Source organism: Ranitomeya imitator, chromosome 5, assembly GCF_032444005.1.
Source record: "Ranitomeya imitator isolate aRanImi1 chromosome 5, aRanImi1.pri, whole genome shotgun sequence".
Classification (NCBI taxonomy): domain Eukaryota; kingdom Metazoa; phylum Chordata; class Amphibia; order Anura; family Dendrobatidae; genus Ranitomeya; species Ranitomeya imitator.
In genome coordinates, this window is record NC_091286.1 from 379,421,725 (window position 1) to 380,575,157 (window position 1,153,433).

At 43.9% G+C, this 1,153,433-nt stretch overlaps 6 protein-coding genes and 1 long non-coding RNA gene across 17 annotated transcripts; 3 read left to right on the top strand and 4 right to left on the bottom strand.

Moving 5' to 3' along the window:
* The first annotated feature begins 22,029 nt into the window (after positions 1–22,029).
* LOC138637764 (uncharacterized) lies at positions 22,030–57,701 on the top strand. Its single transcript, XM_069726681.1, has 5 exons — positions 22,030–22,138; positions 22,599–22,775; positions 22,987–23,097; positions 23,279–23,718; positions 57,696–57,701. Exons 1-5 carry the CDS (start codon positions 22,036–22,038, stop codon positions 57,699–57,701), a joined length of 837 nt encoding a protein of 278 aa, XP_069582782.1. The 5' UTR covers positions 22,030–22,035.
* A 2,351-nt stretch (positions 57,702–60,052) lies between these two features.
* Positions 60,053–180,601, bottom strand: ZNF451 (zinc finger protein 451). Of its 7 annotated transcripts, none has more exons than XM_069726734.1 (16): positions 180,540–180,601; positions 177,817–177,917; positions 176,573–176,641; positions 176,124–176,243; positions 175,761–175,872; positions 149,696–149,846; positions 108,416–108,542; positions 104,319–104,472; positions 101,643–101,790; positions 98,831–100,467; positions 94,742–94,846; positions 86,985–87,128; positions 83,800–83,930; positions 75,760–75,946; positions 60,735–60,776; positions 60,053–60,296 (listed from the first exon to the last, which is right to left on the bottom strand). In XM_069726734.1, the coding sequence occupies exons 2-16, from the start codon at positions 177,892–177,894 to the stop codon at positions 60,250–60,252; spliced, it is 3,252 nt and encodes a 1,083-aa protein (XP_069582835.1). In that variant the 5' UTR covers positions 177,895–177,917; positions 180,540–180,601; the 3' UTR covers positions 60,053–60,249. The 7 variants fall into 7 exon arrangements, with proteins under 7 accessions (XP_069582835.1, XP_069582837.1, XP_069582836.1 ...); XM_069726736.1 differs by having other exon boundaries at positions 94,742–94,828; positions 180,354–180,601; XM_069726735.1 differs by having other exon boundaries at positions 94,742–94,828; positions 180,467–180,597.
* Positions 172,097–174,781, bottom strand: LOC138637810 (uncharacterized). The gene is made up of 2 exons (XM_069726739.1): positions 174,529–174,781; positions 172,097–173,737 (listed from the first exon to the last, which is right to left on the bottom strand). Exons 1-2 carry the CDS (start codon positions 174,764–174,766, stop codon positions 172,236–172,238), a joined length of 1,740 nt encoding a protein of 579 aa, XP_069582840.1. The 5' UTR covers positions 174,767–174,781; the 3' UTR covers positions 172,097–172,235.
* A 21,625-nt stretch (positions 180,602–202,226) lies between the features above and the next one.
* On the top strand, positions 202,227–952,248 carry DST (dystonin). Of its 5 annotated transcripts, XM_069726742.1 has the most exons (104): positions 202,263–202,617; positions 202,885–202,919; positions 291,203–291,394; positions 354,967–355,174; positions 495,611–495,672; positions 508,768–508,857; positions 510,487–510,585; positions 516,534–516,611; positions 532,246–532,338; positions 578,519–578,685; positions 628,171–628,283; positions 628,803–628,909; positions 634,739–634,858; positions 641,444–641,539; positions 641,622–641,749; positions 644,647–644,740; positions 644,940–645,094; positions 645,181–645,709; positions 645,914–646,042; positions 647,330–647,407; positions 649,221–649,382; positions 649,787–649,891; positions 652,509–652,604; positions 653,592–653,717; positions 654,764–654,916; positions 657,513–657,667; positions 660,659–660,785; positions 662,058–662,241; positions 670,798–670,955; positions 673,430–673,608; positions 677,777–677,915; positions 678,580–678,773; positions 678,957–679,116; positions 679,570–679,653; positions 680,306–680,413; positions 689,808–689,906; positions 705,225–705,365; positions 719,071–719,159; positions 719,344–719,479; positions 720,178–724,878; positions 725,500–725,634; positions 728,543–728,749; positions 753,819–753,962; positions 770,790–771,023; positions 772,924–773,076; positions 776,276–776,509; positions 777,010–777,291; positions 777,642–778,184; positions 779,453–779,629; positions 780,540–780,657; positions 781,374–781,582; positions 782,678–782,995; positions 783,843–784,009; positions 785,528–785,684; positions 786,353–786,479; positions 786,806–786,865; positions 790,733–790,965; positions 793,585–793,714; positions 799,837–800,036; positions 812,302–812,797; positions 814,509–815,977; positions 875,778–875,939; positions 877,186–877,356; positions 884,110–884,276; positions 889,593–889,752; positions 891,224–891,550; positions 893,557–893,641; positions 894,046–894,287; positions 894,403–894,609; positions 900,131–900,250; positions 900,333–900,440; positions 901,593–901,811; positions 907,550–907,753; positions 909,199–909,430; positions 909,731–909,957; positions 912,273–912,395; positions 912,612–912,713; positions 913,597–913,698; positions 913,831–914,004; positions 914,970–915,125; positions 915,291–915,488; positions 916,474–916,602; positions 917,220–917,390; positions 919,821–919,976; positions 920,785–920,991; positions 921,072–921,191; positions 923,850–924,019; positions 925,201–925,360; positions 925,477–925,671; positions 926,427–926,555; positions 928,486–928,629; positions 928,854–929,042; positions 929,124–929,253; positions 929,936–930,099; positions 933,784–933,946; positions 935,774–935,928; positions 936,007–936,081; positions 937,252–937,269; positions 941,845–941,962; positions 943,388–943,456; positions 947,737–947,930; positions 948,783–948,893; positions 950,763–950,886; positions 951,858–952,248. In XM_069726742.1, the coding sequence occupies exons 1-104, from the start codon at positions 202,437–202,439 to the stop codon at positions 952,112–952,114; spliced, it is 22,677 nt and encodes a 7,558-aa protein (XP_069582843.1). In that variant the 5' UTR covers positions 202,263–202,436; the 3' UTR covers positions 952,115–952,248. The 5 variants fall into 5 exon arrangements, with proteins under 5 accessions (XP_069582841.1, XP_069582844.1, XP_069582843.1 ...); XM_069726743.1 differs by lacking the exons at positions 510,487–510,585; positions 720,178–724,878; positions 725,500–725,634; ... (2 more) ...; positions 770,790–771,023; positions 943,388–943,456 and having other exon boundaries at positions 202,238–202,617; positions 719,344–719,488; XM_069726744.1 differs by lacking the exons at positions 202,263–202,617; positions 202,885–202,919; positions 291,203–291,394; ... (16 more) ...; positions 770,790–771,023; positions 943,388–943,456 and adding an exon at positions 643,922–644,179 and having other exon boundaries at positions 719,344–719,488.
* A 12,894-nt stretch (positions 952,249–965,142) lies between these two features.
* On the bottom strand, positions 965,143–972,104 carry LOC138680746 (uncharacterized). Its single transcript, XR_011321757.1, has 3 exons — positions 971,971–972,104; positions 966,648–966,675; positions 965,143–965,198 (listed from the first exon to the last, which is right to left on the bottom strand). It is a non-coding gene; the product is annotated as an uncharacterized lncRNA (long non-coding RNA).
* A 31,353-nt stretch (positions 972,105–1,003,457) lies between these two features.
* On the bottom strand, positions 1,003,458–1,011,627 carry LOC138637765 (zinc finger BED domain-containing protein 5-like). Its single transcript, XM_069726682.1, has 2 exons — positions 1,011,532–1,011,627; positions 1,003,458–1,005,254 (listed from the first exon to the last, which is right to left on the bottom strand). Exons 1-2 carry the CDS (start codon positions 1,011,625–1,011,627, stop codon positions 1,003,458–1,003,460), a joined length of 1,893 nt encoding a protein of 630 aa, XP_069582783.1.
* Positions 1,011,628–1,102,002: 90,375 nt separating this feature from the next.
* LOC138637813 (collagen alpha-1(IX) chain-like) lies at positions 1,102,003–1,146,656 on the top strand. Its single transcript, XM_069726745.1, has 18 exons — positions 1,102,003–1,102,217; positions 1,105,190–1,105,243; positions 1,113,479–1,113,532; positions 1,114,102–1,114,155; positions 1,114,742–1,114,795; positions 1,116,802–1,116,846; positions 1,118,752–1,118,805; positions 1,121,006–1,121,059; positions 1,121,293–1,121,346; positions 1,124,270–1,124,341; positions 1,124,459–1,124,494; positions 1,128,576–1,128,620; positions 1,132,820–1,132,852; positions 1,132,949–1,133,095; positions 1,133,397–1,133,573; positions 1,145,274–1,145,364; positions 1,145,543–1,145,620; positions 1,145,763–1,146,656. Exons 1-18 carry the CDS (start codon positions 1,102,110–1,102,112, stop codon positions 1,145,939–1,145,941), a joined length of 1,389 nt encoding a protein of 462 aa, XP_069582846.1. The 5' UTR covers positions 1,102,003–1,102,109; the 3' UTR covers positions 1,145,942–1,146,656.
* The last annotated feature ends 6,777 nt before the right edge of the window (positions 1,146,657–1,153,433 follow it).

Consider the following 1,153,433-nt stretch of genomic DNA (forward strand, 5'->3'; position numbering starts at 1 on the left):
AGAATAAAGCGTGCTGCACCCCAATAATAAACGCTAGGATAAAGCGTGCTTCACCCCAATAATAAACGCTAGAATAAAGCGTGCTGCAACCCAATAATAAACGCTAGAATAAAGCGTGCTGCACCCCAATAATAATTGCTAGAATAAAGCGTGCTGCACCCCAATAATAAACGCTAGAATAAAGCGCGCTGCACCCCAATACTCGCTGGAATAAAGCGTGCTGCACCCCAATAATAAATGCTAGAATAAAGCGTGCTGCACCCCAATAATAACAGCTGGAATAAAGGGTGCTGCACCCCAATAATGACTGTAATAAAAGGTGCTGCACCACAATAATAATTGCTGGAATAAAGGGTGCTGCACCCTAATAATAATGGCTGGAATAAAGCTTGCTGTACCCTAATAATAATTGCTGGAATAAAGGGTGCTGCACCCCAATAATAATTGCTGGAATAAAGCGTGCTGCACCCCAATAATAATCGCTAGAATAAAGCGTGCTGCACCCCAACAATAAAAGCTAGAATGAAGCGTGCTGCACCCCAACAATAAAAGCTAGAATGAAGCGTGCTGCACCCCAACAATAAAAGCTAGAATAAAGCGTGCTGCACCCCAATAATAATCGCTGGAATAAAGCGTGCTGCACCCCAATAATAAACGCTAGAATAAAGCGTGCTGCACCCGAATAATCAATGGAATAAAGCGTGCTGCACCCCAATAATAGCAGCTTGAATAAAGCGTGCTGCACCCCAATAATCACTGGAATGAAACGTGCTGCACCCCAATAATAATCACTGGAATAAAGGGTGCTGCACCCCAATAAGCACTGGAATAAAAGGTGCTGTACCCCAATAATAATCACTGGACTAAAGCACACTGCACCCCAATAATTGCTGGAATAAGGCGTAGTGTACCCCAATAATAATCGCTGGATTAAAGCGTCCTGCACCCCAATAATAATCTCTGGAATAAAGTGTCCTGCACTCCAATAATAATTGCTGGAATAAAGGGTACTGCACCCCATTAATAATAGCTGGAATAAAGGGTGCTGCACCCCAATAATAATTGCTGGAATAAAGGGTGCTGTACCCCAATAATGACTGCAATAAAAGGTGCTGCACCCCAATAATAATTGCTGGAATAAAGCGTGCTGCACCCCAATAATAATTGATAGAATAAAGCGTCCTGCACCCCAATAATAAACGCTAGAATAAAGCGTGCTGCACCCCAATACTCGCTGGAATAAAGAGTGCTGCACCCCAATAATAAACGCTAGAATAAAGCGTGCTGCACCCCAATAATAATCGCTAGAATAAAGCGTGCTGCACCCCAATAATAAACGCTAGAATAAAGCGTGCTGCACCCCAATAATAAACGCTATAATAAAGCGTGCTGCACCCCAACAATAAAAGCTAGAATAAAGCGTGCTGCACCCCAATAATAAACGCTAGAATAAAGCGTGCTGCACCCCAATAATAAACGCTAGAATAAAGCGTGCTGCACCCCAATACTCGCTGGAATAAAGCGTGCTGCACCCCAATAATAAATGCTAGAATAAAGCGTGCTGCACCCCGATAATAAACGCTAGAATAAAGCGTGCTGCACCCCAATAATCGCTGGAAAAAAGTATGCTGCACCCCAATAACAGCTGGAATAAAGCGTGCTGCACCCCAATAATAATCCTAGAATAAAGCGTGCTGCACCCCAATACTCGCTGGAATAAAGCGTGCTGCACCCCTATAAGAATCTCTGGAATAAAGCGTGATTCACCTCAATAATTGCTAGAATAAAGCGTGCTGCACCCCAATAATAAACGCTAGAACAAAGCGTGCTGCACCCCAATAATAAACGCTAGAATAAAGCGTGCTGCACCCCAATACTCACTGGAATAAAGCGTGCTGCACTCCAATAATAATCGCTAGAATAAAGCGTGCTGCACCCCAATAATAAACGCTAGAATAAAGCGTGCTGCACCCCAATAATAATATCTGGAATAAAGTGTCCTGCACCCCAATAATAATCTCTGGAATAAAGTGTCCTGCACCCCAATAATAAACGCTAGAATAAAGCGTGCTGCAACCCAATAATAAACGCTAGAATAAAGCGTGCTGCACCCCAATAATAAACACTAGAATAAAGCGTGCTGCACCCCAATAATAAACACTAGAATAAAGCGTGCTGCACCCCAATAATAAACGCTGGAATAAAGCGTGCTGCAACCCAATAATAAACGCTAGAATAAATCGTGCTGCACCCCAATAATAAACACTAGAATAAAGCGTGCTGCACCCCAATAATAAACACTAGAATAAAGCGTGCTGCACCCCAATAATAAACACTAGAATAAAGCGTGCTGCACCCCAATAATAAACGCTAGAATAAAGCGTGCTGCACCCCAATAATAAACGCTAGAATAAAGCGTGCTACACCCCAATAATAAACGCTAGAATAAAGCGTGCTGCAACCCAATAATAAACGCTGGAATAAAGCATGCTGCACCCCAATAATAAACACTAGAATAAAGCGTGCTGCACCCCAATAATAAACGCTAGAATAAAGCGTGCTGCACCCCAATAATAAACGCTAGAATAAAGCGTGCTGCACCCCAATAATAAACGCTAGAATAAAGCGTGCTGCACCCCAATAATAAACGCTAGAATAAAGCGTGCTGCAACCCAATAATAAACGCTAGAATAAAGCGTGCTGCACCCCAATAATAAACGCTGGAATAAAGCGTGCTACACCCCAATAATAAACGCTGGAATAAAGCGTGCTGCACCCCAATAATAAACGCTGGAATAAAGCGTGCTGCACCCCAATAATAAACGCTAGAATAAAGCGTGCTGCAACCCAATAATAAACGCTGGAATAAAGCGTGCTGCACCCCAATAATAAACGCTGGAATAAAGCGTGCTGCACCCCAATAATAAACGCTAGAATAAAGCGTGCTGCACCCCAATAATAAACACTAGAATAAAGCGTGCTGCAACCCAATAATAAACGCTAGAATAAAGCGTGCTGCACCGCAATAATAAACGCTGGAATAAAGCGTGCTGCAACCCAATAATAAACGCTAGAATAAAGCGTGCTGCACCGCAATAATAAACGCTGGAATAAAGCGTGCTGCACCCCAATAATAAACACTAGAATAAAGCGTGCTGCACCCCAATAATAAACACTAGAATAAAGCGTGCTGCAACCCAATTATAAATGCTAGAATAAAGCGTGCTGCACGCCAATAATAAACGCTGGAATAAAGCATGTTGCACCCCAATAATAAACACTAGAATTAAGCGTGCTGCACCCCAATAATAAACGCTAGAATAAAGCGTGCTGCACCCCAATAATAATCGCTAGAATAAAGCGTGCTGCACCCCAATAATAAACGCTAGAATAAAGCGTGCTACACCCCAATAATAAACGCTAGAATAAAGCGTGCTGCACCCCAATAATAAACGCTAGAATAAAGCGTGCTGCACCCCAATAATAAACGCTAGAATAAAGCGTGCTGCACCCCAATAATAAACACTAGAATAAAGCGTGCTGCACCCCAATAATAAACGCTAGAATAAAGCGTGCTGCACCCCAATAATAAACACTAGAATAAAGCGTGCTGCACCCCAATAATAAACGCTAGAATAAAGCGTGCTGCACCCCAATAATAAACACTAGAATAAAGCGTGCTGCACCCCAATAATAAACGCTAGAATAAAGCGTGCTGCAACCCAATAATAAGCGCTAGAATAAAGCGTGCTGCACCCCAATAATAAACGCTGGAATAAAGCGTGCTGCAACCCAATAATAAGCGCTAGAATAAAGCGTGCTGCACCCCAACAATAAACGCTAGAATAAAGCGTGCTGCACCCCAATAATAAACGCTAGAATAAAGCGTGCTGCACCCCAATAATAATCGCTAGAATAAAGCGTGCTGCACCCCAATAATAAACGCTAGAATAAAGCGTGCTGCACCCCAATAATAAACGCTGGAATAAAGCGTGCTGCACCCCAATACTCGCTGGAATAAAGCGTGCTGCACCCCAATAATAAATGCTAGAATAAAGCGTGCTGCACCCCAACAATAAAAGCTAGAATAAAGCATGCTGCACCCCAATACTCGCTGAAATAAAGCGTGCTGCACCCCAATAATCACTGGAATAAAGCGTGCTGCACCCCAATAATAATCGCTATGATAAAGCGTGATGCACCCCAATAATAAACGCTAGAATAAAGCATGCTGCACCCCAATAATAAACGCTAGAATAAAGCGTGCTGCTCCCACAATACTCGCTGGAATAAAGCGTGCTGCACCCCAATAATAAACGCTGGAATAAAACGTGCTGTACCCCAATAATAAACGCTAGAATAATGCGTACTGCACCCCAATAATAAACGCTGGAATAAAGCATGTTTCACCTCAATAATTGCTAGAATAAAGCGTGCTCCACCCCAATAATAAACGCTAGAATAAAGCGTGCTGCACCCCAATAATAAACGCTAGAATAAAGCGTGCTGCACCCCAATAATAAACGCTAGAATAAAGCTTGCAGCACACCAATAATAAACGCTAGAATAAAGCGTGCTGCACCCCAATAATAAACGCTAGAATAAAGCGTGCTACACCCCAATAATAAACGCTAGAATAAAGCGTGCTGCACCCCAATAATAAACGCTAGAATAAAGCGTGCTGCACCCCAATAATAAACGCTAGAATAAAGCGTGCTGCAACCCAATAATAAGCGCTAGAATAAAGCGTGCTGCACCCCAATAATAAACGCTGGAATAAAGCGTGCTGCAACCCAATAATAAGCGCTAGAATAAAGCGTGCTGCACCCCAACAATAAACGCTAGAATAAAGCGTGCTGCACCCCAATAATTAACGCTGGAATAAAGCGTGCTGCACCCCAATAATAAACGCTGGAATAAAGCGTGCTGCACCCCAATAATAAACGCTAGAATAAAGCGTGCTGCACCCCAATAATAAACGCTGGAATAAAGCGTGCTGCACCCCAATACTCGCTGGAATAAAGCGTGCTGCACCCCAATAATAAATGCTAGAATAAAGCGTGCTGCACCCCAACAATAAAAGCTAGAATAAAGCGTGCTGCACCCCAATACTCGCTGAAATAAAGCGTGTTGCACCCCAATAATAAACGCTAGAATAAAGCGTGCTGCACCCCAATACTCGCTGGAATAAAGCGTGCTGCACCCCAATAATCACTGGAATAAAGCGTGCTGCACCCCAATAATAATCACTATAATAAAGCGTGATGCACCCCAATAATAAACGCTAGAATAAAGCATGCTGCACCCCAATAATAAACGCTAGAATAAAGCGTGCTGCTCCCCCAATACTCGCTGGAATAAAGCGTGCTGCACCCCAATAATAAACGCTAGAATAAAGCGTGCTGCACCCCAATAATAAACGCTAGAATAAAGCTTGCAGCACACCAATAATAAACGCTAGAATAAAGCGTGCTGCACCCCAATAATAAACGCTAGGATAAAGCGTGCTTCACCCCAATAATAAACGCTAGAATAAAGAGTGCTGCACCCCAATAATAAACGCTAGAATAAAGCGTGCTGCACCCCAATAATAAACACTAGAATAAAGCGTGCTGCACCCCAATAATAAACGCTAGAATAAAGCGTGCTGCACCCCAATAATAAACACTAGAATAAAGCGTGCTGCACCCCAATAATAAACGCTAGAATAAAGCGTGCTGCAACCCAATAATAAACGCTAGAAAAAAGCGTGCTGCACCCCAATAATAAACGCTGGAATAAAGCGTGCTGCACCCCAATAATAAACGCTGGAATAAAGCGTGCTGCACCCCAATAATAAACGCTAGAATAAAGCGTGCTGCACCCCAATAATAATCGCTAGAATAAAGCGTGCTGCACCCCAATAATAAACGCTAGAATAAAGCGTGCTGCACCCCAATAATAAACGCTGGAATAAAGCGTGCTGCACCCCAATACTCTCTGGAATAAAGCGTGCTGCACCCCAACAATAAAAGCTAGAATAAAGCGTGCTGCACCCCAATAATAAACGCTAGAATAAAGCGTGCTGCACCCCAATAATAAACGCTGGAATAAAGCGTGCTGCACCCCAATAATAATCGCTAGAATAAAGCGTGCTGCACCCCAATAATAATCGCTAGAATAAAGCGTGCTGCACCCCAATAATAAACGCTAGAATAAAGCGTGCTGCACCCCAATACGCGCTGAAATAAAGCGTGTTGCACCCCAATAATAAACGCTAGAATAAAGCGTGCTGCACCCCAATACTCGCTGGAATAAAGCGTGCTGCACCCCAATAATCACTGGAATAAAGCGTGCTGCACCCCAATAATAATGGCTAGAATAAAGCGTGATGCACCCCAATAATAAACGCTAGAATAAAGCATGCTGCACCCCAATAATAAACGCTAGAATAAAGCGTGCTGCACCCCAATACTCGCTGGAATAAAGCGTGCTGCACCCCAATAATAAACGCTGGAATAAAACGTGCTGTACCCCAATAATAAACGCTAGAATAATGCGTACTGCACCCCAATAATAAACGCTGGAATAAAGCATGTTTCACCTCAATAATTGCTAGAATAAAGCGTGCTCCACCCCAATAATAAACGCTAGAATAAAGCGTGCTGCACCCCAATAATAAACGCTAGAATAAAGCGTGCTGCACCCCAATAATAAACGCTAGAATAAAGCATGCTGCACCCCAATAATAAACACTAGAATAAAGCGTGCTGCACCCCAATAATAAACGCTAGAATAAAGAGTGCTGCACCCCAATAATAATTGCTAGAATAAAGCGTGCTGCACCCCAATAATAAACGCTAGAATAAAGCGCGCTGCACCCCAATACTCGCTGGAATAAAGCGTGCTGCACCCCAATAATAAATGCTAGAATAAAGCGTGCTGCACCCTAATAATAACAGCTGGAATAAAGGGTGCTGCACCCCAATAATGACTGTAATAAAAGGTGCTGCACCACAATAATAATTGCTGGAATAAAGGGTGCTGCACCCTAATAATAATGGCTGGAATAAAGCTTGCTGTACCCTAATAATAATTGCTGGAATAAAGGGTGCTGCACCCCAATAATAATTGCTGGAATAAAGCGTGCTGCACCCCAATAATAATCGCTAGAATAAAGCGTGATGCACCCCAATAATAAATGCTAGAATAAAGCGTGCTGCACCCCAACAATAAAAGCTAGAATGAAGCGTGCAGCACCCCAACAATAAAAGCTAGAATGAAGCGTGCTGCACCCCAACAATAAAAGCTAGAATAAAGCGTGCTGTACCCCAATAATAAACGCTAGAATAAAGCGTGCTGCACCCCAATAATCAATGGAATAAAGCGTGCTGCACCCCAATAATAATCGCTAGAATAAAATGTGCTGCACCCAATAATAAACGCTAGAATAAAGCGTGCTGCACCCCAATAATAAACGCTAGAATAAAGCGTGCTGCACCCCAATAATCGCTGGAAAAAAGCGTGCTGCACCCCAATAATAGCAGCTTGAATAAAGCGTGCTGCACCCCAATAATCACTGGAATGAAACGTGCTGCACCCCAATAATAATCACTGGAATAAAGGGTGCTGCACCCCAATAAGCACTGGAATAAAAGGTGCTGTACCCCAATAATAATCACTGGACTAAAGCACACTGCACCCCAATAATTGCTGGAATAAGGCGTAGTGTACCCCAATAATAATCGCTGGATTAAAGCGTCCTGCACCCCAATAATAATCTCTGGAATAAAGTGTCCTGCACTCCAATAATAATTGCTGGAATAAAGGGTACTGCACCCCATTAATAATAGCTGGAATAAAGGGTGCTGCACCCCAATAATAATTGCTGGAATAAAGGGTGCTGTACCCCAATAATGACTGGAATAAAAGGTGCTGCACCCCAATAATAATTGCTGGAATAAAGCGTGCTGCACCCCAATAATAATTGATAGAATAAAGCGTCCTGCACCCCAATAATAAACGCTAGAATAAAGCGTGCTGCACCCCAATACTCGCTGGAATAAAGAGTGCTGCACCCCAATAATAAACGCTAGAATAAAGCGTGCTGCACCCCAATAATAATCGCTAGAATAAAGCGTGCTGCACCCCAATAATAAACGCTAGAATAAAGCGTGCTGCACCCCAATACTCACTGGAATAAAGCGTGCTGCACTCCAATAATAATCGCTAGAATAAAGCGTGCTGCACCCCAATAATAAACGCTAGAATAAAGCGTGCTGCACCCCAATAATAACATCTGGAATAAAGTGTCCTGCACCCCAATAATAATCTCTGGAATAAAGTGTCCTGCACCCCAATAATAATCTCTGGAATAAAGTGTCCTGCACCCCAATAATAATCTCTGGAATAAAGTGTCCTGCACCCCATTAATAATCTCTGGAATAAAGGGTGCTGCACCCCAATAATAACAGCTGGAATAAAGGGTGCTGCACCCCAATAATGACTGTAATAAAATGTGCTGCACCCCAATAATAATTGCTAGAATAAAGGGTGCTGTACCCCAATAATCACTGGAATAAAGCGTGCTGCACCCCAATAATGACTGAAATAAAAGGTGCTGCTCCCCAATAATAATTGCTGGAATAAAGGGTGCTGCACCCTAATAATAATCGCTAGAATAAAGGGTGCTGTACCCCAATAATAATTGCTAGAATAAAGTGTGCTGCACCCCAATAATAATCGCTAGAATAAAGCGTGCTGCACCCCAATAATAAACGCTAGAATAAAGCGTGCTGCACCCCAATAATAAACGCTATAATAAAGCGTGCTGCACCCCAACAATAAAAGCTAGAATAAAGCATGCTGCACCCCAATAATAAACGCTAGAATAAAGCGTGCTGCACCCCAATAATAAACGCTAGAATAAAGCGTGCTGCACCCCAATACTCGCTGGAATAAAGCGTGCTGCACCCCAATAATAAATGCTAGAATAAAGCGTGCTGCACCCCGATAATACACGCTAGAATAAAGCGTGCTGCACCCCAATAATCGCTGGAAAAAAGTATGGTGCACCCCAATAACAGCTGGAATAAAGCGTGCTGCACCCCAATAATAATCGCTAGAATAAAATGTGCTGCACCCAATAATAAACGCTAGAATAAAGCGTGCTGCACCCCAATAATAAACGCTAGAATAAAGCGTGCTGCACCCCAATAATAAACGCTAGAATAAAGCGTGCTGCACCCCAATAATAAACGCTAGAATAAAGCGTGCTGCACCCCAATAATCGCTGGAAAAAAGCGTGCTGCACCCCAATAATCGCTGGAAAAAAAGCGTGCTGCACCCCAATAATCGCTAGAATAAAGCGTGCTGCACCCCAATAATAAACGCTAGAATAAAGCGTGCTGCACCCCAATAATAAACGCTAGAATAAAGCATGCTGCACCCCAATAACAGCTGGAATAAAGCGTGCTGCACCCCAATAATCACTGGAATGAAACGTGCTGCACCCTAATAATAATCGCTGGAATAAAGGGTGCTGCACCCCAATAATCACTGGAATAAAGCGTGCTGCACCCCAATAATAAACGCTGGAATAAAGTGTGCTGTACCCCAATGATAACAGCTGGGATAAAGGGTGCTGCACCCCAATAATCACTGGAATAAAGCGTGCTGCACCCTAATAATAATTGCTGGAATAAAGTGTGCTGTACCCCAATGATAACAGCTGGGATAAAGGGTGCTGCACCCCAATAATCACTGGAATGAAACGTGTTGCACCCCAATAATAATCACTGGAATAAAAGGTGCTGCACCCCAATAATCACTGAAATAAAGGGTGCTGCACCCCAATAATTGCTGGAATAAAGGATGCTGCACCCCAATAATCACTGGAATAATGGGTGCTGCACCCCATAATAATTGCTGGAATAAAGGATGCTGCACCCCACTAATTGCTGGAATGAAGGGTGCTGCACCCCAATAATAATCTCTGGAATAAAGGGTGCTGCACCCCAATAATCACTGAAATAAAGGGTGCTGCACCACAATAATAATTGCTGGAATAAAGGACGCTGCACCCCACTAATCGCTGGAATAAAGGATGCTGCATCCCCCAAATTGCTGGAATGAAGGGTGCTGCACCCCAATTATAATCGCTGGAATAAAGGGTGCGGTGCTGTACCCACTACTAACTGAGGAGAAAGAAGCAGAAGTTAATGGAAGAGGGCAAAGATTCTACAAGTCAAAAATGGCTATTAACCCCTTGCTACCCAGGGACATTTTCTCTTTTCTGCATTTGTTTCTTTCCTCCCCTTGTGAGGTGCCATATCTTTGCTCTTCCATAGACCAGGCCATTCATCGGCTCCTTTTCTGCAGGACAACTTGTAGCTTTGAATCACACCATTAATTTTACCATATAATGATACAATGTACTGAAAAACAGAAAAAAAAAGTTTCTGAATGAAGTAATCTTTAAAAATAAAAAAAGCTATTCCATTTTTCTTTTCGTTTTTAGGGCTTTCTATGGCAATACCAAATTTCAGTATTTTTTATTATAATTATTATTGTTATTTAAATGTTGGGAAAAAAAAAGGAAAACAAAAGTTTAAAAGATTGTAACAAAAATGTTTTAAAAAGTCACAAGATAAAGAACAAAAAAATGAAAGAAAAAAGCAAAAAAAAAACCAAAACAATAAATAGGTATATTTCTATAGAAAAAATAAAAGGCATATATGTCTGGTATTGCCCCATCCGGAACAAGTCGATCTATGAAACTATCACATTATTTAACCCCTTTAGTGACCTCTGTAAAAAGAGAAGTTGAATGTAAATAAAATTATAATTGTTGAAAATGTCATCTTGTCCCACAAGAAACAAGCCGCCATACAGCTCCAGCAGTGGAGAAATAAAAAAGTTATATCTCTCAGAATACAGAGATGCAAAAACAATTTTTTTTAATTAAATAGTGTTTATTATGTAAAAACAGCAAAACATAAAAAATTATATAAATGTGGCATCGATGTAATCATACTGACTCAAAGAATAAAACTGCCCTATCAATTTTACCACACACGGAACAACATAGAAAAACAAATAAAAAACAAAACAATTCCCAAATTTCTTTTTTTTATTCATTCTGCCTCTAAAAATGTATTTTGCCTGAAACTGACACTTATAAAAATGTCAACTTGTCCCGCAAAAAAACAAGTCCTCACATGAGTGTCAGTAGAAATATAGGAAAATTATAGCTCTCAAACTATGGCGATATAAAAACTTGTTTTTGCAAAAAAAAAAGCGTCTTTTAGTCTGTGACAGCAGCCAAAGACTCGACATAAATCTGGTATCGCTGTAATCACACTGACCCCAAGAATAAAGTCGACTAATTACTTATACCGCACAAGGAATGGCATAAAAAATAAATAAAACCAATTTTTAACCTGCTGTTGATTAGTTCATTCTATCTCCTAAAGATAGCAGTAAGGCTCAGCGCACATTTATCCTGCACTCTAAGCTGAGCTCTTACACTGGGGTTTCTGTGTACATTTTTGAAATACTTGAATCAGACGGAACCTTCGGCAGAAGATTCCCTATAATGAGGCAGATGGAGGCATCTCTGAAAAGGACACCGCTGAACAGAGGCCAGACGGAGTCCAGAGTAACTCCGCTGCCTTATTATAGTGAATGGATCCCTCGGGGGGGGAGGTGTAATTTCCAAAATGGGATCACTTGAGGGGGATTCTTCTATTCTGGTAATTAGGGGCTCTGTATATGGAGTCCGCAAAGCATCCCAAGAAAATCTGCACTCCAGTAGGCAAATAGCGCTCCATCCCTCCCAAGTCTCGACGTGTGTGGAGCAGTACTGTACAGCCACATATGGGGTATTTCCACGTTCAGTCGAAATTGTGTGACAAATTTTGGTGCCATTTTTACCCATTTCCCAATGTGAAAACGTAAAGTTTTTGTGGTAAAAATTATTTTTCCTTCGCTGCTCAATGATATAAAATTTTGTGACACACCTGTGGTGTCAATATGATCACTCTACCCTTAGATTAATTCATTGAGAAGTGACAATAAAATCTGTATTCCCACCTACAAATAACAGAGAGGTCTGTAATTTTTATCATAGGTACATTTAAACTGTGATAGACAGAATCTAAAAATAAAAAGCAGAAAATCACATTGTACGATTTCAACATAATTAAACTACATTACAAATTAATTTACTGTATGAAATAAGTATTTGATCACCTACCAACCAGCAAGAATTCTGGCTCTCACAGACCTGTTAGTTTTTCTTTTAGGCTATGTGCACACTTTGCAGATTCCACTGCGGATTTTTCCGCAGCGAAATTGCAAAATCCGCAGTGAAAACCCATCGCGGTTTTTACTGCGGATTGATCGCGGTTTTTACTGCGTTTTCTTCTGCGGATTTTCAACTGCAGTTTTCTATTGGAGCAGCTGAAAATCCGCAGAAAAGAAGTGACATGCTGCGGAATGTAATCCGCAGCGTTTCCGCGCGGATTTTTCTGCAGCATGTGCACAGCGTTTTTTGTTTCCCATAGGTTTACATTGAAATGTAAACTCATGGGAAACTGCTGCAGATCCGCAGCGGTCAAATCCGCTGCGGATCCGCAGCAAAATCCGCAAAGTGTGAATATAGCCTAAGAAGCCCATCTACTCTGCACTCATTACCTGTATTAATTGCACCTGTTTGAACTCCTTACTTGTATAAAACACAACTGACCAAACAATCAATCACACTCCAACCTCTCCACCGTGGCCAAAGTCGTTTCAAATGTGATATGGTACCAAAAAAAATTGGTTTTGTAAATTTTGTTAGCAAAATTCATATGAAACCCAAAATATCAGAACAAGTCTTGTGTGATGATTGTACCGCGCCTCCTGTTTATCAACATGCTTGGTTATCACCACTTTTTGCTAATTGAAAGGGACAGAATCCTTAAAGGGAATCTGTCACCCCAAAATTGGCCTATAAACTAAAGGTCCCTTCACACATAACGATATCGTTAACGATATCGTTGCACCGTCACGCTTTTTGTGACGTAGCAACGATCCCGCTAACGATCTCGTTATGTGTGACAGCGACCAACGATCAGGCCCCTGCTGGGAGATCGTTGGTCGTTGGGGAATGATCAGGACCTTTTTTTGGTCGCTGATCACCCGCTGTCATCGTTGGATCGGCGTGTGTGACGCCGATCCAGCGATGTGTTCACTTTTAACCAGGGTAAACATCGTGTTACTAAGCGCAGGGCCACGATTAGTAACCCGATTTTTACCCTGGTTACCATTGTAAAAGTAAAAAAAACACTACATACTCACATTCCGATGTCTGTCACGTCCTCCGCCGTCAGCTTCCCTGCACTGACTGTCAGCACCGGCCGTAAAGCAGAGCACAGCGGTGAAGTCACCGCTGTGCTCTGCTTTACGGCCGGCGCTGACACAGTCAGTGCGGGAAGCTGATGGCGGGGACATGACAGACATCGGAATGTGAGTATGTACTGTTTTTTTTTTTTTTACTTTTACAATGGTAACCAGGGTAAATATCGGGTTACTAAGTGCGGCCGGCCCTGCACTTAGTAACCCGATGTTTACCCTGGTTACCCGGGGACTTCGGCATCGTTGAAGACAATTTCAACAATGCCGAAGTCTTTCCCCTGATCATTGGTCGCTGGAGAGAGCTGTCTGTGTGACAGCTCCCCAGCGACCACACAACGACTTACCAACGATCACGGCCAGGTCGTATCGCTGGTCGTGATTGTTGGTAAGTCGTTTAGTGTAACGGTACCTTAAGGCCAACGGCATCAGGGGCTTATCTACAGCATTCTATAATGTTGTAGATAAGCCCCCGATGTATCCTAAAAGATAAGAAAAACAGGTTATATTATACTCACCCAGGGGTGGTCCTGCTGCGGTGCGGTCCGATCGGCGTCGCGGTCTGGGTCCGGCGCCTCCCATCTTCATACGATGACGTCCTCTTCTTGTCTTCCTGCCGAGGCTCCTGCGCAGACGTACTTTGTCTGCCCTCTTGTGGCTATGATTATCTATAATTAAAAAATTGAGCTGTTTTAAAAATTTTGTTCAATTTTCTCTAGAATGGAGAGTCCTCAGTGGTTGCTACCTTTTAATGGCTAACTGAAAAGATGGTAACAAATTGCAAGCTTTCGAGACTACTCCGGTCCCTTCATCTGGCATAGACTAATAGAAATTTTGAAGAATCACATATTTATGCACAACACAGCACAGAAAAATGCCATAGGTAAGACAGGTGATGTGAAGCAGAACTACCATTATGTGAGTGATAAACAGTTATGTCCATAAATATTGGAACAGTTCATAGATAAGGAGTGTGAATGTTTTATTGTCCTCTGGTTCTATGTTATGATACCCCCACACGGTCTGAGGAGCAAATTCCTTAATTGATGTAAAAAGACATAAATCCATGCAACGCATTCATTCCTGCACTGAGAGTGTCAAAGGTCATCATCAGCTTATATTCCCAGACTCTTCTGTCTCTCTGAGATTTGAAGTTACCTTTTAATACAAGTAATTTCATGTCCATAATGCTATGATCAGGGAGACAAAAATCTATTTCCACAGGCAGATCCATTCTTTTTTCTCATATTGTATTCTCTAATTGCCAAACAATAAGAGGAAAAAAAAAGAATGGTAGGCACGGTAGGCAGCAGGTTGACACCTACAGGATGGCATAATTGAACCAGTTTTCAGGGGTAAAACAGCATATTTATTTAATAAAGTGAGTTTTAGACTAATTATTTTGCATCTTAACAAATGAAATCAAGATATTTGAATATAAATATACAGTAACCATTTACATAAGGATTACCAATCCATACATTTATGCCATAGCCACAGTAATCACACCTCCAAAACCCATATCAATGTAAGAACGGTCATCTCCAAACCTTTTGTCACGGGGCTACCGCGACAGAGAGGTTCCAGAGAACTGCAGTGCTCTGGGCCTCGTTCACACACGATGAACAGAAGCTCTTCTCCTGAATTCTGACCTGGCTGTCTTGTGCCAGCGGGGCAGGAGTTAAACCTTGTTACTGAAGTTACTGAGAGATATGTCTCTCAGCTGATTTGGTTTTGGTAATCTCCGCTCCTATATTGACTCAGCTTTGTCTACAACTGTTGTCAGTGATCAGTTGTGCTGCCTGGCTTGGAGTGAGAAGGAGTGTGGTATTAGGAGCTTGGAGGTTTATTTACAGAGATTGGTGTCTACTGTTTTGGTTGCATGTTAAACCTCTTTTCCATCCTAGTTTTTTCCTTCTCTTCACTTCTCTGTGTTTCCTTTGTGGTTGTGTGAGCATTTGGTGAGTTTGAGACATTTAGTTACCTTGTCTGTATACCCTGTTTAATTGTCGTATTTATACACTGGTGCAGTCCACCTCCCTTGGGGGGAGAGGGGGCCACTGATAGGGTCTGCACAGGAGACAGGGATACGCTGGCGGCTCAGGCCTCCTAACCATTATAGGTACCCCTGAGATAAGGGAAAGCCAGGGCCCCATTATAGTGGCAGGGACAGGTGTGGGTCCCAGTACGCCGTCCTGCCCCTTTATCGCCGTTAACGGCGTGACTGTATCACTGACCCTAAAAATTTTCTTGGTCCAATATGGACCCCATTGCTGCTTTAGCTGGTCAATTGCAGCAACTCAGTCTAGAGGTGGCTGACCTCCGCTCGGCGGTTGTACAGCGCACTCCAGTGGCCACTGCAGGGGTTGCTACACCTCCACAAGCTTCGCTGGAGCCTAAAATTGCGTTACCTGACAGGTTCTCTGGGGGGCGCAACAAATTTGTTACATTCAGGGAGCCCTGTAATTTGTATTTTAGGTTGCGTCCTCACACTTCAGGTTCAGAGGAGCAGAGGGTTGGAATTGTAGTATCGCTCCTACAAGGTGATCCTCAGTCCTGGGCTTTTTCACTTCCCGCTGACGCTTTGCCGTTACGGACTGTGGAGGAGTTTTTTCGAGCCTTAGGTCAATTGTATGATGATCCTGACCGCGTTTCCCTTGCTGAGTCCACAATACGCCATCTTACACAGGGAGACCGGCCAGTAGAGGAGCACTGCTCTGAGTTTCGGAGATGGGCTACTGACACAATGTGGAACGACCCTGCACTCCGCAGTCAATTTATCATAATTTATCAGGACCTATCTGATAAAATAAAAGATGCCTTCGCCCTACAGGAGACACCAACCACACTGGAGGCAGCTATGTCTCTTACAATCCGTGTGGACCGCCGCCTGCGCCAGAGACTTAATGAATCGCCGCTATTCAAGGGTAATTCAGATTTGGACTCACCAGAATCTGAGTCTCTAGGAGAACCTTTGCAGTTGGGTGGCGCTTCTCGTTCTAAGGGGGCTGCAGTAGTAAGGCTACTTTCACACTGGCGTTTTTTTTAATACGTCGCAATGCGTCGTTTAGGGGAAAAAACGCATCCTGCAAAGTTGTTTGCAGGATGCGTTTTTGCCCCATAGAGTTACATTACCGACGCATTGCGACGTATTGACACACGTCGCAACAGTCGTGCGACGGTTGCGCCGTGTTGTGTCGGACCTCCGGGAGCAAAAAACGTTAAATGTAACGTTTTTTGCAGCCGACTGACCGCTTTTTCCGACCGCACATGCGCGGCCGGAACTCCGCCCCCACCTCCCCGCACCTTACAATGAGGCAGCGGATGCGCCGGAGAAATGCATCCGCTGCACCCGTTGTGCGGCACAACAAACGCTAGCGTCGGAATCTCGGCCCGACGCAATGCGACGGGCCGAATCTGACACTAGTGTGAAAGTAGCCTAAGGCGTAAGGGAGGTGCATGTTTTTTTTTTTTGTGGCAGATGGTGTCATTATGTGAATGAGTGTCCTTCTAGAAGACAACCGCCGGAAAACTATTGAGCCCAGGTTGCGGGGAGGTTGGCAACTCAGGTGTACTAGTTTCCTCCTTAGGTAAACCACAATTTTTCCTACCAGCCGAGATTCGTCTTGGTGAAAGTAGGCTCAATATCTCTGCCTTTCTGGACTCTGGGGCAGGGTTTAATTTGATTGATGCTGGGTTTGTTCAGGCACATGGGCTTAAAACTCAAGAGTTGTCTAGACCCATACTTATTAGGGTATGTGCACACGTTCAGGTTTTTTGCTTTTTTTTGTGTTTTTTCATGGTAAAAACGCTATAAAAACTCATTAAAAACACATACATTATGCATCCTCTCATTTATAATGCATTCTGCATGTTTTGTGCACATGATGCGTTTTTTTCCACGAAAAAAAACGCATCGCGGTAAAAAAAGAAGCATGTTCATTAATTTTGCGGATTTTCTGCGTTTTTCCTGCTATTCTATGCATTTGGGATAAAACGCACAAAAAACGCACCAAAAACACGTCAAAAACGCATGAAAAAAACGTGAAAAAACGCATGCGGATTTCTGGCAGAAATGTCCAGTTTTTGTCAGGAAAATTTCTGCAAGAAATCCTGACGTGTGCACATACCCTTATTGCTATTGATTCTGCACCTTTGAGTCAGGGGACTTTCACTCAGATCGTCGGTGGGGTGAGCCTACAAATAGGGGGGTTGCACTCTGAGTCAATAGATTGTTATTTGTTGGGGGGTTTGCCGTCGCCTGTAGTTCTCGATTTACCATGGCTCACGTTACACAACCCGGTGTTAGACTACCAGACTCGGGAGATTACTTGATGGAGTGAGTTTTGTCAGGAACATTGCCTGGTCACTCGGCTGGCTGGGTTGAGTTCTCAGGTTTTGCCAGAGTTCATCTCGGATTTTGAGGATGTATTCTCTGAGGAGGGGAGTCAAGAGCCACCTTATGATTGCACCATACGTCTCATTCCTGGTGCTAAACCGCCTAAGAGTAAGCTATACAACATCTCTGCCCCAGAGAGACAGGCCATGAAGGACTTTATCACGGAGAGTCTGGCCAAGGGTCATATCAGACCCTCGTCATCACCCATTGCTGCCGGGTTCTTCTTTGTAAAGAAGAAGGATGGGGGTTTACGCCCATGCTTAGACTTCCATGAATTAAACCAAATTACGGTCCGGGATTCTTTCCCGCTCCCTCTTATTCTGGACCTCTTTAATAAAATTGTGGGGGCTAAATGGTTCTCCAAATTAGATCTCAGGGGGGCATATAATCTCATTCGGATGGAGGGGGATGAATGGAAGACGGCGTTTAATACTCCAGAGGGACATTACGAGAACTTGGTTATGCCTTTTGGGTTAAAGGGCCTCTGTCACCCCCTCCAGCCGTTATAAACTAAAAGAGCCACCTTGTGCAGCAGTAATGCTGCATTCTAACAAGGTGGCTCTTTTAGTTTTTGGTGCAGTTATTGCCAAAATAAAGCGTTTTATAATTTCGCCAAAATACCTTTCTTTAGACAAGGAGGCAGGTCTTAACCCCCCTGCTGGAAACGCCACACTGCCATCACTCAAATCTTCATGGGCGCCGGGTGCCGCCCCCTCCGCACTGTTTTCCCATGAAATCCGGCGCCTGCGCTGTTTAGTACTGGCTGGTGCAGGTGCAGTGAGCTCTGGCCGTCTGACCTCACATGCAGTCTTGCAGACTGCGCCCGTGCGGCCACCCACCTTGGGAATCCCAGCCCCGCAGTGTGCATAATGCATAACACACTGCAAAGCTGGGATTCCTAAGGTGGGTGGCCGCACTGGCCGCAGTCTGCAAGACTGCATGTGAGGTCATACGGCCAGAGCTCACTGTGCCTGCACCAGCCAGTACTAAACAGCGGTGGCACTGGATTTCATGGGAAAACAGCGCGGAGGCGGCGGCACCTCTGAAGATTTGAGTGACGGCAGTGTGGCATTTCCAGCAGGGGGGTTAAGACCTGCCTCCCTGTCTAAAGAAAGGTATTTTGGCAAAATTATAAAACGCTTTATTTTGGCAATAGCTGCACCAAAAACTGCCAACTTGTTATAATGCAGCATTACTGCTGCACAAGGTGGCTCTTTTAGTTTATAACGGCTGGAGGGGGTGACAGAGGCCCTTTAAAGAGACACTGTCACCTGAATTTGGAGGGAACAATCTTCAGCCATAGGGGCGGGGTTTTGGGGTTTTTGATTCACCCTTTCCTTACCCGCTGGCTGCAATATTGGATTGAAGTTCATTCTCTGTCCTCCATAGTACACGCCTGCACAAGGCAAGATTGCTTTGCGCAGGCGTGTACTATGGAGGACAGGAATGAACTTCAATCCAATATTGCAGCCGGCATGCAGCCAGCGGGTAAGGAAAGGGTGAATCAAACACCCGAAAACTCCGCCCATATGACCCAAAACCAGTCCCGCCAAATTCAGGTGACAGAGTCCCTTTAATAAATACCCCCACACACACTGAATAAATCCCCCCCCCCAACACACTGATTAAATCCTGACTCCCCCAAACACTGAATATTCCCCATAAACCCGCCCCACACTGAATCTTCGGTGTCTTCAGCTCCACAACTACAGGAGCACTTACCACCAAGTCTCTTCTTTCTCCTGCGCGCCGGATAGTGACGTCAGCAGTGTGATCACATGACTTGATCACGCTGCTGGCGTCGCTCTGACCCAGCGGTCAGAGCCTCAATTGTACTCGCAGCTGGTAGATGTCTGTGAGTACAATTGATCTCCGGGAGCCGGCGCGCTGCAGCTTCTCTGTGCCGGCTGTCAGCTTGACAGTCGGCACAGAGAACAGCTGACTCCCAGTGCGGGGGCGGCAGAATGCAGCCGCCGGGGGAGACACTTTGGACCGCCGCATTAGGCGGCGGCATTCCGCGCGGCACACCCGACCATGTGTCGCGTCACACTAGTGTGCCGCGGAACACTGGTTGAAAATCACTGCATTAGGTAACGTGATGTATATACAGCAGTCTCGGCGTCTCCTATGTGATGTATATACAGCAGTTTCTGTGTCTTCCATTTCATTTATAGACAGCAGTCTCGGTGTCTCTCATGTGATCTATATACTGCAGTCTCAGAGTCACCCATGTTATGTATATACGGCAGTCACGGTGTCACCCATGTGATGTGTACAGCCTTGCGCAGGCGTATACTACGGAGGACAGAGAATGACCTTCAATCCAATATTGCGGCCAGCATGCAGCCAGCGGGTAAGGAAAGGGTGAATCAAACACCCGAAAACTCCGCCTATATGACCCAAAACCAGTCCCGCCAAATTCAGGTGACAGGTTCCCTTTAAATCTTCATTTATAATACCATGCCCCTCTTTTTTTGTTGTTTATTTGTGCATATATTTGTGTTTCTTCAGAAACTTTGTTATACTATGCCCTGAGTAAGGGACCTAAGAAGTCCCAAAAGCACAAGGCAATCTTGCCTTGCGCAGGCGTGTACTATGGAGGACAGAGAATGAACTTCAATCCAATATTGCAGCCAGCATGCTGCCAGCGGGTAAGGAAAGGATGAATCAAAAACCCCAAAACCCCGCCTCCGTGGCTGAAGATTGTTCCCTCCAAATTCAGGTGACAGTGTCCCTTTAAGAGACAATTCAAATAAAGTCTATTCTCCAATAATACCGCTCTAAACTGCATAGATAATTTAAAATGTGCAAGGCGTGCGGTAAAGGGTGGGCAGGCTGCTGAATGTGCACGCAAAGGCCGTGCTCCAGGTGAAGCTGTGCCTACTGCAGGAGCACATCAAACACGCTCATCCACAAGACCTAGCTTCCTGTCCCACTTTTCAGGGAGGGCGCAGGACACCACAGTTGAAGACAGAACACCGCAGTTGAAGACAGAACAGTTATGGGTTGGATGGCAGATATTGCTTCCAGTCTGTTTCCCAACACCATCCTGTCTTCCACACAGTCCAGTCTCACTAGTCAAGAGTCTGGACCACATGATCCTCACCATGATCCCCTTTCCTCCCACTATCTTCTCAGAAGACAAGTAACTCCATACTTGGACATAGTGGTTAAGGAGAGCCTGAAAAATAGAATGTTACAGCAGTATGTACTGACACTCATGGTCAGTGGTGGGCTCAGTGGTTAGCACTGCAGCCTTGCAGCTCAGGAGTCCTAGGTTCTAATCCCACCAAGGACAACATCTGCAAGGAGTTTGTATGTTCTCCCCATGTTTGCGTGGGTTTCCTCCAGGTTCTCCGGTTTCCTCCCACATTCCAAAGACATACTGATAGGGAATTTAGATTGTGAGACCAATCGGGGACAGGGTTGATAATGTGTGCCAACAGTAAAGCCCTGCGGAATAGGATATCGCTATATAAAAATAAAGATTATTATTAGTGGTGTAGTGCTTAACTGGGGTACTATGTAGGAACATCGTAATAGAGATCACAAGGGGTAGAATGTCACAGCAGTGTGACCAGAAATACCGGAAATAGTGCAGACGGTGGTTGAAAGAGGTGACCCTAATGCGGCCATGTCCATGGAAGATTTAAAGGGAATCTGTCACATTTTAGGATTATCCTCTAAAAATATCATTGGACTGAGTGTCAGCTTTGCATTTCCCAACTACTTTTGAAACCCCCATGTATCTCCTATAAATACCTTTTTTATTTTTTTAATTTCACCAGCGCTGTATGTTAACGGGTTGGGTCCGGTCCGACGGGCGTTGTCTTTTGTCTTTCACTCCACCCCTCGGCTGCTGTACACAATATTTCTCGTAAATTTCGTAGTTTGCGGCCACATATGAAACATGAACTGCATTATTGCACTAGAAATATGAAAAATTGAGATGTAGATTTTTAGTTTAAGAGACAGTTTAATTATAGCCTAGTCGTGTATTTATTTTACACGTGGTTTATAACACCTTTCTCATTTGTTTTATATTAGATTTTATACGTAGCCCCGAGTTTGATTCTGTAAGCTTTGTTTTATTCACAGTGTATTCATATAGTCCAGAACTTAAAGCTGTTTATATGTGTCTCTACTGAACACTAGTACTAAATGTGCAGAGTATTGACTCATTCTGATTGAGTCATTATATTATAAGTAATTTATATTAATTATATATTCACGCATTCTTTCTTATTTAAGAGCCGTGTATGTCGCCCGATTGGCGCAATAATTTCATAACGCAGAATTATGAGCGCATTGAAGCCGTGGAGCCGCTAACCGATAATGGCCCTGCTCTTCACCTCATCATGGGTAATTAGGCGCGCCTTTTTGCTTTTAGATAGGGAAAAATTTCATTGTAACACGGTACAAAGATATTTATCTTTCATGTATCACATGTAAGAAAGCTAAATATATATATTATTAATATTATTTATTTATTTATATAGCACCACTGATTCCATGGTGCTGTACATGAGACGGGGTTACATACACGTTACAAATATCACATACAGTAAACAAACTAACAATGACGGACTGATACAGAGGACCCAGGCCTTGCGGGCTAACATTCTACATTCTAATCTGTGTAATACAATAGATAATAGCGGTAGCCACCAATATAATACTGAATTATTAATATATAGCGGCATAAGTCTTGCTATATTAATTTACACCGCAAATATGTTTATGCCGTAAAACTATATTATACTACGTCAGTTGCTTTAATCCTTTGTATGTAAACACGAACTACGCGCAATTTCTCATACAGATACTGACACGGAGACATCGCACGATATGCCTGAAAACTGGTGTGTTCCCGAACCATGCGATACGCTGGGTTCCGACGTGGAGATCATAGATGTCAAGAACCCTGCAATTTCATCGCCACCCGATGCGCCTAAAAGACGCGGCAGCTCGTTACGCAGGTGTTTCAAGAATAGAAAAGGTATCTGTTCACCTGGAATACAGGCGATTCTCACTTTTGTGTAATGCTCTTATTTACTTACAGCTGCTAGCTAACTGTCAGAAAATTCATTTTTGAAAATATATATATATATATTTATATATATATAACCGTCTCAATGCTGCAGTTTTGTGTAGAAAATCAATTCTATGTTCGCTAATCGTTATATTTTTACTTACACCCGCTAATCTAGTTGCCCGGAAAATACAGCTTGAAAAAGAGAATATTCCCGCCTCTGCGAGTTTGAGCATTGCGCCGCCCGTTAAATCAGGAGCTGTTGTGGAACAATTCCCGCTTCATACTTGTAAGTATATATCTGGTCTGCTCTATACATGTTTATGTAAATATTGTTACAATGATTTCATGGGTAGCTGACCCCGTTAACTTTTCAAATATTACGCAGTATCATAGCTATGCGTCGCCGTTTAGCTTTTCCAATTTTGATCCATTTCGCGGCTAACCGCCACTTGTATCTTTTCTTTTAGATACGTCGCCTCTTCAGCAACGAGTTTTGCAACGGCGTAATTACGGCGCTGCAGAGAATCAACCACAAAGAGCTAATACGGCGGTGCGCGCAACATCTCTTTCGCCCATCTGTGTTGTGGATCGTGATGAATGCTCCGCGGCACCAAAACAACCCGGGAATCCAAGCCCCAAGATTTCACATCAGAAATATACGCGCGTTTCAAGAGAGAAACGGGCAGCGCAGAACGCTAGGACCCGCATAACACGGCCCTCCAATAGCCCAGACGCCATACCACAAGTTACTCCTGAAAACAGAGAAATTGAACAGCTCTCCGAGGGTATGTGGTCACCCATAGAGCCCCTCAATATACCTGTGTGCCAGACTGTGCAATCTGCAGATACTGCTCTTGCAGGCTCTTCTAGCGTTTTTGCCCCTGTATTACCTCTAAAGAAACACGCCGTACCCCGGCGCCGTGTAGATAGAAAGCAGAAAGTTGCTGTACATACACCTTACACATGTCGTCCTTCGTGGGATGCTGCCCATGTCAAAATGTTTACTGACATGTCTGCGCAGTACGCTCAAAGCAAACTCGCACAGATGGGACTAAAATCTTTCTGCGATACATATGAAAGACTGTTAAATGCATGTCCAACACCTGCCATTACCGCGGAATTGCGGGCTTTCAAACTAAATCACACCTGATAAATCTAACTAAAGTCTTTTAAATCACATACAATGATTGTCATTTTTCATATGTGCGTGTTGTGTGTGTGTGTGTGAGTTCTGTATGTGATGCGTGTTCTTCACAAACCATAAACTTATAATAGCAAAATGTTGCTGCAGCCAGCCGCACACAGCTGTATTTTTGCATTATTTCACAGTGCCTGATGAGTACCGGATGCCTGTTTGGCTGAGAAGCGCCCGTGGGTGCAGAAGTGTTATTTCTATAAAGATATATTGCACGGTTTGCAAATACAGAAAGGGGATCAGCAAACAGCCTGAATTTGTACAAAAATAAGCCAGTCGCAGTATAGTACTGCCAGTAAACCATTTTTATATTCTGTAAGAATTTTTATAGTATTGAAATGTCTTTGTAAGCCATCAACGAGATTTTACACCAGGGAAATAAGAGATATCAAAAATACTATATGTGAACAGCATATTAATAAAGTGCAAAAAATCATGTGTATTTGTTGTGTGTGTTGTGTGTGTGTCGCATGTGTTGTATGTGTTCTGTATGTTGTGTGTGTATGCTTGTCGTCTGTGTTGTATGTGATGTGTGTGTTTTGTATGTTATGTGTGTTTGTTGTGTGTGTCGCATGTGTTGTATGTGCTCTGCATGTTGTGTGTGTATGCTTGTCGTGTGTGTTGTATGTGTTGTGTTCAGATTCCGCAAAGATGCATTTGTCGGCATCATGCTGTTAGCTAACTTAAAGTGTGTTTCATTTTTTGTGATTGTGTAAAGTGAGTGCGGTTAGCTTAAAATGTGTTCTTTATTTCAAATTAGTTCTGACAATAAAACATTTTTGTACTATTTAATGTTTTTACTTTTTATATTCTGTATTTGCCTAAGCAATAATGGTTTAAAAATTTCCAATGAATTTGTAAGTTTTCAAAAGTATACCCCAATGTATAATTAATATGATATTATGCCATCTAGTGGCCGTGATAAGTAATTGATTATGCCACACATTTCTCAAAATGCCATACACTGTAGAATATATCTGCAATTCACTACGCTTGTAACACATATTTCATCGCCCCAACTCCTGACTGCTATACATATAGTTCAAATTTACGCCTAAAATAGCACAAATAGTTAATATTGGTGTATTTTCATACACTTATCAAAACTTTGGGTTTCTACATAATTTTCTATTTATATGGTCTAATTAGCAATACTATTCAGTTGCATTCTGAGATATATATATTAATGTACACTCTGCACGCCATCATGCCTGAACAAAACAGAAATGTAGATTTTTTGCGAATTTATTAAAAAGAAAACTGAAATATCACACGGTCACAAGTATTCAGGCCCTTTGCACAGTATTGAGTGCAATATTACACGCAGTCATGCCGCCTGTTACTGTATACAGGCTGTAATCCACATATAGTCTGTAAAAGTGCGAATTACAGGGCCATGTAAATACACGCCTAAGGTATAAGCATAATTATAGGAATTTGTAAGTTTCCAAAAGTAAACCCCAATGTAATAAAGATATATTGCCCGGTTTCTTATGTATGTCCAGTTATTTTCAACAAAACAAGGATAGAGTAAAATTATAGACAGCCCAGGCAACGTGCATAAAGATAATAACATAAATAAGTCCTAAATGTCTATTTCTTGTGTGTGTTGTATGTGTTGTGTGTGTGTGGGTTCTGTGTGTTTGTTGTGTGTGGGTTCTGTGTTGTGTGTGTGTGTGTGTTCGTGCCTGTGTGACCGCGATTTTACACAAAAACATTAAAAGTCTGTATATGTTAGATGTCTTTGAATAAAAAGGAGTCAAATTATAGACAGCACAGGCACCTGTAAAATTAATATGTGCTAAAATAATGTAGAATTAAAGAACGCTGGAATAATATATGCGAATGTGTCACACCCTTTTGAGATATCAAAAATACTATATGTGTACAGCATATTAATAAAGTGCAAAAATCACTGACCTATTTGGACCGCATATTAATAAATTGCAAAAAATCCCTGACCTATGTGATCAGCATATTAATAAAGTGCAAAAACATGATAACTAGTGTTGAGCGATACCTTCCGATATCGGAAAGTATCGGTATCGGTTTGGATCGGCCGATATTCAAAAAATATCGGATATCGCCGATACCGATACCCGATCCCAATGCAAGTCAATGGGACCAAAATATCGGAATTAAAATAAACCCTTTCTTTCCTTGTAGGTTCATTCTACATGAAGGAAAACAACTAAGAATAATGTAGGATGTATTGTGGGAGGTGGCGGAGACATTAAAGGCAATGAGGTTTAGCCCAATCAAATAGAATAGCATGTTTTTTGTTTTTTTTAAGACGTTCGGAGTGAAAAAGATATTGAGTATGTAAATTTTTTTTTATTTTGTCAGATATTGATGTTTCACTATTCCACGCCCTTCCCCTTCTTTTTTTTTCTTTTTTTTTTTTTACTTTTCCCACACTTTCATCTTCATCATCATCAGCATCTTTGACATCAACTTCTTCTTCACCTTATTCATCTTCTTCTTCATCTTCTACCTATTTTTTTTTTATTACATTCTTCATATTCATTTTATTCAACTATTATTATTCTTCCTATTCTACATATTCTTTTTATTCCACTGTTATTATTCTTCCTATTCTACTTCTTCATCATATTCTCATTTGTGACAGGCATTCCCGTAGTTGTTATCTATAAAAGTTGGAAGATTACACCTTCCGTTCTGCCAGTCACAAAAGTTACATTTGTCCGCGTTCAGTTTGGCCTGCAGCATCAGGCTTTATCCAGGGGCACCACGAGGAGGAACGGACTCACCCCCATACACTGCTTAGTCTTCTTCTGCATATAATTTAGATAATATCTTTTGCTCTGATATTAAGTCTTATGCTTAATGTTCTTCTGCTCTTTGTTCTGCAGCCTCTTGTTCTTCTGCTTCTCGGTCTTCCATGTCGTCGTCTCCAGGGTCGTCGTCTCCAGTGTCGTCATCTCCGCCGTCGTCGTCTCAGCCGTCGTCGTCTCCGCCGTCGTCGTCGTCGTCATCGGGGTGGTCTTCCGGGTCGTCGTCATCGTGGTGGTCTTCCGGGTTGTCGACGTTAGGGTCTTCAACTTGGAAATGTAGCAGAAGGTACAAGAAGGCTGAGAAAATGCCAAGAACCAGCTGATGGAACTGGAACTTGAATGGCTACCCGAAGGTTCAAGAGCCTATGGAACTACCGAGGACCAGCTGACGTTACTGGAACCCGGTTACTAAGCAGGAGGTACCCGTGCTAAAAAGCACTACCAAGGACCGCCTGACGTTGGCGGAACTCGGATACCCAGAAGGAGGCACCTAAGCCAAAGGCTCTGCCCGGAACCAGCTGACGTTACTGGAACCAGGATGGGGAGCAGAAGGTACAAGAGCAAAAGACACTGCCGAGAACCAGCTGACGGTACTGGAACCCGGATGGGTAGCCGAAGGTCCAAGAGCCAATGGAACTACCAAGGACCAGCTGAGTTACTGGAACCTGGTTACTAAGCAGGAGGTACCCGTGCCTGAAAGCACTACCAAGGACCACCTGACGTTGGTGGAACTTGGATACCCAGAAGGAGGCACCTAAGCCAAAGGCTCTGCCCGGAACCAGCTGACGGTACTGGAACCAGGATGGGGAGCAGAAGGTACAAGAGCAAAAGACACTGCCGAGAACCAGCTGACGGTGCTGGAACCAGGTGGTGGACCCGAAGGCCCACAGGAGAGGAGAGAACAGCTAGGCCGCGAGGCAGCCGCAGTTACCGAACCCCAACAGTCCTACAGGGGGAGCTGGGCCTACTGGCACTACAGAACCAGCCTTGACTACCAGTTCACGCAGCCCACATAGGAAGCTCCTAAACTGGAGGCACCCTGGAGTTGGCTAACCCGACCGCACCACGACGAGGCAAGCATAGGTGTCTCAGTGAGCTTGACACAACCCGGAAACAGCTGACGGTGCTGAAACCAGGCTTGGCATGAGGGAGTACCTGTGACAAGAACACTGCCGAGAACCAGCTGGCGGTGCTGGAACCCGGATGCGTTGCCCCAGTGTGCAAGAGCCAATGGCACGACCGAGGACCAGCTGACGGTGCTGGAACCCGGTTACTAAGCTGTAGGTGCCCGCGCTTAAAAGCACTACCAAGGACCGCCTGGCGTTGGCGGAACTCGGATACCCAGGAGGAGGCACCTAAGCCAAAGGCTCTGCCCGGAACCAGCTGACGGTGCTGGAACCAGGTGGTGGACCCCAAGGCCCACAGGAGAGGAGAGAACAGCTAGGCCGCGAGGCAGCCGCAGTTACCGAACCCCAACAGTCCTACAGGGGGAGCTGGGCCTACTGGCACTACAGAACCAGCCTTGACTACCAGTTCACGCAGCCCACATAGGAAGCTCCTAAACTGGAGGCACCCTGGAGTTGGCTAACCCGACCGCACCACGACGAGGCAAGCATAGGTGTCTCAGTGAGCTTGACACAACCCGGAAACAGCTGACGGTGCTGAAACCAGGCTTGGCACGAGGGAGTACCTGTGACAAGAACACTGCCGAGAACCAGCTGGCGGTGCTGGAACCCGGATGCGTTGCCCCAGTGTGCAAGAGCCAATGGCACGACCGAGGACCAGCTGACGGTGCTGGAACCCGGTTACTAAGCTGTAGGTGCCCGCGCTTAAAAGCACTACCAAGGACCGCCTGGCGTTGGCGGAACTCGGATACCCAGGAGGAGGCACCTAAGCCAAAGGCTCTGCCCGGAACCAGCTGACGGTGCTGGAACCAGGTGGTGGACCCCAAGGCCCACAGGAGAGGAGAGAACAGCTAGGCCGCGAGGCAGCCGCAGTTACCGAACCCCAACAGTCCTACAGGGGGAGCTGGGCCTACTGGCACTACAGAACCAGCCTTGACTACCAGTTCACGCAGCCCACATAGGAAGCTCCTAAACTGGAGGCACCCTGGAGTTGGCTAACCCGACCGCACCACGACGAGGCAAGCATAGGTGTCTCAGTGAGCTTGACACAACCCGGAAACAGCTGACGGTGCTGAAACCAGGCTTGGCACGAGGGAGTACCTGTGCCAAGAACACTGCCGAGAACCAGCTGGCGGTGCTGGAACCCGGATGCGTTGCCCCAGTGTGCAAGAGCCAATGGCACGACCGAGGACCAGCTGACGGTGCTGGAACCCGGTTACTAAGCTGTAGGTGCCCGCGCTTAAAAGCACTACCAAGGACCGACTGGCGTTGGTGGAACTCGGATACCCAGGAGGAGGCACCTAAGCCAAAGGCTCTGCCCGGAACCAGCTGACGGTGCTGGAACCAGGTGGTGGACCCCAAGGCCCACAGGAGAGGAGAGAACAGCTAGGCCGCGAGGCAGCCGCAGTTACCGAACCCCAACAGTCCTACAGGGGGAGCTGGGCCTACTGGCACTACAGAACCAGCCTTGACTACCAGTTCACGCAGCCCACATAGGAAGCTCCTAAACTGGAGGCACCCTGGAGTTGGCTAACCCGACCGCACCACGACGAGGCAAGCATAGGTGTCTCAGTGAGCTTGACACAACCCGGAAACAGCTGACGGTGCTGAAACCAGGCTTGGCACGAGGGAGTACCTGTGACAAGAACACTGCCGAGAACCAGCTGGCGGTGCTGGAACCCGGATGCGTTGCCCCAGTGTGCAAGAGCCAATGGCACGACCGAGGACCAGCTGACGGTGCTGGAACCCGGTTACTAAGCTGTAGGTGCCCGCGCTTAAAAGCACTACCAAGGACCACCTGGCGTTGGCAGAACTCGGATACCCAGGAGGAGGCACCTAAGCCAAAGGCTCGGCCCGGAACCAGCTGACGGTGCTGGAACCAGGTGGTGGACCCCAAGGCCCACAGGAGAGGAGAGAACAGCTAGGCCGCGAGGCAGCCGCAGTTACCGAACCCCAACAGTCCTACAGGGGGAGCTGGGCCTACTGGCACTACAGAACCAGCCTTGACTACCAGTTCACGCAGCCCACATAGGAAGCTCCTAAACTGGAGGCACCCTGGAGTTGGCTAACCCGACCGCACCACGACGAGGCAAGCATAGGTGTCTCAGTGAGCTTGACACAACCCGGAAACAGCTGACGGTGCTGAAACCAGGCTTGGCACGAGGGAGTACCTGTGACAAGAACACTGCCGAGAACCAGCTGGCGGTGCTGGAACCCGGATGCGTTGCCCCAGTGTGCAAGAGCCAATGGCACGACCGAGGACCAGCTGACGGTGCTGGAACCCGGTTACTAAGCTGTAGGTGCCCGCGCTTAAAAGCACTACCAAGGACCGCCTGGCGTTGGCGGAACTCGGATACCCAGGAGGAGGCACCTAAGCCAAAGGCTCGGCCCGGAACCAGCTGACGGTGCTGGAACCAGGTGGTGGACCCCAAGGCCCACAGGAGAGGAGAGAACAGCTAGGCCGCGAGGCAGCCGCAGTTACCGAACCCCAACAGTCCTACAGGGGGAGCTGGGCCTACTGGCACTACAGAACCAGCCTTGACTACCAGTTCACGCAGCCCACATAGGAAGCTCCTAAACTGGAGGCACCCTGGAGTTGGCTAACCCGACCGCACCACGACGAGGCAAGCATAGGTGTCTCAGTGAGCTTGACACAACCCGGAAACAGCTGACGGTGCTGAAACCAGGCTTGGCACGAGGGAGTACCTGTGACAAGAACACTGCCGAGAACCAGCTGGCGGTGCTGGAACCCAGATGCGTTGCCTTGCCTATTAAAGATTGTCTTCCTAGAGCCCCAACTAGCGGTGTTGGAGCAAAGGGTAAGCAGGGGGAGATGAGTGTAGGCCGAAGCCTGCACTGGAGGCAGCTTTGTGTCTGCGTTGCGTTTGCAGGACACTTTGCCGGCTACACACTGGGGGAACAGCTGGCGTTGCTGAACCCCACTAACACAATGGCGTGTGTTTTTCTCTGTGCAGCTAGCACTTGCGGGCAAAAACTAGCGATGTTAGAGCCCGTGTTGAAGCAGGAGGAGGAGGAGAGGAGCAGAGTGTAGGCCGAAGCCTAGTTGAACCAATTTCAAAGGAAACCTTTAACCCCCCCCCTCAGGTGTTACAAAGTACAAGAGACACACCTTGTGCAGTATTAATGCTGCACAAGTGAAAGGTTGCTCTATTAATTTGTCTACTTGCACACGCTGAATGAAAGACATACACAATTTACCCCATTCTACAGTCAAACTGTAGTGGATGCGTGACTTGGTTTTTTGGTGCTTGGCGCAGCTTCCTGAGCGTTGTTATTTGCTGTACAGGAGTCTGCGCTCTTGTGTTATCCCTTGGCAATGCCCTGTTAGCGCTGCCCATCTTATGACATCATTTCATGTTGGCCGGTGCGGTTAACGATGGCCATAAATCCCAGACCCACAGTGTCTTTTCATAAAGCCACACTGCGGTGCTGGGATTCGTGGCCTTGAGCAGTAAATATTTTGGCCGCTCACACACGTCCTTACACCTGCTTCAGACTGGGCGGCCTCTGCTGATCCCTTCTCGCATGCCGCGGCCATGAGGCTGCACAGTCTGAAGAAGGCGGAAGGAGATGAGTTAAGACAGGCGAACATATGCACTGCTCGTGCCCATCAATCACACCCTCGCAGTCAAAATAATTAAGACAACGAGGAGCATTTTATTCAGGCAGGGCGGACGAACAGGCGCAAGTAGCCAACCAATGATGTCAGAAGACGGGAAGCGCTACCAAGGGGGGTGCTGCGTATCATTAGAAAGGAAAGTCACACCTCAGGGACAGTGGAATGGTCTCAAAGAGACACATTTTGTACGTGTTGAGTTCCACGTGGGCAAGGAGAAAACATCAGCCACCTTGTACAAATGCAGCAGTACTGCTGTACAAGGTGGCTGTTATACATAGAAACACCTGGGGGTGGGGGCCAGGCTCCCTTCAATTTCAGTTCATGTGCCTGCGTGGCGTTTGCAGGTCACGTTGCAAGCTGCACAGCAGGGGAACAGCTGGCGGTGCTGAACCCCACTAACACATTGGCTGGTGTTTTTCTCTGTGCAGCTAGCATTTCCGGGCAAAAACTAGCGGTGTTTGAGCCCAGGGTCAGCAGGAGGAGGAGGAGAGGAGCAAAGTGTAGGCCATAGCCTGCACTGGTGGCAGCTTTTGGTCGGTTGTGCCAGCGTGGCTTGTGCTGGACACGATGCCGGCTACACAGCGGGGGAACAGCTGGCGTTGCTGAACCCCACTAACACATTGGCTGGTGTTTTTCTCTGTGCAGCTAGCATTTCCGGGCAAAAACTAGCGGTGTTTGAGCCCAGGGTCAGCAGGAGGAGGAGGAGAGGAGCAAAGTGTAGGCCGAAGCCTGCACTGGTGGCAGCTTTTGGTCGGTTGTGCCAGCGTGGCTTGTGCTGGACACGATGCCGGCTACACAGCGGGGGAACAGCTGGCGTTGCTGAACCCCACTAACACATTGGCTGGTGTTTTTCTCTGTGCAGCTAGCATTTCCGGGCAAAAACTAGCGTTGTTAGAGCCCAGGGTCAGCAGGAGGAGGAGAGGAGCAGAGTGTAGGCCGAAGCCTAGTTGAACCAATTTCAAAGGTTACCTTTAACCCCCCCTCAGGTGTTACAAAGTACAAGAGCCACTCCTTCTGCAGCATTAATGCTGCACAAGTAAAAGGTTGCTCTATTAATTTGTCTACTTGCACAAGCTGAATGCAACACGTACACTATTTAGCCCATTATACTGTTAAACAGTAGTGGAGGCGTGACTTGTCTTTTTAAAGAAAAGCAGCACAGGTGTCGAAAACAACACCTTTTTGCATGGGCGAAGCTTCCTGAGCGTTGTTAGTTGCTGTACAGGAGTCTGCGCTCTTGTGATCCTTTGGCCATGCGCTGTGAGCGCTTCCTGTCTTATGACCTCATTTCATGTTGGCCGTTGCGGTTAGCGATGGACATGAATCCCAGACCCACAGTGTGTTTTTAAAAAATCACACTGCGGTGCTGGGATTCGTGCCCTGGTGCACTAAATATGTTTGCCGCTCACACATGTCCTTACACCTGCTTCAGACTGGGCGGCCTCATCTGATCCCTTATCGCCTGCCGCGGCCATGAGGACACCCAGTCTGAAGAAGGCGGAAGGAGATGAGTGAACACAGGCAAACATATGCACTGCACATGCCCATCAATCACACCCTCGCTGTCCAAAAAAATAAGACACCGAGGGGCGTTGTTTCGAGCAGGGGAGATGCACAGGCGCAGCCAGCTAACCAATGATGTCAAAAGACGGGCAGCGCTAACAAAGGGTGGTGCTGCGTGTCATTACAAAGGAAAGTCACACCTCAGGGACATTGTAATGGTCTCTAATGAGACACATTTTGTACGTGTTGAGTTCCACGTGGGCAAGGAGAAAAAGTCAGCCACCTTGTACAAATGCAGCAGTACTGCTGTACAAGGTGGCTGTTATACATAGAAACACCTGTGGGTGGGGGGCAGGCTCCCTTCAATTTCAGTTCATGTGCCTGCGTGGCGTTTGCAGGTCACGTTGCAAGCTACACAGCAGGGGAACAGCTGGCGTTGCTGAACCCCACTGACACATTGACTGGTGTTTTTCTCTGTGCAGATTGCATGTCCGGGCAAAAACTAGCGGTGTTAGAGCCCAGGGTCAGCAGGAGGAGGAGGAGAGGAGCAAAGTGTAGGCCGAAGCCTGCACTGGTGGCAGCTTTTGGTCGGTTGTGCCAGCGTGGCTTGTGCTGGACACGATGCCGGCTACACAGCGGGGGAACAGCTGGCGGTGCTGAACCCCACTAACACATTGGCTGGTGTTTTTCTCTGTGCAGCTAGCATTTCCGGGCAAAAACTAGCGGTGTTTGAGCCCAGGGTCAGCAGGAGGAGGAGGAGAGGAGCAAAGTGTAGGCCGAAGCCTGCACTGGTGGCAGCTTTTGGTCGGTTGTGCCAGCGTGGCTTGTGCTGGACACGATGCCGGCTACACAGCGGGGGAACAGCTGGCGGTGCTGAACCCCACTAACACATTGGCTGGTGTTTTTCTCTGTGCAGCTAGCATTTCCGGGCAAAAACTAGCGGTGTTTGAGCCCAGGGTCAGCAGGAGGAGTAGAGGAGCAGAGTGTAGGCCGAAGCCTAGTTGAACCAATTTCAAAGGTTACCTTTAACCCCCCCCTCAGGTGTTGCAAGGTACAAGAGCCACACCTTGAACAGCATTAATGATGCACAAGTCAAAGGTTGCTCTATTTAATTTTGCTCCTTGCACACGCTGAATTAAACACGTACACTATTTAGCCCATTATACTGTCAAACAGTAGTGGAGGCGTGACTACTAGTCTTTTTAAGGTGACGCAGCACAGGTGTACAAATTTACACCTAGGTGCTGTGCGCAGATTCCTTACCGTTGTTGTTTGCAGTACAGGAAACTGCGCTCTTGTGTTATCCCTTGGCAATACCCTGTTAGTGCAGGCCGTCTCATGACCTCATTTCATGTTGGCCGGTGCGGTTAACGATGGCCATAAATCCCAGACCCACAGTGGCTTTTCCTAAAGTCACACTGCGGTGCTGGGATTCGTGGCCTTGTGCAGTAAATATGTTCGCCGCTCACACGTCCTTACACCTGCTTCAGACTGGGCGGCCTCAGCTGATCCCTTATCGCATGCCGCGGCCATGAGGCCGCACAGTCAGAAGAAGGCGGAAGGAGGGGAGTGAAGACAGGGGAACATATGCACTGCTCGTGCCCATCAATCACACCCTCGCAGTCAAAATATATGAGACAACGGGGGGCGTTGTGTCGGGCAGGGGGGACGCACAGGCACAGCCAGCCAACCAATGATGTCAGGAGACGGGCAGCGCTAACAATGGGGGTGCTGCGTGTCATTAAAAAGGAAAGTCATACCTCAGGGACATTGTAATGGTCTGTAATGAGACACATTTTGTACTTGTTGAGTTCCACGTGTGCAAGGAGAAAAAGTCAGCCACCTTGTACAAATGCAGCAGTACTGCTGTACAAGGTGGCTGTTATACATAAAAACACCTGGGGGGGTGGGGGGCAGGCTCCCTTCAATTTCAGTTCATGTGCCTACGTGGCGTTTGCAGGACACGTTGCCAGCTACACAGCAGGGGAACAGCTGGCGGTGCTGAACCCCACTAACACATTGGCTGGTGTTTTTCTCTGTGCAGCTAGCATGTCCGGGCAGAAACTGGCGTTGTTTGAGCCCAGGGTCAGCAGGAGGAGGAGAGGAGCAAAGTGTAGGCCGAAGCCTGCACTGGTGGCAGCTTTTGTTCTGTTGTGCCAGCGTGGCTTGTGCTGGACACGTTGCCGACTACACAGCAGGGGAACAGCTGGCGTTGCTCAACCCCACTAACACATTGGCTGGTGTTTTTCTCTGTGCAGCTAGCATTTCCGGGCAAAAACTAGCGGTGTTTGAGCCCAGGGTCAGCAGGAGGAGGAGGAGAGGAGCAAAGTGTAGGCCGAAGCCTGCACTGGTGGCAGCTTTTGTTCTGTTGTGCCAGCGTGGCTTGTGCTGGACACGTTGCCGACTACACAGCAGGGGAACAGCTGGCGTTGCTGAACCCCACTAACACATTGGCTGGTGTTTTTCTCTGTGCAGCTAGCATTTCCGTGCAAAAACTAGCGGTGTTTGAGCCCAGGGTCAGCAGGAGGAGTAGAGGAGCAGAGTGTAGGCCGAAGCCTAGTTGAACCAATTTCAAAGGTTACCTTTAACCCCCCCCTCAGGTGTTGCAAGGTACAAGAGCCACACCTTGAACAGCATTAATGATGCACAAGTCAAAGGTTGCTCTATTTAATTTTGCTCCTTGCACACGCTGAATTAAACACGTACACTATTTAGCCCATTATACTGTCAAACAGTAGTGGAGGCGTGACTACTAGTCTTTTTAAGGAGACGCAGCACAGGTGTACAAATTTACACCTAGGTGCTGTGCGCAGATTCCTTACCGTTGTTATTTGCAGTACAGGAAACTGCGCTCTTGTGTTATCCCTTGGCAATACCCTGTTAGTGCAGGCCGTCTCATGACCTCATTTCATGTTGGCCGGTGCGGTTAACGATGGCCATAAATCCCAGACCCACAGTGGCTTTTCCTAATGTCACACTGCGGTGCTGGGATTCGTGGCCTTGTGCAGTAAATATGTTCGCCGCTCACACATGTCCTTACACCTGCTTCAGACTGGGCGGCCTCAGCTGATCCCTTATCGCATGCCGCGGCCATGAGGCCGCACAGTCAGAAGAAGGCGGAAGGAGGGGAGTGAAAACAGGGGAACATATGCACTGCTCGTGCCCATCAATCACACCCTCGCAGTCAAAATATATGAGACAACGGGGGGCGTTGTGTCGGGCAGGGGGGATGCACAGGCACAGCCAGCCAACCAATGATGTCAGGAGACGGGCAGCGCTAACAATGGGGGTGCTGCGTGTCATTAAAAAGGAAAGTCACACCTCAGGGACATTGTAATGGTCTGTAATGAGACACATTTTGTACTTGTTGAGTTCCACGTGTGCAAGGAGAAAACGTCAGCCACCTTGTACAAATGCAGCAGTACTGCTGTACAAGGTGGCTGTTATACATAGAAACACCTGGGGGGGTGGGGGGCAGGCTCCCTTCAATTTCAGTTCATGTTCCTGCGTGGCGTTTGCAATAAACGTTGCAAGCTACACAGCAGGGGAACAGCTGGCGGTGCTGAACCCCACTAACACATTGGCTGGTGTTTTTCTCTGTGCAGCTAGCATGTCCGGGCAGAAACTGGCGTTGTTTTAGCCCAGGGTCAGCAGGAGGAGGAGAGGAGCAAAGTGTAGGCCGAAGCCTGCACTGGTGGCAGCTTTTGGTCAGTTGTGCCAGCGTGGCTTGTGCTGGACACGATGCCGACTACACAGCAGAGGAACAGCTGGCGGTGCTGAACCCCACTAACACATTGGCTGGTGTTTTTCTCTGTGCAGCTAGCATGTCCGGGCAGAAACTGGCGTTGTTTTAGCCCAGGGTCAGCAGGAGGAGGAGAGGAGCAAAGTGTAGGCCGAAGCCTGCACTGGTGGCAGCTTTTGGTCAGTTGTGCCAGCGTGGCTTGTGCTGGACACGATGCCGACTACACAGCAGAGGAACAGCTGGCGGTGCTGAACCCCACTAACACATTGGCTGGTGTTTTTCTCTGTGCAGCTAGCATGTCCGGGCAGAAACTGGCGTTGTTTTAGCCCAGGGTCAGCAGGAGGAGGAGAGGAGCAGAGTGTAGGCCGAAGCCTAGTTGAACCAATTTCAAAGGTTACCTTTAACCCCCCCTCAGGTGTTACAAAGTACAAGAGCCACTCCTTCTGCAGCATTAATGCTGCACAAGTAAAAGGTTGCTCTATTAATTTTTCTACTTGCACAAGCTGAATGCAACACGTAGACTATTTAGCCCATTATACTGTTAATCAGTAGTGGAGGCGTGACTTGTCTTTTTAAAGAAAAGCAGCACAGGTGTCGAAAACAACACCTTTTTGCATGGGCGCAGCTTCCTGAGCGTTGTTAGTTGCTGTACAGGAGTCTGCGCTCTTGTGATCCTTTGGCCATGCGCTGTGAGCGCTTCCTGTCTTATGACCTCATTTCATGTTGGCCGTTGCGGTTAGCGATGGACATGAATCCCAGACCCACAGTGTGTTTTTAAAAAATCACACTGCGGTGCTGGGATTCGTGCCCTGGTGCACTAAATATGTTTGCCGCTCACACATGTCCTTACACCTGCTTCAGACTGGGCGGCCTCATCTGATCCCTTATCGCCTGCCGCGGCCATGAGGACACCCAGTCTGAAGAAGGCGGAAGGAGATGAGTGAACACAGGCAAACATATGCACTGCACATGCCCATCAATCACACCCTCGCTGTCCAAAAAAAAAAGACACCGAGGGCCGTTGTTTCGAGCAGGGGAGATGCACAGGCGCAGCCAGCTAACCAATGATGTCAAAAGACGGGCAGCGCTAACAAGGGTGGTGCTGCGTGTCATTACAAAGGAAAGTCACACCTCAGGGACATTGTAATGGTCTCTAATGAGACACATTTTGTACGTGTTGAGTTCCACGTGGGCAAGGAGAAAAAGTCAGCCACCTTGTACAAATGCAGCAGTACTGCTGTACAAGGTGACTGATATACATAGAAACACCTGTGGGTGGGGGGCAGGCTCCCTTCAATTTCAGTTCATGTGCCTGTGTGGCGTTTGCAGGTCACGTTGCAAGCTACACAGCAGGGGAACAGCTGGCGTTGCTGAACCCCACTGACACATTGACTGGTGTTTTTCTCTGTGCAGATTGCATGTCCGGGCAAAAACTAGCGGTGTTAGAGCCCAGGGTCAGCAGGAGGAGGAGGAGAGGAGCAAAGTGTAGGCCGAAGCCTGCACTGGTGGCAGCTTTTGGTCAGTTGTGCCAGCGTGGCTTGTGCTGGACACGATGCCGACTACACAGCAGAGGAACAGCTGGCGGTGCTGAACCCCACTAACACATTGACTGGTGTTTTTCTCTGTGCAGATTGCATGTCCGGGCAAAAACTAGCGGTGTTAGAGCCCAGGGTCAGCAGGAGGAGGAGGAGAGGAGCAAAGTGTAGGCCGAAGCCTGCACTGGTGGCAGCTTTTGGTCGTTTGTGCCAGCGTGGTTTGTGCTGGACACGATGCCGGCTACACAGCGGGGGAACAGCTGGCGGTGCTGAACCCCACTAACACATTGGCTGGTGTTTTTCTCTGTGCAGCTAGCATGTCCGGGCAAAAACTAGCGGTGTTTGAGCCCAGGGTCAGCAGGAGGAGTAGAGGAGCAGAGTGTAGGCCGAAGCCTAGTTGAACCAATTTCAAAGGTTACCTTTAACCCCCCCCTCAGGTGTTGCAAGGTACAAGAGCCACACCTTGTGCAGCATTAATGCTGCACAAGTAAAAGGTTGCTCTATTTGTTTTGCTCCTTGCACACGCTGACTAAAACACGTACACTATTTAGCCCATTATACTGTCAAACAGTTGTGGAGGCGTGACTTGTCTTTTTAACGAGACGCAGCACAGGTGTCAAAATTTGCACCTAGGTACTGGGCGCAGATTCCTGAGCGTTGTTATTTGCTGTACAGGAGTCTGCGCTATTGTGATCCCTTGGCCATGCGCTGTGAGCGCTTCCTGTCTTCTGACCTCATTTCATGTCGGCCGTTGCGGTTAGCGATGGACATGAATCCCAGACCCACAGTGTGTTTTCAAAAAATCACACTGCGTGGCTGGGATTCGTGGCCTTGTGCAGTAAATAGGTTTGCCGCTTACACATGTCCTTACACCTGCTCCAGACTGGGCGGCCTCAGCTGATCCCTTATCGCCTACCACGGCCAGGAGGCCGCACAGTCTGAAGAAGGCGGAAGGAGATGAGTTAAGACAGGCGAACATATGCACTGCTCGTGCCCATAAACCACACCCTCGCTGACAAAATAAATATGACAACGAGGGGCGTTGTTTCTAGCAGGGCGGATGCACAGGCGCAGCCAGCTAACCATGATGACAAAAGACGGGAAACGCTACCAAGGGGGGTGCTGCGTATCATTACAAAGGAAAGTCACACCTCAGGGACAGTGGAATGGTCTCAATGAGACACATTTTGTACGTGTTGAGTTCCACGTGGGCAAGGAGAAAAAGTCAGCCACCTTGTACAAATGCAGCAGTACTGCTGTACTAGGTGGCTGTTATACATAGAAACACCTGGGGGGGTGGGGCCAGGTTCCCTTTTAATTTCAGTTCCTGTGCCTGCATGGCGTTTGCAGGTCACGTTGCCGGCTACACAGCAGGGGAACAGCTGGCGTTGCTGAACCCCACTAACACATTGGCTGGTGTTTTTCTCTGTGCAGCTAGCACTTCCGGGCAAAAACTAGCGGTGTTTGAGCCCAGGGTCAGCAGGAGGAGAGGAGCAGAGTGTAGGCCGAAGCCTGCACTGGTGGCAGCTTTTGTTCTGTTGTGCCAGCGTGGCTTGTGCTGGACACGTTGCCGACTACACAGCAGGGGAACAGCTGGCGGTGCTGAACCCCACTGACACATCACCTAGTGTTTTTTCTGTGTAGACAACACTTCCAGGTGGCAACTGACAGTGTTGAAACCCAGGGAATCAAAGAGGAGCAGAGTGTAGGCCGAAGCCTGCAGTGGAGCAAGTTGAAAGGGAACCTTTAACCCCCCCCCCCCAGGCATTTGTTGCTGAAAGAGCCATCTTGTACAGCAGTAATACTGCACATGGAAAATGGTGGCTCCGAAAATTATGCTCCTTGCAAACGCTGAAGTACACACTCATATAATGTGTCCCCTCACACCGTCAAACCATCCCGGAAGTGGGACTTTCCTTTGTAATGTGACACAGCACAGCCGTCATTCCAACCCCCTTGGTGCCGGGCGCCACCTCCTCAACGTTGTTTGGTTCTGTCACAGAGCCCGCGCTGTAATGTTATCCCTTGGCCATGCACAGTTAGCGGTGCCCGTCTTCTGACATCATGTAGGTGTCAGGCTGGCAGTGCCTGTGCGTCCAAGCTGCCCGAGATCCAACCTTGCAGTGTCATCTAATGTAGTCCCACTGCGGGCCAGGGATCCATGGGCATGCGCAGTGCATATCATCGCCTCTCACTCACCTCCTTCCTGCTTCTTCAGACAGTGCGGCGTCACGGCCGTGGCATGCTATTAGGGATCAGCTGACGCCGCCTAGTCTGAAGAAGCGTGAAGAAGGGGAGTGAGAGGCTAGTATATGCACTGCGCATGGCCATGGATACCAGGCCCACTGTGGGATCACATTAGACGACACTGCGAGGTGTGATTTCGGGCAGCGTGGACGCACAGGCGCAGCCAGGACGACAACAAATGATGTCAGAGGACGGGCAGCGCAAACTGTGCATGGCCAAGGGATAACATAACAGCGCAGGGTCCATGACGGAATCAAACAACGCTAAGGAGGCAGCGCACGGTGCCAAGGGGGTAGCAATGACGGCTGTGCTGCGTCACATTACAAAGGAAAGTCCCACCTCCGGGACGGTTGGACGGTGTGAGGGGACACATTACATGAGTGTGTAGTTCAGCGTTTGCAAGGAGCATAATTTCAAGAGCGACCTTTCCCTTGTGCAGTATTAGTGCTGCACATGGTGGCTCTTTCAGTAACAAACGCCTGGGGGGGGGGGGACAGGTCCCCTTACATTTTAGTTGTGCCAGCGTGGCGGTCGCATGACACGTTGCCGGATACACAGCTGGGGATCAGCTGACGTTACTGAACCCCAATAACAGAGGAGCGACTGTTGACTGTGCACACAGCACTTCCAGGCACCAACTGGCGGTGTTAGAGCCCAGGGACAGCAGGAGGAGCAGATTGGAGGTATTGCCGCACACACAGCTGGGGATCAGCTGACGTTACTGAACCCCAATAACAGAGGAGCGACTGTTGACTGTGCACACAGCACTTCCAGGCACCAACTGGCGGTGTTAGAGCCCAGGGACAGCAGGAGGAGCAGATTGGAGGTATTGCCGCACACACAGCTGGGGATCAGCTGACGTTACTGAACCCCAATAACAGAGGAGCGACTGTTGACTGTGCACACAGCACTTCCAGGCACCAACTGGCGGTGTTAGAGCCCAAGGACAGCAGGAGGAGCAGATTGGAGGTATTGCCGCACACACAGCTGGGGATCAGCTGACGTTACTGAACCCCAATAACAGAGGAGCGACTGTTGACTGTGCACACAGCACTTCCAGGCACCAACTGGCGGTGTTAGAGCCCAGGGACAGCAGGAGGAGCAGAGGAACAGAGTGTAGGCCGAAGCCTGATTGGAGCAAGTTGAAAGGAAACCTTTAACCCCCCCCCCCCAAGACGTTTGTAGCTGAAAGAGCCATGTTGTGCAGCACTAAGGATGCAAAAGGAAAAGGTTGCTCTTTTAATTATGCTCCTTGCAAACACCGAAGTAAACACTAAAAATGTGTCCCTTTATACCGTTAAACCGTTCCGGAGGTGCGAATTTCCTTCGTAATGGGACACAGCACAGCTGTCATTCCTATCCCCTTGATGCCGTGCGCTGCCTCCTCAGCGTTGTTTTAAGCTGTCACGGAGCCTGCGCTGTTCTGTTAGCCCTTGGCCATGCCCAATTAGCGCTGCCTGTCTTCTGACATAATTTGGTGTCAGGCTGTCAGTGCCTGTGCGTCCACGCTGCTCCAGATCCCACCTCGCAGTCTCATCTAACGTAATCCCACTGCGGGCCTTGGAACCATGGGCATGCACAGTGCATAACCTCGACTCTCACTCCCTTCCTTCCCTCTTCTTCAGACTGTGCGGTGTCACGGCCGTGGCATGCTAGGGATCAGCTGACGGCGCACAGTCTAAAGAAGGCGGAGGGAAATGAGCGAGAGCCCGAGGGGAAGATATGCACTGCGCATGCCCATGGATCCCAGGCCCGCAGTGTGACTCAATCAGAAGACACTGCGAGGCGGGATCTCGGGCACCGCGGCCGCACAGGCGCAGCCAGCCTGACACCAAATTATGTCAGAAGACAGGCAGCGCAAATAGGGCATGCCCAAGGGATAACAGAACAGCGCAGGCTCCGTGACAGCTTAAAACAACGCTGAGGAGGCAGCGCATGGCACCAAGGGGGTAGGAATGACGGCTGTGCTGCGTCACATTACGAAGGAAAGTCCCAGCTCCGGGACGGTATAACGGTATCAGTGAACACATTTTATAAGTGTTAAGTTCTGCGTGTGCAAAGAGCTAAAAAAAAAGAGCTACCTTTTCCTTGTGCAGCATTACTGCTGCACAAGATGGCTCTTTCAGTAACAAACGACGGGGGGGGGGGGGGGGGACAGGTTCCCTTACATTTAGGTTGTTGTGCCAGCGTGGCGGTCGCAGGACACATTGCCGGCTACACAGCTGGGGATCAGCTGACGTTACTGAAACCCAATAACACTGGGTCGTATGTTTTTACTGTGCAGCCTGCACTTCTGAGCCGCAACTGGCGGTGTTGGAGCCCAGGAATAGCAGTTCAGGTGGTAGAAAGATGAACACAGCAGGAGACCTGGATGACACCCAATTACTTAATCAGGCAGAGGAGTGGCAAATTCCTGCGAGATCCAGGCCTGGTTCATTTTCAGGAAAGTAAGCCGGTCAACGTTATCGGAGGATAGTCGCATGCGACGGTCTGTTAGTACACCACCTGCGGCACTAAAGACACGTTCCGATAAGACACTAGCCGCAGGGCAAGCCAGCACCTCCAATGCATACTGGCTTAGCTCTGGCCATGTATCCAGCTTAGAGACCCAAAACTTGAACGGGGAAGAGCCGTCTGGGAGTACAGTAAGAGGGCAAGCCATGTAGTCTGTCACCATCTGACGGAACCGTTGCCTCCTGCTGACTGGAGCCGCCGGTGATGGTGTAGACATTTGGGGCGGGCACACAAAAGTGTGCCAGAGTTGTGCCATACTGGGCTTGCCTTGGGCAGAGGCACTGCTTCTGCTCCCTCTTTGGGCAGAGCCTCCCCCACTGCCTCGACGCACTGAGCTGCTTTGTAAAGCACTAGCAGCACTCCTCTCAGTTGGACAGGAGAAGATGATAGAATTCACCAGTGTGTCGTGGTACTCCCGCAATTTACGCTCCCGGGTCAACGCAGGGATGAGGTTTTGGACGTTGTCCCGGTAGCGAGGATCGAGGAGGGTGAACACCCAATAATCAGGCATGTTGAGAATGTGGTCGATGCGGCGGTCGTTTCTCAGGCACTGCAGCATGAAATCCACCATGTGCTGCAGAGTGCCAACTGGCCCAGAAACGCTGTCCCCTGCTTGAGACATGATCTCTGCCCGCTCGCCATCACCCCACCCTCGCTGTACACACTGACCACTGGACAATTGTGTCGCTCCCTCCTCTGGACGGAGCTCTTCCTCCTCCATTGACTCCTCCTCATCCTCCTCACAAATTGGCCCCTGCGTACCACTTTGTGAGGAACCACGTGGCGCTGACTCTCCAGAAGCTGATGGAAAAGGTGACTCCTCATCCTCCACCTCTTCCACCACATCATCCCTTAACCCTTGCAAAGTTTGCTGAAGCAGGCAGATAAGGGGGACAGTCATGCTGACTAGTGCATCATCTGCACTTGCCATCCGCGTGGAATAATCAAAAGGACGCAAAACCTGGCAGACGTCCTTCATAGTGGCCCACTCTGTGGTTGTGAAGTCTGATCGGCGCTGACTGCGACTTCTTTGCGCCTGATGCAGCTGGTACTCCATAACTGCTTGCTGCTGCTCACACAACCGCTCCAACATATGTAACGTGGAATTCCACCGGGTAGGTAGGTCACATATGATGCGGTGTTCCGGAAGGCGGAATCGGCGCTGCAGAGCAGCAATGCGGGATCTGGCCAAGCTGGAACGCCGCAAGTGAGCACACTCTAGGCGGACCTTGTGCAGCAGGGCATCAAGATCCGGATAGTCCCTCAGAAAACTCTGCACAACCAAATTGAGCACATGTGCCAGACATGGGATGTGAGTGAGGTTGCCAAGGGCCAAAGCTGCCACCAGATTTCGGCCATTGTCACACACTACCATGCCTGGCTGGAGATTCGCTGGCAGTAACCACACATCGCTCTCCTGCTTTATGGCATTCCAGAGCTCCTGCGCTGTGTGGCTTCGATGCCCCAATGAAACTAGTTTCAAGACGGCCTGCTGACGTTTGGCCATGGCTGTGCTCATGTCGGTCATAGGTAAACGTTCACGGGTCCATGTGGGGGTGGACTGTGACGGATCCTGCAGAGAGGAATCAGAGGAACTGGTGTAAGAGGAGGAGTCGATGCGTACAGACTGGATTCCTGCAATCCTTGGAGTGGGCAGGACACGTCCTGCGCCACTCGCACGATCTGTACCTGGCTCAACAACATTAACCCAATGGGCAGTGAGGGAAACATATCGCCCCTGTCCATGCTGACTGGTCCACGCATCGGTGGTGAGGTGGACCTTGCTACTGACGGCGTTCAGTAGCGCATGTTTTATGTTTGCCTCAACATGCCTGTGCAGGGCAGGGACAGCCTGCCTGCTGAAGTAAAAGCGGCTGGGCACCTTGTACTGTGGGACTGCCAATGCCATCAAGTCACGGAAGCTGTCAGTCTCCACCAGCCTGAACGAGAGCATTTCCAGGGACAACAGTTTGGCAATGCCTGCATTCAGAGCCTGTGCTCGGGGGTGGTTGGCCGAGAATGCCCGCCTTTTCTCCCATGCCTGTACTACCGATGGCTGTAGAGTAGACTGGGAGTGTGAGGATGACTGGGAAGGTGGTGCTGTGGGTGGAATTACACAAGGTCTCTGGGAGGAAGCCAAACCAGCTGTGCGTGAGCTGGAGGAAGAGGCAACACGAGCTGAAGAGGTGGTAGCTGCCGCTGTTGGTTGGCCTACATCTTCAGTGTGTTTCTGTAACTCCACCGCGTGCCTGGTCCGCACATGTTTCCACATATTTGTGGTATTGAGGTTGCTGACATTTTTCCCTCTTTTTACTTTATGATGACACAGCTTGCATTTGACAAAACAAATGTCATCTGCAACTGTGTCAAAAAAGGACCAGGCACTGCAAGTCTTGGGAGCGCCCTTTTTGGCTTTGGAAAGAGACAGGCTCCTAACGGGTGCCAAAGTGGAGGCTACAGGCTCCGCAGTCTTCCCCCTCCCTCTCCCTCTTTGGCCCGTAAGAGGAAGCTCTTCCTCTGAGCTGCTCCCACCACCTTCCTGTTCCTCACGCCACGATGGGTCAAGGACCTCATCATCTCCACTACCCTCTGCCACCAACTGCTCCTCCTGGGTAGTCTCAGCAGCACAGAACGCACGAGAAAGCGGCACCTGAGTTTCATCATCAGATGCGTACTGCGCTGTGGTCACCGGAGGCACTGGCCCACCTGCCTCTTCAGAGTCAGAGAGAAAAAGGTGTTGGGCATCACTGCACACTGCCTCTTCTTCCATTTCTCCAATGCTGCTTGGCTGGCCCCCTGTTTCCAAGCCAAGAGATTCAGAGAACAGAAGTAGAGACGGCTCCTGTCCTGGGCTCTCTGACTGCCTGGCCAATTTGGCAGGTGGTGAAGAGACAGATGGCTGCTCTCCAGTGCTCTGTGCCTGAGAGGATGTGGCACTAACTGAAGTCGATGCCGAGGCGTTAGCTGCCATCCACCCGACAACGGCTTCAATTTGGTCTTCACGCAGCAGCGGTGCACGGCGCTCTCCGACAAAGCTGCGCATGAAGGACTGTTCCCTGCTGAAACTGAGTGACGACGAGTCACCGGCGCCCGCAGCAGGCACAGAATCACCACGTCCTCTCCCTGCTCCTCTCCCTGCTCCGCGCCCACGTGCCTTACTCCCTGCCCTCTTCATCTTGGTTGACAGATAAAGATAAGCAGAAAAGTACTAAGGCCTTAGTGTGCTTATTCCTGTAATGCTCCTCCTAACAGGTGTAAGAAACACTAATGTTGTAAATTGTGGACTAAACTTTATTATTTTTCAAATGTGGCCTACACAAGTGTTAAGTTGTGTTTGGTGAACTTAACCTTTTTTTTGGTGCAGATCGGGCTACAGAGCTAGTTTAAATCACACGGAGACCGTGCAGACAGCCGTAAACGGCGCTGCAAGGCCAAAAAACCCTCCTCTAGGTTATCCTATATAGTGTTTTTCCACTATTTAGCTGGATACAAGTGGAAAGACACTAATAGGAATTTTTTTTTTTCAAATTTTAAACTGGCTGCACTATTTGAAAAAAAGGAAATTGTTTTTCAAGGTATGAGGCAGTAACGCACCCTGAGCTGAATCCAACCGGCTATGGCTGCACACAGACTACAGGGCGAGCTGCGCTCACACAGAGACCGTGCAGACAGCCGTAAACGGCGCTGCAAGGCCCCAAAAAAACCCTCTAGGTTATCCTATGTAGTGTTTTTCCACAATTGAGCTGGAGACTGGTGGAAAGACACTAATAGGAATTTTTTTTTTTTCAAATTTTAAACAGGCTGCACTATTTGAAAAAAAGGAAAATTTTTCTCAAGGTATGAGCCAGTAACGAACCCTGAGCTGAATCCAACCGGCTATGGCTGCACACAGACTACAGGGCGAGCTGGGCTCACACGGAGACCGTGCAGACAGCCGTAAACGGCGCTGCAAGGCCAAAAAACCCTCCTCTAGGTTATCCTATATAGTGTTTTTCCACTATTTAGCTGGATACGAGTGGAAAGACACTAATAGGAATTTTTTTTTTTCAAATTTTAAACAGGCTGCACTATTTGAAAAAAAGGAAAATTTTTCTCAAGGTATGAGCCAGTAACGAACCCTGAGCTGAATCCAACCGGCTATGGCTGCACACAGACTACAGGGCGAGCTGGGCTCACACGGAGACCGTGCAGACAGCCGTAAACGGCGCTGCAAGGCCCAAAAACCCCCCTCTAGGTTATCCTATGTAGTGTTTTTCCACAATAGAGCTGGAGACTGGTGGAAAAACACTAATAGGAAATTTGAGAAAAAATGTGCAGCAGGCTGCACTAAGAGCAAAAAAGAACAACTGTGTGAGGCAGTGTGAACCCCCCCTGAGCTGAATACAACCGGGTATATGGCTGCACACAGACTACAGAGTGAGCTGCACACACACACAGAGACCTTGCAGAACGCTGTTAAAACAGCGCTGCAAGGCAAGAGCAAGGTGAACAGTGAAGAACACACAGCGTTTTGCTAAATTAGCCTTTGGAAAGGAAAATAAAGCAATTAGCAAGCTCAACTGGCCCTCAGTTAGAACACAGCGTCCTGTCCCTAACTGAAATCACAGCAGAGTGAGCGCAAAATGGCGGCAGCGCTTTTTTATAGTGCAGAGTGACATCATTTCAGCAGCCAATCCCAGCCTTGCCAGTACTTACATGCCCACCATGCTAAACAGGATGTGCCCACACTTTCATTCATTCCTCATTGGCTGCTGCGTTCAATTTGAATTCTGGGAACTTCCGATTCCGGTATCCGATACGCGGGAAGTATCGGAATTCAGTATCGGAATTCCGATACCGCAAATATCGGCCGATACCCGATACTTGCGGTATCGGAATGCTCAACACTAATGATAACATAAGGCCTAAATGACTAATACCCGCATATTAATAAAGTGCAAAAAATCCCTGACCTATGAAGTGCAAAAATCACTGACCTATGTGGCCTGCATATTAATAAAGTGCAAAAAATCCCTGACCTATGTGGTCAGCATATTAATAAAGTGCAAAAAATCATGTGTATTTGTTGTGTGTGTGTTGTTTGTGTGTGTGTGTCGCATGTGTTGTATGTGTTCTGTATGTTGTGTGTGTGTGTGTATGTTTGTCGTATGTGTTGTATGTGTTGTGTGTGTTTTGTATGTTATGTGTGTTTGTTGTGTGTGAGTTCTGTGTTGTGTGTGTGTGTTCGTGCCTGACCTATGTGGTCAGCATATTAATAAAGTGCAAAAACATGATAACATAAGTCCTAAATGACTAATAATCGCATATTAATCATAAATAAGTCCTAAATGTCTATTTCTTGTGTGTGTTGTATGTGTTGTGTGTGTGGGTTCTGTGTGTTTGTTGTGTGTGTGTGTGTTCGTGCCTGTCTGACCGCGATTTTACACAAAAACATTAAAAGTATGTATATGTTAGATGTCTTTGAATAAAAAGGAGTTTCCATTTAAGAAGATTTTACAAAATTTCACGTCTGACATGCAGAATAATGATCAAGCCGTATCAGATTTTGTGACATCAAGATTTTCAGGCCCAGTCCTTTGTTCATCGTGTCATTATCAGATACCGCAAAGGTGCATTTGCCAGCATCATGCTGTTAGCTAACTTAAAATTTGAGCTGTTGTTTTATTGTGAGAAATAAATCTTTTTTAATTTTTACAATATCGTGTCTTTGGTTTATATTCGTATAAAACACGCCGCTTCTTACTTGCTTGTGTTGTAACATTGGGTCATATTATATATATCAGATCCTAGGATATAATTATATACCATAACACCTCCAAGCAGCTGCCCCGCAGATAACACCGCTGGCCCACAGATAACATCTACAGGCACAAATGTGTTATAAAACAAAGTTCTGCTTCACAAAGATCAGCAAACAGCATGAATTTGTACAAAAATATGACCCTCAGAAAACACAGATGACCCTCAGATAACACCTACATGCACAAAGATCACCAAAACAGCATTGCTTTGTACAAAAAAAATATGACCCTCAGATAACACAGCTGACCCCAATTTAGTTAATGCGTAGTAGAGGTACAAATAACTTCTCAGATGCCATCTTCAGGACACAAAAAAAGAGAAAGCAAATATCAAACATTCTGCGTTCTAAAAACCAATGCCTGGGCACATGACCCGCAATAACCTTCAGGTACAATACATGTACAAACAGAAAAGCTGCCTCTTCTGCTTGTGAAAATAAACATTTATTGGGTACCAGCAATTGACCTAGGTGTTATAAACCTCTGAACCGCAGCAGATTCTCTGTTTGTGAAAATAAACATTTAGTTAATGTTCACCATTTAGTACTAGTGTTCAGTAGAGACACATATAAACAGCTTTAAGTTCTGGACTATATGAATACACTGTGAATAAAACAAAGCTTACAGAATCAAACTCGGGGCTACGTATAAAATCTAATATAAAACAAATGAGAAAGGTGTTATAAACCACGTGCAAAATAAATACACGACTAGGCTATAATTATAAACATGTGTTATTCCACAAAATACGGGAATAATATCAAAACTACAACAAATTAAACTATATTAAACGATATCAAAAGGGGGAATCAAACAAGGAGGGACAGCTGGATACCAGCCGTCAGACAAGGGGAGGGGAGGGGTTACACACTTTGATACACTTTGATAGGGGGCGGGGCACCTGTCAGATTGAGTTTGACGAAACATCTGAATTATACACTACTCCTTTTGTTTCCACCTACCACCCCAATACTTAAAATTCATACAGGTATCCATAAACATTGGCCTCTCCTTACAAGAGCTTATCCCAACAAGGAAGCTTTCAAATCCACGGCCCTCATGTGCATTAACAGACCCCATAACATCAAGGACCAGCTGATAAGAGCTGACATTGGCAGTCTACAAAAATTACCTACCCAACTGTTCCTTAATACCAGAAGTACAGGTACATTTCCTTGCCTCAACTATGCATCCGGCTCTAATGTTATCAAAGCCAGTGAAGTCACTCACCGAAGGACAGGCCAAACATTTCAAAAACTACTTCACATGTGACCCGAATTTTCTTATAGATGTAGTCAAATGCCCCTGTAGCCTATTATATGTCAGCAAGACAATACAACACGTAAGGGACCGTATTGCAAGCCACAAATCAAAACATCCATTGTGGGAACACCTGGCTCCCACTAGCACACCACTTTACCAAGACTAGACACTCCGTTTCACAACTGTGACTCCAGATCTTGGAACAGATTCCAAGTCCTAGATGTGGAGGTAATCACATACAATTACTGAAACGAGAAACTTACTAAATCTATACACTTTAAACTCTAGCTCACAAAGGCCTGAACAGGAAATTCGATAGGTTAACCTAACATATATTATTCCCACTAGACACGCTGACATCTCTCCTTGGGCCTTTAGAACCCTCCATTCTCCCTTTGGCCTCATCCGGTAAGTACCAATTGCTTCTACATGAAATCCCAGTTTAAATTCAACAACAAAAATTTTCCTATAATTCCTTTTTTTATTCTTTTTTCCCTTGGGGGTGGTTGGGGGGTGGATCTGCCTTCCATTCTGTAATGCTGTAAGAATCTGGCTGCACTCAGATGTCACCCGAGTGCAGTCCTATTAGAGCATGTAGATTCAAACAGTGAAAAACGGAGAGTGGACCCACTGGACCGTGATGACGAACCCCTCTCGGACGAGCTGACCAGGTGGACCGCCCCCTATACAGGGAGAGTTAGAGGCAGGCCCGTGAGGGACTATCGCCACGGAAGCTGGAGGGTCGACTGAGATCAGATGGGTACACAGCAGGTACAAAGGGAAAGAGGGAACAGAAAGGAACTACTGAGACAAGGGAGAAGATGGGAACGCTACGGAGGCACGGAGGCTGGCAGGACAATATGGAGACACCGAGGCTGACGGGAGCAAGGAAAAGATATAGGAGTCGGGCAGGTACCGCAGAGGAAAAGGAACTGAAGGAACAAGGCAGGAACACAGGAAACAGGCAGGCACTGCAGAGGGCGGAGGAGACCCAAAGTCAGAGAGCTAGGAACGCACAGAGACCACAGGTGGCCAGAAGCACTTGTAAACACAAAGGAACATCAGGCACAGAGAAGCAGCAGGAAGCAGTTTACATAGCAGCATGGGAGCTACTTCCGGGTTACAGTCCTCCAGGATGACGGAGAGGACAGGAAAGAGCGCCAACAGAGGAATCAGATGTGCGCACGCGCAGAGCTGAATGCGACGCGCGCGCGCACCCGGCGAGCTGCAGTGGGGAGAGGCGGCGGCAGCAACGGCATGACAGTACCCCCATCTTTACGCCCCTCCGTTTTAAGACTAGAAATAAACCGGGACAAAATGCGAGGAGCCCGAATGTTCTCTCGAGGCTCCCAGGACCTCTCCTCAGGACCAAAACCCTTCCAGTCAACCAAAAACAAAGTTATCCCTCTAAGTTTTTTCATGGCTAAAATGTCCCTAACTTCAAAGACATCATCCTCGGAAACAGGCGAAGGAGAACAAAGGTTAGAAGAATGAAACTGATTAAAAACTACAGGTTTAAGGAGAGACACATGAAAAGAATTAGAAATACGCAGAGAGGCAGGCAACTTACGTTTGTAAGAAACGTCATTAATACGAGACAAAACTTCGAATGGACCGATATAGCGAGGACCCAGCTTATGTGAAGGGATTTTAAGACGGATAAATTTAGAAGAAACCCAAACCTTGTCCCCAGGATGGAATATAGGAGAATCAAGACGTCTTTTGTCCGCATGTCTCTTCATCCTAACTTGAGCCAACTCAAGGGCGGACTTGGTCTCCTGCCAGACCCTGGAGAACTCTCTAGACAGAAGATCAGCCGCTGGTACAGTAGAGACAGGAGGAACCAGAAGAGGAAGACCAGGATGTTGACCGTAGATGATAAAAAATGGAGATTTGTTAGTGGCTTCGCTGGGATGGTTATTGTAAGAAAACTCAGCCCATGGCAGTAAGTCAGACCAATCATTCTGATGAGAATTGGAAAAATGACGGAGATAAGTTACCAAGGTCTGATTAGTACGTTCCACCTGGCCATTGGACTGTGGATGGTAGGCCGAAGAAAAATCAAGCGAAATGTTCATAGATTTGCAGAGGGATCTCCAGAAGCGGGCGGTGAATTGAACACCTCGGTCAGAAACAATATGTAAAGGAAGACCATGAAGACGAAAAATATGGTGAACAAAAATCTTTGCCAATTCGGGAGCAGAAGGTAAACCTGGGAGAGCGATGAAATGAGCCATCTTGGAGAAACGGTCCATGACCACGAAGATGATGGTGGAACCAGAAGAGTGAGGCAGATCAGTGATGAAATCCATAGATAAATGTTGCCACGGAGTGGAAGGTACTGGCAAAGGATGTAGAAGCCCAGAAGGTAGTTGCCTGGGAATCTTATTCTTGGCACAGGAAGGACAATAGGCGACAAAACTTTGGACATCCTTAGACAACGTTGGCCACCAGTAAAAACGAGAGATCAAACGAAAGTTTTTTTTGAAACCAACATGTCCAGCCAGTTTGGAGGCGTGACCCCAAAGTAAGACACGTCTCCTGTTCCCTTCAGCGACAAAGGTCTTACCCGGAGGCAACGAAGTGAGAGAGACTGGAGCAACTGTGATGACTCTGGCAGGATCAATGATGTGTGCAGGCTCGTCCTCCAAATCCACCACCTGGAATGACCTAGACAGAGCGTCGGCTTTGGAGTTTTTATTTCCTGGCAAGAAACGAAGTTCGAAGTCAAACCTGGCGAAAAACAAGGCCCACCTGGCCTGCCGAGGATTAAGTCTTTGCGCAGAACGAATATACGCCAGATTTTTGTGATCGCTGTAGATTATAAAACGATGTAAAGCCACTTCTAAGAGGTACCGCCACTCCTCTAATGCCAACTTGATTGCCAAAAGTTCTTTATCACCGATGGAATAATTTTTTTCTGAGAAGATCTTTGAGAAAAAACCACAGGGCACAAGACGACCAGAAGAGGATTTCAGCGAGAGCACAGCTCCAGCTCCAATTGCAGAAGCATCTACTTCAAGGATGAAGGGTTTATTGTCCACTGGACGATGAAGAATAGGAGCTGAGGCAAAGGCTTGCTTGATGGACCGGAAAGCCTCTTCGGCCTCAGACGACCACAGATGAGGATTGGCACCCTTCCGAATCATGGAGGAGATTGGAGCTGAAAGAGAGGAAGTGTGAGGTATAAACTGCCGATAGTAGTTAGCAAATCCAAGAAATCGCTGAATTGCTTTCACTCCAAGAGGACGCGGCCAGTTGAGCACGGCAGAAACTTTTCCCGGATCCATACACAAACCAGCGTCGGAAATGATGAAACCCAAGAAGGGTAGAGATGACTGTTCGAAGACACATTTTTCCAGTTTTGCGTACAGCCGATTCTCTCTCAAACGCTGAAGTACTTGCCGTACATCTCTTCTGTGAGTAGACAGATCTGGAGAGAACACAAGGATATCGTCCAAGTACACTACAACACAGGTGTAAAGTAGATCCCGAAAAACATCATTTACGAACTCCTGGAAGACTGCGGGTGCATTGCATAAACCGAATGGCATAACCAGATATTCATAATGACCATCTCTGGTATTAAACGCAGTCTTCCACTCGTCACCAGAACGGATACGGATCAAATTATAAGATCCTCTGAGATCCAATTTGGTAAAGATTCGTGCTCCACGTAGACGATCAAAGAGTTCTGGTATGAGAGGAAGTGGGTACTTGTTTTTGATCGTGATGGTGTTAAGACCCCGGTAGTCTATACATGGGCGAAGAGAACCGTCCTTTTTAACGAAGAAGAACCCAGCTCCTGCAGGTGAGGAAGACTTTCGAATGAAGCCTCTGGCCAGATTCTCTTGAATATATTCAGACATGGCTTGAGTCTCGGTAGGAGACAATGGGTAAATACGACCCCTAGGTGGAGTAGAACGAGGAACAAGGTCTATCGGGCAGTCATAAGAGCGGTGCGGCGGCAAAATCTCCGCTTCCTTCTTGTTAAAGACGTCCGAGAACGCGCAATAGGCTGGAGGAATTCCCACGGATTCCGAAGCAGACCGAGAGGAGGACGCAGGCTTGACGGGAAGCAGGCACCTGTTCAGACAAGACTGTCCCCACCGTAGAACATCTCCAGTACGCCAGTCCAGCGTGGCTTCGTGATCTCTCAACCAAGGAAGACCCAAAAGGAAAGAATGAGACAAAGAAGGTAAAACATAAAAGGCCAGTTTCTCACGATGAAGAGCTCCAATCTGAAGTTCGACTTCCTCCGTAACCAAGTTGACGGTCTCCCGCAAAGGCTGACCATCGACGGAAGCTATTTGTCTAGGAGTCTCCAAGGGTCTAACAGGTATCCCAAGCCTGTTTACAACCTCGAGCTGAACAAAGTTCCCAGCCGCTCCTGAATCAACATAAGCCTCCAGAGAAAAGTGACGGGAACCTAAATGTAGAATAACAGACAAAACCTGAGGCGGAGAGGAATCATAACCACCTAGCAAGGCCTCTCTTACCTGTCCTAGGCGGATGCGTTTCCCGGCTTCTGAGGACAAGCGCGTAAGAGATGAGAGGCACTGCCGCAGTAAAAACAAAGACCTTGTGCGAGTCTCTCCTTGCGGCATTGCTCAGAAGACTTAAGGCGATCGACCTGCATGGGTTCAGGAGAAGATGAAGAAGCCACCGGGGCTGCTTGAGAAAAAGAAGTCCCTCGAGCAACAGTGGTCTGGCGAAGAGGTCTCCTCTCTCTGGCAAGCTCACGAGTGCGCTCCTGAAAGCGCAGATCAATGCGTATGGCCAAGGAGATAAGATCATCCAAAGAGGTGGGAGTGTCATGTCCCGCCAACTCATCCTTAATCCGTGAAGACAAACCACGCCAAAACGCTCCAACCAAAGCCTCATTATTCCACCCAAGGTCTGAGGACAGAGTCCGGAAACGGATGGCGTACTGGGCTACTGAGAGAGTACCCTGGTAAAGGTTAAAGAGGGACTCAGTGGTAGAGACCAGACGACCAGGTTCATCAAAAACCTTACGGAAGGTATCCAGGAACGGATTGAGTTGGGAGACCAAAGGATCATCACGCTCCCAGAGGGGATTAACCCACGCCAAAGCCTCACCCTCCAAATGGGATACTATAAAAGCAACCTTAGCTCGGTCGGTAGGATAAAGTAGCGGAGACAATTCAAAATGCAACTGGCATTGATTAAGAAAGCCGCGGCACGCTTTAGAATCCCCACCATACCGAGGAGGTCTAGCAAGTCGGGGCGAGGGTTGTGGCGCAGAGACAGGAGTGGAAACAGAGGCCACATTCTGGAGGGAGAGAAGCCGATCATTAATGGAGGCCATAAAATTCAAAATATGGGACCGAGTGTCCCGTTGTTGACCTAGCTCCTGCTGAAGGGCAACCAACTGCGGAGCAATACCAGGATCAGAAGGCTGTAAAGCCGCTAGGCGAGACTCCATATTCTTTAAAAATGACATGATCCTAGTCTGGTTTTCACGCAAAAAGAGTAACTCCTTTTGAGTGGCGGAGACTCCAGCGGGGTCCATGGCCTGATGTTACTGTGACGCTGTAAGAATCTGGCTGCACTCGGATGTCACCCGAGTGCAGTCCTATTAGAGCATGTAGATTCAAACAGTGAAAAACGGAGAGTGGACCCACTGGACCGTGATGACGAACCCCTCTCGGACGAGCTGACCAGGTGGACCGCCCCCTATACAGGGAGAGTTATGGGCAGGCCCGTGAGGGACTATCGCCACGGAAGCTGGAGGGTCGACTGAGATCAGATGGGTACACAGCAGGCACAAAGGGAAAGAGGGAACAGAAAGGAACTACTGAGACAAGGGAGAAGATGGGAACGCTACGGAGGCACGGAGGCTGGCAGGACAATATGGAGACACCGAGGCTGACGGGAGCAAGGAAAAGATATAGGAGCCGGGCAGGTACCGCAGAGGAAAAGGAACTGAAGGAACAAGGCAGGAACACAGGAACAGGCAGGCACTGCAGAGGGCGGAGGAGACCCAAAGTCAGAGAGCTAGGAATGCACAGAGACCACAGGTGGCCAGAAGCACTTGTAAACACAAATGAACATCAGGCACAGAGAAGCAGCAGGAAGCAGTTTACATAGCAGCATGTGAGCTACTTCCGGGTTACAGTCCTCCAGGATGACGGAGAGGACAGGAAAGAGCGCCAACAGAGGAATCAGATGTGCGCACGCGCAGAGCTGAATGCGACGCGCGCACCCGGCGAGCTGCAGTGGGGAGAGGCGGCGGCAGCAACGGCATGACACATTCCTTTTCTTCAGTCATTTTTCCAGCCAGATAGAAACCCTCCCTTTGCCCTAACATTATACTCCATGTTCAACTCTGTCCATCCACTCTGTCAATCTCCGCTGCCGCAGCCTCACATGCTCTACTTTACCTTTCCAAAAAGAACCCTCCCCCTTCTTACCCTTCACTTGTGCAGTACACCCCTTTGTTAATAAAATTGTTATCAAACCCTCCTTGCCTAAACACTACATTGTGCTATACCTTGCTTTCCCCATTTGAAATTGAAAAATTTTATATTTTCAGTGGCATTAGTCCATGCACCTTAAGTGTCTATTTCTATTTATCTACAAATAAATCTTCAACTGCATTTTGAAACCAGTGTGCGGGGATTTTCCCTTACATTCCTTCTAATTTTTGGCATCCCAAGCACATAGTACATCAGCTTTGCAAGTCTAGGAGTCCCTCTCTTTCCACGCACTAAAAAAAAGTGTTATGAGGACCCTATCTATGTCTGTTCCAGGGTGTATTGCAGTGCCTCCTAGTTTTTGGAAGCCATTGCATAAAGCATAAGCTTTACTTTAGAGGTAGAAATGGGCCCCTTTACCTCTTGTGCCACTGTGCGGCTGCACCAATCTGTCGTCCAAGCGGAATTTTCCCAAGGATCTTCGGTGACTGAACAACAGTGGGTGTCTCTCATACCCGCCAGACTGAGGGCTGCGTTCCGGGTCTTAATTCGGCAGGCCAAGACCGGCAGCATCTGGTTTATAGAACTAATCTTGCGCCATCTGGGTGCTGCTTCCAGGGGCACCCCAACCTGCTAGTTCTCGCTTACTGTTGTGTCCAGGTACTCCAGCGACTGCTTCTTCTTTAACATGTCCTGACCGTCCTTTCTCTTGGTACCAAATCTCCTCCTGTTTGGAACACTGAACTTTTATGAGTTTCTACCAGGAAACTGCATCACCAAGGTCAGCTGACCAGGTGCTTCATCAAAACCTGTCCCTCCTGAAACTCTTCTGGTCGGTTCCACAGGGCCCCGTATGGACAGTGTAGGTTAGTCCTCATGCACAAATTCTGCATAGTGCTGGGGATTATCATTGTTTATGTCACATCCTGTTACAAAAGGAGCAAAGTAAACCTTCGGCCATCTGTGCCCAAAAACAAGTGCCGGATTCAAGGCCACTCGGTAAAATAGGCAGAACAAGGAGCTTCAGGCATCAGACACAAGAGATGCATTTGGGCCTTTCATAACGGTTTTCTTTGTCTTATTCACAGAGATGAGACAAATTTGAAGCTCGCGAGCAGCAGTCACTACTTTCTTCCTCCTTAAGTTGAGTCAGGGGGCAACCTGGGCTCCAATGAGGGCAAGATGTTCTACCTGCAGATACCCACTGATTGTTTTCGACAGAAGTCCCACTCCTTCTAAACATGTTTCTGAAGCCCTACTCTACTCATGTTCCAGGGTGTATTACAGTGCCTCCTAATTTTGGAAGCCCTTTGCACATAGTGCATATGCTTTACCAGTCTAGGAGGCCCACTGGTTCCAAATGGGGGTAAAATGCTTGAGGCCATTCTCTACGTGTATTCCAGGGTGTATTGCAATCCCTCCTTTCAATTTTTGATAGACATCGCAATTACTGCATAGGCTTCACCAGTCAGAGTCCCACATCTTACAATTGGGAGAAATTTTCAGAAATCTCATACACAATTCCTTGTTCTTTTCAGTTTCCTTACTGAAATGGAAAACTGCTGCATTTTTTTATTAGTTTCAATAAGTTTTATTAAGGCATATGGTGTTATGTCTTGATGATGAAAAAATGCTGAAGGAACTGACCTGCAGCATTTTTGCACCATTTTTTCACTATTGAAAGCAATGAGAATGCAAAATGCAGTAAACAAAATGCTGTGTGGTAACATAACCTAAGGGGTAGAGGAGGCAGTTTATGTCTCTTTTCTAATATACCTTATATAAGTCACTATATTTGAAAAGAATGTTGCTTAACCTTTTTTTTACTGTAAAGTCAATTGTATCTTCTGTTTGGTGTGTTTTATTGTCAGTCCGTAAAAGTGGCATAATACTGACAGCATTGTTCCCAGGAGCGACCAGGGAATCAGATGAGTCCAAGCATTATCTTCCTCCTGCTGTTCTTATTCCTTTTCATTGAGGCTTCCATTAATTTTAGCTATTTTCCTGCCCCACAGACATCCTGGGAGGGTCTGTTGGAAAAATGCTTAAGAGTTTCCCCTCTGACTTCCATTATGCTCATTACTCGACATGGGCATCACAATAAATCTTATTACAAGTAACTAGCATCTGAGCAGGTTAGTGCTCGCCCATCACTATTAAAGACACATTTCTCACTTGGCTGGTTTCATACCTGCATTCAGGTGGGATGCAGATGGCTGCATTCTTCCACCCTGAAGCTCCGCATACTTCTGCATGCGTTCTGTATTTCCCTGCGAACCTATCTTTAACATTCGGTACGCAGGGACACACATTGTATGCGGATGCGTCCGCATGCAGAGATTTGATGTGTGCGGCGACCACGCGGAAACGCAAAATTTACGCAGGAAAACGCAGGACGCATGCTGAAGTAGGCGGAGCTTAGGTAGAGCTTCAGGAAGGAAGAGAGGAAGTACGCAGCCATCCACTGCCCTCCTGAACGCAACTATGAAACCAGCCTCATCGTGGAGTGGCGGTGGAGGAAGTTTTGTTGCATCCACAAATGCCACAGCATCCAACTGTACATAATACAATGTCCTGCACAAAAGAACAACACCTATCGTCCATTCAGCAATAACCATGCTCCCATAAAGCTTGTTGCCTTAGAGATAGTATGACCGCTTCCAGTACTAGTTTTACAGCAATGCAGATTGTCAACGCTGATCCCAAAACAATGTACCAAGTCCACCTGCCGCTCTTCTCCACAAGAATTTGAAGGGCTGATGCAAGGGTTGTCCAGATTAGAAAATCCAACTACATTTACCTTGAAAACACTAAAATTTACATTGTTTGGAGTGGAAAGTGGTTATAAAGAGCATGTCTAACTCTAGAGAACTCATTGACTTTTCCTATGTGATGGCGACACAGTTTCCCTACAGCGGACATCAAATGACAGGCGGTCTGTAATGCTGATGTTCATCCAGCAGCCACTTCATGACCCTTCCCTTTAGCTCTGGAGTGACAGCGGCAGTGTTCCTTGATTGGACTCAACAGAAGTAGGGGGTGAGGGTGGTGTAATGGTTTGCCAACTACAGAGACCATTTCCACATCAGGGAAATGCTGCGTGCCATTTTTACATTTTCTTTCCTCATTCAAGCTGCTCCTAAAAAACTATGAAAAGGTAGCATTTTAGCATCTCTATAACCATTGCTTATATCCTTTCTATATACTCAACGTTTGAGAAATCATTTTATTTTATTTTAGTTTTTTTTTTAACACAAAGTTGCTTAATAAATTTATTTAATAACGCAGTGTTACTAAGACCACTCAAATGTTTAATATATATACATTTTCACATTAGATAACATTTATAAAACAAAACTATCATACAGCAAGCTGCATAAAGTTAAAATAAAAGTATAAGAAAATCAACAAAAAAAACGAGAAAACAAGAATTCCAAGACAGATGATCTTGGTGTATACATATTTAATTTTCCAGAACTGTGATCTTTATCTTACAACAAAAGAACCCAAAACAGAGCATAGGTAAGCCTTGTGTGGTTTCTGAAGGAATGTATATTCAGAAATGCAAGTGACAAGTAAACCATTGATATGAATAACAGGAGGAAGAGGAATGTATGTATAAAATGTTGATTTCCCCACTTTTCAAATTTCCACCAAACTTCTTCTGATTGCTTCTTCAATGTTGGCTTCTGTGAAAAAACATTAGAAATCCAATAGTTATATATGACTCATGTTACCGTACGTGAGGCTGAATGGCTACCATAGGTGTGGTTGGGGAAAAAAACAAAAAAAAAAAAAAACAAACGTTTGTTTTTCTCTATTTTTAAAGCATTGAAGCTCCTTCATGTGACCATAAAGTCTCCCTGTTATAATGAGTGGTAAGATGGCACCTCGTGAAGTCAACGACGAACTACTGTCTCCTAGTGGGCATATTCACTAATCTGGAACCTTGCAGGGCTGCACAAAAGTATCAGGAGATGCCAACAACGGGAGAGCTACTTCTTACTCCTGAGTCCCTGGGTGGGGAATACTGCTGGAGGGCAAAGCGGGAATGAATCCAACATGCAAGGGATCCGTGAATGACAGATGCTAAAGATGGAAGCTGATGGAAAATGATGATGACAAACCTTCATCCAGCTCAGCTTTGCCGATTTCCATCTCATCAGGGTCTGAAACAAGAAAACAGTTTCTATATTACAGTTACAAATATAAAAAATACAATATATATTTTTTACAGAATCTGTGCTGCTCTATAAACATCTGTCACATCAGATTGTGTATCTGTATTGATAGCCATATCCCAGCACCTATCATATAGTGAAGAAAAGCAGGGTAGTAAGTCACATTGTCGGCTATACTGCATGGTACTGTAGAATAGCGGAGACGCAGAATACGAGATGTTGGACACAACATTCATGCATCATCTCCACTGTGGAGAACATGTTTATATTTTCTAGTGTATGAGTACAACCTCTGGAGATAAGGTTCACCAAGGGCAATTTGTCCATTGACTAGAAGTTTGATGTTCCCACTTATTCTGTAAGGAACGTAAAAAGAATTGGACTAAGACTTTTTTTTTTTACTATAATGAAGACACCAATGATGTCTTGATGGCCAAAGATTCGGAATGTGTCCCCTACTGCCAGAAAGTGGTCTTCATAATGCTTCTCCTGTAGAGTGTAATGGACAGATCATTTCTACCAATCTCCTGGCAGACGGCAAAGTAGATTCCTAGATATAATTTTTACCTAACCCATAAATTGATTTTTTCATTTTTCCTCCTTAATATGGTATAGGAGACCGCCTATGCTATCTGCCCCTTGAAGCTGACACAATAAAAATTTTCTATTACCTTACTTACTACCCACTACCTCAGCTCATGACCAGAACAGACACTATACTGATGATACTTCTATAACTCTTGTCGGCTCCGCTGTATAGATTGGGAGAGAAAAAGCAATTATCTTATCATTAGTGGGCTAGCCAAATTGTAGTGCAGAGGTCTTCAAAATACAGTATAGTATACGCAGACAAGTGTCACAGGTGCACAGTTCAGGGTAGACTCGCAGATGTTAACCCCTTAATCCCATATGACGTACTATCCCGTCAAGGTGATCTGGGACTTAATTCCCAGGGACGGAATAGTACATCATAGCGATCGGCCGCGCTCACGGGGGGAGCACGACCGATCGCCAGCTGACTATCGCAGCTAACATCCGGCACTATGTGCCAGGAGCGGTCACGGACCGCCCCCGGCACATTAACCCTCGGCACACTGCGATCAAACATGATCGCAGCGTTCCGGGGGCATAGGGAAGCATCGCAGAGGGAGGGGGCTCCCTGCGTGCTTCCCTGAGACCCTCGATACAAGGCGATGTGCTCACCTTGTACCGTGCGTCGTCTCCCTGCAGGCCCCGTATCCAAAATGGCCGCGGGGCTGCATCCGGGTCCTGCAGGGAGGTGGCTATACCAAGCGCCTGTTCAGAGCAGGCGCTGGTAAGCCAGGAGCAGTGCACGTCAGATTGCTGATCTGACATAGTGCATTGCAAAATGACAGATCAGCGATCTGACCTTATAACATGATAGCCCCCCCGCCGGGGCAATGTTCTAAAGTTAAAAAAAAAAAAAAAAAACTATTTAGATGTGTAAAAAAAAAAAAAAATTCCTAAATAAAGAAAAAATATATATATTGTTCCCAAATACATTCCTTTATCTAAATAAAAAAATAATAAATGTACACATATTTAGTATCGCTGCGTCTGTAACAACCCGACCTATAAAACTGTCCCACTAGTTAACCCCTTCAGTGAACACTGCAAAAATCAACGCTTTATTATCATGCCGCCGAACAAAAAGTGGAATAGCACGTGATCATAAACACAGATATAAATATCCATGGTACCGCTGAAAATGTCATCTTGTCCCGCAAAAAACATGCCGCCATACAGCATCATCAGCGAAAAAATAAAAAAGTTACAGTCCTCAGAATAAAGCGATGCAAAAATAATTCTTTTTTCAATAAAATAGTTTTTTCCGTATAAAAGCGCCAAAACATAAAAAAATGATATAAATGAGGTATCGCTGTAAACGTACTGACCCGAAGAATAAAACTGCTTTATCCATTTTACCAAACGCGGAACAGTATAAACGCGAAATCAAGATTTTCTATATGGTTCAAGTCAGGCAACTATGATGGCCACTCCAAAATATTCCAGCACTACTTCAGAATTCAAGTCTTGGTCAACACCATGAGGTATGCTTCTAATCACGTCCTGTTGGAAGGTCCAATGATAGCTTCAGTTTCCTCACAGAAGACATGAGGTCTCCTTTTAGGATTACCTGGTGCCTACTTGTATCCACACTCTGCAGGTTAACAGTGTCCGAAGAAACAAAGGAACACTCAGAGCATCATCGAGCCACCACCATGCTTCACTGGAAGGTTTTCTTTTCACCACATGCCAAATTCTTCCTCCTCCAGCCACGCCACTGTTCTATAAGCCCCTACAAAAGTTCCAGTTGTGTTTTAATGCTACACAGAGCAAAATCACACTTGTATGTGACAGCAGGCTATGTTTCATTATGCAAAGTAAGGCACATACTAAATGTCTCCAAGACACACACATCTAACCCTAAAACACAGATAAAGTCAGATCCAATAAGATCAAACCATAAGACTAACAACAATTTGGGGATCCTTCTCCGTGGAGTAATTAAACAAAACTGGAACTTTCCGAGACTATAGATCCCCAGGATGTCTGGAGGAGGAAAAAATGAAGAATCCACAAAGAAGGACACCACTTTCAGAGAATCGTGGTAGTGGCTTGATGCTCTGGGGTTGCTTTGCTTTCCCTGACATTGAAAACCTGCAGAATGTGGAGGACAAGATAAATTGAATCAACTATCAGTAAATCATAAAAAAACAAACAAAAAACAAACCAACCTTAATTTCAAGGATCTGAAGCTTCGGCATCATAAAACATTCCAACAGGACAATGACAAGGCTTGGCTTCAAAAGGAATCCTGAAAGGTTCTGAATTTGGGTATCACATTTGCCTGGCATGAACCCCATAGAAAATGTTTGGCATGAGTGGGCGTGTCTGACAGCCATGTGAATAGGACGCATTGAACTTTACTCCGCTCTGCATCCTGTCATTTCCACAAGTATTAGTGAAAGGCTGATTTATTCGCACCAGAGGCTAGAGGAAAGTCCCTGGAATGTACAGGGAAGCATTGAAATCCACTCAGGAATGACGAGAAGCAAGCATCAGAAGGAGTAGAGTCAATATAGATGCCTTCCAACATGGCGCCTCCTCTACCCCACAACAGCCAGAGTGAGAGTCTGAGACTGCTGCAGATAAACAGATTTGCTAGGTTGATCTTAGACCCCAATGACCCTTCAGATGATTTACAACCTGATGAGGTATTCTCCCTGGAAGAAAGAGAGAGAGATACTGGAGTATGTGCAGGAGAGGCAATATGGCCCCGCTCACAGTAACCGTTAAACAGAGAAGTGCAGGAAATACAGAACATAACACCTATGGAGAAGCTAATCCAGCCAATAATTCTGGGCAAGATCCTACACTAAAAGATGTTTTCTCTTTAAAATCCAGCAGCTTCATTACAAACTATCAACAAACATGGGAGGGCTTAGAGAGAACATTAACCTCATCACACAAGACATGTACAAAATAAACAGCATTGAGTTGGAGGAAAGTTCTGTTGAGGATCAAATGCCTGTTATACATAAAGATCTCAGGAGAGATCTTCAAAATATCTATGACCTAGAGAATAGGCTTATGCGAAATAACATACGTTTAGTCGGGGTTCCTGAAAAAGCAGAGGGTCGTAATTCATTTGATTTTTTTAAAACCTGGCCGACTACAAATTTTAAGCAAAGACCAACTCAATTTTTTGCAATTGAAAGAGCTCACAGAGTTCCTACACATCCTTTGCCACTGATGGCTGCACCGAGGCCTGTACTCATCAAATTACTAAATTTTGACAATAGGGACCACACTCTTCACTTACAATTGATGGAATAATAATATCCATTTAACCTGACTTTTCAACAGAAGTTTAGAAGAGGAGGACCAAGTTCTGGGATATAAAAAGGAAGTTCAGTGAAAAGCAAATTTCCAATTCTATGATCTACCCTGCTTGGCTCAGAGTGGTTGCCCTGGGTGGAGTTCATATGTTTGACTCTCCTCCAGATGCTTTATCATGGTTGGATGGGCATGGTTGGGCAGCACAGTGGCACAGTGGATAGCACAGCAGCCTTGCAACACTGGAGTCCTGGGTTCAAGCCCCCCTAAGGACAACATCTGCAAAGAGTTTGTATGTTCTCTCCGTGTTTGCGTGGGTTTCCTCCAGGTACTCCAGTTTCCTCCCACATTCCAAAGACATACTGATAGGGAATTCAGATTGTGAGCCCCAACGGGGACAGCGACGATAATGTGTGTAACCTGTAAAGCTATGTTAGCGCTATATAAAAAAAAAGAAAGAAGAAAGAAAGAAGAAGGATGCCAATAAGAGATCTCTGCAAAATGAAGCTAGATAAGAGGACTTCTAGGAGGCTTTGTCCAAGTACTTTTCATATAACATTATGAAACAGTCTATACTATGCTTGTTTTGCAAATCGGTTCTATTCCTCTACTCCACTATTAGCGGGAAATGTTGAGTCATGACAATATATTTACCTGCGTTATTGTACATATAAACTGAACTTCTTTTAAGGGCAGACAGGTGGGTAATTAGTCCTAATTCTCAGAGGAATGTGTCAATATTTTTATTTGGATGGTTTCTGGTTTTATGAAGCGAAATCTTCCAGAGTCGTTTTCTATACTATACTATGCGAGAAAATAGGGATTTTTGTGTACTCACTGTAAAATCCTTTTCTCCGAGCCATTCGTTGGGGGACACAGATCGTGGGTGTATGCTGCTGCCACTAGGAGGCTGACACTAAGTGATACAAAGAAAGTTAGCTCCTCCCCTGCAGTATACACCCTCCTGCTGGCTCTCAGCTAACCAGTTCGGTGCAAAAGCAGTAGGAGATCAATCATATATGAGCGGATAGCATGTATCATTATATATGAGAGTATAGCATGTCAAATTATAAAACAAGCACAAGCTAATAATAGGGTCGGAGCTGTGTCCCCCAATGAATGGCTCAGAGAAAAGGATTTTACGGTGAGTACACAAAAAATCCCTATTTCTCCTTCGCCTTATTGGGGGACACAGACCGTGGGACGTCCCAAAGTAGTCCCTGGATGGGGACAACATCAGATCAGGCCTTGTGAAACTGCTACTTACAAGTGCGCCACCGCGGCCTGCGAGTCCGCCTGCCCAGACTCACATCTATGGAAGTCTGGGAATTATAGTGCTTCAAGAATGCATGCAGACCAGACAAACCCGCAAGCTTGCAGGCGTGCTTTGCCGATGCCTGGTGCCTAGAACCCAATAAACCTTGATAGACAGGGAGATAGGCTGACATCTAACATGGAAGGACTCCTGGATGGTGTAAAGAATCCACCAGGCTAACATGGCCGATGAAACGGCTAAACCCTTCCTGTAACTGTCAGGAAGCCATCCTCTTACCGTGAGGTAGCCCAAATAAAGTGTCCAACCTTCGGAAGGATGCCGTCCTCGAGATGTACCTACTCAGAGCACTCACCACGTCCAGAATATGGGGAACACATTCCGTTTTGTGGACTGGTGCAGAAAGAGATGAGGGAAGAACGATGCCCTCATAACTGTGGGAATACAATACCACCTTGGTAGCAAGGGACAGGGATGGCCTGAGGGCAACCTTGCCTTGATGGTAATAAGGGAAAAAAGTCTGAAAGAACAGAGCGGCTAGCTCCGAAGACTCGTCAGGATGAGGAGATCGCAGAGAAAAAAAGGTCACCTTCCCTGACAGTAAAGTCTGTCTGGATCAAAAGGAGTCTACTGTAAGACTCCCAGGACCATTAAGGTCCCAAAGATCTAACAGTATGCGATAGGGAAGAACCACATGTGAAGACTCCTTGTGAGGAAGTCCATATTTTCAGTTTTGTTGCAGTAAGATGGAAAAATACAAGTTCCGCAAACGAGAAAACCTGACATGGTCAGTGCGGATCTCCCAGGATCCATGGGGCCCTTCCTGCTTCCGAAAAGCTCTCGGAAGTTGTGGAAGAGGGGTTATGGAAACTGGTACCATGGAAGAACCAGAGCATGCACTGCGATGGCTTTTTGGATCTGGAGGCCGAACCATGAACTTTAGAGTACATTGGCGTTCAGTCTGGACACCATCCGACCTACATCTGGAGTGCTCCAGACAATACAGATCTGATGGAAGATTTCAGGGTGAAGTTCCCACTCACATGAGGCGGGACCCTGAGTGCGTCTGCAGCCCAGAGTTCTACTCTGAGATGTGTAGTGCCAAGATCACCGAATGATAGATCGTGGTCCAACAGAGAATGTGAGGTACCTCGGCCATGACGCATGACCGTGGGTACCTGCTAGATGATTGACTTATGGCACAGACGTGGGATTGTCCGATTGAATCGGGTGAGGTGACCCGCCAGAAGGCAGTGGACCTGCTGTAGAACTAGCCGTACCGTTTGGATCCCCAGAACAATGATCAGGAGAAGAGGACTGGCATTGGTAGTGACTAATAACCATTAAACCGGGAGAAATTATCTCCCCTGGATGAGGAAGGAGCTCAGAGACTACCCTCTGAAAGCCTGTTTGACCTGCAGAAAAGGAGAGGAGTGAAGGAAACCGCTTCCATTGTCATCACCAATTTTCCTCAGAACCCTCCTAGCAAATCAAATGGAATGAGGGGATGAGTGAACAAGTGCGCAAGCTCATTGTTGAAGGGCCATGGCCTTGTCTCAAGGGAGAATCACTAACCTTCTGGAAGATTCCAGGATCATCCTCAAAAAGGATATCTGCTGGGCTGGAAATGAGGAAAAACTTGTCTAAGTTTAGCTGCCAGCCCAGGAGAGAGGGTATCGCAAGAGATATAGACGCAGTTCAGGGCTGGAAGAGCAGCTATAAAGTCGACCAGATAGGGCAGGACGACCACGCCTCTAGGGTGCAAGAGGGATATGACAGCCGCCATAACCCTTGCGAACACTCTGGGTGCTGTAGCAAGGCCGGACAAGGTCGAGATTTGAAAATGCTGTTCGCGAAAGGGAAAGCGAAGGAATTTTTGAAGAGGGGAAAACATAGGAATGTGAAGGTAAGCATCCCGAATGTCGGATGCCAGAAACTCCACCTTTTTCCGTTGAAGTAATGGCTGAGCGGAGGAACTCCATCCGAAGAAGGGGGACCTTGTCAAGCTTGGTAGAAGTCTTACTTTTCGGTCCCCTTTTTGGAACCAAGATCCCTTAGATCTAGACCATCCTGGACAACTGATCCACTGCTGGTTGGGTCTATAGGAAACATGCAATCCTTTGTTCATGCGTGGGGAATACTCCCAACTTCTCACCGAATAACCGATCACTCTGGTAAGGGAGTGATATCAGAGGCCTTTTGAACGCAGAGTATGCTTCCATTCTCTGAGCTATAATGTCCTTCTGAGTGTAATGGCATTTGCTCCTGACAGGGCTGCTCAAGTAGACGCATCCGAGAGGCCTGAAGCAGCTAGTGTCCTCGCTCAAGAAATTTGATTGACCAGCTGTACAGTCGTCGGGAAAAGGTTACTGTTGGAAATCAAAATAGTTAAGGTTTCTGACCAGGAGACCATTGCTCTAGCAACACATGCTGCAGCTAAGAAAGGGTAGCGCGCTGAACCGGGGGCCGCAAGAGGGAATGAACCAGATTTGTAATCTGACAGTCCATTGTATTTTTAGTTGATGACCCATCGGGCAGGGATACTGGTAGGTATACCACAGGAGATTCTACCCAGTTAATATGCCAAGTGGCAGAATGCGCGGCTGCATGCAGAAGATCAGGAAAAACTGTCTCTTACTATCGCCGCTCTCTTTTGATGGTGCGGAGTTAAAATGATGAACCCTCGATCCACCATCCTCTTAACAGGGAAGTGGAGAGGAATCGTCCACCTTCTTGCATCATCTGCTAAATAGTGGAGATGCAAAAGGGTGTTCGGATGCCAAAAAGGGAGCCTCTGTACATCCACAGAGTTAAAGGGACACTGTCACCTGAATTTGGAGGGAACAATCTTCAGCCATGGAGGCGGGGTTTTTGATTCACCCTTTCCTTACCCGCTGGCTGCATGCTGGCTGCAATATTGGATTGAAGTTCATTCTCTGTCCTCCATAGTACACGGCTGAGCAAGGCAAGATTACCTTGCGCAGGCATGTACTACGGAGGACAGAGAATGAACTTCAATCCAATATTGCAGCCAGCATGCAGCCAGCGGGTAAGGAAAGGGTGAATCAAACACCCAAAAACCCCGCCTCCATGGCTGAAGATTGTTCCCTCCGAATTCAGGTGACAGTGGCCCTTTAAGGGCCCCGGGTGGTTGTCAGGCATTAGGCCTGGCTGTAGAAGAGGATACATGGAGGCGACACTCCATGTGCTCGTCTACTGATGGTGTGGGGAGATCGGTGCCCTTTAAAAGGACCCATTGCCCTTAAGAATCAGACCAGGCATGGCATCTCACGTCTTTGGTGGGTATACGTGGAGGGGACACCCCACGTGTTTGCATATTGGCTGGAAAAAGGATACCGCGCTTGCAGAGGTTTCTGTCCAGTGGATCGCTTATCCGGACGCTTCCTGAGCATAGTAGAACCAAAAACACTCAGTTTCAAAAAATCACAGTAATCCGCAAATGCTAGTAAAAAGATGTAAAAAACAGGGCATTTGGTCGATACGTTTTTTGCAAAAAATGTATACTAAGCTGACCCACCAAACGTCAAGGTATACCCATATCAGAGCAGTTCTAACTGATGTGTGCAATCCCTGTCTGATGTATTTAAAAACCTGATCATCTGTATATTACCTGTGTGAACAGGGTTCAGAGAGGAAAAATCCATGTGGACATGCTGAGTGGAACAGCTTTTGTGCAGATAGCCCAAGAGGAGTGGTGGGTAACTCCCTAGTCTTATAGACACAAGAGAACAATTATAGAAACAGGAACACATGGGCTACTTGCACAGTGAACAAGTCTGTAGGAAAATGTTCACACACCACCAAGAAACTTGATGACACAAAGAGCATAGTAGAACCAAAACCACAGTAATACGCAAGTGCTAGTAAAAAGATGTAAAAAACAGGGTATTTGGTTGATAAGTTTTTTGCAAAAAATGTATACTAAGCTGCTCCACCAAACGTCAAGGTATACCCATATCAGAGCAGTCCTAACTGATGTATGCAATTTTTGCAAAAAACGTATCAACCAAATACCCTGATTTTTTACATCTTTTTACTAGCACTTGCGGATTACTGTGATTTTTTGAAACTGAGTTTTTTTGGTTCTACTATGCTCTTTTGTGTCTTCAAGTTTCTTGGTGGTGTGTGAACATTTTCCTACAGACTTGTTCACTGTGCAAGTAGTCAATGTGTTCCTGTTCCTAGCTAAGGTTTAAGCCAATACACTGATTAAAGTTATCAGATAAGTAGTACATGAAGATAAATCTGGATTTATGGCAAATGCATCTAGTGCTATAAATCTGAGATGTCTATTCCTCAACCTCCAAATGAGCTCAAAGGGAAATGGCACAAGAGCGGTAATGTCCTTGGACCCTGCCAAATCATTTGACAGTGTAGAATGGAGTTACCTGTGGGCAGTTTTGAAAAAGGTTTGCTTTGGTCCTTACTACACGGCTTTAACTTGGCTGATATACCTCTCCCCAGTTGCTAACATTCGAGTGAATGGCAAACTCAAGATTTTTAAATTACAGAGGGGCACTAGTAAGATGTCAGTTGTCGCTCTCTCTCTTTGTCATGGCCATTGAACCCTCGATGTGTCGCCTAAAAGTCAAGAAAGGCTGAACTGAATGGACAAATGTCTTTTTTCGGCCTTACTAACTATGTTACTATGAAACTTTACTGAGAGTGTAAATGTGGAGAAGTAGACAAGCGATTGAGTCTACGCAGATGATATGCTTTTTTTTTTTTTTTTTTTTTTTTTAACAAATAATGGAATTTCCTCAGTCCAATAATGTCAATCATAACAGATTTCGGAAGTTTGGCAGGTTTATCAATTAATTGGAATAAATCTGTCCTGATAGGAATAACTGTTAGTACCTAGCGTAAAGAATATGTAACCGTAAACGTAGAACCATTGTTAGATAAATTTAGAACTAAGGTTAACGCATGGTCCAAACTCCCGCTATCAGTTATAGGTAGAAATCTTATCAAGATGATCCTTATGCCACAATTGTTATATTTGCTACATAACGCTGGTTTCCTCCCGCCATATTTTGTGAAGTACAAGCCATGTTCAATGAATTAATATGGCGTAAACAGAATAATTGAATAAAACTACATACTGTCCAACGTAAATAAGCTTGAAGGTGGACTGGCCATTCCTGATCCATGGCTGTATTTTATTGCTTCCCAATTACAACACCTCCATGGATGGGGAAGTAGAGATGACGAGAGCAAGTCAGGTTTACAAAATATGAAATTGGGCCTCACCCTTGTGTCTTCTAGAGTCTAGAACTTTTGCCGGAGGGTATCCTCTTACCCCAACATTGGCGTTTGTGTATAAAGTGTGGGACAGAGGAAAGAAACTTTTGTTTTGGGTATTAAGGGATTCACCAAAGATTTTCTGATTGCGAGTAAAAAGGGATCTGGTCAATAGAACAATTATTTATATACTCCGTCCTTAAAAGTTTTCAACAGCTCCAAGAGGAATTCAATATATTGCAACACTTTTTAGGCTAAGTGCACACGTTGCAGAATTGCCACGGAAATTTCCGCGGCAATTCTGCGCCTCCTGCCGCGGGTATATCGCATACGGAATTGGCATGCATATTCCCGCAGAAAACTAGCATTTTACAAGCATAATTAGCTTGCAGAATGCTAGCGTTTTCCAAGCGATCTGTAGCATCGCTTGGAAAACTGATTGACAGGTCGGTCACACTTGTCAAACAGTGTTTGACAAGTGTGACCAACTTTTTACTATTGATGCAGCCTATGCCGCATCAATAGTAAAAGATAGAATGTTAAAAATGATTAAAAAAAAATAAAAAATGGTTATACTCACCTACCGCGAACAGTCGATCTCCTCAGCGGCTTCCGTTCCTATAGATGGTGTGTGTGCAGGACCTTCGATGACGTCGCAGGTCCTTCACACACCATCTACAGGAACGGAAGTGGCCGTGTGCAGCGCTGAGGGGCAGGAAGACTCCGGGGGCCATCGAAGGTGAGTATATCACGATTTTTTTATTTTAATTTTTTTTTTAAACAATTATATGGTGCCAAGTCCGTGGAGGAGAGTCTCCTCTCCTCCACCCTGGGTACCAACCGCACATGATCTGCTTACTTCCCGCATGGTGGGCATAGCCCCACGCTTGAAGTAAGCAGATCAATGCATTCCTAGGTGTGCGGAATCCCCGCGATTCCGCAAATTTAATGAACATGCTGCGTTTTTTTTCTGGAATGCGAATCCTCTCAGGAACAAAATGCAGCATGTGCACAAAAAATGCGGATTGCATTCTATTAAATAGGATGCTTAATGTGAGCGTTTTTTTCACAGTTTTATAGCGTTTTTATAGCGAAAAAACCGTGAAAAATTTGCTATGTGTGCACACAGCCTTACCAATACCTACAAATCCAACAGTTTTCAAGTGACAGTGCAAAATTACTGCTACACATATATTCATGAATATTTATTAAGAATATTCGGTCACCGGGCTAAAATTCCTTGCAGCATATACTCCAAGTTTTAAGGTGATGTATTTGGCTGTCCCACTCTGATTAATTGATGGTGGGGTCTGGCTTTGGGCATTGGGAATATCTTTTTTCTCGGTCAATGAATTGTTTTTTGACTATTTATAATTACCGTACATACTCGAGTATAAGCCGAGATTTTCAGCCCAAATTTTTGGGCTGAAAGTGCCCCTCTCGGCTTATACTCGAGTCACGGTAGCGGTGGGGTCGGCGGGTGAGGGGGAGAGGGCGCTGAGGTATACTTACCTAGTCCCAGCGATCCTGGCGCTCCCCCTGCCCTCCCACGGTCTTCTGTGCTGCAGCTTCTTCCCCTCTTCAGCGGTCACGTGGGACCGCTCATTAGAGAAATTAATAAGCGGCTCCACCTCCCATAGGGGTGGAGCCGCCTATTCATTTCTCTAATCAGCAGTGTCGGTGACCGCTGATAGAGGAAGAGGCTGCGGCACAGAAGACCGTGGGACGGCAGGGGGAGCCGGACGTCGGGACCAGGTAAGTATGTAATATTCACCTGTCCACGTTCCAGCCGCCGGGCGCCGCTCCATCTTCCCGGCGTAGCTCCGCTCTGACTGTTCAGGTCACAGGGCGCGATGACGTATATAGTGTGCGCGGCGCCCTCTGCCTGATCAGTCAGAGCGGGGAGACGCTGGGAGCTGCAATCAAGAAAGGTGAGTATGGCTTTTTTTTTTATTGCAGCAGCAACAGTGGCGGCACAGATTTATACCGAGCATCTATGAACGGTGCAGAGCACTATATGGGGAAGATATGGGGCAATATGAACAGTGCAGAGCACTATATGGGGCAGATATGGAGCAATATGAACAGTGCAGAGCACTATATGGGGCAGATATGGGGCAATATGAACAGTGCAGAGCACTATATGGGGCAGATATGGGGCAATATGAACAGTGCAGAGCACTATATGGGGCAGATATGGGGCAATATGAACGGTGCAGAGCACTATATGGGGCAGATATGGAGCAATATGAACAGTGCAGAGCACTATATGGGGCAGATATGGGGCAATATGAACAGTGCAGAGCACTATATGGGGCAGATATGGGGCAATATGAACAGTGCAGAGCACTATATGGGGCAGATATGGGGCAATATGAACAGTGCAGAGCACTATATGGGGCAGATATGGGGCAATATGAACAGTGCAGAGCACGATATGGGGCAATATGAACAGTGCAGAGCACTATATGGGGCAATATGAACGGTGCAGAGCACTATATGGGGCAGATATGGGGCAATATGAACGGTGCAGAGCACTATATGGGGCAGATATGGGGCAATATGAACGGTGCAGAGCACTATATAGCAGAGCTATGGGGAAATATGAACGGTGCAGAGCACTATATGGCAGAGCTATGGGGAAATATGAACGGTGCAGAGCACTATATGGCACAGCTATGGGGCAATAATGATCTATTTTTATTTTTGAAATTCACCGGTAAATGCTGCATTTCCACCCTAGGCTTATACTCGAGTCAATAAGTTTTCCCAGTTTTTTGTGGCAAAATTAGGGGGGGTCGGCTTATACTCGGGCCGGCTTATACTCGAGTATATACGGTATCTTGCAACTGGCACTTGTATGGGATTTGACCCAATAAGGATCATTTTGCACTGTCATTTTTTGACCCAATATGAACTACTTTGCACTGTCACCTTAAAACTTGGAGTATATGCTGCAAGGAATTTTTGCCTGGTGACCGAATATTCTTTATAAACATTCATGAATATATGTGTAGCAGCAATTTTGCACTGTCACTTGAACACTGATATTTGCTGCAAGGAATTTTCTTCCAGTGATTAATGAATTTTCATGGATGTATGTGTAGCAGCAATTTTGGGTAATCTTATCTGGATACCTGCGGTTCCCTTCGTCTACCTTTGCTATGAAATTTTGTTCTGATTTTGAGGCACTGATTTTAATTGTGTGTATTGTTTATATGTGAATAAAGGTTTCTTTTTAATTACTAAACACTTCGTGACTGAGTACAGTTTAATAACTTTACGGTCAATATGTTTATATCAAGTTTGGAGTGTTGCCCATCCGTAACTTAAGGAAATGGGTTGGTGCGTTATGTTTATTATATGTGGGAATGTGGACAGACAGGCCCATTTTAGAATCAGTTCAATTCCTTGACAGAAAGGGTGTATGGAGTGAAATTGTTACCAGATCTCCGTATATGAATATTGGCATTAATGGAAGATTGAGTGGATCCCTTCTTGCCCCTATTCATAGGTATCTCTCCTATTTTAATTTCAAGCACAAATACATCTTGCATTTCATTAGACAAACAACCTCCATCTATGGGAAAATGTTTGTTATCATGTTTACAGTAGCTCATAACAGCCAGAAGGTGCTCTACGAAGTACTAAAGATGCTTGTAAAGAAGGGGTTGAATATCACATCATCTCAGGAGAACCTCCTCACAGAATGGAAAACTCGGTCCTCCAGAATGGTCTATGCTCCCAATCACTCTATTACTAGAACATCCCGATTACTCTATACTTTGTAATACCTGATTGGCTCACTGACGTCACTGTATGTATAAAGGAATAGCTCCTTAAAATTGAATAGCAGTTGCTCTCGGGTACCTCAGCTCAGCTCCTAACTGATGCAGCACCCAGGAATGGCAACTACACAGTGTACCGAGCCTCGCTGTCCCACCAGCATCCATCTGGCCGTTAATAGAGTCGATAGATGATCGGTGGGGTGTTGGACCTCCAACAATCTGATATTAATGAGAATGGAAGGCCTAAATTAAATTTACCGTTAAGTAAACGCATCCGGAAAAATAAAACAACAGCAGTGAGACAAAGCCATACTGTCTAATAGTTAGACAATGATCTCAGTCTTGGTTGGCACACTTTGTACCAGAAGTTTTCACCAAAATGGATACATTTTTTTCAGCAAGGTATCGCTTGTTTGGTCCCACCCAGTTCACCATACTTTTCAGTGATGCCACGCCCCCTTGCCAGACCAGGCGTAAAAATTGTTTAAAAAGCATACATTTGGTGCAAGTCCTTTTTGGAAGAAATTACAGCAAAATTCCAGCATATTGGCTTAATAAGCAAGTCCCTGTATTTCTTCTGATTAGTTTAGGATTCAGAATTTTCAGCCACTTACTAACTGTGCAGTTTGGACCACCCGTTCAACACAAATCAAATACGCACCACCGCACAACGCTAATATTATTTACAATGAAACAGTCAAGAAGAGCAGCTTTATTAATGATGCAGTTAAAAGGTCTCCTTTTTCTTGGATAACTGATGCCTTTTGCACATGCAATGATTTCATACCTTGTGTTGTTTCCGCTATGCTGTTCAGGATGGCACACATTACATCTCCTCCCAAATGGTGTGGGTTAAGGACATGAGCAAGCCGCTGGGTTTTATTGAATTGGTTTTGCAACTCCAGAAAACCTTTATCACCTGATAGAATAGTGAAAGGGATTTGCTTGGGTAGTTTCTCATCTAGGCGACCTGCCTAAAAGCAAACACAAACATAAGTGTTTCCACAATGTCATGTGTGATGCCCATTACATATCAAGTATAGCAAGATGAAAACGCAGGTATCACTCATGCACTGCTGATAGCGAATTGTTGGTAAAATAAAATTTTTATCTAAACAGGTTTAAAAGTCAACGCGTTTCGAGGTCACCCAGGATCTCTTCATCAAGACAAATCCTGGTGAGACTGTATGGTTAAGCTGTCCTTTATGCTGTGTCTACTGAAAAAAAGCCACCATCCAAGCAAAGTTTGGCGGCTATTTTTCAGTAGACAGCATAAAGGACAGCTTAACCAGTCTCACCAGGTTTTGTCCTGATGAAGAGGTCATGCGTGACCTCGAAATGCGTTGCCTTTTAGGCTATGTGCACACGATGCGGATTTGCTGCGGATCCGCAGCGGATTTTTCTGCGCAGAAACGCTGCAGATCCGCACTGTGATGTACAGAACAATGTAAATCAATGGGATAAAAAAAAAGCTGTGCAGATGGTGCGGAAAAATCAGTGCGGAATTGCTGCGGATTTGAAAGAAGTGCATGTCACTTTTTTTGTGCGGATCTGCAGCGTTTCTGCACCCTTCCATTATAGTAATCCGCAGTGGGAAAAAACGCAGAAAATCCGCACAAAATCTGCATCAATTCCGCATAAAAATCGCACAAACTCCGCATAAAAACCGTGGCAAATCCGCAGCTGCGGATTCTGCCAGCAGATGCGGATATTGTGAAGAAAATTCTGTACCACTTTTCCTACGTATGCACATAGCCTTAAACCTGTTTAAATAGAAGAATTTCATTTTACCGACAATTCGCCATCAGCAGCACATGAGTGATACCTCCGTTTTAATCTCTATATCCATGGTCGTTTCCTTAACCCCTTAAGCCCCGAGGGTGGTTTGCACGTTAATGACCGGGCCAATTTTTACAATTCTGACCACTGTCCCTTTATGAGGTTATAACTCTGGAACGCTTCAACGGATCTTGGCGATTCTGACATTGTTTTCTCGTGACATATTGTACTTCATTTTAGTGGTAACATTTATTCGATATAACTTGCGTTTATTTGTGAAAAAAACGGAAATTTGGCGAAAATTTTGCAATTTTCCAACTTTAAATTTTTATGCCCTTAAATCACAGAGATATGTCATGCAAAATACTTAAGTAACATTTCCCACATGTCTACTTTACATCAGCACAATTTTGGAACCAAAATTTTTTGTTGTTAGGGAGTTATAAGGGTTAAAAGTTGACCAGCAATTTCTCATTTTTACAACACCATTTTTTTTTTAGGGACCACATCTCATTTGAAGTCATTTTGAGGGGTCTATATGATAGAAAATACCCAAGTGTGACACCATTCTAAAAACTGCACCCCTCAAGGTGCTCAAAACCACATTCAAGAAGTTTATTAACCCTTCAGGGGTTTCACAGGAATTTTTGGAATGTTTAAATAAAAATGAATATTTAACTTTTTTTCACACAAAATTTATTTCAGCTCCAATTTGTTTTATTTTACCAAGGGTAACAGGATAAAATGGATGCCAAACGTTGTTGTACAATCTGTACTGAGTACGCTGATACCCCATATGTGGGGGTAAACCACTGTTTGGGCGCATGGCAGAGCTCGGAAGGAAAGGAGCGCCATTTGACTTTTCAATGCAAAATTGACAGGAATTGAGATGGGACGCCATGTTGCGTTTGGAGAGCCCCTCATGTGCCTAAACATTGAAACCCCCCACAAGTGACACCATTTTGGAAAGTAGACACCCTAAGGAACTTATCTAGATGTGTGGTGACCACTTTGACCCACCAATTGCTTCACAGAAGTTTATAATGCAGAGCCGTAAAAATAAAAAATCATATTTTTTCACAAAAATGATCTTTTCGCCCCTAATTTTTTATTTTCCCAAGAGTAAGAGAAGAAATTGGACCTCAAAAATTGTTGTCCAATTTGTCCTGAGTGCGACGATACCCCATATGTGGGGGTAAACCACTGTTTGGGCGCATGGCAGAGCTCGGAAGGAAAGGAGCGCCATTTGACTTTTCAATGCAAAATTGACTGGAATTGAGATGGGACGCCATGTTGCGTTTGGAGAGCCCCTGATGTGCCTAAACATTGGAACCCCTCACAAGTGACACCATTTTGAAAAGTAGACCCCTTAAGGAACTTATCTAGATGTGTGGTGAGCATTTTGACCCAACAAGTGCTTCACAGAAGTTTATAATGCAGAGCCGTAAAAATAAAAAATCTTATTTTTTCACAAAAATGATCTTTTCGCCCCCAATTTTTTATTTTCCCAAGGGTAAGAGAAGAAATTAGACCACAAAAGTTGTTGTGCAATTTGTCCTGAGTGCGACGATACCCCATATGTGGGGGTAAACCACTTTTTGGGCACATAGCAGAGCTCGGAAGGGAAGGAGCGCCATTTGACTTTTCAATGCAAAATTGACTGGAATTAAGATGGGACGCCATGTTGCGTTTGGAGAGCCCCTGATGTGCCTAAACATTAAAACCCCCCACAAGTGACACCATTTTGGAAACTAGACCCCCTAAGGAACTTATCTAGATGTGTTTTGAGAGCTTTGAACCTCCAAGTGTTTCACTACAGTTTATAACGCAGTGCCGTGAAAATAAAAAAAAAAATTTTTTTTTCACAAAAATGATTTTTTAGCCCCCAGCTTGTATTTTTACAAGGATAACAGAATAAATTGGACCCCTAAAGTTGTGGTCTAATTTGTCCTCATGAACGCTGATACCCCATATGTGAAGGGGAACCACTGTTTGGGCGCATGGCAGAGCTCGGAAGGGAAGGAGCGCCATTTGGAATGCAGACTTAGATGGATTGGTCTGCAGGAGTCACGTTGCATTTGCGGAGCCCCTGATGTACCCAAACAGTACAAACCCCCCACAAGTGACCCCATATTAGAAACTAGACCTCACAAGGAACTTCTCTAGATGTGTTGTGAGAACTTTGAACCCCTAAGTGTTTCACTACAGTTTACAACGCAGAGCCGTGAAAATAAAAAATCCTTTTTTATTTCCACAAAAATGATTTTTAGCCCCCCAAATTTTTATTTTCCCAAGGATAACAAGAGAACTTGGACCCAAAAAGTTGTTGTCCAATTTGTCTCGAGTACGATGATACCCCATATGTTGGGGTAAACCCCTGTTTGGGCGCACGGGAGAGCTCGGAAATGAAGAGCACTGTTTTACTTTTTCAATGCAGAATTGGCTGGAATTGAGATCGGACGCCATGTCGCGTTTGGAGAGCCCCTGATGTGCCTAAACAGAGGAAACCCCCCAATTATAAATGAAACCCTAATCCAAACGCACCCCTAACCCTAATCCCAACTGTAACCCTAACCACACACCTAACCCTGACACACCCCTAATTCTAATCCCAACCCTAATCCCAACCGTAAATGTAATCCAAACCCTAACCCTAGCCCTAACCCTAACCCTAATGGGAAAATGGAAATAAATACATTTTTTTTAATTTTATTATTTTTCCCTAAGGCTAGGTTCACATTGCGTTAGGGAAATCCGTTTAGCGCTAGCGGATTGCGCTAACGCAATGTCTTTTTAGGTGTCGTGTTTAGTGGTCGCGTTAACGTCCCCGCTCTGGAAGATCGGGGATCGGACCTCGGGCGCGCCGCGGACGCTGCAAGCAGCGTCCGAGGCGCGCCACAGAAGAACGGCACCTTGCTAGCGCGAGCCGAAAATGGCACGCTCTAGCGATGCGCTACACCCGAAAATCACATTGCTGTCAATGGGTGTGCTAACGGACCCGTTGCACGGCGTTAATTGTGACATTTTCGCCGTCCAACGCTGTCCGTTAGCGTTAACCCATTAACGCAATGTGAACCTAGCCTAACTAAGGGGGTGATGAAGGGCGGTTTGATTTACCTTTATAGCGTTTTTTATATCGGATTTTTATGATTGGCAGCCGTCACACACTAAAAGACGCTTTTTATAGCAAAAAAGTTTTTGCGTCTCCACATTTTGAGACCTATAATTTTTCCATATTTTGGTCCACAGAGTCATCTGAGGTCTTGTTTTTTGCGGGACGAGTTGACGTTTTTATCGGTTACATTTTCGGACACGTGACAGTTGTTGATCGCTTTTTATTCCGATTTTTTGTGAGGCAGAATGACTAAAAACCAGCTATTCATGAATTTCTTTTGGGGGAGGCGTTTATACCGTTCCGCGTTTGGTAAAATTGATGAAGCAGTTTTATTCTTCGGGTCAGTACGATTACAGCGATACCTCATTTATATCATTTTTTTAATGTTTTGGCGCTTTTATACGATAAAAGCTATTTTATAGAAAAAATAATTATTTTGGCATCGCTTTATTCTGAGGACTATAACTTTTTTATTTTTTTGGTTATGATGCTATATGGCGGCTCGTTTTTTGCGGGACAAGATGACGCTTTCAGCGGTACCATGGTTATTTATATACGTCTTTTTGATCGCGTGTTATTCCACTTTTTGTTCAGCGTTATGATAATAAAGCGTTGTTTTTTGGCTCTTTTTTTTTTTTTCTTACGGTGTTCACTGAAGGGGTTAACTAGTGGGCCAGTTTTATAGGTCGGGTCGTTACGGACGCGGCGATACTAAATATGTGTACTTTTATTGGTTTTTTTTTTTTAGATAAAGAAATGTATTTATGGGAATAATATTTTTTTTTCTTCTTCTTTATTTAGCAATTTTTTTTTTTTATTTTTTTTTTACACGTGTGGAAATTTTTTTTTTTTACTTTTTCACTTTGTCCCAGGGGGGGACATCACAGATCACCGATCTGACAGTGTGCACAGCACTCTGTTAGATCGGTGATCTGACATACAGCCGGGCAGGATTAGAGCTGCAGCTGCAGCCTGATCCTGACCCGGAAGTGCTCCCTGCAGGACCCGGATGCAGCCCGGTGGCCATTTTGGATCCGGGGACTGCAGGGAGAAGACGCTCGGTACACGGTGAGCACATCACCGTGTACCGATCGTCTCAGGGAAGCCCGCAGGGAGCCCCCTCCCTGCGCGATGCTTCCCTGCACCGCCGCACACCGCGATCATCTTTGATCGCGGTGTGCCGGGGGTTAATGTGCCGGGAGCGGTCCGTGACCGCTCCTGGCACATAGTGCCGGATGTCAGCTGCGATAGGCAGCTGACACCCGGCCGCGATCGGCCGCGCTCCCCCCGTGAGCGCGGCCGATCGCATATGACGTACTATCCCGTCACTGGGAATTAAGTCCCAGGTCACCTGGACGGGATAGTGCGTCATATGGGATTAAGGGGTTAACTGGTATCTGTGCAGCAGCTGTTACATGCCCGTTATGTGTTGCCATTCACCAACCAACAAGGTGAGTTTATCTCCGCTTTTTCAGACACCCCATTGTCACCAGATAAAATCTTATTACGTTTTTTTTCTTTCCCAATTTCTCCCTTCCGTGTGTAATTAAAAGGTTATAGTCCTAAAACCTATAAATGTAGAAATGAAATGTCATTTTATTTATACATATTTATTTTACACTAGCTGAAGAGCCCGGCGTTGCCTGGGCATAGTAAATATCTGTGGTTAGTTATGGCACCTCACGCCTCTCATTTTCCCCCTCACATCTCTTATTTTCTCCCTTTCACCTCTCATTTTCCCCCTCACTCCTCTCATTCCCCCCTAACACTTGTCATTTCGACCTCACATCTGTCATTTTCCGATCACTCCACTATTTTCCCTCACTCCTCTCATTTTGCACTCACACCTTTTCATTTTCACCTCACACCCCTCATTTCTACCTCACACCTCTCATTTTCCCCTCAGTATATACATGTTTGTCATCTCCCTTATATATAGTATACACCTGTATGTCATCTCCTGTATATAGTATATACCTGTATGTCATCTCCCCTGTAAATAGTATATACCTGCTGTATGTCATCTCCTCTTGTATATTGTATATACCGGTGTCATCTCCTCCTGTATGTAGAATATACATGTATGTCATCCTGTATATACTATAGACCTGTATGTCATCTCCTGTATATAGTATATACCTGTATGTCATCTCCCCTGTTTATAGTATATACCTGCTGTATGTCATCTCCTCCTCTATATACCTATGTGTCATCTCCTCTTTTATATAGTATATACCTGTAAGTCATCTCCTCCTGTATATAGTATATACCTGTGTGTCATCTGCTCCTGTATATAGTATATACCTGTGTGTCATCTCCTCCTGTATATAGTATATACCTGGGTGTCATCTCCTCCTGTATATAGTATATACCTGGGTGTCATCTCCTCCTGTATATGGTATGTACCTGTGTGTCATCTCCTCCTGTATATAGTATGTACCTGTGTGTCATCTCCTCCTGTATATAGTATGTACCTGTGTGTCATCTCCTCCTGTATATAGTATATACCTGTGTGTCATCTCCTCCTGTATATAGTATATACCTGTGTGTCGTCTCTCCTGTATATAGTATATTACTGTGTGTCATATCCTCCTGTATATAGAATATATCTGTGTGTCATCTCCCCTGTATATAGAATATATCTGTGTCATCTCCCCTGTATATAGAATATATCTGTAGGTCATCTCCTCCTGTATTAAACCGCGTTCACATGTTATTTGGTCAGTATTTTTACCTCAGTATTGTAAGCTAAATTGGCAGCCTGATAAATCTCCAGCCAACAGGAAGCCCTCCACCCTGGCAGTATATATTAGCTCACACATACACATAATAGACAGGTCATGTGACTGACAGCTGCCGTATATCTTATATGGTACATTTGTTGCTCTTGTAGTTTGTCTGCTTATTAATCAGAATTTGATTTTTGAAGGATAATACCAGACTTGTGTGTTTTAGGGTGAGTTTCATGTGTCAAGTTGTGTGTGTTGAGTTGCATGTGGTGACATGCATGTAGCGAACTTTATGAGATGAGTTTTGTGTAGCGACATGCGTGTAGCAACTTTTTGTGTGTCGAGTTGCATGAGACAGGTTAGTGTAACAAGTTGTGTGCAGCAAGTTATGCGTGTGGCGAATTTTATGTGTGGTGCGTTTTGAGTATGTGCAAGTTTTGTGTGAGGCAACTTTTGCATGTGTTGCAACTTTTGTGCATGTGTGCAAGTTTTTCATGAGGTGAGTTTTGCATGTGGCGAGTTTTGCGTGTGGCGAGTTTTGCGCGTGGCGAGTTTTGCGCGTGGCGAGTTTTGCGCGTGGCGAGTTTTGTGTTTTGACTTTTATGTGGCGAGGTTGGTGTATGTGTGGTGAAAAGTGTGCTGAGGGTGGTATATGTGTTCAAGCACGTGGTAGTGTGTGACACATTTTGTGTGTGTGTTCATATCCCCATGTGTGGTGAGTATCCCATGTCGGGGCCCCACCTTAGCAACTGTACGGTATATACTCTTTGGCGCCGAACTTTTGTTGATTGTGAAGTGACGTTCACTCCTGGGAAGATATTCAACTATCTAGAATGTTTTTAGCTTGTAAAAAATCTCTCTCACCGTAGAATGATGAGCTCCAAAATGACTTCACAACACTTCCTAAATTGATGGTTAGCAACAATTGCTTCTCTAACATCATCGCCTTTAGCTCCTTTGCATAGTGTAACACATGAATGAATACTCCAGACCAGCAATTGCCAAAACTTCTCTTATCAAAGTGGTCACACTTGCTGATGAATAAATAATCAAGAGGATTGATTAGCAGCACTTGACTGCTACGTTCCCTCTTAATTCCTATGGAAGCAGTTAGGGTGTATTTCATTTTTTCGCATTCTGCTTCTGCATTTCAATAACCATTGGTTAATAACAACATGGTGTAGAAACACTAAACGGAACTTACGTGCATGCAAATAGCAAAGTCAGCTGCATTTTTCAATCTGCTGCAGTGAGGATGAAGGAAAAAACAGCCAATGTTCACAAGATATTTATAAATCTTGCAGGTCACAGGGGGCTTCCAATTGCTTCCTCCACCTTCAAACAAATTAAATAATATATAGTTAATTGGATACATTTTAACAAGCTCATGACCAGCTACATTTGATATTTTCCATATTTTCGGAATTAGAATCCTTACATAGGTATTCTCATCCCCAAGATCCTGTCTTGATATGTAATAGGGATTATAATGATTATAATTACGGTATGTCTCCGATTAGAAATGTAGTATCGTTCTTTTGATTCACCATGTTGCTTATCCCATGCATTGCAGTAGCTTAGGTATCCACGGTTACGACCACTCATAGAGACAGTTCAGAGTGGTCATAACCATGGATACGTAAAAGGGGAATAGCCATATAGCGAATCAAACAAACTATACTACATTTCTAATTGGAGGTATTTGCCATTACTACACCTACTACACATTGGGATGGGATTTTGGAGATGGGAATACTACTTTAACCTTCTCATTCGGACATTCAAATAATATTTGCATTTTTTTTCCTTAATCCTTTAAATCACATTTTTATTCCGTAGCCCTTTTCCTTTATATTGTTGTCAGATATAAGAAATGTAAATGTGTCTGTTTTTCACGTTTTAGCCATTTTACTCTACTTTCTATTACAATTATTTTATGGATGAAATATTCACCCCCTATTGTCAGCAGAGTAGGTACCAACAGCTAATCAGACTGGTGATAGCTTTTTCTTTCACATTATGCCCTTTCCATAAGGTCATAAAAAACACTATAAACAGTGAAACATTTTCTTTTTCCCTTTAAATGCCAATATCCCCTATAACTGGGGCTGATATTTTAACCATAGTTACAGGGCAAATTCAGTCTCCTGCCAGCAGTGTAGATCTGAGCTGGGTGCATTGCCGTTATTTGATGCAAATTACTTTTACAAATGAATACGGTCATTTTATTATTATTTCTGAAACAAGATGCGTACAGCTGCGGACATCTGCGGTCACCTCATGTATTTCATGGAAAAAGCCAACACAATTTTGATACTTTTTGACTGAAAATATCCAAATAGAGTTCCCCTTATTGAACCGTTTCTTAGCTTCAATTTGACTTTTAGGTAAAAAAGAACTGATGCCAGCAAAGTGAATGAGAATCGTGAAGTCCAAAGCACATGTTGCTTATTTGTAAATAGCAGATTTGGTCTATTCTTTCAGTGTTTTTGCTGCAGATTTTACCCATACTAATGATTGGAGAAAAATTAGTACCAAAAACTCATGTGGAATAATGTAGCAAAAATGTGCCTATTTTAAGCAGCGCTTTTCCTGCTAAGAGATGTAGAAATGGTGCAGAAATTTACCCTACTGTAGAATCCCAGGTAAAAACGCCCTGCGCTTTACCTGCGGATTTTGTGCGGAATTCGCCTGTGTTTTTACACCTGCAGATTTCTATTATGGAATAGGTGTAAAACGCTGCGGAATCCGCACAAAGAATTGACATGCTATGGAAAATAAACCGCTGCGTTTCTGCGGATTTGGTTTTCCATAGGTTTACATGGTACTGTACACCGCATGGAAAACTGCTGCGGATCTGCAGGGCCAAATCCTCAATATGTTCACATACCCCAAGAGTGACAGCACACAGACAAAAAACTCTTAACTGGCCATTCTCTCTCGCGATCCCGCGTACACAGCATACCGAGTCTGGCTATGTGCACATGTGTTCTCAGTAGAGGGGAGTAAATTACAGTCAGACTCCTCTTCCTAAGCGCAAAATAATAATAAATGTCTATTGCTTCACACTGACATCGTTGGGTCAAGGCCTCCACTTATTTTAGATTTTTGCAGTTGAACCCGCCAATTCCAGTATTATCTAAACTACAGGACCAACTTAAAGAAGCTTTCCCTAAACCCAACAAATTATGTATGTGATGTAGTGTAGATGTGACTTACCAATTTAAGTCACTCTGATCCGCTTCTTGGTCACGTGACATGAAAACGGACTAGCCAGCTCACCCGGGGTCTGTGTGTGGTGCGGCAGTCGCTTTCTTAATGTAAGTCTATGGAGACTCGTTTTGGTTCTCATACACTTACATCGGAAAAGAAACACCCCTGTACACAATATAATCCGGCAAGGCTAAAGAGCAGTCACGTGGGCCACAAGAGGACCGCGGCCATGCTGGAAACCGGGGGAAGACGACAATCGGTATTTAAATTACACTAGCACTACAACAAATAAATAGGACACTTTAGGAAGAAAAGGTACTGAGATTTCTACTTTAAAAGGGGTTCTCGGAGAAATTTTCTAAAATAAATTAAATACATTTCAATATTACAAATTTTACTAAATACCTTTATATAGCAAAAAGGGATGTTTTATATAATGCACAGTCAGGATTTTAACTATGTCAGCTACCAGCAGTTTACCAGATGAAATGTAGTAGGGCGGGTTACATAAAAACATTTGCTCTAGACAGATGTCGGATGAGAGCAGCATTCTGTGAGATATCGTGGTCGCGCACTGAACCTGACAGGACAGGAGATACCGGGATAAACAATGCAAACGGTCTTCAGCCGGCCGGGCATTTCTGCTCGGTAACTGACAGAATCCTTTCAGTATCGGGTAAACCCAAAGTAAAAATGTAGGCACTCTTTATTCCAGCAACTCCGTGCTGTCCTGCCCGCCACTAAACCTGTCAGTTTGCCTGAGATAAATGTTCAATCTCAGTCAGCTAAAGAAAGGTTATCTAATGCTGTAGTCCGCTCCTCCATGGTGTCCTGTCAGGTTCAGAGCAATGCGCCTTCATGTTCCTGACAGGAATGTGCTCTCACCGTCTGTCTCGAGCCGATTTAAGCAGCCTGTCCTTCTACATGTCAGCTGGGAAACCGCTATGGCAGCTTCAAAGCTCGACTAAATAAAGCTAACATTTTTGGTAAAGTATTTAGCTAAATTTCTAATATTTAAATGCATTTTATTTATTTACTTTATTACATTTCTCAGAGAAACCCTTTAAGTCACCAGCTTTCCAATGTGCGCAGTGTTTATTGATGCCTGGGTATTCGTTTTATAGAGATTTTAGTAGAGAATTTCATTATATGCCAGTATAGATAGAAAAGGTTTACCTTGAAATCCCCAGACAAACGTTCCCTGGCTCAATTGTCCCGGCAGGTGAGTAAAAAAATGTGCCCAGTTGTCCAAGTCCACGAACACTATGTGGGTCATGGTTTGCAGAAATTCCAAATCGGGTAATTCACCTTCCTCAATATCTAGTGGAGGACAGAGCACCTGTACATCAGAGGCTAGGAGTGCTTTCAGCAAGTCAGAGCTTTTTACACAAGTTAATGGTTACATTGAGTTAGAAAATGCTGCTTTAAAGGGAACCTGTCACCCCGTTTTTTCAGATTGAGATAAAAATACTGTTAAATAGGGCCTGCGCTGTGCGTTACAATAGTGTATGTAGTGTACCCTGATTCCCCACCTATGCTGCGAAATACATTACCAAAGTCGCCGTTTTCGCCTGTCAATCAGGCTGGTCAGGTCGGGTGGGCGTGGTGACATCACTGTTTCTTCCCCAGCTTTCCGTTGGTGGCGTAGTGGTGTGCGCATATCCAAGTGCCGAATCCACTACGCGCAGGTGAAGAAAAAGCGCGCGATCTGCGCGATTACCCTTGTCATCGGTGGGGGCGGCCATCTTCCTGAGGCCGCGCGTGCGCAGATGGAGTGCTCTGCTGCATGGGGCTTCAGGAAAATGGCCGCGGGATGCCGCGCGTGCGCAGATGGAGATCGCGGCGGCCATTTTCCCAAAGCCGAGTTTGCATCTCGGCTTCAGGAAAATGGCCGCCGCGATCTCCAATTTGAAAAAACGGGGTGACAGGTTCCCTTTAAAGAGGATCTTTCACCAGGTTGAGCATGTTAAACCGATAGCGACAAACTTGATTAAAGGGAACTTATCACTTGAAAAAAAATGCTATTAATCTGCAGGTTAATAGCCTTCGGAACCTGCCCAGAGCCGACACTTTGAGCCACGCTGCTGGGGGGAAATTAACTGTATTCCTCCTGGCAGCATTCTGCGTTCAGTCACCGGGTCAGCGCCAGTTCAGTCATTGCTCTGTGTATAGTGAGCTGCGGATTGAACGGCGCCCCTTGCACTGACTGACTGCCAGCCCAAATGATGAGCTAACAGAAGAAGTCGTTAAAGCAGTTTATATACAGAGCGGTGACTAAATCCACATCGGCGTCACCTCCATAACTGACCGCTGGCGGGAGGAAAAAGCTAGCCAAGAACCTGGAGAACACGATCATGGCCGTGTTTTTTCCGGGCACTGATCATAGTTAATGAATAACGGCGATTATGTAAAAGGAAAAAAAAAAAAAAAGTGTGCCAGAAATTAAAAAACATTTTTCTCTCTGACAAGAATATACAGTGGGGTATTTGATCAGTTGCTGATTTTATACGTTTTTATACGTTTGTCAACTGACAAAGATATGAACACTCATTTTAAGGGCAGGTTAATTTTAACATTGAGAGATAGAATATCAAAAATAAAATCCAGAAAATCACATTGTATAAATTATATAAATGTATTTGCATTTTGCAGTGAGAAATAAGTATTTGATCCCCTCCCAATCATGAAGAGTTCTGGCTCCTACAGACCAGTTAGACGTTCCTAATCAACTCGCTACCTGCATTACAGACAGCTGTCTTACATAGTCACCTTTATAAAAGACTCCTGTCCACAGACTCAGCCAGACTAACCTCTACAACATGGGCAAGGCCAAATAGCTTTTTTTTTTTATAAGGGATGTCAGGCACAAGATCAACACTTCCTGTACAGATTTAAAAAAAAAAAAAAAAAAAAGCGGGCGCATGTGCAGTGCACCCGTTGAAATCTGCCAGCCAGCAACATAGGGGATTTTTCTTGTTGGCTCATTTTAATCACTATGATAGACCCTATGAAAGTGATCAAAAGCCAATAATTAGTATGTAATCAACCCATGCATCATCCCCTTAGTCATTACTTCTTTTTTTTTATTGAAATAATTTTTACTTCTTTCATTAATTGCCTTTAGGATTAGGCTAGGTCTATAGTGGTTTCAAATGTTAAAACAAAATAAAAAACACAATGACAATATGAAGACTAGTGTTGAGTGCAAGTACTCGCTACTCGAGTTTGTATCGGGGTCGCTCGAGCACCAGCGATACTTGGTGCACCCCGATACAATCCTTGAGGGGTATAATTTCCAAAATGGGGTCACTCGTGGGGTGGTTTCCACTGTTTAGACACATCAAGGGCTCTACAAATGCAACATCGCGTACACTCGATTCCAGCCATTTTTGCATTCAAGAAGTCAAAAACGTGCTGCTTCCCTTTCGAGCCCTGCCGTGCACCCAAACAGTTTTCTCCAAAAAATTGGTTATCTGCACACTCTGGATAAACGGCACAACAAATTTTGAGCTCCGCTTTCTCCTGTTACTCCTCTAAAAGTTAATAAAAAAAAATATTGGGGCTAAACCAACATTTTTGTGAGAAAAAAAGTAAAAACAAATGTTCATTTTTTTTTCTTACACATTCTATTAATTCCTAAGAAGAACCTGAAGGGTTAATAAACTTCTTGAATTGCAAATCTTGGAGTGGGAAATAGAACGCACAATAGAGTGATACCCTATGGAGGGAGAGTGCTGGTTATCCGGTGGTGTTGTGACCGGCACAACTCCTATGTAGACATGAAGAAACATTGTGGCTGGGGAATCCGTCCTCCAGGACACATTGGATACAGTTGGATAAACACGTACTGTAACATAGTAACATAGTTAGTAAGGCCGAAAAAAGACATTTGTCCATCCAGTTCAGCCTATATTCCATCATAATAAATCCCCAGATCTACGTCCTTCTACAGAACCTAATTGTATGATACAATATTGTTCTGCTCCAGGAAGACATCCAGGCCTCTCTTGAACCCCCCGACTGAGTTCGCCATCACCACCTCCTCAGGCAAGCAATTCCAGATTCTCACTGCCCTAACAGTAAAGAATCCTCTTCTATGTTGGTGGAAAAACCTTCTCTCCTCCAGACGCAAAGAATGCCCCCTTGTGCCCGTCACCTTCCTTGGTATAAACAGATCCTCAGCGAGATATTTGTATTGTCCCCTTATATACTTATACATGGTTATTAGATCGCCCCTCAGTCGTCTTTTTTCTAGACTAAATAATCCTAATTTCGCTAATCTATCTGGGTATTGTAGTTCTCCCATCCCCTTTATTAATTTTGTTGCCCTCCTTTGTACTCTCTCTAGTTCCATTATATCCTTCCTGAGCACCGGTGCCCAAAACTGGACACAGTACTCCATGTGCGGTCTAACTAAGGATTTGTACAGAGGCAGTATAATGCTCTCATCATGTGTATCCAGACCTCTTTTAATGCACCCCATGATCCTGTTTGCCTTGGCAGCTGCTGCCTGGCACTGGCTGCTCCAGGTAAGTTTATCATTAACTAGGATCCCCAAGTCCTTCTCACTGTCAGATTTACCCAGTGGTTTCCCATTCAGTGTGTAATGGTGACATTGATTCCTTCTTCCCATGTGTATAACCTTACATTTATCATTGTTAAACCTCATCTGCCACCTTTCAGCCCAAGTTTCCAACTTATCCAGATCCATCTGTAGCAGAATACTATCATCTCTTGTATTAACTGCTTTACATAGTTTTGTATCATCTGCAAATCTCGATATTTTACTGTGTAAACCTTCTACCAGATCATTAATGAATATGTTGAAGAGAACAGGTCCCAATACCGACCCCTGCGGTACCCCACTGGTCACAGCGACCCAGTTAGAGACTATACCATTTATAACCACCCTCTGCTTTCTATCACTAAGCCAGTTACTAACCCATTTACACACATTTTCCCCCAGACCAAGCATTCTCATTTTGTGTACCAACCTCTTGTGCGGCACGGTATCAAACGCTTTGGAAAAATCGAGATATACCACGTCCAATGACTCACCATGGTCCAGCCTATAGCTTACCTCTTCATAAAAACTGATTAGATTGGTTTGACAGGAGCGATTTCAAACTGTAGGTGGGATGCACTGCTGAAGTGAACCAATTCTTCAGAAAAGATGAGCAAAACGTTTTTGACTCACAACACATTTCAACGCAGTACCTGCATGTTTTTCAAGTGAAAAAACCAAAGCAAAGCCTTTTGCTCATCATCTTTTCTGGAGAACTGATTCACTTCAGCAGCGCAGCCCACCTACGTGTTTATCCAACTGGATCCTAAACGTCTTGAATGTAGTTTTGAACACCTTGAGGGGTGCCGTTTCAGAATGATGTCACTTTGGGGTATTTTCTATCATATAGACCCCTGAAGGTCACTTCAAATGTGAGGTGGTCCCTAAAAAAATGGTTTTGTGAATTTTGGTGGAAAAAATGAGAAATCGCTGGTCAACTTTTAAAAGTTGTGCTGATGTAAAGTAGACATGGGGGAAATGTTCCTTTTTAACTATTTTGAGTGGTGTAACTATCTGATTTAAGGCCGTTAAGTTTAAAAATTGTAAAATGTTCAATTTTTTGTCAAATTTTAGATTTTTTTATGACTATAAAACAACCATAGAGCCCAAAATTTACAGTTAAGATGAAGTACAATATGTCACGAGAAAAACTCTCAGAATCAATGGGCTCCATTCAAGCGTTATTACCGCAAAGTGACACTAGTCAGATTTTCAAAATTTTGGCTTGGTCATTAAGGTCAAAATTAGGTTCCGTCACGAAGGTGTTAAAGGCGTTTTTTCACATGACAGGTTCCCTTTAACCCCTTAGTAACAGTAATTTTTCCATTTCTGACCACTGTGTTTATGTGGTAATATCTCTGGAATGCTTTGACGGATCCCACTGATTCGGAGATAATTTTTTCGTGACATACTGTACTTTATGATGATGGTAAATTTCTTCTATATGACTTGGAGAGCCCTTGATGAGGGGGTTCCACTGTTTAGGCACAAGTGAGCCCATTTTGGAAATCACACCCCTCAAGGATTTTATTCAGGGGTATAATGAGCATTTTGAACCCCAGGTGCTACACAGAATTTGATAACATTAGGTCATCATTGAATAGGTCGACATTGATTATGCCGTCATTAGTGTTGAGCGCAAATGCTCACTACTCCGGTTTGCATCAGGAGCTCAGATATGCACTGAATATTGTGGGTGCTTGAGTGACATGCTCGAGACCCTGTCCCGCATGTTTTGTTGCTGTTGGACACACACACACACACCAAAAAAAAAAAAAAAAACATGCGGGGATCTGCAATACTCGATGCAAAGTCGAGTAGCAAGCACTTGCACGCAACACTAGTCTTCGTAGTCTTTTTTTTCCCTACTTTTGAAAAAAAAAAAAAAAACCTAACGCCAACCCCAATACAACCCTAAAGCCAATCCTAACACTAACAACCTCAACCCAAACCACAGCCCTAACTGAGAAGAATGGAAAAAAATGACAATTATTTTATCATCATTATTATGTAACTAAGGGGGAGACAGGGGGGGCGGGGGGGGGGGATGTCAATTTACAATTTTTTTTTATTTTGATAACTGTGATAGGATCTCTCTCAGTGATCAAAATGAGCCAATAGTAAAACTGTCCTATTATTGCTGGGTACCAGCCGACAGATCTTTGTGGGTGCACTGCGCATACACCCACCATTTTCTTCCAGGAAGAGGACGCGGAGGGCTGGGGGACAGAGAAGAAGGGTCTGAGGCTGGCGGAGGTACCCGGGTAGGGAGTGAGTCAGGAGACCTCATTTCTTTCTCCTTTAATATTCTAGATCAGAGGAGAGAGAGAAGTGAACTGTAAATCGGTCCCTTTTTTTGTGGTCACCGTTACTTGGTGAATAACGGCGATCACAAGACGGGACTGTAAAAAAAACGCCCCTGGTCATATTCGGGGGTAGCAGAGACCCCAAAGATTTTCCAACGCTGGGGGGTGCTATACCCTTATTTCTCAGCGCTCAGGAATAAGTATCCTTAACTGCCGCCGTTAAAAAGCCCATCGGCGGTCATTAAGGGATTAAAACATCTTTTGTTTGTTTTTGTTTGACAATCATTGATGGGGTGCGGTTACAGCAGCAATTCTCCATACACATAGTGGTGACTGTACCCGTGCCGGCACCGCCCCGTGACTGAAACCCCAACGCTGCGGTGGTAATAAAATTAATTTCCTCCCAGCAGCGGAGATCTAAGTGTCAGACGCGGGCGGATGAAGCTCATATCTGCAGATTAATAGCCTTTTTTTTTTCTTCAGGTGACAGGTTCCCTTTAAAAGAATCAACTGCCATCTCCTATCTCACTAATGTGAAAATCTCTGTTCACTGAACACAGATTTTACCCTGGGAGTTGTGAATGATCCATTAGTCCAGGGGGAGAAAGAAGCGGATTTCAATGATAAAATACATTACAAAGTTGCTTATTTTCAGGTGTGTCATTGATTTATTGAAAAACATTTAATATGATTACTCTTTAAATTTTAAGCTGCAATTTCCATTTATTATCCCCAAAATGCAATTTGCAGCCTACTCCTAGTTTTAGACTATTCTCATATACTCACATCTCTTCCAGCAGCACACGCGATGTCATGCAGTCAGTATACAAACACTAAAGCCCAGAACAAGATGATGGCGATGTTCACGCTGGTCTTGAAGAGGAGGTGCATAGAGTCAGACGCCGGATATAGGCGGATGCTTCTTAATGAATTTAGAGCGCCTGACAAGTGGCGAGCAGGAAAGTCAAAGACTGGAGTAAGATGTTTGGGCTAAGGTTATGAATTAGACAAACGGTGGAGTCCGTTATCCGTTGTGGCAGAGCTGGGTTAAAGTGGCATGACAATGCCAAAAGTCACAACATTTTATTGTAAATCAGCTTTCCTCTTCTACAACCTATGGAAGGACTACTTTCCAACGTGCTAACTTATACTGAGGAGTATGCAATATTCTCTCCTATTGAGGAGATTGCGGCACGTGCTCCGCTTTGCGCTTTACTTGTAAACAGCGCATCCAATCCAGCCCCTCCCCAGCGCTTTCCTCCCTTTCCACAGTCTTTATCATCAGTTCTCCCTGAAAATTTTGAAGCTGAGCCTTTCTCCTTCCTCTCTTGTCTGCCATGTACAACTGTCTTCCTCTGCTGCTATGTCTAACATAAAGGCTATGTGCACACGTTCAGGATTTCTTGCAGAAAATTCCTGAGAAAAACTTGAAATTTTCTGCAAGAAAGCTGCATGCGTTTTTTGCGCGTTTTTGGTGCTTTTTTTTGCGGACATTTCCCAATGCATTTTATAGTGGGAAATCCGCAAAAAACCTGCAAAATTAATGAGCATGCTGCGTTTTTTACTGCAATGTGTTTTTTTCCGTGGAAAAAAACGCATCATGTGCACAAAACATGCGGAATTCATTCTAAATGATGGGATGCATATTGTATGCTGTTTTTTTGCGGTTTTATATCGTTTTTATCGTGAAAAATCAGCAAAGTGTGCACACAGCCTAAAGGTATCTATACACATGGGTTATCTGTTGATCCTCTGGATCAGGCAATTAAACGCAAACGCTGGCTCGTTATTTACCTTGTATCGCTCATGACGCCAATCAGGGGACTGCAGTACCTATAAAGGGGATATTCACACCCAGCAGATTTGTTACAGAAACATGGGCAAATGTAAAGTGTATGTGAATGCAGTGTGCAGTAACAACCACATTTATAAGTATGGAGCCTTTTTCAGCATCAAATTTGCCAAGTATGAACATTCCTTAAGCCTTACACGATATTTTACAACATATATGACTGGAAAACAATTAAGTCTATTATAAAAATAAAATAAAAAAAATGCAATACCTATTTCCATAGGTTGTAGGTTTTCATTATTTTCTGGTCTGCAATTACCAGTAGTGGATACAGGTTCTGGTACCAAAGAGGGCCTTCCTGAAAAAGTTTCAAGCGCTTAAATAAAAACAAAATTGAAAAAATTACAGGAATAAAATGATGAAGCGCATCCCTGCTTATTTCCGTACCCATGGTCATAGCGCGGATATTGAATCTCTGACTTGACTGACTTCTCACTGGACTACAGAGTCCAGAGGGAGCAGGTTTTCCTACCACATCAAAGTACAACAAGCTGCACATTCAAATGACAAGGGAAGAAAAAAAAAGAGTTGTAGTTGTTGTTTAAATCTCCATAATCACCGACTCCCATGGTCCCTATCTGTGAGAGGGAGTGCGCTCATAGGAACTGTACTCTTACATTAGTCATCCTGCCTAGAACAAGTCCTGGCAGCATTAAAACAACTGGACTGCACAAAGCTGGACAAGATAAAGAAAAATGGCTACCGTATATACTCGTGTATAAGCCGAGATTTTCAGCACAAATGTTTGTGCTGAAAACGCCCCCCTCGGCTTATACACGAGTCAATTGTCCAGAAGGCAGCTGTGGGAGCTGGGGAGGCGGCAGCTGTGGCACAGTGACTGCTGAAGCCGCCGGCTAACAGAAGACGTCATACTTACCCTCCATCTCCTCTCCTGTGCCGAGTGGTCACGTGTTACCACTCATTAAGGTAATATGGACGCATCTCCACTCCCATAGGCGAGGAGCACATATTCATTACCTTAATGAGCGGCAAAACGTGACCACTCAGCACAGGAGATGCGCCGGAACAATGGAGATGCAGGTGTGAGGAGGGTGAGTATGATGGGGAGGGGGTGGGGGCGCAATGTGAGCCATGCATACAATCAGGGGAAGAGGGGGAGCCAAGCAATGCAGGACTGGGGGGCACACATCAGGACAGGGGCAGACATACCAGGACAGGACAGGTGCAGACACATACCAGGACAGGATGGGGCAGCCACATGCCAGGACAGGACAGGGGCAGCCACATGCCAGGACAGGACAGGGGCAGCCACATGCCAGGACAGGACAGGGGCAGCCACATGCCAGGACAGGACAGGGGCAGCCACATGCCAGGACAGGACAGGGGCAGCCACATGCCAGGACAGGACAGGGGCAGCCACATGCCAGGACAGGACAGGGGCAGCCACATGCCAGGACAGGACAGGGGCAGCCACATGCCAGGACAGGGGCAGCGACAGGGGCAGACACATACCAAGGACAGGACAGGGGCAGCCACATACCAGGACAGGACAGGTGCAGACACATACCAGGACAGGATGGGGCAGCCACATACCAGGACAGGACAGGGGCAGCCACATACCAGGACAGGACAGGGCCAGTCACATACCAGGACAGGGGCAGCCACATGCCAGGACAGGACAGGGGCAGCCACATGCCAGGACAGGACAGGGGCAGCCACATACCAGGACAGGGGCAGCGACAGGGGCAGACACATACCAAGGACAGGACAGGGGCAGCCACATACCAGGACAGGACAGGGGCAGCCACATACCAGGACAGGACAGGGGCAGCCACATACCAGGACAGGACAGGGGCAGACACATACCAGGACAGGACAGGGCCAGTCACATACCAGGACAGGGGCATCCACATGCCAGGACAGGGGCAGCCACATGCCAGGACAGGACAGGGGCAGCCACATGCCAGGACAGGGGCAGCCACATACCAGGACAGGGGCAGCGACAGGGGCAGACACATACCAAGGACAGGACAGGGGCAGCCACATACCAGGACAGGACAGGGGCAGCCACATGCCAGGACAGGACAGGGGCAGCCACATGCCAGGACAGGACAGGGGCAGCCACATGCCAGGACAGGACAGGGGCAGCCACATGCCAGGACAGGGGCAGCGACAGGGGCAGACACATACCAAGGACAGGACAGGGGCAGCCACATACCAGGACAGGACAGGTGCAGACACATACCAGGACAGGATGGGGCAGCCACATACCAGGACAGGACAGGGGCAGCCACATACCAGGACAGGACAGGGCCAGTCACATACCAGGACAGGGGCAGCCACATGCCAGGACAGGACAGGGGCAGCCACATGCCAGGACAGGACAGGGGCAGCCACATGCCAGGACAGGGGCAGCCACATACCAGGACAGGGGCAGCGACAGGGGCAGACACATACCAAGGACAGGACAGGGGCAGCCACATACCAGGACAGGACAGGGGCAGCCACATACCAGGACAGGACAGGGGCAGCCACATACCAGGACAGGACAGGGGCAGACACATACCAGGACAGGACAGGGCCAGTCACATACCAGGACAGGGGCATCCACATGCCAGGACAGGGGCAGCCACATGCCAGGACAGGACAGGGGCAGCCACATGCCAGGACAGGGGCAGCCACATACCAGGACAGGGGCAGCGACAGGGGCAGACACATACCAAGGACAGGACAGGGGCAGCCACATACCAGGACAGGACAGGGGCAGCCACATACCAGGACAGGACAGGGGCAGCCACATACCAGGACAGGACAGGGGCAGACACATACCAAGGACAGGACAGGGGCAGACACATACCAAGGACAGGGCAGGGGCAGCCACATACCAGGACAGGACAGGGGCAGACACATACCAGGACAGGACAGGGGCAGACACATACCAGGACAGGGCAGGGGCAGACACATACCAGGACAGGACAGGGGCAGCCACATACCAGGACAGGACAGGGGCAGCCACATACCAGGACAGGGGAAGCCACATACCAGGACAGGACGAGCCACATACCAGGACAGGACAGGGGGAGCCACATACCAGGACAGGAAAGGGGGAGCCACATACCAGGACAGGAAAGGGGGAGCCACATACCAAAACAGGACAGGGGGAGCCACATACCAGGACAGGACAGGGGGAGCCACATACCTCGGCTTATACTCGAGTATATACAGTATTTTTGATGTATGGAAAAAGAAGGCATTAAAGTGGCAGGCAGAAATCCTCGACAATAATGCAACGGCAAATAGACAAAATAATGAAGCAATGCCAATGGTGGCTAAGATATACACAAACATGTAACACTTAATATTAAAAAGAGAACATGATAGCTGATACATGCTACCAATGGACCAGACAGCATGCATCTGCCACTAACTGTATGCTCCTAGCTAGGTATGATTGAATTCGAAACGCTGAGGAGTTTCAGAGAACATACTTGAAAAGGTGCTGGGGACCAAGGCACACGGGTGACTGGTAGGAAAGGAGGGTTTCCGGCAACTTCTCCTCCCTGCCCGCTACCCAGGATTTATACGTCTCTCCCCCATACATAAGTAGACTTAAAGTAGGCATCTCTCTAAAACATCATAGCGTTTCAGAGTCAAACTAACCTGGTGGCGATCATAAAGCAAATGTCTGATACATGCTGCCTGTGGATTGGGCAGCAGGTATCAGCTGTTAGGGTCCCTTTTCATTGCATTACAGCTTATAATTACTATTGCTAGCAAATATGGTTCTTCTCTGTGAGGGGGAAGGTAATACGAGAACTGCAGCCTCCGACAGTCAATCTAACTAGAACAAGCAATTACAGCATCAAAATAACTGTGCTATACAGCTGGATAAGATACAGAAAGATAGCATTTCCTATTTGCAAAGGTCAAAATATGGCCACAAAGTGGCAGGCAGACGTCCCTGACAGCAATAGAAAAGCACCAAAAAAAAGCTGCAGCACCTTATGGTGGCTAAAATATTCGCATGTAACACTTTAAATATGTTATACCGCATCACTGCTTATATTGTTGTAAATGTAAGACCTCTTGGTGCCAATTCCTGAGCTATGAAGACATCATCTGGTGTGCATTCACAAGTACTTTTATTAGTAATTTTTATCAACTTAAATAAAAAAAAGTATACACTTTAAATTGATGTTATGGAGCTTGAAAACCTAAAATGTACTGCAAGCTATATTAAATCTTTTCCCAGAAAACACTCATATCTGATAATTTTTCAACATGATACAATTAAAAAATATATATATATTTTTATGTAATAAAATGAAACGTAAAATACCTTTTTCTGCAGGGATAAAATCCATAAACTCTGTGCCATTTTCAATGCTTGCAGAGGGTGACCCTGGCAGATCTTCATGGACCTCTCGAGATCTACCAAGCGCTTGATAACGTAGCTTTTTGGTATGCACAGCCTCCATCTTCAAAGCCTTCTTAGGAACAGGAGCACTCGCTGTGAACTCAAACACCTCGTTCTTGGATTCCCAAGGCTTAATACTAATGTGAGGCTTCTCAAGGAAACAATGCTTTTTGTGAAAATGGCTTTGGGCACCATCAGCATCGGAGAAGAACTTTGAACAAATGCTGCACTTTATAACAAAATTGTCGCTAGATTGTTTCTCTTTGTCGCAAAAATGGCTACTTATGCCTTCAAGTGTCTGGCGAGTTGCCGAGCAGGAATTGCAGCGGTACCAGAGTTTTCCATTCTTGAAGAGCTGAGCCAAGCATTGGCGGGAGTCCCCTCTCTTCTTTGCTTTATCACTATATTCTGGAAGACAGCCACATGTCAGGCGGTTCTCCGCCTCTGCAGTGCTGGAAGAAGGCTCTTCAAGACCTTTTAAAGGAGACTGGACCTGATTGGGAACATACCCATAATCTAAGCCATGGAAGGTCTCATAGTGGGCAAGAAAATCACTTTCTTCATCAAAGTAGAGATCTTCGCAGAGGCCACAGAAATACTTCATGGCGACATCTCCATCGTGTTGGGCTTGACAGTGGCGGAGTAACGTTTCTAGCTTATGAAACTTCTTTTTACAGGTGTCACAGATGTACTTGTGGAATTGGTGTATGGTGAGAGATTTGCAATGTTGTAGAACCGTCTCCTCAGAATCAAACATTTCTTCACATATCTGGCACTGCCAGGTGCCTTCAGCAGACTGCTGGGGTGGCGCTGCTGGGATGTCTTCTTCCAGTGCCCTTGGAGTCGTCGGTGGCTTAGTAGATGTAGATGGCTGCTCCAAAACATCATCTTCATAATAAAATGAATGTCCTCCATGACAATCGGAAAGGTGCATCATGACATCTTCAATTCTTACCAGTTCTATGTGACATATTTGGCACCAGAAGCGGAAATTACTCAGATGTGCCCCACCATGGAATCGGCTCATATGAAGGTGAATAATGCCCAAGTCTTCGGCCATCTTGCCACACACCATGCATCTGTGAAAAATTCTGTTGGCGGTCATGATATGCTTTTTAGCAGCTTGCTCAGATGGGAACTGTGCCACACATTCACAGAACCAGGCCTTTACCAGTACATCCTGCTCACGCTTCACCCGGCTGGCGCCAACTGTGGCCTTTGAGCTTTCTTCTTTGTACTTTTCTGATCGATAAGTATCAATCTCAGGTAAAGTCCTTTTAAGCATGCAGGGTTTAAGGCTAGCGTTTGCTGCGGACAAACAGATCTCAGCGGGGGTCTTGGTTCCTTGATTGATGTAACAGAAGGCCAGGATAGATTCTTCTATGGAAGTTATACATTTTATATTATGAGCATTTTTTGCCACGTGCTTTGCAATGTGAGAGTCAGTACTGAGGGCTTGTCTACAATATGGACAATAGGCCTTCAGGCGGAATATTGCGGCCACATCCGCTATGCTTTTATCAGAAAGGGAGACGGGACCAGATTTTCTGCACCGGGTTCTAAATTGAACAGAATGAATAGTATAAAAAATAAACATGATGACAGGTTGCCAATACACTTTTACAAAGGAGGTATACAAAATAGTTCGGCATATTAAAAGGGAATGTAAAGCTTCGATAAAGTGGTCCCTTAAGTCTTTAAGTGTGTAAAGTACCGTACATAAAAAAACTCATCTGCCGTGACCCCAGTGCTGGGATCAGAGGGGTGTAATCACAAGAACAGTGCGCACTCAGTGCTTGTGAATTACTTGACAGTGCGCAATGCTGAGCTCAGTAACTGCCTAGGACAGAGACACTGATTCCAGCATTGCTACTGGTCTGCTTAGTGTAGGTTTTATAAAATCAATGTTTTATCAGCAGATTATCACTGAAGGGCTAGAAGGCCTGCTGCCCCACCAAAGTGATTGGCAGCTTTCTGCCTATGCACAATGAACATAGAAAGCTGTCAGTGTGGTGTGTGTGGTTATACAGAACTCAGCATTCAGAAAACTGGTAGATCTGCAACAGATACAATCCATTTTCACGTTACTGCAGTTTTGATTAAGTGATCCATCACTGGATGCAGGGTCTCTGTCCCCACAGATGGGGTAGCAGTAACCTGGTGATAGATTGCCTCTGAGGTGCATTAACACTGCACACTTACTAGGAACAAGCTTTCCAAGAAACACTTTTTTACAGATAATTAAGCAGTGTAAAGAAGCTGTGGATCACCCAGCAAACAAACAAAACACTCAGTTGCCAGGTACAATGATCTTTTGGCTTTCTTAAAAGATCATCGTTCTTAGCAGCATATTGCTCTTTGTAAACAGGAACGGAGCTGCCGAGATCATCATCATCATCAATAAGGCTGGAGATGGATGCAGGCAGAGCAAGGCAGGGATGCAGGCAGAGCAAGGCAGGGAAGCAGGCAGAGCAAGGCAGGGAAGCAAGCAGAGCAAGGCAGGGAAGCAAGCAGAGCAAGGCAGGGAAGCAGGCAGAGCAAGGCAGGGAAGCAGGCAGAGCAAGGCAGGGCAGCAAGCAGAGCAAGGCAGGGAAGCAGGCAGAGCAAGGCAGGGAAGCAGGCAGAGCAAGGCAGGGAAGCAGGCAGAGCAAGACCACCATTTTTGCCTCCAGTACAGCACATAGACGTCATTGGCTTTTGCATTACTAATGTTCGATAGGAATAAGACACACACCTAAAATGAGCAGTGAGCTCGGTGTAAGAGCGCAGCTCCAGATGACAAGCTGTACAAACAGTCTGAAAGTGAACATCCTTACATAAGCCAATCAGGACATTTCTCGCATATGCTGGCATAGGTATAGGACACGGGGAGCCCTTCTGGTCTGAAACAAACACAGGAAACAATGAACATATTGGCTTATAGCGCTATACACTTCAGACAAATGGTGCCATAGATTGGTAATTGAGAGGGTTATTTTAATGAAGATATTGGAATTGTTCAAGTCAGTTTGGGGCATTATGTGAAGAAAAAAAAATACATAAAGTGACAACCATCATGTTGCGCTTTTTTTGTGTCTTTTAAAGGTCTCTATCCAGCCATCTGACTTTTTGGCACTGGCACCATGTTGTTCTAGCAGTGACTGGTAAAAAAGTAGCATAACTGGTGCAGTTTTGATAGCAGTCAAAGGGGTTTTCCCAAGAACAAAGTACCCTTTAAACCATAGATTTGGGAATAATCACTTCCACAATTGGATGTGTTACAAATAAAGTGTTCTTGTGCTGAGAGAATCTTAACAATGTGTCCCTGCTGTGTATTGTATAATGGCTGTGTCTGACTGTACAAGGACATGGTCTGATCATATCACAGCTCCTGGGCAGGAGGGGAGAGGAAAAAAAGCATAGAGACATTATAGCAGAGGATCACAGCTGATTCTTTCAGTGAGGCAAAACATCTTCTGCTTGACTTTAACTCACAGAAAGCAGCAGCTGTAAAATAAGCAATCAACTACGTTCTCTATGCACTCACCCCTGATCTCCTAAAAGGAATTCCACAGCACATCAACTTTTAGAAACCAACTCCCATCATGATGTGACAGCTGCAGGCTGTCAGTGCATGCTAGGACTTAGTAGTTTAATAACAGCTAGTGTGTGTGTGCGTGCGTGCGTGTACGTATGTATAAATACGTTACACATAGGTGCTTCTCACAAACTTAGAATATCATCAAAAAGTGAATTTATTTCAGGAAGATGAGTGACACCAGACACAAGAATGCAGACGAGCTGAATGCTGCTATCAAAGCAACCTGGGCTTCCATAACACCTCAGCAGTGCAACAGGCTGATCGCCTCCAGGCCACGCTGCATTGATGCAAAAGGAGCCCCGACCAAGTATTGAGTGGCTTTACTGAACATACATTTCAGTAAGCCAACATGTCGGATTTTAAAATCATTTTTCAAGCTGGTGTTATAAAGTATTCTAATTTAGTGAGATAATGACTTTTGGGTTTTCATTGGCTGTAAGCCATAATCAGCAACATAAACAGAAATAAACACTTGAAATACATCACTCTGTAATGACTATATATGAGTTTCACTTTTTGTGTTGAAGAACTGAAAAATTAACTTTTTGATGATATTCTAATTTTGTGTAAAGCACCTGTATATACATACATATATAGCAACAAGGGAAGTGAATAACGAGCAAATCTGAAAAACATCAGATAATGAAACAGATTAATTGCAATTTAAAGATATACCGTCTAAAGGGCCCTGTAAGTTCCACTGTAAAGTCTGTTTTTCGTCGAAATATTTGGGACCAAAATTAAATCTGTAAATCACCATTCTTCTTATTAAAGGGGCACATCACTACTCGGCCTGATATTATCTAGTTAGTGCCGACAGTATCAGAGTGTTTAAGAACACCCCTCAACTGGTAGCATCTATGCCCAGGAGGAACAACACAATGCACTGCTAAAAGGGGTTGTGCCACCAAAAAAAAATACATTTAACTAAGCAGAAAAAGTCAAAATAAATGTAATTTTTCAAACAGAGCATCATTTTCAATAATTGTAAATTACAAAACCAAGCTTTCATCTTCTGAAGTATGCCCCTTGGCGTTATTCCATTCCGCCCTCCTGGCTGACGAGCTGGCCGAGCATGTGCGGTACCGGTTTCCCAACCTCTCCACCCCCAGTGTGCACAGCGTATGCGAGACGCTCACACAGCTCTGCCAGCGCGCGCAGGATGCAGATTGCTCAGAAGCGCGTGCAGTGATCTTTTCCCTGTGCGCACACACAGCTCTGACATCAGGGCGAGATCGCTCTGCTTCACATGAGCGCAGTCATAGAGGTGCGAGTGCGACTGCATACAGTGTGCTCTCACCCAGATGTCAGACCGTCTCGCATACGCTGTGCACACTGGGGTGGAGAATTGGGAAACGCTTATGATGACAGGTACCGCACATGCTCGGCCAGCTGATCAGCCACTGGGAGGACGGAATGGAGCAACGCCAGGGAGCATACTTCAGAAGATGAAAGATTGTTATTTTTTTAACAAAGCATAATTTTTCATAACTGCATATGATAAAACCATTTATTTCCACCTTTTATGCTTTGTTAAATGTATTCTTTATGGTGGCACAACTCCTTTAAGAAAAATAATCTAGAAATGGAGAATATAAGCATTTGCACCCACAGAAGTGTCTGGAGATCCGACAGATCCTCAACTGATCTGACCTTTGTGAACCCCACCTATATGGATATATGAAAGGGTGCGTCCCATGGGGCAGCCTCTGCCTTGTAATCTTATTCCTTTCACAGACAATGAGCTTTACATTGAACATTACAAAACAATATGACCATTTCTATGGGCGTCCAGCAGTGATGGTGGAATGTGACATCTCGGCATCACACCTTTTATGACAATTGCTTGCTTGAAGTGATTCTTCGCAGACATGTGTTTCAGACATTCATCCCTTTGGTAAAACAGCAGAAAACAGCTCGGACAGGCAAAACTTTGGATATGCAGCGAGGGTATGCGTGCTTCATGGCCATCAGCCAGCTTTGCCTAGAAGAAAGGAAACGTGAAAACAGCACTTCAAGAACTAAACCCACACACGAGTTATCAATGGAAAGGTACAATGATCATTAATGCGCACACTGTCCGGTTAAGGCTTCTTATCCAGCACAGGTCGGAGGTCACAAGCTAGATTCTCATTCATCTCCCTTAAAGGGAACTTGTCACCCCACAAATCGAAGGTGAGCTAAGCCCACCAGCATCAGGGGCTTATCTACAGCATTCTGTAATACTGTAGATAAGGCCCCGATGTATCCTGAAAGATGAGAAAAAGAGGTTAGATTATACTCACCCAGGGGCGGTTCCGGTCCGGTTCTGGTCCGATGGGTGTCGCGGTCCGGGGCCTCCCATCTTCTTACGATGACGTCCTCTTCATGTCTTCACGCCGCGGCTCCGGCGCATGCGTACTTTGTCTGCCCTGTTGAGGACAGAGCAAAGTAATGCAGTGCACAGGTGTCTGGCCTCTCTCACCTTTCCCGAGGCCTGCGCACTGCAGTACTTTGCTCTGCCCTCAACAGGGCAGGCAAAGTACGCCTGCGCCGGAGCGTGAAGACCAGAAGAGGACGTCATGGTAGGAAGATGGGAGGCCCCGGACCGCGACACCCATCGGACTGAAACCACCCCTGGGTGAGTATAATAAAACCTCTTTTACTCATCTTTCAGGATACATCGGGGCCTTATCGACAGCATTCCAGAATGCTGTAGACAAGCCCCTGATGCTGGTGGGCTTAGCTCACCATCGATTTTGGGGGTGACAGGTTCCCTTTAACACTATTCCCTTCTATCTTCAGAACAAGTGAGTGGTCACTCAGGGCATAGATGTCGCCAACTAGACTTCAGCTTCTCTCAATAGTGCTACTACTGAAAAAAAGAGGCAGAGAATGGAGGAAAATCCCAACAGTGTGTGCACACTGTCACGATTGGGCAGTCTGCAGTCTTTTAACCCCTTCATGACCCTAGCTTTTTTCTGTTTTGCATTTTCGTTTTTCGCTCCCCTCCTTCCCAGAGCCATAACTTTTTTTATTTTTCCGTCAATATAGACATGTGAGGTCTTATTTTTTGCGGGACAAGTTCTACTTTTGAACGACATCATTGATTTTAGCATGTCGTGTATTAGAAAACGGGAAAAAAATTTGAAGTGCGGTGAAATTGAAAATAAAGTGCAATCCCACACTTGTTTTTTGTTTGGCTTTTTTGCAAGATTCACTAAATGCTAAAACTAACCTGCCATTATGATTCTTCAGGTCATTACGAGTTCATAGACACAAAACATGTCCAGGTTATTTTTTATCTACGTGGTGAAAACAATATTCCAAACTTTGTTTAAAAAACAAACAAACAAACAAACATTGTGCCATTTTCCGATACCCGTAGCGTCTCCATTTTTCGTGATCTGGGGTTGGGTTAGGGCTCATTTTTTGCATGCCGAGCTGACGTTTTTAATTATACCATTTTGGCACAGATACGTTCCTTTGATCGCCCGTTACTGCATTTTAATGCATAAAACTTAATTCTGGAGTTTTGAGGGGTTTTTTTTTTCGCTACGCCGTTTAGCGATCAGGTTAATCCTTTTTTATTGATAGATCGGGCGATTCTGAACGCGGAAATACCAAATATGTGTAGGTTTGATTTTTTTATTGCTTTATTTTGAATGGGGCGAAAGGGGGGCTATTTAAACTTATATTTTTTAATTTTTTTTTTAAACTTTTTTTTTTTTTTTTAACCCCTTCATGACCAGGGGATTTTTCGTTTTTCCGTGTTCGTTTTTCGCTCCCCTCCTTCCCAGAGCCATAACTTTTTTATTTTTCCGTCAATTTGGCCATGTGAGGGCTTATTTTTTGCGGGACGAGTTGTACTTTTGAACGACATCATTGGTTTTAGCATGTCGTGTACTAGAAAACGGGAAAAAAATTCCAAGTGCGGTGAAATTGCAAAAAAAGTGCAATCCCACATTGGTTTTTTGTTTGGCTTTTTTGCTAGGTTCACTAAATGCTAAAAATGACCTGCCATTATGATTCTCCAGGTCATTACGAGTTCATAGACACCAAACATGACTAGGTTATTTTTTATCTAAGTGGTGAAAAAAAATTCCAAACTTTGCTAAAAAAAAAAAAATAAAAATTGCGCCATTTTCCGATACTCGTAGCGTCTCCATTTTTCGTGATCTGGGGTCGGTTGAGGGCTTATTTTTTGCGTGCCGAGATGACGTTTTTAATGATAGCATTTCGGTGCAGATACGTTCTTTTGATCGCCCGTTATTGCATTTTAATGCAATGTCGCGGCGACCAAAAAAACGTAATTCTGGCGTTTCGAGTTTTTTTCCCACTACGCTGTTTAGCGATCAGGTTAATACTTTTTTTTATTTGATAGATCGGGCAATTCTGAGCGCGGCGATACCAAATATGCGTAGATTTGATATTTTTTTTATTGATTTATTTTGATTGGGGCGAAAGGGGGGTGATTTAAACTTTTATGTTTTTTTTATTTTTTTCACATTTTTTTAAACTTTTTTTTTTAACTTTTGCCATGCTTCAATAGCCTCCATGAGAGGCTAGAAGCAGGCACAAGCCGATCGGCTCTGCTACATAGCAGCGATCTGCTGATCGCTGCTATGTAGCAGAATTGCACGTGTGCTGTGAGCGCCGACCACAGGGTGGCGCTCACAGCGACGGGCAATCAGTAACCATAGAGGTCTCAAGGACCTCTATGGCTACAATGGAGACGCATCGCCGACCCCCGGACATGTGACGGGGGTCGGCGATGACGTCATTTCCGGCCGCCCGGCCGGAAGCGGTAGTTAAATGCCGCTGTCTGCGTTTGACAGCGGCATTTAACTAGTTAATAGGTGCGGGCAGATCGCGATTCTGCCCGCGCCTATTACGGGCACATGTCAGCTGTTCAAAACAGCTGACATGTCCCGGCTTTGGTGCGGGCTCACCGCGGAGCCCTGCATCAAAGCAGGGGAGCCGGCATCGGACGGTATAGTACGTCCGATGCCGGTAAGGGGTTAAACTTTTTCCATGCTTCAATAGCCTTTATGGGAGGCTAGAAGCTTACAACTTGATCGGCTCAGCTACATAGGAGCAATGCATAGATCGCTCCTATGTAGCAGAATTACTGCATTGCTATGAGTGCCGCCCACAGGGTGGCGCTCACAGCAAGCCGGCATCAACAACCATAGAGGTCTCAAGGAGACATCTGGTTGTCATGCCGACGCATCGCTGACCCCAGATCACGTGACGGGGGTCAGCGATGCGCTCATTTCCGGCCCGATGGCCAGAAGCGGTAGTTAAATGCTGCTGCCAGCGTTTGACAAAAAAATAAATAAATAAATAATATGAATGCTCTCATTTTTATTTTTCTCATTATGCAGTTTACAGATTAATTATTTTTATCTTGACAGATCGGGCATTTGTGAACACAAATCCACAATATCAAGCACAATGCACTCCCCCAGTTGTCATGCCAACCAATCAGCACCCCACCATAATGTGACACGGGGACCGATGGGCGGGATAGACAGTGGAATTTAACTAGTTAACAGCTGTGGGTGGCTCGCGATTACACCCACAGCTGTTAGGGGCACACGAAAGATAATCAAATCAGCTGTCATGTGCTGGGCATGGCGCATGAGTCCGAACCAAAGGGGAAACACACGATCTATGACGTGTATATACAGGTCACAGGTCATAAAGGGGGTTACACTGCAGAAATTTCTGTTGAGCCTTCAAAATCCTGGTTAATGATCTGTCCTAATCACAGTTCATAGAACAAGAAGGAGAAACCCTGTATCTGTGCCACATCACTAATACTTGTCAAAATATGGTTTATATTACTTTGTTTAGGGGCACAGGTTTTGTTTGTTAATCACCAAAAAGAAAACGTTAGTCCAATCCACAAAGCTGAGAATTTCCATTTGTGTGATACAACGAACCTTTTCTGCAATATGATCATCATACGCTTTTATGCTTCCAAATCGCTTGAGACACAGAAGACAGGCATAAGAGTTGTCACACACACCATGAAGAGCAATGGAGGGGTCACAGGGGGAATGGTCGAACCTTGGGAAAAAGATCAGAATGGTTAATGAACAACGTATAGCAAATTACACCCAATTCCCTTATAATTGGGCTACATTCACATTGCGTGTGAGGTTCATTTAGAAACAAAAAGTTACTAAACGGGAAGAGCCCCTTTAATATTTTACCCCTCAACACAATTAGTTGATTTTTTATCCATATTGATGTTTTGTAACGGATTTAAGGATTGTAAACAAAATAGGGACTTTAGTGTACTCACCGTAAAATCCTTTTCTCCGAGCCAATCATTGGGGGACACAGGACCATGGGTGTTATGCTGCTGCTGCCACTAGGAGGACACTAAGGGAACACAAAGATTAACTCCTCCTCTGCGGTATACACCCTCCCGCAGGCCGAAATTCAACCAGTTTGGTCACAAAGAAGAAGGAGTATTAAACAAAGAACAATAAACGATGTCAAAAACTAAAGAACTAAACAAGCCAATAGGCTAAGGCTGTGTGCACACGATGCGGAATTTGTGCGGATCCGCAGCGGATTTTTCCGCGCAGAAACGCTGCAGTTCCGCACAGTGATTTACAGTACAATGTAAATTATTTGGACAAAAAAAAAAAAAGCTGTGCTAATGGTGCGGAAAAATCCGCATGAAAACCGCTGCGGAACAAAAGAAGTAGCATGCTACTTCATTTGTGCGGAACTGCAGGGTTTCCATAATAGAAATCCGCAGGGGTAAAAACCGCAGAAAATCCGCACAAAATCCACGGCAAATCAGCACCTGTTTCTGCCAGGAGATGCGGATTTTGCGCGGAAAATTCTGCACCCCAATCCGCAACGTGTGCACATAGCCTAACAGGGTGGGTGCTGTGTCGCCAATGATTGGCTCGGAGAAAAGGATTTTATGGCGAATACACAAAAATCCCTATTTCTCCTACGCCTCATTGGGGGACACAGGACCATGGGACGAACTAAAGCAGTCGCTGGGTGGGGAGCAACACAACTGCTAATACCCCATGTACCACTGGCTTACAGCTGTGGTACTGCAGATTGCAGAATGCGCCTGCCAAGAGCAGCATCTGCAGAGGCCTGATAATTAATGCAGTAGTGTTTTGTAAAAGTATCCAAGCGAATCCACTTGGCTGGCATGGCCTTTGATGCGACTAGACCCTTCCTATGCCTCTCTGGAAGCATGAACAGGACATCTGACTTGCGGAAGGGAGCCGTCCGCAAGATGTACCGTCTAAGAGCCCTAACCACATCCAGAGTGTGAAGAGCTTTCTCGATACGATGGACTGGTGCCGGTCAGAATGAAGGCAAAACAATCTCTTCATTGAGGTGAAGGGAAGAAACAACTTTGGGCAGGAAGGAGGGGGACGTCCTCAAGACTGCCTTGTCTTGATGAAATAAATCAGAAACGGAGGTTGGCAGGATAGGGCCGCCAACTCCGAGACTCGTCTGATTGACGTAATCGCCACAAGGAAAACCACCTTCCAGGAAAGAAAGGTTAGAGATACGTCCTGCAGTGGTTCGAAAGGGGCCTCCTGTAGTACTCAGAGGACCAAACTAAGATCCCATGAATCCAATGGTATTTTATAGGGAGGTGCCACACGGGAAACTCCCTGAATGAACGTCTTCACCTGTAATCTGGTGGCAATCTTGCATTGCAATAGAACTGACAAGGCTGAAACTTGTCCTTTGAGCGAACTAAGCGGGAGACCTGACTAATCCAGATTGCAGGAATTCCAACATGGAAGGGAAAGAGAACACCAGAGCAGCTCGTCCATGGGCTTTGCACCATGAGAAGAAGGTTCTCCAGGTGCAATGATAAATGCACATTGACGCTGGCTTTCTAGCACTAATCATGGTGGAGATCACTTATTTTTATTATTTATTATTATTATACATTTTTATATCACCATTTATTCCATGGCATTTTACATATGAATACAGGGCAAATATAGACAAATACATTAAAGATAAGCAAAAAAACCAAGGCACACAGGTACATAAGGAGGGAAGACCCTGCCCGCGAGGGCTCACACAGTCTGCAGGGGATGGGTGAGGACTGAGGATACACTAGGAGAGGGTAGAGCTGGTTGTGTGGCGGTTCAGTAGGTTGAGGATCACCGTAGGCTGTAGGCTTGTCAGAAAAGGTGAGTCTTCAGGTTCTTTTTGAAGGTTTCTATGGTAGGCGAGAGTCTGATGTGTTGGGGTAGAGAGTTCAAGAGTATGGGGGAAGCACGGGAGAAGTCTTGGATGCGGTTGTGGGAAGAAGAGATGAGATGGGAGTAGAGAAGGAGGTCTTGAGAGGATCGGAGGTTGTGTGTAGGTAGGTAAAGGGAGACCATGTTGCAGATGTATGGAGGAGATAGGTTGTGGATGGCTTTGTATGTCATTGTGAGGGTTTTGAATTGGAGTGTCTGGGCGATAGGAAGCCAGTGAAGGGCTTGGCATAGGGGAGAGGCTGGGGAATAGTGGGGAGACATGTAGATTAGTCGGGCAGCAGAGTGTAGGATGGATTGGAGTTGTGCCAGAGTGCTAGAGGGGAGTCCAGAGAGTAGGAGGTTGCAGTAGTCAAGTCGGGAGATAAGGGCATGCACTAATGTTTTTGTGGTGTCGCGGTCAAGGAATGTGCGGATCCAGGAAATATTTTTGAGTTTGAGACGGCAGGAGAGAATCCAGCTTGGGCTAAAATCCAGGATTCAACGGCCACGCCGTCAAAGACAGGGCCCCGGAGGTCTGGTGGTAAATCAGGCCCTGCGAAAGTAGATCCATGTGATCTGGTAGTCGCCAGGAAACGTCTGCGACCAGTTGAACTAGTTCCGTGTACCACGTCCGGCGCGGCCAGCCCGGCACGACTAGGATCACTAGTACCCACTCTGCTCGGATTTTCTTTTTGACCCTTGGGAGCAAGGGGAGAGGGGGAAAAATGTACGGAATTCGAAACCGATGCCACAGCAGAACCAAGGTGTCTGCTCCAACGGCACATGGATAGTATGATCAGGCAATGAACTGGGGAACCTTGTTGTTTAGCCATGAGATCCACATCTGGAGTCCCCCAGTGACGACAAATCTGCTGAAAGACTTCCAGATGAAGAGACCATTCTCCCGAGGCGAGGCCCTGGCGACTGAAAGTCCGCCACCCAATTCTCTACACCTGGGATGTGGATTGCAGCGAATGGTTGCTCTCGGCAAAACGGTGGATGCGACTCACTTTGTGCATGGCCATCCGCCTGCAGGTTCCCCCTTGACGGTTGATATAAGCCACAGCCGTGGCGTTGTCGGATTGGATCCTGATGGGGTGACCTGAGAGGAGATGGTGAAAACTCAGTAGGGCTGGCCTGATCGCTCGTATCTCCAAGATGTTGATGGGGAGACGCGACTCTCGAATGGACCAACGACTGTGCCATGTGGTAGCTGAAAACTGCAGAAAAAAAACACATGTTCCAGCTTCTTAGAAATAAAATTGCAGATTTATTGAAAAATTCTTATATTGGCTGAAAACTGCACCACAGCCGAGAAGACTGGCATCAGTGGTCACCACTAAGCAACGTACTGGGAGAAAATACTTTCCTTGGTTCAGGGAGGACTTCAGTGTCCACCACCTGAGGGTCTGCCTGACCCGCAGAGACAGATGGAAAAGACAGTCGAGAGAGAACTGGTTCCTGTCCCAGGCCAACAGCAGTGCATGTTGCAACAGGCGAATATGGAACTGTGCAAACGGGACAGCTTCCATCGCTGCTACCATTTTTCCAAGAATGCCCATGCTGAAACGTATGTAGTGAGGGGCCGGGTGGGAAAGACTCCGTGTTCCCTGTTGTATGGCCAAGGCCTTTTCTGGAGGGAGAATGACCAACTTGCGGGAAGTGTCCAAGATCATTCCCAAGAAGGAAATTTGCTGAGCCGGTACTGGAGAAGACTTTCAGAAGTTTATTTTCCAGGCCAGGTGAGAAAGTGTATCCACCGTGATTACCTGCAAACTTCTCGCAGGCTGGAAGGGACAGGCCTTTGATCTGTAGGTCATCCAGATACAGAAGTACCACCACTCCCCGAGCATGAAGAATGGCCATGACAGCTGCCATGACCTTGGTGAAGACTCTGGGGGCGGTGGCGAGGCAGAATGGCAAGGCAACGAACTGGAAGTGTTCCTCATGAAATGCGAAGTGTAGGAACTGTTGATCGGAAGGAAAAATTGGGATGTGAAGGTAAGCATCCTTGATGTCTATGGATGCTAGGAACTCTCCTTTTTCCATGGAGGCAACGACTGAATGGAGAGATTCTAATCTGAACCGCCGTACTTTGACAAACGTGTTTAACAGTTTTAGGTCCAGTATGGGCCACAGCGATCCGTCCTTCTTTGGAACCACAAATAGATTTGAGTAAGAACCCTTGAACCTTTCATCCTGAGGGACTGGAATAATGACTCTGTCCCTTCGTAGCGCATGTACGGCCTGGAGAAAAGCTGTTGTCCTTGTTTTGGGAGGGAAAAGACCGGAAAAAAAACTATTTTGTATCCGGAGGACACCAGCTCTCTGTCCCACTCGTCGTGGATGACCAAGAGCCAGGCTTGACGGAAAGAAAGTAAACAGCCGCCTACTTTGTCGGTGCCCCCCGAATGCCGCAACGAGTCCAGTTCCCGACGTTCTAGGCCTGGATTTCCAGGTACATTTAGGTCTGTACGAGACCTGGGAACCTCTGCCTCCACGAGGAGACCGTCCTGATCAAGAAGAGAAGGTTGTAGAGGACCAACTGGAATTGTTGCAAAAAAGTCGGGACCGAGGCTGTTGTAGATTCCAAAACGACCGGATGAGCCTTTGTTGAGGAAGAAATTTACTCTTCCCTCCGGTAGCATCAGAAATGAGGTGGTCCAGTTTCTCTCTCCAAATAAGCGACCAGTTTGGTAAGGCAGAGAGGTTAACGATCTTTTGGAAGCAGAATCTGCCTGCCAATCTCGAAGCTATAGGGCCCTTCTGATGGAGACTGCATTTGCAGCTGCCTCTGCAGTGCAACTGGCCGCATCTATCAAAGCGTTAACTATGAAGTCCCCGGCTTGAGCTATCTGACTAGCGAGGTTGGCCGCCTCCGGGGGAAGTTTGCTGTTGTGAATGGTTGTGGTTAACACCTCTGCCCAAGCGACCATTGACTGAGCCACCCGGGTCGCGGCGAAGGATGTAAAGAGTGCCGCTCCTGAAGCCTCAAAGAGAGCGAGCAAGGTAGTCAATTTGACGGTCAGTGGCATTTTTGACTGAGGAACAATCAAGCAAGGATAGGAGTGTTCTGGATGCAAGACGCGATACGGCAGGATCCACTGAAGGGGACTATAGCCAATCATTCATTAGATCTGGAGCAAAAGGATATTTGGACTCAATAGGCTTTTGACCCGTGAACCATTTATCTGGCCGGTCCCTGTGTTTCTGGACAATGTCCTTAAACTCAGGATGATTGGCAAATAATTTGTGGGACACGTTTAGTCTTCTTAAAGGACACTATGTGTTCCGGAGCGGATATATTTTCTCCGTCCACCCTCAGGGTCTTGTTGACAGACTCAAAAAGGGAATCAAGCGTCTCTTGATAAGTCGAGGAATCCTGGACTAAAGACGAATCAGACTCGTATTCGCAGTCATGTGAGCTGCGAACCTCAGGAGAGGGGGAGCGAGAAATGGAGCTTGTAGATGCCGAAGCACGAACGTGATCGGGGGACACGTCATGGGTCCTTTTTCTAGAGACCTGAGCCCCCTTTGACTGAGTACGACCCCTGCTGGTGGATGGCTCCCTACAGTCGCCAGAGTCCACCGCGGCCGCCAAAGTGACGTTCTGACTTAAAGAGGTCCCCCGGAAAGAGTCTATTGCTTTGGCCAGGGAAGCCATAGACCATGACAGTGAAGCAGCCCACTCAGGGGGACTAGACTCAGCAGGGTCGGTGGCGGAGGGTGGCGTCTGGGCACAGGCCGGGTCACAATCCGTGCATAATGGAGTATTGTGAGCACGGAGCAAGGCAGTACTGCAAGTGGCACATGAGGTAAAAAAAACACTTTTTTGTTAGCCCGTTGGGCCTCCTTAGATTGAGACAGTGTGTCCCTAAGGGTTAAAGGCAGAGTATGGGCTGCAGGTGCAGAGAAGGCGTATAACTTGTGCAGAGAAGGGGTTAAGCTCTCTTCCAGAGGCTGAATACAGCTTACCCAAGGTCCTGCTCTTTTGTCCCCAAGGGAGAAGTCGAATCCACAGAAAGTTTTTTCGGCGGTCCCTACAGCGTTGCTAGCGGCGCTGTCAGTCAGCGTGCCCCCACAGCCATCACAAAACAGGCTGCCTAAAACATCATGGTCCCCGAGACTAGCAGAGCACTTCTCGTTTAGGACAAGATGCGCCAGGAACGTGGGCAGCAGTACCAGCGGTGGGCAGCGCCAAGCAAATTGCAGCCTAGACCGGCTGAAAGAAGGGGGCTGCGACGGGACACAGCTTGACTGCCGCTGGCACCAGGCTAGCGCTTCCTCCCCCCAGGGACCAGTATCTGCACCCTCCGTGGCAGAGAATCATGCAGGGATGCGCTGTCAGCAGGCCTCATACTCACAGAGGTGATGAAGCAGAGCCGGAGTTGTGCAGCTCTTAAAGATATATACCTCGATCCATCCTCCTATAGACAGGGGATGGAGAGGACTCTGTTCGTCTTTCGCCTGAGGCCGTGGGGCTGTAGTGATGCCATTAGGTGGGGGCCTCTGTCCAGGTCCAGCTATGGGTTTGGGCCTCAGAGAGGAACATGAAGGGACACTCCATGTGCTCGCCCTTTTGTAGGTGTGGGGAGATCGGGACCATGAAGGAACCGTCGCCCCAAAGTGAGGTTAGGTATGCCCCAGTCGTCACAGGAGAGGGTACGGGGAGATATACTCCGCGATCTCACCTGTTGATAGTTCAGGGGAGAACGGACCCTTGAAAGGGATGTCACCCCTTCACTCCGTTAATTGGGAAATAAAAATTTACAGAAAAAAAAAAAAAATTGAAAATAAAAACGTTGGGGTCTGAAACCAGACCCAAGTGCCTCCTACAGACAGTAAGAAAGAACTGGTTGAATCTCAGCCAGCAGGAGGGTTTATACTGCAGAGGAGGAGTTAATCTTTCTGTGTTCACTAAGTGTCCTCCTAGTGGCAGCAGCAGCATAACACCCATGGTCCTGTGTCCTCCAATGAGGCATAGGAGAAAGCTGAATTTACTTAATAAAAGATAATAAATAAACAGTCACTCAAACAACACATAAGCAATAAAGTAAAATACATACATGTGCATCATATTTTTCATACATTACATTATTATGGTAGAAGTCATCAGGCTGTCTATCTCCCATCTCTGATGCATGCGAGTCCCCTTCTGCTGTGTGTGTCCCCTTCTTATATGTTAAAACTGTCCAATGTATCTCAGTTAAAACCTTTTGATCCACCATGGTATGCCAGTGTGAAACCAACCAAATAGATAAGATTTCACCACATGACATCCCTGGGGTCTTAACCTCCAATTAACATACAGTGGGGCAAAAAAGTATTTAGTCAGTCAGCAATAGTGCAAGTTCCACCACTTAAAAAGATGAGAGGCGTCTGTAATTTACATCATAGGTAGACCTCAACTATGGGAGACAAACTGAGAAAAAAAAATCCAGAAAATCACATTGTCTGTTTTTTTAACATTTTATTTGCATATTATGGTGGAAAATAAGTATTTGGTCAGAAACAAAATTTCATCTCAATACTTTGTAATATATCCTTTGTTGGCAATGACAGAGGTCAAACGTTTTCTGTAAGTCTTCACAAGGTTGCAACACACTGTTGTTGGTATGTTGGCCCATTCCTCCATGCAGATCTCCTCTAGAGCAGTGATGTTTTTGGCTTTTCGCTTGGCAACACGGACTTTCAACTCCCTCCAAAGGTTTTCTATAGGGTTGAGATCTGGAGACTGGCTAGGCCACTCCAGGACCTTGAAATGCTTCTTACGAAGCCACTCCTTCGTTGCCCTGGCGGTGTGCTTTGGATCATTGTCATGTTGAAAGACCCAGCCACGTTTCATCTTCAATGCCCTTGCTGATGGAAGGAGGTTTGCACTCAAAATCTCACGATACATGGCCCCATTCATTCTTTCATGTACCCGGATCAGTCGTCCTGGCCCCTTTGCAGAGAAACAGCCCCAAAGCATGATGTTTCCACCACCATGCTTTACAGTAGGTATGGTGTTTGATGGATGCAACTCAGTATTCTTTTTCCTCCAAACACGACAAGTTGTGTTTCTACCAAACAGTTCCAGTTTGGTTTCATCAGACCATAGGACATTCTCCCAAAACTCCTCTGGATCATCCAAATGCTCTCTAGCAAACTTCAGACGGACCCGGACATGTACTGGCTTAAGCAGTGGGACACGTCTGGCACTGCAGGATCTGAGTCCATGGTGGCGTAGTGTGTTACTTATGGTAGGCCTTGTTACATTGGTCCCAGTTCTCTGCAGTTCATTCACTAGGTCCCCCCGCGTGGTTCTGGGATTTTTGCTCACCGTTCTTGTGATCATTCTGACCCCATGGGGTGGGATTTTGCGTGGAGCCCCAGATCGAGGGAGATCATCAGTGGTCTTGTATGTCTTCCATTTTCTAATTATTGCTCCCACTGTTGATTTCTTCACTCCAAGCTGGTTGGCTATTGCAGATTCAGTCTTCCCAGCCGGGTGCAGGGCTACAATTTTGTTTCTGGTGTCCTTTGACAGCTCTTTGGTCTTCACCATAGTGGAGTTTGGAGTCAGACTGTTTGAGGGTGTGCACAGGTGTCTTTTTATACTGATAACAAGTTTAAACAGGTGCCATTACTACAGGTAATGAGTGGAGGAAAGAGGAGACTCTTAAAGAAGAAGTTACAGGTCTGTGAGAGCCAGAAATCTTGATTGTTTGTTTCTGACCAAATACTTATTTTCCACCATAATATGCAAATAAATTGTTAAAAAAAACAGACAATGTGATTTTCTGGATTTTTTTTTCTCAGTTTGTCTCCCATAGTTGAGGTCTACCTATGATGTAAATTACAGACGCCTCTCATCTTTTTAAGTGGTGGAACTTGCACTATTGCTGACTGACTAAATACTTTTTTGCCCCACTGTATATAGGATAAACATCTCCTGGGAAAGGTCTAATCAGGTAACTCATCTTAGAAGATAAGTGTAAATGACTGGGTCATTTACATTCCTTTGTTAGATGGGACATCTGAATGACATTTAAGGTACCGTCACACTTAGCGACGCTGCAGCGATACCGACAACGATCCGGATCGCTGCAGCGTCGCTATTTGGTCGCTGGAGAGCTGTCACACAGACCGCTCTCCAGCGACCAACGATCCCGAGGTCCCCGGTAACCAGGGTAAACATCGGGTAACTAAGCGCAGGGCCGCGCTTAGTAACCCGATGTTTACCCTGGTTACCATCCTAAAAGTAAAAAAACAAACGCTACATACTTACCTACCGCTGTGCTCTGCTTCTCTGCTCTCCTCCTGTACTGGCTGTGAGCCGGAAAGCAGAGCGTTCCGGCTCACAGCCAGTACAGGAGGAGTGCAGAGCACAGCGCTGGAGGACAGACGGCTGTAGGTAAGTATGTAGTGTTTGGTTTTTTTTTACTTTTAGGATGGTAACCAGGGTAAACATCGGGTTACTAAGCGCGGACCTGCGCTTAGTTACCCGATGTTTACCCTGGTTACCAGTGAAGACATCGCTGGATCGGTGTCACACACGCCGATCCAGCGATGTCAGCAGGAGTCCAGCGACGAAATAAAGTTCTGGACTTTATTCAGCGACCAACGATCTCCCAGCAGGGGCCTGATCGTTGGTCGCTGTCACACATAACATAGTAACATAGTAACATAGTAACATAGTAACATAGTTAGTAAGGCCGAAAAAAGACATTTGTCCATCCAGTTCAGCCTATATTCCATCATAATAAATACCCAGATCTACGTCCTTCTACAGAACCTAATAATTGTATGATACAATATTGTTCTGCTCCAGGAAGACATCCAGGCCTCTCTTGAACCCCTCGACTGAGTTCGCCATCACCACCTCCTCCGGCAAGCAATTCCAGATTCTCACTGCCCTAACAGTAAAGAATCCTCTTCTATGTTGGTGGAAAAACCTTCTCTCCTCCAGACGCAAAGAATGCCCCCTTGTGCCCGTCACCTTCCTTGGTATAAACAGATCCTCAGCGAGATATTTGTATTGTCCCCTTATATACTTATACATGGTTATTAGATCGCCCCTCAGTCGTCTCTTTTCTAGACTAAATAATCCTAATTTCGCTAATCTATCTGGGTATTGTAGTTCTCCCATCCCCTTTATTAATTTTGTTGCCCTCCTTTGTACTCTCTCTACGTCACAAATAGCAACGATATCGTTAACAATATCGTTATGTGTGAAGGTACCTTAAGGGATATAGAGACTATACAGAGATAGATAGATAGATATATATATCTATCTATCTATCTCTGTATAGTCTCTATATCCCTTACTTTCATGGAGTTAGCAGAAGGTCGTTGAAGTTTAAATGTCATTCAGATGACATATATACATATATATATACATATACACACCGACCCGAGTATAAGCCGACCCCCTAATTTTGCATCAAAAGACTGGGAAAACTTATTGACTCGAGTATAAGCCTAGGGTTCTAGGGTGGAACATGCAGCATCTACCGGTAAATGTCAAAAATAAAAATCCACATGTGGAAAAAATAAGAAGGCACTCACAATCTCAGAAAGTCAACACTTTATTAAATCTTCAGATAAAATTCATGGCCGGGGGAGTGAAAGCCGGAGCTTGTGTGAGCAGGGGAGGACGACGGCCGTTTCGCGCTGTGCTTGCGCTTCTACGGGTCAGTTTTTGCAACGACAGAGCGGCGGAAATAATGTGCTGGCCATAACACCCCCCCAACCGAACCCCTCCCACAAACCAATAAATACACCGTATAAAAAGCACATATTAAAAACAAAATTACACATATTTACACATAATCGGCAATATTCAACAAACAAATTTAGCTGGAGTATTAAACCCTTAAGTTTCTGTCACAAAAATAAAGCGATTAATTATTCACGAAAAGCACCACCTACCATTTCCTAAACCAAAGGGCCTAATACAACTATGTATCCGCCACTGCAGATACTATAGGAACACCGACATATCTATCCTATCATTGAAGCCTAACGGCCCCATTGCGCCCGTGCACAGGATCCATCTCGCCTCACATCTTAAGAGCAAGTTCCCCAAATTTCCCCCTTGCGAGGGCAAACAGACTTTCTCGATCCCAGCAAAAGTTAAGTACCCCTGGATTACCATTATGTTTCTCCTTCACATGGGAGATCAGACGCGGCACACCTTTTCCTGACAAGACAGACTTAGGCTGGTTTCACATTTGCGTTTTTTGCCGCTGCGTTTTTTTCCCTATATTTAACATTAAAAACGCATGCGTTTTTTTTATGCGTTTTGCCGGGTTTTACAACGCATGCGTCGTTTCTATGCTTGCGTTTTATTGCGGAAATGCAACATGTAGTAATTTCTAGAGGCGTTTTTTTGCGCCAAAAAAAACGTATTGCTGTCTATGTAAACGCATGCGTTTTTAAGCACATGCGTTTGGTTGCGTTTTTTAACACATGCGTTTCCATAGAGAAAAACAAGTCTACACACTGATAAGCCACCCCCCACCATCAAGGTGATAAAGGGATCCTAACCCTAACCCTAGGGATCCTAACCCTAACCCTAGGGATCCAAACCCTAACCCTAGGGATCCAAACCCTAACCCTAGGGATCCAAACCCTAACCCTAGGGATCCAAACCCTAACCCTAGGGATCCAAACCCTAACCCTAGGGATCCAAACCCTAACTTTAACCCTAACCCTAGGGATCAAAACCCTAACCCTAGCCATTTCTATTTATAGTGGGTTTTCTAGTTGATTTTTATGATTGGCAGCTGTCACTAAAGACGCTTTTTATTCCAAAAAATATTTTTTGCGTTACCACATTTTGAGAGCTACAATTTTTCCATATTTTGGTCCACAGAGTCATGTCACACGCCCTCTGTAGTCCCATTGGCGGTGTCTGGATCTTGATTTTTCTCTTGTGAAATTTCTCATCATGCGTACCAAAAACGCAAACGCAGGAAAAACGTATGTAAACGCATAAAAATGCCGCTTTTTTTTCACCGCATGCGAAAACGCATGCGTCTAAAAAACGCAGCGTTTGTACGCGTTTTTCTCACCACCTGCGTTTGCGTTTTAAACGCAAATGTGAAACTAGCCTTACAATGTTCACGAAAACGGACATACATCGGCCTGATAGTTTTCCCTCTATAGTAATACCTACACGGGCAGAAGACTACATACACAACATGGTATGTTTTACAGGTTATAAACTCATTAACCATATGATCTACTGCTCCCATATGCAAAACCCTCTCGGTAACATGCTGGCTGCAAAAGGGGCAGTGTCCACACCTGAAGTTACCCTTCGGGATGCTAGTATTCAACCAATTTTTATTAGATTTCACAACACGATTCCTCACCAATTTATCCCTTAGTCTCATGCTGCATTTGTTAGCTATCAGGGGGCCTCTCGTAATATCAGACCATGTTGTGTATGTAATCTTCTGCCCGTGTAGGTATTACTATATAGGGGGAAAAAAAAACAAAACACAAAATTGAGCTTAAAGGGAAGGTGCCATCAAAAAAAAATTTTTTTCAGAAATTGTAAAAATGTAAAGAATTAATGATTACATTTTCTTAAAAAATATTATCATTTGTTTATAATTTAGTAAAATATGAAAAATAATTTGAAAAGTTTTGGAATTTCCACTTTTCAACACTAGGGGGAGCAGCTGCTGAAATTTCAGAAAAACCTAGTGTAGAAATAGCTCACATTACTGCACTGCAGTAATTATGGGCGGAGTCTGCTGACCTGTGTGATGTCTCCTCTCCTCTCCTTCTGGGTGTTTGCTAAGGGATTAGAGAGGATGATATTCAGGAACCCAGTGAGCAGCCATTTTGTTGGTGACTGCAGAGTATGGCTGCCGTCACACTAGCAGTATTTGGTCAGTATTTTACCTCAGTATTTGTAAGCCAAAACCAGGAGTGGAACAATTAGAGGAAAAGTATAATAGAAACATATGCACCACTTCTGCATTTATCACCCGCTCCTGGATTTGGCTTACAAATACTGAGGTAAAATACTGACCAAATACTGATAGTGGACGGCAGCCTTAGGCTACTTTCACACTAGCGTTGTTGGCTGTACGTTGCAATGCGTCATTCAGAAGAAAAAACACATCCTGCAAAGTTGTCTGCAGAATGCGTTTTTTCCCCATAGACTAACATTACCGACGCATTGCGACGTATTGCCACACGTCACAACTGTCGTGCGACGGTTGCGTCATGTTTTGGTGGACCGCCGCCACAAAAAAAGTTACATGTAACGTTTGTGCGTCGAGTCCACCATTTTCGACTGCGTATGCACGGCCGAAACTCCGCCCCCTCATGCCCAGACCTAACAATGGGGCAGCGGAAGCGTCGTAAGACTGCTTCTGCTGCCCACATCGGACATTTCTTTCACAGCATACGTCGGTACGACGCACTGCGAAAGGCTCGTACCGACGCTAGTGTGAAAGCAGCCTTATACTGACAAGTAGACAGTCACCGAGGATGGCAGGCAGCAAAGATTCTGGGAGATATGTGGTGGAGGGAGCAGGGTGACAGCAGCACAGAGTATTTCAGGAGAGCAGTGTGCTGGTCTATGGGGGCCCCCTGTTTGGTGTGCGGAGCAGCCAGGGATTGTACATAGAGCGCTATCTTTTATACACATGGATGGACCGTCTGCTCCACAGAAATCCAGGAAACATTTCTGCGGATTGATGGCCTGGTCTGATCCAGACTTTGCATACAGACCCCATTCCCCTCCTCAGATCCCGTCTTCTCCATCCTGTCCTGGCAATATGTGAAAGCGAGGTGACAGGCGAAGTCCGGGGTGACGCTGGGAAGGAAATGTAGCCATATAGTAACAATAAAAATGAGACCCCTCTCTTCAGCTGCCTCACCAGCCTTCCCCTGACTACACCTAACTGGAGGTCATGCTGCCCCCTCCGTTACCCCAGACCCGCATGCAGGTGCTCAGCCAGAACCACCATAGAATGGGTCCGCTTTCTGAAGATAATACTGCCATAGTGTTCTCACATAATACCGCCATATAGATCACACACAATACTATCAAATAGATCACACAATACTGTCATACAGTTCTCACATAATACCACCATATAGATCACACATAATACCGCCAGTGTTCTCACATACCGCCATATAGATCACACATAATACCGCCAGTGTTCTCACATACCGCCATATAGATCACACATAATACTGCCATAGTGTTCTCACATAATACCGCCATATAGATCACACACAATACTATCAAATAGATCACACAATACTGTCATACAGTTCTCACATAATACCACCATATAGATCACACATAATACCGCCAGTGTTCTCACATACCGCCATATAGATCACACATAATACCGCCAGTGTTCTCACATACCGCCATATAGATCATACATAATACTGCCATAGTGTTCTCACATAATACCGCCATATAGATCACACATACCGCCAGTGTTCTCACATACCACCATATAGATCACACATAATACTGCCAGTGTTCTCACATAATACCGCCATATAGATCACACATAATGCTGCCAGTGTTCTCACATAATACCGCCATATAGATCACACACAATACCACCATATAATTCTCACAATACTGATCAAGCATAATACCACCATACAGATCACATAATACCGTCATATAGATCTCACATAATGCCATAATACAGCATGACGCTCGCACTCCTGTTATCGTACACATTGAGTTGCGTGTGCAATGGGGAAAGATATGCAGGGGGGAGAGGAGTGCATAGAAGTGGATTAGATACACGGTTCACCAGACAGTATCACACAGGAGAGGATTAGATACACGGCTCAGCAGTCAGTATTTCACAGGATTAGGCTATGTGCACACGTCAGGATTTTTTCCTGACATCCTGAGAATTCTGCCAGAAATCCGCGTGCTTTTTTTGCGCGGATTTCTTGCGGAATTTGCGCGTTTTTTTGTGCGGATTTTTTGCGGTTTTTTTGCTTTTTTTTTTTTATTTTCCGGAATGTCCTTTTTGATAGGAAATCCGCAAAAAGATAGAGCATGTCCGGATTTTTTGCGGTATGCGTTTTTTTTGCGGAAAAAAACGCTAACATCTGCACAAAAAATGCGGAATGCATTCTAAATGATAGGATGCATAATGTTAGCGTTTTTTTAGTGGATTTATAGCGTTTTTATGGCGAAATTCCGCAAAAAAAAAAAACGCTAAAAATCCTGACGTGTGCACATAGCCTTAGATACACAGGTCAGCACAGGATAGGATTAGATACACGGTTCACCAGACAGTATCACACAGGAGAGGATTAGATACACGGCTCAGCAGACAGTATCACACAGGAGAGGATTAGATACACGGCTCAGCAGACAGTATCACACAGGAGAGGATTAGATACATGGCTCACCAGACAGTATCACACTGGAGAGGATTAGATACACGGCTCAGCAGACAGTATCACACAGGAGAGGATTAGATACATGGCTCACCAGACAGTATCACACAGGAGAGGATTAGATACATGGCTCACCAGACAGTATCACACAGGAGAGGATTAGATACACGGCTCAGCAGTCAGTATTCCACAGGAGGATTAGATACACGGCTCAGCACAGGATAGGATTAGATACACAGCTCAGCAGACAGTATTACACAGGAGGATTAGATACACGGCTCAGCACAGGATAGGATTAGATACACAGCTCAGCAGACAGTATTACACAGGAGAGGATTACATACACGGCTCAGCAGACAGTATCACACAGGAGGATTAGATACACAGGTCAGCACAGGATAGGATTAGATACATGGCTCACCAGACAGTATCACACAGGAGAGGATTAGATACACGGCTCAGCAGTCAGTATTCCACAGGAGGATTAGATACACAGGTCAGCACAGGATAGGATTAGATACACGGCTCAGCACACAGTATAGGATTAGATACACGGCTCAGCAGACAGCATCACACAGGAGAGGATTAGATACACAGGTCAGCACAGGAGAGGATTAGATACTTGGCTCAGCACAGTATAGTGATAGATGCAGGGTCTGATGTCCTGTGAGGAGCTACAGTGAGAGGTCGAGCAGCACAGAGATTCTCCCCCTCCCCCTCTGTTACCTCTCTGCAGCTCCTGATAAGAGGACATCAGACCACAGCACTTCACCCTCTCTAGTGATTCTAGAGATTACAGGCAGCAGAGGACAGGGAACGGCCGCTGAGTGTGAGAGGAGACAGCTGGAGCTGCCCCTCCAACAGCACGGCTCTACAGTGGAGCTCACAGGTACACTCCACTGTGGGCTGAAGCAAGATGACGCCGACCTCCTGCCTCTGCTGTGATGTGGAGACCGCCCAGGGGGCGTGGCCACATCAGAGCAGAGAGAAGCTTATAATGGTAGCTATGGGGTCGGACGCCGACTGCTGAGTCCTATGCCCAGGGCAGCCGTATGTGAAGACTGTAAGTGTCGTGCAGCTACACTTACAGTCCTGCAAATCAAAATGGCGGCGCCCAGTGGCAGAAAAAAAAATGAATAAAAAAAAAAACAATAAATACTATGCACTTGAAAATAACTTATGAAAATAAGGAATTAAAGAGGTTTTTTTTTTTTTACAATATTAAAACGCGGCACCTTCCCTTTAACTTGAGTTGGTACACATGCAGAGGATAAACGCATGTTCACATTGGCCACAAAACATTAAAACCTACAAGAGAAAAAAGTAAACGAAAACCCTGATGTAACTAAGTAAAAAAGCAAAAGTGCATTTAACCCCTTCATGACCAGGGGATTTTTCGTTTTTCCGTGTTCGTTTTTCGCTCCCCTCCTTCCCAGAGCCATAACTTTTTTATTTTTCCGTCAATTTGGCCATGTGAGGGCTTATTTTTTGCGGGACGAGTTGTACTTTTGAACGACATCATTGGTTTTAGCATGTCGTGTACTAGAAAACGGGAAAAAAATTCCAAGTGCGGTGAAATTGCAAAAAAAGTGCAATCCCACACTTGTTTTTTGTTTGGCTTTTTTGCTAGGTTCACTAAATGCTAAAACTGACCTGCCATTATGATTCTCCAGGTCATTACGAGTTCATAGACACCAAACATGACTAGGTTATTTTTTATCTAAGTGTTGAAAAAAAATTCCAAACTTTGCTAAAAAAAAAAAAAAAAATTGCGCCATTTTCCGATACTCGTAGCGTCTCCATTTTTCATCATCTGGGGTCGGTTGAGGGCTTATTTTTTGCGTGCCGAGATGACGTTTTTAATGATAGCATTTTGGTGCAGATACGTTCTTTTGATCGCCCGTTATTGCATTTTAATGCAATGTCGCGGCGACCAAAAAAACGTAATTCTGGCGTTTCGAATTTTTTTCCCGCTACGCTGTTCAGCGATCAGGTTAATACTTTTTTTTAATTGATAGATCGGGCGATTCTGAGCGCGGCGATACCAAATATGCGTAGATTTGATATTTTTTTTATTGATTTATTTTGATTGGGGCGAAAAGGGGGTGATTTAAACTTTTATGTTTTTTTTATTTTTTTCACATTTTTTTAAACTTTTTTTTTTTTACTTTTGCCATGCTTCAATAGCCTCCATGAGAGGCTAGAAGCAGGCATAGCACGATCGGCTCTGCTACATAGCAGCGATCTGCTGATCGCTGCTATGTAGCAGAATTGCACGTCTGCTGTGAGCGCCGACCACAGGGTGGCGCTCACAGCGACGGGCAATCAGTAACCATAGAGGTCTCAAGGACCTCTATGGTTACCATTCACAAGCATCGCCGACGCCCGATCATGTGACGGGGGTCGGCGATGACGTCATTTCCGGCCGCCCAGCCGGAAGCGGTAGTTAAATGCCGCTGTCTGCGTTTGACAGCGGCATTTAACTAGTTAATAGGTGCGGGCAGATCGCGATTCTGCCCGCGCCTATTACGGGCACATGTCAGCTGTTCAAAACAGCTGACATGTCCCGGCTTTGGTGCGGGCTCACCGCGGAGCCCTGCATCAAAGCAGGGGAGCCGGCATCGGACGGTATAGTACGTCCGATGCCGGTAAGGGGTTAAACAACACAGAGTTTTTAGTAATACTGTTTTTTGATAAAAAAATAGCACAAAAACCATCCCACCTCGTCACGGTAACTCTGATCGGGACAGTCCTACACTGTCTAATATTAAAACCTTACATTGTGTCAATGTTGACCTCAGTGTGAATAAGGGCAGACGAAAGGACTGGGCCCAACCAGTGAAACACTAGACTGGGGAAGCCTTATATCAGGGGTGTCAAACTGCATTCCTGGAGGGCTGCAAACAGGTCATGTTTTCAGGATTTCCTTGTACTGCACAGGTGATAATTTAATCACCAACTCATTATTTGTGTAGGTGATTAAATTATCACCTGTGCAGTACAAGGAAATCCTGAAAACATGACCTGTTTGCAGCCCTCCAAGAATGCAGTTTGACACCCTTGCCTTATATAGTCTCTAGCTCAGAAACAGGGAGACCACACCCCAGCTTGCACAGAATACAACAATACAGAGAAAAAAAACAAAAAACACAAAACTGAAAATAACAAGTTGGTACACATGCAGAGGTTAAACGCATGTTCACATTGGCCACAAAACATTAAAACCTACAAGAGAAATGGAAAACTATCAGGCCGATGTATGTCCGTTTTCGTGAACATTGTAAGTATGTCTTGTCAGGAAAAGGTGTGCCGCGTCTGATCTCCCACGTGAAGGAGAAACATAATGGTAATCCAGGAGTACTTACTTTTGCTGGGGTCCGGGGATCCAGGTCCGCCTCCTACAGACACTAAGCAAAAACTGAGTTGCCTGGTGCCTGTCGGAGGGTGTATACTGCCAGGGAGGAGTTACTACTTCTTTATTCGCATAGTGTCAGCCTCCTAGTGACAGCAGCATACACCCATGGTTACCTGTGTTCCCCAATGAGGTGAGAAAGAAAAGAGGTTAGATTATACTCACTGAGGGGCGGTCCCAGTCCGGTTCTGGTCCGATGGGTGTCGCGGTCCGGTCCGGGGCCTCCTATCTTCTTACGATGACGTCCTCTTCTGGTCTTCACGCTGCGGCTCCGGCGTACTTTCCCTGCCCTGTTGAGGGCAGAGCAAAGTACTGCAGTGCACCAGGAAAAGTCAAAAAGGCCCGACGCCTGAGCACTGCAGTACTTTACTCTGCCCTCAACAGGGCAGGCAAAGTACGCCTGCGCCGGAGCCGCAGCGTGAAGACAAGAGGACGTCATCGTATGCAGATGGGAGGCCCCGGACCGCGACCGGGTGAGCATAATCTAACCCCTTTTTCTCATCTTTCAGGATACATCGGGGGCTTATCTACAGCACTCCAGAATGCTGTAGATAAGCCCCTGATGCTGGTGGGCTTAGCTCACCTTCGATTTTGGGGGTGACAGGTTCCCTTTAAATCTTAGTAATGAATCACTCATTACAACATCATACGGCAGAGAGTTCCATAGTCTCACTGCTCTTACAGTAAAGAATCAGCGCCTGTTATTATGCTTAAACCTTCTTTCCTTCAGACGTAGAGGATGCCCCCTTGTCCCTGTCTCAGGTCTATGAATAAAAAGGGTCATTAGAAAGGACTTTGTCCCCTCATATATTTATACATTAACATAAGATTACCCCTTAGCCTTCGCTTTTCCAATCTAAATAGCCCCAAGTGTAATAACCTATCTTGGTATTGCAGACCCCCCCAGTCCTCTAATAACCTTTATTTATTTATTTATTTTTTATTTTTATTTTTTTTTTAATCTTTTTGCAGCCCACATATATATATTGTTTCGTAGCCCATATGCCTTTTTTTCCCCTCCTCTTTGTGAGGGTGGGTTTTATTATGAGCCCCTTTTTGTATACTGGCACTTATATATACATCGTTGCCACGGACGCATTAGTCCTCACGTCCCTATTCTAGTATATGGCATGTTGCCATATCTGCTATTCCTTTGTGGTCTTTGCGCATGTGTGGTCTATTCTGGGTCGCTATTCATCGGCGCAGGCGCCATGCGCCTTGGTTATTTTTCCTCTGTTATCCCTTTGGGGCTCTTTGCGCACGCGCGGCTCACTCCGGCTCGCTAGTCATCGGCGCAGGCGCTTTGCGCCTTGGTTACCATCTCTTGGACGCTTGCTGACGTTATGCGCTGTGGCGCTCTATGCGAGTCATTTCGGCGGCTTGTTTCCTATGTGCTTATGTTTACCTGCTAATTGCACGCCTGCTGATGTTGAGTGTTGGCGCTCTATCCTTACCTCTCCTGCAACTTGTTTCCCAGTTGTTTATGGTCCTCCTACCTCATGTCGCCGGCCCACACCGGAACTGGATTAGGTTAATCTGTTAATAGTATTTAAGGCTGATAGACAGCTCAACTGGCACCTTCCCTGACGAAGCCTGGTCTGCCAGGCGATACGCGTGGGGACATCGTACCACCAGGTTGTATTACTATGGGGGGTTTCCTCCTATTTATGCTTTAAATATCTAGTGATATTATTGTATATTGGTGGTTTCTCAGCCCTTTCTTTGGCTCATATCTTGCCTATTTTTATTGTTATAGATTAAATCCTTGTGCCTTTTTTTTTTTTGTTTTTTTTTTGTTTTGATTGGTTCTTTAGGGACCTATATGGCACGATTTTTTGATTTTTTCTAGGCATTACTAGCGCATATACCCCATGAGCCAATTGGTCTGTGTTTAGTCGCCTTATTACATCTAGGTATGGTCTTTATCACCTGTGTTGTTGTGATGTTGTCTACTTGTTTTTAATTGTGTTTTTATCGTTTTGTAGTGTTTTTTTGATCTGTTAATAAAATCAGTCTATTTATCTTATTTATTTTGTTTGTATTCTTTGATGGAGTGCGTATTTTTGCAGTAATGCTTTTCTTTCTTTTTTGTTACATAGTTTATGTTTATTGCTGCTTCCGCACCCTCATAGTTTTGTATCTATTGGCATTTGTTATTAGCAGTGCGCTCGACTCTTGCTTATTGACCTCTAATAACCTTGGTCGCTATTCTCTGCACCCGCTCTAGTTCAGCTATGTCTTTCTTATACACCGGAGACCAGAACTGTACACAGTATTCTAAGTGTGGTCGAACTAGTGACTTGTATAGAGGTAAAATTATGTTTTCCTCATGAGCATCTATGCCTCTTAACTCCTTCAAGACCCAGCCTGTTTTCACCTTTCTGACCCAGCCAATTTTTACAATTCTGACCACTTTCCCTTTATAAAGCTAATAACTCTGGAACGCATCAACGGATCCCACTGATTATGACATTGTTTTCTCGTGACATATTTTACTTTATGATAGCAGTAAAATCTACTTGATATGACTTGCGGTTTTTTTTTGGGGGGGGGAATGAAAATTTCACAGTTTTCCCAAATTTTAATTTTTATGCCCTTAAATCAGAAAGTTATATCGCACAAAATAGTTAACAAATAACATTTCCCACATGTCTACTTTACATCAGCACAATTTTGGAACCAAATTTTTTTTTTGTTAGGAAGTTATAAGGGTTAAAAGTTGACCAGCGATTTCTCATTTTTTCAACAAATTTTACAAAACCATTTTTTAGGGACCACATCACATTTGAAGTCACTTTGAGGGGTCTATATGATAGAAAATACCCAAAAGATGACACCATTCTAAAAACTGCACCCCTGAAGGTGCTCAAAACCACATTCAAGAAGTTTATTAAGCCTTCAGGTGCTTCTCAGGAATTTTTGGAATGTTTAAAAAAATAAAAAAACATTTAACTTTTTTCACAAAAAATTTACTTAAGATCCAATTTGTTCTATTTTACCAAGGGTAATATGAGAAATTGGACCCCAAAACGTGTTGTACAATTTGTCCTGAGTACACTGATACCCCATATGTGCAGGTAAACCACTGTTTGGGCACACGGGAGAGCTCGAAAGGGAAGGAGCACCATTTGATCTCAATTCCAGCCAATTTTGCTTTGAAAAAGTCAAATGCCATGTAGTGTTTGGAGAGCCCCTGATGTGCCTAAGCAGTGGAAACGCCCCACAAGTGACACCATTTTGGAAAGTAGACCCCCTAAGGAACTTATCTAGATGTGTGGTGAGCACTTTGAACCCCCAAGTGCATCACAGAAGTTTTATAATGTAGAGCCGAAAAAATAAAAATCATTGTTTTCATAAAAATGATCTTTTCGCCCCCTATTTTTTATTTTCCCAAGGTTAACAGGAGAAATTGGGCAACAAAGGTTGTTGTACAATTTGTTCTGAGTACGCCGATATCCCATATGTGGGGAGGAACCACAGTTTGGGCTTATAACAGAGCTCAGAAGGGAAGGAGCTCCATTTGGAATACAGACTTTGATGGAATGGTCTGCGGGTGTAACGTTGCATTTGCAGAGCCCCTGATGTACCTGAACAGTAGAAACCCCCCACAAGTGACCACATATTGGAAACTAGACCCCACCCAAGGAACTTATCTAGATGTGTGGTGAGAACTTTGAACCCCCAAGTGTTTCACTAAAGTTTATGACGCAGAGCCGTGAAAATAAAAAAAAAATTTTTTCCCACAAAAATGATTTTTTACCCCAAAATTTTTATTTTACTAAGGGTAACAGGAGAAATTTGACTGCAAAACTTGTTGTTCAATTTGTCCTGAGTACAATGATACCCCATATGTGGGGGTATACCACCGTTTGAATAATGGAAGAGTGGAGGGCACCATCCAGCCAAATAGCAGTAGTAAAGGGATCAACCCAAAGTGTGACCTATAAGGATTACAACGAAGACAAGAAAATTGACGTCACACTATATGTGATGGGGATCACCAGACCAATAGTATATAGATCACTTTTAAATTCTTTATTTTGTCGGCCAAAAACACAAAACAGCACACAACACTTAAAAACATTTAAAAGTCAAGTAAGACATCAAAGGTTTCCTAATAAGGACCCCCCCCCCCTTGGACATGCAAAGGATTAGAAGGTATCCAGAATAATTGTCATTGCTGTAACTACCACAAATGTAATGATACACATATGAAGGGTAAAATATAATTTAACTGGCCTATCATGACATGGATAATCCAAAAATACAATTTACATCTGCCCCAGCTCACAGTATCGGAGGGGAAACAATTATCCTAAATATGTGTGCACACACCTGCTATATTAATAGGAGCGGAATTAGGGTTGTACAAGCAGTGTGATGATGATAACAATAACAAAAATTACACAAAATAAATACAATATATACAGATGTCACATCAGCTTATTCAAAATAAGCCCCCCAAGGTGTCAGAAGATGTAATATTGCGCTGAAGGTGATCAGCCTCCAGTAATCAAGACATATTAAATTAGCATGCACAAAATAGAGCGCTCAACATATTATATTAAATATTTAAGGGGGAACAAATAGTGAAGACAACCTCTAAACCATAAATAACTCTAGGAACAAATAATGTTCCCTGCATATCCCAGAGATATAACAAAGCACAGCAAGTGTGTGTACCGCCCCCCCAGAACCAAGTACATATCAGTATAAGAAGCTGAAGGAGTATGGCAATAGTAGGAAAAACCCTCCCGACTGTGCCAGGCACAATACCCCCAACACTGAAAGATAGAGATGATGCCACAAATAAAACATGACCAGGATACCTATCCCTACATGAGACCAAGGGGCTGAAGCCCAACGCGTGTCGCCACCGAAGTGGCTTCGTCAGGAGCAGGTGCCGCTATGTGCGGCCGACCGCACTTTATATGTATCTAGCGCTTACCCCAGATTACGGATTCACCGCAGCTGTGGGGCGGCATCATAAGTTCAATAGAGCGGAGGAGCGGCGTTCCTCATGCCGGATATGGTAAGAGTCCACCCATACATCCGGGTGTACAAAGATGGACGAGTAGGCTCTTAGTGCGCATGCGCGAGCCCTACGTCCATAAGTGCAGGGACGAAGCCACTTCGGTGGTGACACGCGTTGGGCTTCAGCCCCTTGGTCTCATGTAGGGATAGGTATCCTGGTCATGTTTTATTTGTGGCATCATCTCTATCTTTCAGTGTTGGGGGTATTGTGCCTGGCACAGTCGGGAGGGTTTTTCCTACTATTGCCAGACTCCTTCAGCTTCTTATACTGATATGTACTTGGTTCTGGGGGGGGCGGTACACACACTTGCTGTGCTTTGTTATATCTCTGGGATATGCAGGGAACATTATTTGTTCCTAGAGTTATTTATGGTTTAGAGGTTGTCTTCACTATTTGTTCCCCCTTAAATATTTAATATAATATGTTGAGCGCTCTATTTTGTGCATGCTAATTTAATATGTCTTGATTACTGGAGGCTGATCACCTTCAGCGCAATATTACATCTTCTGACACCTTGGGGGGCTTATTTTGAATAAGCTGATGTGACATCTGTATATATTGTATTTATTTTGTGTAATTTTTGTTATTGTTATCATCATCACACTGCTTGTACAACCCTAATTCCGCTCCTATTAATATAGCAGGTGTGTGCACACATATTTAGGATAATTGTTTCCCCTCCGATACTGTGAGCTGGGCCAGATGTAAATTGTATTTTTGGGTTACCCATGTCATGATAGGCCAGTTAAATTATATTTTACCCTTCATATGTGTATCATTACATTTGTGGTAGTTACAGCAATGACAATTATTCTGGATACCTTCTAATCCTTTGCATGTCCAAGGGGGGGTTCCTTATTAGGAAACCTTTGATGTCTTACTTGACTTTTAAATGTTTTTAAGTGTTGTGTGCTGTTTTGTGTTTTTGGCCGACAAAATAAAGAATTTAAAAGTGATCTATATACTATTGGTCTGGTGATCCCCATCACATATAGTGTGACGTCTCTTTTCTTGTCTTCGTTGTAATCCTTATAGGTCACACCTTGGGTTGATCCCTTTACTACTGCTATTTGGCTGGATGGTGCCCTCCACTCTTCCATTATTCAGCTGCTTTGTTGGGAGGCTCTTGTTCCTCCTTTTCTGGAGTAGTGGCACGTCATAATTGACTATTATAGTCTTTATTGTATTATTAGTATCATTTATTACGATTACTTTATTGGTTATTGTATCTAGCGGCCCAATATGGATTTATCTAGCAGAGAGACGGCATGGAGTAACAGAGCTTTAGGATTGTCTGATAGTGACTCTAACACTATATCTGGAGAGATGAGTAAGGATGCGGATTTTCATAACCTTTCTTCACAAAATTCTGAATTTACACAAATCTTTGACTAAAACATGGTGGAATATCAGGAGTTTGGAAGAACATAAAAAAGCCAATTTTATACCACGTGGCTTACGGGTACAGATTTTCCCGGCTTGGGAAACTACCCCTGATTTTCGTCACAAGTGGGAGGCTGGTTTAGCTAAATGTTCTACTATTTTGATAGACATGCTTATAGAACATGACCAGATCCTGTTGAACAAAATTAAGAGTGAAATTAAGACTTGTGAGAATAAGCTTTTGGATTTTGACAAGGAGACTTTAGTTAACCCCTTTCAATTAAAATTGAAAAACTTAATTGACACCTTCGAGAAGGAGATTATTGCCCGTAAGAGAAATAAATTCAACAGGGATAAATCGGACTTTGTTAATGGAAGAGCCTATAGATGGACCCATCGGGGGAATAAAAGATCTCTCTTTGATGACCTTAATAGAGTGGCCGAGAGTCACATTGGCCCAGAAATGTCTTCCAGCGATTTTTTTATCCTCAGACCCCAGCGACGGGGAAGGCGCAGTCGGAGAGGTCGCAGGAAAGCAAGGAGTGAATACAAGAAGAGGCAGAGGATACAGGAAGTGGTCGCCCACGTACAGGAGAGAAACCAGGTTCAACAAGAGACAATGAGGAAGGACACAGGAGGGATGGTCCAGTCAGGTAATTTACAGATAGTGAATTTATCGACACATGTACTATCAGAGCCAGAAACCAGGGTCCTCTCTAGGGGCCTATCATTTTCACCCATGAATACTCTAAACAAATTTGTACTGGTAAAAGATCTCTATCTCTTTTGCCGTCAACTTACTTTTAGGCTGCTCTATCATCAGCCCTCCTTGTTGGACACTTTTCCTGACAATGAGAGACAGGTTTTTCAGGACCTTTTGGAACTTCTGCAGGAAAATGAGACTTCACCATCTAGGGGTAGATTTACCAGGCGACTCCCATCACAAGCAACTCCATCTTTTGCTCTGTTTCCTGCGGTCCAGATATTTTTTGATAAAACTTGTCGTGACATTGAGAATCTGAGATTGGACCCACATAGGGCAAACAACCTCAGCAGGGAAGAATTAGGGGCACTACGGGACCTAAAGAGGAACAATCAGTTTGTGGTACGTGAGGCGGACAAAGGGGGAAATGTTGTCTTGTGGCCACATGATCAATATCTTAGGGAAGTCACAAGACAACTTAACAATAACACCTGTTATACCATCTTACCCTCAGATCCGACAAGTTTCTTTAAAGACCAGCTTGACTGCATCATCAATGGGGCTTTCCGGGACCATATTGTGACCAAGAAAGAAGTGGACTTTCTTATAACACCGATACCAACTGTACCCACCTTCTATGCTCTACCAAAAATTCACAAGTCTCTTGTAGAGCCCCCAGGTAGGCCTATTGTCTCAGGGATTGGGAGCATATTCGAACGCCCCTGTATTTATGTGGACCATTTCTTGCAGCCACTAGTCACCTCCCTGAAATCATTCACCAGAGACTCTACCCACTTATTACAACTCCTTGAAGAACGTGAGATTCCTGATAACACCTTGCTAATCAGTATGGATGTGGAGTCTTTGTACACCAGTATTGCACATCATTCAGGTATGCAGGCAGTCACCTACTTTTTAGAAAAAACTATTGACAGATCTATTGAGCATGACAATTTTATTCTGAGATTACTACACTTTATATTGGACAAGAACTATTTGGTCTTTGACAGGAAGTTCTTTAGACAAATATCCGGCACCGCCATGGGGGCTCGTTGTGCCCCCGCCTACGCCAACCTTTTTTTAGGTTGGTGGGAGGAGACAGTGGTGTACCAACATAATTTGTTTAGCTCTGGGGTGCATACCTGGCAACGTTATATCGACGATATCCTGCTGATTTGGACGGGACCTGTGGAGGACTGTAACCAATTTATTGGGGATCTTAACGTTAAGAACCTTAACATTAAACTCACATCTGTGATTTCAGAGACTAACATCGATTTCCTGGATCTGAGACTTTCGATTATGGATTCCAGAATTGTGAGTGGCCTACATCGTAAGACTACGGCTACGAATAGCCTTCTCCACTTTACGAGCTTTCATCCCTTCCATCTCAGAAAGGGCATCCCGAAGGGGCAATTCTTACGTGTAAGAAGAAATTGCAGCACGGTTGATGAATTTAGGCATCAAGCAAAAGACCTCTCTGACCGCTTCAAGAAAAGAGGATATCCACAGAGACTTGTTTCCGGGGCCTTCCAACATGCCCTCCAACAGGATCGGAAACATCTTTTTGAAAAAAAGGTACGTGCCTCTACACGCCCTCTGGCAATTATTACCACTTTCAACAACCAGTGGGCAGACATACGGGACCTTTTAAGTAGGAACTGGGATATTCTCATGACTGACAAAAAGATTCCATCAATAGTCTCCACTGCACCCTGTATGGTGGCAAGAAGGGCAAAAAATCTTAGGGATGACCTTTGCCATAGCCATTACCAACGTCTGGCTGTGAGATTAAATCGAGGGACCCGAATTTTTGGGTCGTATCCCTGTGTGGGGTGTAACGTTTGTCCTTTTATGATTTCTCAGGATGGTTTTTCTATTTCTACAGTTCCATACCGGATTCAACCAAAAGAATACTTTAACTGCAGATCTAGGAACGTGGTATATGCCATTTTTTGTGACTGTCCAAAGGTGTATGTGGGGCAGACCACACAGGAGTTAAGGAGGAGAATGCAACAGCACCTCTCGAGCATTTCAACAGCACCAAGAGATCGGGCGAAAAATAAGACTCTTTCTTCCGTGGCTGCACACTTCCTGGACTATCACCGTTGTAACACCTCCAACTTTAAGGTTATGGGACTGGAAGGAGTTCGCCTAAATATTAGGGGCGGAGATATAACTAACCGGCTTCTATGTTGTGAAACCAAATGGATCTACAGTCTACAGAGTATGGCCCCGAGGGGCCTCAATGAAGAATTTCTCTTCACTGGTTTCTACAAACAACTATGATACAATCTATTTGGACATTTGTCTCCTCTAACCCCTTGGTATGAGTTTTTGGACTTTGAGTTTTTTGGACTTTTTCTTTGCAACTTTATCAATCTTGTATATACCCCTGGGCTGCCATGATATCTTAAGTCCCGGTTACTCTTAGCTTGGTACCAGCTCGCATGTCTCATTTTCACTGTAAGTGCTATTTAATTGGCTATTTAGCATAGGTCCCCTGTAGGGACTTCTCTGGAAATCCATTACGTTATGTGGTCCCTCTTCTGGTTGAATCTTGCCCAATCCAGAATGAATAATCGGTCATCTATCAGACACTGTGCGTCGTCTCATGAATATGAGTAATAGTGTGGTTTGATCACTCCTTTTGGAAAACGGGGAAAAGTGGTGTACTCTTGATGTCACCTGTATGTAATATCCACCTATTAAATGATGGACATTCGTTATAAGCTTATCCGTATTGCATAATTCACTGACATATACCTTCCCTAAATGGGTATTTGAATATGTTAGGACTCTTAATGGTATTTCGGCGAGGTCATATGTCTTGGGATTTTGATATGCGTCATTACACGAGATATTTATATATACCGTATTCATCATTAGGTCCACATCTATATAGCTGGCTGTGGGTTTTGCTTTATCATCGTTTATTATCCCGTATGACTTTTCCTCTTTTTACTTGGATTGAGTCTTCTTATATGATACCAGACCTTAGTACCATGTGTACTTTAGTGGTCATCAATTTGATATATTTCATCTATTTTTATAGAATACTCACTAACTGTATATGGTACGGAATATTTACTGCATGCCTACTGTAGTCATCTTTTGTGGGGGCATGGTTTTTTTGGGTGGTTATGTAAAATCTTTTGTATCTATTGATGCGTTCATCTTATGATATCCACCTGCTAACTATGCGTTCATCCTACGATATTTACCCGTAAAACATGCGGGCTATTATAGAAAACATCAATATGTTGTGTGCACTCCCCTCCCCCCGTCGGAGATGGAGGTTGTTTCTTTTCTTTTTTTGTGTCTCCTCTCATACCTAAGGATTTTTGACCTTTGTATGAACATTGGGAATGCAGCTGATTTCAATTTTTCATTTATTTTATTTTTTGGTTTATTTTCTATTCCTTATGTGAGGACTTAGTCTGTTTATCATCGGCGCAGCACGACTCTTTATTGTCCACTTGCTAGGTTTTCGTATGCGCTGTAAGCATTTATTCCACTCCTTTGGCATTCCGGGCTCTATGGGGATATTTGTGATCATATGAATATGCCGCCTCTTTGCAGTAATTATATGACGCCGATTTCTAACTAACGGGTGTACGTATTCACTTAAGTAGTAGCCTGTGGAGGGGCGTGTCCTAGCTGGCCATGTGAGTGGAAGCAGGGAAGAGTGCTCCTGCTGCCATAAGGACAAAAATCCTGCTTTAACCCCGATTTTCGGGTAAACTCACCTAAATCCGGCTGGCTGAAGGTCCGGAGAGTGCAGCGGTGCGGAGCAGCAGGTCCGGAGTCGGCAGCGATGACCAGGAGGCGGCAGAAAGACGCTGGCACCAGCGATGCAGGAGCCAGCCAAGATGGCTCCGATGCTAGGGAGGACGCCGAGAAGGAGAACGCCGCATGTCAGCGGTGCATGGAGGTGGCCGCAAAGCTGCAGCAGTATGCCAGAGTGGAGGCTGCTGAGGAGGCAGAACCAGGATCTGGAGCTGGAGCTGACCAGGAGGAGGAGGAAGCAAGCAAGGCTGAGCAGCATGAGGTACAGAGGGGGAAGGAGAGAGGCAGCATGGCTGGGGCTAGTGGGGGACCTGGAGGCATATCACAGGGAGAGGAGCCGACTCTTAGAGATGTTATCACACTGATCTCTTCATGTCAGCAATCCCTGAACTCCTTGGCCCAGCAGATGCAGGAAGTTAAAGGGGACACGGCACAGATTAATGCGGCTCTGCAGAAAATGGACAAACGTATAGGAGTGGTGGAGGAGAGGGTGAGCACGGCAGAAGATCACATAGTTAAGCTACAAAAAGCTGAAAAGAAGTTCGCCCAAGCAATAGCCGAGCTCGCTGCCAAAAATGAGGATCTGGAAAATAGATCCAGAAGAAATAATATACATATAGTGGGGCTGCCTGAAAAGACTGAGGGGAGAAATCCCACTGAGTTTGTGGAGAACTGGCTGCTGGAGAAGATTGGGAACACAGTGTTGACAAAAGTCTTTGCTGTTGAACGGGCTCATAGGGTCCCGCCGCAGCCCCCTGCCCCAGGAGCAAATCCCCGTACCATGCTTGCTAAAATACTGAACTACAGGGACAGAGACATTATCCTTAGAAAGGCTAGAGAGATGGAGGATCTGACGGCTGGAGGTCAGAAAATCGCCATTTATCCGGATTATTCCGCTGCGGTTCAGAAACAGCGGATGAAGTTTACTGGAGTCAAGCGGCGACTGAGGGAGCTGGGAGTGCAGTACTCAGTGATGTTTCCCGCCAAGCTGAGACTGGTGGCTTTTAATAAGACCCACTTTTTCTTGACACCGGAGGACGCTACCCAGTGGCTTGATACTCATGAGAAAAAACTTAAGGGAATGGGCGACTGACATTTCGGCAAGATCCAGTTGGGATTTGTTTTCTCTGTCGATGGAGGAGAGTTCTGCGCTCGTTAGCAATGGTTAAAGAGTTGAGCAACTGTTGGGGGTTTTGCTGGGCCATATTGAAGGAATGGCCGGAGGGGACAGTACCGACTACTAAGTACGGGGGAGGAGGGTTATGCTAAGTACTGTGAACTGGTTTGGTACTTTTTCTATATGTTAATATAAGTTGAAATGTTAAGATACAATAAAGTGAAAGTTGGGGGGGAAATTGTGATTGCTATGGCAGCGGGACGCGAATGGAGAGGGTTAAGTAAGGGAGAGTGTTCGCAGTGGGCAGTGGAGCCCCACTCTTGATGAGAGGAAGAATGCGTTATATTGGGGGGATTAGGGGGGTAAGTTGGGAGGGGGCAGGGGGGGTGGGAGGGTTGGGGCAGCTCATACTTGGGAAATTGGATACTTTAAGAAATGATGAGCCACATGATGGGAGATTGTATTAAAATATTGAGTTGGAATGTGAGAGGTCTGGCGGATAAAACACGGCGGGCGGCAAGTCTGCAGTATGTCCGAGAACAGAAAGTCTCAATGATATGCCTGCTGGAGACACATTTAGTGCGGGAGAGGGTGAACATATTGAATAGGCGCTGGATACAGAGGGCGTATCATTCTACTTTCTCGACGTATTCTAGGGGTGTGTCTGTGTTAGTACCTGCGGGGGTGCAGTATGAGGAGGTAATGGTAAAAGAGGATGTCGATGGTCAGTATGTGGTGGTGAAATGTAAAATGAATGGAGTTTTGATGTGTATAGTGGCAATGTATATTCCGCCCCCATACTCAAGCAAGAAGATAAGAGAGGTGCTGGAGAGGGTAGAGCGCTGGGGACCGTTACCATTACTAATTATCGGCGACCTTAATAATATATGTGATGACTTTTGGGATAAGAACAAAAACCCCCAGAATAGGACGGCGGGACATATCACTACGTTTGGGACTTATGTCGGGGAAGTGGGCATGGTTGATTTATGGAGAGTTAGGCATATCGGGGAAAGGGCGTATTCATGCTACTCACCAGCTCATGGTACGCTGTCTAGGATTGATCTGGCACTGGGTAACCGATTACTAGATACGATGGTAGGGGAGGTGAGATATTTACCTAGGGCTCTCTCAGACCATAGTCCAGTTGAAGTGGAATTTCGATCAGTGGGGACACGGAACGGGAGCAGAAGGGAGTGGAAAATTCACCCTAATTGGCTACACAGTATAGACTTGGAGAAGATTAAGAAGGAATTGGTGGAATTTTTTGAGATAAATGAGGGTAGCGTAGATGTGCTTACTGTGTGGGAAACCATGAAAGCGTACTTGAGAGGGCTGTTGTTTAGGGATATTAGCAGGTGTAAGCGGAAATCGAGAGAGGCAGAGAGGCTGGCGATAGATGGGCTGAGGGTGGCTGAAGATGAGATGGTAATAATGGGTACTTTGGAGGCTGGGAGGAGGTTAAAGGCAGCTCAAAGCCAGCTAGAGGCGGTCTTGCTGAGTAAGGCTGAAAGGAAGAGGGAATTCATGAATTTTTGCCTATTACCAGGAGGGTGAATCAGTGGGTCATTTGCTGTCGCTGGTGGCATCTGCCCAGAGAAATACTTCCTTTGTCCACTCTTTGGTGACTGGGAGTGGTGTTGCTGTTTCTGAGACTTCAGAGATTTTGGAGACTTTTGCAGATTTTTACGCAGACTTATACTCCTCTCGGGTAGATGGGTCAATGGAGGACACGGTGGCGTTCCTTGAGGAGTTGGAGCTCCCGAGGCTGAGTGACACAGCTAGGGAGGATTTGGAGGCTCCCATTACGGAGGAGGAACTGGGACGGGCATTGCAGTCGATGGCTAATGGGAAGGCGCCTGGCGTAGACGGATTTCCTGCCGAAATTTATAAAAGCTTGGGGGAAGTGTTGATCCCTAAATTGAAGGCGGTCTTGGAAGAGGCTACGAATGGTGGAAGGCTACCGGCATCTATGCGGGAGGCCACAATAGTGGTGATTCCAAAGGAGGGGAAAGACCCGACACAGCCGGATTCATATCGGCCAACTTCTTTGCTTACTATCGACGTTAAACTCCTGGCTAAGGTGTTGGCGATGAGGTTGACAAGTGTTACTTCTGGCCTGATACACTCAGACCAGTCTGGCTTTATGCCTGATAGGTCAACTGCGATTAATCTACGAAGGCTGTATATGAACTTGCAACTCAAAGCCGATAACTGTGGCCAGAGAGTTATTGCATCTTTAGACGCTCACAAGGCGTTTGATAGTGTGGAGTGGGGGTATCTCTGGCAGGTGTTGCGAAGAATGGGGTTTGGACTGCAGTTCATATCATGGATTCAATTAATGTACTCGATGCCGATGGCCAGGGTTAGGGTAAACGGGGAGTTGTCACGGACCATACAATTGGCTAGAGGGACGAGACAGGGGTGTCCGCTTTCCCCCCTTTTGTTTGCTCTGGCGGTGGAACCACTGGCCGCTACGCTTCGACAGTCTGATGAGATGACGGGGTTTAAATATGGGGTGATTGAAGAAAGGGTGGCGTTGTATGCGGATGATATTTTGTTGTTTCTGGCTGACCCAGTTGCATCCTTGGAGGGAGCCATTGGGATTATTGAACGATTCGGATCAGTGTCGGGACTTAGGATAAATTGGAGTAAGTCTATCTTGTTTAAGGTGGACGATGTGGATGGGGAGCCATTGGAGGACGGGCGACTGGAGGTGACGAGTAAATTTAAGTACCTGGGAATATGGGTATCTATGCCGGTCACTGACTATATACATGAGAATCTGACTCCAATCTTGGGTGCCCTCAAGGCAAAAGCGGATGCATGGCTTAAGCTACATTTGTCTGTGGTAGGCAGGGTGAATATTATCAAAATGATTCTGATGCCGAAAATATTGTATATTCTTCACAATGCGCCGGTTTGGATACCACGTGGGAAATTTAGACAGATCAACTCTGTTTAGGAATCTGATTTGGGGGAGGCAGCATCCGCGTATCAAACTGGAGACACTTCAGCGACCCAAGGATGATGGGGGTCTGGCATTGCCTAACCCTGAGTTGTACTTTCTTGCAGCCCAGAGTCAGCATTTAAGGGGCTGGGCGCATGGGGGGGTCATCTGGGGCAGTACAGCGGTTGATGGAGGTGGTGACAAAAAGAAGGCCAGTGGTACAATGTTTGGAGGATGGATCCTTGGAGAGTTTGGGGAAGCTATATCCGACTTTGCTGTTGATACGCAAGCTGTGGAGTAGATTGAGGCACATACGTGGGATCACGGACTTGACTAGATACTCGCCGCTATGGCATAACAATCTGAAAGAATTTGAGGCATTGGGGGTACTGATAGAGTGGTTGGGCAAAGGGATTCAGTATGTGTATCAAATAATTGAACAAGGTGAACTGAAATCATTTTCCCAATTGCAGGCGGAATTTGGTCTTGGGTCTGCAGGGGAGTATCAATATTTGCGGATGAGGCATGCCTTTGGAGCTCAGAGTAGGAACGGAGGTATTAGGATTCAAAGGGATACAGTACTGGAGTATGTGTGTAATGATGGGACGACTGGAGGAGTCATATCCACTCTGTACAGGGATCTGTTGCACACTTTTCTATTGGGGTTTCCAATAATGGCAAGAGCTAAATGGGAAAGGGATTTGGGCCCAATAGATAACGAGACTTGGGAGTCGGTGTTGGAATGGATCCCAAGACTGTCGCTGAGTGAACCGTATAGACTGTCACAGCTCTATGTGATACACAGAGTTTATAGGTCTCCGATGGTGCTATATAAGGCAGGATTGCGTAATGATTCTGAATGTCCAAGGTGTAAGTCTACGGATGCAGACATTTTCCATATGATGTGGACATGTCCGAGGTTGGCTGCCTTCTGGGTGGTAGTTTTGAGTCGTATGGAAGGTGCGTATGGATGCACGGTGCCAAGGGATCCAGTTGTCTGTTTGTTGGGATGCGTGGATGAGATTGGAGTGGATAAACACCTAAAGATAGCTATAGCCAGATTGTTGTATATGGCTAGGAAGGTGATAGCTAGAAACTGGATTAGGGAAGAGCCGCCGTCAAGAGGAGAGTTCCTCCAGTATGTGAAACAGGGCCTGACACTAGAAAAAGGGATTTATAAGAAGAAAGGGAAAACTGAAACGTTCAATAAAATGTGGTCTCCATGGATTGCTATGGGATAGTAATGTGAAGTGTGGCTTATACGAATGGTTGAGGGATTAGATACTCTATTGTTTTAATGATGGTAGTAATTAACAAGATGAGCTGCTTTGTGGGGTGGGGGTGGGGGGCTTTGGGATCGAAGGGGGCTGTTTGAAGGGGGAGGGGGGGGGGAAATACTCTATATTGAAAATGTAAATGTAACATGTTAATTGCCTTGTTATTCTTAATAAAAATTTATTTGAATTAAAAAAAAAAGTAGTAGCCTGTGGCACTACACTTGGTATTATGACGTCACTCCTATGGCCCCCCCTCCTCCTTGAGGGGGTTGGAGCACCTTGGCACCTGCGTAGTACGATCCTAGTGTGGCCATCCCTGCACTTATGGACGTAGGGCTCGCGCATGCGCACTAAGAGCCTACTCGTCCATCTTTGTACACCCGGATGTATGGGTGGACTCTTACCATATCCGGCATGAGGAACGCCGCTCCTCCGCTCTATTGAACTTATGATGCCGCCCCACAGCTGCGGTGAATCCGTAATCTGGGGTAAGCGCTAGATACATATAAAGTGCGGTCGGCCGCACATAGCGGCACCTGCTCCTGACGAAGCCACTTCGGTGGCGACACGCGTTGGGCTTCAGCCCCTTGGTCTCATGTAGGGATAGGTATCCTGGTCATGTTTTATTTGTGGCATCATCTCTATCTTTCAGTGTGGGGGTATTGTGCCTGGCACAGTCGGGAGGGTTTTTCCTACTATTGCCAGACTCCTTCAGCTTCTTATACTGATATGTACTTGGTTCTGGGGGGGCGGTACACACACTTGCTGTGCTTTGTTATATCTCTGGGATATGCAGGGAACATTATTTGTTCCTAGAGTTATTTATGGTTTAGAGGTTGTCTTCACTATTTGTTCCCCCTTAAAGATTTAATATAATATGTTGAGCGCTCTATTTTGTGCATGCTAATTTAATGTCTTGATTACTGGAGGCTGATCACCTTCAGCGCAATATTACATCTTCTGACACCTTGGGGGGCTTATTTTGAATAAGCTGATGTGACATCTGTATATATTGTATTTATTTTGTGTAATTTTTGTTATTGTTATCATCATCACACTGCTTGTACAACCCTAATTCCGCTCCTATTAATATAGCAGGTGTGTGCACACATATTTAGGATAATTGTTTCCCCTCCGATACTGTGAGCTGGGCCAGATGTAAATTGTGTTTTTGGATTACCCATGTCATGATAGGCCAGTTAAATTATATTTTACCCTTCATATGTGTATCATTACATTTGTGGTAGTTACAGCAATGACAATTATTCTGGATACCTTCTAATCCTTTGCATGTCCAAGGGGGGGGTTCCTTATTAGGAAACCTTTGATGTCTTACTTGACTTTTAAATGTTTTTAAGTGTTGTGTGCTGTTTTGTGTTTTTGGCCGACAAAATAAAGAATTTAAAAGTGATCTATATACTATTGGTCTGGTGATCCCCATCACATATAGTGTGATGTCTCTTTTCTTGTCTTCGTGGTATACCACCGTTTGGGCGCATGGCAGAGCTCGTAAGGGAAGGAGCACTGTTTTACTTATTCAATGCAGAATTGTCTGGAATTGAGATTGGAAGCCATGTCGTGGGCGTTGCTGCAGGGTGTCAGCTGTCACATACAGCTGACACCCCCTACCGATCACCGCGGCGCTCATCGCGAGGCCGCGTGATCGTGCCGCCGTATTAGTACTGCTCCAGGCAGAAATGCAGTTCCCGCAGAGCAGTACTAGTACGGTGGAGGTCGGGAAGGGGTTAATGCATCCCATTATTTTATTTGCCTTTGTAGCAGCTGCCTGACACTGGCCACTAAATGTGAGTTTGTCATCCACCCAGGTCTTTTCATTGACGGTTTTGCCCAGCGTTTTACAATTAAGCACATAATTATACATCTTATCACTTCTACCCAAGTGCATGACCTTACATTTATCCCCATTAAAGCTCATTTGCCATTTATCAGCCCAAGCTTCTAGTTTACATAAATCATCCTGTAATATAAAATTGTCCTCCTCTGTATTGATTACCCTGCAGAGTTTAGTGTCATCTGCAAATATTGAAATTCTACTCTGAATGCCCCCTCCAAGGTCATTAATATGTTAAAAAGAAGAGGGCCCAACACCGACCCCTGCGGTACCCCACTGCTAACCGCGACCCAGTCCGAGTGTGCTCCATTGATAACCACCCTTTGTTTCCTATCCCTGAGCCAGTTCTTCACCCACCCACACAATTTCCCCTATCCCCATTGTTCTCATTTTATGTATCAACCTTTTGTGTGGCACCGTATCAAAAGCTTTTGTAAAGTCCATATACACTACGTCCACTGGGTTCCCTTCGTCCAGTCCAGAATTTACCTCTTCATAGAAGCTGATCAGATTAGTCTGACATGAACGGTCCCTAGTAAACCCATGCTGATACTGGGTCATGAGGTTATTCCTCTTCAGAAACTCCAGCATAGCATCCCTTAGAATGCCCTCCAGGATTTTACCCACAGTAGAGGTTAAGCTTAATGGCCTATAATTACCGAGTTCAGTTTTTGTTCCCTTTTTGAATATTGGCACCACATTTGCTATACGCCAGTCCTGTGGTACAGACCCTGTTATTATATAGTCTTTAAAGATTAAAAATAATGGTCTATTAATGACTGTACTTAATTCCTGCAGTACTCGGGGGTGTATCCCATCCGGGTCCGGAGATTTGGTTGGCTACATGAAGTGCATTGATGTGATCACTGAAACCTGGCTCACCCCCTCTGACTCGGCCTCTCCAGCTGCGCTCTCCTATGGCGGATTCCACCTCTCTCACACCCCTCGCCCCAGCAACAAACGCGGTGGAGGAGTTGGCTTGCTCCTGTCCGACACCTGCTCCTTCACTCCAATCCCGCTATCACCCTCCACTACTCTTCCCTCGTTCGAGGTGCACTCTGTCCGCATCTATTCCCCCTCCAACCTCCAGCTGGCTGTCATCTACCGCCCCCCAGAACTAGCCATCTCCACCTTTCTCGACCACTTCACCACCTGGCTACTTCATTTCCTCTCTGTTGACATCCCCACTATCATCATGGGTGATTTCAATGTCCCCATTGACACTTTCACCTCAGCTACCTCTAAACTTTTATCACTGACTGCCTCCTTTGGCCTCACTCAATGGTCCTCTGAGGCCACTCACAAAGATGGCCACACGCTGGACCTCATCTTCACCCGCCTCTGCTCCCTTACTAACCTCACTAACACACCCCTCCCCCTGTCTGACCACAACCTACTGACATTCTCGTCCCTCTCCTCTCCTAGTGTGCAACCCCCACTCCACAAACTCACTCACCCTCGCAGAAATCTCAAACATCTCAACTTACAATCACTCTCTGAGTCCCTTCTCCCTCTCACAGACATAGCTTCCCTTCATGACACAGATGCTGCTGCCACTTTTTATAACACCACAATAACAGCAACACTCGATTCGGCCGCCCCACTCATGCATAGTAAAACTCGTACAATTAACAGGCAGCCCTGGCTGACCAGCCTGACCAAAGAATTGAGACGGGCTTCCAGGATTGCTGAGCGGAGATGGAAGCGATCCCACTCTGCCGACCACTTCACTGCATACAAGCAGTCCCTCGCCAGCTTCAAGTCTGCGCTCACTGCCGCAAAACAAACTTACTTCTCATCCCTCATATCCTCCCTGTCCCACAACCCTAAACAGCTTTTCAACACTTTCAATTCTCTACTCCGTCCCCCCGCACCTCCTCCCTCCCCCCTCATTTCTGCTGATGACTTCGCCTCTTTCTTTAAACAGAAGATCGATACGATCAGAGAAAGCTTTGGCCCACAGCGCCCACTGCCCCTCTTAGCTGCTCAACCCTGCTCCTCCAAAACCAGCTTCTCCACCATGACAGAAGATCAGCTCTCCACCCTCCTGTCAAGATCACACCTCACCACCTGCACGCTTGACCCGCTCCCATCCCACCTCATCCCTAACCTTTCCACGGTCTTCATCCCAACCCTAACGCACCTCTTCAACCTCTCACTCACAACAGGTGTCTTTCCCTCATCCTTCAAGCATGCCAAGATCACACCCATCCTCAAAAAGCCCTCCCTCGACCCATCCTCTGTGTCTAGCTATCGCCCAATATCTCTTCTCCCTTATGCCTCCAAATTGCTGGAGCAACACGTCCATCTTGAACTGTCCTCCCACTTCTCCTCCTGCTCCCTCTTTGATCGGTTACAATCAGGCTTCCGTTCCCATCACTCAACTGAAACTGCCCTAACTAAAGTCACCAATGACCTACTAACTGCCAGGAGCAAGCGACACTACTCTGTCCTCCTTCTCCTGGACTTGTCTTCTGCCTTTGACACTGTAGACCACTCCCTTTTGCTACAAATCCTCTCATCCCTTGGCATCACAGACTTGGCCCTTTCCTGGATCTCGTCATATCTGACAGACCGAACATTCAGCGTCTCCCTCCCCCACACCACCTCCTCACTTCGCCCCTTGTCAGTCGGTGTTCCTCAAGGCTCTGTTCTAGGACCCCTACTCTTCTCCATCTACACTTTCGGCTTGGGACAGCTCATAGAATCCCACGGTATGCAGTACCATCTCTACACTGACGACGCGCAGATCTACCTCTCCGGACCTGACCTCTCCTCCTTACTTACCAAAATCCCGCACTGTCTGTCTGCCATTTCAGCCTTCTTTTCTGCTCGCTTTCTACAACTGAACATGGACAAAACAGAATTCATCATCTTTCCCTCATCTCACTCTACCCCTCCACCAGACCTATCCATCAATGTCAATGGCTGCTCACTATCCCCAGTCCCACACGCCCGGTGCCTCGGGGTGATCCTCGACTCTGCCCTCTCTTTCAAGCCACATATCCAAGCCCTTGCCTCCTCCTGTCGTCTCAAACTCAAAAAAATTTCCCGGATCCGTGCTTTCCTTGACCGCAACACTGCAAAAACGCTAGTGCATGCCCTTATCATCTCCCGCCTCGACTACTGCAACCTCCTACTCTCTGGACTCCCCTCTAGCACTCTGGCACCACTCCAATCCATCCTACACTCTGCTGCCCGACTAATCCACCTGTCCCCCCGCTATTCCCCAGCCTCTCCCCTGTGTCAAGCCCTTCACTGGCTTCCTATCGCCCAGAGACTCCAGTTCAAAACCCTCACACTGACATACAAAGCCATCCACAACCTGTCTCCTCCATACATCTGTGACATGGTCTCCCGGTACCTACCTACACGCGACCTCCGGTCCTCCCAAGACCTCCTTCTCTACTCCCCTCTCATCTCTTCTTCCCATAACCGCATCCAAGACTTCTCCCGTGCTTCCCCCATACTCTGGAACTCTCTACCCCAACACATCAGACTTGCGCCTACCATAGAAACCTTCAAAAAGAACCTGAAGACTCATCTCTTCCGACAAGCCTACAGCCTGCAGTGATCCTCAACCTACTGAACAGCCGCACAGCCAGCTCTTCCCTCTCCTAGTGTATCCTCACCCACCCCCTGCAGACTGTGAGCCCTCGCGGGCAGGGTCCTCCCTCCTTATGTACTCGTGTGCCTTGTTATCTGCTCATGTTTAATGTATTTGTCTATATTTGCCCCGTATTCACATGTAAAGCGCCATGGAATAAATGGCGCTATAAAAATGTATAATAATAATAATAATAATCAGAAAGAGTATGTTGTTCTTGCAGTTGTTTCTGCATTATAAGTTCTGATATTTTACAAACCTTATTCAGAGGCCTGGAAGTGTCACATAAATTGCTGCAACATCTGAACACTGCCTAATAATAGCAACCAGAATGAAAATATCCATGGTTTCCTTCACCAGAGCAAACAAGGACTATGACAAACTGACTAAGTAACCCTGTGTATAAATGAAGAAATTATAGATGTCATGCTGGAGGACATCTTGTGGCCATCTTACCGTTTCAGGTGACCTAACAGCAGTTGTCCATTGTCAAACCTCCGTTCACAGTTCATAACAGGACAGGTGATTGGCTGACTCCTCACGGGGTTGGTTTCATGGGATCTAGAGAGCTGTCGGCGGCTGGCGGAAACGCTGCCGGGTTTAAGGCCTGGAGTGTAAACATATAAAATATGTCAAATGCATCACACAAACAGAAAAACTGGTGAAAAGAAGTGAGCAATACAGTTTGTGCTGCCTGGTCCAGTCCAGTTGTCCTGGCAGTCTGTCTTCACTTCTGCACTGGGCTCCTGGGCAGCTCAGGCACCAACTACAAAGACTACAACTTACATGGCATCACCGGCTCACAAGAGACAGTCAAAATGCCCAGCACAGAAGTGAAGTGGAACAGACTGGACACCGGTCCAATTGCTTATCACAATGATCACCTTTGCTTTTCTATTGCTTGTAAACCTTTTTCCTGACAATACTTAAATACTCTTCTGTTGTAACGCCTTATGCTAGTCAGTAACCAGTCACCCGGATTTGTTTCCTCTGTTACGCACTCGTTCTTCAAAGCAACCAGTCCACACCCCACAAGTGAATCCCACCGGCACTAGTAACCTTATGGAGGGAGCCGCAATATTCTGTAAACCCACGGAGATCCTCACATCTTTAGGATAAAAATCTCCATGGGCCAAATGGCAATACACTGGAGTCACAGAAGTGACAAAGGTTGAGGCTAAAAGAGGAATTTGATTATATATGCATGTGTTAATCATCTAACCATAGAAGCCAGAGGCTGCACAGGTCCAGAGCCTAGTATGACCGGCCCTGGAGGTCCAGAGCCTAGTATGACCGGCCCTGGAGGTCCAGAGCCTAGAATGACCGGCCCTGGAGGTCCAGAGCCTAGAATGACCGGCCCTGGAGGTCCAGAGCCTAGTATGACCGGCCCTGGAGGTCCAGAGCCTAGTATGACCGGCCCTGGAGGTCCAGAGCCTAGTATGACCGGCCCTGGAGGTCCAGAGCCTAGTATGACCGGCCCTGGAGGTCCAGAGCCTAGAATGACCGGCCCTGGAGGTCCAGAGCTTAGAATGACCGGCCCTGGAGGTCCAGAGCCTAGTATGACCGGCCCTGGAGGTCCAGAGCCTAGTATGACCGGCCCTGGAGGTCCAGAGCCTAGAATGACCGGCCCTGGAGGTCCAGAGCCTAGTATGACCGGCCCTGGAGGTCCAGAGCCTAGTATGACCGGCCCTGGAGGTCCAGAGCCTAGTATGACCGGCCCTGGAGGTCCAGAGCCTAGAATGACCGGCCCTGGAGGTCCAGAGCTTAGAATGACCGGCCCTGGAGGTCCAGAGCCTAGTATGACCGGCCCTGGAGGTCCAGAGCCTAGTATGACCGGCCCTGGAGGTCCAGAGCCTAGTATGACCGGCCCTGGAGGTCCAGAGCCTAGTATGACCGGCCCTGGAGGTCCAGAGCCTAGTATGACCGGCCCTGGAGGTCCAGAGCCTAGTATGACCGGCCCTGGAGGTCCAGAGCCTAGAATGACCGGCCCTGGAGGTCCAGAGCCTAGTATGACCGGCCCTGGAGGTCCAGAGCCTAGTATGACCGGCCCTGGAGGTCCAGAGCCTAGTATGACCGGCCCTGGAGGTCCAGAGCCTAGTATGACCGGCCCTGGAGGTCCAGAGCCTAGTATGACCGGCCCTGGAGGTCCAGAGCCTAGTATGACCGGCCCTGGAGGTCCAGAGCCTAGTATGACCGGCCCTGGAGGTCCAGAGCCTAGTATGACCGGCCCTGGAGGTCCAGAGCCTAGTATGACCGGCCCTGGAGGTCCAGAGCCTAGTATGACCGGCCCTGGAGGTCCAGAGCCTAGTATGACCGGCCCTGGAGGTCCAGAGCCTAGTATGACCGGCCCTGGAGGTCCAGAGCCTAGTATGACCGGCCCTGGAGGTCCAGAGCCTAGTATGACCGGCCCTGGAGGTCCAGAGCCTAGTATGACCGGCCCTGGAGGTCCAGAGCCTAGTATGACCGGCCCTGGAGGTCCAGAGCCTAGTATGACCGGCCCTGGAGGTCCAGAGCCTAGTATGACCGGCCCTGGAGGTCCAGAGCCTAGTATGACCAGCCCTGGAGGTCCAGAGCCTAGTATGACCGGCCCTGGAGGTCCAGAGCCTAGTATGACCGGCCCTGGAGGTCCAGAGCCTAGTATGACCGGCCCTGGAGGTCCAGAGCCTAGTATGACCGGCCCTGGAGGTCCAGAGCCTAGTATGACCGGCCCTGGAGGTCCAGAGCCTAGTATGACAGGCCCTGGAGGTCCAGAGCCTAGTATGACCGGCCCTGGAGGTCCAGAGCCTAGTATGACCGGCCCTGGAGGTCCAGAGCCTAGTATGACCGGCCCTGGAGGTCCAGAGCCTAGTATGACCGGCCCTGGAGGTCCAGAGCCTAGTATGACCGGCCCGGAAGGTCCAGAGCCTAGTATGACAGGCCCTGGAGGTCCAGAGCCTAGTATGACCGGCCCTGGAGGTCCAGAGCCTAGTATGACCGGCCCTGGAGGTCCAGAGCCTAGTATGACCGGCCCTGGAGGTCCAGAGCCTAGTATGACCGGCCCTGGAGGTCCAGAGCCTAGTATGACCGGCCCTGGAGGTCCAGAGCCTAGTATGACCGGCCCTGGAGGTCCAGAGCCTAGTATGACCGGCCCTGGAGGTCCAGAGCCTAGTATGACCGGCCCTGGAGGTCCAGAGCCTAGTATGACCGGCCCTGGAGGTCCAGAGCCTAGTATGACCGGCCCTGGAGGTCCAGAGCCTAGTATGACCGGCCCTGGAGGTCCAGAGCCTAGTATGACCGGCCCTGGAGGTCCAGAGCCTAGTATGACCGGCCCTGGAGGTCCAGAGCCTAGTATGACCGGCCCTGGAGGTCCAGAGCCTAGTATGACCGGCCCTGGAGGTCCAGAGCCTAGTATGACCGGCCCTGGAGGTCCAGAGCCTAGTATGACCGGCCCTGGAGGTCCAGAGCCTAGTATGACCGGCCCTGGAGGTCCAGAGCCTAGTATGACCGGCCCTGGAGGTCCAGAGCCTAGTATGACCGGCCCTGGAGGTCCAGAGCCTAGTATGACCGGCCCTGGAGGTCCAGAGCCTAGTATGACCGGCCCTGGAGGTCCAGAGCCTAGTATGACCGGCCCTGGAGGTCCAGAGCCTAGTATGACCGGCCCTGGAGGTCCAGAGCCTAGTATGACCGGCCCTGGAGGTCCAGAGTCTAGTATGACCGGCCCTGGAGGTCCAGAGTCTAGTATGACCGGCCCTGGAGGTCCAGAGCCTAATATGACCGGCCCTGGAGGTCTAGAGCCTAATATGACCGGCCCTGGAGGTCCAGAGTCTAGTATGACCGGCCCTGGAGGTCCAGAGTCTAGTATGACCGGCCCTGGAGGTCCAGAGTCTAGTATGACCGGCCCTGGAGGTCCAGAGTCTAGTGTAACCGGCCCTGGAGGTCCAGAGTCTAGTGTAACCGGCCCTGGAGGTCCAGAGTAATATAACCGCCCTGGAGGTCAGAGTCTAGTATAACGGGTCCTTTAGGTCAGAGGCTGCACAGGGTCAGGGATGATGAAACAAGCTGTGCTTTTTCCTCATATCATCCGTAACCCCTCTCTTACACAAAGCAACAAGAAGTAAAACTGTTGATGCTACTCTTTAAACCCTTAAGCCCCGAGGGTGGTTTGCACGTTAATGACCGGGCCAAGTTTTACAATTCTGACCACTGTCCCTTTATGAGGTTATAACTCTGGAACGCTTCAACGGATCCTGGTGATTCTGACAATATTTTCTCGAGACATATTGTACTTCATGATAGTGGTAAAATTTCTTTGATATTACCTGCATTTATTTGTGAAAAAAAATGGAAATTTGGCGAAAATTTTGAAAATTTTGCAGTTTTCCAACTTTGAATTTTTATGCCCTTAAAATCACAGAGATATGTCACACAAAATACTTACATTTCCCACATGTCTACTTTACATCAGCACAATTTTGGAAACAATTTTTTTTTTTGTTAGGGAGTTATAAGGGTTAAAAGTTGACCAGCAATTTCTCATTTTTACAACACCTTTTTTTTATGGACCACATCACATTTGAAGTCATTTTGAGGGGGTCTATATGATAGAAAATAACTAAGTGTAACACCATTCTAAAAACTGCACCCCTCAAGATGCTCAAAACCACATTCAAGAAGTTTATTAACGCTTCAGGTGTTTCACAGGAACTTTTTTAATGTTTAAAAAAAAAATGAACATTTATTTTTTTTTTTTTCACAAAAAAAATTACTTCAGCTCCAATTTGTTTTATTTTACCAAGGGTAACAGGAGAGAATGGACCCCAAAAGTTGAACAATTTGTCCCAGGTACCCAGATACACCATATGTGGGGGTAAACCACTGTTTGGGCGCATGGCAGAGCTCGGAAGGGAAGGAGCGCCATTTGACTTTTCAATGCAAAATTGACTGGAATTGAGATGGGACGCCATGTTGCGTTTGGAGAGCCACTGATGTGCCAAAACATTGAAACCCCCCACAAGTGACACCATTTTGGAAAGTAGACCCCCCCAAGAACTTATCTAGATATGTTGTGAGAACATTGAACCCCCAAGTGTTTCACTACAGTTAATGCAGAGCCGTGAAAATAAAAAATATTTTTTTTTCCACAAAAATTATCTTTAACACCCCGTTTTGTATTTTCCCAAGGGTAACAGGAGAAATTGGTCCCCAAAAGTTGTTGTCCAATTTGTCCTGAGTACGCTGATACCCCATATGTGGGGGGAACCACCGTTTGGGCGCATGGCAGAGCTCGGAAGGGAAGGAGCGCCATTTGGAATGCAGACTTAGATGGATTGGTCTGCAGGCGTCAGGTTGGATTTGCAGAGCCCCTGATGTACCTAAAAAGTAGAGACCCCCCACAAGTGACCCCATATTGGAACCTAGACCCCCTCCAAGGAACTTATCTAGATGTGTTGTAACAAGGGTAACAAGAGAAATTGGACCCCAGAAGTTTTTGTCCAATTTGTCCTGAGTACACCGAAACCCCATATGTTGGGGTAAACCCCTGTTTGGGCACACGGGAGAGCTCGGAAGGGAAGGAGCCCAGTTTTACTTTTTAAATGCAGAATTGGCTGGAATGGAGATCGGATGCCATGTCGCGTTTGGAGAGCCCTGATCTGCCTAAACAGTGGAAACCCTCAATTCTAACTGAAACCCTACCCTAGCCCAACCACACCCCTAACCACACCCCTAACCCTAAGGCTGGGTTCACATTGAGTTGAACCCGTCCGTTAGACGGACTACGTTACACCGTGGCACCGTGTAACGCAGTCCGTTAACGCCGCCATTGAATCCAATGTCGGACGCATCGAGTGACGTCATTGACGCATCGAGTGACGGACCCAGAGACGCGGGCTGCAGCGTTTCCGGGTCCGTCACCGCCAGCGTAGATAGAGCTAGCAGATGCTCTATGTGCGCTAGCGCGATGCCATACCGGTACTTGCGTTAACAGCAGCCCGTTAACGTATGTGTTGAACGAGCTGCTTTTAACGCAATGTGAACCCGGCCTAATCCCAACCGTAAATGTAATCTAATCCCTAACCATAACCCCAACACTAGCCCTAATGGGAAAATGGAAATAAATACATTTTTTTAATTTTTCCCTAACTAAGGGGGTGATGAAGGGGGTTTGATTTACTATTTATAGCGGGTTTTCTAGCGGATTTTTATGATTGGCAGCCGTCACACTCTAAAAGACGCTTTTTATTGCAAAAAATATTTTTGGGCGTTACCACATTTTGAGAGCTATAATTTTTCCATATTTTGGTCCACAGAGTCATGTGAGGTCTTGTTTTTTTGCGGGACGAGTTGACGTTTTTATTCGTAACATTTTCGGGCACGTGACATTTTTTGATCGCTTTTTATTCCGATTTTTGTGAGGCAGAAATTACCAAAACCAGCTATTCATGAATTTCTTTTGGGGGGGGGGCGGTTTATACCGTTCCGCGTTTAATAAAATGGATAAAGCAGTTTTATTCTTCTAGTCAGTACAATTACAGCGATACCTCATTTATATCATTTTTTTATGTTTTGGCGCTCTTATACGATAAAAACTATTTTATAGAAAAAATAATTATTTTTGCATCGCTTTATTCTGAAGACTATAACTTCTTTATTTTTTCGCTGATGATGCTGTATGGCGGCTCGTTTTTTGCGGGACAAGATGACGTTTTCAGCGGTACCATGGTTATTTACATCCGTCTTTTTGATCGTGTGTTATTCCACTTTTTGTTCGTCGGTATGATAATAAAGCGTTGTTTTTTGCCTCGGGTTTTTTTTTTTTTTTTACGGTGTTCACTGAAGGGGTTAACTAGTGGGACAGTTTTATAGGTCGGGTTGTTACGGACGCGGCAATACTAAATATGCGTACTTTTTTTATTGCTGCAGGGAGGAGGAGGTAAGAGACCCTCGGAGCAACGCGATCACATCGCATTGCTCAGAGGGTCTCAGGAAAGCACGCAGAGAGCCCCCTCCCTGCGCGATGCGTCCCTGTACCGCCGGAACACTGCGATTGATCACAGTATGCCGGGGGTTAATGTGCCAGAGGCGGTCCGTGACCACTCCTGGCACATAGTGCCGGATGTCAGCTGTAATAATCAGCCGACACCCGGCGGCGATCGGCTGATCGCGCTGGACGTACTATTCCGTCCTTGGGAAGTAGGGTCCACCCCACATGGACGGAATAGTACTTCCAATGGCAGAAAGGGGTTAATAAAGTAACAATCCAGATATCACATGTGAGAATTTTTTATTTTTTTTTATATTTTAAGTAAGTGCAACCCCCACGTGAATAGGGAGGGAACTAAGGGTGCCGTCATGAGCCCACGAAAAATGCAGCTACCGGTAAGTAGCTTAATGCTTTATTCGGACTCCCATGACAGCACCACGAGAGATTTACAGAGATGTAAGCAACCTTAGGGAGGGACCATACCCTGCAGCACCCTTAACCCGAAGGTGAGATCTGAGGAGAACCCCAAGTCCAACCGATAGTGTTTGAAAAAGGTGGAAGGGGATGACCACGTGGCCGCCTTACATAGCTGGTCGATTGACACTCCTGACCTTTCCGCCCAGGATGCCATGGCTCGGGTGGAATGCGCTCTCAGATTCTGCGGAGCCGCACCCCCACCTGCTGTATAAGCCAGAGAGATAGCCTCCCTAATCCATTTAGCTAGCGTGCATTTTTATGCTCTAAAGGTACCTTCACACATAACGATATTGTTAACGATATCGTTGCTATTTGTGACGTAGCAACGAGATCGTTAATTAAATCGTTATGTGTGACAGCGACCAACGATCAGGCCCCTGCTGGGAGATCGCTGGTCGCTGAATAAAGTCCAGAACTTTATTTCGTCGCTGGACTCCCTGGAGACATCGCTGGATCGGCGTGTGTGACACCGATCCAGCGATGTCTTCACTGGTAACCAGGGTAAACATCGGGTAACTAAGCGCAGGGCCACGCTTAGTAACCCGATGTTTACCCTGGTTACCATGCTAAAAGTAAAAAAAAAAAAAACACTACATACTTACCTACAGCCGTCTGTCCTCCAGCGCTGTGCTCTGCACTCCTCCTGTACTGGCTGTGAGCCGGAAAGCAGAGCGGTGACGTCACCGCTCTGCTTTCCGGCTCACAGACAGTACAGGAGGAGAGCAGAGAAGCAGAGCGCAGCGCTGGAGGACAGACAGCGGTAGGTAAGTATCTAGTGTTTGTTTTTTTTTTACTTTTAGCATGGTAACCAGGGTAAACATCGGGTTACTAAGCGCGGCCCTGCGCTTAGTTACCTGATATTTACCCTGGTTACCGGCATCGTTGGTCGCTGGAGAGCGGTCTGTGTGACAGCTCTCCAGCGACCAAACAGCGACGCTGCAGCGATCCGGATCGTTGTCGGTATCGCTGCAGCGTCGCTTAATGTGAAGGGGCCTTAAGGGTACCGTCACACTATACGATTTACCTACGATCACGACCAGCGATACGACCTGGTAAGTGGTAAGTTGGTAAGTCGTAGTGTGGTCGCTGGAGAACTGTCACACAGACAGCTCTCCAGCGACCAACGATGCCGAGGTCCCCGGGTAACCAGGGTAAATATCGGGTTACTAAGCGCAGGACCGCGCTCAGAAACCCGATGTTTACCCTGGTTACCAGCGTAAAAAAAACCAAACAGTACATATTTACATTCCGGTGTCTGTCCCTTGCCGTCTGCTTCCCGCACTCACTGACTGACGGCCGTAAAGTGAAAGCACAGCACAGCGGTGACGTCACCGCTGTGCTCTGCTTTCACTTTACGGCCGGCAGTCAGTGAGTGCGGGAAGCAGACGGCAAGGGACCTGACGGACACCGGAATGTAAGTATGTACTGTTTGTTTTTTTTTTACATTTACGCTGGTAACCAGGGTAAACATCGGGTTACTAAGCGCGGTCCTGCGCTTAGTAACCTGATGTTTACCCTGGTTACAAGCGAACGCATCGCTAGATCGGTGTCACACACACACACCGATCTAGCGATGACAGCGGGAGATCCAGCGACGAAAGAAAGTTCCAAACGATCTGCTACGACGTACGATTCTCAGCAGGATCCCTGATCGCTGCTGCGTGTCAGACACAGCGATATCGTATGGATATCGCTGGAACGTCACGAATCATACCGTCGTAGCGACAAAAGTACCACTGTGTGACGGTACCCTAACCCCTTTCCTAGGACCTTGGAAGGATAAAGGTACCTTCACACTGATCAACTTTCCAACGATCACGACCAGCGATATGACCTGGCCGTGATCGTTGGAAAGTCCTTGTGTGGTCGCTGGGGAGCTGTCACACAGACAGCTCTCCAGCGACCAACGATGCCGAAGTCCCCGGGTAACCAGGGTAAACATCGGGTTACTAAGCGCAGGGCCGCGCTTAGTAACCCGATGTTTACCCTGGTTACCATTGTAAAAGTTAAAAAAAAAAAAAACACTACATACTCACATTCCAGTGTCTGTCACGTCCCTCGCCGTCAGCTTCCCGCACTGACTGTGAGCGCCGGCCGTAAAGCAGAGCACAGCGGTGACGTCACCGCTGTGCTTTACGGCCGGTGCTCACAGTCAGTGCGGGAAGCTGACGGCGAGGGACGTGACAGACACTGGAATGTGAGTATGTAGTGTTTTTTTTTTTTTAACTTTTACAATGGTAACCAGGGTAAACATCGGGTTACTAAGTGCGGCCCTGCGCTTAGTAACCCGATGTTTACCCTGGTTACCCGGGGACTCATCGCTGTATCGGCGTCACACACGCCGATCCAGAGATGACAGCAGGTGACCCGACGACAAAATAAAGTTCTGGCCTTCTAGCTCCAACCAGCGATGTCACAGCAGGATCCTGATCGCTGCTGCGTGTCAAACACAACGAGATCGCTATCCAGGACGCTGCAACGTCACGGATCGCTATCGTTCAAAAGTTGCTCAGTGTGACGTTACCTTTAGAATAGTGCATTATGTTTCTTCCAATCATTAGTGACAGACATATTGTAGAAGGCATCTCCTAACATCCAATGTTTGGAGTTCTTTTTCTTTAGGGTTAGAAGGATTAGGGATAAAGGATGGTAGAACTATCTCCTGTGATCTGTGAAATTGGGATGCTACTTATGGTTAATAAGCTGGGTCCGATCTGAGAATCACCCTATCCTGTAAGAACTCTGTATACGGGGGAAGTCTGGAAAGTGCCTGGATGTCTCCTATTCTGCGAGCTGATGTTATAGCTACCAGAAAAGCTGTTTTAAGGGACAACATTTTGATAGAGGCTTCTTGTAAGGGCTCAAACGGGTCTTTCATTAGAGATGAAAGGACTAGATTTAGGTCCCATGGTACCGCCTTGTTTTTATACAAAGGTCTAGCTCTACCGACTGCCTTAATGAACCTCGACACCCAGTAATTATTGGCAATATTACAAGAAAACAGGGCAACAAGGGCTGATACCTGTACTCTCAGTGTACTTGCAGAAAGATTTAATTCTAATCCCTTTTGCAGAAATTCTAATATCTGGCGTATTGGTACCCCTTCTTCGATGTTAAAATCTGAGAAGGCCAAGACCTTTCTCCAGGTTCTCGAGTAGATTTTTGTTGTTATTTGTTTTCTACTTTTTAGAAGGGTGTCTACCAAATTTGGGGAGAAGCCTTTGTTTTTAATATTGACCGCTCAAACTCAAGCTGTTAAATGGAGTCCCTTCACCTGTGGATGGCATATAAGCCCCTGGAAAAGCAAATTCGGGATATCTGGTAGTACCCAGGGATCGCCTACCAACATTGTCCTGAGCCATGCAAACCAGGTTCTCCTGGGCCAGAAAGGAGCAATCAGAATGACCTTTGCACGATTTTCCCTTATTTTCCTCACCACTAGAGGTAACAGGTTCAATGGTGGGAAGGCGTAAGCCAAAGGAAAATACCGGATTACGTACCGGTAATGCTCTTTTATAGAGCCCACGACAGCACCCACTAGAGAGAGGGGATCCGCCCCTAGGAACAGGAAACCTACAGAGAGATAAAAGGGGCGGCCCCCCCTCGCTCCTCAGTTGTTTTACAGAGAATAGGAGGAACCGCCGCCAAGTTTTAGTTAACAGGTTCAGGTATATACATATTTACAACCTCATATCATATCTTTCTAATATTTACACCTCACCAAACAAGCACCATGTGCAACTATATACAGAAAAGGGAGGGATGTGAACGGGTGCTGTCGTGGGCTCTATAAAAGAGCATTACCGGTACGTAATCCGGTATTTTCTATTCGCCACGACAGCACCCACTAGAGAGAATTGCAGAGACTATAGACTGGGTGGGTTTACTGAGTCAAGGACCGATACACCAAAAGTTAGATCAGAAGTAGAGGATAGATCTAATCTATAATGTTTATAAAAGGTATTTGGTGAAGACCAAGTTGCAGCCTTACATATAAGGTCTATTGGCACATTTGCCCTTTCTGCCCAGGAAGTCGACAAGGCTCTTGTAGAGTGCACTCCGACATGCATTGGAGGATCTCTCCCTCCAGCTTTATACGCCAAGATTATGGCCTCTCTGATCCAGCGAGATAATGTGTTCTTTGTGACTCCGGCACCCTTGGTTTTACCCTGGAAAGACACAAAGAGAGCCCTACTCTTCCTCCAGTCCCTAGTTCTCTCTAAATAGGCTAGGACAGACCTTTTTACATCTAGGGTGTGAAGTCTTTCTTCTGGAGTTGAGTGGTTCTCATAAAAGGTGGGTAAGAAGATCTCCTGGGATCTATGAAAGGTAGAAGCCACCTTAGGGAGATAACAAGGATCTGTTTTTAAAAGTATCCTATCTGATGTTACCGTTAAAAAGGGAGGATCTATAGATAATGCATGGAGATCGCTCACTCTTCTGGCAGAGACTAAACGCCACTAACAAAACCGTCTTCAAAGAAATATTCTTTAGTGAGGCTGTATGGAGAGGCTCAAAAGGTGGTTGTGTTAATGCATTTAAAACTATCGAAAGATCCTACTGAGGAACCCGAGGAATGTTAATTGGTTTTGATCTTTCACAAGCGGATATAAACTGGGATATCCATTTATTTCCTGCAATGTTATGATTAAAAAGAGCTCCTAATGCTGAAACCTGCACCTTCAGAGTGCTCACGGAGAGCCCTAATTCCAGCCCTTTTTGTAGAAATTCTAACATTGCAAATATAGGAATCTCAGAGGAAAATTGTGTAGTATGAAATTGAAGGAATTTCCTCCAAATTCTAACATAAATCCTGGTAGTTGAAGGTTTTCTGCTCTTCATAAGAGTATCGATTAATCCATTAGAAAACCCCCTGAGATTTAGTAACCGCCTCTCAAACGCCAGGCAGTTAAGTTCATGCCCTTTGCCTGAGGATGGAGGAATGGACCTTGAGAGAGTAGGTCCTTGGACTGAGGCAGAATCCATGGATCTGACACTGACATCGCCCTCAGCCATGAGAACCATGGCCTCTTGGGCCAATCAACAGAACTTTTGCGCCCTCCTCCCTTATTTTTCTTATTACTATAGGTAATAGATTCCATGGAGGGAAAGCATAGGCCAGATCGAATGTCCATGGCGTCTGGAGGGCATCGAGTATGTCTGGCTTGTCCTCCCTGTTTAGAGAGGCAAACATCTTGACTTGACGGTTGGCTCTTGTGGCAAACAAGTCTATTTGAGGAACACCCCATCGAGCTGTTATTGCTTTGAAAATTTTCCTGCTCAGCATCCATTCCCCTTGATGAAGAGTATGACGGCTCAGGAAATCGGCACGAAAGTTGTCTGTGCCTCTGATGTGTACTGCCGATAGTGATAGTAGATGATCTTCGGCTAACTCCATGATGTCTGATGCCACCTCCCTGAGTTTGTCCGACCTTGTACCTCCCTGATGGTTCAGATAAGCCACCGCAGTGGTGTTGTCGGAGAATACTCTTGTATGAGAGCCGCTGAGCTGGGGAAGAAAGTGGAGAAGGGAGTAATATACCGCCCTCAACTCCTTGACATTCGAGGAATTATTAAGATCTGAGCTGGACCAAAGATCCTGAACCCATTGATCCTGAAAATGAGCCCCCCAGCCTTCAGGACTAGCATCTGTGGTCACAACACTAGAAGGAGTGATTACCCATAGAACCCCCTTTGAAAGATTATTCTGATCCAACCACCACCTAAGGGAGTGTAATACTTCCGATGTTAGGAAAACTGTTCTATCCAGACATCCTCTATTCTTAATGTCCTCCTCCAATACAAATTTTTGTAGCTGCCTAGTATGGAACTGTGCCCACTGTACCGCAGGAATGCACGATGTTAGAGAGCCTAGCAATGACATGACCTGTCTTAGTGACATACTACGTCTTTTTATTGCTGAGGACACCTTATCAACTATGGAGAATTTCTTATCCTCAGGCAGTTTACAAATCTGGTCGACCAAATCTAGAAGGAGCCCAAGGAATTTCTGACACGTTACAGGCTGAAGTCTAGATTTTTCCCAATTAACTAGCCAACCCAGGGATTGTAAGGATATCACTACTTCCTGTAATCTCTGCTCACACTGTAGGGGGCTCTTTCCTACAATCAACAGGTCATCTAGATATGGGATGACCAAAGTATCCTTTACCCGTAAAAAAGACATTACTTCTGATAGTAACTTAGTAAAAATCCTTGGGGCCATAGATAACCCGAAGGGCATTGCTCTATATTGTAGATGACGAATTTGCCCCTCTATACAAACTGCTACCCGAAGAAATTGTTGGTGTGAATTATGAATGGGAATATGGTAGTAAGCATCTTTAAGATCCAATACTACCATGTAACAATTTGGAAATAGATTTTTTTATAGCTGAACGAATGGATTCCATTTTGAATGTTTTAGGTTTTATAAAGGAATTCAGCTTCCTCAAATTGATTATAGTTCTGAAAGAGCCATCCGGCTTACTAATCAGAAACAAGGGAGAGTAAAAGCCTCTCCCTATCTGGGAAGATGGAACCTCTACTAGGACATGTTTGCGTAGGAGGGATTTAACCTCGGTTTCAAGTGCCTCTTGCTGAGGCTTGGATCTTAAGGTGGTAAGAAGGAAAGAATCCGGAGGAATTTTAATAAAGTCTAGTGTGAGGCCTGAGGATGTTAATTTAATAGCCCATTGATTAGTTGTTATTTCTTTCCATTGATGACTGAATTGTTTTAGTCTTCCACCCACCGGAGAAATATCACTGATGGAATTTATCGGTTGGCTTGAAGGGGCGTTTATTAAACAGATTTCCTTTTTGTTTGAAATCTTTATTATTCCACCTGTCTCTGAAGCCTCCCTTTCTTCCGAATGGTGGCTTCCTGAACGCCCTTCTGTAAGACGGAAAAAAGGGATTAGGGAATCCTTTCTTCCTCTCGCCCGCCTTAGTGAGAATATCATCAAGGACTGTTCCAAACAGGTACTCACCCTGACAGGGTATGGAACATAATTTGGATCTTGACTGGGCATCCCCCTTCCAGTTTTTTAACCATAAAACCCGCCGAGCTGTATTAGCGAGATTAGCTGTTCTGGCCGCCAGGCGGAGGGAATCAATTGAGGCATCTGATATAAAAGCCGCAGCACCTTTAATCAAAGGGATAGATGCCCTTAATTTTTCTCTGGATACGCCACTCTTAATCTTTTGATCCAGCTGATCCAGCCATACTAGCATTGATCTGCCAGTACATGTGGCTGAAATAGCCGGCTTGAATGCCGTGACACAGGCCTCCCACGATTTTTTAAGGAGTGCATCTGATTTCCGGTCCATAGGATCCGATAAGGAACCTGCATCCTCCACTGGTAAAGAGAAACGGCGAGATGTAGATGCAACTGCCGCATCGACTTTTGGTATCTTGGCCCAGGTATTCAAATCCTCATCGTCAAAGGGGTAGCGTCTCTTACAGGATATTGGGACCAACCCCTTTTGACCTCTACTCCATTCTTTTTTAACGAGATCTTTTATGGCCTGATTTATTGGAAATACGTGGCCTTTCTTCTGAGAAAGACCAGCGAACATAACTTCTTGTGGCGTCTGTGGTTCTTTTGATTCAGACACCCCCATCGTATTTCTCACTGATTTTACTAGGTTGTTTATGCCCTCAGTTGGAAAACAGACGAAGTCCTCTTCCTCTGAGGAATTAGATTGCTGAGAAATATCAGAGTCGACCTCCCCACTCTCTGCTGATGTGTCAGCTCTAGGAGAGGATGTTTTTCTCCTTCGTTTCTCCATATTTACTGAAGAAGTAGAACCACCTCCCAACGACTGAAGTTCTTCCCGAATTATGAGCCGTATCTCATTCATTTTAACCGATTCCTCCTGCCGTAAGGTGTTGTCTATATATGCCTGACACAGATATTTAAGATAGGAGTCAGGCAGGGGTTCGGTACATATGGCACATTGTTTGTGCTTACTCTTCCCCGTCCTCTTTGCCTAGAAATAATATAAGCAAAGGAATCAATATAAGCTTCAGTGAAGCTATATACGCACTCACCCAGCGTAATATTTATACCGGCTGCGGAGATGTCTTAGCCTGGGGTGTGGACCGGGAGGATTTTCTTCCTGACTTATCAGTGGAGTCACTTATTTTAGAGTGTCCACTATTCCTTTTCCTGGCTTCACCACTAGGGACTAATGGCTCTTCCATAGGGTGCACCCTGACCTCCTCATGGGATGACATAATGGCACACTGACTGCACTTACTGACTACACTTTATAGTGTAGCAATGTACACACCCCTTGCTGTTTTTTTTTTTTTTTTTTTTTTTTTCTTACTTACAAATCCGGCGTTCAGAGTAATGGCACCGCATGGGGGAATCCAATATGGCGGTTCCCCCCGGAAATGATCTCCAACACCGTGCCCCGGAAGTTCATCTCCATTTCCGGGACGCCGACGCTACTGCGCATGCGCCCGCGTCCTGTATGCCGGGAGACGCCGCTGCCTGCTGCATCCCACCATGTCACCTCTTACCTTGGAGGGACAGGAGGGCCTCGGATCGCGGAACCGTCTCACCGCTGCTCAGACGCACACCGGAGGACGTCCTCTATTACCGGCCGCAGCAGGTACCCGCACTGTCGGCGTCTCCACAACGGTGTCCCAGCAGGGAGACCGTTGGATATCTTCAGGCTGCCTGTCAGCCACACCAGATGAGGGGGGAGCCCGCAGGATCCTTCCCCCGACTCTGTCTACCTGCTCTGGAACCCCTGCCGCTCAGCAGAGTCGTACAGGCGGTAGTCCAGGCAGGTCTTCCTCTTCCTAAATCCATAGAGTCTTCTCTGTGGGTCTCCATCTAGGAACAGGAAACCAACTGAGGAGCGAGGGGGGGCCGCCCCTTTTATCTCTCTGTAGGTTTCCTGTTCCTAGGGGCGGATCCCCTCTCTCTAGTGGGTGCTGTCGTGGCGAATAGAAAATCCCATTTTATTAGGAATGCATCGACCACTAGAGGATTCTCCCTGGGATTTAAAGAAAATTTTTTCACTTTTTTGTTGTCTCTTGTGGCAAATAGGTCCACCACTGGTTGACCTCATCGGCGGACAATCTGATTGAACACGTCTCCATTTAGAGACCATTCCCCTTGTATTAGGCCGGGTTCACACTGCGTCCAGGCAGTCCGTTAGATGGACTACGTTACACCGCGGCATAAACGCGGTGTAACGTAGTCCATTACGGCCGCCATTGACTGCAATGTCAGACGCATCGCTAGCGCACGCCCACAATTGGCGTGCGCTAGGGATGTGCCGTCATTGAGTGACGGACCCGGAGACGCGGGCTGCAGCGTTTCCGGGTCCATCACTGCTAGCGCAGATAGAGCTAGCAGATGCTCTATCTGCGCTAGCGCGATGTAAACGCCGGCACTTGCGCTAACAGTAGCCCGTTAGCGTATGTGCTGAACGGGCTGCTGCTAACGCAGTGTGAACCCGGCCTTAGTATATTGCGGCTGAGAAAGTCTGCCTTTACGTTTTCTTTCCCCTTGATGTGAAGAGCAGTCAAAGATTGAAAATTTGTCTCCGCCGTATGGAATAAGCGATTTGTGACCTGCATCAGAGCCTCGTAACAAGTTCCACCTTGATGATTTATAAAGGCCACTGCCACCTGGTTGTTCAAGAGGATCCTGATGTGGTGTCCCTGCAGATATATGAGGAGTTTTTTAAACTGCTAATTCAATCGCCATTAATTCCCTCTGGTTGGATGAAGACGTTGTATATGGTTCCCATTGTCCCTGAACCACATTGTCACCCATGTGGGACCCCCACCCTGAGGGGCTGGCATCCGTAGTTATTACCCGGGTTATGTCTGTCATCCAGGGAACCCGTCGATAAATTATCTCTATCTTGCCACCACCTTAGGGATTCAAGAGTTACCGGCCTCAAGGTTATTTTTTCCCCGTAAGGCTCCCCTCAAGATTTTATCATTAATCAAAACATCCTTCTGTAAGGTTCTAGTATGAAATTGAGCCCATCTGACCGCCGGGATGCATGATGTGAGGGATCCTAGCAGGGATTAGCCTGTCGAAGGGTCATGGAGGGTGTATTAATTGCCCTTAATACCTGGCGCTGAATTTGATCTAATTTCTCAGTAGGGAGAAGACACTTGTGTAGCTGAATCTAATAATAATCCTAAAAACTTTTGAATTTTTAGGTGCTGCAACCGAGACTTCTCATAATTAATTATCCAACCCAGATGTTCCAATCTAACTCTAGCTGTTTCTAATTGATTTTTTCCAATTCACAATCCACCCCAGATCTTGTAGAATGGAGAGTGTGAAGCTGCAGTCTATTTTGAGAAGTTTCTCTGATCTCGCCATTATCAGAAAGTCCTCCAGATATGGCACTATGGCAATATTTTGGTTCCTTAGATAGGCTAGTACCTCTGACATTAGTTTGGTAAATACTCTGGGTGCTGAAGCAAGGCCGAAGGGGAGACACGTGGCCGAAGGGAAGACACGTGAACTGGAAGTGATACATTACTCTTCTGTTCATCAGGGCGAACCTCAGAAACTTTTGGTAGGAAGCGTGTTTTGGGACATGGTAGTATGCATTGCTTACATCCAAGGTGCACATTACCATGTCTTTGTCTATTATAGATTCCATCCTGAATCTTTTGTACCTGATCCACCTGTTCAAGGGTTTTAAGTTTATGATAGTTCGGGAGTCTCCCAAAGGTTTTTTTTATTGAGAAAAAGTGAAAATAATGGCCTTTGCCTCTTTCCGAGATGGGTACCGGGATGATTGCCTCTAACTCTAACAACTCCTGGATGTTTGCCCACATAGAGGAGTCTAAGAGCGGACAGGGTCTGGTTACTACAAATCTTTCTTGGGGATGGCTGGAGAATTTTAGTTTGTACCCCTGAGCAATTACCTGCAGAATCCAAGGATTTTGGGAAATTTTCTGCCAACCCCCTAGAAATGTCTGTAACCAACCTCCCACCTTGATGTCATTTATTTGGCTTTCCTGCACCTGTATTTGGAAAAATGGAGTCTCTACCCTTTCCACCCTTGGGATAAGATAAGAGTCTTCCCTTTCCCTTTGTAGTCTGTCTTCTGACTAGGTCGGGATCTACGCAAGGGCTGGAACTTTGTGTTCTCTTCAGGGAACCCTTTCTTTTTATCTGAGGCTTTTTCTAAAAGGTCATCTAGAATAGGCCCAAATACTTTACTCCCTGAGAATGGGATTCCACTCAGTTTTATTTTTGATTGGATATCCCCTGACCAAGTCTTTAGCCAGATAGCTCTTCTGGCAGCGTTGGACAAAGACTCACTTCTGGCAGCGAAGCGTACAGACTCTGCTGAAGCGTCCGCCATAAAGCCTGTTGCGAGTTTTAGCAACGGAAGGGATTTGAGGATAACATCTCTGGAAGTCTTAGCTTTGAGATGTTCCTCCAAATCGTCTATCCACAAATGCATGGACCGGGCTACCGATGTTGCCTCTATATTGGCCCGTATTATTGCCGCCGAGTATTCCCAAGTTCTCTTGAGCAGTCCATCTGCTTTGCAATCCATTGGATCCTTTAAGGCGGAGGAGTCTTCAAATGGAATTGAAGTCTTCTTTGCCACCTTTGCTAGTGGCACATCAATCTTGGGAACTTCAACCCAAACTTTAATATCCTCTGCATTATACGGTAAACGAAGTCTGAAGTCTCTAGGTACTACTAGTCTCTTTTCCACTTCCTGCCACGCCTCCAAAATCATGGAACGAATATGATTGTTAACTGGAAACACTTTTGTGACTTGACTTGAGCATGTAAACCACCAAACATTTCATCTTGAATTGAGGTTTCCTCTGGCGTGTCCTGTAACTGCATGGTGCTACGTACAGCATGTAGGAGTTCATCCGTATCTGCCGCCGAGAAGAGATACCTCTTTCCTCTTCCTAATGGTTTCCCTCTTCCTTCTTTGTCCGATTCCTCCGAATTCTCTTCCTCCGAAGAAGGACTAGAGTCTCTGGGTCTTTTCCGCGATATTTGCGGTTCTGACTGGCTGGCGTGGGGAAGATTCAGGCTCGAGATAGATGCCTGATCTTCCTGACGTATCATTGGTCTCATATTGGTTAACAAAATAGTTTGTTCTTCCCCAATTGTCTTAGATGTGCACGTCTTGCATAGTGGCTTTCGCCAATTCTCCGGGAATCTAGCTGCACAAATAGGGCATTTACTTTTTCCGAATTTCTTCTTTTCAGGCGCAGGGATGGGAGGCTTAGCCTAAAATACATAAGAGATCCTAGTATGTAGGGGAGTAGGGAAATACAGGGTGGAGCGCGGTAATTTGCTGATTTGGGAATGAAATAAAAAAATTATGATCATTAGAAAAATTTATTTTATATTTTAATTATACTGAACAGTAATGGAATTTTTAAATTACATGGTTTTAAATAGTGTATCTGGCAAATGTCGACCTTCGCTATCCACACACTGCTGCATACGTTTTCTGAAGTTTTCATGAACTCTAACAAGCATGTCCACTGGTATTCTGCCAATTTCAGCTTCAATATTGTTCCTTAGGTCTTCCAAGGTGTTGGGATGGTTGATATACACCTTAGACTTCAGGTAACCCCAAAGGAAAAAATCGCATGGGGCTAAATCTGGTGAGCGTGCTGGCCAGTTCACATCTCCCCTCAAAGAGATAAGCCGTCCAGGAAACATTTGCCTCAAACAATTCATGGTAACCCTCGCTGTGTGTGCAGTGACACCATCCTGTTGGAACCATGTATCCTCTAGTTCCATTGCCTCAAGAGCCGGCTGAAAATAATCCTGTATCATAGACAAGTACCGTTCGGAGTTCACAGTTATGGCACGACCATTATCCTGAAAAAAGTAAGGACCAATGATGCCTACTCGTGATATGGCGCACCACACAGTGAAAATGAGGTGAAAATGTGCCTCATCAGAAAAAAACACAATTGCGTCACGGGGTATCGTTGCTAACATGTCTTCACAAGAGGTCCGCCGTGTCAAATAGTCCCATGCTGACAAATGTTGGACCACGCACATTTTATACGGGTGAAAATTCAGTTCATCATGAAGAATCCGGTGGAGAGAACGTCTTGAAATGCCAAGAGCAAATGATTGCTTCCGAGCAGAGCGTTTCGGAGATTGCAGTACTGCTGCTCTAACTCTCTCGATGTTTTGTGGTGTTGTAATCCTTCTCTCAGGTCCCCTTCGTACACATGACACATTCCCTGCTGTTCTGAATGCATTCACCCAATTTACAATTGATTGCCGTCCAGGAACACGTCCGCGTGGAGGAACAGCGAATTGTAAACGAAAAGCACGCTGCACTGCAATGATCGAGTGTGCATTTGAAAAATACGCTTCAACACAAAATGACCTCTCCTCACGTGTCCACTGCATGATGGCAACTGAAAGGCAGAGGAATACAAATCTCCCATCAGCCACTGTAAGCCACACCCACTCTCCCCTCTCTTCGACCGACAGTGCCGCCACAGCATGCAGTGCAAAAAAGCAAATTACCGCGCTCCACCCTGTAGATAAGAAGCATTGTGGTATGGCTTTGATTAGCCCACTCACGTGCCCCTGTGGCTGATCTGGCCCCTCGGGTCTGGTTGCCTCCTCCATTGTGGTACTCCCTATCAGGATGGCTGGCGGCATATAGACCCCCATACATGTTTATATATGTTTTACCTGTTTGATCCTGCCCTCCTTACCGCGTCCACACGGCTGAATGGCATCTCCTGAGGCCGGCACTGCCGCTGGTGTCCCGCTCTCCGGCGCTCGCCGTGGCCAGAAGTGACGCGGCCGCTGTACCTGGAGGCGGCCGCCGCTGATGGTGGTGGCCTCATGCTGGAATCGGCCGCTGCTGGAAGCAGTCGTCGCACTTACCCCCCAGCAGTCATACACCCAGACTGAGAGCCCCCTGCACGGAGGAAGCGGATCCGACCCCAGGAGCAGCGCTACACTTGGGAGGCTGAGGGACCCCTCATGGCAGGTATCGGCCGCAGATAACTTGCAGTGTGGAAGGGAAAGGCTGGGCCCCCCGATCCCCACCATCTGCACAGCACCTTCCGAGGAAAAGCTTGCCGTTCCTATCCACAGTGGGACAGGAAAAACACTAGTGGGTGGAGTGGGGAGGGTCCTTTTAACCGCTTGTTATTCCTGTCCCACCTAGGGTAAGAAGGACGTCCTTTAATGGTGCTGTCAGGTGGTGAACTGGAAAGCAGTTTTATTCGTCGGATTAGTACGATTACAGCGATACCTCATTTACATTTTTTTTTAATGTTTTGGCGCTTTTATACAATAAAAAAATATTTTATATAAAAAAAATAATTATTTTTGCATCGCTTCATTCTGAGGGCTATAACTTTTTTTGCAGGACAAGATGACATTTTCAGCGGTACCATGTTTATTTATATCCGTCTTTTTGATTGCGTGTTATTCAACTTTTTGTTCGGCAGTAAGGTAATAAAGCTTTGTTTTTTGCCTTGTTTTTTATTTTATTTTTACGGTGTTCACCAAATGGGTTAACTAGTGGGACAGTTTTATAGGTCGGGTCGTTACGGACGCAGCGATACTAAATGTGTACTTTTATTTTGGTTTTTTATTTACATAAAGAAATGTATTTCTTGGAACAATATATATTTTTTCTTTATTTAGGAATTTTTTTAAAAATATTTTTACACAGCATATTTTTTTAAACTTTTTTATATTGTCCCAGGGTGGGACATCACTGTTTAAAGTCAGATCGCTGATCTGACACTTTGCGCAGCACTGTGTCAGATCAGCGATCTAACAGGCAGTGAAGGAGGCTTCTCAGGTGCTGGTCTCAGCAGGCACTGACAAGCCAACTCCCTGCAGGACCCGGAAGGACACCGCGGCCATCTTGAATCAGGGGACCTGCAGGGAGGAAACCCTCGGAACAACACTATCACATCTCGTTGTTCTGAGGGTCTCAGGGAAACATGTAGGGAGTCCCCTCCCTGCGCGATGCTTCTCTACGCCACCGGAACACTTAGTCCCAGGTGTCAGCTGTGATAATCAGCTGACACCCGGCCGCGATTGGCCACGCTCCCCCCGTGAGAGCGGCTGATTGCGTATGACGTACTATCCCGTCCATGGGATTTAAGTCCCAGGTCACATGGACGGGATAGTACATCCGATGGCAGAAATGGGTTAAAACCTATGGGTCAGCGTAGCGTTTGTTTTTAAAAACAGAAGCAGGGTGGATAAAAATCTTGATTTTTTAAAAAAAATCAAAAAAAAAAATCAGATTTTTTTATTTAAATCAGATTTTTTTGATTTAAATCATTTGATTTAAATCAGATTTTTTAATCAAGTTGTACACAAGCAAAACTTTGTCTTTTTGCAAATCTAATTGTTTTACACAAATAAAAATATTAAAACAGTTGATTATGAAACCTAATAATTTTTATTTGCACTATTAAACACTCAGAATTGAACTACAGAGAGTAAGTACTTTTTAACAATAGCTTATCTCTAACGTTTGAAGTAAGCAAACATCTTCAGTGAATACATCAGTCCTTTAAGCCTACTGTTTATTTAGGACTTTTAATAGGAAAACCAGTTGTCCTGCTTTAGCAGTTCCTAAGCGGTTTCGGACTGTTGTGTGCACAAAACCAAATGAAGAAAACAATCTCTCTACTCCTGCGGATGAAGCCGATGCAGTCAGTAGCTGAGTAGCTAGATTTATTATCTTTGCTGGAAGAACAAGTGATTGCGACTTCCACCAGTCCAGTGGTTTTAGTTCATTAACGACGTTATCTGCAAACATGTATTTTTGAAATGGTGCAGATTCACACTTCAATTTCAGCACAGTTGCCACAATGTCATGGTTAGTATTGGCGAGCCATTCCATTGCAGAGTTGATTTCCGCCTCAGATAATTTTTTCCCTCTGTAGATGGGATGCAAGATATTGGCTAAATAGTGTTCTTCTTTTAATGCTTGGTCCTTGCGGTGCTGTATTGCAACCTTTACATTGTTTGAGAGGTTCAAGCAATCTAGAGAACCTTCTAAATCTTTCCAAACTTCTGTGGCATCAGCTATGGTTGCAGTATCTTTCTGCATTTTATCCAACGCAATCGATATTGGCTTTAACCTTTCCAAAAGGTCCTCGGCATTTCTCTTCACACCAAGATTTAATACTTTGCTTCGTATATTAGCATCAATTTTATCCCGATGTGTTTCGCAAATGGACAGTAATTTTGACCAGTTGTTAATAAACATTTCCAAGCAGTCAGCCAAGGTATTCCATCTAACATCTTGTGGTAGAACCAACTTCAGTCCTCCCATTTCCTTGTAGGTTGCATGTGCAAAATGATTATTGCGGAAATATTTAACAATTTCTACATGTTCCTTGACACCCGAAATATGCAGGTCTTTTGCCAAAAGATGCAACAAATGGGCAGAACAACCGTATGTAATGACATTTGTGTCATCCTCATGTGCCAGTTCCGCTCGCATTTTTGCCACATTGCTTGCGTTATCAGTAACTAAGCTCCTTACTTTACATCCAAACTGTTCTTGGCATTGGTGAATTGAGTTCTTAGCAATTTCAAGTAAATATTCAGCAGTATGTGAATTTCCAGATGTGTCGATTGTGTCTGTAAGGTAAGTTTCACCATCTTCTGTTGTGACACAAGTGCAAATTATGGGGTCGTTGTGGATGTTGCTCCAACCATCCAAGCTCATGTTAACAACCTTGTCTTTCAAATATTTTGTACAAGCCGCTCTTTCTATGTCGTATACAGCCTGAAGATGTTTTCCTGAGATATCAAATCTACTTGGTGGTTTGTAGCCTGGTCTAATTCCTTCGATCATTTGTACAAACAATGGGTGCTCAACTAGTCGGAAAGAAGAATTGGTTGCAAATATGAATTTAGCAATTAATTCATCAAAATGTTCTTTCTGGCTCGTCGTAGTCTTGAAGATGAATTTTTCTACACTTTGCATGCAAAGTTTTTTTTTGGGCTGCTTTGTTGAAGTTGTACCCAGATATTGATTGTCACGTGCAGCACAAGCCATATTTGACCCTGAAAGCACAGAAATTAAAAATATAAATCGACTGCGTATTTGAAGAAATATAACGAAAATATTTTGAAACAAACTTTTTGAACAATGTAATGGTCCTCGTCCTATAAGGGCTGTCTCAAAAGTTATGCTACTCAAGTTTTCCGGTGACGTTGCTGTAATACTGGTAACTAATATCAGAGCAACTGAAAAAAATTATGTCACAAAAGTTTTAAAAATGTTTTTTTTAAAAAATGGTCAATTTGGCAGACTTCAAAAGTGAATTGCAGCCTACAATAAAAAAAAAAATAAGCGTATACACACTTTATTTTTACTTAAAGGACATGTGCACCTTTATTTTTTAAGGTGCAGTGTGCACATGTCCTCCCCCCGCAGCTCTCTTACCTCCGATGTCAGCGCTGCGGGGATCCGTGGCTTCGTTCTGACCGTCCGCGAGCGCGCCTCCATTCATTTCAATGGAGCGTGCGGCCCGCTGACGTCACGCCGCTGGATCACTGCGAGTAGGCCGCAACCGGAGGACGGGAGGCGGACGGTCAAAACGAAGCCACGGATCTCAGCGCTGCGGGGATCGGAGGTAAGAGCGCTGCGGGGGGGGGGGGGGGGGACATGTGCACCTTAAAAAAAATAAAGGTGCACATGTCCTTTAGCGTTAATTTTCTGTGAAATATTGCCTTAACATAAATTTAAATTCTATACTCCAGAACTACTAGTGCTAGAAATTTCTCTTTTCATAGACTTTAACCATCCCAGTAAAATGTCTGTTAAAAAAATAGGTTGTAATTGCCAGACTTACTAGTACTAGGCTCCTGGTGCATAAGAAGCTGTGGGGGTTCATTGACATTAGTTGTATCACTATCAACATCTTCATTTCCCTTCTGGTTGCAGTTTTCATGTGATTTCAAACGGCAAACAAGTCCTTGGATATCCTGTTGACAGTATTTGCACTTTGCTCTTGCACCTTTCTTTCCAAGATCTGCTGCTGGCATCTCAACAAAATGAACCCAAATAGGGTCTCTCTTACGACCTGCCATGGCTCACACAGATCACTTATGAAGTTTGATTGTTACTACAGCCAAGTACTGCTGACTATCCAACAAGTTTGGGCATGTCAACTGAATGGAAAAAGAAACTAAACCAAAAGTGAAACCAAGCTAGAAGTGTGGAATTAAAGGGGCAGTATGAACAAAATGTGGAGGCTATTAATAGTTTATACAATTAAGACATGCTGCTTTTACACACCTACCTATTGCCATATAGTAAAACAAAAAAGATTTTTACTTACTTTGGGGTCCCCCCCTCACCCTGGCGTTAGATCGTTGCCCCTAGTTTCGTCCGTGTAACTATGGGCGCACATGCGCACTGCTCTCACTTCTCATTTTAATCGTGATTTATATTAAAAAAAAACCTTTTGATTTAAATCAGTGATTTAAATCATGATTAAAATCATGATTTAAATCGATCCGATTTAAATAGAAAAAAATCTTTTGATTTAAATCGTGATTTAAATCGGCGTGATTTAAATCAATCCACCCTGCTTCTCAGGTCCTGGTCTCAGCAGGCACTGACAAGCCAACTCCCTGCAGGACCCGGAAGGACCCCGCGGCCATCTTGAATCAGGGGACCTGCAGGGAGGAAACCCTCGGAACAACACGATCACATCTCGTTGTTCTGAGGGTCTCAGGGAAACATGTAGAGTCCCCTCCCTGCGCGATGCTTCTCTACGCCACTGGAACACTTAGTCCCAGGTGTCAGCTGTGATAATCAGCTGACACCCGGCCGCGATCGGCCACGCTCCCCCCGTGAGAGCGGCTGATTGCGTATGACGTACTATCCCGTCCATGGGATTTAAGTCCCAGGTCACATGGACGGGATAGTACATCCGATGGCAGAAATGGGTTAAAACCTATGGGTCAGCATAGCGTTCGTTTTTAAAAACAGAAGTGCAAATGCAGCCTAAGCCATATCCATCTGCTGTCTTCTGTGCACGGATAACATTTTGTTTATTAGTTTACTTGTTCTGCTTACCTGGCATTTTCAGCCACTCGTGGACACACACTTTTGCAGCATGTTTGCCTGAAAGATCACTGATAAACTCTAACTCCTGTAAACCATGAGCATGATGAAAGTTTAACTTTTCCTGCAAGAAAACAAAAACATACTAAGCAAAGAGGAATTGCAAAAGGAGCAGTCACGTGCAACATCTTCCCGCTTGACAGCATTTCCCGTCTCCTACTAACGCCCAGACTTTAATCACACAACTTCCCCCATTCTCTCGCCTTTATACATTTTACACTTGATAAATAACCATGCAACATTAACCAAAATTAGGCCCATCTACATTACAGAAAGTCACCGTCCAGGCACATCCAAAAACTGATCTTAACTCGCCTGGAACGCCTTGTTTTTTTCAGCCGTTTGCTTTTTTTGTACTTCAACGTGGCGTGAAAGACGATCAAGAGTTGAAGCCACCTGATCCTTCTGACGGTCAACATGGTCCTTTATGGGTCGCTAAGAAGCAGGAGAATTGCAGATTTCAAAATCATGAATAGAAAATATTAATTTATCCTGCAGAACACATGACAACTTCTTTTAGACTACTCAGTTATAGCATGCTGAAGAAACAGTCTACGTCCCCCCCCTGTGGGCCATGTCCACGCCAAGGGTGGCTGTCAGCAATGCAAGGCCTGCCAATGGTCATTAAACAATTCTGGGGTCCAGCAATACTGCAGATACACCGAGTGTTTACCCTGTTCCCCATAATATTAGTCTCCACAGATGAAAAGGATTTGCTCCACACCACTATCATATAAGCCCCCGCATAGTGTCCTTATACTTACATGTCCATATTCCTCATCATCACTACTAAGCAGGTCAACACATTCCAAGACAGGTCTTATGTGGCCTTCCTATACAGGAAAACATGGAAAATCAATTCTGCATGGCACCGACATCAGTACTATTCAATTCAGCCCCAGACTGGCGATATTACCAAATGTAGGGCATCAAGGTGGCTCGGTGGTTAGCACTGTCGCTATGCAGAGCAGGTCTCCAGGGTTTGTATGTTCTCCCTGTCTTTGCAACTGTTTTCTCCCCAGTCCAAAGTCAAACTGATCGGGGATTAGATTGTGAGCCCCAATGGGGACAGTAATGGTAACATATGCAAAGAGCGGTGGAATTAATGGCGCTATGCAACTAAAATAGATAAGTTATCGTCAAATGTGCTCTCAAGTTTTTTTATTGCAAAAGTTGGGCCTTAACTTTCAAATTGCGGGATCCTACATGCAGAGCGGTATCCACAATAGTCAGCGACCACGTGCTGTGACCCAGAGCTGCCACGTGTTTTAGCCACTGGTGATTGAATGGTAACTGCTCTAATGATGTTACTTATCAAATGTTGCGGCAGCGCTTGGTTAGTGAAAAAAAGACAGACCTTGGGAAACCACGCAAAGTTTAGTGAGGCCGTAACAGCGAACCACGCCACTTCATACCGGTGCCCAAGTGGGATCCTACCCCGTAATGTAGTGAGGGTAGCACTTGGCACTGACATGGAAAAGCGCTTTCCACCAGTCTGGAGCAGTGGAGAGCGCCTTCATGCCGCTGCACTGGTCTTCTCTGATACTTTTATATGGGCAATCCGTCTACTGATGGAGGTTAGTGTGTAGACAAACGCCTTCTACATTTTGGATTGCAGTCATTAATAAAGATCCAATCATCTATCTGGGTGCCAAGTTTAGTGGGGCAAACCGCAACAGGTTCCTTTTAAGTGGTCCCTTCTATTTTCGAGCTGGGGGCATCACAAGTGTCCTACTAACAAAACAAGCAGCCACTGACTGCTTCACCTGTGTCAGCCGTGTGGCATAGTAAGAAGGTAATATAGTGCCCTGTGACTCCATATAGCCGGGCAGAATGACAGGAAGGACCCTCTGTGGACTGTGCCCTCCATACATTTCTAGGGGAGCTCAGGGATTTTCTAGAAATAGCCGGTCAGACGTTTTTTTCTGTAACTCCAGTAGAAGTGAATGGAGAGAGCGGCCATAACCACGGACATCGGTCCTGTGTGCCCCTCACTGCCAACACTTACACTGACAAACTCAACGTCCTCTTCACTATTCCGGCTTCCTTCTGCCATTTCTTTGCCAGGCGTCTTCAAAGGATACATGGCTGTGGAGGAGGTTGTTCCTCCTGAATAAGAACAAAAACAGAACCTTTAAGACGTTCAAGGATTGCACGCAGTTTTCCTATTAGAATCAAGACAGGGTCCATGTAAACTAATCACTAGGCTATGGCTGCTCAGCGACCCTGCCATCACAGGACACACTGCAACATTCCTGTGGTGTGGTGACCGGCGATGAAGTCACAAATGTTTACAAATGTGCTGGATTTTATGTCCTCACACAGGACTCACGTGACATTTTACCAACAGCAAAACCTGAGCACTAAAATAGGCAGCAAGTCACAAAACACTTCCAAAAAGGCTCGTGTAACACCAGAGAACTGATGGTGCCTCAGCCTTCATGGTGCCATTCACTGACAGCTGTCAGCAACATGTACGGGACGGAAAACAAGAACATTATATATTTAGAGGTAAAATGACCCTGGGACACGTTTCTCTAGGCTGAAGATGGGACAGGCGGCCACAAGTTACTATGGATATAATACCATCATACGGCACACAAAGCCCTGAGGGGCTGAGGATGGCAGAGCAGGAACAGCGGCATTGTTTAAAGGAGTTTCAAATGCTCCAACACCTGCCCCTACGAGGCCACACCCCGCCCCCAACACCTGCCCCAACGAGGCCACGCCTCACCCCCAACACCTGCCCCTACGAGGCCACACCCTGCCCCCAACACCTGCCCCTACGAGGCCACGCCTCACCCCCAACACCTGCCCCTGCGAGGCCACACCACGCCCCCAACACCTGCCCCTACGAGGCCACACCCCACCCCCAACACCTGCCCCTACGAGGCCACACCCCGCCCCCAACACCTGCCCCTACGAGGCCACGCCTCACCCCCAACACCTGCCCCTACGAGGCCACACCCTGCCCCCAACACCTGCCCCTACGAGGCCACACCCCGCCCCCAACACCTGCCCCTACGAGGCCACGCCCCGCCCCCAACACCTGCCCCTACGAGGCCACGCCCCACCCCCAACACCTGCCCCTACGAGGCCACGCCCCACCCCCAACACCTGCCCCTACGAGGCCACGCCCCACCCCCAACACCTGCCCCTACGAGGCCACACCCCTCCCCCAACACCTGCCCCTACGAGGCCACACCCCACCCCCAACACCTGCCCCTACGAGGCCACACCCCGCCCCCAACACCTGCCCCTACGAGGCCACGCCTCACCCCCAACACCTGCCCCTACGAGGCCACACCACGCCCCCAACACCTGCCCCTACGAGGCCACACCCCACCCCCAACACCTGCCCCTACGAGGCCACACCCCTCCCCCAACACCTGCCCCTACGAGGCCACGCCTCACCCCCAACACCTGCCCCTACGAGGCCACACCCTGCCCCCAACACCTGCCCCTACGAGGCCACACCCCGCCCCCAACACCTGCCCCAACGAGGCCACGCCTCACCCCCAACACCTGCCCCTACGAGGCCACACCCTGCCCCCAACACCTGCCCCTACGAGGCCACACCCCACCCCCAACACCTGCCCCTACGAGGCCACGCCCCACCCCCAACACCTGCCCCTACGAGGCCACACCCCTCCCCCAACACCTGCCCCTACGAGGCCACACCCCGCCCCCAACACCTGCCCCTACGAGGCCACACCCCACCCCCAACACCTGCCCCTACGAGGCCACACCCCACCCCCAACACCTGCCCCTACTAGGCCACACCCCGCCCCCAACACCTGCCCCTACGAGGCCACACCCCTCCCCCAACACCTGCCCCTACGAGGCCACGCCCCACTCCCAACACCTGCCCCTACGAGGCCACACCTCACCCCAATACATGTCCTTACAAGGCCATTCATTGCGCCCAATATCTGTCCGCTTACAAGGTCATGATACAAGGGGGCTACCCTGACCACACTGTAGGGGACAGACAACGATATCTATGACACATGGGGGCTACCTTGGCCACGCCATGGGAGACATACACTGATAGCTGACACATGGGGGCTATCCTGACCACACCGTGGGGTGCAGACACATGAAGGCTACCCTGACCACATCATGGGGGACAGACACTGACATATGGGTGCTACCCTGACCACACAGTGGGGGGACAGACACTGACATATGGGTGCTACCCTGACCACACAGTAGGGGGACAGACACTGACATATGGGTGCTACCCTGACCACACAGTGGGGGACAGACACCGGCATCTGGGGGCTACCCTGACCACACCGTGGGGGACAGACACTGATATCTGATATGTGGGGCTACCCTGACCACACCGTGGGGGACAGACACTGATATCTGACATGTGGGGCTACCCTGACCACACCGTGGGGGACAGACACTGCTATCTGACATATGGGGGCTACCCTGACCACACCGTGGGGGACAGACACTGCTATCTGACATATGGGGGCTACCCTGACCACACCGTGGGGGACAGACACTGATATCTGATATGTGGGGGCTACCCACCAGGTGTCGGAGTAATGTGGGGCCACAAACATCATTCAGTACATTGTCTCTGACAATCCGGCACCTTTGGGCAGTGATTATCCCGGATCACAGGGAATAACTCCACATCTCACCAGTATGTGCATGGGGTGCAGAAATCACAGCACTGCGAACATGGGATATGGCCTCGCCCGGGGACTTTCTCACCCGTTACCGGGAACCGCTTCTTCCCGCGTTACCCGCACGCACGATGACAACACGAGCGCGACAAGCAGGGGATGTCGGGAAATGTAGTCCCGTGACAGTGTCAACGCCACGTGACGGCAAGGGGGGCGGGGACTCCGGGGCCGGCTGGTCAGTAGCGACTAGCTGGTTGGGCTCAGGACACCGCAGAGCAGTGATCTGCGGCTGTTACACGCGGGGGCAGAATGGAGACTGGGGGGAGACACGGGGGCAGGGTGGGAGAAACGGGCAGAATGGGAGATATGGGGGCAGGATGGAGACGGGGGCAGGGTGGGGGAGACAGCAGGATGGACACGATGGAGCCATATGTGGCAGGATGGGACATCACATGGAGGCAGGATGGGAGAACATATGGCTGGAGCCAGGAATGAGACACACGGGGGCCAGGATGGGGGATATTATTAATGCAGTGGACAGTAGTGTAGCTACCAGGGGGGCAGAGGGTGCGGGCACCCGGTGCTCTGAAGGTGCCCACCCGGAGCTACGCTACTGTAACTGTATCGACACGCGCATCACATTCTGCGGCAGAGCAGGGAGAATCGATCTCCCTGCTCTGCCGCTATGGGGCCCCTGAGCAGGCGGGGGGCCTGGTGCCAGCAGTGGGCCCCCCGCCGTCATCGGAAGATCAGCTGGACCGGCATTTAGCCGATACAGCTGATCACATTGATGGGAGAAGGAGCGCTACGCTCCTCCCATCATCCCCCTGTCAGTGTCGGCGTCTGACATCGCCAACACTGACAGCAGGCGCGATGACGTCACTGCTCGGCATCCGCTGTCAGGGGGGCAGCGCAGAAAGAAGAGAGGCGAGTTGTTTTTTTTTAAGGGAGCTGCTGTCTTATTACAGGGTCTGCCTATGGGGATCTGCCGCCTTATTACAGGGGCTTCCTGTGGGGGGCTGCCTTATTACAGGGTCTGCTTATGGGGGCTGCCTTATTACAGGGTCTTACTATGGGAGCTGCCTTATTAAAGGGTCTGACTATAGGGGCTGCCTCATTACAGGGTCTGCCTATAGGGGTGTTGCCTTATTGCAGGGTCTGACTCTGGGGGTGCTGCCTTATTACAGGGTCTTACTATGGAGGCTGCCATATGCTATAGAGTCTGCCTATGGGGAGTGGATTATACTATATTGTGGACTATTTGGTGCATTATACTATATGGAGGCTATCTAGGGGGCCATCATACAGTATGGAGCTTACAGTGTGGGGGGTTGTTATACAGTGTTGGAGCCATCAGTTTGGGGGCTACTAAAGAGTCAGTATACTGTGTGGGTGGTACTATACAGTGAGGAGGCATTATACTGTGTATAGGGGAGCTGTACATGGGGCAGACTCGGGACATTATTAAATGTAAAGTGGGCACTTATTGTTATAGGGGAACTCATGTTACTCTGGTTATCGAAGGGGCACGGAAATATTACTTTCTAGGGGGCAAAATATGGGCACTGTTTTCTAGGGCACTTGCACCTGGCATTACTATATTGTAGAGAGTTGCTTTAGAATCTAGAGGGCACAGAGAAACACACAGCAGGTGCAGTAATAGAGTCACGTACGGCAGCAGCGGCTCAGTATTGGGATATCAGGTGCAGTAATAGGGTCACATATGGCAGCAGCGGCTCAGTATTGCGGTATCAGGTGCAGTAATAGGGTCACATACGGCAGCAGCGGGTCAGTATTGGGGTATCAGGGGCAGTAATAGGGACACATACGGCAGCAGCGGCTCAGTATTGGGGTATCAGGGGCAGTAATAGGTTCACATACGGCAGCAGTGGTTTAGTATTGGGGTATCAGGTGCAGTAATAGGGACACATACGGCAGCAGCGGCTCAGTATTGGGGTATCAGGGGCAGTAATAGGGATGGACACATACGGCAGCAGCGGCTCAGTATTGCGGTATCAGGTGCATTAATAGGGTCACATACGGCAGCAGCGGGTCAGTATTGGGGTATCAGGGGCAGTAATAGGGACACATACGGCAGCAGCGGCTCAGTATTGGGGTATCAGGGGCAGTAATAGGTTCACATACGGCAGCAGTGGTTTAGTATTGGGGTATCAGGTGCAGTAATAAGAACACATACGGCAGCAGCAGCTCAGTATTGGGGTATCGGGCAGTAATAGGGACACAGCAGCAGCTGCTCAGTATCGGGGTATCAGGTGCAGTAATAGGGACACATACGGCAGATGCGGCTTAGTATTGGGGTATCAGGTGCAGCAATGGGGACACATGGCAGCAACGGCTCATTATTGGGGTATCAGGTGCAGTAATAGGGTCACATACAGCAGCAGCGGCTTAGTATTGGGGTATCAGGTGCAGTAATAGGGACACATACGGCAGCAGCAGCTCAGTATTGGGGTATCGGGCAGTAATAGGAACACATACGGCAGCAGCGGCTCAGTATTGGGGTATCAGGTGCAGTAATAGGGACACATGGCAGCAACGGCTCAGTATTGGGGTATCAGGTGTAGTAATAGGGACACATTGCAACAGCGGCTCAGTATTGGGGTATCAGGGGCAGTAATAGGGACACATACGGCAGAAGCGGCTCAGTATTGGGGTATCAGGTGCAGTAATAGGGACAGATACGGCAGCAGTGGCTCAGTATTTTGGTATCAGGGGTAGTAATACGGACACATACGGCAGCAGCGGCTCAGTATTGGGGTATCAGGGGCAGTAATAGGGACACATACGGCAGCAGCGGCTCAGTATTGGGGTATCGGGGCAGTAATAGGGACACATACAGCAGCAGCGGTTCAGTATTGAGGTATCAGGGGCAGTAATAGGGACAGATACGGCAGCAGCGGCTCAGTATTTTAGTATCAGGGGCAGGAATAGGGACACATACGGCAGCAGCGGCTCAGTATTGGGGTATCAGGGGCAGTAATTGGGACACATACGGCAGCAGCGGCTCAGTATTGGGGTATCAGTAGGATGAGGAGTTTGTGCAGGTTGGGGTTAGATGGTGATGGGGCTGGAATATGAGAAGAGAAATATGTCTTTGTGGTATTCTCTGCAGACGAGTCCTGGGTGAAAGAAGTTGTCATGTCGGTCTGGGCAAGATGGGAAAAATTAACAATTTCATCAGAAAGAATGTCAGCTGTTAGCCATTATCTGTAACTCTGCTGTGATCTCTTATATGTTCTGTAGTACCCACGAGTACTAAGAGAACTAAGTAATGTAATAGATAAACCATTATTTCTTATTTTTAGGGACTCTATAGCGACAGGGTCTGTTCCGCAGGACTGGCGCATAGCAAATGTGGTGCCAATATTCAAAAAGGGCTCTAAAAGTGAACCTGGAAATTATAGGCCAGTAAGTCTAACCTCTATTGTTGGTAAAATATTTGAAGGGTTTCTGAGGGATGTTATTCTGGATTATCTCAATGAGAATAACTGTTTAACTCCATATCAGCATGGGTTTATGAGAAATCGCTCCTGTCAAACCAATCTAATCAGTTTTTATGAAGAGGTAAGCTATAGGCTGGACCACGGTGAGTCATTGGACGTGGTATATCTCGATTTTTCCAAAGCGTTTGATAAGGTGCCGCACAAGAGGTTGGTACACAAAATGAGAATGCTTGGTCTGGGGGAAAATGTGTGTAAATGGGTTAGTAACTGGCTTAGTGATAGAAAGCAGAGGGTGGTTATAAATGGTATAGTCTCTAACTGGGTCGCTGTGACCAGTGGGGTACCGCAGGTCAGTATTGGCACCTGTTCTCTTCAACATATTCATTAATGATCTGGTAGAAGGTTTACACAGTAAAATATCGATATTTGCAGATGATACAAAACTATGTAAAGCAGTTAATACAAGAGAAGATAGTATTCTGCTACAGATGGATCTGGATAAGTTAGAAACTTGGGCTGAATGGTGGCAGATGAGGTTTAACAATGATAAATGTAAGGTTATACACATGGGAAGAAGGAATCAATATCACCATTACACACTGAATGGGAAACCACTGGGTAAATCTGACAGGGAGAAGGACTTGGGGATCCTAGTTAATGATAAACTTACCTGGAGCAGCCAGTGCCAGGCAGCAGCTGCCAAGGCAAACAGGATCATGGGGTGCATTAAAAGAGGTCTGGATACACATGATGAGAGCATTATACTGCCTCTGTACAAATCCCTAGTTAGACCGCACATGGAGTACTGTGTCCAGTTTTGGGCACCGGTGCTCAGGAAGGATATAATGGAACTAGAGAGAGTACAAAGGAGGGCAACAAAATTAATAAAGGGGATGGGAGAACTATAATACCCAGATAGATTAGCGAAATTAGGATTATTTAGTCTAGAAAAAAGACGACTGAGGGGCGATCTAATAACCATGTATAAGTATATAAGGGGACAATACAAATATCTCGCTGAGGATCTGTTTATACCAAGGAAGGTGACGGGCACAAGGGGGCATTCTTTGCGTCTGGAGGAGAGAAGGTTTTTCCACCAACATAGAAGAGGATTCTTTACTGTTAGGGCAGTGAGAATCTGGAATTGCTTGCCTGAGGAGGTGGTGATGGCGAACTCAGTCGAGGGGTTCAAGAGAGGCCTGGATGTCTTCCTGGAGCAGAACAATATTGTATCATACAATTATTAGGTTCTGTAGAAGGACGTAGATCTGGGGATTTATTATGATGGAATATAGGCTGAACTGGATGGACAAATGTCTTTTTTCGGCCTTACTATGTTACTATATCTACCACTGACCATATGGCGGTAATTTCCATGTTGGTCGTTATATAGAGATTATGTTCAGTGACAGCGCAGTCATCTGCTAAGGTTCTCCTCCACTATTAGGGGGCGTCACCGAGTTGTAATCAAGGTTACCTGCTTAGGGGCAAACTCAGAAGCTTCGGCCCCCCTGAACCAAAACCCTAGCTACGCCTCTGATGGATATGGATGAATATAGATGGATGGATGAATATGTATGGACTGATATATAGGCAGATAGATATAGATGGTGTGAGGAAAATGTCTATAATAAGTTTAGTTTCTCTGCCAGCACATACTCTGGGCGTTGACCCCCCTTCACTTCAGGGTTTAGCTTTTCTTTTCAATGTGTGTAGAAGAGCTTTTATTGCTTCTTGCTGCATTCCTGACTTTCAGCTCCCAAACCCCTCATGCCCCTCCTAAAGGAATTTTTATGATCAGTATAGATGCATAGACAGTTGTACCAGCTGAAACTGGTCGGATCTCCCTTTTAAAACTTGAGGTTCTTTGTCCTAATATTGCAAGATATTGGGCCAACGATTTAGGCTAGGAAAATAAAAAGTACATATTGTTAACGTCCATCGGCGGATCTGTCATCCGCTGTAAACATGAGCCTCTAACTCCATCAGATACAAAGTATGGATTTCTCGAACTGTGCGTCCCAAAGAGCACAAATTTGGTCTCATTAGAAAGCCAATTTTAAAATAAGGTGAATGCTGGGTGTGTTATGATTCTGACATGTTCTGGACCGAAAATGCACAAATTATAAGAATTGTTGGAGAAAACTAGAAGGCTGAGGAGAGAGGAGGGTCTGGGTAAGCCAGCCCTGCTGGTGATGTCACGGGCTGCGGTTTATACGTTTCTGCCAGGCCCCCAGCAGTCTGAGTTTTTGCCTGAGGAGCTGTACTATGCATTGGGATATTTGGGAGCACTGCCTATCAGCATGGTTTTGCCTGAAATGAACTGAGAACATGTGATAGCCGTCTGTTGGCCTAAAGTCACCCCGATCCGTGACGTGGGGGTGACGGTCACGGTGTGAATCGTGACATATTGGTGGCAGCGGTGGGATACCTAATATAAGCCCCTGCTGAAAACTAAGAGGTCAATAGCCTTGTGTGTGTTTTTTTCATCACATTGTAGCAGTGGAGGGATAACTAAGATAAGCCCCTGTGGAGATCAGACTGAACTAAAGGAATCCATCTTGTCTTCTTCCTGAGAAATCTCGCTTACAACAAGATACATTTCTACTGACTTGACATTTCCTTTTATGGAAGTAATCATGTGTGCATTCCTTCTTTCAATAGCAGCCTTTCATTCACCTTCCAGATGATGTAACTTTCTACTGATAAAGACTGGTATAGATTGTTTATGTAAGAGATAGTGAAATATGAGCGCTTGTGCGCATGTCTGTAAAAGAATAATTCTTTTCTATATAAAGGAAGGGCAAAGCCCAGAGAGAGAGATGTGCTCCTGGGCTTCCCCTGTATATGATCACACAATACCTTGTTTGCGTGTCATTTACTCAGGATCCCTACCTCTAGTAAGCCAGGGACTGAGAAGGACTTAACATTTCTTTGGCGCACCGAACAGGGACCCGAGATGAGAGTATTTGCTCGAGATTCACCTGCAGATACGGACAATGGAGATCTGGGATAATGGACGGCAAATGAACTGAAAAACCTGGCCAGGTAAGAGACATTATTAGTTCTCTTTTATTTGCCTTGTATTATCCGAAAGATCTCTATGAGCCGTGTCACGCTGGGTTAGTCTAGTAGTGAGTAGATACCTATAAAACTCGGGTTACTATATTGTATAGATTTATGAGTCCTGTCCCTGGCAGTGTGTGAACAGTGTGAAGGTTGTGGTATGTTGTGAAAGAAGAGCAAAAGTGCGTAGAAAAATAAGCCGAAATAGTTGGGGTATAAGCCTTATACACGGAAGTCAGCCTAACTGGGTCATGTGGTTGCGTCCTTTCGGGGAGACCTCCGCCCATGCTTGACTCTCATTTAAGTGCTTAACCTCCTTCATTTCTGGATAAGGTTTGATAGAATGAGCCCAGGACGCGGGTCCATGAGCCTGGGACAAGTATGCTAACTGACACAGAAAGTTTTGTGATCTGTATGGTGTTGCTGGGTCTGTTTGCGTGCATAATAGCACTTAAGTACATTCTGCACATTAGAAAGAATGGAGCAGATCAGCCCTTCAATATTTTAGCTCCCTAGGAGAGAAGGCAACGAGACATCACCTAGGATAAGTGATTGTCCAAACGTCACCTGGGGTAGAAATAGCTAATATTGAAAGAAAAAAAAAAAAAAAAAGAAAAATGGGAAATAAACAGACAAAAACCGTCTTAGGACAAGTGGAAGCAGCAGATATCATACAGGAAAGATGTGGGAAGACAGTCAGAAGTCAGATTAGAAGGGTAAGAGAAAAATTGGGAATTTCAGAAGCACTTATGTTCAGTACAGAATGGGAAAAACTGAGTAAAGAACGAGGTGGAATTATCAAAGACAATGGGTGGGAAGAAATCATACACTGTATGATAGAGGTCTCAAAAACAGCTAAAGAGGAGAATTGGAAGTATGATCCAGACACTTCCAAATGGATTATGGGGAAGGGAAAAAGTTGTGACATAATCCCACCACCTTACCTAGATCCAAAAGCCCAATCATTTGTACCATCTGGAGGAGCAGAAGGAGGAAAACAATTTCCAGCCTTGTATCCCAATCTTGGTGGGGTAGGAGGATGGGTATGTTCACACTGTGGACAACAAAATCCAGATTGGAGAAATGATTGCCTAGTCTGTGGTACACCTAGACATGGCGCTGTACTTGCCCCTGTTAGGGTAGTACCAAGACCCTTTAGGGAACCTGGTGCTGACGGGGTAATGGGAACTAGATATCACCAGACCCGACAGTATTTTCCTTGGTCCCCTGCTGAAGGTATGTCCCTCCTGCATAATGCGCCTGATCCCACTCAATATCCCATCCGATTTGCACAATACATACAACAAATCATGCAGACTCATGCTGGGGTCTGGGCGGACGGGGAAGAATTATGTAGAATGAAAATGTCCCCCGGACTTTTTCAGGAATTATTGACACACCTACAGCCCAATAGACCAGTGGCAGAAGGGGGTGCCTTACAGACAGAAGCATCAGGTACCCAGTTCACAGAGGCATTAATAATTTTCATGAGAGAAAAACAGAGGGAAAGGGGATCTACGGGTGTGATTATGCAGAAATTTGGGCAAAGTATTGAAGAATATAGTCAAGAATTAGAAAATAGCTTTAGGGATGAAGGATTGGATTTGACTGATGCTTCAGTAAGGAGACTTTTTACAAAACAATTAATAGAGGGGCTAGATCCGAAAATCAGAGAAAAATTTAAATCCTCTACTCCAGATTGGAGAACAATTGAACAACCAAATATTGTGAAACAACGATGTTTAGGAATAGTCATGGATATGAGAGAGAATCGTAAGCCTGTTAGAATAGCACAAGCTAATACAGGAGGAAGAGTGAGACACAACTTTCCTTGCCACTACTGTAAAAAGCCAGGTCATTTCCAAAGAGAGTGCAGGAAGAAGTTGGCAGATATAAAGTCAGGCAAATTTGTTCCCAGAAATAACCCTCCCCAAACGGACAACCAGCAGAAATCTACCATCATAGATGGTCCCATACCAGATTCAGATTGACTCGATGTGTTACAAACTTCCCTACCAGCTAGAAGACCTATGATACAGGTGAATGTGGGGGGGAGAGAGATTCCATTTTTGATAGATACAGGTGCAACTTCCTCAATTTTGAATCAAGATTTTCTTCCGAATCCGGAAGATATTTCAGAACAAACAACTTTTGCTGAGGGTTATGATGGGGTAATTCGAACACTGCCATATACTGTGCCCCTAGAGGTCTCATTAGGACCTAAATGTTTTGCATCCAGATTTTTGTATGCCAGAGGTGCCCCAACATGTTTGTTAGGAACTGATGTCCTAAAGAAATTAGAAGCTAACATCAATTTTAGGGAAGATGGCACAGTTATACTGACTATCCCTGATGATGCAGAAACATTAGAACAATATGTTAGAATTCAGGCTTTTGAGGATTATGCTGAAGAAAAAGAGTACACCACAGATCTAGACCTCTCAATGGTCCCAGAAACACTGTGGGCACAGGGTGACACCGATGTGGGACTATTGCATATCTCTCCTGTAAAACTATCTGTGCAACCAGGAACTGTTCTCCCACAGCTCAGACAATACCCTGTGAGTGCCCAGCAGGAACTAGCGATTACAAAACAGATAGAGGGATATAAAGAGAAAGGGGTTTTGGTAGAGATACAATCACCTGCTAACACTCCTCTGTATCCAGTCAAAAAAAGAACTCTTGATAAGAGTTCTATGCCCAAATATCGTATGGTACATGATTTAAGAGAAATAAACAAAGTTCTAGATCCAATCACCCCAGTTGTACCCAATCCTCATACGTTACTATCACAGATACCAGCCAGTTCTCAAGTATTTACTGTAATAGATCTTTCAAATGCATTTTTCTCGGTTCCTTTACACCAAGATAGTTGGCATTTGTTTGCATTTACATTTAAGGGCAAACAGTTGGCGTGGACACGCCTTCCACAGGGAATGATACACTCCCCTACTCTTTATTCAAATGCCCTACAAACAGTCCTTCAGAGGTTTGAACCCGAACCACAGGTAGTAATTTTGCAGTATGTGGATGACCTACTACTTTGCTGCCCAGATCTAGAAACTGCAGAAAGGTCCACTGTGAGTTTACTATGTTTTTTAGAAAAAGAAGGGTGTAAAGTGAATAGACAAAAGCTACAAGTTTGTCAGACCAAAGTGGTCTTTCTAGGTCATTGCATTTCTCAAGGTAAAAAGCATCTTACACCACAAAGAACTGAAGCAATAAGACAGATGAATGAGCCTAGAAATCATAAACAGCTACGAGCATTTTTAGGAATAGTGTCTCATTGTAGACAATGGATTATACATGCCAGTCAACTAATGCAACCACTGTATGACTGTGTAAAAAGTGAACCTTATTTGTTGACAAAAGAAGGTCAGATTTCGTTCCAACAATTAAAAGATGCCCTTGTTTCAGCTCCAGCGTTAGGGCTACCAGACTACACCAAACCGTTTCAGCTTATGGCTGCAGAAGTTGATTCCCATGCTACAGGAGTTCTTACCCAGAAGCATGCAGGGAAACAAAGACCAATTGCATATCTTTCAGCAAGGTTAGATCCCGTAGCTAGAGCAGCGCCAACCTGTGTACGTGTAGTTGTTGCTGTCTCACTATTGTTGGACAAAGCATCAGAAATTGTCCTAGAGTATCCACTCACAGTTCAAACTACACATGATGTTTATGGGATATTAAACCAGGTCCAACCAAAACACATTTCCATGGCCAGACATTTGCGGCTGCAGTGTTCTTTGTTGCTCCCCTCTACTATCACATTTGCTAGGCTTCAGACTCTCAATATAGCTACACTGCTACCTCTCGAGTCTGAAGGGGGGAATAAGGACACTGATCCACACGCAAATTTTTTCCCTACAGACACACATGATTGTACAGAGCTCATTTTACAAGAAACGGTAGGCTTACCCAATGTATCCGAAACACCACTTCAAAATCCAGATTTAGAGCTGTTTATAGATGGTAGTAGGTTTGCAGATGACACAGGTAACTTCCATACAGGGTATGCAGTTGTGTCAGAATCTGAAACTCTCAAAGCAGAACCACTTCCACCGAAACAGTCTGCACAAGAAGCAGAACTAACAGCATTGATTGAAGCTCTTAAAATAGCTGAGAACCAGACAGCTAATATATACACTGATTCTAGGTATGCACATGGTATTGTGTTTGATTTTGGAGTAATCTGGAGAGCTAGAGGTTACATGACAGCGTCAGGACAACCTGTAAAACATGCTTCTCTGATCAAACAGATCTTAGAGGCTGCACAAGAAACAAAAGAAGTAGCAGTAATCAAGGTAGCTGCACATGTGAGACTCGACACTAGGGAATCTAGGGGAAATGATAGGGCTGATAAAGCAGCCAAAGCAGCAGCTGTCAAACCCTTACAACAGGTTCATACTGTAAACCCCACAGAAAATACTGAAGATAGACTGAGACAAGCACAGGAAGATGCAGGAGAAGAGGAGAGGGACAGGTGGAAAAAGGAAGGGGCAGAAGAACAAGCGGGAATTTGGAAGAAAGATGGACTAATATGTCTACCTAGAGCCTGGTATCCGATTGTAGTTGGTGGACTGCACCACCCTACTCATGTGTCTGCAAATGCAATGACACTACTGGCAAAGCAAGTCTGGTTGGCTCCAGGTTTTGGCAACTATGCAAGAGACTATTGTGCTGCATGCGCTATATGCCTGGCACATAATCCCGGACAGACAACAAAGACCCCTATGAAGCACCACGTCCGACCTCTCTACCCGTTTCAGCGATTACAAATAGACTTTATCCAGCTGCCAAAAAGTAATGGGTATGAGTATGTGTTGGTATGTGTGGACATGTTCTCGGGGTGGCCAGAGGCCTATCCAGTTCGGAAGGCTTCAGCTAAAAACACTGCTGTAAAGCTAGTTGCCGAACTGATACCCCGTTACGGTCTCCCTGAAGTGATCGAGTCAGATAGGGGTACTCATTTCACTGGAGAAATATTTCAAAATGTACTGAAAATGTTGGGTGTTGAAAGTCAGTTACACACTCCGTACCATCCTCAAAGTTCTGGTAAGGTGGAACGCATGAATGGAACTTTAAAATTAAAAATACAGAAAGCCATGGCTGAAACAGGAAAGCCTTGGACAGAATGCCTTCCACTGGCCCTTTACTCAATACGCAATACCCCAAGGGGTAAGACTAAACTGTCTCCATATGAAATTTTGTTTGGCAGGACTGCCAATTTAGGATGTTATTTTCCACAGCAACTTGTGTTAAATATCGAGTCATTGACTTCTTATGTGCAAAATCTTCAGAAACAATTAACTAAGGTGCATGCACAAGTTTTTGCTTCCCTTCCAGATCCTGACAACACAGAAGGAAGTCACAAGTTGGAACCAGGTGATCAAGTCTATGTAAAAAGACACACCAGAAAGGCTCTAGAACCAAGGTTTGACGGACCCTTCCAAGTCCTGTTGACAACACCTACATCAGTCAAGCTTGAAGGAAAGGCATCATGGATACATGCAAGCCATTGCAAGAAAAGCAGTATAAACTCATGATATTGATGTTAATAATGATAACCTCAACGGAGGCGTGGGATAGACTGAATTCTCTAGCCCCTTTGAACAATAGATTCGTACAACATCATAGAAAATTAGTGCATGACTTGTTAAACAATACACAAACCCTGACAGATTGTTGGATCTGTACCCATTCGCCGGTATCAGCCACAAGTATACCTTTTCTAGCAGTTCCCGTATTAGCAGAAGAAATATTCGCTTGGCCTAATTGTTCAGACAACCTGGCCAACAACCAAATTGGTAATGCTAGGCTGTGGAATACTACAATCGCCATACCAATTGTGGGATGGGTAGAATTTCCTTGGTGGCAGGGTAATCTCTCAGAGAGTAACACACATCTACAATATTTAGCATTTAGGGGAGGAAAATGGGTACCTAGAAATAAGACTGGATTAACTAATTTAGGACAGGTCCCCACAGAAAATCTACAGCTTAGTTTCAGTACAACCGTCCCCCCCTCTGATGCTTTCAAACCTGTAGTATTGGAAAGATACATACATAATAGAAAATGGAAACATTCTAAATTGTTCCCCCAAGGTGATGCAAACAGTTGTACAAGTAAGCTGGGGAACCTGGTTTGTAATAAATCCGATGAGTATATCAAAGGAATGCCTGTATGTGGGAATCCCGCAGCCGGGTACTGTAGCCCCTTGGGACAAAAACCCTCTTGGTGTATGCTTCAGAATGTATCTAGATTTGTGGACTTGGCTCATAGATTGGTATTGCAGCACTCAGCTCTATGGGATCTGCCTGAAGGTACATTTTGGATATGCGGAGAAGGAGCATATAAATGGCTTCCCGTAGGTATAAAGGGTACTTGTACATTAGGACGCCTAACCCCGGCTACATTCATAATTTCAAATAAACAAGTGAATATGCAAGCCGTGCCCAAGCACACACTGTATAAAAGAGCTGCAGATAACTCACCACGTCCCTCGGGGAGGCCACATATAGTACAAATGGGAATTCCTAACAAAATTGCTAGTACCATTTTTATTTATCCTATGTTAACACAGATGTGGGATAAATTAGTTAGAGCCACGGATTATCTAGATGATCAGATCTGGGATATATTGGATATACTAAACACTAGTATAGCTGTACAGAATCAGCTTATAATAGTCACTAACCAACATACCCTGGTATTGGATTACCTAACTGCCTCACAAGGGGGTATGTGTCAAATCATCGGACCCACCTGCTGTCATTATATAGACCCGAATAGTACTATGAGTATGACATTTAAATTAAAGGACGTACAACGACTCAGAGATCAGTATGACAAAGACAATGACCAGAATAAGGATAGCTGGTGGTCAGATACCTTTTCTTTTCTTAACCCAGCCAACTGGTTCAGAGGAATCGGTGGGTGGGTTGCTGGGATTATGCAGAGCATAATACATATAGTTATGATTATTGTAGTCATATACGTACTATTCCAGATTGTGCTCAAGAGTATCTCAGTATGCACAGATAAACTTTGTGTAATAGATGCAAGAGTATAAAGTTTTTTTTTCCTTCTTCTCTTATGTTATCCTTTGCTAATACTGATTATTGCGCTCATTTTGCTATCCCTTTGTAATATCTGTACTTATTGCAAAACAAAGAAAAGGTTGCGAGAGTTAAACGGAAGAATTAATACTAGATTTGATTCTCTTATTGAATACAAGCATGTACATGTGTAATACCAAATAAAGGCTTTGTCTTTGGCCCTGTGGTAATAAAATAAATAAAAGAAAATGTCAAAGGGGGGAATTGTGGAGATCAGACTGAACTAAAGGAATCCATCTTGTCTTCTTCCTGAGAAATCTCGCTTACAACAAGATACATTTCTGCTGACTTGACATTTCCTTTTATGGAAGTAATCATGTGTGCATTCCTTCTTTCAATAGCAGCCTTTCATTCACCTTCCAGATGATGTAACTTTCTACTGATAAAGACTGGTATAGATTGTTTATGTAAGAGATAGTGAAATATGAGCGCTTGTGCGCATGTCTGTAAAAGAATAATTCTTTTCTATATAAAGGAAGGGCAAAGCCCAGAGAGAGAGATGTGCTCCTGGGCTTCCCCTGTATATGATCACACAATACCTTGTTTGCGTGTCATTTACTCAGGATCCCTACCTCTAGTAAGCCAGGGACTGAGAAGGACTTAACACCCCCCTGCACATGTGATAGCCATCTGTTGGCCTAAAGTCACCCCGATCCATACGTAGGGGTGACAGTCACGGTGTGAATCGTGACATATTGGTGGCGAGGCGGTGGGATCTTAGAGCATTAGTGATTTGGTTTGAGCAATCATTCCTCTAACTAAAAACTTGCAAAGTTCTTGCGAGGACTCTGCGCAAATTAATTGGGAGAACGAACTCAGTGTTTATTAGTCATGAGACAATTGTGTGTACTGGTAATTATCCCCTTCCCTTCTCTGTTTTTTGTACTATCTTTTATTTGGCAACCATGGTTGTGCTGGGGGAAACCTTTTATAAGCAGCAGACCAGAGACACCCTTATTGCCTTATGCAGGTCACAGCACATTGACTTTGCAGGCAAAAACAAAGCCCAACTGGTCTCAGATCTGGTGCAATGGGAAGCCGCTCAGGACCAAGCCAGGCCACAGAGCCCAGAGGCCGCAGAAGCCAGCACAAGCGAACATGGTGCTGCAGCAGAGGTCCAACCACTGAATGCCGGCCCTATTAGCAATCAGGGCGAATTGGACCCCCACCCGCTGGCGGTCTTGGAACTACTCCCCGCCGATGACCGTGTTGGATGTCTACAGCTGATCCAGCAATACCATGAGAGAGCCGAGCGCCAAGCCCAGCGAGAACATGAACGGGAGATGCTCCGGCAGGGGGTGATGCCCTCCACTGCCCGGAGCCGTGAGCCCAGCGGCGCTCAGATACCGAAGCCCCAGCCCGATCACTTTCCTGTTATGGGAAAGGACAGGGACTTGGACACTTTTCTGCGTGCCTTTGAGAAAGCCTGCAGACCGTACCAGCTGCCTGCAGAAGAATGGGCACGATGCCTGACCCCAGGGCTGAGAGGCAAAGCTCTGGAGGTGTTTGCTGCCCTCCCTCAAGAACAAGATGGTGACTATGAGGCCATCAAGCAGGCCCTGATAAAGTACCAGCTTACACCTGAGGTTTACCGTAGAAAGTTCTGGAACCTCCAACGTGGCCCACACGACAGTTACAGTGATGTGGTGCATGAACTCAGGACCCACTTTAAGCAGTGGATCCAAGGACTGTCAGTGACCACCTTTGCACAGCTGCGAGACCTGATGATCAAAGACCAGTTCTTACATCTTTGCCCAGCTGAGGTGCGACAGTTCGTGATGGACAGAGAACCCAAAGACGTGACAAAAGCAGCACAGATTGCCGATGCCTATGAGGCCAACCGTAGATCGGAAGTGCGGAAGCCAGTCACCACCAGCTGGAGAGGGGATAAGCCTGCAACCAACGCCAGTACCCCTGCCAGCCAACACACCAGAGGTCCTGTCCCCGTGGCCAACAGCACCAGACCTACCACCGAACCTCACCAGTGTTTCTTCTGCAAGCGGACTGGCCATATCAGTCCCTACTGCCCAGACAAGCATAAGAACCCCACAGCCAAGGCCCCAGGGCCTAACGCAGCAGTTCTTTTGGTGGGTAGGGTGGCTGGGAGGGTGTGTGACAACGTACAGCACGTCACTGTGGGAGGCCATGTTGCTACAGGCCTCAAGGACACCGGGGCTGAACGAACCCTCATCCGACCCGATCTGGCGGCCCCTGAAGAAATCATTGCGGGGAAAACCTTAACTGTCACTGGGATTGGGGGCATCAGCTGTCCCTTGCCAATGGCCCGGGTTTATATTGATTGGGGTGCCGGGAGCGGGGTGAAGGAAGTGGGGCTGTCTGATAATTTGCCCACTGATGCTTTGTTGGGGACTGATTTTGGGAGGATGGTTGCATACTACGTCCCTGACACCCCTCCCCAATCTGCTAATGAGGGTAACGTTAACCCTGATGATGATGGGAAATTGCATGTGTTACCTGACCATGCTTTATCTTGTAATGATGCATCTGATAATCATTTTTTCCCTAGGATTGATGGTGAAAATGTTGTACCTGTGCCAACTGAACCTGATAACCATTTTTGTGCAAAGGTTAATGTGTCCAAAGGTACAGGCGTGCTCAGCCACGTCGCTCTGCGGAGTGAGACGGCTGAGGAACCCCTAGAAGGGACAAGTGTCGGTGCTACCAGAAATGGGGAGATGCATGGGAACCGTGAGAAAGGTGATGCCATGAAATTGACCAGTGCCACCGAGGAAGGTAACTGGTACATAAGTAGCACTGCCCCTGAAGCGTTGGGGGTGGATGGGGAGGTAGAGCCCATAGCAGCGCCGGCTGATGGGTCTGTAGAAATCCCCGGGGAGACAGCCTACGTAGCTGCTGTCACCCGCAGTCAGAGTGCCCGGAACGCAGATAACTGCCTTCCGGACCCTCCTCAGTCATCGCTGTGACTGAACTAGAGGTGGACCCAGAGCAGGTCCCAGAGGGTTCCCGTGGGGAAGGGACCCTGACGTCACTTCTGGTTGTCCCTAGCCAGGAGTTTCAGGCCGCTCTGCGCACAGATGCGAGCCTAGAGAATTTGAGACAACTCGCCGAGACGCCCACCTCCGTGACTGGTAAGGAGAGGGTGTTCTGGGAACGAGGAAGATTATACCAGGAGACAGTACCCAGAGAATCGCAAAAGGAGTGGTTGAGGGAAAGACATCTGGTCGTCCCGCAACAATTCCGGGGTGAGTTGTTACGGATTGCCCATGAGATCCCGCTAGCTGGACACTTGGGGATCAGCAAAACTAAGGCCCGGCTGTCTCAACACTTCTATTGGCCTAAGATAGGGACAGATGTGTCAAACTACTACCGCTCCTGTATCACCTGTCAAAGAGTGGGGAAGGCGGGGCCTGCTCTTAAGGCTCCCCTGATCCCTTTGCCAGTGATAGAGGATCCTTTCCAGAGGATCGCGGTGGACATTGTGGGCCCGCTTGCCGTCCCCAGCAGCTCTGGAAAACAATACATCCTTACTATGGTAGACTACGCTACCCGGTACCCAGAGGCAGTAGCTCTGTCGTCAACTAGGGCAGATAAGGTGGCAGATGCCCTGTTGGCCATCTTTTCACGCATAGGATTTCTCAGGGAGATGCTTACTGATCAAAGGACCTAATTTATGTCTCACCTAATGGAGGCTCTCTGTAAGAGAATGCAGGTGAAGCACCTGGTATCAAGTGCGTATCACCCACAGACCAATGGCTTGTGTGAATGCTTCAATGGTACCCTCAAACAGATGCTACGCATGCTGGTTGAGACCCAAGGGCGCGACTGGGAGCGGTACCTCCCACACCTGCTATTCTCTTACCGAGAGGTTCTGCAGGCCTCGACGGGGTTCTCCCCCTTCAAGCTCCTGTATGGCAGGCGAGTCCGGGGACCCCTTGGGTTGATAAGGGAATCCTGGGAAGAGGAGCTGAACCCTTCTGAAGTGTCCATAGTGGAGTATGTCATGCGCTTCCGTGACAAGATGCAGACCTTGACACAGTTGGTGCATGACAACATGACGCAGGCTTAGGCTGACCAGAAGCACTGGTACGACCAGAACGCCCGGGAGCGGTCCTACCACGTGGGTCAAAAGGTGCGGGTGCTGGTCCCCGTACCAACGGATAAGCTTAAGGCAGCTTGGGAGGGCCCATACGTCATCCACCAACAGCTCAACCCGGTCACTTACGTGGTCACACTTGACCCCGCTCGGGGTAGGCGAAATGCCTTTCACGTCAACATAATGAAGGCTCATCACGAACTTGAACCTTTCGTCCTACCGGTCTGCAGCTTGCCCGAAGACGGGGAGGAAGACACCCTCCTGGACATGCTGGCCCAAGCAAAGGCCGGTGGGTCCATTGAGGATGTGGAGGTAAGCACCTGACTAACCGAACCGCAGCGGTCGCAGTTGTGGACCAAGCTGGAACCCTTCTGGGCCGTTTTCTCCAATCGACCTGGAAGGATTGAGTTAGCAGTTCACGAGGTGGACACTGGGAATCATGCCCCACTACGGCAAACACCCTATCGAATCACCGACCAGTTGCAGCAGGTTATGCGCCAGGAGATTGATGAGATGTTACCGCTGGGGGTGATTTGACGGTCAAAGAGTGTGTGGGCCTCACCTGTAGTTCTCGTGCCAAAGAAGGATCGGACCACCTGGTTCTGCGTGAACTACAGGGGGCTCAACGCCATCACAGCCTCTGATGCGCACCCAATGCCACGCATTGAGCTGCTTGAGAGGTTAGCTGGCGCAGATTACCTGACAATAATGGATCTGAGTCGAGGATACTGGCAGATTCCCCTGAGCCCCGAGGCGCAGGAGAAGTCTGCCTTTATCACACCCTTTGGACTGTACGAGTGCACGGTCATGCCCTTCGGCATGAAGAATGCCCCTGCCACTTTCCAGCGGATGGTCAACCTCCTGCTTCAGGGACTGGAGAAGTACGCCGTGGCATACTTGGATGACATTGCCATCTTCAGTTCCTCCTGGAAGGAACACCTGCAGCATCTCGAGGAGGTGCTCAGGCGAATTCACCGAGCTGGACTGACTATCAAGCCTGGAAAGTGCCAGATGGGCATGAGTGAGGTCCACTACCTGGGGCACCGGATAGGCGGGAGCACCATGAAGCCAGAGTATGGCAATTTTGATGGGTTGGCCCACCAGGGTGAACCTGTTGAGGTGCGCATGGAGGAGCACCATCAGGTCCTGCCTCCGTAGCGCACACCTGAAGGGGGAGGTGTGAAGAAAATGTATATAATAAGTTTAGTTTCTCTGCCAGCACATACTGTGAGCATTGACCCCCCTTCACTTCAGGGTTTAGCTTTTCTTTTCAATAGGTGTAGAAGAGCTTTTATTGTTTCTTGCTGCATTCCCGACTTTCAGCTCCCAAACCCCTCATGCCCCTCCTAAGGGAATTTTTACAATCAGTATAAATGCATAGACAGTTGTACCAGCTGAAACTGGTCGGATCTCCCTTTTAAAACATGAGGTTCTTTGTCCTAATATTGCAAGATATTGGGCCAACGATTTAGGCTAGGAAAATAAAAAGTACATATTGTTAACGTCCATCAGCGGATCTGTCAGCCGCTGTAAACATGAGCCTCTAACTCCATCAGGTACAAAGTATGTATTTCTCTGGAACTGTGCATCCCAAATAGCACAAATTTGGTCTCATTAGAAAGCCAATTTTAAAATAAGGTGAATGCTAGATGTGTTATGATTCTGACATGTTCTGGACCGAAAATACACAAATTATAAGAATTGTTGGAGAAAACTAGAAGGCTGAGGAGAGAGGAGGGTCTGGGTAAGCCAGCCCTGCTGGTGATGTCACGGGTTGCGGTTTATAAGTTTCTGCCAGGCCCCCAGCAGTCTGAGTTTTTGCCTGAGGAGCTGTACTATGCATTGGGATATTTGGGAGCACTGCCTATCAGCATGGTTTTGCCTGAAATGAACTGAGAACATGTGATAGCCGTCTGTTGGCCTAAAGTCACCCCGATCCGTGACGTGGGGGTGACGGTCACGGTGTGAATCGTGACAGATGGATGGATGGAGATGGATGGATGGAGATAGATGGATGGAGATAGATGGATGGTTATTAATAGATGAATATAGATGGATGGCTATAGATGGATAGATATGGATGGATGGATGGATATTCATAGATAGATGGCTATAGATAGATGGTTGGATAGCTGGATGGATATAGATAGACTAGATGGTGGCCCGATTCTAACGCATCGGGTATTCTAGAATATGTATTTATGTATGTATATAGCAGCCACATAGTATATAGCACAGGCCACGTAGTATATAGGAGCCATGTAGTATATATCAGACAAATACTACGTGGCCTGTACTATATACTATGTGGCTGCTATATACATACATATTGTAGAATACCCGATGTGTTAATACAGGCCACACAATATATAACACAGCCACGTACTATATAACACAGCCCACGCAGTATATAGCAGCCACACTGTATATAACACAGGTGACGTAGTATAAAAAAATAATTAAAATAAAAAATAGTTATATACTCACCCCTGGGATCCAGCGAAGCTCCGGCGATATGCACACAGCTGCCGCCATCTTCCGTTCCCAGGACGCATTGCAAAATTACCCGGATGACTTAGCGGTCTCGCGAGACCGCTAAGTCTTCTGGGTAATTTCGCAATGCATCGCCGGGAATGGAAGATTGCGGCAGGCGCGTGCGGCTCGGACTACGGAGGGTGAGAATAGCAGGTTTTTTGCTTTTTTATTATTTTTAACATTAGATATTTTTACTATTGATGCCGCATAGGCATGAGTATGCGGGTGCCGGGCACTGACTGCGGGGAGTAAGGAGCGGCCATTTTCTTCCGGACTGTGCCCGTCGCTGATTGGTCGTGGCTGTTTTGCCGCGACCAATCAGCGACTTGGATTTCCATGACAGACAGAGACCGCGACCAATGAATATGCGTGACAGACAGACAGAAGGACAGACGGAAGTGACCCTTAGGCTACGTTCACATTTGCGGTGCGTCGGGCACAACCGCGGCGACGCATGCGCCATGTGCCCCTATATTTAACATGGGGGGCGCATGGACATGTGTTGTGTTGCGTTTTGTGACGCATGCGTTTTTTGGGCGCAAGCGTCAGGGCGCAGAGGACGCTGCTTGTTGCATTTTTTTACGCTATAAAAATGAACGCATGCGTCACAAAACGCAGCGTTTTGCTGCGTTTTTGCGTGCGTTGTGCGTTGCGTCGCCGACGCAGCACACAACAACGCAAATGTGAACATAGCCTTAGACAATTATATAGTAGATGGATGGATATTAATAGATAGATGGATGGATAGTAATAGATAATGGATATGGATGACTGGATATTAATAGATAGATGGATGGATATACTGTAGATGGATGGATATAGATGAATATATATGGAAGGATGGATGGATATTAGTAGGTAGATGGATTATACATGGATGGATGGATATAGATAGATGGATGGATGCAGGGCCGGACTGGCAAATAGAATTGGGGTTCTCACGACACCCATACTGTTAGGAGTTGTGATGGAGCACAAAGTCGCTGACTCCGTCACTTACCCCAGCAGGCAACGGTTATCATTAGAAATATTGGTTTTGTAGTAAAACTTCCTTTCCTCCATCCAGGGTAATATTAGTAATATATCCCATCTGGTTCTTGGGGACGGAGACAACATGGGCCTGTGTGATGTCTAATGCCAGGGCTGAATGTCAGCCCCAGTCCATAGCTGGATGCATGGATATTGATAGATGGATACGGATGGATATAGATGGATGGATATTCATAGATAGATGGATATATAGACAGATGGACATAGATAGATGGATACGGACGGATATTGATAGATGGATGGATATAGATGGATGGATATTCATAGATATATGGATATATAGATAGATGGATATACGGATGGATATTGATAGATGGATGGATATAGATGGATGGATATAGATGGATGGTTGGCTAGATGGATGGCTACTAGGCAGAGGACGATCGGAGCGCCGGCAGGCTCACACACTCCACCATGCTGTGGCGGCTCCCAGGCTCTGCAGCACTGGGAGGAGGAGCGGACCGGAGGAGGAGGAGCTGGGCACAGCTGCTGATGCTGAGGTTACTAGTGAGCTGGGCACTCTGGGAGATAAAGTTTGATTCTGTGGCAGTCCCAGCTGATGCCATCCTGGCCGCAGAGCCCGGTGCGGTTCCTGTAGCGGCTGCGGAGTCACGGATCGCACTGGATCACACTGGATCGCGGCGCTGTAGGTGATCGCACAGCCCGCAGCCTCCACCATGATCGCCGCTGCCTTCCTGGTGCTGCTCCGGCCGTACAGCATCCAGTGCGCCCTGCTGCTCCTTCTGCTCCTGCTGGGCACCATCGCCACCATCTCCTTCCTGTGCTGCTGGCACCACAAGCTCCAGAAGGGCAGGCACCCGATGAGGACGGTGTTCAGCTACCGGCCCCGGAGCAGAGGTAGGACATGTAAGGCTCCATCTTGCACTATCTGTGTGGTGCTGTGCCCGGTGCCCTGTGGGGAGGGCACCCTGTACATGTGGCAGTCCGCAGGGATTTCTGACAGGACTGCGGCAGACTTGTCTCCACCCCTCCTATAGCCATCTAGAGATGGGGAAGTGAGGTCAGTGACAGCCCCTGCCACCTGGGTGCCCCCTCCGCCGCACTGAGGATTGTCTGATACTCCCCATTACTAGTGAAAGGTGACACTGTGCTTTCTCTCCACAGATGCCCTCCTGAGGTCCCATCATTTCCGCTCTGAGGTAACTGCACCCTGTCATGTCCTGTGCCCACCACCCTGCCCTCGGAGTGCCCACTTCTGCCATCAGACCATTCATTCATCACTTGTGACCTTTATCCCATCGCATTACATATGCCACAAGTCGCGGCAGCGTTACATTGCGCTGTGGGGAGAAAGTTATGGAAAATGTCGCCAGCAGCATCTAAGGAAAAGTCTGTCCAGGAACCTAAGGACTGGCTCTATAGCCAGCGCCTAGGGATGGAGACATACAGCTATAGACCTTCTTTACAGCAAACAATCCTGCCTAGATGAGGGCTGGCAGGCAGGAGGGAGTTCTGGAACGCATGTGGACAGTGTGGGGTTTGGGGTCTCTTATGTGCTTGTTGGTTTTGGGGTCCATTTTCACGGAGAGCAGCTTGCTATAAGTATGGCATCTTTTTCATAGACTCCAGTGTAGGAAAAGAAATCAAAGTATGAAACAATAATGTAAAGCAGAGACCCTGATTCCAGCCCTGTGTCACGGTGCTGTGAGTTGCTGCCAGTCCTGTGCAGTGTGAGAGAGCTGTCAGCAGTGCGAGGGGCGTAGAGAACTGCAGATGCCAGAATATCGAGGACACCCCAGCGCACAGATCTGCAGAGATGTTATTTATTATGCTTATATAACGCCATCATATTCCGCAGCGCTTTACATCATCATCACTGTCCCCGATGGGGCTCACAATCTAAATTCCCTATCAGTATGTCTTTGGAGTGTGGGAGGAAACCGGAGTACCCGGAGGAAACCCACGCAAATACAGGGAGAACACACAAACTCCTTGCAGATGTTGTCCTTGGTGGGATTTGTACCCAGGACCCCAAAGCTACTGCTAACCACTGAGCCGCCCTGATGTTAGAAAACCACTTTCTAATTGTTCAACTATATATTTTTTTTCATCCTATTTGCTTGTTTGTGTTAAAAATAAGAAAAACATATTTACTATCCCTCCCCAGGTCCAACAAAGCATGATGTTTGTTGAAAGACTGGGGATATCACAACTACTGTGAATATGACCGCTGCAGCCAATCGCCAGACTCAGATCCTTGTGCCAGCTACACTGACAGAGTCCCTGGGCCCAGTGATTGGCCGCAATGTCATGTGTGCTGTGGTCGCTATTGCAGCCTGTCTACAGTGACCAGTGCAACTGTAAAGATGCTCCACTGGACCTGAGGAGGAGAAGGGAAAGACTTTTTTTTTAATATAAGCAACCTGTTAGGGTAAATACTACGCCCCCCTTCTCCCAATGCGTTTTATTTTCCGTCCGTCATAGATAATTGATGGACATGACTGAGGAGGCACCCTGTCCACAGTAATAGGAGGGATCAAATGGACCTTTTCCCACACTTGGAAATTTGGATGAAATTGTTCCATAGATCTTTGAGTTGGCCTGAGTTATATGCCATCTTATGTATCTTTATTTCGAAGGTGAGTATTCCCCATCTTGTCCCTGAAACAGCGGTCACTGACACACATCATTCTGCGGCACAGAATCCCAGTTAGGCCGACAGTTTATTTCCAGTACTGGAAAAACTAGTACTGTAGATGTCCGTGTGTGTTGTATGTGCGGCACACATGTGGCAACTGTGTGCCGCATCAGTACCACACGGACGGACGGCAGGGAAGAAGCGCTACAGTAAGCGCTGTTCCCAGGCGGCTGGTGCTGAAGCCGACTCTCTTACCAGCCTGAGAATAGCAGCCCCCAGCTGTGAGCTTTAGAAAAGCTGGTTGTCAAAAATGGGGGGACCCCACGCTGTTTTGTTTTAAATATTTATTTAAATAATTAAAAAACAGCGTGGGGACCCCTCTATTCTTGATAACCAACCTTGCAGAAGCTGACAGCTGAGAGTTGCAGCCCCCAGCTGTGAGTTTTGCCTGGTTGGTTCAAGAAAATAGGGGGGGAACCCACATCGGGTTTATCATTCATTAATTTATTTAGTTAGATCGCAGGCGGCGGCTGTGGAATAACCCGATTATCCGCTCCTGCTGTCACTGTCATTAGCGGCAGCAGATGTCGTATGATGGGGTAAGAGTCCCAAAAGCCCCCACCTGCTGTCATCGTTCGGACATCATTCTCCTCTGCTCGTGCCGATCACCGGCAGAGCAGGGGAGAATGATGAGAGCCTGCTTCAGCACCAGCTGCCGGGGAACAGCGCTTACTGTAGCGCTTCTTCCCTGCCGGCCGGCCGTGTGGTATTGATGCATCACACGGATGGCATCCGTGTGCAGTACGTGTTTACACTGACCCATTGACTTGCATGGGTCCATGTCCGTTTTTGTGCAGCTGCACGGATCACATGTCTACATGTGGGTCAATTGGGCACACGGTCCGTGAAAAAACACAGATACAGTACAGACCAAAAGTTTGGATACACCTTCCCATTTAAAGATTTTTCTGTATTTTCATGACTATGAAAATTGTAAATCCACACTGAAGACCTCAAAACTATGAATTAACACATGTGGAATTACAGTATATACATAATTTCAGTTGTTTCACACTTTTTTGTTATGTCTTATATTCTAGGTTCTTCAAAGTAGCCACCTTTTGCTTTGATGACTGCTTTGCACACTCTTGGCATTCTCTTGATGAGCTTCAAGAGGTAGTCACCGGGAATGGTTTTCCAACAATCTTGAAGGAGTTCCCAGAGATGCTTAGCACTTGTTGGCCCTTTTGCCTTCACTCTGCGGTCCAGCTCACCCCAAACCATCTTGATTGGGTTCAGGTCTGGTGGGCTGTGGAGGCAAGGTCATCTGGCGTAGCACCCCATCACTCTCCTTCTTGGTCAAATAGCCCTTACACAGCCTGGAGGTGTGTTTGGGGTCATTGTCCTGTTGAAAAATAAATGATGGTCCAACTAACAGCAAACCGGATGGAATAGCATGCCGCTGCAAGATGCTGTAGTAGCCATGCTGGTTCAGTATGCCTTCAATTTTGAATAAATCCCCAACAGTGGCACCAGCAAAGCACCCCCACACCATCACACCTCCTCCTCCATGCTTCACGGTGGGAACCAGGCATGTAGAGTCCATCCGTTCACCTTTTCTGCGTCGCACAAAGACACGGTGGTTGGAACCAAAGTTCTCAAATTTGGACTCATCAGACCAAATCACAGATTTCCACTGGTCTAATGTCCATTCCTTGTGTTCTTTAGCCCAAACAAGTCTCTCCTGCTTGTTGCTTGTCCTTAGCAGTGGTTTCCTAGCAGCTATTTTACCATGAAGGCCTGCTGCACAAAGTCTCCTCTTAACAGTTGTTGTAGAGATGTGTCTGCTGCTAGAATTCTGTGTGGCATTGACCTGGTCTCTAATCTGAGCTGCTCTTAACCTGCGATTTCTGAGGCTGGTAACTCGGATAAACTTATCCTCAGAAGCAGAGGTGACTCTTGGTCTTCCTTTCCTGAGGCGGTCCTCATGTGAGCCAGTTTCTTTGTAGCGGTTGATGGTTTTTGCCACTGCACTTGGGGACACTTTCAAAGTTTTCCCAATTTTTCGGACTGACTGACCTTCATTTCTTAAAGTAATGATGGCCACTCGTTTTTCTTTACTTAGTTGTTTTTTTCTTGCCATAATACAGATTGTAACAGTCTATTCAGTAGGACTATCAGCTGTGTATCCACCAGACTTCTGCACAACACAACTGATGGTCTCAACCCCATTTATAAGGCAAGAAATCCCACTTATTAAACCTGACAGGGCACACCTGTGAAGTGAAAGAAATTCCCGGTGACTACCTCTTGAAGCTCATCAAGAGAATGCCAAGAGTGTGCAAAGCAGTCATCAAAGCAAAGGTGGCTACTTTGAAGAACCTAGAATATAAGAGACATTTTCAGTTGTTTCACACTTTTTTGTTAAGTATATAATTCCACATGTGTTAATTCATAGATTTGATGCCTTCAGTGTGAATTTACAATTTTCATAGTCATGAAAATACAGTAAAATCTTTAAATGGGAAGGTGTGTCCAAACTTTTGGTCTGTACTGTATGTGCACAGACCCATTCATTTGAATGGGTCTACGTGTGTCAGTGTCTCCAATACTTGTAAAAACTGTCACCACACATACTGGAGACACTGATGTATGAAAGAGACCTTACTGAGTGCCTGCTATTGCTCTGTATAGAAGATAAGTGGAATACTACTCAATCTCATGTGTAGCTAGTTACTATTGGTGTCTACATCTATAGGGATTCTGTACCCGGATCTGAATGTGCTGATAGGTTTGCACCTTGTGTTTTTCCATGTCCCTTTTGTTTAATGGTGTTTGGCTAATTGAATTCAATAAAAGTTAGTTTTTATACTATCCCACTAATTGCTATATAACCTTCTGACAAGTGGGTTACTCTTATCATCCTTTGGGTATGTTCCCACAGTCAGTAAACACTGCGGGTTGGACGCTGCATACATGCGCAGCGTCCAACCCGCAGCGCACAGTTATGACAGCATAGTGCATGGGATTTCAAGAAATCACATGCCCACTATGCGTGCGGGACGCCTCCAGCTTCCCTGCGGAGATGCACATGCGACGCGTCTTTCCAGACTGCAGCATGTCTATTTATCTTGTGGAAACACTCAGACTCCACAAGATAAATATCGCCCATACAATGTATTGGGTGCGGTGACTCCACAAGGTTCAATGAACATCTGCGGAATCACCTGCGTTCAAAAGCAGCGGTTTGGATGGAGCGGACATGGGCTACTTCCAAAGCGCTGCCTAATGCTGACTGTGTGGACATACCCTTTCCATTTAGATACCAAGCTGTCGTTAATGCACAAAAATCTATCTGTAGAACCCCTTTAATATATATATATATATATATATATATATATATATATATATATATATATATATATATATATATTTTTTTTTTTTATTCCTCACCATTTTCAGGACATTTATTTTGTATCCGAGAATAAAACGGTTACATTATAAGGCTACACTTATAATGTATCTAAAGCAGCACATTGTGTGTACTGTATACACCACAATAATATAATAGGTATCACAGCAGTAACATATGTCACTGAGTTTCATAATTGTGTACCATTTGACGCCAAAAGTATCTAGTGAAGGAGTGATCTGGCACAGCATCATGGCTTCATTATAAAATGGAGTGTGAACGTGGCCTAATACAAAAAAAAATGAGACACAACAAAAGAGAACCCTGCTCATGAATGCTTAATGGAAATCTGTCAGCAGGTTTTTGCTACGTAATCTGAGAGCATCATGAAGTAGGGGCAGATACCCTGATTCCAGCAATGTTTCACTTATTGGGCTGTATGTTTGTTTCCATACAATCAGTGTTCTCTTAACAGGAGTTTATCACTACAGGAGAAGTTGCCCTCGTGCCTCCTAGTCCAACCACGCCCCCGATTAGCCATTTTCAGACAATATGCAGTGTATACAGAAAGCTGCTAATCAGTGGTGTGTGCGAGTTTTCATAGTGATCTGCAGTTCAAGCTTTACTAGAAATACGGCAGAAAAAACTGTGATTCTATCACAACTGCTGCACTCAGTAAATTAAGTATACATCGCTGGAATTAGGGTCTCTGCCTCTATATCATGCTTCTTCAGATTACATAGTAAAAACCTGCTGACAGATTCAATTTAAATTGCACAAATCCCTATCTAATCCTGACTGTGGTTGATGATGCATATCTATATGGTGAACCTGTCAGGACGGCATTATTACTTAACCCCTTAAATACCGCCGATACGCCTTTTAACGGCGGCAGTTAAGGGTACTTAAACGGCGCTGTGGAAAAAGTGAATAGCGCCCCCCAGAGTCAGATTTTCTCTGGGGTCTCGGGGGTAGCAGAGACCCCAGAGAACATGATTCGGGGTTTTTTTTTACCGACCCCCGGGTTGTGATCGCCGGTAATTAACCGTTTACCAGCGGTCGCAAAAAAAACGTGATTCCCCATTTAATTTCCCTGTCCTCCGATTTGATAGCACATCAGAGCACAGAGAAATGGGGTCCCCAATCGCCCCCCAATACTCACCTGTGTTCCCCGGTGCTCCTTGTGGCTCCCGATGGGTGCCGCCATCTTGTTCTGGCCAAGAAATGGCGGGCGCATGCGCAGTGCGCCCGCCAGCCGGCACCCGGAAGATCTTTGGGTCTCGGCTGCCGGGAGCAGCCGAGACCCCAAAGAACATGATCGGGGTCGGTTTTTACCGACCCCTGTTTTGCGATCGCCGGTAATTAACTGTTTACTGGCGGCCGCAAAAGAAGAAAAAAAAAAAACGATGTGTCATTCTCTGTCCTCTGATGTGATCGCACACCAGAGGACAGAGAAATAGGGGGATTCGGGGACCCTGTTATACTTACCGGTGTCCTCCTGCGTCCCCTCCTAGCCGCCGGCTTCTTCATCCGGTAAGAAAATGGCGGGCGCATGTGCAGTGCGCCCGCCATGATCTGCCGGCCGGCAGCTAGAGGAGTTGGGCTAAAGCTAGCGTTAGGGTTTGGGCTAAATTTAGGGTTGAGGCTAAATTTAGGGTTAGGGCTAGGGTTAGGCTTCTTTCACACTTGCGTCTGTATGGGGCCGTCGCAATGCACCCGCTGCCCAGTCTATGTCCCGGGGAGGAGGGGGCGGAGTTACGACCACACATGCGCGGTTGGAAATGGCGGAGGCGACGTACAAAAAAACGTTACATTGAACGTTTAAATTTAGGGCTAGGGATAGGGTTAGGGTTGGGGCTAAAGTTAGGGTTAGGGTTAAGGTTGGGGCTAAAGTTAGGGCTAGGGTTGCGGCTAAAGTTAGGGTTAGAGTTGGGATTAGGGTTAGGGTTTGGATTAGGGCTCGTGTTAGGGTTGGCATTAGGGTTACGTTTGGATTAGGGATAGGTTTGGGATTAGGGTTAGGGGTGGATTGGGGTTAGGTTTGAGGTTAGGGTTGAGATTAGGATTGGGGGTGTGTTGGATTTAGGGTTTTGATTAGGGTTATGGTTAGGGTTGAGATTAGGGTTGTTTTGGGGTTAGGGTTGTGATTATGATTATGGATCGGGTTGGGATTACGGTTAGGGGTGTGTTGGGGTTAGGGTTGGAGTTAGAATTGGGGGGTTTCCACTGTTTAGATACATCAGGGGTCTCCAAACATGACAACTGAGAGGAGTGAGGGGGAAAATAGCGGAGTGAGGGGGGAAAATAGCGGAGTGAGGGGGGAAAATAGCGGAGTGAGGGGGGAAAATAGCGGAGTGAGGGGGGAAAATAGCGGAGTGAGGGGGGAAAATAGCGGAGTGAGGGGGGAAAATAGCGGAGTGAGGGGGGAAAATAGCGGAGTGAGGGGGGAAAATAGCGGAGTGAGGGGGGAAAATAGCGGAGTGAGGGGGGAAAATAGCGGAGTGAGGGGGGAAAATAGCGGAGTGAGGGGGAAAATAGCGGAGTGAGGGGGAAAATAGCGGAGTGAGGGGGAAAATAGCGGAGTGAGGGGGAAAATAGCGGCATGATGGGAACATGAGAGAAGTGAGGTGTTGTTGCAGTATGAGGCTGTGTATAGAAAAGAGTGAGGCGCTGCAGGTGGAGGCTGCGTATAAGGGTACATTCACACGTTCAGTATTTTACCTCAGTATTTATAAGCCAAAACCACAAGTGGGAGAAAAATACAGAAGTGGTGATGTGTTTTTAACCCCTTAGTGACGGACCCAAATTTTTGAAATTTGACCAGTGTTACTTTATGTAGTAATAATTCTGGAATGTTTCAACATATCCCAGTGATTTTGAGATTGTTTTTTTCGTGACACATTATACTTTATGAAAATGGTAAATTTAGGTCGATATGTTTTTGTGTTTATTTATAAAAAATATCAGAAATTTGAGAAAAATGTAAAAAAAATTGCAATTTTCAAACTTTGAATGATTATCCCTTTAATCCAGATAGAAAATACCAAAAAACAAAACCTTCACAAAAAAGGACCAAGAAATATATATAAAAGGTACAAACTTTATTGAATATACATACAAAGAATAAAACGGGGCAGTAGCCACCAGTGCAGCAGCAAAGGTGGGACTCACTCGGGGGCAACCTCAATACTAACAGCATACACGGTAATGGTAAAAAAAATTTACAGAAAAAAAATCTCCAAACGGTATAGAAGATGACAATAAATATAATATGAATAACTATGCATAAAGCAAGTGCATAAATATGTGCAATAGTAGGTACAAAGTAAAGTGCTAGTAAGCAATAATCCACTACACAAACATAAGAATATTACGCTAAACCATTAGGACACAGCACATGTAGCCGTAGTATAAATAAAGGGTATAGTTACCATGTAGGAGCACCCGGGGACCCACCACACCACACACCGACCACACCCGACGCGCGTTTCGCAATGAAATGCTTTGTCCAGGGGTGGTTGGGTACTGGCCAGAGGGTGATTATAAAGGGGTCATGACCAATGAGAACCGAGAAAAGATAATAATACCGGCACCTGAGTAAGAAGCGTCCTGATGAGATCTTGAGCAGTGCGAGCGCGTCAGCGCGAAAGGACCGGAACCGGAAGTGACAACGCCGACCAAACTCAAAGCTACAGCGCAGCCGCAGGCAACAGAGCAACCGTTGTCATAACAAATAAACAGCGCGCGGCCAAGAGTAGAGGGCAGGCCAGACACGGTTACTAGCGCAGGCGCATAGACCAAAGTAGTGGTTGTCAAGGAGGCGAAAAGCCAACAATGCAGATAGACTGCACAAGTAAGGGGAGAAAACCACGGGCGCACAGGCATACATTTTCTGTAAAAAATTTTTACCATTACCGTGTATGCTGTTAGTATTGAGTTTGCCCCCGAGTGAGTCCCACCTTTGCTGCTGCACTGGTAGCTACTGCCCTCTTTTATTCTTTTTATGGTCCAGTCAGGGATATTATTTGGTGTTTCTTTAATCCAGATAGTTATAACACACAAAAACATTAATACATAACATTTCCCACATGTCTGCTTTTACATCAGCATCATTTATAAAATGTTTTTATTTTGTTAGTATTTTAGTAGGTTTAATAATGTAGCAGTAATTTTTCCTTTTTTCAAGGAAATTTACAAAATTTATTTTTTTACGGGCTTACCATGTTTGAAGTGCCTTTAGGGGTCCCATATATTGGAAACCCCCAAAAGTGACACCATTTGAAAAACAGCACCCCATGACAAATTGAAAACTGCAGTCATGCAGTTTATTAACCCTTCAGGTGATTTTCAGGTATTAACCCCTTTCTGACATTTGACGTACTATCCCGTCGAGGTGGGGTGGGCCCGTATGACCATCAACGGGATGGTGCGTCTTGGCGATCGGCCGCGCTCACGGGGGGAGTGCGGCCGAGTGTCAGGTCAGCTGACTATCGTCGCTGATTGGCTGTTTTGCGGCGACCAATCAGCGACAGGCACAGTCCGGAAGAAAATGGCCGCTCCTTCCTCCCCGCAGTCGGTGTCCCCGACGCTCCGCTCCCCGCAGTCAGTGTCCCCGGCGCTCCGCTCCCCGCAGTCCCGCGAGATCGCTAAGTCATATGGGTAATTTCGCAAAGCATCCTGGGAACGCAAGATGGCGGCATCTGCACAGCACCGTTGGATCCCAGGAAGCGGAGAGACGGGATGCTGAGGAGCAGCGACCAGAATGGTAAGTATGGTAAGTATGTTCAACTACAAGGGGATCGTTGGGTGACTGTTTATTTTTTATTTTTTTTCACCTGTGACGTACGTGGCTCGGTAACATAGTATGTCACTGGGCAATATACTACGTGGCTCTGTGCTGTATACTACGTGGCTGAACAATATACTACGTGGCTCTGTGCTGTATACTACGTGGCTGGGCAATATACTATGTCGACATGAATACCCGATGCGTTCGAATCGGGCCACCATCTAGTGTGTATATATATATATACAGTGGGGCAAAAAAGTATTTAGTCAGTCAGCAATAGTGCAAGTTCCACCACTTAAAAAGATGAGAGGCGTCTATAATTTACATTATAGGTAGACCTCAACTATGGGAGACAAACTGAGAAAAAAAAATCCAGAAAATCATTGTCTGTTTTTTTTAACATTTTATTTGCATATTATGGTGGAAAATAAGTATTTGGTCAGAAACAAAATTTAATCTCAATACTTTGTAATATATCCTTTGTTGGCAATGACAGAGGTCAAACGTTTTCTGTAAGTCTTCACAAGGTTGCCACACACTGTTGTTGGTATGTTGGCCCATTCCACCATGCAAATCTCCTCTAGAGCAGTCATGTTTTTGGCTTTTTGCTTGGCAACACGGACTTTAAACTCCCTCCAAAGATTTTCTATAGGGTTGAGATCTGGAGACTGGCTAGGCCACTCCAGGACCTTGAAATGCTTCTTACGAAGCCACTCCTTCGTTGCCCTGGCGGTGTGCTTTGGATCATTGTCATGTTGAAAGACCCAGCCACGTTTCATCTTCAATGCCCTTGCTGATGGAAGGAGGTTTGCACTCAAAATCTCACGATACATGGCCCCATTCATTCTTTTATGTACCCGGATCAGTCGTCCTGGCCCCTTTGCAGAGAAACAGCCCCAAAGCATGATGTTTCCACCACCATGCTTTACAGTAGGTATGGTGTTTGATGGATGCAACTCAGTATTCTTTTTCCTCCAAACACGACAAGTTGTGTTTCTACCAAACAGTTCCAAATTGGTTTCATCAGACCATAGGACATTCTCCCAAAACTCCTCTGGATCATCCAAATGCTCTCTAGCAAACTTCAGAAGGGCCCGGACATGTACTGGCTTAAGCAGTGGGACACGTCTGGCACTGCAGGATCTGAGTCCATGGTGGCGTAGTGTGTTACTTATGGTAGGCCTTGTTACATTGGTCCCAGCTCTCTGCAGTTCATTCACTAGGTCCCCCCGCGTGGTTCTGGGATTTTTGCTCACCGTTCTTGTGATCATTCTGACCCCACGGGGTGGGATTTTGCGTGGAGCCCCAGATCGAGGGAGATTATCAGTGGTCTTGTATGTCTTCCATTTTCTAATTATTGCTCCCACTGTTGATTTCTTCACTCCAAGCTGGTTGGCTATTGCAGATTCAGTCTTCCCAGCCTGGTGCAGGGCTACAATTTTGTTTCTGGTGTCCTTTCACAGCTCTTTGGTCTTCACCATAGTGGAGTTTGGAGTCAGACTGTTTGAGGGTGTGCAAAGGTGTCTTTTTATACTGATAACAAGTTTAAACAGGTGCCATTACTACAGGTAATGAGTGGAGGGAAGAGGAGACTCTTAAAGAAGAAGTTACAGGTCTGTGAGAGCCAGAAATCTTGATTGTTTGTTTCTGACCAAATACTTATTTTCCACCATAATATGCAAATAAAATGATAAAAAAACAGACAATGTGATTTTCTGGATTTTTTTGTCTCAGTTTGTCTCCCATAGTTGAGGTCTACCTATGATGTAAATTACAGACGCCTCTCATCTTTTTAAGTGGTGGAACTTGCACTATTGCTGACTGACTAAATACTTTTTTGCCCCACTGTATATATATATATATATAATTGTCTATGTATATATATATATATATATATATATATATATATATATATATATATATATTTGTTCCCATAAATACATTTCTTTATCTAAATAAAAAAAAATCAATAAGTACACATATTTAGTATCGCCGCGTCTGTAACGACCCGACCTATATAACTGTCCCAGTAGTTAACCCCTTCAGTGAACACCGTAAAAAATAAAAATAAAAAGAGGCAAAAAACAATGCTTTATTATCATACCGCCAAACAAAAAGTGGAATAACACGCGATCAAAAAGACAGATATAAATAACCATGGTACCGCTGAAAACGTCATCTTGTCCCACAAAAAATGAGCCGCCATACAGCATCAGCGAAAAAATTAAAAAAGTTATAGTCCTCAGAATAAAGCGATGCAAAAATATTTTTTTCTATAAAAGTTTTTATCGTATAAAAGCGCCAAAACATAAAAAAAGATATAAATGAGGTATTGCTGTAATCGTACTGTCCCGAGGAATAAAACTGCTTTATCCATTTTACCAAACGCAGAACGGTATAACCGCCCCCCCAAAATAAATTCATGAACAGCTGGTTTTTGGTCATTCTGCCTCCCAAAAATCGGAATAAAAAGCGATTATAAAAAGTCATGTGCCCGAAAATGTTACCAATAAAAACGTCAACTCGTCACATGACTCTGTGGACCAAAATATGGAAAAATTATAGCTCTCAAAATGTGGTAACGCAAAAAAATATTTTTTGCAATAAAAAGCGTCTTTAGTGTATGACGGCTGCCAATCATAAAAATCCGCTAAAAAACCCGCTATAAAAGTAAATCAAACCCCCCTTCATCACCCCCTTAGTTAGGGAAAAATTAAAAAAATGTATTTATTTCCATTTTCCCGTTAGGGTTAGGGCTAGAGTTGGGGCTAGGGTTAGGGCTAAGGTTAATGCTACAGTTAGAGTTGGGGCTAAAATTAGGGTTTGGATTACATTTACGGTTGGGAATAGGGTTGGGATTAGGGTTAGGGGTGTTTCAGGGTTAGAGGTGTGGTTAGGGTTACCATTGAGATTAGGATTAGGGGTGTGTTTGGATTAGGGTTTCAGTTATAATTGGGGGTTTCCACTGTTTAGGCACATCAGGGGCTCTCCAAACGCGACATGGCGTCCGATCTCAATTCCAGCCAATTCTGCGTTGAAAAAGTAAAACAGTGCTCCTTCCCTTCCGAGCTCTCCCGTGTGCCCAAACAGGGGTTTACCCCAACATATGGGGTATCGGCGTACTCAGGACAAATTGGACAACAACTTTTGGGGTCCAATTTCTCCTGTTACCCTTGGGAAAATACAAAACTGGGGGCTAAAAAATAATTTTTGTGGGAAAAGAAAAAAAGATTTTTTTATTTTTACTGCTCTGCGTTATAAACTGTAGTGAAACACTTGGGGGTTCAAAGTTTTCACAACACATCTAGATAAGTTCCTTGGGGGTCTAGTTTCCAATATGAGGTCACTTGTGGGGGGTTTCTACTGTTTAGGTACATTAGGGGCTCTGCAAACGCAATGTGACGCCTGCAGACCAATCCATCTAAGTCTGCATTCCAAATGGCACTCCTTCCCTTCCGAGCTCTGCCATGCGCTCAAACGGTGGTTCCCCCCCCCCCCCACATATGGGGTATCAGCGTACTCAGGACAAATTGGACAACAACGTTTGGAGTCAAATTTCAACGGTTACCCTTGGTAAAATAAAAATTGTGGACAAAAAGATCATTTTTGTAAAAAAAAATATGATTTTTTATTTTTACGGCTCTGCATTATAAATGTCTGTGAATCACTTAATTGGTCAAAGTGATCACCACAAATCTAGATAAGTTCCTTTGGGGGTCTACTTTCCAAAATGGTGTCACTTGTGAGGGGTTTCAATGTTTAGGCACATCAGTGGCTCTCCAAACGCAACATGGCGTCCCATCTCAATTCCAGTAAATTTTGCATTGATAGTCAAATGGCACTCCTTCGCTTCTGAGCTCTGCCATGCACCCAAACAGTGGTTTACCCCCACATATGGGGTATCGGCGTACTCAGGACAAATTGTACAACAACTTTTGGTGTGCATTTTCTCCTGTTACCCTTGGTAAAATAAAACAAAAAGGAGCTGAAGTAAATTTTTTGTGAAAAAAAGTTAAATGTTCATTTTTATTTAAACATTCCAAAAATTCCTGTGAAACACCTGAAGAGTTAATAAACTTTTTGAATGTGGTTTTGAGCACCTTGAGGGGTGCAGTTTTTAGAATGGTGTCACACTTGGGTATTTTCTATCATATAGACCCCTCAAAATGACCTCAAATGAGATGTGGTCCCTAAAAAAAAAAAAAAATGGTGTTGTAAAAATTAGAAATTGCTGGTCAACTTTTAACCCTTATAACTCCCTAACAAAAAAAAAAAAATGGTTCCAAAATTGTGCTGATGTAAAGTAGACATGTAGGAAATGTTACTCATGAAGTACAATATATCATGAGAAAACAGTGTCAGAATCACCGGGATCCGTTGAAGTGTTCCAGAGTTATAACCTCATAATGGAACAGTGGTCAGAATTGTAAAAATTGGCCTGGTCATTAACGTGCTAACCACCCTTGGGGGTAAATGGGTTAATGCAAAGTGGCATGACAGAAATTAAAATGTGTATTTTTACCACTTAAATGCTGCTAACTTCTGAACAGATTACTATAGCCGTCAGACTCTAAAGGTACCTTCACACTAAACGATATCGCTAGCGATCCGTGACGTTGCAGCATCCTGGCTAGCGATATCGTTTAGTTTGACACGCAGCAGCGATCAGAATCCTGCTGTGATGTCGTTGGTCGGGGCTAGAGGGCCAGAACTTTATTTGGTCGCTGGATCTCCCGCTGACATCGCTGAATCGGCGTGTGTGACACCGATTCAGCGATGTCTTCGCTGGTAACCAGGGTAAACATTGGGTTACTAAGCGCAGGGCCACGCTTAGTAACCTGATGTTTACCCTGGTTACCATCCTAAAAGTAAAAAAAAAAAACGCTTCATACTTACCTTCCGCTGTCTGTCCTCCGGCGCTGTGCTTTCCTGCACTCACTGTGAGGACAGCGGCCGGAAAGCAGAGCAGTGACGTCACCGCTCTGCTTTCCGGCCGCTGTGCTCACAGCCAGTACAGAGAAGCAGAGCGCCGGGGACAGCGGCGGCCAAGAATACGTGTGCACATAGCCTTAGGCCACAATGTGGTCATGAACTGCCATGGCAAACATCAGGAAGGATCACACAATCATGATCTGAGGGCACCAATTGGGATAAAGAGGAAACCCCCACACTCTGTTAACCATTTATAATGACGTTGTCACTATTGACAGCAGCATCTAAGGGGTTAAACAGATTTGGGCGGCGCAAACACTGCTCGTGGCTTATGCAGCAAGTTCTCCGCTATAGTGGACAGCCGACAGCTGCTGGATTGTCACCTGTATGGGGAGGCTATTCTCTTATATCTCAGGTCAGTTAAAACGTATTGGCGGTCATTAAGGGGTTAATACACTTTTCCTCTGATTATTTTACTCCAAGTTTTAGCTTACAAATACGGAGGTAAAAATACTGACCAAGTGTGTGAACGAGGTCTAGCGGAGAAAAGTGTGGTGCTGCAGAAGAAGTAGGCAGTGTATACGATACGCTTTATTGCAATTAGTGCAGTGTCTCTCAGGAGCAAGTGTTTCCAATTGTATATGGAAGAGGAGTGTGAGGTGCTGCTAGTTATTTACTATGCTCTTCAGCTAGTACTCATTTATAAGTTCAGATTTAAAAAAAGCAAATGTTTATACCCAGAGACACCAATCCCTGTATGTATGGTCCAATTCTTTATGGCATTTGGGGGCTTTTCTTTTTCTAATGTTTTGCGTTTTCAGCCTGTTTGATACATATGCACAATTCTTCTATTTGCGTATTTTCTGAAGTCTGCGTCATATGAGTCGGTCGGAGTTTCCAGATGTTCTACGATGATTCATGATTTATGACTTTAAAAAAACGCTACATTTTAGCACAAATGTTCTCCAGCCTCTCTGGAATAATTTTACACTGTGCGCAGAATTATTAGGCAAGTTGTATTTTGATCACATGACACTTTTTATACATGTTGTCCTACTTCAAGCTGTTCAGGCTTGAGAGCCAACTACCAATTTAAGTAAATCAGGTGATGTGCATCTCTGTAATGAGGAGGGGTGCTGTCTAATGACATCAAAACCCTACATAAGGTGTGCTTAATTATTAGGCAACTTCCTTTCCTTTGGCAAAATGGGTCAGAAGAGAGATTTGAAGATCTCTGAAAAGTCCAAAATTGGGAGATGTTTTGCAGAGGGATGCAGCAGTCTTGAAATTGACAAACTTTTGAAGCGTGATCACCGAACAATCAAGCGTTTCATGGCAAATAGCCAACAGGGTCGCAAGAAGCGTGTTGGGCAAAAAAGGCACAAAATAACAGCCCACGAATTGAGGAAAATCAAGCGTGAAGCTGCCAAGATGCCATTTGCCACCAGTTTTGCCATATTTCAGAGCTGCAACGTTACTGGAGTAACAAAAAGCACAAGGTGTGCGATACTCGGGGACATGGCCAAGGTAAGGAAGGCTGAAAAACGGCCACCTTTGAACAAGAAACATAAGATAAAACGTCAAGACTGGGCCAAGAAATATCTTAAGACTGACTTTTCAAAGGTTTTATGGACTGATGAAATGAGAGTGACTCTTGATGGGCCAGATAGATGAGCCAGAGGTTGGATCAGTAAAGGGCAGAGAGCTCCTCTCCGACTCAGACACCAGCAAGGTGGAGGTGGGGTACTGGTATGGGCTGGTATCATCAAAGATCAACTTGTGGGACCTTTTCGGGTTGAAGATGGGGTGAAGCTCAACTCCCAGACCTACTGCCAGTTTCTGGAAGACAACTTCTTCAAGCAGTGGTACAGGAAGAAGTCGGTATCGTTCAAGAAAAACACGATTTTCATGCAGGACAATGCTCCATCACATGCCTCCAACTACTCGACAGCGTGGCTGGCCAGTAAAGGTCTCAAAGAAGAAAAAATAATGACATGGCCCCCTTGTTCACCTGATCTGAACCTCACAGAGAACCTGTGGTCCCTCATAAAATGTGAGATCTACAGAGAGGGAAAACAGTCCACCTCTCGGAACAGTGTCTGGGAGCCTGTGGTGGCTGCTGCACGCAATGTTGATCGTAAACAGATCAAGCAACTGTCAGAATCTATGGATGGGAGGCTGATGAGTGTCATCATATAGAAAGGTGGCTATATTGGTCACTAATTTTTTGTGGTTTTGTTTTTACATGTGAGAAATGTTTATTTCTAAATTTTGTGCAGCTATATTGGTTTACCTGGTGAAAATAAACAAGTGAGATGGGAATATATTTGGTTTTTATTAAGTTGCCTAATAATTCTGCACAGTAATAGTTACCTGCACAAACAGATATCCTCCTAAGATAGCCAAATCTAAAAAAAAACAAAAAAAAAAAAACACTCCAACTTCAAAAAATATTAAGCTTTGATATTTATAAGTCTTTTAGGTGGATTGAGAACATAGTTGTTGATCAATAATAAAAATAATTCTCTACAACTTGCTAACAATTCTGCACACAGTGTATGTGTCTGGAAATGTTCCTGGAACACACTACTGATCAGGGGAGGAGTAAGGAGGGGTGGTCCGGAGCAGCAGGGGACCAGCAGGTGATCGGGGGGGGGGGGGGGGGGGAGTCGGGAGATGTGGTCCAGAGCACTAGGGGATCAGCAGGTGATCGGAGGGGGGGGTGGGGGGGAGTAGAGAGAGGTGGTCCGTAGCAGCAAAGGACCAGCAGGTAACTAATGCTGAATTTGTTATTGTAAGGCTGCTTTCACACATCAGTTTTTTTGCCATCAGGCTCAATCTGGCAAATTTTGAAAAAAAACGGATCCGTCACAAATTGTGGAAAACTGATGCGACGGATCTGTTTTTTCGCCAAATTCGACTTGCTGGTCCAGCTAATTGGATCAATTTTTTGATGATGGGCTTATCTATATTTAGAAGGGATCTAGATGGCTACCATGCAGCATTTTTACATCTAACCTCCTGATGATCCGTCATGGAGAAATGCGTTGCGTTTTCATGACTATCAACAAATCTTAAGTAACTTATAGCTTGTTGTTATCAACATTAGTATATATCATGTGCTATATATGCCAGTTAAGTTTTTTTAATCTGTATTTCTGGCATTTTTGAATGTTTATTTGCCTTACTAATTGTTAAATGGCTACCCTTCTTTTTGCACATGCTTTCTATTTTTGACTACCTCAATATTAATCCTTGATTGGCAATCCGTATACACTCCTTTCCATGGTTGTTTAAATGGGTGACCATGTGATTCACCAATATAGGGACATCTAGGAGTTTTAGGGTCAGCCACCGAGGAGTGGGGGCGCCATTCTCGTTTTGTGTTTGGGGTGCCAACCTCCGCTGATAAGCGTGTGGTAATAGGTGTTAATCATATAGGGTGATGGTAGCCAGCACGGTTGTTCGGTTAATGCATGGTAATGTCTTAACTTTTATTATGCCTAAAAAAAAAAAAAAAAAGTTTTAAATTTTATCTTAAACTAGATGGATGCCCGATGCTATCACATTGGAGAGCGGTAATGTCTCGATGGGGGCTGGCATGCAGTGCTATTGTTACCTAATGGGATCCTGTGATACTCTAATGACTTTTGCATCAGGGGACTCATGTGCTTGACGCCTACACTTATATGCATTGTTTTTTTCCCATTGATACTGTTGCTCTTCAAAAGTCTCATTTGCCTTTTGTTGTCTTTGACGTTGTGTGTTTGCTGCTTTCCTTTCATTGTCATTGGCGTATTTTTTATAAAGAGCCATGTTGGCATTGATATTTGCTTTTTAAAGGGGTTTTCCCACGAACAAAAGTTCATTTTAAAAATTGTCTGTGTCTGACCGTGTACGGAGCATACCACAGCTCCTGGGCAGGGGAGGAAGCTAAAGACAATTCTGATATTACAGCAGGAGATCGCAGAGGATACATTTTGTGAGGTAGTAGGAGAGGGAGAGCCCACCCTACCATGAGCCAGGAAGGGAGGGGATTGTAAGGAGACTACATAGCTAGGAGCTGCTCAAGACTGCAGAGGTGTCAGTTAAACACCAAGTTAAAAAAGGTTTTGTATAGAGTCATAGACATATAAAATATCTCATTTACAAAAATATACAGTAGGAGCTGGTACTCTTTTCTCCCTTCAAAATCAATCTACTTACCAATATTTTGAATATTCAAAACTGGACTCTGGACCAGCAGGGTAAGCTCGGCCCCCAACCTTTTGTGGTTCAGACTGCAAGATTTCATGGCAAAATTGGGATTGTTGCCAAGTATGCAATTTGTTACTTCTATGAGAAGTTACCAGTGACTACTCATGTGTAATTGGTACATGATAATGTAGTTAAGAGAACCGGGAAATTAATATTGATCAAATTCTGTATTTTGGGGGTAATTGTATTTGGCCGTGGCTTGGGGGTGGCTAAAATGTTTTGCTGTATGGGGTATAGCCTGCAGAAGACACAAGACACCTGGGATCCGCTCTGCAAGACAGTGTACACCAAGCAGCTCATCATATAGTATCCCCCTTATGTCCCTCTTAACATTTACAAAGAATTATTGCCAATAAAATTGATTAGCTTGTCCATTTACTTAAAGGGACACTGTCACCTGAATTTGGAGGGAACAATCTTCAGCCATGGAGGCGTGGTTTTCGGATGTTTGATTCACCCTTTCCTTACCCGCTGGCTGCAATATTGGATTGAAGTTCATTCTCTGTCCTCCGTAGTACAATCTTGCCTTGCGCAGGCGTGTACTATGGAGGACCGAGAATGAACTTCAATCCAATATTGCAGCCAGCGGGTAAGGAAAGGGTGAATCAAACACCCGAAAACCACGCCTCCATGGCTGAAGATTGTTCCCTCCAAATTCAGGTGACAGTGTCCCTTTAATAGGAATCTGCCAGTAGGCTCAACCCTACTAAGCCGTCTAAATGGGCATGCAGATGATAAAAAAATGAATAAAAGCATACTTTGATTTCTGTTATTCGATGTTTTATTTCAGAGATATCCACGTTTTTCTTTATTGTAAATTAGCTCTTAAGAGCTATGGCCCAGATGTAGATCTCCCTGACAATCTGCCTCCATAGTTTATTTTCAATGAAAGGGGGCATTACCAGTGTAAGACATGTAGATCAGCAGAGTAGACTGTCAGTCATTACATATCACATTGCAAGTGTATTTCTGTAAGGTAAGCTGGTGTGACATCACAAGCGTATATCTGTAAGGTAAGCTGGTGTGACATCACAAACGTATATCTGTAAGGTAAGCTGCTGTGACATCACAAGCGTATTTCTGTAAGGTAAGCTGCTGTGACATCACAAGTGTATTTCTGTAAGGTAAGCTGCTGTGACATCACAAGTGTATTTCTGTAAGGTAAGCTGCTGTGACATCACAAGTGTATTTCTGTAAGGTAAGCTGCTGTGACATCACAAGTGTATTTCTGTAAGATAAGCTGCTGTGACATCACAAGTGTATTTCTGTAAGATAAGCTGCTGTGACATCACAAGCATCAACATCACCCTGTCAAATAGGTTCCTTTCACCCCTTCGTGACATGCACCGTACTAGTACGGCGCTGCGGGCCCTGCATTTGTGCCTGCCGCAGTACTAGTACGGTGCCGCCATTTTCCGGTCACAGCGTAGCATCGCGCGGTGATCTGGTCAATTCTGACCAGCCAATCACAGCGACATGACAATAAAGTAAAAAAAATAAAAATTTAAAAAAAAAAGCACGTGACAGGCTGTGACTGGTGCTGTGTGACGTCGCACCAATCACAGCTGTCACAGTAGGTGGGGTGATCACCACGTCACCTCACCTGATTAACCCCTATGGCGCTGATTAGCTGAACAATAGCTTCGAGCCAATCAGCGCCAAAGGGGTTAATTTAAAATACCGATCACCGCCCTGCACGCCATCTTTCTCTCAGATTTGTCGTGCAGAGCGGTTGTCCAAGCCCCTCTGTCTGACCTGAGTGAAGGAATCCATTGGTGGCCAATGTGATCAACCCGGCGATCTCCTGCCCTCCTGTGCTGTGCTGATCTCCAGCTCCGTGCTTGTGCTCTCTGCTGCCATCTGCCTGCTGTGTGAGGCCTGTGATCACAGCAGCATCACCTCCCCCACCCCTTTCCCATTCCCCATCCCTGCTCCAGTACCCCCTCCCCCACCCTCCAATTTAATTTTTTGTGCACTTGTTTGCGCTTTTTTTCCTGTGCGCGGCTTCCCGCGCAGAGCATTCGTGCTCTTCCTGTGTCCGCAGCGCTCTGATCAGTATCGCTGCTAATCAGAGATGGCGCCACAGGACTTTTTAGGTAGCGTAGCCGATGTCACTGTTTGGTGACGTCTCTCCATCCCTGTTCCAGTACCCCCCCTCAATTCAATTTTTAGCGCACTTTTTTGCGCTTTTTCTCCTGTGCGTGGCGTCCCGTGGAGAGCATTCGTGCTCTTCCTGTGTCCGCAGCTCTTTGATAATTAGTTGCGTCACCTAATTTTTAGTGAGTACATTTGGGGCTAGTACGTCACACTGTTAGTGGCATTCGCTTTTCTTTTGTAAAAAGATTTAGTTGCGTAGGGTAAATTCATACTTTTTTATACAAACTTATTTTTTTTACATCTGATTTTTCTTTTCATCTTTTTTTGTTGTTTCTTCTACATTTTTTCTCACTACTTGTTTTTTTCTCTCTGATTGGTGATAATAAAGAGTACCCTATACACAAGCCCCACACATTACACGTGTAAAAGCACCACTTTCACACACATCCCCAGGGTTTGGGAAAAAAAATTGGCCCATTCGTCAACAAGGCGCTATTCACCAGAGGAGGCTTACGCCATCCTTGCGTCCGAAAGGGATACAGCCAGTGAGGAAGATCCCACATTCCTCTATTCCTCCTCATCTGGTGAGGAAGGACCCCCAACAAGGCGCCCTAGGACCTAGGCAACTCCTACAGCAATCGATCCCTTATGGATAGCTGTTATGTTTGCTAATGACAGGTGTTATGAAGGCAATCCAGAAACACAGTGTGCTTAGCGATCAGAGCGCACACAGTGATCTGACAAATACCCAAAAATACAAGAACGAGCTCTGAGACGTGGAAACTCTGTAGACTGCACACCTGATCCTATCCTAAACACAACTAAAAGCGGCTGTGGATTGCGCCTAACAACTACCTAGGCAACTCGGCACAGCCTAAGAAACTAGCTAGCCTGAAGATAGAAAAATAGGCCTGACTTGCCCCAGAGAAATTCCCCAAAGGAAAAGGCAGCCCCCCACATATAATGACTGTGAGTAAGATGAAAAGACAAAACGTAGGGATGAAATAGATTCAGCAAAGTGGGGCCCGATATTCTAGGACAGAGCGAGGACAGTAAAGCGAACTTTGCAGTCTACAAAAAACCCTAAGGCAAAACCACGCAAAGGGGGCAAAAAAAAACCACCGTGCCGAACTAACGGCACGGCGGTACACCCTTTGCGTCTCAGAGCTTCCAGCAAAACAAAAGACAAGCTGGACAGAAAAAAAAGCAACAAAAAAGCAAAAAGCACTCAGCTATACAGAGCAGCAGGTCACAGGAACAATCAGGAGAAGCTCAGATCCAACATTGACAAGGAGCAAGGATAGCAGCATCAGGCGGAGTTAAGTAATGAAGCAGTTAACGAGCTCACCAGAACACCTGAGGGAGGAAGCTCAGAAGCTGCAGTACCACTTGTGACCACAGGAGTGAATTCAGCCACAGAATTCACAACAGTACCCCCCCCTTGATGAGGGGTCACCGAACCCTCACCAGAGCCCCCAGGCCGACCAGGATGAGCCGCATGAAAGGCACGAACAAGATCGGAAGCATGAACATCAGAGGCAAAAACCCAGGAATTATCTTCCTGAGCATAACCCTTCCATTTAACCAGATACTGGAGTTTCCGTCTAGAAACACGAGAATCCAAAATCTTCTCCACAATATACTCCAATTCCCCCTCCACCAAAACCGGGGCAGGAGGCTCAACAGATGGAACCATAGGTGCCACGTATCTCCGCAACAACGACCTATGGAATACATTATGTATGGAAAAGGAGTCTGGGAGGGTCAAACGAAAAGACACAGGATTGAGAACCTCAGAAATCCTATACGGACCAATAAAACGAGGTTTAAATTTAGGAGAGGAAACCTTCATAGGAATATGACGAGAAGATAACCAAACCAGATCCCCAACACGAAGTCGGGGACCCACACGGCGTCTGCGATTAGCGAAAAGTTGAGCTTTCTCCTGGGACAAGATCAAATTGTCCACTACCTGAGTCCAGATCTGCTGCAACCTATCCACCACAGAATCCACACCAGGACAGTCCGAAGACTCAACCTGTCCTGAAGAGAAACGAGGATGGAACCCAGAATTGCAAAAAAATGGAGAAACCAAGGTAGCCGAGCTGGCCCGATTATTAAGGGCGAACTCAGCCAACGGCAAAAAGGACACCCAATCATCCTGGTCTGCAGAAACAAAACATCTCAGATATGTTTCCAAGGTCTGATTGGTTCGTTCGGTCTGGCCATTAGTCTGAGGATGGAAAGCCGAGGAAAAGGATAGGTCAATGCCCATCCTACCACAAAAGGCTCGCCAGAACCTTGAAACAAACTGGGAACCTCTGTCAGAAACAATATTCTCAGGAATGCCATGCAACCGAACCACATGCTGAAAGAACAAAGGTACCAAATCAGAGGAGGAAGGCAATTTAGCCAAGGGCACCAGATGGACCATTTTAGAAAAGCGATCACAGACCACCCAAATGACTGACATCTTTTGAGAAACGGGAAGGTCAGAAATGAAATCCATCGAAATATGTGTCCAAGGCCTCTTTGGGACCGGCAAGGGCAAAAGCAACCCACTGGCACGAGAACAGCAGGGCTTAGCCCTAGCACAAATCCCACAGGACTGCACAAAAGTACGTACATCCCGTGACAGAGATGGCCACCAGAAGGATCTAGCCACTAACTCTCTGGTACCAAAGATTCCAGGATGACCAGCCAACACCGAACAATGAAGTTCAGAGATTTATTAGTCCACCTATCAGGGACGAACAGTTTCTCTGCTGGACAACGATCAGGTTTATTCGCCTGAAATTTTTGCAGCACCCGCCGCAAATCAGGGGAGATGGCAGACACAATGACTCCTTCCTTGAGGATACCCGCTGGCTCAGATAAACCCGGAGAGTCGGGCACAAAACTCCTAGACAGAGCATCCGCCTTCACATTTTTAGAGCCCGGAAGGTACGAAATCACAAAGTCGAAGCGGGCAAAAAATAACGACCAACGGGCCTGTCTAGGATTCAAGCGCTTGGCAGACTCGAGATAAGTCAAGTTCTTATGATCAGTCAATACCACCACGCGATGCTTAGCTCCTTCAAGCCAATGACGCCACTCCTCGAATGCCCACTTCATGGCCAGCAACTCTCGGTTGCCCACATCATAATTACGCTCAGCGGGCGAAAACTTCCTGGAAAAGAAAGCACATGGTTTCATCACTGAGCAATCAGAACCTCTCTGTGACAAAACCGCCCCTGCTCCAATCTCAGAAGCATCAACCTCGACCTGGAACGGAAGAGAAACATCTGGCTGACACAACACAGGGGCAGAACAAAAACGACGCTTCAACTCCTGAAAAGCTTCCACAGCAGCAGAAGACCAATTAACCAAATCAGCACCCTTCTTGGTCAAATCGGTCAATGGTTTGGCAATGCTAGAAAAATTACAGATGAAGCGACGATAAAAATTAGCAAAGCCCAGGAACTTTTGCAGACTTTTCAGAGATGTCGGCTGAATCCAATCCTGGATGGCTTGGACCTTAACTGGATCCATCTCGATAGTAGAAGGGGTAAAGATGAACCCCAAAAATGAAACCTTCTGCACACCGAAGAGACACTTTGATCCCTTCACAAACAAAGAGTTAGCACGCAGGACCTGAAAAATCATTCTGACCTGCTTCACATGAGACTCCCAATCATCTGAGAAGATCAAAATGTCATCCAAGTAAACAATCAGGAATTTATCCAGATACTCACGGAAGATGTCATGCATAAAAGACTGAAACACAGATGGAGCATTGGCAAGTCCGAACGGCATCACTAGATACTCAAAATGACCCTCGGGCGTATTGAATGCAGTTTTCCATTCATCTCCTTGCCTGATTCTCACCAGATTACACGCACCACGAAGATCTATCTTAGTGAACCAACTAGCCCCCTTAATCCGAGCAAACAAGTCAGATAACAATGGCAAGGGATACTGAAATTTAACAGTGATCTTATTAAGAAGGCGGTAATCAATACACGGTCTCAGCGAACCATCCTTCTTGGCTACAAAGAAGAACCCTGCTCCCAGTGGTGATGACGATGGGCGAATATGTCCCTTCTCCAGTGATTCCTTCACATAACTGCGCATAGCGGCGTGTTCGGGCACGGATAAATTAAATAATCGACCTTTAGGGAATTTACTACCAGGAATCAAATTGATAGCACAATCACAATCCCTATGCGGAGGTAGAGCATCGGACTTGGGCTCTTCAAATACATCCTGATAATCAGACAAGAACTCTGGGACCTCAGAAGGGGTGGATGACGAAATCGACAAAAATGGAACATCACCATGTACCCCCTGACAACCCCAGCTGGATACCGACATGGAATTCCAATCCAATACTGGATTATGGGTTTGTAGCCATGGCAACCCCAACACGACCACATCATGCAGATTATGCAACACCAGAAAGTGAATAACTTCCTGATGTGCAGGAGCCATGCACATGGTCAGCTGGGCCCAGTATTGAGGTTTATTCTTGGCCAAAGGTGTAGCATCAATTCCTCTCAATGGAATAGGACACCGCAAAGGCTCCAAGAAAAACCCACAACGTTTAGCATAATCCAAATCCATCAGATTCAGGGCAGCGCCCGAATCCACAAACGCTATGACAGAAAACGACGACAAAGAGCATATCAAGGTAATGGACAGAAGGAATTTGGACTGTACAGTACCAATGACGGCAGACCTAGCGGACCGCTTAGTGCGCTTAGGACAATCAGAAATAGCATGAGTGGAATCACCACAGTAGAAACACAGACCATTCAGACGTCTGTATTCCTGCCGTTCAACTCTAGTCATAGTCCTATCGCACTGCATAGGCTCAGGTTTAACCTCAGGCAGTACCGCCAAATGGTGCACAGATTTACGCTCGCGCAAGCGTCGACCGATCTGAATGGCCAAAGACAAAGACTCATTCAAACCAGCAGGCATAGGAAATCTCACCATGACATCCTTAAGAGCCTCAGAGAGACCCTTTCTGAACAAAGCTGCCAGCGCAGATTCATTCCACTGAGTGAGTACTGACCATTTCCTAAATTTCTGACAATATACTTCTATATCATCCTGACCCTGGCACAAAGCCAGCAAATTTTTCTCAGCCTGATCCACTGAATTAGGCTCATCGTACAGCAATCCGAGCGCCAGGAAAAACGCATCGATACTACTCAATGCAGGGTCTCCTGGCGCAAGAGAAAATGCCCAGTCTTGAGGGTCGCCGCGCAAAAAAGAAATAATAATCAAAACCTGTTGAATAGGATTACCAGAAGAATGAGGTTTCAAGGCCAGAAATAGCTTACAATTATTTTTGAAACTTAGAAACTTAGTTCTATCTCCAAAAAACAAATCAGGAATAGGAATTCTTGGTTCTAACATAGATTTCTGATCAATAGTATCTTGAATTTTTTGTACATTTATAATGAGATTATCCATTGAAGAGCACAGACCCTGAATATCCATGTCCACACCTGTGTCCAGAATCACCCAAATGTCTAGGGGAAAAAAAAAAAAGTGAACACAGAGCAGAAAAAAAAAAAAAAAATGATGTCAGAACTTTTTCTTTCCCTCTATTGAGAATCATTAGTTGGGCTCCTTGTACTGTTATGTTTGCTAATGACAGGTGTTATGAAGGCAATCCAGAAACACAGTGTGCTTAGCGATCAGAGCGCACACAGTGATCTGACAAATAGCCAAAAATACAAGAACGAGCTCTGAGACGTGGACACTCTGTAGACTGCACACCTGATCCTATCCTAAACACAACTCAAAGCGGCTGTGGATTGCGCCTAACAACTACCTAGGCAACTCGGCACAGCCTAAGAAACTAGCTAGCCTGAAGATAGAAAAATAGGCCTGACTTGCCCCAGAGAAATTCCCCAAAGGAAAAGGCAGCCCCCCACATATAATGACTGTGAGTAAGATGAAAAGACAAAACGTAGGGATGAAATAGATTCAGCAAAGTGGGGCCCGATATTCTAGGACAGAGCGAGGACAGTAAAGCGAACTTTGCAGTCTACAAAAAACCCTAAGGCAAAACCACGCAAAGGGGGCAAAAAAAAACCACCGTGCCGAACTAACGGCACGGCGGTACACCCTTTGCGTCTCAGAGCTTCCAGCAAAACAAAAGACAAGCTGGACAGAAAAAAAAGCAACAAAAAAGCAAAAAGCACTCAGCTATACAGAGCAGCAGGTCACAGGAACAATCAGGAGAAGCTCAGATCCAACATTGACAAGGAGCAAGGATAGCAGCATCAGGCGGAGTTAAGTAATGAAGCAGTTAACGAGCTCACCAGAACACCTGAGGGAGGAAGCTCAGAAGCTGCAGTACCACTTGTGACCACAGGAGTGAATTCAGCCACAGAATTCACAACCGATAGCACCCCCTGAAAATTTTCAGCCCGTCATTCCGGATTTCAGCAGCAGCTCAGGAATCCAGTTTGACACGACTGGCCTCACTGAAATTGACTTCTTCAAATTCTTTTTCAGTGATGAAATAATAAATCTTATGGTGGCCCAGACGAACCTGTATGCCCAACAATTTTTCACCCAAGATCCCACGTCATGGTACACTAGATGGACCCCCGTAATTGCAGCAGAGATGATGACATTTTGGGGATTTGTGCTGCATATGGGCATAATCAAAAAGCCAAAGCTTTGGCAATACTGGAGTACTGACATTCTCTACAGTACACCGGTATGCCGCATGACCATGAAAAGGACACGATTTGAAGGGATCCAAAAAATTTTGCATTTTAGTGATAATGCACAGTGTCCTCCTCGAGATGATCCAAACTTTGATTGTCTATATAAAATTCGGCCAGTGGTTGAACACTTCAGCAGAAATTTTGCTGAGGCGTACACACCCCAGAGGGACATCGCTATTGATGAATCTCTCGTTCACTTCAAAGGGAGGCTAAAATTCCGATAATACCTGCCCAGTAAGAGGTCCAGGTACGGAATAAAGCTGTACAAACTGTGCGAGAGTGCCTCAGGGTACACCCACAGATTTAGGGTCTACGAGGAGGACACCCAGATTAACCCCCCTGAATGCCTCGCTGTCCTGGGGGTGAGTGGGAAAATTGTGTGGGAATAGCTGCACCCACTGCTGGATAAGGGTCATCACCTCTACATTGACAACTTTTACACCAGCATCCCACTCTTCAAGGCCCTCTCTGCCAGAGCTACAGCTGCATGTGGCACCGTGCAAAAAAATCAGTGAGGCCTCCCTAAGCCGCTAATTGGGCAAATGCTGAGAAAAGGGGAAGCAGAGCCAAATGCAGCGACAACATGCTGGTGGTCAAGTATAAAAACAAAAGGGATGTCCTTATCCTGACCACCATACACCGTGACAACAGCACCCTTGTCACTGTTCGTGGGACCACAACACAAGTCCCAAAGCCAGATTGTATCCTGGATTACAATCGGTACATGGGGGGTGTGGATCTCTCAGATCAGGTCCTCCAACCATACAGTGCCATGCGAAAAGCTTACGTATGGTCCAAAAAATTGCCCTTGCACATTGTACAGATGGCAATGTACAATGCTTTTGTGCTGTTCCGATCTACAGGCAATATGGGGGGGGGGGGAACCTTCCTTCAGTTTCAGGAGGTAGTCATTAAAGGGAACCTGTCACCCCGTTTTTTTCAGATTGAGCTATAAATACTGTTAAATAGGGCCTGCGCTGTGCGTTACTATAGTGTATGTAGTGTACCCTGATTCCCCATGTATGCTGAGAAATACATTACCAAAGTCGCCGTTTTCGCCTGTCAATCAGGCTGGTCTGGTCAGGTGGGCGTGTTCACAGCGCTCTTTTCTTCCCCAGCTTTCCGTTGGTGGCGTGCGCATGTCCAAGGTCCGAATTCCCTGCGCCCACGTGAAGACACAGCGCGCGATCTGCGCTGTCATCCCTTTCATCGGTGGGGGCGGCCATCTTCCTGGGGCCGCGCGTGCGCAGATGGAGTGCTCTGCTGCACAGGGCTTCAGGAAAATGGCCGCGGGATGCCGCGCGTGCGCACAAGAGATCGCGACGGCCATTTTCCCAAAGCCGAGATGCAAACGGAAAGCTGGGGAAGAAAAGAGCGCTGTGAACACGTCCACCTGACCAGACCAGCCTGATTGACAGGCGAAAACGGCGACTTTGGTAATGTATTTCTCAGCATACATGGGGAATCAGGGTACACTACATACACTATAGTAACGCACAGCGCAGGCCCTATTTAACAGTATTTATAGCTCAATCTGAAAAAACGGGGTGACAGGTTCCCTTTAAGTATACAAAAAAGGTTGCACTCTATCGTGCAAAAGCATGTCTAATATGAAATATAAGAAAAATATGAATAGCAAAATGGCTTTTGAACATTAGGAAAATATTTAAGAGACGCTTTGCACAGAATTTGATATAATCAAATAGTGTGAGCCCATCAACCAATCGTCAAGGTGGTCTCATAAAACTGATGGGTCCCTGATCTCCCTGTCCAAATGTGAACACTTACCGAAGGCCAATGTCTGTATGCCTGGGTGAATGTGGACACCTCTGTTCAGCAAAGCCTACATATGGGTTGACCGGGACCAAGTGTGATGAGATGCAATTAAAAACCACATGGTGATGGGAGGAGTGCGCAGTCAGTCAGCTAACACAGAAATGACAGAAAAAAGACTCGCACATCCATTTTTTTCTGTCATTTCAGGTTCCCTTTAAGGCCCTAATGTTTGGCACTCAGGGAGGTGAGGGCCCCAGTACTTCTGAATCTGATAGTGCCGGTATTGTCCCAGGTCCACATTTCCCAGGACAGGTTCCCCAAACAGCGAGGACAGGACGATCACAAAAACGGTGCAGAGTATGTTCCAAGAGGGGAATCCGAAAGGACACAATTTACCATTGTGAAACCTGCCCTGAGAAACCTGGCCTTTGCATTAGGGCAGTCCCACACGTCCAGATAATTCCGGTACCGGAAAAATCGGTACCGGAATTATCCGTGTCCGTGTGCCCATGCGTTTCTGTGGCACATCAGTGTGGCACACGTGCGGCGCCTGTGTGCCCACTGGGTACCACACGCACCGTGCAGGAGACAGCGCTAAAGTTTAGCGCTGTCCCCTGCATCTGGTGCAGAAGCCGTGATTCATATCTTCTCTGCAGCAGCGTTTGCTGTAAAGAAGATATGAAAAATCTTTTTTTTTTTTTGTTTTGTTTCTCGTGTTTAAAATAAAGGTCCATGTCCCCACCCCCCTCCCACTCCCCTGTGCGCCCGCCCGCTGTTCTTAAAATACTCACCCGGCTCCCTCGCTGGCTGGCGCTGCTTCATGTCCTGGCCGCACCTTCTACTGTATGAGCGGTCACGTGGTGCCGCTCATTTACAGTGATGAATATGCGGCTCTACCTCCCATGATGCGCAAAAAAACCGCATTGTGGTAAAAAAAACGCAGCATGTTCATTAATTTTGCAGATTTTTTGCGGATTTCCCATTATATAATGCATTGGGAAATGTCCGGAAAAATCGGCAAAAAAAACGCATGCAGATATCTTGCAGAAAATTTCAGGTTGTTCTCAGGAAATTTCTGCAAGAAATCCTGAACGTGTGCACATAGCCTAAATCATATAGGCCCCTCAAAGTGACTTCAAATGTGATTTGGTCCCTAAAAAAAATGGTTTTGTAAAGTTTGTTGAAAAAATGAGAAATCACTGTTTAAATTTTAACCCTTATAACTCCCTAACAAAAAAAAATTTGGTTCCAAAATTGTGCTGATGTAAAGTAGACATGTGGGAAATGTTATTTATTAACTAATTTGTGCGATATGAGTCTGATGCAAGGGTATAAAAATTAAAAGTTTGAAAATTGCAAAATTTTCACCAAATTTCCGTTTTTTTTTTCCACAAATAAACGCAAGTAATATCAAATAAATTTTGCCACTATCATAAAAAACAATGTCAGAATCACCAGGATCCGTTGAAACGTTTCAGAGTTATTAACTCATAAAGTGACAATGGTCAGAATTGTAAAAATTGGCCCTATCACTTAGGTGAAAACAGGCTTCGGGGTGAAGGGGTTAACCCCTTAATGACCGCAAATATGCATTAAATGGCGGACGTTAAGGGGCCTTATTCCCTCATTGCCGCTTTAAAAAGTGCGATCAAGATTAAGGTTATAGCGCCCCCCAGCATCGGAAAATATCCAATCTCTAGCTGAAACCCTGTAGAACATGACCAGGGCAAGTTTTTCCAGTCTCCGATCATGTGCTGGCTGTTATTCAATGATTATTATTATTTTGGACCGGAGCGTGCAGCTGCATGTATTTGTATGCAGACTCGCAGGAGTTTCTCGCATTGAACTCGAAAGTGTGACCCTGGCCTTAAAGGGACACTGTCACCTGAATTTGGAGTGAACAATCTTCAGCCATGCAGGTGGGGTTTTCGGGTGTTTGATTCACCTTTTCCTTACCCGCTGGCTGCATGCTGGCTGCAATATTGGATTGAAGTTCATTCTCTGTCCACCATAGTACATGCCTGCACAAAGCAATCTTGCCTTGCGCAGGCGTGTACTACGGAGGACAGAGAATGAACTTCAATCCAATATTGCAGCCAGCATGCAGCCAGCGGGTAAGGAAAGGGTGAATCAAACACCCGAAAACCCCGCCTCCATGACTGAAGATTGTTCCCTCCAAATTCAGGTGACAGTGTCCCTTTAAGGTTAGGATTGGGTTTAGGGCTAGGGTTAGCGTTGGGATTAGGGTTTTTCAAAAGTTAAACAAAAAAATGACGATATGACGACTAGTGTTAAGCGCAAGTGCTCATTACCCAAGTTTGCATCTGGGTCGCCTCAAGCACTCGCAATACTTGGCGCTTGCTCAAGCACCCCAATGCTAAAGGGGGCTGGGGCTAAAGCTATTTTTTTTTTTTTGTTTTGTTTTGTTTTTTTTTTTTAAGTAAGATGTTCATTTTTTCCTTCCATATTCCATTAATAGCACCTGGAGAATTAATATTAATTTTGAATGTGGTTTTGGGGACTTTGAGGGGTGCTGTTTTTAGAATTATGTCATTTTGGGGTATTTTCTGTCATATAAGCCCCAAAGTCACTTAAAATGTGATGTGGTCCTTAACCCCTATCTGACCACCCTGTGGTCGGCGCTCACAGCACACCTCCATTTCTGCTACATAGCAGCGATCTGATGATCGCTGCTATGTAGCAGAGCTGATTGCGTTGTGCCTGCTTCTAGCCTCCCATGAAGGCTATTGAAGCATGGCAAAAGTAAAAAAAAAAAAGTAAAAAAAAATGTGAAAAAAATATAAAAGTTTAAATCACCCCCCTTTCGCCCCAATCAAAATAGATCAATAAAAAAAAAATCAAATCTACACATATTTGGTATCGCCCGATCTATCAGTTAAAAAAAAGCATTAACCTGATCGCTAAACGGCGTAGCGAGAAAAAAATTCGAAACACCAGAATTACGTTTTTTAGGTCGCTGCGACATTGCATTAAAATGCAATAACGGGCGATCAAAAGAACGTATCTGCACCAAAATGCTATAATTAAAAACGTCATCTCGGCACACAAAAAATAAGCCCTCAACCGACCCCAGATCACGAAAAATGGAGACGCTACGAGTATCAGAAAATGGCGCAAATTTTTTTTTTTTTTTTTTTTTTTAGCAAAGTTTGGAATTTTTTTTCGCCACTTAGATAAAAAATAACTGAGTCATGTTAGGTGTCTATGAACTCATACTGACCTGGAGAATCATAATGGCAGGTCAGTTTTAGCATTTAGTGAACCTAGCAAAAAAGCCAAACAAAAAACAAGTGTGGGATTGCACTTTTTTTGCAATTTCACCGCACTTGGAATTTTTTTCCCGTTTTCTAGTACACGACATGCTAAAACCAATGATGTCATTCAAAAGTACAACTCGTCCCGCAAAAAATAAGCCCTCACATGGCCAAATTGACGGAAAAATAAAAAAGTTATGGCTCTGGGAAGGAGGGGAGTGAAAAACGAACACGGAAAAACGAAAAATCCCAAGGTCATGAAGGGGTTAAAAAATGGTTTTGTAAATATTGTTGGAAAATTGAGAAATTGCTGGTCAACTTTAAACCCTTCTAACTTTTACTTTTCAAAAATTGTGCTGATGTAAAGTAGACATGTGGGAAATGTTATTACTTATGTTTCGTGGTATAACTAGCTGATGTAAGGGCATAATTTAAAGTTTGAAAATTGCAAACTTTTCTATCAAATTTTTGATATTTTTATAAGCATACGCAAATCATATCGACCAAAATTTACCCTAAGGCTATGTGCACACGTTTAGGACTTTTTTTTTCGCGTTTTTTCGCCCGTTTTCGCTTAAAAAATGCACACATAAGCATCCCATCATTTTTAATGCATTCTGCAATTTTTGTGCACATGATGCATTTTTTTTTCTGCGAAAAAAAAACGCCTCGTGGTAAAAAACACAGCATGTTCATTAATTTTGGAGTATGGAGTGTAGGCATGGAGGATGGACTGAAGGCATGAAGGATGGACTGAAGGCATGAAGGATGTACTTAGACATGGAGAATGGACTGTAGGCATGAAGTATGGAGTGTATGCATGAAGTATGGAGTGTAGGCATGGAGGATGGACTGAAGGCATGAAGGATGGACTGAAGGCATGAAGGATGGACTGAAGGCATGAAGGATGGACTGAAGGCATGAAGGATGGACTGAAGGCATGAAGGATGGACTGAAGGCATGGAGGATGGACTGAAGGCATGAAGGATGGACTGAAGGCATGGAGGATGGACTGAAGGCATGAAGGATGGACTGAAGGCATGGAGGATGGACTGAAGGCATGAAGGATGGACTGAAGGCATGAAGGCATGAAGGATGGACTTAGACATGGAGAATGGACTGTAGGCATGAAGTATGGAGTGTGTGCATGAAGTATGGAGTGTAGGCATGAAGGATGGACTGAAGGCATGAAGGATGGACTGAAGGCATGAAGGATGGACTGAAGGCATGAAGGATGGACTGAAGGCATGAAGGATGGACTGAAGGCATGAAGGATGGACTGAAGGCATGAAGGATGGACTTAGACATGGAGAATGGAGTGTAGGCTTTGAGGATGGAGTGTAGGCTTTGAGGATGGAGTGTAGGCTTTGAGGATGGAGTGTGTTGTGAATTCTGTTATCGAACCCCCTCCTGTGGTCATGAATGGTACTTCGGCGAGTTCTGTCCATGGACTCTCTCTGGTGGCTGTGAGTGGAGCTGCTGGTTCTGAGGTTCCTTCCACAGGTGACCTAGTTTATTCTTTGGCTGGCTGCTCTATTTAACTCCACTCAGATCGTTACTCCATGCCAGCTGTCAATGTTTTAGTACTGGTTCAGTTCGCTCTTGGATCTTTCTGGTGACCTGTCTACTCCAGCAGAAGCTAAGTCCCTGCTAGTTTATTTGTTGTTCTTTTGTTTTCTTGTCCAGCTTGCTATCATGATTTTGCCTTGCTAGCTGGAAGCTCTGGGATGCAGAGTGGCACCTCCGCACCGTGAGTCGGTGCGGGGGTCTTTTTGCACACTCTGCGTGGTCTTTTTGTAGTTTTTTGTGCTGACCGCAAAGTTACCTTTTCTATCCTCAGTCTGTTTAGTAAGTCTGGCCTCCCTTTGCTGAAACTTGTTTCATTCCTGTGTTTGTGACTTTCATCTTAACTCACAGTCAATATATGTGGGGGGCTGCCTTTTTCTTTGGGGAATTTCTCTGAGGCAAGGTAGGCTTTATTTCCTATCTCTAGGGGTAGTTAGCTCTTAGGCTGTGAAGAGGCATCTAGGCAGAGTTAGGTACGCTCCACGGCTATTTCTAGTGTGTGTGTGTGATAGGATTAGGGGTTGCGGTCAGCAGAGCTCCCACTTCCCAGAGCTTGTCCTGTGTTAGTTTAATCATCACCGTCATTCCAGGTGCTCCTAACCACCAGGTCCATAACAGGAGTGTAGGCTTTGAGGGTGGAGTGTAGGCTTTGAGGGTGGAGTGTGGGCTTTGAGGGTGGAGTGTGGGCTTTGAGGGTGGAGTGTGGGCTTTGAGGGTGGAGTGTGGGCTTTGAGGGTGGAGTGTGGGCTTTGAGGGTGGAGTGTGGGCTTTGAGGGTGGAGTGTGGGCTTTGAGGGTGGAGTGTGGGCTTTGAGGGTGGAGTGTGGGCTTTGAGGGTGGAGTGTGGGCTTTGAGGGTGGAGTGTGGGCTTTGAGGGTGGAGTGTGGGCTTTGAGGGTGGAGTGTGGGCTTTGAGGGTGGAGTGTGGGCATTGAGGGTGGAGTGTGGGCATTGAGGGTGGAGTGTGGGCATTGAGGGTGGAGTGTGGGCATTGAGGGTGGAGTGTAGGCTTTGAGGGTGGAGTGTAGGCTTTGAGGGTGGAGTGTAGGCTTTGAGGGTGGAGTGTAGGCTTTGAGGGTGGAGTGTAGGCTTTGAGGGTGGAGTGTAGGCTTTGAGGGTGGAGTGTAGGCTTTGAGGGTGGAGTGTAGGCTTTGAGGGTGGAGTGTAGGCTTTGAGGGTGGAGTGTAGGCTTTGAGGGTGGAGTGTAGGCTTTGAGGGTGGAGTGTAGGCTTTGAGGGTGGAGTGTAGGCTTTGAGGGTGGAGTGTAGGCTTTGAGGGTGGAGTGTAGGCTTTGAGGGTGGAGTGTAGGCTTTGAGGGTGGAGTGTAGGCTTTGAGGGTGGAGTGTAGGCTTTGAGGGTGGAGTGTAGGCTTTGAGGGTGGAGTGTAGGCTTTGAGGGTGGAGTGTAGGCTTTGAAGGGTGGAGTGTAGGCTTTGAAGGATGTACTTAGACATGAAGGATGTACTTAGACATGAAGGATGTACTTAGACATGAAGGATGTACTTAGACATGAAGGATGTACTTAGACATGAAAAGTGGACTGTATGCATGAAGGATGGACTATAGGCATGAAGGATGGACTATAGGCTTAGAGTTGTGTGCTGCTGATTAATGACATAGTAGAAGCTATAGAAATGTCTTGATACGCAGAGGTGACTAGCTTCAGTGGAGAGAGGTAAAATCCCTCAACAGTTCCATTACTTTTCTAGTACCTCAAGATTTCTGAATCCCATTGCCTGAAGGAAAGAAGTAAAGAAACTACTGTGGCCTTATAGGAAGGAACGATCCAAAGCTGCAGCCGCAATGCTTTTCTATGTTGCTGAGAATTAAGTGCCACAAGCAAAGCATAATGAATGAATCATTAAAAGTCCAAATCTGAAGTTCAGACTACATTATGTGAACTTTGGGATTCTATAGATGTTATTTGCACTTTTGTTTATAGGCCGTACATGATCGTGGCCGTGACAGCCGTATGTAGTGTTAACCATCAGTTCTCCACCGTTTTCCTTACAGGCACATTAGGGGGTTACAGAGCTCTCTAGGTGAGTACTCAATGGTGGGGATGTGTTACTGCCATGAGTCAGCAGATTTCAGCACCATGAAAAATGCATGAGTTTGTGGCTTGTGTCAGCTTGTTCTGAATGGAGACAGAAGGACAGGCACAGGGATCCTGGCGTATAGGTTACATGTTCATTATCCATAAAATCTTTGCTTTTGCCCCTTTTTCATAATTCCATAAATGTAAAATAAATCAGAACAATATTACCCTATAGAAAACTTTACGCATCAGAACTAGAATAGTGAAAAAGTAATTTTGTTGAAATAATAACAATTAAAATGATAGACAATATTAACAAATGGTGAACAGTACCAAATGAACAAGGCATCACAGACCAGAGGGAGATTATATCAAGAAAATGTGAACCACACCACCACAAATAGATACACCTTGTGGCCAATTGATAGGCAATGCCAATATGGACAAAATGGCTATATGAAAGCCACACAAGGATTAATGAGATGGCATGGTAACAATAAATATAAAAAGAGGATAGTTACCTCTGGGCCGTGGTCTACATTGTGTGTCAATAAATCAGAACAATTAGACACATGTAACGCTACAAGTAATGTACCAACAGAAAATTACTATTTAAAGTTTGTAAACCATTTCTTTTTACATTTTTATATTATTTTGGGGCACGTCTATCTCTTTGTCAGTGGTGGCTTCTACACATCTGTATGTATCATGTGAAAATGTCTGCCAGTTAACTAAAGCTACAAGTCACAGGCATGCTATCCGTAGGACAGGGCAGGAGCAAAGTCATGAGCAGGCTGAGGTAAGGGTAGGGGTGTAGAACTATAGGTATCAGCAGACAAAATCAAGGAGCTGAGCAGAATGGGGGAGAATGGGGTGTAGAGTCCTAGAGTGCATTGTCAGGGTGGTGCTCGGGCAGAGGCTACATAGTACATCTCAATAAAGTCCGGGCACTCATGTTCTAGAGAATTTCTTTACTTCAATCAGCAAATAGGATGCGTTCAGCCAATTCCTATATTTCATCAATAATTGTTAATGAATGCTTGAAACTGGCTGCTGCGCATCCTACAGTATTTGCTAATTGAATTAGCAAATAGTGAAGACAAATCCACTAGAACGTGAGCGCCCAGACTTTATTGAAATTTACAAGAAAAACCGTGAGCTCAAACATATCAATCAGGCAGGAACATAGTTGGCCTTAGCCAGAAATTGAACCGTACCAACTTAGCACAATTTACATGAACCAGCTCGGTTGTATTGGAGACCTTTAATGACATCACAATTAGGCTACATTTGCATGACCATATTTTCCGTCCAAGTGCTGTCTATAAAAAAAGACTTAAAAGGGATATTCCCATCTCCAAGACCCTATTTCAATATGTGTAACAACCCTGCCGGCATCATTGCATGGCTTTCCATCTCCCATCAGGTAGATACACCATCTTACTTACCCCTCCAGGCCATGCTGTGAGTTCTGCTCTCTGCCTGCTCCATGTTGTGAACCTCGTGTCTCCTGCCTGGTCATTGCACACTTCCTGGCTGTGTGCTTAGGGCGGCGGCGCCGGCACTTCCTGGTTCTTATATAGACAATGTGCACCTTCCTAAGGTGTCCCCAGCCAATTGCCAAGAAGCCTTAGGTACTTACAGCATCCCCACCAATGGGGATGCCTGAGCAATAATCTCAGTGCTTTGCTGCTGAGTTGCCTGGTCCTGTCGTGCTGTATCTCTCATTTCCGCCTCCCAGGGGGCTGCGTACCTTGGTCCGTACCTGTATCCTGTGTCTCTTGGTTCTGCCTCCCAAGGGGCTGCATACTCTGGTCTGAATCCTTGTTCCTGTACCTTATCCCGTACCTGACTCTTTTTGAACTAGGTCCTATACCTGTGTCCGTTTGTATCCCTGTCTGTAGCCTTCCATATCCCGCTGTGTTTCCTTGTGTTCACTCCTTCTGTTCTTTTGCTCCCCATCTTGCAGTTCTGTTCTGCTCCGCATCCTGTGGTTCTGCTCTGCTCTGCATCCTGTGGCTCTGCTCCGCACCCTGCGGTTCTACTTTGCTCCGCATCCTGCGATTTTGCTCGGCTCCCACTCCGCTCCTTGTCATGTCTGTCCCTTTAGTCTGTACTGGCTCCTGGTTCCTGTCCCTCCAGTCTGAACTGGTTCCTACCTGCTCCCTTTTCCCACTCGTACCTGCCTATGTTCCTGTTGTACCCGAACCTGTTACCAGTCCCGCTAGCCGTGCCCGCCTGCCAAGAGTGCCTGCCTGCCAACATGCCCGCCTGCCAAGAGTGCCAGCCGTGACTGCCAAGAGTGCCAGCCGTGCCCGCCTGCCTGCCAAGAGTAGAAGAAGGCTAGCATTCGATTTCTGTGGAGGTGACGGTGCTAGTGAACAGAGCCAGTAGTCCCATCAATAATAAAATACATAATCACTGCACTCGTACAGGATAAGGTTTGCTTCAAGTGAATAATTTATTGGTGAAAAGTGAGGCGACAGAAAAAATGTACGTTTCGGCCAATCAGTGGCGTCTTTTGGGCCCAATGCAATTTTTTCCCCTCAGTGTGGATTGTATGTATACACCCACATATTTATCTACCTCAACAATACTACATGTTCAAATTCTAGAAAACAACTTGCAAAGGGCGACATTGTGATCAAGGTCACTGATTGGCTGAAACATAAATTTTTTCTGTCGCCTCACTTTTCACCAATAAGTTATTCACTTGAAGCAAACCTTATCCTGTACAAGTGCAGTGATTATATATTTTATTATGCCGGCCAAGACTGCCAGCCGTGCCCAGCTGCATACCAAGAGTGTCAGCTGTGCCCGCCTGCCTGCCAAGAGTGCCAGCCGTGCCCGCCAGAGTACCAGTCATGCCTGTCTGTACTTGCCTGTACCTGTTATTAGTGTTCAGTCCCTCAGTGGGATCAGCTGCCACAGCCAGACACCGCCTGTCACGATTCCCCTGACCGCTGTCGCCAATTGGTCAGGATTCACACCGTGACCGTCACCCCTGCGTCACGGATTGAGGTGACTTTAGGCCAACAGACGGCTATCACATGTGCAGGGGGGCTTATCTTAGTTATCCCTCCACTCCACGATGTGATGAAAAACCACACACAAGGCTATTGACCTCTTAGTTTACAGCAGGGGCTTATATTAGGTATCCCACTGCTTTTCTATATACCACGAACTGCAGGGATTTATGTATATCCCGCTTACAGTTCCACTTAACACTTGCAGCTCTCTGGCGCCCCCCTTACTCTCAGGTCAGATTAGGTACTGCACCTAGGGTAATTAGTCACCAGACAGGCTGCCTGCTATGTACTGGCTATTGGGCACGCTGCAGCGACGCGATAAACTACTCCCACTTAGGCAGGAACAATAATTATCAACGCCGCAGTCGCTACAGCAGCACCCCAAAAGCCTGCAAACTGTATCGCCGCCACCAACTTCGATTAAACGGCTCTGAAGCTAACCCAACAAAACAGTAGCGTATTTTCCTTCAGAAGACTTAGGGTACGGTTTAGAACAGGAGAAAAGATAACACTCACATGTTCAAAGCATGACAGGCACCCAGGCTAGGGCAGTTTTCCATACGTCCCAGCTCATGGGATCTGCTCAGCTCTTCCAGGAAAATAGGACAAGAAGGAAGCTGGGGATGTGTGCAGACAGTTATAGCTTAAGCCTGTAACATCCCAGAAAGGGGTTGGATCACCTCGTCCCTCTTACCTCTCCAGTTAACTCATTTTATTCTAATCTATATCTAATTTCGATAACTCCGCTACAAAACATGTTATAGTCCTAACAAACCCATCAATCATCTCGGATTAATGTGAGCATTCTAATGAGATCAAATATGTCCTATCTGGGATACATATTTACAGAGAAAACCCTACTTCTTTACCAGACGGAGTTAGAAGCCCGTGTTTCGGGGGATGGGTCGATACACCGAGTGAGAATACAAATATATATTTTCGTGGTCTTAACGTAAACCTGGTACATACTATCGTACAAAACCCAAACAAAGAATCTTTCATGAATTTTGGAGCCATTTTTCCAGTTCTAGCTAGTGGGAGATTCTAACCTGGTCGTAAATACCGTTCGGTCATAAAACTTCTCTTCCCCCATACATTGGCAAAGCAGCTCTTGGCTGAGTGAAAGGGAAGGAATTTGAAGCTACAAACTGCTGCAGCATCACTCCAAGAAGGGGGGCTTAGCCCACGCAGGCTAGCAAGAAGACTATTTATGATATTTCATACCATATCGTGACACCGCCCTTGAGTGGTTCCTGGCAGCTACCTGCCGCACAAGCCTGACCTCACCATCCAAGGCTCCGGTGAACACCAAGGTAGCTGCTTAGTCACGCCCCTTCCAGGGTAGTCTGGTTTGTGGCACAGTGGGGCCACAATTCCTCTCTCGCGCCACCCAGTCAGGGTGCGAGCGTTGCAATATGTAGTAGATGTAACTATAATAATATTAGCACATACCTCCAATTAGATATGTAGTATAGTTCTTCTGATAAGCTATGTCACTTCCCATGTGCAGGGCATTACAGTAGCTTAGGTGTCACTGGTTATGACCACTAACAAGTAACTGTCACTACAGCATATGAGATAAGCACATTAGGTAAGTGACATAGCTTATCAGAAGAAATATGCTACATTTCTAATTAGAGGTATTTTCTATATTGCTAATATTATTACAATTACATCTACTACATTAAGGAACCTAAACTAATGTTCAGTAAGGCTGTTCAGATTACCTTTTTTATTTTGTCCGATTGAGAAAAAAAAAAAATCACAGCATGCACTAGACTATTAGACTATTTTTTTATACGATCTTATGAACCGAGCATGGACCTCAATGCACAGACTGGCTGTGGCTACCCCTGCACAAATGTCACGGTGGGGTCGGCAGACCTTTAGCCAGACTGAGCATTGTGGTCCGTGCTCAGACATACTGTATATGCTTTGGCTTCCGAACCAGCTGTTATCAGCAGCCACTGGATTAGCACAGAAAGAGTTAAACAGCGCAAGCTGCAGTAGGGGAGTCAGATGCCCACTAAGCCAAAATAACATGAGACTCAGCAAGGAGGCGCAGGGATCAAATGATGTCTTGTCAGTAAAAGCAAAGGACACGGTGGAATCGAGGTGCTGAATGTGGGGAGGTTAGTTACTTTTATCACTGCTGTTCACAGCAAGTTTCAACAGATCTAAAGATCTTTTTTTCCCCTGGAAAGCCCCTTTAAGCTCTCCCAATTATGTGCACCTAATGTATAATAGTCAGAGGGGAATGTGCTCAGAAATCCAGTGGGGGGGAAAAGTGTTTTCTGCGACCAATTGTGCAAGTTCTCCTACTTAAAAAGATGAGAGGCCTGTAACTGACATCATAGGTAGACCACAACTATGAGAGAAAAAAATGAGAAAACATCCAGAAAATCACCTTGTCTGATTTGGCAAGATTTATTTTGCAAAATATGGTGGAAAATAAGTATTTGGTCACCTAAAAACATGCAAGATTTCTGGCTCTCACAGACCTGTAACTTCTTCTTTAAGAGGATCCTCTGTCCTCCACTCATTACCTGTATTAATGACATCTGTTTGAACTTATCAGTATAAGGCTGCCGTCACACTAGCAGTAGTTGGTCAGTATTTTACATCAGTATTCCTCAGCCAAAACCAGGAGTGGGTGATAAATGCAGAAGTGGTGCATATGTTTCTATTATACTTTTCCTCTAATTGTTCCACTCCTGGTTTTGGCTGAGAAATACTGATGTAAAATACTGACCAAATACTGCTAGTGTGACGGCAGCCTAAAAGACACTTGTCCACAACCTCAAACAGTCACACTCCAAACTGCACTATGGTGCAGACCAAAGAGCTGTCGAAGGACACCAGAAACAAAATTGTAGCCCTGCACCATGCTGGGAAGACTGAATCTGCAATAGGCAAACAGCTTGGTGTGATGAAATCAACTGTGAGAGCAATAATAAGAAAATGGAAGACGTACAATACCACTGATAATCTCCCTCGATCTGGTGCTCCACGCAAGATCTCACCCTGTGGGGTCAAAATGATCACAAGAACGGTGAGCTAAAATCCCAGAAACACATGGGGGACCTAGTGAATGACCTGCTTAGAGCTGGGACCACTATAACAAAGGCTAACAGTAACACACTACGCCACCAGGGACTCAGATCTTACAGTGCCAAACATACCCCCCTGCTTAAGCCAGTACATGTCTGGGCCCGTCTGAAGTTTGCTAGAGAGCATTTAGATTATACAGAAGAGTATTGGGAAAGTGTCATATGGTCTGATGAAACCAAAGTAGAACTGCTTGGTAGAAACAAAACTCGTCGTGTTTGGAGGATAAGGGTATGTGCACACGATGCGGATTTTGCTGCTGATCCGCAGCGTTTCCGCAGCTGCGGGTCCGCAGAAGTTTCCCATGAGTTTACAGTTCAATGTAAACCTATGGGAAACCAAAAACGCTGTGCACATGCTGCGGAAAAAAGTGTGGAAACGCAGCAATTTTCATTCCGCAGCATGTCACTTCTTTCTGCGGATTCCGCAGCGGTTTTACAGCTGCCCCTATGGAAAACCGCAGTGAAAAAACGCAGTAAATCCATGGTAAATCCGCGATAAATCTGCAGCAAAAACGCAGCGTTTTTGCCCTGCAGATTTATCAAATCTGCTGCGGAAAAATCCGCAGTGGCTAAGAATACGTGTGCACATACCCGTAAGAATACTGACTTGCATCCAAAGAACACCATACCTACTGTGAAGCATGGGGGTGGCAACATCTTGTTTTGGAGCAGTTTTTCTGCAAAGGGACCAGGCCGACTGATCCGTGTACTTGAAATAATGAATGGGGCCATGTATTGTGAGTGCAAACCACCTTCCATCAGCAAGGGCATTGAATATGAAATGTGGATGGGTCTTTTAGCATGATAATGATCCCAAGCACACTGTCAGGGCAACGAAGGAGTGGCTACATAAGACGCATATAAAGGTCCTGGAGTGGCCTAGAAAGTCTCCAGATCTCAAAACATCACTGCTCTAGAGGAGATCTGCATGGAGGAATGGGCCAACACATCACCAACAGTGTGTGCTGTTGTGTTAGGCAATTCAGTAACACAATGTACATAGCGATCAGAGCACATACAGTGATCTGACAATAACCCAAAATAATAGAACGAGCTCTGAGACGTGGAAACTCTGTAGACCGCAATTCCTGATCCTCTCCAAACACAACTAGAGGCAGCTGTGGATTGCGCCTAACGCTCCCTATGCAACTCGGCACAGCCTGAGAAACTAACTAGCCTGAAGATAGAAAAATAAGCCTACCTTGCCTCAGAGAAATACCCCAAAGGAAAAGGCAGCCCCCCACATATAATGACTGTGAGTAAGATGAAAAGACAAACGTAGGGATGAAATAGATTCACCAAAGTGAGGCCCGATATTCTAGACAGAACGAGGATAGGAAAGATAACTTTGCGGTCTACACAAAACCCTAAAGAAAACCACGCAAAGGGGGCAAAAAGACCCTCCGTACCGAACTAACGGCACGGAGGTACACCCTTTGCGTCCCAGAGCTTCCAGCAAAACAAATAGACAAGCTGGACAGAAAAAATAGCAACAAATAGCAAAGAAGCACTTAGCTATGCAGAGCAGCAGGCCACAGGAATGATCCAGAGAAACACAAGTCCAACACTGGAACATTGACAGGAAGCATGGATCAAAGCATCAGGTGGAGTTAAGTAGAGAAGCAGCTAACGACCTCACCAGATCACCTGAGGGAGGAAACTCAGAAGCTGCAGTACCACTTTCCTCCACAAACGGAAGCTCCCAGAGAGAATCAGCCGAAGTACCACTTGTGACCACAGGAGTGAACTCTGCCACAGAATTCACAACAGTGTGCCAACCTCGTGAAGACTTACAGAAAACGTTTGCCCACTATCATTGCCAACAAAAGGATATATAACAAAATATTGAGAAGAACTTTTGTTAATGACCAAATACTTTTTACTCTTCGCCACGACAGCACCCCACTGGAGAGAGGGATCCGCCCCGCAGGAACAGGAAACCTACCGAGAAATAAAAGGGGGCAGTCCGCCTCTCCTCCTCAGTTTAGGTTTCCTGTTCCTGCGGGAACGTTCAGGAACGACAGGGCTACAGGACATACCTGGGCTAGCATGCCGCCTGCGTGGTATCCTTGAGAACGGCAGGGGCTGCAGCTCAGAAGCAGCGTCGGGGGAGTTCCATTAGACGGCTCCCTCCTCGTCAGGCAGATGGTCGGGTCCGGGGAGGGCCGCCCGGCATCTTCTGCAGTGGCGGTACGGCAGTGTGAGGAGGCTGGCTGGTGGGGTAAGAAAGCGCCTGCACTCTGTTTTGCGGTCCGATGTGTGAATCCCGGACCGCACATGCGCCGACCGCCACTATACAGGCTACCCCGGAGGTGGATAATTGACTTCCGGGGCGCCTAGGGCGGGGGAGCCGGCGCTGGTCCGCGCATGCGCACTACGTCGGGAAAAAAAAATGGGCGCACTATTTAAACTGCAAACCAACCGTAATACGGCGAAGCAGAGATGTCATCCCCAGGTGCCATGGACCCCACAGCTGGAGATCCAGTACCCCCCGCCAAAGATCACACCAGAGGATCCTCGGAGACCGCTCGTAAAAGCGACGGATCCAGAACAGGATCTCGGCCTTCTGATCCGGTACTATTCGCTTCACTGGTGAGTTTTTAAAACTCTGCCTATTAAGCTGACGTTGTCTCCCTACTTCTCTCTTTTCTCTCTCTCTCGCTACTTATTATGCCTAGTCTAAAAAGCGACAAAAAACGAAACATAAGGAATGTCCCTTGTGTAGCCAGCCCCTTCCGGACTCATACCCCAAGAAACTGTGCAAAGACTGTTTTAAGGAAACAACACAGGGAGCGACAGTGTCCGTTACGGACTTACGGGCCATTATTAGGGAGGAACTAAAAAATATGACCCAGGAAAAACCGCGTAAAGTTAAGTCCAAAACACCGACACCTGTGTCAGACTCCGATAGTGACCAGACTGTACTGTCAGAAGCCTCCCTATCATCATCATCATCATCATCCTCATCAGAGATCGAGGGACGCTCATGTTTTCCCTTAGACAGTGTGGACAATTTGGTAAAATCAATCCGAAATACCATGGGGTGTGAGGAGACAAAGGGTGCGCAAACCACGCAGGACATAATGTTCGCGGGTTTGGCAGAGAGAAAGAGGAGATGTTTTCCGGTTATACCAGCAGTGAAAGCATTAATTAAAAGAGAATGGGAGAAACAGGATCAAAGAAGTTTTTTACCCTCCGCATCAAAACGTAAATATCCGTTTAGTGACGAGGAGCTTCTTACATGGACCAAAGTCCCTAAGGTCGATGCAGCCATAGCCTCTACCTCTAAGCAATCCACTCTACCTGTGGAGGATGCGGGACTTCTGGTTGATCCATTGGATCGTAAGGCTGAATCATCCCTTAAGTGTTCTTGGGAAGCGGCTACAGGAATATTCAAACCTGCAGTAGCCAGCACTTGCGCTGCTCGGTCAATGATCATTTGGATTGATCAGTTAGACCAGCAAATTGAAAATAAAGTTTCAAGAGAGAAACTACGGGCGGCCATCCCCTTAATACGAGGAGCGGCAGCTTTTAGGCAGACGCATCTGCCGACACTCTTCGTTTAGCAGCAAGATCTGCAGGCCTCGTGAATAATGCAAGACGAGCGCTTTGGATGAAAAGCTGAAAAGGGGACGTGCAGTCTAAATCTAAAATATGCGCAATCCCATGTGAGGGTGAGTACCTCTATGGTAAAACCTTAGACGAGATACTCGAAAAAGGCAAAGGACAGGAAGAAAGCTTTTCCTGATTCCTCTATTCCCTTTTACAGGAGAGCCTTTAAGAGGAGACCGTTTGGCAAAAGGAGGCAAACGGATAGGTCTACAACATGGACCGCTAAAGAGGACAGACAAAGGGGTACCATGTTTAGAAGACCCAACCCCCCAAAAGACAACATTCTGAGGATATACCAGTAGGGGGCAGACTGAAGTTTTTTGCCACCCCATGGGAAAAAGTAACATCTAGCTCGTGGGTTTTAAATATAATCCGAGATGGAATTAAACTACAATTCTCTCGTGTTCCCCACGAGTCATATATTATAACATCCCTCAGCTTGCCTATACAACAACAGGCTCTAGAGCTTGAAATTCAAACCCTATTATCAAAACTGGTTTTAGTCCAGGTCCCTGAGGGACAGGAAGGTAAGGGATTCTACTCTCCCTTATTCCTGATTTCCAAACCCGACGGTTCTTTCAGGACCATCATAAACCTTAAAAAACTCAATTAATTTATTGAAAACCATACATTTAAGATGGAATCCATTCGATCCACTATAAAACTCCCCTTTCCAAACTGTATGATGGGGGGCATTGATTTAAATGATGCTTATTATCATCTCCCTATTCATGACAGATACCAAAAATTCCTCAGGGTAGCGGTGACAATCAACAGCGAGATTCGTCATTTCCAGTACGCGGCCATGCCCTTCGGCCTTTGTACAGCGCCGAGGATCTTCACCAAGATAATGCTAGAGGTGATGGCCTGCCTTCGCCAAAAGGAGACCTTAATTGTGCCCTATCTGGATGACTTTTTGGTCATAGGAAATTCAGTTACTCAATGTGCTGATCGTTTGGCTCACGCAGTTTCCTCTCTACAGGATCTAGGCTGGATAATCAATACCAACAAATCCAGACTCAATCTGCTTTCCTGTCAAGCGTTCTTGGGGTTCCATCTAGACTCCATATCTCAAAAGTGTCTTCTGCCTCAGGTAAAGATACTACTGATCAAACACAAAGTCCTAGCTGCAATAAATAATCCACGTATATCCCTAAGACAAGCTATGTCATTACTAGGATCCCTTATCTCTTGTATACCTGCAGTAAAATGGGCTCAACATCATACCCGAACACTGCAACACCAGATTTTACAAGAAGATAGACGGTTATTTGGTCACCTAAATGCAAAAATAACCTTGTCACAGGAGGTTTTATCTTCCTTAGCGTGGTGGCTAGATTCAAATAATTTGAGTGGTGTTCCATGGGTAATAACGCCATCTCATACCATAACCAGTGACGCCAGTCCTCATGGATGGGGCGCTCATATGGGGAATGATTTTTGCCAAGGGTTATGGAACATGGAGGAAAGCTGCAACTCCTCTAACGTTAAAGAGCTAAATGCAGTAAAATACACCCTATACCATTTTCTCCCACAGCTTCGGGGGAAAGACGTCAGAATCCTTTCCGACAACACCACCACAGTGGCGTATCTAAACAGGCAAGGAGCAGTGGCATAGGAAGAGGGGGCGTGGGGGGGGCCTCCCCGGGCGGCACAATGCGGGGGGGTGGGCATCTAGCCTGCTGGCACAAGCATCTTTTCATTCAGTGCAGGGCCAGGCAGTGCAGGCACATTGGGTGGCATTGTTTGTGGGCGGAGAGAGCACTTCTCCTGCTCTGCTCCTCCGCCCGCCCCTTGCTGGCTGCTGTGAAGTGAACACTTATTAGGACAGGCAGATTCTGGAGGAGCTCCTTCCTTGCCGCCCTGAGTGAGTGCGATGTATCTTTGTATTCTGACAGTCTGGGTGACCTGGGGCGGCCACAGCTGATATATATATATACAGTGGGGCAAAAAAGTATTTAGTCAGTCAGCAATAGTGCAAGTTCCACCACTTAAAAAGATGAGAGGCGTCTGTAATTTACATCATAGGTAGACCTCAACTATGGGAGACAAACTGAGAAAAAAAAATCCAGAAAATCACATTGTCTGTTTTTTTAACATTTTATTTGCATATTATGGTGGAAAATAAGTATTTGGTCAGAAACAAAATTTCATCTCAATACTTTGTAATATATCCTTTGTTGGCAATGACAGAGGTCAAACGTTTTCTGTAAGTCTTCACAAGGTTGCCACACACTGTTGTTGGTATGTTGGCCCATTCCTCTATGCAGATCTCCTCTAGAGCAGTGATGTTTTTGGCTTTTCGCTTGGCAACACGGACTTTCAACTCCCTCCAAAGGTTTTCTATAGGGTTGAGATCTGGAGACTGGCTAGGCCACTCCAGGACCTTGAAATGCTTCTTACGAAGCCACTCCTTCGTTGCCCTGGCGGTGTGCTTTGGATCATTGTCATGTTGAAAGACCCAGCCACGTTTCATCTTCAATGCCCTTGCTGATGGAAGGAGGTTTGCACTCAAAATCTCACGATACATGGCCCCATTCATTCTTTCATGTACCCGGATCAGTCGTCCTGGCCCCTTTGCAGAGAAACAGCCCCAAAGCATGATGTTTCCACCACCATGCTTTACAGTAGGTATGGTGTTTGATGGATGCAACTCAGTATTCTTTTTCCTCCAAACACGACAAGTTGTGTTTCTACCAAACAGTTCCAGTTTGGTTTCATCAGACCATAGGACATTCTCCCAAAACTCCTCTGGATCATACAAATGCTCTCTAGCAAACTTCAGACGGGCCCGGACATGTACTGGCTTAAGCGGTAGGACACGTCTGGCACTGCAGGATCTGAGTCCATGGTGGCGTAGTGTGTTACTTATGGTAGGCCTTGTTACATTGGTCCCAGCTCTCTGCAGTTCATTCACTAGGTCCCCCCGCGTGGTTCTGTGATCTTTGCTCACCGTTCTTGTGATCATTCTGACCCCACGGGGTGGGATTTTGCGTGGAGCCCCAGATCGAGGGAGATTATCAGTGGTCTTGTATGTCTTCCATTTTCTAATTATTGCTCCCACTGTTGATTTCTTCACTCCAAGCTGGTTGGCTATTGCAGATTCAGTCTTCCCAGCCTGGTGCAGGGCTACAATTTTGTTTCTGGTGTCCTTTGACAGCTCTTTGGTCTTCACCATAGTGGAGTTTGGAGTCAGACTGTTTGAGGGTGTGCACAGGTGTCTTTTTATACTGATAACAAGTTTAAACAGGTGCCATTACTACAGGTAATGAGTGGAGGAAAGAGGAGACTCTTAAAGAAGAAGTTACAGGTCTGTGAGAGCCAGAAAACTTGATTGTTTGTTTCTGACCAAATACTTATTTTCCACCATAATATGCAAATAAAATGTTAAAAAAACAGACAATGTGATTTTCTGGATTTTTTTTTCTTCGTTTGTCTCCCATAGTTGAGGTCTACCTATGATGTAAATTACAGACGCCTCTCATCTTTTTAAGTGGTGGAACTTGCACTATTGCTGACTGACTAAATACTTTTTTGCCCCACTGTATATATATATATATATATATATATATATATATATATATATATATATATATATATATATATATATACTTCAGCAGCCGCCCAGGCCCCCAGCACCTGTCCTGTATATGTATATACTGTATCTGTACAGCCTGCATGACAGTATATATAATATATATACAGGACAGGTGCTGGGGGCCTGGGCGGCTGCTGAAATATATACACTGCAAAGTACCATCACTCCCCTGTATATATACACTGCACAGTACCAATGCCCTGTATATATACACTGCACAGTACCACTGCCCTGTATATATACACTGCACAGGACCACTGCCCTGTATATATACACTGCACAGTACCACTGCCCTGTATATATACACTGCACAGGACCACTGCCCTGTATATATACACTGCACAGGACCACTGCCCTGTATATATACACTGCACTGTACCACTGCCCTGTATATATACACTGCACAGTACCACTGCCCTGTATATATACACTGCACAGGACCACTGCCCTGTATATATACACTGCACAGGACCACTGCCCTGTATATATACACTGCACAGGACCACTGCCCTGTATATATACACTGCACAGTACCACTGCCCTGTATATATACACTGCACAGTACCACTCCTCCTGTCCTGTATATATATACACTGCACAGTACCACTCCTCCTGTATATATACACTGCACAGTACCACTCCTCCTGTCCTGTATATATACACTGCACAGTACCACTCCTCCTGTCCTGTATATATACACTGCACAGTACCACTCCTCCTGTATATACACTGCACAGTACCACTCCTCCTGTCCTGTATATATACACTGCACAGTACCTCTCCCCTGTATATATACACTGCACAGTACCACTGCCCCTGTATATATACACTGCACAGTACCACTGCCCTGTATATATACACTGCACTGTACCACTGCTCTGTATATATACACTACACAGTACCACTGCCCTGTATATATACACTGCACAGGACCACTGCCCTGTATATATACACTGCACAGGACCACTGCCCTGTATATATACACTGCACAGTACCACTCCTCCTGTATATATACACCGCACAGTACCACTCCTCCTGTATATATACAATGCACAGGACCACTCCTCCTATCCTGTATATATACACTGTAGAATTTGCAATAGCTGTCACTCATGTAAGAAGTGAAATCTGGCATTGTACTATACCTAGATTTCTCTGCCGTATCTGGGCATCATGAATCGTGGTATGTGTTAAAGGGGGGACCCACTGAGACTCTTTTGCCCGGGGCCCTCAAAAACCTGGAGCCAGCCCTGGGGGTGGGTCACTGGGCCGGCGCTGCAGCTGTTTAACGCTATTGACGTGCGGGCCCGCGCCCGCACGTCAATAGTTAACAGCCGCCAGCCAATCTGAGGCTGGCAGCTGACGTCAGTCCCAGTGTGCATGTCGCCGGCGTCTGACATCATTGTCAGTCGCCGGCGAGTGCACGTTTCAGCTGCGTGGAAAGAGCAGGAGCGCGGTCAGGTAAGCAGAACTTGTTTTTTTTTTTGCAGTCCCGATCATGTGATGGTAACATTCACTGGCGAAACAATTTAACTTCTCCATCTGAGGTCTTATTCCTGCTGGGGGGGGAGAGGGGGCGCCAAGCTCGGGAACAGCCCCGGGCGGCAAAAGCTCTAGCTACGCCTCTGGCAAGGAGGCACGCGATCAGAGACTCTGATGTTTTCTGCTACAGAAATCTTGAATCTAGCAAAGTCACCTAACATCCCTTACTGCACTGCACATAAGAGGGGAAAACAACCAGCAGGCAGACTTCTTAAGTCGACACACCTTGAGACAGGGAGAGTAGTGCCTAAACCAGCAGATTTTTCAGGACATAGTATCCCCATGGGGTCGTCCTCAAGTAGATCTCTTCGCCACAAGAAGAAACAAAAAAGTCCGGAGATTTGCCTCCCTATCTCCAGCGGATCATCCGGACATTCTGGACGCTCTCCAAGCCCCTTGGCAGTTCAGTCTGGCATACGCTTTTCCGCCGATCATATTGCTACCCCAAGTCATACGCAAAATCAGAGACGAAGGAGCGAGAGTGATACTGATAGCTCCATTCTGGCCCAAGAGACCATGGTTCTCGTGGCTGCAAACCATGTCGGTCTCAGATCCTTGGGTCCTCCCCTCAACACCCAATCCTCTCTTCCAGGGTCCGTTTTTCCACCCTCAGGTGGACAATCTCCATCTGACGGCCTGCTAAAATCAAGGGGCTTCTCGGAGGGATTGATAGACACTCCTCCAGAGTAGAAAACCTTCCACTACAAAAATTTATACAAGAATATGGAAGAAATTCCTACAATTCCATACTGGGTTTAACTGTAAACACCTTAAAGGTTCATGTTTCAGCACTAGGAGCCCTCTATGGTCATAACATTGCGGGGGATAGATGGGTATCCTGATTTATTACAGCCTGCGAACTGATAAATCCAGTTATTATACCTAGAGTTCCTCCCTGGGATCTAAATTTAGTTTTACAAGCCCTAACAGACTCTCCATTCGAACCAATAGATTCAATACCAATCAAAAGCCTATCACTAAAGACGGCCCTCTTGGTAGCACTGACTTCAGCTAGGAGGATCAGTGACATCCAAGCTCTCTATAGATCCATCTTTCCTGTTAACTTTTCAGGATAAGTTGATCCTTAAACCAGACCCTTCCTACCTTCCCAAAGTAGCAAAGAAATTCCATAGGTCTCAGGAAATAATCTTGCCCACTTTCTTCAGTAATCCTTCCACTCCTGAGGAACAGAAGTACCACACTCTAGAGGTTAAAAGAGTAGTGTTAAAATACATTGAAAGAACCAGTAGCTGGCGACAGTGTAGGGCTCTGTTTATTTCCTTCCAGGGTCACAAGAAGGGTCATGGAGTAACAAAAAGCACCTTATCCCGGTGGATCAGAGAGTCTATCAGACTGGCCTATTCCGCGAGTAAAGAAAACCCTCCGGAAGGTATAACATCGCACTCTACCAGAGCTATGGCATCCTCCTGGGCAGAAAGGGGAGAGGTCCCAATTGAGACTATATGTAAGGCCGCAACTTGGTCAAATCCCTCTACCTTCTATAATCACTATAGGCTTGACCTATCGTCAACTTCTGACCTAGACTTTGGCAGGACTGTCCTCAGCACGGTGGTCCGCCCCCCTAGGTGATGGTCTCTGAAAGATCTCCAGTGGGGTGCTGTCGTGGTGAAGAGTAAAAAGCCGGATTACTCACCGGTAATGCTCTTTTAGTGAGTCCACGACAGCACCCTCTTAAATCCCTCCCTAGATTAATATAGTACTTACTATTGAGTAAAATTCTTTTAATCATACATAAGCAAATAAGTTTTAAATTTAAAAATAAATGATATTTTGCCTAATACTGGCGGTCCTCCGGGTACTCTGAAATCAAAACTGAGGAGGAGAGGCAGACCGCCCCCTTTTCTTTCTCGGTAGGTTTCCTGTTCCTGCGGGGCGGATCCCTCTCTCCAGTGGGGTGCTGTCGTGGACTCACTAAAAGAGCATTGCCTGTGAGTAATTCGGCTTATTTTCCACCATAATTTGCAAAATAAATGTTGCCAAATCAGACAAGGTGATTTTCTGGATTTGTTTTCTCATGTTGACTCTCATAGTACCTATGATGTTGATTACAGGAATCCGTCAACTTTTTAAGTGGGAGAAGTTGCACAATTGGTGGCTGACTAAATACTTTTTTTTTTCTCCACTGTAGTTACTGTTTGCTCCTTTTTTATATCATTTATTGAGAAACAGACTGTTAGTAAGTTTCCATCCTTTTTATTATTTCGTAACCAGGCCGCCTGCTCCTAATACTACAGAGCAGAAGTCACTAGTTTGGGTAAATCCTAGTGAAATACACTGTTTTCAAGAGATTGATGTGAGAGATACAGTATGAGGCAGAAATGCAGTTATCGGAGCCGGACCACGTCGTTACACTCTGGTCTCAGCAACGTTCATTACTCCTCAGTATGCTGCACAAGCACCACGGAGCTGAGTCACGCTGGAAAATAGAATTATAGCTTTTTATATTTGCAACTGTGTTTGCTGAGAAAAAAAAGGAAAAAGAGCTTCTAGTTTACTACATTATTCACAGTCACACATCCCTGCAGATACAATCTGGAGTCACTCCCCAGCTCAGATCAGGTATCCCAAGGCGGTTACTATTCACCCTATAAGGCCGGAGTCACACTAAATGTATGGAAAATGGTTTAACCCCTAAAGGCCCCGTCACACTAAGCGACGCTGCAGCGATACCGACAACGATCCGGATCGCTGCAGCGTCGCTGTTTGGTCGCTGGAGAGGTGTCACACAGACCGCTCTCCAGCGACCAACGATCCCGAGGTCCCCGGTAACCAGGGTAAACATCGGGTTACTAAGCGCAGGGCCGTGCTTAGTAACCCGATGTTTACCCTGGTTACCATCGTTAAAGTAAAAAAAAAAACCGCTACATACTTACCTACCGCTGTCTGTCCTCGGCGCTCTGCTTCTCTGGTCTGGCTGTGAGCGCCGGGCAGCCGGAAAGCAGAGCGGTGGCGTCACCGCTCTGCTTTCCGGCCGCTGTGCTCACAGCCAGACCAGAGAAGCAGAGCGCCGGGGACAGACAGCGGTAGGTAAGTATGTAGTGGTTGTTTTTTTTACTTTAACGCTGGTAACCAGGGTAAACATCGGGTTACTAAGCGCGGCCCTGCGCTTAGTAACCCGATGTTTACCCTGGTTACCAGCAAAGACATCGCTGAATCGGCGTGTGTGACACCGATTCAGCGATGTCTGCGGGGAGTCCAGCGACGAAACAAAGTTCTGGACTTTCTTCCCCGACCAGCGACAGCGCAGCAGGGGCCTGATCGCTGCTGCCTGTCACACTGGACGATATCGCTAGCGAGGACGCTGCAACGTCACGGATCGCTAGCGATATCGTCTAGTGTGACGGTACCTTTAGTGACAGAGCCAGTTTGGTACTTAATGACCGAGCCAATTTTTACAATTCTGACCACTGTCACTTTATGAGGTTATAACTCTGGAACGCTTCAACGGATCCCGCTGATTCTGATATTGTTTTTTCATGACATATTGTACTTCATGTTAGTGGTAACATTTCTTCGATATTACTTGCGATTATTTATGAAAAAAATGGAAATATGGCGAAAATTTTTAAAATTTAGCAATTTTCAAACTTTGTATTTTTATGCCCTTAAATCAGAGAGATATGTCATGAAAAATAGTTAATAAATAACATTTCCCACATGTCTACTTTACATCAGCACAATTTTGGAAACAAAATTTTTTTTTTTGTTAGGGAGTTATAAGGGTTAAAAGTTGACCAGCAATTTCTCATTTTTACAACACTTTTTTTTTTAGGGACCACATCACATTTGAAGTCATTTTGAGAGGTCTATATGATAGAAAATAACTAAGTGTGACACCATTCTAAAAACTACACCCCTCAAGGTTCTCAAAACCACATTCAAGAAGTTTATTAACCCTTTACGTGCTTCACAGGAACTGAAACAATGTGGAAGGAAAAAATGAACATTTAACTTTTTTTTGCAAACATTTTAATTCAGAACCATTTTTTTTATTTTCACATGTGTAAAAACAGAAATGTAACAATAAATTTTGTTATGCAATTTCTCCTGAATACGCCAATACCCCATATGTGGGGGTAAACTACTGTTTGGGCGCACCGCAGAGCTTGGAAGAGAAGGAGCGCCGTTTGACTTTTTCAATGCAGAATTGGCTGGAATTGAGATTGGACGCCATGTCGCGTTTGGAGAGCCCCTGGTGTGCCTAAACAGTGGAAACCCCCCACAAGTGACACCATTTTGGAAACTAGACCCCTTAAGGAACTTATCTAGATGTGTGGTGAACCCCCATGTGCTTCACAGACGTTTATAACGTAGAGCCGTGAAAAAAAAATCGTATTTTTTCTACAAAAATGATCTTTTTGCCCCCAAATTTTTATTTTCACAAGGGTAACAGGAGAAATTAGACCACAAAAGATGTTGTGCAATTTCTCCTGAGTACGTCGATACCCAATATGTGGGGGTAAACCACTGTTTGTGCGCACCGCAGAGCTTGGAAGAGAAGGAGTGCGGTTTTACTTTTTCAATGTAGAATTGTCTGGAATTGAGATCGGACGACATGTCGCGTTTGGAGAGCCCCTGATGTGCCTAAACAGTAGAAATCCCCCACAAGTGACCCCATTTTGGACCCCAAAAGTTGTTGTCCAATTTGTCCTGAGTATGCTCGTACCCCATATGTGGGGGTAAACCACTGTTTGGGCGCACGGCAGAGCTCGGAAGGAAGGAGCGCCGTTTTGGAATGCAGACTTTGATAGAATGGTCTGCGGGCGTTATGTTGCGTTTGCAGAGCCCCTGATGTACCTAACCAGTAGAAACCCTCCACAAGTGACCCCATTTTGGAAACTAGACCCCCCAAGGAACTTATCTAGATGTGTGGTGAGAACTTTGAATGCCCAAGTGCTTCACAGAAGTTTATAATGCAGAGTCATAAAAATAAAAAATATTTTTTTTCCACAAAAAAGATTTTGTAGCCCCCAAGTTTTTATTTTCACAAGGGTAACAAGAGAAATTGGACCCCAGAAGTTGTTGTCCAATTTATCCCGAGTACGCTGATGCCCCATATGTTGGGGTAACCCACTGTTTGGGCGCACGGCAGAGCTCAGAAGGGAGGGAGCACCATTTGACTTTTTGAGCGCAAAATTGGCTGTCGTGTTTGGAGACCCCCTGATGTACCTAAACAGTGGAAACCCCCCAATTCTAGCTCCAACCCTAACCCCAACACACCCCTAACCCTAATCCCAACCTGATCCATAGTCCTAATCACTAAACCTAACGATAATCACAACCCTTACCCCAAAATAACCCTAATGTCAACCCTAACCATAACCCTAATCAAAACCCTAAATCCAACACACCCCTAATCCTAATCTCAACCCTAACCTCAAACCTAACCCTAATCCCAATACACCCCTAATCACAACCCTAACCTTAACCCTAATGCCAACCCTAACCCTAATACCAACCCTAATCCAAACCCTAACCCTAATCCCAACTCTAACCCTAACCTTAGCCCGATCCCTAGCCCTAACTTTAGCCCCAACCCTAACCCTAGCCCTAAGGCTACTTTCACACTTGCGTCGTTTGGCATCCGTCACAATCCGTCGTTTTGGACAAGAAACGGATCCTGCAAATGTGCCCGCAGGATGCGTTTTTTGCCCATAGACTTGTATTGCCAACGGATCGTGACGGATGGCCACACGTCGCGTCCGTCGTGCACTGGATCAGTGTTTTGGTGGACCGTCAGCACAAAAAAACATTCAATGTAACTTTTTTTGTACGTCGCATCCGCCATTTCTGACTGTGCATGCGTGGCCGTAACTCCGCCCTTTCCTCCCCAGGACATAGATTGGGCAGCGGATGCGTTGAAAAACTACATCCGCTGCCCACGTTGTGCACAATTTTCACAACGTGCGTCGGTATGTCGGGCCGATGCATTGCGACGGCCCCGTACTGACGTAAGTGTGAAAGAAGCCTAACCCTAAATTTAGCGCCATCCCTAACCCTAAATTTAGCCCCAACCCTAACCCTAAATTTAGCCCTAACCCTAGCCCTAACCCTAGCCCTAACCCTAATCCTAACCCTAATTTTAGCCCCAACTGCTCTTCTCCTGCCGGCCGGCAGATGGAGACAGATGGTGGGCGCACTGCGCATGCGCCCGCCATTTTCTTTTCCCCAGAAGATGCCGGCGGCCAGGAGGAGCAGCAGGAGGACCCAGGGACACCGGTAAGTATAATAGGGTCCCCGAATCCCCTATTTCTCTGTCCTCTGATGTGCGATCACATCAGAGGACAGAGAATTACACTTTGCTTTTTTTTTTTGCGGTCGCCGGTAAACAGTTAATTACTGGCGATCGCAAAACAGGGGTCGGTAAAACCGACCCCGATCATGCTCTTTGGGGTCTCGGCTACTCCCGGTAGCCGAGACCCCAAAGATTCTCCCGTGGCCGGCCGGCGGGCGCACTGCGCATGCGCCTGCCATTTTGAAGATGGCGGCGCCCATCGGGAGCCACGAGGAGCACCGGGGGAGACAGGTGAGTATCGGGGGGCGATCGGGGACCCCTTCTCTCTGTCCTCTGATGTGCGATCACATCGGAGGACAGAGAAATTAAAAAGAAATCGCGTGGTTGTTTTCTTTTTGCGATCGCTGGTAAACTGTTAATTACCGGCGATCGCAAAAAACGGGGTCGGTAAAACCCCCCCCGAATCATGTTCTCCCCCGGCGCTGTGGTTTAAGTACCCTTAGCAGCCGCCGTTAAAAGGCGTATCGGCGATCGCTAAGGGGTTAAGAATCACCAAACTGTGGCATGGGAGTTTACAGGGACTCCACAAGGAGCAATTATTTTGAATAAATATTGGCTATCAGAGTTTTGTTGCTTTTGCCCTGCAGAATGTTTTTTTTTTAATAATTGTCATTTTTTTAAAAGATTTTCGTATTTAACAAGAAACAGACTAGAAAAAAGGAATAAAAAGTAGCAGATTGCAATAAAAACAAAGTAATTCAATTTTGTGGTATAGATGTAATATACTATGGGGATGTACAAATCTCATAAAATAAACTTAAAAACAAAGGGGGATACATTCAAGACATACAAATAGACAGAATGGAAAGGGAATGAGTAAAGGTATTAGGATCGAAGGGCAGAAGGAGATACAGTGGGTACGGAAAGTATTCAGACCCCTTTACATTTTTCAATCTTTGTTTCATTGCAGCCATTTGGTAAATTCAAAAAAAGATTATTTGTTTTCTCATTAATGTACACTATGCACATAATTGTGGCAAGGAGCAGATCTGGCCAAGATTACAAAAAATGTCTGTAGTACTCAAGGTTCCTCAGAGCACAGTGGCCTCTATAATCCTTAAATGGAAGATGTTTGGGACCACCAGAAGTCTTCCTAGACCTGGCCGTCCAGCCAAACTGAGCAATCGTGAGAGAGGTAAAGAGGAACCTCCCAGATTGCTGTGGCTGAGCTCCAGAGATGCAGTAGGGAGATAGGAGAAAGTTCCACAAAGTCAACTATCACTGCAGCCCTCCACCAGTCGGGCCTTTATGGCCCGACGGAAGCCTCTCCTCAGTGCAAGACATATGAAAGCCCATAGAGTTTGCTAAAAAACACATGAAGGACTCCCAGACTATGAGAAATAAGATTCTCTGGTCTGATGAGAGGAAGATAGACCCTTTTGGTGATAATTCTAAGCGGTATGTGTAGAGAAAACCAGGCAATGCTCATCACCTGCCCAATACAATCCCAACACGGAAACGTGGTGCCAGCTGCAGGGACATGACGACTGGTTGCCATTGAAGGAAGCATGAATGTGTCCAAGTACAGAGATATCCTGGATAAAAACCTCTTCAAGAGTGCTCTGGACCTCAGACTTGGCCAAAGGTTCACTTTCCAACAAGACAATAACCCTAAGCACACAGCTAAAATAAATGGCTTCAGGACAACTCTGTGACCATTCCTGACTGACCCAGCCAGAGCCCTGAACTAAACCCAATTGAGCATCTCTGGAGAGACCTAAAAATGGCTGTTGACCAACGTTCACCATCCAACCTGACGGAACTGGAGAGGATCTGCAAGGAAGAATGGCAGAGGATCACCAAATCCAGGTGTGAAAAACTTTTTGCATCGTTCCCAAGAAGGCTCATGGCTGTACTAGCTCAAAAGGATGTTTCCACTCAATACTGCGCAAAGGGTCTGACTACTTATGCCCATGTGATATTTAAGTTTTTCTTTTTTAATAAATTTGCAAAAATTACATGTATTTTTTTTCAGTCAAAATGTTGTGCAGAGTGTACATTAATGAGAAAAAATGAACTTTTTTGAATTTACTAAATGGCTGCAATGAAACAAAGAGTGAAAAATTTTAAAGGGGTCTGAATACTTCCGTACCCATTGTATATGACCTAGTGAATAAGATTCCTAAATATTTAGATGTACCCAAAACGTGGACCAAACAACTTTAATCTCCCAACCTTTTCATCATTCATAGCAGTTTGATATTCAACATTTCTGATGTCTTTGATTCTAGTGTATAAATAATACATAGACGGGGGAGGAGGTTTGTTTCCAATGAGAAGCTATCAAACATCTTTGGGCCATCAATATGTGTAGGAAAAGTCTAACAGGTTTTTTTTTCGATATCTTGCAGGAAAATATTAGTAAAAAGTGTTGAGGATTTAATAATAGGTCTAAATGAAAGACCTGTTTAATCAACATTTGTCCAAAATGGACTTGTCGGAGTAGTCCCAGAATAGATGGAATATAGATCCTGTCATCAAGGCACATCTCCAACACAAGGGGGGGAACAGATGGAGCTAATTTACGTAGAAGCTCAGGAGTGTGGTGCCAATAATGGATGCTGTTGTATTGGTTCTCTTTTTGTAAGTGATGCAAGATGCTGAAATGACTGCTCACGACCATGTAAATCTCCAGTCAGCATCACTTCTATTTCTACCAAAATAACTTTTCCATTTAAGCATATATGGATGTCTAGCCAAGGAACCTCCATTTGGGGGTTTTATATAATGTTACTGTAACAGGGATACCACGACAGGGGCCAGAACATTGCTGCATCTGGTTACACAAACCTATGCTTCACCTTCCTTTTAGTAGTGCATGTCTTCCTTGCTCTGTTATTGCAAGGGTTAATGAGGTCTATTTCCGGTTCTCTCCATCCTCTTCTCCCACACTTGACACACTGATAGCAACATCACAGAAGAAATGCTAGCACAGGCTTCCAGTATCCGTTGTTTCAGATTCTGCACATCTCGTATCTTTACAGCATAGACAATTGCCTTCAGATGACCCCAAAGCTAAAAGTCTAATGGGGTCAGATCGGGAGACCTTGGTGGCCATTCAACTGGCCCTCGACGACCAATCCACTTTCCAGGAAACTGCTCATGTAGGAATACTCAGACCTGACACCCAAGATGGTGCACTCATCTTTTTATGATCGCTGCCCTCCTGCTTGCGTCATGGCTCCACGGCTCCTCTCTGACCTTTCCAGGCACCTGCGCACTGCAGTACTTTGCTCTGCCCTCAACATGGCAGATAAGTACGCCTGCGCAGGAGCGCGATGCTGGGGAGCGATCTTATATTGGCCGAACCTGGAGACCGGTTCGCTTTAAAGATGAGCTAGTTGAACCTTTCTCAGTTGAAGATGGACTCCAAATCAACTCCCAAACCTACTGCTAATTTTAAGAGAAAACCTTCAAGCAGTGGTAGAGGAAAAAGTCTTCATGATTTTAATAAAGGGCATTAAAGCATCACATGTATCAAGGTCCTCCACTGCCTGGCTGCCAGTAAAGACCTTAACCCCCAAGGGTGGTTTGTATGTTAATGACCCGGCCAATTTTTACAATTTGAATTTCTGACCACTGTCCCTTTTATGAGGTTATAACTCTGGAACGCTTGCATGGATTCCGGTGATTCTGACACTGTTCTCTCATGACATATTGTACTTCATGTTAGTGGTAAAATTTCCTTGACATTACATGCGTTTATTTGTGAAAAAAACGGAAATTTGGCGAAAATTTAGAAAATTTTGCAATTTTCCAACTTTGAATTTTTATGCCCTTAAATCACAGATATGTCACACAAAATACTTAATAAGTAACATTTCCCACATGTCTACTTTACATCCGCACAATTTTGGAACTATTTTTTTTTTGTTAGGGAGTTGTAAGGGTTAAAAGTTGACCAGCAATTTCTCATTTTTACAACACCATTTTTTTTTAGGGACCACATCACATTTGAAGTTATTTTGAGGGTCTATATGATAGAAAATAACCAAGTGTGACACCATTCTAAAAGCTGCACCTCTCAAGGTGCTCAAAACCACATTCAAGAAGTTTATTAACCCTTCAGGTGTTTCACAGGAATTTTTGGAATATTAAGAAAAAATGAACATTTAACTTTTTTTGACAAAAAATTAATTCAGCTCCAATTTGTTTTATTTTACCAAGGGTAACAGGATAAATCGTACCCTAAAAGTTGTTGTGCAATTTGATCTGAGTACGCAGATACCCCATATGTGGGGGTAAACCACTGTTTGGGCGCATGGCAGAGCTTGGAAGGGGAGGAACGCCATTTGACTTTTCAATGCAAAATTGACTGGAATTGAGATGGGACGCCATGTTGCGTGGGGGAGCCCCTGATGTGCCTAAACATTGAAACCCCCCACAAATGACCATTTTGGAAAGTAGACCCCCTAAAGAAATTATCTAGATGTGTTGTGAGAGCTTTGAACCCCCAAGTGCTTCACTACAATTTATAACGCAGAGCCTTGAAAATAAAAATTCTTTTTTTTTTCCACAAAAATTATTTTTTAGCCCCCAGTTTTGTATTGTCCCAAGGGTAACAGGAGAAATTGGACCCCAAAAGTTGTCCGATTTGTCCTGAGTACGCGGATACCCTTTATGTGGGGGGAACCACCGTTTGTGCACATGGCAGAGCTCGGAAGGGAAAGAGCGCCATTTGGAATGCAGACTTAGATGGATTGGTCTGCAGGCGTCACGTTGCTTTTGCAGATCCCCTGATGTACCTAAACAGTAGAAACCCCCCACAAGTGACCCCATGTTGGAAACTAGACCCCCCCAAGGAACTTATCTAGATGTGTTGTGAGAACTTTGAACCCCCAAGTGTTTCACTATAGCTTATAACGCAGAGCCATGAAAATAAAAAATCTTTTTTTCCCACAAAAATGTTTTTTTTAGCCCCCCCAAATTTTTATTTTCCAAAGGGTAACAAGAGAAATTGGACCACAGAAGTTGTTGTCTAATTTGCCCTGAGTACGCTGATACCCCATATGTTGGGGTAAACCCCTGTTTGGGCGCACGGGAGAGCTCGGAAGGGAAGGAGCACTGTTTTACTTTTTCAACGCAGAATTGGCTGGAATTGAGATCGGATGCCATGTCACGTTTAGAGAGCTCTGATGTGCCTAAACAGTGGAAAGCCCCAATTGTAACTGAAACCCTAACCCAAACCCACCCCTAACCCTAATCCCAACCACACCCCTAACCCCAACACACCCCTAACCCTAGCCCTAACTGTAACCCTATCCCCAACCCTAGCCCTAACCCTAACCCTAACCTTAGCCCTAACCCTAACCCTAATGGGAAAATGGAAATAAATACATTTTTTTAATTTTATTATTTTTCTCTAACTAAGGGGGTGATGAAGGGGTGATGAAGGGGGGTTTGATTTACTTTTATAGCGTTTTTTTTAGCGGATTTTTGTGATCGGCAGCTGTCACACAGTAAAAGACGCTTTTTATTGCAAAAAATAGTTTTTGCGTCTCCGCATTTTGAGAGCTATAATTTTTCCATATTTTGGTCCACAGAGTCATGTGAGGTCTTGTTTTTTTGCGGGACGTGTTGACGTTTTTATTGGTAACATTTTCAGGCACGTGACATTTTTTGATCGCTTTTTATTCCAATTTTTGCAAGGCAGAATGACTAAAAACCAGCTATTCATGAATTTCTTTTGGGGGAGGCGTTTATACCGTTCCATGTTTTGTAAAATTGATAAAGCACTTTTATTCTGCGGGTCAGAACGATTACAGCGATACCTCATTTATATCATTTTTTTTATGTTTTGGCGCTTTTATACAATAAAAACTTTTATAGAAAAAATAATTATTTTTCCATCATACATGACGGCACCACGAGAGAGGGGATCCGCCCTTCAAGGACAGGAAACCTTCAAGATAAAAGGGGCGGCTCCTCTCTCCACATCAGTTGGTTTCCTGTCCTTGACGGGGAGCCCTCAAGATGGAAGTCGTCTGAAGACAGAAGAGGATGCCGGGGCCTGGGTCGGGTGGATTTGGGCGGACGCTGTCTGCTGCACCCGTCACCAGGTACCCGTAGTCGCCTCGGGGGTCAATGTATACCATGCCCCCCCTGAGCGAAGCATGGCCACAGCCCGCGAGGCGAACGCCCGGGTGAAGATACTCCACGGGGGCCGCAGGCGCGTTCCCCCCCTGTCGAATGGAAATCCTGCCTGTCCACGGGGGTCACTTTATGGTGCCCCCTCTGTTGACCAAAGGTGGCCATGCAGCCCGTGAGGCACATCGGTGCCCGGGCGAGGTAAGCTCCTCGGAGGTTTTGTGGCCCTCCCTGTCGAGTGCAGGTCTCCCCCTTCCCCCTCCTCCCTGACGGCACCTGAGGCTGCAGAGAGCGGCGTCCGGAGAGTGGTGAGCATCTTGACGCTGAGGCTGCCTGTCTGTGGCGTGGACAGGGGAAGCTCCTGGAGGTCTCCCTTCATCCGGGCGGGCAGGGGGGCCAGAATCTCCGGCGCGCATCGGAAATAAAGGCCTGGTGCGCGCCTGGAGGTAAACCGCGCATGGACGCTGAAGCGGCGGCAGCACTCGGAACCCTTGTGCAGGAGCCAAGGGGCGGGGGGACCGAAAGAGGCGGCGTGACCGGATTCGCGCCTGGAGCATGGTACAGCGGCGCACACCGGTAGTGAGGTCAGGGTGCGCGCGCGCTGCTCTGACAGAGGCAGACATATGTATATAGCGCGGGGTCGCGCTGACAGCTGACAGGCGCAGGATCAACCAGGTAGTTGATTGCTTCATGTGCACCGGAAGTGGTGCAGGCACGATCAACCAGGTAATCAATCATGACTAATGAAGCGACCAATGATAGCAGGATCAACCAGGTGATTCATAAAAAAAAAAAAAAAAGTGAATCTATTTAAACAAGCCAGCTGCGCTTCCCTGTGTCACTAAACCAGACCAGGTTGAAGGTGACTACTCTTGTTGTGTGCTGGTGTGTATAATGGAGAGTTTCTCGCCAGAGCATTTGATGCCACAGCAAGAGGTGCAGGAGAGGCGGTCTCGCTCAAGCGAAAAGAGCCAGACCCGCCATGGCAGCAGCAGAAGCCGCTCGGACAGTATACGGACGGATCAGCATACCAAGGAGGGGTCCCTAGTCTCATTGGGAGACACGGAGAAAACCAGCCAACCTCCGGATCCGGTACCCGTACTTTGAAAACGTCCGAGTGGTGAGTGAACTACGAGAAAGTCCAGCATGCTAATGTCTGTTCTTTTCTCTCATCTTCTCTCTCCCCTCTTTTCTTACATACATTGCGGGGTGGAGTAAAGAAGGTCACCAAAAAGTATAAGACGAAGACTAAAAATAGAGAATGTCCCTTATGTAAAAAGCCTTTAATATCTTGGGGTAAAAGACTGTGTCAGGACTGTATTAACCAGACTGTGGCGGAGGAAACACCCTCCTTTACGGACAGCCTAAGATCTCTGATTCAGTCTGAAGTCTCTAAGTCCGTAAGAGCATTACAGACAGCTGACACCGATGCCAGATCTAGGGACAGATCCAGCCCCTCTATAGCATCCCAAAGGGATTCCTCGGGGTCAGAGCAGGATTCAGATACGGCCCGCTGTTCTGATAGTAGCTCAGAGGAGGAAGACACTTTTCCAGCTGAGGCTACAGATAAACTTATTAAAGCCGTTCGCTCTACCATGGGGCTGGTAGATGAGAAGGCCAAAAAGACAGCCCAAGAACTCATGTTCAGTGGCCTACAAAAGAAAAAACGGAGGTCATTCCCTGTTAACGATCAACTACAAGAACTGATTAATAGGGAATAGCAAAAGCCAGAAAAAAGGTCCCAAATAACTACCTCCCTAAAAAGAAGGTATCCCTTTGAAGAGGAAGCATCCTCATCTTGGGACAGAGCCCCAAAAATCGATGTGGCGGTCTCAAAAGTGGCCAGGAAGTCCTTCCTGCCGTTCGAGGACCTAGGTTCTCTAAAAGAACCTCTGGACAGGAAGGTGGACAGTTCCCTGAAGACAGCTTGGGAAGCCTCAGCGGGAGCACTAAGGCCAGCTATCGCGGCCACTTGTGTCGCCAGATCCCTTAAAATCTGGATAGACAACCTGGAGGAACAGGTGGAGCAAAAAGTTCCCAGGGAAGCTATTCTAGAGTCACTTCCAACCATGAGGGCAGCGGCTATGTTTCTGGCTGAAGCATCTGCAGACTCTGCTAGGCTGGCAGCAAAATCAGCAGCGTTAGCTAACACTGGACGCCGTGCCGTATGGCTTAAATGCTGGCCGGGGGACACTCAGGCCAAAATGAAGCTTTGTTCTTTGCCTTGTGAGGGAAACTTCCTGTTCGGACTGGCATTAGACGAGGTATTGGAGAAAGCCGGTGATAATAAGAAGAACTTTCCAAGACAGCCATTTCAGCCCTTTCGTCGCTCCTTTCGGAGAGGCCAAAAGTTCCGAAGGCAGCAATACAGAGACCGGGACAGGAGCAACCTGGACAAGCGACCCAGGGGAGGAAAGGGCTTCTATTTTGGCAAGTCCCCCGGAGACACCAAAAAACCCTCCCAGTGACGGTCCTTCTCAGGTGGGAGGGAGGCTCTCTCACTTCCTTCCAGCCTGGGAGAGGATCTCCTCCAGCATATGGATCCGGCAGATCGTAGGATCAGGCCTAAAGCTAAAATTTCACCACTGGCCTCCAAGAAGATATATGCAGACCCCGGTACAGTCCTCCCAAGAAAAGCAAGACAGTCTGGAGGGGGAAGTAACATCACTCCTAGACAAGCACGTCTTAGAGGAAGTTCCTATAGAGGGAAGGATTTTATTCCCCTCTTTTTCTCATAAAAAAACCGGACAACTCTTGGAGGACAATTATAAATCTAAAAGGCCTCAACAAATTTCTTGTAGTACCATCATTCAAGATGGAAACCATAAAATCGGCGGTGAAACTTCTCTATCCCCAGTGCTACATGTCTGTCCTCGACCTCAAGGACGCTTATTATCATGTCCCAATCAGACAACAAGATCGTCAGTTCCTCAGAGTGGCAGTTCAGATGGGGTCCCAGCTGCGTCACTTCCAGTACAGGGCTCTGCCCTTTGGGATAGCAACCGCCCCACGCGTATTTACGAAGCTGATTGCAGAGGTCACAGCACATCTCAGGGAAAAAGACACTCTAATAATTCCCTACTTGGACGACTTCCTGATAGTGGGAAAGAACTTTTCTCACTGTTAGGAGCAGGTCAGGATAGTGATGGACACTCTTCAGACACTGGGATGGCAACTAAATCTCAAGAAGTTCAAGCTAGAGCCGGCAATGATCCAGAATTTCCTGGGAATAACGGTAGACTCCGTGGCACAGGAGTGTCGCCTCCCAGAAGAAAAAGAAGGAAAAATCAAACAGATGATTATGGCCACATTAAAAAAAACGGAGATGACTTTAAGAAGGGCCATGTCGGTGTTAGGGTCCCTAACCTCCTGCATACCGGCAGTAAAATGGGCCCAGTTCCATGCAAGAGAACTGCAATGGTGTGTGCTGCAGAACGACCGAGAACTTCAGGGACAGTTAGAGCAGAAGCTCACTCTCCCACTCTCTGTGCTCCAATCTCTCAGATGGTGGTTACAGATAGTCATCCCCCAGAGGAGTTCCCTGGACATTCACAGCCTCCATGATAATCACAACGGATGCCAGTCCATGGGGATGGGGAGCTCACTCAGACACACTATGGGTCCAAGACCCCTGGGCTCAAGAGGAGAAAGATCTATCCTCAAACGAGTGGGAGCTCCTAGCAATAGAAAGGGCGCTAGAGAGATTACTTCCACACTTGGCAGGGCATCATGTAAGAGTCCCATCGGACAACCGAACAGCGGTCGCATACGTGAACCACCAGGGAGGCACCCGCTCTCGGGCACTGATGCACATAACCACAAGACTCATGTCTCTAGCCGAAAAGCACTTCCTGTCATTATCGGCCCTGCATATCCGAGGTGTGGACAACATAAAGGCAGACTTTTTAAGCAGGAACCACTTGAGGCAAGGGGAATGGTCCCTAAAAAAGTCCGTTTTTCAATGGATAGTGCACATGTGGGGAAAATCCAGGGTGGACCTCTTTGCCTCAAAAGTCAACAAGAAAGTCCAAAAGTTCTGCTCCCTGAACCCTACAGACAGGCCGTTGGCAGTAGACGCCTTCAGCGTAGAATGGACGTCAGGACTCCTGTATGCCTTCCCACCGATATGTCTAATCCCAGCAGTTCTGAGGAAGATCAGGGAAGACAAGGCCAGAGTAATTATGATCGCTCCCTTCTGGCCGAAAAGACCGTGGTTTTACTGGCTGAGAGTGATGTCAGTGACGGACCCGTGGGTTCTCCCGGAAGACCAGGACCTTCTAACTCTGGGTCCCTTCAACCACCCGCAGAACTCCGGGCTTCATTTGACAGCCTGGCATTTGAGCGGTAGTTACTAGAGAAAGAGGGGTTCTCAGCTGGGTTAATATCCACCTTGCTCAGCAGCAGAAAACCAGTAACGACCAAGATCTATGGGAGGATATGGAAGAAATTCCTGTCCAGCTCAGGGCCAATACGGGAAGGGGAGGTCCCGATAGTGGCAATACTGGAGTTCCTGCAGAAGGGCTTAGATCTGGGGTTAGCTGTTAGTACCCTTAAAGTACACATTTCAACCTTAGCAGCCCTATTCAACTGTGACCTGGCAAGTAATAGGTGGGTGGTGAGGTTTATCCGAGCCTGTAGTAGAGCTGACTCTGTTCCATCTCCTACTCCTCCACCATGGGATCTAAATCTAGTGTTAACAGCTCTGACAGAAAGCCCCTTTGAGCCGTTAAATACAGCTTCAGATAAAATACTAACATTAAAAACAGCTTTGTTAGTGGCACTTACATCGGCCCGTAGGGTGGGGGATTTACACGCGTTGTCAGCTGACCCCCCTTACACACAAATTTTGGATGATAGGGTTGTATTAAAATTAGACCCGGCATATCTTCCCAAAGTGGTATCGAGATTCCATAGAGCTCAGGATATAACCCTACCCTCTTTTTGTCCCAACCCTAGTAACAAAAAAGAGGAGAGACTCCATTGCCTAGACGTTAGGAGATGTATCCTACAGTATCTAGAGAGTACAAAATCCTGGAGGAAACAGAGGGCTTTATTTGTTTCGTTCCAGGGGTCAAGGAAGGGCCTTAAAGCCTCAAAACAGACTATAGCTAGATGGGTGAGAGAGGCCATTATTCTAGCATATAGTAGTGCAGGCAGAGTTGTTCCACAGGGTCTGAAAGCCCACTCCACGAGGGCCATGGCGACGTCGTGGGCGGAGAGAGCTGATGCTACCATCGACCAAATCTGTAAGGCGGCCACTTGGTCCTCTCCGTCTACATTTTTTAAACATTATAGGCTAGACCTATCTGCTACCTCTGATCTCACATTTGGGAGAAGAGTGTTACAAGCAGTGATCCCTAAAGAGAATACAAATCTCTGTAACTCTCTCGTGGTGCAGTCATGTATGATGGAAAAACACGGGTATTACATACCTGGTAATGTGTTTTTTCATGAGACATGACGGCACCCTTATATTCCCACCCTTTTGATCATGTCATTAGTTGGGTGCATTATTAGCATTATTTGCATTATTAGCATTATTTGTATTATACACACCCTGGGGTATCGGTGAATAGAACCGTATAGGATGTATTATTTATGTGTACACTAACCAGCGGAGTTCCTCTCGTACTCTGTAAAACAACTGATGTGGAGAGAGGAGCCGCCCCTTTTTATCTTGAAGGTTTCCTGTCCTTGAAGGGCGGATCCCCTCTCTCGTGGTGCCGTCATGTCTCATGAAAAAACACATTACCAGGTATGTAATACCCGTGTTTTTGCATCGCTTTATTTTGAGGACTATAACTTTTTTATTTTTTAGCTGATGATGCTGTATGGCAGCTCATTTTTTGCGGGACAAGATGACGTTTTCAGCGGTACCATGTTTATTTTATATCCGTCTTTTTGATCGTGTGTAATGTTACTTTTTGTTCGGTGGTATGACAATAGCATTAAGCTACTTACTGGTAGCAGCATTTTTCGGAGGCCCATGACAGCACTACGAGAGAGAGGGGATCCGCCCTTCAGGAACAGGAAACCTACAGATACAAAAGGGCGGCACCTCTCCCCCTGCATCAGTTGTATATTAGAGCCTGAGAGGACTACCGCGGTTAGTAGCACACAAACATACATTATATACAGTTTATGTACAAAAATAATCCATCATATTGAACTATATACCACACGTGAGATCTATCTATCTCATTATATACATTATAGGAAGTGCAACCCCCACGTGAATAGGGAGGGAACTAAGGGTGCTGTCATGGGCCTCCGAAAAATGCTGCTACCAGTAAGTAGCTTAATGCTTTATTCGGACTCCCATGACAGCACTACGAGAGAATTACAGAGATGTAAACTACCTTAGGGAGGGACTATAGCCTGTAGCACCCTTAACCCGAAGGTGAGATCAGAAGAGAACCCCAAGTCCAACCTATAGTGCTTGAAAAAGGTGGAAGGGGATGACCACGTAGCCGCCTTACATATCTGGTCGATGGAAACTCCAGATCTTTCAGCCCAGGATGTAGCCATGGCCCGGGTGGAATGTGCCCTCAGATTCTGCGGAACAGGACCTCCACCTGCAGTATAAGCCAGAGAGATAGCCTCCCTAATCCACTTCGCTAACGTGCACTTTGACACTCTAAGACCTTTCCTGGGACCTTGGAAGGATAGAAACAAAGCCTCCTCTCTCTTCCAAGCATCAGTGACTGAAATATATTCTAAGAGACATCTCCTAACATCTAACGTATGGAGTAACTGTTCTTTGGAATTAGAAGGATTAGGGAGAAATGATGGTAGAACTATCTCCTGAGATCTATGAAAATCTGAGACCACTTTAGGTAAATAAGCTGGATCTGGTCTGAGGACTACTCTGTCCTGTAGAAACTCTGTATAGGGGGACAGCCTAGAAAGAGCCTGTATGTCTCCTACCCTACGAGCAGATGTAATTGCCACCAAAAATGCTGTTTTGAGGGATAGTAATTTAAGTGAGGCTGAATGTAAAGGCTCAAACGGTTCTTTAGTCAAAGCAGAGAGGACTAGATTGAGATCCCAAGGCATTGACCTATTCCTGTGTATAGGTCTGGACCTACTAGCTGCTTTGATGAACCTTGATACCCAATAATTACCAGCAATGTTACAAGAAAATAGGGCCCCTAGGGCTGAGACTTGTACTTTTAGCGTACTCGTGGATAGATTTAGCTCTAGCCCTCTCTGCAGGAATTCTAGAATCTGGTTAATTGGTAAACCCTCTTCGATATTAAAATTTGAAGAGGCCAGAAACTTCCTCCAAGTTCTAGAGTAGATCTTAGTTGTTATGAGTTTTCTACTCTTCATAAGGGTATCAATGAGATTTGGAGAAAATCCTCTGTTTTTTAACAGTGACCTCTCAAAGACCATGCCGTCAAATGGAGACCCTTCACTTGTGGATGGTTGATCGGACCTTGATGAAGTAGGTCCGGGATGTCCGGCAGTACCCAGGGGTCTTCCACCGACATGGTCCTGAGCCAGGAGAACCAAGCTCTTCGGGGCCAGAACGGAGCGATCAGTATGATTCTCGCTTGATCCTCCCTTATCTTTCTGACCACCAGAGGCAACAGGTTTAGCGGGGGGAACGCATATGCCAATCGGAAATCCCATCTGATCAGGAAGGCATCCACTGCCAGCGGATATTCCCTGGGATTCAAGGAACAGAATATTTTCGTTTTTCTGTTGTCCTTGCTGGCAAATAAGTCCACCTCTGGATGACCCCACCTGCGGACAATTTGGTTGAAGATTTTTGAGTTCAGAGACCATTCTCCTTGTCTTAAGGTGTTTCGACTTAGAAAGTCCGCCCTTATATTTTCCTTCCCTTTTATATGCACTGCTGTTAAAGATAGAAAATGGTCTTCCGCTATCCGGAGCAGGCGGTCCGCTATTTCCATCAGGAACTCGGAGCGTGTTCCACCTTGGTGATTCACGTAGGCCACTGCCACCTGGTTGTCGGAGAGGATTTTGACATGGTGACCCTGTAGATACACGAGGAGTTCCTTAATTGAGAATTCAATTGCCATCAACTCCTTCTGATTGGAAGAGGCTGACATTTGGGGGTCCCATAGACCCTGGACTACCACGTCACCCATGTGTGCCCCCCACCCCGTGGGGCTGGCGTCTGTTGTGATTACCCGAGTCACCTGAGTCACCCAGGGAACTCCTGCTGACAGATTGTCTTCCTCTAGCCACCATCTAAGAGATGTAAGAACCCCTGGACTCAATGTCATCTGACCCTGCAAGGAACCCTGTAAGACCCTATCATAATGTAGTACGTCAAACTGTAAAGGCCTGGAGTGGAACTGGGCCCAACGGACGGCGGGGATACAGGAAGTTAGGGAACCTAACAAAGACATAGCCTGTCTAAGGGTCATGGATGGTTTATTAATTGCTTTTAACACCTGTTGTTGGATATGAAGCAATTTATCAGGCGGAAGACAGCATTGTTGGGACTCGGAATTTAACAGCAGCCCTAGGAACCTCTGGGTCTTTAGGGGTTGCAATCGGGATTTATCATAATTTATGATCCAGCCCAGATTTTCCAGTTTAAATATAGCTGTTTTAACCTGAGCCAGGCAATGGTCTACTGAGTTCCCCACTATTAGGAAATCATCCAGATAAGGAACAATGAGAATATCGGATTCACGTAAGTGCGCCATAACCTCCGCAACTACTTTAGTAAATACCCGGGGAGACGTTGAGAGGCCGAAGGGAAGGGCTCTAAATTGAAAATGGCGAACAATACCTCCCATAGACACCGCCACACGTAGAAACTTCTGGAAGTTTTCGTGGATAGGAACATGATAGTATGCATCCTTTAAGTCCACAACTACCATGAAGCAGTGTTTAAACAACATCTTTATTGCAGAACTGATTGACTCCATTTTAAACGTGTTATTAACCAGGTATTCATTAAGGGATTTAAGATTGATAATAGTCCTGAACGACTTGTCTGGTTTTTGAATCAAAAAAAGAGGAGAGTAGAATCCTCTTCCTCTCTCTGACTCCGGAACCTCAATCAGTACATTTTTACGGCATAAAGTCATGACCTCTGACTCTAAGGCCGTCTGCTCAATAGTGGAGGAACGCAAGGGGGTTAACATAAACTTATCACGAGGCCAATGAACAAATTCCAATTTTAGGCCTTCCGATACAATACCTCGGACCCAGACACTATTCGTGATGTTAGTCCAAGCGGAAGAGAAGGTTGACAATCTCCCTCCCACAGGGATTGCTAGTCATTGGTCTGGTTTCTTACGTTCTTTTGAGGAACGGCGAAACATGTAACCCGTACCTCTCCTGCGTCTATCCTCCCATCTAAAATTTTCTCTAGAGGGTGAGGATGCGCGCTTCCTTCCACGACCAAATCTCCTTCTGTTAAATGGACGCCGGTAAGAAGCTGATGACAAATTAGGAAATTTCTTCTTATCATCTCCAGCCTTTTCGAGCAGCTCATCCAAGGTTGGCCCAAAGAGATATTCCCCTTTACATGGGATAGCGCATAATTTGGATCTTGACTGGATATCCCCCGACCAACACTTCAACCATAAGGCTCTACGAGCCGCGTTGGAGAGTCCTGCTGCTCTGGCCGCCATTCTGACCGAGTCCACAGACGCGTCCGACAAGAAAGCCGCAGCATCCTGAATCACTGGAAGCGCACCTAGAATAGAATTCCTGGAGGCGCCTTCTTTAAGCTGGGATTCCAACTGTTCCAACCAGACCATTAGGGATCTGGCTGTACAAGTCGCAGCCACTGCTGGCCTCAAGGATCCGGCTGCCATCTCCCACGTACCCTTAAGGAAGATCTCCGCCTTCCTGTCAAGAGGGTCTTTAAGGGACCCCATGTCCTCGAAAGGTAAAGCTGCTTTCTTAGATGCCTTCGCCACCGCCGCATCTAATTTAGGGGCCTTGTCCCAGGTATCCACATCCGTATCTTCAAAGGGATACCTGCGCTTTAAAGCCGGTGGCAAAGAACCTTTCTTCTCCGGTTTTTTCCATTCCCGGAGAATCAGGTCTTGAATCTTATCAATCACCGGGAAGGATCTGCGTTTCTTGTGTTCCAAGCCGCTGAACATTAGCTCCTGACGGGAAAGCTGAGTCTTAGGCTCTTCTAGGCCCATCGTACCTCTGACCGACTTGACTAACTTATCCACCCGGTCCAGAGGCAGACAGAATCGGCCAGATTCCTCTTCTGATGACGAGGAAGAGAGATTTGAGCGATAAGAACCTTCCTCTTTATCTTCCTCTGACGAATCAGAGATCACCGAGGCTCTCTGTTTTGAACTTCCCGCCTGGGACATAGACCGCAGGGATTCCCTTACTTCTGTACGGATCATCTCACGCAGATTAGCCGTAGAAGCAGATTCTTCCGCTACCTAGGGGAGGACAATAAGGGAGATACCATCTATCTAGCCTGATGTCACTCAACCCTTCCACTCCTGTAAACCTCACCGTCTGTTGTATACAGGAGGCACACAATTTTTTAGGGTAGGAATCTGGTAAGGGAACTTCACATAGGGCACACTCCTTATGTTTCGACTTTGCACTTCTCTTCCCCTAGAATGACAAAGTATAAGGGGCCCGCGTCACTGAGTGAACATTCACGTAGATCACTTACCAGTGTACGTGAAAGAGAAAGGTACCGGAACACGAGGGGGCTCCTTGCCAGTCGAAGCTCTAGATCCTTGCCTGGACGAGCTTTTACGGCTGGACTGGTCACTTCTGATATCCTTTCCCACGGCTTCCTGCCGTACTTTATCCAGAAGTTGAGGCTGCTGCTCACCATCATCTGCCATGATGAAGCTGTGGCCAAAAGCAGGGTTCTATCGCCAACACCTGCTTATATCCCCCTGTATTCCGGTCAGCAGGCCATCTGGCGTGTCCCCATTGGTTCCTGATGATCAGGCTGCAGCTGGGAGGTTAGCGGTGGTAGTACAGAAGAACCGGCGACCGGACCATGGGCGCCGCCATCTTGGAAAGACCGCGCATGCGCAGTCAACCCGCAAACCGGAAGCGCCTGCCGGCTCCACCCCCGGCGCCCCAGCGTTCCGGAAACGCTCAGTGAGCGATGCAGGACGCCGGGAATGCCCAGCAGTGCTCCGGACGGCGCCCACTTCCGACGCCGCAACCACACCACCGCACCTCACTGCCGCCATCTGCTCAGGGGGGGGAAATGAAACTTACCAACGCCGGCTTCCGGAGACAAGGAATCCTCCGGACCCTGCTCCCTGCTGCCAACGCCACTGACGTGCAGTCCAGCCTGGACCACCGTGGCGTCTCCAGGACTTTCCGCACCGGTCGAGGTAGGAGACCCCCCCGCTACCAGATTCGACCGGCCGGCCTGGGCTCCTTACGAGATGAAATCTGTAGGATCCTGTCCCTCCAGGAACAGGAAACCAACTGATGCAGGGGGAGAGGTGCCGCCCTTTTGTATCTGTAGGTTTCCTGTTCCTGAAGGGCGGATCCCCTCTCTCTCGTAGTGCTGTCATGGGAGTCCGAATAAAAAGCGTTTTTCTCCTCTTTTTTTTTTTTTTTTTTTTTACAGTGCTCACTGAAGGGGTTAACTAGTGGGACAGTTTGATCGCAGTGTGCCGGGGGTTAATGTGCCGGGGCGGTCCGTGACTGCTCCTGGCACATAGTGCCGGATGTCAGCTGCAATAGTCAGCTGACACCCGGCCGCGACCAGCCGCACTCCCCCTCCCCCCCCCGTCAGCGCGGCCGATTGCATATGACGTACTATCCCGTCACTGGGAATTAAGTCCCAGGTCACCTAGACGGGATATTACATCTTACGGGATTAAGGGGTTAATCCTATCTTGCTTTAATTATACTAAGTTAAGGTACCGTCACACTCAGCGACGCTACAGCGATATATACAACGAGCCGATCACTGCAGCGTCGCTGTTTAGGTCGCTGTAGAGACGTCAAACACCGCAGCTCCAGAACGATGCAGGAGCGATCCAGTGACGTAACGGCGACTCACTTATCGTTGTAGCTGGTTGTTAGCTCCATGTTAAAACATTGCTGGCATCGTTGCTTTTGCTATCAAACACGACGATACACGCCAACCTGACGACCAAATAAAGATCTTGACTTCTAGCTCCGACCAGCGATATCACAGTGGGATCCAGATCGCTGCTGCGTGTCAAACACAACGAGATCGCTATCCAGGACGATGCAACGTCACAGATCGTTGTCGTTCTCGTTGTAAAGTTGCTGAGTGTGACGATACCTTACCTTACCGGTTTGTAAGAATTGACATTCAGCAGATTTTAATCTTTCACAATTAAGCATGAGGTTATGTGCACATGTTGCAGATTCATGTGCGGATTTTTGTGTGCAGATTCTGAAAAATCCGCACTGCATTTTACCTGCGGATTTACCGCGGTTTTTGTGCGGTTTTCACATGCGTTTTAACACCTGCGGATTCCAATTATGGAGCAGGTGTAAAACACTGCGGAATCCACACAAAGAATTGACATGCGTAAAGTAAACCACTGCGTTTCCGCGCTGTATTTTCTGCAGCATGTGCACTGCGGATTTGGTTTTCCATAGGTTTACATGGTACTGTAAACTCATGGAAAACTACTGCGAATCCGCAGCCAAATCCGCAACGTGTGCACATAGCCTAAGACTTCAGGATCCTCATTCACTTTGTTGGCTTGAGGAAACTTCCGGTTTTGTGACAATCTGCACTGAAAAAAAATATGCAACTTGTACACACAGCCTTGGCTTCTTGAACCTGTGATCTATTGAACACTTGTATAATACACTGAAATAATGTAATATTGCCGTATATTGTAATTTACTAATCTCCAGGGCATCACAAGGCCCCAACTGGTATTTTAGCCCACTCCATGTATCTTGTGTGCTCATTCTCTATACATTAATGGTGGATGTCACCAGGGCCGAACTTGGACTAAAATTCAGCCCTGGCATTTGAAGTTACACAGGCCCACTTGTCACATGGTGACTGTACAATATCTTTGTACACTTGTAGGTTACAGGAAGTGAGGGGAGTGTAACACGACTATATAACACTAGATGGTGGCCCGATTCTAACACATCAGGTATTCTAGAATATGTATGTAGTTTATTTATGAAGTTTCCAGAATAATGCAATTTATACACAGGATTTGGCCGGCCGGGCGCGACCAATTAGCGAAGCGTGGTTCAATTTCCACGCCAATTCGCGGCCGCACTGCGCCTGTCGTTGATTGGTCACGACCGGCCGCGAACAATCAGTGAAGCCAGGGCGTGCTCCAGGTTTTTGAGGGCCCCGGGCGAAAGAGTCTCAGAGGGCCCTCCCTCTTTAACACATACCACAATTCATGATGCACAGATACAGCAGAGAAATATAGCACAGCCAAGCAGCATATAACACAGCCCACGTAGCATATAGCACAGCCACATAGCATATAGCACAGCCCACATAGCATATAGCACAGCCACATAGTATATAACAGCCCATTTAACATATAACACAGCCCACGTAGTATATAGCACAACCCATGTAGTATGTAACACAGGCCACATAGTATATAACACAGCCAAATAGTATATAGCACAGCCACGTAGTATATTGCCCAGCCTTGTATATTGCGCAGCTACGTAGTATATAACACAACCACGTAGTATACAACACAGCCCATGTAGTATATAGCACAGCTCACGTAGTATATAGCACAGCCCACATAGTATATAACACAGCCCACATAGCATATAGCACAGCCCACGTAGCATATAGCACAGCCACACGTAGTATATAGCACAGCCCACGTATATAGCACAGCCCATGTAGTACATAGCACAGCCCACACAATGTATAACACAGTTCACATAGTATATAACAGCCCAAGTAGTATATAGCACAGCCACGTAGTATATAGCACAGCCACATAGTATATTGCCCAGCCATGTATATTGCACAGCTACGTAGTATATAGCACAGCCCACGTAGTATATAGCACAGAGACGTAGTATATAACACAGCCCATGCAGTATCTAACACAGCCTACCTAGTATATAGCAATGTGGGCACCATATCCCTGTGAAAAAAATTAATTAAAACAAAAATTAGTTATATACTGTTAGAATCAGGCTGCACTCAGATGTCGTCCGAGTGCAGTCTGTAACGCCGAAGGCGATGGGAACAAAGAGTGGACTGTTAGAATCAGGCTGCACTCAGATGTTGTCCGAGTGCAGTCTGTTACGCCGAAGGCGACGAGAACAAAGAGTGGACCCACTGGACCGTGGCACCGAACCTCCCCTGAGCGAGCACTCCAGAGTGGAACCAGCCCCTATACAGGGACTGTTAGAAGGCAAGCACAGGGAAAACTAGTACCACGGAGGCCAGGACCAGGGATCGGCTCCAGAAAAAGGAAACAGGGAGAAAAACGGGGAAAAACAGAAAGGGAAGAAGGTGACGGAGGAAAACCTGGGTGAGAAGTAAAGGAGCTGAGGAACGGACTGAGGAAAGGGAAAACACAGGAACTGCGGAACACAGGAGCAGGAACTGAAAGAGAAAACAGGAGAACAAGAGGTTAAACAACACAGGGCTGGAAAGGCACAAGACTGGGAATGCACAGGACTGGTAAAGCACAGAAAACTATGCGGCCTAACTAAAGCAGGAAAACACAATAATCAGGCGCCTCCACAAAGGGAGGAGGGCCAGAAATACCTGAGGCCAGACTTTGATTGGCAGGAAGTACTTCCGGGTCAGGTCATGGAGGGATAGAAGAGCAGAAGGAGCGCGCGCGGTCAGAGCCTACTGTGCCTGCGCAACCCACAGGAGCGTGCAGCTGAGTGCAGAGAGGACGCGCGCCGGGATGCAAGCACCGAGCCCCGGAGTGAGGAGGACGCAACAAGGACATCAGCTGACCTGGACTCGGCAGCAGCAGGAGGAGTGCCAGGAACAGGAGCCGAGGTAACATATACTCACCTTCTGGCGGCCCCCGGATCCAGGCCAGACATTTAGTGATGCTCCTTGCGACGCTCTGGTCCCAAGAATGCATTGTGGTCTCACGAGATGATGTAGTGGTGTCGCGAGACCGCTACATCATCATCATCATCATCCTCATCATCATCATCTCGCTAGACCGCAATGCATGGACCGGAGCATCGCGAGGAGCGGGAAAGGCGCCGGAAGGTGAGAATATAATGATTTTTTATTATTTCTAACATTAGATCTTTTTACTATTGATGCTGCATAGGCAGCATCAATAGTAAAAAGTTGGTCGCACAGGGTTAATAACAGCGTGAGCGCTGACTGGAGGGAAGTATGGAGGGGGCACTGACGAAGAGTAGGAAGGGGCGAATTTGCGGCCGGACTGTGCCCATCGCTGATTGGTCACAGCCGGCAGGCCATGACCAATCAGCGACGCGGTATTTCAGGTACAGACAGACAGATGGAAGTACCCCTTAGGCGATTATATAGATATATATAATCACAGCTGTATCCAGCATTACAGCTCAGTCCTATTTATTGCTTTTAGTTGCAGTACCAAGAAAAGCCGCTACTTTACCTACATAACTGGATCTCGTAGATAAAGAAGGGATGAGACCAGGGGCGGACACTGACAGCTTGGGGCCCCTGTGCAAGAAATGTGTCTGGGCCCCCTCCTTTTATGGTGGCAAAGCTATATGTAGTGTGAGGCTGTGGCCTCTGATACAGCTAGGGGGCGCTGTTTGTTCTCCCCAGAATGTGCATGCAGACGGACGAAGTCCATAGGTGTGCATGAGAGTCACGGATCTTCGGTCCGGGTTTTCCAGGTGGCTGAAGGCCACAGGTTTGTGTGTGTTTAAAAACCCTGCAGTAAGGGGTATGGGTGTCAGGTGTCTGGCCAGGGGTGCGAGGTGCACGTCAGTGTCAGTCTGGTGTGTGCTGGTCTGCAGAGTGCATGGAGGCCAGCAGAGCCAGCACCTAGGGCAGCTGAATAGCGTGGCACCCGCAGCGTACACAGAGATGCAAGTCGTCCATGGTACTGGTCTCGGATGTGGACAGTTCTGTGCCCGGAGGTGGATGTCCTGTGCCCGAAGGAGTCGGATGTGGACAGTTCTGTGCCCAGAGGTGGATGTCCTGTACCCGAAAGAGGACTAGCATGTGTAACGATTGCCAGCAGGTGGATATGGTGCCCGGCTGCTATCCAGAGGATATCCTGAACTGTGTACGACTGTGTGAGTAAAGAGTCTGTAAAGAGACTGTAATACAGCGATACAGGACACCCACGAGAACTAGTCAGAGGAGGGCTGGCGTGTGTAGTGGCTGCAACATATGAGGCTGTGTGTATGGAGACGTATAGAGACTGTGAGATGGCGTGCGGTCGCCCAGGGAAACTGGACAAAGGAAGTCTGGCCTGTTTAGGGACCACAAAACTAAAGCCATGTGATATGTATTGCTTTGAACTGGTGTAAACTGGTCACTGATAATATCCACTGAAGTTATATGCATTTATGTGAATTGGACTTTAATGCTGTGAAGAAACACATTAAGAGAGACACTTGTGTTTGAATTTGTGGGTCACTGCTTCTTCACGTAGGATGCTACTGCAGCTTTACAATATATATATATATATATATATATATATATATATATATATATATATATATATATATATATATATATATATATATAGTACAGACCAACGTTTGGACACACCTCATTTAAAGATTTTTCTGTATTTTCATGACTATGAAAATTGTGCATTCACACTGAAGCCATAAAAACTATGAATTAACACATGTGGAATTATATACTTTAACAAAAAAAGTGTGAAACAACTGAAAATATGTTTTATATTCTAAGTTCTGCAAAGTAGCCACCATTTGTTTTGATGACTGCTTTGCATACTCTTGGCATTCTCTTGATGAGCTTCAAGAGGAAGTCACCGGGAATGGTCTTCCAACAATCTTGAAGGAGTTCCCAGAGATGCTTAGCACTTGGCCCTTTTGCCTTCACTCTACGGTCCAACTCACCCCAAACCATCTCGATTGAGATCAGGTCTGATGACTGTGGAGGCCAGGTCATCTAGTGTAGCACCACATCACTCTCCTTTTGGTCAAATAGCCCTTACACAGCCTGGAGGTGTGTTTGGGGTCATTGTCCTGTTGAAAAATAAATGATGGTCCAACTAAACGCAAACCGGATGGAATAGCATGCCGCTGCAAGATGTTGTGGTAGCCATGCTGGTTCAGTATGCCTTCAATTTTGAATAAATCCCCAACAGTGTCACCAGCAAAGCACCCCCACACCATCACACCTCCTCCATGCTCCACGGTGGGAACCAGGCATGTAGAGTCCATCCATTCACCTTTTCTGCGTCGCACAAAGACACGATGGTTGGAACCAAATATCTCAAATTTGGATTTATCAGACGAAAGCACAGATTTCCACTGGTCTAATGTCCATTCCTTGTGTTCTTTAGCACAAACAGATCTCTTCTGCTTGTTGCCTGTCCTTAGCAGTGGTTTCCTAGCAGCTATTTTACCATGAAGGCCTGCTGCACAAAGTCTCCTCTTAACAGTTGTTGTAGAGATGTGTCTGCTGCTAGAACTCTGTGTGGCATTGACCAGGTCTCTAATCTGAGCTGCTGTTAACCTGCAATTTCTGAGGCTGGTGACTGGATAAACTTATCCTCAGAAGCAGAGGTGACTCTTGGTCTTCCTTTCCTGTGGCGGTCCTCATGTGAGCCAGTTTCTTTGTAGCGCTTGATGGTTTTTGCCACTGCACTTGGGGACACTTTGAAAGTTTGCCCAATTTTTCAGACTGACTGACCTTCATTTCTTAAAGTAATGATGGCCACTCGTTTTTCTTTACTTAGCTGCTTTTTTCCTCCCACAAAACAAATTCTAACAGTATTCGGTAGGACTATCAGCTGTGTATCCACCAGACTTCTGCTCAACACAACTGATGGTCCCAACCATATTTATAAGGCAAGAAATCCCACTTATTAAACCTGACAGGTCACACCTGTGAAGTGAAAACCATTCCCGGTGACTACCTCTTGAAGCTCATCAAGAGAATGCCAAGAGTGTGCAAAGCAGTCATCAAAGCAAAAGGTGTATACTTTGAAGAACCTAGAATATAAGACATATTTTCAGTTGTTTCACATTTTTTTTGTTAAGCATATAATTTCACGTGTGTTAATTCATAGTTTTGTTGCCTTCAGTGTGAATGTACAATTTTCATAGTCATGAAAATACAGAAAAATCTCTAAATGAGAAGTTTGGTTGGTGTTCTGGGACCTGTAGTCCCACAAGTAATTGTGTAGTTCTAATGGGAGATTGGCAGGGCTAGTTATGAAAGATGGGAGGGTCAGACTAGCCACACACACCCACACTCCCACCTAAGGGAGTGGTTACGGGTATGTAATGTGACCAGGGTGTGGGTCACAGGGTTCCTGTGTTTGGATCTGAATGGTCCAAGTGCAAGGCCCTGGAAGCCTGTGTTGGAAATCCTGGGAATTCCTGAATAGTACATGGTTGGGCTTTGGCACTGAGTAGCCTGTGTGCTGTAGGTCCTGGACGGTCAGTGTTGGAGGCTGGGAATGGAGTCATCCTGGAAGCACTGTGAGACCATCAACCTGGACGGTCCTGTTGTGGACCTTGGACTGACGTGGAGTCAACCTGTGGAGCAGGAGCTCCTAAGAGGTAACCCCTGGTATGGGTAAAAGAACTGTGTGCGCTAATATAGGACAGTTGCTGAACTGTGCAGTCACCCTGTGACTGAAGAGATAACCGTGTGACCACTGAAGGATTTGTAAAGCCATATATGATGAACCAAAGGACTATGTGAGGTCTGTGATATGTAACATGGCCTACAGCGGGTTATGCTGAGAGTATAATAAACCACATGGACTGTTTATCTGAAAAAAGCGAGTGTCCCCCAAGACACGTAGTGGGTGAAACGCTATATATATATATATATATATATATATATATATATATATATATATATATATATATATATATATATATATATATATATATATATATATATATATATATATATATATATATATATATATATAGCCACACACACATACATGTATATGCAGCGCCCCAGAGATCTGGTCATTGCAGTATGACACTCTGCCGCTAAGGGGTGTGATGGTACGTATGATGGCACTAAAGGAGTTCTGACCAGGTATCACAAACACACATGGCACTTCACACTCCGGCCACCAGGGGGAGTGGTTCTATCTAGTAGGCCACTCTTCACACTCTGGTAAGACTGGGGGTTGGACAGGAAGTTAGACAGAAAGAGCCCGGGAGAGTTCGGGAGAGGACCTGTCAGGGGTGGGATCCTGACAGCGGTCTAGAAAGAGAACAACAGATCGTTACAGAGCCGCACCTGCACTACCTTGCGGCGGTATTCTAAGAAAGAACACGAAGCGAAGTTGATTGTGGAGAAGTGAGAAGCGGGATCACAGTGTAAAGGAGATAGAGCCAGTAGGAGTCATGCCGTGAGACCGAGGCAACATCCTTCTGAGGTGCATAGTGGTGGCCGGAGCACCGAGAAAGTAAGAGACTTTACGCATTACTTCAACACGGCAGGACAGTTAATTATAGGTTGGCTGTCTCACCTAAATCACCTAAGCAGACAAGGGAGGCAACTGTGGGAGAGGGGCATCTCTAGGGTCCCAGAATAACTCCAGGCCTACCCGTCATACGGGTGCGTCCTAACCATATCATCTGGGGGACGAGGAGAGAGAGAAAGAACAAGGAACACAGACACAGCAGTTGTGAGGACTATCCCGTGGTGCTCAGCAGGGAGGACTACAACACACAGGCGCTAGTGGTAGGCACTGATTTCCACCTGCAAAGGAAACTCTGGATGTGCCTTCGGACCGGCCGGTCTCAGCCAGCCCTGTTAGCCGTGCTCTGGATTGCGGATCCCAAAGCCTTCAGTAAAGAGGTAAAGAGACTGCAACCCTGTGTCCTTGTTATTCATCCTCGCACCACACCATCACTTTTCATTGGGTGCCCCTTAGCAGGGTCACGGACCAGGTCTAGCCACCGTGATGACCCCAATACTGAGGGGCCCGGTATCGAGAACCCGTGGCCCTGTGTCTGGGGGCGCTCCATATATGTATTACATAGTTTCCTTTATTATGTATATTGTCGTCCCTTGTTACACATTGTTCTCTCTTGTTATGCACAGTACTGTCCCTTACATATTGGATTATATAGAGCCCTGTTTTTTATTACATACCGTCCTGTCTTGCTAGCTGTATAATGTAATGATGGCCGATGGCGGATGGGAAAGCTTATTTTCTAATGGAGGAGCTGATAGACTGGTCTTCTGGTCACCGCCTCCTCCATCAGCAGTCACTTTATATCTAAAAAGAGAGGGGACTATGAAATAAAAGAGGGCACTGTGAATTAGAAAATTAACAAGAATACACTATGTAAGAGACAGTACTGTACATAACAGCAGAGGAAGCGATATAATAAGGGAGGGCATCATGTAACTAGAGAGGATGGTACGTAATAAGGGACAGTGTTATACATAAGAAAAGAGGAAACTATGTAACTAAGGATGGTGTTATACAGAATTAGTGAGTACACTATATACTAAGTTCATTATAAGTCCTCCTTCCACCCCAATCATTGCTTATTCCACCACCTTCATCATTTCCTCCTCCCCCACCATCCCCATCATTGCCTTTTCCACCATATCCATCATTTTGTCCTCCCTCACCATCCCCATCATTGCCCTTTCCACCACCATCATTGTCCTTTCCACCACAACCATTATTGCCCTTTCCACCACCTCCATCATTGCCTTCTCCCCCTCCACCACCATAATTGTCATTTCCACCACTATCATCCTTTCCCATTCTACCACCTCCATTATTTCCTCCCCCTCTACCCCCATTATTGCCCCTTCCACCACCCCCATCATTGCCCCTTCCACCACCTCAATCATTTCCTCTCCCCACCCCATCATTGCCCATTCCACCACATCCATCATTTCCTCCTCCCCCACCATCCCCATCATTGCCCTCTCCATCACCCCATCATTGCCTTCTCCCCATCATTGCCCTCTCCTCCCCTTACACAGACAGACACACACACGGCACCATTCACCTCTCTGCACATTCCCCCACAGCTCTAAGCATGCACGAACACACACAACACATGTACACACAGACACAGCACCCCTCACCTTTCCACACGCTCTGCCGCTGCATCACCATTGTCTTCCTCTCTCTGGCACAGCCGGCCGCTGAATGATGACATCATCCTGTGGCACTGCTGTCTATGTGAGAGGAAGCGTCGGCAGGAAGCAGGACAGATCACTGCAGCTCCGCTGCTATCTTGTAAGCAGCGGAGCTCCAGGGATCTCTCCCTGCCCACCGCATATGAGGGCAATCTGGCTAGGGACCAGATTACCCTCATTATTAGCCACCCTGCATGAGACAACCAAAGGCTATGAAACCTCAATCTGATGCCCCATAAACTTTTGCCTACAGCCACTTTTGGTTCTGCTGCACAGCATGAGACCCGGTGACTCTGAAAAGTGGTGACATCAGTAACGTCACCGCTCTTTAGATATTCTGGGTCTTGCGCTGAGCTCAGCAACTGTGAAGAGTGGTACTGTTACTACCGTCACCGCTCTTCAGAGTCTCTGGGTCTCGCCAGGTCTGGGCTAGTAGTGGGGGTGTCTGATAGACACCTCTCCATTACTTACACCAAGGATAGCAGCTGGCATTACGCAGCTGACATCAACCCTAAAAATCATTACACATACCAGAATTAAATGGTTTGGCGGCTGGGAAAAGCAGTAGAGTTAGCACTATTCCCAGGCGTCGGGTGCTAACTACAACTGTCATCATCCTTGCCTGGTCTCCCTGCGAAGCATTTCTGCTGTATTTACATGTGCTGATCTCAGGCCACTAAACGAGTGTGATCGATAATATTGAAGTCATTCACTTGTTTCCCGGTCTCTTTACACCAACTGGCGTCATAGACGCAGGTATAGTTGAATGTGGGGTGGGCGATTGGGGGGGGGGGGGGGGGGCGAGTCGGCGCTGGCGGGAGGAGTCGGCCCTGGCGCTGCTGATAGCGGCAGCGGCCACCTCCTGGCATTTGCCAGAAGTGCCCGATGGCCGGTCCGGCCATGGATGTCGCCAATGGATATCTGGGTTCCTAGGCCCAGTGGACCCGACTAGTGATGAGCGAGTGTACTCGTTGCTCGGGTTTTCCCGAACATGCTTGGGTGACCTCTGAGTAATTATGACTGCTCAGAGATTTAGTTTTCATCGCATCAGCTGAATGATTTACAGCTACTAGCCAGCTTGATTATATATGGGGATTCCATAGCAACCAGGCAACCCCCACATGTACTTAGGCTGGCTGCTAGCTGTAAATCATTCAGCTGCCACGATGAAAACAAAATCTCCGAACAGACATAAATACTCGGAGGTCACCCAAGCGTGCTCAGGAAAACCAGAGTAACGAGTATACTCGCTCATCACTAGACCCGTCCCTTTGCTCACATTTGCTGGATTCTGGATGGACAACCATTCAAGTCATTGCTTATTTTTTACCTGAATTCTCTGACCAATGGATTACTAGTAATTGATTTTGTAGATGGATTGCCTCTGTTCTAGAATTCATGGTATTTGTTGTGGTAGGTTGACTCACTCAGCTGCTTGCAGTAGTAGACACAGGAACACTTGGTGTTAAAGTCGGTGGCGGGTTTATTGCTTCAGAAACCACAAAGCAAAATAGTATCATAAAGCAGCCTTTTCTGGCACATGTGAAAATAAATAGTTCATCCCAAAGTCCTTTCTACCATGGCTCCAGCCTTCTGGAACACAACACACTTCAGCACCTACTGGAGCTCCAGCCTGGGGACCTCCTTGTCTCCAAACACACAGCAGAGAAAGCAACCAGTCACTGGGCACTAGAGGTGGAGATATGGTGATTAGGCGTCCCACCTATCTCTTACACCTACTCACAAAAAACCCAAACCCTTGAAATGGCTAGTTAACCCCCTCAGCACATAGCATGGTGGAGAGAACCTTATGGGTGTCACATCACGCATTCGTTGTGTCACGTTTCTCGCCTCACATACAGTGCCAGTGACCCCGTCACATTGTGTATTATGAATTAGTGAAGCTCTATTTTTGTATTGTCCATCATATGTGATAGTGGCAGGTAAGGTATCTGGAGTTATGCTGTTCTTATGACATTGCTTTTTATCTACCTTGTAAATGTTGACAATTCTATCTCACACCGGTACTAGATGCCTGGATGTTTATAATGTGCATTTAACAGTTATCTGTATAGATAACCGCATCGGGTAGATCATAAAGTGCAGAGGGAATTTATATAATCTAGATTTACTATACTATATCTTCTAGACTTGCTACAATTGAATGACTTCCTCATTCTTAACCACCCAAAGTCATTAGAATATGGGTCATTGTCACGTATTTCAGCCCGGACGTTCTACTGTCATGGGAAATTATTTGTACTGTTTTTATTGAAATATTCTGCAACATGCTTAACTATTAAGAAGTCTGCAAGGAGAATTTATCAGTTTCTATAAATGTCATGACATAGTTAGGTCGCACTGATTTTTGGAAAGGGAGAATATTTTAGGGCTACCAATCTTGTACTGTGATTTACTGCAAGGATACCCTTGGTCTCATGGTGGCTCAGTGGTTAGCACTGCAGTCTTGCAACACTGGGGTCCTGGCTTCAAATCCCACCAAGGACAACATCTGCAAGGAGTGTTCTCCCTGTGTTTGCGTGGGTTTCCTCCCGAGTACTCCGGTTTCCTCCCACATTCCAAAGACTTACTGATAGGGAATTTAGATTGCGAGCCCCAATGGGGACAGTGATTATGATGTCTGTAAAGTGCTGTGGAATTAATGGCGCTATATAAAAGAGTAATATAAATATATTTGTGTTAGAATAGGCTTGGTATTATTTTATGTCATATACCCAGATAAGTGTGACCCACTTCTATGCTTCTTATTCATGGGAAACAATTTTTAACAGGTATTTGTTTGTAATCCAAAACAAAATCTTTTTTGATAAATATTCAGCTTGTATAGCGTGAGGCATATAACAATAGTAACTCTGATCTTCAGCAGCCCAATATTAGAGAAGGAAAGTGCAGTAAGTACCATTCCTTGTGTCCTCCTTGTAGGCTGTCGGCTCGCAGTTTATGGATTGATTCGGTGGTGAGGAGCCGCTGCTGTTGTATTGCTCTATAATTGGGTTATTCCGAGAGGGGAAGGAAATTAGGGAATTTCTGTATCCACACATTTAATGTATTGGGTCAAATTTTAATGGTATTAGGTTTAAGATTCGTTTTAAGGGATTAGTCGAGGAGCACAAAGTAGCACAGCATGTTTTTCAGATCAGTCTCTGAGATGAAGTATTGCCCATTTTTAGTCCACCCTATTAGAGGGATTCGTGCTGATAAATGGGAGGATAAGTGAGAACTTCCATAGATAATGGGACACAACAGTCCATTTATTATAACCTATGAAAACTCCATTCTGATGTTTGCACACCTTTTACCTGGGTGAGGTGTGCATTCACTCCTCTACTGCGGGTTTCCAGTTACCTGTAAGCGGATTGTATTCTCTTTCACTATTCTAACGCTATAATCAAGACTTCCTATTTTCTGCCAGGGATTCAGGCCAAGCCCTCGTCACTTGCGAAGGTACGCCCGAGCCCGTGTGGAGGAGACAAAGCCCTTGGATGAAGTCCACCAGACTGACCATGATACATCTTCACCACTGAGGAAAAGAAGGATCAAGAGAAGCAGCCGGGTTCAGCCAGAATTTTATCAATCTGTACAAGTAACTCCCACTCGAAAACCGGTATGTACCAGGGCAACATTTAACACCAAGGCACAAGACTGTGCCCATATCATATGGGAAGCTTGGGTGCATGGCATCTCTAGCCAGATCTGTGACCGATACAGCTGCAGGCGGCATAGACGACCTGTCACTGTCGCACTGCAGACATCTTTTCTAGAATGTGCATTCTCTACTGTGACATGAAATACAAGAATAGTAAGGCCAGCACTCCTGGGCAATTACAGCGATGCTCGGAGGGAAGAATTACAGTCTGTTAATGCATTAGCGAAAATATCCAGGATTGACGAAAAGGAAATATACTGTTATTTATTAACGATCCTGTGAAATTTAATATGTACAAAATCAGTAAAATTGTTAATAAAATTCATGGGGTGTTCCTGATCTTTAGCGACTGTATCTGTGTGTAGAGGCAGAACACAATGATGCTATAAGGCCACAGCACTGCACTCCTCCTGATGTTTCCCTTCACACTGTCCTAACACTGTGCCGGCCATTACAATCAATGGGAGCTGTGTAGAACAATGCAAACAGAAAACAGGATTGTAACATAATATTCTTCTTTAAAGGGGTTTTCCAAAATGTATTTTTTTTTTATGATGTTTGGCTTGCATTTGTTGAAAAAAAAAAAAAAAGAAAAAAATCACTCACCCAACTCTTTCCCAGAAACGCCATCTCTCTTTTACACGTCTGGTCCTTGTTGACAAGCTGATAGCATCAGGACTACAGTGGATGTCACTGCTGCAGCCAATCACTGGGCTTAGTGGTGTTGCTGATGTAGACTGCACGAGCCCACTGAACCCAGTGATTGGCTGCAGTGGTCATGTGCACTTTTGTTGAAATGTCTCCACTAGTCATAAGCAAGCATTCTCTCCACGTAATAGTGCATCGGGGTGCTCGGGTTCGCATCGAGTATCGCAGGTGCTACTCAATGCATACTCGAGCATCCAGATGCAAGTTTGAGTGGCGAGCACACTCCCTCAACACTAGTTCCCACCGCAACCTGTCAACAAAGCCTAAAGCAGTGGTGGAAAGGCATTGTTGTAGGAGAGAATGTAAGTAATTGCTTTGTTTATTATTTTTTGATAGACCTAAAAATGTATTCCCGGAAAACCAATTTAAGAGCAGCATTGTATGAGGGCGGATCTGCTCTTTTATTAGCCAAACCAGGCATGAAAATAAAAAATTGTGTAAATTAGCTACTAGGAGCTATTGAAGACTACAGTAGACTCATAATCATATTTGACTGTTTTTGCAGTGTAATTTGAGTTTTAAAAGCATCTTAAACCCCTTCCTAACACTGGTATATCCAACGTTGGGTTCCCATTTATAATGCGGGTTCAGGAGGTGAGCCTGCATCACACCTCGCAGCTGCTGGCTGTGTTACACAACATTCATCTGCCGCTAATAGTAGGGAGTGGACCTGAGCTCTGCTTGAATCCACCCTCTTTTTTTAATTAAAAATAAAGAAATAGAGAAAAATAAATAAATAAACATTTATGATATCACCGCATCTATAAAAGTCTGATTTATCAAAACATAAAATTAATAGAACTGATTGGTGAAGCCAGAATTGCATTTTTCAGTCGTTGCAACTACACCAAAATGAGTGCACTAAGAAGCAATCAAAACATCCTATGTACCCCGAAAATGGTGTCAATAAAACAGCAACTTGCCACGCAAGATACAAGCTCCCCAAAACTGTAATAATGAAAACATTACAGATTTCATACACTGGTGATACAACCTATTTTTTTGTTGTTGCAAATTTCTCAATTATTTTCCACAACTTAAAGGGAACCTGTCAGTTGATTTTGCCACTATAAGATGCAGCCACTGCCTTTCAGGGCTTATCTACAGCATTCTATAATCTATAAGCCCCTGGTTCGACCTGTAAGTGAAGAAAAATAAGTTATATTATACTCACCCGGGGGGGCGGTCCACTGGGTGTCTGGATCCTCCCATCTTCTTGTTGCGACGACGCCCTCCCGCCCTCCGTCTTCATCGCTCCCTGATATCGCGCTCCTGCAGAGGCGTACTGATTTGCCCTGTTGAGGGCACCGTAAAGTACTGCAGTGCACAGGTGCTGGGAAAGGTCAGAGAGGCCCGGCGCCTGCGCACTGCAGTACTTTACGGTGCCATCAACAGGGCAAATCAGTACGCCTGTGCAGGAGCGCGATGCCAGGGAGCAGGAGGGCGGCGATCATAAGAAGATGGGAGGCGCCGGACCCGTCCCTGTGACACCCATCAGACCGGGGGCTTATCTATAGCATTATAGAATGCTGTAGATAAGCCCTGAAAGACAGTGGCCGCATCTTATAGCGGCAAAATATGCTGACGGGTTCCCTTTAAGAAAAGATATGGCACTTACGTGAATGTGAGAAAAAAAACGTGCAACAAGGGAAAAACATCCAGTTGGGCAGGGGTTAATGCTTGTTTATTACAGGCTGTTGGATTTTCTTTTAGCTACACTTTGGCCTACTTGATCTGTGACTGTGAACTATGCAAATTTCTGGTATTTTCCACTTTACATTCAGCATTCCAATAAGCTAAAAGGAGCTTTATGGGTAAAAAAATGCAAACAGACCTTTCATTGTTAACCTCTTCCATAGATTAGTGTACACCAGAAATTTTTTCAGTTCTATACGTGATAGATATATTGTCTATGGTGGAAAGCTGTAATCAGTAAGACTTGAATGCATTTTTAGCAATCTCTGCAGATTACATAGTAGTGCTAGGATTTACGCTCATTCATTAGAGCACATACAGTACCTACCATAAATAAACATATGGTCAAAATTGTTGCTACCCCTCGTTTTATAACAGAAAAACCCACAATGGTCACAGAAATACCTTGAATCTGACAAAAGTAATAATAAATAAAAGATCTATGAAAATGAACAAATGAAGGTCAGACATTGCTTTTCAACCATGCTTCCACAGAATTAAAAAAATAAATAAATAAAACTCACGAAATAGGCCTGGACAGAACAGAAATTATGGTACCCTTAATTGGCACCTCTCGACAGGTATTTTGGCCCACTCCTCAAGCGCAAACTGCTCCGGTTGTCTCGTGTTTGAAGGTTGCCTTTTCCAGACAGCATGTATCAGCTATTTCCAAATATACTCAATAGGATTTAGGTCAGGGCTCATAGAAGGCCACTTTAGAATAGTCCAATGTTTTCCTCTTAGCCGTTCTTGGGTGTTTTTAGCTCTGTTTTGGGTCATTATCTTGTTGCAAGATCCATGACCTGTGACTCAGGCCAAGCTTTCTGACACTGGGCAGCACATTTCTCTCTAGATTTCATTGTACCCTGCACAGATTCTTGACACCGTGTACCAGATGCAGCAAAGCAGCCCCAGAACATAACAGAGCCTCCTCGATGTTTCACCATAGGGACCATGTTCTTTGTTTGATATGCTTAATTTTTCCATCTGTGAACATAGAGCTGATGTGCCTTGCCAAAAAGTTTAATTTTTGTCTCATCTGTCCATAGGACATTCTCCCAGAAGCTCTGTGGCTTCCGGTATGGTTTTCTATGATTTTTTTTCAGCAATGGTGTCCTCCTTGGTCGTCTCCCATGAAGTTCACTTTGGCTTATACAACAGCGGAGGGTGCGATCTGACACTGATGTTCTATGAGCTTGAAGTTCACCTTTAATCTGCTTAGAAGTTTTTCTGGGCTCTTAAGTTACCATTCGTATTATCCGTCTCTTTGATTTGTCATACATTTTCCTTCTGCGGCCACGTTCAGGGAGGTTGGCTACAGTCCCATGGATCTTAAATTTCTGAATAATATGTGCAACTGTAGTCGCAGGAGCATCAAGCTGCTTGGAGATGGTCTTAGAACTTTTACCTTTAAGGCTGGAGTCACACACAACATATAAAAAAATCGGTCCGTTTTTCATGGCCAAGAATTGCAGAAATGTTCGCTGAACAGTGATCCATATGTCATCCGTGTGCAATGCGAGGACGCAATTTTTTCGCATCTAAGCATCCATGTGACATCCGTATGGCATCTGTATGGCAAGATTCTCTCTCCGGCTTGCAAAATGGACATATAATGGATCCCGGCCCACAAAATCATGAATAAATAATGTGGAAGCCTATTTATTGGCTCCACAAGTTCCATCCTACAAGCGAATAAAATTGTGTGGTCACCCGCGCAATTTTCTTCACCAGAGAGGGAAAGCCGACAGCCGGGGCCAATATTTGTAGCCTGCGAAGGGGTTAATACCCATGGATCTTCCCAGGCTATGAATATCAGCCCACAGCTGTATATTTAGCCTTTACTGGCTATTCTAATAAGGGACCCCCCCCAAAAAAAAAATGACGTGGGGTCCCCCTATAATTAATAGCCAGAAAGGCTACGCAGACAGCTGTGGGCTGATATTCATAGCCTAGGTAGGGGCCATGCATATTGACCCTCCCCTGGCTAAAAATACCAGCACCCAGCCGCCGCAGAAAAGGCGCATCAGTAAGATGCGCCAATTCTGGCACTTAGCCTCTCTCATCCCACTGCCCTGTAGCGGTGGCATATGGGGTAATAATGGGTTAATGTCACCTTGCTATTGTAAGGTGACATTAAGCCCGGTTAATAATCCATTACTAATCCTATAGTTTGAAAGAGTTAAAAAAATATACACACATTAAGAATAGTTTTTAATGAAAAAATTAAACACACAGGTTTTCCATCTTTATTGCACTCTCAGTCCAAGCGAAGCCCTCGTTCTCCTGTAAAAAATCCAACATAAAAAAGCAGCAATATCCCATACCTGTCCGCCGTACAGTCAAGTCCCACGCTGCAATCCATCTCAAGGGGTTAAATAGCTTACAACCGGGAGCTGTGCTAATGCTACCGTCCCGGCTGTAAACCGCTGTGTAATGAATGAAAAGCTGCCTGTGCAGCCTCCCCGCTTGACCAGACATGAACTCTGTAGCGTGGGAATGTTTCTGAACTTTTTCCCACGCTGCCGAGTTCACCTCAGGTCAGGCTGTGAGTCTGCGCATGTTCAGGGACATACAGTTCTGGCAAAAAGTAAGAGACCACCACATCAAAACCCTTTCATGGGCAGCCCAATCTCCTGACCTGAACTCCATTGAAAACCTCTGGAATGTAATCAAGATGATGATGGATAGTTACAAGCCATCAAACATAGAGCTTGCTAAATTTGTGCACCAGGAGCAGTGTGAAAGACTGGTGGAAAGCATGCCAAGACGCATGAAAGCTGTGATTAAAAATCTTGGTTATTCCACAAAATATTGATTTCTGAACTCTTCCTGAGTTAAAACATTAGTATTGTTGTTTCTAAATGATTATGAACTTGTTTTCTTTGCATTATTTAAGGTCTGAAGGCACTTGTTTGTTTTTTTTTTTTTATTTTGACCATTTTTCTTTACAAAATGTATTGCTTGGAAATTCGGAGACATGTTGTCAGAAGTTTATAGAATAAAAGAACAATTTACATTTTACTCAAAAATATACCTATAAATAGAAAAATCAGACAAACTGAACATTTTGCAGTGGTCTCTTAATTTTTGCCAGAGCTGTATATAAATCTAACCGATATGCAATGATTTTACAGAAGCCGACAATCGAATTATCGGCTATTCTGCTACCTAATGCTCTAAGAAGTATAAATACATATGTGTGTTTGTGTATGTATGCGTGTGTGTGTGTATATGTGTATGTGTGTGTATATATATATATATATATATATATATATATATACATATATATACACATACACACAGTACAGACCAAAAGTTTGGACACACCTCATTTAACCCACTTCATGACCTTGGGATTTTCCATTTTTCCGTGTTCCTTTTTCGCTCCCTTCCTTCCCAGAGCCATAACTTTATTTTTCCGTCAATTTGGCCATGTGAGGGCTTATTTTTTGCGGGACGAGTTGTACTTTTGAACGACATCATTAGTTTTACCATGTCGTGTACTAGAAAACGGGAAAAAAATTCCAAGTGCAGTGAAATTGCAAAAAAAGTGCAGTCCCACATTTGTTTTTTGTTTGGCTTTTTTGCTAGGTTCACTAAATGCTAAAACTGACCTGCCATTATGATTCTCCAGGTCACTACGAGTTCCTAGACACCTAACATGTCTAGGTTATTTTTTACCTAAGTGGTAAAAAAAAAATTCCAAACTTTGCTAAAAAAAAAAAAAAAAAATTGCGCCATTTTCCGATACTCGTAGCGTCTCCAATTTTCATGATCTACGGTCGGTTGAGGGCTTATTTTTTGCGTGCTGAGCTGGCATTTTTAATGATTCCAATTCGGTGCAGATACGTTCATTTGATCGCCCGTTATTGCATTTTAATGCAATGTTGCGACGACCAAAAAAACTTAATTCTGGCGTTTCGATTTTTTTCTCGTTACGCCGTTTAGCGATCAGGTTAATGCTTTTTTTTTATTGATAGATCAGGCGATTCTGAACGTGGTGATACCAAATATGTGTAGGTTTGATTTTTTTTTATTGATTTATTTTGATTGGGGCGAAAGGGGGGTGATTTAAACTTTCATATTTTTTTTATTTTTTTCACATTTTTTTACTTTTTTTTTAACCATTGCCATGCTTCAATAGCCTCCATGGGAGGCTAGAAGCAGGCACAACCCGATCGCCTCTGCTACATAGCAGCGATCTTATGTTCGCTGCTATGTAGCAGAAAATCAGGTGTGCTGTGAGCGCCGACCACAGGGTGGCGCTCACAGCCAGCGGCGATCAGTAACCATAGAGGTCTCAAGGACCTCTATGGTTACAATGGAGAAGCATCGCCGACACCTGATCATGTGACGGGGGTCGGCGATGCGCTCATATCCTGCCACCCGGCCGGATGCTGTAGTTAAATGCCGCTGTCTGCGTTTGACAGCGGCATTTAACTAGTTAATAGCGGCGGGTGAATCGCGATTTCACCCGCCGCTATTGCGGGCACATGTCAGCTGTTCAAAACAGCTGACATGTCCCAGCTTTGATGCGGGCTCACCGCGGAGCCCTGTGTTGTGAATTCTGTGGCTGAATTCACTCCTGTGGTCACAAGTGGTATTGCAGCCTCTGGGCTTCCTCCCTCAGGTGTTTTGGTGAGCTCGTTGGCTGCCTTGCTATTTAACTCCACCTGAGTCTGTCTTCCTTGCTCCTTGTCAATGTTCCAGTGTTGGATCTGAGCTACTGCATCTTTCCTGTGGCCTGCTAGATAAGTGTTACTTTGTTTTTGTTTCCGTTTTTTCTGTCCAGCTGTGCTATTCTCTTTTGCTGGAAGCTCTGAGACGCAAAGGGTGCACCGCTGTGCCGTTAGTTCGGCACGGTGGGTCTTTTTGCCCCCCTTTGCGTGGTTCTGCTTTAGGGTTTTTTGTAGACTGCATAGTTCTCTTTGCTATCCTCGCTCTGTCTAGAATATCGGGCCTCACTTTGCTGAATCTATTTCATTCCTACGTTTTGTCTTTTCATCTTGCTAACAGTCATTATATGTAGGGGGGCTGCCTATTCCTTTGGGGTATTTCTCTGAGGCAAGTCAGGCTTGTATTTCTATCTTCAGGCTAGTCAGCTCCTCAGGCAGTGCCGAGTTGCATAGGTAGTGTTAGGCGCAATCCACTGCTGCTTTTAGTTGTGTGAGGATAAGTTCAGGTTTGCAGTCTGCAGAGATTCCACGTCTCAGAGCTTGTTCTATTGTTTTTGGGTTATTGCCATATCACTGTATGTGCGCTGATTACTGCACACTGTGTTGCCTGATAGCACTGCATAACAGCCCTGCATCAAAGCAGGGGAGCTGACTTCGGACGTACTATCCCGTCCGAGGTCAGTAAGGGGTTAAAGATTCTTCTGTATTTTCACGACTATGAAAATTGTAAATTCACACTGAAGGCATCAAAACTATGAATTAACACATGTGGAATTGCATACTTAAAAAAAGTGTGAAACAACTGAAATTATGTCTTGTATTCTAGGTTCTTCAAAGTAGCCACCTTTTGCTTTGATGACTGCTTTGCACACTCCTGGCATTCTCTTGATGAGCTTCAAGAGGTAGTCACTGGAAATGGTCTTCCAACAATCTTGAAGGAGTTCCCAGAGATGCTTAGCACTTCTGGCCCTTTTGCCTTCACTCTGCGGTCCAGCTCACCCAAACCATCTCGATTGGGTTCAGGTCTGGTGACTGTTGAGACCAGGTCATCTGGCGTAGCACCCCATCACGCTCCTTCTTGGTCAAATAGCCCTTACATAGTCTGGATGTGTGCTTGGGGTCATTGTCCTGTTGAAAAATAAATGATGGTCCAACTAAACGTGAACCGGATGGAATAGCATGCCGCTGCAAGAAGCTGTGGTAGCCATGTTGGTTCAGTATGCCTTCAATTTTGGATAACTCCCCAACAGTGTCACCAGCAAAGCACCCCCACACCATCACACCTCCTCCTCCATGCTTCACGGTGGGAACCAGGCACGTAGATTCCATCCATTCACCTTTTCTGCATCGCACAAAGACACGGTGGTTGGAACCAAAGATCACAAATTTGGACTCATCAGATCAAAGCACAGATTTCCACTGGTCTGATGTCCATTCCATGTATTCTTTAGCCCAAACAAGTCTCTTCTGCTTGTTGCCTGTCTTTAGCAGTGGTTTCCTAGCAGCTATTTTACCATGAAGGCCTGCTGCACAAAGTCTCCACTTAACAGTTGTTGTAGAGATGGTCTCTAATCTGAGCTGCTGTTAACCTGTGATTTCTGAGGCTGGTGATTCGGATAAACTTATCCTCAGAAGCAGAGGTGACTCTTGGTCTTCCTTTCCTAGGGCGGTCCTTCTGTGAGCCAGTTTCTTTGTAGCGCTTGATGGTTTTTGCAACTGCTCTTGCAACTTTCAAAGTTTTCCTAATTTTTCGGACTGACTGACCTTCATTTCTTAAAGTAATGATGGCCACTCGTTTTTCTTTACTTAGAATTTGTATTATGGCAATAAAAAAGCAGCTAACAGTCTATTCAGTAGGATTATCAGCTGTGTATCCACCAGACTTCTGCTCAACACAACTGATGGTCCCAACCCCATTTATAAGGCAAGAAATCCCACTTATTAAACCTGACAGGGCACACCTGTGAAGTGAAAACCATTTCCGGTGGCTACCTCTTGAAGCTCATCTAGAGAATGCCAAGAGTGTTGTAGAGATGTGTCTGCTGCTAGAACTCTGTGTGGCATTGACCTGGTCTCTAATCTGAGCTGCTGTTAACCTGCGATTTCTGAGGCTGGTGACTCGGATAAACTTATCCTCAGAAGCAGAGGTGACTCTTGGTGTTCCTTTCCTGGGGCGATCCTCATGTGAGCCAGTTTCTTTGTAGCGCTTGATGGTTTTTGCCACTGCACTTGGGGACACTTTGAAAGTTTGCCCAATTTTTCGGACTGCTATATATATATATATATATAGATATATATATATATATATACTAGTATGTGTAAAGTTTCTTTCTCCCTGTAGAGGGTGGCATACCATCTCTGGCTTGTCAAGTTAAGGAGGCTTATTCGCCATGCAATGCTCCTCTGGGAAATTTAATATGCGAATTGCCTCTTCAGAGAAAAAGAGGACTTGAACTCTATAGCGCCACCTGTTGGAAGTAGCGATCCTACAAGTCACAATCAACCCTTTAAATAGGTGCTCAGGAGAAAGAATACAAGGAAAACCTTACCCCTTAGACCTCAGTCCAGAGCCTCTCACCTAGCCAAATTAGTTCTCATGCTTCGCACTGACGAGGGTCAACAGCCCGAAACACCGTGTCTGCGAATTGAGATACTGATTTGGCTTTTATCCTAAGTCATATTGCAAGACTCGTTAAAGGGTTGATTGTGACTTGTAGGCTCGCTACTTCCAACAGGTGGCGCTATAGAGTTCAAGTCCTCTTTTTCTCTGAAGAGGCAGTTTGCATATACTACAGTATGTGTAGACATTTATTTTATCTATTCTATTTTAACCTGTCAGTGTGATTTTACATTGCAGCGCCCTGAATTGCCAGCATTTCTAAAGGACACCGGTGCGTATTTCTCGCAAGTCACACTGATGGTCTGTGTGTAATTCGTTTTTTTCTTGCACACAGACTTGCATTGGTGAGTCTCGGCTGTAATACGGTGCAAATTGCAGCATGCTGAGATATCTCTCAAACATATAATACGGCCGAGAAAAAAACGGATGAAGGGAGCTGCCCCATAGATTAATATTGGGCCGAGTGCTAGGCGAGAGCCCTGGGTTAAGGCAGAGAGTGACATTTCATGATAACATGCGAGTTCCTGCACTTTTACTGTGAGTGGGGCTATAGAGGGTTGTGGGAGCTGATATTCATGTCGATATCCCATAACCTGGAAATTTGAACTTTACTTTTAGGAGGAAGTCAGACCCCGTTGGGGAAAATATATGGAGTATTCTAGACCAGGGGTCCCCAACTCCAGTCCTCAAGGCCCACCAACAGGTCATGTTTTCAGGATTTCCTTTGCATTGCACAGGTGATGCAATTATTACCTGGGCAAGACTAAGGAAACCCTGAAAACATGACATGTTGGTGGGCCTTGAGGACTGGAGTTGGGGACCCCTGTTCTAGACACTTAAAGGGGTAGTCCCATCTCCAAGATCCTATCCCAATATGTAGTAGGTGTACTACTACCACTACTACTACTGCTGCTGCTGCTACTACTACTACTACTACTACTACTACTACTACTACTACTACTACTACTACTACTACTACTACTACTACTACTACTACTACTACTACTACTACTACTACTACTACTACTACTACTACTACTACTACTACTACTACTACTACTACTACTACTACTACTACTACTACTTAATAATAGCAAATGCCTCCAATTAAAAATGTACAGGGTGGGTCATTTATATGGATACACCTGGGTGGAGTCATTTATAAAGTTGGAATCCAAAATGTCCGACTTCAAAATAGCCACCATGGTCACCACCCATCTTGAAAAGTTTTCCCCCTCCCATACACTAATGTGCCACAAACAGGAAGTTGATATCACCAACCATTCCCATTTTATTTTGGTGTTTCCATATACATGGCCCACCCTGTAGTATGCTGCTTATGATTTGCAATGTTGCTTTCATGCAGGACATTGTAGTAGTTTAGGTATCCATGGATCCATGGTTACGACCACTAGCAACTAACTTTCACTATATGAGTGGTTGTAACCATGGATACCTAAGCTGTGGCAATGCCCTGAGTCTTTCATGTTTCGCTCACTATATTATAGAAAGTAAAAAAAAAAAAGAAGCTATTAGCGGCAAAGCCATCGCAAATGGTGACAGCAGAAATGCCTAAGTAGATGCTTCATAATAAACTGGCTTTTTCCTGAAACGTATTTTGTTTGAACCACTTAACGGGTACACTGGTGTCTAAGAGGCGCCGTGTGCACCTACCCTTACTGTAGAGATCAGTGAATGCAGACACCAGCGGGCACAATTCTTCTTGTAGACCGCTTCTGTTTGGAACAGAGTTTTTGGCTTCACGGTTGTGGATTGTGAAGCATGTATCGCTTTAACAATTGCAATTTTTGCTTCAGCGTACTGTACACTCTTCTCTCTGTCTCAGCAGTTTGGCCACAGTCCTGCAGCCCCCCATCACGCTCCCCCAGTACCCCTTCACTGCAGCTTCCCAGTCCAGACACTTGGTGCTCTCGGTCCCACCTCTCTATTCCAGGGTGGCTCCTTCCAACCTATAGCGGCTCTTGGACTTCCCATGTCTTAGCTTCTCTGTCTCTCACACACCATGGACCTCTCAACTCCAATTCTTTTTTACATGGATTAAACTCCTCTCCATTTATAGAACTTTCTGTTTTTTTTAACTAAACCAATAATGCCCCCCTGCCTAGTTTGTAACATGAAGGAGGAACTGTCACCAGGTGAAATGCTCGCCTGAGTATTCCTTTTTTTTTTTCTTTAAATCTATTATACAGTACCAGTGATATGGGCCTTTTTACTTCGTACTAGTTTTATGTCCATTACCAAGGGGTGGTACTTACAGAGTAATTATGCAGAGCAACCTAAGGACACCCCCCCCGAGAGAATCCTGTGAACCAATGTGCTGAAAAATACAAATTCTAATTGTGGCGAGACTGTGAAAACCCCCACAATTCCGCCATTTGGCTTCTGTCTTTACCATGCTCATTCTGTGGTTAAAAAAAAAAAGAGGCGGCAGCATGAATTTTCATGTCAGTGTATACATATACAGGTGCTTCTCACAAAATTAGAATATCATCAAAAAGTTAATTTATTTCAGTTCTTTAATACAAAAAGTGAAACTCATTATATAGAGTCATTACAAACAGAGTGATCTATTTCAGGTGTTTATTTCCGTTAATGTTGATGATTATTGATTACAGCCAATTAACACCCAAAAGTCATTATCTCAGTAAATTAGAATGCTTTATAACACCAGCTTGAAAAATGATTTTAAAATCCAAAATGTTGGCCTACTGAAATGTATGTTCAGTAAATGCACTCAATACTTGGTCGGGGCTCCTTTTGCATCAATCACTGTATCAATGCGGCATGGTATGGAGGCGATCAACCTGTGGTTCTTCTGAGGTGCTATGGAAGCTCAGGTTGCTTTGATAGCAGCATTCAGCTCGTCTGCATTATTGGGTCTGGTGTCTCTCATCTTCCTCTTGACAATACCCATAGATTCTCTATGGGGTTAAGGTCAAGCGAGTTTGCTGGCCAGTCAAGCACAGTGATACGATTGTTGATAAACCAGGTATTGGTACTTTTGGCAGTGTGGACAGGTGCCAAGTCCTGTTGGAGAATTAAATTTCCTTCTCCAAAAAGCGTGTCTGCAGAGGGAATCATAAAGTACTCTAAAATTTCCTGGTAGACGGCTGCACTGACTTTGGTCTTGATAAAACACAGTGGACCTACACCAGCAGTAGACATGGCTCCCCCAACCATCACTGATTGTGGAAACTTCACACTAGAATTTAAGCAGCTTGGATTGTGGCCTCTCCATTCTTCCTCCAGACTCTGGGACCTTGATTTCCAAATGAAATGCAAAATTTACTTTCATCTGAAAATAACACCTTGGACCACTGAGCAACAGTCCAGTTTCTTTATCTACTTGGTCCAGGTAAGACGCTTTTTGCTTTGTTTATTGGTCATGAGTGGCTTGACACAAGGATTGTGACACTTGTAGCCCAAGTCCTAGATATGTCTGTGTGTGGTGGCTCTTGAAGCAATGACTCCAGCAGCAGTCCACTCCTTGTGAACCTCGCCCAAATTTTTGAATGGCCTTTTCTTAACAATCCTTTCAAGGCTGCGTTTATCCCGGTTGCTTGTGCACCTTTTTCTACCAAACTTTTTCCTTCCACTCAAACTTTCCATAAATATGCTTGGATACAGCACTCTGTGAACAGCCATCTTCTTTAGCAATGACCTTTTGTGGCTTACCCTTCTTGTGGCGTGTGTCAATGACTGCCTTCTGGGCATCTGTCAAGTCACAGTCTTCCCCATGATTGTGGAGCCTACTGACACAGACTATGGGACCTTTTTAAACGCTTAGGAAGCCTTTGCAGGTTTTTTTGTTGATTATTCTAATTTACTGAGATATTGACCTTTGGGTTTTGTGAGGCAGTGACCGGGGTCATATGCGAGGGTCGCTATGTGTCCCCCAAGATGCGCAAAGAAGCATATTGAGGCCGCGGGAGTGCATTGCAGTCACAGGCATAGCTGTGATTGCAATGCAAAATAAAAGTGAGTATTGGTCTTGGCCAAACTATGTGTCCAAGGCAGATTTAGGAAAACCTGCCATGGGCTTTTATTTTTTAAACAGACTACAGGAAGGTAGTGGGGTGGTCGGTTTCCTCCCCGGCCCGGGTTTTCCATGTTGCCGACGGCCACAGGTTCTTTGTTGCAGGGGTTTTTACCAAAGGGTTGGGTATGTCAGTTTGGTTTTTGCATGTGTACAGAGCAGAAGGCACTTTAGAGCTCCACGTGTGTGAGCCAATCCAATCCAAGCGAAGCTAAAAGGCCTAGTACCTCTCAGCATACATGACAGTGCAGTCGCCAATGGTAACCAGTCCTGGTTACGGACTATCCTGTTTCCCGACTGTGATCCGGAGGATCCTATTTACTTTGTTCTGTTTGTGAGTATGCTGACCATTAAAAAGAGACTTTGCTTTTGAACTTTTCCTGGGTCACTGCCTGTCTGTCACACTGCACCAACTTCGCTGCAGTACACATGGTTGGAGAATGTGTGCAGTGTGAACTGAGGCATACCCCAAAGCGTGTTGCATGTTAGTAATTAAGCCGGCAATGCTACAGCTCAAGCCTGCTGACAAGATGGAGAATCTTTTGAAGCAGTTGGTCTTCGCTCAGCAGCGGCAATAAGAGTAGCACCAGCAACAGCTGCAGCAGGAGCAGCAACAACAGCAGGAGCTATATAATCAGCAGCGGCAGCAGGAGCAGCACCAATTGCAGCAGACAAATAATCTGTTGATGCAGCAGATCGCAGCTATGCGAGAGGCGGTCCCACCAGCAACCACAATCCATTTGGAGGCTCGGTATAAAGTTCAGTCAGCCTTAAGGAAGATGAGTCCTGATTACTATATGGAGGCCTTCTTCACCGTGTTTGAACGCACAGCAGAGCGGGAGAGCTTGCCAATGACCCAGTGGGCTGAAGTGGTGGCTCCCTTCCTGCCAGGAGATGCCCAGAAGGCCTACCTGGACCTCAATCTGGATGATGCCCTGGACTATGAGAAGCTGAAAAGTGAGATCCTTGCCCAACTGGCGGCTAATACATATGTGCGGGCTCAACGGGTATTCCAGTGGCCCTTTGTGGAGTCTCGTCGCACCAGGTCTCAGGCATATGATTTGCTGTAGCTGGTAAAAAAATGGCTCCACCCTGAGACCTTAACTACTTTCCTGAAGGTAGAGAGGGTGGTGGTCAACCGGCTGGTAAGGGCTCTGCCCGCAGCCATTCAGCATTGAGTGGGACAAGGGGACACGGGCACTCTGGACAAAGTGGTTGGACTGGTTGTATACAGCCACTCAGGACTTTATACTGGACACTGCTCTACTTCGGTTGTGACGTTAGGCCCCGCCAGCCCAGGAGTCGGGGAAAAGTCCAAGACCCTCCACTAGAACCAATGCAGACCAAACCCGTACTGAGGGGGTGTCCAGAAGGGAGAGTGACAACAGACATGTATCCCCTAAATCGTCCCCAAGGGCCACTTATGCCACAGCTGTTAAGTGTTGGAGGTGCCAAGGGCCCGGAGATGTGGCTGCCAACTGCCCCCTAACAACTGAACCCATGGACTGTGGGTACACCCGCCGAGTGTCTATGTACTCCCAGTCTGTCTGCACCGCTACCACAGGCACCGCCAGCAGCGAGCCCCAACTGTGTCAGGGTACCAGACGGAGGCTCTTTTGGACTCGGGGAGCTTAGTGACTCTGGTTCATGGGTCCCTTGTTACTGGGGCCAACCCCAATGGGCGTAAAGTGGGGGTGGTATGTATCCATGGGGAACTCTGAGAGTTCCCAACCACGGGGGTTATTTTTTCCTCACCGTGTGGGGATATTAAACATGTCGTGGGAGTGGTGAAGACCCTTCCATATGGGACCGTGTTGGGAAGAGACTTACCCCTATTTTGGTCTTTGTAGGAGACCAGGGTTAACCCTCTCAAGGTAAATGTTATTTTGGGCGCAGACCCGGAAGATCCCAAGTCAGGGATACCTGCCATAGGGGTCGCCAACCTAGGGACAGAGTGTAACCCCGATAGGCTTCCCCTAGAGGTATTGGCAGGAGAGGGCAAGGAGACTACACCAATCCCCGAGGTAGAGGTGTGCCCTGGTAAGTTCGGGACAGCTCAGCTCCAGGATCCAACCCGGGCCCAGGCACGAGGAAGGGTGATTGAAATTAATTGACTAGCTCAACAACTCGGTGCTGAGACCATTGTTCCCCGCATGGCTATCCACCAGGAGCTGTTATACCGGGTGGATAATGTCCGGGATGAGGTGGTGGAACAGCTGTTGGTGCCCCAATCCTACCATCGAGTGGCGCTTGAGATGACTCACACCCACATGCTAGGAGAGCACTTCGGGCCAAAAAAATGCAGTAGCGCATTCTGCAGCGTTTTTTTGGCTTTGGGTCTACACAGAGGTCCAGAGGTACTGTGACACATGTCCAGAGTGGCAACTATTCTCACCCACCTCAAACTACTGGAGTCTATTGGTACCTCTTCCCTTCACAGAGGTACCATTTGAGCAGATAGCAATGGATCTAGTTGGCCCCATAGGGAAATCCGACTGGGACCACCAACATATTCTCGCTGTAGTGGATTATGCCACGCGGTACCCAGAGGAGATACCACTTTACTACACCTTGGCCAAATTAATCACCCATGAGCTGTTTGCAATGTTTTGTCGCCTTTGGCTACCAAAGGAGATCCTTACTGATCAGGGGACTCCTTTTATGTCCAAGGTGACCAGGGAGCTATGTAAGCTGCTCCAGATCAAACAGCTATGCACGTCGGTGTACCACCCACAAACCGACGGGTTGGTATAGAGGTTTAATAAGACTCTTAAGTCCATGCTAAAAAGGTGGTCACCAAGATCGGGAGGGATTAGTGCAGTAGCATGTCCCATCTAATGTTCGCTATCCGCGAGGTACCGCAGGCGTCCACCGGGTTTTTTCCATTTGAGCTATTGTATGGCAGGCACCCAAGGGGACTGCTCGATGTAGCCAAGGAGACGTGGGAACAGGAGCCCACTCCACATAAGTGTCATCGAGCATGTGGCAAGCATGCAGGGTCGGATTGCGGCAGTACGGCCCATATTAAAGGAGCATCTGATGGATGCTCGGGCCCCACAGACCTGCGGGTATAATAAAAGAGCCATGGTCAGGACCTTTAAAGAAGGGGACCGGGTGTTAGTGCTAGTGCCCAACACACAGAGTAAGCTCATGGCCAAGTGGCAAGGGCCATATGAGATACGGGGGAAGGCGGGAGAAGTAAATTATAGGGTGTACCAACCCGGAAAGAAGAAATCAGAACTGTACCGTGTCAACCTACTAAAAGCCTGGAAGGAGGCGGGGAATACTCTGTCATCAGGCAAGGACGTGGCCAGTGGTGAGGTTAAAGTAAATGACTTTCTCATGAAACAGCAGCGTCGGGAGGATCGGGCTCTGGTGCAGCGCGATATGGAATTAGTCACAGAGCTGCCTGAGCAAACCTCTGTGATACAGCATGACATTGTCACCGAGCCCCTGGTAAGGGTACGGATGAAACCATGCTGAGTACCAGAAGCCCGAAGGCAAGCCATCGCAGCAAAAGTGAAGCAAATGCTTCATTTGGGAGTCATTGAGGAGTCCCAGAGTGACTAATTGGCCTTATTTTCAAAACCAGGCGGGCCATTATGCTTTTGTAATGACTTCAGAAAATTAAATGAGGTGTCAAAATTTGACCTCTATCCCATGCCACGGGTGGACAAGCTAATTAAGAGACTGGTGGAGGCCCAGTACGTCACCACACTCGATCTCACAAAAGGCTACTGGCAAGAAAAGACCGGTTTTATAACACCAGCGGGTCGCTATCAATATGTCATCTTGCCTTTTGGGTTACATGGGGCTCTGGCTACATTCCAGAGGCTGATGGACATAGTTAGAGCTACATCGGAAAAACGCATCGACATATTTAGATGACATAGTCATCTTTAGTGCAGGTTGGAATGCCCACCTGTCCCAGGTACAAGCAGTGCTGGAGTCTCTCAGAATCACAGGGTTAACAGTGCACCCAAAGAAATGCGCGATAGAACTCACGGAAGCCGGGTACTGAGGTTGTGTGATCGGCCACAGGGTTATCAAACCCCAAGTAAACAAGATTGAGGCCATTCAAAACTGGCCCAGGCCGTTAAGTACCAAACCGGTGAGGGCATGCCTTGGAATCATTGGGTACTACCGCCGGTTTATACCCAATTTTGCTCGGAAATCAGCACCCCTAACTTACTAGTTAAAAGGTAAGAAGTCGGTGATGGCCTGGTAGAATCCTCAAACGGAAGAAGTATTCCAGTCCCTGAAGTCGGTGTTGTGTGGACAGCCAGTCCTCATCAGCCCCAACTTCAAAGAAATCTTCATCATGCAAACAGATACCTCAGAGATAGGCCTAGGAGCAGTGCTATTGCAAGAGGTGAACGGGGATGAGCATCTGGTCACCTACTTGAGCAGGAATCTGACCCCAGCAGAGAAATTATAGCGTAATTGAGAAGGAGTGCTTGGCGATTAAGTGGGCCTTGGAGTCCCTACGCTACTATTTGCTCAGGCGTCAGTTTTGCTCCGTAACTGACCATTCAACCCTTGCCTGGATGAGAAACATGAAGGAAAGGAATGCTCAAGTCACCAGATGGTTCCTGTCCCTACAAAACTTCAGGTTTTCAGTGGAACATTGGGCCGTGAAGTCACAGGGAAATGCGGATGCCCTGTCACAGGCCCCCTGTATGGTGACAAATGTTTAACCCCGCAAGTTTGAACAGAGAGGGGGGTATGTGAGGCAGTGACCGGGGTCATATGTGAGGGTCGCTATGAGTACCCCATGATGCGCAAAGAAACATATTGAGGCCGCGGGAGTACATTGTAGTCACAGGCATAGCTGTGATTGCAATGCAAAATAAGAGAGTATTGCTCTTGGGCTTTTATTTTTTAAATGGACGACAGGAAGGTAGCGGGTCGGTCCATTTCCGGCTCGGGTTTTCATGTGACCGATGGCCACAGATTCTTTGCTAAAAACCTCTGCAGCAGAGGATTGGGTGTGTCAGTTTGGTTTTTGCATGTGTGCAGAGCATATAGCTCTGCAGAAATCCACCTGTGTGAGGTAAGGCCAAGCGAAGCCAAAAGGCCTGGAAACCCTCAGCGTACACAGCAGTGCAGTCGCCCACGGTAACCGGTCCTGGTTACGGACTATCCTGTTTCCTGGCTGTGATCCAGAGGATCCTATTTACTCTGTTCGGTTTGTGAGTACGCTGACCATTAAAAAGAGACTTTGCTTTTGAACTTTTCCTGGGCCACAGCCTGTCTGTCACACTGCACCAACCCCGCTGCACTACAGTTTTCATTGGCTGTAAGCCATAATCCTCAAAATTAACAGAAATAAACACTTGAAACAGATCACTCTGTAATGACTCTATATAATATATAAGTTTCACTGTTCGTATTGAAGAACTGAAATAAATTAACTTTTTGATGATCTTCTAATTTTGTGAGAAGGACCTGTATATAAGCTCTCCTTCACATGTCGTGGTGATTCCTGTACAGGAAAAACCAGTACTGCCGAGATCCATGGTCTGTGTCCATGTGCCATCCATATGTACGTATGTGACATCAGTGTATCCATTTGCTCTCCGTGTCACATCCGTGTGCCGTCCATGTGACACGCATCGGCACCTGGGAAAAGCAGTACAGTTAGCTGTTTCCAAGTGACGGCTGCTGAAGGCAGCTCTCATCATTGTCGCCTGGTCTCCCTGAGTTTAGTGTGACCAGGCGACAATGATGGGAGTTGTAGGCAGCACCCAATATGTACCTCCTGTGTAAAATGAATAAGTAAATTTAAAAAATGGTGTGGGCTCCTGCATAATTTTCATAACCAGCAAACTCTGGAAAAGGGGACCATATCCCAAAAGGTCCCCAGGCTAATAATAACAGCTCACAGCTGTTTGCTTAGCCTTTACTGGTTAATTTATGGGGAACACCAGAAAAAATATGACATAGAGTCCCCTTATAATTCAAACCATCAAAGGCCAAACAGACAGCTGTGTGTTGATACTAATAACTCTGTTACTAATAGCCTGGGAACCTTTTGGGATATTGTCCCTTTTCCCAGATTATCAGCCCCCAGCCATGAATTTCCCTCTGCTGGGTATGAAAATTACGTGGGAGCCCATGCCAATTTTTTTTATTTAATTCTTCATTTTGCACAGGAGGGACATATCAGGTGCTGAATACAACTCCCATCATTGTCGCCTGGTCGCGCTAACGTCAGGGAGACCAGTGAGCAATGATGAGAGCTGCCTTCAGCAGCCGGTGCCTGGGATCAGTGCGAACTGTACCATTATATCCCAGACTGATGACACATGGATGGCATGATCTGTGTGTCATCACTGTGCACTTGTGCGGCAAACATGTTGCCTGTGTTGTGCGTAAAAAACTGACATATGTGTGGATTTTTTACACAGACAACACGGTCCGTGTGAAAAACCTGACATGTGTGCACCACCATTAAAAACAATGGGTGTGCGTATGTCCATATTTGCGGTCCTTAAAAACGGACGTGTGAAGGGGGCCTCAGCCTTATGTACGTAGAGCGCCCCCAGACACAGGGCCATGCGTTTCGGTACCGGGCCTCTCTGGTTCGGTTCTGAAACTGTCACGGTGGCTAGACCTGGTCTGCGACCCTGCTAAGGGGCGTCCAATGAAAGTAGTATTGCAGTCTGTCAAGGGTTCGTGACACCACCTGTGGTGTTCGGTCAGGGTGACCGACGCTACTATGGGGTCCACTGGGGTGATGGAATGGAAGCTGGATGGTATACCTTCCCACAGGTGAAGTATGTCCCCAGGGCTTCCCAGTAAGGTGGATGGTGATGGTGTGAGGTACAGTCAATTATGAGGACACAAGGTTGCAGTCTCTTTACCTCTTTACTGAAGGCTTCAAGATCCTCTATCCAGAGTACGTTTAACAGGGCTTTCAGAGACCGTCCGGTCCGATGGGCACATCCAGAGTTTCCGTCACAGATGGAAATTGTTGCCTACCACTAGCGCCTGTGTGTTGTAGTCCTATCCTGCTGAGCATTCGGAATAGTCCTCACAACTGCTGTTCTCGTTCGTTCGTTCGTTCTCTACAGCTCTCTCTCGTTCTTTGGTTCCAGATGTTGCTAGCTTCTAACGTCCCCCAGGTATGTTATGGCTAGGACGCTACCCGTATGACGGGAAGGCTTGGAGGTCTTCCGGGACCCTAGAGACGCCCCTCTCCCAATATTGCCCCCTTTGTCTTCGTAGGTGTAGAAGGTAGACAGCCAACCTATGACTGACTGTCCAGCGGAGTTTGAAGTAAGGCCTGAAGTCAGTTACTCCTACGGTGTTCCAGCCACCGACTACGCGCCTCAGTAAGATGTTGCCTTTCTCTCTCTCGGCACGACTCTTACTGGCTCTCCTTTGTGCTTGATCTCGTTTACACAGTTCCACAATATCCTTCCCTTCGTGTCTCTTTCTTAGGATACCGCCGCAGGGTGTGCAGGCGCGGTTCTGTCACGTTCTGTTCTGTTCGCTAGGCACCTGCCAGGTTCCCACGCCTGACAGGGACCCCCCTGTGCCTTCTCCCTGCAACACCCCCTGCCACGGGATGTTGCCTGGTTCCAACCCAGTCAGCTTCTGACTAACTTCCTCCCCAGCCCCTAGTTTTACCAGTGTGAGGAGTGGCCCAATAAATAAAGCCTTTTTCTCCCCCTAGTGGCCGGAGTGTGAAGTGTAATGTGTTCTGGTGATACCTGGTCAGGAGAACTCCTTAGTGCCATCAGACGTACCGCTGCTCTCCTTAGCGGCAGAGCGCCATACTGCAACGACCAGGTCTCTGGGGCGCTGCATACGTATGTCCATTCTGACGCAGCCAATGTTTAATTTTTGCTTTTTAATTTTTTTCCTCCCCTTACATATATGTTCTATGGTTCATAGCCTCCTCACCTTATTTTAATGCATTTGGAATAAAGTAAGAGATTTATACATAAATGTAAACTGCTCAGAATATGTTGGCGCTATAGAAATGAAAATAATAATTATTATTATTTTTATGCGTTTTGATGAATGCCACAATTTATCTGAAAATGTTTCTCACATAAATTTTTGTCACAGAATACCCAAACTATCAGCACTGCATTCCGTGAACAGCCTTATATAGAGAAAAACACAAAGCAGGTGTAAACAGCCAGCACACTATTTTGAATGTGCAAATCTTGAAAAACAAGAGCAAAATAAAAGTAATGTTATCTATATTTTAATCTGAACATATTCAATTTTGTGCAGAAACAAAATTAAATATGCAAATTGTCTCTTCAGGGAGGAAGAGGACTTGAAGTCTAGTGCCACCCATTGGAAGTAGCAATCCTAAAAGTCACTTTCAACCCTTTAACGAGCCTTGCAGTATAACTTAGGATAAAAACCAAATCAGAATTTCAATTTGCAGACACGGTGTTTCGGGGTATTGCCCCTCGTCAGTGCTAAGTATGAGATCTGATTTGGCTAGGTGAGGAGCATGCAAGGCTTTTAAGTCTGGCATGGTACTCTGCATAAGGATTGCCGATAGATGCTACTGTGCAGGCACCATTTTTATGGAGCCTAATTTTTTTTTTTCTCTAGCAAAATGGAGCCGGGACAGCAACATCAATCAGAACATTCTCATCTCTGTCACTGTAAACCCATGACTAGTGTTGAGCATTCCGATACCGCAAGTATCGGAATTCCGATACCGAGATCCGATACTTTTGTGGTATCGGGTATCGGATCAATAGGGATGTGTAAAATAAAGAATTAAAATAAAAAATATTGATATGCTCACCTCTCCGGCGGCCCCTGGACATCACGCTGGTAACCGGCCGGCTTCTTTGTTTAAAATGAGCGCGTTTAGGACCTGCGAATGACGTCGCGGCTTCTGATTGGTCGCATGCCGCTCATGTGACCGCCACGCGACCAATCAGAAGCCGCGACGTCATTCTCATTCACTAAACTCCTAATTCTAGGAATTAAGGACCTGCGAATGACGTCACGGCTTCAGATTGGTCGTGTGGCGGTCACATGAGCGGCACGCAACCAATCAGAAGCCGCGACGTCATTCGCAGGTCCTAAACGCGCTCATTTTAAACAAAGAAGCCGGCCGGTTACCAGCGTGATGTCCAGGGGCCGCCGGAGAGGTGAGCATATCAATATTTTTTATTTTAATTCTTTATTTTACACCTCACTATGGATTCCAGGGCCTGTAGGAGAGTTTCCTCTCCTTCAGACCCTGGGATCCATCAGGATACATTCCGATACTTGATGTCCCATTGACTTGTATTGGTATCGGATATCGGTATCGGCGATATCCGATATTTTTCGGGTATCGGCCGATACTATCCGATACCGATACTTTCAAGTATCGGACGGTATCGCTCAACACTACCCATGACACTTAGGCTATGGTCACACTATCAGTATTTGGTCAGTATGAGGAACAATCAAAGAAAAGGTATAAATGAAACAAGTGCACCAGTTCTGCATGTTTGACCCACTCCTGGTGTTGGCTGACAAATACTGATGTGAAATACTGACCAAATACTGACTGTAGCCTTAACCCTGCTGTTGTCTTCGGTCTGGGGAGACCGATTTTGAACTTTGGTATTTTTTGGGGTGTTCAAGATGCGGTTCTGAAACTTGTGGTTGATTGACTTAAATGAGGATGGGTCGGTCGGCCACGGGTTTCAGAGCCGCATCTTGAATATTTTAACGAATATTGAAGTTCGAGGTCGGTTGTTTTTGACTGAAGACAACAGCAGGGTTTTAAAGGAAATCTCTCAGTATTATTTCACCTCTCAAACTACGGTATATATATGCCCGACTGCTACTCAACACAAGGAACACAAAGAAATTGAATACTGCCAGGTAGGACCAGGACACATTCGAGATGGACGGCAACGAACTGGAAGTTGTAAAGGACTTCAACCTACTTGGATCAATGATGACTCAAGATGCAGTGATGACACCGGACATAATAGGAGACTAGCTATGGGCAAATCAATAATTACGTCACTGGACAAGGTCTTCAAATCAAGGGACATTTCAATGGTGACGAAAACAGGACTTGTTCAGTCTTTTTTTAGGATGCAAAACCTGGTGGATAAATAAACGGGACAGAAGAAAAATCAACATGTGATTCTGAGGAAGGATGTTATCAATACCATGGATAATGGCAGAGAAGACCCTGAAGGACCTATGTAGCCTTGCACAAGATCGATCTTCCTACAGATCGTACATCCATCAAACCGCCATGGATCAATATTGAGCTTAATAATATCTGTTTCAAAGACAAGTCCAGCAGTACCTTTACATGGTCAGCCCTTTCTTCCGCTACTGAGAAATTAGTGTTTGAAATGATATGCAAATGATGCTGCATTGTTGTTTTGAAGTTCTAAAGGCTCTGTCACTCCAGCTCTATTCCCTGCCCGGCGCTGCCTGTCAGTCAGGTATGGTATATGTCTCCCTGGTTTGTATGTTACCCATATGAACGTGCCTTGGCAGTCATAACACTTAGAATATCATGCAATGCTTATGAAACATAACTGTTGAAGATGTTTCGTATTAATCATAGGGTTACAATTACGGTTAAGTATAAAATTACATTTTGTACTAGCTGATAGAGAGATAGTTTAGAAAGTGTCCACAAGAGGGCAGACCAGACAGCAGAATAGATTTACAGTGATTTTTTTTTATTTAGGTGTAAAAAAAAATCTCAGTATGTAAGTTACCGCTAATTTGTTTTACATGACGATGGACATCTAAAAAGTGGCCCCCTGCGTATAGCTTTCAGGTTTGTGAGCGACACAAAATGAAACCAGCCTCTTAAATGGAGAACAATCTCTCTCTACCTTTCATTTTCTGTCATCCTAACAAATTATGTACAAAAGGGATAATATTAGTGTTGCCATTTTTTTCATTAAGAAAAAAACAAACAAAAAAAAGTATTCAGCTGACATTACTTTTAATTTTGATCTGTGGCAGGCAACCTTTTTTTTTTTTTTCAAAATATGCAACCATACAATATTCACACCCCAAATATATGGATACATTGATAATATATACTCTGGGGTTCCCCACATTCTGCCAACACACCTCTGACACATTATGATATGACTCCATAAGATCTCTGAGGGTGTTCTGGTGGTATCTGGCACCATTCTGTTCTGGTGGGGGCACCCACATTGACCAACCGTTCTCGGTGCCCGTGGTGGCCAGATGTTAGCAGTTGCGGAGCAGCCCTGCTCCATCACTGGTGTATTGGCCGCTCTTGTCTACTGCAGATCTGCTCTTATCTGCTAGCATTCAGCTCCCGCCAGCATCGAAGCCAGCTGATCAGTGGAAGACCTGGGTGCTGTACCCTCATCGAAATTATATAGATGAAAGGTATCAAACTCGGCTGAGTATATGGGCCACACATACCATTTTTAATTTGGGGGGCTGTATTCTTTATAGGACAGGGTGATATTTTTAATGATACCATTTTTTCTATATACCTTTTGATCATTTTTTTTGAACATTCTTGCACTGTTTTAGTTTTTTTTTAATGGCATTCATTGTATGGGTTATAGTAGTTTTATGTCTTGGGTCGTTATGGATGTAGCAATAATAAACATGCAGTCTATTATTTACTTGTTTAGTTTATATATAAAACAGCATTTTAGTGGCAAAATATTTTTTCATGGTTTATTTAGATTTTTTTTTTTACAATTTTGCTTCCCCCAATTGGCCATCTACAGTAATATTGTTTTGCAATTAGCACCATATAGTATTTCTGGCAAACATCTTAGTAATATTCTCCATGCTTTCCCCCATCTTGTAGTAATTAGTGATGAGCGAATGTACTCGTTACTTGAGATTTCCTGAGCATGCTCTGGCGTCCTCCAAATATTTTTTAGTGCTTGGAGATTTAGTTTTCATCTCCGCAGCTGAATGATTTACATCTGTTAGCCAGGCTAAGTACATGTGGGGGTTGCCTGGTTGCTAGGGAATCCCCACATGTACTTATGCTGCCTAACAGATGTAAATCATTCAGCCGCGGCAAAGAAAACTAAATCTCCGAGCACTAAAAATACTCGGAGGACACCCGAGTGTGCTCGAGAAATCTCGAGTAACAAGTATATTCGCTCATCGCTACCAGTAATGTCCCCCATCCTGGTCTCCATCTTGTAGTAATGCCCCATCCTGGAACCCATAATGTAGTAACTTTCCCCATCTTGTAGTAATGCCTCATCTTGGTGTATTGTCTCCATTCTGGTGCTCATTTGGTGTCATGCCCCATCTTGGTCCACATTTTGTAGTGATTTCCCCATTCTTGTAGCAATATCTCATCCTGATCATCATCTTGTAGTAATGTCCCCATCCAGGAGTAATGTACCTATCCAGGTCCCCTTCCAAGAATACTGCCCCATCCAGGAATAATGTCCCCATACGGTAGTAATGTTACCATCCAGGGCCCATGTCTTCAGCGAGGAGTAATGTCTCCATCGAAGATTAATGTCCCCATCCAGGAGTAATGTTCCCCTCCAGGTCGCCTTCCAGGATTACTGTCCCCATCCAGAAGTAATGTCATCATGCAGTTTCCCATCCAGGAGTAATATCCCCATCCAGTTTCACATCCACAAGTATTGTGGTATTGTCCCCATTCAGTTCTCCATCCAGGAGAAATGTCCCTGTCCAGGACTCATGTGCCCATCCAGGAGTAATGTCCCATCCCTTTCCCCATCCAGGAGTAATGTCCCCTATTGTGCATAGAAAAAAAAAAATCCGTTGCCTCAGCGACTTTTTTGCACATGTGACCTGCAGGCACTGCAGACCCCTTGACGATCGCAGCCCGTTCCAAGACAAGCTCTCTGCACAGCAATGACAATACCAGCTGCTGGCCATTCAGAGGCCAACAGCTTACATCAGCTTATAACATCACTGACATGTGCTGGCACACTGATGTCAGCTGCTGGCCTCTGATTGGCCGGCAGCTGGTATTGGCATTGCTGTGCAGAGAGCTTGTCTCTCCGCGGCAATATATTTCAATTGAATATGCATCCATGGATGAACATTCAATTTAAATATTCACTGCCATTGACGGTTTCCTACAACAGGCCGCGATCGGCAAGGGGTCTGCAGTGCCTGAGGGCCGCATAAAGCAGCAAGCGGGGGCCGCATGCGTCATGTGTTTAAGACCCCTGATACTGCTCAAAAGTTTACATACGCCGGAGAATTTTTGCTTTCTTGGCTTTTTTCAGAGAATATGAATGATAACAGCAAAACTTTTTCTCCACTCATGGTTAGTGGTTGGGTGAAACCAATAATTGTCAAACTACTGTGTTTTCTCTTTTTAAATCATAATGACAACCAAAACATCCAAATGACGCTGATCAAAAGTTCACATACCCCGGTGATTTTGGCCTGATAACATGCACAGAAGTTGACACAAATGGATTTGAATGGCTACTAAAGGTAACATCCTCACCTGTGACCTGTTTGCTTGTAATCAGTGTGTGTGCATAAAAGCTGGGTGAGTTTCTGGGATCCAGACAGACTCTTGCATCTTTCATCCAGCCACTGACGTTTCTGGGTTGAGAGTCATGGGGAAAGCAAAAGAATTGTTAACGAGTCTACAAGAAAAGGTAGCTGAACTGTGTAAAACAGTAAAGGGATACAAAAAGATATCCAAGGAATTGATCATGCCAGTCAGCAGCGTTCAAACTGTGATGAACAAATGGAAAATCAGGGGATCTGTAAAAAAAAAAAAATAATAAAAAATAAACCACGGTCAGGTAGACCAATAAAGATGTCGTCCACAACTGCCAGGAAAATTGTTCGGGAAGCAAAGAAAAACCCCACAAATAACATCAGCTGAAATACTGGACTCTCTGAAAACTAGCAATGTGGCTGTTTCAAGATGCACAATAAGGAAGCACTTGAAGAAAAATGGGCTGCATGGTCGAGTCGCCAGAAGAAAGCCATTACTGCACAAATGTAACATATTAAACCAAAAAATCCCTATACATGTATCCGGGACAAGAAGGCATAGGCAATAGTATTATTTATTTAAAAACCTATTATTTAATAATAATTTAAAATAAATACATTCAACAGGGGAATTCTCTGAGTACATATAGCTGGGAACAATAACAAAAGCCAGGGAATATCACAAATAGTGAAAAAAAGTGTTCGTAATATCACACTATAGCAGCAAAAACATTCATCCACATATGTGGGCCAACAACAGAATAATATTCTATGATATACCACTTAGACCCGTTCCATCTATATACATATATATATGAGGCATCGTGATTACTCGCTAATCCCGCCCCCTGCACAGTAGCTCCGCCCCCACCCCATTACCACACATAATCCCGTCCCCCCACATTACCAAACGAGGCTCCGTCCCCACACATTACCACACGATGCTCCGTCCTCACATTATCACACGAGGCTCCTCTCCCCACATTACCACGTGAGGCTCTGTCCCTACACATTACCACATGATGCTCCGTCCCCACACATTACCACACAATGCTCCGTCCTCACACATTACCATACGAGGCTCCACCCCCACACATTACCATACGAGGCTCCGCCCCCACACATTACCACACGAGGCTTCTTCCTCACACATTACCACACGAGGCTCCGTCCTTACACATTACCACACGAGGCTTCGTCCTCACACATTACCACACGAGTCTCCGTCCTCACACATTACCACATGAGGCTCTGCCCCCACACATTACCATACGATGCTCCGTCCCCACACATTACCACACAAGGCTCCGTCCCCACACATTACCACACGATGCTCCGTCCTCACACATTACCACACGAGGCTCCGTCCCCACACATTACCACACGAGGCTCCGTTCCCCCACATTACCACACAATGCTTCACCCCCCCCCCCCACCCACATTACCACACACAGCAATACCTTTCTATGTAATTCAGCCAAGGTAAACGTACATTTAATTGCATAATCACCAGCAGCGTTAATTAGATATCAATGAGCGTGCCAAGCGTTAGCTGGCTGGAAACAGCCAGTCTACAATATATTGCATAGTGCTTAATCAGAATGGAACATTTCTTCCCGTGGTGCCTTATTCATTAGAGGCCCTAGACCATATCATAGTTGTTATGGCTGGCAATCAGGCAACACAGCGTGCAGTAATCAGCGCACATACAGAGATCTGGCAATAACCAAAAACAATAGGACGAGCTCTGAGACGTGGAATCTCTGTAGACTGCAGTACCTGATCTATCCTCACACAACTATAAGCAGCAGTGGATTGCGCCTATCACTACCTATGCAACTCGGCACTGCCTGAGGAGCTGACTAGCCTGAAGATAGAAATACAAGCCTGACTTACCTCAGAGAAATACCCCAAAGGAATAGGCAGCCCCCCACATATAATGACTGTTAGCAAGATGAAAAGACAAACGTAGGAATGAAATAGATTCAGCAAAGTGAGGCCCGATATTCTAGACAGAGCGAGGATAGCAAAGAGAACTATGCAGTCTACAAAAAACCCTAAAACGAAAACCACGCAAAGGGGCAAAAAGACCCACCGTGCCGAACTAACAGCACGGCGGTGCACCCCTTTGCTTCTCAGAGCTTCCAGCAAAAGTTAATAGCAAGCTGGACAGAAAAAACAGAAAACAAACTAGAAGCACTTATCTAGCAGAGCAGCAGACCCAAGGAAAGATGCAGTAGCTCAGATCCAACACTGGAACATTGACAAGGAGCAAGGAAGACAGACTCAGGTGGAGCTAAATAGCAAGGCAGCCAACGAGCTCACCAAAACACCTGAGGGAGGAAGCCCAGAGACTGCAATACCACTTGTGACCACAGAAGTGAACTCAGCCACAGAATTCACAACAGTACCCCCCCCCCTTGAGGAGGGGTCACCGAACCCTCACCAGAACCCCCAGGCCGACCAGGATGAGCCACATGAAAGGCACGAACAAGATCTGGGGCATGGACATCAGAGGCAAAAACCCAGGAATTATCTTCCTGAGCATAACCCTTCCATTTGACCAGATACTGGAGTTTCCGTCTAGAGACACGAGAATCCAAAATCTTCTCCACAATATACTCCAATTCCCCCTCCACCAAAACAGGGGCAGGAGGCTCCACAGATGGAACCATAGGTGCCACGTATCTCCTCAACAACGACCTATGGAATACATTATGTATGGAAAAGGAGTCTGGGAGGGTCAGACGAAAAGACACCGGATTGAGAATCTCAGAAATCCTATACGGACCAATAAAACGAGGTTTAAATTTAGGAGAGGAAACCTTCATAGGAATATGACGAGAAGATAACCAAACCAGATCCCCAACACGAAGTCGGGGTCCCACACGGCGTCTGCGATTAGCGAAAAGCTGAGCCTTCTCCTGGGACAAGGTCAAATTGTCCACTACCTGAGTCCAGATCTGCTGCAACCTGTCCACCACAGAATCCACACCAGGACAGTCCGAAGACTCAACCTGTCCTGAAGAGAAACGAGGATGGAACCCAGAATTGCAGAAAAATGGAGAGACCAAGGTAGCCGAGCTGGCCCGATTTATTAAGGGCGAACTCAGCCAACGGCAAAAATGACACCCAATCATCCTGGTCAGTGGAAACAAAACATCTCAGATATGTTTCCAAGGTCTGATTGGTTCATTCGGTCTGGCCATTAGTCTGAGGATGGAAGGCCGAGGAGAAAGATAGGTCAATGCCCATCCTACCACAAAAGGCTCGCCAGAACCTCGAGACAAACTGGGAACCTCTGTCAGAAACAATATTCTCAGGAATGCCATGCAAACGAACCACATGCTGGAAGAACAAAGGCACCAAATCAGAGGAGGAAGGCAATTTAACCAAGGGCACCAGATGGACCATTTTAGAAAAGCGATCACAGACCACCCAAATGACCGACATTTTTTGAGAAACGGGAAGGTCAGAAATGAAATCCATCGAAATATGTGTCCAAGGCCTCTTCGGGACCGGCAAGGGCAAAAGCAACCCACTGGCACGTGAACAGCAGGGCTTAGCCCTAGCACAAATTCCACAGGACTGCACAAAAGCACGCACATCCTGTGACAGAGACGGCCACCAGAAGGATCTAGCAACCAACTCCCTGGTACCAAAGATTCCTGGATGACCGGCCAGCACCGAACAATGAAGTTCAGAGATAACTTTACTAGTCCACCTATCAGGGACGAACAGTTTCTCGGCCGGACAACGATCAGGTTTATTAGCCTGAAATTTCTGCAACACTCTCCGCAAATCAGGGGAGATGGCAGACACAATGACTCCTTCCTTGAGGATACTCGCCGGCTCAGATAACCCCGGAGAGTCGGGCACAAAACTCCTAGACAGAGCATCCGCCTTCACATTTTTAGAGCCCGGAAGGTATGAAATCACAAAATCAAAACGAGCAAAAAATAACGACCAACGGGCCTGTCTAGGATTCAAGCGCTTGGCAGACTCAAGATAAGTAAGGTTCTTATGATCAGTCAAAACCACCACGCGATGCTTAGCACCCTCAAGCCAATGACGCCACTCCTCGAATGCCCACTTCATGGCCAGCAACTCTCGGTTGCCCACATCATAATTACGCTCAGCAGCAGAAAATTTCCTGGAAAAGAAAGCACATGGTTTGAACACTGAGCAACCAGAACCTCTCTGTGACAAAACCGCCCCTGCACCAATCTCAGAAGCATCAACCTCGACCTGGAACGGAAGAGAAACATCAGGTTGACACAACACAGGGGCACAGCAAAAACGACGCTTCAACTCCTGAAAAGCTTCCACGGCAGCAGAAGACCAATTAACCAAATCAGCACCCTTCTTGGTCAAATCGGTCAATGGTCTGGCAATGCTAGAAAAATTACAGATGAAGCGACGATAAAAATTAGCAAAGCCCAGGAATTTCTGCAGACTTTTTAGAGATGTCGGCTGAGTCCAATCCTGGATGGCCTGAACCTTAACCGGATCCATCTCGATAGTAGAAGGGGAAAAGATGAACCCCAAAAATGAAACTTTCTGCACACCGAAGAGACACTTTGATCCCTTCACGAACAAGGAATTAGCACGCAGTACCTGGAAAACCATTCTGACTTGCTTCACATGAGACTCCCAATCATCCGAGAAGATCAAAATGTCATCCAAGTAAACAATCAGGAATTTATCCAGATACTCACGGAAAATGTCATGCATAAAAGACTGAAAAACAGATGGAGCATTGGCAAGTCCGAACGGCATCACCAGATACTCAAAATGACCCTCGGGCGTATTAAATGCCGTTTTCCATTCATCTCCCTGCCTGATTCTCACCAGATTATACGCACCACGAAGATCAATCTTAGTAAACCAACTAGCCCCCTTAATCCGAGCAAACAAGTCAGAAATCAATGGCAAGGGATACTGAAACTTAACAGTGATCTTATTAAGAAGGCGGTAATCAATACACGGTCTTAGCGAACCATCCTTCTTGGCTACAAAAAAGAACCCTGCTCCCAATGGTGACGACGATGGGCGAATATGTCCCTTCTCCAGGGACTCCTTCACATAACTGCGCATAGCGGTGTGTTCAGGTACGGACAAATTAAATAAACGACCCTTAGGGAATTTACTACCAGGAATCAAATCGATAGCACAATCACAATTCCTATGCGGAGGTAGGGCATCAGACTTGGACTCTTCAAATACATCCTGAAAGTCCGACAAGAACTCTGGGATGTCAGAAGGAATGGATGACGAAATAGACAAAAATGGAACATCACCATGTACTCCCTGACAACCCCAGCTGGTTACCGACATAGAGTTCCAATCCAATACTGGATTATGGGTTTGCAGCCATGGCAACCCCAACACGACCACATCATGCAAATTATGCAGTACCAGAAAGCGAATAACTTCCTGATGTGCAGGAGCCATGCACATGGTCAGCTGGGCCCAGTACTGAGGCTTATTCCTGGCCAAAGGTGTAGCATCAATTCCTCTCAACGGAATAGGACACCGCAAAGGCTCCAAGAAAAATCCACAACGTTTAGCATAATCCAAATCCATCAGATTCAGGGCAGCGCCTGAATCCACAAACGCCATGACAGAATACGATGACAAAGAGCACATTAAGGTAATGGACAAAAGGAATTTGGACTGTACAGTACCAATAACGGCAGAGCTATCGAACCGCCTAGTGCGTTTAGGACAATTAGAAATAGCATGAGTAGAATCACCACAATAGAAACACAGTCTGTTCAGACGTCTCTGTTCTTGCCGTTCTACTTTAGTCATAGTCCTGTCGCACTGCATAGGCTCAAATTTACTCTCAGACAATACCGCCAGATGGTGCACAGATTTACGCTCGCGCAAGCGATGACCGATCTGAATGGCCAAGGACATAGACTCATTCAAAACAGCAGGCATAGGAAATCCCACCATTACATCCTTAAGAGCTTCAGAGAGACCCTTTCTGAACAAAGCCGCTAGTGCAGATTCATTCCACAGAGTGAGTACTGACCACTTCCTAAATTTCTGACAATATACTTCTACATCATCCTGACCCTGGCATAAAGCCAGCAGATTTTTCTCAGCCTGATCCACTGAATTAGGCTCATCGTAAAGCAATCCCAGCGCCTGGAAAAATGCATCAACATTACTCAATGCAGAATCTCCTGGTGCAAGAGAAAACGCCCAGTCCTGTGGGTCGCCGCGCAAAAAAGAAATAATAATCAAAACCTGTTGAATAGGATTGCCAGAAGAATGAGGTTTCAAGGCCAAAAATAGCTTACAATTATTTCTGAAGCTCAGGAACTTAGTTCTGTCACCAAAAAACAAATCAGGAATCGGAATTCTTGGTTCTAGCATCGATTTCTGATCAATAGTATCTTGAATCTTTTGTACATTTACAACGAGATTATCCATTGAGGAGCACAGAGCCTGAATATCCATGTCCACAGCTGTGTCCTGAAGCACTCTAATGTCTAGGGGAAAAAAAAAGACTGAAGACAGAGCAAAGAAAAAAAAATGTCAGGATTTCTTTTTTCCCTCTATTGGGAATCATTGGTGTGGCTCCTTGTACTGTTATGGCTGGCAATCAGGCAACACAGCGTGCAGTAATCAGCGCACATACAGAGATCTGGCAATAACCAAAAACAATAGGACGAGCTCTGAGACGTGGAATCTCTGTAGACTGCAGTACCTGATCTATCCTCACACAACTATAAGCAGCAGTGGATTGCGCCTATCACTACCTATGCAACTCGGCACTGCCTGAGGAGCTGACTAGCCTGAAGATAGAAATACAAGCCTGACTTACCTCAGAGAAATACCCCAAAGGAATAGGCAGCCCCCCACATATAATGACTGTTAGCAAGATGAAAAGACAAACGTAGGAATGAAATAGATTCAGCAAAGTGAGGCCCGATATTCTAGACAGAGCGAGGATAGCAAAGAGAACTATGCAGTCTACAAAAAACCCTAAAACGAAAACCACGCAAAGGGGCAAAAAGACCCACCGTGCCGAACTAACAGCACGGCGGTGCACCCCTTTGCTTCTCAGAGCTTCCAGCAAAAGTTAATAGCAAGCTGGACAGAAAAAACAGAAAACAAACTAGAAGCACTTATCTAGCAGAGCAGCAGACCCAAGGAAAGATGCAGTAGCTCAGATCCAACACTGGAACATTGACAAGGAGCAAGGAAGACAGACTCAGGTGGAGCTAAATAGCAAGGCAGCCAACGAGCTCACCAAAACACCTGAGGGAGGAAGCCCAGAGACTGCAATACCACTTGTGACCACAGAAGTGAACTCAGCCACAGAATTCACAACACATAGTATTTTAAATATCTTTTTAAACATTCTAAAGTGTAAAGTGCTTTACTATAATCTGCTGCCAATAGCATCATTAAAAGAGTTAAACTTACATGAATATACCGTACTAGCTATTGAACCCATTCTACGCCCGGGTGGCGAGCATTTATATTGGTATATGGTCTCCATCCTGGTATGTGCTGCTCCATCCTGCGTCCCCATCCTGTCATGTGCTGCTCCATCCTGCGTCCCCATCCTGTCATGCGCTGCTCCATCCTGCGTCCCCATCCTGTCATGTGCTGCTCCATCCTGCGTCCCCATCCTATCATGCGCTGCTCCATCCTGCGTCCCCATCCTGTCATGTGCTGCTCCATCCTGCGTCCCCATCCTGTCATGCGCTGCTCCCATCCTGCGTCCCCATCCTGTCATGCCCTGCTCCCATCCTGCGTCCCCATCCTGTGATGCGCTGCTCCCATCCTGTGATGCGCTGCTCCCATCCTGCGTCCCCATCCTGTCATGTGCTGCTCCATCCTGCGTCCCCATCCTGTCATGTGCTGCTCCCATCCTGCATCCCCATCCTGTCATGCGCTGCTCCCATCCTGCATCCCCATCCTGTCATGCGCTGCTCCCATCCTGCGTCCCCATCCTGTCATGCGCTGCTCCCATCCTGCGTCCCCATCCTGTCATGCGCTGCTCCCATCCTGCGTCCCCATCCTGTCATGCGCTGCACCCATCCTGCGTCCCCATCCTTATGTGCTGCTCCATCCTGCGTCCCCATCCTGTCATGTGCTGCTCCATCCTGCGTCCCCATCCTGTCATGTGCTGCTCCATCCTGCGTCCCCATCCTGTCGTGTTGCTCCATCCTGCGTCCCCATCCTGTTATGTGCTGCTCCCATCCTGCGTCCCCATCCTTTTGTGCTGCTCCATCCTGCGTCCCCATCCTTATGTGATGCTCCATCCTGCGTCCCCATCCTTATGTGCTGCTCCATCCTGCGTCCCCATCCTTTCATGCGCTGCTCCCATCCTGCGTCCCCATCCTTATGTACTGCTCCATCCTGCGTCCCCATCCTTATGTGCTGCTCCATCCTGCGTCCCCATCCTTATGTGCTGCTCCATCCTGCGTCCCCATCCTGTCATGCGCTGCTCCATCCTGCGTCCCCATCCTGTCATGTGCTGCTCCATCCTGCGCCTCCATTCTGTCATGTGCTGCTCCCATCCTGCGTCCCCATCCTGTCATGCGCTGCTCCATCCTGCGTCCCCATCCTGTCATGCGCTGCTCCCAACTGGGGCGTCCCCATCCTGTCATGCGCTGCTCCCATCCTGCGTCCCCATCCTGTCATGCGCTGCTCCCATCCTGCGTCCCCATCCTGTCATGCGCTGCTCCCATCCTGCGTCCCTATCCTGTCATGCGCTGCTCCCATCCTGCGTCCCTATCCTGTCATGCGCTGCTCCCATCCTGCGTCCCCATCCTGTCATGCGCTGCTCCAATCCTGCATCCCCATCCTGTCATGCGCTGCACCCATCCTGCGTCCCCATCCTTATGTGCTGCTCCATCCTGCGTCCCCATCCTTATGTGCTGCTCCATCCTGCGTCCCCATCCTGTCATGTGCTGCTCCATCCTGCGTCCCCATCCTGTCATGTGCTGCTCCATCCTGCGTCCCCATCCTTATGTGCTGCTCCATCCTGCGTCCCCATCCTTTCATGTGCTGCTCCATCCTGCGTCCCCATCCTTATGTGCTGCTCCATCCTGCGTCCCCATCCTTTCATGCGCTGCTCCCATCCTGCGTCCCCATCCTTATGTGCTGCTCCATCCTACGTCCCCATCCTTATGTGCTGCTCCATCCTGCGTCCCCATCCTTATGTGCTGCTCCATCCTGCGTCCCCATCCTTATGTGCTGCTGCATCCTGCGTCCCCATCCTTATGTGCTGCTCCATCCTGCGTCCCCATACTGCCTCTGACCCGCTCGGCGCCGAGTGCTGGGGGGCCTGAGCAGGCGGGGACACCGGCATGCTGTGGGGGTCAGGTGCCGGTATCGCCGCCAGCTCAGGCCCCCCAGCACTTACTATATTCACCTGTCCTGCGTTCCAGCGCTGGACGCCGCCATCTTCCCGGTCTCCTGGCCGTGAATGTTCAGTCAGAGGGCGGCGCCTGCGCGCATTAAGCGCGTCATCGCACCCTCTGAACTGAAGGTCACAGGCCGAAGACCGGGAAGATGGCGGCGCTCAGTGGTGGAACGCAGGACAGGTGAATATGGCCGATACTCACCCTCCTGGCGGTCCCTGCTTCTCTGTTGGAGATCGCGGCACACCGCGATCTCCCGGAAGCGTCACTCTGTGAGGCCCAGACTGCGCCGGCGCTTGCGCCTGCGCAGTCTATAAAGGCTTCGGACAGAGTGACGCTCCCAGCGTTATATTATAGATATCCCGGCTAAAGACGTTCCACAGCAACCCCGACAGCGCAGTTTCGCCTCACTGGCTTCCTCAAGTAGGGGGCATATGCCCCCTATTAAGAAGTGAGAAATAAAGAATCTCATCCACAACTACAACAAAAAACTTCAAGCTGTCATTGATGTTAGAGGGGGCAGTACACCGTATTAAGAAATGGGGTATGTGAACTTTTAATCAGGGTCATTTGAATGTTTTGGGCTGTCAATATGATATAAAAAGAGAAACCACAGTAGTTTGACAATAAATGACTTCAACTAACCATAAGTGGAGAAAAAGTTTTGGTGTTATTATTCATATTCTCTGAAAAAATGTCAAGGAAGCAAAAATTCTGCTGGGGTATGTAAACTTTAGAGCACAACTGTAGATGAACTATCCTCAGGATAGGTCATCAACATAAAAGTAGTAGAGCATTTCTCTATGTCCTGCTGCAAGTTAGGCCTCCTTGGATCTCACTTATTTTCTACCACATACCACAGATGCTCAGTCTATTCTTCAGAATGTGGCAGGGCAGATTATTTTGCTGAAGGAGGCCATTGAAGAGACATGCTCTGTCTGTAACAATGTTCAAGTAGGTGGTGTTGGTGTGTATCAAAGTAATATCCACATAAATGCCTGGACCCAAGGTTTCCCAGAACATAGCCAAGAGCTTTACAGTGTCCTCACTGAACTACCTTTTTCCCAAAGTGCATACTGGTGCCATCTCTTCTCAGGTAAGCAATACACATGTACCCTTCTGTCTACATGAAGTAAAAGAAACGTCTTTCATCAGAGGAGGCCGCCTTTTTCTTTGATTAAAGGAAATCTGTCACCGGGTTTTTGCCACCTAATGTGAAAGCAGCATAAAGTAGTGACAGAGACCCTGATTCCAGTGATGTGTGACTTACTGGACTGCTTGCTATGGTTTTGATAAAATCACTGTTTTATCACCTGGAGATTATCACCAGAGGACCAGTAAACCTGCTGCCGTGTGATCCTCCATATTTATGAGATCTATATAACCCCGTACCGCCACTGATTAGCAGCTTTCTGCTTATACATGGTGTAGACAGAAAGCTGCTAATCAATGGTGTGGGTGGAGTTATACAGAGCTTAGCATTCAGAGAACTGCAGCTGCTAAAATAAGGATTTTATTAAAAAAAAATACGACATGCAGTCCAGTAAGTGGTCCATCCCTATAATCGGGGTCTCTCCCCCACTTCATGCTGCTCTTAGATGGGGTAGGCAGCAAAAACCTGGGTGACAGATTCTGTTTAATACTCCAGTTCTGAAGAGCACATTCCAATTATAGGCTCTGTTAACCCCTTCAAGACGCAGCCCTTTTTCGTTTTTGCGTTTTCATTTTTCGCTCCCCTCCTTCCCAGAGACATAACTTTTTTTATTTTTCCATCATTATGGCCATGTGAGAGCTTATTTTTTGCGGGACGAGTTGTACTTTTGGATGACATCATTGGTTCTACCATGTCTTGTACTAGAAAACGGGAAAAAAATTCCAAGTGCGGTGAAATTGAAAAACATGTGCAATCCCATGCGTGTTTTTTGTTTGACCTTTTTGCTAGGTTCACTAAATGCTAAAACTAACCTGCCATTATGATTCTCCAGGTCATTACGAGTTCATAGACACCAAATATGTCTAGTTTTTTTTTTGTCTAAGTGGTGAAAAAAAATTCCAAACTTTGCTTAAAAAAAAAAAAAAAGCGCTATTTTCCTATACCTGTAGCGCTTCCATTTTTCGTGATCTGGGGTCAGGTGAGGGCTTTTTTTTTGTGTGCCGAGCTGGCGTTTTTAATTATACCACTTTTATACAGATACGTTCTTTTGATGCCCTGTTATTGCATTTAAATGCAATGTCGCGGCGTTCAAAAAAAGTAATTCTGGTGTTTCGAATTTTTTGGTCTCTACGCCGTTTAGTGATCAGTTTAATCCTTTTTTTATTGATAGATAGGGCGATTCTGAACTCGGCGATATCAAATATGTGTAGATTTAATTTTTTTTTATTGTTTTATTTTGAATGGGGCGAAAGGAGGGTGATTTAAACTTTTATTTTTTTTTATTTTTTTCATATTTTTTAAAACTTTTTTTTTTTTTTTTTTTTACTTTTGCCATGCTTCAATAGCCTCCATAGGCTAGAAGCTGGCATAACCTAATCGGCTCTGCTACATAGGAGTGATCTCATGATCACTGAATTACAGGCTTGCTATGAGCACCGACCACAGGGTGGTCAAGGAGACCTCAGGTTGTCATGCTGACGCATCGCCGACCCCCGATCATGTGACGGGGGTCGGCGATGCGAGCATTTCCGGCCGCGCGTCCGGAAGCGGTAGTTAAATGCCACTGTCTGCGTTTGACAGCGGCATTTAGCTAGTTAATAGCGGCAGGTGGATCGCGATTCCACCTGCCGCTATTGCGCGCACGTGTCAGCTGTACAAAACAGCTGACATGTCGCAACTTTGATGTGGGCTCACCGCTGGAGCCCACATCAAAGGGGGGAGACACGAAATGTGCCGTACAAGTACGGTGCATGTAGTGAAGGGGTTAATGGTTGGACAACGGCCAGTGTGAGCGCTCTGACCATTATCTTTAACAACCAGTGAAAGGAACGTTTTATTAAACCATGGCATATTTTCATTGGTGGTCTATTGGCTAGGATTCGGTGCTCTCATTGCTGCCGCCTGTGTTTTATACCCGGTGAGATCAAATACTTGTGACCTTTTCCGCTAATGTCTGTCTTCTCCATGGCGGACTGGTGGTTAGGATTCGGAGCTGCCACAGCCCAGGTTCCAGTCCTGGTCGGGATAGTTGTGAGATTTCCCTCCAAATTCTATCTTTTCCTTGGTGGGCTAGTGGCTAGAATTTAGTACTGTCACTGCCACAAATCAGGATGTAATGAGGAGTGGGCCCCCTCTTTCAATTTGTGGCAAAACTCTTGTTTTTGCAGCTTTTTTCTTGTCCAGAGATGCAGAACTTTGACTCAACATGTGCACATGCTCTAAGCGTTCTGTGGATCTTTGTAATACATTGTCTTAATTGTACGATGGCCCAAACTGATAAATGACCCTGTTCCTTTATTATGTTTTGTGGCGCAGGTTCCTGTTTGCCATTGAGCTATTTCCTGTACATTGTATACACGTCCATCTGCACATTGCCCAAACCAGTGTAAGAAAATGACAGGTCAGGTTACAGAGTACAAAAAGCACAGTGGGCATGAGATTTCCATACATCCCATCAGGTTTGCTGTTTTGTTGCTGAATTGTAAGACATTGCGTTTTTGACAGCGAAAAAATGTAGCGTCAAAACTCACAAAAAGCTCATTGTGGGCACACAGGACAATCGGCACAATCCATGCCGTATTACAAGCCCTTGTAGACGAAGGCCGTGTGCACACGTTGCGGATTCGGGTGCGGATTTTTCCACCCAGAATCTGAAAAATCTGCAGGTAAAATGCAGGGCGTTTTACCTGCGGATTTACTGCGAATTCCACCTGCGTTTTTACACCTGCAGATTCCAATTATGGAGCAGGTGAAAAGCGCTGCAGAATCCGCACAAAGAATTGACATGCTGCAGAAAATAAACCGCTGCGTTTCAGCACGTTTTTTTCCACAGCATGGGTACTGCAGATTTTGTTTTCCAAAGGTTTACATGGTACTGTACAACGCATGGAAAACTGCTGCGAATTTGCAGCCAAATCCGCAACGTGTGCACATAGCCAAAAACAGCAAACTGAAATGTAATTTATCTATTTATTAAAACCCCTTTTTTGTAAATGATTCTAACAAATAACAGGATTAACAATAGTTTAATAATAAAATAAAAACACCTATAGTCAAAAGGAACATAATGAATAGAGGGTGCTGCATCGAAGTCTGTCATCCATGCAAATATCATGAACATAATGTCCATTTTTTCATAAAGGATAATTAGATGGGTTACCAACAATTACCAAAACGTGGATAAAGAACATATGGTTGTAAAGCGAGCAATGTCTGAATATCGGTCTGTGATCAACACAACAAAGCCACAAGACCTGGATGAGGTACCTAATATAATGTACTGCAAAGTAAGGAGGGCATCAAGGGTAAGGCATGAATCAGCCCAAAACTGAAGCCATGGCACCATATAGCATCACAACGACCCCTGTCTTTTAGAAAATGTTAAATTGGAACAGTGGGCTGTGCAGGGAAAAATGATAATGGAGCCGCATTGTTTCACAGATATCTGAGGGGTATGGATGGATACCCCACAGCAGAGACATTATAATCAGTGGAGATGACCAGCTAACAATGCTAGAAGTTGGCGAAGATTACTTTTTTGACAAGGTCTCAATGGGTACAACATGTTTTGAGGCTCATGGGCCTCAATATCAAGTTACAGAGATACCTACGTAGAGGCCCAAGAGCCTTGAAGCGTGTTATATGCATCGAGGCCTTGTCAGTAAAGGAATCTTTACCTATTTCTCACATTGTCAGTGGGTCATCTGTGCCAGTTATAGTGTCCCTATCCATCTGTAATGACCAGGCCGAGCGTTCCCTGTGTCCGCAGCCGAAGGAATTATTGCACAGTTGCTGATACTTCTGTGCACTTCAGTGCGACCTAATGCTGGAGAAGCACGGGTAAAGCCGGACAGTGCAAGACCTAGGGTTAAAAGAAAAATTAAAAGTCTTTAGCCATCTTGGCTGTAGAAGCCAAGGGAAAAATCCTAGGCATTAGGCCTGGCTGTAAGTCTTTAGGCGAATAATATGAAGAGAAGGATGCCTGGAGGGGGTGAGGAGACCCCTCAACTGAGGTCTGCTCTGGGTCACAGCCTGTACCAGACTCCCTGGGGGCTTTCCAGATCTCCGTCTTGTCTAGATAGAGACTGGAGGTAGCTCCTCCTACTGAATCTTGGTGACAGGGTCACTGACCAATAGGATCTATACCCAATTCTGTGTGAGACATAAATCATGCATTTCACCAGCAGATGGTGCTAGAACACACCAAATGAGAAATACTACTGAGGAACACCTTGAAATAAAACACACATGAGAGATGCATTGAGTTCAAAATGGAGGTAACTAGAAATGGATAATTACAGCTCACACATGCAGGGAATAAATGTAGAGGGACAGCTAGAGAGTGAGCTGTAGTGTACAGAAGTTACTCACAGTCCAGGGTTACTTAAAGGGATGGACACACTCTCGACCGTGTCACTACACATCCATACCCCGCCTGCATCTTAGAAGCTCCATTCTTCTCCACTGCAAGGTCTTGCACACCCAACTGAGGACTTTGTATATTCTCCCTTTTTGCTGGGGTTTTCTCTCACACTACAAAGACATACTAAGGGCTCATTTCCACTTGCGAGTAAAACGGACGAGTGCAATCCGATAAAAAATCGGATTGCACTCGGACCAATGTTATTCAATAGGTGTCTTTTCATTTGCGATTTTTTTCCTCAGCCGAAATCGGACTGAGAAAAAAATCGCAGCATGCTGCGATTTGCTGTAAGTCTCGGACGAGACTCGCCAATGCAAGTCAATGGGTGCGATAAAAAAAGCGCATGGCATACGGAACATCCGTATTCCATCCGTTTTTTACGGATACCTTACCATTCTGTGTCATAGAACACTGTAAATAGTCCTGTAAATGACTGTATAAAAATAGTTGCAGAGAAAAAAACCGGATTGCATACGGATGTAAAACGGATGGTGCGATTACAAAATCGCATTGAACTCGCATCACAAACGCATGACAAACGCATACTTTTCATCCCTTTTTTCGGTCCAGATTACGGACCGATTTGTCTATCACAAGTGGAAATGAGCCCTAATAGGGAATTTAGAGTGAGAGCCCAATATGGACAGTGATGATGTCTGTAAAGCAGAATATGATAGCGCTATGCATAATAAATAATATTAATTAATAAGAAAGTGACAGAATTGCCTATGGCTGGAAAATCCCTCTATTATGCACTTTCATCTATTTTACGGAACATCTTGGGTATGATAATATGGCACCCTTGTATTAAACAGGCTTTTGTACAAATGGTAAATTGCCAATGTACATATTTGTGCTTGCTTGACAGATAAAATCGCAAATAAAATGTTATGAGTCAGCTGTAATAAAAAAGCATTGCTTGTAAAGGAAAGATATGAAAGGAAATCATTTCCCTAGATGCAGAGTGTGAGGCGGTCTGGCATTAGTCAGCTGCGCTGATGGCATTTGTGTTTGGTTCCTGGACGGAGCTTCTCATAGGGAGTAATATTACTGTCATTCAGTACACCTCCGATCAGTGGCATAGCTTGTGGGCCTCAATGGAAACGCTCCAATGGGGTTCCCAGTTATTGCAATTATTTAATAGTAATGGTCTTAGGGTATGTGCACATGTCAGGATTTCTTGCAGAAATTTTCCTGACAAAAACCAGACATTTCTGCCAGAAATCCGCATGCGTTTTTACCGCGATTTTGACGCCTTTTTGGTGCGTTTTTTGTGCGTTTTTTCCAAATGCATAGAATTGCGGGAAAAACGCAGAAAATCCACAAAAATAATGAACATGCTCATTTTTTTACCGCGATGCGTTTTTTTCGCGGAAAAAAACGCATCCATGTGCACATAACATGAAGAATGCATTCTAAATGATAGAATGCATAATGTATGCATTTTTAATGAGTTTTTATAGCGTTTTTACCGCAAAAAAACGCGAAAAAACCTGAACGTGTGCACATAGCCTTATGGGTCAAACGGACCTTCTGGGCCGCCCGGGTGCGGTTGCAACACCTGCACCTATTATCTACTATATAATTGTCTAAGGGTCACTTCCGTCTGTCTGTCTTTCTGGCGCGGATATTCATTGGTCGCGGCCTCTGTCTGTCATGGAAATCCAAGTTGCTGATTGGTTGTGGCAAGACGCCCATGACCATTGCCACGACCAATCAGCGACGGGCACAGTCCGGCGGAATAATTGCCACTCCTTCCTCCCCGCAGTCGGTGCCCGCTCCATGCTCCCCTCCAGTCAGCCCTCACACAGGATTAATGCCAGCATTAATGGACCGCGGTGTAACGCACTCCATTAACGCAGCTATTAACCCTGTGTGACCAACTTTTTACTATTGATGCTGCATATGCAGCATCAATAGTAAAAATATCGAATGTTACAAATAATAATAATTAAAAAAAAAACACGTTATTCTCACCCTCCGACGTGGCGCCCTCTCCTCGGCAGTGCAAGCGGCAGGTTCCGGTGGCAAGGATGCTATGCGAGAAGGACCTGCCATGACGTCACAGTCATGTGACCGTGACGTTATCACAGGTCCTGCGCTCATACCAACCCTGGGACCGGAAGCTGCCGCTAGCAGAGCACACAGGCGATAGGACTACAAGAGAGCCCCTTGGAAGGTGAGTATATGTTTATTTTTTATTTTAAGTCTTTTTTTAACCTGTTACATACGTGGCTGGGTAATATACTATGTGGCTGGGCAATATACTACGTGACTGGGCAATATACTACGTGACTGGGCAATATACTATGTGGCTGGGCAATATACTACATGGCTGGGCAATATACTACATGGCTGGGCAATATACTACATGGCTGGGCAATATACTACGTGGCTGGGCAATATACTACGTGGCTGGGCAATATACTACGTGACTGGGCAATATACTACGTGACTGGGCAATATACTACATGGCTGGGCAATATACTATGTGGCTGGGCAATATACTACGTGGCTCTGCTATATACTACGTGGTTGGGCAATATACTACGTGGCTGGGCAATATACTATGTGGCTGGGCAATATACTATGTGGCTGGGCAATATACTATGTGGCTGGGCAATATACTATGTGGCTGGGCAATATACTACGTGGCTCTGCTATATACTACGTGGTTGGGCAATATACTATGTGGCTGGGCAATATACTATGTGGCTGGGCAATATACTATGTGGCTGGGCAATATACTATGTGGCTGGGCAATATACTACGTCGCTGGGCAATATTATATTGCCCAGCGACGTAGTATATTGCCAATATACTACGTAGCTGGGCAATATAGTACGTGGTTGGGCAATATACTACGTGGGCTGTGCAATATACTACGTGGGCTGTGCAATATACTTCGTGACTGGGCAATATACTTTGTGGCTGTGCAATATACTACGTGGTTGGGCAATATACTATGTGGGCTGTGCAATATACTACATGGACATGCATATTCTAGAATACCCGATGCGTTAGAATCGGGCCACCATCTAGTAGTTACATAATTGCATCCAATGTATTTTAATTATGAAGCCTTTGTTCAGTTTTCACGTATATCTTCTGGTTTTCACAGATGTCTATTTTTTTTGAAAAAAATCATAGAAACATGTCTTTTTTCACTGCCATCACAGATGAAAAGTACCATTGCAAGTGTATAAAGTCCATGAGTATCACAGAAAGCACCCAGCATAAATGTACAGTAGGTGTGCGGTCCGTAGTTAGCATTCCTATAAGGGAGAGAAGCTTTCTAATTCATGCATTTATTATCCATATGTCCAAAACACTTCTACCATTTTTTTGCGCTCGTGAAAAAAACCCAGACGTCTGAATGAATTCGTAGGGATTGTATAAAGGTAATGAACATTCCTAGCTTCTATGTTTTGGCCGAGAATGGGAGCAATTATCATATCAGTGCGATTACATTTGCTGTTTGATAAAATGATATCAGTTATGAACTTGTTTTATGCAGCAATTTGGAAACATTATCTGTTGGACAATTAGGGGTCAGTCCTCAGTTTTCTATCATTCTTTCTCCATATTACAATTATTTTGTCCTTGGATTTTACAAAGGATTAAGCTTTTGACCAGCAATAATGATTAATCCTATTTTCACTGGCAAGGTGACTTGTGAAATATTGCTTGGAAAGCTTTTCTTTTCCTATGGAAAAAGCATCAGTCCTTACACAAATTTACAAATTAGCTTTGACTCTTACGGGAGAGCAGCCGGCTGCACTGGATTACCTTGATGATATAATTAGCATCTATTTATTCTATCATCTTCTCCTATTGAATTCAACATGGAAAATTGATGCCGTCACCAGTGATGTCTTCTATACACTGCATATATATAGCACCAACATATTCCACAGCGCTGTCATCATTCACGTCAATCTTGGAAATTACATTTCCCTCTTTCCCTCAGGCATTATTAAGAAGTCTGTTTTTTAATTTTTTTTGTGCACATTAGAAGAAATGGACAATTTTTTTATCAGTCTGCTGGGTCCGATTTTCATCAACTTTTTGCCATCAGTATTTCATCCATTTATCTCATATGCAAAAAAAAAAAATCAAATTTGGACGTCTTTGTTTTGGATTTTTTTTACATGGACATCTGGTCGTCAAAAAAACACCCTATATATGAATAGCTCCATAACTCCATAGACTACACTGTGTGCATAGTTATTAGGCAAATGAGTATTTTGACCTTATAATTATTTTAGTGACACTTTCCAACTCCAAGCTTTATAGACATGAATGCTTATTGGATGAAACGGATCAAGTGATTTATATTTGGGTAATGAGGGAGATTGTGGCCTTAGGATGTCATCACTGTAATGCTGGTGAGTGTGGACCCATTGCCCCATGGGCTGAGCCTGCCCTGGAGGGGCATGACTTAGTGTCTATCAGATATTCAGTAGTGCCCCTGATGGTGAGGATAGGCTGGGCTGCTGATAGACGTCAGGTATAACTCCAGGGCAGTCCTCGGGACGGCAGCAGCGGGTACAGTGTACACGTAGGCAAAACAGAAGCATAGTCAGAATGTCCGAGGATGGGGCAAGCAGCACAGGTTCAAAATTTGTATCGGGAGCGGAGAGATCAGGATAAACGAGAAGGCAAGCCAGATCGATAAGGTGAGACAAAACAGGAATACAGTACGCAAAGACAGGAAGCTAGAAAATGAGCTACTAGAACTTACAGTCATGGCCAAAAGTATTGACAACCCTGCAATTCTGTCAGATAATACTCATTTTCTTCCTGAAATTGATTGCAAACACAAATTATTTGGTATTATTATCTTCATTTAATTTGTCTTAAATGAAAAAACACAAAAGAGAATGAAGGAAAAAGCAAAACATTGATCATTTCACACAAAACTCCAAAAATGGGCCAGGCAAAAGTATTGGTACCCTCAGCCTAATACTTGGTTGCACAACCTTTAGCCAAAATAACTGCGACCAACCGCTTCCGGTAACCATCAATGAGTTTCTTACAATGCTCCGCTGGAATTTTAGACCATTGTTCTTTGGCAAACTGCTCCAGGTCCCTGATATTTGAAGGGTGCCTTCTCCAAACTGCCATTTTAGATCTCTCCACAGGTGTTCTATGGGATTCAGGTCTGGACTCATTGCTGTCCACCTTACAATTCTCCAGTGCTTTCTCTCAAACCGTTTTCTAGTGCTTTTTGAAGTGTGTTTTGGGTCATTGTCCTGCTGGAAGACCCATGACCTCTGAGGGAGACCCAGCTTTCTCACACTGGGCCCTACATTATGCTGGAAAATTTGTTGGTAGTCTTCAGACTTCATAATGCCATGCACACGGTCAAGCAGTCCAGTGCCAGAGGCAGCAAAGCAACCCCAAAACATCAGGGAACCTCTGCCATGTTTGACTGTAGGGACCGTGTTCTTTTCTTTGAATGCCTCTTTTTTTCTCCTGTAAACTCTGTTGATGCCTTTTCCCAAAAAGCTCTACTTTTGTCTCATCTGACCAGAGAACATTCTTCCAAAACGTTTTAGGCTTTTTCAGGTAAGTTTTGGCAAACTCCAGCCAGGCTTTTTTATGTCTCGGGGTAAGAAGTGGGGTCTTCCTGGGTCTCCTACCATACAGTCCCTTTTCATTCAGACGCCGACGGATAGTACGGGTGGACACTTTGTACCCTCGGACTGCAGGGCAGCTTGAACTTATTTGGATGTTAGTCGAGGTTCTTTATCCAACATCTGCACAATCTTGTGTTGAAATCTCTTGCCAATTTTTCTTTTCCATCCACATCTAGGGAGGTTAGCCAAAGTGCCATGGGCTTTAAACTTCTTGATGACACTACGCACGGTAGACACAGGAACATTCAGGTCTTTGGAGATGGACTTGTAGCCTTGAGATTGCTCATGCTTCCTCACAATTTGGTTTCTCAAGTCCTCAGACAGTTCTTTGGTCTTCTTTCTTTTCTCCATGCTCAATGTGACACACCCTAGGACACAGGACAGAGGTTGAGTCAACTTTAATGTATGTCAACTGGCTGCAAGTGTGATTTAGGGTATGTGCACACGTCAGGATTGCAGAAATTTTCCTGACAAAAACCGGACATTTCTGCCAGAAATCCGCATGCGTTTTTACCGTGATTTTACCACGATTTTGATGCGTTTTTGTGCGTTTTTTCCCAAATGCATAGAATTGCGGGAAAAACGCAGAAAATCCGCAAAAATAATGAACATGCTCATTTTTTTACCGCGATGCGTTTTTTTTGCGGAAAAAAAACGCATCCATGTGCACAAAACATGCAGAATGCATTCTAAATGATAGAATGCATAATGTATACGTTTTTAATGAGTTTTTATAGCGTTTTTAGCGCGAAAAAAATGCAAAAAAAACCTGAACGTGTGCACATGGCCTTAGTTATTGCCAACACCTGTTAGGTGCCACAGGTAAGTTACAGATGCTGTTAATTACACAAATTAGAGAAGCATCACATGATTTTTCGCACAGTGTCAATACTTTTGTCCACCCTTTTTATGTTTGGTGTGGAATTATATCCAATTTGGCTTTAGGACAATTCTTTTTGTGTTTTTTTCATTCAAGATAAATTAAATTAAGATAATAATACCAAATAATTTGTGTTTGCAATCATTTTCAGGAAGAAAATGAGTATTATCTGACAGAATTGCAGGGGTGTCAATACTTTTGGCCATGATGGTAAGTTAAGGAGAGGAATGGGTGGAGTCGCCTGATATATCACCTGTTGGCATGTGATAGGCTGGGGAAGCAGATCTCTGCAGGACAGAATGGATTAAAATTCCTGCAGAGTTCCGCCGCTCCCCCCTATGACTCACAAACAGCAGAGCTGAAAGTGAAGTACAAACAGTGCGATGGTCAGGTACTTGATGGCGCAGACAAAAACACACGGTGCGTCAGGCAGCACTTAGAAGGCATGCGAGTGGCCGGCGTAACAATCCCCTATTATCAAAATGTGCAGAATTATTAGGCTGCTTGTTTTCTTCAAATATGGGCCAAAAAGAGATTTAACTGACAATGAAAAGTCAAAAATTGTTACAAGTCTTACAGATGGATGCAGCGCTGTTGAAATTGCTAAGATATTGAGGCATGATCACACAACCATCAAACGTTTTATTGCAAATAGTTAGTAGGGTCACAAAAAACGTGTTGAGAAAAAAATATGTACATTACCTGCCAAAGATTTGAGAAGAATCAAACATGAAGTGATCCAGAACCCATTATCCTCAGGTGCTGTTAGATTGCTATTGTTATTTTTAGCAATCTGGAGATTTAGTGATTTTTTTTAATCATGTTCACCAAATGCTAAAACTGATCTGCCATTATGATTCTCCAGGTCATTACGAGTTCATAGACACCAAACATGTCTAGGTTCTTTTTATTTAAGTGGTGAAACAAAAATCCAAAGTTTGTTTTAAAAAAGGGGGTCATTTTCCGAGACCTGCAGCGTCTCAATTTCTCGTGGTCTTAGGTTGGTTGAGAGCTTATTTTTTGCGCGCCGAGCTGATGTTTTCATTGATACCATTTTGGTGTAGATACGATCTTTTGATTGTCCATTATTGCATTTTATTGCAATGTAGCAGTGACCACAAAACGTAATTCTAATGTTTTTAATTTTTTTCTTGTTACGTCATTTAGCAATCGGGTTAATTCTTTTTTTATATTGATAAATTGGGCAATTCTGAACACAGCGATACCAAATATGTGTATTTTTTTATTGTTTTATTTTGAATGGGGCAAAAGGGGGGCAATTTAAACTTTTATTTTTTAATGTTTTTAATATTTTTTAAAAACTTTTTTTTACATGCTTCAATAGTCTTCTTGGGAGACTAGAAGCTGCAGTACTTCAATTGCCTCTGCTACACATAGGGGATGATCAGATCGCCTGTGTGTAGCAGAAATGCTCACTTGCTATGAGCGCCGTCCACGGGGTGGTGCTCATAGCAATCTGGCAATGACAACCATAGAGGTCTGCTGGCGACCTCGGGTTGTCATACCAACCCATCGGTGACCCGCAATCATGTGACTGGGTTACCAATGGGCGGGATTTACTGTAAGCATGCGTTAAATGCCCTTGTCAGAGATTGACAGGGACATTTAACTAGTTAACAGCCGCAGGTGGATCGCGATTCCACCACGACTGTTGCGGGAACATGTCAGCTACACAGATCAGCTGTCACTTTTGGTTTTTGTAAGCTCCACATTATGCCTTCTTAATCCAATAAGCAATTGTGCTCTTCGATGCTTTTTCCCCTTATTTTTCCCAAAGTGTGGTATGAAGACATTCTTGACCTTCTGAAGACAGTAAAGGACTGTTCTTCGTACATCCAGAGTATGAAACTCTTGTTTCTTTATCATTGGACAGGTTTTGACAAAAAGTAGGCAGTACGATTTCTTGGGACCTATAGAACTCTGAGGATAACTTAGGTAAAAAAGATGGATCTAGGCAGAAAATAATTCTGTCCTCTAAAGTTCTTAAGTAGGGTTCTCTGATTGAGAGGGCCTGTAGTTCACCCACTCTACTCGCTGTCGTGATGGCCACCAGGAATGCTGCTTTCCAAGACAGTTTATCCGAGTCTATAATCTCTATAGGTTCAAATGGAGGTATTGTGAGGCCTTTGAGAACCAATGTTCAGATACCAAGCTGGGATCAAATTGGGTTCCATAGGTTGTAGAGAAGAGGATTCAATCATAAATCTCCTCACCCAGCGATGGTCAGCTAGGGTCTCATGAAAGTACGAGTTGAGGGCTACAACTTGGACTTTTAAAGTCCTAATCTACAGACCTTTCTCAAGCCCTCCCTGTAAAAAAAATCGAGGATTTGCACATTCGGATGTAATACATTCGGTGGGTTAGATCCGAACCAGGATATGAAGGTTTTCCATATCTTGTCATAGATAGAATTGGTTACTGGCTTCCTTGAAGTATCTTTATCACCTTATCCAAGAGACCTCTAGCCTTTAGCATGATGGATTCAGAAGCCAGGCCGCAAGCTGTAAGGTTTGAGGATCTGGGTAACAAATAGGTCCTTGGTGGAGAAGGTTGCTGGTTTGTGAGAGAATCATTGGACTATCCACATTTAAATTGTTCAGAGCGCTGAAGTAGCTTCTTTTTGGCCAATGAGGCGCTACTAGTATGGTCTTTGTCTTGTCTCTCCTGACTTTCTGCAATGTCTTTGGGAGAGGAATCGGAGGGAAGGCATATGCCAACTTGAAGTTCCAGCGGTGGGCAAAAGCATCCACTGCTATGCATGTGTCGTTAGGGTCTAGAGAGAAGTATTTTTGCTCACTTTTGTATTTATGCGAGTAGCAAACAGGTCTACTTTCGGGTGACCCCATTTTTCTGTTAACACCTGAAATACTCCGCCACCTTGGCTCCATTCTCCTGGGTGTAATGTTTTCCTGCTAAGGACGTCTGCTTCAACGTCGGTAAACCCCTTTAGATGGAATGCAGACAGGGAGAATAAGTGTTGTTCAGCTCAAGCAAAGATCCTGCTTGAAATAACCTTCAGACTTTTGTGTCTCATGCTTCCTTGGTGTCGCATATGAGCCACTGTGGTTATATTGTCTGAATATATTTTTATATGCGTATTTTTCACTAAGTCCACTGCTGCTTTTAGTGCTTCCTCTACCGCCTTCAACTCTCTGAAGTTGGAAGAGCGAAGACTGACATCTTGGGACCATACCCCCTGGAATGTGGCATGGGACACCGTGGCTCCCCATCCTCTTCCACTGGCGTCTGTTTTGACGGTTGATAGGGGATTTTGATTCCAGGCTACTCCCCTGCTTAAGTTCTTAGGTTGAGCCACCAGCTGAGGGAGGCTCTTACTCAGCCTGTCAAGTGAATAGTTTTGCCCAGGGACCCGGGTCACCATCCCAGCATGACAGAATGTGGGATTGCAGACATCTTGTGTGGGCCTGGGTCCAAGTTACCTCTGGAATGCAGGAGGTTATGGACCCTAGTGCTGACATTGCCAATCTGAGAGGTACTTTTCTTTGATCCCGCAAGGCTGTTATCTTGGACTGTATCAGTATTTATTTCTCCTTTGGCAGTAGAGACATCTGGTCTTGTGAGTATCACATTATTCCCATTGCCATCTTCCTGGTGGATGCAACCAGATTGGATTTTTGATTGTTTCTGAAAAATCCTAAAGATGTAAGAAGACTGTAATGCAACTGCGGAGCAGTTGAGCTCAGCCACCACCAGGGGGTGATGCTACGGGAAAAAGGGTTGCACTTACTGTGTAGCACGTTGGTGTAGAAGTGCAGGCCACCACCAGGAGGCGGCAGAGTAGTCAGACAGGCCGAAGTCAGCAAAAAACACGGAGATGAAGTACCAGAGGTCACAGCAAAGCACAAGATCAAAGACGAGCCAAAAGTCAGACCCAGACACGAGCATGGTTGTTATGGACCTGGTGGTTAGGAGCACCCGGAACGACCTGATGGTTAAACTCACACAGGACAAGCTCTGGGAAGTGGGAGCTCTGCTGACCGCAACCCCTAATCCTATCACACAACTAGAAATAGCCGTGGAGCGTACCTAACACTGCCTAGACGCCTCTTCACAGCCTAAGAGCTAACTAGCCCTAAAGATAGAAAATAAAGCCTACATTGCCTCAGAGAAATTCCCCAAAGGAAAAGGCAGCCCCCCACGTATATTGACTGTGAGTAAAGATGAAAGTCACAAACACAGAAATGAAACAGGTTTCAGCAAAGGGAGGCCAGACTTACTAAACAGACTGAGGATAGGAAAGTTATCTTTGGGTTCAGCACAAAAAACTACAAAAGACCACGCAGAGTGTGCAAAAAGACCTCCGCACTGACTCACGGTGCGGAGGTGCCACTCTGCATCCCAGAGCTTCCAGCTAGCAAGGCAAAATCATGATAGCAAGCTGGACAAGGAAACAATGAACAAATAATAAACTAGCAGGGACTTCGCTTCTGCTGGAGTAGACAGGTCACCAGAAAGATCCAAGAGCGAACTGAACCAGTACAAGAACATTGACAGCTGGCATGGAGTAACGATCTGAGTGGAGTTAAATAGATCAGCCAGCCAAAGAATAAACTACGTCACCTGTGGAAGGAACCTCAGAAGCAGCAGCTCCACTCACAGCCACCAGAGGGAGTCCATGGACAGAACTCGCCGAAGTACCATTCATGACCACAGGAGGGAGTTCGATAACAGAATTCACAACACACGGTATCCAAAACGTGAGACGGAAAGAGGAGTCAAGGTACAACCCAGAGGGTCAAAAGCCATTCGGGGAACGCAGTACCAGAGACAGAAAAACGAAGGCGGAGTTCAAGCTGAGTCATACACTGTAGGGAAATCACCAAACGTACACGGAGTCAGGGAAAGGGAACGGGTCACACACGGGAAGTCAGAGGCAGAAGGATCATAAGGGTATACGGATCAGCTGCTCTAGCCTGGAAGCATGAACTATCACTGACAAAAGCTACCTAAAATAGCACCAATGAATAGCCACCCAAGAATCAAAGAGAGGCAGGAAAAGTTATCCACTCCATGACCAGGCCAAGGAAAGAGAAGAAAGAAGCAAAATCCGACCTGGATCATGACAAAGACCCAGAACGTCTTATACGTGGCACTAGAGGACAGCTTGTGATTGACCTAGGAGTAGCAGGTCATCTAGGTAAGGCATGATATAGATATTTCTGTTCCGGATAGCACCTCTGCCATTATTTTGGTGAACACCCGTGGTGCCGAAGAAATGCCGAACGGGAGAACATTGAACTGATGGTGACGGATTTTCCCCATTCCTGAGCTACTGCAAACCGCAGATATCTTCGATGCTTTGGGTGAATGGGTATGTGATAGTAAGCATCCTGGAGGTCTATGGTTGCTATTATGAAATCTTGGCCTACCAATGGAATGGTGCTTTTTAACGATCCCATATTGAACTTCCTGTACTTTATGCACATATTTAGAGGTCTTAAATTTATTATTATCTTGTGTTTTCCATTTGTTTTTTTATTAGGAACACGTGCAAATAATGTCCTGTCCGCACTCTGTTTTCGGAACTGGGGATACAACCCTGCCACAGAATAACTTTTAGAGACCAGTCATTAAAACGCTTTGTAACTCCTGAGATGGCAGGGAGCTTACTCTTAATCTTTGTGAAGGTCTGGAGGAGAACTCGATTTTTACCCCGGTTCGGACTGATTGTCTCACCCACTAATTGGGGGTAAGAAGTTCCCACTGGGAGAGGAAGCCGGAGATCCGACCCCCTACAGATTGGACATCATTTTTCTTGACGTTGTCCCTGGGAGAGTAAGATGTTTTTGCCTCTGCCTCCTTTGGGTTAGCTCCAGCATCTGGCTTTCCCCTTTCCCCTATATGATGGTTGATTCTGAGGGGGACAAAAGGACCGCTTCTTGGCCACTGTGGGTTGGCCTACCAATGGAATGGTGCTTTTTAACGATCCCATATTGAACTTCCTGTACTTTATGCACATATTTAGAGGTCTTAAATTTATTATTATCTTGTGTTTTCCATTTGTTTTTTTATTAGGAACACGTGCAAATAATGTCCTGTCCGCACTCTGTTTTCGGAACTGGGGATACAACCCTGCCACAGAATAACTTTTAGAGACCAGTCATTAAAACGCTTTGTAACTCCTGAGATGGCAGGGAGCTTACTCTTAATCTTTGTGAAGGTCTGGAGGAGAACTCGATTTTTACCCCGGTTCGGACTGATTGTCTCACCCACTAATTGGGGGTAAGAAGTTCCCACTGGGAGAGGAAGCCGGAGATCCGACCCCCTACAGATTGGACATCATTTTTCTTGACGTTGTCCCTGGGAGAGTAAGATGTTTTTGCCTCTGCCTCCTTTGGGTTAGCTCCAGCATCTGGCTTTCCCCTTTCCCCTATATGATGGTTGATTCTGAGGGGGACAAAAGGACCGCTTCTTGGCCACTGTGGGTTGTGGCAGCACTTTCCTTTTGTCTGTTGCCTTTTCCAACAATTTGTACAGGGCTGGACTGAACATATACTCCCTTTTGAAGGGAATAGAACAAAGTTTGACCTGAGGCAATATCTCCGATCCATAATTTCAGCCACAATGCCCTTCTGGCTGAATTTGATAAGACCGAAGGTCTAGTTGCCACCTTTACTGACTCTGTGGAGTCGTCGGCCAGGAACCTCTGGCTTTTTTAAGAGAGGTATAGATCCTTTTATCTCTTCTTTTGAACTACCCATGTTAAGGTGTTCCTCCAGCTGATTTAGCCACCGGAACATTGATCTGGATGAAAAAGGTGGATACCACGTTCGCATCCAACAAAGCCGTAGATGTTTCCCAAGATTTCTTCAGCAGAATATCTGTTTTGCGTTCCAAAGGTCTCATAATTGGGAGGAATTCTCAAAGGGCAAGGTTGTCTTTTTTGCCACCTTTGCTACTTGAATATCTACTTCTGGTACTTCTGTCCAGAATTTGGATATTTTCTCCTCCAGTGGGAATCTTCCTTTCAGCTCTGTAGGTGTTACTAAGTGCTTTTCCGGCAGTTCCCACTCATCCAGTATCAACTTTTGAACGTTCTCATGTACCGGAAATACCAACTTCTGAGTTCTTAGACCCCCAAACATTTTGTCCTGAACTGTGTTCTGGACAATTTCTTCCTCCTCCACATTCATAGCTGTTCTCACCACTGTCAGAAGCTCTTCCATATCTTCTGATGCAAAGTAATGTTTCTTAACTGATTTGGGACTGTTCTGCCTCTAAAACAGATTTGCCTTCTTCACACCACTCACTGGTGAAGGATTCCGAATCTCCCTGAGAGTCAGTCAGACAGCTCCTCCATGGATATCTTCCTCTTCTTTCCCCCCTGATGGCATTACTGGAAGGGGCTGGTAAAAAGTGGCAAGGGATGATTGGACCTCCTGGCGAACCATTCCTCTTAACTCCTCAATCAAAGAGGGCTGTTCCTCTTTAACAATTGTTTCTGTTCAATCCTGCCACAGGCATTTCTTGTATGAAAAAGGTAACTTTTTAAGACAGATGGCACATTTATGGGACAACTTGTCTTTCCTTTTTGGAGAGGATCCTTGACCAATAAGTACAACTCCCCAAGGACATTCCTGCTCCAAAGATAGAGACACCAAAGCCAGGTACTTACTGGGTTTAAGACAGCGCTGGGTTCTGCAGATGCAGTGCCTGAAGAAAGACCACCCTCCATCATAGCAAAGGTCCTACCTACCTTGTGGTGTCTTCAATCTGGGCTCCTTATATAGGAGCCAAGATCTCAGCGCAACACCCTGGTAGGATGAACCTCCCTCTTTCTGTCTCATTGGAATGTCTCCCAGGTTTGGATGAATCCAGTCATCAGTGGTGCTCCCAGGTCGTCAGGTGCATTCCACTATGCCAATGCAAGCGCACCTGCCCTCCCAAGCGCTTCTTCTGGCGGTGCGTTCTAATGCAACCGGAAGTAACACCACCTGACCATGACTCCTTGTCTGAAATCACTTCCGGTCACCACCCGAGGTGGAAAAGAGAAGGAGGAGAGCCCTGGAGCTCAGAGAGGACCCCGGCTTCTACCACCCTGCTTTACCCCAAAGGCACAGGAAGGGCAGAAGAGTCCCATGTCCAGAAGAGACGGGAGCAGCTTTCAGGAGGGGAAGGCCGGAGCGATTGCCTCAGCTGCCCGGCTTTGGAATCAAGGTATGCTATGTAGTCTCTGTTGCCGGCCACAGAGTCCTGCAGGAGGACCTCCTCGTGCCCCATAGGGACAGGAAAAAACACTGGAGAGAGGAAAAGGGGTGGTACTATTTGTGTTTCCTGTCCCTATTAGGGCGAGGAGTATATTCTTGTGGTGCTGTCATGGAGGGTGACTAGAGAAAACCATGATTTATATGCAGGACAATGCTCCATTACATGGATCGATGTCCTTGACTGCTTAGCTGTCAGTAAAGGTCTTAAATATGAAAGTATAATGACTGGCCCCCTTCCTCACTTGACTTAAGCCCTATTGAGAACTCCTTAAAGGGAACCTGTCACCCCGTTTTTTGAGATTGAGCTATAAATACTGTTAAATAGGGCCTGCGCTGTGTGTTCCTATAGTGTATGTAGTGTACCCCGATTCCCTATGTATGCTGAGAAATAACTTACCAAAGTCGCCGTTTTCGCCTGTCAATCAGGCTGGTCAGGTCGGGAGGGCGTGGTGACATCGGTGGTTCTTCCTCAGCTTTACGTTGGTGGCGTAGTGGTGTAGTGGTGAAGACATAGCGCGCGATCTGCGCTGTAATCCCTTGCATCGGTGGGGGCGGCCATCTTCCTGGGGCCGCGCGTGCGCAGATCGAGTGCTCTGCTGCACGGGGCTTCAGGAAAATGGCCGCGGGATGCCGCGCGTGCGCATTAGAGATCGCGGCGGCCATTTTCCCAAAGCCGAGTTTGCATCTCGGCTTTGGGAAAATGGCCGCCGCGATCTCTAATGCGCACGCGCGGCATCCCGCGGCCATTTTCCTGAAGCCCCGTGCAGCAGAGCACTCGATCTGCGCACGCGCGGCCCCAGGAAGATGGCCGCCCCCACCGATGCAAGGGATTACAGCGCAGATCGCGCGCTGTGTCTTCACCACTACACCACTACGCCACCAACGTAAAGCTGAGGAAGAACCACCGATGTCACCACGCCCTCCCGACCTGACCAGCCTGATTGACAGGCGAAAACGGCGACTTTGGTAAGTTATTTCTCAGCATACATAGGGAATCGGGGTACACTACATACACTATAGGAACACACAGCGCAGGCCCTATTTAACAGTATTTATAGCTCAATCTCAAAAAACGGGGTGACAGGTTCCCTTTAAACGTGACATTTACAGTGAAGACACCTCTCTTAACAGGGTATGTGATGCTTTGGCTGGTGCTGCCCAAAATGTAGACTGTCATTAGATTAAGAAACTGACAGATTCCATGGACAGAAGGCTTATATGGCTGTTATTCAAAGGAAGGGTATATTATTCACTGACATTTTTGATGAAATGTATGTTTGTACATTTTGCATTGTCTGGTTATTACTCTCACTTTAACAGATGAAAATAAACAACTGAGATTACATTTTTTTGTTTTTCATTTAGTTGCATAATAATTCTGCTCACTAATATTTGCCCAATAATTATGCACACATAGATATTCTCCTGAGAAAGACAAATCCTCACATTAACTTAATTAAGTATTCAGGTTTATTAAATTGTTGTATTGGCCAATGCCACTTTAGTTATTCAATAAGAAAATTATTCATTAAAAATACAACTTGCCTAGTAAATTTGCACACAGGGTATAATGGTTATGTATTCTATCTGTGAAAAACATGATTAGGACATGAAAAACGGAGGTCTAAATGAGGACTTAATGTGTTCTCCAGAACTAGAAAAACATGGCTGCTTTCTTTCAAAGACCGCACCACACCTTATCTTGGGTTGAGACTGGTATTGCAAACAAACCCCATTTAAGTGAATGGAGCTTAGCTGCAATACTATGCACAGCCGATAGTCATGGAAGGTGCTGGTCCTGAAAAGAACCTGCCATGGTTTTCTAAACCTGGATCATCCATGTATGCCATATAAAGTAGGGAACATGGAGCGTGCAAGGAAGTTAATTGAACATTTGTCCTTGTTTAATGAAGGTTTGATATAAAATCTTGCATCAGTTTCTATAAACTTATGTTTGTCAAGATATTGCAACTGATGGCAAACAATTGGTGATAAGAAGACCTCCGTATTTTGTTTTGCTTCTTACAATATTTATTGTAATACTGCAATGTAGCGAGTAATACTATATGATTACACTTTCCTAGTTAGGCCGGGATCACACATGCTAGAAATACGTCCGAGTCTCGCATGGTAATCCCCGGCCCTGCACCCGACACTCAGGAGCGGAGCGTGCGGCTCCATGTATTGCTATGCGGCGGCACGCTCGGCTCCGGAGTGCAGGCGGCAGGGCCGGGGATTATCATGCGAGACTCGGACGTATTTCTCGCATGTGTGATCCCGGCCTAAGGGATTGTTTGACATTGCTTGGAGACATCCATGACTCTTGACAAACAGTATCAGAAACAAGCCTTTGTCATGGGTATGAGAACAAACTGTGTGCACAAGATGTCATGGTAATGTGCTACAGAAGGAAGTAATGCATGCACGAATCTTCAGTTCCCATTACGAGTCCTATAATGTCATATGTTGCATTTTCTTTCAGCAGAGATATCTTAAGGTGTAGAATGCAGGATTTTTTGACCAAAGCCGTTTCCATATATCCTTTATGCTTGAATTAACCAGTTCTGTGAATTAAATTGGAAATGACAATTGAAAGTCCTATGATCCTTTGTTGTTTTATGATCTGGAGCCCTATAACAGCAATGCCAGGCACTTCCACATGATGATCCCATGGGAGTGGACCAAACATTTGGCGCATAGCCTTCTCTACAATCTGCGTAAAGCATGATAGTCATTTTTATAAATGAAACGTAACCTCATGTGTAGATGAGTATTGCAAGTACTAACTGGGCCCCGAAATAAACTCGTATCTCCAGCATATATTCCTATCCTTGGACAGTCACATCAGTAACACTAGATATTATTTAAAAGTGATAATATTGAAATCACTAGGGACAGAACAAGACATTAGTTATTTTAACGTCTATTATTCTTGCTGAAAAATGTTGGCGTTTGTGGAGATACAGTTTTTCCAAACCTTTGATATAGGGGTTTTCTGATAAAGCAGCATTGGGCACCCACCCACAGGAATATGAAGTCCCACCGAAAGCTAGTGTGGAGAAGTCATTTGTACCTCCTCACCAGCACATCCACAATGTAATGCGGCAAGCATGGGGTATGCACAACAAGAAATCGTAGTTTTAGGGATTATGAATTCTTAAAGGGAATATGTCAGCAGGTTTTTGCTATTTAATTTGAAAGTAGCATAAAATAGGCCAAGAGAGCCTGATTACAGGGATGTGTCACTTACTAGGCTATGTATTGTAGTTTTAAAACAATCAGTGTTTTACGAGCAGGAGATTATCACTGCAGGACTGGGTCTCCCGTCCACTGCAGTTAGGTTAATTTGTGTAACCCTGCCCCCACCACTGATTGGCAACTTGCTGACAATGTACAGAGGAAGCTGCCAATCAGGGGTGTGGGAGGGGTTATATACAGCACAACAGAGGAAATAAGGATTCTATCAAAACTGTGCTAAGCAGCCCAGTAAGTGACACACCGCTGGAATCAGGTGCTCAAACACTACATTATGCTCCTCTCAGATGACATAGCGAAAACCTGCTGACAGATTCTCTTTAAGCCTGGCAAAAGTTGTGCTTTTTCCCACAGGGAATCCCCAGGTTGCTAGCTATGGAATAGTTTAGCTAATATGTCAGCAGAAGTCACCAGATTACAAGTCACCAAGTAGCAAGGAAGCAGGCAGTAATAGTAGTCAGTACATGTGGTCTTGTCACATTTTGATCTTAAGTAGTGGAAAGAGGTCAGGAGGTGGCGGTCAAGAATGTCAAGACCCAGATCAAACCTAACCAGGTTGGAGAAAAGCAGACAAAGGCACCAAAAGCACCTTATGGCTTTGGTAGTGAGTAATAGGTAAAGGGTTCTTAATAAGCTTGGGCCCTATGGCATTAACTGAAATCAGAAGCGATAAGCGCAGAGTGGTCTCTTAAGGGGAATCTGTCACCAGGTTTGACAGATATGAAATAAGGCCATCACCTTTCAGGGCTGATATACAGCATCCTATAATGCTGCATATATGCCTCCAACCCAACCTGTAAGAGAAGAAAAATACTTATAGTCACCTGTGGGGCGGTCCGGTCTGAGTGGTGTTGCTGGTCTTGGTCCGCGCCTCCCTTCTTCCTGTGATGCCGTTCTCTTTCTTGTTACATGCGGGTGACGCGTCCTGCGCAGTTGTACTTCTCTGCCCTGTTAGGGTAGAGCAAAGTACTGCAGTGCGCAGGCACCGGGTAAGGTCAGAGATTCCTTGCGCATGCGCACTGCTCTCGTCAGGGCAGAGAAGTACGCCTGCACAGGAACGCGATATCAGGGAGACTGTGTGGATGACATAGGGACGCGTCATCCGCATGAAGCAAGAAGATGGGAGGCGCTGGACCAAGACCTGCGACACTCCTCAGACCAGGCCATTCCGCAGGTGACTATAATTAATCGTCTTTTTCTTGTCTAAGGGTATGTGCACACGTTGCGGATTTTGCTGCGGATTTTTCCGCAGCGGATTTGGAAAATCCGCAGTGCAAAACCACCGCGGTTTTCACTGTGGATTTTCACGCGGTTTCTTCTGCGGATTCCTCTGCGGGTTTTCAACTGCACTTTCCTATTGGTGCAGGTTGAAAACCGCTGCGGAATCCACAGAAAAAAGTGACATGCTACTTCTTTTTTTCCGCTGCGTTTCCACGTGGAATTTTCCGCAGCATGTGCACTGTGGTTTTTGTTTTCCATAGGTTAACATTGTACTGTACACCGGTCGGGTTGGGGCAGATATACAACATTATACGATGCTGCATATCAGCCCTAAAAGGTGGTGGCCGTATCTCATATCGGCCAAACCTGCTGACCGGTTCCCTTTAAGAAGCCTGGGGCCAATGTGTGTGCTCGATGCATGGACCAAGTGGCACGAAGCAGATGGAGGCTGGGGATGTAGGGTTGGGCGCTGGCCACAGGGATGGGTGAGCTGGGGAATTGTTTGGGTTGAGTTCGCCTGCTGCCACTCCATACATCTCTATGAGAATTGCAAAATCAGTCGCTAGTGCTGTCAAAGAATTGGAGCCGATTAACAGTTTCATCCACATTTATAGCTGTCACACGTCTGTTTTTTGTGACACATATCTGTATTCTGAGTACATTTTATTTGTTTGGAGGGTGGCCTAGGATATTGTTGAAGAACATATCTCAGTTGAGTTTATTTTCCATTTATCTTCATCAAAAAACTACGGTATGTATGACTACTTCATTAGTTTATGGTTATTCTTCCAGGTTCATGTAAACCTATATTAAAAATGTATTAAATAATGAAGACATCAATAGTTAAATGATACAAAAGTGACAGTGCTTGCTGATGACATATTGGGTATGATATTTGCTTCCAGTCTTCCTGGCCCCTTACTCACATTACCGGGTAATAATGACCGGATGACGTGTGATGACGGGAATCTTGTGCTGCTTTATGACCCTCAGTGAGGTCGGCCATTGTCTCACTATAGTCCATAGTTCTGCCCCGAACAAGCATGGTGGGCCGCACAAAGACAACTGATAGGGATTTAGATGGCGAGTCCCAATGGGGACAGCGATGATAATGTCCGTAAAGGGCTGCGGAATATGAGAGCGCTATATAATCAAAGCATAATAATACAGAAATATATGGAAAATGTCTACTAATAATAATGTCCGTTCCCTCTCTGTGTACTGCCCTATACACCCCATGTCCATATACAACGGACCGGACATCCTCCCCCCCCATTCACAACTGTGGCCCTCAAGATCAATGCTTGTAATTAGGGCTCTCCCCGCCTTTGTGTGATCCATAGTCACACAATATCATCCCAATATTCCGGATATGACACGTTAGCACCCTATTCCAACATTGCGGGCATTGCCCTTTATAGAAATGTCCTGTTTGCCCTGTTTCCATGGGGTCGGACACCACATCCCCAGCCCTGGGTCCTGTTAGTCCTAATCTAGCTAAACAGGTGTCAGAATAATCTGATAAAATAGTGACAGCTCCTGTGCAAGATCAAGTCCTTCCATGGCTTGTGCCAGGCTGCCCAGAAATGGCAGCACTCAGATGAGGAGCGATGCCAGGACAGGGGCTATAAAGGGAGATGAAGCATGTGTTTACTGTGCTGGCAGGGGCTCCTGTGTATAAAGCCTGTGGAGCCCCTGCTCCCCAGCCATTGTGTAGAGCTGCAGACAGGATACGGGGGGCTCCGGGAGCGGGGTCACAACAAAGGAAGCCGCCGGCCTCAGGGACGCAGCGATGTCAGCCTGCAGCGAGGAGGCTGGCCACCAGGGGGCGCCCGGTGCTGTGCTGTGGGCACGGTAGGCTTGGTGCAGCTGCCGGCTGTGCGGCGGGGCCGGTCACTACAGCACATCGCTAGATTGTTGGGATCATTTCCTGCTGCCCATCCTCTCCCTAAGAGCTAATGATTTCTCAGCAGCAGCAGCAGCAGCAGCCATCCCCCTCCTGAGGGTCGCACCATGGTGAGTGGCGATGGCTGCACAGTGGGCACATGCCAGGCTGGGCACTGGTGTAACGGGCTGCCTCTTCTCTCCCCAGAGCTCGGGCACCGCGTCTTATCGCTGCTCCATGTCCTCCTCGGCGGACTTCTCGGAGGATGAGGACTCCAGCCAGAAGTCGGGCTCTGCTTCCCCGGCCCCGGGAGACACCCTGCCCTGGAACCTGCCCCGCCATGAGAGGTGCAAGAGGAAGACGTCGGGGGTGGCAGTGCTGGACCCGGCGGAGAGGGCGGTGCTCAGGATCGCCGGTAAGGAGCATCACATGTCGGCCGATCACACCCCGGCGGGCACATCACCGTGCCCATGTATACACCCTGATATGCCCGCAGTGTACCACATGTGTCATCCCAGCGTGGCACCGGCAGCGGACTGGTTAATGGTGACAGCTCCTGCGGTGACTCAGCTGTTTGCAGTGTGATTGTGCCAGCAGTGTATGGGCAGCCTGTGTCCAGGTCCCCGGAGTGCCCGCTGTGTGCCCCAGTACTGCCAATAACATGCCTGGTAGAAATATTACTAGTGTCACAAGGGATAATATCCTCCTAGCCATCAGCAGCATGCAAAGGGTTACATGTAATACGTAGCAGATCTAGAAGGATTGGAATAGAGGAGATCTGATTCTCCCACTTACTAAGCTTATTGTACTGTGTCCATGGTTAAGATGACTTCATAGAAGAAGTTGTAAGCAAGTGTGTGTATATGTATATATCTGACCCGAGCAGAATGACACAAGTGTGAACAGGAGGAAACTGCACTCACTATTTCTTCTTTATATGTTCTGCTGCCTCCATGATTTTTGGAGTATATATACAGTACAGACCAAAAGTTTGGACACGCCTTCACATTTAAAGATTTTTCGGTATTTTCATGACTATGAAAATTGTAAATCCACACTGAAGGCATCAAAACTATGAATTAACACATGTGGAATTATATACTTAACAAAAAAGTGTGAAACAACTGAAAATATGTCTTATATTCTAGGTTCTTCAAACTAGCCACCTTTTGCTTTGATGACTGCTTTGCACACAGTAGAGTTATGGTACCGTCACACTAAGCGACGCTGCAGCGATATAGACAACGATGCCGATCGCTGCAGCGTCGCTGTTTGGTCGCTGGAGAGCTGTCACACAGACAGCTCTCCAGCGACCAACGATGCCGAAGTCCCCGGGTAACCAGGGTAAACATCGGGTTACTAAGCCGCACTTAGTAACCCGATGTTTACCCTGGTTACCATTGAAAATGTAAAAAAAAAAAACACTACATACTTACATTCCGGTGTCTGTCGCATCCCCCGGCGTCAGCTTCCCTGCACTATGTAAGCGCCGGCCGGCCGTAAAGCAGAGCGGTGACGTCACCGCTGTGCTCTGCTTTACGGCCGGCCGGCGCTGACACAGTGCAGGGAAGCTGACGCTGGGGGACGCGACAGACACCGGAATGTAAGTATGTACTGTTTTTTGTTTTTTTTTTACATTTACAATGGTAACCAGGGTAAATATCGGGTTACTAAGCGCGGCCCTGCGCTTAGTAACCCGATGTGTACCCTGGTTACAAGTGAACACATCGCTGGATCGGCGTCACACACGCCGATTCAGCGATGTCTGCGGGAGATCCAGCGACGAAATAGAGTTCCAGACTTTCAGCTCCAACCAACGATGTCACAGCAGGATCCTGATCGCTGCTGCGTGTCAAACACAACAATATCGCTATCCAGGACGCTGCAACGTCACGGATCGTTGTCGTTATCGTTCTAAAGTTGCTCAGTGTGAAGGTACATTTAGCGTTATTCCCTTGCGCCAGGTGCTAACTACAACTGTCATCATCCTTGCATTTCTGTTGTATTTATATGCACAGATCTCAGGCCACTAAACGAGTGTGATCGACAATAGTGAAGCCGTTTGCTTGTTTCCCTGCCTCGTTACACCAACTGAGAAAGAATGAAGGGAACAGACCAATCACAATTAGATCAATGTGTCCCCATACAGTATCATGTTATCAGCCGCACATCTACAGTTTACACTGGCGATGTGCTGCTGAGAACAAGGATTTCTGTTCACACATAAACAATCCAATCACTCGATGAATAGGCAGCATTTTGCTTGTTTAGTATAATACACCCCATAGTCCTCCATATACTGTATTAGGCCTCTTTCACACGTCCAGATAATTCCGGTACCGGAGAAATCGGTACCGGAGTTATCCGTATCTGTGTGCTCACGTGGCACATCAGTGTGGCACACATGCGGCAGCCATGTGCCACCTGAGGACCACAGGGACCGTGCAGGAGACAGCGCTACAGTTAAGCGCTGTCCCCTGGTTTTGGTGCTGAAGCCGGCATTCATTCCTTCTCCCCAGCAGCGTTCGCTGGAGAGAAGGAATGAAAAATAAAGGTTTTTTAATTTTTTTAGTTAAAAATAAAGTTAGTGGGTCACCTCCCGCCTCCCATCCCCTGTGCGCCCGCCGGTTTGCAGAAAAATACTCACCCAGCTCCAGCGATGTCTCCTCTCAGCGGCCTCTGGCAGCTTGTCCTGTGTGAGTGGTCACATGGTACCGCTCATTACAGTGATGAATATGCGCATATTCATCACTGTAATGAGCGGTACCACGTGACCACTCACACAGGACAAGCTGCCAGAGGCCGCTGAGAGGAGACATCGCTGGAGCTGGGTGAGTATTTTTCTGCAAACCGGCGGGCGCAGAGGGGATGGGAGGCGGGAGGTGACCCACTAACTTTATTTTTAAGAAAAAAAAAATTGACTTTTCATCTCCTCTCTCCTGCGGGGAGAAGAGATGAATGCCGCCTTCAGCACCACACGCAGTGGGGACAGAGCTTACTGTAGCGCTGTCTCTCCTGCGGGCGGTACGTGCACAAGGAGGAGAGTGCACACTGTTCTCCGTGTGCACGTGTGCGGGACGTATTGCGGTACGTGCTGCCAGAGAAAAGCGGACATGTCTCCATGTTTTGCACACGGACACACGGTCCGTGAAAACACGGAGACATGTGCATAGACCCATTCATTTGAATGGGTCTACGTGTGTCAGTGTCTCCGGTACGTGAGAAAACTGTCAGTACACGTACTGGAGACACTGACGTGTGAAAGAGGCCTTATAATGTGCACCTCAGTCCTCCATATAGTATAATACACTCCTCAGTCCTCCATATAGTATAATACACTCCTCAGTCCTCCATATAGTATAATATACTTCTCAGTCCTCCATATAGTATAATACACTCCTCATAGTCCTCCATATATTAAAATACACTGCAATTCCTCCATATAGTATAATACACTCCTCAGTCCTCCATATAGTATAATGTACTGCCACAGTCCTCCAAATAGTATAATACATTCCTCATAGTGCTCCATATAGTATAATGCCCTGCCGTTGTCATCCATATAGTACAATTCACTTCCCATTGTGTAATGCACCCCATAGTTCTTCATATAGTATAATGTATTCCCCATAGTCCTGGATACAGTATAATGCAACCCACATATAGTATAATGCAGCCATCCCAGAGTATAATGCAGCCATCCCACAGAATATATTGTAGCCCCGAGTATAATGTAACCCCCCAGAGAATATAATACAGCCCCCCCATAGAATGTAATACAGCCCCCCCATAGAATGTAATACAGCCCTCCCCATAGAATGTAATACAGCCCTCCCCATAGAATGTAATACAGCCCCCCCATAGAATGTAATACAGCCCTCCCCCATATAGAATGTAATACAGCCCCTCCATAGAATGTAATGCAGCCAGCCCCCATAGAATGTAATACAGCACAGCCCTCATAGAATGTAATACAGCCTCCCATAGAATGTAATGCAGCCAGCCCCCATAGAATGTAATGCAGCCAGCCCCCATAGAATGTAATGCAGCCAGCCCCCATAGAATGTAATGCAGCCAGACCCCATAGAATGTAATGCAGCCAGCCTCCATAGAATGTAATCCAGCCAGCCCACCATAGAATGTAATGCAACCAGCCCCCATAGAATGTAATGCAGCCAGCCCCAATAGAATGTAATAAATCCCCCTCATAGAATGCAATACAGCACAGCCCCCATAGAATGTAATGCAGCCACCCCCCATAGAATGTAATGCAGCCAGACCCCATAGAATATAATGCAGCCAGCCCCCATAGAATGTAATACAGCACAGCCTCCATAGAATGTAATACAGCCCCCCCCCCCCCATAGCCCCACAATCAAGTTATCACTCATTGATATATTAAAAAAAAAAAAATACTCTCACCTCTCCTCGTGCCCCGCGCTGCTCCCGTCTCCGGTCTCAGCAGCTGCAGTCTGCACGCCCAACACACAGCAGGCACACGATGATATGACGTCATCGTGCACCCGCAGTATCAGAGGCAGAGCGGGGAATTATGGGAGAGGGAGCGTCAGCAGTCGCTCTCTCCTCCATCATGGCATTCAACTGTACCGGCGTCATAGACGCCGATATAGTTGAATGCGGCGGCGCTGGCGGAAGGGTGAGTCGGTGCTGGGGGGGGGGGGGGTGTGGAGGGGGGGGAGTCGGCGCTGACGAGCGGCCCACTACTGCCACCGGCCCTTCTGGCATTTGCCAGAAGTGCCCTATGGCCTGTCCGGCCCTGGATAGATAGGTAAGGGATAGATAGATAGATAGATAGATATGGGATAGATAGATATGGGATAGATAGATATGGGATAGATAGATATGGGATAGATAGATATGGGATAGATAGATAGATAATAGACAGATGGATAGATAGATAAATAAATAGATATGGGAGATAGATAGATATGGGAGATAGATATGGGATAGATAGATATGGGATAGTTAGATAGGTAGATATGGGATAGATAGATAAATATGGGATAGATAGATAAATATGGGATAGTTAGATAGGTAGATATGGGGGATATATATATATATATATATATATAACGCTGGGAGCGTCACTCTGTCCGAAGCCTTTATAGACTGCGCAAGCGCCGGCGCAGTCTGGGCCTCACAGAGTGACGCTCTCAGGAGATCGCGGTATGCGTAAACACTGAACGCACATCGCGATCTCCACCGGAGAGTCAGGGACCGCCAGGAGGGTAAGTATATTCACCTGTCCCCCGTTCCAGCGCTGCGTGCGGCTCCGTCTCCCGGGTCCTCTGCTGTGACATTCCCAGTTCAGAGGGCGCGATGACGCGCTTAATGCGCGCCACCCTCTGACTGAACAGTCACAGCCAGAGGAGCCGGAAGATGGCGGCGCGCAGCGCTGGAACGGGACAGACAGGTGAGTATAGCAAGTGCTGGGGGCCTGAGCTAGCGGTGACTCCGGCACCTGACCCCCACAGCGCGCCGGTGTCCCCGCCTGTTCAGGCCCCCAGCACTCGGCGCCCAGCAACGATAGGTGAGTATGGTATTTTTTTTTTTTTTTTATATATATATATATATGGCAGCAGCATACGGGGCATATATAATGGAGCATCTTATGGGGGGCATATAATACAATGGTGGCGCAGGATGGGAGCAGCACATGACAGAACGGGCGCAGGATGGCAGCAGCACATGACAGAACTGGGGCGCAGGATGGGAGCAGCACATGACAGAACAGGGGCGCAGGATGGGAGCAGCACATCACAGAATGTGGGCGCAAGATGGGAGCATCACATGACAGAACGGGGGCACAGGATGGCAGCAGCACATGATAGAACGGGGGCGCAGGATGGCAGCAGCACATGACAGAACGGGCGCAGGATGGGAGCAGCACATGACATAACAGGGGCGCAGGATGGGAGCAGCACATGACAGAACGGGCGCAGGATGGGAGCAGCACATGACAGAACGGGCGCAGGATGGGAGCAGCACATGACAGAACAGGGGCGCAGGATGGGAGCAGCACATGAAAGAACGGGGGTGCAGGATGGGAGCAGCACATGACAGAACGGGGGCGCAGGATGGGAGCAGCACATGAAAGAACGGGGGCGCAGGATGGGAGCAGCACATGAAAGAACGGGGGCGCAGGATGGGAGCAGCACATGACAGAACGGGGGCGCAGGATGGGAACAGCACATGACAGAACGGGCGCACGATGGCAGCAGCACATGACAAAACGGGCGCAGGATAGGAGCAGCACATGACAGAACGGGGGCGCAGGATGGGAGCAGCACATGACAGAACGGGGGCGCAGGATGGGAGCAACACATGACAGAACGGGGGCGCAGGATGGGAGCAGCACATGACAGAACAGGGGCGCAGGATGGGAGCAGCACATGAAAGAACGGGGGCACAGGATGGGAGCAGCACATTACAGAACGGGGGCACAGGATGGGAGCAGCACATGACAGAACGGGGGCACAGGATGGGAGCAGCACATGACAGGATGGGAGCAGCAAATGACAGAATGGAGGCACAGGATGGGTGCAGAACATGTCAGAATGGAGGCACAGGATGGGTGCAGCACATGTCACAATGGGGGCGCAGGATGGGAGCAGCACATGACAGAATGGGGGCGCAGGATGGGTGCAACACATGACAGAATGGGGGCGCAGGATGGGTGCAGAACATATCAGAATGGAGGCGCAGGATGGGTGCAGAACATGTCAGAATGGGGGCGCAGGATGGGAGCAGCACATGTCACAATGGGGGCGCAGGATGGAAGCAGCACATGACAGAATGGGGGCGCAGGATGGGTGCAACACATGACAGAATGGGGGCGCAAGATGGGTGCAACACATGGCAGGATGGGGGCGCAGGATGGGTGCAGCACATGACAGGATGGGGACGCAGGATGGAGCAGCACATGTCAGAATGAGGGTGCAGGATGGGAGCAGCACATGTCAGAATGGGGGTGCAGGATGGGTGCAGCACATGTCAGGATGGGGACGCAGGATGGAGCAGCACATACCAGGATGGAGACAATATACCAATATAGATGCTAGCCACCCGGGCGTAGAACGGGTTCAATAGCTAGTGTGTGTGTGTGTGTGTATATATATATATATATATATATATATATATATATATATATATATATATATATATATATATATATTAGATAGATATGGGGTAGATAGATAGATAGACAGACAATAGATAGATGGATAGATAGATAGATGTGCGATAGATAGATAGATGGATAGGTAGATGGATGGATAGATAGATGAATACATAGGTAGGTGTATGGATGGATGGAGGGTACGGTTACTACTGAGGACATGCCGCCAGTGTTTGATTCATGCTGCCTGTGGCTCAGGCAGCATGAATCCCCTTTCACATTCCCTTTGAAGTCCATGGATATTTATGTATGCTCCGCTCCATCGGCCTCAAGGACACCGTTCTCTCCTGGTTCTCCTCCTATCTCTCTGACCGATCCTTCACTGTATCTTTTGCTGGTTCCTCCTCCTCTCACCTTCCCCTTACTGTTGGGGTTCCTCAAGGATCAGTCCTAGGCTCCCTCCTCTTCTCTTTGTATACTGCCCCTATTGGACAAACAATCAGTAGATTTGGTTTCCAGTACCATCTCTATGCTGACAACACCCAATTATACACTTCTCCTGTTATCACGCCAACCTTTTTAGTCAACACCAGTGATTGTCTTACGGCTGTCTCTAACATCATGTCCTCCCTCTATCTGAAACTGAACCTGTCAAAAACTGAACTCCTCGTGTTTTCTCCCTCTATTAACCTACCTTTGCCTGACATTGCCATATCCGTGTGCGGTTCCACCATTACTCCCAAGCAACATGCCCGCTGCCTTGGGGTCATACTTGATTCCGAGCTTTCATTCACCCCCCACATCCGGTCACTGGCTCGCTCTTCTTATCTGCATCTCAAAAACATTTCTAGAATTTGCCCTTTTCTTACTTTTGACTCTGCAGAAACTCTTACTGTTTCACTTATTCATTCTCGTCTGGACTATTGTAACTCTCTACTAATCGGCCTCCCTCTTACTCTCCCAGCTCCAATCTGTCCTGAATGCTGCAGCCAGGATCATATTCCTCACCAACTGTTACACCGATGCCTCTACCTTGTGCCAGTCATTACACTGGTTACCCATCCACTCCAGAATCCAGTACAAAACTACTACCCTCATCCACAAAGCACTCCATGGTTCAGCACCACCCTACATCTCCTCTCTGGTCTCAGTCTACCACCCTACCCGTGCCCTCCGCCCCGCTAATGACCTCAGGTTAGCATCCTCAATAATCAGAACCTCCCACTACCGTCTCCAAGACTTTACACGTGCTGCGCCGATTCTTTGGAATGCACTACCTAGGTTAATACGATTAATCCCCAATCCCCACAGTTTTAAGCGTGCCCTAAAAACTAATTTGTTCAGATTGGCCTACCACCTCAACGCATTAACCTAACTATCCCTGTGTGGCCCATTAAAAAACAAACAAACCATAATTGGGTTCCTCGCATCATGTTCTCATACACTTTATGCAGTTAATAGCCCTCTGTGTCTGTACTGCTACATACTTAGGCAGTGAACTGGTTCATGCAGCTTTACATGAACACCCGATCCTTACACTATGGCTGGTCCGAATAACTAAAGCAATTGTTACCCTCCACCTCTCGTGTCTCCCCTTTTCCTCATAGTTTGTAAGCTTGCGAGCAGGGCCCTCACTCCTCTTGGTATCTATTTTGAACTGTGATCTCTGTTATGCTGTAATGTCTATTGTCTGTACAAGTCCCCTCTATAATTTGTAAAGCGCTGCGGAATATGTTGGCGCTATATAAATAAAATTATTATTATTATTTTGTAATATGTTGACAGCCTGAGTCTGGCAGATGAAGCAACCCTGTTATAAAGTGCATATGCCCTAAGAGATTATATGGACAGGAGTTGTGATTGGACAATCTGATGTGTATCTGAAATGACATTTTCTTCTCCCATAAGGATACATCGCCAACGTTACAAAAACAGCTGTATCGATCAATTTTCTCTTAATTATTTATTCTTCTGCTCATATAGTGCCAACATATTCCGCAGTTCTTTACAGACATTCTTCTCACTGTCAGTGGGATCAACACTCTGATGCCATCTATATGGGCATGTAGATCGTAGAAAGATCATAGAAAATGGAGTAAAATGATACCTTGACATCTGCAAACTATGTTGTATTCCAGATTAATCAACATTTTTCATAATAATTAAATGAACTCTTAAGATCTACAGGCGTGACATAGAGCTCCCTGATAATCTGCCGCTGGACCTTATTTTAAATGAAAGTGGGTATTACCAGTGTGAGACATGTAATGGCTGACAGTCTGCTCCTCTGATCTACATGTCTCACACTGGTAAGTCCCTCTTTCATTTAAAACAAACTCTTGAGGAAGATTCTCAGGAAGATGTATGTCCGGCCTATTGATCTTAACAGCTCATTTACATATTACGAAAAACATGCCATTTCTCTGGAATAAGACTGCGGGTCAACAATATTAAGGTGTTACTTTATTCAGCTTCCTATGACCTGCATATCCATAAAGATGGCTTAGGAGGGTTGATCTTACTGACAGATTCCCTTTAAGCCCCCCATATACCTTAGATAGTTGTCAACATCTGCTGATCAAACAGCCAACAGTCATCGCACCCATCCCTCCCATATAATCCACTGACAGACATCTGTGCTGGTGGCAAATAGATGAACAGCGCTCCAGCCAGGTGTAGTAATATCCAAAAAGAGTATTAAGCCATGGTACAGCAACGTTTCGACCAAAATGGCTGGAGCGCTGTTCATCTATTTGCGGTCTGTTTGGAGTATCCGGGATGGTTCCCTGGACATGGAACGGGCGCCCCATTGAGTGAGTGCTGTCAGCCCTTCTTTTTTATTGCTTATAGACATCTGTGCTGGTGGCTTACCTCTGCAAGAACAAAGTGGTCCGAAATCGCACATGCCCGATTGACATCTACCCTGACAATCAGTTGGCCAACACGTCCATACACTTAGATTGTTGTCTGAATTCATCGATATAGGCGGATGCAGCCAACATAAGACTAATGTGCATGGAGGGGTGGTTTATTGTCCCCAAAGGGGATATGACTTTAAAATATAGGGAGGAAGGAAAACTGGAGAATGTATGAAACAACAGTTGCTGATGCTGCAAGGCCACTGGGATGTCCATATGCAAGTGTTACTGTGGTCTTAACCTTGTATAGTGAAGGTTTGGTGTTCTACGATTTCTGTGTCAGTTCTGTAGCATTCCAATGTTTCTTTTGACAGATTGCTACATTGTATTGCCAGAAATTAAATATATTGTCCTGATGTCCTTCATGAATTCCGTGGCCTAGATACAGTTGTACCCAATATTAGACTCTGTTCACACTTGTGCTGGTGTTGCATAAATGCACTGCTGGATCCTTAAAGGGTTTGTCCAGTGAAATTATCACCTATACACAGAATACACAGGGTAGGTGATAACTTGCTGACCCGACCTCACTGATAAGCAGAATGGGCAATTTTTATTCCCAGTGTGGCACATTTATCCCTGTTACATAATGGAGCGCGGGTCGGATGCCTGACCACCATTCATTCATTAAGGGGCTGCGTTCAGCGTTCATAGGGAATGACCAGAGCTGCAGTCAAGCATGTGCCCTGCTGCTCCATTCTAAGGCTCCATTCCCACCATCAGCTTTTGGTGCGTTTTTGATGTTGCAGATTTCCTACACCATTTCTGCACTTATTTAAACTTGGTCACGTGCATGTTTTTATTGTGTTTGTTTTTATCACATTTTTGACTCGTTTCCATTTAAAAAAACGCACTTACGAGGCATGTGTAATTGTTTTGCTGCGGATTCTCAGCATCTAAAGTAAGTCTATGGGGAAATTGTGCACGGAAAGCTCAGCCTACTCTCAACAGAAGTTGAGAGACTGCGGATCTGAAAGACGCACCACAGGTGAGTTTACGCACCGTTAAGAAGCACAGTGGGAATGAGATATCTGTAAATCCCATCCACTTTGCAAGAACTGTAAGACGCTGCATTTTTGACATAGCAAAAACAAGCAGCGTCAAAACCACACCAAAAGCTCATTGTGGGCATGTAGCATAAGGCCACATTCACACACTCAGTATTTCATCAGTATTTTACCTCAGTATTTGTAAGCTAAGATCAGGAGTGGAACACTCAGAGGAAAAGTATAATAGAAACACGTCACCTCTTCTGTATTTATCACCCACTCCTGGTTTTGGCTTACAGATACTGAGGTAAAAAAAACTCATCAATTTCTGAAAGTGTGACCATGGCCTTAGGGGATAAAAGTGCCCAATTCTGCTGCTCTGTGCAGGTCCCATTGGTTGGTCCCTCACTTTTATTATTATTATACATTTTTATAGCGCCAATTATTCCATGGCGCTTTACATGTGAATACGGGACAAATATAGACAAATACATTAAACATGAGCAAAAAACAAGGCACACAGGTACATAAGGAGGGAGGACCCTGCCCATGAGGGCTCACAGTCTGCAGCTCACTGATCAACAAGTTATCACCTATCCTCTGGATGGGTGATAATGGAGTGATCCTTGAAGACAAGGCTCATACAATGGCTGCTGGTGGAGGAACATGTGACCAGTGTAGTGCGATCAGCCTCCTCCAGTTGTAAAGACTGCACATGGGAAAGCTGCTTTTATATTGGAGGAGGCTGATGGACTGGTCTGGTCCCATGCTCCTCCACCAGCAGCCATTGTATGGACAGAAGTGCTGGTCAGTGTGGTCAGTGTGAGAAAAGCTGCAGTAACCAGAGAAAGTGGTCACCCTCTTTAATATGCCTATTAGGCCATGTTCCTACTTGTGGAAATGCTGGGTCCACACCAGAATACTAAGTAGTTTGTTGCGTTTTTGATGTTTTTTTTTATTCATTTATCCACTTTTGGATGCATTTTAACTGCAATGTTGATGTAATTTTTAGTCATTTTGTTAGTGCTGAAAGACTGATTCGTCACTTATAAAGACGTGATATTACATAGCGAGTCTGTGAAGAGAAAAATACAACAAAAAATGCATTCAGTATCTTTAGGCATACATTTTCATAAAATCACATTCACTTTGCTTGAACTGTTAAAACGGTTGTCCAGCCTAAGGCTACAAGTCTGCAGTCACTCTAGGTGACAGCAAACTTGTGAATCCTCATATTGTGAGTACTACGCACTGTGAGGGTTCTCCAGGGCCGGCGCTGGGAGCTTGGGTCATGTGACTGCAAGTATGTGATTTGCATGCTTATGGCCACATACCGACTAGACTGTGTCAGGGCTCGATCAGTACTCTTGTATCTAGCGAGGTCGGGCCCATCTAGGTGGCATGTGACTGCATGTACGCAAATCACATACTTGTGGTCATGTGCCTGCTGCTCCCAGCACTATCACCAGAGAATCCTCACAGCCCACTGTGCGCGAGCTATGAGGATACGCAGGTCTGCAGTCACCTAGAGTGACTGCAGACTTGTACCCTTAGGCCAGACAACCCCTTTAGATACAATTCATTTTTTTCATAAAAAAATGCATTGGGAAAACTAGCAGCATTTATACGTGAGAGCTTGGCCTAATCGGGTCTGTCGGGTTTCCATCACGCTGTCTTGTCCGTCATTTTACTTAGAGCAAATAACCCAGCATGCAGCTCTATTCTGTCCTGCTTTTTTGGGCAGAATCTGTGATGAATGCTTTAATGTGAACACAGCTTTTGTGAGCAATTTTACATCTGTTTTGGTTTTTAGAAAGTTTGCAAAATATCTCTTTACACAATAGTCGTAAAACTGAAGACCCATGTTATTTTTTTTTACACCAAAGTGATAATACTTCCTGCTTCTTTTAGGTTCATCTCAGGCTGAGGTCATGTTCCGATTATATGTAGTATCTGTTTAATTGGCGAATTCTGTAGATAAAGACAGGCTTTTATTTCACTGGGTGTTTACCGATCACATTGCAAATTTCTGTCTGCTTCGGTCAGTGGAGTCAGTGTGAATTAGTTATATCTTTAGAGTTTTTTTTTGCATAGAAATTAGAAAAGTCTTATACTGGGCGGCATACAGCTTCTTCTTCAGTGGTGGTCCGGGGCAGCTGTAGGCATACATTTCCATGCGTTACATAATTGTCTATATGTTTGGTTGCATGTAAACATGAAGAAATGTACATAGTGTGTGCCTGTCATTAGTCCGCCGACTTCTTATATTACTTCGTTAGGTAAAATGATGAATTATTTTGTATATTGTATCCAATGAAGGTTAATATACAGCATCCAAACAAAGTTTCTGGGGACATTATGTGCGTGTGATCAAGGCATCCACCCCTGTTATCTCTTCTGCTATCCTCCTACATTCCTAGTTGTAGCTCTTTATCTTCTAGATCATTTTTAGCCCACAAGACCTTGAGATTCATATAAAGTTATCTTATTATGTTGCTAAATTCTTGCTTTCAGCCTCACAGGGTGTTATATTGCTGAGAATTGAGAAGGTGTGGGAGTGAACAATTATCTCTGTACATGAGGAATGGACACGTGGGTCATGTGCGAAGGTTATCATTACTTAAAGCCCAACTAAACTTCCAAGCAAGAAAATGTTAAAAATTGTGATTGTTGCAGTCAGTGATGAAATAGGGATCTTGCCTATTTTCTGCAGTTCCGTGTATCGGGCTTTGTCCCTTCCACAATCCCCTGCATCTTAAAACACATACTTCCTGTGTCAAGCAGAGCTCGTTGGTCCTGACATTAAGCATCTGACCTATTCCATTAGATAAAGTCATTTTTCGATTTAGCAATACTACCCAGCATGCATTTATCGACTCTCCAGTACGCGCCAAACAGCATCAGTACTGGTCCCCCTTGGGACATCTAATATTCTGATCATAAATCCATTTTGGACAAGAAAAAGGCAAAATATGGTGATTAAATATTAAAATGAAGTAACATGTTCCTTCTTCAGGCTGCTTTGTTTGGATGCTGCCTGCTCTCTATAGTAGAAGATATAGAAAAATGACATTAGCCGTTAAAACGACCGCTGGTGTAAAAAGCACCAGAAACATCACTGTGCCACTGGCCCAAGACTGGGATTTTTGCTGCAGTGATTTCTGCCAAAGTCAAAAGTGGATCCAGCAGGAAAGAGGAGTATTAAAGGGATTGTGTCAGCCCAAAATGGTGAATGACCGAGCTGGCTGGCCCAAGCATTCTCTGCAAGTAGTGCTTGTTCCAGGCAAGCCCGCACGTCAATCTCCAGTAAGGGAGGCAGAACTAGTGAGTGGAAAATGGCACTGAGCCTCTTAGCCACACCAAGGGTACACCAAGCACTCTAATTAGCATATGTGATTAAACTTCACTTCTGCAGAATGGAGGAAGTGACTAGAACACTAAAGGTACCGTCACACTCAGCGACGCTGCAGCGATATAGACAACGAGCCGATCGCTGCACCGTCGCTGTTTAGGTCGCTGTAGAGACGTCAAACACAGCAACTCCAGAACGATGGAGGAGAGATCCAGTGACGTAACGGCGACTCACTTCTCGTTCTCGCTGGTTGTTAGCTCCATGTAAAACGTTGCTGGCGTCGTTGCTTTTGATGTCAAACATGACGATACACGCCGACCTGACGACCAAATAAAGTTCTGGACTTCTAGCTCCGACCAGCGATGGCACAGCGGGATCCAGATCGCTGCTGCGTGTCAAACACAACGAGATCGCTATCCAGGACGCTGCAACGTCACGGATCGTTGTCGTTCTCGTTGCAAAGTTGCTGAGTGTGACGGTACCTTAAGGCCACAATCACACTATCAGTATTTTACCTCAGTATCTGTAAGCCAAAACCAGGAGTGGGTGAGAAATACAGAAGTGGTGACGTGTTTCTGTTACACTTTTACTCTGATTGTTCCACTCCTGGTTTTGTCTTACAAATACTAAGGTAAAATACTGACCAAATACTGAACATGGCCTTAAGGTGTGATTTTTTTTTTTTTTATATGGTCTACATTATTTGCCTAGTTTATACTATCCGTTTGGGCTGACAGATTCCCTTCAATATTTCCTTTTTAATTGGATTTACTATCGGTGCAAAATTATGAAGTTATGAAGACCGTGAGAGGAACCTAGAGATAGCAATTAAGATGTCAAGATTTTTCTCTTCTTTATGCTCCTTGTTTCGTCTTAGAAATATTAACGCAAAACACTAATGAAAATGTTGCAAAAGGTTTTAAAAAATAAGGTATAAGTCTATTTAGTTCACTCTATACAAGTAATGTGTTGATCTAGAGGATGAACAAACAACTTCTATGAAGGAGCTGCTAATTTTGCCCATTTTAACCCCTTTACCCCCAAGGGTGGTTTGCACGTCAATGACCAGGCCAATTTTTACAATTCTGACCACTGTCCCTTTATGAGGTTATAACTCCGAAACGCTTCAACGGATCTTAGCGATTCTGAGATTGTTTTCTTGTAACATATTGTACTTCATGATAGTGCTAAAATTTCTTCGATATAACTTGCGTTTATTTGTGAAAAAAACGGAAATTTGGCGAAAATTTTGAAAATTTCACAATTTTCCAACTTTGAATTTTTATTCTGTTAAACCAGAGAGTTATGTGACACAGTATAGTTAATAAATAACATTTCCCACATGTCTACTTTACATCAGCACAATTTTTGAAACAAACTTTTTTTTTTCAAGGAAGTTATAAGGGTTAAAATTTGACCAGCAATTTCTCATTTTTACAACCAAATTTACAAAACCATTTTTTTTAGGGACCACCTCACATTTGAAGTCATTTTGAAGGGTCTATATGGCAGAAAATACCCAAAAGCGACACCATTCTAAAAACTGCACCCCTCAAGGTGCTCAAAACCACATTCAAGAAGTTTATTAACCCTTCAGGTGATTCACAGCAGCAGAAGCAACATGGAAGGAAAAAATTAACATTTTACTTTTTAGTCACAAAAATGATCTTTCAGCAATAATCTTTTTAATTTCCCAAGGGTAAAAAGAGAAAATGGACCTCAAAAGTTGTTGTCCAATTTATCCTGAGTACGCTGATACCCCACATGTGAGGGGGAACCACTTTTTGGGCGCATGGCAGGGCTCAGAAGGAAAGGAGCGCCGTTTGACTTTTTCAAGCTAAATTTGGCTGGAATTGAGATCGGACGCCATGTCGCGTTTGGCGACCCCCTGATGTGCCTAAACAGTGGAAACCCCCCACAAGTGACCCTATTTTGGAAACTAGACCCCCTAAGGAACTTATCTAGATGTGTCATGAGCACTTTTATCCCCCAAGTGCTTCACGAAAGTTTATAACGCCCGGGCGTGAAAAAAAAAAATCCTATTTTTTCCACAAACATGATCGTTTAGTCCCCAATTTTTTATTTTCTCAAGGGTAAAAGGAGAAATTGGACCCCAAAAGTTGTTGTCCAATTTGTCCTGAGTACGCTGATACCCCATATGTGGGGGGGACCACTGTTTGGGCGCATGGCAGGGCTCAGAAGGAAAGGAGCGCCGTTTGACTTTTTCAAGCTAAATTTGGCTGGAATTGAGATCGGACGCCATGTCGCGTTTGGCGACCCCCTGATGTGCCTAAACAGTGGAAACCCCCCACAAGTGACCCTATTTTGGAAACTAGACCCCCTAAGGAACTTATCTAGATGTGTCATGAGCACTTTTATCCCCCAAGTGCTTCACGAAAGTTTATAACGCCCAGGCGTGAAAATAAAAAATCCTATTTTTTCCTACAAAAATGATATTTTAGTCCCCAATTTTTAATTTTCCCAAGGGTAAAAGGAGAAATTGGACCCCAAAAGTTGTTGTCCAATTTGTCCTGAGTACGCTGATACCCCATATGTGGGGAGGAACTACTGTTTGGGCACACGTTGGGGCTCGAAAGGGAAGTAGTGACGTTTTGGAATGCAGACTTTGATAGAATGTTCTGCTGGCATCATGTTCCATTTGCAGAGCCCCTGATGTGACTAAACAGTAGAAACCCCCCACAAGTGACCCCATTTTGGAAACTGTACCCCCTAAGGAACTTATCTAGTTGTGTGGTGAGAATTTTGAACCCCCACGTGCTTCACTAAAGTTTATAATGCCCAGGCGTGAAAATAAAAAATCCTATTTTTTCCCACAAAAATGATATTTTAGTCCCCAATTTTTAATTTTCCCAAAGGTAACAGGAGAAATTGGACATCAAAAGTTGTTGTCCAAATTGTCCTGATTACGCTGGTACGCCATATGTGGGAAAAAACTGTTTAGGCACACGTTGGGGCTCGAAAGGGAAGTTGTGACGTTTTGGAATGCAGAAATTGTCTGCGGTCGTCATGTTCCGTTTGCAGAGCCCCTGATGTGCCTAAACAGTAAAAAAAACCCACAAGTGACATCATTTTGGAACCTAGACCCCCCCCCCAAGGAACTTATCTAGATGTGCCCCCTTTTTGGAACTAATGTACGCTTTCTTGTAAAGTAAATTAGTAGTGCATGGAGGTGTGGTACAATCTGAAGCAATCCTTCATACACAGGCCAGGTTTTTCGGGGCAGGTGTCGCATTGATAAATGGTGTCCTTGCGTATTCACCTTTTGTAACACACTCGGCACCTTTTTTGCGGCTTACCTTTTCTGCCGGTTGGCGGGACCACCCCCGGAAAATGCTGGCCTGGTACGATACGAGCACCTTCAGTTCCGGAAGTACTGGGGCCCTCTCCTTCCGGAGTACCAAATATCAGGGCCTTAACCACTACCTCCTGGAACTGAAGGTACGACGTATCGGTGTGGCGTGCACATCGTAACAGCAGGAAAGCGTTGAGCATTGCCATTTGTACGATGTGGACGGCCAACTTTTTGTACCACACCTTGGCCTTTCTCAAAGCACTGTATGGTTGGAGGAGTTGATCAGAGAGATCAACCCCCCCCCATGCTTTTGTTGTAGCCCAGTACACAGTCCGGTTTGCAGACCTGTGTAGAGGTACCCCGTACAGTGCTGAGGGCTCTGCCATCACCATGTATGGTGGTCAAGAGAAGGACATCCCTCTTGTCCTTGTACTTGACCACCAGCAGGTGGTCGCTACATTGGGCCTTGCTCTCACCTTTTCTGAGCATCTGCCGAAGTAGCGTCTTTGGGAGGCCTCTCTGATTTTTGCGCACAGTACCGCAGGCTGCGGTACCTCGCGCAGAGAGGGATTTGTAAAGTGGGATGCTGGTATAAAAGTTATCAGTATAGAGGTGATAACCTTTATCCAGCAGTGGGTGCACCAAATTCCACACGATCTTCCCACTCACTCCCAGGACAGGAGGACACTCAGGGGGTTCAATCCTGCTGTCCTTCCCTTCATACACTCTAAACCTGTGGATGTACCCTGAGGCACTCTCACACAGCTTGTAGAGTTTGATTCCGTACCTGGCCCTTTTGTTGGGCAGGTATTGACGGAATCCGAGCCGCCCCTTAAAATGGACCAAGGACTCATCCACGCAGATGTCCCTTTTGGGCACGTACACTTCAGAAAACTTTTTGTTGAAGTGTTCGATGACCGGCCGAACTTTGAACAGACGGTCAAAGTTGGGGTCATCTCGTGCGGGACACTGTGCATTATCGGAATAATGCAGGAATTTATGGATGGCCTCAAAACGTCTCCGAACCATGGCCATTCGGAATACTGGAGTGTTATATAAAACATCTACACTCCAATATTGCTGCATTTCTGGCTTCTTCACGATCCCCATGTGGAGGACCAGGCCCCAAAACTGCATCATTTCAACTGCGTCTACAGGAGACCAGTTGGAAAATGATGTACCGGGGTTTTGCTCCAAAAATTGACGAGCATACAAATTAGTTTGCTCCACCATGAGGTTAATAAAATCCTCAGAGAAAAAGACTTTGAAAAAGTCTGTTTCTGTGAGGCCCGTGGTGTCAAACTTGATTCCTGATTCTGCCACAAAATCAGGAATCAGTGGCTCGTAATTTTCGGGGGGCGAGGTCCATGTGGGTTCCGCAGTGGGGAGCGCTGGTTCAGGAGTGGTGGGGGCTGCCTCATCTTCTGTCCTGGGGCGTCTGCGTGGTGGTTCCGCAGGACCCGAGGAGGAAGAGGAGGAGGAGGAAGAGGATGAAGAATCAGAAAAGTGAAGAAAAGTGGGATCCTCTCCCTCGCTATCAGTGTCGGAGGCAAGGAAAGCATATGCCTCCTCCAATGAATAGCGCTGTTGGGACGAACGGGACGAGTGGGACATTTTTGTGTGAATATGGTGATTGGGTGCACTTTATTGATAACTGTATGTGTATGTGTGGGGGGATAGTGATTTGTGCAAACTTATCTGAAAAGAAAATGCTAAAAGGAGAAGAAAAACCTGTAAAAAAAAAAAAAAGGCAGGCACAAACTCTGATAAGAGAACTGCGTCACTTATCAAAGTTTGGCGGCTGCGGGATGTGTGTACGGAGGTTGCGCAAAAAGGCTGAAGGGAAAAAAGCGAGCGCGAGAGTTGATCGGTGAACTGCGTCACCAATCAACGCTCGGCGGCTGTTAAATGGGCGCACGGAAGGAGGTGCAAAGGGGGGTAAAAAGAGGGGGAAGGGAGATGGGGGTGGAAGTGGGGATAGGGCAGGGATCAGTGATCAAAACGTACGGTTGTAGTCAGGTGGCGCAAAAGGGGGGTGAAAAAAAAAAAGGAAAACGGCAGGCACAAACTCTGATAAGTGAACTGCGTCACTTATCAAACTTTGGCGGCTGCGGAATGTGTGTACGGAGTTGGCGCAACGGGGGTGAGGGAAAAAAAGCGAGCGCGAGCGTTGATCGGTGAACTGCGTCACCAATCAACGTTCGGCGGCTGTTAAATGGGCACACGGAAGGAGGTGCAAAGGGGGGTAAAAAGAGGGGGAAGGGAGATGGGGGTGGAAGTGGGGATTGGGCAGGGATCAGTGATCAAAACGTACGGTTGTAGTCAGGTGGCGCAAAAGGGGGGTGAAAAAAAAAAAAAAGGAAAACGGCAGGCACAAACTCTGATAAGTGAACTGCGTCACTTATCAAACTTTGGCGGCTGCGGAATGTGTGTACGGAGTTGGCGCAACGGGGGTGAGGGAAAAAAAGCGAGCGCGAGCGTTGATCGGTGAACTGCGTCACCAATCAACGTTCGGCGGCTGTTAAATGGGCGCACGGAGGAGGTGCAAAGGGGGGTAAAAAGAGGGGGAAGGGAGATGGGGGTGGAAGTGGGGATTGGGCAGGGATCAGTGATCAAAACGTACGGTTGTAGTCAGGTGGCGCAAAAGGGGGGTGAAAAAAAAAAAAAAAGGAAAACGGCAGGCACAAACTCTGATAAGTGAACTGCGTCACTTATCAAACTTTGGCGGCTGCGGAATGTGTGTACGGAGTTGGCGCAACGGGGGTGAGGGAAAAAAAGCGAGCGCGAGCGTTGATCGGTGAACTGCGTCACCAATCAACGTTCGGCGGCTGTTAAATGGGCGCACGGAAGGAGGTGCAAAGGGGGGTAAAAAGAGGGGGAAGGGAGATGGGGGTGGAAGTGGGGATTGGGCAGGGATCAGTGATCAAAACGTACGGTTGTAGTCAGGTGGTGCAAAAGGGGGGTGAAAAAAAAAAAAAAAGGAAAACGGCAGGCACAAACTCTAAGTGAACTGCGTCACTTATCAAACTTTGGCGGCTGCGGAATGTGTGTACGGAGTTGGCGCAACGGGGGCGAGGGAAAAAAAGCGAGCGAGCGTTGATCGGTGAACTGCGTCACCAATCAACGCTCGGCGGCTACTAAATGTGCGCACGGAGGCGGCACAAATGGGGGTGGAGGGGGTAAAAAGAGGGGGAAGGGGGGATTGGGGTGGATGAACGGGGATTGGGGTGGATGAACGGGGATTGGGGTGGATGAACGGGGATTGGGCAGGGATCAGGGATAAAACTTACGTTTAGTTGTCTTCTTTCTTTAGCAGGGATTGTGGTGCTACAGGCGGCTGTGGCACCACAATACCCAGCACGGCAGGGAGATCCAGGCACAAAATCCAGCAGGGAGATCCAGCAGTATGACCGCTCTGTAGGAATCCTCAGCTAGAATGAGGACCCTGCAGAGCGGTCATACACAGGTCAGGCAGGTGACACAGACAGGTCACAGAGCGGTCATGCTGCTGCTGTGACCTGTCATTGGTGGGATCGACCATAACATCGATCCCACCAATCAGAGCTTTCCTGGTGACCTGGCTGTGACCTGCCTAGGATCGGATCTGTTCGCGCCATCCTAGGCAGGTCACAGCCAGGTCACCTGCAGGGCACAGAGCGGTCACAGCGTGATCGCCGCTGCGCCCTGTGATTGGCGCGATCGATGTCATCTGCTGGGCCTGCACTGTGTCCTATCCTAGGATCGGTGCTATTAGAGCACCGATCCACGCAGGTTCCGGCAGGGCACAGCGCGGTAATACCGCGCGGTGCCCTGCGATTGGCGCGATCGATGCGATCGCGCCAATCCGGGGTGTTCTTGCCGGTGCCTGGCGTTGCCAGGCACCGGACCTAGGATCGAGTACATCGGTACTCGATCCTAGCCTGTGACCTCATTGTTTCAGCCGCTCCGATTGGCTGAAACAATGAGAATGGCTGTGATTGGCTGTTCAGAATTGAACAGCCAATCACAGCGATCGAGAGGGCGGGTGGGCGGCGACAATGCCCTGGATGCCGAGGCCATCTCACCCCAGGTGAGATGGCGTCGGAATTTTAATGCGATCACCGCGACTTAAGTCGCGGTATCGCATTAAAGGGCAGGACGTACTATCCCGCCAAGGGTCAGATAGGCCCAGGGCACCTCGACGGGATAGTACGTCCAAGGTCACAGAGGGGTTAAAAAGAAAATAAATCTTTGGATAATTGAACCATCTTCAGCAATCTACTACATGTAAAGTAATCCATTTTGAGTGAATGTAGTTAACTCGCCTCATGTCCATTCGATTCCCCTTATTCATAGGTAGCAGGTAAACGGGAGGAATAATATGCCTGGACAACCTATGGCCGCGAGGCCTTGAGAAAGCATATTCCCAGACACTGCAGCCGTGGGTAATTCTGGCAAACTACCTATTCCTCACAGGGACTTACTTTTCATAAATAGGACATTGAATGGACATTTGATGACTGCCGTCGATTTCCTTCTCTGGAATTGGAGAATGTGGAACTAAAACATGGAAGAAGTATTTCAGAATTTTTGTTTTTGTTGGTTCCCTTCCTGGGTTTGGCTTAAGGTCGGGGTCACACTTGTGAGTGCAGTGCGAGAAACTCGCGCATCAATACCCGGCACAGCTGCTGGCACTCGGGACCGGAGTGTTCGGCTACATAGAAATACATGCAGCTGCACGCTCCTGTCCCGAGTGCCGACGGCAGTGTCTGGTATTGATGCGCGAGTTTCTCGCACTGCACTCGCAAGTGTGACCCCGGCCTTAGACTCATTCAGAAATCTGTTTTTCTTCTATGTGTTTTCTCTGTTATTTTTTTCACAAGTAGAACATATAATTATTATTATAGTCTAAAGGCATATTCACAAAGCTGTTTTGAGGACCATTTGCAACCACCCCACCCTCCCCAAAAAACCACCTGAGATGTGTGTATTTTGAATTGGATTAACAGATCACACTTGCCTATTCAAGTGAATGGAAAAATAAATAATAGAAATTGGATTCCATCTGTGTGTCATCATAGTGCTTTGACTTATCAATCAGCAGCTCATAAGAGATGCTTTGAAAAAGCTATATTATTTTTTTCATACATGGAAAATGGGTTATAAAAACTAAGACACTGACTAAAAATGGATCAAGCACAATGATAAAAAAGCAGTTTTTTAACATGAGAAAAAACTCCAGACATCTGAATGAGGCTTTAAAAATACTGATGCAAGTAATAGTGTGAATAATGTCCCAATCCAAGGCCTTTTTAAGTTGTATAATAAATATATACTGTATATCCTAACAATATTAGTAATAATATAGAATATAACTGAAAAGCAAAAACATGCAAAGAATAAAGGCTGTAGGGAACCATCTTATGTAAAGCATATACCGCAGATCCCACAGTATATGAGTGTGAACTCTGCTCCATGAGGGATCTGTGAGTGCATCCTTTGCATACGCCGTAAGCATGCATGCAGTAATGCGCCGCCTGGCTCCACTGATTGGATCATGTCTTGCGATGCTCAGGTTTCCTCTGCTGTAGAAGGCAGAATAATATACCTAGATATATAGTATAGCAATCTAACAATTGCCCCCGGCATAGTAGGATTTTTAGAGCTAATGATTGTAATACTTGTGTGGGATTCAGAAACTGTTTGCCATTTATTGCACATGCTGATAATTTAACAACCCCCAGCCTACGTGAGAAGAAAGTGATTGAAGTCTTTTCATTTAGAAGAATATCAGTTGTTGGGCAAGGGGCCATAATAATCCCCGGAGGATATAAACACCATTTTCTGCCCAACCAGTGGCTAATGCAATCCAAATGTCCTTGGGATCAGAGGCTGTTGTATGGATCTGTGTTGCATTCATCTGGACACCACATGAATGTAAAAGTGTCAACCTCTACTGGTTTTAGTGAAAAGGATATATTTCACCCTGCTCTGCTGAATCTAATTATGTTGTTTGGTTCTGTACATTATTGACATTCTGGCAATGAAACCGTTAAACCCTGCAGCAGCTGGGATGCTATTACAGTGTAGACATATGACCATGCTGCCTAGGAAATACTCCTGAGACCTATGAATAAGCAGAAACAATAAGCAAGGAGAAACAGCTAATGATTGAGACAACACAAAAATCCTACTACACCAATGGTCACTGCAGATTTTAGAAAAAATGACTGATACGCCTACCATGTAGATACAGTCTTAGTCAAAAGTTTTGAGACGGACACAAATTTTGGTTTTCAGAAAGTTGGTTGCTTCGGTTTTAATGGTGGCAATTTGCATTAACTCTGGATTATTAAAAAAGAGATCAGATAAATTACCAACATTTGCAGAGTAATTCCTTGCCATGAAAATTAACTTACTAACTGAATTTCAGCACTGCAACAATATGGCATGTATTTCACTGATCTTCCATTCTCCATTAGGAGAAAGTGTTAACAAGGACAAGGCAGCTGATATTACTCTGTAATGATGATTGAATTATAAGAGCAGCCTCGTTGTTTTAAATGGGGGGCAGATGCTTGACATTATACTTTTCTTCTGTTAATCATGGTTTCCACCAAAGAAACACATGTAGTCATTACTGCATTGCATCAAAGGAGCTCGACGGGAAAATACATTGTTCTTCGTAAGATTATCCCTAAATCAGCCATTTATCAGATGTTCAAAGAGAGATTCAATTGCTGTGAAGATGACCATCAAGTGCCCAGGACCTTCTAAAGAGATAATTTTGGGTTTATTGCCAGAAAAGTCCCCATATCTCAATTCCAGTGAGAATGTGTGGTCAGTCCTTAAAAAGTGAGTGAATAAACAAAAACACAGATATTGTAATAAGCTCCAAGCACTGATTAGGGAAGAACGGGCTGTCATCGGTCAGGATTTGGCTCAGAAGCGGATATCCGGAATGCCTTTATATAAACTTGATCTTTGTGTCAATTAACACTTATGAAATACCATACCCATAATTCATCTAAAATAGCCAAAAATCACAGCAAACTCTGTGAATCCCCAAATTTGCATCAGTCTCAAAACTTTGAGCTACATCTGTACATTGGAGCAGATATAATAACACTTACCTTTCAAAGCTTGGAAGTAGATGTCACAATACTGTTGCAGGATTTCCCTCGGCAATGGGCTCCTTCCCTGTTCCTCAAGCAAGGGGGACCTTAGACTAAAACACAGTGTCGTGCACCCACTGTGAAATTTGGTGGAGTATTGGTGATGATCTGGGGATGCTTCAGCAAGGCTGGAATTGGGCAGGTTAATCTTTGTGAAGGACATATGAATCAAGCCACAGACAAGGTTATCCTGGAAAAACAGATGATTCCTTCTGCTCAGGCAATGTTCCCCAACTCTGAGGACCGTTTTTTCCAGCAGGACAATGCGCCATGCCACACAGCTAGGTCAATCAAGGTCTGGATGAAGGACCACCACATCAAATCCCTGTAATGGCCAGCCAAAGCTCCAGACCTGAACCCCATTGAAAACCTCTGGAATGTAATCAAGAGGAAGATGGATAGTCACAAGCCATCAAGCAAAGAACTGCTTACATTTTTGTACCAGGAGTGGCATAAGGTCACCCAAAAGCAGTGTGAAAGACTGGTGGAAAGCATGCTAAGACGCATGAAAGCTGTGATTAAAAATCATGGTTATTCCACAAAATATTAATTTCTGAACTCTTCCGGAGTTAAAACATTAGTATTGTTGTTTCTAAATGATTATGAACTTGTTTTTTTGCATTATTTGAGGTCTGCAAGCAATGCATTTTTTTTCTACCATTTCTCATGTTCAAAAAATAAATAAAAAATATAGTTCTTACCGATAACGGTATTTCTCTGAGCCCATGACGGCACCACGGAGAGAGGGGATCCGCCCACCAAGGACAGGAAACCTACGGATAAAAAGGCGGTACCACTCTCCTGCATCAGTTGTTTATATAGATAATGATGGGAGACTACTAAGACATTTGTAAAAATTTTAACTGTTTAGCATAACAAGATACCGCGTGACTTTAAATTATAATAGACTATGGCACTATTCCATGTGTGCACCCATAAGTGAAGGGAGGGAATGTACGGGTGCCGTCATGGGCTCAGAGAAATACCGTTATCGGTAAGAACTATATTTTTCTCTGATCGCCCATGACGGCACCACGGAGAGAATTACATAGATAGTACATTCAGGGAGGGACCACTGCCTCCAGAACCCTTTTACCAAAAGTAAGGTCTGAAGAGGAGATTAGATCCAATCTATAGTGCCTATAGAATGTGGATGGTGAGGACCAGGTAGCAGCTCTACATATCTGGTCTATGGAAGCTCCGGCCTTCTCCGCCCAGGAAGTTGCTACTGCCCTTGTTGAGTGAGCTTTAACCTCCCCGGGAACGGGCATCCCACTTGCTGAGTATGCTAGGCTGATGGCGTCCGTGATCCATCTTGCTATGGTGGCTTTAGATGCTTTTTTCCCCTTCCGGGGACCCTGGAAACACACAAACAGAGAGGAATCCTCCCTACTCTCTCTAGTGACTTCTAGGTAATGTAAGAGACATCTCCTTACATCTAGTGTATGTAGATTTTGTTCCTCCTTATTTTTAGGATTGGGACAGAAGGAGGGAAGAGATATCTCTTGAGACCTGTGAAATTTTGAAGCCACTTTCGGGAGATATGCTGGGTCTGTTTTTAAAACAACCCTATCCTCTAGAAATTGTGTGTGAGGAGGCCTGGCTGAAAGGGCCTGCAAGTCGCTGACCCTACGGGCAGAAGTAAGGGCGACTAAAAGAGCTGTCTTGAGGGATAGCGTTTTTATTGTAGATTCATGTAATGGTTCAAATGGAGGACTAGTCAGGGCTTTAAGGACCAAATTTAAGTCCCACTGAGGAACCACTTTTACTGGCAGAGGCCTAGATCTTCCTGCCGCCCTAATGAATCTAGAGACCCACCTATTTGAAGCCAAGTCAAAATTAAATAGAGCACCTAATGCTGCCACATGGACTTTTAGGGTACTGGTGGCTAACCCCATTTCCAACCCGTTTTGCAAGAACTCTAAAATGGCATTAATAGGAATTTCTTTCCCTATTTTAGCGCCTGAAACGGACAGGAACTTTTTCCATATTTTGCCGTACTGTTTTGTTGTAACCGGCTTCCTACTTTTCAACAGAGTTGAAATTAACCCTGAAGAGAACACTCTGCTTTCTAATATTTTCCTCTCAAGAGCCAGGCTGTCAAGTGTAAGTTCTTGACCCGCGGATGATAGATTGGGCCCTGTGACAACAGATCCTGTAGGTCTGGCAATACCCAAGGGTCGGATATCGACATCTTTCTCATCCATGAGAACCAAGGTCTCTTCGGCCAGAACGGGGCAATTAATATGACCAACGCCCCGTCCTCCCGAATCTTCCTCAGCACTGCTGGAATCAAAATGAGAGGAGGAAAGGCATAGACCAGATGGTGACCCCAAGAAATCAGGAAAGCATCCAGGGCTACTGGGTTCCCCATGGGAGATAGAGAGCAAAAGGCGGCTACTTTTTTGTTTAAATGGCTCGCGAAGAGATCTATTTTGGGAACCCCCCATTTCTGAGTGATCTGGGTAAATATGCCTGGATTTAGTTCCCATTCTCCCTGTTTTAGGCTGGAACGACTGAGGAAGTCTGCCTTGTAATTGTCTATCCCTTTTATGTGTAGACTTGTCAGGGATAGAAGGTTGTTTTCGGCTATCTGAAGGATCGAGTTGGCCACTTCCATTAGACTTTTGGAACGGGTACCCCCCTGATGGTTTATATACGATACTACCACCTGATTGTCCGACATCACCCTCACATGGTGAGATTGAAGGACCCCCAGGAATTCCTGAAGGGCAAATTTTACTGCCAGGAGTTCCTTCATATTGGAGGAATTGTTTGCAAGGGACGGGGACCAAATGCCCTGAGCTACAAGGTCGCCCAGATGAGCCCCCCACCCTGAGGGGCTTGCGTCCGTTGTTAGGACCTTTGATATCGGGATTACCCATGGAACTCCCTGGGAAAGATTTTCCTGCAATGTCCACCAAGTTAGAGAGAGATTGGTGCGAGGAGACAATGTTAACCGCCCGTCTAAATGCTCTCCTAGGCGGATTTGCTCGGACAGTAGCTGCCATTGGAGATCCCTGGAATGTAGTTGGGCCCACTGGACTGCCGGGATGCAAGAGGTCATAGAGCCTAACAGTGACATGCCCTGTCGGAGAGTTATAGAGGGGAGAGATTGTACTCTTGATGCTAAGCTTTTTATCTTTTGTAATTTGCCCTCTGGGAGCCGGCATTCCATTTTTCTGGAGTCTAGAGTGAGACCTAGGTACTCCTGAACCTGAGAAGGCACCAGTTTGGATTTCTCTAGGTTTATTAGCCAGCCCAGGTTTTTTAGAGATTGAATCACTAAATCTAGCTGATTCTTGCAATGTTGCTGGGAGGAGCCTATCACCAGGAAATCGTCCAGATATGGAACGATCAGGGTGTTTTCTTCCCTGAGGTGAGCCATTACCTCCGCGACCAGCTTTGTAAAAACCCTCGGGGCTATTGCTAGGCCGAATGGAAGAGCTGTAAACTGGAAGTGTCTTAGGACTCCCTTGATGTGGATTGCCATTCTGAGGAATCTCTGGTGATCCTTGTGTATTGGGACGTGATAATATGCGTCCTTCAAGTCCAGGACCACCATGAAACACTGAGGAAACAGCATTTTGATTGATGACTTTATCGTTTCCATTTTGAATGCTTGAACCTCTAAGTAATTGTTTAGATTCTTCAGATTGATAATGGTCCTGAAGGAACCATCTGGTTTTTTCCTCAGGAATAGAGGGGAATAGTACCCTTGCCCTCTTTCTTGAGGGGGAACTTCTAGGAGTACTCCTTTTTTTACTAACCCCACAATCTCGTTTTCTAGAGTTAACTGTTCTTCTGCTGAGGATCTGGTAGATGTTACCTTGAAGGAGGGACGAGGGTACCTCTTGAATGTTAACCTCAGTCCTGATTCTATGATGTTTAGGATCCAATGACTGGAGGTGATCTTTTTCCAGGCTGGGAGAAAGAGAGATAATCTCCCTCCCACCTGGGGTGAACCTTCATTGTGGAGGTTTCTTGCTGTCATTGAGGTTTTTATTGAAGATAAATCCTTTATTTTTATTTTTCTTATCGTCCCACTTCCCCTGGCCTTTCCCTGGGTTCTTACGGAAAAACCTCTTGTTCCGAAAGGGCTTCCGATAAGAGGGGAGACCCAGAGAGGGGAAGGACTTTTTCTTGTCCCCGGCTTTCTCTAAGATGTCGTCTAGAGTCGACCCAAACAGAAACTCCCCTTCACAGGGGATGGTACAGAGTTTCGTTTTCGTTTGTAGGTCGCCTGGCCAATTCTTAAGCCAGAGGGCGCGCCTGGCCGCATTAGCAAACACTGCTGCTCTGGCGGATAGCCTGATGGAGTCGGCCGAGGCATCGGCTAGGAAGGCCGCAGCCCCCCTCATTACGGGTAATGTATCCAGAATTGAGTCTCGGGAAGTTTTCCCCTTTAACTGACCCTCTAGCTGGTTCAGCCAGATCATCAGGGAGCGCGAAGTGCATGCAGCTGCAACTGCCGGCTTCAGGCCTCCTCCCGCTGCCTCCCAAGAGCCCTTGAGAAATGCATCTGCCTTTTTGTCCATTGGGTCCTTCAGAACCCCCATGTCCTCAAACGGGAGGGCGAATTTCTTTGAGGCTTTAGCAATTGCCACGTCTAATTTCGGGGCCTTCTCCCAAAAGGAGCACGATTCTTCCTCGAAGGGATATTTCCTTTTTGGAGTTAAGAGCGTCTTCCTCATGGGCTTTTTCCATTCCTTCTTAATTAGGGCTGCAATTGCTTCGTTAAGCGGAAAAGCTCTCCTCTTTTTCTGTTCTAGGCCTCCAAACATAATGTCTTGTACTGTTTTTTTAGGATGGGAGTCTACCAACCCCATGGTGCTTCTTACTGCCTTTATGAGGCCATCAGTATCCTCTAGTGGGAAACAGTTATGTCCCCCCGAGGAAGAAGTAGATGATGAGGATGAGTCGGAGGAGACGGAGGACGCTGAACTCTCACTACCACTTTCGGATTTTGAGGCTGGAGATGGAGACCTATGCCTGGTCTTTCTCCTTTTTTTTCCACTTTTTAGTGACCTAAAAGTGTCCTCTACTTGTTCTTTAATTAGGCTCTTAAGATCTGAAGCAAACCCTGGAAGGTTTTCAGACACAGTTTGTTGAATGCAAGTATTGCATAGTCTTTTATCACATGTAGGTGGAAGGTCCTCTCTACAGATGGCGCAACTTTTGTGTTTAGTTTTAGCTACGCTTTTCCTCCCCTAAAAAGAGACAAATAACAATCTTACTGTCTCTGACATTCACGAAGATCCACTTACCACCTCCAGGACCCATAAATACCGATTGGGGGTTCTCTGCCTCTGGCTTTCTCCCCGACGCCGTACTGGACTCCTTACTGTGTTGAGACCTTTGGCGTTCTTTGCTGGTGTCCTGGTGCACTTTCTGCTGCCGCCTTTTTTGCTGCTGCTGCTGCTGTGGCGATACTGCAGGTGGAGGTGATTCGGGCGGAGGTGATGCTGGGTCACTCATACTGCTGCTGGTCTGCGTGCCTTGAACTCGGCTGAGTTGTCGCTCCTATTCCCCTTGAAGCTCCTGCCTATTACTGCAGAGCCACCAAGAGGATGAGGGTTCTACTATTTGAACCCTCCCGCCGCTTCCCTGCACCTGCGCAGTAGCGACTGATCATATGAGGAGCGGTCGGCGCCTGCGCAGTAATCCGACTCAAAAACCACGCTCTAGCGGTAATCCGCGCCATCCGACCGGAAGACCCGCCGGCGCCTGCGCAGTGCGCATCAAGCGCCCCGCCGAAACATACCGGCGGCTTCAGAAGCACCCCCGGCGCCTGCGCAATGCACACCAAGCGCCCGGCTGGAGCCACGCCGGCGCCTGCGCAGAGCGCGCCCCGGCCAGAAGCCCCGCCGGCGCCCACGCAGTGTACACCAAGCGCCCGGCTGGAGCCACGCCGGCGCCTGCGCAGAGCGCACCAAGCGCCCGGCCGGAAGCACCGCCGGCGCCTGCGCATACCGGCGCTCTGCAGACCTCGCGAGACCCAGCTGGATACCGGGCCTGCGCAAAGCAGCGCCCGGAAGCAGATATGCGCTGCTGACCGGCACCCCCGGTCCTATGCAGCCCCAGTAGCACAATACCTGCACGCCTGATGGCGATGCAGTGTGCAGACTGACGCTTGATTTAGGGAGGGTCGTGCTGCACCTCCCGCAACCACAGAGGGACCCCCCTGGATGTTGCCGCTGCTGCATCTTACCTGGGGAGGTGACCGCGAACTCCTTGTCACCTCCCCCGCACACCCTGTCGGCCCACTGGCTCCCAGCGGTGGCGCTTCGGGTCACCACCCTAGCCGAGGCAGAGGGACCCCAGCTGCCTGAATCGGACTGGTTGGCCCCGGATCCAACGACGAACTGGTAAGTCCGTAGGTCTCCCATCAAGGACAGGAAACCAACTGATGCAGGAGAGTGGTACCGCCTTTTTATCCGTAGGTTTCCTGTCCTTGGTGGGCGGATCCCCTCTCTCCGTGGTGCCGTCATGGGCGATCAGAGAAAAATGAATTGCTTGGAACTTCGGAGACATGTTGTCACTAGTTTATAGTATAAAAGAACAATTTACATTTTACTCAAAAATATACGGTACCTATAAAGAAAAAGATCAGACAAACTGAACATTTTGCAGTGGTTTCTTAATTTTTGCCAGAGCTGTATACTTGAGAGGAGTGGCCAACACAGAACAGCTGAGAGATCCAGGAGACAGACAGAACTGATTAACTCATGCAACAACAGGGCAAAGAAGACCTGCACTACTAAATGGAAGGTGAAGCAAACCTAATAAGTGCAGGTGTTTGTTTAACCAGACGCCGCAATCATCTGGCCCCTCTCTGTCCATGTACCCACGTGACCGTAGACTAATATATGCACACAACATATACAAGGTGGTTTAAGCTGTATAATACATTGGAGCATCTTTAGACACTTGTTTAATTTCACACCCTCTCTTCATTAGTTGACTATAGACAATTTTTTTGTGCAATATTTTTTAGACCCCCACACAGTTTAGACCGAGACGGCATGGCAAACGATCGGTCACTGGTCCTAGGAAAAGTTGTTTATTAGCAGTAAAAAAAAAAAAAAAAAAAAAAAGCATCTCTGATTGCATCAGCCATGTTTTTTTTTTTTTTTTCAGGTGACAATACTTCCAGTGCTTGTGATTGGTGGCAACACAGGTGCAAAATACTGATGAGACAACTACTCGCAACAGTATTTTGCACTAGTGTTGCCGCCATCTTTACTACATGTGCAGGCAAACACTGCTGCCACTTTTTTTCCTGTATTACTTCATGTAAAGGTGCCTGAACGTTTCCGGGCAGCAAACCTGCCTCTAGAGGGAGACATGACTCTAGTTCTGACCTCCTGACTATTTCTAGCTTTGTGGAGCACCTGGTACCCATAGAAGTGAGTGCATAAGATCACGTTCTGTTCCTAGTGAAGTCTCCATATGATATTTGTGTTGATCTCGAAGATTACAGATCAACTGTCCATATGTTACAAAGTATATTCGCACCAGGGTCACTAGGGCTACATAATATATGCCCTGGAAAGTAATTATAGTTCAGAATACAGAGGACAGAATGATCTCAGAATATATGATATCATTCTGTGACTCACTGCTGCTGAGGACTTTGAGGAAATGGCACATGATAACTGATATCACTGCCATATAATGCAAGGCCGTTTTAGAAACGAGCAATTCAAACAATTGATATTGTATCTTATGTAAACATGGAATTTAGAAGAAGATACATAATAAAACATTATGTTAGATTTGATGGTCACAATGATCCTTGTGATCAAAGCTGAGGAAACAGTAAGGACGGTTGTTTTCTTCTTTGGAAATGTCTTGTGTGGAGGAGGCAATGGAGTGTGATTTTGGAAGACAGTGACCTGGACGTTAGATTGTGCCCACTGTGCAGGTGCTGTGGGAGGAGAGCGAGTGACAGCCGGGACCATCTGTTCCAATCATTGTAGAAAATAAGGCAGAAGTAAGAAGAGGCTTGTTGTGTCCTGCAGTCAGTAGAAATAAGAAAATGCCAATTGGGAGGTGCGAGTAATGTCACATGGATTACGGAGGCATTCACTGGCTCTCACATGCAGCCTTACTATCTTCATAAGCCACCATTATCAGTGCAATGGAGGGTATATAGGAGTTCAGTCATTAGATGGAGGTTGATCTGTGTGTCATCGTGGAGTGCAAACCTCATAGGCTATGTGCCCATCATGTGTATTTGGTGAGTTTTTGATGTTGCAGATTTTCTGCAGCGTTTCTGCACCTAAGGCTGGAGTCACACTTAACGTATGAAAAATCGGTCCGAGTCTCCCTGCCGAGAGTGGCACGAGTGTTCTCCGTGTGGTCATCTGTGTGTAATGCGTTTGCAATGCGATGATGGGATTTTCTCGCACCTATGTATCCGTATGACATCCGTATGGCTTTACATTTCTCACTGCTTTTCCCCATTGAATTTAATGGCTCAATGGGCTGAAATAAGGAAAATGTGTGCATATTTATTGCAAGCTAAACGAATGGTCCGTGTGGCGGCCGAGATTTTTTCGCACCCATAGGCTTGCATTGGCGAGTCTCGGACGGTTTACGCGTATAGTCGCAGCATGCTGTGATTTTACACGCACTTCAAATACGCCTGAGAAAAAATGCGGTGATGTGAGCTGCCCCATAGATTAACACTGGTCCGAGTCCTATGTGATGTTTTCTCAGATAGCACTCGTCTGTATTCTACGGTAGTGTGACCCCGGCCTAATAGGAAAAGTAGGTTACTTGCAGGTTTTTTTTTTTACATTCATTTTTATCTTCTTTTTGATCTTGCAGGTTTTGTATCATTTTGGTCATGTTTTAAATAAAGCCGCTTTCGTTTTGATTGTTTCTGAAATTTGGCTTTTGCAAAACTATTGCAGGCAGAGCTGGGGACAAGGAATTACAGCCGGTTCAGCACCAAACACGGGAACAGTGCTTATAGTAGCTCTACTTCCCCGGCGGCCGTCTGTGTGGTACTGATGCGGGACACGGGCGGCACGCGGTTGCCACACGTGTGCCGCATGTAGTACACACATGGACACTGATATCTCCGGTACCGTTTTAAGGGTATGTGCACACGTCAGGATTTCTTGCAGAAATTTCCTGAAGAAAACCGGAAATTTTCTGCAAGAAATCCGCATTTTTTTTTGCCTTTTTTCCCTTTTTTCGCTTTTTTTTTTTAGCATTTTGCAAGCGAAATTAGCTTGCAGAATACGAAAGTTTTCCAAGCGATCTGTAGCATCGCTTGGAAAACTGACAGGTTGGTCACACTTGTCAAACATAGTGTTTGACAAGTGTGACCAACTTTTTACTATAGATGCTGCCTATGCAGCATCAATAGTAAGATAGAATGTTTAAAAATAATAAAAAAAGTAAAAAAAATGGTTATACTCACCTGCAGACAGCCGATCTCCTCAACAGCGTCCGCTCCTATAGATGGTGTGTGTGTGCAGGACCTTCGATGACATCGCAGTCACGTGAGCGGTCACATGAGCGGTCACGCGACCAATCACAAGACGGCGACGTCATCGCAGGTCCTTCACACACACCATCTATAGGAACGGAAGCGGCAGCATGCACCGCTGAGAGGCGGGAAGACTCTGGGGCCATCGAAGGTGAGTATATCACTATTTTTTATTTTAATTCTTTTTTTTTTAACAATTATATGGTGCCCAGTCCGTGGAGGAAAGTCTCCTCTCCTCCACCCTGGGTACCAACCGCACATAATCTGCTTACTTCCCGCATGGTGTGCACAGCTTCATGCGGAAAGTAAGCAGATCAATGCATTCCTAGGTATGCGGAATCCCCGCAATTCCGCAAATTTAATGAACATGTTGCTTTTTTTTCCGCAATGCGATTTTTTTCGCGGAAAAAAATGCAACATTTGCACAAGAAATGCGGAATACACTGTAAATAATAGGAGGCATATGTAAGCGTTTTTTTCGCGGTTTTTATAGCGAAAAAACGCAAAAAACATGCGAAAAATACTGAACATGTGCACATGGCCTTACTGGTAACGGAAATATCAGGATGTATAAAACCGGCCTCAGCTACATGGCGGTCACAGAATGAAGCTGGCTAGTTCTGAAGCCTGCAGCATGTAATATCTCCTCGGTGAAGTGCTCACATCAGGTTATGAATTGGAAGCAATGTCAGCATAAAAAGCTGTTCATCATGAGTTTCATGGGTTGGGTTTCTATTGACACATCACATTTAACCCTAACTTTTCTAATCTTCAATAAGAATGTTGCAAAACATTTAATAATTGGATCCTGGAATTATGCTTTGATGGTGTGATTAAAAAATTCACAGTTGTCAAATCCTGTGAAAAAAGGTGGAGACCTCAGACCCATGAATCACTTATGAAATAGAGTACAATAATTACTGCAAGCCAGGACTTACTGGTCAAGATCAATGCCAGTACAGCAGTGGGAGAACTGGGAGTAGGAATAAAATGTTCAGCATGCACATATTGATGTCGTGTTTAGACATCCTTATATTTTTGCACATTTGGTGAATTCTTAAGAGTATGTGCACACGTAGAAGTGGTCCACTGTGGATTTTTCCACAGCGGATTTGATAAATCTGCAGTGCAAAAACACAGCTTTTTTACGGCGGATTTATTGCGGATTTACCACGGATTTTGTGCGGTTTTACACCTGCGTTTTTCAGTTATGGAGCAGGTGTAAAACTGCTGCGGATTCCGCACAAAAAATTGACATGCTGCGGAATGTAAACCGCTGCGTTTCTGCGCATTTTTTCCACAGCATGTGCACTGCGGATTGAGTTTCCCATAGGTTTACATTGTACTGTAAACTCATGGGAAACTGCTGCGGACCCGCAGCTACGGAAACGCTGCGGATCCGCAGCAAAATCCGCAGCATGTGAACATAGCCTTAATGTGGCCCACCACCATAACTTGTTTCTAGCACCATGTTCAGAAAAGGAAAATAGGTACAAACTGTAGGCCTGGCCTGACCTACTATAAGTGTCTTCTGCTTTTTAAGGCTGGCTTTATATGTCTGAATTTCACTAAAAGCTTTAATTGAATCAAATGATTGGTGTTGCCCCCTGTCCAGCTGCTACAACAGAAATCCATGGCTACTCGATTAGAGCCTTGTAAACAGGTCTGGGGAGTCGGAGTCGTGGAGTCGGTATAAAATGGATCGACTCATGTTTCTAAAATATATAATAAATTGGGTTCAGTAGTACAATGCAATATGTGCTGTAAATGTTTTCATAATAATTTGGGAAAGTTATTAAATCTATATATATAATTGCCTAAGGGTTTTTCCATCTGTCTGTCTGTCTTTCTGTCTGTCTGTCCTGGAAATCCCGCGTCTGATTGGTCGAGGCTGCCAGGCCTCGACCAATCAGCGACGGGCACGGTATCGACGTAGAAATCCCGCGTCTGATTGGTCGAGGCCGCCAGGCCTTGACCAATCAGCGACGGGCACAGCGACGATGATGTCATAAAGGACGTAGACATCCCGCGTCTCTGGTCGAGGCCGCCAGGCCTCGACCAATCAGCAACGGGCACAGCGACGATGATGTCATAAAGGACGTAGAAATCCCACGTTTCTGATTCAGGGACGGGCACGGTATCGACGTAGAAATCCCGCGTCTGATTGGTCGAGGCCGCCAGGCCTTGACCAATCAGCAACGGGCACAGCGACGATGATGTCATAAAGGACGTAGAAATCCCACGTTTCTGATTCAGGGACGGGCACAGTATCGACGTAGACATCATAATGGTTGCCATGGCGACGATGATGTCATAAAGATTGCCTCGACCAATCAGCGACGGGCACAGTCTGCTGCAAATTCTGGAATCATCATTGTCCATATACTACGGGGACATGCATATTCTAGAATACCCGATGCGTTAGAATCGGGCCACAATCTAGTGTCCTATAAATGTCTGTTCTGTTCCTGATCTAAGGATCTGGGCTTTTAGGCTATGTTCACACTTTGCAGATTCCACTGCGGATTTTTCCGCAGCAGAATTCCAAAATCCGCAGTGAAAACCGCAGCGCGTTTTCACTGCGGATTTATCGCGGTTTTTACTGCGTTTTCTTCTGCGGATTTTCAACTGCAGTTTTCTATTGGAGCAGCTGAAAATCCGCAGAAAAGAAGTGACATGCTGCGGAATGTAATCCGCAGCGTTTCCGCGCGGATTTTTCTGCAGCATGTGCACAGCGTTTTTTGTTTCCCATAGGTTTACATTGAAATGTAAACTCATGGGAAACTGCTGCGGATCCGCAGCGGTCAAATCCGCTGCGGATCCGCAGCAAAATCCGCAAAGTGTGAATATAGCCTAAGTTGAGATGAATCTGTGCTGCACTTTGTGTACATGCTCAGTAGTGAGGCAGCGCTGTGGAGTTGGAGTCGTTGTTATGAAATGTCCTATAAATGTTTGTTCTGTTCCTGATCTTTTAGTTGAGATGAATCTGTGCTGCACTTTATGTACATTCTCAGTCGTGAGGCAAGGCTGTGGAGTCGCAGTTGGGAGTCACGGAAATTGAGGAATAGGAGATTTGGCTTACTGACTTCACAGCCTTGCTTGTAAACCAGTCTCTACCTACCAGCATCCCTATCATCTAGACCTTGAACAACGTCATACATGCATTTGTCAATGATGTTGCGCCAAGCCTACTAATCAAAAAAAGGCATCAGCAGGTAAGAGGCGGTTCACAGGGCTCTGCTCCGGCAACTACAGACTAGCAATGCGTCTTACTGGACAAGGGTCTTGTGAGCATATTTGCGCAACTTTACTAAAATCTACCATATATATATATGTCTATGAAGCTGTTCAGGTCTATGTCAGGTCTGGAAACTGCAGTCCGCTCATAGACCATGAAACTCAAAAGTTTGACTCTAGCATTAGAAAACAAATTTCTGTCTTTAGCCATACTCAATGTATAAATGGTCACTAAGAAGATTAACCCAGCCATGCTTTTTTTTTTTTTTAAGATATGATTCAGTGACATAAATTATGTCAACAGTAGCAAAATTTTAGCCAACTTCTAAGTTGAGGCTAAATTACTCTATTGACTCAAGTTCTGGCACATTTATGACTGCAGGTTCCCTTTTTTGGCAAATCTGTCAGAATATACAGTACATCACAGCCCATAACTGGTTAAAAATACACCACCTTTCAGACTAGCAGCGCCCTAACTTCCCGATATAGATGGGTTTGGCTGACAGTCTAATGTGTATTGGTGCCCCCCAACACATGATATTTGGGAATACAAGGATCTGCTTTGTCCAATCTCTCACTGCCCGCCCTCTTGTTTTCCAAGAGATAAGCCATCACCAGACATGTCCAATGGCGGCTCTCTCGTAGAGAACACAGGAGTGTCCGGCAAAGCAAGAGCTCCTGTGTGTGGGAGAATCGGGCAAGATAGGCAAAGTATCAGCCGAGCCATTGTTCTTCCGACAGCTAATGAGTCTGTATGGGGGGCTTTATTCTGTTTGTGACTAAATCCTGACCGAGCACTATGCCACATCCACTCTTCTTTCCAGCTTTAAAAACTGATGTACATGGCACAAATTTTATTTTGTTTTTAATGGAAAATTGTTTGTAAATGTGTCGCACAGCAAAAGAGACAGTATTTTGGAATAAAACGTGCCCAAAAGGTACACAATGATAGATGCAGCAATCTGAAAATGTAGCTAAATTCACAGATATGCCTGCTCTAGGGAGGACACAACCTGCCGCAGCTATTACTGCTCTTGTGAGGATTGTCCTTCAATTTTCCTGGACTCCTGAATGGTAAATCTGCCTAGTCATATACTAATGTGAAAATATACGGTAGCTCCGGTAGTTATTATCCACCTAAGAAAGACTACAATGAAGAGCAAACAAGGGATCGATTTCTGAGGGAGATGCCAATAAGAGTGGCTGCAGCCGGTGCTGCCAAGGCATTACTAATCATGAGTTTGTGATCATGGACTCATTTCCAGTACATTTCTGAATGTGGTAGCTCTTTTTTATGTGACCTGATTCTCGACAAAGTTCTTATTTTCTGGCACTGAGTGTTGATGACAGATGTAATAAGTTCTTTATCCTCAATGCAAATTTTGTAATACCGTTGTCTTCTTTTGCCCCCCACCTCAAATACAGCGGACAGGTAGTGAATCCTTTTACACACCCCCAATAAATAATTCCTTGCTCTGCTCTTCATACAAGAATTGAAAATCTATGACACTGTAAACCATAGCACTGAAAACCATACAGCACTGTAATATGTGCACACGTTCAGGAATTCATGCAGAAAATTCCTGACAATTCCGGACATTTTCAGCATGAAATCCGCAAGAAAACCGCGTGCGTTTTTGCCGCGGTTTTGACGCGTTTTTGCCGCGGTTTTTTCCGGACACTTCCCAATGCATTTTGGAGTGGGAAATCCGCAAAAAAAACCGCAAAAAGATAGAGCATGTCCGGATTTTGTGCCTGATGTGTTTTTTTTGCGGAAAAAAACGCATCATGTGCACAAAACATGCGGAATTCATTCTAAACGATGGGATGCTTATTGTATGCGGTTTTTTGGGGTTTTATAGCGTTTTTATCGGGAAAAACCGCGAAAAAAACGCGAAAAAACCGGAACGTGTGAACACAGCCTCAACCATATATATGTAAACCATTATAGATAACAAAGAGCAGGCAGGCACCACCGCCAGGGATCACCTATAACATGCTACAAAACAACATGGCATATAAGCAAAAAAGAAAAGCGTAGCATGCAAAGAAAGGGATCACCACCAGGGATATATATCAAAGTATACCAGTTTTATTAAACCACACAAAAAAAACACTACACAAGCTAATTAAAAACACTTAAAATTGCAAAAACATAGCAAAAAAAACAATGAGAACCAGACCTATAATGAGGTCAAACCACAATGCCACCCATAGAGCTATCTCAGAGTACAAAATGAAAATCCCCCCAGTGGCTATAAAGTAGCCAGGACATAGGGCATCCTATACTACCTGCCAGAAATACATCAGGTCTCCAAGATAGTATCCCCACAGGGTCGGTAAGGGCAATAAAGATGGTAAAGTAAAGGGGTGGCACCGGGCACATCTGTATATATATGTGAACCATAGCACTGAAAACCATATAGCACTGTAAACCATATACGGTATATGTAAACCATAGCACTAAAAACCATATAGCACTGTAAACCATATATATGTAAACCATAGCACTGAAAACCATATAGCACTGTAAACCATATATATGTAAACCATAGCACTGAAAACCATATAGCACTGTAAACCATATACGGTATATGTAAACCATAGCACTAAAAACCATATAGCACTGTAAACCATAGCACTGAAAAATTAATTTACGATTTTAGAATTGTATACAAAAATAAAAGGACAGGTGTGAATTTATAGAAAAGAAACCTCCCGTGTCTACCTCCCATTTATCAGGGGAGCTTCAAAGTGATTTGAGGCCAACAGTGATGGTGGAAAAATTCTGCTGCTTTCACAAACTGTACTAGCTTTCTTCGTGAATGACATGCCGTATTTTTAATGACTGATAGTATTCTCATGTTCCTGGTGGGCAAAAGTAATTTGGTGGTAAAAGGGATGTGCCGGCTCTCCTCACAGGTCTGCATTGTTAAATTGTATACTTCGTGTCAGAGCGTCCTTTTTTTTTTTTTTAGAATTTCTTCTCATTTACTCCTCTTGGAAATCTATGAATTAGTTGGCAACTGGGTGTTGCAATATGAGCTACAATATTACTACTCCAGTTATTGAAAATGGATATTAAAAATATATGTCACCATTAAATATTATTATATAATTATCATATAATGTAGAGGTTGTAAAAATGAATAATGTGTGCATTTACATACTAAGTGAAAAGTTATGACATTTCCTTACCTGCTATGTGTTCAAAGTGTATGGTATTGGACACCTTCACATAGTGAGCGGAGCCCTGCTGCCCATGTATGCTCAGTCGCCCTGCCCATGTATGCTCAGTCGCCCTGCCCGTGCATGCTCAGTCGCCCTGCCCGTGCATGCTCAGTCACCCTGCCCGTGCATGCTCAGTCACCCTGCCCGTGCATGCTCAGTCACCCTGCCCGTGCATGCTCAGTCACCCTGCCCGTGCATGCTCAGTCACCCTGCCCGTGCATGCTCAGTCACCCTGCGGTCAGCATGCTCAGTCACCCTGCCGGGCCTGCCCATAGCTATTTTTCTGCAGAGCTTCCAACAAAAAGTGCTTACAGTAAAATGGCAGCATAGTTGAGCACTTCAGCAGGGGATGTAAGGAAGGCCTGTGTTGTCAGCTGCCAGAGGGGGAAGGACACTGATTCTGTCCATTCTCCCTCTTCAGCATAGACTAGCAGCAACATGAAAGGGGGCAAACAAATGAAGTAAAGGTATTTTTTATGCTAAATACATCAGAATTTAATTTAAAACACCTATTATCACCATTCTGAACACTTGTTATTTATTTATTCTAATCATGTATGTAGCACTATCATATTTCACAGCGCTTTACAGCCATTAAAAGGATTAGTCTTCATGACAATCAAAAACAGTGCAAGCAAATAAGCAGAATGTTTTTATGTATTTGTTATATTTATTTATTGTCCAACAGTTTTTAATTTCGTCTCGTGATGTTCGTGGCAATGAATCTGTGCAAATTTAAAGTGCATGTACAATATTTCTATTGACAAATCTGCTTGTCAGGTTTTATGGACCAAGATACAAGAGTCGTATTAGATGTGCTTTCTGGGATTTCAATATTAATAACTTGTCCTTAAAATAAGAAATCAACATCAGATTGCTCATCAGTATCAGATGGGCCCTCCACTGATCAGCTGTTATGAGCTCTGTATCAAAAAAACTTTTAAAATTGTTATATATTGTTATACATTAAAGCAGTGAAAAATTTGTGTCATTTGAAGCAGAATTGATCAAAATTGGTATCTTTTATATTGCAGTCATCATATTGTACAGCACTGTGTACTTGCAATTGCTCATTTTGTCTTTCAACTCAGCTAATTCTTCTCTTTTCCAATATGTCTATGTCATCACGTGATTAAAAACGGACTAGCTGAATCCTTCTAAGCTCTGTGTAGAAACAGGAGGTCAATTTTGTCTCTATGAGTCATAATTTACCTCAAAAGTCCCTGGCAGGAGGAGGAGGTCGCAGCTGGGTCAGGAGTTGTGAAGGGGAATAATTTCCGCAGGAACAAGAGACTTCCTGTTTCTACATAAAGCAGAGAAAACAGAATAATTTACTGGGTAGTAAGGGAAAATAAGCAATTGTAAGTACACAGTGTATAATACAATGACTGCAATATATTATAGGGGTTGTCTACTAGGACAACCCCTTCTCATACCTCGCTCTTGGCCCTGATAAAATAAAAAAGCTTATACTCTCCTCCTGTGCCAGCACCTGTGCGGTTGTTTGACACGTGACCCTGGCACCCAATCAACGCTAGCATCAATGTCCCCGAGTTCGGACAAATTAAACATGGAGAGGAAGTCAGAAATCAATTGCAGCCCTGACTTCCTCTTCATGGAGGTGGTGGTCGTTTTTCAGCCTTCCTTACCTTGGCCATGTCCCTGAGTATCGCACACCTTGTGCTTTTTGTTACTCCAGTAACGTTGCAGCTCTGAAATATGGCAAAACTTGTGGCAAATGGCATCTTGGCAGCTTCTCGCTTGTTTTTCCTCAATTCATGGGCAGTTATTTTGCGCATTTTTTGCCCAACACGATTCTTGCGACCCTGTTGGCTATTTGCCATGAAACGCTTGATCATGTTTCAAAAGTTTGGCAATTTCAAGACTGCTGCATCCCTCTGCAAGACATCTCCCAATTTTGGACTTTTCAGAGCCCGTCAAATCTCTCTTCTGACCCATTTTGCCAAAGGAAAGGAAGTTGCCTAATAATTAAGCACACCTTATATAGGGTTTTGAGGTCATTAGACAACACCCCTCCTCATTACAGAGATGCACATCACCTGATTTACTTAAATTGGTAGTTGGCGCTCAAGCCTGAACAGCTTGGAGTAGGACATGTATAAAAAGTATCATGTGATCAAAATACAACTTGCCTAATAATTCTGCACACAGTGTATGTATGGAACAATGTACCAGTAGGGTTGGTTGGCACCCCGCCCAGCAGTGCTGATCATTATTACAAGAACAGCTGCCTTGCCTTCAGGAAATGACAAGCAACCATACCATCTCAATGCCTTAGCAGTCTTCTCTTAGAATGGAAAACTTAGTGGCAAATACAAAAATGTAGAAATATGTAGCTGAAATTTTTAAAGCAAACAGGTTTTGGTTTATGAACAGAAATTCAACTTCTCAGTTGCAATAGATTATATACATAGTAAACTGGGTAGAGTGTGACATGGAAATTCAGTTTTATAGTTACGTATGCTGATATTGCTTGCTCCAGAGACATCGGCACCAGTTCTCATGATTGGTGGGAGCCTCAGTAATCAGACACCAATTGATATGGGATTCATTGTGATTATGAAAAAAAACCTTTAATTTTTTCCTTGATTTTGATATTTGTTAACCATTTAGATTTATCCCTGTGTATAAGGCTGTTTGGACCAGAAGTGATCTTGAGATCATGGCTTTGGGACACTGAGGATGGGGCTCTGCTGCCCTGTCTTCAGTGGAGCAGAGGTGTGCATGCTCGGCATCCACTGTCTATAGGACTGCTGAGTATAATGCCCATCCCGCAGACAATGAATGGAGCGGAGGCTGAGCGTGTGCAGCTCTACTCCACTCAAGATTGCAGAGCTCTATTCTTGGGGTCCCAAATCCCACAATCTATGCATTGCCAGGGGTTCTAGCTGTCAGACCCCCAATAATCAGCCAGTTATGCCCTATCCTTTGGACATGGGGAACTTGTATTTTGGAAATAACTTTTTAAAAACAAATTTATGCTCTTTATGGCCAGGCTTATTTAGTTTTTAATACATTTTTTAGTCAAAGCCAGGATTCTTAAGGACAGAAATCCAGTTTAGGATCCAATCCTTTGTTTTGGTTAAAAAAATAACATAAAAAATAACATATAAAAGCACAGTGTGAACCTGTTTTAGATTAAAGGGGTATTCCCATTTTAGGCATTTAGGGCGTATCCACAGAAAAAAACGTACATGTCTGTCAGATGTCGGACCATTTTCTACATTTTGTTTATTGCTTGGATTATTGTTGAATCACCTTGTGTAATTGCAACAATTCTACAAAACAGGCAACCGCTCACCTGGTCAGGGGACCAATCACACTGTGTTAATGGGTTTCAGCACTTATAACCCCTTGACGTCATGGGCTGTAAATGGCTTTGCGCTGGGAGCCAGGACTTAGATTGCATTTATAGTGCTGTGACTGCGGCACAGTAGCGGGTTGTTGTTTTTACCTTGGTAAGCCTGGGGAGTAAAAAATAATCACTGGAAACCCCCTTGAAGGAGTTAAATGACGATTTGTTACTTGCTGCTGGAGCTTAGCACAAATGCTGTGTAGGAATATGAGTAAGGCTGGTGGCTGCTACTGTACGGATTCATCCATTACGCCTCTAACTTTTCCTACTTGGTTTCTCCACTTTGTACTGTGTCCCACTGTCCAGACCACAGAATCGGGAATGCGGCCATGTGCTATTAATAATAGATGAGGGGCTTCTCTTGTCACTTGTGGCAGTGGATCTGCCCCCTGGCAGTGCACATGTGATGCTCATGCTTGGCATGGAGTTCCCTCTGTGTTTAGGAGGATGGGAGGTGTTTTCCATGGCTGCACTTCCCAGTATTTCCTTGGGTGAGGCTGACCAATTGTATCTGGAAACAAATCTGCAATGTGCTATTGTATTTCCCACGCCGTTATTCTTTGGGTATATTTTTATGGCCGCTATTTACTTTTCTGTGATTGTACGTTTTCACTAATAAAAGGACAATTCTTTAAGTTTTCCACTAATTTTAGGTATTTTTCGAATGCTTCAGAGACAACTTTTATGACTGACTTTTGGTTGGAGATCGGATTGGGAGTTGTTATACTGGCCATATTGGTTGTCACCCAGTTTTCTAGAACCAGAATTAATAAAGGGGTTCTGCAAGAGTTTAAGAACTGCCCCTTATTCTTCATACAGACATCGATTTTATTGGTGTGAGGGCATACAAGAGAAAGTATTGTTTTTCATCAGTGTGGTGGATCATCTTTTTATTATTATTTATTTTATAGCACCATTGAGTCCATGGTTCTGTGTGGGGTATATAGCATGGAGGGGCCGTGAACAGGTTACAGGCTGAGGTGTCAGTGAGGGGTATATAGCATGGAGTGGCCGTGGACAGGTTACAGGCTGAGGTGTCAGTGAGGGGTATATAGCATGGAGTGGCCGTGGACAGGTTACAGGCTGAGGTGTCAGTGTGGGGTATATAGCATGGAGTGGCCGTGGACAGGTTACAGGCTGAGGTGTCAGTGTGGGGTATATAGCATGGAGTGGCCGTGGACAGGTTACAGGCTGAGGTGTCAGTGTGGGGTATATAGCATGGAGTGGCCGTGGACAGGTTACAGGCTGAGGTGTCAGTGTGGGGTATATAGCATGGAGTGGCCGTGGACAGGTTACAGGCTGAGGTGTCAGTGTGGGGTATATAGCATGGAGTGGCCGTGGACAGGTTACAGGCTGAGGTGTCAGTGTGGGGTATATAGCATGGAGTGGCCGTGGACAGGTTACAGGCTGAGGTGTCAGTGTGGGGTATATAGCATGTGTGGCCGTGGACAGGTTACAGGCTGAGGTGTCAGTGTGGGGTATATAGCATGTGTGGCCGTGGACAGGTTACAGGCTGAGGTGTCAGTGTGGGGTATATAGCATGTGTGGCCGTGGACAGGTTACAGGCTGAGGTGTCAGTGTGGGGTATATAGCATGTGTGGCCGTGGACAGGTTACAGGCTGAGGTGTCAGTGTGGGGTATATAGCATGGAGTGGCCGTGGACAGGTTACAGGCTGAGGTGTCAGTGTGGGGTATATAGCATGGAGTGGCCGTGGACAGGTTACAGGCTGAGGTGTCAGTGTGGGGTATATAGCATGGAGTGGCCGTGGACAGGTTACAGGCTGAGGTGTCAGTGTGGGGTATATAGCATGTGTGGCCGTGGACAGGTTACAGGTTGAGGTATCAATGTGGGGTATATAGCATGTGTGGCCGTGGACAGGTTACAGGCTGAGGTGTCAGTGTGGGGTATATAGCATGGAGTGGCCGTGGACAGGTTACAGGCTGAGGTGTCAGTGTGGGGTATATAGCCTGAGTGGCCGTGGACAGGTTACAGGCTGAGGTGTCAGTGTGGGGTATATAGCACGTGTGGCCGTGAACAGGTTACAGGCTGAGGTGTCAGTGTGGGGTATATAGCATGTGTGGCCGTGGACAGGTTACAGGCTGAGGTGTCAGTGTGGGGTATATAGCATGTGTGGCCGTGGACAGGTTACAGGCTGAGGTGTCAGTGTGGGGTATATAGCATGTGTGGCCGTGGACAGGTTACAGGCTGAGGCGTCAGTGTGGGGTATATAGCATGGAGTGGCCGTGGACAGGTTACAGGCTGAGGTGTCAGTGTGGGGTATATAGCATGTGTGGCCGTGGACAGGTTACAGGCTGAGGTGTCAGTGTGGGGTATATAGCATGGAGTGGCCGTGGACAGGTTACAGGCTGAGGTGTCAATGTGGGGTATATAGCATGTGTGGCCGTGGACAGGTTACAGGCTGAGGTGTCAGTGTGGGGTATATAGCATGTGTGGCCGTGGACAGGTTACAGGCTGAGGTGTCAGTGTGGGGTATATAGCATGGAGTGGCCGTGGACAGGTTACAGGCTGAGGTGTCAGTGTGGGGTATATGGCCTGAGTGGCCGTGGACAGGTTACAGGCTGAGGTGTCAGTGTGGGGTATATAGCACGTGTGGCCGTGAACAGGTTACAGGCTGAGGTGTCAGTGTGGGGTATATAGCATGTGTGGCCGTGGACAGGTTACAGGCTGAGGTGTCAGTGTGGGGTATATAGCATGTGTGGCCGTGGACAGGTTACAGGCTGAGGTGTCAGTGTGGGGTATATAGCATGTGTGGCCGTGGACAGGTTACAGGCTGAGGCGTCAGTGAGGGGTATATAGCATGAGTGGCCGTGGACAGGTTACAGGCTGAGGTGTCAGTGTGGGGTATATAGCATGAGTGGCCGTGGACAGGTTACAGGCTGAGGTGTCAGTGAGGGGTATATAGCATGTGTGGCCGTGGACAGGTTACAGGCTGAGGTGTCAGTGTGGGGTATATAGCATGAGTGCCGTGGACAGGTTACAGGCTGAGGTGTCAGTGTGGGGTATATAGCATGGAGTGGCCGTGGACAGGTTACAGGCTGAGGTGTCAGTGAGGGGTATATAGCATGTGTGGCCGTGGACAGGTTACAAGCTGAGGTGTCAGTGTGGGGTATATAGCATGTGTGGCCGTGGACAGGTTACAGGCTGAGGTGTCAGTGAGGGGTATATAGCATGAGTGGCCGTGGACAGGTTACAGGCTGAGGTGTCAGTGTGGGGTATATAGCATGTGTGGCCGTGGACAGGTTACAGGCTGAGGTGTCAGTGAGGGGTATATAGCATGAGTGGCCGTGGACAGGTTACAGGCTGAGGTGTCAGTGTGGGGTATATAGCATGTGTGGCCGTGGACAGGTTACAGGCTGAGGTGTCAGTGTGGGGTATATAGCATGTGTGGCCGTGGACAGGTTACAGGCTGAGGTGTCAGTGAGGGGTATATAGCATGAGTGGCCGTGGACAGGTTACAGGCTGAGGTGTCAGTGTGGGGTATATAGCATGTGTGGCCGTGGACAGGTTACAGGCTGAGGTGTCAGTGTGGGGTATATAGCATGTGTGGCCGTGGACAGGTTACAGGCTGAGGGGTCAGTGTGGGGTATATAGCATGTGTGGCCGTGGACAGGTTACAGGCTGAGGGGTATATAGCACGAGTGGCCGTGGACAGGTTACAGGCTGAGGTGTCAGTGTGGGGTATATAGCATGTGTGGCCGTGGACAGGTTACAGGTTGAGGTATCAGTGTGGGGTATATAGCATGACTGGCCGTGGACAGGTTACAGGCTGAGGTATCAGTGTGGGGTATATAGCATGAGTGGCCGTGAACAGGTTACAGGCTGAGGTGTCAGTGAGGGGTATATAGCATGTGTGGCCGTGGACAGGTTACAGGTTGAGGTATCAGTGTGGGGTATATAGCATGAGTGGCCGTGAACAGGTTACAGGCTGAGGTGTCAGTGAGGGGTATATAGCATGAGTGGCCGTGGACAGGTTACAGGCTGAGGTGTCAGTGAGGGGTATATAGCATGTGTGGTCGTGAACAGGTTACAGGCTGAGGTGTCAGTGTGGGGTATATAGCATGTGTGGCCGTGGACAGGTTACAGGTTGAGGTATCAGTGTGGGGTATATAGCATGACTGGCCGTGGACAGGTTACAGGCTGAGGTATCAGTGTGGGGTATATAGCATGAGTGGCCGTGAACAGGTTACAGGCTGAGGTGTCAGTGAGGGGTATATAGCATGAGTGGCCGTGGACAGGTTACAGGCTGAGGTGTCAGTGTGGGGTATATAGCACGTGTGGTCGTGAACAGGTTACAGGCTGAGGTGTCAGTGTGGGGTATATAGCATGAGCGGCCGTGGACAGGTTACAGGCTGAGGTGTCAGTGTGGGGTATATAGCACGTGTGGTCGTGAACAGGTTACAGGCTGAGGTGTCAGTGTGGGGTATATAGCATGAGTGGCCGTGGACAGGTTACAGGCTGAGGTGTCAGTGTGGGGTATATAGCACGTGTGGTCGTGAACAGGTTACAGGCTGAGGTGTCAGTGAGGGGTATATAGCACGTGTGGTCGTGAACAGGTTACAGGCTGAGGTGTCAGTGTGGGGTATATAGCATGTGTGGCCGTGGACAGGTTACAGGCTGAGGTGTCAGTGTGGGGTATATAGCACGTGTGGTCGTGAACAGGTTACAGGCTGAGGTGTCAGTGAGGGGTATATAGCACGTGTGGCCGTGAACAGGTTACAGGCTGAGGTGTCAGTGTGGGGTATATAGCATGTGTGGCCGTGGACAGGTTACAGGCTGAGGTGTCAGTGTGGGGTATATAGCACGTGTGGTCGTGAACAGGTTACAGGCTGAGGTGTCAGTGTGGGGTATATAGCATGTGTGGCCGTGGACAGGTTACAGGCTGAGGTGTCAGTGTGGGGTATATAGCATGTGTGGCCGTGGACAGGTTACAGGCTGAGGTGTCAGTGTGGGGTATATAGCATGTGTGGCCGTGGACAGGTTACAGGCTGAGGTGTCAGTGTGGGGTATATAGCACGAGTGGCCGTGGACAGGTTACAGGCTGAGGTGTCAGTGTGGGGTATATAGCATGTGTGGCCGTGGACAGGTTACAGGCTGAGGTGTCAGTGTGGGGTATATAGCACGAGTGGCCGTGGACAGGTTACAGGCTGAGGTGTCAGTGTGGGGTATATAGCATGTGTGGCCGTGGACAGGTTACAGGCTGAGGTGTCAGTGTGGGGTATATAGCACGAGTGGCCGTGGACAGGTTACAGGCTGAGGTATCAGTGAGGGGTATATAGCACGAGTGGCCGTGGACAGGTTACAGGCTGAGGGGTATATAGCACGAGTGGCCGTGGACAGGTTACAGGCTGAGGGGTATATAGCACGAGTGGCCGTGGACAGGTTACAGGCTGAGGAGTATATAGCACGAGTGGCCGTGGACAGGTTACAGGCTGAGGGGTATATAGCACGAGTGGTCGTGGACAGGTTACAGGCTGAGGGGTATATAGCACGAGTGGTCGTGGACAGGTTACAGGCTGAGGGGTATATAGCACGAGTGGCCGTGGACAGGTTACAGGCTGAGGAGTATATAGCACGAGTGGCCGTGGACAGGTTACAGGCTGAGGGGTATATAGCACGAGTGGTCGTGGACAGGTTACAGGCTGAGGGGTATATAGCACGAGTGGTCGTGGACAGGTTACAGGCTGCTTTCTGCCTCCTCAGCATCCGTACACGAGCTTATTCCTCCCTGATACACCCGCAGTGATGGTGGTTGTCTCCCCTGAGAGGTGACAGCAGCGGAGAAGATGCTTCCAGTAGCACAAGTGACGGGTTTGGGTTCATCTCGCAGCGTTTTATAGCTGTGGGCGGTACTATCAGTCTCGCAGAAAGAGGGGGGTTTCTGAGAAGAGCTGTGTAATCCCCGGACACCGCCCTGTCCATGCACAGCCCGGACTGTCAGTGAGACCCCGGAGAAGTCCTGTGACAGCTGGGATCCTGGGCAGCGTGGGACGGGCGGAGGCCTGGCACAGACTGGGCGTTCCCGGTGCGCCCCCCCATCCCTGCCTCCGCCCCTCACCTCCCCGTTCTCTGTGCTGGTGGCCGGGTGTACATTGCACGGAGCCGGTGCGCAAAGTTCAGCTATGGCTTATTATATGGCGAGTGCCTCGTCGTCCCCGCGGCCCCGCACGGAGGAGCAGGAATACCTGCAGGCCTATGAGGACGTGCTGGAGAGATATAAAGGTACTGGGCGCGGGGGGCTGCACGGGGGGCGCGGGGAGAAGGGCACTCACCGAAAATAGCCGCAGCCAGCCAGTGTCAGTTACTGCAGATAAGCGGCACAGCTCAGCCTGGCATGCACACTGCTGGTATACTGCCTGAGGGATGGCACACACACTGGTACTGCTGGTATACTGCCTGAGGGCTGGCACACACACTGGCACTGCTGGTATACTGCCTGAGGGCTGGCACACACACTGGTACTGCTGGTATACTGCCTGAGGGATGGCACACACACTGGCACTGCTGGTATACTGCCTGAGGAATGGCACACACACTGGTACTGCTGGTATACTGCCTGAGGGCTGGCACACACACTGGTACTGCTGGTATACTGCCTGAGGGCTGGCACACACACTGGTACTGCTGGTATACTGCCTGAGGGCTGGCACACACACTGGTACTGCTGGTATACTGCCTGAGGAATGGCACACACACTGGTACTGCTGGTATACTGCCTGAGGGCTGGCACACACACTGGTACTGCTGGTATACTGCCTGAGGGCTGGCACACACACTGGCACTGCTGGTATACTGCCTGAGGGATGGCACATACACTGGCACTGCTGGTATACTGCCTGAGGGCTGGCACACACACTGGCACTGCTGGTATACTGCCTGAGGGATGGCACACACACTGGCACTGCTGGTATACTGCCTGAGGAATGGCACACACACTGGTACTGCTGGTATACTGCCTGAGGGCTGGCACACACACTGGCACTGCTGGTATACTGCCTGAGGGATGGCACACACACTGGCACTGCTGGTATACTGCCTGAGGGCTGGCACACACACTGGCACTGCTGGTATACTGCCTGAGGGCTGGCACACACACTGGTACTGCTGGTATACTGCCTGAGGGCTGGCACACACACTGGCACTGCTGGTATACTGCCTGAGGGATGGCACACACACTGGCACTGCTGATAAACTGCCTGGGGGATGGCACACACACTGGCACTGCTGGTATACTGCCTGAGGGATGGCACACACACTGGCACTGCTGGTATACTGCCTGAGGGCTGGCACACACACTGGCACTGCTGGTATACTGCCTGAGGGATGGCACACACACTGGCACTGCTGGTATACTGCCTGGGGGATGGCACACACACTGGCACTGCTGGTATACTGCCTGAGGGATGGCACACACACTGGCACTGCTGGTATACTGCCTGAGGGATGGCACATACACTGGCACTGCTGGTATACTGGCCTGAGGGATGGCACACACACTGGCACTGCTGGTATACTGCCTGAGGGATGGCACACACACTGGCACTGCTGGTATACTGCCTGAGGGATGGCACACACACTGGCACTGCTGGTATACTGCCTGGGGGATGGCACACACACTGGCACTGCTGGTATACTGCCTGAGGGATGGCACACACACTGGCACTGCTGGTATACTGCCTGGGGGATGGCACACACACTGGCACTGCTGGTATACTGCCTGAGGGCTGGCACACACACTGGCACTGCTGGTATACTGCCTGAGGGATGGCACATACACTGGCACTGCTGGTATACTGGCCTGAGGGATGGCACACACACTGGCACTGCTGGTATACTGCCTGAGGGATGGCACACACACTGGCACTGCTGGTATACTGCCTGAGGGATGGCACATACACTGGCACTGCTGGTATACTGCCTGAGGGATGGCACACACACTGGTACTGCTGGTAAACTGCCTGGGGGATGGCACACACACTGGCACTGCTGGTATACTGCCTGAGGGATGGCACACACACTGGCACTGCTGGTATACTGCCTGGGGGATGGCACACACACTGGCACTGCTGGTATACTGCCTGGGGGATGGCACACACACTGGCACTGCTGGTATACTGCCTGAGGGCTGGCACACACACTGGCACTGCTGGTATACTGCCTGAGGGATGGCACATACACTGGCACTGCTGGTATACTGGCCTGAGGGATGGCACACACACTGGCACTGCTGGTATACTGCCTGAGGGATGGCACACACACTGGCACTGCTGGTATACTGCCTGAGGGATGGCACATACACTGGCACTGCTGGTATACTGCCTGAGGGATGGCACACACACTGGTACTGCTGGTATACTGCCTGAGGGATGGCACACACACTGGCACGGCTGGTATACTGCCTGAGGGATGGCACACACACACTGGCACTGCTGGTACACTGGCCTGGGGGATGGCACACACACTGGCACTGCTGGTATACTGCCTGAGGGATGGCACACACACTGGCACTGCTGGTATACTGCCTGAGGGATGGCACACACACTGGCACTGCTGGTATACTGGCCTGGAAGATGGCACACACACTGGCACTGCTGGTATACTGCCTGGGGGATGGCACACACACTGGTACTGCTGGTATACTGCCTGAGGGATGGCACACTGGCACTGCTGGTATACTGCCTGAGGGATGGCACACACACTGGCACGGCTGGTATACTGCCTGGGGGATGGCACACACACTGGTACTGCTGGTAAACTGCCTGAGGGATGGCACACACACTGGCACTGCTGGTATACTGCCTGGGGGATGGCACACACACTGGCACTGCTGGTATACTGCCTGGGGGATGGCACACACACTGGCACTGCTGGTATACTGGCCTGAGGGCTGGCACACACACTGGCACTGCTGGTATACTGCCTGAGGGCTGGCACACACACTGGCACTGCTGGTAAACTGCCTGAGGGATGGCACACTGGCACTGCTGGTATACTGCCTGAGGGATGGCAAACACACTGGCACTGCTGGTATACTGGCCTGGAGGGATGGCACAGACACTGGCACTGCTGGTATACTGGCCTGGAGGGATGATACACACTGGCACTGCTGGTATACTGGCCTGAGGGATGGCACAGACACTGGCACTGCTGGTATACTGGCCTGGTGGGCTGGTACAGACACTGGCACTGCCATCAGCTGAGGGTGCCTCCAGTGCCCATGTGGCTGTAGGATAATGCCATTATAGGCTTAGGAGAGGCAGCATCCTGCTAATCTGCTGGCCGCTCAGTAAGACCCTGCCCTTTTATTGTTGCCAGTGTGGCTCCGGAGATTACGCCGAGTGTCTCATCTTCTTGCTCAGGATCAGCTTTCTACAATGGGATTTCAGCTGCAGATCTGTGTTGGGCTCTCCTGTCCTGGCACACGATCTGTCATCATTAATAAGTGGGCAGGTGTCACTGGTGGGTGCCCTCGTACCCCATACCACACCCTACAGCCCGGAGTGCAAGGGGCCGAGTATGATGGACAGATTGGGGCATCTGTGCCAGTGTGGAGTGCCCAGATAATACCTACTGATGTGTGCATGCAGAGAAGGGTTCGTTTTAACCCTTTTTTTCATCTTTTCCTTGCCCAGTTTGGTCTGAGGACCACCGCTAAGGGTGTAGGGTTTTTATGGTATAATTTAATTGGAAGAAGTGATATTCTGCAGTTTTACTGCTGCTTCTTACTGATTGGAATAATGGTAATAGAATTTTGCTACATTGTTGCAGACTAACAATACAGCTCCCTGGGTATAGAGAAGTGTGCGGCTGGCAGGGGCGGGCATACTGTACGTGTGTGGATTCCAACAGTCATCTTCTGTTTTACCAATGTCAAAATGATTATCAGAATTTTAGACATAAGATCACATACCCCCAAACTCTACAGTGTCGTCTCACGCTGGATGATATACCGTATTTGGTGCATCTTGTGTACATCACCTATTTGTTAGATTACTTTTCGACAAAAACAAAATGTAAGTGCACAATGTAAGATGGTGAAGGGGATCCATCAGGAAGATTCACCCCCATAACTGTTTATATAGTCATGTTACTCTCTATAAAATAATGTCATCCACACACTAGCTGATCTGTTTGCAATCTGTTTCTCCTTAGCTGAAAAATCTTTAAATTTACATGTAGATGAGGTTTAAGTGCTCTGGGAGTGTAGAAGCACTTCCCATGCCTGTGCATCCCTGGCTCTATTCCCTGCCCAGCCCCATCGCCCTCCTCTTGACTAACAGCTCATTGGATTGACTGTCAAGTGGAGGACGGTGGGGCTGGGCAGGCGAGGAAGTAGAGTCTTGGGAGGTGCTTTGACACGCCCAGAGCACATATGCCTCATTTGCATGTGAATTAAAACAGCAGTTTTTCATTAATTAAAACATCAGTTTGGGGGGGCTGATAGTTCTGACAGATTCTCGTTAATCCACACCCATTCTTACTAAAGCACACCCCAGATCCCCCCCTCTTGGCCATGTTAAACAAACCAAAAATGTGGATAATACTGAAGTCACCAACATAGTCATACACACCTACCAGGGGTATCTCTGTATTTATAATAGAGTGGGACAACAATATGGACCATAGTGGACAGCTGCAAAATTGTAACCATACACACCAGAAAGAAAGAAAGCAGCAAATTGTCCAGAATAATGAAAATATATACAAACTTTTATTTAGTGATACCAGATAAAAACATAACAGGGGGAGAAGATGATCCCTGCACTACACAAAGCATGTAAAACACGGACAGGCGATAGGTGTCCACATTGTAAACGTATGCATATAATTATACTTCAAGCACAGCTCATCTATAATACACGCCATACGAGAATGGCCAGCTATAATATGGTAAACGAAAAACAAATAATTATGTAGTATGAATAGTCATGGCCGCACCCTTGCATAACAGAACATATACACACCAGATCTTATGTATAAGTAGACACCACACTCCTGTCCCCCATATACATTTGTTTTTCGTTTACCATATTATAGCTGGCCATTCTCGTATGGCGTGTATTATAGATGAGCTGTGCTTGAAGTATAATTATATGCATACGTTTACAATGTGGACACCTATCGCCTGTCCGTGTTTTACATGCTTTGTGTAGTGCAGGGATCATCTTCTCCCCCTGTTATGTTTTTATCTGGTATCACTAAATAAAAGTTTGTATATATTTTCATTATTCTGGACAATTTGCTGCTTTCTTTCTTTCTGGTGCCTCTTGGCCATGTGCAGAAATGATCTAAAAGACATAATAACGTGGATAAGACGTAGCAGATTTTTTTCTCTAGCGGTAGCACGTTCTGGTACATGCAGCCTTGGTTACAATTACAGGTCAGTTGTTCCATTTCCTTTGTTGCGGCTGAGTGCATTTTCCTGGGAAGAGCGCTCTAATTGTAGCATGATATGTGAATGATTTATGCCGTGATAAAACATTCAGGACACTTATCTCCTCTGTGGTATCTGCTGGAGTAGCCGCCACGTTCCCCTCTGTGCAGCCAGTAATCCATTTACATGCAGCTGTGGTCCAACATGGGACGTATGGAAAGAGTGAAATGGGACAGCGGGAAAATACGGGTAACACAATTGCTCTTGATGGGCTCCAGAATTTGGCTTTCTGTCCTGTCAGACCCCTTGGCCAATGCACTGTCTATTGCCAGGTCCGGCCTTAGTGCATACCGCCCGTGCAGGGTCCTCACTTGTAACTACTGACTTGGACGCCATGAGCAGCGGTAGGCTTCCTACCTAGGGCTTCCACATTCACTCCCACCCCCATGGAAATGCACGCGTTCCCTAGTTTACTAATTGAGCAGTGTTATTTGGGGACTGGATCGTACAGACACAGGTCCGGCTCACCGTATAGACATCCTATGGTACACCATAGAGCAAACCTGCCCGGTCCCCAACATACCATAGCTGTATGCATTCTGACTCATGTATTCTGAAATGGTCGTTTTCTGGGTACTGTTGTTGCTGTTTTTTATAAATGCATTTTGATTTTTCCAGCTCTGCATATGCTAATGAGGCAGGAGTAGGACAACTGGGCGTCTCTTCCCCCCCAAACTAATTCTGCTTCAGATCCCCTGGTCTCGGATCCCTGGGCACGATTGACAGCTCCTTACAATCCCGGCCATGGTAGGACTGTTAGACATCTCACATGTGCCAGCGGTCCCGCTGTATTGGGTGTTTTACGGAGACTGTCAATCACGCCCAGGGAGGTGAGATTAGAGGATCCAAGGCAGGAACAATCTAGGTTACTCGTACCTCCTGAGATTATACAGAACTGCAAAATATCAATAGTATAGCACTATAGCAGCAAATGAGGGATGTGTGGGCGCTCAGTGGTTAATAGTGTCACTTTGCAACACTGGGGTCAAATCCCACCAAGGATAGCATCTGCAAGGAGTTTGTGTGTTCTCCCCGTGTTTGCGTGGGTTTCCTCCGGGTACTCTGGTTTCCTCCCACATTCCAAAGACATACTGATAGGGAATTACCGTAGATTGTGAGCCCCATCGGGACAGTGCCAATAATGTATGTAAAGGGCTGTGGAATATGATGGTGCTATATGAGCAATGCATAATAATAATAATAATGAATGGGAAGGTGGATAATAAGGGAGGGTGCATCCATAAAGAATACTGACAGTATAGCCACTGTATATCGGTCCTTGTACTGCACAGATGACCCTGCAGGAATAGATACAACTGGGCTGCATTTTCCACTAAGAAATAGAAAAATGTCTTTTTTTCTGGACAGGCAATCTTTTGTTCCTAGTGTGAGAGGAGTCTGAAATGAAGCACTGCCAGAGAAGGGCAGCCTTGGGAGGGCACTGTACAATAGGTTCTTTACTGTTCAGTATTAGAAGCCTGGATGGAAGGCATTGGGTTACCGATTCTGTTCCATGCCTATATGTGTCCAAAATAGCAGGCATTTTACCGCCACCTTGTATTTAATGTCGTATATGAACGGTACCTACTCACAACCCATCATGCATCTCTCATTAGTGGTAAAAGTGCTGCTAATACGGTCATAAATCTGTCCGCACTCACCCACCTCGTGCATGGAAAGCCGGGTAACCGGACCCCTTGTTGGTCTCTTGACATATATTAAGGCTGCTGGCGTACAAGGCACCGTCGTCTACGTGCCCATAAGAATTTATAGCAATATTGCACCTGGAAGGAGAGCGTGATGTCTGGGAAACACATTAGTTTGTCGAGATTTTCACAGCCTTTCTGGCTTTATATAAAGAAGTCCCTATAGTATGAGCTCACTGGGGTTTGTAGGGATGCGGACACTACATGGAGGTGATCTCATCAGCCAGCAATCTTACCGTTCATCACATACAGCATCCTTTTCAAGCTTTAAGCAGTCCCACACACAGACATTACTGGGCCGGCATGTAGACATCGAGGTGCCAGATGCACTGGTATTCCAGGCTACCGGGTGTGTATGATTCGTACACATCTTTCATTTATGGTCTTCATCCTCAACACAGGCCCTCTTTTGTAACCAACTTAATTTGTGTTCACTGCATTATTTGCAAATGTGCAAATAGCTGTATTTAAAAACGTTCTACTTTTTTGTGCCTACATCTCATATATAGATGCATACATACATACAGGACCGGCTCCATGTATTTGAGGGCCCGGGCGAAAGAGTTTCAGTGGGACCCCCCCTTTAACACATACCGCAATTCGTGATGCACAGATACAGCAGAGAAATATAGGTATGTTGCAATGCCAGATTTCACTTCTTACATGAGTGATAGCTATTGTAAACTCTACAATACTATACAGCAGAAGGGCTTTAGTCAACCTACTCCATCTTCCTCAGTTAGGCTGCCGTCACACTAGCAGTACTTGGTCAGTATTTTTCATCAGAATTTGTAAGCCAAAACCAGGAGTGGGTGATAAATGCAGAAGTGGTGCATATGTTTCTATTATACTTTTCCTCTATTTGTTTCACTCTTGGTTTTGGCTTACAAATACTGATGTAAAATACTGACCAAATACTGATAGTGTGACGGCAGCCTAACCAGTAGGCATTTTATTGTTAGCTGAACTTTCTGCCAAGAAAAAACTGCCTACATTGAATATGACATTTTTTTAATGGAAAACTTTTTAAAGTAAACATTAGAAAGTATTAATGTAGAACATTTGTAAAAGTGCAAAATGAGTAGCATATAGTGCAGCCACGTAGTATATAGCACAGCCACATAGTATATAACACGCCCACGTAGTATATAGCACAGCCACGTAGTATATAGCGCAGCCACGTAGCAAATAACAGCCCACATAGTATATAACACAGCCACGTAGTATATAGCACAGCCACGTAGTATATAGCGCAGCCCGCATCCCCCACGAGAATGGTCACACAGTCCAGTACTCACTGTTATAGTAAGAAAAAAAAACGCAAAAAAACCCTACACTCCTCACCTCTCCTTGTGCCCGTGCTGGTCGCTGCTCCTGTCTCAGCGGCTGCACTGCCTGGCACATAGTGAGTGCGCAATGACGTTATCACGCACCCGCAGTGTCAGAGGCAGAGCAGGGAATGATGGGAGAGGGAGCGTTAGCTGACGTTCTCTCCTCCATCATTGCTTTGAACTGTACCTGCAGACGCCGGAATAGTTCAACGCAGTGGGGAAGTCGGTGCTGGCGGCAGGCGGGCCCCCCTGCCTCACAGGGGCCCCATAGCGGATGCGTGATGTGCCGCTAGCAGAGAGCCCCTGGGGGAGCTGGGGCCCTAGGCGGCTGCCTTCCCCTAACGCCGGCCCTGCCTGCAGGGGCCCCCCGGAGCCTCAGTGTACCGTACCGTGAATGGGCCCCCCATCTTGCCATGGCCCCGGCACTTGCCCGGGTGCTGATGCCAGCCCTGCATGCATACATACAGACACACACGTATGTGTCTCTATGGTAACAGAGTGCAACAAACCATGTGCTCCTTTATGCTATTATACTGTGCATTCAGTATTATGTAACATGTAGGAGACAGGTGGAAGGGATAATGACGCAGTATTAGATGACATATCATAAAAGGGGTAAACTCGGCGCAGAAGGAGATGTAGGCTTGGTGCTTTTGCAAATACATTTATTAGGAGGCAGCATTTGTGAAAACAGATGAATTCCAACGTTTCGACCAATGCAGTGGTCTTTTTCTGTTTGAGGAAGGATCCGGGTATTTGATGATGTGTGATGTTATGCCAGACATTTGTGCAGTATTAGATGACACAGAAGCTGTTAAAACATGGACACATAGGTCTTCATAGGAATGCAAAAGAAAATTGGTTGTGAACTTAGCCTTTATGAATGAGTTTCCCCTGGCAACAGTAAAGTGCTAGTAAAATTACTTCAATGATAGGAATGAGCGAACCTGAATGGGAACGTGCCATTTCTGGGGTGGCAGAGAGCTGGTCTTATTAGGCTGAGAAGAGGGCTAGATCCATGGCCCTTCCCAGCCTATTCATATCATCCTCCAGCTGTGAACTTTGCCTTGGTTGGTTATTAAAATTAGTCATTTTGTTTTTAGGGTTCCCCCATTGTTAATAACCAGCAAAGGGAAAGCAGACAGCGGCTGGGAAGGTCCATAGATATTGGCACCTTCCCAGCATAATAAGACCAGCTCACAGCTGTTTCCCTTGGCTGGTTTTTAAGATAGGGGAGACCCCACGTAGTTTTTAAAAAAAATAAATTTGTTTATTTATTAAAAAGTACAGTAAACTACACATGCAAGGCATTACTCCTCCGTTTGGACCTCCGCCTCCTGGTTCAAGATTCATTTTTTTTTTAAGTATATTTTATTTTAAATAATTGTTACTTTCTACATTTGTTTACAAATTGTCCTGCTCTTACCCCAATTTTGCTTCCTTTTACAGTTCCCTAGCCCTTCCTAAGACCATTTTACAGTCATTTTACAGTACCAAAGTTCAGGACCCATTGACTTCTATTGGGTTTGGGTCCGGGGTCAAGTCCAAGTACCTGAACTGAACTCTGGACTCAAGTTCGTCTGAACCCGATTCTCCACGGGTCCGCACATCTCTATTTAATGGTCCTCATTTTTCTTACTAGACTATCTGTTCGTTTGCCAACATTGTATGGAAGTTCAGTATTTAAAAGTCTTCTGTAATCATCAATGAATTTGTATGCATATATACAGCTCTGACAAAAATTAAAGGGAACCTGTCACCCCCAAAATCGAAGTTGAGCTAAGCCCACCAGCATCAGGGGCTTATCTACAGCATTCTGGAATTCTGTAGATAAGCCCCCAATGTAACCTGAAAGATGAGAAAAAGAGGTTAGATTATACTCACCCAGGGGCGGTCCCGATCCGATGGGCGTCGCAGTCCGGTCCGGGGCCTCCCATCTTTTTACAATGACGTCCTCTTCTTGTATTCACACTGCGGCTCCGGCGCAGGCGTACTTTGTCTGCCCTGTTGAGCGCAGAGCAAAGTACTGCAGTGCGCAGGCGCCGGGAAAAGTCAGAAAGGACCAGAGAGGCTTCTGTATTCTAGAAGCAGAGTTTAAATTGCGCACCAATATCGCTGATTGGTGGCGGCCGGGCGCGACCAATCAGCGGAGCGGGGTTTAAATTCCGCTCCAATATCCCTGATTGGTGGCGGCCGGGCACGACCAATCAGCGAAGCGTGGTTCAAATCCCGCGCCAATTCGTGTCTGGACTGCGCCTGTCACTGACTGGTCGCGGGCGGCTGGCGCGACCAATCAGTGATGCGGGATAACCGTTACAGACACACAGACAGAATTAGATGGTTATATAGTAGATGTTATATCCATATAACGATGTCGAATGGCTATTTCCCAATATATGCCATGGGAAGTCGAGCACCCTCATTCCCACTAACGGGTTTGTTGATTCTGCCAAATTTGTGAAGTTTTGTGCTGTGGTGACCAATATTTTCACCTACTAATTTTTAAAGACATTTCTATAGGCTTACCTTATGTAAAGATGAAAATATGAGGCTTACAAAACCAAGCAACTTTGTAATTATCATTTTATTATAAATCATCTATGTCCTTAAAGGGAATCTGTCAGCAGGTTTTTGCTATGTAATTTTGAGAGCAGCATAATATAGGGAACTTGATTCTAGGTATGTGTCACTTATTGGCTGTGTTTTGCTGTACAATAAAATCAATGTTTATCAGCCGTAGATTATCACTACAGGATAAGATGCTTCATAGGGACTAGTGATGAGCAAATATACTCGTTACTCGAGATTTCTCGAGCATGCTCGGGGGTCCTCTGAGTATTTTTTAGTGCTCGGAGATTTACGGTAGTTTATCTTGCCGCAGCTGAATGATTTACATCTGTTAGCCAGCATAAGTAAATGTGAGGATTCCCTAACAACCAGGTAACCCCCACATGTACTTATGCTGGCTGACAGATGTAAATCATTCAGCTGTGGCAAGAAAAACTAAATCTCCGAGCACTAAAAAAGTACTCGGACCCCTGAGCGTGCTCGAGAAATCTCGAGTAACGAGTATATTCGCTCATCACTACTAGGGACCCATTCCCCACAACTGATTAGCAGATATATACAAATAAATGAGTTCACTGCTCGATGCCAAGGTTAGTGTTCACCGCTGCAGTCTATCAGTGGCGGTCAGTATTCTAGGTAAGAAACCCGCATTTTCAGCTATTTTCTTTTGAGCATACAAGCAGTGCTCTGAATCTATCTGGACAACCGACTCCGAACTGAGAGAACCATCAGTCGCATGTGCAAATACCATGGCCCCCAAATCAAAACCAGCAATTTTCTCACCGGTCTGCATGATAGCACAGGGTGTAGTCAGACGCTCCTGATCAAGAAGTGCTACACGCCTCTTCATGAATCTGGAGCATCTGATTAGTGGCATGTTCTTCCATGCGCCAGCCATAGGAAATCCTACTCCAGTCATGGCGTGAATTAGATGAACTATGGCATCATGCCCCTGTCTTATCTCAGTTCTGCCCTTTTTGTCAGAGTTGCACCCAAATTTACTGATTTTTCAAAGCTTTTAGGCCACTTTGGTGTAAAAGCTTTAAGGAACCGCACACCATGCCTTCAGTGCTGTTAATATCCAGGATTGCAGGGAGGATGAGACCACCTGTCCTCAATGCCGGAGTCAGAAATACTAAGTTTAGATGATTTAGCCACGAGAGTTGTCATAATTCCTGTTTTTCTCTCCGTTCTCTTGTGCGAACAGTTCGTTGGGTGTAGTCCATAAGGATCTGACCATCTAGCTTTATTGGTGTAGACACATGGTACTTCTTATATCAAGTTTAGACAGTAATTGTTCCTATGTGAACGTGGTAAGAAGTTTTAGGCAAATCTGGTACAAATATTACAGCTTCAGTTGAGGGTTGTTTTGGACTTGGCAGGTATTAGAGAAGAATGCTGTGTCTTCTAGGGATTTGGAGAACCCGATGTAATCACCTGGTGGGATCCCTGGTCCAAGAGTACTTGTGATTCGCCACCGTCTCTAATTAGTAACTAGCCCCATTATATTTTACCAATGACCTTTTTGCCCATTAATAAGCCGCGTTGCCACTGATTTCATGGAGACTACATTGCCTCTTGGTCCTGCTGGCTTCAGCTGTTGAGCTGTGTAGACCAGTGGTGTCATCTGTAGGAATTCTGTCCTGGCCCGGTCTTGGAATGACATGACACAGCATCGTGTGGAATGTGCGTCCGTTTGTTCAGTGGTGAATTATTCCACTTGGATGTGGGCTCCTAAGCTTCGTTGTATGGGATCCTGAGGACTGAAGCTGTTTATGGCATGTTTGTCTTCAGCTGTTTTCTCAATGAGCAGTTGTTTAGGATGGTGAGAAGGGCTGCCTGATGGTTCACAGCATTGTAGGTCTACAGTTCTGTCTGTCTGGAGATGTCATAGTGTATGTCACGGCAGGGAGCATATAGTGACGCATGACACTTGGAAGTGATAAAAAAGAAAGTTCAGAGCTATTGAAATTCTGCCACTTTATTCTGCCATTGTTCCATTGTATTTTTATTGCTTTTTTAATGACAAGAATATTGTAGTCACCCGCACTAAACTGACGTCTCTAAAAAAAAAAGGGGGGAAAACATAAAGCAAAAAATACATTATAATTCAGTAAAATCCAGCAGAATTCATTTTCCAAGGGATCCATTGAAGCTGTCATAGGTCTGTTAATGAAGGAAGCAAGGATGTCAATTTAAAGGGAACCACACAGCTGATACATGCTGTCCGATCCATGGGCGCCACATGTCAGGCACTGGCTGTATGAGTTCAGGCTGCTATGTCTGACTCTGAAACGCGGCATTGTTTCAGAGTCAGATGTACCTGGCTGGGATCTTGCAGCCAGTGCCTGATAGATTGGGCTCATGTGTCAGCTGACCGGTTCCCTTTAAATGCTACCTAAAGCAGAGTGATCATCTATGATGCCCGCGCCAATGTTCTCACTGACAGGGGTGCTTGGTAAACATATGTAGAGTTGTAATGGAAGCGCTCTAGAATAGAGATGACTTTAATTATCATTTATGCAGATTAGTTTTACGTGTATGTGTAAGGACTCATTCACCCGTGTTATTATTGTATGAAAAGAAAAGAGAAAAACGGACTGATTATTTTGATCAGTGTGTGTTCTGATAGTCATCCGTTTTTCTCGTACTTGGATAAATAAAAAAAAGTTTATCCGCTTTCTCCATTCTGACAGTCTGGTAAAATCGGACCGCACTCCTATGTCATCTAAATGCGGTCCAATTTTTCACAGAGCCATTGACTTGTATTCCTGCTTTTAATCCGACCCCGTAGAAAACCACTGATGGCACTCATCTGAGAAATCGGACCTGTGAATGAGCCCTAACTCGCACGTCTTTGCTGCACTTGTGGCACAGCTTTTTTCTTCTTGCGGTGTCTGTTGAACACATTATTTTGTAAAAGCCAAATGTGAATGCTGCTTCATTATTTCAGGCCTCTCAGGCTTTGTGAAAAGGGTCCATTATGGAAAGTATAACAAAGAGATGATTTTCTCCGAGAGTTTCTGTGTAAGAGCAGACTAGACTGCATTCTCAGGACTTCACACCTCGGGAATATACAGCTCCTGCTCGCCAAGGGCTCAGATTTCAGATTCACTCAGTTTATTTCATTTTCTTATCATTTTTTGATATAACACTTTTAAAGGGATTGTCCATAACTGGCTCACCTCCTCCTAAGTGTGCCCTGAGAAAATAAAAAAAAAAATACACTCACGTTTCGGACTGGTGTCATTCCAGCAATATTGGCACTGTGTCTCCCAATGGTGACATGAAATGATTTTGTCATGTGAGCGCTGCAGCCTATCAGTGATTTTGTTCCATCACATAGAACAGTTCCGTGTGACGGACGTGTGACGTTGTTGATCAGCTGCAGTGATCACGTAACATAATAATGTCATGTGACCACTGGGAGACTCAGACGCACTAGGGACGGCATCAGTCCAAGATGTGAGTATGGTATATGTTTTTTTATTTTACTTGGGGCACGTTAACAATTAAGGATTGTCCTGTAATGGACATACCCTTTAAGCTTGCCAAAGAAAATAAGTAAAGTTTTGTTTCCATAAAAAAAATTTTTAAATGGAGTCTGTCACCCCTAAATACAGTGGGGCAAAAAAGTATTTAGTCAGTCAGCAATAGTGCAAGTTCCACCACTTAAAAAGATGAGAGGCGTCTGTAATTTACATCATAGGTAGACCTCAACTATGGGAGACAAACTGAGAAAAAAAAATCCAGAAAATCACATTGTCTGTTTTTTTAATATTTTATTTGCATATTATGGTGGAAAATAAGTATTTGGTCAGAAACAAACAATCAAGATTTCTGGCTCTCACAGACCTGTAACTTCTTCTTTAAGAGTCTCCTCTTTCCTCCACTCATTACCTGTAGTAATGGCACCTGATTAAACTTGTTATCAGTATAAAAAGACACCTGTGCACACCCTCAAACAGTCTGACTCCAAACTCCACTATGGTGAAGACCAAAGAGCTGTCAAGGGACACCAGAAACAAAATTGTAGCCCTGCACCAGGCTGGGAAGACTGAATCTGCAATAGCCAACCAGCTTGGAGTGAAGAAATCAACAGTGGGAGCAATAATTAGAAAATGGAAGACATACAAGACCACTGATAATCTCCCTCGATCTGGGGCTCCACGCAAAATCCCACCCCGTGGGGTCAGAATGATCACAAGAAAAGTGATCAAAAATCCCAGAACCACGCGGGGGGACCTAGTGAATAAACTGCAGAGAGCTGGGACCAATGTAACAAGGCCTACCATAAGTAACACACTACGCCACCATGGACTCAGATCCTGCAGTGCCAGACGTGTCCCACTGCTTAAGCCAGTACATGTCTGGGCCCGTCTGAAGTTTGCTAGAGAGCATTTGGATGATCCAGAGGAGTTTTGGGAGGATGTCCTATGGTCTGATGAAACCAAACTGGAACTGTTTGGTAGAAACACAACTTGTCGTGTTTGGAGGAAAAAGAATACTGAGTTGCATCCATCAAACACCATACCTACTGTAAAGCATGGTGGTGGAAACATCATGCTTTGGGGCTGTTTCTCTGCAAAGGGGCCAGGACGACTGATCCGGGTACATGAAAGAATGAATGGGGCCATGTATCGTGAGATTTTGAGTGCAAACCTCCTTCCAACAGCAAGGGCATTGAAGATGAAACGTGGCTGGGTCTTTCAACATGACAATGATCCAAAGCACACCGCCAGGGCAACGAAGGAGTGGCTTCGTAAGAAGCATTTCAAGGTCCTGGAGTGGCCTAGCCAGTCTCCAGATCTTAACCCTATAGAAAACCTTTGGAGGGAGTTGAAAGTCCGTGTTGCCAAGCGAAAAGCCAAAAACATCACTGCTCTAGAGGAGATCTGCATGGAGGAATGGGCCAACATACCAGCAACAGTGTGTGGCAACCTTGTGAAGACTTACAGAAAATGTTTGACCTCTGTCATTGCCAACAAAGGATATATTACAAAGTATTGAGATGAAATTTTGTTTCTGACCAAATACTTATTTTCCACCATAATATGCAAATAAAATATTAAAAAAACAGACAATGTGATTTTCTGGATTTTTTTCTCTCAGTTTGTGTCCCATAGTTGAGGTCTACCTATGATGTAAATTACAGACGCCTCTCATCTTTTTAAGTGGTGGAACTTGCACTATTGCTGACTGACTAAATACTTTTTTGCCCCACTGTAGATATTAAATTAACTCTATAGTAATGTAGGGGACTTAGTCCCTATAAAATTTGCATTTGCCACAGAACACCAGGATTGGCAAATTCGCCACTGGCGCCCTGTGCTCTTCACAGATAAAAGCAGGTTCACACTGAGCACATGTGACAGAGGTGACAGAATCTGGAGACGCCGTGGAGAGCGATCTGCTGCCTGCAACATCATTCAGCATGACCGGTTTGGCAGTGGGTCAGTAATGGTGTGGGGTGAAATTTCTTTGGAGGGCCGCACAGCTCTCCATGTGCTCACCCGAGGTGACTGCCATTAGGTACCAAAATGAGATCCTCAGAACCCTTGTGAGACCATATGCTGGTGCGGTTGGCCCTGGGTTCCTCCTAATGTAGGACAATGCCAGACATCATGTGGCTGGAGTGTGTCAGCAGTTGGCGGATGCTTTAGTCCAGGTTTGGGAGGAGATCCCTCAGGAGACCATCTGCCGCCTCATCAGGAACATGCCCAGGCGTTGTAGGGAGATCATACAGGTACATGGAGGCCACACACACTACTGAGCATCATTTCCTTGCCGGAGGCATTTCCACTGAAGTTGGATCAGCCTGTAACTTGAATTTCCACTTTGATTTTGAGCATAATTCCAACTCCAGACCTCCGCGGGATATTAGTTGTGATTCACGTTCATCATTATTAGGTTTTATTGTTCTCAACACATTCCACTATGTAATGAATAAATATTTACAACTGGAATATTTCATTCAGTGATATCTAGGATGTGGGATTTTAGTGTCCCCTTTATTTTTTAGCAGTGTAGTTTAGATGCAGTGCCAGTTCATTGTTTGGGCCCCATTTATTTCCACTCTTATGTGAAGTGACTAAATCCATCTTTCAAGGCTTCAAGATTTCCATGCAGCCGATTACCATGACAAAACTGGCAATTTCTCATGTGACCTCACTCTAGTCTTGTCTCGCAAAATGAAAAAATGGACTGGAATATTCTGATGTGGCGGTAACTATGTGGTTTCCAGGTTATCACAAGGAATTTTGCACTTCTTGTTGTCTAATATCTCAGGGAAAGCTGGGGTCACAGGAACATAGGGAACATTGTTGGAAACACTAAAGCTTAACATAATTAATTAGCTTACATAGATTTATTTTAGAGGGTGCAGGGAAAAAGTCTTTTCTGAGGGATTCACAGATCTAAGAAGCAGATTTTAAACCGAGAAACCAAATCACTAAAAAATAGCAAAATTAGGAAATAATAGAAACGGCTATGTGTCGGGAAATTGTGATTGTGTACTGTATTGTTCAGACATCGGTCAGCCTGAATGTGTAGAAAGGGGTCTGGTTATATAAAATGTTTCATAATCTGTTGGGAATAGAAATAAAATAATAACGTTATGTGCTCCTTCTAACATCATCACTTTCCTACTTTCCCATGCCTCTTAAGTCTTTTACCACTGGGCGACCTTTTGAAAGAAGTAGGAAGTTATCACTAGAGTTGAGTGAGTTTTTCAAAGTTCGGTTCCAATTACAATTGGTGGTGAATATTGTGTTTGAAATATTCTCCAAATGTCATTGGAGTCCATGAGAATAGAAATGACCAAATATGTTCGAAATTGATCGTCAAACATAAATTTGGCACAAATAGGGTACCTTTATGGCAAGTTCAGATTTGGCGACCGATTCCTAACGTATTCACTCAACTCTAGTTGTCACCTCTCCACAGGAAAGATTTACTAGATCAGGGTGTGCAACCACTGAACACCCAGCAAACTCCAAAATACTGGATTTGTGTCCCCAGTTTAAATGACATATGAGTGCCACATGCACACCTTTCATTTTAAGAGCACCTGTCATGTGAAAAAATGCCACTAACCTGCAAATATGGGGACAATCTGCAGGATAATAGTGTTCTAAAGCCGTGGGGCTGCCACACTCAAAGTCAGGCTGCCAGGAGGAAATGAGCTTCCTTCCTCGCAGCAGTCTCCGGCTTTCAGTCATAGAGGAGCGGCTTCTGTCACTGCTCAGTACATAGGGAGCGGCAGCTGTAACCGCGCCCCGTCACTAACTGACAGCTGGCTTAGCAGTGCATCAGTATTAATAATACAGCAATTGCTTATTTCTGGCAGTAGCATGGAGCGGTGGATCACATGGTCGATGCTCTCATTATTCGGGCGACACAAGTCACCCATTATAGGATCGGTGGGTTTCTCAGCGATCGGACACATACTGATCTAGTAATTATCTCCTCCCTCTGCTAATTTATAACGTGCTTTAACTGCATTACCCCTTAAATTAGTTCATGATAATTCCGGGTTCATACTTGAAACATATGCCAAGTTACAATTTATAAGCTATGATTTAAAATGTATTGTATAAATTATTTAAATGGGTTGTCTGGTTAAAACAAAAGTTATCACCCATCTATTGGGTAGGTGACAACCTGTTGATTGGTGGGAGTCAGACCGCAACTTTTGGAACACACTTTTGTTAGAATAGATTGTGGGAACTATTTGTCGAGCGGGATATAAATAAAAATAATTATAATAACCAACATAATATCCGTTACTAAATAAAAATGTAATGGATCCAATAATTGTAAAAGAGTTCAAAGAACCATGGGCGATTATAGAGGTTCCCATTGCGTTTGTTGTCTCATTCAGCAGGACGGATTGGCAGACCTCTGAGCCAAGGCCTCCTCAGCAATCGTTTTCAGAATTAGCATTTTTGAGTGTATGAAGGCCAGCCATTCATTACTGCCTGTCTGCGTAGGAGCCATTAGGCAATGACTGTAGAAGGCTCCTAAGGACTGGCCTTGTTTGACACCAGGCTAAATCATGTCTGGTTGTGGATGGAAACTATCAATTAATCACCCTTTTTCCTCTATTTCTGGGAGCTGCCCGTCTTTTGGTCTGAGACAATGTCATTTGAGCTACTATGTGGTTCTGTGCATTAATGTTTCTGAAAAATGTATTTTTCACGATAACAGGAGCATCATCTTTACTCTGGTACATCCTAATATTAGTAAATAATATAATCTCAGTCCAGTATTTAGGGTGATGATCTCGGTAAAGGCTAATCAGGCTTCTTTCTTTGGTGAGTCCTTTTGGTTACATTTTCCTTTACCACGTTCTTAAACCCTTGGAAGAAAATTGACTTTTTGATATTGCTATTTTCTGTTTCCAGGCAGCAGAGTATAAAATCACATTGTGTGGCTGGAGGCAAAGCATGATCGACAAGCTGATGCTTATAAATATGCATTAGGATGAGGCTGCGAGTAGAGATGTGTATGCCGGTCATGTTACAGTGTGTCTACAGTGTGTACACACAGGTCTAATGGTGATATGCAGTATTGTACACCGTAGCCACGCCTTGTACTGTATGTGACATTTATATGCCAGGTTCGTGTTTCCAAGAAATGTCGCTAATTGGACTGATTCCTTCTTTGTAAATTGGATTTAGACTGTAATTTGAAACTAAAAGCATGAGTATTAGCGAGACTGAAATGAGATTATTGATGAAATAGCTGGAACGGTCGGGTATTGTCTTGAATTGGATCTTTACATGGCTTGGGCACACTGATCAGTGATCACAGGAGCATCTCAGGCCTTAAAATCGGGCTTATTGCTAGAACCTTTTTTTCATGTAGCAATTATAAATAAAATGTGAGCGCTTATTTGCTTTTGTAATGAGTCCTAATGCACATGCACCGCAGTCTGTGCATCAGCAAGGCCTCGTTCTCACATAGCCAGCCCTACATTGTGGTTTTTATACCAGAACTGATCTTGCTAGGCACACAAGGTACGGGTGGGCACAGGGACCACAGGTGTTGATGCAGCAAGCCGGAGTGCAGGTGGGCAGCAAGCCTTGGCACCAGGGCTGCCACTAGAAATTTCAGGGCCCCATACTGGCAAAATTTTCGGGGCCCCCTTGAAACTCCGCCCAGGCTCCACCCCAGCCCCGCCTCCAGGCTCCACCCCACGAACTGTCCACAGTCCCACCACTCTCTCTTGGAAAATCTCCACTTCTCACCTATCACACATTAACAGTTCCCATCACCAGATCACACATATAGCCGGCAGCTTTTGTTTTGGCCAAAAGATTTTTTAAGCCGCCACCACAACAAGGTAGACACTTTTGGCCGGGCCCTACTCTACTGTAACCTACTAAATATTTGTTAAAATATGCAATACAATTTAGGTATATTTTTATTTATTTTTCAATTTTTAAAATGACCTATAATACTACATACAAGGAACAAATACCACAACACTATGACCAGATGACATATTACCACCACAGTGATCGAATAATATAAAATACAAGGAACAAATACCGCTACACCATGACCAGACCACATATTACCTCCACATCATGACCAGACCACATATTACCAACAATGACTGAATACTACAATACTGATCAGTAATACAAAAAAAACCCACAATACTATCACCATCAGTGCCATTATGCACAGGAGATCTGTAATTAGTAAGCAGTGTCTGTGTACAGGTAATACAGTGATCACTGGTGACATTACACACAGGAGCTCTGTATATAATGTATAGATAATACAGTGATCACTGGTGACATTGTACACAGGACCTCTGTATATAGTATACAGTGTATAGTGTAAGTGTATAGGTAACACTGACTCACCAGTGACGTCTCTAGGTGAAGTCCTTCATCTTTCCAGCACAGACCGCCATCACTTTATCCAGCCAGGACTCGTCTCTGCAGGAAATAAAACAGTTATCTCGAGTTCCGCTTGTAGAACACATTACTTAATTTTCCCAACTTCTACATTACACCACATGAAGAAGGCAACATAGTATCACTCTACACAGTAACAGGACCGCCCCCCCATTTAAAACAGTATACTCAAAAAATAAAATAAATACATCACTGCAATAATAATATCCCTTAATTAGCCCCTATGGTAATATTCGCCATCCTGGCCACCGTGTGTCTCATTTCAGGCTCCAGCCATATGTTCTCCCATCCTGCCCTCATGAGTATCCATTCTACCCCATATGATCTCCCCATCCTGCCCCATCTGTCTCCATCGTATCTATCCTGCCCCATCTGTTTCCAATCCTGCACCATCTCTGTCCAGCACTCTGCCCCATCTCTGTCCAGCACTCTGCCCCATCTCTGTCCAGCACTCTGCCCCATCTCTGTCCAGCACTCTGCCCCATCTCTGTCCAGCACTCTGCCCCATCTCTGTCCAGCACTCTGCCCCATCTCTGTCCAGCACTCTGCCCAGCACTCTGCCCCATCTCTGTCCAGCACTCTGCCCCATCTCTGTCCAGCACTCTGCCCCATCTCTGTCCAGCACTCTGCCCCATCTCTGTCCAGCACTCTGCCCCATCTCTGTCCAGCACTCTGCCCCATCTCTGTCCAGCACTCTGCCCCGTGTCCAGCTTTCTGCCCCCCATGTGTCCAGCTTTCTGCCCCCCATGTGTCCAGCTTTCTGCCCCCCCCGTGTCCAGCTTTCTGCCCCGCCCCCCCTGTCCAGCTTTCTGCCCCCCCCGTGTCCAGCTTTCTGCCCCCCCCCCGTGTCCAGCTTTCTGCCCCCCCCGTGTCCAGCTTTCTGCCCCCCCCCGTGTCCAGCTTTACTGCCCCCTCTGTGTCCAGCTTTACTGCCCCCTGTGTCCAGCTTTACTGCCCCCTCTGTGTCCAGATTTACTGCCCCCTCTGTGTCCAGATTTACTGCCCCCTCTGTGTCCAGATTTGCTGCCCCGTGTCCAGCTTTACTGCCCCCTGTGTCCAGCTTTACTGCCCCCCCTGTGTCCAGCCTTCTGCCCCCCCTGTGTCCAGCTTTACTGCCCCCCTGTGTCCAGCCTTCTGCCCCCCGTGTCCAGCTTTACTGCCCTTCTGTGTCCAGCGGCCTTCTGCCCCCCCCCCCGTGTCCAGCTTTACTGCCCCCCTGTGTCCAGCGGCCTTCTGCCCCCTCTGTGTCCAGCTGCCTTCTGCCCCCGTGTCCAGCTGCCTTCTGCCCCCTCTGTGTCCAGCTGCCTTCTGCCCCCCTGTGTCCAGCTGCCTTCTGCCCCCTCTGTGTCCAGCTGCCTTCTGCCCCCCTGTGTCCAGCTGCCTTCTGCCCCCTCTGTGTCCAGCTGCCTTCTGCCCCCCTGTGTCCAGCTGCCTTCTGCCCCCTCTGTGTCCAGCTTTACTGCCCCCCCGTGTCCAGCGGCCTTCTGCCCCCGTGTCCAGCTGCCTTGTGCCCCCTCTGTGTCCAGCTGCCTTCTGCCCCCTCTGTGTCCAGCTTTACTGCCCCCCTGTGTCCAGCGGCCTTCTGCCCCCCTGTGTCCAGAGGCCTTCTGCCCCCGTGTCCAGCGGCCTTCTGCCCCCGTGTCCAGCTGCCTTCTGCCCCCTCTGTGTCCAGCTGCCTTCTGCCCCCTCTGTGTCCAGCTGCCTTCTGCCCCCCTGTGTCCAGCTGCCTTCTGCCCCCCCTGTGTCCAGCTGCCTTCTGCCCCCCTGTGTCCAGCTGCCTTCTGCCCCCTCTGTGTCCAGCTGCCTTCTGCCCCCCTGTGTCCAGCTTTACTGCCCCCCTGTGTCCAGCTGCCTTCTGCCCCCTCTGTGTCCAGCTTTACTGCCCCCCTGTGTCCAGCTGCCTTCTGCCCCCTGTGTCCAGCTGCCTTCTGCCCCCTCTGTGTCCAGCTGCCTTCTGCCCCCTCTGTGTCCAGCTGCCTTCTGCCCCCCTGTGTCCAGCTGCCTTCTGCCCCCCCTGTGTCCAGCTGCCTTCTGCCCCCCTGTGTCCAGCTGCCTTCTGCCCCCTCTGTGTCCAGCTGCCTTCTGCCCCCCTGTGTCCAGCTTTACTGCCCCCCTGTGTCCAGCTGCCTTCTGCCCCCTCTGTGTCCAGCTTTACTGCCCCCCTGTGTCCAGCTGCCTTCTGCCCCCTCTGTGTCCAGCTGCCTTCTGCCCCCCTGTGTCCAGCTGCCTTCTGCCCCCCCTGTGTCCAGCTGCCTTCTGCCCCCCTGTGTCCAGCTGCCTTCTGCCCCCTCTGTGTCCAGCTGCCTTCTGCCCCCCTGTGTCCAGCTTTACTGCCCCCCTGTGTCCAGCTGCCTTCTGCCCCCCTGTGTCCAGCTGCCTTCTGCCCCCCCTGTGTCCAGCTGCCTTCTGCCCCCTCTGTGTCCAGCTGCCTTCTGCCCCCCTGTGTCCAGCTTTACTGCCCCCCTGTGTCCAGCTGCCTTCTGCCCCCTCTGTGTCCAGCTTTACTGCCCCCCTGTGTCCAGCTGCCTTCTGCCCCCTGTGTCCAGCTGCCTTCTGCCCCCTCTGTGTCCAGCTGCCTTCTGCCCCCCTGTGTCCAGCTTTACTGCCCCCGTGTCCAGCTGCCTTCTGCCCCCTCTGTGTCCAGCTGCCTTCTGCCCCCGTGTCCAGCTGCCTTCTGCCCCCCTGTGTCCAGCTGCCTTCTGCCCCCTCTGTGTCCAGCTGCCTTCTGCCCCATCTGTGTCCAGCTGCCTTCTGCCCCCCTGTGTCCAGCTGCCTTCTGCCCCCTCTGTGTCCAGCTGCCTTCTGTCCCCCTGTGTCCAGCTGCCTTCTGCCCCCTCTGTGTCCAGCTGCCTTCTGCCCCCCTGTGTCCAGCTTTACTGCCCCCCTGTGTCCAGCTGCCTTCTGCCCCCTCTGTGTCCAGCTGCCTTCTGCCCCCCTGTGTCCAGCTGCCTTCTGCCCCCCTGTGTCCAGCTGCCTTCTGCCCCCTCTGTGTCCAGCTGCCTTCTGCCCCCTCTGTGTCCAGCTGCCTTCTGCCCCCCTGTGTCCAGCTTTACTGCCCCCCTGTGTCCATCTGCCTTCTGCCCCCTCTGTGTCCAGCTGCCTTCTGCTCCCCTGTGTCCAGCTGCCTTCTGCCCCCCTGTGTCCAGCTGCCTTCTGCCCCCTCTGTGTCCAGCTGCCTTCTGCCCCCGTGTCCAGCTTTACTGCCCCCCTGTGTCCAGCTGCCTTCTGCCCCCTCTGTGTCCAGCTGCCTTCTGCCCCCCTGTGTCCAGCTGCCTTCTGCCCCCTCTGTGTCCAGCTGCCTTCTGCCCCATCTGTGTCCAGCTGCCTTCTGCCCCCCTGTGTCCAGCTGCCTTCTGCCCCCTCTGTGTCCAGCTGCCTTCTGCCCCCCTGTGTCCAGCTGCCTTCTGCCCCCTCTGTGTCCAGCTGCCTTCTGCCCCCCTGTGTCCAGCTGCCTTCTGCCCCCGTGTCCAGCTGCCTTCTGCCCCCTCTGTGTCCAGCTGCCTTCTGCCCCATCTGTGTCCAGCTGCCTTCTGCCCCCCTGTGTCCAGCTGCCTTCTGCCCCCTCTGTGTCCAGCTGCCTTCTGCCCCCCTGTGTCCAGCTGCCTTCTGCCCCCTCTGTGTCCAGCTGCCTTCTGCCCCCCTGTGTCCAGCTTTACTGCCCCCCTGTGTCCAGCTGCCTTCTGCCCCCTCGTGTCCAGCTGCCTTCTGCCCCCCTGTGTCCAGCTGCCTTCTGCCCCCCTGTGTCCAGCTTTACTGCCCCCCTGTGTCCAGCTGCCTTCTGCCCCCCTGTGTCCAGCTGCCTTCTGCCCCCCTGTGTCCAGCTGCCTTCTGCCCCCTATGTGTCCAGCTGCCTTCTGCCCCCCTGTGTCCAGCTTTACTGCCCCCCTGTGTCCAGCTGCCTTCTGCCCCCTCTGTGTCCAGCTGCTTTCTGCCCCCCTGTGTCCAGCTGCCTTCTGCCCCCTCTGTGTCCAGCTTTACTGCCCCCCTGTGTCCAGCTGCCTTCTGCCCCCTCTGTGTCCAGCCTTCTGCCCAAACCCCCCCCCCCCGATCTCCGCTCTCCGCTCTTAATAGAAAAAAAAAAAAGTTCTACTTACCTGCCGCGCTCCTGATCTCTCCACGCAGCTGCACTGTGCACTCGCCGGCGACTGACAATGACGTCAGACGCCGGCGACCTGCACGCTGCGGCTGGCGGCTGTTAACTATTGACGTGCGGGCGCGGGCCCGCATGTCAATAGCGTACAGCTGCAGCGCCGGCCGCCGCTAAGGGCCCGGTTCAGCCTGCGGCTGCCGGTAGGGGCCCGGTGAGCAGGTAAGAGGGGGCCCGATGCGGGCCCCCTCTGCTCACCGGGCCCCTTACGCCAGTCACGGCTGTAATGCCCTGATGGCGGCCCTGCTTGGCACACACAGGAATCTCAGCAGGCAATGAAGCAAGTAAAAGCATATCATGCACAGAAGGTCAAGCACACCAAATGTGTGTCTTAATGGGCCTTGTATAGGCTTAGGGAGATTATGTCATTGATCCATGCTGAGCAACCTGCAAAACATTACGTGGAGCACAACAGAGGGCAGCGGATCCAGAGGAAGGAAGCGAAGCCCAGGATACCTGGGGCAGGTGTATTGCAGATTCCATAGTTACCCACCAAATCATTCACTGCATCCACCAGATTATTTCTTGCGCCAGACTTGTCCTGGAGTTGGTTCAACGAACATTGCATGTAGCATTTTTCTGTACATCTTGAATAAATATAGTTTTTAGAGTTACTTTACTGTATGGCTCTGCTCACTCTTCCATTTAAAGCCTTTAGTTTTCACATCAAAAGGATGGAACTGTTTATAGCACCATTGGTATCCATCATATCAAGGTTTCTTTTCGTTATGTTGGTGTACTCTGTTGTAATTTGTGACATGAAAGGAGTTTAATCTACGTTTACTGCTAAATCCAGTAGACATTGTCCATTATTAACTTGAGGAACAGTAATGGGAGGTGAAGGCTACATAATAGTCAGTTAGTACAGAAGAGATGTAATGACTGAGGCCTTTGATACACACGTGTGGGTGGACTTAAACTCTTTGCACATCCTGGGTGGGTAGACAGTTTTACAGAATTGGTATTTAGCATGATTTCATTGTTTGAAAATTAGACAGATTTTGTTAGATTTAATTTTCCATGGGGTTGGAGGCATTTTTCTATCTTATGTTTTTCTAAACCATAAACAGGAATAGAGACCAAGAAAAAAATGCCAAAGCTCACCATTGGGTATTCTTTTGTTGTCTTATCCTGCTGACACTTGAGGAATCTGTTCTCTCTTATGTTTTCCAAAGTCAGCTGGAGTCACACATAACGATATCGTTAACGATATCATTGCAACGTCACGCTTTTGGTGACGTAGCAACGATCCCGCTAACGATCTCGTTATGTGTGACAGCGACCAACGATCAGGCTCCCTGCTGGGAGATCGTTGGTCGTTGGGGAATAATCAGGACCATTTTTTGGTCGCTGATCACCCGCTGTCATCGCTGCATCGGCGTGTGTGACGCCGATCCAGCGATGTTTTCACTTGTAACCAGGGTAAAGCTTTAGTCACACTAAATGACTTACCAATGATCACGACCAGCGATACGACCTGGCCGTGATCGTTGGTAAGTCGTTGTGTGGTCGCTGGGGAGCTGTCACACAGACAGCTCTCTCCAGTGACCAACGATCCTTGAATGGAGACCAAAAAAATTACCAAAAACTCACCACTGGAAATTTCTTTCCTCCTATTCTTAAGCTTTTTTACACACTAAACGACTTACCAACGATCACGACCAGCGATACGACCTGGCCGTGATCGTTGGTAAGTCGTTGTGTGGTCGCTGGGGAGCTGTCACACAGACAGCTCTCTCCAGCGACCAACGATCAGGGGAACGACTTCGGCATCGTTGAAACTGTCTTCAACGATGCCGAAGTCCCCCTGCAGCACCCGGGTAACCAGGGTAAACATCAAGTTACTAAGTGCAGGGCCGCGCTTAGTAACCCGATATTTACCCTGGTTACCATTGTAAAAGTTAAAAAACACTACATACTCACATTCTGATGTCTGTCACGTACCCCGCCGGCGTCCACAGGGTTTAAAACTGCTTTCGGCAAGAGCGCTACTAATGCACGCGCTGCTGCCGAGAGCTTCCCTGCACTGACTGTGTCAGCGCCGGCAGTAACAGCGTGTGCTCTGTGTGCATTAGCAGCGCACCTGCCGAAAGCAGTTTTAACCCTGTGGACGCCTGGGGACGTGACAGACATCAGAATGTAAGTATGTACAGTTTTTTTTTTTTTACTTTTACAATGGTAACCAGGGTAAATATCGGGTAACTAAGTGCGGCCCTGCGCTTAGTAACCCGATATTTACCCTGGTTACAAGTGAACACATCGCTGGATCGGCGTCACACACGCCGATGCAGCGATGACAGCGGGTGATCAGCGACCAAAAAATGGTCCTGATCATTCCCCAAGGACCAACGATCTCCCAGCAGGGGCCTGATCGTTGGTCGCTGTCACACATAACGAGATCATTAGTGGGATCGTTGCTACGTCACCAAAAGCGTGACATTGCAACGATATCGTTAGCGATATCGTTATGTGTGACTCCAGCTTTATTCCTTATTCTCATTAAAGGGCTGATTATACAACTTTTTTTTTCTAAATGAAAATTTGGCATACTGCTCAGTCATTTGTAACTTTTATCAACCTGCTATTGGGGCAGCGGGATGGAGCCACAGATTGTCCATCACGTTGCCACAGATGGCCAAATTGGGCAATACCTGCTGTGTGGGAAAGTTAGATCCTCAAGGCTTTGCTTTAGTTATCTTTACGGCCTTGTTCATAAAGGGGAGTCCTAATCAGGGGACATCCCTATATGCTGTCCATATGCTTTCTGAGAACTGATCATAAAATCAAATCAATGTGAGAAAGCTTGTTCGGCCAAGTGCTCATGTGTTCTCTATGAGAGAACTGGCCGTGTCTTATCTTCGGGAGAACAAGAGGATTTTGCCAGTTCGAAATTGGACATACTAATCGCTAATACATGGTTTTACTGGGACGTCTTTCTGACCTCCCCCCTGTACAGGTCCATCCACAAGTGATTAACTCTTAGTTTTCACCCTTTACGTTATGCCTTCCTAAAATCCTCTTCAAGGTCTTGTATCCGCCTCTTATCTCCTATCTCCCTACCCTCTCTTAGGTCTGTGTCTTTTACCCGTTGTAGCTACATCTGCCCCATTTTCTTGTCTTACTGATTGGTTTCATGCATTTACATTTATTTTGTAGTTACTTGTTGCATTTTCTTTGATATGTTAAAAAATTTCCAATAAAACTGAATTTGGAAATTGAACATACTGAATCGATCTCTTCCCTGAAAATAAATTGGCCGGGGCTCCCATACACATTGGATTGGTATCAATATCTATTGATATCGAATCTCAACGGGTCTGGCCTATATTAGTCAAAGACACAAAAAGAGGCAGTTGTATGAGATATTAGTACATCATTTGTACCATATGTTCATGGGAATCTATCATTTATAATGAACTTTAAAGCGATGCAGAAATCTATAGTGTCCTTACTAATTTACTAATTGCATAAGCATTGTAGACCTGCAAATAGATAATGAAATTAGAGAGGCTTACTGGCTTGATGTTTTCTGTAATGTGGGGGATGATGACAATCTGAATATGCTTCAGCTGCCGCTGTGAAGTAATTCTTTTTTTAAGTGTGCTCATGTAGGTAGGAAAAGCCAAATATAGAGGCTATGGTTTGATAATACACATACATATAGGGAAGAGTTAGAGAATGTGTTTGATAGGGGTCTATAATATTGACTGCAGGCTTACGCTATTCAACCTAACTTCAGATTTGTATGTATGTATTTGTATATAGTCGTTATTAAAAATATACAAGAATTAAGTTCTTCAGAGTGGGGGGGGATAACAGTGTATGATGTCTAGGCAAACAGGATCATGGGGGTGCATTAAAAGAGGTCTGGATACACATGATGAGAGCATTATACTGCCTCTGTACAAATCTCTGGTTAAAGTTCTGTGTACAGTTTTGGGCATCGGTGCTCAGGAAGGATATAATGGAACTAGAGCGAGTACAAAGGAGGGCAACAAAATTAATAAAGGGGATGGGGCAACTACAATACCCAGACAGATTAGCAAAATTAAGATTTAGTATAGAAAAAAAGATGACTGAGGGGCGATCTAATAACCAGGTATAAGTATATAAGGGGACAATACAAATATCTCTCCGAGGATCTGTTTATACCAAGGAATGTGATGGTCACAAGGGGGCGTTCTCGGGGTCTGAGAAGGTTTTTCCCACATCATAGAAGAGGATTCTTTACTGTTAAGGCAGTGAGAATCTGGAATTCCTTGCCTGAGGAGGTGGTGATGGCAAACTCAGTCGAGGGGTTCAAGAGAGGTTTGGATGTCTTCCTGGAGCATAACAATATGGCATCTTATAGTTATTAGGTTCTGTAGAACGACGTAGATCTGGGGATTTATTCAGACGGAATATAGGCTGAACTGGATGGACAAATGTCTTTTTTTCAGCCTTGCTAACTACTGTATGTTACTATGTGCCTTAGACCCCTTTAACACATCAGTTTTTAGTTGTCAGACACAATCCGGCTAATTTTGATAAAAAACTGATCCATTGCAAATTGTGAAAAACGGATGTGACGGATCCATTTTTCCACTGGCTCTGACTTTTTTTTAAATCTGGGGATAGAGTTTGGACTTCCTGTTCCAGAGAGAGAGAGATTCATTCCAGAATGGAAAATGCATGCTCTCTTTAAAAAAACGGATTCTGTCACCGGATTCGATCATTTCACCTCACGTTTCATCCGTTTTTCGCCGGATCCATAGCTGTGCGTTTTTTCGCCAGATGGATAAAATGTTCCTCTGTACGTTTTCTCCAGCCGCCGGAAAACTAATTTTCGACGGGACGGCAAAAACAGATGAAACGTGAGCCCATCCGTCGCTAATACGAGTCTATGAGAAAAAAACGGATCCGGCAGCAACTGTTGCCGGATCCGTTTTTTTCAAAATTTGCTGGATTGTGCCAGAAAGCAAAAACCTGATGTGTGAAAGGGGCCTTAATGAGGCATAAATGTTGCAAAGTGGGATCTTATACTGCGATTAACTTGGGTATTCATGCTTTTAAAAGGCCACCATGTGATACCACACTTTCCCTGCAGCTGACAAAATGAAAAGGCAGGCATGGTTTTTCCTGACATCTTGAAGGGGTTGTCCACTACTCGGACAACCACTTCTGCATTTTTGAGTTTCCTCCCAGTAAAACAATAAGACTTCCGATGTTCCGATGGTGTCTCTACTGGCTCTCCCAGTGATTGTGTGACATTGTTATGTCACAGGATACCTACATCCAGTCAGCGCTGGCTTTATTCTCCTCTCCTTCAGACAAAACAAGACATCCGGAGGAAGTGAGAACGTGCTGTTGCCCTCCCGCTTACTCCAGATATCAATTAGGTTGGTAGGAGAAGTCAGCGCTGATTAGCTGCAGGGATGACATGACATAATAATGTCAGACAGTCCCCAGGAGAGCCAGTGCCGACAGCGCTGAAACAGTGCCTGAACCAGGATGAGTGTAAGTGTTATTATTTTACTAGGGGAAGCATAGCGATTTAGAAGGGGTTGTCCGAGTAGTGGACAACCCCTTTAAATGAAGACTATTTTTTTTTTAAATTAAGGAAATCTGTCACATGATTTATGGTGCCAGAACCATTGTCACCATGAACCAGAGACTGGCTCCGTCATTACTATCACATTTCAATTTGAAACAACGCAGCATTTTACAGGAAAACGCAGCTGAAAGCGGATAAAGTGGCAAGCCTAAAAACCCTAGAGTGTGGGGGGAGAGACCTGTCTGATGAAGTGGGCAGGCAGGATAATGGTGGCGGGTTACACCTCTTGGACTAATCGCTTTGTGTTTTGTCTTGAAACAACACAGTGTGACACACAGCCCGTGGTTTGTACAATATGGATCATGTGACAGGGTCCCTTTAATGCACAATTTTTGTTTTACCAAGATTTATTGCAATAAATCAGAATTTTTTATGGAAGGTTATTTACAGCTTGTATGACACTAAAGAGTTAAGAGCAGAGGCGTTCCTATGAGGATCTGTGAGCCAGAACTGTAGTCCCCTGTAGGGATACAATGATAAACACATCTTGTAGGGTAGACAGTCATTATCCCGCCAGAGATGCTCCAACTGTCTGCATTTCCTGCCTGAAAGCATGGTATGTCACATATAGAAGAGTTATGGGTAATTGCTGTCCCATGACCTGGGTTCAGTGATCCAGAGCTGCTATCGTTTGTCCAAACATTAGATGTTAGAACTGGAACTCCTAGTCCTGCTTCTGTTTCCCCTCTTTATAGGAAATTGAGAATGTGAGTCCTAATTATAATCTGGGGATCCATGATATGTATTTTCTGCATCTGAATTGGTTGTTTTCTGCCGGCTCTAAGAATAGGACAATCAGAGAAAGCCCCGCCAATAATCTGCCACATGTGAGTATACCTTAATAACATGTGGTGGATGGTGGACAGAACAGTTTGCTGTGTACGGGGCGCAGAATATATATGTGAGGCTGAGAATAAGTGTGTAAGGTAAAATGTAGTGTCTGTGCCCAAGATCAAGACAAAGTAAATGGCAAAGGTATTTAGCATTTAGGCTGTGTGCACACGTTGCTGATTATTCGTGTTTTTTTCGCGATAAAAACGCTATAAAACCGCAAAAAAAAAAAGCATACAATAGGCATCCCATCATTTAGAATGAATTCCGCAATTTTTGTGCATATGATGCGTTTTTTTCCGTGAAAAAAGCGCATCGCAGTAAAAAACGCAGCATGTTCACTAGTTTTGTGGTTTTTTTTTTTGCGGATTTCCCACTATAAAATGCATTGGGAAATGTCCGGAAAAAACGCACAAAAAAACGCATGCAGATTTCTTGCAGAAAATTTCAGGTTTTTCTCAGGAATTTTCTGCAAGAAATCCTGAACGTGTGCACATAGCCTTAGTGTTCAACAGTAGTTACCTGAAAGATATACAGTAGTCGCTATATATGTTATTAAAATGCAATCCAGAGGATACAGTGAGCACTCCGCCCCCGTATACCCAGAGAATACAGCGACCCCCATATATATCCAGAGGATACAGTGACCCTCCCATATATCAAGAGGATACAGTGACCCCCCATATATCCAGAGGATACAGTGAGCACTCCGCCCCCGTATACCCAGAGAATACAGTGACCCCCATATATATCCAGAGGATACAGTGACCCCCCCATATATCCAGAGGATACAGTGACCCCCCATATATCCAGAGGATACAGAGACCACCATGCCCCCATATATCCAGAGGATGCAGTGACCCCCCCAATATATCCAGAGGATGCAGTGACCCCCACCCATATATCCAGAGAATACAGCGACCCCCATATATATCCAGAGGATGCAGTGACCCCCCCAATATATCCAGAGGATGCAGTGACCCCCCCATATATCCAGAGGATACAGTGACCCCCCCATATATCCAGAGAATACAGCGACCCCCATATATATCCAGAGGATGCAGTGACCCCCCCCTTTCATATATCCAGAGAATACAGTGACCCCCATATATATCCAGAGGATACAGTGACCCCCATATATATCCAGAGAATACAGCGACCCCCATATATATCCAGAGAATACAGCGACCCCCATATATATCCAGAGGGTACAGTGACTGCCCTCCCCCATATATACAGAGAATACAGTGACCCCCCCATATATCTAGAGAATACAGTGACCCCCATATATATCCAGAGGATACAGTGACCCCCATATATATCCAGAGGATACAGTGACTGCCCTCCCCCATATATCCAGAGAATACAGTGACCCCCATATATATCCAGAGCATACAGTGACCCCCATATATTTCCAGAGGATACAGTGACCCCCATATATATCCAGAGGATACAGTGACTGCCCTCCCCCATATATCCAGAGAATACAGTGACCCCCATATATATCCAGAGCATACAGTGACCCCCATATATTTCCAGAGGATACAGTGACCCCCATATATATCCAGAGGATACAGTGACTGCCCTCCCCCATATATCCAGAGAATACAGTGACCCCCCCATATATCTAGAGAATACGGCGACCCCCATATATATCCAGAGGATACAGTGACCCCCATATATATCCAGAGAATACAGTGACCCCCATATATCCAGAGAATACAGTGACCCCCCATATATATCCAGAGAATACAGTGACCCCCCCATATATCCAGAGAATACAGTGACCCCCCATATATATCCAGAGAATACAGTGACCCCCATATATATCCAGGGAATACAGTGACCCCCATATATCCAGAGAATACAGTGACCCCCCCATATATCCAGAGAATACAGTGACCCCCCATATATATCCAGAGAATACAGTGACCCCCATATATATCCAGGGAATACAGTGACCCCCATATATCCAGAGAATACAGTGACCCCCCCATATATCCAGAGAATACAGTGACCCCCCATATATATCCAGAGAATACAGTGACCCCCATATATATCCAGGGAATACAGTGACCCCCATATATCCAGAGAATACAGTGACCCCCCCATATATCCAGAGAATACAGTGACCCCCATATATATCCAGGGAATACAGTGACCCCCATATATCCAGAGAATACAGTGACCCCCATATATATCCAGAGAATACAGTGACCCCCATATATATCCAGAGGATGCAGTGACCCCCCCTTTCATATATCCAGAGAATACAGCGACCCCATATATATCCAGAGGATACAGTGACCCTCATATATATCCAGAGAATACAGCGACCCCCATATATATCCAGAGAATACAGCGACCCCCATATATATCCAGAGGATACAGTGACCCCCATATATATCCAGCGGATACAGTGATCCCCATATATATCCAGAGGGTACAGTGACTGCCCTCCCCCATATATACAGAGAATACAGTGACCCCCCCATATATCTAGAGAATACAGTGACCCCCATATATATCCAGAGGATACAGTGACCCCCATATATATCCAGAGGATACAGTGACTGCCCTCCCCCATATATCCAGAGAATACAGTGACCCCCATATATATCCAGAGCATACAGTGACCCCCATATATATCCAGAGGATACAGTGACCCCCATATATATCCAGAGGATACAGTGACTGCCCTCCCCCATATATCCAGAGAATACAGTGACCCCCCCATATATCTAGAGAATACGGCGACCCCCATATATATCCAGAGGATACAGTGACCCCCATATATATCCAGAGAATACAGTGACCCCCATATATATCCAGAGAATACAGTGACCCCCATATATATCCAGAGAATACAGCGACCCCATATATATCCAGAGGATACAGTGACCCCCATATATATCCAGAGGATACAGTGACCCCCATATATATCCACAGGATACAGTGACCTCCCCCCCATATATCCAGAGAATACAGCGACCCCCATATATATCCAGAGGATACAGTGACCCCCATATATATCCACAGGATACAGTGACCTCCCCCCCATATATCCAGAGGATACAGCGACCCCCATATATATCCAGAGGATACAGTGACCCCCATATATATCCACAGGATACAGTGACCTCCCCCCCATATATCCAGAGAATACAGCGACCCCCATATATATCCACAGGATACAGTGACCTCCCCCCCATATATCCAGAGGATACAGTGCCCCATATATATCCAGAGAATACAGTGACCCCCCCATATATCCAGAGAATACAGTGACCCCCCCATATATCCAGAGAATACAGTGACCCCCATATATCCAGAGAATACAGTGACCCCCATATATCCAGAGAATACAGTGACCCCCCATATATATCCAGAGAATACAGTGACCCCCATATATCCAGAGAATACAGTGACCCCCATATATCCAGAGAATACAGTGACCCCCCATATATATCCAGAGAATACAGTGACCCCCATATATCCAGAGAATACAGTGACCCCCCCATATATCCAGAGAATACAGTGACCCCCCATATATATCCAGAGAATACAGTGACCCCCATATATAGCCAGGGAATACAGTGACCCCCATATATCCAGAGAATACAGTGACCCCCCCATATATCCAGAGAATACAGTGACCCCCCATATATATCCAGAGAATACAGTGACCCCCATATATATCCAGGGAATACAGTGACCCCCATATATCCAGAGAATACAGTGACCCCCCATATATATCCAGAGAATACAGTGACCCCCATATATATCCAGGGAATACAGTGACCCCCATATATCCAGAGAATACAGTGACCCCCCCATATATCCAGAGAATACAGTGACCCCCCATATATATCCAGAGAATACAGTGACCCCCATATATATCCAGGGAATACAGTGACCCCCCCATATATCCAGAGAATACAGTGACCCCCCATATATCCAGAGAATACAGTGACCCCCATATATATCCAGGGAATACAGTGACCCCAATATATCCAGAGAATACAGTGACCCCCCCATATATCCAGAGAATACAGTGACCCCCCATATATATCCAGAGAATACAGTGACCCCCATATATATCCAGGGAATACAGTGACCCCCATATATCCAGAGAATACAGTGACCCCCCCATATATCCAGAGAATACAGTGACCCCCATATATATCCAGGGAATACAGTGACCCCCATATATCCAGAGAATACAGTGACCCCCCATATATATCCAGAGGATACAGTGACCCCCATATATATCCAGGGAATACAGTGACCCCCATATATCCAGAGGATACAGTGACCCCCCCATATATCCAGGGAATACAGTGACCCCCATATATCCAGAGGGTACAGTGACCCCCATATATCCAGAGAATACAGTGACCCCCCATATATATCCAGAGAATACAGTGACCCCCATATATCCAGAGAATACAGTGACCCCCATATATCCAGAGAATACAGTGACCCCCATATATCCAGGGAATACAGTGACCCCCATATATCCAGAGGGTACAGTGACCCCCATATATCCAGAGAATACAGTGACCCCCCATATATATCCAGAGAATACAGTGACCCCCATATATCCAGAGAATACAGTGACCCCCCATATATCCAGAGAATACAGTGACCCCCATATATATCCAGGGAATACAGTGACCCCCATATATCCAGAGGATACAGTGACCCCCATATATCCAGAGAATACAGTGCCCCCCCATATATCCAGAGAATACAGTGACCCCCCCATATATCCAGAGAATACAGTGACCCCCATATATATCCAGGGAATACAGTGACCCCCATATATATCCAGGGAATACAGTGACCCCCCCATATATCCAGAGAATACAGTGACCCCCCCCATATATCCAGAGAATACAGTGACCCCCCATATATATCCAGAGAATACAGTGACCCCCATATATATCCAGGGAATACAGTGACCCCCCCATATATCCAGAGAATACAGTGACCCCCCCATATATCCAGAGAATACAGTGACCCCCATATATATCCAGGGAATACAGTGACCCCCATATATCCAGAGAATACAGTGACCCCCCCATATATCCAGAGAATACAGTGACCCCCCATATATATCCAGAGAATACAGTGACCCCCATATATATCCAGGGAATACAGTGACCCCCATATATCCAGAGAATACAGTGACCCCCCCATATATCCAGAGAATACAGTGACCCCCATATATATCCAGGGAATACAGTGACCCCCATATATCCAGAGAATACAGTGACCCCCCATATATATCCAGAGGATACAGTGACCCCCATATATATCCAGGGAATACAGTGACCCCCATATATCCAGAGGATACAGTGACCCCCCCATATATCCATGGAATACAGTGACCCCCATATATCCAGAGGGTACAGTGACCCCCATATATCCAGAGAATACAGTGACCCCCCATATATATCCAGAGAATACAGTGACCCCCATATATCCAGAGAATACAGTGACCCCCATATATCCAGAGAATACAGTGACCCCCATATATCCAGGGAATACAGTGACCCCCATATATCCAGAGGGTACAGTGACCCCCATATATCCAGAGAATACAGTGACCCCCATATATATCCAGGGAATACAGTGACCCCCATATATCCAGAGGGTACAGTGACCCCCATATATCCAGAGAATACAGTGACCCCCCATATATATCCAGAGAATACAGTGACCCCCATATATCCAGAGAATACAGTGACCCCCCATATATCCAGAGAATACAGTGACCCCCATATATATCCAGGGAATACAGTGACCCCCATATATCCAGAGGATACAGTGACCCCCCCATATATCCAGAGAATACAGTGACCCCCATATATCCAGAGGATACAGCGACCCCCATATATATCCAGAGAATACAGTGCCCCCCCATATATCCAGAGAATACAGTGACCCCCCCATATATCCAGAGAATACAGTGACCCCCCCATATATACAGAGAATACAGTGACCCCCCCATATATATCCAGAGGATACAGTGACCCCCATATATATCCAGGGAATACAGTGACCCCCATATATCCAGAGGATACAGTGACCCCCCCATATATCCAGGGAATACAGTGACCCCCCATATATCCAGAGGGTACAGTGACCCCCATATATCCAGAGAATACAGTGACCCCCCATATATATCCAGAGAATACAGTGACCCCCCATATATATCCAGAGAATACAGTGACCCCCCCCATATATCCAGAGAATACAGTGCCCCCATGTATATCCAGAGAATACAGTGACCCCCATATATATCCAGAGAATACAGTGACCCCCCATATATATCCAGAGAATACAGTGACCCTCCCATATATCCAGAGAATACAGTGCCCCCATGTATATACACCAGTGTGCAGCACTATATGTCGGTTTTATTTTACTTTTTTCGGGCTAGGTGGAGTTCTCCTTTAATAAGGACACATAACTTGAGAGATGAAGATCTCTGATTGTGGCTGACTTAGAATAATATGAGATTGCCGATTCCAACTTTCATGTCTTCATTCAGCCTCTAAAATGGCCATAAATAATTAATGAAGAGAGCAGAAGTATACAAGGCTTTGATGTTCGATCATTCCGGCCGCCTTTCTTAGCATTTACAGGAACTTAGATCAATATTTCCGAATCTGACAAATTTCCACCATTACACAGAATTGTGTGCTTCATAGGTCCATGTGAGGCTGACAGAACAATCACATTCACATTCATTAGTCATCTCCATTCCATGTAAGAGAAGAGGAAATATGGAATCAGAAATGTGAAAGCTTCGGTAGACTAGTTTGAAATAATGAAAAAAAGCACAGTGGCCCCAATTCATTAAGGAGTTTTTAATTATTTACACTCCAATCTCCATCAGTTGCACCAATATGAGCTTAGCATGGACGGGGCATGGCTGCGGCTAGCCACCAAGATCATGAAAAGTTACACCACTTTGGTGGAATAACTTCAGGAATGTACTCCGGTCCGTGACTAGAATACATTTCTAGCTTCGGGTCAAAATAGTTAACGGTTGTGCTTGATTCATTAAGCAGCTGCACTATTTAATATATTTGGCGCATCTTACTCCAGCGAGCCCCATCATTAAAGCTGGCATGCGCAGAAACAGTCTTAACGAACAGCGACCGTTCCAACCAAGCACAGCACTGTATAGGGGACTTAGCCCTAATAAATATCCTACCCCTCTGCGCTTGCCAGAAATATATATATCTATAGATATATATATATACAGTACATGTATACATAAAATGAAGCCGTAGATCTTTTCCTTTTTTGACATGAGACCAGCCTTGCTCACAGGTTACGGGATTCCTCTGTGAAGTTTTCCAATGGTTTTATTCTATAAACAGTTTTAATGTAAAGTTTATTTAATTCAGTAGCCAAATAGCAATTTGTTTTTTTCGGAGTATAATTGATAACAGCACTAAGTGCCTCTTGTCCAGGAAAATCCCATGAGGTGGTGCGGAATGTGAAACAGGCGGCATGCTCATATTTAGCTTGTCTTCTGCTTATAATAAAAATATTTATTTGAAGACGTACCTGCTTGCCTGAGTCGCCAGACGTGCCATGCTGCTTGATGCTGAGCAGAGACGATCGGGAAGACCAACTCTAATGCATGGCGTATATATGAGCCTCTTGTAGAATTGGATAGTCTGGATGATTTAATTCATGCGTTTAGCTTTTTCAGCATCATACACATTTTTATCAAGGACATATTTTTGCTTTACATTGACCAAAGATTGCACTTTTTTATCTTTTATAGATTATGATATTGTACTTGACAATTATGTTTAAGATCAGTAACAATCTCTGGCGGAAATGAAAAATGTTCCTTATTTTTTTTTTTTTGTAATGAAACGTTAGTTTGTAGTTTGCTTGTAGGTTTACTAGTTTTGTTGTATGTAGGAACAAGTCCCACAAGAATGTACTGCTCTGAATGTAAAGGGCTTGTCTTCTTGTGAAAAGCACATTGTCCCGCTGTACTGAATAATGATTGAGATGATACTCCTTTCTGTTTATACATGAAATTATAACCATGGTCAAACAGTATCTAAGGACTTCTTAGCACAAAGGTCCCATAATGTGCCTCTTCATAAACCATGCAGTAGTGCTACTTGAACCTTGGATGGAAATAGTTGAAAAATAAAGAATAAAAATGTATCGTTTGTTTAGACCAGGGTCATTATAGTTTAAAAGTTGACGGTGGCTTCCCAGCTGGTGGTACGGAGACACTGTGTAGGTCTGCAGATGTCTTGCTCTAACATGTCTTATACTGATATGTCCTCCCATGCAATGTATTCTCAAAAGTCCAATTCCTGATCCCCCTGCATTCCAAAGAAGACAAGAAGAAGCATGGAAGGGAAGGATGCCCAAGATGCTCCTGATACACGAAAGCTGGAACACCTACAGCAGTCACGTCAATGCTCTTGTTTTTATTCATATTATATCTTTATGACACCTATGTATGTAATCATTTGGGTAGGTAGCCTTGTATTTTTGTGTCTTGCAGTTCACATGGAGCCAAGCCTCATCATTCAGCAGTTCTCCAGTATATAGTTTCAGATCCTGTCTCGAGTCATCATGTTTGACAAGCTTTGCTGCCTTCCATATACTTGAAAATGCTCACACTCAGAAATAGGAGATTTCTGTTTTGTCGGCATAGTATACTGTGTATAGGATGGGGCTTTCTAGCAGGCTGTTTGGTCTTTTCCACTAATGAGTTCAATAACACAGATTTGTTTCAGTTTTTGAAATAGTATTAACCAAGTACATAGATAAAAATAAACAAAATCTTGATTTGTCTGTAGGATTAGGAAATACAAGTTTAAATGGGTTATCTGATACCTACATCCGTATCCCAAAGATCCCATCTATTAAGAATAAGCATTTTTATAATCTACTGTTATTTAAAATTCCGCACTATTCCATAGATATTCCCTTTTTTTTTTCCTATTTCTGATTATTTTCCTTGTAAAACTCCCACTGTGCACAGTGAAGTGTCAGGCATGCCATCATTGTGGTCACCCGGTCAGCAGGTAGGTTGTTTTTCGCTTGGTTCTTACTCCTCATATGCAATGCCTGGCTGCTGAGGCGCCATGTGCACCCGTGGCAGAACAAGTGCTCAGTATAGGAAAGCACTCTCAGGGCATACTCGTGGGGAGGAGGTGCAGAAGAAAGCTCAAAATGGACCTGCGGATACGTAGAGTATGGATGGCAATGTTAAACAAAAGTAAATGATATAAATGCTTATTTTTAATGGATGGGAAGTTAGAGACTGGGCTTTAGGTACTGAACAACCCTCATAGCTTCTTCAGGACCACCGACTGTATGTACATGTCTACATTTCCATGCTATTTTGCAGAACTGATGCACACATACTTCCATTACTTTGCTGCTGATATTGTCCTCCACAGCAGCCGCATAGATCCATGGAGTTGAATGGAGCGGTGGTCACCCCTGTGCACACTCCGGACTTTGGGACCCCCTTGTGGTGTGGATATGTGACAAATATTACTAGTGGGATAACTTCTAGAAATTGCTTTGCACCTTTGTTACAAGCCACGTCCCGAGTACGTTTTTTCGATACTTAACTACGTTACCTGGCTCTCCCCTACCAGATCTCCCACAGTGGGTGGCTGCAGGAAGACGTGTTTCATGCCTGGCTCTGGTCACATTTGCAGGAGGCACTATTGAACATGTCCCTAGTGGGGCTCCAGAATGTTAATCCTGTCCATTGCCGCCATTGTTGGTACTAGTGGTGTTGGGTTTTACAAACACAACTCTATGTATACCTTTGATGTACTCTTCCGTAAATGAACCCCGCTAGTAAGATCGGCTTATCAGCTCACCTGACGTCCGGTAAACATTGAGGTGCTTGAGCTTTGTCAGGCCATAAAAGGTGCAATCACTAAGCAGTGTGTACAGGAGCTTTATTACTGGTTTCCAGCAAACGCCAGTCCACTTACAGGACGTGTTGACTTGTTTCTCTGCATGGATTAAATCACTGCACTTGCCAGAATGATCAAAAGTTATTACATTGTAAATACTGACGCCGTGCAAACACCAAGATATATTCCAAAGGGTTTAGCAGAACGTGGAGCATTGCTTTACTTCAAATAAATATGTCACCACTGCAGAGGAGAATGAAGACCGCAGCGATCAGCGCTCTGTATCTTCTCTGCTGTTTCTGTTATTGTACGATTCCGCTTTGGCACCACACATAGTAACCATTCATGTCACAGTCTGGTCATAAAAGGAACCTGGCTGAGGACACCATGTAGTAGCTGTTGGTATGCCGGTGTAAGAAGTCTCTCCTGTTTCAGGACGCGGTCTCCTTATTCTCAGTGCTGTACCATACCTTGTGCTGGCATTTATGAGTAGGAGTTGATTCTTGAGATGTATTAATTACTCCTTCCTCGTGTCCCCCTGCCTATGAATGACAAGTGTCTCCCTATAGAGCTGACGGAAAGAAACAATCAGACAGTTGTGGTGGCGTGAGGAAGTCATCAGACTCCTAGTCACACTCTTCAGTGGCAGTAGTGTACCTATATTGGTTGCAGATGAGCTTAGGGGGTTCCCAGGCCCCTGTACCACAGCAGAGCCCAGCACACGAGTTAATTGACTTCTACAAGGTCATGTAAATAAGCAATAAATAACATCCCAATGCTCTCTGACCTCAGGACCTTGCGTTCAGGTCTTGAAGTCAAAAAAAGTCAGGAATGAGGGAAAGAAGCAAATAACTCTTCAATAACAATGATCCTTTTATTACTGAGACTGAATCCTCTTTATTACGGAGACCTACTGTGCAGCCTGCATGTGGGCTGGTAGATTATGGATCAAGTTGGAGGTCTTTCTGATTTGCCCCTTGTCATTTTCCTATTCATTTTGCTCACTTAATGTAGTGCCATTAATTCCACAAACATCATCATCAATGTACACATTGGGGCTCACAATCAAAATTCCCTTTCAGTATGTCTTTGAGGTGTGGGAAGAAAACCCAAGCAAACATAGGAAGAACATACAAACTCCTTGCAGGGCCTGGTACATCAGGTCAGGATATTGTGTGCCACAGCATAGTCAAAGTTCTTCCCAGATTAGGATCTTATGTACAGGGTCATGAATATGTTAGACTAGCAGCAGGGAGAGGTAAGCTGGGGCTCTATCCTGGGGAACCAATGATTATGGTGTCCCTCTTTAAATGTTGCCATGGGGCTAAGCACTATTTAGTTATGCCACCAATCATCAGCACAAAGTACAGCACTGTGCAGCAGAATAATGAAGCCTCTGACACCTGAAAGTCCAACACCATAAGACTACGTCCCCACGATCAGGAATACCAACATTATAGATGGAGCTTATATATGCCGTGTCCAAAACGCTGTGTTCTAATTGCTGCACTTGTATTGTTGGTACATGTAATGTGCATCCAATTGGTCAAAATTCACAGCAGACACTGGCGTCTCCCCTACAGAAATTGACATGCTGCGGCACGCAGCAGCGGCGCCGGTGGGATGTATCCAAAACACTGCTATTCCTGATCGTGGGCATGCAGCCTAAAACATTTATAGTTAGGTTCAGAAATATTTGGAGAGTGACACAACTTTTGGCATTTTAGACGTTTACCAAAACATTCAAGATACAGTTCTATAATTAATAAGCTTAAAGTGCAGACTCTCAGCTTTAATTTGAGGGAATTCACACCTTAATTGGAGTAAGGGTTAAGGAATTACAGCTCTTTAATTTGTAGCCTCTTTAATGGACTGCATTTACTATTCCCTCATGAATGCATTATTAGTTAAGCAGGAGAAAGGTTTGGAGCTGATTCCAGGTGTGACATTTGCATTTGAGAGATGTTGCTGTGATTCCACAACATGCGGTTGAACTTCAAGGAACTCTCAGTGGAAAAGAAACAAGCCACCATTAGGCTGAAAAAAAGAACAAATCCATCAGAGAAATAGCAGAAATGTTAGGAGTGACTAAACAATCAGTTTGGTACATTCTGAAAAAAAAAAATTCACTGGTGAGCTTGGGAACTGAAAAAAGCCTGGACGTCCATGGTAGAAAACAGTGGTGGATGATTGCAGAATCTTTTCCATGGTGAAGAAATGCCACTTCACTACATCCACTCCAGTGAAGAACACTCTCCATAAGTAGGTATTTCAGTACCTAAGCCAACCATAAAGAGAAGACTTCATGAGAGCAAATACAGATGGTTCATCACAAGGTGAAACCATTAATCATAAAAATAAAATATATAGGCCAGAAAAGCCTTAACATTAGAAAGGCCAGATTAGATTTTGGCAGAAAAAAATCTAAAGAAGCCAGCACAGTTCTGGAAAAGCTTTCTTTGGAGAGAAGAAACTAAGATTAACTTGTCCCAGAATGATGGGAAGAAGAAAGTATGGAGAAGGCTCGGAATGGATTATGATCCAAAGCACATCATATCCTGTGTAAAGCATGGTGGAGGAGGTGTGATGTCATGGGCATGCATGGCTTCCAATGTCACTGGTCACTAGTGTTTATTGATGATGTGACTCACAGAAGCAGATGGATGAATTCTGAAGTGTACATGACTTTACTTTCTGCTTAGATTCAATCAATGCAGCAAGGTTGAATGGACGGCGCTTCACAGTACAGATGGACAGTGACCCAAATCATACTGCAAAAGTTTTTTAAAAGGAACCTGTCAGCAGGATTGCGCACAGTAACCTACAGACAGTGTTAGGTCAGTGCCGTTATACTGATTACAATGACACCTGGTGATGAAATCCGTCTTGTGGTTGTTGTGTAATCTTTATTTTCAGTTGTGAGTTAATGATATGCTCGTGCTCCGGGGAGGTCTGTGGGGGGTCTTCATGTGATGCTCTGATTAGATATTCATAATGCAGACTTCTCACAGCTCACTGATTCCTCACTGACCCGCCCCCTAATTTACATAATGAATATCTGTACATACCGAAGAAAAAAACCTTCTGCAGGCAGGTGCCAGCTGTGGCACCTATGCTGCATCATAATCACATGGTTAGTGTCCTAGTAATAACTGTTCATAATACTTAAAGGGAACCTGTCACCCCGTTTTTTCAGATTGAGATAAAAATACTGTTAAATAGGGCCTGCGCTGTGCGTTACAATAGTGTATGTAGTGTACCCTGATTCCCCACCTATGCTGCGAAATACATTACCAAAGTCGCCGTTTTCGCCTGTCAATCAGGCTGGTCAGGTCAGGTGGGCGTGGTGACATCGCTGTTTCTTCCCCAGCTTTCCGTTGGTGGCGTAGTGGTGTGCGCATGTCCAAGTTCCGAATCCACTGCGCGCAGGTGAAGCAAAAGCGCGCGATCTGCGCTATTACCCTTGTCATCCGTGGGGGTGGCCATCTTCCTGAGGCCGCGCGTGCGCAGATGGAGTGCTCTGCTGCACGGGGCTTCAGGAAAATGGCCGCGGGATGCCGCGCGTGCGCAGATGGAGATCGCGGCGGCCATTTTCCTGAAGCCGAGATGCAAACTCGGCTTTGGGATTCGGAACTTGGACATGCGCACACACTACGCCACCAACGGAAAGCTGGGGAAGAAACAGCGATGTCACCACGCCCACCTGACCTGACCAGCCTGATTGACAGGCGAAAACAGCGACTTTGGTAATGTATTTCGCAGCATAGCTGGGGAATCAGGGTACACTACATACACTATTGTAACGCACAGCGCAGGCCCTATTTAACAGTATTTTTATCTCAATCTGAAAAAACGGGGTGACAGGTTCCCTTTAAGCAGAGCGCCACATGAAGACCCCCGACAGACCACCCCGAAGCACGGGCATATCATTAACTCAGAAATGTAGCAGGGAGAGTATCCAAATATAATAACACATAACCTTTAATGAAATAGTTCTAAAATGGACATACAAAACGCACAAAAACCACATAAATAAAGTGCTTGTGCCAACCAGTACTCTAATTTAAAAGTTGGTTTGGTCTCACCAATATATGCAGACGGATAGCCACAAACCGGATTCCTTACAACATGTATGGCAGGAATAGCGGGGGTCCAGGTAGCAGGGTAGGGTAGGGGATACGGGGTTCTTACCCTAGACCCCTGTCGTGCCCCTGCAAAACTCCTGTCCTAACAAGGACAGGCCCCAAGTAGGCCCTGCTAATGGCACCCCCCACCTACAAAAGTAGGATCATATCTCCCTACGTGTTTCTTCCCCAATAATGGGGATTCATCAGGGGAGTTCAAAATAGACAATAGGTCAAAAAATATATATAAAGTCTGAAATGTCCGTCCGAAGTAAAGACACCAGCGGTGGCTGGATAATAAATGACGAGTTTGACCATGTAAAAATCCAAAAAATGCGTTAAACCGCACCCTATACCCCTACGGCCTTCACAGGCTTAGTGGCGCACGTCACTGCCAGGGGGTCAACCCAGCTACAAAGTCCAATCCATATCAAAAAAGAAGACAGCGCCACAACAGTCAGTGAAAAATAACTTACAGATTTAGGCTGTGTGCACACGATGCAGATTTGGTGCAGAAAAATCTGCTGCAGTTCTGCACTAAATCTGCATCTCCTGGCAGAATCTGCAGGTGCGTTTTTGATGCGTTTTTTTAGCACAAATCTGCACAAAAAACGCATAAAAAACGCATAAAAAGCGCATCAAAAACGCACCTGCAGATTTCTATCATGGAGGGGTGCAGAAACGCTGCAGAACTGCACAAAAGAAGTGACAGGCACTTCTTTGAAATCTGCAGCGTTTCTGCGCAGATTTTTCTGCACCATGTGCACAGCTTTTTTTTTTCACATTGATTTACATTGTACTGTGATCACAGTGCAGTTCTGCAGCGTTTCTGCTGCAGAAAAATCTGCTGCAGTTCTGCACTAAATCTGCATCGTGTGCACATACCCTTAATCTGCCATCTGCGGCGACGTTTCGGTACAATGACCTGTGCTTGATAAAGGTCATTGTACCGAAACGTCGCCGCAGATGGCAGATTAAATCTGTAAGTTATTTTTCACTGACTGTTGTGGCGCTGTCTTCTTTTTTTTATATGGATTGGAGTGTGACCATGTGTCACTGCCTAAATATGGGTCCATTTGAGGTGGGGGGGTCTTCTTGGGGCCTGTCCTTGTTAGGACAGGAGTTTTGCAGGGGCACGGCAGGGGTCTAGGGTAAGAACCCCGTATCCCCTACCCTACCCTGCTACCTGGACCCCCGCTATTCCTGCCATACAAGTTGTAAGAAATCTGGTTTGTGGCTATCCGTCTGCATATATGGGTGAGACCAAACCAACTTTTAAATTAGAGCACTGGTTGGCATGAGCACTTTAGACTACTTTCACACTAGCATTAACTGCTATCCGTCACAATGCGTCGTTTTGCAGAAAAAACGCATCCTGCAAAAGTGCTTGCAGGATGCGTTTTTTCCCCATAGACTTGTATTGACGACGCATTGCGACGGATTGCCACACGTCGCATCTGTCGTGCGACGGATGCGTCGTGCTTTGGCGGACCGTCGGCACAAAAAAACGCTACATGTAACGTTTTTTTGTGCGACGTGTCCGTCTTTTCCGACAGCGCATGCGCGGCCGGAACTCCGCCCCCTCCTCCCCGCACCTCACAATGGGGCAGCGGATGCGCTGAAAAGCAGCATCCGCTGCACCCGTTGTGCGGCAGAGACAACGCTAGCGTCGGTAACCTCGGCCCGACGCACTGCGACGGACCGAGCCCGACGCTAGTGTGAAAGCCTAATTTATGTGGTTTTTGTGTGTTTTGTATGTCCATTTTAGAACTGTTTCATTAAAGGTTATGTTTTATTATATTTGGATACTCTCCCTACATTTCTGATATCCTGAGAGTGGTATAACAGTGTTGATAATTGCACACTGTAGCTTATTTCTCCATATCATTAACTCACAGCTGAAAATACAGATTAAACAACAACCACAAGATGTTTTTCATCAACCAAGGTATCATTTTATTCAGTATAACAGCGCCGACCTGACATTGTTTGCAGGTTACTGTTCACAGTTCTGCTGACAGGGTCCCTTTAAGGCAGGGGTGAGGAAGATCAGGCCCTAGGGCCATTAACGGCTGTCGATAACCTTTTATCAGGCCCCCCGGGCAGATTCTCAGGTACCGCATTCTTGGGCAGTGTGGTGTATTTTGATTGCCACAAGCTCATTCATTTCTTATTGCTCTGTTAGCACACACACAGTGTTCACTACTAAACAGTGAAGGGCATGCAATGAAAGATTATGTCCTGACACCAGTGCCAGAGTCAGGATGCACTTCATGGGCGGAGTTTGTACGGCCCCCAAAGGATGGTATTAATATCCAAATGGCCCACGGCAGAAAAAAGATTCCTCACCCCTGGTCTAAGGCAAAAAAGTGGAATATTCTGAAATGGCCGAGTCAATCATTAGATCTCAACCCCATTGAGCAGCAATTCACATGCTTAACACAAAACTTAAGGCAGAAAGACCGACAAACAAGCAACCACTGAAGTCAGCTGCAGTAAAGGCCTGGCAAAGAATCACAAGGGAGGAATCCCGGTGTATGGTGACGTCCATGGCTTCCAAACCTTAGGCAGTCATTGGATTCTCTACAAAGTATTAAAAATGATCATTTTATTTACGGAAGGTTAATATATCCAATTACTTTTGAGCCCCTGAAATGAGGAGGCTTTGTAGAATAATTGTTTCAATTCCTAAACATTTCACAGGATATTTTTGTTTAACCCCCTTAAATTATTCCTGAAAGTCTCCACTTCAATTACATCTCAGTTGTTTCATTGTAACTCAAAACTAGTGGCACGCAGAGTCGAAATCACGAAGGTTTGTGTGTTTATAGGAAGCTTGGTGACTCTGTGATAGACTTATCGCTCTGTACTAATTCACATTTTTGACGTTCCTTAAAGGGAATGTGGCACCAGATTTTTGTTACCCTAAGAGTTGGTGGCAGAGACCCTGATTCTAGTGATGTGTCACTTAAGGTACCTTCACACTAAACGACGCTGCAGCGATCCAGACAACGATCCGGATCGCTGCAGCGTCGCTGTTTGGTCGCTGGAGAGCTGTCACACAGACCGCTCTCCAGCGACCAACGATGCCGGTAACCAGGGTAAACATCGGGTTACTAAGCGCAGGGCCGCTCTTAGTAACCCGATGTTTACCCTGGTTACCATCCTAAAAGTAAAAAAAACAAACGCTACATACTTACCTTCCGTTGTCTGTCCCCGGCGCTCTGCTTCTCTGCTCTGGCTGTGAGCGCCGGTCAGCCGGAAAGCAGAGCGGTGTCGTCACCGCTCTGCTTTCCGGCCGCTGTGCTCACAGCCAGAGCAGAGAAGCAAAGCGCCGGGGACAGACAACGGAAGGTAAGTATGTAGCGTTTGTTTTTTTTACTTTTAGGATGGTAACCAGGGTAAATATCGGGTTACTAAGCGTGGCCCTGCACTTAGTAACCCGATGTTTACCCTGGTTACCAGCGAAGACATCGCTGAATCGGTGTCACACACGCCGATTCAGCGATGTCAGCGGGAGAGCCAGCGACCAAATAAAGGTCTGGCCCTCTAGCCCCGACCAACGACATCACAGCAGGATTCTGATCGCTGCTGCGTGTCAAACTAAATGATATCGCTAGCGAGGACGCTGCAACGTCACGGATTGCTAGCGATATCGTTTAGTGTGAAGGTACCTTTAGTGTATTGCTTGCTGCAGTGAGTGTGATACCATAGTGCTTCTTTATTATTCTCACAGCCATTGTTTTCCTATTGCCAGTACACTATGCAACTACGGTACCATTTTGAAGGACCGTGGTACCTTGGTGGCATCCTGTGAGGAGCAGTGGTACTGTGGTTTAAATGGGCACAATATCTCATACAATTTGGAAATAGGTGTTTCTGTTTGACCTTCCGCTCCGGCAGTGGTACTTGTTGCGTCATGTAACGGATAGCAGTCTAATCTATGATCTCGGAGCATGAGATGACGGTAGCACTACTCGGTGTTACTTCACCTTTCCATCAGGATGGCTGCTTCACGTTGATGCATTGTTTGGAATGTAATAATAAATCGGAGTGTGATGCTGCCGGCATGGTGTTGCTTCTGTTTTTTCAGGCATAGAATGTGATAAATCTGGAAATATTTTTAGATCGGCCTGCCAGAATAATGTTTTTCCTTCCCCGCTGCACCCCCATAATCTGCCCATTACTTCACTGCCACTGGATCTGCAAGGTTCATGAAGTTTGTGGTCAACATTCTGCAGTGTTGATGGATATTGTAATCATCAATTATAGAAAAAGAACAACAGTAATAGCATAATAAGTGGCTGTTCATTAAGGCATACTTGTTGCATCTATTAACTTTTTATGTAGAATAAGTTGTCACATATATGTGCACGTGATGAATAACACTACTTCCGGCCAGCATATGACTTATTTTCATCAGTGATCATGTCTGCAGGACTATCTCCAGTATTCAGTGCCCTCTGAGTACATGGGTGGAGGCTAGCTGATATGATGTCTCCTATAAACTGCACACAGAGAGAAATAGTTTCTTACGCTATGTTCACACGTTGCGTTTTTGCTGTATTTTATTTTCTGCAGGCATAATTTGCTCTCTTGGCAGTAAAGAAGCTGCTTACGAAAAAGTAGTTTTTGCTGCGGTTTTGCTGTGTTTTTGATGTCTCTTATGCAAGCTGATAAAGTTTAGTGCCACCCAAAAAAAACATGATGCAACTCCCTTAAGGTTTTTGCTTACTGAGCATGTACATAAAATGCAGCACAGATTCATGTCAACTAAGAGGAGCCGAGATCCTTAGCTCAGGAACAGAACAGACATTTATAGGACATTTCATAACACCAGCTCCGACTCCCAGCACTGCTTCACTACTGAGCATATACATAAAGTGCAGCACAGATTCATCTTGACTAAAAGCCGAGATCCTTACATCAGGAACAGAACAGATATTTATAGGACATTTCATAACGACTCCGAAACCACAGCACTGGTCACTACTGAGCATGTGCATAAAGTGCAGCACTGATTCATCTCAACTAAAAGCCCAGATCCTTGGATCAGGACCAGAACAGACATTTATAGGACATTTCATAACACCGGCTCCGACTCCCAGCACTGCCTCACTACTGAGCATATACATAAAATGAAGCACAGATTCATCTCAACTAAAAGCCAAGATGCTTACATCAGGAACAGAACATATTTATAGGACATTTCATAACATCGGCTCAGACCCCACAGTACTGGTCACTACTGAGCATGTACATAAAGTACAGCACAGATTCATCTCAACTCAAAGCCCAGATCCTTACATCAGGAACAGAACAGACATTTATAGGACATTTCATAACTCCGGCTCCGACTCCCAGCACTGCCTCACTACTGAGCATGTACATAAAGTGCAGCACAGATTAATCTCGACTAAAAGCCGAGATCCTTACATCAGGAACAGAACAGACATTTATAGGGCATTTCATAACTCCGGCTCCAACTCCCAGCACTGCTTCACTACTGAGGATATGTGCATAAAGTGCAGCACAGATTCATCTCAAAGCTAGTAGCAAAGCCACAAAAGAGGACTAAAAATCCTCCAAAAATTCAAAAATACAGCTGAAAAAGGGGCAGCACCACTTACCTGCCCAGGTCTCTGAGCAAATGCACTACAGGATGCAGCCAGCCCATGTAGCTAAGATGGCGGCAACACATGTGCAAAATACTAAATAGACAGCCACTCATAGCCTACCAATTCATGGAGGGGGTGATTGCTTAGTATATGTTTGTACAATAAAGGCCTGTATAGGGCACTGTTCACATACAGGTAATGCATAGTGTCTGGTTCTTTTGAGGGCAAACCAAAATGTAACAAATAGCTGCTGTTTATATCAAACATCCAATAAGAAAGCAATGCATATTTTCACATAAATGCAATAATAATATGTAGCGGATCCACGTATTTTTAAGTGTAGTCTAATATCAACCTTATAAATTAATATATGAAAGGAGGTGCAAACATCAACCTACATATAATGAAAAGGAAAAAAGCCCTAATGGTAATACCTGTATGTTATGTTAGGTGAGGTAGAAAAGACAGGTGAAGTCTGGAGAAATCAGCATGGCGTCCCCAGACCCTGACGCGCGTTTCGCCACTTCACATGTCAGGTTGAGGGGCAGCTACCGATTTAAATAACACATCAGCCAATAGATATAATGAAGGAGCCAGTGACGCGTATGACATATGCGACACATGACGTGTCTACCTCACTGGTAAAACGAGCTTCCTAGGAATGTTTATCCCACCATAGTGATTTTATCTTTGTCGTTTATTATGTAGGATGGTATTATGTATTGTGTTGTCAGTTACCACAATCATATCTGTTGGAGGGTTTGTGTACTGACACGTCTCTCTGAATAGGGAGTCGTGCAGGTTAGTGGTTAGCGAACTGTAGTGTATTTTTCTTGGCACGCTAGGTGGTGTTGGTTGGCCAGCCATGACTGCTCTGCCTCAGACAGAAGAAATAGACTGGTAACATCTCTACATAGCAGTGACACCAGACACCACAACACAGTAACTCATAGACCCCGGCATAGGGCAGAAAGCCGCCCTGTGTAAGTCTGAGCCCTGTGCCTGTCACTGGTGTGCGAATGTTGGGAATGCAGAGCTTTCTCTGCTGGTTATCATAGGGAAATATCTATACTGGCTCTGTAAGTCATAAAAACTAACTGTAATATTTAGCTACTTCTTTGTATAAAGGCTTTTTATCAACTCAATTGCATGGCGGCCATCAAGAAATTTACTATACCCACAATGTTTCGTGTACTGAGGAAATTTAGCCCTTTTTTAACCACTTCACCCCCAAGGGTGGTTTGCACGTTAATGACCGGGCCAATTTTTACAATTCTGACCACTGTCCCTTTATGAGGTTATAACTCTGGAACGCTTCAACGGATCCCAGTGATTCTGACATTGTTTTCTCGTGACATACTGTACTTCATGATAGTGGTAAAATTTCTTTGATATTACCTGCGTTTATTTGTGAAAAAATTTTCCAACTTTGAATTTTTATGCAATTAAATCACAGAGATATGTCACACAAAATACTTAATAAGTAACATTTCCCACATATTTACTTTACATCAGCACAATTTTGGAACCAAAATTTTTTTTTGTTACGAAGTTATAAGGGTTAAAAGTTGACCAGCAATTTCTCATTTTTACAACACCATTTTTTTTTTAGGGACCACATCTCATTTGAAGTCATTCTGAGGGGTCTATATGATAGAAAATACCCAAGTGTGACACCATTCTAAAAACTGCACCCCACAAGGTGCCCAAAACTACATTCAAGAAGTTTATTAACCCTTCAGGTGTTTCACAGGAATTTTTGGAATGTTTAAATAAAAATGAACATTTAACTTTTTTTCACAAAAAATTTACTTCAGCTCCAATTTGCTTTATTTTACCAAGGGTAACAGGAGAAAATGGACCCCAAAAGTTGTTGTACAATTTGTCCTGAGTACACCGATACCCCATATGTGGGGGTAAACCACTGTTTGGCGCATGACAGAGCTCGGAAGCGAAGGAGCGCCATTTGACTTTTCAATGCAAAATTGACAGGAATTGAGATGGGACACCATGTTGCGTTTGGAGAGCCCCTGATGTGCTTAAATATTGAAACCCCCCACAAGTGACACCATTTTGGAAAGTAGACCCCCTAAGGAACTTATCTAGATGTGTGGTGAGCACTTTGACCCACCAAGTGCTTTACAGAAGTTTATAATGCAGAACCGTAAAAATAAAAAATCATATTTTTTCACAAAAATTATCTTTTTGCCCCCAATTTTTTATTTTCCCAAGAGTAAGAGATTAAACTGGACCCCAAAAGTTGTTGTACAATTTGTCCTGGGTACGCTGATACCCCATATGTGGGGGTAAACCACTGTTTGGGCGCATGGGAGAGCCCGGAAGGGAAGGAGCGCCGTTTGACTTTTCAATGCAAAATTGACAGGAATTGAGATGGGACGCCATGTTGCGTTTGGAGAGCCACTGATGTGCCTAAACATTGAAACCCCCCACAAGTGATAACATTTTGGAAAGTAGACCCCCTAAGGAACTTATCTAGATGTGTGGTGAGCGCTTTAACCCACCAAGGGCTTCACAGAAGTTTATAATGCAGAGCCGTAAAAATAAAACAAAAATTTTTTCCCACGAAAATTATTTTTTAGCCCCCCGTTTTGTATTTTCCCGAGGGTAACCGGAGAAATTGGACCTCAAAATTTGTTGTTCAATTTGTCCTGAGTGCACTGATACCCCATATGTGGGGGGGAACCACCGTTTGGGCGCATGGAAGGGCTCGGAAGGGAAGGAGCGCCATTTGGAATGCAGACTTAGATGGAATGGTCTGCAGGCGTCACATTGCATTTGCAGAGCACCTAATGTACCTAAACAGTAGAAACCCCCACAAGTGACCCCATATTGGAAACTAGACCCCCCAAGGAACTTATCTAGATGTGTTGTGAGAACTTTGAGCCCCCTAGTGTTTCACTACAGTTTATAACGCAGAACAGTGAAAATAAAAAATCTTTTTTTCCCACAAAAATTATTTTTTAGCCCCCAGTTTTGTATTTTCCCAAGGGTAACAGGAGAAATTGGACCCCAAACGTTGTTGTCCAATTTGTCCTGAGTACGCTGATACCCCATGTGTTGGGGTAAACCCCTGTTTGGGCACACGGGAGAGCTCGGAAGGGAAGGAGCACTGTTTTACTTTTTCAACGCAGAATTGGCTGGAATTGAGATCGGACGCCATGTCGCGTTTGGAGAGCCCCTGATGTGCCTAAACAGTGGAAACCCCCCAAATTATAACTGAAACCCTAATCCAAACACACCCCTAACCCTAATTCCAACAGTAACCCTAACCACACCTCTAACCCAGACACTCCCCTAACCCTAATCCCAACCCTATTCCCAACCGTAAATGTAATCTAAACCCTAACCGTAACTTTAGCCCCAACCCTAATTGTAGCCTTAACCCTAGCCCCAACCCTAACCCTAGCCCTAACCCTAGCCCTAACCCTAGCCCTAACCCTAATGGGAAAATGGAAATAAATACATTTTTTAAATTTTTCCTTAAATAATGGGGTGATGAAGGGGGGTTTCATTTACTTTTATAGCGGGTTTTTTAGTGAATTTTTATGATTGGCAGCCGTCACACACTGAAAGATGCTTTTTATTGCAAAAAATATTTTTTGCGTTACCACATTTTGAGAGCTATAATTTTTCCATATTTTGGTCCACAGAGTCATGTGAGGTCTTGTTTTTTGCGGGACGAGTCGTCGTTTTTATTGGTAACATTTTCGGGCACGTGACATTTTTAGATCGCTTTTTATTCCGATTTTTGTGAGGCAGAATGACCAAAAACCAGCTATTCATGAATTTCTTTTGGGGGAGGCGTTTATACCGTTCCGGGTTTGGTAAAATGGATAAAGCAGTTTTATTTTTCGGGTCAGTACGATTACAGCGATACCTCATTTATATCATTTTTTTATGTTTTGGCGCTTTTATACAATAAAAACTATTTTATAGAAAAAATAATATTTTTGCATCGCTTTATTCTCAGGACCATAACTTTTTTTATTTTTTTGCTGATGATGCTGTATGGCAGCTCGTTTTTTTGCGGGACAAGATGACGTTTTCAGCAGTACCATGGTTATTTATATCCGTCTTTTTGATCGTGTGTTATTCCAATTTTTGTTCGGCGGTATGATAATAAAGCGTTGTTTTTTGCCTCGTTTTTTTTCTTACGGTGTTTACTGAAGGGGTTAACTAGTGGGCCAGTTTTATAGGTCGGGTCGTTACGGACGCGTCGATACTAAATATGTGTACTTTTATTGTTTTTTTTTTTTTAATTAGATAAAGAAATGTATTTATGGGAATAATATATATATATTTTTTTCATTATTTAGGATTTTTTTTTTTTTTTTTTACACATTTGGAATTTTTTTTTTAACTTTTTTACTTTGTCCCAGGGGGGACATCACAGATCGATGATCTGACAGTTTGCACAGCACTCTGTCAGATCACCGATCTATCTCAGAGCACTGCAGGCCTCACAGTGCCTGCTCTGAGCAGGCTCTGTGAAGCCACCACCCTCCCTGCAGGACCCGGATGCCGCGGCCATCTTGGATCCGGGCCTGGAGCAGGGAGGGAGGTACGGAGACCCTCACAGCAACGCGATCACATCGCGTTGCTGCGGGGGTCTCAGGGAAGCCCGCAGGGAGCCCCCTCCCTGCGCGATGCTTCCCTGTACTGCCGGCACATCGCGATCATGTTTGATCGCGGTGTGTCGGGGGTTAATGTGCCGGGAGCGGTCCGTGACCGCTCCTGGCACATAGTGCCGGATGTCAGCTGCGATAGGCAGTTGACACCCGGCCGCGGTTGGCCGTGCTCCCCCCGTGAACGCTGCCAATCGCGTATGACGTACTATCCCGTCGGTGGTCATACGGGCCCACCCCACCTCGACGGGATAGTACGTCAGATGTCAGGAAGGGGTTAAAAGCTGTTATAGTGTCTGCCATTATTACCTCTTGTGCTCTAACTGTAAAGAATATAATATACCCCCATAGTATATAACACAGCCCGCATTGTATATAGCACAGCTCGCATAGTATATAGCACAGCCTGCATAGTATGTAACACAGCCTGCATAGTAGATAACACAGCGTGCATAGTATATAGCACAAGCTGCATAGCATATAGCATAACCCGCATAGTATATAGCACAGCCCGTATAGTATATAACACAGCCCGCATATTATATAACACAGCCGCATAGTATATAGCACAGCCCGCTTAGTATATAACATAGCCCACATAGTACATAGCACAGCCTGCATAGTATATAGCACAGCCCGCATAGTATATAGCACAGCCCACGCCTCCCCCCCCCCCCCAAGAATGGCCCCACAGTCCAGTGCTCACTGTTATAGAAAAAAAAAGCACACACTCCTCACTTCTCCTTGTGCCTGCGCTGCTCTGTGCTCCTGTCGCTGTCTCAGCGGCTGCACTGCCTGGCACACAGTGACTGCACGATGACATCGTGCATCTGCAGTGTCAGGCAGAGCGGGGAATGATGGGAGATGGAGCGTCAGCTGATACTCTCTCCTCCATCATTGCTTTGAACTGTACCGGCAGCACCGGTATAGTTCAATGCGGCGGTGGGGGAGTCGGCGCTGGCGGCAGGCGGGCCCCCTGCCTCACAGGGGCCCCATAGCGGCTGCGTGATGTGCCGCTAACTAGGGGCCCCTGGGGGAACGTGGGCCCTATGCAGCTGCCTGGTCTGCCTGCCCCTAACGCCGCCTCTGCTGACAACTGTTTCTCCCTCATTTCTGAAGTTCATGGAGGTTTTTTTTTTTTTTTTTCAAATTGTAGAACAAATTGTAGTGTATATGTACCACCACGTAAGGGGTCACAGATAAATGTTGGTGCCTAAACAAAATCATACTGTATAGATTATGTAGAATTGTGTTTAGCCTGTTTTCATGGTTCCTTACTAGATGCTGTGCAGCTGCTCAGGTTTTTAGCTTCCATTTGTAACCAGCTCGTATGGACGTGACCACTAGGTGTCACTGTCGCCCCAGCTATGCCTGATCCATATTCACAGTGCATGGTGTATGGGGCTTTTACTTCAGATTTTATCTTCTAAACATGTTAATACAATGTAGGATTGTTTGTTTTTAATGGTTTTCAAGACATGTGGGGCTGGTGGCAGTGTGCGACTAAGCTATATACAAGGCAGCTATTAAGGAGAATTTCTGGTTGACGTTACTATCCAAATTGTTCCATATTGTGAAAGATTATTTTTAACAGTATGGTCATCAGTGTTAGGGCTCATACCCATCACCATGAAAAAAGCTTTGTTTCTGTCCAGAGAAGTAGGACGAGTGTCATGCAAGTGTGGTGCAAGTACAATCCGATTTTTCACATCTAGCATCTGATTTACATCCAAATGCAGTGTGATTGCTGTTCGACTGCAATGCGCTTTTAACATGCAGCGATTTTTTACATAAAGCAATTCTCTGTTATTTACACATTGTTTTAATAGATGATAGATAGATAGATAGATAGATAGATAGATAGATAGATAGATAGATAGATAGATAGTGATTGATGAAAAGTTGGCTTTACGTCTACTGGTTTGGAAAATTACACGGGAGCCCACAGCATTTTATTCAGAAAAATAATCTTATACTAAAATACATGTACAGTAAGCCACACACACAATGTACTCACTGTATGTGTCACTGACCTCTGTATATCTACCTATTCTATATGTATTTACTGTATGTAATCCATCTATTCTTTCCTGTCGGGTCACGCTGTGATTTTACTGTACGTGGCTGCTGAATTGCTGGCTTTTCAAAGGATGTCGATGTGTAAAAATTGGACGCCATTTGCATGGTCCGAGTGTCGAAATTTTTTTTAACCTCACCCATTGACTTGCATTGGTGAGTCTCGTCCGAGATACGAGGACATTCTCATTTTTTTTTCTCAGTCCGATTTCAGCTGAGAAACAAATATTGCAGTAAACAGGGACTCTTAGATTAACTTTGGTCCGAGTGCAATCTGATTTTCTATCGGATTTCACTGATCTGTTTTTCTCACAGATGAGTATGAGCCTTGGTGCTTTCCCAAACTCCATAGCAAACTCCCATCGCTGTCCCTGTCGCACAGGTCGGAGGTGATCACTGCTTTAATACAGGATAGCTCCTTGGTTTGTAATATTCTATTCTTGCTAACATTTGAAGATGAAGGTCAGATTGTACATGGGTGTTATCTTCTGATTGGGAACTACAGCAGAGATTGAGCAGCCATTACAGCCCACTCGGAGAGTGCACACAATGTCCGCAGATATTTCACACATTCATCTACCGGACTTGGCATTCTTCAGGAGGGGTCTTTTTTCAGTGTAGACTGTAGACCCATCTGGATCATTTAGGATTCATTCATTTTGATTGAGACTAGGCACGGCAGTATTGTGCTGTACCCTTAAAAACAGATCTTCTACTGGATTTGATGATTGATGGTCACATCCCCAGGATGCCGAGGGTTCAGTCTCATTTGTCACAAGAAACTTGGATATTTCCTAATTATAGTTTCTGGACATCACATATGGACACTAAGCGAATACATGGCTCTACTATACAACTAAAGTTATGGTGGTAAAGCATTTCTCAAAGACAAGTACTGCACTATGTTACACACTGTATAGCTAGCTTACTTTTTCCATCCAATACTAGTGACCCCTTCCCGGGTGATATCCTGGGTGTAGAAGTTATAGTTCACAAGCTTTGCTGGAATACACAAGTGTTTAGTGACCCAGAGTAGTCACCTGCTGACTATGTCTTTGGTTGCTGGGCAACAGTGTTGAGTTTTTGAGGCAGCACAATAGCAGGTTCATGAAATCTTTCATTTTGCTTTGTTATTGTTTTTTTCCGTCAAAATTTTTTTTCATCAGTGTAGGTGACATTTATAGTAAGAAAATGTGTCTGACCAAATTATATATTACTAGATGGTGGCCCGATTCTAACGCATCAGGTATTCTAGAATATGCATGTCCACGTAGTATATTGCCCAGACACGTAGTATATTGCCCAGCGACGTAGTATATTGCCCAGCCACGTAGTATATTGCCCAGCTACATAGTATATTGCCCAGCCAAGTAGTATATTGCCCAGTGACGTAGTATATTGCCCAGCCACGTAGCATATTGCACAGCGACGTTGTATATTGCACAGTGACGTAGTATATTGCCCAGCCACGTAGCATATTGCCCAGCCACGTAGTATATTGCCCAGCCACGTAGTATATTGCCCAGCCACGTAGCATATTGCCCAGCGACGTAGTATATTGCCCAGTCACTGCCCGGCCACGTAGTATATTGCCCAGTCACGTAGTATATTGCCCAGTCACGTAGTATATTGCCCAGTCACGTAGTATATTGCCCAGTCACGTAGTATATTGCCCAGTCACGTAGTATATTGCCCGGTCACGTAGTATATTGCCCGGTCACGTAGTATATTGCCCGGTCACGTAGTATATTGCCCAGTCACGTAGTATATTGCCCAGTCACGTACTATATTGCCCAGCCACGTAGTATATAGCAGAGCCACGTAGTACGGTATATTGCCCAGTCACGTAGTATATTGGCCAGCACAGAGCCACGTAGTATAGAGACTTAAAAAAGTAAACATATACTCATCTATAGCCCGTTGAATCCTGCTATACTCACCATCCACCACCTTTCTCGCTCCTCGCCACGCTCCCTGGATCGCTCCATTGCAAGCGGCAGCTTGCGGTCCCAGGGCTGGTGTGAGCAGGACCTATGATGACGTCGTGGTCACATGACCGTGACGTCACGGCAGGTCCTTGTCGCACACCAGCCCTGGGACGGGACCGACTGGAAGCTGCCGCTTGCAATGGAGCGGTCCCGGGAGCGTGGCGAGAAGCGAGAAAGGCGGCGGAGGGTGAGTATAGCAGGTTTTTTTAATTATTTTTAACTTGACATATTTTTACTATTGATGCTGCCTAGGCAGCATCAATAATAAATAGTTGGGGACACACAGGGTTAATAGCAGCGGTAACGGAGTGCGGTACACCACGGGCCGTTACCGCTGCCATTAACCCTGTGTGAGCTGTGAGTGGAGGGGATTACGGAGCGGGCGCCGGGCAGTGAGTGTAGGGGAGGGACTAATCGGACTGTGGCCGTCGCTGATTGGTCACGGCAGCCATGACAGACCAATGAATAACCGTGACAGAAGGACAGACAGACGGAAGTACCCCTTAGACAATTATGTATATAGATATGATAAAACTAGACACATCCACTGTGCTTGTAACCAAGAATGCAGCATTTTGGGCGCAGCGCAGATGAGGCTACTTTCACACTGGCGTTTTTTGCAATACTTCGCAATGCGTCGTTTAGGGGAAAAAACGCATCCTGCAAAGTTGTTTGCAGGATGCGTTTTTGCCCCATAGATTAACATTAGCGACGCATTGCGACGCATTGACACATGTTGCAACCGTCGTGCGACGGTTGCGCCGTGTTGTGGCGGACCACCGGGAGCAAAAAACATTACATGTGATGTTGTTTGCTGCCGACGGATCGCTTTTTCCGACCGCGCATGCGTGGCCGGAACTACGACCCCACCTCCCAGCACCTTACAATGGGGCAGCGGATGCGCAGGAAAAATGCATCTGCTGCCTCCATTGTGCCTCCGTTTCACTGCTAGCGTCGGAACCTCGGCCCGACGCACTGCGACGGGCCGAGTCCGACGCTAGTGTGAAAGTAGCCTGAGCTGCTTTCAAAATGCTGCCCTTCCTGATTGTGGGCACGTACCCTAAGCTTTGTCAGAGTTTGGTCAGTGTGTCATTTGTTACCACCAGAGTTTCAGCAGTTTTTCTTGGATTAAAAAAAATAAACTGACGGAAGTTTCCCAAGCTTGTCTTATCAAACAGCCCAGGAAAGACTGACAGTGCACGGATGGTATCCAAGTGCCGGCTGATTTTTTTTCACAGGTTCTTAGACTTACATTGGCCAGTGTGAGCCGAGACTTGGATTATTATCGGACATGTGATTTTGTGCCGACCACTCGGGCAACAGAATTAGAATTGCACAGACGTGTGAACAGCTTCATAAACTGTAAAAGGTACAAGCTCTATCTGTGTGAAACCTGACAGGTGAATGAGCCCCTACGCAAAACTGTGCTCCTGGGATAACTTGAATATTTAAAATAACTTACATTGAAAGCATACACATTTTTGTTAACTTTTTTCTTTCTTATAAAACGCAGACTTTAATTAGCCATAATATTATAGCAAATATAAATACCGTATATTTCTATAGTCATTAGCCGAGTTGTCAGTTGCTTTATGAATGTAGGTCTCGGTGAACCTCATAGTTATTTCATTTCTGCAATATGATTTGTCTCTTTCTTCCTTGGCATAGTCTATACCTTGTTGACATATGAATAGGATTTTCCAGCTTTGACACCTGTCCCATTGTATTCCGAATGTGACACCACTGGGGCTTGGAAATGACCAGGGAGTCTGACTGTCGGACCAGATGATGTGGAGAGCATGTGCTACCACAACACTTAGGACAGCTGACCAAAGCTACTTAGGAGAGACCCGCGGTATCACAGACAGAAGAGGGCCCTGTGCAGGAGCAATATATGAGCACTCTGTAGTCCAGTAGCTCATCATAATGCACAATTCCACCTGCTTAGGAGGTGGAAATGGGTCCTCTAACATCCTGGGTCCATGTGGCTACACAGTGTCACCAAGCATATCCCTTCAGTAAGGGGGAATTTAATATTCTCATCCAAAGAAGATGATCATCTGAAATTAAGACAGTACTAGTTCTGTAAAAAAAATAGGGCTAAATTACTAAAACTGGTAACTTTATTTCTTACATTTATCTCTAGATAGAGAGAATCTGTCACCATGAAAATGCAGTCCAATCTACAGTAACCATATCATAGAACTGGAGGAGCTGAACAGATCGATGTAAAGTTTTTTGAGAAAAGATTCAGTATAATTTGTGTTTTCACCTCTGATCTTTCTGGGATTTTTGGTCCAGTCGGCTGTCATGATCCCAATGGCAGGGGATCACAAAAGGACAAGCACACAAAAAACAGAACAAGCTCTAGGGTGATGGAAACTGAGCTGACCGCGATCCTGAACCTAATTCACAACACTAGCAGTAGCCGGGGAACGTGCCTACGATGATTCTAGACGTCTCGCGCCAGCCGAAGGACTAGCTTCCCCTATTAGAAGAAACAAAGACCTCTCTTGCCTCCAGAGAAACACCCCACAGAAATAGCAGCCCCCCACATGTAATGACGGTGAAATGAGAGGAAAGCACATACGTAGTAATGAAAACAGATTCAGCAAAATGAGGCCCGCTAAAACTAGATAGCAGAGGATACAAAAGTGAACTGCGCGGTCAGCGAAAAACCCTACAAAAAAACCATCCTGAAATTACCTGAACTCATGTGCCAACTCATGGAACATGAGGAGTAATATCAGCCCACTAGAGCAACCAGCAACAAGGAATCACATAACTGCAAGCTGGACTAAAACAAAAATAAAGCAAAACGTGGAACAGGAAAATGAAAAACTTAGCTTGTCCTGAAGATTACTGAAGCGGAAAGCAGAGGTAACAAGACACACTGATTACATTGATTGCCGGCGAGGAAATGACAAGAAAGCCGGGTTAAATAGGAAACTCCCATATCCTGATAGAACAGGTGGACACCAGAGACCGCAGAGAACACAAGTCACCCAGTACCATCTGTAACCACCAGAGGGAGCCCAAAAACAGAATCCACAACAGTACCCCCCCCCCTTGAGGAGGGGTCACCGAACCCTCACGAGAACCACCAGGGCGACCAGGATGAGCCCTATGAAATGCACGGACCAAATCAGCAGCATGAACATCAGAGGCAACCACCCAAGAATTATCCCCCTGACCATAACCCTTCCACTTGACCAAATACTGAAGTTTCCGTCTGGAAACACGAGAATCCAAGATCTTCTCCACAACATACTCCAATTCTCCCTCCACCAGCACCGGAGCAGGAGGCTCAAGCGAAGGAACAACAGGTACCTCATACCTCCGCAACAACGACCGATGGAACACATTATGAATAGCAAACGATGCCGGGAGATCCAAACGAAACGACACAGGGTTAAGAATTTCCAAGATCCTATAGGGACCGATGAACCGAGACTTGAACTTAGGAGAAGAGACCTTCATAGGAACAAAACGAGAAGACAACCACACCAAGTCCCCAACACGAAGTCGAGGACCCACGCGGCGACGGCGATTAGCAAACTGCTGAGCCCTCTCCTGGGACAACTTCAAATTGTCCACCACATGACTCCAAATCTGATGCAACCTATCCACCACCATGTCCACTCCAGGACAATCAGAAGGCTCCACCTGACCAGAGGAAAAACGAGGATGAAACCCCGAATTACAAAAGAAAGGAGAAACCAAGGTAGCAGAACTAGCCCGATTATTAAGGGCAAATTCGGCAAGCGGCAAAAAGGTAACCCAGTCATCTTGATCAGCAGAAACAAAACACCTTAAATAAGTTTCCAAGGTCTGATTAGTTCGTTCCGTCTGGCCATTCGTCTGAGGATGGAATGCAGACGAAAAGGACAAATCAATGCCCATCTTAGCACAGAACGTCCGCCAAAATCTAGACACAAACTGGGATCCCCTGTCAGAAACAATGTTCTCCGGAACCCCATGCAAACGAACCACGTTCTGAAAAAACAGAGGGACCAACTCAGAGGAGGAAGGTAACTTAGGCAAGGGTACCAGATGAACCATCTTAGAAAAGCGGTCACACACAACCCAGATGACGGACATTTTTTGAGAGACAGGGAGATCCGAAATAAATTCCATGGAAATGTGCGTCCAAGGCCTCTTCGGGATAGGCAAAGGTGACAACAATCCACTGGCCCGAGAACAGCAAGGCTTAGCCCGAGCGCAAACTTCACAAGACTGCACAAAAGAACGCACATCCCTCGACAAGGAAGGCCACCAAAAAGACCTGGCCACCAAGTCTCTAGTACCAAATATTCCAGGATGACCTGCCAACGCAGAAGAATGGACCTCGGAGATGACTTTACTGGTCCAATTATCCGGAACAAACAGTCTTTCAGGCGGACAACGATCAGGTTTATCCGCCTGAAACTCCTGCAAAGCACGTCGCAAGTCTGGGAAGACAGCCGACAAAATCACCCCATCCCTAAGGATACCAGTGGGCTCAGAATTTCCAGGGGAATCAGGCACAAAACTCCTAGAAAGAGCATCCGCCTTCACATTCTTTGAACCTGGCAGGTATGAAACCACAAAATCGAAACGGGAGAAAAACAGTGACCAACGAGCCTGTCTAGGATTCAGACGCTTGGCAGACTCAAGGTAAATCAGATTTTTGTGATCAGTCAAGACCACCACACGATGTCTAGCACCCTCAAGCCAATGACGCCACTCCTCAAATGCCCACTTCATGGCCAAAAGCTCCCGATTACCAACATCATAATTCCGCTCAGTGGGCGAAAACTTTCTAGAAAAGAACGCACATGGCTTCATCACCGAGCAATCGGAGCTTCTCTGTGACAAAACCGCCCCCGCTCCAATCTCAGAAGCATCAACCTCAACCTGAAAAGGAAGCGAAACATCTGGCTGACGCAACACAGGAGCAGAAGAAAACCGGCGCTTAAGTTCCTGAAAGGCCTCCACAGCCGCAGGAGACCAATCAGCAACATCAGCACCCTTCTTAGTCAGATCCGTCAAAGGCTTAACAACACTAGAAAAATTAGTTATGAAACGACGATAAAAATTAGCAAAGCCCAAGAACTTCTGTAGACTCTTAAGAGATGTAGGCTGCGTCCAGTCACAAATAGCTTGAACCTTGACGGGATCCATCTCAATAGTAGAAGGGGAAAAAATATACCCCAAAAAAGAAATCTTCTGGACTCCAAAGAGACACTTTGAACCTTTTACAAACAAAGAATTGGCCCGCAGGACCTGAAACACCTTCCTGACCTGCTGAACATGGGACTCCCAGTCATCAGAAAAAACCAAAACATCATCCAAATACACAATCATAAATTTATCCAGATATTCACGGAAAATATCGTGCATAAAGGACTGGAAGACAGAAGGAGCATTAGAAAGTCCAAAAGGCATCACCAAATACTCAAAATGGCCCTCAGGCGTATTAAATGCGGTTTTCCACTCATCACCCTGCTTAATCCGCACAAGATTATACGCACCCCGAAGATCAATCTTAGTGAACCATTTAGCCCCCTTAATGCGAGCGAACAAATCAGTCAACAATGGCAAAGGATACTGATATTTGACCGTAATCTTATTCAAAAGACGGTAATCTATACAAGGCCTCAAGGAACCATCTTTTTTGGCCACGAAAAAAAAACCTGCTCCCAAAGGACACGAAGATGGACGGATATGTCCCTTTTCCAAGGACTCCTTAACATAATCCCGCATAGCAGTATGCTCTGGCACTGACAGATTGAACAAACGACCTTTAGGAAATTTACTGCCAGGAATCAAATCTATAGCACAATCGCAATCCCTGTGAGGAGGAAGCGAATTGAGCTTAGGCTCCTCAAAAACATCCCGATAATCAGACAAAAATACAGGAACCTCAGAAGGAGTAGATGAAGCGATAGAAATCGGAGGTGCATCATCATGAACCCCCTGACATCCCCAGCTTAACACAGACATCGTTTTCCAGTCCAAGACTGGGTTATGAGTTTGTAACCATGGCAGACCAAGCACTAAGACATCATGTAAATTATACAGTACCAGGAAGCGAATCACCTCCTGATGAACGGGAGTCATACGCATGGTCACGTGTGTCCAGTACTGAGGTTTATTCATAGCCAAAGGTGTAGAGTCAATTCCTTTCAAAGGAATAGGGACTTCCAGAGGCTCCAGACTAAACCCACAGCGGTTGGCAAATGACCAATCCATAAGACTCAGGGCAGCGCCTGAATCCACATAGGCATCGACGGAAATGGCAGATAATGAACAAATCAGAGTCACAGACAGAATGAACTTAGACTGCAAAGTACTAATGGCAACAGACTTATCAACCTTTTTTGTGCGTTTAGAGCATGCTGATATAACATGAGCTGAATCACCACAATAAAGACACAACCCATTTTTCCGCCTATGGTTTTGCCGTTCATTTCTGGACTGAATTCTATCACATTGCATTGTCTCAGGTGCCTGTTCAAAAGACACTGCCAAATGGTGCACAGGTTTGCGCTCCCGTAAACGCCGACCAATCTGAATGGCCATAGTCATAGACTCATTCAGACCTGCAGGCGCAGGGAACCCCACCATAACATCTTTAATGGCCTCAGAAAGGCCATCTCTGAATCTTGCAGCCAGGGCGCACTCATTCCACTGAGTAAGCACCGACCATTTCCGAAATTTCTGACAATATAATTCTGCTTCATCTTGCCCCTGAGAGAGAGCCAATAAAGCTTTTTCAGCCTGAATCTCTAGGTTAGGTTCCTCATAGAGCAAACCCAATGCCAGAAAAAACGCATCCACATTGAGCAACGCAGGATCCCCTGGTGCCAATGCAAATGCCCAATTCTGAGGGTCACCCCGCAGGAAAGATATCACAATCTTGACTTGCTGAGCAGGGTCTCCAGAGGAGCGAGATTTCAAAGAAAGAAACAACTTGCAATTGTTCGTAAAATTCAGAAAACTAGATCTATCTCCAGAAAAAAACTCTGGGATAGGAATTCTAGGTTCAGACATAGGAGCATGTACAACAAAATCTTGTATATTTTGAACCTTAGCAGCAAGATTATTCAGGCTGGAAGCCAAACTCTGGACGTCCATGATAAACAGCTGTGGTCAGAGCCATTCAAGGATTAAGAGGAGGTAAGACGCAGCAAACTCTGAGGGAAGGAAAAAAAAAAAAAAAAAACTTCCTCAGACTACTTTTCCTCCTACTTCAGCCAATATGATTACCACCTTTTTGGCCGGCGATACTGTCATGATCCCAATGGCAGGGGATCACAAAAGGACAAGCACACAAAAAACAGAACAAGCTCTAGGGTGATGGAAACTGAGCTGACCGCGATCCTGAACCTAATTCACAACACTAGCAGTAGCCGGGGAACGTGCCTACGATGATTCTAGACGTCTCGCGCCAGCCGAAGGACTAGCTTCCCCTATTAGAAGAAACAAAGACCTCTCTTGCCTCCAGAGAAACACCCCACAGAAATAGCAGCCCCCCACATGTAATGACGGTGAAATGAGAGGAAAGCACATACGTAGTAATGAAAACAGATTCAGCAAAATGAGGCCCGCTAAAACTAGATAGCAGAGGATACAAAAGTGAACTGCGCGGTCAGCGAAAAACCCTACAAAAAAACCATCCTGAAATTACCTGAACTCATGTGCCAACTCATGGAACATGAGGAGTAATATCAGCCCACTAGAGCAACCAGCAACAAGGAATCACATAACTGCAAGCTGGACTAAAACAAAAATAAAGCAAAACGTGGAACAGGAAAATGAAAAACTTAGCTTGTCCTGAAGATTACTGAAGCGGAAAGCAGAGGTAACAAGACACACTGATTACATTGATCGCCGGCGAGGAAATGACAAGAAAGCCAGGTTAAATAGGAAACTCCCATATCCTGATAGAACAGGTGGACACCAGAGACCGCAGAGAACACAAGTCACCCAGTACCATCTGTAACCACCAGAGGGAGCCCAAAAACAGAATCCACAACAGTCGGCTGTTCTATCAGTGACTGACAGCTTTCTTTGTATAAATTACAGAGAATAAACTAACAGTGGCAGGAGAGGGCCCTGGTCCTCCGGGCTTACAGTGTGCAGGGTAATGAGGAAGGAGACAGTAGGTTTTGGGATCGTGGCCGTTCCGGTGGTGGTGAGGTGGCTGTGTGGTCAGTGCAGGCTGTAAGCTTTCTTGAAGAGATGGGTTTTCAAGTTCCATCTGAAAGTTCTGAATGTGGCAAAATCAGACGTGTTGGGGCACAGAATTCCAGATGATGGGAGATTCTCAGGAGAAGTCTTGGAAGCAATTGGATGAGGATCTTATAAGTGCGTAGGAGATAAGGAGGTCTATAGAGGTTTGGAGGTTATGTTTTGGAAGTTATTGTGATATTAGTTCAGAGATATATGGAGGAGACAAATTATGACCCGCTTCGTAGGTCAAGGTTAGTAGTTTGAGCTGGATACTTTGGGGAAATGGGAGCCAATGAAGGAATTTGCAGTGGGGAGAAGCAGAGGAGTGGTGAGGAGGAAGGTGGATTAGTTGCACAGCAGAGTTAAGGGCAGACTGGAGTGATGTGAGACTGTTAGTAGGTAGTCCACAGAGGAGGGTGTTGCAGTAGTCGAGGCAAGAGATGATGACGGCATGCAAGATTTTAGTAAATTCAGGGTTGAGATAAGGACGGATTCTAGAGATATTTTTGAGTAGGATGAAAGAAAGAAATTTGGTCTTGTGACCCTACCCTTACAATTAACCGTTCTCAAGTCTTGAGAAGTTCGTTGTTTGTAAGTGTCGAAACCTCGCCAGTAGTGATGAACAAGTGTGCTTGTTACTCGAGTTTTTTGAGCATGTTCGGGTGGTCTCCGAGTATCTTGGGCATGCTGGTAGATTATGTTTTTGTCTTCACAGCTGCATGATTTGCGGCTGTTAGACAACCTGAACATTCAGGGATTGCCTGTTAGTGAATCCCCACATGTATTCAGGCTGTCTTGCAGCCGCAGATCATGCAGCTGCGGCGACAAAAACAATCTACAAGCACGCCCAAGATACTCGGAGAACACCAGAGCATGCTCTGAAAACTCCAGTAACGAACGCACTCGCTCATCACTACTCGCCACCTCAATGGGCTAATAAAGTATTTTCCTATTATTGAATTTTCCGCTTGAATCCTGTGTTTTTGACTATATACAGAGACCAGTGGTTTGGTATTAGGTGTCCATTGAGTTCAGCTTTCAAGGTAGGAGATAACTCCTTTATCACTTTACTTGCCTTTCAAATAATTCACAGTTATCCTAGAATACATGCTATCAGATGTGTTCCCTACTGAATTATTGCTATATTTGCATCAGGATTATAAACTACAAAAGAATAATGATCCTTGACTATGTTATTACTAAGCACAAGGACAGGGCCCTGAAACAGTCTGTGTGTGGCTGCAACCAGGAAATGTGACTTATTATTAGGTTGTGTTATGCAGAAATGCAGATAAAGAACATTACTGGGAAGGATTGATAGGAAATTTCTACAATGCTGTTTAACAACCAGGGTCAAAAATACACTGTTACCCAGAAACACAGAAGCTCCACTCGAAGATTAATGATCAACTTCCTTTAAAAATGCAATAATCTGTCATTCCCAGAAGTAGGTCATGTTATAAATACATATGTATTCTGGAATATATACACTTATCATTTTAGCACTCTAGTAAATACTGTATGTGCACTTTATATACACACAATGATGCTTAGTATCGGGTGTGAGAGCTGTGACCAGTGGTAATAGGCAATTTATACAAATTAAGTGGACCTTGTCTGTGGTACCTCGAGGTACTGGGCGTTTGAAACACCACTCCAGCATTTCTTTTCTTGCAGCGCTGGAGTGGTGCCACTAATCTAAGCTCCCTGCCCCTAGCAAAATACTTAGCAGCCACCATCTTGATCTGTTATGGGCACAGCTCTTGTCTTCTATAGGTTATGATCTGCCAGATAACTGCAGTGTTTGCTTGGCCAACCGGAGGTCACATCTCAATGTAAGTTTATGAGAGCCATAATGAGGCCAGAAGATTGCTCTCATAGACTTACACTGAGAGCTTGTGACCGTTACCTGTGACTTCTAGTTAGTCTGAAGTTCCAGGGAGATGATGTCGGATTAGGACCAGGGTGGCACCAGGAACAGATGAAGACGGCGGCTGGTAAGTATAGGACTAGGGACCTTGCGTTAGTGGTACCACTCCAATGCTGAAATAAAGAAAACCCTGGAGAGGTGCTTTAACCCCTTAACGACCCCCAATACGCCTTTTAACGGCGGCAGTTGAGGGTACTTAAACCACAGCGCCGTTAATTAACGGCGCTGTGGAAAAAGTGAATAGAGCAACCCAGAGTCGGATTTTCTCTGGGGTCTCGGTTGCCAAGGGTAGCCGAGACCCCAGAGAACATGATTCGGGGGGGTTTTACCGACCCCCGGGTTGCGATCGCCAGTAATTAACCGTTTACCGGCGGTCGCAAAAAAACAAAACAAAACACGATTTATCATTTAATTTCTCTGTCCTCCGATGTGATCGCACATCAGATGACAGAGAAATGGGGTCCCCGATTGCCCCTCGATACTCACCCGCCTCCCCTGGTGCTCCTCGTGGCTCCTGATGGGCGCTGCCATCTTGTTCCGGCAAAAAAATGGCGGGCGCAGTGCGCCTGCCGGCCGGCACCCGTACGATCTTTGGGGTCTCGGCTGCTGGGGGCAGCCGAGTCCCCAAAGAACATGATAGGGGTCAATTTTTTCCGACCCCTGTTTTGCGATCGCCGGTAATTAACTGTTTGCTGGCGGCCGCAAAAAACAAAAAAAGCGATCGCACAACATAGGACAGAGAAATAGGGGGATCGGGGACCCTGTTATACTTACTGGTGTCCCTGGGTCCTCCTGCGTCACCTCCTGGCCGCCGGCTTCTTCCTCCGGTAAGAAAATGGCGGGCGCATGCGTAGTGCGCCCGCCATGATCTGCCGGCCGGCAACTAGAGGAGTTGGGCTAAAGTTAGGGTTAGCATTTGGGGCTAGGGTTAGGGCTAGGGTTGGGGCTAAAGTTAGGGTTAGGACTAGGGTTAGGGTTGGGGCTAAAGTTAGGGTGAGGGCTGGGGCTAAAGTTAGGGCTAGGGTCAGGGCCGTATTTAGAGTTTCTGCTGCCCTAGGCACTTTTAGTGCTGCCTCCCCCATTGGTGAGTATGACACTATCGGCATAGACTTTGGCAAGAATCGCTGATGTGAAAGTCGCCTTTTGCAGCAGATCGGGCAGTTTTTCTGCATCTGCCGTGTAATGGATCACTTATGGCAACACTGCGTTCAGCCTCATTCATTCCTCATGGGATTTGTGGCACTTGCCGTGATCTGGCAAATGTGGTACCATACCTCCCAACTTTTGAAGAAGGGAAAGAGGTATAAAGTTTGCGGCGCGGCAAATTTTAGGCCACGCCTCTGACCACACCCATTTCACAACTAGTCACACCCATATCCACGTCCCAACCACACCCATTTAGCACTGCTGATCACACTGTTTCATATACAATAATTATAAACAAAAATAAATATGGCCACACAGTGCTCCATACTGTTTAATGACCACACATAATGCTCCATACTGTATAATGGCCACACATGATGCTCTATACTGTATAATGGCCACACATGATGCTCCATACTATATAATGGCCACACATGATGCTCCATACTGTATAATGGCCATTGGCCACACATGATGCTCCATACTGTATAATGACCCCACATGATGCTCCATACTGTATAATGACCCCACATGATTCTCAATACTGTATAATGCCCCCCTCCCATCTTGTATGCGTGGCTCATCTCCCTCGCATCCCATATGCATGGATCATATTCCCCCCCTCCTCCTGTATGCATGGCTCATATCCCCCCCTCCTGTATGCATAGCACATATTCCCCCCCTCCTGTATGCATGGCTCATAATCCCCCCCTGTATGCATGGCTCATAATCCCCCCCTGTATGCATGGCTCATAATCCCCCCCCTCCTGTATGCATGGCTCATATTCCACCCCCCCTCCTGTATGCATGGCTCATAATCCCCCAATGTATGCATGGTTCATATTTCCCCCCCTCCTGTATGCATGGCTCATATCCCCCCCCCCCCCCGTATGCATGGCTCATAATCCCCACCTCCTGTATGCATAGCTCATAATTCCCCCCCCACCACCTCTTGTATGCATGGCTCATCTCTCCACCCCCTGCTCCTTCTCCCATGGCTCTGCTCCGGGCTCCCCGTCCTCTTTCTTTCCCCCCGTCCCTCATACTCACCAGTCCCACACCGCGCGGCCGCGCCGACATCCCTCTGGCTCTGTCCCGACTCCCGATGCAGCACCTTCTTCCTGAGTGAGCAGTCATGTGGTACAAGGTCATGAATATGCGCATATATGATGATCCCACTGTGTGTCTGACCCCGGACCTCTTGACTACCCAAACCTCACGGCTTGTCCATGAGCAGTGATTAGCGTCACACTGGAATTGTTTTTTTTGTTCCTCCTTCTCCTCTTTCATGTATATAAACCAAGTCGGTTTCGCCAACTGGGTGTGGTTATCAAGAAGACTCCAATACCTTTTCACTTCACGATATGCAGAACTGGTCATCACCATATGCAGGACTGGTCATCACCATAAGTAGGACTGGTCATCACCATATGCAGGACTGGTCAACACCATATGCAGGACTGGTCATCACCATAAGCAGGGCTGGTCATCACGATAAGCAGGACTGGTCATCACCATAAGCAGGACTGGTCATACTATATGCAGGACTGGTCATCACCATAAGCAGGACTGGTCATCACTATATGCAGGACTGGTCATCACCATAAGCAGGGCTGGTCATCACGATAAGCAGGACTGGTCATCACTATATGCAGGACTGGTCATCACCATAAGCAGGGCTGGTCATCACGATAAGCAGGACTGGTCATCACCATAAGCAGGACTCGTCATCACCATAAGCAGGACTGGTCATACTATATGCAGGACTGGTCATCACCATAAGCAGGCTTGGTCATACTATATGCAGGACTGGTCATCACCATAAGCAGGACTGGTCATACTATGTAATATTGTCATTATCACATATGGAATATGATCTGCAGATTCTCCTAATTAGGAGCGTACTTGTGATGTGGTCATGCTCATTGTTTCTAGCCAGATGCCGCTGTCTGCCTTTGTTCATCATTACAGATATATCTGTGAATCTGTATGGGATAATATAGCTATGGAATGAGGATTATTCATAGATTTACCAGGTGAAAAGCAAAACAGATATCAGGAAGCTGTTGGTGGAAAATATTATTTCATTGTTAAACGTTCAGCTATTAGCTTTTTGCACTTCCTTCTGATGGGGGATTCTGTTGCCACATGGTGGGTGATAAATGGAAATGCTGTGTTACTGCTACTAGGCCCATACTCATCTGGGTCTTGACTTGCATAGATTAGTCTGCAGAACTTCACAATAAATATAAATAATTTAATTTAGTACTGATTTTATATTTATTTTGATTTATGTGTAAATGGCTTGTCCAGCTAGATAATAATAGATGTTCTCATGTGATTCAGGGAGAACAAGTGAATAAATGACACATATCAATGTACTGCAATTAGGAAATCTGCCTCAATGTTGACATTTCTGCGCCAGTCTAGGGGTCCTGTTCTGTATTGTCCACTTCTATATAGGTGTTGACACATGTATAAAACCTTCTTCCCCTGTCTGTGATGTGAAGAAGGGGGCTGGCTGACGGGCTCCTAGTTACTGCTTATGCTAATGACTGGGTCTTATATCATGGCCCCCATACACACCTGTATAATCTGCAGCATTTTACTATAATGACAGAGTGGATTAATTTATTCTTAATTTCATCCACATGCTGCGCTTTGCTTTTTCTTTTTAGGCGATATCTGGAATTGGCTTTTGTTGTGTTTTTTTTTCATCTGCAGCATGTCCATTTCTGTTACAGAAAGGCTCCTTTTCCGTCTAGATTTTACCCTTTATTTCAATGGGTAATCATTTTTGCTTTGTTGCCTCTTCATGAGCAAAAAAACCCCACACATAATGAATGCAGTAAATATATATGGATTTTAGTTGCAGAAACAATGCGGATTTCAGTTCAGTCTGCGTGTATAAAATCTGCACCAAATACACGACATGTGAACCCGGCCACTCAATAATGCTCAGGTCACATGTCAGGGACTCCATGGCTGGCAGCTGAAGAAAGTGTTCTGCTCTTTGGCTTTTGGGGTTGTCTGTCTGCAAGAAAGTGGCAAATGCAGGGGATTAGTAAGAAGTCATGATGTATGCTCACCTGTTGTCATCGTCATGGCCAAAGCACAGGTTGTTCCAGTGGTTATCTGGTTTTTGGTCAGCCATACTCCTTTTTTAAAGGGATTGTCTGTGATAAGATGAGAAAAAGAGGTTAGATTATACTCACCTGGGCGGGCGGTCCGATCCGATAGGCGTCACAGTCCGGTTCGGGGCCTCCCATCTTCATAGGATGACGTCCTCTTGTTGTCTTCTTGCAGCGGCTCCGGCGCAGGCGTACTTTTCTGCCCTGTTGAGGGCAGAGCAAAGTACTGCAGTGCGCAGGCGCCGGGCCTTTCTGACCCTTCCCAGTGCCTGCGCACTTGAGTACTGTGACACTCATCGGACTGGACCGCAGTGGGACCGCCCCTGGGTGAGTATAATATAACCTCTTTTTCTCATCTTTCAGGATACATCGGGGGCTTATCTACAACATTCTAGAATGCTGTAGATAAGCCCCTGATGCCGGCAGCCTTAACTCACCTTCGATTTTGGGGGTGACAGGTTCCCTTTAATCAATTATTAAAAGGACAAATATCACAAACAAACCAAATAAAGTGCTTGTGCAAACCAGTGCTCATTAAAAAATAATTTGGTCTCACCACTGTTGACGAACAAAAGATCCCGGCCTCCTTCCGGAAGTACCTCGCCGAGAAATGGATCCACACACAAAGAAAAAGGGGAATATATATGGAGAGAGAGACATAAGCGGTATGCAATGATTCCCTAGACTCCCTGTCGTGCCCCAGTATTGCTCCTGTCCTAACAAGGATAGGCCCCAAGTGGACCCTATAGTGATACCTCCAATGATATGGGGCGAAATGCTACCTACGCGTTTCTTCCCCAATGGTGGGGATTCATCAGGGGAGTTAATACAAAGATTTGGGAAGTATGAAAAAATTAATCCTGCCCATCAGTCAAAAAAGGCCCTGCAGTGGCAAGGTACCAGGTAAGAGAAAGTGACTGCCCATGCCACTGCAGGGCCTTTCTTGACTGATGGGCAGGATTCATTTTTTCATACTTCCCAAATCTTTATATTAACCCCCCTGATGAATCAACAGTGGTGAGACCAAACCATTTTTTATGAGCACTGGTTTGCATGAGCACTTTATTTGGTTTGTTTATGATATTTGTCCTTTTAATAATTGATTAAAGTTTATTTTTTAATATTTGGGGACCCCTCCAAGCTATATTTGTTAGTTAACCCCTGAGGGTACTGTGAATGGTGGTTAGAACCTCACACCATCGCTCATATCACAGTACTGACTAATACCTGACATCGTTATAGTATGTGATCTCCAATAAGCCTCTTCTGCGGACTCTGTGGTCACCTCTTATCTCAGGAGGGTAAACCACATGTGGGGTGTATCCCATTGTATGCATATGTTATGGCCTGCACTGCAGGCATATTAGAAGGCTATAAGGTTTTCTTCACATGTCCAATTGTCATCCATATTTTGAAAAAAAAAATCCTTGATCTCTTAAAAAATGGAGCACAAACAAAATAATTTTGCATCCGCTTTTTTCAGTTTTTAATAGATCCTATATTTTACTAAAGACGTCTCTGGACACTTCTAGTATTCTGGGCATGTGCAATGCTTGCCAAAACTCATCCACTAATGGATGACATACCAGATGATGATCCATCCATTTTGCAAAGACTTTCATTTATGGTAAATTGAAAAAAAAAAGGGATTGAGTTGCTATTCATTTTATGAGCATGCAAAAAAGGTGTGCGGATTATATATATTTTTTTAATCCAGCTAAAATACAGATTGCAGAAGAATTGATGTGAAATGTAAGACATTTTCAGACATTTCCATCCCCATTCAAATAAATGGATTCTGTTCTGCGTCATTTTATTAGCGTTTTTCTCAAACTAAAACGGATCCAAAAACGGGAATGACTACTGGACATGTGAACATAATGTCACATAAAAAGAGTATAAATATCATATTACAATAATAATATAATGATTATATTAATAAATTATATTAATAATAATAATAATAATACAATGGCTGATATTAAAATTATTACACCCTATCATCCAATTAATTTAAATATGTTGTGCCCAGTCCTGCTTGTTTCTGGTCATTTTTTGATATGTTGTGTCACTGCATTACAAAATACTAGTTGTCAGTCACTGTACAGCAATGTGTTATGTGGTGACTCAGCCGAATGTTCATCATGCTGACCTTACAGTGCCACCTAGTGGAGTATTGTCGGAAATGTCCTGATTTACATGGTTTACCTTTGCACTGGAGTAGACAACCCCTTTAAGTCAGAGATGAAACGTCAAGATGTGAGATGTTTGTATGATGTTTTACAGATGTTCGATATTGTAGTATTCCCTTGAGGGGTGTCCATATGCTGGTAAACGTGTGATAGATGGCACTCACCAAGATAAACATGCTAAAGTGCAACATACCATTGTGCAATTTCTTCACTCTGCCATGTCTTCTGTGACATGACTAAGAAGCCCCCATACACAGTAGACTAACAATGGCCGAACATGTCGATATTGACGGGTATGGAGATTAGTGCAATGTGCATAGGGTCTCGAGGTCAGGGGTCACAAGGATCCGGTATGTCCAGTCTGGGACTGCAGCTCCTTTTGTTCTCTCCGCCTCCAGAGATGTGTAGCAGCGGTTCTCCCATAGAGAACTCTTGGCCCGCTGAGCGCTTTGGTGCTGACAGAGCAGCTATCTAAAGTGACTGGGAGGCTTTAGGCCCCGATACATCATTCTTTTTGCATGTCTTTTTGTGTTAAAATTAGTTTTGTAGGCATTGTAATATTTGCGCTAATTTGTTTCTTTCTTGTTTACTTAACAATGCGATTGTGGGTTACATACTCAGATGTTCTTGGCTAATTTTCCATTTGAAACTTTTTGACCATCACTACATGTTTGCGCACTTGTACTGCAGTACTGTAGTGGAGCACAAAATATGTCTCCTTTTTTACAACAGTTTATTGAGCAAGTGGTTCAACATTTTACTTAAAAAAGGCACAAATAAAGCAAAAGCATCTTTGCGTATATGTCAAATACATCAAACATTAAGAACCATTTTGATGAATTTGGCAGAAAGACAAGGTAAAAAATTTTGGGAGTCTGGAACACTTTTTTTTGTCAGTACCCACTTTTCTTGGCACTTAATAATTGGCAAAGAGAGTGAGAGGGCGCAAATAGGGTTAAGTGAAAAGATTCACTATACATTTTTTAGGGGCCATATTGGTAGTCTTTGGCCACCAAATCAGAGCCATTCTAAACTCCTTCTACCTGCCTCCCTCCCTGATGCCTCTTCTGGATAATAGCCCTGTAGCGATGTCCAGTAATTGTATATTGATCTTTAGGATAGGTCATCAATATCAGATCGATAGGGGTGCAACACTGGCAAAACTGTGCTGTTCTGCTCCCCTACTGATCATGTCCATCCAGCACTGGGATCAGCTGAATGGCAGGGGTGCCGAGTCTGACCCCTTTAAATATTACATTTCCTTCTATGTTTTTGAAATACTCCCAAAAAATAATCACTCATGGAAATATACAATTATTAAGAGCATTTGTGGGATATTTTTTTAGAATATTCTTCTTATATCCATGGAAGGAAAGCTTGATGAAAAGTGTGCACTCTGCCTCTGCTTGGCAAGTGTTCACACTGTCAGCTGGGTGCTGGAATCTTTGTGGAAAGCTTTGGAAGAGTCAGTAAATATGGCGGAAGCCATCCAAGGAGGTTGTGCTGTGACCTGGCAGCTTAAATATCCACATACTTGTTACAACCACATTATTACTATCTCTTTATTGAGCTCCTTGTGTACATATCACCCAACACTAACACTTGCTGCATCTGTTTTGTGCATTTTACTGTTGAGCCTTTTCCTTTCAGTATACGCGACAAACTAGAATGTAAATGCGAATGCGTTTCGCTAAATGAATGCTGGCACTGTGCGAACACTATTCAGATCTGCAGCACACAGATTCCTACCTACTCGGGCTTTTGTGTTTTCTCCTGGCACCAAGTGTGTTTTCTTACCCCACACAGGGACCTCCAATATGTCACACAATGCTCTGTTTGTGTCCAGATGCAACAATGACAAAGCTCCTGAGTTCTAAAGCTCGTGGCACGAGATGATGTGTCCAGTCCTAATGATAACGGCATCCTGATCACAGGAACATAAAATGAATAGCGATGAAGCAGAATCGCAGAATGGTTTATCTGTTCTTGGTGACCTTGTTGTATAGCGACAGTCAAAATATTTTAATGAAATTTGTAGGGAATAGTAATGTTACCTTGACCCAAGGGCGATTATGTACTGTGGTTGACAAGTAATACACTGTATTGACTATATTATTGGGACACACCTCTATGTTGCCTAACGTCTCTTCTAGCTGAGTGGTATTATTAAAAAGTGGAAGCATTTAGGATCCGTACTCAGCCATGGCGGAACAGACCATGTAACTTTACAGAGCGGAGTCACCGAGGGCTGAGGCGATAGTGCATATAAACCGCCCGAATTCTACTAACTCAAAGCTGCAGAGGTCCAACTCTCCTCTGGCATTACCAATAGCACAGACACATTGCACCAGAATCATCATGGTATGGGGTTCCATGACCAAGCAGCTGCATGTAAGCTTTACATCACTAAGCACAATGCCAAGTGTTGGATGGAGTGGTGTAAAGCACACTGCCACTGGTCATTGCAGCATTGGAAACATGTTCTGTGGGATGACAGATCACACTGTTATGGAAGCGCTTGGCTGCATTGTGCCATCTATAGAGTTTGGTGGAGGAAGGGATAATGCTTTGGGGTTCTTTGTCATAGGTTGGTGTAGGCCCCGTAGTATTAGCGAAGAGAAATCACGAGTTTCCGATTTTGTGGAACAGTTAGGGGAATACCCTTTTCTGTTCCAGCATTACTGTGTCCATAAAAGAATGGTTGGGTGGTTTTGATATGGAAGAACTTGGCCCACACTGAGCCCTGACCTCCACCCCATTGAAATTCTTGGCATGATGTAGCAGAGATTGTGAACTAGACCCTCTCATCCAACATCAGCGTCCAATATGACCTCACAAAAGCCCTTCTGAATGAATGGTAATAATTCCCACAGCCACACTTGAAAATCTTGTAGAAAGCTTCCCCAGAAGAGTGAAAGCATATAGCTGCAGAGGGTGGACAAACGGCATATTTATGCTTATTGATTTATAATGGGATGCTGTAAAATCTCCTGTAGGTGTGATGTGTACGGGTCCTAATAAGTCTATGTATATGGAGAATAATAGCACTATGCGTCAGTGTGAATTACAAGATCATTAAGCCTGTAGAACTCCTCAGACCTCGGCTGTTTCGCTTTTATCAATCTCCATTGATTAGCGGTGACGGATTTTCTCAGACAAACCTTTGTTGTTAAAGGTGGTCAGTTAAACCAGTAGAGCCTGTTAGGAACCACTAATGTGGTTAAATAAAATATAGACAAAGGGTTTCTTTTTCTAGAAGGGCAGAAAACTTGACCAACTAGGATAGATGTTTCTGAAAAAAGGTGGAAAAGAAAACACTAAGATTTAAAGGGAACCTGTCATGTCCAAAAATGCTATTAACCTGCAGATATGGGGCTAGTCTGCAAGTTACTGGCGTTCTAAAGCTATGTGTCCACCACACTGAAAGCCAGGCTGCTGGTAGGAAAGCCTCAGGCTTACAGAGCGGCGGACTCATCCTCATGGCTTTAGAATGCTATTAACCTGTAGTTTATGTAACAAGCTTCCTTTCCTACACAATTACTTTCTGAAAAACTCTCTTAACCTGTTGGCCCTTACGGAAACCTGGATTCAGGATTCTGATACTGTCTCCCCTGCTGCCATTTCCCATGGTGGCTTACAATTCTCACATTCCCCGAGACCCACAAACAGACATGGTGGTGGAGTAGGCATACTCCTGTCCCCACAATGCACATTCCAGGTTATCCCTCCAGCTCCATCACTCTCATTCCCTTCTTTTGAGGTCCACACTATCAAGCTCTTTCGTCCCCTCTCCCTCAGAGTAGCGGTCATATACCGGCCCCCAGGCTCACACACTTCCTGGGCCATTTCTCTGCCGGGCTGCCACACTTCATGTCCTCAGAACTACCAACCCTTATCCTAGGAGACTTCAACATCCCCATTAACAGCCCCACTTCCACATCTGTATCCCAGCTTCTATCACTAACCACTTCTCTAGGCCTCTCACAGCTCTCAACCTCTGAAACACACAAAAATGGTAATACCCTGGACCTGGTCTTTGTCCGGCTCTGTTCTCCTACCTAGATAACTCACCGCTTCCCCTCTCTGACCACAATATTCTATCTTTCACACTCACAATTCCTCGCCCACCCCAGCACTCTCCTACCTACCACACATTCAGAAATCTACATGCTATTAATCCTCATGCACTTTCAGACTCCCTACACTCATCATTGTCCCCGATCTCTTCTTTTTACTGTCCTGATCTGGCTGTACATCACTTCAATGACACTCTTAGAAGCACCCTTGACCAAGTAGCTCCCCTCACCCTCAGAACCTCCAAACACAGAGTGAAACAGCCCTGGCTCACATCACAAACCCGATTTCTCCAGCGATGCTCTAGGTGTGCTGAACGCTTATGGAGGAAAGCACGCACACCAGAAGACTTCATACACTTCAAATTTATGTTAAGGACCTATAACTCTGCCCTTCACCTCGCCAAGCAGACCTACTTTACCACCCTGATCTCCTCACTATCCAACAACCCCAAGAAACTTTTTGACACCTTTCACTCACTCCTCAGGCCAAAAGCACAAGACCCTATCACAGACATTTGTGCTGATGACCTAGAAATCCACTCCCAGACACCAAGTGCAGTTACTCCCATCCGTCCCAGCATCTCCCCTGGCTCACTCTCCACATTCGATCCCATCACAGAAGAAGAAGTAAGCTCCTCTCTTCTTCTCGTCCGACTACATGCACCACCGACCCCATTCCCTCACACCTCCTCCAGTCTCTCTCTCTGGTCGTCACAACTCACCTAACTACAATCTTTAATCTCTCCCTCTCCTCTGGCATTTTCCCCTCCTCCTTCAAACACTCTATCATTACTTCATTACTAAAGAAACCCACCCTCGACCCATCCTGCACAAATAACTACAGACCAGTCTCCAATCTCCCCTTCATCTCTAAACTCTTGTAGTGCCTGGTCTACTCCCGCCTTCCCCGTTACCTCTCTACTAACTTTCTCCTAGACCCTTCACAGTCCTGTTTCTGTCCCCTACAGACAGAAACTGCACTCATCAAGGTGACCAATGACCTTCTGACAGCAAAATGTAACGGTGACCACTCTCTGCTCATTCTTCTTGACCTCTCTGCAGCTTTCGACACTGTTGACCACCCTCATGGTACCACATTTGCCACATCACGGCAAGTGCCGCAAATCCCATAGGGAATGAATGAGGCCGAACGCAGTATTGCTGTAAGTGATCCGTTACGCGGCAGATGCAGAAAAACTGCCCGATCTGCTGCAAAAGGCGACTTTCACATCAGCGATTCTTGCCAAAGTCTATGCCGATACTCACCAATGGGGGAGGCAGCACTAAACGTGCCTAGGGCAGCAGAAACTCTAAATAATGCCCTTGGGGGCTACATTCTGTTCTGTGGGGGGACTGCATTATACTCAGGGTACTACATTATATTATGGGTGGCTACATCATACTATATGAGGGGGCTACAGTATACTCTATGGGGGGCTGCATTATATTCTGTGGTGGAACTGCATTCTCTCAGGGGACTACATTATATTCTGTGGTGGGTTGCACTATACTATATGAGGTGGGCTGCATTATACCCTATGGGGGTGCTACATTATATTCTATGGTGGGGACTGTCATACCTGAAGGGGTTGCATTATATTTTGTGGGGTGCTGCATTATATTCTATGAGAGGGGACCGCATTATATTTTATGAGGGGGCTACATTATATTCTGTGAGGGGGCTACCCCAACCCTTGCTACATTATTAAGACGTGAACTACCTTATATTATACCCTGATATTAGCGCTTTTTACCGCACAATTGGTGGTCTTGTATCTATTTCTATGTAGCTACATAGTGGGCCCCAAGAATGATTTTCTCTGGTGGGCCCAAGGTGCTCCAGTCCGACGCTGTCCGTACCTCCCACTCCTGACTCCAAGACTTCTCCCGTGCTGCGCCAATCCTCTGGAATGCTCTTCCCCAAGATATTAGGACCATCCACAATTTGCATAGTTTTAGGCGCTCGTTCAAAACACATTTGTTCAGAGAGGCCTACCACGTTCACTAATCAAAGTCATTTTATGTTTGTGTGTGTGTGTGTAGTCCATTCACTATCTCCATCTATCCCCGACCCCCTGAAGATGGCTGGACCATCATTGTAAATACATCATTGTAAATACACACCTTTACTTTGTATGTCCCCCACCCCATTGTAGATTGTAAGCTCTCACGAGCAGGGTCGTCTTATTTTGCTTTATTGTATTGTTAACGTTGTTACTTATGACTGTTGTGTTTGAAACTGTTAAGCTGTAAAGCGCTGCGGAATATGTTGGCGCTATATAAATAAAGATTATTATTATTTAGCACCATATCTGCAGGTTAATGGACATGACAGGTCTCTTTTAAATATCAGAAAAAATTGGTTCATTTTTGAAGTAATCTAACATTGGGTATCTTTTTTTTCTAAAATAGTGTTTAGCAGAAATAGTATACGTTTACATCAGTGTAGTAGTGTTAATTCTGTCATATGTGGTAGGGCTCAATCTCAGGCCGCAATCCATGGACTGGTGGCGGCTCTCCTGACCTGAGCTTGGCAGCTTCATATACTTCCATGTGGCTGTCCCGCTCGGGTCGGGAGAGCTGCCGACCAGTCCATGCTTTATCAGTCCTGTAATACATGGATGGAAACATCAGGGCATGCCCTTCATGAGCAGAATTGCTGAATATTTCTGTAAAGAGACTTGTGTAAATTCTTGCCTTTTATTAACAGATGAGAACTGGTTTCTTTCTCACTCATACTCGTACTTCGCTTCAGTAATGCATTGGCCCCCAGTGGCCAGCAATTATTGCTTTACTATCAGTACGGATTAGCGATGCTCGTTAAGTGAGTTTGTTATGAAATAAGCAGTAATTGTCATACAGGATAGAGTAGTCTTCTCTTCCAAGAAATTGCTGCTTACGCTCTGGACGACTTATGAAATTTCAACCTTGGTAACTCAAGACTCAAACATTAGGATTTGCTATCTACTCCACAAACCAATGTTTAACATTTGGTTGAAAATTAACACTACTTAATATAAAATAGAGCATCAAAACATGACCTAAGGACTGTGTTAGGTTAGAAGCATGGGAATCCCAATGAGAGAAAGTGAAAACCGCACGATTCACTCTCATAGACATCGCGTGATCTATACAGAGCAATAGGATTGATTGTAATCTTAAGTGTACGTTCACACGGGGCATTATGGCAGCAGCCAAGTTAGTAAGATTACATCCACACATTGCAAAAAAAATTCCACACCTGGAAACTGACCTTCAATGCAGGTTTGGAACTCACAACATGGGAATATATATGCAGATTTTCTCCACTTGAAAAGTGTAGGGTATTATTCACCACAGTGAACCCACTGGTGAAATTTACAGTTCAAAATGTGCATGTGTTTGTTTGCATGTGTCTATGATTGCAAAAAGCGGGGTATTTTTTTTGGAAGTGACCCCATCCACCTTCACATTCGGAGGTCTTCATCTGTGCAGAGGTCCTCCATACTGGCTTTTTACAATAGCGCCCCCTCCTTTTTTATCCTAGTGACCCCATACCACCTTCCCAGTTGGAGGTCTTCTGTGCAGAGGTCCTCCACGCTGGCTTTTTACAGTAGTGCCTCATCCTTTTTTTTTTCCAAGTGACCCCAACCCACGTTCCTAGTGAGAGGTCTTCATCTGTGCAGAGGTCCTCCCCACTGGCATTTTACAGTAGTGCCCCTCCTTTTTTTTTTCAAAGTGACCCCAACCCACCTTCTTAATGAGAGGGCTTCATTTGTGCAGAGGTCCTCCACACTGGCATTTTATGGTAGTGCCCTCTCCTTTTTTATCCTAGTGACCCCATCCCTGTCCCACCTTCCCAGTGAGAGGTCTTCATCTGTGCAGAGGACCTCCACGCTGGCTTTTTAAAGTAGTGCCCCCTCCTTTTTTATCCTAGTGACCCCATCCCTGTCCCACCTTCCCAGTGAGAGGTCTTTATCTGTGCAGAGGTCCTCCACGCTGGCTTTTTACAGTAGTGCCCCCTCCTTTTTAATCATAGTGACCCCATCCCTGTCCTACTTTCCCAGTGAGAGGTCTTCATCTGTGCAGAGGTCCTCCCCACTGACATTTTACAGTACTGCCCCTCCTTTTTTTTTTCCAAGTGACTCCAACTCACCTTCTTAGTGAGAGGTCTTCATTTGTGCAGAGATCATCCACACTGGCATTTTATAGTAAGCCCTCTCCTTTTTAATCATAGTGACCCCATCCCTGTCCTACTTTCCCAGTGAGAGGTCTTCATCTGTGCAGAGGTCCTCCACACTGACATTGTACAGTAGTGCCCCTCCTTTTTTTTTCTAAGTGACCCCAACTCACCTTCTTAGTGAGAGGTCTTCATTTGTGCAGAGGTCCTCCACACTGGCATTTTATAGTAAGCCCTCTCCTTTTTTTTCCTAGTGACCCCATCCCTGTCCCACCTTTCCAGTAAGAGGTCTTAATCTAAGCAGAGGTCCTCCACGCTGGCGTTTTGCAGTAGTGTCCCCTCCTTTTTTTTATCCTAGTGACCCCATCCCTGTTCCACCTTCCCAGTCGGAGGTCTTCATCTGAGCAGAGGTCCTCCATGCTGACATTTTACAGTAGCGCCCCCTCATTTCTCCGTGTCCCAGCATTTACTCCATATGCTTTATTGTATTGTACAGAATACTGTCCCTATTTGGGCAAATATCAAGGTAAAATCCTTTCAGACTCTTGTTCCTAATTTGACATTTGTAAGCAGTAACCTGGTTTTCTCTTCCTTGCGGTCAGTGCAGCAGATATTTTGGGAAACCCTGCATTCTATGTAGTGATGCATTTCTCCATTGGCTGGCAGGGCAGTAACACCCCATGTGTATACACAGACGGTCTGTGCTGCTACTGGCTATACATGATGCGCTGAAGCCAATGCTGCCGAGTGTGAGCTTGTTAATGGGTGTTGCAGGCAGGCGGAGTTTTTCTCGTCACAAAATTTTCCTTCCTGCACTGCAAAAGCTAAATCTACTTTAATTTGGCATCCAGAAGGCTGAGAAGAATGATGTGGCATCTGCATGGTAGTGACCGGGATCTGAATGCACTGCTGGTAACACTCATGTGTTGTATGGGTCAGTAAGTGCCATGCTCTGCCTTTGTACTGCTTGTTATTGAGTGCCTGTCATTGCCGGACACTTATTCAGCACGGTTTGTGTTCTGGACGTAATACTAAATTATGTCTTTATCAGGATTTTGTTTTGTGTTTGTTTTTGTTCCCTGAAATGTCAAATTCTGATTAGTTTTATTCTCTGAAAATGTTACGAAAAGCCTAAAATTAAATAAAATAACAAACTGAGTCACTATTGCTTCAGATCTCCATGCACATCAGTCTGACGCTTGGATCTATGAGACATTGCCAGTCCAAACATTGGGGTCCGTGCTCCAAGTCTCATAGCTGTGTATGAAGCGTCCTGCTAATGTTGGGAGACCGTTGGCTGGTCCATGCACTGCGCTGCATGCTCGGATCGATTTGCACCGACTTCTGAAGCAGCCCTAATATTCACTTTACTTATCCTCTGCTCCTCCTGTGATGCTCCTTCGCTGGTATCTGTATCCAGGCGGCCAGCAATGGCATTTCAATGTGGACCCTACTGCTGCAGCCGGTGATTGGCTACAGTGGTCACATGTCAGTACTGAACTGTCCTTATTGGAGGCCAGGATAAAGAGACCGGTGGGGAACTAAGGAAGGGGCAGCACGGTGGCGGGTCAGTAAGGACAATTTGACTCAGGTTGATATTTTAGGGCAGTCTAAGCTGAATAAGCTATTTATAGTCCTTTTCCTCCTCAAACCAATTAAATAGAGGGTTAATTTATGCAGACATCATCAATTTTATCCTTTGCATAGCAACCCAATCCTGATGTTGTAGTAGGTATCTGGACTTGGCAAATGTAGCTGCAAAAGTCATCAAATTAGTCGGTTATGATTTTGGTAAAGCAAAAGCTGGGTGTCAGTCTTTGTGGTAACATTATGCTCCTCACCCATCCAGCAGTCCATGACAAATGGACATCACTTGGATGGCTGCCCGTTTTTTTCACTGACGCATAGACTTTCTTTGCCGAATTTGATCCAACACTCAGATCAATATCAAGCATGCCTCCATGAGTTTTCACGGACCACTCGGCTACAAAAAAAAAATCGGACATGTGAACAGTACTGTAGATTATTATAGATACATACGAGTGCTATCATGATAACTCTCATATGCAAAAACTGATGTCTGACTAACAGTATGGCTGCCTGGAGCTGGCGTTGGGATGATCACCGTGTGTGGTGACTGACCCCTCCTGTTCAGTTCTAACGGCGAATGCAGTACGTGACCCCATTGGCAGCTAAAGAGTACCATGATTTCATCATTTTACTTTTTGCGAAGGAAATCAGAGGGTAAAATTCTCATTTGAAATCCCTATCTAATTTCATTTAAGTCTCTATGTTCAAATATTGTACTTGAGGATCATGGATTCAGAGAAGTCGCCATTGAGAACAATTTACGGCTACTTGCTCTGTACCAGCCAATACGTTAGTGTTTTTTGTCTTTTGTTTTTACATCACCAATGCGTTATGTCATCCATAACATATAAAGTTGAAGGGGTTCTCAGGTGACTCCCACTTTGGCGTCACCAGGTGAGAGGCCCTCATGACCCATCCTATGCTTGTGAATACCACATGTGCATGATACCTACTGACCAATACACGAGACATGGCAAGCACTTGTCAACGCAGCATCATACACGCCTCGAAACCCTGATTTTAAAATGAGCAGCGCCAGAAACTCCTTTAGGGAGGGGTCACACTTGCGAGTGTGATGCGAGAAACTTGCGTGAGTCTCTCGCCTCAATACCCGGCACTGCCGCCGGCACTCGGACCGGAGCGTGTGGCTGCATGTATTTCTATGTAGCTGCACGTTCCGGTCCCGAGTGCCGTCATGCCACAGACTTGTGCGAATTTCTCGCATCACACTCGCAAGTGTGACCCCCGGCCTTACATAAACAGTGGCCAAGGATTATATATATCTTAGTACAGCACAAACCCATTTCATTAAAAATCGTATTATGCTGGGGAGTTACTCACATCTATGTCCATGAAATTGCTGGTCTCCATCACAGCCATTGGGGTCAGTCAGGTGCCCATGGTGTCCCAGATGGAAAGAATCAAGCATAGCCATCATTTTTCTTGTTCTGCTCCTATGACCCAGGTGTGAACAGAGCTCTAGGCTACATTCTCGCAATGAACATTTGGTGCATTTTTGATGCTGCAGATTTCCTCCACCAATTAGCTAATAAAGGCTACTTTCATTTATTTCTTTATTTTTTTGTAATGAGTTTTTTGTGTTCTTCCCCTGCGGTTTTTGTCTCTTTTTGGTGTGTCATGCTTTAAATAAAACTGCCTTGTGTTGGAAACCTCCTGTGACTGAGCGCTGATAAAACTGGACTGATACCGCCATGTACACATTACTGTGTGTTTCCCCTGCGAACATGCATTAACATGGCACATGCGGTTTTAGCTGCAGATTTTCCACATCTGATTTGAGCCAGTGAGAAAAATCTGGAAATAAAATTCATATTTATTGCAAGACATACTACAGATTCTTCAAAGCGTTAAATAAGCACAGTGCGCTGGGGTTTATATACCGTACTTAACAACCACAACAACAAATACTCATCATGGGAACTTGGTCTTAGGCCCCTCTACGCGCCGATATACGAGGGGCGATCCAAAAGTAATGATAATCAATACTAAACACAATGAATATAGTCAAAATTTTTTTTTATTTTTTTACATAGTCTCCTATCAAGTCTATACATTTAGTCCATCTCTTTTCTAAACTTAGAATTCCCTTAGAAAAAAATTCTTGATCCTGACCCTCAAAAAAATCCCCAACAGCGGTTATCACGTCGCTATTGTCATCAAATTTCTTGCCCCGGAGGTGTTCCTTGAGTCGAGGAAAGAGAAAGAAGTCATTGGGGGCTAGATCTGGCCAATAGGGGGGTGTTCCACCAGTTCAAAGCCCGCTTCTTGAATGGTAGCCATGGCAACTGCAGCTTTTTGAGCCGGCGCGTTATCTTGGTGAAACAGCACTCCAGCCCGCAGTTTGCCGCGCCTTTTCTCCTTGATAGCCTCCCACAATCTTCTTATTTGTTCTGCGTAGTAGGAGCCCGTAATAGTGGCTCCCTTCTCCAAATAGTCCACCATAATAATTCCTTCATCGTCCCAAAAAACGGACGCCATAACCTTCCCTGCTGAGCTTGACACTTTGAATTTCTTCGGCGTTGGTTCGTCGGCTCGTTTCCACGTCATCGATTGTTGTTTAGTTTCGGGATCCAAGTGGTGGATCCAGGTCTTGTCCATGGTCAAAAAACGTGACAAAAATTTTCCTTGTCTGCTTGGAACTTTTCGAGATTTGCTATTGAAATGTCAACTTGTTTCTTCTTTTGCTCGTCGGTTAACATTTTTGGCACCCAACGCGCGGAGACCTTTCTCATATGCAATTCTTTTGCAAGGATTCTTTGAATACTGCCATATGAGATCCCTGGGACCTCAGCTACATGCCTGATAGTCACTCTTCGATCTGCCAATACAACTTCTTCAACTTTTTTCACGTTTTCTTCATTGAGGGACGTGGATGGGCGTCCTTGACGATGTTCATCTTCCGTCGATGTTCTTCCCAGCTTAAATTCCTTGGCCCAGCATGCAACTGTGGAATATGGAGGAGAAGAGTCCCCCAATGTTTCCACCAAGTCGCTGTGTATGTCTTTGGTAGTCATTTTTTTCAAGCAGAGGTATTTGATGACAGCTCTGAGCTCGTTTTTTTTCCATTTTGATGTTCACTCCTCGGCAGTTCATATTCAAATGAATGTAGCTCCCAGGAATCGTGGTCTATTTAAGTGATTTTTTTTCCTGGACTAGTGGGTACCTAAGAGAGAAGAAAACATTTAATTTTAATTTCTGTGTGCAATAGAAATAACCGATTATCATTACTTTTGGATCGCCCCTCGTAATGCGGGTACCTGTGTCATCAGTGGTTTGGGTCCGTGTGCCATCTTTGTGACATCTGTTTTTTTCCGGTGTGGCTTAAGAAAAATGAATTCCAAAGCTTCTCCTATACTTTGCAATGTTAAACACATACCGCCACGGACGGCACACTGGCTGTACACTGGTGCCAGACTTGTTTTGGCTCTTGTTATCCGGTCCACGGTCCATGTAGAAACACGGAATTGTGCATAGCTCCATAGGTTATGATGGGTACGTGTGGGAAATGGGAAAAAAACAGATGCAACTTTGTCTGGTTTCAGACTTGTGTTCTACAGGGCTGCTCATGAAAGCCTTCTTCCTCCAGTAAGCCCCGCCCACTGCCGCTCCTCTTCCTTCAGCTCCGCCTACGTCTGCATGCGTCCTACGTCCCCTATCTTTAACATTGGGTATGCAGGCCATGCAGATATATGTGGATGCCTCCGCATGCGTCATCATTACGCTGCGCTGACCTGCGTCGAACGCAAGATGTTGCATTTTGTTGCGGTCGGTGCACCGTCAAAAAGACGCATGCGGATGCATCCATATACATCCGCATGGCCTGTGTACCCAATGTTAAAGATAGGGTACGTCGGACGCATACCGACGTAGGCGGAGCTGAAGGAAGAGGCGCGGCAGTGGGTGGGGCTTAACGGAGGTAGAAGTCTGCCAAACTCTAGTGTGAAGCTAGCCTTACTGGAAGCACGGAGATGTGTAGATGGGTGCAGCCCCACAGGTTATAATGGGTACGTGAAAAAACAGATGTCACACGTACCTGGAACATGCACATGTGAAGGGGCCTAAGTAGGAGTGAGACTTAAATATACGATAACCATTGTGCACGCCTTAGGATCTTGCAGAGTTTAACATAAGGTTATTACGTCACATTTTGTTTCTGTTCCAGAGTTACTGAACCAATATTATCTGCTCATTTTATTAAATGTTAAATCATGTTACTTTTTATTTTCAGATGAAAGAGACAAAGTTCAAAAGAAGACATTTACCAAATGGATAAACCAGCACCTCATGAAGGTGAGAAAGTGTTCCCTATATATCGGCTATTACTGAATCGTGTTGTCCAAGATGTTTGTATCTCAGGAAATAAGGAAAAAAAGCCAAAATATTGTATACTTTCTAGCTAAGCCCCCTCCAGTGGTCCCTAAGGTCTTTGTTAGCGGTCCTCCAGTGCTGACCTTCCAGTTACCTGCAGCAGTTATGGTAGTGCAGTGATTGTCTGCAGCTGTTATGGTAGCGCAGTGACTGTCTGCAGCAGTTATGGTAGCACAGTGATTGGCTGCTCCAGTTATGGTAGCACAGTGATTGGCTGCAGCAGTTATGGTAGTGCAGTGAATGCAGCAGTTATGGTAGCATAGTAATTGGCTGCAACAGTTATGGTTGCACGGTGATGGCAGCAGTTATGGTAGTGCAGTGATTGTCTGCAGCAGTTATGGTAGCACAGTGATTGGCTGCAGCAGTTATGGTAGCACAGTAATTGGCTGCAGCAGTTATGGTAGCACAGTGATTGGCTGCAGCAGTTATGGTAGCACAGTGACTGCAGCAGTTATGGTAGCACAGTAATTGGCTGCAACAGTTATGGAAGCACAGTGATTGGCTGACCCAGTTATGGTTGCACAGTGATTGCAGCAGTTATGGTAGTGCAGTGATTGGCTGCAGCCATTATGGTAGCACAGTGAGTGCACCAGTTATGGTAGTGCAGTGATTAGCTGCAGCAGTTTTGGTAGCGCTTTGATTGGCTGCAGAGATCGTGTAGATGAATCCATTATCTCACCTATCCTGGACTGATGAGTGCGCGGCTGCTCCACCAGAAACAATTCTTGGCCATTTGTGGCTTATTGACATGTCATCACTGGCAGCTAATAAAGATCGGCAGGACGGCCGGTGCTGGTACACTGGAGCAATAGGGACAATTTACCAGGTTAGGAGAAGTAGATTTTTTAATTACAGTACATCCTTTTCTATTTTCCATTTTTAAAGCATATCCTGTCATAAAATGTAATTTATTTCAAATTTGTATTTTAACTTCATCTTTATGTCTTGTTTCTTTCTGATATTTCAAATGAAGGAAACATTTATAGCAATCTGGAAACTCTGAATAAGCAGACTAAAGACCCCCATAACCATTAAAGGGGTGTTCTGCTCTCAGAAGAGTCTGCAGCCAATCTAAGTGACTGTAGAATCATGGCAGGTAGCTGGAAGATGGTCACATGACCACTTGCATGTGATTTGCATATTGGTGCTCATGTGCTGACTAGACCCCTGGACATTTGTCAGTTCTCTTCAATTTGCATACAAGCAGTCACATGAGCGCCCACCCCATGGGGAGTACGGGAGACCTTTGGTAGTGTGTACATCACACACTGTCAGGATTCAGAAGTCTGTAGTAACTTAGAGTGACCGCAGACTTCTCTTCTGGGAACAGACAACCCTCTTACACTAAAGTCAGATGAACCTGCGGATATCGTCAGGATCAGTCAATAGTCTAATGTGTATGGGGCCTCTCAGCTATCCCCAACTTATGTTGTCAGGAGAGAAGGATCCGGCCTGTTGGGGTCCAGCAGTGGTTCTTCTCATAGAGAACACAGGAGAGCTCCTGTATATTTGGGTACTCAGGAGAGATAGCTAACAGTCCATCAGTCTTTCATTAAGCAATCTTATATGTATGGGGGTGTCACACATCACACATTGAAACCAATTCTAAAAAATGATACTGTGTGCTGAATGTTTTTTTTTGTGGTGGCCCGATGTATAGGGAAGCGCAGTCCGTTGTGCTTGATTATACATGAAAGGAAAGTTTGCTAATAAATATGGACAATCTTGGGTCGGATTGGACAACGGTAGTCCATAAAAGTTGTGTGAAAATGTTTTTACCCTCTTCCTGATTTCCGATTCTTTTGCATGTTTGTCACACCTAAATGTTTCAGATCACCAAACTAATTTAAATATTAGACAAAGATAACACAAGTAACCACAAAATGCAGTTTTTAAATGAAGGTCTTTATTATTAAGGGAAAAAGAAATCCAAACCCACAAGGCCCTGTGAGAGAAAGCAATTGCCTCCAACCCCACTTGAAACATAAATTAACTGTGGTTTATCACATATTTGGTAGATTGGCGAACCCGGACAGTGAAGTTTGGGTCCGTACTGAACAATTACTGTTCGGGCATGGACACCGAATACGGACTTCACCAGGAACTCCGTGGTACTGTTCAGGTTCGGCCCACTAAACACCACTCATGGATCTTTTGCTCAGGTGCTGGCGACTTCTGCTCCAGTGGCCTCCGGTGTGCACGCTGATAAGGTGCTCTCCCCACTTCCTCCCTGCATAGTTATCGCTATGTACACATGATGTCCCAATACTGAGCCGCTGCTGCCGTATGTGTCCCTATTACTGCACCTGATATCCCAATACTGAGTCGCTGCTGCCGTATGTGTCCCTATTACTGCACCTGATACCCCAATACTGAGCCGCTGCTGCCGTATGTGTCCCTATTACTGCACCTGATATCCTGATACTGAGCCGCTGCTGCCGTATGTGTCCCTATTACTGCACCTGATACCCCAATACTGAGTCGCTGCTGCCGTATGTGTCCCTATTACTGCACCTGATACCCCAATACTGAGCCGCTGCTGCCGTATGTGTCCCTATTACTGCACCTGATACCCCAATACTGAGCCGCTGCTGCCGTATGTGACCCCATTACTGCACCTGATACCCCGATACTGAGCCACTGCTGCCGTATGTGTCCCTATTACTCCACCTGATACCCCGATACTGAGCCGCTGCTGCCGTATGTGACCCTATTACTGCACCTACTCTGTGGTTCTCTGTACCCTCTAAATTCTAAAGCACCCCCCTATAATATAGTAATGCCGGGTGCAAGTGCCCTAGAAAACAGAGCCCATATTTTGCTCCCTAGAAAGTAATAATGCCCTCTGTGTGGCCCTTTGATAGTCACAGTAACCTGAGTTCCCCTATTACAATAAATGCCCACTTTACATTTAATAATGTCCTGAGTCTCCCCCCGTACAGCTCCCCTATACACAGTATAATGCCCCCTAACTGTATAGTACCACCCACACAGTATACTGACCCCTTAGTAACTGTTTGATGGCTCCAACACTGTAATCCCCACACTGTATGATGGCCCCATAGATAACCTCCATATAGTATAATGTGCCAGATAGTCCTCAATATAGCACAAGACAGCACCCCTATAGGCAGACCCTGTAGTTTAAAGCAGCACCCCCCATAGGCAGACCCTATATATAAGGCAGCACTCCCCCCTATAGGCAGATACTGTATAATAAGGCAGCACTCCCCCCCTATAGGCAGATCCTGTATATAAGGCAGCACTCCCCCCTGTAGGCAGATCCTGTATATAAGGCAGCACTCCCCCCCCATAGGAAGATACTGTAGAAGAAGGCAGCACTCCCCTATATAGGCAGATCCTGTATATAAGGCAGCACTCCCCCCTATAGGCAGATCCTGTATATAAGGCAGCACTCCCCCCCCCATAGGCAGATCCTGTAGAATAAGGCAGCACTCCCCCCCCTACCCCTATAGGCAGATACTGTAGAATAAGGCAGCACTCCCCCCCCATAGGCAGACCCTGTATATAAGGCAGCACTTCCCCCCCCTATAGGCAGATCCTGTATATAAGGCAGCACTCCCCCCCATAGGCAGACCCTGTATATAAGGCAGCACTTCCTCCCCTATAGGCAGATCCTGTATATAAGGCAGCACTCCCCCCCTATAGGCAGATCCTGTATATAAGGCAGCACTCCCCCCCTATAGGCAGATCCTGTATATAAGGCAGCATTCCCCCCCTATAGGCAGATCCTGTAGAATAACGCAGCACTCCCCCGTATAGGCAGATCCTGTATATAAGGCAGCACTCCCCCCTATAGGCAGATCCTGTATATAAGGCAGCACTCCCCCCTATAGGCAGATCCTGTATATAAGGCAGCACCCCCCTATAGGCAGATCCTGTATATAAGGCAGCACTCCCCCCTATAGGCAGATCCTGTATATAAGGCAGCACTCCCCCTATAGGCAGATACTGTATATAAGGCAGCACTCCCCCCCCTATAGGCAGATGCTGTAGAATAAGGCCACACTCCCCCTCCCTATAGGCAGATCCTGTATATAAGGCAGCACCCCCCCATAAGCAGATCCTGTATATAAGGCTGCACTCCCCCCCCATAAGCAGATCCTGTATATAAGGCAGCATTCCCCCCCCATAGGCAGATACTGTAGAATTAGGCAGCACTCCCCCCCATAGGCAGATCCTGTAGAATAAGGCAGCACCCCCCCCTATAGGCAGATCCTGTATATAAGGCAGCACACCCCCCATAGGCAGATACTGTAGAATAAGGCAGCACTGCCCCCATAGGCAGATCCTGTAGAATAAGGCAGCACTCCCCCCCCCATAGGCAGATCCTGTATATAAGGCAGCACTCCCCCCCCCCATAGGCAGATCCTGTATATAAGGCAGCACTCCCTCCCATAGGCAGATACTGTAGAATAAGGCAGCACTCCCCCCCATAGGCAGATCCTGTATATAAGGCAGCACTCCCCCCCCCATAGGCAGATCCTGTATATAAGGCAGCACTCCCCCCCCCATAGGCAGATCCTGTATATAAGGCAGCACTCCCTCCCATAGGCAGATACTGTAGAATAAGGCAGCACTCCCCCCCATAGGCAGATCCTGTAGAATAAGCCACCCCCCTCCCTATAGGCAGATCCTGTATATAAGGCAGCACTCCCCCCCCCATAGGCAGATCCTGTAGAATAAGGCACCCCCCTCCCTATAGGCAGATCCTGTATATAAGGCAGCACTCCCCCCCATAGGCAGATACTGTAGAATAAGGCAGCACTCCCCCCCCATAGGCAGATCCTGTATATAAGGCAGCACTCCCCCCATATAGCCAGATCCTGTATTTAAGGCAGCACTCCCCCCTATAGGCAGAGCCATTTACACCAGTGAGACATGAGCTTTCATAACCCGATCCGTGGGCAGCATTTCCCTGTGGCAGGGCTAATGTCATCTACGTTATGTATGTGAATAGAAGTAGTGGGTGTCTCTTACTGTGTATTCATGTGAACAGAGCCTTGTGCCTTAACATTTAATCAAGCGTTGTCAAAGCTAACAATCACATCCTAGTCGGTGTCTTGCAGTGTTTGTTAGGCCATCCCTGCATGTGTGCGGCTGTCTAACTGCTGCGGGGACACAAACATATTTTTCGAGCACGCGTTATTATGACCCCCAGTTAGCAGCCGAGCATGCTCTGATAACACCTTGTCCGAGCACATTCACTCATCACTAAGTACAAGTCTTGGCATACCTGGAGCATGACTGCGGATCTGCCGGCTGACTCCTCTGTAAGGAAAGATATTTAGCATACATCTGACATATTTCCTAGGGAAGGAGAAAAGTGGGTGATGGAGATAACAGCTCTCTGCTGCTGCAACGTAGAAGTCACAACTCGTGCATGCAGTACAGCTAGAGATGTCACTTTTGTCTTACATTTTTGGTTGGTTATATAGGGCTCTGTTCAGATTGGCGTTATCATTATCGTGTGCTTCTCTAGCCATCAAAAATGTAGCAACCCTGAACCCATAAGGCTGCATGCCCACGCTCAGCAATAGAAGCGTATTGGATGCCGCTCACCTGCGCTGCGTCCAAGATGCTGCATTCTAATCGAAGCACGGTGGATCGGAGTTCTAGAAATCCCATGGGCACTGTGCTTCTATTTACCGCTGCGTAAACTCACCCACGCTGTGGGACTACGAGCCGCAGCATGTCTCACCATAGATATGAATCCGGAAGGTTCAGTGAACACATGCCGATGTACCTGTGTGATTAGATCACATCGAAAATACTCTGCGTCCAAACCGCTGCTGTTTCCTGATCATGGGGACATAGCCTAAGTCACCAGAGTGTTTCAGGATTTATTAGGAAGCATTTAAAAACTGGTTCAGCAGAGGTGTCACACTCCTAAGTCACGACACTAATGGGTAAGCAGGATTTCAACCCCGCACTATTTATATGCGCACGTAGCTCGGTTAAAGACAAGTCCAGCAATACTATTACATGGCCGGTAAGTGAATCTGCTACTACAAAATCTGCATATGAATTGAAATGCAAATGAGGCTGAAGAACTATTTGTCGATCTGAAGCCTCTGTCACTCAAGCTCTATTCCCTGCCCAACACCGCAACTTCCTGCTTGAATGACAGTCTCTATGCTGTGCGGCATCAGGCAAAAAAGCCATCAGTCAAGCAGGGGGACGCGGCGCTGGGCAGGGAATAGAGTTGGAGTGACAGAGGCTTCAGATCTACAGCCTCATTTGCAGGAACGGACTGATCTGCTGAAGGTGTTTCTGGACTTACATTTTAAAGAAATACCTATACATACAGATAGTTTGGGGGGTGAAATCCTGCTGACAAATACCCTTTAATACTGCATTGCTGTTTTTTTTTATCAATAATCAATAAAGTCATGTTATTCCAATATAGGAATTGAAAGGGCTTTCTGATTCCAAAATGACCTCCATAGAGGTAAAAGTAAGGAAGAGATGCATGCATATTCTGTTGCACACAGGCTTCCATGTTTCCAGAATAGTCTTGTTTTTTGGCACCTAATGTTACTTGGATGAGCACCATTGTGCCGCCAGTGATTGGCTAACACAGTCACTTGCCGATCACTTCTCATTACAACAGTGACTAGCGGGTAACCATGAAACCCACTGAGCTGGATACTTCAGAGATGAGAATGTGCCTGTTTGATTCTTCTTTCCATATACAGATATTACTGGGGTTTTCTAAAATAAAGAAACCATAGAAGCCCCGTTTTATTAGTCATAAATACATTTACACTACAGTCATTACTATATATTAACGCTGTTCTAGGATACCATATATATATATATATATAATATCAACTGTAAAGAGAATTCATGGATCCTCTAACATTGGTGTGTCTAAATCCATCAATCCCATAAAGCAGACATGTGGGTTTTGGTAACAGACATTCCTTGTCTGCATCTGCCTCCAGAGTAGATCTAAACATTTAGAAAAATGACTCCAGAGCTGTGCTTGTATTATAAAAGGGAATATTTTATCAGGTGTTTACTACCCATTCTTAGAGCAGCATGATGATGGGGCAGAGACCCTGATTCCAGCAAGGATTTACTTACTGAGCTGCTTGCTGCAGTTTTTATATAATCACTGTTTCTCTGACACAGATCTATCAGTTCTCTGAATGCTGTGCTCTGTATAACCCCTCCAACATCACCGATTGGCTGCTTTCTGTGTACAACTGTGCATAGGCAGAAAGCTGCCAATCTGTGGTGGGGGCTGGGTTATAACAAGATCATGAGCATGGGGGACTACCTGACAGTAGGATAAGCTCTTGCTGATAGAACAGTGATTTTAAGAAAACTACACAAATCAGCCCAGGAAGTGACACATGGCTGTAATCAGGGTCTCTGCCTTTACATTATGCTGTGCTCAGAATAGGTGACACAAACCTGCTGACAGATTCCCTTTAAGGAATTAGTGTTGCTAATTATATATTGTATGTATATCTAATAGTCAGGTTCAGAAGTTCAGAGACTCATGGCTAATTGTTATATAGAGATTGCAAGAAAAATTGTTGTTGTGTTTATGTTACCATAGCAACATCCAGATCCATGACATCATTAAATGTGAATCATGCTAGGAAAGATGAATTCAAGTATTTCCACATTACCTAGCTGTGTGTCTGCGGCTCCAGGCAATTTCAGCATGCTTATTATAGAACAAGACACATTTGTAGAGCTCCGACTACTATTATTTTTTGATGATTGTGGCCCAAACAGGTTTCTCTGTGGCTTTAGTTTCCCTGCATTTACATTGTGGCAGAAAGTCGTTCAGATGGAGAGGACATTTTTGCATGTTATCACTAAGACTCTGCTGGTTTATAAGGTTTATTCACTTTACACATTGCCATTCCCATAGAGCAGTAAGCATGGCTCCTTCTGTAGGCAGATCACTCCTGTGCACGCACTGGGAATGTCTGCTTGGCCCTATATAACCATCTGATGGCCTCGGAAGGCCCAGTAGATATCTGGGACTGTCTGCTCGGCCCTATATAAGAGTCTGATGGCCTCGGAAGGCCCAGTAGATATCTGGGACTGTCTGCTCGGCCCTATATAACCGTCTGATGGCCTCAGAAGGCCCAGTAGATATCTAGGACTGTCTGCTCGGCCCTATATAAGAGTCTGATAGCCTCGGAAGGCCCAGTAGATATCTGGGACTGTCTGCTCGGCCCTATATAACCGTCTGATGGCCTCAGAAGGCCCAGTAGATATCTGGGACTGTCTGCTCGGCCCTATATAACCGTCTGATGGCCTCAGAAGGCCCAGTAGATATCTGGGGCTGTCTGCTCGGCCCTATATAAGAGTCTGATGGCCTCGGAAGGCCCAGTAGATATCTGGGACTGTCTGCTCGGCCCTATATAACCGTCTGATGGCCTCAGAAGGCCCAGTAGATATCTGAGACTGTCTGCTCGGCCCTATATAACCGTCTGATGGCCTCGGAAGGCCCAGTAGATATCTGAGACTGTCTGCTCGGCCCTATATAACCGTCTGATGGCCTCGGAAGGCCCAGTAGATATCTGAGACTGTCTGCTCGGCCCTATATAACCGTCTGATGGCCTCGGAAGGCCCAGTAGATATCTGAGACTGTCTGCTTGGCCCTATATAACCATCTGATGGCCTTGGAAGGCACAGTAGATATCTGGGCATGGCTGATTTGTTTTTTGTTTTCCTTCACTATTGGGATTTCTGCACCCACCATTGTGTTCATTCAAGTATGCCATGCAACCCACCTGAACATGTGCTAAATAAACATTAAAAGTAAGGAACTTACACATTTTAGTGTAAAAATGACACGCCCATATGTTGAGTCCTTTGAGCTTCTAACGAATTCACATTTGTAAAGATGCAAGAAGTATCCAGACTGCTTTCCATACCGCTCTCCAGGACGTTCCCCAGGCCGTTCTCCAGACCGCTCGCCAGGACGTTCTCCAGGCCATTCCCCAGACCGTTCTGCAGACCGCTTTCCAGACCTCTCCATACCATTCTCCAGACTGTTCTCCAGACTGTTCTCCAGACTGTTCTCCAGACTGTTCTTCAGACTGTTCTCCAGACTGTTCTCCAGACTGTTCTCCAGACTGTTCTCCAGACTGTTCTCCAGACTGTTCTCCAGACCGTTCTCCAGACCGTTCTCCAGACCGCTTTCCAGACCGTTCTCCAAGCGACTTTTGCTTAGAACCTGCTCACTATTTTATGCAAACTGTACATGTAAAAAAAACATGCAGAAAAAAATCTGCAAAATTGCCAAAAAAGTCACTTTAGTAAAAACAACACCAGTATTTTCTTCTCCTTGCAAAGCTCAGTGAGCATGGCTCCTTCTGTAGGCAGATCTGTCCTGTGCACGCACTGGGAATGTCTGTTTGGCCCTATATAACCATCTGATGGCCTTGGAAGGCCCAGTAGATATCTAGGACTGTCTGCTTGGCCCTATATAAGAGTCTGATGGCCTCGGAAGGCCCAGTAGATATCTGAGACGGTCTGCTCGGCCCTATATAAGAGTCTGATGGCCTCGGAAGGCTCAGTAGATATCTGAGACTGTCTGCTCGGCCCTATATAAGAGTCTGATGGCCTCGGAAGGCCCAGTAGATATCTGAGACTGTCTGCTCGTCCCTATATAAGAGTCTGATGGCCTCGGAAGGCCCAGTAGATATCTGAGACTGTCTGCTTGGCCCTATATAAGAGTCTGATGGCTTCGGAAGGCCCAGTAGATATCTGAGACTGTCTGCTCGGCCCTATATAAACTTCTGATGGCCTCGGAAGGCACAGTAGATATCTAGGCATGGCTGATTTGTTTTTGTTTTCCCCCACTATTGGGATTTCTGCACCCACCATTGTGTTCATTCAAGTATGCCATGCAACCCACCTGAACATGTGCTAAATAAACGTTAAAAGTAAGGAACTTCACATTTGTAAAGATGCAAGAAGTATCCAGGCTTCTTTCCATACCGCTCTCCAGGACGTTCTCCAGACTGTTCTCCAGACTGTTCTCCAGACTGTTCTCCAGACCGTTCTCCAGACCGTTCTCCATACCGCTTTCCAGACCCTCGATACTGTTCTCCATACTGTTCTCCAGACCGTTCTCCAGACCGTTCTCCATACCGCTTTCCAGACCGTTCTCCAGGCGGCTTCTGCTTAGAACCTGCTCACTATTTTATACAAACTGTACATGTAAAAAAAACATGCAGAAAAAAATCTGCAAAATTGACAAAAAAAGTCACTTTAGTAAAAACACCACCAGTATTTTCTTCTGCTTGCAAAGCTCAGTAAGTACACCAGCGTTTAAAAGATGTGTGGCTTTTTTTGGCTCTTTTTTCATTGGGCTTTTCTATGTGTATTTAAAGGGAATTGGTCAGCAGGTTTTTGCTACGTAATCTGAGGACAGCATGAGGTAAAGGTGAAAACACAGATTTCACGGATGTGCCACATATCCGGCTGTGTGCTGTTGCTTACTTAGCGCTCACTCACATTTCCGTATAAACATTGCTCCAGAAAAGTAGGACGAGTGTCATGCGTATTTCACTCCTTATGTCATTTGAATGTGCAATTTTTTCTCAACTAGCATCGGCCGTATGCAATGTGTTTTCAACATACCGTAATCTTTTACATACTATAATCTTCTATCTAACTTAAAGCTAGTTTACAAAGGTAGTAGAGCAATCTTATAATAGATGATATACTAGATACAGTATATATTAGATAGACACATAGATAGTAAGGCAGACTAGATATCATGCAGATATGTAATTTCACAAGCCCCCTACATATTATAAACTTGCACCCTTTAATGTCTTTCATATGGCACTAAAGGGTGTTTAGACTTGGTTTAACCTAATAAATAATCGAAAAAAACAATGTGGGGTCCCCCTTATTTTTGATAACCAGCAAAGGTAAAGCAGACAGCTGTGGGCTGACATTATCAGCCTGGGAAGGTCCCTGGTTATTGTGCCCTTCCCAGCCTAAAAATACAAGCCCGCAGCTGCCCCAGAAGTGGTGCATCACTGCATCTACTATCAGTCACACCTCTGTCGCATTACAACTAGTGATGAGCGAGTGTACTCGTTGCTCAGGTGATCTCCGAGTATTTATGATTGCTCGGAGATTTAGTTTTCATCCCGGCAGCTGAATGATTTGCGACTGTCAGACAGTTTGATCACATGTGGGGATTCCCTAGCAACCAGGCAACCCCCACATGTACTCAGCCTGGCTAATAGCTGTAAATCATTCAGCTGAGGTGACGAAAACTAAATCTCCGAACACTAACAAATACTCGGAGGTCACCCGAGCGTGCTGGGGAAAACCTGAGCAACAAGTACACTCGCTCATCACTAATTACAACAAATAAAGTATCCTTAAGGTACCTTCACACTTAGCGACGCTGCAGCGATACCGACAACGATGTCGATCGCTGCAGCGTCGCTGTTTGGCCGCTGGAGAGCTGTCACACAGACCGCTCTCCAGCGACCAACGATGCCGGTAACCAGGGTAAACATCGGGTTACTAAGCGCAGGGCCGCACTTAGTAACCCGATGTTTACCCTGGTTACCATCGTAAAAGTAAAAAAAAAAACACTACATACTTACCTTCGCTGTCTGTCCCCGGCGCTGTGCTTTCCTGCACTGACTGTGAGCACAGCGGCCGGAAAGCAGAGCAGAGACGTCACCGCTCTGCTTTCCGGCTGGCCGGCGCTCATAGCCAGTGCAGGAAAGCACAGCGCCGGGGACAGACAGCGGAATGTAAGTATGTAGTGTTTTTTTTTTTTACTTTTACGATGGTATACAGGGTAAACATCGGGTTACTAAGCGCGGCCCTGCGCTTAGTAACCCGATGTTTACCCTGGTTACCAGTGAAGACATCGCTGAATCGGCGTCACACACGCCGATTCAGCGATGTCTGCAGGGAGTCCAGCAACAAAATAAAGTGCTGGACTTTCTGCAGCGACCAATGACATCACAGCAGGATCCTGATCGCTGCTGCCTGTCAAACTGAACAATATCGCTAGCCAGGACACTGCAACGTCACGGATCGCTAGCGATATCGTTCAGTGTGATGGTACCTTAAGTCATGAAGTAAAGTTAGTTAATGGGTCGATAATGAGTTTGAGCATTGTTACAGCCAATAGGTGGCATATATTTTACAGGATTGTCCTCTATCAGATCAGACAATTTTGACTCAAAATACAGATAACAACAACAAGAAAGAACTAAATGCTCATGGAGTCTAATCGTAAAATATTAGATTTTATTAAACTTATATTAAAAGTAATGGTTAAAATAAAGAGGCTACCAAGCTAAATAGGAGGGACAAACAGACTGAGTGGATAAAGTGCCAAGTGCACAGCTATACAATAATTTTCTTGTGTAGATATTACAAAATTTCAATCATATAAAGTGCCTAGAGCAAATGCTATACAAGAGTTACAATCTCCATAGAAAAGCAGAAATATAAGTGCAGAATAACCCCAAACCTCCAGAGAGGCTGAATGCAGCCAAACCATGGTGTGACCCGTGGAACCTATCAACACATGGTCCGCTGTGAGGAAGGAAAGTAAACTACTTGAAAAACCCAGTGAGCACGTCAGTTTTTTTTCTGGCAGGTAAATATTTTGTGGGAGCATTACATTCCCTCCATAAGTTTCTTGCGCTATGTATTTTCAAAGCAATGCAAGTCACCTATTTTACCTAATGGTTGCAACATAAAAGCTCACTGTGAGAACACAGCCTAAAGGTAAATAAATAGATCTTTTCTTAAGAATTGGGAATCAGAAGATAAATGAGGCTAGCTTTTATTGTCTGGCAGTTTTTTATGGAGTCAGTGTGTAAGTGGCGGCTTACTGCCTAATTCTTCCCACTGTAATGTTGATAGATGTTTTTTATTGTTACTGATGCAGAAATCGCAGCCCCTTATTTGTAGAACTAAAAAAAGCACAATAATGAAAATCGGTACGTTGACACATTTCTATATTTGCAGGTACGGAAGCATGTAGGAGATCTATATGAGGATCTGAGAGATGGACATAACCTGATCTCTTTGTTAGAAGTGCTCTCTGGAGATACCCTGGTAAGTCTGTTATTAAAGTAGAACGCTCTTTATGTAGCTGGTTATGCTGCATATTACACTTCTGTTTTGTAATACTTGATATATTTTATTGTACATTTTACAAGCTGCTCCCAAGTGAACATTTTACAGTTTTTATTCCATATATATTTAGATAGAAATCAAGCCTGGGTGAGATAAATACATAGCAGTGCTCTGTGGTTTACCTCTGATGGAAGCCCAGCAAGGCCGGTTTCACATTAGCGTTTTGAGGAGCTGCGGACGGCTGCGGGCTTCCTCTGTGAAGCCCCGCCCTCGGCCGCACCTCCGCCGCTAGCTCCGCCTACTTCTGCATGCAGCCTGCGTACCTATCTTGAACATTAGGTACGCAGGTCGTGCGGCTGTATGCGGATGCTTCCGCATGCGTCGTTTTGACGATGCGGAGAAAAAAAATTGCTACAAGCTGCGTCCTATGCTGGTCGCCGCATCGTCAAAACAACGCATGCGGAAGCATCCGCATACAGCGGCACGACCTGCGTACCTAATGTTAAAGATAGGTACGCAGCCGCATGCAGAAGTAGGCGGAGCTAGCAGCCGAGGGCGGGGCTTCACGGAGGAAGTCCGCAGCCCTCCGCAGCTCCTCAAAACGCTAGTGTGAAACTAGCCGTACGCAGATCCCATTAATAGTATCTTTTACGTGGCAGAGGGCCCTCTTCAAACACTGGGACTGGTGTTATTACCACCTTGCGCCCTCTACCGTTTGACCCCTGACAAGGATGTTTGAAAGTGACCCACCCATTATAGATACCCTTAGAGGTGCAAACATTTGCTCTTGACTGCCATTAAAATAAAAAAAAGTTGGGATTCTGGCATAGCCTAGTCAAACTAATGCTGTAACACACTTCTGGCATATATTGGCGGACACAACAGAACATTTTCCCAATGAGAAAGCCAGCATTGCACATTAGACATGATACGAATTGAGCCTTAAAGGGCAACTGTCACTAGATTTTTGCCACCTAATCTGAGAACAGGATAATGTAGAGACTAAGAACCTGATTCCTGCGATGTGTCATGTACTAGGATGCTTAATGTAGATTTGATAAAATCACTGTTTTATGAGCAGGAGATCATTAGAGGACTAGGAAACCTGCTGCCAGGTAGTCAAGAATTTTCCTGAGCTCTGTATAACCCCGCCCCCATCACTGATTGGCAGTTTTCTGTGTACACTGTACATTGGCAGAGAACGGCCAATCAGTGGTGTGGGCGGGGTTATACACAGCCCAGTATTCAGAGAACTGCTAGACCTGCGACAGATAAAACAGTGATTGTATCAAAATGATATCCAGCACCTCTTTAAAGAAGACCTGTCATAGTGGCCAGTTTTAGCTATTATTTTATTCCCACTGTCATAGTTTAGATTTGGTGCGTATATCACAATACCTTTCCTTCCCACTTTACATGTATCATAAAAAACATTTGGCCGTAGCTCGAATTGCTTTTAACCCTTCTATGGTCCTCCCAGTTTCATTGATTGTGCCTTGTATGCCTCCTCGTCATTATGTTCTTTTCATACTCTCCTTTTCATTTGTGGTCTGTCTTGTGTCTTGTGTCTTTGCTGTGCCTTCTTTTTCTGTCTGTTGTGTTTATTAGCCGAGGGAACGAGATTTTTTGAAGACCTTACGGTTGGTGAGTCCCTCAGAAGCATGCGAGTTTGATCAGCATGAGGAGGTGGATGATGAGGATAAGGGGGTAGGTGGAGCCCCCATAACCATACTAATTCCTGTATAGGTGTGCAGTGTCTCTGGTTTACACATACGTTGCACTCAAGTCCACGTATTACTGAAAAGAATGCTAGCGCTAACCATGCCTAGTGATGTCTGCTCTTTACAGACATATCAGCTTTCCTGACATGTCGCCCATGAGGAATATTTGTATTCCTTATCAAATAGCAATGCTGGAGCCCATGTGTGCAATATGCTATTCCTCTGTCATTCCTCTGGGAAATCTGTGAATCAATTGGCCACTTGGTACCGCCACTCCCCTTCTCAATAAGATGTAGGTCTAAGCGGTCCCATAATGTGGATCCATTACTGACAATACCAGGAGACACGGTGAATGCAATTCATACATTTCCACAATGGAATGACTCAGAGTAGATTTCTCAGGAAAGGTGCTCCAGCATTACATTTAAAGGCGTTTTCTGTTATTTTTGTAGTTTTTTCTTATTGAGCTAAGAACTTACAGGCAGTTAGTTGCTAACTTCCTGCCTGGCGCCGATCTCTAACGTCTCAGAGCGGTCATGGACCACTTTTGCAAGTGTTTTTGTGCCTCATTTGACCTCACGTCAACAGATCAGCTCTTCCTCTTCCGATTAGCTCTGTGAAAGGGGCCGTCACTGCCGATGTGACATCCGGCTCTCCACAGTTAGGCAGCGGAGAGTCAGCTGTCAATCAGCATGACATCGGCAGTAATATCCCGTCAACAGAGTGGAAGAGAAGACGCTGCTCTGCCGATGTGGTCTCAACAGAAGCCGCACAGTCGCCATCAGGAGTGGTCTGTGACAGCTGAGCCAGCAGAGATTAATGCCAGCTTGAACAGGCAGGTTGTTAGTAACTACCTGACTGTAAGTTCTTAACCCCATAAGAATAAAACACAGAAGTCCCGGATAATACCTTTAAAAAGTGGAAAGATATGTTTTGGGTATCGTTAAAAACTTCTTTTCTCCTATTAACCAACAAGAATAACAATTGTGCGGATCATTACAGTCTATTCCTCCTTTGATTGCTCTTTCTGGTCATGGTCTTATCATGGTCATGGACATGGTCTTATCATGTGCAGTCAATGGCAGGGTACAGTTCATGAGCAGACTAAGGTATTTTCTTGACACATTAGGTTGTCTAATGTGAGCCCCCGAGGGAGCCTTTGGAGAGTGAAATCACCTGCCACCAGGTTAGACTCTGGATGGGCAGTATATTTCCTTACTGATTCCAGCTTTTAGATCTGGACATGCTCAAGTAGAAGCTTTTGGCTCGTTTGTTTCACCTTTCTTCAAAATAAACACGTATGCTCAACTCAGCCATGTTTATTTGAACAGATAGGGGAATAAACCAGAGTCCGACCTGCCATATTTAATATATATGTCAATCCAGCATGCCTGATCGGTCTAGCAGGTATTTTTATATCACGTATAACCAGCTTACAACTGTTTTCCGTCAGAAGACATTTATCCGCAGGAGCTAATAACACAATATTTGTTGATTGCATTGATAATTTAAATGTAGTCTGTTAATGTGTTTTAAGGGGTTGTCAGAAATTTTAAGAATATGCTAAAGAGCAGGAAATGTAAAAAATGAAAAAATAAAATAAATAACTATTACCCTTCAGCTAAATTGCCACCTGCCCCATCATTGCCCCTCCAGGGGTTCCTGCCAGTCCGGCTGCAGTGACTCTGTATACATCATTCAAGAAACCACTGCGGGTTGTGTGACTTCAGAGGCCAGTGATTGGCAGCAGGGGTATCTACACAAAGTTGAGGATTACATTTTGGGGTAGATGGCCAAAATAACGGTTAGGTCAAATTTACCTAAAACTCCAATCAGGGTTGAAGAAGTATCGCGGAGCCAAGGAACATACCCTTCTAAGCTCCAGCCACTTCACGTAGAACTTCCCAACCTCCCGCCCACCATACAAGGCCCTCTTGGCTCCACCTTTTTAATGTCGCAATGCATGATATAGGAACACATGGGAAGAAAAGCTCTCCTCTCCATACTTGCAGGACATCGATTTCATAGTGCACAGCCCTTAACAAGTGCTGTTAGTATAGAAACTAGGGCTCCCCTCAAATATATGATTTTCCGTCTCCCTTTGCCAGTCCCTCTTACCTCTCTGCGGCCTGGAGAGGAACACTGGAATACTGTAGAGGAGCTGCCAGTGTATTTAGTGAGTCAGTGGCCCAAGCAAGTAAATGTCTTTATGGTCGAAATGCTGCATATATACAATAGATCACCTCCGAATCGCAGTCAGAAATATGAAAATAAAGTCCTGTGCTGCTGGCACTTGCACCCTGGTAAGGTTCTCGGGCACTACCGTGTTCGTTCACGTCGCTGGCTCTGGCCTGAATAATCTTCTCACAGTCAAGCATACAACCACAGCACCCACGGCTCTGCTGCATGTAAAACCAAGCAGAAAAATGACACACGTAAACATTTACTGCAGATTTAAATGAAAACTGTGGCCATGGGCCAATTGTAAGAGGTCCATCCCACTACCATCCTACAGATCTCTCCATAAAAGTACAAGGCAGGTTTTCCTACGTGTCACGAAGATTGCTTTCTTCCGTGATCTAGAAACCCTCACAATATAACTTTTCCACCCTCGGGCTCTCTCTTTGACTCGGGCTGGTCCAGGACAGGCATTGCCGCTGTGGGTTCTGATGCCTTCCACTACCAGGACCCAGTGCCTATTGTGCCACCAGAGACTGTGGCTATACATTTTTGGTTCTTAGTGTACATTTTGGAACAAATTATATGCCCATATGCTCATAGAAGTCAAAGTCCTCTGGTCATACAATAACAAACTTATCTCTCCTGGGCTGAGGCCTACAAAATAATAAGGCAGGTAGGATCTGTAGATAGATAATGTGGCATGAGGGCAATTTGTGACTTGGTATGAAATTCTGCCATTGTGAGAAGTTGTCAAAGCTGTGTGGGTCAGATGGAGAATAAAAGGAAAGGGAGCATGTACAACTAGAAGATGGCAACTTTAATTTACTGGATTTACATAAGATCTGCCTCCTGACATGTCTGTTACAGTAAATACTTCTATCCCACAGAGATTTTCTGCATATTCCAGGCCCGATTGACAATTTGGTATTACCGTTACCAATTTCCGTAAGATTAGCTTTTACACAGTCTGATAATGTCAGCGATGATTGTACACGTTTAGTACGTAGGAACAGTGCTAGCAGATGAGTGATTGAGACACTGGCTGGGCAATGGTGTGGAAGTGAGGGGCCAATGTAGGGAACAGCCCGGGGCCTATCTCCTTCTTAATCCAAAAAAGTGTATGTGACATCACGACTGCAGGGCCGATGGGAACCACCTGAGTGGCAATGCTGGAATGGCCAAGAATTTAACAAGTGAGTCATTGTTTTTTTTTTTATTTGATCTTCTTAAAATCCTGAACAACCCCTTTAAAGCCTGTACTTATGTAGTATTGTGTTGATACAGAAGGCCTACATTTCCTGAGCAGATCTGTGGTAGTGATCCTTGTGCATTCCCAAACCATGGCTGTGAGATAATCTGGGTGAGGCCACAGTCACACGTTCAGTATCCCGTCAGTATTTTACCTCAGTAATTGTAAGCCAAAACCAGGAATGGAACAATCAGAGGTAAAGTATAATAGAAATATGTCTCCACTTCTGTATTTATCACCCACTCCTGGTTTTGGCTTACAGATACTGAGGTAAAATACTGACCAAATACTGAACATGTGAACGTGGCCCAATGAGATATGTTTGCGGTTTTCTCGTCTTTGGACAGTGTATCACTGCCAGTCAGATTATTCACAGTCAGAAAGCTTGTCCTCCTCTGCATCCCGCTCCCCAGTTCTCTGTCTTATATTTGCACTTTGCTCTCCCCGACCTTTTCTTCTCTGTGCCTCTTTCTCTGGCTGTACGAATTTCTCTTGGCATAAATATAACTTGTATTAGCAATTGGCATGTTCATTTTGTGTTGCTTTGGCTAATTATTTGGGAGGTGTGTGGAAAAATGTGACACTTTCTCGTTTGACTCCGTTTTATTGGAACCTGGAGAGGATGAGATGCACGGTTGTATTACACTGCTTACATGCTAGGTGTGAATAAAGCGTCACTTTCATAGATTGCACAAGTGGAATTCATTGAATATTTGGCCTTCACTTTCATGGAATTGATCACAAATTTGGCATCCATAGACTAGCAAGAGTGTGTTCTTCAGTGTAACTCTGCCACCTTGTGGTACAAGCGGGGTACTAAAGTGTTTCCATTGCTATGAAAGATATTCATAAAGGGCACAAATGCATTTCCAGTAGTCCTAGGCCTCATCCAGACGTCCGTGATAGTAAACATGGACTGTTGGTCATCAGTGTTTTGGATCCAAGCTTCGTCAGTGTTTTGTCCGTGTATCAGTTTTTACCATCAGTAATTCTTCGCTGCAAAGCTTATCCTATGTATTACATTATTAATTACGGACAGCACACAAACTGCGCACTGATGATGTCTGTACGACATCTGTGTTTTTTATGTACCCATAGACTAGTATGGCTACCTTTGATTCGTGATTCAGATCAAAAAGGATATATGACGTTTTTCTGATCATTCAGTCCGCAAAAAAACAAAGACGTGTACTGCTCCATGGACAATAGTGGATACCTGTTCTATACCTAGAACATATATGTGACTCACGGACGTCTGAATGAGGCCCTAAAGCAGATCTGTCCCCAGATCTCACATTGATTTTCCAGATGCTCATGTGTGATAGCTCCAAAGTCATTTTTTGGTTGAGTAAATGTAGTGCAGTAACACTGGAATAGGTGAAAATGCTAATAAAGATCTGAGCATTAAAGATTTCTATCAAACATGTTCAACTGTACCTTCGTTATTATGTGATAGAATTTCTCAGTCCTCATCCTACAATGTTCCTATACCGGTATCACCGTACTCAGACTCTTAACTTACCATTATCTCATATAAACATAACAGTGGGATGTGTAGGCATCATCTTCCGGTACACATATCTCACGCTGACTCTTAGCCTACAGCCATCCATGCTTGGACGTCACACTCCAGCCCTCATCCTAAATGTACAAGTGTAGACATCATGCTCCAGCATTTATTCTGCAATCATCCATTGTAGACATCCCTCTCCAACCCTCAGCCTACATCTCGCTCTGACCTCATCCTACAATCTTCCTGTATCCCAATTGTTGGGAGACATGCATGATGATCCCATTAGTTAACATGAAAGAAAACCAGTGGCTGGACTCTTTAGTGTAGTTAGCCTGTGGACTCTTTACAAGCCCATCAGTTACCAGTACTTACTGGTTTACCTTCATGTTAATAGATGCACATATGATACATGTGCTTTGGCTTTTTTGTCTTTGTTATAGTTAATGGCTGCAATGTATTATATTCACAGATCTAAATATAATGTTGATGCTGAAAATGCAGGTGCCTTGTGTACATCACGATAACACCACTAGCAACGTGTTTTCTTAAAAGCACAATTTACCCATAGGGGTCTGAATGTTGAGATATGGGGAGTTTGTAAAGTTCACACCAGGAGTGCTGGTGGTCACTGATCATGTTATTTTCCTGATAAAATATCTAATGACTTATAGAGTAAAAAAGTCTTGATTTTGTTTCTATTGCGGTCCTAAAGAGTTTTTAGACCCCTTAGAATTGGTTCCTATAGAATCACAATATTAAGTACCGTAAACTGTATAATGAACTTGTAATGTATTCAGAGGGGTCCCGATAATCCTGATCGACGTGGTTGAATTGTTTTAGGTAAAGTATAGTATATAGTTTCTTTATTTAATATTGTGACTTGTAGGAAATTATTCATATCCGTTTGAAAACAAACAAAAAAATACAGGGATGGTTGTAGGATGTAGCTACAATCTTTGTCACAATCTTCTTTTCTGTTTTCTATTTTCAGCCCCGAGAAAAAGGCCGAATGCGCTTTCACAGACTACAGAATGTACAAATTGCACTTGATTATTTGAAAAAGCGTCAGGTAATGCATTTCATTCTTTGATTTATATAAAATTATATATGTATTGTAGTGCGGCGGTGTTCACACCATGAGGTAATGAGGCAGTGACGCAGTAAAGTTCAACGCAAATGTCTTTATTGTTCAAAACTCACAACTTTAAGGCAAAACGGTATCCTCTTGATCGCAGCCTGGGCGTCAAAACAGTCCGTATCCGAGACCTGTTGCCGTTTGCGACTGCACCACCGTGTCACGCTGAGTGGGCGCCAGGCGTTGTGCTTTCCTTGGCTTTGTGTTGACTTCACACAAGCCGGATGTTGCAGAGCCACCTGCTCTGCAGCTTGCAAGCAAACACTGACATACCCAACCCTTTGCTGCAGGGTTTTTAAATGGAATCTGTGGCCATGAGCCACTTGTAAGACTCGGCTGCAGTGAGTGAACATCCCCACTACCATCCTGTAGTTCACTCCAAAAATAAAAGCCCATGCCGGGTTTTCTTAAATCTGCCTTCGCCAAATAGCTTGACCAAATTCACATTTACTTTTATTCTGCACTGCAACCCCAGCTATGTCTGTGACTGCAATGCACTCCAGTAGCTTCAATACGCTTCTATGTGCATCCTAGGGGATACATACTGACCCTCGTATAATTCCCCCCACTGCCTCACAATATATATGTGACGCCCAGGAGACCGGGATACCCAGCACCGGACCAATGGAGTCTGTCTCTTGAGGGGGATGTCACGGGTGGCTTGACCCGGTGCTGTGGCCTCAGGCAATGCACAGTGTAAGGGGTATCATGAGGGGACAGGCACTTACTTGATCAGCAGCAGGTTCTCCCAGCGGTGACTATCCTGATCCTGGATAGATGGCTATTGTCCAAATGAAAGACTGAGGCACTGAAACGTTTAACCAGTTTACTTTAACATAAAAGGATTTACAACCAGTCCTGTCACCGGAGTCTGTATGGGAACTCTGAGTTACTTTGACCCTGCCAGGGTCTTCGCCTCTTATTGTGCGCAATTTCTGTGTGGCCCTGCTGCTGTATGTGAACTGGCTGCCGGCCCAATCTGTCCCCTCCGGGTCCTGGTTCGACGGGCAACCCGAGTCCTTTTATCGGTTTACCCCCTCTGGGAGTACTGCTGAACTCTGTGTCTGTTGCTGCATCCGACCCTAGTGAAGCTGATATCACCTCACGTTTTTCCGGTTGCTGTATTATATATAATGAATACAGCCACGGATCCGGTATCCGTCTTTGCGCCTGTTCTGGGTAGTGATTAATGCTACCCGGTTCTCACAATGTCCTTTTTCTCTATCCCTCTTCTCCTCAGGCCGGTGATTTAGGCCTGGTAACAGTCACAGGGCTGTTAGAGATTCAACTGTATGACCTCTCACTATCAGCTCCTTAGCCCAACTGCCATTTCTTCTCTCAGACCAGAATGGATCAAGGGGAGTCTCTGGAGCTCCCCCTTCTGGCCGGAGGTGGTAGTGCAGTCTTGCTATTTTAGTATTTGTACTTACTGTCAGTAACTATTTTTGTGGCAAATACCCCTAGGGGTGCCACATTCCCCCTTAGTTAAGAACAGTACTCCGGGACTGTGGGACGATAACATTTTGAAATAACAATTAATATGTACAGAGTCTTAAAAATGAAAAGTTACAAAAACCACTCAAGGAAACAAAAATAGAGTTCTGTAAAAAGTCACTTCAAATAGCGTCCATTAATACAGTTCTATCCTTGAAGGTACTAGGAAAGGCACTGTACTTAGTGTCCAGGAATTTAGTTCCATTTTTCCAACGGAGTTATCAATATAAAGTCTAAAGAAAGTTCAAAAAGAGCAAAAAGCAAAATTCAAAAAGCAGTCTTTCCGGAGCTTTGATTTAGTGCCTCCGGGCTGATAAAAAGTTCAAGAATATGCAAGAAGTTCATACAGACAAGTCTCTGTAGGCACTGGGCTTAAACGTTGCAGACTGATAACAATGACTATACTACATTTTCTGTTTAACTATATACGGCATAACATATATACAATTCACATTATGAGCTTTATAGTTGGTAATCTGCATACCTGGCCGGTAATTGACCCTGGGTACTACGCTGTGATCTACGTAATAGCGGTGTCTCTTCATGTGGTGTACTACTGTCTACTGCGGATGTAGTATCTGCCCGCTCTGCTAAAGATAATTCCACGACTATGGAGTTGGCAAGTCCACCGTGAATGGGATTACTCTGACCAGGAATCTGTTCTTCCTGGCCTGGAACCTCCTGTAGTACGGGGTCAGCCTCTTCCTGTCTTGGGACTTCTGGTATTGGGTTCGGTGTTGGGTAAAAGGCCACCATGGGAACCACTACTGCACCATGGTATGTTAGTAGGGTTTTGGGAAAGTCTCCTATACAGGTGTGATACACTTCCTCTTCTTTTTCCTTTACTGGTTGAACCTGTATGGGTTGAATAACTTCTGGTTCTGGCTGGACAACGTCTGGCTCTTTCAATGCTTCCGGACATAATTTAAGATTGTCTCTTGACACTAGTACAGATGTTAAGCCTCCGTTTTTGCTTATGAGACACATTTTAGGATTATCCACTCTTGTTGGTAAAACTGTGTAGGGTACGGCTTCCCACTGATTGTCCAGTTTATTGGTTCGACGATTTCTCTTGAGCACTTGGTCACCCGGTCTTAATGGGGTCGCTAGAGCATTCTGGTTGAAAGTTCGCTCTTGTCTTTCTCTAGTTTGCTGAAGGCTTCTTTCCACACTCTCTTGCACTTGGCGATACTGCTTTTGCCGTATGATATCCCAATTGGAGTCTTGAACTTCTGCGTCTGGTTTCAGAATTCCCATTTCTAGATCGATTGGTAATTGGCCGGGTCTTGCACGCATAAGGTAAGCTGGGGTGCAGTTGGTGGAGCTCACCGGGACATGATTATACAGATCCACCAAGTCAGGCAATTTCTCTGGCCATTGATTCCTTTCTGTCTCAGGTAAAGTCTTTAGTAGGTCTATTACAATATGGTTTATCTTCTCGCATAAGCCGTTTGTTTGTGGATGATAGGCCGTCGTCCGGATCTTTTTGCAACCATACATATTACAGAATTCTCTGAAGATCTCTGATTCAAAGGCTGTACCTTGGTCGGTGAGAACCTGTTCCGGATATCCATGGGGTCTACAAAAGTACGTTTGGAACGCTTTGGCTGCTGTTTTTGCTGTCAGATCTTTTACGGGTACTACTACCAAGAAACGTGAATAATGGTCCACGATGGTCAAGGCATAGACATAGCCGGACCGGCTTGGTGTCAACTTCACGTGGTCCATGGCTACAAGTTCAAGTGGTTGTTTGGTGATTATGGGCTGCAGTGGTGCTCTTTGGTTCTTTTGATCGTTTCTTCTGAGGTTACACGGGCCACAATTTCTGCACCACTGTTCGATTGATTTTCTCATCCCGACCCAATAAAATCTTTCTCTTAGAAGTACTTCTAACTTTTTCCAACCGAAGTGACCAGCACCATTATGGTAAGCTTCGAGGACCATCTTCACATCTTGTTTAGGCACAATAATCTGCCAAACCAATTCATGTGTTTTCGGATTGGTGTATCTTCTACAGAGCTTCCCTTGATACAGGAACATTTTGCCTCTCTCTTTCCAGAGTTGATGCGTCTCTTCTGGGGCATCCTCATAGGGATATGCACTTTGCTCAGTCAACAGTTCCTTCACCAACTTCACAGCCGGATTGCTGTCTTGGGTGTCAGCCCATCTATGGTGTGCTAACGGATTAAAATTCACCTCTTGTTGTTTCTGATAGGTACTTGACTGATGATGGTTTGCCTTGGGACGATGGAAGGCTGGTAGTTCAATTTCTTCAAGCTCCCCCGTTTCCTCTTCTACATCTCTCAAGTGTGGCATCCGGGATAGGGCATCGGCATTTCCATTCTTGCGACCTGCTCGATACTTGATTATGAAGTTGTAATTAGATAACCGGGCTATCCATCGCTGTTCTAACGCACCTAATTTGGCTGTGTCCAGGTGGGTCAACGGATTGTTGTCAGTATAGACAATAAATTCTGCAGCGGCCAGATAGTGTTTGAAACGCTCCGTCACAGCCCAAACTACTGCCAGTAGTTCCAATTTGAAGGAGCTGTAATTTTCTGAATTTCTTTCAGTAGGCCGGAGCTTTCTACTTGCAAAGGCGATGACTTTCTCCCGACCTTCTTGCTTTTGTGACAGCACCGCTCCTAGTCCCACATTACTGGCATCGGTGTAGAGGATGAAAGGTTTATGGTAATCTGGGTATGCCAGAACCTCTTCTCCGGTTAGTGCCTTCTTTAGTTGTTCAAAGGAGTCTTCCCTTTCGTCGTTCCACTGAAAAGGAGGGTTTCGGTTTGAAGGTTTCTTCGTCTGCCCTACCAAGGTGTCTTGCAAGGGTGCTGCCAACTTGGTAAATCCTTTTATAAATCTGCGATAGTAACCCACCAATCCCAGGAATTGTCTCACTTCTTTTGCGCTGGTAGGTCTTGGCCAATCCCTTATGGCGCTTATTTTCTCGGGATCTGGTGCTACTCCCTCCGAACTCACGATGTGTCCCAGGTACTGTACCTTTGGCTTGAGAAGGTGACATTTGGATGGCTTGACTTTCATGCCATACCTGGATAAGGCTTCGAACACTTCTGCCAGGTCTATTAAGTGTTGTTTGTAAGTCTTTGAGTAGACGATCACATCATCTAGGTACAGGAGGACGGTCTCGAAGTTCTTGTGTCCGAGGCAGCATTCCATCAGCCGCTGGAAGGTACCGGATGCGTTGCAGAGTCCGAACGGCATGCGATTAAATTCACATAGACCCATTGGTGTGGTGAATGCCGTCTTTTCCTTATCTCTCTCAGCCACAGGGACTTGCCAATACCCGCTTGTTAAGTCTAAGGTGGAAAAATAATTAGCAGATTTCAAAGCAGTTAAGGACTCTTCTATCCTAGGCAAGGGGTAGGCGTCTTTATGGGTGATGTTATTAATCTTCCGGTAGTCTACGCACATTCTCATGGTTCCGTCCTTTTTTTTGACAATCACTAGAGGGGCCGCCCAGGGGCTACAGCTGTCTCTTATTACCCCGGCCTGTTTAATTTCCCTCAGCATATCTTTTGCACATTGATAGTGAGCGGGCGGTATGGGTCTATATCTTTCTTTTATTGGGGGATGGTCACCTGTGGGGATTGTGTGTTCTACCCCTTCTATCCGTCCGAAGTCCAATGGGTGTTTACTGAAGACTTGTTCATATTCCGTCACTAGCCTATACACCCCTTGTTTTTGATGGGTAGGTGTTGAATTTATGCCCACGTGTAGCTGTTGGCACCAATCCTCCATTTCTCCATCTGAGCCATTGCCTTCCACCTGACAGGTTGGTTCTAAGGGCTCAATGGTTGTGATGGCATTGTTGTCAACAGTATATAGCTTTGCCATTGTAGCATACCTTGGCAAAGTGACCTCTTCCTCTCCACAGTTCAAAAGTCGTACCGGCACTCGTCCCCGGTGTACCTCGACTATCCCTCGTGCTGTGAGTATAGTGGGCCTGCTGTCGGTGTACACTGGTTCTATTAAGGCTTGATAATCTCGTCCCTTAGTACCAATAGCTGCTCTACACCATACCAGCATTTCTGTTTTTGGTGGGATTACAATAGACGTTGGATCACTTACCCTCACACTGCCGATTTCTCCACCTGCAACTTCTACCTGTTGCCTTAACATCAATACTTTTATTTCCCTCCGGAGAACTCTCTGCTGGCAGGATTGGGCAGTTTCAGCAATTTGCTGTAAGACAGAAATGACTTCGGAAAAGCAGTTCTCTAACACATTCATTCCTATCAATACAGTTGGTTCACAGTTCCGCCGGTCAACATCAACAACAATTATACCCTGTTTCTTCAGTTCTACTTTACCAATCTTTATGGTCATCTCCCTGAATCCTAGTTTCGGTACCAACTTACCATTACTGGCCCATATATCTAGTTCAACATCAGAGGGCCCTTTATCAATATCTGCATCAGCCCAGTACCTCTTATAAAGGATATACGGTATAGATGAAATCTGGGAACCTGTGTCCAGCAAAGCGTTGAGGGGAATTCCGTCCAGCACGATAGGGATAATGGGTCGTCCTCCGATGTACCTGTCGTGCCAGGGTGTTGGGCCTTGAAAGTTCATTCCTGCGAAGCGGCCCGCATTCCCAGGGGATTCCCGTTTAAATCACAATCTCGTGCAAAGTGGCCCGGCTGCTGGCAACGGCGGCAAATGGGCTGTCCATCCGGTTGGTAGCGGTCTCGGGGTCGTCCTCTCCATGTCGGGTATCTCCGGGGTCTCATCCATGGAACATCCTCTCTACAGTTTGCCAACTCCATCTTGTGTCCTCTCATCTCCTGCATGGTTTTAGCCATTGCAGCAACAACATCAGCTAAAGAGTCAAGCTTTTGTTGAAGAGCCTCATTAGTACTGGGCCCCAGGGGCTTAGCAATGGCCCCAGACATAGCTGATGTCACTGGCACTCCCTGTTGTTGAGGTGCCTCTGCCATGGGTTGCGCAGGATCCTGATCCCGAGGTGCCTCTGCCAGCTGGAGACGTATAGCGCTCTCCTTTAATTGGGCAAATGTCAATTCAGGGTTCTTAAAAACAAGCATGCTCACATGCCCCCGGTGAGAAGGGGTGTAGAGTCCCTCAATAAATTGATCTCTTAGCAGTTTATCCGCTCCGGTGTTAAAAATGGGTTCAGCCAGTGTAAGTGATTTAAGGGCTTCCTGCAGGTTTAAGGCAAAGTCTCTCACGCCCTCATTAGCTTTTTGTTTGCAACTAAAGAATCGTATTTTAGCTTTGCTGCTGGCAGTGGTCTCAAATGTAGCTTTTAATCCAGCAAATATGCGTTCAACAGTGCCTTTTAGATCAGCTGCCCATGCTGTGACTTCTCGCTTAGCATGGCCACTTAACTGCATCATCAGGAGACTAACACGCTGAACTTCACCCACAGGGAACATGTCAAAATGGGCCAGCATCTTTTCTCTGAAATCGTCAAGGGTATTAGGCTCACCTTCATACATTGGAAGCCATGGGCCACCCGGGGTATATGGCATCAGCACCGGCATGATGGGCGCCACTCCTTGCACCGCTGCGCTGCTCGACTCTCTATTGACACTCTGTCTTTCAGCTGCATTAGCGTTGCCGAGTGCTGCGGCGTGTCCGTGCTGCGACATACTGTGCCCCCTTAGTTAATCCGGACCCTTCCGGTCCTCCGCTTCCGTCGGGATAGTGTAGATTCGTTCCGCTGTGCAGCAGGATCGATTTTCCCCTTGCTCTGATGTCAGAGCGCTCAGCTTGGTGCTGCCCACAATGACACGCCCCCTGCTGCTCCCACCCACCGCACTCCGTAATGGCGGATTCTGAAGTTTTTCAGTTAGACTGGGGCTCAGGTGATGGCGTAGCTCAATTAACAGTCTCGTGCCTAACGGTTATGAAGTGATTACCTCAGGGGATGGCGGCCATCTTTACTCCATTATAACCATTGGGGAAAAGTCACTTTCAATAGTTTTCAATGGGGAATGGATTTTTCTTTAATAAAGTCAATTTTCAAGATTTTTCATCCCAGTTTTCACAGTTTTGGGCTCCAATCACGGCACACAATACCCGGTATACGGGCTGGCTAGATCCTGTTCGTGACGCCAATTGTGACGCCCAGGAGACCGGGATACCCAGCACCGGACCAATGGAGTCTGTCTCTTGAGGGGGATGTCACGGGTGGCTTGACCCGGTGCTGTGGCCTCAGGCAATGCACAGTGTAAGGGGTATCATGAGGGGACAGGCACTTACTTGATCAGCAGCAGGTTCTCCCAGCGGTGACTATCCTGATCCTGGATAGATGGCTATTGTCCAAATGAAAGACTGAGGCACTGAAACGTTTAACCAGTTTACTTTAACATAAAAGGATTTACAACCAGTCCTGTCACCGGAGTCTGTATGGGAACTCTGAGTTACTTTGACCCTGCCGGGGTCTTCGCCTCTTATTGTGCGCAATTTCTGTGTGGCCCTGCTGCTGTATGTGAACTGGCTGCCGGCCCAATCTGTCCCCTCCGGGTCCTGGTTCGACGGGCAACCCGAGTCCTTTTATCGGTTTACCCCCTCTGGGAGTACTGCTGAACTCTGTGTCTGTTGCTGCATCCGACCCTAGTGAAGCTGATATCACCTCACGTTTTTCCGGTTGCTGTATTATATATAATGAATACAGCCACGGATCCGGTATCCGTCTTTGCGCCTGTTCTGGGTAGTGATTAATGCTACCCGGTTCTCACAATGTCCTTTTTCTCTATCCCTCTTCTCCTCAGGCCGGTGATTTAGGCCTGGTAACAGTCACAGGGCTGTTAGAGATTCAACTGTATGACCTCTCACTATCAGCTCCTTAGCCCAACTGCCATTTCTTCTCTCAGACCAGAATGGATCAAGGGGAGTCTCTGGAGCTCCCCCTTCTGGCCGGAGGTGGTAGTGCAGTCTTGCTATTTTAGTATTTGTACTTACTGTCAGTAACTATTTTTGTGGCAAATACCCCTAGGGGTGCCACATATATATGTATGTATACTATATATATATATATATTTACCGACATCTGGTGAAAATTTCAAGTCAATAGCACCTTTAGAAATATATTTACTTAGAAAATTGGTGATGTATTTATTTCACCCACTCTATATATGTATATATATATATATATATATATATATATATATATATATATATATACATATATAGAGTGTATATATATATATATATATATATATATATATATATATACATATATAGAGTGTATATATATATACATATATAGAGTGGGTGAAATAAATACATCACCAATTTTCTAAGTAAATATATTTCTAAAGGTGCTATTGACTTGAAATTTTCACCAGATGTCGGTAACAACCCATCCAATCACCACAACCAAGGAAATCAAATCATAGATGTCCATAAGTTAAGGTATGTGTAATAATGAGAAATAACACATGGAAAAAGTATTGAACACATGAAGAAAGAGTGGTGCAGAAAGCCATGGAAAGTCATGACACCGATTGAAATCTATCAGTAATGAGAAAGCAACCCTGCCACTTGGTGAAAAATATCAGCTGGTTCAACTGATTGCTACAAAAAGATGTCTCCATACCAAGATGCCACACAGGAAACATCTCATATTGACAGAGAGCTGTCTCAAGATATTCACAACCTTATCGCTGCAAAACAAACTGATGACATTGGTTACAGAAGAATTTCTAAACTATTAAAGGTTGTAGTGAGCACTGTTGGAGCCATAATCCGATTTCAGACAGAGAAGTGGAAAGAATTACTAGAAGAGTTGTTCAAGAGCCAATGACCACCTGTGGAGAGCTACAGAAAGACCTGGAATCAGCAGGGACAATTGTTTCAAAGAAAACTATTAAGTAATGAACTCAACCTCCATGGCCTATATGTATGCTCGCCACATTGCTGTACAAAAAGTGTGTTCAATCCCATTTAAAGCTGGCTCAACAACATTTACACGAGCCTGTAATATAGTGGGAGAATATAGTTTGGTCATATGAGACCAAAATTGAACTCTTTGGATACCGTAATACACACAGTGTTTGGGCGCCAAAAGGCACAGCATATTACTTAAAAACACCATACCAATAGTGAAGTTTGGAGGTGTGAACATCATGTGAGGGGCTGTTTTTCAGCATACGGCACTGGCAAACTTCACATGAACAAAGGAAGGATAAATGGATAAATGTACCTAGATATTCTTGATAAAATCTGCTGCCATCTACCAGAATGATGAAGATGAAACTAGGTTAGATATTTCAGCAAGACAATTATCTCAAACACAGCCAAAGAAACTCTCAGTTTGTGTCAGAGAAAGAAAATAAAGCTCCAAGAATTGCCCAGCCAATCAACTGACCTTAGTCCAGTAGAAATGTATGTATGCAAGGAGCTAAAGCTCAGAGTTTCTAGAAGGAGCCCATGGAACCTACAGGATTTGAAGAGTGTTTGTGTGGAAGAATGGACCCAAATCACACCTGAGCAATGTATGTGACTAGTTTCTCCATACATGAAGCATCTTGAAGCTGTCACCAATAAAGGATTTTGTATGAGGTATTAAATACATTTCAGTAGGAGTGTTGAATAGTTTTTCTCTGTGTTATTTCCCATTATTACTCATAGCTTAATCTATGGAAATATATGGTTTGATTTCTTTGCCTGTGTGGATAGGATGGGTTGTTACGGATACCTGGTGAGAATGTCATGTCAAAAGCACCTTTAGAAATATATTTACTTAGAACATTGGTGACATGTTCAGTACTTATTTCACCAGTTGTGTGTATGTGTGTATATATTTATACACATACACATACACAGACATACATATATAACTGGACAAAAGTTTGGTAACACCTGTCCATGTAATGGTTTTCCTTTTTGTTACTGGAATGTGCACATTGTAGATGCAGACTGAAGCCAGCAAAACCACAAAGAAACACACACATAAACAATGAGTAAAGAAACGTGTGAAATAAACCAGAATATTTGTTACGCCTTTGATTCCTTAAAGTACCTTCCTTTTACTTTCATGACAGTTTTACACATTCTTGGCATTCTCTCAACCAATTATTAAGTGTCAAGTGTTAAGCCTTCAGAAAGTGTTTGGGACTATCTGGAGTGTTTTATGGAGGCAGAGTTGGTACATACTTTCATAAAGTGCTAAGCCCTATTTCAGAATATGGCAAGAACCCCTCAACTAAGCAAAAAGAAATGACAGTCTATCTTACTTATTGACATGAAGGTCAGTCAATTCGGAGAATTGCTAGAACCTTGAAAGCATCCTAAAATGTAGTGTGAAAAAACATCAATCAATATGAGAAAACTGATACTTGTGGATCGCCCTAGAAAAGAAAGACCGAAATCACTTCTGCTGCAGAGGATAAGTTCAGCAGAATTACCAGCCTCAGAAAATTGAAATAGACAGCACCTCAGATAAAAGGTAGATGATGCCAAGACATCAAGCAGCAGACATTTCAACATAAACTGTCCACAAGGGACTGTGAGAAGCAGGCCTTTTATAGTCGAGTTGCTGCAAATAAGCCACTACTGAGGACAACAAGCATGAAGAGATTTGTTTGGGCCAAGCAACAAAATGACTGGAGATTAGATCAGTGGAAATCTGTACTTTGATCTGCTAAGTCAAAATTTTAGATTGTAGATAACACTCTTTGTCTTTGTGAGATGCAGAAAAGGTGATAGGATCGTTTCTACATATGTGTGGTGCCCACCATGAATCCTGAAGACGGGCTAGGTATGATGGTGATGGAGTGATTTGCTGGTGACACCATTAGTGATTTGTTCCAAAGTCAAGGCACACTCACCCAGCATGTCTGCCACAGCATTTTGCAACAACATGCACCCTGTTTAGTTTGCAAACGACAATGACCAAAAACACATGTCCAGGCTATGAATGGGCTATTTGACCAAGAAAGGGAGGGATGGAGTGCTGTGTAAGATGACATGGCTTCCATAATCACCCGACATCAACTGAGAATATGGTTTATAATGAGTTGAACCACAGAGTGAAGGTAAAGCAGCCAAGAAGTTCTCAGTACCTCTAGGAACCTCTTCAAGATTGTTGGAAAGCCAACACAGAAGATTGTTGGAAAGCCAACACAGGTGGTTTCCTGTTGAAGCTGCTTGAGAGAATGCCAAGGGAGTATAAGTTGTCGCCATTGTAAAAGATGGTACTTTGAGGAATCTAAGGTTTAACACTTTCTGGTTTGTATCACACATGTTTCTTTTCTCTTTGTTTTCATATATGTACCGTCATGGGTTTTCCTTCCTTCAGTCTAAATCTACAATGTGCACATTCCTATAAAAATAAGAAAAAGCATTTCATGAATGAGTGTGTCCAAACCTGTCAGTGGTACCTCATGTATTATATGATTTATTTTAGCTTCCTGTAGTAGCATGGTAGGGAAGTGCTGCTAATTAAAGATGGCTACTCAAGAGTTCAGAGCTTCACTCCGGGGTCCAGGTTGCATAACTATGGTGGCTACTGGTTGCAGTCACACCTGGGCCCTGGAACTTGGGAGGGCTGAAAAGGTCAAACTCTGATGTTTTAGTAACAGGGTAAATGCATGCTTACAGATTCCTTTTAAAGTCCTCTGATAGTTGGAGACCATTTGCAGATATTTTTGTAGTAGGTATAATTCGATGCAAATTGCACCACTGATGGATCCGATAGCAGTGTCATAGTTTGCCTCTGTGGTGAGTTCGCCACTACATGCAGTACGTTCTTAGATTCCCTCTAGTGGAGTCTTCAGGCTGCACAGAATATATACCGTAAGTCATCTTTATGCAAGAAATGTGAAGGTCTGTATCACATGATAAAGAAGTATAGTTTAGGACAGTATACTGATCTAGTGACTACATCCTTCAGAAACAGGAAAAATACATATCTTTGTACCGTGTTAGCCACTACATAGAAAAATATTAAAATTTGAGATTCCTCAGAGTTTAATACCTTTTAATGGCTAACTGAAAAGATGGTAACAAATAGCAAACTTTCGAGACTACTCAGGTCTCTTCATCAAGCATAGACTAATACAAAATATGAAAAATCATATATTTGTACATATCAAGGCACAGGAATAATGCCAAAAATAAGACAAGTGACGTGAAGCAGAACTATCAGTATGGGAGAGGGAGAAGCAGTTGTGGCAATAGTTCCTAGATAAGGAGCATCGGAGCACATCAAACACTGCCTGTCGAGCAGAGCTGGGCAGATTCACACTACACCTCGCAATCCAGAAGAAGGCGCTGTCATTCAAGGCTCATCTACAAAGTAGCAGTTCCAGCTTCTACCATCATAAAGCCTTACTACACCAGGAACCATCCCAACCAAAGTACCCAAAGCCAACCTGACCAAGCCATCAACCTACATGGCCTGACAAAAGACAAAATCCGGAAGATGGTACACAAAGTCAGAGAGGAATATCTCAGCATCTGAAGGAATGACATAAACAAATCCCAGAAACTGATGATATACCAGAACCTACAGAGAGAGTACAAACTGACTCCATATCTAGAGAAACTAGAAAACCCCAAAGAGCGATAGATCCTGAGCCGGTACAGACTGAGCACCCACAGCCTACTTACCAAATCCGGGCGGCACCGACAGAACTACAAGCCCCGAGAGAGCAGCCTCTGCCAGCAGTGCCCCCAGGAGGCCGCGGACGATGAGGCCCACTTCCTGCTGAGGTGCCCCAAATACTCTGCAGTGAGGGACACTCGCTTCAAGAGATTGTTTGATCTCCTTCCAGACTTCACCGCCATGAAGGAGGAAGAGAAATTGACGATAATACTGGGGGAAGAGGAAAGTGCAGCGGCCATAGCGGCGGAATATGTCTGTGCCTGCCACAGACTAAGGCTAGGTTCATATTGCGTTAGTGCAACCCGTTTAGCGCTAGCGCTAGCGGGTTGCGCTAACGCAATGTTTTTAATGGGGCCGCGTCCCGGGGTCGCGGTAACGTCCCCGCTCTCGCAGATCCCCGATCTGCGAGAGTGGGGAACGGACCGCGGGCGCGCCTCGGACGCTGCAAGCAGCGTCCGCGGCGCGCCAGGAAACACCGGCGCATCGCTAGCGCGTGCCGAACATGGCACGCGCTAGTGCTGCGCGTTCCCATTGCCGTGAATGGGCGCGCTAACGGACGCGTTGCACGGCGTTAATTTCGCCGTGCAACGCTGTCCGTTAGCGCTTTCCCATTAACGCAATGGGAACCAAGCCTAAGAGAAGACTGATATGGCATGGACTTCTATACCCCACTCTGGACATGTCCCTGTCCCCAGACAAAGAAGAGCCTGATATGTCATGGACCTCTATACCCCACACTGGACATGTCCCTATCTCCCACCTAAGAGCCTGATATTTCATGGACTCCTATACCCCACCCTGGACATGCCCTATCCTCTAAAAGTAGCCTGATATATCCTGGACCTTTATATGTGTACCTACCCCCATCCCCCTATTTTTACCATTTGCTTTGGCAAGGCTAAAGGTACCGTCACACTAGACGATATCGCTAGCGATCCATGACGTTGCAGCGTCCTCGCTAGCGATATCGTCCAGTGTGACAGGCAGCAGCGATCAGGCCCCTGCTGTGCTGTCGCTGGTCGGGGAAGAAAGTCCAGAACTTTATTTGGTCGCTGGACTCCCCGTAGACATCGCTGAATCGGCGTGTGTGACACCGATTCAGCGATGTCTTCGCTGGTAACCAGGGTAAACATCGGGTAACTAAGCGCAGGGCCGCGCTTAGTAACCCGATGTTTACCCTGGTTACCATCCTAAAAAGTAAAAAAACAAACGCTACATACTTACCTACCGCTGTCTGTCCTCGGCGCTCTGCTTCTCTGGTCTGGCTGTGAGCACAGCGGCCGGAAAGCAGAGCGGTGACGTCACCGCTCTGCTTTCCGGCTGCCCGGCGCTCACAGCCAGACCAGAGAAGCAGAGCGCCGAGGACAGACAGCGGTAGGTAAGTATGTAGCGTTTGTTTTTTTACTTTTTAGGATGGTAACCAGGGTAAACATCGGGTTACTAAGCGCGGCCCTGCGCTTAGTAACCCGATGTTTACCCTGGTTACCGGGGACCTCGGGATCGTTGGTCGCTGGAGAGCTGTCTGTGTGACAGCTCTCCAGCGACCAAACAGCGACGCTGCAGCGATCTGGATCGTTGTCGGTATCGCTGCAGCGTCGCTCAGTGTGACGGCACCTTAACATGTACTTAGTCCTGCAAATAATGCTCATTTGAATTTGATAAGGAATGTGAAAGCGATATTGTCCTGTGATTGAGGTTTGGTCGGATTGTGATACCCCCAAATGCTCTAAGGAGCACATCCTTTATTAGTTGATATAGAAAGACATAAATCCATGCAACACATTCATTCCTGCACTGTGTCAGAGATAGTCATAAGTTTATACTCCCAATTTTTTCTGTCTGTCTGAGGGAACTTCTGACAATGATGCTTCTTTGATTTGGGGGCTGCCTAAAACACAGAAGTGGGAGGATCTGGAAATATGGATTGTAGTCGGGCATCTTTTTGTAGAAAAGGTTGTAGTTTCATTGCAGCTCCCCTGAGCACCTCTAGATTTGGATTGTAGGTGACTACTAGAGGTACCTGGTTGCTTTCTTCTTTAGTTTTGTAATGTAGAAGATGACTCCTTGATATTCTGGTGGCTCTTGTAATCTGATTTTCAATTGTTCTTAGATGGTAGTCTTGGTTCAAAAAGGTCTTTCTGATGCCACCACGGTGTTTGTCTCTGTCCATAGGGTCTCTGTCCTGAGAAGTCTCGAAAGCTTGCGATTAGCTACTATCTTTTCAGTTAGCAATTAAAAGGTATCAACCATTGAGGTCTCTCAAATTGTAATATTTTTGTCCATCCTTCAGAGTAACACAGGCATTATACTTATATGTAAGTACATGATACATGATAAATAACTCCTGGCTTCTAGTTAGGCTATGGACGGGGTATAACCATGTCACTATGATGCCCATTATCTGCAAAATGTTTGGTCCCTGTATCTAGTTATAAGCTGATTGTACCTTCCATTGACAGTTACACTTTATTGCAGGTGAAATTAGTGAATATAAGAAATGATGACATAACAGACGGGAATCCCAAATTGACTTTGGGCTTAATATGGACCATCATTCTGCACTTTCAGGTAGGACATTACTATACCATCATTATGCTCTTTTATAAAGCCTTGAACTTTCTTTTTTTCCTAAAGAATCACTGCATCAGAAAAAGAGTTTATTTTAATATCTTCCTTTTTTGTATCTGGGTAATTTTTATTGCAATCCGTGTCTAAAAAATAAAATTCACTTGGTTTACTAGTTTGCCCATCACTGTTTTACAGAGGATCTGTCAGCAGATTGTTGCAATGTATTCTGAGAGCACCATAATATAGGAGCAGTTACCCTGATTACAACAATGTGTCACTTAGGCTATGTGCACACATTCAGGTTTCTTCGCGTTTTTTTTCCGCGGTTTTTTGCGGTAAAAACGCTATAAAAACTCATTAAAAACGCATACATTATGCATCCTATCATTTAGAATGCATTCTGCATGTTTTGTGCACATGATGCGTTTTTTTTCCGCGAAAAAAAACGCATTGCGGTAAAAAAAAGCAGCATATTCATTAATTTTGTGGATTTTCTGCGTTTTTCCCGCTATTCTATGCATTTGGGAAAAACGCACCAAAAACGCGTCAAACACGTGTCAAAAGCGCATGAAAAAACGCGAAAAAAACGCATGCGGATTTCTGGCAGAAATGTCCGGTTTTTGTCAGGAAAATTTCTGCAAGAAATCCTGACGTGTGCACATACCTTTACTGTACTGTATTTTTGTGTTTCAATACAATCAGTGTTTTATCAGCAGATGATTATCACTACAGGACAACGTGGCGCATCCACCCCTGATTAGCAGCTGTCACTGCACACAGCTGTGATGTGGGTACAGTTATATACAGCTCAATAACTGAGCTCTGCTAGATCTGCAGCAGTCAAAACTGTGACTCCATTATAACTGCTGCACTCAGTAAACTAAGTGATACATCGCTGTAATCAGGGTCTCCGTCCCTACGTCATGGTGCTGCCAGATTACATAGCAAAAGCCTGCTGTAAGATTCCCTTTAGGCCTCATTCACAGCATCATGTTTAAAACACATACGTGAAAAATGGCACCCTATGTCAGCAGTGTTTTGGATCAGTGTGTCATCAATGTTTTTCACAGATGGATAAAGAAATAAATAAGTTACAAAGCTTCTCCTATCCTTTCCAATGTTAAGTACGTACAGCACGAGTGCCATGCCTGTATCTGTGCTGTACATGTTTTCTCATAAACCCATTGATTGGCACTTTTCATCCATGCTGCCGGAAAAAAAGCGGGCATATCTCTGTGTGTTTTGGACGGACACTCGGTCCTTGACACGTGAACAGCAGCATAGATTATAATAAGTGCATGTTGTATCCATGAAGAAAAACGGATACAAGGACATCTGAATGATGCCTTAAATGTATATTTTGATCAGTAGCTAGACAGGCATTTTCTTGGCTGTTTCTGGACAATGTGTGGTACCACGGGTTCCTTCCTATGTAGTTAGAAGAAACAGTTGGATAGAAAGTAGCTTTCCTAATTTTTTTTTTTTAAACTGTACATTTTTATTAACGTTTTACAAATTTTTAACAAATGGTCATGAAGACAGACAGATGTATACCAAAACATATGAGATTAGAGAAATTACAATGACAGGGTATTGTGAGAACAGGAGAGGGCGAAGCTCCCTTTTATAAAAGGATACCCATATACACAATGGAACATTGAGAAGCGGCTATGCCAAGCCAAACTAGGCACCCATATTCCCATATCATACCCTATCTAAGATCATCCCACAATGAACAGACAAAACAAAGACAAAATGTCCTGAATAAAATGGGGATGAACCACAAATAGACAAGATATGCATATCAAGAAAGGGAAAGGGAGTGATACAGGATCCAAACAGGAGACTAGATATATGAAAGCTGCTCTAACCACTTCTCTGAGCCCAGAAGTAATCCCTCGGGCTCAGTTGGAGCCAAAACCATCGACTCTCGCTCCCAATAGAGCCGTCATATATTCCATCCTACGAATGTCATTAATTCTATTCAAGAAGTGCTGCTGTGAAGGAGGCGAGGTCTGCTTCCAGTTAAGAGCGATCAATCACCTCGCCGCTGTAAGGATATGTAATAACAGCTTAGCTGAATTTTTCCCCATGCCCTTAGGGGATATATTTAACAGATAAATAGTCGGATCAAGCCCCACCTCAGCATATAGAACCCTGGAGATTAACAGTCTCACTTCCTCCCAAAAACCTGTGATCACCGGACTTGACCAGAAATATGGTATTGAGTGCCCATATCAGAGCCACAACGCCAACACAAGTTTGAGATTGAGTGGTTCAGCCTGTGGAGGAGATCAGGGGGGTGATACCAGAACATCAGTATTTTACACTGATTCTCCTTATTTAGAGTGCAAATAGAGGATTTGGCCGCTTTTTCCCAAATTTGCCAGCTTTGAGGTGATAACCCCCGTATCAAACTAGACTCCCATCTGCACATGTAGCAAAGTTTTATTTGTTGCACATCCTGAGGAAGACCTAGGATCTTATATATGAGATTCGTCCTTTAGTCGACGGCCCTCTGCTGGAATTCCTTTCAAAGTCAGTCGGCAAAGAGACCATTGGAAGTCCATAAAGCGAGGAAGCAAAGTGCTGTAGATACTGAAAGAACTCTCTATTAGCGATAGCAAATTTGGACTTAACAGCATCAAACGTAAACGTGTCCCAATCTACCAGATCCGCAAACCTAAATAGTTCCGTGGAGGTCCAGGGGTGAGCCATCACATGATCCATAATATTTGGTAACAAGCGCTGAAATATGAATGAGATCATTGGCAAGTTAGGGGAGGCCAAATTAAACCTCTTCATACAAGAAAGCCAAATTTCCCTCGTGAACCGCATAGGACCCAAAAAAGACTCGGGAATTCTAATGACCTTAGTTGACCATAATAACGAATTCAGATGAATTGGTGCTAGCCATAATATTTCTATTTCTGTCCATTTGTTGTATGCCCACAACGAGGCCCACAAGGGGATTTTACGTAAGCTTTCCTATTTTTTAATACCATGTTTGATAATGAATTTTGTAAGTGGTTTCCTGTAATATATGTGACACTTTAAAATGGCAATCCATAATAATACAACTAGCACCAAATGCATGTTATCAATCTGTCATCATAGCGTATGGACAGGTCTGGTCTCTTAGTAGCCAAAACAGCATAAAAAATGTGTGCTGTGTGTCTAACAGGAGAATACATTCGATGATGTTGCTACTTGCTACTGCTTTTCCGGGTTTGCGTCAGTATGGAGAGCAGTAAGTTGTTCAGAACACATGTACCGTATATACTCGAGTATAAGCCGACCCGAGTATAAGCCGACCCCCTAATTTTGCCACAAAAAACTGGGAAAACTTAATGACTCGAGTATAAGCCTAGGGTGGGAAATGCAGCAGCTACCGGTAAATGTCAAAAGTAAAAATAGATACCAATAAAAGTAAAATTAATTGAGACATCAGTAGGTTAAGTGTTTTTGAATATCCATATTGAATCAGGAGCCCCATATAATGCTCCATAAAGTTTATGATGGCCCCATAAGATACTCCATATTAAAATATGCCCCATATAATCCGGCATAAAGGTTAATAATGGCCCCCATAAGATGCTCCATAGACACATTTGCCCAATATAATGCTGCACAAATGTTGATTATGGCCCCAAAAAGATATTTGCCCCATATAATGCTGCACAAACCTTGATTATGGCCCCATAAGATGCTCCATACAGACACTTGCCACATATAATGCTCCACAAACGTTATGGCCCCTTAAGACACTCCATCATGACATTTGACCCATATAATGCTGCACAAATGTTAATTATGGCCCCATAAGATGCACCATAAAGATATTTGCCCCATATAGTGCTGCACAAATGCTTATTATGGCCCCATAAGATGCTCCATACAGACACTTGCCCCATATAGTGCTGCACAAAGGTTGATTATGGCCCCATGCAGACACTTGCCCCATATAGTGCTGCACAAACGTTGATTATAGCCCCATACAGACACTTGCCCCATATAGTGCTGCACAAACGTTGATTATGGCCCCATACAGACACTTGCCCCATATAGTCCTGCACAAACGTTGATTATGGCCCCATACAGACACTTGCCCCATATAGTGCTGCACAAACGTTATGACCTCATAAGATGCTCCATACAGACACTTGCCACATTTGCTGTTGTTGCAATAAAAAATATCACATACTCACCTCTCCGTCGCTCAGGCCCCGGCACTTTCAATATTCACCTGACTTCATTCCGGCGCCACTCCATCTTCAGCGTCTTCTGCACTGACGTTCAGGCAGAGGGCGCACACTAACCACGTCACCGCGCCCTCTGACCTGAGCGTCACTGCAGAAGACGCTGAAGACGGAGCGGTGCCCGGAATGGGGAGCAGGTGAATATCGCGCAGCGCTCCACCTCCCCATTATACTTACCTGCTCCTGGCGCTGTGCAGTCCCTACTTCCCGGGCGCCGCAACTTCTTCCTGTAGTGAGTGGTCACCGTTACCGCTCATTACAGTAATGAATATGCGGCTCCACCCCTATGGGAGGTGGACCCGCATATTCATTACTGTAATGAGCGGTACCATGTGACCGCTCACTACAGGAAGAAGCTGGGGCGCCCGGGAGCCAGGAACCTGCAGGGACCGTGCCAGGAGCAGGTAAGTATAATTAGACAGTCCCTGCTCCCCCTCCCCTGCCGACCCCTGGGTATGACTCGAGTATAAGCCAAGAGGGGGACTTTCAGCCCCAAAAAATGGGCTGAAAATCTCGGCTTATACTCGAGTATATACGGTATATTGCACTGCATGTCTTTCCACAGTGGGAAATTCATCACTGCTCATCACTTCCAATAAGTGGCGCTAGAGTTCTAGTCCTCTTCCTCTCTGAAGAGACAATTTGCATATTTCCCGAGGAGCATTGCGGCTTTAAGTCTCCTCATCTCGACATGCTTAACATGTCACTCTCCGCAAGGAGAAAGGATAACTTTTTGGATCACTGCTCATGTAACATTTTTAGAGCTCAAGCAATGGGAGGCCTGCAGTATATACATCACATAGGAGACACTGAGACTTCTGTCCTGGTATATATTGGTGTGAAAAAGTGTTTGCCCCTTCCTGATTTCTTACTCTTTGTCACACTAAAATGTTTCAGATCTCCAAACAAATGTAAATATTAGACAAAGATAACACAAGTAAACACAAAAAGCAGTTTTTAAATAAAGGTCTTTATTATTAAGGGAAAAAGAAGAACAAGCCTACAGGGCCCCTTGTGAGAGCCCCATAATCCTAATAATTGGTTGGGCCATCCTTAGCAGCAACAACTGCACGCAAGCGTTTGCGATAACTGGCAATGAGTCTTTCACAATGCTCTGAAGGAATTTTGGCCCACTCATCTTTGCAGAATTGTTGCAATTCAGCCACATTGGAGGGTTTCTGAGCATGAACTGCCTTTTTAAGGTCATGCCACAGCATCTCAATAGGATAAAAGTCAGGACTTTGACTAGGCCACTCCAAAGTCTTAATTTTGTTTTTCTTAAGCCATTCAGAGGTGGACTTTCTGGTGTATTTTGGATCATTGTCCTGCTGCATAACCCGAGTGCACTTCAGTTTGAGGTCACGAACAGATGGCAGAACATTCTCCTTCAGGATTTTGTGGTAGATAGTTACCACAGCAAGTCTCACAGGTCCTGAAGCAGCAAAACAGCCCCAGACCATCATACTACTTCCACCATATTTTACTGTTAGTATGATGTTCCTTTTCTGAAATGCCATTTTACTTCTACGCCAGATGTGATAGGACAAAGACCTTCCAAAAAGGTCAGAGTATTCTCCCAAAAGTCTAGGGATCATCAAGATGTTTTCTCGCAAAACTGAGATGAGGCTTTATGTTCTTATAGCTCAGGAGTGGTTTTCATTTTGGAACTCTGCCATGGAGGCCATTTGTTCCCAGTCTCCTTCTCATGGTGGAGTCACTCCTGGGAAGGTTCACCACTGTTCCATGTTTTTGCAATCTGTGGATAATGGCTCTCACTGCGGTTCGATGGCGTCCCAAAGCTTTAGAAATGGCTTTATAACTTTTTCCAGTCTGATAGATCTCAATTACTTTGTTTCTCATTTTTTCCTGAATTTCTTTGTATCACAGCACAATGTCTAGCTTTTTAGGATCTTTTGGCCTAGTTCACTTTGTCAGGCAGGCCCTAGTTAACTGATTTCTTGATCAGCTTCCCATAGATGTGATAAACCACAGTTATGTTTTATGGGGGAGGGGAATCACTTTTCAAACAGAGCGCTGTAGGTTTGGATTCCTTTTTCCTTTAATCTTAAAGACCTGCATTTAAATCTGTGCTTTGTGATTACTTGTTGTGTCTTTGTCTAATATTTACATTTGTTTTGTGATCTAAAACACTTACGTGTGACAATCATGCAAAAGAATAGGAAATCGGCAAGGGGGCAAGCACTTTTTCATACCACTGTGTATGCATCACACAGGGACAGCGGAACTGGTTCATATACATCACATAGGAGACACCAAAACTGCTGTATATAAATCACATAAGAAACACTGAACATGGTGCATATACATCACATACGAGACATTGGGATTGGTGTATATAAATCACATAGGAGATACTTCAGTTGGTGCATACATTACATAGGAGACAGTGGGGTTGGTGTATATACTTTACATAGGAGACAATGTGGCTGGTGTATATATATCACAGAGGGTACAGAGGTGCTGGTGTATATAAATTAGACAGGAGACAGTGGGGATTGGCATACATTGCAAAGGTGACAGTGAGGCTGGTGCATACATTATATAGGAGACAGTGGGGCCGCAGCCCGGTGGCGCAGTGGTTAGCACAGCAGCATTGCAGCGCTGGAGTCCTGGGTTCAAACCCCACCAAGGACAACATCTTCAAAGAGTTTGTATGTTCTCTCCGTGCTTGCATGGGTTTCCTCCAGGTTCTCCGGTTTCCTCCCACATTCCAAAGACATACTGATAGGGAATTTAGATTCTGAGCCCCAATGGGGACAGTGATGATAATGTGTGCAAACTGTAAAGCGCTATACATCATAAAGGTGACAGTGGGGCTGGTGTGTATACATTACATAGGCAACAAAGTGGCTGGTGCATACATCACAAAGGATGCAATATAGCTGCTGGCTTCATCATCAGAGGGTCAGGAGTGCAGTGCTAGTTAACTCAGTCCACAAAAGACCGTCCTGAGGTAGGCACTGTGTCAGGACATAATCTGTCATTGCATATGCTCCACAGCGTTCAGTGGTGAACCCCGCGTGTGCATTCTCACAGTGTAGGGAGGAATTAAATTGCCAGTAGCCAAAGCACTGCAGTCCCTGGGAATCTGCCCCAGTAGGTTCCCTACTCCTGCTTACATAAACAGCATAGTCTAATGACTGGTCCGCATTAAAGAAAATATAATGCATCAAGAAAAATGTTGAAAATGCTCAGTGCATTCTAGTCCTGCAAAAAAAATGTTGTATACATATATTTATATACTATTAAAACATGTATCCCTTGTCCAAAGAATACAACATAGAGTACTAAAATGGTTAGTAAAGATGAAAATTGACTTTGGTCCTCAAATTGTGGCTTAATATAGGGGAACTTTAAAGGGAACCTGTCACCCCGAAATTCGCGGGTGAGGTAAGCCCACCGGCATCAGGGGCTTATCTACAGCATTCTGTAATGCTGTAGATAAGCCCCCGATGTTACCTGAAAGAGGAGAAAAAGACGTTATATTATACTCACCCAGGGGCGGTCCCGCTGCTGGTCAGGTCGGATGGGTGTCTCCGGTCCGCTCCGGCGCCTCCCATCTTCATTACAAGATGTCCTCTACTGATCTTCAGCCACGGCTCCGGCGCAGGCATACTTTGCTCTGCCCTGTTGAGGGCAGAGGATAGTACTGCAGTGCGCAGGCGCCGGAAAGGTCAGAGGCCTGGCGCCTGCGCACTGCAGTACTTTGTCTGCCCTCAACAGGGCAGAGCAAAGTACACCTGCGCCGGAGCCGTGGCTGAAGATCAGAAGAGGACGTCTTGTAATGAAGATGGGAGGCGCCGCAGCGGACCGGAGACGCCCGTTTGACCTGACCAGCAGCGGGACCGCCCCTGGGTGAGTATAATATAACGTCTTTTTCTCCTCTTTCAGGTAACATCGGGGGCTTATCTACAGCATTACAGAATGCTGTAGATAAGCCCCTGATGCCGGTGGGCTTACCTCACCGGCGATTTTCGGGGTGACAGGTTCCCTTTAAATGAGTATGCAATTTTTTTAAATTTGCTCTATGAATGACACATCAGCTTTGAAGTCCTTAAAAACCTCCCTGATATTTTCTGCAGTCTGAAGAATAACCACTAGATGTCAGCACTAGCAACAGCTTCATCTTTCTCACTCTGTTTCAGTTTCAGATTGCAATACAATAAAATATTAAAGGGAATCGGTCCGTAAAACCAACCCTCCTACACCATTTATTTGGGCATATGAAGCTGAATAAACTGATACATTTACATATATGATCTAAAAAATCATGTTAATCTTAATATGTGAATAAACTGTTATATCTACATAGATCTCCCTGAGAATCTACCTCCAGAGCTCATTTTAATTGAAAGTAGGCATTACCAATGTGTGACAAGTAATGTCTGCTCTCCTGATCTACATGTCTCACACTGGTATCACCCACTTTAATTTAAAATATGCGCTTGAGGCAGATTCTCAGGGAGCCCATAGATCTTAACAGCTTATTTATTTATTGAGAAAAATGTGGATTTTTTTGGAATAAGACATCAGATTGCAGATATCAAGATAGCAACTACCGTATTTTTTGGACTATAAGGCACACCAGGCCATAAGACGCACCTAAGTTTTAGAGGAGGAAAATAGAAAAACAATTGAAGCAAAAAATGTGGTCAGTTCTGTACTAATATCCCTCATCCTGGTATATATATGTCCCAAATCCAGTGATACATGGCCCCTCATCTCCTTGCTTGTATACATGGTCCCCTCATCCTAGTATTCATAGTCCCCTCATCCCCATTCTGGTATACATTGTCCCCTCATCCCCATCCTGGTTTACATGGCCCCCTCATCCCTATCCTGGTATACATTATGCCTTCATCCCCATTCTGGTATACATTCTCCCTTCATCCCCATCCTGGTATGCATGGCCTGCTCATTGCTATCCTGGTATGCATGGCCTGCTTCCCCATCCTGGTATACATGGCCCCCTCATCCACATCCTGGTATGTATGCCCCCCATTGCTATCCTAGTATACATTGTCCCCTCATCCCCATCCCGGCATGCATGGCCCCCTCATCCCCATCCTGGCATGCATGCCCCCCTCATCCCTATCCTGGTATGTGTGACGCCCAGGAGACCGGGATACCCAGCACCGGACCAATGGGGTCTGTCTCTTGAGGGGGATGTCACGGGTGGCTTGACCCGGTGCTGTGGCCTCAGGCAATGCACAGTGTAAGGGGTATCGTGAGGGGACAGGCACTTACTTGATCAGCAGCAGGTTCTCCCAGCGGTGACGATCCCGATCCTGGATAGATGGCTATTGTCCAAATGAAAGACTGAGGCACTGAAATGTTTAACCAGTTTACTTTAACATAAAAGGATTTACAACCAGTCCTGTCACCGGAGTCTGTATGGGAACTCTGAGTTACTTTGACCCTGCCGGGGTCTTCGCCTCTTATTGTACGCAATTTCTGTGTGGCCCTGCTGCTGTATGTGAACTGGCTGCCGGCCCAATCTGTCCCCTCCGGGTCCTGGTTCGACGGGCAACCCGAGTCCTTTTATCGGCTTACCCCCTCCGGGAGTACCGCTGAACTCTGTGTCTGTTGCTGCGTCCGGCCCTAGTGAAGCTGATATCACCTCACGTTTTTCCGGTTGCTGTATTATATATAATGAATACAGCCACGGATCCGGTATCCGTCTTTGCGCCTGTTCTGGGTAGTGATTAATGCTACCCGGTTCTCACAATGTCCCTTTTCTCTGTCCCTCTTCTCCTCAGGCCGGTGATTTGGGCCTGGAAACCGTCATAGGGCTGTTAGAAATTCAGCTGTATGACCTCTCACTATCAGCTCCTTAGCCCAACTGCCATTTCTTCTCTCAGACCAGAATGGATTAAGGGGAGTCTCTGGAGCTCCCCCTTCTGGCCGGAGGTGGTAGTGCAGTCTTGCTATTTTAGTATTTGTATTTACTGTCAGTAACTATTTTTGTGGCAAATACCCCTAGGGGTGCCACATATGCATGGCCCCCTCATCCCTATCCTGGTATGCATGCCCCCCCCTCATCCCTATCCTGGTATGGATGGACCCTCATCCCTATCCTGGTATGCATGCCCCCCTCATCCCTATCCTGGTATGCATGGCCCCTCATCCCTATCTTGGTATGCATGGCGTCCTCATCCCCATCCTGTATGCATGGGCCCCATCCTAGTATTCATTGCCCCCATCAGAAAAACATAAAAAAAAAAAAAATATATATATACTTGCCTTCTCTGTGCTCCCTTGCAGCACCCTGTTCTGATGCCAGCAGCTGATTTTTGCTTGTAAGCCAAGGACACCTGCTGGGATACTCACTGCTCCCCACTCCCAGGACTATGGGCGTGGGGAGCAGTGAATATTAATTTCTCTTTAGTAGCGGGCGCACGTGAGCACCCAGCTGCTGCAGTGTTCCTGCTACTAAAGTGAATGAATATTCACTGCTCTCCAGTCCCATGGATGTTATTCATTCATTCATATTAATTCTCTTAAATAGCGGACACACGTGAGCAGACAGGCGCTGCAGGAAGCCAGCAGTTGCTTCTGTGCCTGCTATTAAATATCAATGAATATTCACTACTCCCCACGCCCATGGGAGTGGAGAGCAATGAATATTCATTCCCTTTAGTAGCGGTCGCACGTGAGCACTCAGGTCACAGGAGGCAGGAGCCGGCGGCTGCGGCTACCACTATGCCTGCTATTAAAGAGAAATGAATATTCACTGCTTCACATGCCCATAGTCTCTCCACTTTTCAGAATCGGCTTCAGTGCATAGAGGTGGGAGGGATTATGGGCATGGGAAGCTGTGAATATTCATTTCTCTTTAGCAGCGTGAACAGAAGTTAGCCTCAGCATCCGGCTCCTGCCTCCTGTGACCCAATCCTCCGCCGCAGTCGCTCCCCACCTCCCCATTCACAGATGCACCCTTCATTTTCCTTCAAATTTTTGGAGGAAAAAGGTGCATCGTATAGCATGAAAAATACGGTACTTCAGCTTCCTATGACCTTCATGCCCATATAGATGGCTTAGGAAGGTTGGTCCTACTGACAGATTTCCTTAAAGGTAATCTGTCACCTCAATTTTCGCATATAAGCTGCGGCCACCGCCATTAGGGCCTTATCTACAGCATTCTGTAAGGCTGTATATAAGCCCCCGATGTAACCTGAAAGATAAGAAAAACAAGTTAGATTATACTCACCCAGGGGCGATCTGGTGCGGTCCGGGTCAGATGGACGTCGCAGGTTCGGATCCGGCACCTCCCATCTTCATGCGATGACGTCCTCTTCCTTGCTTCTGTCGCGGTTCATGTGCAGGCGTAATTCTCTGCCCTGTTGAGGGCAGATCGAATTACTGCAGTGCGCAGGTGCCAGGAAAGCTCAGAGAGGCCCAGCTCCTGCACACTGCAGTACTTTACGCTGCCCTCAACAGGGCAAATCAGTACGCCTGTGCAGGAGCCGCAGCACGAAGCAAGCAGGATGACGACATCGTATGAAGATGGGAGAACCCGGACCTGCGACATCCATCTGACCCGGACCGCACTGCACCGCCCCTGGGTGAGTATAATCTAACTTGTTTTTCTTATCTTTCAGGTTACATCGGGGGTTTAATTACAGCATTACAGAATGCTGTAGATAAGCCCCTAATGGCGGTGGCCGCAGCTTATATGTGAAAAATGAGGTGACCGATTCCCTTTAAAGACAACAAGTTACCATCTGCATGATGGCTTTAATTTACAATGGTAACAGCAATGCTGTGAGGTATCCTTTGCATGACTAACACCAGTTGGGCCCGAAGGACCCCAATGACGTAGCTGTCATATTCTCGACAAGTACTATGTAATCTTCCCGGAAGGCTCTGAAACAGCTGTTATCAGGGTCTAAGACAGAAAAGTGAATCCAGAGTCAAGTGGCTGCGAAGCTCTATAATTGAATGAGTATAAATCTACATGATGTAGACATTCACTAATCCTTTTGGTTAGGAAATATAAATAGGCAAGAAAGAAAGACAAAGTGATCTGATTATATTCAGATTTTTATTCCATATATTTTATTAAGGCATACAGACCTTATTAAGGGGTTTTCCCTGCTCGAAAAAGTGTGTGGGATGTGTTGTTTGGCTAGGACTAGGTAAAACAGCTTTCCAGCCTCTAAATGTGAACACAACTCTTTCAGTTTACAGACCACAATCAGTCTTGCCTTGCAGAGAAAGTAATCCACAAGATAAGGATTGCATGCCATGTTATTTTAGTGGTGTTCACCTTATTTTAATGAATATGGGCGAAGGATATTTGAGGCATTATTTTTGAATAGCTGAGACGAGATCCCTGATTTAGAGAAGATGATTCATAGGACTACAAATCCCAGAATATGTTTCCAACCTGCAACAGACAGTCAGGGGAGTGTGGCCGGTCAGGGCTCTAGCTATGGCTAGAGAGACAGAAGGGAATGTGTAGCACCGGCCATCAGTGGTGAGGAGACATAAGTGAACATGGGTGCCCGCAGTATGTCTGTCCTGTGCAGCATGCAGAAGAAAGTTACAATTTACGATATCTGCATTCGGGGTCTATGTCAGACACAGAGTTGCCAACAGTCCAGAAATTCCAAGATAGTCTGTATATAGGGCACTTTTTTGCCCTGTCTGTAAAATAAATTCAAGTTGTTTGTGATTTTTTTTTTAAGCTGACAAAACAACTTATGCAAATAATTTTGTCAGTAATTATCATTATTTTACTGTTAACAGTGAATGCAGCCGATATCTTCATATCAGAATCATGGGCTGTAGATATCTGTCAATAATAATGATTTTATATGGTTTCCTAATGTGTAAAAAATATCGTCTGTAGGTGATTTTTTTTTTTGTTAAACTGTCCAGAAAAATTAAAGAGTGCAATTGCCAAATCTAAAGCATTTCATAATATAATATATACGAGCTTTACCGTGGAAGCAAATTGTGGATAAGTCTTTCTATCCATTGGGTAAGTTTATAGGGTTAGGAAGTAAACGTAGACTAAACGTCAAAAATATCCCATTCGTACAGAATTCGCAACGGAAAATGTTTGTGTTTGCAAAAATCGACGGTAAAAAAAACTCAATGTGAACCTATGCTTATGGAGCTTTGAGCAACCACGACCAGAATACATGGAAAATACCAAAATGATCATGCTCACTAGTGTCTACATTTCCCATATATTTTAGTGGAAAGTGACTCGTGAATGTTTAATAGCTAGAAACCTTCTCAGGATCCTAGTTGGCATACTATGGAATATTGAGAGTCATATGATTGTGCCTTACTCTCTCTTCAGATTATGAGCATTTCCAATAATTAGGTTTGTACCCACTGTCACAAAGCAATGCAGCAACGATCATGGGAAACACCACACCTTCTCAGTAGAAGCTGAAAGCTGCACTTAACGTTATATCAGGATGCTGCTAATGTGAGTCAGTAACTGCAGCATTTATGGATGATGAGATCACCCTGTGGAGCAGGGCTTGGTCTTGCGAGATCATGCATGCTCCTTGGTGTGAAGGAAACCCAGTTCCTCCCACGTCACCAATCCGTGACGTAACTACACAGGCACAGCTCTCCGGCGCCCCCTTTGTCTCTCAGGTCAATAAGGGAACTGCACCTAGAGCAAATGACCGCCGGTGAGACTGCCCTGTTACCCACGCTGGGTATTCTAAGATTCGCAATCAGAGTAAAAGGATCAGCCCAAAATTAATTTGATTTAATTGCCTTAAGGGCGCACTAGGTAATAACAAGAAATATACAGTCAAAATATATCGAGTTACAGTACAGTCAGAGTAAAATATAACAATAATAATACAAGGCTTAAAGGTTTAAAGCTGGAGGTCAATTTACCAGGTTGAAGGTCACTTGTGGAAGCCGGGGGGCTCAGCGTTCCGCAGGTCCAAGACTTAGTTGCCAGGCAGCCCCCAGAAAGCGTGTGCTTGCTCCCCTCTGGCTGGCATACCCTCTCCCTTAGTTCCTTAGTCATCTTCCTCTGTTCTGCCCCACTCTCCAAGGGTCCCAGCTCTTAACCCTGCTGTGTCCCTCCCCCCTGTACCTGGGCGGGCTAAGAATCTCCACCCCTCAGCTTCCCTGCAAGATCTGTATCCAAAATCTAATAAATGGGATAACTTCTCGCAGGATGATCGGATCAGCACACGGGCGGAATCAGTGCACAAGGTTTGTTCTGCCGGTCGCACAGGGACCACACCCGGACCCATTCTGTCGCTGTGGGAGGCTGATCTCCATATCTCAGGTTCCAGAACTCCCACGGACCCGGGAGTTGCGCTGTCAGATGCGCAATTTCTTTAGGGCGAGGGGGATATTTTTTATGAGCCTGTACCTCGGACGATGTGTCCATAATTCATGATTCTATGTTGGAGACGGTTCGACTGGAAGGCCACAATAGACGTGTATCCTGTGGCCATTTGACATGCATGTTTTAATTGAGCCCCCAGGCACCTCCTTGTCCCCTGCTGGTGTGGCTTCCTCATTGAGCTTTGAAGTACCTTCTGCCTGCTACACTGAGCTTAATTCCATTACCATGCTAAAAGGAACTTTATTCATGAGAAAAGGTGGGGGCCAGGAGTGCTCCTCTCTGCAGACCTGTGACCAGGAGACAAAATGGAGTCACGCCAATCTCTGTTAGTATGCCCATATCCAAGACGGCGGAAGCTCCCTCATCACACTTGGCATCAGTAAGTTATTTCCATAATGGTACACAACTAAGAAATAATTCTTCTAAACAACTATTGGTACCACTTCTTTTAGCCATGGTTACAGCATCAAAACGTAATTTTCCCAATATAACTTGGCATACTACGGTATTTAATTTTTGATAGGAATTGTAAGAGTTAATAGAGATGTGCGAACCAGAACAGTACATTTCAGCATCCGTACCGAACACCTACTGTTCAGACACAGACACCAAACATGGACTTCACCATGAAGTCTATGTTACTGTTCGAGTTCAGTCCCCTGAATACCGGGTGTTTGTCGCGCTGTCATGTGCGAGAAACAACGCTTCTGATCGGCAGTAAAAACATCACCGCCAGTCAGATAGTTCCCACTCTACCAAATGACAGCATGAGCCCACAGCTATGATTGGAGGTATAAAGTTTACCTCCAGTCATTGGTGTCGGCTGATGGGACAAACAAGACAATCCCAGCAATTACCTCAAGATGGTGCATATTACAGGGTCTCACCCTTCCGCTGACTCGCCGGGATAATGGTAGATGGTATGTCCAAGCTCCCAGGGTCGCTACTCCACCTGTGATACGCACGCAGAGAGGAGGTAGTGACAAGCGTTGCGATATAACCGAGAGAAATCCTGTGTTCTTTCAGCCGGGTCCGATGTACCCTCAGCTGAGATGCTGAAGAGTGACACCAACCAGAAGAAAAGAAGTTTCTTTTATACCCGAGACAAGTGATCTATTTTTAGAATTACCCAGTGTCCTTCAGTCCTCCTCACAGCCTTTCCCTATCTACCTTCGAAGTCAACAAAATGATTATAGAATACCATACACAATTAGCATATCAGACACAATAAACAAAGATAAACACACACTATGTACAAGTCACCATTACAGACTTATGCAGTATGTTAAATGGTATATCAGTTTGAAAGGCTGTCTACTTCACCCACCAGACATAAACTGTATTGACCCCTGTGCAACCTACCGCAGGGGGCTGCACATTGAAATAGGAGAAGTAACTGGAGAACGTAGGTGAACTTACTAGACTGTGCACGGGACCTGTCCCACGTGACTCTGGGAGAGTGGCCGGAAAACGGCGGTGAACTCACTAGTCTGTGTACGAACTGTCCCAAGTAACCCTGGGGGAGTGGCCGGAGAACGGCGGGGAACTTCAACAGTGTGTGTACAGGACCTGTCCCATGTGACAGTGGGGGAGTGACCAGGTGCGTTGCCAGGCACCAGTGGCCGGCAGGGACAAAGAAAACCAGAGACAAGTGAATGCGTGCCGAGGTCAAAACCGAGAGATCCAGGAGTTACTGTGGGCTGAGACGTAGGGGTAGTCAAGTCGAAGCCAGACGTCAAAAAGCCAGAATGAGCAGTGCGGTACAATACGGACAAACTGTAACGGAGTAACAATAGCCAAGCCAAAAGGTCAGAACCGAAGAAGTCAATAGTACCAAAATGTGAGACAGAGAACAGAGTGAACAGACAGACCAGGTCATACACAGGAGGCAATCAAGCAATGCAGTATACATGCACACCAGGGGTCAGAACAAAAGTATAACTGACAGAGAATCTTAGCCAGGAAGGGGTATACTGTATATGTCCCTCCCAGATCCAAAAGGAGGCACATAACATTAACCCCATGACAGCAGGGGTGGAACGCCATCCATAACCATGACAGTACCCCCCTCTTAACGGGGGGCCTCCAGACCAAGGCTTCCCAGGATGTCTGGCATGAAAAGCCCGAACCAGCCGATCGGCATGCACCAAACTGGCTGGGAACCATAACCGATCCTCCGGGGCATACCCCTTCCAATGTACTTAATATTGGAGCTTCCGACGCACCCACGTCGAGTCAATGATGCGTCCCACCTTGTGCTCCAGCTGCCCCTCTACCAATACCGGTGGGATGTTGGCCGAGGAATCTTCCTCAACCGCTCCCAATGGTTTTAAGAGGGACCTCTGAAAAACATCAGATATTTTGAAAGAGTTGGGAAGCTGTAACCTGTATGCCACTGGATTGACTATTTCCACGATCTTGAATGGGCCAATGAACTTAGGACCCAACTTCATTGAGGGGACCTTGAGTTTGATATTGCGAGTGTATAGCCAAACCTTCTCCCCCACAACACGCTGGACCAAATCCCTTTTTACTGTCTGCACACCGTTTGTATCTCTCCTTGGAGATATTTCTCTGAACCTCCCGCCACAAAGTTTTGAAACATTGTACAACACTCTCAACTTCGGACAACCTGAATTCATGCGAGAAAACTCCCCAAAATGAGGGTTAAACCCATAATTGACCTGAAAGGGAGACTTCCCGGTAGACTGACTCACACGACCGTTGAAAGCAAATTCTGCTATGGGCAACACCTCACACCAGTCCTCCTGTCTGGAAGAGGCCAAACATCTAAGAATTTGCTCTAAAGACTGGTTCATGCATTCAGTTTGACCGCTAGACTTGGGGTGATAAGCATAGGAAAATGATAACGTAATCCCCAATTTCTTGCAGAAAGCCCTCCAAAACTTGACCACAAACTGCACACCCCTGTCAGACACCACGTTAACAGGCACACCATGCAGCCAGACCACGTGTTGTACAAATAAGCCGGCCAAAGTTTCAGCAGACGGTAGAGCGGGCAGAGGTACAAAATGAGCCTGTTTGGAGAACCTATCAACAACTACCCACACCACAGAGCTGCCCCTAGAAAGAGGAAAATTTGTGATAAAATCCATGGACAGATATGTCCATGGTCTATACGGAATTGGCAAAGGCACCAACTCCCTGGCCGGCTGGCAATGAGAACTCTTCGATCGGGCACAAACGCCACACGCAGACACAATCTTTTTAATATCTGCTACCATCGAGGGCCACTAGAAATCCCTAACAACTGCTCCACGGGTGGCCGAAACCCCAGGATGAGCACTCAACGCAGAATCATGAAACTCCTGCAGGAGTTTGTGACGGAAACGTTCAGGTACAAACAATTTGCCTCGAGGTTTATTACCGGGGGCCAGTGCCTGGGGCTCTAAAACCTCTCCTTAAGTCAGATAAAGTTTCGACCACCACCACCCCTGGCTGAAGAATGGAGGATTGAGGCTCTGGAGAGGACACAGGATCAAAACTTCAGGATAAAGCATCTGCCTTAACAATTTTAGATCCCGGGTGAAAAGTGATGGTAAATTGAAATCGGGAAAAAAAGGCGCCCACCGAGCCTTTCTGGGGGACACTCTTTTGGCAGACTCGATATAGGCAAAACTGCCCCTCCATAAAATGCCTCCATTCTTCGAAGGCCAACTTGACTGCAAAAAGCTCCATATTGCCTACATCAGGGGTGTCAAACTGCATTCCTCAAAGGCTGCAAACAGGTCATGTTTTCAGGATTTCCTTGTACTGCACAGGTGATAATTTAATCACCTAAACACATAATGATTACAGCACCTTGTGCAAAGCTAAGGAAATCTTGAAAACACGCATGGTTTGCGGCCCTCGAGGAATGCAGTTTGACACCCCTGGCCTACATCATAATTTCTCTTGGCAGAAGAGACATTCTTAGAAAAGAAGGTGCAAGGTTTAAGATTAGTAAGGGTGGCAGGACCCTGAGACAAAACTGCCCCCACCCCTACCTCAGAAGCGTCGACCTCTACGATAAAAGGTTTAGATGGATCTGGCTGGACCAACACAGTGGTGGAAGTAAAATATTCTTTCAAAGCCAGAAAACCATTTTTTGCAGGTACAGAACAATTCTTAACATCAGCCCCCTTACGTGTGAGATCAGTCAAGGGCTTAACTACCTGCGAAAACCCCTAATAAACTTTCTGTAATAATTAGCAAAGCCCAAAAGCCATTGCAATCCCTTCAAATTTCGAGGTTGCATGCAATCCATAATGGCTTGGACCTTTTTTGGAACCATGCGGAATCCCTCCTCAGACACAATCAAACTAAAAAAGGATAATTCTTGTACAAAGAATGAACATTTCTCCAATTTGGCATACAAATGATTTTCCTTGAGTCTCATGAGCACTATACGCAGATGGTGAAAGTGAGTTTGACTGTACGTAGAGTACACCAGAATGTCATCCAAGTAGATAATCACAAAACGCCCAATTAGTTCCAAAAAAATGACATTAACGAAAATCTGGAAAATATCAGGAGCGTTAGTGAGCCCGAAGGGCATGACCAAGTCTTCAAACAACTCCTCAGTCGTAAGGAATGCCGTTTTCCACTCATCCCCTTCTCAGGTTATAGGCACCTCGTAAATCAAGTTTAGAGAACCATTTGACCCCGGTACGTTGGTTACATAAATCCAAAATAAGGGGAAAAGGGTGCGTATTTTTCACTGTAATTTTGTTCAGTTCCCGAAAGTCGAGGCACGGCCGCAAACCACCATCTTTAAAAAAACAAAAAACCTGCTGCCACAGGCAAGACAGAAGGGTGAATATACACCTTGCGGAGACTCTCGGTAATGTACTTCTTTATGGCTTGGCACTCAGGCCCAGACAAATTAAATAGACGAGCCATAGGTAACTTGGCTCCTGGGATCAGCGCAGTGGCACAATCGTAGGGTCTATGTGGTGGTAACGCCTCTACCTTACTTTCAGAAAACAAGTCTGCAAAGTCCTTCAGGTACTCCAGAATACCCTCCAGACTGACAGACGACACTGATACAGATTTTAAAGGGGTGATTAATGGCCCCACATTACAGCACAAGCCATTAGCCTTACACCCCCACTGGACTATCTCCAGTAACACAATCAGTGTTAGGGTTGTGGCGTTGAAGCCAAGGCATCCCTAACACCAGACCTGCAGGCAAATTATTTAAAATAAACGGCTCAACTTTTCCATGTGAACAGAACCCACTCTTGGGGAGAACACATCAATCGTGAAGCGGATTTTTTCTTGCATGAGAGGAGAAGAGTCAATGGCCACAATTTTGACTGGAGATTCAAGCCTGACTGTCCCTATCTTATTAAATGTCACCACACTAGCGTCAATCAGATTGATGGTAGAACCACAGTCATCAAAAGCGGTAGTCATAACGGGACCGCCAGCAAGTTCCAACTCCACCTGGAGAAGGATTTTAGCAAGTGAAGAAAAAAGTACCTGGGAGTCTGGGCAACCTCCTCGACCGTTACCCAGATTTAGGCAGTTCCCGATGTCTTCGCTGATGAAGGACAAGAGGGACATTCCCTTTTCCAATGTCCAGAGGCTTCACAATAGAAACATAGTAGGTTATCTCTGCAGCGTCTTCTCTCTTTCAATGAGATAGCACCAACTTAACTTAATTTCCTTCTATGACAGAATCACTGACTGGGTGGATCAGTGAAATGCTGTAGATATAGTATATCTTTACTTCAGCAAAGCATTTGACAAAGTGTCTCACACCATCCTTATTGAAAAAATGATTAAGTATGGAATGGACAAGGCAACTGTTATATGGATTCATAACAGGCTTAGTGGTCGGACCCAAAGAGTGGTCGTAAATGGCTGCACATCCAGTTGGAACAATGTCTCAAGTGGGGTACCACAGGGTTCTGTCCGGGGCCCTGTATTGTTCAACATCTTTATCAATGATTTAGATGAAGGAATTGAGGGTAAACTGATTAAATTTGCTGATGACACAAAGCTAGGAGGGATAGCTAATACTAGAGGAGAGAGAGGATTCAAAAAGATATAAATAAACTGGAGCAGTGGGCAGAAACTAACAGAATGGTTTTTAACAAAGAAAAATGCAAAGTACTACATCTGGGCAATAAAAATGAAAAATGCATATACAGAATGAGAGGAATAGGGCTAAGCAACAGCACATGTGAAATAGATTTGGGTTTACTAATAGATCATAAACTGAACATGAGTCAACAGTGTGATGCAACAGCAAAAAAAGGCAAATGCAATTCTTGGATGTTTTGACAGAAGCATACAGTCTAGATCATGCAAAGTCATTATTGCCCTCTATTCCTCTTTGGTCAGACTTCATCTGGAATACTGTGTCCAGTTTTGGGCACCACATTTTAAAAAAGACATCAACAAACTGGAGCAAGTTCAGAGAAGAGCGACCATGTCCTATGAGGAATGGTTACAGGATTTGGGAATGTTTACAGTAGCTTGCAAAAAAGAAGACTGAGAGGAGACTTAATAGCGGTCTTCAAATATCTCAAGGGCTCTCACATTGTAGAAGGATCATCTTTATTCTCATTTGCACAAGGAAAGACTAGAAGCAATGGGATGAATCTGAATGGCAGACAGATTAGATATTAGAAAAAACTTTTTGACAGTTAGGGTGATCAGTGAGTGGAACAGGCTGCCACGAGAGGTGGTGAGTTCTCCTTCCATGGAAGTTTTCAAACAGAGTCTGGACAGACATCTGTCTGGGATGATTTAGTGAATCCTGCTTTGAGCAGGGGGTTGGACAAGATGACCCAGGAGGTCCCTTCCAACTCTACCATTCTATGATTCAACCTCCAAGGGATATCTTTGCAGCCCAGCACCTAAACTCAGAGCAAAACCATTCCACTGGGTGCTTCTCCTGTGTCACACTCATCACAATATCCTCAGCCAGATGCACTCCATCAGGCTCAAGCTCGCTGCTCCATAGACAGCTTCTGCATCATCTGAGCAAGGCTATTCACCTGCTCAGAGAGAGCGTGCAGCGAATCCATGACCAGGGAAAAAAAAGAGTGCAAATCAAGTTTAAATGTTATGGTCAGTTAAAATGTAACGACCCTCTGCGCAACCTACCGCAGGGTGCTGCACACTGAAATTGGAGAAGTAACTGAAGAATGTAGGTGAACTTACTAGGCTCTGCACGGGACCTGTCCCACGTGACTCTGGGAGAGTGGCCGGGGAACGGCGGGGAACTCACTAGTCTGTGCATGTAACGAATGGAAGCGGAGGCACAGGTGGTGAAATTCACGTTTGTTTTTTATTGATATTTTTGTGGAACCTAAGGACCACGGTCTGGGGGCTCCGAAGGGGGGCGTGACTACATGAGCCCCAGGCACCCGTGGTAAGTCCCCTCGAACAGGGTCGGTAATGAACAGGTGCTACCTCCAGTTATACCCCAGACACGTGGCAGCTGTCCCAATGGGGCAGACGGACAAGCAGGGTTGACAGATGTTGTGGAGTTGACACAGGTGGTACTGGTGTTGCCCAGAGGTATGGATGGCTGAATGGCGGGACGTGACGGAACTGGGGTAGTCAGAATGGTCAGCGTCCAGGATAGCTGGGTAATAGGTAGCTGATAGTCTGCGGAGACAAACAGTGTAAGCAGAGAACTGGCAAAACACTTCAGAAGCTAAAGCACACACTAGCCGGACCCGGAATCTAGCAACAGAGAATACTTGTTGCTCCGGCACCCTTCCTATGGCGGAGGGGCTAGAAATAGTAATTACTAACACGCCATTGGTCAGATGTACTTTTTGAAAAATATGCGCTGTCTCCTTAAGAGACTGGAAGCGTGTGTGCGACTGGCTGTACGCCAGGAAGCAGGGGGAAGAGAGGAAGCATAGGCTGCAGCAGGACGGCGTGGTGCCGGCACAGAGTGAGAGTCCCGACGGGGACCCCGCGAAGGTACAGGATCGGGACCGGATGTAACAGTGCACATGACCTGTCCCACGTGACTGCGAGGGAGTGGCCGGGGGCAGAGCCAGGTGCCGACGGCCAGAGGGGACAAAAAAACAGAGACAAGTCAGTGCGTGCTGAGGTCAAAACCAAGACTTCCGGGAGGTACCGTGGGCTGAGACAAAGCGATAGTCAAGTCGAAGCCAGTGGTCAAAAAGCCAGAACGAGCAGTGTGGTACAGTCGAGACAAACTGTAACAGAGAAACAATAGCCAAGCCAAAAGGTCAGAACCGAAGAAGTCAATAGTACCAAAACATGAGATCGAGAACAGAGTGAACGAACAGACCAGGTCATACAAGGGAGGCAATCAAGCAATACAGTATACACGCACACCAGGGGGTCAGACACACAGTCAGAACGAAAGTATAACTGACAGAGAATCTTAGCCAGGAAGGGGTATATATGTCCTTCCCAGATCCAAAAGGAGGCACACAACATTAACTCCATGACAGCAGGGGTGGAACCCCATCCATAACCATGACATAAACATTTAAATCCACAAGCCAATATACAGATAAAAAATCAATTCTTCTTGGTGTAACCATTACATAAACACTTAAATCCACAAGCCAATATACAGATAAAAAGTCAATTCTTGGTTTGCAAAAACATGGGTGTCTGGGAAATTAACATACAATCTGGTTTCTTCACATAAATCTTTTGACTTTTTATGTTCTGACAATTGACAGTATATTAGTGCACTGTCATACATACCGACACAATTAAAATGATTCAGCTGTTATTGTGAATTAGGGTTATTAGCAAAATGTACAAACTTTCTACAGTTTGCAATAAGCCAATAAACAAGAAAAATGTAAAAAGCTCAACACATCTAATCTAAACAGCCTTTCTCCAAATTGAATACAAAATGCCACAATAATGACTACTGAAGTCTTAGAATTATTCAACCCCCTATAATAGTTAATAATAATTTTTTATTTTTATAGCGCCAACATATTCTGTCTCACTTTACAATTTTAGAGGAGACTTGTACAGGCAATAAAGACATTACAGAAAAACACATAAGACAAATACCAAAAGGAGTGAGGGCCCTGCTTGTAAGCTTACAATCTACCGTATTTTTCGGACTATAAGACGCACCGGACTATAAGGCGCACCCCGGTTTTAGAGGTGGAAAATAGGGAAAAAAATATTTGAAGCTAAAAAATGTGGTAAAATATTTAATAACATAAATGACATACTATTATATGTGGTGTTATTATATATAATAGTATGTTATTATGTTGGAAGCTGCGGGACCAGTGTGGTGTCTGTAAAGCACTATATGAAGATGCTGGAGGGTGAATATAAGAATGGGGGCACAGGGCTTATATTTAAAGCACCACTCCAGCACTGCAAAATAACACTGGAGTGCTGCTTTAAAATCCCATGGGAGAACTATAACTCCCAGCATGTCCTGCAGATCCTATGACATGCTGGGAGTTATAGTTCACCAAAGGAGTGGCAGAGTGCCTTATTGTGTTTTGTAAAGACTAACCTCTTAAATGTGGCAGCCAGCCACACTGTGGTGAGGTTAAAGCTGGAGCATCCCATTACTGCACACAGAGCAGTCCCTCTTTCCTTTCCACAGCACAGGTTATGAGGAAGCTGCAGATTCTAGTGGAGACTGGAGAGCCTGAAGGACCTGTGATGATGTCAAGAAGAGGGAGGGCTCTTAGCTGCCATGTGATGCTCCAGCCCGCCCACTCCTGACATCATCACAGGTCCTCCTGCACAGAACTCAGCGTCCAGCCCAGGCATGGCAGGCAGGTATGCAGCCATCTCCTCTCTCCCTTGGCCCCTGCTGCCTCCTCTCCCCCAGACACACAGACCTGCCCAGCTGCTGCAGGAATCAGCGCTGGAGAAGCCATGTGTGTCCCTGCTTAAGCATTTGCTGCTCCGGGCTCACCGCTCATCTGATAGGTGGGCGGGGTAGCCGCTAATGAATATTCACTGCACTTAATCATCGGGAGCACATGGTTTCTCCAGCACTGATTCTGGGCAGTGGGGACATCCTGAAGTGGGATAACAGTGCGATCCCACTCACTGCTGCCCCTCCCCACATGCTACATCCGTACCATAAGACGCACCCACACTTTCCTCCCAAATTTGGAGGGAAAAAAAGTGCGTCTTATGGTCGGAAAAATACGGTATAAGGAAATAGGGGAGACACAAAAGGTAAAATGGTAAAATGTGTTTGTATTGTACAACACAGCCATAATATACTAAATAGGGTGTTCACTTAAGGCTGAATAAACTATTCACCAGTCAGTATGTATACAAATAAAGGCACAGAGGGCTATTAAGTGCAAGGAGGGTGTGAGAACAGATGCTACGAGGGTCATGATTCTGAAGAAAATTTTCTATGGGCAAATCGGGGTTTGTCAGATAAGTGAAGTGAAGCGATAGGCCAGTCTAAAGAAGTGCGTTTTTAAGCCACGCTTAAAACTGTGGGTATTGAGAGATAATTGAATTGGCCTGAGTAGTGCTTTCCAAAGAATTGGTGCAACATGTGAGAAGTCTTAGAGATGGGAATGGGAGGTTTGGATTAATGAGGATTTTAATTTTAAGGCATTAGCAGAACAGAGGGCACTTACAGTTTGGTAGACTGAGACGAGGGAAGAGATGTCGGGTGGTGCTGAACCGTCGAGCGCTTTGTGGGCGAGAATGATAAGTTTATATTGAACTCTGTGGTGGATGTCGCAACCAGTGGAACAGCTGGCACAGGGTAGAGGCATTGGTGTATTGGTTGGAATGAATATGATCCTAGCTACTGCTTTCAGGATAGATTGGAGAGGGGAGAATTCAGTAGAGGGGGAGACCAATTAGTAGAGTTGTAATAGTCCTGACAAGAATGAATAAGAGCAACAGTAAGAGTGTTTTTAAGTGATGAAACATAACTAGATCTTGTCAGGTCTGATACAACTTTAATAGAAACAATGTAGCGTTCGCTGAAAAGAGTACCCTGCCTACAGTGAAGCATGGCAGTGTCTTGGTGATATTCTTGGTTGGATTGTTTCCTTTGGCACTGGAAAACTGCAGGATGGGGGATGGGGGGCAAGATGCATTCAGTCAAGTGTCAGTAAATCCTAGGTGTAAACATCATGACTTCTGTAACTTGAGCATCATTCCAACGTGACATTGAATCACACATTGAATCATACTTCAGTTCTTGGTTTTAGAAGTCCTATAAAATTCTGGAGTGTCCATCACAATCATCTGAATTGAACCACATAGAAAATGTGTCATACCGGCCTCCTCTGACGCTGCGGCCGCTTCTCCTGTCAGTCCCGCTCTCTCCATTCCTCCTCGCCGCTCTCAGCGTCGCGCCGGTTCCCCGCTTCCTCTTCCTGCTGCTTGGGGATTCCGGCGTGGTGTGCGCGCTCCTCTCTCCTCCCGTCCTGTGCCTGCTCCGCACATGCGCCCTAAGACGCGGGCGCGCACTCCTTCCTCCACTTAACCATTTCGGATCCTCCCTGCTCCTGTCTTCTCCAATCAGGTACTTCCTTGGGCTATATCAGCCGTCTCCTCCATAATGGAGGCGCCTGATTGTTGTGTGCAGTTTGTACGTTCTTTGGACCCTGTCTGGTTTAGATCCTCTTCTGCTCCAGTCTGGTCTGTTGTCACAGGCTTATCCTCCTCTTGTTTTCCCTCTGTTTTCCAGTCTGTCTCCTGTAGTCCGTTCCTTGCTCCCTGCTACCTTTTCCTTACATTCCCAGGATCTTTCCTCTCCGCTTCCGTCTTCCCTCTCCTGTCCCTTCCAGAGCTGTCCCTCTTGGTACCGGCTGTTGCGGTATTGTTCCCCTCGGGCCTGCTCCCAACTATCCCTGTATAGGGGTTGTCATCCCGGGTTCGCTCGCCCCTGGGTGCGTCAGTACCGTGACCCAGTCATTCTCAGACGTCACAAAATGTTAGTGAACTGAAAGCTATTGCCCATAACTACTTGCATAAGGTTACTCAAACGCTGCCATAAGCTTGTGTCTGGCTTTGAATCATGTGTACAGCAGATAATAACAGCCAAAATTGCTCTACTAAGTATTAAAGACACTTGACCTGAAGAGTATGAATACTTATGAACTTGAAGTAGTCATTAAAAATGGCATTTTGTGATGAATTTGCTGTTGTGTTGAACTATTTAAATTATTCTTGTTTGATAAGTATATTGCAAAGAGCAGAATGTTTGTCAATAAATCTAATTTTCAACTGAGATTGAATATTTTCGATTGCAGCTGTATATGTATGGAGCAATGTAATGTGGAAAGATAATTTATTTCAGTGTGATGTAATTATATCAGCTAAGTCAGCATTTTTACAAGCTTGCACCTGTACTTTTGTGCATACTTCAGGGTAGTTATTAGGGTCACCAACCTTCATTTTTTGTGCTGCTCTTTTTCTATAGTCATACAAATGTCTTATATTGTACTAGATGGCAGCCTGATTCTAAAGAATCGGGAGTCTTGAATCCATATATACTTGAAATTCGGCAGGAGCTTGAAGAGCAACGTCACTGGGCCCGCCTCTACGCAGTAGAAACTTGCTGTGAGGTAAAAATTCAAAAATCACACCAAAATGGCGGGCGGAGTGTGTCACAGTACGGCACGTTTCTGATTGGTCGCTCGCAGCAGGCGGCAACCAATCAGACACTGGACACTGTTGACGTCACTTATCTCCGGACATTAGCTCCGGACATTAGCTCCGGACATTAGCTCCGGACAAAGCCACGGAAGTTGGCACAAATTGCAGGAAGTAGTATTCTAGGCAATTATATATAAGAAGAGAAAACAAAATACTGGCGTTATCCATGTCTGATATTTTATCATAAAATGTGTTATGCATATTTCTTCTTCTCACTTGCAAGTTTTTTCCTTTTAAGGGATTCAAAGCTTGAAACGATTCATTGTATTCTTCTTTTTTGGTTTGACTTGGGATCAGTGCCTAACAAAAAAATGATAGCACGCACACACACACACAATTATTTAATCATGGGAACTAAATAGTAATAACAAAAAGGCATTTAGTCAATGAAATGTATTCCTTTTATAAGATAAAGGGAACCTGTCACCCCCAAAATCGAAGGTGAGCTGAAACAGGTTAGATTATACTCACCTGGGTGGGTGGTCCGATCTGATCGGTGTCGCGGTCTGGACCGTGACACCCATCGGACCAGACCGCAGCGGGACCGCACCTGGGTGAGTATAATATAACCTCTTTTTGTCATTTTTTAGGATACATCGGGGGCTTATCTACAGCATTACAGAATGCTGTAGATAAGCCCCTGATGCCGGTGGGCTTAGCTCACCTTTGATTTTGGGGGTGACAGGTTCCCCTTAAGGTAATTACATTTATGATCTTATACTTTATGCAAAAATGAAGAGTGATATTCATTTTAATATTATCTTTGGTAATTAAAGGGGTTGTAAGGTTGGGGTCACACTTGTGACTGTGATGCGAGAAACTCGCGCATCACTGCCGCCGGCACTCGGGACCGGAGTGTGCGGCTGCATAGAAATGCATGCATGCGCACACTCCAGCCCCAAGTGCCGGCGGCAGTGCCGGGTATTGATGCGTGAGACTCGCGCGAGTTTCTCGCATCACACTCGCAAATGTGACCACGGCCTAAGACTTCTTTTTCAAATGTGTGATGGAACCTGATTACTCTGATCAACTTCTCCAATTTTCCTTTGCAAAAGTGTAAATTATTCTCCCCGGGTGTTTGCTCCATTACACGAGAGCTTCCAGTGTTTGCGTTAATCTGTATTATTTATAGTAACACGGAGAACCCCTGTAATTGTTTCTTGCTGGAAATTCGAGTTACAATTCCAGCTATTGATATCACCATTTGCACGTTCTAAATTCTCCAAATATCTTGGTCAAGTTCAGGAACTTTGTTACATGTCTTAAGGTGCTGAGTCTGCCAGAATTCACTGACAGCTTGCCTACATATTTTTCTAACATTGCACCTGTCTCCCAGAAAACATTTACTTGTGAAGATCCTACCGGGCATGCTCCGAGCCTTAGTCATGTTACTTCTTGATGAATTATTTTAGACACTCTATATTTAATAGATTCTTCGTCAAGAATTTTTGTGCTGTCTCCAAGCCAAGCTGCATTTTTTAGACACCATTCTAGTCACCTCTGGTTAAGTTAGAAGCATTATTGTTAAAAAAAAAAAAGACAAATGGCCACAGGTAAACCTGACAATATGAGTATTAATACTGTAGAACCACCCCATATAGATCCCTCCCATAATGAGGCAGGAGACAACGTATCGTAACTCTGAGTATAAAAGGTTCAAGACCATGGACAGTCAGAAGGAACAGTAAGAAGACTCCGATACAATAATGTGCATGACATTATGCGTTACTGAGGAAAAGGGATTTTATTGAAGATTTTGCTTGTTTTTAGTGTTCATAGTTTTTTTTTCCTTTTCTCAATTACGGTATATTTCTTCTTAAAGTGGATGTTCATGGAAAATATGAGAGGAAAACTTTCAGCCATTTTTTTTTGTTTTAAGAAATTAAACCGTGTTCCGCAGATTTTTTTTTTTAATTTGAGGCTATTCTCTCACTTTGGCTGCATTTAGGCCCCATTGACATTACTGCATGAAGCCTATGCACCCACCAGTACAGTCACATGACCTCTGTGTGCTGCCATACTCCTCTAGGTGCTGGATGCACAGCTATCTTCTCATGTTGAAGTACTGCTCTGTACTGTACATGTCATGCAGTGGAGTATGCCACAGTTTTTACTGTTACCTTTGTGCAGAATCCAATGACCATAACCTCCATATAATATATGTGAAACCTAAGGCATATAAAGGGTTCAGCAAAGCTCCATGTACTTGAACTGGATCTGCACACACCCCTAGTACAGTCATGTGCATGGGTACTTAAAAGCAATACTGGACAAATCCAAGGCCTCGAAGTCGTTATGTTTGTGTTAGTTGAAAATATGGTCTCGTTTATAGCTATACAATAAAGTAAGATATTTGCAGTGATTTCCAATATTTCATTTTTAGATGTTAAATTTAACTTGTAGGAGTTAAATACTTAGTTCCTAACCCTGTAATGAAATGGATTAAGGATGTAAGAAAAAGGTCACCAGGGTTCAGTCTTTATGCTTACTGATGTTATAGTGAAATGTATTTAGTTCAGAAATACTACTAGTTTGGCAACTATCCAAAATTGCCTACAACCCAAGTTATGATGGCTTGTAACTTAAAGAGTGTAATGTTGAATTAGAAAACCCAAAACTGCAGCAATGGAAAATATTTTTTAGTAACTTGGAAAGTCTGGACCTTGGTTGGACCTATAGGGTAGTTATAAAAGTAAAGGTCTTTTTGCATTTTATTGGACTGTAAAACAATATCCAATTAGTTAGACTCACATATCTGTCATTCCACCCAATGTAAAAAAAATGATAGATGAGGAGAAATTTAGTGTTCAAAATAGTATATGAATAAATTGTTTTATAGACTCATTGACTAATAAAAGTAGTGTAAGAACATAAATAGTCTCTGAAGCCACTGGACCAGTAAGCTCTTCCCGAGAGTGGGTGTTAAATGTAGGTCATTTACATGCTATGCCCCTGGCAGATGGTACTGGCAGGAAAGTGATATTTCGGGGACCTGGACATAATCACGTGGAATGGTCAGCATGAGGATAGATAGAGTTTCACAAACATACTTCTAACCAAGGACAAAGTTACAGAAGGCATAAATGATGAGAGATGTGCAGAGTCATAGCAGTTACAGATTCGAGAAATGGTTGTGAGGACAGGCCGGGTCGTATGCCATGTTAGGTCATACAGACCTGAGATAGCCAACAATGACTTAGACCATCAATGCATTACATGGATGACCATTCATTTGATTCCCTCTCAAGTAGAGTTTTGCAGGGCAGTTCATATCTATGTCCCCCACTGATCAGCTGTTTTCACGAGGGAAAGCTGCATCTAGTTGATTGGAAAAGGTATTCGGTGGCACTACCACACACACTCATATCCCAGCTCGGACAATAGTATGGGAAATGCGACTCTAAACATGGGTTTACTGATGGTGCTCAGCATTCAACAATATGTTCCAAAAAAGAATATATTTGCGGCATTCTCCAACGTATGTTAAAAATCACTAAAGTTTCTTTATTTAATCCTTTGAGTGGCCAGGAGACAATGAAAAGGCTACCTCATTTATTGCCTCCTGACCACTGTGTGTATAGATTGAGGAAAGTAATCATAGTGTATTTTATTACAAGCTGGTGAGTTATATATTCTTTTTTGGATCATGAAGCTTCAACTAGCGATACAATTTCCTGGAGCGGCCGCTCTGGTTTTTATCAGAAAAGTGGTGCTGTTAATAAGATACACCCTTTAAGCAGGTGACTACAGCAAACCAAATGCCTTCCTATGTTGTAGCCTTCAAAGTAATGAGATTTGCTGATCGCAGCGGTCTGCCACTTATATGTTAATCTGTGGTGGGTTTTGAGAACTTACATACTATGTTAGCAGCGCACATACGGCACTGTCAGCGCGGAGTCTGATGTGTTTATGATATGCACGCTCCCCACACGCTGCAGCCACTGAGTGACAGATTTTTCCCCATGCACAGCAATACAGAGAAACCTGTCAATCATTGGCTGGAGGGCAGGGGAAGCCCCAGCTCATATGTACACTGGACTAATGCCTCAAATCAGCATGCATGTCACAGGGAGCATTATACATTTGCCAAATTACATTTAAAATGCAGACAGTGCTGTGGATTTGACATTTTGTCGAAAAATAGGTGAAATCTTTAGCAATGAATTGAACATGAAACATTTTTAGGAAATCTACTAGAATTTCCTTTTGGTACAATTTTTCTCCACAATATATTCACAGTAAAATTTGCAAAATTCCACAGACATTCTGTCCTAATCCCCTTCTTGTATTAATGTCCCCATCCTGGTCCCATCTTGTAGTTATGTCCCCATCTTAGCCCCATCTTGTAGTAATATTCCCCTGTTCTGGTCCCATTTTGTAGAAATGTTCCCCATATGGGTCACCATCTTATAGTAATGTCCCCTTCTTGAAGTAATGCCCACCATACTGATCCCCTTCTTGTAGTGATGTCCTCTTGTTGTAGTGTTGTCCCCATCCTGGTCCCATTTTGTTGTACTATCCCCCATGCTGGTCCTCTTCTTGTAGTAACGTTCCTACCCTGGTCCTATTTTGTAGTAATATTGAATCATCCTGGTTCCATCTTGTAGTAATGTCCCCATCCTGGCCCTCTTTTTGTAATAATGTCTCCCAACATGCCGTTTTTCACATACACATAAACAAAAAAGATTCTTCTCATTCTTCTCACCTGACCTTGCCCCTCGGCAAATAGCGTCCTTCTCAGCCGGGTCAGCTTATAGAAATGACATCATGTGCTGCCATGAAGGGCACAATGATATCAGCTACCGACCTCTGATTGCTCGGTGACCGATATAGGTATTTTCGTGTAGACAGATGTCTCTGCAACGCAATACAATTCAATTGAATGTGCATCCTTGGCCGCACTGGCATCGGCGGTCCCCCTGACTCCCTGGACGCGATCATCTCGGGAGCTCAGGGCCGCACAATGGAGCCAGGTGGGTCACATACGGCCCCCGTGCTGCTTTTTTAAGGTCCATGTCTTAGAGTTTTTAATATATTCCTCTCACGCTGTAGATTCTATGGGTTTGGTAACTATGTTAACTTAATTAATGTCTGTTGTTTTTTCTTTAATTGTGTTTATACCAAGTTCAGAATCTTAGTTACATTGTGCATTAACATGTACAAACCCATTCAGCAGACTGTGTGTTGCCTACATATTTCAAGCCAGTAGCTAAGTGCTACAGTTTGCTCCCCTGGAGCTGTGGAATTCACTCGAGCTTGTAAGAAGCAAAGTTACCATAAATGTACCTTAACTTTTTATACACATGTACTTGATGCTTTGAAAATCTGATTTTGTAATGCTTTATTAATGATAGAGTTTTGCAATATTCAAAACTTGTATTACCATGAAATAGCAGTAACACATGAAATACAAGTAATGCAATATTTTGTAAGTCTGACTTAACGTTGAATGGATCCAGTCCATATACTTAAACTCCTGGGATCGCTCCTGATCATCGGAGCAGAGGTTGTGCCTAGTACTGCAGCTGAGTCTTGTTCACTAGTAAGGGCTGAGCTGCAGCACCTGTCACATCCTCACTTGTATGTATGGAGCTTGGCATGGATAAACTATGAAGGGCCTTTTTTTTTCTACTAATAATGCGTTGATGACCTATCCTCAAAGTCCTGAAAGACCCCTTTTATATTTACGTCCTATCTGACTTTACTATTTGAATTTATGTAAATCCATGTGTTGATGTGTCTCCTCCTGTAACTTATTGTTTCTTAAAGTGTTTGGCCACTACTTTTTTGTTGGTGGCCTGCAACACCTGGCACTCCTGTGGATCAGCTATCACCAGCAGTGGCCTAAAGTTGACAAAAAACAACTCCAAAAAATCTGTACTTGCTGTAGCTGGGTACTACAGATCCACCCCCATTAATTTGATTTCAAAATACTATAAAAATAATGGTGTTGCTGTGTTCTGTCACCATCTGAGAACTTCCATCCGCTGATGGTAACAGCTGTAACAGTGTCGGGTTGTGGTTACAGTCGCCGCTCTCTATACACTGAGCAGTGACTGAAACCGGCGCCGCACCCCTATGACTGAAAGCGCAAAGCTGTCGGAGGAATAAAGTTCTTTTCCACCTGGCAACGGAGCTCTCAGTCCTGGAGCCGCATGGTGTCCGAACACTATTAACCTGAAGATAAACCCCTATGTTAGTAGTGTTATTTTACACCACAAGTTCTCTATAATTTTTCTCTTTTACTTTACTTAGTCACTCTATGGAACTTGAATATTTCATAGTCTGATGGGTGGCCTAATATTCTGCACTGATGTACTGACAGGAGGTCTATAAGACACTGCTTATGACAGGGCCTATCATACCTACCTGGCAGTCCCAGAGGTTATTCTTTGACCTCTGGTTGTCATGACATCTGTCACACATGTGGATTGTGGACCCATTGTGTCTCCTGATGGTGGTCAGGCTTGAGCTGCAGGTAGCCACCAAGTAGCACTTCTAGGCAGTCCCTGACACTGCAGCTACTGACCCCAGGGGTCAGCATCACAGACACGGACACAGGCTTGGAGTAACTGGCAAGACGGGATTTGGACTCTCTTCAGACATCATGCATTCTGGGTCACTGTGCATAATTGACACTGACTCTGTGTCAAAGGCAAGACAGGATTCTGATACTGGAACAGGCTCCGACCGTACAGACTCTAGAACACTAGCCAGGACAGACAATGGTGCTAGTTCAAGTACCTCCGGAATGGCTTCAGTTTTGGATACCACCGGTGTGGCTTCTGGTTCAGGTACTGCCGGAATGGCTTCAGTTTTGGATACCGCCAGTAGTGCTTCAGTTTCGGATACCGCCGATGCAGCTTCTGCTTCAGGTACCAGCTGGGCAGCTTCAAGGTTCGCATACCGCCAATGTGGCTTCAGGGTTCAGGTACCGCTGGTGGGTCTTCAGGTTCAGGTCCCGCCGAGCAGTGTCAGGGTTTAGATACCTTTGATGCTGCTTCAGGTACTGCTGGTACGGCTACAGGGTCCAGGTACCGCCTGTGTGACTTTAGGGTTCAGGTTCCGCTGGTCTGGCTTCCAAGATCAGGCAGCGCCGGTGTGGCTTCAAGTTCAGGTATCGCTGGAGCAGTGTCAGGCTCAGCTACCACCGGTGCGGGTTCAGGTACATCAGGAACGTTATCAGGCTTAGGTGCCGCCAGAGTGGTTTTATGCTCATGTTCTGCCGGAGTGGTTTCAGGTTCCAGTAACACAGGCAACGGGAACAGGTTCCGGGTTATACAACATGGGTCATAGGCGCAGGTTCAGGTTCAGTAAGCGGCTTGTACAACAGATTCAGGTACTAGCAGAATAGGTTCAGGGATCGGTTCAGGGGCCTGACAACTAACTTAGCAAGGATAGACTCAAATTAACACTATGGAGGGTGTTGTGCGCTTACCTCCCTACAGCTATTAGCTGGTGGCATTTCCAAAGTGCACTCGTGAGTCCCTTTAAGAGGCAACATGCGCAGGCCCAAAGGGACCAGAATGCTGTTCTTTGCAAGGAGAAAACGCTGAGCAACCGGGGCGGAGAGTATATCGGCGCCATCCCTGCCATGAGGAGGGAGGGGGTACATGTAGGGATGCCATCATTAGCATTACAACATCCATTAACAATTTGTCGCTGGTGAAGGGTGGTGGTGGTTGCGGTGTGGTGAGAGAGGGAGTCTCCACTCTCTCACAGCCTTTTTAAATGCTGTTGTCACTATTGTGTGTGGCATTTACAGAGTTACAGCTAAAGACGCTGCTGTCATTGGCCCTTGCTGTTGCATCCATTTGCCAGAACTCTTGAAAATAGGACATACAGTTATGTTCAATGTCGGGAAGGGATTAATAGCAATGGAGACAATAAAGCAAAAATGCCGAAGCTCTGCTTTAAGTTATATAAATCCATTGAGATACAAATTCAATAAAGTGTTGTGCAATACTGTAAAAATAGTATCATGAAGCATCTGTCAGAGGCATCCATCCAATGTGTAACTGCTGTTTTAATTTTTATTTCATAAATCATTGGTACACATGAAAATTAGAAACTTTGTATTATATCTTATCAGATAAATCTGCATAGCTCACCTCCTGGACTGATCCTTCACTCTCAATTCATGGATAAAATCTGTATTCAGTAAAGACAGATGTACCCATTACTGAGATAGGAGATGGCAGTTGGTGCTTTTAAAATTCTATGGAGGGAGGAGCTAGAGGCTACCATTCTGCTGCAAGTTCTCCTGAAAGTTATATTACTTCATAGAACTTTATGAGCACCAACTGCAATCTCCTATCCTAGTTTTATGAACATCTGTATTCACTGAAGACAAATTTTAGCAATGAATTGAGAATATTGAGAATTAAATTTAAGAACTAGCAGAGATAGAAGCATATTTCCCTGCTAAGAAATATTACAAAGTTTCTTATTTTCATTTACACTATTGATTTAAGAAGGAAAAACACAATTGGAATGACAGTTATTCCTTAATGTACTGTATATAATCTTTTTAACCTGGGAGCACTGTCAGTGTAAGGCCGGGGTCACACTTGCAAGTGCAATGCGAAAAACTCGCACAAGTCACTCGCATCAATACCCGGCACTGCCGCTGGCACTCGGGAACGGAGCGTGCAACTGCATAGAAATACATGCAGCCGCACACTCCGGTCCCAAGTGCCGGCGGCAGTATCGGTCATTGAGGCGAGAGATTCGCGCTGCACCTGCAAGTGTGACCCCGGCGTTAAATGGCGTATGGACGGCATCTACCAAGGCACTGTATAGCAGTTAGATTTTTAAATGTTTAAAATCTTGTGTCCTACAGCTTGGGATATGTCAGGTGTGTCAGGATATTTGGGTCAGTGGTGTTTTGGGTCTATATATGGTCTCACTCCAGATCTAGTCTCTGATCTGTCAGTAGTATAAGGGTATGTGCACACGTAGAAAGCTCCTCTGCGGATTTTTCCGCAGCGGATTTGATAAATTCGCAGTGCAAAACCGCCGCGGATTTATCGCGGATTCCGCTGTGGTTTTACATCTGCAGTTTTCTATTGGAGCAGGTGTAAAAACGCTGCAGATTCCGCCCAAAGTATTGACATGCTGCGGAAAATAAAAGGCTGTGTTTTCGCGTGTTTTTTTCCGCAGCATGTGCACTGCGGATTTCGTTTCCCATAGGTTTACATTGTACTGTAAACTCATGGGAAACTGCTGCAGATCCGCAGCAAAATCCGCAACGTGTGCACATACCCTAAATTAGGTTTTCCCTTTAGTGAGAGGATATGACAGCTGCTCCTCATAAGATTCTATGAAAATGAGAAGAAGAAGAGGGAGGGCCTAGAGAGACGCAGACATCCTGCTACAATTTCTCCTGAATCGACAGGTATATTTTACAGGGAACTTGTCAGCAGATTTTACCAATACTAACGAAATCCACCACCTTTAACTCTTCTTGTATCGCAGCCATCTGTAAATAAGCCCTAACTCCCCATTCATATCATAAAAATACATTTTTTACTTCTCCGGTGCTGTGTACTAATTGTCCGGTTCCGTAGACATTGCTGGCCTTTGCCCTGTGCCCCTGCTATCCCCACAATTGCGCCCTCCTGCTTTGATTGATGCTGATGATGCTCGTTCCTGCGCATTTAAAACACAGGAATGCACTTTGATCTGCCCTACAGTGTGGTGGAGCAAAGTTCTGTAATGCACATGTGCTGGTGTAGTAGCAGATAAAAGTATACGTGTGCAGGCCAGAGGTTTATCTGCGCACAAGAGGAGCAAGGCTATGTGCTCATGTTGAGTATTTGCTTGCAGAAATTTCTGCATCTCTTGGCAGGAAAAACGCGATTTGGTACATTTTTGCCACATTTTTGTATGCATGTTTGCATGCGTTTTTGTACCGCAATGAAGGCTTTTTTTGAGCTAAATAAAGATATATTTTTTAAAGTTTTGTGATGTAATTTCTTGGCTCAATACCTCCTTTTTCATGCTCATGCAGTGTGGCATCAGGGTAATGGGATTAGGGCAGCAGCCTTCATTGACATATAGTTCTAGGCTTAGTAATGAAAAGTTGTCAGCCTGACACCCTCATTACTAAGGCCAGGTTCACATTACGTTTTTGGCGTCCATTAGACGGACTACGTTACACCACGGCACCGCCATTTAGTCCAATGTTGGGCGCATCGCTAGCGCACGCCCACAATGGGCGTGCACTAGCGATGTGCCGTCATTGAGTGACGGACCCTGGGACGCGGGCTGCAGCGTTTCCGGGTCCATCACTACTAGCGCAGATAGAGCATCTGCTAGCTCTATCTGCGCTAGTGCGACGACATATCGGCAATTGCGTTAACAGCAGCCCGTTAACGCATGTGTTGAACGGGCTGCTGTTAACGCAATGTGAACCTAGCCTTAGCCGATAAGTAAACACAACCACTTGCAAGCAAACACACACAAACCTACACACGCATTGTCACCAGCCTATGTAGGAGCATTAGCAGAAGGAACGTACATAGGCTTGAACCAGACAGCAACTGTTAATTTTAAAGAAAAAAAAAATTACGTGGGCTCCTGCGTAATTTTAATAACCAGCAGAGGGAGAGCTGATGGCTGGGGTCAGATGTTTATAGCCTGGGAAGGGGGTAATACCTATGGAGCTTCCCAGGCTATTAATATCAGCTCACAGCTGTGTACTTATCATTTACTGGCTATTAAAATGGGGGCCCCCCAAAATATGAGGTGGGGTACCCCTATAATTAATAAACAGTAAAGGCTATGCAGACAGCTGCGGGCTGATATTAATAGCCTAGGAAGGGGCCATGGATATTGGCCCCTTCCTGACTAAAAACATCACCTCTCAGCCGCCCCAGAAAAGGAGCATCTATAAGATGTGTCAATTCTGACACTTAGCCTCGCTTTTCTCACTTGCCCTGTAGCAGGATCAAGTGGGGTTCATATTTGTGGGGTTGATGTCACCTTTGTATTGTCCGGTGACATTAAGCCAACAGGTTAGTAAGAGAGAAGCATTCATAAGACACCTATCCATTAGTAACCCCATAGTGATTTTGTATAAAAACACAGACACCCAGAATAAAGTCCTTTATTTGAAATAATCACACAGACCCTTTAATTAATCTTAATTAAACCATACTCACCAAATACCTAATCCACTGACGGCAACATCTCCTGCAACACAAATAAAATAATAAACCACAGTATTCCTCACCTGTCCGAAGAGAAGATAATACATAATGTCCCACGATGATCCTGATGACATTGAGAGCAGTCACTGACAAGAGGTAATCACTCCCGCAGTGTATCACTGAGTTGCCGTGAGAGAGTTCACTGGAGTTGATCAGCTGATCAGCTCCGGTGATCTCCCTTATGGCACCACTGCTGCGTGGGAAAGTTATCATGCAGCTGTGCCGTAAGTGAGAGCACCGGAGCTGGTGAACTCTCACGGCAGCTCAGTGATACACAGCGGGAGCGATTACCTCCTGTCAGTGTATCACCGGCGGCCGGGTAGACCGGTCACATCTCCCGATGTGACTGTTCTACACGTGAGATCGCCGTGGGACACTTGGGATTACGGACTACGGTGGACAGCTGAGTATATATTGGTTTAGTATTTTACGTTATTTCTAGGAGACAAGGGCATCAAAGATTGGGCGTTAAGGTGAGTATAATGTTTATTTTTATGAGAATATGTATATAATTTCACTTTTTTTATATATATATTTTTTAACTGTGAGCACAGGTGCTGGCTGATGAGACTACATCTCCCATCAGTGGCACCTGCTGTCACTGTTATCAGTGACAGCAGACATAGCACGACGGGAGCTGCAGTCTCATCGGCCCACGCCAGCTTTTTACAGCAGGTCACCGCTGTGGGTCACAGTCAGTTGCGGGATCACGCTGGCAGCATGATCCCGCAACACTCTGACCGACGGTCTGCAGTAGCATTACCGCGGGTGACAGTCACAGCTGTGGGGTCACGCTGACATCTGACAGCATGACCCCGCAGCTCTCTGATCGTCTGTCTTGCTAGCGGTAGCGTTACCGCCGATAAGAACCACCACGCCGGTGTTTCCCATGCTGTCACACAGATGACCGTGTGAAACACCATAGAAAGATGGTAAAATGCAATACAAAAACTCAGCAAATCCGCAGCAGATCTGCAAAAAATTTTACACCTACGTTTTTGCTGCGGATTTAACTGACTCAGTTGAAGTCAATGGGTGCGGAAACGCTACAGAAATGCGAAAAGAATTGACATGCTGTAGAAAAAAAACGCACTGAAAATACGCACGGAAATTTACTGATCATTTGCTCAACCCTTCAGGATTGTCATTGAATTACCTTTCATAAGGATTCCATAGTGTTTCTGGACAATTTATGCGCGGAAAAAAAACAACTGCAAAAACGCAACGTGTGCACAAAGCCTTAGAGCCGATGGTTTTACTCTATGTTGGGAGAACCTGCTAATGTGGTTATTCACTCACCTCAGTCTTTCATCCTTATAGTTAAAATATTACAGACTGCAATAACCAGTAACTTGATTTAGGGTTTAGACCTACAATTGGGTCATAAAGAGCCCGGACAGTGTGCATAGTGTTTTGTTAGACTGTTTTGGATCATAAGATTTCCTAATTAAGCCTCACACGCTGTGGCATATTCCAGGAAATTAAAATATTGATTTTCTCTATATAAGTGACATACATGTAGAACATTTTGCTTTTCTTATTAATATAACAAGCTGAATATACGTTCCACTTAAGCTCTGATTTCTATTTACCAATGCCATAGCAATAAGATCTACTTTCAGAAATAGAAGCCACCTGCTCTCTACTGTCTCTCTACTGTCTAATGTATGGAGAAGGTGCTAAAATTAGGCCTCACCTTCAGCATGTCACTGTAAAATTGTATTCCAAGTAATGAGTGATTCTTCCTTTACTGTTGCACACTAGATCTGTTGCTACTGCCAGGAATAATATAAGATTATAGTTTTGTTACTGTCCTCATAATTCAGTATTAAAGGGAATCTGTCAGCAGGTTTTTGCCATCTAATCTGAGAGCGGCATAATGTAGGGGCAGAGAATCTGATCCCAACAATGTGTCACTTACTGGGCTGCTTACTGTAGCTTCGATAAAATCACAGTTTTATCAGCAGGAGATTATCACTGTAGGACTAGTAAACCTGTTGCTAGGTAGTCAAGTATATTCATGAGCTCTGCATAACCCCACCCCCACCACTGATTGGCAGCTTTCTGTCTATGCACAGTGTCCTCAGTAAACTGTCAATCAGTGGTGTGGGCGGGGTTATACAGAGCTCAACATTCAGAGAACTGGTAGATTTGCAACAGATAAAACAGTAATATTATCAAAATGACAGTATGCAGTCACAGTAAGTGACACATTGCTGAAATCAGGGTCTTTGCCCCTATATCATTCTGCTCTCAGATGGGGCAGTGACAGATTACCTCTAAGTTGAAATGTTAAAAAGAATTGTTGAAAGTTGTAAATATTTTTGTTGGTTGGTGGCAGGAGATTATATAGGGCCCTGGATGGTGTAAACAGTGTTAATTAATAAAAAGAAGCCTTTTTCAATAACTTTGCAAAGGAGCAGCTCATCTCTGGTCATTGTTCGGCTTTGTGGCCACGATCCGGAACTGGCAGTGGTTTCTCCGCAAGAGAAATCGACATTCTGTTGTCTGGAAAGACGCGCCGCATGTCCGTCTCCGCAGGTAAGCTGCGGGCGTCTCTAGAAATCCCATCCACTATGCTGTAACAGCTGGATGCTGCGGGTTGGACGCTACACAAGTACGCAGTGCCCAACCCGCAGCGTTTACTGATTGTGGGCACATATACCTAGCAAGCAGTATAGTACCCATTGTGCAGGAAGAAAGCATTGTATTATCTAAGTACATTATATGTAGTGCAGGTTAAAAAACAGCATAGTACATCTTGCACTGAAATAAAAAAAATTTGGTATAGTTGGAGTGCACTGCAGTAAATGAAGCACAGTTAGACATCTGCAGAGTTCCTATAGTAGCAATTGTAAGTATTGCATGGAGTAAAGGTAGAAAGCAGTACAGTCCAGGTAGTGCAGGTAGAATGCACTGCAACTATGTGCAGCACAAATAAATGGCAGTAAAATACAAGTTGTAGAGGTAAAACAATAGTATAGTAACTGTAGCACAGATGAAGAGCAATAGTGTACAGTGAATAATTAGAGAACAGTATAGTACATGTAGATCGCAGCACAGTACATGATGCACAGTATGTATAATTACAGACCACGGTACAGGTAGAGAATAGTGATGAGTACATCAATCTTACAGAATTCAAATTCGGTCTCTGAAAATAGGCCATCAAATTCAATGTGCATGGAAGTTGTTTCGGGGGCACAATGTTACCAATTTTTGCGTGCTACTGAAAAAAAAGCCAACCCCATGAATTTAAGGTGTTTTCCTGTGCATTTTTAGTGTCATTTTGTAGGATACAATTTGTGATACTATCTTAGGGCTTATAGAGTAGCCTATGGGAAAACCTCATCGAACTGACAGTAATGCCACCGACCCAAAAAAGGAAAAGAACAGTGATCCTCCCCCAAGCCCCACAAAGAAAGGGGCATTGTTCAGAAGCAGAAAATGCCCCTAAAGAACATCTGTGTTTCCCTCACCATCAGACTGCCCTGCTGCCATTTTGATTCACATGGCAATCACAGCGGCGTCATTTGGAGATTGTGTTCCCATCCCCCATACTACATATCTTATAAACATAAGTCATTTACCTCATTTTCTGTTTTATTTGTTCCCGGTAAGTCCAGGTAATGGCTCCAAAGGTTAATATGAGTCACTCTCTGTGACATGAAGTAAGATGTATGTGGCACTTCTCAGTCACATGCGGCTTGTGCCCTGCCTGTGACAGCTAATCTGTCGTACTTCATACTTTAGCACACAGGCAATTATATGTTTGTCTAAGAGGATTGGTGGCCAGAAATAAGTCAGCGGCTAATCAGACACAGGCCTGGACTGGGCACGCTGCCATGACATTTATTACGTGTGCATTTCTCAGCTACCAACATGGCTGCTTCCAGCAGAGCTAGGGAGTGATCTCTGGGAAGAATCAGGATGCTCGCCTGACTGTGCTGCTCCGTGTCCGAGATTCGGGATACAGAGAGATGCGATCTGACTCCTCTAGAAATGGGCAATGTCTGTGGATGTGTGCGAGCTGAGAAGGAGGAATGCTATATTGATCCAGCAAAGGCTCCTTTCACTCCTGCTAAGAATTCTTCAGGAAGAAAGTTTTTCAAAAGAAGAAAATCCGACAAAAGGAAAGAGCCAGAGACTTGTGGCGGAGCTGAAGCCACAAATGATGATGTGGAGAAGACAGAAGATGGATGTAACCCTGAGGATTTTGTGGTGTCTGTTGGTGGAGCTTACCCCAGAGGTACCAGTGATGGGCAGAGGTCCCCCAAGCATGGCTCCAGCAGTAGATCCTCAGCCGGGGACAGCGCTGTGATATTTCACTGTGATCGACACACGAAGCCGACTGCACAAAAGGAAGTTATTTCTCTGGAAAACTTTGCTGTGACCAGACATCTTTCTTTCCCAAACATTCCGAATAAACTAACATTCCTTCCTTATGCGGATGTCTGTCCTCAGAGAAAGGCTTCCAGCCTGTTCTCCATTGACCGCGTGACTGCACCGTGGAAAACTCGGACAAGTTGCTTTTTTGAAGAACGAGAGAAAAGTGATGTGAAGGGGGTGACAAAAGTGAAGAGCAGTGATTGTGTTGTGTATGCCAGGTACTTCACAGCTGGTGAGATTGCGAGGCCGTCCTTTGCCACATCTCCATCTCACGTGCCAAAAGATTCACAGGTGCACTGCGGTCCCTCACCAGCCTGCCAGGTAACTAGAACGAGTGCCAATAATCTGCTTCTCCTGTGCCACATCTTGTATGCATGCCTGTTCCAAATGTTTACTGAGTAACAGCATGATAAATGGTTAACGCCAGCTCCCGAGATCATAATAAAGCTACTGCAAACTAGTAAAGCTTATGCCTAAGACCTTCACAGTTACACAGGAATAGCTCCCAGCAGCTGAGCTCTGGTATTTATGGCACACATGTAGGACAGACGGAGCAGTGTGGTCAGTACACACCGACACTGCTATTGTGACTGAGCAGTGTCCTTGGGCATACCACAGAAGCCATTACATGGGCAGTTGGTGGCACTGCCTACTGTCTGAGCAGTAACCCAGTGCTATATGTGCCCGTGCCCCGATCGGCGATGATAGCTGTACTGGCTAATACATAGTGCTGCCCTGCAAATATTTTAGGTTTTTATCTATTACGTAAACGCTACAAAGAAATCCTTATGGTTACTTCTTGTTCCAATGCAGGTTTGCATCAAGATTTTTATATACACTGTTTGGCTATAAAATGAAAGTGCATAACATTGAGTATTTGTAAGTACGGCTTTAGGCCTCCTCCATACACAAGTGTATTAGCATTCTAAACACTAACAAAATATCATGAAGGGCAGTAATGCCGGATTGCCGGCCAGGAGGAGTGGCAAACAAGGGGAAGCCACATCAGGGCTGGGGAACCCCCAAAACACAGGGAGGATCGAGAGGAAAGACGGGAGATCAGGCCAGGGTCAATAACAGAAGTCACTAATACTACTGCCGAAACGGCTATAACTGGCAGCCATGGACTGACTGCAGTTGGTTTAAATAGAAAGGAACCCCACCCCTGCTTCCAGCAGAGCCCTAATAGAATTTAACCACTGAAATGCCCGAACAAAGCTAAAGGTAGCAGGAAGTCTCAGCAGAGCTACGTTTTAGCACAGCAACGGTTGCGCTGCCCAGCGGCAACCACGGCCTTAACACCCTGCCGCCTGGTAAACGTGGCCGATGTGGCAAGAGCATGTTCATACATGGATTTTACACTTTCCCAAACATCATCCCTAGATCTAATCAGTGATTGACAGCGGCATCTTAGTGGTTGACCAGCAGCGATTAAAGAGGCACACAGCTGGCACACCATGACATGTCGGGTTAATAAATTCTCCCCTCATGTTTTGAAGAATTACCCCTTTACATGTCCTCAAGTACTTGATTTGCTTTTAGGACCATCATGTTGGGTATTTCCTAGCGTCCATGATGCTACGTTTACCATAGTTGTGTTATATACCATTACAGGCTGGTCTACATCTCACCGAGTCACCTTCCTCCTTTATTCACTGTCCTCCATCTCCATCACATATTAAATAGTAAGTCTTGCCAGATGTACGGGGTTTCTTTTCAAATGAAAGTTCAGCATATTGTAGAAATGCTGCGTTACAGTAGGTGATTAGGTGGCAAAACATTTTATAGTACCGGATAACCCTGTTTAGGGTACAGTAGCAGTCAAAAGGCTGATGTCATAAGTACATGGACATTCTGCACCAAAATTATAAGACCCTCATGTCTCCCTAATAGTCGTAGTTGTTGCACTTTCTGTAGTGATACTTATGAATTATGTAGGATGTGATAATGTATGTAAAGCGCTGTAGAATTAATGGTGCTATATACTGTAAGTGAGTAAAATAAATAAATGCTGTATGTATGGGAGTTTACAAAAATGAACAGTAAAGTTTTTTGCTACAGTAGATACCAAGTATGCAACAGTATTGAGTTTAATAACACCATATTTTCTGTCCAGTTAATGTCTGTTGGTAAGAAGAACTGGCCTGACCAAAGTTAACTGGTTATTGTCTATAGCAGAAGTTGGCAATTAATATTCCCGAGGGGCTGCATGAGAGATTGTGGCTGTTGTGGAGGCTGAATCTATAGGCCGAAATTAATTCTGCTCAGTATTAATATTAACATATTAATTACAATTAATATTACAATAAGATAATTATATCACTTAATATTGAGCAGAATAAAGTATGCTGGAAATTCTCTATTTATAGTATAAGCCCACACACTGCTCCCCTGTATACAGTGTAAGCCCACAGACAGCCCCCAATATAGAATGTGAGCACTCTCATGGTCTCTCTATACAGTATCAGACCCCACATAACCCCCTGCATACAGTATGAGTTCTCACATAGTCCCCTATATACAGTATAAGCCCCACATAACTTCTCTATATACAGCATAAGCCCCACATAACTTTTCTTTATAGTGTGAGCCCCCACATAGCCCCTCTGTATGCAGTATAAGCCCTCACATAACCTCCTAAATACAGTATGAACCCTCACATAGCCTTTTATATGCAGTATGAGCCCCACATAACCCCCCTAAAAAGTAACACATACTCAACTTTGCTCTCACCCCCAGCGCTCTGCTTCTGTCACCGGTGCATTGACTCCACGCACAGCAGACACAATGTAATGACGTGATCGTGTCTGCTGTCTCAGTTGCACACGCTGATTGGGGGATAATGGAGCCAGTGGCTCTGTCCTCCATCAGTGTATTCTCTGCTGTATGCATCCTGAGGATGAAGATAGCGGTGACATTGAGGAGCAGTATGGTGTGGCCTGTGGGCCACTGTTTTCAGCCCTTAGGTTTCGACTGGAACAGCAGATCAGTTGTAGGGATTTAGCGCTGTTTGCCAGTTAAAGTAGTTGACAAGTGACATCAAGTATCATTGCTTCTCATCGCTTCCATCAAGGGAAGCAGATGAAAACCTAGGTGCACGTGACCGCATTCTTGCAATCATGTAATGGTTGCTGAAACCAGCATGCACATGAAAATCCCAATAATGTGTAATATACACACTGTTACGATTCAGTAAGCTCCAGTGCCTTCTGGAATATTTCCCCAGAGTGGGACAACTCCATTTAAATGCTTTTGGTACCTCAAGTATATATTGACTGGTGGTAATATGCTGAACAAGATAAAAGTTGTTCCTTACTCTTTTTCAGATTTCTGACATTCATGTTACTGGAGAGTCAGAGGATATGTCAGCCAAAGAGAAACTTCTTCTTTGGACACAACAAGCTGCTGATGGCTACAGTGGAATTCGATGTGAAAACTTTACCACATGCTGGCGAGATGGACGACTCTTTAATGCCATCATTCATAGATACAGGTAAGTGTGCATGTTGTATTGCTGCACTTTCATTAATTTGGTGCATATAGTTTACAGTATTGTGGCACAGTTCGCAAAGTAATCAGATAATCCACCAAGCAAAAAACTGTCTGAACTTTGCAACTAAAAAATATTTCAGAATATTGTAATTTCCCTATATAATTTAATGCAGTATTGAATTAGACCTACTGTCAGGTTTCACAGACTAACGAGATGATGAGCCTGGTGTACGTTCTTTGAAAAGCCATGTTAGAATGGCTGTATAATCCTGATAGCATAGTGAACATTATGAGTCCAGCGAATAGAGAGTTCATGAGTCCAAGCGTATTCAATCTAAGGCCACCCAGCTTGACTGCTGCAGCTTGTCCCCAGCAGTGTGAGCTCTCAGCATCAGCAAGGAGGAGGTACTCTGAGGTGCTATCTTGCTAGGTGGACTTTCAAAAAGATTATGCAGCTATTCTAGCATGAATTGTCAAAGTAAGTGCTGTCTCATAAGGTATACTAGTGTTTGCAGGTTGTATTGCGGCAGATCTTCTTTATGAATATATTTACAAGACCTCCCCATTCAGTATTTTCTTGATTCCAAATTTAATGAGTGTTCTCACCAATAATTCATTACATTGCCCCTGCCAAAGCAGAAATTAAATGCACATGTGGGTGTGGGGTAGTGTTCAGCACTTGGTTAGGAAACATTGTGCTTGCTCAGTAACCATGTTTAAATACACATGTGGGTAAAGGAGTTGTAATGATTGATTTGGGGGGCTTATGCTGTTATGATAGGCTTGTGCCATGAATTTGTGGTTACTGATATATATTTTATGTGATATTTTATGTGATAATGTGATTCATTTACAGTTTATGATGTTCTACTCTAAAGCTATGCACAACACACTGTCCCTTGTTGTTTCAATTTTTATTTCTTTCAACTGTAAATAGAACTTTTGTAAAAAGTTTATATTTTGGAGTTAATATATTAAACAAAACACTACTGAACAACGCTCCCTGTAAAGCCGGAGTCTCTCGCATCACTACTCGGCACTGCCGCCGGCACTCAGGATCGGAGCGTTCAGCTACATAGAAATACATGCAGCCGCATGCTCCAATCCTGAGTGTCGGCGGCAGTTCCCGGGTATTGAGGCGAGAGACTCGTGTGAGTTTCTCGTACTGAACTCACAAGTGTGATCCCTGCCTAAGAGTAGTAAAAAATTCTCTTTATTCCATGTTAAACAGTACAACATAGTGTGAGGGTAGCATTTTGATCCTTAACCCCTTAACGGATTCTGCCCATCATTGGGCGCCTCCCCCTGTTTGATATGGGCTCCGGCGATGATCCCGCACCTTTTCTGGCACATGACAGCTGAACTGATCAGCTGATATGTGCCGCTAACAGCCATGAGTGGAATCGCGATCTAACCACAGCATATCACGAGCACGAGCATGAGCATATCATTAACACAAAACTGAAAACAAAGATTAAGAAACAACCACAAGACGTATTTTGTCAACCAAGGTATTATTGTAATCAGTATAACAGGGCCAACCTGACACTTGTCTGTAGGTTACTGTGCACAATCCTGGAGACAGGTCCCCTTTAAATTAGTGATGTGTGTAAAGTAAACATTGGCTGATTGGTTGACCAAGGTGTGAAATTGAACAATACCTGACCAACTCAAAGGCTGACCAATGTGTGAAAGTAAAAAGTTTCCTACAACTCAATGCTCTGCCATAATCTTAGGTAAACTTTTCCCGACCAATTCAACTCCCCCCGCTGTTACATTTGTAATTGTGTATTTTTTTAATGAACTCATGGACTTTTTGTTGAGAATAATCACTATTTTTTCAGACATAAAAATCTTTTTCCACTAAATAAATTGATCAATTTGCCCTTTTTTCAAAATGGTTTTATTGTATCACATATGTCTTTTATTGGCAACCTAACACCTTGCATTGTTCATGTTTCTGTGGTGGAAGCAAAGCTAAACATTGGGATCCTGAAAAACACAGCAAAACATCCAGCAAATCCTTTTATTTGTAAGCAGCTTCTTTAGGCCGGGATCACACTTGCAAGAAACTCGCACAAGTCTCGCATCTCAATACCTGGCACTGCCGCCGGCACTTGGATCGGCGCGCTCATCTGCCGGTGGCAGTTCCGGGTTTTAAGGCAAGAGACTCATGAGAGTTTCTCACAAGTGTGATCCTGGCCTTACTGCCAAAAGAGCAAGATTTCCTGCAACAAAAATGCAACGCGTTTACCTAGCCTTCTATGGATCAAAAAAACACTGCAAAAATAAGAAGTGACATGCTGCAGTTTAAAAAAAAAAAAAAAGTTTTACAATTCAGTCCAGAAAATAAAAACAATATGTGAGCATGAGATTTCTGAAATATCACAGCTTTTGTTGGTACTGTAAAAAGCAGCTTGTAATGTGAATAATAATTAGCCATAGAAAAACGCAATTTGTGAACATAGCATATGTTGTATCTTGTGCGATGAACATTGTGCGGGTTAATGGTGAAGTGCTGAGCCACAATTACACAGACTTTTCCAGTGATGGGGCTGAGGATTCTCTGATTTCTGTTTTGTGATTAAAGGGGTTGCCGGTCTAAAATGTCACGCTGGGTGACTGCGGACTTATAAATCCCTCCAGTACACTCACTCAGAGGATTCGCTGGTTTCTGAGTTGGGACCGGAGGGTATGTATGTGTTACTCATACTCTTGGCTAGAACCCAGCTAGTGGGCATTGCCTCACTCCATGCACTTGTATTTAGCGAGATCGTACACTCTCTAGTGATGTGGGCTTGGCTATCTAGCCGGCACGGCCTCGCTCAATACAAGTGTACGGAACGAGGCCATGCCCACTAGTTGGGTTCTGGCTGGGAGTATGCATAAGGCATGCATCACTTGCCCATTCCTGGCTCAGAAACTGGCGAATTCTCACAGTGCACATTGCATGCGCTGGGGGATTTAGGAGTCTGCAGAGACACAGAGTGACTGCAGACTTATCATTTTAGACCGGACAACACCCTATAATAACTAATGTTGTTTAGATGGTATTGTAGGCAACATTGTGAATTTTATTGGTACTCCTAGCTAAATGGTTGATTTCATATTTCGGAATGGGGTCTTGTATTCACTAGAGGATTCTAGAAGTGTTTAAAGGTAATCTGTCATTAGGATGAACCCTTTTATGCCAGCTGTATGGGCATGTTGGTCTTGAGAAGCTGAATAAAATGATACCTTGATATCTGTGATCCGATCTTTTATGCTATAGAGAAATTCATGTTTTTTGTAAGTAGATAAGCTGTTCCTGATATGGACCAGACACAGATCAGCACGATACTCTGCCTCCAATGCTTATTTTAAGTAAAGCGGAGCATTACCATTTCAAGGTATCTAACCAGCACAGTAGAACTGAACTTTGCCTAATAACAAACAGCTGTGCTGTATTGCAACCCAGTTTGCCTGTGAGATGGGAGCTGAAGCTCAGAGAAACATGTAGATGTGTTAGGTATGACCACATACAGCTTTGCCGTGAGAACAGGAGAGCACCACTACACAACACACTGGTAACGCGGCTGTCACGTGGTTTGAACAACAGAGAGGAGCCAAAAGACCGTGGTATCTGATTTCTCCTACTCCTGTGCTGAGAAGAAGCACTTTTCCTCTTCATGACATGAGCAGTACATGTACTGCTCAAATCGTGTCTCCCCCTTTGATGTGGGCTCCGGCGGTGAGCCCACATCAAAGTCACGACATGTCAGCTGTTTTGTACAGCTGACATGTGCGCGCAATAGCGGCGGGTGAAATCGCTATTCACCCGCCGCTATTAACCTGTTAAATGCCGCTGTCAAACACAGACAGCGGCATTTAACTACCGCATCCGGCCGGGCGGCCGGATATGACGTCATCGCCGACCCCCGTCACATGATCGGGGGTCGGCGATGCATCAGGAAGGTAACCATAGAGGTCCTTGAGACCTCTATGGTTACTGATCACCGGTGGCTGTGAGCGCCCCCCTGTGGTCGGCGCTCACAGCACACCTCCATTTCTGCAACATAGCAGCGATCTGATGATCGCTGCTATGTAGCAGACCCGATCAAGTGGTGCCAGCTTCTAGCCTCCCATGGAGGCTATTGAAGCATGGCACAAGTAAAAAAAAAATGTTTTTAAAAATATGAAAAAAATATAAAAAATATAAAAGTTTAAATCACCCCCCTTTCGCCCCATCCTAAATAAAACAATAAAAAAAAAAACAAACCTACACGTATTTGGTATCGCCGTGTTCAGAATCGCCCGATCTATCAACTAAAAAAAAGCATTAACCTGATCGCTAAACGGCGTAGCGAGAAAAAAATCCGAAACGCCAGAATTACGTTTTTTGGTCGCCGCGACATTGCATTAAAATGCAATAACGGGCGAGCAAAAGAACATATCTGCGCAAAAATGGTATCATTAAAAACATCAGCTCGGCACGCAAAAAATAAGCCCTCACCCGACCCCAGATCACGAAAAATGGAGACGCTACGGGTATCGGAAAATGGCACTTTTTTTTTTTTTTTTTTTTTTTTTTAAGCAAAGTTTGGAATTTTTTTTCACCACTTAGATAAAAAATAACCTAGACATGTTAGATGTCTATGAACTCGTAATGACCTAGAGAATCATAATGGAAGGTTAGTTTTAGCATTTAGTGAACCTAGCAAAAAAGCCAAACAAAAAACAAGTGTGGGATTGCACTTTTTTTGCAATTTCACCGCACTTGGAATTTTTTTTCCCGTTTTCTAGTAAAAGACATGGTAAAACCAATGGTGTCTTTCAAAAGTACAACTTGTCCCGCAAAAAATAAGCCCTCACATGACCATATTGACGGAAAAATAAAAAAGTTATGGCTCAGGGAAGGAGGGGAGCGAAAAACGAAAACGCAAAAATGAAAAAGGGCCGCGACTTGAAGGGGTTAATGGTGTTTACTCCTTTTGGCAGAACAGGGGTTAATCTGCCTTGTTGGAAACCCTGAGCTCTCAGTTGAGCTCAGATAGAAACTCCCGTTCCCTTTATAATCTGGCTCCTGATTCAGATCCATGTCAGAGCCAGCATTTGCTGCATGGCTAAGGAGGAGAGGAGTTCATGTGAGAAGGACTTCTGTAGGAGTTATCTATGACTGTTGCCTGGTTTGTAAGTGTGGTAATTCACTTCCCTCCTCTACTTTGGTTTATTCCCCTTCCTCCACTCCCAGGTGCATGCCTCTGTTATATGTGAGTTAACATTTTGTATGCCTGTTTTCTATTAACCCTTGTTCGTGTACTGCGGTGCACAGTAGTGCCCCTCTTCACTGGGTGCGGGAAGAGAACAAACGGAGGGCTAACTCAGGAGATAAGGCAAGGGTGGCGGCCTGACATCTTCACCTTCAGAAGTATCTGGGGAAAAGGGCCATCTAGGGCGCCCGTTTGTGTCAGGGAAAGGGAAGGGCCTGGTCCGCGATCACCTGACAGCTGTGTCCTGACAGCCCCATTTTATGTATAATAATCTCTGGAGGCAGATTCTCATGCAGATAAGTTTCCTGCCCTTAGGGTGCCGTCACACTGAGCGACGCTGCAGCGATACCGACAACGATCCGGATCGCTGCAGCGTCGCTGTTTGGTCGCTGGAGAGCTGTCACACAGACAGCTCTCCAGCGACCAACGATCCCGAGGTCCCCGGTAACCAGGGTAAACATCGGGTTACTAAGCGCAGGGCCGCGCTTAGTAACCCGATGTTTACCCTGGTTACCATCCTAAAAAGTAAAAAAACAAACGCTACATACTTACCTACCGCTGTCTGTCCTCGGCGCTCTGCTTCTCTGGTCTGGCTGTGAGCGCCGGGCAGCCGGAAAGCAGAGCGGTGACGTCTTTCCGGCCGCTGTGCTCACAGCCAGACCAGAGAAGCAGAGCGCCGGGGACAGACAGCGGTAGGTAAGTATGTAGCGGTTGTTTTTTTTACTTTAACGATGGTAACCAGGGTAAACATCGGGTTACTAAGCGCGGCCCTGCGCTTAGTTACCCGATGTTTACCCTGGTTACCAGCGAAGACATCGCTGAATCGGTGTCACACACGCCGATTCAGCGATGTCTACGGGGAGTCCAGCGACCAAATAAAGTTCTGGACTTTCTTCCCCGACCAGCGACAGCACAGCAGGGGCCTGATCGCTGCTGCCTGTCACACTGGACGATATCGCTAGCCAGGACGCTGCAACGTCACGGATCGCTAGCGATATCGTCTAGTGTGACAGTACCTTAAGTCCTGAACAGCTCATTTACATTTTAAGAAAAACATGGTTTTGGCTGAAACACCGGATCGCAGATATCAAGGCATCATTTTATTCAACTTCCTATGACTTATATTGCCTATATAGACGGCTTAGAAGGGTTGATTCTACTGACAGATGCCTTTTAAGGCTGGAGTCACAGTAAACGTGTGAAAAATCGGTCCGAGTCTCCCTGATTTTTCACAACTAGCATCCGATTCACATCTGAATGCAGTGCGATTGCTATCCGATTGCAATATGATTTTAACATGAGCTTTTACATACAGCAATTCTCTGTCATTTACACATTATTTTCATCTGCCCTGTACAGTAAAATCACACTGACAGGTTAGAATAACAGGTTAGAATAGAATAGAGAGAATAGATATATACACATAGAATACATATATATATATATATATATATATATATATATATATATATATGTATTTATATTATATAGATACATAGACTGGAAAAAAACTGGTATTTAATCTGCCGTGTTTTGTCAAATCACTGCAGGAGCCGACAGAATATAAGAGATGGATTACATACAGTAAATACAAATACAGCTCTAGCAAAAATTAGGAGACCACTGCAAAATGTTGAGTTTATCTGATTTTTCTCCTTCATAGTATATTTTTGAGTAAAATGTAAATTGTTCTTTTATTCTATAAACTACCGTACTAACAACATGTCTCTGAAGTTCCAAGCAATTCATTTTGTATTTATTTTCTGAAAATGAGAAATGGTCAAGATAACAAAAAATGCATTGATTGCTAACCACAAATAATGCAAAAAAAAAAAAGGTCATAATCAGTTAGAAACAACAATACTAAAGTTTTAACTCAGGACGAGTTCAGAAATCGGTATATTGTAGAATAACCATGATTTTTAATCACAGCTTTCATGCTTTCGTGCATCTTGGCATGCTTTCCACCAGTCTTTCACACTGCTTTTAGGTGACCTTATGCCACTCCTGGTACAAAAATGAAAGTAGTTCTTTGTTTGATGGCTTGTGACTATCCATCTTCCTCTTGATTACATTCCAGAGGTTTTCAATGGGGTTCAGGTCTGGAGATTGGGCTGGCCATGACAGGGATTTGATGTGGTTGTCCTTCATCCACACATTGATTGACCTAGCTGTGTGGCATGGCGCATTGTCCTGCTGGAAAAACCCGTCCTCAGAGTTGGGGAACATTGCCTGAGCAGAAGGAATCAACTGTTTTTCCAGGATAACCTTGTATGTGGCTTGATTCATACGTCCTTTGCAAAGAACATCCTGCCCAATTCAAGCCTTGCTGAAGCATCCCCAGATCATCACCGATCCTTCACCAAATTTCACAGTGGGTGCAAAACACTGTGGCTTCTACGCTTCTCCAGGTCTCTGTCTAACCACTAGACGACCAGGTGTTGATCTGGGGATGCTTCAGTGGTCATGGATACTGTCCCCCCAGGCTAAAAACATCAGCTCTCAGCCGTCCCAGAAAGCACGCATCTCTAAGATGCGCCAATTCTGGCACTTAAGGTGCACAAATAAAGTCCAAGAATGAACGGCACTAGGCGATAATCTTTTTGTATAGGCTCTGTAGATACGGAAGGATTCTTATTAAGAGTCTTATAGCGCTTGTGCTCACAGCATGATGCAGGTGGTGCTCAACATATAGCAAAAGCAGGAAAATCAAACAATGCTAAAAAAAAGTAAACGTGGCACTCACCTAAAATATGCTGTATTCAGTGTCCTTTATTCATCTTCATACATAGATGGACATTTAGTGGAGAGGCGGCAGGCAAAAAGAGGGTGTTCGGGGTGTGAACAGAGGACGACGGCCATTTCGCGCAAATGCGCTTCTACTGGTCCAGGGGAAGCCGTCGTCCTCTGTTCACTCCCCGCACCCCCTCTTTTTGCCTGCCGCCTCTCACTATGTATGAAGATGAATAAAGGACACTGAATACAGCATATTTTAGGTGAGTGCCATGTCTACTTTTTTTAGCATTGTTTAATTCTGGCACTTAGCCTCGCTCTTCCCACTTGCCCTGTAGAGGTGACAAGTGGGGTGATAGTTGGGAGGGTTGATGTCACCTTTGTATTGTCAAGTGACATCAAGCCCAGAGGTTAGTAGTGGAGAGGCGTCAATAAGACACCCCCATTACTAATACCATAGTGACAATATTAGAAAACACAGACACCCAGAAAAAAGTCCTTTAATTGAAAGAATGACACCGACTCCTTTAATAATCTTAATTAAACCATACTTACAACCTCGCCCATTTCCCAATGCCCTCGTCATCTGCAAAAGAGGTAAAAAAAACCCAACAGTATTCCTCACCTTTCCGCAAAGATGCTTTTAATCCATTTGTCCCACGACGGGTCCAGCTCTGCTACATCTTGATGGCAGGCTGCTTGGATGCATGATGCGTCCATACAGCCTGTCATCCAGCAGACACACTGAGCACCGCATGCTCAGTGTCTCTCTGTGAACTGCTATTCCGTCTGAGGCTGCTGCAAGTGTGAAAAAGTTCTCCTGCTCTCGGTGACATCTAACAGGTCCTGCAAGTTCACGTCCAATGAACTCACTTCACCTATGTAAAATTTTCCCACTGCGCTCGCACGGACGTCAGAAAGGCTAATTGTACAACTGTGAGCTGATATTAATAGCCTGGGAAGCTCCATGGGTATTACCCTCTTCATAGGAAAAAAACATCTGCCTTCAACCTTTGGCTTTCCCACTGCTTGTTACGAAAATTGGGCGGGAGCCCACACCATTTTTTTCTGAAAAATAATCTTTTATTAAATACATATCTATATATCTACCTATTCTATGTGTATATACTGTATGTAATCCATCTCTTCCATGATGTTGGCTCCTGCAGTGATTTTACAGAACACGGCAGATGAATTACCGGCTTTTCTTCTATCTATGTATCTATGTAATATAAATACATGTATTTATGTGTGTGTCACTGATCTCTATATATCTATGTGTATATACAGTACAGACCAAAAGTTTGGACACACCTTCTCATTTAAAGATTTTTCTGTATTTTCATGACTATGAAAATTGTACATTCACACTGAAGGCATAAAAACTATGAATTAACACGTGGAATTATATACTTAACAAAAAAGTGTGAAACAACTGAAATTATGTCTTATATTCTAGGTTCTTTAAAGTAGCCACCTTTTGCTTTAATGACTGCTTTGCACACTCTTGGCATTCTCTTGATGAGCTTCAACAGGTAGTCACCGGGAATGGTCTTCCAACAATCTTGAAGGAGTTCCCAGAGATGCTTAGCACTTGTTGGCCCTCTTGCCTTCACTCTGTGGTCCATCCCACCCCAAACCAACTCGATTGGGTTCAGGTCTGGTGACTGTGGAGGCCAGGTCATCTGGCGTAGCACCCCATCACTCTCCTTCTTGGTCAAATAGCCCTTACACAGCCTGGAGGTGTGTTTGGGGTCATTGTCCTGTTGAAAAATAAATGATGGTCCAACTAAACGCAAACCGGATGGAATAGCATGCCGTTGCAAGATGCTGTGGTAGCCATGCTTGTTCATTATGCCTTCAATTTTGAGTAAATCCCCAACAGTGTCACCAGCAAAGCACCCCCACACCATCACACCTCCTCCTCCATGCTTCACGGTGGGAACCAAGCATGTAGAGTCCATCCGTTCACCTTTTCTGTGTCGCACAAAGACACAGTGGTTGGAACCAAAGATCTCAAATTTGGACTCATCAGACCAAAGCACAGATTTCCACTGGTCTAATGTCCATTCCTTGTGTTCTTTAGCCCAAACAAGTCTCTTCTGCTTGTTGCCTGTCCTTAGCAGTGGTTTCCTAGCAGCTATTTTACCATGAAGGCCTGCTGCACAAAGTTTCCTCTTAACAGTTGTTGTAGAGATGTGTCTGCTGCTAGAACTCTGTGTGGCATTGACCTGGTCTCTAATCTGAGCTGTTGATAACCTGCAATTGCTGAGGCTGGTGACTCGGATAAACTTATCCTCAGAAGCAGAGGTGACTCTTGGTCTTCCTTTCCTGGGGCGGTCCTCATGTGAGCCAGTTTCTTTGTAGCGCTTGATGGTTTTTGCCACTGCACTTGGGGACACTTTCAAAGTTTTCCCAATTTTCCAGACTGACTGACCTTCATTTCTTAAAGTAATGATAGCCGGGGGGCGTGGCCTGAGTGTCCATGTGAGCGGACGTGCGGCAGAGAGCTCCCGCTGCTGTGCATTATAAAATCCTGTATAGCCGCCGCTGAACGGCTCCAGGGGAGGCTTACCGGCTGCGAGGTGACCCAGAGAGCTCGGCGGTGCTGAGCAGTAGCTCCGTGAATGGAGAGAATGACTAGGAGAAGGCAGAAGGACGCGGGAGCCGGGGATGCAGGCGCAAGCCAAGATGGCGCCGATGCAAGGGAGATGGCGGATAAAGAGAACGCCGCATGTAAGAAACGCATGGAGGTGGCGGCGAAGCTTCAGCAGTTTGTAAGAGTGGAGGCTGCAGAGGAGGAAACCGGAGCTGATACAGAGGAGGAGGAAGAGAACTCAGCAGGAGAGCATGAGGTACAACAGGGGAGACAGGAGAACAATATGGCGGTGGCAGTAGGGGGATCTGAGGACATGGCGCCAGAAGCTGAGCCTACCCTGAGAGACGTTTTTGCGTTGGTTTCTTCATGTAAACAGTCTCTGACCCAACAGATACAGGAGGTTAAGGGGGACACAGCCCAGATAAACGCAGCCATGCAGAAGATTGACAAACGTGTGGGGGAGGTAGAGGAGAGAGTGAGCACTACAGAAGATCATATAGTGCAGCTGCAAAAGGCTGAGAAGAAGTTCACTCAAGCAATAGCTGAATTGGTGGCAAAAAATGAGGATCTTGAGAATAGGTCCAGAAGAAATAATATACGCATAGTGGGCATCCCTGAAAAAAGCTGAAGGAAGGAATCCAACTGAGTATATTGAAAAATGGCTGTTAGAGACTTTTGGAGATACGGTGCTGACAAAAGTGTTCGCGGTGGAGAGAGCGCATAGGGTCCCACCGAAACCACCTGTCCCTGGAGCGAATCCCCGTACCATGCTCGCCAAAATCCTAAATTACAGAGACAGAGACATTATCCTGAGGAAGGCCAGAGACATGACGGATCTGACAGTTGAAGGCCAAAGAATTGCGATTTACCCAGACTATTCTGCCCTGGTTCAGAAACAACGGATGATGTTCACGGGTATCAAGAGACGGCTGAGGGAGTTGGGAGTGCAGTACTCCATGATGTTTCCAGCAAGACTGAGGGTGGTGGCGTTTAAGAAAATTCACTTTTTTCAGAAGCCGGAGGAAGCAACTCAGTGGATTGACATTAATGCTAAAAGGCTTAAAGGAAAAGGAGACTGAAACTGAGGGGGGATTCTGAATGCGATTATTTCTCTGTCAGTTGGAAAAGAGACTTGTAATTAACAACTCAGGGGTTATGGGATGTGAAAGCTGAAGGGTGGAGCTGGGTTGTAATCAGCTACAGTTAAGGGAATGCTATAACGGCTGCTGGGGAAGGGGGAGGAAGGGTAAGCGGCGTATTATAAATTTGTTTAGGTTTCTTGTATTTGCAGGTTAATCAATGTTGAAATCTTGTGACATGTTAAAGAATGTATGGAATTCTGCTATGTACAGTGGCGGGAGGAGGGTTGGGAAGGTACTGCCAATCGGAGTGTTCGCTATGGGCGATGATGCCCCACTCTTGAAAAGAGGCAGAACGGTTAGTTGTGAGAGGGGAAGGGTGGGAAAGGGAGTTGGGATAGGGGGGGTTAGGGACGTTAGACAGCTCATGGTCAAGAATAATGATATAGTTGGAGAAGATGAGCCAATTGATGGGGGGCCGTTTTAAGATTTTGAGCTGGAATGTGAGAGGCCTGGCGGAGAAATCCAGACGAGCCGCGACTTTGCAGTATGCAAGAGACCAACGGGCCTCAATGATATGTTTGCTGGAGACGCACTTGGTAAGGGAGAAAGTGAATGTCTTAAATAGACGCTGGATTCAGAAGGGATATCACTCTACCTTCTCAACGTATGCGAGAGGTGTATCAATTTTGGTCCCAGCGGGAGTACAGTATGAGGAGGTGAAAGTTTGTGTAGATGCAGATGGTCAGTACGTACTAATACAGTGTATATTGTATGGAGTGAGAGTGTGTATTGCAGCTATGTATGTTCCGCCTCCCTACTCAAGCAGGAAGATTAGAGAAGTTTTGGAGCGAGTGGAACGATGGGGGCCGACACCACTGATGATTATTGGAGACCTAAATAACATCTGTGACGACTTCTGGGATAAAAATAAAAACACTCAGAATAGGTCGGGGGGACATACAACAACATTTGGCACCTATGTACATGAGATAGGTATGATTGACCTTTGGAGGGTTAGACATATTGGGGAGAGAGGGTATTCATGTTATTCACCGGCGCATGCCACGCTCTCTAGAATTGACATGGCTCTGGGAAACAGGCTATTAGACACACTAGTTGGGGAGGTGAGATATCTCCCAAGGGCCTTGTCGGACCACAGTCCAATTGAGGTGGAGTTTAAATTGGCGGGAACACAGTCTGTAAATGGGAGGGAATGGAAGATACATCCTAGTTGGTTACATAGTATTGAGATGGAAGGTATAGGACGGGAGGTGGCGGAGTTCTTCTTTTTGAATGATGGGAGTACAGACGCTCTTACGATTTGGGATGCAATGAAGGCGTATCTGAGAGGACTACTGTTTAGAGACATTAGTAGGTGTAAGCGAAGGACGAGAGAGGCAGAAAGGGCGGCAGTTGATGAGTTGAAGGATGCAGAGGATGGGATGGCGACACTGGGAACTCTTGAGGCGGGGAAAAGGCTGAAAAATGCACAAAATCAACTGGGAAAAGTACTGTTGGAAAAAGCTGATAGGAAGCAGGAATTTCAAAGAGTGTTGTATTACCAGGAGGGAGAAACTGTGGGTCATATGCTGTCGCTGGTAGTGGCTGCTCAGAGGGGTACTTCATATGTACACTCATTGGAGCCTGTAAGTGGAAGCAGAGTATCTGAAACACCGGAGATTTTGAGGACTTTTGCGGACTTTTATGCAGACTTATATTCCTCCCGGGTCGGTGAGTCGGTCGGAGATACATTGACCTTCTTGGAGGGTCTGGATCTGCCGAGACTGAATGAGGTGGATAGGGAGAGCTTGGAAGCCCCTATCACGGAGGATGAGCTGAGTCGGGCATTGATGTCCATGGCCAATGGGAAGGCGCCTGGGGTCGATGGGTTGCCCGCCGAGATCTATAAAAGTTTGGGAGAAGTGTTAATTCCTAGATTAAAGACGGTTCTGGAGGAAGCTAGGTCCCGGGGGTGCTTACCAGCTTCTATGAGGGAGGCCATAATAGTGGTTATTCCAAAGGAGGATAAGGATTTGGGGAAACCTGAGTCATATCGCCCAATCTCTTTGCTAACTATTGATGTCAAGCTTCTGGCCAAGGTGTTAGCTTCCCGTCTGTCTAGTGTCATTACGGGCCTGGTGCATCCGGATCAGTCTGGCTTTATGCCTGATAGGTCGACGGCAATCAATCTGCGGAGGTTATATGTGAATTTACAGCTGAAGTCTGACAATTGTGGCCGGAGGGTGATTGCGTCACTGGATGCCCATAAGGCGTTTGACAGTGTAGAGTGGGGATATCTATGGCAGGTGTTGAAGAGTATGGGTTTTGGTCCGCAGTTTGTGGCCTGGATTCAGCTGTTGTATTCGCTGCCGACGGCTAGAATCAGGGTGAACGGGGAATTGTCTCAGCCTATAAAGTTGGCTAGAGGCACTAGGCAGGGATGTCCGCTTTCACCTCTCTTGTTTGCGTTGGCTGTGGAACCACTTGCCGCCAAGATTCGACAATCTGATGGGGTCCCTGGGTTTAGATATGGGGAAGTTGAGGAAAAGATAGCGCTATATGCCGATGACGTGTTGCTGTTTTTGGCTGATCCGGTTGATTCACTGGGAGGGGCCATTGAAATTGTTGAAAGATTCGGGTCCGTATCGGGGCTAACAATTAATTGGGACAAATCGGTTCTGTTTAAGGTGGATGGAGTAGGAGAGAATGCAAGTGTGAATGTGGGTGATGAGCGGCTTAAGGTGGTATCTCATTTTAAATACCTTGGGATATGGATTTCGGTTCCAGTCGCGGAGTTCCTGCATAGAAATCTGACTCCTGTTATGGGGGTGCTCAAGGCAAAGGTAGATGCTTGGAATAAGTTACATTTGTCGGTGGTTGGAAGGATCAATCTCATTAAGATGGTCCTGATGCCTAAAATTTTATACGTTTTACATAACGCGCCAATTTGGATCCCGCGGGGGAAATTCCGACAGATTAATGCCCTCTTTAGAAGCTTGATATGGGGGAGACAGTACCCACGTATTAGCCTGGAGACGCTTCAGCGACCCAAGGAAGATGGTGGTTTGGCTTTGCCCAACCCTGAAGTATACTTTCTTGCAGCCCAGAGTCAGCATTTGAAGGGCTGGGCGCGGGAGGCGTCATCCAGTGCAGTACAACACCTGATGGAAGGGGTGACAGGCCGACGCCCGGTAATGCAATGCTTAGAGGATGGCTCCTTGGGAGCATTGGGGAAGCTATATCCAACCCTGTTCCTGATACGTAAATTATGGAACAGATTGAGGCAGATTCGGGGGGTTACAGGGTTAACCAAATTTACACCAATATGGTCTAACAGTAATTTAAAGGAATTTGCGGCTCTGGGAGGTCTGATGGAGTGGCAGACTAAAGGAATTTGCTTTGTACACCAAATAGTCCAACAACGAGCGTTGAAGTCCTTTTCCCAATTGCAAGCAGAGTTTGGTCTGAGGCCCGCAGGAGAATATCAGTATGCACAGATGAGACATGCTTTTGGAGCTCAAAAAAAGAGTACTGACATTGGGATTCAGGAGGATATAGTATTGGAGTATGTATGTGGTGACGGGACTACAAAGGGAGTTATTTCCACCCTATATAAGGACCTTATGCACACGTATCTGTTAGATTTCCCCATAAAGGCCAGAGCTAAGTGGGAGAGGGACTTGGGTCCGGTGGAGAAGGAAACATGGGAATCGGTGCTGGAGTGGGTTCCGCGATTGTCATTGAGTGAGCCGTATAGGTTGTCGCAGCTCTATATTATACACAGAGTATATAAATCTCCGGAAGTGCTACATAAAGCGGGGTTGCGTGCTGATTCTGAGTGTCCGAGGTGTGGGTGTGAGAATGCAGGAATTTATCATATGATGTGGACGTGTCCTAGATTGGCCGCTTTTTGGGTGGTAGTTTTGAGTCGGGTGGAAGGAGCGTATAAATGTAGAGTCCTGAGAGATCCGATAATATGCTTGTTGGGATACGTGGATGAAATAGGAGTGGACAACACCTGGAAGATTGCAATCGCTAGGTTACTGTATATGGCTCGGAAAGTGATAGCGCGGAACTGGATAAAGGCAGAACCACCTGCGAGGAGGGAATTTCTTCAATATGTACAACATGGTCTAAAGTTGGAAAAAGGTGTTTACAAGAGACGGGGGAAAATAGAGATGTTTAATAAAATGTGGTCTCCATGGCTTGAATTGGGATGAGGAGTAATAGAAGTTGGGTACTATAGGCTTCAGATAGGTGAGAACTACTTGAGGCACTGGTGGCCTCAGGGGAGTTTAGACTTGGGATGAGCTGTCCTGTGGGGGGGGGGGTTGTTGTGGGTATGTTGGGGATTCTTAAATTAAGAAAAGATGTATGTAACATATTGAAATGTGGATGAGAGAATGATGTTTTCTCTTTTTCTGTTTATCGTTAATAAAAATCTATTTAAATTAAAAAAAAAAAGTAATGATGGCCACTCATTTTCTTTACTTAGCTGCTTTTTTCTTGCCAGCTGTGTATCCACCAGACTTCTGCACAACACAACTGATGGTCCCAACCCCATTTATAAGGCAAAAAATCCCACTTATTAAACCTAACAGGGCACACCTGTGAAGTGAAAACCATTCCCGGTGACTACCTCTTGAAGCTCATCAAGAGAATGCCAAGAGTGTGAAAGCAGTCATCAAAGCAAAAGGTGGCTACTTTGAAGAGCCTCGAATATCAGACATATTTTCATTTGTTTGACATTTTTTTGTTAAAGGGAACCTGTCACCTGAATTTGGCGGAACCGGTTTTCGGTCATATGGGCGGAGTTTCGGGTGATTGATTCACCCTTTCCTTCCGCGCTGGCTGCATGCTGTCCGCAATATTGGATTGAAGTTCATTCTATGTCCTCCGTAGTACACGCCGCGGCAGCGGTGGCGGACACCCCCTCATCCCAGCCTGTAACCGTAAGCGGTATATCCGCTTTGTAAGATGTACCCCCATTTCCCTCCCAAATTTGGGGGAAATAAAGTGCGTCTTACAAAGCGAAAAATACGGTAATTCCATTTTTAAATTTAATTTCGAACTGAGGAAAAAACAACTTGAAAACGCTTTGCTTTTTTTCGTATAGCCTTCTGCTTTGTGGGCCTGCGCCATTTTCAGAGTGCTAGGTAGCTGCTTAGAAGGACCTATGACTGTTGTTTTTTTGGCAGAAACTAGAGGCTGGGTTTTTATAAAACTGGGAGACTTACATCACCTGGCCTTTCCTAACAATGATAGTGAACAAGACATAACCCTTATAGGCTAATTAAGGTATGAAACCTTGGTCAAAGTTATCTGAGCACAGAAGTCTCTAAGGGTACCCAAACTTTTGCATTATCCCATTTTTCTTTTTGTAATTTTTAAAATGTAAAAAATGACTACGGTATGTATATTTTTCTAAAATATAAAGGAAATGTGTCATCTCCAACCTTAGGCCTTTTAAAGATCATTTCATCTTCAACTTGCTTAAATATTCACAATAAAAGTATTTTTGACCAGGGGTACCTAAACTTTTACATGCCACTGTACATCTTCATACTAAGTAGCCATGTGGGCCCCGTGCACTACAGTACAGACTATGTGCACAGTTCTTTGTTGTGTGCATGAGCCATAAGATGTAATTTATCAATTGATAAAACAAACTGCTATAAACAAGATTTCTTACGTCAAAGAAAAAAAAGGTTAAGCTCTCAGAATATGGAAGCACAAAAACATTTTTTTTTTAATTTTAAATGTAGCAAAAACCTTATAACTAGGATATTGCTTAAAATAAATATATATCACTTGTGATGGTTTCAGATGGGCATACTTCATATATGGACCTCAACACTCAAACTCACCATGGGACTCCTGACCCTAACCAACAGCCTCATAGACACGGTCCCGGCTTTGTTTGAGAAACCAAAGTTTTTCACACAAAAAAAGAAAAAATACATGCAAAGATAATCAAGAACGATGATTTTCTTAGTGAGGAGGCTTGGTGTAGTTGTATTCTCCTGATTCATGAAAAGTTGCATGCCTCTTCATCAATCTGAAGCGTCTGACGAGTGTCGTGCACCTCTGTTTGCCACGTCCGAAATCTTACTTTCGTCAGGGACTGGATTGAGATTTCTGGCATAGAAAACACTACAGCTCGTCATGAATTAGACAAGTTTTGTCATCACCCCCTGCGGTGTCCACGTACTGCCCCAGCTCTGCTCATTTGGGCAGAGCTGGGAGAAACTGACGTAAAAATGTTGCAAAATTTTGGTGTAACTCTGAGTTGCACCAACATTTTTTGCCTTATTAAAGCTTTTACAACACTTTTGGGATGTTAAAGTAATGATAAATCTTTGATATGTCTTACAAAATTATACCTAAAAGATATACGGCTCGTCTCAGATTACAAGACCTTAGATAAAGATTAAAATGTACGACAGTGTGCTGGAAAGTAAAAATTATTTGGGTCCTCAAAGCAAAAATTATGGCCTAGGGTATTTCCATCACAACTACAGTTGGGCTCAAAAGTTTACATACCCATGGAGAAATTTTGCTTTCTTGGCCTTTTTTCAGAGAATATGAATGATAACACCAAAACGTTTTCTCCACTCATGGTTAGTGGTTGGGTGAAACCATTTATTGTCAAACTACTGTGTTGTTTTTTTTTTTTTTTTTCATAACAACCCAAAACACCAAATGACCCTGATCAAAAGTTCACATACTCCATTTCTTAATACCGTGTACTGCCCCCTCTAACATCAATGACAGCTTGAAGTCTTTCGAGGTAGTTGTGGATGAGGTTCTTTATTTTCTCAGATGGTAAAGCTGCCCACTTTTCTTGGCAAAAAGCGTCTAGTTCCTGTAAATTCCTGGGTTGTCTAGCATGAACTGCTCACTTGAGATCTCCCCAGAGTGGCTCAATGAAATTGGGGTCAGGAGACGGAGATGGCCACTCCAGAACCTTCACTTTGTTCTGCTGTAGCCAATGACAGGTCGACTTGGCCTTGTGTTTTGGATCATTGTCATGTTGGAATGTCCAAGTGCGTTCCATACACAGCTCCCGGGCTGATGAGTTAAAATTTGCCGCCAGTATTTGCTGATAACGTGCTGCATTCATCTTTACTTCAACTATGACCAAGTTTTCTGTGCCTTTGTAACTCACACATCCCCAAAACATCAGCGATCCTCACTAATTACAAGCAAACAAGTCAAAGGTGAAGATGTTACCTTTAGTAGCAATTCAGACCCATTTGTGTCAACTAACCAGGGTATGTGAACTTTTGATCAGGGTCATTTGGATGTTTTGGGCTGTCATTGTGATTTAAAAAGAGAAAACACAGTAGTTTGACAATAAATGGCTTCACCCTACCACTAACCATGAGTGGAAAAAAAGTTTTGGTGTTATCATTCATATTATCTGAAAAAACGCCAAGAAAGCAAAAATTCTGCCAGGGTATGTAAACCTTTGAGCACATTTGTATGTGTGACTGAGAATGGATTACAGGTCTATGTATGGCGTCTAGAGGTGGCTGGGATTATGGAGCTACTCTACACTAATTCCCATAGAAGTGAATGCATTTTTTGTGGTTCAGCTGTTTCTCTTATCTGCTAGTTCCTTCTTGGCCAGGAATAACCCTAGAATCTCTACTTCTCTAGTGAAATGTGCTCCCGGTGCTGTACTTAAAAGCAGCGAATTGCTTCTATTAACTGTAGGTGATGATGGCAGTTACAATATTGTTTTGTAATGTGTTAAGTGGTATGTAGAACATGGCTTTGTATAAACATGTCATGGCATAAAGGCTATATTGTGAGGTGCTAAATCCAATTTCTGTACTTGTTTGTTTCATGTACAATGCCCTGTAGCCACCGCTTTGCAGGTCTGTTTGCTTTTGTGTGCTCTGTGATTAGTATAGTAGAAGCTGAGATTATTTTATGGCTGTATTATAATTAATGAAATAAATATAGGCTTCTGACTGAGCACGAGCCCACTACGTTTACGGGGGACACTGTTGAAACTTGTTTCCATCGCTCAGGCCTGTGCATGACTTGCATTCCTTCTGACTGGAGCATAATAAAAGACCAAAACACGCACTCATTTTGCTGAGGACCTAAAGGGAGCACAGGGAGGAAAGCTCGCCTCGCTCTTAATGACTAGTATATGATAAAAAAGGATTTGGGACATTTTATGCTACATCTGGGACATCTGCTTTCCTATATATCATTTCCATAATGGACATACAGAAGAGACGGAACACGTTCCCTAAGGAATTGTTTGTTCTCTCCCCTTTGTCACTTTTGGATGTAATAATACAATTGAGGGAGCTGAATTTGATGTGATGCAGTGTGTGAGGGGCTTTACATTACAAGCAGTGAGTCACCTGTTTATCACAGACCACCATCTAGTAGCATGTTGACCTCATTTGGCCTTTAGCACCGCGACAGTTTGTCATTATATAGATTACATAAGGTGATGAAATCGTTCTGCCACAATTTTGACATATGGAGACAGATTAACTTCTTTGCAGTTACCACAATTTAGGCTACATTCACAGATCCGTGTGACACATCCAAGTGCTTTATAATTATTTCTAAGACAACACTCTGACCCATAGAGTAAAATGGATGTATTTACATATCTGATAAAGTCTTGGATCCGAGAGTAGAATCCAGGAGACTCCGAGCATGTCCTATTCCGATCCAATTTGCAGATCAGACTCGATCATTTATGTCTAACGGGATCCATGAGACAGGGATGCATATCGGAAGGCTTCAGATTTATTTCAATTTTTCACTTGTGTCTCATGGATCTGTTGCTTAGTGATAAACTGGATTAAAAAATATGTGACTTTCCAAGTTTTTTTTTATTGGCTTGAAGCAACTGGGATGATGAAAATGTGGTCTGTTTCTCTTTGATGGAAGCAATCACATGGATGTGCAAATCCAGCTTTAGTTAGAAGTACTGATATGCTCTGAACAGCCTATATTCAAGAGATTCTCTATAGGATTTAGATCTGAGGATTGTGAAGGCTAGGGTAAGCAAGGAAAGCTCACTGCCGCGTTCCTGGAACCAACTCGTGAAGAATCATGGAAATGTTGGATGAATAAGAGTTTCTATTGGCATTTTCCCATTGTTCAGGGCTTATTGAAGTATTTAATTCCGATTCCCATTTTTTCATATACGCATTTTTATGGAAAAATATTATCTTTATTAAAGTAACTGTAAAGGTTTTTAGTACTCCATAAAAAATTATTGTTAGTGTTATTTAATAATAGTGAAACAATTTTCGCCTTATGAGTTTTATTGCTTATGAATTTGCGGATAATGTCTTTTAATTTTGAAAACAACATAAAGTCTTGGGAAGCTAGATTAAATTTTTCTTTGACTTCTTTAAAGGGTATGAAATTGACTCCGTTGTGTATATCTATTACTTTTTTGATGCCTGATTATTACCAATTATCAGGAAAGTCTATTTGTGAGCAGAGACAGTTTAAGTAGGCACAGAAGCTGGATTGTTGTACTGATTATGGCATCATCGATGCTCACCATCTTTGTGCAGTCCTGAAAATCTTGGAGAACTACACAAATATTCAGACATGTATGCCCACTCTTCAGTTGCTATGTGGAGAGGCTGCCCAGAATACCGACGGGCGTGTTGGAGCTGGTCAGTCGGCAGCAGCTGTAACCGACTTACGGAAATGAGCGCTGATGCGGCATACCTTGACCAGGAGCTCGGGCAAATCTGGGTGGGTTTTCAGTAACTGCTGAATCACCAAGTTTAGCTTGTGGTCTAAGCATGGTACCTGTGTGAGCTTGCCAAGCTTCACAGCCGTCACCAGGTGATGGCCTTTGTCACATACGACCATGCCTGGTTGGAGGTTCAGCGGCGAAATCATATATAGATCTGTCTCGTCTATTATTCCTTTCAATAACTCTGCTGCGGTGAGGGTTTGTCTCCTAGACAAATTAGCTTCAGCAGAGTCTGTTGCTGCTTTACCGAGGCCGTGCTGCACAGCTTCCAGCTGAGGAGGACGATGTGCTCTGAGATGCCAAATTTGAGCTGGAGAATGAGGAAGAACAGGAAAGGGTGCAGGAACTGGTGTAGGAGATGGAGGAAAACCCGATAGAAGTAGGGCCAGCAATCCTCAGCGTTGGTAGCACATGTGCCATGCCAGGGTGGGACTCGGTACCAGGCTCCACAATGTTCACTCAGTGTGCTGTCAGGGAAATGTATTGTCCCTGGCCACAAGCGCTTGTCCACGTGTCAGTCATTAAGTGTGCATCCTCAATTACTGTGTTGGTAAGGGCACGGGAATGTTCCTGGACACGTGCTGATACAAGGTGGGGCCTGGAAATGTGGCCGTTTAGCATTTGAGCCTGTGGGAGGGTGGCTGAATGCTGTGCTGAGACAAGTTTTTGGATGTGCCTAATAATGGTGCCTCGAAATGTGCAAGAACAGGTGCACAGTTCAAGGCATCTGCACCAGTGTCATGTACAGAGGATTGCAAAGCACCTAGCACAGGGGAGAGGCAGTGGTATTACCCGATGGCACCAATTGTGGACCCAGGCATTCGGGCCACCAAGTTGGGTACTTAAATGACATGTGTCTGATCATGCTGGTGGTGGTTAGCCTCGTTATGGTCAGGCCCCTTATGATCTTAGCATGGCACAGGTTGCAAATGACCATTTGTTGTCTCAGAACTCTATTTAGAAAATTCCCAGACTGGGGAACGCCTACGTCTTTGATAGAGAAATTCACAAGTGTATTTGCTCTGAGAAACAGTTGCCCCCCTTCTGCCTCTAGTCACCCCACTACCTCTTTCTGCTGATCTCTCCCCCTCTGTGCTTCTGGCCTTGCTACATGCCAGCTTCCCAGGTTGGTTCATTGACCTCATCATCCACCACCTCGTCTTCCACTGCCATACCCTGGTCCTCCTGACTTAGTGACTTAACAACAACCAGACTTATTGGCAACTGAGTTTCAACATCTACCTCCTTAGACAAAATTTGCCATTCCCCCACCATCATAATCTTGTGACCGTGGTTGCTCTAAGTTTTGTGCATCACTACACATCATCTCCTCCAGTTCCTCTTGGAATAAGCAGGTTGAGAGCCACAATCAAGAAATAATGTTGCAAAGAACTCCTCTGAGTGTCCTAGCGTGGATCACTGGTCTTCTGGGACTCAGCATGGTGGGAGGAAGGTGGGTCAGGGTGAGGATTAAATGATCCAGACTGTTAGCTGGTGAAAATGGACTGTGTGGAAGACTGGGTGGTGCTGGCAAGCATTATCTGATATCCAACCGGCCAACTGTTCGCACTCCCTTGAAAGTGGGACAGTAAGCTATGTTTCGTGGATAGGCATGTTTCTTGTGCTCCAGCAACAGACGTAGTCACACCTGCCCCACGTCCTCATCGTCTGGACGCACCATCATCAGCACTTCCCTCTCTTTTACGCACACTTTATGCATTTTCTAATTGATAGGTCAATCAAGTTTCCTTTATTAACTGAAACAAAATTTTTTTAATGAACCAAAAATGTGTTCAACTATAGCAAGCCTAGCAGTTTTTAAAATTTGTAAATCACTATAATTTTACACAGAGCATGTTAAACCGTTTGGATGGCTAACTGAATTCAGAAAAAAAAGTTAACTTTTTTTTGCAGTTTTATATACTACCTTAACATAGCACTAAGCAGTGCTTTAAAGTCTATGGATGACTGAATCCACAAAATTTTTTTTATATACCACCGTAATGTAACACTTACCACGTTAAACTGTATGAATAACTAATTCAATATAAAAAAAAAACTTTTTTTTTTAGTTTTATATAACACCATAAAGTAACACTAACTATGTTAAACTTAATGGATGACTAATTCAATCCAGATAAAATGTTGAACTTTTTGGGGGGAGTTTTGTAAATGACCGTAATGTAACACTAAGTACATTAAACTGTATGGATGACTAATTGAATCCATAAAAAAATGTTGGACTTTTTTTGGCGTTTTATGTACTAAGCACGTTAAATTGCATGGATGACAATATAGTCAATTTTATCACTTCCCAATAAAAGAATGTTGTCACGTACAGCAGCTATATATTTAGCAAAGGACTATAAAGCCTGCCTAGAGACTGTATTCTGCCACTTTCCTTGCTCCTGCAACTGTCCTTAGGCTAAATACAGAATGTATCTGAAACAAACAGCAAAGCACATTATTAGCCCAAAGAAGGACTGTTGGTATGATGGTTCAGCATCAGTATCAACACTAGAGGACTCTGAATCATTAAACTATGCACAAACAGGCATGGTTAAGTGCTTTCTTCCTCCAAGCAGAACTGTCCCTGAGCTGTGCAATGGTGTCAGTGAGCCGAGCGTGGCGGCGCCCGTCCTCTTATAACCTCTGATGAGGTAATATGGCCATCCAATCACAGTAATGTCACTACCCTGATGTCTACGGCATTACAGTGACTGGCAGGCAATCCCCCCATGCTTATTGGCTGTGTTATAGGCGCCAAACATATGGGGCAGGGATTCAAGCTTCAAATCCGAGCACTGGCCAATGCTCATCGAGTGCCGAGCACATCCGATCACCCAGACACTTGAGTAACATCCGAGTATCACCGATCACGTTCGCTCATCCCTAGTGAGCAACTGTGGCTGCCGTGTATCCTGAAACATATACTTCTATTAGTAATAATATGCACCTCTCATTTCAATCAGCCCTTTTAAGGACCTTTTCACATGAACATCTAGTACTGTCTCAGTATAGATTAGACCTATTAAATTCAAGGAGACAATTCACACGTGATTTTACACATGGACCTCTGCTTTGTGCAGAGAAAATAGCGACATACAATAGTGTATTTCTTGGACAATTCTCCCTCTCTCCAAGGCAAAACTGATTCCTTGGTAAAGATGGTTGAGTTTTACATTGTTCTTCTGATTACAGGCTAAAGCTCTGTAGAAGTTGCGTTTGTTAATTGTGTCACGATGTGACTGACCCGGTATGAAACGACCCAACCGTAGGTCTGTCACAAACAGCACAACAAACAAGGGAACACCGGGGACACATTTACAACGGTGGGCCCTATCGGTAGGGACTGGGGGAATGGGCACCTCCTGCACTGGCCTGCAGATATGCTCTGGTCTTGCTATCATCCCTATACGGGTTCTTTCACCCCGTCGCCGACCAGGATACCTAGTCCCTCACTTGCCCTGCACCTATCACTACGTAGGGAACTGGCAGGTGAGAGCACTGGTCCCACCGCTGCACTAATACAACAATGGGTAAGGAAAGACAGACAAGGTATAGGCAAAGAACACTTAGCTTATTGCTGCACAGCACAGCGGAAAGAAACACCAGATTCACCAGACTCAGCAGAAGAGCAACTGTTCTCAGCAAGCTCCTCCCAGCTTGGTCACTGCAGAATGAACTAACACCGACAGTCAGCTGATGCACCAGGTGACCTCTTAAAGGATGGTGGGAGTGGTCACCACCAACATCAGTTGACCCAGCAGCAATGCAAAAACACCAGCGGCCACCGGGGTGGGGGGGGGGGGGGTTGGGGGTTGCGGGAGGTTAGGGGAAACTGCATTAACCCCCGGTGGCCAGAAAGGAAAAAAGGTCTTAAACTGAGGGAAACCAGATCTGCCACAAATCCAAAATTGGATCGTGACATTATGTTTTGTGTATGTGCCAGAAATTCTCTTCCATTGGGCCAATTTATTTGTTGCATGCCAGTTGTGTAGAATTTTATTTCACAGTCTCTTTGGAAGATATGCAGCCTGCCATCAGGAAATCCCCTTGAGGTATACCACTGATTGGAGACTCAAGTGCAGTGTAAGCAGAGCTTTACAAGTAGCAGCTGAACACTACATTGTTTCCACATCAGAAAAAATTCTGAGAAAATCACATAATGATAAGAAATAAATGTTGTGAAAATTGCATAAATGTAACCTTTTCTAGTTTTATAAAGAATAAATACTAAATGTGTTAAACTCATGAAAGTTTTTGCAAACAGCTGATCATATAAAATAGCAAAATGGGCAGATGTTTCTAAAGATATATGTAGTATGAAGGAACTACTGCATAGAGACAGCTTGACATAAAGGCACACAAAGGCATTGCTGCTACTTCTAGTTATTGTATCTCACCTCATTGCTGGATTCACAGCTACCCTGTTGATTACACCTGTATAATTTCTTACATGCTTTTTAGTGCTGATGAAAATAGTGGAGAAGGATCTCCTCTTATCCTTTTCTAATACACTTTAAAGGGAACATGCTATTTTTTATATGGAACCAGTGGAAGAGCTTTTCTGTAGAGATCTAATGTGCCAGTCATGAGAAATAAAGTCTAGAGGCTATATGCAAATCAGGGTGGACATGCACTGGTGTCATGTCAGTGCACTTAGAAGAAGGAACTTGAGTATATTAACACACCACCAGTGCGGTTGAAGACTGATTTGAATATAGCTTATATGCTACATTGCTGGTTTCCAACTACTAGGAATTCCACTAAATGCAAGAACAGAGGTCTCAAAGTCCCCTGCATGAGTAGAGCAGTAGTGCACATGTGTTACCAGAGCTTCATTCATTGCTCCATGGGAGTCAAGTAGATCGCTATATCAAAATTATACCAATCCGTGTGGGTCCCCTAGGTTGGACGTACAGTGATCATAAATCACCTATGCTGCCTTTGAGAGAAACTGCATACTGGTAATCACAATTGCCATTTTTCCCCTAGTCAGCTAACGTACAATCTAGAATCTAGAACATACCGTATTTTCTGGTGTATAAGACGACTTTTTAACCCCTGAAAATCTTCTTAAAAGTCGGGGGTCGTCTTATACGCTGGGTGTCATCTTGTACGCCGGGTGCAGACACCAATGTGTATATGGTGGGTGGGGGGAGTGGTCCCGATGACGAAGAGGTGGCGTCTCACAGGAAAGTGTGAGTGGAGTATCCCCCATTACCTCATTGTAGCTGCAGCGTGGGGTCTCTGTGCTGGGAGGGGTAGCGGCTGCTCCTCTTTGTGCCGCGTGGGTGTTGTGCTGTGGGGCGGCGGCTCCTCTTTGTGCAGCGTCGGGGCTCTGTGCTGTGGGGCGGCAGTGTATCTTAGTGCAGAGTCAGTTGGGGCTCCTCCGCCATTTCCTCAAAGCCCGGAGGCCTCAGCAGCTCCATTGCTGCGATGCGATGGCCTCCAGGAAAATGGCCGCTGGGGGCGGCACATGCTCAGATCCAGATCTCGTCCCGAGATCTCAGGAGACGAGATCTGAATCTGAGCATGCGCCGCCCCAGCGGCCATTTTCCCGGAGGCCGCCGCCCCACAGCACAGAGCCCCGATGCTTCACGAAGGGGAGCCGCCGCCCCACAGCACAGCACCCATGCGGCACAAAGAGGAGCAGCCGCCGGCACTCCCCAGCACAGAGACCCCACGCTGCAGCTACAATGAGGTAATGGGGGATACTCCACTCACACTTTCCTGTGAGGCACCCTCTCTTCGTCATCGGGACCACTGCCCCCCCAAAAGGCACATTAGTCACCGGCCCTGTAAGACGACATACAGCATATAAGAAGACCCCCGACTTGTAAGAAGATTTTATATTTTAACTGTAAAAGTTGGGGGGTCGTCTTATACGCCCAGTCGTCTTATACGCCGGAAAATACGATACTTTCTTCATCTTAATGACTAAATTTAGTACTGTGCTGTTGGAAAGAACTAAAGCTCAGAGTTCATAGAAGGAACCCACGGAACCTTCAGAATTTGAAGAGTGGACGCCCCCCTTTTTGTCATATAAAGGGGGTCGCATGATAACACAGCCTCTCCTCCCCCCCCCCCCCCCGTTTTTGTTTATGTAGTGATGTGTATACGTTGGAAAAAGATGGGAAGGTTTTCAAAGGGTTAACGATGTTCAGTAAGCTGTGCTAGGCACGAGCAGGTTCAATTCGGTTTATTCTGGTGTGTTTTCCCGCACTTTTTGCGGTTTTTGATTGGTTTAAAGCAAAAGTGCGGGGGGGGTTTTTATGTATAAAAATCAGCTGTTCTAACGGCTCGTCGCCAGTCAGCTGAGAAGATCAAAGATCCCGCCCTCCCTCCCTGAAGTTATGTCTTTTGTTAATTTTTTATTCGTCGTGTCGTTTATTTGTGGGAAAGTCGCCCGTTAATTTTCGGGAATCGGGTGGATTGGATTATATCTGTGGAGCTTTATTGGTTTAAGTTGAATTTATTGGTAACCCAAAAATAAACGCCACGGCCATTTTATCCCAACCAGAACTCTGTGTCAAGTGTTTTTATTGGGGATTTCTGTTATGGGGCTTGTGTTACCATGTTTTTGTGTGGAAGAATGGGCCAAACTCACACCTTAGCAATGCAAGCAACCAGTTTCTCCATACAAGAGAAGTCTTGAAGCTGTAATTACCAACAAAGTCTTTTGTACTAAATATTAAAAATAAATTTCAGTAAGCATGTTCTATACTTTTTCCCTGTGTACAGTAATTTCTCATTATTACGCATAACTTAATCTATGGTTTGATTTCTTTGCTTGTGTGGATTGGGTGACTTTTTTAATCTTACATGTGTGCTAGTAAATAATATTCCCTGAAGTACTCCCCCCCACCATTTTCTGTTTTTAAATTGTCTTACTGTATTACATGTTCTTTCTTAGATGTGTGTCAGGCTGATATAGCAATACAATTATATTTGCTTGTGATTGTATTTTTCTCTTGGTAAGAAAAATTACAGTAATCTGTATTAGTATTATTATTGGTCATCTTTAGAATTCCGAACATTTCTGAAAAGTGGTACTGTAATTTCAAGGAAACGTTCGGTTAAATGTGCATCAGTGCAGGGAGTCTATGGAGGTATCAACACCTCTATCTAGAAATGACATTGTGAATGTATTGCTGCTGGTAAAACTGAGATTTGTGTTCACATTGGAATAATATTTCTTGACCTTCTGCAGCTCTCGTATGAGGTAAGTATTTTGATTTGCAAGCTTGCCCAAACTGTCACAGCAGAAGTATCCTCATGTTATATTCCCTTTGCCTGGAGCAAATTATTTTTCTACAATGTACGTCTTACAAACTATCATAAGGCTTTTCCATGAAAGTGTGCCTCTTTTTTTTTTTTTTTTTAAAGAACAAAACATCTGTTGTATTCTACGCTGTACTGTAATGTGTGTTATATTCATGTTACATGGATTAGAGTTATGCTTCTAAAAAATCTTTACATTATTGTTAAAGCACCTTGTCACATAATGTGCACAATTTAGTAAACTCCTTACAGAATGAGGGTTGCCTGACCCAAACTAACAGCCTTATGTCCACGAGACTGTTAGCTTAGGTCGGTCCAAACATTGAGTCTGAATATCGAAGTCTTACCGTAGACTACAAATATTAGTATTGGGGCTGTGGCATCACCATTTGGATGCTGGTGAGTAGCGTACCATACTATGTTACTACTTTTAGATGATTCCTCCTTAGGTTTACACTAAAGGTCTTGGGGTTCTTGAGATTATGGATCCTTTGTGATCCTATCGCTTGGCGTTATTATATGCCTATAGTTTATTATTCATTTGTACTTACTTATTCACTTGACCCTTATTTACCTAACCCTTAGCCTGTGTTCCTATTCCCTGGCACTTGTTATTTATGCATTGAGGAATCTATTTGTAGCTTACATACCTGTAGTGATCTATTTTACCCATCCATTGGTGATGCCTTTTTTGTTTTCTTGGCTCACTTGTAGCACTGTTGGCTATTTTTAATTGTCTGTTTTTTACCAATAAATAAAGTTTGTTCTTTGTTCATAAATACGCGTTTCTTCTATTAGCTTAAACTGATTCTTTGCGTAGAACTACGTTTTTCCTTTGATTTGGGCATAGTTGGACTGCTTTTGAGTTGTTCTATTACCATTTTATAATTATATATATATGCCCTGTAGCAAGAATTATCATTTATTACTGCATTGATCACTATGCAGACTATGTTCAAGCCCTTCACTTGGTTTTTGGCAGCAAAAGCTCCTGGCATCAAGTGTGTCCATAGAAGTCCATTCATCAGTAGACTACTCTTTCATATACAGAGGGTCAATGTTTATTACATGGTATATCGGGTAAGGTTAATGTTGATTGATGGGGTACTGTATTTCTCTGTATGCATATACTTGTGTATATATTCCATCGGATGTACAGATAAGTCATTTTTTGAACACTTTTTTCCACCATCTGTGAATCTAACCCTGTGAACACATTTACTGTGTACAGTGCCTTGTAAAAATGTTCAAACCCTGTGAACTGTTCTACATTTACACCCACAAACTTAAATGTATTTTATTGGAATTTTATGTTACATACCGTATATACTCGATCAATAAGCCGACCCCCCTAATTTTGCCACAAAAAACTGGGAAAACTTAATGACTCGAGTATAAGCCTAGGGTGGAAAATGCAGCAGCTGCTGGTAAATCTCAAAAATAAAAATAGATACCAATAAAAGTTAAATTAATTGAGACATCAGTAGTTTAAGCGTTTTTGAATATCCATATTGAATCAGGAGCCCCATATAATGCTCCATACAAAATACATCCCCTATATTGCTCCATACAGTCTATGATGGGCTCCATAAGATGCTCCATATTAAAATATGCCCCATATAATGCTGCACAAATGCTGATTATGGCCCCATAAGATGCTCCATAGACACATTTGCCCCGTATAATGCTCCATAAATGTGGATTATGGCCCCATAAGATGCTCCAGAGATATTTGCCCCATATAATGCTGCACATGGCCCCATAAGATGCACCATACAGATATTTGCACCATATAATTCTGCACATAGCCCCATAAGATACTCCATACAGATAATTGCCCCATATAGTACTGCACATGGCCCCATAAGATGCTCCATACAGATATTTGCCCCATATAACGCTGCACATGGCCCCATAAGATGCTCCGTACAGATAATTGCCCACATAATGCTGCACATGGCCCCATAAGATGCTCCATACAGATAATTGCCCCATATAGTACTGCACATGGCCCCATAAGATGCTCCATACAGATATTTGCCCCATATGCTGTTGCTGCAATTAAAAAAAAAAAAAAAAAAAATCACATACTCACCTCTCAGGCCACGCGGCACTTACTATATTCACCTGTCCTCCGTTTCATCGCCCACCGCCGCTGTGTCTTCTCCGTCCTGTGCACTGACACTCAGGCAGAGGGCGGCATGCACTAATCGTGTCACTGCACCCTCTGACCTGAGCGTCATTGCAGAGGACGCGGAAGATGCAGCAGCGCCGACGGTGGAATGAGGAGCAGGTGAATATAGTGCACTACGTTATACTCACCTGTTCCTGGCTCGGTCCCTGCACGTCTTTTCCCCGACGCCGGCAGCTTCTTTCTGTAGTGTGCAGTCACTTGGTACCGCTCATTACAGTAATGAATATGCGGTTCTACCCCTATGGGAGTCCATATTCATTACTGTAATGAGCGGTACCATGTGACCGCTCACTACAGGAACAATCTGCCGGCATCGGGGAAAAGACATGCATGGACCGCGCCTGGAGTATTATTACACAGCTCCGCTCCCCCTCCCCTGCAACCCCTGCTTATGACTTGAGTATAAGCCGAGAGGATTACTTTCTGCCCAAAAAAGTGGGCTTAAAATCTCGGCTTATATTCAAGTATATACGGTACCAACACTAAGTACCAAGTATTGGTGAAGTGGAAAAGAAATTGTACATGATTTTGTAATTACTTTAAATATATAAATCTGAAAATTGTGACATGCATTTGTAAATCCTGAGTGACGATTTGCCTCTAGAAGTCACCTAATTAGTAAATTGAGTCCACCTATGTGTAATTTATTCTCGGAATAACTACAGCTGTTCTGTGAAGGCCACAGTTGATAAACTTGTGGATGTTAGTAAAGCAGAGTTAGGTTAGAAAAAAATAGTCCAAACTCGGAACATCTCACTGACCACTGTTCAATCCTTCATCCAAAAATGGAAGAGTATGGCCCACTTGCAAATCAACCAAGACGTTACTGTCTACCTAAACTGACATCCCAAGGAAGGAGAGCACTAATTAGAGAAGCAGCCAAGAGGCCCATGGTCGCTATGGAGGAGTTGCCTAGATTCACGCCTCAGGTAGGAGATTCTGTCCACTGGTCGACTATTAGTCGTACAGTGGGGCAAAAAAGTATTTAGTCAGTCAGCAATAGTGCAAGTTCCACCACTTAAAAAGATGAGAGGCGTCTGTAATTTATATCATAGGTAGACCTCAACTATGGGAGACAAACTGAGAAAAAAAAATCCAGAAAATCACATTGTCTGTTTTTTTAACATTTTATTTGCATATTATGGTGGAAAATAAGTATTTGGTCAGAAACAAACAATCAAGATTTCTGGCTCTCACAGACCTGTAACTTCTTCTTTAAGAGTCTCCTCTTTCCTCCACTCATTACCTGTAGTAATGGCACCTGTTTAAACTTGATATCAGTATAAAAAGACACCTGTGCACACCCTCAAACAGTCTGACTCCAAACTCCACTATAGTGAAGACCAAAGAGTTGTCAAAGGAAACCAGAAACAAAATTGTAGCCCTGCACCAGGCTGGGAAGACTGAATCTGCAATAGCCAACCAGCTTGGAGTGAAGAAATCAACAGTGGGAGCAATAATTAGAAAATGGAAGACATACAAGACTACTGATAATCTCCCTCGATCTGGGGCTCCACGCAAAATCCCACCCTGTGGGGTCAGAATGATCACAAGAACGGTGAGCAAAAATCCCAGAACCACGCGGGGGGACCTAGTGAATGAACTGCAGAGAGCTGGGACCAATGTAACAAGGCCTACCATAAGTAACACACTACGCCACCATGGACTCAGATCCTGCAGTGCCAGACGTGTCCCACTGCTTAAGCCAGTACATGTCCGGGCCCGTCTGAAGTTTGCTAGAGAGCATTTGGATGATCCAGAGGAGTTTTGGGAGAATGTCCTATGGTCTGATGAAACCAAACTGGAACTGTTTGGTAGAAACACAACTTGTTGTGTTTGGAGGAAAAAGAATACTGAGTTGCATCCATCAAACACCATACCTACTGTAAAGCATGGTGGTGGAAACATCATGCTTTGGGGCTGTTTCTCTGCAAAGGGGCCAGGACGACTGATCCGGGTACATGAAAGAATGAATGGGGCCATGTATCGTGAGATTTTGAGTGCAAACCTCCTTCCATCAGCAAGGGCATTGAAGATGAAACGTGGCTGGGTCTTTCAACATGACAATGATCCAAAGCACACCGCCAGGGCAACGAAGGAGTGGCTTCGTAAGAAGCATTTCAAGGTCCTGGAGTGGCCTAGCCAGTCTCCAGATGTCAACCCTATAGAAAACCTTTGGAGGGAGTTGAAAGTCCGTGTTGCCAAGCGAAAAGCCAAAAACATCACTGCTCTAGAGGAGATCTGCATGGAGGAATGGGCCAACATACCAACAACAGTGTGTGGCAACCTTGTGAAGATTTACAGAAAACGTTTGACCTCTGTCATTGCCAACAAAGGATATATTACAAAGTATTGAGATGAAATTTTGTTTCTGACCAAATACTTATTTTCCACCATAATATGCAAATAAAATGTTAAAAAAACAGACAATGTGATTTTCTGGATTTTTTTTTCTCAGTTTGTCTCCCATAGTTGAGGTCTACCTATGATGTAAATTACAGACGCCTCTCATCTTTTTAAGTGGTGGAACTTGCACTATTGCTGACTGACTAAATACTTTTTTGCCCCACTGTATGTTCCACAAATTTGGCCTTTATGGAAGAGTGGCAAGGAGATAACCATTTTTAAAAACAAGCCAAAAAAGTATAATGTGCAGTGTTCAAAAAGTCATGTAGGGGACACTGGTCAGATGAGGGGGTAAATGCAAAACACTATGTGTGGCGGAAACTAACATTGCACATCACCCTGAAAACGCCGTCTTTAACTTCAAACATGGTGGTGACAGCATGGTGGGGAAGCTGGTCACAGTTGATGGGAAGATGGATGGAACCAAATACAGGACAATCCTGCAGTTATAACTGTTAGAGGCTGCAAAATACTTGATACTGGTCAGTAGATTCACGTTCCAGCAGGACATGGGCACTAAACATACTGACATAGCTTCAAGTCAATGGTTTAGATCAAAAACATGTGTGAATGGCTGAATCAAAGTCCAGGCCTAAATCCCATTGAAAATCTGTGGCAAGACGTCAAAATTGCTGTCCGCAGTCACTGTCCATCCATTCTAACTGAACTAGAGCTAGTTTGCAGAGAAGAATGGGCAAAAATGTCTGTCTCTAGATGTGCAATGAGACAGACACAAACCTCAAAATTCTTGCAGCAGTAATTGCAGCGAAAGGTGGTTATACAAAGTATTGACTCATCGGGGCTGAATATAAATGCACATGCAGGTAAAGAAGCTGCGGAGACACCATCACGTGTTTCTCGACGCAAGCAGTGAATAGCCAGGCCTTTCCCCGGGAAGGAACAACCACGGGAAGGGCAGCATCCTATGAAGGAAAGCCACCTATGCCAAGCATGGTATCCATCCACAGACAGCTGTTTCGGGGTGTTTGCCCCTCATCAGTGTGGAGTAGGAATCTGGCTATTAGGAGCAGTGCCTAGTAAATAGGCTATAAAGGCACAGATGATTGGCCTCGGGGAGACCAAAACATCCAACACTGCGGAGACACCATCACGTGTTTCTCAACGCAGTGATTCCAGAACACTGCCCCCATCCCTTATGGGAAATATGCAGATGCAGGTAAAGAAGCTGCGGAGACACCATCACGTGTTTCTCGACGCAAGCAGTGAATAGCCAGGCCTTTCCCCGGGAAGGAACAACCACGGGAAGGGCAGCATCCTATGAAGGAAAGCCACCTATGCCAAGCATGGTATCCATCCACAGACAGCTGTTTCGGGGTGTCTCCGCAGTGTTGGATGTTTTGGTCTCCCCGAGGCCAATCATCTGTGCCTTTATAGCCTTTTTACTAGGCACTGCTCCTAATAGCCAGATTCCTACTCCACACTGATGAGGGGCAAACACCCCGAAACAGCTGTCTGTGGATGGATACCATGCTTGGCATAGGTGGCTTTCCTTCATAGGATGCTGCCCTTCCTGTGGTTGTTCCTTCCTGGGGAAAGGCCTGGCTATTCACTGCTTGCGTCGAGAAACACGTGATGGTGTCTCCGCAGCTTCTTTACCTGCATCTGCATATTTCCCATAAGGGATGGGGGCAGTGTTCTGGAATCACTGCGTTGAGAAACACGTGATGGTGTCTCCGCAGTGTTGGATGTTTTGGTCTCCCCGAGGCCAATCATCTGTGCCTTTATAGCCTTTTTACTAGGCACTGCTCCTAATAGCCAGATTCCTACTCCACACTGATGAGGGGCAAACACCCCGAAACAGCTGTCTGTGGATGGATACCATGCTTGGCATAGGTGGCTTTCCTTCATAGGATGCTGCCCTTCCCGTGGTTGTTCCTTCCCGGGGAAAGGCCTGGCTATTCACTGCTTGCGTCGAGAAACACGTGATGGTGTCTCCGCAGCTTCTTTACCTGCATCTGCATATTTCCCATAAGGGATGGGGGCAGTGTTCTGGAATCACTGCGTTGAGAAACACGTGATGGTGTCTCCGCAGTGTTGGATGTTTTGGTCTCCCCGAGGCCAATCATCTGTGCCTTTATAGCCTTTTTACTAGGCACTGCTCCTAATAGCCAGATTCCTACTCCACACTGATGAGGGGCAAACACCCCGAAACAGCTGTCTGTGGATGGATACCATGCTTGGCATAGGTGGCTTTCCTTCATAGGATGCTGCCCTTCCCGTGGTTGTTCCTTCCCGGGGAAAGGCCTGGCTATTCACTGCTTGCGTCGAGAAACACGTGATGGTGTCTCCGCAGCTTCTTTACCTGCATCTGCATATTTCCCATAAGGGATGAGGGCAGTGTTCTGGAATCACTGCGTTGAGAAACACGTGATGGTGTCTCCGCAGTGTTGGATGTTTTGGTCTCCCCGAGGCCAATCATCTGTGCCTTTATAGCCTTTTTACTAGGCACTGCTCCTAATAGCCAGATTCCTACTCCACACTGATGAGGGGCAAACACCCCGAAACAGCTGTCTGTGGATGGATACCATGCTTGGCATAGGTGGCTTTCCTTCATGGGATGCTGCCCTTCCCCGAGGCCAATCATCTGTGCCTTTATTGAATATAAATGCACGTCACAATTTTCAGATTTATATTTTTAAAATAATTAGAAAACCCTGAATAATTTCTTTACACTTCGCAAGTACTCGATGCTTTGTGTCGGTATATCACATAACTTTAGTTTGTAAGTAGTGATGAGCGAATATACTCGTTACTCGAGATTTCTCGAGCATGCTCGGGGGTCCTCTGAGTATTTTTTAGTGCTCGGAGATGTAGTTTTTCTCGCTGCAGCTGAATGATTTACATCTGTTAGCCAGCATAAGTACATGTGGGGGTTGCCTGGTTGCTAGGGAATCCCCACATGTACGTCTGCTGGCTAACAGATGTAAATCATTCAGCTGTGGCAAGAAAAACTAAATCTCCGAGCACTGAATAATACTCGGAGGACACCCGAGCATGCTCGAGAAATCTCGAGTAACGAGTTTATTCGCTCATCACTATTTGTAAGTGTAACATGAAAAAATGTGGAAAAGTTCAAGGGGTATGAATACTTTCTAACTTTACTTTTAACTTTTTTACTTTTAATGCACTGTACAATGGTGGCTTTCTTGGCATAGAAGATAAACATAAGGCACACTGAACTTATTGCTGATTCATTGTCTTTTCCCTTACATCCATTTTTTGGCATAGTGCAGTCAGCACCCACAGACAAGTGGTTGTAATTAAACACTTGATTGTAGATTTGTGTTTGATGTATGGTACAAAAAGCTGGAGAAGAAAGAGATGAACTAATTGTGGGAGTGGAACCTTAACAAAGAACTCATATGTTCTAAAAGAGTCGATTGAATTGATGAAATGACGGCGGTTTTGGATTCATCTACAGTGTTACCAATCTCTGTGGAATGGCATAAAACAGTGATTGTATGAAAGTATACTGCTCACTATGTATCGGAACAGTAGAAAAAACACCCACGATATTTTATCTTATGAAGCTCCTTTACCTGCTTGTTCTTTTATGTTCACTTCACATCTGTATTTCAAATTTAGTGTCTTTTTTGGGAGGTACAGTACAGACCTAAAGTTTGGACACACCTTCTCATTTAAAGTTTTTTCTGTATTCTCATGACTATGAAACTTGTAATTTCAAACTGAAGGCATCAAAACTATGAACTAACACGTGGAATTGTATACTTAAAGGGAACCTGTCACCCCGTTTTTTGAGATTGAGCTATAAATACTGTTAAATAGGGCCTGCGCTGTGTGTTCCTATAGTGTATGTAGTGTACCCCGATTCCCCACCTATGCTGAGAAATAACTTACCAAAGTCGCCGTTTTCGCCTGTCAATCAGGCTGGTCAGGTCGGGAGGGCGTGGTGACATCGCTGGTTCTTCCTCAGCTTTACGTTGGTGGCATAGTGGTGAACAAGCAGCGCGCGATCTGCGCTGTCATCCCTTTCGTCGGTGGGGGCGGCCATCTTCCTGGGGCCGCGCGTGCGCAGATCGAGTGCTCTGCTGCACGGGGCTTCAGGAAAATGGCCGCGGGATGCCGCGCGTGCGCATTAGAGATCGCGGCGGCCATTTTCCCAAAGCCGAGTTTGCATCTCGGCTTTGGGAAAATGGCCGCCGCGATCTCTAATGCGCACGCGCGGCATCCCGCGGCCATTTTCCTGAAGCCCCGTGCAGCAGAGCACTCGATCTGCGCACGCGCGGCCCCAGGAAGATGGCCGCCCCCACCGACGAAAGGGATGACAGCGCAGATCGCGCGCTGCTTGTTCACCACTACGCCACTACGCCACCAACGTAAAGCTGAGGAAGAACCAGCGATGTCACCACGCCCTCCCGACCTGACCAGCCTGATTGACAGGCGAAAACGGCGACTTTGGTAAGTTATTTCTCAGCATAGGTGGGGAATCGGGGTACACTACATACACTATAGTAACACACAGCGCAGGCCCTATTTAACAGTATTTATAGCTCAATCTCAAAAAACGGGGTGACAGGTTCCCTTTAACAAAAAAGTGTGAAACAACTGATATTATGTCTTATATTCTAGGTTCTTCAAAGGAGCCAGCTTTTGCTTTGATGACTGCTTTTCACACTCTTGGCATCCTCTTGATGAGCTTCAAGAGGTAGTCACTGGGAATGGTTTTCAATTCACAGGTGTGCCCTGTCAGGTTTAATAAGTGGGATTTCTTGCCTTATAAATGGGGTTGGGACCATCAGTTGTGCAGAAGTCTGGTGGATACACAGCTGATAGTCCTACTGAATAGACTGTTAGAATTTGTATTATGGCAAGAAAAAAGCAGCTAAGTAAATAAAAATGAGTGGCCATCATTACTTTAAGAAATGAAGGTCAGTCAGTCCGAAAAATTGGGAAAACTTTGAAAGTGTCCCCAAGTGCAGTGGCAAAAACCATCAAGCGCTACAAAGAAACTGGCTCACATGAGGACCACCTCAGGAAAGGAAGACCAAGAGTCACCTCTGCTTCTGAGGATAAGTTTATCCGAGTCACCAGCCTCAGAAATCGCAGGTTAACAGTAGCTCAGATTAGGGACCAGGTCAATGCCACACAGAGTTCTAGCAGCAGACACATCTCTACAACAACTGTTAAGAGGAGACTTTGTGCAACAGGCCTTCATGGTAAAATAGCTGCTAGGAAACCACTGCTAAGGACAGGCAACAAGCAGAAGAGACTTGTTTGGGCTAAAGAACACAAGGAATGGACATTAGACTAGTGGAAATCTGTGCTTTGGTCCGATGAGTCCAAATTTGAGATCTTTGGTTCCAACCATCGAGTCTTTGTGTGACGCAGAAAAGGTGAACGGATGGACTCTACATGCCTGGTTCCCACCGTGAAGCTTGGAGGAGGAGGTGTGATGGTGTTGGGGTGCTTTGCTGGTGACACTGTTGGAGATTTATTCAAAATTGAAGGCATACTGAACTAGCATGGCTACCACAGCATCTTGCAGTGGCATGCTATTCTATCCAGTTTGCGTTTAGTTGGACCATTATTTATTTTTCAACAGGACAATGACCCCAAACACACCTCCAGGCTGTGTAAGGGCTATTTGACCAATAAGGAGAGTGATGGGGTGCTACGCCAGATGCCCTGGCCACCACAGTCACCAGACCTGAACCCAATCCCCAATCGAGATGGTTAAGGGTGAGCTGGACCGCAGAGTGAAGGCAGAAGTGCCAACAAGTGCTAAGCATCTCTGGGAACTCCTTCAAGATTGTTGAGGTGACTACCTCTTGAAGCTCATCAAGAGAATGCCAAGAGTGTGCAAAGCAGTCATCAAAGCAAAAGGTGGCTACTTTGAAGAACCTAGAATATAATACATAATTTCTGTTGTTTCACACTTTTTTGTTAAGTATATAATTCCACATGTGTTAATTCATAGTTTTGGTGCCTTCAGTGTGAATGTACAAAACCCGACTATCTCAAAAGTCGGGTCGAGTGAAATCGGCCGATTATGACGTAAAGTCGGGATCGACCGAAACACGAAACCCAATGCAAGTCAATGGGGCAGCATAGTCGGCAGTGAGTGGGGGCCAGGAAAACACCTAGAGTGCCCATTTTAATGGCAAAACCATCCATTCTTCTTAATGAAGCTTGTCAATCTTAATTTCCCTTATAATAATAGTTAGGCATTGCAAATTGGGGGTCATTTGGCTAAAGTTGTGGGGGGTAGGGCTGGTTCAAGTATTTAGTGGGCCCAGGTAATCTGGACCACCTCAGGGCAGTGGAGCAGGGAGAGGTAAGTATTTAAACTTTGCAAGTGCTGTGATCCTGAGCAAGCAGGGGGGGCCCACTCGTTGGCATTGGCACTGGCACAGGGCCCCTCAAAGTACGGCGGTGTGTTTGCACGGCGGGGGCGCCTCCCACCGGCAGCGACACTTTTTGCGTACTATGTGGGGCCCTGTGCCAGTGACGTCGCCAACGAGTATTCCCCCCCACCTGATGAAGGAACCTGCACTTTCATCTGCACTTTCTTCTTTGTCCCCGTGTAAGGTGTTATGGTATGTAGGAAGGGGAACCTGACTTTCAGCAGGGTCACATTCTGGCTGTGTAGCGTGCACGGGGAATGTAGCGTTCTGGGTCAATGTACCAGCAGACTCATCTATCACTGGCTGGGCAATGGGCAGGATGAGGAGGAAACACAGATATAGGCCCAAAGAATAAAGTGGGTTAAATGCAGTTCAAAATTGGTAAGAGGACTAACCAGGGGGCATTGCTTTGTTCAGTGGAGGACAACTGTAATGAGAGGCTGACACAGAGAGTAGGCCCAAATCAGTAAGTAGTCTAAATGCAGTTCAAAATTGGCAACCGTAGTAAACAGGCGGCACAGCTTTGTTCAGTGGAGGAGAACAGCAAGGAGCAGCAGACACCGATAGTAGGCCCCAACCCAACTAGTAGGCCAAATGCAGTCTAACATTAACAACTACTTAACGAGAGCCTGAAAATGGAATTTCAGGACAGGAAACCAGGAGAACAGCAAGGAGCGGCAGACACTGTTAGTAGGCCCCAACCCAACTAGTAGGCCAAATGCAGTTGTTCCATTTAACAACTATTTAACAAGAGCCTGAAGATAGAAGCTCAGGAAAGGCAACCTGGAGAACACCTTGGAGCGGAAGACACCGTCTCTACAACCCAGACCCAACTTGTAGGCCTAATGCAGTGTTGTTTTCAACAACTACTTAAGACGAGCATGAAGATTGAAGCAATGGAGAGGAAACCTGGGGAATACCTTGGAGCGGAAGACACCGTCTCTACAACCCATACCCAACTTGTAGGCCTAATGCAGTGTTGTTTTAAACAACTATTAAACGAGAGCTTTAAGATTGAAGCTATGGAGAGGAAACCTGGGGAACACCTTGTAGTGGAAGACACCGTCTCTACAACCCAGACCCAACTTGTAGGCCTAATGCAGTGTTGTTTTCAACAACTACTTAAGACGAGCATGAAGATTGAAGCAATGGAGAGGAAACCTGGGGAATACCTTGGAGCGGAAGACACCGTCTCTACAACCCAGACCCAACTTGTAGGCCTAATGCAGTGTTGTTATTATTATTATTATTATTATTATTATTACTACCTGGTGATGAAATCCTTCTTGTGGATGTTATTTAATCTTTATTTTCAGTTTTGAGTTCATGATATGCTTGTGCCCTGGGGCAAAATGTGGGTGGGTTTTCATGTGGTGCTCTGATTAGGTATTCATGTGTATGGCTACTGACAGATCACTGATCCCTCACTGACCTGCCCCCAAGTTTATATTATTTAATGATTATTGTATGCATATAATGAAGAAAAAAACCTTTCTGCAAGATGGCGCCACCTGCGCAATAGCTGCTATCGGATCACCTTTATATACACTTATAGCTGCTATTGCGCAGGCGCCATTTTCAAATGGTTTTTTTTTATATCAGGATAACCTCAACCATGTTAATTATATGCACAGTACACATGCAATTATGCTGCAGCGCAGGTGCCACGGCTGGTGCCTGCCTACTGAAGGTTTTTTTTATCTGTATGTTGCGGCTCACTCGACTGCACACGCAGGTAGACATGGGTACACTGTGGCTTTAAGAATTTCCTTTAGTTTATTGTAGGCAGCATAAACCAAGGTGTGGTAAAGAAAATGCAACCCTCTGGGCAAAACCGGAAAACAAAACAAAATGGTGGCAGAGCAAACAGTCTTTCTGGGAGCGGGATTTCTCCCGCTCATGGCTGGCAGAACACACACACTGTTCAGGTTCACAAGACCTTGTAACACAGCCCTGGAGTGCTCCTTCTCCAGGCGCACCCACTTAACACTGAAAGCTCTTTCCTTCAGCCATTTAAGCACAGACCATGTGACTCCTCAACCACGTGACGGATCACATGACTGGGACATCCCCAAGGTCCTGTGATCACACAGTGGTGCTGGCTCTGTGGAGATATGAAGGGACACTCTCCAACCTGCTCTATGAATGTCTCCCTAAAAACCAGCCCATAACATACGTTAACTTAACCCTTGCAACACTTACTGTGCTGGAGGAAATAAAACTCTGGCTTTTATAACACTGATGCCATTAGGCGAAGTGAAACATATCTCCCCTCTATTACAGTACCAGTGACTGTCACAATGTATATATAATATTCATTATGTTAACTAGGGGGCAGGCCAGTGAGGGATCAGTGATCTGTCAGCAGTCTGCATTATGAATACCTAATCAGAGCACCACATGAAGATCACCACAGGCCGCTCCGGGGCACGAGTATATCATTAACTCAAAACTAAAAATAAACACTAAAGAACAACCACAAGATGGATTTCATCAACCAAGATATCACTTTAACCAGTATAACGGCGCCAACCTGACACTGTCTGTAGGTTACTCAGCACAATCCTGCTGACAGGATCCCTTTAAGTGAACAATGATAGCACGTGGTTTATAGTTATTGGATGACATAGGGGACATCATGCACATGAATCACAGGACAAGAAGCTGGATTTTGATAATGACAGGAAGAGTCGAGGATGACCTAGGTTTGCCCATCGCACCACTCAGCAATGATTTATACACAGTTGGGCATGTATACAGTCATTTTTCTAAGATATGCTGAGCAGTATAAAAAAGTCTAGATGGGTGGTGGTGGCTTAGTATGGGAAAACCCTGTGACTGTTTCCCTTACAATATGCTGGCATACTTATGAAGAGTAGTATATTGTATAAGTGCCTAGAAATATGTGCAGGAACCTAATAATGCATACCGCTGGTCTGTCTATTAATCTGTTCACGTTGCATCTTGCCACAAAATAAAACAACATTATTATTGTATTAATGCAAAGTGAGTCATCCCAAGCATTGCCGTCAAGCTAAGTCACATCTTACGTATGGAAAATGGTTTAAAGACAGTACATTTCTTGGCTAAGGTAAAGTTTGCTTGTTTGAGAATAATCATATTAAAAGTCTAGCTACAATTAATTGGGATTTTTTTTCTTCAAAAAGCAAATTTGTTTGAATTGTTTACTTATACAGCAACATTTGTTGCTATAGACATTTAGGGAAGACAAGATCCTAAAGCTATGCAAGGCAGGGAAAAAATGGTGGTTCTGTATTCCTTGGAAACCTATATGGTATGTATGATATTAAAGGACAATTATTATTATATAGAGTTAAAATTGCAAAACCCTCTCCATTCTCATTATCGGAGGGAATTTTAATCTTATTGTGTACCACTCGTTGCCTAGGTTACTGACCACCCTGCAGTCTATCAAGAATGCAAAAGAGCTTGTAAAGGCTTCCCTGAAGCTGGTCAAATAACCGTATCTATCCAGATAAAGTACCGATATGTTGATATGTTCCTGTGATGCTGCAGTTATCTCTGCTTGCAGCATCGGATACTGCACATTGTGGGCCATCGGCTCAACCACACCGCAGGTCCAAAAACTATTAATCAAGTAGGGATGGCAAGAGGCAGGAGAGAGTGCTTTGACTTTGAAGGTGTTGGCTCGTGTTCAAAAGTGAACATGATTTGACGGATCCGTTGAAGAGAGAGAGAGAGAAAGAATATGAATATGAATGAATTTCCCCGAATGGAAATCCTGACAGGCATGCTCAGTTTCAAAAGACGGCATCCGTCGCTGGATTCCTGCTTTTGACGGTCAGCGATGGATCCTGCGTCCATAGGCTTCCATTACAGCCAACGACGGACAGCGCAGGACTTTCCAACGTACACAAAAAACGTTCCTCTGTGCGTTGTCCCCGCCCGACGGACAGCGATTTTATGACGGATCCAGTGCACAACGGATGAAACTGATGGCCATCCGTCACATTCCGTCACTAATACATGTCTATGAGAAAAAACGGATCCAGCAGAAACATTTGCTGGATCTGTTTTTTTCACAAAACGACATATTTTGACGGAAACAAAAAGACGGAAGTGTGAAAGAGGCCTAAGTGGTAACATTTATCCTTGTGCAGAGTGACGTGCCAGTGTAAGGAGGCTTATAAGCCATGCAATGCTCCTCTGGGAAATTAATTATGTAATTACCTCTTCAGAGAGGAAGAGAACATTTGCAATAAAATGACTTTTAGGATTTGTACTTCCATTATGTGGCACTAGAGTTCAAGTCCTCTTCCTTTCTGAAGACGCAAATCGCATGTATAAACTTACAGTATAAAATGCACCTGTTTGTGGGTTAAATGTTTTGTTGTTTTACACAAACTGTCAAATAGAACTACCTCTTAGTGCACTTCAAATGAAAGACAGGTAAAAAAATAAAAAAAGCCAAATACTAGACAAAAAAGACGCAAGTGTAATAATGAATCAGGCCCAGTGTTTTTTTGTGTTGTTTTGGCTAATAAGACCAGTCTCCATCTATGGTGCCCTGTTTAAGATTCTGATGAGTGATTGCATATAAAGAAATCTTGTAACTTTTTTTTGCACGTTTTTTACTGCAATGTTCAGGGAGTGGTAATAATTAGTCTAGGCTTCAGGGTGACTAATCCTAAGGTACAATCAACAGTGCTACATGGTTTGGCTTAATTAAATTTAAATTTATAATATGAAGAATGTGCACTTTATTGTTTCCTGAGTACGTATTTTGTGTCCATTAAAGGCGTTAAACAGATTTTTAAAATTGTTGGCCTGTCCATAGAATAAACCATCAATAATTGATAGGTGAGGTTGCAGCTATCGGCACCTCCTTTGTTCAAAGTTTACAGCATCTGTGGGCTCGTTCATATTTTCCATGTGCCTTATGCATTTCACAGCCACTCAGTACATTGCATAATTGTTCTATTTACTTCAGTTGAACAGCGCTGCATTAATTTCAGGGGCCATTAAAAAACATATGGCTTGGAAAGTACGAGCTAGCCGGCAAGTTACGGTAACTTAAACATTAAAGGGAACCTGTCACCCCAAAAATGGAAGATGAGCTAAGGCCACCGGCATCGGGGGCTTATCTACAGCATTCTGGAATGCTGTAGATAAGCCCCCGATGTATCCTGAAAGATGAGAAAAAGAGGTTATATTATACTCACCCAGGGGTGGTCCCACTGCGGTCCGGTCTGATGGGTGTCGCGGTCCGGGGCCTCCCATCTTCATAGCATGATGTCCTCTTCTTGTCTTCACGCTGTGGCTCTCGAGCAGGCGTACTTTGTCTGTCCTGTTGAGCGCAGAGCAAAGTACTGCAGTGTGCAGGTGCTGGGCCTCTTTGACCTTTCCCAGCGCCTGCACACTGCAGTACTTTGCTCTGCCCTCAACAGGACAGACAAAGTACGCCTGCGCCGCAGCATGAAGACGAGAAGAGGACGTGATCGTAAGAGGATGGGAGGCGCCGGACCGGACCACGACGCCCACCGCAGCGGGACCGCCCCTGGGTGAGTATAATCTAACCTCTTTTTCTCATCTTTCAGGATACATCTGGGGCTTATCTATAGCACTCCGGAATGCTGTAGATAAGCCCCTGATGCCGGTGGGCTTCGCTCAACTTCCATTTTGGGGGTGACAGGTTCCCTTTAAAGGAGCTGCATGGCTGGCAAAGGGGAAAATGTATATAATGGATTCACTTTGTAAAACATTGCTTTCAATATTTAGGTAATTGCCTATTATTGTAAATTGCTTTATTAACCTATTATACTAACAAAATCTTAAAAAGGTAGAAAAGATAAGGAAGTATTGATGGCTGATCAAATGACTGCTACAAGTTTGGCTGTTAACACCACTGCAGAGGAATTGAGTTACTGTACTCGGTGCCTGTTTACCTGAATAGGTCACCATGGAATGCATGGTCTCATTAATTCATCCAAAGTAGCAACTGCTTTTTCCATCTGTTCTCTGCTCTGGCTAAAGCAGAGACAAGGTTCTCCTGTACTGTTATGTATCACTTAGAATTTTTATGTAGTCTCGACAGCTTGCAATTTGTTACCATCTTTTCAGTTAGGCATTAAAAGGTATCAACCACTGAGGACTCTCAATTCTAAATATTTTAGAATTTTTAAAGCGTTTGTCTTAATATTGAAGGCTCTTTATGGAGGTGGGATGACCTTCACCTTATCTTAATCTAACTCTGCCTTCTAGATCCTGTGGTCATATTTTAAAGGGAATCTCTAAGTAAGATCAACTCCCTCCTCTATCACCACCTCCATACTGCATATATGGTGATGCAGATCTTCGAAGGCTAAATCCATTGACAACTTTACAGCTTCTATCCCTTGCTACATTCTTGAGAAATCAACATTTTAATTCATATGCAAATGAGACATTAAATGCTCTGGATGTGAACTGTTTGGCTATGTCTATCACATTGCTAGATTTGTTAAATTTGGATTTGAATTAAAGCATTTTGTAAAAGAAACAAGAAACTAGAAGTGTTCATGTGTTATAGCTTGCATATTGTGGTGGTGTGGAAGTTATTTGGATTGGAGATGAGATAAGACCTCTATATGTAAGAGTATTCTTAGAAACGGCTGAGTAGGAAGTCACAGTTTATAAAATAATACTGTGAAAAGTTTTAGGCAGGTGTAGAGGAAATGATGCAAGGTGAGAATGCTTTAAAATAGAAGTAGTGATAGTTTTTTTTTTTTACTAATTAACAAAATGCAAAGTGATCGAACTTAAAAGAAATCTAAATCAAAACTATATTTGGTGTGAATCACCTTTTGCCTTCAAAACAGCATCAATTCTAGGCACACTTGTCCAAGTTGTTTGAAGGAGCTCTGCAGAGAGGTTCTTCCAAACATCTTTGAGCACTAACCACATATCTTCTGTGGATATAGGATTGCACAAATTCTTCCTTCTTTTCATGTAATCCCAGACATGCTCGTTGATGTTGTGTTCATGGCTCTGTAGAGGCCATATCATCACTTCCAGGTCTCATTGTCCATTTTTGCATCAATCATTCTTAATCACAGTGGTTGTATGCTTCAGGTCGCTGTCCTGCTGCAGAATAGTTGTAAGCCAATCAGATGCCACTGATGGTATTTCATTATGAATATGTATCTACCTATATTTCTCAACATTGAGGACACCAAAAGATGGATAAAGTTGATTATCATAGAAACTGGGGGAAATTTATTGCAGCAGATATAGTGTAAATCATGATTACTTTTCTTCAAAAGTGCCATCACCTCAGAACAGGCAGCAACCATTGGGAGACGAGTAAATTAATCTACTGTTTGGAAAAGTCTTGCCATAAGTGGTCTGATTGGAATAATTTCTGCCAAAACCCATACCTTCAACATGGAACCTAAACTGAGCGACTCGACAATGCTTGAAAAAGAAACGGAACTGGAAAGCAGAAAAATGGTAGCAGGTGCTCTAGACTGATGAGTCGAAATTATAAATATGTAGGTGTAACAGAAGGCAGTTTGTTCTCCGAAGGGCTGGTGAACAGTACAATTATAGTGTCTGCAGACAAAAGTGAAGCATGGTGGAGGTTCCTTGTAAGTGAGCTGCCTTTTAGTGAATGGAATTGGTGATTTTGTCAAAATAAGTGGTGTCCTCAATGCTGAGTAATACAGGCAGACACTTATCCATCATGCAGTACTATCAGGGAGACGTCTGATTGGCTCCAAGTTTATTCTGCACTCGGACAACGATCCGGACATACATATGTCTTAACATCGAGTCTGTCTGAGATCATATTGCAGAAACTTCCTCTACATCCACAGCAGACCTGTGGTTAGAGCTCCAAGAGCCTTGGAACAACCACCCTGCCAAATTCATTCAAAAACTATGTGTAAGTCTACCTAGAAGAATTGATGCTGTTTTGATGGCAAAGTATGATCACACCAAATATTGATTTAATTTATATTTTTCTTTTGTTAATTCACCTTGCGTTTTGTTAATGTATAAAAATAAACTATCAATACTTATAGTTTTAAAAGCATTCTTTGCAACATATTTTTTTACACATGCCTAATTCTTACTTTGTAGCAATTTGTGTACACCTGCCTGTATCCTTTGTACAGAACTGTATGTGAGCCAAGAATACTGTCTGAATGCTACATTATTGTATCCGATTAGAAAAGGAGATCAATCGGAGTTAAAAGTTTTATATTTACGGTATATCTATTTGCCTTATTGAAATTAATATCTCCATTGGAGTCAGTTCTTAATCCCATTTTCAGGGATTCAGACCAGAGCCCCAGTTTTGGATGTCGACAGACTTCATGTGAACTCAGCCTAAAAAAGAAATGTCATACTTAACTATTAGACAACCTGTTTAGCCTCTGTTCATATCTGTTTGATGACCTTTGTTCTGTCGAGATTTGGTTGTGTTTACCTTCATTTTGCGGTCATGAATAGTTTTGCACACTGCATAATTCTTGCAGTCAGTTCTGATGGCTGTGCTGACCAAAGAGTTTATCAACAATGAGAACATTATTCAAGTGTGATACAGGTTACACTGTATCAGAAAGACCTGAAAATAACACATAATATTATAAAACGCTCCCATACACTTTAGCCACTCCTTCCCTGCTTATATCATGACTCCTAATGTAATGTTCTGCTCTGTCACAATTTAGATGGTTTGCGGACCTACATGTGCTAATGGTGTTATATGTAGTTTCTTGGCTCCAGTTGTGTCCTTGGGTTGTCCAGAATGGCATGTAACTTGTACAGCTGCTCCAAGAGACTTGTCATTATGACTGATATCTGGACAAACTGTAATATAAGTGTATTAGACTAGAGAAAATTACATAGTAATCACATATTAAAGCACCACTCCAACATTTTTATTTTATTTTATCCCTGGAGTACTGTCAGTAATTCAAGTTCCCTGACCCTAGTATTATACTCACCAGCCACCGATTTCATCTGTTATTGGCGCCGCTCTGGTTGGTCTTCTGCAGTTTGTGACCTGCAGATCGATCCAGTGTTTGCTGGGCGAGCCAGATGTCACTACTCCGTGTAAGTTCATGAGAGCCATAATGAGGCCAGACCGAGAGTCTTATAGGCTTACATTAAGCGTTTGTAACCGTTACCGCTGAGTTTTTTTCAGTCAGAAATTGTGGTCAGAAAATGGCAATTGGGACCGGAGTGGCGCTGGGAATAACTCAAGGCGGTGGTTGCTAAGTATATCACTAGGGGACAAGGAACATGGATTAGTGATACCACTGCAATTCGGAAAAAAATAAAAATCGCTGGAGTGGTGCTTTAAGTAATTGCAATTTTAAGATAACTACTGCTTGGTAAAAGGGTATTCCCGTCTCATACATTTATGGCATATCCATTGTATATGCCATAAATGTGTAATAGACATGGGAACCTCCAATGTCAAGAAGGGGTCCTGCACGCGCTGCTGTCAGTGGTAAGGTGATCGGAATTCCCATGCAAATGAATACAAATTTCAATTTCCTTCTCCACTAACAGTGACACACATCAGGACTTCCTTCAAGATAGATGCACGTTCCAGTGGTGGGACTAGCATCTATTATACATGTATGACATATCCCATGGATAGTACATAATTGTAGAGGATGGAAATACCCCTTTGCGTGGTTTTACTCTGCTGCCATACTAAGAATGTAATTATAGAAGGATAAAATCATGTAACATTTATTATCTTGTATTACGTTTCTTTTTTTACACCATAAGTATATTACAATAATTGTGTATTGTGTTTCAGGCCGGACCTGATTGACATGGATACCGTTGCTGTTCAAAGCAACATTACGAACTTAGAAAATGCTTTTTACGTAGCTGAAAAACTGGGGGTCACCAGACTTTTGGATCCAGAAGGTACAATATAATTCTTAATAAATTAAAGCACCACTCCAGACAACTCTATTTTTTTTAAATTTCCAGCTGGAATGGTGCCACCAATTTAAGTTCCCTGCTTCTAGTCTCATACACACCAGCCACCATCTTCTTCTGTTATTGGCGCTGCTCTGGTCAGTCTCCAGTAGTTTGTGACCTGCTGGATCACTGCAGTGTTTGCTAAAGTCACAACTCAATGTAAGTCTATGAGAAACAGAACGTTGCTCTCATAGACTTGCACTGAGAGCTGGTGACCGTTACCCCAGACTTCTGGTCAGTCAGAACCTGTGGTCACAAGATGGCACGGGACTGGAGTGTCGCCAGTAAGAGCTGAAGATGGTGGCTGATGAGTATAATACTAGAGTTAGGGAACGTTAGTTGCACCACTCCAGCTCTGGAATAAAGGAAGACGCTGGAGTGCTGCTTTACGCTTAACAAACAATAATAAGAATGAAAAAACAGCAACACTCAAATATTTTCATTGTTCTTTTTTCTTCTTAGATGTAGATGTTTCTTCTCCAGATGAAAAATCAGTAATTACTTATGTTAGTTCAATGTATGATGTTTTTCCCAAGACACCAGAGGGAGGGGAAGGAATTAGTGCAAATGTAAGTAGTGTGGATTTCACGTCTTTGCTAACTTTTAAGCTTTTTTTAATTGAGTTTTTGCACTGTGTCAGCACAACAGGTGATATAACTCACAATACTGCAATACTTCTGTATAGAAATATAATAGAGATTCCACTTAAAGGGACACTGTCACCTGAATTTGGAGGGAACAATTTTCAGCCATAGAGGCGGGGTTTTCGGGTGTTTGATTCACCCTTTCCTTACCCGCTGGCTGCATGCTGGCTGCAATATTGGATTGAAGTTCATTCTCTGTCCTCCGTAGTACATGCCTGCACCAGCAGCAATCTTGCCTTGCGCAGGCGTGTTCTATGGAGGACAGAGAATGAACTTCAATCCAATATTGCAGCCAGCATGCAGCCAGCGGGTAAGGAAAGGGTGAATCAAACACCCGAAAACCCCGCCCCTATGGCTGAAAATTGTTCCCTCCAAATTCAGGTGACAGAGTCCCTTTAAGAAATGGGTTAAGCTGTTATGTTGGTAATATTATGAGCGTGTTTTTCTTACAATACTGTATAAGGTTTTGCTGGATGACCCATCTAGGCCAGGAAAATTCTGTTTTCTCTTACCAATGGTGGGTGGACATACACTGAGACTGGGAACATGCACTCTCTTTTGAAACATTTTTTCACCTTTTTTTATTAAGAAAAACACAAATGCTGTATTTAGATGGGGGCAAAGACGAAACACCAGCACCAGGTGATTCCCATAAAAATACAAATTTAGTATTTTTATTTAATTCATTGCTTGTCAAAAGTTAAAAACATACAATGTTAGGGCTAGCGGAACGCACCAAATAATTATAAGGTTCGTATAAGGTGCGTTCGCAGCCCGGGGTCCACTGTGCAGAGATGGAACCTGCTGCTGAGTAATGACAGACAATATGGCGGTATAATGTGGATACACACACGGGTTAGCTTCACCCAGTATGAAGGAAGCGAACCCTGTTGCATCACAGGGCCGCGGTACCGCACAAAGAGCGCAAGCAAAGAGTCTCAGAACTCTGTCCCAAGACTCAGGGAAAGAGTTCCTCTAGACCTTTTGCATTCGACACTGCTACTGGGGTATCAGAGATTACTAGAACTAATAATTTACTGCACAAGAGTGCGTGCAATGCCACTCTGGTGGACGCCATTAACCAAACAAACTTGGGCAAGGAAAGCGCTCTATTAGCGCACGGCACCGTACTGGCGGTCACTGCTATCAGACGCTGTATCGTGTGCTAGCTGGGCGGGATAGCACTCTCAGGCGCTAGATAGCTTCCATCATTCGCAAACAGTCAACAACACTAGGGATGGGAATGATTCGGAGCTTTCATCCATCGACAGGCATACATCCACACACACATTAATAAGTTTATACTAGCGCATGGCCGTGCGGCCATGCAAACCCTTTATAGCAGTAGCTCTCCAGGACCTTCCTAGTGGTCCAAAAGGAGCTGCTACAGCACCTGAGCATGTGACCCCCGACCTCCAATGAGAGGTCGTCCCTTGGGCATGCTCAGGAGAAGAAAAGCAGGACTTAGTCCCAGGGACGCCTGCTCGCCGCTGATTAGTACTGGTTATGATGGCTGAGCCTGGAAGGACAGCAGTAACCAGCCGCACAGTATCAGATTGAGCCAGACTCTGGGACTGACGTCTCCGCTGAGCAGGCTCCACTGCGGCTGGAGGAGAATGAGAGACCGCAGCGGACATCGTTCGAGATTCCCCCTGTGCAGCAGCGGGAACTCGACACCTAACATACGTGTCATTACATGTCTGGGGGCAAACATTCTCCGCACGCCTGACGCGTTTTGGACTTTGTCCTTACTCATAGGCATCTGTGTCAGGCGTGCAGGGGATGTTTGCCCCTGACATGTAATGACATGTATATTTTTAATTTCTTACAAGCAATGGATTAAATAAAAAGACTAAGTCTGTATTTTTATGGAAATCACCTGGTGCTGTTTTTTCCTTTTTACCTGCTTTTACACGTGGACTCCAGCCACATTGAACCTGGCACCCGTGTCCTGTGATACTCTGGTAAGCCCTGAGAAAATTCCCTCTTTTCCCATGTTGATTTATGCTGCATATAGATGTTTGTTTGCAGTCTCCTGAAAATGAAGAGAAAGTCTGCATACATAGGGGTTTTGTACACGCCAGTCTTATGAACAATTGTGGTGGGATCAAATGCGCCAGATTCATTAAATGGCACACACAACCTAATGAATTCAACACATGTTCTCCTCCATGCATCTCTACAAAATTTCTACTTCACTCAGGCAATCAGGAACTTGAAGTGGTGTAATTTTTGACAAATTTGTGACACTTTGTTTTAGAGTTGCCTCAAACACGGTGTCACAAGCGGCTGGGATTGCACTCAGTTATGGATTGGCGGTTCTGTTACTGACTCTGCTTTTATCACCACCCTCAATTAAATCATCATCAGGGGGTGGTACAGGTGTGACTTGCACTGCTTCTATCAAGATTCATTTCAAGGAAAGAGACTCACATGTTAGAAGCAATGGCTGTGATGGCTGCTTGGGAGGCAATTAAAGATGTGATCACCTATTGCTCACCTCTACTAAACGAGGATGTCCTGTTTCAGGAGGGGTGATGGACGCTGCAGGAAAAGGAGTGAAGCCCCAGCCTCTTGTGACGTCGCGTTTGAGACTTCTATCAAATGCAACATCACAGGAAGTAAAAAAAACAAACAACACATTTAGGAAATAGCAGGATTAAGATAGGGAGAATTGTAGGGAATTTAATAATAAAGCTAATTGCAGAAGTGATTAGGGCTTAAAGATAGGTATTTATAAAGGGCTTTATAAGTATGAGACCACCCTTTTAAAGAAGCACTCTCAGAAAAGACAGTGTTATCTAATCCCTTATCAATATGCATGTAGTGTGGTGTGTATGAGTTTAAATACTTACCGATTGCCATCTTCTCCAGTTCCGAGTGACTTTCTGATCTTCTTCTGAACCATGTGACGACGTTTCAGTTCTCCCATCTTACACCGTGTCTTATGTTTGAACTGGTTGTTGCTTTTCCAATGTAAGCACCTATGAAACTCACATTGAGCCTGTTATGGGTTTACTTTGAGAAAGGGACTTGTGGCCACACAGAAGGTTCTGTGTAAATCATCTAGTCTTAAGGCCCCTTCACATTAAGCGACGCTGCAGCGATACCGACAATGATCCGGATCGCTGCAGCGTCGCTGTTTGGTCGCTGGAGAGCTGTCACACAGACCGCTCTCCAGCGACCAACGATCCGAAGTTCCTGGGTAACCAGGGTAAACATCGGGTTACTAAGCGCAGGGCCGCGCTTAGTAACCCGATGTTTACCCTGGTTACCAGCGTAAAAGTAAAAAAAAAAACAAACACTACATACTTACCTACCGCTGTCTGTCCCCGGCGCTCAGCTTCTCTGCACTCCTCCTGTACTGGCTGTGAGCACATCGGCCGGAAAGCAGAGCGGTGACGTCACCCCTCTGCTTTCCGGCTGACCGACGCTCACAGCCAGTACAGGAGGAGTGCAGAGCACAGTGCCGGGGACAGACAGCGGTAGGTAAGTATGTAGTGTTTTTTTTTTTTTTACTTTTACGCTGGTAACCAGGGTAAACATCGGGTTACTAAGCGCGGCCCTGCGCTTAGTTACCCGATGTTTACCCTGGTTACCAGTGAAGACATCGCTGGATCGGTGTCACACACGCCGATCCAGCGATGTCCACGGGAGATCCAGCGACGAAATAAAGTTCTGGACTTTGTTCAGCGAACAACGATCTCCCAGCAGGGGCCTGATCGTTGGTCGCTGTCACACATAACGATTTCCTTAACGATATCGTTGCTACGTCACAAAAAGCAACGATATCGTTAACGATATCGTTATGTGTGAAGGTACCTTTAGTTGTTGTCACGTGGTTCAGAGAAAGATCTGAGCTGCATTGTATTGTTCAGGCATTTTCATAGAGAAAGCGAGGCCTTAGGCTGTGTGCACACAGTGCATGTTTGCAGTGTTTTTTCCATGTGGAAATGGGCCAAAAACGCTATGGAATTCTTACGCAAGTTAATTCAATGACAATCCTGAAGTGTTGTGCACATGATCAGTAAATTTCCTTTGAGTATTTGCAGTGTATTTTTTTCCTGCAGCATGTCGATTCTTAGTCCAGCGTTTCTGCAGCGTTTTTCTCCCATTGACTTCAATTAAGTCAGTCAAATCCACAGCAAAAACTGTATAAAAATGTTTGGGAATTTGTTGAGTTTTTGTTTGTGTTTTTGTCGGCTTCCTATGGTGTTTCCCATGCTGTCATCTGTGAGACAGCATGAGAAACACCGGTGGAGATGTTCTTATTGGCGGTAAGGCTCCCACAGTGTATCACTGAGCTGCCATGAGAGAGTTCACCGAAGTTCATCAGCTAATCAGCTCCGGTGCTGTCACTTACAGCACCGCTGCGTGAGAACTTTCTCAAGGCAGCTCAGTGATACAATGCGGGAGCGATTGCCTTCTGTGTCAGTGTATTGCCGGCTGTCTTTGAGAGCAGTCACATCAGTGACTGCTCTCAAAGTCATGAGGATCGTTGTGGGACATTATGGATTATTTTCTGTGGACAAGTGAGGAATATTGTGGGTTGTTATTTTATTTTTGTTGCAGATGTCAATGTTGGTGGATTATGCGTTCGGGTGGTATGGTTTAATTTAGATTCATTAAAGGAGTCATTATTTTAAATAAAGGACTTTATTCTGAGTGTGTGTTTTTTTTATACAATATCACTATAGAGTTATTAATGGATAGGTGTCTTATAGATGTCTCTCCATTACTAACCTTTGGCTTGATGTCACCTGGCAATACAAAGGTGACATCAACCCCACAAATATGAACCCCACTTGCCACTGCTACAGGTTAAGTGGGAAGAGCGAGGCTAAGCGCCAGATTTGGCTCATCTTATAGATGCGTCTTTTTCTGGTGTGGCAGAGAGCTAATGTTTTTAGTCTGGGAGGAAACCAATATCCATGGCCCCTTCCTGGGTTATTAATATCAGCCCGCAGCAGTCTGCCTAGCCTTTGCTGGTTAAATTTTATAGTGGGACCCTATGTCAATTTTTTTCTGGGGTCCCCCTGTAAACTAGCCAGTAAAGGCTAAGCAAAGAGCTCTGAGCTGATATTAATAACCTGGGAACCTTTATGGCTATTGGCTCCTTCCAAAAATATTAATATCAGCCATCGGCTTTCCCTCTGCTGGTTATTAAAATTAAGTGGGAGACCACGCAATTTTTCTCATTTTTGTTCTTTAAATTAACAGTTGCATTTTAGTTACAGCCTATGTATGTCCGTTCTGTTAATGCTCCTACATAAGCTGGTGGCAATGTGTGCTTAGGTTTGTGTGTGTTTGTGTTTACTTCTCGGCTTAGTAATAAGGGTCTCCAGCTCATACCTTTTCATTACTAAGCCTAGGGCCAGGTGTTTATGACAGCTGCTGACACCATACCCTAATCCCATTATCCTGATGCCACTGCATCAGCATGGTGGTGTTGACCCAAGAAATTACATCATAAACTTTTTTTTAAATATCTTTTTTTAGCTCAAAACAGCCTTTATTGCTGTACAAAAACACATGAAAAAATGCATGTAAAAACACGTGTTTTTGCTGCAGCGTTTTTCCTGCCAAGAGATACATAAACCTTGCAGAAATTTCTGCAAGCAAATACTCATTGTGTGCACATAGCCTAAATGTTATTTGCTCACTCCCCAGTCTACCATAAACATACATGCTTTTCTCTTTAATCTTTTATAGGGCAGGATGTAATGTTGCTTCTATTTGTTTTCTTTGTTTTAGGATGTTGAAGTAAAGTGGATAGAATATCAGAATATGGTGAATTACCTCATCCAATGGATTAGGCACCATGTAACATTAATGGCTGACAGAAAATTCCCAAATACTGTTGCAGAACTAAAGGTAAAACCTAGTTTTATATATATATATATATATATATATATATATATATATATATATATATATATATATATATATATATATATATATATATATATATATATATATATATATACCATGTTCTTATTCTGACACATGTCAGTGCTTTGAGACATTAACATGTCATTGTTTTCTAATACAGTCATGGCCAAAAGCTTTGGCACCCTTGATTTTTTTTTCCAGAAAATGAATTATTTCTCCCAGAAAAGTATTGCAATTACACGTTTTGTTTTATGCATGTTTATTTCCTTTCTGTGTCTTGAACGACACAAACAAAACAGAGAAAAAAAGGCATATTGGACATAATTTCACACAAACTCCCCAAAATGGGCTGGACAAAATTCTTGGCACCTTTCAAGAATTGTGGGTAGACAACTTTGATTCAAGCATATGATTCTCGATAAACTCACCTGTGGCAAGTAGCAGGTGAAAATAAAGCCTGGAGCCAGATAAAAAGGGAAGAAGTTGACTTAATCTTTGCATTTTGTCTCTGTGTGTCACACTAAGCATGGAGAATAGAAAGATGAGAGGAGAACTATCTGAGGACTTGAGAACCAAAGCTGTTAAAAATATAAACAGTCTCAAAGTTACAAGTCCATCTCCAAACAGGACAAACACTGGACCCCCCAACCTGGGCACAACCAAACGCTGGATCACTACATTGACTGTTTCCGTAAAAAAGTTAAATCTGACATTTTGGACAGACACCATAAAGTGCCACAAAATATCACTATGGAGGAAAGAAAAGCCATACAATCCTTAACAGACAATAACAATGTCATCATCAAACCAGCTGACAAAGGAGGAGCTGTAGTCATCATGAAAACGACAGATTACATCCCAAACAGACAACTCTTGGATATAAAATACTACACTCCACTTCAGGGAGATCCGACCAAAAAATACACAGAGGAACTAACACATATCCTCAATGGATTTGATTCCACTTCATCCTCACTGCTGGAACTAATACCAGACAATCCCCGAACCGGTACCTTCTACATGTTGCCTAAAATACATAAAGAAGGTAATCCTGGGAGTCCTATCATCTCTGGTATTGGGACTTTAACTGAGAATATCTCAGGTTGGGTGGAGAACATTCTGAAACCCTTGGTGAGGCGCATACCCAGCTATATCCAGGACACCACGGATATTCTTTGCAAATTGTCAGCGCTGGGCCCACTTCCAGAGAACACGCTACTAGCCACCATGGATGTAGAGTCTCTCTATTCCAACATTCCTCATGAGGATGTAATTGCAGCATGTAAATATTTCCTTCAAATGAACAATCTAGCCACAGAATCAACACTGCAATTTATCAGGTTTGTGCTCCATCACAATTATTTTTCTTTTGGGAACATTTTATACCAACAGTGTATGGGCAACGCCATGTGAAGCAAATGTCCCCACAATATGCTACTTTATTTATGGCGAAACTAGAGGAAGAATTTTTGTCATCTTGCTCTGTTAAACCTTTTGCATACTTCCGCTACATTGATGACCTGCTAATAATATGGACAGGCTCAAAAGATGATCTACTCACCTTCCACGATAAGTTCAACAAGTTCTACCCAACCATCAAGCTCACCCTCAACGTTTCAAAGACCCAAATACATTTTCTGGACATGACCATACAAATCAAGGACAATGCCATACAGACATCCATTTACCACAAGCCCACCGGACGTCCGGCTTATCTTAGATGGAACAGCTTTCATCCAAGACACACAAAAATATCCATCATCTACAGTCAAGCTCTGAGATATATTCGGATCTGTTCAGACAGCAAAGACAGGGAACTACAGCTGCGATCACTGAGGAATACATTCCTACAACACGGATACCATCCACTGGTAATAGATGAGCAGATCCACAGGGCTACAAGGATCCCAAGAAACAGCCTCCTGGATTACAAACTGTGAGAGGATAACAACAGGGTACCTCTTGTGGTCACATACAACCCCCACTTGAGCATCCTAAGGAAAATTGGTGCTGATCTCCAACCTATATTCCATAGAGATCACAAATTGAAAGACATATTCCCAGAACTACCACTTCTCTCCTATAAAAAGCCCCCTAACTTAAGGAATCTGCTTGTCAGAAGTGTCCTCTCATCACCATCAGTGACTGGCACATTCCCCTGTAACAATAAAAAATGCAAAACGTGTACCCACATATTACCAACAGATATAGTCCGTGTACCAAACACAAATCAGGACTATAAGGTCATGGGTTCCTTTTCTTGTACATCCTCCAACGTGGTGTACATGATACAATGTACAAGGTGCCCTGGAAGTATTGATATTGGGGAAACTATGCAAAGACTACAAACTAGGATGAATCTACACAAACACACAATCAGGAATGAAGTGGACACACCAGTGGGAAAACATTTCTCTGGACCTGGACACAGTATGACAGACTTAAAAGTCTTAATACTAAAAAGTAATTTTAAGGACCACTGGGAAAGAAAAATTTTGAAATACAAACTAATGAAAATGTTTAATTCGTTGACACTAGGACTCAATTTAACACCTGGATTTATGAGTCACTACAGGGATGCAATTCACACCTCCACCAGAGAGACTCCAGATGACTAAGAACATTATTCCCACTGCATCTCCATTTGTAAGAATATGCCTAAAGGTACCGTCTCACAGTGGCACTTTGGTCGCTACGACGGCACGATCCGTGACGCTCCAGCGTCGCTCTATTATCGCTCCAGCGTCGTAGACTGCGGTCACACTTCGCAATGCACGGCGCTGGAGCGATAAGTTCATGACGTATTTGCGATGTTGAAGTCGTACGTATCAAGCTCCTCCACCCATTACATCGTATACAATATCGTGCACACCTTTGTTACACGATGCGATCATGCCGCCACAGCGGGACACTTGACGACGAAAGAAAGTTTCAAACGATCTGCTATGACGTACGATTCTCAGCGGGGTCCCTGATCGCAGTAGCGTGTCAGACACAGCGAGATCGTAAGTATATCGCTGGAACGTCACGGATCGTGCCGTCGTAGCGACCAAAGTGCCACTGTGAGACGGTACCCTAATTTGATTACCTTGGCTTATCTATGGTCTCATCACACTTCCCACCCCCTAACAAATGTCCTCCTGTAGTATTCTTTAAATGTGCTTGTTTCTTATTAATCTATTTGTAATTCAGCCTGAAGAAGGAGCCACTGTGCTCTGAAAGCTTGCAAACATATTATTTTCTGGTTAGCCAATAAAGGTATCACTCCTAAAAAATGATGAAAGGTTGAAACGCAGAATAGTGTGGATGATGGATAAACAGCCCCAATCAAGCTCCAAAGAAATTCAAGCTGTCCTGCAGGCTCAGGGTGCATCAATGTCAGCGCGAGCTATCCATCGACACTTGAATTAAATGAAACGCTATGGCAGGAGACCCAGGAGGACCCCACTGCTGACACAGAGACATAAAAAAAAGTTAGACTGTCATTTGTCAAAATGTACGTGAGTAAGCCAAAATCCTTCTGGGCAAATGTCTTGTGGACAGATGAGGCCAAGATACAGTAGACCTTTTTGTTAAATCATTCTACTATTTGCCGAAAATGGAATGAGAAAAGATGTTTTGGGGTTGTTTTCCTGCCTCTGGCATTGAGTGCATCATTAAATCTCAAGATTAGCAAAGGATTTTGGTTTGCAATGTAATGCCCAGTATCAGAAAGTGGGGTTTGCGTCCAAGGTCATGGGTCTTCCAGCAGGACAATGACCCCAAACATACTTCAAGTAACACCAAGAATTGGATGGAAACAAAGCGCTGGAGAGTTCTGAAGTGGACAACAATAAGTACTGATCTAATTCCCATTGAACACATTGGAGCATATCTTAAATTTGCTGTTGGGAGAAGGCACCTTTCAAATATGAGAGACCTGGAATAGTTTTCAGAAGAACAGTGGTACAAAAATCCTGTTGCGAAGTGTAAGAAGCTTGTTGATGGTTATAGGAAGCGATTGACTGCAGTTATTTATTCGAAAGGGTGTGCATCCAAATATTAAGTTGAGGGTGGCAACAATTTTGTCCTGCCCATTTTGGGGTTTTTGTGTGAAATTATGTCCATTTTGCCCTTTTTTCCTGATGTTTTTTTTTTTTGGTTGTTCCAATACACACAAAGAAAATAAACGTAACAAAACATGTAATTGCAATAATTTTCTGGGAGAAATATTTCATTTTCTGGAACAATTTCAACGGTGCGAACACTTTCGGAAATTATTGTGTATATCTAATATAACAGATTGTCCACTCCCACAAACTAATGTGTAGACATACAATATGTCTATGTGAATAAGTGCTCTCAGTATTAGATTTCCTCGACAGCATAGTAAAGGTTAAAAATGTTTCCTTATTTTCAATAAATACTCTCAATTTTGAAAAGTATAGTTATTTGTTAGAGTTAGAGTGCCTGAACCAGGGATACTATGCAGTTCCCACTCCCCCAGTCATTAATACACTGTTGTAGAGCGAGGGCACTATGGAGCTTTACGTTATGCAACATGACTAGGAACAGTACTTTTTAAAAAATTTGAATAATATAAGAAATGATGTAATATATCTTACTAGAGAAATCTGCATCCTTCTCACTTGACGTCAGTCACATCATCTTCACCACCTTGTTTCTTGAACTTGCCATCCACTCTGAAAACAAACAGTCACCTCTGTCTTTCTCATACATACAGGAAAGACTGCCAGCTCATTGTGCTGTGATGCTACACAGCCCATTATACTCTATTGAGGGATGACTGTGAGGAGCCAAGTGAGGGAACAGGCAAATAGAGACTTAGAAACACTCTGCTGAGCTTTCTAACAAGTCTTGCCTCACCCTATTCACATCTACACTGCTCAGTACTGTTGTATGTTGTCTGCATGCTGTTGGTGGTTGTGTCTGTGTGCTAGCTAAGGATTGAAGAGCAGAAATCCATCGCTGTGTGCTGTGTATGGGAGACATGACAGCTAGTCTTCACCCAGTAGCTCAGAGTCATTTGCAAATTAAAAGATACAGCCCACAAAGAGGAAAACTGGTGAAAACATGGTGCAAAAATTTGGCAAAACATCTGGCATATAAAATCACTCTATGGCGGGTAAAATTTCGGCAAATTTTACAACTTTGCGAAAAAAACGCTAATTATAAATCAGGGGAAAACATCTGGAGAACCTAATTTCGCCAGCCGTGGCAAACTAAAAACAAACAGGCAAACACATATAAATAGACTTAATAAGGTGTAAACGGAATATGGCAAAAACTAAAAGAAGCACTAAAGACGTAGCAAAAAAACAAGTGCAAATTCAATAATTGGTCAGGCCGCTTGACTAGTGTTTTCTGGTCTGAAATTTGTGCATTGAATTCAATTCACTTATCAAGCCCCATTTTAACCCCATTTTAAGATTAGTTATAATGTTTACTTGTATAGCGCTATTAATTTCACATCGCTTTACAGATATTATCATCATCTTTATCCCTATTGAAGCTCATAATCTAAGTCCGTATCAGTAAGCACCCAGCGGAAACCCACCCAACTGAGAGAATATACAAACTCTTTGCAGTATGCTGAGAGCTTCAAGGTGTTCACCTAGAAAGTGTCCAAAATGTCTGCCACCACATATTTCAAGCTGTAACTTGTCCTAGGTCCACTCTGCTCAGTCAGCATGACAGATTTTCAGCAGGGCACAGATACTAACTGAGCACAGGTGTACAACTGAGCATAGACCAAGAATGAATCAGGGGGAAAACATTTTGCTCAATCGGCCTAGGAGAGTTTTTTCTGTTGCTTAAGTGTTGCTCTGTGTGCAGTTGAAAACTTGTCAGGCTGAGTGAGAAGATAAGTTCTACTCATTGACCATGCTGCTGCTCAGCCTGACAGGAACTTGCTCTAACATCACTCAGAAACACCTGTCCTTAATAGTGCTTTTTTAAGCTGAGTCCCATCCTCAGCATGTCTAAGACATGCTGAAATATGTGACGGTGGCTATCTTGGACAACTTATTGGCAAATCCCTTTAAATAGTGTGTGATACTGCCCCCTTGCCCAAAGCGTGAAGCTGATTGTACCCGCTGAGCCTCTCAATGGCACACACACCCACTCAGGCTGGCAGACAAGTCTTGGCCACACCGGTATCCTTGGCTGGACAATGGCGGTGATATTGGCCATGACACCTCCTCCATCAACAACACAGCCTACAAAGTGAGTATGGCAGCGCCTGGCGACTGAAGCAGATGTAGCTGGAACAGGTTCAGGTGGGAATGTAACATGTCTTTGTCATAAAGAACCATTCCTCAACCCTCCCCCACATTCATCTGCTCGCTCGTTAGTTAGCCATTATTGAGAATATGGAGACCAAAGGGTAGAAGAACGTTCTTGTCCAACAAATAAACAGTTTCATGCATCCAGTGTGAGGCAGCCATTTCATTCACTTGAGGGTGTTGTAATCAATCCAAAATTCATAAACCTTTTTTTATCATCCTATTGTATATTTTTCTACTTTCTACCATTTTTATTTCCTTGATTTCTGTGTTATCTCTGCAGGCACTTTATAACCAATACTTACAATTTAAAGAGAAAGACATCCCACCGAAAGAAACAGAAAAAGAAAAGATTAAGCACCTGTACTCATTGCTGGAAGTAAGTTTGGAAAGTATGCTTAAGTGCAATATCTTTGTGGATTAGCGAATCACTTCACATTAAAACTTATTTTCAATTTAAGGCTTGGATTGAATTTGGACGCATAAAGCTTTCTCCGGGGTATCATCCAAACGACATAGAAAAAGAATGGGGAAAGCTAATCATCGCTATGTTTGAAAGGGAGAAAGCAATTAGACCTGAAATTGAAAGGTATGCAGAAAAGAGCTTATTGTATGCTTAATACACTATTATGCTGTCTTCACGGAAATGTAAAGTGTGAAAGCAAGTATTATAAATAACATATGTATCACACCTAGTATACAGTATCACCTTCTGGAATGCAGTTCTTCGCAGGTTTATGTCATGATCCCAATGGCAGGGGATCACTAAAGGACAAGCACAGATACAAACAAGCTCTAGGGCGATGGAACCTGAGCTGACCGCGACCCTGAACCTAACACACAAATAAAAGTAGCCGGGGAACGTGCCTACGATGATCCTAGACGTCTCGCTCCAGCCGAAGATCTAACTTCCCCTATTAGAAGAAACACAGACCTCTCTTGCCTCCAGAGAAATACCCCACAGAAATAGCAGCCCCCCACATATAATGACGGTGAAATGAGAGGAAAGCACATACGCAGTATGAAAACAGTTTCAGCAAAATGAGGCCCGCTAAAGCTAGATAGCAGAGGATACAAAAGTGAACTGCGCGGTCAGCGAAAAACCCTTCAAAAAACCATCCTGAAATTACTTGAACTCATGTGCCAACTCATGGTACATGAGGAGCAATTTCAGCCCACTAGAGCAACCAGCAGCAAGAATCACATATCTGCAGGCTGGACTAAAAAACCAAATAAAGCAAAACACCAAAACAGGAAAATCCAAACTTAGCTTGACCAGAAGGTTCTAGGAGCAGGGAGCAGAGGTAACAAGACACACTGGATACATTGATAACCGGCGAGGAAATGCCAGCAAAGCCAGGTTAAATAGGAAACTCCCATATCCTGATGGAACAGGTGGAACCCAGAGACCCAGGAAAGACAAGTCACCCAGTACCATCAGTAACCACCAGAGGGAGCCCAAAAACAGAACTCACAACAGGTTTACTAACTTCTGTAAATGAAGACAACAGTGATACTAAAACTGCAGGGAGCAGTACGATCCTGAGGAGTAACAAGAAGGCCGGTGGCATTCTTGCTCTGCTGGCCTAAACTGAGTTGTCTTCCATGTAGCTTGCAGAGGGAGCATTACCTCTGCAGCATGGGAGAAGCTCAGAGGAACTGAAGCTGCTCGCATCCAAGCATGGAGCTTCCAGGTAGTACAGTGTACTTTTTACTTAGGTAACCGGCCACACTAAGGCTTCAGGGTGGCTGGTAACCTAGGCAATGAGCTGTACATTATAGAATTAAAACATTTCTCTGTTCTTGGGTGTGAAAGTATTTTTTAATAAGGGGTAAATTGCAAAGTTACTTGTTTTTATATGCACTTTGCAATTTTAACCATTTAGGAGCTTGAGACACCCTCTTTATTGAGTTATTATTTATTTATATAGCATCATTAATTCCATGGTGCTGTACATGAGAAAGGGGTTACATACAGGGTTATAGATATCATTTACAGCACACAAATTTATGATGACAGACTGGTACAGAGGGGAGAGGACCCTGTCCTTGCGGACGAGTTAGGCAAGTTTCCTATGAATTTATAGTAAATGTAATTCCAAAATGCTAAACTCATGCTCTTTCAGGGCTTTTTCATAGAATCCAGTTGGATGTGTGTGAAAACGCTGTCCATGGAGTCTGTGTGGCCTCTGTGATTGCTTGGGGACATAGTAGAGTTGCACATGTTTCCAGCATTTAGAGCTCATTACAGAAAGAACAAAGTGTTCAAACCATGACACTCTTACTACAAAGAGGATCCTCTCAAGGAAATCAGGACCCCATTGGATGTGATTTTCTACCAAGCATTGAAAACTTGAGTGATTTTAACTTCTTAGCTGGAAACCTCTCACCCTGTCCAACGTGCTGCAACAATTACTTTGCCAAACTGTGCGCTTGTTGTGCATGCTAATTGTTTCCTGCTCTTGATGCTCTGGGATGTAAACATTTCTGGTGAATTAACACAGACTTGGGACTGTCTGATTGAGAATAACTGAAATATTTGGCATATCCATTTCCCACAGACGCCCAAATGAAGCCGATAAGCCCAAACTTGCTCAGTGTTAAAGCTAGGGAGGAAAGGCAAACTCGAACTGGTATATATGGCTGCAGGCAAAATCCTTTGAAGAGCAATGTGAACATTATTTGCTGGGTTTTGAATCTACATGTTAGAGCCTATTTAAGAAAGGACGCTAGTGGTACTCTTAGCCAGTAGGGATATATTTTAGTTCCTGGAAGCAGTACATTCTGGAGGTTTTTTCACTCTTATATTTTATCATACTGTCAATTTGGATGGGTGATTGAGGGTCAGCAGTATAAAAATGAACAGCACCTGTTATGGCTACTACAGTAGCGACTCTGTACTCACGGGGAGCAGTCGAACTAGTGTCGGCTCCAATGAGAACTTACTGTCAGTCCACTGTGGACCTACAATGATAAATTCATATATAAGCTTTGGTGGTGAACAGTCGGGCGGCACAAGGTATGTGTTATTATGTATCTATTAAACCTATCTGTAAAATATATATATATATATATATATATATATATATTTACGAGTATACAGGAGTATAAGATTTCTTGAGAATCACAAATTTGTCTGTATATTTATGTGAAATATAAATATATATATACCTTATATAATATTAGTATACACACATAGATTTATTATTACACACATACTATATATATATGTGTGTGTGTGTGTATATATATATACATATATATATATATGTATATATATATACCGTATATATATATGTGTATATATATATATGTATATATATATGTATATATATACGTATACATATATATACATATACATATATATATATATATATACCCACACTCGCGCGCGCACCAACAAATGTATTGCTTAAGCATTTTTATACTTCTAAATTTGTTTTTCAGAATTGAGTTGTAATTTTTGTCTTATTTGCATGCTTTTAGGCAAGAGATGTTACAGCAGATTGCAGTCCGAGTGCAGAGAGACAGTCTCGGATGTGAAGACAAGCTAATACTAGCTCGGAGTGCTCTCCAAGCTGTGAGTGTTCCCGACACTTTCCAGTAGTTGACTGACTACACTTCATTGTATTTTAGAATCATTTTCATTGATTATTTTACACCTTGAGATTTATGCACATTCTAGTCTTGTGACATTTAGTATCCGTCTAACCATTTAATCACGGTTACTTACGATAAAAATGTATTGGCGTGTCTGAGCTCTGTGTTCGCTATTGTAGGACACTAAACGGATGGAATCTGGGATCCAGTTTCAAAATGAAGCAGAGATTGCAGGCTACCTGATCGAGTGTGAAAATCTACTGCGGCAGCAGCTTGTGGATGTCCAAGCACTTGTGGACGGGAAGTATTATCAAGCAGACCAGTTAGTACAGAGGTAAAGATGCTTACCTGTAAATTTAGAAAGTATCATTATAGCATTTTTCTCTTGATGCTTAACTGATTATTGCTGTTTATGTGCAGGGTTGCCTCAATGAGGGATGAACTACTGGGATTGAGAAATGAGTACTCCTCGTTATACAGCAAAGGACGGATGATTGCTTCTGATCAGACACAATTTATGTTATCAGGAATTTCACAAAGCCTAAACTCAGGATTTTCACAAAGCTTGAACCCTGTAATGAACTCTGCAATGTCCCACAATATGGGACCAATGTCACCAACGGGCATGGCTCCAAGTATATCTGGCAGTATGTCTCCTGCTCTCCCACCTAATCTTGCTTCTGGTCTGCCATCCAGCCTTACAGCCAATATGTCTCATGGCTTTAATTCACATTTGACTCCTATGACACCAACGTTTACACCAAACTTTAACCCAGGTTTAATCCAAAACTATGCAAGTGGGATGAACTCAAACGCGTTACAGTCTCTCAAGCTCATGCAAGTGAAGAAACCATTGTTAAAATCATCTTTTGCTGATCAAAATTTGCCAGAGGAAGAAGTGAATGTAAAATTTGTTCAAGACCTCTCCAGCTGGGTGGAAGAAATGCAGGTAAAGTCTTTGGACTCTATCCATGGAAAATGGAATCTTCTCTGCATACCAAACAGTGTGGCCCCAATGTATACGTCTTCCTCCTTGCCGTACTGTTAGTGCGGGAAAACTTGCCGTCTTCGACCAATGTTTAACATCCTGCTCAGATGTTCATCAACTAATGAATGAAGGTGTAATGACAAACCTATTAATGTTCCTTGACAGATACAACTAGACCGAGGAGAATGGGGCTCAGATCTGTCCAGCATTGAAATGCATTTAGAGAATCACAAAAATTTCCATGGGGGCATTGAAGAGTTTGAAACCAGTCTTAAAGAGGCAAAAATGAGCGAGGTATTGGTTTAGTTATGTCTGAATATTCTACAATTATTAGTATTAGTTCTTAACAATTTCCAGATATATATGTATACAAAATGATATTGGTCATTATGGCAAAAATGTGTGTGTGTTTTTATATATATACAGCTCTGGCAAAAATTAAGAGACCACTGCAAAATTTTCAGTTTGTCTGATTTTTCTCTTTATAGTTATATTTTTGAGTAAAATTTAAATTGTTCATTTAGTCTATAAACTTCTGACAACAGGTGTCCAAATTTCCAAGAAATACGTTTTGTATTTTTTTTCTGACAAAGAAAAATGGTCAAAATGAAAAAAAATAAATAAAAACAGTGCTTTCAGACCTCAAATAATGCAAAGAAAACAAGTTCATAATCATTTAGAAACAACAATACTAATGTTTTAACTCAGGAAGAGTTCAGAAATCAATATTTTGTGGAATAACCATGATTTTTAATCATAGCTTTCATGTGTCTTGGCATGCTTTCCACCTGTTTTTCACACTGCTTCTGGTACAAAAATGTAGGCAGTTCTTCTTTGTTTGATGGCTTGTGACTATCCATCATCCTCTTGATTACATTCCAGAGGTTTTCAATGGGGTTCAGGTCTGGAGATTGGGCTGGCCAGGACAGGGTTTTGATGTGGTGGTCTCTTAATTTTTACCAAAGCTGTAAATTTATATATTCATATACATACTGATATATTTAATATACTATATATATATATATATATATATATATATATATATGTTTCCAAAGAAAAAGTTCTGCAGTTTGTTGCCATGCCAGACAGAATCTAATAAGCAGAACATTGAACCTCAGCACTTAATTCCTTTGCTTTCCCCGCAGCTTATGTTATGCCTGTGCTTGCTTGACATTCTCAATTGTAACATTAGCAGATTGTGAAATGTAATTACAGTGTACGCATATTATGCCGCTGGTTATAACACAGCACATAGTTGTATATATTATGTTACCTGGAGCCTTGAATAGCTCTGCTGTTCTGGGAAAGTATTTGGTTTTGTTATTACAAAGCCTCCGTGGAGTTATTATCTGTTACATCGCTAATGTACGGCTGGGTGTATACCGGCCTGGTGGAACAAAGTAATTAAACACAGCATGGGCCAAGCGTCAAAGTAAAATGGGCGGATATATTAATATAAAGCTGCCCCGCAATATGGACATATATGACTTTGTAGACAGTTTCTCCAGTTTAGGATACATATTTCTGTTCTTTCATATGTATACATTGTCGGATACTCTTATTATTCTCTTTCTTTTGCAGCTCCAGATGTCAGGTCCCCTGAAAAGTTCTTATTCTGATGTTCTCAGCAAGGTTGAGGGCTCATATTCAGTGTTGATGGTACGGTGATTGCTTGGTTTATTCTGATCAGTCAGTAATCAATGAGCGTGGGAGGTGTTGTAGTTCAGACAGAGAGGATAGTGAATGATGTGTTTCCTAATTCCTAATATTGTTACTTGTCAGCAAGTAAAGCATTACCTGATGATTACATCCATTATGAAGATCATCACTGTATTGCAACATGGCTCTTGTTTCTCATTTTGGACACTAATTGTTATTAGAGTGTAATTATTGTTGGCGGCCGTTGATGTAATGTAGCAACCTTCAAAACTTTTGTTGAATTGAACATTTTTGGTTAGGACTCAATATATACGGTAGATATTCATCATTTGCACATCACGATTAGTGATGAGCGAACGTTCTATGATAAGGTGTTATCTGAGCATGCTCGTGTGCTAGTAGAGTATCTTCGATGTGCTCAAATACTATGTTTGAGTCGCCGCAGCTGCGTGTCTCGCGGCTGTTCAACAGCTGCAGAGCATGTAGGGATGGCCTGTTAGACAATCCATGCATGTGTTGTGGCTGTCAAACAGCTGTGAGACATTCAGCCACAACGACTCGAACATAATATCTGAGCATGCACAGATAACACCTTCTCTGAGCACGTTCGCTCTTCACTAATCCCAATCTCAAACTTCAAGCAGCACATTAGTGTTTTTCGTTATTCCTCACTTTAGTTGCCATGATATGTGTAAGTGTAAAGAGTGCAGTTATATACTCACCGGTCACCATCTTCTGCTTTTTTCAGTGGCCCTCTGGTCTGCTCCAGCATCATGTAACTGCATTTGTAGCATGCTGGATTATACCGTGTTTTCCGTGTAGAGCAGAGCTAACTCTATCAATGCAAGTCTATGAGACTCAGAGCAAGACACTCTAGCCTCGTTCCGTGCCTCATAGACTGGCATTGTAAAAATGTAAAAAGTGACCTCCGCTCCACGTAGCAGACACTGAGTGATTCTGCAGGTCACAGATGTGATCAAATGAAGCTGGAACAAAGCGCCAATGAGAACAGTGACTAGTGAGTATGTTACTGCACTCATTACACAAACACATAGTATTGTTATCAAAGGGAGAAATGAAAAAAATCAGTGGCGTGCACCTTTAAAGAGGACCCATCAGATCTCCTCTAACATTATGCTTTAGTAAACCGTTACCCATGAAATGACAGTTCTGGAGCATCTTTTCCTAGATCTGTATTACGCTGTGTGGTTTCACTGTTATTCCTCTTAAAATATATGAATAAAGTAAGAACTGAGTGTTACCATTCCCCATGTCAATGAAAAGTGTCCCCATCCAGCCTGACACTGGCCAATCAGTGCAGACAATACAGAGAGACACCCTATTGTCTGGGGACCTTGTTTTTTTATTTATTCATACATTTCTAGGATAAGTAGCAAGAGAAACCACATATAGGATTGTTCAACTGCAAAGTGATCCAGAGTTGTTACTTCACGGGGTGGACAAATATTTACTTAAACAGACAGGTCAGGAGAATTAAGAATTACTGTATTTCCTCTGTAACTAGGGCATATGTTTGAGTCCCAGTTACAGGGGAAATTAACATTAGAAAATAAAATAATGCAATCTTAGAATGTCCCTGAAACTTTATAGAGTGCACAATGTATTAAAAATACATAAACATTAAAAAAAGACAAAAAATCCCAAATGTGTATTTTAGTGACACTTGACAGCTTTCAAACAGGAAGCTGGGCTATGCATGGCAGGGGTTACTGACAAGAGTTCTTGAACTGCTTAAAGTTAGACATTTCAGGTAATATGTTGTTATTTTTTTCCTTTCATGTATTTTTTTTAGAGTAAATCAAGAAGCCGACAGAAGCACCTGGAATCCCTCCACAGTTTTGTCACCAGAGCCACAAGGGAACTAATATGGTTGAATGAAAAGGAAGAGGAGGAGGTGGCATATGATTGGAGTGATAGAAACCAAAACATACCATCGAAGAAGGACTATCATGGCGTAAGTATGCACTTCAAAGCAGTATGTGTTCTTTGCATACACCCATACATAGGACCCTGTGATTTACCTTGCGGTGATGGAGCGTCGCCGCAAGGTAAACAGACATGCTGCATTCTAAAAAGACGCGCCGCATGTCCGGAAACGCAGGGCCGCCGGATGCGTGTTACCACGCATAGTGGAGACGGGATTTCATAAAATCCCCTTCACTATGCTGTAACATCTGGACGCTGCGGGTTGAACGCTTCGGCTGTACGCAGCATCCAATCCGCAGCTAATCCGGATGTAATCCTGAACATGGACACGTACCCTAAGAGTCCACAGCATCCAGTGTAGGCACTGACATAACCTAACACATATCAAATGAATGAAAATGTATCAAATATCTTTGATCTCTTTTTGTAAAGGATTTAATGAGGGAACTTGACCATAAAGAAGAAGTCATTAAATCTGTGCAAGACACCGCAGAACAGCTGCTGCTCCAGAATCATCCTGCCAGATCCACCATTGAGGTGAGTTCAGCGATTCCTCATTTTTCAGTGTACTATAATAGTATCTTGGTTTTCTCATGTTACATTTTTCTTTAATATTTTCGTTAACTGAGCATTAATATGCTTTAAAGGAAATCTGTCACACGGTTTTTGCTATCTCATCTGTCAGTAGCATTACGTACGGTCAGAGACCCTGATTCCAGCAACGTATCTCTTACTAGGCCGTTTGCCATCATTTTGATACAATCTCTGTTATCTCTGCTGCAGATCTATCAGTTCTCTGAACGCTGAGCTCTGTATAACCCTGACCACATAACTAATTGGCAGCTTCCTGTGCATAGGCTGAAAGCTGCTAATAAGTGGTGGGGACGTGGTTAGACTACATAGCCTGTCTGTATTATGTTTTTTCTATATCAGGGACATCAAATAACACACAGTACCGTGTGTAATAGACACGTGACAAATTCATATAGTTGAAATATGTAATATCTGACCAACATTGAATTCCACTGAAATCAATTTCAGAAGAGAATCAAGTGAGTTTGTTCTTTATTGGTCTTGTATTCTGGAAATCATAGGTGGTCTCACGTATGTCTATGACAGTACTGATGATCATTTGGACTGAATTTGCCTTTGTAGATTTGACCAGTCTCCTTTACTTAGTGACAGCAATAATAGCCAAGTATGATGCCGTATTCCATCCAATAAAAACAACGTCACAGACCCAGTAGTCAGTGGGATTCTTCAAGATTTGTTTCATTAGTGGTGGATTCATTTTCACAGTAGTCTGAATACAACCTTACGTTTAATATGAAGGGTTTACTGAGTATTCCATTATAATTATGGAGATTTGGGGTCAGTTTAGAAATGGCGTATTGCCACAGAATAAACTCTGAATGTCTGAGATGTGGATGCAGGAAAGATATATATCTTGGTACCGTGTTAGCCAGTAGATAGAAAAATATTTAGAATTGAGAGTCATTAGTGGTTGATACCTTTTAATGGCTAACTGAAAAGATGGTAACAAATTGCAAGCTTTCGAGACTACACAGGTCTCTTCATCAGGCAAAGACTAAAAGAAATTCTGAAGAATCAAATATTTATGCACAACATAGTATAGAAAAAAAAAAAAAAAGGAAAAACCATGGATAAGACAGGTGACATGAAGCAGAATTACCATGAGTGATAAACAGTTATGTCCATAAATATCGGGCCAGTTCTTAGATAAGATTTGTTTTATTGTCCTGTGATTAGGGTCTCTGTTGTGATGACCCCTCATAGTCTGAGGGGCAAGTTCCTTAGTTGATGTAAAAAGACATAAATCTGTGCGACACATTCATTCCTGCATTTAGACTGTCAAAGGTCGTCATCAGTTTATATTCCCAGACTCTTCTGTCTCTCTGAGATTTGAAGCTACCTTTTAACACAAGTAATTTCATGTTCACAATGTTATGATTTGGGAGACAAAAATGTATTGCCACAGGTAGATCCATTCTTTTTTCTCTTATTGTATGGCGGTTAGAATTCATTCTTGTTCTAAGCTTTTGAGATGTGGATGAGATTTCCAAAAACAGAATGACCCAAACTGTTAGGCTGTGTGCACACGTTGCGTTTTTTTCGCGTTTTTTCCCGATAAAAATGCTATAAAACCGCAAGAAAACGCATACAATAAGCATCCCATCAATTAGAATGAATTTCGCATGTTTTGTGCACATGATGCGTTTTTTTCCGCAAAAAAAACGCATCGCGGTAAAAAACGCAGCATGTTCATTAATTTTGCGGGTTTTTTTTGCGGATTTCCCACTACAAAATGCATTGGGAAGTGTCCGGAAAAAACCGCAGCAAAACCGCGGCAAAAACGCATGCGGTTTTCTTGCAGAAAATGTCCGGTTTTTCTCAGGAATTTTCTGCGAGAAGTCCTGAACGTGTGCACATAGCCTTACACTGCTGCTGGAAATGTGACACGATGAATTTCACCCAGTGCAATCCAGCACATGCACTTGTGGGTTACCTGTGGATTTATGGAAATCTCCCTCTACTTCTGATGGCACCCTGATCTTGATGGAAGAGATAAAAAAGCACAAGTGTCTTTACAAAATGACATGAGACGCTGAGTGTTAGGGCTCGTACAGACCCAGCGTATTAAATGCTGTGTGCAAAACAAGTAGCATATGGACGGCACACTGACCAATGCAAGTCCGTGTGGTAGTGACCCATGGTCTGCGTGTAATATTCCCTACTTTGACCCATATTCTGGATCAGACGTGCCCATTATAAGTCAAGGGGTACATAATAAAAAGTGGATCACATACTGGTCACCGTCAGTACGTCTCGCGTTTTTGTGGATACATTAAAATTATCAAGATAGGAAACTGTATTTGTTCTTTATTTTTTATGAAATTGTTCATGTAAAAAATGGGTGCCATACAGATCGCCAGAAAGGATATGCGGATTACATAGAGATGTACAGAAACCAGACAGACTGATAACAATGAAAAATCATTTTTTCTGGATGTAAAACATGTGATTTTGCATATGCTCATGTGAACCCAGCCTAGCTAGATAAAGCCTATCTTCCAACATGGCACAAATCTGTGCCCATCTGCCTCGCAATAAGCTGCCTCTCTCTTACCTCTAGGCCTACAAAGCCGCTATGCAGACACAGTGGAACTGGATTTTGCAGCTGTGCAGTTGTGTAGAGCAACATATACGGCAAAACACTGTCTACTTCGAGGTATGTCATTAACTTCATTAACAGGCTTGGCGATGGATGGCCACCTTTTTTGATGGCCATGAATATGCAGACATAATTATTGTTTGTGGTAGTAGTTTTCTGATGAATATTGTGTTAGCCATAATAAAGTATATGGAAAAGGGTTTTCCATATAAAAAATATATATATTGTCTTGTTTACTTAAATATAGACCCCCATACAGATAAAAAGTAATCCAAGCCCACCGATTTTGGCTGGTTAGCTGACCATCTAAAGTGTATGGGGGTCTCCAGACTTTCCTCGGAATTCAAATGCCCAATCCTTTCTTTTTCCTGGGTAGATAAGCCGGTGTCAGTTGTGTCTGAAATGTGTTTTCTCTCCTCTCAACACTGACACATATACAATTTGCCAAACTGTGCGTTTGGGGGATGGTGAAGGTAGTTGTCTAGGCTGTGAGGACACCTAACCTCTCGTCTACACTTTATATATGTGTCCATCTCCAGGATAGCTTCTGATCCTCACGGTCCCTCTTCCTCACAATGGTCATGCATACATTTTCCAGTTAGACATCATGAACCTGACTGTGTTCATTTTGGCTCTTAATACATGAGCAATATAGAACCCACCTGATATTACAGCCACATTGTTCCATGTCAGTGTTTGTAGGGAAGAAACAGACCTGCTATTCACCACCTAATGCTGCAATTTTTATGTGATGATCGGATTGTAAAAATGGATCGAAGCATTTCACTTCATTATTTTCTGTATGTTATTTTCTGCATGGCCTCACTAAAGCATATTAATACTTTTTTTGAGCTTGTGTGATACAAATTCCCAGTACAGTAGGAATTGAGCCTTTATGGTAACTTTGAATTTAGTAAAACTTCTGATTTGCAGAGAATTCATTATTCATTTCAATGTGTGATCAGTGCTGCTCCCGAATCGCCACTCCAGGGTTGCAGTGATGACTTGTATATAACATACTGTTATGTTTCTTTTGTACTGTAGTATTTCAGTGATGCCAAAGATGCCACCGAATATCTGAAGACCCTAAAAGATTCCATATTGAGGAAGTATAGCTGTGACAAATCAACCAGCGTACATAAACTGGAAGACTTAGTACAGGAATCAATGGTAATGGCCACTAAAGCATGTATTCCTTTATCATTGCAAGATGTTACATACATATCGATATGAAAATCTTATAAGGTCCCCTAAATGGGATGCCCTCCTTTTTTCTGAAGGGAACAGATTCCGCAAAGAGCTGCTCTCGCTATGGAAGACAGTGCGAACATGCTTTGCATAATCATTCATCTATCTGAAGGGGCGCCATGTTATTCTGGCTGATTTTTCCAGTTCCAATCTATATTATTCAGTTTCAGAAGTAGCAGAAATATGTCCCATTTTCCTTGCCATGTGGCGCAAAGGCTGCATATGGCCGTAGAGTTTGTAGAGGGACGTAATTAGATACTATTGATGAGCGCAAGTGTTTGTTACTTGCGTTTGCCTAGGGTGCTTTGGTATGCACAGAGTATTGCCGGTGCTCGAGTTCCACAGCCACATGTTTTGCAGCTATCAGACAGCCACAAAGCATGTTGGGATTTCCCGTGTTTGCCAGGCAATCCCCGCATGTTTTGTGTGGCCGCAGAGACTCAAACATCTCACTCGAGCACCTGCAACACTCGGTGCATACCCGAGCACCCTAGGACAACTTGAGTAGTGAGCACTTGTGGTCAAGAGTAATAGATACTCTACATTCCCATAAACAGCTGGTTATAAAATTGCTCATATTGTCCAGGCAGCAACAATGGTCCCGAAATCCCGCTGGCAGGTAATAACCTATCGGTAGAACATTCTCTGTCGGATTTCACCTACTCGTGAGCTTTTGGAAGTACTCTATTAGAGCACCTGGTTATTTCTTAGAACGTAATATAAAAAAGGTTTTCTTTAAATCCAAATTGCTAAAATGCATAGATAATTTGGAAGTAGTGCCTTTGTTTCTATAAGCTATTAAAAAAAATTGAAAAAATCCCCAACATTTCAATAAACCAAAAACAAGCGTCCCGAACCATCATTCAACATGAGAAGCGATTCGCTGCTAATACTGACGAGCACAGAGGATAATTGATTGTTCCGACTGTTTAATGTCATACATAACTTGTTTCTTTCTAATCACTCAGGAAGAAAAAGAGCAGCTTTTACAATATAAAAGCACAGTTGCCAGCCTTGTTGGCAGGGCAAAGGCAGTGGTTCAGTTAAAACCAAGGAACCCGGACAATCCACTTAAAGCATCAGTTCCAATTCGATCTATATGTGACTACAGACAAATTGAGGTCAGTATATGATTCCGTTGGCAGTGTGCATCCTGCCTTACTAGTTCACTTGCCTGTTACATGGTATTCTCAGGTCAGTATTCAGAAGGATAATTTTTAATGCTTGTCTACACTTATCCACAATTATCCATAGTTTGGTGTGTTGTATAACAGAAGTCTCAGTATGCCAGACAAGAAAAATACTCCAGAAATCTCTCCAGAGTAGATGGAAGGGGCTTCCCTCTCTAAAATTTAAAACAAATTGAAAAAGACACAGATTACTCCTGTTCTAGCACATACTTGGTTGCATACTGGTCTCACTATTTTCTAGCACATCCTTGGTTCCCCCGCTGGTCTCAGTCCTTTCTAGCACATGCTTGGTTCCCTGCTGGTCTCAGCCCTGTCTAGCACATCCTTGGTTCCCTGTCGGTCTCAGTTCTTTCTAGCACATCTTTGGTTCCCCGCTGGTCTCAGTCCTGTCTAGCACATCCTTGGTTCCCTGTTGGTCTCAGTCCTTTCTAGCATATCCTTGGTTCCCCACTGGTCTCGGTCCTTTCTAGCACATGCTTGGTTCCCCGCTGGTCTCAGTCCTGTCTAGCACATCCTTGGTTCCCCGCCAGTCTCGGTCCTTTCTAGCACATGCTTGATTCCCCGCCATTCCCAGTCCTTTCTAGCACATCTTTGGTTCCCCGCTGGTCTCAGTCCTTTCTATCACAGCCTTGGTTCCCCACCATTCCCAGTACTTTCTAGCACATCTTTGGTTCCCCGCTGGTCTCAGTCCTTTCTATCACAGCCTTGGTTCCCCACCATTCCCAGTCCTTTCTAGCACATCTTTGGTTCCCCGCTGGTCTCAGTCCTTTCTATCACAGCCTTGGTTCCCCACCATTCCCAGTCCTTTCTAGCACATCTTTGGTTCCCCACTAGTCTCAGTTCCTTTTTTTCATCCAGATGAGCATGTGACCATGGTGGCCAGTGATGGGCTGTCATGCTTAGACTAGGAAATACACAGATCTGCAGTACTGCAAGAGGAGCTGCAAATGATTCATGAGAGGGAAACCCATGTAAGCTGTGATGGAGAAGGTCATGCCAAGACATACCAAGCTTTTCTTCTCCTTTTGTGTTTTTCTATGGACTGGATCCCCTTCCTAATAGAACTCCATTTTCTCAGGCAGCACTTTCCTAGATATCCGTTTGATGTCATTTTCCTTAGTGCAGCTTTACATGCTTTGATAATGCAGAGATATCCTTGTGCATGTTACTGATCAGTTTAGTAAGGCGGGATCAGGGAGTGATTTGGTGCTGTTGCAAGTTCGGTTTTAGCACTACTGGAGATTTAGAATCACGAGAAACTCCATTTGATCTAAACTATTGGCCTGCAAATCTATGTACGTTGAGATGATTGTAATAGTGGATTAGAAACAGAAAACTATTGGAGATGTAAAGTTGTTAAATAATGCAGCCAAATTTACCATACAGAATTTTAGCATTGTGCTGGTGGTAGCTGTCTCTCTTCTATATCATCTCAACTAATTAAAAAAATAAAATATCGCCCGGCATTAGACTGAAAGACTGCTGACACATCGCACAAAACAGAGTAAGGCCATGTTCACCCCATCCTTTTTTTTAATGCGGAATCGCCGCGATTTTCCCGCTGCGGGTCCGCAGCTGTTTTCCATGCAGGGTACATTACAATGTACCCTATGGAAAACGGGAACTGCTGTGCCCACATTGCGGAAAATCCCCAAAAAAGCCGCGCTGAATAGCTGCGGTAAAAAAGAAGTACCATGTCACTTCTTTTTGCGGAACTGCAGCGGTTCTGCACCCATAGACCTCCATTGTGAGGTCAAACCTGCAGTAAAACCCGCAGATGAAAAAAATATCTGCGGGTTTTCGGCGGTTTGTGGTGCAGAACCGCTGCAGTGTGGCTGCCCCCCCGTGCCCCAATCCCGCCCCCCCGTGCCCCAATCCCACCCCCCCGTGCCCCAATCCCACCCCCCCATGCTCCGACGCCCCCCTCCGTGCCCTAATCTCCCCCCCTTATACTTACCCGGCCTCCCAGTGTCCGTCCGTCCGTCTTCTCCCTGGGCGCCGCCATCTTCCAAAATGGCGGGCGCATGCGCAGTGCGCCCGCCGAATCTGCCGGCCGGCAGATTCGTTCCAAAGTGCATTTTGATCACTGAGATATAATCTATCTCAGTGATCAAAATAAAAAAAAAATAGTAAATGACCCCCCCCCCCTTTGTCACCCCCATAGGTAGGGACAGTAAAAAAATTAAGAATTTTTTTTTTCCCACTAAGGTTAGAATAGGGGTAGGGTTAGGGTTAGGGGTAGGGGTAGGGGTAGGGGTAGGGTTAGGGGTAGGGTTAGGGTTAGGGGTAGGGTTAGGGTATTTTCAGCCATTTTAACCCTAAAAAACTTCCTAGAAAACACACAGACTCTGCATAGAAAACTGCATTAAAAAGCGCACTAAAAAATGCATCAAAAAATGCACCAAAAACGCTTCAAAAAAAGGACCTGCGTTTTCTGCCAAGAGCTGCGGTTTTTAGTCCTGAAAAAAAGGAGGTAAATCAGGAACGTGTGAACATAGCCTAATTGTTTTTCCATCTTTACAACTAGATAACTATTTACAAAGATGATGAATGTGTACTGGCAAGCAACTCACACCGTGCAAAGTGGAAAGTGATCAGTCCTACCGGCAATGAAGCCATGGTCCCATCTGTGTGCTTCACCGTGCCACCACCAAACAAGGAAGCTGTAGAATCCGCAAACAGGTACAACCACTAATAGTCTGTGGAAAGAATCATGTGACTTTAATAAGGGTCAAAGACTAATGAAATAAATTAGCAAACTATCTCTTGTGCTGACCTTTTGTTAAAGGGTTCTTACAAACATTTCATATCATCATCTCGTCACACTCACAGCATATGCGATGAATTGCAGATTGACCACTGAGACTCCCTCCAGTCTCATGAACGGGGCTATGACATGTCTTGTGGAACATCGGTGGCCACACATGAGCACTAACCCTTCATTAATTCTGTGTGGGATTGCCAGATACAGCTAAAAAACGTATTTCTCTAACTCCGCCAGTCCTATAGAGAGATAAATGACTGACGCTCCACTCACACAGAGCACTTTAGTGCCCATCATCTCAGGATCAATGGTGGGCTCAGTGGTCGGATTGTTACAAGTGATAACTTTTCATATTGGGAATACTCTTTAGGTAACCTACATTACAATTATTATTATCATATAAGATTTCGTCCAAAATTCTAGGCTGATAATTTGTTTAAATTCTATAGGAGGCTGAAGCTTTGTTTTCTGAAATGGAGCTTCAGACCCTCTGCCCTTACAAAGATGGAGATGATTTGCAGCCACCACTAAAACGCCATCTGTTTTAAATAGGAATGTCCCTCTCTATTAAAAGTCAGAAATGATGAGTAACTCATATAGTCAGAAACTGTTTTAACTTCGTGTTTCCAACAAACTTATAAAGTAACTGTTGTTATATTTTTTATTTTTTTATAATTTAATAGTAAATGAGAAACTTTGTAATACTGTATATAGTACATAAATCTGCTTCTTTCTCCCCCAGGACAGATCATTCATACTCAAAATTCTCAATTCATAGGTAAAATCTGTTTTCAGTGAACATGGACTTTCCAGCTACTGAGATAGGTAATGGCAGCTGGTGCTCATAAAGTTTTACGGAGAACTATAACTGTCATTTCAAGAGAAATTGCAGCTGAAAGTCTGTGTCTGCCTCTAGTCCCCCCTCCTACGTAGAATAGAAATATAAAAGCACCAACTGTAATCTTCTATCTCAGTAATGGGATGATCTGCCGTCACTGAATACAGATTTTACAGATTTTACCCATGAATTGAGAGTGAATGATCACTCCAGGAGGAGAGAGAAGCAGATTTCCCTGATAAGATATATTAGAAAGTTGCTTATTTACACGTGTAGTTTGATTTGAGAAATAAAAATTAAAATGATGGTTACTTTTTTAAGTGTAATTGATTTGGGTACTATATACAATTGTGCTCAAAAGTTTGCATACCCCAGCAGAATTTTTGCTTTTTTGGCTTTTTCAGAGAATATGAATGAGAACACCAAAACTTTTTCTCCACTCATGGTTAGTGGTTGGGTGAAGCCATTTATTGTCAAACTTCTGTGTTTTCTCTTTTTGATCATAACGACAATCCAAAACATTCAAATGACCCTGATCAAAAGTTCATATACCCTGTTGATTTTGGCCTGATAATGTACACAGAAATTGAAACAAATGGGTTTGAATGGCTACTAAAAGTAACATCCTCACCTGTGACCTGTTTGCTTGTAATCAGTGTGTGTGCATAAAAGCTGAATGAGTTTCTGGGATCCAGACAGACTCTTGCATGTTTTATCCAGCCACTAAGGATTGTGAGTCATGGGGAAAGCAAAAGAATTGTCAACAGATCTACGAGAAAAGGTAGTTGAACTGTGTTAAACAGGAAAGGGATACAAAAAGATATCCAAGAAATTGATAATGCCAGTCAGCAGCGTTCAAACTGTGATTAACAAATGGAAAATCGGGCTCTGTAAAAACAAAACCACGGTCAGGTAGACCAAAAAAATGTCATCCACAACTGCCAGGAAAATTGTTCGGGATGCAAAGAAAAACCCACAAATAACATAAGCTGAGATACAGGACTCTCTGTGTGGCTGTTTCAAGATGCACAATAATGAGGCACTTGAAGGAAAATGGGCTGCATGGTTGAGTCGCCAGAAGAAATCCATTACTGCACAAATGCCACAAATTATCTTGCCTACAATACGCAAAACAGCACAGGGACAAGCCTCAAAACTTCTGGAACAAGGTAATTTGAAGTGATGAGACCAAGATTGAACTTTTTGGCCACAACCATAAATGTTACATTTGGAGAGAGGTCAGCAAGGTCTATGATCAAAGGAACACCATTCCTACTGTAATAGACGGAGTTGGATCGCTGATGTTTTGGAGATGTGTGAGCTACAAAGGCACAGGAAACTTGGTCAAAGTTGAAGGAAAGATGAATGCAGCACGTTATCAGCAAATACTGGTGGCAAATTGGACGCTGCGCATGGGACGTACTTGGACGTTCCAACATGACCGATCTAAAACACAAGGCCAAGTTGACTTGTCATTGGCTACAGCAGAACAAAGTGAAGGTTCTGGAGTGGCCATCTTAGTCTCCTGACCTCAGTATCATTGAGCAACTCTGGGGAGATCTCAAGTGCACAGTTCATGCTAGCCAGCCCAGGAATTTACAGGAACTGGAGGCTTTTTGCCAAGAAGATTGGACAGCTTTACCATCCGAGAAAATAAAGAACCTCATCCACAACTACCACAAAAGACTTCAAGCTGTCATTGATGTTAGAGGGTGCAGTACACGGTATTAAGAAATGGGGTATGCAAACTTTTGATCAGGGTCATTTGGAAGTTTTGGGTTGTCATTATGATTTAAAAAGAGAAACCACAGTAGTTTGACAATAACTGGCTTCACCCTACCACTAACCATGAGTGGAGAAAAAGTTTTGGTGTTATCATTCATATTCTCTGAAAAAGGCCAAGAAAGCAAAAATTCTGCTGGGGTATGTAAACTTTTGAGCACAACTGTGCTCTGTTTCTGAGAATCTCCCCAAAAATAGTGTCTGGCAAGTTTTAAAATGTTATGAATATATCAAATTTGAAGAATATATCATTTTATTATAAATTACCATTTGGAATATTTCATTGCAGGATTGAGCAAATGTATCAAAGTGTTTTATCACTGTGGCATGAATCCCATATCAACATGAAGAGCATGGTATCCTGGCATTACTTAATGAACGAAATTGAAGCCATCCGTGGAAGCAAAGTTTCTTCAGTATGTTTAGTTTTTTTATTTTAAGTCTTGTTTGAGATCACTTACAGATATATAACTATACTAGATGGTGGCCCGATTCTAACGCATTGGGTATTCTAGAATATGTATGTATGTATGCATGTATATAGCAGCCACATAGTATATAGCACAGGCCACGTAGTATATAGGAGCCATGTAGTATATAGCAGACAAATACTACGTGGCCTGTGCTATATACTATGTGGCTGCTATATACATACATATTGTAGAATACCCGATGCGTTAATACAGGCCACGCAATATATAGCAGTAGCCATGCAGTATATAACACAGCCCAAATAGTATATAAAACAGCCCACGCAGTATATAGCAGCCACGCAGTATATAACACAGGCGACGTAGTATCTAACACTGGCCACGTAGTATATAGCAGCCACGTGGTATATAACGCAGCCCACGCAGTATATAACACTGTCCACGCGGTATATAACACTGCCCACACAGGCCATGCAGTATATAACAGTGGCCACGTAATATGTAGCACATGCCACCCAGTACATAACACAGCCCACATAGTATCTAACACTGGCCACGTAGTATATAGCAGCCACGTGGTATATAACGCAGCCCACGCAGTATATAACACTGTCCACGCGGTATATAACACTGCCCACATAGTATCTAACACTGGCCACGTAGTATATAGCAGCTACGCGGTATATAACGGTGCCCATGTGGTATATAACACTGCCTACGCAGTATATAACACTGCCCACATAGTATATAACACTGGCCATGTAGTATATAGCAGCCACACGGTATATAATGCAGGCCACGCGATATATAACACTGCTCACGCGGTATATAACACTGCCCACATAGTATCTAACACTGCCCACATAGTATCTAACACTGGCCACGTAGTATATAGCAGCCACGCGGTATATAACGCAGACCACGTGGTATATAACACTGCCCACGCAGTATATAACACTGCCCACGTAGTATATAACACTGCCCACGTAGTATATAGCAGCCATGTGGTATATAATGCAGCCCACGCGGTATATAACACTGCCCACAAAGTATATAACACTGGCCATGTAGTATATAGCAGCCACGCTGTATATAACGCAGCCCTATGTATTCATGGAGCACAGCCCTTCCAGCAAATTATAGATTTAGGATCTCACGCAGCGTCAAGCAGATATATATAGTGCCAACATTGTGCTGCCTTTTCTCCTGTGTATAACTGTTGATGAGACTAATAAACTGTATAACTCTTCCTTGTAGATTAAAACCTTGCTTCCTGGAGAACATCAGCAGGTTCTCGGCAATCTGAAAACTCGTTTTGATGAATTCCTGGAAGACAGCCAGGAGTCAAAGATGTTCTCCATGTCTGATATAGGACAACTGGAGAGAGAGGTCAATGTCTGCAGACTGTACTATGAAGATCTTCTAAAGTCTGCAGAAAGAGGTAAATATATTTTTTGTTATGCTTTGCTTATATGGCACAATTAATTCCACAGTGCTTTATAGCCATTATCAGCACTGTTCCCATTGGGGCTCACAATCTAGATTTCCTATCAGTATGTCTTCAGAGTGTGGGAGGAAACTGGAGAACCCGGAGGAAATCCACATGGAGAACATGCACACTCCTTGCAGATGTTAATCTTGGTAGGATTTGTAGGCAGGTCCCCAACGCTGCAAACAGTGCTAACCACTGAGCGACCATGAGCACATATATTACAGTGCAAATCAAACGGAATACAGAGCCAGTCCTTAAACCCACATATTCAACCATAAGGTGGAATCACTGGGAAAGGGTTGTGGCAGGTTCTAATGTAGTGATTAGAGCCAAACACAGGATCCAAATAAGAGAAGTATCAGCCTTTGATTTTTTTCTTTTTGGATCAAAAGCTGCCATAAACATATTTATTGTTTCCAGCCTTACAACTATAAAATGCACATGTTTTAAACATGTTTTCCCACCATAATAAATGATCATCTATTGACATAATTGATAAGTTATTGATTTCTGAGAGTCTGACCACTGAGACCCTCACTGATCCCAAGAAAAGGGTACTGGAATCCCCTGTTTGAGTGGAGCAATAGTCCTGTATGTGCCTCACTGCTCCACTCATTATATCACTGATAGAGATAGCTGAGTACACGGAGACTAGAGGCCCATGCTCCAGATCAGCATAGGCTACTAATTATATTCGCATTTTCAGAATATTATTTGACAAAGCTAATATTTCAATGGAGACACATAGGACTGGAGTCATCAAAGCTTTCACAACAGAATTCTGGCATTAACCCCTTAATCCCATAAGACGTACTATCCCGTCCAGGTGACCTGGGACTTAATTCCCAGGGACGGGATAGTACGTCATATGCGATCGGCCGCGCTCACGGGGGGAGCGCGGCCGATCGCGGCCGGGTGTCAGCTGCCTATCGCAGCTGACATCCGGCACTATGTGCCAGGAGCGGTCACGGACCGCTCCCGGCACATTAACCCCCGGCACACCGCGATCAAAGATGATCGCGATGTGCCGGCGGTGCAGGGAAGCATCGTGCAGGGAGGGGGCTCCCTGCGTGCTTCCCTGAGACGATCGGTACACGGTGATGTACTCACCGTGTACCGAGCGTCTTCTCCCTGCAGTCCCCGGATCCAAAATGGCCGCCGGGCTGCATCCGGGTCCTGCAGGGAGCACTTCCGGGTCAGGATCAGGCTGCAGCTGCAGCTCTAATCCTGCCCGGCTGTATGTCAGATCACCGATCTGATAGAGTGCTGTGCACACTGTCAGATCGGTGATCTGTGATGTCCCCCCCTGGGACAAAGTGAAAAAGTAGAAAAAAAAATTTCCACACGTGTAAAAAAAAAATAATTCCTAAATAAAGAAGAAAAAAAAGAAGAAAAAAAAAATATTATTCCCATAAATACATTTCTTTATCTAAAAAAAAAACAAAAAAACAATAAAAGTACACATATTTAGTATCGCCGCCATATAGCATCATAACCAAAAAAATAAAAAAGTTATAGTCCTCAGAATAAAGTGATGCCAAAATAATTATTTTTTCTATAAAATAGCTTTTATCGTATAAAAGCGCCAAAACATAAAAAAAATGATATAAATGAGGTATCGCTGTAATCGTACTGACCCGAAGAATAAAACTGCTTTATCAATTTTACCAAACGCGGAACGGTATAAACGCCTCCCCCAAAAGAAATTCATGAATAGCTGGTTTTTGGTCATTCTGCCTCACAAAAAATCGGAATAAAAAGCGATCAAAAACTGTCACGTGTCCGAAAATGTAACCGATAAAAACGTCAGCTCGTCCCGCAAAAAACAAGACCTCACATGACTCTGTGGACCAAAATATGGAAAAATTATAGGTCTCAAAATGTGGAGACGCAAAAACTTTTTTGCTATAAAAAGCGTCTTTTAGTGTGTGACAGCTGCCAATCATAAAAATCCGATATAAAAAACGCTATAAAAGTAAATCAAACCCCCCTTCATCACCCCCTTAGTTAGGCTAGGTTCACATTGCGTTAATGGGTTAACGCTAACGGACAGCGTTGCACGGCGAAAAATGTCACAATTAACGCCGTGCAACGGGTCCGTTAGCACACCCATTGACAGCAATGTGATTTTCGGGTGTAGCGCATCGCTAGAGCGTGCCATTTTTGGCTCGCGCTAGCAAGGTACCGTTCAAGCAGCGTCCGAGGCGCGCCCGAGGTCCGATCCCCGATCTTCCAGAGCGGGGACGTTAACGCGACCACTAAACACGACACCTAAAAAGACATTGCGTTAGCGCAATCCGCTTGCGCTAAACGGATTTCCCTAACGCAATGTGAACCTAGCCTTAGGGAAAAATAATAAAATTTTAAAAAATGTATTTATTTCCATTTTCCCATTCAGGTTAGGGCTAGGGTTTGGATTACATTTACGGTTGGGATTAGAATTAGGGGTGTGTCAGGGTTAGGTGTGTGGTTAGGGTTACAGTTGGGATTAGGGTTAGGGGTGCGTTTGGATTAGGGTTTCATTTATAATTGGGGGGTTTCCTCTGTTTAGGCACATCAGGGGCTCTCCAAACGCGACATGGCGTCCGATCTCAATTCCAGCCAATTCTGCATTGAAAAAGTAAAACAGTGCTCCTTCACTTCCGAGCTCTCCCGTGCGCCCAAACAGGGGTTTACCCCAACATATGGGGTATCATCGTACTCGAGACAAATTGGACAACAACTTTTTGGGTCCAAGTTCTCTTGTTATCCTTGGGAAAATAAAAATTTGGGGGGCTAAAAATCATTTTTGTGGGAAAAAAAAAGGATTTTTTATTTTCACGGCTCTGCGTTGTAAACTGTAGTGAAACACTTGGGGGTTCAAAGTTTTCACAACACATCTAGATAAGTTCAGTGGGAGGTCTAGTTTCCAATATGAGGTCACTTGTGGGGGGTTTGTACTGTTTGGGTACATCAGGGGCTCTGCAAATGCAACGTGACGCCTGCAGACCAATCCATCTAAGTCTGCATTCCAAATGGCGCTCCTTCCCTTCCGAGCTCTGCCATGCGCCCAAACAGTGGTTCCCCCCCACATATGGGGTATCAGCGTACTCAGGACAAATTGGACAACAACTTTTGGGGTCCAATTTATTCTGTTACACTTGTAAAAATACAAAGCTGGGGGCTAAAAAATCATTTTTGTGAAAAAAAAAAAGAATTTTTATTTTCACGGCTCTGCGTTATAAACTGTAGTGAAACAATTAGGGGTTCAAAGTTCTCACAACACATCTAGATAAGTTCCTTGGGAGGTCTAGTTTCTAATATGGGGTCACTTGTGGGGGGTTTGTACTGTTTGGGTACATCAGGGGCTCTGCAAATGCAACGTGACTCCTGCAGACCAATCCATCTAAGTCTGCATTCCAAATGGTGCTCCTTCCCTTCCGAGCTCTGCCATGCGCCCAAACAGTGGTTCCCCCCCACATATTGGGTATCAGCGTACTCAGGACAAATTGGACAACAACTTTTGGGGTCCAATTTATTCTGTTACCCTTGTGAAAATACAAAACTGGGGGTTAAAAAATAATTTTTGCGAAAAAAAAACCAAACAATTATTTTAACGGCTCTGCGTTATAAACTGTAGTGAAACACTTGGAGGTTCAAAGCTCTCAAAACACATCTAGATAAGTTCCTTAGGGGGTCTAGTTTCCAAAATGGTGTCACTTGTGGGGGGTTTTAATGTTTAGGCACATCAGGGGCTCTCCAAACCAACATAGCGTCCCATCTTAATTCCAGTCAATTTTGCATTGAAAAGTCAAATGGCGCTCCTTCCCTTCCGAGCTCTGCTATGCGCCCAAAAAGTGGTTTACCCCCACATATGGGGTATCGTCGCACTCAGGACAAATTGCACAACAACTTTTGTGGTCTAATTTCTTCTCTTACCCTTGGGAAAATAAAAATTTGGTGGCGAAAAGATCATTTTTGTGAAAAAATATGATTTTTTATTTTTACGGCTCTGCATTATAAACTTCTGTGAAGCACTTGTTGGGTCAAAGTGCTCACCACACCTCTAGATAAGTTCCTTAAGGGGTCTACTTTCCAAAATGGTGTCACTTGTGGGGATTTCAATGTTTAGGCACATCAGGGGCTCTCCAAACGCAACATGGCATCTCATCTCAATTGCAGTCAATTTTGCATTGAAAAGTAAAATGGCGCTCCTTCCCTTCCGAGCTCTGCCATACGCCCAAACAATGGTTTACACCCATATATGGGGTATCAGCATACTCAGGACAAATTGGACAACAATTTTTGAGGTCCAATTTCTTCTCTTACTCTTGGGAAAATAAAAAATTGGGGGCGAAAAGATCATTTTTGTGAAAAAATATGATTTTTTATTTTTACGGCTCTGCATTATAAACTTCTGTGAAGCAATTGGTGGGTCAAAGTGGTCACCACACATCTAGATAAGTTCCTTAGGGTGTCTACTTTCCAAAATGGTGTCACTTGTGGGGGGTTTCAATGTTTAGGCACATGAGGGGCTCTCCAAACGCAACATGGCGTCCCATCTCAATTCCTGTCAATTTTGCATTGCAAAGTCAAATGGCGCTCCTTTCCTTCCGAGCTCTGCCATGCGCCCAAACAGTGGTTTACCCCCACATATGGGGTATCAGCGTACTCAGTACAGAATGTACAACAACGTTTGGCATCTATTTTATCCTGTTGGTAAAATAAAACAAATTGGAGCTGAAATAAATTTTGTGTGAAAAAAAGTTAAATATTCATTTTTATTTAAACATTCCAAAAATTCCTGTGAAACCCCTGAAGGGTTAATAAACTTCTTGAATGTGGTTTTGAGCACCTTGAGGGGTGCAGTTTTTAGAATGGTGTCACACTTGGGTATTTTCTATCATATAGACCCCTCAAAATGACTTCAAATGAGATGTGGTCCCTAAAAAAAAATGGTGTTGTAAAAATGAGAAATTGCTGGTCAACTTTTAACCCTTATAACTCCCTAACAAAAAAAATTTTGGTTCCAAAATTGTGCTGATGTAAAGTAGACATGTGGGAAATGTTACTTATTAAGTATTTTGCGTGACATATCTCTGTGATTTAAGGGCATAAAAATTTAAAGTTGGAAAATTGCGAAATTTTCTAATTTTTCGCCAAATTTCCGTTTTTTTCACAAATAAACGCAAGTTATATCGAATAAATGTTACCACTAAAATGAAGTACAATATGTCACGAGAAAACAATGTCAGAATCGCCAAGATCCGTTGAAGCGTTCCAGAATTATAACCTCATAAAGGGACAGTGGTCAGAATTGTAAAAATTGGCCCGGTCATTAACGTGCAAACCACCCTCGGGGCTTAAGGGGTTAAAGCTTTGAAAAGTCAAAAAATGTAGGTGCATCGCCTATATTTTGAGACTTTTGGCGTCTTCACGCCAGTTTCTCCCAGCTCTGACGAAGTAGGCGGAACTGAGGTAGGACAGGTTACAGCAAGAGCGTTACCCTACAGCTCGACTAATTGATGATGATCTGTGGCGTTCCCAATGCCAGAAATCTCACTCCAGTAACTGACTAGAGTGAGATTTGTGGCATGGCCCATGCAGTAGTACGCCACTTGTCAGTTGTCAGTCGCTCCTGCTTCACGAAGAAGCAAGCACCTCTTCATGAATCACGGGTGTCTGACTACAGCATGCCTCCTCAGCAAAGACCAGTGTGAACAACGCTGGTCTTCATGAATCGGGTCCACAGTGTTTGGTCAAATAACACACTCAGTTCTCATGTAATACTCATGTTTAAGGAAAAGTAGCATTTCTTAAAAATTTTGTGAATTTGTGACATAATATCTAATTTAAGTAGTTCATTTTACTATATTATAACACCTTATAGCGGAGTCAAAAATATCTACTATAGGAAGAAAAAAAGGCAGAGATCAATGGAACATGCTGTAGTGAAATATAAAAAATTCCCCTATTAATAAAGTTTAAAACCTATACCCCATTATGGCAGTCTTACAGACTTCTGGAATCCTTAGTAAAAAATATGGGTGCAGAAGTCTTAAATGCTTCAGTTTAATTATATATATACTAGATGTTGGCCCGATTCGGGTATTCTAGAATATGCATGTCCTCGTAGTATATTGCCCAGCCACATACTATATTGCCCAGCCAAATACTATATTGCCGAGCCACGTACTATATTGCCCAGCCACGTACTATATTGCCCAGCCACGTACTATATTGCCCACCCACGTACTATATTGCCCATTCACGTAGTATATTGGTCAGCCCCGTAGTATATTGCCCAGCCACGTAGAATATTGCCCAGCCACGTAGAATATTGCCCAGCCGCGTAGCATATTGCCCAGCCACGTAGTATATTGCCCAGTCACGTAGTATATTGCCCAGTCACGTAGCATATTGCCCAGCCACGTAGTATATCGCCCAGCCACGTAGTATATTGCCCAGTCACGTAGTATATTGCCCAGTCACGTAGTATACAGCACAGAGCCACGTAGTATATTGCCCAGCCACGTAGTATATTGCACAGCGACGTAGTATATTGCACAGCCACGTAGTATATTGCCCAGCCACGTAGTATATTGCCCAGTCACGTAGTATATTGCCCAGTCACGTAGTATATTGCACAGCCACGTAGTATATTGCCCAGCCACGTAGTATATTGCCCAGTCACGTAGTATATTGCCCAGCCACGTAGTATATTGCCCAGCCACGTAGTATATTGCCCAGCCACGTAGTATATTGCCCAGCCACGTACTATATTGCCCACCCACGTACTATATTGCCCACCCACGTACTATATTGCCCATTCACGTAGTATATTGGTCAGCCCCGTAGTATATTGCCCAGCCACGTAGAATATTGCCCAGCCACGTAGAATATTGCCCAGCCGCGTAGCATATTGCCCAGCCACGTAGTATATTGCCCAGTCACGTAGTATATTGCCCAGTCACGTAGCATATTGCCCAGCCACGTAGTATATCGCCCAGCCACGTAGTATATTGCCCAGTCACGTAGTATATTGCCCAGTCACGTAGTATACAGCACAGAGCCACGTAGTATATTGCCCAGCCACGTAGTATATTGCACAGCGACGTAGTATATTGCACAGCCACGTAGTATATTGCCCAGCCACGTAGTATATTGCCCAGTCACGTAGTATATTGCCCAGTCACGTAGTATATTGCACAGCCACGTAGTATATTGCCCAGCCACGTAGTATATTGCCCAGTCACGTAGTATATTGCCCAGCCACGTAGTATATTGCCCAGCCACGTAGTATATTGCCCAGCCACGTAGTATATTGCCCAGCCACGTAGTGTATTGCCCAGTCACGTAGTATATTGCCCAGTCAACTAGTATATTGCCCAGCCACGTAGTATATTGCCCAGTCACGTAGTATATTGCACAGCCACGTAATATACAGCACAGAGCCACGTAGTATATTGCCCAGTCACGTAGTATACAGCACAGACATGTAGTATATTGTCCTGCCAGGTAGTATATTGCCCAGTCACGTATGTAACAGGTTAAAAAATAAAAAATAAACATACTCACCATCCGAAGAGCCCGTTGTAGTTCTGGCGCTTGTGTGCGGTGTCCGGTCCCAGGATTGGTATGAGCGCAGGACCTTCCATGATGTCACGGTTACATGACCATGAAGTCATGGAAGGTCTTTCTCCCATAGCATCTTTGGAAGCGGAACCTGCCGCTTGCAGTGCCGAGGAGAGGACGCGACAACGGAAGGTGAGAATAAGTTTTTTTTTTATTATTATTATTATTTTTAACATTAGATCGTTTTACTATTAATGCTGCATATGCAGCATCAATAGTAAAAAGTTGGGGACACACAGGGTTAATAGCGGCGGTAACGGAGTGTGTTACCCACGGCATAACGCGGTCCGTTACCGCCGGCATTAACCCTGTGTTAGCGGTGACCGGACGGGAGTATGCGGGCGACAGGCACTGACTGCGGGGAGTATGGAGCGGCCATTTTCTTCCGGACTGTGCCCGTCGCTGATTGGTTGCGGCAGCCATGACAGGCAGATGGCGAGACCAATCAGCGAACGAATAACCGTGACAGAAGGACAGACAGACAGATGGAAGTGACCCTTAGACAATTATATAGCAGATATATATATATATATATATATATCTATATATATATATCTATATATATATATATATATAGATATATATATATAGATATATATATATATATATAATTTTATATCAAGATATAAATATATATGGCTATCTCTCTCTCTCTCTCTCTCTCTCTCTATATATATATATCTATATATATATAGCTTGATATGAAATTTGATAACTGTTGGTCGCATTGATAGCTAATGTTAGACTCTGGCAGATTATGTTGCAGTGAATTGACAGGTTCAATACAGTACAATGAATACAGAACAATATGGATCTCCAGAGTGCTTTAATACAGGACATAAATCATATTATGAATGACAACAAAAAACATTTATATTTAATTTTCAACAGAGGAACAAGAAGAATCTGTTTACAACCTGTATACCTCTGAGATTAGAAACTTCCGTCTCCGCCTGGAAAACAGTGAGGAACGGCTTATTCGACATATCAGAACACCACTAGACAGAGATGATCTACATGAAAGTGCCCTGAGAATCTCTGATCAAGAGGTAGGTCAAGCTGACAGCGGGATTTTACTGCAACTCTTGGGTGACACGTTTTATTCACACCTATATTTGAGCGACTCCGCCTGGGATGCTCATCCACTCACTCTATCATTTCTGCCATGAGGAAAAGTGCCACCTTCTCTCTTATTTTCTATTAAAATGTCAGACATCCATGACAGGCACCTATTTGTGCCAGGAACGTTGGGTGTCCACTATGCAACAGATTCCTTTCTTGCATGAATTACATATATGTGTTCCTGTAATGGAACAGGGTAACAGAAGTCCTAAGGCTGCTGTGATCTTGGTCTACTACTTAGGCAGACCTTCCTTTTCTTCACTGAGGTCCTGTGTACATTTTTCCAACCATCAGGTGTCCCTCCTTGAAATTCTTGTGTAGTGTAAGCGCCTGGTAGAACAGGCCACCTAATGTCAAAATTTACATAGAAATAAAGGTAATAAAGTATATGACGGATTGACCATAGGAATTAGGATACACCCATTTGTTAATGTCATCTGGAATAGGAGGCACTCTTTAAAGAGAAGCTGGGAAAATGCTATTTACCTGCAGATATAGGGTATATCTGCATGTAATTCACATTACAATGCTGCCTGGCCACCTTCTTGAAAGTGCAGCTACTGGGAGAAAATTAATTTGTTTCCTTGCTGGAGCTGCTAGCTTTCAGTCACAGGGGTCATTGATCACTGCACCGCTCACTATTTTATGAATGGCAGATGTAAGCCGCTCCGGCATTTTGATTAACAACTGGCTCTGCAGCAAATCTGTATATAGCGAGATGTCGATCAAAGTCCCGGGACTTGCGTAGGGCAGGCACTCACAATATAGTGAACAATGGCTGTAGCCGTTCCAGGCTGTTCCCCATGACTGAAAGCCATGTGATAAGTTCATTTTATCCCAGTAGCCGCACTTTCATTAGGACAGCTGGGCAGCAATGTTGCGCTAATTAACTTCAGATTAAACCTGTATTTGCAGGTAAATAGCTTTTTCCAAAGTGACAGAATTCCTTTAAATGCTGGCAAATAGATTGCAGCCCAGTATTCTACTCAAGCCTTAGGCTATGTGCACATGACATCTTGTAAAATACGGTAGTTTTTTAAGCAGAATGTACTTCAGGAAACTGCCATTTTTATTCTTCAAACATCTTTTGTGTAGTTTTTTTGGTTGTTTCTTTCAGAAGGTTTTGATCACATGCGTTTTTTTAAGGGTTCACCCATAATTTTTGTGACTTTTTTTTACTGTAATGAAAACTCCATTGAATAATGAAGAACTTCTAGCTTTTTTAAGCAAAAACAATTCCATAATGTTCCAAAAGACACTTGGGCATCTTTTTGAGCTTTTCCATTAATTTTTCCGAGCAGAAAATGCTGGAAGAATGCTGTTAGCGAATGGTGTTTTTAAGAACCTTAAGCTGTAAAGATGCTTTAAACCTTACAATATTCATTGCATGGTGAAATTGACCTGGAAACGTGATTCTCCCTATTTCTCTGTTTTCATTTATATAGCTGAAAAAAATTCAGACATTTATAAAAAAAAAGAAATGGTGGTTTGTGTAAGATACGCAATGTTTTTATTTGAGTTTTATTGAGTTCTGTTAGGGCTTGTTTTGTCTTATGTGACCTGAAGGTTCTATTGATACCAATTTGGGGTACATACAAATTTAGATCTTATTTTCAGAGGGTGACTGAAAAATAGAAATTCTGTCTTTTTTTTATTCTTTTGCTCTTTATGGCATTAACAGTTTTGTCTAATTAATTTTAATTGTTTATTTTGATAGAGCAGACTTATGGACAGAGCAATATTTTTTTTATTTTACATTTTTAATTTCTTTTTATTATGAAGGAAGTGTGATGATTCAAATTTTATTTTTTATATTTTTGAAAAACTTTTTCAAATTTTTTATTATATTTTTTAACCTCTTAGAGGATTTGAACCTGCGATTGTCTCATCACTTACACTTTATACTGCAAGTGTATTACAGTATATAGTCTAAATCACAGTATGTAGCCGAACTTCACAGGAGTACGAAGATGCCAGTGATGGGGGTTCTTTAGCAGGTATTTAAATTAGATTGACAATGGTATGTAGTGGATAACAGCAGTGATCAGAGCTCAGGTCTGGCTGCCGCTGTTAGATACCGGTTATGCAACATATTCAGTATCCACCTCGTGTGGAGAAAACTCGGCTCCTGATCCCTTTCCACACACGCTGACCCTGGCTCTGATATACAGGTACATCATTTTGCGCTAAGGGGTTAAATTAATTAAAGCATGGTTTGGTTGGATGATTTTCCTTAAAGGAGCCAGCTGTGTATAGAGTCATCCAACTGGTGGACAAGTGGGGTACAACAAGCTGGAAAATAACACATTTTTTAAAATTATATTAGGAATATGTTGCTCTATTGGTTTCTTGTATGAAAATATAGTTTTTAAAGTATTAAAACTTTTTTTTATCTGCACAGAAATTAAAGAAGGACTTGGACCATCTGAAAGTAGATTTAGCCGCAATTACAGATAAATGTGAGGAGTTCTTCAGCCAGGCTGCTGCCTCTCCATCAATTGATGCTTTACGGTCTGAGCTCAATATTGTCATCCAGTCTATGAGCCAAATCTACTCCATGTCTTCCATTTACCTAGAAAAGTATGTGGATTTATTTAGGATTATAATGTACTTATTATACGTACGGTAATTGTATTCTTTAAAACTAATTCTTAAAAGCTATGGACACTTTTGACATGAAAAACTTGATTTTTACATATTTTATTGCTTACCTTTAAATAATGCATTTGTTGTAAGTTTCATTTGGCAATTTTCATTCCTTCATTCATTTTTAGACCTTCAGATATGCAGTTTACAGCCTGATCCACGTTTCATTTTTTTCTCCTGTGGGAATGTCTCTCCCAGTAATAAAGGCTGGATGTGAGCTCTGTGTGCGCATGGTGCTGAAGGTTTTAGTAACTAATATATCATCCCTGTACTTATTTCCTCTTCACGTGCTTTCCTCCTTTTCTATAACCTGTTTTCTTTGCTTTCCGTGAGATAGTTTCCTCCGTCCATGCTGTGAATATCTGTCTACTTCCCTGCTGCTATCTCTAACAGTGAGAGTGCAGTCAAGAGAACAAGCTCTGGTGATTTGTAACATTTTTGCAGATCTTTCAGATAAAGGACTGAAAGACAGCACCAAGTTCCAGCATTTAGTGTGTTAACGCTACCAGAGTCCTCTTAGTTAGCCTCGCAGCATCTCTTCTGGGTGGTGCAAACACTTAAAGTGCATATAGTGAATTGTCAAAGGTAAGAAGAAATGCAGCACTTGTTTAATCTTGTGGTTTAATGCATTCCATGTGGAGGTGCAGGTGTCGGGGGAGTAGTTTATGAACACTGCACCTCCGCATGTAACCATGTTTTCTATGTAATGGATTAAACCACAATTTTAAACAGGATCGAGTGAGTGCTGCATTTCTTCTTACATTTGACAATTCATTATTCGTAAAGTTGCATACCTTTTGCATTTAGGAAGTAAATAAAAAAATTATACCAAGCTGTAAATAGCCTATAAAGCAGTTTCCGGTTTTAAACGTTAGTAGCCTAAAGGCTTGATATCTTTAAAAATAGCAAAACTTTCTTTACTTAACCTCTGCCTCTCCAGTGCCGCCTTTTTTTACTACTCTCATTGATCTTTGTTGACGCGGCTGCAGTGATGACATCACATTGACAGGAAGTGACTTTTGCCGCCAATCTAAGCAGAAAATACAATGGTGCTGGGGAGGTAATGTCTCCATTGCAGCCTTTTAATGAAGACGGTTTTGGAGCAGCAAATGTGTGGCACTGGCGCGGTATTGGGTAAATGGCGACTTTGTTATCTTCACACAGATCAAGCCTTTGGAAAACCACTGGCCGTTCTTTCTGGCCTATGGTCTTCATACTTCATATGTATCCTGTTAAAGGTGCTAGAATTAGTACGTACATATAGCACGTTTTCAAATGGCCACATACAGTAGAATGGCGGAAGGCATAGTTAGGACACATGACAGGTCCTCTTTACATTTAATGTCCACTTTTAAACACTATTATTTTATAGTGCCATAATTTCACCGCCAGAGTGGTATCACTAGTGCGTAGTACCTGCCACTACTGATATACTTACCAGCTGCCGTCTTCTGCTTCTCCCAACCCCGCTCCTGTCCTCTTTTGCCTTCTTGTGAGCACAACTTCTGACTGATAGGAAGTCAGAGGTAACGGCCAGAAGCTCTCAGTGTAAGACTTAGCTCGCCCAGCAAACACTGAAGCGATTCGGCTGGTCACAAACTGGAGAACCCAGTAGGAACAGCGTAGAAAACAGAAGAAGACAGTATCCTGTAAGTATTGTATATTACTGGGGAAAGGCCACATGCATTAGTGATACCATTACAGAAGTGAAATTGAAAAAAAAATGCCATAGTGTCGCTTTAAAGCAGGGTAAATTGTCTGCATATTTTTTTTTTTGCATAATTTATAAACCCGTGCAAGGACAATTATGCTGATTTAATCCATCACTGGGGAAACTGCAGTTTATACATTTATACATCATATTGCATAATCAATGTGTTGTGAACTAGCTCCCCCTGGAGGCATCTGAAATTTTATCATTCAACTATGCTGATTAGGTTAAAAGAATGGGTATTATTATTATTTATTATTATAGCGCCATTTATTCCATGGCGCTTTACATGTGACTTGATCCTTAGATTAAGTTTCAACCATGAATATTTGGAAAAAATTTTCTATTGCATATTTTCTATTGCAACAAAAATCTGCTTTTTACAGTGCCAGCAATAAATAAAACTGCAATGAAAAAGAATGCAAGTAACCTAAATTACATAATACAGGTGCTTCTCACAAAAGTAGAATATCATCAAAAAGTACATTTACTTCAGTTCCACAATACAAAAAGTGAAACTCATATATTATATAGAGTCATTACAAACAGAGTGATCTATTTCAAGTGTTTATTTCTGTTAATGCTGATGATTATTGCTTACAGCCAATGAAAACCCAAAAGTCATTATCTCAGTAGATTAGAATACTTTATAACACCAGCTTAAAAAATTATTTTAAAATCTGAAATGTTGGCCTACTGAAATGTATGTTCAGTAAATGCACTCAATACTTGGTCGGGGCTCCTTTTGCATCAATTACTAGCGTGGCATAGAGGTGATCAGCCTGTGGCACTGCTGAGGTGTTATGGAAGCCCAGGTTGCTTTGATAGCAGCCTTCAGCTCATCTGCATTGTTGGGTCTGATGTCTCTCATCTTTCTCTTGACAATACCCCATATGGGGTTAAAGTCAGGTGAGTTTCCTGGCCAATCAGGCACAGTGATACTGTTGTTTTTAAACCAGGTATTGGTACTTTTGGCAGTGTGGACAGGTTGAGTAATTTCCATCTCCAAAAAGCTTGTCGGCAGAGGGAATCATGAAGTTTTCTAAAATTTCCTGGTAGACGGCTGCGCTGACTTTGGTATTGATAAAACACAGTGGACTTACACCAGCAATGGCTCCCCAAACCATCACTGATTGTGGAAACTTCACACTAGACCTCAAGCAGCTTGGATTGTGTGCCTCTCCACTCTTCCTTCAGACTCTGGGACCTTGATTTCCAAATGAAATGCAAAATTTACTTTAATGTGAAAGCAACACCTTGGACCACTAAGCAAAAGTCCAGTTCATTTTCTCCTTGGCCCAGGTAAGACGCTTCTGGCGTTGTCTATTGGTCATGAGTGGCTTGACACAAGGAATGTGACACTTGTAGCCCATGTCCTGGATATGTCTGTGTGTGGTGGCTTTTGAAGCAATGACTCCCGCAGCGTCCACTCCTTGTGAATCTTCCCAAAATTTTTGAATGGCTTTTTCTTAACAACCCTTTCAAGGCTGTGGTTATCCCGGTTGCTTGTTCACCTTTTTCTACCATACTTCCATCAACATGCTTGGATACAGAACTCTGAGAACAGCCAGCTTCTTTAGCAATGACCTTTTGTGGCTTACCCTCCTTGTGGAGTGTGTCAGTGACTGCCTTCTGGACATCTGTCAAGTCAGCAGTCTTCCCCATGATTGTGGAGCCTAATGAAACAGACTAAGGGAACTTTTAAAATGCTTAGGAAGCCTTTGCAGGTGTTTTTTGTTAATTCTAATTTACTGAGGTAATGACTTTTGGGTTTTCATTGGCTGTAAGGCATAATCATCAACATTAACAGAAATAAACACTTGAAATAGATCACTCTGTTTGTAATATACGACTTTCACTTTTTGTGTTGAAGAACTGAAATAAATTAACTTTTTCATGATATTCTAATTTTTTGAGAAGCACCTGTAGGTGCAGAACATCTACGACATCAAAAACTCACCAAAAACTCATTGTGGGAATGTAGCCTTATGAAGATATGTTATAAACCTAGACAACACAAAATATTAGTCCTAAAATCGATGTGTGCTATAAGGAGTATATTTATGGCGTGAGCTTTGTAGCATTCTGGGTCTCAGTCTAATAGTTGATAACTGCAGGAAGCAAGTCGTTGGCCAGACAGATACATAGAAGATAGAGTTGATAGATAGATAGATAGATAGATAGATAGATAGATAGATAGATACAGCAATGTAAGAGTTGTATATAAAGTAATACAGGCAATCAATTTTCTACCTGACTTGATCTTCTGCTAAATATTGCTTTATTCATTTTTACTTCCCAATTGTGTTGACATTATCTAAAAAATTATAAGTCTTTAATCAATTAATGAAGCCAGTTATTATTCACATTTCTTTTAATTATCCATCATAGATTAAAGACAATAAATCTTGTGCTGAAGAATACACAAGGAGCCGAGACTCTAGTGAAAACATATGAGACCAAACTGTGTGAAGAAGATGTCATTACTGCAGATAGAAGCTCAATTGATCGACTGATTGCCACATTGAAGGTATGCATCTTTATGTCTGAACCCATGCTGTATGTTTTCTTTTGGATTCCTCCCTTAGGCTGGTTGCGTTTCGTGGTCCACATACAGACCAGGATGCACAGGCTGACCCCTGGCCTTCTGACCCAAACTTACTCTGTCGTAGGCACGTTTAAGCCTGGAAGTTCAGGTCTGGAGGCCAAAGGTCAGTCTGCACATTCTGGTCTATATGTGGACCTCGCAACACATACAGTTATGGCCAAGAGTGTTGTCACCCTGGAAATTGTTCTAGAAAATGAATTGTTTATTACAGAAAATGATTGCAATTACAATAATGTCTGGCCCATTTTGGGGGTTTTGTGTGAAATTCTGTCCAATTTGTTTTTTTGTGTGTTGTTCCAATACTTCATTTTTTGGAGCAACTTCAAGGATGCCAACACTTTTGGCAATGACTGTACGCCTGGACATGGCCCTGTGATAGATTTCTGCACTCATTATTTACATATTATATCTCAAATCTTATTATTTATTAAGATGTATTTTTTTGATGCTTATTATTTATGTGGTAAATGTAAACTCTTATTTTTATGAGACATTTCGTTACTCCTTCTTTCCCTGAAAACTCCACTGGTGATTTTTTTTAAATTTAAACAACAATAAATCCTGTGATTTGTCATTTTTACAACAGCAATGGAGATCAGAGGTTGATGAGAAAAGAGAGGTGTTTCATGCATTGGAAGATGGACTGCAGAAAGCCAAAAGCATCAGTGATCAAATGTTCAAAGTGCACAAGGAGCGGGATCTTGACTTCGATTGGCACAAAGAAAAGGCAGACCAGATCGCAGAGCGGTGGCAGAATGTGCACTCTCAGATTGAAAACAGGTTTGCACACATGTGTCAGAGGATTTTACATCCCATACAGTGCAGATTCTTGTGTCATAAATGTAAAGTTTTGCAGAACATGGAGAAGTCTCTTTCCTGGGTGAATTCTTAAAATCTAGCAGTCTATGTGATTCTGTGAGGCATTGATATTGTTTCTTTTACAATGTTTTATTCATTTAATAGATTAAGAGACCTGGGTGGAATAAGTACGTCTCTGAAATATTACAAAGAATCTTATTTGGGGCTCGATTCCTGGATAAAGAAAATAGAGGAAGGACAAAGCAAGTTGCAGGATGGCATGCTCGATAGTAAGGCCCTTAACAAGCTTCTGGACCAGCAGAAGGTAATTTGAATATCTCTATAAATTTCGGTATGTCTGTAATAGTTGTGTACAGTGATACCAAGGTTGACTGATTACCGATTAATTTGAGAGTCAATTAAAGTAATGTTCATGGTTTCTCCATTCATTTCTGAAAATTCTCCTGCTTTGCTTAGAGTGACATGTGGCCTACAGGAATGTCTCCATCCACCAGGACTAAGAGTTGTCTAGTAATGAGGTTGTCCAAGATTAGCAAATCATTGTTGCTTTCTTCCAAAAACATCAACCCCACCTGTCCACAGATTATGTGATATATTCCAATTCAGTCCTCTCACAATACCAGACAAACCCACGGTTGGATGTTGTGTTGTTTCGTGCACATTTTGGACATGTTTTCCAATCCTGAATATGCCCACTCTGATAATGGTTTCTTATAAGAATGTATGCTTACTCATTCCTGTTTTTTTGTTATTCTAGAATTTGATTTCTGAAATAGAAATGAAGCAAAGTAAAATGGATGAATGTCAGAAGTATTCAGAACAATATTCTCTGGCCATCAAGGTACAATTTTTATTTTTTGGTTACCAAATGATTTTCTTTATGTACAGTATAAAAAATGGTTACCATATAATTTCATCTCAGCCTATTTCTAAATGATCCTGGCCCTCCTGCAGAACTATGGCGTAAGTCTGTTTCACAGCTCATGGAGTGCCATGTTGCTCCAGATTATGCAGCCACAGGTCTTTGTGTGCTGCTGTAGCTTACTAGGTCAGGTGCCATATTAGGGAAATATTCTTCTAAAGCTGTCTGGCCCATGGGGAAGGAAAACTGTATGTTCCATACACACCTTCATGTGAAATCACAGGCATACAGATGTGCCCATTCTCACTTTTCAGGAATTTCTCATGTTAAAACTCAGTACAATATCGCAACATATAACTTATACACACAGACTTCCATAGCATAAACTTTTTTGTGAAATCATGATTTTATTAAATTGGGTCATCTTTCACAACACACACTGGCATATGGGTTTGCGCTTATAGCAAAAGTAAATCAGGGACACATTTATATCGAGGTGCAGTGCTGTGTAAGGCTCTACAGGTATGAATCCTAGCAAACAAATCCAAAACATGGCCACATGAATAAGGCATAAATGTAACAAATATGAGAAAATACAACCAAATAAACCAACTTTTTTTTGGTTTTATAGGACTATGAGCTCCAGCTGATGACTTACAGAGCACTTGTGGACTCGCATCAAAAATCTCCAATGAAACGCAGACGCTTCCAGAGCTCGTCTGATATCGTTATTCAAGAGGTAAGTTATATATTAGTTGCGGTTTGTAGTGGTCCCAAGGGTAAGTTTTCTCCCTGTGGAGAAAGCCAAGTTGTCGTACGGACACTTATAGGCCGTGCAATGCTCCTCTGGGAATTTAAGTATGCAAATAACCTCTTCAGGAAGGAAGTGGAGTTGAACTCTAGGTCCACCTATTGGATGTGTCAATGCTAAAAGTCCAAATAAAGAGCTTTACTGCTTAGCAAAAGGAGCCAAATCAGAAACTCCTCCAATTGGTGGCACTGGCGTTCCTGTCTTCTTCTTTTCTGAAGATGAAGAGGCTAAATGCACATAGGAACTGTAGGACATTGGTGTTTTATTCCTTCAGGAAATCTTGAAATGCATTAAATAGAATCTGTCAGCAAGTTTTTGCAATGGAATCTGATAGCAGCAGATCCTGTGCTGTATCAGTTACCTAACTGCTTGGTGCAGTTTTTTTTTATAGAATACCTGTTTTGTCTGATGTAAATGTAGCAGAACTAAGACTTCTTTGTGTATAACCTCACCCACACCCTGACTGGCAGGTTACTATGTACACTGTGATTGTAAGCAAGGTGCCAATCAGTGGTGGGGCAGAGCTGCACAGACTAGCCTGACTGGTCTGCATGTTAGACCTAGTCCTTTAGTGATAATGTCCACCTGATAAAACAACTGATAAAACACTGATTGTGTTGAAACTGCTACACTCAGCCTAATAGTTGACACATCTCTTTAGCCCCTTAAAACCGCCGATACGCCTTCTAATGGGGGCAGTTAAGGGTGCTTATGCCTCAGTGCCACTTTATAACGGCACTGAGAAATAAGTGTATAGTGCCCCCCAGCATCGTTTTTTCTTCATGGTCTTGGCTACCGGGGGTAGCTGAGACCCTGGAGAACATGATTCGGGTTTTTACCGACCCCAGTGTTGTGATCGCTGTTATTAATGGAATAAAGGTGACCACAAAAAAAAGTGAGATTTCCCATTTAAGTGAGATTTGGGGGACCATTTAATGTGGTCCCCCAAATCCCCCCGGTACCTCCGGTGTCTCTGGACTATCATGCGTCCCCCCTGGCCAGCGTCTACTTCCGTGAAGAAAATGGCGGGCGCATGAGCAAGTGCGCCTTCCAAAATCTGCTGGCTGGCATTTGGTCATTTTTATCACAGTGGTTAAAATAAAAAAAATGGTAAATCAACCCCCCCCCCCTTTATCAACCCCTTAGTTAGATAAAAATAATAAAATAAAAATATGCATTTATTTCTATTTTTCCATTAGAGTTAGGGTTGGACTAAAGTTAGGTTTAGGGTTGGGCTAGGGTTAGGATTGGGCTAAAGTTAGTGTTGGGCTAAAGTTAGGGTTGGGCTAAGGTTAGGGTTGTGGTTAGGGTTATGGTTGTGATTATGGTAGGGATTAGGGTTAGGATTTGGGCTAGGGGTGTGTTAGGGTTGAGGTTAGGGTTATGGTTAGGGTTGGGATTAGGGTTAGGGGTATGTTGGGGTTATCATTGTGATTAGGGTTAGGGTTGGGATTAGGGTTAGAGGTGTGTTGGGGTTAGGGTTGGAGTTAGAATTGGGGGGATTCCACTGTTTAGGTACATCAGGGGTCTCCAAATGCAACATGGCGCCGGCATTGATTACAGCCAATTTTGCATTCAAAAAGTCAAACGGTGCTCTCTCCCTTCTAAGCCCTGCCATGGGCCCAAATAGTGGCTTTCCTCCACATATGGGGTATTGACGTACTCAGGAGAAATTGCACAACAAATTTTGTTGTCCATTTTCTTTTGAAACCCCTGTGAAAATAAAAAAATTGGTTCCAAAGTTAATTTTTTGTGAAAAAAGTTAATTCTTTCCTTCCACATTGCTTTAGTCCTCGTGAAGCACTTGAAGGGTTAATAAACTCCTTGAATGTGCTTGCGCACCTTGAGGGGTGCCGTTTTTAGAATGGGGTCACTTTTGGGTATTTTCTGTTATATTGACTCCCCATATCACTTCAAATTCGAGATGTTCCCTAAAAAACTGGTTTTGTAAATTTTGTTGGAAAAATTATAAATCACTGGTCAACTTTTAACCCTTATAACGTCCTAGCAAAAAAAAAAAAAAAAAATAGTTTCCAAAATTGTGCTGATGTAAAGTTGACATGTGCGAAATGTTATTTATTAACAGTTTTGTGTGACACCACTCTATGATTTAAGTGTACAAAAATTAAAAGTTAGAAAATTGCTAAATTTGCAAAATTTTAGCCAAATTTACGTTTGTTTCATAAATAAACGCAAGTTACACTACCGTTCAAAAGTTTAGGGTCGCTTAGAAATGTCCTTATTTTTTAAAGAAAAGCAGTTTTTTCCAATGAAGCTAACATTAATAGATTCACAAATACACGCTATACATTGTCAATGTGGTAAATGACTATTCTAGCTGCAAATGTCTGGTTTGTAATGCAATATCTTCATAGGTGTATAGAGGCCCATTTCTAACAACCATCACTCCAGTGTTCTTATGGTACTTTGTGTTTGCTAACTGTGTAAGAAGGCTAATGGATGGTTAGAATACCCTTGAAAACCCTCGTGCAAGTATGTTAGCACAGCTGAAGCAGTTTGGCTGATTAGAGAACCTATAAACCTGACCTTCCTTTGAGCTAGTTGAGAATCTGGAGCATTACATTTGTTGGTTCCATTAAACTCTCAAAATGGCCAGAAAAGAAGAACTTTCATGTGAAACTCCACAGTCTATTCTTGTTCTTAGAAATGAAGGATATTCTATGTGAGAAATTGCCAAGAAACTGAAGATTTCCTACAACAATGTGTACTCCTCCCTTCAGAGGAGAGCACAAACAGGCTCTAACCAGAGTAGAAAGAGAAGTGGGAGGCCCCGCTGCACAACTGAGCAACAAGACAAGTACATTAGAGTCTGTAGTTTGAGAAATCGACCCCCCACAGGTCCTCAACTGGCAGCTTCATTAAATAGTACATGCAAAATGCCAGTGTTAACCCCTTCCCGACCTTTGACGCCACGTAGGCGTCATGAAAGTCGGTGCCATTCCGACCCATGACGCCTATGCGGCGTCATGGAAAGATCGCGTCCCTGCAGATCGGGTGAAAGGGTTAACTCCCATTTCACCCGATCTGCAGGGACAGGGGGAGTGGTAGTTTAGCCCAGGGGGGGTGGCTTCACCCCCTCGTGGCTACGATCGCTCTCATTGGCTGTTGAAAGTGAAACTGCCAATCAGAGCGATTTGTAATATTTCACCCATTATAACGGGTGAAATATTACAATCCAGCCATGGCCGATGCTGAAATATCATCGGCCATGGCTGGAAATACTAGTGTGCCCCCACCCCACCCCTCCGATCGCCCCCCCACCCCCCCGATCTGGCCGGTACACTGCTCCGGCTCCCCTCCGTCCAGTGCTCCGCTCCCCCCCGTGCTCGTGTCCGCTCCCCCCGTGCTCCAATCACCCCCCCGTGCTCCAATCACCCCCCCTGCACTCCGATCCACCCCCCCCGTGCTCCGTTCCACCCCCCCGTGCTCCATTCCAGCCCCCCCGTGCTCCGTTCCACGCCCCCCGCGCTCCGTTCCACCCCTCCCGCGCTCCGATTCCCCCCCCCCGTGCTCCGATCCCCCCCCCCGTGGTCCCCCCCCCCCACCCTATCATACTTACCGATCCAGCCGTGGTCCCGTCCATCTTCCAAAATGGCGGGCGCATGCGCAGTGCGCCCGCCGAATCTGCCGGCCGGCAGATTCGTTCCAAAGTGCATTTTGATCACTGAGATATAATCTATCTCAGTGATCAAAATAAAAAAAAAAATAGTAAATGACCCCCCCCCCCTTTGTCACCCCCATAGGTAGGGACAATAAAAAAATAAAGAAATTTTTTTTTTCCACTAATGTTAGAATAGGGTTAGGGGTAGGGTTAGGGTTAGGGGTAGGGTTAAGGTTAGGGCTAGGGGTAGGGGTAGGGTTAGGGTTAGGGTTAGGGGTAGGGTTAGGGGTAGGGTTAGGGTTAGGGGTAGGGTTAGGGGTAGGGTTAGGGTTAGGGGTAGGGTTAGGGCTAGGGTTAGGAATGTGCACACGTATTCTGGTCCTCTGCGGATTTTTCCGCTGCGGATTTGATAAATCCGCAGTGCTAAACCGCTGCGGATTTATGGCGGATTTACCGCATTTTTTTCTGCGCATTTCACTGCGGTTTTACAATTGCGATTTTCTATTGGAGCAGTTGTAAAACCGCTGCGGAATCCGCACAAAGAAGTGACATGCTGCGGAATGTAAACCGCTGCGTTTCCGTGCAGTTTTTCCGCAGCATGTGTACAGCGATTTTTGTATCCCATAGGTTTACATTGAACTGTACACTCATGGGAAACTGCTGCGGATCCGCAGCGTGTGCACATACCTTTAGAATTAGGCTATGTGCACACGGTGCGGATTTGGCTGCGGATCCGCAGCAGTGTTCCATCAGGTTTACAGTACCATGTAAACATATGAAAAACCAAATCCGCTGTGCCCATGGTGCGGAAAATACCGCGCGGGAACGCTGCGTTGTATTTTCCGCAGCATGTCAATTCTTTGTGCGGATTCCGCAGCGTTTTACACCTGTTCCTCAATAGGAATCCGCAGGTGAAATCCGCACAAAAAACACTGGAAATCCGCGGAAAATCCGCAGGTAAAACACAGTGCCTTTTACCCGCAGATTTTTCAAAAATGGTGCGGAAATATCTCACACGAATCCGCAACGTGGGCACATAGCCTTAGGGTTAGGGTTGGAATTAGGGTTGTGGTTAGGGTTAGGGGTGTGTTGGGGTTAGTGTTGTGGTTAGGGGTGTGTTGGGGTTAGGGTTGTGATTAGGATTATGGCTACAGTTGGGATTAGGGTTAGGGGTGTGTTGGGGTTAGTGTTGGAGTTAGAATTGAGGGGTTACCACTGTTTAGGCACATCAGGGGTCTCCAAACGCAACATGGCGCCACCATTGATTCCAGCCAATCTCGTATTCAAAAAGTCAAATGGTGCTCCCTCACTTCCGAGCCCTGACGTGTGCCCAAACAGTGGTTTACCCCCACATATGGGGTACCAGCATACTCAGGACAAACTGCGCAACAATTACTGGGGTCCAATTTCTCCTGTTACCCTTGTGAATCTAAAAAAATGCTTGCTAAAACATAATTTTTGAGGAAAGAAAAATGATTTTTTATTTTCACGGCTCTGCGTTGTAAACGTCTGTGAAGCACTTGGGGGTTCAAAGTGCTCACCACATATCTAGATAAGTTCCTTGGGGGGTCTAGTTTCTAAAATGGGGTCACTTGTGGGGGGTCTCTACTGTTTAGGCACACCAGGGGCTCTGCAAACGCAACGTGACACCCGCAGACCATTCCATCAAAGTCTGCATTTCAAAAGTCACTACTTCAATTCCAAGCCCCGGCATGTGCCCAAACAGTAGTTTACCCCCACATATGGGGTATCACCGTACTCAGGAGAAACTGGACAACAACTTTTGGGGTCAAATTTCTCCTGTTACCCTTGGGAAAATTAAAAAATTCTGGGCTAAATAATTATTTTTGAGGAAAGAAAACGTATTTATTATTTTCACGGCTCTGCATTATAAACTTCTATGAAGCACTTGGGGGTTCAAAGTGCTCACCACACATCTAGATAAGTTCCTTTGGGGGTCTAGTTTCCAAAATGGGGTCACTTGTGGGGGGTTTCTACTGTTAAGCCACATCAGGGGCTCTGCAAACGCAACGTGACGCCCACAGAGCATTCCATCAAAGTCTGCATTTCAAAACGTCACTACTTCACTTCCGAGCCCCGGCATGTGCCCAAACAGTGATTTACCCCCACATATGGGGTATCAGCGTACTCAGGAGAAACTGGACAACAACTTTTGGGGTCAAATTTCTCCTGTTACCCTTGGGAAAATAAAAAATTGCAGGCTAAAAGATCATTTTTGAGAAAATAATTTTTTTTTTTATTTTCATGGCTCTGCGTTATAAACTTCTGTGAAGCACTTGGGGGTTCAAAGTCCTCACCACACATCTAGATTAGTTCCTTTGGGGGTCTAGTTTCCAAAATGGTGTCATTTCTGGGGGATCTCCAATGTTTAAGCACACAGGGGCTCTCCAAACGTGACATGGTGTCCGCTAATGATTGGAGCTAATTTTCCATTTAAAAAGCCAAATGGCGTGCCATCCCTTCCGAGCCCTGCCGTGCGCCCAAACAGTGGTTTACCCCCACATATGGGGTATCAGCGTACTCAGGACAAACTGGACAACAATATTTGGGGTCCAATTTCTCCCATTATCCTTGGCAAAATAGGAAATTCCAGGCTAAAAAATCATTTTTGAGGAAAGAAAAATTATTTTTTATTTTCATGGCTCTGCGTTATAAACTTCTGTGAAGCACCTGGGGGTTTAAAGTGCTCAATATGCATCTAGATAAGTTCCTTGGGGGGTCTAGTTTCCAAAATGGGGTCACTTGTGGGGGAGCTCCAATGTTTAGGCACACAGGGGGCTCTCCAAACGCGACATGGTGTCCGCTAACAATTGGAGCTAATTTTCCATTCAAAAAGTCAAATGGCGCGCCTTCCCTTCCGAGCCCTGCCGTGTGCCCAAACAGTGGTTTACCCCCACATATGAGGTATCGGCGTACTCGGGAGAAATTGCCCAACAAATTTTATGATCCATTTTATCCTAGTGCCCATGTGAAAATGAAAAAATTGAGGCGAAAATAATTTTTTTGTGAAAAAAAAGTACTTTTTCATTTTTACAGATCAATTTGTGAAGCACCTGAGGGTTTAAAGTGCTCACTAGGCATCTAAATAAGTTCCTTGGGGGGTCTAGTTTCCAAAATGGGGTCACTTGTGGGGGAGCGCCAATGTTTAGGCACACAGGAGCTATCCAAACGCGACATGGTGTCCGCTAACGATGGAAATAATTTTTCATTCAAAAAGTCAAATGGCGCTCCTTCCCTTCCGAGCCTTACCATGTGCCCAAACAGTGGTTTACCCCCACATGTGAGGTATTGGTGTACTCAGGAGAAATTGCCCAACACATTTTAGGATCCATTTTATCCTGTTGCCCATGTGAAAATGAAAAAATTGAGGCTAAAAGAATTTTTTTGTGAAAAAAAAGTACTTTTTCATTTTTACGGATCAATTTGTGAAGCACCTGGGGGTTCAAAGTGCTCACTATGCATCTAGATAAGTTCCTTGGGGCGTCTAGTTTCCAAAATGGGGTCACTTGTGGGGGAGCTCCAATTTTTAGGCACACGGGGGCTCTCCAAACGTGACATGGTGTCCGCTAAAGAGTGGAGCCAATTTTTGATTCAAAAAGTCAAATGGCGCTCCTTCCCTTCCAAGCCCTGCCGTGCGCCCAAACAGTGGTTTACCCCCACATATGAGGTATCAGCGTACTCAGGACAAATTGGACAACAACTTTCGTGGTTCAGTTTCTCCTTTTACCATTGGGAAAATAAAAAAATTGTTGCTAAAAGATAATTTTTGTGACTAAAAAGTTAAATGTTCATTTTTTCCTTCCATGTTGCTTCTGCTGCTGTGAAGCACCTGAAGGGTTAATAAACTTCTTGAATGTGGTTTTGAGTACCTTGAGGGGTGCAGTTTTTAGAATGGTGTCACTTTTGGGTATTTTCAGCCATATAGACCCCTCAAACTGACTTCAAATGTGAGGTGGTCCCTAAAAAAAATGGTTTTGTAAATTTCGTTGTAAAAATGACAAATCGCTGGTCAAATTTTAACCCTTATAACTTCCTAACAAAAAAAAATTTTGTTTCCAAAATTGTGCTGATGTAAAGTAAACATGTGGGAAATGTTATTTATTAACTATTTTGTGTCACATATCTCTCTGGTTTAACAGAATAAAAATTCAAAATGTGAAAATTGCGAAATTTTCAAAATTTTCGCCAAATTTCCGTGTTTATCACAAATAAATGCAGAATTTATTGACCTAAATTTACCACTAACATGAAGCCCAATATGTCACGAAAAAACAATCTCAGAACCGCTAGGATCCGTTGAAGCGTTCCTGAGTTATTACCTCATAAAGGGACACTGGTCAGAATTGCAAAAAACGGCAAGGTCTTTAAGGTCAAAATAGGCTGGGTCTTGAAGGGGTTAAAGTCTACAGTGAAGAGGCGACTCCAGGATGCTAGCCTTCAGGGCAGAGTGGCAAAGAAAAAGCCGTATCTGAGACTGGCTAATAAAAGGAAAATATTAATATGGGCAAAAGAACACAGACATTGGACACTGGAAGATTGGAAAAAAGTGTTATGGACAGACGAATCCAAGTTTGAGGTGTTTGGATCACACAGAAGAACATTTGTGAGATGTAGAACAACTGAATAATTGCTGGAAGAGTGTCTGACGCCATCTGTCAAGCATGGTGGAGGTAATATGATGGTCTGGGGTTGCTTTGGTGCTGGTAAAGTGGGAGATTTGTACAAGGTAAAAGGGATATTGAATAAGGAAGGCTATTACTCCATTTTGCAACACCATGCCATACCCTGTGGACTGCACTTGATTGGAGCCAATTTCATCCTACAACAGGACAATGACTCAAAGCACACCTCCAAATTATGCAAGAACTATTTAGGGAAGAAGCAGGCAGCTGGTATTCTATCTGTAATGGAGTGGCCGGCGCAGACACCAGATCTCAACCCCATTGATCTGTTGTGGGAGCAGCTTGACTGTATGGTACGCAAAAAGTGCCCATCAAGCCAAACCAACTTGTGGGAAGGTTCTGGAAGCATGGGGTGAAATTTCTCCAGATTACCTCAGCAAATTAACTGCTAGAATGCCAAAGGTCTGCAATGCTGTAATTGCTGCAAAGGGAGTATTCTTTGAAGAAAGCAAAGTATGAAGGAGAAAATTATTATTTCAAATAAACATCTTTTTTTTCTAACCTTGTCAATGTCTGGACTAGATTTTCAATTCATGTGGCAACTCATTTGATTAATAAAAGTATGAGTTTTCATGGAAAACACAAAATTGTCTGGGTGACCCTAAACTTTTGAACGGTACTGTATATCAAAGAAATTTTACCAAAAACATGAAGTACACTATGTCACGAAAAAATATTCTCAGAATCAGTGGGATACATTGAAGCATTCCAGAGCTATAACTTCATAAAGTGACGGTGGTCAGAATCGTAAAAATTGGCTTGGTCATAAAGTACCAATCTGGCTCTGTCACTAAGATGTTAATCGAACAATCCGCTTCTAAATTTTGCTGCTCTAAGATTAAATAGCAAAAACTTTCTTCCTTTTAATTGTATTGTTTGAACATTACCATAAAGTGTGTTGTAAGTACTGTATAATTCATACACTTATGCATAAAATGTATTTTGGTGTTCTTCATGTTGCAACATGGTGTGATTCCCTGTTCTCTCTCATTCATAGTACATGGATCTAAGGACCCGTTACTCCGCCTTGATGACTTTAATTAACCAGTTTGTTAAATTCTCTGGGGAAACCTTGAAGAGAATGGAAGGAGAAGAGGTAAGGTTACAGTTGAATCTCATAGGTCCACTTCCATACTGTGCACCGTCGGTGAGCGAAGCATTTCTCATCTTCAGTTTGTTTCCCCGATCTCTCAGCTTTATTTTGGTGGCGGGTTTCTATGTATTGTGTATTCCTACTAACCGTTAGGTGTTTATAGTTAAAACCAAATCACAGATATCAGCAAAACACATAGTTTTACATTTACAACTAGAGATAACTTACAGAAGAATCTGCAATGATGAAATTGAGAAAAATTATTTTCGCAAGCATAACAGTAATTACAGGTATAATTATGTAACAGTTTTAAGTACATACATATTTTAGCTACAGTAGCACTTGGCCCCAAACAATTAAGCCTATTAATAACAGTATAAGTTGTAGGAATAGGAATTAATTCCTGTAGTAAGGCATGATGCAGAATAGATGCTACTTATAGACCGTGTTAGAAATACTTTTACATATAGGAGCTTTATATTTGTAATGTTGAGTAAATATGTATCCAAACTACTGTATTCCAACCGTTGGGACCCGCAGAATGCAAGGACATACTTGCTTTATTTTTATTTTCAGTTCTATTAAACTTGAATACATCTACCGGATAATTTGACCAAGACTGATCGTGTGTTTTCTTTTTTTTATAGTAGGTGTATAAATACTGTATCCTCTGATATGATGTCATTATTATATTTAGGGTAATAAACATCCTGCCTTTGCATTAGCTTTCACATACGACCTATAGACTTACTTATGCTCTCTGTTATGTTTTCTGGCTCTGTGTCGGTTTGCATGGATTATGTTGTTATGCACAAGCTGGGCTTTCCTTTTTAGCTTCCAATGTTGGCTTGATCATCCTGCAGATATTTTGTTCATTGTACAATATGTATTATGCTTCTGTGGACTTTGGTGTCTGGCTTCTCATTACTCTCCTGATACTTCACTGACAAGACAAGAGGGTTGAATCTTTTATCTTTTAATTGACCAATATAGGTAAGTCATTTAAGGTATGCATTTTTATATGTTTTATAATGTGGTACTTTATTATTAAGGGTCTCTATGCTTGTAATCTCACACTAGAGATGAGTGGGTCGATTTGTGGTACTTCGGTCCAGGGGCCAGGTTGGTGGCACCTGGCTCCTAGGCGAGAGGCCCGTGAATCTCTCACCTTCTGGTGTCCCCACCACAGCATTTGATTTGTGAAAGCTGGCACAACGTCATCTGTGCATCTTGATGTTTGTCGTCCCAGCCCTGGCTATTCAAAAGTTGTGTCTTAAGGTATGAGATTCTGTGAAGTCCATTTTAGCTGCCAGATACCACTGACGTGGCTGCTGGACCGAAGTCCCTCTCATCTCCATCTCCCATGCTTTGGAGATTTGTGACCAGCATGCTGGCCAATACTCTTGCCAGGACAGCTTTATGATGCTCAATGAGTTTCATGTGCCTGTCCATACAATTAACGCACAAGACTCCTCTTGCCTTAGTTTCTGTACCATATAGTGGGTGACATGTATTTCTGCATACTTGTTATATGATTGGGCAAAATATCATTAGAAAAGTGACACTTTGGCCTCGCTTCATCAAGGCTACCATTTTGTACACCAGTCTTGATTAGTGCGCTAGAGTAAAATGCTCCTAATTCATTACAAGGCAGTCACCTCTTAATGAATTTGACATATCTTTTAGCAACACTTCAAGAAATGTACCCCAAACAAGGACTGGAGTACATTTCTACCATCATTTACGTCACTATTGTGGTGTAAATTATAATGAAATTATGAGCCACTCTCAGCCATGTGCTCTCCCTGTAAGGCCGGGTGCCCATGATCCGTAACTAGCATCGCATATTGAATGCAGGTGAATCCACATGTGATCACTGAACCTTGTGGATTTACCGCATCCAATACATTCTATTGGTGAAATTTCTCTTGTGGGGACTTTCGTCTCAGTAAGAGAAGTTGACATGCTGCGATCTGGAAAGATGCGCCACATGTCTGCGGGTGATCTGCAGACGTCTATACACGCATAGTGGACATGGGATTTCTTGAAATCCCTTCTTCTATGCTGTCAAAGCTGGCCACTGTTGGTTTGACGCTGCATAAATACGCAGCGTCCAAGCTGCAGCAGTTCCTGATCGTTGGCACATACCCTTCAGCTCTACACACTTTTCAAAAAGTGGACAAAGCTGACTGGAACTGGGGTAAAATGCCAAAAGTTGCAACACTTTTAACTATGAATTCTGTAGAAATGTTTCAACATTTCAAACACTTTTTCTAAAGAGTTTTGCCTGTGTTTGATAAATCAGGGACTTTATGTGTAAATTAGTTCTATGAACAAAAATTGTATAATAAAATAGTCTTTTTTCATATTTCTTAAAATCTGATTAAATACTTTAAATTGCCATTATGGCTTTTTATGCTATTTATATATTATTATTAGATTGTTTCACAATGAAGACTACATTTCATATTTTATAGCAAAAAATGCTGAAAATGTTTCTCTTTATTTTTATCATAGACTCTGATGTATTCAGAGCGTTCTTCGTCATCTGCTTACCCAGAACTAGCAGAACAGCAAAAAGCCAGTGCAGAGGAAAACAAGAGGCTCTTGAAAAGAATTCAGGAGCTTGAGTTAACATTGGAAGATGTGAAAAATCAAAAATATCTACTGGAGCAGGAATTGCCCAAAATTAAGGCTTCTGCTGAAATGGAGATTAAAAAACACCAAAAGACAGTGGAAGAATTAACAATGCAGAAAACAAAGGCGGAATATGAGGTACAGCAGTTTCGTTTAGAGCTGGAAACTACAGTCAAACTGAAAGCAGCAGCTGAACAGCAGCTAGAACATGTACGCCAGATTACACGGCAAGCAGAATCCAAACGTGATGCTGTCGAGGACAAGCTTAGAGCATTTAAGACCCAAATAGAAGAAAGCACTACAGCAAGAAGGAAGCTGGAGGATCACCTGAAGAGAAAGGAAATCGATCTTCATGATCTGGAAAATAAAAAAATCACTCTAATGGGTGAGCTCAAACGGAAAGCTGAGATAGAGGAAGAACACTTGAGACAGATAAAAAACCTTGAAAGTGACCTGGCATACCAGAAAAAGATGGTAGAAGAGAAAATGGATTATGAAACAAAAAGACAGTATTCAGACTCATTATACAGTTATACATCTTCTAAGGATATGGTGATCCCAGCACGAACCATGCAAGAGGTTCATTATGTGATTGAATCAGACATGAGAGGTGCTCAGATGGAACAGTATGTTAAAAAAGCAGAAACCCTTAGGCAGCAGCTTGATGAACTTACACTAGTTCACAAAAAAGCCGAGAATGAAATGAAACAGTATAAAGCAGAATTAAATACATTACAAATACAGAAGGCCTCTGCAGATGAGAAGAACCGCCTGCTAAGAAATCAGTTGGATGATGCACATAGTATGCTGCAGCAACTTAAAATAGAAGTAGAACAGAAAAACCAATTAGAACAGAACTATGTGTTGCAAATTAGAGATGTGGAACGCAAGCTCTATCATAGCCAGGATAAGGCTGAAGAAGTGATGCAAGAGGCTAGTGATCTCAAAAAGATTCGAATGAGTTTTGAGGATGAATTAAAGATATTGCAACAAGATAAAGTCTCTTTGGAGCATAAATTAAAGATGCAAAAAGCTGACTATGATGATGTGAGAGAGAAGCTAAAAGCTTGCCAAGAAGAACTGAGACAGAAAGAAATGACTGAAAGGAATAGCCTTCAAAAATTATCTTTCCTGGAAGAAGATTTAAACAGAAAGAAACAAGATGTGGATGAATTCCGAAAACGAATTGAGGATCTTACCCGTATAAACGCAAAAGCTGAGAGCAGCTTGAAAATTTTAAATACACAAGTGAATAATTTGCAGCAAGAAAAGATTGTGTTTGAACAGAGATCACAATCTAGAAGTGGAGAAGTTGACAGTTTACGTGAACAGCTAAAGAAAATGCAAGATGAGCTTCACCAAGCTACTAGGGCACAGAAGGAGGATCATCAAAAAAATATAAAGTTGCAGGATGAGTTAACAAAAAGCAATCAGTGGTCAAATACATTAAAAATAAAGTTTGATGATCTTACCAAGTCACACAGTGAGACAGAGATGATGTTGAGGAAGGTTAAATCTGAGTTTGAGAAAACAACCATGGAAAGAAATAATTTGCAGAAAAATTTTGATACAGTAAAAACACAACTAGAAGGCACTAAGGAACAAATTAGGGTTACAAGTGAACAATTGCAAAAACAGTCTAAGGGAGAGTATGAAACTCAAAATATGGTGAAAAGGATGGAAGAAGAATTAACAAAATCGAGAAACTCTTTAAATGAAATCAGACAAAAATGTGATAAGCAAAGCTTAACAATACTGAATTGTGAAAAGGAGATACGAAATCTGAAAGCTGAATTAAGCAGTTTAACTATGGAAAAGCGCCTAGTGGATCAAAAGCTACAACAGCACCAGACACAACTTCAGGACATGAATACAAAAGTCAAGAAAGCGCAGGATGATCTTCACAAGAAGACTGTGGATGAGCAACTAGCACAGAAAAAGCTTATGTTGTACCAAGAGGAATCTGCAAAATACAAAAGCTCAGCAGACGACTTCAGGAAAAAACTGGAGAAGTCAATGGAATCTAGTTTAAGCTCCGAAAATAATTATTCAAACATAAGGCTTGAAGTTATTAGTATGAAACAAGAGAGGTCAATGCTGGAAGAGAAGATTAAGTTGATGAAAATAGAACTTTCAGATCTTCAAGAGAGATTACAGAGATGTCAAGAGCAGTTGAATTTGGAGAAAAAATCTGGGCTGGAAAGTGGTCAAAAATGTCGAAAAATGGAAGAAGAATTAGAGGTTCAAAAACGTGCTGTTGAAAGTCTTAAACAGAAAGTTGACCTGCAAAGGCAAGACCACATAAACCAATTAAGATATCTACAAAGTGAGATTCAGCAAAATAATAGTATAAGGAGCCCTTTTCAGAAAAATGAATTTGAAGTAAAAGGAAACAGTTATGTTATCTCCTCAGCAGGTTCTCAACAAGATTTTGATGGACTTAATCAGAGAACCAAATCTCCAATATTAAGGCGAAAGCTAGATGGTCATCTTGATGTCAATGTTCCAGTTTTTAACTCTACTGTCATTGACGAAAAGAAACACATAGATGGTTATGATGACAGTGTGCAGAAGGAACTCCAGTTACAACTATCCAGGATAAAGCAGTCCCTCGATGTTGGAGACAAAAGCAAGCCTTTTAAAGAGTATGTTACACAGACCACCAGCACAGAGCTTCAAATATCTATTGATAACATGAATGCTTACAAGCAGCTGTCAGACTTAGAGACTATAAAGGATAAAAGTTTACAGAATGCCTTTCAAACTTTGAGAATTGAAGAGGAGAAAATTGGAAAAGAGCTAGGAAAGTTTGATCAACCTATGGAGGTATTTTTTGTATATCTTCCTCGCTATTCTGCTATGCAAGTCACTTGCCATGCTTTGCCAGTTTATATGCTTTCATAAAGCTTCTTTATCTTGGTGATTATTTTTTCCTTCGCTTGCATAGGCAGGATAGGACTGAGAGTAAAAAGCAGCTCTGGCACACAAACCCCACCACCCCATATAAAATATTACACTTCCCCCAGAAAAATAGCATGCACTACATGCAACATGCTTTTGCTTATTCACCCTTTTAACTCCTTCTTTACATCTGTAACACATATATGTAATTGGAACGTTGAAACACCCAATCACATAAGCGGAAGGTATACCTTTCACTTTTTCAGTGATGGACTTTATATAAGTGTCAATATAAGACTACACTAGGGAGTACACTACTAATCAGATACGATCACAGACAGAACAATAAAGCAATATTTGTGAGCTCTCCTGATCTATTTTTGTAAATTACAATTTGAGAGTCATTTTTTAGAATTTGGCATTGTGTATTTCCTTTTTTATTCCACCTGAAAACGTGTGAATAAACTGGCTATTATCATACTCATTGTGATAGTGTTGTGTCCCTGCACAATGCTGCAGTGTTCAGGTATCACTGACCGTAATAAACTGAATGGTAACGCCCATTTGTCAATTATTGTAGGGCTATAAAGACTTCAAGCGACAGCTGCAGGCTACATATTTCATGGATTTCAATGTATGCCTGTAACACCATAATTGAATTAAGTCAGTGTCTCACAAAAAGTGTCCATGTAGACTAGACCTGATTCATACATTTCCAGGAGGAATAAAAAATCTATGTAAAAAGCAAAGGATTCATCAAGACTAGCATTGTTCAGCTCTATAATATTATTGGCTTGGATGTTCAGAGCTGGCTGAACACTGCTATGAATAAAGTGTGAGTTTGGCCCATCCACACCATAGACATGTTAAGGGAACCTGTCGTGTGCGAAAACATTACTAACCTGTAGATATAGGGTTAGGCTGAAGGTTAATAGCATTATGAAGGTGCCTGGCCGCTGTACTGAAAATGCAGCACCCAGGAGAAAATGAACTTTATTTGTCCGGAGCAATTACGGTCACCACTCACAGCACTTGAGAGTTGCGGCTGTAAGCCTACTCCAGCACTGCCGGACAGCCGACTCTACAGGGCATCAGTACAGAACTAGCTGTCAGACAGTGCCAGGGTGTACTTACAGCATGCTGGGAGTGGTGACTGTAATTACTCATGACTGAAATCCAGTGGCTCCTGGGAGAAATAAATTATATTTTCTTCTGGGTGCCACACTTTCAGTACTGCAGCAGGGCGCCTTCATAACACTATTAACCTGCACATTAACCGTATATCTGCAGGTTAATAGCATTATCAGACCTGACAGATTCTGCTTGATTACACATGCTGTTCAGCACATCATACCTTTCTCTATTACATTCTGCTATCAGAGAAGAATCAGCTGACAAGTTTACTTTAAAGGTAGACACATCTGTATTGCTTCAGACTGTTAGGAAAAGTGACAGGTCTTCTTTAAATCCACTGACTTCCAGATGACCTTTCTCTGATTGTTGACGTTCTGTTACCTATTTTTTGTTTTCTGACTCAGTATGCTATGATGACTTGTCCTGACAACTGCAGAGTTTGCTGCAAAACATCATTGGTTCCACTTCTTAAAGGAGTTCTCTTGGAATAAAAATAAGTTCCACAATTGGATGTGTTTAAAAAAAATGTTCCTGTGCCGAGATAATCTTATAAATGTGCCTCTGCTGTGTACTGTGTCATTGGCTGTGTCTCACCATGCAGAGCTGCTCCAGATCATGGTCTGGTCATATCACAGCTCCTGGCTAATTAACAAAGCAAAAGTGTGTATACAATCTTTACAGCATGGGATCGCAGATGATGCTTTCTGTGAACTAAAACATTTCCCTGACTGTTTAAAAACTTATTTGACCTCACAGAAAGAATCAGCTGTGATCCCCTGCTGTCCTGCCTATATACTCTCTTTTGCTTCCTCCCCTGCCCAGGAGCTGTGGTATGATCAGACCATGTTCTTGCACGGTCAGACACAGACATTACACAGTACACAGCAGGGGCACATTAATAAGATTATCTCAGCATAGGAACATTTTATTAAATCATCCAATTGTTGAAATTATTTTTATTCCAAGATCTATTAAAATAAATTGAAGTTGAAGGAGAAATGCGGCCCTCACCCTTTTGCATTGATTTCGTAGTCTTTATTACACCATTAAAGGTGTAAACGAATTCAGTCCACGGGAGCGGCAGGTGTTCCGAGAGGTGCGGGGAGAGGATAGTGGACTCCCCGCACCCCTCGGAATACCTGCCGCTCCCATGGACTGAATTCGTTTACACCTTTAATGGTGTAATAAAGACTACGAAATCAATGCAAAAGGGTGAGTGCCGCATTTCTCCTTCAACTTCAATTTATTTCATTCATTGTTTTAGGCTGAGCACCTATTACCCGACATTTTGCAAAATTACGCTTTTGGTCTAACTTACGGATCCACCATATAAAATAGCGAATATTGCGCATATTTCATTTCTCTATGTTGGATAGCTATTAATTAAAATGCACTTTGATTATGGGACAATACCTTTAAGTCAGCGGCAGCCTTAGTATTTATGTAAATTAGTAACCATATAAATTCAAACCGCAGACTAGACCCCAAAACAAAAGGAGAACTAAACACAGAAAATGCACAAATAAATAAAAAAATCTTAGCACTTTAACCCTTAATCTCCACTTTTCTTTTATCCTGTTTTATCTCATATTAGAATAATTATACATTTTTAAGGGTAAGTAGCGGTTGTTTTTTTTTGCTCTTATTTTATTCTTGCTGCCACCTTAAGAATTTTTTCTTATTTAAATAAGATATAAGCCTTTTTTTTAGTAAGTGCTTCCAATATGCTAGTTTTTATGGTCTTTCCAGTGTAGCATTGCTCACAGGGTAATTATGCAGAGCAGTCAAAAGACATGTCCCTCAGACAAACCCGCTCCCTTGATAAGGACCAGAAAAACTAGCACTAAAAGGGCCTCACTTTAAAACTATATGGCAGTTTTGTAAATAAGAAAAAACTGAATATTCAGGGAAGCAGGAGGAATAAATTCGGAGCAAAAACTGGCAACTTGTGACCTTATGGCAGGTCCTCTTTAAGTACATTTTTTATGCTCCAGATCAGCCATGTCCCTTCTCTGTAGGTTACATTCACATGTTCATTATTTGAATATTTGACATCAGTATTTGTAAGCCAAAATCAGAAGTGGAGCAACCAGAGAAAGTGTACAATAGAAACATTTGCACCACTTTTGGCTTACAAATATTGATGTAAAGTATTAACCAAATACTGAACCTTTGCGCAAGGTCTTATAGTCATGTGTCTATCTGTAATACAACTGGCTGCAGCAGAAGCCTTTCCCCATCAGCGTTGACTGCTGTGAGTCAAAAATATCATTAAAGGGGTATTCCCATTTATAAGATCCTTTCCAAATATGTAGTAGGTCTAATAATAATAATATTACCAAATACCTCCAATTAGAAATGTATAGTTCTTCTGATTCACTATGTCTCTTTCCTCATGGAAATTGCAGGACCTTAGGTATCCATGGTTACATCCACTGATATAGTGACAGTTAGCTAGGTGCTAGTCATTGTACCCATGGATACCTAAGTTCCTGCAATGTCTAAGATCCTGCAACTTAATTTCTGTGTTTAGTGCTCCGTTATTTCATGCTTCAAACCAGACCAACCTTTATAAGTTAATCAGACTCAAGTCCACATCCTAATTTTCTGATCAGACTGCCAATGTCCTTTGTCCCCAGATCAGTTGCCTAATTAATCAAAATGTTAATCAGGCCTCTAATTTTTGAGACCTCAGACCAGATCCTCGTAGATCATCTTACGTAAGACGGTTCTCTTAATTCCTAAAAGGAACCTGTCACGTTGTATATGTAGTCAGATCTGTGGACAGCATGATAAAGCGAAAGAGAAAATGAGCATGATGTTATATTGGCATGTTGGAAAAGATTACCGATAACTTGTGTTTTATTCAATTAAATCGCAGACGTTTGTATGCATTTGAGTTCAGTGCGTGGTCCTACTTAGTGATTGACGGATATCTTGGTATGTACAGTCATACAACGAAGACTGTCAATCACTGAGTAGGACCGCCCACTGGACTCTCATGTTTACAAACACCTAGGATTTTAGTGAATAAAATACAAGTAATAGGCAAACCTTTCCACAAAAATATACATCTATCTGATCAGCTTCCCCTGCTCTATATCATCCGGCCTACAGATCAGACACCATTTTCAACATAGCAGGTTTCCTTTAAGATTTCTCATCTTATGTCATATTCCCCAGACAGTAGACCAAATCTTTAAGACCTCAGAACAGAAGCCTAATTCTTCAAACCCCAGACTAGATGCTTAATTTAATTAGACTTCAGACCAGACAGACCAGACAAAAATAAAAGAAAATGTGATCCCAGACCAGGCAAAACAAAAAGTTGTCTTCTCTTTTGTATGTCTTTGTTTACATACAATATCAGGATTGTGATTGCTAAACCAGGACAGGCAATCTGGATTTAGTAGGGCAGAAGGAACATTGCTAGACTCTTAAGTAATCAGGGTCACAAGCACTGCAACTTTTGTTTTGCCCCAACTTCCCATCAATAACATTTATAATAAACTAGATGGATATTAGTTGAACCTGCCAATTTCAGCAGGGCTGGATGATTACTGTATTTTCTGGCGTATAAGACTACTTTTTAACCCTTGAAAATCTTCTCAAAAGTCGGGTATCATCTTATACGCCAGGTGTCGTCTTATAGGGCAGAAGCGGAGTAATCTGTGGTCGCCGCATATTGTGGTTGGAGCGATCCCAATGACGAGGTGAGGGGGCACCTCACCGGGAAGGTGTAAGTGAAGCAGAGGCAGAGAAGGAGATAATAGGATACAAGGGTGAGCCAGATTAGTGAAATAGGAGTGTTTTTCGTGTTTTTCTAGGCTCAGCACCGCTCTCTCTCTCTTTTTTGCATAACCCTGGCATCCCAGACGCTGACAGTTTCCTTCACTTACACCTTCCTGATGAGGCGCTCCCTCACCTCGTCATCGGGACCACTCCCCCCCCCATTATATAGTTCGACCACAGATTGCTCCGCACCCACCCTATAAGACGACACCCGGCATATAAGACAACCCCCGCCTTTTGAGAAGATTTTATATTTTAACTGGAAAAGTTGGGGGTCGTCTTATACGCCCAGTCGTCTTATACGCCGGAAAATACGGTAATTTGTATGGAGCTGTATCAAAAGTGTGTGTCAGTGTCCTTTCTCTATTGAAAACACATGCATGCTTCTCTGAGCATGCATATTTATGGGGGTGGGTAGGGGGGTTAAAAGTAATATCTGATGGCTCAGCTCTTAGAGCATCGTATCTCTAAACAATGCTGTTACCAGTATTGTTAAAGCCAATGGTTTACATCTGCCTTTTTTTTTTACACTTTATTTTTTTTTACTGTATCCTGATCAGAGGACCTTGATGTCTTCTCCAAACCATGACTTGTTTCTGCACACAAACTCCCAACACTGCTGCTACTGCCAATACTCATTTCAGTGTCCTCTACTCAATAGTAGCGAGCACCTCTGTGCCCAACACAATACTAGTCCTCACTTTGGTGTTCCACAAATTCTTCTGTTTTACCCATTGTAAAATAATAATGCCTTTGTATTCCACAGTAAAGGTAGACACCTTTCTTCCCCCTTACAGTTATAATTCCCTCACCATCCCCCCAAAGATTATCCTTGTGCTGTTTATGCCTCTATAGAGTAAAAATTCCCATTCGTGACCCCACATAATAATAATTCCCTCTTTGATCCAACCATAATAGTTATTGATTTTGGGCCATTGCATAGTAATGATACCTATTTGGTGCCCTCAACAAGCACTTGTCTCCCTTTGTTTCTACACAGTAATAATCCCATTTGTGCCGCCACGAGATGTAATATTGCCCTCCAAATAATACATTTTTTTCCATACAGTAATAATTTCCCTTTGTGCAGACACAAAGTGTGAGTGCTCCCTTTGTACCTTTCAAAGTAATTGTACCCCCTGCAAAGACAAATTGTGGAGTCCTCAGTTCCCTTTTGTTATTTGCCAAGAAATGTGCCAAGAAACTATATTCCTTTAAGGAGTTAGCCATTACTTTTTCTGGATAGCTCCGTAAAACCTTTGTTAGTCCAGTTTGGTACTAGAATAGAACATCAATAATAAAGTAATGGCCAACCTCTTTAATGCTCTTTCTTCTACCAGAGTACAAGCTACAGGAAACTGTAGTCTAAGCACACTTGGGAGGAGAAGTATGTGCTGTGTGGTTCAACAGAGAGTAATAATGTTTCTCAGCACATTTCTAATGGGCGATAGCCAGAGGTTCTAGGCAATATATGTTTGTAATCCAGCAAACCACTGTAGGATATCAGTCCATTCCGACATCTGCCAAGTAGTTAGTCTGGGTCTAGCAGTTAGTATATGTCTTATTATTGCAAATGCCCTCATTTTGTGTGATATTTCTTATTGTTTAAGTCAAATACATATCCTGCTAGGATAGGGCTTATGTAAAAGATTATGTAAATATATTTAAATGCATGGCTTTGCTGGCTTGTGTGGGTTTTTCTACATATTGGTGTTTAGCACTAATGATTAAAAAACCTTTATTTGTTTTTCCTATGTTGACTTAGATATTTTGTTAGTTTGGAAGTTATATATAGGCTTAATCCCTAACAATACATCCTTTATTTTAAATATTCCTATTTACAGATAGTGAAGAGCAAGCAGTATGATTTGACTGTTGAAGTTACAACTGTAAAACAGGAAAAAGAATTCCTGCTTAACAATGAAGATCAGGTTTTTGAAGAACGTAATGTTTTGGAAGGATTTAGGAGAGCAGATTTACCGAAGATGGGTTATATGTCCTCCAGTTACAAAAACTATGCAGGCTCTGATACTTCTTTGAGTGACAGTTCTTCCATTGATGATAGGTTCCTCTTCCAAGGTCTCAGAAAAAATGTCTCTGCTAAACAAATGGTAGAAGCTAAAATTCTCGATGCAAAAACAATGGAGCAGCTTGAGTTAGGTCAAACAACTGTTCAAGAAGTTCAGAAAGAACTTGACACATACCTGTCAAAAGCTACTGCAATAGCAGGTTTATACCTTGAATCGAGCAGAGAAAGAGTGTCTTTTTGTTTAGCTGCAAAAAAGGGAATTATTGATAAAGGGTTAGCTTTGGAGTATTTAGAAGCACAAGTAGTGACAGGTTTTATCATTGATCCTTCTACAGGCAAAAAATATTCTGTTGAGGAAGCCATCAGCTGTGGATTTGCTGACCACGAATTTAAAGAAAAACTCCTTGAAGCTGAAAAAGCTGTCATAGGATACATTCATTCTGGCAAAAGGCTCTCTGTTTTCCAGGCCATTGAGGCTAGACTACTGGAAAGACAGAAAGGGAAAAGGATTCTTGAAGCTCAGATTGCCACTGGTGGAGTCATTGACCCAGTTAAAAGCATACGAATACCATCTGAAGTGGCAGTTCTAAAGGGTTTGGTAAATCATACAACACTGAAATTTTTGCATGAACCAGCTAGCAATGTGAAAGGCTTTCACTGTCCCACCAATAAGCAGAGTATGTATTATTCAGATTTATTGCAATTGTGTGTTCTTGACTTAGATAGCAAAACATTCCTCTTGCCAATTGGTGAAAGAGAAATTACAGCTTTTTCAGCAGAAAGAGGTCACAAGATATGCATAGTAGACATCAGAACTGGTACAGAAATGACACGTTTTGAGGCATTTGAAAGAGGTCTCATTGACAAGAAAACATATAGTGACCTTTCACAAAGTGAGTGCCAGTGGGAGAGCTCCACAGTTTTTGACTCTGAAGGCAAATCACAGGTACACTTAACTGATCGCAAGACAGGAAGACAGTTTATTTTAGAAGAATCTGTTTTGCAAGGTAAAATTGACAGATCCCTAATTGTTAAGTTTAAAGAAGGGATGTTTCCGGCCATTCAGCTAGCTGACATTTTAGTAACTAAAACAAGACCAAGTAAGGACCCGAACAGTCCCATAGCAGGCTATTGGATTTATGAAACCAATGAAAGGGTCTCTGTCTTTAAAGCTTTGAGAAGAAACATGGCAGACAGAATAACAGTGCTTAGATGTCTTGAAGCTCAGGTTAGTACAGGAGGGATCCTTGATCCGTCAAATGGGAAAAAATATAATGTGTCAGAAGCTTTACTTAAAGGCTTGGTTGATGATGTTTGTGCTAAGCAAATTCAACATTGTGAGGTGACATACACTGGAGTTACCCACCCCACAACACAAGCCATCTTATCTGCTGGTGAAGCTATGAACTTGAACATGTTAAGCAAAGAAATTGGTTCCAGATGCCTAGAGTATCAGTACTTAACTGGAGGATTGATAGACCCTAGAACACATTCACGACTTTCATTGGAGAATGCAATCAAAAAAGGAATCGTCGATGCTGTCACAGCAACAAAACTAAAGGATGAGCAGTCATATGTCAAAAATCTTACATGCCCTAAAACCAGGAGGAAGTTATCCTACAAGGAAGCTCTAGAGAAAGCAGTATATGATTGTCATACTGGACTACGTTTGATGGAAGCTCCTCTTCCTGTGAATGTTGGAATTCCTAGCCTTTATTTTTCTTCCCAATAAAGTCAACTACAGTGTCAAATGAATAAACCACAATGAGCAGACCCCGGGCAATCTAATGGATGTTCATCGTGAAGTAGTAGAAACCAGTTCATAATGATGGAGGATCTTTTTTTCTTTGCATTACCTCTTTGTTTATAATGTGGTATGTATGTTGCTGATTATCAGCAGTGGTAACACTAAGTTTGTTGTGTTTCTTGATATCCTTCCAATTTCGTTTCACCTAATCTTACATCTGCATTGTGTAATATAAATGCTTTTCTTCACTGGGAGGATGAGTTAGTTCTATACCCTATCCTTGTCCTTTTACCCTTATAGGGGTCTTGTTGATGTACCTTGGACTTGTTACACTGACCCCCTAGGTAGACACATTCATTAGCCTACCGTACATAAAAGTTGTGTGTTCTATATACACTAGTGTACATTATTTGAAAAGCTAAATGTAAGGCTTTGATTTGTACTGTAAATGACAACGTGAATGAGTCGAAATGTCTGCTTAGAATTTGCACCTTTGAGAGTTCTTGGATTTTCTAAGGAAAAGCAAAATGTTAATGAATTGAGAAACACAGTTAATGAAGTGTTCAGCATTTATGCCAAGTTCCATCTTATGTTTTTGTTCACTGCTGATGGTCAAGCTAATGCAAAGGCAGTATATGTTTATATGCATGGTCTTTCATGGGGTGTATTCATGCTAATCCATGAAAGAGGTTGCTATGTTATTCATCAAAGTACATAAAATAGACTTTGCTTCACTAGGAATTACCTGGCTCCAAATCACAGAAATATAATTATTTTTGTATGTTCTTCCCATACTGTGTCTAATAGATATAATTTAATTCTGTACATAGCTAATATGAAAATAATGGTGTGTAGTAACCATTTATGAATCTTATTAAACACAGTGGGTGAATAGACCACAAGGATTATTAGTTCCAGTAAGTTCTCTTTTGTATTAATATGGTATTTCTTTTTTGGAATATTATATATCAAGATAAAATCAAATGTATCCAACATAATTGTATTTTTGAATATTTTGCTGTAACATTTTGCTTTTTTCTATGTAATTTTTATGTGTTTTACGTCACTCATTTATTGCTAGAAATCGTTGGAAGAGGAAAAGAAAGAGCATGTAAAGAAAGCAGGTGATATACTGAATTGGGTGTCTAAGGTCACTAAAACGCTAAGTAAAGAAGGTGGAGATGGAGAGAGTGCAGGAATGACACCCACTTCTAGGCACCAGGTATTGGAAACATTATTTGGTAATCAGCATTCCTTACCTCGCACACCAGACATTAAGTATAATCATGTGTTGTGTTTGCTAAGCAATAAAATTGTATATCGTACCCATACGCCATGTTTCACTGGTTATATACAACAAAGCATTTGTAAAATACCTACTTATTAAAAACAAAAAATACTTTATTATTGCTGATCTCTACCAAATAAAAGGTTTGCTATGGTCTTCTTCAGATTAGCCTTCAATGGCCTCAAAGAATCTTGGGATCTGTGCCATCCTTAATTTTTCCAAATATTACAAAATTAGTTGTTTTGGTATTACTATGTGGCAGCTTTTGGCATAGTATGAAAAGTATGTCCGAAAACCATCTTATGGGTATTATTCTAAAAATGTGTCATATTTATTATCATGATTGACGTTGCAGTTTTATAACTTTTTTTGTAGTTTTCCAATTATCTATAACTAGATGGTGGCCCGATTCTAACGCATCGAGTATTCTAGAATATGTATGTATGTATATAGCAGCCACATAGTATATAACACAGCCACGTAGTATATAACACAGCCCACGTAATTTATAGCACTGCCCACGCAGTATGTAACACAGGCCACGCAGTATATAACACAGCCCACGCAGTATATAACACAGGCCATGCAGAATATAATAGCGCAAGACCGTACGTCATCATCTCGCAAGACCGCAATGCATGCAGCGGTCACCGGGGCGTCGCGCGGAGCGGGAGATGCCGGTTCCTGCTTGGGGGGGACGGGCACCGGAAGGTGAGTATGTAACTATTTTTTATTTTTTTTATTATTTTTAACATTAGATATTTTTACTATTCATGCTGCATAGGCAGAATGAATAGTAAAAAAGGTGGTCACACAGGGTTAACCGAGTACGTTACACCGCGGTCAATGCTGCCATTAACCCTGTGTGAGCGCTGACCGGAGGGGAGTATGTGGACGCTGGGCACTTACTGCGGGGAGGAAGGAGCAGCCATTTTCTTCCAGACCTTTGTGGCCGTCGCTGATTGGTCGCGGCAGCCATGACAGGCAGCTGCCGAGACCAATCAGCGAATGAATAACCGTGACAGAAAGAAAGAAAGAAGGACAGAAAGACAGAAGTGACCCTTAGACAATTATATAGTAGATAGATAGATGCAGAATTACAACAGAACTATAATATTATATTATGACATTCTTTAAAGCATTTGGAAAATGAGAGCCGCAAATCATCTACAAATAGTGATTCACTGGAAGTCTGGATCCTGTTCGCATGTATCCATAAGATTAAAAAAGTAAATCAAAATGAAACACAGAAAATCTCCTAAGTGGCAACACTTATAATACAGGTTTTACTTAATCTTCAGTGCCAAAGTTAATATGTATTAAAGGGGTTACAAAGTGCATTATTAGGACATTTCATGTTCTCGAGTTGGATCCTCCAATTACCCACCACTTTTATAAGGCAAAGCAGGGAGTCAGCTCTGGCAAGTTTTTTTTTGTTATCTGAATGATTGAAATTAGTTTCCGATGGGACAACTTCTCCTCTGAAGTGAATAAAACACTGTGTACAATAAAAAACAAACTATGATAAAAAAAACCTTTCCATTTTGATATCCTGATTACTATTCTTTTGTTAAGGTTCTGTCTTTTTAGTAAGAGAATTACCGTATACTTTTTCCCTTTCCTTTTTTTTCTCTCTTTCCTAATATATAACACTGTGCAGTACAACACATTTGCAATAACGATAGTTATAAGTAAAATTTCAAAATATCCTGAGGAATTTTTATTTTATCTGAATGGTTTTCCTAATTTTTCTATTGTTATTGGTACCTGTGTGAACTGATCAGTTGATTCTCATTTCATAGTAAAAATTAAACAGTCGTCAGATGAATGAAATTTAATTCCAGTATATTAGAAGAACTATCCATTTATGTAATTATTTAGTCAGTGCCGATTGTTTTTTTATTTAGGACTTCATGCATCCAGATCTTCAAATGTAAGCTTATATGAGCAGATCACTTCATTAAACATCTTTGTCGTCACGATTTACTCAAAAAGCTCATCAGGATAGAATCACCTTTATATACTTACTATGAAATACACAATTTGTAGACGGGAAACGGCATTGCATTATAGTATATCCCACTGGGAAAGAAACTCTGAGGTCAAGAGTCTTCATAATCATTCTGATTCTGAAAGCTGCACAGATAAAGCATCACATCTATGTCATCGAATATATTATGGTGTCTGTTAGTGATGCCTTGAAAGGAAGGCACAATCTACTTCGTATACTTCAGACGGTGGTCTTCTTTGTGCTATCCTCTAGACGTGTAAAAGCATTTCCAATACTGGCATACTACTTAGCAGTGCATCAGTGTGGAGCACGAGCGTGGCATCCATTGTGATCCCCTACTCTGCTCACGCTACTGATCAGGGCCTCAATTTCCCTGAGATTCTTCACCACTCAAGTAAATAACTTGTAATTCAAAACTCTTTGTAACATAATTCTACAGCTATCCGGAGACTTCCCAGAAGAGACTTCACAAGATTGAGTTTGTGCTGAGCTCCAGAAATTTGGTGTAACCACATAAATAAATACTACCGCGATGTTACTCTGTAAATCACAAACAATCCAAGCCTGGCTCCAAAACCTAAGGGAATGCTCAACCTCCAAAACTTATTGTTGTTGTCTGGACAAAAAGAAACGTTCCCCAAGGCATTGTAGCCGTAAAAAATATGAGCTCAATAATAACTACTGGCTGTCACCTAGATCCAGCACAGATGATTGGCTGCAGTGGTCAGGTGATATGAGGAGCGCTTCATTTGAAAAATTTCCAATGACGTGCTGCTCAACTTTTCTGACTATTGGAACTGAGCAGAGTGCCGTTGGTGGTGGAATGTCTCCCCTCCTTTCTGTATCAGCCTCCACTGGATACAGGCGCTTGCTGGTAAGTGAATATCATTTATTTTTTACAGGTCTAATACGCTGGGGAACTTTTTTCCTGACTGTAAAGCCCATTTAAAGGGAATGTATCACCTCCCAAACGTAAAAGCGGAATGTGAGGGTTTTTTTTTTTAATCATATTTTTATTTTCAATTTTTTTTTCTTCTCATATTCCAATTGTAGGGTTTTTCTATTTTTTTGTACATAATTATCTGGTGGCCATCTCGCCTAAATTGCTCTGCTTTTCTAACAGCAGTTCAAAGATATGCTTTAGGACAGCCACATGGTTATAGGAAACTAGTGTTTAGAGATGGCTCATTGACTAATACAAGAGAAAGTTGTAGGCATGCTCTATGATCTATGCAGAGGTCACACTGCAAGGAAATGGAGGAGGGTTTACACTAGCTATTGACAGTTGTGATGGCCTGTGTTATTTGCTTGGAGTTTAATACTAGATTTGTAAATACTATCTGTGATGAAAAGGAGAAAAAGATTATTTTAACGGGGACACTGCTTGTTGTCTCCCGACATCTCTAAAAATGACAACCACGGACAGACTAGGCGTTAGCCACTCAGATTACCAGACACCATGGGTTTCCCTGGCCTTTACCCTTTAAAGGGAACCTGTTACCCCAAAATCGAAGGTGAGCTAAGCATGCTGTAGATAAGCCCCCGATGTATCCTAAAAGATGAGAAAAAGAGGTTAGATTATACTCACCCAGGGGCAGTCCCGCTGTGGTGGGCGTCGCGGTCCGGTCCGGAGCCTCCCATCTTCTTACGATGACGTCCTCTTCTTGTTTTCATGCTGTGGCTCCCTGTTGAGGGCAGAGCAAAGTCCTGCAGTGTGCAGGCGCCGGGAAAGGTCAGAGAGGCCCGGTGCCTGCGCAGTGCAGTACTTTGCTCTGCCCTCAACTGGACAGACAAAGTACGCTGGAGCCGCAGCGTGAAGACAAGAAGAGGACGTCATCTGATGAAGATAGGAGGGACCGGACCGCGACACCCATCGGACTGGACCGGGACCGCCCCTGGGTGAGTATAATCTAACCTCTTTTTCTCATCTTTTAGCATACATCGTGGGCTTATCTACAGCATTCTAGAATGCTGTAGATAAGCCCCTGATGCTGGTGGGCTTAGCTCACCTTCGATTTTGGGGGTGACAGGTTCCCCTTAACCCCTGTACACAGATCTAAACTTGCATTAGGACCATTTGGTTAGCGCCATGGAGTATACTGTTGTCAGGTGGTGCATCCTGGCAGGGGTAGCAGTTAGAGTAGCTGGGTCAAAACCAGGAGGGCAGACAAGGTGCAATATTGGAAGGCAGAAGAATGGTCAATAAACAGGCCGAGATCAGTGCAGGCATGGGCTAGACAAGAGATGTGAACCAGAGCTATTAAAATATATTAACATTTATCTAGCAGTTTCCAGCAGTAAGCTGGGAGTATTAGGGAGTACTTCTGTCCCATTGGCCAAAGCAGTGAACTGATTACTCCAGCTGGACAGCGCAAACACCTACACTATAGATCAGCAGTCTAAGTGGCTGAACAGATTCCGCTGCCCACAGCTTCGTGTCCCAACGTCTCCTCCATCTCCAGTGCTGTCCGCAGAATGAATACGGCAGTGTCTGATGACAGAATTAGACTTTGGAGGAGCTGGTCCTAGAGAAGAAGTGACAGTCAAAATAATGTGAGGCTGTGGTGAGAGACTAAACTGTAACATTTGAGATTAAAAAAAAACAAAAAAACAAATATAGGTAAAATAAAATTGGCAAACATTTTTATTGTGGCATAGAAACAAATTATTTAAGCAAATGTAAATAGCCTACACACACAACAATAAAAAAAACATTGAGTGAAGGCCACAGGCCTTTTTTATTCTTCATGGTCAGCCTTGTCCAAAATCACAAGCAGCTTACATTTTATGCATATCCTGGCAAATTAGCAAAATTGAATATTAAAGAATATTAGTTACAGTCATGGCCGAAAGTGTTGGCACTTCTGAAATTGTTCCAGAAAATGAAGTGCTTCTCCCAGGAAAGTATTCCAGTTGCACAAGTTTTGTTATACACATGTTTATTTCCTTTGTGTGTATTGGAACAATTCAGTAGTGGTAGGTCTCGTTCCCCCGCTTAAGATACATGCGGGGACACTTGCGCAGCAGGCGGTATTTTGTGTCCTCTATGCGCAGATCGGTTTGGACATGCGCAGTCCTACTGGGGGCACGCCACAGGAAGTGGTCAGATGGCACCGCGAGTGAGCATGGCTGGCGGCGGCTATATAAGTAGCTCAGGTGAAACTGGGCGCTTCAGCTATCCATCATCAGAAGTGACACTACCTATCGCTGTATCTGGCCTCCTGAAGAGCCGTGGCAGGCGAAACGCGTAGAGGCGTGCATTATATATGGCGGTGGTGCGGATATGCCGACAGATGAGTACTGATAGCCTATATACATATTAATGTTCTGAGAATGATATAGAAACTGGTGGCGTATCAGGGGTCCTTAGTGAGGTTGCTCCAGTCGATGTGAATCAGGTAGTTCGGTCTGGTAGCAATATATCCTATCTCCTTTAGCTACCCGCTATTGTCCACTCAGTACCGGAGTACTATCTGTTGTTCTTATATATGCATTTTCACCTACCGCCATAGGTGTCTATTATTTTCCTTGTTCGTTTTGGGGGTATAGGCTTTCCCTAGCATAGTAGATCTCTGTATAGTACTAGAGGATCCTTTAGATGCTGGGTAGAGGTGGTCATTAGTTGGTATAGGGTACACTAGGGCCCCTAGGGACAGTCATCGTGGAGCGGGGGCGCCAGTACGTTCCCCCTAGGGTGTCTACCTCCGCAGCCAGGTAGAAAAGTATCTAGCTTACCTGACTAGGGTGATATAGCCATCTCCATTAGTTCAATGGTGTTTTTATAGCACATGTTGTTTTTGGTTTGTTTTTGTTTATTGGTCACTATGGGTTGGGTTCGTCGCCTTGATTTTAATAATAAATAGTGGTTTTATAATTTTTCTGAGGTCTACTTTATGATTTAAACCGTATGTACCTCGTGCCTATATAATTTTTGAGAAGTACTTGTGTGTATTGGAACAACACACAAAAAAGGAGAAAATAGGAAAATCAGTTTCACGCAGAATTCCGAAAATAGGCTGGACAAAATTGTTGGCACCCTCAACTTACCGTATTTTTCGGACTATAAGACGCACTTTTCCCAAAAAAAATTTGGGAGGAAAATGGGGGTGCGTCTTATAGTGCGAACGCTGGCTTACCGGGGGGTTGCGGCAGTGGTGTAGCAGCAGAAGCGGCAGAGCTGTGGTGATGCGGCGGTGGGCTGTGCGGAGTGCACCTGAGCAGGGTCCCTTCCTCAGGATCCCTGCGGCAGATATGTGGTGACTCCGCGGCCCGGTGTCCATGGTGAGCAGAGCCCAGTGCATCACCAGTTTCCCTGTAGCCATCTTCCTGAAGGCGTGGGCCGCCGGAGGCTTCAGGAAAATGGCCGTCGGAGGCCGCGCGTTCGCAGATTGAGATCTCAGCGGCACTCGACTTCAGGAAAATGGCCGCCGATATCTCAGTCTGCACATGCGCAGCCTCCAGCGGCAATTTTCCTGAAGGCTACAGCTTTAGGAAGATGGCCGCAGGGATAGCGGTGATGCACTCAGCTGTGCTCACCGTGGACTCTGAGCCGCGGCGTCGCCACATTTCTGCCGCCGGCATCCTGAGGAAGGGAGCCTGCTTCATGCTCTGTCTCACTGCCGACACCGGACCCGCAGCATCGCACCCCAGTACTGAAGCATTGCTCCACTTCTGATGCCGCCGGCTTACTGAGGAAGGGACCATGCCTTCTGTGACCCCGCTGTACCACCACCGGCCCCCCTCAGGTAAGATACCTTAAATTCGATCAATAAGACGGACCCCCATCTTATAAAAATCTTTTTTTCTGCTATTTTCAACCCCAAAATTTGAGTTGTGTCTTATGGTCCGGTACGTCTTATAGTCCGAAGAATATGGTAATATTTGGTTGCACACACTTTGGAATAAATAACTGCAATCAATCGCTTTCTATAACCATCAACAAGCGTCTTACACCTCTCAACTGGAATTTTGGACTACTCTTCTTTTGCAAACTGCTCCAGGTCTCTGATATTTGAAGGGTGCTTTCTCCCGACAGCAATTTTATGATCTCTCCACAGATGTTCAATGGAATTTAGATATGGATTCATTGCTGGCCTCTTCAAAACTCTCCAACTCTTTGTTTCTGTCCATTTCTTTGTGCTTCTTGAAGTATGGTTGGGGTCATTGTCCTGCTGGGAGACCCATGACCTAGGACGCAAACCCAGTTTTCTGACGCTGGGCAATATATTGTGACCCAAAATCCTCTGGTAATCTTCAGATTTCATGGTACCTTGCAAACATTAAAGGCGCCCTGTGGCAGTGGCAGCAGAACAACCCAAAAGCATCTTTGAACCTCCACCATATTTGACTGTAATTACTGTGTTCTTTTCTTTGAAGGCCTCATTCTGTTTTTGGTAAACAGTAAAATGATGTGCTTTAACAAAAAGTTCTATCTTGGTCTAAGGCTGTTCACAAGACGCTTTACCAGAAGGATTTTGGTTTATGTACATTTTGACAAACTGCAGTCTAGCTTTTTGTGTCTCTGTGTCAGCAGTGGGGTCCTGCTGGATCTCCTGCCATAGCGTTTCATTTCATTCAAATGTCGACGGATAATTTGTGCTGACACTGATGCACTCTGAGCCTGCAGGAGAGCTTGAATTTTTTTTGGAACTTGATTGGGGCTGCTTTTTCACCATCCAGACTATTCTGCGTGGCAATCTTTCATCAATTTTTCTCTGAAGTCCAAGTCCAGGGAGATTATCCACAGTGCCATGGGTTGTAAACTTCTTGATTATGTTGCACAGCATGGACAAAGAAACATCGAGATTTCTGGAGATGGACTTGTAACCATGAGATTGTTGATATTTTTCAACAATTTGGGTTCTCAAGTTTTTAGACAGTTCTCTTCTCCTCTTTCTGTTCTATGTGCTTAGTGTGTTGCCCACAGACACACAATGCAAATATTGAGTCAACTTTTCCCCTTTTTATCTGGTTTTAGGTGTGATTTTCATATTTGCCACAACCGTTACTTGCCACATGGAAGTTTGAATAAGCATCACATACTTGAAACAAAGTTGTTTACCTACAATTTTGGAAAGGTGCCAACAGATTTGTCCAGCCTAGTTTGGTGGTTTTGTGTGAAATTATGTCCAATTTGCCTTTTTTCCTTTGTTTTGTGTTAAACTGAGCGCTTCTCTCTATTGAGGATTTGGGTATTTTTTTTACTTGCTACATTAGTCCCCTTAGGAGACTTGACGCTATGATCGTACGATCGCTCGTGCTATACATAGCAGTGCTGCAGCCCTGCTATGTATAGCAAAAATCATAATCTCCTATGAACGCCAGCAAGACTAGGGCGCTGATGGGCTGGATCAATGACACGCTTTCTGTCTGTGCGTGTTAAATGCTGCTGTCAGTGATTAGTCCACCTGTGACTTGTAGAGGCACTTGATGGCTGTAAATCATCCAGCGTGGGGGGGGGGAAAGATAGGGACTCAGCATTGTAGCTATTATCACAGGCAGGGACATGGATAATTACGTAAACATACATCATCGGTTGTGAAGGGATTAATGTTACATCAGAATATTGGGATACTAAAGAGTTAAAGAGGATCTGTCTCCCATCCAGACATCTCTGTTTTAGGAAATATTTGTATTTTATGTGTAACTAGCTGAAGAGCCCGAAGTTGCCCAGGAATAGTAACTAACTGTGATTAGTTATAGCACCTCATTTCTCTCATTTTCCCATCACGCCTCTCATTTTCCCCCTCACATCTCTCATTTTCCCTTTCACGCCTCTCATTTTCCCCTCACTCCTCTCATTTTCCTTTCACACCTGTCATTTTCCCCGCAGTCCTCATCTTCCCCCTCACTCCCCTCATTTCCCCCCTCACACCTCTCATTTTCCTTCTCACACCTCTCATTTCCCCCTCACGCCTCTCGTTTCCCCCCTAACACCTGTCATTTTGACCTCACACCTGTCATTTTCCTATCACTCCACTATTTTCCCTCACTCCTCTCATTTTACACTCACACCTCTTTTCACTTTGCACCGCTCATTTTCACCTCACACCTCTAATTTTCCCCTCAGTATATACCTGGATGTCATCTCCCCTGTATATAGTATATACCGGTATGTAATCTCCTGTATATAGTATATACCTGTATGTCATCTCCCCTGTATATAGTATATACCTGTGTGTCATCTCCTCCTGTATATAGTATATACCTGCATGTTATTTTCTCCTGTGTATAGTATATGCCTGTGTGGCATCTCCTCCTATATATAGTTTATACCAGTATGTCATCTTCTCTGTATATAGTATATACCTGTATGTCTTCTCCACTGTATATAGTATATACTTGTATGTCATCTCCTGTATATAGTATACACCTGTATGTCATCTCCTCCTGTGTATAGTATATACCTGTGTCATCTGCTCCTGTATATATTATATACCTGTTTGTCATCTCCTGTGTATATAGTATATACCTGTATGTCATCTTCTTATGTATATAGTATATACCTGTATGTCATCTCCTCCTGTATATAATATATATCTGTATGTCATCTCCTCCTGTATATAGTATATACCTGTATGTCATCTCCTCCTGTATATAGTATATACCTGTATGTTATCTCCTCCTGTATATAGTATATACCTGTATGTCATCTCCTCGTGTATATATTATATACCTTATTGTCATCTCTTCCTGGATATAGTATATGCCTGTATGTCATCTCCTCCTGTATATATTATGTACCTTATTGTCATCTCTTCCTGTATATAGTATATACCTGTATGTCATCTCTTCCTATATATAGTATATACCTGTATGTCATCTCCTCCTGTATATAGTATATACCTGTGTCTTCTCCCCTGTATATAGTATACTAGGTGGTGGCCCGATTCTAACGCATCGGGTGTTCTAGAATATGTATGTAGTTTATTTATGAAGTTTTCAGAATAATGCAATTTATACACAGGATTCGGCCGGCTGGGTGCGACCAATTAGCGAAGCGTGGTTCAAATTCCACGCCAATTCACGGCCGGACTGCGCCTGTCGCTGATTGTTCGCAGCCGGCCGTGACCAAACAGTGAAGCCAGGGTCGGCTCCAGGTTTTTGAGAGCTCCGGGCGAAAAAGTCTCAGTGGGATCCCCTCTTTAACACATACCACGATTGATGATGCACAGATACAGCAGAGAAATATACCAGAGCCAAGTAGCATATAACACAGCCCACGTAGCATATAACACAGCCCACGTAGCATATAGCACAGCCACGTAGCAAATAGCACAGGCCATTTAGTATATAGCACAGGCCACGTAGTATATAACACAGCCCACTTAGCATATAGCACAGCCCACGTAGCATATAGCAAAGCCACGTAGCATATAACACAGCCACGTAGCATATAGCACAGCCACGTAGCATATAGCACAGCCACGTAGTATATAGCACAGCCCACATTGTATATAGCACAGCCCACGCAGTATATAGCACAGCCCACGCAGTATATAGCACAGCCCACGCAGTGTATAACACAGCCCATGTAGTATATAGCACAGTCCACACAGTGTATAACCCAGCCCACATAGTGTATAGCACAGCCCACGTATATAGCACAGCCCATGCAGTATATAGCACAGCCCACGCAGTATATAGCACAGCCCACGCAGTGTATAACACAGCCCACGTAGTATATAGCACAGTCCATGCAGTGTATAACACAGCCCACATTGTATATAGCACAGCCCACGCAGTATATAGCACAGCCCACGCAGTATAAAGCACAGCCCACGCAGTGTATAACACAACCCACGTAGTATATAGCACAGTCCACGCAGTGTATAACACAGCCCACGTAGTATATAGCACAGCCCACGTAGTATATAACACAGCCGACGCAATATATAACAGCCCATGTAGTATATAGCACAGCCCACGCAGTATATAACACAGCCCACGCAGTATATAGCACAGCCCACGTAGTATATAACACAGCCCATGTAGTATATAACAGGCCACGTAGGATATAACACAGCCCATGTAGTATATAGCAATGTGGGCACCATATCCCTGTTAAAAAAAAGTTATATACTCACCTTCCGGTGGCCCCCGGATCCAGGCGAGGCATTTAGCGATGCTCCTCGCGAAGCTCCGGTCCTAAGAATCCATTGCGGTCTCGCGAGATGATGACATAGCGGTCTCGCGAGACCGCTACGTCTTCATCTCGCGAGACCACAATGCATGGCCCGGAGCATTGCGAGAAGCGGGAAAGGCGCCGGATGGTGAGTATATAATGATTTTTTATTTTATTATTTTTAACATTAGATCTTTTTACTATTGATGCTGCATACGCAGCATCAATAGTAAAAAGTTGGTCACACAGGTTAAATAGCAGCGTTAACGGACTGTGTTACACCGCGGCATAACGCGGTGTAACGCAGCCATTAACCTTGTGTTAGCGCTGACTGGAGGGGGCACTAACAGAGTAGGAAGGTGCAAATTTGCGTCCGGACTGTGCCCTACCGCGACCAATCATCGAAACGGGATTTTCGTGACAAACAGACGGAATTATATTTATATAGATACCTGCATGTCATCTCCCCTGTATATAGTGTATACCTGTATGTCATCTCCTCCTGTATAGAGTATATACCTGTATCTCATCTCCCCTGTATATGGTATATACCTGTATGCCATCTACACCTGTATATAGTATATACCTGTATGTCATCTCCTCCTGTATATAGGATATGCCTGTATGTCATCTCCTGTATATAGTATATACCTGTATGTATGTTATCTCATATAAATACTGAGGTAAAATACTGAACGTGTGAATGTGGCCTTATACACAGCCTCCACCTGCAGCACCTCACTCTTTTCTGTACACAGCCTCATGCTGCAGCAGCACCTCACTTCTCTCATTTTGCCCCTCACATCTCTATCCATGAGGCTCCTCCCTTTGCATTGACGTCATACCTCACAGGAGCATCTCCAATCTAGACACGACGGAGCTAGATGTGGCCTGTGCCTGCTCTGTGAGCATGGTTATGTGGAGTGGGCATGTCTCGATACATACACACACACACACATACATACACTCAACTTTATATATGATGACACAGGGACAAAACAACACAAAGATTTAACAAAAATGTGCCTGTATTGTTATTTCTATATATAAAGTATAGATGGCAATACTGGCACATTTTTTGTTAAATCTTTGTGTTGTTCTGGCCCAGTGTCACCCCCCCCAATAAATGTTTGAATAAAGTGACCTCCGATTGTTACCATTCCTCTTTTGAGTAGGTCTGACATTACTGACAGTGATTGGACAGTATACATTTGTGAAGGCACAAACTTCATGGGCAAGATGTTTGTTAACACAAGTTGTCAATTTATTTCTACATTTCAAGAAGATTAACAGTGACAGAGTAAAATACTGATGTTTTAGAAATTATACATTTATTATGATAATTTTTATTTATATTTAAAGCACTACCAAAACCTTGGTGTTATACATTTGAAAAGGGTTACATACATGTAACTTACGTAAAATAAAGCAAACAGACAGACTGATGCAGAGTAGCAAAGTACTATGCCCTCATGGGCTTACAATCTACAGGGTAATGTGAGAAAGAGACAGTAGGTCTGGGAGTTGGAGCAGCTCTGCTGGTAGTAAGGTGGCAGCAGGATTATTGTAGTCTGTAGGCTATTCTGAAGATGAGTTTTCAGGTTGCATCTGAAGTTTTCAAATGTGGGACACAACTGTATGTACTAAGGCAATTCGAGAGCATGGGGCATGCTCAGGAAAATTTTTGACAGCGATTGGTTGAGGAATGTACGAGAGGAGAGGAGATAAGATGGTCTTGTGAGGACTGGAAATTATGTGTAGGGAGGTATCAGGAGATAAGATTGGAAGAGATCAATTATGGACAATGTTTAAGTCATTGTTATTAATTTAAACTACGGTAGATTAGTTGGGGAATTAGAAGCCAGTGAAGGTATTGACGCATGTGAGTAGCGTAGGAGAAATGGTAGGACATGTGAATTAATAAGGCAGTGGTGTTGAGGGTAGACTGGAAAGGTCCAAGATTCTTAGTCGGGAGGCCTTAGAGAAGGATATTGCATGATGGAGGCAGGAGATGATGAGGGCATGCATTAACATTTTATAATATTTTTACCAAAACAGACTTATCTGAAGAGTTGTCTGGTCTTTGTTAATGCCTGTTAAAAGTTAAGTAGCACAAGTTTCATTTGAAGAGTCTAATAAAGGTGTATAATTATGTGTGCAAATTAGTTCTTCTTGCAGTACGAAATAAATTATTTTGCAAATTCCAGTTACGAAAGCCAGCTACATTATGAGTCAATGTGAGATCATTTAAAAAGAATGTCACTAGGTTTGGACGATAAGAGAAATGGCTATCACCTTTCAGGGCTGATATCCCACATTCTATAATGCTGTATATATGCCCCAACTCAATCTGCATCTCTTATCGGAAAAATCTGGTGATAGGTTCACTTTAGACCTTGCAGTATAACGGGGGATAAATGACAAGCTAGAAACTCATCTATCTGTGACTTTGAGTCCAGAAATGTTGCCTTTATAATCTTCACATGTAGATCTTTTTATTTCAGATTTCTGGTGAAGAGATTCTTACAAAGCAGATTGAGATTTCGGATGCTCTTCAGACTTTACAATTGCTTTTAGCCAAGCACGGTGACAGGTATTGCACCAGTTTCTCTTATGGTAAACATTGTTTTCATAGATAACTATGTACAGCTTCTAAAAATGTAGCGCTGAGTTTATTCATAATTCTCTCGCAAGTAGTCATTAATCCCATAAGCATGACTCCACAAAAGGCACCTGCATACTATTTTTATATGCAGCTTGTTTATTTTATTCCTCAGAATGACTGAAGAAGAAAGAGCTGATGTAGAAAATCAGATTAAAGCACTCCAAGAAAGTCAAAGTCTGTTATCAAGAGAAAGTAAAAGGCAGCAACAAGAAGCCAAGGAACTGGTAGATAAACTGGTGGAACAGAAGGTGACATCTGTCAAACATTTTAATCTATTTCTATTGCAACCAATTTCCACATTTTTTGTGTTGGTTTTTTTTGCATGTAATTGAAGTAACGATAATGGGAAATACTATATGTTGCTCCCTAAATGGAGCTTGGTTCCTTACGTTTGGGTATGGTGTTGGTTTAGCTAAGGAGATAAGCTAGTTTGTGCTGGCCTAATATTCACAGATATATTCTGGTCATGGTTTTCTATGATCTAATTTGGCAAAGATTAGCAAAATATCACAAGTGTTTTTGTACCAGTGGTATCCTCCTATCATCTCTATTAACAGCATTTTTTCCATCAGGTGTGATTTATACAGTGTGCTGTAAACATGACAAGCATGGTTCTTCATGTGACATCTCTTCTAACCCTTCACAAGCATCAAATAGCATGATGGTTTGCTTTACAGGTGGTACTTACTCTACTTGTCATCAGTCTTCTCACTAACACACTATGTGTCCTAAAGCTAAATTCTAGTTCACAGATGCATGCTGAGTTCAAAGCTTGTGCCACCTTTGCTGTCAAGATACTGACAAAATCATTTTTTATCTGAACTGCTTATTCAGACAGCTTGTTCTGTGTGTGGTAAGTATCGAGCATGTGGAGCACTCTCATTAGAACTTGTAAATTGGCAATTGAAGCTACCATATTTGCTAATATCGTCTTATCTTGTTTCAGGTGGACAGAGTGGTGTCAGGGACGATTGATGAGGCAAATGGGAGAATTCTTTCCATTTACCAATCTATGGTAGAAGGACTTGTTGATTATGAAACAGGAATTCTTCTACTTGAAATGCAACTTATAGTGTCTGGCCTGGTTTGCCCACAGTTAAAGAGATGCTTCGACATCGAAGACGCTCAGAGTCACGGTCTTATAGATGATCAAATTAAAGTGCGACTCCGTGAAATATCTCATGCCAAATGTGTAATTTTATCTCTTACTTCAAGTGATTTTCCTATAATTACAGCTTACGACCAAGGATCAATATCAGAGACTGTAACAGTCAAAATGATCAACACTTTGCTTTCTTGTGGTTGTCTTCAACTTGCCACTTCCAAAGAGCAGGTCAATGTGAATAAACTTTTTCAAAGGAATATCATTTCAACGTCAATGTTTACAAAACTCATTGAGAGACGAAAGATGGCCAAAGACTTAATTGATCCCATTACAGCAGAAAAGATTACATTAGTAGACCTATACCAGAGGAGTGTGAAAGATGAGAAAACAGGAATGAGACTTCTTTTAGTTAACTCAGAAGATAAAGGTAAAATTACATTAAAATCTGGAAGAAAAATTAATGTTTTACGTGCAGCACATGAAGGAATTCTGGACCGAGAAATCATGTACAGGCTACTTGGAGCACAGCTTTTATCAGGAGGTATTATTGATCTAGATACAGGAAACCAACTGACTTTGGAACAGGCTCAAGAACAAGGTGTTATTGATCATGGAACAGTTTGTGGAATTTTAACCCAACAAGTTCAAAATGGTGGAATCCTTTGCCCGTCTACAAGAAAATATTTAACAGTAGATGAAGCTGTTCAATGCAATTTAATTTCATATAGTAGTGCGTTGATGGTTCTAGAGGCACAGAGAGGGTTTATTGGACTTATCTGGCACGATACCAGTGAAATTTTCCCCATATCAACATCTTTACAACAAGGAATGATTTCTACTGAGCTAGCCCAAAAGATCCTAAGTAATAGACACAAGATTGCTGGGTTATATATTCCGGAAACATCAGAGATAGTACAATTAAATATTGCTTCTCAGTCAGGTATAATAGAGAAAAATACTGCATCAGTCCTTAGCAGCTTGGAATTACAGGACAAAATGCCAAATATAGATATTCTGGAACCAACCAAACATACTCTAAAATGGATATCTTCTTACGAATCTCACACAACTCAACAGACTGAAAGTTCTGAAAACAAATCAGAAGAAGAACTGACACATAATCCAGACCATACAAAGCAATTGTTTATTTCTTATCTCATGATTAATAGTTATATTGATGCACATACTGGGGAAAGACTGTTACTGTTTGATGGCGATCTTGATGAAGCTGCCAGCATGTTGCTTGAGTCTGAACATATTGTGCAGACGTCATGTGAAAATGATGAAGGCATCACTGATACTTTGCCAGAGGATTTGGAGGTGACAAAAAAAGACCGAAGCCACAATATAGACATGAATATAATTGAGTATGAAAGTATATCTCATTCTAACTCGATATTTAAAAAGACAGAAGACCTGAAAACCGCTGCAGAGCAGCATCAGTTTATGGATAAAGTAGACATCACTGACCATGAGGAAGTGTATTTTCAATTGTTAAAAGATGTAGAAGAAGCTGACATATCTAGTGAAATGATAGTGCAGCAAAATCCGACAACTCGAACACATGAAGAAGCAGAATCTTTTCTGCGAAAAGATATAATCGAAGATGATGCTCACCTTTGTCAACTGAATAGTATGACTGATGCTGTAGATAACAAGTGCAATAATTTAATTCAGGAAAATAACATTCACAACCCTTTTAATGAAGGCTCCCATCAGGCTGAAGAAGTTTATAATCATCCAGAAGGAGTAGTAAGCCCTTCAAATATCAGAATTATTAAAGATAAAACAGAAGACACCGTTGAATCTTTTGGAGATCTTTTTTATGATCAACTAGAAAAAACGCCAACTGAAGAACTTTGTGATAAAGACACTGACCATGATAGTCATGTCATTTTACCATCTCAAACCAACTGTGAGGCACTGCCTTATGTAAAACAAGATATTTCTGTTGATCTTCATGGATATTTTGAGAAGAGCAGTGACTCTGATATGTCTGATGGAAATTTTGAAAGTGAAAATGAAGCTGGTGATACAGATGATACTAAAAAGACTTGGAAAACGATAGGAAATGGTATCATAGACGACAGAACACCTACCCAAAGTGATACAAGCTCAGATGAAGATAATTACTATTATACTGATATTGATGCTGAAAACACCGATATTTTGCAAGGAAGGCAATTTCTGGAAACCATCATTGAAGAAGACTCCGAAAGTTACTCCTGCTTAGATGACCATACTTCTATATATAAGGAAAAATCTTTTTCAAGCAGTTTAGTAGACGAAGAATATGAGAGAAGTAAATATGAATTTGCTGCAACGGATGTGGATGGCAACATGAAAACTGGTGATAAATTCATGATAGAGGAAGAACTAGATGAAGAATATGTTGAAAGTAGTTTTAGTGAAACTGACATTGACTGTTTTGTTACTGATGAGAACAACAGTGAAGAGGGCTATCAAGCCAATGAAGAATATTTAGATGAATATTTTGAAGACAATGAAATTGATAGTAAAGCTGGTTTATTAAATGAGAATAATGAAACAAGCATTCATATTGAAAATATTTTGTGTCCACAACCTGGTAATTCTGATAATTTATCCAACCCCAAGGATCTAAGTGAATCAGATGAACCTTTACAGTGTCAAGAACAACGTGATATCATCAGCCTGGGCAATTGTAAGACATCACTGAGAGAATCATCTTCATTTATTGGAGAGGATTCTGAGTCAAATCAAACTGGAACTAAGTGTCTATATGACAAGTCAGGTGCTGAATGTCTACAAAGTGAAATTGAAAATAAAAGTGAAACACCAGAATTAATTAACCACAAAGATAGTAGAAGTCCTACTCTATTTGATGCGGAAGTCACCTCTGTTCATAATGGTCTTGAGTTTACTGTTGATTTTTCTGCTCTCAAACAGGAAACTAATAGTTATGGATCTCCAACTGGTAAGACCAATCTGATTCCTGAAAGCATTCTTATGGGAAAAGAGAATGCAAGTGCTGAATGTAACATTGCCAATTTGCAGGCTGAAGATAAAGAAATATGTAGACATATAGAGAATGGTCATCAAAGCAATGATCAAAGTTCTACAAAGATTATGGAACACTCTACAACTGAAAGGTCTACTGTGCTTTCCAATAATGATTTTGAGTCTAAGACTCTTTTTGATCCCAACTCTGAGAAAATGCTTCAAAATCATTCCTTCAATGAAGTCAAAGCAGTTTTTGATGCTACTGTTACCCATTCTGAAAGTAATTACCATATAGAAGGCGTGCAGTCAGAAAGTAGGACCGTTCAGAAGGTTAATTCAGATGTAACAGAAGACAATACATTGTGTAGAGAAAAAAATCACCTTTTGCCCAAAGCAAATGACAATGAAATTTGCAAGATTACTGATATGCTAAATAAAAAGGAAGATTCAATGAATTATGGAGCAAAAAGTCCGATTCATATTGATAACTTGAGTGCAATTTTTGAGTCATCAATCAGTAAAAATTATGATTTAGTTGGAACGGCTACCAGCACTGGGTCTGAAACAGTACAAAAATCTAATGTAGATGATATGCAATCAAGTAATGCAGGAGAAGCTGATAATTTAACAATGTACCTCAAAGGTTGTGCAGGAATTGTACAAACAATTGGTCACAATGTTTATGCCAAACAAACTAACTTGGGAGTTACCAACACAGAGGAGAAATTAGACAACTTATTACCACAATTGTCATATGACAAGTTGAATCAAAGTGCAAAAGATTCTGATGAAGATCCTAATCCTTTATTGGTTCTAGTAAATAAAGTAGCCAGAAGCAAGAATGTTTCCAAAGATAAATCAATTGAAGTAGGTGAACCAGCACATAACTTTGGGGAAGTTGACAAGCATTCAAAACACATTCCAGACTTAGACCTTTTTAATGTGAAAAGTAAGGTAGAAGATGGATTAATGATTAAGGGAGATTATGAAAAACAAGGCAAACACATTGAAAAAGATTCAGTATTATATAATATTGGAGTCACCCAAAATCAGGAAACTTTTAGTTCTTCATCATTTTTCGGTAAACAGGAAGTGCTAGAACCAAATCGTCTTAAATTAATCTCTTCCCAGCTTGATGAAATCTTTCATGTTCCACCAGATTCTGAGAATTCAAACAAATTGGAAGAACTTATAATTAACATGAATAAAGGTCTGTTTCCTAGTGAGCCGATCTCATCTTCCATTTCTGAACAGATGATCAAGCTAATTCCTGAAAAAAAGAAAACATTTTCCCCAGATTACAGTTCGGAGTCACCAGGAACTGCGAGAAAATTCAGCTTTACAGACAAAACATGTGATGTAAAATCATTGGATGTGGACACAGCTAAAAAAATGTTCCCAATTTACAGTTCTGACTCACCGGGAACTGAGCAAAAATTCATCTTTACAGACCAGCCATGTAATGTAAAATCATTGGATGTGGACGCTACTACTGAAAGTATTACATATTCATCTGTCTCTGCCGTGGAGGAAAATGCAGTAGGCAAAGAGTCTGAAATGGTGAGTTAATGCCAAAAACATAAAGTTCATACTACTTCAGATACTGTAATGCCTTTTTGATAACAAATAGCATTGACAGCTGCTCTCTGCAAATGCACTGATCACAAGAATGTTGGTTTTGTGTCCCCTATGGAGCAATCTTCATGAATACACATTACCACTACATTTAGTATATATGAGACTGTGAAAAATAGCCTGGTTAATTTTTAATTATTTTGTATTTTAGAAATCTTACACTCTACATTTTACAATAAAAGCAGTCCCCAGGACACATTTTGCTATATATATAGGTGCTCAAAATAAATGAACCTTTACTGTGGTGTACTGTATAAAGAGTTATAAAATGGTATCATTTCTAACACACCACCTTGCCTGCTCTTTTACTCTCAGTTCAGCGCTAATTCTTCTTAGAGCTAAAGAGCCAAGTAAATTCTGCGTAACACCCCATATATGTTGTTGACACTGGAAGGTATTTTCTGAGCAATCAATTTGTTGGTCCTGGCTGATCATCTCTAAATTGATACTATGCTAATGTTAAAAAAGAGGCTACTTGAAAATAGTTAAGGCAAGCAATCTACAGTGCATATCAGTAGCCTAACTGGAATTTCATATTCATTTTAGGCAACTTTCAATCAGTGCTGTCAAACATTAAGTGACCATCTGACTGTTGTTCAGGATCAGAAACTTCACGTTGATAATTTTCCAACCCTTGGTGATAACTTGGAAACATTAAAAGTACAGCTTGATCAACTAGAGGTCAGTATTGTTAGTGTATTTTCTCGGCACAAACATTTTTCTTTATTTCTTTTCCTTGTCCATTTTTGGGTTTTCTGTGGAGCAACAATGCTGTGTTTGTTCATTTACATATTCAAAATTCTTGTTAAGAATATAAAATTCCTGAACCTGCTCTGAAATATTTTAAACTTAAAGGGGTTGTCTGGTCCAAACCGATAAGTCTCCGGTCACTCTGTGTGACTGCAGACTTATGAATCCCTCCAGCACATGCACTGTGCGCTGCCGCGACTGGCCAACTTCTGAGTCAGGAACGAACGGTAGGTATGAGTTATAGATACCCCGGTCAGTGGGTGCAGCCTCGCTCGCCATACACTTATATGGATTGAGGCTGCGCCACTGGTCGTACGCATCATTAGACGGGATATGCCCTCACCCATTACAATTGTATGGATTGAGGCGATGCCCACTTTCCAAGAGTATGTATAACTCATACATACCCTTCGGTCCAGAATCAGAAACGACAAATCGCTGCATCGCACAGTGCGTGTGCTGGGGGATTTATAAGTATGCAGTCACACTGCAGAATTATCGGTTTGGACTGGACAACCTCTTTAAAGTGTTACAAAATCTAATAAGTTTGTGAAAAAATAAAGTTTCTTTTCAGTTCCAGTCAATCTAAAAGAACACTTGTTAATCTTGATCAATTAAAAAAAAAAAACGTTTCTTTTCAGTTCCAGTCAATGTAAAAGAACACTTGTTAATCTTGATCAATTAACATTCTAGTGTATAGACTTCTTCCATCATCTTCCTAAGGCTAGGGTCACACAACTGTTTTTATCTCATCCGAGAAAATCGGTCTGATTATGCTAATCAGACTGTTATCATAAGTTGATGTGAATGTGATCTGATTTTCTCGGAGATGGAGAAAGTTTCTTTACCCTCTCTATATTGTCAGTCCATGATAATCGGACCACACTCTGATATCATCTGATTGTGGTCCGTATTTTTTCATGGACCCATAGAGATGAATGAGCGAGTGTCATCTTGTTCTTGGAGGCAATGTGTCACGTCCTCTTGGGAGATCTGGGGTTAGGCGATCTTTAAGTACTGCGAGTCGCAGATCTTCCATTTAGCCTGTGTGTTTTGTTTCTCATATTAAATGGACTTTGTTTCCTTTGGCACTGAAGAGGTTAAAGGGACACTGTCACCTGGATTTGGAGGGAACAATCTTCAGCCATGTAGGCGGGGTTTTGGGGTTTTTGATTCACCCTTTCCTTACCCGCTGGCTGCATGCTGGCTGCAATATTGGATTGAAGTTCATTCTCTGTCCTCCATAGTACACGCTTGTGCAAGGCAAGATTTCCTTGTGCAGGCGTGTACTATGGAGGACAGAGAATGAACTTCAATCCAATATTGCAGCCAGCATGCAGCCAGCGGGTAAGGAAAGGGTGAATCAAAAACCCCAAAACCCCGCCTCCATGGCTGGAGATTGTTCCCTCCAAATCCAGGTGACAGTGTCCCTTTAATAACTCTTTTTTTATGCCGGTTAGAGACATGCAGCTCCATCTCACAGCTGCTCCTGACTTGTTCATTTCTCTCTCTATAAAACCTGGCCAGACCTTCTCATCCCACCTGTGAAAGTTTTGCTTCCTGACTTTCCAGAGTTGGTGTGCCGAAGTTGGATATCGTAGTTGCTGCTGGAGATTGTTGTCTGCTGTTTTGGGGTGTATGCTTTCTCCATCATCCTATTCCCTTGTGGTTTGTACCTTTCTATCCTTCCCCTTATTCCTCTCTTCACTTGTTGAGTGTTTTTGTATGTAAGTTGCTTTTTTTTTTTTATCCCTGTTTGTCTTACTTGTATGTATATATACATTAACATACAGCATCTGTTCCAGGCCCGGGAGAGGGGACAGCTTAGGACATTAACAGGAGGATAGTAAGGTCGAAGACTCGAGACCCTCTACCTTTAAGAGTGCCCCCGGGAGAGGGATTGTTAGGGTCTCAGTTCCAGGGACAGTTTGATACCCCCCTTCTTTACTGAAGACTGCCAAGGCATGATAGGCAAATCATGTATGCTGCACAGCCTCATATAATAACGTGGGGACAAATGCTCTCCGCCAAAATGAGGATTAGCATTCATCCAATTTGTATAGTCGTCTTCACAAGTCCTGAGGGTGGCAAACATGCTTGATACATATATTTGCACAAATCTGTAGAGTTTGCATGTGAATTCTGCTTCTTCACTAATGGGCTGTGTCCTTTCCTTCTATACTGCAGCCCAAACATATTTGCGTAGGAGCTTGCCAAACAGTAAGACTTATTTATTATAGATGGTAAGCTATTTGCTTAAGAATAACTAGACAATTAAAGTTCAGTTTATATTTTAAGGCTAGGATTCACATTTATTCTGTGTTCTATGCTGAGCACTTGCCAAAGTATTTTTGTCTATTTTGTTGAACATCAAGATTCGAACATAACCCCCAATCAAGAAATTCAGTAATAATGGGGCAGATGGAGTCACTCTGAACTTTGTTTGGCTTGCGTTCCAGTGGTGACCATGTTTTAAGGTGGCCACAAAAGCATAATCTACGGCGCTGTTATGTCGACCTAAAAAAGATGGACACCGTCGAGTCCAAAGTAACTCCGTTTTCCCCAGTATACTGAATGGCTCTAATGGAGGTTACATCTGAATCCAGTTTTTGGGGGATTTAGACAGAAATCCCACATAAGTACTCTGTTTAGAGCACTGTATAAATGTGAACTAGATAATAGTAATCACTAAATTCACCTCAAGTGAACTAAGAAAGAACCGCACTTTAGTCTATTTTGTACTTAGAGTGAAAGTTTGTGCTCATTTTCATTCCCCAAAACCTTCAATTCAGAGGCTGCATATTAGATATTTAATAAATGTTTTCATCCTCTCTTTCAGTCGTTTGAATCAAGGTTGGCTGCATTTTCTGTTACTCTGAAAAAAGATGTACAATTTGCAGAGCAAATCTTAACCTCTGTTCCTGGTGACCTTCCAGGAGAGCATCTGAAGGAGTTAAGTGAGACATTGATGAATTCCTTTGCTACAGTTTGTGAAATGTCTTCAGATCGTGCAAAACACATTGCATGTGCTGTGGAGGCTGAAATGGTAAGTGACTGAGTCTTGTCATAATTGCTGTTTGCCAAGAGTTTGTTTTTGTCTATATTTTCTTTGTTGAATGGTTTGTGTTCATTTTTGTGAATTGCTTTGTATTTAAAGAGTACCCATCACTATTCAGTGACTACCCTTTTTATTTCAGATAACATTGGTCAGCCACAGATTGATAATTTTACTAAATAACACACATTAAAAACATGACAATCGGGTATTCGTGGATCCTGGGGGTTCCTTCACCCATTGACAAACCCCGTCCCGCCCCACTCAGTCTAACCAACCAAAATACCCATTCCTTAAATAATGGCTCGCACACATCTTTTAATCTTTGGATAAATTGGCCACAGCAGCCTTTATTAACATTTAACATAACAATTTGTAAATTTTAACCATATTTACGGGGTGGGCGGTCCTCGAAGCCCCAAAACTATAGCACAAAACTCAGCACAACCTTGGCCTCCAGGTCGCGTCTTGCCTCTAGCCGCTAGGCACCAGCTCAGAGACCCACAGAGACTCGCCTGGCCAATATCCTTCAAAATTACCCACAGATCCCCGTTATCTCCTCCATGTGATCCTTCCGTTCCACTCCATTTAATACACTCAAGGGGGAGTCCAGGACCTTTGGGATCCCCCCCTTTGAGCCCCCAGTTATTAGCACCACCAACCTCGAGGACCTCCCCCCCCACGCCACCAGCATAAATGTTCTGACTCAAACATTTATGTCACGCCACACCAACAGACCTTTTTCAATGCCCTCTTGTACTGCCAAACACCACATATCCAGATCGATGGCATTCAAATGAATACCATCCTTCCTCCAATACTCCCCTTCCCCAGACTTCAAGTCCCAATGCCTCACAATTGCCCCATGAAACGAGACACCGCTCTATTCAATTTAATCCTAGCCTTATTTAAACCGCTCGCCGACCTCGCCTCATGCCATACCTTCCTAGGGATGATATCTGACCATACCACTAGTAATCTCGGGAACAATGACCAGAGCTGCAACATGTCAAACATAATATCCTTGATTAGTTCTCTGCATGGACGTTTCCCTAAGTCATTTCCCCCCAGGTGTATCACCAACCAGTCCGGCACCCGATCTAACCGAACAAATTTATGAAACTCGGGTAACAATTGTTTCCATAACATCCCCCGTTTACCAATCCACCTCACGACTCCTAATGTTCTTGGCACTCCTAGTTGTCTCCCATCTTGACGGGCTTCCGCTCTCATTGCTGCCCAAAAGACAAAAGACTGACCCATGATCCAAGTGAGCAAACTTCTCGACTCTGTAATACAAAAGAAACATTACAACCATATAACTGAAAATCACAGCTGATACCACGGAATTCCTTATAACAAAGACGGACGAATGTAACAGCGAAATCTCACTGATTCCCAGCGACCAATCCTTTGTACCATCTCATCCCCTAGACCCCTCCTAGCCGCCTCAGTTGCTGCTCCAATACGAAAGGAATGCCCACTAAAATTCTTTGCAGAAATGCCCCCTTTTACCAGACACCGTTTAAATACTGTCAGATATTGAAAGCGAGATAAGAATGAACCATCCTCATGCAATAACAACGGGTAATTCCCCGGACTCGAGCTCCTCCAAAACTCTCTCAAACATTTTACTGGATATAAAGGGGAACCATCTACCCTGAAAAGAACAACCCTACAGCCTCTTCCCTCCGTATCCATTTTGGATGACCTCAACATTATCACCAATCTGTCCTCGTACATATCAACGTTTTGCCTTAGCAGACCTCCTATTCGATACCTGGATGGGCTGACCAATTCCCCCAATCTAAAGGTCCCAAAAAATGCTAACAAAAATGCTAGTTTAAACAAGGTCATCACCTCCTTTTGACTGGAACATATTACCTCTTAACTGTTGACCCAACGTCAATAGAACTTCGTAAGAAACCGGGCACCTACCGTCTAACACCTTCCAGCCTTTACGCCAACCTTTCACCACTTGACGAACCAAAAATGATTTTGTCAAATCGTTCAACCCGCGAAACTTAAAACCAAATGCCAAACTCGAAAGGAAATTATTAATTTTTGCAACGGACCACCCAGATTCCCAGTTGTGGCCTATCAATAAGATCAGCTTGCTTTCATCTTCTAAACCCAGCCCCAGATTTGACTTCCATTCCTCCCAGGAATCCCATGACTTCCGGTAATGTGACCACGTTCCCACTGCCAAAGATCTGAATAGCAAATCTCTCACTGCCCCTACGGAAGATTCCATAACTCCTCTGGGCACGCCCGACCCGTGGGTTCCACTTGAGGTGCCGAACGCGATCCCACTGCGAAGAAGAAATAGCATCAAGAATAGGGTAATGTCTCACGAGCTTGTTTTCCGCCGTAATCCACAAATTGAAATTCAAACCTGCCCACACCAAATGTTGCAACACTCTCAGCAGGGCCTAATTGGAAGATGACAGCGAGTTTATAGCCTTCACTGCCCCTAGCCACATGCAACTAAAACAAATTTTTCTGTTCCGAACGCTCCCTCCCCACAATGACATTATCGCGACAATGGGGAACACCTCACGCAGAACTGGATTAGCCAATAGACCCATCTCTTTCCAAACCTGTGGCCAATGAGCCACCAACCATTTGCCCTGAAAAAACAAAGAAAAACCCAGATCGTCCACCGCACCCACCAAAATTCCAAGACTTTCAGCCGATACCGCCGGTGCATTCCAAAGAGACTTACCATTATAGGAATCCAGAAAAAATGCCCAAACTCTCAAATCCTCTTCTAACTGTTTTCTGAGCCTAATGAAATGTGACGGAGCCTTAATACCCACCGTAGCCAAAGAAAGCCTGCAACAAAATGCTCTGCCCTTTGGCATAATTCGACATGCGAAATTCAGTTTTCCAAGCAGCGACTGAGCCTTGCGCAAAGTGACTTTCCTCAAGCCACCAACTCGTTTAACCCCTTTACCCCCAAGGGTGGTTTGCACGTTGATGACCAGGCCAATTTTTACAATTCTGACCACTGTCCCTTTATGAGGTTATAACTCTGGAACGCTTCAACGGATCCCAGTGATTCTGACATTGTTTTCTCTTGACATATTGTACTTCATGATAGTGGTAAAATTTCTTTGATATTACCAGAGTTTATTTGTGAAAAAAACTGAAATTTGGCGAAAATTTCGCAATTTTCCAACTTTGAATTTTTATGCAATTAAATCACAGAGATACAGTTAGGTCCAAATATATTTGGACAGAGACAACATTTTTTCTAATTTTGATCATAGACATTACCACAATGAATTTTAAACAAAACAATTCAGATGCAGTTGAAGTTCAGACTTTCAGCTTTCATTTGAGGGTATCCACATTAAAATTGGATGAAGGGTTTAAGAATTTCAGCTCCCTAACATGTGCCACCCTGTTTTTAAAGGGACCAAAAGTAATTGGACAGATTCAATAATTTTAAATAAAATGTTCATTTTTAGTACTTGGTTGAAAACCCTTTGTTGGCAATGACTGCCTGAAGTCTTGAACTCATGGACATCACCAGACGCTGTGTTTCCTCCTTTTTGATGCTCTGCCAGGCCGTCACTGCGGTGGTTTTCAGTTGCTGTTTGTTTGTGGGCCTTTCTGTCTGAAGTTTAGTCTATAACAAGTGAAATGCATGCTCAATTGGGTTGCGATCAGGTGACTGACTTCTTTGCATTAATAAACTCCTAGGTTGCTTTGGCTTTATGTTTTGGGTCATTGTCCATCTGTAGTATGAAACGATGACCAATCAGTTTTGCTGCATTTGGCTGGATCTGAGCACACAGTATGGTGGCTCTGAATACCTCAGAATTCATTCGGCTGCTTCTGTCCTTTGTCACATCATCAATAAACACTAGTGACCCAGTGCCACTGGCAGCCATGCATGCCCAAGCCATCACACTGCCTCCGCCGGGTTTTACAGATGATGTGGTATGCTTTGGATCATGAGCTGTACCACGCCTTCATATACTTTTCTCTTTCCATCATTCTGGTAGAGGTTGGTCTTGGTTTCATCTGTCCAAAGAATGTTCTTCCAGAACTGTGCTGGCTTTTTAAAGATGTTTTTAGCAAAGTCCAGTCTAGCCTTTTTATTCTTGATGCTTATGAGTTGCTTGCACAGTGCAGTGAACCCTCTGTATTTACTTTCATGCAGACTTCTCTTTATGGTAGAATTGGATATTGATACACCGACCTCCTGGAGAGTGTTGTTCACTTGGTTGGCTGTTGTGAAGGGGTTTCTCTTCACCATGGAGATTATTCTGCGATCATCCACCACTGTTGTCTTCCGTGGGCGCCCAGGTCTATTTGCATTGATGAGTTCACCAGTGCTTTTTTTCTTTCTCAGGATGTACCAAACTGTAGATTTTGCCACTCCTAATACTGTAGCAATTTCTCGGATGGGTTTTTTCTGTTTTCGCAGCTTAAGGATGGCTTGTTTCACCTGCATGGAGAGCTCCTTTGACCGCATGTTTACTTCACAGCAAAATCTTCCAAATGCAAGCACCACACCTCAAATCAACTCCAGGCCTTTTATCTGCTGAATTGAGAATGACATGATGAAGGGATTGCCCACACCTGTCCATGAAATGGCCTTGGAGTCAATTGTCCAATTACTTTTGGTCCCTTTAAAAACAGGGAAGCGCATGTTAAGGAGCTGAAACTCCTAAACCCTTCATCCAATTTTAATGTGGATACCCTCAAATGAAAGCTGAAAGTCTGAACTTCAACTGCATCTGAATTGTTTTGTATAAAATTCATTGTAATGTCTATAACCAAAATTAGAAAAATGTTGTCTTTGTCCGAATATATATGGACCTTACTGTATGTCGCACAAAATATTTAATAAGTAACATTTCCCAGATGTCTACTTTACACCAGCACAATTTTGGAACCAAATTTTTTTTTTGTTAGGGAGTTATAAGGGTTAAAAGTTGACCAGCAATTTCCCATTTTTACAACACCATTTTTTTTAGGGACCACATCTCATTTGAAGTCATTTTGAGGGGTCTATATGATAGAAAATACCCAAGTGTGACACCATTCTAAAAACTGCACCCCTCAAGGTGCTCAAAACCACATTCAAGAAGTTTATTAACCCTTCAGGTGTTTCACAGGAATTTTTGGAATGTTTAAATAAAAATGAACATTTAACTTAAAAATTTACTTCAGCTCCAATTTGTTTTATTTTACCAAGGGTAACAGGAGAAAATGGACCCCAAAAGTTGTTGTACAATTTGTCCTGAGAACACCGATACCCCATATGTGGGAGTAAACCACTGTTTGGGTGCATGACAGAGCTTGGAAGGAAAGTAGCGCCATTTGACTTTTCAATGCAAAATTGACTGGAATTGAGATGGGACGCCATGTTACATTTGGAGAGCCACTGATGTGCCTAAACATTGAAACCCTCCACAAGTCACACCATTTTGGAAAGTAGACCCCCTAAGGAACTTATCTAGATGTGTGGTGAGCACTTTGACCCACCAAGTGCTTCACAGAAGTTTATAATGCAGAACCGTAAAAATAAAAAATCATATTTTTTCACAAAAATTATCTTTTCGCCCCCAATTTTTTATTTTCCCAAGGGTAAGAGAAAAAATTGGACCCCAAAAGCTGTTGTCCAATTTGTCCTGAGTACGCTGATACCCCATATGTTGGGGTAGACCCCTGTCTGGGCACACGGGAGAGCTCGGAAGGGAAGAAGCACTGTTTTACTTTTTCAACGCAGAATTGGCTGGCATTGAGATCGGACGCCATGTTGCGTTTGGAGAGCCCCTGATGTGCCTAAACAGTGGAAACCCCCCCATTATAGCTGAAACCCTAATCCAAACACACCCCTAACCCTAATCCCAACGGTAACCCTAACCACACCTCTAACCCAGACACACCCCTAACCCTAATCCCAACCCTATTCCCAACCGTAAATGTAATCCAAACCCTAACCCTAACTTTAGCCCCAACCCTAACTTTAGCCCCAACCTTAACTGTAGCCTTAACCCTAGCCCCTACCCTAACCCTAGCCCTAACCTTAGCTCTAACCCTAGCCCTAACACTAGCCCTAACCCTAATGGTAAAATGGAAATAAATTCATTTTTTTAATTTTTTAATTTTTCCCTAACTAAGAGGGTGATGAAGGGGGGTTTGATTTACTTTTATAGCAGTTTTTTAAGCGGATTTTTATGATTGGCAGCTGTCACACACTGAAAGACGCTTTTTATTGCAAAAAATATTTTTTGCGTTACCACATTTTGAGAGCTATAATTTTTCCATATTTGAGTCCACAGAGTCATGTGAGGTCTTGTTTTTTGCGGGAAGAGTTTTTATTGGTAACATTTTCGGGCACGTGACATTTTTTGATCGCTTTTTATTCTGATTTTTGTGAGGCAGAATGACCAAAAACCAGCTATTCATGAATTTCTTTTGGGGGAGGCGTTTATACCGTTCCGCGTTTGGTAAAATTGATAAAGCAGTTTTATTCTTCGCGTCAGTACGTTTACAGCGATACCTCACTTGTATCATTTTTTTTATGTTTTGGCGCTTTTATACGATAAAAACTATTTTATAGAAAGAATTATTTTTGCATCGCTTTATTCTGAGGACTATAACTTTTTTATTTTTTGCTGATGATGCTGTATGGTGGCTCGTTTTTTGCGGGACAAGATGACGTTTTCAGCGGTACGATGGTTATTTATATCTGTCTTTTTGATCGCGTGTTATTCCACTTTTTGTTCGGCGGTATGACAATAAAGCGTTGTTTTTTGCCTCGTTTTTTTTTCTTACGGTGTTTACTGAAGGGGTTAACTAGTGGGACAGTTTTATAGGTTGGGTCATTACGGACGCGGCGATACTAAATATGTGTACTTTTATTGTTTTTTTTGTTTTTTTTATTTCGATAAAGAAATGTATTTATGCGAATAATATACCGTATATACTCGAGTATAAGCCGACCCGAGTATAAGCCGACCCCCCTAATTTTGCCACAAAAAACTGGGAAAACTTATTGACTCGAGTATAAGCCTAGGGTGGAAATGCAGCATTTACCGGTGAATTTAAAAAATAAAAATAGATCATTATTTCCCCATAGCTGTGCCATATAGTGCTCTGCACCGTTCATTATTGCCCCATAGCTGTGCCCCATATAGTGCTCTGCACCGTTCATGATTGTCCCATAGCTGTGCCCCATATAGTGCTCTGCACCGTTCATGATTGTCCCATAGATGTGCCCCATACAGTGCTCTGCACCGTTCATAGTTCCCTATAGCTGTGCCCCATATAGTGCTCTGCACCGTTCATTATTTCCCTATAGCTGTGCCCCATATAGTGCTCTGCACCGTACATAGTTCCCTATATCTGTGCCCTGTATGCTCTGCACCGTTCATTATTTCCCTATAGCTGTGCCCCATACAGTGCTCTGCACCGTGCATAGTTCCCTATAGCTGTGCCCCATATAGTGCTCTGCACCGTACATAGTTCCCTATAGCTGTTCCCCATACAGTGCTCTGCACCATTCATTATTTCCCTATAGCTGTGCCTCATATAGTGCTCTGCACCGTTCATAGTTCCCCATAGAAAGCTCTGCCATTGCCGCTGCTGCTGCAGTAAAAATAAAAAAAAAGCCATACTCACCTCTCTTGCTTGCAGCTCCCAGCATGCGGTCCCGGCGTCTCTCTGCTCTGACTGATCAGGCAGATGGCGCCGCGCACACTATATGCGTCATCGCGCCCTCTGACCTGAACAGTCAGAGCGCAGACGCCGGGAAGATGGAGCGGCGCCCGGCGGCTGGAACGCGGACAGGTGAATATGACATACTTACCTGGTCCCGATGTCCGGCTCCCTCTGCCTGTCACAGCTGGTCTTCGGTGCCGCAGCTTCTTTCTCTAATCAGCGGTCACCGTTACCGCTGATTAGAGAAATGAATAGGCGGCTCCACCCCTATGGGAGGTGGAGCCGCCTATTCATTTCTCAAATGAGCGGTCCCACGTGACCGATGAAGAGGGTCAAGCTGCAGCACCGAAGACCGTGGGACGGCAGGGGGAGCGCCAGGATCGCTGGGACTAGGTAAGTATGCCTCAGCGCCCTCTCCCCCTCACCCGCCAACCCTGCCACCCACCTTGACTCGAGTATAAGCCGAGAGGGGGACTTTCAGCCCAAAAATGTGGGCTGAAAATCTCGGCTTATACTTGAGTATATACGGTATATATTTTTTTCATTATTTAGGAATTTATTTTTTTTTTATTTTTTTTTTACACATGTGGAAATTTTTTTTTTAACTTTTTTACTTTGTCCCAGGGGTGACATCACAGATCGCTGATCTGACAGTTTGCACAGCACTCTGTCAGATCAGCGATCTGACTTACAGGGCTGCAGGCTTACCAAGCGCCTGCTCTGAGCATGCACTTGGTAAGCCACCTCCCTCCCTGCAGGACCCGGATGCCGCGGCCATTTTGGATCCGGGCCTGCTGCAGGGAGGGAGGTAAGGAGACCCTCGCAGCAACGCGATCACATCGCGTTGCTGCGGGGGTCTCAGGGAAGCCCGCAGGGAGCCCCCTCCCTGCGCAATGCTTCCCTATACCGCCGGCACACCGCGATCATGTTTGATCGCGGTGTTCCGGGGGTTAATGTGCCGGGGGCGGTCCGTGACCGCTCCTGGCACATAGTGCCGGATGTCAGCTGCGATAGGCAGCTGACACCCGGCCGCGATCGGCCGCACTTCCCCTGTGAGCGCGGCCGATCGCGCTGGACGTACTATTCTGTCAGTGGGAATTAAGGCCCACCCCACATGGACGGAATAGTACGTCCAATGGCAGAAAGGGGTTAACCTCAGTCCTCATATCCATCAACTTTTCTTCTGGCAGCCTGCACTCCATTGCAACCATATCTATCTCAATACCTAAAAAACTCAGAGATGTCACTGGACCCATCGTCTTTTCTGCCGCCAATGGAACACCAAATTTCTTCGCCACCCCTTCCATTGAATGAAGTAATACAGAACAATTCGGGGAAAATTCCGGGCCAACAAATAAAAAATCGTCTAAGTAATGCACGCAAGAACTGAGACCAGATACGTCCTTAACTGTCCATTCCAAGAATGAATTAAATATTTCGAAATATGCACAAGACAATGAACACCCCATTGGCAAGCAGCGATCCACAAAAAATCCACCATCCCAAAAACACCCTACCAAGTGCATACTGTCCGGGTGAATCGGTAGCAAACGAAAAGCTGCTTCAATGTCGGTTTTTGCCAATAAGGCCCCTTGTCCACATTCTCTAACCAGATCCATTGCCGTATCAAAAGACGTATATAAAACAGAACATAGCTGAGGATCGATCCCGTCATTAACCGATGCTCCTTTCGGGAAGGAAAGGTGGTGAATCAACCTGAATTTATTCATTTCTTTCTTTGGCACAACTCCCAATGGCGACACCCTCAGGTTAGCCATAGGAAGTGAGTCAAATGGTCCAGCCATTCTACCTAGTGTCACCTCCTTTTGTAATTTTTCAGTGACTACACCAGGGAATTCTCTAGCTGATTTCAAATTCTTGGTTGATAACCCCAACTTAACATCCACAAAAGGAATCCTGAATCCGTCCCTAAAACCATCTCGTAATAATACCGCCACTTCCTTATCCGGGTACCTATTTAGGAATTGCTCCATCTCTACCAGACGCACTGGCGTCATTCCTTTTTTCAAAACTCTTTTTTTTGTCAACCTCCCTTAAATCATTTTGCAGCCCCCTGATTACCGCCGCAAGTGGAACATTCGTGCTTAAATTTACATTTGGCGCCAAACCGGCACAGCCCATCGTTATAGGAAAAACACAGCCCTTTTTGTGCTGCCACCGAGTGCCCCGACTGTCCTGAGCCCCCAGTGCCCCCAAGAAAAGACTAAGATCCCTGCCCTGGCCTACCTGGGGCTGTTACTCTCATCCATAGGGCTATATCTTTATGGTCCCAGCGAATGTTTGGACGAACCGCCTTCTGCTGACGGAATTGTTCGTCGTACCTCAGCCATCCCTGACCCCCGTATACCCTATATGCCTCCCCAATGGTGTCCATATAACAGAATAAGGGGGAACAATTTTCTGGCGATTTCTCAGTTAGAAAATGTGCAAGGAATCAACCGGTACCGTCTCCTATCCTCGTCTTCCTTTTTAGACTCGTCTCTCCTCACCCTATCAAGGTTGAAACGTTCTAAAGGTAGCAATGAAAATATTTCCACATATTCTCCCTTCCATATTTTTTCCCTTACTTCCTGCTTCAAATGTGCCCCTAACGGCCCCTCAAAACAAACGTAAACCTCGCCTTTTTCGTATCATTCAAACGCACCGATTCCTCCTTGTCCTTCTCCCCGCTACTTACTGCTACAGAATCATGCCCCGTTACCTCGCTTCCTGCCAATGTTACTTCCCCCACATTTCTTGAAGCCTCTACCACAATACCCTGTGTTACGTGACCCAAATCCGGTAGACCCCTAACCTCTTCCAAACCCCTATCCCTCATACTCCCTAACCATGCAGATAATGGCGACGGAACGCCCGGGCCGCTCCCATAACTGATCCAATTCTTTCAGCCCTTGCAATATAATCTCGGAACCGCCACTATCCCCCCTGGCTGACAAATCCCCCGCCCCTGCAATAACATTAGAAGCTAATGACGGTAAATGAAAAGATAAATGTTTTCTCTCACCTGGCTGTTGTGAAATCTGCTTTTGGGTTCCCTCCAGTGGTTGTAGGTGGGAATGCAGTTGTCTCTGAGTCGCTGTCCTGGCCAGGTATATCTGCTGATTGCAGTTCTGACTGGGATATTTAGGTGTGCAGGATTTATTAGTCCTTGCCAGTTGTCAATGTTTCTTGGAAAGTGTTGGTTCTCTTTCTGGCTTCTCCTGCTTAGCTGCCAATTCAGCAAAGATAAGTGTCTGTTTCTTTTTCTGTGGCACACATGCAGTGTGCTTATATTCTGTGCTATTCATTTGTTTTCTCTTGTCCAGCTTAGACTGTGTTAGTGTTTTCTCAGTCTTGTTGGATTCTCTGGAGTTGCAGATATACGCTCCACATCTTTAGTTAGATGGTGGAGTTTTTGTATTTTCTGCTGTGGATATTTTTGGAAGGATTTTAATACTGACCGCTTAGTATGCTGTCCTATCCTTTCCTATTTTAGCTAGTGTGGCCTCTTTTGCTATATCCTGTTTCCTGCCTGCGTGTGTCTTTTCCTCTACTACTCACAGTCGTTATTTGTGGGGGGCTGCCTATTCTTTGGGGTTCTGCTCTGAGGCAAGGTAGAATTCCTATTTCCATCTATAGGGGTATTTAGTCCTCCGGCTGTGTCGAGGTGTCTAGGATTTGTTAGGTTAACCCCACGGCTACTTCTAGTTGCGGTGTTAGGATCAGAGTTTGCGGTCAGTATAGTTACCACCTACTCCAGTGAAAGTTTTCATGCTGCTCCAAGGTCACCTGAACACCTAGCTGCCTGGGTGCTGTGTTCCCAGCAGCCGCCGGTCCGGAATCCAGTAGCAGTCTGTATGAACGCGGATCTCCTCCGTCCCCGTGCTGGTTTGTCATAGTGAAAGCTCCGTACAGCCGGCCTGGATTAGCCGCTGCGTCCTCAGTATCCAGGGAATTGCTGCGACCCATAATGATTCCGGCGGGAGACCCGGATCTCACTGGAGACCGCCCAAGTCTGTAATTTTCACCCCCCCAAGATGTAGCAGAACCCCCAGCATACAGTGGTGACCGCCCGCCCTGAAGCCTGCGCTCGGCGACCTCACCTGCACCCACCACTAAATTAGCTGTGCTGGGCTGCCCGTCGTAATCGATGGGGGCAGCTGCAGCCACTGAGTGGGAGCTGCTATTGCGTCGCCACTCATCGACTGCAGCGGTAGGTGCGAACTCCTGTTGTCTGCCATCCACACGCCGAGCAGAGGCCCTGGTGGATTGAGCCCCTGCCGCTCCATGCTCCGGATCCCTCACTGCTGACGTCACCGGTGAGTGTGCGGCCCGCCTGCTTTTCCTGGCAGAGGAAGGCGCCTGCAGTACAGGCCCTCCCGATCTCAGTACCTGCTGCTGGGCAGCGGCAGCACCAGGTCCCGGTTCCCTGCTCCGCCTTGCCGTGGACGCCAAAGAGGAGGCCGACACCTCCCCCCGCTGCAGGCTCCGCCAAGATGGCGGATTCCTCCCAGCTCCCGAAGCGCGTGCTATGCGGCCTCAGCTGGAGGGTCCCCGGAGGGGCTCCTAACACGGCGCCGGGCCCGTGGGGTGACTTTGGGGCTAAGGCGCTCCGTAGGCCTAGACCTCCGAGGCCGCCGCCCCTCACCTTGCAGTTGCGGTTGAGAAGGTCCACCGTCAGCCAGCAGGCCCTGGATAGATGCCTGCAGTCACCCCGCACCTTTAGCTCTGGCAGCAGCCCGTAATTGCTGCAGAATCGCTTCCACCTCCATCACACAGGTACCCTGCAGCTCGTTTTTCTTTGATGCTGGAGTACCTAAAATGGTTGCCCAGCCTTAGTAACCAGTAATTCTTATAATGCCCCCCCTTTTCGCTCCGCCTTCGTCCCTCCCCTTCTCTTCTTTTTCCCTATCCTATCACTCTAATTCAAATTCATACTCCTCCTTCCAGCTGCATTCAAATTACTCGTCCCCTATAGGCCCACTCAACCCTGTCATGAGGTCCTTCCTCTAAGGGCTTGCAGCCCAGTACGGCCTCACTCACCTTCAAGTGTCCCTATTGGTCCCCTAAAAGGCCAGTCTTTCTAGCAAAAGTTGTCTGAACCTCAAACCTCCACGGGTCATCTGAAGAACAGTAATTGTTCTAAGGATGTCACTATTTAGTAATAACTGCTTAGTAAAGGATGCTGCTGAACTCAAAGTTCAAAATGGGAGATTTAGGGATAAAATGTTAGATCTCACGCTTTCACTGCAAGGACTAGCAAAACTTTGAGTACCGCTTTTGCTAGAAAGTCTGCTTTATAGGGGCTATCAAAAACTAATTATTCACCATCAGGTAGATCGTCATTGTTATACCTGGGATTTCAGTTCTATAGGAAGACTAACAAAGGCACACCAGGTTGTCTTTCAAGAGAGTCTTGTTTATTATGACATAGGCCCATCTTTTATACTTTTATATTTTATAGAGGGCCTGTTTACATGTAAAGTTATTTTTTTTTAAATCATATACACTTTTATTGAAATTTTCAACATACAACAAAGGACAACACCCAACCAAACCCCCTCCTTGTTCCAGACCACATAGCAATTAGCCAGTATCTTATTACATTAATCAACATATTTAAGCTGAAGGCGGCAATCTGTACACTCATGTGCAAATAAGCATTATGGAAGATAAGTCCCAAGTCTCCCAAGTTATTTAGTTTTCACCTGAAAAAGGAAAGACATTATGGAATCAGATTTTATATGCATCACTCCAAGGACCTTAATCAGACTTAGCTCGCTCGACAGAAGTAATAATATTACCCAGCACCCCCAAGTAAGGACATAATTAATGTCCATGCCTTGGTGAATTTTCCAGTCCTCCCATACTTTACAGAATTTATGCAGGGCCCTCCTCCTTTTATACACTCTTTCTTCCAGACGTAGATTAATTTTTTCTATAAATTTCCTAAATGTAGGTGGCGCCCTATCCAAACAGTGTGCTGTTAGAATTTTCCTGTCTTGATATAACTTTCTTTTAAGTGCCAACCTTATATTTGAATCTTCAGCAATTCCATCCACAGAACCAAAGACACAAACCAGAGGATGCGTAGGAATCACAACCCTAAACATCGTGTTTATGTATGGACCTTTGTACGCACCGCTCTAGCCGCAGTTTCCCCTGATAAATGTGGGTATTTGACCCTGATTTTAAAGGCTGCAATCAGTATAGTAGCTGATGGTGAGCGGGTATAGTAGCTGATGGTGAGCGGGAGCTCCCGCCTCAGATGTCTGCTCACATCCCATTCAGGCCACACACCCCACTTATTATTTAATATTAATTACCACTTAATGTTTCAGACACTTTTTTCACGTATTTTTTCATGTCCCACATGGAATAGTTATAGGGATCATATTAGTGCAATATTTTGTATGTACCACACAGTCTGTTATTCCTTGTTCCCTGCTGCACATTAATTTTTTACATTATTTTTATGCTATCATTTTTAAATAAAGATTCTTTTTTGTGACATCAATTTTTTCTTGTATGTACTGTATGTATATATTATTTTATATTTATTTTTTGTTTTGTGGAATCATGTTTTTATAATTATCAATAAAGTCATATATTTTTAATAGCTTTCTTTGAATACTTCTTTTGGGTAATATATAGACGGTTATTCGCTACCTGGATGCCACTCGAGAATGGAGGCAGGACACTAATTTATTTGTCCAATTTGGGGGTAAAAATAGGGGAAAAAAAGTGTTCAAACATTCTTTAGCTAGATGGATAACATCTACCATTTCCTTAGCATACGAGGCCAAAAAATTAACCGCATCCAAGGGTCATAGAGCCCATTCCACAAGAGCGGTAGCAACCTCATGGCCTGCAAAGGGCGGGGGGTTTCGGTAGAACAAATCTGTAGAGCAGCTACATGGTATACGCTAAACACTTTCTGTAAGCATTACAGGCAGGCAGGCAGATGGCCTTCGGCCGTAAGGTGCTGAAGGCAGTAGTCCCACCCTAATGAGATCTTACTTTGGTATTCTCCATGGTGCTGTCAGGAGGGTAGTCCTGGAAAATGGGGATTAGACCTACCGGTAATATTGTTTCCAGGAGTCCATCCTGACAGCACTGGTAATTCCCTCCCTTAAGAATTTTGTATTTGTCATGATAAACAGAATTTCAATAAATAAGATTCCATTCATCCTGGTGTGATACTGGTGTGGTACTTGGGAAAATCACTGGGGTGTGTGGGTGGGAGGGGTCTTTTAACCTCTCTTGTGTTTCCTGTCCTTATAAGGATGGAAGGACAACCTCCATGGTGCTGTCAGGATGGACTCCTGGAAGCAATATTACCAGTAGGTCTAATCCCCGTTATCTCCCCACTAGTTCGGAGTTTAATAGCCAGGAGTTATATCACCAATGCAAACAGAAGAGGGGATAGGGGACAGCACTACCTAGTTCCCCTACACAGCTTAAAAGCAAATAAAGACGTACAACCATTTATTTTAATTTTGGCACATGGATTGCAGTATAAAAGCTTGACCCAGGACAGGAATACAGGACAGAAACCCGTGCTCTTCATGTCAGACCACAAGTACTCCCACTCGACGCTATCAAAAGCTTTCTCCACATAGAACGAGAGTACTTCCCTCCCTCTTACATTCTGTTACTGTGCCTGTAGATTAATTAAGAGACGTCGCAAATTTATGGCAGTAGATTTGGCAGGCTTTTGAAGCCAGTCTGGTCACCATGAACTAAGTGAGTAATGACCTTTATGAGTCTCATGGCAAGCACTTTGGCCAAAATCTTAACATCAACTTTCAGCAGGGAAATGGGTCTATAGGAATCCGTATGGGTTGGATCTTTACCCTGCTTAGGCAGCAAGACTATCACCGCTTCAGACATAGATTTAGGAAGACCACCCACATTAAGGGATTCCCGGAAGACATCCAGCAAGTTAGGTAACAACACCGAACCCATCTCTTTATACAATTCAGCTGGCATCTCATCTGTCCCTGGAGCCTTATTAACTTGAAATGAGTTTGAAGCTTCCTCCTCTTCCACTGTAAGAGACGCGTACAGTGCCAACCTTTGCTCTCCTGATAACTGTGGCAGAGGCAATGAACCAAGATAGCTATCAATCGCCTCTGATGTAATAGAGAGTTTGGAAGAATATACCAGTAATTGTTTATAGAAAAGGAGTAATTCATTAAGAATTTCTTCCGACCCAGTAACTGTGGACCCATCCAATGTCTTAATTGCCGAATGACAGTAGATACCTGCTGAGCTCTAGCGACCATGGCCAACAGATGCCCTGCATCCTCCCCCTCTGTATAGAAATTCTGTCTGATAAAAAATCTTTTATGTTCCGCCTGTTCCAGAAGGTGATTATTTAGCAGTTTTTGTGCCCTCACCCATTCACCTCTATGAGGCTGAGTTGAGGAATTTACAAACCGCTGTTCTACCTGATCCACACATCGCTGGAGATCAATAGTATGGGCTCTACTCTTAGTTTTAATTCTAGAGATCCCTTTAATCAGACCTCCCCATTTTAAAAAGGCCTTCTTTGTATCCCAAACCATCAAGGGCGATGCCGAGCCAATATTATCTTGAAAAAAGGCCTTCAACTTCCCAGCTAATCCTTCACTGTCCTTCAATATTGCTAGCCGATAGTCCTCTCGATGTACTAGATAAGGGAAGAATATTAAGAACAACCCTTAATGGGGAGTGGTCTGACAAAAGTCTTGTGAGATTTTCCACCTTGTCCACCATCGCCAAGAAAAATTGATTACCTATGGCCAGGTCAATCCTAGATAAGGAGGAGTTTATTGCTGGAAAGCAAGAATACTGCCGTGTTGATAGGAATTTAGTCCTTCAGATATCATACCACTGCATCTCCCGTTATACCTTGGCCAACACTGTGTCCTCAATTCCCCCAACCAACAAGTCTCCCCGGTATTTATCTACAGCCACATTGAGACACATCTTGAAATCCCCAATAATAATAGCTGATGTATCTGGGTGCTTCACCTGCAACTGGATTATCAGCTTTATAGTTTCCATTGATAATGGTGAAGGAATATATAATGCTAATATGCATACCCATATGCCATAAAGCAGACATACCAAGCAGATAAATCTGCCCCCGGGATCTATTGCGGTGGATAAAAATACTAACGCCCCCGGCGTATGAGCTACTGTATATGAAGAATGAAAGGACGGCCCTCCGCAATATTTACTAAGAGTTTGTGCATTTTCAGGGGTCGTATGAGTCTCCTGGAGACAAATCACAGCTGTTTCAAAGCCCTTTAGTATCTTAAAAATGGCTTATCTTTTAGTGGGCTTACCCAACCCTGCACATTCCACAAAATCAAATTGACCTGACCCATCATGAGTGCATTTAATTATGTGATAAGACCAAATTTCTCCCTCGCCTCATTGGGGACGCAGACCGTGGATGTATGCTGCTGCCACCAGGAGGCTGACACTAAGTGATACAAAGAAAGTGATCTCCTCCAATGCAGTATACACCCTCCTGCTGGCTCTCAGCTAACCAGTTCTTGCTTAGTGTCCGTAGGAGGCACACGGACTGGTCTGCTATTCAGACCCAAAACTCTTTATTATTTTATTTTTACCTTTTACATTTTGATTTTACTTTCTACAATGAAGGGGCGACGGATCCTTTCAAGGCTCCGATCTTCCCGAACCATCAACATGCGAGCACGGAGAGTGTCGCCTCTCCGTATCCTCTCCTGCGACATGCCACGCCTGAGCTGATTCTTAGGGGCGACAGGTCCCTTCAAGTGCACCGATCTCCCCACACCCTGAACGGGCGAGCACATGGAGTGTCGCCTCCACGTACTCTCTTCCCCAGCCTGGCGTAATGCCGGACAACTGACCCTGTCCACCCGGGGGCTGAACTCCGTGGATGTACAGAGGCCCCTCTGCACCACCTCTGTTAAAGTGGATGACACAAGGAGACGGACGGTTCTTCTCCACCTCCCTAACAAAGGAATGGTGGATTGAGGTTTATCCCTCTATCCTTGCACCGTCCACGCTGCAATAGCTGACCTGCAGCAGAACAATAGAGTGCGCGCGCTTTCCTCAGCGCTGAAACCCAGTCATCCGCGGCGGCTCCATGCCGGGACGCGCACCGATGGTGAGTCGATCCAATCAGCGATGGGCCTCAGCGATGGGCCTCTGCAGTGGGATATTCACATGCTGACAGGCAGCCTCAGCCATGGCTTCCCTGTAGCCCACCTCCCTGAGGTAACGCTCCGGCCGGCGGCAAAAATTTAGCCCCCGGCTTCGGCCGATGTGTAGGCTGCGCCCAGATCGTGTCTGTGGCTAGGCCTCCTGAATTGGCGCCTCTCGCTCTCTGCGAGACTTTACCACGTCTGCAACTCCCGGTGGCCATCTTTGTCCACCCTGCCGGCACACACACAGGGGCTATGGTTTTGCATTAAAGGTGCACGACTCCGGGTAAGGAAGTACTGATCTCTTCCCCTGCATCTTCCCCTGTGCTTAAAAACACTTGACCAGTATCTCCTGCATGGTCTTAAAGGTACACGACCAGTATTTCCTAGTCTTAAAGGTACATGACCAGTATTCCCTGGTCTTTAAGGCACATGACCAGTATTACTGGTCTTAAAGGCACAGGACCCGTATTCCCTGGTCTTAAAGGCACAGGATCAGTATTCCTGGTCTTAAAGGCACATGACCAGTGTGCTCTGGTCTTAAAGGCACATGACCCATATTCCCTGGTCTTAAAGGCACAGGACCAGTATTCCTGGTCTTAAAGGCACATGACCAATATTTCCTGGTCTTAAAGGCACATGACCAATATTCCCTAGTCTTAAGGGCACATAACCAGTATTTCCTGGTCTTAAGGGCACATGACCAGTATTTCCTGGTCTTAAGGGCACATAACCAGCATTCCCTGGTCTTAAAGGCACATGATCAGTATTCCCTGGTCTTAAAGGCACATGATCAGTATTCCCTGGTCTTAAAGGCACATGACCAGTATTCCCTGGTCTTAAAGGCACATGACCAGTAGTCCCTGGTTTTAAGGGCACATAACCAGCATTCCCTGGTCTTAAAGGCACAGGACCAGCATTCCCTGGTCTTAAAGGCACAGGACCAGCATTCCCTTGTCTTAAGGGCACATAACCAGTATTACCTGGTCTTAAAGGCACAGAACTAGTATCCCCTGGTCTTAAAGGCTCATGACCAGTATTCCCTTGTCTTAAAGACACATGACCAGTCCGAAGTCGGTCACCCTAAATGAGCTCAGGAGCTCTCCGCCGCCGATCCCAGCTTATCCCAGAGTACCTAGTTCCCTGAGTGGGCTTCGTCACTGCCGCAGCCCATGGATTCTCTGACCAAGAGATTGAATCCCTCCGTGAACCCTCTGTGGCTCGGAGTGCTCGCAGGACCAATATAGATGGTCCCTTTCCTTCATGTGAGCAGTCGGCTAGCAGGAGCCACAAGTTTTCTAGGAATGTACACGTGCCTAGAAAAGGGAAGCTTAATTTCCTGATCCCTCACCAATGATTTGCTGAGAACAAGTTTCTGAATATGGATCGGACATTGCCTTGGTTCTGGACTCACCTTAACTTCAGAAAAGGATTGATTCGCCTATTGATATCATCAAACAATCTCTGTAGATTGACGAGGACTTCGGTTCTACTCTAGATCTAGGATGGTGGATCGAGGGTTCATCATTTTAACTCCGCACCATCAAAAGAGAGCGGCGTTAGCAAGCTTTTCCTGACCTTCTGCATGCAGCAGCGCATTCTGCCACTTGGCATATTAACCCTGCTGTTGTCTTCGGTCTGGGGAGACCGATTTTGAACTTTGGTATTTTTTGCGGTGTTCAAGATGCGGTTCTGAAACTTGTGGATGATTCACTTAAATGAGGATGTGTCGGTCGGCCCTCGGTTTCAGAGCCGCATCTTGAATATTTTAAAGAATATTGAAGTTCAAGGTTGGTCGTTTTTGACCGAAGACAACAGCAGGGTTAACCGAGTAGAATCTCCTGTGGTATACCTATCAGTATCCCTGCCCGATGGGTCATCAATTAAAAATACAACGGACTGTCAGATAGCAAATCTCGTTCGTTCCGTCTTGCGGCCTTCGGTTCAGCGCTCTACCCTTCCTTAGCCGCCGCTTGTGTTGCTAGAGCAATGGTGTCCTGGTCAGAGACCTTAACTACTTTGATTTCCAACAGTAACCTTTTCCCGACGACGGTACAGCTGGTCAATCAAATTTCTTGAGCGAGGACACTAGCTGCTTCAGGCCTCTCGGATGCGTCTACTTGAGCAGCCCTGTCAGGAGCAAGTGCCATTACACTCAGAAGGACATTATAGCTCAGAAAATGGAAGCGTACTCTGCGTTCAAAAGGCCTCTGACATCACTCCCTTACCAGAGTGATCGTTTATTCGGTGAGATGTTGGGAGTGTTCCCCACGCAGGAACAAAGGATCACATGTTTCCTATAGACCCAACCAGCAGTGGATCAGTTGCCAAGGACGGTCTAGATCTAAGGGATCTTGGTTCCAAAAAGTGGACCAAAAAGTAAGACCGACCCTGAACCTCAAACTTCTACCAAGCTTGACAAGGTCCTCCTTCGGATGGAGTTCCTCCGCTCAGTCATTACTTCAACTGAAAATGGTGGAGTTTCTGGCATCCACTGGCATTCGGGATGCTTACCATCACATTCCTATGTTTTCCCCTCTTCAAAAATCCCTTCGCTTTTCCCTTTTGCGAACAGTATTTTCATATCACGACCTTGTACTTCGGCCTTGCTACCTCACCTAGAGAGTTCGCAAGGGTTATGGTGGCTATCATGTTCCTCTTGCACCCTAGAGGCGTGGTCGTCCTGCCCTATCTAGTCGACTTCCTAGCCGCTCTTCCAGCTCTGCGCTGAGTCGTCTATTTCTCTTGCGATACCCTCTCTCTCCTGGGCTGGCAGCTAAACTTAGACAAGTTTTTCCTAATTTCCAGCCCAGCAGTTATCCTTTTTGAGGATGGTCCTGGAATCTTCCAGAAGGTTGGTGATTCTCCCTTGAGACAAGGCCGTGGCCCTTCAACAGGGAGCTTGCGCTCTTGTTCACTCGTCCCCTCATTCCATTCGATTTGGTATGAGGGTTCTGAGAAAAATTGGTGACAACAATGGAAGCGGTTTCCTTCGCTCCTCTCGTTTTCTGCAGGTCAAATAGGCTTTCAGAGGGTAGTCCTCCTTCCTCATCCAGGGGAGATAATTTCTCCCGGTTTAATGGTTATTAGTGACTACCAATGCCAGTCCTCTTCTCCTGATCATTGTTCTGGGGATCCAAAGGGTACGGCTAGTTCTACAGCAGGTCCACTGCCTTCTGGCGGGTCACCCCACCAGATTCAATCAGACAATCCCATGTCTGTGCCATACGTCAATCATCTAGCAGGTACCCATGGTCAGGCGTCATGGCCGAGGTACCTCACATTCTCTGTTGGGCCACTATCTATCATTCGGTGATCTCGGCACTACACATCTCAGGTGTAGAACTCTGGGCGGAAGACGCCGTCAGGGTCCCGCCTCATGTGAGTGGGAACTTCACCCGGAAATCTCCATTAGATCTGTCTTCTCTGGAGCACTCCAGATGTGTCCAGACTGAACGCCAATATACTCTAAGTTCATGGTTCGGCCTCCAGATCTAAAAGCCATCACAGTGCATGCTCTGATTCTTCCATGGTACCTCTTCCACTACTTCCGAGATCTTTTCGTAAGCAAGAAGGGCCCAGGTGATCCTGGGAGATCCGCACTGACCATGTCAGGTTTTCTCGTTTGCGGAACTAGTATTTTTCCGTCTTATTGCAACAAAATATGGACTTACCATCAAGGCAAGGTTGCCCTCAGGCCATCCCCGTCCCTTGTTACCAAGGTGGTATTGTATTCCCACAGTTATGAGGGCATCGTTCTTCCCTCATCTCTTTCAGCACCACTCCACAAAACGGAATGAGTTCCCCATATTCTGGACGAGGTGAGTGCTCTGAGTAGGTACGTCTCGAGGACGGTGTCCTTCCAAAGGTTGGACACTTTATTTGGGCTACCTCACGGTAAGAGGATGGCTTCCTGACGGTTACAGGATGGGTTTAGCCATTTCATCGGTCATGTTAGCCTGGTGGATTCGTTACACCATCCAGGTGTCCTTCTGTGTTAGATGTCAGCCTATCTCCCTGTCTATCGAGGTTTCTTGGGTTCTAGGCACCAGGCGTCGGCAAAGCACGCATGCAAGCTTGCGGGTTTATCCAGTCCGCATGCATTTTTGAAGCACTATAATTCCCAGACTTCAGATGTGGAAGGCGGACTCTGCAGGCTGCGGTGGCGCACTTGTAAGTAGCTGTTTCATAAGGCCTGATCTGATGTCCCCACCTAGGGACTGATTTGGGACGTCCCACGATCTGTGCCCCCCAATGAGGTGAAAGAGAAATAGGGATTTTTGTGTACTCACCGTAAAATTATTTTCTCCGAGCCATTCATTGGGGGACACAGCTCCCACCCTATTACTAGCTTGTGCTTGAGTTACAATTTGACATTCTATAATCTCTTATATAATGTGACATGCTATACGCTCATATATTGTTATTGATCTCCTACTGCTTTTGCACCAAACTGGTTAGCTGAGAGCCAGCAGGAGGGTGTATACTGCAGGGGAGGAGCTAATTTTCTTTGTATCACTTAGTGTCAGCCTCCTAGTGGCAGCAGCATACACCCACGGTCTGTGTCCCCCAATGAATGATAGGATATCTTGAGATGTTCGTGCAAGCTTCAGAATTTGGTCCCTGTCCCTAAAATGCAGGAGCTTAATTAGGATGGATCTTGGCGGTGCTCCTGGTGGCAGCGGCCTGGATGACACTCTGTGTGCCCTTTCAATATTGAACAAGTTTGTATAGTTCCTCTTTACCAAATGTGGAGATCATCAATTTTTCAAAGAATTCTGCTGGAGCACTCCCCTCTGCTTTCTCCGGAACTCCCACCAGATGGATATTGTTGCTTCGGAGCTGATTTTCCAGCTCATCAGTTTTGCTTAACCCCCTGCCTGACCGGAGGTATTTTCGGTTTTGCTTTTTTGTTTTTTGCTACCCTTCATCCCAAAGCCATAACTTTTTTATTTTTCCGTCAATATGGCCATGTGAGGGCTTCTTTTTTGCGTGATGAGTTGTACTTTTGAATAACACCATTGATTTCAATATATCATGTGAAATTGCATAAATAAAGTGCAATCCCACAGTTGGTTTTTGTTTTGCTTTTTACTAGATTCAATAAATGCTAACCTGCCATTATGATTATCCTGGTCATTACGAGTTCATAGACACCAAACCGGTCTATGTTCTTTTTTTAGAAAAAAAATTCCAAACTTTGTTGAAAAAAAAAATTGCGCCATTTACCGATACCCGTAGTGTCTCCAGTTTTCATGATTTCGGGTTGGGTGAGGGCCTAGTTTTTGCGCGCCAATTTAATGATACCATTTTTGTGCAGATACGATTTTTTTGATCGCCCACTATTGCATTTTAATGCAATGTTACGGCGACCAAAAAAACGTGACTCTGGAGTTTTGACTTTTTTCCTTGCTGCGCCGTTTAGCGCCAATCAGGTTAATCCTTTTTTTTATTGATAGTTCGGACGATTCTGAACGCAGCGATGCCAAAATGTGTATGTTTAATTTTTTTTTATTGTTTTATTTTGAATGGGACGAAAGGGGGGTGATTTGAACTTTTATATATTTTTTTAATTTTTTGTATATTTTTAAAAACATTTTGTTCCACTTTTGGCATGCTTTCATAGTCTCCATGGGAGTCTAGAAGCTGCTATAACCAGATCGGCTCTGCTGCATACAGGCGATGATCAAATCACCTGTGTGTAGCAGAATACCTCATTTGCTATGAGCGCCGACCACCGAGCGGCGCTCATAGCAATCTGGCACTGACAACCATAGAGGTCTCCAGGAGACCTCAGGTTGTCATGCCAACACATCGGTGACCTGCGATCACGTGACAGGGGTCACCGGTGTGTGCATTTCCGGCGCAATTGCCAGAAGCATGATTTAAATACCGCTGTCACAGTTTGATAGCGGCATTTAACGGGTTAATAGCCACAGGTGGATCACAGTTCGCTGTTCTGGGCACATGTCAGCTGTTCAGAACAGCTGACATTTGCCTGGGAAGGTGTGGGCTCACCGCCGGAGCCCACATCAAACATAGGGTGTCTGACTTCAGCGTACTATGCCAAGTGTGTGCAGTAGTTACATTCCAGGAGAGGGGTTAATTCCTGATATACCAGTCAGCTTTCTACAACCCATTGACCTTTATAAAGCAGTTAGCCACTCATCTCCCTACCACTCCCTTTAAGCTCCTATCAAGCTGTTGTTATAAATCTTGCAAAATCATCATACCTCACCATTGGCTGCTTTCACAGTAGTCTAATTACGACTTTCACTGTCTGTTTACTTGTTGAAATTCCCTCTTATTTCTATGTGTAAATATATATAAGTAAATTTGGAACAGCACCATAAAAATAGCTGTGGGTGCAAAGCCTCCCAAAAAAGTAAATAAAAATCAAAAAAGTAGGCAGCACTCCAAACAGTAAAGGTGAAAAAGTGGACTTTATTAGCCCATGTGGGGTGGCAACATTTCGGTTGTGAACAGCCTGAGAAAGATGGGCTAATAAAGTCCACTTTTTCATCTTTACTTTTTGGAATGCTGCTTGCTTTTTTATCTTTATGTGTAAATATAATGGTATTAGTGTAGATTCTGAAAAAAAAACACTGATAGCTCAATGTATTATAGCAGGACTTGTGCTGTGCTTTATAGTCTTATTAACAATACAGCTCTGCTACTCACCAGAGCTGTCAATCAGGCTGAGAGCCTGCCATGCTAGAAACCAGCAAATGAAAGACTGCAAAGCTGTGTGCTGCTCAGGAGGCAATTTGAGAATTACTCTTTAAAATAGGCAGCAATACACTGGTGATAGGTGTTCTTTAAGGGTACGTTCACACTAGCGTTGCGCCGCCCTGCGTCGGCGATGCAACGCGCGACGCATCGAAAAACGCGCGCGTTTTACGACGCGTTGCCTCGTTTTTGACCAAAATCGGACGCACAGAAAATGCAACTTGTAGCGTTTTCGTGCGTCCGACGCCAGCGTCGGAAACGACGCACGTGGCGAAAAACGCAACCAAAAAGACGCACGCGTCCCCTATGTTAAATATAGGGGCGCGTCGCCGCTGCGTCGCCGACGCAACAGCGGCGCAACGCTAATGTGAACTTAGACTAAGCATTAGTTTAACTCTCATTATAAACAGTAGTTTATGTTTAGGTTTTTTTGGGTTAAGTCTTTTATTCCATTTTCATTTTAGGATAAGTTAGCAGAAACCCACCGAGACTTACTCAATCGACTACAAGTCTTGGCAGATTGGATAACCTCCAGTAACGAAAAGTTGAATATTTCAATGAGCAGTAATGATGTGGATATTATAAAGCAAACCATACAGACTTTGAAGGTAATATCATTATTTCTTCCTTTATTTGCATAGCACAGGCAAATTCCACTAAGCTGTTTTCTATCACATGGGTCGTTGTCTTCTGTGTGTAGCGATAGATTTACACCATGTATTTGAGACTTAGGAGTGATTCTCAATTTACAACAACCCAAATATATATATATCTAATATATAATTGCCTAGAATACTACTTCCTGCAATTTGTGCCACCTTCCGTGGCTTTGTCCGGAGCTAATGTCCGGAGCTAATGTCCGGAGCTAATGTGCGGAGATAATGTCCGGAGCTAATGTCCGGAGCTAATGTCCGGAGCTAATGTCCGGAGCTAATGTCCGGAGATAATGTCCGGAGCTAATGTCCGGAGATAATGTCCGGAGATAATGTCCGGAGATAAGTGACGTCAACAGTGTCCAGTGTCTGATTGGTTGCCGCCTGCTGCGAGCGACCAATCAGAAACGTGCCGTACTGTGACACACTCCGCCCGCCATTTTGGTGTGATTTTTGAATTTTACCTCACAGCAAGTTTCTACTGCGTGGAGGCGGGCCCAGTGACGTTGCTCTTCAAGCTCCTGCCGAATTTCGTCAAAAAAATGATAATACCATTTACCAAAACTATATATATTTAGTTGTGAAGTGGTTCAGTGACATTTTCACACCAATTTTGAACTTTTGTTTGGTGTTTTCTCCATATACTGCCTATTATTTTTGTTCTTTCTTACTATTATTTATTAATTGTATTATTCTTACATTTGAATAAATAAAGTATATATGGATTCTAGACTCCCGATTCTTTAGAATCGGGCTGCCATCTAGTATGTATATATATATATATATATATATATATATATATATATATATATATATATATACAATTGAAACCAAAAGGTTACATACACTATATAAAAAGGCACATATGCATGTTTTTCTCAATATTTGACATGAATTCAGAATAAACCTTTCCCGTTTTAGGTCACTTAGATTATCATAATTATTAATATTTGCCAAATGCGAGAACAGTGAAAGATAGGGAATGTTTTAAGGCATTTTTATTACTTACTGCAAAGTCAAAAGTTACATACACTATGATTACTATGTCTTTATCAATTCTGGACTGCCCATATGATGATGTCATGTGTTTGGAAGCTTCTGATTTTCTATTTATAACATCTGAGTTTATTAGAGACACACCTGTGGATGTATTTTAATGCACACTTGAAACACATGAAACACACTGCTTCTTTTTGTAGCATCATGAGAAAGTCTCAAGAAATCAGCCAAGATATCGGGAAGAGAATTGTAGACATGCGCAAGTCTGGCTCATACAGTACAGACCGAAAGTTTGGACACACCTTCTCATTTAAAGATTTTTCTGTATTTTCATGACTATGAAAATTGTACATTCTCACTGAAGGCATCAAAACTATGAATATGTGGAATTATATACTTAACAAAAGAGTGTGAAACAACTGAAATTATGTCTTATATTCTAGGTTCTTCAAAGTAGCCACCTTTTGCTTTGATGACTGCTTTGCACACTCTTGGCATTCTCTTTATGAGCTTGAAGAGGTAGTCACCGTGAATGGTCTTCCAACAATCTTGAAAGACTCCCCAGAGATGCTTAGCACTTGTTGGCCCTTTTGCCTTCACTCTGCGGTCCAGCTCACCCCAAACCATCTTGATTGGGTTCAGGTCTGTTGAATGTGGAGGCCAGGTCATCTGGCGTAGCACACCATCACTCTCCTTCTTGGTCAAATAGCCCTTACACAGCCTGGAGGTGTGTTTGGGGTCATTGTCCTGTTGAAAAATAAATGATGGTCCAACTAAATGCAAACCGGATGGAATAGCATGCCGCTGCAAGATGCTGTGGTAGCCATGCTGGTTCAGTATGCCTTCAATTTTGAATAAATCCCCAACAGTGTCACCAGCAAAGCACCCCCACACCATCACATTTCTTCCTCCATGCTTCACGGTGGGAACCAGTCTATCCGTTCACCTTTTCTGCTTTGCACAAAGACACGGTGGTTAGAACCAAAGATCTCAAATTTGGACTCATCAGACCAGAGCACAGATTTCCACTGGTCTTATGTCCATTCCTTGTGTTCTTTAGCCCAAACAAGTCTCTTCTGCTTGTTGCCTGTCCTTAGCAGTGGTTTCCTAGCAGCTATTTTACCATGAAGGCCTGCTGCACAAAGTTTCCTCTTAACAGTTGTTGTAGAGATGTGTCTGCTGCTAGAACTCTGTGTGACATTGACCTGGTCTCTAATTTGAGCTGCTGTTAACCTGCGATTTCTGAGGCTGGTGACTCGGATAAACTTATCCTCAGAAGCAGAGGTGACTATTGGTCTTCCTTTCCTGGAGCGGTCCTCATGTGAGCCAGTTTCTTTGTAGCGCTTGATGGTTTTTGCCACTGCACTTGGAGACACTTTCAAAGTTATCCTTATTTTTCAGACTGACTGACCTTCATTTCTTAAAGTAATGATGGCCACTCGTTTTTCTTTACTTAGGTGCTTTTTTCTTGCCATAATACAAATTTTAAGAGTCTATTCAGTAGGACTATCAGCTGTGTATCCACCAGTGTATCTGCACAACACAACTGATTGTTACAACCCCATTTATAAGGCAAGAAATCCCACTTATATAAACCTGACAGGGCACACCTGTGAAGTGAAAACCATTCCCGGTGACTACTTCTTGAAGTTCATCAAGAGAATGCCAAGAGTGTGCAAACAAGTCATCAAAGCAAAGGGTGGCTACTTGAAGAACCTAGAATATAAGACATATTTTCAGTTGTTTCACACTTTTGTGTTAAGTATATAATTCCACATGTGTTAATTCATAGTTTTGATGCCTTTAGTGTGAATGTACAATTTTCAGAGTCATGAAAACACAAACAAAATCTTTAAATGAGAAGGTGTGTCCAAACTTTTGGTCTGTACTGTACGTGGGAATAATTTCAAGATACCTGAAGGTGACTCGTTCATCTGTACAAACAATTATACGCAAGTACAAACAAGATGGGATTGTCCAGCCATCAGGAAGGAGACGGGTCCTGTGTCCTAGAGATGAACGTGCTTTGGTCCGCATGTGCATATCAACCAAAGGACAAAAGCAAAAGACCTTGTGAAGATGATGGTGAAAGTTGGTAATATTGTGTCAATATCCGTAGTGAAACCAGTACTGTATCAACATGAGCTGAAAGACCACTCTGCCAGGAAGAAGCCATTACTGCAAAAGAAACATTAAAAAGCCAGATTAATGTTTGCAAGTGCACACAGGAACAAAGACCTTACTTTTTGCAGACTCGTCCTGTGGTTTCATTAAACTAAAATTGAACATTTTGGGCATACTGACCACCGATATGTTTGGCGGAAAAAGGGAGAAGCTCGGAAGCCTAAGAACACCACCCCAACTGTGAAACACGTCGGTGGCAGCATAATGTTGTGGGGTTAGTTTTGCTACAGGAGGGACTGGTGCACTTCACCAAATAGATGGCATCATGAGAAGAGAAGATTATGTGGCAATACTGCAGCAACATCTCAACACATCAGCAAGGAAGTTAAAGTTTTGGGCGGATATGGGTCTTCCAACTGGACAATGACCCGAAGCATGCTGTCAAAATGGTAACAAAGTGACTTAAGGAAAGCAAAGTCAATATTTTGGAGTGCCCTTCACAAAACCCTAATCTCAATCCTATTGAAAATGTATGGGCAAAGCAGAAAAGGCAGGTGCAAGTAAAGCAACCTACAAACATGAATCGGTTACACCAGTTTTGTCAGGAGGAATGGGACCAAATTCCGACCAACTATAGTGAGAAGCTTGTGGAAGGTTATCCCAAACGTTTCGCGCAAGTCATTCAGTTTAAGGGCAATGTTACCAAATACTAATGAAATGTATGTAAACTTTTCACTTTGCAGTATGTAATAAAAATGCTTTAAAACATTTTCTTTCTCATTATTCTGGCATTTGACAAATATTAATAATTATGGTAATCGTAATTGACCTAAAACGGGAAAGGTTAATTCTGATTTCATGTCAGATATTGAGAAAATCATGCATATGTGTCTTTTTATACAGTGTATGTAAACTGGATTCAGCTGTGTAAAATATATATATATATATATATACTAGATTGTGGCCCGATTCTAACGCATCGGGTATTCTAGAATATGCATGTCCCCGTAGTATATGGACAATGATGATTCCAGAATTCGCGGCAGACTGTGCCCGTCGCTGATTGGTCGAGGCAACCTTTATGACATCATCGTCGCCATGGCAACCATTATGACATCTACGTCGATACTGTGCCCGTCGCTGAATCAGAAACGTGAGATTTCTACGTCCTTTATGACATCATCGTCGCTGTGCCCGTTGCTGGCGGCCTCGACCAATCAGAGACGCGGGATGTCTACTTCCTTTATGACATCATCGTCGCTGTGCCCGTTGCTGATTGGTCGAGGCCTGGCGGCCTTGACCAATCAGAGACGCGGGATTTCTACGTCGATGCTGTGCCAGTCTCTGATTGGTCAAGGCCTGCCGGCCTCGACCAATCAGAGACGCGGGATTTCCAGGACAGACAGACAGACAGAAAGACAGACAGACGGAAAAACCCTTAGACAATTATATATATAGATATATATATATATACTAGATTGTGGCCCGATTCTAACGCATCGGGTATTCTAGAATATGCATGTCCCCGTAGTATATGGACAATGATGATTCCAGAATTCGCAGCAGACTGTGCCCATCGCTGATTGGTCGAGGCAACCTTTATGACATCATCGTCGCCATGGCAACCATTATGACATCTACGTCGATACTGTGCCCGTTTCTGATTGGTCGAGGCGAATTCGCAGCAGACTGTGCCCGTCGCTGATTGGTCGAGGCAACCTTTATGACATCATCATAGCCATGCTGTGCCCGTCGCTGATTGGTCGAGGCCTGGCGGCCTTTACCAATCAGAGACGTGGGATTTCCAGGACAGACAGACAGACAGAAAGACAGACAGACAGACAGAAAGACAGACGGAAAAACCCTTAGACAATTATATATATAGATCAGGAGGACTGATCAATATAGAAGTGTCAGGAGGACTGATCAATATAGAAGTGTCAGGAGGACTGATCAATATAGAAGTGTCAGGAGGACTGATCAATATAGAAGTGTCAGGAGGACTGATCAATATAGAAGTGTCAGGAGGACTGATCAATATAGAAGTGTCAGGAGGACTGATCAATATAGAAGTGTCAGGAGGACTGATCAATATAGAGGTATCAGGAGGACTGATCAATATAGAAGTGTCAGGAGGACTGATCAATATAGAAGAGTCAGGAGGACTGATCAATATAGAGGTGTCAGGAGGACTGATCAATATAGAGGTGTCAGGAGGACTGATCAATATAGAGGTATCAGGAGGACTGATCAATATAGAAGAGTCAGGAGGACTGATCAATATAGAAGTGTCAGGAGGACTGATCAATATAGAGGTATCAGGAGGACTGATCAATATAGAAGTGTCAGGAGGACTGATCAATACAGAAGTGTCAGGAGGACTGATCAATACAGAAGTGTCAGGAGGACTGATCAATATAGAAGTGTCAGGAGGACTGATCAATACAGAAGTGTCATGAGGACTGATCAATATAGAGGTATCAGGAGGACTGATCAATACAGAAGTGTCAGGAGCACTGATCAATATAGAAGAGTCAGGAGAACTGATCAATATAGAAGTGTCAGGAGGACTGATCAATATAGAAGTGTCAGGAGGACTGATCAATATAGAAGTGTCAGGAGGACTGATCAATACAGAAGTGTCAGGAGGACTGATCAATATAGAGGTATCAGGAGGACTGATCAATATAGAAGTGTCAGGAGGACTGATCAATATAGAAGAGTCAGGAGGACTGATCAATATAGAAGTGTCAGGAGGACTGATCAATACAGAAGTGTCAGGAGGACTGATCAATATAGAAGTGTCAGGAGGACTGATCAATATAGAGGTATCAGGAGGACTGATCAATATAGAAGTGTCAGGAGGACTGATCAATACAGAAGTGTCAGGAGGACTGATCAATATAGAAGTGTCAGGAGGACTGATCATTATAGAAGTGTCAGGAGGACTGATCAATATAGAAGTATCAGGAGGACTGATCAATATAGAAGTGTCAGGAGGACTGATCAATATAGAGGTATCAGGAGGACTGATCAATATAGAAGAGTCAGGAGGACTCATCAATATAGAGGTGTCAGGAGGACTGATCAATATAGAGGTATCAGGAGGACTGATCAATATAGAAGTGTCAGGAGGACTGATCAATATAGAAGTGTCAGGAGGACTGATCAATATAGAAGTGTCAGGAGGACTGATCAATATAGAAGTGTCAGGAGGACTGATCAATACAGAAGTGTCAGGAGGACTGATCAATATAGAAGTGTCAGGAGGACTGATCAATATAGAGGTATCAGGAGGACTGATCAATATAGAAGTGTCAGGAGGACTGATCAATATAGAAGTGTCAGGAGGACTGATCAATATAGAAGTGTCAGGAGGACTGATCAATATAGAAGTGTCAGGAGGACTGATCAATATAGAAGTGTCAGGAGGACTGATCAATATAGAGGTGTCAGGAGGACTGATCAATATAGAAGTGTCAGGAGGACTGATCAATATAGAAGTGTCAGGAGGACTGATCAATATAGAGGTGTCAGGAGGACTGATCAATACAGAAGTGTCAGGAGGACTGATCAATACAGAAGTGTCAGGAGGACTGATCAATATAGAAGTGTCAATCAGAGACGCGGGATTTCTACGTCGATGCTGTGCCGGTCTCTGATTGGTCGAGGCCTGGCGGCCTCGACCAATCAGAGAGCCGGGATTTCCAGGACAGACAGACAGACAGACAGACAGACGGAAAAACCCTTAGACAATTATATATATAGACTAGATTGTGGCCCGATTCTAACGCATCGGGTATTCTAGAATATGCATGTCCCCGTAGTATATGGACAATGATGATTCCAGAATTCGCGGCACACTGTGCCCGTCGCTGATTGGTTGAGGCAACCTTTATGACATCATCGTCGCCATGGCAACCATTATGACATCATCGTCGCTGTGCCCGTTGCTGATTGGTCGAGGCCTGGCGGCCTCGACCAATCAGACGCGGGATTTCTACGTCCTTTATGACATCATCGTCGCTGTGCCCGTTGCTGATTGGTCGAGGCCTGGCGGCCTCGACCAATCAGAGACGCGGGATTTCTACGTCGATGCTGTGCCGGTCTCTGATTGGTCGAGGCCTGGCGGCCTCGACCAATCAGAGAGCCGGGATTTCCAGGACAGACAGACAGACAGACAGACAGACAGACAGACGGAAAAACCCTTAGACAATTATATATATAGATGTATAATAATAATATTAACAGTTTTAAGCGTGCCCTAAAAACTCATTTGTTCAGATTGGCCTACCACCCCAACGCATTAAAAACTATCCCTGTGTGGCCCATTCAAAAATCAAAAACATAATCAGGTTCCTCGCAACATGTTCTCATACACTTTATGCAGTTATTAGCCCTTTGTGTCTGTACTGCTACATACTTAGGCAATTAACTGGTTCATGCAGCTTTACATGAACACCTGAGCCTTACACTATCGCTGGTCCAAATAACTAAAGCAATTGTTACCATCCACCTCTCGTGTCTCCCCTTTTCCTCATAGTTTGGGCCCTCATTCCTCTTGGTATCTTTTTTGAACTGTGATTTCTGTTATGCTGTAATGTCTATTGTCTGTATAAGTTCCCTCTATAATTTGTAAAGCACTGCGGAATATGTTGGCGCTATATAAATTAAATTATTATTATTATAATGACTAGGTAAATTTTTACAATTCTTACCACTGTCCCTTATGAGGTTATAACTCTGGAACGCTTTAACGGATCCTGGTGATTCTGACACTGTTTTCTCATGACATATTGTACTTAATGTTAGTGGTAAAAGTTCCTCGACATTACTTGAGTTTATTTGTGAAAAAAATGGAAATTTGGCAAAAAGTTTCAAAAAATTTCTCATTTTTACAACACCATTTTCTTTTAGGGACCACATCACATGTGAAGTCATTTTGAGGGGTCTATATGAATGAAAATAACCAAGTGTGACACTTCTGAAAACTGCACCCCTCAAGGTGCTCAAAACCACATTCAAGAAGTTTATTAACTCTTCAGGTGTTTCACAGGAATTTTTGGAATGTTGAAAAAAACTGAACATTTAACTTTTTTTTTTCACAAAAAAATTACTTCTGATCCAATTTGTTTTATTTTACCAAGGGTAACAGGAGAAATTAGACCCCAAAAGTTGTTGTCCAATTTGTCCTGAGTATGCTAATACCCCATATGTGGTAGAAAACTACTGTTTGGGTGCATGGCAGAGCTTGGAAGGGAAGAAGTGGCGTTTTGGAATGCAGACTTTGATGGAATGGTCTGTGGGCATCACGTTGCGTTTGCAGAGCATCTGATGTACCTAAACAGTAGAAACCCCCAACAAGTGACGCCATTTTGGAAACTAGACCCCCCCCAAGGAACTTATCTAGATGTGTGGTGAGCACTTTGAACCCTCAAGTGTTTCACTAAAGTTTATAACGCACAGCCGTGAAAATTAAAAATGTTTTTTTTTCCACAAAAATTATTTTTTTAGCCCCCACTTTTGTATATTTCCAAGGGTAACAAGAGAAATTGGACCCCAAAAGTTGTTGTCCAATTTGTACTGAGTATGCTGATACCCCATATGTGGGAGGACTTTGAACCACCAAATGTTTCACTAAAGTTTATAATGCAAAGCCGTGAAAATAAAAAATCTTTTTTCCACAAAAATGAATTTTTAGCCCCCAGTTTTGTATTTTCCCATGGGTAACAGGAAAATTGGACCACAAAAGTTGTTGTCCATATTGTCCTGAATACGCTGATACCCCATATGTGGGGGTAAACCACTGTTTGGGTGCACGGCAGAGCTCGGAAGGGAAGGAACACAGTTTTACTTTTTCAGTGCAAAATTATATGGATTGAGATCGGATGTCATGTTGCATTTGCAGAGCCCCTGGTGTGCCTAAACAGTGGAAACCTTCCAATTCTAACTCCAACCTTAACCCAACACACCTCTAACTCTAGTCCCAACCCTAACCACACCCCTATTACCAACCCTAACCACAACCCTAACCCAAACACACCCCTAATCCCAACCCCAACACACCCCTAACCCTAATCCCAACCTTAACCATACCCCGAACTCTGACACACCACTAACCCAACCGTAAACATAATCCAAACCTTAACCCCAACTCTAGACCCAACCCTAACTTTAGCCCCAACCCTAACTTTAGCCCCAACCCTAACCCTAACTTTAGCCCCAACCCTAACCCTAATGGGAAAATTGAAATAAATACATTTTTTTATTTTATTATTTTTCCCTAACTAAGGCTGTGATAATGGGGGGTTTGATTTACTATTTATAGCGGGTTTTCATAGCGGGTTTTTGTATTTGGCAGCTGTCACACACTAAAAGACGCTTTTTATTGCAAAAAATATTTTTTGCGTTACCACATACTGAGAGCTATAATTTTTCCATATTTTGGTCCACAGAGTCATGTGAGGTCTTGGTTTTTTGCGGGACGAGTTGATGATTTTATTGGTATCATTTTCGGGCACATGACATTTTTTGATCGCTTTTTATTTCGATTTTTGTTATGCAGAATAAACAAAAACCAGCAATTCGTGAATTTCTTTTGGGGGGGCATTTATACCGTTCCGCGTTTGGTAAAATTGATAAAGCAGTTTTGTTCTTCGGGTCAGTACGATTACAGCGATACCTCATTTATATCATTTTTTTATGTTTTGGCGCTTTTATATAAAAAAAACATTTTATAGAAAAAATAATTATTTTTCCATCGCTTTGTTCTGAGAGCTATAACTTTTTTATTTTTTCGCTGATGACGCTGTATGGTAGTTCATTTTTTGCGGGACAAGAAGACATTTTTGGCGGTACAATTATTATTTATATCCGTCTTTTTGATCGCGTGTTATTCCACTTTTTGTTCGGCGGTATGATGATAAAGCATTGTTTTTGCCTAGTTTTTTTTTTACGGTGTTCACTGAAGGGGTTAACTAGTGGGACAGTTTTATAGGTCGGGTCGTTACAGACGCGGCGATACTAAATATGTGTACTTTTATTATTTTTTTATTGTTATTTACATAAAGGAATGTATTTATTGGAACAATATTTATTTTTATTTATTTAGGATTTCCTTTTTTTTTAACACATGGAAATATTTTTTTTGTCCCAGTGTGGGACATCATGGTAAAGTGTAAGATCGCTGATCTGACACTTTGCAATGCACTGTGTCAGATCAGCGATCTGACAGGCAATTCAGGAGGCTTGCCGCTTGCAATCCACCTCCCTGCAGGACCCGGAAGGAGCCCTGCGGCCATCTTGGATCCGGGGCCTGCAGGGAGGAGGACGGAGGAGACGCTCGGAGCAACGCGATCACATTGCGTTGCTCCGAGGGTCTCAGGGAAGCACGCAGGGAGCCCCCTCCCTGCGCGATGCTTCCCTATGTAGCCTGAAAGCTGCAATCATGTTTGATCACAGTGTTCCGAGGGTTAATGTGCCAGGAGCGGTCCGTGACCACTCCTGGCACATAGTGCCGGATGTCAGCTGTGATAGTCAGCTGACACCCGCCCGCGATCGACCGCACTCCCCCAGTGAGCGCGGCTGATCACGTTAGACGTACTATCCCGTCGGTGGCCCATACCAACTCGACGGGATAGTACGTCTAATGCCAGAAAGGGGTTAATGTCAATAGCGCCGTTAGAAATATATTTTAAGCATGCGTCGAGATTGTGAAAGAAATGGTTCAATGACAATGAAGTAGAGGTGCTGGATTGGCCCTCACATTCCTTAGACCTCAACCCAATCGAACACTTGGGGGTACAGTTAAAGAAAAATCAGTATACATACCCAAGTGAGTCAACTAGTATGCCCCAATTTTGGGAACGTGTAGAACAAATGTAGGATCAGATTTCGGTAGAGACATACTTTGATCTGATCAAGAACATGCCCAGAAAGATTCAGGTAGTGTTGAAAGCCATAGGTGAAGTTATAAAATAATAAAGACGGAGAACGGTGACTGGCGGCAGACAGTGCCAGTGCATGGTCACAACATATATAGATAAATCAGTCCTAATATATTTAAAGTAACGGGGACCAAGCCTGCCATGGATATATAGTTGACCAGTTGTTGATTATTTAAATACACAAAGAGGGGGGGGGGGAAGAAAAACTTCCACTCAACAATCGGGTCTAGAAAGTGCAAAAAAATACTTTATTTGGAAACACATAGAAGTGGTGGCAGCAGCGGAGAACCACCAATATGGTCAAGGGTGCCCCCTGACGAAGGTGTTCCGAAACACGCGTTGGGGCGGGCGCCGGGACCCTCACTGGCCAGCACTTGCTCATACCATACGGTGATGTATTCTGTCTGTTTTTTTGCCATCTCTACTTCTTTATATGTGTAGCTCCACTGCGAGCCGGGAAAAGTACTAAGTGGATATACTTTCCCCCTTTCTCTTGTACCTATGTATGTGGAGTAGTATGTGGTCAGGACATCCCTTTTTCTCTTTTTACATACATATGTATATCTGTGAATTTATTATTGTGGCCAATGTGGGTACCTAGCGCCTGGTGTTTGTTATATTGGTGGTTCTCCGCTGCTGCCACCACTTCTATGTGTTTCCAAATAAAGTATTTTTTTGCACTTTCTAGACCCGATTGTTGAGTGGAAGTTTTTCTTCCCCCCCCCCCTCGAAGTTATAAAATACTAAAATAAAATATTTATTAATTATTTTGATTTTTAGGAGTAAAATCTGCAGAACTAATCATATGCTAAGCGGTTGCATGTCAAATTTCCCCAATTTCCCCAGGTGACCCAAATTTACTAAAATCACCCAGGTGTGACCCAGTCGTATGTACCCCCACTGATTGACTGGGCTGTGGGTTCCATTTCACCGCATGTCACAGCCCAGTATCCTGTGCATGGTTACAGCCAATGAAAGCAGAGGAGAGAGGGAAAGTGAACACTGAATACTGGGCTGTGATGTGCAGTGAAATGCCGCCGACAGCCCAGAAAATCGGGGGGGGGGGGGGGGCTGTTGGGTGCTTAAGACTGGTTCATGCCTGGGTGAGTCCTCTTTAAGCAAATTGAAGATGAAATGATCTCTAAAAGGCCTAAAGTTAAAGATGACACTTTTCCTTTGTATTTAAAGCAAAAAAATAATATACTGTCACTTTTTACATATTACGAAAAGGAAAGTGGGCTGATGCAAAAGTTTGGGCACCCTTGAAGATTTGTATGCTCAGAATAACTTTGACCAAGGTTTCAATCTTTATTTAGCCTGTTAAGGTTATGGCTTGTTCACGATCATCGTTAAGAAAGGCTAGGTAATGCAAATTTCATAGCTTTATAAAAAGCCAGCCTCATTTAACCTTGTGCCAAAGAACACCAGCCTTGGGTTCTTCTAAGCAGCAGCCTAACATTTTGAAAATGAAAATGCTCGAGGCCCACAAAGCAGTACAAGGCTATAAGAAGATAGCAAAATGTTTTCAAATTGACTAATCAAAATTTCAGTGAGAGCTGGTCGTAGGATTGCTAGAGAGGCAAATCGTAACCCCCACTTGACTGCAAAAGACCTTCAGAAAGATTTAGCAGACTCTGGAGTTGTGGTACATTGTTCTAATGCGCAATATGGCCTTCATGGAAAAGTCATTAGAAGAAAGCCTCTCCTGTGTCCTCAACATAAGTGTGCGAAAGAACATCTAAACAAGACTGATGTATTTTAGAAACAAGTCCCGTGGACCGATGAAGTTAAAATAGAACTATTTGGACACAGTGATCAAAGATATGTATGGAGAAAAAAGGGCAAAGATTTCAGGAAAAGAACATTCCGACAACCATTAAACATGTGGGTAGATAAATCATACTTTGGGGTTGTGTTGCAGCTAAATCCATGGAGAACATTTCACGGGTAGTGGGAGGAATGGATTCAATGAAATTTCAACAAATTATTGATGCAAACATAACACTATCTGTAAAAACAGAAGTTGAAAAGAGGATGGCTTCAACAAATGGATTATGATACTAAACACACGTCAAAATCCACAATAGACTACCTCAAAAGGCGCAAGCTGAAGGTTTTACAATGGCCCTCACAGTCCGCTGATCTGAACAACATTAAAAATCTGTGGCTAGACCTCAAAATTATAGAGCATGCAAGACGACTCAGGAAACTCACAGAACTAGCAGAATTTTCCAAGGAAGAATGGATGAAAATCCTTCAAACAAAAATTGAAAAACTCTTGGTTGGCTACATAAAGCGTTTACAAGCTGTGGTCCTTGCAAAATGGGGTGCTACTAGGTACTATTCATGCAGGGTGCCCAAAGTTTTGCATCAGCCCATTTTCTTTTTCATAATATTTAAAATTTAAAAAATGACTATATATATATATATATATATATATATATATATATATATACACACACACACTAGATGGTGGCCCGATTCTAACGCATCAGGTATTCTAGAATATGCATGTCCACGTAGTATATTGCACAGCCCACGTAGTATATTGCCCAGCCACTTAGTATATTGCCCAGCCACGTAGTATATTGCCCAGCCACGTAGTATATTGCCCAGCCCCGTAGTATATTGCCCAGTCACGTAGTATATTGCCCAGCCACGTAGTATATTGCCCAGCCACGTAGTATACTGTCCAGCCACGTAGTATATTGCCCAGCCACGTAGTATATTGCCCAGCCACGTAGTATATTGCCCAGCCACGTAGTATATTGCCCAGTGACGTAGTATATTTCCCAGCCACGTAGTATATTGCCCAGCCACATAGTATATTGCTCAGCCCACGTAGTATATTGCCCAGCCACGTAGTATATTGCCCAGTGACGTAGTATATTGCCCAGCCACCTAGTATATTGCACAACCCACGTGGTATATTGCCCAGCCACGTAGTATATTGCCCAGTGAGGTAGTATATTTCCCAGCCACGTAGTATATTGCCCAGCGACGTAGTATATTGCCCATACACGTAGTATATTGCCCAGGCACGTAGTATATTGCCCAGTGACGTATATTGCCTAGTGACGTAGTATATTGCCCAGTGACGTAGTATATTGCCCAGTCACGTAGTATATTGCCCAGTGACGTAGTATATAGCCCAGTGACGTAGTATAGAGCACAGAGCCACGTAGTATATTGCACAGCGACGTAGTATACAGCACAGAGCCACGTTGTATACAGCACAGAGTCACGTAGTATACAGCACAGAGCCACGTAGTATATTGCCCAGCTATGTAGTATATTGCCCAGCCAAATATGTCACAGGTTAACAAAGAAAAAATAAACATATACTCACCTTCCGAGAGCCCCTTGTAGTTCGGTCACATGACCATGACGTCATGGCAGGTCCTTCTCGCGCAGGGCCTGTGATGACGTCGCGGTCACATGACCGTGACATCATGGCAGGTCCTTCTCGCGCAGGCGCGCAGGGCCTGTGATGACGTCGCGGTCACATGACCGTGACGTCATGGCAGGTCCTTCTCCTGTACCATTCTTGGCACCGGAACCTGCCGGAGGTCACCCGAGCGTCGCGAAAGGTGAGTATATAATGATTTGTTATTTTTTTAATTATTTTTAACATTAGATGGTTTTACTATTGACGCTGCATAGGCAGCATCAATAGTAAAAACTTGGTCACATAGCGTTAATAGCGGTGGTAATGGAGTGAGTTACCTGCGGCATAACGTGGTCCGTTACTTCTGGCATTAACCCTGTGTGAGTGGTGACTGCGGGGAGTATGGAGCGGGCGCCGACTGCAGGGGAGTAGGGAGGGACTAATCGGACTGTGGCCGTTGCTGAGAAGGACAGAAAGACGGAAGTGACCCTTAGACAATTATATAGTAGATATATATATAGAAATTTATAATATGTTTTTTACTAAAATACAAAGGAAATGTGTCATCTTTAATTTTAGCCCTTTTAGAGATCATTTCATCTTCATCTTGTTTAACTGTTCACAATAACAGTAATTTTGACGAGGGGTGCCCAAACTATTACATGCCACTTTATAAATAATCTGTCAATTATCTATCTATCTATTTATCTATCTACCTACCTAAGTCCAAAAAATTAAGGCAGCACACCATTCATAGTTGAAGTTAAGAGGTGCTTAATATTAATAGCCCATCACAGCGACGTTCCGGCTCGTGTTGAGCCTTTCTCAAGCAACACAGTAGACTGCTCCTGGAACCGGTGTCACTTCAGTCACTGGAAGGACATAAGAACTCCCCACGGAAGCCTCCGCATCATCAGAATGGATGGCGGACATTCAGCCATTTGCCCAGGATGGGCAAAAATAACAAATTAATGAACAAGGCGATCCAATATATAAGAATTTCATGAATAGGGTAAAGGTACCTTCACACTGAACGATATCGCTAGCGATCCGTGACGTTGCAGCGTCCTGGCTAGCGATATCGTTGAGTTTGACAGGCAGCAGCGATCAGGATCCTGCTGTGCCATCGTTCGTCGGAGCAGAAAGTCCAGAACTTTATTTCGTCGCTGGACTCCCGCAGACATCGCTAAATCGGCGTGTGTGATGCCGATTCAGCGATGTCTTCACTGGTAACCAGGGTAAACATCGGGTTACTAAGCGCAGGGCCGCGCTTAGTAACTCGATGTTTACCCTGGTTACCAGCGTAAACGTAAAAAAACCAAACACTACATACTTACATTCCGGTGTCTGTCCCCCGGCACTGTGCTTTCCGGCTGGCGCTCACAGTCAGTGCAGAGAAGCACAGCGCCGGAGGACAGACACCGGAATGTAAGTATGTAGTGTTTGGTTTTTTTACGTTTACGCTGGTAACCAGGGTAAACATCGGGTTACTAAGCATGGCCCTCTAACTTCAACTATGAATGGTGTGCTGCCTCCATTTTTTATACTTCTGTAACAAGGTTTGGTACATTCCGCCTGGGGGCCTTGCACCCTAATTATGATTTTTTTTGTGCTGCTCTTAATCTTTTTTGTTTTTTATTTTTTTGTTTTTAATCTATCTATCTATCTATCTATCTATCTATCTATCTATCTATCTATCTATCTATCCTGCATGCATCCTGATTTGGGAACTTTTATCCAACTAAACAATGCCACAAATGGTATTTTAGATTATCTCTAAAAATAAAACTAATAAATTAATGAAAAAGTGAAAAAAGTCCTCACAAAGCTCTTTTTTTTTGTTGCAAAAATAGAAACAATCTGTGTTCCAGAATTAAAGGCCAAAAAAGTCTGTTTTTTTTTTTTTTTTTTTTAAATTTAAAATGATTCTTATGAGCAATAGTAACAAAGAAAAAAATCTAAATGTTTGGTATTCTCATTATCTTATTAACCTGCAGGATAAAGTTACCATGTCAGTTTGCTTGGATGGTCTAAAAATGGTGCTGTTTTTCTTTATTTCAGTTTATTCCACTTACCAAAAACATAAAAATAACCATCACGCAGCTGACCAAAATAAGCCTGGTCCCCAAGGTGTTAATATTGATACATATCAAAGGGATTCATGTTACTCTGCTTTTTAAAAGGATTTCATATGAAATTTTATGACTTTTTTTTTATTTTTCCTAGTGTCTAGTTTTGATCCCCAATTTTATAGTAATATCATAGTGTTCTATATGTTTTCTAAAGATATTCTTTAATGCTACAGCCATGTTTTTTGCCACACAGGCTCTTAGCAATGACGTTTCGGGACAGAAGGTAGAGCTGGAGACCACGGCTTTTGATGTCCAGTTCTTTATATCAGAATATGCCCAGGATCTTTCACCAAATCAGAGCAAGGAGCTTTTACGATCACTGAATGCGACACAGAAGAGGTTTCAGGAGGCTAAAAAATGGATCTCTTCACATATGGAGGCTTTAGAAAGTCGCCTGCTGGCCGCTCAAGACCTGAATGAGCAGAAGGTTTGACTACTGGTGCATGTGGCGCTTGCTCATAGCGGTTTGGAATTTACTTTTTGTACTTCTTTCGTAGCAGAAGCATAACTCATGTTTTCTATAGCTAAACAGTGCTTGTTTTGTGTCGTTTGCAGTAGTTGGTTTGTACCTTCAGCCAAAAAATGTTCTCCTTTTAGCCGTCTGGTTTATGCTGTTGTATTTATTTATTAGGCATTCTTACATCATTTTTTGGAACTTTTGTAAAGGGACTCTGTCACCTGAATTTGGACGGAACAATCTTCAGCCATGGAGGCGGGTTTTGGGGTTTTTGATTCACCCTTTCCTTACCTGCTGGCTGCATGCTGGCCGCAATATTGGATTGAAGTTCATTCTCTGTCCTCCGTAGTACATGCCTGCACCAGCAGCAATCTTGCCTTGCGCAGGTGTGTACTATGGAGGACAGAGAATGAACTTCAATCCAATATTGCAGCCAGCATGCAGCCAGCGGGTAAGGAAAGGGTGAATCAAAAACTCCAAAACCCCGCCTCCATGGCTGAAGATTGTTCCCTCCAAATTCAGGTGACAGTGTCCCTTTAACTAGTATTTTCCAGATCTTTTTTTTTTTTTCAAAATCCACAACAATGAATAAACCTCTAGTTTTCAAAACTTCAAGGTGTCGTCACTGCAAAAGATACCCGAATAATGGTCAGCTCATTTTTTGGAAACCTGAAAAGGAAAAGACAATCCAAAAACTGAACAAAAGAACAGCAAGTCGTTTTTACATAAAAATACTTGTGTTCATTCTTTGGAGCGTTTCTTTAGCATTTCTTCAGGTGGTTTTCAGAGCAGAATCTGCACATACCCTATAGCTCCCCATAAAGTCAGTACATGAGGAGCTGATTTCAATTGTGGCAATGTTAAACTGTTATAGGCAATTAAAGGGGTTTTCCCTCTAATAAAGTTCATTTTAATAAATAGATCTTGGAATAAAATTAATTTGCACAATTTGATGTGTTTAAAAAAATGTTCCTGTGCTGAGACAATCTTATTAATGTGCCCCTGCTGTGTACTGTGTAATGGCCGTGTCTGATCGTGCAGGAGCATGGTCTGATCATACCATAGCTCCTGGGCAGGGGAGGACACAAAAGAGAGTGTACAGATATTAATGCACGGGATCACTGCTGATTCTTTCTGTGAAGTAAATGTTTCACCTCACAGAAAGAATCCGCTGTGACCCCGTTCTGTAATGTCTGTATACCCTTTTGCTTTGTCCTTCGCCCAGGAGCTGTGATATGATCAGACCATGGTCCTGCACAGTGAGACACAGCCATTACACAGTACACAGCAGGGGCACATTTATAAGATTGTCTCAGCACAGGAACATTTTTTTTAAATACATTCAATTGTGGAAATTATTATTGAACGATCTATTGATTAAAATGTTGATTAAAATTTTGTTCTTGCTAAAACCCCTTTAAGTCCCTAATAGGAAAAAGGAGGAGGTAACTGTTACTTAAAAAGGAGAGGGGTCATTAATATTTTCAGCCAAGCTTATAGAACATAATCTTTTGCATCCTGTTTAAATGTACATCTTGCTTTAACATCCATATTTCAGTACTAACATCTGTTTGATATGTCTTTTTCTGCATCATTATTAACACAGGTTCCCGGATGGAGAGACACTGGGATCATCAGCGCAGTTGAATCGTCTACTTTAACTTGTGCATGGTTAGGCTTTGAAATCTCTCTCACCTTATCTGTTTGCAATTCTTTGAGATGAACGCCATGTTTTCTTCTTCTACACTGCAGTCGCCTTGCTGAGCCTTGATCCACTGTGACCATGTTTACAGCACACTGTCATTTGTGACTTTTATCTGCTGCTCTTGTACAATGGACCTTCATTCTTGACCTTCTTTCATTCCTGCAGGACGCTGAAGTACAACTACAGGAGCACAAAGATAAGCTGCAGGAAATCGGTGACCTGCTCACCCAGACAGAGAACCGGCTTATTGGCCACCAAGACACGTTATCTGCTCGGGACAACCCTGCTGATCTGCAGCATTGCCAGGCTGAGTACGAGGTATGGGATTGTGTTGTATCTGAAAAGCGTCATCATATTAACCCCTTCATGATGCATCCAATTTCCTTTTATGCATTTTCGTTTTTTCGTCCTCTTCTTCCCAGAGCCATAACTCTTTTATTCTTCTGTCCATGTAAACACATGAGGGCTTGTTTTTTTGCAGGATGATTTGTACTTTTGAATTTAACTACATGGTGTACTGGAAATGGGAAAATTGAAAACAAGTGGGGTGAAATTTTTAAAAAGCGCAATTGTGACATTTATTTAGGGAATTGATTTTACAATGGGCATTTGTTGTTAAAAGTGACCTTGCATTATAATTCTGCTCATCAGTACGACTACAGTGATACCAAATATGTCCAGTTTTTTTGTGTTATTTTAGTGGTGAAAAAAATCAGAAGTATGCAAAACAAATGTTGGGGTTGTGCTGACATTTTGACATTTTCTGAGATCTGTCATAGCAACCCATTGGCAACCAGCGATCTTTTCACGGGGGCAAAAATGAGGGATTGAAATGGCATGCCGCATGTTGGATGCGACTGTCAGAGTTTGACAGCAGAATTTAGCAAGTTAACAATTGTTAGAGGCAGGTCCTGTTTTTAACGCACAGCCATGATCTGCTGGGTATGGAGCAGGCTCAACCTGTGAGCCCACTCCATACACCCACTCTGACATGTGCATGTCTTGAAGGGATTAAAAGGGGTAAAATATTAGGCAGAAGGTCTAATCTCTGCAGAGTGTAATGTTCACACTGTCAGGGCGCAGTCAGACGGCCATACAAATCAGACCAAGATCGAACCGCAGTTCTGAAATTGGCTGCTACTCATGACCCGAATGTGATAGCTGCATAGAAATATATGAAATTGTCACTCTCGGGTCATGAGAGCCGCCGGCTAATCCGTGCATTGCGGTCTGATCTTGACCCGATTTATACAGCTTTCTGACAGAGTCCCTAGGATTTCACACTATTTCACAGTCCCAGCGTTGTCACTACCTGCCATAGTCATATGCAATTTGCATATATTTGGTAACACGCCAAGCACCTTCTCTTCTGCTTCTGTCAATTCAGAATTTCTTTTATTGTCATCTAAAATATATATATATATATATATATATATATATATATATATATACATGTATATATATGTATATAAATGATAATTAACTTTTCAAATAGTCTTAGGTATAAAATCTACGATCGATGTCTACAGCTTTTATTCATAGGAAAATAGCAGTCAGCTTCCAGCAGGTGATGAGGTTCAAAACATCTTTATTTTGCCATACAAAGGATGCGACCTTTCTACCTGTCACAGGTCTTTTTCAAGCATACTTCTGCTGTGACAGATCAGCACATCGCATCTTTTGTATGGCGGAATAAAGATGTTTTGAAGCTCATCACCTGCTGGACGCTGTCTACCATTTTCCTTTGCATGCTTTGTCCAAGTGGGTTCATGGAATTTGGACCTTGCGTCTTCATACAGGAGAATGTCCTGATCTGTCCATTTGTCCTTAACCCTATATGAGCTAATCCTATATGTTTCCAAAGACTGTAATGTAGTCCTCTGTTTGGCTTTGTGCACATGCAACTTTTAGACGCTGGTGCAGCAGGTGAGTTTTTTAATCCAACACTGGTAGTCATTTTCCTGAGACGGCTTCGGCGATTGTTATTTCGTCATTGTGTTGGTGGCCCTGCTGCCGGCGTCCTTTACTCTATACTGTGAAGAATGAACATACTATTTCTGTAGCGTCTGCCGCTGCCTCCACATGCTTCTCCTCCTTCCACCATGCGAGGACGCCTGCTTACTCACTGTCCCGGTTGCATAAGTGTCCCCAGAAGCTGTCTCCTTTTCCTCTGTGTGCGCCACACTGTGGTCCAGCAGCACACACACATTAAAATACCCCCAACTGTCAGCTGGTAGGCATTTAGTTATAGTGCTTCCTTGCAAAGTTGTCTCTCAGCCAGTAGCTGTCAGGCAACTTGTATATAAGGCACCCTCCCCAATAGGGAGGTGCCTGATCAAAACCTATAGTTTAGTATTAGTTGTGTTGGTGTATGCAACTGTATGTTGCCAGGTCCCCCATCCTTAGTCTGTTAAGATTATTCCCGTATCCTGTATTCCCGTTAGCCTAGTATAGTTTGCCCATGTTCCTGTGACCGTTTCGGTGGTATAGTAACCTCAAAACCGCATCTGTGCTACCTATAGCCAATCTCCTGGTCCTGGTGCGGCCAGGACCAAGAGTGTGAACAAGAACCTATCTTCAAAATCCAGGTTATCCATACAGTCCGTCAGTCTCTGTTACCTGCTTGTCAGTGACTTCGGTCACTTCTCTCCCTGTGTCAGTGAACCCAACACCTGGGATCAGCAGCTGCAGTAATGGCACCTGCCTAGGAGTTGTACCTGGCGGATACCTGAAGCCCAGTCGGCCTCCAGCATAAGGAGCTCCAGCGAACGCCAAGTAGCCGCTTAGCTACGCCCCTTCCTAGGCATATCTGGCCCTGTGGCACAGTGGTTCCACAAACCACATGTGCCACCTGCATGTGACAATGTATTTTAAGTGCTTCATGGTTGCAGTACGTTCATTTTATGGGGTGCCTGGAATCTGCCTGAAAAAGACATTGCATGCTTATACAATCTAGTTTTGTATAGTCTGATTCTCTAATCATATTGCTTATTATCTCTCTGTTTTGTAAAGCTCTGATAAAAGCTATATGTGATGCAAATCTGGAAGGCATATGCATTTGTATCATAAGTGTAATACCTGTACTTCCTATGGATCACACTTCCAGTTAGAAGACCACAGATAATTAAAACCAAAACCATATTTACCTGCAAATTAGCACTATGGCACAGGTAAATACTGATTTTCTTCTGTGGCAGTCACTAGCATGTACCTAGAAATATGGATCCATGCGTTGTCTGTATGGTCAGGACCCAGGCTCAGTACCTCCCACCACAATACCATCTGCTTACAACCTAGGGCTATAGTGTGGTGGTATTTTTAATTGTCTTATGTAAAGGCTTAGGAAATTAAATTTGTTTTTGCTGTATGACCTTGTATAGAGGGGGTGTTGGTTTCACCGAGATCTCCTTTTTTGAGTAAGATGGTGTGAATTTTAACAATGCCAGATTGAGTTACTCATAGTGCAGAAAATGATAAGTCTTTTGCTCCAGTTGATTTATTTTTCATGCATTTGTAGGAGTTACAGAAAGATGTGCAAGCCGGCGCCAGTGAACTTGCAGAGATTGTGAAGAACACAGAAAAATTCCTCTTGGAGTATGGAGATAAACTTTCCTCAGAAGAAAAATGTATAATTGAGCAGAAACTGAAAGAGGCGAGAGCTAAGTTTGATCTCCTCCGTAAGAAAGCAGAGCAATCCAAGAAGGAACTTGAAAAGGCAGTCACTACAGCCATCAAGACAGAAACAGAAAAGGTTCCTGACTTGTATTACTTATATTATCTAGAAACTGCATATGGTCCAACGTAAAATCCCATAATTGAGGAAGGTTTCCAGTGTTCTTACCCATGTCACAGCTGTCCCTATGCATGTACAGCTGTTATCCTATCGGGCTGTACCCAAATTTGATTTTTTTTCTCGTACAGAGCCGGTCCAGGTAAAAAATTGGAGCATGCCCCAGCTTGATCCAATGTTTGGATCGCACTCTGCCATGTAAGTCAATGAGTCCGTGGAAATCATAGGACTGCACTCGGATGACACCTAAGTGTGATATCCGTGCACTGACAGAATGGAGAAGATGCCCAATTTTTTTCTATCACTCTTCTCCACATCCAAGAGAATCTGATCACACTATGATCATCGTTTGATCAGAGTGTGTTTTGTGATCTGCATTATCGACCCAATACGGTCACCTGCATCGAGCCTTAGTTAGTATTGATTGCTAAATTAAACCCTCCAATGTTTTTTCTCTGTAGTCCGCTGCTGTTGAACAACTGGAAGAAAGTAAAAACAAAATCGAAAGCCTGCTGGATTGGCTGTCACATGTGGATGACCAAGGGGAGAATGGAAACCACCAGAAGAAATCTGACATTAAGCAAAATGGAACACATCACAAAGGCAGTGAGATACAATCTATACTGGACGGAGTGCAAGAGGTTAATGGTAATCTGATTGTGTGCGATGGGAAATCTGACGTGAGGAACGTCCAGGAACAGCCTAAAGAAGAAGACTTAAATAGCCAGTATCAAAAAGTGAAGGTACAATAAGGAGATGGTTATGAAGATCTACTTGCCGTTTTGCTTTCATATGTTAGAAAAGCATGGCTGTGATGTATTGTGTACGTTCCATAAGGGCATCAGATTAATCTGCGGGACAACAGCCTTAATGCATGTTCACATTGCACATTACACAATCTGCAGTTGAAATATCCCATCAATAACAGTAAACCCAACCGAAAACCTTAAAAAGCCATGCAGTATCGGCGAGGGAGGCTGCCCCTATGCTTTAATATCAAAGGACACAGCTCAGATTAACATAGATCAGCAACACGACGAGCCTTCAAATGCAGAGTTTGTTTCAACTATTAATTGTGTTTTATTGTCTGCAGGCCCAGCATGAAAAAATTGTGTCTCAGCATCAGGCAGTAATTATAGCCACCCAATCCGCACAAGCTCTACTTGAGAAGCAAGGCCGCCATCTGACACCTGAAGAGAAGGAAAAGCTCCAGAAAAACATCGAAGCTTTACAAGCCCAGTATGAGTCAACATTGTGTGACTCTGAGCGGAAAATGAAGATGATCCAAACAGTTCAAGAGGAGCTAGAAAAGTTCACGGCTGACTACACCGAGTTTGAGAATTGGCTTCAAGACTCGAAACATGAACTAGGACATTTGGAAAGTGGAGCTGAGGACTTTGCAGGTCTCATGACTAAGCTGCAAAGGCAAAAAAGTTTCTCCGAGGATGTGATTTCCCATAAAGGAGACTTGCGTTATATCACCATATCTGGCCAGAGAGTGCTAGATGCTGCAAGATCCTGCAGTAAAGATGACGTGGTGGAAGACAACAATAATATTAGTACAATGGAAACTTGTAAGATGGTGCAAAGCAAATTAGACATGGCTTCAGAAAACTACAAGACTTTACATGCAGAGGTAATTAACAGTATCTTCAGATCATTCCTCCAGATTACACATGTGCTGTCATTGTTTTGGTTTTCTTCTGTTGTTGTGTCCCATCAAAGAAGGGCATCATTTTAGTAAGTGATTAAAGGGGTTTTCTGGGCTAGGTACATGTGAACTCATGCCGTGTCAGCTAGTCAAAAAAAGAGCTACGTATGCTTGAAGTTAGGAGGCGGTTTTCTGGGCTCCTGGCCACCGGCCAGGGATTACTGACTGGGTCCTGTGAATCAATTTGCACCGACTAGTTATAACCTCTTGTGCTCTAGAGCATTGCAAACAAGTACAGGGAACCTGTCAGTAGAAGAAACGCTACTGCTGCTTGGTGCATGCACGTAGCCAAACGCTTCGTGGAGAAAATGAACTTTATTTCCCCTGGACAACGTTCCAGTTTCAGTCATGGGGATGGCATCAAAGTGGTTTCAGTCACTGCTCTGATAATACAGAGCGGTGGCTGGAACCATTCTCCCCGACACTGACTGACACAGGCTTTGCATTGAGGCCGGCTATCAGTCAGGTCCGGGGGTGCGGTTTCAGTCACAGGCGCGGGTCAAGTATACAGAGCAAAGGCTGTAACCACCGGCCTCAATGTAGAGCCAGTGTCAGTCAGGGCCAGGGGCGTTGTTACAGCTGCCACTCTGTATACTCTGAGCGTGACTGAACCAGCGCTAGTGCGCCCCCTGGGACTGAAATGGGAACGCTGCTGGGGAGAATAAAGGCATTTTCTCCCTGCAGCATTGGGCTACGTGTAGTATAATAGCGCTATTATCCTGCAGATTAACCCCATATCTACAGGTTAATAGTTTTTTTCTGGTGACCGGTTCCTTTTAATGTCACTGAGGGGGTTAGTTCCAGCATCCGTGGTGAAGGTGGTAAAGTTAGAATCTTGGTTGTCCAATGCAGTGAATGGGTTATCAACATGTCTGGTGGCCTAGGGCTGTGATGGATTTAGTTTTAATATCCCTGGTGATCAAGGGCAATGAGATGGTAAATGCAAGGATCCCTGTAATATTCTGAACTGGCTGTATTTAGCTTTCTACTATTCCCTGATCATAAAGAAGAGTGTCGGAAGAGAATCGTCCAGCTGTAACTGTAAGGCTGCACAGTTCCCTCTGTGGAATCATTCATGTCTACTCGTACATCTTGCAGAATATTTCATAAAGCACCTGATGGAAGGAAGATATAAAGCTTCCTCTTTTAATAAAGCACGGCCATTTTAGTATTGACTGCTTTCTCCTGTTTAGTGTAATATACTTGGGAACAACCTGAAGGACTTAGTAGATAAATACGAGCACTATAAAGAAGCATCTTGTGGACTACTGTCGGGTCTCCAGAAGTCAGAAACGACTGTGCAGAAAAGGTTGGCGGAACCCATTGCTGCCGACACCAGGAATCTGCAGAGACAGATAGAAGATACCAAGGTACTTTATATATCTCCTTTATTATAATTGCTGGTATAAACCAGCACGTATTATATTAGGTTGTGTTCACATGTTGGCTGGAAAAGAGGAAAAAAAGCCAATGCTGCCACAGTGTGTACACTTTTCATCAGCTGACCACAAATGGTCATTTTCCAACTGGTGAACTAGTAAATATAAAGGAAAGTGCCCTGGCCAGCTACTTACAAGTGATATTAGGATTTGCCTGTGATCAGCTGATTTTTATTTGAATTAGCTGTAGGTTACTACAAATAAATTACCTTTCTAACGTAGTTGTATTAAATATCCTCTTCCTTTTTACCCTTGAGGCCTCCGCTTACTGGTTTCAACATTGCAGCCATTGCTTATCCCTTGCACAGTTTTTCCCTCCCGAACCTCTTCATTTTATAATACATGCAACAGTGCATTTTATATATAATTTTTTTTTCTAAAACCGAGTCCGAGTTTGGTCAAAGAATTTAAAAAAATCTTTACCTAAGTGAGTGATCCCCCTCAGCTCCTCTGTAATGCAGCTCCTGTTACGTGCCAGTCTCCTTGCATCCGTGGACGGTATGTGGCTGCTGCAGCCAATCAATGGCCATGAACATCCCTATTCATTTTGCTCTATGTACTTTGCAGGTAGAGAAAGAAGCAATATCCAAGACATCACAGCTGTTTACATGTGAATGAATGAATGGGGGGCTCAGAGAGCATGACAGCATCAGTATATAGTTAGACCATTAGTTGACACATTTTCCTATACAGCTGCTGTTCTCATAAATTCATTTTGATTCTCAGCTATACCCTATATCAATTGCGAAATGAGACACCCATTAATAAAAAAAAAATCTTATTCATTTTTTCTCATTCATTTTCTGCTACTTTTTTTTAGCTTTTCTTCTCTTTTTTTCAGTTGCTCTGTGAACAGTTATCCATTCACCAGGTCGGTGTGGAAAAACTAAAGAAATCTGCAGAAGGACTTCTGAACACTATCATGCTGCTAAATAAAGATGAGATACAAAAACCACTTGGTATTTAGTCCAATATTGTCTTTTCTTATTATCAAGATTAAACCTTATTGTGAATAATACCATTAGATTTGGAATAATGTCCAGGCCTTTTTCTAATCTTCGCTTTCCCAGTATTATATCTTGTGGTTGGGCATGTCAGCGTTTTAGTAATAACATTTTTTTTGTTACACTGATGATAGAATCACCGTTACTTCACATGTAAATGATATTGTGGAGAGGAAGCTCTCTTCAGAGTCAAGGCACAGCCAGAAGTAGTGGTGGCATGACCCGAGACCGGGGCTGCATGTGTGACCTCATTAGATCTTTCTTCTTCAAAGCGTACTGTATAAAGTTGTATTTTTTCCCATACCAGCATTCAGAATTTAGAATGATTTACTTTTAAGAAACCCCCACAGGAGCATACTCCCTTTTGGGTATGATTTAGGCTAACTTCTTCCCTTTTTGTGATCTGGTTCCTGGGATTTTCTGTGCACTATAAGGAATGTTGTCTAAGCCAAATATTTCCGACGCATATTTTTAGCCCTTTTATATCATCTGCACAATTTTCCATAGTCGTCTGAAAGTAGTTCATGTAATTTTTCCATTAAACACAGGAGTTTATATTTCACATTACACCTTTGCCCACATGTAAAGTTTGAGCCAGTTTCTGCTGACTCTTTTTTTCATCAGTTCAACACATTCACAATATTTTTAATTCTTTTTTTTTTTTTCTTCAGATGACATAGTGGAAAGACACAATCATGTGTCTCAGTCTGTGAGTGACTGGAATGAAAGACTCCAGATAACCTTGACCCGATCACTCAGCGTTCAGGATGGATTGGATGAAATGGTTGACTGGATGCAAAGTGTTGAAAAGGACTTAAAAGAGCATCAACAAGTGCCATTAAATTCTTCATCAATTCAGGAAATTATCTCTAAAAATAATGTAAGTGAATCTCCCGACTGCACAGTAACTCGATTATTTCCCAACACAAATATGGAGAGCGGGACACATATCTGCAAGAACATTTTATTACCTGACTGGAAAGTTATTTCAAGATTTATTTTTGTGCAAAAAGTTAAATTTAACAGCTTTGATTTTACACACAGTTTCTACTTTCCATTCAAATTTGCAATGTACGGTAGTAAGCCTGCACTAAGTTAAAAGGTTCATCTTGTGTTCTCCAGGTAAACCATTATTTCAGTTAAATGGGGTTCCTTGGGAAATAAAGAGAATTAATGAATGGAAAAAATACATTATTGTAAAACAATTCATAAATATTTTTTATAGTTTCTTTAGTGTCGTTTTGTCTAGGGAGCAATTTTAAGAATTTTCAAAATGGCTGGCATGATTACTGAGCACAAAACTTGTCCTAAAACACACAGCCGGATGGGATGTGAGTAGAGATTGCTCTTCTGCATCCACTAGCAATTTTCTGTGAGGAGGAGATAAAAGGAGAGAAACTAATAAAAAAAAAAATGTTATTAACAAGTGGTTGTGCCATTGGCCTTTTAAATTGCGTGATATTTGTAGGAGTTAATGTGTGTATATCGAAGCTGAGATAACGTATCAGCTGAAGGTAGGCAGCTAGGTCAAGAATTACTGTATGAAGAGTGAGGAGGACGGACTGTCCACAATATAAAAGCTGTGGGAGATGCAGTTTTCACACTGGGCGTAAATCAGTAGTGACCTTTACACTGTTTTAGAAAGCAGCATCTCCCACCGCCTGCATCCCATCCCTCACCTCACAATTTCGGACCTAGCTGCCTGTGCTTCAGCTGAGATGTCATGGGAGTTTCAGTATACTTACATTCCCTCCTTACATGTAAATAAATGATTACAAGTATTTGTTAATTTATCATAATGTTTTTTTTTCAAGCATTGATTTTCCTTCAGTCTCAGATAACCCTATTAATGTAGTAGATTTTCAGTAGATAGCGTAAAGCTGTAATTAGATGAATGGTGGTTGTGAATATGATTGTTACCTGCTTGTATAATTTGGCTTGTTCTGTTCTGTTCATTTCTGATGACCTTTTGAAGATGCTTGAGCAAGATATCACAAGTCACCAAAGCAGCATCAATGCAATGAATGAAAAGGTAAAGAAGTTCATGGAGACTGCCGATTCACCCGCCGCATCCTCTCTAAAAGGAAAGATGGATAATCTGTCTGAGCGCTTCTTTAACGCCACTGAGCAAACCAGAGCACGCTCTGTGAAGATGGAAGATTTAAAGTCTAAAGTTGAACAGTTTGAGGATCTCTCTGGCAAAGTCCAGTCGTTCTTGGACACAACACTAAAAGCCCTGACGGAAGCAGATGGACCTGGAAAAGATGTGACACAGCTATCTCACTATATGCAGGTACCAAATGCATTTCATGACATTTGTATACTTCCATTACGTCTTTCATAGAAACCTCTAAGAAATCTTTATTCATGTCCTACATTGTTGTATAGAGTAGATGTTCTCAGTAAAGGGCTGTAAATAGGTTTGCGTTTTAACCTGCCTCTTTCTTCAGCAACTACGCATTTTGTCCGTTTTTTCATGTTTTTGTTTAGTAGTGTCCATTCTACTGTACATATCCAAGTTGCCTAAAGGAAACATTTTGCTGGGGTTTTCCACTGCATCGATGCTGATTACCTTTCCTTAGCTCCTGAAGAGTTTCTTTCCTTTCTATACATTCAGATGCTGCAGAAAGACCCAAATTATATTTTATAAAACATTCCAAGCAGGATGAGTAATTGTTTTGTAATTAAGAGCCCATATAAGCACATGTTTCTCATACACATCCAGAAAACCACTGGTGAAGCACAATTCCAGAGGAACCGACATGATGATGAGTCCTAAATGTCAAATTAAAGGCAACTCTGACTATGCGGACTCTTATTTACCACTGAGGAGTACTGTATGTCTTATGGATTGATTCACTTAGAAGCTTTTTTACAAATATTTCTATGGTAATAGGTGATAGTTGTCAGTAGGAAATGTTGCTTTTACTGGTCCATTGGCTGGAGGACCCTCTTAAATCTACAGAACGGTCTCTAGAATATACAATTAATGGCCTCTTCACCAGTTTGGACCCCCCAATCGTCCATACCTTTAAAATGTTTTGGCAAAATGAAATGATTTACATCAACATTAAAATCTGGCGTTACACCTTTTCATGGAATATATATAAGTCATCCATTCTCACATTATTCTGTGACAGGAAACAAGCAATGAGGTATTGGAGCAGAAAAAGAGCCTAGAAGAGTTACACAAGCTGGTCAATGAGTTGTGTGTGCATGCCGTTCCTGGAGACAAAGCTTTGGTTTTGGAAAAAGTGAACACTATGGTAAAACGATTTCACGATCTGGAAGAGGCAGTTAAGGCAAAGTAAGTGGAAGCATGGAGTTTTTTTTTAGAGGTGATCTTGTCCAAAATCCTTCTCAAAAATTGCTTTTGAAATGGATGTAAAACTCTTCCTAATCTTTTGTATTGAAATCCACTCTATTTGTTGTAACTTTTTTTAGATTGTGTGCAAACAGAGTATTTTAAGTATTATGTGGAGCAGAAACTGGGCAGAAACTCTACAATGATTCACCAAATATTAACGCTCTTCAAAAACTTTGAGTTTCCACTGAGTTTGTGCTGCAAAAATTCAGCAAAAAGACTCCGTATGCCCATATTCTTAGTATCTTTATCACGGCCCCACAGAAGTTTTCCTAGGTAAAGCTGCTTTTGGAAAAATGAGCATTCATTTTCCCGAAACAGCTTTGCTGGCGGTTTTGCCATAGTTTTTAAAATATAGCAGGTGAGCGACTTATGCTACAAGCTTCTGAAAAATGAACTACTTCACAACTTCTGAACCCAGAAGATGTTAAAAGCAGTAACAGAAGACTGAAAATGTGTACAGCAATGTTATTTTTACATTGCTGTGTAGTATGTTTTTTTTTTGTAGCAGGTTTGCAGCACAGTTTCGGTCAGGTTCCAGGTAGAATGTGTCTGAAAAAGTTACTGTGTGTACATAGCGTTTTTGTATGTGCACACAACATTGTTTTCAAGCAAAGTTGCCTGAAAAAGTTCCCCAAAAAATGGACATAAAGCAGAACGACATTGCTGTGCATATGTTCCGTCTCATGTCACTTCTTGTTACTGCTTCGGGGTTTGGGAGCGGTTATAAGAAGGAACAGGCACTGTTTAGAAGCTGCCTTTTTATATAGACTATCACTATCAAGTAATGAAGAGAATCAAAAAACATAAGAAAACCTCATCCAATAAAACAATATATTTTATTAATACTTTTCTTAAAAAGGAAGTTCCATAGTGTCCTCGATCATAGACATGCTAAGTGAATCCGTGACACTAATCAATGAATCTGTAAGGATAACCAATGCCACATACAAACTAGGTTTTTGGGTAGGTTAGGAGGGGTGGACCCTCGATCCTTTCCCTAATAATATTCCCTCATAAATAACCCTTCCTAGCCGCAGAGGTTGGCACCCTAAATAGTGCTTCAGCTCACCGTCCCACCCTGGCAGGCCCTAAGTACTACAACCCTTCACAGTAGGCAAAGATACCAAGTCAAAACACACATTTGAGAGATAATATTTGGACAAAAAAAGTCGAGATAAAGTAACAATGCATATATATTATTACACTATTATAGTGTCCCTAGAACATTGGGCCAACAGATAGGAGTCAACTAATATTGCACTGAAGACGGTATATTGTCAGTATTGAGACGATTTTCATCTTGTAATAAGCAGCCATTGTTTTACCATTTACATTGATCACATTTTGTAATAAATAGGTTATTCATATTCTGATGTCGTTATGAGGACCTCCTCTGGTGTTGATAGATGTCAGTGATGTTGATGTTTCACTAACATCATCTTGTAATCTCATTTTCAGAGAAGAAGACGTGTCATCCTGCCAAGCACAGATGGATTCTTTTCAGTCTTTAGTCCATGCTCTGAAGCAATGGTTCTCCATAGTAAACAATAAAATCCCTGCAGAAGGCCGGACACTGTGTTTGGAAGATCTCTCTAAACATTTCAGTGATATGAAGGTTAGTTCCTCCAGATTACTGATTGGTAAATGGCACTTCATGATTCACATACTTGACGAATATATATCTTTAAAGAGAATCTATCAGTAAGATTAACCCTTCAAACCGCATATATGACCATGTAGGTCTTTGAAAACTAAATTCTTTGACATCTTTATACCTTTTATCTGTTGTTGCATTACCTATAAATAAATGTTTATGCATGTATGCAAATGAGGAGTTAAGTGCTTTGGGCTTTGCAGAGCACTTGCCATTCCTCTTCCTCCAAAGGTTGTTTCCCTGACTCCCAAGGTTGTCTTCCTACCCAGCACTAGCCTCTTTAGCTTAATACCTCACTGTTTCATTTCTTTGCCTGGAACCTGACATCACACAGACAGTGAGTTAGTGAGCTACCAATCAAGCTAAAGAGGCAGGTGCTATATGTGGAAACAAGCCTAGAGGCAGAGGCCCAAAAAGTTCTCTATCACAGCCAGAGTATTTAGCACCTCATTTGCATGTCAATGAAAATGCGGATTTATTGATTTAATGTAGTAATAGATAGAAGATGTAAAGGTGTCTGTGGATTTAGCTTTCAGATACCTGCTTGCCCATATAGGCAGTATTAAGGAGATGGTGATTGTTGATCTTACTGACAGATTCTCTTTTAAACTCTGTTTCACACTTTTTAGAATTTACAGGAGGAGTGGACACTGAAAGGACCAGATGTGCAGAAAGTAAACAGCAAAGGGACAGCATTGTGTAGCCTTATAAGTGCTGTGACGTCACCTGCAAAGATGAGATCAGCCATTAAATCAGGTACTTATGGAACTTTGGAGAACTATTAGTATAGTACAGTGCTACTCCACAACAAAGCTGTTGTCAAGACCCCTGCTGCAGACTTACAGCAGGAGTCTGTGCATATGCAACAGAAGGGCAGAGAGAGAGTAAGAGCGCTGCGTGAGCTTACCTGCCGGAGCGCAGGACCTAAAGCATGTGACCTCCGGGGGAGTGGACATAGGTGGGGCCCGATGCCGAATAGCGGCAAAGCCGGAGAGTAGTCTGAACGTGCCGATGTCAAGCCATGTGCTTTTTAATACTGTTGATGATGCATGTTTCTAATGTTCTGTGTCCTTGAATCATAGGTAGGAACATAGTCAATGGGTCGGGGTCATCGAATGTGAAGGAGAATTTAACCAACAAAGGTTAGTAATGCTTAATACAAGCTCATTTACAGTGGGGAAAAAAAGTATCTAGTCAGGCACCAATTGTGCAAGTTCTCCCACTAATGGTGGAAAATAAGTATTTGCTCACCTAAAAACATGCAAGATTTCTGTCTCTCACAAACCTGTAACTTCTTTATTAAGAGGCTCCTCTGTCCTCCACTCGTTACCTGTAGTAATGGCACCTGTTTAAACTTGTTATCAGTATAAAAGAGACCTGTCCACAACCTCAAACAGTCACACTCCAAACTTCACTATGGTGCAGACCAAAGGGCCGTCGAGGGACACCAGAATCAAAATTGTACCCCTGCACCAGGCTGGGAAGTCTGAATCTGCAATAGGCAAGCAGCTTGGTGTGATGAAATCAGCTGTGGGAGCAATAATAAGAAAATGGAAGACATACAAAACCACTGATAATCTCCCTCGATCTGAGGCTCCATTCAAGATCTCACCCCGTGGGGTCAAAATGATCCCAAGAACGGTGAGCAAAAATCCCAGAACCACATGGGGGGACCTAGTGAATCACCTGCATAGAGCTGGGACCACCGTAACAAAGGCTACCATCAGTAACACACTACGCCACCAGGGACTCAGATCCTGCAGTGCCAGATGTGTCCCCCTGCTTAAGCCAGTACATGTCCGGGCCCGTCTGATGATTGGTAGAGAGCACTTGGATTATCCAGAAGAGTATTGGGAGAATGTGATATGGTCTGATGAAACCAAAGTAGAACTGTTTGGTAGAAACAAAATTCTTCGTGCTTGGAGGAGACAGAATGCTGAGTTGCATGCAAAGAACACCATACCTACTGTGAAGCATGGGGGTGGCAACATCATGCTTGGGGCTGTTTCTCTGCAAAGGCACGAGGACGACTGATCCCTGTACATGAAAGAATGAATGGGGCCATGTATCATGAGAGTTTGAGTGCAGACCTCCTTCCATCAGTAAATGCATTGAAGATGAAACATGGATGGGTCTTTCAGCATGATAATGATCCCAAGCAAACTGCAAGGGCAACGAAGGAGCGGCTTCATAAGAAGCATATGAAGGTCCTGCAGTGGCCTAGCCAGTCTCCAGGTCTCAACCCCATAGAGGGAGTTGAAAGTGCATGTTGCCCAACGACAGGCCCAAAACATCACTGCTCTAGAGGAGATCTGCATGAAGAAATTGGCCAACATACCACCAACAGTGTGTGCCAACCGTGTGAAGACTTACAGAAAACATTTGACCTCTGTCATTGCCAACAAAGGATATATAACAAAATATTGAGATGATCTTTTGTTAATCACCAAATACTTATTTTCCACCATAATTTGCTAAATAAATCTTGGCATATCAGACAAGGTGATTTTCTGGATTTGATTTCTCATTTTGTCTCTCATAGTTGTGGTCTACTTATGATGTTAATTACAGACGCCTCTCATCTTTTTTAAGTGGGAGAACTTGCACAATTGGTAGCTGACTAAATAATTTTTTCCTCACTGTATATATTTGGATGCTTTTTTAGTAAGTAAAGGAGGGATGTACATATACAAATACAGTATACTTTGCAAAAGGAAGGAACAAGATCTCTAAGACCTAAAGCTTCCAAAGAGTGACAGTCTGATATCATACGCTCAGCAAAGTTGCTAGTGTGCCATTAGGGTGTAGATGTAACAGGTCCATATATTTTAATTTATTGATAGTCTAAAACTTCATTATTAGTGATGAGGGAATATACTCGTTACTCGAGATTTCTCGAGCACGCTCGGGTGTCCTTCGAGTATTTTTTAGTGCTCGGAAATTAGTTTTTCTTGCCGCAGCTGAATGATTTACATCTGTTAGCCAGCATAAGTACATGTGGGGGTTGCCTGGTTGCTAGGGAATCCCCACATGTACTTATGCTGGCTAACAGATGGCTTCTTTTACACTTGCCGTGATTTTGCGGCCCGTTTTTGCAGCCCCATAGAAATCTATTTTGCCGAAAAACGGGCCACATATATTTGTCGGCGCGCCGTACGCCATATGGCCATGAGGGTCGAATTTACGGCCATGAAAAAATATCGAGCCTCCTCGATATTTTTCATGGCTTACGACACGGCCCCCATTGAAAATCAGTGGGGCTGCAAAAACAACGGAAGCTTGTTTTTCCGGTGCACCGTCATGAATGTATTTGCAGATCGCCGTTTTTTCCTCTACTATTCTAAAACCAGAAAAATGGCAATCCACAAGATTTTTGCGGCAGAAAATTATGGCAATACAGTCCACAAAAAAGGCCCGCAATTACGGGCCGCAAAAATCATGGCAAGTGTAAAAGAAATCTTAGGCTATGTGCCCACGTTGCGGATTGGTGTGCGGATTTTTCAGCACCAATTTTGAAAAATCCACAGGTAAAATGCACTGCGTTTTACCTGCGGATTTATCGCAGATTTCCTGCGTTTTTTGTGCGGATTACACCTGAGGATTCCTATTGAGGAGCAGGTGTAAAACGCTGCGGAATCTGCACAAAGAATTGATATGCTGCGGAAAATACAACGCAGCATGGGCACAGCGTATTTGGTTTTCCATAGGTTTATATGGTACTGTAAGCCTGATGGAAAACTGCTGCAAATCCGCAGCGACCAATCCGCTGCAGATCTGCAGGCAAATCCGCACCATGTGCACATACCCTTACAGACATCTGTATGGGCCGTAAGAGTGAATGTGACAATGAGTTGTCAAAATCCGTAAAACTGTGTCCCAACCTGTAGCTCTCCAGCTGTTGCTAAACTACAATTCCCATCATATCAGGGCAACCGCAGACTGTCACACCAGAGGGTATGTCGTGAATTGTAGTTTGCAACAACTGCAGGACAACATGATGGGGGACGCTGCCTTTGAAAAATTACATCTGTTACGTAGTTGATCATTGTTTTATTTAATAAAATGTCTTCCTGTGGACTTATAGGGAACTTGTCATGTCTTGCGTGCATACTGATCTGTGGACAGTATGAAATAGAGAAGGAGAAGATGAGTAGATTGGTACTTAGGTTTGTTGGAAAGGTTCAGTATTAGTGATGAGCCATCGTGCTCGGATAAGGCGTTATCCGAGCATGCTTGTAGTGTCTTCAGTGTGCTTGAAAAATATGTTCAAGTCCCCGTGGCTGCATATCTCGTGGCTGTTAGACAGATGCAACACATACAAGGATGGCCTGTTTGTTAGACAATCTCCATGTGTTGCAGGCGTCTAACAGCCATGAGACATGCAGCTGCGGGGACTTGAGCATATCTTCGAGCAAGCTGAAGACACTGGGTTAGAACCCGAGCATGCTGGATAACACCATATCCGAGCTCGTTCCCTCATCACTATTCAGCATAACTATTATTTTATTGTGAAATCCCTGGTGTCTGTATGCACATGCGCCCAGTAGGTGGTGCAACTGGGGTGGTCCTACTAGTGATTGATAGTCATGCTAGGGATTGATTTATTTTTATTATGGTTCCCTTGAAGAAGAGGTCCACTCCATTCGACCTAGAAATGCAGCGGGAATAAACTTATTTCTATTCATCTGAATCCTGTGAGTTCTTCTCCAGCAGTGCACCTCACCGTTATTTCTCCTTTGTAGTATATACAGGTAAGACTGTCAGTCACTGAATAGGACCTCCCACTGGACTCAATGCATACAAATTATTAGTATTATTTACATAGCACCATTGATGCTGTACATGGGAAGGGGTTACTACGTTTTATAGAAGCTTTTCCTCCTGCCCTATAACATCCCGCCTGCAGATCACACATCATTTTGAATATATCAGGTTCCCTTTAACTAAGCAAATGGCAAAATAAATGATTTAATTTGCATTTTCTGAGAGACATGCTATTTTATTTTCAGAGCTAGCAGTTGTGCAGCAGGGGATGCTGGATGTTAATGAAGGCTATGATCATCTGGGAATTATACTAAGAAGTAAAGTATGTGACTTGGAAGGTCGCTTATCTCAGCTTCATAAAGTGCATGATGAAACTAGCTCTCTGATTCAGTGGCTTGAGAAAATGCACTCAACCGCTACGGCTTGGGAAGCTCCTACAGACAGTGAATGCGTACGAACCCAAGCAGAGCAGCATAAGGTACTGTATCTACATAGATGTCTGGATGGATGGAATCTAATTCTTAATTGTCAAACCGCGTTGGACCTGATTTATGTGAATGTTGGTGGTTTCAATGTGCTTTTTTCTGATTGGAGATGAGCTGCCAGCAGTGGAATTACTTCCATCTTCTTGTAATTAAGAACCCATGCACATTAATACACATTCAGGCTCAGCTTGACTCAAAGGGAACCTTTTCAAATCGATTTGAAAATGGTGCCCCCTGATCCTGCGCAGTAGGTGCTATCGGTGTCTAGCTGTGATCTGATAGCTGCTACTGGAATGTGCCGGCGGCGAGATCTTACTGGAGAACAAAAAAAAAAATTCATTCTCCAAGATGATGCTGCCCTCACCTGCGCAGCAGCAGCTTTCAGCTATTTCTGTGCTGCTACTGCATGGGCGGCGCCATCTTGAAGGATGAATTTTTTTTCTCCAGTAAGATAGCACCACCAGCGCATGTGCAGGAGCAGCTATCAGATCACAGATAGACACCAATAGCAGCTACTGCGCCGGCGTCATTTTCAAATCCCCCCCCAGCTGAATAACGTGAAAAGACTGTTCTATTGGCACATAAAGCTTGCGATTATGCTGCAGAGCAGGTGGCACGGCTGGCACCTGTCTGCACAAGGTTTTTTTTTTTTTTCAAATATCATATGTAGATATTTATTATGTAAACTAGGGGGCATGGATCACTGACCTGTCAGTAGTCTGCATTATGACTATGTAATCAGAGCACCACATGCAGACCCCACCTGCATATCTTTAACTACAAACTGAAAATAAAGATTAAACAACAACCACAAGATGGATTTCATCAACCAAGGTATCATTTCAATCCGTATAACGGCGCTGACCTGACATTGTCTGCAGGTTACTGTGCACAATCCTGCTGACAGGTTCCCTTTAATAGTACAGTGGGGAAAAAGTATTTAGTCAGCCACCAATTGTGCAAGTTCTCCCACTTAAAAAGATGAGAGGCCTGTAATTGACATCATATGTAGACGACAACTATGAGAGTCAAAATGAGAAAACAAATCCAGAAAATCACCTTGTCTGATTTGCCAAGATTTATTTAGCAAATTATTGTGGAAAATAAGTATTTGGTCATTAACAAAAGATAATCTCAATATTTTGTTATATATCCTTTGTTGCCAATGACAGAGGTCAAACGTTTTCTGTAAGTCTTCACAAGGTTGGCACACACTGTTGGTGGTATGTTGGCCCATTCCTCCATGCAGATCTCCTTTAGAGCAGTGATGTTTTCGGCCTGTCGCTGGGCAACGCGGACTTTCAACTCCCTCCAAAGGTTTTCTATGGGATTGAGATCTGGGGTCTGGCTAGGCCACTCTGTGACCTTCATATGCTTCTTTCGAAGCCACTCCTTCGTTGCCCTGAAGGTTTGCTTGGGATCATTATCATGCTGAAAGACCATCCACATTTCATCTTCAATGCCCTTACTGATGGACGGAGGTTTGCACTCAAAATCTCACGATACATGGCCCCATTCATTCTTTCATGTACACGGATCAGTCGTCCTGGTCCCTTTGCAGAGAAACAGCTCCAAAACAAGATGTTGCCACCCCCATGCTTCACAATAGGTATGGTGTTCTTTGCATGCAACTCAGCATTCTGGCTCCTCCAAACACGACGAGTTTTGTTTCTACCAAACAGTTCTACTGTGGTTTTATCAGACCATATGACATTCTCCCAATACTCTTCTGGATAATCCAAATGCTCTCTGAAACTTCAGACGGGCCCGGACATGTACTGTCTTAAGCAGGGGGACACGCCTGTCACTGCAGGATCTGAGTACCTGGCGGCATAGTGTGTTACTGATGGTAGCCTTTGTTACGGTGGTCCCAGCTCTATGCAGGTCATACACTAGATCCTCCCTTGTGGTTCTGGGAATTTTGCTCACCGTTCTTGGGATCATTTTGACCCCACGGGGTGAGATCTTGCATGGAGCCTCAGATCGAGGGAGATTATCAATGGTTTTGTATGCCTTCCGTTTTCTTATTTTTGCTCCCACAGTTGATTTCATCACACCAAGCTGCTTGCCTATTACAGATTCAGTCTTCCCAGCCTGGTGCAGGGCTTCAATTTTGTTTCTGGTGTCCTTCGACGGCCCTTTGGTTTTTACCATAGTGAAGTTTGGAGTGTGACAGTTTGAGGTTGTGGACAGGTGTCTTTTTATACTGGTAACAAGTTCAAACAGATGTCATTACTACAGGTAATGAGTGGAGGACAGAGGAGCCTCTTAAAGAAGAAGTTACAGGTCTGTGAGAGCCAGAAATCTTGCATGTTTTTAGGTGACCAAATACTTATTTTCCACCATATTTTGCAAAATAAATCTTGCCATATCAGACAAGGTGATTTTCTGGATTTGTTTTCTCCTTTTGACTCTCATAGTTGTGGTCTACCTATGATGTCAATTACCGGCCTCTTATCTTTTTAAGTGGGAGAACGTGCACAATTGGTTGCTGACTAAATAGCTTTTTTTCCCCACTGTATGTGTCAGCTGGGAGAATCATACTATCTTTTTTCTAATGCTGTGTTACTTCATGACAAGCTCGTGATTTTCTACCATTGAACATTCTCTAGATCTTTGCAGAAGAAGTGAAACAGAATGAAAGTAAAGTGGAGGCACTGAAAGACAAGCTGCAAAAACTTATAGAGATGAATGGAGATGCATCCAAATCTCAAAACTGGAAGGATCCATTGGATAAAATAGGTATTTGGCCAATTTGCTAGTGGGGTCTCTCAATCTGTGTATTTCTCAGGTACACTTTAGCTAAGTAGAGTTGTCCTCACATATTGTGGGACGTTCTGAGGTGTTGTAAAATCCAAGTACAAGGACAGAGAACCACACTAACACGCTTAGTATCAGAACAGAACTCTTTTATTACATCATTGGTCACTCTTTATATAGGCAATTTCTGGACATACATTGTAACAAAAATAAGTGGCTCAGCTTATCTCTAAATATGTGCTGGCATTGCGTCTAATTCCATAGGCAGCATGGTGGCTCAGTGGTTAGCATTGCAGCACTGGAGTCCTGGGTTCAAATCCCACCAAGGATGACATCTGCAAGGAGTTTACATGTTCTCCCAGTGTTTGCGTGGGTTTCCTCCGGGTACTCCGGTTTCCTCCCACATTCCAAAGACTAAAGGTACCGTCACACTGAACGATATCGCTAGCGATCCGTGATGTTGCAGCGTCCTGGCTAGCGATATCGTTCAGTTTGACACACAGCAGCGATCAGAATCCTGCTGTGATGTCGTTGGTCGCTGCAGAAAGTCGAGAACTTTATTTCGTCGCTGGACTTCCTGCAGACATCGCTGAATCGGCGTGTGTGACGCCGATTCAGCGATGTCTTCGCTGGTAACCAGGGTAAACATCGGGTTACTAAGCGCAGGGCCGCGCTTAGTAACCCGATGTTTACCCTGGTTACCAGCGTAAAAGTAAAAAAAAACCAAACACTACATACTTACATTCCGCTGTCTGTCCCTCGGCGCTCTGCTTCTCTGCCCTAAGCACAGCGGCCGGAAAGCACAGCGGTAACGTCACCGCTGTGCTTTCCGGCCGCTGTGCTTACACAGGGCAGAGAAGCAGAGCGCCGAGGGACAGACAGCGGAATGTAAGTATGTAGTGTTTTTTTTTTTTTTACTTTTACGCTGGTAACCAGGGTAAACATCGGGTTACTAAGCGCGGCCCTGCGCTTAGTAACCTGATGTTTACCCTGGTTATCGGGGGCCTCGGGATCGTTGGTCGCTGGAGAGCTGTCTGTGTGACAGCTCTCCAGCGACCAAACAGCGACGCTGCAGCGATCCGGATCGTTGTTGGTATCGCTGCAGCGTCGCTTAGTGTGACGGTACCTTTACTGATAGGGAGTTTAGATTGTGAGCCCCATCAGGGACAGTGATGGTAATGGGTGCAAAACTGTAAAGCGCTGTAGAATATGTTAGCGCTATATAAAAATAAAGTTTATTATTATTATTATCTAATTCACTAAAGTTAACACTATTTTCACCCAGCTTTAGGGTCTAGATGGGGCTCTACTTTCTTTACTTTCACTTCACTGTTATCGCATAGTCTCTTAGATATAGAAATGCGTGAGACCTCCCCCTTATCTAAACACAGACTCCATTTTGTAAGCAGGGAGATGCATGTAGAATAACCGAAATGGAGTCAGGATAGATAAATAACTCCTGCTCTCACAAGAGTTAACCCTTTGATAGTTAAGATTATTATTATTATTTATTTATTTATATAGCACCATTCATTCCATGGTGCTGTACATGAGACGGGGTTACATCAAAATACAAATATCAGTTACACTCAACAAAACTAACAATGACAGACTGCTTACATTCTACAGGATTATGGGGAAGGAGACAGTAGGTCGGGGGCAGCTCATCTGAAAATAAGAACACCCCTATAAATTCATATTGCAATAATCCTGGGAAGATCACTTACTAAACCTCATGATCCGTTTGTCAACTACAGTTATCACAGAAATGATAAGCAATGGACACACCAGAAAACTATTTATAACATCAATTTTATTTAAAGAGCCAAAAACAATTACAAATGTAAGACATGATGATCCTAAACGATAGATGCGTATTCTTCGGTATCCCTTCTTCTCTGGTTTATGTAAGTTATAAGGTGTGTTGGATGTAGCTGACAGTGTAGTAATTTTTTCCAGTTTATTATGTTACGCTACATTAAATAATGAGAAATGATGATGAGAAATGCAGCTCTAATCCTGTCTAGCAGAGGCAGACAGAGACAGACGAGGGCCCCTGTGTGGGCCCTTTTGCAGTCCATTATGTCTTCATAATGCATCCTTTTTTGCATATTGGGAGGTGAAAGTGGGCTCCCTCTACCTCATGGACCCCAATAGGGCTGTAATGCTATGTCTTGCTCCTGCAGTCCACAACAGTCATTTTGCTACAATGTGACATTCAATGGTGATCCAATTACTGTAAAATGACCTGAGTTAGGTTTTTGAACCTCCCATGTTGTGTCCCACATCACACGAGCAGATGAAACCTATTAGTATATTGTGCTCAGTCAGCCCTTTTATTACTTTACGATTTGTTGGGTATATTTATTGATTCTGGAGCAGAATTATATGATTCTAGCTTAAGGAATTACTTTACAAGTTGCTAAATCTGCCGCAATATGCCACAGATATTGAATTGCTATTAGAAATGTAGAAAGACATTTATAAACTCTTTTGTAAGATTAGTTCTAAGTTTAACGAAACTATGTCACATTCAAAACCCTCCCTTAACTACAGGAATCAGCAAATGGCTTACGTGACGCCGATTCCAAGATTCATAATTTTACTTCTCTACTTCTATAGCATTCCCATAAGAGCCATGCACTGTATGCAGATACATAGAGAGGACTCCTAAGCATGTGCACATAATAGAGAGGACTTCTAAACATGTACACATAATAGAGAGGACTTCTAAGCATGTGCACATAATAGAGAGGACTCCTAAGCATGTGCACATAATAGAGAGGACTCCTAAGCATGTGCACATAATAGAGAGGACTCCTAAGCATGTGCACATAATGGAGAGGACTCCTAAACGTGTACACATAATAGAGAGGACTTCTAAACGTGTACACATAATAGAGAGGACTCCTAAGCATGTACACATAATAGAGAGGACTTCTAAACGTGTACACATAATAGAGAGGACTCCTAAGCATGTGCACATAATAGAGAGGACTCCTAAGCATGTACACATAATAGAGAGGACTCCTAAGCATGTGCACATAATAGAGAGGACTCCTAAGCATGTGCACATAATAGAGAGGACTCCTAAGCATGTGCACATAATAGAGAGGACTCCTAAGCATGTGCACATAATAGAGAGGACTCCTAAGCATGTACACATAATAGAGAGGACTTCTAAACATGTGCACATAATAGAGAGGACTCATAAGCATGTGCACATAATAGAAAGGACTTCTAAACATGTACACATAATAGAGAGGACTTCTAAGCATGTGCACATAATAGAGAGGACTCCTAAGCATGTGCACATAATAGAGAGGACTCCTAAGCATGTACACATAATAGAGAGGACTTCTAAACATGTACACATAATAGAGAGGACTCCTAAGCATGTGCACATAATAGAGAGGACTCCTAAGCATGTGCACATAATAGAGAGGACTCCTAAGCATGTACACATAATAGAGGACTCCTAAGCATGTGCACATAATAGAGAGGACTCCTAAGCATGTGCACATAATAGAGAGGACTCCTAAGCATGTGCACATAATAGAGAGGACTCCTAAGCATGTGCACATAATAGAGAGGACTCCTAAGCATGTACACATAATAGAGAGGACTTCTAAACATGTGCACATAATAGAGAGGACTCATAAGCATGTGCACATAATAGAAAGGACTTCTAAACATGTACACATAATAGAGAGGACTTCTAAGCATGTGCACATAATAGAGAGGACTCCTAAGCATGTGCACATAATAGAGAGGACTCCTAAGCATGTACACATAATAGAGAGGACTTCTAAACATGTACACATAATAGAGAGGACTCCTAAGCATGTGCACATAATAGAGAGGACTCCTAAGCATGTGCACATAATAGAGAGGACTCCTAAGCATGTGCACATAATAGAGAGGACTCCTAAGCATGTACACATAATAGAGAGGACTTCTAAACATGTACACGTAATAGAGAGGACTCCTAAGCATGTGCACATAATAGAGAGGACTCCTAAGCATGTGCACATAATAGAGAGGACTCCTAAGCATGTGCACATAATAGAGAGGACTCCTAAGCATGTGCACATAATAGAGAGGACTCCTATGCATGAGCACATAATAGAGAGGACTCCTAAGCATGTGCACATAATAGAGATGACTCCTAAGCATGTGCACATAATAGAGAGGACTTCTAAGCATGTGCACATAATAGAGAGGACTTCTAAGCATGTGCACATAACAGAGAGGACTCCTAAGCATGTGCACATAATATAGAGGACTCCTAAGCATGTGCACGTAATGGAGAGGACTCCTAAGCATGTGCACGTAATAGAGAGAACTCCTAAGCACGTGCACATAATAGAGAGGACTCCTAAGCATGTGCACATAATAGAGAGGACTCCTAAGCATGTGCACATAATAGAGAGGACTCCTAAGCATGTGCACATAATAGAGAGGACTCATAAGCATGTGCACATAATAGAGAGGACTCCTAAGCATGTACACATAATAGAGAGGACTTCTAAACATGTACACATAATAGAGAGGACTCCTAAGCATGTGCACATAATAGAGATGACTCCTAAGCATGTGCACATAATAGAGAGGACTCCTATGCATGAGCACATAATATAGAGGACTCCTAAGCATGTGCACATAATAGAGAGGACTCCTATGCATGAGCACATAATATAGAGGACTCCTAAGCATGTGCACATAATAGAGAGGACTCCTAAGCACGTGCACATAATAGAGAGGACTCCTAAGCATGTGCACATAATAGAGAGGACTCCTAAGCATGTGCACATCATAGAGAGGACTCCTAAGCATGTGCACATAATAGAGAGGACTCCTAAGCATGTGCACGTAATAGAGAGGACTCCTAAGCATGTGCACATAATAGAGAGGACTCCTAAGCATGTGCACATCATAGAGAGGACTCCTAAGCATGTGCACATCATAGAGAGGACTCCTAAGCATGTGCACATAATAGAGAGGACTCCTAAGCATGTGCACAGAGGACTCCTAAGCATGTGCACATAATAGAGAGGACTCCTAAGCATGTGCACATAATAGAGAGAACTCCTACGCATGAGCACGTAATAGAGAGGACTCCTAAGCATGTGCACATAATAGAGAGGACTCCTAAGCATGTGCACATAATAGAGAGAACTCCTATGCATGAGCACATAATAGAGAGGACTCCTAAGCACATGCACATAATAGAGAGGATCCTTTAGGGTCCTAAAGTCAGAAGCATCAGGAAGGAGTCTGAAAAGCCAACCGCTGAGATCTTCTACAGTGTGACTGTCTGCAGCCTCTGACACACCTGTGACAGAGGCCTATTAAAGGCCATCTTGGTGATTCTATGAAATCCAGACCATTTTTGAGCTTCATATGAGATTAGCAATTTTACTGCATACTGCAATACTTGTTGATAACACATTTGAGTACCCTATGGAGTGCTAAAAGTAAGGTAGAAATTAAAGAAACGCTGCCATGTATATTTTTTAATGATATGTGTGTATATATTTCTTATCATTTCAATAAGTGGAAAGCTGCACTAGTCAATGTAGGGCATGTTCACACAGTGCTTTTTTGCAGTGTTTTTTTTCCACATGGAAAAAAGCAGAAAAATGCCGAAAGAATTGACAAGCTGCCTTTTAAAAAAAAATATGGATCAGAGCTAAAAAAAAAAATAAGGAGAATGGGTGTTTAAGAAATCTTATGTATTTTTCTGCTCCTGTAAAACACTTCATTTTATAAACATGCAAAAAAACACAGCAGAAACACTACTTGTGAACAAGTCTTTAGGCTATGTTCCCACAATGAGTTTTGGATGAGTTTTTTACCTGTGCATTTTCGAAAAAAGGCAAATGACCAATTTTAATTAATGGGTGCAGAAAATCTGCAACATCAAAAAAGCAGCAAAAGCTCCTGGTGGGAACAGTGCCTTAATCTACTCTCACTAGAGACAGCTTTCTGCACACAACTACACAACTACAGGTTGCAATGAATTACAAGTGATGTAACGACGAATTTCTATAAGTAATAATGTCTGTTTCTTTTCTGTTGTCTGTCTGTTGTGTCTGCTGTAGACTCTTTTTGGAAAGATATCACCCAGATGACAACTGAAAGACAGCAAACGTTGGAAGAGTCTTCGAATGACCTGACCTTGTTCCAGAATGCAGAGGCTCAGTTAAAACAATGGCTGATAGAGAAAGAACTCATGGCCAGTGTGCTTGGACCGCTGTCAATAGACCCTAATATGCTGAAAACACAAAAACAGCAGGTTCAGGTAAACCCAGCACTTATGTGTATCTGATCATTTTCTTTAAGTTCCATCTTTACACTTTTATTTTTTGGCAAGAACTTTGTACATATGCTTTTTGACACTTGGTGGTGCAGGGAGACAGGTTCTCTCTGCAGACAGGCTCAGTCTCAGGCATCCCTTTGATTATGAGGCAGTTGTGGACTTTCTGACCATAGTGAGCCCATTGTAGCTCTGGGCTCAGCAGAGGAGTTGTTGAGATAAAGGAGACACCTGACATTGTGCATGACTTTCCTACTATTCTTTAGGAATGTTATGATTTTGTCTGAACTACAAAGACCTTACAGGACTATGGAATGACTACCACTAATGTACCCAATCTGTCCTTATCATCCTATCCCAGAAACCAGCTCAAGCACAAGGTTACAGGGGACCTTCTGCTGTTTTTTTATTTTAAACTGCGCACCTCCTCCAGATGGTGCTACTCCATTGATTCTGGAACAGTTTTTCTCCTGTGAATCTTGGTTCCAAAGTTATGCCCCTAGGTAATAACAGTGCACATTTTTCTTCAACAAACTGTGTAGATACCCTAGAACTTCTCTGTGGGCACTTTTTCTCCTCTATGACACTGGCCAATTAAAACAAGGCTGTGCCACAGAGATGTTTTGTAGTACGTGCCCAGTTGGTTGAAGGAAAACTTGCCCTTTTCTTACCTAGGGGAATAACTTTGTATCAGAGGGGCCCAGAACAATAAGAAAAACTGTTCCAGAATCAATAGAGCAGCAACAATTGAAGGAGGTACTCAGTTTCAATTAAAAAAAAATCCAGTGAAAAGTCCTCTTTAAAGGGAACATGTCATCCCCAAAATCGAAGGTGAGCCCATCGGCATCAGAGGCTTATCTACAGCATTCTGTAATTCTGTAGATAAGCCCCCGATGTAACCTGAAAGATGAGAAAAAGAGGTTATATTATACTCACCTGGGCGGGCGGTCCGATCCGATGGGCGTCGCGGTCCGGTCCCGGACCTCCCATCTTCATAGGATGATGTCCTTTTCTTTCTTCACATTGCGGCTCCAGCGCAGGCGTACTTTGTCTGCCCTGTTGAGGGCAGAGCAAAGTACTGCAGTGCGCAGGCGCCGGGCCTCTCTGACCTTTCCCGGCGCCTGCGCACTGCAGTACTTTGCTCTGACCTCAACAGGGCAGACAAAGTACGCCGGAGCCACGGCAGGAAGACAAGAAGAGGACGTCATCGTAAGAAGATGGGAGGCCCCGGACCGCCCACCGCAGCGGGACTGCCCCTGGGTGAGTATATTCCAACCTCTTTTTCTCATCTTTCAGGATACACCGGGGGCTTATCTACAGCATTACAGAATGCTGTAGATAAGCCCCTGATGCCGGTGGGCTTAGCTCACCTTTGATTTTGGGGGTGACAGGTTCCCTTTAAGGGAAACTTGAATTCTTTATTAGAACATTCTCTAGTCTTCCTTACTAACAATGATATACTACAAGTCAGGCAATATTCAGGCTATTTCAGTGTACAGTAGGTATGTGACATGGCTGGATCTCTGCACTCCTGTGTAAATTTCATTTACTGTAATATTTTAGGCCTAACATCATTCTGGACTACAGTCGTGTAAAGAAGATTGTGGCCATCTATCCCAACCTACGTGATGAACATTTTTTTTTCATTTATGGCGATATATAGATTTTTTATATCATTTTTATTTTAATGCTTCTAATTACAATTCCATTTTTAACATATATTCTAACCCTGATTTTCACTGATAAAACATGTACCCAATATATATCCTATGGTGCTGCTCACGTTTCGAAACGTCAGTTTTTGATTCTAGTCATATATTAAACTGTGTGCCATTCTAGTGCTACAGTATCTATACTGTACTGGTTATTGAGTAGGAGAAGCTTGGATTTTTACTTTTTTTTGTGTAAACTTTCTTACACACAGATGGTAAAAATGGACACAGGGTCCAAGTATAGGTGACAGTAGAATAAAAAATCAATCTCTGTATGAGGTTTTTTTGTAGAGACAAAGTCTGATTTTAATCATTTGAAGGAATAAGTACTTTGTATGAATCATTATATATCTGACTGAGCCACAATGAAAAAAAAAATCAAACTTTGAGAAAAAGTCAGATGCTGAAAATAAAAAGGTATCGTTAGTAACAACGTGCAGCATGTCTTGAAACAGACGGATAACATCCACTAGTCAAAATCAGAACAGATCTAAAGGTCCAATCTGCTTAGATACAGTATGTACTACTGTTTGACAGTACACTAAGGGTATGTGCCCACGTTGCAGAATAGAAGCAGATTTTTCTGCTTCAAATCCGCACTCCCTTGCCAATGAAAAATGCTTGCAGGTTTTGATGCGTTTTTTGTTGCGTTTTTCATGTATTTTTTCCAAGCGTTTTCCTATTCAACTCTATGGCAGCGGAATCTCAGCGTTTCCGCAAAATTAATGAACATTCTGCGTATTTTTCGGCGATGCGATTCCGCTGCGGAAAAATACGCAGCATGGGCACAGCAATTGCGGAATGCAATTAAAATTAATGGGATGCGTTTTGTGAGCGTTTTTTAAGCGTTTCCGTAGCGGAAAAACGCTTCGGAACCACTTAAAAAATGCAACTTGGGCAAACAGCCTTAGTGTGAGGAGTAATCGTCACCTTGTATTTCTAGTAGCAAGTATACCTGGGAACAGCTGTATGGAACTGTTAGGCCGGGGTCAGACCTAATGTATAAAAATACGGTCCATTTTTTACGGCCGAGATACGCAGAAAAGTTCCTGAACAGTGATCCGTATTCATTGCGAGGATGCGATTTTTTTCTCCAAAAAGTATCCGTATAGCATCCGTACAGCGAGATTTTCTCGCCGGCTTGCAAAATGGGCATAGAATGGATCCATGGGCTCAAATATTAGTGCAAACATATATACAGTCTCTCTCTATATATATATAGAGAGAGAGACTGTATATATATATATACATATATATATATATATATATATCAGTGAGACACATATATGCTAGCTGTTTCCAGCCAGCTAACGCTCGGCACGCTCATTGATATCTAATTAACGCTGCTGATGATGCCATTAAATGTACGTTTGCCTTGGCTGAAGTGGTTGAATTGCTGCGTGTGGTAATGTGGGGAGGCGGAGCCTTGCAGTGGCGTATCCAGGGGGGGGCAGCCGGGGCATGTGCCCCGGGTGCAGCTGATGGGGGCGCCAGCGGGGCCGCCTGATGTGATGCTGCACATTGCAGCTGTCAAAGCCAGCCCAGGCTCCTCATCGGCGGCATTCTGCCGCCCCCACACACAGACCAGTAATAATAATAATAATAATCTTTATTTTTATATAGCGCTAACATATTCTGCAGCGCTTTACAGTTTGCACACATTATCATCACTGTCCCCGATGGGGCTCACAATCTAAATTCCCTATCAGTATGTCTTTGGAATGTGGGAGGAAACCGGATTGCCCGGAGGAAACCCACGCAAACACGGAGAGAACATACAAACTCTTTGCAGATGTTGTCCTTGGTGGGGTTCGAACCCAGGACTCCAGCGCTGCAAGGCAGCAGTGCTAACCACTGCGCCACCATGCTGCCCTCAACCAGTGAGATAATCCCCTCCCCTGCTGCCTGCGCTAGTAGTAGTACCCGCCGGTTGCTTCCGGTTTGCTTGCTTGCGAGGAGTCCCTTCCCTTGCCTCTGTGCCTGGCCTGTGTCCCTGAGTCAACAGCTGAGAGGCGCAACCACCGCTGGCACTTCCGCATCAGGGAAGCGCTAGCAGCGGCTGACGTCACACTGAGCGTGGCTGCGTGTGACACTGTGACAGGCTGCCGCCGGCGCTGCTGCTTCCTTCGTCGTTGCGCCTCAGTGCCGGACGGACATGTCTAGTCACTCACAGACAGGAGACGTGCGGGTGCGTTGTCAGGTGACGGACTCGTCGGTGCCGGTGGTAAGTGCTCCAGACCGCGGCTGCAGGGACCGGGTGGAGCTGAAGTTAGTTGAAGACACCGACCGAGACGTAGTCACCTTAGAGCCTGCCTGCTGCTGCATCATGCATGATGCATGATAGGGGGAGGGGAGGGACGGGGAGCAGCGGCCAGCCAGGGCAGGGGCAACAACAACAATGCAAAATGAAATGGTATGTGTGTCAGACTCACTGTTGTGAGAATGTGAGTCTGACCGCTGTGAAGATTGAAGCAAAGGCAAAGCCTTAGCAAGGGGGGCAGGCAGCTCAGCTGCTGGATCATGAAAGACTGGTCTGAAGGAACATCATGATATGGGGGGGAATGGATGCGGATGGGTTTCAGAAATCAGGACATTAAGGGTGCCCCATATTATCCAGATTTGTGCCCCCATATGTCCAGATTTGTGCCCCCATACTGTCCAGATCTGTGCCCCCATACTGTCCAGATCTGTGCCCCCATACTGTCCAGATTTGTGCCCCATACTATCCAGATTTGTGCCCCCATATGTCCAGATTTGTGCCCCCATATGTCCAGATCTGTGCCCCCATATGTCCAGATCTTTGCCCCCATATGTCCAGATCTGTGCCCCCATATGTTCAGATCTGTGCCCCTATATGTCCAGATCTGTGCCCCCATATGTCCAGATCTGTGCCCCCATACTGTCCAGATTTGTGACCCCCATACTGTCCAGATTTGTGCCCCCCATACTGTCCAGATTTGTGCCCCCCATACTGTCCAGATCTGTGCCCCCATATGTCCAGATCTGTGCCCCCATATGTCAAGATCTGTGCCCCCATACAGTTAATGTTCAAATGTGGGAGGGGGGGCGCCGAACTGATCCTTTGCCCCGGGTGCAGGAAAGGCTAGATACACCTCTGGAGCCTTGTGTGGTAATGTGGGGGACGAAGCCTCGTGTGGTAATGTGTGAGGACGGAGCCTCGTGTGGTAATGTGTGTGGACGGAGCCTCGTTTGGTAATGTGTGTGGACGGAGCCTCGTTTGGTAATGTGTGTGGACGGAGCCTCGTGTGGTAATGTGTGGGGACGGAGCATTGTGTGGTAATGTGTTAGGACGGAGCATTGTGTGGTAATGTGTGTGGACGGAGCCTCGTGTTGTAATGTGTGAGGATGGAGCCTCGTGTGGTAATGTGTGAGGACGGAGCCTCGTGTGGTAATGTGTGTGGACGGAGCCTCGTGTGGTAATGTGTGTGGACGGAGCCTCGTGTGGTAATGTGTGTGGACGGAGCCTCGTGTGGTAATGTGTGTGGACGGAGCCTCGTGTGGTAATGTGTGGGGACGGAGCATTGTGTGGTAATGTGTTAGGACGGAGCCTCGTGTGGTAATGTGTGTGGACGGAGCCTCGTGTGGTAATGTGTGTGGACGGAGCCTCGTGTGGTAATGTGTGAGGATGGAGCCTCGTGTGGTAATGTGTGAGGACGGAGCCTCGTGTGGTAATGTGTGTGGACGGAGCCTCGTGTGGTAATGTGTGTGGACGGAGCCTCGTGTGGTAATGTGTGTGGACGGAGCCTCGTGTGGTAATGTGTGGGGACGGAGCATTGTGTGGTAATGTGTTAGGAAGGAGCATTGTGTGGTAATGTGTGTGGACGGAGCCTCGTGTTGTAATGTGTGAGGATGGAGCCTCGTGTGGTAATGTGTGAGGACGGAGCCTCGTGTGGTAATGTGTGTGGACGGAGCCTCGTGTGGTAATGTGTGTGGACGGAGCCTCGTGTGGTAATGTGTGTGGACGGAGCCTTGTGTGGTAGTGTGTGAGGACAGAGCATTGTGCGGTAATGTGTTAGGACGGAGCATTGTGTGGTAATGTGTGTGGACAGAGCCTCGTGTGGTAATGTGTGGGGATGGAGCCTCGTGTCGTAATGTGTGGGGACGGAGCCTCGTGAGGTAATTTGTGGGGACGGAGCCTCTTGTGGTAATGTGTGTGGACGGAGCATCGTGTGGTAATGTGTGAGGACGGAGCATCACGTGGTAATGTATGGAGAGGGAGCCTCGTGTGGTAATGTGTGGGGACGGAGCCTCGTGTGGTAATGTGTGAGGATGAAGCCTTGTGTGGTAATGTGTGTGGACGGGATTATGTGTGGTAATGGGGTGGGGGCGAGATTATGTGTGGTGATGTGGTAGGGGGCGGAGTTACTGTGCAGGGGGCGGGATTAGCGAGTAATCACGATGCCTCTTATATATATAGATGTATATATTTAATACAGAGCTAGATAGCAAATAAGCCGGTAATTTAATTGCCAGCTTTTGCTAACTCCTTACCAAATCCGACAGGATATGAGACATGGTTTTCTTATAGTAAACCATTTCATATCCGTTACATTTTTACATATTCCTCACTAATAATGTTAGTAGTTTGTGTGTGAAAAATTTGGGAGCTCTAGGTTTTAAAATAAAGGGTTAAATCACGGAAAAAACTGATGTGGGCTCCCGTGCAATTTTCTCCGCCAGAGTGGGAAAGCCAGTGACTGAGGGCAGATATTAATAGCCTAGAGAAGGACCATGGTTATTGCTCCCCAGCCACCCCAGAAAAGGCACATCTGTAAGATGCGCCTATTCTGGCACTTAGCCACTCTCTTCCCACTTCCGAGTAGCGGTGGGATATGGGGTAATAAGGGGTTAATGTCACCTTGCTAATGTAAGGTGACATTAAGCCTGGTTAGTAATTGAGAGATGTCAATAAGACACCTATCCTTTATTAATCCAATAGTAGTAAAGGGTTAAGAATACACACATTACATTATGAATAAAGTATTTTAATGAAATAAATATAAGCACATGGGGTTTTAATATCTTTATTGTATGCTCAATCCACGTGATGACCCTTGTTCTTCTGAAAAAAAAAAAGGAAAATAAAAAAGCAACAATATCCCATACCTGTCCGCCGTACAGTCATGTCCCACGCTGTAAATCCATCTGAAGGGGTTAAATACATTTACAACCAGGAGCCTGCTAATGCAGCCGTTCATGGATGCAAAAGACTGGGGAATGAATGGAATGCAGGGAAGCTTCGGTGACTTGCGGTGCTTCGCCCCCTGGTGGCATAACTCATGAACAGTAGCGCTGGAATTTTTCAGAATATTTTCTCACGCTACAGATCATATGAGTTTATGCCACCAGGGGGCGCAGCTTCTATGATGGCACCGCAAGTGAGCGAAGCTACGTTACCTGCATTCCATTCATGTGGAAATGCACTAAATATGCATATGCATTTTTTTTATCTGCAGATTCCCTCGTCTCATTAAAGTCTATGTGGAAAATCCGCAAATAAAATGCATATTTAAAGCAAGCGAAATTGACTTGTTGCGGATTTATAAAAGATGCATCACAGGTCAATATATGCTGCCTAAGAAAAAGCACAGTTGGGGTGAGGGATGAGGGTCTGTCATACTGTGTGGGTGCAATCATACTGAATGATTGCTCTGGGGCCATGATATTGACTGGTGAGGTGGTATTCTTTGGGTGGTGGGGCATTATTGAGAGCATCAGATTTTAAAACGACTATGAAAGGTTTTTTCGTGGGTGAGAACACAAATGGGACATAATTTATGTGTATATGCGCAATGCATGAATCTGTCTCCCTGTTTCTAAAAGTTGGGCTATATGATTTTGACACATTCACAGAGAAAAAATATATCTATGGGGACATCTATCTTTAACAAATTCACAGAAACAAAAAATCCCCAGTGTAAACTAGATAAAAATACCTTTATTAGTTAGTTTTAAAACCTATCAAAAACAATAATAATAATAAGTGCACTTAACGTAAACCGTCACCATGACAACAACATATAATAGAAAAGACCAGGGTGATGCCTAGCCCTATACTGCACTACCTGCACCCTACCTACCAGCGGAGGTTGGCACCCTATAATCCTGCACAGTTGGCGCCCCCGCTCACCGTCGACTCTCCCTCCTACCCCTATTGGGCCCTAATAGGATGGGATGGAAACACATAAACAATCATACAGAAATGATATAGTAAATATGATAGAATATGATAGAAAGGGGGAGTCTATATTACTACCTGCTCTACCCCTACCTGTCAGCGGAGGTTGGCACCCTATTATAGTACGACAGTGGCGCCCCCGCTCAACGACGACTGTCCACTAGCCTGTCCCTTATTGGATGTTTAGGGAAATAGGATATTATATTTGTAATAAAGTGCTGTAGTGCTTGTAAACCATGTCTAAACACTCCCAAGGGTTAAACATACATGTATGGATCCTCTTAATGTAACACACATTCATACACCAGGTACTCCAAACAAAATGTAGTCTGATATACGAAAGATATAAATATCTGGTCTAATGCTCATCCAGATCAGCCTGATGCACTGATTGGACACCAAAATACATAATCCAAGACCACTGAGCATAATACCCAGTCAAACCCCAAGAAAAAGGCCACAGTCAATCAGTACCTTTGTTATTGGGAATCCATACAAAAAACCATTTGGTATTTTAATAGTATATCTATAAACGCAATATATTTGCAAAAGCCTCCCTTGTAAACTCGACGCGTTTCCTCTCACTGTTACATGAGGTTCATCAGGAGCAATACATGATAATAAGGGGTTACTTAGCTTATGTCAAATGTCAAACCCAAACCGATACATGGTACAGCATCCCAGGGCAAGTCCCCTCTCGATATGGTGCCTCCACGCGTCGAGTTTACAAGGGAGGCTTTTGCAAATATATTGCGTTTATAGATATACTATTAAAATACCAAATGGTTTTTTGTATGGATTCCCAATAACAAAGGTACTGATTGACTGTGGCCTTTTTCTTGGGGTTTGACTGGGTATTATGCTCAGTGGTCTTGGATTATGTATTTTGGTGTCCAATCAGTGCATCAGGCTGATCTGGATGAGCATTAGACCAGATATTTATATCTTTCGTATATCAGACTACATTTTGTTTGGAGTACCTGGTGTATGAATGTGTGTTACATTAAGAGGATCCATACATGTATGTTTAACCCTTGGGAGTGTTTAGACATGGTTTACAAGCACTACAGCACTTTATTACAAATATAATATCCTATTTCCCTAAACATCCAATAAGGGACAGGCTAGTGGACAGTTGTCGTTGAGCGGGGGCGCCACTGTCGTACTATAATAGGGTGCCAACCTCCGCTGACAGGTAGGGGTAGAGCAGGTAGTAATATAGACTCCCCCTTTCTTTCTATCATATTTACTATATCATTTCTGTATGATTGTTTATGTGTTTCCATCCCATCCTATTAGGGCCCAATAGGGGTAGGAGGGAGAGTCGACGGTGAGCGGGGGCGCCAACTGTGCAGGATTATAGGGTGCCAACCTCCGCTGGTAGGTAGGGTGCAGGTAGTGCAGTATAGGGCTAGGCATCACCCTGGTCTTTTCTATTATATGTTGTTGTCATGGTGACGGTTTACGTTAAGTGCACTTATTATTATTATTGTTTTTGATAGGTTTTAAAACTAACTAATAAAGGTATTTTTATCTAGTTTACACTGGGGATTTTTTGTTGCTATATGATTTTGCCTACTCCACCAATTTTATTTTATTTCTTGGAAGGGCAAGGGGGCAACTAAAACTTTTCCTATGGGGCCTAATGAATTTTATTTATGCCGCTGGTGTAAATATGCAAACTGTCTCTTCATAGATCCAATGGGTAACTTTTCTCCTTGCTGAGACTGACACGTCAAGCCTGACATGCCAAGGCGAGGAGACTTTTAAGCTGCAATGTTCCTCTGGGAATTATGCAAATTGTCTCTTCAGAGAGGAAGAGGACTAGAACTCTAGTGCCACTTATAGGAAGTAGCAATCCTTAAAGTCAATATCGACTCTCTAATGAGCCTTGTCACATGACTTAGGATAAAAACGAAAACCAAAATCTCAATTTGCAGACAATGTGTTTTGGGCTACTGCCCCTCGTCAGTGCAAAGTGTGAGATCTGACTTGGCTGAGTGAGAGGCGTCTGACAATGACTTGTGGAAAGGGACATGTCAAGCCTGGTGTAAATATGAACTTGTCTACATTGTAATGTGTTCAACATTTGTCTTCTTTTGATAAAAATACCACTCAGTTTATTAAGTTTCAGTTTACACACAGGTAGCTCATACAACATTTTTCTATTTTTTGTATTAAGATGTGAAAATATTCTTACATAGCCTGGCTTCTAATGCAATAGTTGTATGCAGGGCAGTTGTAGATAAGAAATGAAGTAATTTGACATCATTGTTGGGGAGCTATGCCACAGATTAACTTCATTATTTCCACCATAAGTAATTCTCATAGCTTGTTTCCTGTGGATGATTCATCTCTGATTCATATTTGTTTCATTATATTCAATGTCTCTTTGTATTAGGTGTAAACCATTTCAATTGAGGTTTCAGTCATTCCTTTGCATACACCAGTCCTTGTTTTGCTCACCCTGCCACTAAGTGACTGTCATGTCCCAGATATTTGTTCTCTGCCCCCCAGATGTTCCCAGACTAGAAAGGAGTACATGTGTTTTCCATGAGATCACCACCTGCGATTTCATGCTGCTTGTGATCTTGTCCATTGAAGAATATCTAGCACCCAATAAGTCTTCATTTTACTGCTATTGTTTTTTTCCCTATGTGCTGTGACTCACAAGACCAATTTACCGTATTTTCTTTCTATAGCAGGCTTACATATGCGTACAGTACATAAAACCTACAAGAGGCAAAATGAGCAAAAACCCTTCTGTCACTAAATAAGGAAAAAGCAAAAGTGCATCTAAATAACACAGGGTTCTTAGTAATACTGTTTTTGATCAAAAATAGCATAAAAGTCATCCACTTTTGACAAGATGACCCTGATCGGGACAGTCCTACTCTGTCTAATATTAAAAACCTTACCATGTGTCAGAGTTGACCTCAGTGTGTGAATAAGGGCAGCCAAAAGGACCGGGTCCCATCCTGTGGATACCAGTCTGGGGAAGCCTTTAATTGTAATTTCCAGCTCAGGAGAGGGAGGCCACACCCCGGATTGCACAGAATGAAAAAATACAAAGAACACGCTATCTAATATTAAAAACCTCTTTCTCCTGAGCTGGAAATTACATTTAAAGGCTTCCCCAGACTGGTATCCACAGGATGGGACCCAGCCCTTTTGTCTGCCCTTATTCACACACTGAGGTCAACTCTGACACATGGTGAGGTTTTTAATATTAGACAGCGTAGGACCTTGCCGATCAGTGTCACATTGTGAATGGTGGGATGACTTTTATGCTATTTTTGATCAAAAACAGTGTTATTGAGAACCCTGTATTATTTAAATGAACTTTTGCTTTTTACTTATTTAGCTACAGTAGGGTTTTTGCTCATTTTGTTTCTTGTAGGTTTTGTATGCTTTATGGCCAATGTGAACATGCGTGTATGTGCTGCATGTATACCAACTTACACCAAGCTCCATTTTTGTGTTTTTTTTTAATATTTGTACAGTATATCAGCATTGATACAAATATGTATCTGGAGCTGATGGTCAGGGCTATAAATATCTGATCTTTTACACTTCTCACTGTGTTGGAGCTTGGCATAAATTGGTATGCTAAAGCAAAAATAGGTATAATAAAACAAAAAGGCCAATGGGGCAGATTTATCCATACTGTATAATTGTTAGAAAATTAGACTAAACAGTCTTAAAATGCATCACATCTACCATAGTGGTCCTAGCTGTTTGATAAATGTATCTGATTTTAGCACTGTCTAGTCTTAAGTTTACACCACATATTAGTTGTCTTACTTTGTGCCAGAACTTTGCGGCAACATTTTGTTGCATTATTTAGCACATGATGTTGCATACTAGGACATGCCTCTTTATAGTGAGTCCACACCCCTTCAAGCAATGGTACCCAATATTACTGGCAAGGTGCATAAAGGACGCGATTAATTACCATTCTTAGGATTGGTCATCTCTATCAGATGTGTTGGGGTCCCTCACCTAGCACCCCACATTATTATCTCCAGTGGTGGCTAAATGTAAACATTGAGCAGAGCTACACTGCTCCATTCATCGTGTAGCAGCCGCTGCCGAGTTCTGCAGAACAGCTCCAATTGAAGTGCACACAATAATGAATAATTGCTCATTGTTTAGATTCAGTCGGCATTGCTAATAACAGCTGATCGGGGTGTGCCACATGTCGTACCCCCCACAGATGACTTATACTTAGGAAATGTCATCAATATTATATGACAACCCCTTTACATGAATACGAGTGTCTGCTTCTGTTCCATGCAGTGTGTGATTATGGTATTTCTCATTGATCTTCTTACTTCAGATTCTTCTAAAAGAGTTTGATGCTCGAAAACAACAATATGAGCAGCTTACCAGTGCTGGACAGAGAATCCTTAGCCGACCTGGAGACCTCCCTGCCTGCGATGAGGCTGTAAAGAAGCAGATAGCAGATGTGGCGTGTAAATGGGAAAGTCTGACTGGACAATTGAATGACAGATGTGACCGAATTGACCAAGCTATTGTGAAAAGCATTGATTACCAAAACCATCTGAACAGTCTTTCTGAGAAACTAAGTGCCTTGAATAACAAACTGGCCAGCAGTATGACAATAAGCTCGGACCCCAGTGCTGTAAAACTGAAGCTAGAGACTGCACGGCAGGTCCAGGAAGAAATAAAGCAAGAGATGGAGAACATAGAACGAGCGAGAGCCTTATGTGATGAGTTATCACGCTTAGTAGCTGAGGAATACTTAAAAGTGGAGTTGAATAGGCAGATGGACAACATTGTTAAGCCCCTCATGGATTTGAAAGAAAAAACAGGTATGTATGCAGCCCACCATTATTCTGATGTCATTGTAATGAAGAAACTCCAAGAACAGTGAAAATTAAGTGCCTTAACTTGGCCCATAGTAAGACATAATAACAGTCTAGGCAATAACACAAGAACAGTCTATAATATCACGAGCCAATTTCCGACAACACTCCTTCTGATTTATACATTAAGTTCTGCATCTTACAAGTTATAGTAATATAACGTAACATTCCTTTTTTGTTCTGTCATTATTCAACTCTATATGTACAAGAATGTCTCAAAAATCATATCCTATCCTAGCATTAGTTATTACTTATTTTAAGAGCACCATTGATTCCAAGGTGCTGTACATGAGAAGGGATTACATACAAATTACAGATATAAATTTCATTGAACCAACTAAAAATGGCAGACTAGTACAGTGGGGAGAGGACCCTGCCCTTGTGGGATCACATTCTATAGGGGTTATGTTACCTTGAACCACTGGCGGAAAAAGGCACAATAGGGCCCCTGTGCAATAACAATATATGGGCACTTTGCAGCCCAAGAGCTCCTAAAAATGCAATTTGCACCTGCTTTGGAGGTAGAAATGGCCTCCTTACCTCTTGGGACCCCGGTGTGGACACACAGGTTGCACCAATGATATTTCCTCCCCTGCCTTTAACTCATAATATTCCATGGTACTATAACTACTTTTGGACTACCCATAGACTATAAATTACTCTGCACTGATATAATAACACGTCAATGCAGAGTAAGCATCTTGCACAAGATCAGGCAGCGATAGGGGCTGGGAGCAATCTGTCAGACACAGCCAAATTCCCTACTGAGTCTGAACCAGCGCTTGTGTTTACAGATTAGGAACTGCCGACAGTGCTTCCTCCTCCTTACCTTGTCAGCTTTCCTAAGCAGCCAAGAGGCTGAATTTCCCCTGTAGCTGGGCGAATATACTAGCCTAAGTTGCAGGGGAAATCATCTATAAAAAAAATGCATTATTATGTTAAAATACTCACCCCAGAGATTTTTAAGACATTATGAAGGGGGGGGGGTAGAGCTGGTCGTGAGGCGGTTCAGCAGACTAAGGTCACTGCAGGCTGTAGGCTTGTCGGAAGAGGTGGGTCTTCAGGTACTTTTTGAAGGTTTCCATGGTAGGCGAGAGTCTGATGTATTGGGGTAGAGAAAAAAGATATCATGAAAAAAGAGGCAAAAATTATTCGATTATACAACTGAGAAAATAGTTTAGAGTGATTAAAGGCACATGTACAATAAAACTCGTAAATCTGCCTAGTCAGGAATGGGGAAAATGGCACACTCCTGGATAAGGAGAACTTTTAATTTTGATAATGAGAGAAAACACCTAAATTGATGGCTACATTTTGATATTTATCCTGACCTATATATTAGTGTACTAACCATTTATCTTTTCAGTACACTAATCATCTTTAAATAATATCCTGATTGATTAGAAGAGAGAATCCATGTAAACGAGAACAGAGTCCTATAAGCATTAAAGCCAATTTAATACTAGTGCAAAGATAAGGTTGGGGGTTCTGGCAACAATTCAAGTTTCCATTAAATGTAGGACAGATTGTCCGCTACAAGAAACAACTCTTTTACAATAATCAAATAAATCTTTTGTAATTTGTTTTTAGTGTTCTTTTTTATTATGTTTATGTACTGTGATGCTTCTTACTAACTGCTTCCTTTTATATTTTATAGCTTCGCATGTAGAACAATTACAATCTGCATTTGCCAGCTCTCAAAAATTTAATGAAATGTCAGATGATTTCCAGACCTGGGTAGAAAATAAGAAAAAAGAACAGAAGGAGGCGTCACCTATTTCTGCCAAACTTGATGTTCTGAAGTCCTTAATCACAGAGACAAAACAAATGCAGAGTGCTCTGAACAGCCATCATGATGTGTTTGGCAAGGTCATGGAAGAAGGTGAAAAACTCATGCAAAAAACAGAAGGCGAGGACAGGATCAGACTTCAGAGTCAGCTCTCCATGCTTAAGGGTGACTGGGAAGATGTTAATAAACAATTAACAGACCGGACAAACAGTCTAATGGATTGTCAGCAGAAGGCTGTAAAGTATAGAGACCTGGTAGATAATATTCTGCCTTGTGTAGAGGAATATCACAATAAAGTATGTGAACTCAAACCTTCAGTAGATGCTGTGGCTATAGAGAAATCAATTGCAGATGTGAAAGCTATACAGAAGAGTGTTGACAAACAGCTTGGCATGTTGGAGATGCTAAATAGCGCCACAGATAGTTTATTAGCCTCCTGTCAGGTGGATAAGGAAATAATCACAGATGAGCGCTCCATGCTAAATAACAAAATGGAATCCCTCATTGACAGCTTGCATACTAAAAGAGATTCTTTGGAGAACATGGCATTATGTCTTAAAGATTTTCAAGAATCTGTTAAAGATACCGAAAATCAACTTCTGGCGGCACAAGAGCACTTAGAAATACATGAGTCACTTGGCGCTCAAGCATGTAGCAACAAACATCTGACCATAATGCAGACCCAACAAAAAGCCCTCCAAGCTTTGAAACCACAAGTTGAACGTTCCAAAAGACTGGCACAAGAGTTGGTAGTAGAGGCCTCTGATGCAGAAGGAGTTTCAGATCTGCTTCTTCAGGCTGAGTCTCTTCAGCAGAAACATAAGGCAGTCTATGAGCAGATAGAAGAAAAATGCTCATTTTTAGAAACAAAGTTACAAGGAATTGGACACTTCCAAAATAGTATTCGAGAAATGTTTGCTCAGTTTGCAGAGTTGGATGATGAACTTGACAGCATGTCCCCAATTGGGAGGGATAAAGATATATTACAAGCTCAGAAGCAAGACATTACAACATTCCTCAAGAAACTTGGAGATCTCAAAACAGCTAATGACAATGCCAACAAGACATGTAAAATGATGTTGACCACAGAGACATCTCCCGATCTTATTGGTATTAAGAGGGATCTGGAAGCCCTAAATAAACAGTGTAAAAAACTCCTTGACCGAGCAAAATCCAGGGAAGAAATAATTGAGGACACTGTCACCCGAATAGAAGAGTTTTGTAGCACAATAAAGCAATTTATTGATCAGCTCGAAACTGTAGAGCAAAATGAAGAATCCCAGGGTGCGGTGGGCATGGAGACTGATGTTATTAATCATCAGCTAAATATTTTTACGGTAAGGACATGAGATTTTGTTGCATAGATTAATTAATAATGTTATTTCTATAGCGCCAACATATTCCGCAGCACTCCACATTTTAGACGGGACTTGTGCAGACAATAGACATTACAGCATAACAATAATCACATAAATCCACAGATGCCAATAGGAATAAGGGGCCTGCTCGCAAGCTTGCAATCTATGAGGAAACAGGGGGCATTCAAGGTGGATGGTAACAATTGATTTCATTGTCCTGACCAGCCATAATGTAATAAATCGGGTGTTCATGTAATGCTGCATGAACCGGTTACCAACCAGAATGTGTAAAAGTACAGACACAGAGGGCTATTAAATGCATAAAACGTGTGAGAACATGACACAGTGGTCCTGGTTATGAAGAAAAAATTTGAATGGGCAACACAGGGATAGTTAGATCAGTGTGTTGAGGTGGTAGACCAGTCTGAAGAAATGCATTTTTAGGATACACTTAAAGCTGTGGGGATTGGGGATTAATCAAATTATCCGGGGTAGTGCATTCCAAAGAATTGGCGCAGCACATGAAAAGTCTTGGAGACTCCAGTGGTAAATATGTTATGATTTGTTAATATTTGTTAGGTAGCCACTGATAGCTGCATACATCAATTATGATGGTATAGAGATTCATTCCCAAAGAGAAAACTTTATAAACATAAGAGGAACGGTCTTACCATGTCTCAGTATCCCCTTCAGCCTGAGCTCCCAATAGCTTCCAGTGCGAAACAATAGTGTTTAACCCCTTAAGCCCCGAGGGTGGTTTGCACGTTAATGACCGGGCCAATTATTACAATTCTGACCACTGTCCCTCTATTTGGTTATAACTCTGGAACCCTTCAACGGATCCTGATGATTCTGACATTGTTTTCTCGTGACATATTGTACTTCATGATAGTCGTAAAATTTCTTTGATATTACCTGCGTTTATTTGTAAAAAAAAAAATGGAAATTTGGCGAAAATTTTGAAAATTTCACAATTTTTCAACTTTGAATTTTTATGCCCTTAAATCACAGAGATATGTCACACAAAATACTTAATATGTAACATTTCCCACATGTCTACTTTACATCAGCACAATTTTGGAACCAACTTTTTTTTTAGTTAGGGAGTTATAAGGGTTAAAAGTTGACCAGCAATTTCTCATTTTTACAACACTATTTTTTATTTTAGGGACCACATCACATTTGAAGTCATTTTGAGGGGTCTATATGATAGAAAATAACCAAGTGTGACACCAGTCTAAAAACTGCACCCCTCAAGGTGCTCAAAACCACATTCAAGAAGTCTATTAACCCTTCAGGTGTTTCACAGGAATTTTTGGAATGTTTAAAATAAAATTAACATTTAATTTTTTTTCACACAAAATTTCCTTCAACTCCAATTTGTTTTATTTTACCAAGGGTAACAGGAGAAAATGGACCCCAAAAGTTGTTGTACAATTTGTCCTGAGTACCCTGATACCCCATATGTGGGGTAAACCACTGGCCGCATGGCAGAGCTCGGAAGGGAAGGAGCGCCATTTGACTTTTCAATGCAATATTGGCTGGAATTGAGATGGGACGCCATGTTGCATTTGGAGAGCCACCAATGTGCCTAAACATTGAAACCCCCCACAAGTGACACCAGTTTGGAAAGTAGACCCCCTAAGGAACTTATCTAGATGTGTGGTGAGCACTTTAACCCACCAAGTGCTTCACAGAAGTTTATAATGCAGAGCCGTAAAAATAAAAAATAATATTTTTTCACAAAAATGAACTTTTCGCCCCAATTTTTTATTTTCCCAAGGTTTCCATAAGAAATTGTACCCCAAACGTTGTTGTGCAATTTGTCTTGAGTACGTTAATACCCCATATGTGGGGGTAAGCCACTGTTTGGGTGCATGGCAAAGCTCGGGATGGAAGGAGCACCTTTTGATTTTTCAATGCAAAATTGGCTGGAATTGAGATGGGATGCCATGTTGCGTGGGGGAGCTCCTGATGTGCCTAAACATTGAAACCCCCACATTTTGGAAAATAGACCCCCTAAGGATCTTATCTAGATGTGTTGAGAGCTTTGAACCCCCAAGTGTTTCACTACAGTTTATAACGCAGAGCCGTGAAAATAAAAATAACTTTTTTTTCCCACAAAAATTATTTTTTAGCCCCTAGTTTTGTATTTTCCCTAGGGTAACAGGAGAAATTGGACCGCAAAAGTTGTTGTCCAATTTGTCCTGAGTACACTGATACCCCATATGTGGGGGGAACCACCGTTTGGGCGCATGGCAGAGCTCGGAAGGGATGGAGCGCCATTTTGAATGCAGACTTAGATGGAATGGTCTGCAGGCGTCACATTGCGTTTGCAGAGCCCCTGATGTACCTAAACAGTAGAAACCCCCCACAAGTGACCCCATATTGGAAACTAGACCCCCCAAGGAACTTATCTAGATGTGTTGTGAGAACTTTGCACCCCCAAGTATTTCACAACAGTTTATAACACAGAGCCGTGAAAATAAAAAACAATTTTTTTCCCACAAAAATGTTTTTTTTTAGCCCCCGAAATTTTTATTTTCCCAAGAGTAACAAGAGAAATTGGACCCCAGAAGCTGTTTTCCAATTTGTTCTGAGTACGCCGATACCCAATATGTTGGGGTAAACCCCTGTTTGGGCGCACGGGAGAGCTCGGAAGGGAAGGGCACTGTTTTACTTTTTCAACACAGAATTGGCTGGGTCCGTAAAAAAGCAGACTGCACATGGGCACTAGAAGCAATGTTATTTAATGGGGCCATACAGATTAGCCATTTCTTACACTGACCAAATCTGTGTGTGAATAAAAACGCAGCATGCTCTAGTTTATTCCGTTTGTTAGATGAGACTCGCCAATTCAAGTGCATGGGTGTGCAAAAAAATCGGATGATATGCGGACATGGTATAGCATCCAGTTGTTTACAAATACATGTATGTATTTACTGTACTGTACTGTAACATAGGAAACTGCAAATGGTGTTGTAAATGATTGATCGCTTCTGCTGTCAAAATGTACAAATGACAAGCGAGAAAAAAGTTATTTCACTTTTCTTGATGAAACAATAATTTTTTATACGGTTGTGTGAACCTGGCCTAATAGTGATCAATTATGCGTTATCTTGTAAAGGAAATTTCTTTTATCACATAATTGTTGCAAATGGATTTCTGCTGAATTGTCACTTTGCGTGCTATATATGCTTCTTGAAGATCATTTAAGGAATTAAGATTTTATTAAGATTTTTTACTTTAGTGTTCATCCAAAGCCAGTTAGAGTAAGTGACCCCTAAGAGTCTAATGGGTAACGTTTCTTCTTGTGTAGAGGGACATGCCAGGGTAAGGAGGCTTATAGGCTGTACAATTCCTTCTCTGGGAAATAAAATATGCAAATTATCTCTTTATCAAAGAAGAACTCCAATGTCACCTGAAAGTAGTAATCCTAAAAGTGAATATCGACCCTTTAACGAGTCTCACCACATGATAAAAGCCAAACGAGCATCTCAGTTTGCAGACAAGTGTTTCGGGGTGTTGCCCTTTGTCAGTGCAAAGTGTGATATCTGATTGGTCGGTATGGGAGGTTTCTCCCATGTTTCTCTTTCTTGTGGAGCCTGACATAGGATTAAAGCTAAACCTCTCTAACAGTCAAATCAGATCTCATACTTTGCACTGTGGAGTGGCAACAACCTGAAACATGTGCCTGGAAATTGAGATGGCACTAGAGTTCAAGTCCTTTTCCCTTTCTTTAGAGACAATTTGCATATTTAATTCGTTAGTGACACATGCCTCTCGTTAAATTTGGTGCATTTTTTGCGAATGCACCTTAATTTGCGGCAGGGTTTTTATCCTTAATTTTGGTAATGAGTGGTCCCACCCATTTTACTAACTTCTGCCCTTTTTTTTAGAAACGAGACATGAGCAGTCATCAGATTATTGAGCAATTATGTTGTTCTGTATAATTTCATATTTTTTTATGCGAGTAAACTGGATGGATAATAAATTCTCCCCCAGTATGTCTGTGTGACATCCATAGATTTTTTTTCTGGATTTTACAGATCTATAATGTCAGAGCTCATGTGTAATAGAAATTTGCAGCTTTTATAATTAGGCTTTTGTGCCTGTTTCCTCAAACTGTAGTAGTTAATGATCCTTTTACTGCATTCATCTTTATTTCTTAAATTGAGGCATCTGATCCAAAGTACATGGTTGTGGATGAGATCACAGTGCATTTGTGGTTCAGCCATACCAGGAGAAGTATAGTAAAAATAAGGCTTCTGGTATTTTAGTGATGAATCAGCATGACTTCTGGATTCATTTCAAAGCTGGGGGATTACAAATATTTATAGCAGAGTTTCACATCGAGATGTAAAGAAAGTATTATTTGTGGAGGGAAGAGATCAACTGAGCAAAGGTTATTCATTGTGAAAGAGAAAATATACTGTGTGATCCTAATATATAGTATGTGGTCAGTGTTATCAGTGTTTCTAAGCCTACGCTCAAATAAACTTCATGTAAATCCCCAGTGCTATGCTCCTATTAAACACACGGCTTAAAACCTGTGTGTGCCCCATCGGTTTATATGCCACAGTTCAGACTCTACACTCCACTGAAAAAGAAATTCAATATCTTTTTTGCTTTCTTTGTTTCTGAGTAAATATGACGGTTATACAATGAATTAATCAGAGCTGGAACACGTTATGCAATCATCTTTGTGATGACGTTTTCTTACAGTGGTTGTTCGATCCTGAGCTATAAGTCTGCAGTCACTCTATGTGACGGCAAACTTGTGAATCCTCGCATTGTGCGCACTGCACACTATAAGGACTCTCCAGTGGCTGCGCCGGGAGCTGGAGCGATTTGTATACTTCGGGCCAGACTAGACTATGTTCTGCCTTGCATAATACAGTTGCTTGGAACGAGACCGGATACAGCCTAGTTGGCATTTATGCAAATCGCATACTTGCGGTCACATGCCTGCCACTCCCGGCGACCGCATAGGATGATCCTCTCAGCGTGCAGGGAGCACAATGTTAGGATCCACAAGTCTACAGTCACAGAGTGACTGTAGACTTCTACAAGACCAGACAACCCCTTTAATGTTCTTGAAGGATAATTTGTGATATTGAAAAAGAAAACACAACCTCGAGTGTGCACAAAATACATTTTGGCTTTGTGAACGCGACATCTTTTTCAGGCAGATTCCGCAACGGTAACAACCTGAAAAAAGTCAGAAAACGATCCAAAGAATGAACATTTTCATTTCTGTGGCAAAAACAACTTGCTGTGCTTATGATCAATACTTATAAATAGAGGATACTGTAGGAGAGAAAAGCGCAAATCGGGTCTTATCCGATGGAAATCACAGTATAAATGAGTTTGCACTCACCTGATATTTCTTGGAATTATGGCATAAAAGGAACTCATCAGAGTTAGCAGCTGCCGCAGATCCACTGGTCAGACAATGACCAATTCAGAATTTTCAATTGGAGAGATTCTTGGATATTACCAGCGCTGCTGCATAAAGGATTGGAGAAACAATTGGTGGTTTATTCTCAAAGCGTTTCAAAGTCACTAGGACTTCTTCAGGAGATGATACAAGTCAAGAACTCTCCAATACGCCTGTACATTCCTTTATGCCGCAGCGCGGGTAATATCTATGAATCTCTCCAATTGAAAATTATGATCAATACTTGGAACATCTATTAAAGGGAACCTGTCACCCCGTTTTTGAAAGATGAGATATAAATAGTGTGAAATAGGGGCAGAGCTGGGCTTTACATTAGTGTCCTTTTGGTGCCTTTATTCCCCCGGGATGCTGCTGAAATACCTTTGTGAAGTGTCCGTTTTGTCCTGTCAGTCAAGTTGGTCAGGTCGAATGGGCGTTGTAAAATAGCGGTTCCTCCCCCACCTCATGCGATTCCCTGCGAAGTTTAGTTCCGCCGTTGGCGTTATGTTTAGCGCTTGCGCAGTGAATTTGCCTCCGGCAATCTGTGGGCAAAGCATAATTGACATCATTGCGCATGCGCGGGCCTTCACTTTAGCCGGGGTGCCCCGGAAGTTGTCATATCGGCAAAGTGTTATTCTGGATGCCGTATCTCATCCCACACTGCGAGCGTAAGGCAGGCGAGCGATCTTGGCACAAAACTTACGCTCGCAGTGTGGGATGAGATACGGCATCCAGAATAACACTTTGCCGATATGACAACTTCCGGGTCACCCCGGCTAAAGTGAAGGCCCGCGCATGCGCAATGATGTCAATTATGCTTTGCCCACAGATTGCCGGAGGCAAATTCACTGCGCAAGCGCTAAACATAACGCCAACGGCGGAACTAAACTTCGCAGGGAATCGCATGAGGTGGGGGAGGAACCGCTATTTTACAACGCCCATTCGACCTGACCAACTTGACTGACAGGACAAAACGGACACTTCACAAAGGTATTTCAGCAGCATCCCGGGGGAATAAAGGCACCAAAAGGACACTAATGTAAAGCCCAGCTCTGCCCCTATTTCACACTATTTATATCTCATCTTTCAAAAACGGGGTGACAGGTTCCCTTTAACCTCTCGAGTGATTGAAAGCAGCCAAGAGGTTATAAGAAGTAACATGTTCATTCTTCTAGAGTTTTCTGACAACCAGAAGATAACAGGATGTCTTTTGAAGCATTTCACCATCATTATTATTTTTATTATTATTTATTTATATAGCACCATTAATTCCATGGTGCTGTACATGAGAAGGGGTTACATCAAAATAAAATTATCACTTACAGTAAACAAAACTAACAATGACAGACTGGTACAGAGGGAAGAGGACCCTGCCCTTGCGGGCTTACATTCTACAGGATTATGGGGATTATTTTTGCTTAAACAAATGTCAGGTGTTTCTTCATTATTCAGTGAAGTGACTATAAACGAGCGGAAAGCAACAGTATAAAGATGTCATAAAAACCATGGCAAAACCCTACAAAGGATAAAATGTTTGAAATGCTCGAAATACAACACAAAAGCTGCTCCAGGGAAAGAAAAATGCCCGAATTTGCTGAAGCATCTTCTGCTTGAAAAACTTGCTGATTTTAATGCGAGCAGATGGGTTGTGAATATAGTAGCAATTGAGAGTCTTCTTGGTCCAACCCCTCATTATCTGTTTTTTTCTTTGATATATTTTACCCTATTAGATTTTATGTCCACTCTATAAATAAATCAGAGTAACAGAGATTGAAATAAGAGAAAAGAAGAAGAGCGAAAAAAATACATAATTAGTACAATTAGGATAATCTTCAATTATGACGTCTCCGAAGTCAAAACACAAGTTAGATGATTTGTGGTTCCCACCGAAAAGATGTTTATCCAGCAGCACAATTCATCTGTGCATGTTAGTTTGTATTGCTTACTGTTCACAAAGAAGAGCTCTTCCTGTAGTGTCTACACATTAGTAGCTGGAATTTGTCCAACTCCTGTCTTTCCTTTATGGAAAATATATTTAATTATGATCACTCTGTGTGCCAAAGTAACCAGACTATACTTATCATTAATTTTCACTAGTTGATGAATATTGTAGCCATAAGTCACTTGGAAATCTAACTATGGTTATGTGCAAACTGATTTTTTAGGAGATGTTGTAGCAGAATTTAAGCAGAAACTGAGCCAAAACTCTCCCAATCCTCCTCAAAAAGTTACCACACCTCAAAGACTTAAAATTCTGCTTAATTTCTGCTATGAAAACTCTAAAAAAAGACATTGTGTGAACAGAGCCTTTTAAAGGGCCACTGTCACCCCCCTGCAACCGTTATAAACTAAAAGAGCCACCTTGTGCAGCAGTAATGCCGCATTCTAACAAGGTGGCTCTTTTAGTTTTGTGTTCAGGTATTACTAAAATAAAGCAGTTTGAAACTTTGCAGAAATACCTGTCTTTGTCCACAGAGGCGGGTCTGAAGCCTCCTCTGTGAAGCGCCCAACTGCGGTCACTCATCTCTTCTGGGGCGATGGTCGCCGCCCCCTCCGCGCTGTTTTCTTTTCAAATCCGGCGCCGGCGCTGTGTAAATATTTGTGGAGCTGGCAGTGTGGCCACCCACCTCGGTAATCCCTGCCCCGCACTGTGTTATGCATTATGCACAGTGCGGGGCTGGGATTCCTGGGCTTGCGCACTGCGTGTGTCAGCCACTCACCCAGGTCCCCCCGCTGACACACGCAGTGCGCATGCCCAGGAATCCCAGCCCCGCACTGTGCATAATGCATAACACAGTGCGGGGCAGGGATTACCGAGGTGGGTGGCCGCACTGCCAGCACAGGCGCAGTCTGCAAGCCTGGCTGGGACGTCAGACCGCCAGAGCTTACTGCGCCTGCCCCACAAATATTTACACAGCGCCGGACTTGAAAAGAAAACAGCGCGGAGGGGGCGGTGACCATCGCCCCAGAAGAGATGAGTGACGGCAGTTGGGCGCTTCACAGAGGAGGCTTCAGACCCGCCTCCATGGACAAAGACAGGTATTTCTGCAAAGTTTCAAACTGCTTTATTTTAGTAATACCTGAACACAAAACTAAAAGAGCCACCTTGTTAGAATGCGGCATTACTGCTGCACAAGGTGGCTCTTTTAGTTTATAACGGCTGCAGGGGGGTGACATTGGCCCTTTAAGGTAAGTGCACAAGTCTTTTTCAGGTCAGTTTTCTTCGAAACCTGCCTGAGAACATTCAGAGAACTCTGAAAATAATGAAGCAGCCCAAAACACTCAACAGTTATTGGTCCTTTTTTTTTACATAGGTGCCACCTAGGAACACATATTTCTCCCATCTTTTTATGCAACTGTAAACACTTCGGTTGTAGAAGTTGACAGATTGGTCCAAAAGCTTTGGAAATAAAAATCTCATCATCTGGAAAATGCTTGCCCTTCAAAAATAACTTAATTGTCAGAAAGAGGTGGAAGTCTGATGGTGTGAGATCAGGTGAATAAGGGGGATGCCATAGAATTTCAAACCCACAAGAACATGCTTCCATTTTGCTAACATGTGAGTTGCGAACTGGTTGTGTTGTCTTGCAGAAGAAGGCAGACACCTTTGGTGATCATGCCACATCTCTTGGTTTTGATGGCTTCCCACAATTTCCGCAGCAGTGAAACATACTATGCCACAGTAATCGTGGTACCATTTGCTAGAAATCCATCTAGACTACTCCCTGCTGGTCCCAAAACTCATTCCTGCTTCTGGAAAGGTGTGAGCAGCCGAGGAACCCAGCGAGCGGATAACTTATGCATATGAAAATGATCTTGGATGATTTTTTCCACGGACTCCACACTAATCTTCGCATTTTGGGCTAGGTGGCAAATGGTTACGTGGAGATTTTTTCAAAATGGCGGCCTCCTCTTGCTGGATGATGTGTTCACCAAGAGCAGAGTGGGGTCGCCTTGGAATTGGAGCTGTTCCCACCGAAGTCCACCACATTTAAATTTGCGATACCAGTTCTTAACCACATCATATGATGGGGAATCGTCACCATTAACCTCTTTCATCTCATTGAGTGTCTTCCTTGGTGTGTGGCCTTCCAAGTAAAGGAAATTGATGACTGCCCTGTATTCCACTGGGTCCATTATCAGCCCTCGCACCACTTCAGCACCTGTAAAAGAAAGACGGTTATCAGTTCAGAGTTGAAAATGGGCACGTAAGCTACAGAGACTTATATCATTACACATGTGCAGTTTCAGCGTCCTGTGATAAATTGTAAATCTTTAATGAACGCCCCTCGTATGCTCAGCAAATCATTTGTACATGAAATTGCTTTTGTTGATTCTTTTAAATGTTTTTGATAGGTTTTTCAGGTGGTTTCAACTAAGGCGAGGTGTGCATGTAGTCAGCTTCTGCTCTGAAAATTCAGCAGGAAGACTGTGTATGCACATGACAAGAAAGCTATGTGCACATGACATCTTTAAGATGGTGCCATGGTTTTTCTAGGCAAAGTCGCTTCAGGAAAGTCTGCTGTGTTTTTCCTAAAGAGGCTTTGCTGGTGATTTTGTCGTCGTTTTTGCTTTGTCTTTGACACTTTTTCTGTACTTTATACCAAGTGAGCAGCTTCTTAGTGGAAGACCTAAAATTTGATATATGCATGGCACTCCATGAGGTTGGTGCACAGATAGGATTCCTCTCCACATTGTAATTATTAAGAACCTTGCAGTGAAATGATAGATGCAAGTATTGAAACATTTATTATTATTATAATTAAATTATGCAATCCATTGATCACTGATGTTTGGGTCATGCAATAGACCTTCATCTGACACTGAAACAAATTTTTACTAGCTCAAATTGAAAAAAAAAAATAAACAAAACAAGAAAGTGGATGCTTAGAGAAAATTGCATAGGAAAATTAAAATTTACATAAAGAAAATGTACAAAATAAAATTATGCTGCTTGAAAAAATAGGACTCATACTTGAAGGTAATAATACGTGTGACGACCGCAGTGTGAATAGTATATCAGAAAGCAAATATTTCATATATAAGCAATGTATTAATAGATTAACAAAAACAATCAAATGCTAGAGCACAATGAAGCAAAAGCAAAAATGTTTCGTCTTGATAATGGTTCAAGAGAGATATAGAAGAGGCACTTATATCATCTTACGAGCAGAGGGAAAAGATGGCGTATAATGCATATTAGTCTGTAAAGAAAAAATGAATATAAGTATAACAAATCTTACCAGATCGCAATGATCGGGTCATGTGTGAAATAAGTCTTCAAAAGACAGCGCTTGTGTAGTCGCAAGTATGTGCTACAGGAAAGCGCAGTGGTGAATCTCAGATCTACACCTTAAATACTGTCCCTAATGGAAGTTGCACCTTGTTGGGGGCATGTATTGTGCTGAGAAGCAGGAACCGGAAGTTACGTCATGCTCCGTCACTAGAAAGATGTCGCCTCTCAGGGGATACTTGGTGGGTAACACGTCTGGAAGTGATGAATCGCAATAGCGGTGCTGTCACCAGATGTGAGTAAATGTAATACAGCAGTGAGAGTGAACATTGTTCGTATAAGGAGAGGGAAGAGCTTGGGATTATTGCCTACTATGGGATTAATAAAGAACTATGAGAAAAGGTAGAGAAATAATATGGAATGTACACAATAAAAAAAACCATGAAGCAAACTAAGAAAAAAAAAAAAGGTAGGATAGAAGGCTAAGAAAAAATAATAAATAAAAATTAACAAATAAATAATAATAATAAAAAAAATACAGAATAATTGAAAAGTAGATAGACAGAAGAAATAACAGAAAACATAAAAAATTGTTATTAGAAAAAATGCAATAAAGGAGAAAATAATACACGTCCGTAGAGTGGGTGGTGATGGTGCCGCTTTAACGTGTCTAAAAGAAAAAGAATGACACATGGAATTAGTAAATTACCAGATAAAGCTGGAAATATACTAATATAGGATTCCCGATGTTTGAGGTCTTTAAGTCTAGAGCATGTTGCAGTCACCTGAAAACGCAGTTGAGACTTGTTTTGGCCTTTTAGATGGAAATTATGTGGTAACGGTAAAGATTTCTTATCGAATCTGATTTTTGATTTATGCTACGACATATGGTCTCATATATGTTGGGTGGTCTCTCCAACATACATGAGATCGCATGGGCATTTCAAAGCATATACTACATGTGAAGAATCACCGGTGAAAAATCCCCTGATGGGGATGCCTTAACTTGACAGCTAGTGAAAGAATTTGTGCTTTTTCTGAACATTGCTGCATTGAGGGCAATGGGGACAAGGGAAAGTGCCTTTTTTGAGGGTTCTAAGAAATTGTTGGGCAGGCAATTTTTTGATGGGCTTACATCGGAATGTACAAGCGTGTCACGGAGGTTTAGACGAACATCTAAAGAATAATAAAAATGGTACCTGGATTTCCACTACTGATGAATAGCCATTTTTCGAAGTGTTTATGTATGCACTTATGGATTTTGTACATAAATGGATGAAATGTGTGAATTAAGGGAACCCTATGGTTGTTAGACCCCTTTATTTTGGTTGGTGGATTTCTACTCCACTGTAATAGTTTTTTTTTTTTTGCGCTGTCCATAGCCATAAATTTGAATTCCACTTCATCCAGACTCTTAAGGCATAATAAGAGATCCGACACAATGTGTTTTACTTTACTAAATTGGGAAATAAGTATTGCATCTTTAGTCGCTTTAGGGTGACAACTCAAAAAGTGCAGCAGACTGTTTCTGTCTGTGTCTTTGGTAAAAAGTCAATACTCATAAACTCATAGTTTTTATTAATCACTGTATCAAGAAAGTTAATAGAACGAATATCGTGGTGATTGGAAAATTGTAACTCAGACCACACCTCACTTAAGGCACTATGAAATTCCAACAAGCTGTCAGATGTAAAAAAAATGTTGTTAGGAGTCGAGTTTCCTCTGCTGCACAGGGGGAATCTCGATCCGTGTCTGCTGCGGTCTCCCATTCGGTATCGGCCGCAGTGGGCTCTGCTCAGCGGAGACGTCGCTCCCAGCGTCTCGCTGAGGCTGATTCGGTGCATAGGGTCACTACTGCCTTTTCTGGCTTTCCTATGGTACCCTGCACTGATCTGCGGCGAGCAAGCCTCTCTGGGACTAAGTCCTTATTTACTCACACTGAGCATGCCCAGGGCAGGGTCTCCCATTGGAGGTCGAGGGCCACATGTTCGGTCACATGCTCAGGTACTGCAGTACATTCCATTGGTCCTCCTGGAAGGTCCTGAAAGGGCAAAACATGCTCAGGTACTGCAGCACTTTCCATTGGTCCTCCTGGAAGGTCCTGAAAGGGCAAAAACTTCAGTAGCGGCTTCCTGTGCTGCAGCTATATATACTGCGCATGACCGCACGGCCATGCGCTAGTATTGTCTTGTAAATATGTGTGTGTGTTGTGAGTGAAAGTCGCTCTTTAAATAACCCTCCCTATTGCATGTCTGTTCGCGGAAGGTGTATGTTTGCTATCTAGCGCCCGACTTATCCTAGAGCACGTAACACACATCACAGCGTCCAGTTGCTGTGTCCGCCAGTACGGCGCCGTGCGCTTCCTCTGCGCTTTCCTTACCCAAGCCTGGGTGGTTAGTGGCGTCCGTCAGTGCGGCACCGCACGCACTCTCGTGCCTTTATTTACTATTTCAATAGTTTCCTTTCACACCCAGTTGCGGTGTTGTGCCAGCAGTGGTCTAATCGGACTTCAATCCTAGTTGGGGTTGTGTTCGCTGACTTATTGCTCGCGCTCTATGTACGGTAACCGCGGTCCTGTGACGCAACAGGATCGCTTCCTTCACGCAGGGTGAAGTTAACCCTTGTATGTATACTTATAGTACCGCCATATAGTCCGTCTTACTTAGCAGCAGGTACTTTCCTGCACGGTGGATCCCGGGTTGCGAACGCACCAATTCCATTTAATAAACTATATATTTGGTGCGTTCCGCCAACCCTAACAGAATACTAGCGCCAGGATCTGGCTAAGTAATGGCGGATGAACAGCGATTGCAGGGGTACATCCAGCTGCTGGAGGGCCGGTTGGCGTCTCTTGAGCGTGCAACCTCAGCGGTGGATGTTACCAGGCTGCTAGCGTGGCTGCAGCAGCTTTACCCACTGCCACCTCTGTTCCGACCCTATCTCACCTTCCTTTGCCTGAGAGATACTCTGGGGACAGTAAGTCCTGTAGGGGTTTCGTGAGCCAATGTGGTATACACCTCGAGCTCCTGGCTGCACGTTTCCCTACTGAGCGGGCAAAGGTGGGATTCATAATCTCCCTCTTGTCGGACAGAGCGTTGGAGTGGGCTACGCCGCTGTGGGAGCGCAACGATCATGTGGTGCGGAGTGTTCCTCGGTTTCTGGACTCTCTGAAACAGGTCTTTTTAGGACCTCAAGTCACCCATGATACAGCGCTCCAGCTGCTGGCTTTGACTCAGGGTTCAACCATGGTCAGTCATTTTGCTGTTCTCTTCCGGACATTAGCGTCTGAGTTGGAATGGTCAGATAAAACCCTCATTCCCGTATTTTGGAGGGGGCTGGCTGACCATGTGAAAGACGCTTTGGCCACTAGGGAGATTCCCGCCACACTGGAGGAGCTCATAGCCATATCTACTCGCATAGACCTTCGCTTTCACGAGCGAAGGTTGGAGCGAGCCCAGTGTAGGCAGAGGTTTCGGCTGGCTCCCACCTTCGCCAAACCTTTGGAATCTCCAGTCCAGGCGTCCGAGTCACATGAGGCCTTAGAGGTGACACGAGCGGGATCCAAGTCTCAGTCCGCCCGTGCACATAAGGTCCGCATTGTTTACCGGCAGTCAGGACATCTTGCCTCCAAGGGTCCTCAGCGACGTTTGCCTCAAAGTTGTCCTTCAAGGGGACAATTACCATAGGCCCATCCACTCTTATGGTCGAGCTATGCGTGGATTCTGGGGCAGAGGGTAATTTTATGTCTTCCTCTTTTGCCCAGCGTCACGCAATACCCTTAGTGATGCTCGCCAAGCCTGTGACCGTTCGAGTGGTAAATGGGTCAACACTACCCTCACAGATTACCCATCAAACCATTCCTTTCACGCTTTCTCTGTCTCCATCACATCAGGAGATAATCTCCCTATTAGTCATTCCTGAGGGAATTGATGAGGTCCTGTTGGGGATACCATGGCTTCGCTACCATTCTCCTCATATTGAGTGGTCCTCTGGGAGAATTTTGGGATGGAGTAAATTCTCCGAGGGTAGATGTCAGAGGGAGTGCATTCAGGTTGCTACTACACAGGTACCCGCAGATCTTTCCTCTCTCCCCAAGCACTATTGGCCTATGCAGACGTGTTCTCCAAAAGAGCTGCGGAGACCCTTCCGCCTCACCGCCCCTATGACTGTCCTATTGACCTCTTGCCTGGTGCTGAGCCTCCCCGGGGTCGAGTCTATCCGTTATCTCTTCCGGAGACGGAGGCAATGTCTCAGTACATCCAAGAGAATCTGGCAAGAGGATTCATTAGGAAGTCAGTGTCACCGGCAGGGGCTGGGTTCTTCTTCGTACAGAAGAAGACTGGAGACTTACGTCCATGCATAGACTACAGGGGTCTTAACGCCATCACCGTTAAGAACAAGTACCCATTACCCCTGATATCTGAGCTGTTTAATAGGCTACGGGGAGCGAGGGTATTTATGAAGTTAGATCTGCGGGGTGCTTACAACCTGATTCGCATCCGTGAGGGGGATGAATGGAAGACGGCTTTTAACACCAGGGATGGGCACTATGAATATCTGGTGATGCCCTTTGGGCTCTGTAATGCCCCAGCCGTTTTCCAAGACTTTGTGAACGACATCTTCCGGGATATGCTCACCACCTCGGTCGTAGTCTATCTGGATGATATTCTCATCTTCTCTCCAGATATTGACTCCCATCAGAGAGATGTTCGCAAAGTCTTCGACCTCTTACGGGCAAACTCCCTCTACGCCAAGTTGGAGAAGTGTGTGTTTGAGCAGGAGTCCTTGCCTTTCCTTGGTTATATCATCTCTGCCCAGGGTTTGGCTATGGATCCTGCCAAGCTACAGGCTGTAATGGACTGGCAGGAACCCCATTCTCTTAAAGTGGTGCAGCGCTTTATGGGGTTCATTAATTACTATCGCCAGTTCATTCCACACTTCTCAACTTTGGTAGCTCCCTTGGTTGCCCTCACCAAGAAGGGAGCAAATCCCAAGTTGTGGTCAGAGGAGGTCTCCAAAGCCTTTCTCTCGATCAAGTCACACTTCGCTAGCGCTCCCATCCTACATCGCCCCGATGTTGATAAGCCATTTATCTTGGAGGTGGATGCCTCATCCGTTGGTGCTGGAGCAGTCCTTTTCCAAAAGGATGCTCAAGGTCGGAAGCATCCTTGCTTCTTCTTCTCCAAGACCTTCACACCAGCGGAGAGGAATTATTCCATCGGGGACAGGGAGTTGCTGGCCATGAAGTTGGCTTTTTCGGAGTGGAGACATCTCTTGGAGGGAGCTCGCTTTCCCTTCCAAGTCTTCACTGACCACAAGAACTTGGTGTATCTGCAAACGGCCCAGCGGCTGAATTCTCGCCAGGCTAGATGGTCCCTGTTCTTCTCCCGGTTCCATTTTACTCTCCATTTCCTCTCCGGGGAGAAGAACGTTCGTGCTGACGCTCTCTCCCGCTCCGTAGTGTCATCGGAGGAGGAGGAGGAGGAGGAGCCTCGGCTTATTGTCCCTTCTGAGAGCCTGAGAACTGTAGCTCCGGTTTCGCTAGAGTCTGTGCCCCCGGGCAAGACTTTCGTACCAGCTAACTTGCGACCGGAGGTTCTCTCTTGGGCTCACTCCTCCAGAGTGGGTGGGCATTTTGGGACCAAGAGGACATCTGAGCTTTTGGCGAGAACATACTGGTGGCCGCATATGGCCCGAGATGTCAGGGACTATATTCAGGCGTGCGTTTCTTGCGCCCAGAATCGGTCTCCTCGGCAACGGCCTGCTGGGTTGCTTTACCCTCTACCGGTGGCAGACAGGCCCTGGGAGATGGTCGGGATGGACTTTGTGGTGGGCCTACCCAAGTCACGTGGCTGCTCCATTATTTGGGTTGTCACCGACCATTTCTCTAAAATGGTGCATTTGGTGCCGCTTCCTCGGTTACCCTCAGCACGGGCCTTGGCGGTGTTGTTCATTAAGCACGTTTTCCGATTGCATGGTATGCCTGATAAGATTGTCAGCGATCGGGGTCCCCAGTTCGCGTCTCGGTTTTGGAGAGAGCTCTGCCGTTTACTCAGCATAGAGTTAAATCTCTCCTCTGCATACCATCCCGAGACGAATGGGTTGGTGGAGAGAACCAACCAGACTCTGGTGACATATTTGCGACATTTCGTCTCTGCTAGGCAGGATGACTGGGCATCTTTGCTACCTTGGGCGGAATTTGCCTTGAACAACGCCGTAGCCGATTCCACTGGTCAAACTCCTTTTCTCCTTAATTACGGCCAGCATCCGCGTGTCCCTGTGCCCGTGCCCGTGTCGTCCACCGATTCTAGGGTGGCAGACTGGGCGGTGGAGGCACGTGACATCTGGGACCGCACACAGGATGCCATCCGGGCCTCCAAGGAGAGAATGAGGGTTTCGGCTGATACACACCGGCACCACGCTCCGGTCTTTGCTCCTGGCGACTTAGTGTGGCTCTCCGCCCATAACATCAGGCTGCGAGTTGAGTCCACTAAGTTTGCTCCTCGCTACATTGGCCCGTTTAAGGTTCTGGAACAGGTCAACCCTGTGGTCTACCGTTTGGCTATTCCTCCACGCCTTGGTATCACCGATACTTTTCACGTTTCCCTCTTAAAGCCCGTTCATTTGTCCCGGTTTTCTGAGTCATCTGCTGGGACATCGGGTTCATCCACGGATGAGTTTGAGGTGAATGCTATTGTGGGGTGCAAGGTGGTACGTGGCAAGAAATTTTATCTGGTGGACTGGAAGGGTCACGGCCCAGAGGATAGAACCTGGGAGCCTGTGGAGCACATTCGGGCTCCGCTGCTTATCGCAGCTTTTGAGCGTAGTGAGGCTCAAGGAGGGGGGCCCTAGGAGGGGGGGTAATGTTAGGAGTCGAGTTTCCTCTGCTGCACAGGGGGAATCTCGATCCGTGTCTGCTGCGGTCTCCCATTCGGTATCGGCCGCAGTGGGCTCTGCTCAGCGGAGACGTCGCTCCCAGCGTCTCGCTAAGGCTGATTCGGTGCATAGGGTCACTACTGCCTTTTCTGGCTTTCCTATGGTACCCTGCACTGATCTGCGGCGAGCAAGCCTCTCTGGGACTAAGTCCTTCTTTACTCACACTGAGCATGCCCAGGGCAGGGTCTCCCATTGGAGGTCGAGGGCCACATGTTCGGTCACATGCTCAGGTACTGCAGTACATTCCATTGGTCCTCCTGGAAGGTCCTGAAAGGGCAAAACATGCTCAGGTACTGCAGCACTTTCCATTGGTCCTCCTGGAAGGTCCTGAAAGGGCAAAAACTTCAGTAGCGGCTTCCTGTGCTGCAGCTATATATACTGCGCATGACCGCACGGCCATGCGCTAGTATTGTCTTGTAAATATGTGTGTGTGTTGTGAGTGAAAGTCGCTCTTTAAATAACCCTCCCTATTGAATGTCTGTTCGCGGAAGGTGTATGTTTGCTATCTAGCGCCCGACTTATCCTACAGCACGTAACACACATCACAGCGTTCAGTTGCTGTGTCCGCCAGTACGGCGCCGTGCGCTTCCTCTGCGCTTTCCTTACCCAAGCCTGGGTGGTTAGTGGCGTCCGTCAGTGCGGCACCGCACGCACTCTCGTGCCTTTATTTACTATTTCAATAGTTTCCTTTCACACCCAGTTGCGGTGTTGTGCCAGCAGTGGTCTAATCGGACTTCAATCCTTGTTGGGGTTGTGTTCGCTGACTTATTGCTCGCGCTCTATGTGCGGTACCGCGGTCCTGTGACGCAACAGGATCGCTTCCTTCACGCAGGGTGAAAAGAAGTACCAAAAGATTGAACATGTGCGCAGCAATGTTGTTTTTACATTACTTTACAGTATGTTCACTTCTTGCGATGGCTTGACTTTGAGGAGCTTTTTCTTGCATCTTCCACGTGGAATCGTATTGAAAAAGACACAATGTGCATGTGCCCTTAGGGAGTTTCTATTCTGATAATTGCAAAAAAAACCCCTCATACTCTTAGAATTCTCTTTGGCCTTGAAATCTTTTTCCATATATTTCTACATGGCAGCCAATCTAAGAAGTGAAATGTTAACTTAAAAGAACACTTAACCTTTAAACAGATGATTAAAGTAAATAGGGTGTGATCTTAACTCCACTGTTTTTTAGACTGCAAGGTTAATTTTCAACTGATCTATTCTATTTTTGACTCAGAGTTTGTCAAGGAGTGGGTGTTAGCTATATCTGTGTCCTACCGACAGGGTAGAGAATGGAGATGTTTGATATAGCCAGTTGTCTTACAGCCAGATAAAGGACTGAGAGGAGTAGAGGGATGTGACTGTGCTCCTGGGACACAGATTTCTACATATTTCTAAATGTTAATCTTAATATGAGACACAATAGAACTGAAGGAAAATAGGAGCTTATAGGAGGCTTTTCTGGGATCTTTGTAGCGTTCTGTGTACAAAAGCTGCAGTTTTAAGGCCTATGTAACAGATAGTAACATAGTAACATAGTAACATAGTTAGTAAGGCCGAAAAAAGACATTTGTCCATCCAGTTCAGCCTATATTCCATCATAATAAATAAATACCCAGATCTACGTCCTTCTACAGAACCTAATAATTGTATGATACAATATTGTTCTGCTCCAGGAAGACATCCAGGCCTCTCTTGAACCCCTCGACTGAGTTCGCCATCACCACCTCCTCAGGCAAGCAATTCCAGATTCTCACTGCCCTAACAGTAAAGAATCCTCTTCTATGTTGGTGGAAAAACCTTCTCTCCTCCAGACGCAAAGAATGCCCCCTTGTGCCCGTCACCTTCCTTGGTATAAACAGATCCTCAGCGAGATATTTGTATTGTCCCCTTATATACTTATACATGGTTATTAGATCGCCCCTCAGTCGTCTTTTTTCTAGACTAAATAATCCTAATTTCGCTAATCTATCTGGGTATTGTAGTTCTCCCATCCCCTTTATTAATTTTGTTGCCCTCCTTTGTACTCTCTCTAGTTCCATTATATCCTTCCTGAGCACCGGTGCCCAAAACTGGACACAGTACTCCATGTGCGGTCTAACTAGGGATTTGTACAGAGGCAGTATAATGCTCTCATCATGTGTATCCAGACCTCTTTTAATGCACCCCATGATCCTGTTTGCCTTGGCAGCTGCTGCCTGGCACTGGCTGCTCCAGGTAAGTTTATCATTAACTAGGATCCCCAAGTCCTTCTCCCTGTCAGATTTACCCAGTGGTTTCCCGTTCAGTGTGTAATGGTGATATTGATTCCCTCTTCCCATGTGTATAACCTTACATTTATCATTGTTAAACCTCATCTGCCACCTTTCAGCCCAAGTTTCCAACTTATCCAGATCCATCTGTAGCAGAATACTATCTTCTCTTGTATTAACTGCTTTACATAGTTTTGTATCATCTGCAAATATCGATATTTTACTGTGTAAACCTTCTACCAGATCATTAATGAATATGTTGAAGAGAACAGGTCCCAATACTGACCCCTGCGGTACCCCACTGGTCACAGCGACCCAGTTAGAGACTATACCATTTATAACCACCCTCTGCTTTCTATCACTAAGCCAGTTACTAACCCATTTGCACACATTTTCCCCCAGACCAAGCATTCTCATTTTGTGTACCAACCTCTTGTGCGGCACGGTATCAAACGCTTTGGAAAAATCGAGATATACCACGTCCAATGACTCACCGTGGTCCAGCCTATAGCTTACCTCTTCATAAAAACTGATTAGATTGGTTTGACAGGAGCGATTTCTCATAAACCCATGCTGATATGGAGTTAAACAGTTATTCTCATTGAGATAATCCAGAATAACATCCCTCAGAAACCCTTCAAATATTTTACCAACAATAGAGGTTAGACTTACTGGCCTATAATTTCCAGGTTCACTTTTAGAGCCCTTTTTGAATATTGGCACCACATTTGCTATGCGCCAGTCCTGCGGAACAGACCCTGTCGCTATAGAGTCACTAAAAATAAGAAATAATGGTTTATCTATTACATTACTTAGTTCTCTTAGTACTCGTGGGTGTATGCCATCCGGACCCGGAGATTTATCTATTTTAATCTTATTTAGCCGGTTTCGCATCTCTTCTTGGGTTAGATTGGTGACCCTTAATATAGGGTTTTCATTGTTTCTTGGGATTTCACCTAGCATTTCATTTTCCACCGTGAATACCATGGAGAAGAAGGTGTTTAATATGTTAGCTTTTTCCTCGTCATCTACAACCATTCTTTCCTCACTATTTTTTAAGGGGCCTACATTTTCAGTTTTTATTCTTTTACTATTGATATAGTTGAAGAACAGTTTGGGATTAGTTTTACTCTCCTTAGCAATGTGCTTCTCTGTTTCCTTTTTTGCAGCTTTAATTAGTTTTTTAGATAAAGTATTTTTCTCCCTATAGTTTTTTAGAGCTTCAATGGTGCCATCCTGCTTTAGTAGTGCAAATGCTTTCTTTTTACTGTTAATTGCCTGTCTTACTTCTTTGTTTAGCCACATTGGGTTTTTCCTATTTCTAGTCCTTTTATTCCCACAAGGTATTTGGATCGTTTTGTTAGTATGTGATGCAATGGACCTAATTCATCAAACGGTTTTCGCCTAGCCATCTGAGGTTTCCTGCTAACGGTTAGGCCTGCTGTGTGACTACATGTAGCTACATATACTAGGGGCTCATATACACAGGGGCCCTCTTCTGCCTGTGGCCATTTTTGCTGCAGATATCAGTACTGGAAGTTCTGTTTGTCATACAGTACACTGCATCTATGATATTACACAGACATGTTTTAGATCCTAGACATCTGGAAGTGTACATAGAATTGCCCCAAATTCCTATTCATCAAAGTTTTTAAGCCAGAAAAGTGTTGCAAAAGCTGTAAAAAGTCACACAGTTTTTGAACAACGCAGAGTTGCACAAACATTTTGTGACTTTTGGCGCTTTTACGCCAGTCTGAATGGAGATGGGGAAGAGCAGGACCCAGACCCAACTGTTCAGACACAGGCACCTGCCAGTACAAAGCTATATATATATATATAGATGAAATGCCCAGCCCTGAATAAGGTGGGAGCCAATCTGTTTTATGTTAGATAAATTTGTCTGTAATTCTTATCATGTGACAGTTTTCGTTGAATGCGGCTGATATCTTCATATGACAATTATGGGCTGTAGACCTGTATCACTGATCATCATACTGATTTATTATGGTTTTATAATGTGTTCATAAAAAATATTGTCTGTCTGTGATTTTTTGGTGAGGTGTCCAAATGAAATAAGAAGTCAAGTTGGCAGCCTTGGTGAAATTAATTAAGTGACGTTTGTCTCTTGGTCCATCGGAATTGGCATAGCATGAGTTTGGCTACTCCATTCCTGATGAATTGGCCCCTGTCATTTTTTGTCAATATGGACATTTGGAGAGAACTATATTAAACAGGCCTTGGCCCTGATTCATCATTGCGGTTTCTCCACATTTCTGGAGTAATTTGCTCTTTATTAGTAGCGTTAGTATTTGTGTAAGTATTTATTTTCTAGACTTGTTCTGCCAGTTTTTAAATTGTCTTTATTTCCTTTCTTTTATTATTTTCCCTCAACAACTTTGCTCATCCATATGTTATAGACAGATTCATTAAATGCGACTTTTGTCAAATGTTGCATTTTTTTTGCGTTGGGGCTATTGTCTTAACCCCTTAATCCCATATGACGTACTATCCCGTCCAGGTGACCTGGGACTTAATTCCCATGGACGGGATAGTACGTCATATGCGATCGGCCGCGCTCACGGGGGGAGCGCGGCCGATCGCGGCCGGGTGTCAGCTGCCTATCGCAGCTGACATCCGGCACTATGTGCCAGGAGCGGTCACGGACCGCTCCCGGCACATTAACCCCCGGCACACCGCGATCAAAGATGATCGCGGTGTGCCGGCGGTGCAGAGAAGCATCGCGCAGGGAGGGGGCTCCCTGCGGGCTTCCCTGAGACGATCGGTACACGGTGATGTGCTCACCGTGTACCGAGCGTCTTCTCCCTGCAGTCCCCGGATCCAAAATGGCCGCCGGGCTGCATCCGGGTCCTGCAGGGAGCACTTCCCGGTCAGGATCAGGCTGCAGCTGCAGCTCTAATCCTGCCCGGCTGTATGTCAGATCACCGATCTGATAGAGTGCTGTGCACACTGTCAGATCGGTGATCTGTGATGTCCCCCCCTGGGACAAAGTGAAAAAGTAAAAAAAAAAATTTCCACACTTGTAAAAAAAAAATAAAAAAAAAATTCCTAAATAAAGCAGAAAAAAAAAAAATATTATTCCCATAAATACATTTCTTTACATAAAAAAAACAAAAAAACAATAAAAGTACACATATTTAGTATCGCCGCGTCCGTAACGACCCGACCTATAAAACTGGCCCACTAGTTAACCCCTTCAGTGAACACCGTAAGAAAAAAAAAAAAAAAACGAGCCAAAAAACAACGCTTTATTATCATAACGCTGAACAAAGAGTGGAATAACACGCGTTCAAAAAGACGGATATAAATAACCATGTTATCTCTGAAAACGTCATCTTGTCCCGCAAAAAACGAGCCGCCATATAGCATCATAACCAAAAAAATAAAAAAGTTATAGTCCTCAGAATAAAGCGATGCCAAAATAATTATTTTTTCTATAAAATAGCTTTTATCGTATAAAAGCGCCAAAACATAAAAAAAAGATATAAATGAGGTGTCGCTGTAATCGTACTGACCCGAAGAATAAAACTGCTTCATCAATTTTACCAAACGCGGAACGGTATAAACGCCTCCCCCAAAAGAAATTCATGAATAGCTGGTTTTTGGTCATTCTGCCTCACAAAAAATCGGAATAAAAAGCGATCAAAAACTGTCACGTGTCCGAAAATGTAACCGATAAAAACGTCAACTCGTCCCGCAAAAAACAAGACCTCACGTGACTCTGTGGACCAAAATATGGAAAAATTATAGGTCTCAAAATGTGGAGACGCAAAAACTTTTTTGCTATAAAAAGCGTCTTTTAGTGTGTGACGGCTGCCAATCATAAAAATCCGCTAAAAAACTCGCTATAAAAGTAAATCAAACCCCCCTTCATCACCCCCTTAGTTAGGCTAGGTTCACATTGCGTTAATGGGTTAACGCTAACGGACAGCGTTGCACGGCGAAAATGTCACAATTAACGCCGTGCAACGGGTCCGTTAGCACAACCATTGACAGCAATGTGATTTTCAGGTGTAGCGCATCGCTAGAGCGTGCCATTTTCGGCTCGCGCTAGCAAGGTGCCATTCTTTTGTGGCGCGCCTCAGACGCTGCTTGCAGCGTCCGCGGCGCGCCCGAGGTCCGATCCCCGATCTTCCAGAGCGGGGACGTTAACGCGACCACTAAACACGACACCTAAAAAGACATTGCGTTAGCGCAATCCGCTAGTGCTAAACGGATTTCCCTAACGCAATGTGAACCTAGCCTTAGGGAAAAATAATAAAATTAAAAAAAATGTATTTATTTCCATTTTCCGGTTAGGGTTAGGGTTAGGGTTAGGGCTAGGGTTGGGGCTAGGGTTAGGGTTTGGATTACATTTACGGTTGGGATTAGGGTTGGGATTAGAATTAGGGGTGTGTCTGGGTTAGGTGTGTGGTTAGGGTTACAGTTGGGATTAGGGTTAGTGGTGCGTTTGGATTAGGGTTTCATTTATAATTGGGGGGTTTCCACTGTTTAGACACATCAGGGGCTCTCCAAACGCGACATGGCGTCCGATCTCAATTCCAGCCAATTCTGCATTGAAAAAGTAAAACAGTGCTCCTTCACTTCCGAGCTCTCCCGTGCGCCCAAACAGGGGTTTACCCCAACATATGGGGTATCAGCGTACTCGAGACAAATTGGACAACAACTTTTTGGGTCCAAGTTCTCTTGTTATCCTTGGGAAAATAAAAATTTGGGGGGCTAAAAATCATTTTTGTGGGAAAAAAAAGGATTTTTATTTTCACGGCTCTGCGTTGTAAACTGTAGTGAAACACTTGGGGGTTCAAAGTTTTCACAACACATCTAGATAAGTTCCATGGGAGGTCTAGTTTCCAATATGGGGTCACTTGTGGGTGGTTTCTACTGTTTGGGTACATCAGGGGCTCTGCAAATGCAACGTGACGCCTGCAGACCAATCCATCTAAGTCTGCATTCCAAATGGCGCTCCTTCCCTTCCGAGCTCTGCCATGCGCCCAAACAGTGGTTCCCCCCCACATATGGGGTATCAGCGTACTCAGGACAAATTGGACAACAACTTTTGGGGTCCTATTTATTATGTTACCCTTGTGAAAATACAAAACTGGGGGCTAAAAAATTTTTGCGAAAAAAAAATAAATTTATTTTAACGGCTCTGCGTTATAAACTGTAGTGAAACACTTGGGGGTTCAAAGCTCTCAAAACACATCTAGATAAGTTCCTTAGAGGGTCTAGTTTCCAAAATGGTGTCACTTGTGGGGGTTTTTAATGTTTAGGCACATCAGGGGCTCTCCAAACCAACATGGCGTCCCATCTTAATTCCAGTCAATTTTGCATTGAAAAGTCAAATGGCGCTCCTTCCCTTCCGAGCTCTGCTATGCACCCAAAAAGTGGTTTACCCCCACATATGGGGTATCGTCGCACTCAGGACAAATTGCACAACAACTTTTGTGGTCTAATTTCTTCTCTTACCCTTGGGAAAATAAAAAATTGGGGGCGAAAAGATCATTTTTGTGAAAAAATAAGATTTTTTATTTTTACGGCTCTGCATTATAAACTTCTGTGAAGCACTTGTTGGGTCAAAGTGCTCACCACACATCTAGATAAGTTCCTTAAGGGGTCTACTTTTCAAAATGGTGTCACTTGTGAGGGGTTCCAATGTTTAGGCACATCAGGGGCTCTCCAAACGCAACATGGCGTCCCATCTCAATTCCAGTCAATTTTGCATTGAAAAGTCAAATGGCGCTCCTTTCCTTCCGAGCTCTGCCATGCGCCCAAACAGTGGTTTACCCCCACATATGGGGTATCGTCGCACTCAGGACAAATTGCACAACAACATTTGTGGTCTAATTTCTTCTCTTACCCTTGGGAAAATAAAAAATTGGTGGCGAAAAAATTATTTTTGTGAAAAAATATGATTTTTTATTTTTACGGCTCTGCATTATAAACTTCTGTGAAGCGCTTGTTGGGTCAAAGTGCTCACCACACCTCTAGATAAGTTCCTTAAGGGGTCTACTTTCCAAAATGGTGTCACTTGTGGGGATTTCAATGTTTAGGCACATCAGGGGCTCTCCAAACGCAACATGGCATCCCATCTCAATTCCAGTCAATTTTGCATTGAAAAGTAAAATGGCGCTCCTTCCCTTCCGAGCTCTGCCATACGCCCAAACAATGGTTTACACCCATATACGGGGTATCAGCGTACTCAGGACAAATTGGCCAACAATTTTTGAGGTTCAATTTCTTCTCTTACTCTTGGGAAAATAAAAAATTGGGGGCGAAAAGATCATTTTTGTGAAAAAATATGATTTTTTATTTTTACGGCTCTGCATTATAAACTTCTGTGAAGCAATTGGTGGGTCAAAGTGGTCACCACACATCTAGATAAGTTCCTTAGGGTGTCTACTTTCCAAAATGGTGTCACTTGTGGGGGGTTTCAATGTTTAGGCACATCAGTGGCTCTCCAAACGCAACATGGTGTCCCATCTCAATTCCTGTCAATTTTGCATTTAAAAGTCAAATGGCGCTCCTTCCCTTCCGAGCTCTGCCATGCGCCCAAACAGTGGTTTACCCCCACATATGGGGTATCAGCGTACTCAGTACAGATTGTACAACAATGTTTGGCATCCATTTTATCCTGTTACCCTTGGTAAAATAAAACAAATTGGAGCTGAAATAAATTTTGTGTGAAAAAAAGTTAAATATTCATTTTTATTTAAACATTCCAAAAATTCCTGTGAAACCCCTGAAGGGTTAATAAACTTCTTGAATGTGGTTTTGAGCACCTTGAGGGGTGCAGTTTTTAGAATGGTGTCACACTTGGGTATTTTCTATCATATAGACCCCTCAAAATGACATCAAATGAGATGTGGTCCCTAAAAAAAAATGGTGTTGTAAAAATGAGAAATTGCTGGTCAACTTTGAACCCTTATAACTCCCTAACAAAAAAAAATTTTGGTTCCAAAATTGTGCTGATGTAAAGGAGACATGTGGGAAATGTTACTTATTAAGTATTTTGCGTGACATATCTCTGTGATTTAAGGGCATAAAAATTTAAAGTTGGAAAATTGCGAAATTTTCAAAATTTTCGCCAAATTTCCGTTTTTTTCACAAATAAACGCAAGTTATATCGAATAAATGTTACTACTAAAATGAAGTACAATATGTCACGAGAAAACAATGTCAGAATCGCCAAGATCCGTTGAAGCGTTCCAGAGTTATAACCTCATAAAGGGACAGTGGTCAGAATTGTAAAAATTGGCCCGGTCATTAACGTGCAAACCACCCTCAGGGCTTAAGGGGTTAAAGCTCCACCTTTAAATATCATGGATACGTAGTCAGCAAATGTAAAACTTTTACGTGTATTATATTTTCACGAGTCCCCCTTCCCCAGTGACTCTATGCCTGCTGCACAGTACATCCATTGTTAGGCACAGGACGAGCTCCCTTTAGTGTTGTAGCTTTATTCATTATTCTATCCCATATAAAAATGCTCAAAATGCTCAGACGTGAATTGATTGTTATTCCTTCCAGAGTGGTGGGTGTCAATTAAGGCGACCTACGATTGTGCAAAGATTGCATATGAATCTATTATGTTCTCCACACAGTTAGACTTTCTTTACAAGCATTTGTTAAAGCTCCATAAACGTGTGTATTACTTTGTGGTTTCCAGGATGTGAAATTCTGCTGATGCCGGATTAGTTTAAATCCAGACTCATTGACCAAAGCGAGTTGTGGCCAGACGTGAAAAGTACATTGCCTGAGATGCATGAAACCCTCCAAGTCACATCACTTGTGTAGTATGTAGGAGAGAACATCCATGGAGTTACCATTTAATATCCAAGAAATTAGAATAACATGAAAGCCAAATATCTGGTCTCTGCTATAAACAAATGGTTAATAGTTATTGGACAACTTTTTTGTTTTCAGCTAGATTCTCTCCATTAAATTCCTCTCCCCGCTCCTCTTCTTAACCATGGATGCAGCTTTTGTGGGTTACCTTACTTAAAAAGGAGTATCTGGAACTTTATAAAAAAAGCAAAAAATGTACCCAAGGCAGGTAATTGCAATGACAGTAAGTTCTAATTTCCTGCCTGTTAGTGCTCAGGTACATTTTTTGCTTTTTGTAAAGTCCCGGATACCCCCTGTAATATGTCACTTTTTGCCATGGATAACTTTTAGCCATTCTGCTGACATCCCCATGCACATGCTCACTCAGTTTGGTCGAGTGTGCGTGTGTGTTCTTAATATATGTATCATTATTATTATGATCCTGTGAATATAGAGTAACTGTAAAAAAAATTTTAAACGGCAAGTGCAAAAATGTGGAAACTCCACATCCTGTGTACAGTGCTGTCGAGAACATGGGCAGTCTATGCAGTCAGTTAAGGGGGATGTCTGGCCTTAGGCTACAAGTCTGCAGACTTGTGAATCTTCGCATCGTGTGGAGTAAACGTGAGGATTCTCTTGTGCTGGCGCTGGTAACTGACGGTAATGTGCTATATGCATAATTCCAACTTGACTGTGTCTGATATCGCTTAATACATTTGCATTGAGCAAGGTCATGTCCAGCTAGTCGACCCGTGACCACATGCATGCAAATTACATGTTTGTGGTCACGTGCCTGCCGGAGAATAGAGTGACTGTAGACTTGTAGCCTGAGGTCGGACAACCCCTTTAACTCCTCAGGAGGGATAATGTAAAAACACTTTAAATTGATAGCATTTGTCTCTTTGGGTGTGCTTGTTAATTGGGATGTATGAGAGGGATATATGAAGACTGAGTTTCATTGTTCCAAACAACCTGTGGCAACAAATATGGTGATAATACACGGGGGCTTGGAGGAAATAACAGAAAATATTCTTCTGGATTTGGGGCAGTGGCATCACTATGAAGTTCCTTCTAATCACCTGTTTGAGCCGCTGTTATTCTGCCGACTAGACAAGCGGAGAGCAGTAAAGGCATCATGTGAGAATAGTGCCATGGTGAATTGCACTTGGTTTTAGCTAAAAATGAATATTTGTGCAGCTTCACTTTGTGTAACCAAGGCTGTGCCCGTCCGATATAGACATGTATTCAGCTTGCCCTGCACTCCGCCTTTTACTATCACACCGTGCCCTGACATGCTGTAATCCACGAGAAAGTCTGTGATTGTGATTAAATACTAAATTACCCGTAGATAATGTGAGGGATTAGGAACATCCCGTAATGTGAATCCTGTGTGCATTCACATATATATCCAGCTGAGATATCCCCCGAGAGAGAGATCAGCGGCAGTCATTGCCATGGCATGTGTCATAGGGCTCGTACAGATGAATGTTTAAACCAGAGTGGTATCCATGGTTTTGATGGATAGCACTCGCACCCATGTTATTCTATGAAGCCGTGTGCATGTCCGATTTGCTTGCACAATTTACCTCCGAGAATTGATGACATTTGCCCATTCATTTGTATAGGTCCGTGAAAAAAATAGTACCGTTCTTTCACAGCATTCTCACGTACTGACGTGATTGAGAAGGTGGAGAAACATTGTTCTTTCTCCATTTTCGAGAAAATCGAATCCTTCTCTGATCGATGTGTGATTAGCATAATCGAACCGATTTTCTCGGAATGAGAAAAAGCAGTCATCAGCACCTAACATTGGGAGGGTCAGATGTAGCAGTCAGGGTACCTGCAATGGTATGAAGCCAATATGTCTTCTACAGTCATGCACTGCTGACCTGGAATTTACATGTGAGCAACCATGTAAAGGTGAAACTACCTAGTATGCAGTATACTGTCAGGACTAGATATTAGAAAAAATCTTTCTGACAGGGTGATCAATGAGTGGAACAGGCTGCCATGAGAGGTGGTGAGTTCTCCTTCAATGGAAGTCTTCAAACAGAGGCTGGACAGACATCTGTCTGAGATGGGTTAGTGAATTCTGCATCGAGCAGGGGGTTGCACCAGATGACCCAGGAGGTCCCTTCCAACTCTACCATTCTAGGATTCTTTGACCAAGGCAGTACACTACAACCTGTAACATTGGATGTAGCATGCTGTCAGGCTCTAGTGCAAATCTCCCTACCGTTTCTATAGCACATTTAACACCCGCCAATCTGTTTTCATTGTTGAACCTGTCCTTTTTGACTAGTTGTCAGTCAGCAGGAAAACTACATATCCCAGAATGACGTCTATTGTGTTATTCCATCTTAAGGTAATGTACATGGTGAAAGGCTGTCATAGCCGCACAAAAATCACACTGTTTGTGACTAGGAATGAGTTTTAAGCAATAGTGTCAGGTATACGTGATTAGTCAAGGATACCACAAGGTGTATACAAGTCCTGTGCTGACAGCTCTCTGCCTACCTCATCCTCAACTTGCCAGATAAATGGCAATCAGCCGTTGTGACCTAGTGAGCCCTGGAGTGTGCCCAGTTCACATGGTGCTAATGGTGGCCTACATGTAAGACAGAATACCTCACTATCCAAAAGTCTCCATACACTTTAAAAGGCTGTCAGCCTAAAGATGGTTCCAGACGTTTGGCAGCTGTCTAGACTGACTGTCTCATTTACAGGAGCCCTCTCTCTGCCAAGCACGCCTGTGTTCTCAATGTGAGGGCTTTTGCCAGACACCTCTGATCACAACATGTTTCTTAAAGAACAAAAGGATCGGCCATCCACAATCAGACATGCTGGATTCTTATCTCCCCCCACATTTGTTGGGGGAGAGTAAAGGTACCGTCACACTTAACGATATCGTTAACGATATCGTTGCTTTTTGTGACGTAGCAACGATATCGTTAAGGAAATCGTTATGTGTGACAGCGACCAACGATCAGGCCCCTGCTGGGAGATCGTTGGTCGCTGAAGAAAGTCCAGAACCTTATTTCGTCGCTGGATCTCCCGCTGACATCGCTGGATCGGCGTGTGTGACGCCGATCCAGCAATGTCTTCACTGGTAACCAGGGTAAACATCGGGTAACTAAGCGCAGGGCTGCGCTTAGTAACCCGATGTTTACCCTGGTTACCAGCGTAAAAGTAAAAAAAAACAAACACTTCATACTTACCTACCGCTGTCTGTCCCCGGCGCTATGCTTCTCTGCACTCCTCTGCACTGACTGTGAGCACAGCGGCCGGAAAGCAGAGCAGTGACGTCACCGCTCTGCTTTCCGGCCGCTGTGCTCACAGTCAGTGCAGAGGAGTGCAGAGAAGCACAGCGCCGGGGACAGACAGCGGTAGGTAAGTATGTACTGTTTGGTTTTTTTTTACGTTTACGCTGGTAACCAGGGTAAACATCGGGTTACTAAGCGCGGCCCTGCGCTTAGTAACCCGATGTTTACCCTGGTTACCCGGGGACTTCGGGATCGTTGGTCGCTGGAGAGCTGTCTGTGTGACAGCTCTCCAGCGACCAAACAGCGACGCTGCAGCGATCGACATCGTTGTCGGTATCGCTGCAGCGTCGCTTAGTGTGACGGTACCTTAAGGGGTTCCCATACAGAGGCTGTCTTCTGGACCCATGGATATCAGCGGATGCGCCTGACTAAAGTTCACATTGCGTTAGTGCAGTCCGTTCAACGCATACGTTAAATGGACTGCGCTAACGCAAGTGCCGTCGTTGACACAGCGCTAGCGCAGATGGAGCATCTGCTAGCTCCATCTGCGCTAGCAGTGACGGACCCGGAAACGCTGCAGCCCGCGTCTCCGGGTCCGTCACTCAATGACGGCACATCGCTAGCGCACGCCCATTGTGGGAGTGCGCTAGCGATGCGTCTGCCATAGAAAGTAATGGCGGCGTTAACGGATTACGTTACACTGCGTTATGCCGCAGTGTAACGTAGTCCGTTTAACAGGTCACACTAACGCAGTGTGAACCCAGTTAAGAGGGACCTAAACTATGAATCCGTCCACTGCATTTATTCATACAGACATCAGTGGGGCTGATGAAAGAACCCAGTGTTATGCTCTGCTGTCCCGATTAGTCCCATATTTGTTGAATGGAGCTAGGCTTTGGGGACATCGTACAGATATTTTACAGACATTATGTCACAATGTCAGTTGTGGGAAACCCCTTTACCCTAACCCCTGAGATTTTGACTGTGTTCACTTTTTCGTAATTTCTCAATTAATGGCTCATATGCCTGATATACTTTATATGTAGCTATTGTGCCGCTGTTCAGCCCTCTGACCTTTACCTAGGTTATTACATCTTGACTTCTACAATTGACTTACTTGATGGTCTTTGTTGTAACATGTCGAGAGATGAGCACTGGTATCCGCATCTTATTTTCTCACAAATATTAAAGCACTGCCTGTCATGTGAAGGTAATTACACGTAATTATTGTAGGTTGCTGGTAATATCCTTAAAATCCAATTGTAATTACTGTAAGAAATGATGTGTTTCAAGTAGCTTGTAGCTGAAAATACCTGCCAAATAGATTTTTTCTCTCCCTTTTTTTTAAATTGTTTATTACAGTCATGTTGCCTTATATATTTTTACATGTCTTACTTTTAGGATGCTTGTGAATTTTTATCTGCTCCATAAAGCGATCGTAAACCAATTAAAAGGTGACTCACAAAAAGAAAAAGGAAAAACAGTTCTCCTTTACCTATTTGCATAGGAGCAAAAATTCCTGTTTGTTGGGGGTCTGAGCACTAGGACCTCCTGCGATTCCGAGAACGGGCCTCTGAAACCCCAAGTATGGTTTTCTGCAGCCTGATATCGAGAGGTGCATAGATGCAAATAAAGGCTTGACTTCCACTGCACCATTGTCTGTTGGACTGCCTGAGAAAGATGAGTGCTGTACTAGGCTGTTTCCCTCACTCCCATGGACAATGAATGGAGCAGAGGTCGAACACGCACCTCTCTGCTTTATTCTAGACAGTGAGCCGTTCCCATGGGTCTGAGTGTCTGTCCTGCTTGACCTTTATTCACTTTTATGTAATTTGACACATGGTAAGGTTTTAATACTAGATGCTAGGACTGTCCCGATTATGGTCACCTTGACGCGGTGGGATGGCTCTTACCTTTTTTTTTAAATTAAAATCACGTTAACTAAGCATCCTATATTATTGTTTATTTGTTTATTTATTTATTTATTTACTGCAGGGTATTTGCTCACTTTGTTTTTATCTTAGGCTGAATTCTAGGCAGAAATGCTTCCAGGTTTCACTTATTATATTCATAGAGCTATGTCAACAGTAATGAAACACAAGGTTTGTCAATTTGTATCATTTTCTAGTGTATGATTGAATATCGTAATACTTTTTAAATTAATAAAAATTCTTTTTTACTGCACTCATGAACCAGTTTAATGAAGGTGGTATTGTGCTTGCTCAACTCCCAATTTACTGCCACCTCTAATTACCAAGGAATAGCTCCTAAAACACAGATTAGTCATTGTGTGATGCAGAAACACTTGTTACAATATTTACTTTTAATTTATTTTTTTAATTGCGTAATCCCTTCAATTAGCAATCGTGTGGTGCTGTTAAATATAGCTGATTGTTTTGTTCTTGTTGTACATGATCAGGGGTTGTAGATGCTCCATGCAGCCTAATCACCATCTCCAGTAACCTGTAAAGCCATCTCAATCAGCATATCGTTATTACTTCTTACCGGACCGTATACGAGTCGAAGATTCTGTGATGACAGGGTTCACACTGGAAAATAAGCAGGATATTGTTTTTTAGGTTTTTCCACACATATTCAGGTTATGTCATGACATTTGCCTTTCAGAGAGTGTCATCTGCTTCATTTGAAGGAACAGATGGAGAGAATGGAATCACCCACAAGTATTGTAAACCACGTCTAGACTGTATCAATCAAGTCAAGGCTTTAACAAAACATCTTTGAAAACTGAGCTTCCACATAAATGTGCCGGGTCCCAAATTGGTTATTAGTTCACACTCTGTCATTGGCAGCACAACTCCTGTAGCATCTAAAGATTTTGTATGTAGTTATGTAATGTTTGGTTGGCAGAGTCAAACTAGTTAAAAATCACTGAGCAATACCGAATATGTCATAGATATTGTGTAACACATAACATCTCTGGTCTGATCCTTGGCTAGCACAAGTTTTTTGACTGAAAGTCAGATTGGTGGGGTCATGGTCATCTCTGATTTTCATACCTCCCCACAACACAGTAATTCTTAATTTTATATAATTTTTTCTTGTAATAACAGATGTTTTGCACTCGATGCAAACAGAGGCTGGACAGACATCTGTCTGGGATGATTTAGTGAATCCTACATTAAGCACGGGGGGTTGAACATCATTACCCTGCAGGTCCCTTCCAACTCTAACATTCTAGGATTCTATGACTTCAACTGTAAGAAACCGCTTAAAGGAAATTGGATTTACATACAGAAAAGCTAAACGAAAGCCATCATTAACACCTAAACAGAAAAAACAAGGTTACAATGGGCTAAGGAAAAGCAATCGTGGACTGTGGATGACTGGATGAAAGTCATATTCAGTGATGAATCACAAATCTGCATTGGGCAAGGTGATGATGCTGGAACTTTTGTTTGGTGCAGTTCCAATGGGATTTATAAAGATGACTGCCTGAAGAGAACATGCAAATTTCCACAGTCATTGATGATATGGGGCTGCATGTCAGGTAAAGGCACTGGGGAGATGGCTGTCATTACATCTTCAATAAATGCACAAGTTTATGTTGATATTGGGACACTTTTCTTGGGATGATGAAATCATTTTTCAAGATGCTAATGCCAAAGAGCAAAAACTGTGAAAACATTCCTTGAAAAAAGACACAAGGTCAATGTCATGGCCTGCAAATAGTCCGGATCTCAATCTAATTGAAAATCTTTGGAAGTTGAAGAAAATGGTCCATGACAAGGCTCAAACCTGCAAAGCTGATCTGACAACAGCAATCAGAGAAAGTTGGAGCCAGATTGATGAAGAGTACTGTTTGACACTCATTAAGTCCATGCCTCAGAGACTGCAAGCTGTTATAAAAGCCAGAGGTGGTGCAACAAAATACTAGTGATGTGTTGGAGTGTTTTTTGTTTGTTTGTTTTTCATGATGCCATAATTTTTTCATCAGAATTGAGTGACTCCATAATTTTTTCCCTATGCTTGCTTAAAAAAGTAACCATTACTGACTACCACATTTTTGTTCTTGATTTCTTTTAGTGTTTCTTAAAGCCAGAAAGTTGGCATTTGAAATGACTGTAGTTTTGTGCCGTGTCTGTGATTGGCTTTTTTTCTGCAAAATTAAAAAACTGAATGAACATCCTCCAAGGCTGGTGATTCCATAATTTTTGCCATGGGTTGTATATACACTGATCAAAAAAATAAAGGGAACACTAAAATCCCACATCCTAGATATCACTGAATGAAATATTCCAGTTGTAAATCTATATTCATTACATAGTGGAATGTGTTGAGAACAATAAAACCTAAAAATTATCAATGTAAATCACAACTAATATCCAACTGAGGTCTGGAGTTGGAATAATGCTCAAAATCAAAGTGGAAAATGAAGTTACAGGCTGATCCAACTTCAGTGGAAATGCCTCAAAACAAGGAAATGATGCTCAGTAGTGTGTGTGCCGTCCATGTGCCTGTATGACCTCCCTACAATGCCTGGGCATGCTCCGCCAACTCCTGGACAGTCTGTGGTGCAACGTGACATTGGTAGATGGTGCGAGACATGATGTCCCAGATGTGTTCAATCGGATTCAGGTCTTGGGGAACGACCGGCCAGTCCATAGCTTCAATGTCTTCATCTTGCAGGAACTGCTGACACACTCCAGCCACATGAGGTCTGGCATTATCTTGCATTAGGAAGAACTCAGGGCCAACCGCACCAGCATATGGTCTCACAAGGGGTCTGAGGATCTCATCTCGGTACCTAATGGCAATCAGGCTACCTCTGGCGAACACATGGAGGGCTGTGCGGCCCTCCAAAGAAATGCCACCCCACACCATTACTGATCCATTGCCAAATTGGTCATGCTGAAGGATGTTGCAGGCAGCAGATCGCTCTCCACGGCGTCTCCAGACTCTGTCACGTCTGTCATATGTGCTCAGTGTGAACCTGCTTTCATCTGTGAAGAGCATAGGGCGCCAGTGGCGAATTTGCCAATCCTGGTGTTCTGTGGCAAATGCCAAGCATCCTACATGGTGTTGGGCTGTGAGCACAACTCCCTTCTGTGGACGTCGGGCACTCAGCCCATCCTCATGGAGTCTGTTTTCTAACAGTTTGTGCAGACACATGCAAATTTGTGGCCTGCTGGAGGTCATTTTGCAGGGCTCTGGCAGTGCTCCTCCTGTTCCTCCTTGCACAAAGGCTGAGGTAGTGGTCCTGCTGCTGGGTTGTTGCCCTCCTACGGCCCCCTCCATGTCTCTCAGTGTACTGGCCTGTCTCTTGGTAGCACCTCAAGCCTCTGGACACTACGCTGACAGACACAGCAAACCTTGCCACAGCTCGCATTGAAGTGCCATCCTGGATGAGCTGCACTACCTGAGCCACTTGTGTGTTGTAGAGTCCGTCTCATGTTATCACGAGTGTGAAAGCACAACCAACATTCAAAAGTGACCAAAACATCAGCCAGAAGCATTGGTACTGAGATGTGGTCTGTGGTCCCCACCTCCAGAACCGCTCCTTTATTGAGTGTGTCTTGATAATTGCCAATAATTTCCATCTGTTGTCTATTCCATTTGCACAACAACATGTGAAATTGATTGTCAAATAGTGTTGCTTCCTAAGTGGACAGTTTGATTTCACAGAAGTTTGATTTACTTGGAGTTATATTCTGTTGTTTGTGTTCCTTTTTGTAGTGTATATACTGTATTTAATATAATATTAAATATAATATTTTCCATGCCTGTAATAATGTGGCCACTGTTATCAGTAACATCTACCAGATATAATCCAGGTCTAAATGTTGATTTTTGTCTACAGTGCATGTTACCTAATAGAGCCAAAAAATAGGAGCTTATCCATAACTTTAATCAATGTTTTCCAGTGTGTTCATAGATGGAGACTCACTGTTTTAAAGGGACACTGTCACCTGAATTTGGAGGGAACAATCTTCAGCCATGGAGGCGGGGTTTTTGGGTTTTTGATTCACCCTTTCCTTACCCGCTGGCTGCATGCTGGCTGCAATATTGGATTGAAGTTCATTCTCTGTCCTCCGTAGTACACGCCTGCGCAAGGCAATCTTTCCTTGCGCAGGCGTGTACTATGGAGGACATAGAATGAACTTCAATCCAATATTGCAGCCAGCATGCAGCCAGCGGGTAAGGAAAGGGTGAATCAAAAACCCCGCCTCCATGGCTGAAGATTGTTCCCTCCAAATCCAGGTGACAGTGTCCCTTTAATGGAATTTATGAGTCACTATGGTCAGATTTTCATGCGTTTACTTCAGCCTAGGTCAGATCTGTTTCAAGATACTTAAAGAGGTTTTCCAATGAACAACAGTTGATTTTATTCAATAGATCTTGGAATAATAATAATTTCCACAATTGGATGTGTTAATAAAATGTTCCTGTGCTGAGATAATCTTATAAATGTGTCCCTGCTGTGTACTGTGTAATGGCTGTGTCTAAAGGTACCTTCACACATAACAATTTAGTTAATGATATCGTTGCTTTTTGTGACGTAGCAACGATGTCGTTAACGAAATCGTTATGCGTGACAGCGACCAACGATCAGGCCCCTGCTGGGAGATCGTTGGTCGCTGGGAATGATCAGGACCTTTTTTTTGGTTGCTGCTCACCCGCTGTCATCGCTGGATCGGCGTGTGTGACGCCGATCCAGCGATGTGTTCACTGGTAACCAGGGTAAATATCGGGTTACTAAGCGCAGGGCTGCGCTTAGTAACCCGATGTTTACCCTGGTTACCATTGTAAAAGTAAAAAAAACCAAACACTACATACTCACATTCCGGTGTCTGTCACGTCCCCCGGCGTCAGCTTCCCTGCACTGACTGTTAGCGCCGGGCGGCCGTAAAGCAGAGCACAGCAGTGACGTCACCGCTGTGCTCTGCTTTACGGCCGGCGCTGACACAGTGCAGGGAAGCTGACGCCGGGGGACGTGACAGACACCAGAATGTGAGTATGTAGTGTTTTTTTTTTTTACTTTTACAATGGTAACCAGGATAAACATCGGGTTACTAAGCGCGGCCCTGCGCTTAGTAACCCGATGTTTACCCTGGTTACCCGGGGACTTCGGCATCGTTGGTTGCTGGAGAGCTGTCTGTGTGACAGCTCTCCAGCGTCCACACGACGAAACAGCGACGCTGCAGCGATCGGCATTGTTGTCTATATCGCTGCAGCGTCGCTAAATGTAACGGTACCTTTACTGTACAGTACAGGAACATGGTCTGATCATTCCACATCTTCTGGGCAGGGGGGAGAAATAAAGTATACAGATATAACTGCACGGAATCGCAGCTGATTCTTTCTTTGAAGTAAAACATTGTTTTACAACAGACAGGGAAATGTTTTGCCTCACAAAAAGAATCAGCTGTGATCCCCTGCTGTCCTGTCTGTATATTCTCTTTTGCTTCCTCCCCTGCCCAGGAGCTGTGGTATGATCAGACCATGTTCCTGCCCGGTCAGACACAGACATTACACAGTACACAGCAGGGGCACATTTATAAGATTATCTCAGCACAGGAATAGTTTATTTAAACACATCCAATTGTTTATATTTTTGTTATTTCAAGATCTATTGATTAAAATCATCTATTTGTGTGGGAAAAACCCTTTGAGGCTATGTGCACACGTTCAGGTTTTTTTGCGTTTTTTTTTTCGCGGTAAAAACGCTATAAAACTCATTAAAAAACGCATACATTATGCATCCTATCATTTAGAGTGCATTCTGCATGTTTTGTGCACATGATGCGTTTTTTTCCGCGAAAAAGAACGCATCGCTGTAAAAAAAGCAGCATGTTCATTAATTTTGCGGATTTTCTGCGTTTTTCCCGCTATTCTATGTATTTGGGAAAAAACGCATAAAAAACGCACCAAAAACGCGTGATAAATGCTGTAAAATCGCGGTAAAAACGCATGCGGATTTCTGGCAGAAATGTCCGGTTTTTGTCAGGAAAATTTCTGCAAGAAATCCTGACGTGTGCATATACCCTAAGGGATATATGGTAAAGTTTGTGTTATTTTACATTTAAAGTGAACATGTCATCAGCTTTTTGTCATCTAATCTGAAACACAGAGATCCTGATTCTAGTGCTGTGTCACTGACAGTATTGGGCTGTTTGCTATAGTTTTGGTAAAAATCACTGTTTTATCAGCAGGAGATTATCACTAGATGACTAAAAAACGAGTAGTTGAGTATATTCACGAGCTCTGTATGCCCCACCACTGATTGGCAGCTTTCTGCCTATGCGCAGAGTACATGGAAAGCTGGCATTCAGTGATGTGGGCGTAGTTATACCAAGCTCAGCATTTAAAAACCTGCAGATAAAATAGTGATTTTATCACAATTGCAGGAAGAAGCCCACTTACCGTATATCACTGGAATCAGGGTCTCAGATGTGGTAACAAAAGCCTAGTGACGGATTCCCTGTAATATGTGACATCTTTATATTTGTAGTATGTACGTAATAAGTTGTCATTTGCAGATAGATACTATTGGTCTGTAGGAGGACATTTACCAATCGCTTCTGTCCTGCCTCCTGATGTTCTGTCTTTTTCTCTGCTGTACAGCCAGTAGTGAGTAGCTGCTTCCATGTGAACATACAATTCCCTCTTTGATGTGTGTAGGTGGTGGTGTAGGTTTACATTGACCTGTCAGCAATCAGCAGCTCGGCCATGCCTCAATCTCCAGGTATTGTTCAGGCCGCCTACTTAGCACAAAGTAAATAGTGGCAGCAAATTGGGGCGGTGTAGGGCATGAAACATACGGGCAGTGCCAAGAGGTCAGTCACCTACCAAGAGCATAATAGCTGGGAGCAGGAATGGGCTAGGAGCAGATGTTGCTGATGGAATCAGAAGGGCGTTTCTTCTGGGCTCACTGCGAGGAGGTTGCCTGTCAGTTCAGGAGCAGCCAGACAAGAGCTGCACAGCTGATCAGACACTGGATTGTACAGAGCAGCACCTCCCCAGCTGCGGTTTTTTGGGATTTCTTCTACTTTGATGGCTTCAAGGATTAAACTGTGAATATTTGATATTTGACCTTACTTCGTGCCTTCTGCGGAAATAGATGATGATGCTTTTCTGGGGTTACACGGAGATCTCACGGTACTCTTCCATACAGGAGCTGTGCTATTTGCCAACAGGTCTGTTTATGGGAAGACTAATATAAAGACCCCGGGACGTAGAAGTGTTCATTGAGAAAGCAAATTGATCATCAGAGACTGTTGCCAAGGAGGAATTAACTGATGACTTCGGATAAAGGTTTTACTTTGCTCGCATGGCACTGGTTATAGACATTTTCTCTTGCCGGCTACTTCATACAAGCCATTAAATGGATTACAGTTAACCAATTATCTGCACAGGATTGGGATCTCCCAGCCGTCATGTTACGCAATGCTTTGAATGGTTTCATTTGTGGATGCGTGCCATAACCTGCAAGTTCTGCCAAAAAAGGGACTGCATGGCATGGACCATGAATGGAGCACCTTTGCGGTTTTTGCTTAGTATATTTAATATGAATAGTGAATGGAGCCACATCCGATCTAAAAAATGTTTTGAGTTATTTATCATTTCACAAATTTTAAAATTTGCCTAATTTTTTTTCTATGCCATTGCCCTTGTAACAGTATGGGTAAGCCATTAAGCAGGCCAGATTGTCTGAGACAAAATCCGACATGTGTCGGAAAGGCAGAGGAAGAGGATCTAAACATTGAAGATTGTTATGTCCCCCAGAGGTCCATTTATGACACTGTGCGGTTAAATGAACAGATCGACTCTGGCAGTAAAGGAAGCCTTACCTCACGGCATTTTACAGATCGTACCTTGCCTTATAGCAATAGAATGCTGGACAGCAGCACTCTGTGCAGCAATGGGGTCCTCGCGTGTAACAGCGAAATCAGAAATCGGGATTTGGAACCTAGCAAACTGGATGAGAAAATGATTTTTGATGCCCTCAAACTTAATAGAGAGATCAACCGCCCCGGTGGAGGAACCAGGAATAGACATAAGACAGACAAGAGGGAGCACCGGAGGTCCTGGAGGATTTTTGTACCTGTGAATTTGGCAGACTATGTCAGTAGAAATGAAGGCTCTTATGTTGAAAGTCCTACGAGTGATACATTGAATACATCTAGAAAGGAGACACATTCTTTAACATCAGAGGATGATTCTGGGTTGTGCAGTCCCCAAGCTGATGGATATGAAAAAGCAGATCCCACTGTTACAGATCTTGAAGGGCCAGAAGTTTCTTTGCCTTGTGAAGAAAGTAGCAACATGGTGGACCAGTTATATCCTGAGATTTCTGACTGTGCCCAACATTCTCCTTTCCTTTTATATGCAAAAGTCCAGAACAACTTAGATTTTAGCCTGATTGCTTGTAGCATTACAGATCCCAAGAGCCCCGAATGCCACAGTGCCCTTAATTCTGACATGGATTTGGATAGTGAATGCTCTATTCCCTGTGAGGAGTGTTTTCATCTGGAGGATAGCTTTAACTTGTTTGATGAAGGTGATCGGAGTTACATGTATGGCCAAGTCAGGAGGAAACATCAGGTAGACTATGTGTCTAATGGCTTGGGTGTTTACTATGGAGTTAATTCTTCCTCAAGTGGTAGCAATTACGATGTGGATCTTCCAAGGCCTGATCATAAACATATCAAGATGGCACGTGCAGGATCCCTGGGTGTGTTGAGTTCTTCTGAACGACATAAATGTACGGTGATGCACCCTAAAACTATGCCTATGAGGGATCATAAATTTCGGACCAAAGAATTACAAAAAGGGCAAGCATCGACTGAATGTTTGTGTTCAAAGGTAATTAGAGATATTCTGTAATTGATGGCCCAGGCGTTTATGTTGATGTTCTCCACCAGCTGTAAATAAGGGGCTTAGGGTTAGTACTTGATGTCCTGCTAAAACAGTATAGAAGGGGATGTTACTCGGACCCTCATGATTCACATTGCAGCTATTTTCAGTAAACTATTCAGATGTCAAACAATCCACATGTGCAACCCCAGTCATTGCGGACTCAGCCAGGCTGTGCTGCACAGATGTCTGCTCCGGACCTTCTAGCACATAGCAATTGGTTAAATGCTAATAAGGACTTCTTGGAAAGGTTATATGGTCAGCAGATAAATGGCACCAATCTACCAGCCCTGATTGCTGCCAGCTGCTAGGAACAGTGGTGATTGTCTGTGGCTCTTTAACAATGCCCTTAGCCGAGCATGTTCATGGCTTTGATTCAGCATAATGGCCAGATTTAAACTTTTCTTAGGCAATATAAACAATTTGTGTGTGTGTTCTGTTCTTTCATCTGCAGAAACACAGCCTAGCACAAATTGTTTCACTGCATACTAAATGCTATGATGTCCTCATTGTTCCTCAAGTGAAGGAAGGAGTGGATACATTTAATTGTAAAACATACCAGCTATTACTTAACCACGTCACGTTTCCATCACTTCTAAGTGACACGCTCTGAAAAGCGCAATACACACTTTTAGGTAAGCTCTGCAGTATATGGATGTGCATTTATGCTTCCCCACCTACCCAGAATATGTCACGTATAACTATTCTCACTGGATGCAAAGAGATAGGAAACTTTTTGTTTTTAAATGAAGAGTTGTTAAGTTTTATATTGTAAATCTATTAGCAAATTCCAAGGTAATAAGGAGTGAGTCTCTTTTCTGGATCTTAGGCTAGAATGTTTTCTTTTTTTCTTCTTTTTTTACAAGGAATGTTTTTTGCTCTGTAAGATATATCCTTTATTACACAGACCCATTGTTTGGAAGGGACACTGTAATGCTTTATATGCTCTATGGTGGTGCTGCAGAGAAACTTAGCACTTAGTCCCTGACTCCTCAAAGCTTTTTCACCAGAATTCTGGTGTAAAAACTTTGAAAAGTTGCAAAATGTTTTTTCAGTGCGAGATAGCAATGTTGCTGTCTTTGGTGTTTGCATGCCATTTTTGCCCATCTCTGACAAAGAGGGCAGAGCTTTAGCAAGCAGGGCAACGGCATTCGCTACACCAGAAATCTTAGGCTTGGAGTAAGATCGTGGTGCGACGCACACTTAGGTGTATGCCACTTTGCGACTTGCCTGATTCGTTAAGAGGCATGTGCCTCTTATTTAGGCACCTTGCATTCTACCCTATCTCTTCATCAAGATCAATCAGGGCCTATATGTGGATTTTCCCACTAATTGAAATTGATCTCTGGGATCCCAGCAGTGGTATAGTTTGTGATCAGCTTAATGTAATGGGAACATTCTGACGAGTAGGGATTGCCCAAGACTGACAACTAGCAGTTGTATGAGATTATCTTGCCAATAGACTGTGCCTGGTTGTGCAGGTCATTAAGTACCTGCCAGACACAACCTGTAGATATAAGTGATACTATTGACCATATAACTCCTTTAGAGGAAATCTGTCACCAGGTTTTTCCCGTATAACCTACGGCCACTACCTTTCAGCCCCGTGTGATAGTAATACTGTGCATATGACTCCAATTCGCCCTGCGAGGCAACTCCCCCCCCACCTTTTATTATACTCACCTATAGGGTGATCTGGTCCAGTGAGCGTCATTGGTCTTCATCCTGGGCAGAGCAAAGTATTGTAACGCGCAAGGGAAACGTCAAAGAGCGTTGGCACATGCACATTACAGTACTTTGCTCTAACCTTGGCTGGGCAGAGAGACCTGCATGTGCTTGTGCAAGAACGCAAAGGGTAACACTTTGTGGAAGATGTAGGACCCATCATCTACACAAAGCCGACAAGGAGGACAGCATCGCAATAAGAGAGGAGCCGCAGGATGAAGACTAGCGACACCCATGCAGGACGAATTGGAGTAAAAAATACAGCATTATAGAGTGCTGGCAAATGGGACTAAAAGTGGTGGCCGTAGGTTATATAGGAAAAACCTGGTTACGGGTTCCCTTTTTAAGATGAATTTTTGCCACACTAAAGGCCCATTCATTTCACAGTGGTTTATGTTTGGGCAGATCCGAAGAGAAACATAGCCCACTGCACTTGGGAATTTGGTGCTGGCTTATATATTTAGATATTGAAATAAAAATTCTAACTTTGACCATTGAAATGGTTTTAGAAGCTCTTCCAGTCTATTTTACGTCCATGTAGTAGTTGTCCCTTTGACTTTTTTTTATTTAACAATAAAGAATATAAGTCTTCTATATAGAAATGAAGCACACTTTCCATTTTTGATGAAACCTTAAATCCAGTTGGGATGTTCTTATATATTTCCCTCATCCCTGCTTTACTATGAAAAGCCATTATGTGAAGAGACTGCAAGGCTTAATCACAAATTGCTTTAGAGAAAATTCATAAACACATGTAAATGTTACTAACGCTGAAAGCACGTGATAAAATATAGCATTGAAAGTGTTAATTCTTCCTCTGCTCTATAGATTTTTTTCTAGTTCTTTTTAGTTCTTTGTATTTGATAACTCACATTTTTTACATGGGTGTTTTCTATTCCATGGTATCAGGATGGTTTAATGGTTCACAAAGTATTACTATCTGGCCCGCTGATCACTGATGTATGGGATTTTGGAGACTTTGACTATGTTCAGTTTTCCTTCCATTTCAGTCCTTAGATAAATTGGCTGGTTAACAAAGCAGATGCAGTATTTGGGCAGCAGAGACCTTCAGGTAGGGAGTAGCCTCTTGGCTCTGAAGGGTGGTGGTTGAACAAATATTTTTTATGCCTTTTAGATACAGTAAAACCCCATGAGACATTGCTAAAAGACCTGGATGGTAATACTAATAACAGAATACATTTTTCTGGGGGCATAATATTGTGTTGGACTATTGTAAATGATTGCATGTATTGGAATATTTTAAAGTTTTGGATGTAAAGTTGAACAAGTAGCCTGTGCTGGTGCAACCTGGGAATGGGATTTTGTTTACTCCTCACCATATCTTTCTATTTTGCTCAATGGCGTGTGACGTTCTAAGTTACCTTTTTGTTGGTTCATTTCTCTGCATGTCTACAAGGTAATGTGTGGCATTGTACTTGTGATAGCACCTAGCCAGAAAACTATTGTGAGCTCGGTACAAATCAATCTAGGGCTGCCATGTATGTTATCTCTGTAAGTAATATACTGTATTTTTCAGATTATAAAGCACATTTTTTCCCCCCAAACTTGGGGGAAAATGGGGGTGCGTCTTATATTGTGTATATACCTTACCGGCACCATTGCTGCAGGCCGCAGACTGGGATGTGGGGGTGTCTGGCAGTGCTACGTGGGTGTCCGGAGCTTTGGGGTGTCCAGCGGTTCTGCCCGGTGCTGCTGTGGGTGGCTCTGCCGACATTTTGTGAAAGATCAGGTCTCCTCTCCTGAGGTCTTGGTGCCGAGGTCTCTATCTGCGCATGCCCCGCCTCCCGGTGGCCATTTTCCCAGAGTCCACCGCACATGAGACCATAGTATCTGCCGAAATTTTGTGAAAGGCCAGAGCCCCCCACAGCAGCAACCGACACCCACATAGCACCGCCGGGCACCCCTGCAGCACCGGACACCTGCAGCGGCGCACCGCACATCGGAACACCACCTCATCCCAGCCTGCGGCCTGCAGCATCACCCCTTCTCCAGCAGCGACCCTTGGACCCCACTTCACCGCAGCCACCACCTCGTTAAAGGGAACCTGTCACCCCGTTTTTTCAGTAGGAGATAAAAATACCGTTAAATAGGGTGTGAGCTGTGCTTTACAATAGGGTATTTTTTGTCCCCTGATTCCCCACCTATGCTGCCGAAATACCTTACAAAAGTGTCCTTTTTCGCCTGTCAATCAGGCTGGTCAGGTCAGATGGGCGTGGTCATTCTCCCCCACATCTTGCTTATATTCCCGTTGGTGGCGTAGTGCTTCTCGCATGCGGAAGTGCCGAATGCACTGCGCAGCTGTAGAAAAAGAGCGCGCTCGCCGCTATTCAGCGGTTTCTCGGTTCGAACTCGGCTTCAGGAAAATGGCCGCCGCGATGTCCATCTGCGCACGCGCGGCATCCAGCGGCCATTTTCCTGAAGCCCCGGGAAGCAGGAGACTCCATCTGCGCACGCGCGGCGTCAGGAAGATGGCCGCGCCCACCGAGAAACCGCTGAATAGGGGCGAGCGCGCTCTTTTTCTACAGCTGCGCAGTGCATTCGGCACTTGCGCATGCGAGAAGCACTACGCCACCAACGGGAACATAAGCAAGATGTGGGGGAGAATGACCACGCCCATCTGACCTGACCAGCCTGATTGACAGGCGAAAAAGGACACTTTTGTAAGGTATTTCGGCAGCATAGGTGGGGAATCAGGGGACAAAAAATACCCTATTGTAAAGCACAGCTCAGGCCCTATTTAACGGTATTTTTATCTCCTACTGAAAAAACAGGGTGACAGGTTCCCTTTAAGCATTAAGACTCATGGATTCTAAGAAGCACCACCATTTTATTAAAGAAAATTTTTTTTCCTATTTTTCTTCTCAAAATTTGGGGTTCGTCTTGTATTCTGGAGCGTCTTATAATCCAAAAAAATACAGTATTCAGTACGGTATGTCTGAGTAAGGGCAGAACATAATAATTCCAGATTTCAGGATGACATCTCCCAAACCCAGTTACCTTCTCTCAAGGCCTTGAGGCTTAAAATGTTTTGCTGCACAGACATTGCCACATAGCAATTAGATTACGTTAATCTGACCATATCTCTATATTATTATACTGCTATGGCAATGTATCAAAACAGAAAATGACATCACTCCTGATTTTAATGCATAGCATATCAGAAAAGCTTCCTATGATTATCACTGGAGCACAGTAATCTGGAACAGTAGGATACTAAAAGGAGTTATCTTTTATATTGATGACCGATCATTCACAGCAGCCAAACGTAAACAGTTCCGCAGGGTCATAATTACCCGTAGGATCGGGAGGTTCAGCGCCTAACGTGGCGCCTTGCAGGGAAGGGGGGGGGGGCAAAAGCAGCTATTTATTAAAATGATGCTTTAGTTTTTAGTTTTTTATAACTCTCCCCCCATTATCTACCTCCTGCTGATTTTCCTCCCCCCCTTCACGACCTCCGCCGTACTATTACTGCGGAGGTCGGATCCCCTGCTTTGATGTGGGCTCCGGCGGTGAGCCCACCTCAAAGCCGAGACTTGTCAGCTGTTTTGAACAGCTGACGTGCCCGCAATAGCGGCGGGTGAAATCGCGATTCACCCGCCGCTATTATCTAGTTAAATGCCGCTGTCAAATGCTGACAGCGGCATTTAACCGGTGCTTCCAGCCACTGGGCCAGAAATGAGTGCATCGCCGACCCCCGTCACATGATCAGGGGTCAGCGATGCATCAGGATAGTAATCAGAGGTCTTTGAGAACTCTATGGTTACGGATCCTGGCTAGCTGTGAGCGCCACCCTGTGGTGGCGCTCATAGCAAGCCTGTAATTCAGCTACATAGGAACGATCTGATGATCGCCTCTATGTAGCTGAGCCGATCGAGTTGTGCCAGCTTCTAGCCTCCCATGGAGGCTATTGAAGCATGGCAAAAGTAAAAACAAAAAAAGTTTAAAAACATTAAAAAAATAAAAGTTTATAAAAGTTTAAATCACCCCCTCCCCCCCTTTCAAAATAAAACAATAAAAAAAAAAATCAAACCTACACATATTTGGTATACCCGCGTTCAGAATCGCCCGATCTAACAATAAAAGTAAAGTATTGAACTGATTGCTAAACGGCGTAGTGAGAAAAAAATTTGAAACGCCTGGAATTACGTTTTTTTGGTCGCCGTGACATTGCATTAAAATGCAATAACGGGTGATCAAAAGAACATATCTGCACCAAAATGGCATCATTAAAAACGTCAGCTCAGCACGCAAAAAATAAGCCCTCACCCAACCCCAGATCACGAAAAATGGAGATGCTACAGGTATTGGAAAATTGTGCTTTTTTTTTTTTTTTTTTTTTTTTTTAAGCAAAGTTTGGAATTTTGTTTTACCACTTAGATAAAACGTAACCTAGACATGTTTGGTGTCTATGAACTCATAATGACATGGAGAATCAAAATGGTAGGTTAGTTTGAGCATTTAGTGAACCTAGCAAAAAAGCCAAACAAAAAACAAGTGTGGGATTGCACTTTTTTGCAATTGCACTGCACTTTTTTTTTCTGTTTTCTAGTACACGACATGGTAAAACCAATAATGTCGTTCAAAAGTGCAACTTGTCTCGCAAAAAACAAGCCCTCACATGGCCATATTGACGGAAAAATAAAAAATTTATGGCTCTGGGAAGGAGGGGAGTGAAAAACGAGAAAGCAAAAACAGAAAAGGGCAAGGTCGTGAAGGGGTTAAACCTGACATTTTTGTGAGGGGGAGGCAAAAGCTGCAGAGAGAGCATGCGAGTGCCACTGTTCCTAGAGAGTAACTTGATTTGTTGTGTCACGTGCCGACTGCAGCCAATGAGAAGCTGCTCTTCAGCTGCAGCTCATAAATGTTCCATCTGGACAGATGTTCGCTTTGGCGAAAAACTAAAAGGCTGCAGCTAGCAAGTGCCCACTGCCTGCACATGACGCAAGTCACCTCACTCACCTGTAACACCAGTGCCGACATCACAAGAGCCGCACTACTGCAGAACGTGAGTATACACCACTTTAATTTTAATTAGGTTCCTGAATTGATTAATCTGGATTGGAATGGTAGTGGAGAACTCCTTTAATGTGTAATAATAATAATAATCTTTATTTTTATATAGCGCTAAGATATCCTGCAGCGCTTTACAGTTTGCACACATTATTATCGCTGTCCCCATTGGGCTCACAATCTAAATTCCCTATCAGTATGTCTTTGCAATGTGGGAAGAAACCAGAGAATCAGCGGAAACCCACGCAAACATGGGGAGAACATACAGACTCCTTGCAAATGTTGTCCTTGGTGCAATTTGAACCCAGGACTCCAGCTCTGCAAGGCTTCAATGCTAACCACTGAGTCACCGTGCTGCCCATTGATCTCTTAGGTTAATATTGATGATTATGATTATTATTTATTATTATCATTAGTATTATTGTTATTATTATGCTTCCTCAGAAACAAGTGAACCATGCTGATTATTGTGAGTGTGAATGGGCATTATGGGGCATCTTAGGCTTACTGCCTAGTGCAGCTTCAGCGCTAAATATCACTGTGTAGCTCTCTACATTGTTTAGTGGCTTGTGCCAACTACTGCCGACCAGCTCCTGTTAAAGAGAATATCTGCTGATCTGCAGTACCCTTCAGCTGCAGTGTGACTGAGAGTGGTGTTCCACTCCGTGTTCGAAAGGTGGTGTTCCGCTCCATATATGAGAGGTGGTGTTTCGCTCCATGTAGGAGAAGAGAAGTGGTGTTCCGGTCCGTGTTCGAGAGGTGGTGTTCCGCTTCATGTATGAGAGGTGGTGTTCCGCTCCATGTATGAGAGTTGGTGTTCTGCTCCATGTATGAGAGAAGTGGTGTTCTGCTCCGTATTCGAGAGGTGGTGTTTCGCTCCGTGTATGAGAGGTGGTGTTCCGCTACGTGTATGAGAGGTGGTGTTCTGCTACGTGTATGAGAGGTGGTGTTCCGCTACATGTATGAGAGATGGTGTTCCGCTCCATGTGTGAGAGGAGAAGTGGTGTTCCGCTCCATATACAAGAGATGATTTTATACTCTGTATACGAGTGTTGGTGTTTCGCTCCGTGTATGAGAGATAGTGTTCCCCTCCATGTACGAGATGTGGTGTTCCGCTCCTTGTACAAGAGGCGATTTTATACTCTGTATATGAGAGTTGGTGTTCCACTCTGTATATGAGCGATAGTGTTCCGCTCCATGTACAAGAGGAGGTGTTCTGCTCCATGTACGAGAGATGGTGTTCTGCTCCATGTACAGGAGGTTGCGTTTTGTTCCGAGTATGAGAGATGGTGTGCCGCTACATGTATGAGTGGTGATGTTCTGCTCTGTCCATGAGAGGTGGTGTGCCGCTACATGTATGAGTTGTGGTGTTCGGCACTGTCCATGAGAGGTGGTGTGCCAGTACATGTATGAGAGGTGGTGTGCCTCTATATGCATGAGTGATGGATGGTGTTCCCGCTCTGTCCAAGATAGGTGGCGTGCTACTACATGCATGAGTGGTGGTGTTCTGCTCTGTCCATGAGAGGTGGTGTCGCTATATGCATGAGTGGTAATGTTCCCTCTGTCCTTGAGAGGTAGCATGGTGGTGTTCCGCTCTGTGCATGAGAGGTGATGTGGTGTTCCGCTCTGTGCATGAGAGGTGATGTGGTGTTCCGCTCTGTGCATGAGAGGTAGCGTGGTGGTGTTCCGCTCTGTGCATGAGAGGTGATGTGGTGTTCCGCTCTGTGCATGAGAGGTGATGAGCCCCTATATGTATGAGTGGTGGTGTTTCATTCTGTCCATGAGAGGTGGTGTGCCGCTACATGTATGAGTGGTGGTGTTAGCTCTGTCGATGACAGGTGGCGTGCCGCAACATGTATGAGAGGTGGTGTGCTGCTGCGTGTATTGTTTACATCCAGCCGCTAATGTTGCTGGTAGAAGCTGATTGGTAGTGGACAATATAAATAGTGCACAATTTTTCCCCAATAAATTCTGCTGATCTCTGTCCTGTAAAAGTCAAAATTCATGGCACACTCTGTGCTTTTGGTGATGCAAGAAAATAATATTTATTATACTTGGTGACAACAACAAAAACAAGCGCAGCGCAGGAAAAAAATTCTAGCGTGCCAGCAGCAGTAGGCCAAGCGTGTGAGCGCTGCCAAGCACACCACTTAAAGTCAATGGCTCCGTGTAAAACACGTACCGCACACGGACGCTGTCCGTTTGCAGTCCGTGTGCCGTGCAGGAGACAGCGCTACAGTAAGCGCTGTCCCCCCAGCATGGTGCTGAAGCCGCCATTCATATCTTCTCTCCAGCAGCGTTCGCTAGAGAGAAGATATGAAAAATCCTTTTTTTTTTTTTTTTCGTGTTTCAAATAAAGATTCCTGTCCCCAAGCCCCCTCCCACCCCCTGTGCGCCCGCCCGCTGTTAACAAAATACTCACCCGGCTCCCTCGCAGCGTCCTCTCAGCGCCAGCTTCTCCTGTATGAGCGGTCACGTGGTGCCGCCCATTACAGTCATGAATATGCGGCTCCACCTCCCATAGGGGTGGAGCCACATATTCATGACTGTAATGGGCGGCACCACGTGACCGCTCATACAGGAGAAGGTGTGGCGCGGAGAGGACGCTTCGAGGGAGCTGGGTGAGTATTTTAGTAACAGTGGCCGGGCGCACAGGGGGTGGGAGGGGGGTGGGGACATGGATCTTTATTTTAAGCACACACACACAAAAAAAAAGGATTTTTCATATCTTCTCTCTAGCGAACGCTGCTGGAGAGAAGATATGAATGGCGGCTTCAGCACCAGATGCAGGGGACAGCGCTTACTTGTAGCGCTGTCTCCTGCACGGTCCGTGTGGTACCCAGTTGCCACACTGATGTTCACGGTAAGCACACGGACACGGATAATTCCAGTACCGGAATTATCTGGACATGTGAGACTGGCCTAAGGACTATTCAGCCTTCATCACACACCAATGTAAGCTGGGGTTCCACCCTACATCTACACCTAACATTAGGATTTTCCAGCGACGTATTGAATAAGACCTGGGATAGGTCAAAACTTTACCAATTAACATAGTCGCTCTAGAAATTTTTTTTTTCCTGTTCTACGCATGTTTTTGTTGTCACCAAGTGTAATATTATTTTCTTGCATCACCAAAAGGAAAGAGTGTGCGGTGAATTTTGACTTTTTGAGGGTCTTCAAGCCCATTACACCAGCACCTCGCTCTGGGACAGAGTGCAGGCCAATACTTCTTCCTTGATCTCTATCCTATGGCAGAGACATGTTTTTATGATATTACTCAAATTTCTGATATTTTAGAGGGAACCACTTAAAACATTTGAGCTTGGTCCCAGGAGCTTCATACCTCTCGTAGGATTTTGTGAGTACACTACACAATCATATTATATGAAGACCAATGCGTTTAGTGGAATTAGTCATTTTGACCACAGGAGCAGTGTAATGTGATGCGGTCAGACATTAGCTGTAGTGTTGGTCATACAGTAACATTCTACGTGGCATTTTCCAGCGAGCTAGTTTCTGTGTTCTGCCTGTGGTAACTGTGCCATTCACTGTAAGTCCTATAACCAAATGGAAACATTCAGGGGTAGGAGTGGTGGTATCAAGCGCACAAACGGCAGTGATGATAGCAACCAATCAGATTTCACCTCTCATTTCACAGAAGAAAATGAAAGCTGTAACCTGATTGGAATCTATGGACAAAAACTCCGCAGTATCAATTCACAACTATGAGCTTCTTAAGAAGGACGACTGATTGAATATAACATTTTTTTCTATGCTAAATTGTGCCGTTCTCCCAATAGCTTTCCTGGTATCGCTGTATATCACTGTTCCCTTGAGAGTTTAAAAAATGGCCCGATTCAGCTTGTTCCCACTGATAATGATTGCTCTGCTATCCATGACAATCGCATACTGAGTGCTTGAGCTTGAAAGCAGCTGGTAGATATGGTTACTTCTAAGCTTGCCAGGGGGCTAGCTAAGCTTGCATCACTTATGAGCCCCCAGACAAAGCATGTTGAAAGCCCCAATTAAATATATGGCAAAAAACCTAACCTCTTCCCTTATGACTGAGATGATCCCATCACTCCTTTTCTATCATGTCTTCCGGGATTTCTTGGTTTCAATGGCTTGCTTGCTTATAAAAACAGATGTCTTCTGAGATAATGCATGTATTACCAAGAATAATCACTTTCTTCTACGTCTTCTGTTTCTTCAGGCTCGTGCAGGTGACTGTATTATCGGTCACAGTGCAATCCGACAAAAGATCGGCGCACACTCGGTCCAATGTTAGTCTATGGGGCCTTGTATATGTCCCATTTTTTTCCTCAGACCAAGTTTGTCTAAAGGTACCTTCACACTGAACAACTTACCAATGAGAACGACAACGATCCGTGACGTTGCAGCGTCCTGGATAGCGATCTCGTTGTGTTTGACACGCAGCAGCGATCAGGATCCCGCTGTGACATCGCTGGTCGTAGCTAGAAGTCCAGAACTTTATTTGGTCGTCAGGTCGGCGTGATTCGTCATGTTTGACAGCAAAAGCAACGATGCCAGCAATGTTTTTTCATGGAGCAACAACCAGCGAGAACGATAAGTACGTCACTGGATCGCTCCTGCATCGTTCTGCTTTTGCCGGTGTTTGACGTCTCCTAGCGACCTAAACAGCGACGCTGCAGCGATCGGCTCGTTGTCTATATCGCTGCAGCGTCGCTTAATGTGACGGTACCTTAAGGAAAAAAAGTCACAACAAGCTCGATTTGCATATGTAAATTGGATTGCGTTCGGCCATGCAAATCAGTGAGTCCATGAAAAAAATCAGGCTGCACTCAATTGACATCCAAGTGCGGTTTGATTTTCACAGAATGACAGAATGATGAAGATAGAGACATATTTTTTCATCTTCTCATCATCCAGTAAAATCAGATTACACTGATCAGACTTTGGTCAGAGCATGATTAGCATAATCGGACCAATTTTCTTGGATGAGTGAAAAATGGTTATGTGACCCTAGCCTTTCTCTGACTTATTACTTCATTTTTACCCATTTCCATCTCTTCCTCCACATTTTCACTGTGTAACTACCATTCACCCATTATACACATCCATTCTAGATTGTTAGAGCACCCTGCACTTGATTTGGAGCTTTGTGACCAGCTTTATGGCTAACTCATGGCTATCAGAAAGATCTTAGGCATTTGCCCATGAGCCCATAGACAGTCCTCCAGCCTCTTGGCACACTTTTGGCTGACATGTTCGTTATTTCATACTGCATAGGACATCCATATTAGCATAGGACAGGCCTATTTCTCCTTGGTCCTGAGACATACTGTACATTGAGGTGAAGAATTTAGTACAGTATATCTGATCCAATTATTTTGATAAAAATAAAAGTTTTTTCAAACAGATAGATGAATGGTTCTCCTATATTGGGATATTATTATTTGCTGTTGCTGAAAAAGACATTTGTGGATACAGATTACAACAGTCAGTCAGTTGACAACTATCATTTCTGGTGATTTAGAATCAGATTTGCTTTAAAGGGGTCTATCTCATATTGATGGACCAATGGATTGTACAAAATAAAAAGAAGTTGACCAGCACCTTGTAAAGGAATGAAGCATACTGTCTTTCAGCAGGTGCAAGTTGCTATGACTGCGTTATATACAGGCCAAAGAGTTCAGCAGCATGCTGTGTGCCAAGATCAGGGGCGCCGCTATCATGGGGAAAATTGAGCCCTTTGCTTCAGGCAGCAGTCGTCACTGAAAGACAGGGGGCGGCAGAGCGGCGGTCAGAACAACTGGTGCCGACTCTCCATAATCCCTGACATTTGCTGTCACTAGTGCGGTACGCACACCCCTGCTCACAACCCATGTTGTGCAATATCAGCCAGTCATCCCTGCACCCGCAGAGCAGCACACAACATATTGGCTGCTCTGTGCAAACAGGACTTGTGATGAGGTCACAGGAGGGGAGGAGTCAGGGGTCACATGATCGGGACCTCCATGGATTGCAGGACTCTGCTGTGCTGGTTGCCATGGTAAGTGTGTGTATGAGGTGTGTGGAGCGGAGCCGTGTGTGTATGAGGTGTATGGAGCGGAGCTGAATGTGTACGAGGTATATGGAGCAGAGCCGTGTGTACGAGGTGTATGGAGTGGAGCTGAGTGTACGAGGTGTACGGAGCGGAGCCGCGTGTGTACGGAGCCGAGCCACGTGTGTATGAGGTGAGCGGAGCCGGGTGTGTATGAGGTGTACGGAGCGGAGCCGGGTGTGTATGAGGTGTACGGAGCAGAGCCGCGTGTGTATTAGGTGTATGGAGCGGAGCCGGGTGTGTATTCAGTGTACGCAGCAGAGACGGGTGTGTATTCAGTGTATGAAGTGGAGCTGCATGTGTATGAGGTGTACGGAGCGGAGCCAAATGTGTATGAGGTGTATGGAGCGGAGCCAGGTGTGTATGAGGTGTATGGAGCAGAGCCGGGTGTGTGCGAGGTGTATGGAGCGGAGCCGCGTGAGTACAGAGTGGAACCGTGTGTGCAAGGTGCACGGAGTGCAGCCGCGTGTGTAGGAGTAACTATGTGTGGCCATTATACAGTATAGAGCATCATCTGGGCCCATTATACAGTATGAAGCATCATGTGAGGCCATTATACACTATGGAGCATCATGTGTGGCCATTATACAGTATGGAGCCCCATGTGTGGCCATTATACAGTATGGAGCATCATGTGTGCCAATTATACAGTATGGAGCACTTTGTGGCCATTATACAGTATTGAGCATCATATGTGGCCATTTTACAGTATGGAACATCATATGGGGCCATTATACAGTGTGGAGCATCATGTGGCCATTATAAAGTATGGAGCATCATGTGTGGCCATTATACAGTATGGAGCACTGTGTGGCCATTATACAGTATGGAGCATCATGTGACCATTATACAATATGGAGCATCATGTGGCCATTATACAGTATGGAGCATCATGTGTGGCCATTATACAGTATGGAGCATCATATGGGGCCATTATACAGTATGGAGCATCATGTGTGGCCATTATACAGTATGGAGCACTGTGTGGCCATTATACAGTATGGAGCATCATGTGTGACCATTATACAGTAAGGAGCATCATGTGTGGCCATTATACAGTATGGAGCAGTGTGTGGCCATTATACAGTATGGAGCATCATGTGTGACCATTATACAGTATGGAGCATCATGTGTGACCATTATACAGTATGGAGCATCATGTGTGACCATTATACAGTATGGAGCACTGTGTGGCCATTATACAGTATGGAGCACTGTGTGGCCATTATACAGTATGGAGCATCATGTGTGGCCATTATACAGTATTGAGCATCATGTGGGGCCATTATACAGTATGGAGCATCATGTGTGCCCATTATACAGTATGGAGCACTGTGTGGCCATTATACAGTATGGAGCATCATGTGTGGCCATTATATAGTATGGAGCATCATGTGGGGCCATTATACAGTATGGAGCATCATGTGGCCATTATACAGTATTGAGCATCATGTGGGCCATTATACAGTATGGAGCATCATGTGTGGCCATTATACAGTATGGAGCACTGTGTGGCCATTATACAGTATGGAGCACTGTGTGGCCATTATACATTATGGAGCATCATGTGTGACCATTATACAGTATGGAGCATCATGTGTGCCCATTATATAGTATGGAGCACTGTGTGGCCATTATACATTATGGAGCATCATGTGTGGCCATTATACAATATGGAGCATCATGTGTGGCCTTTATACAGTATGGAGCATCATCTGTGGCCATTATACAGTATTGAGCATCATGTGGGGCCATTATACAGTCTGGAGCATCATGTGTGCCCATTATACAGTATGGAGCACTGTGTGGCCATTATACAGTATGGAGCATCATGTGTGGCCATTATACAGTATTGAGCATCATGTGGGGCTCATTATATTGTATGGAGCAATATATGGGGCTCATTATACTGTATGGAGCAAAATATGGGGCATGTTATTCTGTATGGGGCGCTTTGTGGTGCCCACAATACTGTATGGAGCGATATATGGGGCTCATTATACTGTATGGAGCAATATGTGGGGCTCATTATACTGTATGGAGCAGTATATGGGGCTCATTATATTGTATGGAGCAATATATGGGGCTCATTATACTGTATGGAGCAATATATGGGGCTCATTATACTGCATGGAGCAAAATATGAGGCATGTTATTCTGTATGGGGCGCTTTGTGGTGCCCACAATACTGTATGGAGCGATATATAGGGCTCATTATACTGTATGGAGCAATATATGGGGCTCATTATACTGTATGGAGCAATATATGGGGCTCATTATACTGTATGGAGCAATATATGGGCCTCATTATTCTTTAAGGACCACTGTGGTGCCCAGAATACTGTATGGAGGACTATACTGTCTGATTTATGACCTGTTGTAGAATGTACAATAGTTATCACTCATGTAATGTATGGGGGGACTGTATATGAGATGGGAGCCCTATAGAGGGGCTGTACTGTATATGTGTTTGGAGGGACACCGTTTTGAAGTTCGCCTCAGGCAGCAGTGTGGCTAGGTTCACCCCTGGTCAAGATATATGCAAATGTTGAATATATGAAATGTAAACTGCATTGCTCATATATAGATTACACTTCTAAAATTAAAGAGGTGTTCTCATGTTGGAAAGTTATTCCCTATCAATAGGATATGGTATAACGTCCGGATCTCTGGGTTTCCGACCGCTGGGACCACCACTGATCCTAAGAACCTGGCTTTGAAAAACCCTTTGTAAATGAAGTGATGGTCGATCATGCACACTGTTTGACTGGTTTGGATCTCCCATAAGAATGAATGGACGATATATTCACATGATTGACCATCACTACTTTAACCCAGGGCTTTTCAGAGCCCCATTTCTCAATATTAGTGGGGGTCAGAGCAGTCAGATCCCCAGCGATCGGGAAGTTATCCCCTATCCTAAGGATAAGGGATAGCTTTCAATCTTGATAATACCCCTTTAAGTTACTTAGCTCACAAAGTGAACATTTCGGCCATCCCATGGCAAACTTTTTTTTTTATGGGACTTTAACTATTTGTATTAGACATTCCTCTCCCCTACAAATTTAAAGGGTAAGTAGGATCCAATAATTGTTACAAATAGCCTTAGTGCTCGCTCACAAGAGCGAATAAATCAGACAAGTGCAATCTGATAAAAAATGGGATTGCGCTCTGCCCCGTGTTACTCTATGGGACAGCTACATGCGATTATGTTCTCATTCCGACTTGTAAGCATGCTGCGATTGCATCTGAGAGTCGTCTCGCACGCACCCGTATAAGTCTATGGGTGCGTGATATCACCCAAGTACAGTGCGATTCCCACGGACGCTGGCAATGGAGGAGCTGGGGATATTCATTTCTTGGTCTCCTCCACACCTGTGATTCTTTCATGCGAGAGGATCGGAGTACGGAGCACTGACACTCGGATCAGTTATTTTGTCTGAGACAATGCCTTTAAGGCCGGCGTCACACACAGCGTAAAACAATACGGTCCGTATATTACGGCCGTAATACGCTGAAAAGTCCCGAAAATAGTGGTCCGTAGCTCCTCCGTAGGCAGGGTGTGTCAGCGTATTTTGCGCATGGCATCCTCCGTATGTAATCCGTATGGCATCCGTACTGCCTGGTTTTCTCGCAGGCTTGCAAAACCAACATACCGCTATAGAAGTGATCCATGTGTCCCAAAAAAAAAAAAAATATATATATACTGTTTATATATATATATATATATATATATATATATATATGTGTCAGTAGACACATATATGTATATATATTAATATTTATTCCAGCGCTATACAGCTTGAAAGCCGGTAATTCAATTACCGGCTTTTTCTTTCTCCTTCCTAAACCCGACATGATTTGAGACATGGTTTACATACAGTAAACCATGTCTTCTCTCCATTTTTTTTTGCAGATTCCACACTACTAATGTCAGTAGTGTGTATCTGCAAGATTTGGCAGTTCCATCTACTAAATTAAAGGGTTAAATGGAGGAAAAAAATTGGATTAATAATGGATAGGTGTCATAATTGACGCCTCTCCATTATTAATTTGGCTTAATGTCACCTTACAATAGCAAGGTGGCATTAACCCTTCATTACCCCATATCCCACCGCCACACGGGAATGGGAAGAGAGTGGCCAAGAGCCAGAATAGGCGCATCTTCCAGATGTGCCTTTTCTGGGGTGGCTGGGGGCAGGTGTTTTTAGCCAGGGGGGGGGGGGCAATAACCATGGACCCTCTCCAGGCTATTAATATCTGCCCTCAGTCACTGGCTTTACTACTCTGGCGGAGAAAATTGCGCGGGAGCCCACGCCAATTTTTTCCGCCATTTAACCCTTTAATTTAGTAGATAGAACGGCCAAATTTTGCAGATACGCACTACTGACATTAGTAGTGTGGAATCTGCAAAAAAAATGGAAAATGGAGAGAAGACATGGTTTACTGTATGTAAACCTGGTCTCATATCATGTCGGGTTTAGGAAGGAGAAAGAAAAAGCCGGTAATTGAATTACCGGCTTTCAAGCTGTATAGCGCTGGAATAAATATTAATATATATACATATATGTGTCTCAATGACATATATATATATATATATATATATATATATATATATACCTATTCTATGTGTAGACATTAATTCTACCTATTCTATTGTAAGCTGTCAGTGTGATTTTACTGTACACCGCACTGAATTACCGGCTTTTCTCTCTAACACCGCTGCGTATTTCTCGCAAGTCACACTGCTTGTCCGTGTGTAATCCGTATTTTTCACGCTTCCATAGACTTTCATTGGCGTATTTCTTGCGCAGTACGGTGACAAGCGCAGCATGCTGCGATTTTGTACGGCCGTAGAAAGCCGTCTAATACTGATCAGTTTAATACGGCAGATAGGAGCAGGGGCATAGAGAATAATTGTGCCGTATGTTTTGCGAGTTTTACGGACGTAGTTTCTGCGCTCTTACGTCCGTAAAACTCGCAAGTGTGACGCCGGCCTAAATCTGTTTTACTTGTTTTCTAATTAATCAAAACTATTCATCTTCATGACAAAAGATTTTCTTCATTTCATTTTTATGTATTTTATTGAACCCTCAGACTTTCCAAAAGGAAGAAATTGAGCCTCTTCAAGCTCGTGTACAGGAGGTGAACCGGTTGGGTCAAGGACTTGTGCAAAGTGCAGCTAAAAACACCAGCACCCAGAACTTGGAACACGATCTGGAGGAAGTAAACTCGCGGTGGAATACTCTAAACAAAAAGGTGCCTGCTAAAGTGTTTTATTATGTCTGATTTGTTGCCATGCTTTTTATTTTTTTCCATGCTCTCAATATTTCTCATGTCTGGGCAGAGTATAACCAATTCTCAATAATCCTCCATCATGGTGACATGTTAGGCTATGTTCACACGTAGAGTTTTTCTGAAGCCAAAATATACTCTAGACAGTAAAAAATCCTGCATTCAAAATGCAGATTTTGCTGCATTTTTGTACTATTTTGCTGTGGATTACATGTGTGATCTGTCTACAGTACATGTCTACAAAATTAGTTTTATTCACCAAACAATGCTGCAAAAGAAAACAGATTTAGCTTTGGGTTTTTTGTCGGAGTACTTTCTATGGGTTATAAAACGGCAAAAAACACTGAAAGAATTGTGGCTGTGTTCACACACAGCATTTTTTTCTGCACTTTTTGATGCATAGAAGATGCTGCGTTTTTCAGTACCATTAAAATTTCAGAAATCTCATGGACACGTTTGTGTCTTTTTTTCCTCACTGCATTTGAGAACTGCAGCATTTTTTAAAATCTGCGACACGTCAATTCTTTCAGTGTTTTGCAGCATTTTTGCCTTGTTTATTCAGCCATAGAAGGCAATGAGAGTGCAAAAAGACTTGAAAAAATGCATCAGACCTGTTTTGCTGAGTTTTTTGGTGAATAAAGCGTATTTTTATTAAACGCATACTTTAGATAAATTGCACATGTAATCCGCACAAAAAAACACTGTAAAATGCTTGTAAACCTGTGTTTTGAATGTAGTAATTTTACTGCCAAGAGAGCAGGTTTTGGCTGCAGAAAAAACAAACAAACACTGCAAAACCATTGAATGTGAACATAGCCTGAGCCTGACATGTTGCAGATTTAAAAAATGCAGTAATACTCAAATCCAATCAGGAAAAAAAATAACAAACGTGTGCAAGAGATTTCTGAAATCTCAGAGCATCTACTGGTACTGTAAAACGCAGCTTATTTTCTGCAGAAAAAGCACAGGAAAAAAACTTTCAACAATGCTGCATGTGAACATAGCCTTATGGTGTTTCATGCAGTTTATCTATTTGGAATTTAACATGACCCCGTGAGAAGTTTTCATAACAAGATAGCAATGGAACATCATGAAAAACATTGTTATATCTGCTTTCATTTATAAAAATAGCCATCATTCATTCAGGTATGATTGTAAGTGAAGATTATTCCTTGTTATCAGTGATTAAAGGAAAGCTCTGTACTTTCAGGTTGCCCAGCGTGCCGCACAGCTTCAAGAAGCACTTCTCCATTGTGGCAGGTTTCAAGATGCTCTTGAGTCCATCCTGAGCTGGCTCACAGACACGGAGGAGCTTGTGGCCAATCAGAAATCACCATCTGCAGAATATAAAGTGGTGAAGGCTCAGATTCAGGAACAAAAGGTAGGAAACTCATTTTTAGCTTCATTTTCCCAAATGATATATTAATGTGAAATAGTGTATGTAGAATTGTATACTTCTAGACAGTCTTGTGTCACAATCCATTTTCAATGCGTGCAATGCACTCCATTGACCTTCAGTTTCACATGAAAGTAGATCAGAAGGTTTTATAATTGCTCTCCTCCTATAAGCATTTTACAGTCACGGTCCAAATGGATTACTGGTCTGAGGCACTTTCCAGTAACAAAATCATTAGTGATGAGCGAGTGTACTCGTTGCTCTGGTTTTCCCAAGCACGCTCGGGTGACCTCCGAGTATTTATGACTGCTCGGAGATTTAGTTTTCATCACCTCAGCTGAATGATTTACAGCTACTAGCCAGGCTGAGTACATGTGGGGGTTGCCTGGTTGCTAGGTAAACCCCACATGTAATCAAACTGTCTGACAGTCGCAAATCATCCAGCAGCTGCGAGGAAAACTAAATCTCTGAGCAGTCATAAATACTCGGAGAACATCCGAGCGTGCTCGGGAAAACCAGAGCAACGAGTATATTCGCTCATCACTAATGATCATCAAATGACTAGAGTGTAACTTGTTTGACCAGTTTCATAAGTACGTGAAACATAGACTGTGCTCCGATAAGAAAACCAGAGCCAACCGCCATGCCTCCAGACCAGAGCCACTGACTCATAATGGCCTCTGAGGGAGTTACGTCAATGTAGGAGATCCGGTGGTCTGACCAGGTATTGTCATCAGATCACACTCCATATTTATTAGACTTGTGAATCCAGCCTCAGTGAGTAACATCAAGCACTGTGCATAGATTAAAGGGGTTGTCCGGCCTTGTGGTACAAGTCTGCAGTTACTTTATGTGACTACCAAGTTGTGAGTCTTCACAGCGCGCGCACTGTGAAGAATCTCCGATGCTGGTGCAGTGAGCGGCAAGCGCACAAACACAAGTAAAATTCAAAGCCACTGACTTAAGGAAGTTTCTTTACTGTAAGGAAGTTATCCACTTGTCAGACAACACCTTCTCAATTGCTATATCCCCCCCTATAAAATATAAACTGCCTGTACTCGCCCTCTGGTGCCATTTCTGGTCTTGGGATCACGTTACGTTGTTATCTCATGTGATCCCTGTAGTCAGTCTGTGGCTGCTTTATTCTCGATCCTTTCGATGTAGCTGACAGTCAGAGGGAGGTAAATGAGCACCAGCTCTCCCTATTTGCAGTTGTCAGTTTTGGCTGAAGGAAGTGAGAGTGAAGTGGCCTCTGATGCTGCAGAGCCGTGGATGAGCCAATGCTGTCATTGCTGGAAAAGCGACAGCACAGGGTGAGAGTATAGGCTGTTATTAAATAATATACAATGGCTATTGAGAGGGGGTTGTTCAAGGAATGGAAAACCCCTTTATTGGTACCAAATTGAATCGAGACATAATCACCTGTAAGAAATAACTGTGGAAGAGAAATAATGCATAACTTCTACTCATCCATGACCTGAGCTGTCTGTACCTCTAAAAGCCTTGAGCTTGCCCTGTATAAAGCTCCCACATGTGCCACATTTGCCAAAGGAATTATCTTGAACTGCCTTTCTTTGTTTCTTGATGACATATTAGACATGCTTTGTATTGTATTGTCAAGGATGGCCTGAATGGGTGGGGAGAAGTCATGAAAATCAAACAGCTGTCTCCAGTTTGTCAGGGGAATACAAATCCGCTGTTTCCGAACATTGGGACAATTACATAATTGATTGACGAATGATGGAAATGGCTGCGACAGCTTCCACTACAAAGCCGGTAATTGGGGAACTCACAGTAGGCGTATAGTGTATACAAACATATACACCTTCAATAATAACACAAGGAATATGACCCCAGTACGGTCACTGCAAACTCCACAATAACAAAAAGAACCACTAGCTGCCACCACCATGTGTTTATATAGTCCGATTGGACATCCGTTATAGGATAGCATATTGCTTCATCGATGTGGTTTACAGAGCAGGAGGAACACAGCTATTACATTTTATATACAGTATTTGATCCAGAAAGGTAAGCAGTGTTTAGAAAAAAAATATGCCGATACAGTGGGGAAAAAAGTATTTAGTTAGCCACCCATTGTGCAAGTTCTCCCACTTAAAAAGATGAGGGAGGCCTGTAATTGACATCATAGGTAGACCACAACTATGAGAGTCAAAATGATAAAAAAAATCCAGAAAATCACCTTGTCTGATTTGGCAAGATTTATTTTGCAAATTATGGTGAAAAATATGTATTTGATCACCTAAAAACATGCAAGATTTCTGACTCTCACAGACCTGTAATTTCTTCGTTAAGAGGATCCTCTGTCCTCCACTCATTACCTGTATTAATGGCACATGGTGAGCAAAAATCCCAGAACCACACGGGAAGATCTAGTGAATGACCTGCATAGAGCTGAGACCACCATAACAAAGGCTACCATCAGTAACACACTGTGCTGCCAGGGACTCAGATCCTGTAGTGCCAATTGTGTCCCCCTGCTTAATCAAGTACATGTCCGGGTCCGTCTGAAGTTTGCGAGAGAGCATTAGGATTATCCAGAAGAGTATTGGGAGAATATCATTTGGTCTGATGAAACCAAAGTACAACTGTTTGGCAGAAGCAAAACACGTTGTGTTTGGAGGAGACAGAATGCTGTGTTGCATCCAAAAAACACCATACCTACTGTGAAGCATGGGGACAGCAACATCATGCTTTGGGGCTGTTTCTCTGCAAAGGGACCATGATGACTGATCCCTGTACATGAACGAATGAATGGGGCCATGTATCGTGAGATTTTGAGTGCAGGGTAGGGACCACTGGGTAGGCAGAGTCTGGCCGGTCTGAAGGCAAATCCAGAGTCCCCTTATCCAGGTGGAATTCAATAGCCTTCCTCTAGCGCCTGAGTGTTGTAGTACCTCCCTGCTGAGCTCCTTGGTGAGGTCCTCACAACTATCGTCGGTGTTAAATCTCTTTCTCTCCGTCCCCCTGACGGATAGGACAAACCCGTATAACTGATGACCTGAGACTTTTATAGGGACCCTAGAGACGCCCCAGCCCCCACAAGTTGCCACCGTGCCTCCTGGGTATATGGTCAGGCAGCCAACGTGGAATCAACTGTCCTGCCAGTCTCTGAAGTAAAGCATAGAGATCCTTACTCCCTCGGTGTTCTGGCTACCGGTTACTGCGCTTCAGAAGGAGGCAGCCTACTTCTAGCTGGTCTCCCCCTGATGTTCCTCTCCTTTTGCTATGAGTTCGTTTCTCACTCACTGCAACACAATTCCTTTCAATGTCTCTTTGGTTGCTGCTGCACATGGGGCAGGTGCAGCTCCCTGAACCCTCGTTCCTCCACAGACCTTCCGTCTGCTCTCCTCTCCTCCTTCTCACTTTCTGTCTAACTTCCTGTCCAGACCCCCAGTTTTACCCAATTGTGAGGAGTGCCCTAATAGATAGAAGCATGGCTCCCCTGGCGGCCTGGGGTGTGAAGTGTGTTTTGTGGTTGTGATACCTGGACAGAAGATCTCCTTCATTGCCTTCAGACGTAACATCACTCCCCCTGGTGGAAGAATAACATTACTGCAACGACCAGGACTCTAGGGTGCTGCATATGCAAGATAATAAAACTTCATGATGCAAGCGTCACATAAAAATAGATGGATGACTGAGAGTGGTTATGTAAACATTGTTGCAGAGTGCGTCTTCTTGCAGTCACCGCTGTGCTTAGGAAAGCTTCAATCAGCAAGATATCTTGAGTAAACAGTATTTACTTCATACTGGATAAACATGAGATACAATTCAGTGTCACACAGTCCGTGCACTGAAGACAACACATTCATGAAGAAAACCGAAAGTAAGAAAACAACCAACCACTGAGAGCTTCCCTCCCCACATTACAGCAAGTATGTGACTTTACACACTATCGCCATCTGCTGTCTGGTTAGTATAAAGTCCTCCTTTCACTTATAATAAGTCCCAATCTGTTGCATATGCCAACAAACATTAACCCCTTATAGGGATGTAAACTATCATGTCCAGAGACTTCTATGGAATTTACTTAAACGTTAACAGATAACTAGGCTTTAATAGCCAGCCTATACCTCCCCTAGAACTCTCTGTTCTTCCATATATTTTTATGTGACGCTTGCATCATGAAGTTTTATTAGCATATTTGACACTATAGGTTAATTTTCTCTGATAGAGGAAACATGCTATATACAAATCAAGTAGTATGAGATAATTGATATACTCTTGTGTATGCAGTTATTTTTGTATTTGTATCCCCCATCTTTTAAGTTTGTATTGTATTCTATGTGTCTATGTGTAATAAAGTATGTAAATAATCTTTTTCAAAGTATAATTGGCATTTGCTTCCTTTCATTTCATTTTCATTTGTATGATTATATATACGTAAAATAAAAGATGCCAAAAGAAAATTCCTGAACCTAATGTCACAGAAATGGCTCAGAGCTTAGTGGAGGGAGGTACTCCTTAGGAAAACAGACAGAAACAAACCCAAGCTGTACCTTCTAGGACTGACAAATGAACAAACCGAGATTCTACTTTTTATTAATTCAAGGTTACACCCACATACCTCCCTTTGGTGAGCTCATGTGGGGACCGGTTGTGTGATGTTTTAGGTCCTTTAGAATTTTATGAGATCCCCATCTTACAGGATGCATTCAGAACCGGAGGTCCCAGGATTTAGATATTGTCATTGTGTGTTTTATCGCAATTTTAACTTTCTATAGAGATGAAACATGGCATGGATAGCACCATCCATCTGACCAATATTAAATTGGAGGGGTTGGAATGACCTTATGGTAATATTGAGTTATGTTTAGTTGCGTTATGTTTGTCCCTCCGCCATGTCGTCGAAAATATGTCTCCCATAAATCACAGATTGATACAAGCTCCAATTTCATCACTTACCACTGGCTCCAAAAAGGTCTCGGAGCCAAGCTTTGGTCAGAGGAAGCATACTTCCCCGCCTCTGCATAAACCAATCTCAGTCTTGGTGTCTTTTTCCCAGAACAAATCCCCTGTTGTCATTACCTGTTCATTACAGGAGGTCCCTAATTCAATGGATGTTCAAGTATTAGTTCTTTCTCTCTTCCCCAGCTATAATTAATTCCATATGTTTAATGTAAGGGTGATATGTCCCCTTTCCAGAGATTTCTTACGGATTTAAATTTTTCTCTGACATGTATAAAATAACGTAACTTTTTTTTGCATATCATTAGACAATGCCATAGTTTTATGATTAACTGGTATTAAATTACACAAATTGAAATCATGTGAACGCTTTTTTTAATTGCAATGTACTCTGCATGGACAAAAATATTGGGACACATATCCTAATAATTGAATTCAAGTTTTTCATTCACTCCCATTAGACAGGTGTATAAAATCCAGCCTCTCGCCATACAGTCTTCTGTCTTTGCAGACATTTGTGATTGTGAAAGAATGGCTCATTCTAAAGTGCTCACTAAATTTGATTGTGGTGCTCTAATAAAATGCCACCATTGTAACAAGTCAGTTTATGAAAATTATTTCCTTCTAAATATTCCACAATCAATTATGAGTGGTATTATTGAGAAATGAGAGCCTTTAGGAACCACAGCGACCGAGCAACAAAGTGGAGACCACATATATTTATAGATTCGGGTCACCGAGTGCTCAGACGTATAGTGCATAAAAATGGATCCTGTCTCATGGAGGGTTTTCACCCCAAAAGTTAACGTAATACTGTACCGCGGTGTAACCAATGGATATGAAATACTGCCAAAACCTTTTTGAAGCATCTACAAGTGCCTTTAGGTTTGCAGCACCTTCAGTCTATCTACTATTGGTCTACAGGAGCTCAGAGACTGACTCCAGAGGAACTAGCACACTTCTCAATCTAACTCTACCTATTTGATTAGTATAGTTCATAAAAGTCACCAATTCTCTGCTAACTTAATAACTGTGGGACTCCAAACCTTCTCAGGCATTAATATCAGCGCAAAAAATGTATTGCTCCCTAGAGCTTTATGGCATGTGATTTCATGATTGCATGTAACCATACTTCACCAATCACAGTGTCAAGCATTGGATAGAATGGTGTAAAGCACACTGCCACTGGGTTCTGGAGGTGTGGAAACGTGTTCTGTGGAGTAACAAATTATGGTTCTCTATCAGCCTGATTGATGCTTCATCCTATCAAGACATTTTGGACAACTGTATGATTCCAATTTTGTGGGAACGGTTGGATGAAAAGACAAGAATTTCCACAGGCACCCACCAAAATCTTGTAGAAGACCTTCCCAGAAGAGTGGGGTCATAGGGGAGGAAGTAGGGGAGCCATTAATGACTGTGGATTTAGAGTGGGATGTCATGAAAGCTCCTGTAGGTGTAATGAGTCTGTGCCCCTATACTTTTGTCCAGGTACTGTATGTATGTTATTACATTTTCAGCACATTAAGGGTCACCCAATCCACTACTCCCATTAAAATGTCTAGTCTTTCCACTCTTGCAGCTTTGCCTTTCTAGTCCTGTCTGTTTTTGAAGAATGGTACTGAGATACAAGTGAAACCTGGCATGTTCCAATGTAATGGGGCTCAGATCATGGGATGAAAACAGAAACTGTGGGGCAAATAAAATCCATTTAGCTTTTCAGTTGTGTGCATTACAATCTGCATCTTTTGAACAGAAATTACTATTTTTTTCATCATATTTTTTTTTATTTTTTTCTCTTACCAGCTACTGCAAAGACTACTAGATGACCGTAAACCTACCATTGATGTCATTAAGCGAGAGGGGGAAAAGATTTCTGACACCGCTGACCATGCCGATAAGGATAAAATGTTGAAGCAACTTAGTGCCTTAGAACGGAGATGGGACGAGCTGCTGAAGAAAGCCGAAATGCGGTAGGACAAGTATTTTTGTAATTAGTTCCCTTAAAACAGGTTAGGTTGTAGATTGAACTCGATGAACTTATGTCTACCTTCAATCTTAAATGGTTAAAGTTTTTTCCAGACTTCTCGCTTATAATTAAATGGCCACAGTGTGCTTCCCAAAATCCTATATACAGATAGTACATGTCATGTGGCCCCATATACAGGAACTTGCACTCGTATGCAGGCATTGTTCTTGTATTTCTATGGGTAATATTATTTCCCTGACTAATGTCGTGTTGGCAGGAAAGCACAGGTTTGAGATGACTTGCCTTATAGCTGGTGCCTGACACTTGTTCACAGGGCTTAGTTCCAGCTTTTATGATCTTGTACTCTCATGTGTGCATATTATTGCTTCCTCCTTGCATCTTTACTTTAATAGAAAGTTAATGTAGATAGAAAAGCACAAAACATAAGCATTAAGAGGTTTTCTTTTTTAAAACAGACCTACAGGATTAGGTCGTAGATTAAACCCATCTGGTGTCTGCTTCCTCCATGCTTATCCTTAGCTGCGGTTATTAATACTGCCGTGTTACTGTTTTACTTTATATGTGGACGGGTGGATCGCTTTAGTGAACAAAGATATCCAGTTAATCATCTTAACAGTGAAGGTTCCCAGGAGCCTTGGAAAGATATCCTTCCATAGATAGCACAGAGGAAAATAAACGTCTTATCCACACTAAATCAACTTACAGGTTTACTATTTATAAATGGAATCTATAAATGGAACTTGCAAAAAATAGATGAATTTATTAGAATAGCGCCTTTACCTTCTTGATTACATTATTTATCTTAAAATGTTCTCTTTAAAAAAAGACTTGCAAATAAATCCTTGAAATTTCTTCATCTATAATAATGTTGTTAACCCCTTCATGATATGTACAGTGCATGTCAGAAGTGGGTGTATGGAATGGGCTCCATACCAGGTAGGTTGTGTGTTGGGGTATGTGCCCATGATCAGGAATTGCTGCGTTTTTGATGCTGCGTATTTATGCACTGTCAAAAACCCATGGGCCAGATGTTACAGCATAGAGGATGGGATTTCTAAAAATCTGCGTGTATGTGTGCCTGCGGATCACCCGTGGACACGGACATGCAGACAGCCGCAGCATGACAATTCCATTGCGGAGACACTAGTTTCCTCAACAGAAATTTCAACAGTAGAATGTATTTAGATGCGGTAAAACTCCATGGTTCAGTGACCACATGCGGATTTACCTGTCTGATTAGAATGCTGCGAAAATACGTTGCTACTTTCTGATGTTGGGAACATAGCCTTACAGCCAGGAACTGCCTCTAGCAATCATGGGTGACGTGGAAGTGTATATAGCACAAGTCAGACAATCGCAGCTTCACGTCACTTAAGTTGACTATAAGGAACAGTGAAAAGTAAAACAAAAAAGTTTAAAGAAATCTGAAAAAAATGAAAAAATCATAAAAGTTCAAATCACCACCTTTTCGTCCATTAAAAATAAAAATATAAAATATACATGAGGTGTCTCCTCATTCAGAAAAATCCAATCTATGAAGATGTAAAAATAATCAACCTGATCTATAAACGGAAAAAATCAAAAACGCCAAAATTTACATTTTTTTGGTTGCTGCAATTCCACAAAAAATGCTGTAGCAAGCGATCAAAACATCACATCCCAAAATGGTATAAAAAAACCTTCAATTTGTCCTGCAAAAAATATGCCCTTACCCAGCTGCATCGACTGAAAGATAAAAATATGACATGTTTTAGAAAATGGCAACAAAACAACCCTCAAATTTTTTTGGCTAATTTCTAATTTTTTCACCGCTAAAACAATTTAAAAAACCTGATATTTTTGCTATCACCTTAATTGTACTGTTGAATAAAACCAATTCTCAAAAATCAATGTCCTGTAAAAAAAAACAAGCCTATCATGTGTCTAAGTGGACAGCAAAATAAAAAATGTCATGGCTCTGGGAAAAAGGGGAGGAAAAGATGAAAACGCAAAAACGGGAAATGGCCGCGTCGTGAGGGTCTAAAGAGGACTTTTCACCAAATTTCTTATGTTGATCCTGGTACACAATGTAAAAGGTGCAGCAGAGCAGAATAAAACTTTTTGTTTTTAATTTATCCTCTCCATTGAGTAGATAAGTATTTGGCACCTAAACAGTTATTTTTTTTTTTAAGTCCAAGTGGGCATTACCAGACAGCTTTCACTTGGGGCATGTACTCCTTCCCCCTATGTGACAGTGACAAGGCAGCAACACATTGGAGAAAGAAAAACACATCCCCACAATAGGATTTTCAAACTGCATACTGCAGACTCCTCACCGCAGTGTGATGACCTGTGCTGGAGCACATCTGAGCGTGATTAACTGACAGCTTTCAGCTCTCATCTCTGGCAGTCAGTGTGGGGGGGAGGGGCTTGGACACATCACTCTTACCATATTATGAAAAAGCAGTGTTTTCCTGTGTGACGCTTCCTTAGTATGATTGGGCAACGTCATACAGGGGAAAGAGTAAGCGCCCTTAGGGAAGAATCTCCACTGCTCTCTTGGTTGACGGGTAAGTTAACATATGAATATTACACTTCATTATCTCTTCCACAGAAAGGAGAAACAAAAATAGAAAAATTAAATTTTATTTGGGTCTTCAGCTACATAGTCACAATGTAGCCAGTTTAGTATGTAGAAAGTGGTGAAGGGTCCTGAAAGTGGTAAAATGGCTAGGATGCAGCGCAACATCACGATCACCATGTCATGCAGCACATGTTGCTTTGTAGCCCTAGACTAATAGTATTTTGCTGAAGATAAATCATTTCATTTTTATATATTTAGGGTGCAGACAGACGGCCGTATAAATCGGACCTAGATCAGAACTCAGCGCACTGACTGGGTGGCGGCTCTCCCAACCCAAGCAAGACAGCTGCATAGAAATACATGAAACTGTCAGGTCGGGAAAGCCGCCGGCCAGTCCGTGCACTGCATTCCGATCTTAAATCTCTGCGTCTTTCACACTGCACCATTGGAAGAACAGAAATACGGTATTCATTTCTAACTGAGGTTCACGGAAAGTTATGTTCTCCTTGAAGAAGCTTTGTGACCCAGCATTGACTGACATAAAAGCAAACACTGCATATTTCTTATATTAAATCTTTGAGGGCAATGACTGCTGAACATTTAGTAAAGCCCAACTAATATGAAAATAATTCCTGATAATTCCACTTTCATATCTGTGCATTAAAGTCTATGAACTTTTGCTGCTCTTTTACACAAAAGAAATCTTCATATTGTTCCATTGTGAGCCAAAAGAATGGTAACTTTTCAAAGAGTGAAACAGCCGGCAAGTTCACAAGGGCAGAAAATTAAAGCCAATACTTGCTTTTTCTGCTAGAATAATACACTGAACCCACCCAAGCTGTCTAGCTAACACTGTCATTGCATCTCGCAGCTCTGGTTTTTCTCTTTGCTCCAGTGATGTCACTAGATTCTCTCAATGTAATTACAATAGAGCCATGTTATTTGTGCTGAGATGTAGCACACGCCATTACCGGTTGATGCTTAGATCAGTAGTCAGTGGTTTGGTAAAGGAATTCTAACTATTTTAACATTCTGTAGAAAAAAGTGACTTTCAGATTATCCTTATGACGTAGAATCATGGCAAGATAAGTGTTATGGATGAAAACCGATTGCTTTCTGAGTGATTTATGTCGTGTTCAGTTTACAGGCAATTCCTATGAATTATGCTAAAATACCTATTACAGTGCATTAGTCTTAGGAAATGCTGAAGAGACTGGGAGCACCTTAGAGCACAAAGGTAGTCCCACCCCAAATAATATAACACCCCAAAAAAAAAACCTGTGACACAAGTGTCCTGTTCAAACAGGACATGTGGGGGTTGCCTGGTTGCTAGGGAATCCCCACATGTACTTATGCTGGCTAACAGATGTAAATCATTCAGCTGCAGCAAGAAAAACTAAATCTCCGAGCACTAAAAAAAATACTCGGAGGACCCCCGAGCATGCTCGAGAAATCTCTAGTAACGAGTATATTCGCTCATCACTAGTCTCCACCTTTGGTTTCTCTTTTTTTCAGCACATTCTAATAAGTGCATCTGGCTTTCCTTTAAATAGCCCTAGCATACTGCCCCAATACCATGACCCTTCATAGTGTTTGCTGCTGTTTCCCCAATAACACGTCTGCAGATGGTTCTTCCAATTCTGTGCTTGCTGCTCCCATAACTGTAAGGCTATGTTCACATGTTACGTCTTTGCTGCTTTTTTTTCCAAAGGCTAAACCTGCTCTCTTGGCAGTAAGAAACTTGCCTCAAAAATGCAGGTTTTGCTTAGATTTTGTTGCATTTTTGCTCCGTTTTTGTCAGGGTACATTTGTCTCTTGTGCATGCTGATAAAATTTAGAGCATACAAAAAATCTGATTCTACTTCATCAGGTTTTGGCACCAAAAATGCAGCAAAACCTGATTTTTGCCAGGGTTTTTTGCACTTACCCATTTTCTTCATTGGGTAAAAAACACTGAAATAACGCTGAAAGAAGCAACCTGCTTCAGTTGGCAAAAGCAAAGGTATTGCACAAAATAAGGACAAAAAAAGCAAACTGTGTTCATGAGATTTCTGAACTCTCATAGACTTTTTCTAGTACTCGAAAAAAAAGCTGAACATTTGCATATAAAAACGCTAAAAAAGCGGGAACATAGCCTAACATGTTCTCACCAACACCTATTATCATGCAGGTCATAAGTGCAGGATCTAGCTGTTCCTATGGCACTTTCACCCATGAATGATGTAGCACAGGGATCTGTGGGTTAGCTTCCAATTCTATTAGTACTTATTGTTGGTGCCACATGTTACCATGTAGGTTGCTTGTGATTGCCGCTTCCCTAGATTATTTGTAATTAATGTGTACAAATGTTATATTTAATGACAATTAGTCATTTCTGGTTTTCTGTATTTTTTAAAACACAAGAGTTTCATTCTAAGGCCGGGGTCACACTTGCGAGTGCAATGTGAGAAACTCGCCTTAGTACCCGGCACTGCCGCCGGCACTCGGGACCGGAGTGTTCAGCTACATAGAAATACTTGCAGCCGCTACTCCTGTCCCGAGTGCCGGTGGCAGTGCGGGGTATTGAGGCGTGAGACTCCCGTGAGTTTCTTGCATTGCACTCGCGAATGTGACCCCGGCCTAACACTTGCCCTCCATTTCTAGTACAATAGCTTTGAGGTAGTATTTGGTATTTTTTCTTTGGCTACATGCATGACAATTTTTTTTGCTCTAATATTATGGTGTTGCATATTTCAGAAATCGACAGCTGGATGGTATATTAATTGTGGCAAAACAATTCCATGACACACTGGAACCATTGTCCGATTGGCTCAGTAATACAGAGAAGAAGCTAGCAAACTCTGAGCCCATAGGAACACAGACACCAAAGCTCCTTGAACAGATTGCCCAGCACAAGGTAAGGCTAATAACATGTTTGCACTAAGCCGATTACAACATCCTGTGCTATCTTTTGTTCTTCGTACCACATAAGACCACAGTACCATATATAGTTTACATTCTCATATGGGGTGCTGGTAAGCATTGGCTTTGTAAAGAATACACTGAGCTACAGATTTGACACGTATAGGCCTGATTCACCAGGACCGTCTATTTTCTTGCCGGCCTTGATGAGGGGCCGTGTAGGAGTCAGACGCTCCTGTTCCATTAGGAGGTTCACACCTCTTATTAAATCAGGAGTGCCTGATGAATGGCGTGGCTTTCCATATGCCATACTACAAATCTTTCTCTGCATCTCAATTGGAGTAAGATTTCTGGCGTAAGGAATAATACAGGAATTAGATGAGTTGTGACATCAGGCTCCTGCCGCGCCCCAGACCTATCCCAACTTTGCCAGGAGCAACTTAAGTGAAAATGGCAAAAGTTGCAAAACGAATGCACAATTGCGAAATTCAATGAATCGGATCCATACACTTTTCTGAGTTTAGCACACATCTATCGATGTACAAACACTATAAAAATAGCCACCCATCAACAACTTTGGACTCTCTGGCCATGTTAAAAGACAACTTTTTTGTCGTATTTTCCCCAATATAAGAATATGTGGCATACAATAGTTGAGCTGTCTTCAGACAAGTACAGTTAGTGGATACAATTATATGGCCAGAAGGAACTCTATAATACTTCCGCATAGCCGTTAGCTAGTGAACATTATTGTCTACAGATCCAATGTAGCCAGGCACATATTTTGTCATTTCCAACCCTAAAATGAGATCCACTATTTAATGTAAATTGTGTACCCTCTTGCACTCCTAATCATGAGTTGAGGGGACTGGTTCCTTCCCTTTCAACTACCCATATAGAAAATGGCTGCTTTCTACAACAGATAACCTTCAGATCATTTGTAAGTTTGGCAAAAAATTGTAGTTTGGAGAGGCCAGATTTGGCAATTAAGTACATCTTACAAAATGAAAGGACCCTATATATTCTCATGATTCTTCAGGGTCCACATTCATATGCATAGGTCCAATGCCAGCCAATCAGGAACCACGTATATTTCTATATATTTGTACATTAGAGGAATTTCCATTTCAAAAATGAAAATTCATCTGTATATTGTGATAACAAAGTTACAGCATAATTTTGGTACTCTGGTTGGTCTTAATGGTGCTCAAGAACTTCTATGTCTTCAGAACTAACAAACTTTGCTCGTTCCCCTCCCAGATTTTCTTCTGCTGAAGAATTTTAATCTCCGTGCTGTCTGTTTGATTTCACAAACTAAACGTGAAGCTCCTACTTTTCTTTCTCCCCTCCTGATGAAACTAACAACCCTGCTGATTGAATTTTTGATTCTCCGTTTGCATTATTTCTTTTGGCCATATTCTCTTTGTTTTATATATGTTTTATTTCATTTTCATCCCCTCATTCAGGCATTACAGGACGAGATTACAGCTCATAACACCATCTTGCACCAATCTCTGAGCATTGGCCAGTCTTTAAAAGCCTTAAGCTCCAGGGAAGAGAAGGAAATGGTTCAGGAAAAGTTAGATATTGGCCAAACCCGATTCATGGAGGTCCAGGAGAGAAGTATCAGGAGAGGAGAACTTCTGCATCAGGCTCACTGCAATGCTCAGATATTTGGGGACGATGAAGTTGAGCTAATGAACTGGCTGACTGAAGTACATGACAAGCTGAGCAAACTATCTGTCCAAGATCACAGTACTGATGTACTCACAAGACAACACACTGAGCTGCTGGTATTTTCTGTTTGTTATTTTAGTTTCCCCATCATGTTCATATGTTTTTATTTTATTATTTTATGACCATAGACTTTTTTTAATCCAAAAATATGTTGGTAAAGGAAATAGGTACTCTAGACTATTTCTGAAATGTATGCTCTATGTGCTTCCGGATTAATAGAATTAGTGTGAATATTATCCAAAAACTCTCTGCTAGTTAGGTGGCTATCTACAGCCCAATGTGTCCAGCTGATGTGTGTATATATATATATATATATATATATATATATATTATAATATACACAGTATATAATATATATCTTACTGTGCAGTAATAATATTGCTGTGGGAAGACAATAAACCGAATGGATCCTTCATTTAAAAAAAAACAAAAAACATTTTACTCACTTTTATAGCGCCATTGATTACACAGCGCTTTACAGACATTATCATCGCTGTCCCCACTAGGGCTCACAATCTAAATTCCCTATCAGTATGTCTTTGGAGTGTGGGAGAAAACCGGAAAACTCAGAGAAAACCTACGCATCACAGTGAATTGAGTCCATCATGATCTGCCAGTGTTTAGGGAGCAGTGGGGATCAGCATGACATCAGCAGAGACACCCCGTCAATATATCAGAGCAGAATAGAAGACACTGCTCTGTTGACGTAATGTCGGCAAAAGCACTGGAAATGACGGCAAGAGCAGCGTGACCTCTCTTAAGCCAGCAGGGATCAGCACCAGGCAGCAAAGCCTGGTAGTTAGTAACTACCTGCCTGTATGTTTTTAACCCCATATGCAAAACTAATAAGTTTTGGATAACCCCTTTAAAAACTTTACCGCCGAGCCATTTTCCGTTTTTTTTTTTTGTCTTGTTTTAGGGCTTATTTTTTGCTGGACAAGTTGTAATTTTGATTGACTCCATTTACTTCACCATATAATGTATAGCAGAATTGATGTTTTCCTATGAACACTGGCCACGGGCAGACCCCCAGCTGTCATGACAGCCCATCGGCACCCCGCAGTCACATCTCGGGCGCGCCGATGTAAGCGCAGAATGACGTGCACCCCCTGTTGACCCTTGTTAAATCCCCCTGTCAATTTCTGATTTAACAGTTTAACAGTCGCAGGCAGAGCACCGCTCCACCCATGGTTGTTAAAGGCATATGATGGCTGATTAAATCTGCTGTCATGTGCTGGCAAAGATGCAGGCTCAGTGTATGAGTCCACATCAAAGGCAATGAACCAACACATGAAGTAAATATACAGGTTAACAAGTCTGGGCTCTCTGCGTGTTCCACTGCAGAGTTATTAGGAAAACTATAAAATAAAATTGGCCCTGATTTATCAAGACTCCTAATGAATCATAAGCGTCTAACGATTGTACTGTGCTTTCACGTGTACCTCACCATAAAGCTGCTAGAATGAAATTTGCGTTGTAGGGATCGCCGCTGCTCATCATGAATTTGAGAAGCGGCAGTCGCCACACCCCCGTCATGCCCTAGCTGTATCGGAGCTAGGCAAAAATGGAGTTATAGCGCCAATAGTTGCAAAATTTTAGCACAGCATCGAGTTTTGCCCAAATTGTATAACTTTTGAAAGCTTTTTACCCCAGAAAGCTGGCACTAAAGGTTTGATGAATTGGGCCCATTTAGTAAAAAGGTGTTTTTTGTATATATAATACGGGATGGAGAAGACTGAAAATGCTGTTTTCCCCTTAATCAAAACTTTTTTCCTATCCACTGTATGGTTAATATGTGTGTGTTCATTTGGGGTCTGACCTCTGGAACCTCACCAGTCACAAAGATTGGTTTATTCGAGTTCCATGTGTGAATGAAATGATGGCCACGCTGCACACTACTGCTTCACACCATCGATTTGCAGACACCTGTTGTTGTAATTGGTGGGGGTCCCAATGTTCTATTCCCACCAATAGCACACTTATCACCTATTCAGTGGATTGAAAAATAAGTTTTGGTTTGTAAGAAAATTCATCAGAGCTGATATTTTTTTTCTCCCTATAGCTCCTTCAGGAAGACATTCTGTTGAGAAAACAAAATGTTGATCAGGCCATTCAAAATGGATTAGAGCTACTCAAACATACAACTGGTAAGTGCTATTGTTGAACCGGTATGGTAAGGGCTATAAAACTTGGTGTTATAGTATGTAGCATGGTGCACAAAACCAGGGGTCTTCATTTTGGTAATGGGAGAGTTATGAGCCTATAGAGGAAGCTGGTTTGTCCCAACTAAGAAGAAGCTGCAACGCTAGAACTTAGAAATGTACCGTCCCATCTGGAGAATGCAGCTCCTGGAGGATGCATGGGATCTTAACCATTATTAGCGCTCCTAACTGGATTTTCGAAAAGGACCTTTAATTTTGTAATCATTCCTCGTTCTTATAGATGAAATATATATGGCTAGTTTTTGATATAGGATAGCACACAGTGGACATGGTTTTAAGGGACATCGGGTTATAATATATAAAACATGTGTTTTCTTTTTTCTACTTAGGTGATGAAGTTGTGATTATTCAGGAAAAATTGGATGGAATAAAATCTAGATATTCTGAAATCACAAAGCTAGGTTCCGATGTTTCTAATGTGTTAGAACAGGCCTTAAACCTTGCTACACAGTTCCATTCATCGCACGACCAATTGGGTAGGTGGCTGGACAAAGTAGAGATAGAACTGAAGAGTTATGAAACAGAAGACCAAAAATCGGAGGAAATCAATGCTGCACAGCAAAGAAAGAAGGTAAAACACACCAGACATTTATTTCCAATGACCAGAACCCTATAGTCATCATAGAGAAAATCTTAGATCCACACTTGTTGACCACGCAATATGTATGTTCTTTATTCTTTTTAAGGAACTACAGTTAGAGGCCAGGACTAATAAGGCATTGCTGGACTCCTTGAATGATGTTAGCAGCTCTTTGCTGGAGTTAGTGCCTTGGAGAGCGAGAGGAGGCCTTGACAGAATGGTAACAGAAGACAATGAGCGCTACAGATCAGCAAGCGACACCCTAACACAAATGGTGGAAGAGATATATGCTGCCAGATTACGCTCTCAGCAGGTATAGAAAACTATTGATTCTTCCAGACTAGAACAAATGCTTAAAAAATAATGTTTCTGCTTATTCGATATGCACAAAACACAAAGCAGAGCTTGAAAAGAATTCTAGTGTGTGAGATATTTAGACACAGGGCATAGCTAATCTGTGTATTGTGAGCACCAACCATCTGGCTTCATTGTTCACAGAGCATCCTAAGATAGCATGCCTTCCCAGATGAAGAAATAGGAAAGATAGCAGCTATGGTATACTGCTATGTATCATCCTGCTAATCTCATATTAGAAATACTGAGGCCGCTTCCATTAAACTTGTCAAAGCTTTTACAAAGGTTTCACTTGACAGGAATGGGATTAAGATCGCAATGCACCTGTTTACGGTGATTAATCCATCATAATTCATAAATCCAGTGTCTCGATATTGTACATTTAAGAGATTTATTTGATGCTTGTTTTGGAATGATTGGCCTTATGTAATGGTTTATTGTTTTTAATTGCTTATTGGATACTTTCTTTAATCATAGTAAGCATTCAATGGAAGAAATAAAAATGTACTTAAATCACAGATATCATTACATTTAGGATATATAGGAATTTGATAAGAATGATATGGGATTAGAGGAGGTGTTGGGAATATTTGGGGTTTATGTTCTTGTTTATGTTGCGCCATATTATGCTGTTCAGCCTGTTAGGAGAACATGCAATTTCATTGAACAGGCAATATTTAAAAAATGTGGAGGGTTTTAGCTTCAGTTTAAAAACTAAAAGAGAACCTGTCACTTGAAAAAATGCTATTAACCTGCAGATGTTGGGTCAATCTGCAGGTTAATAGCATTGTGAACCTGCCCGCCACCGTCAGGGAGGGAATGAACTTTATTCCTCCTCCCGGTAACATTCGGCTTTCAGTCACGGGACCGGCGCGCGTTGAGTCACCGCCCTGTGTATAGATAACAGCAGCTGTAACCACACCCCTCTGACTGACAGCTGTCTCTCATTCTGAGCTGCTGTCAGTTTTTTTCATGTGACAGGTTCCCTTTAAATTATAACCATCATTTCACATAGAAATATGAAGAGCACAGCACTCTTCATATTATTGTTGTGGAGCCCGGTTAGCAGAACTGTGAACCTTAGAAGTACCTCTCCTCCTGCTTAGTATCCGTCTATACTGAACCACCGTGGAGTGTAAATTGGGGAAAGGACCGCTCTCCAGCCCTCCTATCTGCAGCTCTGCTCACTGAGACAAAGGGCTTATTTTAGGTTCGAGGAACAGGTGCACTGCAGAGGGGATATCCCCCAATTATACATCCACACTCAGCCGGAACTGAGCTGTGTACGGATGGAATATTGCAACACACAGGAATAAAAGGAAGGGACAGGAAAAGGATGGAGCAGCATAAGGCATGAAAGAATCAGGTCATACATTATACCACAAAGTGCTTGGAAATAGATAGATTTTTGTTATTTAGTAAAAATCCACTCTTTTTAAAGGGAGTAATGAGATTGATGCTGCTTGAACCACATGCAGCGCGAGCTGTGTTATTGCAGTCATGTATGTCTTCCTCTGAAATGCTGGGCACTGATGATGGTGTTAGTGGGCTTCTCCCCACTTCCCTTGTACCCACACACATTGGGAGAGACCTGTCAGTCTGGAGGAGTAGGCCAGAGAGCAGAGAGATGCAGGGAGCTACTTCAGACTAGTCATCCTTGATATGTAGATCATTTTGCCCAAACCACGAGCAGCCCGAACAATGTCAGGTTCCCTTTAAGGCAAATCATTCTACATGTATTATTGTCTACAGAATCAAATACTTGCAATAGATGTATAATTTAGTTCCCATGACAGGTATCTCCTTTCTCTGGGTCCACCTCTGATTTAGAGAATGGGGTTCTGCAGAGCCCCATCTGTATGGAGCAGAGATCAAGCATGTGAACCTTTGCCCCAGTCACTGTCTATGGGAATGCAAGAGAAATTGCTATATTCACCTATCTTTGGCAGTTCTATAGATAATGAATGGAACCGAGATGTAAAAGCTCAACCTCCTCCATTTACACCCCCCAGCGATCAGCAAGCTGTCCCATATATATTACTTATAAATACCTTTCTTGATGAAAAATCAATCATTAATACGCTTTCCTAAATTGTTTGTTATAGTAAATGCTTGTAGTTTGCATTAAATAACATTTCGGGGACATCTGCTCTGATAACTCTATGTTTTCTCTGTTATCCCTCCTAGAAATTCATGATCAAAATGGCCACTGGGTGTTACTCTTCATCTCTTATATGGGTGTATATAGCTACACCTCCAAAGGGGCGTGTCCCTGCACAGTCATATCCTGTCTGCACCAATTGGGCAGCAGAGTTCGTAGGGACACACCCCCAGCTGGTGACACCCAGCTGTCAATTTATTGATAAATTCTACAGGAAGGGCAGGGAACAGCACAAACGGGTATAAGAAAAGGTACTTCAGAGCAGTTTTCATGGGAAATAGTTATTTAGAAAATCATGCCAGACGCACCGACGCGCGCTTTGTTCTAATTGTTAGATGATTTACAATAACTTTGTTTGCAGCTCAAGCAAATGTTCAACTACTAATACATTCAAAGAATAGCAGCCGTGGTTAAAATAAGAATTACATCCATCAGACTGTCACAGTGAGCTTTGATGTTTGTCAGAAAGAAAAGCATTAAAAGAATTGGAAAGACTCAGCACAGTGTGTTTGAGATTACACCCCTGACTGGAGATACAAGCTGAAGGACCACGATCACAGGAGAGCTTTCATCTCTGAGTCCGACTCCTTGAGATTGTACTTGTTCTGCTGTCTGCAATGTCACAGTGAAAGGAGTCTCCATGTTCAGCAGATTCACAATTATTGGAGTCTTTGTGCAGTAATATTCAGAAACTAGATGTGATCATTCGCCCAGTGTCCACATAAGAGCAGAGGAGCAAATCATTGTTCTCTGTCACATTTAATTACTTTTTTAATATCAGACTTATACATTTGATCTGGGAACGACTTATTATGTTGATGAAATATTAATAACATTAAAGGGGTATAACCTCAGATTTTCCAAGTTAGACTATAATGCTCATGCTATAAGCATATTGCTACATCAGTTGCATTGAAGCCATTTGAAGAGATTGATGAGTTCTTGTTGTCTCCTTTAATGATGAACCTTTAAAATTGTCCTAAGACTGGAGGTTCATTATATACAGCCAGTATCACCGCACTAAATGGATATAGGTTTTGATAAGGAGATCTGCTTTTATTTGAAAAACAGCACCTCTTATGTCCATGGGCCATGTGTGGTATTGCAGCTGAGGCCGCTCATTTGAACAATTTTAGTTAGGGCTGAGCTGCGACTATTGATAGAGCTGATAGACAGAAGTAAAACAGTTTTAAAGAAAAAAAAAAGGATATGCATCCCATTTATAAAGGAGCAGTATGAAGTTCATACTTTAAAAAGAATCTGTCGGCAGGTTTGCTATGTAGTCTGAGAATAGCATGATGTTGGGGCAGAGACCCTGATTACAGTGATGTGTGGTCAGAATGCTGATCCCTGTGTAACTCCGCCCACATCACTGATTGGCAGCTTCCTGTGTTCACTGTGCAATGTTAGCAAGCTGCCAATCGGGGTAGGGGCGGGGCTACACAGATTAGCCTGACTGACCTGAACATGAGGCCTTGTCCTTTAGTGATAATCTCCTGCTGATACAACACTGATTGTATTGAAACTACAGCACACAGTCTAAAAATTGACACATCCCTGGAATTAAAGTCTCCGCTCCTACATTATGCTGCTTTCTGAAAAAATATCAGAAACTTGCTGAGATCCCCTTTAACCCCAGTGCACATTATCCCCTTCTCTCCCCATGACGAAAGTAGTACATCCTAGGTTTGTATAGCGTTTGTGGGTGTATAGAGTGACAAGAAGAGCTAAGCCAGTGGCCCATTGTGTTAAACAGCCTGCACCTGTGACAGCAGGGATCAGATCTAGCTCAAAATGCTGCTGTTTAACCACTAAAGGAGAACCTGTCATCAATTTGTCACATCCCTAGCTAATGCTGTGCAAGTAAAGAGCCATTAATCCTTATTAAATCCATCCCTTGCTTGTAGAATTTCATTTTGACATCTTACAGAAATCCAGGGTTGGAGTTTTAGTTGCAAGGGCAGGGTTGGGCACTGGACTTCCAGCTATCCTGCCTCTGTCCCGTTTGCTCACCCACTGCCAGCCTCTGACAGACAGGCCACTCTTCTCTCAGTGACCTTCCTCCACAACTCAAGATTTTGTGTAGTTGCCGTCATTACCCTGGGGTTGTCTCTTCAGAAGCTCCCGATGACGTTGGGAGAACTGCACCATTGATCTGCGCATACGCTGCTTCCTCGGAGGAGACAACCCTGGGGCCATGAGGATGCCTACACAAAATATTGGGCGAGAGTAAGCAGGTCTGAAACCAGACCAGCGGCTATTAGCAGGCGGTGAATAGGGAGAGAGGCAGAAGAGCTGGGATTGCAGTGCGCACCCCTTTCACTTGCAATTGAAACTTCAACGCTGGATTTCTCTAAGATGGAAAAATAAAATTCTACAAGCATGGTATTGATTTAAGAAGGATCAAATGGGATGTTGATGGGTTGTCATGGTCAACACTATCGTGATGATCCTGTGAGGCCTACAACAGTATGGACGTCACAGGAGTTCCTTATACAGTATGTTCTATATACTGCAATGCTGGACTATATAGTGCAGGCAATCAAGTCAGGGGCAAGTCCCCTAGGGGAATTTTGAATGAGGCTGAGCCTCAATAATGGACATTGTTGATAGACCAGAGTGAAGCTATTTTAAAAGAAAAACAGCTAAAAAATAAACTGTTCTAAAAAAATGTTTTTGACCGTTTCTCTCTGGCGCTAGAGCTGTGTGTCTAGGCAACAGCCCAAACATATCTGTGCCCCTGCACCCGGCTGATCCTAATAACTGCTCATTGGCGAGTGTGACGCTAGGGTCACACGATCAGATGTTCTTCGTCCCAGATTATGCTAATCACACTCCGAGCAGAGTTTGATCAGAATGGGATCTGTTTTTCTCGGATGTGGAAAATAGAAAAAACAATTCTGTGTGCAAGCCGCTGTTTTAATGGACCCAACCTAAGGTCGTGTGCACGAACCCATAACATATATTTACCCAAAGCATCTGACTTAATGCAGTGCATAGGGAAAATCCCACATCATAGTCTGCTACAGATGACGTACCTTTGTCAAGAACGAGCAACATTTTTCAGGTCTGGAATAGTGATATTTGTATCAAATATTTTCCTTATTTGTATATTTGCACTTTATCTATTTTTTAAAATGCCAGATATAATTTTACACGCTGTTGATACAATTGGAAGGTGTCGAAAAGACATTGATCATTCTTGTGTGTTACATTTGCACCATGCTATGCCGAGTCTCTGGATGTGTTGTTACTTTGTAGCCATGTAGAAAGTCTTATTGCAGCATTGGGTGATATAATCACATTTCTATGGTTCCAGTTCTCGCAGGCTGTGGGCGCGGAGCTTACATGGATTGAGGAGACTAAAAATAAAATGACGGCTCTAGGTCACATTAGGCTTGAACAAGACCAGACCACGGCTCAGCTACAAGTTCAAAAGGTAACGAAATGTCCTTAGGATTTAGTCGTAGACCAAAGTGGAAGTATATTATAGGAACTGATGAACATTTTTCTTTTTACAGGGATTCACTATGGAGATCTTGAGACACAAGGATACAATAGATGAACTAGTCAAATCAGGACAGGAAATAGTGAGCGCTTTCAACGAGGAGGAGAAGCAAACAATGCTGGTATGTTCAGTTCTGAAAGAGGGAATATTCACACTCTCATGTTACTTTTCATATTCTCTCTCATCTAGTGTGCATGTGATACTTGTAAATTCACTTTAATTCAAAATTATCCCTCACACCAGAGCACCCTATTGATGGCACAGACTTGGACGTGATAATGGGACCTACCACAGAGAAGGTCCAGAAAAGCTACCTGCAGCTCAGTTTAATCATGATTTTACTTTCTTTTCTCCCTTTACATCCCTCTTTACCATAGGCAAGATTGTAGTGGATGTAGGGCTGCAGTTACATTCAGGCCCCAGAACTTAGAGGGGCTCAAAAAGACCAATTCTATTGGAGACCCATGGTAGTTGTGGGTCTTGAGTTCTTGCAAGGGGTCCCATAAGTGTGAAATTCCGCCAGTGCTCTCAGCTTCTTCTTATTATTTATGTTACCTTTTTGTACAATGATATCTTTAGAGAGAAGGGGGCCTTCTTCCAAATCCTCACTACGGATCCAGCCTATCCCAGTTTTCCTATGCTTCTTAGTTATAATCATTCTACTAATGTGCTTATTTCTTGGTAAGCAATCCAAATACATGGCAGTTACCCAGTAATCATCTTTTGTCACTGGTGGTTTATTAATCTGGTTTATTGTTCATTGTATTTATTAGATATATTTTTTATTTTCTTGAAGATGTACATACCGGTAGATATTTTTTGACTCCTTTAAAGAATATACGGTACATACTGTATGTACAGTTTTCCGCCTGCTGCTTCTTTGCTTATATACTAAACATTTTTTTAATATTATTATATACAGTATATATTTATGTTTATATATACGGTATATATTCTGCAAGTACGGGCACATTTGTTATAGTGCTCCCGTTTGCCAGTAATATTTGAATAAAGGTAATTTTATTTTGAACTCATTTAATTGTATTTGTACTTTTTTAAGATCCAAAGTTCGGCGTGTGTTGTTCAGCCACATTTCTAGCTGTGATGCCAATCATGGGTTGTAGTGAGAACACAGTGATGAAAATAAAAGCACTAATGTAGCTTACATGACATACTGATATCGTATTACCATCTTGCGGTGCGGAGCATCTAATGTATCTAGCGCAGGTTTCTGGTATAACTGTTATCTTTGTATCTGTATCAATTTCTAAAGAAAAGGCTAAGAAACCTGATGAAGAATTACGACAACATCTGCCACTTGAATGCTGAAAGAAACCTTCAGCTGGAACGAGCCGTGTCCTTGGTGAACCAGTTCTGGGAAACGTATGAAGAACTGTGGCCGTGGTTGACCGAGACAGAGAAAGGAATATCAGAACTGCCACCACCCGCTCTAGATTATGACACGTTAAAGGAGCAACAAGAGGATATTCGGGTAAGAACTGAGATGTGGGGAGTTTTTACAGATACAATGTTAGCAAGAAATCATTTCATCTTATTGAAAACGATAATATATAATTAGTTTTCAGATTAATTTATTAATATACGGTACATTCTTTTCTCCTCTTCATTGAAGGAATGGGACACTTGACTTTTAAATGGAATCTGTCAGCAGGTTTTTTTTAATGTAATCTTTGAGCACCACAATGTAGGAGCAGGGACCCTGATTACAATGATGTGTCACTTACTGGGCTTTGTTTTGCTGTTTCAATACAACCAGTGTTTTATCAGCAGGAGATTATCACTACAGGATAGCTTGGCACATGCAAGGTTGTCCAACCAAGCCTCCACCCCTAATTAGCAGCTCTATGTCACTATGCAGTGTACACAGAAAGCTGTGATGTTGATGCAATTATACAGCTCAACAGAGGAGCTCTGTCAGTCTGCGGCAGAGAAAGCTGTGACTCCATTATAACTGCTGCACCCAGTAATCTGAATTATACATTGCTCAAATCGGAGTCTCTGTCCCTAAACCTGCTGACAGATTCCCTTTAAGTAAATGGAGTCTAAACATGAAATGTGCAGTAACATCCCCAGCTTGCCCAGATAACGCTGCCCTCCTTAAAGTGCACGTACACTGTCAGTTGTCAGTCGTTTAATAGCCTGGTTACACAGGAAGACCGTGCTTCAGATAATCTGTAACAGATCGCTCAGTGCGCATAGGTAGCCATTGTTCTCCGTAGCGCAGGTCCTGTTTACACATGATGATCTGCTGAAAATGATGAACCAAAAAATCATTTCACCCAATGAGCAAGATTTCTGTTTGTTCGTCGGATGATCAGCGGCCAGTTTACACAATTATCATGAAACAAGCGTAGCTATGAATATGGTTCATTACGCAGTGAATGGATGTTCACCCCACCACCTTGTGTATACTGTCTTCAGTTTTCATACAGGCTGAGAAATGAAATACTTACTTTTTATCAGTCTGCTGTTAGGTCGCCTTGCCCAGAGATTTAGCAGTTGTAGTTACAGATCCCCATTAGTAAAATGGCAGCAGTGTTCAGCCTGTGTACCTGGTGCAAATCTATGGCAATAACGTCTTCAATGACGAGTCAGACAGAACTATACTATTGTGCTACCAAACTCTGACTCTGTGATCAGTCTGGGCACGTGGCTCGCCATCTGGCTGCAGTGAATTATTAAAACATAGATCTATTCAATGTATTAAAACTGTTCTTTTCTAGTCCTATTTTTATTTTATTTGTACCCATTTTATTAGTATATTTACAAGTTTATTTCTACCCTGTACAATTTTACATTTTCATCACCAGTTGGGGAAAAGTGGGTATCAACAGCAAGCAAAGAATGAGTAGGAATTTATTACAAAATTCTATCTATATACAGTACAGACCAAAAGTTTGGACACACCTTCTCATTTAAAGATTTTTCTGTATTTGCATTACTATGAAAATTGTAAATTCACACTGAAGGCATCAAAATTATGAATTAACACATGTGGAATTATATACTTAACAAGAAAGTGTGAAACAACTGAAATTATGTCTTATATTCTAGCTTCTTCAAAGTAGCCACCTTTTGCTTTGATGACTGCTTTGCACACTCTTGGCATTCTCTTGATGAGTTTCAAGAGGTAGTCACCGGAAATGGTCTTCCAACAATCTTGAAGGAGTTCCCAGAGATGCTCAGCACTTATTGGCCCTTTTGCCTTCACTCTGCGGTCCAGCTCACCCCAAATCATCTCGATTGGGTTCAGGTCTGGCGTAGCACCCCATCACTCTCCTTCTTGGTCAAATAGCCCTTACACAGCCTGGAGGTGTGTTTGGGGTCATTGTCCTGTTGAAAAATAAATGATCGTCCAACTAAACGTTAACCAGATGGAATAGCATGCCGCTGCAAGATGCTGTGGTATCCACGCTGGTTCAGTATGCCTTCAATTTTGAATAAATCCCCAACAGTGTCACCAGCAAAGCACCCCCACACCATCACACCACCTCCTCCATGCTTCACGGTGGGAACCAGGCATGTAGAATCCATCTGTTCACCTTTTCTGCGTCGCACAAAGAGACGGTGGTTGGAACCAAAGATCTCAAATTTGGGCTCATCAGACCAGCACAGATTTCCACTGGTCTAATGTCCATTCCTTGTGTTCTTTAGCCCAAACAAGTCTCTTCTGCTTGTTGCCTGTCCTTAGCAGTGGTTTCCAAGCAGCTATTTTACCATGAAGCCTGCTGCACAAAGTCTCCTCTTAACAGTTGTTGTAGAGATGTGTCTGCTGCTAGAATTCTGTGTGGCTTTGACCTTTTCTCTAATCTGAGCTGCTGTTAGCATGCGATTTCTGAGGCTGGTGAGTCGGATAAACATATCCTCAGAAGCAGAGGTGACTCTCGGTCTTCCTTTCTTGGGGCGGTCCTCATGTGAGCCAGTTTCTTTGCAGCGCTTGATGGTTTTTGCAACTGCACTTGGGGACTCTTTCAAAGTTTTCCCAATTTTTCGGTCAGACTTACCTTCATTTCTTAAAGTAATGATGGCCACTTGTTTTTCTTTACTTAGCTGCTTTTTTCTTGCCATAATACAAATTCTAACAGTCTATTCAGTAGGACTATCAGCTGTGTATCCACCGGACTTCTGCACAACACAACTGATGGTCCCAACCCCATTTATAAGGCAAGAACTCCCACTTATTAAACCTGACAGAGCACACCTGTGAAGTGAAAACCATTTCCAGTGACTACCTCTTGAAGCTCATCAAGAGAATGCCAAGAGTGTGCAAAGCAGTCATCAAAGCAAAAGGTGGCTACTTTGAAGAACCCAGAATATAAGACATAATTTCAGTTGTTTCACACTTTTTTGTTAAGTATATAAGTCCACATGTGTTAATTCATAATTTTGATGCCTTCAGTGTGAATTTACAATTTTCATAGTAATGAAAATACAGAAAAATCTTTAAATGAGAAGGTGTGTCCAAACTTTTGGTCTGTACTGTATATAATTGTTTAAGGTCCATTTCCGTCTGTTTGTCTGTAACGGAAATCCCGCGTCACTGATTGGTCGTGCCCGGCCGGCCGCGACCAATTAGCGACAGGCTTTACTATTGATGCTGCCTATGCAGCATCAATAGTAAAAAGATATAATGTTAAAAATAATTTAAAAAAAAATACAAATTGAGCTATTCTCACCTTCCGGCGGTCCCTGAAGCCTTTCCCATCCTCGCAATGCTCTCGGCAGCTCCGCTCCCAGTAATGCTTTGCGAAATGACCCTAGATGACGTAGGATCATACAATTATGATCATACAATTATTAGGTCTGTAGAAGGACGTAGATCTGGGGATTTATTATGATGGAATATAGGCTGAACTGGATGGACAAATGTCTTTTTTCGGCCTTACTAACTATGTTACTATGTTACTATGATCACGCGAGACCACTACGTTATCACGGGTTATTGCCGCAAAGCATCACTGGGAACGGACTTGGCGAGAGCATCGCTAACTCCTGGGCTGGATCCGTGGGCCGCCGGAAGGTGAGTATATAACTATTTTTTATTTTAATTTTTTTTAACAGGGATATGGTGCCCACACTGCTATATACTACGTGGACTGTGCTATATACTACGTGGGCTGTGTTATATACTCCGTGGCTGTGCTATATACTACGTGGCTGCTATATACTACGTGGCTGTGCTATACACTATGTGGGCTGTTCCTGTACTATATACTCCGTGGCTGTGCTATATACTACGTGGCTGTGCTATATACTACGTGCACTGTGCTATATACTACGTGGATTGTGCTATATACTACGTGGACTGTGCTATATACTACATGGGCTGTGTTATATAATATGTGGACTGTACTATATACTACGTGGATTGTGCTATATACTACATGGACTGTGCTATATACTACGTGGACTGTGCTATATACTACGTGGGCTCTGTTATATACTACGTGGCTGCTATATACTACGTGGCTGTGCTATACACTATGTGGGCTGTGCCTGTGCTATATACTACGTGCCTGTGGTATATACTATGTGCCTGTCCTATTTACTATGTGCACTGTGCTATATACTACGTGGATTGTGCTATATACTATGTGGACTGTGCTATATACTACGTGGCTGTGTTATACACTACGTGAAATGTACTATACTACGTCGACTGTACTATATACTACGTGGATTGTGCTATATACTAAGTGGACTGTACTATATACTACGTGGGCTGTGTTAGATACTACATGGCTGTGCTATTTGCTACGTGGCTGTGCTATATGCTACGTGGGCTGTGTTATATGCTACGTGGCTGTGCTATATACTATGTGGGCTGTTATATGCTCCCTGGCTGTGCTATTTGCTACGTGGCTGTGCTATATACTACGTGGGCTGTGTTATATACTATGTGGCTGTGCTATATGCTACGTGGCTGTGCTATATACTACGTGGCTGTGCTATATACTACGTGGCTCTGTTATATACTACATGGCTGTGCTATATGCTACGTGGGCTGTGTTATATGCTGCGTGGCTGTGCTATATATTACGTGGGCTGTTATATGCTACGTGGCTGTGATATACTACGTGGGCTGTTATATGCTACGTGGCTGTGCTATATGCTACGTGGCTGTGTTTTATGCTACGTGGCTGTGCTATATACTACGTGGGCTGTTATATGCTACGTGGCTGTGCTATATGCTATGTGGTTGTGTTGTATGCTACGTGGCTGTGCTATACACTACGTGGCTGTGTTATATACTACGTGGTTGTGCTATATGCTATGTGGGCTGTGTTATATGCTACGTGGCTGTGCTATATGCTACATGGGCTGTGCTATATGCTACTTGGACTGTTATATGCTACGTTTACGTTTACTGAACAAGTTCTGTCATGCATATTCTAGAATACCCGATGCGTTAGAATCGGGCCACCATCTGGTATATTTATAGTTGTCCAATTTTTGAGAAAAAAAGTATAAAAAAAGAAAAAGAAACACCCCCTCTCTAAACCTTCTATCAAATGGTGTGCTCTGCTGTGCTCATATGATGTACTGCGGGCATCATCGCTTTGAACCATAACTCCAGCATGGCATAGTGTGGATTAAAAAGTGTTGTTTTTCTTTCTTTTTTTTAACATTTAACATTTGCTGTTGGTTTGGCCAAGTTTTTTTTAAGCATTTGCTGCTGTTTTCTTTCTGCTTGCTGAAAAGGAGGCAAGTGAAATAGATCTTATGGCACTGCCGATCTTATTCAAATAAATGGGTCCTGTACCGGAATATTTTATTTCCATTTTCATGATTCCGAATACTGAACATGTGAACAGAACCAAAGAGTACTAGGAAAAGCTACACCTCAGCCCTACTGTCAGTTAACAACTGCTGATGAATGCTGGCCTGTGTATTTATTAGAACATATTGATCATTCTTTTGATCAGACTGTACTGTTGCGTTATTATTTGATAAGCCAGTGGGCTTATAGAGATGATGTGTTCATTGCAGAATTATGTAAACTTTGCTTTTCTATGCCCATTCTGCTTAATCTCACGTAATAAATGTAGTGACCTATACTCGTAGTTATCCTGCGTGCACCATTAGACCTCTTCTCAGAGAGCTCTTGTTTAGATTTCTTTGCCAGCTGGATACATTACGAGTGTATAAACCAGACATGTTGGGAGTTTGGTTCTAAAACATTATTAACCAGTTTGTATTTTGTCTTAGCAACTCCGGGAACTGATTGCTGAACACAAACCTCATATAGATAAGATGAACAAAACCGGCCCCCAGCTGCTGGAACTCAGCCCTGAAGAAGGGTTCTTCATCCAGGAGAAATATGTAACAGCCGATACTCTATATAGCGACATTAAGGAGGTTGTCAAGAAACGTGCGATCGCTTTGGAGGAAGCTATTTCTCAGTCATCACAGGTACTAAATTTCAGCACAGAAAACAAGAGGACAAAAACAGCAAACAAAATGCATCATGCCAATGATTCAGTTAGCAATAAAGTTTGAAAAGTCATATCTATGAAGGCCATTTTACTGACACAAATATTTTTCATTTGTGCCAGTAAATATGCAACACAGTAATTCAAGGGTATGGCATTTACTGATACGGGTACAGCACTCTTACTAAATCTTCACCTTGTTGTACCATGTTGGACATGATAATCTTTTGGGCCAGTTTCAGACATCTGATATTCATGTTCCCATTATGGGCCACGATGTCCCGACAGGCCGTTGGTCTCCTGACCCTGAACTCAACAGCCTATGCCTATGAGACTGTTGAGTCGAGATCGAGAGACCTGTGGCTGGTTCGGACATCATTGTCTGTACTGTGAATGTTGGACTGTGACTCTGGCATTGTGAGACTAATATTTGACAGGCTGAGAAGCATATTTAAAGCCTTGAACATACATAGGGGAGAATTCTATTGTCATAAAGGGGTTTTCTGATTTCAACAATCTTGATTGGTTAGAAGGATATCTTGATAATAAGCTGATTCCAAAGTGTCCTACTGCTTAAACCCACCCCTCCCCCGTGATCATCTGTAAGCTGAATGAGAGCCTGGCCATGAGTGTTTCATTCCCTGCAGCATCGCCACAGAGGAAACTATAGATTACACAGTTCCCCTTCAGACCAAGGAGTCCATCTATGTTATACAAGACTCATCAGGTCCTCCATAGATGCAACATGTGAATCCCTCCATGCTTTGCCCTTTCAGATATGGGACCTGAACAGAGCACATTCTCTAGTAACCTGAAATTTCCTTATGGAATGTATAAAAAATATAAATTTTCTAAATTCTCCAACCCCTTTTAAGGAGACAACTGGATAAACTGAAAATAAAATAATGAAGCATATTCTGAGATTGATAGTTAAACATATGAGATGCTCATCACAGTATTTGACACATACCAGCTGTAAAACTGAGTTTCAAAACTTAAAATAAAGCACACCTCTATGCAACTTTATTTTACTCCGTACTTTTTGTAGTAGTGTTCGTTGGTCTTATTGGTGTAGATAATTGGATTGCTATCAGTCCGCAGTCTTGTAATGTCTTCATTCTTACATTTCTTTCTCACCTTTCATTATGATTGCCTGGCTAATATTACTCTACAATATATGAATAGAAGTTCCTCATGTATTTGAAGAGTGACACGAGTTTTCTCAGTCTCTGGTTGAATTGAGAATTGCGTCCCACAATTACTATGCACAGTATCTGTGACTGATAACCCTACCTCTCACTACATGACTACCGCTGTAGATGAAAAAACGATGTAAAGTATAAATGTAGGAGAAATATAAAGAATTAATGAGGATTAATATTGGACCTGCCTTGTATTTGCATGGCCTTGCTCTTTGTTTTCTAGTTCCATGACAAGATTGAGCCAACACTTGAAAGCCTGCAACGTATAGCTGAGCGCCTGAGGCAGCCGCCTTCAATCTCCGCTGAGTGTGAGAAGATCAGAGAACAGATAAGCGAAAATAAAAACGTTTCTGTGGCGCTTGAAAAGCTTCAGCCTGTCTATGAAACACTCAAGATGCGGGGAGAGGAAATGATTGCTCGCTCAGAAGGTGCTGATAAGGACATCTCGGCCAAAGGTAATCCATTGTAGAAGACAGCAACCATTCTTATCACTCCATGAATGGGACAGTCTTCTGCATTCTTATCATGAGAAAAGTTATATTTCATGACTCTCTTTGAAATATCTTTATGAAATGTTATTTGGCAAGATAGAGTTGGTGCTATGATTTGGGATGTCAGAATTTATGAGTCATTAGGGCCTAATTGCACTTTTATTTTCATCCACGGTAATATATAAACTATGAACAGGTCTGATTTAATTGCAAATGAATCTGATCATAGAAGAAGCCGCTTATAAATTGTGTTTTCTTCTCCAGCTGTTCAAGATAAGCTTGACCAAATGGTCTTCATCTGGGAGGACATCCAGGCCTTGACAGAGGAAAGGGAGGCTCAGTTGTTAGATGTGATGGAGCTGGCAGAGAAATTTTGGTGTGATCACATTGCATTATTAGCTACGATAAAAGACACCCAAGAATTTATCCGTGAACTCGATGAACCTGGAGTTGATCCCTCTGTTGTGAAACAACAACAAGAGGCAGCAGAGGTGAGGAGACTGAGAAAACCTTGTAAACGAGTGGTCACAATAAGAGGCGTGCAGGTGTAATTCATAGTAGTGAGGTGACTGAGAAGAGCTTATATAGTGGGTACAGAAAGTATTCATACCCTTTTTTTTCACTCTTTGTTTCATTGCAGCCATTTGGTAAATTCGAAAAAGTTCATTTTTTTCATTAATGTACACTCTGCACCCCATCTGGACTGAAAAAAAACCCAGAAATGTAGTAATTTTTGCAAATTTATTAAAAAAGAAAAACTGAATTATCACATGGTCATAAGTATTCAGACCCTTTGCTCAGTATTGAGTAGAAGCACCCTTTTTGAGCTAGTACAGCCATGAGTCTTCTTGGGAATGATGCAACAAGTTTTTCACACCTGATTTGGGGATCCTCTGCCAATCTTCCTTGCAGATCCTCTCCAGTTCCGTCAGATTGGATGGTGAACGTTGGTGGACATTAATTTCTCTCCAGAGATGCTCAATTGGGTTTAGGTCAGGGCTCTGGCTGGGCCAGTCAAGAATGGTCACAGAGTTGTTCTGAAGCCACTACTTTGTTATTTTAGCTGTATGCTTAGGGTCATTGTCTTGTTGGAAGGTGAACCTTCGGCCAAGTCTGCGGTCCAGAGCACTCTGGAAGAGATTTTCATCCAGGATATCTCTGTACTTGGCCGCATTCATGTTTCCTTCAATGACAGCCAGTCGTCTTGTCCCTGCAGCTGAAAAACACCCCATAGCATGCTGCTGCCACCACCATGTTTGACTGTTGGGATTGTATTGTGCAGGTGATGAGCAGTGCCTGGTTTTCTCCGCACATACTGCTTAGTTATCACCAAAAGGTCTATCTTCGTCTCATCAGACCAGACAATCTTATTTATCATAGTTTGGGAGTCCTTCATGTGTGTTTTTGCAAACTCTATGGGCTTTCATATGTCTTGCACTGAGGAGAGGCTTCTGTCGGGCCATCTGCCATAAAGGCCCGACTGGTAGAGGGCTGCAGTGATAGTTGACTTTGTGCAACTTTCTCCCATCTCCCTACTGCATCTCTGGAGCTCAGCCACAGTGATCTTGGAGTTCTTCTTTACATCTCTCACCAAAGCTTTCCTCCCATGATTGCTCAGTTTGGCTGGACGGCCAGGTCTAGGAAGACTTCTGGTGGTCCCAAATTTCTTCCATTTAAGGATTGTGGAGGCCACTGTGCTCTTAGGAACCTTGCGTACTGCAGTAATTCTGTTGAACCTTGGCCAGATCTGTGTCTTGCCACAATTCTGTCTCTGAGCTCCTTGGCCAGTTCCTTTGACCTCATGATTCTCATTTGATCTGACATGCACTGTGAGCTGTGAGGTCCTATATAGACAGGTGTGTGCCTTTCCAAATCAAGTCCTATCAGTTTATTTAAACACAGCCGGCCTCCAATGAAGGACTAGAACTGTCTCCAGGAGGATCAAAAGGAAATGGACAGCATGTGACTTAAATATGAGTGTTTGAGCAAAGGGTCAGAATACTTATGACCAAGTGATATTTCAGTTTTTCTTTTTTTATTAAATTTGCAAAAATTACTACATTTCTGTTTTATTCAGTCAAGATGTGGTGCAGAGTGTACATTAATGAGAATTTTTTTGTTAATTTACCAAATGGCTTCAATGAAACAGAGAGTGAAAAATTTAAAAGAGGTATGAATACTTTCTGTACCCACTGTAAACTATTAGTTGCACACAGTCACAATCAGAGGAATGTGGTCATAAGTCTTAGAGGTGAGAGGTGAGAATGGCTATACACAGTCCCATTAAGGAGTGCAGTTGTAATTCTTAGAAAATGAAGTGACTGAGTAGGCTTCATAGCAGAATAGTGATACACAGTCACAATAAAAAGCGTAGTTGTAATTCCTAAAGGTGAGGATACTAAGGAGACCTTATAAACTAATGGCTATACACAGTCACAGTCAGTGGAGTTCAGAAGAACTGTGATACACAGCCACAATAAGAGTGCAGTCGTAATTTATAACAGTGAGGTGACTGAGAAAACCTTACAAACCAATGGCTATATACAGTCTTTAAGACTGTGGTATTAATTTATAATGTTAAGGTGTCGGAGAAAACCTCTGAAAAGAACAGTGATACAGTCAGTATAAGAGGAGTGCAGTAGTAATTCATAAGAAGAGTCATAAGAATCTATTGAAACTTCACGAACCCTCAGCCGAGCCCAGTGCTCATGTATATTGCCAGCGTTAAGGTGACCTAGACGATTTTTCACATGTGAAGTTATGATTGCATTTTTTATATACTGTTATAACATTATTTCTCTTTTAGGCTATTAAAGAAGAGATCGATGGGCTGCAAGAAGAGCTGGATGTGGTCACAGCCCTAGGGTCAGATCTGATAACTGCATGCGGTGAACCCGATAAACCTGTTGTGAATAAAAATATAGATGAAGTAAGCACTTGATTCATATTTGGGGAATGATTGATACAGATCATACTGTAGCCTGCCCTGCAGGAAAAAAGATTCATGTAGCAACAGATTGTGTCCCCAGCAGCATGTCTATGGGTCTCGTATGCCACAGTAACCTGTCTGCTTGTAGTGTAAGTAGAATAAATACTTTACATATATGTTTATATACCTATTCTGCTGTATTGTATTTATTTCCAGCTAAACTCTGCATGGGAGATGTTGAATAAAACTTGGAAAGATCGAGTAGACAAACTGGATGACGCCATGCAGGCGGCTGTACAGTATCAGGACGGACTGCAGGTATTGTATAGTACATACGTTTTAGACTTGTAGAACATGGACAGTATCTATTATTATTATTTCCTTTACAATTAAAGTTTTATTTTAGGATGTAGTAGAAAGAGAAGGAAGAATGTTACGTGATGAATTGAATGCACCATAGTTTAAAAAGTAGTTCTGAATTATATATTACTCAAGTGTTTTACAAAATCTTACCAAATGGTAACAGAAAATAAAAGCTCCATAAAAATTTAATTATTTTTTAAATATCTTGCTATTGATTAGCCTTGATTTATTGCCTGATTAAACCCAAATCTGTAGGCAGGTTGTTACTGGTTACTTCTATAAAGTTGACATCATTTCCTCTTAGATCTCTCATACAGCTTAGTTGGCTGTCGACTGAACAATGGTTTGACTGGTCAACCGGCCAGCAGCTATCCCAGCAGTCTCTGGTGGTTCTGCTCAGGAAGTACATAAGGATCAGCGGTCCAAAATCAGACATGCTGGATCTTTAAAATGGTTGTTCCACAAACAGAAGTACACTTTAATTAATAGATCTTTAAATAAAAATAAGTTTCACAATTGGGTGTGTTAAAAAAATGCTCTTGTCCAGAGATAATCTTATAAACATGCAATATGCTGAAAAAAAGAAAGTGGACAGCACCTCCAAAAATCATACAATGATCTAAAGCCGCTAGGCAAAAATATATATAACTGAACATGAGGTTCTTAGTTTAACATTCTGATCAGACTGTATGAAGCTCACTGCCACGTCATGGCAAACCTCGGTGTGGGTCCCTACCGCCTTAACCGAGCAGAGGCCCACGCCGACCACCGCAACAGCGGCATTGCACAGTCAGGGCAGACGGCCATAAAGTTCTGAATTTTTCTTCATGTTTCTTAGGCGCTCTTTGACTGGGTGGATATTGCCATGGGAAGAATCGAAATCATGACACCAATAGGAACGGATCTAGAAACTGTAAAGCAACAGATAGCTGAGCTTAAGGTACTGAAAAACTTGTGTCTTGTGATGACCCCATCATTACTTTGTCCATGATGTGTTCTTTCTCTAGATGTCAGTGATTTGTATGCCTTAATCCCTGCATCTCATCTTACGATCTACATTTTTTTGCTGCAGTATTTCAAAACTGAGGCATATCAACAGCAAATAGAGCTGGAAAGACTGAATCACCAGAAAGAGTTGTTGGAGAAGAAGGCGACAGATGAGAATGATAAGCTAGCTGTGGAGGACTCCTTCAAAGAACTCAAATATGTCTGGCAATCTCTAGAGGATAAGATTATCAACAGACAGGTAACATAGAATTCTGTATGGTGCAATACGAGATGTGTATGTTGGTTTAGCCTCCTGGACTTTTAGGAAAGTAGCATGACGTATAGTGTGGTATTGATATATACTGCCTGTTTGAAATCCGGTGTGCAGGTTTATTCCAGACAACATAGGATTGAAGTGTACAGGTCACTGGTGAGACCCTCATTAATGTTTTAGAAGCACTGATGAAGATCGTATGAATCTTGTAATAATCTCCTTTCTGGATCAGACCAATGGCGCACAACACATCAGTGCAATAAATAATAATGCTACTGCGCCACAAATGAAACAAAATAATCCTCCCTGTACCAGTTCAATAGACATTACTATTTTTTTGTCCTAAAAGTTATAGAGAGCAGCGCATTACTTTATGAACCTTTGAAACAAAATTAAAACTGAGCTCCCAGCAGCAAACCTTATTACCTCTCCGCAGGATAGATGATAAATGTATGATTGCTGGGGTTTTCATCACTGTGACTCTCTACTGATCACAAGAATGAGGGTCCTAGGTCACTATTTGAATGGAACTTTAGACAAACTTTCCCATTGCTATTCCATTCGAGCCTATGGGTCTGAGGAAGATAGCGAGCAATGTGCTTGCCTGTCTTCCATCAGTCCCATAGTCTTTGAGTAGAGAGACAGGATGATTTCTCCATCAAACTAAGTGAGATAGGAGACCTTTGTTCTAATGATTCGAGGGGGTCCCAGCAGTGGGACCACTAGTGATCAGATAACAGGGCACTGCTTTCTGTATATTATTTATATTATCTTTCGTAGTTAAGGTTGAGAAAAGTCCATCAAGTTCAACCTATAGTACTAAAGTGTTGATTCAGAGGAAGTCAAAACACGGCACCAACTGGCTCTTATCAGGAAACATCTCCAGATGTCCTTTGGCACATAATTTCCTGATGGTGTGAGTACAAATATATTTTGATTTATTTTTACAGTATAAATTGGAAGGTGCCCTGTTAGCCTTAGGACCATTCCAAAATGCCTTGGATGAGCTACTGACATGGATGACTCATACAGAGGGATTGCTAAATGACCGGAAAACCATTGGTGGAGACCCAAAGACCATTGAGATTGAACTTGCCAAGCACCATGTAAGTAGACCTATAGCATATGACGTTTGGTGTGATCTCATATCGATGCATATGATGACATCACTGTCACTTTATCTAGATTTCATCCCATGTTCTGTGGGCTGATAGGTACAGCATAAAAACATTTAAAAAAAATGCTGACAGAGTGATTTTTCATCAATAAAGGTACTCCAAAATGATGTACTGGCTCACAAGTCCAGTGTAGAAACAGTACAGAAAGCCGGGAATGACCTGATAGCATCCAGTGCTGGAGAGGAAGCCAGCAGTCTGCAAAGCCGGTTGGACGCTTTGGGCCAACGCTGGCAAAATGTCCTGGATAAAACCGAACAGAGGAGGAAACAGCTGGACAGTGCATTATTCCAGGTGAGTGACGTTTTCTTCTCCAATCCTGTAGGAAACAATGTGCAGATATGCAATAGTTTTCTTGTTTATATGTGCTGTGACCTTCAGATCGTGGTCTCACACTATATTTTGACCAAACATTACAAATCATTTTTATTAAAGTCTGGTTGTATGTTCAACATTACTTTATTATTCTGATGGATTGGTCTTTCTCCATTGATTAATGAATGTATAACTATATGTCAGTGTTTTCTGTGTACCTGTTAAATATAAGTTACATTATTAGAGGGAATTAACTCATGGGATCACCGTCTCCTGGGCTAGATCGGTGCTACAGGCACCCTCAAGCACTGTTCAGACAATGAAGGTTTGGTACAACCAGATTTATTGGTTCCATGTAACAACAAAGTACAAAGAATCCAAACTAAGTCTTGGGCTGACTGGCCGCTAGCTAAACTGTCAACATCCTGACTCATCATAGCTGGGCTTAGTGCACAGCTTCTAGCCAATTGCTTTACCTCCAGCAGCAGAGAGCATGCTTGTGCGGAATATCTGCCCTTTTATACCATACCTGAGCATTGCTGGAGGTTAGCCAGGGTCATCACCATCACCTGGAGTGGCCCAATGGAGCAGTGAAATGCACAGTTCTCTGCTGCCAAGCTGCCCGACTGGTTGTGTGCACTCCATCACACACTGTTTCCCTGGTCCTGTTACTCATGATAGATTATTCCCCTTTTATTTCCTTATAAAGAAATAAAAACACTTGTATATTGTAACGAATAGCTTCTTATTAACTCTGATCTTGGGATGTCTATTTTTTGGAGTACATTATATTTATAGTTCAGCAGATGTCTCTTTGGTTGTGTTTGCCAAACAGTGTCCCCAAACACAAAAAGCCATATATTATGGGATTGCGGAAACCCACGTCAGGGAGTAAGCAGTTAGGCACTGCACAGCATTAGATTGCTGACATTTGTTTAACACTTATCTGTGCTGCGAAATTTAGGCTCAAGGTTTCCACAATGAAATTGAAGAGATGCATCAATGGCTGTCAGACACTGAACGTCACTTGCTGGCTTCCAAGCCTGTTGGAGGATTACCAGAAACGGCGAAAGAGCAGCTTGAAACTCATCTGGTAAAAATCTGCAATCTAACAAAGTTTTCGAATGTGCCCATGATATGTTTATACATTTCTGCTCTTTAAATGTAGTCGTATATAAACCTGACACAATGATACATAGAGAGAAATGGGCTATAATCGATGCTACATGGTGTCGGGCGATGATTTATTTTGTTTAGCTCACGAATTACAGTAAAGCACACTCGCCAAAATGAGCAATTATGCTGAGAAAGAAAACGGAGCGTTGTAAGGGTGCTTATGTGTTACTGGTGTAATCAACCCTCCATTTCTAAAGTTTACCGAGGTAATTAAAGAGGCAGTTTACACTTAGAGAGCCTCTAGTCATCGGTTCTTTTTCAGGCACATGTAGCTAGTTTATTGCAAGAGATGGGAATTGCGCTCAGTTAAGATCTCTAAACCGGAGTACATGCATGCAGTACACGATGGATGGGGTGGAGGGTTATTTATTTCTGGAGGCCCCCATTTCATGCTTTGTTCTACCCGCTCCTCACATATTGCAACATTCTATATAGTCCTATGCAAAGGCTTGTCCAAATCAGACATTTGTAAACTCTGGCTGCACCTTTCTCTATGTTATATAAATTCTGATGGGTGTTACGGGTTTCTTTTAGGAACTATGCGCTGCCTTTGAAGACAAAGAACATGTTTACAGCAGTATAATGCATAAAAGCCAGCAAATGATGCAAAGATGCCTTGACGACCCTGAGGCAAATATGGATCAAGATATTAATAATTTAAAGGAGAAATGGGAGTTGGTTGAGTCAAAACTCAGTGAGAGGAAAGTAAGTGTTGATGTGGGGTCAGACTGTAATTGTAAATGTTACACACGGCTGATTTTAATCCTAAGCAATGCTGAGAACTGGGGTAAATGGTTTCTAATCTATTAACTGGCCCCGATGTTAATGGGGTTGTCTGTTCTTGTGGTCAATGTCTGCAATCACTGGAAGTGACTGCAGACTTCTGAACTATTACAGCTTTCACACCATGTACTGTATGGATTATCCAGTGTCACTGCCAGACTAGTCGGTCACATGACCACAAGTATGCAATTTGCATAATTACGGCCACATTCCGACAAGACGTACGTGGCCTTACTCAATTCACTTGTGTTGAGCGTGTCCGAGCATGTCTAGTTGGCACTTGACTGCATGTTTGTAAATCACAGGTCTCGGCAGCAACAATGGAGAATCCTGACAGTGTACAGTGAGCGCTCACTATGGATTCAGAAGTCTGATGTCACATAGATTGACTGCAATATATAGATAATAAGTGACTGGCACACTCCGGACGTGTTGTGATGCAAAATTGGGGTTTATTATACATACAGTAACACAAACGATTCGGTCATAACTGGACCTTCATCAGGGTGCTAGATAACTAGTATGTTGAAGGAGCCCCAATAATTGAAACTACATTGCATCAGAAAAAAGCCTGGAGCTATATGAAATTCAGGTGATGGTATCGGTCCATGGACACAGGGGAATATGGCCCAGATGGTGCTATCAGAAAAGAGGCCTGAAGGTATATAGATCCCAGCAGGTGAGAACAATCTGCAGATGCAGGGTGGTGCATCACAGGTAACGCTATCCCCCCAGTAGATATGAAACCATGCGGAGTCGCCGCTGCTGTGAGCTAAGAGGGAGGTATGTGCTGTCAGCCTGATGAGTGGAGGGAGCACGCGGTGTCCATCTCACGGTGGACACCGCGTGCTCCCTCCACTCATCAGGCTGACAGCACATACCTCCCTCTTAGCTCACAGCAGCGGCGACTCCGCATGATTTCATATCTACTGGGGGGATAGCGTTACCTGTGATGCACCACCCTGCATCTGCAGATTGTTCTCACCTGCTGGGATCTATATACCTTCAGGCCTCTTTTCTGATAGCACCATCTGGGCCATATTCCCCTGTGTCCATGGACCGATACCATCACCTGAATTTCATATAGCTCCAGGCTTTTTTCTGATGCAATGTAGTTTCAATTATTGGGGCTCCTTCAACATACTAGTTATCTAGCACCCTGATGAAGGTCCAGTTATGACCGAAACGTTTGTGTTACTGTATGTATAATAAACCCCAATTTTGCATCACAACACGTCCGGAGTGTGCCAGTCACTTATTATCTATATATTGAGGCTTGGCAACCTATGACCGTGCACCTCCTTCCTTCGGCTGTGCTGAACATTCTCTATATTACATAGATTGACTGCAGATTTTCACCAAAAGACTGGACAGACCCTTTTATTACCCAATACCACATCAGAGGCATCTGGAATAATAAATAGAAGAGAGAGATAGCTTATTGTCAATTAGTGTTCACTGGTTACATGTCTATCCTCCGCACTGAAGTGTCGGAGGAACTTCTGAAGCAGTGTTCAAAAAAGAAAGAAAAAATAACCAACCCAGCTAGGAAGCTCGAAGGGTAAAAAGTAAACTTTTATTTCATGAATTAAAATCAATTGTAGTTGCACATACTGAAAAAGCATAGCAGACCTATGCATTTTGGCAATATACCCTAATCACGGTATGCTATAAGCCGCACCAGGACTTCCATATATAAAGGAGTACTGAATCACATGGCAAAATATGGCCAATAGTATACAGCTAGGAAAAAATGAAAAACTGTTCTAAATAGAAACAATATGAACAAGCATTTATGTTACTGCCATACTGGAAGTGACTGCAGACTTCTGAAAAGGTTTGCATTTCCAAATCTAAGATAATTTCATTTTATTTTAATTCAGATAGTGTTCTTGACAGAATGACTTCCAGTCTTTGGTATGACTTTACATTAGTGATGAGTGGACGTGCTCGGATAAGGTGTTAACTGAGCATGCTCGAGTGCTAACCAAGTGTCTTCGGCGTAGTTTAAAAATATATTTGAGTCCCCGCGGCTGCATTTCTCGCGGTTGTTCGAAAGCTGCAACACATACAGGGATTGTCTAACAAACAGGACATCCCTGCATGTGTTGTGGCTGTTCGACAGCCGTGAGATGTGCAGGCGCAGGGACTCAAACATATTTTTCGAGCATGCCGAAGATACTTTGTTAGCAACCAAGCATGCTGGACAACACTTTTTCCGAGCTTGCTCGCTTATCACTACATACCATTAAATACTGGAGGAATGATAACAGAACATCCTTTTTATTAAAAAAAATACTTAGTTTTACTGGGAATAGAGTTATAGTTTCTCATTTTGTGTTTTATCGCTAGCTAAAGTTAGAAGAAGCGCTCAGTGTGGCCACGGGTTTTCACAATTCTCTCCAAGACTTCATTAACTGGTTAACTCAGGCTGAACAGACCCTCACGATGGCTTCCCCACCAAGTCTTATTTTGGACACAGTATTATTTCAAATTGATGAACATAAGGTATGTAGACACTTCTTTTATTAAATAGTTTTCACATAATCAGAATCACTGAGTAAATATTGCGATTATTGGCTTATGGTACATCTTATAACTTTTCATTGGAGTGTCACTACACTAAAATGTATCTGTATGCTAGGGCTGACCAATTCCCAGAATTCTGGAAGACAGTGAGTTTAGTATTCATGTAAAAAAGATGAAAGGTTTTCTATATTTTCTCTTTCTGACTACTAAAATAATCAATTTGGCTTGAAGAGTAGTCTCAAGTCTAATTTGCCCCAAAAAAACCACGAGAAAAAAAAAACTAAGAGAGGGAAAGTCCAAAGTAAAAAGTATTAATTTTATTAAACACATAATTTCTAACAAAAGTACATAAACACAAGTACAATAGGAATTACCAAGATGCACAGTGTGGAACAAAGGTGCAGAAAAGATACGAACCCAAAAGGTATAAGGTGGATGGGGGACCACATGGGAATAGCAGCATTACCAATAAAGTGCCAGTGCTACATACAGTTTCTATCCACTCATCCTATTTCCTCACAGTATCTCAATTAAAGTTTAGAGCCTCCCTAGACAGACAAATGAATGTCCCAGCTCAGTGATAATAATTCAGAAACTCAAATTAAGAGTTTCAGGAAGGAAGAGGGGTAATAATAGGTAATATCTATGGCTGCTCATTTGTCACTGGCCGCGACCATTCAGCGACTTGGGATTTCCGTGACAGACAGACAGACAAACAGATGGAAGTGCCCCTTAGATGATTATATATATATAGATTATTTTTTTGTGTGTGTGTGTTTTATTCTAGGTGTTTGTTACTGAAGTAAACTCACATCGAGATCAGATCATGGAGCTGGATAAAACAGGCACTCATATCAAATACTTCAGCCAAAAACAAGATGTGGTATTAATCAAGAATTTACTGATCAGTGTACAAAATCGGTGGGAAAATGTGGTCCAGCGTTCACTGGAAAGAGGTCGGGCTTTAGATGATGCTCGCAAACGGTCAAAACAGGTACAGAGCTTAGATATACTAGTGAATGTGTATCGGATCTTGTAAGGCTTGTGCTCAATACATCTTCATATCCTCCTCAGTTCCATGAAGCCTTTACTAAACTTATGGAGTGGCTTGAAGAATCTGAGACATCTTTAGACTCCGAACTTGAGATTGCAAATGACCCAGACAAGCTTAAGACACAGTTGACACAGCATAAGGTCAGTGATTTCTTACAAAAATTCAGTTGTGGAGAGCATGTTGTATATTTATAAAGGTTGAAAATAACATCAGGTCCAGCACATAGCCTATTGTGTATATCAAAAGGAATGACGTTAAAAGCAAACTGTCTTATATTAACTGTCTGTTCTTGACAAAGAGCGCATGTTGCTCACAATGCGTCAAAAGATTCCTGTATTCTCTTTTTTTGTGAACACATAATTTTAATCTTTGCTTCATGTACCTTGGATAATAAAATTAACTTTTTTGGATTTCATCTGTGAGCTGGATTATTCTGCTTTCTCCATTGGATGTTGCACCCTGCCCAAGTGCTATCTGTGGTCCAGAAGTGTGGAATTGCAGGTGGTGAGCTGGATTCTTCTGTGATTAGCTGGCTGCCTCGTCAGAGGGTAGGGAGAAATTAAAGGGTGGGCGGACAGCAAAATGGGGCCGGCGGCTAAAGCACTGCGGTCCCCAGGCATCTGCCTGGAGGCTGGAGAAAATGACATTGTGAGCCAGAGGTTCCCCCTCCCTGTTATATAGTATGGGTTATAACTGATAATACAACACATACCATGAATCCTTAAGTGGTGTCTTGGTGACAAATAGGTTAAAAGGAATTAATTATATCAACCCTGTGTCAGCGCCGGCCGGCCGTAAAGCAGAGCACAGCGGTGACGTCACCGCTCTGCTTTACGGCCGGCGCTTACACAGGGTGCAGGGAAGCGGACGCCGGGGGATGTGACAGGCACCGGAATGTGAGTATGTGTTTTTTTTGTACATTTACAATGGTAACCAGGGTAAACATCGGGTTACTAAGCGCGGTCCTGAGCTTAGTAACCCGATGTTTACCCTGGTTACCCGGGGACTTCGGCATCGTTGGTCGCTGGAGAGCTGTCTGTGTGACAGCTCCCCAGCGACCACACAAGGACTTTCCAACGATCACGGCCAGGTCGTATTTTTTTTTTTTACATTTACAATGGTAACCAGGGTAAATATCGGGTTACTAAGCGCGGCCCTGTGCTTAGTAACCCGATATTTACCCTGGTTACCAGTGAACACATCGCTGGGTCGGCGTCACACACGCCGATTCAGCGATGTCAGCGGGTGATCCAGCGGGTGATCCAGTGATGAAATAAAGTTCTGGCCTTCTAGCTCCGACCAGCGATGTCACAGCAGGATCCAGATCGTTGCTGCATGTCAAACACAACGATATCGCTATCCAGGACGCTGCAACATCACGGATCGCTGTCGTTATCGTTGTAATGTTGTTCAGTGTGAAGGTACCTTAAGGACATAATTGACATCCGGCTGAAATGAGAGGGCAGTCGCAGCTCTGACTCCCTCCAGATATCGGATTTGTCTAAGGGAGAGTGAAGCCAGCGCTGATTGGCAGCAGGGATTGCATGACATGGTTATGCCCTGGGAGAGCCAGTGCTGACATCACTGGAACAGTGACGGCACCGGAGATGAGTAGAAGTTTATTATTTTACTAAGGAGAAAACATAGGGATTGAGAAGGGGTTGTCCGAGTAGAGGACAATCCCTTTCAAGGGAAAGTGTCAGGATGATGGTTTTCCTATTGAAACTATATGTAGTTGAATGGCTGTATAAGATAAAAATGATGAATGATTTGTAGTTTTCTAATGTGCCATCTCTGTAAATTCGAGCTTGGAAGCAAGTTAGCCTGGAAGGGCAATTGGGGCGTTTTGATGTATAAATAATATGCGCTCCACGCCCCCAATGCAATTCCTGGTTAATTTGTATTTGGCTTTAGAACTTGATTTCTCAACACTGCCATATCAAATGACTACTAAACAAGGGTACCCATTTGTAGAATTTCTATCAGGCTTTTCTCATCCATTAAAAGTAGACTTAGTTGACGTAAGAGGTGTAAAGATACCTGATTGTAAGTTTCAAGATATTGTAATACGATGTGTTAGGAGTTATTTTCTTGTTGATCCCGCATTGTCCAGTGAATTGGCACAGGGCACAATGTTATGGTAATTTGTATGTTTAACCGTTTGGAGTCTACTTTATCTAAAAGTTAATCTAATCAAATGCTCCATTTACAATTATTACCAAAACGGCAGTTCAGACAACATGGGAACATTTGTTGGAATCACTAAACCATGAGTACTCCATTAAAAATTGCAGATCTGATTTTTTTTCTTCATAGCCTGCGGCCACAATGTTGGCTGATGGATGATTCCAGAAAGTGCAGATTTGTTTTGGCTTTATGGAAGAAATAGCATTTTCCATTCTGACAAGGCGGTGCTACCTCTGATGACCAGCCAATGTATTAAGTAATATGTATATTGTATCACACCACTAAAAGAAATATAAGATTTCTCTGGCACCACAGAAAACTAGCTAATAATGTAATCTGTCCTACATCTCTCTGTAAAAGACTAACACATTTGTTTGGAAGGTAGACCTCATGAGCAATAGTTTCCATCGGAACATTATTAAGATGATGTAAAGTTTTGTACTATATTCTCCATTTTGATTTACATTTTTATTGCTCCAGTCCTTTTTTTCTGCCAGAAGGATCTATCGCACATTTGCTGTCATGTAGCCATTGTCAAATATCTTGTGTTGTTCTTCTCTCTCTTGTACCATTATGGAACTGTGGGAATAGCTGTTTATTGCAATCCACAGGAATTCCAGAAAACCCTGGGTGCCAAGCACTCAGTCTATGATACCACCACAAGAAGCGGACGATCGCTGAAAGAAAAAGCTACGCTAAGTGATGATATCCAAAAACTTGATGACATGCTCAGTGAGATAAGAGACAAATGGGATACAGTTTGTGGAAAATCAGTGGAAAGGTATGTGCAGGAGATTTCATATTACAGTCATCTCCTAGAAATGACGAAGCAGGCTGCAGTAAAGAAGACATGTCTATGATCCAATATCTGTTGAAGTATCTCAAGTTGGTCAAAATTGACATCAGATGAGGTGCAGGAGAGGTTGATCTTGGTCTAGGTTCATTTCTCTGTTCATATTCCATTTTCCTTTTCTGGATAACAATGACAGCATCAGATGACACATGATGGAAACCATTAGTACTTGGCGGACTTTATCGACTATAATGGGGTCCATTTGGTTTCTATCATGGTGTCCATCATTTTACTGTCACAAGTCCCTTCCCTCCCTTAGATGTTCTGTTATAAATGTAACTTTCCCAAGGATAACTTTACATGTTATGGGCAATTATAGTAAACTAGATGGCAGCCCGATTCTAAAGAATCGGGAGTCTAGAATCCATATATACTTTATTTATTCAAATGTAAGAATAATACAATTAATAAATAATAGTAAGAAAGAACAAAAATAATAGGCAGTATATGGAGAAAACACCAAACAAAAGTTCAAAATTGGTGTGAAAATGTCACTGGACCACTTCACAACTAAATATATATAGTTTTGGTAAATGGTATTATCATTTTTTTGACGAAATTCGGCAGGAGCTTGAAGAGCAACGTCACTGGGCCCGCCTCCATGCAGTAGAAATTTGCTGTGAGGTAAAAATTCAAAAATCACACCAAAATGGCGGGCGGAGTGTGTCACAGTACGGCACGTTTCTGATTGGTCGCTCGCAGCAGGCGGCAACCAATCAGACACTGGACACTGTTGACGTCACTTATCTCCGGACATTAGCTCCGGACATTAGCTCCGGACATTAGCTCCGGACATTATCTCCGCACATTAGCTCCGGACATTAGCTCCGGACATTAGCTCCGGACAAAGCCACGGAAGTTGGCACAAATTGCAGGAAGTAGTATTCTAGGCAATTAATCTCCGGACATTAGCTCCGGACATTAGCTCCGGACGTTAGCTCCGGACATTAGCTCCGGACAAAGCCACGGAAGTTGGCACAAATTGCAGGAAGTAGTATTCTAGGCAATTATATATTAGATGCAGAATTCATTATTTTGCCCCTAATATTGTGTTCTTCAGTATAGTAGAGGGCTTTCTGTTTACATTTTTGTCTATTTACTTTGGGCAGGCAAAACAAGCTAGAAGAGGCACTGCTGTTCTCTGGCCAGTTTACGGATGCTTTGCAGGCCCTTATTGACTGGCTATACAGAGTGGAGCCACAGCTAGCCGAAGACCAACCTGTTCATGGGGACATTGACATTGTGATGAACCTCATTGACAACCACAAAGTAATACTGAATTTACCTGTCCTTTATTTTCTATATAATAGAAATTCAGTGTTTGGCATGTTGTCTGGGGCACTTGTCTGTTAATAAAGTAGCTACGTCTGTGCTTTTCTCTCTAGGTTTTCCAGAAAGAGTTGGGCAAGCGAAGTAGCAGTATCCAGGCACTGAAGCGTTCAGCTAGAGAGTTAGTGGAAGGAAGTCGTGATGACTCTTCTTGGGTGAAGGCCCAGATGCAGGAATTAGGCACCCGCTGGGAAACTGTGTGCACTTTATCTGTGTCCAAACAGACCCGACTAGAAGATGCATTGCGCCAGGTGGGTTTTAAGAGGAATCAGACATTAGTCATTCAACATTCTTTTACTGCACTATATTTATGAGGTAATTTCTGAGTAGGAGTAGACGTGATACCAGTAAGTCTTGGCTTTACTGCCTAGTGACTTGTTATATTAGTGCAAACTGTAGTGTGGCTACACCTGGCATATTTACTAGGTGGATTATGAAATGCAATTAAAATAATATAGGTGATCGTCTATTAATGCTGTAGTTTGGGAAACATTTAGGCCTGGTACAGATGGTGCGGGATTGCTTTTTAGTCATCGCTCACACAAGCGTATACATCGATGCTTTATCGGATAGCACTCGGACAATGTGGTTCTATGGGGCAGTGCTGATTTGTGTTTTTTCCCCAATTGGCATGAGAAAGAAATTGCAGCATGTTGCAATTTGCAACACAAATCAGATTCCACATACCCATTCAAGTCTATGGTTTTGTTGAAAACATCGGACTGCACTCGGATGACATCACACAATGGAGATGATGGGCAAATCTTGTTCTCCATCTTCTCACCTGTGCTGTGGTTCTCTCATCCAAGAGAATTTGATCTCACTAAGCTGACACTCTGCTCAAACTCGGATCAGAGTTTGATTAGAGTGTCGTAAACATAATCGATATGATTCTCTTGCATGAGAGCATCTACGCTCGTGTGACCCCCGCCTTACGCGTAGTGTGCATTTAGTTTGATCAATATCAACCTGTATCAAGATTTTATCAAATGATGTCTTATTGCAGGCAGAGGAGTTTCATGCCGCAGTACATACCCTGCTGGAATGGCTGGCAGAAGCTGAGCAAGCGTTGAGATTTCATGGTCTTCTCCCAGATGATGAAGAGTCTCTGAAGACCCTAATAGACCAGCACAAGGTGAGAAGAAAGCAGCCTTTGAGCTTAGTCAGTGTAAAGCTTACTAACAGCAAAGGTTAATGTCTTACTATGGTTCTGCGTATGAGAACATAAACACGTGAGCAATGAAAGGATCCCAAGCTTCCAGGATGTCTTTATTAGGGAAAGGCATGTAAAATGACAACATGCGTGCTGTTTATTTTGGAACATTAGTAGAGGGTGGAAAGAAAATTGAAGTGTTACGCCGTTATTTTTCAGGCTCCATCTCCTCATTACCTGATAAAGTTTCCTCACTGCTGTTCTTCTCTGTGCATGTTAACATTTTTTGGACAGGTTGGCATGGTTCCCTGCTGGAATATTTGTTTGTTTCATTTCCACGTGATTTGTAGTATTTATGAGGTTGTCATGGAGAGTATTTTGTTATTGATAAGATAATCTTTATTGTTCAGTCTGTGCTAGGAATAATTTTCTGTGGAAAAACAAGTGTAGACAGGTCTTTATTTTCTCACAAAAGCACAAGTCCTCATATAATGATATTAATACACTCAGGGCTGGCTTCAGGGATGCCCAACCTGCACATCTGCACATGGCGTATCTCCTGTCTGATCTGAAGGAGCCGCTACTGGTACTGATGTCCTGGGCACCCAGAGCTTTCAGGATGGGCAGGATGGCCTGCCAGCTTTGGCCTCAGGGATGCCCAATCTGCACATGGCATATCACCTGTCTGATCTGAAGGAGGTGCTACCGGTACTGAGGTCCTGGGCACCCAGAGCTTTCAGCAATGATCAGTGCACTATTCCATGCACAGGATACAGCTATTCTACTTTCAATAGTTGTTCCCAGCTGATTGACCATGTTCTTTCAACACCCACAACAGTGGTATCTTTTATTATCTGAGCATTATGTAGTACGCCATAAGGGTGGAATCGGTAGAGGTTATTGCATGATGCACCTTGAAAGAAGACCAGGACCAGTCTACGACTGAACAATAGTTTTAAACTGATCCTAAACATGAGCTGTTTTACATGAATCACTCAAATCTATTTATTGCCGTTATTGGGTTATTGCCATTAAACAATCGACAGTGCAATTTACAGGTTCTTAAAATTCCTCTCTGTTCTCAAGAATGGAGTAATTTTTTTATTGTTTTGGTTGTTGCTCATTGCCAAGGGCACCAGTCATCTCTACAGTCTAGCAGTGGTGGTGCCAAACCTGCACAGATATATACAACCTCTTTCCAATAGGTCAGAGGACGCCAGCCAACCGGCCAACTACTCAGATAGGCCTTTTCAGAAATGGTGTCTTTCAAATATTATATACTGTTATTTCTAAAATGGCCTCCAGATTCTGCCAGCTTCAGTGCAACTGCGCTTCTCCAATGCTGCCCCATGTAGCAGCTTCAGAAAGTGGACAGTTGTGGCCAGCAGTGCAGCAGTGCCATTGATCTAAACTCTAAACTGTCCATCAAGTATAAGAGCACCCACTGTTTCCCAGGAAACTCGAAGCGAGGAAGCTGGGGAGCGGTGTGTACCTGAAAAGACATGGTGGGAGAAACCCTTTACAAAATAGTCATAGGTTGGGTAAATTGGATATAACGATTACTAATCCATGAAAAAGCACTAGAATGCATATAGCATCATGGAATCTCTTGTGTATTTTGGCTTAATGTGTACGTAGAATATAGTTTGGTCATTACATTGGGAATGCTTAGTTCATGGTTTACCTATAGAGTCTCATTTAAACTTAAAAGGCAAGAAATTATTTTACTAATCATTGTACGTACAAGACACGATTTTCCTAAATGCTGCTGATTAGACAGCTTTATTCCTGGAGTCCTCACAGCATTTGATGGGCTCCAGATACTGTAGAAAATCTGCTGTCCATAGAGAATGTAGAATACAGCATTGTCCATGTGGTCATCATCCTGTATCTTTGTTTGCCTTGTTTTAAGGAATTTATGAGAAAAGTGGAGGAGAAAAGATCTGAACTGAATAAAGGAGCGAGTATGGGAGAAGATATTCTTTCAATTTGTCACCCTGATTCTATTACCACAATAAAGCACTGGATAACCATCATCAGAGCCAGATTTGAGGAGGTAACGTGTACATGTCATCTCTGTACATGGTCACGGTGACTTGTTTTATAAGTTGGATGGATCTAATGGATGAGGACATTTATAAAATACTGTTTCTAAATGAAACACTTTACTCTTCAGAAATCTTTTTGGTGTTCATTTGTGATCGATTTGGCTGAATATAAAAATAGACAACGACTGGAGAGTTTGGAAAATTCACAGGTATTTTGCGCTTTTATTTTTAGGTCTTAACATGGGCAAAACAGCATCAACAGAGGCTGACTGTTGCTTTGGATGACTTAATAGCCAAAAAGGAGCTTCTGGAGTCTTTGCTTCAGTGGTTACAATGGGCAGAAACCACACTCAACGAAAAAGACAAGGAGGACATCCCGGAGGAGATAGATGAAGTTAAAGCTCTGATCACAGAGCATCAGGTACAATTATTTCTCCTAATTAAGTTATGCGCTCCATTGTTCATTTTGTGACACATTTTATTTAACTCTTGTCATTTCCAGACTTTTATGGAAGAAATGACTAGGAAGCAGCCAGATGTAGATAAAGTTACAAAGACTTATAAGAGGAAAGCTGCCGAGTCTACTTCAGGTCAATCTCAAATCCCTGTCTTAGGCAAAGGAAGAACAGACCGTAAGTATTAAAGACCCACAGAAATCATGGCTATAGATAGCTATGTAGTTAAAGCCCCACTGCTTATAACTATAGGAAAGAGATTGTAATCAGTATCCTGAATTACCTTAGTCCTGGAAATGTCTATATGATGACCTTTTGTGATAGATACTTTTGAGGAACATTGACTATCTAGATAACTACCTATCTAATAAATTAAAAATGTAGGTAACCGTTTTTATATACAGTTTTTTTTTCTCAAAAATAAATAGTACAGATAAAAATAAAAAAACTTTGTAATATATCTTAATCAGTAAAATCGACGTCTTTTTTCCTACTGGACTGATCATCCATTCTCAAAGTTCTCAAATCACGGGTAAAATCTGTCTATTGAATACAGACATTCCCTTTATCTGAGATAGGAGATGGCAGTTGGTGCTCATAAACATCTATGAAGCCATAGGGAACAAGCAGCAGAATATCTGTGTCTGCCTGTAGCTCCTTCCCCTGAAGAATTTTAAAAAGTCCCAGCTGCCATCTCCTATCTCAGTAATGTGAACATCTTTCTTCACTAAATACAAATCTTACCCATTTAAGAGTGAAAGATCAGTCCTGGTGGAGAAAGAAGCAGGTTTCTCTGATAAGATATGTTACAAAGTTACTGCACTTGTTTGATTAAAAAAAAATGTCTATATTTTAACAGGAAAACGTTCACCAACTCCTAGCTTGTATCCATCTGGATCACAAACCTCAATTGAAACCAAAAACCCAAGAGTCAATTTACTGGTCGGCAAATGGCAACAAGTTTGGCTTTTGGCGTTAGAGAGGAGAAGAAACTTGAATGATGCCTTGGATAGACTGGAGGAGGTACTATATATACCAACGTATTATACCTAGTCCTTTGTTTCGTTCAGGAACACTGTGGATTCCTGATATCTTATATATACTTAGATTAACACAGAAGAGGAGGATGATTCAGCTCCCAGGACGCCAAGTTTCAATAAAACATCTAGTTTCTTTATTCAAAAATGGGTAAATGCAGGTGAGTGTTCAGGTATATATTTGGAGCTATAGTCCATGATAGAAGAAATGGGGGAACATTGGGAAGAGAGTAGATACTGTTACCAGACGCACACGTTCTTAAACTTGATATGAAAATCATGTGTGACATTTGAAACGCCTCTGGTAACAATATCTATTTTCTTCCCCATGTTCCCCCATTCCTTCTGTCATGGACTATATAACTCCAAATATCTATCTGAACACTCACTTACTTTTAACTCATTTTTGAACAAAGAAACTAGATGATTTATTGAAACTTGACATCCTGTGAGCTAGATCATCCTCCTCTTCTGCCTTGTCTCAGCACCTCCAGTAGCGCTGATCACAAACTCCAGGACCGTTTGAAGCTGTAGGAGGGTGAGCTGGTTTTTCCTTCTTTTCATTATATTCTCTAGCGGTTTTTTTTGTTTCACTGCTGGAGTGGTGCAACTAATATAATGACTCTAGTATTATACTCACCAGCCTCCATCTTCAGGTGCCTTCATCATCACTTTGTTCCTGTGCCGACATATTTTCACCCCAACTTCTGACTGATTGGAAGTCAGAGGTAATGGTCACAAGCTGTCAAATCTATGAGACCCTCGTTCTGGCCGCCCCGTTCTGGCTCTCATAGATTTACACTGAGTAGTGACCTCCGGCTCGCCCAGCAAACACTGGAGCGATTCGGCAGGTCACAACCTGCAGAAGACCTAAAGTATATAGAAGGGTGCACTCTAGCTGTAAATAAATAAAGATCAGAGGTGTGCAGAGCCAAGTCCAATATAATAGATACCTGAACCAAACAAAGAAAAGAATAGACTACAAAAAGGCCCGCACAACCAAATGTCATAGAAAAATACAAGAACGTTTATTCAAACACCACAACAAAACAAATAAAAACATTTAAAATACAATACCATGTACAAAACACCCCTATACAATTGTATCTGTAGGAAATAAATCCATATGGCCATATAGCATATAAAGCACAATAGGATGGGTTAAGCAATAGATATATTACCTCAAAACTAGCACAGCTGAAGACAAAAGCCCGTATGAATATAATAATCCACAGTGGCTACGCTATATTGGAAAAGAGCCTCCTAATGGAGCCTAGACAAAGAGGTAAGGTGTAATACCTGTAAAAGCCTAGCGCATAAACATATATATATATATATATATACATATATATATATATATATATATATATATATATATATATATATATATATACTCAGCTGAGTCAGCGAGGAGCTGAGCTAAAACCCGCACCCAATCCAGCCATAAGGTCCTGAACAGAAATCCATGCCTAGGTATTCGGCATAAGGACAAGAATGGGGTGAGCAGAGAGAGCCCCACGCGTATCGCCGCCGCAGCGGCTTCGTCAGGGGAAGTGAGTGTAATGGTGGTTGAACAGCGTATATATTCTAACCGGTATCATCCGGTGTGCAGACAGCTGGGACGCCAAGATGCAGGAGGCGGAAGTGAGGAGGCGCGCGCCGGCTGTGTGTGAAAAGGGGCAGACCGGAAGTATCAGCGATCTCCATGGAGATGGGTGGCGGCTGCGCAAAGCTGACTCAAAAATGAGTCGCATTGCGCAAGCGCCTGGAAACTAAGCCGAGGCACGCAAAAAATGTGCCAAGGGGTGAATAGGGAGGGAGGAGAAGGAGAAGACCATCACACAGGATGGAACGTATGTAATGGCCAAACAGCCCATATGGCAAATGGAGCACCTAAAGAGGGAGGAGGAGTAAATGTATATTAATCCAGAATATAGCATACAAAAAGACAAATGACAATAACAAATGCCCACATAAATGTATGGAGCAAGCCGGCATACCTAATATGTGCATGCCGCAGCCACATACATACAGCTACACCCGTGAATCTTATATATATTTAATAGTGTCCACTATTAATGTCCTAATTCCCAGTGGAAATGTTAGTGGGAGTAGCAATAAGATATCATAGTGGTGGAATATGAACACCACAATCGTGTAGAGGGTGTATCATCACCACTAGGTATCCGCTGAGGGAAATATATGCATACAATGATGCTAAGATAGTCAAAATATCCCGTCCCGGAAGGTTCTTCATCACATCATCCACATTCCACGGCAATACCAGAAGAGTTAAATGTCCGTAGAAGGTAAGTATCAACCAGGTCATGTACAAAAAGGGCCAAAGAAGTCCAGTATCCAGCCTAGCTCCAGGCCACATAGTGTCCAAGTGGATAAAACGTGCAGAAGACCAACTGGAGTGGTGCCAATAAAAGACAAAGATGGCATCCGGTAAGTATAATACTATGTGTAGGTTCTGCTGGAGTGGTGCTTTAAAGTCTGCAAACATGTCACAGTAGTAGTAGATAACATTCATTGAGAAAAGTATTGAAGGACAGAAAAATCTTGTATAATTGCAGCCAGTGTTGTTTTAAAGGGAAACTTTCAGCCCAAAAGATTGTACTCTACGTACTGATATTTATTTTATGGGATAGCCTCTATGACAATAACAGGTGACCTTTTTAATATATTTACTTATTGTAAATTAACTGTGAATATTAAAAGGTATCTGTGAGTAGAGTTGAGCGAATTTTATCGGGTCAGGGCTTATTCGGCCAGCTATAGCGCTTACCGAATAAGCTGCAGAGGGAACACGATACATGGAGCGCGCCGGCTGATCAGCTGTTCAACTCCGCAGCTGCATGTGTCACAGATGTGTGACAGTCACAGCACATGCATGGAGAGCCCAATAAACATTCCATCATTATAGGACTAGGCTCCACGTGCACAACAGTCCAGCTAAACTGTATAAATCTGCACGCCCCCTGATTGGCAGCTTCCTGTGTACATAGTACATTGTCAATAAGCTGCCAATCAGTGGTGGCGGCAGGGTTATACAGATTAGCTGGACTGTTGTGCACGTGGAGCCTAGTCTTATAATGATAATGCTGATAAAACACTGATTGTATTAAAACTACAACCCACAGCATAATAAGTGATATATCCCTGGAATCTGGCTCTCTTGCCCTATTTTATGCTTCTCTCAGATTAAATAGCAAACACCTGCTGTCCATTTCCCATTAAGGCTCTTCAAAATAAGGGCCCAGAAAATTGTGAGTAACAATACAATATCCTGGTCAAAATTTAATTCTTAAGACATGCATTCACACTGATGATGCTGGACTGGAATGCTCGTCTCACAATTATCGGCCTGTCAAATCATGCTAACAATCACTCGACAAACGAGTAAAACATTTGCTTAAAAATCATGGCAACAGCACATGTAGTGGTGAAATCCATGATATTATCAAAAGATCAATCTGTGTGCGTGGAAGTGCCGTCCGCCTAAGCAAGATGTGAAGGCTGCCATCAGCTTGCATGCAGCCGTTGGGTGGTCATTTAACATCTGCTACCGGCCAGTGTAAATGCACCCTTAGAACGCCAAAACATAATCTCATGCAGTCCGTTTGTGACTCAATGTGTATGCTCAAGAGAGGCCTTCTCATTTCAGCTGCGAGAATTTGCCAACTTCGATTTTGACATTTGGAGAAAGAAATATATGCGCTGGATGAACCATAAAAAATCTCGAGTGATGGATTTCTTCCGTAGAATTGATAAAGACCAGGATGGAAAAATAACACGACAAGAATTTATAGAAGGCATTCTTTCTTCGAGTAAGTGCCACATAGATGGTTTTATATAAGGTAACTGTAGGTGCTGCTAGGTTGTTGCTTTCTCGGGTAGAATGGCTCACTTACAAAACTGAAAATGGCTGAAAACTCATAACTACATGTAACTGATGCATGACAACAAGTCGCGTCCCAGAGGCCGCATGTTTTGTGCCTGATAAACACGATCAATCCCCACATGTTTTGTGGCTGTGTAACAATCACAAAATGTGCAGCCTCGGGGACTTGAACATGTCACTCAAGCACCCGCACTACTCAGTGCATACCCGAGCTCCCTAGGCAAGCTGGAGTAACGAGCACTTGCCCTCATCACTAATTATTACTTTCCCACTCCGGGTCCAGCGCTGGTTGTCCAATGTTGTCCCAGTCTCTTTTATTTACATTGCTTATGTCACGTGAACAGCACTGCAGCCAATCGGTGAGCTCAGTAGCTCTTGTCATAATACTGGTCAAAGCCGCTGAGCCCTGTATTTGTGGGAACATGATGTCAGCACTGCAGCCAATCGGTTGGCTCAGCAGCTCGTATCATCAGACCGGACAAAGCTGCTGAGCCCTGTATTTGTGTGAACATGATGTCAGCACTGCAGCCAATCGTTAGGCTCAGTAGTTCAAGTCATCAGACCAGTAAAAGCTGCTTAGCTCTGTGTTTGTGTGAACGTGATGTCAGCACTGCAGCCAATCGGTGGGCTCAGTAGCTCATGTCATCAGAGCGGTCAAAGCTGCTGAGCTCTGTGTTTGTGTGAGCATGATGTTAGCACTGCAGCCAATCGGTGGGCTCAGTAGCTCATGTCATCCGACTGGTCAAAGCTGCTGAGCTCTGTGTTTGTGTGAACGTGATGTCAGCACTGCAGCCAATCGGTGGGCTCAGTAGCTCATGTCATCAGAGCGGTCAAAGCTGCTGAGCTCTGTGTTTGTGTGAGCATGATGTTAGCACTGCAGCCAATCGGTGGGCTCAGTAGCTCATGTCATCCGACTGGTCAAAGCTGCTGAGCTCTGTGTTTGTGTGAACGTGATGTCAGCACTGCAGCCAATCGGTGAGCTCAGCAGCTCATGTCATCCGACCGGTCAAAGCTGCTGGGCTTTGTGTTTGTGTTAACGTGATGTCAGCACTGCAGACAATCGGTGAGCTCAGCAGCTCATGTCATCCGACCAGTCAAAGCTGCTGGGCTTTGTGTTTGTGTGAGCATGATGTTAGCACTGCAGACAAACAGAGACTGGGGCATTGGTGGAGACCTGCCACTGGAGGGGGTAAGTCATAAAAAGATAAAACATTTTTTTGAAAGGGGACAAACCCTTTAACTTTATTTGTAGAAAGGTTAGCGTTTTCACAACTGTATAATAACATGTTTATCCTTGTTTAAAGTGTCAGAAACGCATTTTTATGAAAAATTATTGTTTCCAGACTTTGACTTTAGTTCACATTATTTTTATCTTATAAATGATAATGGAAATAGTGTGTGACTGGGTTGATTATCCCATTGGTTACTATAAACAGTCATTTCTGCAATCCTATTTCGGGACATTGGTATAGACTCGATAACCACATTACAGTTCTTCAGTGCACAGAACTTTGATGTCATCGTCTTCTCTAATGTAATATTTTAATTTTTTTCTTGTTATTAGATTACTGACCTCTGAAGATAATGCAATTTTTCCCAATTTACAGCTGTTACATCCTGTTCTGTAGAGAAATGACTGCATTACTGTATGTGCTGTATATTGTCTTATGGTGAAATATTTTAGCCATAGGTTTTTTAGAATATTATCATTATAAGTATTTTAATAATGATGCTCAACTCGTTTTTTTTCTAGAATTCCCCACTAGTCGTCTGGAGATGAGCGCTGTGGCTGACATCTTTGACCGGGATGGTGATGGTTACATTGACTACTATGAGTTTGTGGCAGCCCTTCACCCCAACAAGGATGCATACAAGCCTGTAACCGATGCTGACAAAATTGAAGATGAGGTACTTCATCCATAATGTCCAAAATAGTCAAAATGTACGTGCACAAGAAATAGATTATTATAAATTATATTTTTCCAGGTTACAAGACAAGTGGCAAAATGCAAGTGTGCCAAACGTTTCCAAGTGGAGCAAATTGGGGACAACAAATACAGGGTAAGTAAAAGCACTACTAATTCAAATGTCACAATTATCCATTTTACAGTAGAAAGAGTTTAATTAACAATCTGTGATCAGAATCTTTCTGACAATTTTTTGTTAGCATTTTGGCAACTTTTGCTTAGCAGCTTGTCAATGACTATGAGTACGGCGGCTACAACTCCTTTGATCTCTATGGATAATTTTGCACATTCTCCAGATAATGAGCCGAGTGGGGGACCTTCACCAGTCATGTAAAGTTATGAAACTTTTCAAATCTCTTTATTAATGGATTTGTCTTCATTCCTGTAAAAAATGCATGCTTTTCACCAGTGAATTTGGCCGCTTTCGTTAATATCCTCGCACAATCATTTAGAGTACCCATGATGGCAGTGAGTCGGCCGGCAACTGTCTCCTCTTCTGAGTGTTCTGCTTAGAGCAGAGACAGATTGCCGTATTTCTCATGCGAGAATCACATTGCACTGCATGGACTGGCCTGACACCTCTCCTGACCTGAGCAAGACAGTATGATGTATTTCTATGCAACTGTCAAGCTCAGGTCAGGAGAGCCGACAGCCAGTACAAGGTTTACGATGCGATTTTCGTATGAGAAATACGGCAGTCTGTCTCTGACCTTATCAGAACAACACTCAGAGGAGACTCTTTCACTGCCATCATCAGTACTTCTTAATGGCTAGGTTGTGATATCAGTGCAGCTGTAGGCAGACATAGACTAGGGAAAAGTTGGGGTTTGGAAGCCACTTAAATGTTATTTTATAGAAATGAAGATAAATTCCCTAATAAAGAGATTTGCATAGTTTCATAACTTTCCACACTGGACAGAATTATAAAAAAAATTGAAAGTTTAGTTACTCTTTAAAGTAATTGTATTAAACATTATTCTCATTGTAAGCCTTTACACTATAACCTGAATATATACTATAGAGGACTGACTACTCCAACCTATTGGCTTATCACCAAAAGTACGTGGACCTGCCAAAATCACAAGAGAGTTCAGTGAAATTGCAAAGTTTCATAATTTTGCACTCTGTAAAAAATATGGTTAAAAAAAAAGTTTACTTACTCTTTAATATACAATTATTTATTTATATTATCCAAAAACTGAAACTGTATAGTAGAAAACCATGCACTAACGTTATTTTCTTTCCATTTTTTCTATGCAATCAGTTCTTCCTTGGAAATCAGGTATAAACCAATAAAATGTTTCCAATGTATGTAGATGGTCATCTCAGCTTGCTCTCCATGTCACCTGACGCTAACCTACACGTCCCATCATTGCTTTAGTGGAGGGTCTTTCCACAGCTGATATCAAACATTTTCTATCACCGTGCGTTACTTCCGAATACAAGTTCTGTAGCCATAGGATGGTCTCGGTAGTAAATGTGCATTACGTGCAGATAAGTATTTTAATTTGGTGGCTCAGATGGATTGTCCTGGTTTTGTCATGCAAGAAATCTGACATGGCCAGCGTGATGAACAATCAGTTCACATGGCATCAGACGATCAGTAAGTCATAGTAGTCACCAACCATATCATTGTATTCACAGAAAAATGTAACCTACAAAGTCCAATGTAACCAACATAATTTTTAATGTAAAGCATCCTGTCTACTTATGTTATAATGTAAGTACTTGATCCATACCCGGTAATGTACCAAGACAGATCATACCGGTTATATATTAGGAGTAGCACTATGCAGTGTCAGCTAATGGCTAAACACTTAACATCCCTTCCGTCAGCCTTTAAATATTCTCTAGCCGATATCCATCCTAGTATAGTTCTGCAGATAATCTGCGTACCTGATGCATGGTATACATTGCTATACAGTTAGTTTCTAGGACATTAGTTCCTTGAGACGTGGCTAGCGGGTAAAGCCCTATAATCGCCTTATCATTGCCATTGATACATGCAACCACATGTCCAGTGACCACGACATCCACAACCTCCGCTGTGTGCGTCCAATATTTATTACCTTAATCTTTGCTGGGGAACATTAATCATCTCACCCTTTTTGTTGCATGTTTGAGTTCTGTTATAAAGTCAGAGATCAAAGCTCGCTACTTACATTTTAGCACTTCTGTCTTGCAGAAGCATTAGTGGCATGTAGTCTTTTAAAACACCTTGGTCCCAAATCATCAAAGTGTTTTGACCAGAATTCTGGAGTAAAACATTTTGTGCAAAATGTTTTGTTTTCAATGTACCAAAAATTTCAACTTTTGACTGTTTCAGTATACTTTCGGCCAATTCCGTCAATGTGAGCAGAGCTATGTGGAGGAGCGGTGGAAATGCGTATAGCAACAACTGCCCAACAAATTAATCAAAAGTGGCAGCGTACATTACAACAGAAATATATCTCCAGTCCCTAGCTGGAGTAACATTTCTGGTGGAAATGCACAGAGACAGGCGCCACTGATTAAATGTTTCAGATTCATTAAAGGGGTGATCCCATCTCCTAAATCCTATCCCAATATGTAGTAGGTGTAATAATAATAATATTATTAGCAAATATCGCCAATTAGAAATGTAGTTTGGTTCTCCTGCTTCTCTATGTCACTTACCCCATGTGCAGGGCATTGCAGTAGCTTGGTTATCCATGGTTATGACCACTAACAATTAACTGTCCCTATATGAGTGGATTTAACCATGGATATCTAAGCTACTGCAATGCCTGCACATCGGGTAAGCGACATAGCCAATCAGGAGAACCATTCTACATTTCTAATTGGCGGTATTTGCTAATATTATTATTCTTATTACACCTACAGTACTACATAGATTGGGATAGGATCTAGGCTTATCTTATTCCTGCATGCCACCATTAAGACAGGAACGCAAAACCCCAGTCTTAATGAATCTGTGCCCTTGACTTTGGCTATGCTCATATAGCGTTATATAAGGAATTTTCTTGGAAGAGATCAGCTCCAAAAAATGCTTGGAACACCGTTCCAATTAATTTATATGAGAAATTCACTTTGTGACTCATATGGGGAGTTTAAGTGTTTTTTTTTTCCTGAAGACATTTTTTAATATGCCTGGTGGGGTAGAAAAAAAAGTGCATGTCACTTCTTTAAAATGGATCCTGACGGATTCCACTCCAAACTATACTGTCAAATCAAAAAAGTACTTAAGGAAAAAAATATACTTCCAAACTGCTTCAGAAAATGCTTAAAAAAAAGAAAACCGCCTTCAAAACCTTCCCAGAAAAGGAGTGTTTTCAGAAGTGGTTTCTGCTTGAAAAACTCTTCATATTTTCCCACCTTAAAATGTGAATAAAGCCTTAGATTGGGTTCCCATTGAATCCTTATGATGAGTTTTTTGAGCGGAAAATGAGCGGAAAGTCTCAAAGATGGCAGTTTTTGCTCAGTTTCTACTCTAAAAACTCAGGAAAAAATAGTAGCCCAATTAATCATAGCCAGCATTTTTTATGCCGATTTTGATGAGGGCGGTGACACGGAGTGCGAGGTGTCTGGGCGCAAAATGTGCTCCTCAGTGTCCAACATAGCACAGATCTCAGTTTGTAGCATAAGATTTACCACCGGCCTCATAACTTTTACCTTTTACAACCAAATGTTCCCACGCCCCATCACTCCCTTGTCTTCCTTCAGCTTTTCACACTTTGTTGGAGCTCCATGAAAATAGTGTGAAAATGGCAAAAGTCACACATTTTTGCACAACCTTGCATTGTGCAAAATTGTTGTGACTTTTTTCTAAGCTTTTTAAACCTGTTTTCAGATGTAAAGCTTTGATGAACCTGGGTCTCCATGTGAGCTCATCTGTAAAGGCTATTCTCAGGGTTGGCTTTTTCAATCAATTTTGTTCCAGATTTTGCCACAGATTTGATTGTATAGCAATGGTGCAAATACTGCTACAGATAGAGCATGCTAAAGGTTTGTAAATCCACAGCATTCCCACCTAAGGTCTCATTAAAATGTCAGTTTTTTATATATACGATCAGAACGGATCAAGTTTCATCAGTGAATTTCATCAGAATTTCCCAGATTCTTATCAGAGTTCGGTCAGAGTTTCACCAGCTTTTTTCCATTTTTTTCACTGATGAGAAAAAAAAGTTTCTCCACTTTCTCCTATTTTTTCTGTGAGAAACAGCACACAGATGGCATCCTATTGCTATCCGATGTTGTCACTGACCCATAGACATGTATTGCCGATTTTAATCTGACACTTGGATCAATAGTGGACATGTCTCCAAGATTTTACACAGAACCCTCGGTCCTCTGAAAAAATCGACCATGTTGACAGCCCCATAGACTGTCATTGGTACGAGTGAAAACAAATGGATATTTACGTGAAAAACTGATTTGGAAAGAGCCCTACAACAGCAGAAAGTGACTGTAAAGTGTAGTCATTGGGTCTCATATTGAAGTCATACAATAGGCTGTATAAGGGGAAAGTGATGTTTAAAGGTCAATGGGGTTGAGTGTGGATAAGGTTAGGGTTATATTTTTTTACTTGTGTAGTTTAGCTTTTGATGCCTCTTTGGCTGTACTTTAGTCATGTACAGATGTTTGCAGGTGGGTTTAAGAATACTATTAGCTAGAAATAAAAAATTACAATGAATTGCATGGTTCTTGTATAAAAGGGAACTTTATTCCACTGCACTAAAATCAATGTCCATAGTATAATTTCCAACATTACTGCCTTTTTTACCATTGTATTATTAGCGACAGCTAAGAATTAGATCTTTTATGGTAGTTCTATAATTCAGGCCCTAGTATAATAATTACTCCTGGCTGTTTGGTAAGTATTGTGAATAGAGTTGGTGCAAATTGATTTTCACGACCTGGTCGAGCGGCCCAGTAAAATCTATTGCTGCTGGACTGGAACTATCTCCTACCTCCCAGCATCTGCAGCTCTTCTTTTGAGTAGATGAACTGTCATGACATTACATGTGTATCATGCTACAACAATGACATTTCACCTGGTCGCCTAATAAAAAGAGGAGGTGGGGATGCCGTCCGGTAAGAGGTGGTTCACAAGGCTCTCATGCGATGGTCACAGATTACTAACTTGGCCGGTGAACTGGTTCCTGTAAATCGATTTGCACTATCTCTAATTGTGAATGATGTTGTGAAGATAACAGGTTTGTGACTCACTACATTGCTTACTCCCCTTCCTTCATTGCTGTCACTGTTGACCATTGCTTTAATCAGTTTGCCTTTAATTGGTGTTGCATGGGTGTTCTCAGATCTACACAGATTAAGGCCTCATTCAGACGTCTGTTTTTCCTCATACGTGAAAAAAACTGACCAATGTTCATCAGTGTCCTAGACCAGATTATCAGTGTTTTCAATGTGTCATTTCTGACCATCAGAATTTCATCAGCTTTTCTCATATTTAAAAACTGATGGTGGTTTGTCAAGCTTCTATCAGTCCGTGAACATGGACAGTGCTAACACACAAGTGTGTTGGCCGAGTTTCTCATGGAACCATAGAATGCATTGGGGAATTTAAACCCTGAATCTAAACAAAAACAGAAATGTCTTCAGCTTTTGTTTCATTTTTTGTGGACACTCAGTCTTTAAAAAAATATGGTAATGTGAACAGCCACACAGACAATATTAAATACATAATCTATATGTGGAAAGCATGGATAGAACATATACTTGGAACCTGGACATCTGAATGAGGCCTTAATACAATCAACCATGGGTGACTAATAGGATCTAATTTAATTTCCATTATTGTATATTATATTACTTGTAGTTCAATTTTTTTAGTTGCTGTTGTTTTATCCTTCTTAAGTTTGGCGATTCCCAGCAACTCCGCCTTGTTCGTATTTTGAGGAGCACAGTGATGGTTCGTGTAGGTGGAGGTTGGATGGCGCTTGATGAATTCCTAGTGAAAAATGATCCATGTAGAGGTAAGTACTTATAGTCTAAGAACAAGGTACCATGGCCAGAAATAGCATCAGGTTGCTTCATGCTACCAATAGGCTTCCTTCACTCTGTTTTCTTTTGGCTTGTAAAAAAAAACCCATGATTTTGATGTGTTTGTACAAATACTTTTTGGGTGGCTTTTTTTATTCATTGTAGTCATGCATTTTTTTCATGTATTTTTCCTATTTTATAGAAAACCTATTGAAAAGTAGATGGAAAGAAACATACATAAAGCACAAGCTGTGTTTAAAAAAAAAAAATCAATGTATACAGAAATTCTACAATAAAAATAAACAAAAAAACTACAAAAAGAAAAAACATAGTAATAAACTCCACTTACAAACCTCAGCATTTTTATTCTTAAAATCCTCTGTGAGAAACCACCCATAAGCTGCAATTTTAAGTTGCTTAACATCCACTATGTACAAAGGGAGTTTAACTTAAAATAGCAAAGAAATCCTGCTGCAAAAAGATATTCAGGCGCAGAAAAGTTTGACACAACACCTAACTATAAAAATTCAATGGCTTTTGTTGTGTTAAGAGTAAAGATGGGTGAATATATTCGCGAGTACTAGAGTTCTACTCGAATTTTGCAAAAATCATCATTTACCAAAATGCAGATTTTTTGTAATTCGCTTCTGCGTGGGTTTAGCTAAATAACGGCTGTTGGACACCACTTTTCTGAACCATAAAGGGCCATCAAAAGATTAATAAATGTATAAAACAATACTTAAATACCTCTTACCTCTCTGGCTTCTCTACTCCTCACAGTCACCCATCCAGCCCTTAGCTCATCTTCTAATTGCCCCGCTAGCGCTGAAGTCCCTGGGCCTCTCACCCTAGGTCCAGCTCTGATGAGTCCCAGGATGGTTCTGCTCATCAGCACCGATGCATGTCATGACCTATCGAGCTGTTGCACAAAACGCTCCCGGGCTTCCTCAATAGCCTGAGGGGCTACTTAAAAAATCCCTCCAATAAATTTTTTTCTCAAGGGAGCATACACTGGCTGGTATGTTTTATGTGTATTACAGTTAACCTTTTTGGATGTGGTTATCATTTATTGAATGCAGCTTTGTCTACTAGTCCGCTAGTATTGTAGTAGAGAAGCCACTCCTGGTTACAAGTTGGCACAAATATATTGTAAAGTCATCATGTTTAGGAAATGAATTAGTTCTCAAGCTATATATTATATGGGAAATTTCTTAAGCAGATCAGCATGGAAGCCAAATGGTGATGTATGCAGACTGATAAAAGATGTGTCGGGTGTTTGATGTTTTGTGCATACATGGAATTTTTGTTGCTTTTTTTAATTATATGTTGTCACTTATAGCAGTACTTTACTACTTCTACTTTCTTACCTAATATTCTCCATTATTTTACTTGACTGGTATTCTTTCTTTTTTCGCTAGTTCATCATCATGGAAGTAAAATGTTACGTTCGGAATCAAACTCTTCAATAACTACTCAGCCTCTTATAGGTTGGCAAATATGTCCCTCTTTCATTCTTTTTATCTTCACTTCACTTTTTTTTCACTTGCTTTGTTTTATTTGTCTTTTTGTCTTTTATTTTGTGTTTAGTGCATGCTGTTTTTTTTCTTTAACATTCATTGTGTAATCTCGCCACCAACTTGAAAGTTTGGTCATTGCTGTGGTTAATGTGCATGGTGAGGTGGATATTTAAAGCATCATAAGTGTTCACATTTAGTATAGTAGGCACAAGTGTCATATCTTGCATGCTTGGTCTTTGACTAGTCTGTGTTTGGACATATCAACGATTGTTTCAGATTTTATTGTGGGTTCGTGCTCAGGAATGCCCTAGAAGAAGGAAATATACCTGCTGAAAAATGTATGAGCGAAAGAATCAATAAGGGTTGTCAGTGGCTCGGCTTTACAAAATGCTCAACTAAGAACTTCATATTTTATGTAATGCCCCTCTTTCTTTGAACTTTATGAATCTTGACTCCAAGGCCCCTACTTGTCACATATTATTGGCAGTGCTAACTTTTGTAAAGTAATCATGAACTGATTTGGTCCCATTGTCATTGAATCATTGTAATACAAGACTTTGCACACACACTATCAAAGGGCAGAAAGACACTGTGCAACATTAGCCTGTGTTGGGTTCTCCAGCGAGCATCATTATCCTTCATAACAATTTTCTACTATCTTGGACCATTTCTGATATACGTAATCTGTAAGAAAGTTCAAGATATTTTTGTGTTTATATACTGTGTGAAATAAGTGTTGAACATGTCACCAGTTTTCTAAGCAAATATCTCTAAAGGCCATAGATGTCAATAAATTAAGTTATGCATAATAATTATAAATGACACAGGAAAAAAGTATTGAACACAACTTCTGAAATTTATTTAACACTTTGTTCAAAAGCCTTTGTTGGTGATGACTGCTTCAAGATTCCTTCTGTATGCAAAAACTAGTTGAATGCATTGCTTAGGTGTGATTTTCATCATTTTTCCACACAAACACTCTACAAATTCTGAAGGTTCGTGGGCTCCTTCTATGAACTTTGGGTTTTACTTCCTTCCATAAATTTTATATCAAATTTAGGTCACGACTGGGCCATTCTAGTATCTTTGTTTCCTTTCTCTGAAACTGAGAGTTTCCTTAGCTGTGTGATTTGAGATCATTATCTTGCTGAAATGTCCACCCTCATTCCATCTTTGTCATCCTGGTAGATGGCAGCAGATTTTTATCAAGAATGTCTTGGTATATTTGTCCATTCGTCCTGCCTTCAATGACTTGAAGTTTGCCATGCTGTATGCTTAAAAACTGTCCCACACCATGATGTTCACACCTCCAAACTTCACTGTTGGTATGATGTTTTTGGGGTTATATGCAGTGCCTTTTGGCCTACAAACATGGTGTGTATTCTGGCATCTAAAGAGTTCAATTTTTAACTCCTCAGACCAGACTATATTCTCCCAGTATTTCACAGGCTTTAAACGTGTTTCAACATGTTTTTTGTGTAGTGAGCATGCATACAGGCCATGGAGGTTGAGTGCATTACTTATACACTGCTCCAAAAAATAAAGGGAACACTTAAACAACACAATGTAACCCCACGTCAATCACACTTTTGTGAAATCAACCTGTCCAGTTATGAAGATATATCGATTGTGAATCAATTTCTCCTGCTGTTGTGCACATGGAACAGACAGCAGGTAGAAATGATAGGCAATTAGCAAGACAACCTGTATAAGGGAGTGGTTCTGCTGGCAGTAACCACAGACCATGTCTCTGTTCTCATCCTTTTTGGCTGTTCTTTTGGTTACTTTTGCATTTTGTAATTGCTCTCATCTCTAGAGGTACTGGACAGTAGCATGCAGTAGTGTCTACAACCCACATAATTTCCTCAGGAAGTGCATCTCATCCAGGATGGCACATCAATGCGAGCTTTGCAAGAAGGGTAGCTTTATCTGTCAGCACAGTGTCCAGAGCATGGAACAGATACCAGAAGTCAGGCCATTACACCCGGAGACGTGGAGGAGCTGTAGGAGGGTAACAACTCAGCAGCAGGACCGCTACCTCCTATTTTGTTCAAGGAGGGACAGTGCCAGACCCCTGCAAAATGATGACCTCCAGCAGGCCACTAATATCCATGTGGCTGCTTAAACTGTCAGAAACAGACTCCATGAGGGGGGTATGAGGGCCTGACATCCACAATTGGGTCTTGTGCTTACTGCCCAACACCGTGCATAGCGATTGGCATTTGCACGGATGAGAGCAGGTTCACACTGAGCACATGTGACAGATGTGACGGTCTGGAGACACTGTGGAGAATGTTTTGCTGCTAGCAACATCCTCCAGTTTAGCAGTGGGTCAGTAATGGTGTGGGGAGGCATTTTTTTGGAGGGTTGCGCAGCCATCTGTATGCTAGCCATAAGTACCCTGACTGCCATTGGGTACCAGGATGAGATCCTCAGACCCATTGTGAGATTCTGATGCATGACAATGCTAGGCCTCATGTGGCTCAAGTGTGTCAGCAGTTCCTGCATGATGAAGGCATTGATGCTATGGACTGGCCTGCCCATTCCCCAGACCTGAATCCAATTGATGACATCTGGGACATCATGTTTTGATTCATACACCAACGCCACGTTGCACCACAGACTGATACTTTAATCCAGGTCTGGGAGGAGATCCCTCAGGAGAATTGATCATTTTTAAGTGTTATTGTTCTCAATGCATTCCACTACGTAATGAATAAAGATATGCAACTGGAATATTTCATTCTGTGAAATCTAGGATGTGGTATTTTAATGTTCCCTTTATTTTTCTGAGCAGTACAGTTGTGTAGCAGAGTGATTTATTTCAAGTGTTTATTTCTCTAACTGTTGTTGACTATGGCTTACAGCTAATGAAAATACAAACGTCATTATCTCAATAAATTAGAATAATTAAGAAAAAATCTTCTGCAAAGCCTTCCTATGCGTTTAAATAGGTCCCTTAGTCTGTTTCAGTAGGCTCCACAATCATGGGGAAGACTGCTGACTTGACAGATGTCCATAAGGCAGTCATTGACACACTCCTCAAGGAGAGTAAGCCACAAAAGGTCACTGATAAAGAAGCTGGCTGTTCACAGAGTGCTGTATCCAAGCATATTAATGGAATGTTGAATGGAAGGAAAAAGTGTGGTAGAAGTCAATCAGTATGCCACATCTAGAATTTGTCAGATTGTGAGGATATCTACTGTGTAAAACACCTTCATTAGGTCAACTTTGATCTGCAGAATGGAAGATATTCCTTTTAGCAGAGGTCTGAAGGTTTTGCTGCAAAAATGACTGGTATTTGGAACTATTTATATATATTTAGTCTTTCGGCTGAGTGAACAAGGCTGAGAGGTGAAACCAGGCCATCCCATGGTTGGAACTTTTTCTGGGAGGCAGCCATAATGGTTTCAAATTGTAAACAATCTCTTTACTTCTTTTTCATTTTCCATTACCATATTATTTGAAGTGGCAATCATTCTCCCATTGAATCTTTCAATGGGCATACAAAGTATAGATTGAGTAGTATAGTTGTAGAGACAGCACTAGGGAGCTTGAAGTTTCTTTTCTATTAATTACATTAGAAAATGGAACATATTTTATTTACAGTTATGATTATCTTTTAGCTGAAGCATACGTATTCATCGTAACATCTGTAGGGCTTGGAGTGCATATCATGCATACCCATGCTAATATGCACTGTCATAAATTTGGTCCTCTACATCTTATCTCAGGACTGTCATGACATCTAGGTGCTTCTCACTTTGTCCAGTTGACTCTGCCGATGATCATAACTCTTGAAAGTTGAGAGAGAACATGTCTCACATACTTTCTCTAGAAATACCTCCACTTCAATGATCTACAACCCCACAGACCCCGATCAGCTCTCACTAGCTTTTTAACCTAGGGTATATTAAATTATAAGCTCCTCACTTTATATTCCAGCTTTTTTTTATCTTTTTTTTTCAAGATTACAATATAGATGTACCATATTTTTTAGGCAGATACATATTATGGTGACATTGTTTTCTCCTCTCATTCCTATTGTATTATGGTGACATTGTTTTCTCCTCTCATTCCTATTGTTTGTGCGTACTTGTATTTTGCCAACTGAATGTTCAGATTTCCGTTGCTTTAGTCATCGTAGCTGTGTTTCCATGCTTGTTAAGTTAATACTAATCATATTATGGATTGCAACATGGCTGTAGATTTTCTGATAAAGCACAGGACTGATACTTCTTTATTTGCAGCTAAAGGAAGAACAAACATAGAGTTACGAGAAAAGTTTATGTTACCTGAAGGCATTAGTCAAAGCATGACTCCTTTCCGACCTAAAGGACGAAGATCAAGGCCATCTTCAAGAGGCGCATCACCCAACAGATCCAGCTCAAGTCCAAATGTTCAAGCCTGTCCATCACAAGCCACGGGTATTAGCACACCCAAGGTAATTTTTTTGTTCACCTTCCACATTAAGATATAATTCTGACACTCCATTTGTTTTCTTCAATTAAAACCATCTAAACACACAGGTCATATAACGATTCGTGAGAATTTATGCAGATGTCTGGGGCGCACGCCTATAGTATTTATATAGGTTTGTTTTGTTATTTCCTATACCTGCTAATGAGTTTTCTTTGTCTAACACAAAGTAAATGTGTAATATAAAGGATGTGAGGCTGTAAGACATCTCATACATACATCTTAGACGATTATTTGGCCACAGCTATCTTGCCCGTCTTAACCATACACAAAAGCACTCTCGAGAGACATATGAGAGAGTTGCTGCCAGTCTTCTTTGGTGGCGACTTATATCAGGGACAACAAAAGTATCAACAGTCCAAAATCGGATATTCTGGATTTTACCTTCCCCAACAACCATATGTCTGGGCCCCCTATCCATACACATTAGACAGTTGACTAAAGTCTTTAATATCTGCAACGTTGTTCAAATATGTATGGTGGGCTTAACTGTGTGTAGACCTTTCTGCTCAGTTGGGAATTATAGAGCAGTTTACACAACTAGAATAACTTTCTGTAGTTCTTATTTGTCATCTCCCACACCATAATAGTTTTTTAATTATAGGTCTGTACGAAAAATACATAATGGCAGTTGTCCCCTGCATCTGTTACTAATACATTTATGTTATTGTAGCCACACAATTTTTTCCTGCAGAATTGTGAAAGAAATGGCCAAACGTTTTGGTGCAGGTGTTAATCATATGATGCCAGTGTAGCCTCTACGCCACCACTTCCACCAGTGAAATTGCCTAAATTGATTTGCTATTGTTTCACACAGACACCCCTTCATATTACACGCAATTATGGTAAACCTTGGTTGACAAACAGCAAAACAACAACTCCTTGTAAGAGCCCTGAGTCCCCCGACCAAAGGCTGTCATCCGAAGAGGTATAGTACTTACGGGGCAACCAGTTGTGTAATCTCTCCAAATCACAACTGCTCTGTTCACTAACTACTGTCATCACTGACAGGCCTACCTTGCACGTTTACACCCTTTTTAACCGATGCTCAAATATCCGTATGTAATCCTTTTCCACAATTTACTGTGATAATTGACCTCATCACCTCATACATCTACTTCATCATTTTTCACATTCACTACTACTGTCAGCTGTTTAATATGACTGCTCATGTATTAATTGCTCTCTAGCACTTTCGTCTTAAAATCTGATGCATGATATTCTTTTCTGTCCACAGTTTATATGCAATTGTACGTGATCATTTTGAATGCTTTTGTTTCCATATTCAGGACATTAGATAAAGTTGGACTGGTCAGCTGACAGCTCTTTCTTTCCACTCCCCCATACACAGCTCGATCTAGGCATTCATGTATTCTCAATGGGGACAGTGGGGTAAATAGTCACCAAACTCCTCTAGCGGCAGCATATCTTTTGGGAAAACAAGTGGTTTGACATTGTAATTGAACACGCCAAATTTTTCCCTCCTCAAATATTATTGTGTATGGGGGCATCATGACTTTTCCCTGACAAATGGATAGTTGGCATTTCTTGCAGACCTTATTTTAATGTAGCCAGTGGTCTTAAGAACTTCAAGCCAGAGAATGTTTCATATTTCGATATTACCAGTGAACTTGACCAGAGCTCAGGAGTCCTCAACAGTTTAACAAACACCGCTCCAAGCAAAGGGTCCAAGGGGTCGTTCCACACATCTAATGATGCAGCTACTTAAAGGGAACCTGTCACCCCCAAAATCGCGGGTGAGGTAAGCCCATCGGCATCAGGGGCTTATCTACAGCATTCTGGAATGCTGTAGATAAGCCCCCGATGTATCCTAAAAAATGAGAAACAGACGTTAGATTATACTCACCCAGGGGCGTTCCCACTGTTGGTCCGGGTTCAGCGCCTCCCATCTTCATCAGATGACGTCCTCTTCTGGTCTTCACGCTGCGGCTCCAGCGCAGGCGTACTTTGTCTGCCCTGTTGAGGGCAGAGCAAAGTACTGCAGTGCACAGGCGCCGGGAAAGGTCAGAGGGGCCCAGCACCTGCGCACTGCAGTACTTTGCTCTGCCCTCAACAGGGCAGACAAAGTACGCCTGCGCAGGAGCCGCAGCGTGAAGAAAAGAAGAGGACGTCATCTGATGAAGATGGGAGGTGCTGGATTCGGACCAACAGCGGGAATGCCCCTGGGTGGGTATAATCTAACGTCTTTTTCTCATCTTTTAGGATACATCGGGGGCTTATCTACAGCATTACGGAATGCTGTAGATAAGCCCCTGATGCAGGTAGGCTTACCTCACCCGCGATTTTGGGGGTGACAGGTTCCCTTTAAGTATTGAGGGACATAGCAATGGGCAATTTGTTGCCAAAAATGTATTTCAATTGAGGACAATAAAATGATGACTGGTCTATTCTGCTGCCCAACAAGTTGATATAGATATAGATTGTTGTTTGCTGCCTCCTAGAGCTGCAAAATTATAATATCTAAAATGCGCTAGAGAAAGGAACCTAGGGAAGTGACTCAAAGATACAGTGTTAAAAGCAAAGCTCCAGAGCCATGATGAAGAGATATGATGTACAACCCCTCGATGATGGTGTAAAACATATGTTCTTGGATAATCTATGCATTTTTTCACAGAGATTATGGAGTTGTCATATGACTCTTCAGTTTCATGGTCATGTTATTTTGATCTCCACATATGTATCCTAAAGACAAAAGAAGACTCCGGTTACATCCTAGTAAGCAGGTGCCTCTGGGAGTTAATGTTTTTGCTCTAAACTTTCTACTTATCTGATACAGGGGACGCCTATCCAGGGGAGCAAATTACGACTTCCAGGATACCTGTCTGGTAAAGGATTCCATTCTGCAGAGGAAACCAGCATATTAACTACGGCAGCATCCAAAGTCAGAACACAGTTTGCAGGTAGGGCATTTACAAATATGCTAGCAAGCTCTACCTGATACTAGAAATGTATACTTAAGGTGAGATTCAGTAATGTTACCTCATTCATTAAAAATAATGCAGTGATTCTACAAAACAGGAGATACAGATTAGATATTAGAAAAAACTTTTCTACAGTTATGGTGATCAATGAGTGGAACAGGCTGCCACGAGAGGTGATGAGTTCACCTACAATGGAAGTCTTCAAACAGAGTCTGGACAGACATCTTTCTGAGATGGGTTAGTGAATCCTGCACTGAGCAGGAGGTTGGCACAGATGACCCTGGAGGTCCCTTCCAACTCTAACATTATATGAAAATAGGATGTATCTAAATATGCATTTTGTAGGTGAGAACCCTAGAATTGTATGCTATGTGTATATATAAAAAAATAACAGTAAGTACTAGTAATGGCATCTTGTTTCTTATTGCACAATCAAAGCATATACAGGGTGATTCAAAAAGGATGGTGCAAAATTATAGGCTCAGTATTCATACCCGAGAGAACATAATACAAATGTTTTAACATGAAAAGACGCACTATCCAGGTTTTATCTATCCTCTACAAATGTTCCAAGTGATTTCCGTTAGTGATACGGCAAATGTCTAAGCAGTAGTCCAGATCTGTCCAGACACATACCAGCATATCATCGAATATGAACTCCACTGTTTCAGTTATGTTTTGTCTCCGGTCGATTCAACAATGTTGCTTTAGCCTCTACGATCGCCAGATCTAACACCGTTCTGGCATGTGTCTGGACAGAACTGCACTGGAGGCCGGGGCGGAGAGTAAGCAGGAGTCTCTGCATGGAGGGACAAAGGGACACAAAACAAAGCAATAGCGCTACAATAGAATGTAATGAAACGAAACCATAAATTACATTCATTGCAAATATACATTTTTCTAATGTAAGTAAATACTTTATTCATTTGAAACAATTTTTCTTTGCACAGAAATAAAGAAAACCCCAAGCCGAGCCGGAAGCAAGGCCGGAAGCCGGTCTAGTAGCCGACGGGGCAGTGATGCCTCTGATTTTGATATTTCAGAAATCCAATCTGCATGTTCTGAAATGACTGAAAATGTTCATGACAGCAACAGGCCCTCTCCACGAGCAAGTTCCCGGTCTTCAACAGGAAGACCTTCCAAAATTCCCACCCCACAACGGCGGACACCCATCAGCAAACTAGCAACAAAATCAACAAAAAGATAGGGCGTCAAGCTTCGGAGAGATTTTTCTTTGTGTATTGCCTATTTAAGTTTGTAAGATGTAAAATATTATGTAGAAATTATTGTGGAATAATGCAAATATTTGATTTTAACCCTGCAAAAAGGCCTTAAATGTGTGTTTTTCTTGTTTTTTTTTACACATATTTTTATCAGAAGAAACATTTGTTTTGTCTAATAGTTTGGAAATGCTTGAGGGATGAAACTAACGCCGCGGTTGTGTAAAGTTCAGAAACGAAAACAGTCATTGAATGTATTTATAACCGAAATCTGGAGCGATGATCAGTATGCCAAACACTGCTTCATTAGTTAGCAATTATGAATACCTCATACTTATTTATAATAGAGCAAGAACATGGACATAGATGCCAAGCTTCCGAACACTACCGAATCTCCATTCACTTGGACCTTATTATGCACACTGCAGTTATTTCCACAGTTTTAAGTTCAAAGAACTCACAGAAAGGTATTTAATCATTGTGAGAAATTATATTTTATGTTGTTTTTTTTATTTTTATTTATATCTGTGAGATTCAGTCTTAATAGAGCTATAATACTGTTCAAATAATAGCATTTGGTGCATATGTGCAGTTTTCTTTCGCTTGAGTGGATGGTAACATTATATGAACTTTTGTATGAGATCAGTTTTGCTTGCAAAAATCTATAAAATAAAACCTGTCCAAATTGAGTTGTGTGATTTTTGCTTTAATAGGTATTGGAAACAAAATGTCACAAGGAAATTAGAAATGGTTCTTGCACTATATCACAATAATAATTTAGGTATTTTAGATCCGGTGGGGCAGATTTGTTATTGTCTAAAACTTAAAGGGAATCTGTCAGTAGGATCAACCTTCCTAAGCCTTCTATATGGGCATGTAGGTCATAGGAAGCTGAATGAAATGATACCTTGATATTTTTTTATTACAGAGAAATCATTTTTTCTTACATGTTTGGCCTGGTTCACATTAGCATTCGGGGGCTATGCGGAGGGCTGCGTACGTCCTCCGCTAAGCCCTGCCTACTTCCGCATACTTCTGCATGCTTCCGCATACTTCTGCATGCGTGCTGCATTGCTATCTTTAACATTGGGTACTCAGGACATGCGGATGTATGCGGATGCGTTGTTTTAACACGCCCGCTGTCCGCACAAGATGCAACTTTTTGTGTTCCCATGCAGTCGGCGGGCGCGTCAAAACGACGCATCCGCATGTCCTGCGTACCCAAAAGTATGCGGAAGTAGGTGGGCTTAGCAGAGGACGTACGCAGCCCTCCGCAAAGCCCCGAACGTTAATGTGAACCCGGCCTAAATGAACAACTAACATCTATGGGTGGGCCACTGACCTGCATGAGTATCTGCCTCCAGAGCTTACTTTGACTAAAATGAAGCAGGGTTGCCAACGTGACTTTTAATTTTTTTCAGGTCAGATTTTCAAAAAATTACAGACAGACCATATTTTTTACTGACACACTGGAAAACTGTAATAAATCATTATGATTATAAGTGATCCAGGTCTACAATTCTGATATGAACTCATTAGCTATATTCACTGTAAACTGTGAAATTATGATAATTACAGGCAAAATAATCTGTGTAAGTGTCTTCAGCTTTAAAAAAAAAATCACTGATGCCTTCAATTTTTTTATGGGCAGGGCAAAAATGTGCTCTATTTTTACGGATTGTCCTGGAATTTTTTGATGGTTGGCATCCCCTGAAAGGGGGCATTACTAGTATGAGAGACGTAAGTAAAGCAGCTCTCACAGCTCTGCTGGATTGCATCCCTGTCTGCCTGTGAGATGGAATCTGAAGCTGAGAGGAACCTGCAGATGTGTCAGTTATCACCACACACAGCTCTGCAGTGAGATCAGGAGAGCAGAGAGCAGCCATTACACATCACACTGGTAACTTCTGTTTAGCATAATCTCTGGAGGCAGATTCTCAGGAAGATCCATGTCTGGCCCATAGTTGTTAACAGCTCATTTACATATAAGAAAACATGGATTTCTCTGGAATACTCACCCTCCAGGATTCAGCACTGCTTTTCACTACTGTTCTGGTCTTTGTTGATCAGCTGTATTAGTGACGACATATTGACAGCACTGCAGCCAATCATTGAACTCCTAATTTAGTGTCTTCTACATTGATTAGGCTGCTAAGCTCAGTGATTGGCTGCAGCCTGTACATAATCATCGGAGCATTAGTGAGAGACAGCGCTGAACCCTTAGGCTATGTGCACACGATGCGGAATTTGCGGATTTTTCTGCGCAGAAACACTGCAGAGCCGCACTGTGATGTACAGTACAATGTTATTCAATGGGATGAAAAAAAAGCTGTGCAGATGGTGCAGAAAAATCAGTGTGGAATTGCTGCGGATTTCAAAGAAGTGCATGTCACTTCTTTTGTGTGGATCTGCAGCGTTTCTGCACCCCTCCATGTTAAAAATCCGCAGTGGCAAAAACCGCAGAAAATCCGCACGAAATCCGCATGAATTCCGCATGAAAACCGCACAAAATCCACATAAAAACCGCGGCTGCAGATTCTGCCAGGAGATGCGGATTTTGTGCAGAAATATCTATACCTCTTTTTTCCTATGTGTGCAGATAGAGGTTGGTAAAAGATGGGGTTTTGTTTTTTACCTCTTTGAGCTTTTTGAGCAATAATCTTAGAAACCTGACTACCCATTTGAAAACTATTTACAATGGCTGATTTCTGGCCAATTTATATATATGTTGACTTGTGCATGTTCGTGTAACGAACAATAAATGTTAATATGAGAGTTCTGTCCTCCTGCATCCAGCATACTGTTTACACGGGGCGTGGTGCTACACACAATTAATCATTTGCATGAACAATCCAGTCATGCTCGATAACGGCAACATGGACTGATGATCAGGAACAAGTGTTCTTACCAACTCTCCTTGCCAATCAGTCTGTGTAATCGGTGTAATTGACTTTTTATGGGTCAGCTCCCACACTGCAGATTTTGTTGCAGAAATTCTCAATGGGGTTGTTTCAGGTTAATGATACAGTTGCAGAATTTTTGCAACAAAATCAGAAGCAGGAGAATTCACTGTCGGACATAATCATTTCGCCTTTAAAAATCTCAAAACTGTCAAATGAGTGGTTAAAAATGTCTAAAGCTCATAACCTACAGCAGCTTTTTATAGACACATTGAGCCCAACTGTTCGCTTTGTAAATCTCCAATCTGTTGCATTAAAAACACTGATGTAACCAGCGACAAATATTAGTTTCAAGCTTACGCCATTTATGTAGTTTTACATTTTATTGTAGCAGTCAAGCATAAGTATCATTGAGTCCCAGAGTGTAAAACCAATAATAGTTGGAGCAATGACCATTATTTAACGCATCCTAAGGTAAGGTATGGCATTTGTGTTTGTGTAGTGCTCATTTCCATATGGCGAACATTATTGTTTGTGAACGCCTCCCACCCCTATACACAGGAATATGAAAATATCACATTTAGAAATAGAACAAAAGTCTATTACACATTACATAATAAAGGTTAAGTGTGACACATGAGCAGGAAAAGAGATGATGTGACATTAGTAGCCACTTCTAGTCATTGCCCTCCGGACATTACAGATCTCTGGTGGAGCAAGAAAGCACAAGAGTGACAACATAAGGGTTGGAGCTAGAATTAAAAACTGTTCATTTTAATATATGGCAGAAAATTCCTCAAATAGATTACGGTATACTGAAATTTTGTCACAATTTTTTTTAATAGTAAGTACATCAGCATCATCCCATCTAAGAGATGTAGTCCATAATACTATTATAGGGGGACTGTGAGAGTGCTATTTATTTATTGAGATAGTCCTAGCTCCTATATTTAAAGGGACTCTGTCAGCTGTTTTTGCTGTGGAATCTGAGAGAATCATGATGCAAGGGCAGAAAGCCTGATTCCAGTGATCTAGAAGTGCCATGAATGCTGAGCTCTGTATAAAGACCCCTGATTGGCAGCTTTCTATGTATACTGTATGTTGTCAGAAAGCTGCCAATCAGTGAGGGGAAGGGGGTATACAGAGCAGGAGGACTACATGGCAGGAGTGATAATCTGCTGCTGATAAAACACCCTATTGAAACTACATCAAGGTGCTGAGCAAGTGACCCCTCCCCGGAATCAGTGTCTCTGCCCCTACGTTATGCTGCCCTCAGATTAAGTAGCATTGTAGCCTTGTGAATATGATGACAGTGTATTCAATAATATATGCAGTTGGCATTGTGAAATGTGATAGAAAACAGGTGACTGTGAGTAGTCCATCAGTGAGAATATGACAGCAAATGAGGAGCACAGAGCTTCATCTTGCTGTAAGTCAGGGGTCCCCAACTTGTGGCTCGGGAACCACATGTGGCTTGTGGGTTAATGATGTGGGGCTCACGACTGTGGGCCCAGTTGGAATATTAGCAACATCTACTATATAATTGTCTAAGGGTCACGTCCGTCTGTCTGTCCTTCTGTCACGGTTATTCATTCGCTGATTGGTCTCGGCAGCTGCCTGTCATAGCTGCCGCGACCAATCAGCGACGGCCACAGTCCGGAAAAAAATGGCCGCTCCTTCCTCCCCGCAGTCAGTGCCCGGCGTCTGCATACTCCCCTCCGGTCAGCGCTCACACAGCGTTAATGGCAGCGTTGACCGCGGTGTAACGCACTCAGTTAACGCTGCTATTAACCCTGTGTGACCACCTTTTTACTATTCATGCCTATGCAGCATGAATAGTAAAAATATCTAATGTTAAAAATAATTAAAAAAATAAAAAATAGTTACATACTCACCCTCCGGTGGCCCCCTTCAAAGCCCCCCCCCCCCCCCCCCGGATCAGGAATCGGCCTTTTCCGCTCCGCGTGACGTCCCGGTGAGCACTGCATGCATTGCGGTCTCGCGACATGATGACGTACGGTCTCGCGAGATCACTACGTCATCATCGCACAAGACCGCAATGCACTCTTGGGACCGGACCGCGCGCCAAGCATCGGGAACCGACCGCCTCGATCCAGAGGCTCCAGGAGGTGAGTATGTAACTATTTTTTATTTTAATTCTTTTTTTAACAGGGATATGGTGCATACTACGTGACTGTGCTGTATACTACGTGACTGGGCAATATACTACATGGCCCTGTGCTGTATACTACGTGGCTCTGTGCTGTATACTACGTGGCTCTGTGCTGTATACTACGTGGCTCTGTGATGTATACTACGTGGCTCTGTGCTGTATACTACGTGGCTCTGCGTAGCTGGGCAATATACTACGTGAACTACGTGGCTGGGCAATGTACTACGTGGCTGGGCAATATACTGTGTGGCTGGGCAATATACTACGTACCTGGGCAATATACTATGTGGCTGGGCAATATACTACGTGACTGGGCAATATACTACGTGGCTGGGCAATATACTACGTGGCTGGGCAATATACTATGTGACTGGGCAATATACTATGTGACTGGGCAATATACTACGTGGCTGGGCAATATACTACGTGGCTGGGCAATATACTACGTGGCTGGGCAATATACTATGTAACTGGGCAATATACTACGTGGCTGGCCAATATACTACGTGGCTGGGCAATATACTATGTGGCTGGGCAATATACTACGTGGCTGGGCAATATACTACGTGGCTGGGCAATATACTACGTTTAGGCAATATACTACGTGGCTGGGCAATATACTACGTGGCTGGGCAATATACTTCGTGGCTGGGCAATATACTACGTGACTGGGCAATATACTACATGCCTGTGCAATATACTACGTGGCTGGGCAATATACTACGTAGACATACATATTCTAGAATACCCGATGCGTTAGAATCGGGCCACCATCTAGTGTATAATAAACAGAAGGATGACTTTTGCAGGTAATCCACCAGCTCTGGATGCACATATACTGGCCCAGATAAATATGTTAAGCTGGAGATGGAATGATATTGCCAGTTAGAGGTTTGTTTGTAGCTGGATGAGATATGAGAATGCCAGATGGGGGTAAGGTGGGAATATCTGCATGTTTGTATCGGGCCTCAGTGTGGGCTCTATGGGGAAGCTTTGACTATCAATATACCGGTATTGTGGGCTATGTGTGTCACAACTGTGGGAAGAGGGGGCAGGAGCGGAACATCTCTGGTCGGGGGGCTCTGGATATGGCTTGTGACCCTCTCTTAATACAGCTTTAGGCTGGTGTCACATATAGCTCTCAGCATTTGTTTAGCACACATTCAAGGTGCGTCTTCTGAGAAACAGCTTCTCAAATGTCATAGCAACTTCCAAATGCATACCGGTAATTGCTAATGACTTGCCTATTTTAATTAATTTTGTAGAAATTGCATTAATAAGCAAGCCATGAGCCACTCACATTGATGGGCAGGAGTTGAGGAGCAAAGAGCGCAATAGGGCCTTATCCAATGAAAAATGGCAAGTAAAGAGCAGGGTTTACTCACCTGATAGTTGTGTGCATACAATTACAGAGCATATGTATGATCATCTGCCGCAGATCCACAGGTCATAAAAACCAAGGAAAAAAATGGAACGTTGAGTGTTTTTCTGCGCTGCCCACAACACAATAAGGACAGACTGGCTAATCACTATACATGACACCCATCTAACCGCTGCTTGCGATTCTCCAAATGGACCCCGCTCACGGTCACACTGACATGGGAACCCTCCGTTGTCTGCCTGGTGAATTACCCCAGGCTTCCGACCTGTGGCCACACATATAATGGGAGATTTTGGAACATTTGAATATCTTTCCTTAATTGTATTACAAAGTCTCCCATAACTTTTTAGTGTAGTGCTGCCCAAATATATGAGGCCACAGTTGCATGTAATTGCATACATGACAAAGTCCGAATCACATGATAGTTCGTGTTTAAAATTATAACTAATATTTGTGTTTTTAACCTTAATAGATTTAACTTCATGGTCAATCATTTTTCAACATCGGCAACATGTTTTCCCATATTTAAATGCCCCATTCTTAATCATCTCGGGATGTTTTCCCCTCACAACTTTAGGTTCCAAAATACAAATCTTATTTTTATTTCTTTTGTTTTTCAGAAGATTAGGTGCAATACAATATATACAATATAATTTTTCAATGTTAAGACATCTGCGGAATGTTATAAAGGGTCTATGTGATAATCATTTCTTTCAATATGGGGTCTTTTTGTAGGAGATACAAATATTTGTTTAAAATGATTGGAATTCGTTTATTACCCCTATTGTATGTGGTTATAAAATTATGTCTCCATCTCGAGATTAGGATTGTTCAACTAAGCCCTTTTAATCAGAAGTTTAAGAAGATTTTAAAAATTGATCCAAACCTACAGGTGCTTCTCACAAAATTAGAATATCATCAAAAAGTTAATTTATTTCAGTTCTTCAATGCAAAAAGTGAATCTCATATATAGAGTCATTACAGAGTGATCTATTTCAAGTGTTTATTTATATTAATGTTGATAATTATGACTTACAGCCAGTGAAAACCCAAAAGTCATTATCTCAGTAAATTAGAATAATTAATAAACACTTGCAAAGGCTTCCTAAGCGTTTAAAAAGATCCCTTAGTGTGTTTCAGTAGATTCCACAATCATGAGGAAGACTGCTGACTTGACAGATGTACAGAAAGCAGTCATTGACACACTCCACAATGAGGGTAAGCCACAAAAGGTCATTGCTAAAGAAGCTGGCTGTTCACAGAGTGCTGTATGCAAGCATTGTAATGAAAAGTTGAGTGGAAGGAAAAAGTGTGGTAGAAAAAGGTGCACAAGCAACCGAGATAACCGCAGCCTTGAAAGGATTGTTAAGAAATGGCCATTCAAAAATTTGGGGGAGATTCACAAGGAGTGGACTGCTGCTGGAGTCATTGCTTCAAGAGCCACCACACATGGACATATCCAGAGCATGGGCTACAAGTGTCGCATTCCTTGTGTCAAGCCCAATAGAAAATGCCAGAAGCGTCTTTCCTGGGCCAAGGAAAAAAAGAACTGTACTGTTGCTCAGGTGTCCAAGGTGTTGTTTTCAGATGAAAGTAAGTTTTACATTTCATTTGGAAATCAAGGTCCCGGAGTCTGGAGGAAGAGTGGAGAGGCACACAATCCAAGCTGCTTGAGGTCTAGTGTGAAGTTTTCACAATCGGTGATGGTTTGGGGAGCCATATCATCTGCTGGTGTAAGTCCACTGTGTTTTCTCAAGACCAAAGTCAGTGCAGCCGTCTACCAGGAAATTTTAGGGCACTTCATACTTCCCTCTGCCAACAAGCTTTTTGGAGATTTCATTCTCCAGCAGGACTTGGCACCTGTGCACACTGCCAAAACTACCAATACCTGGTTTAAAAACAGTATCACTGTGCTTCATTGGCCAGCAAGCTCGCCTGACCTTAAGCCCGTAGAGAATCTATGGGGTATTGTCAAGAGGAACATGAGAGACACCAGACCCAACAATGCAAATGAGCTGAAGGCTGCTATCAAAGCAACTTGGGCTTCCATAACACCTCAGCAGTGCCACAGGCTGATCGCCTCCATGTCACGCTGCATTGATGTAGTAATTGATGCAAAAGGAGCCCCAACCAAGTATTGAGTGCATTTACTGAACATACATTCCAGTAGGCCAACATTTCGGGTTTTAAAATCATTTTTCAAGCTGGTGTTATAAAGTACCGTATTCTAATTTACTGAGATAATGACTTTTGGATTTTCATTGGCTGTAAGCCGTATTCATCAACATTAACAGAAATAAACACTTGAAATCACTCTGTTTGTAATGACTCTATATAATATATCAGATTCACTTTTTGTATTGAAGAACTGAAATATATTAGCTTTTTGATGATATTCTAATGTTGTGAGAAGCACCTGTATGTGTTCAAGGTTCCAGTGCCTGTGAGAAGTATTGCTGAGTGAGCTATGGAGGACAATTGAAAAAAATAATAATAAAAAAAAGTAAAGAAGAAAACTCATGCTGGGTGAAGGATAAGTAAGTGCACAACCACGGGAATAGGGAAGGGGGAGATAAGACCCCTAGGCTGATCTAAAATCACCTTGTCTGCCCTAAACGTCCCTATATTGGTTCTGCACCCATCACCGAGCGGGAACTTAAACCCTGCCAGACCGTAGCGAAAGGCCCTACATAGGGAGGGCACAGGATGGGCGCTAGTCAGTCCCCACTAAAACTAGAGACGAGATGGAAGATGGATGGGGAAAAATGCTTAGCTTGAGAAGACAACCGAAATGTCACACCAGCAATCCTCCAAGGGTCCTCAGGGAAAGACACTAGCTGACTGCTAGAACTTCCAACAATACTGAGGCAAGTATGAACTACTGAGGCAAGTATGAACAAACACCCGCATCATACTGCAGCAATTAAATGTATTTAAACCTTCAGCCCGGGTGTGTGATTAGCAGTAGAAGGTGGTGGTAACTATTGGGTCATAGAGGGAGAAAGATAACGCTCCATAACAGACGCAAAAATTAAGGTGTTTGAGCTAAACGCAAAGACCTTCTATGGCTGGATCCAGGATGACTGTCTGACACACTGACATAGGAGGTGCGTTCATGTCAAACAGTATGTTTCCCCTGATATTCGCAAGAAAAAGGGCTTGTTTTTTTTTTGTGGGAGGAAGGGACATTTTATTGGGGCCTGTTCTTTGTTTCGCAGACAAAAAGAGACGTGATTAACCCTTGGAGCCTGGAGTTTGATAATTAAGGGGTAGGTTCGTCTTCAACCTGTAATTCTTGTTTTTTCCTGACAGAAGAGGTGGTGCTAGAGAGCAGGACTGAGAACATTTCTGTGTTTGTAGACAGTGGAGCTGGGGTCACTATGTTGGATGCTGAGTTTGCTAGAACTCATGAGCTTTCTTGCTATACCTTAGCTATTTCTATTCCTATTTACGCCATCGACTCAGCACCACTTGCACAGAGAGCACTGATGCGGATTGTACATAACATAAGTCTGAGGATGGGGTCTTTTCATTATGAGGTAATTCTGGCATTTTTGTCTGGCTTTGAGGATATATTTTCTGAGAAGGGGTGTCTGCATTTGCCCCCCACCATCAGGCATATGACTTTTAACATTACTCCCAGTGGTAAAGTACCCAAGTCCAGACTGTACAATCTGTCCGGTCCTGAAAGACAAGCCATGAAAGATTTTATTGCTGAGTCTTGAGAAGGGGCATATCAGACCTCCATCTTCGCCCGTGGTGGCAGGGTTCTTTTTTGTGAGAAGAAAAAAATGGCAGTCTTTGTCCCTGTTTAGATTTCCAGGAATTGAATCTAATTACTATCCGAGATCCATAGCCTCTTCCTCTGATTACAGATTATTCAATCAGGTGGTGGGAGCTAAGGTTTTCTCCAAGTTGGATTTAAGGGAAGGGGGTCTATAACCTGGTTAGAATCAGTGAAGGGGATGAATGGAAAACGGGATTCAATACCCCAGAGGGGAATTTTGAGAATCTGGTTATGCCTTTTGGTCTGACGAATGCACCAGCAGTGTTCCATCATTTTATTAATGATATTTTCCATCATTTGGTAGGAACGTTTGTGCTGGTCTATCTGGTTGATATTTTGATTTATTCACCTGATTTGGAGACACATCGGGGGCATGTGAGACAGGTGCTTCAGATATTAAGGGGCAACAAGCTTTATGCCAAACCAGAGAAATGTTATTTTTGCTGTTCAGGAGGTGCAGGGTTTGTGATACCTGTTGTCCTCTTCAGGTTTTCAGAGGGATCCGGAAAAGATTCAGGCTATACTCGACTGGGACCGTCCCAAGAATCTGAAGGCATTAAAGCGTTTTCTGCGTTTGACTAATTTTTACCGGAAGTTTATGCAAAATGATTCAGTACTGGTGAAACCCCTTACTGACATGACAAGAAGGGTTCTGATTTTTCTAAATGGTCAAATACTTCTCAGCAGGCTTTTTCCTCCTTAAAGAGCTGTGTTGACACTGCACCTATATTCAGTCAACCAGATGTTTCCCAACCTTTTATCATAGAAGTGGATGTGTCAGAGATGGGGGTTGAGACTGTGTTGTCTCAGGGTCCGTCCCCTGGTAAATGGCATCCATGCACCTTTTTTTAAAAAAAAACTTTTCCTCTGCTGAGAGAAATTACGATGTGGGTAATAGTGAGCTTTTGTCGATTAAATTAGCTTTCGAGAAGTGTCGACATTGGTTGGAGGAGGCAATACATCCTATTACTGCTATCACTGACCACCAGAACCTCTCATATCTTCAATCGGCTAAATGTCTCAATCCTAGACAAACTAGGTGGTCTTTGTTTTTTACTTGATTAAATTTTGTGGTCACTTTATGTCCAGGAGTTAAAAACACCAAAGCGGATGCTTTGTCCCAGAGCATCCCTAATGGTAGGAGGACCTTGCTCCAATTTTGCAGAAGGGTTTTTTTTTTATCTCAGCCTTATACCCTGACAAGTCTGATGACTTTGAAACATGAAGATAAATAAAACCGCATTGATTCATCCTTCGTGTGGGACTCCACCAGCAGCACAGAAAAATCACTCAACATTGATTCCGAGCTTTCATTCACCCCCCACATCCGATCACTGGCTCACTCTTCTTATCTACATCTCAAAAACATTTCTAGAATTCGCCCTTTTCTTACTTTCGACTCTGCAAAAACTCTTGCTGTCTCACTTATTCATTCTTGTTCTGGACTATTGTAACTCTCTACTAATCGGCCTCCCTCTTACCAAACTCTCCCCGCTCCAATCTGTCCTGAATGCTGCTGCCAGGATCATATTGCTCACCAACCGTTACACTGATGCCTCTACCTTGTGCCAGTCATTACACTGGCTACCCATCCACTCCAGAATCCAGTACAAAACTACTACCCTCATCCACAAAGCACTCCATGGCTCAGCACCACCCTACATCTCCTCTCTGGTCTCAGTCTACCACCCTACCCGTGCCCTCCGCTCCACTAATGACCTCAGGTTAGCATCCTCAATAATCAGAACCTCCCACTTCCGTCTCCAAGACTTTACACGTGCTGCGCCGATTCTTTGGAATGCACTACCTAGGTTAATACGATTAATCCTCAATCCCCACAGTTTTAAGCGTGCCCTAAAAACTCATTTGTTCAGACTGGCCTACTGCCTCAACGCATTAACCTAACTATCGCTGTGTGGCCTATAAAAAATAAATAAAAAAAAACATAATCAGGTTCCTCGCATCATGTTCTCATACACTTTATGCAGTTAATAGCCCTCTGTGTCTGTACTGTTACATACTTATGTACAACAACAGTCGCACTCAAAGAAAGGTCTTCAGAATTTTCGTTAAGCTGAAAAACGTGGTTTTCTTTATTACAAACACCAAAATAAAGGTATCACCGCAGTGTTTCAAGGTAGGTAACATTTCGACCCACAGGGTCTTTCTCAAACCTTACTGTAACATAAACAAAGATACAGGGTATCACAAAACATGAACATAAAATATATACAAAATTATATACAAAAATTATAAAAAATAATAATAACAACAAAAAGAGTCCCTAAATGCTGGAGATATGTGCTGTGTCACCAAAATAATACGAGACAAGGCGACAAAATCAGACAAAGGACTAAACGGCAACAGTGGTGTACGTCATCAAGGTTGGCATTGGATGCTGACATATCCGTGAAGCATAAATGAATATCCAAAGTCACCAAAAAAGAAAGAATATGCGGCACTCACCCTAGATTGGCAGTATGAACTCAGTCCTGACTCCAATGCCGCACCCTCTGTTGTACCGCACGCTCTAATGGACTTTTCCTGTTAAAGTTTCTTCAAATAAATCACGATTCATACTGCCAATCTAGGGTGAGTGCCGCATATTCTTTCTTTTTTGGTGACTTTGGACTGCTTGTTATTGCTTATTATGCTGAGCACCCGAATCTAGAGGCAATCGTGAGTACCTGGTCTCAGTCAGCCCGCTAACAGTTCCGCCTGGTGGAATCAGTATTCACTCTAGTGCCGTCCATTCTGCTCCTGTGGTTTACGCTATAAATGAATATCCGTAAAGCAGAATGCTGCAGAAATAGGGTGCGTCGTAGAAACACTAACGTAAGGAGACAGAGGTTCGATTAAAATACACCAGAATAAACTGTATCACTGCGGTAAACAATACAAGACACTGTAAGCAGACATAGTACATTGGTATGGAACTCTAGAAATAAAAATGAGATACCTAGGTGGTGGACCCTAAAGATCGCAGGAAACTAACCTTTTAAATAGTGGGAACAGAGCGGAGGGCACAAATCCCTGAAGGGGTGTAGGAGTCCCGTTTGGGGCTATGGGAGAAAAAGGGGCCACAGCGGTAAGAAAGTATGCAAGGGGTTGCAAGACCATAGCATGGAGAGGAATAGAAGCGGGCATAATTACCTGTAGAAGCGAAAGTAATGGTGTCTGCGGTGGTGGTGTGTGTGGAGGACTGGTGAGATGAGCGCCCTTTTGTACAGGGCGGCAGGAAGTGCGAGGTGCGCAGTGTGCAGACGCACAGAATGTAAGGCGAAAGTGAGGTGTGGAACGCTAAGGAGCCAGGCGCCGCATGCGCAGTGTGTGCATGGTAATACTGGGGCCGAGGGGAGCACGCGCATAATGCAAAGAGCAGGGCTGGAGCGCTGGGGGAAGACAAGCCGGGCTGCGCACGCGCGCTGAGGACATAGCTGCGCTCAGAGAGTAGGGGTGGAGAGGACAGGAAGAGAGGTCTGCGTACAAGCAGAATGCTAGAGAAAGTACAGGGGGGAATGATAGTGATGATGTGTGTGGTGTGAGAGGACGCTGAATGTAGAAACCCCATACTAAGGTGAAGGGAGGCGATGGCAATGGGGGAAGAATGAACGGGGGACCTAGCTGGGGGCTGCAGTATGTAGCATGGTGTATGGGCAGGGCAATAAGCCCAAGATGAAAAGAGGTAACATTGTGCAAAATAAAATATGAAAAAAACATGGCAAAAGCATAAAAATAGTGGGCAAAGAAATTGGAGAAAAGTATGAAAAAAAAATATGGAAAAAATAGGGAAAAGAGGGGCATGAGTAATAATCTATGATGAATAATAGTGGACCCAAGGGAAATTGAAAAAGGAAGCAGAGAAAGAAAATGTATGATGAAAAAATATACTGGAATTAAATAAAACATAAAAATTAGAAATAAAAATATTTAACATAGGGATAATGAAATGGTAAATAAAAGACCCATGGGAGCTGAGAGGAGAATATATAAATGAAGCTGGAAAATGTAAAAATGAAACTTAAAAAATAGAGAATAGAAAAAAATAAAAAAATTAATAAAAATAAAAATTAATAATAAAAAAAAATGAAAATGAACATAAAATGGACTCGAAAATAAGAAAAACAATGATGAAAAAATAAGTAACAAGAAAAAAAATAAGAAATTTTCTTGGAAAATAATGATGGAAATAAAAATAAAAGTAAAAATAAAAATAACGGGGGAGACTAATGAAAAATTGTATGAAATAATATACAATTGCACAATGCACCATACTCACCCACGAGGAAGGCAAGGGACTAGTGTGTCTGAAAGAACAAGATATTGGTTAGTTGGAAAGAGGATAAAGATCCACCACCTGTATGGGTAAAAAAGTTACATACGTCAAAATATATATACACAAGATGGACATATGGTTACTTGAATGTGAGATCCAGTTCTCTGTTAAGGCCTCCTGGGGCCAACGTTTGCCGAGTGTAGATCCAATAAGCCTCCCTCTCCTTTAATTGTTTGATGTGGTTTCCACCTCTTTGCGGCCTCTCGACTTGTTCAATTACTTGCACTCTCAGTTGCGATACATTGTGGTTCGCACTGACGAAATGGTGTGGAACTGGTAACCAAGTCTTCTTGCAGCGTATGGTGGATTTATGACTAGCAATTCTGTCACGTAAATGTTGGGTGGTCTCACCCACATAAAGTAAGCCGCATGGGCATTTCAGGAGGTATACTACATAGTTGGTATCACATGTGTAGAAGCCTTTGATGTTATAGTATTTGCCCGAGTGGGGGTGAGTGATTTTATCACCCTTGATGATGTTGGAGCAACATGCACAGCTGAGGCAAGGGAATGTGCCTCTGCGGTCTGTGCCAAGGAAGGTCTGTTTGGGGACCCTGGAGAAGCTCCCTATGTCTGCTCTGACTAGGTTATCCCTGATGTTCTGTGGGCGTCGTTTACACATGAGTGCAGGAGTCTGGAAGGCTTCAATATTGGGGTAAGATTTGGCCAAGATGGACCAATGCTTATGGATGGTGGTGTAGATTGTGGGCATTATCGGGTGGTGTGTGTGAACGAATGTAACTCTTTCTCTGGTGGGAGTAGTAGGTGATTCCAAATGAGGTTCCAAGGCCCTGGCTTTCTCTTTGGTAAGGAGTTCATGAGGATATTGTCTGTTTCTAAACTTATTGGCCATCTCATCAAGGCGAGTGGGGACAAGATTCCTATCAGATACTATCCTCTTGATGCCTGCGAACTGGGAGCGGGGTAAACTGTTTTTAGTTGAGGCGGGATGGCAACTGGTGTAGTGAAGTAAATTGTTGGTATCAGTGGGTTTTGTAAAGATGTCAGTGGAGAGGGTGCCCATGTCATTTTTAATCACCAGGGTGTCCAGAAATGAGATTTGTGTCATGCCAATTTAACGTGAATTGTAGTTCTGGTCTGATGGAGTTGAAAACCTTGGTGAAAGAAAACAGGTCTTCAGGGGACCCTACCCATAGGCAAAAAATGTCATCAATAAAGCGTAGCCAGCATTTGCTGAACTGTTGGAACAGAGTGTTGGTGTATACGTAGGAACGTTCAAAATTATCCATATAAATATTAGCATAAGCGGGCGCCATGTTCGCGCCCATGGCAGTCCCGCGTGTCTGTCGGTAAAACTGATCTCCAAACAAGTAGTTTTCCCTCAGTACAATAGACAGGAGATCAAGGCATAATTGAGTGGAGTTATTGCTAAGGTGTGATGACTGAAGAAGCTCCGCAACCGCAGTGATACCTAAATCATGGTATATAGAGGTATACAAGCTCTTTACATCGAAGGTTGCCAAAATGCACTCAGAAGGGATATTGGTAATCTGACTAATGGAGTGAAGGAAATGGCCAGTGTCCAAAATAAATGATTAAGTTTTATTGGTTAGTGGTGTTAATATTTTTTCCAAAAAAACGGAAATTGGGGCTAAAATGGAATCGGTAGATGCCACAATTGGGCGGCCGGGCGGGTTAGTTAAGGATTTGTGGACTTTTGGCAGGGTGTAAAAAACTGGGGTGACAGGGTTCTGATTTATTAAGAAGGTGGCAGTCTTAGAGTTGATGGTATTCAAGGCTACATAGTTAGAGAGAATTTGTTGTATTTTGGATCTTATTGTAAGCACCGGGTCATGAGGGATAGGTAAGTATGTGGTGGTGTCTGACAATTGGCGACGGATTTCATTGACGTAGTCAGTGTGGTTCTGAATTACAATGGCACCACCTTTATCAGCAGGTTTTATGACAATCTGTTTATTGTCTTTGAGGGACTTGATCGCTTGTTTCTCAATGGGTGAAATATTGTTACTAGTGGGCAGACGGCCCTTTTGGTGTTGGTCTAGGACCTTGTCGATATCCCTATGGACTAAGTCAATAAAGGCTTCTATGGCATTAAATGAACGGGGGGGACAGAAATTGCTTGGGTTTCGTAGACCTAGCTCGGTAATGGATAAGTCGGGAGCAGGGTTCCCTCCAAGAGGAGGGACTCTATTCCCTCTGGTCTCTTGTTCTTGTCTGAAGTATGTAACATACATAGTTAGTAACATAGTTAGTAAGGCCGAAAAAAGACATTTGTCCATCCAGTTCAGCCTATATTCCGTCATAATAAATCCCCAGATCTACGTCCTTTTACAGAACCTAATAATTGTATGATACAATATTGTTCTGCTCCAGGAAGACATCCAGGCCTCTCTTGAACCCCTCGACTGAGTTCGCCATCACCACCTCCTCAGGCAAGCAATTCCAGATTCTCACTGCCCTAACAGTAAAGAATCCTCTTCTATGTTGGTGGAAAAACCTTCTCTCCTCCAGACGCAAAGAATGCCCCCTTGTGCCCGTCACCTTCCTTGGTATAAACAGATCCTCAGAGAGATATTTGTATTGTCCCCTTATATACTTATACATGGTTATTAGATCGCCCCTCAGTCGTCTTTTTTCTAGACTAAATAATCCTAATTTCGCTAATCTATCTGGGTATTGTAGTTCTCCCATCCCCTTTATTAATTTTGTTGCCCTCCTTTGTACTCTCTCTAGTTCCATTATATCCTTCCTGAGCACCGGTGCCCAAAACTGGACACAGTACTCCATGTGCGGTCTAACTAGGGATTTGTACAGAGGCAGTATAATGCTCTCATCATGTGTATCCAGACCTCTTTTAATGCACCCCATGATCCTGTTTGCCTTGGCAGCTGCTGCCTGGCACTGGCTGCTCCAGGTAAGTTTATCATTAACTAGGATCCCCAAGTCCTTCTCCCTGTCAGATTTACCCAGTGGTTTCCCGTTCAGTGTGTAATGGTGATATTGATTCCCTCTTCCCATGTGTATAACCTTACATTTATCATTGTTAAACCTCATCTGCCACCTTTCAGCCCAAGTTTCCAACTTATCCAGATCCATCTGTAGCAGAATACTATCTTCTCTTGTATTAACTGCTTTACATAGTTTTGTATCATCTGCAAATATCGATATTTTACTGTGTAAACCTTCTACCAGATCATTAATGAATATGTTGAAGAGAACAGGTCCCAATACTGACCCCTGCGGTACCCCACTGGTCACAGCGACCCAGTTAGAGACTATACCATTTATAACCACCCTCTGCTTTCTATCACTAAGCCAGTTACTAACCCATTTACACACATTTTCCCCCAGACCAAGCATTCTCATTTTGTGTACCAACCTCTTGTGCGGCACGGTATCAAACGCTTTGGAAAAATCGAGATATACCACGTCCAATGACTCACCGTGGTCCAGTCTATAGCTTACCTCTTCATAAAAACTGATTAGATTGGTTTGACAGGAGCGATTTCTCATAAACCCATGCTGATATGGAGTTAAACAGTTATTCTCATTGAGATAATCCAGAATAACATCCCTCAGAAACCCTTCAAATATTTTACCAACAATAGAGGTTAGACTTACTGGCCTATAATTTCCAGGTTCACTTTTAGAGCCCTTTTTGAATATTGGCACCACATTTGCTGTGCGCCAGTCCTGCGGAACAGACCCTGTCGCTATAGAGTCACTAAAAATAAGAAATAATGGTTTATCTATTACATTACTTAGTTCTCTTAGTACTCGTGGGTGTATGCCATCCGGACCCGGAGATTTATCTATTTTAATCTTATTTAGCCGGTTTCGCACCTCTTCTTGGGTTAGATTGGTGACCCTTAATATAGGGTTTTCATTGTTTCTTGGGATTTCACCTAGCATTTCATTTTCCACCGTGAATACCGTGGAGAAGAAGGTGTTTAATATGTTAGCTTTTTCCTCGTCATCTACAACCATTCTTTCCTCACTATTTTTTAAGGGGCCTACATTTTCAGTTTTTATTCTTTTACTATTGATATAGTTGAAGAACAGTTTGGGATTAGTTTTACTCTCCTTAGCAATGTGCTTCTCTGTTTCCTTTTTGGCAGCTTTAATTAGTTTTTTAGATAAAGTATTTTTCTCCCTATAGTTTTTTAGAGCTTCAATGGTGCCATCCTGCTTTAGTAGTGCAAATGCTTTCTTTTTACTGTTAATTGCCTGTCTTACTTCTTTGTTTAGCCACATTGGGTTTTTCCTATTTCTAGTCCTTTTATTCCCACAAGGTATAAACCGCTTACACTGCCTATTTAGGATGTTCTTAAACATTTCCCATTTATTATCTGTATTCTCATTTCTGAGGATATTGTCCCAGTCTACCAGATTAAGGGCATCTCTAAGCTGGTCAAACTTTGCCTTCCTAAAGTTCAATGTTTTTGTGACTCCCTGACAAGTCCCCCTAGTGAAAGACAGGTGAAACCGCACAATATTGTGGTCGCTATTTCCTAGATGCCCGATCACCTGCAGATTTGTTATTCTGTCAGGTCTATTAGATAGTATTAGGTCTAAAAGTGCTGCTCCTCTGGTTGGATTCTGCACCAATTGTGAAAGATAATTTTTCTTGGTTATTAGCAGAAACCTGTTGCCTTTATGGGTTTCACAGGTTTCTGTTTCCCAGTTAATATCCGGGTAGTTAAAGTCCCCCATAACCAGGACCTCATTATGGGTTGCAGCTTCATCTATCTGCTTTAGAAGTAGACTTTCCATGCTTTCTGTTATATTTGGGGGTTTGTAACAGACCCCAATGAGAATTTTGTTACCATTTTTCCCTCCATGAATTTCAACCCATATGGACTCGACATCTTCATTCCCTTCGCTAATATCCTCCCTTAAAGTGGACTTTAGACAAGACTTTACATAGAGACAAACCCCTCCTCCTCTCCGATTTTTACGATCCTTTCTAAACAGACTGTAACCCTGTAAGTTAACTGCCCAGTCATAGCTTTCATCTAACCATGTCTCGGTTATTCCCACTATGTCAAAGTTACCTGTAGATATTTCTGCTTCTAGTTCTTCCATCTTGTTTGTCAGGCTTCTGGCGTTTGCGAGCATGCAGTCTTTAGACGAATGTTTCTATAGAAATGTTCGAGGTCTTGGGATAATTGAAATTTATCCCATGGGGGGGTAGGGCAAAAGGAAAGCCCTCATTGGAGGATGGCTAGTTCGGTCGGGCTGAGTGTGTATGTAGAAATGTTGAGGATGGAGGTAGAGGGATTACCTGTGATCTGGTCGTCATCCGATCTGCGGTGTTTGCGGGCGGCCCTCCTTGTGCGTCTCCTCCTGTATGGCGACCACGTGGTCTGGTGGGTGGTCTTTTCTGAAAAAAACGGTTCTGGGAAAAAGTGCCTGTTGAGCTGTCGCTGTCTGTGCTGTGTGAGCCGGTGAATCTTGGGTTGTAATTGTAGTTTCGTCGCCAGGAGCCCATACTGGTGGAATCTTTCCATCTGTATACCCGGTCTTGAATATAGTCGTCAGAATCTCTCTGGAACTTAGATCTTTTCTTGTCCTGTAGGGCCTTACGATGTTCTTCGATAGTTTTATCTGTTTTGGATTTCAGACTTTGCCACTCAGTACTAGAGAGGGTGGAGCCAAGTTGTTCCTCAATAGAAGTAATTTTCTGTGCTGATTCAGTAATAGCAGTCTGGAGAGTCTCTATGGTAAGTAGTATAATATCCAACGAGCACTTGTTGAGTATTGACTGAAACTTCTCGCAGAATTCGGGTTTATCTGAGAACAAGGTGGGTCTCAGGTGGCACCGCAAACCCCGCGGTATTCTGCTGAGTTTGTGATATTCCGCTAAGGTGGTAGCGTGCAGATCGTATGAAGTCAGACGTTTCCGTTCTCTCTCGTAATCCCTGGTTCGTACTTCCTGTGCAGGAATTTTCAAAAAATCACCTGATGTGGTTATTTTAGAGAGTATCCTGGATGCTGTCGTCTCATCAAAGGCGAAGGTATTGGTCGTCATCGAGGGAGCGGGTGCAGTCGTCAACTCAGAATATGGTATTAAAGAACAAGACGTGCACTCTCGCTAGTGGTGGTGCAGACTGAACATGGAGGGATACTCCAGAATATAGTCATGTACAACAACAGTCGCACTCAAAGAAAGGTCTTCAGAATTTTCGTTAAGCTGAAAAACGTGGTTTTCTTTATTACAAACACCAAAATAAAGGTATCACCGCAGTGTTTCAAGGTAGGTAACATTTCGACCCACAGGGTCTTTCTCAAACCTTACTGTAACATAAACAAAGATACAGGGTATCACAAAACATGAACATAAAATATATACAAAATTATATACAAAAATTATAAAAAATAATAATAACAACAAAAAGAGTCCCTAAATGCTGGAGATATGTGCTGTGTCACCAAAATAATACGAGACAAGGCGACAAAATCAGACAAAGGACTAAACGGCATCAGTGGTGTACGTCATCAAGGTTGGCATTGGATGCTGACATATCGGTGAAGCATAAATGAATATCAGTAAAGCAGAAAGCTGCAGAAGTAGGGTGCGTCGTAGAAACACTAACGTAAGGAGACAGAGGTTCGATTAAAATACACCAGAATAAACTGTATCACTGCGGTAAACAATACAAGACACTGTAAGCAGACATAGTACATTGGTATGGAACTCTAGAAATAAAAATGAGATACCCAGGTGGTGGACCCTAAAGATCGCAGGAAACTAACCTTTTAAATAGTTACATACTTAGGCAGTTAACTGGTTCATGCAGCTTTACATGAACACCCGAGCCTTACACTATGGCTGGTCCAAATAACTAAAGCAATTGTTACCATCCACCTCTCGTGTCTCCCCTTTTCCTCATAGTTTGTAAGCTTGCGAGCAGGGCCATCATTCCTCCTGGTATCTGTTTTGAACTGTGATCTCTGTTATGCTATAATGTCTATTGTCTGTACAAATCCCCTCTATAAGTTGTAAAACGCTGCGGAATATGTTGGCGCTATATAAATAAAAAATTATTATTATTATATTATTATTTTACAATAACATTTAAGAAACCGCTCCTCAGCAGATGCACTAAAGATGCGTGCTACATGTGCTTGAAGAGTTATGTGTAACCTCAGCCTCAACCTTAGCACAAAATTTACCAGGCCTTATGTAGCTTCTCACATTATATGACAGAATGCACAGTGGCCAGTCCAAAAGTATTTTTCTCTTTACAGTGTCAGATTCTTGTAGAAATTTGCTGAACAAATGTGTAATTTGAAGCTTCTGGGCTATACTGCAAAATCTGTAATAGGGATCTCCGCATACAAGGTGCCCATTATAATACAGCCATCTAATAATTATGTGATGAAGAAACATTTGAGGCCCCTCACCCTTTAAGGACCAATGTCCAAATGTAACTGTTATTCTAAGTGCAAATAACAGATGGTTTTAGGTTAACACCTATATGCAGAGAACCAGGGCAGGGACATGTTATTTTGATGTCCTAGGCAGAGGAGGCCAATGGCACCCGCATACCCAAGCAAAGATCTGTTTTGGAGACTAAAGGTACCTTCACACTAAACGATATCGCTAGCGATCCGTGACGTTGCAGCGTCCTGGCTAGCGATATCGTTTAGTTTGACACACAGCAGCGATCAGAATCCTGCTGTGATGTCGTTGGTCGGGGCTAGAGGGCCAGAACTTTATTTGGTCGCTGGCTCTCCCGCTGACATTGCTGAATCGGCGTGTGTGACACCGATTCAGCGATGTCTTAGCTGGTAACCAGGGTAAACATCGGGTTACTAAGCGCAGGGCCGCGCTTAGTAACCCGATGTTTACCCTGGATACCATCCTAAAAGTTAAAAAAACAAACGCTTCATACTTACCTACTGCTGTCTGTCCCTCGGCGCTGTGCTTTCCTGCACTCACTGTGAGCACAGCGGCCGGAAAGCAGAGCGGTGACGTCACCGCTCTGCTTTCCGGCCGCTGTGCTCACAGCCAGTACAGAGAAGCACAGTGCCGGGGACAGACAGCGGAAGGTAAGTATGAAGCGTTTGTTTTTTTAACTTTTAGGATGGTATCCAGGGTAAACATCGGGTTACTAAGCGCGGCCCTGCGCTTAGTAACCCGATGTTTACCCTGGTTACCGGCATCGTTGGTCGCTGGAGAGCGGTCTGTGTGACAGCTCTCCAGCGACCAAACAGCGACGCTGCAGCGATCCGGATCATTGTCTGGATCGCTGCAGCGTCGTTTAGTGTGAAGGTACCTTAAGGTAACAAGACCCCTAATGCATTCTCCCACACCTCCATATGTGTCAGGCAACAATTTCTGTAAAAGTAAAATAAAGTTGTGTACTTTTTGAGTGATGCATAGCAGGGGGTGAGATTTCAGGTAGATATAGGAATCACTCATTGTTTGTGGACCATTTACGCAATACCAGGGACAAATAGTGATATTTAACGCATCATGTGCACAAAAATTGCGGAATGCATTCTTAATCATAGGATGCATATGTATGCGTTTTTTATGTGTTTTTATCACGAAAAAAATGTGAAAAATCCTAAATGTGTGTACATACCCTAAAACAGTGTGGCAATACTTTATTGAACCACAAAACAGGCAGATAACACATAGAACAGTCCCAGCAAATACCCAAGATGGTGCACATTACAGAGTCTCACCCTTACGCTGACCCACTACAATAATGGCAGATGTTACGTCAGAGCTCCCAGGGTCAGCTATACCACCTGTGGTACACACACAGGAGGTAACGACAAGCGTAGAAAGATGACAGTCCATTGAGTCCATACAAGGTACAAGGCAAGTTGACACAAGAGTCACAACCTTGCTTACCTGAACATCTCCATGGAGCCAGGCGACCAGTGGGTCCCAATCCTTGCTTTCTCCAAATGTACCATGGTCCAGCGATGGTCAATGGAGCAGATCTGTATTTTTTCAACCGGACCCGAAAACCCCTAGGTTGTTTCTTGTAGAATGATAGATCCGTGTCCTTCGTGATGGTGCCATAATATTGGCCCATAAGACGCACCCCAAATTTTCACAGGGGTGTTTGGTGGTTAGGCAATGATATGACCCATACTGGTTTGGTGTTACTCGGTGGTGCGGGAGCTCTGGTGACATTTTGTGAAAGTCCGGAGCTCCCCCACTTCCATTGCCTTGATGTTGTGGCTTCTAGAAAAATGGCTCCCAGAGGCGGCGCATGCGCAGATTGAGATCTCGGCACTAAGATCTCGTTCCCCAAGATCTCGGGACGATATCTCTTTGCCGAGGTCTCAATCTGCACATGCACCACCTGCGGCGGCCATTTTCCCAGAGGCCAAAGCATCGATGCAATGAAAGTGCAGGGGCTCCGGGCCTTCCTAAAATGTTGCCGGAGCCCCCGCACCACTGAACCTGCCACACACGAGATGCAGCCAGATGGGAGTGAGATCATCGCCCTGCAGCGTCGGACCACCAGATGAATTGCCTGACTCCTGCTGCCACCTCGCTAATTGTAAGTATGGTACATTCCGACTATAAGACGCACCCCCGCTTCCCCCAAAAAAAATTTGGGAAAAAAGTGCGTCTTACAGTCAGAAAAAAACAGTAATCTGGTTTCTTCACAAAGCCCCTGAAAATTTCTGGTGCCAGCAATTACTTTCATAAGTCACATGCTTAGTGAAAGGAAGTCCCCCTGTGTGCAATCTAATGTCACATGTCTGTCAGTATATACACACCTTTTCTGACAGAACACCAAAACTGCAACACCATTAAGCAAGAGACACCACTAACCAACCATGTAGACCAAGGAGATTTCCAAACAAATCAGGGACAAAATTGTTGAGAAGTACAAGTTGATTGGGTTATAAAAAAAATTTCTAATCTCTGATGATCCCACAGAGCACCATCAAATACATTATCATCAAATGGAAAGAACATGATATTATTATTATTTATTTATGTAGCACCAATGATTCCATGGCGCTGTACATGAGAAGGAGTTACATAAAAATTACAGACATCACTTACAGTAAGCAAACTAACAATGACAGACTGATACAGAGGGGCGAGGACGCTGCCCTTGCAGGCTTACGTTCTACAGGATGATGGGGAAGCAGACAATGGGTTGGGGGTTGCGGCAGCTCTGGTGTTGGTGAGGGGGTAGCTCCGGTGGTAGTGAGGAGGCAGTGGGGTCATTGCAGGCTGTAGGCTTTCTTGAAGAGGTGGGTTTTCCGGTTCCATCTGAAGGATCCAAATGTGGTTGATAGTCAGACGTGTTGGGGCACAGAATTCTAGAGGATGGGTGATATTTGGGAGAAGTCTTGGAGGCGATTAGGTGAGGAGCGAATAAGTGTGGAGGAGAGAAGGAGGTCTTGGGAGGACCAGAGATTACGTGAGGGAAGATATGGAGAGATTAGGCCAGAGACATATGGAGGAGACAGGTTGTGGATGGCTTTGTAGGTCATTATTAGTAATTTGAACTGATATGCTGTGGGAATGGGAGCCAGTGAAGAGATTTACAGAGGGGAGAAGCGGTGGAGTAGCAAGGAGAGATATGAATTAGTCAGGCAGCAGAGTTAAGGATGGACTGGAGAGGTCCAAGAGTGTTAGCAGGGAAGCCACAGAAAAGGATGTTGCAGTAGTCAAGGCGGGAGATGATGAATGCGTGTACAAACATTTTAGTAGATTCGGGGTTGAGGAGAGGATGGATTTTGGAGATATTTTTGAGCTGGAGGTGACGAGGTGGAAAGAGCTTGGATGTGCGGTTTGAAGGACAAGGCAAAGTCAAGGATTACTCCGAGGCAGCGGACTTCTGGTACAGGGGAAAGTGTGATGTCATTAATGGTGATAGATCAAGTAAGGAAGGTCTGTCAGATGGAGGAAAGATGATGAGTTCAGATTTGTCCACATTGAGTTTGAGGAAGCGAGATGAAAAGAAGGAGGATATGGCCGATAGACACTCTGGGATTCTGGACAGCAGAGAGGTGACGTCTGGGCCAGAGAGGTAGATCTGAGTGTCATCAGCATACAGGTGGTACTGGAATCCATGGAACTTTATGAGTTGTCCCAGGCCAAGTGTATAGATTGAGAAGCATAAGGGACCTAGAACAGAGCCTTGGGGGACTCCAACAGAGAGAGGGTGGGATGAGGACGTAATGTTGGAGTGGGAGACACTGAATGTGTGGTTGGAAAGGTATGAGGAGATCCAGGATAGGACGAGGTCTTTCATGCCAAAGGAGGAGAGGATCTGTAGTAGGAGGCAGTGGTCAACTATGTCGAAAACAAATGAAGAGTCTAGAAGGAGGAGTATAAAGTATTGTCCGTTAGCTTTGGCTGTAAGTAGGTCGTTAGGAATTTTGGTAAGGGCAGTCTCAGTGGAATGATAGGGATGGAAACCAGATTGTAGATTGTCAAAGAGCAAGTTAGATGAGAGGTGGGATTCACGTTCAGCGTGGAATGCTGCTCCAGGATTTTGGGAGCAAAAGGGAGCATCGATATTGGGCGATAGCTGGACATAACGGTTGGCTTCTTAAGGATAGGCGTGACTGTGGCATGTTTGAAAGCAGAAGGTAAGATACCAGAAGTTAGTGATAGGTTGAAGAGATGGGTTAGGGATGGGATACGTGTGGTGGTGAGGTTGGGGAGGAGATGGGATGGGATCTAGTGCACAAGTGGTGAGATGTGATTTGGAGAGGAGACAATTAAACTCCCCTTCAGTGATGTTGGACAGGGAGATTATGGGGTTTGGGCATTGGTCTGGTATACAAGGGTTGTGGAGGTTGAACAAAAAAGACTTGCCTTGTTTGGTCGAGCTTATTTTTGAAGTGTGTGGCAAAGTCCTCAGCAGAGATGTGGGAGATTGGAGAGGGCAGTGGTGGGTGGAGGAGGGAGTTAAAAGTTTTGAATGACTGTTTAGGGTTGGAGGATAGGGAGGATACAAGTGTTGTGAAATAAGCCTTTTTAGCAGAGGTTAAGGCAGATTTGAATGTGAGCGTTGCCTGTTTGAATGCAGTGAAATCATCTTGCAAATTTGTTTTCTTCCAATGCCGCTTTGCAACCCTGGACATTTGCCGGAACTTTTTAGTGATGTTATTGTGCCAGCATTGTCTATTGATACATCGCTTTCTGCCATGAATGAAAGGGGCAACTGTGTCAATAGCTGATGCAATAGTGGCATTGTAGAAAGCAGTGGCACTGTCTGTGTCGTGGAGTGAGAATATGGATGCCAGTGGTAGGATAGATTCAGAGAGTGTGTGCGTGTCTAGGTGTGCAAGGTTTCTGTGGGGGTGCGCATGTTGCTGGACATGGGTGACAGGTGAGGAGGACAGGGATGAGAAAGTGAGCAGATGGTGGTTGGATAGAGGGAGAGGGGAGGTGGTGAAGTTAGATAGCAGAGATAGGTGAAGACCAGGTCTAGTGTATGTCCGTCTGTGTGGGTGGCTGCGGAGGACCAGCACCCTATCTTGACTGAAAAAAAACAGAAATGTAGAATTATTTGCAAATTTATTACAAAAGAACAAACGAAATATTACATGGTCATAAGTATTCAGACCCTTTGCTCAGTATTCAGACACTCATATTTAAGTCACATGCTGTCCATTTCCTTGTGAGTCCAGCTGTGTTTAATTAAACTGATAGGACTTGATTTGGAAAGGCACACAACTGCCTATATAAGACTTCACAGCTCACAGTGCATGTCAGACCAAATGAGAATCATGAGGTCAAAGGAACTGGTCAAGGAGCTCAGAGACAGAATTGTGGCAAGGCACAGATCTGGCCAAGGTTATAACAGAATTTCTGCAGTACTCAAGGTTCCTAAGAGCAGCGTGACTTCCATAATCTTTAAATGGAAGAAGTTTGGGACCACCAAAAGTCTTCTGAGACCTGGCCGTCCAGCCAAACTGAACAATTGTGGGAGAAGAGCCTTGGTGAGAGAAATAAGAAGAACCTCAAGATCAGTGTGGCTGAGCTCCAGAGATGCAGTAGGGAAATGGGAGAAAGTTCCACAATGTCAACTCTCACTGCAGCCCTCCACCAGTCGGGCCTTTATGGCAGGGTGGCTCAACGGAAGCCTCTCAGTACAAGACACATGAAAGCATAGAGTTTGCTAGCTAACACATGAAGGACTCCCAGAGTATGAGAAATAAGATGAAGATAGACGTTTTTGGTGATAATTCTAAGTGGCATGTGTGGAGAAAACCAGGAACTGCTCATCACCTTCCCAACCGTGAAACATGGTGGTGGCAGCATCATGCTATGGGGGTATTTTTCAGCTGCAGGGACAGGATGACTGGTTGTCATTGAAGGAAACATAAATACTACCAAGTACAGAGATATCCTGGATGAAAACCTCTTCCAGAGTGCTCTGGATCTCTGATTTGGCCGAAGATTCACCTTCCAGCAAGACCCTAAGCACACAGCTAAAATAACAAAGGAGTGGCTTCAGAACAACTCTGTGACCATTCTTGACTGATACAGCCAGAGCCCTGACCTAAACTCAATTGAGCATCTCTGGAGAGACCTGAAAATGGCCGTCAACCAACGTTCACCATCCAACTTGACGGAACTGGAGAGGATCTACAAGGAAGAATGACAGAGGATCTCCAAATCCAGGTGTGAAAAACTTGTTGCATCATTTCCAAGAAGACTCATGACTGTACTAGCTCAAAAAGGTGCTTCTACTCAATACTGAGCATAGCGTCTGAATAGTTATGACAATGTGATGTTTCAGTTCTTCTTTTTTAACAAATTTGCAAACATTTTTACATTTACATTTACAAGTCAAGATGGGGTGCAGAAAAAAAATGAACTTTTTTGAATTTACCAAAATGTAAAGGGGTCTGAATACTTTCCGTACTCACTGTAGATAAAGGGGGTGCCATGACCCTGTTTGTTTCGGGGCAGATCTTACTAAAAAAGACATTGCGTGCTGCGCACAAACTAATCTAACACAAGCTCAGTAATTTGGTCAGTTACTTTAAAGCTGTTGGCTATGTGCACACAGAGTTTTTGGTAGGGAAACCAAGTGAAAACTGAGCGGATACTCTCCAGAGCCTTCTAAAAAATGCAACAACTTGGAGTTTCTGCTCCGAAAACTCAGCATAAAGACTCTGTGTGTACATAACCATTTACAGACCTCTTAGTTTTCCACCTCCTATGTCTGTGTTTACAGTGTGATTGTTTTGTTACAGTTTAAAGAATTGTGATGATTAAATAAATGCTCACATGAAAATTGAATAAACTAAAATTAATTTACTTACTAAAAGATAATAAATATAAACAATGATTAAAAATAGCACATAATCAATAGTCATACATGACATTGAAATGGTAGGCGTCAATCAGCCTTCTCTCTCAGTGTCCTCTCTCTTCCTTCTGTGTCTCCCTCCCCCTAGTCTCAGGCAATACTTCCATTTATATGTTAAAAAACTGTCCATGTTATCTGTCTATATCAATGCGCCAACAGCTGCATCTCCTGCATCCATCCTATCTCCCCTATGCTGAGTGACTTCTCTCTTGGTCTTTGTTACTACTATAGGTCTGGCATGCAATTCTACCTCATTTTCTGAGTCATCACATTCTGACAAATCTGATCATTTCTCATGTGCAATCATGGTTCTAACATGTGCAGTATGACTATCTGACACTGACTGCTGTCTCCTCCTGCGCTTATTCTTATTCATATTTTTTATCACATATTCTTTAAAACTCTTTTGCATTTTGTCATGCTGTTTCACTTGATCTCTCGAAGCTGTTTGCAAGCTGATCATTTGCTCTATAGCTGTATGCAGCTCTAAAAGCAAGTGATCAATCTACTCCTGCAAACTGCGCAGTGCCTGGACACAGACCCATCCAACGGCAGCTGCTGTTTTTTGCTCCTTAGCATCATACTTTGAGAGATCAAATTTTGCAGCCACATCCTGGGGATTTGCTAAACGCTGTCCCTCCATATATTTATTACATTCCTTTGCCATTGGGGTCCACGGTCCTGACAACACCCATTCTGACAAGGATCTAACACTGTCAATTGCTTTCCTATTCTTAACAAATTTATTCAATTTTGCAAACATTTTTATTCAAGACAGAGACAATCCCACCGCTGCCACCACTTGTTTTGCTACGGTTCAAATAATTGTGATGAATAAATAAATGCTCACACAAAAATTGAATAAACTAAAATGAATTTACTTAATAAAAGATAATAAATATAAACAATCACTAAAAATAGCACATAATCAATAGTCATACATGACATTGAAATGGTAGGAGTCAATCAGCCATCTCTCTCAGTGTCCTCTCTCTTCCATCTGTGTCTCTCTCCCCCTAGTCTCCGGCAATACTTCCATTTATATCTTAAAAAACTGTCCATTCAATGTTATCTGTCTATATCAATGGTATCCCAGTGTGACACCTCCTTCAGGCCAAATAGATAAGAACACCACCTGGCATCCCTCAGGCTTAACAAGTATCTGTCTAATTAACATTTACATGATATTCCCTTGGTTCTCATCTTTGAAGATAAGTGTAGAGTGTACACTAAATGTAAATTACTAGTCATTTATATTCTGGACAATTGACATGTAACCTTCTGTGGACTCCATTGAAAGTATCTATATATACTGTATATTATATAATAAAACCAATCAATATCTCTATCATTTGTATTAATTAATTGGAGTGTTGAAATCATTATAAAAAATATATAACATACTACACAATGACTATACTCTATCTAGACTGTGCTACACACAATTCGAGTGTCACCTCGAGAAGTCAGTAAAAGGTGGAGAGTTAGTTTAGACAACCATTTTTGTAATTTGTTATAGTTGGAGCCTTAGTAAAACACGGACAGTGAATAATGATTGTAGCAGTTTGTTACCTTAGATGACATGGATTATATATTTATAATGCTTTCAGTTAAATATTTAGATTTCAGATCCTAACCATATTGTCTGCCTCCGTCTGATCCCTAATAATTCTCCAAATATAGAAAGTGTCATTGTAAAACAGTTTATTTTATCTGCTTGGGAGAAATGCAGTTCTAAGTGAACATATTTTTTTTCCGTATATCTGCCTGGGACACTCCGAAAAGCACGGATAGCAGATCATCTATTAGATAAGGAAGGAGTTCTTATAATATCATTGGCAATTCTCTTTGTTCGCACAAACCTTTAAATAAGAAGTTGTGTTCCAGAAATATACTAAATGGTACAAACTACAACAAGATAATAAGTAGACAAAATTTGATGAGATCTATCAGGGTAAAGGAGACCGTTACATTATGTTGGGCTGAAATTTTCACATACCACCAGACCTGAGAACAGACAGGGTGGAGGTGTTGGTTTACTCCTTTCATCACAATGTGCTTTCCAGGTCATCCCCCCGGTTCCCTCACTTACATTTCCTTCCTTTGAAGTCCACACCATCAGACTCTTTAAGCCCTTCCCCTTGCGGGTGGCGGTTGTTTATCGCCCTCCAGGCTCCTCCCACCTGTTTCTAGACCACTTTGCCACCTGGCTTACTCACTTTTTATCCTGTGACATCCCCGCCCTCATCATGGGAGACTTTAACATCCCCATCAATGATCCCCTCTCCCAATCTGCCTCTCATCTTCTTTCTCTAAGTTCTTCATTCAACCTCTCACAATTTACTAATTCTCCTACGCATGAGGACGGGAATACTCTGGACCTAGTTTTCTCCCGTCCCGGAGCGCTGCACGACTTTACTAACTCCCCTCTCCTGCTCTCGGACCACAACCTTCTTTCCTTCTCGGTCAAGAATTGTCTCCTCACCCGGGATACCCCCACTTACCACACTTATCGGAATACACGTACCATTAATACCCAGCAGCTTATGGACAACCTCCACACATCTTTAGCCCCCATCTCCTCCCTCTCCTGTCCAGACTTAGCATTGTCACACTTCAATATTACACTGAAGAATGCCCTGGATGAAGCAGCACCTTCTACACGCAGAAAGACCCGACACAGACAAAGGCAGCCCTGGCACACTATGCAAACACGCTTTCTTCAGCGCTGCTCAAGGTGTGCAGAGCGGCAGTGGAGAAAATCTCTCTTAGCAAAGACTTCATCCACTATAAGTTCATGCTCAAAACCTATAACTCTGCCCTTTCTCTGGCCAAACAATCCTACTTCACCACCCTCATTACCTCACTATCCAACAACCCAAAATGACTTTTTGAAACCTTAAACTCCCTCCTGAAACGTAAAGTACAGGCCCCCATCTCCAATCGCAGTGGTGAGGATCTGGCCACTTATTTCCTAGAAAAAATCAACCACATCCATCAGGATATCTCAGCCCAATCTCCTCAGTGCCTGGATCCCCTTCCCTGCCGCACCTCAAGCTCACTAGACATCTTTGAGCCTGTTTCAGAAGAAGAAGTTTCCAAGCTCCTCGCTTCTGCTCGGCCTACAACCTGCAATAGTGACCCCATTCCTTCACCTCTCCTGCAGTCTCTCTCACCAGTGGTCACCACTCACCTGACTAAAATATTTAACCTCTCTCTTTCCTCAGGCATCTTTCCCTCCTCATTTAAACATGCCATCATTACCCCTTTACTTAAAAAGCCATCCCTGGACCAGAACTGCACTGCTAACTACAGACCTGTCTCTAACCTTTCCTTCATCTCTAAACTCCTGGAACGCTTGGTCCACTCCCGTCTAATCCGCTATCTCTCGGATAACTCTCTTCTCGACCCCTTACAATCTGGTTTCCGCTCTTTACACTCCACTGAAACTGCCCTCACTAAAGTCTCTAATGATTTAATAACAGCTAAATCCAAAGGTCATTGCTCTCTGCTGATTCTCCTGGATCTCTCTGCCACATTTGACACTGTGGATCACCAGCTCCTTCTCACCATGCTCTGCTCCATAGGCCTCAAGGACACAGCCCTCTCCTGGTTCTCCTCCTACCTCTCTGACCGCTCCTTCACTGTATCTTTTGCCGGCTCCTCTTCCTCTCCTCGTCCCCTTACTATCGGGGTCCCGCAGGGCTCAGTCCTGGGCCCCCTCCTCTTCTCTCTATACACTGCCCATATTGGACAAACAATCAGCAGATTTGGGTTCCAGTACCAACTCTATGCTGACGACACCCAATTATACACTTCTTCCCCCGACATCACCCCTACCCTAATTCAAAATACCAAGGATTGTCTGTCTGCTGTCTCTAACATCATGTCCTCCCTCTATCTGAAACTAAATCTTTCCAAAACGGAACTACTTGTGTTTCTCCCTTCTACTAACCTCACTCTACCCAACATCGAAATTACCCTGGAGGGTTCAACTATAACTCCCAAGCAGCATGCCCGCTGTCTTGGGGTGATATTCGACACCGAACTTTCCTTTACTCCCTATATCCGATCACTCACTCGCTCCTGTCACCTGCATCTTAAAAACATCTCCAGAATCCGACCTTTTTCTCACCTTTGAAACTGCTAAGACTCTTACTGTCGCTCTTATTCATTCTCGTCTGGACTACTGCAACTCTCTTCTGATCGGTCTCCCTCTTTCCAAACTTTCTCCTCTCCAATCCATCTTAAATGCGGCAGCCAGGGTCATATTTCTGTTCAGCCGCTTCACCGATGCCTCCATCTTGTGCCAGTCATTACACTGGCTACCCATTCGCTACAGGGTCCAGTATAAACTCATCTCTCTCACCCACAAAGCTCTCCACAGTTCTGCACCTCCTTATATCTCCTCTCTCATCTCCGTCTATCGCCCTACACGTGCCCTCCGTTCTACAAATGACCTAAGACTAACATCCCCCGTAATCCGAACCTCGCACCTCCGTCTCCAAGACTTCTCTCGTGCTGCGCCAGCTCTCTGGAATGTACTTCCCCAGACAATGAGACTGATACCTAGCTCCGACCTATTCAAGCGCGCTTTAAAAACCCATCTCTTCAAACAAGCCTACCAAATCAACTACTCAGTAAACTAACTTTGTCCTGTTCCCTCCTTCCAAATATTATCTGCATTTGAATCTGCACCCTACTACTCATCTGTCTCCACACCCTCCATGCACATGATAACTGCACTTGATACTTGACTATTGCACTTAAACACACGGGCTGATGACCGGATCATGCAGCTTTATATGAAAATCCCTATTTATTATAATTGCCAGACCTGAAATAACAAGCACTTTTCACCTATTGTGTCCCCCCATTTCCTTGTTGATTGTAAGCTTGCGAGCAGGGACCTCACCCCTAATGTCACTGTTTAAATTGTCTTAACTTGTACTGAATTTATTGTCTGTACATGTCCCCACTTATTGTAAAGTGCTGCGGAATTTGGCGCTATATAAATAAAAATTATTATTATTATTATGTTAACCCCTTTCTGACATGTGACGTACTATCCCGTCGAGGGGTGGGGTGGGCCCGTATGCAGGGCCATATTTGCCACTAGGCACTTGAGGGCACGTGCCTAGGGCGGGACGATGCGAGGGGTGGCACCTGAGCATGAGCAAGTTTTTTTTTTTTTAAAGTTCTGGGTCACCTCCCGACCGACCACCCCCCAGCCCCCCCGCCCGCCCGCTTGCCTGCCTCCCACCCTCCCTCCTTGAAGACATCATACTCACCCTGCTCCAGCGATGCCTGGTCTCAGCATGCAGCTGGTCTCATGCCTGCAGCTCATCCTGAGTGAGCGGTCACGTGGTACCGCTCATTAAGTTCATGAATTTGGGCATATTCATGACCTTAATGAGCGGTACCACATGACCGCTCACGCAGGAAGAAGGTGCTGTGCCGGGAGTCGGGACAGAGCTAAAGGGATGATCGGTGCGGCCGCACGGTGTGGGAAAGAAAGGTGAGTATGAGGGACGGGGGGATGGGGGGATGAATGAGGACAGGGAGCAGGAGCGGGAAGGGGGGGGTTGAGAGATGAGCCATGCATACAGGAGGGGGGGAATATGAGCCATGCATACAGGAGGGGGGGAATATGAGCCATGCATACAGGAGGGGGGGAATATGAGCCATGCATACAGGAGGGGGGATTATGAGCCATGCATACAGGGGGGGGATATGAGCCATGCATACAGGAGGGGGAATATGAGTCATGCATACAGGAAGGGGGAATATGAGCCATGCATACAGGAAGGGGGAATATGAGCCATGCATACAGGAGGGGGGGAATATGAGCCATGCATACAGGAGGGGGGGAATATGAGTCATGCATACAGGAGGGGGGGAATATGAGCCATGCATACAGGAGGGGGGAATAGGATCCATGCACACAGGAGGGGGGAATATGAGCCATGCATAAAGGAGGGGGGAATATGAGCCATGCATACAGGAGGGGGGGGAATATAAGCCATGCAAACAGGAGGGGGGAATATGAGCCATGCATACAGGAGGGGGGATTATGAGCCATGCATACAGGAGGGGGGGAATATGAGCCATGCATACAAGAGGGGGGAATATGAGCCATGCATACAGGAGGGGGGAATATGAGGCATGCATACAGGAGGGGGATATGAGCCATGCATACAGGAGGGGGGATATGAGCCATGCATACAGGAGGGAGGGGGAATATGAGCCATGCATACAGGAGGGGGGGAATATGAGCCATTCATACAGGAGGGGGGAATATGAGCCATGCATACAGGAGGGGGGAATATGAGCCATGCATACAGGAGGGGGGGAATATGAGCCATGCATACAGGAGGGGGGGAATATGAGCCATGCATACAGGAGGGGGGAATATGAGCCATGCATACAGGAGGGGGGGAATATGAGCCATGCATACAGGAGGGGGGAATATGAGCCATGCATACAGGAGGGGGGGAATATGAGCCATGCATACAGGAGGGGGGGAATATGAGCCATGCATACAGGAGGGGGGGAATATGAGCCATGCATACTGGAGGGGGGAATATGAGCCATGCATACAGGAGGGGGGATATGAGCCATGCATACAGGATGGGGGGAGATGAGCCATGCATACAAGATGGGAGTGGGGCATTATACAGTAGTGAGCATCATGTGGGGTCATTAAACACTATGGAGCATCATGTGTGGCCATTTTCCAGTATGGAGCATCATGTGTGGCCATTATACAGTATGGAGCATCATGTGTGGCCATTATACAGTATTGAGCATCATGTGTTGCCATTATACAGTATGGAACATCATGTGTGGCCATTATACAGTATGGAACATCATGTGTGGCCATTATACAGTATAGAGCATCATGTGGGGTCATTATACAGTATGGAGCATCATGTGTGGCCATTACACAGTATGGAGCATCATGTGTGGCCATTATACAGTATGGAGCATCATGTGTGGCCATTATACAGTATTGAGCATCATGTAGGGCCATTATACAGTATGTGGAGCACTGCGTAGCCATTATACAATATAGAGCATCATGTGTGGCCATTATACAGTATGGAGCATCATGTGTGGCCATTATACAGTATTGAGCATCATGTGTTGCCATTATACAGTATGGAACATCATGTGTGGCCATTATACAGTATGGAACATCATGTGTGGCCATTATACAGTATAGAGCATCATGTGGGGTCATTATACAGTATGGAGCATCATGTGTGGCCATTACACAGTATGGAGCATCATGTGTGGCCATTATACAGTATGGAGCATCATGTGTGGCCATTATACAGTATTGAGCATCATGTAGGGCCATTATACAGTATGTGGAGCACTGCGTAGCCATTATACAATATAGAGCATCATGTGTGGCCATTATACAGTATGGAGCATCATGTTTGGCCATTATAAAGTATGGAGCACTGTGTGGCCATTATACAGTATGGAGCACTGTGTGGCCATATTTTTATGTTTATAATTATAGTTTATGAAACAGTGTTATCAGCAGTGCTAAATAGGTGTGGTTGGGACGTGGATATGGATGTGACTAGTTGTGAAAAGGGTGTGGCCAGAGGCATGGCCTAAAACTTTATACCTCTTTCCCTTCTTCAAAAGTTTGGAGGTATGGTACTGCATTTGCCAGATCACGGCAAGTGCCGCAAATCCCATTGGGAATGAATGAGGTCAAACGCAGTGTTGCTGTAAGTGATCCGTTACGCGGCAGATGCAGAAAAACTGCCCGATCTGTTGCAAAAGGCTACTTTCACATCAGCGATTCTTGCCAAAGTCACTGCCGATAGTGTCACACTCACCAAAGGGGGAGGCAACGCTAAAAGTGCCTAGGGCAGCATAAACTCTAAATACGGCCCTGCCCGTATGCCCAACAATGGGATAGTACATCATAGTGATTGGCCGGGGGAGCGCGGCCGATCACGGCCGGGTGTCAGCTGACTATCGCCGCTGACATCCGGCACTATGTGCCAGGAGTGGTCACGGACCGCTCCTGGCACATTAACCCCCGAAACACTGCGATCAAACATGGTCGCAGTGTTCCGGAGGCATAGGGAAGCATCGAGCAGGGAGGGGGCTCCCTGCGGACTTCCCTGGGACCCTCGGTACAACGCGATGTGCTCGCGTTGTACCGAGCATCTCCTCCCTGCAGGCCCCGGATTCAAAATGGCCACGGGGCTGCATCCGGGTCCTACAGGGAGGTGGCTTACCAGTGCCTGCTCAAAGCAGGTGCCGGGAAGCCTCTCTGCACTGCACGTCAGATTGCTGATCTGACACAGTGCACAGCAAAGTGTCAGATCAGCAATCTTACACTTTAACATGATGGGTGTGGTTGGGATTAGGGATAGTGGTGTGTTTGGGTAAGGGTTTCAGTTAGAATTGGTGGTTTCCACTGTTTAGGCATACCAGGGGCTCTCCAAACGCAACATGGCGTCCCATCTTAATTCCAGTCAATTTTGTATTGAAAAAGTCAAATGGTGCTCCTTCCCTTCCGAGCTCTGCCATGCGCCCAAACAGTGGTTTACCCCCGCATATGGGGTATCGGCGTACTCAGGACAAATTGTACAACAACTTTTGTGGTCCAATTTCTCCTGTTACCCTTAGTAAAATAAAACAAATTGGAGCTGAAGTAAATTTTTTGTGAACAAAAGTTAAATATTCATTTTTTTTTAAACATTCCAAAAATTCCTGTGAAACACCTGAAGGGTTAATAAACTTCTTGAATGTGGTTTTGAGCACCTTGAGGGGTGCAGTTTTTAGAATGGTGTCACACTTGGTTATTTTCTATTATATAGACCCCTCAAAATGACTTCAAATGTGATGTGGTCTCTAAAAAAAATGGTGTTGCAAAAATGAGAAATTGCTGGTCAACTTTTAACCCTTATAACTCCCTAACAAAAAAAATGTTGGTTCCAAAATTGTGCTGATGTAAAGTAGACATGTGTGAAATTTTACTTATTAAGTATTTTGTGTGACATATCTCTGTGATTTAAGGGCAAAAATTCAAATTTGGAAAATAGCGACATTTTCAAAATTTTCGCCAAATTTCGGTTTTTTTCACAAATAAACGCAGGTAATATCAAAGAAATTTTACCACTATCATGAAGTACAATATGTCACGAGAAAACAGTGTCAGAATCACCAGGATCCGTTGAAGCGTTCTAGAGTTATAACCTCATAAAGGGACAGTGGTCAGAAATGTAAAAATTGGCCCGGTCATCAACGTGCTAACCACCCTTGGGGGTAAAGGGGTTAATCTGTGTCTAATGATACAGAAAATCCAACATTTTGTCACTAGAGATTGTAAAAATTTGAAAAATAAGCAAATTCACTAACAAGATATTTTAAAATGGCCTGAATCCATATTTTATTAGAAAGCAAAAATTATGATTTCTTTTAGGAAACCGGGGAAGCGCCGGTGGGGAGCAGGCAAGAGTTAATTTTCCCTGTATAGATGAGGTCTGGGCAACTTCTCTATAATTACAGCTTTTACTCCCCTGGTATTCAAACTACCTTTCTAAGTTTGGGCATGTAATCTCTAAATTAGAAAAACCAGACCATCCCCCATAATGATCACTATCTGACTATTTGAAATTTTTTTTATGCCCCTGTATTTCTGCTATTTTTTTTTTTAGTAATTTCCTTATTTTTTGCGAGTTAACTTCTAAAAAAAACTAACTAATTTCCTTGATCCACAGTGCTGAATGTGTTCCCTTATTATTCAATGTTTACTAGCACTGGGTTTTATAAAGACTGCTCTTATTAAAATGGAGTTTCCGAAACAAGAGCATGATGAGCGTTAATTGCTCTATATTTAGACCAATGTCAGGCACAGAGATCTATGCCAGAGCTGTTGTATCTGCCAGTGTCTGCTATTCCAATCAATATAATTGTTGTGAGGGATTGCTCATTTTGAACTATTAAGCAATGGAAAACAGAGCAGACTGGAGTCTATTATAAATCTGATTCATGCTTTGGCAAGGACAGTTACGTAGATTCTGTGTTTTACAGCTATGTAATTGTATCATTGTGGATCAGCTTTGCCATATATGCACATAATCTGCAAATCCATCCTCTTCTCTGACAAGGCATAAAGGCATTTAAAACATGCAGAAATAGCAGCAAGCTTGTTAATGTTGATACCCAATTTATTTCCATTTTATCTAGGAGATCTGAAAGGGGTTCTTATCAGATCTCACAGGGTTCTGTACATGACTAGGTGACAAAGGAACCTTGGAATGTCTGAAATTGGTTACTACCCAGATTATTTATTTTACTCACTTATATAGCACCATTAATTCCACAGCCCTTTACAGACATTATCGACGCTGTCCCTATTGGGGCAGAGAATCTAGATTCCCTATCAGTATGCCTTTGGAGTGTGGGAGGAAACCAGAGAACCACGCAAACACAGGTAGAACATACAAACTCCTTGCAGATGTTGTCCTTGGTTGGTTTTTAACTCAGGACCAGATTTCAATAGAAAGACTACACACAATTACTGCATGTAATTCTTTTTACATTTCTGACTATCTGTAAGATGTGATCGGAGACCTAATATGGACACTCACTTTTCCCCAGAATTCACAAAAATAGACTACAGCAGATGTTTGCAAGTACTATATGATTGTAGAGCAGCACATTATAGGAAGAGCTGGTGCTCTCAAAAAGGAGCCAGCCACTGATGAGGACAAGCAGTGATGTGACTAGCACGTCAACTGTTTTGAAGAAAAAGACAAGGAAGAGCTAGTGTAAAAACAATTGACTCTGTGCTATTGGTCCCCCTATATGTGACTGGGCAGGCAGTCCTGAGAGCAGCCTGTCTACAGAAGATAGAGACCTCATGTGCAGTAGAGTTATGCAGCATGCTAGATAGTCTTCAGGAGCTGCTAAGGTGCAGCATTCCAAGAGCTGCTGAAAGCACAGGAATAGCAGGTGCAATTTGAAGGCTCCCCACCTTTTGACGTTGGAAGAGAAGTCATGTAATGAAGAGATCTCCTACAGAGGAGACTGTCAAACAGTCTATCATCTACCTAACTGGTAGCAGCGGGTTAATCAGCGTGATGTCCACAACGAGCAACAGAGAATGTTCATTTATTAAGAATCATGAACATCCAGCTTACAACATGAGAACAGGATCAATCTGGTTTCTGAGAGAAAGAGAGATCTGCTGTGAGTCCTTTCAGCTTCAGCTACACACAAGAAATGTGCTCACAGGGAAGGGGGAGGAGGAACATCCTGTCTGTAAATGAGGACTCTTTTTTTTTTCAACTTTGTTGACATGTGAACAATATGCATGCAGATATATAAATCACATCATATTAAACAAACAATAGTTGTTGCAATACATACAGATCAATATGCATTAGGCCAACACCCCCACTCAACAACTACTTATTCTGTCAGTCCCATAGTGGTTCTCAATTCTTGGAACCTAGGTCATGGCAATGGCTTGGTCAAAATATCAGCTAACATTTTATCAGTTTCACAATAAACAAATTGAATTACGCCACGATCTATTAAATCACGTAGATGATGACATCTGACGTCGATGTGCTTAGTTCTAGCACTGATCTTTTCACTGCATGCAAGTTTAATGCATCCTTGGTTGTCCTCATATATCACCGTTGGCTGAGTTAACGGTTTACCAAGATCGTCCATCAGTTGTCTTAGCCAAATGATCTCCTGACTTGCATAGGCTGCGGATACATACTCAGCTTCTGTAGATGACAAAGCAACAGATACTTGTTTTCTACTAGACCAGGAGATTTAACTTTCTCCAAGTTTAAATACGTATCCGCTTGTGGATTTACGATCTTGCGAATCACCAGCCCAATCTGAGTCAACATAGCCGGTGAGTTTTAGATTTCCTGCTGCAGATATTTTTAAATTTACACATTGTGTCCCTTTTAAATATTGGAGAACTCTTTTAACGGCATTCCAGTCCTTTTGGTGCGGTTTCTCCACATATCTGCACAATATTCCAACTGCTGTTGTAATATCCGGTCGAGTCATAGTTGATATATATAGAAGTGCCCCCACTGCCTGTCGATATTTCTCATTGTTAGGCAACAGGTCATCTTCTTCCAGTTTCAGGTAGGATGATTCCATTGGCGTTGATACACCTTTGGCCTCCGTCATTCCGAACTGATCCAAAATTGAATTAATCTTTGCACTTTGATTTAAAAGAAAACTTCCATCTTCCTCTCTCTGGATGTGGATTCCTAGATAATATGTCACATTTCCTGGGTCTTTCGTTTCAAAATGCTGGTTCAAAATTTTAGTAATTTTCCCAATTTCAGCTTCTTCTTGATGAACTACAATTAAATCGTCCACATATAAGAGAATATACATCCATTTTCCATCTGTATATCTCGTGTACAGGCATGGATCCGCTTGACCTCTTTTAAATCCTTCTTCTAACAAGACTTTGTTCATTTTAGTGTTCCATGCTCTCGCCGATTGCTTAAGACCATAAAGAGATTTTTATAGTTTGCAAGCAAGATTCTGTTCACCTTCCTTTACATAACCTTCAGGTTGAGTCATGTATAAGTCCTCCTCAATGTCACCATTTAAAAATGCAGTTTTGATATCCAAATGTCTGACAAACATCCTTTGTACTGCAGCTACCGCCAACAATGCTCTAAATGTTGTCTGCTTAGCGACCGGGGAAAAAGTAGCATCATAGTCTTCGCCATATTTTTGAGAATATCCTTTTGCGACCAACCTCGCTTTAAATCTGTGGACTTTACCTTCAGAATCATATTTGGTTTTAAATACCCATTTGCACTTAATCGCCTTTTTATCCTGTGGTAACTCAGTGAATTTCCAAGTTTGAAGTTGATGAAGCGAGTTCATTTCTTCATTCGCGACATTGATCCACTTTGTTCTTTCATGGGCGGGTAGTTTCTGCATTTCATCCCATGACTGTGGTTCTGACTCAGGCAGTGTCTTCACAATGTAGGATAAACGTTTAGCTGGTATTCCTTTGTTTGATCTTGACGACCGTCTAATTTCAGGTTCACTTAGGCCTTTTGTTGTTCCTTCAGTGGTTGAAGAGTCCAGCCAGACTTCTACATTCTTTTCTTCATTGTCTTGTAATTGTGATTGAGATTTTTGTTGTTGCTTCATCTGGACTACTGGCATAATGTCATAAAACTTGGGTGACACGAAGTTTTCATCAAACACTACATCTTTACTTATTGTGACCTTGTTTGTCTCTGGATGTAAAATTCTATAACCTTTCTGGGTTTCACTGTAGCCTACCAGGATGCCTTCCTTGGCATGAGATTCCCACTTAGTTCGTTTTTCTTTGGGAACATGTGCAAATGCTTTACTTCCGAAAATCCTTATGTGTTGTAGTTTTGGTTTTGTACCATTCCATTGCTCAAATGGAGTTTTCTCTGTCGCTTTACTTGGTAGTCTGTTCTGAAGATAACAAGCCGTCATAATAGCTTCACCCCAATATACTGTAGGCAAATTTGCATCAAATAACATACTCCTTGCGCTTTCACAGAGTGTCCGGTTCCTTCTTTCTGCTACACCATTTTGCTCAGGGTTGTATGGTACAGTAGTTTGAAATATGATTCCATTTTTCTTTAAAATGCTCTGTGTTTCATTACTTGTATACTCAGTTCCATTATCTGCACGTAAAGTTTTTGGCATTCTTCCAACTTGTTGTGTACTTCAGCTAGATACTGTATATTCCAAGTTTCTCTGGAACTTCATTTTTGCTGTGAAGTAAATAGACAACTGTATATCTTGAATTGTCATCAATAAATGTAAGAAAATATCTCTTCTTTCCAGGGGTCTGAGTACGCATTGGACCACAGATATCCGTGTGTACTAAATCTAGTGGTTGTTCTGTTCTTGTAGTACTTTTCTTAGGAAAGGCCTTTCTGGACATTTTCCCTTTGATACAGCTGGAACACCTCATTGTCTGATTACATGAATCAATTGTAATATTGTCAGCTAATTGTTCTTGAAATAACTTTCTTATTGCTTCTGGGTCTCTATGCGCAAGCCGCCTGTGCCATACATGAATACAGTTCTTGTGCAGTTCTTGCTTAGCTTTGCATACACACTCTTTACATTTGAACTGATACAGTTCATCTCTGATTTTTCCTTTTGCTAATGTGTGACCCTCCTTTGAGATGATGCAGCTATAGGTACCTTCACACTAAGCGACGCTGCAGCGATCCAGACAACGATCCGGATCGCTGCAGCGTCGCTGTTTGGTCGCTGGAGAGCTGTCACACAGACAGCTCTCCAGCGACCAACGATGCCGGTAACCAGGGTAAACATCGGGTTACTAAGCGCAGGGCCGCGCTTAGTAACCCGATGTTTACCCTGGTTACCATCGTAAAAGTTAAAAAAACAAACACTACATACTTACCTACCGCTGTCTGTCCCCGGCGCTCTGCTTCTCTGCTCTGGCTGTGAGCACAGCGGCCGGAAAGCAGACAGCGGTAGGTAAGTATGTAGTGTTTGTTTATTTAACTTTTACGATAGTAACCAGGGTAAATATTGGGTTACTAAGCACGGCCCTGTGCTTAGTAACCCGATGTTTACCCTGGTTACCAGTGAAGACATCACTGAATCGGTGTCACACACGCCGATTCAGCGATGTCAGCGGGAGAGCCAGCGACCAAATAAAGTGCTGGCCCTCTAGCCCCGACCAACGACATCGCAGCAGGATCCTGATCGCTGCTGTGTGTCACACTGAACGATATTGCTAGCCAGGACGCTGCAACGTCACAGATCGCTAGCGATATCGTTTAGTGTGAAGGTACCTTATCTTCCTTAAATGTAACTTCATTACCTTGTTTTGTGAGCTTTTTCACAGATAATAGATTACTTTCAAGACTAGGCATATATAGTACATCTTTTACATGGATCCTTCTACTTTGTGTTGCAGAGATGTTACAATCAATATAACCGTCTCCTATACCTTCTGAGTTCATGCACTGACCGTTTGCCATTATCACTTTCTCTGACTTATTTTGATTAAGCTTAGTAAAGCAGTCTCTGTCATTGGTCATGTGACTGGTTGCACCAGAATCTATACACCACGCATGCTTTGATTTAAATGCATTGACTGATGTGAATGCAGCTTCAGTATTTGCCGAATCATTGTTTCCAGATACAGCACTCTTAACTCTCTGTTGGCTGTTTTGCTTTTTCAACTGATTCATTTTAGCTTTCCAGACTCTGCATTCAGCTTTTAAATGACCTGGCTTCTTGCATACAAAACATTCACGTTTCTCTTTAAGGTGGTTTCTGCTGGTGGGCACATCATGTGTTTGTAAAGCAGTTTCCTTGTTACACATCTTGCTGCTCACATTTTCTGCCTTTCTCTTATATTCATCTACAAGCTTTCCTCTGACGTATTCCAATGTCAGCTCATCATCTGGGCGTGCATCTAGTGCAGTTACCAGCATGTCATAGCTTTCTGGGAGACCACTAAGTAATAGTGCTGCTACATGGAAGTCCTTCATATCTTCCCCAATGCCCCGCAGGTGCTCTACGGTCTCCAGAGTATTTCTAATGTAGTCCTGCACGTCCTGGTCATTGTGTAGCTTAGACTGATACAGCTTTCTCATTAGATAGAGTTTATTACTTAAATTTATTCTCTCGTGTACTTTCTGCAACTGCACCCACATTTCCTTTGCAGATTCACACTTACACACATGCACAATCTGGTCATCCTCTATACTGAGTGATATAGTGCTCTGTGCTTTCTGATCCATTTCTAGCCATTCCTGTGGTACTGGGTCAGGCTTAGGGTCCTGAGTGTATTTCCACGTACCTTCTCTTATCAGCAGCATCTTCAACTTGAATTTCCAGGATTGGTAGTTCTGGTTATTCAGGCTTGGCACTGTAAACTTTGTTGAGTTGCTGCTGGCGGCCATTTTACTTCTTCTCAGTTTGCTGTTGTCTTTCTATCTCTGTGCTCTGGAGGTTTGGGATTGCTTTGACTCCTGGGCCCATAACCTGTTAGCAGCGGGTTAATCAGCGTGATGTCCACAACGAGCAACAGAGAATGTTCATTTATTAAGAATCAAGAACATCCAGCTTACAACATGAGAACAGGATCAATTTGATTTCTGAGAGAGAGAGATCTGCTGTGAGTCCTTTCAGCTTTAGCTACACACAAGAAATGTGCTCACAGGGAAGGGGGAGGAGAAGCATCCTGTCTGTAAATGAGGACTCTTTTTTTTTTCTAACTTTGTTGACATGTGAACAATATGCATGCAGATATATAAATCACATCATATTAAACAAACAATAGTATATAACTATAACTCTGGGCAAAACCGTCAATGAAAAAGACCTGGGTGTATGGGTGGATGACAAACTCATATTCAGTGGCCAGTGTCAGGCAGCTGCTACAAAGGCAAATAAAATAATGGGATGCATTAAAAGAGGCATAGATGCTCATGAGGAGAACATAATTTTACCTCTATACAAGTCACTTGTTCGACCACACTTAGAATACTGTGCACAGTTCTGGTCTCCGGTGTATAAGAAAGACATAGCTGAACTGGAGCGGGTGCAGAGAAGAGCGACCAAGGTTATTAGCGGACTGGGGGGTCTGCAATACCAAGATAGGTTATTACACTTGGGGCTATTTAGTTTGGAAAAACGAAGACTAAGGGGTGATCTTATGTTAATGTATAAATATATGAGGGGACAGTACAAAGACCTTTCTGATGATCTTTTTAATCATAGACCTGAAACAGGGACAAGGGGGCATCCTCTACATTTGGAGGAAAAAAGGTTTAAGCATAATAACAGACGCGGATTCTTTACTGTAAGAGCAGTGAGACTATGGAACTCTCTGCCGTATGATGTTGTAATGAGTGATTCATTACTTAAATTTAAGAGGGGACTGGATACATTTCTGGAAAAGTATAATATTACAGGGTATATACACTAGATTCCTTGATAGGGCGTTGATCCAGGGAACTAGTCTGATTGCCGTATGTGGAGTCGGGAAGGAATTTTTTTCCCCAAGGTGGAGCTTACTCTTTGCCACATGGGTTTTTTTTGCCTTCCTCTGGATCAACATGTTAGGGCAAGTTAGGTTAGGCTATGGGTTGAACTAGATGGACTTAAAGTCTTCCTTCAACCTTAATAACTATGTAACTATGTAATAGTTGTTGCAATACATACAGATCAATATGCATTAGGCCAACACTAACAAAGTTTAAGCTGGTGCCTGGATGTCCTACAGTAGGACTCCTACCTGGTGAGCCTTTCCTTCTGGAGTTGAGTGAAGGCCACTTCAGTACCACAGTAGATACAGTAGGTGTGATGAACATGGATCAGAACTTGCAGAAGGTGCTACGGAGGAGAAGTAACATGACTGGGACGCCAAGTGCTCTGAAATAAAAAAAAAAATACAAAGGTCAGCACCATTAGGAATTAATCCTATATAATGCCTACCACAAAAAGCATACACAGTGCTTCCTAACTATAGCAAAACCTATAAAGAATGGAAGCCTGGATCCCATAAAATTATAATAATCTTTATATATAATAGACAAACATAATTAAAATATTCTTAAGATTGGAAAATCATGGAATTTTGACAAAAAAAGGTTGATATGGACACATCACATTAAAGGAGGCATTAAAAGAGGCATAAATGCTCTTGACCAGAAAATAGTTTTGCCATGGGTGGCACTATATACTTCTCAGCGCCATTAACCCCTTTTTGACCTTGGACGGGATAGCACGTCTGAGGTCAGAAACCCCGCTTTGATACGGGCTTCGGCGGTGAGCCTGCATCAAAGCCGGGACATGTCACTTTGATGCAGCATTTAACTAGCGCTTCTGGCCATAGGGCCAGAAATGCGCGCATCGCTGACCCCTGTCACGTGATCGGGGGTCAGCAATGCATTGACATGACAACCAGAGGTCTATTGAAGACCTCTATGGTTGTTGATGCCAGATTGCTGTGAGCGCCACCCTGTGGTCGGCGCTCATAGCAATGCAGCAATTCTACTACATAGGGGCGATCGGAGCATCGCTCCTATGTAGCAGAGCCGATCAGGCTATGCCAGCTTCTAGCCTCCCATAGAGGCCTTTGAAGCATGGCAAAAGTAAAAAAAAGTTTTAAAAAATATGAAAACAATAAACAAAATATAAAAGTTTAAATCACCCCCCTACCACCCCATTCAAAATAAAACAAAAAATAAAAATAAAATATACACATATTTGGTATTGCTGCTTTCAGAATTGCCCAATCTATCAATTTAAAAAAGGGTTAACCTGATTGCTAAACGGCGAATCGAGAAAAAATTTGAAACGCCAGAATTGTTTTTTTGGTCGCCGCGACAATGGTATCATTAAAAACATCAGCTCGGCACGCAAAACATATGCCCTCATCCAACCCCAGATCACGAAAAATGGAGATGCTACGGGTATCAGAAAATTGCGCATTTTTTTCTAGCAAAGTTTGTAATTTTTTTTACCACATAGATAAAAACTAACCTAGACATGTTTGGTGTCTATGAACTCGTAATGACCTGGACAATCAAAATGTGAGGTCAGTTTTAGCATTTAGTGAACCTAGCAAAAAAGCCAAACAAAATAAAGTGTGGGATTGCACTTTTTTTTGCAATTTCACCGCACTTGGAATTTTTTTCCTGTTTTCTAGTACGTGACATGCTAAAATCAATTATGTTGTTCAAAAGTACAACTTGTCCTGGAAAAAATAAGCCCTCATGTGGCCATAGTGATGGAATAATAAAAAACTTATGGCTCCGGGAATGAGAGAAGCGAAAATGAAAACGCAAAGCCGAAAAAGGCTGAGGTCATGAAGGGGATAAAAAGCAGCGCTGGGGAATAAGTACCCTTAACTGCCACCATTAAAAGGTGTATCAGCGGTCGTTAAGGAGTTAAACATGTTTTACTTTACAGAAAACAGCAACTGCGATCCCATTCTGTCCTGTCTGTATAGTCTTCTGCTTCTGCCCCTGTCCAGGAGATGTGGTATGATCAGACCATGTTACTGCCCAGTAAGACAGCCATCACACAATACATTTTATGTCCCCTAAATTTTCATCTTTTACATTTTAAAATTTCAAAAGGGAAAATGAGCCAATGCAAAAGTTAGGGCACCCTGCATAGTTAGTACCTATTAGCACCCCCTTTTGAAAGTATCACAGCTTGTAAACATGTTTTAGGAGCAAGCCAAGAGTCTTTCAGTTTTTGTTTGAAGGAGTTTCATCCATTCTTCCTTAGAAAATTCTTCCAGTTCTGTGAGATTCCTGAGTTGTCTTGCATGCACTTCTATTTTGAGGTCTAGCCACAGATTTTCGATTTTATTCAGATCAGGGGACTGTGAGGGCCATTGTAAAACCTTCAGCTTGTGCCTTTTTTTTTAGTTTATTGTGGATTTTGATGTGTGTTTAGGATCATTTAGGATCCCACCTTCTTTTATTTTTTGGCTTCTCCTATTCCTCGAGTGATACCGATTCTCCACGCAAAAGCCTCCGGACAGAAAATGAACCAACACCCACTGTTAGTGAGCCCCTATGGATCTTACCCCCAGAAGGTTATCAGCTGCAGATTCCTGATTTTGTGGCGCAATCAGGAATCCAATTTGACACCACCAACCTCACAAAAATAGAATTTTTCCATCTTTTTCATTGAAGATTTAGTAAACCTCATGGTGACTGAGACAAATTTGCACGCCTGGTAATTTTGGGCCCAAAACCTCACAGCTTAATTTTCTAACTGGACCTTTGTAGACGTAGTAGAAATTAAGATGTTTTGAGCCTTGTTCTTCACATGAGGTTAATAAAGAAGCTAGAACTTTGACAATATTGCACCGTTTAAGTTTTATACAACACTCCAGTGTTCCGCATAGCTATGACCTGTAAAAGCTTTGAGACCATCCAAAACGTTTTGCATTACAACACTAAGGCACTGTGTCCTTCCCGAGATGACCGCAACTTTGACCAACTTTTCAAAGTTAGGTCCGTCATTAAACACTTTAGCAACAAGTTTGCTGATATGTACATTTCCAAAAATAACATCTATGTAGATGAGTCCCTAATACATTTCAAGTGGAGGCTCAAATTCCAACAATACCTGTAAGAGGGCCAGATACAGAATGAAACTCTAAAAAATGTGCAAGAGTACCTCAGGATACACCCACAGGTTTAGAGTTTACGAAGGGTAGGACACCCAGATTCAACCACCAGAACGTCCCCCTGTCCTGGGAGTGAGTGGGAAAATTGTGTGGGATTTGGTGCACCTACTGCTGGACCAAGGTTATCTCTATGTAGATCATTTGTATACCACCATCCCTCTCTACAAAACCCTCTCTGCTTCACGAAGCGCATGCAGTACTGTTCTCAAAAATCATAGGGGCCGCCCTAAGATGCCAATTGAGCAGCTGCTCAGAGTGAGAGCATAGCCTAATATAGCTACAACATGCTGGTAGTCAAGTACATGGATAAGGGGGATATTCTTTTCATGACCACTATACATGGTGATTACAGTACCCCCAAGGCTGTAAGAGGTATCTTTACACAGGTCACCAAACCAGGCTATGTCCTGGGGTACAAGAAGAACATGAGTGGAGATGATCTGCCTGATCAAGTCCTCCAGCCGTACAGTGCCATGAGAAAAGCTAAGTTGTGATACAAGAAGCTGGTCATGGACATAGTACAGATGTTAATGTATAACTCTTTTGTGCTATCATGATGTGCAGGCCAGACTTGTACGTACCTTCAATTCCAGGAGGTAGTGATCAAGGCCCTAATATTTAGCAATCAGGAAGGAGGGGGCCCCAGTCCTTCCGGAACTAAAGGTGCCCATATCGTACCAGGGCAACATTTCCCCAGTGAAGTCCCTCAAAGAACCTCAAAGAAAGGAAGGTTGCAAAAAAGGTGCTGAGTGTGTTACAGAAGGGGGATAAGAAAATACAGCACTTGGTAAGGCGACACATGCCCCAACAAACCTGGCCTCTGTCTAAAAGAATGCTTCAATCTTTCCCACACACCCATGGACTACTACATTTATTTATCACTTATATAACTCACATATGTCAACCTGATGCACTCTACACAACTCACGTATGTCAAGCTGATGCACTCTACACACCTCGCGTATGCCAACCTGATGCACTCTACACAACTTATGTATGCCATCACATTATAAAGCACTGGATCAATTCAAATATAGGATCATTTGTGGGGGTTTCCGCTGTTTAGGCACTTCAGGGTCTCTCCAAATGCGACTTCCCTTCCGAGCCCTGCCATCTGCCCAAACAGTAGTTTTCCCTCAACTATGGTGTATCAGCGTACTCATGAGAATTGTCACAACAAATTTTGGGGTCAATTTTCTCCTTTCACCCTTGTGAAATAAAAAAAATTGGGGCTTAAAGAACATTTTTTATTGGAAAAATGTGATTTTTTTATTTTCACAACTATATGTTATAAACTTCTTTGAAGTACTTGGGGGTTGAAGGTGCTCCCCACTTATTTAGATAAATTGAGGAAACTAGTTTTCAAAGTGGGGTCACTTGAGGAGGGTTTCCATTGTTTAGGTACAACAGGGGCTTTCTAAATGCAACCTGTCATCTGTTCTCTTGGCTTGCACTCTGGTTGTCAATTTTTTGGAGACCGTTCTCTGCTGACACTGTTCATGGAGACAGACTCTAGCTAATTTTATGGGGTCTAATGCTTATGATATAAATTGATGCAATCTGTGACTGACACTGCTTATGGAAACAAATTCTGTCGCTTAGTGATGAGCGAGTATACTCATTGCTCGGGTTTTCACCGAGCATGCTTAGATGATCTCCGAGTGTTTGTTAGTGCTCAGAGATTTAGTTTTCGTGGCCTCAGCTGCATAATTTACGGCTGCTGGACAGCCTGAACACATGTGGAAATTCCCTTACAAACAGGCATTCCTCACATGTACTCAGCCTGTCTAGCAGCCATAAATCATGCAGCTGTGGCAACGAAAACTAAATCTCCGAGCACTAAAAAATACTCGGAGACCACCCGAGCAACGAGTATACTTGCTCATCACTACAGTGTCACTGTTCATTGGAATATCTTTGGTAACAGTATCATTGTCCTTTTTATTGGAGTACTCTAGATCAGTGATTTTCAACCTTTTTTGAGCGGCGGCACACTTTTTATACTTAAAAAATCCCGGGGCACACCACCAACCAAAATGGCACAAAATGACACTAAAACAGTACATATTATACATATAGTTAATAATATAGATTCTAAATGTATTTATACTCACTCAGTGTGAAACCTGGGCCTGTTTCGATAAACACAAAAGGGATATCCTAGCAGGAATGGTGGAAAGACACACACAAAGCTCTTCCTCAACAGTTCTCAGTCTCTCCCTGTTTTTAGTTTTTAATCGCAGTCAAGCTTGAGAAGCCCAGCTCACATAGATATGTGGTCGAAAATGGGAGCAATGTCAAAATAGCTTTGTTGGCCGGAATGGGGAACTCCTTGGCAACAGATAACCAAAAACTGTCCAAAGGAAGATCAGCAAACTTTAGCTTTAAACCACGATTTTGCTTCAGTTCAATGAGTTCCTCTTGCTCCTTTAAAGTCATGTCCTTTTCAGCAACGGATAATGAGCTGTATGGGTCCCTAACCCAGTCAAGGCATTCTGTGAAGGTTGAAGAGAAATAAAACAATAACTTCTCCTCAAGAGTTTTCAAATGTCTGCCAATCACCTCGCACATTGCAGCAGTATTGTCATCATGCAGTTTCTCGGTGAGCGGGAACATCTGAAGGTTGCCACCCTGCACATGTTGCTGCCAGAGCTGCACCTTTAAACGGAATCCGTTCATTTTATCAGTGCTTGTAAGCAGGTTTTCATTTCGGCCTTGCATCCGTGTGTTTAGTTCATTCAGATATTGAAATATATCAGCCAGGTATGCCAGCTTTGCACACCACTGATCACTTGCAAGCAGGTTTGAATAATCGGACCTCTCGTTTGTCAGAAATATTTTAAGTTCCTCTCGCAACTCATACACACGGGCCAGCACTTTGCCGCGTGACAGCCACCTGACCTCCGTGTGGAGCAATAAGATTTTATGTTCCGCTCCCATTTCTGTACACAAAGACGCAAATAAGCAACATCTCAAAGGTCGCGTCTTCACAAAGTTCACTATGCGCACAACATCATCCAACACAGGAGCTAGATCTGCTGGTAAGGTCTTTGCAACGAGGGCCTCACGGTGCAAGAAACAGTGGGTAACAAGAACATCTGGGTTTCTTTCTTTAACCCTACTTACAAAGCCTTTGATGCGCCCGACCATGGCTGCGGCTCCATCAGTGCAGACACCTGTGCAGTTTTCCCATGTAAGCCCACTTTTATCAAGATATTCCAATGTGACCTGGAATATTACCTCTCCTGTTGATTTTTCTGGCAGTGCCTTGCAAAATAGGAAGTTTTCTGTAATGGCTTCTCCATCCACAAAACGCACATTGGCCAACAGCTGACAATGTCCCCTGATATCCGTCGACTCATCAAGTTGCAAGGCAAATTTCTTACTGATGCGCACTTTTTCCAAAACAACTGTTTCAATGTCCGCAGACATGTCATCAATCCGTCTGGCAATTGTGTTATCAGAGAGAGGCACTTTAGCTATCTCTTTGGCTGCGTCAGGGCCAAGCATCTCATTTACAATAGCTTTACAAGCTGGCAGTATTAATGTTTCTGCCACAGTGTGGGACATTTTTGATTTAGCTATGAGTTCAGCAACAACGTAGCTAGCTTTGAGGGCTCTCTCATTTACCTTTGTGCTTTTTCTCAAAAAAGTTGCCCCTTTCTCATTGTTTGTTCGTAAGCGTACAAAATACTCCATCGGCTTGTTTTGAAAGGAAGGGTGTTTCGTTTGGAGATGGCGTTTAAGCTTGCTTGGCACCATGGCGCTATTGGATAGCTTCTCACCACACACCAAGCACAGTGGTGTTGGTGCTGTCGCATCCCCAGTGAAAGTAAATCCAAATGAAAGATAGCTTTCACTGTATTGCCTTGAGCTCACCGTCTTGTCTTTTTTCTTTTGTCGACCTCTCTTACTAGGGCCTTCATCTGGGTTAGAATTGTGTCCAGGGTCCTGTTCGGCATTTGCCTTTTCCATTCTCAAATACTTCTCCATCACTGCTGAGATAGTGTGCGCAGCCACACACTAAAATAGAAGAGTATTACATTATATCGGGCACACTTAAAGGACCTCTGCCAGGCATATTTCACTCTTGAGGGCTTAAAAAGCAGCTCTTGTGGTGATAAGAAGCTGATTTAAACCCCCCAAAAGTGAACTCCGTGAGAGCTGCATGTGTGGAATAATAACTTATATTACTACGGTCTGCATTTACTGCTTGAATTGACACTAGTGACATAGCACTCAGCTTTCTCTATAAGTAGAATAGAGCCGGCTGCAAAGTGCTACGCCACTAGAGTCAATTCAAGCAGGACATGACTGCTGAAGACCGCCAAAATATAAGTTATTATTCCACACATACAGCTCTCACGGAGTTCACTCTTGGGGGTTTTAAATCCGCTTCTTATCACCACCAGAGCTGCTTTTTAAGCCCTCAAGAGTGAAATATGCCTGGCAGAGGTCCTTTCAATAAATTATTTATTTTACAAAAAGTGAAATAAAAAGGATAACCCCCTCATATATTCAATCCCATGTAACCTCATACATACAGTCCCATGTATTCCTATATATATATATATATATACAGTCCCATGTAACCTCATACATACAGTCCCATGTATTCCTATATATATATATATATATACAGTCCCATGTAAACTCATACATACAGTCCCACGTATATGAGCACATAATTATCAGCACCATATACTGTGGTGATATGCACTGTACAGCGCCACAGTATATGGTGCTGATAATTATGTGGCTCATATACTGCAATATAAAGGGGTACAATGAGAAATACTATGGCCATGAGGCCAGAGTACAAGTGCCAGCTCATATACTCAGCATATGAGCTGGTACTTGTAGTACTCCAGCCTCATGACCATAGTATTTCTCATTGTACATTTCTCATTGTTATATGCAGTATAACATTATAAGCATTGTTATATGCATATTGTTATATGCATGTCCAGATTTGTGCCCCCATACTGTCCAGATCTGTGCCCCAATAGGGGGCACAAATCTGGATAGTATGGGGGCACAAATCTGGACAGAATGGGGGCACAGATCTGGACATATGGGGGCACAAATCTGGACAGAATGGGGGCACAGATCTGGACAGTATGGGGGCAAAAATCTGGACATTATGTTATGGGGGCACAGATCTGGACAGTATGGGCCGTACTGTCCAGATCGGTGCCCCCATAATGTACAGATTTGTGCCCTTATATGTCCAGATCTGTGCCCCCATTCTGTCCAGATTTGTGCCCCCATACTATCCAGATTTGTGCGCCCTATTGGGGCACAGATCTGGACAGTATGGGGGCACAAATCTGGACATATAAGGGCACAAATCTGGACATTATGGGGGCACTGATCTGGACAGTACGGCCCATACTGTCCAGATCTGTGCCCCCATAACATAATGTCCAGATTTGTGCCCTTGTATGTCCAGATTTGTGCCCCCATACTGTCCAGATCTGTGCCCCAATAGGGGGCACAAATCTGGATAGTATGGGGGCACAAATCTGGATAGCATGGGGGCACAAATCTGGACAGAATGGGGCCACAGATCTGGACATATGGGGGCACAAGTCTGGACAGTATGGGGCCACAAATCTGGACAGTATGGGGGCACAAATCTGGACATATAAGGGCACAAATCTGGACATTATGTTATGGGGGCACAGATCTGGACAGTATGGGCCGTACTGTCCAGATCGGTGCCCCCATAATGTCCAGATTTGTGCCCCCATATGTCCAGATTTGTGCCCCCATACTATATATATATATATATATATATATGTCAGTTTTGCTGTTGGCTGTTGCCCCTGCCCTGGCCGCTGCTCCCTCCCCCTCCCCTATCATGCATGCAAACTCTCCACCCGGTCCCCGTGGACCCTTTAGGACTGAATTACTACCGTCTGACGTGTCCAACCACACACGCCACCCGAACTGAGTCACCGGCACTACGAGCGGCGGCGGCAGCATGTCACACGCTCAGAGCCAGACTGTGACGTCAGCAGCTGCTGGCGCTTCCCTGATGCGGAAGTGCCAGTGGCGGTCAGACCGCTGAAGGAAGGGACTCAGGCAAGCAAGTGAAGGGGGCACCATAGTTTGGGGAACGTTCCCCGCGGCACACCCGACCATGTGTCGCGGCACACTAGTGTGCCGCGGCACACTGGTTGAAAAACACTGCTCTAGATTGATATTGATTCTATTCCTGGTTTTTAAATGATAGCACTCTGACTGGCACTTGATTGTACTGTGGCACATTTATTTGGCTATGTCTGCTGCATGCGGGTAGCTGTCATCAGTCCTGGGATTGCCCATGACTATTTTTTTTTAGTATTTCATTGAAAATCATAAAGAAATCTTGTTTATTCTGAATTTCATAAGTAGACTATTTGTGGTATATTTTAGGCTAGCTACTTGTATCATGTGATGTCATATACCATTGTAAATCTTCTTATGACCATATGTAATGCTTACTAAAAAAAACCACACTAATAAAACGGAATAAAAATAAATGATTGGCTTCTGCATTATGGTGTCTTCTATTAATCTTCATATCTATGGGAGCACTAAATCAGTAACATATGCATATGTTTTATTTGGCTGCACTCTATACTATGTGGAATACTATGCATGATTAATGATATAAAAATGACTGGTCTGTAAGTTTTTCTTTACCAGATGATCTAAGCTTGTCCCTTTGCTCTTCAGCCGCCTGCTATAAATGGCATTTATTTACTTTTTTCTCAGCGTGAACAGTTTAATCTACATTCTTTATGTCTAGAACAATCCCTTGCTTTTAACCTCAGTACAATCTGGGGGAATCTTTATTGTATTGATGCCCCCTTGTGGAAGCTGAGTATGGAAGCATGTGTAAAACATTCACTGTAGAATGCATGGATGTTACCTACTGTGAGCCCACAATTCTATTACGTAGTCTTTAATAGGTTTAATAAGTGTAAAATCTTGATAAACTTTTATGTATATGTATTACATTTACTTTTACAGGGTAATATTGCTTTATTATTTTAAAATAAAAATAAAAAAGCCCAACAATTACTTTACATTAGAAAACATTTCGTTCATTGTGGCAACATGATTACAATTGTGGAAATGCCAAATTTGCATAGTTTTTTTTATATTTTAGTGTAACTTTGCAAAAAAAAATTCATTTGGCTCTGATACTATTTTCTGAGACCTGTATCTTCTGTATTTTTCATCGATAGATCTATTTCTCCTGGCAGGGGAGGAAGCAAGCAAATATACAATGATTACGGGAATTGGGTATTCTCTGCCACATAGGACTCTCAAAGTCACTTTAAATGTGATGTGGTCCCTAAAAATGATTTTGTAATTTTAAAGAACTTTAATTTCAAAGACTTTTGACGTGTGGTAGGTGCAAGGAGCTCTTAATACGTAGGTTGCCTGCGCATTAAGAGCTCCTTGCACCTACCACGCCTCGGAAGTCTGGTGAGATAGACCAGATTTATTGGTGCAGGACACCACAAAGTGCTGTGTATATTTGTATATATGCAGGGCTGCGCTTAGTAACCCGATGTTTACCCTGGTTACCTTTGTAAATGTAAAAAAAACAAACACTACATACTTACATTCCGGTGTCTGTCGCGTCCCCGGCGTCAGCTTCCCTGCACTGTTTAAGTGCCGGCCGTAAAGCAGAGCGGTGACGTCACCGCTGTGCTCTGCTTTACGGCCGGCGCTGACACAGTGCAGGGAAGCTGACGCCGGGGGACGCGACAGACACCGGAATGTAAGTATGTAGTGATTTTTTTTTTTACATTTACAATGGTAACCAGGGTAAATATCGGGTTACTAAGCGCGGCCCTGCGCTTAGTAACCCGATGTTTACCCTGGTTACAAGTGAAGACATCGCTGGATCGGTGTCACACACGCCGATTCAGCGATGTCAGCGGGTGATCCAGCGACAAAATAAAGTTCTGGCCTTCTAGCTCCGACCAGCGATGTCACAGCAGGATCCTGATCGCTGCTGTGTGTCAAACACAATGAGATCGCTATCCAGGACGCTGCAACGTCACGGATCGCTATCGTTATCGTTCTAAAGTTGCTCAGTGTGAAGGTACCTTAAGCGCGTTATCAGTTCTTTCAAATTACTATTGTTCACATCTTATGACAGCCTCGGCACCTGGCTGTCCTGATTCCAGCTGCTAAGGATATTACTTAGACAGTTCTTTCTTTTAGATGCTTTTGTAATTTGTTGGAAAAATGAGAAATCGCTGGTCAACTTTTAACCCTTCCAAATTCCTGACAAAAAAAAAATATCTGTCAAAAATTGTGCTGATGTTAAGTAGACATGTGGGAAATGTTATTTATTAATTATTTTGTGTTGCACAACTCTCTGGTTTAACCCCTTCATGACCATGGGATTTTTCAATTTTCCGTGTTCGTTTTTCACTCCCCTCCTTCCCAGAGCCATAACTTTTTTATTTTTCTGTCAATTTGGCCATGTGAGGGCTTATTTTTTGCGGGACGAGTTGTACTTTTGAACGACATCATTGGTTTTAGCATGTCGTGTACTAGAAAACGGGAAAAAAATTCCAAGTGCGGTGAAATTGCAAAAAAAGTGCAATCCCACACTTGTTTTTTGTTTGGCTTTTTTGCTAGGTTCACTAAATGCTAAAACTGACCTGCCATTATGATTCTCCAGGTCAGTACGAGTTCATAGACACCTAACATGACTAGGTTATTTTTTATCTAAGTGGTGAAAAGAAATTCCAAACTTTGCTAAAAAAAAAAAAAAATTGCGCCATTTTCCGATACTCGTAGCGTCTCCATTTTTCGTGATCTGGGGTCGGTTGAGGGCTTATTTTTTGCGTGCCGAGATGACGTTTTTAATGATAACATTTTGGTGCAGATACGTTCTTTTGATCGCCTGTTATTGCATTTTAATGCAATGTCGCGGCGACCTAAAAAACGTAATTCTGGCGTTTCGAAATTTTTTCTCGCTACGCCGTTTAGCGATCAGGTTAATGCTTTTTTTTAGTTGATAGATCGGGCGATTCTGAGCGCGGCGATACCAAATATGTGTAGATTTGATTTTTTTTTTATTGATTTATTTTGATTGGGGCGAAAGGGGGGTGATTTAAACTTTTATATTTTTTTTATTTTTTTCACATTTTTTTTTACTTTTTTTTTTTACTTTTGCCAAGGACATCAACATTTAAAATTTGAAAATTGTGAATTTTTCAAATTAATTGCCAAATTTTCAATATTTTCATAAATAAACACATATAATATACACTGTGTGCAGAATTATTAGGCAAGTTGTATTTTAGAGGATTATTTTTATTATTGATCAACAACTATGTTCTCAATCCACCCAAAAGACTCATAAATATCAAAGCTTAATATTTTTGGAAGTTGGAGTGTTTTTTTTAGATTTGGCCATCTTAGGAGGATATCTGTTTGTGCAGGTAACTATTACTGTGCAGAATTATTAGGCAACTTAATAAAAAACAAATATATTCCCATCTCACTTGTTTATTTTCACCAGGTAAACCAATATAACTGCACAAAATTTCTAAATAAACATTTCTGACATGCAAAAACAACCCCCCCCCCCAAAATTAGTGGGAAATATAGCCACCTTTCTTTATGATGACACTCAACAGCCTTCCATCCATAGATTCTGTCAGTTGCTTGATCTGTTTACGACCAATATTGCGTGCAGCAGCCACCACAGCCTCCCAGACATGGTTCCGAGAGGTGTACTGTTTTCCCTCCCTGTAGATCTCACATTTTATGAGGGACCCCAGGTTCTCTATGGGGTTATCAGGTGGGCCATGTCATTATTTTTTCTTCTTTGAGACCTTTACTGGCCAGCCACGCTGCGTAGTAGTTGGAGGCATGTGATGGAGCATTGTCCTGCATGAAAATCATGTTTTTCTTGAATGATACTTACTTCTTCCTGTACCACTGCTTGAAGAAGTTGTCTTCCAGAAACTGGCAGTAGGTCCGGGAGTTGTGCTTCACTCCATCCTCAACCCGAAAAGGTCCCACAAGTTCATCTCTGATGATACCAGCCCATACCAGTACCCCACCTCCACCTTGCTGGTGTCTGAGTCGGAGTGGAGCTCTCTGCCCTTTACTGATCCAGCCTCTGGCCCATCCATCTGGCCCATCAAGAGTCACTCTCATTTCATCAGTCCATAAAACCTTTGAAAAGTCAGTCTTAAGACATTTCTTGGCCCAGACTTGACATTTTATCTTTATGTTTCTTGTTCAAAGGTGGTCGTTTCTCAGCCTTCCTTACCTTGGCCTGGTCCCTGATTATCGCACACTTTGTGCTTTTTGTTACTCCAGTAACGTTGCAGCTCTGAAATATGGCAAAACTGGTGGCAAATGGCATCTTGGCAGCGTCACGCTTGATTTTCTTCAATAGATGGGCAGTTATTTTGCGCCTTTTTTGCCCAACACGCTTCCTGCGACCCTTTTGGCTATTCTCCATAAAATGCTTGATTGTTCGGTGATCACGCTTCAAAAGTTTGGCAATTTCAAAACTGCTGCATCCCTCTGCAAGATATCCCACAATTTTGGACTTTTCAGAGCCCGTCAAATCTCTCTTCTGACCCATTTTGCCAAAGGAAAGGAAGTTGCCTAATAATTAAGCACAATTTATATAGGGTTTTGATGTCATTAGACAACACCCCTCCTCATTACAGAGATGCACATCACCTGATTTACTTAATTGGTAGTTAACTCTCAAGCCTGAACAGCTTGAAGTAGGACAACATGTATAAAAAGTATCATGTGATCAAAATACAACTTGCCTAATAATTCTGCACACAGTGTAGACCAAAATTTACCACTAACATAAAGTACAATATGTCACAAAAAAACAGTCTTAGAATAACAGGAATACATTTAAGCTTCCCAGAGTTATTACCTCATAAATTGACACTGGTCAGATTTAAAAAATGAGGCCCGGTCATTAACCTACAAAGTGGCTTGGTCCTTAAGAAGTTATTAACCTGGGTAGGCAGAGGTTTTTTACGTGCATTTTCTCATCCACTGCAATTAAAACTGATATTAGATAATGATGAGTTCATGTTTCACTGGGCTATATGCACTAGTAAATAGTTTTGGGAGATCAAACTCAGTGACAAGTTTTCTTTAAGGACTTGTAGTGTTTTTGCTTGCAGGGACTGGGTTGGAGGTAGCAGGTACAAGGCTCAGTGTGTACTGGGCAGTGGTTTACTGAGGCATGTGATTCTATAAAGGACAGTCACTTACAGAGCGCAGTTCGTTAGCTATGACGGGCAACCAATAAAAAAAAGTGTTTGTTGGGTTTTTAACCAGTAGCGGTGAACGATAATACTGAGTACTGGGGAATGAATGGAATGCAGCTTCGTTGACTTGCGGTGCTGCGCCCCCTGGTGGCATAAACTCATATGAACTCTAGCGTGGGAATTTTTCTGAATATTTTCTCATGCTTTGAGAAGGAGATAGCAAAAGCAGACAATTGAATTACTGGCTTTTAAGCTATCTAGCTTTGTATTAAATATAAATATATATATGTGTGTGTGTGTGTGTGTGTGTGTGTGTGTGTGTGTGTGTGTGTGTGTGTGTCAATGATATATGTATATATATATTGTGGGAATATAGCTCATCAGGGATCTCTGCTTTGGCCCAAGCAGGTGGCTATGGAGTCACAATGAACAATAGCAGGCTAGCGAGTTCCACACAGGTATGTGTCAGGTGTATTTATTGTACACATTTGCCGTACAATGTTACACGTGCCAAACATGAAATAAAATGTCTAAGGCCGTCTGGCCACTAACTAACAACAAGATACTAACTACAAAATAAACCTATACAACAAGAAAGAAGTTTGTGCAACCTTACTGTGTCAGCTCCCAGACCAGCAGATGAGAGACTGAGATCCCAGCAGTTCCTTGATTATATCAGCTGAAGCAAAAGCTGGATCGTATGTGGAAGGGAAGCACCAGAGCTTTCAGGCTGATCACTAAAGAAACCAGGACCGGATTACAGAGAAATAAACAGCTTCACAATCAATACCGTGATACATATGAAATGAAACGGGGAGAAACATATCTGTTTTCTAGTACTTCTCCCCTTGGCACCTCACATACCCCCATCCTTTGTTCGAGCCTGTAGGGTCGGACACGATGAGTCACTAAGCAGTGTGTTCTGGATAACGCATCTGCATTCCCGTGCGCTGCGCCTGCCCTTTGGTCAACGGAAAAGTTAAAAGGTTGTAATGCCAAGAACCAGCGTGTCACCCTCGCATTGCCCTCTTTTGCGCGGGACATCCATGTTAGGGGTGAATGGTCCGTTACTAGCCTAAATTGGCGACCTAGTAAATAATAGCGTAAGGTGAATAGGGCCCATTTCACAGCCAGGGCTTCGCGCTCAACCACGCTATAATTCTTTTCTGCCCTGGTAAGCTTCCTACTCAGATAGCTTACTGGGTGTTCCTCGCCATTCACTTCCTGTGACAACACTGCACCGAGGCCGACACCAGAGGCGTCCGTTTGGACAATAAACTCCCGTTTAAAGTCAGGGGCAACCAACACTGGTTGGTCACAGAGGACCGTTTTCAAATACTGAAAGGCCTTCTCTGCTTCTGCGTTCCACTTTATTGTGATAGATTTTGAGCCCTTGGTAAGCTCTGTGAGAGGGGCCGCGATGGTGGCAAAATTTTTAATGAAGCGCCTATAATAGCCAACGATCCCTAAAAAGGCTCCGACCTGTTTTTTGTTGACCGGTCGTGGCCAATTCTGAATAGCGTCCACTTTATTGGTCTGTGGCTTTACGACTCCTCGCCCTATGCTATATCCCAGATAGCGAGCCTCTTCCAATCCCAAGGTACATTTCTTAGGATTGGCAGTTAACCCAGCAGTTTTTATCGAGTCTAAGACGGCTTGTACTTCTGACAAATGTGTGTCCCAGTCATCACTAAAGACAATGATATCGTCCAAGTATGCGGACGCATACCGGACGTGGGGTTTAAGGACAATATCTATTAGACGTTGGAAGGTGGCTGCAGCACCATGCAACCCAAATGGCATATCACGGTACTGGAACAGTCCCTGGGGCGTTACAAAGGCCGTTTTCTCTTTGGCTGAATCCGTGAGGGGAATCTGCCAATAACCTTTTGTTAAGTCGATAGTAGATATGTACCTGGCCGAACCCAGTCTCTCTATAAGTTCATCAACTCTCGGCATCGGGTAGGCATCGAATTTTGATACCTCATTTAATTTCCGAAAATCATTACAATACCTAATAGTCCCATCGGGTTTGGGCACTAGCACGATTGGGCTAGCCCAATCACTCCGGGACTCTTCAATGACTCCAAGTTCTAACATTTTCTCGACTTCCTGGGCAATGGCTTGTCTCCGAGCCTCCGGAATTCGATATGGTTTTAGTCGTACACGGACCTGTGGATCAGTAACAATGTCGTGTTTAATTAAGTGAGTACGACCAGGAAGCTCTGAAAAAACCTCTGCGTTTTTCTGTATAAATTTCTTAGTCTCTCGTTTCTGACTTTCGGATAGTGTCTCTGCAATACCCACCTCTGGCAATGCTACCTGGGGGTCATTTACCACAGATGGGGGTGCCCTACGAGGTCCATCATTAAGGGTGGCTTTTGCCATTAGACTCTCCCTATCCCGCCAGGCCTTAAGCAAGTTTATGTGGTAGATTTGTTCGGTTTTCCTCTTGTCTGGTTGATATATCTTATAATTCACTTCACCTATTCTCTCCAACACCTCGTATGGGCCCTGCCACTTCGCAAGAAATTTATTTTCTACAGTGGGTACTAATACTAACACCCTGTCTCCGGGTTGAAAGACTCGTGTTTTAGCCGCTCGGTTATATACGTGCTTTGGGCCTGTTGCGCACGTTCTAAACATTCTTTAACTATTGGCATGACCGCCTCAATTCTATCTTGCATAAACATTACGTGTTCAATTACACTGCGATAAGGAGTCACCTTTTGTTCCCAAGTCTCTTTAGCAATATCTAACAGGCCTCTAGGACATCGCCCGTAAACTAACTCAAAAGGCGAAAAGCCTGTGGAGGATTGGGGTACTTCCCGTATAGCGAACAGGAGATATGGTAGGAGAGCATCCCAATCCCTCCCGTCCTTATCTACCACCCTTTTCAACATTCCCTTCAGGATTTTATTAAATCGCTCCACCAACCCGTCAGTCTGAGGGTGATATACTGAAGTACGCAAGTGGGAGATTTTTAGTAGCTTACACAAGTCCTTAAGTATTCGAGACATAAAGGGGGTTCCCTGATCTGTTAGTATTTCTTTCGGAATGCCGGTGCGAGAAAACATATTAACAAGCTCCTTTGAAATTGCTTTCGCATTGGCATTCCGCAGAGGCACTGCTTCAGGGTAACGAGTGGCATAATCTAGTACTACCAAAATGTACTGATGTCCCCTGGCAGATTTAACTAATGGACCCACTATAGCCATTGCTATCCTCTCGAAGGGCACCTCTATTATTGGTAAGGGCACAAGGGGGCTTCTAAAATGTGACATAGGTGTGGTCAATTGACACGTAGGACAGGACTGACAATACCGGGTCACGTCCCCCCCTAGACCCGGCCAAAAGAAACGCTGCAGAATACGGTGTTTTGTTTTTTCTCCGGCCAGGTGTCCCCCCAAGGGATGTTTATGTGCCAGTTCCAAAACTACCTGGCGAAAGGACTTGGGCACCACTAGTTGCTCTACCGCCACCCCCCGCACTTTGTCTATATGATACAGCATACCCTGCTGCACAGCTAGGTGTGGGAACTCATTTTGAGCCCCTGGGTACAATGGTTTTCCCTCAGAGACCTTTACATTTTCCCATGCCCTTGCCAGAGTAGGGTCCTGGTGTTGAGCGGTCCCGAACTTACCACGGGCCACCTCAAGACCTGGCATTTCTATAGCCTCCTCTAGTTCACTTGCGTCGCCTGCATATACAGCCAGAGGTGAGTCTACAGATTCTGGAGTTACCTCTGAGATGGACTCCCCCCCCCTCTTGCTGCAATAGCTCAGGGGTTAGCCCCACGGCACCCTCCTCAACTAGAGTGCTCATGCCATTTTTAAGGTTCCACAAGTCCCAAAATAAGGGAAAGTCTCTCCCCAATATTACATCATGTCCCATAGACTTTAGGACTGCCGCTTGATGTCTTTTGGTTCCTACTGGCGTGGCAAGGGTGACCCAGGCAGTGGGGTAGTTTTTTATATCGCCATGGATGCAACTAATGCCCAGGGTTGAGTTCGTTAGGGCTCTAGGGTCCACCAAACTGGCATGTACCAGAGTTACTTAACTGCCGGAATCCAAGACGGCATTCACACTATGGCCGTCGACCTCGAGGCAACACACGTGTCGTTCATTTCCTGTGAGGACCTCTGCAACACAGACTGACTGTACATATAACGAAAGGCGTCTCATAGCGTTACAGTCCATTGGCTCTGTAGTCATTGGGCAGTTAGCTGCTACATGGCCAAGCCCGCGACATCGCCAACATTGTATAGGTCCTTGCTTCCTCGCCGGAGACGCCTGATAGGGTCTGCTGAATTGCTGTGAGACTGTACCGCCTCCATAGTTCTTTGTGGGTCTGCTACCCTTTATTGCAACGTTCTCTTCTTTTGAAGATGAAGTAGGTCTCGCAGTATTTTCTGGCGATTTCTTGGGAGCCCAGCGAGGTGATAACATCCCTTGGAGTAGGCTTTCGGAAGCATTGTAGCGTTCGACCATATTCACCAACTGGTCGGCTGTATATGGGTCACCTTGTCCAACCCACCTCTGTAACTTAGGGGGCAAGGACCGCAGGTACTTGTCTAGAACAACACGTTCCACCATCTCTGCAGATGTCAAAATCTCTGGTTGCAGCCATTTTTTTACTAGATGGATAAGATCATGCATTTGTGAGCGGGCTGGCTGATCTTCCACAAAAGTCCATAAATGTACCCTCTGTGCTCGTACATATGTGTTTACTCCCAGCCTTGCCAGGATTTCGCTTTTTAATTTGGTATAGTCCATAGCATCCACTCCACTTAAATCGTAATAGGCCTTTTGTGGATCTCCACTCAGAAATGGCGCAACCACTTCAGCCCACGTGTCCACCGGTAAATGCTCACGTTCTGCAATACGTTCAAATACGGTGAGATACGCTTCTACATCATCGTCAGCAGTCATTTTAAGCAGGGTTTTTTGTACGGCTTTCCGTGCACCAGCAACACTTTGTGCATGATCCCTCTCATCTCGGGGCTGCCGAATCAAAGCCTGCTTTATTGCATTCAACTGCTCTTGCTGAATCTGGTTTTGCTGGTCCAGGGCTTGCTGGAAGTAAGTATTGGTCTGCTGTTGTTGCACATTTGCCTGCAATAACTGTTTCACTAGTTCCTCCATATTACTGGACTCTTGGCTCTTCAAAAGCACATGAGCTTTCAGCCAAGACATACACAGAGCACTTTATCTGCAGTCACAGTCCAACAGCCACTATGCCCGCATTCTCAAAACCATTTGTGGGAATATAGCTCATCAGGGATCTCTGCTTTGGCCCAAGCAGGTGGCTATGGAGTCACAACGAACAATAGCAGGCTAGCGAGTTCCACACAGGTATGTGTCAGGTGTATTTATTGTACACATTTGCCGTACAATGTTACACGTGCCAAACATGAAATAAAATGTCTAAGGCCGTCTGGCCACTAACTAACAACAAGATACTAACTACAAAATAAACCTATACAACAAGAAAGAAGTTTGTGCAACCTTACTGTGTCAGCTCCCAGACCAGCAGATGAGAGACTGAGATCCCAGCAGTTCCTTGATTATATCAGCTGAAGCAAAAGCTGGATCGTATGTGGAAGGGAAGCACCAGAGCTTTCAGGCTGATCACTAAAGAAACCAGGACCGGATTACAGAGAAATAAACAGCTTCACAATCAATACCGTGATACATATGAAATGAAACGGGGAGAAACATATCTGTTTTCTAGTACTTCTCCCCTTGGCACCTCACAATATATATATATATATATATATATATATATATATATATACCTATTCTATGTGTAGACATGTATTCTATCTATTCTATTCTAACCTGTCAGTGTGATTTTACTGTACACCACACTGAATTGCCGGCTTTTCTATAAAACATACGTATTTCTCGCAAGTCACATGCATGGTCCGTGTGTATTCCGTATTTTTCTTGCCCCCATAGACTTTCATTGGCAGATTTTTTGCGCAATACGCTGACAAAAGCAACATGCTGCGATTTTCTCAGCCCGTAAAATACGGCCGAGAAATATGCTGCTGATGGAAGCTGCCCCATAGAGAAATATTGGTCCATGTGCAGTGCGTAGTTTATGCGCCTCTCGCTCGTCTCTGTATTCCTCTCTAGTGTGACCCCGGCCTTACTGTTGAGGTTTGGCACCATCAATCACAGGGTGTTTTATATAAATGATAGCACGGTAAACACTGCCTCTAATTGGCTTTAGAATCATTACCTCCCCACCCTAAAAATAGCAGCGCGCAGCTGACCAGAAAAGGCACCCAAACTTTTTTTTAACTGTTCGGCTGAACCTGCCGGACCTGAACATCCAGAGGTCAGCCCATCTCTACTGAGCACCATGTACTGCTCACTCAACCCTGGCTGCTGCCTGCTCTTCATTCTTCTGGTCTTTGCTCTCTAAAAATGTCAGAGGATGAATAACCTATATAGTGTCATGAAACTATAAGTATGAGCCTAACCAAAATGTCGGAATGTGTTTAGTTATTGTATAGTAGTATTAGGGGGATACTGTGTAGTGATATTATTTAGACAAATCAAGCTTCCAATAATTATTATGCCTCTAACAAGGATTGTTTTTATAACATGATAATTGTTGAAGATTAACAATATACTTTTTTATTGTTGATCTTGAACAATTTTAGTTACTATCACTAAAAAAACAGATTTTGACAATAATTGAAATATATGTAAATGGTAACTATGCCTTTGATAGATTGTATTCTGCCTGAGTACCTAGGGCAGCATGAGCTATGAATGTGGCCCTGCTTGCCAAAGGCAGGGCTGCATGGATTACACTGATTCTCGGGCTTCTCCGAATTCCCATTGCAGTGAATGCCAAGAGATAACTCAAGCATTTCATATACGGTATATTAGATTGTAGAATTCCAGACAATCATTTCCCAATTAGATATGGTATAGGAGACTAATAAGGGAGATTAATGGGCTTACATTACACTGACATGGATAACCTTTGTAACATTTAGACAAGGGTATGTTATTTTAACTATGCAGACCTGTTTTTTTAAATTGTTCCAGGCCTTGAACTGCAATCTCTGTGGTACTTTAACATAATGATTGTTTTGGCCAGAGCTATAATTAATGGCTGCCAAGAACAATAAACTAAGTAACACATTTAATATTTTTTAGAATATATCTTTCTTACAAATACATTTTTCCATGTTAATTTTACATTTGTTGCACAATATTGCCTGAATTTGATCATAATATTTGGAAATGTGTTACTAAATAATATGTAATATGAATGACAACAAATGAATGTCGTAAAAAGGGATAACAATCCATCCAGTATTCTTTACTAGAGATGAGCGAATATTTCAATATTCGGTTCGGCTCACGATCGCCGACTTTGCAATATTCACCAATTTAATCCCCGAATATAGTCGAACATACACAGCACAAAAGCCGGTGTTTCCCACAATGTGTGACAGCATGGGAAACACCGTTGTAGTGCTTCTGATTGGTGGTGAAATCATCCCCGCCGGTCAGAGAGCCGTGGTTCCCACGCTGTCAAAAGACAGCGTGAGCGCTCAGCTGTGATCGGAGGTATAAAGTTTACTTCCTGTCACTATTGTCAGCTGATGGGACTACAGCTCCCATTAGCTGACACCTGCTGCTGCTAATAACAGTGAGAGCAGGAGCAGCGGATGGGAGTATTCATTAGCCAACTCCTGTGTTGTAAATAATTTAAAAAAAAAACCTGCGTGGGTTCCCCTGTATTTCCGATAACCAGCCAGGCAAAACTCATAGCTGGGGGCTGCAACCCTCAGCTGTCAGCTTCAGCAAGGCTGGTTATCAACAATAGAGGGGTTCCCACGCCATATTTTTTTCAATTATCTAAATTAATAATTTTAAAAAATGGCATTAGGTCCCCCCATTTTTAACAACCAGCCTTGCTAATGCTCACAGCTGGGAGCTGGTATTCTCAAGCTGGTAAGGGGCCATGGATATTGGCCCCCCAGCCTAAAAATAGCAGCCCACAGAAAAGGCTTATTAGATGCTCCAATTCTGGCACTTTGGCCAGCTCTTCCCACTTGCCCTATAACGATGGCAAGGGGGATTATAGTTGGGGGGTTGATGTCACCTTTGTATTGTCAGGTGACATCAAGCCCCGAGGTTAGTAAAGGAGAGGCTGTCAATAAGACGCCCCCATTACTAACCCCATAGTCACATTGTAAGAAAACAGATACACCCAGAAAAAAGTCATTTAATTGAAAGAAAGACACAGACTCCTTTAATAATCTTAATTAAACCATTCTTATGACTTACAACCTCACTAGTGATGAGTGTGCTCGTTACTCGGGTTTCCGAGCATGCTCGGGTGGTCTCCAAGTATTTTGGGCATGCTCGGAGATTTAGTTGTTTACTAGTTTAGTGTGTTGCAGCAGCTGCATGATTTGTGGCTGCTAGAGAGCCTGAACACATGCAGGGATTGTCTGTTTGTTAGGGAATCCCCACATGTATTCAGGCTGTCCAGCAGCCAGAAATCATGCAGCTGCGGTGACACAAACTGAATCTCCGAGCATACCCAAAGTACTCGGAGAGTATGCTAGGAAAACCTGAGTAACCAGCATACTCGTTCATCACTAAACCTCACCTATTTCCCTGATGCCCTTGTCATCTGCAAAAGAGGTAAAAAAAACAACAATTGTCCTCACCTTTCCGCAGAGATGCTTTTAATCCATTTGTCCCATGATGGGTCTAGCTCTGCTACATCTAGATGGCAGGCTTCTTGGTTGCATGATGCGACCATGTTGCCTGTCATCCAGTAGACACTAGTGTCTGCCTGTGAACTACTAGTCCAAATCTGAGGGCACCGCAAGCCTGAGAAAGTTCTCCTGCTCACTGTGCCATCTGACAGGTCCTGCGAGTTCACAGCCAATGAGCTCACTTCACCTATGTGACGTCAGCGCAAGTGCCATCCTTAAACAGGGACAAGCGTTCGCATTTACATCAGAAAGATGAAGTGAATTCATTGACTGAACGTGCAGAATGAGTCAAAGGGCACCGTGAGCAGGGGAAATTTCTCATGCTCGCGGGATCAGCTGAATGATTCACTGACCGCCGCCATCTTTGTACTGGAGGAGCACATGCGCAGTTTTAATGTGACTGCCGCTATCTGTCTGCACAAAGATGGTGGTGGTCTGATTTACTGCGCCTGCGCGAATTTCGCGCAGGTGCAGTGAATCATTCGGCTGATCCCGGTGGCAGATGTACAAAGTGTCTACAGGCAGAGGAAGCCGGTCACATTAAAGTGGTTTTCCCACGAACAAAAGTTCATTTTAAAAATTGTCTGTGTCTGATAGTGTACAAGAGCACATGGGGTACAGTGGTCAAAGAACAGATGACTTGAGAAGAGAAGACAGCAGATGGGGAGAGAGAAAGTGCAAAGGGGTGAGAGAGACAGAGCACGGGGGAGACAGCTCAAATGGGACAGCACATGAGGGGAGAACACAGCACAGGAGGGAGAAAGACAGCAGATAAGGGGAATAGCACATGGGGTAAACAGGTAGAAGAACAGAGCACAGATGGGAGAAGTCGGCACTTGGGGAAAGAGAGTGGATAGGTGGGTGAGCACATGTGGGGGAGAGATTCTCAATGCTGCAAAGCCTGCCCCCATTGTGATATTACCACCCTCCCAATGCGATAGCATCAGTCCTCCATCTAGTATATACAGTGCCTACAAGTAGTATTCAACCCCCTGCAGATTTAGCAGGTTTAATAAGATGCAAATAAGTTAGAGCCTTCAAACTTCAAACAAGAGCAGGATTTATTAACAGATGCATAAATCTTACAAACCAAAAAGTTTTGTTGCTCAGTTAAATTTTTATAAATTTTAAACATAAAAGTGTGGATCAATTATTATTCAACCCCTAGGTTTAATATTTTGTGGAATAACCTTTGTTTGCAATTACAGCTAATAATCGTCTTTTATAAGACCTGATCAGGCCGGCACAGGTCTCTGGAGTTATCTTGGCCCACTCCTCCATGCAGATCTTCTCCAAGTTATCTAGGTTCTTTGGGTGTCTCATGTGGACTTTAATCTTGAGCTCCTTCCACAAGTTTTCAATTGGGTTAAGGTCAGGAGACTGACTAGGCCACTGCAACACCTTGATTTTTTGCCTCTTGAACCAGGCCTTGGTTTTCTTGGCTGTGTGCTTTGGGTCGTTGTCTTGTTGGAAGATGAAATGATGACCCATCTTAAGATCCTTGATGGAGGAACGGAGGTTCTTGGCCAAAATCTCCAGGTAGGCCGTGCTATCCATCTTCCCATGGATGCGGACCAGATGGCCAGGCCCCTTGGCTGAGAAACAGCCCCACAGCATGATGCTGCCACCACCATGCTTGACTGTAGGGATGGTATTCTTGGGGTCGTATGCAGTGCCATCCAGTCTCCAAACGTCACGTGTGTGGTTGGCACCAAAGATCTCGATCTTGGTCTCATCAGACCAGAGAACCTTGAACCAGTCAGTCTCAGAGTCCTCCAAGTGATCATGAGCAAACTGTAGTCGAGCCTTGACATGACGCTTTGAAAGTAAAGGTACCTTACGGGCTCGTCTGGAACGGAGACCATTGCGGTGGAGTACATTACTTATGGTATTGACTGAAACCAATGTCCCCACTGCCATGAGATCTTCCCGGAGCTCCTTCCTTGTTGTCCTTGGGTTAGCCTTGATTCTACGGACAAGCCTGGCCTCGGCACGGGAGGAAACTTTCAAAGGCTGTCCAGGCCGTGGAAGGCTAACCGTAGTTCCATAAGCCTTCCACTTCCGGATGATGCTCCCAACAGTGGAGACAGGTAGGCCCAACTCCTTGGAAAGGGTTTTGTACCCCTTGCCAGCCTTGTGACTCTCCACGATCTTGTCTCTGATGGCCTTGGAATGCTCCATTGTCTTTCCCATGTTGACCATGTATGAGTGCTGTTCACAAGTTTGGGGAGGGTCTTAAATAGTCAGAAAAGGCTGGAAAAAGAGATAATTAATCCAAACATGTGAAGCTCATTGTTCTTTGTGCCTGAACTACTTCTTAATACTTTAGGGGAACCAAACAGAATTCTGGTGGGTTGAGGGGTTGAATAATAAATGACCCTCTGAAAAGACTTTTCACAATTAAAAAAAAAATAAACAAAGAAATAACATTCTTTTTTGCTGCAGTGCATTTCACACTTCCAGGCTGATCTACAGTCCAAATGTCACAATGCCAAGTTAATTCCAAATGTGTAAACCTGCTAAATCTGCAGGGGGTTGAAAACTACTTGTAGGCACTGTATATACACTGCTCAAAAAAATAAAGCGAACACTAAAATCCCACATCCTAGATATCACTGAATGAAATATTCCAGTTGTAAATCTTTATTCATTACATAGTGGAATGTGTTGAGAACAATAAAACCTAAAAATGATCAATGTAAATCACAACTAATATCCCATGGAGGTCTAGAGTTGGAATGATGCTAAAAATCAAAGTGGAAAATGGAGTTACAGGCTGATCCAACTTCAGTGGAAATGCCTCAAGACAAGGAAATGATGCTCAGTAGTGTGTGTGGCCTCCACGTGCCTGTATGACCTCCCTACAATACCTGGGCATGCTCCTGATAAGGCGGCAGATGGTCTCCTGTGGGATCTCCTCCCAGACCTGGACTAAAGCATCTGCCAACTCCTGGACAGTCTGTGGTGCAACGTGACGTTGGTGGATGGTGCGAGACATGATGTCCCAGATGTGTTCAATTGGATTCAGGTCTGGGGAATGGGGGGCCAGTCCATAGCTTCAATGCCTTCATCTTGCAGGAACTGCTGGCACACTCCAGCCACATGAGGTCTGGCATTGTCCTGCATTAGGAGAAACCCAGGGCCAACCGCACCAGCATATGGTCTCATAAAGGGTCTGAGGATCTCATCTCGGTACCTAATGGCAGTCAGGCTACCTCTGGCGAGCACATGGAGGGCTGTGCGGCCTTCTAAAGAAATGCCACCCCAAACCATTACTCACCCACTGCCAAACCGGTCATGCTGAAGGATGTTGCAGGCAGCAGATTGCTCTCCACGGCGTCTCCAGACTCTGTCACGTCTGTCACATATGCTCAGTGTGAACCTGCTTTCATCTGTGAAGAGCACAGGGCGCCAGTGGCAAATTTGTCAATCCTGGTGTTCTGTGGCAAAAGCCAAGCATCCTGCACGGTGTTGGGCTGTGAGCACAACCCCCATCTGTGGACGTCGGGTACTCAGACAATCCTCATGAAGTCAGTTTATAACCATTTGTGCAGACACATGCACATTTGGGGCCTGCTGGAGGTCATTTTGCAGGGCTCTGGCACTGCTCCTCCTCTTACTCCTTGCACAAAGGCTGAGGTAGTGGTCCTGCTGCTGGGTTGTTGCCCTCCTATGGCCCCTGACATGTCTCCTGGTGTACTGGCCTGTTTCCTGGTAGCGCCTCCAGCCTCTGGACACTACGCTGACAGACACAGCAAACCTTCTTGCCATAGCTCGCATTGATGTGCCATCCTGGATGAGCTGCACTACCTGAGCCACTTGTGTGGGTTGTAGAGTCAGTCTCATGCTACCACAAGTGTGAAAGCACAACCAATATTCAAAAGTGACCAAAACATCAGCCACAAAGCATTGGTACTGAGATGTGGTCTGTGGTCCCCACCTGCTTTATTGGAGTGTCTTGATAATTGCCAATAATTTCCATCTCTTGTCTATTCCATTTGCACAACAGCATGTGAAATTGATTGTCAAACAGTGCTGCTTCCTAAGTGGACAGTTTGATTTCACAGAAGTTTGATTTACTTGGAGTTATATTCTGTTGTTTAAATGTTCCCTTTATTTTTTTGAGCAGTGTATATATATATATATACATATATATATATATGCATATGCATTCTATATGTACGTACCTATTCTATTTATTCTATTCGAATCTGTCACGCTGTGATTTTACTGAATGCGGTACATGAATTGCCGACTTTTATTCTATCATTTATCGAATGTTACCGACTTTTTCCAATTTTAAGAAAAATGCTCGTGTTAACGATCACAAATTCGAATGTACCATATTTGTGTAGAGTTTATGTTTGACGATCACTTTCCGAACATATTTGCTCATCTCTAGTCTTTACCTCAAACCTGTACGGAGTGTTGGTTGCCAATGCCTGGAGCAAAGCAAATATTTTGCTTTCCCTAGTTTGTCAACCAATACCTGATTCGCTTCCACAAGTCCAGTATTCAACCACTTATACCTCAGGAGCATGTAGATTAATTTGAGGAAAATACTGATGTAATTGTAATATGATATTTACTTCCTAGTTTTTTCAGCTATGTGCTTAAATCAGACATTAGATTTAGAAAATAAAAAATGACATGTTATTTATTTTATTGTTTTTTTTCTCATTTATATTTTGTTACTCACTTGTCTTGGCTCCAATATTGGGCTTTGCTCTCTTCTCCTACAAATGGCTCCCTGTGTAGTAGTCCGCGATGGGTTACTCTGGCAACTTGGCAAGCATCTCTGAGAACATCACCCAATGTCTTTTATACTTGCCTGAGTATTTAGACACCTAAGAGGGAACGTGGAGCAGGCCAAGCCAGCATAAGGGCACGTCTAGGTTTGTCTTTTCATCCTAACTCATGTGTCAAGGCTCATTTAAGTGTTAAAAGTGTTTAGCTTTTAGTATTACTATAATAATATGTGGCATTAGAGTTCTAGTACTTTTCCTCTCTAAAGAAATTTGCAAATATAAGTATTTTGAAAGCATAGTTGTAAGCTGCCATGCGTTTTAAAGGGGTTTGCTACTTATTCACTTTGCTCTGCTCCATTCAAATGTCTAATTACATAGCCTAACTTCCATTCTACTACCAACATTGTAGAATCTACTTATCAAGTATACCAAGCATAGGCAGCATCAATAGTAAAAAGTTTGTCCGGGATGGTGCGACACCCTGGCGCTGACTGGAGAGTAGGGAGGGGGCACTGACTGGAGGAGAGTAGGGAGGGGCCAATTCACGGCCGGACTAAGCCTGCCGGCCGCGACCAATCAGCGACGCGGGATTTCCGTTACAGACAAAGAGACAGAAAGACAGACAGACAGAAGTACCCCTTATATGATTTTATAGATAGATAGATATTTCATACTTGCACTTTACATCTCTTTAGGAGGCATCAGAGACAAAAACCCAGGTTCTTTATTCATGCATTTCGCATCCCTTTGTATATTTTAATGATTTGCACTATGCACTTTGCTTATTGTTGATGCTCATTATTTATCTCACTGAGTCAGGGTGGTTTCACACTTGCGTTTTTGTCTGCAGCGTTTTTTGCACCAAAAAACGCATGCTTTTTTTCCTATATTTAACATTGAAAACGCATGCGTTTTTTGTTGTACGCGTTTGGCCACGTTTTGAAACGCATGCTTTTTTTGCTGCATGCGTTCTTTTTCAGAAATGCAACTTGTAGTATTTTTGAGAGGTGTTTTTTTGACACATAAAAACGCATGCGTTTTCATGCGTTTTTTTGTGTCAAAAAATACATTGGAGTCAATGGAAACGCATGCGTTTTTAAGCACATGAGTTTGTTTGCTTTAAAAACGCATGCGTTTTTATAAAAAAAAACAGAAAACACACTGATATGCCACCCTTACCATAAAGGTGATAAAGGGATCCTAACACTAACCCTAAAGGGATCCTAACCCTAACCCTAAAGGGATCCTAACCCTATCCCTATCCCTAACCCTACCCCTAACCCTAACCCTAAAGGGATCCTAACCCTAACCTTACCCCTAACCCTAACCCTAAAGGGATCCTAACCCTAACCCTACCCCTAACCCTACCCTCTAGCCCCAACCCTAAAGGGATCCTAACCATAACCCTAACCCTACCCCTAACCCTAATCCCTTTAGGGTTAGGGTTAGGATCCCTCTAGGCTTAGGGGTAGGGCTAGGGTTAGGATCCCTTTAGGGTTAGGGTTAGGGTTATGATCCCTAACCCTACCCCTAACCCTAACCCTAACTATTTCTGTTTATAGTGGGTTTTTTACTTTATTTTGATGATTGGCAGCTGTCACACATTTCTCAGCATGCGTTTAAAAAACGCAAACGCATGAAAAAACGCATGTAAACGCGTCAAAACGCTGCCTTTTTTTCACCACATAAAAAAACGCAGCGTTTGCACGCGTTTACATGCGTTTTTTCACCATGCGGTTTTTTTTTAAAATGCATGCGTTTTGAAGTGCAAGTGTGAAACCAGCCTTACTCAGTTTGCAGTATAAGCTGTGAATTTTTTGGGGGGGGATTTGATATGCTCTGTATTGAAACTCCATATTTTTTATTTGTTTTTTAAATTATGTGATTTAATAAAAATTGTTTATGTATTTTGCAACTTTTGTTGGAGGACTTTTTTGTTCTATATAGTTTTTGGTTTGTATACGGTCCTCCATATTTACACTTCAGGGCTATTCGTTGCAGTCTTTTCTATTTTCCATCTAATGCTAGCAATGGCATCTCTTGTTCTCTGTCTTTTCTGAATCCTTTTCTGAAACCTTTGTCAAAATAAGGATGTAACCCTCTTTGTAGGATCTTCAGTAGTATTTTGCTGACATGAGGTATGAGAGCAATAGTCCGTTAGTTTCCACAATTGCTAGCATTCCCTTTCTTTGGAATAGGAATAAACACTGATTTTGTCTAGTGCTTGATCCATTTAGCAGTTGTCCTCATCTGTTGACACAGGCATGTGATAATATCAACTGCTGCTTGAGAAGACTTTATTAGCTCTATTGGAATTTTGTCACATCCAGGCGCATGGTAAAATCTATAATCTGTTGTTGGGCATTCAGTGTTAGAAGTAATAAGCAGCTAAGAAATTAAATGTATGAGATCATGATGCACATGGATGCAAGGGGTGGAAGGAGAAAAAAATATTGATATTTATATTGAATGCATACAGCAAAAAAAATGAACTTAAAAAGTAAATAATATAATTAGATATAGTTAAAATTAACATTAACATTTTGGAAAAGTCATAAATGATTTGTAATAGACTAATAGTAAAAATCTACTTATGAACTGGGATACACATTGGCCCAATTCATGAAGACTAGCTTGTCATAGTGTGTGAGGTGATGGTGCACATGGATCCAAGGGATGGGAGGGGGAAAAATATTGATATTTCTATTGAATGTATACCGCAAAAAAATAAATAAAATTAATTTGTAAATAATAGAAAATACAAATTACATACTTATAAATTGAGATACACATTGTCCCGATTCATGAAGACTAGCTTGTCATATGCCAGTTGCAATATGGGGTATGCAGGAATAAGATGCATCAACTTCGTTAAGACTACTTAACGAATTCTCTCGATGCCATGTGCCTCACTAGAATTGTTTCAAGTCAAGGACTCAGGTAACATTCCTCTTGTAAGCAAATTGTCTCTTCAGAGAGGAAGAGGACTAGAACTCTAGTGCCACCTATTGGAAGTGTCTGCAAATTGAGATTCTGGTTTGGCTATTATCCTAAGTCATGTGACAAGGCTCGTTAAAGGGTCAACCTTGACTATTAGGATTGCTACTTCCAATAGGTGGCACTAGAGTTCTAGTCCTCTTCCTCTCTGAAGAGACAATTTGCATATTTCCCAGAGGAGCATTGCGGCTTTAAGTCTCCTCACCTTGACATGCTTATCATGTCACTCTCCGCAAGGAGAAACGATACTTCTTGGATTCCTCTTGTAAGAAGCACTGACACTTTTGGTGAATTTGACAGGTGGGGATTTCACACCCGTCTTGCTTTGACTCCTTGCTGCCAGAATGGGGAGAGCTGCCTCATACTTGCATGACTTCAAACTTGCTATAGTCACCAAAATATTTATGCAACTTTACATTGTGCAAAATGTCTTATTTAAAGTGTTTTACCCCAGTTTTCTATAGTAAACACTTTGACCTATCGCCCCATTGTTCTTACATAGGGCCATTCTGATATCTTTCTTTGGTCCTGAGTGACATTCCCTTTGTTCTCATGCACATTTCACAGTGAACTATGACCACGATGCTCATCGAATATGACCGCACTGGCTCATCTTCATAAAATACATATGATGGATTACAATTATATTTTTGCAGTGTAAAATTATATTTATAGTGACGTAAAATATTCATAAATTAAATTTTGGCTTAATATTATACTACAGGATCATTCCCTGTCACGTTCTATCTGTAAGTTTGGTCTAAAAAACTCATGTGGTTTTTATCAATCCTCCAAAATATGGGACATGTTTTTCTCCTTATGAAGCCGTAGTGTAAAGCGTCTGGCCATGAAATCAGTGACAATAAAAATGTTGGCAATCTGTGTGATTGAATATTGATATGTCCAATGTTCAGGGTTAGCTGCTAAACAGATGTTTTTCATAGAATAGACAGTGAATAATGTATATGAGTTGCAGCAAAAATGTTACGTTTTACTACAGCCAATTTTTAAACCTTTCTTTGGCTACTTTGTGCAATATTACAATGCAAAGTAATAATGCATATTACATTTTCCAGTTGTATAAAATGCTGACTCTTAATTTTACTTGATTAAAGGAGCAGTTGCTGTGCAAAACAACACATTTAAAGGGTTACTCCCATATTCATGGATACGGTAAATATTGTTTGACAGTGTTAAACATTTTTGCAACTTAAAGTTAAAATTTGCAGCGATTCTTGAGATATTAAGGCTATGATTCCACGGTCAGGAAACCTTCAGGATTTGCTGCGGATTGGACGCTGCGTATAGCCGCAGAGTCCAATCTGCAGCATCCAGATGTTACAGCATAGTGGAGGGGATTTTATGAAATCCCGTCTCCACTATGTGCACACGGCCGCATCCGGCTTCCCTGCCTAACCGGACATGCGGCGCGTCTTTATAGACTGCAGCATGTCTATTTATCTTGCAGAAACGCTCAGTCTCCGCAAGATAAATAACCCAGTCTATGAATACGATGCAGTGTGTTCAATGATCACATGCAGAATCACCGCTCGTACATTAGGGGATAGCGCTTTGGGCGGTAGCAGGGTATCCGCTGTGTTCAAAGCGCAGGGAATCCTAACCGTGGAGACATAGCCTAACGCTTTTTGTTCTTTTGTTTACAGCTCAATACCTGAGCGACCGACCACCACCCCAGACTAGCTTGTAAGAATTGCCCTGAGGCTGGCCAGTATTAGGAACCAACAGCACACACCTGCATTCCTGGTCATCTTCAAAGTAGTGTTTGCAAGATCAATACAAAAGAGTTTGTAAACACTGGACATATTTAGCCACAGAAGCGGAGGTTGGTCTCCTAGACAACAAGCAATAAACTAAAGAAGATTGTTAATAGTTTTAAACAAATTTTAATAAACAGGAAATTGCAAAAGTGATTATTTTTCATGAACAACATGTATACAAAATTATTTGCTGGTGGTGTTATGTAACTGTGGTTTTAATTTTATTCACAAAAACCTAATAGGAATCTAGATACAGTTAGGTCCATATATATTTGGACAGAGACAACATTTCTCTAAATTTGGTTCTAGACATTAGCACTAGGCTTGAGCGAAACGGATCGGACAAATTCAAAAGTCGCCGACTTTTGGCAAAGTCGGGTTTCATGTGGGATCAGCCATGCGGTCGGCGATCTTCGCGCCAAAGTCGCGTTTCGTATGACGCGTTTGGCGCCATTTTTTCAGCCAATGAAGGAGCATGGGCAGAGTGATGACATAGGTCTTAGGGGCGTGGACGCCTATCGCCATCTTGTCGCTTGTGCGCTATAGCAATTTGCAATGTGTAACACCAGCTTTTCTATTCAGGGATGGAGGAGAGAGAGAGAGAGAAAAAAAAAAGATAGATTTCCCATTGACTTTGCATTGGGTTTCGTGTTTCGGTCGATCCCCGACTTTTTGCCATAATCGGCCGATTTCACCCGACTCGACCCTAAAAAAGTAAAAGTCGCTCAACCCTACTTAGCACAATGAATTTTAACCCCTTCCCGACCCATGACGCCACGTAGGCATCATGAAAGTCGGTGCCAATCCGACCCATGACGCCTATGTGGCGTCATGGAAAGATCACGTCCCTGCAGATCCGGTGAAAGGGTTAACTCCCATTTCACCCAATCTGCAGGGACAGGGGGAGTGGTAGTTTAGCCCAGGGGGGGGGGGGTGGCTTCACCCCCCCGTGGCTACGATCGCTCTGATTGGCTGTTGAAAGTGAAACTGCCAATCAGAGCGATTTGTAATATTTCACCTATTATAACTGGTGAAATATTACAATCCAGCCATGGCCGATGCTGCAATATCATCGGCCATGGCTGGAAACACTAATGTGCACCCACCCCACTGATCGCCCCCCCCAGTCCTCCGATCAGTGCTATGCACCGCTCCATCCTGTGCTCCGCTCCCCCCATGCTCTTGTCCGCTCCCCCCGTGCTCCAATCACCCCCCGTGCTCCGATCCAACCCCCCTGCACTCCGATCCACCCCCCCATGCATCATCCACCCCCCGTGCTCCGATCCACCACCCCCGTGCTCCGTTCCACCCCCCCGTGCTCTGTTCCACCCCCCCACGCTCCGATCCACCCCCCATGCTCCGATCCCCCCCGCGTGCTCCCCCCACCCCATCATACTTACCGATCCTGCCGGGGTCCGTCCATCTTCTCCCTGGGCGCCGCCATCTTCCAAAATGGCGGGCGCATGCGCAGTGCGCCCGCCGAATCTGCCGACAGGCAGATTCGTTCCAAAGTGCATTTTGATCACTGAGATATAATCTATTACAGTGATCAAAATAAAAAAAAAATAAATTACCCCCCCCCTTGTCACCCCCATAGGTAGGGACAATAAAAAAATAAAGAATTTTTTTTTCCACTAAGGTTAGAATAGGGTTAGGGTTAGGGCTAGGGTTAGGGTTAGGGTTAGGGCTAGGGTTAGGGCTAGGGTTAGGGCTAGGGTTACGGTTAGGGCTAGGGCTAGGGTTAGGGTTAGGGTTTCGGTATGTGCACACGTATTCTGTTCCTAAACCGCTGCGGATTTATCGCGGATTTACCGCGGTTTTTCTGTGCATTTCGCTGCGGTTTTACAACTGCGATTTTCCATTGGAGCAGTTGTAAAACCGCTGCGGAATCCGCAGAAAGAAGTGATATGCTGCAGAATGTAAACCGCTGCGTTTCCGTGCAGTTTTTCTGCAGCATGTGTACAGCGATTTTTGTTTCCCATAGGTTTACATTGAACTGTAAACTCATGGGAAACTGCTGCGGATCCGCAGCATTTTCCGCAGTGTGTGCACATACCTTTAGAATTAGGCTATGTTCACACGTTGCGGATTTGGCTGCGGAGTCGCAGCAGTGTTCCATCAGGTTTACAGTACCATGTAAACCTATGGAAAACCAAATCCGCTGTGCCCATGGTGCAGAAAATACCGCGCGGAAACGCTGCGTTGTATTTTCCGCAGCATGTCAATTCTTTGTGCTGATTCCGCAGCGTTTTACACCTGTTCCTCAATAGGAATCCACAGGTGAAATCCGCACAAATAACGCTGGAAATCCGCGGTAAATCCGCAGGTAAAATGCAGTACCTTTTACCCGCGGATTTTTCAAAAATGATGCTGAAAAATCTCACACGAATCCGCAACGTGGGCACATAGCCTTAGGGTTAGGGTTGGAATTAGGGTTGTGGTTAGGGTTATGGTTAGGGTTATGGCTACAGTTGGGATTAGGGTTAGGGGTGTGGGGGGTTAGGGTTGTGGTTAGGGGTGTGTTGTGGTTAGGGTTGTGGTTAGGGTTATGGCTACAGTTGGGATTAGGGTTAGGGGTGTGTTGGGGTTAGTGTTGGAGGTAGAATTGAGGGGTTTCCACTGTTTAGGCACATCAGGGGTCTCCAAACGTAACATTGCGCCACCATTGATTCCAGCCAATCTTGTATTCAAAAAGTCAAATGGTGATCCCTCACTTCCGAGCCCCGACGTGCGCCCAAACAGTGGTTTACCCCCACATATGGGGTACCAGTGTACTCAGGACAAACTGCGCAACAATTACTGGGGTCCAATTTCTCCTGTTACCCTTGTGAAAATAAAAAAATTGCTTGCTAAAACATCATTTTTGAGGAAAGAAAAATTATTTTTTATTTTCACGGCTCTGCGTTGTAAACGTCTGTGAAGCACTTGGGGGTTCAAAGTGCTCACCACATCTCTATATATAATTGTCTAAGGGTTTTTCCGTCTGTCTGTCTTTCTGTCTGTCTGTCTTTCTGTCTGCCTGTCTTTCTGTCTGTCTGTCTGTCCTGGAAATCCCACGTCTCTGATTGGTCGAGGCCACCAGTGATGATGATTTCATAAAGGACGTAGACATCCCGCGTCTGATTGGTCGAGGCCTCCAGGCCTCGACCAATCAGCAACGGGCACAGCGACGATGATGTCATAAAGGACGTAGAAATCCCACGTTTCTGATTCAGCGACGGGCACAGTATCGACATAGATGTCATAATGGTTGCCATGGCGACAATGTTATAAAGGTTGCCTCGACCAATCAGCGACGGGCACAGTCTGCCGCGAATTCTGGAATCATCATTGTCCATATACTACGGGGACATGCATATTCTAGAATACCCGATGTGTTAGAATCGGGCCACAATCTAGTATCTAGATTAGTTCCTTGGGGGGTCTAGTTTCTAAAATGTGGTCACTTGTGGGGGGTTTCTACTGTTTAGGCACACCAGGGGCTCTGCAAACGCAACGTGACGCCCGCAGACCATTCCATCAAAGTCTGCATTTCAAAAGTCACAACTTCCCTTCTGAGCCCCGACGTGTGCCCAAACAGTGGTTTACCCCCACACATGGGGTATCAGCGTACTCAGGAGAAACTGGACAACAACGTTTTGGGTCCAATTTCTCCTGTAACTCTTGGGAAAATAAAAAATTCTGGGCTAAATAATTATTTTTGAGGAAAGAAAACGTATTTATTATTTTCCCGGCTCTGCATTATAAACTTCTGTGAAGCACTTGGGGGTTCAAAGTGCTCACCACATATCTAGATAAGTTCCTTTTGGGGTCTAGTTTCCAAAATGGGGTCACTTGTGGGGGGTTTCTACTGTTTAGCCACATCAGGGGCTCTGCAAACGCAAAGTGACGCCCGCAGAGCATTCCATCAAAGTCTGCATTTCAAAACGTCACTACTTCACTTCCGAGCCCCGGCATGTGCCCAAACAGTGGTTTACCCCCACATATGGGGTATCAGCGTACTCAGGAGAAACTGGACAACAAATATTGGGGTCAAATTTCTCCTGTTACCCTTGGGAAAATTAAAAAATTCTGGGCTAAATAATTATTTTTGAGGAAAGAAAACGTATTTATTATTTTCACCGCTCTGCATTATAAACTTCTGTGAAGCACTTGGGGGTTCAAAGTGCTCACCACACATCTAGATAAGTTCCTTTCGGGGTCTAGTTTCCAAAATGGGGTCACTTGTGGGGGGTTTCTACTGTTTATCCACATCAGGGGCTCTGCAAACGCAACGTAACGCCCGCAGAGCATTCCATCAAAGTCTGCATTTCAAAACGTCACTACTTCACTTCCGAGCCCCGGCATGTGCCCAAACAGTGGTTTACCCCCACATATGGGGTACCAGCATACTCAGGAGAAACTGGACAACAACTTTTGGGGTCAAATTTCTCCTGTTACCTTTGGGAAAATAAAAAATTGCAGGCTAAAAATCATTTTTGAGAAAATATTTTATTTTTTTATTTTCATGGCTCTGCGTTATAACCTTCTGTGAAGCACTTGGGGGTTCAAAGTCCTCACCACACATCTAGATTAGTTCCTTTGGGGGTCTAGTTTCCAAAATGGGGTCATTTGTGGGGGATCTCCAATGTTTAGGCACACAGGGGCTCTCCAAACGTGACATGGTGTCCGCTAATGATTGGAGCTAATTTTCCATTTAAAAAGCCAAATGGCGTGCCTTCCCTTCCAAGCCCTGCCGTGCGCCCAAACAGTGGTTTACCCCCACATATGGGGTATCACCGTACTCAGGACAAACTGGACAACAACATTTGGGGTCCAATTTCTCCTATTTCCCTTGGCAAAATAGGAAATTCCAGGCTAAAAAATCATTTTTGAGGAAAGAAAAATTATTTTTTATTTTCATGGCTCTGCGTTATAAACTTCTGTGAAGCACCTGGGGGTTTAAAGTGCTCAATATGCATCTAGATAAGTTCCTTGGGAGGTCTAGTTTCCAAAATGGGGTCACTTGTGGGGGAGCTCCAATGTTTAGGCACACAGGGGCTCTCCAAACGCGACATGGTGTCCGCTAACAATTGGAGCTAATTTTCCATTCAAAAAGTCAAATGGCACGCCTTCCCTTCCTAGCCCTGCCGTGTGCCCAAACAGTGGGTTACCTCCACATATGAGGTATCGGCGTACTCGGGAGAAATTGCCCAACAAAAACTTAGGATTCAATTTTATCCTATTGCCCATGTGAAAATGAAAAAATTGAGGCGAAAAGAATTTTTTTGTGAAAAAAAGTACTTTTTCATTTTTACAGATCAATTTGTGAAGCACCTGAGGGTTTAAAGTGCTCATTAGGCATCTAGATAAGTTCCTTGGGGGGTCTAGTTTCCAAAATGGGGTCACTTGTGGGGGAGCTCCAATGTTTAGGCACACAGGGGCTCTCCAAACGCGACATGGTGTCCGCTAACGATGGAGATAATTTTTCATTCAAAAAGTCAAATGGCGCTCCTTCCCTTCCGAACCTTACCATGTGCCCAAACATTGGTTTACCCCCACATGTGAGGTATCAGTGTACTCAGAAGAAATTGCCCAACAAATTTACGATCCATTTTATCCTGTTGCCCATGTGAAAATGAAAAAATTGAGGCTAAAAGTTTTATTTTGTGAAAAAAAAGTACTTTTTCATTTTTACGGATCAATTTGTGAAGCACCTGAGGGTTCAAAGTGCTCACTATGCATCTAGATAAGTTCCTTGGGGCATCTAGTTTCCAAAATGGGGTCACTTGTGGGGTAGCTCCAATTTTTAGGCACACGGGGGCTCTCCAAACGTGACATGGTGTCCGCTAAAGAGTGGAGCCAATATTTCATTCAAAAAGTCAAATGGTGCTCCTTCCCTTCCAAGCCCTGCCGTGCGCCCAAACAGTGGTTTACCCCCACATATGAGGTATCAGCGTACTCAGGACAAATTGGACAACAACTTTCGTGGTTCAGTTTCTCCTTTTACCATTGGGAAAATAAAAAAATTGTTGCTAAAAGATAATTTTTGTGACTAAAAAGTTAAATGTTCATTTTTTCCTTCCATGTTGCTTCTGCTGCTTTGAAGTACCTGAAGGGTTAATAAACTTCTTGAATGTGGTTTTGAGTACCATGAGGGGTGCATTTTTTAGAATGGTGTCACTTTTGGGTATTTTCACCATATAGACCCCTCAAATTGACTTCAAATGTGAGGTGGTCCCTAAAAAAAATGGTTTTGTAAATTTCGTTGTAAAAATGAGAAATCGCTGGTCAAATTTTAACCCTTATAACTTCCTAGCAAAAAAAAATTTTGGTTCCAAAATTGTGCTGATGTAAAGTATACATGTGGCAAATGTTATTTATTAACTATTTTGTGTCACATAACCCTCTGGTTTAACAGAATAAAAATTCAAAATGTGAAAATTGCGAAATTTTAAAAATTTTCGCCAAATTTCCTTCCGTTTTTATCACAAATAAATGCAGAATTTATTGACTTAAATTTACCACTAACATGAAGCCCAATATGTCACGAAAAAACAATCTCAGAACCGCTAGGATCCGTTGAAGCGTTCCTGAGTTATTACCTCATAAAGGGACACTGGTCAGAATTGCAAAAAACGGCAAGGTCTTTAAGGTCAAAATAGGCTGGGTCATGAAGGGGTTAAACAAAACAATTCACATGCAGTTGAAGTTCAGACTTTCAGCTTTTATTTGAGGGTATCCACATTAAAGTTGGATGAAGGGTTTAGGAGTTTCAGCTCCTTAACATGTGCCACCATTTTTTTAAAGGGATCAAAAGTAATTGGACAATTGACTCCAAGGCTATTTCATGGACAGGTGTGGGCAATCCCTTGGTTATGTCATTCTCAATTAAGCAGATAAAAGGCCTGGAGTTGATTCGAGTTGTGTTGCTTGCATTTGGAAGGTTTTGCTGTGAAGTAAACATGCGGTTAAAGGAGCTCTCCATGCAGGTGAAACAAGCCATCCTTAAGCTGCGAAAACAGAAAAAAAACATCCGAGAAATTGCTACAATATTAGGAGTGGCAAAATCTACAGTTTGGTACATCCTGAAAAAGAAAGAAAGCACTGGTGAACTCATCAATGCAAAAAACCTGGGCGCCCACGGAAGACAACAGTGGTGGATGATCGCAGAATAATCTCCATGGTGAAGAGAAACCGTTCACAACAGCCAACCAAGTGAACAACACTCTCCAGGAGGTAGGGGTATAAAATATCCAAATCTACCATAAAGAGAAGACTGAATGAAAGTAAATAGAGGGTTCACTGCACGGTGCAAGCCACTCATAAGCATCAAGAATAAAAAGGCTCGACTGGACTTAGCTTAAAAAACATCTAAAAAAGCCAGCACAGTTCTGGAAGAACATTCTTTGGACAGATGAAACCAAGATCAACCTCTACCAGAATGATGGAAATAGAAAAGTATGGTGAAGGCGTGGTACAGCTCATGATCCAAAGCATGCCACATCATCTGTAAAACACGGCGGAGGCAGTGTGATGGCTTGGGCATGCATGGCTGCCAGTGGCACTGGGTCACTAGTGTTTAATGATGATGTGACACAGGACAGAAGCAGCCGAATGAATTCTGAGGTATTCAGAGACATACTGTGTGCTCAGATCCAGCCAAATGCAGCCAAACTGATTGGTCGTCGTTTCATACTACAGATGGTCAATGACCCAAAACATAAAGCCAAAGCAACCCAGGAGTTTATTAAAGCAAAGAAGTGGAATATTCTTGAATGGCCAAGTCAGTCACCTGAGCTCAACCCAATTGAGCATGCATTTCACTTGTTAAAGACCAAACTTCAGACAAAAAGGCCCACAATAAAACAGCGACTGAAAACCACCGCAGTGAAGGCCTGGCAGAGCATCAAAAAAGAGGAAACACAGCGCCTGGTGATGTCCATGAGTTCAAGACTTCAGGCAGTCATTGCCAACAAAGGGTTTTCAACCAAGTACTAGAAATGAACATTTTATTTAAAATTACATGGACATGAGCGGGGGAGGGGGGGTATACAAAGTGGAGCCCTGGGAAAATGTTTAAAGTAGGGCCCTAAGTGCTGACACATTGCACCATCACTCAAACATTTAGGTTGCAATGACATGCTATGAGTTCACAATGTTAAACAAGCGCGATCAATAATATTGAAGTTGTTGGGCGCTTGTTTCCCAGCTTCTTTACACAGGATGATGAAGAACGATTGGCACAGAACATTAGTAGATCAATGTGTCCCCATGCGGTATCATGTTATCAGCAGAACATCTACAGTTTATACCGGGCAATGTGCTCCTGAGAACAATGAGTTTTGTTCCACCATAAGCAATCCACTCACCTGATGAATGAGCAGCATTATGCTCATTTGTTGGGCAATTGCCAACATGCTTACCTATTAACTCTTGTCTGTGCAGCCGGGATTTATAAATGCACAGTATGTGATACAAACGCTATATGTTAAACACACATTTGTATACACACACATAGCACACATGCATGTATACACAGAGCACATACACATCAATCTACATGTTTACACAGAGCACATAAACTACAATTACATATACATGTATACAGAGCACATGCATAAATATGTATGTTTAAACAGCACATACATACAGACACATGCATGCACAGAGCACATACATATAGACATACAGTATGTGTATACACACAGCATCTTCATACAAACACATGCATACAAAGAGCACATACATACAGACACATGTATACTTGTCAAGAGCCCATACATTTTGATATCTTCCCTAATATATAGCCACCAGGAGACCATACATTCTAAAGTCTTCACTAATACAGTATATACCACCAGGATCCCATACACTATGATATTTTCACTAATACTGTATATACCTAACAGGAGCTCATGCATTCTGATGTTGCTACTAATATACACATACCAAGAGCCCATACACTTTAGTGTCCTCACTAGTATATTCTTATCAGGAGCCCGCACATTCTGATGTCCTTACTAATATATACTGTACTTCTAGCAGCCCATACATTCTGATATCATCACTAATACGGTATATACCATCAGGAGCCCACACATTCTGATGTTTTCTCTAATATATTCTTACCAGGATCTCATCCATTCTGATGCCCTCACTAATATATACCACCAGGAACCCATACATTCTAATGTGTTCACTAAAATATACTTACCAGGAGCCCATACATTCTGATGATGTACCCAATATATATATCAAGAGGAACCCACACATTATGATTTTGTCACTAATATATACCTACCAGGAGCGCATATATTCTGATTATGTAACTAATATATACCACCAGGAGCCTGTACATTCTGATATTGTCCCTAATATATAATACCATGAGCCCATATAGTCTAGTGTCGTCACTACTATATACTAACAGCCTAGAATGTATGGGATCCTGGTAGGTATATATATGTATATATTAGTTAACACATGTATGATAGGTGATAGGGTATCTTCTCTGGAAAACCCCTTTAAGTGTATGATTACTGTTCTGTAATAATTTGTGCATGGTTGTGTGCCCAGTCGCATCCCCATCCGTGTTTGTGTAACTTGTAGATATGTAGAGTATACATGTCTATAAATAGCAAAATTATTCACTTTGAAATTGCAGATTGAAGCCTAAAACAAGACTACTTTTATTTGCAACAGCAATACCAAGTGGTTTCCCAAATTTGACAGGCAGATGACTAAGCAGGTGATATCAGTATTCTCTTCACTGTCTGATGTTGGTTGTGCACCACCACCGTCAGAGACACTTCATTGAACTATGAGGGACCCTGTGCCAGTGATGTCGCCCAAGAGTGGGCACACCCACCTGTCCATGCAACGGCACTCCCACGGGTGCTTGCGCCAGGTGGTGACCACGGCCCTGTGGGGGGAGTCAGCCCATTTAGGGAGGTATAAAAATGGCCTATGGTGGACACTCAGCAGCTGCAAATGGAGGAATTGGAGAAGTCAGTAAGAGGAGGCCAAAAGCAAGACATTTTTCAGGCTAGCTACGTGTCAGCAGGGGAAGGTGGGGCAAAATAATTTGACCTCCAGCTTTAGGTGCTATTGTGCTTTTGCCACTACCACCAGATGCACCACCACCACCACCATCAGTACCAGCTGGCAACCACCGCCCACGGGCTCTTCCACCTGACTTCCTCATTTTTTTGAAAATCTAACCAAAATAAAACCGTTATATGGTACTGTAAAACAAGGTAGAAGGTGTATAGAAACTTGTTGAGAATTTAAATCTCCCTTTTTTTTGGGAGACTGAACCAAAACTCAGGCCCAGTGTATAAAACAACGCAATCTAAGTGGCAGAAAGTGACTGGCTGATATACGACAAACTAACAGGACTGAAATATATCCACTTTGTGAGAATTTGAATCTCACTTTTTTTGCGGGAGACTGAACCAAACCTCAGGCCCTGTGCATAAAACAACACAATGTAAGTGGCAGAAAGTGGCTGGAAGATATATGAAAAAATACAAGGGCTGTAGTAAAATTTCAATCTCCCTACAATGATCTCAGGACAAGTATGGCAGCAATAAAAAGGACTGCTGCATACAAAAGTGTGGACAAATAAACAAGATAACTGTGCAGAAAGGAGCAACAGGACTTTTGATTTTTAAAAAAGCAGTTGGTTTGCACAGGGGGGTACAAACAGCAATGCAGCTATCAGGCTACAGAGCTGATGCACAAAAATGTAAACTCCACTGTCCCAGCAAAGAAAAGGTGGTGTTGGACAGTGGAAATTGCTACAGCACAAGCAGTTTCGGGGTTAATCTTCCCTCCCTAACTATATCCTTTCTTCTGATGAAGCTGCAGCAACCTCTCCCTATGCTACGATCGGCAGAAGTAAGATGGCGGCTGGCGTGCACGCCCCTTTATAGCCCCTGTGACGCCACAGAAAGCAAGCCAATCACTGTCATGCCCTTGTCTAAGATGGTGGGGACCGAGATCTATGTCATCACGCTGCCCACACTCTGCGTCCTCCTTCATTGGCTGAAAAATGGCTCTGAAAGTGTCATGCGAAACGCGACTTTTGTGCGCAGATCACCGACCTCATGGCCGATCCCACACTAGGATCGGGTCGGGTTTCATGAAACCCGACATTGCCAAAAGTCGGCGATTTTTGAATTTGTCCGATCTGTTTCACTCAACCCTAATCATGATGTCACCAAAGGTCACAAAGCGGTCTTCACATCATGCTGTAGAAGCTGGGGATAAACCTGATGGACATGTATGGTAAAGAAACTGAAGCAGGCATAACTTCAGTATCTCAAGGTACTTTATTGTATATTCAGTTGTATGCATGTGATCTTAGTCTAAAAAACAAATTGGCACTAGTTAACCTGCAGCAGAAGTGTGACACCCAAAAACATGGAGTTAGAACCAAGGACTGTGGTGAACTCTCTCAGTAGGTGATTTTTTTTTTAACCATGCACCCCTAACTTAACCCTTAGCTCTCCTATTACTTATCTACCTATTTATGATGCTTTTGTGTAGCTAGCTCCCTTTTCATTCCTTTAATTTGGGTTTGTGGCCTCCATGTTGCTTTTCGTCAATATTGTTATGCACCTCCAAAAGCAACAGCATATTTTTGATGGGCTGTTGTTACTGACAAATATATACTGTTCATTCATTCTCAAAATGTTCAATTCACAAATAAAAAGTGTTTTTTTCTGTGGAGACAGATTTCTATATTACTCAGATAGGAGATAGCAGTTATTACTAACGAGATTTTATATACATGAGAGGAGGAGATAGCGACAGAGCTCTGCTTCTAGCTCCTCCCTCCCTCCGTCCTCTTACATTGGAGAAAACAGTTGCTACTGATAAGAAGTAGACGGTAGACTGTAAGCCTGCACGGGCAGCACCGTGTTTACATTTATTTAGTATGTAACCCCTTCTAATTAAAAATGAAAAGTCTTCACTGAATACAGATTTTACCTGTGAATTGAGAATTTTGATAATGAAAATTGAATCCTGAAGGAGAAAGAAGCTTATTGCTCTAACAAGATATATTTTCATGCGTATTATTGATTTAAAGGGAACCTGTCACCAGGTTTGGCTGATACGAGTTACTGCCACCCCCTTTCAGGGCTTTTATTCAGCACTCTATAATGCTGTATATAAGACCCCGATCTAACCTGTAAGAGAAGAAAAATATCTTTTATTATACTCACCTGGGGGCGGTCCGGTCCGATGGGCATCGCTGGTCTTGATCTGGCATCTTCTTGTGATGCCACCCTCCCGCTTGATTCATGTGGATGACGCATCCCTGCATCATCCACATAGGCTCCCCAGAATCGCGCTCCAGTGCAGGCGTACTGTATCTGCCCTAGAGGGTAGAGCGAAGTCCTGCAGTACTTTGCTCTGCCCTCAACAGGGCAGATAAGTCGGATCAGGGGGTGATATACAGCTTTATAGAGTGCTGCATATCATCCCTGAAAGGGGGTGACCGTAACTCGTATCGGCCAAACCAGGTGACAGGTTCCCTTTAAAAATTTTTTTTTAAAGATGACTGTTACTCTTTAACCCCTTTGCGACATCTGCCGCACATGTACTCAGCTGTGCATTACAGCCAGGACCTGCTCCACCCACAATTGTTAAACTGTTAAATGCCGCTGTCAAACTCTGACAGCAGCATTAACAGCACGCTGGCATGGCGGCGGGCCATTCTAAACAACCATTGTCATGCCCGTAACGTGATCGTAGGTCGACAATGGGTTGCTATGCCATCAGGGTGTGTTGCCATTATGGAGCTCCTTTGAAACCCTGCCTGTGATCGGCCTTTGATGAAGACTGTGGTTTTTATTACATAAAGCAATACTGTAGCATTACTGTATATAACACAAGAGATCAGACGATCGCATATTCAAATCCCCGAAGGGGAGTAATGAGAACAGTGAAAAGTAAATCTTTTTTTTTTCTAAATATGCAAAAAAATAAAAATATAAAAGTTCAAATTACCACAAATCCCCATAAATAAAATGATAGAATAATAAAAATACATATATGCGGTATCGCATTCAGAAAAGTCCAATGTATTAAAATAATTAACTTGATCAACAAACCCAGTAAATGAAAAAAAATTCAAGAATGTCCAAATTAATTTTTTTTAGGTCACTGCAGTACTGGAAAGAAATCCTGTAACAAGCGATCAAACTTTGAATCTCCCTCCCCAAAAGTAAGCCATCACACAGCTCCATTGACAAAAAATTGAAAACGCTATGGATCTCAGAAAATGACGACACAGCTCAGCATTGTTTTGCAATTGTGATTTTTGTTACCACTAACATAGTAAAAAAACTGGACATATTGGTTATCGCAACATCCGTACTAATGAGCAAAATCATATTATGAGGTTATTTTTAACACATAATGTACACTGTAAAAACATTCCCCCTCCCCCCCAAAAAATTCAGAATTTTGTTGTTGTTTTTTTACAATATCTCCCCATTTGGAAATTTTTTTCCATGTTCCACTAAACTGTGGAAAAATGAATGGTGTCTTTCAAAAGTACAACTCATCCTGCAAGGGTTGACATATACACATAAGACACTTCAGATATTTTAATAATGTGCCACTTGAGCCAGGGTGCCAGTGCAGCAAGAGAAAAAGTCAAAATAATGTTACAAATGACCTTGATCCAAGCAATCAATTTCATTTTGATACAATCCGTACAGCCCAAATATAATATGTCTTCACTAATGACTCCTGATGCATTATTACCTTTCACCAACTCTTGGACAAGCTATTAAGTATTTGATAGGGGACTTGGAAAGTTCTCATTTTCCATTCCATTATATGTTTATAAGAGAAGATTGTTGTTTGTTTTTATTACTAATCTCATTAATCACTATGAATTTGTCTTCTTGGACTATTAAACTGTGTTTACCTCCTTGACGTCAATGACTTACATTATAAATGTGCTCCTCTGAATCCATTCCTTTCACAGGCTATGTTTGCATTGCGTCTCGCAGATTCGTGCAATGCATAGTATGGTATTTCAACAGAATATGTAAAAATGCTCAGAGTATATATACCCTCTAGCATAAAGAATCTGCCACTGAAGCCTCCTCATGTATTTATTAAATTCCTATTTTACTTTAGCTTTTTCCTCATCAGTTGCATATTAAACGGATCATCTTATAATGCGCTAACTCAGAGCAAGGCAAAAAACAAGCCACAATGGGAAAATTCTGTAAGGAGAAAACACTGAATAATGCTGAATATAGAAATCAGAATAAATCAGTTTCTTCTCTTATCTAATTTAACACAGATAATTTCCAGTATATCTTTTATTTTAAGAGGACATCCAAACTTCTTTTAATTTATTCTAATTTGATAATATATCAGCAAATACAAATAAAGCTGAATTATGAGCTGTTCAGTTCTCCAATACACTTTCTGCAACATGTTTGATTGTTGGAATGAGGTTCTGTAATCGTGCAGATGCTTTACATCATGCAACGTCCAAGAGCTCATCTTTTCAGTTATATGTCCAAAAATTATTCTTTGAAATTGCTTAGAGATAATTGGTCTTGTTTTATTTTTTAAATCTGTGCCGACACAAACACTGACCACGTTGACCGCCTATTCTCCAATTTTTTTGGGGATGTTCTGGAAGCTGCTTTGAAGGGTTGGACAGTGGACTCCACTATTCTCAGATCAACTGCATTTGATGATGGTACTGACTACAATTCAATCAAGTCCCTGAGATGTAGAAGTGACCATGTAACCCTTTTTAGAGGTATATTCCATATTCTGTCCTTGCTCCACCTTATTCCGTAGTATGTGAAGAGTAACATGCAGGTTAAACATGACATATTACTGCAGTTTGTAAAATGTTGATTCTTTGTCTCAGAATGTTCTACTTCTGCTGGAGGGATGGGAACTCTAGACGGACAAAAGCCTGATACTGACACTGGATAGCGCATCTATATATGAATACAGATTAATGCTGGAGATATAAAATGCAATATAGCAAAATTTACGTTCAGTCTCTCCTTGAATTTTCTATAATTGTGACCTACTAAATGTATCATCCCACAACAAATTTACTACAGTGTAAGCCAAAAAACTTAAGTAAATTGTATGTATCTGATATCTAAACTTGATATTATTTATTTTATGGTGCAAAGATGTAGAACATTTTCAGGAGGCATGACACTTACTGTTTCTGGACAATTGGAAAAACATTTTTGTAGTCCCAGGCAATCTTTTAAAGTGAATTAATTGTCTACATTATATTTAACAAGCTAAAAAAAAAATTTTTTCTGATTTGTTTAAATTTTTATTTCAATTGTTTTAATCTAGTTCCTGTAAATATTTATCTTATCCAAGCTAATGTTAACCTCTTTACCTCCCAGATTGTTTTCACCTTTCTGACCAGATCAATTTTTTAAATTGTGACCAGTGTCAGGATGAGGTTATAACTTTGGAATGCTTCAAAATATCACAGTGATTCTGAGATTATTTTTTCCGTACATGTACTTCATGTTAGTGGTTGTCACGGGGTCAGCGAGAAATAAGTGCACAGTCCCAAGCACCCTTATTGCATGCAAACCAAAATGTCCATAAAACAATCCACCATAAAATAGTCCAGGAACACTGATACAGTTCAGTAACAGGATAAATGCCCTGGCCCTGGAAGATGAGTCACAATCCTCAAGCAGGATCTATCTTAATGTTTTCCCTCTCAGAAGGATAGCACATCTCTCTTTATATCCACATTTGTGTTTCAGGTCATCATCCGCAGATCAGGGGGGAGGTGGTATGAGTTTAACTCTCATAGTATTTAATCAGTCTGCATAATTTGTCCTTCTCTGTTTTGCAGGTCAACAAACTAACTAGCCTGGTACAAATGTGTAATCAACATATTAACAAACGTCTATTGTTCCATGACCCTGAGTCCCTGTCCTCCAGAGATAACGGACAATACGTTTAAACAAACATCAACATCAACTCAAGTGTCAACATTAAAGGCTCATACGAACAATAGTATGTTTCTAGACCCACCAAAGAAAAATACATAAATTCAAAGGTCAACTTAAAGATAATAGTCTATGCCTTCTGGCCTACTGAAAATAGGCGTGTGGATAATTAAGAATGAATGCTATGTTGTAACATTAGAGTGGTTACACAGAATGATACAGAGCAACAAGAAAGCACCCCTAAAATCAGTAAAAATATGAACATAGACAGAAAGATATCCCACACATCATATCACACCATCACATGCTCTCCCCCCTTTTAATAAGTGAGTATGCTATGAGGTCTATGCAGACCTCTGGCCACCTCACTTTAGTCCACATTGCTCAACTGTTGATAGTTTGTTGTACAGCAGTAAGGGTAGGTTGGTCTGAGAGAGTCTATGGTACTTCTTGTCGGGTGATGGTTCCCACAAAACGGCACACCCAATGTTGTTTCCAAGGAGGATATCTGTGGGAAGTCCTCCCATAATTCCAATTCAACACAGCTTTTCTCCATAACCATAATTCAAATGCACAGAAGCTCTCTGTATATATTTGCAAGTACCCCCCCCCACCAGGATAATGGGAATACTCAGGTCCTGGTGAATTTCCTTGGGTCAAACCACATGGGAGTCAGCGATAGTCAGGAATGACCCCATGTCTCTAAATCTCGTCACTTTGTATCCATCAATTAAGACATCCTGCAGGTGGTGTTGACGTTACTCTGGGTAGCATGAGGACAAAGGCAAGAGGACATACACGTCAGAAGGGGTATCTATGGTGCCATAGTCGGTGGTCCACTCTGGTGGGGGTGGTGGTAACTCTTCCTCAGATGGGATGGAGTGCACAAGATGAACTGGATGAGGTGGGGGCGCATGGGGCTCCCTCCGAGCCCTTGAGGGACAGCTGGATTTCAGATGTCCAGGTTGCCCGCACCCATAACATCTCCTTTTGGTTTTTCCTCCAGGTCGTGATCGGAACTGTTGCAGCCCGGGATTGGCTTGGTTGTCATCAGCTGGGTGGAGGGGCAGATATAACCGGAGGTGACTGTGGTGCGGGAGCAAGCTGTGGTTTATTGTCTAGAAGCCTCCTCCAGTGCGGTTGGATAGTAAGTGCCTCATCGACCAGGGATGCAGCTCTATCCAAGGTGTGCAGCCATTTCAAACATGCTTAGGACATCTTATGGGAATATATCCTAAACGATCCCCTCATGGTACATGGAAGGTCTTGGAACAGATTCTGGAGTAATTGCATGGTAATCCAAGATAGTCTGCTTTGGAATGTTATAATCCCTGTTCTGAGGTGAGTCAATGGTTCGGTAAACTTCCACCATGCATCCAGCCATAGTGGGGCATCTCCATCATGGCACACTGCTGCTCAAAGTCCTTGAAGAACCCCTCCACTTCTCTGGAAGCCTCTTCAAATGGCTTGAAGTCCATTTGGGTGATCCATTCAAGCTCTTGGATCATTGGGTTTACACTCTTATTACACTCCTAATCACATTACTCGTCCTTTCATGCTTCATTGCTTCTTGTCTCCGCTGTGACCGGTGAGCAGCCTCCTCCTTAAATTCCTGAGAGACACCTGGGCCCAGAACCACCATCTCTTCTTTGTACCACACCACACACTGGCTTTTTGGGGTGGGATTCCCCATCTCCAACCTGTCTTCACTGGTTCTAAGGTGAGTCAATGGTTCGGTAAACTTCCACCATGCATACAGCCACAGTGGGGCATCTCCATCATGGCACACTGCTGCTCAGATCCTTGAAGAACCCTTGCACATCTCTGGAAGCCTCATCAAATGGATTGAAGTCCATCCGGGTGATCCATTCAGGTTCTCGGATTGTTGGGTTTACACTCCTAATCACATTACTCCCTCTTTCATGCTTCATTGCTTCTTGTCTCTGCTGTGTCTGTTGAGCAGCCTCCTCCTTATACTCCTGAGAGACATTTGGGCCCAGAACCACCATCTCTTCTTCGTACCACACCACCCACTGGCTTTTTGGGGTGGGGATCCCCGTCTCCAGTGTTTGTCTGTTAGACATCTGGGAGGAGATGGTCTGGCTAGCACCCACCAGTAAATCAATTAAAGCCTCTTTAGTCAGTCCCATTTGAAGGGCCTATGTGACAGAAAATTCCATACACCCCTCAAAGTGCTTAAAACCACATTCAAGAAGTATATTAACCTTTTAGTGCCTTCACCAGAATTAAAGCAATGTGGAAGGAATTAATGAAAATTTTAATTTTTCTGAGAAAAATATTACTTCAGCCAAAAAATTTAGCATTTTCAAAACAGTAAGGTAAGATAATGGACACACAATTTGTTGTGCAATTTCTCCTGGGTAGTTATATTTTTACCACAAAAATTTAGCTTTAGCACCAGATTTTATATTTTCACACAGAGATATGGATAAAAATGGCACCAAAATTTGTCACACAATATATGCTGAACTTGGCAATACCCCATATGTGACTGATTAGTCACACAGCTAGACATGGGAGGGAAGGAGCGCTATTTTACTCTCAAAGACTAAATTAATGTAGAATAGTTTTCAGACTCCATATACAGAGTCCCTAAGTGCCAGAAGATCAGAATCCCCTCTCAAGTGACCACGTTTTGGAAAGTACACTCCTCTGGCAGTTTGTCTACAGGTGTAATGATGATTTTGACTCCATGGGTGTTTTCCAGATACAGGCAACAGTGGATGTTCCTGAGTAAAAAATGCAAATCTACTATTGTACTGCCCATATATTGTAGTGCCCAGCTCATGCTTCTGGAGACATGGACCCCATAAATTAAGCAGACTCTAATACCTACAGAAATGCCAAACACTGGGACACTGAATGTGGTTTAGACACTGGGGTTCACAAGGGAGAGGTGCCTTTGGGTTTGGGAGTTCAGAATTTGCTAGATTTCTTTTGGGGTTTAGGAGCCATAGTACTTTTCCAGAGCCTTTGTCCTACCAGTAACATGGAAGCCCCCTATATTTTCATTGACAAATGATGGACCTGAGTGGGGACTTGCTTTTATTGTGGATTGAGTTGAAGCTTTTATCAGAAATATTTTATATAACATTTTGGATAACATTTATTCTGTGTTCTGTGGTGAGCACTTACATTGAGGTTTCCACCTAAATCTCTAATGACATGATTCAGATGAAACCCCTGAGAGATTCATTCACTATAATGAGGCCACCGAGTTACTCTGGACTCCATGCAGACTCTGTTCAGCTGTCTCCTTCTTTTCAGAGGTGCAGAAAACTGTGACTGACCACTCCTTATGCACGCTTAAAAAGATGGACACCACCGGATCATAGACAGAGGTCATCCACAGTGTCTCCATATGCCTCATTATAGGGAATCTTTCATTGGGTATTCTGTCTGTATCACGTATTTCAGAGAATTACTTGAAAACCAAAATGGAAGAACTCAGCGTAGAGCGCAGGATAAATGTGAGGCAGATATTTGGAATGCAGAATGAACAAATCAACAGCAGGTCAAGAATTGGTTTTATTTATTTTTAACTCCATTCACCGTACAGTATAAGTGATTAGATGGCTTTATTCTTTGGGTCGCTGTGATTACAGCAATAATAGATTTATCTAAGTTTTTATTTGTTTGGCTGCTAAATTAAACTCTAAACACTAAAAAAAAATTTTTTTGCAAAAAGAAATTTTTGCATTGCCATGTTCTAAGAGCTATTTCTGCTGACAGAGTAATATGAGAGCAGCCACATGGAATATAGGTAATAAAAAACTAGAGATAGACATTGACTTGTATACCTGAAGGTGCCTTTTTCATCTGTACAAAAAACTATGCGCAGGAATATACATGAAGGAAATGTCCAGCCATCATGCCGCTCAGAAAGGAGATAGGTTCTGTCTCCCAGAGATGAACGTGCTTTGGTCCGACATGTGCATATCAACCTAAGGACAAAGGCAAAATACCTTGTGAAGATGATAACGGAAGCTGGATAGATTGTGTCAACATCTACATTGACACGAGTACTGTATATACATGGCCACTCTACCAGGAAGAAGCAATTACTCAAAAAGAAACATAAAAAAGCCAGATTAATGTTTGCAAATATACATAGGAACAAAGACCTTTTGGGCATAATGACCATCATTACGTTTGGAGGAAAAAGGGAGAAACTTTGAAGCCTAAGTTGTGAGGTTGTTTTGCTGCAGGAGGGACTGGTGCACATCACAAAATAGATGGCATCATGAGAAAAGAAGATTATGTGTACTGAAGCAACATCTCAACACATCAGCCAGGAAGGTAAAGCTTGGGTAGAAATTGGTCTTCCAAATGGGCAATGACCAGAAGCATACTGTCAAAATTATAACAAAGTGGCTTAAGGATAACAAAGTCAATGTTTTGGCGTGGCCATCACAAAGCCCAGATCTCAATCCTATTAAAAATTTATGGGCAAAGTTGAGGCAGGTTCGAGCAAAGCGACCTACAAACCTGGATCAGTTACACCAGTTTTGTCAGGAGGAATGGGCCCAAATTCCGACCAAGTATTGTGAGAAGCTTGTGGAAGGCTATCCCAAATGTTTGACCCAAGTCATTCAGTTTAAGGGCAATGGTACCAAATACTAATGAAATGTATGTAAACTTTTGACTTTGCAGTAAGTAATAAAAAGGCCATAAAACATTCTGTCTCTCCCATTATTCTGGCATTTGGCAAATATTAATATTAATGGTAATCCTATTTGACTTAAAACGGGAAAGATATTGAGAAAAACATGCATATGTGTCTTTTTATATAGTGCATGTAAACTTCTGGTTTCAACTGTAAATACAGGGTGGGCCATGTTTAAGGATACACCTAAATAAAATGGGAATGGTTTGTGATATCAACTTCTTGTTTGTGGCACATTAGTATATGGGAGGGGGAAAACTTTTCAAGATGGTTGGTGACCATGGCGGCCATTTTGAAGTCAGCCATTTTGGAACAACTTTATTTTTTCCAATGGGAAGAGGGTCATGTGACACATCAAACTTATTGAGAATTTCACAAGAAAAGCAATGGGGTGCATGGTTTTAACATAACTTTATTCTTTCATGAGTTATTTACAAGTTTCTCTTTGTTTACAGCCATTGACATATCGCAGAGTTTAACACACGAGGAGCAGATAGAAATTGTGTTGATGTCTGGTGAATACAGTGGGTTATTGCAGCAGATTTCAATGCAAGACACCCCTACGCAAGAAAACTGTCACCATTCCCATTTGATTTAGGTGTATCCATATAAATGGCCCACCCAAAAAAGTTTGCCTCATCACTGAACATAATGTTCTGTGTAAACCGAGGTCCTGTTCAAATTTTTGTTTTGCCAATTCTGCAAATTCAGTGCTCCGATCTGGCATAAGTCAAACATCCCTTCGGCGTACAGTACAGACCAAAAGTTTGGACACACCTTCTCATTTAAAGATTTTTCTGTATTTTCATGACTATGAAAATTGTACATTCACACTGAAGGCATCAGAACTATGAATTAACACATGTGGAATTATATACTTAACAGAAAAGTGTGAAACAACTGAAATTATGTCTTATATTCTAGGTTCTTCAAAGTAGCCACCTTTTGCTTTGATGACTGCTTTGCACACTCTTGGCATTCTCTTGATGAGCTTCAAGAAGTAGTCACCGGGAATGGTCTTCCAACAATCTTGAAGTAGTTCCCAGTGATGTTTACCGCTTGTTGGCCCTTTTGCCTTCACTCTGCGGTCCAGCTCACCCCAAACCATCTCGATTGGGTTCAGGTCTGGTGACTGTGGAGGCCAGGTTATCTGGCGTAGCACCCCATCACTCTCCTTCTTGGTTAAATAGCCCTTACACAGCCTGGAGGTGTGTTTGGGGTCATTGTCCTGTTGAAAAATAAATGATGGTCCAACTAAACGCAAACCGGATGGAATAGCATGCCGCTGCAAGTTGCTGTGGCAGCCATGCTGGTTCAGTATGCCTTCAATTTTGAATAAATCCCCAACAGTGTCACCAGCAAAGTACCCCCACACCATCACACCTCCTCCTCCATGCTTCACGGTGGGAACCAGGCATGTAGAGTCCATCCGTTCACCTTTTCTGCTTCACACAAAGACATGGTGGTTGGAACCAAAGATCTCAAATTTGGACTCCTCAGACCAAAGCACAGATTTCCACTGGTCTAATATCCGTTCCTTGTGTTCTTCAGCCCAAACAAGTCTCTTCTGCTTGTTGCCTGTTCTTATCAGTGGTTTCCTAGCAACTATTTTACCATGAAGACCTGCTGCACAAAGTCTCCTCTTAACAGTTGTTGTAGAGATGTGTCTGCTGCTAGAACTCTGTGTGGCATTGACCTTGTCTCTAATCTGAGCTGCTGTTAACCTGCGATTTCTGAGGCTGGTGACTCGTATAAACTTATCCTCAGAAGCAGAGGTGACTCTTTTTCTACCTTTCCTGGGGCGCTCTGTTGTGAATTCTGTGGCAGAGCTTCCTCCTGTGGTCACAAGTGGTACTTCGGCTGATTCTCTCTGGGAGCTTCCGTTTGTGGAGGAAACTGGTTCTGCTGCTTCTGAGTTTCCTTCCTCAGGTGATCTGGTGAGGTCGTTAGGTGCTTCTCTACTTAACCCCACCTAATGCTTTGATTCATGCTTCCTGTCAATGTTCCAGTGTTGGACTTGTGTTTCTCTGGATCATTCCTGTGGCCTGCTGCTCTGCATAGCTAAGTGCTTCTTTGCTATTTGTTGCTATTTTTTCTGTCCAGCTTGTCTATTTGTTTTGCTGGAAGCTCTGGGACGCAAAGGGTGTACCTCCGTGCCGTTAGTTCGGTACGGAGGGTCTTTTTGCCCCTTTGCGTGGTTTTCTTTAGGGTTTTGTGTAGACCGCAAAGTTATCTTTCCTATCCTCGTTCTGTCTAGAATATCGGGCCTCACTTTGCTGAATCTATTTCATCCCTACGTTTGTCTTTTCATCTTACTCACAGTCATTATATGTGGGGGGCTGCCTTTTCCTTTGGGGTATTTCTCTGAGGCAAGGTAGGCTTATTTTTCTATCTTCAGGCTAGTTAGTTTCTCAGGCTGTGCCGAGTTGCATAGTGAGCTTTAGGCGCAATCCACGGCTGCCTCTAGTTGTGTTTGGAGAGGATCAGGGATTGCGGTCTGCAGAGTTCCCACGTCTCAGAGCTCGTTCTATTATTTTGGGTTATTGTCAGATCACTGTATGTGCTCTGACCTCCATGTCCATTGTGATACTGAATTGCCTTTCATAACAGTAACAGTACAGGAAGCCCAAAGTACTAATGATTCTCAATAGAGGGAAAAAAGAAGTTCTGAGACCATTTTTTTTTCTTGGCTTTGTGTTTTGTCTTTTTTTCCCCTAGACATTTGGGTGGTTCAGTACACAGGTGTAGCGATGGACATTAGAAGTCTGTCTTCATTTGTGGATCAGCTCTCGGCAAGAGTACAAAAGATTCAAGACACTATTGATCAGAAATCTATGTTAGAACCAAGAATTCCTATTCCTGATTTGTTTTTTGGAGATAGAACTAAGTTTCTGAGTTTCAAAAATAATTGTAAGTTATTTCTGGCCTTGAAACCTCGTTCCTCTGGTGATCCAGTTCAACAGGTTTTGATTATTATTTCTTTTTTGTGCGGCGACCCTCAGGACTGGGCATTTTCTCTTGCGCCAGGAGATCCTGCATTAAGTAATATCAATGCGTTTTTCCTGGCGCTCGGATTGCTGTACGATGAGCCTAATTCAGTGGATCAGGCAGAAAAGAATTTGCTGGCTCTTTGTCAGGGTCAGGATGAGATAGAGGTATATTGCCAGAAATTTAGAAAATGGTCAGTGCTCACTCAATGGAATGAATCTGCGCTGGCAGCTATGTTCAGAAAGGGTCTCTCTGAAGCCCTTAAGGATGTCATGGTGGGATTTCCTATGCCTGCTGGTTTGAATGAGTCTATGTCTTTGGCTATTCAGATCGGTCGACGCTTGCGTGAGCGTAAATCTGTGCACCATTTGGCGGTATTACCTGAGCTTAAACCTGAGACTATGCAGTGCGATAGGACTTTGACCAGAGTTGAACGGCAAGAACACAGACGTCTGAATGGGCTGTGTTTCTACTGTGGTGATTCCACTCATGCTATCTCTGATTGTCCTAAGCGCACTAAGCGGTTCGCTAGGTCTGCCACCATTGGTACGGTACAGTCAAAATTTCTTCTGTCCGTTACCTTGATCTGCTCTTTGTCATCATATTCTGTCATGGCGTTTGTGGATTCAGGCGCTGCTCTGAATTTGATGGACTTGGAATATGCTAAGCGTTGTGGGTTTTTCTTGGAGCCCTTGCAGTGTCCTATTCCATTGAGAGGTATTGATGCTACGCCTTTGGCCAAGAATAAGCCTCAATACTGGACCCAGCTGACCATGTGCATGGCTCCTGCACATCAGGAGGATATTCGCTTTCTGGTGTTGCATAATCTGCATGATGTGGTCGTGTTGGGGTTGCCATGGCTACAAGCCCATAATCCAGAATTGGATTGGAAATCCATGTCGGTGTCCAGCTGGGGTTGTCAGGGGGTACATGGTGATGTTCCATTTTTGTCAATTTCGTCATCCACCCCTTCCGAGGTTCCAGAGTTCTTGTCTGATTACCGGGATGTATTTGATGAGCCCAAGTCCGATGCCCTACCTCCGCATAGGGATTGTGATTGTGCTATCAATTTGATTCCTGGTGGTAAATTCCCAAAAGGTCGACTGTTTAATTTATCCGTGCCTGAGCACACCGCTATGCGCAGTTATGTGAAGGAATCCCTGGAGAAGGGGCATATTCGCCCGTCATCGTCGTCATTAGGAGCAGGGTTTTTTTTTGTAGCCAAAAAGGATGGTTCGCTGAGACCTTGTATAGATTATTGCCTTCTTAATAAGATCACTGTTAAATTTCAGTACCCCTTGCCTTTGTTATCTGATTTGTTTGCTCGGATTAAGGGGGCTAGTTGGTTCACCAAGATTGATCTTCGTGGTGCGTATAATCTGGTGCGAATCAGGCGAGGCGATGAATGGAAAACTGCATTTAATACGCCCGAGGGTCATTTTGAGTATCTAGTGATGCCATTCGGACTTGCCAATGCTCCATCAGTGATTCAGTCCTTTATGCATGACATCTTCCGAGAGTACCTGGATAAATTCCTGATTGTGTACTTGGATGACATTTTGATCTTCTCGGATGATTGGGAGTCTCATGTGAAACAGGTCAGAACGGTTTTTCAGGTCCTGCGTGCTAATTCTTTGTTTGTGAAGGGATCAAAGTGTCTCTTTGGTGTGCAGAAGGTTTCATTTTTGGGGTTCATCTTTTCCCCTTCTACTATCGAGATGGATCCTGTTAAGGTCCAAGCCATCCATGACTGGACTCAGCCGACATCTCTGAAAAGTCTGCAAAAGTTCCTGGGCTTTGCTAATTTTTATCGTCGCTTCATCTGCAATTTTTCTAGTATTGCCAAACCATTGACCGATTTGACCAAGAAGGGTGCTGATTTGGTCAATTGGTCTTCTGCTGCTGTGGAAGCTTTTCAAGAGTTGAAGCGTCGTTTTTCTTCTGCCCCTGTGTTGTGTCAACCTGATGTTTCTCTTCCGTTCCAGGTCGAGGTTGATGCTTCTGAGATTGGAGCAGGGGCTGTTTTGTCGCAGAGAGGTTCTGATTGTTCAGTGATGAAACCATGCGCTTTTTTTTCCAGGAAGTTTTCGCCTGCTGAGCGGAATTATGATGTGGGCAACCGAGAGTTGCTGGCCATGAAGTGGGCATTCGAGGAGTGGCATCATTGGCTTGAAGGAGCTAAGCATCGCGTGGTGGTATTGACTGATCATAAGAACCTGACTTATCTCGAGTCTGCTAAGCGTTTGAATCCTAGACAGGCTCGTTGGTCGCTGTTTTTCGCCTGTTTTGACTTTGTGATTTCGTACCTTCCGGGCTCTAAAAATGTGAAGGCGGATGCTCTGTCTAGGAGTTTTGTGCCCGACTCTCCGGGTTTATCTGAGCTGGCGGGTATCCTCAAGGAAGGAGTAATTGTGTCTGCCATCTCCCCTGATTTGCAGCGGGTGCTGCAAAAATTTCAGGCTAATAAACCTGATCGTTGTCCAGCGGAGAAACTGTTTGTCCCGGATAGGTGGACAAATAAAGTGATCTCTGAGGTTCATTGTTCGGTGTTGGCTGGTCATCCTGGAATCTTTGGTACCAGAGAGTTAGTGGCTAGATCCTTTTGGTGGCCATCTCTGTCGCGGGATGTGCATTCTTTTGTGCAGTCCTGTGGGATTTGTGCTCGGGCTAAGCCCTGCTGTTCTCGTGCCAGTGGGTTGCTTTTGCCCTTGCCGGTCCCGAAGAGACCTTGGACACATATCTCTATGGATTTTATTTCAGATCTTCCCGTCTCTCAAAAGATGTCAGTCATTTGGGTGGTCTGTGATCGCTTTTCTAAGATGGTCCATCTGGTACCCTTGTCCAAGTTGCCTTCCTCCTCTGATTTGGTGCCATTGTTCTTCCAGCATGTGGTTCGTTTGCATGGCATTCCAGAGAATATCGTTTCTGACAGAGGTTCCCAGTTTGTTTCGAGGTTTTGGCGAGCCTTTTGTGGTAGGATGGGCATTGACTTGTCTTTTTCCTCGGCTTTACATCCTCAGACTAATGGCCAGACCGAACGAACCAATCAGACCTTGGAAACCTATCTGAGATGCTTTGTTTCTGCCGATCAGGATGACTGGGTGTCCTTTTTGTCTTTGGCTGAGTTCGCCCTTAATAATCGGGCCAGCTCGGCTACCTTGGTTTCGCCATTTTTCTGCAATTCTGGGTTCCATCCTCGTTTCTCTTCAGGACAGGTTGAGTCTTCGGACTGTCCTGGTGTGGATACTGTGGTGGACAGGTTGCAGCAGATTTGGACTCATGTAGTGGACAATTTGACCTTGTCCCAGGAGAAGGCTCAACGTTTCGCTAATCGCAGACGCCGTGTGGGTCCCCGACTTCGTGTTGGGGATCTGGTTTGGTTATCTTCTCGTCATATTCCTATGAAGGTTTCCTCTCCGAAGTTTAAACCTCGTTTCATTGGTCCTTATAGGATTTCTGAGGTTATTAATCCTGTGTCTTTTCATCTGACCCTCCCAGATTCTTTTTTCATACATAACGTCTTCCATAGGTCATTGTTGCGGAGATACGTGGCACCTATGGTTCCATCTGTTGACCCTCCTGCCCCGGTTTTGGTGGAGGGGGAATTGGAGTATATTGTGGAGAAGATTTTGGATTCTCGTGTTTCAAGACGGAAACTCCAGTATCTGGTTAAATGGAAGGGTTATGCTCAGGAGGATAATTCCTGGGTTTTTGCCTCTGATGTCCATGCTCCCGATCTTGTTCGTGCCTTTCATGTGGCTCATCCTGGTTGACCTGGGGGCTCTGGTGAGGGTTCGGTGACCCCTCCTCAAGGGGGGGGGTACTGTTGTGAATTCTGTGGCAGAGCTTCCTCCTGTGGTCACAAGTGGTACTTCGGCTGATTCTCTCTGTGAGCTTCCGTTTGTGGAGGAAACTGGTACTGCTGCTTCTGAGTTTCCTTCCTCAGGTGATCTGGTGAGGTCGTTAGGTGCTTCTCTACTTAACCCCACCTAATGCTTTGATTCATGCTTCCTGTCAATGTTCCAGTGTTGGACTTGTGTTTCTCTGGATCATTCCTGTGGCCTGCTGCTCTGCATAGCTAAGTGCTTCTTTGCTATTTGTTGCTATTTTTTCTGTCCAGCTTGTCTATTTGTTTTGCTGGAAGCTCTGGGACGCAAAGGGTGTACCTCTGTGCCGTTAGTTCGGTACGGAGGGTCTTTTTGCCCCTTTGCGTGGTTTTCTTTAGGGTTTTGTGTAGTTATCTTTCCTATCCTCGTTCTGTCTAGAATATCGGGCCTCACTTTGCTGAATCTATTTCATCCCTACGTTTGTCTTTTCATCTTACTCACAGTCATTATATGTGGGGGGCTGCCTTTTCCTTTGGGGTATTTCTCTGAGGCAAGGTAGGCTTATTTTTTCTATCTTCAGGCTAGTTAGTTTCTCAGGCTGTGCCGAGTTGCATAGGGAGCTTTAGGCGCAATCCACGGCTGCCTCTAGTTGTGTTTGGAGAGGATCAGGGATTGCGGTCTGCAGAGTTCCCACGTCTCAGAGCTCGTTCTATTATTTTGGGTTATTGTCAGATCACTGTATGTGCTCTGACCTCCATGTCCATTGTGATACTGAATTGCCTTTCATAACAGTAACAGCGCTCCTCATGTGAGCCAGTTCCTTTGTAGCGCTTATAGTTTTTGCCACTGTACTTGGGAACACTTTCAAAGTTTTCCCAATTTTTTGGGCTGACTGACCTTCATTTCTTAAAGTAATGATGGCCACTCGTTTTTCTTTACTTAGCTGCTTTTTTCTTGCCATAATACACACCTGTGAAGAGAACACCATTCCTGGTGACTACCTCTTGAAGCTTATCAAGAGAATGCCAAAAGTTTGCAAAGCAGTCATCAAAGCAAAAGGTGGCTACTTTGAAGAACCTAGAATATAAGACATAACAAAAAAGTGTGAAACAACTGAAATTAAGTATATAATTCCATGTGTTAATTCATAGTTTTGATGCCTTCAGTGTGAATGTACAAATTTCATAGTCATGAAAATACAGAAAAATCTTTAAATGAGAAGGTGTGTCCAAACTTTTGGTCTGTGCTATATATTAGCTACTCACAAATGGCACCCTTACAAAATCCAGCTGCTGCAGCATCTCAATGAGGATGACCCAGATCGGCGCGCTGAATTTGCAGAATGGGCAAAACAAAAATTTGAACAGGACCCACAGTTTGCACAGAACATTATGTTCAGTGATGAGGTAAACTTTTTTGGGTGGGCCTTTTATATAGATACACTGAAATCAGATGGGAATGGTGAACGTTTTCTTGCATAGGGTGTCTTGCATTGAAATCTGCTGCAATGACCCGGGTACTGCATTCACTAGACATCAACACAATTTCTATCCGCTCCTCACGTTTTAACTTCTGCGACATGTCAATGGCTGTAAACAAAGAGAAAATTGTAAATAACTCATAAAAGAATAAAGTGATGTTAAAACCAAGCACACCATTGTTTTTTTTTTAAATTCTCAATAAGCTTGATGCGTCACATGACCCTCTTCCCATTGGAAAAAATAAAGTTGGATCCAAATGGCTTCAATGGTCACCACCCATCTTGAATAGTTTTTCCCCTCCCATATACTAATGTGCCACAAATAGGAAGTTTATATCACCAACCATTCCCATTTTATTTAGGTGTATCCATATACATGGCCCACTCTGTATACAAGTAAGTACTATATTGCCGGTAATAATAACAAGGTTAAAACAGTATATGATGAAACAGCAATATGACTAAATACAATATCTATGCATTGTTCTATTATATACACATCTATTGCTATCTAGTAGTTATACGACTATTAATGCCTTTATGTCTCAACTTCATAGTCGTCACGCTCAGTACTAGACCCGTCCCCATCTGATCATTACACTGGCTCTAGTGGGGTTCACCGGTACTTCCCTCTAGGCTGCAAGTCCTAGATGTGGGAGTCATGGGGTATACAGTGCGCTCGTCGCACTGGCCGACTCCAATCTCTGAAGCAAGGCCCAAGCCCACACCCTGCACCGTACGCCTATGCTGGAAGTGTTAATTGCTACATTGGCTCCACACACAAGACAAAGCGGTCTGTTCTTATTCGATATATGTATTTATGGCAAATAAGGATTGCCATTTTAATTTTTTAACCCATAAAATAACTATTTTAGTATGTAGTACAATAAAAGCTAAGTTTTATTGACCTGTTAGAGAGAGGTCATTTCTAGTGGGGCTATGTCCCTTTAGGCCTTTTTGTATTAGCCAACATACCCTTCGCAGGCCATTAATCTCCATTTGCTATTTAAAAACTGTATTAAATTATAGCATGCCATGAGCGCACCAGCTCAATAGCATGGTGTACCTGTGCTCAGCTTGTGGAGGAGATATGGCGTAGTAGGCACTATGCATGCTAAGATGTTTGGGAGATCACAAGAGTGCACCTCGATGTAGGGAGAAGAGCAGGGAGATTCCTGCTCAGGCGAATGCCGGTCAGGAAGTGCGCCATAGCTGTGGAGCGCGTTTCTACGGGATGTGTTATGAACAGCCTAACCAGGGATCATGCTAGACCAGAAACACAGGATTTCTAGTATTAGCATGCACTGTCTACCGACTCTAGTAGACATTTGGGCCAGCTCTAGTAGACATTTGGCATTTTATCTCGGACCAAATATAATTACACTGCGGGCCAGATTTGGCCCGCATACTTGTTTCACATGTATGTTGTAAATAGAGATTATTTACCCTATACTGTTTAGACAAAATGGTAATGACACACTAACTTTACTTATATCAATTCATGCAACTTCTTCATGGACAACAACAGTCACTAAATGCAACCATATTACTGTGAATAGACAAGGCTATAGAGCTCACATATTCCACCAGTTAGGAGAAGGCTTTTGATGCACAAAACTTGAAGTAGTAGTGTGACTTTTGAAGACTGAAAGAAACTTTGAGTGCATGATACTTTCCCAGCCACTCTTTCTCTTCTCCTGAAGGTTTCTGAAGTGAAGGATCACAGTCTTTCTGGCTTGTGTATTCTCCTACAAAGTATGAAATGTAAGTCTGCTTGAATTGTTTTAGTCTTGATGAGCCATTGCAACTTTTTCTTGAATTATTTTATTTTGTAAGTGTTTATATTATTACTTTGGTTAGATTAATGGACATGATCGTTAGATCCAGTCTTATTCAAATTACCTTATTTCCATGTGGGAATAAACTTTACCTAAAACATGAGGCAATAGGCAACAACTTCAGAATGGCTTTTAATCTTTCTTTGAATTAATGGGGATTATAGGTTAAATTTAAAGGAATTGTGTGATATAATGCCTCTTCCACAGTTTAATAGTTTACCACTTTATAATCTTGACTTTCATAGAACCTGCTTTGTAAATTGTATTTTTTCCTGATTTAATAGTTAATCACAATCATTCAATTAATTTCATCCCATGTTCCACTTATTCCATATCTATAGTATTCACATTGACTTCCAATGATTAAATATTACATTTCATTCATTGGCGGATTATTTACATCATAACATACCTTATAAATGAGAAATGGATACTATAGAATTCTTATGGAATACATTACTCAATGCCATGGCCATCACAATGTGGTTTTCCCCAATTCCCATTCACATAGTAGCATTACATTTCACAGCAGACTGTTAGTGTGAAACCTAATATTTGTTCTGCAGTACGGGGGCAGTGGATCCTTACAATGGCTGTATGTGTGTTCTGAACAGTCTCATATCCCTAAAGCAAATTAATTTGAGCAAATTAGCTTTTTTAGTTCATGTCCCTTTTAAGAGAAGGTTTGATGGCCGGTACATTAGGTTTTAGCACAATAACTTGGTATATTTGCTAGTGTAAATGACTGTACACAAAGGACAAACATCATGCCAAGACTTTAGTGCTAATTGCTGTTAATGTATTTTTACTATCTTATCATTAAGTCTTTGTCTTTAATCTTGAAGATTTTCTGCCACAATGCAATTATTTTTAAAATATAATTTTGGTCTTTTGTCTAACAGCAAGTAACTCTGAGGACCTCTAAACCTTCCAGGATACCCTTTATTGCAGTAATATTTTTTTTTAGGTCTGCTAAATGTTTTTTACTGAATGAAGGTGGTCTGTATGTATCTGTATGAATATATATACATTTAATTGATGTACCAGATAGAGTTCATGGACAAGGAGTGGATCTGTTTCTTCGAGAACCAGACTCTTCGTATATTGCTGGACAAGAGATGGAGTAGATTCTGTAGTTTACATATTACAGTACATTGGTGTCTTTCATAATGTGGATATCAAGCTGGTTGGATTATGTTATTATTTCCTCCATTTTTGGTAGGAGAACACAGATAAAGAAGCAGGGAAATAGAATGTACCTACAGTATAATATAATGTTACTAGGCAAATTATTTTGCTTAAAGTCAACTGTCCAGAACACGAATAGAAGAGAATAATGGATTTAATTTTGGTAACTTGAGATGAGATACTTTGATCATGATTCATGACGGTGTTTTCATCAAAATGCTGCCATAAAATACCTTCAAAATTTTTCACAACTTGAAGTTTCGACAAATATTAGAACTATTGGCATTTTTACTCCAGTCCCTGCTTGATCTCCAATAACTGAGCAAAGCTGTGGTGTGAGGGAGAGTGGCAAAACTCGCCCTGATAAGTCTTCAAAATTTACGCCAGTCTCTGATTTTTCTACATTTCTGGCAATAGCACATAGCACTTGTAGGATGCATCTATTTCTTAAAGAAGCGTGCACCTCTTGATGAATTTGCCACATTTTACTTCAGCTCTGCCTTTATCAAGATTGGCATGTAGTCTTTTCTCTAGCTTATTATCCTGAGAAAAACAATGGAGGAAAACATACTATAATTTATGCAAGAAATTGATGTAAATTACAATACAAATTTTCAGGTGCACAAACAAAGATGGGTCAAATTTATTAGTTTCTTACTTCAGTGCATTGGTGTAACTGGCGTGTAAAATGCTATCGTTCGCCAATTTTTCTCATTAGCCTGAGGCATAGCAAAGGGAGATAGCACAGGTATACTAGGAAAATAGAAACCAGTCGATAAGGCAGTGGTCCCCAACTCCGGTCCTCAAGAGCCATCAACAGGTCATGTTTTCAGCATTTTCTTAGTATTGCACAGGTGATGGAATTATTGCCTGTGCAGGTGATGCAATTAACACCTGTGCAATAGTAAGGAAATCCAGAAAACATAACCTGTTGGTGGCTCTTGAGGACCGGAGTTGGGGACCACTGCGATAAGGGATACAGAAATGTGGATGTCCGGCCACCATAAGGAAGTATGCTGGTGTTTGTATCTAGGGCCAAACTATGAAAAGATTGTAAAGGCACTTAGTATGAGGAGACAGAATATTTGCTTTTTTTTTATGAAATGTTTGTTTCGACAAATGGGATGGATAGAATCCTATGCACTGATGTTAGTTGTGTGACTGCTCCTTTACGGAGTTTGTCTCCATTCATACACATGCTGTTTTCAAATAATTTCTGGTTGGCATTGGAAACAGACAGCAATTTAGCCCACTCTGCTGTCAGACAAGGGACCTCACAACTGAATTATGCAAGCTGTGCTATACAGAGATGATCAGATATGCTGAGAAAAGAATTTGACAAATTATATACATTTATCATGGAAATGATAAATATATAAATGTTCCTTATTATGCTTTCAACTTATTAAAAGAAGGATGTAAAAAAAAAAACCACATCATCACTCAACTGTTCCACCACCCCGACAGCTGCTGTCTGATCTTCCTGACTAGTCAGACTGAAACAGGCCAAAGAAGTTATGCGCAACCATGGGAAGGTGAAAAGAAGGGGTGTGAAGGTCCAGCCGATTGGCTACAGGGGCAGTGGGACCTTTTGGTGACTTCTATGGCTAAGCAAATTGTCAGTTAGCTGGCCATTATTTTACTCAATTTGTGTAGCGTGAATTGCAAAAAGTCCCTATTCTAGATTTTATGATTTTTTGGGAAATTCAAGGAAAATTCAATTCCGCTCGAATAAATTTGTTCATCTCTAGTTACCATGGCAGCTAGGGGCCTGCTGAAGGACCATTTTGGTACCTGAAGGCTGGTCTTCATAGGAAATAATTATTTATGCTATATCCTGCAATACAGCAGTATGTAGAAGAAGTGATCAATATTTGAAACACCCCCTCTTGTCACAAAGAAATAAAAAAATAAACATCTGATATCACTGCGTCAATAAAAGTCTGATCTATCAAATCTAAAAATAATGATGGTAAACACTGTAAAGAGAAGGGAAATTTCAAAGCTAGAGTTGCCGTTATTTGGTAGTTGCATCTCTCTCAAAACATGTAATAAAAAGAGTTAAAAATGTTGTACGTCACCCAAAATGTTATCAATTAAAACATCAGCCCGGCAAGCAAAAAAACTACAAGACAAGCCATCAATCTGCTCCTCTTTTGGGCAGCACCATGGGAAAGCATACAGTGTGAGCCAGCTGGTCCGGACTGTCAATCATTATGAGCTAACCGTGGAAAGCAGAAAGCCGGGAGGTGGGGGAACGATGCGGTGCTGAACATACAGAGTGAGACAACACCATTAATGTGTCACTTTCTTTCCTTAACTTCCTTAACCCTTTCTTTCTAAACTATCAGAAAAATTTGTTGCAGAAGTGCACATACAGTAACCTCTAATGGTGAGAACATACATGACTTAGAATCAATAAAAGACTAATGACCAAAATACGTTAATATGTATCTGTCTCATCTGTTCCAGCTGTTTGCCTTCAATGTGAGTCTGCTGGGTTGTCAAGAAATCTATTATTTACATCCTTCGCAATGATAATGATATTTCTTGTTATTTTCTAATTTCGAGTTAAAAAAATGTATATGAAAGAAACCAATGGTCATTGTTTAAGGAATATTTGCAGTTAGTCAATCTAAAATTAAAATGTAACTTTTGGTACATTACTTGGTAACGTTTCAGAAAAAGCTGTTGTGGGTGTACATGAGAAATAACACTATTTCTGTCTACTATATGACTTGCGTTCAATATTTCTCCCTTCCATTGGCTCTAAAGCTTCTCAAGTAGCAGTTTATTTTGTGCTGATAGGCTCTCCACCTATCATAGACTTCATTAGGCAACAGGTGTAATTTCAACCCTAACTAATGACAGAACTGTAGACATATTTGAGCGGTTTTTCCTCACATACACTGGGGCCAATTTATTAAGGTATTTATGCCAGGATTCTATTCTATTAGAAAGTTGTGCAAAAATTTTCATGCCACTTCTGGTAAGCTTTGCCAAAATTGACACTACATGGAGCAAGACAGGGCATGGCTATGCCTGCCCATCTAATTCATGAAATGTTTTGCTACTTCAGTGGAGGCACTTTTATCAGAACTGTACTCTAGTCCCCAACTGCAATACATCTCTGCCGGAGCCGCACCTCACTAGCAAGATTTGCTTAATTCATTAATTGGTGCAATTCTCTTAACCCCTTAACCCCTGGAGCTTTATTCGGTTTTACGTTTTCGTTTTTTCGCTCCCCTCCTTCCCAAAGCCATCACTTTTTAAATTTTCTGTCAATATGGCCATGTGAGGGCTTATTTTTTGCGGGTCGAGTTGTACTTTTGAATGACACCATTGGTTTTACCATGTCATGTACTAGAAAATGGGAAAAAATTGCAAGTGAGGTGAAATTGCAAAAAAAGTGCAATCCCACTCTTGTTTTTTGTTTGGCCTTTTTGCTAGGTTCAATAAATGCTAAAACTGACCTGCCATTATGATTCTACAGGTGATTATGAGTTCTTAGACACCAAACATGTCTAGGTTCTTTGTTATCTAAGTGGTAAAAAAAAATTCCAAACTTTGCTAAAAAATAAAAATTGCACAATTTTCCGATACCCACAGCGTCTCCATTTTTCATGATCTGGGGTTGAGTGAGGGCTTATTTTTTTCGTGCCGAGCAAATATTTTTAATGATATCATTTTGGTGCAAATACAATCATTTGATCGCCCTTTATTGCATTTTAATGCAATGTTGCGGCGACCAAAAAACGTAATTCTGGCGTTGTGAATTTTTTATTGTTACGCAGTGTAGCGATCAGGTTTATCCTTTTCTTATTGATAGATCAGGCGATTCTGAACGTGGCGATACCAAATATGTGTAGGTTTGATTTTTTTTATTGTTTTATTTTGAATGGGGTAAAAAAGGGGTGATTTGAATTTTGATATATTTTTTTTTTCCTATTTTTAAAAACATTTTTGGGAGGCTTGAAGCTGGCACAACTCGATGGCCTATGCTACATAGAGGCAATGCTCAGATTGCCTCTATGCAGGAGAATTAGGCCATGTGCACACGCTGCGGATTTTGCTGCGGATCCGCAGCGTTTCCGCAGCTGCGGGTCCGCAGCGGTTTCCCATGAGTTTTCAGTACAATGCAAACCTATGGGAAATGAAAACCGCAGTGCACATGCTGCGGAAAAAACCACGTGGAAACGCAGGAGTTTACATTCCACAGCATGTCAATTCTTTGTGCGGATTCCGCTGCGGGTTTACACCTGCTCCAATAGAAAACTGCAGGTGTAAAACTGCAGTAGAAACCGCGATAAATCCGCAGTGGTTTTGAACTGCAGTTTTTCAAAATCCGCTGCGGTAAAATCCGCAGTCCTCCAGGATACGTGTGCACATACCCCCACACAGGGTTGCACTCACAGAAATCCGGCATCAAAAACCATAGAAGTCTGCAGGAGACCTCTGGTTGTTATGCTGACGCACCGATGACCCCAGATCATGTAACGGGTGTCACCAATGCACGCATTTCCAGCCGTTCCAGCTGTCAAAACAGCTGACATGTCCCGGCTTCGATGCGGGCTCACCGCCAGAGCCTGCATCAAAGCGGGGGTTCTGCCATCGGATGTACAATTCTGTCTGATAGCATAAAGGGGTTAATGAATTAGGCACATCTTACTCCTGTACGCCTCTTCATTAAGAACAAAAAATGGGTATGTTGTGGTATGAAAATGAAAATCCACTGATCACTTGCCACTCCACCACATCCCTGCTAGGCCCTCATCCAATCTCTGAGCTTTCACTTCTGGCACTGACAGCAGTAGCTAATCACTGGAGCATCAAAAGCCAACGTGTCAGAGCTGTGACCAGTGATTGGTGGTAATGGTCACAGGTTCTTACGATGGGAAGAGGATGCATAAAGCTGGTCTGTACACATCCTGTTAGGTGAATGAAAGAGAATAATGGTGTGCACTCAGGTCAAGGACAGGGAGGTGCTGGTATAACGGACCTTGCGGCACCAGTAATCATGCATCGAAAATTACCGCACACTCAGAATTGGTATGATGCAAAAAGTGTTCAACGAATTTATTCAAGATAACAAAAAAGTTGCCACAGAAAAAAACGTGTAGATAGAAACCCAACGTTTCGACCCTCCCGGCTCTTACTCATGGGGTTACTAAGGAGATAAAGAAACAATATCAGATTTCACATAGTGACATTAGGTAAAGAAAACAATGTACAATAGAACAAAAACAATAAACATACAGCCAACCGAAATAAAAATAAATTAAGAATAAAAATAAAATAAAGTCATGCAGCCAGAGATGGTGACAGGCTAATGATCAGCAGCAAGTGCTCGGACTAAAGGTACCGTCACATTTAGCGACGCTGCAGCGATATAGACACCGATGCCTATCACTGCAGCGTCGCTATTTAGGTCGTTGTGTGGTCGCTGAAGAGCTGTCACACAGACAGATCTCCAGCGACCAATGATGCCGAAGTCCCCGGGTAACCAGGGTAAACATTGGGTTACTAAGTGCAGGGCCACGCTTAGTAACCCGATGTTTACCCTGGTTACCATTGTAAAAGTAAAAAAAAAAACAGTACATACTTACATTCCGGTGTCTGTCACGTCCCCCGGCGTCAGCTTCCCTGCACTGTGTCAGCGCCGGCCGGCCGTAAAGCAGAGCATAGCAGTGACGTCACCGCTGTGCTCTGCTTTACGGCCGGCCAGCGCTGACAGTCAGTGCGGTAAGCTGACGCCGGGGGACGTGACAGACACCGGAATGTGAGTATGTACTGTTTGTTTTTTTTAACTTTTACAATGGTAACCAGGGTAAACATTGGGTTACTAAGCGTGGCCCTGCGCTTAGTAACCCGATATTTACCCTGGTTACCAGTGAACACATCGCTGGATCGGCGTCACACACGCCGATCCAGCAATGACGGCGGGTGATCAGCGACCAAAAAAAATGTCCTGATCATTCCCAGCGACCAACGATCTCCCAGCAGGGGCCTGATCGTTGATCGCTGTCACGCATAACGATTTCGTTAACGATATCGTTGCTACGTCACAAAAAGCAACGATATCGTTAACGAAATCGTTATGTGTGAAGGTACCTTAAGGTGTATCGTTTATAAGATAGTATAGGGAATCTAGTAAGTGTAACTAAAGCTGATTACCTTGGTTGCTGAATTGATAAGTAAAGGTGGCAGAAGTAGAGAACAGGATGACCATCCCTTAGTGCATATTCTGTTGCTGTGGTAAAAAATAGTAGTATTATTTGAGGTATAGATAGGCATAATATAAGAGGCATCTGGATGTGATCCGTATCAGTGAGCCTAATAATGTTCCTGGATGTACATTATCATATTAGGAGGGCATAATGTATGAAGTTGTAAAAAAATATCACAATGATACTCCAGTTGTGGAGCCACGAAGTGCGTGGCCCTGTTAAGTATCTTATTATGGAGAGAGGAAGGGGCATCCGTGTCCTAGGTAAATGGCAAGGAACTGTTAGAATGGCTGGCACATCAGTGGTGTGCCTGTAAATATCCATATATGGTGAGGATGTCTGGAACTCAGTGGTGGCGCAGCGTAATGTACCGGAGGAGCCTTGCTTGGCATGCTGTGCAAGGAAGAGTGGAAGAGTGGGGACGGTGGTTATAAATGCCACCGTAGGTACTGCCACACCAGAAGTACGGCCCCCGGTCCGGAAGTGACGTGGCACTATGCATAGGGATAGCTGCACATGCGCGATGAGCGCTTGTGGATGCGTCCATGTATGGGTACAAAGATGCCAGAATGTGGGTGTTGCCAAGTGCGGTCACACGTGTGGCTGCACCAATAGTATGAGGTTATGAAGCTAGGGACTACAACAGACTATCAGAGATACTGCTAACAGAGGAGTTTTAGAGGATGAAAACTATGTTGCGATCCTATTGTAGGCATTGAAACCTTAAAGTATGTGATGCAGAAGTCAGGATAAACGGTAAAAAGGAGCCCAAGGACTAAGAGTTGGTAAAATAGGAATAATAGGAGAAAATAGTAGGGAACTCACCTAATAGAATGTAGACTCATCGTGTCTGAAAGGTAAAATACAAGATTAGTGGAACATTACAGTAGCCAATCCATTTCTCTATTAAGCCCCTTGGGGGTTAGGGTCTCTAATTTATGAATCCAAAATGTTTCTCTCAATTTGAACTGTTTAATATGATTTCCGCCCCTCCTCGGTCTGGGTACCTGTTCTATTACTTGGTATTTCAATTGTGCGACTGTATGTCTGAATTTAATGAAATGCTCGGGAATGGGTAACCATGTTTTCACGCAGCGGATAGTAGATTTGTGGCTCGCTATACGGTCCTTCACATGTTGTGTTGTCTCCCCTACACATAGGTGGCCGCAAGGACATTTAATGATAGAAATCACGAAGTTCGAGTCACATGTGAAATAGCCACGGATGGGGTATGATTTGCCCATTCTAGGGTGTGTGACACTATCCGACTTGATAATGTTGGAACAAGAGGCGCAGCTAAGACAAGAAAATGCCACGGAACATTTTTCTATCTACACATTTTTTTCTGTGGCAACTTTTTTGTTATCTTGAATAAATTAGTTGAACACTTTTTGCATCATACCAATTTGCGGTAATTTTTGATACACATCCTGCTAGGGTCGTACTGACATGTGACCAATACAGCCAATCACTGATGAGGTTTGGGCTACTGTTGCAGACACCGATTGCTGCAGTGGTAACATGCCTGTCCCCACTGGAATGGGAATCTCAGAGACTGACTGGTAACCAGCAGTGTTGCGAATGACTAGAAATTTCTGGACAGTCCGCAAAAATATAACCCTGTCCGTAAAAAAAATTGAGATGTTTGTGATTTCTTTGAGGCTGAAGGAAATGCTACAGATTAATTTCACTGTAACCTGCATCATTTTGCAGGCATTCTGCCCTTATAAAATAAAAAACTCAATAAATGACTAATAAAAACATGCAGACACATCTGAAACATTTTATATACACTTCTATTGTGGAATGTTGTAAATTATTGTTTAAAAGTAGAGTTTTCCTGTAAAAGATATGGGTCAAATATCGCTATGTAATACATTTAGATAACTTGTCTGATCAGTGTCTTGGCTGAACATGTTGACTTTTCTGGATCAGTTTTCTGGAAAAAAAAAAATATATATTTTATCTATTTTGTTTCATGACATTAGCCTCATAATTTATTATTTGAAAAACCTATATAATTATAATTAGTAACAACAGTGTGATTGCTCTGGTGCTCTTGTTTTCAGATATATGTTATTGCAAAACGAGAAGATGACACTTCCAAGATTCTTTTGCTTTCTCACTTTAATGAGCATTGTAAAATGCCAGGAATCTGTCAGTTCTGGTAAGTCAAGGATCTACTAAAGTACATCATTATACTTACTCAACAAATGCCTGTTTTACAAGATAACTATGTGTTAAATGAAATACAGGAAAAATATATCTTTGTACTGTGTTAGCCAGTAACTTTTTAGTTAGCCATTAATAGTTATCAAGCACTGAGGACTCTCAAATTGTAATATTTTTTCCAATAACTAGAAGCATCAAACAAATACTGTACATAAGACGAGCTCATTATCTGCTAGTTGGTCATTTGTTTCAATTATTAGCTACACTTAGAATGCAGTAAGAATTATGCCTAGAATTCTGCTTTTCCTATGACCGTTCTCCCTGAAATAGCAGTCCTCTGTATTTGACATGGAGCAGATATACTAATATTTTTCAGACTTAGTTAGGTCTTATTAAGAAGAGTGTTTTGTGCCTGTGGTTACCTTTTCATCCAGTTGGGGGATCTCATATTTATCAGCTATTTTATGGATAGATGATGAATGTTTTTTTGTGAGAAAACTTCTTTATTTGCTTTGACTACAGATGTCTGTGCATGAAAAGGTCAGCAATAGAGAAGAGCGAATCAATTTGCAGGATCCTGGTCCATCGGTCAAGTCAGTAGCCCAAGCCCCGAGTCCTATCTGCCAAATTCCTGCTCTTCTATTGATAGGAGGCAGTTTTCATGGCTCCTGCCCAGCAGAGACAGAATACTCATGTGACCGCTGGATCAAGAAACTGCAAATTAATTTGCTCATCACTATCCAGAAAGACGCAGAATAGTAATATATCACTGTAGGATCAGATTACATACAGAGTTTGCTTTTTTAACCATGCATCATCTGCCTCTAACAGCCGAGGGTGGAACGGAGCTCCGTCCACGGCTGTTAACCTTTTAAATGCTGCTGTCAATCTGTAACAGCGGCACTGACAGCGTAACTGACAGGCAGTACATTGTTCATGGGTTTCCATGATGGCCGTGGTCTGAACCTGAAATGGCGGTATTCCAAAGAAAGCCAGCTTGTGGCAGGCGTTCATAGGCGAGTGTGACTTTTGCTATATACAGCAAATGCTGTGGAATTGTTATACAGCATACAACATATGCAGTTAGGCAAGTCTAGTAAGGAGAATAACAAATATAGTGACAAGTAATTTATTTTTAAAGAAATATGAAAAAAAAACTTAAGAAAATTATAGAAGTTGAAATCACCCTTCTTTTCCCCCATTAAAAATTAAGAAATAGAAAAGATACACATATTTGGTATCGCTGTGTTCATAAAAGTCCAATCTATCAAAATATAAAATAAATGAATCTGATCAGTAAATGACGAGAAAAAAAATCAAAATGCATGTTTGTTATCTGCGTAATCGTACTGGCCTGGAGCATCATATTGTCAGATAATTTTTTACAATAAAATGAACTCTATAAATAAAAAAATCCCCTAAAAGTTTTCAAAACATGCAAGCTTTAAGAAATAAGTGAGTCTCTATTGCAGCATGCCAAACATTTGATTTTTACTGAAACTGTATTAAGTAATCTGATGTGCTGAGACCATTTTTATGGCACATTTAAAGGGTTATTCTTCCCATCACAACTGGATAAAATTGCAAAGTGCTTCTATAAACAAGCAACATTGCAATGTACTTGATTTTAAAGGGAACGTGAAAGGAAGATTATTCTGCCTGAATGACAGGCAGCATGTCAGGGTCTGGCTGCGCTATTGCAGCATGGTATGTTTTATGCTCTTAAATGCAGCAGTGTTTTATGTAAATCGTTTATTGAAAGCCAGCTGGGAACAACGATGATGAATGCAAGGCAGATCTTTGGCAGCTTCTCCCCTAGATTGAAAGGTTGATCAGAGTCCTGCCTTGTACAAGTCATCTGAGCTGCATAGGCCCCAACTGGTTTTTAACACTAGAAGTCCCAAAAATTTCAAGCTCCAAAGGTTCCAAAGGTAGAAATGTTAAATGACCCCTCTCTGGGACTTCTATTGTTAAAAGAATGTTTCATCTGGAACGCTGCAGTATTTCAGAATAAAACATATACAGCAGCATTAATGTAGGCAGTTTCTTATACATGCTCCCCATAGAGGTATAATGCAGCCCCATAGGGGAATAATGCACCCCTATAATATAATGCTCCCCCATAGGGGTACAATGCTTCCCATAGGGATATAATGCTCCCCAATAGTATAATGAACCCCATAGGGGTATAATGCTCATCTATAATATAATGCTCCGCAGCTCCATAGGGGTATAATGCTCCCCAAAGGGGTATAATTCAGCCCCATAGTATAATGCGCCCCCATAGGGGTATAATGCTTCCCCATAGTATAATGAACCCCCATAGGGGTATTATGCTCCCCCATAGGGGTACAATGCTCCCCCATAGGGGTATAATGCAGCCCCATAATATAATGCTCTCCCATAGGGGTATAGTGCACCCCCATAGTATAATGCTCCCCATAGGGGTATAATGTACCCCATAGGGGTATAATGCACCCCTATAATATAATACTCTCCTATAGGGGTATAATGCTCCCCCATAGGAGTATAATGCTCCCCCATAGTATGATGAACTACCATTGGGGTATAATGCATCCCCATAATATAATGCTCCCCTATAGGGGTATAATGCACCCCCATATCGCGGCTTTACAATAAAATAAAAAAAGGTTCTCCTTACCTGGAAGAGACCCAGCGATGTCCTCGGCTCAATACATCTGTGGTGCGCAGAGTCATTCCGGCATATGACAGTGACGTCATATGCCGGAGACGTGCCCGCTGACGTCAGCTGCCGGCCTGTGATTGGCTGGCGGCTGTTAACTGTTGCCGTGTGGAAAGAATCTCCCGCATGACAAGAAAATTTTAACTGGTCATACGCCTGAAGATGCATGGGCAGTTACTGAGCCACTGGGGCCCCCTGAGCAGAGGAGAGGGGGCCCGATGCAGGCTCCTTCTGCTCATCAGGCCCTATACACCAGTAAGGGCATTAATGCCCTGATGGCAGCCCTGACAGTCAGTACAGGAATGCATCACCAAAACCAATATCAGTACATGAATATATCACCAGGACCACCATTAATACTTAAATACATCACCAGAACCACCAACAGTACAGAAATATAGCACCAGAACCACCATCAGAGAGAAACACATCACTAGATCAGCCATTAGTACCAAAATATGTCACCTGAACCACCATCAGTAGAGAAATACATCACTAGAACCAATACCAGTACATGAATATATCAACAGAAACACCATCGGTACATGAATACGTCAGCAAGCTTAATACAGCAATCAATTGCAATGTCAGGTCAGCTCCATAAACAATTGTATCACATGATCCTTCAACTCCCACTATGTCCTTAATAATGGTAAGGTGGTACAGAGAGTTGATGTTAACAAGAATTTGACTGCAGACCATACAGGAACCACAGTACTGATGAGATGCAGGCAGTATCTCAAATGAACATTTACATCCAGGTACCTTACCTTTTGATGTTGTCTCTAATTGGAGTCAGTCGCTTTCTTTTCTCCTTCATCTTGTCCAGATGCCATGATGACTTTTCACATCCACAGCTCATCACTGCAGACTATCATCTTTTCCAGTCTTCTGCAAGACATACCGACCCGATGCCTTTAAAAATAGCAGCATGATTATAATGCTCCTGAATATAAATAATAATAATAATCTTTATTTTTATATAGCGCTAACATATTCCGCAGCGCTTTACAGTTTTGCACACATTATCATCACTGTCCCCGATTGGGCTCACAATCTAGAATTCCTATCAGTATGTCTTTGGAATGTGGGAGGAAACCGGAGTGCCCGGAGGAAACCCACGCAAACACGGAGAGAACATACAAACTCTTTGCAGATGTTGTCCTGGGTAGGATTAGAACCCAGGACCCCAGCGCTGCAAGGCTGTAGTGCTAACCACTGCACCACCGTGCTGCCCTAGAGTGACCCCGCCCAAAAAATCTGAACCAGAGTGACCCCACCCACCAAATCTGAACCAGAGTGACCCCGCCCACCAAATCTATCCCTGACTGGCTCCGCCCACCAAATCTATCCCTGACTGGCTCCGCCCACCAAATCTATCCCAGAGTGACCCCGCCCACCAAATCGGACCCAGAGTGACCCTGCCCTACACTATGCTTCCAGCACAAATCATGACGCTGCACTGTCCCTCTTATGTTTCATGCTCTCCACACTGCCCCCTTCTTTCAATACTAGGCCACCTCTTCACCCAGTCTTATCAAACTGTGTCTCCCCTATAGTGCACTGTCACTAAATTTTGCCCCCTCATCATACCCTTCCTCCTTTGCATACTGTCCTCTCTTTGCTGTGCCCTCACACTGCCCCCATGTTTCATAGGATCCTATAACTAAGGGCGCCGTGGTGCACCAGAAACACGTCAAATAGAGAGTCTCTCTCTCATTTTAAAATTGATTTTTAAAATGTTCAAATAATTTTTTTTTTATTTAAACTGGATGGACGTGCTGGAAACTCCCCTCCTTCTTCCTCACTTCAGCTGAAATCACCAGCAGGTATGGCACCCATCAGCTATATTCAGTTGCAACAGTTTATGATATATGTCTCAGCTTTTCAAGCTCCAACTTTTCCCTCTCCCCCCACACGAACCGGCAGTCAGTTTGACATTCGGCACAGAGAGCAGCTGACTCCCACTCCAGTGGCGGAAAAGTGCAGCCACCGGGGTGACACGTCGGACTGCTGCATTAGGTGGCCCAATAGCACCCTTTGACAGCCATACATAAGATTGCGGAAGGGTGCCTTCATGAAAACAAGATAACAAAAACCCTTTAAGCATAATTCTAGCTTTTGTATTATAACATTTACAATGTAAATTAAAATTGTGATTAATTTCCATTTTACAGTGTATGATCTCATTGGTGAACTGCGATATTCAACAACTTCAGGTTTGAGAATAGTCAATGGCTCCACACCAAACTTATCGGCTATCCGCTTAGGCTCTGTGACTCACCTGAAAAATAAAAAAAGGTATCATCAAAAATTCCTATAAAACTTTTCATTCTGATTCAATTTATTTCTATATGTTTGCGATCTGATTGGTGAAATGTGAAACAATTTAGCATTTTTTTGTTTGCTCTTAAGGCAATACATACAGTGATATGGAGAAATGAAATACAGTATATCACATAATGATATCATAGATTGCATTTTGATTGTTTTTGAATGCTTTCTAAGCTCACCCTTAACTAGCGAAGCTATGGAGTATTTTGCACCTTTATGACAGGACTTACCGGTAATTGTCACTTTTCGTTATATGTTTATTACAGAAAATAATTTTCATGTGTTGAATTCTCCATTGCAGCATTTTTTCATTCTTTATTGGGATTTTCTACTTCTTAAAATTCCTAACATAGAATATATTTAGAAAAATTATAAAGGTTGATAAATTGCTGCTGAATGCAGGACATTTTTTAATGTAATTTCTACTAAATGGAGATACTTGTACTCTACCAGACTGTCTCGTTGGTACTCTTATGAAAGCCATATTGCTCTGTATGGCATTGTTGTGCATAGCACAAGCAATCAGACAATCACAGGTCCAAGTCCCCTAAAAGGACTACAAAATATAGTTAAAAGTAAAAACATGTTTTCAAAAATATAAAAGTTCAAATGACCCCCATTTTTCAACATTTTGGAATTAGCTGTATAGGAAAAAGAGTAAGAGTAGGATTTTCTAAAATGATGCAAATTACAAAAGTGATTAGGGTTGAAAAATAGATATTATTAAAGGGCATTTTAGGTATTGGACCACCTCTTTAAACTTCCATCTAGTTTTCTTCTATCACTTTCAGAAATCATTTACTGAAATTTCATGGGCACACTTGTTTTCACTGTTTGCTTGTAAAACATGGATCTCTTTATCCACTAACCTAATCATACTCCCACCATCTACTATTGCATTATCACTTACAGCATTCCCCCTTTCCACTTACCTACCCTTTAATTTTCTTTCTTGTCCTTGCCTTTTAAAAACATGATCACCCCTCTTATAATTATCTCCAAGAGCACAGCAGAACAAATTCAATTCAGGTGCAATTTATCTGCAGAATACTAATTGCACCCCCCAATGAAACAGTCAGAATTTCAACCATGTTATACATTAAAGATTTTTGTTTTTAAGTAATTTTTCAGCAATGGATCTGTTGCTACATACCTTTCCTTCTTTGATCAACATTTCAGGGAGTATTGCCTTGAAGGTCCTTCCCTTCAGTGTGCAGACTAGTTCTTTAAAATTATTTTTAAGGATCCTTCAGCTACCGCCTAATCTGCCATAAGTTCCCACATGGGCTACGACAGCCGAATCACCACCAGCAATCCCACAGTAGTTTATGAACCTGCTCTACCCCATGCCAAACCCTGAGATCACAGAAAACTATTTGGTTAAAACGGTCTTGGCAACCAATTATTCTTCCCACCTTCCCAATATAGAATACCCTACAACTACCAACTGTCTTTCTTCACCTCTGGATATAATGAGGTGCCTGTGGCAGCGCATGCACAGATTTAGATCTTGGCTCAATGATGAGCTGAGATTTCAATCTGCGAATGCACTGCCACTGGTGCCATTTTACTGAAGACTCCTAGGACAGTGCAAGGTTTAAACCAGGAGGACAAAAAAAGACAACAAGAGCAGTGGAGGGGCTGTGTCAGAATTGAAGACCCTACCCACAGTCCCACCCCACAGTCCATGCCACAATGCATCAAGCTATGATTGTAAGAAAACATTAAACCCTGAGAGCATAAAATCCACAAAATAGATTTCTTCACCACAGGTATCGCTTTAAACAGTATCAATATGGCCATGTGTGTACTAACTATACTTAGCGAGATCCTGTTGACAGGTTCCCTGAGACCTTCTTTTGTAAAAGCATCTTTACTTATGGCATTTTCCCTAAAATTACTAAAATATATATTTTTTTAAATAATAAATTACTGTCCATAAGTACTAATGCATCTAAATACCAGTCCATTTGGAAAAAATAAATAAAGATCTGGATAATCTGAAAGGAGACTGAAGGGAATTATAGCGCTCTATGAAATGAGGATTTGCCTTTGGCAATTTGGTATAAATTGATAACTCTAAGCTGACCCTGGACAGCTTTGTTCTGGTGTTATGAAATGAAGATTGTCACAGAATAGGGACAGGATGAGTTTATTAGCCTCAGAAATCACTAAATCACAGCAGCCTACATCATAAGCCAAGTAAATCCACTCACTAAAAGATGCACAAATATCTCAAGATGAACTGCGCAGAGTAGACCGTGCGAATCAAGGGGTTATAAAAAAAAACTGCAAAACCAGTCACAACACAGAAACACAAATTTTCTCCAAACTCAGAAATTTCGATCTGCCTGAAAGAAGATAAAAAACTTTTTTTTATAAGTCTTGGTAAAACCCATACCACTCAATTGTCTAACTGACTGTACCAGGATAGAAAAGAACTGTGCTAATCTACCTCAATATAGAGCTCAAAATAACAACCCTAAAAACATCTAAGAGAACTGCTAAACAGAAACCGGTGAGAAGAATTGAAGATCTGGGGGTGCCACTGTTCGTGACTTATTGAAAATTAACCAGAAATGGAAACTTATCACATTTCATTATTGGCCGAACATGAGCTTCCAATACTACTTAACTTCTGATTTACATTAATAATAAGGAACGATTTTGGATATTGGGTGAAAATACTCTTCAACAATATTGTTTTAAAAAACTATTTTTGTGAAGTGTGAGTACAGTAAAAATAAATAACAATTGTCTTATGAGTTAGAATATCCAACATTTTGATGGGTCCTGTAAACTGCACTTGCAAGGATTAGTGTATGCATGTATTCCTAGCAATTCAAATAAGCAAATAACTTTTGAACAAACTGATTAAAAAGGATTGAAAAACAAGAACTACTTACTCACTTGGTCATATGTCTTTCTATATTTTAGTGCTTTCCCTGAGAATGGATTACCAGCAGAATATTCCATTTTAGCCACATTTAAAATGTTATCAAATAAGCCACAAGATGCCTTGAATTTATGGCAAATTATAGATGCTAATAAAAAGCAAAAGGTTGGACTATTTTTAAATAAAGATACTCAAACTTTCAGCTTATTATACTCCTCACCATCCAAGATGTTAAATTTCCATACATCCAGTAAGGTTGCAACACTTTTTGATGGCAAATGGCATAAGTTATCCTTTAGTGTAACAAGTAAAGACGCCAAGATGATGTTGGACTGTATCGAAGTGAGTTCAGTTAAAATAGCTGAACAGAAAGCTCACGAGAAGAAAATGGTTATGTCAAGTAAGCCAGGAAAATCACAATCCATCCCGATGGTAAGTAATACCGAGTTGTTTTGTAAAGTAGATTAAATGTGTATATGGAGTAAATGATTTATTATATATTTTCAACTGTATAAAATTGTGTATAAAAATGAGTTTCGGGAGATTGTAATGCAATTAGTTTGGTTCATGCATCACAATTCTGCTGTCAGGTTCCGTTTACTCACTTGATGATCTCTGACATACATTTTCATCATAGGTTCCAAGGGAGATGTGCGGCCACATTCACACTATCAGTATTTGGTCAGTGTTTTACATAAGTATTTGTAAATCGAAATCAGGAGTGGAACAATCAGAGGAAAAGTATAATAGAAACATATGCACCACTTCTGTATTTATCACCCACTCCTGGGTTTGGCTTACAAATACTGATGTAAAATACTGACCAAATACTGAACGTGTGAACATGGCTTATAAAGAGCACTAAGGAGATGATGTCTCTTAGTCCTAGTCCTCATATGGAGCTTAGCTTCCAATTAGGCTTCATAGAAAAATGCCAGTTATAGTATAAACTGCAATATATTAGTATTGTAGTATATAGTAAAAGCGATCGAACAATTACAGGTTGAAGTTCCCTAATCCCCCAATGGGAGTAAAAAATAAAGTACACTTCATAAAAAAGGAGTAAAAATATTAAAAATTATAAATCACTCCTCTGAAAAATAAAGAAATTAAAAAATATTAAAAAAAATTGGTATCTCTGTGTTGATAAAAGTTCATTTTATTAAAATATAAAATTATTTAAATAGAAAGGTAAACACCGAAAATAATTTTTTAAAGCACTAACATGTAAATAAAAATCATACATTTTCTATTGGTGTAATTCTACTTACCTGCATAAATATATAGCTAGGTAATTTCTTCTATATACTGTATGCCGTACAAACAAAACCAAAAATGCAACTTGTCCCACAAATAACATTCTATGTCAGTGGAAAATAAAAAAAAAAGTTATGGCTTTTGAAAGAAGGGAAGTAAAAAAAAGCACCAAAAATAAAAATCTGCCAGGCCTTCATATATTGATAAGATTTGAGGATGAGGACTTTTGCAACTTTTTTTTACACCACTATATCAAAAATAATGAAGAATAACATGTCTGGGCAGAACAGAAAATGCATCGAAAAAGGATGTATGGCTGTTAACCGGTCAGAGTGACTCAGCTGACCCCCTAGATTTTAAACTATGTGGACTAAGTGCATTTACTTCCCTATCCTGGGGATGGTATGGCACCAGACTGTACTAGTTGAAGAAGTAGGGCAGAGACCGACTGCTGTATTCCTTGTGCGAGAATCACATCGCACTGTAGGCACTGGCCTGGCACCTTTCCTGACCTGAGAAAGACGGCGTGATGGATTACTATGCAGCTATCAAGCTCAGGTCAGGAGAGCCGGCAGCCAGTACGAGGTTAACAATGTGATTCTCGCACGAGAAACACAGAACTCTGTCTCTGCCCATAACGTGATCCTATGGACTATGTGTTTCTGGACAACCTTAGGCCTTAATCTATGTTGACTGATTACATGATGTTCTTGTTTTTTAGGTTGACATTCAGCAACTTGAAATCCACTGTGATTCAACAAAAGCTTTGCAAGAACAATGTTGTGAGCTGTTCGATCAGGTGAGCTGGTCACCTTGCTGTATTTTCTGTGCCTACAGGTCTTGTCCGAACTCATGATTAGTATATGGAAACATCACGTAAATGAACAGTGTACTGCAACTGGGTTTTGATTGATTTGCATAATTTGATTTGCTTTTTTTTTAAGGTAAAATTGAATCTTGTATCCTAGAATAAGTTTACAGATCTTTCTATTTTATAATTTATAGTCTATTATTTAATTTCGCCTTTCAGTAGCAGCTGAAGAGGTGATACTTAGAAGGAGCAAGCTACATTAACAATTTTGTAAAGACAATAAATTTTAACTCTTTACTACATAGACAACATAACATTTCCTGTGTTTCCTGTTTTCTAGTGTGCTGGAGCTGCAGAGCTGAGCCTCGGAGCGAATTCTCCTCGGTGTTCCAAATGCACACATGGAGTTCTAGGTCTTCAGGGCTCTGCTGGAGATATGGTAAAAGGAGAAAAAAAAAACAAAAAAAAAATGAAACACACCCAAAACTAAATTTAACCATGGCCATTTTACGTTTTTTTTCATTTTAGTTTTTTCCTCCCTTTTTTCTAAGAGCCATAACTTTTTTATTTTCACTTCAATATAGCTATATGAGGGCTTATTTTTTTCTGGCACAAGTTTTACTTTTGAATTGTAGCATTGATTTTACCATATAGGGCAAAAATTTCAAGTGCGGCAAAATTGCAAAACAAATGCAATTTCACAATTGTTTTTTCTTTTTTTAATTGATCACTATAATTTAAAACTAACCTGGCAATATGATTCCTCAGGTCATTACGAGTATGCAGATTCCAAACATGTATACTTTATTTTTTTTTAAGTAGTGAAAAAAATTCTGAAATTTGTATGAAAAAAGTTTTTGCTGCCATTTTCCGAAACCCGAAAGCATTTTCATTTTTCAGGTTCTCGGACTGGGTGATGGCTTATTTTTTCCATTTTGAGCTGATGTTTTTGTTGATACCATTTTGGGATAGATGCAATGTTTTGATTGTCTCTCATTGCATTTTATTGCAATGTTGTGGCGGCCAAAAGAACGTAATTCTGGGGTTTCAATTTTTTTTGCTTATAACGCCATTTACTGATCTGATAAATATACTAAATATTTTGATAGATAGGACATTTTTCAGCGCAGCAATGCCAAATATGTGTTTTTTTAAATTGTTTTATTTTTAATGGGACAAAAGGGGTGATTTGAACTACTGTTTTTTTATTTTTTCATATTTTTTAAAATGTCCCTTTGGCCAGTTTCACGCGTCAGTGGCTCCAGTACGTGTGGTGACAGTTTCCTCACGTACCGGAGACACTGACTCACATAGACACATTAAAATAAATGTGTCTCTGCACATGTCAGCGTGTTTTCATGGACCGTGTTTCCGTTTGCAAAACACAGAGACATGTCAGTGTTCGTGGGAGCGCACGGATCACACGAACCCATTAAAGTCAATGGGTCCGTGTAAACACGTACCGCACAGGGATGCTGTCCGTGTGCCATCTGTGTGCCGCCTGAGGACCGCACAGAACAGCGCTATAGTAAGTGCTGTCCCCTGTGTGTGGTGCTGAAGCCGCCATTCATCCCTTCTTTCCTGCTCGGCTGAAAGCAGCGCTCGCAGGAGAGAAGGGATGAAAGATCAAGTTTTTTTTTTCCCACCCATAGGGGTGGAGCCGCATATTCATCACTGTAATGAGCGGTAACACGTGACCGCTCACACAAGATGAGCTGCCGGCTCTGAGAGGAGGCATTGCGGGAGCTGGGCGAGTATTTCTCTGCAAGTGGCCGGGCGCAAGGGGGGTGGGAGGCGGCTGGTGACCCACAAACTTTATTTTTAACTACAAAAAAAAAATTATTTTTCATCCCTTCTCTCCTGCGAGTGCTGCAGGGGACAAGAGATGGATGCCGCTGCTAGGAGTCGAGTTCCCGCCACTGCACAGGGGGAATCTCGAACCATGTCTGCTGCGGTCTCCCATTCTTCATCGGCCGCAGTGGAGCCTGCTCAGCGGAGACGTCGGTCCCAGCGTCTCACTGAATCTAACTCCGGTACTGTGTCCTCCGGTACCAGAATTATCTGGATGTGTGAGACTGGCCTTTGCTGTTGTGCTGAGAAAAAACACATCAAATTCAGGCACATTACAACTTACGTAAGTATACGTTATATATCGTGGAGAAGTTACAATTTTTAAATATTTCTTTTCAATTAGGGCCAGAAAGGGCATGAAGGAGAACGAGGAGTGTCTGGACATGTTGGAAATCTGGTAATTTATCGATAATACTATATAATGATAATATTATTTTAAAACATTATTTTGAGCATGATTATCCAGCTATATTTTATTTACTATTATAAACATGGATTTGATTTAACTTTAAGAGTGAAGAGAAAAAAAAGAGTGGCACTCACCCTGGTAATAAAATGCACGTATACTTTATTTTTGTGCAATGGTAGATGGGGTTTGGACGCCAACAAAATTAAAAAGGCAATGGCTGTTTCACTGGGAGTGCCACTCTTTTTTCTTGTCTATGAGGAACATGTATATGGACTAAACCTTTTAGAGTTTCCCACACCACCCTAAGGCCTTGTGCACATGTTCGGTAATTGGTCATTGTTTCACGTCAGTATTTATAGCCAAAGCCAGGAGTGGGTGAGAAATACAGAAGTGGTGCCGTGTTCCTTTTATACTTTTCCTCTTCTTTCACTCCTGGTTTTGGCTTATATACACTGCTGTAAAATACTAACCAAATACTGAATGTGTGAACGTGGTCTTATGGTCGTATATCCTGGGACATACAGTATGTTAGACTACGATCCTGTAATGAGCTTTTGGTGCGTTTCTGTCTTACAGTTCTTGCAAAGTGGATGGGATTTATAGAAATCTCAAGCCCACTGTGCTGCTTTTTAACACTGTGTAAACTCGTGGTGCGTTTTTCAAATCTACAACATGTCAATGTCTCTTGCTGTATGCTGAGTTTTCTTTCTCATAGACTTACATTATGTGGAAATTCCACAACCAAAAAAAGCACATACGTTTTTAGTACATTCCTGCCGCGGAAACACATCAAAAACGCATGTAACCACACCTAAATATAGCAATAAAGATTTGTCAAAGCAAAAAAACCAGAAAGTGTAAAAAAGAAAGCAGCTTTATTTAAAGCGTGACACACCAAACAGAGACAAAAACTAGATAAAAAAGCATGTCAAAAAAGCGCACACAAAAAAAATACAGTAAACTAATTTAAATAATAGATGCAGAAATGGTGCAGAAATTCTGCAACATCAAAAACTCACCAAAAGCTCATCGTGGAACATAATCTTAGGCCACGTGCACGTATTGAGAATTTGGTCAGTATTTACATCTGTATTTGTAAGCCAAAACCAGGAGTGGGTGATAAATACAGAAGTGGAGACGTGTTTCTATTATACTTTCCTCTGATTGTTCCACTCCTGGTTTTGGTTTACAAATACTTATGTAAAAAACTGACCACATACTCAACGTGTGCATGCGGCATTATATACATAACACAGCGGCTCTCCAAATGCATCCAAGCGATTCCCAGTGCCCACTTGGTTCCTCCTACTTTTTTTCTCATTCTAATATAAGAATGAGGTCACTGTAGTTTTATGCATTGTGTTTTACATGTGATTTCTTCTGGGAACACTTCGATAAATATAGTATATAACATGTCAGTCACAAATTTACGTGTAGTGCACCATACTAGTGATGAACCTTATAAGATCAGGTGGGCTGTTACACCCCACATATATAGCATCACTTTTCCATCACCAACATTACAAAGCCTACAATTACAGAGTATCCTGCCAAAATCAAGAAAATAAAAAAGCATTTCACTAACAGATTTTTTTTTATTTTATCTAATGGACTAGGGTGTCCGTGGAAATCCTGGAGCGTATGGAAGAGTTGGTGACCCAGGGATCATAGTAAACTTTTTAATTTCAATATATTTTTAATGCATTACTGTTTTATCTGCATATCAAAATGATTCGATTCTGTTTAAATTGTTATCTAGGGAGATCCAGGTATAAAGGGAGAAAAGGGAGAGAGAGGAATACGTGGTGAAAGGGTATGTATACATTCTAATAATTATATTATCTATCTATATATCAAACTATCTAGTATCTATACATCTATCTTTGACATAAAAATGAATCTAATTAAAGTATTTTTTTGCAGAAAGCTATAAGAGATACTTCTGAGAAGCAATAATCAATATACGTTATGGGCTTGAAAAGTTCTATGATTCATTGAATGTAGAGCACCAACTGTGTTATGTAACTGGTGACAACTGTATCAGTTCAATGCTCAACCTGATACAGTGCTTAACCTCTTCCCGCTCCATGATGTTCCATTGTGTCATGCAGCGGGCATGGGTGTATGTAGAGGTCTCACTAGCTGAACTCTCACCATAAATGGCAGATGTCGACTGTGTTATACAGCTGCCCTCTGCATGTAACAGAATCAATCAGAGATAAGCTACCATTGCTGCAGGTAACTCCTTAAATGCCTCTGTCATTCTCTGGCAATAGGATTAAAAAATATACAGATACAGTAAGAGAAATAAGTATTTGATTCCTTGCTGATTTTGCCCACTGACAAAGACATGAACAGTCTATAATTTTAAGGATTAATTTTAACGTTGAGAGATAGAATATAAAAAAGAAAATCCAGAAAATCACATTGTATAAATTATATAAATTTATTTGCATTTTACAGTGAGAAATAAGTATTTGATTCTTCTGGCAAACAAGACTTAATACTTGGTGGCAAAACCCTTGTTGGCAAGCACAGCAGTCAGACATTTTTGTAGTTGATGATGAGGTTTGCGCACATGTCAGGAGGAATTTTGGTCCACTCCTCTTTGCAGATCATCTCTAAATCATTAAGATTTTGAGGCTGTCGCTTGGCAACTCGGAGCTTCAACTCTCTCCTTAAGTTTTCTATTGGATTAAGGTCTGGAGCCTGGCTATGCCACTCTATGAACTTAATGTGTTTCTTTTTGAGCCACTTATTTGTTGCCTTGACTGTATGTTTTGGGTCACTGTCTTGCTGGAAGACCCAGCCACGACCCATTTTCAATGTCCTGGTGGAGGGAAGGAGGTTGTCACACAGGATTTTGCGGTACACGGCTCCATCCATTCTCCCATTGATGCAGTGAAGTAGTCCTGTGCCCTTAGCAGAAAAACACCCCCAAAACATAATGTTTCCACCTCCATGCTTGACAGTGGGGATGATGTTCTTTGGGTCATAGGCAGCATTTCTCTTCCTCCAAACACGGCGAGTTAAGTTAATGCCAAAGAGCTCAACTTTTGTCTCATCTGACTACAGCACCTTCTCCCAATCACTCACACACTCATCCAGGTGTTCATTGGCATACTTCAGATGTGCCTGCACATCTGCCTTCTTGAGCAGGGGGACCTTGCGGGCACTGCAAGATTTTAAAGGGAACCTGTCACCCCAAAAATTATGGGTGATGTAAGCCCATCGGCATCAGGGGCTTATCTACAGCATTCTGTAATGCTGTAGATAAGCCCCTGATGTATCCTAAAAGATGAGAAAAAGACGTTAGATTATACTCACCCAGGGGTGGTCCCGCTGTTGGTCTGGGTCCGGCACCTCCCATCTTCATCAGATGACGTCCTCTTCTTGGCATCATGCTGCGGCTCCAGCGCAGGCGTACTTTGTCTGCCCTGTTGAGGGCAGAGCAAAGTACTGCAGTGCACAGGCGCCGGGAAAGGTCAGAGAGGCCTGGCGCCTGCGCACTGCAGTACTTTGCTCTGCTTTCAACAGGGCAGACAAAGTACACCTGCGCTGGAGCCGCAGCATGATGCCAAGAAGAGGACGTCATCTGATGAAGATGGGAGGCGCCGGACCCAGACCAACAGCAAGAACGCCCCTGGGTGAGTATAATCTAACGTCTTTTTCTCATCTTTTAGGATACATCGGCGGCTTATCTACAGCATTACAGAATACTGTAGATAAGCCCCTGATGCCGGTGGGCTTACCTCACCCGTGACCTTTTGGGTGACAGATTCCCTTTAAAGCTTTATGGCGTAATGTGTTACCAATGGTTTTCTTGGTGACTGTAGTCCTAACTGCCTTGAGATCATTAACAATTTCCCTCCATGTAGTTTTAGGCTGACCTCTCACCTTCCTCATGATCAAGGATACCGCACAAGGTGAGATTTTGCATGGTGCCCCAGATCGATGTCGATTGAAAGTCATTTTGTATTTCTTCAATTTTCTTACTATTGCATCAACAGTTGTCTCCTTCTCACCCAGCGTCTTACGTGTGGGTTTTGTAGCCCATTCCAGCTTTGTGCAGGTCTATGACCTTATCCCTGACATCATTAGAAAGCTCTTTTGTCTTGCCCGTGTTGTAGAGGTTAGTAGAGTCTGACTGATTAATTGAGTCTGTGGACAGGAGTCTTTTATAAAGGTGACTATGTAAGACATTAAAGATGTCTTTAATGCAGGTAATGAGTTGATTAGGAGTGTCTAAATGGTCTGTAGGAGCCAGAACTCTTAATGGTTGGTAGGGGATCAAATACTTATTTCTCACTGCAAAATACAAATAAATGTATATAGTTTATACAACGTGATTTTCTGGATTTTATTTTTGATATTCTATCTCTTAATGTTAAAATTAACCTACCCTTAAAATAATAGACTGTTCTTGTCTTTGTCAGTGGGCAAACTTGCAAAATCAGCAAGGGATCAAATACATGTTTCCCCCACTGTAGAGTCTAACAAAATACATCAGTACAATGCAATTAATGAATACATGAATTTCACTATTGGTAAAGACCTACAAATATGAGATATTGAGGTAATGGTTTTTAATCAAATAGTGTATAAACTATCCAACAGCAGCAAGGGGTGCTAAATGGATGGACCTAGCTCTAATAACTCTCTTCTCTCTGTGCCTATAGGGCTAAGCAGCATTGAATGGGTGCTAGGAACCCAATGGCCCACCGGCAATGTGATTGTGGGGCTTAGATGGGTTTTTATTTCAGCTGGGGGCTTGCTGAAAGACCCCATGGCTGCCATGTCAGTACACGGCAACAGGCCAAGCTTCATAGGAGGCTGGAATTTTATCTATATACTACGCTACTTTTATATTGCAGTATATAGCACAAACTATTAGTTTCTAGTTATCTAAGGGGACTAAAAAGTAAAAAAAATATTAAAAAGTAAAATAAAAAATAAAAAAAATATAAAATCACCATCTGCTTTTCCCCCATTTGAAATAAAGACATTAAAACAATAATCAAAAAAGCATATTAGGTATTGTGTTTGTAAGAGTCTGATCTATTACAACTTAAAATGTATTTAAAACTAGACTGCACCTCCCCTAAGGGTATGTTTCCACGGTCAGTATTCGCTGCGGATTGGACGCTGCATACAGCTGCAGCGTCCAATCTGCAGCAGCCAGATGTTATAGCATAGTGCATGGGATTTTATGAAATCCCATCTCCACTATGCATGCAGGGATGCTTCCAGCTTCTGTGCGTAACCAGACATGCGGCACGTCTTTCTAGACTGCAGCATGTCTATTTATCTTGCGGAGACGCTCAGTCTCTGCAAGATAAATATCACCGTCATACACTCCCTGACAGAAGTTATGTCGCTTACCCATGTTATGCAAATAAAAGCTTATAACCTGACGTTAAATTCATCCATTGGTTGCATAAGTTATTCTTTTGAAAGCTGAAACCCTCCAAAATGTGGTTTAGGTTAAGAAAATAAATCAGCATCAATGCAGAAATATTGATCAGTTAATGGACAGAGAATGGACAGATTTTGGCAAGTCAAAAGTTTTGTTGCCTGGTCTTATAATGCACCTACTCCTAGTTTACATCCTCACCTGTGCTCAGTAAATGATCGGTTGATTAGTGTGTGTATAAAAAGAAACCCAGCACCCCAGACCTTCACTTGAACTGCAACTTGAGCTCTGACATCATGCCAAAAATCCACCCTGAGACCAAAACCTGGATTATCAAGAGGCTGAAGACCAGATCCACTGCAGAGGTGGCTGGCATCTTTAATGTGTCTCAGCATCAAGTACAAAGAATTAAAAAAAGATTTGAAGAGACTGGAGATGTGTTTGACAATCCCAGGTCCAACAGACCCTGCAAGACAACTACAGAGGAGGAACGTTTGTTGTTTAGAAAATCCAAAGCAAGCCCCTCTTCCACTGCAGCAGAGCTCCAACAGGCCTGGTCACCTCAAGTCTCTGTGTCAACTAGAACGTTTTGTAGGATTCTGTCTCAAAGTGGCCTCCATGGTCGAATCAGTGCCCAGAAGCCAGCACTAAACAAAAGGCAAATAAAAAAAACATGTGGCATTTGCAAAGTCCCACAGCCTGCTAAACAGATGGACGCTGGAAAAGTGGCAGAAGGTGGATTTCTCTGATGAATCTTCAGTAGAATTACACCACAGCCACAGCAAATACTGCAGGAGACCTACTGGAGCCAGTATGGATCCAAAATACACACATAAAACAGTTAAATTTGGTGGTGGAAAGATCATGGTCTGGGGTTACATTCAGTAAGGGGGTGTGCAAAACATTTGCAAGGTGGAAGGCAATATCAATATCCTAAAATATCAAGAAGTATTACCTACCTCTTATATTCCAAATCATAAAAGGGGTCAAATTCTGCAGTAGGATGTTGCTGCATCTCATACATCCATCTCAACAACAAAGTTCCTCCAGGCAAAAAAGATCAAGGTGCTCAAGGACTGGCCAGCCCAGTCACCAGACATGAACATCATTGAGCATGTTTGGGGTCGGATGTAAGAGGAAGCTTGGAAGACAAAACCAAAGAATCTAGATGAACTCTGGGAGGCATGTAAGACTGCATTCTTTGCTATTCCTGATGACTTCATTAATAAATTGTATGAATCATTGTTGAACTGCATGGATGCAGTCCTTCAAGCTCATGGAAGTCACACAAAATATTAAATATGACTCTAATAGCATCACAACTTCATTCACCAATGTTATGCAATATATATTTGTATTTTAAGTTAATTATTTGTTTGAATATCACATTACTTTCTGTGGGCGACAAAACCTTTGTCTTGCCAAAATCTGACCATTCTGTGTCCATTAACTGATCAATATTTCTGCATTGATGCCAATTTATTTTCTTAACCTAAACCACATTTCGTAGGGTTTCAGCTTTCAAAAGAATAATTTATACAACCAATGGATGAATTTAACGTCAGGTTATAAGCTTTTAATTACATAACATGGATAAGCGACATAACTTCTGTCAGGGAGTGTATGTATAGGATGAGGTGAATCACAGCACGTGCAAAAGCTGGCAGCGCTTTGGACGGAGCTGCGTCCAAAGTGCTGCCAATCCGGACCGTAGAAACATACCTTAAGACTGCAAAAAAGAAGGTTCTAAAAGTGTTATCAATAAAGTTATCAGCTGGGCATGCACAAAACAAGCCCTCACACAGCTCCATGTATTAATGGAACAATGGAAACGTTACGAGTCTCAGAAAATGGAAATGCAAGCCAAAATTTATTTTTAGAACAAATTTATGATTTTTTTTCACCATCAAAATAAAAAAAAAAACTATACAGCTTTAGTATTGCTGCAATCGTATTGACATGAAAAATCACATAACTAGGTTATTTTTAATGCATAATGAATGCTGTAAAAGCAAAACTGTAAAAACTGGTCAAATTGCTTAAATGTCATCATTTCACAACACTTGGATTTTTTTACATTTTCCATTACATTGTATAGTAAATTAATAGTGTAATTTAAAAATTCAACTTGTCCTATGAAAAAGAAATCCTCATACAGCTTTGTGAACAGAAAGAAAAACAGTTTGGGCTCTTGGATGAAGGGGAGGAAAAAAGAAATACACTAAAAATAGCCAAGCATGCTGTAGATATGCTATAAATGTCTGAAGTAGTAATACGTCTTCAATTTAAAAATACACAAATGTCACGCGCACTTATTTACATTGTTCTATCATGCAAAAACTTTTATAAATGCTACAGTATCAGACCACCATCCAGCAATGTACTGCAATCTAAGGGTACCGTCACACTAAGCGACGCTGCAGCGATACCGACAATGATCCGGATCGCTGCAGCGTCGCTGTTTGGTCGCTGGAGAGCTGTCACACAGACAGCTCTCCAGCGACCAACGATCCCGAGGTCCCCGTTAACCAGGGTAAACATCGGGTTACTAAGCGCAGGGCCGCGCTTAGTAACCCGATGTTTACCCTGGTTACCATCGTTAAAGTAAAAAAAACAACCACTACATACTTACCTACCGCTGTCTGTCGGCGCTGGGCTTCTCTGCTCTGGCTGTGAGCGCCGAGCAGCCAGAAAGCAGAGTGGTGACGTCACCGCTGTGCTTTCCGGCCGCTGTTTACCCTGGTTACCAGCGAAGACATCGCTGAATCGGCGTCACACACGTCACGGATCGCTAGCGATATCGTCTAGTGTGACGGTACCTTAACTGTGACTCAGTCTTTGTAGCAGAAGAATCTGTCTGTACAATCTCTTTAAGCTTTATCATTATCTTGATCTTGTGATAATGTGATTCTAAAAATAAGGGGCAAGTACTACCATTTTTGACATTGAAAACTGCTTATTGTTCACTGTGCATTATTAAGAAAAAATTCTATTTTATAAAGGGTGATCGTGGTGATCCTGGTTACAAGGGACTACAAGGAGCAGATGGTTTCAAAGTAAGTTAATCATGACATTGTCATAAGTTACCAAGAAATCCCAATGGCATGGGCACTCCCTGTATATTGATGGAGTGCTAACCAAAACACGTAGCACAAGGCATTTGCAATTTAAACTAACTGAATGACCCTTGAGGAAGCCACCTTCCGCGGCGATACATGTAGGGTCCTTATCTACTATTTAATTGTCTAAGGGTCACTTCCGTCTGTCTGTCTGTCCTTCTGTCTGTCACGGATATTCAGTCGCTGATTGGTCTCGCCAGCTGCCTGTCATGGCCACAGTCCGAATAGTCCCTCCCCTACAGTCACAGTGCCCACCGCCCGCTCCATACTCCCCGCATTCAGTGTCCCCGGCGCTCCACTCCATACTCCCCGCAGTCAGTGTTCCCAGCGCTCTGCTCCATACTCCCCGCTCCCCGCAGTCAGTGTCCCCGGCGCTCCGCTCCATACTCCTCGCTCCCCGCAGTCAGTGTCCCTGGCGCTCTGCTCCATACTCCCCGCTCCCCGCAGTCAGTGTCCCCAGCGCTCCGCTCCATACTCCCCGCTCCCCGCAGTCAGTGTCCCCGGCACTCCGCTCCATACTCCCCGCAGTCAGTGTCCCCGGCGCTCTGCTCCATACTCCCCGCTCCATGACCCCGCAGTGAGTGTCCCCGGCGCCCGCTCCATACTCCCCGCTCCATAATCCCCTCCAGTCACCGCTCACACAGGGTTAATGGTAGCGGTAACGGACCGCGTTATGCCGCGGGTAACGCACTCCGTATCCGCTGCTAATAACCCTGTGTGACCAAGTTTTTACTATTGATGCTGCCTATGCAGCATCAATAGTAAAAAGATGTAATGTTAAAAATAATAAAAAAACGTGGGCTCACGCCGGCCGCCATCGTCCGTTCCCAGAGATGCATTGCGAACTTACCCAGAAGACTTAGCAGTCTCACGAGACCGCTAGGTCATCTGGGTACTTTCACAATGCATCCTGGGAACGGAAGATGGCGGCCGCATCACACAGCTTTGCTGGATCCCAGGGGTGAGTATAGAACTATTTTTTATTTTAATTATTTTTTTAACAGGGATATGGTGCCCACACTGCTAAATACTGAGTGGGCAGTGTTATATACCTACGTGACTGGCCAATATACTACGTGATTGGGCAATATACTACGTTGCTCTGTGCCAGTGGCGGACACTGACAGCTTTGGGCCCCTGTGCAAGAAATTTGTCTGGGCCCCCCGCCCTGCCCAGCATGCTGCTTATGATGAGTGCAATCTGGCTCCGAGCAACAAACCAGATTGCCCTCATTATCAAAGGCTAAGATTTGGTTCTGCTAGTTCCAGTGCAGTCAGACTTGCAGTCAGGTGACAACTAGTGTTCGCTGTCAGTGAATAGAACACTGCAGACTCTCTAGTTGGCACAAGACAGCAAGTGTGCGAAGTGCATCCTCTTGGTTATGTGATTACTGTGGGAAATGGCAGAGCCTGGCCATGTACCTATATATTGTATTACATTATATGTCTGGTATCTGATAAAATACTACAAATAAAAGTATGGAATCGTGTAGTAGACTGCATTATTCCATACAACAGTATCATGTAAAAGACGTACTACAGGGAGGGCCCCCACACAGCTCTCCCTATATACAATTTGTGCCCTCACAGAGTCCCCGATGAAATCTGGATGCAGGTCAGCTGTATATTGCGACCTGCGGACCAGTGTTTCCGGGTGTTTTGTTATCACAGATAGCCCGGTCCGATTTCCACATTTTGCCCAGGTCTGTTATATATGAGCCATATACTAATCTGTGTACTAGATGTTACGTACTATACCACTGATGGCGAACCTTTTAGAGACCGAGTGCCCAAACTGCAATCTAAAATCCACTTACGGTATTTATTGCAAAGTGCCAACACAGCAATTTAACCGGAATACTGTGGTTTTAGATTAGAAAATCTCCTACATTAGCACGCCATAGCAAAGAGCTTGTAAGCACTGCACTCCAAGCCAAAGATACTAGCCACCGATTGCAGTGGAGGTCTGTTCTTGAGAATGAAGAGGATTTTTATTCCAAAGTAATATTGCCAAGTTGTTTGTTTTTTACAGCCTCTTTGCAATTGTAACCCTTTATCATGATGAGAATAACCCTTTAATCCAGGCATGTCAAACTATATTCACATATTCCTCCATACAGTGAAATGGGCCTCACATAGTGCTCCATACTGTATAATGGCCCCACATGATGGTGCCTACTGTATAATGACCATATATGATGCTCCATACTGTATAATGGCCCCACATGATGCTCCATACTGTATAATGGCCCCACATGACGCTCCATACTGTATAATGACCGCACATGATGCTCCATACTGTATAATGGTCACACATGGTGCTCCATACTGTATAATGGTCACACATGGTGCTCCATACTGTATAATGACCGCACATGATGCTCCATACTGTTTAATGGCCACACATGATGCTCCATACTGTATAATGGTCACACATGATGCTCCATACTGTTTAATGGCCACACATGATGCTCCATACTGTATAATGACCGCACATGATGCTCCATACTGTATAATGGTCACACATGGTGCTCCATACTGTATAATGACCATATATGATGCTCCATACTGTATAATGGCCCCACATGATGCTCCATACTGTATAATGGCCCCACATGATGCTCCATACTGTATAATGGCCCCACATGATGCTCCATACTGTATAATGGCCCCACATGATGCTCCATACTGTATAATGGCCACACATGATGCTGCCTACTGTGCAATGGCCACACATGATGCGTCATACTGTATAATGGCCCCACATGATGCTGTGTACTGTATAATGGCCACATATGATGCTCCATACTGTATAATGGCCACACATGATGATCCATACTGTATAATGGCCACATATGATGCTCCATACTGTATAATGGCCACACATGATGCTCCATACTGTATAATGGCCGCACATGATGCTCCATACTGTATAATGACCGCACATGTTGATGCTCAATACTGTATAATGGCCCCACATGATGATGCATACTTTATAATGGCCCAACATGATGATGCATACCGTATAATGGCCCCACATGATGCATACTTTATAATGGCCCCACATGATACATACAGTATAATGGCCACATATGATGCTCCATACTGTATAATGACCCCACATGATGATGCTTAATACTGTATAATGGCCCCACATGATGGTACATAGAGTATGATGGCCCTACATGATGATGCATACAATATAATGGCCCCACATGATGATGCATACAATATAATAGCCCCACATGATGCTGCATACAGTATAATGGCCAAATATGATGCTGCATACATTATAATGGCCACATATGACGCTGCATACAGTATAATGGCCCCACATGATGCTACATCCAGTATAATGGCCTCATATACTGCTCCATACTGTGTAATGGCCTTGCATTACAAAAAAAATACTCACCTCTGTCCGTTCCAACACTGATCTAGTCTCTTCATATATCAGTCCTACCTGTGGGCATGCGCACCATCTCGGTAATAGTGCTGCCGTCACTCTCCTCAGATCGCGCACCATCCCCGTCCTCAGCAAGAGCGCAGACTGATGGAACGGCGTGCGGCCTGATGGGAGAGTTGGGGTGCATGTCCACTGTCCAGATTACATCCGGATTAGCTGCGGATTGAATGCTGCGTACAACCGCAACATTCAATCCACAGCGTCCAGATATTACAATATAGTGGAGGTGATTTTATGAAATCCCGTCTCCACTATGCGTGTGAACAGGCATCCGGCGGCCTTGCGTTTCCGGACATGCGGTGCGTCTTTTTAGAACGCAGCATGTCTGTTTACCTTGTGGCGACGCTCCGTCGCCGCAAGGTAAATCACAGGGTCTTATGAATGGGGTGCGGAGATTCCGGATATGTGCAATGAACACATCCGGAATCACCGGGCGTATAGAAGGGAGCGGCGCTTTGGGTGGAGTGAGTTTTCCGCTCCGTCCAAAGCGTCGGCAATCCTGAACGTGGAACCTTACCCTTAGGAGCAGAGTGGCTGTGGTGCTAGTGATGAGGGTCTGGGAGATTACACGGGCTGAGAAAAGTGATGGCGGAGCTAGTTTTGAGGAGATGGCACGCGTGCCCCCTCTAGCACCCGTGCCATAGGTTCGCCACCACTGTATTGTAGGTTTGCCACCACTGTACTGTACTATTTGCACATATATAGTGTTACATGCACTGAGCACTGACCAGGCTGCAGGAACTCACATTATAATATACTAGATGGTGGCCCGATTCTAACGCATCGGGTATTCTAGAATATGCATGTCCACGTAGTATATTGCCCAGTCACGTAGTATATTGCCCAGCCACGTAGTATATTGCACAGTCACGTAGTATATTCCCCAGCCACGTAGTATATTGCCCAGCCAAGTAGTATATTGCCCAGCCACGTAGTATATTGCCCAGTCACGTAGTATATTCCCCAGCCACGTAGTATATTGCCCAGTCACGTAGTATATTCCCCAGCCACGTAGTATATTGCCCAGCCACGTAGTATATTGCCCAGTCACGTAGTATATTGCCCAGTCACGTAGTATATTGCACAGTCACGTAGTATATTCCCCAGCCACGTAGTATATTGCCCAGCCACGTAGTATATTGCCCAGCGACGTAGTATATTGCCCAGCGATGTAGTATATTGCCCAGCCACGTAGTATATTGCCCAGTTACGTAGTATATTGCCTGGCGACGTAGTATATTGCCCAGCGACGTAGTATATTGTCAAGTTACATAGTATATTGCCCAGCGACGTAGTATATTGCCCAGTCACGTAGTATATTCCCCAGCCACGTAGTATGTTGCCCAGCCACGTAGTATATTGCCCAGTCACGTAGTATATTGCTCAGTCACGTAGTATATTCCCCAGCCACGTAGTATATTGCCCAGCCACGTAGTATATTGCCCAGTCACGTAGTATATTGCCCAGCCACGTAGTATATTGCCCAGCGACGTAGTATATTGTCAAGTTACATAGTATATTGCCCAGCGACGTAGTATATTGCCCAGCGACGTAGTATATTGCCCAGCCACATAGTATACAGCAGAGCCACGTAGTATATTGCCCAGACACATAGTATACAGCAGAGCCACGTAGTATGTTGCCCAGACACATAGTATACAGCAGAGCCACGTAGTATATTGCCCAGACACATAGTATACAGCAGAGCCACGTAGTATATTGCTGTGACTCATTGCTGCAGCTTCAGCTTTCATACAGATCGGATGAGGCTGGAGCCGGGACCTTATCTGTATGTAAGTTTAAGATGGTGCAATAAATCTCAGTACAGTACAGATAGATCCTCTGCAGAAAGCAGATAAGAAAGCAGGAATCAGATGAAGCCGTCACATACCTCCTGTCCCGACCCCCTGGCTCTCTGCCAACTTCTTCTCTCCTCTCCAGGCCTCCGGCAGAGTGAAACAGGCGCGCAGGTGATGTCAGATCAGCAGACACACAGCCTACTGTCTGCAATGGGGGATGCCGGCCGGCACTTGTACACACGGCTAATACAGTGCGGGGCCACCGATCTACAGCAGCAGCAGAAAGCCGGGCCCCTGTATGCCCCTGCCTGCCTGCAAGGGCCCCCCTCCACCTCCGGGCCCTGGTGCGGCTGCACCGGTTGAACCGGCGGTAGGTCCGCCCCTGCTCTGTGCTGAATACTACGTCACTGGGCAATATAATACGTCACTGGGCAAAATACTACGTCGCTGGGCAATATACTACGTGACAGGGCAATATACTACGTGACTGGGCCATATACTACATGACTGGGCAATATACTACATGACTGGGCAATATACTACGTGACTGGGCAATATACTAAGTGACTGGGCAATATACTACGTCACTGGGCAATATATTACGTCGCTGGGCAATATACTACGTCGCTGGGCAATATACAACGTTGCTGGGCAATATACTATGTGACTGGGCAATATACTATGTGACTGGGCAATATACTACGTGACAGAGCAATATACTATGTGACTGAGCAATATACTACGTCGCTGGGCAATATACTACGTCATTGGGCAATATACTACGTGGCTGGGCAATATACTACATGACTGGGCAATATACTACGTGGCTGAGCAATATACTACGTCACTGGGCAATATACTATGTGGCTGGGCAATATACTACATGACTGGGCAATATACTACATGGCTGGGCAACATACTACGTCGCTGTGCAATATACTACGTCACTTGGCAATATACTATGTCGCTGGGCAATATACTACGTCACTGGGCAATATACTACGTGACTGGGCAATATACGACATGACTGGGCAATATACTACGTCGCTGGGCAATATACTACTTGGCTGGGAAATATACTACGTCACTGGGCAATATACTACGTCGCTTTGCAATATACTACATTACTGGGCAATATACTACGTCGCTGGGCAATATACTACGTCGCTGGGCAACATACAATGTCGCTGGGCAATATACTACGTCACTGTGCAATATACTACGTTACTGGGCAATATACTACGTCACTGGGCAATGAACTACGTCGCTGGGCAATATACTATGTGAATGGGCAATATACTACGTGACTGGGCCATATACTACGTGACTGGGCAATGTACTACGTGACTGGGCAATATACTACATGACTGGGCAATATACTACATGACTGGGCAAAATATACTACGTGACTGGGCAATATACTACGTTGCTGGGCAATATACTATGTCGCTGGGCAATATACTACGTGGCTGGGCAATATACTACGTGGCTGGGCAATATACTACGTGGCTGGGCAATATACTACGTCACTGGGCAATATACTATGTGGTTGGGCAATATACTACATCACTGGGCAATATACTACATGGCTGGGCAACATACTACATCGCTGGGCAATATACTACGTCGCTGGGCAATATACTACGTGGCTGGGCAATATACTACGTCACTGGGCAATATACTACGTCGCTGTGCAATATACTACGTTACTGGGCAATATACTACGTCGCTGGGCAATATACTACATGGCTGGGTAATATACTACGTCACTGGGCAATATACTACATGACTGGGCAATATACTATGTGACTGGGCAATATACTACGTGACTGGGCAATATACTATGTGGTTGTGCAATATACTATGTGACTGGGCAATATACTACGTGACTGTGCAATATACTACGTGGCTGGGCAATATACTACGTGGTTGGGTAATATACTACGTGGCTGGGCAATATACTACGTGGACATGCATATTCTAGAATACCCGATGCGCTAGAATCAGGTCACCATCTAGTCTACTATATAATTGTCTAAGGGGTACTTCCGTCTGTTTGTCCCGGATATTCATTGGTCGCGGCCTCTGTCATGGAATCCAAGTCGCTGATTAGTCGTGGCAGCATCAATAGTAAAAAGATCTAATGTTAAAGTGAACCTGTCACCTAAATTTCGTGGATCCTTTTTTGGGTCATATGGGCGGTGTTTTCGGGTCTTTTATTAACCCCCTTTTTTCCCGCTGACCACACACTGGTCGCGATATTGACTTGCCGTTGATTTGCTTTCCTCTCTAGTTAACGCGTGCACAAAGCAATCTTGCCTTGCACACGCGCAGTATGCTTTGCCCAACCATTAGTGCGCATGTGCCGGTGCACCATGTCCCGGAACACAGGAAAATACTTCCGGGACATAGTGTGACGGTGAATGCGCACTAATGGTTTTTGGCTTTGCCCGCAGCTGGGCAAAGTATATTGCGCGTGCGCAAGGCAAGATTGCTTTGCGTACGCGTTAACTACAGTAGGGAGGCTGCGCAATATACAACGTGGGCTGCGCAATGTACTACGCAGGCTGCGCAATATACTACGTGGGCTGCACAATATACTATGTGTGTTGCGCAATATACTATGTGGGCTGCGCAATATACTATGTAGGCTGTGCAATATACAACGTGGGCTGCGCAATATACTATGTGGGCTGCGCAATATACAACGTGGGCTGCGCAATGTACTACGTGGATTGCGTAATGTACTACGTGGGCTGCGCAATATACAACGTGGGCTGCGCAATATACTATGTGGGCTGCGCAATATACTCTGTGGGCTGCGCAATATACTCTGTGGGCTGTGCAATATACAACGTGGGCTGCGCAATATACTATGTGGGCTGCGCAATATACTACGTGGGCGGTGCAATATACTATGTGGGCTGTGCAATATACAACGTGGGCAGCGAAATATACTATGTGGGCTGCGCAATATACAACGTGGGCTGCGCAATGTACTGCGTGGCTGTGCAATATACTACGTGGCTGTGCAATATACTACGTGGACTGTGCTATACACTACGCATACATATTCTAGAATACCCGAGGCGTTAGAATCGGGCTACCATCTAGTTCCAATATAATGCTATTCCTAAGAGCCAATTTGCCTAGGTTACTATGTACATGTCACTTTATTGCACAGTGTTAATTCTTATCTTATACACATACAGTACAGACCAAAAGTTTGGACACACCTTCTCATGTAAAGATTTTTCTGTATTTTCGTGACTATGAAAAGTGTACATTCACACTGAAGGCATCAAAACTATGAATTAACACATATGGAATTATATACTTAACAAAAAAGTGTGGAACAACTGAAATTATGTCTTATATTCTAGGTTCTTCAAAGTAGCCACCTTTTGCTTCATTGACTGCTTTGTACACTCTTGGCATTCTCTTCATGAGCTTCAAGAGGTAGTCACCAGGAATGGTTTTCACTTCACATGTGTGCCCTGTCAAGTTTAATAAGTGGGATTTCTTGCCTTATAAATGGTGTTAATTCACAGTTTTGATGCCTTCAGTGTGAATGTACAATTTTTATAGTCATGAAAATACAGAAAAATCTTTAAATGAGAAGGCTTGTCCAAACTTTTGGTCTGTATATATATATATATATATATATATATATATATATATATATATATATATATATATTATATATACACAAATCTATGTATGCACACACACACCGTTTTTACTAATTATACCCTAGTGCTGGTTTTGGCCTAGGTTCTGGTACAATGTGCACATTTCATTTGTTTTGTCCAGGTATTTGTGTTTGATGCATAATAGGAATTTATACTGTTAAAGGTGCAACCATTCTTTTGTACTTTTTAATTATTATAAGTTAGTCCTAATATCATCATATGTTTATCATTACATTATTTATTACTTCGTTTTCTAAAACACCTATTGGCATAACTTATAGCCTCACTACATATCAGGGTGGGGTTTGCAATTTTATTTTGATTATATTTTCACATTATGTTGCATTCAGGCACACTTCTAATAATTAAATTATTTCTGCCTGGTTCCCTAGTAACGGAAATTAATAGTTGAATGGAGTTTTCCTCTTTAACATTCAATAACTTACATTCAATCAATTTTTCATAAATCAGTCTAAGAATTACACAATAAATATTCATGGGCAACATTTATTTTAGAATGATTGTAACAAAGTATTCTAAATAAGATTAGCAATATTTTTTACTGTTCATCCTCTGGCTACTCATGACTAAACTAAGCCCTTTTTGGAGTGTAAGGTTTAAGGTTTTGTGTGTTGCTTAAAAGATATGGACATCTTTGGAGGCATTTATTTCTTAAATGCATGAATTTTGAGCTGAAAATTACTTTTGCAATTGGGCTTCAGTTACATTTTGGCACCATTGCCTTTCTTTAGTCTTTGTGTTACACTGCCTATTTGTGGCTGAAGAGCGAGTTAGCAAAAAAATCTGTTGTTTAGCTCGTTCTGATGGAAATCTGTGTTTTTCTGAGCTTCTCTTGACTTATTTATGAGCACAATAAAAGTTAAGCTGAGATTCGTGATCATAATTTGGCAGGGAGGAGTTCATAAAATGAGAAATCTAAGGGGTAATGTTTCTCTTTGTGTAATCCTAAAAGTGAATATCGACTCATTAATGAGCCTTGCCATATGAGTTAGGAAAAATGACAAACCAGATTAAATGAGTTACAAATTCTCCTTTCATAATAAGCTGAGTGACAGATTCTCATTTAACTCATTCTGCAGCCAGGAATGTGCAGTGTAGCAATGCCAGGTAGGGTTAAATCCTAGCTCTGAAGGCTTTGATTAGTGCACCTGGCTAGCTCTGCATAGAAAAAGGCTAGATGTTCATCAGAGAAGCTGACCAGACTGGATGTGTCTTGGAGCTGAATAGAGAGACAGAGCAGAATCCATGTCTGAGAAGAGTCTACATGGGCCATGTGCAGAGAACCGCAAGTATCAGGATTTTTACCTCTGTAACTATTTGACTTTGACTTTTTAATACCAATAGTACTTTTCTGGAGCAATACTAACCGCATATTATATGATTGTTATCTATGTATACCATTATCCTTCCCTTGAAAATTTCTTCTGATGTTATCACCCTTTTTAACTTTTATGTATGATTTTATGCTTTGATGCAATAAAAGTTACCTTTATATGTATGTGTGGTCATATTTGTAGGTTTTGTATAAATGAGGAAGCGTAGTCAACCCAGGACTTGCAGTAAACAAATGTTTAATAGCAGAAATGCATGCTATTGGAGACAGATGGTCAACAACAGGGATGTTGTCAATCACCAAACAAGTGATTTAACCACATGCAGAAGTGATTAGCAGAAAAATGTCATATTTACTTGAAGAAAAGATTAAATACTTTTGCAGCATTTTAGTGTGAACATAGCAAGTATAGCATAGAAGAGTTAGTTATGCTTTCAACATAAAAATGGTTAATTGCAGGTCAGCAATGATTAACAGGCAAGTGAATAATTGCTTAGAGAGATGATTACATGTAGTTGCAGCAGTGTTATAGTGTAAACAGCACCAATGTAGCAGAGAAAAGTTTGTTCTACTTTCAACAAAGAAATGCCTAGGCATACATCTGAGCCAGGAAGTCAATGCAGACAGATAATAATCAAGCAGAAGTTTGCAGAAGCGATGATTAGATACAGTCATGGCTGAATGCATTGGCACCCTTGAAATTGTTCCAGAAAATGAAATATATCTCCCAGAAAATTATTGCCATTAAGTATCTTTTGTTATACATACGTGTATTGGAACAATTAAAAAGGCAAATTTGACATTTCACACAAAAAAATAAAAATGGGCAGGACAAAATTGTTGGCACCTGCATCTTAATATTTGGTTGCACAACCTTTAGAATAAATAACTGCAATCAATCACTTCCTATAACCCTGTCAACAAACTTCTCTCAACTGGAATTTTGGACCACTCTTCTTTTGAAAACTGCTTCAGGTCTCTCATATTTGAAAGATGCTTTCTCTCAACTGCAATTTTAAGATCTCTCCATGAGCATTCAATGGGATTTAGATCCAGACTCATTGCTGGCCAGTTCAGAACTCACCAGCACTTTGTTTCCATTTCTGGGTGCTTCTTGAAATATATTTGGGGGGCATTGTCCTGCTAGAAGACCCATGAGCTAGGATGCACACCCAGCATTCTGACACTGGCCAGTATTTTACCAAAAAGGAGACCATCTTGGTTTCAGCTGTCCACAAGATACTTTCTCAGAAGGATTTTGGTTACTCACGTACATTTTGACAAACTGCAGTCTAGCTTTTTTTGTCTCTGCATCAGCAGGGGGGTGATCCTAGGTCTCCTGCCATAGTGTTTTATTTAATTCAAATGTTAATAGATAGTTTATGCTGACACTAATGCACCCTGAGCCTGCAGGACAGCTTGAATTTCTTTGGAACTTGATTGGAGCTGCTTAGCCACCATCCGGACTATCAAATGCAGCAACCTTTCAACAATTTTTCTCTGCCATCCATGTCCAGGGATTAGCTACAGTGCCATCGATTGTGAATGTCTGGATTATCTTGTGACCTGTGGACAAAGGTCCGTCAGGATATCTGGAGATTAATTGTAACCTTGACATTGACATTTTTCAACAATTTTGGTTCTCAATTCCTCAGACATTTCTCTTTTCTTCTCTCTATTCTCCATGCTTAATGTGGCACACACACACACACACACACACACACAGACACACAATACAAAGAATGAGTCAATTTCTCCCCTTTTTATCTGTTTTCAGATATTATAATAATAATAATTTTATTTATATAGCGCCAACATATTCCGCAGCGCTTTACAATTATAGAGGGGACTTGTACAGACAATAGACATTACAGCATAACAGAAATCACAGTTCAAAATAGATACCAAGAGGAGTGAGGGCCCTGCTCGCAAGCTTACAGACTATGAGGAAAAGGGGAGACACGAGAGGTGGATGGTAACAATTGCTTTAGTTATTCGGACCAGCCATAGTGTAAGGCTCGGGTGTTCATGTAAAGCTGCATGAACCAGTTATCTGCCTAAGTATGTCACAGTACAGAAACAGAGGGCTATTAACTGTATAAAGTGTATGAGAACATGATGCAAGGAACCTGATTTTGCTTTAACTTATATGAATGGGCCACACAGGGATAATTAGGTTAATTATAGGTATTCATTTTGCCCACACCTGTTGCTTGCCACAGATGAGTTTGAACGAGCATCATGTGCTTGAAAAAAAGCTGTTTACCCAAAATTTTGGAAAGGTGGCAACAATTTTGTTTAGCCCATTTTTGGGGTTCTGTGTGAAATTGTGTCCAATTTGATGGTTTTTCACAGTTTTTTGTAATGTTCCAATACACACAGAAGAAATAAACATTGTATAACAAAACATATGTACTTGCAATAATTTTCTGGGAGAAATACTTCATTTTCTGAAACAATTTCAAGGATGCCAACACTATCAGCCATGTCTGTAGATAAGAGAAATGGATGGTGAGGAAACCTCCATAAATACACATGGTACATGAATGCAAAGCTTACTGAATAAATTAACAGCACAAAGTTGATTGAGTAGGCTGGAAATAGCTTTTGGTGATAATCTCAAAAGAATTATTTGAAAAATCTGATGTTGATCACAGCAAGGAGAGGTGGCCATAGGAGAAAGGAGCAGGGTCTAGTGCTGGCACAGGTGCATAACAAAAAAATAGTACCCAAAAGTGTACAAATCCTTGGCAAAATGGCAATAAGCTATGTTTGCCTGTTTTAGTACTTCTAGCCATTGACTAAAAAACTCACAGTTGGTCTAAAGGGACCTGAATTTTTTTTAAATTCCTGTACAATATTTTCTTTAATGTTTTCAACCACTCTGATGTGATATTCTATCTATTAATCAAATTATATTGTAGGGCATTGCTGGTCCACCTGGAATCAGAGGTCCTACTGGCCCAAAAGGGAAGAAGGTAAGAACACAATTCACTGTGTGGCTCAAAGAGACACAGCTATATTGCATGTCATAGTTTCAATATAGCATTTAGATATTTTTAGGGTGCATTCACAAATAAGAAAGCAGAGGAATCATGTAGTTGTGAACCTCAAAAAGAAATTTTTTTTTTAATTAAAACATTGATTACATTTTTTCTTTTTGAAGTTCATAACTACATGATTCCTCTGCTTTTGAAAAAAAAAAAAAGCAGAAAAAGGACAGCTGTATTTACCAACACAGCTCACAAAACAAATGCACTTATAGTGTGCAGCAGCCCCCCTTGATAAAGGCAGAGGCAGGAGGATGCCAGTCACACAGTAAGTCTAGGGCACTGTGTCTTGTTTTTTTTTCATATAAACTTTTGCTTGACCAAGGATCATGTAGGTCTGAAACATGTTGCCTGGGAGCACAGCAGATATTTATTTTCTACCTTTTTAATTTTTGTGCTGTTGTGTTCAACTATTTTTTGTGCCTTTGTTACTACTGGATCAATAAAGCAATTTTTATAGGAAGATGGGAGTGTCGGCTAGTGTTTGAACTGTTGCTAAATTATATTTATTTGACGAAATCATCAATAACCCTATGCTAAACCAAGTTGGGCAGTGTTGTATGTATAGATAATATTTCATACAACACGATGAAAGCACAATGCCTTGGAAACTTTTGTAAATTGTCTTATGGGGCTATTTTCGTAACTACATCATCTCTCCTAAGCCATGTTCTATCCAAGCTAATATTCCCTTTCTGAATGTGCCTCTGGACATGAAGGCTCAGGATCATGGTAATTAAAATAGTTGGGGATCACTGTTTTGTTGGAGGTTCATTAAGGGTTTGGCCTTTTTTCCCCAAAATATAGGGGATTCTCCAGTAGAGTTGGCAAGTATTCTTAATGGTCTTTAACCCCTTCCCGACCTTTGACGCATACGCTGCGTCATGAAAGTCGGTGCCATTCCGACCCATGACGCAGCATATGCGTCATGGAAAGATCGCGTCCCTGCAGGCCGGGTGAAAGGGTTAACTCCCATTTCACCCGATCTGCAGGGACAGGGGGAGTGGTAGTTTAGCCCAGGGGGGTGGCTTCACCCCCTCGTGGCTACGATCGCTCTGATTGGCTGTTGAAAGTGAAACTGCCAATCAGAGCGATTTGTAATATTTCACCTAAAAAACTGGTGAAATATTACAATCCAGCCATGGCCGATGCTGCAATATCATCGGCCATGGCTGGAAACACTTATGTGCACCCACCCCACTCCTCCGATCGCCCCCCCAGTCCCCCGATCTGTGGTCCGCTCCCCTCCGTCCTGTGCTCCGCTCCCCCGTCCTCCTGCCCGCTCCCCCCGTGCACCAATCAGACCCCCCGCGCTCCAATCAAACCCCCCCGCACTCCGATCCCCCCCCGCACACAGCGACCCCCCCGTGCTCCGATCCACCCCCCCCGCACAGCGATCCCTCACCCCGTGCTCCAATCCTCCCCCGTGCTCCAATCCTCCCTCCCGTGTTCCGATCCACCCCCCCATGCTCCGATCCACCCCCCCGTGCTCCGACGCCCACCCGTGCCCTGATCTCCCCCCCCTTATACTTACCTAGCTGCCCGAGGTCCGTCCGTCTTCTTTCCTGGGCGCCGCCATCTTCCAAAATGGCGGGCGCATGTGCAGTGCGCCCGCCGAATCTGCCGGCCGGCAGATTCGTTCCAGAGTGAATTTTGATCACTGAGATATAACCTATCTCAGTGATCAAAATAAAAAAAATAGTAAATGACCCCCCCCCTTTGTCACCCCCATAGATAGGGACAATAAAAAAAATAAATAATTTTTTTTTTTCCCCTAAGGTTGGGGTAAGAACTAGGGGTAGGGTTAGGGGTAGGGTTAGGGTTAGGGTTAGTGGTAGGGTTAGGGTTAGGGGTAGGGTTAGGGGTAGGGGTAGGGTTAGGGGTAGGGTTAGGGGTAGGGGTAGGGGTAGGGGTAGGGTTAGGGGTAGGGTTAGGGTTTCGGTATGTGCACACATATTCTGGTCCTATGCGGATTTTTCCGCAGCGGATTTGAAAAATCCACAGTGCTAAACCGCTGCCGATTTATGGCGGATTTACCGCGGTTTTTCTGCGCATTTCACTGCGGTTTTACAACTGCGATTTTCTATTGGAGCAGTTGTAAAACCGCTGCGGAATCCGCAGAAAGAAGTGACATGCTGCGGAATGTAAACCGCTGCGTTTCCGTGCAGTTTTTCCGCAGCATGTGTACAGCGATTTTTGGTTCCCATAGGTTCACATTGAACTGTAAACTCATGGGAAACTGCTGCGGATCCGCAGCATTTTCTGCAGCGTGTGCACATACCTTTAGAATTAGGCTATGTGCACACGGTGCGGATTTGGCTGAGGATCCGCAGCAGTGTTCCATCAGGTTTACAGTACCATGTAAACATATGGAAAACCAAATCCGCTGTGCCCATGGTGCGGAAAATACCGCGCGGGAACGCTGCGTTGTATTTTCCGCAGCATGCCAATTCTTTGTGCGGATTCCGCAGCGTTTTACACCTGTTCCTCAATAGGAATCCGCATGTGAAATCCGCACAAAAAAACACTGGAAATCCGCGGAAAATCCGCAGGTAAAACGTAGTGCCTTTTACCCGCGGATTTTTCAAAAATGGTGCTGAAAAATCTCATACGAATCCGCAACGTTGGCACATAGCCTTAGGGTTGGGTTGGAATTAGGGTTGTGGTTAGGGTTAGGGGTGTGTTGGGGTTAGGGTTGTGGTTAGGGGTGTGTTGGGGTTAGGGTTGTGATTAGGGTTATGGCTACAGTTGGGATTAGGGTTAGGGGTGTGTTGGGGTTAGTGTTGGAGGTAGAATTGAGGGGTTTCCACTGTTTAGGCACTTCAGGGGGTCTCCAAACGCAACATGGCGCCACCATTGATTCCAGCCAATCTTGTATTCAAAAATTCAAATGGTGCTCCCTCACTTCCGAACCCCGACGTGTGCCCAAACAGTGGTTTACCCCCACATATGGGGTACCAGCATACTCAGGACAAACTGCGCAACAATTACTGGGGTCCAATTTCTCCTGTTACCCTTGAGAAAATAAAAAATTGCTTGCTAAAACATCATTTTTGAGGAAAGAAAAATGATTTTTTATTTTCACGGCTCTGCGTTGTAAACGTCTGTGAAGCACTTGGGGGTTCAAAGTGCTCACCACATATCTAGATAAGTTCCTTGGGGGGTCTAGTTTCCAAAATGGGGTCACTTGTGGGGGGTTTCTACTGTTTAGGCACACCAGGGGCTCTGCAAACGCAACGTGACGCCCGCAGACCATTCCATCAAAGTCTGCATTTCAAAAGTCACTACTTCCCTTCTGAGCCCCCACGTGTGCCCAAACAGTGGTTTACCCCCACACATGGGGCATCAGCGTACTCAGGAGAAACTGGACAACAACTTTTGTGGTCCAATTTCTCCTGTAACCCTTGGGAAAATAAAAAATTCTGGGCTAAAAAATTATTTTTGAGGAAAGAAAACGTATTTATTATTTTCACGGCTCTGCGTTATAAACTTCTGTAAAGCACTTGGGGGTTGAAAGTGCTCACCACACATCTAGATAAGTTCCTTTGGGGGTCTAGTTTCCAAAATGGGGTCACTTGTGGGGGGTTTCTACTGTTTAGGCACACCAGGGGCTCTGCAAACGCAACGTGACGCCCGCAGACCATTCCATCAAAGTCTGCATTTCAAAAGTCACTACTTCCCTTCTGAGCCCCCACGTGTGCCCAAACAGTGGTTTACCCCCACACATGGGGCATCAGCGTACTCAGGAGAAACTGGACAACAACTTTTGTGGTCCAATTTCTCCTGTAACCCTTGGGAAAATAAAAAATTCTGGGCTAAAATATTATTTTTGAGGAAAGAAAACGTATTTATTATTTTCACGGCTCTGCGTTATAAACTTCTGTAAAGCACTTGGGGGTTGAAAGTGCTCACCACACATCTAGATAAGTTCCTTTGGGGGTCTAGTTTCCAAAATGGGGTCACTTGTGGGGGGTTTCTACTGTTTAGGCACACCAGGGGCTCTGCAAACGCAACGTGACGCCCGCAGACCATTCCATCAAAGTCTGCATTTCAAAAGTCACTACTTCCCTTCTGAGCCCCCACGTGTGCCCAAACAGTGGTTTACCCCCACACATGGGGTATCAGCATACTCAGGAGAAACTGGACAACAACTTTTGTGGTCCAATTTCTCCTGTAACCCTTGGGAAAATAAAAAATTCTGGGCTAAAAAATTATTTTTGAGGAAAGAAAACGTATTTATTATTTTCACTGCTCTGTGTTATGAACTTCTGTGAAGCACTTGGGGGTTCAAAGTGCTCACCTCACATCTAGATAAGTTCCTTTCGGGGTCTAGTTTCCAAAATGGGGACACTTGTGGGGGGTTTCTACTGTTTAGCCACATCAGGGGCTCTGCAAACGCAACGTGACGCCCACAGAGCATTCCATCAAAGTCTGCATTTCAAAACGTCACTACTTCACTTCCGAGCCCCAGCATGTGCCTAAACAGTGGTTTACCCCCACATATGGGGTATCAGCGTACTCAGGAGAAACTGGACAACAACTTTTGGGGTCAAATTTCTCCTGTTACCCTTGGGAAAATAAAAAATTGCGGGCTAAAATTCATTTTTGAGAAAATAATTTTTTTTTTTTATTTTCATGGCTCTGCGTTATAAACTTCTGTGAAGCACTTGGGGGTTCAAAGTCCTCACTACACATCTAGATTAGTTCCTTTGGGGGTCTAGTTTCCAAAATGGGGTAATTTGTGGGGGATCTCCAATGTTTAGGCACACAGGGGCTCTCCAAACGCGACATGGTGTCCGCTAATGATTGGAGATAATTTTCCATTTAAAAAGCCAAATGGCGTGCCTTCCCTTCTGAGCCCTGCCGTGCGCCCAAACAGTGGTTTACCCCCACACATGGGGCATCAGCGTACTCAGGAGAAACTGGACAACAACTTTTGTGGTCCAATTTCTCCTGTAACCCTTGGGAAAATAAAAAATTCTGGGCTAAAAAATTATTTTTGAGGAAAGAAAACGTATTTATTATTTTCACGGCTCTGCGTTATAAACTTCTGTAAAGCACTTGGGGGTTGAAAGTGCTCACCACACATCTAGATAAGTTCCTTTGGGGGTCTAGTTTCCAAAATGGGGTCACTTGTGGGGGGTTTCTACTGTTTAGGCACACCAGGGGCTCTGCAAACGCAACGTGACGCCCGCAGACCATTCCATCAAAGTCTGCATTTCAAAAGTCACTACTTCCCTTCTGAGCCCCCACGTGTGCCCAAACAGTGGTTTACCCCCACACATGGGGCATCAGCGTACTCAGGAGAAACTGGACAACAACTTTTGTGGTCCAATTTCTCCTGTAACCCTTGGGAAAATAAAAAATTCTGGGCTAAAATATTATTTTTGAGGAAAGAAAACGTATTTATTATTTTCACGGCTCTGCGTTATAAACTTCTGTAAAGCACTTGGGGGTTGAAAGTGCTCACCACACATCTAGATAAGTTCCTTTGGGGGTCTAGTTTCCAAAATGGGGTCACTTGTGGGGGGTTTCTACTGTTTAGGCACACCAGGGGCTCTGCAAACGCAACGTGACGCCCGCAGACCATTCCATCAAAGTCTGCATTTCAAAAGTCACTACTTCCCTTCTGAGCCCCCACGTGTGCCCAAACAGTGGTTTACCCCCACACATGGGGTATCAGCATACTCAGGAGAAACTGGACAACAACTTTTGTGGTCCAATTTCTCCTGTAACCCTTGGGAAAATAAAAAATTCTGGGCTAAAAAATTATTTTTGAGGAAAGAAAACGTATTTATTATTTTCACTGCTCTGTGTTATGAACTTCTGTGAAGCACTTGGGGGTTCAAAGTGCTCACCTCACATCTAGATAAGTTCCTTTCGGGGTCTAGTTTCCAAAATGGGGACACTTGTGGGGGGTTTCTACTGTTTAGCCACATCAGGGGCTCTGCAAACGCAACGTGACGCCCACAGAGCATTCCATCAAAGTCTGCATTTCAAAACGTCACTACTTCACTTCCGAGCCCCAGCATGTGCCTAAACAGTGGTTTACCCCCACATATGGGGTATCAGCGTACTCAGGAGAAACTGGACAACAACTTTTGGGGTCAAATTTCTCCTGTTACCCTTGGGAAAATAAAAAATTGCGGGCTAAAATTCATTTTTGAGAAAATAATTTTTTTTTTTTATTTTCATGGCTCTGCGTTATAAACTTCTGTGAAGCACTTGGGGGTTCAAAGTCCTCACTACACATCTAGATTAGTTCCTTTGGGGGTCTAGTTTCCAAAATGGGGTAATTTGTGGGGGATCTCCAATGTTTAGGCACACAGGGGCTCTCCAAACGCGACATGGTGTCCGCTAATGATTGGAGATAATTTTCCATTTAAAAAGCCAAATGGCGTGCCTTCCCTTCTGAGCCCTGCCGTGCGCCCAAACAGTGGTTTACCCCCACATATGGGGTATCTGCATACTCAGGACAAACTGGACAACAACATTTGTGGTCCAATTTCTCCTATTACCATTGGCAAATAGGAAATTCCAGGCTAAAAAATCATTTTTGAGAAAAGAAAAATTATTTTTTATTTTCATGGCTCTGCATTATAAACTTCTGTGAAGCACCTGGGGGTTTAAAGTGCTCAGTATGCATCTAGATAAGTTCCTTGGGGGGTCTAGTTTCCAAAATGGGGTCACTTGTGGGGGAGCTCCATTGCATAGGCACACAGGGGCTCTCCAAATGCGACATGGTGTCCGCTAACAATTGGAGCTAATTTTCCATTCAAAAAGTTAAAAGGCGCGCCTTCCCTTCCGAGCCCTGCCGTGTGCCCAAACAGTGGTTTACCCCCACATATGAGGTATCGGCGTACTCAGGAGAAATTGCTCAACAAATTTTAGGATCCATTTTATCCTGTTGTCCATTTGAAAATGAAAAAATTGAGGCTAAAAAACTTTTTTTGTGAAATAAAAGTACTTTTTCATTTTTACGGATCAATTTGTGAAGCACCTGGGGGTTTAAAGGGCTCACTATGCATCTAGATAAGTTCCTTGGGGCATCTAGTTTCCAAAATGGGGTCACTTGTGGGGGAGCTCCAATTTTTAGGCACACGGGGGCTCTCCAAATGTGACATGGTGTCCGCTAAAGAGTGCAGCCAATTTTTCATTCAAAAAGTCAAATGGCGCTCCTTCCCTTCCAAGCCCTGCCGTGCGCCCAAACAGTGGTTTACCCCCACATATGAGGTATCAGCGTACTCAGGACAAATTGGACAACAACTTATGTGGTTCAGTTTCTCCTTTTACCATTGGGAAAATAAAAAAATTGTTGCTGAAAAATCATTTTTGTGACTAAAAAGTTAAATGTTCATTTTTTCCTTCCATGTTGCTTCTGCTGCTGTGAAGTACCTGAAGGGTTAATAAACTTCTTGAATGTGGTTTTGTGCACCTTGAGGGGTGCAGTTTTTAGAATGGTGTCACTTTTGGGTATTTTCAGCCATATAGACCCCTCAAACTGACTTCAAATGTGAGGTGGTCCCTAAAAAAAATGGTTTTGTAAATTTCGTTGTAAAAATGAGAAATCGCTGGTCACATTTTAACCCTTATAACTTCCTAGCAAAAAAAAATTTTGTTTCCAAAATTGTGCTGATGTAAAGTAGACGTGTGGGAAATGTTATTTATTAACTATTTTGTGTCACATAACTCTCTGGTTTAACAGAATAAAAATTCAAAATGTGAAAATTGCGAAATTTTCAAAATTTTCGCCAAATTTCCGTTTTTATCACAAATAAACACAGAATTTATTGACCTAAATTTACCACTAACATGAAGCCCAATATGTCACGAAAAAACAATCTCAGAACCGCTAGGATCCGTTGAAGCGTTCCTGAGTTATTACCTCATAAAGGGACACTGGTCAGAATTGCAAAAAACGGCAAGGTCTTTAAGGTCAAAATAGGCTGGGTCATGAAGGGGTTAAAGGTTGATTTTGAACACACTTGAAACTCATACAGTTCTGCACATTCTGCCTACAATACTGAATTTAGGTGTTCTAATTCTCCAAACATACACTCTATGATGGAGCATGAATCAAACCTCTATGGCGAATTTACAGTAAAGACACAAAGCCTAGATTATTAGTGTACTTTATGTTCCATTTGATGTTCAATTTCTCAGGGAGAAGAAGGAGAAACTGGATATGAAGGAATTCCGGGATTCACAGGAGTAAAGGTACATTAGTTTTATTGGCACATGATTTAATATAGATGTGGTATTTCAGCCTGTGTACTATTTATTTGTCATTTGATATTTTCCACTTCATCTTGTCTTGTCCACATTTATATTGTTCTGTAGATTTACATGATGAATGGAAATGTAACAAGTAAAGGTTACGTAATTCAGGGATATATAGCAAATATATACTGTATAGCTTGGTGATATAATTTTGCTTTACAATAAAAAACTTCCAACGATTCTTCATTATTTTATTCAATTAAGCATAAACTGTAAATGTTGGCCGGCAATATTATATTGCCCAGCAATCAAAACTCCCCAATGATTCTTCATTGTTTTGTTCAACTAATATTGAATTACCGGAAGTATTTTGCTTTAATTATTGTATTATTGTTTTGCTTTAATTATTGTATTATTTTTAACGCTACTTATGACTTTTGTATGAACTGTTAAACTGTAAAGCCCTGCAGAATATGTTGGTGCTATATTAATAAAGATTATTATTATTATAAAATAAATTATGAATAGCAATATATAACTTACCAGTATGTCATTTTCATTCCTAGGGTGATGATGGTTTTCCTGGAGCTGAGGGTCTTCTAGGGAGACAAGGACAAATGGTATTGTGGCATTTATAGTTATTAATGAATTATTTGGAATAGCAAGAAAAAAATGCAAGTCATATCTTCAATAAATAATTTGACACATTTATAATTATATAGTTTTTCATGTGAGCAAATTAATTTAATAAAAAAACTATACTAACACAGGTCTAAAAAAAATGTTTTTTTTTCAGGTGCCAAGGTATTTTGAAGGTTCTATATTCATAAATCCCATTACTTTTGCTAAATTGGTTCTAGTTTTTGAGATAATTAATCCATGAAAATATTGCATTCCCCCTATGCCACTTGTGTATGCTAACAAATGCAATAGCTTTTGGTCTTTTGACTCTAACAGTGTCTTAGGTAATGACATATCCCATATAATTATTGTTTATTTCAATTTGCAGGCTTACAATGCTATAAAAGCAAATTTTTGAAACTAGAATTCTACTGTAATTAATTAACTATTAAATATCTCAGAAATTAAACTGTTCAGACATCATTGGCACCTAAAATCACTGTATACCAGTGTAATGGTAAGCAAAACTGACCAATAAATACAATATTAATTTTTCATAGAAAATTATTATAACTCATTTTTCAGGGACTTGTTGGTGACCCGGGAGAACCAGGAATAATAGGAAATAAAGGCGAGCCAGTAAGTATTACATTACAGTTACATTTTATAAGTAGATGGTTGTGGCTCAATACATTTTGTGGACTGTCATTTTTTGGAGCTTTATTAACAAAAGTTTGTCATACAGTTTAACAGATGCATATCCTGATTGCTTTTTCTCCTGAGGGTGTCAGGAACACTTTTTTTTTTAATTTGAAAGTCAATAGTTGATAGATTAAAATATAAGGGTACACATTTACATACACATTTACAATATAAATGAGCTATATAAAAAGGAAAAAAAATCAAGGCTGCAATGAATTAACTAAATGCAGAGCAATAACTAGAATTGATAGTGACTTATAGCAAAATGAAAGTCCCTACCACCCGATTAAAGGTCTGGAGACGGAAACAGGCACACAAAGCGCAATCAACATGACTATAATTATTAAAATTGTATGTAGCTTGTAACTTTCTTATACCTGAGTGGACTCCCTAAACCTTTGAGTTCCATAGCACCTCCTTTGGTTGCTACTATATTTACCCTTTGCATAAATGTATAGATATTGTATTTTTCAGCTGCTGCACCTTCTGCCAAAAATGCAATAAAAACAAATTAAAATATCATATTTACCCCATTAGTGTACCAATAAAACATCAGCTCACCACTCAAAAAGCAAACCTCCACATTGCTCCCTCAACAGAAAAATTACAGGGGAAATCCAAATTCTGAAATCCAAATTAATTCATCCTAAATCGATATTTATTGAATGTCTTGATCTAAACTATTGTCTATTATACTTGTCTTAATTACTCTATCCTTCCCTAACTACACTATGTAACTGCTTTTTTTTCCACTTCCTTTTTAATGAAACTTCCTTTGAGAGTCCAAGTGCATGCTGGGATACTCAAAAGTAGCATCATCTGGGGCCAGGATGCTCTCTTGCTGGCTCAGATCAGCAGTAAGGAACCAGCAGAGGAGTGCATTGTCAGAATAGTGTGAAAAATATTTAGAATTGAGAGTCCTGAGCGGTTGATACCTTTTAATGGCTAACTGAAAAGATGGTAACAAATTGCAAGCTTTCGAGACTACTCAGATCTCTTCATCAGGCGTAGACATAGACATATTACATCAATCAATACAATCACAATGTATAAAATGTATAAAGCCAACAGCCAGTACAATCATATCAAGGGCAAATCATTATCATTAGTAGGAAAAAGTCCCCAACACCCACACTGGATGTATCAGCAAGTGCTGCAAGATAATGATGGCAATGCCAACCTAGATACCGAACATATCAAGGGCAAATAAAGTTATCATTGGTAGATAAAAAGTCCCCAACACCCACACTGGATATATCAGCAAGTGCTGCAAGATGATGAAGATAGTACCGGACACGGGAGAGGCGCCGTCGCGCGTTTCACTATTAATGCTTCCTCGGGGGGCAAGTCTTTTTTATGTCAGCCTACAATGTCTGACATAAAAACAAAACTCATCTTTTCGCCACACAAAGTTTTTTACACATTCTCCAGTATTTTCTATGGTAAACAAATGGTGTCATTCCAAACTATAACTCATCTGGCAAAAAACAAAACAAAACAAAACAAAAAAGCCTGCATTTGGCTATGTTGAAGGAAAAATAAAAAAAGATGAGGTAGAGGAAAAACATAAGCACAAAAATTAAAATTTGCAACACTGGATATAGATCTGAGTGATATATCTTTTAGTTTAGTGTTAGTGTTATCTGCCAGTGATATGATTTTTACTCTAGAAATAAGATCTAGTAATGCCCGGGCCCTGTTGCCACAAGTGGACAGTAGCATTTGAAGATGCCAAAAACTGAGGATCACCTGCAGACGGCCAACTAGCTAGAAACACTGGTGTAAACACTGGGGTAATGGAATACGCTGACTTTTTGTAAAGTTACGATAAAGAATTTGAGTTGACTTTGGCAAACAGTTTGGAAGCCATGGGAAAAAAGTTATATACTTTTTGAATAATGGATTAAATTGGTTATATTGGTTATAATGTTTGTACTTTTTAGGGCATACCAGGACCAAAAGGTCAGAAAGGATCCCAAGGCCCACAGGTAAATTGGCTGATTTTTTTTTTTACTGTTAACCAAGATATTTATTTGAGTGCCAGTAATATGTTCTGCAGTGAAAGTAACTGACATATCTAACCAATGTGTTTAGTACCATGTAATGTGTTTTTAATTCTTAATCATCTGTCATGATTTGCCAGTACTGTTCTACTTAATGTCTCTCCGTAAAATAGGCATTTAAGAGGGCAATCTAATTTTATCGATGTAAGCCATCATTATAGGGAATTTATCAGGAGGTGTTTACTAATAAATCTATAGTAGTGGTTATTAAATTGGTTGAATGACAATACAAAGTATATCTGTTTTGCAGTTGTCTGATTTGCCAATGCTGAGAAATCAAGCTACATGCACATTAGACTGGAAGTGCATTGTAGACATGTCGGTATACCACCAAATGCAATCACATGCTCTTAGGGTGTGATTGCTTTCCAGGATACTTTGCATATGAGTTAAACCTTGACTTTTCAGCACTGGAACACTGGATTTAGAACAAGACAGGGCTTATTTTTATTGATCTTCTATGACCTATATAGTCATGCTACTAGTTTCATTATTATAATAATCCTGACAGGTTCCTTCCAAGCACTGCAGGACACTTACAATAAGAAGGCTGTATTATTCTGTTTATGTGCAGTGACAATGTGTATGGAGCACAAGAACCTCAGCATACTTGCCGACGATAGGGGAATGGTTCATTCACCACTGTAGACAGTAGAAATACGCAGTATGTGTTTTTCCTTCTTTTCCTACCAAACATCAGTGCCCTATGTCCTGTAGGATGGCATGATGAAATGAAACAGAGATATGTTGGAAACCCCATCAATTTGTGGAAATGGGGGCACTCCTTTCTGTATACGATAAAGCAAATTTTTATTAATAAAAGTCCCATAATGCAATGTGTTTCTTGGCTTTGTGGCCCTTTCTTTGAGTGAAAGAGACTGATGTTCTCATTAGAGTTGAATGTTTAACACAACTTCAGAAAGTGAACACTTTATGACTTGTTAATTTTTCCATTACTTTTGATATTATTACCCTATAAGCACTTTTCTACTTGCTGCTTAATGCAAAGGATATTGAACCACCCATCTTGATTATACTTGATTCTCCTTGATCTTTTTATTAACTGAAAATTATTAATTAAAAAGGGGCTAGATCATATTCAAAGGCAGCATACTCATTAGCCTGTAATAGTTTTGAAAATTTTAGACAATTTTATATCCCATTTTACAATTGTTTGCTAGTTGTACATGCTGTAACTGCTTGGAAGTGTGCATTACTACTATATACTTGGGAGGGCACAGAATAAGCTTGTATACAGTATATTATGAAGACTCATAACTACATATCAGCTTGGAATATATTATATAATAATAATAATAATAATACAGGAGAGTATAAGAAACTTTGTGATACATCCTATCAGAAAAATCTGTTTCGTTCCTCACTAATGAGCCACTTCTTCCTCTGCCTCCTGAATTTGTCATCAACTCTGAAAAACAGGTCAGCTCCATCTTGCTCAGACCAAATGGTCTGCCAGCACAGTGAAGTGTAAGGTTATACCTCCTATTATACCCTAAAGTAGGGAGAGAGGAGCAGAGTAAGGAAACAATCCCGGAGGGACAGAAAGATTGTGCTGAGCTTTTTAACAAGTCTTTAACTTCATATAAGAGCTTGATTCACGTCCACACAGGCCAGAAATGCTGTATAATCTTCTCCATGCTGTAGCTCCTATTCTACGTGTGCTAAAAGGAATGAAAAGCAGGAACGCATATCTCTAAGTGCTGTAAAATATTGTGTTTATCCTCATGTACACAAAAAGGACAGCTTACTTCGAAAAGATTTTTTAAGGTAACATTAATCTTAGATGTCTTATTTCTTTGTGACTTTCAGGGGATAATTGGTGACCCTGGCCAATTTGGACGGGATGGTGATGATGGAATTGAAGTAAGACAAAAATGAAAGCTTTAGTAATGTACTCAATCTGCATATAACATCTGATCTGGCAATATCATTTGCTGGTAGAATTTGCACAATCAATTCAGATTATTTTGATGCACAGCATCAATGATACTATGCTCAAATAATACAACCATGTTATCATTAAGTAATACAACCATACAGAGATAAAATAATTACTACGATATAATGAACACATGATACACAGGGCTCAAATAAAACAACCCCAACATGTTTACATAGCACTATAAAACAGCCTTAGAATTGTATTCTTTTACTGTACTGAAAATGATAAACATTAATTTTCCATATTTTTCTGTTAATCTCTGCCTAAATAGTGCCACACGTAGTCAATGTAATATTTCATACAGTACTAGAAGCAGTGGCGTAATTTGGAACTCATGGGCCCCGATGCGAAAGCTTCATCGGGGCCCCCAAATATTTTAAATCTTTAATAGCAATAGTCTTTTTCTATAGGCCAAAGGGACTTTTAGGGCCCCCTAAGCTCCAGGGCTCGGGTGCGATTGCAACCCCTGCACCTTTTGTAGTTACGCCCCTGACTAGAAGAATATCACTACAAATAACCTATTTAAACCACGTGATTATATAATGCTGAAAGAATACCCAACATGAAGAGAACAAAAACTTCAACCATTTAATGCCCAAATAATACCTTCTAAAAGTCCCAAAATAATTCTGCCACACAATGTTAAACCATTAACACCATACACATGGAAATACGGACACACATTTATACATATAAATATACAGTACAGACCAAAAGTTTGGACACACCTCATTTAAAGATTTTTCAGTATTTTCATGACTATGAAAATTGTAAATTCACACTGAAGGCATCAAAACTATGAATTAACACATGTGGAATTATATAATTAAAAAAAAAGTGTGAAACAACTGAAAATATGTCTTATATTCTAGGTTCTTCAAAGTAGCCACCTTTGCTTTGATGACTGCTTTGCACACTCTTGGCATTCTCTTGATGAGCTTCAAGAGGTAGTCACCGGAAATGGTTTTCACTTCACAGGTGTGCTCTGTCAGGTTTAATAAGTGGGATTTCTTGCCTTATAAATGCTGTTGGAACCATCATTTGTGTTCAACAGAAGTCTGGTGGATAGACAGCTGATAGTCCTACGGAATAGACTGTTAGAATTTGCATTATGGCAAGAAAAAAGTAGCTAAGTAAAGAAAAACGAGTGGCCATCATTACTTTAAGAAATGAAGGTCAGTCAGTCCGAAAAATTGGGAAAACTTTGAAAGTTTCCCCAAGTGCAGTGGCAAAAACCATCAAGCACTACAAAGAAACTGGCTCACATGAGGACCACCCTAGGAAAGGAAGACCAAGAGTCACCTCTGCTTCTGAGGATAAATTTATCCGAGTCACCAGCCTTGGAAATTGCAGGTTAACAGCAGCTCAGATGAAACACCAGGACAATGCCACACAGAGTTCTAGCAGCAGACACATCTCTACAACAACTGTTAAGAGGAGACTTTGTGCAGTAGGCCTTCATGGTAAAATAGCTGCTAGGAAACCACTGCTAAGGACAGGCAGCAAGCAGAAGAGACTTGTTTGGGCTAAACAACACAAAGAATGGACATTAGACCAGTGGAAATCTGTACTTTGGTCTGATGAGTCCAAAAAGGTGAACGGATGGACTTTACATGCCTGGTTCCCACCGTGAAGCATGGAGGAGGAGGTGTGTTTGTGTGGGGGTGCTTTGCTGGTGACACTGTTGGGGAATTATTCAAAATTGAAGGCATACTGAACCAGCATGGCTACCACATCATCTTGCAGCGCCATGCTATTCCATCCGGTTTGCGTTTAGTTGGACCATCATTTATTTTTCAACAGGACAATGACCCCAAACAGACCTCCAGGCTGTGTAAGGGCAATTTGACTAGGAAGGAGAGTAATGGGGTGCTACGCCAGATAACCTGGCCTCCACAGTCACCAGACCTGAACCCAATCGAGATGGTTTGGGGTGAGCTGGACCCACAGAGTAAAGGCAAAAGGGCCAACAAGTGTTAAGCATCTCTGGGAACTCCTTAAAGATTGTTGGAAGACCATTTCAGGTGACTACCTCTTGAAGCTCATCAAGAGAATGCCAAGAGTGTGCAAAGCAGTCATCATTTTATGACCGCTTTCAGCTATTTTATGTTTTATTAACAGGCTTTTCAAGGTCCTCAGGGTAATGAAGGGCGTCGCGGCACTTTGGGATTTAAGGTAAAGCAATATATAAATAAACAATGTTGATGTAAATTTGTGTAATCAGATATATAAAAAGATTTTAGCATTACTGTACCTAGAAGTCAATTGACAACACATCAGTAGTGGTTTAGATTTTATTTACTCTGCTGCCTATAAACTTACTATTCTCTCACATTTAATTTCAGTTCTAGGTTATAGTTAAATGTTATGATACTTTATTGATGGTATGTCAATTTTTTATTCTAAAGGGAGAAAAGGGATTTGTAGGGCAACGAGGTCCTGAAGGTCCAAGAGGAAGACCTGTAAGTAAAATGATGCAAATTTTCCTGTCTTCATTCTCTGTAATACATGTAATTTCATAATTAAAATCCACATATACAAATTAAATTTCTGCAATAATGACAGCAGAGGAAAAACGCAATGACCCCAGGTCCTAGCCAGCCATTGATTTAGAGAAAAGCAAGTCAATGCAACGGAGCTGTGAAAATAGCTTTGTACAATAAAAAAAAAAGGAATAGTACTGGCAAAAAATAAAAACCTATTGTTATAAGCAAAACCCTGGGTGCCTTTTTGCTTTTTTTTACTATCTTTGTTTCTAACTGCTGCTACAGTAACTCTCACATAACTGTCAAATTGTCATGGAATGAAAATAGAATTAAACAGATATGACCAGAAAATAGAAGAACAGAAATAAGGTGATATATTTTACTTAAATGGGTTGTCCACTTTTTGAATGTCCCTAATGTGCTGCTTAATGATGGGTGAACCCGAACATTAAAGTTCAGTGACCATACCGCACATCTAGTGTCCATGTATGGGCTCTGAACACGGACTTCTCATGGATGTCTGTTATTGTTCGCGTTCGGCAGACCAAATAAAATTGTTGAAAGGCTGGAACTCAGCCAATCAACAAGCTTTTCTGGTGTGGGCAATTCCAGCCCCATCATAGCCATGCCAAGTATTGATAACCAGCCTAGGTAAAGCTGACAGCTGGATATGGTATTCTCAGGGTGGTAACGTCCATGGATATTTGACTCTTCCCAGCTTAAAAATAGCAGCCCCTAGCCGCCCCAGAAAAGGCGCATTCATTATGTGCGCCAATTCTGCTGCTTTGCCCGGGTCTTCTCTCTTGCCCTGGTGCATTGGCCAGCAGGGCAATATTTTGGAGATGATGTCAGCTGTGTAATGTCCACTAACATCAAGCCCAGAGTTTAGCAATGGTCTATCAGACACCCCGTTACTAACTCGGTGTCTAGTTCTCAGAATGTTCTCAGAGCAAGGCTCCATAGGGTTATTCGCAGTCAGTGGCAGGCAGGACTGTATGAATTTCTGTGCCTATCGCTGAAATGGAGTGAACTATGAAGTCTTGTTCTGAGAACTTTCTCAAGAGACTCTTTAGGATTCAATGGGTGTCATGGGACATTTCACAATTGGATTACCATCAAAACTTCCTGGATTTATTTATAATTAGTAAATTGGTCTCAGTCTACCACCCTACCCGTGCCCTCCGCTCCGCTAATGACCTCAGGTTAGCATCCTCAATAATCAGAACCTCCCACTCCCGTCTCCAAGACTTTACACGTGCTGCGCCGATTCTTTGGAATGCACTACCTAGGTTAATACGATTAATCCCCAATCCCCACAGTTTTAAGCGTACCCTAAAAACTCACTTGTTCAGACTGGCCTACCGCCTCAATGCATTAACCTAACGATCCCTGTGTGGCCTATTTATATATAAAAAAAAACAAAACAAAAAAAAACCAGGTTCCTCGCATCATGTTCTCATTCACTTTATGCAGTTAATAGCCCTCTGTGTCTGTACTGCTACATACTTAGGCAGTTAACTGGTTCATGCAGCGTTACATGAACACCCGATCCTTACACTATGGCCGGTCCGAATAACTAAAGCAATTGTTACCATCCACCTCTCGTGTCTCCCCTTTTCCTCATAGTTTGTAAGCTTGCGAGCAGGGCCCTTATTCCTCCTGGTATCTGTTTTGAACTGTGATTTCTGTTATGCTGTAATGTCTATTGTCTGTACAAGTCCCCTCTATAATTTGTAAAGCGCTGCGGAATATGTTGGCGCTATATAAATAAAAATTATTATTATTATTATGGGTAAATGATGGAATGTAGAGGAGTCTTTATTAAAATAAAGTAATATTTCCTGTCTCTAACTGTATTTTTCTAACTATTCACTTATTGGGTTAGTAATGGGGGCATCTGACAGACGCTTTCCAATTACTAACCTCTGGGCTTCATGTTAGTAGACATTACACCACTGACATCAGCCCCAAAATATTACTCAGCTTGCCAGTGCACCAGGACAAGTGGGAAGAACCAGGCAAAGTGCCAGAATTGGCACATCTAATGGATGCACCTTTTCTGGGGCATTTGCAGGCTGCTATTTTTAGGCTGGGGAAGGCCAAATATCCAAGGACCTTCTTAACATGAGAATATCAGCTCCCAGCTTTCTGCTTTACCTTGTCTGGTTATCAAAAGTAGGGGGGACCCCACACCATTTTTTTTCATGCATTTATTTTACTAATAAATAAATAAAAAATGCTAATAAATAAATGAAAAAAAGGACGTGAGATCCACCCCACCTTTTAATAACCAACCAAGTGAAAGCAGACAGATGTGGGCTAGTCTTATTATTCTGAAAAATATCCTTGGACCTTTATAGCCTATTAATATCAGCCCCCAGCTGTTTGCTTTGTCTTTGCTGGTTTTTAAAAATGGGGGACCCTAAAAAAATGATGTAGGGTACCCCTTATTTCTGATAACCAGCTAAGGCAAAACAAACATCTGGGGGCTGATATTAATAGGCTGGGAAGGTCTATGGATATTGGCCCCTTTCCTACATAGTAAGACTAGCTCACAGCTGTCTTAAAAAGAGAAAAAAACAAGCCTACAAAAATTATTTTTTGAAAATAAATAATCTACAGGGTCTGCCGTAATCCATAATATGGAGGTCCCACGACGATCCCAGTCTTCTTCATCTAGTCTATGGAGCTCCGTTCAGAGACAGGCAAAACGAATACTGTATCATTGCCTTTTGGGAAGCATTTTAGCAAGTAATGATTGCCTTTTGTCTATGGACACCCATACATTGCAATTAACTTAGAAACCAAAAGTTAACAAACGTTTATGTGCAATTTTATAGGTCTTTTATAAATCCATATAATAATATACATACATGGTATTTTTTTTCTTTGTACAAAGGGACCGCAAGGACCAAAAGGAGAAGCAGGACTCCCAGGCAGACCGGGATTTATTGGACCACCTGGAGCAACTGTGAGTAATGTCAAGTTTTATCATTGTGGTGTTCATATCTTATTGTTCCATTTTAATTGGGTTTTAGAAAAACATGTAAAACTACATGTAAAAATTATCATTTTTTATTATTTACAGGGTCATGTTGGACTTCCTGGTGCAACTGGTCCAAAGGTAACTGTATTACTTGACATGAAATTGTATGTAGTTAGAAGGTTGTAGAACCTTGTGCAGAAGATCAGCTTGGGCCTCCCTCTTGTCCCTATTACCCCATTACTTGCAATAAAATGAAAATCTCACCTTGTATATACAGTTAGGTCCATATATATTTGGACAGAGACAACATTTTTCTTACTTTGGTTATAGACATTACCACAATGAATTTTACACAAAACAATTCAGATACAGTTGAAGTTCAGACTTTCAGCTTTCATTTGAGGGTATCCACATTAAAATTGGATGAAGGGTTTAGGAGTTTCAGCTCCTTAACATGTGCCATCCTGTTTTTAGAGAGACCAAAAGTAATTGGACAGATTCAATAATTTTAAATAAAATGTTCATTTTTAGTACTTGGTTGAAAACCCTTTGTTGGCAATGACTGCCTGAAGTCTTAAACTCATGGACATCACCAGACGCTGTGTTTCCTCCTTTTTGATGCTCTGCCAGGCCTTCACTGCGGTGGTTTTCAGTTGCTGTTTGTTTGTGGGCCTTTCTGTCTAAAGTTTAGTCCTTAACAAGTGAAATGCATGCTCAATTGGGTCTAGATTAGGTGACTGACTTGGCCATTCAAGAATATTACACTTCTTTGCTTTAATAAACTCCTGGGTTGCTTTGGCTTTATGTTTTGGGTCATTGTCCATCTGTAGTATGAAATGACGACAATCAGTTTGGCTGCATTTGGATGGATCTGAGCACACAGTATGGCTCTGAAGACCTCAGAATTCATCGGCTGCTTCTGTCCTGTGTCACATCATCAATAAACACTAGTGACCCAGTGCCACTGGCAGCCATGCATGCCCAGGCCATCACACTGCCTCCGCCGTGTTTTACAGATGATGTGGTATGCTTTGGATCATGAGCTGTACCATGCCTTTGCCATACTTTTCTCTTTCCATCATTCTGGTAGAGGTTGATCTTGGTTTCATCTGTCCAAAGAATGTTCTTCCAGAACTGTGCTGGCTTTTTTAGATGTTTTTTAGCAAAGTCCAGTCTAACCTTTTTATTCTTGATGCTTATGAGTGGCTTGCACCGTGCAGTGAACCCTCTGTATTTACTTTCATGCAGTCTTCTCTTTATGGTAGATTTGAATTTTGATACGCCGACCTCCTGGAGAGTGTTGGTCACTTGGTTGGCTGTTGTGAAGGGGTTTCTCTTCACCATGGAGATTATTCTGCGATCATCCACCACTGTTGTCTTCCTTGGCGCCCAGGTCTTTTTGCATTGATGAGTTCACCAGTGCTTTCTTTCTTTCTCAGGATGTACCAAACTGTAGATTTTGACACTCCTAATATTGTAGCAATTTCTCGGATGGGTTTTTTCTGTTTTCACAGTTTAAGGATGGCTTGTTTCACCTGCATGGAGAGCTCCTTTGACCGCATGTTTACTTCACAGCAAAACCGTCCAAATGCAAACACCACACCTCAAATCAACTCCAGGCCTTTTATCTGTTTAATTGAGAATGACATAAAGAAGGGATTGCCCACACCTGTCCATGAAATAGCCATGGAGTCAATTGTCCAATTACCTTTGGTCCCTTTAAAAACAGGGTGGCACATGTTAAGGAGCTGAAACTCCTAAACTCTTCATCCAATTTTAATGTGGATACCCTCAAATGAAAGCTGAAAGTTGGAACTTCAACTGCATCTGAATTGTTGTGTATAAAATTCATCGTGGTAATGTCTATAACCAAAATTAGAAAAATGTTGTCTCTGTCCAAATATATATGGCCCTAACTGTAGCTGAGTAAGGGTTTATGTTTACAGGCATAGGATGACTGTACAAATTTAATTTGTACAAAGCTCTAATATTGCTTCAGTGGCACTTTCGGTGGCTCTGTTGTGCCTTTGTATTCCTCTGATTTCATACAAAGTCATACAAAGTTGAGTTTTTTTAAATTCTACACGATTTTATCCATGAAAAAATTCATGACTGCTCCATCACATGAAGCATTATGCAGATGTTCTAGAAAATATCCCTTTAATCCCTTCCAACAGCAGCCAATATTTGTTTTTTTGCAGTTTTGATTGTTCCTCCCCTTCTTCTAGGAGCCAGTATTTTTTTAATTTTTCTGTTGTCATAGCCATGAGGGCTTATTTTTTGCGAGAAGAGTTTTAGCTCTGAATGGCAACACTAATTTTACCATAAAACATACTGGAAAGTAGGAGAAAAAAACTCTAAGTGAAGTGAAATAGTGAAAAAAAAGCAAGCAAATCCTTTATTTTTTTATGTTGCCTTTTCGGTGTTCATTGTGTGGTAAACATAACTTTGCAACATGATTCTCCAGGTCGGTACGAATTCAGTGATACCAAACTTGTATAGCTTTTACTTTCTAAAAAAAATTCAGAAAATTGTAAAAAAAAATTTTTGTCACCAATTTTCTGAAAACCCATAACGTTTTTTTTTTAAGTATGTTGATAGGGAGGACTTTTATAGATGCAGAATTACTGAATAAGTTCATTTTTCAAATTTATTAAATACCTTTTTCATTTTTTGTTATAAGAAACTTTGTTTTTTCTTTTACTTCTATTAGTCCCATTAGGGTTCTTGAACCTGAAAAATTTCCTTACTGCCATAGCAAACTATTATCATTCTGTGATTTCAGTGATGGGTGCAATATGTGTCTAGAATGGAGCACCCTTGGGACTGTGCACTTTGAATACTGCAGTCAACGATTAACAACAGTATTTAAGGTGTTATCAGTAGCAATTGGAGCTTAACTTTGATTGCTGCTCTTAAAGGCAAATACTGGCTGTGTAACACAGTTGACATCTGCTTATTATGGTGTAGGTTCAGTTGCTGATACCACTCTATATACTTGCATCAACTTACACCATACATATAAGGCCTCTTTCAGACGTCCAGATAATTCCGGTACTGGAGAAATCGGTACCGGAATTGTCCGTGTGCTTATGTAGCACATCAGTGTGGCACACGTGCGGCATCTGTGTGCCGCCTGTGTGCCGCCCGAGGACCACACGGACTGTGCAGGAGAGACAGCGCTACACTAAGCGCTGTCCCCCCTGTGTAGTGCTGAAGCCGCATTCATCTCTTCTCCCCCGCAGGAGAGAAGAGATGAAAGATCAAGTTTTTGTTATTTTTTGTTAAAAATAAAGTTTGCTGGTGAGCTCCCGCCTCCCATCTCCCATGCGCTGCCCGAACCCTTGCATAGAAATACTCACCTAGCTCCCGCGATGTCTCCTCTCTCCTCTCAGCGCCAGCAGCTTCTCCTGTGTGAGCGGTCACGTGGTCCCGCTCATTACAGTGAGGAATATGCGCATATTCCTCACCGTAATGAGCGGGGCCACGTGACTGCTCACACAGGGCCTGCTGCCGGCGCTGAGAGGAGACATCGCTGGAGCTTGGAGCTGGGTGAGTATTTCCTAGCAAGTGGGGGGGGGGAGGGGTGAGGAGGCGCACAGGGGATGGGAGGCGGGAGGGGATACATAAACTTTATTTTTAAGGGAAAAGAAAAAAAAAGATTTTCCATTCCTTCTTTCCAGCAAACGCTGCTGGGAAGAAGGAATGAATTCTGGATTCAGCACCACACGCAGGGGGGACAGCGCTTACTTCAGCGCTGTCTCTCCTGCGGGCGGTACGTGCACACGGAGGAGAGTGCACACTGTTCTTCGTGTGCACGTGTGCGGCACGTATTGCGGTACGTGCTGCCGGCGAAAAATGGACATGTCTCCATGTTTTCAACACGGACACACGGTCCGTGAAAACACGGAGACATGTGCATATACCCATTCATTTGAATGGGTCTACGTGTGTCAGTGTCTCCGGTACGTGAGAAAACTGTCAGTACACGTACTGGAGACACTGACGTGTGAAAGACAGATTTTGGGAAGGGGTTAATACAATGACAAAGGCACTAGATAATTGTAGGGTGCAGCATGTTTGACATTTTGCTAAATTCCTAAGCCAGAAATTGTTATATGGACACAATTTTAGGTACCTAAATTAATTCAGGCTAATAACATGGGCAAATTGTTTATTTGGCAAATAGAAATAATAGCAAATATTTTTTTTGTTACAGGGCAGTACTGGTATTCAAGGAGCCAAAGGAGTAGAAGGACAGAAGGTATCATCCATTTTATTTCAATAGCTATCTTCTTAATATTATTACCCCTCTGTGCAAAGCTATTGAACAGGAGAAGAAATGTTGGTTTTGAATTTACAATATTTAAGTCACTCAGAAAAAAATGCCAAAAAGCATAAAATGCAGCTTGTTATGAGAATGCATAGTCAAAATGACCAAAAAAGGTTTTAATTAATCAATCCACACAGCAGTACATACTGAATAGAAAAGTTTAAGGCTGCATTCAAACGATAGCTTGAAAAATCCTATGATTTTCATCCAGAAATGTATTGTTGTTTGTATTGTCATCCATATGTTATCTGTGCGTCCATTTTTTTCAGCCATATGCAGGGTCAGACTGGCCCACCGGAGAACCGAAGGATTCTCCGGTGGGCCCAGGCCCTGACACCTGCTGGCATACAGTGCCAGCAGTGCCTAGGGCCCCCGCTGCTCCAGGGGCCCCCCGCAAGTGGGGTGTCGCTAATAGCGGCACACCATGCAGCTGCTATGGGGCCCCCAGTACCAGCGAAGAAGCAGCGGGTGATAGGAAGCCTAAGCCTGTCCCCGCTGCTAAAGTGAAATGAATATTCATGCTTCCCCACGCCCCCATGGGCGTGGAGAGGAGTGAATTCATTTCACTATAATAGCGGGCAGCGTTTGCCGCAAATTGCGGCTAAACATTGCCCGCTATCAGAGTCCGCAGACCAGGGCCCCCCCGCCTCTCCCTCAGGGGCTCCCAGCTCAAACGGCCGCTATGGGGCCGTAAGCCAGGGGTCCCGGCACCAATGCCGCCCCCCAGTGCTCATTAATGGGGAGAGAGCATCAGATGACGCTCCCTCTCCCATGATTCCCCTCGCCGCTCAACATAACTTGAAGCACAAGTATATCTCTCCTTAAGAAAAATCTTCTTTCCAGTATGCGGGTGATGAAAAAACTCCCCCTTTAGCATGTTGTTACAACAAGAGCAGCTCAAACATGGGAAATTCCCATGTTTAGCTGAGCTTAAGGTACTTTGAATAGATCTTTTAGAGGTCCCAATATCCGACTTCACAAGTCTATCTCTAAAGTTACGTCCCCTTCTAAATGACATCATGGGGAAAGTCTCAAAACTAGGAACAGAAGGAAGACCACGTTGTAGCAGGGTCCAATGTCGTCTCAGTATGTTCCCAACACGATTGCTTGCTGAATTGTAAGTTGATACAAAAGGAATCCTGTCATTTGTAGACTCGACACGAGTCTTGTTCCAGTGGTGGGCGGCTTGCTAGTGATTGGTGCCCTGTGTGGCACATATGCTATTTATAGCCGGACCTATACACTGCAGGGTATGCTTGATAAAGACCCTCAGGGTCGAAATGTTGCTGTTTGCTGTTTTATGGCTTGAATAAACTTGCTTATTTGGATTACACCTGGATGGAGCGCTGTCACTTTCTTACCTTGAGCCTTTGATGGTCCTAGTGGGTTCCCTGGACCTGGACGGGCGCTCCAGCTTGTGAAGTGCGGTTAGCCACCTTGTTTGTTTTTTTCCCCTCGCCGCTGTCACACAGCAGGTGCGCGATGACGTCACTTCATCGAGCACCTGCTGTGTGTGAGGCCGACAGCAGCGCAGCTCCTGACATCGGAGCAGAGCCGCTGCTGGAGTCAGCGTGGGAGCGAGGAGGAGAGGTGAGTATTGTGCTTTTTTTTGTGTTTTTTTATTATTGAGTCCTGGCTGATTGTATGGGGGGTGTGAGCTGCATGATGCCCTATGAGGCAAGGAGGGGGTGTGAGCTGCATGATGCCCTATGGGACAAGGAGGGGGTGTGAGCTGCATGATGCCCTATGGGGCAAGGAGGGGGTGGGAGCTGCATGATGCCCTATGGGGCAAGGAGGGGGTGTGAGCTGCATGATGCCCTATGGGACAAGGAGGGGGTGTGAGCTGCATGATGCCCTATGGGGCAAGGAGGGGGTGGGAGCTGCATGATGCCCTATGGGGCAGGGGGGGTGAGCTGCATGATGCCCTATGGGGCAAGGGGGGGTGAGCTGCATGATGCCCTATGGGGCAAGGAGGGGGTGTGAGCTGCATGATGCCCTATGGGGCAAGGGTGGAGAGCTGCATGATGCCCTATGGGGCAAGGGGGGTGAGCTGCATGATGCCCTATGGGGCAAGGAGGGGGTGTAAGCTGCACTATGCCCTGTGGGTCAAGGGGGGTGAGCTGCAGGATGCCCTATGGGGCAAGGGGGGATGAGCTATATGATGCCCTATGGGGCAAGGGGGTGAGCTGCATGATGCCCTAGGGGGCAAGGGGGTGAGCTGCATGATGCCCTATGGGGAGAGTGAGCTGCCTGAGACCCCATGGGGGGAATGAGCTGCATGATGCCCTATGGGGGGAGTGAGCTGCATGATGCCCTATGGGGGGGTGAGCTGCATGATGCCCTATGGGGAGGGTGAGCTGCCTGATACGCTATGGGGAGGGTGAGCTGCATGATGCCCTATGGGGGGAGTGAGCTGCATGATGCCCTATGGGGGGAGTTGTATGATGCCCTATGAGGGTGAGCTGCATGATACCCTATGAGAGGGGGCAGCGTGATACCCTATGAGGGGGCTACATTATATTCCATGAAGGGGCTGCATTATACCTTATGAGGGGGTTGCACTATACTCTAAGGGGGCTACATTATACCCTATGGGGGCTGCATTATACTCTGAGGCAGGTTGCATTATATACTATGGGGGGGCTACATTATATTCTGTAGGGGGCTGCATTATATTCTGTGAGGGGGATACATTGTACCCTATGAGGGGGCTACCCCAGCCCCTGCTACATAATTAAGACCTGTACTACCTTATATTATACCCTGATATTAGCGCGTTTTATCGCACAATTGGTGGTCTTGTATTTATTTCTATGTAGCTACATAGTGGACCCCAAGAATGATTTTCTCTGGTGGGCCCAAGGTGCTCCAGTCCGACGCTGGCCATATGACATTTGTATAGCATCCAGAGTGCATTGCATTGATTGTATGTAATAAGGATGGTCTATATGGGATCCTATTTTTATTGCGTACCCTTAGGCTTGGTTCCCATTGCGTTAATGGGAAAGCGCTAACGGACAGCGTTGCACGGCGAAATTAACGCCGTGCAACGCGTCCGTTAGCGCGCCCATTCACAGAAATGGGAACACGCAGCACTAGCGCGTGCCATGTTCGGCACGCGCTAGCGACGCGCCGGTGTTTCCTGGCGCGCCGCGGACGCTGCTTGCAGCATCCGAGGCGCGCCCCCAGTCCGTTCCCCGCTCTCGCAGATCGGGGATCTGCGAGAGCGGGGACGTTACCGCGACCCTGGGACACGGCCCCATTAAAAACATTGCGTTAGCGCAACCCTCTAGCGCTAGCGCTAAACGGGTTGCACTAACGCAATATGAACCTATGAGACTTGAATGGGGAAGTCTCATCCAACATACAGAAGAGAATAGTGCATGCTGTTATTTTTTTAACATTACATTTGAATGAAGAACATATAATCTAAACAGCCTTATTGACTTTCATTCATCAGTGTGCTATCTGTGTTATCAGAATTTAAAACTGCACACATCCATATAATACACTCATCTTAAAGAGCCCTGAAGGATGAAGCGTGTATTGTACCTCTCTTATGTAGGAACCCATATAAGTGCATGGATACTGTTCGTCTGTTTGAGTCACTGGATTCGATATCTAAATATGTTTTCTTCTCTAAAAGTATTGGTTGTAGAAGTTAATATCTCCTCTCATACATTTTTTGACGAAGACTGTGCAGCTGTACAAGGAGGCCAATTGGTTCTGTACTGGGGAGCTGTGCACAACAACACAGACTTTACCCTAATATTGCTCACATTGAGTACAATCATAGTAATAGAATCCTAGAATGTTAGAGTTGAAATGGACCTCCAGGGTCATTGAGTCCAACTCCCTGCTCAATACAGGATTCACTAAACTATCCGAGGTAACTCATTGCTATCTAAAGAAATTTGCTGCTTAATCTATAGGCCACATGCTGAAGTTCTGTACAGAACAAGACTGAATGTGGTATACTGCAGTAGACACATGTGTTGCATAGATGAATGGGATTTTACAATCAATGTGGAACAGAGGTATACTGTTTTATTGCTTGCTCCCATATATTGCATTTAGCATTTTGTTAATTATTTCTATTAATTATTTTTGGTAACTAATTAATATCTTAGGGAGGAAAAGGAGCTAAAGGACCGAAAGGAAAAGTAAGTGTGTTTTTCTCCAATGCTTGTATGTATGAAGTAAATACATTATACATTGACTTGTTTAAAATTGATTACTAACAAATAGTAACTATCCAGGTTGGAGACAGTGGACCAGTAGGTCCTGAAGGACTACTTGGAAGAAGAGGTCCTCCAGGAGAAGTTGGTGCTCGTGGTCAACCAGGAGAGCAAGGCTTTCCTGGTGATCCTGGCATCCTTGGAGATATTGGGCCTATGGGATCCAGGGTAAGGAGAAGCTAATAATATAGTGATATGCATTTACATAAAGAGACATAACTTTCAACAAAGAAATACAGTTGTGAAAGTGATGCTTAATATAGTCTGTTACAAAATTACTGGTAACTGTCATATAAATACAGTAACAAGACTAGTGATGACCAGTGGATAGAATATTTTTTGCATGACGTTTCTGTATCTATAGGTAAATGATTATGGCTAGAAAATGGAATTATTTCACTGTAAGATCATGCGCTCATAAGTATATTACTAATTCTGTTAAACATTATATTTTATTTTCCTGTAACAGGGACCTTCTTTCCCAGCCTCTCGTGTCATAGAAGTGTGTCAGAAAGTTGTCCTTGAACAAATGTCATCATATGCCCAGTCTGTACGACGTCAGTGTGCCAGTGCTTGCCCGTTATTTGGCGAAGTACCAAGGGGTGCACCAGGATCAGTTGGATCTCCTGGACCACCTGGACAACAAGTAAGTAGTCTTTTAAAACCTAAACTAGATTTTAATGAGATATTTCACCAATGAGTAATTTAGTCGTGGTCGAAGACACTTTTTTGCAATCCTAAAATGACGGACACCACTGAATCACAGGTCCTATGGGTCCACAATGCTTCAATCTGCCTCATTATAGGGAATCTTCTACCCAGGGTTCTGTCTGAATCATGTGTTTCAGAGATTTACATTTAAACCGCGATGCAAGCGCTCAGTGCAGAGCACAAGATAAATGTGCGCCAAGCTTTACTGCGATTTTTGGGAGGCAGAATGAAAAAAATGAACAGCAGGTGAATAATTTTTTTTAATTTTTTACGCCATTCCTCATGCGGTATAAGATAAGGTGACTTTATTCTTCGGGTCGGTGCGATTACAGTGATACCAGATTTCTGTTGGGTTTTTATGTTTGGCTGCTGTCACATACTAAAAAACGCTTTTTATTGCAAAAAATAGTTTTTGCATCACCATATTTTGAGAGCTATAATTTTTCCATATTTTGGCCCACAGTCATGTGATGGCTTCTTTTTTGTGGGACAAGTTGATGTTTTTATTTGTACCATTTTCAGGCACATGACATCTTTTGATACCTTTCTAGATTATTAGGAGGCAGAATGAACAAAGCCAAGCAATTCAGGATTTTTTTTTTTGGGGGGGGGGAGTTTATGCCGTTCCGTGTGTGGTAAAACTGAGAAGGCAGTTTTATTCTTCGGGTCTGTACGATTACAGCGATACCCCACTTATATCTTTTTTATGTTTTGGCGCTTTTACACAATGAATACTATTTTATAGACAAAATAATTATTTTTGCATCGCATTATAATGAGAGCTATAACTTTCTTACTTTTTGCTGATGGAGCAATATGGCAGCTTGTTTATTTCTATCTGTCTTTTTGATCGCGTTTTATTCCACTTTTTGTTCAATGGTATGATGATAAAACATTTTTTTTTTGCCTTGTTTTTTATTTATTATTTATGGTGTTCACTGAAGTGGTTAATTAGCGGGACAGATTTATAGGACAGGTCAATGTGGATGTGGCGATACCAAATATGTGTACTTTTATGGTTTATATATATATTTTTCATTCAAATATTTATTTATAGATACAATATCTTTTGATTTTTTAATAGTATTTTTGATTTTTTAAAAAACTTTTTTACTTAGTACCACTGCGGGGCTATCATTTTTTCAGGCTGATCGCTCCTACAGTATGGAAACTGTCTGCTCTGCACTGACAGAGAGATTTGCTGAACATGCACTGCACATGAAGAGCATGTTTCCTAGTTCTGGTGACCCGGATTTCGTCATGATTATATCGGGTCACCATAGCAACGATCGGGACCCTGCATCACACCGCAGGGTCTCCGATCCAAAGGCAGAGGGGCTATCAGCCCTCTGCTGGCTCCTGGAATGCAGCAATCTCATTCGATCGCAGCATTTTGGGAGTTAAAGTGCCAGGTCCGCTCCTGGCTCTTAGTGCCGGGTATCAGTATCAGCTGACACCTGGCGGCCATCGCCCGCAGACCACCCGTGGACGCGGGCGATCACATAGACGTAGTAATTTGTCCCTGGCCAGATAGACCCAGGTCACATAGACGGATTATTAGGTCTAATGTCAGAAAGGGGTTAAAATCATCAATTCCCTATCAGCTAACGAGGAAAGGAAACGATAAGTCATCTTTAATCTGTAGATTACTTGTTTTCTTTTCATATTATAAAAGATATCATCTTTAATCTGTATATTAATTGTTTTATTTTCATATTATAATCCTCATAGGATTTTAATCAAACATAACTGCAGTCATTGCAGTTATGTCAAGATCAGTATCTGGATTTCATTTACTGTGGTTGTTTAATAGTCGATGTACTAATAAAAATTACTTGAATAAAAAAGTTTTGTGGTCAAACAGCAAAAACCTGCCAAACGTTTTATTTTATTTTGATAGGCTTGCATTCGGAGACATATGCCAAATCCATAAAAATCCTATTGGTTTAGCATTATTTTTTTCTATGTGATTTTGTATTAGTAAAACAATGGCTCACAGGTATCAATTTAGGCATTTTGAGTGTCATTTTCAAGTTTTGCAACATATATATTTAAGGTTCCGTGATATTTGTTATGGGCCACAGTACTAAATTCTCACATTTCTTGTCTGCATGTGCTCAAAATGTTGCCTTTTAGGCTTGTTGAGATGGAAACTTTCTGCAACCTGATGGCAGCGGCCGTCCCAAGGTACTCAGTCCCCATTCACCACTATTTCTCCCGGTGTGCCGTACCGGCATTACACCAGCACATGTCCCACAACATTACCCGTGCTCTGAACACTACTGTTACTGGGAAAGTCCACCTTACCACGGACACGTGGACAAGTGCTTGTGGGCAGGAACGGTACATCTCACTGATGACACACTAGGTTAACATAGTGGAAGCCGGGACCCAGTCGGACTTAGAGATGGAACACATCCTCCCAATGCCGAGGATTGCTGGCCCTACGTCACTCAGGGTTGCCCCCACAGTCTACAGCTCCTGCACCTCCTCCTCCTCTTCAGCCTCCATCTCTGAAATGAGCAAATCAGTCAGAAGTTGGAAGCACTGCAGCACTGCATCAGCCAAGCGGAAACAGGCTATGCTGAAGCTAATCTGCATAGGTGATAAACCAGCACCACATGCTGAAGAGTTGTGGACAGCACTGAAAGAGCAGTCAGAGTTTTGGATGACACTGCTGACACTGGTGAACCTACAGCCAGGCATGGTCTTGTGTGACAATGGCTGGAACCTGGTGGCGGCTCTGAGGCAAGGTGAGCTCACACACATACCTTGCCTGGCCCATGTGCTTAACCTCATCATTCAACGTTTTCTCAAAAGCTACTTGCAGCTGCTTGATCTGATAGTGAAAGCAGAGGCAGACAGGTGTACTAAAATGGTTAAGTACCAGAGGGCCCTTGTAGCGGAATTACTAAAAAAATTCCCATCTGAGAACACTGGCAGCAGACGTCAGGGTTTGTTGTACAACCAAGGAGTACAAGCGAGAGACAGAAGTACAATCCAGCACAGGCAGGGGAGCAATGGCAAAGTTCTGGGACAGTTTTCTCAGACCCTCCCATCGCGTCGGCACAGAGGCTAGTGGTGCTATCACAATAAGTGCAATGTTTGGGAAGATGCTGAGGGAGTGTTGCTGATCGTACAAACATCCTCCGTGATTCCTCTGTGCCTTTTAATTATTGGGTATCCAAGCTGTACATGTGGCATGAACTGGCTCTCTACGCCTTGGAGGTCCTGGCCTGCCCTGCTGCTAGCGTTCTGTCAGAGTGGGTTTTTAGTTCCGCTGGTGGAATTATAACTGATAAGTGCATCTGCCTGTCAACTAAAAATGCTGACAGGCTGATTCTTATAAAAATGAACAAGGGCTGGATTGAGCAAGACGTCTGTACACCATCGAATGAAAGCATAGCCTCAAATACATTGTCTTTTTTGTGGAGGTGTAGTCTCATGCACCTCTTCACAATCACACATGGGTATACGCTTCCTGATTTTGTCTATTTGGTGTTATCCTCCTCCTTATCCTCATCTTCATCATCCACAACCACTAGAACACCAGGGTGAATGTATTCCATGATGCAAAAGTCACTCAATTTTTGTGCAAAGATGTTTTTATGATGCCCTTTACTAATTTGAAACCAAAAAATTTTTACTCCCCCATGGGGAAATGTTTGTCAGCCCATACACTTAGTGTATGGGCATTCAAAATGTAGGAGACACACTCCTTTAGATTGGGAATAGAGACATATGAGGACATCCTCCACGTCTCTACAGGCACCACCACTAGAACACGACGGTGAAGGTTTTCCGTGATGCAACAGTCACTCAATTTTGGCCAAGGGTGTTGTTATGATGCCCCTAAATACTTATCAAAAATAAAAATGTTGTACCCCCAGGGGGAAATGTTTGTCAGCCCATGCACTTAGTGTTTGGGCATTACAAGTCTAGGAGCCTGGCTCCTTTAAATTGGGTCTATTTTTTAATGAGGCCTTCCTCCACGTCTCATCATCCACCACCACTAGAACACCAGCGTGAACGTGTTCTATGCTGTTACAGCCAGTCAATTTTTGGCAAGGATGTCCATGATCCCCATAAAAAAATTTTTTAAATGGGGAAATGTTTGTCAGCCCATACACTTAGTGTATGGGGATTACAAGTCTAGGGGACCCGCTCCTTTGTAATCGGACAGTTTTTTTTATGAGGCCCTCCTCCATGTTTCTTCCAAGGGGGATTGGGGTGCATGCAAATTTGGGTCAAGGCGGCCCTTGCATTCAATGCATAAGGAAACAGTATGGCAGGACCAACTGAAGAATGTGAAGTGGGTTTTCCTGTGGCCATCCAGTACCTGGGTTCAAAGGCTTCTTGGGGTTCAAATGACTTGGTAGCAGGGCAGGCTGTGCAGTCAATGCATAAAAAAAGTATGGGAGTACAAAATGAATAATGTGAAGTTGGTTTTCCTGTGGCCATCCAGTACCTGGGTTCAAAGTCTTATTGGGGTGCATATGAGTTAGTAGCAGGGCAGGCCTTGCAGTCAATACATAAGAAAACAGTATGGGAGTACAAAATGAATAATGTGAAGTGGATTTTCCTGTGGCCATCCAGTACCTTGGTTGAAATGGTTCCTGGGGTACATATGACTTTATAGCAGGGCAGGCCTTGCATTCAATGCAACATTTTTTCAGGAAGCCCTCCTGTATCTCTCGTGAAAGGAGTATTGGGGTGCATAATAATTCTTGGCAGCCAAGCCACTCACTACATAGGCAATAACAGCATAGGAGACCCACTGTTTAATAATGGCTCTTTAAGAATATTAATGTCGCCTGATGCCCCTCTAAAAATAGGCTTTGTAACTTTAAGAGTCCCTCCTTCATAAATGAAACAAGATGTGTCCCCTTATGTGTCACACACCACATGGCCAGCTAGGGTTGTTACAATGACATTTCCCAGTGAATGCATTTGTATTAGTTGAAAGCAATCTTAAAGTTGAAAAACACATCAAAAAACGCTGCGAACATACCCCAAGTGGTGGAGGAACATTTTGGTCTGGGGTTAATTATTTTGACTCATTACCCTGGAAAGGATGTATCTTAACATATTTCCCAGCAAAATCCATTTTGGTTTTGTTTTTGTAAGTTTTTTGATGCACCTGTAAAAATGGCGTGAAACTCTGACAACATTGCTTACAGCTGTGACCTAGGAGTCAGAAATGCTTCCAAGGGCGATCCCAATGATGTTCCTGTGTCATTTGAGCAGTGTTTCCATCATTTTCATATGTTTTTAGGCCTTAAAAGGACCCCCGGGGCGATCGCGGTAAAAATGCTCGGGTTTCCCATAGACTTACATTGGGTTCGTGCTCGGGTCGAGTACCCGAGTATTCCAATTGGCTCAACCCGAGCAATGAGTACCCGAGCATTTTACAGCTCGCCCATCACTAATGTCGGTCATTGATATGGAAGACATTTTTATACATAAGCAGGTATTACAATTTACACTGCCAAATACAGTTCCTATGTTAACCCCTTCATGACCCAGCCTATTTTGACCTTAAAGACCTTGCCGTTTTTTGCAATTCTGACCAGTGTCCCTTTATGAGGTAATAACTCAGGAACGCTTCAACGGATCCTAGCGGTTCTGAGATTCTTTTTTCGTGACATATTGGGCTTCATGTTAGTGGTAAATTTAGGTCAATAAATTCTGCGTTTATTTGTGATAAAAACGGAAATTTGGCGAAAATTTTGAAAATTTCGCAATTTTCACATTTTTAATTCTTATTCTGTTAAACCAGAGAGTTATGTGACACAAAATAGTTAACAAATAACATTTCCCACATGTATACTTTACATCAGCACAATTTTGGAAAAAACATTTTTTTGTTGCTAGGAAGTTATAAGGGTTAAAATTTGACCAGCGATTTCTCATTTTTACAACAAAATTTACAAAACCATTTTTTTTAGGGACCACCTCACATTTGAAGTCAGTTTGAGGGGTCTATATGGCTGAAAATACCCAAAAGTGTCACCATTCTAAAAACTGCACCCCTCAAGGTACTCAAAACCACATTCAAGAAGTTTATTAACCCTTCAGGTGCTTCACAGCAGCAGAAGCAACATGGAAGGAAAAAAATGAACATTTAACTTTTTAGTCACAAAAATTATCTTTTAGCAACAATTTTTTTATTTTCTCAATGGTGAAAGGAGAAACTGAACCACGAAAGTTGTTGTCCAATTTGCCCTGAGTACGCTGATACCTCATATGTGGGGGTAAACCACTGTTTGGGCGCACGGCAGGGCTTGGAAGGGAAGGAGCGCCATTTGACTTTTTGAATCAAAAATTGGCTCCACTCCTTAGCGGACACCATGTCACGTTTGGAGAGCCCCCGTGTGCCTAAAAATTGGAGCTCCCCCACAAGTGACCCCATTTTGGAAACTAGACGCCCCAAGGAACTTATCTAGATGCATAGTGAGCACTTTGAACCCCCAGGTGCTTCACAAATTGATCCGTAAAAATGAAAAAGTACTTTTCTTTCACAAAAAAATTCTTTTAGCCTCAATTTTTTCATTTTCACATGGGCAACAGGATAAAATGGATCCTAAAATTTGTTGGGCAATTTCTCCTGAGTACACCAATACCTCACATGTGGGGGTAAACCACTGTTTGGGCACATGGTAAGGCTCGGAAGGGAAGGAGCGCCATTTGACTTTTTGAATGAAAAATTATCTCCATCGTTAGCGGACACCATGTCGCGTTTGGAGAGACCCTGTGTGCCTAAACATTGGCGCTCCCCCACAAGTGACCCCATTTTGGAAACTAGACCCCCCCAAGGATCTTATCTAGATGCCTAGTGAGCACTTTAAACCCTCAGGTGCTTCATAAATTGATCTGTAAAAATGAAAAAGTACTTTTCACAGAAAAATTCTTTTCGCCTCAATTTTTTCATTTTCACATGGGCAATAGGATAAAATGGATCATAAAATTTGTTGGGCAATTTCTCCCGAGTACGACGATACCTCATATGTGGGAGTAAACCACTGTTTGGGCACTCGGCAGGGCTCGGAAGGGAAGGCGCGCCATTTGACTTTTTGAATGGAAAATTAGCTCCAATTGTTAGCGGACACCATGTCGCGTTTGGAGAGCCCCTGTGTGCCTAAACATTGGAGCTTCCCCACAAGTGACCCCATTTTGGAAACTAGACCCCCCAAGGAACTTATCTAGATGCATATTGAGCACTTTAAACCCCCAGGTGCTTCACAGAAGTTTATAACGCAGAGCCATGAAAATAAAAAATAATTTTTCTTTTCTCAAAAATGATTTTTTAGCCTGGAATTTCCTATTTTGCCAAGGGTAATAGGAGAAATTGGACCACAAATGTTGTTGTCCAGTTTGTCCTGAGTACGCTGATACCCCATATGTGGGGGTAAACCACTGTTTGGGCGCACGGCAGGGCTCGGAAGGGTAGGCACGCCATTTGGCCTTTTAAATGTAAAATTAGCTCCAATCATTAGCAGACACCATGTCACGTTTGGAGAGCCCCTGTGTGCCTAAACATTGGAGATCCCCCAGAAATGACCCCATTTTGGAAACTAGACCCCCCAAAGGAACTAATCTAGATGTGTGGTGAGGACTTTGAACCCCCAAGTGCTTCACAGAAGTTTATAACGCAGAGCCATGAAAATAAAAAAAAATATATTTTCTCAAAAATGATCTTTTAGCCTGCAATTTTTTATTTTCCCAAAGGTAACAGGAGAAATTTGACCCCAATATTTGTTGTCCAGTTTCTCCTGAGTACGGTGATACCCCATATGTGGGGGTAAACTACTGTTTGGGCACATGCCGGGGCTCGGAATTGAAGTAGTGACGTTTTGAAATGCAGACTTTGATGGAATGCTCTGCGGGCGTCACGTTGCGTTTGCAGAGCCCCTGATGTGGCTAAACAGTAGAAACCCCCCACAAGTGACCCCATTTTGGAAACTAGACCCCGAAAGGAACCTATCTAGATGTGTGGTGAGCACTTTAAACCCCCAAGTGCTTCATAGAAGTTTATAATGCAGAACCATGAAAATAATAAATACGTTTTCTTTCCTCAAAAATAATTATTTAGCCCAGAATTTTTTATTTTCCCAAGGGTTACAGGAGAAATTGGACCCCAAAAGTTGTTGTCCAGTTTCTCCTGAGTACGCTAATACCCCATGTGTGGGGGTAAACCACTGTTTGGGCACACGTCGGGGCTCAGAAGGGAAGTAGTGACTTTTGAAGTGCAGACTTTGATGGAATGGTCTGCGGGCGTCACGTTGCGTTTGCAGAGCCCCTGGTGTGCCTAAACAGTAGAAACCCCCCACAAGTGACCCCATTTTAGAAACTAGACCCCCCAAGGAACTTATCTAGATATGTGGTGAGCACTTTGAACCCCCAAGTGCTTCACAGACGTTTACAACGCAGAGCCGTGAAAATAAAAAATCATTTTTCTTTCCTCAAAAATGATGTTTTAGCAAGCATTTTTTTATTTTCACAAGGGTAACAGGAGAAATTGGACCCCAGTAATTGTTGCGCAGTTTATCCTGAGTATGCTGGTACCCCATATGTGGGGGTAAACCACTGTTTGGGCACACGTCGGGGCTCGGAATTGAGGGAGCACCATTTGACTTTTTGAATACGAGATTGGCTGGAATCAATGGTGGCGCCATGTTGCGTTTGGAGACCCCTGATGTGCCTAAACAGTGGTAACCCCTTTATTCTACCTCCAACACTAACCCCAACACACCCCTAACCCTAATCCCAACTGTAGCCATAACCCTAATCACAACCCTAACCACAACCCTAATTCCAACCCTAACCCTAAGGCTATGTGCCCACGTTGCGGATTCGTGTGAGATTTTTCAGCATCATTTTTGAAAAATCCGCGGGTAAAAGGCACTGCGTTTTACCTGCGGATTTTCCGCGGATTTCCAGTGTTTTTTGTGCGGATTTCACCTGCGGATTCCTATTGAGGAACAGGTGTAAAACGCTGCGGAATCTGCACAAAGAATTGACATGCTGCGGAAAATACAACGCAGCGTTTCCGCGCGGTATTTTCCGCACCATGGGCACAGCGGATTTGGTTTTCCATGGTACTGTAAACCTGATGGAACACTGCTGCGAATCCGCAGCGGCCAATCCGCTGCGGATCTGCAGCCAAATCCGCACCGTGTGCACATAGCCTAATTCTAAAGGTATGTGCACACGCTGCGGAAAACGGGGCGGATTCGGAGCAGTTTCCCATGAGTTTACAGTTCAATGTAAACCTATGGGAAACAAAAATCGCTGTACACATGCTGCAGAAAAACTGCACGGAAACGCAGCGGTTTACATTCCGCAGCATGTCACTTCTTTCTGCGGATTCCACAGCGGTTTTACAACTGCTCAAATAGAAAATCACAGTTGTAAAACCGCAGTGAAATGCGCAGAAAAAACGCGGTAAATCCGCCATAAATCCGCAGTGGTTTAGCACTGCGGATTTATCAAATCCGCAGCGGAAAAATCCGCAGAGGACCAGAATACGTGTGCACATACCAAAACCCTAACCCTAGCCCTAACCCTAGCCCTAACCCTAACCCTACCCCTACCCCTAACCCTACCCCTAACCCTATTCTAACATTAGTGGAAAAAAAAAATTCTTTATTTTTTTATTGTCCCTACCTATGGGGGTGACAAAGGGGGGGGGGGTCATTTATTATTTTTTTTATTTTGATCACTGAGATATAATCTATCTCAGTGATCAAAATGCACTTTGGAACGAATCTGCCGGCCGGCAGATTCGGCGGGCGCACTGCGCATGCGCCCGCCATTTTGGAAGATGGCGGCGCCCAGGGAGAAGACGGACGGACCCCGGCAGGATCGGTAAGTATGATGGGTTGGGGGGGAGCACGGGGGGGGGGATCGGAGCATGGGGGGGTGGATCGGAGCACGGGGGGGTGCATTGGAGCATCGGGGGGTGGATCGGACTGCAGGGGGGGTGGATCGGACTGCAGGGGGGGGGTGGATCGGAGTGCAGGGGGGGTGGTTGGAGCATGGGGGAGGGTGATTGGAGCACAAGGGGAGCGGACAAGAGCACGGGGGAGCGGAGCACAGGACGGAGGGGAGCCGGAGCAGTGTACCGGACAGATCGGGGGGCTGGGGGGGGGGGGGCGATCGGTGGGGTGGGGGCACATTAGTGTTTCCAGCCATGGCCGATGATATTGCAGCATCGGCCATGGCTGGATTGTAATTTTTCACCCGTTATAATAGGTGAAATATTACAAATCGCTCTGATTGGCAGTTTCACTTTCAACAGCCAATCAGAGCGATCGTAGCCACGGGGGGGGGGGGGTGAAGCCACCCCCCCTGGGCTAAACTACCACTCCCCCTGTCCCTGCAGATCGGGTGAAATGGGAGTTAACCCTTTCACCCGATCTGCAGGGACGCGATCTTTCCATGACGCCACATAGGCGTCATGGGTCGGATTGGCACCGACTTTCATGAAGCCTACGTGGCGTCATGGGTCGGGAAGGGGTTAAAGAATTGCAATGTATCCATAAAAAATCAATGCTATATGTTTGATTCATATGGGATCAGATTTTTTTTGTGGCACACACACACACTTGAATAGGTGTCATCTGAAATATGTAAGAGAATTATGCATGCAGCAATTTTTTTAACATGGACATTTAGTCCATGTGTAAAACTATTCTGGACAGTCCAACTGAATTACATAAGTCAGTGTGCCATCCCGTGTTATTATATTTTAAAACTGACAGCACACGTCCATTTAATACATTCATTTGAATGAGCCCTAAGAGCTGAAGCATACGACTGTATTGTACCTCTATTCTGCAGGAATGCGTGTTAGCGCTTGAATAAAGGTACATAGGATGTTACCGTTTTTCCGCTTTAATAATTGAATTCCATATTTTCTGAAGTATTCTTCCCTAAGAGTATTGTTTCTAGTGGCTAATATCTCCATACCTACAATCTCGGATGGAGAACTGTGCAGCTGTGCAGTCCTTTTGGACCATGAGTAAGGAACGCGAGGTCAGAAACACATCAGTCTTATTGTTTCGCCATATTGCTTTTATCTGCTTTTATCGTATTGGTGAAGCTATATTAAGTACCCTATTTTATCTAGAACATTACACTGGTATTTGTTTATACATGGTGGTTTAGGTTGTGTGAAAAAAACAGTCATCTGGTTAGTCCATTGACTAAGATTAGTCTGAGTGCTGTCATTTTTTTCATTGGACAGCAATTGCACTGAAATTCTGGTCTTGTGATCTTAGCTTTATAGTGACATGGAAATACAGAATTTTGCATGCCTCTAGCTCTTATCTTGCTATCACTGTAGAAAATAATAGTATGTCCATTTGGAGGAAGTAATTAAAATTGTTGCAGTTGATAGATCGGTGTAATACAGAGGTCAAATAAAAATTCAAAGTAGCATACACAGCTGATTTATTTGTTTATCACAAATCCTGGATTGACTAAGTCTGGTACATCTTACAATTGTCTAAGTAAGAGCAGTAGCTGGTATGATCTGCACCACAGTTATAAAACCTGCACACCTCAAAGTACATTTTTGTTAAAGTGTTTAAAAAAATTATTTTATAAAAAATATTATAAAATATTACTTTAGGGTAAACCTGGATTGAATGGAATTGATGGAGAAGATGGTCCTGAAGGATTTTATGGTGAATCTGGGGATCTTGGAAAGCAAGGGCAGACAGGTATTATTTTTAACAAACTTTTGGTTGTGTATTACATTTCCTATAAATTTTCCTCACTTCATTTTTCATAAATTGTTTATGGTGTAAGATATCATTTACAAAAATGGGATTTGAAATTAGTTTATTAGTTATGAAGAAATCATCCATTACACAATCATATTGTTGTTGACTTATGCAGGCGAACCTGGAGAAAAAGGAGATCAGGGTCCAAAAGGATATGGCCTAGTAGGATTTCAAGGAGATGTAGGACCAAGAGGTAAAAAGTATATTTACTCTGCATTTTCAAAGACAGTATTTTAGTCTTCAATGTACATAAATTAAGCATGTTTGGTGTTGACCAAAATACAAAACAAATGAATCATCAAAGAAAAATACACTTTGTTTAAAATGTGTTTTAGGTGAAAGAGGCAAGACTGGTCCAGCATTTGATGGAGAACCTGGTTTATTGGGTCCTCGTGGTCACAGAGGGCAACCTGGACACATTGGTTATACAGGAGTAAGGGGACCACCAGGTCCATGCTTACCTGCTGTTTGTGATCTAACGGAAACAGCAAGAGAACCTACAGAAGATTTCTAAACACAAATTATCCAAGGTTATGAAGAATTAACCTTAAGTGGTTAATGAGGTGGCTTAAAAAATTTGAAAGATTAAAAAAAGATTCTATATAATTTTGTAAATGCTTATTGATAAAGTTTGAAAGAATTAGAATTTAGATTGTGCAAAATTAGAGAACATTAGATGATTTATCAGTAGGCTATTTATTAAAGAAAAAAATATTAAAACTATTCCTTTTTTTCAGAAATAAGAGTACGGTACATATAATATTGATGTGATATAGTAATTTATAAGCCATTTCAATTGACTTACAGAAGATTTGCCAGGTCTCTAAATTACCCTCGAGAAAGATAAGCAAATAAGAGAATTGGTGTCCCTGAGTTTGGACAGATTTCCAAGATCTCATTCAGGATTTTATTACAAAAACTGTTTACTGTACATGCTGATGAGATTCATAGCCCTGTTTCACTGTTTTATCCTCTCACACAGTGACTGACATGTGTAAGTTTGTATATCGGATTTTTCAACCAGTCCTGAGTCTGACAAACTAAATATCTGCCTATATCCACTTGACAGATCCATTTTAATAAATACCTCCAATGTATGTCTCACTGTTGAATATTAAAAATTTAGAAAATTAGAAATTTGGGATGGGGGTGGACTGGTAAGAGAAAGGATAAAAGTCAATACTGGATTGTAACAGATGAATGCGTAAATAAATATGATGATTTGATTTAAATGAACGAGTCTGTCTTATTGGTATTGTAGATATTTAATGTATTACCATATCCTATTCATTGATTACAAGATATATCACGTTGCGGCTTTGGAGACGCTTTGATATGGGGTAAAGATTTGCTATGCATAACCCCCCTCCCCTTCAGGAGCATTGCATTGTTATCAAACTTGGGTTATTGTAGACAAAAAGGCACAATGGTCAAGTGCACGGAGGTAGAAAACAAATGTCAAGCCCATCAATTGTGAAAAAATCCAGTATCATAATAGGGTCCAATTTTTATTTTTTGCTTCAGAGATACCTTCAGAATTCACTAATCGGCAGAATGAAATGGTAGCTAGCATTCCGTTGTGTACCACTGACTCTGATAGATCATCTTAATTTTGAAAAGATGATATGCGCAGTCTGGAAAATAACTTAAAAATCCCACATCGGACATCAAGTGCTGATTTTTAGGTGTTCAGTACGCAGCAAGAACAAGTGGTAATTAGTGTTGAGCATTCCAATACTGCAAATATTGGGTATCGGCCGATATTCCCGGTATCGGAATTCCGATACTGAGTTCCGATACTTTTGCAATATCGGATACCAGAATCGGAAGTTCCCATAATGCAATGAGCCAGTTTGATTTAATTCAGCTAATGAGGAATCATTAGAAGTGTGGGCACATCCTGTTCTGCATGTAACTACTGGCATGGCTGTGATTGGCTGCTGAAATGATGTCATGATGCACTATAAAAGCCGCTGCCGCCATTTTGGGTTCACTCTGCTGTGAATTCAGTTAGGGACAGGATGCTGTTGTCTGACTGAGAGACAGTTTGAGATAGCGATTTGCTTCATTGTGCTTTAGCCAGGCTAATTTAGCAACCGCTGTGTGAGAACCTTGTTTTTGCCTTGTAGCGCTGTTCACGGCTGTCTGCAAGGTCTCTGTGTGAGTGCATCTCACTCTGTAGCCTGTTCTGCAGCCACAGCTGGTTGTAGTCAGCTCAGCGTGCGTCACTGCCTCATACTGTTCTATTGTCCTTTTTTTCAATTACTGCTGCCTGCTGCACATTTTTTCTGATTTATCCTATTAGTGGGTTTCCTTCCGTATCCTGCTAGATCGTGGAAAAACACTATATAGGAGTACATAGAGGAGTTTTTTTTGGCCTTGCAGTGCTGTTCACGGCTGTCTGCAAGGTCGATGTGTGAGTGCAGCTCACGCTGTAGTGTGTTCTGCAGCCACAGCTGGTTGTAGTCAGCTCAGCGTGCGTCGCTACTTCATAGTGTTCCATTGTCCTTTTTTCAATTAGTGCTTCCTGCTGCACATTTTTCCAGATTTATCCTATTAGTGGGTTTCCATCCGTATCCTGTTAGATTGCGGAAAAACACTATATAGGAGTACATAGAGGAGCCTTTCTGCAGCCTTGTGCCCTGCAGCCCCAGCCAGAATAGTATTAGCCTATTTTTTGGAGCCTCATCTATTGCATTGTAGGTTACCTTCCTGCATTGTAATCGCTACAAAAAGTTTGTGATACTATCGGTTTTACATCTTTGGGCACATCCAGTGTCTTTTTGTGAAAAAAACAAAAAGTTAATAAAGTTCACCAAACACTCCACTTTACAGTTGTGTAAACCACATTAGCTCACATTAAAGTCTAGCCCACACTTTATAAAATTAGTGTTTCTTATACCTGTTAGGCTACGTTCACATTAGCGTTGCGCCGCTGTTGCGTCGGCGACGCAGCGGCGACGCAGCGGCGACGCGCCCCTATGTTTAACATAGGGGACGCGTGCGTTTTTTGGGTGGCGTTTTTCGCCACGTGCGTCGTTTCCGACGCTAGCGTCGGACGCAAGAAAATGCAACAAGTTGCATTTTCTGTGCTTCCGATTTTCGTCAAAAACGACGCACGCGTCGCAAAACATGCGTTGCGTTGCAACATGCGTTGCGCGTTGCGTCGCCGACACAGGGCGGCGCAACGCTAATGTGAACGTAGCCTTAGCAGCTGTTCAGGAATAAGCACACTAAGCCCTTAGTACTTTTCTGCCTATCTTTATCAGTCTACCAAGATGAAGAAGGCAGGGAGTAAGGCATGTGGTCGTGGGCATGGAGTTTCTGCAGGGAGAGGACATGGGGATTCTGTGCCTGCTGCGGGCACCAGTGACTCATAATCCCCCAGTTTAAGCAGGGAACAGTCCTTCATGTGCTGCTTTGTAGGAGCTCGCTGTACCCCACTGCTGCGAGATGAACAAATTGAAGCCGTTGTCGGATGAATGGCAGCTAACGCATCGACTTCAAGTAGTGCCACATCCTCTCAGGCACAGAGCACTGAAGAGCACCCATCTGTCTCTTCACCACCTGCCAAATTGCCCAGGCGGTCAGAGAGCCCAGGACAGGAGCCATCTATACTTCTGTTCTCTGAATCTCTTGGCTTGGAAAGAGGGGGCCAGCCAAGCAGCATTCGAGAAACTGAAGAAGAGGCAGTATGCAGTGATGCGCAACTGCTTTGTCTCTCTGAATCTGAAGAGTACGGTCAGCACACCTCAGTATGCATCTGATGATGAGACTCAGGTGCCACTTTCTGGTGCATACTGTGCTGCTGAGACTACCCAGGAGAAGCAGTTGTTGGAAGAGGGTAGTGTAGATGATGAGGTCCTTGACCCATCATGGTGTGAGGTACAGGAAGGCGGTGGGAGCAGCTATGAGGAAGAGATTCCCCAAACGGCCCAAAAAGGAGGGAGAGGGAGGGGGAAGACTGCATTGCCTGTAGCCTCCACTTTGGCACCCATTCGGAGCATGCCTCTTCCAAATCCCAAAACGGGCGCTCACAAGACTTGCAGTGCCTGGTCCTTTTTTGACACAGTTGCAGATGACATTTGCTTTGTCAAATGCAAGGTGTGTAATCAGAAAATCAAAAGAGGGAAAAGTGTCAGCAACCTCAATACCACAAATATGTGGAAACATGTGCGGACCAAGCATGTGGTGGAGTTACAAAAACACACTGAAGACCTAGGCCAACCTACAGCGGCACCTACCACCTCTTCAGCTCGTGTTGTAGCCTCTTACTCCAGCTCACACACAGCTGGTTTGGCTTCCTCACAGGATCGCCATGGAAGAACCTCTGGCACTGTTGTACAGAGACCCAGTGTAATTCCACAAACAGCACCACGTTCCCTGTCATCCTCACAATCTCAGCCCAGTCTACAGCCATTGGTAGCACAGGCATGGGAGAAAAGGCAGCCATTCTCGGCAAACCACCCCCGAGCACAGACTCTGAATGCTGGCATTGCAAAACTACTGTCCCTTGAAATGCTGTCAGTCAGGCTGGTGGAGACTGACACCTTCCGTAACTTGATGGCATTGGAAGTCCCACAATACAACGTGCCCAGCTGCTTTTATTTCAGCAGGCAAGCCATCCCTGCCATGCAAAAGCATGTGGAGGGAAACATTAAACATGCACTACTAAACACCGATGCGTGGACCAGTCACCTTGGACAGGGACGTCCTTTCCCTCACTGCGCATTGGGTAAATGTTGTTGAGCCGGGTACAGATCTTGAGAGTGGCGCTGTACGTGTTCTGCCAACTCCAAGGATTACAGGAATCCAGTATGTACACATTGACTCCTCCTCATACTCCAGTTCCTCTGAATCAGCGCTGCCGTCACAGTCTACCTCCACATGGACCCGTGTACCTGTTACGACCAATATGAGCACAGCCGTGGCCAAACATCAACAGGCCATATTGAAATTAATTTCTTTGGGGAATCGAAGCCACACAGAGCTGGAGCTTTGGAATGCCATCAAGCAGGAGAGTGATGTGTGGTTTGTGCCAGCGAATCTCCAGCCAGGCATGGTAGTGTGTGACAATTGCCGAAATCTGGTGGCAGCTCTGGGCCTAGGCAACTCACTCACATCCCATGTCTGGCACATGTGCTCAACTTGGTCGTGCAGAGTTTTTTGAGGGACTATCCGGATCTTGATGCAGTGCTGTACAAGGTCCGCCTAGAATGCGCTCACTTGCGGCGTTCCAGCATGGCAAGATCACGCATTGCAGCTCTGCAGCGCCGATTCCGCCTTCTGGAACATCACATCATATGTGACCTACCCACCAGGTGGAATTCAACATTACATATGTTGGAGCAGTTGTGTGAGCAGCAGCCAGCAGTAATGGAGTACCAGCTGCATCAGGCACAAAAAAGTTGCACTGCGCACCGTTCAGACTTCACTACTACTTGGTGGGCCACTATGAAGGACATCTGCCAGGTTTTGCGTGCCTTCGATGATTCCACCTGGATGGCAAGTGCAGATGATGCACTAGTCAACGTGACTATCCCCCTTATCTGCCTGCTTGAAAAAACACTGCAAGCACTAAGGGATGAGGTTGTGGAAGAGGTGGAGGATGAGGAGTCACAAATGCCATCTGCTTCTGGACAGTCTGCGCAACGTGGTTCCTCACAAAGGCCTAGGCAGGGGACACTTTGTAAGGAGGATGAGAAGGAGTCAATGGAGGAGGAAGACATCTGTCCAGAGGAGGGAGTTACACAATGCTCTAGTAGTGAGTATGTAGAGCGAGGGTGGGGTGATGCAGAGCAGGCAGAGATCACGCCTCAAGCTGGGGACAGCGTTTCTTGGCCAGTTGGCAGTCTGCAGCACATGGTTGATTTCATGCGGCAGTACCTGAGAAACGACTGACACATTGCTCATATTCTCAACACAGCTGATAATTGGGTGTACACCCTCCTAGATCCTTGCTACCGGAACAACTTACAAAGCCTCATAACACCGTTGAACCGGGAGCATAAAATGCGGGAGTACCAAGACACACTGGTGCATTCTATCATGTTATCCATTACAACCGAGAGCAGTGCTGCCAATGCTTTACAAAGCAGCTCAGTGCGTCGAGGCAGTGGAGGAAGCTCTGCACAAAGAGGGAGCAGAAGCAGTGCCTCAGCACCAGTATGGTCCAAATGTGGCAAAGTTTTGTGTGCTCGCCACAAATGTCTACACCATCACAGATGGCTCTCAGTCAGCAAGAGGCAACGTTTCCGTCAGATGGTGACAGACTACATGTCTTGCCCTCTCAGTGTACTCCCTGATGGCTCTTCCCCCTTCAAGTTTTGGGTCTCTAAGCTGGATACATGGCCATAGCTTAGCCAGTATGCATTGGAGGTGCTGGCTTGCCCTGCTGCTAGTGTATTATCGGAATGCGTCTTGCGACTATCCTCCGATAACGTTGACCGGCTTACTTTTCTGGAAATAAACAAGGCCTGGATCTCGCAGGAATTTGCCACTCCTCTTCCAGATTAAATAATTGGTTGGCAACAGTATGCAGGTCTCCTGTTGTGTTCATGTTTCTACCACCTGAACTGTAATCCCTGGGCTCCAACACCGCGAGTTGCTGCTCAGAAGTGCCGTCTGTACAGTCAGCACATGACCTAATGTTATTGGGTTTCAGTAACGTCAGCTGATCCCCAGCTGTGCATCCGGCAATTTCTCCTGCTCCGTCCACGCTCACACTACAACAGATATTAAACTTGCTCCAATTAGGCCTAAGCCTACACTCTGCTTCTCCTGGATTCCCTGGGCTCCAATACCGCCAGTTGCTGCTTGGAAGTGCTGTCTGCACAGTCAACAGATGCTCCTCTGTTATTGGGGTTCAGTAACGCCAGCTGCTCCCCTGCTGTGTGTGCGGCAATTTCTCCACTCTGTTTCTAGCATTGAGCCTGGGCTCCAACACCGCCAGTTGCTGCTCAGAAGTGCCATCTGCACAGTCAACAGTTGCTCCTCTGTTATTAGGGTTCAGTAACGCCAGCTGCTCCCCTGCTGTGTGTGCGGCAATTTCTCCACTCTGTTTCTAGCATTGACCCTGGGCTCCAACACCACCAGTTGCTGCTCAGAAGTGCCGTCTGCACAGTCAACAGTTGCTCCTCTGTTATTGGGGTTCAGTAACGCCAGCCGCTCCCCTGCTGTGTGTGCGGCAATTTCTCCACTCTGTTTCTAGCATTTACCCTGGGCTCCAACACCCCTAGTTGCTGCTTGGAAGTGCCATCTGCACAGTCAACAGTTGCTCCTCTGTTATTGAGGTTTAGTAATGCCAGCTTCTCCCCTGCTGTGTGTGTGGCAATTTCTCCTGCTCCCTCCACACTAAGACTACAACAGATATTAAACTTGCTCCAATTAGGCCTCGGCCTACACTCTGTTTCTCCTGTAATCCCTGGGCTCCAACACCGCCAGTTGCTGCTCGGAAGTGCTGTCTGCACAGTCAACACTTGCTGCCATGTTATTGGGGTTCAGTAACGTCAGCTGATCCCCAGCTGTGTATCCGGCCATTGCTCCTGCTTCCTCGGCACTCACAATACTACAGATATTAAAGGGAACCTGTCCCCCCTCCAGGTGTTTGTAACTAAAAGAGCCATCTTGTGCAGCACTAATGCTATTTGGACAAGGTGGTCTTTTATTTATGCTCCTTGCACATGCTGAACTAAACACTTACAAAATGTGTCCCCTCATACCGTGAAAGTCCCAGAGGCGGGACTTTCCTTCCTAATCAGACTCGGCACTAATGTCATTCATACCCCCTTGGATCGGTGCGCCGCCACCTGAGCGTTGTTTGAATCTGTCCCGCAGCCTGCGCTGTTATGTTATCCCTTGGCCATGTGCAGTTAGTGCTGCCCGTCTTCTGACATCATTTGATGTCAGGCTGACTGCACCTGAGCACATGCCATGGCGATTAGGGATCAGCTGATGCCGCACAGTCTGAAGAAGGCGGAGGGAGATGAGTGAGAGGCGAAGATATG

Excerpts from the sequence above, each read along its gene's own strand:
- LOC138637764 (XM_069726681.1), top strand. The coding sequence starts at position 22,036 with ATGTCGCCCGATTGGCGCAATAATTTCATAACGCAGAATTATGAGCGC. Across the intron at positions 22,139-22,598 it reads TGCTCTTCACCTCATCATGG|ATACTGACACGGAGACATCG; the intron begins GTAATTAGGCGC and ends TTTCTCATACAG. Across the intron at positions 23,098-23,278 it reads ACAATTCCCGCTTCATACTT|ATACGTCGCCTCTTCAGCAA; the intron begins GTAAGTATATAT and ends CTTTTCTTTTAG.
- LOC138637810 (XM_069726739.1), bottom strand. The coding sequence starts at position 174,766 with ATGGCAGGTCGTAAGAGAGACCCTATTTGGGTTCATTTTGTTGAGATG. Across the intron at positions 173,738-174,528 it reads GCACCAGGAGCCTAGTACTA|GGTCAAATATGGCTTGTGCT; the intron begins GTAAGTCTGGCA and ends CTGTGCTTTCAG.
- ZNF451 (XM_069726734.1), bottom strand. The coding sequence starts at position 177,894 with ATGTATCCTTTGAAGACGCCTGGCAAAGAAATGGCAGAAGGAAGCCGG. Across the intron at positions 175,873-176,123 it reads AAAAAAACAAGGCGTTCCAG|GAAAAGTTAAACTTTCATCA; the intron begins GCGAGTTAAGAT and ends GTTTTCTTGCAG. Across the intron at positions 60,297-60,734 it reads CAAAGCTGAGCTGGATGAAG|AAGCCAACATTGAAGAAGCA; the intron begins GTTTGTCATCAT and ends GTTTTTTCACAG.
- DST (XM_069726742.1), top strand. The coding sequence starts at position 202,437 with ATGATCGCCGCTGCCTTCCTGGTGCTGCTCCGGCCGTACAGCATCCAG. Across the intron at positions 812,798-814,508 it reads GGATTTGAAAGAAAAAACAG|CTTCGCATGTAGAACAATTA; the intron begins GTATGTATGCAG and ends TATATTTTATAG. Across the intron at positions 889,753-891,223 it reads AACAGATTGCCCAGCACAAG|GCATTACAGGACGAGATTAC; the intron begins GTAAGGCTAATA and ends CCCCTCATTCAG.
- LOC138637765 (XM_069726682.1), bottom strand. The coding sequence starts at position 1,011,627 with ATGCCATTTGCCACCAGTTTTGCCATATTTCAGAGCTGCAACGTTACT. Across the intron at positions 1,005,255-1,011,531 it reads TAATCAGGGACCAGGCCAAG|TGTGTGGCTGCGCACACTAT; the intron begins GTAAGGAAGGCT and ends CTTCTATTTTAG.
- LOC138637813 (XM_069726745.1), top strand. The coding sequence starts at position 1,102,110 with ATGTTCATCAGAGAAGCTGACCAGACTGGATGTGTCTTGGAGCTGAAT. Across the intron at positions 1,114,796-1,116,801 it reads TAGGAAATAAAGGCGAGCCA|GGCATACCAGGACCAAAAGG; the intron begins GTAAGTATTACA and ends TGTACTTTTTAG. Across the intron at positions 1,133,096-1,133,396 it reads TTGGGCCTATGGGATCCAGG|GGACCTTCTTTCCCAGCCTC; the intron begins GTAAGGAGAAGC and ends TTCCTGTAACAG.